The 1,153,433-nt window shown below is 42.5% G+C and overlaps 7 protein-coding genes across 20 annotated transcripts; 2 read left to right on the top strand and 5 right to left on the bottom strand.

Moving 5' to 3' along the window:
• Window positions 1–376,102: 376,102 nt before the first annotated feature.
• Window positions 376,103–421,858, bottom strand: PLPP3 (phospholipid phosphatase 3). Its single transcript, XM_074906126.1, has 6 exons — window positions 421,101–421,858; window positions 396,905–397,062; window positions 391,872–392,155; window positions 391,052–391,109; window positions 382,898–383,074; window positions 376,103–377,937 (listed from the first exon to the last, which is right to left on the bottom strand). The coding sequence occupies exons 1-6, from the start codon at window positions 421,237–421,239 to the stop codon at window positions 377,812–377,814; spliced, it is 942 nt and encodes a 313-aa protein (XP_074762227.1). The 5' UTR covers window positions 421,240–421,858; the 3' UTR covers window positions 376,103–377,811.
• Window positions 421,859–450,406: 28,548 nt separating this feature from the next.
• Window positions 450,407–474,229, top strand: PRKAA2 (protein kinase AMP-activated catalytic subunit alpha 2). 2 transcript variants are annotated; one of them, XM_074906124.1, is made up of 9 exons: window positions 450,407–450,597; window positions 456,837–456,978; window positions 459,025–459,118; window positions 460,514–460,658; window positions 461,503–461,590; window positions 464,117–464,341; window positions 465,698–466,202; window positions 467,940–468,066; window positions 468,310–474,229. In XM_074906124.1, the coding sequence occupies exons 1-9, from the start codon at window positions 450,504–450,506 to the stop codon at window positions 468,546–468,548; spliced, it is 1,659 nt and encodes a 552-aa protein (XP_074762225.1). In that variant the 5' UTR covers window positions 450,407–450,503; the 3' UTR covers window positions 468,549–474,229. The 2 variants fall into 2 exon arrangements, with proteins under 2 accessions (XP_074762225.1, XP_074762226.1); XM_074906125.1 differs by lacking the exon at window positions 450,407–450,597 and adding an exon at window positions 452,358–453,006.
• A 2,461-nt stretch (window positions 474,230–476,690) lies between these two features.
• FYB2 (FYN binding protein 2) lies at window positions 476,691–499,059 on the bottom strand. Its single transcript, XM_074908075.1, has 20 exons — window positions 498,979–499,059; window positions 495,325–496,102; window positions 494,125–494,319; window positions 492,990–493,023; window positions 490,248–490,336; window positions 489,459–489,487; window positions 488,178–488,209; window positions 487,214–487,298; window positions 486,707–486,860; window positions 484,817–484,943; window positions 484,675–484,718; window positions 484,301–484,364; window positions 482,352–482,435; window positions 481,088–481,116; window positions 480,248–480,308; window positions 479,583–479,675; window positions 477,886–477,970; window positions 477,422–477,578; window positions 477,239–477,272; window positions 476,691–476,795 (listed from the first exon to the last, which is right to left on the bottom strand). The coding sequence occupies exons 1-20, from the start codon at window positions 499,057–499,059 to the stop codon at window positions 476,786–476,788; spliced, it is 2,265 nt and encodes a 754-aa protein (XP_074764176.1). The 3' UTR covers window positions 476,691–476,785.
• A 9,137-nt stretch (window positions 499,060–508,196) lies between these two features.
• C8A (complement C8 alpha chain) lies at window positions 508,197–528,674 on the top strand. Of its 2 annotated transcripts, none has more exons than XM_074908072.1 (11): window positions 508,197–508,647; window positions 510,793–510,889; window positions 511,844–511,988; window positions 513,804–513,948; window positions 515,758–515,947; window positions 517,442–517,642; window positions 518,957–519,197; window positions 523,209–523,337; window positions 524,032–524,189; window positions 526,326–526,548; window positions 528,254–528,674. In XM_074908072.1, exons 1-11 carry the CDS (start codon window positions 508,529–508,531, stop codon window positions 528,403–528,405), a joined length of 1,800 nt encoding a protein of 599 aa, XP_074764173.1. In that variant the 5' UTR covers window positions 508,197–508,528; the 3' UTR covers window positions 528,406–528,674. The 2 variants fall into 2 exon arrangements, with proteins under 2 accessions (XP_074764173.1, XP_074764175.1); XM_074908074.1 differs by having other exon boundaries at window positions 524,020–524,189.
• Window positions 528,675–532,449: 3,775 nt separating this feature from the next.
• On the bottom strand, window positions 532,450–553,194 carry C8B (complement C8 beta chain). Its single transcript, XM_074908071.1, has 12 exons — window positions 552,966–553,194; window positions 551,248–551,401; window positions 550,040–550,181; window positions 548,966–549,107; window positions 546,723–546,855; window positions 545,678–545,875; window positions 543,314–543,554; window positions 541,079–541,207; window positions 540,149–540,312; window positions 537,748–537,901; window positions 536,429–536,497; window positions 532,450–535,026 (listed from the first exon to the last, which is right to left on the bottom strand). The coding sequence occupies exons 1-12, from the start codon at window positions 553,100–553,102 to the stop codon at window positions 534,875–534,877; spliced, it is 1,815 nt and encodes a 604-aa protein (XP_074764172.1). The 5' UTR covers window positions 553,103–553,194; the 3' UTR covers window positions 532,450–534,874.
• A 5,337-nt stretch (window positions 553,195–558,531) lies between these two features.
• DAB1 (DAB adaptor protein 1) lies at window positions 558,532–1,033,190 on the bottom strand. 8 transcript variants are annotated; one of them, XM_074906113.1, is made up of 19 exons: window positions 1,033,086–1,033,190; window positions 1,015,069–1,015,233; window positions 804,858–804,929; window positions 707,852–707,964; window positions 683,728–683,927; window positions 626,987–627,126; window positions 624,058–624,156; window positions 600,544–600,675; window positions 599,824–599,943; window positions 599,188–599,226; window positions 597,786–597,851; window positions 593,082–593,141; window positions 580,777–580,833; window positions 577,840–577,902; window positions 576,599–576,707; window positions 573,627–574,175; window positions 572,676–572,803; window positions 571,693–571,764; window positions 558,532–562,571 (listed from the first exon to the last, which is right to left on the bottom strand). In XM_074906113.1, the coding sequence occupies exons 5-19, from the start codon at window positions 683,792–683,794 to the stop codon at window positions 562,527–562,529; spliced, it is 1,746 nt and encodes a 581-aa protein (XP_074762214.1). In that variant the 5' UTR covers window positions 683,795–683,927; window positions 707,852–707,964; window positions 804,858–804,929; window positions 1,015,069–1,015,233; window positions 1,033,086–1,033,190; the 3' UTR covers window positions 558,532–562,526. The 8 variants fall into 8 exon arrangements, with proteins under 8 accessions (XP_074762214.1, XP_074762215.1, XP_074762216.1 ...); XM_074906114.1 differs by having other exon boundaries at window positions 571,666–571,764; window positions 1,033,086–1,033,189; XM_074906115.1 differs by having other exon boundaries at window positions 558,532–562,567; window positions 571,666–571,764; window positions 1,033,086–1,033,189.
• A 95,115-nt stretch (window positions 1,033,191–1,128,305) lies between these two features.
• OMA1 (OMA1 zinc metallopeptidase) lies at window positions 1,128,306–1,148,192 on the bottom strand. 5 transcript variants are annotated; one of them, XM_074908066.1, is made up of 9 exons: window positions 1,148,061–1,148,192; window positions 1,146,658–1,147,183; window positions 1,146,011–1,146,239; window positions 1,144,748–1,144,921; window positions 1,144,545–1,144,652; window positions 1,142,868–1,142,996; window positions 1,138,475–1,138,549; window positions 1,136,458–1,136,607; window positions 1,128,306–1,128,622 (listed from the first exon to the last, which is right to left on the bottom strand). In XM_074908066.1, the coding sequence occupies exons 2-9, from the start codon at window positions 1,147,161–1,147,163 to the stop codon at window positions 1,128,404–1,128,406; spliced, it is 1,590 nt and encodes a 529-aa protein (XP_074764167.1). In that variant the 5' UTR covers window positions 1,147,164–1,147,183; window positions 1,148,061–1,148,192; the 3' UTR covers window positions 1,128,306–1,128,403. The 5 variants fall into 5 exon arrangements, with proteins under 5 accessions (XP_074764167.1, XP_074764168.1, XP_074764169.1 ...); XM_074908067.1 differs by having other exon boundaries at window positions 1,147,855–1,148,157; XM_074908068.1 differs by lacking the exon at window positions 1,148,061–1,148,192 and adding an exon at window positions 1,147,777–1,147,815.
• Between the last annotated feature and the right edge of the window lie 5,241 nt (window positions 1,148,193–1,153,433).

Raw genomic sequence — 1,153,433 nt, 5'->3', positions numbered from 1 at the left:
GCACTTGTTCTTCCAACACACCCTGCACTCCTCACTCTCCAGGATTTATGGTCATCTAGTCACATGTTAAAAAGATTATTGGAAAAATATGTAAATGAAAGTTAGTAAGTGTAGCAGAGTGGTGTAAAAGCAGACTTATTAGCAACAGGATGCAAGGCTCTGCACACGCTCCATTTCTGTTGCTGGAAACATCATCAAAGAGCTTTCCAAGGCTGCACAGCCCAGATGGGTTTTACATCTTTATGCACCAGCCCTGAGCCAAAGCTGAATTCACAGGTGAAGTTGACACTCCAGCACATGGGGAGGGTGTGTGTCTGTCCCTCACCTGGGCTGCAGTTCTGGCTCCCGGGAGGAGTGGAGATCTCCTCAGAAAAGTGGTTTTGGGGAGAACTTTGCTTAAAATAATAATTAAAAAACCCAAAACCAGTGCAAAGGGCAGCTTTGCTTCTGCATTGGGAATTTAATGAGGCTTTGGCCTTTAGGCTGAAAATGCATATCACAGCTATTCCCTTTCCAGGCCCGTTGGAGCTTTTTCCCCTCTAGAGGCTACACGTCTTTTTGCCAGCAGCCCACAGGGCAGTGCTTTAACCTTGTTCTTTTCTACCATTGCTGGCAAAGAAGTTTTAGACTTAAGCAGCAAAACACCAGTGCCACAAAACACAACTGCTTTCAGCACCCATGTGCCTTATGGCTAGGATTTCTTTGGCCACTAGCGGCAGTGGCAACCACTCTGGGCAGTAGGACACTGAGGAGAAAGAGCAGAAATCCATTTTCTCCAGGGTATTTGCCTTCTTGTTGCAGGCTCTGCTCTCCTGAGAGAGCAATCCTCCTACTGTGTAACTGATGGAGAGATTTCACACACCCAGTACCCCCAGGAGGAGAACCAGAGGCAGGTCTGGGTATACTGTGGGTATTCAGGAAAAGGTCTGGGTTGCAAAATTTGGGAATTAATATTATTTAAGTATCCAACAGTTAGGAATACTTGAACTATACTCTTCAGAGCCCCCCCTGAATTGCATAACAGAGGCTGTCAGTGCACCAGGCTGGATCCCATTCTGTAGCCTAGAGATGTAGCCAGAGTCCCCCCTAAATTCCATGTCTGTAATGGCATTTGCTCTCCGATTGCCCAAACACTGATCTCTTTTGCGTCATGAGCAGAACATTTGGGACTGCTGCAACAGTCAGCTCTGCACTGCTGTGTCTGCTGGGAAGACAATACAGCAGGCCAGCAGGCCCGGTGGCCACATCCACACTGTCCACGAGTGGGCCAGGGATTTGGCAGTACACACATTTGTCCACTCGATCAGGAACCAGATGGGCATATTCAAGTCACCTTAAATCTGGTCTTTGGAAACCTCAAACTTATTTTCAGAAATAAGCCCTCAAACAGTAACAACAAAACCAGCATGTGACTAAAAGCTGGAATGAGGCACTGCCAGGATTTCTCTTGGCAACCCATCATTCTAAGAATCTGCTTCTTGCCACACTTGTGCAAGGCACATTATTGAACATTTCCTGACTATTTGCCCAGGATGCTATAAATGCTGTCCAAATAGCAGGGTCTTGCCTGCCGCTTTGATACATCTGGCTAAATTGCATTAAGCAGCATGCCAGAGGCTGATGGAGTCCCCACAGGACGTGCTTCGTCTGTCAGGCTCTCCAAAGAGCCCGGGTGATGAATGATAGCGCTAACATTAAACAGCCTGCCTGTGATGTTTTTCAAGTGTCCCTCCCCAACAGCTCGCCTGCTGCCCTGTCTTCTAGGAGATAACCCAGCACAACAGAACATTACCTCATTAAGAAAGCTATCTCTAATTAAAACCAGACAGGGCATCACCTCCCTTATATTAGCTTGAAGGGTTCACCCTGCCATTTAAATTCCTCTTTGGAAGATTAATATCCATACACATCATGAAGAGTGACGTTCTTAGAAGTAGTGAGTTCACAGCAAATGTTAGACGTGATGAAAGTGAGCATCAACAATAAAAATTGTAATCACAGGGCCTTCAGACATTCATGTCATACTCTGGAGGGGTTATGTGTATGGGGGGGGATATGTGAGAGAGATCTCTCCATCTCTAGCTTAGAAGAAACAGAGAGACATGATTTTGTCCAAACCCTCTGTTAATACCATCCAGACATATTGTTTAGGTCCAGGTTCTGTATCGCTACAATATACCTCTCTGTACCCAAAGAAGCAGCACACCAGCTGAGGAATATCAGGAACAATTCACAGGACACCCATGGCAGAGCTGTCTCCAAACATCCTGTCACATAACTCTTCTGTTCCTCCCATTATTCTGAATTTCAGGGTAGAGCAAGGCCAGGTAAGAGATGGATTTGGCTGGCCCCTGAATGGGTGGAAAGGAAGGGGGAAAATGAATCATATCCATGAACTCACAGCTCAGTTTCCATGGCATGCAGGTTTTTCTTCCCTGATGACTCTCTGGTTTATTTTAAACCAAAGGTTTTAAGTTCAAAAATGACTTAATTTGGAATAATTTGAAGCAAGCCAGTAGCATCACTTAAGTCACTTACTACTTATTTTGCCTTTTATTCCTGCAGAACGTTTGGCACAGAGCACTGCCATGATTTGTGCAGAATTCCCATTGCAGGAGCAGCCTGACACAATGGAAGCACTTTTTACTTCAGGATTTTACTGCTGCCACCTGACTGACAAATCTAAGGCTCCCAGGTGATGAGCCCTGCCCGTGACAGCAGCACAGGCTTGAGAGAGCCCATTCCATGCTGCCCCTCAGGTATGCCAATGCAAGCAGTTGGGTTGTTTGCTGGTGAAACAAAATCTGTTTTTTTTTCATGTGGATCACTTTCCTGGGATGGTTTGTCACCCCACTGCTCCCAGCAGTGGTACTGGCTTAAGTCTGGCAGGTGAGGTAAAGTGAAAAAAACCACCCCAACCATCCCAGAAGTAGCAATAAGTGCATCTAAACTGTGGGGCACTGTTTTCAGCAGGGCAGTAGAAAGAGAATAACTTTCCTGTTGTCTTGGCTTTTCACCTCTAACCTCAGAGCACTGGAGCTCACTCCTTTCCCTTCCAGAGGCCCCAAGCTGAACCTCTGTTATTGATGGTCCATCTAGGAGCCCCTTGTTTGCACAGAGTGTTCAGTACATAATAAACTGGTCAGTAGCCACGATACAGGAGTACCTGTGGATTCACATTCCTTTCAGGAAGCCCAGAGGCCCGGAAGCATTATGGTTATATCCAGTATGGATACAGCTGACAACAGCCTCTTTTAAGAATATGTACTAACCCTATCACGTGCCATCTGCTCAAGTGAATGAGAGTTTCTCTGTTCCTCAAATCACAATTATCTTAAATAATGATGATTGGTATACTGAACAGCCTTCTTTTTTATTTATTGATGAGATGACCCTTGAAGCCATTAAGGGCTTGCTTAGCAGCCCACTATGCTGGAAAACCTTTACAACACAAAAGGTGCATTTTAAGTTTTCAAGCGTCATGTAAATAGTCAAATGCAGTTGTCTCTGGGTGGAAAAGCTGAAGAGGTTTGTTTGGGGAAGGAAGGCATGACAGAAACAAAATAAATGTGTTTAGATATCTACAGATACAGCCTGGACTTTATAGCTCACAGTGTATCATTTCAGTACAGATTTTTACTGAGCTGCTTTCCATATCCCTCTCCCATTTTGGACATCCTTTGAAGAAACTCCTCCAGAAAACATAACTAGACTTAGTCTGTGACCTGAGGAAATGAGTGTGAAATGCAGATGCCATGGGCAATAATTTCAGAATTGCGTAGGTGCCACCTACACTTCTGCAATATTTTGTGAAGAGTGATAAACAAAAAAACATATAATTGGTCAAGGTGGGGGCCACATTGCTGCTTAATTAGCTGGTGTCTTGGACAAAACCTCTAGAACCACTCAGTATAATCTCTAATTTCATCACACATTTAGTGGCAGGAGGTATTCTGGAAGAAGGCTACTCATCTGCTGCATGCTTCTCCCCTAGCAAATGTTTGGTTCGGAACCTAAGCAAAGGAATTGAGATTTAAAACTGAAACAGTACACTTAATGCTCACCTTAATGTGCATGAGAATGGATTTTATGGGGAAGAGCCAATTTGGATCCTTGCCCAAATCTCAGTCCCCAGTATCAAGGCTCAAGAATGCTAAGGTGCAATCAGAAAAAAAAAAAAAAAAGGTGGTTTCTTAATTATATGTTCTTCAATTTCTGGTTCCTGTCAGTGTTCAAAGAACATCTGTTGTTTAGCAAGACCCAAAGTATCAGGAAGATGTGGATGTGTACCAAGAAAACCTGTTATCAGGAGATCATCAGTCTAGTTCTAGGTGGTCATCTGGAGAGGGCAGGAAGCCTTAGCAAAGCTGGCAGACTTTTGAGGTATTTCTGTCAGTAGTTACAGCACAATTTCACTGGGTTCTCAGAACCATAACTGACCTAACAGCGCCACACGGACTCCTTCCCCTCCCCGTTTATGGTGGCGTTCAGACGTGCAGGCAAATGCCTTTAATTCATTAAGCATTCTCCCTCTTGTGAGTATGATCCGGAACTCTTCATGAAGCTTTAAAGTGTTACAGCTTTAAAAAACAAAACAAACCCAGGCAATAAATGACTTTTTCAGTTTGCTTTTGAATAATCTGCCATAGTCATAAAATCAAAGAGGAAATAATAAAATCCAATATTCACGCATGTTAATGACAAAGTGGAAATGGCTTTTAAAAACTCTCAACCTCAGTCTGTGCTGCATCCTTGGTAGTTCCTTAAGGGACTCCTTAAGGGATATAAGTGGCAAAAGTTCTGGCAGAGCAAACAGCAGAGTAGACTTCTCTACTTCAGTGGTAAGACCCACACCTCCATCCTAAAGCTGACTAGCTCCATGTTCTCAGCCTTGTTGGCACACAAGGAGATGACTACAAATTAAACTTCTTGCAGCTGTGGAAACTGCTAAAGGAGAGGGTAGACCTTGCTGATCTCAGAGCATTCAACCAGATCAGTTTATTTGGCTACATATATCACAGGTTACATGTCTGTCCTTCAGAAATACATGCATCTAGTTTCCAAATTCATCTTGGGTTTTTAGTAAGATAGGACCCTTCTCTTCCATTCTGCCCATCATGATGTAGCAATCTTAAAGCATCCTACTTTCTTCCTTCCCAGAATTGTCATCTTCCACCATTCTACTGTTTTATGTGCCAAAATTTGAGGAAAGCTTTTGATCAAGACATTGTTTCTTCTTTGCTTCATCAGCTCCTCTAGTAGATATTTTTTTTTCCTTCAGCAACTTAATACAGTACCAAAGGACATTCCTTCAATGTACCATTTTCCAAGCTGATTGCTTGCAACTCTGCACAGTTACTGGTACACTTGTCCCAGAGAACTTGCAGCATAAGAAGTCTATAACTCCTGAATTCTTACTCTGTTTTGATCTAGTGTAATGAATTGGATCATTCAACTGTGCTCCCCTCAAGGAAGGCTGGCATGTGGTTCTCCACATACACCACACTTAAAAGTTGTGGAGTTCGTTACAGTTAACCTAGACCCTACTTTCATTTTCAGATAACTGTGCAGCAGTAGACTCCATAAACTGTCCCAACACTGTACAATGGATTTGCAATCTCAGAACAGCTTTCAGAAGGGCTGGGGCAGCCACAGCTCAGGAGTACCTTACCTGCAGATTACCTTCCTGCTGAAGATCATGTTACAAGATCACCTTATCGCAGTAGTCTTCAGGAAACTTGAATAGCATCTTAGCCTGTCCTTGTTGTGTATAAGGGGATGTGATGAGAATTAGAAGGATGAACAAAGCAAATGTTGGCTGACAAATGTTTCCCGACATCAGGAGGAGGCTGCACTATTCTACAAAGAGGATTCTAGCAAGTCATGGCAGGTGGTAGGTCATCTCATTTCAATTTGTCCTGACAAATGCAAATGTTGGGCATATCTAACTTTATAATGCACTAGGAGACAGTGTTTTTATAGCCCTAGTTACTTCACTCATCAAGGTAATTGGTTTCAGCTGAAAACAGCTACACTCCCTCATGCCTGCCTCTTGGCAGACAAAGCAGACACCTGCACTAACCAAACAGAGCTTTTAATTTTATTTTTCAAATATTTTAATGCTTCTGTTGATACATTAGGCTACTAAACAATATCCAAACTTTTAGGAATTCTGTATTAGCAAGAATTTCTGTTTCTCTGTAAGTGAGTAAAGTCTCACCTGAGCCTGTGGCATCTCAGGGCTGTGCCTGTTGCATTTGATGGGAGCATATGAACACCCATGCCTTGGCCTGGAATGCTGCATGGAAGTGTGTCAGTTACTTCAGGGCTGCTTGCATCTGACAGGCAAACCCCTGTACTTCTACATTACATTAATCCAGAAACTACTTCACCCCACTTAAGAAGGCTTGTTGAATGTAGTCAGATATTTGTGTTAACTTCTTTTACTGCAAGCTGAGGCCTTTAAATAACATAAGACTTGCAAACAGAGCTGAGCAGAGATTGTTTCTCTCATTTTCTAAAAGCTGGGAATCTCCAGCTTTTTCCCTGCTGAGAGTCATTACAAAACCAGAAACAGCTCACAAACTTATTCCCCTGGGATGCAGTAAAGCCCATCTTCCATCCTGGCCAGGCCTCACTCAGGATATTCTGAGTTGTCTTGGCATTAAGTAACAGATGCATTTCTGAAGAGTTTTGACTAAGACATTTTCCAGCAGAAGACACATCAAAATGGTCCTAACCAGACCTTACAATAGAGTCAATCAGACATAAGTTTTGGGAGGTTCAATGATTAATTCCAGCTTCTAGTTCTGTTGCAGGCAGGATTTGACACAGCTGGGACTGGTTAAATATGAAACTTGAGACTTGCGATGACACTATTGCAGGCCTAAACATTAGCCTGAGCTAATGACAACAGATCTCTCTCCTCTCAGCACCAAAGGTAACAATCAAAATAGTCTTAGATGTGTCTTTCTCATTTGCAGATCCAGGGCGTTTCAGGCTGTACTACACAAATCCCCTAGTACAGACTCAGTTGTGATCTTTACTGGCAGCAAGTAAATGGGGCACACTCTTGACCTCAGTTTCTCACTGATGTTAGACTCCCTATTTTAACGCTAACCTTTCAATTCCCACAATCCCCTTCCAAAAGGGAAAGGACTTTAATTCCCTACAAGCCCTCCAGAACATAAACACACCACTAACCTTCAGATAGAAGAATTTATTTGCCTAAGAAAGCTTTTCCAGAGAAAACTAGTTCCTGACTGCAGAATTAGAGTTTAGCCATATAAACTTGCTTTGGGGTCTGTAGTACAGGATATGAACATGAATGAAACATTAAAAATATGAGTTGAGAATAAAAGCTCTCCCTAAATCTCCCTTATTGTATAAGCTGCTATGAATTAAAGCCCTTTCAGGCTGATTTCTAGTCATCAACATAATTATTTAGGAACATTTTCCAGACCAGTGTTTTTTACAAGTATTTTAACAACCTGCAAATCAGGAAACTGTAAATCAGAGAAATGAACTGAAATCAGCAATCACAAGGCAGGAGGCCCCTGGCTTAGGCTTGACACCATGCCGTGAATAGCGGCAGCTCTGTTCCCTAGCTTGCAAACACTGGGAACAATTGCTAGAGATAGGCCTGAGCTGAAAGCCACCGGAGCCTGGGACTTGACAAGACTGAGAGAGTTCAACTCCAGTGCTGTGAGCCAGAACATACTCGGATCCTCTTCTTACTGTGAAAAATGGGGCATAACAACACCCTGGGTTTGGATTCTCTCCTTCCTCCTCTCCAAGGAGGACAAACCTAGGATCAAAAGCCCTTTACAAGCATCTTCTTCCTTTCCTCAGAATGAATCAGTTCCACTTCACTTTCATATGACAAACTTGAGTTAACAAGTCTATAAGCCTTAGGAAGTGTAGAGCTTAAGTTTATTGCCAAAAAATTATAGCAGTATGCTTTCTAGAGGTGCACTCCATCAGGCTGGGTCAGCCTTACCTCAGAGCAGAATACAGAACCCCATTTCATGGTCTAAGTATGGCTTTAGCTTCCCTGGAAAGTTTTTTGTAGTCAATTGAGACAGTCTATTCACAAGTATTGAACATTCTAATTCAGCTTTTGCAAACATGGTTGAGTGGCAGCCCTTGGATTCGGTGGTCAACAACCTGTTTGAAAGGCAGGTGTTGAATCTTTGACAAAGGATTCATGTGCCAGAAATCAAAATCACTTCTGTCCCATGCTTAACAACATGGCAGAAAAGTGAACCAGTGAATGCTGTGCTCTGTTCTGTCTGGAAGTGTCGTGATTAATGGCTTTCCTAGGAGCAAGTGACAACATGTAGAAGTTTAAAGGTGAAATCTCACATTCCAGGCCTCTAAAATCTTCTACCATTGAAACCATGACAATTACTGTTGACTAAAGGATGTCACAGCTCTGAGATCTCTGCTCCAAGACATTCAATACTTTTCACAAACAAAGCATAGATTTTCAAAGCCATTTGTGCAGATACCCAGGTACCTGGAAGTTAAGGCCTTGTACCTTAAAATGTACTGTCATCTCTTGAGATCCTGTCTCCAACTTTCTGGGCTTTAGTTGCATCATCTTCAGAGAAACTAGAGTCTTCCCAAGCCTGGGAGGTGGCCAAAGGGCCACCTTAGAGCTTCAGAAAGTTCATGGAGCATGTTTAGGGTAAGACAACAATCAGCTTGTTAGCTGTGCCTGGAGAAACACATCAATATTTGCTACAGGTGTTTTAACTCATGAGGAAAGAAGCAGTGTGCCTTCATGAATCCAAGGAGTTTGCTAAAACGGGACCAACGAGAAACCCACAGCCCTCTACGATCGTGCAAGATACGGAGAATTAGCAGTTCCCTAGGAAGAAAAGGTGGCTGCAGTTACAGTACCTCCCCTGGGCTGGATTTCTAACCGTACTGTGAGACAGAAACTATCCATGAATGAAGTCTAAAATCACTAAGGAAATATAAAGTTTTACAATGAGATGTACAGGTCTAGCAAGATTTGAGAAGATCACTTTTTCACAAGCTCACAGCCCTCGAGTGTCCCAAATGCAACACAGATCTTATCCTGTGAGAAGAGTGGGAAAGCTTATTAAACCTCAGGCCTAGTCTTCATTCTTGCAAGTATGGGGTTTCGTTCACATGGTGGCCTATCTGAATGTAGTCATCTGATGTAGTTCATCAGGACACTTACCAGGACAATCTACAGCAAAGCTGCAGTTATTTGAAAAGTCTCTATTACAAAGATGTGGTACAACTGAAAAAACTTAAGCAAAAATAACAATAGCAAAATGAAATTCCTGTATTTAGTTTCCTTCTTAGCTGGTGCTTACCCAAGATGTCAAGAGTTCTCCCTTCCACAATAAATAAATAAATAAATAAATAAAATTTAAGCTCTGCAGAGACACTTATATAGGCAGATACCTGAAGCTGCATTACTCATTACTTATGCTTGGCTGTAACCACACCCAGAGAATGTATAAAAGGTGAGTCCCAGGAGCTTCCTTCTTATAAAAGGACTGAGGGAGGAGAAGGGATGAGAGGAAGATAAATAGGCTGTATGAGTCTTATTCTTTTCTGAATACTAATGTTTCTTATATGAGTCTGAGAAGAGTCTTTCTATTGTTTCTGAGAGGCTTTGTGTGGTTTTTTTTTTCCCCTCATTCTATCTCCAGAGTTTCCCCTAGGCTTTGCAAGTTTCTGTTTTAGCACAGAATAGGTTAGTGTTCTCTAAAGTGAAGCGGTGGCTCTCCTTGCTAAACTTCCTTCCATAAGGAAAATGCAGTGGAGTTACCAGGAGGGCTGGCAGCAATTTCTTAAACAGTCTTTTGAAAGTTTTTTGAAAAAAAAAAAAAAAATCATAGCAAATAACACACACAAAGATATTCAGTATTCCCATCTCCTTGTACAGGCTGTCAGAAATGCTGGCAGCTGCTGCGAGGAGCTGAAAAAATCATCATTATACTCTAGGCAGCTTGAAATCAAATAATACGTGCACACAAAAGGTTTTCATTTTGGAGCTATTGTGCCTGGGCTTGTTTTGGAGGAGGGGAGAAAGAGACCTATTGTCTCTTAAAAAGCAAAATAGTGGCCTGGTTTTAGTTCTGCAGGAATGGAGTGATCTGTGTGCTATTAGCTGACAGTAAAGACATCCTCTTTGCAGAGCTTGCTCACTGCTCCACTTAGTTTGCAACTGGTAACTGCCAAATCCCCACAGGGTAAGAGGCCTTGCACTCCAGCTGTTGGAGAAGTAATATCCCCCACTGCTCAGCATGATAGGAGAGTAATAAAAACATCATTTCTAATAGGAAAATGATGCTTGCAGAAGCAAATGGAGACTGGCTGGCTTAACAGAGAGGGGGCTTTGGGAAGGGCAAAGCCATCCTTAGCAAGCTTGTGGATGAAACCTTGAAGAGAGCAAGAAGTGTTGCAGGATCCCTCAAATCTAGGCAGATAGGGAAACTTTACAGGCATTTGCAATTGCTATCTGAAGTCCTGTTAAACATTTAATAGACCTACAATTCTTTATGAGAAAGATGTTTAGGAGCTTTCTAGAAGAAATATACTCCTATTTTCAAGGAATTACTGCAACTCTTCTCAGAGCCTCCCTTTTGTTCCTGACTCTACTTTTCTAAACAAAAACAGTTATGAAAGAAAACTACTGACTGTGGGCACAAAGTATCCACAGTATTTGAGTTCTGTCTTTGTCAGGGACTTTACACTGATCACAACTGTGAATACAGAGCAGTTGAATGACACTTTTATAAGTCAATTTTTTATTATACAATCTTGCTCAGGCGCTCTTAAAAATATATAGGAAAGATTGTACCAACACTGTAAATTTCATAATTATTTCATCATGGTCTATGTTGCTTAAGCCCGTTCATAGAAGTTCTCTTCAGGTTCCAAAGAAATGGGTTTGTAAGGGAAAAAATTCCCTGAGAAGGGAGAAAATCTGAGTTTGTTGCATGTGCTTGGTACAAAAGCTCGAGGTGCTAATTCTAAAGCAGTCTGTCTCCAGCTGCCTCATGCACTGAACTGGTCTCGAGGAGTTGCTCAACATGCATATGTTTCATCAGTTAGGCTTTGGAATAACAACATATGCAGTAGGCTTCTTTACCCTTATCTGTCCAGGAAGTCTCTTTTCAAAGAATTGCTCTTGGCAGGGAAAGTGTCAGCATTGTTCATGCCGATGAGATCACTGTGAATTAACCATTGGCTTTGGTGATATCCCATACTGCCTTTTTGCAAGAGAGAGAAGAATCATGCCCACTGCCATTTCTATTGTTTTTATGCTAATAGATTAAATAATAATTCTGTATTGATATCTTGATGAAATGAGAGTATGTATTCAAGAGTCTTTTTTTGGTAAAATACATAAATGAAAATCCTTCTTGAGCTTTTCCACAGCCTAAGAGACTCAGAGAACTTTAGATCGAAGGTGTGTTGTAGATTTGGAGTGTGCTTTCCCCTTGCGGTAAGTACTGCCTTCTCAAACCTCCTTAACTAGGAGGTGCCACTGACTGTAAACAGAAGTGATTCAAACTCTTTTGTGAGTCTCTCTGCTTGGATGCATTTAGTGCCAAAAGCATTTTTAACATCTTAAAAAGATACTGCCGTTTTCCCACTTAAATAATCTCAGCTGTACATAGATATTGATCTAATAATTAGGGAACAAAGATATTAATCCCTTCTGTTTGTGTTCAGCTGGAATTTTAAGTGGTGTCAGGAACAGTTTGGACTCCCTAAATGTGTAAGCGCATAGTGTCTCTTTCCAAACAAGGTTCACAGAAGTTGTCTCATTTGAAGGACCAGGACAGCAAAAAAATAATAATCCTAAAAAGAAAAAGAAAGAAACTGTAGGATTTTACATGTTTTTCATTGTTCAAAACATGATCATACTAAGAAAATGAACAGGCTGAAAACTACTGTTTTGAACATCTCAGTACCAGGATAGAACTCCTTTCTCTGAAACTGTAGGAATTTGTCCTTTGAAACAGAAACAAACACTTCAGCAATGAGCATTAAAGGATCTATTATGATACTGAAGTGAACTGGTCTGCTTCCATTCAGCTGAGCACAATGGTATAGGCATGCACTAGTTGTTCATTGTAATGTTGTTTCTAAACCCGGATTCATGTATAAAGTGGTCTGAAGCATCCCCCTCTCTTCCTTCTGAGATACTGATGCTGAGCTGTGCCTTTTTCACTTCGGGATAATGAAAGAATCTTGGTGTATTTCTGACATCTAAGAAGAATGATGTGAAAATATCTTTGGATCAAGCTTGTCACTTACTTGCTTTAGATTGTTTCATACTGAAAAGTTTTGTGAGTCTTGGATCAAATGTTGCATTTCAGACTATATCTAAGTTGGTTTTCATAAACACTTGGCATCAAAATCCTTAAAAATGTCATACCCAGGCATCTGTAAGCTACCTTCCCTGATGTTCTGGAAGGTGCTCCTATGACTGCAAGGACAATGTTGGTAGTAAAGATGGGGACAGAAGTGTTTCTTAAGTCAAATATTTCGAAGGATAAAGGACAAAAAAAGCTCAGTTAAATACTGAAAAAAACCCCTCAGACAAACAAACCCCCAGTTCGATGGGTAGAGGACCTACAGAGAGAGGACTGGAATTTGGAATCATGGAACTTCTGAGTTCATGTGGCCAGAAAGCCTCCAAATTACATGAAATGAATAAGGCTCCTACATAGCCTCGATTGTTTGAAAAATGAGTATCTCCAATTTATTTTTATAATACAGGAAAGGAACATTAAGTCAAAAGACTGGACCTCCATAGTATCCTGTCATTGCAAAAAACCACAGTGCATAATTCTCTCCAGAAACATACTGAGTTGTAAAGACTAAAAGGCATGAAATGGGTAAAGTCTTTGTAATGAGTGACAGCGTTCAGACATTCTTGGGTTTGAAGCTATCAGTTAATGCCTTTTTTTTTTCAGAATAGAAGGATAACACACAGTTTGTTTTGGTCATAATGATTTATATGAACTTACATTAGAAGCACACAAAATTAAAAGCACATCCTATGAGGAATTCAAAAGAATCCTGAATGATCTTCTAATGTCATTAAGTACTACAAAAATGAATTAATTTTGCTTTTTAACATAGTTAGAAGAGCAGTAGAACATTTGTAAGCTTAAATAGAGCTGATATCTGTCAGTCTGAAACTATATTTATTTATTCAAAGGACAAAGTGTTCAGACTTTGCTCAGTGTATTACCTCAAAGATGCAGTGCTGAGAACGACCTAACACAGTAAAATGCATGAGCCCGTGAGACAAGACAAAATAGTTGACATATCCAGAAAACCCATGTATTGCTGATAATAGCTGGGAGCAGGTTTGAGGTTTTAGAATCTTGATGGTGGATGAGAGAGTTTTTAGAAACACAGAGATGAAACTTGCAGCTGAAAGCTTATGTGTAGGAGCTGAGAGGGCTATTGCAGAGGCAATTATTTGTCTTCAGAATGAGAAGCCACCTTATGCTGAGAATTACAATAAAGCTGAAGGAAGAGTTAAATGACGCACCAGATACTAAAACACTGTAGAGATGACAGAAGAGAAGTAATAATAATGTGAATGCATTTTACAAGAATATCCATGTGTGGAGGAGTCAGTGAGCATGATTAAGGACAAAAGTGGAAATTGCAGTGTAACTATAAAAAGATAGAGAAAATACTGTGATCTCTTTAATAGTGAGGTGGAAGAAAGAGATACTGGCTGTAATCCAGACAGCTCAGCTGTTTTGTAGAAATACCACATTTTGAGGAGCTTTGAGAGACAATTACAATTCTCAGGACCAATAAAACACCAGGGGCCGATAGTGTTCCTGCTGCATTATTGAAAACAGGAGGGCCTACACAAGCTCAAAGACTTTAGAAACTGATTTGGTTTGGAAGCTTGAATAAAATCCAAGTGAGTATGCCCAATTCTGAAGAAGGGAGAAGCCAGAATGGAAGAAATGTTGCAGCATTTTCCCTTCTCCATACAGCCTATTATGTCCAATCTGCTTTATAAAACAAATGTTTTTGACAGAGGGGAAAGACTTGGTCTGTTAGATGCTCAAGAGAGGGCAGGAATGCAATCAGGATACATATATATATATATATCCCTGTGTGTATGTATATATGTTTGCTCTGTAGCTTTTAGGGAGGTCTAAGAAAGCTTGTGTATTTGTCATAAATAGACTTTCAGAAGAAAAAGGGTCTGGATAGCTTGAAAAAAGTATTAGAAAGGTGCAAATGTGAACTGGTTTAAATGGCAAAGGTTACACATTGTGCTCAATTTGACCTCAGTGAAGGATTAAGCTAGAGAGATGCTTAAGTATAATTCCTGATACTTTTAATGTGACTGTGTAGGGATTAATATGCTCATTGTGAAATTCTCAGAATGGTGTGAATTTAAATGGTTTACATTTCCTTTTTTACTATGCTGGTGAGTTTACTATCACGAGAGAGAAGAAATATAGCTCAAAAGAGAGTTGGAGACCAGAAGGTACTGCAAATAAAAAAACAAACTCCAAAGGGTGCTTAAATTTGAATAGAATAAAACCCGGTTGTTAGCTTAAGATCATCTTGGGAAAGCTTTTCTGGGAGTCAATAAATATGCTAGATTATACTGAAGTTAAATGATTTGAACACCTCAGAGGAAACTAAGGCTTGTTAAAAGTGAGAATGACGTTACTTTTTCTTCAGGTAACTCTTAGGTCCAAAATAGAGACTCTTAGGTCCAAAATAGAGAGAGAGAGAGAGACCAAACTGCAGAGATCCAAGCTGTTGGACCTCTTCTTAGATGGAAGAATGACCACTAAATAACTTGGACAAAGCCCTGGGATAGATTTTTGGAGAATGTAAGGGAAAATGTGTGGAGAAGATTTAATAAAGATGAGCTTGAAGTCTATAAAGACCCTAATATAGTAAAGGTAATGAAATCCCTAGCCATTTTGTTGGCAGAACCCACATTTAGGATGATGGAACACAGAACAGCTGAACATTTCTTGGAAGGCTGTTCTCATGGTATTTGGCCTGGGTGCTGATCAAAGAGAGAGCTATTACTGAGCATGACCAAGGGCCCTTAATGTGAATTAGTAGCAATGGAGAAAAAAATGCCCTTGACAGTCTTAGCAAATTAAGAAAAGAGACAGGAATTTTTGGGGTCTGTAGAGCTAGTAAATAAGTAACTAGCACTGCATTAAAAGCTGGATATCAACAGTGTTTCTGTAATAGCAGGTATGATGGCAGTAAAAGTGCCCTGAGGATTTTGCATGGAGGGTGGATCTGTCCCAGTTATTATGCATCAGTGGAGATACGAAATCAGGGCCAATATAGTTGGGAGGATTTTAAAAAGTTAGAGCTGTTGATCTAACAACTGTGAGAGAAAGAAATTTGGCTGGAAGTCTGGACAGTGATTATTGGAAGGCTTCTGATGGCTGCAGTTTTGGTTTTCATGTGAATTCTTAGATAAAAAGTGTCCCTGATGTAGATAAGAAGCTGTAAATGCATGAGACTTGGATAATTCTGATATGACTGTTTGGCCTTAATCTGTTTCTTCACTTTTGTATTCTAACCTTCTCAACTGCTAGCACAATATTTTTATGACTTGGACTTACTCTTTATGCTGTTCACTTGTAGGAGCACTTCTGTCCTTAGCTAGCCTGAAAATAGCTCTTCTGGGATATGAGCCAAAGTTCTCTGAAGCTCATGGAAAGACTTGTGGATGAGGCTCTGTCATATGGCTGGTTCTCAGGACCAAAGATTTTCATGATTCTCTGCTGGTTCAAACTCTAGATGATGACGTAGTTCGGTAGAACTGACCCCTTTGTATTTTTCATTCCTTAAAACTTTTTATTCGACACTGACATGTAGTCAAGTCAACATGAATTGAGCACTTGGTGTTCTGAGATTATGTGTGATTGCATCTTTTGGGAGCTGGCATGTGGACATTTCTCAACTCCAGAAATATTTTCATTTAAATTCCTTGATGTTCTGTGATTGACGGTCAGTCTTCCTTCCTAGTATCTTTGCTTGGCAAAAAAAAAAAAAATTAAAAAAAAATCATATCTATATGTACATATACAAACATTTTCATATATATGTATATGCACATATGTAAATGCACACAAGCTCACCCTGGCCCTTTTCTTATTCTCTATCACAGTTCCCCTTGCAATGGCTTTTCAACTCAGAACTTGACTCCTCATCCTACTTCCTCTTTACAGATTTAAAGGACAAGTTGTTCTTCCTCCAATGATTTTTGTTCCCATGACTCTTTCTCAGACTTTTGCATTAGCCATTAGTATCCTGTTGCCCCTGATAGCTCACTGAACTTGGTCTTGAGTCAATGGTCTTGTTTTGAACTGATTAGAAAAGATTTCCTTTTCTTTATCAAAGCTAAACAAAACCAAGGAAATTAAATTAAATACAAAACTATGTTTAAATAACAGTAGGGTTGTGACATGAGGGAGGGAGGAAGTTCAAAGATAAGGCTGATGATCTGCCCAGAACTTCGGCGTGGAGAGGCACTGTTGCAGGAATGAAGGCCAGAATGTGAGCCATCATAGAGCATTTTTGTGGGGTTTACTCAGTTGTCTGTCAGAGCAGTGGTTGTCTGGAGTAAGTAAGAAAATAGCATCTATCGACTGGGCTGGAGGGAAGGGGACAGGTAATCTTCCACTGTGCTTAGCACCAACGCTCTCTGCAGGCTGAGATCTGAATACCTTAACGCCAACAGTATAACATATGCACTGTGGTCAAAGGTGCAGGAACATAGTCCCGAGGGTCTCTAAATGACTGTCCTCACAGTGTTGCTCATTCAGGAATTGATGAGATAATATCTGTTGGGCATTTCAGGTTACTGCTAGGGTAAGAGACATTGCTAAACTGGGCATCTTTTGCTGACATTTCTCAACACCTTTATTGCTAATTCTTTTGAGATACTTTTAAAGCTTTGTACATAGACAGAGGGAAAACACCAGTTTATTCTATCCTTCCTTTACTTTCCTTGATGAAAACTAAAAATTGTGTCTGCACTTGTGATGTTGACGAAGTTGGATTATTGCCATGGTTGAAAATCTCTAATGTCAGTAACTTGAGTATATCTGTTTTAGATTACTTCAGATTAGTAATTAGAGTTATGAAGGGACCATTCATCCTGAACCATAGGGAGATTGTTCAACACTTCCCCGCCATGCTGGTGTCTGCTAATTTGTATCTGACAGCTTCACAGAGAAGTAGTTGGATGTGACAGCTTTAAGTGTACCAAACTGTCCTTGTAGTTTCATTTGCTACAGTCTCTGTCCTAAGTAGAAGTCATGATGCTCACATGTTCACCAGCAGACTGACAGCCAAGCTCAGAGCTGAAGAAGGTCAAAAGAAAGCTGTTCTCTCTGCTAGCAAATCCTTGGGCATAGAAACACTGGGAGGAAAAAAAGTGAGTAATGCACAGTAAGAACTGCAGGTCTTTTGACTTCCATCTACTAAGGCATATGGTAAATCTTCCTTTTTAAAACCAGAGTCTCTCCATCATCCTTACTTTATGTGAGTTCATTTAAATTGCACTGACTCTAAATATTTCTTTGGACATTTATTTATTTTTAAATAGTGTTTAAAGTTCTCTCAAGAAACAGAATATAGGATTAAATTCAAAGGATGGCCCTGTTTGTTGGAGTACTGCTGACAGACAACTATACGGGCAAAAAAGCCATGGCTCTGGTAATAAAGATAAAAGGAATTCAAAACATCAGCTAACTTCCTCACTTGCTGTAAATTCAGTGTGGCTTGTTTCTTTCAGATTAATTCAGCACTGGCAACTTCCAGTAGTTTCTGTTGGGAGGTATTGGAGACATGGTGCCTTGGAAATCTTTTTCTCAATTAACCATTTTGGTAAAATGTATGGACCTGATGGGACTAATGACGAATTAAAACCTCATATAAAAGATATAGATATATATATATAAAAAGTTTTAAAAATGTGAAATGTTACTATAACACTGGCTGGTTAGAATACACTGGGGCAAGTTTGGTGAAGAGATGTGTCTGGCACATCAAAAGGGCCTCTAATGTCCCCATCCAGCGTAGTTCAAGACCCTGGGAGTGGACATAGGATGAAAAAATCCTCTGGCTCTGCAGCTGACAGCAGAGTGTCAGGGCTTGGCCCTGCGAGTGCTGACAATGCCCAAAGACAACCCCTCTTGGAGCTCTGACATCCTCCTGTGCAAAGCAGGTGTTGTCAGGAACTAAAGGTTCTTGGCCCTTGTTATCTGTGACTGTTATCGGGTGAAGCCACTGCCAGAAGGATGGGTAGTATAAAAGAATACATACCAGTGACCCTTAAATTATAAAAATGCCTAAAGCTTAGGACCACCTGGAAGATGATGTTAGGAGAGAAGCAGAGATGACTGATGTCTTTCTCCTTTTTTTTTGTTCTGGTTGCTGTTGTCACTACAAATGCCAACCTTTCACAGCCTTATCCTGCTCCATCTTAGCATTAGTTTAACTGCATGGATGGTTTCCTTTGCCTGTGGCAATTTAGGGCTCATCCATCTGGAAGGACCTGCCACAATGCACGTGAGAATTCATCTCAGCAGGAAGGAATACCAGTTACTTTGCCTTAATGATTGACAGAGTCCCTGTAATTACAGTTACACAAACTGATATCCTGTGTGCTTCTCTCTCCTACCCCCAATTGGGATACATCCTGTGTGTTTGTATTTGCAGTTTTTCCCCCTCACTGGAACAGAGGAGAGAGTTGTTAAAAACCTGTTTTGGTTCACTCTTCTTCCTATGCAAACCACTATCTTCTCCTTTATGGTATTTGTTCACAGGAGATCTTTTAAAGCTGAAGGATAGATGTGTTTTTCAGAAGATAAGGCCACCTTGTTTTTCTTTGCTTAGCTGTTTCACACAATTCCAGTCCCAAAAGAGGGATCCTTGATCTCTCTCCCTGATATTTCTGCCAGTATCAGATTTTCTTTGCATGACTTAAAATTCCCTCCTGCTATGCTTCTTTGAGTTTTTATTCTCTTTGGGCACACAATGCAAAGAAGGGACCAACGATGCAAAAGGGCAGAACCATCCAATGGAGAAGTGGAGATGACTGTCCCAAGCAGCAAGCATAGTCTGTCACAGGCAAAAATAAAGAAAAAAAAGGGAATTATGTGGGGAGTATCCCAAAACCAAAGCAGTGAGTATTTATGAATTAGATTCTCCAGAATACTCTTGCTGTGAGGTGGTGACCAAAAAAAGCTCTTTAAACAGTGGTGTCATGTGACAAGCCCAGGCCTAAGACTGTTCCCCATTTGGTTTTTGTTATTTAATAGAAGTTAGATTGACAGAAAGCTCTTTAATGAAAGGCCTTAAGAAAGAACATATTGTTGATCTGGAAAAGCTGATAAACAACTGGCAGCCATGCATGGTATTTTCATGCTAAACCAAGATAAAAAGATTCCCTCTCCTTTCTCCCCCATGCCCCCTTGTTTCTTTTTGGGATAATGTGAACATATGTTTTGTCCCCATGAAAGGGATGTGATTTTGATCAAGGCTTTGGCATGTCCAGTGAGCCTAAAGCAATTTTTATGTTTGCAAATAACAAAAATGATCTTTTTAAGATTGGCAGCCTCCCACCCTCGCATGGAACAAACCACCTCACAGCTTTTACTGTGACACACAGGCTGGCAGCTGGCTTCCCAGGGAGCCAGAGGGAGTCTGCATAGCACTGCTGAAACCTGATGATCTCCTCAAAATGAGTTTTGTAACCAGAGCAGTGGCTCGCTTCCTCAGCTGGTGTCTACAGTCAGATCCGGGGAGCTCTAATGCTTTCTACCAATAATTAGCCTGCCATGGCCTGTGTGGTACTTTGCAAATGTCTGTGCCAGTACCTAAAGACTCATCACTGAGTTTCTTTATTTCCAATTAAAATAAATAAACATCTAGTAAGCAAATACTCACTGTCAAGTTCTAAATGCATATTATTGCACTGTGCTATTTGTCGGGCCTTGTTCTGGTGCATGTTGCTTATGATCTGCCCATGCATTTGTTACATTTTCCTCTGTAAGAGCGTTTAGGATATTTTGTCAATCATGCATGCAGTTCCTTTGTCATCTTTTGAAAGAGAGTTGTGGTTTAGTTTATGAGAACCATGTTGAGAACATGTTTCCTTTTAAAAAGTGAAACCTCTTCTTACCAGTATTTCGTCTGGAACTGTCAGGGACAGAAGACAACTTTAGCTGGTCTTAAGGACTTTGCTCCAGAAAGCTCATCAGTTCTTTGTGTAGCCAGCCAAGGCAGCCTTCATGAAGGGATCAGTATAGTAACTAGGTCACTGTACGTGGATGATACAAAATGTAAGTGACTCTGACAAAGTCCAGGTCTAAACATACGGTTGGAAATTTTCCACCGTGCAGAGTTGAAAAGAAGCATTTCAGTGATCTAGAATGTGCCCAAAGATTCTCAAGATGATATTAAGGAATTCCAGTGTTAATTCATCATCCCCACACAGTCTTGGGGTACCTGCCACTACGTTCTGTGGGAGCAGTTTTGTTCTGCTTTAAGCCTCAGACAACTTATTCTAGTCTGTTACTTTGAGGGGTCAAAACCCAGGATCTTCTCAGTCAGACCTGTTGCCATCATCTCCCTGCATGTGCTACACTTCCATCAAGAAGCTGGTTTCACAGCCTGTCATATTTTTTCATGTTCTTTTCCATGCCCAGCATCAAGGGACATGAACTGCTCACGAGATTGGGAATCTCCACACCTCAATTATAAGTCTAGGTTGCTGTTGGTTTGTCAAATGTCAAGCAAATCTTACCAACATTATAGTTTTTCAATTCCAGATCTGCATGCATGGTACCTGTTCAGTGAGTGAATTGTAAAGAATGGCTTGTAGGGAAATTATTAAGAAATGAACTAATCAGGTGCCTTACCAAGCAATGATTGTGAAGCTTATCTGATTGACCCTCTACCTTGACTGATACTTCAATCCAGAATTTGGTGGAAATCTGAGCAGAACAGACATAGAAAGTAAAAGGTGCTGTGAGATGCCACATCTTGGCACTTGGCTTTTGATACTGGCATTGAGACTGCGAGGCGGTGGCTCGCATCAGTGTAGCTACATGAGCTCATGTCTGTGTTGTTCACATGCTCCCACTTTCCAGTGAAACAGGAGAGGGTGCATTGGCATCACATGAAGAAGCTTTTTTGTCTTTTTCAAATGTCAGCTTTCCCTCTGGAGAGCTGTTAAGCACAAAATGACAGTGTCCCCAGGTCATGCATTACTCAGCAGCAACATGAGGCCCCCAGATGTGCTGTGGCTTCAGTTCACAGGATGTTCTTTGTCCGGGGAACATTGTTCCAGTTTTTGGTTGGGTTTTTGTTTTTTGTTTTTTTTTTTTTTTGTTTTTTTTTTTTAATGCGTCTGGCTAGAAAAGGCAGAAACCAATGTACCAATTTGACTTGAACTTGAGGCTTCATTCTGAAAGACAAAGATTCTTCCATTTCCCATTCTGTCTTTAGCTCTTGAGAAGAATGAGGTTTTCCCCCTTCATATGGGCATTAAAGACATGGTCCTGGTCCTGTACTGCTGTCCTTCATGGCTGGAGTGTGCATGGAAGTCAGGATGTATTCCTTATCCCAAGGAGTCATTGGTGTCTTCTCAGGCTATAGCTGATCCTTAGAGAGCAAAGGAGTTACAACAGACCAAATATGGAAGAGCTGAAATCGCCCTCCATTCTGACAATACCATAGCAATTTCTCTTGTTGAGATGGCTTTAAGTTGTCACAGTTTGCAAACAGTAAGTGAGGCTGACATGTGGCAGTTTTGCAAAGATCCTGTTTCACTTCAGTTTGAAATTGGTGTGGCATATGGACATGTTTAGGGTTTGCCAGAAGGATCACCCTGTTTTGTAATAATTTCAGATTTAAAAACTGAATTTTCTTCCGGTTGTACATGTGTGAAAGGCTGCTTCACTTGAAGATTTATCAGGCATGAGAGCACACAAAGGGGTGTTTGTACTCCATCCAAAACTTTTCATAAAGCAGTTTAGTTGCCCAGCTCTGAGTCTTCACTACGAGTTCATATGCCTAGGGTGCTCTGCAACTTCATACACAATAGTGTATGCCAGTTTAACTCCACTGATTTCAACAGAGCTTGGTTGCTTTTCCCCACATCAGCACATCCATATGGCATAAGCTTTCTTTGCTGTCGCATCAATATAAAATAATGAAGTAAAGCCTAAGTATATGCCAGAGAAAGCACAGCGTGCCTCATATGAACTCAAGATGTCAGCTGTCTTTATGAGAAAAGGAAGATGGATTTTGGCCCAGTTAAAGGTAATCTGTTAAGAGACATATGAGGGATGTTGCAGAATTATTCTGGGATACCATCAACAGTAAGAAGAGAAACTGATGTCTTCTATAAATGGAACTTTTCTAAGAGAGAATTAATCTGGAATTCTTAAAGACCTATGAATTGCTTAGGACTCATTGAGAAGTACCCCCAGTGCTACCGTCAGCTAATGAGAATCACTGGCTCCATGTTTAACAGGTTAGCAGCACGGTCCATATGTCTGTCAAGATATGAATACTCTAGAATGCAAGTAGTTGTTGCTGTGTGAGCATCCTTGCAGAACACCTCTTTCTGCAAAGGTCTTCAGTTGTAGGTAGATTTTTATAGGCCCTTCTTCCAGTGTAAGGTGCTATTGTATTGCCTGATTTGGGGATCTCTCATCCCTCCAGCTTTTGAGACCCTCAAACTTTTGTGTGATGATAGAGTCTCATTAACTGTCCATGGCCAAGAGGAGGGGTAAAGTTGCTTGGTTTGTGGAAAAGAATATGAGACCAGGAAGGAGATCCAAAATTAAGAGGGCAGGACTGAGAATACAGTTACATTTTCTAAGAATTTTAATAGTTTTAAAAAATTTGTATTTTTTAAAGATACAATAATAGAATATTTTTAGGAAATGTTTTTAGGAGCGCAATAAAATGAGGACAGGAAGGCACTAAAGCTGGAAAGAAAAGGGTCATTTGAGCCAAAAAACATTAAAATGGAGCAAACAAATAGAGCAAACAGGATTTACATTAAACTTAGGAAGAAATATGTCCCCAATTTAGGTGAGCATTTTTTATCCTTTGGTAGAGAGAGACGTGGTGAGATCTTGTCTAATAAAGATCACTGATCTGGATAAAATAAATGATTGGGGGGTTACAGTCAGTAGAACCAGTCTGTTTATGAAACCTCATTGCAGTGTTGACCCCATGAGCTGAGCTGTGCAAGAGGTGCAGTATTCAGGCACTCCATCATCAACAGGCTTCAATGTCCCAACATTTGAAACTGTTCAGCTATCTCAGTGTTCTTGACTGGGTGACAGGCTTGACTTATGTAAGTAGAAACCTGGAACACTTTTGAAAATTCTGTAAGAAAAACCCAACATTTTTTCTAGACATGAGTTTGTAAGGAACGTGGGCCAGGGATCATGTATTTGTCTTCTGTATAATCCATTTTATCTCTACAGAATGGTATTGTGAGACAGCTTTTCTCTCTCTTTACACATCCCAAATTTGGGGATTAACACTCAGATCTAGAGTTAGGAAGAAAATGGGCTCTTTCCTGTTAAAATTAATTATTGCAATTTAAAAAATCATTAGCTTCTCTTTTTTTTTTTTTTTTTTGTTTGTTTGTTTGCATCTCATCATTAACTGATCAAAGTAGCATGGTATTGTCGCAGAATTAATGATTGCTCTTTCAGAATGTCCAGTCTCAACGGAATTACTTAAATCCTTTGAACTGTGAAATGCTCAGTTGGGCACAAACCACTCCGTTTTCCCCACCATTTTTATCAGGTTGTTTCATGACACTGATAGGCTGGCTCCCTTTTCTATAATGGGTGTAATTCTGAATTGAGCCTCTCTGAATTTAACCACTATTGGCATATGCTTGTTTTAAAAGGAGTCTGATCCCCTTTCTAGATTTTTTTTTTTTTAAATTCATTAAATTTTATTTCGATCCTTGTGGAAGCTAGATTGGTGTCATGGGAGCCTGCTGTAGGTCCAGCTGTAGGTTCATGATTTCAGTGCTCTTAGAACTGGATTAGGGATGGAAATTGGGAATCAGGGATGAAAACCAGTGGAATTCAATATCTTTCTGAGCTTGAGCTCTGGTACTGGTGAAGTCATACACAGAAATTTCTATGAAATAACTCCTCAATGAGTGTTGGATATGCAAAGAAATTCTGATGGTACATACCATGAGAAGCAGATTCAAGCCTCCTCAGGCCTGTGTAGACACTGAGGTTTAGTCTGAAATCTATGCTGGTGTTTTTCTTAAACCCTCTCCAAAACCTACAGGAAAAGTTAGGTATTTTAACAAATATTTTAAAACATTTTAAAGGGAAGAAAAGAGCTTATAATTAACATCTCTCTCAATCTCCAGTTTTTCCTTTTAATTTAAAAACATCTGGACTCCAGTGTTGACAGATAAACTCCTTAATCTCTTTACTTATGTTAAATGTGCTCTCCAAGTCATATTTTTCACTTCTAATTTAGTGGCATCTGAAGGGTATGTGTGGGGGAACTGAGCCAAAGGCTGAAATATTTGCAGTAGAATTGGTGCAGTGACTTTATTGTTGGAAACACACCTGAACAATGATGCCCACAGACCAACCTCCTTTTGGCTACCTGTATCTGTCCTGGCAGCTGGTGGTAGGTGAAGTCTTCTCCACTCACAGAAATCAAGCATCAAGCAGGCTGAGTGACACCAGTCATGTCTAACACTGTCAAAGGCACTGAATCCCTGACTGATGGGGTTTGCTCACGTCTACTTTCCTCCTGAGCCTACCCAGGGATGGTTTAAAAGCTTTATGACTAGTAGTATGTTCAGTTCATGGTCCTTCCATAGATTCCTGTGCACAGCTAGTGCTGTATGGACAATTCCTTGCTGGCCTTTAGTGAACTTGAGCTGCTGTGGATGAACCCAAAGCAGCTCCATTCTCATGGGAATCACTTGTAATGTTGCCAGGAAAAGCAAACTGTTTAGTGACAGCCACTTTTCAAGAGTTTGTGAAAGGCTGTTTGGCGAATGATGCTATTAGTATCTGAGGTTTAATGGAAGGTTGGATGGCAAAAATCTGTCATATAATTGCTTTTAGAGCTGTGAAATACAACATTACTTGCTAAATGTAAGCCTGTTTTCTGAAATGTTTCTCCCATGGCAAGCAAGCAGTGTGCCTTGTTAGGAACTTCCTGCATCTCTTAAGATGGATTTTGTTTAGTCATGTTTGCTTTGTGGCAATCAGCTGTCAGAAGTAACTTCGTCCATAGTAAATCTGCTTTGTAACTTAAGTAGAGAAAGGCACATAAAGTCCTGATTATGCTGTGAAATGTAATGGACACACCTCAGGACTATTGGTAAGGGTTTGGGTTTCCTTACCACTTCTGGAGATTTTTTCCTTAAAGCATCATCACTTGGGATCAAGTGATTCTATGGTGCTTTTGACTTTTGGAATTTGTTCTCAAAATTACAGGAAAATGCTTAAAACGCAAACCGTGTGAGCCATATAAAACAAAAGGCAAGAATTAGGCATATGGTCATTATTGGTTTTGGTTGGTCTGTAAACTGAATTATTTCCTTGGGAATTGTAGAAAGTGTCCTGACTCTTGAGTACTTGGAGTTTCCAAGGCTGAGGAAGCAAATCTTCATGGAGTTGGGGGATAGCAAAAGTCTGTGTCTGGGATATGTGGTAGAGAATGAAGATTGTCAAGACACCTGCACTGACATTTTTAAGGCAATCATCTCAATTTTCACGGTTCTGTCCCACACTTCATAAATGAATAATTGCAAGACATTTTAAAGAGTCTTCATTTCTACTTCAAGTCAGATGGTATGTCAGTAAGAAATGGTGACTAGAACTGAGCAAATAGGAAAAAATCCTTATGGATATTATTTCAAATTCCAAAATGAATTTGGTTGGCCTGTGTTCAAAAGCCTCACATGTAGGCTTTGTGGAAACACTTGGGTGCCAGCGTTTTACTAGCAAATAAGGATTTTAAAGCTCAAAGACTTCAGTGAGTCACTGGGAGTGAATTTGGTAATTTGGACTATCTGATTCAAATTTTGCAGTGTTAAGCACCACATTAGTTCAGGTGGCATCATCATGAATCTGAGTTCTTTTAATTTCCCTCAGAGAATAGTTGAATGTTAGTAAATAGTGTCTGGCATTCAGAGGAAAAAGAGTCAGAATTCTCTAATTTGAAACAGTGAAAGTTTCAGATAGTGGAGCTATTCCAGGAAACAGTGAGCTACTGTGTTTGTAATATTTATAATTTTAAAGGATTAAGAAGTGTACCACTGATGCATCTAAAGCTGTTACCAAGGAGCTTACAGTGAGAATGTTAGAGAAGCTACAGGCAGTTCTTGTTTTTCATAGAAATTTTATGTAAGCAACCATTGTATCTCTTGCTGGTATCCATGCAGATAAGACGTGAAGAACAAATCTCTGCTCACCCAAAGGCACCCTTCTCAAATACTTAGCTCAGGATGGCAGCAGATTCAGTAGGGAAGTGGCAAGTTCAGACAACTCCAGGTTTATCAAGCAACTAACACTTAATCCATGCCAGCTGCCTGTGGTTTCCTTCCTACCACTGCCAAACCAATACTAAATATGGGTTTCATATTTGAAATAAATCTTCTAGGATATTACAACATGGTCATGTTTCTTGAAGTATGCAAAAAGGTGAGGAATCAGTCTAAGCTTTGAGCATTGTGGACAGTTTTCTTTCAGAGTAAAACAATGTTTTTCTGAGTTTGGGCCTTTCTCATAGTTACTTGTCACCAGCTATGACTCACATGCAATAAACTAGGCGGGGAAGAAGACTGGAGTAGGGTCTGGTATAGTGATGAGGATATATATGTAAGGGAGGGAGAAAACATGAGTAGCAGGTATGTAATGATTAGATACCTAGAAATTTGCTAATGGTAGTGGATGAACAAGGGTGGTTGTTGAGAGTTGAGACCATACTCAAGAAGTACCCTCCCCAATCTCATTGCTTTCACTTCCTGACGACCTGTGTGCCAGGTGGCCTAAGGAGTCCTTTCATCCCTACTTTATATTAAAAGTTTTCTCCCTTGCTGTCTCATACTGAGCTGAGCTGAGCTGACTCGAGACATTTCAGAGCTGAGTGCTCTTCCCAAACCACACAGCTCCATGCTGTCCGGGAGGGACGAGTAGACGTGAGGTGAGGAGTTGGAAAGGGTGAGAACTGAGAGTGTGTGATCAGGAGAGCAGCTTCACTCTGGGCTTGTTAGTTATATGATCTATTGCACTGTCTTTTGTGCAAGGAGACAGAGTTTTCATTTGTCATTTCAGAAACACCACCACCTGCATTCAGAATGGGTGGACCTAACACAGGATCTCTATGATGGCACATGGGTGGAGCGCGAGAGCCATGGAGACCATTGCCTTTTGTAAATCTTTCTGTAAAGCAGTGTAACTGCAGGTTACATAATTGTTGTGAGCAGTCCTGGTGTTTACACGATCTGTTACGATGTTCTTTGGCAAGTGCCCACCTGCCACAGCTCAGCCAGCGTGACTGGCCAAATTCTGATCTCACATCCCCATAGCCCCACCGAAATGGCTGTGGATTTATATGGATCTGAATGAGGTCAGGACCTGGCCCAGGATCCACAGGAATGGTCAGAGTTGGTGTGTGGAGCTGCACACAAATTCCTGCCTCTGTGCTGGTCATCCAGGCTATGAATCCTTCTAAGGCTGCATTGCCATAACTTTAAGGTTGATCTGGCAATTGAAAAATATTATTTCTAGTTGTCAAAGCAGAAAAAAGTACAAGAAATATGGATTTCACATCCTTGCACAGAGCTTCTGGCAACTAGTGTTCTTTCTGCACTTGTAATGACAAATAATATTAACCTTAGCCATTTTACTTGGCACTTGAGATTGTGTTTTTTACAGTCACTATTCCTCTCAGAACAGGGAACAGTTTGTAATCACCGCTTCAGTTTTTCATCAGCCTCATGTCCAAAAACAAGGCTAAAGCCAAGGGTTAAATGCTTTTTTAGCATGGGAACAAAAGCCACATCAGTCTCAGGATCCTCCAGATTTTAGAACACCTTGCTTCGGAAGACAGTAGGCAGTATCTCTGTTCTTTTGTAAAAATGGCCTCTATTGTGAGCCTGGGAAGATTCAGGGGTTTTGGTCAACCAAGCGCTGTCTTTGGTTTTCTTCAAAACTGACTTCTCTTATGTTGCTTCTTCACATCTGACTGAATTTTGCTCCCCAGAATTTATTTTGCTAACAAATAAGAAAAGGAGAACGAAACAGAACAGAAAAGAGTAGTTCCTGTGTTCAGGATCTGCCTGAGTGTGATATCAGTGAGACTACAAAGGTTTTAAAAGTAGTCCAGAGAGATGGTCATATTATGACAGCGGTAGAAGACAGACTATATTGTCTACTACTGTGTTGTTGTCACCTACTCAAGAGGCCTGAAGTGGCCCTTCTATCTCAAAGCTCTTAGCATGTCCTTTTCCACAGATGCAACCAGACATGTCAGTATTGGTTAATCTTTTAGATGTGATCCTTTATGAACTCAAGGGGCAGGTAGGCATTCAGCACTCAAGGGGACCTCCTTGGTCGTTGGGTCCATACTCCAGGACAAACAGTCATGCTCTACAATTACATTCATAAATGCATCAAGCCGAAGTCAGTGTGCACAGTCAAATGATATCCTGTGTTTTTAGAGCAGGGTGGTCTTTTTCGTTTTTGGAAGAATACTCCAGAGAGCTTTTTAACAGAATGGATGTGATATAAGCAATTACTACGTTGAATTTTTCATTGCTAGACTTGTAAATATGCAAACCCATCTGGTTGGACCGTATTTTAAGAGAGTATGGATGCTAGCTTATGTTATTACAAGGAATGGCAACATTACGATATGCTGTAAATTAAACAGTGAGATCCTGCACAAAGAACCTTCCTTCCCCATCATGTTGTAGGCGATCTCTACGTCTTAGTGCACCAAGATGAAAATAATACAAATGATAAACCTAGAAAACCTTCACTGAAACTGGCCTAGCTGTCACCCCCCAGCTATCTGATTTTGCAATAAAGCAGAAACTAATCAAATGCCATGGAGCTGTTCAGCGTGCAGGGAAGTCTCCCACGTACCACAGATATTTACTGAACAACCTTAATATCTCGAACCAAAACAAATGGGGTAGCTTTATCAGTAGACTTTCTCTGCTTTTCTAATCCTGTTTCTCATGCAAGCTCATTGTAATAATCCAGGCTGGATGTTGTCCAGGCAGCTGGTGGATGTTGTCATTCTTCCATTGACTTGACAATGGAGGTGTGGGCCAAGACTGAGAAACTAGAAGAATAATTGCCCTGACCACGGAGGGGTGGGAAAAGGCATCGCTGGCAATTTTGGAAGTAGTAATTATTAAGAGTCATGCAAAATCCTCTCCATCTCTTTCTGGATGATTGGAAGGATTCAGTTCTGCATGCCATCACTGTGTTTTTTTGGCTTGGAGAGGTATTTGGAGGTTCATTCATTACTTGTTATAATCCCTCCCAGTTCAGCTGTGCTGAAAGTGAAATATTTACATTAGAAATAACATCATCACTGCCAATAACTGAACTGCCCATTGTAGAACCTGTGAGAGAAATGAAGTCTTTATAGTGCACTTTGCTATGCCATTCTCTTGATCACTCAGATTTTGTTCCATTGGTACCATAATGTCTGCGTGACCTTCAAAATAAACTATGAGCACAGCCAGCTTTTTACTATCTAGAATCAGATTTTCAAGTACTTCCCCTTTGAACTACCTACCACTTGAATCTATGACCAGTTTTTGGGCCTTCTTGGCGAGGTCTGTTCTCTTCAGACTTTGTCTTACTCTCTACAGATTTATATTGCCCTGTTAACACTATTCGAGTCCAAACGCTACATCACAACTGTGGGCTTTTGGGCAGCTCTCCAGCAGTGTGTTGAATCTTTCTCTTTTGCCTTGCTTTTAATAATTCTATTATATGTGGACAGAGCTGCTGCTGCTGCTTTTAATGCATGTCTTGTTGAAACTTTGCAGGCTCCTTCAGATTTACACAGGACTCTGTTATAAGAGGGGAAACTAAATCTCTTATCCATTCCACTCCCAAATCTGCGTGTTTCTCTTATTTCCAAACACTTCATTTAGAAAGCTGGCCAGAGAAGCCTGAGCTAATGCCACGTGCCTCATGCAGTTCAGTTGTTTAGTCCAGGCAAGCTTCGCTTTTGTAAACTTTTTTAGAGATACAGAATTAAATGTGAAACATGAGTCAAACAGTTTTTGGATGTGTTTAACTTGGAACACTTTGTAGTTGTGATGTCCTGATTCAATACAGGAGAATGTACTTTTTTGCCCTTAAACAGCTTTGTAAGATGGCTGTCAACTGGATAGATATGTACTTACTCATCTTGCTCCTGATTCATTTGCTTAGGTTATTCCACCTCCAGCAAGGCAGACCAAGAAACGTTGCCAAAGAAATTAACTTTTCTGTGATTGCAAAATGAAAAGAGAGCCCAGATCTGCAGGAAATATCCTGATCCTTGGGAGAGTTTAAGACAGGCAGACACAGAATCCACTTTGGGGTACCACTGTGGCAGAAATGCTTTATGCAGACCAGGTATGAGCGAATGGTTAGGTGATCCCTGAACATTTCCATGTTGTAAAATTTATCTAATCCATAAACCTGTAGGCAAACCCCATCCCTGTTTAATATCTGAAGGACCACCTGGGGATTTGAAAGACCCTTTGGTCCAGGTTGGAGTAATTCTTCATCCTGATTCTTTCACTTCAAGGGTCTCTTTGTACCGACTACTCACACTGATACTCCGGTGTCTGGTATACTGTTTTGCAGCCCTGTTGATAAATGCTGCCTCTTTATCCCTCTGGCTTCATCTGAATGACCTTAGGTTTACTCTTTCACTGCCAGGCCTGGTTTGCAGACCTCGATACATGCAGCAGGTGAACATTGACAGAGATTGCATATTGCTTCTGGCCAACCTTACTTAGTATTTAGGGCAAGGGGACATCTTGACTTTTGGAGAGGTTAGTCTAGGTAAAACTTTTGTTTCACGAGTTGGTACCCGGTTTGAGGAAAAGAGGCTGGCAATGCAGATCAGCCCATGGCATGCAAAAGCAATTTCTGGCTTCATTTGGTTTCCAGAGACATTAAGGCTCTTCTGTGGCTGATCACTTTGCACCAGCCAAGTGCTGGAGCAGGTATCCACAGGGAGTCTGCATGCTGGGCTTTCCACAGCTCTGTCAAAGAGCACATTACATCCCTCCTGGCAAACTCTCTTGTATTGGTTCCCTCTGACATCTCTGGAGCTTGTCTGTGCTCAATCAGACAATGGTGCAAATCACTGGCTGTGCCCTCATGTTAAAGAGCTTTGCACTGCATGTAAACATTGCTTATCGGTGACCTCCTGGCTTGTGAGCACGGCACAAAGAATTAGTTTTGGCATGGAAAAAAATAATGGTAATCTACAGCTGCTGTATCTGTCCTGTATCAAGGTCAGAGCATTCTTGACCCAAGCTCTGGCCTGGATGGCTTGGAGCTCTGTGTGTGCTACATGGTTTAAAGGTTTTCTGCAACAAAAAGCTATTCAAAACTCAGAATGAAAACACAGAAAAAGCAGGGCATGATCTGTTATCCTAAGTCAGCTCATGGAAACTTGTTGCCAATTGAGCCAATATTTTCCACTCAGATGAGATAGTAATGGAGGTCAATGTTCATTTATTACCTCAGCTGGCCTAAAATGTCACCAGTGGTTGTTTATCTCAGCTATGCACCTCACGCAGTTACAAGCTGTAGCCTTGGCTGCTTGACAGTGCAAAACCAAGAGGGACTCTGTCTGAAGTCATGTTTTATTCCATTACCTCTGGCCAGATTCATTCCCTTACCCTTGCACGGTCATGTTATTTGTAAGGTGGCCAAAGATGCGCCCATGTACATCAGGAATGACTCCGAAATCCACAGGATTAGCAGAAAGCTGGTGTTCCCTCCAGAAGAAAAGAAGTTGTGTCCATATGAATGGCTCTGTGTTAGATATCTCGAGGTGCTGGGTCCCCTCACAAACATTTGAGGCCTTGTCTGGGCTCTGCACTGTCTGTGTGAAAGAACAGTGCTAATTTGATCATCTTTGGCAAGTTATTAAGTCAGACCTCTTGTCATAATCCAGACTTTCAGTTCAATAGTCACTTGGCTTTCAGTAAACTAGACTCTTCTGTGGGAAAAGAGTTTATGTGCAAAAGATCCAGTTAAAGCCTTTTTTTTTTTTTTCAAAAAAACTCCCCAACAACAAAACCTGTAATTGGTTATTACAGTAAATTATTGAAATTCAGGTTTCAGCCTAAAAGCAAGCTTAAAAACATTACCTTTTAGAATTTCATATTTCTTCTCCCACTGGCAAACGTACAGATCCCATTCCCTCAGCTCTGGACCCAGGCATGTTTTCTACTCATTTCTGGAACTGTAGGAGACACACTCCAGACTCTGAACATGCAGTGTTTGTTCTACCCTGGAAATCTTCAGAGATGGACAAAAGTGAAATCTATGGTTCCTCCAGATTTTGTCAAAGTGTGGATTTATGTACAGACAGAAGAGCTGGAATGTTACTTTTGCCATTGGGTGCTGGTCTGCATTTCACCTATATATGTTTTGGAAACAGATCTAAAATTGAGGCAAGCAGAAACAGAGACTCTACAGGTCGGACTTCCCTGAAGATGTTGTTCGGGGTAGAGAGGCTCACTTTTTATCTTGAAAGGAGTCCAATGTCTTTCCTGCTTGAAAAGTCTTCACTCCTCAAGGAAGAGCCTGGCTTTGTTACTTCCAGATATATTTTTCTTTTAGAAATTTGATATTTGAATGTATGGGAGCAGAATTTCCATTTCAGCTCAGAGAGCTCAGGGCGTTTGCCACTGTTCCCATTATTACTTCACTAAGTTCTACCTCTTCATGATTCTTTTGCATCACACTGTGGAGTTTTGACCCCCTTTGACTGCTATGCAAGACCATTGCTTTGCATTTGTGACCATCACTCTCCAAAATTCAGTTCTTTGGTTTTATCAGCCTTTTAATCTCCTGTACATTATTTCCATGTTCATTTTAATATCTTTCTTGATTGCTCTAGGTTTAATCCCTTAAAAGTTTTTTCTTTCGTTCTTCTTTTTTCCTGTTCTGAGTGATACATCAGTTTGTGATCAGTGGATGAGCAGATCAAGCCATCATCAAGCCAGCCTGTGGTTCTAGATTTTTAATATATCTTCACTATAGAAAGTAATGATCTACTGAGCAAGCTGCTGAAGGGATTAATGGTTGTTTATCAGATCAGTCTCCATCAATGATTACGAAGAGATGTTTTTCTAACCTTCTGCTACCTTGGGTTGGAGTTCTGCAGGGGTCACTGATAGGGTGTTTGTCAGCCATCATGTTTCTCATCCAAGGTTTTTCAAAACAGTGTGAGAGTCCCTGTCATTGGAGAGTTACAATAGTACGTTTGTCACTCTCATCTGCTGGCATCTATGGTATGAACAAGACAGGGCATTGGGATGTGAGGGTGTGGTTCTCTTGCAATATTTGCTGTCTTAGTCTTGTGCGGTCTTTGCCAATGTGTGTTTATTTCCCTTTTGATAGCTGGTGTGTTTTTATTCTCCAATCAAGGAAATATCTGACTGTCTAAAAGTGTTACCTTTTCACCTGTATGAAGTCAGAGAAAAGAACAGAGAGAAAGTTGAAACAGAACCAGAAGTTTTGAGTTGAACTACTTTTGCTTTCTTTGTGACCCTGAAATTCTCTAATTGAATTCTTCCAACATAGTGAGAAAGAAGACATGAGGCTTAAATTCATGCAAACACAGTCAAGGATAGGTATGATAGTTAAGTCATGTAATCTTTTATGGGCATCCCCTGTTTGTTGGCTAGGTTATTGATTGTGGCCTTATTTTCTTAGAGACCCCATTGATCACATACGTGTATGAGGAGGGAAATGAAAGGCACTTTCCTATGCAGAGAGAGAAGAGTTGATCCATTTTATATTGGGTATATATGCTGGGAACTCAGTGTCAGAGGGGAGAATCAATTGTCCAGTATCTTCTGAGGCAGCCCATGAAAGATTGTGGGATGCTTCTTTTGGAATTTTTAAGGGGTGGGTAATCATGTTTCAAGCGGAAAAAGCTTCTTTCTATCATTAGAACTATATTATGAATATTCAGTCCAAATCATGACTGTATTTCTTTTTCTCAGTTTTTTTGGGTATAGAAGGGGAAATAATGGGAGAAAACCAGAACCAGAATAGATACCTCCGGCATTGTGTGGTGACCTAGAACAGAGCTCAAGATGTTGTATGAACTCAGGAAATGTCAGGTCAGGACTGCAGTGCTCCACCTTTGTCCTTTTTCATCATTACAGATTTGTCTGTTACCTTTAACTACACTAACAGTCAGAATAACATTTTCTTGGGGACAGCATTTTTTTATCCTTTTTTGCTTTCGCTTCTTCTTTCCCCCACGTATCGAGACAAACAGAACTTGCAACCACAACCATAGGGAGCAAGCAAAGTTGTGAGACACTGAGCTGTTTGAATGGTGGCTGTGCTTGGATAGCCACTGATTTGTCTCAGAGCTTTGTGTCCACACTTGTCTTCTAAGATCAGGCCATGTAAAAATCCATCCCTTTCCTTAAAACTGTACCTGTCTGGCTAATACTTGGGACATGGGTGCAAAATGAAAACATGTACAGCTCCTGAGAAGCAGGGCTGTATCTGGTATTGACTAGTGGTCTCATGGTAAATAAAATGAGGGTAAACTGACCCAAATTCAAAGTGAAATAAACCTCACATTTTCCTTCAGCTACACTGTTGGTATTGAAGTGTGGTCTATCTCTGCTGTGGTAGTCTTACTGGTGAGGAACTGGGGAAATAGGGAACTCTAAACCCATTTGGTTCAGATAATCTGTTACATGAACTCCGTTGTTGAGGAGAAGGAAAAAAAACCCATAAAATATTTATTTAGAAAGTGCAGCTTGTTCCCATTTGTGACCAAGCAAATTAAGAATATTGAGCTTTGTGGGGGTATTTTTGAATGGGGGAGGGGGGAACCCTGTAATGATGAAAGGCTTTGAAATGAGATTATTTTTTCCTAGGGAAAAGAGCCCATTAAGAATTTTAATGTGCAAGCCACGTAGCACCATATTATTGACCTCTCTGCTCGCAGCCTGTTTAGCTTCCCTTCTCCTGCAGAGCTTTCTACCTCAGCATCCATAGCTCTCCTCTCATGGAGCCTCCTCCCTTTGCCTTTCTCCTCTCCTCCACCTTTTCTCCATTTGGGGTACAAGGGAAATGAGGCAAGGGGTCCTTCTTGGAAATGCAGCTCCCTGTGACCTCCTGCAGGGCTGAGGTGGGGTGTCACCTCACATTAGAAAAGAGGCAGTTGTCACCTCAAGAAGTGGGAGGGGCTCATCAGGTGAGTGCAGGGCACGATAGGCTGGACCTCTGCACCAACAAGAGAGGTCCAAGTCAAACCAAATGTTTGTTGAAAAGCTGTGACAGAAAAACCAAAATCCTTGAGTGTAGAGCAGGAGATGCTAGGTAAAAAATTATGGTCTGGATTGTACAGGAAAGTAGAGTTTGACAGACAAAGTGTTTCCTTTGGTCTTAAAAGCTCCAAAGCTCTTCACTTATTGGGGGAGAGTTAGCTTGAAGTAATATAAAAATGTCAACTATAGAGGCTTTCAGAGGAGCTTAAAAGAATTAGGAACTTAGCTGTCAAATAACCTATCATATCTATTGCAGGAAAAGGCTGTTGAACAATTTATTTTCTAGCTGCTAAGTTTCACTCCTACACTACTGGGAGGGGTTAACATTTTTACGCTGGATTATGGTGTTGCATACTAGAGAAGTAATGTATGGGTCTCAATCTTGGAAAATGTACTCCTCTGGGCCCTACAAATGAGTCAGTTCATTTAGATTGGAAGTGCATAGGTGTCCTTTGGTGACATACAACCACCATGAAACTCAGCAGAAACATGGGACTGCAAGAAGTAAATGTCATATTGAGTAATCACCGCTGAAAGAGAGGGCTCTGTTTTTAACCTAGTCAGGAAAATTGATGGTGCGGTATGGGAAGGGGGAAGAGGACATTTCATGAGATATTCTCGTAATAGTTTTGGGTTGGGGTGGCCTTTCAAAGAAGCTGTTTTAACCAATTCCTTCATCCCCACAAATATTACATAAGAGTCATTGGCAAAACTAACACACACACACGCTTCTTGTACAAAGGACTGAAAAACCAGCCCAGATGTTTACAAAGCGACCACAAAAGACCGGAAGAAAAACAAACATACAGACATGTTTTAAATGCAGAGCAACCAACAAACACAGGAAAAAAATATCCATGTTCCTGGCAGTAGCTTTTGAACATAATGAAACCATTTGGGGCAACCCTCCTTTAAACTTGCCCCATGGCAGGTTTGAATTATCGGTTATGTTTTCATTCATCACTTAAAGTCAAAGACTTCATCTTTCAGTATACATCTACCCTTCTCTAAAAAGGCAGATAGAAAAGGTAGGGCAGATCTTCATCTATTTCCTGATCATTAGTCCCAACTGGTTTACCCTGCTTTCCCCTACTACCCTTCTTCTGACAGAAGCTCTAGAGCAAGGACATACAAGAGGGTACTCTTGTCTCACTTGTTTTCCTCTGAGCAAACTGGCACTGCTTGTGCTTCCCAGTTAGCCTGCAAGCTACCTCGAGCATGAGCAGTCCTGACCTTTGCAGGTCCAAAAGTGCATCAGACACTGTGCAAATTGCTGTATGTCCGCTTCCTTCAGGCTGACATTTTGGGCCCTTTTCTAGGGACTCCTCAGTGGGTGAGAGATCTGACTGGAAACACTTTCCTCCCAGGTTGAAATGCCTTTCTGTGACAACGGTGCAAGGAAGAGGATGGTTATTTGAACAACACAGGCTCTTGCAGGGCTGGTCCCAACAGTACCTATTGCATTGCAGTGAGGAGTCTGGTTTCTGCACCAACTTCTAGGTCTTCTTTGACCAAAGCCGCTACTCTTGTGATTTTTAGGTCAGAAACAAGAAGAGCTTTTTTCTAGGAGATATTTCATTTGTCTCCATTGTTTGCTGAGTGAGAATAGCCTGGAAATGTATTGCATTTGGACAGATGCTTGAATTTGTACAGTCACTCCTAAAATGCCGTTTACGTTTTCCAGATGGCTTAATAACAAAGCTGATTTAATACTCTTTGCACATATATAAAAGTATTGAAGAATCTCACAAATTCATGTGCCTGGGTGAGTGGTCCTGAACCCAGGGCTACTAAATACAAGGCTAATTTGGATCCATGTGCAAGCTTCACATCTCTGACCTGTTGCTAATTAATGTATCCATTGGCTTATAGTGAAGGTACCAGAAATGGTGCTGCTTTTTGTTGAAGAAAGCTATGTACTTTACTCCTGAGCACTACAAAACACTGTAAAAGCTGTTTACTTTGGCTTCTGCTGTCTTGAATTTGCTGAAGAAGGCCATGGCTTTTGTCCTTCTCTACCTACAAGGTAAAATGCTTGAAGAGAAGAGGAAAAATGCTCCTTTCAGGCTGGAATGTTGAGGTTGCAATTTATCGTAGATGACTTGAAAGAGGAATTTTCAGTTCCAACTTGTTTGAAGAGGAATGGGCTGGTGAAAGAATTTAAGGGCACTTCTGAAATGCAAAATGTTGCCGGTCTACGGAATGGCCCAGAAAGGAAACATCCGTGAGGATCTATGGCTCAGATATTCCACACTGCCTGGACAGGATAATGAAACACTTCTCTGGAGATTTACGAGCCTGGAAAATAGACTGCAGACTTCCATCAGGGCCTGAAAATACTACAGGCTGTAGTTGGAGTCTCTAGTACATCTCTTTTTATATAAGCAATACAGGGTGGGAGTACTGGGAAGGAATCAGAGATGAAGTGCAAATGCAAACACAGAAAATAAATATATTCTTTACTGTCTTGAGACTCCCAAGCTGCAACTGTGGAAGAGGTTTTATTTTTCTAGTGCAAATTCCCTGTTCCTTTTTTTTGGGTTGTTTTTATAACTAAATACTACCTCCAACTTCCCACCATTACACTGCAAGGCGAGGTGTGGTGGGGGGAAGCATGAATTCTGTTGGAAGCTTCTCTCTCTTGAGCAAATGTGCTGGCAATGGAGTTGGTGAGTTCAGGCTGCTTCACGTTCCTCCGTGAAGGCCGGGGGCTGTCAGGAGCATACTGTGAGCATTGTTTCATCACCTAATGTGAATGCTGATCCATCCCTTCCTGTCGAGTAAAGGGTGAGCGAGGCAGTGACTTGCGTGCATCAGGATAACGCCATTTTGTATTAGAGAGTGGACACCACAGAATCCTAGAAAGCAGGATCTCAAAGTTAGACAGATCATCTCTGCTCCACACCAGTGTCAGCTCTTAGAGGTGTGTGACGGTTGTTACTCTGTTCTGTTCCTGAAAAATTGCAGCGCTTGAGATTCCCACCCCCGTTTTGCGTTAACTACACAGTTGAATTTTTTCCTTGGCTGTAATGCCAATCTCTCTTGCTGCAAGTGTTTTCTATCAAATGTATGTCATAAACCGTGAAGCAGATAATGTTGTTTGGCAGTCACATCTGCTGGCAGTATTGTTGGTATTATTATTTTATCACCGCTGTGTTTTTAAAATGTTCAATCTACAGGTTTGAGAGTGATTCTGGATGTGAGAAAATCTTTGTTGCCTGATTAGATGCATCAACTCAAGGAATGAAATCTCACCCACCAGTCCCAGATCTCAGTTATAGGAGCAGGGACCAAACTCTCCTGCGTACACACTTAAAGAAGGACTAGTTTGTGCTGTCACCTCTCAGCCTCCTTTCTTAGCACCAGACTCTTAGTAGAGCTTTAGAGGACCAGCTCTGAGCTCTACTGAAAGTCCAGCTGGCAACTTGGTGTCACAGAGCGGAGCTGAACTCCTTCAAAAATCTAGTGTGGAACTCTGCTATAAAAAGAACTCACTCTGCAAGGTTTCCCCAAATGCACCCCAAAAGAGCTTATGGTCTAAACAAAGAAAATAAGTCAATCCTGATCTATACCTGTACAGCTGAACAGGATCTGGAACAAAACAGGAAAGAATGTCCAAAACCATGAAGGGGAGTGCACACTCAGCACTGTAACTCTCATAAGGTTATAGACGAAGCTTTTTTTTTGCATTCATTGTGCTCCTAAGACATCTACAGAGGAAAAGAAATAGATTTCAGTGGCTGTTTAGAAGAACTGCATGTTAAGAGTGAGGATCACTCCATAGGTATAGTAAGGCCCCACGTGCAAGGACAACCCCAGTTGCATTCGCAAGGAACTTTTTTGCAGGTAGAGAATTAGAACAAGTGCCTTGTGTGTGATGATTGATACTGCCAAGCGGACAATAATTATGATTTACACATGATTTCTTTATTCTTGAGGGGAAATCCCAGTTGCCAAGTATGTTAACGATGTATGTAATGGTGTGTTAACAGACACCATTAGTTTGCTGGACAAAACTGAGACCTCTGCCAAAACAAACCTTCTCCAGTGGTACAGTTTATGGATCAGCAAATTCTGAAAACGCTTCAGAGTGGAACTGAATTGCGGGGCACATGCTTCAGGAATGGCTAACAGTTTCCTAACCGCAAGTTTAAAGGTATCTGTTAGTAATTAAATGCACTTGAGCATTTTGTTAATTTCAGCATTGTACAATTTCTCAATGAGGTGTAATAATTGCAGTCCGGAAATAAGTTTGTTTTAACGTTATGACTAGATTAGTATGGAAAGTAATCCCAGCTTGTGGCAGCTCGTGTTAACTTCCGTCACCAGTACCAGGCGGGTTGTTGGTGCTGAGGAATGTGCTCGTAGCCCAAGGCGTGTGGGGAGCTGTACCTCCCAAGGTCCTCCCCGGTGCCAACGGGACCTGGTGCCGAGGTTGTACGAGGTTCGTGAGAGATGACCCCAATGCATTAACAGCCTCAGTGTTGTCTGCATCTCTGGCAGACCCTCTGGCTCAGGGTGATTCCTCAGGGCTGAGGAGGCTCTTGGTTCAGCTGCTTTTGGAAGTACTGACAGCGGAGCTGGTCTGCAGGAGCAGCTGAGAAATTCATGCCCAGACGGAGCTGGGGTGGCTCAGCACTTTTTTAAGGTGTGTCGAGGTCTGGGCCAGTGTGGCAGGCCTTGGGCTGGACTGAGCAGAGGTAAAAATGCTCGTGGATGCAGGTGCACATTCTCAGTGGGAGCTGCCTGCAACTTGGCATGAATAATTTGTGGTGTGGAGGCATGTGGTATCACACACTCCCAACCTGCAGTGCTTTTTTCCAGTTTGAGTTCTTCTGTATAATCTGTGGTTCACAGAAAATCTTGTGGACTGGGACTATTGTACTTCCAGCAGAACTGGTTTAATTCAAACGGTGGGGACTTCTGCAGTATCAGATGTGTTGGACAGTAGAGGACAGTAACATCCTGGAAGTGTTGTGCCATAGTATTTGCCCCAGGCTTTGGATCAACAGACAGATGTGAACTTCCTGCAGTCTCAGAAACCTCCAAAGCACTTCTTATAAAAACAAAACCCTACGACCCATTTGCTCCAGAGCAGAACTTTTAGGCTCTCCCTGCACTTCTTTCTACTCAGCCGTTCAGCATAGATGTACTCAATAAAGCTCATTAAAGCAGTTTATTGCCTCAGTTATGAACCTTCATGTATTAATAGAGGAGTTTCAGAGCACAAATATGGATTAAATAAATGGCTGACAAGGCTAGAGTGATCCAGCAGTGATGCTGGTTCTTCCTTTGAAAGGTTTCCATTCATCTCAGACATGATAGTCTAATCTTTGACCAAGACAAGAGTTTTACCTGGATAGTTTCCAGTCATGTTAATGGGAGCTGTGAAAACCCTGTGCATATCAGCAGCAGAAGTGGCCCCTTTTTCAAAGGGAATGGTTTTGGTTGTTTCTTAGTGCATTACAATAACCAGCCACCAGACTTAATTGCTTTTTGTACCACTTTCCCTCCCCTCCTCATATCTTTATCTCTTCATGCCATAAAAATACTGCATTTTAAAATGAAATCAAGGAGACAGAAAACAGAAGAGACATGTTTTGCATAAAAGAAGAAACATGTGTTAGGAATAAAGACTCGAAATGGGCAAACATATTGAAGACATACATGCTTTCCCTCTCCCCCTTTTGCACCCTTGCAGGCAAGCAGGCGTGAAGCTGCTCTCGTGTCTTGCCTCGCTGGGAGGGGGCTTGGTTACGCCTGCAAAATCAACAGCCATCGTCCCAAGAGAGAGGTCAGGCAGGCTTGGAGCAAAGCGGGAAGTTTTTCCACCTTGGGTTGTTTCGTGTGGATGTGAGCATGTTCTGGTACGTCTCTTGGAGCTGAACACACTGCTGGCACAAGCAGGTGAAATTCCTCTGGCAGAGCCAGCGATGACCCTGGATGGTTTTTAAAGGGAGTGAATTGTTGCTCCCGGGGAGGACAGAGAGGCCTGGGTTAACCACATTCATCCTCCGTGATGATCTTGCTCAGGACATTCTGTGAATGCTTGTACTGTAATCAGACTTGAGTCAATTTTAAGTGAACTACAGTTGGCACATGTAATCCAGCATGGATTACACAATTTTCCCATGAAAATGTTCAGGTGACTCACTTACAAAAACCTTCATACTGCTGCTGACCTTCTCCCCTCACCTGAGCTGAGGTCTCAAGCTGTTGCAGCTGTGTCTGTGCTGTCCTGCAGTGATGCCAGGGCAGGCAGAGCTGAAGAATGAAGGGCTTTCAGGGCGCCTGACTCCACCTGGGCCAGCTCCTTCTTTTCTTCTTTGCCAATAAAAATAAAAATATATTCCCCCCACCAACTCCTTAAAAAGGGGGGGAATATAAAAATATTTTAAGTACTTGTTGTTTTTCCTAAGGGGAAAAAAATGCAATGTGGTTTCATTCTAGCCATGCAAATATTTATGTGAGCAAGGGAGAAGCAAGATCAGAGAGAAAAACTGGGTTTGGTTGTGACACAGGCTTTGGTGCCAGAGACGTGGATTTACTCTTGGCTCTGCTAGAGATTGCCTGTGTAACCTTGAACCAGTCACGTTCACCTCTGTGCCCACAGCTGCCCATCTGCTAGAGCTGATGAGAAACTTTTCCTTTTTTGTATTAGCTATACGGGGCTGGGACAACTTCAGGATAAAAAGGAGCTTTTCAACCCAACAGGAACATCTGAGTGCTTAGGTGATGTAGTAATAGAGGAAAATTATGGCAATTTGAGCTAGGGAGGGTACCTCCAAAATTTGTACAGTACCGTGCACACTGTGCTTGATTTGCTGGAGTCTTCTAAGTGCTACTGTAATGCAAACAATGGTCTGCATTCAGTAAGTAGCTCCTCAAATTTCCTGTGGATATCCCCAGCAAATCTGTATTTAAATAAGCAATAGTTTCTTAATCCTGGACTGCAAGTTTCTGGGGCAATTTGTACTCAAGGTGAATGCTGAGGTTAGGGAGATGTTGAGATGTATAAAAGAAGCTTGCCATCCAAATTGTTTCCATCTGTTTTCATTATGCCCCTCTCCTGCAGAATAAACCAAACATTTTAGCTTTCAGCTATTTCCTCCTGGAGTCTGTAAAGCTACCTGTTCTCAAAAGCATTATTTGGTGTCTTTAAGTGCTTTAGTTTGACGTTTTTACAGTTGTATTTATTCAGTCAAGAAAACTGCCTCTAAATAGATAGCTGAAAAAAATGGAAAAGCAGTTTGATTAAATAAAAAAATCTATTCAGTTTGAATTGTTCAAAGCATAAAAATATTTTGGTAATACATTCTGGATATTTCTTGACAGTTGTGTAGTATTGCGCTATCTCTTTTCCCACTTCTCCCCTGCTAAAATTTCCAGGGCCATAGAAGTTAGTAAGCCATGTATCAGCTCGAGCCCAGTTTCCTCCATGTTTCATGTCATATCTAACTGGACATTTCAGCCCGAGTGACCCAGAGCAAGGCTCAAGCCTCTGTTGCTGGGACTGTGGGTGACACATTCACCCCCAGTCCTAGCAGAAATGGGTAAATATTTGAGATCGTTGTTTTTACTTCTTTTGCTAATATAAAAGTCAGTCTCAAAGGAAACAACATTTTGCTAAGTATTTTCATGTAGAGAAGTGGTGGAGGGACAAATTAGGGCAAGTGTTTTAAAGAAATTTTGTTGACTTTTGCTCCAAAACTCAAAGCAATTAGGTGTCTGCTACAGTCATCCTGTATCCTCCTCAGATCTTAGAGACCAGAAAGGATTGGATCGTTACTCCAGAAAGACGATTCTCTGGTAATTGAAAATATTTCTTCCCAGAAGTGAAGATATCTTATGTCCTTTCTTTTCAGTTAATCTATTTGTGTTTAGCTCTGAAGAGTGATTTTTATATGCTAGTTGCCCAGTTGCCCAGATGTATATGTTACCTTAAAAGAAAAGTAATTGATTTTTAGCCAAAAGGACAGGAGAAAGGTTAGGAATGTGCAACACAGTTTCTCATAACTTTGGAGGAGGCAGATGTTTCTCTTCTGGTTCCAACCTTCATTTTCTTTGCATGAAGAACGAGTTCTTTAAAACCAAATAAATATCCCTTTGAGAAGAGCATGGTTCCCACTGTTATTCTTTACATTAACTCTTTTGTAGCTAAGGCAGAGCTTAGCTTGTTGATTTTTATTGCAAAAATGGAACAAAAGAGAGACTATAGTGTTGTGATTGAGAGAGTCCTATCCCACACTATAGTGTAATTTCTTTTTCCTATAAATGACTTCAGTTATTAAGCTCAAGAACTGGTCAAAAGAATAACAACAGCAACAACAACAAAACCTCTGATATCTGACACAATATGAATTCTCATTACTCATTCTAGGTAATGTAAATATGACTAAAAATAGTTTTTTTCTTGCAACTAAGATTTCATTTAAACATTCATAATTGCAAACATAGCAGCACATATTTCACATTTATAAAGACGGCAGAGGACATTTGTATCTGCTAGCAGTAACCAACAGCAGACTTCTACTGAGGGAGGCAGAAAGAAAAGACAAGTAGAGGTTGTTATTCATGGTAAAAGTGCCCAGGATGGATGTCGCCTGCTGAAATGACTCATCTGTGCATGAGGGCATGTCATTCATGTCTTGGTGATGGAGACAGTAGGATGCCATTCACCTCCTCTGCCAGTGGGACCAAAATGGCAGGTAGGCTTGGAATATTCGACAGCAAAGAGAAAAAGTGGCAAATGTCTAATTTCAGGTTAATATCCTCCCTTTGGGGATGCCCCTGAGACTAATGCAGCTGATTCCATGCTCCACAGCCCCTGTTTCCCAGGGAAAAGGACTGAAATGTTTACCAGGGCAGAAAGTGTGGCAGGGGAGAGTATCTGTGTGTGGCTGGGAATGGACATTCTGAGATCTCTAGGGCCTACTGAAGCAAGGCCAGAGGCTGGGGGTCACTGATAAGGTAACCTTGGCTATAGTTCGGATTTAGTCATTTGTCTTCATAGAGTCTGACTGATGAGAAATGCAGACAAAAGCCTTTGTGAAGCTCTGCTTGCCATATGTAGCTGTACAAGGCTACTGGGGAGGCTGGCCTGTTTACCCACCAGGTCTGAGAGAGGTATTTGGTTCCTAAGTTTATAAATCAACATGGTGACCCCTTTCCAGAGGATGCAGGAATGGCTGAGGAATTACAGAAACCACTGTCTGAAGTGTTTGTGTGTTTGGCCATGATGGGATCAATGAACTCCACCGTCTTCCTCTTGTCCCTGCTCCGTGCTGAGTGCTGGGCAATAAGGACTTTCAGAAGTCCCCTCTGGGAAATCTTGGGAGGAAAGAAAAATTTGAAAAACAGAGGCAGGTAAAAAGTGCCAAGGAGGGGTGAGACAAGAGTTGCCTATCAGGAAGCCTTTTGTAGTCAATGAAGCAGAATTAGTGTGCTGAAAGATGTGACATTCCTTGCATGTACTGAGTCGTGATGGGAATTGGGCTAGCCAGAGCAAGATCTAGTGGTGTAATAGTTAAGGGACAAAGTGTATGTTTAGTCGAGACTAAAACCACATCATCCAAGCAAGACCAGACTTGAGTGGTTCAGCCAGTTATCTCACAGACCCACTGGTGGCTTTACCCAGGGAGAGCTTCATGGGTTGTGAGATCCTTCCCAAGAAACCTGCTCTGGGTTGAGTCTAAGATGGAGGGTAAAACTGGAGGTTTTTCCAAAGGAGAAAGAGGGCTTTTCATATTTAAAAATCACAGGTGGCTCTTCAGGGCCGCCCATGATTTATTGTTTCCACATTGTGTGAGTGGGGGTCTCTCAGCCCACCCACATGCAATCTTTCTTTCCTATAACAAACAGAAGAACACATGAGTGAGTCCCACATGTTCATACTCAGCTGACTTCTTCCTTACCCTCTGTGGTCAGTACTGTCCATCTCCTGCTCAGCTCCATTTTCAGCTGAAGGAGCATTTGGTAGCAAAGTGCTGAGTCTACTGGGACATCTGGGGACATTTATGTGCCATTACAGAGATGTGTGGCACAATGAGACAAATTGGTTCAGATCTCCATCCAAATGCATCCTTATCTTATATTTTCTTCTTACAGAAGGGGTTTTCATGCTGGTCATAGTTCTGGAGGTTTTAGGGTGAATATTTACAGTGTTTTTCCCTGTCCTCTCACTTTTCCTTCTAGGCTTTCCTAAAGGCATAGTGTTTTGTACCTTTGGCAAGATCCTAGCTGTTGGATATCATCTCTGCTGATCAAGGGGAAACTGAAGCTCAGTTGCCCTGTTTTGCTCAGTGTCAGTATTTTGCATCTGCGGCTTCTGTGTGTTCTCACCTGAACTTCTGGCATACTCCAGCTGCATGCAGACAGAGGCGTTACTGACACTTCTGGATGATATTTGTCATTGAGCCACTTGAGAGTGAAGAACCTGTTTCCTGTTTAGAGCTCAGAGAGCTCAGCCCAGCCATTTCCTTGCTACAGGTTTTGGAAAGGATCACCGTGTGTGTCTTTCCAAGCACTCTGAAGGCATCTGAGTTCACATCTGACAAATTGGTACAGATAGACCTGCCTGTTCCTACCAGTGTTCTGCCTGAGTAGGGCTGGGGATACTGGCCAGATCCAGTGCTGTGTAAAAGGGTGGATTAGCACAAGCATGATTTCACCCTGCAGCTTCTGGCCTGAAGCTGCCGTGTGCCTGTAGAATAGACATCAGGCCTGTGTTGGTTTATACGTGTCCTAAGTAAAGCCAATTTGGAGTCCTTATACTGCAGTATATGGGGGGTGATTGGCCTGTTCCTCACATGATTAGCAATAAACCAGGCACAAAGTTTGGGTTCCTGCTCCACTTGTCTTGAAGGCAGTTTTCTGTATACAAAGTCACACTACTCCAGCAGAAGAGACAGGATGGTTACACCTGAGGCTTTTGCATATGGATGTGCCTGTGTCTGTTTAAACATGGATAACTTCTGGCAGAAAGCACTAATCCTATATAGCTAATGTGGAATATCTAAGCATGTGTTAATCCAGAGTTTGCATTAGCTTACCCAGGGAGGTTTTCCAAGTGCTTTATAAGGTAACTGGTGCACGAAAGCTATGCAGGAAGGCTGAAAAGATGCCTAGTTCTGGGTTTGTTTTACACACTGAGTCTTTCCAGATAATATATGTCTAAGGCCCAGTGCAATATACTGAAGTGTCTTCCATGACCTCTTCTGAAAAAGGGGGGGTAGTCTGGTTTCTCAGAGCTGCTGTCGGGAGACAGTACTGTATAGTCTTATCATCAAAAGCTCTCCATCCGCTGTTATATTGCCACCACATATATTTGATGCTGCTGTGAGGCAGCAACAAGTTCCATTCTCCCTCAGACCCCAGGAAAATGTCTGTGGAATTTAGCAAAGCATCTGATAAACCTTTGGGTGTTGCTACAACCTTACTAAAGGGGCATCCTGCCCTGCTCTGACAGCAAGGAGGAACATTTCAAGTATTTTCTAGAAGTCACTTCTACACAAGTCTGCCAATTTAGTTTGGTTTCATCCTAAAGGATATTTCTATTTAAGAAAGTATTGCTGATGGTGAATAGGTATAGGCTGTTCTGGAACTGGAGGAAGTTCTTTAGCATATAAATATCACACTAAACCTTAGCACACATCTCTTAGCAGGCAAAAAGTCCATCCCCCAAGATCTGAAAAAGCATTCTGTTGTAGGGGGAAGGATATTATATTCAATAAATCATATGGAACTATTTATCAGCAATCACTTCTTTAACTTTTCCACAGTCTTCAGTTTCAAAGCACATTTTGAAGTGACTGAAGTTTGTACAGAGCAGTTTATTTAAAAAATTATTTTAGGAAAATTACCTCAGGGTTGATTGTGTATTTATGAAGGGTTTCTCTTTTCTTTTTTTTTAAAATATTAACATAATGTAAGAAAATGGCTTTATTAAGAACAGTGAAAAAATGTGTAGAGAAACAGAAAAGATTTTGTGACAGACAGTCTGCAATGGGAAAAGTTTTGCTTGTCATGCAGTCACAAATGACAAAGTCGGTGGAGGGACCCTGATTTCAATGAGCTTTGGATTAGGGTCTTTACCAGTGTGGGACTGTTCACTGCAGAACCTTGAGCTGTTTCTGGTTATGTCTATATCCTCCTCAGTGAATGTATTTTGATTTCTCTATTTTTCTTCCCTACTATTATCAGTGATTATTTTTATTAACATCATTTACCTACCTCGTCTTCCTTGCTTGCTGCCTTCTCCTTAACCTGAATCCTGTCCCGATCTTCAGTTAAAAGTGAAATTAAAGTGCTCAGGATTCAAACAAACAAATGCTTTTTACCCTGAAACAATTGTTGCATAATCTCTTGCAAATCCACATTGGTCACTTTGTGTTCCTGACATTGTTCATTCCTGGAACAGTTATAGTCTGCTGCAGTTTAACTATGGTGTCTTTCAGTACACAACACAGCATGGTGCTTATAGTGATGACTTAGTGATTTTCTAAATCATGAAATAACTCTGATTGATTGTGAGTAGTCGGTATGTGGCTTACAATAAACTGGATTATGATTTTTGCAGTCAGTATTTTCATGGTGAGCCCACAGATTGGAATAGAACTACCTGTTTGATGAAAACTCAGTGTTTTCCAGATACTTGGCATTTGTCTGAACCATGCTGGTACTCTGTGGGCTTAGTTTGGGGCCTCCAGGGATGAGCTCAAGTGTGAAGTCTGTATGAGCTGTACTGGCAGGGGCCATGCTCCTGGAAGATAGGATTCAAGTCATGGCCTCAGCAAAGTGCTGTATGAAGTCTGCTGATTGCCCGTGGAGGTGGGAAGGGAGCAGGGAAAAGGTGTATGCTGAGGTCAGTGCACATGCAGGGCTGGAGGTGCACGTAGGAGCCCCGGACATGCTGGGATGTCAAGGTGCAGTTTGGATTCCGTGGAGACAAACAGGGCCCTTTGCCAGGCATCCACAACTGATGAAAGGGAAATTGTTTGCAGTGACTTGGAATGGATTAAGTAGACAAAATATGAATGTTTGAATAAAGTAGTAGCCACAGCTCTTGTGTAGACAGTAAACAATGGTTTATTGACAGTAAACTCTTGCTCTTATGGTAAAAAGTCTTAAATCACTTATTTCCTGAAAGGCTCAGGCAGGGTGTCTTTGGTCACTCACACATGTTTTGTACTTTATCTCAAATCAAAACATCCTGATTTCCAGTCTCTGGAACACATTACTTGTCCATGCTTCCCCTGTTTGAATAGAAGGTGGCAATCCCAACTGTGCACTCATTAAGGCTGTTTTAGGTAGCATCTATGAGTTAAGAAAATGCTGTGGATAGATGAGACTCTAAGATTTGTGCAGCAGAAAACATCCTTGGACTGGGCTTGACAAAAGGGAGTTGTGCTGTTGGATCTTCTTAGCCTCTCTCTACTTAGACTTTGATGTGGTTGAAGTGAAGGAATAGACTGTTTCATCTCTTGAGCAGGAGCCTCCAGTCTCTTATACGGCCTAGTTAAGCTTCCATGGCTTGAAGAGCTGTGCTGAAGGTTTCCATTGTGTCACACCACTGCAGAGGGGAGCCAGCCTGAGACCCTTCACAGTAGGCCTGTCTGGGTGTGTTGCGGGTATTCACCTCTATGTTGGCTTGGTGAGTACAAAAGGGTCGCCTTGTGGGCGACAGTGTGCTACTGGTTGGTGTTAAACCATCGAAATCTTCTAAGATTGAGTCTTTGCTCTGGTCTAGAAACTGCTGCTCAGGTTCAGGAAGGCCACTCTTGACTCAAATGAGTCTTGATAAGTGTTCAATCTGCCTGGTAAACCTTTCATCCTCATGAACCCCGAAGTTTAAAATAAAAACCTCAAACAAGCCTTAAGTCCAGCTAATACACTGCATAGAGGGGACTGATCAGACTTCTGCAGGGCAGAGCACCAGCTGATATCCACTGACTCCTCAGTACAGCTACAACAGTTACCCTCTCTAGGACTGTAGCTGTGTACCGTCTTCTCAAAGACATGTCTCACCTGCATCTATCCCAGGCAAGCTGCAGGAGACCTCAGGGAAATTGTTAGCTACCAAAAATAGAGGGACAAGATTCATCCTCTGCTCATATTTTATGGTGGGTCTAGTAGCAGATCCCAAAGTTGCCATAAGTGGACAAAGACTTCTTGGGAGGATAATTTACCTGCCTCATCATCAATACTTGGAGAAAGGCTAAGGGGATTCAGGTTAAAGGAGCAATGGCAGCAACTATGATTGATTGCCTCATATGTCAGATACTCTCTTTTTCACCTGCAGTACATTGAGCTAATAACTTCTTTTCTGTTGAACAGATGATCTGTTAATAGCTGTAAGTCCATTCCCCACACAATAGGGTGGGGTATCTGTAACTAGAGTGTTTGTTTAGGCCGTTTGGTCCTGAGACAATGCTGAGGGATCTTGTTCTGGCTGAAGATGAGCTGAAGAGGTTGCTGGTTCCCAGCCACATCCACCTGATCTCTACCTGCCCCAGCCTCAAGCATGTGGATGTAGCTGCATAGGTACTCACTCTCTACTCTGATACTGTCAAAACGACTCAGAAAAAATCATTCTACTAGAAGTAGTTGAGAGATCTGGTCATTCTGACAGCATTGGCTTGAAGAGTGACTGCACAATCAGTTGTGCTGGCAGGTCTGTTGGGAGGGCAGGGGAGTAACCAGGACGTACTGAGAATAAATTCAGGCAAACAGAACTCACTTGCTTCTACTCATGCAAAGGCAGATGTGTGAAGGAGCCAGACACGGGCTGTGAGCACACTGGATGCTTCCTGGAGTGGGGGATAATTACTCTGTGGGACCCAGCCAGGCACTGACTTCCATGGCCTGTGCACGGGTAGCTCATCCATCTTCCACAGCACATCAAAATGACTGAAATTACTTCCCCTGGGCTGCAAAGATGTGAACATCAGCCTTTCTTGCAATTAGGGTCGTTCTGGGCAATTTGCTCATCTGTGAGGCAGTGCTGGGTGGCTCCCACACAGGTCTGTGCAGGTGCCCCGTGCACCAATGGAGCTTGACTCTGAGCCCGTCCGTTAGGAGGAGAGCACAGGACAGAGGTGGAGAGCTGGAGGGCTGGACGGGGCTGGCAAAAAGGGGTGTGCAGTGGGGAGGGCAGTGAGAAGGGACCAGAGAGTGGGGGCTGCCTCAGCTCTTCCTCTTTAGAAATGAATCCCTTCACTGAAGTCTTGCCTGTGGTCCTGAATAGCCCAAAGACTGGTCACTTCAAAAGTCTTTCTTGCAGCCCTCAGCATTCAAAGCACTGAAATCTGTGATACTTCCAGATTTCTTTTTCCAGTGAGGGACTTGCTGTGACCCCCTCTCGAGGGCCCTGGCCTCAGGAGGTGAAGATTGCTGAGCACTATGTCAGCTGTATCCGAAGTGGTTTTTGTTTAACGGTCTCCGCTGCTGTTTATATTTTCTAATGCGCTGCGGCTGGCGTTTGTTGCCATTAAAACTTCATTTGTTTGGAGGATCTTTTCAACAAACTGAAATCCAATAAATCATGAGTAAAATATTTATTATTTCAAATGGATAAGAAGGGGAGCGGGAAGCGGACAAATTTGTATTCCTTCAGCAACATGTTAAATGGGAGACCATGGGGACATGTTAGCCACAGGACTTTGTCCCCAGAAGAACAATTAGTTGGCTGGACAGGACCAGTTGAGTGACAGCTTCAAATTTGGAAGCAGAAGTGGAGCAGAAATACTCTGAGTACTCCAGCTTTATCCTGTCTACCCATGTAATCACATCCACAGATGACGGTAGTGAGCTCAGGGCTTCTGGATTAAAACTGTCAAAAATACAAACCTCTAATGCCCGAGTTAGAACTCCTGGGCTAATAAACTGGTCCCACTTATGGTGGTGGCAAAGTTGCTATTGTCTGAGGTCAGGATTTCAGTCCAGGTCTGTTTTAGTTCACAGACAGTAGCAGACTCCAAACTTTTCATCCTGCTGTAGGGTATGTTACATTAGCTTGTGGTGGGACAAATGACATGGAGATCTGGAGCAGGATGTGGAAAATGTCATCACAAGCATCATTACATTAGAGCTGTGTGGCTTTATTTATTTGTTGAATAGTGAACTCAATTAAAAATAGTGTGGAATCTAGGGCTGTTCATGTACTTTTACATTCAGCCAGTGGCTTTGGCTGAAAATGCAGAGGGAAATATGGAAAGTCAATCTGTGATTTCAACATTTCCAATACAGAATACATTGCCTATTCACTTGGAAATGATGTTTAGTTTTTCATGTGACACTTTTTTCAATACCAGAAACACAAAAAAAATGTTGCTTTTGGACTGATCTGAACAGAAATAATTCTGAAATCTGTCCATGGGACTAAGGAAAAATCTCTGCATTGTCCAGTTAAGCTCTGAGAACAGGTGTGAAGTTGTGAATCCACATGGTTAGGTGTAGCAGCCTCCATAAGAAACTCAATGCACATATCTAGTATTTCTATGGAGAACTGGTATATATGTATAACTATGACAGAATCTGGCTTTTCAGTAAGGAAGATGCCCTTCTGCACCTGTAAACCAGACCCTGGCTGTAAGCAGCTCCAAAATATTCATACAATAATTTGGCTTCAAAGTTTTACATTAAATCCAATTCCTTCATCCTGCATGATAGTTTCTACCCCACACAGTCCCAAAAGCCATCACCTCCACTATTAAGGCCTCTAGATGCTACTATAATACCATAAAAATGTAAGTTCTTAGATAAAATAAGTGTCCCATCTGTCAAAAACAGGACGTGCGGCAACCCTTCCCAGTGAGTCATCTGTTCAGCATTCCCAAGTCTTTGAGACCTCTGCACTCACCAGGGAGCTCTGACATTTACCAATGTTATCTTTCTTATTTCAGTTTTGGCACCTTCTTCCTTTCCTCAGAGACCGTACTGGGCAAAAAACACATGAAATGAGCAGCAGACATCATCTCTCATTTTTCTGAAAGGTTACTGGGCTTGAGTGTGTTGTTTGGCCACAGATGCTGGTAACTTCACCAGAAAACCAAAAAAACACCAGTATACAGTGAAGGATTGTTAACTAGGCAGAGTTTTACATGAGGGGTCCATTTGTTGAAAGGGAAGAGTAATCCTTATTCATACTGACTTTTGGGATGACTAAAGCCTCAAGAAGCAGATTAGAAAATGTTATGAAATGCTTTTCTTACTATCATTTACTGTGAATCAGCAATAAAGTAGTCACCTCATTGGCAGCGTTCCCACTGGGGTCAGTGGAGCCAGGGTTTCACCCCTGGAAGTCCTGCTCTGCAGGAGGGCTCTCTGTCAGTCTATGTCCGTCCGTTTTCACTTCTGCAAGTAATTGTGAGTCTACTTACAGTGTTTCATAATGCAGGAACATAGGGGTTATTCAATGAAAATGAAGGAAGGAGAGATTTAAAGCAGATGAGAGTAAATAGTCGCTGCACAATAATGTCAACACCTGGCTTTTTATTATCGGTAGACGTCAAAGTGCTTTACAAGAGTGGTCAGTACCAGTATCTCTGTTTAGCAAAGAGATGAAGAAAGATAACACTACCTGTTCAAGGTTACCAAGCAGACAATGCCAGAGTCAGAGTGGAAAATATCCTCCTACACTATGCCGTGGCTTCTGGTTAAAATCAAATTACTTTTATGCTACAGATCTCATTGCTTCAGGTCAGCATGACACCAGATTCAGTGGCATGGACTGTTTATGTGGAGAACAAGCACATGGCACTGGGAAGACGTACAAAAAAATTCAGGTCAGACAGCAGCTCCTGTTTTTGTAGTGATCTGTCTGATGCCAGAGAACAGGAGACTCTTTGGCTGGATGACTTCTTTCTTTTTAATGATAATGCAGAGTACAGAGCTGGTTTCTGGCAGTCAGGGTTTTCTTGAAAACCCTGCTGACTGTCCCAGGTATTTGGTGGTCTATGTAGAAAGGGAGCTGTCATTTTGGAAATCTACCCTGTCTGAGGTGAGCAAAAGTGTTGTTGGTTATCACTGGAGATACTCCCGCATGAGGGTAAAAAATGACCCAGTTTCCCTGGAGTTATCCAGGAATGGGCAATGGACTGAGGCCTAAGCCGCATTCTTGTGAGGCTTCAGGGTATACCCAAAAAGTCAGGCAGGACTCGTGGATCCTCGCACCTCCACACCGGGTCTGATGCTGTCCTTTCAGATGCATTACATGAGGCTTTTGCCAAACCCATAGTGAGTGCAGCTGGCTCAGCTGAAGATGAGAGGGTTGTCCACCCTCTCAGACAGTGCATCCTCCCATACCCATGGAAAGTCACACAGTGAGAGTGAAGTATGTTCTCCAGCTGAGCTACTGTCCCTCCTTTTACCTCTCTTCAAGAAGCATGAACCTCCAGCAGCCCATTAACCCTTTCCAGACTCACATGGGTTTGCACGTTTGCTTTTTAGTGGCATAATTCTTGGCAAGAGCGGCAACCTTAATATTGCTGTTGGACCTGTGTGCATGTCTGTTGTTCATCATGTGTAAATTAAATGGACTACCCTGAACTGGAGAGAGAGAAACTAATGATTGCCATATTGTTTCCAGCAGTCGTCAAGCAAAAGAAGCTGTTTGAACTTTCCCCCAAAGACGCTTCTGCCTCTTGCAGTGATTTTAAAATCTTGGGTTTCTACCCTTTTCAAGGTGATTAATTTTGTAATGATGCCTTTGCTACCTTCCCCTCCACAGGGGACTGGGTGAGCAGGGGGAGGGAGGCAGAACAGGGAGAAGGAATTTTTCAAAACTAACTCCATGTGCAGCCGTAAAAGGCATGATAGCTGCTTCTCTTCCTCTCTCCTCTAGTTTCCAGCAAATTCCCACGTGCTTTCAGATATTTCATTATGTTTTCTTTTTAATTCCTCTTCAATGTACATATTGACATGTTTCTTTCTGTCTATTTCTGTCCTTCTCTACCCAGTAAAATGATCCCACTGGGGAGGCGAAGGTCCAAATAGAAGGTGGCAGGAAGGAAAGCATCTTTCCTCATTACTGGGAGCAGACTGATTGATAGTGTGTGACTGTCAGGCAAAGACCCTCTCCGGGGTGGAGATCATAGCCTCATTCTTAGCATAAGGACAGGCAAGAGGTTGGAACTAGGAAGGGGGACTGCGTTTGGAACGTATGACTAATTGTGGTGCTTGTCTGGCCTTCTTCCCAAAAATCAGAAGAGAAATGCTGTAGCAGGCATTGTTTTCATCCTACAGGATATTTCAAGTGCTGTCCTTTGTGACTAAGGAAAAGACTGCATCCCGCTGCAACTGGCAATTAGAGCTGACTGTGACCACAGTTGACCTTCTTAATACTGCTTTTGAAATCTGCACCTGGGTGTATCTTGCTCCACAACCTTGAATTGACCAGTAGGAAAAAACAGCAGAAAAATGAGAAAATCCCTCACATTGTTTGGATTCTCAGTAATAAATCAGTGGGCATGGAAAAGGCCTTCCTTGTTGGCAGGATGATCCCATCATCTTCATATAAGAAATTTTTTACAGTGCAAAAAACCAGTTACTAGGATAATCAATCAAACCTCCCCAGGGATGTGGTAGAGTCTCCATCACTGGAGGCTTTCAAGGTGTGATTGGACAGGGTGCTAGGTAATCTCATCTAGGCTCCCTTTCCCACAAAAGGTTGGACCAGATGATCTTTCGAGGTTCCTTCCAACCTTGGCTGTTGTGTGATCCTGTGATTATCAGCGTGTTGGTTGGCTGGGTGTGTAATGTTTTCTAATCAGAGCTGGTCAACCACTGTCCTTCAGTTCTCTCCACAAGTGAGTCTGTGCTGTTTGCATGCCATTTCTTTATTATCTAGTTTCTTTACAGTCTTACCTTGCAGTTTTAGGGGTAGTTGGGAGTCCCCTTGAGATTATCTACCTGGCTACTATCTGCTAGACTTTTCTCTGAGCTATCTCATTTGATCAGAGATGGGGCTCTGGAACCTGCAGTGAGTGGAAAACCTGCATTCCTGCACGAGAAGGACTGTGTAAACTCACCTTCTGAAGGACTTTCCCTCTGATCAATAGTCTGGTTTAACCTGGTGGCTCCCTTGAGTTGGGCAAAGGACAGCAAATACAGAGATCTGAACTACACCTCCAGTGCTGCTGTATTCTGTACTTCAGCTTAGCCACATGTAGAATGTGGGTCTGTGGGTCCCACTGCACTCTTGATAAGTCAGAATACACTGTTAGAGGTTCCTGGGACAGTTTGGTTCAAAATAGAAAATTACAAACTAACAACACCCACCCCCCTGCCACCCCCCTTTGATTTGATTTGAATCAAATTACCGATGGGGGGGTCCTTTAGTTTGCTCAATATGGAAAGCATTCTCAGGAGCGAAATGTTGGAGGACAAGATCATGAAAGCTGAGACAAGATGTGAAGGTGTCATAACCACAGAGGCCGAAATGGAAGAGCTGGCCAGGAAAATGTCATCAGTGACCCTTGTGAACACTGTTTTGTTGGAATGGAGAGGATGGAAATCAGCTTGGAGAGGATCCACGATGCTGGAGACAGGGAATACACCTGCTGTTCTTGTCTTGTCCTTAACCACAGATGCATCTAGTTCCTTCAGAAGCTTCGGAAATAAAGTATGTCCCAGAAGAGCTACCACTGTGAACATTTCACCAAGGGCCTTTGTTCTTTAAATTGTAGAGAATTTTGAAATCTAACACAGGAGATAAGTCAGCTGCCTTAGTGGGTTTTCAGATTTTTCGGTATCATTATTTGATTGTGCTAATATTTATTGTAAAGATAAAACAGGCTGTGTCTCAAAAACTGGGAATCCAAGTAGAGGCTAAGATGGCAGGGAGAGCTGACAAACATTGTGGGAGGAACCAGATCAGGGCAAAAAGTGAACAAAACTGACGGCAATTATAATATGGTCTTATGGCTTAGGTGGGTAAAGTGTGTGCTTGGAAGGGGTCATGAATTTCCTGGCTTCACAGGAGACTGTGAAGACAACATCACTCAAAGCCTTCTCTTGTTCAGGATGCAATTTCCTCCTCTGACGGATCCTTTTCTGCTGTGTATATTTTTCTTTCAACCAGCTCAGCAAAAGTCCTGAAAACTGGCAAGGCAGCCCAGAACAGTAAGAGATCTTGTACAAATTCTTTTTTTCCTTCACAGGTTGTTGAGACATACTGTAACAGAAGATAACAGATAAAAATGGCATTTTCTGTCAAAGATAATAAAATATTTCCACAGCTGACCAACTGCAGTGCATTTGTCCTGGCAGGTCCTGAAACCAACATTTTTATAGTTCTCTCCAGAGAACCAATTAGCTTGAATACTGGCATAGATAGCATGATAACCTTGACTTGCTTGCTGTTAATGAAAGAAGGGCTTGAACGAAAGCAGTGGGTTGGATTATTCATCTTGGTGGCTGTATGGTACAAACCTCCTGTTACTTAAGAAAATACTCAGACCTTCTGTGTATGAGTCCTTATTTACCCTTGCAGACAACACAGACCTTCAAAAGACTCTCATAAATTTCAGTGGGAATTGGCTGTAACAGGTTGAGTTCCTGAAATCATTCCTTAGGGTAATTCTTCCCTGAATGCATGCCCTGCAGGAATATCTGCTTTATCAGCCATAACTAGTCTTGGGATCTTGTGGGCAACGGAGTAATTTTTACTCCACCCTCCTCTGTGGGCCTCGGCATTTGCTCTTCAGCTGTGTTGCAAGTGCAGACCTTGAACTCAGGTTTGGCTTTTAGGGTATGTTTGGGTGAATTTGGGCTGTGGCGCATTCTCCAGTTCAGATTTGCCTACTGTGCACATTGCTTAGTTTTGTAGAGAAACTGCTAAGATGAGCATGAAAATCAGACTCAGGTATAGCGCTCTTGGAGGGGGTGGCAGCATGAGACCCAGAATGTCTTTAGAAGAGAATTAAATTCTTTCAAACTGGACAGATCTAGCATAGGCAGGCAAGAATGTCATCAGATGTCCTGAAACTAGCTGTGGCTTAGCCTAAGATGGTTGATTTGAGCCTGAACTGGAGCAGTGTGAACAGAAAAAAGTGTGCATGCCTCGTGCAAAGGACTACTCTATGGTCCTGCCGTGTAGATGCAGCCCTCTCTGCACAGTGAGCAATTAATGTGTTAGCTGACTCTGTGAGAAGCTTGCCACTTCAGAGATCATCTGTTCTCCTCAGTGACTGTCTTCATAGTGTTATGTGTCTCTGAGAGTATAACCAGCGGTCATTTTGCTTTCACAGATCAGGAAGGGTATAGTGCAGAGTCATGGACAGATGATCACTTTGAGAACAAGGCTGCTGGCTGAGGGCATACCACACTTTTTGCTCTTTTGAGGGAGGAATCATTTGAATTCCTCACTGAGTACTGTAAACAACTGTGGTTCCATGTAACCTCACTAAGTGACTCAGTCATGTGCAACTACAACAGACGCCGCACTCTAAAATCAATGAGGCTCCTTGTCATGTGGAGTCCCTTTTACCACTTTGCACTGTGGGCAGGTTGCTTACTGGCAAATATCCCTGACCTCCTCCGAAAGCTCTGAACAGACGCAGTTCTGCTGCCATCTCTCCTTCAGGCATCGGTGGGGCCATTTGTAGAGGGAGCCTGTGGCTTTGCACCAGGAATCCATACAGCAGTTACAGGGTCTCTCTCCTGGCCTTGTGTAAGTCCTAACTCAGGTCTGGAATAGTGTATCATCGCGAGCTCATCTGCAGTAATTTCAGGTTGCCCTTGCTTCCAGCGCAAGATTGGCTTAGGTGACCTCCAGGGGTCTCTCCCGACCTACATTTTTCTGCGATTCCTGGAGTAAATGGTAGCGAGCTCAGGACCTCTGCAGCACAGGCTACTTTTATTTCTACCTAACGTGAATAGGCACATTGTGTGGATACCCAAAGGCCCTGACAGACAAGCCCTGGCACTGATCTGAGCTTTTACTGTCCTCAGCTATCAGCCTGTGTCTCTGACAGAGACATACATCATGCTTGTAGCAGCAGGAGGGAAGGTGTGAACTGAAGCAGCTGAGGATGCTCAAACTGTTTGTTCCTACAAGCTGTGTGTCATGGGCCAGTCATGTTTTAGACTATGGCAGCCAATTGCTCAGATAATGGGAGACAGAGCTCTAACTTTCTGCAGCCAAGCTTGGAAAATGAAGCCAAAGTGCTTTGAACTTGACTTGAGTGTGGAAAAGGGATGCTGCAGTCCTCCATACAGTCTGAATGCTAAACAAAGCACAACATGGCCCAGAACCCAAATGCTTACGCAGTCTCCCACCTCTGAATATTAGCTTTGAATTGGCTTTGATTTTTATTGCATATTTGTCCACAGCAGCTGTCAGAAAGTTTAAATGCTAGAATTACTGCTGTAATAAAAATATCCTTCCAAACTCTTGCTATGATTCTACCCATTGGGAGTTTATGTAACATACTGAGTGGTACAAAAAATATGCAGAAAGAACATTTTGCTTCCTGGAGATTTCAGATTGGTTTGACAGCTCAGTGCTGACTCACTGTCAGGACCTGGGTTTATGACTTGGTGTTGCTCTGTAGTAAAGCAGTGAGGACTGCTGCCTGGGAAGTACAGCCATCGACATTGCCACAAATGGATGTGAGACCGGACTATTAGCATCTGAAGAGACTTTCTTCTCTGGCAGTGCAAATGTCATGGCATTCCGACAGAGGCCAGCTTAGAGCAAAGGCTGCTTTCCTGTGGCAGTGGGTGAGGAAGCAGAAAAGACCCCGAAGTGGTCTCAAAATGCTACAGTAAGATGAAGATGTTTTAGTGCTATTTTTATCCAATACTCTAATTTTATCTACTTTCCTTACATAACTTTCAGAGTTACAGCTGAATAAACTTCCAAGGAAGAGAAATTTTTCTAATAGAGCTCTAACTTTCTCCAGATTGATTCTCTGAAATCATCCATGAAAGGCTTCCAGAGCATGTGTGTGGTGTAGGTCCTTTGTCTATCAAGGAAAGGGTAGAAAGAGATCCAAGACCCGTAACAGTTGAGTTTGTCTCTCATCCTGGAGACGTCAAAAAGAAATTGTTTTGTTTCTGGCAAGAAAATGCAGTTTATTGATAGCAATGGGGTAGTTTCCAGATAGGTTTAGTTAGATGGAGTTAGCACACCAGAAGCACCCCTTCTCCCAGGATTACCCTGCCTGCACTCCTGGCCTGCCCCTGCTCCCTTGGCCCACATCTCCTCGAGCTCTGAGCACAGGACCAGCGAGTGGAGGTACACTGTGGCTCTGTCTGCCGCTGCTCCAGCAGTGGGAAGAAGGGAGATCTGGTTCTGCTCCCTGTCCCAACCTGATGGCTGCCCCAGGCAGCTGCCTACTCTGCCTGTGCCTGGAGCAGACCTTTGGTGTTGGGAGGGCTAGGGTGTAGCTAAAGTTAACTGTGTTCTGGCTCTTCTGTGTTGTTCAGGAGCCATGTGAGGCAGATCACAAGTTACCAAAATGCCGAGAATTTTCTAATGCTCTCTAGGGACCAGGTGGGTCCCTGGCTGCTGCAGGATATGGCCTAAAAAAGGCTACCTTTTCTTTTCCCAATTCCCTTTTCGTGTTTACATCTAGAAAATCACCAGAATCCAGGCCAGATGTCTTCTCCAGCCCCTCCCTTCATCTAAATGGGAAATGTTCACTGCAGCATCCTAGAAAAGCCAGTCTGCTGACCAGCCAAGCATGAGGGATGGGGAAAACAAGGGCTTGAAGAAATGTAACTTTAAACAGGAAAAATGGCTGGAAAGGCAATGCACCTGCACCCCTGCAATTCTTTTTTTTTTTCTTTTTCAAAATGGAGAGGAAAGTGGGGTGGTGGTGTTTGTAAGAAATTTTGTTGGTCAATTTTTATATTTTTTTAGTATTTGAGAAAAGTTGTTAACAAAAATACAAAGCAAAATCCACAAGACTCATGAATTAGAATGTTTTCTAGTTGTCTGTCTTTCCCCAAAATGTAGACTACACTTGAATGGTAGTTTAGGGGCTGTCTTATGCTAAAGATATACGTTTGGCTAGCTTACTCGAATAATTAATAGTCAGATGCAAAGCCCAGTGAAACCAGCGGGAGGTTTTCCACTGGCTTCTTTAGACTTTGGATGACTCTTAACGATATAGGCAAAATAACACGCAAGAGTAATCAACATTTGCCCCTTCTTGGAAGTACATCAGCCCAAAGGGGCTGTGGTCATGTATTTGTTATTGTATCTGACTCTGACACCCTGTGAGGAAAGCACAGATCATCAGAACATGACGCAGCAACGTTTGAGATCTTGGACATGGAATTGTTTATTGAACAGTGACAGCCTTCAGCACATCACTTTTAATAATGATAAGGAAAGGTTTATGCAAACACACATCTGCACTTGGCTGGGTACAAAGCGCATTAATAATGTCCTGTTCCTGATTAGCCATGAATTTCTCCAAAGCGCTTGCAGAAATAGGAGCGCTCATGGTGACTGATTGCTGCTGCACAGCTAGTGTTGTTTCCACTGCTCCAAACTTGGTGTGAAGCAATGGAATACAGCCCTGTGGAATTGGTCCTTTTTCTTGCACTCTGTTTCTGTTACACAGTTTCACTATGTTGGTGCTATTTGGACTCTGCCAAGAATTGTAGTTTTTTAGTCCCTGTTAAAGATAAGTGCATGAGGTACATTTTTTCTACAGTCTTTTGATCTGATGATCTGTGCAATACAAGTCGTTGTCCAACAGCCCCTTCAGTGATGGGCATTACGGCTGAGAATGGTAGGTGCTAGCAGATGCAAACTTGTGCTAACGTGGAGCTGGAGGTGCTGGAGAAGCATATTGTAAAGACACCCCAGCTTACAGCATGTGAACTGGCTCACCTGTGGACAGACAAACCGTCTCTAGCCGAGTGCTGTGCCTGAACAAGCCACCCCGTCCCGAGCCACACTGCACAGGGTTAACACGGTGAGGCTCCATCTGGATGGGGCCATGTGGTTTTGCTTGGACGCTGTGTTCCCGTTCACCAAGTCCTGTGTCTTCCTTGTTCTGTCATGACCTGCAACATCTCTGTCTATTGAAGTAGACTAACAATATTTAGGACTTTGGCAGCAAACAATGGCAGGGTTTTTTCACTGTCACTGGGCTAGGTCTCCCAGTGGTTGTAATGGAGATTTCAATAGCTCTTGTGCCATATAATCCGAAGAGGGTTTTCTGTGTAATGTGTCTCTCTGAAGACCCACAGTGATTTCCTCAGGGGGAGAGGTAACAAAGTTTTCTTGCACTGTGAAAGCCTTCTTCAAAAATTAGAAGCAGGACACTTGTTTTAGATCTTGCCCTCAGAACATAATGGCAAAAAATATATATCTATTCCCTGGTGTGTCTTTATATCTAGATTATTTAATTATTCACTATTTTTTTCATGGTCTTCTAGACTCCTGCTTCCTCACAGATTTTGTAGGGTGCCTAAAAAATGGCCAGGTCTTAAGACAGAAGGAAATGAGGAGCAAACAGCAGTGAGGGCCAAGTGTGCTGTTTCCTTCTATAAAGTATGTCTACTTGCCCTGAATCCAGAGATAATAGTTAGTCTGACATAACAATAACATAAGCTGGCTTTCTGCCTTTTCCAGAGTGAACTTTGAATCCCAAGTATGAATCCTGAACAGAGAAAAGAGGAAATCATAATTTCTGTCTGAATGTGCTATATCATTTATTGAAGCTCAGCTTATTCTAACTTTGATCTTTGGTATCTGAAGAGTCCCCCAAAGAGCCCTTCTGGGTGCGAACTGCAGCACGGGCAGAACCCACTGCCATCTGGGGTGGGGAAATTGAGGTACCAAGAGATGGATTATTTGGAAGCAAGGGGTGAACTCACATGTTATATGTCAGTACCTTTATTCTTGCAAAAGGCTCAGGAAACAGTCAATGGTATGTGCAGCCTTTTCTGCATTTGAAAGAAAAACTTAGAGCTCCTCTGTATGAATTAGAGCAGTTAGAGCGAAACTATCAGCTAAATCTGAGAACGAACTGAGGATCAGAGAGTCCCCCCACGGCTCCCGTTCAGCAGCACTGTATATTATTTTAAAGGACCCTTATGGAAGAATTATTTTGCATTCTGAAAGAGAAGCTTGTTTTACTTACTTGATGTGGGAAGGTACTCAAATTACAGCCCTTCCTGCTTATATTATTACATTCTAGGGTTCATCCTGCTGCAGTTACCCTGTGCTGTATGGGAAGCAGGATCCATGGCAGATAAATCCACAGCCAAAGCCTGTTGTTACAACAGAAGTCTCTTGCCAGAGAGCCTGAGCTATTTCAGACTTCTCACTACAGCTGAATGCAATTAATAGTTACTTGGTTGTGTTCTGGAAAAAGTGTGTGAGACAGGTCAGAGTGTCCTGGAGCACAGGACTGTGTAGCTCCGGAGCAGGTACAGCACTGAACAGAGGCCACGGTGACAAACTAATGCTGAACAAAACACTCCTATCTACATTCTGCCTACAAGACTGAGTTTTGGCTTATTCCTCCCTCACAAAGTGATCTACTTTCCAGGGAGATGAGGGGGAGAGAGGTAAATCTTGTCCAAGAAGTTGAATAACCCCAACCAAAACTATAACTGTAATCTTGATAAAGAAATTTCCATCCATGGTTCTTCTCGTCCTGACTGCCATGTCCCTATTCCCACCAGTGTCCAGGCTCCCTGGATGAACTCCCAGCCATTCCTGTCACTGGTGCATCACCCTTTTCACTGGTAGGGGAGACCACAGCATGTCATGGGAAATGCAATCCACCACACTCCTCATGCATTGAGGAAATAAGGGTGTGATGTGGAGTTGCATCTCCCATGAAGCATGAATGGCACTTGGGCTTTGAAACATTTTAGTTTTGCCTCCAAAAATTACTATTTTGAGGGGGAGAAGGAGTTTCTGACCCACTTTCTAACCTGCTGTAGTTGAATGTAGCTATGGTTTGTCTTCTCAGCAAGGAATGGGGGAGGTTCACACAGGCATAGCATCTCAGATCTCTGGTTATCCAAGAAATAACAGATAAAAATTATTCATAAGGAACCTAGATGAGAGCAGTCTTGAGAAAGCATTTCATGGAGAATAAGGTTGGAGCTTTGCAGTCTCCTGGAATCATCACCTGTTCATGAAGAGCAGGGAGAGCGCCTGGTGGTGCTTGGGTGAGGAGCAGAGGAGATGGGGGCTTCAAGTCTCAAGTCTGGTTTGAAGTTGTCTGGAGCCATCCTTCGGTGGGTAAGGGATTTTTCATGCCTGCTCTGACAAAGGTTGCAGGCTGCTTTGCAGCGCAAACAAAAAGTTAGGCCGTGTGCAGAAATTAAAACATAGTAAAGCAGAACCAAACCTTCTGAGGTGGCCAACTCAAGTCAAACATGCAGCTCTTAGGCCTGGTTGCAGATCCTGATCAGGGGCGTGTGCCTGAAGCCCGGCACTCTCTGGCTTTGGCTGCAGAGTTTTTTCTTTGCTGGGTATATGGCATTTCTCAGGCTGTGTTCTGGGCAGGCCATGCTATATTTAAATACATTTTGCTGGTAAGGGACTAAAGGGCCTCCAGAGTTGTAACTTCCTAAGGGCTATTCTGCGGATTCCTTCCTCCTTTTTTTTTTTTGTGTGTTTTCCTTGAAAGGAAACTCTCAATCTTCTTAGGAAATAATCCTTTGTTTATGTCATGAAAAAACCTGTGCTCTTCTGGCCAGGAGCATGGAAGAGCCAGTAGGAAGAAGTGCCACTTGTGCGTTTTGATACAACCAAGCATGTCTTAAATAAACACTTGTTTATTTTTCTACCTTTCTGTTGAATTGCATCGGTGCCAACACAGAAGGTAAAAGTATCCAGTTCAAAGAAGGCGACTGTAAGCATAGGCTGACATCCTGTCGTAAATATAGAATTGGCCTCATGACAATGCCCTGCTCGGAAACAATGGGAGCAGGGCTGGGAGAAAGAAATTTATGAATTAACACAGCCGAGGCAAATGATTAACAGCTGATGGAGGAAGAGAGCTGTGGGCAATGCTGCCTGAACTCAGGGGTGCTTCTGGGCTGGCCTTTGCCCCTTCGCAGAGCTGTGCGGTGTCTCCGCTTTGCTCACCTGCCGTCAGTGGTGCCACCCCGGGTATGCCAAGGACACAGGAGATCCTTCTGTGCCAAACTGCAGAATAGTTTTCCCTCTGCCCTTGTTCAGGCTGGGACAGAGCCGTAGGTTACATCTACTTTTGCCTCTGTCCTGCTGTGCCAACAGGACACCCAGCCTTGGAGCGAGGTCAAGTTTCTGCCCTGACCAGTACTTAGATCAGCATTTGCCGTGTTTGGAGCTTGCACCAGCAGGGACCAGCCTGGGGAAGCTGCAGCCAAAATGAATCCCTGCCCTTGGGATAGCCCTGGACAAAATCCCTGTGGGCCAGGTGATATCTCCATCATGTTGCCCTGGGATGGGCAGTGGAGACACATTTCCACAAGCAGGATGAGAACCTCAGGTACTGCCAAGACAGAAATGGGAAGGTTCATCTCAATCAGCCTTTGCCATGAGGAAATGGAGTCCCAGGCTGATTAGGAACCTTTGTGATACCTGAGAAAACCTGTTATGAACCCGTCTGTGGCTTTTCTGTCAACTTTTCTTGGCTGTGGCTGTGGACCAGGCAGAAGTCACCAGCTCCTGTGACCACCAAGGGGGAGCAGACTGGGAGAAGACAGGAGCCACATGCCTCTGTAGCTGGTCTTTGCATTTACAACACTCTTGTGGGGACTTCTTCATGACCTTTTTGGGAACTGACAGCTGAAGTCGACGCACTCCCATGCGTCAAGGAAAGATTTTCAGTTTGTTGAATCCCTTGAATTGAGTTTTAAAAAATCTGCAGAGAGAAGCCTAGTTTTGCTTAGCTTCATAGATGTTTTTCTTTGATTAACTGCAGGCTTTTTGTGACTGTCATGTGGAAAATGATGGCTTGCACTGAGACTGCAGTACTCACTTCACTTGTGTCCTAAGTCACCTTTAGCTCCTGGCCTGAGCCAGCAGACCAGTGTCCACAGCAATAGCAAGTGACTGTCACTAGTTTATCTTATCTAGCTCGCAGAGCATGGCATCCAAGAGTTGAAGCACTGGGTTTTCTTCTTTTCTCTTTCTGTGCAGCATAGGGTGTGCCCCATTTGACCTAAATATTTGTGAAGTTACATCCTTGGGACAGGCTGACAAAAGGTTATAAACTCATTTGTTTTCATCTTTTCCTAAGTCGGGCAGGCTGCAGTGAGGCATGACGTCTGCCTCACATGGGGTCCCTCACACCTTCCTCTGACGCATCTGGTGTTGGACACCATCTGAGACAGGATATTGGGCTAGACAAGCCGTGGACCTGATCCACACTAACCCCTTCTTTACCCGGGGAGGCTACGACTGCTGCCGCCACCTCACCTTCTGTAGGCACAGATCTGTGGGCTCTGGAGGTGCCATTTGAGTTAAGAAGCAAATAGTATCATGGGAGATCAGGTGTCAGTTCTGTGTTAGGGGGGCTCTGTATGATCTTGAGTTTGATCCTCAACGAACCACTGTGAATCAACACAGTGCTGTGGGGGTCAGGACTTTCCCACTGACGTCAATGCCATTAGGTTGCTTTGTACCTGAACCATTAGATGTGCTCATCTTTGGAGAGAGATGGGAAAGAGTATTTTTGAATGTTAGTGGAAGGAAACTAGGCAGTTTAATCCCAGAGGTGAAGTGTGTGACCATAGTAACAACCAGTTTTTACCATATCCTCAGTGTTGTATAACAACGGCTGCATTTAATTATGGTTGTGGCACCATTATTTCTTTTACGAACAGAGAGGCGTGAGGTATAGTCTCAGTATTTAAGCATAAGACAGAGTAGAAGGGATTTTTCCACTCCACTCTTCCCTTCGACATTAGTCAAATTCCCCAGCCACTTCAAGAGCCTTTACTAATGTGGGTGCCAACTGTGCCCACATCTGGGCTTCTCTGGGTACGAGGCTGGTCCTGTCAGTGTGAAAACACTTGTGCATGTAGCAGCCCCAGGTGCCACATGAGGAACATTGCTGTGTCTGCTACATTACAGATCCGTGGACTCAGGCAGAAAACCGTGAGCGTCTTGTCTTTCACAGTGTATTTTAGTTCTTAGGCTGCAGCATCTTTGTTCTCGGCTATAATCTTGCACCACTCCCTAGCATACTTAGAGGGCTCACTCATGCTGCCCTATCAAGCAATCTCTCATCTCAAAAAGCTGAACAAATCTGCAGCCAAGTGTTTCAGAGTCAGTGCACAGCACAGTTTCCATTAAACATCCTGGCTGTGCTGGACTTCTGAGTGCCTGCTCTGAAACGGCACGTTCCCCTGGTTTGGGCGATACCAGGGGGCAGAGGTTTTTGGGGACATTGCGGGGCACGTCTTCAGACCTGACAGCTGGGGAGTGGAAGAGAGAGATCCCAAAGTATTCCTGGGAGTGAGAGGTGAGTTATTGCAGGAGTCAGTGCAGCGCAGAAGCAGAAACACTGTGCAGGTTTGTGAGACTGGTACTGCCTGTGCTAAAGCTGGTGATTTGCAAGGTGTAACCAGCAGCGTTGGTGAGCCTGCTCCCGCTGTTTGCTATGCTCTGTTATCAGAGCCCTCTCAAATGTTTCCATCAGCTAATCCTTAACCGTTTGCAGATACAGACCAACCTGGCGTTGGAACCAAGTGCCAGATCAGAAATAAATTCTTCCTATTCTTTCTTTGGAGGCTTTTTGCAATGAGTGCCCCCCATACCACTAAAAAACATGTGAAAATTATTCAGAAAGAAGCAACAATCAACAACCCTGTCCTCTCACTCAGGGGATATTTAGCAAGACAAAGACAAAATATCTGTGGAACGAAACAATTTGAAAAAGCTCCTAGGAGAGGCTCAAAATCCAAAATCAAAGGTGATTTCCTTTGAAAATTGACTAAGCGATTCACTGGTGTAAGTGCCATTTGAAAAAAATGAGCAGGATTTCTGGACCAGGCTAGAAAAGACGTTCAGGTGCCTGCGTATTCTGGTGTCCTTAAGCAGGAGTTGAGTGCTTTATGGTGTAGAGGTCTTTCCTTGTCTAACTTAGAAAGACTCACTGGAAACACTACGTGGATATAAGGTTTCTGAGTTTCTGTCCTAGTGTTTGACCACTCTCGGGGAAAGTTTTTTTTCCCTTGTGACTGATCTGAATCTCCCCTCTCCAACTTGTCCTTTTGCTGTGCATCTTTGAGAGGCTGGGCTTCATCTTCTCTATTATCACTCATTATGTACTGGAAGCTGCAATTCCCCATCACTGTCTCTGCCCCAGCCTGTGCAAACCCAGTTCCCTCCTCTCATGCCATGTGCTTTGCCCTCCAGACCATCTTGATGGGCAAAGCCAAGCTCACTGGCTCACCCCCCTTAGTCACTGTTTTGTCCTGGGGAGCCCAAAGCTGGATGCAGTATCCAGACTTGGGCTCTCAAGTGCTGAATACAGGGGAGGAACCATTTCCTTCACCCTGATGGTTATGCTCTTGCTGTTGCAGCCCAGTAGGGAGTTCGACTTTGTCCCTGGAAGGGCACATTGCTGACTGAGGCTCAGCTTGTTGCAGTGTAATAAATACCCTTCTCTCCCACTGGCAGGCAGATCTACACAATGTCCCTGACCAACCTCTCATGAGTCTATATAGGCAACAGAGCTAGGTAAGGACTTGAGCAATCCTGTATAGCTTCTATTTTTTTGTACAGCTCCACCTTGCATCCAGTTTCTGATTGACTCTGTCCATCAAAGCCTTGCTTTAACTGTTTGTCAGCTCAAGCAAAAGCAGCAGCAAAAGCAGCAATGTGTCTGTTTCATGGAATTACTTTCCCAGGATCTTCTGTTCCCTGAACACTAGTTCAGGTCTCTGGGCAATACAACAATCTGGTAGAGGTTTCAAGGGAAACAGTGTCCTTCACGTGTAGTCTTATTTCACTGCTCTCAGAAAACAGACTGTTCTTGACCACTTTGATTCCTACTACTCACTCTAGTTGCCAATGAATAAACAGGAACACAGCTAAAGCAAGAAGGCTGGAAAAACTCTTTTGTAAAAGCTTTCCACCCTAAAGAACCTGCTTATTGATAATTTCTTGAAAAATATATTATTTGTTTTGCCTGGGTGGGGTTGGAAGGCTGAATTGCTAAGGAGGAAAAGAAGAGTTGGTGGGGACTATCAAAGCATTATTGTTATGTCCTGAATCTACAGTCAGATCCCCAGCTGCTGAGCACCACTGCCACTCTGTTGACTAACTGCGGGCCATGTCCTGGGGCCCAGCAAGGGCAGAAGCACAGCTAGATACTTTGCTCTGTGTTTTGAGGGTCCTTTTTCCTTTTTGGGTTGGCTGAAGGCCGTTCATGTCATTCCTTCTGCTTCTGCCCAGCTGCTCTGCCTTAATTCTGTGCCTGAGGTACACAAGACTCTTCCTTTGCTCTTTAGCCTCAGCCCTGTGCCTGCTTCCAGCTGGGCTTTACTACCACGTCTGGTGGTACTGCAAATGGAAGTCCCACCACCCATCCCCACCACCACCATGGAGCCCACAGTCCCAGCAGGGCCAGGCTGTGACCTCAGATCACCTATGCCAGCGGGAGGGTGAGGTTGTGTGTATGAGCCAACCAGGTGGCTCTCGGCCTAAGCCCTGAACTTTTGCACCATGCTAAGGGGAAGGTGGGTGATTTGGGGGCTGTGAGAAGCCTGAGAATATAGCAGCATTCCTGTATCCAGACTAGGTGGGGCAGCAACAAGGGGATATTAGCTCTCCCTAGCAGTCAGTGTCTGAAACTTCCTTGTATTGTTTGTTCAATGCTGAGTTTCCCCCCAGTGCTAAAAATAGCTTTTTGTTTGTAAGTTCACTTTGCATTCAAGCTTCCTCTCCTGGTTTTCTCAAGAGGTTCCCTGGTATCTTTAAATTTGCTTTAACCACAAGAACAAAAGGCAGCAAAAGTCTCCCTGTGTGAAGATGGGGAGGTTTTCACCTCAGACAGAGAGAGGGGGAGGCAGTTTTTAATATCTTTTCATATTTAGTGCAGGTTTGGCTGGTGAGAGCAAGCATCATGTTCAGCCTTTATTCCCTTTACCCAGTAAGAGCAGAAAGGGAATGCATTGTCCTCCTGGGATCCCAGGGAATAGTTGGCAGTAATACCATACAGTGAAAAAATGTTGTTCTCAGAAATACTCGAGCAAGCACCAAGCAACAGCAATCACTGTGCCTCTTAGCTCTAGCCCTTGGCAGCTGTTATCTGGACCAGATGTTGTCTTAAGAAAAAGGGAGATGCTGTTTTCTGGGGCAGAGGGATATAATATTTTTTTTTCTGACATTATTGCTTGATGGATTTCTTTTAAAAATAATGCCTTGTAGAATGTTAATAAATAGCTGTTTATTTTGACAGCAGTGTCAAGAGCATGCTAATGTGTTATTGTTTGTACTGTGGACACTTAAGACATATAAAGGGAATTTGTGTTGCTAGTTCCAGGGAAGCAGGAGGCTTTTGCTAGTGGTGGACCTGGTCCAGAGAATGTGCATTACATACGGGTGTTTATATCTTGCTCCGTCTCTGAGTTCATTTGGTTGATGAAAGGTTGTTTGCTAGTACTCTAGGAGCTGGCAGGATGGTATTTATACTATTGTCAATTCTGATAAAAGTTTCAGATGTTACAAAAGTTCTTAGCTTCGATCAGAAAAAAAAAATATCTCAATTTCTTCTAAATTTGTTTGTGTTCAGAAGTTATCTGCCTTGTGGGCCTTTGAATTTGGACTAATCTACTTGGTTTCTATTGGAGTGACTCCGATTTGAAACCAGGCAATTCTGCAGTAGACGCCAGTCTAGCCACAGCAGTGTGGAGCTTAATGTGGCATGTGGAAAACCAGATGGTATACCAGGTAAGGCAGCTCGTGCAGTAGTTCCTGTTGGTATGCAGCAATGTAGGTGTGTCGTGCTTCCTCCAGGTAGATCCCAAAACTCAAATCCTGGGTGCAAGTATAAAATGATGGGGCTAGAAAAGCCCTCCTAAAAAGTCACCTCCACCTTCTCTCAGCTGTAGAGCTAGACCAGCTCTACCCACGTTAATCCTGGCTTACAGATGGTGATGTAGACACTGCAGCCTATCCAGGCTTTCTGACGCAGTCCTGTACTATCCTCACTGCCTAGAAAGTTTCCTCCAAGGTATAATCAGAGCCTTTCTGGCTGCAGTTTACTTCTTATTGAAACTACAGTGGATGTGATGATACTGCAGCACAAACACTCAGGTCCCCTAGAAATATTACACCTCTTCTGACTGCCTTTAGCTAGCCAATAGTGCAGTGCAACCCCTTCTAGGGTACAACACTATTTCATTATCTGTAATATACACAGGAAGGGAAACTAGATCTGTGAAAAAAAACAACAACAAAAAAAAGTCCTGAAGACATGTGAATACCAGTACCTTGGTGAAGGAATATATTCTCAAATCGACACTCCTGCTGGCGCAAGCGCACAGTGCGTGGTTGAATCATCTTCAGCTCTCTGAGGATACGCCGCAAAGATACCATGCGTTACAGCCATAGGAAGGGTTGCATTTCTTTGCCTTTGTGACATATTATGCATTGAAACAATACTTCCTCTGGAAAGGTCGTGGCACTGAGTCATGCAGCAAGCCTTATCAACAAGTAGGCATATTATATATGAAATGTTAGCGCTCATACGTGTGAGAATGTTTCTTAAGACAGCATCTGAATTTATGTAGTGTTAGTAATAGGTGGATACATTTTCCGCTAGCAACAACTATAATAAAATCAGATTGCAACTGAAACGAAATGCTAAATTGAATCATAAAAACAAAATAAAAATGAAGTGCTGGTGGACTCCCATCTAAATCAGATTCAATTAAAGAAACTGTTGAGGCCAAAATTACGCTTGAAGCAATTGTGAAGGACAGGCCCATAATGTCATCTCTGAGTCAACATTCAAATGAATTACTACCCCTTGGAGGGAACGAATTCACACAAAGGAAGGGCCTTTTCAGCTGGTGTTTCTGAATTATTCTGCCTGTCTACATTCAGAGTCTCAGGTTAGTTTGGGCTGTCTGGGACCAGTGCAAGACTGTGGCCAGGGAGGGTGTGCAGCAGAGCCTGCTGAGATCCCTTGAGTCCTTTCAGTGCTGGGTGCTCTGCTCACTTCCAGGACAAAGCTCGCCACAACAGGGTGGGAACAGAAGTTTTCTGCTCCAGATAATCATGAAAAAAAGGGTGCTGAGAGCAAATGATCTTTAGTCCATCTGGCACGTGTGGCTTAGGGATGGGGTATCTTTACGCTGGATGCTGTTCCCACTGAACATGTTTTTGCCTGTGCTCCTACCAGTGCCTTGAAATGAGTGATCTCTGGCTTCTACAGGAGAAGTGTCTTAATGAATTGATGTTTTAAAACATTAATTTTTATTCAGGTGGGAATCTGCCAGAATTTTTTCTTTGCACTCTTATTTGGCATTTTCTTGCAGCTGTAGTTATGTCAAATGTCTGGTCAGGGATTTTCTGACTGGGTTTTTGTAATCAGAAAATGTTAATCTAGGATAACCTGTCTGTGTTTGCATGTATGAGGGTCAGTTCAGTAAATCTCCCCGTCCTGAAAGCGTTTCCAAGTGATTTCAAAAATTGAAAGCATGAGATCTGGATTTTTTTTTTTTTACAACTTTATCTTGCTTTGCTGTTGTCTGCAGCCTTAAAACCAGAATGAACATTTCAGTTGATTCATGCCGTTTCCCCTCTTGAGATGATCCCTTTGCAAGGATTTTGAAGCTCTGATTTTCCATTCCATCTCAGGGCAGTAAAGCACTCCCCTGACTCTGGTCTTATGTGAGTATAAAGATTTACTGGATCTTTCTGACAACTCAGTCAGAGTTCTAGTTAGGTGGAGGAAGACCTCACTGTAGGGATGTCTCAGCTGGCTATGCTGCCATTTACCACTGTGTTTTTCCTGCATTTCTGGTTGTCAGAGTCACAGCAGTTTTGCACACTTTCAGACATTTTTTATCCCCAGAATAGAGCAGTGGCCTCTCTTTCTGGTAGAAAACCTGCCTTTTTCCTTTTAACCATGCTCTTTGTCATGAAGCCTAAAACTGGTTTGGATGGACCTAATCTGGCAAGAGGCCGTGGGAACAAAACCAGGAAAAAGTAAAAAAGCTAAAATGTGATGTAGTGGGGTATCCTGGCTTTACCTGTCCCATAAAATCTTCAACAACTGTTCAGTTATCAGAGAACAGAAATATATAGAGAGAATAGCAGACCGCTTACAAATAACAGTCTGGAGTCTGGGGGGACAGGAGTAGAAGGGAAGCAAAAGGAGGGAGATGAAACCATCCATGAGAAGACTTTGCTAACCTAGACATGTTTGAATTAAGCCAGACGTTTCCTTGGAGGCAGTTTTTTTTCAGAGAGCCACAACTCCTCTGTGTAACCTGTGTGACAGATGCCAGCTGAAGTGACTGTTTTCTCTGGAGGAAATTGTTTACTTTGTGTGAAGGCCGGGTATGTTCTTCCTTGCTCTGTATGCCAGCACATGCTAACGATTAAAGCAGTGGACAATACAAAGACTTCCTGGGCAGAAATTCTTCCCTGTTTCCACAGAGCCCATACACTGTCCTGGATGATGGTAGAGCTTGCGTCAAAGCAGCCAGCAACATCGCTTGCGCAGTCAGGCTCAACCCAAGAGGAGAAACATCACTGTTGGACTCGTACCTTGCAAAGGGAATTCGGTGTTGGGAGCTTTCTGGGTTTGCGTATCTGCACCCTGTTGAAGTTGGTGGCCACGAGGTCAGACACGGCCGTGTGTGCTGATGCCCACGCTGGGGTCCCAGAGCCCTGTGGAGGGAGAAGGACACCTCTGCGTTATCCAGCAGTGCTATTGATTCGGGTCATGCGGACCATTTCGGGGAAGAAAGATGAACTTGCATTTTTCTCCAGTGATGATGGTGATGTCATGATATGGTAAACAAAGTATTTAATCTTTTCTCATTTTCTTTGCTCTGTTCCAGGAGCTAGTCAGGGTTTTCTGCCAGAAAGCTGACTTTTCTCCTGGCGGAGGCTTGAGGGCCCATCAGTGCTGAAACATCACTGGAATGTTCTGTCCTACAGATACGAGGGAACAAAAACCTCTCAGGAGGAGGAAACACTAGCCCAAGAGCTACAGGCTTTGTTTCTGTACCTGTCACAGTTATTTATTATTTCAGGCAACTTCTGAATTTATGTAGTGCTCCTGAAAAGTGGTGCTGAGCTTCAAATAAGTAGATGAACAGACTCTCAGCACCTCCCTGTTCATTTTGGCCGGCAAATAGAAAGCATTGTGATGGAACAGAAGGTATAGCACCCGAAATTGCTAGGTCATGTAGCAACAGCTAGTGATGCTTTTAACTCCTGCTGGTACAACTTTGAAAGCAGCTGTTTTGGGGGCTGAATATAAAGGCAGTTTGTTTGCAATTAGTTTTTGTTGACTTTGCCAAAATGCCTTGTCCAAACAAAACCATGTGTGAGCGTGCTCATGCACACACAGTGCTCATACACACGTGCACACGTGCTCACACACATACACACGTATGTTCTGGCATAAGCCCACTCCAAAATATCATTATTCCTCTCAGTTTGGTACAACACTGTTGCTCCCCAAATATCCTGCTTGGGTTTGGGTACCATGGTCCTTCTCTTTCCTGTCACAAAAGCTGTATTTTCAGAGTACTTTTCCCACCAGTACCACAAACGTCAGAAGAGCTGGGACGAGGTCCAGGCTGGTGCCCTCTGTTCTGGTACACACCCTCTCCTGGCTCTGCTCCCTTGCTTCTTCCTCCTCCTCACTCTCTGCTTGCTGCCGGTGCTTCGGGATAAAGTGACTCAGCAGAGAGCGAGGCTGACTCAGATGCAGCCGTTAGTGCTCAGGAAAGGGCTCAGACTTCTTGGAACCTCCATTTAGTATCTTCTAACTATTCCTAATATGGCCTCGAACCGATTTCTTGGTTTTATGGAAACTGTGTGGCACTAGGCTGGGTGAAACAGGAGGCTTAGGACAACAGTGGAGTTCGCTGTGAGTCAGATGTGTGGACGAAGAATGGATGTGGACCCATGGGACTTCTGCACTGAAGGGCTGTGGAGGCTTCGAGACCCATAAACACTCTGAGAAATATCCCCAGTGTGGGTCTCCATCCCTTCTACAGAACCAGCCTTTATCTTCCCAGCAGTTCTCCATTATAGGGGGCATTTGTAAACAGATCAGGCACAGAAATACCGGCACTGTGGTGCTTCTTGTGAGGTTGCAAGGTGCAGGAGGAATCCAGGAGTTGCTGAGGGATGAATCCCAAATACGTGCACATTTCCTCGCTGTGTTTGCTGGCAGCTGTGGATGTGCTGCTATCCTTCAGGGAGGTGTGAGAATACCAGAGACCAGCCCCTCTTCTGAGTCAGATGATTTTGAGATGGGGAATCTTGTTTTCATAAAATTCTCTGAAACTCGCCCTGACAAGTGCAGTATGGCCAAGAAAACTGTGTCTACTTGTACATCTTTACGTCTTCTGCTTCTGAATGTGCAACAGGCATGTTAAAGATGGGGGGTTTGGTCAAAGCTTCTGTGTGTTTGTGCTTAGGATGGAGAAGCTGAAGCTGATTATACCTCACAGCATTTTTTCATAGCTGCAAATTAACAAAAAGAAATATACTTCTCTGTCAAGTATATATGACAGCACTAATTCATCCTTGGGTACCTCCTCAATCTTGTGCTGGGTCAGTGGCTGGATTTTTGCTGTGAAATTCAGACCTTCTCCAAACACATACCCTGGATAGAAGAAGTTAATTTAACTTGCTGTTCTGCAGCTAGGCAAGTGATTTGTCCACATTGTAATTCCCTTAAGTAGGTCCTAATTCCCTTCAGGCCTTTGGCATTGCCCAGCTTGCCATGTGTGTGTGGGGTTTTCCCTGCTGCCTGCTCTGTCTGGCAGGGGTGGGGGGCAGCAGATGGTGCTGTCGGACCATCACTGGGTTTCTTCTGACCGTGCGAGGGACTGGCAGTTTTGGGGAGAAATGCAGGCTTGGACACACTGCGCTGTGGTTTATTTTGGAGGAAGCTGTTGGAAGAAGCAAAGTGGTTTCTTCTCTGCTTTAATCTCAGTGGTTAATAATCAGGTCTGGGGCAGAGCTGTTCCCTGAGAAATATGGTTTGCCCTAACGTTTCCAGAAAGCACTGGTGGCCGGCACACAGACTGCGACCCTCTCCCCTCGAGAACTTGGGAGTACAGCGTGAGATAAATGTCCCTACAGGACCCACTCTGCTGAAAAGCAAGTCTGTTGTATGATAGAAGCAGCTGTGTGGTTAAGAAAGGAGAGCTGTTTTGTTGGAATAATGTCATATTAAAGTAACCCTTTCCTTTCAGTAATTTTTAATTATGTAACAGAAAACTAAAGTAGAAAAGTCAAGGGGAGTAAGAAAAACTTCTAGAAGATATTTTGAGTGGGTTGGGCCTTTCAAAATCAAGATGAAACGGGGCTGGGGTGGGAAGTCTGAAAAACTCAGACTGCAAAACCCCCTGGAATTTATTAACCAAACCCATTTTTTTCCCAGGAAAAATACAGTTAAAAACATTAAGCTGTATTGAATAAGAGCCTCTCAGTCAGCCAAAAGCATGAAATGAACCCTGTGATGCTATTTGAAGTATTTAGGTGGCACGGGTACAAAATTCTATTTACCTTTATACTCTAGTGAGTTTATAAAACAATTAAGAGGTGTGCTAGAAATAATGAGATGAAACATGGTAAATGGATAAAAAAGCTGAAATTGTTTTTTTTTTAAAAAAAAGAAAAGAAAAGATATGTAAGCAAAGAAATGGGTCCCTGTTGAAAACTGATGGAAGCTCCATCATTTGGATCATTTGAAACCGGGCTGCACACTTCACTAAAAAATATACTAAGGGAAACAGCTGTAGGTATGTTCCCCCAGGGAGGGGCAAGACGACCTAATATATCTTCTTAATTTCATTTCTAATTTCTATGCTTCAAATCATGTAGACAAACCTTGAAATATAACCTACAGTCTGCTAATTCCTTCCTTTCTTCCTGTCTAGAGAGAGATGTTGAGTTGAAGGCAGTTGCCCAACATTTCTGACTATTATTTTTAGCCTGGTTTCCTAAGGAAATGAAGCTAATGTGAACATAGTGTCACTGTGTCTGCGTGCCAGTCCCTTCCTTCTCTTTCCTCTTCCCCCAGGAAGTTCTTGGCGAAATTTCAGCAAAACTTAGGATAGGGCTGAGGACTAAGAAAATGTTGCAGTTCTTCAGGATTTAAGGGTAGAGGAAGCTGTAGGGAGAAGGAAGTGCATGTAGCATCATTAGACATGAGACTGCGTTGAAAGTTAACCTGGATTTGGCATCCAAAAGTTCATAGTGAGCTCAGCCCAGGAGCGTGAGCCCGAGGAAACTGGTGGACTTCTGACAAGTCAGGTCCATGGGTTAGCTCAGATGTTGACAGAGATGGAGCTGTGTTGGGACCATTTGGCTGGAGTAACTGTCACGGCAGCTTCTCACTGGTTGCAGACCTGCAGCTTTTGCGTGGCTGCCTCTGCTGTGCTAATGCTTTCCTTCCCGTTTTTATTGTCTCTCTGGGGCGTGCTGGGGTGAACCGCTGACAACGGGGCTCTGCCACATGGCCTTCAGGCCAGAAAGCAGACCTTCTTGGTTCTCACAGGAGGGTTTTTTCCCCTAAGTCCTCCTTTGAAGTCCCCTCGCCCCACGCCCGAGGAAGCTGATGTCATCGGAGGATGGGAGGCCATGGCTGCTCTCGGCCAGTTCCCACCTTCGGAGGAAGGAAATTCCTTGGGGCAGTGCTGTTTATCTGTTGGCCCCCAGAGAGCCAGACCGAGAAATGATGTGGTTTTCTAAAAGCCATGGATTTTAGATTCCCCCCTCACCTTCCCGCTCTCGCTGGGCTTTCATTGTGCAGGTGGCTGCCTGGGGACAGCTCACTGATTGCAATGTCAGAAAGCCGAAGCCTGGCGCCTTAATTACTTTTACACCTTGCTTGTGGAATTCGCTCCACAGAAACTCAAAGCCTCATGCAAACTAGTTTCTGTGAATTGATTAAGGAAGAAAAGCCCAACAAACAACACCCACCCCCCCAGGATTAGTGAGGGCAGCGAGCCAATGCAGCTCTGCAAGAAGGAAAAGGTGGGACTTACTGCTCCAGAGGATGCGAAGGAAGGGGCCCTGGCCTCAGCCTTGGAGCACTGAAATCACCCGTTGTGTTGGAGAGGAATGCAGTGGTCAGAGCAAGAAGGATGGAGGAGGTCTCAGACCGTCCTACCTGAGGATACTTACAGGTTACTTACTCAAGGCCGCAGAGGAAGGCAGGGGAGAGAAATGCTTCTTGCCCCAAGAGGTGCCCATTTACAGCGAGTGGCAGTATATACCTGACATGGGGTCGTTCAGATAAACCTTCCCTGTAAGATAGCTCTGGCCCTGGCTCTGGCTCTGGCTGGGTGGCAGTCAGCCACATGATTACAGCCTGTGAGAGTACATTAGGCTCACATTAGCCAAACATTAGGCCCAGTAGCAGCAGGAGGGAAAGCTGGATCACACAGCCTGAATATGTCCAGCGTACCTGGTTTGCAGCCTCCAGGTCAAATCAGAGAGACCCTGGTTTGATTCTAGGTTAAAAGAAACATTTTCTGCCTAGCATCATCCCCAGAGCATGGTGTAGCTATGACCTTGGATAACCATCTCACAATCTGCTGTGCCCGCCACAGTCAGGACCAAACCCCTTGAGGTGCCATTATAAACCCCCACATGAAGCAGAAGCTTGCTGTTGATGCGGGCAGCAGGCCATGCCAGAAGCCCAGGAGTGACTGCATGTTATCTCAGAGTGACCCTCTGGCTGGGGATCATCTCCAACAAGAAAATCTCTTTGTAGCCAAGAGGGTGTGTGTCAGGCAGGAATGTGCTGTCTGATGGGCCAGTTTCTGGCTCAGAGCAGCCAGAGCTTTCCCCCTCACCGCACTGTGTTTTGGCATCCTTTTAGACATTGAATAGTCTGATCCTTCTTTTAGCCTTTCTCTATCCCAGGTAAAGACTTCAGATAATTCAATATTAGGTCTCTCCTTTCCAGCAGGAGGAATGTGCTGACACACAGATATCACCGGACTGGCAATCTATGCTGGAAACACAGTTATTTGAGCCAAGAGGTTTCTTTTGCTGGTGTAGTTTATCAGAGCTACCCAAACAAAATTAGCTGTACTAGAAAGAGAAAAAAAATCCCTTCTTTTGTAGCACTGCATCCACACCAGGGCTTTTTGTTGGTGTAGCTCTCTCTCTTGTAGCGATGATGTATTTGTTTTTTCACACTCCTAGATGATGTAATTAGGCTTGCAAAACTTCCTTGTGTAGACTAGCTCTAGCAGAAAAGGGGTCAACTTGCTTCAGGAGCACTTCCATACACCAGTGAGAATTGCTGTTGTCTTGAGGTAGTATATTACATGTGTTCTCCACCATTGTGAAAGATTTCCCACAGTGCAGAGAAAAAGAGCAATCCTAAAAACTCTGTTTTGTCCAGTCATATTTATTGATCCATTATATCTTGCAGGGGTGTGTGTATGTAGACCTTGTCCACAAATTGCTGTAGCATAGAGATTCAGTCATTGGGATTTATTTGAAATTATTCAGGCGGATGAAGAAATGTGGAAAGAGAATACCATAACCCAATGATTGTGCCTGTTTCAATCTGTTAATTGAATATGCCATGTAAAAAAATCAGGACCAATTTGTTGTTCTAAGGAGTGTTGAATTAATGTGTTTAAATTATACACTGCCGTTCATCCTGAGCAGGTTGTACAAGTAGAGATTTGTAGTCCTTTTACTGAAGTGCTAGTACTGCTGAGGAGAAATGCAGTAGTGACTGGTGAAGACTCGTAATAGTTCACATCGGCAAGAGAAGAACAGTCATGTCTGGGACCAGTGTGTTTGGGAAAGGGGTTGTCACTTTGTGTAAGGGACAAAAACTACCACAGGAGGATGCCATTAATGGTGACAAGCAGACATGACCCTAGGGTGAGAAGTCAACATATAAACTGTTTCTGGTCTGTGAATAAAGAGTGTCCTTTCTGTGAAAGGTGCCAAGAAGTCACTGTCCCCCTATGCTGGAGCCCTGGTTGGATGCCCTTTACTCAGTTGCATGACTTGAGCTGAGGTTTTCTGACCAGTGGAAATAGTTGACTCCAGTTAGAGCCCTCCAACCATCTCACAGGATGGCCCAGGTTGTCACTCCCACCCCTTTATTCCTCCTTTCCTTTTGTGAGACCAAGCAGCCCCATGAAGGCCACCAGCCAGGGCTCTGAGGACCACCACTGGCACTCCATGCTGAGCAGCATCAAGCCTAGAAGCTATTGTCTGACTTTGAAGCCGAGTGGTCAGCCTTTGTATACTGAGATAGAGAGATTATTTAGATAACGTGCTACTGGATGGAAAAAGTTTATCTCCCCCTCCACAGACATAGTTTCAGAGTAACTAAATTATGCTCAGCATGGGTATTTAGGCTCAGTTCTGCAATATAGCATTGCACCCTGAGGAATGGTGCCTCCCAGTTTGTTGTGATATTAATCTTGGAAGCAAAACAAAATCCTTTACAAAAGATCAATTTAGTGCATCTCCTTTGTCTTGGCAGAAGACAAATTGGAGCTGCAACATCTGTTTTTCTGAAGGGATAGTACTTTTCCACTCTTGGTTTTCTCTGGCAGCTGTGTGCCGCCTGAAAGGCTGAAGTCAAGTACTTGTCAGTGGTACCTCTGGCACTGAGCAGGATAATGGGCCTTAGAGATGAGCTTAATATTTCAAAGCACTGGGCAGATTGTAATTATCTTTGCCATTATTGCCCTTAGCCCACCAACGAGTGTGGATAAGCCGTGGGGAGAAATACCAAATCATGCAAACACTTTCATTTAGCAGAAAAAAGCGTTGTTAGAAGTAGTGGCTGAAAGAAGAATCCCAAAAAATTCGAATGGGAAATTAAACTTGAATGCTCAATAGGGATAGGAATTAATCACAAGGGGGAAAATACCAAGGGAAGTGCTGGCTTTTCTCCATCTCTTGATGTTTCAGATGAAGATAAGTTGTTCTTCTGTAAGAGATGGAGAGATATATATATTGGTCAAACACAAGCAATTGGCCTCGATTCAGGAACAACTGAGTGAAATTAAAGGGGTTTTTGATATAGGGAAGCCAGACCAGACTCTTCTTTGTAGAGCTTTAAGCTCTATAAATCCATGATGTTAACTATTTTCCCTACTTTATCTAAGGAAAAACCCAAACTGGCAGGTGATACAAGTTGCCCAAGGCCATATAAGAAATTAATGGCAGCATCAGGAATATAACTCAAGATTTCCTGGCTTTCTGCCCAGTTCTCTAGTTGTGCAGCCCTGTGAGATGCTGATGCTTCAGGGGAGAGGCTGAACCACTCACTGCCCGCTCCTCCCCGCTGCAGCCAGCTGCCGGGCCCCTGCTCAGGCAGCCTGCACCCCTTGCTTGGGGCTGCCACCATTGCCCAGCACCTGAACATGAATTTTCCGCCAACAGTCAGGCTCTGAAGGCTGGAGCAGGGACTTCAGACTCTTCCTTGTGCTGGGAAGCATAGGCTGACCTTCTCCTCCCCGCGGGGTCACTGCCCAGCATCCTTGGGGCACTCCTACATTTGCCTACAGGAATTGCAGGAACAGGCAAAGGTCACAGCCAGGATAAGGGACACTGCTGGGGAAAGTGAAAGGGTGAAGGAAGGTCTCCCCATGCAGGTTCAGATATGGCCAACTGGAGTCATGATGCAAAAAAGGAAGAAGGGCCTGAGAGCAGCAGTGGTAAGAGCCCTGACCCTGTGTCAGCAAATTGGTTCAGTATATCCTTAAAAACACATCCTGCTGAACCCTGTTAAACACGTTCTTCATGCCACACAGGGGCTAAGGGCTTAACTGAACCAAAGCTTGCATAAATGGAGGGCTGTGCATCATTAAATATATTATTTTTAAAAAGTCACCTGTAATACAGTAGATAAGATCAGCTATTTCCTCAGTACATCTAGAAATAAAATATCTTTTTCCAAGAGAAATAAAATTCCAACCATAAGAAAAATTCCACCAGGAAACAGTGTATCAGGAAATTAGACAGACAGGGTATTTTTGTGCGTTTGAGCTGATTTGACCCAGCAATACCAATTTGCCAACCCAAATGCATCTTGGCGCTGTCAGGCCTGGTGTGGCGATGCTACTGCCAGGAAGGTGCATACTTGGAATGAGTGGGGAGGACTGGACCCCATCAGAGACCAGCAAAAATTTAAGCTGTGCCTAAGGTTTGCCTGTGTTTGGGCTTCAGTTCAGCATGGCTGGCTGATTTAGCTGCTGTGCTGGTTGGGAAGTGACTTCCATGTTTTAATCCTGGTGGAAACATTTCAGCAGTAAGTGATGTAAATGTTGACTGTGGTTTTTCACTAGGATATCTGATATGCAGCCAGCCCCACAAACTTTTATCTCTCTTTATACTAACGAAAAGTTTATGAACACAAGCTCATGTCTTTTTATGGAAGTTATTCATGCATATGTGAGAGTAGGTCTTTACCTTAATATATTACCTTTGGATTTTTTAGGTTGAAAGTAATGTAAGATGTTATCAGATGGATCTCATCTCCTGTGTTGTGCTGGGACCGTGTTCATACAAAGAAGGCAGCTTTTCTGTCCTGCTGGGGTGAGAGCCAATCCCAGATCCAAACAGGAATTTGTATCTTTTTAAAATGGTTATATCAAGTCATGAACCTTTGAATAGGGTCCTTCAAAGGTTTCTTTCAAGCACTTTCTTTGAAATGCAATTCTCCCCTTCCCTTTTTCCTTGAAGTTTCTATTCCTAGGTACCTCTAATCTTCAGCAGCTGATAAGAGCAGTCACAGGGGAATTGCCAGAGGGGCTCTCCGGCACACAGGCACCTGTGTGAGCAGCAGGTGTGACAACCTGGAGTCCCACTCAGGGCTGGAAAGCCCTGCTATGTCCCCGTTGTGCAAAGGGAAGAAGAAGGCTCGTAGCTCTTAGCTGGGTAAGACAGATCCCTGGTGCTCTCTCCTGCTCACTCATGTCTATGGTCCGCCCCAAAACATTCAAATGCCTGATGGAGGCTCCCAGATGATGACATTTTAGTAAAAGATATTTGAGGATTTTCTTGTTCTTTATAGGATTCTTTAGGTGTGGAAGGAGGTCTCCTGCCTGAATGGTGGGGAAGGTGAGGAGAGGTGTCAGGGGCTAGTGTGTGGTGGTGGAAGGGCTCAATATTGCAAACTGGGCAGGAGACAGGGCAGATGGGGGATGTGAGGTCAGGAGGAGTCTGCTTGAACACGATCCTAGTCCCTTACAGTTTTGATGAATTCTGCCTAACCCATTATCTAACTGCTAAGAGAAACTAGACCCGTGGAAGTGGAGGATTACTGATTCTTCTGGTTAATCCTGCAGATCCATGGAGATGTGTCTCCATGGCAATGCTGAGCTGTAGGGTCCCAGACTGGAAGAGGGCAGCATATCCTCACAGGTCAGGAAATGCTGTCTTGGGCTGGAAGCTGCAAAATAAAATTGGACAAAGAAGCTATTGAAGGCCCCTGTTTCTCAATCCTTTCGGAGAAAAAGCGACAGCTTTCTGTAAGCCAGTTATTCAGCAAGAGGGTGGTCATTCTTTTTTTTTTTTTCTTCTTTAATTTAAAAATCAGGCAGAAAAAGCCAGTCAGATACTGCCTGAAACTGCTGTAATGGAAATGGGGAGCTAGTTGCTTGTGGTGTGCTGTGTTCACTCTGAAGCCTCTGTCAAGTCATTTTTCTTTTCCCTACCATCCCTACAAACCAGGCTCGAAGGGGAAGACATAAAATCCTTTTATAAAATAATGAAACAGACACAACACTATGACATGGATACGGTGAAATACCAGCAGACATGGAGTGAGGAGGACTATGTGACTGTGAACCTACCCAGCCACACGGTGGGAATGGCACCATGGAAATCCATGGCTACCCGAGGACCACAGCATGGAGATCCAAAATCTTCAATGCTGGGGCATCGCTTTCTTGGCAGCCTCCTGCAGCCATAGCCTATGGAAAGTGGTGACATGGATTTTTCTCTGGTGCCATGTTATGATGGCTTCAGCCCCACAGTCCAGCCTGTTATGCCCATCACTGTCTTCTGCTCCCATCAACTCTTTGGGAGACAGTGCTCTCAACCACAGCAGTAATATATTCTGAGTTTAAAACCCTCAATCATTCTGATGGAAGTTTCCTGGCTTGAATTCCCCACATCTTCACTGATGTGAGCTGGGTGAGGCCTCCAAGGAATGTCCAAAGAGACACAGCAGAAACCCACAGACTGGGGCCAGCTAGGGCATGAGAGCTCTGAAATGGGCCCTGCTGCTGGAAAACTCATGGCTTAGAGCTATTGCCTTTCTAAGTGGAAAACTATTCATTTGAGCAATAAATTAATGGACCTGATAGAAGAGATTGTCTGTTAGTGCAGGCAATGAAATATAAATGGAAATATAAGTGGCATCAGCTGGGCAACGGCAAACTTCCAAATCTAGACCTGAACTTTTCAGGTTCAAGGAAGAGCCTTTACTCCAGTTGTATTTGAAAGATAAAACAAGCACTGGCTCATCTGGAAGGATGCTGTTCACTTCATCTGCAAGCAAATGCTTCCCTAAGGAAAAAGTGGGCCACATCAGGAAAGGGAAAAGACCTTCTGATTATGGATATCCTTGGAGGAATGCTGTGAGCACTCCCTGCACTTCTCCTTGTGGCCCAGGCAGTAGTTCTTGCAGGTGGCCACAGGACCAGGCACACCGAGCAAGGGGAGCGGGGCATGGCTTGGGTGGCACACTGCTGTGGGCAGCGAAGGAGCGGGAGGTGTGGGGGTACCTGCAGCCAGCCCTACCACATCCTGCCAAAGGGACCCCTCTTGTTTCAGGGAGCAGGGTGCTGAAATCACCCACGGCTTCACCGGTGAAAAGTAAAGCTAAAATGGCAGAGAGGACATGTGTCATTTTTATGTTGATGCTGTCACTATAAGTTGGAGTCCCATTTGTTGTTAGTTTATAAATTAAACTAGTCTTTTCCTAATTTTTCTTAAAGCAGTATTTGCCAAACTGCTTGAAAAATGGCATGAACTTGTCTGATCTTGATTGTTTCTGTGTGAATCCACTGGAGCTCTCATTTGCTTGTTGGATGTCTGGAGACAAAAGAAAAGGAGTGGCTTGGAGTGTGGGGAAGTCACATTTCCCATTCTTGGGTGCCACTGAAGCTTGAAATTAATTGTGTTATTTTATGACAAAATAGCTTCTTATCCTTTACCCATCCCAAGCCACGCTTCCCCAGTTCTTGAAGGAATAACCAGACGTGTCATGGGCCAAATAAGGGTCAAAGCATTACCTTTTCTTTCAAACAACATTGCCTCGACCCTGGTGTGTTCAGTGTTTTCATTTATTGCTCTTGAAGCTGAAACACATTCCAGATGTGATTTGCAAGGGCTCCTGCAAGGTCACAGCCAAGTCGAGGTGCTCTGGCTGGCCTGCAGTGACCCCAAGGTGTCCTAGGGTGGGGGGCCCTGCTCACTGCTGCCGGCCTGGTCGGGGGGGCTGTTGCTGCAAATAAATCCTGACTTCTCCTTTGCTGAGAGGGGCTTCTCTGACTTCTTGGGAGAGAGGAATGTGGGGGTTTGCAGGCACTTCTGCCATCACCTGCTTCATTCCTTGATGAGTGTGCTGAAGGCAGAGGGTGGACAAAAGGTGCCTGTCCCTGGGACAGCACAAGAAAGGAAGTTTGTGCCTTGGGGAAGGGACAGCAGACAAGATAAATGAGGTCTGTAGTCCTGAGGGGAAGCATTTACAAACTATAGCAAGTTCTTGTATTGTTTTTCTGGGCAGGATTTTTTTTTTTCTTAGATGAATGAAAAAAAGTAAAGAAAGAAATTACTTCCTTAATGATATCATTCACCTCTCAATCCTTTAAGCTCACCAGACCTAAGTAACGACACTGGTGTCTATTAAAAATAAATGGCTGTTTTTTCTGCTACTGTTCCCTCAGGACAAATTCAGGCTTAAAGCATAAAGACAACATAAATTCCCTTCTTCAATGTGAGCATACTAATAGCCTGATTTTCAAAGGTCCAAGCGCAAACAGGAGCGGGTACCGCAGAAAACCCCACTTCAGATTCCTACTCCTAGAAACACTTATGCAGATGTCATTCCAGCCAGGCTCCTGTTGTGCACAGAGCTGTCACATCCCCGACTGTTTGTAGGACTGAGGTTTAATCCCTCAACAGCAGCTTTAAGGGTAAGGCGTATTTTAGCTGTGTTAGCTGCTCAAGCTGTGGGGTGGATAAGCAGAGTCCTCTGCTGCAGGTTGAGGTTTCTGAGACCTGCCTAATTAGGCTTCCCTGCCTACACTTGTCAGGCAGGGCAGAGATGCGCTGAGCTGTGCAGGTTGTCAGCCTCTTCTCGGAGCTCTGGTATCCAAACAGTGGAACGGGTTTGTAGGAAAACCAAGCACACTGTGGTTAGTTAGGTATTTAAGACACCTTGCAGGATTTTTTATTCCAAGAATTTGTCCACTTGCCCTTTGAACGCCTGTCAATGTATTTTTTCCTACAACATCCTGTAGCAAGGCATCCCACCACTTCCCCACATGCTGTGTGCTGAGCTCTCTCTGTTTTTCTGATCTGAATCTGCCACATGGAAGCCCCCTGTAATATCACAGTTTTCGTACTGGAAGATGGTCGTAAGTTTCCAAGTTTGGGGCTCGATAACAAAATCTGGGGTAAATTCTGCATGCTTAAGTCATAGCTGGAGATTTTTTCTGATGGTCGTGCTGCATCATCAGCTTGGTGGGCTGAATAGAGGAATCCGTGAGTAACTTCTGTGATCTAGTAGCATTCATATTCCCCAATATAGTTTTAATTTCTTTAATCTCACAGCAATCTCCAGCTGAAAAAACCTACAGTCCAAGAAGTAGCTCTGGTTGCTCCAAGTAACCCATCTCCAGAGTCCAGGGTCAGGAGAACATCTTACCACAGCCAATGACTGGAGACAAATCCTGTCCAAACATCTGACCACCCCAGTCTGTTTTTTCTTTTAACCTATGAAGCGTGTCTTCATTCCCACAAAACTCATTTTTTCTTCTCTTTTTCCAAACCGGTTCTGACTTTGGTGCATTGAAATGTGACGGAAATACAGCACTGGTGGTGCTGGAGGATGTTCCCTGGATGATTCCCCTGCAGTGGTCAGCGATGAGGCCACCAGCCATGTGCCGTGCAACCAAGGACCGTGGGCTCCTCCTTGGGAGACTCCTGGGCTTTGCTAGCAGTGAGGCACTACCGGGTTTTAACCTCTTGGGTCTCTTCCATCTCTGTCTCACCTCTCCCCTACCCCCTCAGGATTGCTCCCTGCAGCACATTTGTGAGTTCGCTGCGCAGTTAAGGGTTGAAATGACCCAAGTGATTTGGAGTGGGGAACTGCTGCGGCCTCTCAGGAGTGAAATATGGCTTTGTGTCTGCAAAAAGCTTAAAGCTGCTCCCCAGCAAGAGCAACGGAAGGAAATGCCCTGTAGCTAAGTTTCATTTCGGTGTACAGTATGAGAACATGTGCAACCTATTACAGTAAAGCTCTTGCTGGAAAATGCCTAACCTATGCACTGTAAAACCTAATTAAGGGATTCCTTAAAAAACAAAGTTACCAACCAGTATCAAGGAGTGGATAATGAGAGGCTGCCTTGTGTAATCCAACCCTTTATCTTTAGGCCTTCAGGGTGTCCGTGGCCAGGGTCTGTCCCCTTGTTGTTGCTGAGGCCTTTATTGTAATAGTGGGTCCCTCTGGCATAAGAACAATCCAACCATCTCTTGTAAAGTTGACCGGCTCCACTTAGGTTTCCTAATGGATACAGCTGCCGGTTCCTCAGACAGATCAGCTCACTGCAACCTCGGGGATGGGGTTTCTGCAAGCACTGGAGGGACAGTGTGCAGGGACCTGTGTCCAGCCCAGCCAGTCACTGAATGCAGCGCCCGGCATACAGGTGATGTACCCAGGCTTGGGCGATGCAGATACCATCGCTTCCAAGGGGGGTCTGCCCATCAGAAGGGAGGGAGAAATGAGAATGCTGGAGGTTGTCTTCCTCTGAGACCTCCCCCAAGCCCAGAGCCTGCTGCCTGCTACTTTACCAGCTGACATGAGCTTCTCCAGCATGGGTGGAAGGGATGCATCAGCTCTCAGGACCACGCTGGAACGGCAGAGTCGGGCCCTGAGCAGTTTCCCAGTTTAGCAGCCAAAAGCTGTGCAGACCCCTTCCATGATGTGCAGACCATGTGCACCATCCCTGCAATCATGCAGAAACTATTGTTTATAGTAACTACACTTCTCCAAATGTGTAAACCAAATTAACTTTCCACTGCTAATGCATGGGTGCTCAGTGTCATCAAGTCTCCATTTATTTTTGATCTTTTTTCTCGATGGGCCCATCCCCAGTGCGATATCCACCTAACTCCTGTGTGTCCTCATTAGACAGGATCTATCCAGGCAGGTCCCAGCTCCTCACCTTGTCCCTCTGTGCTGCTCTTCTGAGCCTCTGAGGGACTCCTTTTCTCCTTCACACACCAAAGCTGCTTAGAGGAATCTGGGTTTTTGCTGTATGGTCTAACACATCCCCAAGCCCGATCTGAAGTATACGGGTGAGATCTACTAAGCTGGAACTTGCTTGGGACTTTATGGGTGGACATATGCCAGAGACTTGTTGCAGACAGCGAACAAGGGCAGGTTTTTTTGCAGGCCAGGTAACCTGCAAACACTCTTCTTGCCATTAAGCTCACAACATTATAAAAAGTGTTTCCTCTTGTGGTCAGGGCTATTAATGAAGGGTCAGAAGTAGAAGCTCCCTGTCTGTATATAGGCAAAGCCAACAGGAGCAGAGGCTGAATCCTCTGTTATCACTGTCTGCATCTCCCCGCTCCAGCCCAGCAGCTGAGCCTGAGAGCTAAGCTGAGTTTTACAATATCTGTAATTAGTCATTTTTATGGTGTGCTCATTTGCAATATTCTAGGTAAGGATCTGTCAGTATTTCCATTATATACCCTTCTGTTTCCAGGGGTTTATAACCTGGCTATAAAAACACACTCTGGGGCAAAGCTTGCCACATAAATTCTCAGCAGAAAACCTATTTTTGTTTTGGCTTTGTTTTGTTTTGCTCTGTCACTTATAAATATGACTTTTAAGTGAGTGGTAAATACAGAAAAATTTGGGTGGCTTCTTCAAGCATGTGTTTAACCAGGTTTCAGTTTAGCAGAGGCATATTGCAAAGGGGATTAATTTCTGTGGCTTTTGGGTAGCCTAAAAATGAGAAGTTTACTGTAATTTAACTAAAAGACTATCTGTAAACAAGCATCTGGATTTAAAGCTCTATTCACTGCACAAGCTGTGCTGGAATTACTGATTCTTTGTAACTGCCAGAAGGCAGTTACATTGCTCTGCGTTCAGCTCTGATAGTGCACATACAGACTCAAGTCCAGTGCTCAATTTTTATACCTACAAATCCAAGGAAGGGATAAATTTTAGACAAAATTTGGATAGAAACGGAAGGCTTGGTAAATAAATAGAAGAATGGACTTCCAGTTGGGATTTGGGGTGGATGAGTGTTTTGACTATGTTAAAGTGCCTAAAGGGCTAATGATCTTCACTCAGTGTGACTGGAAACAAAAATTCATGTCGATGTTTAAGGTTTCCTGTAAAAAACAGGATATGGCACGCTGCTGTTATTCTGTAAGAAATTCAGTGCAGGGAGTTTTATGACATAAAAGCCTTAAATTGTACCCGTCAGGCAACTTAAGTAATTCTCTCACTCAGGGGTAGCACTGCTTTATAAAAAGATTTCTCTGCTTCCAGCAATTGGAGGTGAATGAGCCGCAGCATTTGACCGCTTGTCACCATGCCAGTGGTGTGGCAGAAGTCACCCTTGGCCCATCCAGCCAAGTGACAGGAGAGAAACCTCTGTTCAGGGCAGCTGTCCTGCTGCCAGAGACTCCTCGTAGGGGAGACACTGAAGGACTAATTGGCTTCGAGGACCCATGATCAGTTAAGAACATTTTCTGTGTATCAAAGGCCAAGTTTTGCAACCCTTTCCCTACAAAAAATATAAAGTACTGATTTATCTCCCTCAAGAGCAAGGGCTACAAAATCTGCTCCTCATCTTCTTTTGATGATTTTGCGGTATGTTTCTCTGATCCTCAGTCTGATCCTTTTAATTTCAAAAGCTTTAATCAAAACCTCTTAACAATACATTCACTTACTGGTTTTGCGGTTTACATTTAATTCTGATTGATTTTTTAAAAGGATGGTTGCATTAAGATGCTATGGCTTCTGTTTGAGTGATTCATTAATATGTGCCTGGGATGGCACAGCCCCAGTCAGATTGAAGCGTTGTGTTGACAGACCACTAAAATAATACCCTGTGTGTGACTTCCCAGGGAGTAAATAGAGCTTTTACCAGTGAGACCTTAAGCTCCTATAGTATCATGCAAGTGTGCTCAGTTAAGGTCTGGAAACTCATAGGTATAACACAGAGCCATGTGTCAAACGGGGCTGCTGAACACTTGCTCAGTGTGTTTCTGCTGACAGCTTCAAGGTGGAGTTTGGGTTCCCTTCGTCTGGACTGAAGCGACATATCAATTTGTACGGGTGTGCAATTAAACCAGGGCGAGCCACTGCCAGATGAATTAAATAATAGGATCTGGTTTTCAGGTTTAATGACGGGATTAGCGAGGGAGAACCACTTTTGCAGGAATGCTGCCTTGTCAGATGGAGGAGAGCGGCTGCATGTGATTGCATTTAACTGGGCTTTACTAGAGGCAGTTGGCTGGTGTCTCTGAGAGCTGGTCCGCTTGCTGCCCTGAGTATAAAAAATGTTGAGTAACTGCCTTATTTTTATTAACTGAAATACAGATCTGATTGCAAAACTCTGAACAATGCAAAAGATCAACAGTTTATGCAGTTTAAAATCACAGCTTCTTCCTTTCACCGGGGGTCTAAAGAGTCACAACATCTTGATAAACATATGAGTCAATTGAAGCTCTGTTATCTTTTCAAAATTGACTTTTGGCATTTGTTTCTTTAGAATCAAAAATATTATTCATTTCCTCCAAGCTCCACTCTTAAGGATCTTTGCCAAGAATCATGGCTAACATGGAGAATAAAGTAGATTTACTTAGGAAAAAAAAAAAGTCTTTGGTTGATCTAAGTGCAAAAATTTCATGACAAAGGAGGGGTTAGCCTGGGTCCAAATTAATGTCACATTTAAACATGGAAAGGAAACAGGTGGTAAACAATTTTTAAACGGGATAATAGAAATGGTCATGAAGTTTTATTTTCTTTCAGCCTCACAATGATAGGAAAGGCTGTTTGGGGAAGTGCAGGATTGAATCACCAGGTACATGTGAGCTAACAGAACTGTAGGTGCAGGTTTCTGCAGGGGCATATGTGAAATTGCAGGTGCCTGCCTGCAACCTAATGCCTGCCTGGCCCAGGTGTGTGCTCAGGTGTGAGGGTTTGTCCTGCAGGAGATCACTCACGGGGAGTTAGGGCAGCCGCGGAGTTGAGAGACAGGGATTAAAGCGTGCAGAGAGCTGGTAATGCTCCCCCAATGCGGCTGCTGGTGCACTGAGGGGTCATAAGTAATGAAGTTATGAAGGGCTAGATTTGTGCACCTGTGGTACGAACCAGCATAGGGCCGTATTTCACTCCTGGATACTAACAGGCTCTGGCGATAGCAGCGAGAGGCTGTATGCTCAAAGCTAAGATGTTTGTGCCTTTCCTTTTCCTGCCCATCCCAGATAGCGGCGTGTCCTACATGGGGAGCCCCACAGATGCGGGGGAAGAGCTGTGATAGGATGCACAAAGACATCTTTTCTTCCATTTACAGGAGAACTTTGTGGCGTGGCGGACCGATATAACGAAATATCTGTCACTCATGGTGCAACTGTTGTCTTTACAGAAACACTCAGCTGTGGCCTTTTATCTCAGCTGGCTGGCTCTAGGGCCCTCTACAACTCTTTTGCAATGCAGAGTGCTATTTAAATCTGTCTCTGGGATAACGATGGAGGAGGAGTGGTTCATACTAAATGTTTTCTAGTCATTTTGGAAGAGAAGGAACCCTTGAGTTACACAGGAAAGTTTAATTTTGCATTTTCTTTCTGTCTCTTGATCCAGCAAGATCAAGAGTGGTCTCAGCACCTTCACACCTGAGTGCCTCTAAGAGTGCTACACCAGGGCTGCTTGGGCAAGTGAACACTGCTGTAAGAGGCCTCTGGTCATTAAAAAAACATAGTGTTCATGAGAAACTGTCCGTTTTTGCCAAATGTAAGTTTTTTTAAAATGAAAAACCTATTTTCTTAAAAAAAATCTTTTACTTTGAAGAGATATCTGGACAGTTTTTACAAAAGGGTTAGAAACTTGAGGTGAGGACACATTCTCTTGCAGTCATAGCTGAATGACAATTTAAAAAAGACAATTTCCGAATAGATGTTTTTCTTTTCCAAATGCATTACTGCTATAAGTTTATGTGAGAAAGGATTTGACTGGCTTGGAGTGGGGCAGATTTGGAAACTGTCTTCTTCAGGTGACCGCTTTGAGGCCTCTTGAAAGTCCTGTAAAATGAGCCAATCTCAGCCCAAATCCCAGAATAACTTTGTCCACATCAGAAGAAAGTGATCAAAATCACTGCTCTTGCTGGCTGTCCCTGAAGAAAAGTCCCAGACTAAATGAGCCATGAAAACTGAGCTCTTTCACCATGCTTCATCCAGCCAAGCATTGCACCATATTTTTTAGCAAAGCACTGGGGAAGTTTGTTCTGGGTATATACAGAGTGCTTACATCTTCATAACTGTCCAGCCAGCCCCTTTCAGGGGGCCTAAATTCTCTATATGGAAGAAAATAATTCCCTCCTGTACTATATCTAATGCCATGGACCTGAAAGATTGAGGGAACATTGCACACCGAAGAAAATAAAAGGATGAAAAAGCTCTGAAAAGGCGTTTGTGTAGGTTCTTCTCAGGTATTTCTGTCTTCATCACATATATTCATGACTTGTCGCTGCAAAATTATTCATTGTGCCCCTGCTAAAATACTGCTTTGCTTCAGATTTGATGTTCCCCGAAGGAGTTTTAGTCCTTTTTCAGCTCTATTGCTTGAATTAGTGTTCAGAGAATATATCTATTAACTAGAATGTTTTTTTTAATTCTCCAGCACTTTTAATGAAGTGCACTCCTAGTCCTTTGATAGACCAACTTGCTGTGTTAGTGAAGTTTAAGGAAGCCTGAACTTCCTTACTAAGCTCAGATGGGGGAACACAGATTCAAAGGAGCCAGCTGACTGCATTTTGGATCCTCTTTCTTCCTAAAACATGAGAGCTTTCAGCTGGGGCTGCCCTACTCCACTGACAGGAGCCACTCTAGAAAAAAGCATCAACACGCAGCTGCACCCTGGAGCAGCACCTCTCCCTGTGCTCGGGTGCAACCTGTCTGGCCATACAATTTAGCCCAATTAGCAGCCCTTGCAGACCAGAGAGCTGTCAGGTGGCTGACGGGAAAGCTTCAGGTGTAATAAAAAATTATTCTGGGAAAACGTCATGCCTGCGTTGGTTTCCGCAAAAAAGTTCTTCTGAGGCTTTGGGAGAGGCAGCGGGAAGCCTCCCCCCAGCCGTCGGGTCCGGGAGGTGAGAACTGATGTCCTGTTTTCTCGGTGACAGGCGAGCTGCTTGAGAGAAGCGCCGGGTAGCACCAGGCAGCTGGAACGGCAATCGCGTGCTCCTGGTAGGAGTGAGACAATAAAACTTCCTCCCGTCTCCCAGGCTCTGCAGCTTTCTGATGTCAACAAGAGCAGCAGGAGGCTTCAGGCACGTTCCCGGCAGCTGATCATATTTATCAAGTTCATGTTCCTTGTTTTTAGTTTTTTTTTTTTTTTTTTCTTTCTTTTTCCTTAAATATCAAGGTCCGGGAGCCACAGGATGGCCACGTTCCAACTCCGGCCCCTTTGAGCATAGAGAAATGTGTGCTGGGGGCTGGAGCAGGGACATGCTTTCTCCATGTGAGCCAAAGAACAAACAGCAGAGCCCTCCACAGGGACTGATTGTTGACATGTTTATGATGATGAAGTGGGGTAGAGCTCTCAAAGGGGGATGCTAGAAATGAAGAAGTAAAGTGTGGCACTGCTGAGGGCCTATATGATGCTGAATATTGTAGGAAACTGCAGTTTCTTCCTATTTGTGACCGCTTCGCTGAGCAGTTAGAAAAGTCCCTTCCCAGCCGTACATCACACGTTCCTCATTTGGAGCTGTAGCTGTAACAACAACAACAACCCAGCAGGCGCCAGGAGTACAGAGTGATCGGGCTGAAGTTGGAGGGACTGTCGCCATAATTTATAGCCTTACTCAAAAAGTGTGAAAGATACGATGCTATGTGCCTGGAAATCCTACCCAAAGGACAGCTTACAGACGCTAAGTGGGTACTGGAATACCCCGGCCGACTGGGGCTTGCCATTTCGCTTGGGGTCACAGGCAAAAGCACTTCATCTTCTTCTGCATGTGCACATGTGTGTCTGTGCCCTGGGACAGTCCCTAGATCTGCTGCCCAAGGTCAAACCCCCCACCTGGCATTTGAAGGATGAGGAACCCGGGTTAACTTCTCCCGCATGGTGATGCACATTCTTCTGTCTGCAGCAGCCCCAACGAGCCGTTCTTCATGGCGAGCCCTGGGACCAGAGCATGTGGCTTTGGTGGGAGCATCCATGCACATTGCACTGCCTGGCTCCTCACTGCAGAGCTAAGCAGGCTCTGGGTGCTTATTTCAGTCTTTGCTGGTCTCCACCTTGCACCATGCAAGGCCTCCAGCTGAAATGTCTGCAAGGGAACAGCAGCTCTTCCTGATTTCTAGTTACACCCTTTGGAACTGTGAAATAGGGGAGCAGCACAACTTCAGCCAGGGAAAGCAAACCCGTCCGTAGGCAGGTCTGGCCAGAGATGGTCAACTGAGAGAGTGTCCAAGGTACGATGGTTATAGGAGTTCTGGATTAGTCTTGGTCTGTGTTTGGTCAACTCAGGAGGTGAGAAGGGGAAGATTTGGGTCTCTTTGCTCTTGCCTGTGTAGACATGAGTTTAGAAAAGCTAGGAACTTCTCAAGGAAACTCTTAATTATTTCTGTTGGGTTAGCCACAAGCTGAGCATCTCTAACCAGTGTGGGAGCTCTGACCCTCAGCCTGCTCAGCGCTGCAATAGCTGCTTGAAAGCAAAACAGAAATGTGTGTTCATGGGCTGTGTTTTGCAGGATCACTGGCGCTGTTATCTCTCATGAATCCTGCTGGCTGATTGAGCACACCTTGTCTGGGCGCAGAACAGCTTTCACCCCGAAGAAAAAAAGGAAAACATCTTTTTCAAACAATATTTCAGTGTCTTAACCTGCTGTGGGTTTCCCTCTGGGCCTCTTGAATGTATGAGGTGGGAGCTGACAGCTTTGCCTCGGACTGAATTCTGCTGCTACTGTGCTTGGGGTCGTGTGTCCCTTGCTGGGATGATAGGCTTCAGGCAGATGCTTTTGCTCCAAAAGATAGGTGAGTTTTTTTTCAGAAAACACGTTTCTGGGCTTTTTCTCCCTAGTAGAAAATTTATCTTCTCAGCAATTAAATGGAATTGTCTGTGGGAAAGGGATTGTTTGGGTAGCTGGTGGTGTCTCTCAAAATAACCACTACAGGAGGACTTGTAATTTTAGGACATCATGGGGTGATGTATTTTCCCCAGAAAGCAGAGTAAGCTTTGGCATTTTATCCTTATTGTAGTGTGGTAGCACCTGTACTTCTGTATCTGTCTTTTGGTCCACCGATGTGCTATTCTTCTTCATTGATAAGAGCATGTTTGTGTTGCTGGAAGCCACTGTGTTTGCATTACCACTTCCTATCTACCAGCTCCTGGCCCCACTACAGGGCTCCTGATTTTCCCCTCTCCGTCTTCTGTCATCTCTTGAATATTCCTGAGCTATACTGACTCGAGGCTCAACCTTGTGTCCCAACCCCCTATTTGATACCAGCCACCATCACGTTGTGTCATTTCAGTCCAGCTCTCTTTCCAGACTTGTGCATGACACACACCACCTGAAAAGCCATAACAAGCTCCCTGTTTTCTTTTCCTCCTTTCCTGTGCTTTCTGCAGCATCTCCAGTTTTATGATTCTCCGTGAACTGTAGCATTTCTCCTCGATCTTTCATGTAGATGTTAGGGGATTTAGACCTGGATTCCTTCACCTTTTAAGAAACATGACTGCTGAGAACCCTGCATTCTGTTTATAGTCCTGTCAAGCTGCAATCCTCACACACCTGCCTGTATGAATGAATTTTTCAGCTGTATTTCCGTGCCACTGAAGGCCCTCACTGGGTCCCAGAGGTACACCAGTGTCATTTGCCACGTGTCCTACATCTTGCAGGAGTGCGATGCAGAGGGGAATGTGGACCTCCCATGAGGCAGTAAAGGGTGTTTTGGCATATCCGTGTGTCAGGCCAGGAGTCTGTAAATCCAGGGGAAGCGGGGCTGCAGGATGACTGTCTGGCTTTGTTTTCTCTGAACCCGCTGGTGCTGGTGGCTCCATGCTACTCTCTGCTTGTTTTACATTTCAGACCTGATTTGTTAGAAGAAAGTTACCAAACAGAAGATCTGACAAACAAACCACAGAGAACATCTGATCTGATCAGAAAATACGTAAGCCTGTTAGTGAATGTAGGCACGGCAAGGACTAGCATTAATGGAGAACATATTTGTTATTAAATCCCATCCACATAAACCAATCTGAAACAGATGTGAATGTTAGTGATATTAATAAGTGGGCAAACTCCAGGGATCCTGAAGGTACTGCTGCACAGGGGGAGAAGGGGCAAAGACCCATCTTTGCTATCATGTGGGTTTTATAAAGAAGGACTACATTTTTACACTGTACTGTGCTTTACATTCCTTGTTGGGACTGAAAAATGCAGCATTCAGAATCCAGAGAGAAAGGTGCTGGATTAGAGTGAGGACAGCTGCCTTTGGGAAGGGAAGGATGACAGCTGGTAGTAGAGTTGAGCTGAAAGAAAAGCAGGTTCTCTGCCCCTCCATCTGAGTGCAGCTGGACTCTGTTAGGGTGGTCCCAAGCTGTCCTGCCATGGCCAGGAGGCGGAAAGGCTAAAGTATGCCCAGGAGAGGTGGAGTTGCAGCAACGTAACAGATATTGCTTGGATATAGAAAGGGTTTTCAGGGCAATTTTGCATTGTCAAATTTGACAAGATGTTTCACTACTTCAAGATTTCCAGTCCTTTCTGTTAACACAGGAGGACTCTAGACCTTTGCAAGCCAAGGTTGCTAGGATTTTTTTGTATTGAAAGTCCCTGTATTTCCCCTAGCCATCTTCTCTGAAATAGCTGAACCTTTTTTTGGCTGATGACTGAAAAAAGAAGGCATAACAAAAAGTCAGCCCAAGGCGGACACTTGGCTTGGAAGATTGCAGCTCAAGTGATTTAAGTTTAATAAAGTTATTAGCAATTGAAAACAGGGCTTTATAATTGGAAATGTTTGGCAAGCTTAGTAGTAGGTTGTGCTACCATCCCTGCCTCTTAGATGTGTACAGCGATGTGCATACAGCCAACTCAAAGACGTGCATTTGTGTTAAGATGCTTCCAGCTGGAAACGTGCACAACTGCAATGGCACACAGACATCCTGCACTTCCAAGACACCATTTTTTATTCAGCTCTTTCTTCTGAACCTTAATTCTTTAAGTTTTGGTTGTCCTGCCACCTCCAACTGTAATTAAAACCAGACTGAAAATGCTTCTTGTCCTCGCTGGAACAAAACACTGACTCTTCTCATGCTCTGAGAATTATTATTAAGAGGAGAATTCACAATGACTTTGGGGTGGCACAAAGCCAACTTCCAGGGTGCTTGGAAAGTAGCATAGATGCTTTGTACCTCTACTTTCTTCTTGCACGTTGCGGTGGGAGTGGTGTTGGCTTGTTTTCAGTCTCTGTGCGTGTGCTTGTGGCCCTTTGCATGACTGCATCTCATCAGGTGGAGATGACAGCCTCTTGGGTGGCTTCACCTGACCAGATGGCACCTACCTGGGGTACAAGTATCCTTGCTGGGCTGTGTCAGCCAGCCTGTCTGCTGTGGGCCTTCGTTAGGGCTCTCTGTGGTGTTTGCTCCTACTCCATCAGGCAGCCCAGTAAAGTTTAAACTCTCGATTACCACAAGCCCCACTGCAGCCAGGAAACGACGTCAAGTTGAGTCATCATATTGTTTGAATTACACCAATATGAAAATACATGAGAGCCACAGGGAGCCAGCATTTTCCCTTCTATATAAAATGGGGTTATGACCATATTAAAAAACACAACAAAACCTACCAGCTTTTAACAGGAGATGGTGGAACAGAGGGCTTAAGTGATGCCGAAAAAGCCAAGTAGGAAAATAATTAAATTTGAAACAAGGCCTTGCTCTTTCTTCTTCTCAGCCTCATTATGACCCCTACTCATGTCCCCTCTACATCTCCTCCACTGCCTTTCATTTTGGAGAGGGGAGAAGAGCAGCTTTGGGCTGGGGCTGCTGAGTGGCAATCCAGTGCTGTTGGGATTGACAGGCAGAGGAGGGAGGCACATGTCCCAACACTGCAAGGCATGAGAAATGCAAACCATGGCAGCTGACTAGATCAGAGACCCTGTTTTGTTTTTTTTTTTATCATTGTGCATTTATTATCAATTGATGTTGGTCTTAATGACCTGGCTAAAGGCTTTGCAAAATTTCAAGTCTTAACTGTGCCAGTTTTGGGGGTCTTTGTGCCTGGTTTTCAACCCAAATGTGATGTGATCCCAGGGGCTGGTGGCTGGAGGTGCCTGGGTGTGGGTGGGATGCATGGTGTCTCCCCAGGGTACGCCGAATAGCCCTGCTCTATTCAGAAAACCAGCTTTGCCTTGACACAGCAAGTTATGATCATTCACAAAAGGAAAGCAAAATAGTGTCTGGAAAGGAGACTATTCTCCAATCCTCCAGGTGTTTACAAAGGAGAAAGTGTCACCATATTACCAAACTCTCTTTGTAAGCTTCAGAGCCATTTCTCTGTCAAAAAAAAGAGAGAAACATTTCTAAACCAGCACAGAGCAGATCTCTGGCACTTTACACCGGGGCAGCACAAACCCTTTTTCTTTCCCCTGGTAGGAGCATAAAGCAATGGGACGGAAGAGAAGCCTTCCTCCTGCTCAGTGAGACTGTCAGACCCTGGGCCATGCTGTAAGAGATCATCTCTGCCCTGGTGAAGTACCAGTGGGGCCAGCTGAGGCCAACGGGAAGGACACACGATTGTCTTCCTATTTGACAAGCAAAGAGGAAGCTGGGATATCCCCATGTTCATGTCTTCTCTCAGGACCGTCAAAGGTGCCACTGCAAGGCTGAACTTCACCATCATCAGCATGCCAGTGAGCAAAGTTCACCGGAGGACAAACATCGTGACCTTCTCAAACACTTTGCTAGTTCTTTGTTGACTTCCAGTTAGATCTCACTGCTGCTAAATCTGAACCAACTCTTGCTTTCAGATGCTGCCGAAATCCCCTGAGAGTCTTCCTACTTCTTCTTCAGAAGCAGAGCAGCTTGTGCACTGAGACTTGTACTGGATATTAATCATTGGCTTTTAACTCTGTCCGCAAGGCTCTGGTACGCTCACAGCTCCAGGTCTAAGGCAAACAAGCCCTACTGAAAACCAAAGCGGAGCCTTCATTCCTTTCAGGCTGCTTGTTTGTTTCAGTGTTATGAATGGTGTTTGCACGCTTTTTAGTCATCTCAGCTCAAGGAGTTTGAGTCCTTTGCTGTTAGTAATTTTGATATATTGCTACCATGCTACACACCGAGAGTATTTCTACTTTCTTACCTCCACATATGTATGCAGTCAGGAACAATTACTAATGTCAATCGTGTCTGCTTGCTAGCTTGCTTTTTTTTCCCTGTTGGTTGTGCTGTAAATCATTTTCACATTTACAACATTAAGAAGGCACTCTGAGCAATTATTCTTGTGGTCAACAAACTGTTACTGCTTCTCAAGTGTCATGGGTCACTACTTAATTATTGGATTTCACTCCCAGTTAAAACCATTAATCTTGTCTCCACCACCTTTCTCTGGGCCTCTCAGTCCAGTATGTTTTATGTTAGGTGTATAGAACTCAAAGTGCTGGTTTTTTTTCACAGCAGCAGAGGTTCTGTATTTGGGATTTCTGGGCTTGGTAAGCAAAATCATCCAACAGAGGCTTTCTTTGGACTGAGTCGCTATAAGCTGAGCCTTTCTGCAGAGAGATGGGTTTTTCAAACAGATGCAGATACCGAATATGGCAAAAAAAGTAATCGGTGAGTTCAGTGGTAGTGCTGAGCTTGTACAGAGTGATGCCACCTCAGCCGTGGGAATTCCCCAAGCTTCATCCCACCGGAGGATTGTTGCTGCCTCCTGCACGTTCAGCAGCTGCTCTCAGCCGCTGCCTGAGACCGGGATGGGTATGAGCACAACAGGGAAAGGCAGGGTAGGCCATGAAAGCAGATGTTAATTTATGAGTCCTCAAGGTTCATCAGGAGTTGAACTCGCCTGTGAAAGATTATACATGCCTTTAAGAGAGTTGGCTTCTGCTCTCACTTACTCTGCCCTTGAGCAGGGTGGAAGCACACAACCCGTGTGGATGGCAGGGTAGCATCCGACTCCTCCCCATCTGTTACTTACATTGATGGGAATTCATAGGTGTTATATTAGACAGAGAAAGGCTCCCCTGTTGTTCCTTACATGAAATTGCAGCAAAAACATATTTAGAATTATAAGCACAAAAGTGGAACATAAGGGCTACAGAATTCTAACAAAGCTTGTTTCATAGGCCACCTCCACAGTGCGTTCATACAAAATGCCACGTGAATCGCACTTAATTTACTACAGAATATATTTTGCTATTTCAGCAAAAAAAAAAAAAAGAAGGAAAAAAAAAAAAAAAAGCAAGCCTGTGGAGGACAAGAGTTTTGCTGCATGCTAGCTGTAAAAGTTCCACAAATGTGGAATCTATTAAAATCATTATTTGTTTATGATGTGAAAGTGATTAGTCTGTTCCAAAAACAAAAACATGAAAACTCTAAGTGCTGGGACTTTTCAGGAGAATAGCCACTGATTCTTGATTATAATAATTTATATAATATGACTCTTTTTCTATTATATTTGTAATTGCTGGAGCACTCAGTTGCCCTAGCCAAAATCGGCATCCTCTTGCACATTCATCTAGAAAACATTCTCTGCCCTGATGAGCTTCTAAGCAGATGAGAGTTGGGTGATTAACCCCATTTTGCAGACGGGAAACTGAGAGAAAGAGTCATCAGTACTGCCCAAGGTGTGGGTGAAGGGGTTGTGCAGCAGCTCGGGTACCTTGGCTCAGCTCTCACCTGGAGCACGTGACTGGGCTGGTGAAGTCAGAACATTTCAGTGCGAGTGCGGGGACATCCATGTGGCCCCAATTACAGACCTAGGGCCTCGGTTTCCCTCCCTGGACTGGGTACAATAACAGGATGCTGGGATATTTAGGCTACGTTCACTGCAGGGAATGTTTTTTCTTTAATAGCAGAAAAAAAAAGTCTGTTTCCCTCCAAGATGTCAAATCATGGAAGGATGGGGATTTGGACTTGTTCTGTACATAGAAACCTCGCCTGACTTTGGCTTCTTACCACCTCCTTTCAGCAACATCTTGCTGATGTTAATGTACTCCATGGATTTTGGGGGAGACCTTATGTTTGCTGTCACCTTCTCTTACTGATGCTCACCTGGCTTCTTGGCCAGCTTCAAGAATCTGCCTGCCTGCAGACACAGCCTCAGTGTGTTCCCTGTTGTTGGGACCTCTCATAAACCATTTACAGGGCCTTTTAGAAACCAGGTCTGCAACACCTCAATTCCCAGCCTGCTCATCTTTTCCACGTGCTGCAGTTTCTACCCCAAAGCTGCTTCTTCCCTTTGAAGCATGGGCATTTCTAACACAGAGTATGTACAGCTAATGCCTGCATTCAGGTGACCATGCAAACGCTATCAGTGAAAGCTGGTTTCAGTGGGAGGAGATTCTGGTCCTTCACTAATGGTCTGATGATCAGAACAAGTATCTTTAAGTGTAGCAGCCTTTTAGAGCTTTTGCCTTATTATTCCCAGGCAGAGCATGAGGCTCTTCAAGGTTTTCTGGCCTATGTACTTCAAGCCCATTGTTTCATTTAAACCATATTTGATAATGGGATACAAAAATTCATCAGTTGTCTTTCATTACTCAGAAATAGCAACTGTGGTTGACTAACTGTTGCCTCTGTCTCAGTAACTTGTTTTAATGTATCGGTCATTATGGGTGTTGGACTCCAGAAGCGCCATATTCAATTGGTCTCACCCTGGGAGGGAGGCCTTTCCTCTCTTTTGGAGGTCTGTTTTGGAGAAGAGGCAATTAGCAAAGCAAGGGCAAAACACTTAATTTGGGGAAATTTTAGTATGTAAATTAGATTGAGTACTGAACTGTTGCAAAGCAGTTAGCAGGCCAGGCCACTGCTATCATAGAGAAGGAAATCCCATAAATGTTCACTAACTGTGCGAGCTCCATGCTGAAATCAGTTAAAAGCTGTTTGCTCTATGTTCATTGTGCAAGGCTGTCACTGAACTTTCTAATTTACAGCTCAAATCTCCTCTCAGGCATTCATATCCCCATGTTCCAGTGCTATCTTTTAGCTTATTGACTCTTCTCTTTTCCTGTCACTGGAGAAGTGTGAAGATTGCAGTCAAGGGGTGTCTTTGCTCTCCTTGTAAGTAGGCCATCCTCTCCTGCTTTCTGCTCCTGAAAGTGCTTCCCTCTTCTGCTAACCCCAGAGCCCTTCCTTTCACATATTGCCCTCTGCATTTACCTTCCTTATGTTCAACTAGACACAACACTCCAGTACAATAGTGTTATCCCTTCCCTCCATCTACTGGAAGGGCTGTCCAGTGCTCTCTCACGTCTTTCTGCTTCAGTGAGGTTACAGTGATATATTGCCTCACACCTTGACCACAAACTTCTGTGCCTTTTCTGGGACTTCTTATCTCAAGATCATCCAGTTCATGTTAACCTTCTTGTTCTCCTCTCTGTTTAGAGTATCTCTGAAATTGGGGTCACCACCAAGTTTCATTAGCACATTTCTTACATTACATGCCATGGTCATTAATGAGAATACCCGGCAAGATTCCTGAGACTCAGTACTGAAGAGCTCCATGAATAATTCCCTTTAGTTGAAGAATTTCCTTTTCACATAATACGTTTCCTTTCATACAAATCAACACTTTATGTACTTTTCAGATCTTGTACAAATTCCTGTTTTTTCCTGTAAAGAGCCACTTTCCATGTGGCCCCGGTTGACATATTTTACTGAAGTCCAGATCAGTTGGATTCACTGTGTGTCCTCTAGGAGATCTCTAGCAAAGAAGCCAGATGAAATGAATATCTGTCTTTGGCAAATCCAAAAGTTGTACTCTATCCCAGTTCCCATATATACTTATGTCTTTAATTGCTCTTCCCTTAGACTGCTGTTTTAAACCCTTGTGTGCTATTAAAAATGGTTAATGGCAACTGATTTTACCTGCTGCTTTAAAGCAAGCTATTTATAATCTTTGTTCAAAAATGAGTCTTGGTGTCCCGGATGCAGCTGGCACTTTTCTGGAGTGGAGTTTGTAGGCTGGTTGGAGAGCTTCACTGAATCCTGTCCACGGTAAGGGCAACCAGCACATCTCCAAAGGCATTTGGACACTGCAGGGTCAGGTCCTAGCATTCAGAATGGGATCTTGGGCCACAGAAGGCGTTAGAAAGCTGTCATTCACCTCAGTGGTTCTCAGTCAAAGCATGATGTGTGGGGTCACATCTCTCCATGGCACTTTGTGCCCAGAAGGGGAAGAGACAAATTTTATTTCTCCCTTTTCCCACTTGTTCATCACATGAGAAGAAATGGGAGTTGGTTTATGCATTTGCTCTCTAAATTATTGTTCTTTAAATGTGCACTGTTGAGTGGATGTGGAAAGGGGAAATTTAGTGTTGTGATTTTGCTCCTGCTTGAAAATACACGTTTTGGCTTGTATCTACATCTATATTCATACAAACTCAGGTACAGGCACACAGGTTTATATAAAGCATGTGAAACACCTGCCTGTGTTTGCAATGAAAGAAAAGGGTCATTTGCCCAATCTGAAAAACACCAGCCAATAAAGAGGAAGGGGGATAATACAGGTAAAGAATAAAAAGAGTCTAAATAAACTTGTCAGAAATGGGAATCTGGCAGGTGGAAACCTGAATGTAACAGAAGGGAAATGCGAACCTACACGGAGTGTGGCAACAGGAGGATAATTAATAGATCCAACAGGAAGGTGTGGGATTGATTTGGGAAAGTAAGCAAGGAGAAGAGAAGAGAGAAAATGAGCTCTTTACTGAGAGAAGAAAATTCTTCCCAAAGAGTTTGGCATGGAAAGAGGCCTGGAACGGATGAGAATCTGGATCTCCAAGTGAAGGAATGTATGAAATGAGTCAAGAGGGAGAGAAAGATTTAAGGAAGAGGAAGATTTACTTCTGTATCACAGATGGGGGAAAGAGATAGAAAAAGTTCTTCATATCTTAGAAGAATTCAAGCTGACAGGAAGAAATTTTCTTGATTTAAAAAAGGGATATACATGTTAAGTGACATTTTACCTTGCCTGTAGAGGTCTTCCTTTACTCCTTTTTGCAAGGAGTTTCTATAGAAAGGAGTGGGTGACTGGTCCTACTGGTAATGTGGGTCCTGGACACCAGTACCAATGGGTGGATGTCTCCTTCTCCCCAGCCAAGGATCTGTCTGCCCTGTTAGCCTTACAATGAGGTTGATGATGACCTGCTACTAATTTCAGGGGAGGCAAATTCAAGGACCTGACACCTAGACGGGCTTGGGTCTCAAGGCTTATGTATGACCATCTACTGGACACCACCAGCCAGGGAGCTAATTAAAGCCTTCATCTAGAAATGATTTCATATAGGTGGAAGTGTAATAATTTTAGTGTAGGTAGTGCTTTAGAAATACTTAACATGGAAAGGAAGGTGGTGTTTCTGAAGGATGACGTGAGCTGGTGGTTGAAAGCAGTAAAGCTCTACTCAGAACACCCACTTTCAGGTCTGGATCTACTCAAAGAAACCCACATCCACCCCAGGTTGGGTTGGTGAAACACAGAGTTCCCGAGTGCCTGTCAAGCAGCTCTTGGGTCCCCTCCCCATCCTCTGTTACAGGTATTGATGGTAATCTGTCTTCCTGCGTGGCACTGTGCACATAGGTTACCCAGGTTTTCTACCACATACAGCATGTAGTTAAATTGTACCCAGATCCATATAACACAGTTCATATCAGGGTAAAAGGTGCACAGTGCTATCGACCATAGTTACCATATAGCCTCTATGGGAAGTTTCTGTGGTAGACCCCAAATGCAGCCACAAGGCCAGACCCTTAAAGCATTACTCATTTTTCTCTCAGCTCTTCATTTTGCTGTCAAGGGGTTTATTGAAGCAGGGCTGCTGCAGTGACCAGTGCTGAATGTACCATGCATACATGGTATCCCAATTTTTAATGTAATCTTAGTCCAGCCGTGCCCATTTGGGGTTAGTTTTCTGCTAATATCCAAGTGCTAATTTTACTGCTCTGGAAGCCTGATGAATGTTAATTTCAAGGTCACATAGCTACATTTGGAAACCAAATTTAAAAGCTGAGGAGGCAAGTATATAATTTAGAAGTAACTTGGCAGCTTCCTGTAACAAGGCCAAACCGAAACCCAACATGGATGCTGTGACTGGTCACAACTACGTGACAAACCTCTCTGCTGCGAAGGGGAAAATCGCACATGTTGCATTCAGACTGATCTTCGTGAACAGGCCATGCATGGGAAGAAAGGTGAAAGGTGACCCATAAATCACACGTTGTGTAGTACCCACTCAGCGCTACTGCAGAGGAAAATGAATGCTCGTTTTGGGGTTTAGCCTGCAGATCAAAGCAAGGCAACCATGTCTTTCATCTCCTCTGCCTGTGGGAGGGCTGCTGGGGCTGGGTTTGCAGAGCTGCACCTAGGGAGAGGCCTGGTGGAGTGTCTGGCAGGTCTCCTCAGAAAAGCACATAGCGAAAGGCTGGGTTGACCCATGATGCTGCTTGTACCTGGCTTCCCTGTGTCTGGCTCCTTTGATTCTCCCTTAATCTGTGCATAACCTCCCTGGGGAGCTGACGTGGGGAAGCACCGGGGTAAGAGTGGCTGTGCTTCTAACCCGACAGCATCGGCTGGGGTTGGGTGGAAGGGTGATGCTGCATTCACACAGGGGTGGTAGTGAAAACAGGCTTTTCCACTCAGTCTCCTCCAAGCTTGTGTTATGAAGACACAGAGACAGCAATCGAGCCAGACCTTAGCACATGGGAAACTGCAAGGCTTGAATTCAGCCTCCTCCTTGGGAACAGGCATCCCTCTTGTCTGTGGGCAGGGTGCTTCGTTCACTCCATGCCTCAGTTTCCCCCAAGTGAAATGAGTCAACGATCTTGTCTCCTGGCACTTTTGACCAATGGGGGTTGGATATGGTCACAAATATCTTTACAAATGGATGATGCTAAGTTTTCTTCCCATTATTTTAATGCAGAAAGATTTCTATTTCCCTTCTAGTTTGTCAGACTTGTGGAGTTAACTATGGCAGCATAAATGGTCACTGAACTGGAAATTTCTAGTCAAAATAAGACAGATTGACTTTTTTTTTTTTTTTTTTTTCCTCTTTAAAAATGAATACCCTAAACTGACAAGTGTGTCTCTGGGTGGGAGATCCCTTAGGTGAAGCTGGAGATGTGGCTTACCTTGGCCTCTGGTGTTTGGCAGGCAGAGAAGTGTCCTTCAACACATCTGAGCTGTCCAGATCTTTGTTCTGGATGTACCTTGTGTGTTCAAGTAGAAGTAGTGAGTGGTGTCAGGCTGGGAGAGCCTGAAGATGCATCAGAGCAAGAAGCACCATGTCCTCTGAGCAGCTCCGGTCTCCTGCCGGGGGGAGCTGCCCTGTCCTCCCTCACCTCCTTTGCAGGAGCACAAAATGCAGTGTTTAGGAAAACTACAAAGGGCAGCGCAAAGCCTCTCCCTCGGTGCAGTTCTGCAGCATCAGACTGCATGAATGATGTGTGTCCGTGTCTGTGGTGCGTTTGTGGGACTGAAATACAAGTTCCCTGGGGTGTGTCCATTTTGTTCCAAACAGTTCATAAATTTAGTAGTTACTAACAAAGGATATTCTGTTAAATGTAAGTAATATCTGAAATAGAATCTCTATAAATGTGGTTCATTTAGCCATTAATTTTATAGATTGTTGAAGTAATTAACAGTGCATAAAGAGGACTTCCTCCAATGCAAGTGTGATCTTTGGCTGAATGGACCTTTGTAGTAATCTCTAAGACAGTGTCGTAGAGTGGAACTGGAATTTCATCTTGCCTTTATTTCCTTATTTTAGTATTTTAAAGTGTTTCTGAACTGAAATTCTTTTATGTACTGGCCTTAGTAGTTTAACTTGCTTGCTTTTGTGGGTCAGTATAAATCATACTGAAATTCATAAATTAGAGTCCTTGAGGTAAATTATTTAAATACTCAAATACATGAACAAACACCGTCTTACACAGGGAGGGTATCAAGTTATCTATAGCTGGACAAAATCTGCAGCATGATCGGGATATGTTTTGAGGTGATTTCCACTTCATTTGTTTTTTTCCCTTTCTTCAAACGCACCTTTTTTTCTTTGCTTCTCTGCATTCCCAGTCAATTTAGCAGTTAAAAGCAGTCTAGTGCTACAGCAGAAATGAACATTTATTCTTGCTGTCTAAAAGTTTTATTCTCCCATTGGGAAATTGGCCAAAGAACAGAACATCCTCCCCTACATTGCTGCTGCCGTTTGATCTCCCTCCTTCACCTGTAGGCTCTCCTTCCATTTGTATTTACACAGATCTTCTGCAATTTCTTAACTATCTGCAGGTGAAAACTCCTTCTGCCTTTCTTCTTGGAGATTTTGGTCCTTCTACTGCCAAGAAAAAGTTTTTCTTTGAGTGTGGGAAAGGTGACAACTACAGAAAAGGCAGCACAAGCAAACAGCGTAATGCAGCCACTTCACTGGCCACAGCCTTGCTCTCCCAGACCGTGTAGGGAGGAAGATGCTCCCAACAGGCCATAAGCACAAGAGACGGGCAGAACCAGAGACTTCATTGTCTTTCCCTCCTGTTGGTGGAGAAATAAGGACAAAGGACAAAGTTAGATTCATGATCCTTCTCTCTCATAACAATATGAGCCCCCCCAAAAGACAGAGTAGCCTCTGGCTGTGTATTTTATATGGCCATGACTGGATTTTCTTGCAGTGTGGATGTTGCTGCTCTCATGTGTCCATCCAAGAAGCACATAGCACTAATTGGTGAGACAAGGAGTTGTGTGGATAAATCTACATATCAGAGCTGTCACTTGACTTTGCCAGAAAGTCCAAAAAAAGGGTAAAAATCCCAGCTCCCTCTGCCACTAGTGGTGGATTGTCTGTCAGGATGAGCTCTTTTCATCTACTCCATTTGGATTCCTTTTGCAAAGAGTTTGTCAGAAACACGACAGGTTTTCAGACATGCTTTTCTCCTTGTTAAACTTATTAAAATAAATTTGCATCCTTTAGTTCCCAAGATGTCCTTGCAGTGTCAACATCTGTTTTGGCAAAGATTTGTTTAATAGGTAGCTAGAGCTCAAAGTCTTTGCTGTCATAATATCCTTGCCTTTAAAAGAAATTAAGGGGTGCCCATTTGGCCTTTATTACAACAACTCTTCCTTCCTTGTGTGAAGGAAACGATACCTTATTTCTCTCATTAGAGTAAAATATAATCCTTTTAATGCATTAGTGTATCATTGCATAAATTATGAGGACTTCTCTCTGTTTATATGGAATGCAGACCTTTCAAAGCCAGCGCACAGAGATGTGGGGCTGCGAAAATAAAAAGCAGATGTCTCTCGCTCTCTCTCAGGAGGTTAAAGCTTATCAGGGTATTTTAACTCTTGAGATCCTGTGATGGCCAACATCTATTAAACAAAGCAAACTGGCACTCCCAGGTGCAAAATGGGGCATCCGCTTAATCTTGATTTGTTCTCAGGGTTTGTCACTGCGTGAAACTGAGTGAGACAACTATGGAAGGGAAGTATTGTCGTAGTTGGGTTTTCTTTCATGTAAATGAAAGGAAAAGGTGGCCTATAAATACCTGTCTGGCTGTGTCATTGTCCCTTCTGAAGCCCTCATGGCAGATGTTCCCATGGAGCTGCTTGCTTAATTTGTTTATCAATGTGAAGTATATTTCCCTCTGTGTACTCATCACTGTGTGGTTTTTGTGTTTCACCCAGTGCATCTAAACAAGTAGCAGGAGTCTGTCCATCTGAGTGCTGAAACACTTGCATTAGCACAGGGAGGCTGAATATGGAAAGAAAGATAAAATCAAGCCAATTCTTATCTTACCCATAACCTCTGTGCAGAGGAGCGGGTAACACAAAGCCATCTGTGATATGTTTGGGGATCTTCTGTGCAGGGGGAATCCTAACATGTTCCCTTAGGTACCATTACCAGATGGCTGGAGGCATTGGAAATACACCTGCAGCCTGAGCCCTTGGCAAGGATGTAGTGGCTGAAAAGGGTAGTGATTTCACCGTGAGAAAATGAACTTAGGGCATGGATATGCTGCCTCAAGTGCTGTGGGATAAGTGTGGAAGAAGAGCAACATTTTAAAAAAATCCACAGAAAACAAATATTTGTCATGAAAAAAGTGTGAGAGCCAGGCAAATGACTCTAAAATGTGTGGCTGGCCTGTACTTCACGGTATTACCACAGTGGTTTATAGTTTTTGGAGGGAGAGTTATGACGCAGAACAAATGAGATAAAAAGCTTGTTTAAATGTGATTAAATGGGTCTAAAAGCTGCCCATTTTATGGGAAGGAGCTTCAGGCATGGTGCCAAGCTGTAGCATGCTGTATGGTTCACCAGCTCGTCATATCCATATGGGCTGATTCAGAAGAATCTGTTTAAAAGTCATCCAAACAATTTATGGACGTTCTCATCACTGGGCCTAACTGCATGAAGGGAAGATACACCCAACGAGGTCATAAAACGGTACCAGGGTCTTCTGCTTTTAAAGATGGAAGTTCAGATGTTCAAAATTGTCATCCACTGATATCACCCCAGTAGCCATTAGCACTGGTGGGGTGGTCATTGCCTTGACATTTCCGTATGGAGTAGTATTTGTTGGCAGCCAGCTTAATCGAGGAAGGATCACTGAGATTGGACACTCATCCAAGGCAAGTCACGTTCCAGATGGATCAGATATCCTTGCCATGAAAATGCTCCTTCAGCCAACAAGTTTCTTCTTTGACAGTTTATCCCAGGGAACTGAGCTGGTCAGCAACATTCCCATGAAACGTTGTTCCTTGAGCCTGGCTTATTTTGCTGGAACTGCACTGAGCACAGTTGACTTTCCCCAAGCCTGAGGAAGAGAGCTTGAGGAAACCCACCTGTACTCCTGGCAGATCTCTTCCAGGACAGGAGGAACATAGTGCGTACAAGTCTCTGGCTCCCGAGCGGATGCACCTGGTGGATTTGCCCCAGGGCCAGGGATGCTGGGAGCTCTGCAGCTGCCCGCTGAAGCTGACAGGCTTTGACGTGCATTTCACTGGGAGGCTGCAGCAGGGTCTGGGGAGCTTCTGGCTTCCTGGAAATTGCTCTCTTTTCAAAAAAATTGAAAAAAGTTTCTGTTCAATTTGGATGAAAACCAAATTTTATATATATATATATTTAAACCCTTACATTTTCAAGGCACTGGAAACACTGCATTTCAGCCAGCTCTACTTGATAGTTTTATAGGGCTTTGCCATAATAAAAACGAAGTGAGACGAAACAGAAAAGCCCTGCTTAGTAACAACAGGGGGTGGGGGAGTGGGAAGGGAGGCCGTAACCAGAGACAGGCTTGCTGGGTGACTGTTCTGCCAGCGGAGCACAAGATACATGTGCCAGAAGCATGATCGAAATCACGTGGGTACAAGCCTTTGCATCTCAGAACAAATCAAGGTGCGTCTTTAGAAAGTGGAGTGCTCTGTCCCGAATGGTCCCTGGTCTCTTTGGCTGGGTGAACACCGGATTATTTCTCAGGCATATCTGAACAGATGCTTTTAGCCTCTTATGGCTGTCTTCCCACATATGGAGCTTTGCTTTGTCACCAGACCCTGCCAAATATCCAGTCCTCCTTTTGACAACAAAGAACTGTTTTTATTTACTATGAAAGCTGGTCTGGCCTTGGTTCTCGGTTTTGTAAATTATTCATCTCGTGTCAGTAGTAGTGGAGCTACTCTCACATGTTAATAAGTTTCTTTCCAGCAAGCTATCAAGTCTAGGTTTTGGCAGAGCAAGGGTGGGAGGTAATAAGGCAGAAGGGATTTAATAGCTCACCATCTTCATCATCATTAATTAGCTAGGTGACCATCTCCCCCTTAGATAATGTTCCACGGACCCCTTGCATTGGGAGTTGCTCTGTCCTCTCCCGTTTCTGTGGGGGGGACTGAGCGATCGATCAGCAGTTAGAACCAGGATCTGTCCTGATACGCTTTTGCCTTCTTGCTTCTTAACTCAGTTCCTTCCTCCATGTCTGAATCATACAATTAAATAAAAATCAGTTGGAGGGGACCTCTCAGTTGGATCAGGACTATCATCAAAACTGATCAGATCAGCCATGGCTTGAAAACAACCATGGATGCAGATGCGACATGATTTCTAGATAACCTTTTTCAGAGCTGCACTACTTTGTTAAGTAAAAAGTTTTCGTAATGTTCAAGCTTAGCTTCCCATATTGCGGTTTGTGTTGCACCTTTTATTAGCTTTCTCTCCTCACCTAGAAGCGTTTGTCTCCATTACCTTTGTCACTGTCCTTCATGTAGTTGTAGGTGGCTGTTAGATTCCCCTTCAGCCTCCTCCTTACTGGACTGTATAACCCCAGCTCCTTTACCCTTTTTTTCCCAGCTGGCAATGAACTGCTGAATTACTGATTGCCACGCTTTGAGTCCAGCTGTCCGGCCCATTTTCACCCATACAATGATCTGTTTGTCCAGTCCATACTCCCTCAGCTTACAAAGGAGACCACCGTGGGAAATAGTGTCAAAAGCCTGACTGAAAGCGAAGTGTATTACAGCACTACTCTCACCTTGTCTGTATAGCAAGTCATTTCATCACATAAGGCAATCAGATTGGTCAAGCATCATCTGCCCTAGGTAGCTCTGTGTTGACTATTCCCTATTTATCTTCTAGTTCTTCCCATGTGAAGAAATGGACTCCAGCAGATGTGTTCTGTGGTCCTTCCAGGGATGGAGAGAACCCAACTGCCCGAGATCCTTCTCTCACCTTTCTTATAGATGGGTGTTACATCAGCCTTTTCCTGGTCATTAAGGACTTCCCCCAATGACTGTGAACTTTTGCAGGTAATAAACAGTGGTCTCACAGTCATGTCATCCAGCTCCTCCAGTACCCTGAAGTGAAAACCATCCATCTCCATGGATTTGAATATTTGCACCTACCCTGTGTTGTCTCTAACTTGTTGCTCCTCCACAGTTGTCTGTCCCTTTCTTTCCCAAGCAATTCTGATCTGTGCAGAGGTCTAGGAGGAAGATTTACTGGTGAAGACAGAGAGAAAAAAGATGTTTAGTACTTTAGCCTTTTTCAAACTGAAAGTGGTTTTCTGTCTTCCCCACAAATGACAATTTTTTCAGTGACCTTATCCCATTTGAATGGCAAGTAATGGGACTGCAGGGTAACATGTTGTAATCATTTGGAGCTGAGTATGAGACAGGGATTTGCTTTGCTCAATATCCGAGTTCCGGCAGATCAGTCTCGTATAATGTGAATCTTTGCACAACATAAGAGTCCTTTCAAAGATACAACTCCCCAACTGTGTGTGTATATTACATTCACCAAAAATGCTGTAAAATTGTTTCCGCTAAGACTAAAGTCCAAGGGAGGATGAATACTCTATGCAACTTTGATATACTTGTATCTCCTCTTATTTCCATGGATATTCTGGATAGTAAATCCCTTATCTTCAGATATGTGAACAGTTTACTAAACATCTGTCAGTAGCACCCGTGCCCATCTTGCTAATCTGGAATGCCAACATGCCTCCAAACCCTAAAAAATGCTTAACGATCTGTATCTCAGGACTAAAAATGCAGTTCAATTGAACTCAAAAATTGTGAAGTGTCTGCACTTCATCCGTGTAAACTCTGTTTGCAAGGCAATCACTAAACATAGGAAGAAACCCATTCTAAAAGGAAAACATTAGCGATGGGTGCGGTTGTAAAGGGTGGGAGATAGGCTTGTGACTGAATTGGGCCGTGGAGGTCAGATGGTTATTGGAGCCAGCTAAGCTTGAAAAACCAAGAGAGAGAACTCGAACAAATAGGTCTGTGGCATTTAGGCACTATATTAAATAGGATTTGTGGTACTTGCTGCTTCAAGCTGTGCCAAGAAAAGCATGAGTAGCCTTTCTTGTTGAAAATTGGCACATATGGTCCCAGTCCTAGTTGGAACCAGTGGGGCATGAAAAAATATGCTGTATTACTAGTATTTGTTTTGAAACCTTTACTGGAGGATTCAACCCAGGCTGGACATTCAGTGTTATGCGATCTCTCCTTCTTTCTCAAGCTCCACGCTCAGCAACAGACGAGCTCACGTGTCAGAAAGCACCTGATCATCGGGCAAAAATGGGCTCTGCTCCTGTATAGTTCTGTGCTCTGTTCCCCAGAGACCCTAGGTCACCAAGATCACTCCAGCACCATCTTTCTAAAGTAACGGAGCAACCTTGTGCAGAGAAAGAGTTAACGTAGCCAACCTACAGAAAGAGAAATGGAGGAAAAATTAATTTATTTGGTGGGGTAGGCTGATGACAGCAATGACAGGCGAGCTTGTGTCTGTACGGGCTCTTTTTGGGTCCTTATTCCCAGGCCAGCTTCCCTGTTACTGGCTCATACAGCCCACCACACTGGGAGGGAAGGAAGAAACCAGAGAAGTGAGTGGATTTAATAATTCAAAATTTCAAAGATGTTGCTGCTGGGTTTGCAGATGGTGGCAGCAGATGACAGAAATGAGCTCATTTTCCCTCTGAACATTTCTTTCATCCCTAATAAAAGAATCCTAAACGAGAGTGCTCCTACAAGAAATGTGGAGTTTTCTCCCTCTCCATTTTTTTTTTTTTTCTACCAAAAGAAGATAACCAGAGCAAAAGAGAGTAGATTCTTGCAATAATTTCTAGAGTACATTTTCAAGATATCTCAGTGGTGGCCCATTTTACATAACTCCCTTTTAGACCCAGAACTGATATAAACTGTGTGCATTTTAGCCCAGTTTATCCCTCTCCAATAGAAACGCCCTTGACATTGACTATTTTTCATTCTCGAAGTCCTTGACATCAATTATTTTTCTTTATCTTGTCCATGGCAGGGAATTTCTACATGGAAATCTGTTTGTTGGCTTTGAAAGACCGATAGTTCCTCTTGGTACAGGCTGATGCGTGGCAGGACAAGGAATGATGACTTTTCTTATCACTGGCTGAAGCTAATCTCCTCTTGGTAGCTGTTTCTGAGCTTGAGTTTGACAGTGGCTCCTGTCCTTTTCTTCCATGGGGACTGAGTTTGAATGCGAATTGTTTGGTTTCCCCACCCCAGAGTCAGCTGGTTCATCCAGACAGCAAGCCAAAATATGACAGTATGGCCAGTTAGGCTGTGTTGGACGCAAATGTGGTTTCCAGCCCTGAGCTAACTTAAGAGCATAGACTGAGCTCATAGTGTCAAGTGAACCGTGTGCTGTCTTGGAAAACCTTCTGATTTTTCACTCTAATCCTGTTCAGCAGGACATCTTTGGAGCTCAGAGAAGTGACTTCAGGACCGGCTTCCATGTGTTCCCGCATGACATTTATTTCTCCCAGCTCTGCCCAAACAATGAAAAGGCAAAGGGGAATTTAGCCAATCAGATACATTCCTGTCTTGATGCTTTATTTGATCTTGGTTTGCTTTTAGATTCTGCATGCCTGAATTAGACAGTTGTACTGCCAGTGAGAAAGAACCACCACCTTCTCTTTTTTTTTTTTTTAGAAAGGATACAACAACGGGTGTTTTTCCCAGAGGTAGCTCTTCTTGTATGATTCATGCTCTTCAGCAACACCTCTTCCTCCTGCATTCTGAGTTTTCCAGCGTGTGTTTCTGGTGGGATGATTTGTGTTGATCTTAGCTCAGCAGGATTAACGGGTCCCCTGGTTACAGCCTAATAAGCAGGGTGAAGTTATTAAAGGTAAAAACCAAACCAAACCAAACCCATCATGACATTTCTTAAAATAATATGAACTGCCCGTTCAGCTGTTCACACACTGCAAAGTAGAACCCAGACCCCTTCTCAAGCTGAAATCCTTCTTGAAGCCTGGATCCCATTGAGAATTTAGGACTGGATTCTTATTTATACTAAAGTCTCTTGAGCCAGCAAGCACAGGATGTAAATTATTTTTACTCTCACTTTCACATGAGAATTAGGCCTTTAGAGTCAACTTGAGTTACCTTGTACTGGCTGCATCAGTCACATATGACCACCTGTTGTTTCTTGGTTAAGCTTAACCGTATTCATTTTTTTGGCAAGAATGCTTCCTTTGCTCTGTATTTTCATAGCCCTGGCCACTAGGTGCTACTGCAACACAAATACAGTAATGGTTAAACGGAGTCAGCCAGATCCTGGCCCTGGAAACTCAGCATGGAAGGGTCTTTCTGCACCCCTGGCTCCCCTTGCCCATGTCTGAGCTTCTATGGAGCTGGCATGGTGAGCCTGGAGTTAAGGGCCAGGCCCAGGGCTGATACAGGAGTATAGGACACTGTGGTGAGGCTGAAACGACCTTTTCTAGGAACTGAGCCCCAGCCCATAACAGAAGAGTATGGAGGATTGACTCCATAGTGTTCATGCACCTCAGGGTGAAATATGGGAGAGGACTGCACAGTGGAATGATGCTTTTGGTCACCAACTGTCGGTGGAAGACCCATTGCTGAAGGCAAGATGCTGCATTCCTCTCAGATGTTTCATTTATAGATCTGGATTGTAGAGTTGCTTGGATCTTCTAGGCAGACATCCTCAATCTAGTCAATATTAGATTTCACTGGTTATTCTGGTATAGAGACCAGCTGATTGTGTGTTAGCCTCCAGAAAAACATCTTCTCAACCTCAAGGCATCAGGAGAGGAACACCATCAATTTTCCATGGTTATTCATGCTCCATATCTAACCCAGCTTGTGCCTTCCCACTTGTTTGAGTTCACCTCCTTGGAATATGGAGTAGATTCTCCTAGGATGCGTACAACCAGGAATCAAACTGGGAACAAAAATATATAGAATCATAGAACCATTTGGGATGGAAGCGACCTTAGACCATCTACTCCCACCCCCCTGCCATGGGCAGGGCCACCTCCCACCAGCCCAGGTTGCCCAAAGCCCCGTCCAACCTGGCCTTGAACCCTGCCAGGGAGGGGGCAGCCACAGCTGCTCTGGGCAGCCTGTGCCAGGGCCTCACCCCCCTCACAGGGAAGAATTTCTTCCTTAAATCTAACCTAAATCTGCCCTCTTTCAGTTTAAAACTGTTACTCCTTGTCCTATCCCTACACTCCATGATACGTGATGTATCTGCTTTGTATTTTTTCACTGCAGTTCTTTCTGGTTTATATTTTGGGCTATTTTTCCCGGAAGAAAAAGAATTATTAGTTAAAATGGAATTTTTAATTAAAGCAACAAAACAAAACTTGTTCTTATTGAAAACCTCAAAACTGAAAAATCTGGTTTTAGGAAAATCCTGTTTCTTAGACTGGCTTCATTTGATACCTTATATCCTCAGCATGATGCTGTCTTTCATAAGACTTAATTTGTGTAATAGAAGCCAGCAATAAAGGCAGAAAATGTTCTGTTTGCCCTGTTACTAGCTTTAGTTTATCTGGGCTGGCTTCAGCACCTCTAAGGAGGCAGCGGAGGGACAGTTTGTACAACTTCACCTTAGAACAAATATATTAAATGGAGACAGAGACTCCTCATTCTCACGGGTCCTTATTTGTCTGAGCAGTTTGTTTGCTGCAATACGGCCTAAGGGCCCACAAGTCTTACGAGTTCCTACCCCTGCTTGGTCCCTGGTGCTTCTCCGGTTCACACCATCGCAGTCTGGGGCTCTGTACACTGAAATCTTTGTGTGATTTTTTTTTTTTCATGGCCATCTGCCAACAAGGCCAGGGCAGAGTGCTGTATATTTGGTAGTTCTGAATAATTCTGCTGCTGTCTTCTGTAAAATAAGTGAGAATGCTTACATTTTTGTTGGTGTCCTCTAATGCTCTGATAGCTTTACTCTTAGCTTCTGGGAAAAAACACAACCTTTATCTATTGAGCTTGTAAATTTTGATTACTCTTGACATAGTCTACTGTTTTATGCTGTTTTAATTACTCCCCTGCCTCGTATCCAGTTGGAGCAGGAATTCAGAGCTGATTCAGTTTATCATGCACATAATGCAACTTAAAGAAAAGCATTTCACTAGAGAGCTTCAACATCATTCACTTGTGTTTGGTCCTTGTTCTGCTGCTAAATTTTGCTTTTCTTCTTAGGTGAGTACAGGTGAGACTAGAGCAGACATTAGTGAAAAATCTTAACATTTGCTATTACTTTTCATCTACTGCCTAAGAAGCTTGACTGTATCGTGTTGAACCCATGCAGAGTGGGCACATGCTTGCAACAGGTTACACCCTCCTCTAACATGATGCATTCCAGTAAAGATGAAATTACCAGTTAGGTGACCACAGCAGATTTACACAATGGGATCTGCCCTGTGGTTACAGTGGGGTTTGACCTGAAAGCTAAATCCAGAAATCAGCTCACACCTTTTCCCAGAACAGCGTGCTGAATGTAGATGCAGCATGAGGGGACCTGTGCACAGCTGGCGCTTAGTTGCTCTTCTAGTAAGGCTGCTACTGCTTGATTTGATCTGTTTTAAGGTAGAGTAGCATTTTTTTTCCCCTTTATGTTGTCTTTCAAGGACTTGGAGACTTTCCAGGTCACTGGGTGACCATTGGTGCTGGTAATCACTCAAGGACAGAAATAGCTACTTTTTTAGGCATATATCTAAAGTCTCTGCTCGTTAGCGTACGTTCAAATGAGAGTTCACTGAGGAGCAAACTCTCCATCCAACCAGTAAATACCTGAGATGCTGATGTGTTTGCTTCTCTGTCAAATGCTGAACCTCAAACCTCATCCCAACCTGAAGGCCTTTAAAACAGTTCTCAAAACCTGGCATTTACATACTGGAGGGAAAGAACTATTAAGAGAGCTCAGAGAAACAAGTCTTTGGAAGCTCTTTTATGGAGGTTGAGGGAGAAGAGAAGTTTGGCAATGCAAGATAAAGCAGTAATATTACACAACTATAATTCTGTCTCTCACTGAAACCGTGCTAAATGATTTGTAACACTCTGAGAGGAGAAATGTGCACCATCAGCATTAATGAGCTTGAGAGAGAGAGTTTGGCCAACACCAAAAATTTTAGATTTGCATTTGGGTTGAGACTAATTTGCCTTCAAATTTTGCATGTTTTCCTCATACTCAGATTGCATTTCTTTTTGAAGCCACTAAACCAGACCAGTTAATTCCTGCTGCACCAGTAAAACTCTGCTTGGACACTTTCTTACTCACAGCAAAATGCTCTATTTGTTGTCTAATGTCACCTCTAAGTTAGCCACACAGAGCAATTCTGTTGTAAATAAGTATTAGGATATAGTTTGACAGAGTGCCACATTACATTTGTTGCTTGAGTGTTACTTTGGGAGGAAACAGTTTAGAAGAACCATTCAATCGTTGTGTTTTTGGGCTTGGATACTTGAAAAAGAACAAGACAGAATAGTTTGTCAGACTATCCGGTATATTGTAGTAGACTGGCTGGTGAGTATGGGTGTCACCATCTTCTCTGAGACAGGATATGTGCCATGAACCTCATAGTGCCAAACCTTACAAGATATTTTTCTTCAACTCAAGTGATGGATCGTGCTTTTAGAATATGACTGCAGGGCTTAGTGCAGTGACAACATGACATTTTTCATGGTCATAAAGCGCTTACAATAGATCTGAAGTGTTGTGAACCACAAATAGTTAGGAACAAATTTTATCTGCTACTCAAAGTTTCATGTAGATTGCTACATCTTTCCTTTAAACAATTGTTATTGTGCTTTTGTGCAAACATTTGCTTACTAGCTAAGCCTGGAGGTTACAAGTTCAGAGTTTTCCCTGGGCAGGAAAATGGTCTGTTGCTGATTGACAGTGGACCCATTAGGTCTTCCAAATGAGTTTTTCTTTTGGCAGTGTTGATCTTCAACAACTTCTTCAGATGATCATGCTTTTTCCACTCCTCATCTTTACTCTGTGTCAGAGCAGCCTATTTTGCTTCTGCAGTGGTCATGTACTCCTTCAGACTCCTGCTGTAGGCCAGATTAATCCCTCACATTGACTTCTTTCTCAGTTTGTGCTTGCACCTATGAGACCTTCTCTCATGAAGATGACTGAGGTGATGCCCCATGGGGCTTACATGCACTGTAATTCTTACTTTACTGTTTTGAGAATGACCAAGTACTTGGGTTAGATTTTTGGTAGCCTGCACTACAGACAGACAGGGATGCCTGAGGCAGTCTTCTGCAGGCATAGATGTGAAAGGCACAAACATTATGGGCACTGCACTAGGAGATGCCAAACCTGAGCAAATATATCAACAGAAATTATATTTATTGCCATGGCAGGTAGGCGCACTGAACACAGACCTCTCTAAAGCATACTCATTGAGGTAACTGTTAAAAAATACACTTAGCCACAGGCAACAAAGTGTCTTATTGAGACGGTGATCTTATTTCTATAGAACTTATTAGCCCAGGAATGGCTTTGCCCACCTGCAACTCCACTGCTTCCAGAGGTAGCCTGGGTCAAGGAGCACCCAGGAGCACGTTTGTGCAATGTGCAGTCTTGTGGCAAAGTTAATAAACCTTCCTGGAGCCACAAGAGCTGAGAAGAATTGCAGAGTCAGCTGACTCTGTGGGATGCTAGTGGGGTGGTACAGAAATAGTGGGTATCATTTGCATTTTTAATTTGTCTGGATAATCCTTAATCCTCATTTTCTCAGATAATGGAAGGCTGAATGTATGCTGAAAGCCTATGAAGGACTGTGCTGCAACAGTTTGGTACTTGTATTTGGCCGTTGATATTTATCAGTATGCATAACAGTATTATCACAGATGCACTGTTGTTGCACCCACTGCTTCGAGATAGGGCAGGCTTGGCTTTGGTCACAGTGCTCTCTTTTGTTTTCCTTGGTTCATTCTTTCTTGACACCTCAGTTTTTGCCTGATAGTTTGTTATATTTCTGGCACTGGATACCTCTCTGGGCCAATACCTTTTAAGAGCCTCTAGAGCAGGACACAGTAAAAGAGCCAAAGCTGGAGAAAGGCTTGGAAGACATTCACAGCAGAGCACACAGGTGGAGCAACGGGCAAAGTCCAGTCCAAGGGAATAGGAGCCAGCTTTCATCCTGAAGGCCAACCAGCTGTCTGCACTCACTGCCTCTGCTGCTGGCTGAGTAATTCCAGTTTCAGAGAATGCTGATGTCAGTTGTCCTGCAGGAGCTGTGCTGGGTGGTGACTGCAGTCTGCTCCCCACAAACTTCTGACTGTTGACGTGATGTCAGGTATTCCTCCTAATAGTCAACAAGCTGTGTAGGCTGCTTAGAAAGTCGCATAGGTTCAATCTCTTTCCCATCCTCAGATCTCTGAAATATGGAAATATATGATGTTAAAAACCTCATTCACTATGACTTAATGTGCTTAGGTTGTCCCTTCTCTCCCTTCAGGCCAACTAACAGAGCAATGGATTGTTCACAGGCATCAGGATGTGATGGTTTGAGAGAGGGTCCAGGTCTGTGCTGTTTTAGACAGTATTAAGAGTGTGCCCAGTGTATTTGCATTGTCTCCCCAACTTTTGAGCTTAATCCTACTGGTGCCAACTGTACAGAGCTCCAACAAAGTACTTTCAGCCTCTTCTTCTTCTGGTGATGACCAAATCTTCTCCTAAACTAGGAGTGGAAGGTCCCTGATTGTTATTGCAAGCACCAAGCTACCTGGCTTCTTGCAATGACGGCAGTCAGGCATCTCCTTTCCCTGCTTCATTGCCCAGTGTAGAAACACCCATTTACCAGAAAGGGTTAAGGATGTTCAGCATTTAGCATTAGTAGTACACAGTGTTAAAACTCATACATCCTCCTGCTTCAGTGAGGACAGCTCTGAAGTGACCTCATGGAAAACTCTCAAGAGTTTCTGTATGATTTCTCATGGGCTTATCCCCACTGTAGACAGAGAGACCCAAAAAGCTGCCTTGTAGCCAGCCGGCTCATGCCTTTTATGAGACCTCAACAGATGAATGAATCTGGTACTCATGTAAGAGAAGGGATTACTTGTTCTACCCCCACGTTTCAGAGATTTGGATCACGCACCGCATAATTTTGAAAATGTCTTGTTCTCTATCCAAAGCTCTTTCCAAGCGTTCTGTATAGCTCAACATTACTCATCTGGGAGAAGCAAAAAAACTTGAGTAAGACTTTTACAGGGCAGGACAGAGTGATGAAAAACTATAATGTGACAATGTTGTATCAGCTCAGTTTGAAATGATTCAAAGCTCCTTCTCTCCTTAGGAACTCCCAGCAAGCTTGGGCAGGCCACCACCACTACGTGACAGTTTCTAAATACTAACTGTGCAAGCAGGAGGACTCTGGATGTTGCTAGCCAAATTTATGGGCATGTCTCTGAACCCCAAAGTGGCGAGCTGTCCCTGTGAAGTGGCAAGAGCAGAAAGCCTGTCTATTTGTCCTGTGCATGGGCTTTATCTAAAAGCTCTCTGAAATCCACTGATGTGTGGCCAATGCATCACGGCCATAGTGCAGAATGCAGTTTGTGACTGGATCAAAAAAATGTATTGAAACTTTTCTGCTAAATTCTGCAAGGTGAAATTGTGCAATCTTCTCAACCATTTGCATTGTACAAACCTGTGCACTGAGAAAAGTGAACAAGTTAGAAGACTTAGTCTTTGTGTAGGAGCAGAAAGAGAACTGAATGCGTTTTAGGCACTGAATGTTCTTATCCTGCACCCAGCAAAACAGGCAGAAAACATTTTCCCTCCGTTTGTTTCATTATTAGAAGGGAGTTTCCCAATCACAGTATGTTTATCTTCCAAGATGCAAATATTTCGGTTTTTATTCAACGGGAGTTGAGTAAGACTCAACTGTCAGCCTCTTCAATGGGAAATGCAAACATCGCTGATTGTCCTTTTTAGTCGTGGCACCATATAAATGATATCAAGATTGTAACAATGCTCTCCCCTCTCTCTCCTGCTCTCACCCACCTACCCATACCTTAGCACATGCAAAGCTTGCTCTGCACACACGTAGCTAGCTGGTTTGAACTCCAGTAGCAGGCAGGGAGATAACAAGGTGAAACCTCCAAAATCAAAGATGCTTGGGCATTGTGCAGCCAGCTGAAATGAGCAATTATCTTCAATCTGTGTGCAAAAGCCCAGGGTGTAGGGGGGTAGAGTGAATAACCCTTTATTTATTGACGTAAGTAATGAGTCTTCGTTTTTCCTTTGGTAGGGAAGGCAGCGACTGCAGCAACATTTCTTCTACTTGTGATAAGAAGTGAAAATACAAATGTGATGGGGAAACAAATTAATTGTGAGGGTCCTAATTAAAATCACTGGGAGAGGTATTGCGTTACAGTGCAAAGAAGCAGATGAATGTGACCTTTCTGTGAACTTCTCAACCCTACTAGAAGCATAAATTTAAAGTCTCCTAGCGGAAAAGTGTTCTGGCACTGAACTGGTGTCTACAATCAGGATTTTGTCTGCAGGTATCAATGCACAAAATCTCTGCCTCGTGGAGCTCCGAGTCCCCTGAGGCTTCTTATGTTTTGCCTTCGTTTGCTATAGTCCATGTCAGAGGGTTTCAGTGGCCTGGCCCAGCTCTGACTCCTCCCCTCTCCTCCCAGCCTGGAGCATTTCCTTGATATGCAGGGAAAAACTCTTTCAAGAAGGTGGTCAGAAAGGCCACAGTAACTGGAGCAGAACAGAAATCTGCATCCTGCAGAACCGCTTGCCGAAGATATATAACATTTGTCTGCTACCAATTGTCACAAACAGTTAAGGCAAGCAATTTATGGTTCTGTAGCTCACCCTTACCCTGCTAGATTTGCATCTCTGACTCCTACCTGGCATGTTGCACTGATTCCTCCTGATTTTTAACTCAGGGCAGGGCAAAACAAACATGAAGAGACAGATACACTGCTTTTCTTTAAGGAAGGGGCTTTTTTTTTTGGCTCCCTCATCATTAAGCAAATGCTTTTGCTGAGTGACAGCTGTTTCTGCTCAGCAACGGGACACAAAATTTGGCTTTGTTTTAATCTTGGGATGTTTATCACAGGACTTTGAAGCGTACACCCTTCATTTTTCCCTTCTCTATCTCTCCAAAGCTTTGGGGTTGAGAATGAGCAGGAAGAGGAAGGGTTTTCAAAGGGATGTTTCACTGTTAAAAGTTCAGCAGTGCTCTCATATGTGATTTTCCTGGTTGGCAGCTTTATGGCTAAAACCTCTGTTTTAAAACTGGTGCACACTGGTGATATCATGAACATGCCACATGGTGTCTGATGGCCTTTAGCGACAGCAGATTTATAGCATTTTCCCTCATAAAAATCCTTTCCTTTGCCAAAAGAGGTCCAGCTGGAGTTATGAAATCACTAAACAGGGACCCTGCTACAGTGAGGAAGCTTGGCCTTTTCAGTTCCCTTGATCTGTCACACACAGCTCACATCATAACCTTGCACACTGGAAATTACACAGCATCCGTGTGGTACCCTTGGAAAGGCTCCTCTGTTCCTATAGAGATGTGGGATCTGATAGCACTTCTAGTCCATGTGTGCTTCTTCACAATTTTTAGAAAGTTCATCTTATTCAATTATATTCAAGTTTTATTAAGGTCTATGCGTAAGATGTAATTAAAAGCCTATGGGCCAAAAAAACCCTCCCTAACTGTGAGATATTGCACCCCTGAAATTTTGAGTGACTCTAAATAGACATAATCCCTTCTTGAGTGCTTGGGAAGTGGTTAGTGGAGCTTGGATGTCACCATGAACAAATCTTAGTTAATAATCCTTTCAATTATAAATGTGTTCTGAATCTACTGTGACTGACCACTAATGGCTTTTGTGTTGCTCACTGTGAAATTCGTAGGCAATTAGGAAAATGGAAACAGATCTGATAGCTAATTGCTGCAAAAATCATCCTCCAAATGTCTGAAAACCCGAAATCTTCAGCTGAAATCCACAAATGTCTTCATGCAAACTAAAGAGGTTCCCTGGTGGCGCCTGTGTGGTGAGGGTTTTGAGATGCTAGAGCAGTATGGTGGGGTTTGGGATGAACTGTGCTGGGACAAGCAGAGGTAGCATGGCTTTCCATCACTCCAGAGACCCTCAGCTATGTCTCCAAAGGCACCACTGGCTCTCCTGGGGCATCTGCAAAATTTGTTGAAGGGCTACCCTGAGCCCTGTTGCCTTTGAGGAATAACTGTGCCATGAGCAGAGTATAAGGGCTGCATTTGCAAGGGACTAGAGAACAACTTTGCCATTTGAAAAGTCCGTTCTGTATACCAATTATGTAGCCTAGACTCAGGTGTAAGCCATTTCTCAGTATCACCTGGATGACTAGGAGTGTGTTGCTCCCCTGCTATGTCACGCTGGTGATGTGTGATGCCACAGACAATGAGAGGGTGGCTGGGGCAATGGCTACCAGGCCTGTGTGCCAAACCCTCAGCTGAGACAACTGAGTACAGAGTCTGGACAGCCCAAGTGGAAAAGCTTAGTCCAACTCCCTGTCAAAAAACATCTTGAGGCTCTGCTTGTCTCCAGTGAACAAGGAGGTCTCAACTAAGGAGGTCTTTAGAGAGCACCCTTGGGCTTTAAGGTTTGGTTGGTAGGTCCGGCATGTACAGTGGGCACAGAACTGCTCCTATTTAGTGTCCCATGCCAGGTTGACATGTAGTGTGGCTGGTTCTCATCTGTTTATTGCTCAAGTTCCTTAGTCAAAATATCATAGGTGAAAGTAGCCACCCTCATAATCAAAAGGGACTTGGCTTTGATTCAACACACACAGAAGCGAATCAGAAATAACTGCTGATGTGGATGCCATTGAAATGGGTTGTGCTAGGTTTGGATACAATGGGTGTGAGATCAAAGAGGGGTCCGATGTGGTCTAGTTGCTTGCTTGCTTTAGTTTTTGGGAGGACAGTTCTGTTTGGAAGGCTGGTACTTGAAAGGCATTTCTGCTAAGATATGTATATTGAACTTTTCATGTATATATATATATATATTGAATTCGTAGCTGACGCCCTGGCTTGCAGTCAAGGGAGTGAAAGGAAAAATGGAAAAGAAAATGAAAAAAGAACAGTGAAGAAATAAACGTCTCTGTGAAACTGGGATAAGAAACCCAGATAAATCACTGTGTCTTGTAATCTGGAAAAAAAGATCAGGGTGAGAGAGTCAGCATTTTTTGTTATGACTTTACCAACGTGTTGGACTAATGGAATGAGAGGACTGTCCTAGTTGGCTTCATTTCTGCACAAACGCATCACACCTGGCTCTGCACTATTTGTGCTGACCTCTGTCAGGCATGTAAAGTGAGAATTTAGGGATCAGATCTGAGAAAAAGGGAAAAAAAAAAAAAAAAAAAAAAGGACATTTGTGTTCTGGCTTTGATTGCAGCAGCCTGGCGTGGAGCTGAGATGGGGTGGGCTCCTTCACCGAGGCCCCTCCAGCGGAAGGACACAGAGAAGGCTGTGTTAGTTTCCATGCCGCTTAACATTTGTATTTATTTATGCACCACATTTAATTCTTTATTTATTCGGCATGTGAGCATGGATTTAATGCTTGGCTCCAGGCAGTCCTGTGTTCATCCCCAGGGCTGCAAATGTTCAGACTAACAACAGGTTTTAACCCCAGGTGGAAAGGCCACCTCTAACTCTGCAACTGTAGTACCTGTCTACTTGTTTGGACACTGAGGAGCTGCCAGTGGCTTGGCTGGTGGGATATTTACTCCCAGAAGCAATACTGAGGGCACAAAGTCAGTGCCCAGGGGCCAGGACCATTCTCCGGTAGGTTGTGGCTCCTGGAGCGTAAGGTGCAGAGACTGAGGTGCTGCAGCACTGTGCTGCTGTTTGCCAGGAGAAGGGAGTAGGTCATGCCAGATGGAGTTAATGGGGCATATGCACATCGCTCTCTTCCTCTGTTTAATGCTCTTAATATTCTCAGCGACAAAACAGCCCCTGAGGGGCAGATGCCACTGAGTGTAGCAAAGGAATACCCCTGTGGATGCTCTGGCTTCTGCTCTGCGCTGGACAAAAAAGGCAGGAAACCAAAATACCCTGTCCCAGAGCCATGTCCATGCTCTTGGCCCCATTCACACACCACATGGAGCACAAAAGCAACAGGGAGTCAGTGTGTTACCATTGTTCATTGTTAGCAGCTTCAGATCTGAAGCAGTGAATGGGGAGCCAACATCCCACTCCAACTTGCAGAAGCCATCCAGTTCCCTCTTTGTTCGTCAGCAAACAGGGGGATAACAAAGGGCGCTGCTGAAAACCAGCAGTGTTGCAATAGTTGCAGAACGAGTTGAAAAGGAGGAAAACGGGGTTTTATGAAGAAAAATTGCAGACCTTCAAGTTGCTTCTGTTTCCCAGGGTGGTACCACAGCTGAAGGTGGGTGCTACAGGGGTTCATGTAACTCCCCTACGTATTGCAGAAGTTGGAGAAATACTGTGAAGATGTCAAAGGAAAACGGAAAAAACCCCAACGCCACCAGCCAAACAGCCTGTCAGTGTAGTCAGTGGTGAAAGGAAGGTGGGGCAGGGATGAAAGAGGAACAGCCATCAATTAAAGACAGGGAGAGGAAAGCTTGTAATGCTTCCATTTTCTAAAAAAGAAAGCTTACCTAGGCCCTAGTTTGTTTTTGTTTTAAAATCCTTTTCTGTGAAAGAAAAGTTCTCGTGATTGAAAATGATCCTTTTGGATTGAAACTTCTGGTTTTGGGAAACCTGCTTTTTCAGTAACAAAATCTTTCACATAAAATATTCCAAAAGGCTGGAGGTGTTTGTGTGAAGAGCTGTAACTGCTGAAGGTGATTCTCAGATTAGATGTCTCTGCATGTTTTCACCTGCTCTAGGGACAGTCTGATGCCTCCTTTCCTTACAAACTCAATCACATGAATGGTGTCACATTTTGCTGTGGTGGCCACCAAATCCGAGCTGTTTCATACTGATGGTCAGTGGTAGATGACAGCTGAATTATATTACTTATGCTCATACGGTACAACATCTTTCAGTGTTATGAGCCAGGAACTCCAGATGTAGCTTGGAGCAGCACTTTCTGGAGGACACACCACATGTGGGGCACTCCCCATCCCCTCTCCGCTGAGAGCCGGAGCCACAACCAAATGTGAGACCTTGAACATCACATTTCCATCTGTGGTATTTATCAACAGGACATAAACACTACCTGTGGGGGTGAAGATATCCACCAACCCATGAAGAAATGTCACGTTGCTTTCATTCCACTGCACGCCTGTCCCCCCCTCACCCTTCCAATCCAGATGCTACTCTTCATGATGCTGTGAGAGGTTAATATTTCTGACATGAATCGATAATGTTGGATGCGGAGCTCATTTCTTGGCAAGCCAGTGCAAAGGAAGTAAACAGTGCCTGTTTGTTTTGACTTTCTTCCCTCATTAAGTCTGGTTTATTTTAGTAGATGGTCTTTTGATTTCATTAATTAAAATATTGCTGGATAGGGAATGAGAATGACTGCAAAGGACTTACAATTGATATATACAAGAGGGAAGGAATAGCCTTTGGATTTCTGGTGCCACTAAGGAAGGTGTAAGGCAAAGTAGATCTTCATTTCTTGGCTCTGTAGCTGAAGGGAGGAGAGGCTGGTAATTTTAGCTCTCTGTGGTGTTTTGCTAGAATTCAGGGTTGAGATTCAAGGTCTTTGACAAAGCTGAGATAATTAATGATAAATAAAACGTAGTGAAGATAAGATACAGCAAAATAAAGCAAACTAAAGCAAAAATATATATTACAAATCAATGATTACAAAAACATCCAATAGGTTTTTAGTATGTCTCCTTTTTTGTTAGCAAAACATTTGGGATTTTTTTTTTGTCTGTTTATATTTCAGCAAATATTAATAAGCACTGTCAACTTGTGGATTCTTTTCAAATTGGTTGCACTGATTGTTCTTCACCAAAAGTGCTACACTGCAGTGTTGCATGGTCAAGACAATTTGTCCAGATCATACCCCACTCGTTATGCTGAAATGAGAAACAAGTAGCTGCAACCCTTGCAGCTGGATCAGTAAATGCATTAAAAATTACAGCTTGAGAAGGACAATCTCTATTTCAAAATCAAGCGTTAGGCCTCAAAATGATGGGTGGTGGCCGTTGGAAGGAAGGTAAAAGACAAGATGCAATATTTCAGAATTCTGAAAAATGAAACACTTACTTTTGGAAGTGTCAAAACATTTTTTTCCAGAATTTTGCTTAAAGATTATTTTAACTTTCATTGATTGTTTAGTCTCACAATTCACATATATTTTTGAACAGTTGGTAAATAACACTATCTTTTCTTTTTAAGTTTTCTTTTGGGCTGAAAAACATACCTCATTCAGTCTACATCTGCTCCTTTTTGGGCCAAATGCTTTCGGTTGACTCAGGATTATTGCCGGGTTGCTGCTGGTGGAGCTGGGAGGTTGCAGGTGTGCATTGGCAAGAGCAAAGTAGTCTCGCTTTTGGTTTGACTCGTACCAACTTTTTTCTTTAGATTCTTTCCTGTATTGCTGATGACAAGAAAAACAGCCGATTCACCCTGGGCTGAGGCCTGTGATAAGAAGCAGTGGTTAAGCCATTTAGAGTATTTGGATTGTGAAGGAATTGGGCTGGTGGCTGCCAGGTTACTGTGTCTCCGTGCCTGAGCCTGCGCGCAGGCAGCCCACGAGGGTACGGCACTGGCAAAGCAGGGATTTCCCCAGGTAGTGCAGGGTGAAGACCAAACCCATTGCTTCTGGCTTGAACATTGGAAACATTCAGCTTTCTCCCTGTATTCCCTGTTTTGCACAATCTGTAGGAAAATTTTATTTTTTGCTCTGGAAAGGAAATTGTTTCCTGCCCTCCCCAAGTTTCCTGCAAAATACTAATTCTGCTTTTTACTGGCTTTCCTCACATGCCGTTCTGAACAGGGCTGGTCTTCAACATGTATATGGGCTTTCCTGAACTTGAGAAAAAACATTATTGAGTGCTTATGTGCACCATGCAGCTCACTACGGTCAGCTCACCGTGTGTTTCCATGACAAGAAAGAGTTTTTATGACCTCCACTAGCGTGGGAGCCAGATGAATTCGCAAATCTCTTTTTTTTTTTTTTTTTTTTCCTCTACATGATGAGATTACTAGGCAAGCAGGCAGGCTTTTTGAGTACTTCTCCAACTCCAGGTTTCCTATTGGGTACCATTATATGGCAGGTAAAATGCGATGATGACTGGGCAATGCACAGCACAATGTTTTGTTTGCTCTCTCACTGTGATAATTCATGCTTTGCTGGGAAGCTCTGCAGAGCCCTTATGTAACTGAAGATCTTAAACTTATGTCATAAATTGCTTGAAAATGAGAGGAAACTTAACTTTCCTTATAAAAAGACCAAGAACTGTAATTTATTGCTGTAAACAAGAATGAGAAGATAAAAAAATTAATTAAAAAAGAAAATGTCAAGCTCTTTTTATTCAAAATTTGAAAGGACCTGAAGTCAATTGTTTCCTCCCGTGGAAGGTCTGGTTTCTATCAACCAGGCAGAAAGGGTTTTGTTTCTAGCAGTCAAATCAACAGGCCAGTAAGAGTAGCTTTGAACTGCAATTTGTCTTTATGTATTTTGAAAATGTTCTTTCGACGTGTTTACATGTTGGCTGGGGCACTTTTGCTGGAGTCAGCTCTTTCTGGGACGATTAATCAAACGATCAAGTCTCTGATTAATCAAAGTCCCTCCTGACAATGCAGTCCTTTCTTTCAATCACCTGCTGAGTCTCTACTAAAACCCAAACAAGCAAATGATTAAACTTTTTTTTAAAGGAAAGAATGAAAGAAAGAAATTAAAAAAAAAGGCAGTGTGTCTTGCAGATTTGGCACTTTCTGAGGTACATACCTCAAGGAGAGAGAGATCTTGGACTACATTTGTGATGCAAACTGGAACCTTTGGCTACCAAATGCAGGATGTGGTGTATCCTGTTCAAAGAGGCACATATTTTGCATGTTTGTGTTGGCTCCTCTCAATCAAAGCATGCTGTGATTCAGCTACACTAAAAATTAACAATCTATGTTATAGCCATGTATTACATTACGCCCCATTTTAAAAAAAAAATCTTTTCCAGAAAGACATCTTATAAAGAGAAGGGAAGGTAGGTAACAAAAACCTTGCAAATGTTTTCATAATAATTATTGAATGGCAATCAAATCATGCCACTTTAAAAGATCAGCTGAACTATCTGTAAATATTTTCTCATCTCTGCAGAGCAGTATGATCTCCTAATAAAATGCATCTGTCTCCATTTCTGCATTAAATTGGAGGTGGATTTTTATGTCAATGGCTCTTCAATGTCACTGCAAATAGGGAAGAAGAAGAAGAAAAAAAGTTACAATAGGAGATGCTGTCCTACAGCAACTTGGGATTTTTGGGAAACTGGTTTTGCGGTTTTTCTTAAAGAGAGAAAACAGACTGCATTAGATGAGTTGATTGTAAATAGTGATGTCAAAAATCAAAGACCAAAATCTCCTCCGTGACAAGCAACATCATCTAAGTCTGCCGGAAGCCTTATTAACACTCTGATTAGTGTCTTCTTTTTGGCTTCGAGGATTTTAGTCTCTGTTAATAAATATTCTTCACACCTTTCCTTCGGAGGTGTTTTATAAACCAATGAATGTGGTGCTACAGAGGTGATACCTAAATACAATTACTTTGTTTACAGGTAAAAGCAAACTGAGCTATAAAGGAACTAAATAACTCAGCCATGTTCAAGATCCAAGGAGGAAGAGGTGCCTGGGCTCTGCCAACACTGACCACAACCCTGGAATGCTTCTCTGATCAGGGAATCACGTTGTTTTCTTCAAACCAATCCCACCTGCTTCTGTAAATTGGATTAGAGGGCTGCCCTGCTGTGTGTACACATAAAACACTTCTGGGTTAACTGACAGAGTAGGAGCACAGCTATTTTTGCATACTCCATTTTAACATTATTGGTAACTCTCCAGATTTCCTCCAAGTTATTCCATATTCTTGACGTATCTTCTGTCAGTCCAGTGTTTTGTTCCCCTGCCACACCTATTTCTAAATCACTAATTGCTCTTGTTACATGCTGATGAAATAACTATGTTTGGTTTTTTCCCTTCCCCAGGGTGGCTATTAAAATCCAGTTACCTTTATTCGCTGAAGTGGCCTTAGGAAAAGACCTTGCCCAACACATCTAATGACATCTTCTTAGTATTTTATTTTCAGCAGGCATTTCCAAAGAAACCCCATTTTGTTTCAGGCAGAACTCTTTATTTCAGATAATGCGGTTTGCAGGCTTCATAAAAAGCCATCATCGTGTTTCTTTCGTTGTGGCCTTTAGAACAAAGTCAACCAATGTTCATTTCTTCCAGTTGCAAAACTCCCTCTCAAAAACAAACCCCAGAAAACATGTTTTTCTCTCTGCTGTATTTCTCTTGTTCTGTTTTCAATAACCTGTGCCTGGCATCTTGGGTATTTATCACCCTAGAGAGGATAGGACATGAATAAAACCTACACAACAGCTAAAAAGAAGCCAAAATACAAATCTTGAGAGAAATTATATTCTGAGTGAAATGGCAGAAAGAATTCTGTTAGTTGTTCTGTTGACAGAAACAACTGCATGTCGAGTTGTGGATGACAGCAGAGTATAATACCTAATGTCTTAAAAATAACACATCTTTTCTGAACTTGATAATGGAAAAGACTTCTGATGGCTGGCAGATTCATGAAATCAGTTAAAACTGTCTTCTACATAGATGTTTCTGGCTGTACACCTAAACCTTTATTTGGCAGGAGATGAGAACTCAGCTACCTACACTGAACTCAGAGAGAAAAAAATATGGAGAAATAGAGACATAAACTAATGCCACTAACAGTCTGCCACATTTAAAAATACTGAGAAGCACTTTCTCATTCTGTACAATTTAAATATTTAAACAAATGGAGAAAATTCATCTTATTCTTGGCATGGATCTTATCCATTTTATTATTCAGTATCTCCAAATATACTGAGATGCCAAGTAATTTCCAGTTTTTATCAAATTTTAACTTTGGAGTATGACTTTGGGATATTATGTTCAGAAGTGCATGGAGCTTTTGAAGCAGAATTTCTCTGGATTTAATATATCCCTTTCAGAGCTTTGCCTTTAGATGGAAATTCATTCTGAGCCAGTAATATTATATGTTATTTCTAAAACTCTTAAGTTTATAAAGCACATAATGAAATTTAAGTCTTCAGCCCAGGTGGAATCATGAATTAGCATTGAGTTCTCTGTGAGCAGCAGAGCTGGTTGCCTTTTTTGTTCCTTTGCATCATTCTGGATAGACCACGGACTATGGCATAAAACAGCTACAAAGAGTCATGATGGTCACGGAGGCAGTGACCCCCTTCCTGGGAAAGCAGTCCTTCCTTGGCAGGGTGAAGATGCTTGTGCTGGAAGTATGGGGGAAAACTGACCGTGACCCGGAGATGTTTTCTGAGAAGCCTCATGGGTCATGTCTATCCGTAAATGAATAAAGGAGCTCCTTCTGATGTGGTTATTATCTGGACCATTGCAGTGGCACAACAATAATCACAGCAATAAGTGAAAAGGATAAAATATGAAAGCACGTTGGAGGTTTTTATAAACCATTAAGATCACTATTCTTTATTTAGGAAATTTGCCATCTCAGATCCTCAGGCCAGTTCTGTACTCATCCAAATTTATCTGACTCCAAAGTACCAAATAGTTTAAATTAAACTCCACATGCTAAAACTGCACTTTTGATGTTTTCCTGGATGCAGGACAACATGAGGCTTCCTATAGTTTCTTTTGCAACATAATTATTCTTCAGGATATTTTTCTCACCAGCTCTGAGCTTGATAAGGCTGTTGAACACAAGAACCTAAATTGAAATAACTCCATCCTGGGTGATAAGGACAACGAGAGAAAAAAAGCCACAGCGGGAAGAATTAAGCTGTTAACACTTGCTCATGATACCTGTATTATACCAAAGAAGCAGTGCTGAGGAACATCATCTGAACATCCAGGAATTAGAGCAGAAGCACGGTCGCACTTTGGGCCAAGGTGTGCCTATCCACGCTGACTTTTCTGGTTGTTAAAGCAGATGAGGGAGTTGCTGGAGTGCAGGCATTGCCAACTGGGCAGCCCTCAGTAGCTCCATCACACCTCTAAGTGTGTTTGCTCGCCACTGCTCCTCTATATTTCAGGTGGGTCTTGCTTGCCAGAAGGGAAACTCTGTTTATGTAGCATGTTATGGAGGTGACACGCTCTTTGCCCCTGTTAGGAAAAGTTTGCTTTTCCCCCTGAATCTAAACCAAAAGTCACACTGGTTGAAAGTATACAAATGCTCTTTTTATATGGGAAAATAAATCACAGGAGTCAGTCACCCTGGCCAGTCGCAGGTAAAACAGGGGTCCAGATTGGCACAGCAGGGAAGCAAGTGGGAATTTCAGCTAAACTGGGACTAATGGACACTTTGTGCCACAAGACATCTCAGCTGCTGAGCCCTAGAGTGTATTTTGATCAAGGAGATGAATTTCAGAGAAGTGAGGGTTCAGGTGCGACTGCTCAGGAGCAGAAGGCTTTTCAATAGTCAGTGCTTTATGACTTACATCAATCTGACAGTCAGACATTTGGCCTGAGTGCTTACTGGTACAAGCAAAGTGTATTTCATACCTATTAGCTGCTTTTCCTTCCAGGAATTGACTGGTCCTGGAAGCTCAGCCAAGTGGTTTATATGCAAGCCTATCACTGATGTGCAGCTCACACTGCCCGCTAAGCCACAGCTGAGTCCAATCTGCGTTATATTCAGTTTTCACACTTGAGAGAGTGAGCACCAGGATTTTGTGAGCCCAGAGCAAAAAAATTAAAACAATGGAACTGTTCAGAGCTGTTTCCTTTGGAGATGTTCAGCGCTGATTAGATCTAGCTGCACAGCAGGTAGCCACCTAGCAAAGTGCTTAGCAAGAGCTGCCTCGTAGCGCCAGGGCGTACATGCAACGCGAAGGGATTTTTAATTCCATCTGTCACACACAACTTTTTGCAAGGCTTCCAAAAATCACATAACCCCATGCCCACTCCCGGCTCTGAGCGCAAAGTCCTTTTGTTTATTGTCTTTGGGCCTGGTGTGCCTGCAGCTGTGCTGGTGGCAGCATCAACCCCTCCAACAGACCCCCTTGGTGGGGTGAGTGGTGACTGGGATCTTCCCACGTCCAGCCTTCGTTTCTTGGAGCGACAGTGGCAGAAGGTCATGGGCGTCTCTTCCCTTTGCCTGACGTGTCCTCTTGGAGCTCAGTGATGGCCACCCCCTGGTGAATGTCCCCCTGGGTGTAGGGCTGGCCAGGTTTTTCCCACACTACAATCACCAGAGGGCCCACTTGCCCTTCATGCCTGGACTGTCAACTGTGATGACATTTCTCATGGTCAAGGTCTTTCCCAAATCCCACAAGCTGGTGGGTTCGGGGTGTCAGAGAAGATTGTGAGAAGTTTCTTTTAATGTCTTGGATTGGTACCATCTTTTTTTTTTTTTTTGCCTTAACATCTTTGTTGCAGCAATATGAGTGCTTTTGGATGGTAGGAGGGGCGAAAAGGATGTAGAAAGGTGTGCATAACACTTGTGGGCTTCCCGTCAGCCTCTTACTGAAGTAACGAGACAAATTAAATATACATTGCCTACAGAATAGTGTAAATCCATTTGGGGTCACATCTTTCCTTCAGTCGTAAAAGAAAATCTGAAGCTGAGAGTATCTCTGAAGCCCATATGTGCTATTAAACATGTGACAACAGACAAGGAGAAGAGATCCACCTTCCTAATGATGCAGCAGGCTCACGTTTGCTGGCTCTCCAGCACAGGCACCCGCCGCAAGCCGCTGGCATGCATCAGGGGCACGCATACAGTGGAATGCATCTGGCACAGGGCGCTTTTTCAGCTTATGTTTTCCTAGCTAGCCATGCCAGGAGACATATTTGTGTTTATTGCAGGGGCTGGGAGTTGCCTACAGGTGCTAATTATCGACTGTTGCTCCTCCACAAGGGAGCCAGTGTGTGAGCCACTCTTCACCCTGCCAGCGAGTCACTACCACGTTGCCAGCCCTTCCCTGCAGGTGGAAATGAGCTGTTTGGGTTGGAGTGGAGGCTGCAGATGGTGCCACCTCTGGCACGCTCTGCCAGCAAGAGCAGCTCCGGGGGAGCTGCCACTGCCTCTTAGGAGGTCATTCGTGGGAGGGGGAAGCCAAAATGCATTTGCACTTGCTCAAGACTCCCCAGACTGACAAATACCTGTGCATGTCAGATGGCTGCTCCAATGCCCTACCCCAGGGCTGATAGATTAGCAGGGTGCTGAGGAGGCCTGTCCAGCCCTGAACATGACCTGGTTTTCAAGTTTGGGAGCAAAAAGAATTTAACATCCTCCAAAAGAACAGGGGCAGTCTCATTTCAAAAATTTCACATTGCCTGCACAACAGTTTGCCTTAGATGTAATGAGTATCTCCTGTCCCATGAGAGGGTCATCAGAGGGGCTGAGCCCTCCCCAGATGAACATCAGTTTTCTACAAGGCATTTCTCTGGCAGCACCAAGTATGCCAGCCTCGATGATGGCAGGTTGATCTTGTACAACATGCAGAGTCTGCAGAAGTGATGAAATCCAGAATATAAACTGGGATATTTCACTTTTGATGGCTATCGGATAAAGAAAAACAGCTTCTGGCTTTCTTCTGCTCTCTGTTCCCAAACAAGAAACATTTATTATACATTTTTAATTAAGATCTAGGCTGATATAGCAAAATTGCTGCCTCTCCCTGTACTGCTTTTGCTGAAAAGACAGATGAACATAATTATTAGAGGAAAACTTTTGCCTTGATGATATACTATTCATTTTTTAACTGTGGTCTTTCCTGATGTCCAATAATATAATATAAATGACAGCAGCCTAAAGGTTCAGGGCATCATTCTTCGACAGGTGGCCTTGGAGAAGGCAGAGATTTGAAAAGATTCCCACAGTGTGGCTAAAATTGTCCCATTTTAACTTCATCAAATTTATGTGAAAAAGAAAGTCACGGAGTCTTTGCACCTGAAGCTATAAAGTGGCCCTTGCTCCCTTGAAGCACAGCCAAGACTTGTTTGAAATTTGGTCCACCTCAGGACTGTCATTTGATTTACATAAAAAAAGCTGGGTTGAGGCAAACTCACCAAGTGTCAGGAGTAGGTGTGGAAGGTTTGTGTTGAGTTTTTTCATGCGTATGGGGTGGTTGTTTCTACCATTTGGAAAGCCTATATTGGTGTGACCCTGACCCTTGCCAGGAGATCCACAGCCATATGTTTGTCTTTAAAAAAATGGCAAACACAGGCATTTTCCAGGAAAATCCACCAATTTACTGCATCTTTTTCTAGATTCCTTTGGGAAGAGGAGTTGAGTTTAATAGGAAATTTAAATTTGAAAGTTTCTTTAAAAAATATTTAAGTGCTTTTTTACTTTTAAACAATAATGCTCCCATGAAATATTAAAAAGAAATATGTGTCTTTCTTCATTGTTTATTTTTCATAATTTTTAGATCAACACCAGTCATTTTCATTAGTGCTCTATGACCCAGTTCAGTACTAAAATGCTGAAAATTAAACATACACTGAAGTACTTCACTAAATCAGGGATCGCAGCTCCTTAACAACATGTACATTCATACTCCACCAGCCAGCCATAAGATTTTTTGCATCTATTTATGTCCCTTTTTCCTCCAGTGCAGAAAATGATGCCAAGATGCGTTTCGCACCGGTCTACCACACACTGAGAATTCCCCTGCTCCCATTTGCTTTCATTTATTACTTTAATATAACTTTTTTTCTCCTGTGTTTCACAACATTGAGCAACTTCCCCCTGGCTGAGATTGCCAGGGCCCCGGCATCACGGTGGAGGAATCCCAGGCATGCTCCACCAGCGCGCAGCCCCCTCATGACCCGTGGGCAGGCTTTGGGCAGCCACTCTCACCTCTTCCCTTAATTTTGTTGGAGCAGAACTGGGTAAAACACAGTTTTTTCCATTTTACAACGACACTTTGTGATTGCAGGGTTGTTTTCCCATCTCAATCTCACTGTGAACCAATAGGTCTCATTTGAAATGAATGAGTGGGAGAAAGAAAGGAGAACAAATACCTTACAGTCCCCTGGTGAGAGAAATACTCGGGCTGCCAGCACTCCAGGCTCAGTTCCCAGCTCTAAAGGCGGTGCCTTTCACATCCCAGCTGTCCTCCCCACCCCAGGCTGCAGGATGCTCTGCACCAGGGCGAGTGCATACTCCCTTTTTGAGCATGACCAGAAATTCCTCTTAGCAAAAGAAGTGGGAGCAAACCCACCGTGTTCCTCCAAAGTTTCCATCTCAATGCATTGGTATTTTTCCACCTCCAAAAACATTTCGTAAGAGCTTTCCAGCCCATTCCCTTCTGTGGCCTTTAAAAGCCTGTCTGTCATTGTAGTTGTTTCAGTAGCTGGTCCCATCGGAGAAGGTTCAACTCCATTGATTCCAATGGCACCTAATTTGTATGAATGAGTGTTTTCATGTGTACAGATACATGTAATGGTTTGGAAGACATTTATGTGCCTGATATAATTAAGTCCAGTGGTTTTTTATTCCTTCAGATTTAGATAGTGGACATATTATGAGAATACCAGCTCTTTCTTATGGAAAAGTCTTACCGAATTTAATAAGAAAAGAATAACCATTTTTATGCTTTGGAGCTTTTTGAATAGGATTTAAAAGTGAATTACATCATAGCAATTCTATAGAATGTCTTTAAAAGTCCTTGTGAGAAGGGATCATTCTCTATCAAATTTTAAAGATTACACAGCCATTTCCATAGATTATTTCATTTCTCTCCAATCCTACTGGTTGCACTCCTATTAATTTCTGTGAGGCTTTCCCATATGGCACATATTATTTTGGCCATAAAAATGCTCCCTGAGGCAAAACAGGCTATGAAGGATGTATAGCCACAGTTCAGCCCATGAAATTGCATTGCCTTCCATCAAGGCTGAGTCAGGTTTGCCAAACTGTTTTGCAACCCTGTTCCTTACATATACTCAACAGCTCCTTGCCCAAGGCTGTGCAGCGATGGAAGGGTAGTTCCCCACCCCACGGAGGACACTGTCTTCAGCTCCATATCTGAGATGTTTGAGTTCCTATGTGTGGTCTAGCAAGCTTGCTAGAGCCCATCACACTTACTGGGATGCTGAAGAGATCAACGGTGTGATCAGTTATGGCATTTTAAATTCTAATCAGCTTTTTCTCTCAAGTTTCCCCTCCTTTGTACCTTCCTCCTGCCCCGTCCCTCCCTGTGAGCTGCAGCCAGCAGTGTTCATGGTGTGTTGTGAGCTACCACATGCTCCCCTCCTCCTGCTACCGAGACTGGCTGGTGCAGCCGCGAGGGTCGGCGTTATTGCCATTTCGTCTCCTTGGGGCTTCACCCGTGTTCCTATTGATGTGCTCAGCCATGTTCAGTGACCCTCAGTGGCAGCTTTCCATCCGGCTCCAGTGCCCCGTGGAAGCACATGAGGTTAAATAACATCACTTGACCGTTAGCCTTGGCCAGGAGCAGTCTGACCTATTTACTTACCAGAAGCTGATCTCCAAAGAGCTGTAATCAGCCATTGCAGCTGAAGGGACTAAATCTTATGGGCTCATATGCCCTCCTTGGCCTTTGGGATACCAAGACTGCACTTTCTTGCTTATTGGTGATGTACTGTGGTGGGTGGGATGCCTTTCTATTTTCACCTTACCGTTGACCTTATGATTTATTTTGTTTAACCTAAGCCTACTGAATTCCAACCCTTCTTGTACAGCCCAGTGCAACCTGCAATATAACCTTACACCCAATTAGGTAAGCACACCGTAAGGCTTCGCTTACGTTCATTTTGCAGTGATTTATTTTTCTTCTCATACCCTTATGAAAGTGGACACCACCAGTGGATGGTGGGGTCAGACCTCACCTTCTCTTGCACGAGCTTAAGTAAGCAAATGTCTTTGAGGGAACTTCAAAGCAGAGGATCGAAAGAGGGGCAGTTTTTTAGCCCTGTAAATGGCAGCTTGGCATGTTGACATCGAACCCCAGCACAATGCTGAATGTGTGAGCCTCTTGGATATACCAGTGTGTAATATTAACCCAGAAGAAAGCATGGTTTGGGCATAGACTGATACAGCTGCACTTTTGCCAGTGGACTGATTTTGATTTCCAGAGCTAGAGATCTATACCTTAATTTGTTATTTGAGATTTTAAAGTTATCTGATGCGGAGAGTAGTGTGTCTCAACCTGATTACATTGCACGCAGAGTGACCAGGCCCTTGATTTTGATGAAGCTATGCCATTTTCTTCCAGATGAGCATCTGGTCCCCTGCACAGACCTTTTGAAGCCTGACTAGAAATCACTTAACAGTGGGAATTTACTTCTATAGCAGCACAAATAATTTACAGCAATGCCTTTGCCATTATTATTCTGCTGCATTTCTTTGACATATAAAATTATTTTATATTGCATATTTTCCCATGCCCTTTCCCCGCTTACACTGTCTGCCTCAACTCGTTGCTAATGACGTTTGTTGACAAGCTCAGCGCATTTTGATAAGTCTTCTGCCAAAGTGTCTCTAATAAAAATAAGAAGAATGACAAGTGAAACAGCACAAAAAGGATTCCAACAGCAACAACTGAAGGTTAAAGCAGCATAAAACAGGGGGAAAACATAACAAAAACAGAACACAGTGAGCCCAGATTGCCTTTGTTAAGAACATTTAATGCTTAATTTTGTTTTATAGCTCTGGCTCTCAACCTATCCATGCAACTTAGATTCCCATCTTTTGCAGTTGTATGAATCTGCCTGCAATTCCTGTTGGACCAGGGGCAACCCTGTGTATATATTTTACACCTTCAGTCTTTGGCCTCGTTGTCTTTTGATCTTCTGAGAGCCAGAGTGAAGACATGTCTCCTGTCCGTGGAAATGCAACTGCAGGAGGCTGGTGATTCACAGCCCCTCAGCACAACTTGCTTCTCTGCTGCCAAAGGGCACAGATGCCACAGCAGTGAGGTGGGGCAAATACAATGGAGAGCATGCAGCCAAGCAGTTGGGATATTTCCTGGTTTGGCCTATCTAGCTCTGCACCAGCTGGGGGTCCTTATAGACCTCCGCACAGCTGGGGAGAGTGGGTGTGAGGCTGCTCCGAGGGTGAAATTCCCAAGCATGGTACCAGCTGTTCCTGGCACTGCAATGAAGCGGGGAGTGGGAACAACCCTCAGACCTTAATCCTCAATCCATGTACCCCTTCCCTGCCTCCTTCACCATCAGTGTTTGTTTTTGGAAGACACCTGTGATTTCTCTGTTCTGTGCCTCTCTCTTCCCCAAAGGAAAGAAGGAACTCAGTCCAGAGTGCCTGACTTTGCCTCCATTTGGGCTTCATCAGACTATGATGTCATAATTGTTAAATGATGACCTTGTAAGACACCTGGGCGATCAGGGTGGTTGGCTGGGGTATGTGTCTTAGGACTACGGTCAAGTGGGATAAATCTACAGCTGGATCAGCAATGAATGCTCTGGTGGATGATTTCAGTGCACCCAATAAATGCATGTCCTCATGTTAGGATTTAGTGCTGTCGGCAGGGATCAAGTGCAGGGGAAACCAGTGACAATTCCATTTAATACACAAAAAATAGCCTGTTTGAAATTCTGGAGCTTTCTGCAGAATTTAATAAATCTTTTCAGCTGTTTTACAGAATGCCTTGACAACCTTTTCAAAGACGCGGGAAGGCTAAAGTATCTAAATAGCTTTAAAGTCCTTGGCCCAATATCTGGTCCAAGCACAGCTGTGTCTAACCCCACCGTGAGAACCAGAAAGTGTCTGAATTCTCTGTTTGTTAGTGCTGTGAAGGTCTTGGTTTGGCACTTCTCCACTGTGAAAAGTCCCTCTTTGAAGCAACTCCCATTTCAACACTGAGGGCTGAAGTTACAGGTGTCCAGAGAGCAGAGAGCAGGCGGCTCGGATCAGGGGACAGCAGCAGCTGCAGGGAGGGGTGGCCCCACTGGTACATCCCTCACGTCCCTGGTGTTATCTACGGACCCTCACTAACACTGTTATCCGAGACAATTTTAGCAGCTCAAGGGGGAACCACCATTTGGAAACATAAAGTAATGCCTTTTAGTCAGGAGTGAAGGATTAGGGTAGGATCATATCTGGATTCCTCTCCTCGTGCCACAAAAGATATTTTTAGTGCCCTCAGAGTCAGCTGGAGTTTCTGTGGGGGGAAGGACTCTGTTCTCCCCTGTAGGGGTTTTTCCAGCATTGCCCACATCAGTGGTGTAAATAACTCCTGCTTGTTCAATAGTGCACTATTCAGTGGGACTTTCTGAACTTGTTCAAGCAAGTTCGGTTTTTTAAGGCAATTTAGGTGCCACCCGTTTTCCTTGGAATTAAGCTCTTAAACTCCTTTAGCTATCTGACACCACGTTATGAGCTCTCATGGGGTCTGTGTGTGAAGGTCCCTCAGGACACAGGGGAATCTCAGCCCTACAATAAGGTATGGATGAGTGGGTAAGTGAGTGGGTTTGCTTTTCCTGGGGAAGCTGGAAAAGCAGACCTATGTGGAGCAGCTTCCAGCTCTGTGCAGGACCATCATGGTGGGCTGGAGACATGGGCCTTGCTCATGGACACCAGATTTGGGATCTCTGAGAGGTTTTTTTGTAAAACTGGAGGGTAATGAGGGCTTGATTCTATCATCTGGGCCTGGGAAAGCTGTATATTGCATCCTTAAAAAAAACCCAGCAGTTGAAATAAAAATTTTAAAAAGGGGCTCAGTGTGCAGCAGTGCCCACTGAGGCACAGGAAAAACATCTTGGAGGATGTTGTGAAAGGCCTCCAGGGTGAAATGTTGTGGGGATGGTGAACCTTCTGCCATGGTGCTTTCCTTGGGGCTATGGGAATGCAGCCCTGTGCTAATCTGAGCTCCCAAGGGATGAGAGCATCGAGGACTCAGACTGCGAATCCTTCTTGACCGGACCCTACGCTCGTGGACATTGATTACAACTAGTGTAGATGAAATGCTATCCCTTGCATCCATCCCGGGAAACCTCCTGTGAACACAGATCCATCAGCTCAACACTCCCCATCTACTGATGCTTTAGATCAAATGATGTCATTCAGACACCTGTCCCAACAACGGGAAAATCCTGTCCTGTAGGAAGCCAATACCAGAAAGATAGAGCACATCCCAAACTACTTTTGAATAATACTTTTGGAGCCCCGATGGTCTGGAAGGGTTTTATAGTCTAAATATCATGCCTGGGCTCCTGGAACGGGAGTGCAGGCATCCACCAACTTGGCAGGTAACAAATCTCTGTGCTTCAAAAGGCAGATGTCGTCATTGCTTGGCTTCATGGCACCAACACCTGGCTTGCTGGAATTGGTTTATGTCTGCCTTTCCTCTCCTGGCTCTTTGGAGGGATCTGATGACTGATCTCACTCAGGTCTCATCCCCACCCTGCAAATTCTACATTTCTTTTCACCTGCAGCATCCCACGGGTGTTTGCTTTCTTCTGCCTTGGGCTGGTGGCATTGTGCTCCTGCTGACACAGGGTCTTCACAGACCTTAGATCCCACATTCACAGGTGGGAGAGGGTCTCTGTGCCTCCGTGCTGGTCCTGGCTCCGGGAAAGATCTGCCCTGGGGCAGGACCTGTGCTGGGCTGAATGGGGCAGAGAGGCTCTGCCATGATGTGCCGGGGCTCGGGCCCCACCACCCACCCTGAGCATGGTACAGTGCTTGCTTCTTTCTTCACTTCAAAAAAGGTTGATTTGGTTGTTTTGTGGATCTATGTCAAATGCCTTCATTTTTTCCTCATGAAAACAGCATTGCCAAAAAAAAAAAAAAAAAGAAAAAAAAAAGGCAGTATTTCAACAAATTTAAATCAGAAAGCTTTGTCTTCTTCTTTTATTTGAAACATGTCTTTAAAAAGTCCTCTAAAAAATTCTGCTTTTCAATCCAAATTTTTTTTTTTCCTGGAATATCCTTCAATTTTCCTTATACAACTGAGCATATCTTTCCCGCCTCCCCTCTAAAAATAGTCTGTAAAGAAAAAAAATAATCTAATTTGGGGGTTGAGCAAAGCCATCTATCTGTCCCAACAGCAAATGCTGCACACTTCTCAGTTCTCCAAAGAAAAAAATTTTTTTTCCTTTTCTTTTTGTCCCACGGTTTTTCCCCTTTGTTCCATGAGGTCGACTTGGGACAATTCTTCCCCTCCCCAGTTTTCAGTATTACACAAGTGGACCAGAAAAAACAGCCATTCAGCTGCTCTAACCGCAATCTAAATGAGAATGAGAAGATATTTCAGCTGTTTCTCTTGGTTTCCATTTTTCTCAGTTTCTGGCTCAGTAGCTCCCAGAACCTATTACACTAATTGTTCTTTTCCAAAATCCGACTGTCAACAAAAGGCAAGGAACCGGTCTAACGTTTTCAACTGGAATTTCCACTACTTTAGTTCATTCCTGGATTTGATTTTCACAAACTTCTTTGCCCTCCGAGAAGTTTGACGTTTTGTGATTATTTCCCAAACTTAAATTTGGTCTCATAAACTCTTCATCTGACAAACACGAAATTCGTTATCACAAGCGATGTTTCACGGTGGGGCAGAAACAAATGTCTCCCTCATTATATTGTTTCTAGTCCATGATGAGATAATTAAAGTGTTTATGTGAACCTATAAGGGAATCAGTACGAGGTCAAGCCAACTGTATGAACTCTTCAGTGCAAAACTACCTTCTCAGGTTTCCACAGAAACTTTTCTTTCACAAATATGCTTAATGCCTGGCCAAAATGTCCCTTCTCCAGCCAAAATTTATCTTACAAATGCAATGCACATTGTCAAAGGGAATGCTTGGGCTTTGTTCAAGACAATTGTTTGTCAATATGTTTTTCCAGCGTTCGACTAATTGGAAAGCCTATCTCAGCAGCACTTTAACTGGTTGGTTGTGTCCAGGACACTGAAACATATTACATGTGGTAGAAACAATAAACTAGTGTAATGACATCTTTATATTATGGGCCCTGACTGATTTGAGACTTACTGAGTAAAGTCAAATCAGTGTTTATCTACATTTTGCATCACCCACTGGCAGACTAGGCATGCAGTCAGTAGAATAAATCAGGTGCTTAAAATTAAGCACATGCTTAAGGGCTCTGTTAAAATCCAGCCTAAATGCTGCCACAAATTGAGGAGGGACTTAAAATTTCCCTAGTAGTGAGATATGGGGGTGGGATATGGGAACCTCTTCTTGGATTTAACCCATTCGAGACCAAACTAATCCCAAGTGAAGCTCTTCTTAAATATTTTGTTCCTATTTCCTTCCAAATTTATCTTTTCCTCTCTCTTTCTCTCCCCTAGTCTAAGGGCTTTGATAAAATGGAACAAATAGAAAATCACGGTAATTGTCTGCAGCACCGGGGAACTTTTCTCTGACGTGTCCCAGAGCTTCTGCTGCGAGGCGGCGGGAGCCAGGCGCTGGCAGCTGGTTTCACTTTAGAGTCATGTATGAGGCGCGGAGCTAATGCAGTTGTTAGACATTTACAAACCCCTATCACTCTGGAGCTCTGTCTTTGCACCCGCCTTTACACCAGCCTGATTTTGCTCCCAGTCTGCTGAGTTCTAGTTTGGTTTTCTTTTCTTTTTTATTTTGTCTTTTTTTTTTTTTTTTTTTTTCCTTTTTGTTGTTTGCAGAATGAGTAAACATCTTTTCACAAGGAGGAATAAGGCCGTGGACACTCCTGGCTGCTGCTCTCCCTTTGCTACCACTCCTTCATGTGTATAAGTTTAGCAGGGGGTCCAGAAGCTAAAATGGAAAGCACATGGTTCTGTGACTTTACAATTGAAATAAAGAAATCTAATATGACAGAAGAAGCATGTTGTTTATGGAACTACAGATTTCAGTGAAGGACATCCCTACCAAATCATAATTAAAACTACCATAATGACCTCCAAGTTTCATTTGTTGGGCTGGGAGGGAGGAAAATACAGATATTTTCAGAGGGTTCTGCTGAAACAATTTATCGAGACCCACAGCTGGTTTTAATGTGCTGATGAGCTGGGAAAACAGTCAAAATTGTACTCCAGTCAAGGGACTGTGTAATATCTGAGGGCAGAACCAGACCAAAATCTCTGTCATTTTATTTAATCTAATGAATAGTGTTTTGTAACTGAAAAACATAATTGCTCTGTGCATATGTTACATGCACACTTCACTTATAAAATCCACAGTGCCACTGGTGGAACAAATGAAAACACTTTCGGTCTGATTTATTTAACTCTTTTAATTTTTTTAAAGACTTCTTTGGACTAAACCAAATATTTGGCATGAAAATCTTCAGCAACATTTATGCAGGCTATAGGGAGGAAATTTGTGTTCCTTAAAATAAAAATAATGGAATTTTTTTTTAAGAAAAGACATTTTAACAAAATTATTTTCTACCTTTTTAGATATATTTTAGGTTTTTCACTGGAGTTGCCTTTGAAGTGAAAGACACAAAACCAATCAGCTTTAAAATTCGCACATAAAATTAATGATTGCTGGAGTTGGCAGGCTGGCTGGAAAACCAGGACTTTTCTGGCATTTTCATTTGGAAAAGCTTCAAAGCTACTGCCTGTGTTTGACATTAGAAGCAAGCACCGAAGAGTGAGAGGGAAAAGAGGAAAATGCCTCCCAAATATCAGGTGCAGAGCAAATTTCAAGGGATAGAAAACCCCATGCTGTGTTTGCAGTCTCAGTCTTGGGGACATCACTTAAAGCAAATCTTCTTGCAAACCTCTGAGTATGAGATTCGGTGGTTTGTTCAGTTGTTGGTTTTTTTGTTTGTTTGTTTTTTTTTTTCTTTAGCATTTATAGGTGAAAGTAAACAAGGGTATGGTTTTGCGGGAGCAATAGAAGAAGTCACTAATACAAGAATTTGTAACAAATCAGTAGCTGTACCTAACCGAGAAGAAATACACATATATAGGAATGACCAGCTTGTGTTAAGAAGACACTGCTGGATTTGGCTAAACTTGCTTAAAAATATGAAAGCTGTTCCTTCTCTGAAGAGGCTCATGTTTGATTGCCCACCCTAAGACAAAACTAGCAGCCCAAGTTTTTTATTGTCTATTTTTTTTTGTTTTCCCCGTACAATAAAGCAAAATTTTCTGGGGAGCAGAGGACAAAAAGTTACCTGCTTTATACCTTCATTAGTGGAAAATTAAGTTTTCCCTCTCCTATGAGAAGCCAGCTGAGTGTGGAGTTGGTGATGGAAGACAGCTGCAAACAAATGTGTTGAGTGAATTAATGATGTACTGTGTGATGGTGGAAAAAAAGAGTTCAGCTCTGCAGGAAGGATTTGGTTATCGCAGGGGTTGAGCAAGGCTGAGAGAAGGACAGTAGAGACTGCAAGTTCAGCTACAAACCGTGCATTAGTTTTTAAAAAAGAAGGAAAGGATGTCATGAGAGAGAGGAAGAAAGAAAGTATGCATTTGGAGCAGCAAAATTGGCAAAATATGAGTTGCTATAAGTCGGATTCTTGTTTTCTCGAGTGGATTTGGCTTCAGAAGTAATTAGCTTCTTGTCACATGCTTGGGCAGTCATGCCAAACAGTTCAACAACACATTATTTTTGTCATTGCACAAAAGGTGATATTGAGCCCAGAATAACTGTTTCTATTTATGACTTTGGCTTTTGGCCTAAGCTCAGAGGAAGTGAAAAAAAATAATGATATCCTTTTCTGAAGGTCTCGGGGCACTTGAATTTCAGATGTTAATGTACAAGGAAGTTTACCAGGGTCTTGGTGTCAATAGTAAAGCCTGCTCCCCAATACCTTTATTTGGGTGACTTGACTGTTCACTGGGGAGAAAACCCAGCAGAGAAACCATGTGAGATCAGGAACTGAGGGCACAGTGATTCCTTAATCTTGCATCTACCAAAGCCTTTTTCGAAGGTGTCAGCAACTTCAGGAGGAGGAGAAGGACTCAATAGCCAAGACTCTGCATGCTACAACTCCTCCAGCTCTAAGAGCTATTCCAGTCCCCACTGAGGCACTGTCTCAGGAATGTTCCTTGAACACCCCAGAAAAATATTTTGGTCCCTTAATGAGAAGGGTGACAGTGTTCCTTCCCGGTAAAAGAAATTATTGTTTAACCTGAATATTGATTAAGCCAACAAATCATGCTGACCAGGGTGTAATAACCAAAGAGGTACCCGCAGGGATAGACACTAGGTAAAAGAGGGCTTTTTGCTCACGGGGAAATGGAGAGCACGCAAAGGGTGGATATATATGTGGAAATGGATTTAATAAACACCTGCTGAGTCTTTCTCCTACTTCCCTGCCTGTAAATATCCACTGAGGTATTTTAATCTTGATGCTTTTAATAATACAAGAAAATCTTATTAATAATTACATTTTGGAATGTTGCTGCTTAGTCAACTCCAGGGCAACAGTTTAACTTGACACAACAGTGTTTGCTTTAAATTGTGCGGACTGTGCCAGTCCGTGGGGGTGATTCATTTGATGGCTAATTAACAAATATCTAATGTAAATTTGACATTCACTTTGACTCACATTCCTGCAACCCAAACTTCTTTTTGATTGGGGTAGCTGCAAGTGGAAGCCAAATATTTTCATTGGTGGGGCCAACGGGATGGCATATGCTACTCGTTTAGATTTCCATTTCCTTTGCATCTTTTCAGGGGCCGAAAGTCAGGCGTTAACATTTCCAAATACAAAGTCATTTTTGTGTGAAAATTTGCAAAAGAATCCCCTAGATTTTCTAGTACTGCTAAAACCTAAAATCCAAACTTTTTTTCATTTCCAAAAAGAATGTGGTAGACGAGGTTCCTCCACTCCTTCCCAAATTTCCTGGCAAATAAATACGTAACAAATTTGGCTTTAAGAGGATTTTGTGTCTTTCCTGTGCTGAGCATCCCTCAGCTGACTGTGAGCTGAAGAACCAAGCCAAGCTATTGCTCAATGAAGAGCTGCTTTGGCTCTCGGTCACCTCTCTGCTCCGTGTAATGTCCCCATTCTCCCAGGCAGTGCATCACTATATTTTCCAGACATTAATGTTTCTAGAATAAAGCAACACTGATTGCGACGTAAAGAGGATCATAGCTTTCCTGATGGCCCACGTAAGAAGATAAACAACTTAATCCTGAAAACAGACAACCAGGCTCCTGCTGCCTGTCAGGAATACACTTGCCAGTGGCTGCATTACTGGGAAATGCTGGGTAAAAACAGAGATGAAAAGTGACATATTTGTGAGGGTTTGAAGGGTGAAGGACTAGGTCTGAGGCTCGCCTGACGCCATGCAGAAATGGTGTGGGCTGGGATGACTCTGGTTGCCAGGCTGTGAGCTGCAGGCCCTGCCTGCTGCTGGGGGAGCTGGTGCTGGCGGCTGGACACCTTCCAGCCCTTTGCCTTCGCTTGTTGAAGGGTCCCTGGGTGGGCATAACAGCACGGCTCGGTAGGAAGGGAACACGTCCACATTGCCTTTTAAATGCCTTTTACCAGCATTTCCTGGCAAGGCCTGGAACAGGTTTGAATGGTCTCAGGAGATGTTCAGAGGTGACAAACCCAACCTCATGCAGACCTGGTGCAAGGCCACGCGTGGGAGCTGTGCACTTCTCCTAGAGATTTCCACCCCCTTCTTTAATACCTCTGCCATGTCATCGGGCTGGACTCCCAGGATTGAATGAGACATGTTCCTGGTCCAGACACCCACCTTGCACGTTGCAGCAAAATCTTCTTCAGTTTTAATCCTGGGAAAGCCCATGGTGAGAATCCATCATTTCAAATGTTTTTTTAAGTGGAGGGTCGCCATTTTATGGAACATTTTAGCATTAATGTCCTACTCCAACTGGCTATCCTTTTTTTCCTCCTTGTGGGGAAATACTTTCTTAAGGGAGATGGATTTTGGGAATTCTGTCCCAGGAAGCATGAGACAAGGAGCTCAGACCTCTCAATTCTGCCACTTCTTCTGCTTCTCTTTGCAAGTTTGGAAAGGTGACATAGACCCTTTTCCTCAGTTTCCAGCTCAGCAAGGCAGAGCAAAGACTGATGAAGCCCATCAGGGACTGCTGTGAAATGCAATTAAGTCACGTTCCTAAAGGGCTTGGAAATCATCTGATGAAATCCATATGGTGATATTGGGCTCATCTAACACAGGTTTGATTTCAGGATTATTTGGAAATGACACAACAGAGGGAGAGAGGGCTTGTGACGACTCTTGAGAAATGCCTCAACCATCAGCCTGTTTCTGCAGGAGAGAGATCAAGGCACATCTGAGGGGATTTATTTCAGAAATTGCACTGTAATCTCTCAAAAACATCATTCCAATGTGATTTCCAGTACCTTCTCACTACAGCTCTGTATCAATGAGATGCGGAGATACTCTGAAAATTAAGGGGTTTTTCACTCTATTTTGAAAACTCTTGGTGATGTAAATGCACTTTTCACTTAGTTTTGTTGAAGGTTTGGGGCAGGCCTATGGATTGAGTTTGGAAAATTCAGGTTTTGGATTTTATTTGAATTTTCTGGCTCAGTCCTGTTTTTGAAACTCCCTGGAAGAAGGGCACAAAACATTCATGGGGGCTTTCTTTTGTGAGGGATGTAGAGCCATGAAACACCCCCTTCTTTTGTTAGCCAGCAAGGGAAGCTGTGCTCTACCTGTCTGTATTTATATTTACTGCTCTATGGGCTGGATGTATACATAAAATATTTTTGCCCCTGTTGCACATATGTCCACCTTGGTGAGTCTGGAGCTGAGCAAACACAAGCAACAATTTTTTAAATTTTTTTTTTTTCCAGCTTCCAGAAACAGAGTGCCCCTTTCAGATGAAAAATTGATACCGTCATTAGTGCTGAATGGTGTCTTCTCGACTCTCCTGTGCTCCCTTATGGCACAGGGAAACCTATATAAAGAAAATTGGCTGGCTTTTGAAAAGCATAAATGAGAGGAACTGGCTGTGGGGAGAAGTTTCTGGGTCCCGTTAGGTTTCGACGAGGAGTTCAAACACTTCGTTCTTCAGCTGCTGGAGATAAAAGTCCTGGTACATTCAATTCCCACTTTCTGCTGCTGCCAATAAGCAGGGGGGCTTCTTCCTCAGCCTCTTACCACCGCAGAAATAACAGAGATAAAGCAAGCAAAATAAATACATGCTTTGTGGCTAGAATAGATAATAATTTCACCAGCTGAATATTAAAATATCAAAGCTCAAGGAAAGGATATATAATTATGGGCCTTTGAAGTTCAATAAAGGCCTGTTTCATCAACATGGTAGCTAGTATTTCAAATGCAAAGACAGAATGATAATGCTAGACTGGCATTTCTGACCCACAGAGGATATGTTAGGAGAAGGAAGTCCTTTAAGACAGAAGCCATTTAGACTGTGGCTGATTAATTATCCTACTCCAAAAGGATCTGTCCCTGACAGGAGAGGTTGCTCAGCATAATTTCTTTCAATTTTTCTGCCGTATTTCTGATTTTTTTAAAGAAGGGTTGTTTGGCCTAGTAAGAGCAGGTGACATGCAACACTGAAATGGAAGGATTCTGATGTGCTTAGTTATGCTGGAAATATCCCCAGATAAAACAAAAGATCTAAATTCTCCAGTCCACTAAACTGTGGCTGAACTTTATTTGATTGATCCCAATTTCTAAACCAGGGCCAGGGTTAAAAAGCTTAACAACATTTCTAGGTGGTACAAATTTTTAACTTTGACCTTTTTGTCAAAATTTCTTTGGCAGGTAAAGTCAGCCTTTAGACATCTTACACGGGACATAAAGTCCTGTTTTTCCCTAGGCCCACTCTGAGACCTGAAGGCACTGCCTGCTGCTTCCAGGCTTGTCAGAACTGCAGCAGTGATGGCTTTAGCTGTTTCCCACACTACATTTCCCAAGACGCAGGACAGCCCCTGGCGCATCGTTGGAGGTGAGCACTGGCTCGTACAAGGGCTGGGAGGGAAAGATGTTGGGTTCCTAAAGGTACCTTGTCACCTTGGGTAGGGGAAGGAGAGCTTCTGAAGGAAAGTTGTAAGATATACAGGAAGGTATGCTCTTTAATTTTTTAAATTTTATTTTTGTTTTTATTAATGGTAAAACTCTTAAAGAAAGATGTTTCACTGTGATCACAATGAAATAAAAAAATGTCCTTTGCTGAGGATACGCTAGGCTGAAAGAAAAGCTGTTAAAGCCAACTGGAACTTTATGAGTGCCAGCAGTGTTTATACCATGTGGTTCTTGCACTTAGAAAGAGTTTACTACATTAAGGTTATTTTATTTTTTAGTAGACTGTCATCACATTTGGATACGTTTTCCGTTTCAAATTAACATCCAGTCCAGTTTTGTGGTTGGGGAAAGACAAGCAAGAGCCCTCAGCTACATGTCAGTGGAAGAGAAGCTTTTATTTGAGGGTAGGGATGTTGAATGACCCCACAGCTTCCTGTTAGTGTTAATAGCAGAACTTTCCCACCTGGTCTTGGCTAGAAAGTCAAACGTGTATGCTTGTGTGGAGACCTAGTAAAAGTGTGAGAAGAGTGTACCAAATCCAATTTCCTAGGTAAAGTGTGTTATATAGCTTTTTGGTTCAAAGTGGGAATCAGCCTGTGGGGGAAAAAAATGGTCTTTTTCAGCATACTTTGCAGGCATGGGAGGTCTTGAACATGATGTTTCAAACTTCCCAGTGCAATATAACAGAAATGAAAGTTTCCGAATGAGGCCGTTTATTTTGCTTTTCAGCGTGCATGTGCAATGGCTACGCAGTAGATGGAAGGGTTACGTGGTGACTGGAAGAGGCCAATTAAACAGTCATCCTGGCTGACTCCTGTTTGCTTGACTACTTAGAGCAAGAGAGCTTTACAGCACGTCCCACAGCTGCTGGTTTGTCTGAGCCCAGCTTGAACACAAGTGCGGGAGGGTGAAGGTGTCCACCTGAGTCACAGCAGTAGTGTGGCCATGCTGAGGTGCAGCAGCTGGAGGAGCTGGAGGTTGAGGGCAGCCTTTTTGCCAAGGGTTTTACAATAGTGAAAAATAATCCTTCAGATTAGTTCCGCTTTTCATGTGGCCTGGTTTTGTACCAACACTCAAGGGGCTGGGGGAAGTGTTGTCTCAGCACAAAGTGGGAGCTTTGGAGAAAGGCACAGTTACAGTGTCCGTGGGGACATGTCCCCTGTTTGTCTGATGCTGATCCAGGTGTGTTTGTATTGCATGATGTGGAAAACCTTTCTGTCCTGCTCAAACAGTGAGCAGTTTGCAGATTTGAAAACCAGTATCTCATGTTAACGCTGTTCAGTGCAGGTCCTTGATGTGACTGGTGTGCCTTTGGGTGTGACAACTTTTGCTCTGACACCGGTGAACGTTTCCATCAACATCTTCCGAGCTGGCATGCCCTGCTGATCAAAATCCTCAGCTATCTGAGGCTGGGAGGCTCTGCTGCTCCTAATGCAACAGGGCTCTGCTCCTTCTTGGCATTTCTCAGAGCACCTTGTTAAAATAAATGTCTGACTTCTGAAGAACTCGCTGCATCTAAAATGACTCTTGCAAAGCCCTTGCTGTCACCTGAATTCAGTGATGGTTTGGAGGTTATGAATATCTTGTTATATGTCAGAGTGAACTTCCCAGGGTTCAGAATTACACTTTAACCAAAAAGTTTAAACTTCAGCTTGGGTTTCTTTTGCAGGTTGTGTTTTCTGTCTGCAGGAGAGCTGGGAATATGTGAGTGAGCCTTAGCCCTTGCTTGGATGCTCCTGTGTTGCATGGCTGGGGGGTTGCTTGTTGCTTGACTTGTTTTCTCTTAAGACTTGTTGCTCTGGTTCCCTTCCTGCTTTCTCATGCTGCTGAATTTGAGGAGTCTTCTGGAGTGCCCTTTGGTGTTGGCCAGATGGGGATGACAAATGAGGTCACCCTGATTTTGAGGTTGGCATGGGCTGACCCTGACAGCCTCCTCTCTGTGCATGCCTGTGCACAAACCATGTCTGTCCATCGGGGATACGACATGGAGGGGGAGGCAGGTCCCCCTTGGGAGAGCCTCTTGATCCCGACACCCTGAGCTCACCAGCTCTGACCATCCCCTGGGGGCTTTCACAGAAGTCAAAGAAGTCATTCAGGAAGTACCACAAATCAAAACCAGAATTATTATAATGAAATCTAAATGAAACCATAATATAAGAGAAATAACAAACAAGGATTTCCTCTCTTCTATGGTAGAACCGGCAATTTAAATTAAAAAAGTAAAAATCAGTGAGTGATACACAGTTCAGTGGAGAGTCAGAGTGTTCTGGTTCTTCTAGAAATGCTGTAGATTCAGCCCTGTAGGCTTTTCTCTGTAGACCTTTTTTTTGTCAGTCAGCTGCTTCTACTAAACTACTTTAAATGAAGTCTTGGTCAATGTCAGAGTTGAGATCTCTTTTATAGGGATATATTTGTGGAAGAGCATCCAAATACCTGCTTCTGAACTTGTCAGTTATAACTATATTCTCAGCAGACATTGAAAGCCATAAACCTCAAGCTGAGTGCTTTGAATATCACTTAAGACCTTAGGCCATGTTCTTGGAATGAGTTTATGAGAAAAACCCAGAGGGACTCAGCAGTGGGCATAGAGAACTGTATCTCTCCTTCCTTTCTTCTAGCTGGGGGGGGGGGGCGGAGGGGGGGCAATGTATCCCCATGGATAGAAATGGCAAAGTCTTTTCCAAACAGGACAGCACTTACCTTGCAGGAAAACTCCAGAAAATACTGTAAAGCCAAATGTCCGAAGTGAAGATCAACATGATGGAGTGAGAGGTGGGATGGGTTGGTCAGAATGATGGGGGGAGCAATTTCTGCATGTTAAAACAGAGTGTTAAAACCAAATTAATTGTTTGGCCCTCAAATTATCTAATAGGTGATTGTCCTTCAGCTGGCTCTGTTCCCTTTCTGACACCATGGACAAGAGTAAGCATGCAACTCAGATTTAGAAATGTCAACGTGGTTTAGGTTAGGGAGTGTTTATAATAATTATGAATTGCCTTTACGGTTTGTTTGCTTTCCATAGCAATTGCAAAAAGACAGCAGCTGACAGCTGTGGAAATTTCTAGTGTTGTTCTTCTAGTATAGAACAACATGGATCTAATTAGTGTGTACCAGCAGCACCGTATTATTAAATTAATAATAATTAGAAAGCTATTTGCACCTGTGCTAATGTAACATTATTTATCCTAAAGTGTGTTAAATCATTCAGTGCCTCAAGTCTCTAATGACACCAGCTTTACAAATGGAAAACTGCGGCGAGAGTCAGAGGATTTCCCAAACATACAAAACTACCAGTCAAAGGGGAAATTCTTCCCTGTGCAAAGCAATAGGGGTTGCCTAATGCATGGAGGCTGTGGTGACTTAGGCACCACATATATCTGTATATATATGTATGTATGTATTTGCAAAAAATACCCAAGATCACCATATTAAATATCTTTTTTTAAAAAAGCGTGCATGAGGAAGGAAGCAGAGTTATTGAAAAGAAAGCAGAGACTGTCTGGGCTATTAACAGATTCTGCTAGTGCTGTACAAGGCAAACACTGTGATTTTTAACAGATCAGCCAAGAGGTTTGTTGTCAGAAAATCCTTTACAGACCTACTAGGATTCCTTTTACCCCTTAAGCAATAGCGGAATAGAGATGTTTATTGAATTGATATGCTGTGTTAGGCTTGGCTGTTGTAGAGTGATTATGGTTGATATTTTTTGAGGAAGTACATAGACCATAAGGAAACACGTTGGAGTCTAAACTATACCACATCCACACAAAATATTTGCCGTGGTTGAGTTTATGCCGCTTGAAACTTGACGCTTTCACTTAATTTGTTTATTTTTGGCATTGTTTTTGGTAGGAGACAGCAACATCCCTCCTTGAAGACTGTGTACTGTTCTTAGAAACACAAAGGACTTTTATCAGAGTGACACCATTTATTATTATTACTCCTAGTTATTTATTTTTATTTTAGTGGGATAGAGAAGGCCAATCGGGGTCAAACCGACTGTGTGAGGCGTCTTATAGGAAAAGATGGCCCCTACCTCAGAAACAATTGCAGTTCAATGAACACCTGGGTTCAGCAAAGTGCTTAAGCATGGATTTAATTGTAACCACATGCATGAATCCCTTTGATGCTGCATCATATCGGAAGCTGTGATACAAGACAACAATTAGGCATATTGAGCAATCATGAGGACCATGGATAGAGAGGGGAGCAAAGACCTGGGAGCACATGCATTTACACAGGCCAGATAGATAAAGGACGATGCCCTTTTTTCTTATCACTATACATGGGTCTCTGCTTTGTCTGCAAGGAGGCAGGAGGTCGCTAGATCAAAAGTAGCCCATGTAATCTCATTAGACCTCTTGCTTAACCTGTAAGCATCTTAAGTGCTATCCCATGGAAGTCAAAGGAAGCAGACATGCAGATATGGATGGCATATGTGATCAGGACAGTGGACTGAAAGCACCTTGGCCAAGTGTAAGTGTTGGTGTAGCTGATATTGTCATTCTTAATCCCCGAAGTGGAGGTGACGGCTGAGTGTCTCACACTGAAGCTACATCTGATTCTCCAGCAGAGGTGCAATTGCTCCACAGGTCAGCATCGCCGGCTAGCTTTAATCTGGTGAGTTTGTGACAGTGTCAGCAAATTGCTGATACTCCCTGGTTCACCAGCTTCGACCATATTCTGTTAAAAGGGACAACTTGCATACACAAACCTCTTCCATCCACTTTTGGAGGTGGTGAACAGCAGAGTAGCCATCTGGCATTTCCGTGCATCAAGCTGAACTAGAACAGATTGCTAACATCTTCCACTTGTGGATCTGAGTTTTGCAACTGTCTGCATTTGCTTGTGATGTAACGTTTTGCAGGGAGAAAGTTATTCCAGTCTTGTGTGTTTTGTAACAGATATTGCTGTGCTCGTAAATCACTGCTGAGTGACTGCCTGCTCGGATGTTAGATGGAATTGCTATTACTGCACACAGTGCACGCAGTAGTACCTGATCAGTGCTCAAGGTTGGCCGAAGCCTCTGAGAACATCTGCCCATCATTAACTGAGGGCTTTCGAATCCCTTTTTCCTTTCCTGCCTTTCTCATTTTATGAACACCAGAGGAAATGGTGATTGTTGCAGAAGCTATTTGTCCTTTGTGAACCCTCTTTGAATGAACTAATGTGCTTTACTACATGCGCAATGAAACATCAACACGGTGCCATCAAAGGGACAAATTCTGCCCTCAAATGAGTGAGTGGGCAAGAAACTATGAGCTCTGCACATGTGTCTGATAGCCTTATGTGTCTCATCTGCGAGGCATTGAACTTGGAGGCGTAAATCTATAGGCTCAGCGCTGAGAATCTGTCCTGCAGTATTTATGGCTGTTGTTTAATCTCAGCCATTCATTTGCTTCCTGGTTCTCATATAATTAGAACATATTAAACAGGAGCCAACCACAAGAAATATAAAAGGTTAACGCAGTTAGGAAATGTCAGTGGAATGAATACAGCTCACTAATTCACGGGTTCTTTCCATAAATATTTCCACCAGCCAAAATATTGACTTTAACCTTTTCCATCTCCTGCATGTAAAGCTTTGTATTCCCTTGTCGCAGCAACAAATACCTCAGAGTGTGTGGATGGTGCTCAGCACAGGGCAAGCGGTTACAGTGTGCAGTTATGGTATTAATTAAGGGGCAGAGTCAGATTTCACGATGGTAAGGCACACCCAGAGATGGAAAACTTGGACATAATGAAAAAGAGCGATGTGTTATAGTGGGGATCGCAGAAATTGTTTAGGACAACAGTTTGGAGCTGGTCCAGCAAATGTCTAACCCCAAAATATTTTGCTGTGAGTAGCACAAATGTTTGGATGTTTGGATTGAGAGATGTCCCGGGTCACTGTCCTCAGCTGCTGGAGAAGTCCACATTTTGGATCTTTTTTCATAAATTGGTCAAGACCCTTCTTAAAATCTGTTTGTATTCTCTTAACCCCGATTCCCACAGTGGAAGGTGGTTCCATCACCTCCTGATGTTAATGATTCAAAATCTTTTTTGGTGTTGGTGCCTGCTGCCAGGTCAGGGTTCCTGAGCACCCTGGCTGGGCTGCGCGTGTGATGGTGGGGTGACAGGCGTGATTTACTACTGACCTCCCATGGTCTGAGCTTCATTCAAGAAATTAGCAGCTCCTACCTGTGGCTGTGTCATGCTGAAATTTCTCTTCTATCCAGGCCTGCTCAGGATGCTAAATGCAAAGGGGACCCACTACTGTTTTCCTTGAATCCCTACCAAACTCCTGCCTGTTTGAGAATTAGAGATAAATCTTTCAGTGGGTCTGTAGTACTAAACCCTAGCAGCTGTACTCAGGGTTAACTGTCCCCTGGGCTTTTCATGTGTGCATGGGGCATGGCTGCCTGCGCAAAACATGTTATTCCCTTAATCTGCTTCCCTGTGTGCTACCTGTGGTTTCAGCTGATAAGTGTTCTGGATGTTTTCCTCTGGACCATCTCATAAAACCAGCATGTGCTATTATAAAGCAGTGGGCTGCATTTCAGAAATGAAATCAGTCCTTTATACCACGAGGTCTGGAATGCAATATTCCTGATACAGTATTTTTTGATAGAGTTTTGTATCTAACAGCTTGGTGAGATGCCTGCACATCCTGAGAGCAGGTACTAGATGTTTTTGTGTCAGAAGATACAAACAATAAATTCATATTAAGCTATATGCGCTGTAATGAAACTCAAAAGTGCTTTCCGGGATTACGTCTGCTAAGGAGGTGGGTAGTGCCTGGAAGGATCTGTCTCTGGATAGGAACTGTTCTCTAGATAGATCCTATTCCTCTGGAAGGAACTACCTCTGCCACCTTGCTTATACCAGAAGCAGTATGTCAAGCTGGGGTAGGAGTCCCCACTAGATAACTAGCTTTGAGATGTGAGCTAGGTATCTCTATGTCTTTAATTCAAATACAACACCAGGCTACCATGGCTTTGTGTGTCCTGTTAACTCACTTGGAGCTGGCTGGGGGACCAATGCAGTGTGCTATTGGGCTATGTAGATTTTGGAGGTCCTACCCACCCCTTCTACTCTTTCACCAGTGTTTGGTGGGATTATTCCATTCAGATAATTTTATCCTGTAGTTTGACTTTATAAAGTAAATGAGATTAAGTGTTGCTTAAAGCTAAGCCTTTGCCTAAGCACTGCCCTGAATTAGATGAGAACCCACAGAGTGCAAAGTACCAAGGAGGACTCACTCCATGGTGCTCTCATTACTAATCTTTTGTTCTGTCTTATGTTCAGTTACCTGGGCAAATATCCCCCTCCATTTCAAGGCTCGGTTGCCCAAGCAATGGCATTTGTGTGTTTGGTTTTTGTGTGTTTGTTGTGGGTGTTTTTTTTTGTTTTTTTTGTTGTTGTTTTTTTTTTCTGAGCTGGTGCAGTAATTTGAACAGGGTGTATAACTGGAGAGCACAAATTGAAGGAAGCCAAAATGAAATGGATCACCTGGTAGAGTGATGGGACTCACTGGGCTGTGGGTAGAGCAGCCGGTACAAGGGCTTGGAAAAGAGTTCCCATCAAAACCGTGCATCACCACAATGACAAAGGATTAAGGCTGGATCTGAAAGTGAAATCTTAGCTATACACCAACACTGCTGAAAGACAGCACTTCTGTAATAATGCTAATTTTAGGCATTGCTGGGAAAGAGAAGGAAGGAAAGAAGGAAAGAAAGAAGGAAGGAAGGAAGGAAGGAAGGAAGGAAGGAAGGAAGGAAGGAAGGAAGGAAGGAAGGAAGGAAGGAAGGAAGGAAGGAAAGAAGGGGAAAGGAAAGGAAAGGAAAGGAAAGGAAAGGAAAGGAAAGGAAAGGAAAGGAAAGGAAAGGAAAGGAAAGGAAAGGAAAGGAAAGGAAAGGAAAGGAAAGGAAAGGAAAGGAAAGGAAAGGAAAGGAAAAGGAAGGAGGGGAAGAAAGAAAATGCTTCCTTTTGACCCAGCCACAAGGGCTCTGCAGTGTCATGCTGCAGTGCAGTCAGCACCTTGCTTTTAAGCTCGTTGCAGTTTATGCAGTTTATGCTGCTGATGCACTGAATTCAACACTAAGTAAAGATAAAGAGTGCCTAGTTTCCTATAGCACTGACTGTATAAATCTGGGTTCAATATACATGTGGGTGTATATAGACTTACTGTATCTTTAACACCAATTCACAGCCCTGGTGTAATAATGGGCTCATGACAGAAATCAAGATTTGCCTTTGAATGAATATATCTTTTATAAAAGGAACCACAGTGAAGCAGCCCGATGAGACATGCAGTTGGTTTTTTATAAGGTTTTATACTGCTTTCATCCTCCTGGGATGTGTGTGCTTCCCATTAGTGCATTCCCCACCACCCCTGCCATCTGTCACAAGTGATTTGCTCTTTCTCATCTTATCTCCCCCAGAGGAGAACCGTTTCTGAACAAAATTCAGTTCTTTTTTTTTTTTTTTTTTTTTCTTGTAGGATTTCTAAATTTCCTTGTAAGTACACCCTACTCACTGCTTATGCTGAGGAAAGCAGGGCTAAAGGTGCATCCCTTGCTCTGGCTATGGGGGCACGTGGCACCTGTGCCCTGATGAGATGCACGGTGGCATTGGCACCTGGGGCTTTTTGCACATAAAAAAAAGCATTCCCAGGTCTTTCCAGGACCTTTTAAAGCTTCTGGTCCTGCTGTTCTTTACCAGTTTAATGGGTCAGAGGCAACCAAGGCATCCTAGTGCAAATGCATCATTCTCCTGCCCCATACCTTGGGGCATGGCTGGAAAGGATTGATGCTGAGGGAGCTCTGGATTCCCAGCCTCAAACCCTTTGAGAAACAGCAACATTGATGTTTTGAGTCTTAGGCAGTTCTGGTTTGGTGTAATCCTCTCCCCAGTATTGCACGGCAGCACTGTGTGTTGAAACCCTTACCTGTCATCTTGTAGGTGCCAGTGGCAAAACTCCAGTCAACCCCTCCAAATTATCCATATGGAAAATTTTATTTCTGTGTTGGTTTTTTCCTTAAAAAGAGCCAGTTCAGGTCTGGGGATGAGGTAGGTGCATGGAAAGTCACCTGCGAGTTAAGCCTGCATCTGCCTGGAGTTTTACTACCGCATCTATTCCCTGTCACATTCACTAAGAATATCTTTTTTTTCCCCTAAATATCTCCCTGTGAGGTTGGTTCCACTGAAATCCACAAGGGCTGAGTCACTGTGTAGAGTCTTGTAGCACATAATCACCTGGGGGATTATTTCCCGGGTGGAATAGCTAGAAAATCAAGTATGTCCGGCCACTGGGAAGAAGAAATTCCTGCCTGTATCCAAAACCATGGGGGGTGGATCATGGCTGATGGCCAGATCAGCAGATGGGCCAGGAAGGCCAAGCGTTTTGTTTCTTTGAACACCATCGGTGTGGTGCAGTGCACCACTCAAGACCTTGTCATCATGTGCTCCTTGGAAGAAGTTTTCTTCTGAGACAGCTTGGGCTTTGGCTCTGAGCTAAATCATGTCAAAAAGGTGTTTCTCATTGTGCTAATTATCATCAAGAAGCAGGGATTAGCTTCCTTTCTTGTATTGCATGGGGATAATTTGGCGTTGGCATGACTTCTGAGTCGGTCTGATTGAAGTGTTTTTAAAGCTGAGGTCATGGCAGGGCTCCTTGCAAATATCCCCTTCAGCAGCACTCGCTGTACTGTATTTCCAAGGCATCTCAGAGCATTTTGACTTTTCTCAGACAGAAAAAAAATAAAAGGGAAAAAGCCCCAGCTGAGCTTGGAAACCCTCGTGCTTCTTGGTTAAGAGCAGGTTATTTGCTGTTGTTCTTGGCGTGGGAGCAGTTCCGAGGCTGCAAGGCTGGGTTTGGCTGCATTCAGCATGGCTCCTCAGCACCACAGAAGCTCCTGCTACACCGGAGGGGACAGAGCTCCCCAACCCCACATCAGCAGAGGGCACCGACCCGTGTTGGAGAGGTGATTTAATCATCTGTGCTAACTGGGGAACCAATCAGAGAGATGCTCCCATCATTCAAGGAATAAAATCTTCCTCCATGTGCTCAGAAAGACTGTCATGTCTACTATCTTGGGGGGCAGTTAGTCAAAGAACAGTAAGAGCAGGCTGCAAAGCATCTGCTTGTTGCTGTCAGGGTTAACTGAGGGGCTAAAGTTAAGACTAAAGATGCCAAACTGCATGTTGAGGGATGTCAGCCCTATTTCTGGCTGAGCTGCCAGTGTGGGGAAGGTTGCTTTGATCTGTGAAGTGGGGAAAAACTCCTTATATAGAGATTTCAGACTCTAGGTGGGTGGGAAATCTGGGAAATCTCCTGGTGGAAGAATGCTAGTCTTGGTATGTTTCATAATAATATGGAATAACTTAAATATGAAAACTTCTACTTTTGCTACAACTGGCATAATATTTCCTTAAATCATGATCCTCTGGATCTGGTTATTGTACAGGCCTTTTCGTCTTCAAATGGCTTTGCAAATTTTATCTGACTGAATTGCCTTAGAAACACAATAAAATTGAGGGCAAAATATTACCTTTCTTTGTTTCCTCCTAGGTAATATGTTACTCTTTCATCCTCCTTTTAGATGAATGACTCTAGTTCTCCATAAAATTTCATTTAGCATCCTGGTAAGAATCCCCTCTGGAATAGTTTATCATGTGCTGTAACATGAATATGAGGATAAGTTTGTCTTCCTTTCAAATTTTAACCTCAAATTTTTCGGCTGTCTTGGAGACTTCCCTTGGCAGTCATCATAAAAGACCCCGTTAGTGCCTCTGTCAAACTGTAGGCAAGGGTTTCATTACAACAGGCTTGGTCTAGGAGCCAATGTTAATCTTTCAGCTTCCCTTTAAAAGGGCATCTGAATGTGTGCTAGTGTTATGAAGTTAAACCTGTGTAATAGATTATGGATCCTGCTCTATTCTCTATCACCAGATCGTCTCTTTCCAAGGAATGCAGAGGCTTTACTTGCCTCCAAGACTAGACAGCTTTTAAAAATACAGCCAGAACTCAGTTCGCTTGCTCATTTATCAGGGCAAATAGGCAGCAGAAGGGACTGTAGCTCCCTTCTCTCTTTTGCATTGCCTGGAGGAATACAAGAACTGTGAGGTATATAATATAGTAGCTGTAGCCATCGAGAGTGTGTCTGGTGCTGGTTCAAGTAGAAGTCACAGGGCTTGATACAGAAATTATCAGCTGAGACTGTTTGGTTTGTGTTTCACAGGAAGCTGGATGAGACTATAATAACAGTCACTTCTGGTTCTAAATGTCTATCAAAGTTATAAATGTGCAATCTAGGCCAAACATCTCTAGTATTTGTGAGCAGCTATTCTGGGTGCTGGAAATTGTGGCTGCATAGAAGTCTGATGGATGGAAAGAAATGCATTGGAGATACTCTACATGAAGCATCATGCATAAATCCTGTCTTACAGGTTTTTTTTTTTTCTTCCATGGCAATTTAACTTGCAAAATATTTTTTTGGCCAAGATTTCCATGGTAACATGAAGGCTGAATTGTACTGGGAGACATTTCCCTCTCTGGGAGTCCTTGAAAACTGGTGTGCTCAGTGATACATTGGTGCTCTGGTGCTGCCTATCTTGAGCAGGGGAAGGGTATTGTGGGCCAGCACCTGAGGCTGGAATGCAAAGCAATATAACTTAGCAATCATGTTTGCAGGGATTGAGTTGCTCAGTGTTTTGTACCTGTTGCATCTACTGTCACTGTAACCAGAAGTCCCAATGCTGCTGTTGGATCCATTGGAAGACAGTAATAAAAGTCCTGAGCAGTTGCAAACAGGGCTCTTGGTATCTTTTGGAAGATGCAGGATACAGTCCCATGTTGACACGGAATAAATGTGAATCCTCTGGCATGGGAAAAGGCAGTGCAGGCTTAAACAGTGGAGCTGCATGCAGCACCCAGGAGAAAGTAGGTGATGAAGGTGTCTTACGTGTGAGGTGTGCATATCTGTGGTTGTGCGAACATGAGCCCATGGGAGGGATGTTCCTGCACCTCCGGGAAGCCCAGATGTCCATGGGAAGAGTGTGCACATGTGAAGTGTGTGGGCGTTATTTGTACAGCATCACCGTTGAGTGAGCAAATTTGTAACCTAACCTCCTCACTGCCTGGGGCCAAGCTATGAGAAAATGGTTAAAGCCATGGAGAAAGAGGATACACAGTCCGCCTTAGAGGTAAAGTTTTTCCGTCTGACTTCAACTGAAGTTTGAACCATGTCCTAAGTTAATAATATTTACACTCATCTAAGGGAGGAGGCCTGTGGTTCTCTAATGAGTCTGCAGTTTGTTCTGCGATACCTTTTTACTTTCTGCCATCTGAGTTTCTCATGCTCTGGACAGCCTTGGATGGATATTTATAGAGCAAGAATGTGTGAATCCTTCACCCGTCAAACATGTGCTCAGCCTTAGGAACTGTAATGATTCATATCCTCATCTAATCACCATTGATTATATGCAGAAAACTTGGATAAATCTTCTGAGAGGCTTAAAACGTGATGCATATCTAGATTCTGAAACAGCCATATGGGTTGTGACTCATTTCTTCAGATGCTGTTCATAAAAATCAATTATACGGTCACTTTGGCTACCAGAAGGGATCTTTTCCGTTGGCCATTTGTTTCCTAATACTGTATTTTATAACTCTTAGACAATCATAAAATGCTTAAAATTAGATAATATTTCTGGCAAGAGATGTCTTCCATAGAGACAGATCTGTGGTAGTTTATTTAAAAGCAGGCTGGGATCCTAGAACATGCTGAAATTCTTAGCATTGATGTGCTAAAAACACCTGGCAGGGGAAATGGGAAATGCAAAGCATCTGGAGAAAAAAAGTGAGGCTGCAAAGTGAGGGACACAGTTGTTTGTTTGGCGGTTGGAACATGGTTCCTTGTTGGACTCTCTCAATCCTTGCCCAAGTCATGTAGCCAGACCTTCTCAAATCTGATGGCTACAATTAGAAAGGTCAAGTCATTGCACTGGGTTAGCTGCCACCTTGTACTGTCTGTGCATGATTTGAATGCCAGGTGCTAGGGAAGGGTTGAGTGGTTTTGCTCCCAATGTAAAGATGTAGGTGGCTGTTGCAGAAAAAGCTACATTGACTCCTATAGATTAAAATGTGAGACAAACTGATTAAGAGGTCATGAGAATCCGGTTTTTGATGCAAAATACAACTGAAGTGTACAAAGTCTTTACAAAATGATGTGGCGCTTTTTATAGTCATCTGATCTTAGAATCACAGAATGGTTTGGGTTGGAAGGGACCTTAAAGATCACCCAGTCCCACCGCCCTGCCCTGGGCAGGGACACCTTCCACCAGCCCAGGTTGCCCAAGGCCCCGTCCAACCTGGCCTTGAACCCTGCCAGGGAGGGGGCAGCCACAGCTGCTCTGGGCAGCCTGTGCCAGGGCCTCACCCCCCTCACAGGGAAGAATTTCTCCCTTAGATCTGATCTAAATCTGCCCTCTTGCAGTTTAAAACTGTTACACCTTGTCCTACCCCTACACCCCCTGATGACGAGTCCCTCCCCCCTTTCCTGCAGCCCCTTTCAGCCCTGGGGGGCCACTCTAAGGTCTCCCCGAAGCCTTCTCTTCTCCAGCTGAACCCCCCAACTCTCTCAGCCTGTCCTCACAGGGGGGGCTCCAGCCCCCCAAGCATCTTCATGGCCTCCTCTGGACCCGCTTGAGCAGGTTCATGTCCTTCTGATGTTGGGTGGCTCAGAGCTGGATGCGTTCTGTGATACTGCAGTGTGGTCATCCCTGGGAAATGTGAGGGCCTTTATGGAAAGCGAAGAGTTGCTATTCATTCTCTGGGCTAAACCATTTGAGAGACTGGCATTGTCTGCTTCCTACCTATAAATTATGCATCCTTTTTTAATTGGTCTTTCTGCCTTGTCTGTGATTACATTCGGCTTTTGTGTTGAAGCATTAGCAGTGTTCGCCTGCTGAGGGTGGCAGGGAGGTACAGCACTTCTCCAAAATCTCCAATTCAGGATGGTTTTTGATGGTGTTCACTGAGCTGTGGCCCTGGGCTATAAGTATTAATCAAAAATATTAATTTAAAAGGAGAAAATCTGAAATCTATCCTTGTTAGAAAGCATTACAGCTACTCCAGATAACAAACTTTGATTCTTGAATATGAAAAGACTGGTTATCTCAGAGATGCTCACTGTGTGTTTGCTCTGAATAAAATACAACTTGGCAATCATCTGCCTGTGCCTGCATATGTCAACCTGACAGATCCACCAACGTTTCCTGAAACCTTTTGATGTCCTCTAGCTGGTGAATGGCTTAATTAGGAGTCCCTCATGAGATTCAGGTTTGATGCCGGGTTGACATAGCGCTTGGGGATCTGGTGTAGTTGAGAACAGTCAGTGTGAGGTTAATGGTTGGACTGGATGATCTTCAAAGTCTTTTCCAACCGAGTTCATTCTGTGATTCTGTGATCTTCAGATAAATCTCTTTGCATGCTCTGCCCTCGTATTTCCACTGCCTGTTCCATCTGTAGGACATCCATCCACAGAAACCCACTCTAGAACAAGTTGCCCTAACATAAACACTTTGCTAGATTTCCTAATTTTATTTTTCTCAAGCAGTATATAGTTTGTTTTTTGCCCTTGCTCAGCTCTTTGAAATATTGCTAGGCCACTCACCGATCTTATCTTACGCAAATATTTACACGCATTTGTACTTAGTAAAACATGATTTAAATTGCCTTTGCTGGACAAGTGAGGCGGTGCCTCTGTGATCCAGCCCTCTGGTCGTGGGGTTATGAGGAGGCCAGCCCATAATACACGCCCCATGGAGAATTCTTGCTGACTCAGCCTGAAAGCTGCCAGCATCTCCCAGAAATAACCCATATTGCCATAAAAGCTTCTGGCCATCCTCTGCCACCTTTTGTGAGTAGCTTGATCTACTGTCTGCAGAACAGTGTTGCTCTTACTTAGAGGAAACTGTAGATGCTGTGAAGCAGTGGCTTTGTTAACCAGCTACATTACTCCAGTATCATGCTGATTGCAAGGACCTACGGGATAGATGCATACAACTGGGCGAGACAGGCTGGTGGGGCTGCCTGTGGCAATGCTGAAGGTGTGGGATGGACTGGGAGCTTCTGACCAGCTTTGGCCCAAAGCCCTAAGCTGCACAGCTCTGAATATGGAACTAACATATCACTAAGGAAAACTGATTAATATAAAAATAATTTTAAAAGTCTTGGCATCTCTATCCTCACTAAGACTTTCTGAAACAGCAGAAAGAGAAGGATTCTGTTTTTGCAACGTCCCTTCTGACAGATCTTTGAAGAAAATATTTTAAAGCATTCCACTATGATATTTGGATGCTTTCACTCAAACAGAAGCCATGCATTTCAGGCAGAAGTTGCTGGGTGAGGCTTCAGTCTCCAGAGGGTCAGGCTGAACATTTGTGACGGTTCCCCTGGCCTTATAACGTACAAATTTGTGCATTTCTGTATTTCTTAATACATTTTTCTGTGTGGAAGTCACTGGGCACTATTTAAAGTGAGTCATCTGAAGGGAAAGATGCATCACTGCTGTGAGTTTACTGAAGGCTTAGAACTAACACCTGCTCAGAAATGGTGGGGAGGTCACTGGGTTTGACATTCTACTGTTTAACACTTTCTTAGGTGTTCCGGCTGCTCTAATAAAGTAATTAGCAATTATCTGGCCTGAACCATGATTCAGCTTGTGCTGCTTTTTTTTTAAAATCCCAAAACACAGAAGAGTTAAGGGGAAACAGTGGGAGCAAACTGGATCCAACCGATGGTAAAAGCAGCTCAAAGTAACTCTAGTGATGGGTGATTCCATTTTTACAGAGGCCAGCAAAGTTCACCAAAGCCCATTAAGGCTTCTGAGTCAGGTCAACAGGCTTTGGATCAGGCACTTCGTCAGGACGGCTGCATGGAGAATTGTGCACCTAATGCACTTTTAATGAAAATGTTATCCTCTGGAGCGAGGCCAGGTACAACTAGAGCGGGAGCAAAACCCCTCCATTCCCTAAAAATCATGGGAAAAGATATTACAGCTATTTCATAAGTCTGTATGTTTTAAATGTCTAAGAAAGCCAGCCCACATCAACAGCAGAACGAGCAGACTTCTATGCGGACACGTCATTTAATCACAATTTAATAAGGCTCCTGTATCAGACTTTCGTAATGAAACTTTTGGGTAGAACCAAACAAAGGGGTCACTGTGGGAGAGAAGAATGCAGCCTTTGATTCATGATTTCTTTTTAGGGTTCACGATGTTTCGTTTTCAGTAAGCTGCTGGCGAAATGAAATGCTTTGCGCATGCCAACTGTTACCTCATAAATGGTCCTTATGAAAAGTAATTTGTGATCACAAGATGATTATCAGCCTTCTCTGCTGAGCTCCTGTGAGCAGCGTGAGTTCTTCTTCCCTTTCTCCAGAGAGATGTTTAGGGCCTGGGTGACAAAAGGGTGTCATTTTAATAAGACAGTAAGCTGCTGGGAGCCAATAAGTTGGCCTGAGACAAGAATGCTCAACCTGGTGGTCTTGGTTGTGTTGAGAGGACATGAGGGCCTCGGTGCATCAGGCAGGGATGAGCTGCCTGCATTGAAGACCAAAAGCTGCTGTGCCAAATGATGTCAGAGGATATTCACCCCCATTGGTGTTAATGATCCTCCCTGTCTCCATGTTTTGGGAGGTTGTTGTGTGAGCTGGTAACTCACCGAGAGGTGAAGAGGGCAGTGAAGGACATGACCTTCTGGAGAAGGTCAGTGGAGAAGGGGAAAGAAGGAGGAGGAGAAAGGTGTCTTTGCTGTCTGTCTGAGCCTCTCGGTGTTGCTTATCCTCTTGCTCTGATTGTAGCCTGGTCCCTCCCTTATTCTGCAGAGCTGAGGTGGGGGTCCAGAACACATGGAACAGGGACATCCATCACCCCATTACAGCTCTGACGGACAGCATGGGCTGAAGATACGTCTGACCGTCTCTGGGAGCAACGACATACAGCCTCTGAGGCTTTCCAAGGTCTAAGTTTAGTTGGGGTGTGCTGCCACCTTGAAAGCTTTGGCCCAGAAGGACAAGCTGAAAAATGCAGAATGGTATTTTTGTTGGGGTTTTTTTTTTACCCATGATCTGTTGATACTCGGCAAATTTGTTTTGTTGAAAAAGTTCTGCTTTCCTGTTTCAGAATGTTAATAACTTGTTTTTAACCAGCACTCGAGATACAGTGTGTCCTGGATGTAGCCCCGATGCTGGAGAGGTGGAGTCCTGTCTTCAGTATTTTGACATGGAGGCGTTCATTGTCTTTTAATTAGCAGGACTCTCCTGGTATGCCATGCGTGGCAGCATGTTTTTCCCAAGGATTCCTGCAGCCCATTCCTGGGGGAGTTCAGCTTTAATTTTGTCCTTTGGTTGTTTTGTTCTTGCTAGATATTACACAGGCATTGGGCTGGATGGTTGCTTTTTCTGTATTGGAAAAAATAACTAAACTCTCCAGTGATTCTCGCCACGAGCAAAAATTTATTGGAGGAAAAAAGAGTTTAGAGTTGTTTTTGCCTGTAAGGCTCCTGGAGGCCGAGCTTCACATTGTTGTCATCTCTGGCGTCGTGCTGGGAAGCCGAGAGCAGCCTCTCCTCTGTGAGGGTGTGGATCACCACTGTCATGCGTGGCCAGGTTACCCACCAAGCTGCTTTCGGCAGCTGCCTGCCCCAAAGAACTCCCTCGGTGTGCACAAGTCCCATTCTGTCCTTCTACAAATCCCTCCTTACAGCTCTTTGCTCATGTCATACAGGAATAAAATTGCTGGAGCTGATGTGAGCCGAGAAGGTTCATGCAGTGTGTGCTCCCGTTCGCCTTGAACTCCCAGTCCAGCTGGGTTGGGCTGTATTTCTGGCTGGGTTCTTGCAGGCACAACCTTCCTTTGCAGTATGCTCTTGTCATGCTTCTGAGTTTGAGGCTTGTAGCTGCATAATGTTTGCCTTCAGTTCTTTTTCTTTAATGCATTGCTTCTGCATATCTCTGTGCATGGCTATATATATATAAAAATATATATGTTAGTATATAGGCAACATCTATACTTGCATGCAAACCTATTCCTAAGACAATAGTATCAATATACAAAGTATTATAGTATAGCAATCCTATTAAATCCTTACTGTGTCTCACAGTGACTGGAGAGTTGTCAATTAAATTGCAGCACCATGGCAGGCCAAATAAATGCTACGTGTTTTGTTTTTCCCTGTTGTTAGGGGCATGGTGCCCCTGGTTAGGATGGAGCCAGTGTTGCTTCAGCTCAGCCTGTCTCAGCTCCAAGTGTGAGGCATTAAACAGAAAAAGTCATCTGCACCCAGCTATGTTTCTTCCAAGCAAAGGTCTTGGCATGCCTGGCAGCGTGCACTTAAATTGTGTGATGAGACACTGGGCAGGCAGGAGTCCTGACTCCTAAAGCATCACAAAAGTGTCTCCATGACATCTTAAAAATATTGAACAAGGTCTGCTTAGGTTTGCTTTATCATGCTCTAATGCTGCAGAAATACTAGAATTATGAAACCAGCCACTTTGCTATTTCTTTTTCCTGTTCACCAGTTTTTTAGAGTGCTGCAAAGTGGAATAAAATCCTGCCCAAATGCAGCACTGTGAAAAGGTATTTTTTTTCTGTCCTTTCCCTTGAAGAAAGAAGCAATGGGGTAAAACACAAATGAAAAGGCCAGATTTTTTTCTGCATCCTGGGACTCTCACAACTTTAAACTCTTCTCAACAGTGCGGTTTATCTGTAATAATAAATGCAGAGCTGCTGCAACTAAAACAGGCAGGCTTCACTTGCCAGTTTTCCTACATAATGTTATGTGAACAGACAGAGAAGCTGCTGCCTCCCTGATTTCAAATTAAAAATAGCTAACAAGCAAAGGATGCTCTCTGCTTCCACCCAAAGTTTGCTAAAAGCAGCAATGCTACATGCAGTCAAATGACATCTAATGATGAGCATCACTTACGAACCACAGAGTGGAAAAAATACAGCTGCTTGAGGGGAGAGACTGTGGGGGACAGGTGACGGTACATCTGCTTCGTGCATGTCTGCTGCTGGTTCAACACACGATGCTGTGCATCCTCCCCATCACTCCCTCATCTTTTGGGGTCATCTATTCTAGCAAAGCTTTGCATGTTATCTTTGGCCATACAGAGGTAGGGTAGTATATCCCTGGCTGCATCTGATACTAATAAAACGTGGCTGAAACAAAATATAATAGTTCTCAAACTAATCCTTGCTTTCTTATTTTTACATCAGAAGTAGGGCATTTGTCCATCAGTGGCTCCAATACAATCATGGTGAATTAAGATGGGCCATTTGCAGGGTGTCCATAAATATGCATGACTACTCCTCAACCTAGTTTTCCTGGCATTTTCTTCTGCTTTCTCATGTGTCAGAAGATCTTCCCAAAGCTGCTGCCGAAGCACTCCAGCCAAATGCCTCTATAAAGACTTTTGCAGAAGCTGAGGTTACACGACCTCGCCTTAAATCAGAGCTGAATTGTTTGGAGTGCTTCAGCCTTCTGAAGCGACGCTGTTTCTGAAAATCAGACCCCTTCTGGATGCTGCAGATCCTACTCACCAGGCCACCAAAGCTCAAGCACCCGAGTGGTGAGTGACCTACTGAACCTTTGTGTACCACCTTAGCTCTGGAGTTAGGCTGACTTCCCACGTGGTTGAACACTGCTCTTCCAGCTTCACTCAGCGCTCATCAGCCCAGCAAAGTGGGTCCTGGGTGTTCATGAGCTGCCTGCAGTGGAGGACGTGCCCTTTCTCTTGTTTGCTTGGGGCTAGGCACACTCATGGTGCCGATAAGCATTGTTGTATGTGGTTGGAGTTCTGGGGAGTTCATGTGTTACTGAGTGGCAAAATAAAAAGTGGAAAAAGGGCAATTATGTGATAAGGCATGGTCAGTCTCCACCAGTGGCTAAAGCTCTCCACAGGAGGAAAAGACAGCATGAAGGTTGCACCTTACCTGGCTGTCAGCAGCATGTCTTCCAAGATAGCATCTCTGTCCATCAGCGCTGCATCTCCAGGAAACTCTTCTAGGAAGCTGTGTCCAAGGCTGTTGAAGTCAACACAAACATCTCTGTCCTTCAGCTGGCCTTGGTTTGAACTCTGGGAATTCCCCAGTGGAGGAGGAGGAGGTGATCTGAGGACAGTGACATGTGGCTCAGAGGGAATGCTCTGAGACCAGGGTAGCTGTGACCTTCCACCTTCTAGCAGGGTACAGTCCCATTCCCCATGCACCTCCACTGATGTGGGTCTGAAAGGATCCTCGTAGCACAGGAGCAAGCCCCAGCACCACGTCAGCTCCTTCTGAGCATGATGCTTCTTCCGTCCTGGATTTGGGAGCAATGAGTCCTTCCACCACTGTTGCTACAAAGCAGGCTGTTGGCTAACCCAGGTGTGAAATGCTCTGCACTCACTGCTTGGTGGCAGGGGAGGGAAAATAAGTGCTGAAAGCATGCCAGTACCAAGCACAGGAAAAGGTGTTTTTCATTTATTGTTGAGATATCAAAGATAGGGGAAACATAGAAGCAGCTCTGGAGGAGCTGGGCGGAAAGCTTCGCAGCGTAGGAAGTGTTGGTCAAATAAAAGTGGAGGATGTTTATGGTGTGAAATCGGGAAGTGTTTTCAGGAAGCTGGTAGGAAAATTCAGCTAAGATAGGAGAAGGGAAAACAAAAACAGAGAGAGGGAGAAGAGGGGCGCTCTGCCTTGTTTAGCTGTATTTATAGAAAATTGGACCATCCTCAAATCTGATGTTCAGTCATGAGCTGCCACAGATTTCCCTACCCTCCTCGTCCCTGTGATTCACGCTCAGGAAACGGTGCTGCTGTGTGTGCAGGGCTATTCTGGGCCTAGAGGCTATTTCAAGAAGCATCAGCAAGGCCAAGCTCATCAGTGCTGTCACAGATGGACTTTGCGGGGGTGAACTTGGCTCATTGAATTAACGTGTTTGGGCTGTCTAACAGCAAAGAGCAGTAGAGGAAAATGGGATGCTTTTTTTTTTTTTCCCCCACAACGGCCACTGAAGGCCTCAATGCATTGCACAAGGCATCTCTATTTCATGTAGCTTAAATGAAAAACCTTTTTTTTCTTCTTTTAGCAGAGAATAAAATGGACTTGTAAGACCTCAGAGGGTGGCAAATGGTATTGTTTAAAAGTGAAGGAAGAGCACCAAACTGCAAGCTCTCTTGCATAGAGGTGTTGGCACTAAAAGTTCTCGGTTTTATTTCACTTTTTCACTCACCCAAAACTTATGGTGTGGCACACATTAGTGAAAACAGTCTCGCTAAAGAAGAACAACAAATTAATGGAATATGATTCCTAGGCAGAGCCCAAAGTCTACAAATGATTAAATACCCAGGACAAATGAAAGGAAATAATCTTTCATGTACGCTGTGGTCACTCTAAAATTCACTGCTTCATCTAAGTCAAATGTCCTGGCTGATATAACTTTATTTTTTAAGGAATGTTTTAATTTCACACTCATCAGTAGCATGTTTAGGTTAGCCAAGCAGTACAAGAAGTGTCCTTATTCACTTTTCAAGGCATTGCATGGCTTGTGGGAAGGAATTATTTCTTGTTTGTGAGCTCTAATGACTGAGTGTGGGCATTGCTGAAGGGGAAGGAATCACTTTCGTATGCATTGCATTTCAGCACAATGAGGAAAACATGCTCAACAGGATAGCCTTAAGATTTGACTGTAAGCAATGCTGATATTTCCATATATTTGATTTAAATTTTACCCAATGTAAATTGTTTTTCAAATGCAGATAACATGGCAATGGCTCCAAAAATAAAACACGAACAAGCAATCTATCAGGCATGTCTGTCATCAAAACAGACGCCATCTCATAAACCTGCCAAAACAGCCCTTTGCTTCAAACAATAAAAACTGGAAGGAATCAAAAGCCTCAGCTTTAAAAATTTCTCTTTGTATGTTTAAAAATAAAAAATCCCAGCTCTCAATCAGTGTAATTTGGACTAGGTTAATGTAAAAATGAAAACCATTCAATAAATCTTTTAGTGGAGATCAAAAGCAATGAGTGCAGGAAACCAGAAAATTGATGATACGACATTTTCCGACACTCTATAACATTCATATTATTCAGAGAACTGCCAACCGCAATTGTTCGAATACTCTTTTAACTGTTGTTGTTACTTGAACTCATAAGCCAGCCACTGATCTCCCCAGGGAAAAACATATGGGAAGACAGTAGCTCAATTAAAAGTAATATGGTGTGTGGCTCTTAATCCTCAGTTGAGCCCTTGTGCCAGAAACCTTTTAAGTATGTGCTTGAGTTTAAGCCTGTGCTCAAATTTTATCTGTTTTATGTGCATTTCTTGAGTGAAATACCCAAAATACTCTTGAATCCCTTTCTGCAAAGGCTCTGCTCAGGATGCAGCTGGCTTTGCTCGGAGGTGACACCTACTTTTTCCTGGGTGCTTTGGGCTCTGTGAGCATTTCTGAATGTTTTCTGTCATTGATAAATACTGGTTTCTGATTGCAAAACCTTTCTTGAACCTGTCTCCCTCTAGTGTTGTGAAAACAATTTGAAGGAGGTAAACGGGGTGTCAGAGATTGAATGTACGAGGCGCTCCTCTAGTTCAGTGAGCAGAATGTCAGCAAGCTCTCCCCATAACTGCACCTCCACTGATGACCCCAGAGGACAGGGCTCGGAGGGATTTTGGATGGGGAGCGTCGTGCTGTGAGCAGAGCTGCCGACGGCTGATTTGGCTGATTCATCGGGCACATTTTGGCTGGGTTGTGTTGTATCTCCTGCTCCGCTGCAGGAATAGTTTCTCCGTTGCGTGCTGGCGTCTGTACTGACTGTGAGTCTGGCATCCTCTTGCCTGTCCTGAAAATTAGTGACATCTGAAGAAAAGGAACGATGAAAACAAGATTACGAAAAGCTCACTTGCATGGAAAGAAAAGTATGGGTACTGGAGCCTTCCTGGGTGGACCGGGCAGGCTGGGTTGTGCCCTGTGTCAGCCGGCGTTCTGTGTGCCGGCTGGGGTCTGCGGGGTCCAGGGCCTGCCCGCAGCGAGATGGTAACACAGCATCACTTTCCCTTGGTTGGGCTCCTATAGCTGAGCTCAGCAGATGGGAACAGCGTGTGGAGCGGAGCTGAAAGTGTGCTTATTTTACTTGCATTTTTTTTTCCCTTCCCTTTGATGGAGGGCGATGCTGCCTGCACCTCGGCTATGGGCTCACAATGGACAATGTCCCATGGAAGATGTGCCAACCTCTTCTTTTTTTTCCCCGTGGCATTTTACCTCTCATTAATCCTTTTGATTTTTGCCTCTTTGAAGCCCAGGGTTTGGATGTTTTTCAGTGCACACTGAAATCGGACATGAAAACACTTCAACCAGTGCAAAAGTTTAAAACCCTTATTCATACACCCTGGAAAGGTTTTCACTTGATATGCTGACAAGGACTGACTTTATTATGTTTATCTTTTGGCAATATCTCCTTTTGCAACTGATAGCGTCTCGCGTTTTCCTGGTGCCACGTTCAATTTCCAACCTTAGTAAATGAAACGGTCTGTCGTGTTTCTCTGCCACTCTGCGGCATGCTCTGGGCAGCATGTGATTTTGGTGGTAAATATACAGAGGAGTAAAATAAACATGTAACAGAACAGCACACACAGACACACACATATGATAAAAAGTCTGGTCTTTCACCTAATTTAGACCAGAAAATTGGCATCCGATTTTATTGTTCAGACTGACTCCAAGAACACAAACATATTTTTTCCTTCAAAATGAGAACTGCCAAAATATAAAGAATTATATCTGCTGTTTTGAACTAATTGAAATTAACTGTTTCCTGGCTGCTTTTTGTGGAACAAGTGCTATTTTACTCGGTTGATAGCAGCAACAGTACCAAGGCTGACTTAGGGAAAGGGATGGTGCGAGGGACCTTGCAGGCTGTGGCTGTACCCCAGCAGTCAGATCCATGCAGGAGGGACTTTCTGACCTGAATCTTTTCGTGTTTGAAACAGGAATAGTCTCTGTTCCCAAAGTCTCAGCCCTAGGGTGCTGCCTGCCCAGCTCCCATTGCAGTGTGGAGAGGTGAGTTCTGAGCGGCCAAGCCAGACAAGCAAGGCATGGCAGGGAAAATGTTGAGCTTTTGGCAGTTTGGTTCCATTTTAATTAGCGTTTTCTGCACACTTTTTGATTTCCCATTTTCATCTCCAACTGTTGAGACTATTTATATTTCTGGAAGTGTTTCCGAAAGGCAGGAAAAAAAGCACAATCCCATCAAGAACCCAAGTACTCAATTAAAATTGTTGGGATTAGAATAACATTGCAATTAGAGTTGTGTCTGTTTGTCTTCCGGGGTTTAGCATCCATGTTTTCAAGCATTTTGCTGTAAACACGGGCCTGGAAATTTATCTTCGGGTTTCAAAATAGCCAAATGTTGCAAAACCTGCCAGAAGGACTGAGGGAGATGGGAATGCTAGCCTTGCAAGAGGATAGGGGAGCAACCCACCCATTGCCTGTGGCTCTGTTCACGATGTTGAAATAGGTGCAGGAAGAAAAATACCATATTCTGTTAAGGACTGATTTGAAGAATCACACTGAAAAAGCTACATGTAAGGCATGGCATGTTCTACAGAGGAACCATGCACTGTATTTTTAGCACCGTTTCCTGGCACCTCGCCTATTAACTACTTCCAGACTGAGAGCGTTGGGCAGGGATGGTCTGAATCTCTGGGATTCGTGTGCTTATTGTGCACAGCATGTGTGTGACGGGGTGGCTGATACAACTGTGGAGCAGAAGTCAAGAAGGAAGAGGAGTATTTTTGATGCAGCTCCCAGGGGACCTCTCGAGGCAAAGATGCCTGAGCGTTGCGGTATGCCACTTGCCCAGATGTTTATGCTGTGTTGTGAGAAGAGCAAACCTGGAGACAAGCTGTTCCTGGGAGTAGCCCGCAGGGACAAGCACGCCAGAGTGTCCCTGGGGGTACTGCATCGGTCCACCAGCTCTACCAGCCTTCTGTCCCCATCAGCTGGCCATGCTTCAGGGACTGTCTCTAGGGACACATGGTGGCCCTGGTCACTGGGCTGAAAAGACCCCCTGTGCTTAAGGGGTCACAGCAGTGGGTAATATTTTGTGTATGAATAATGAATCTCTTTGTCAGGATGTCACTGGGATGCCACTCAGTCTAGATATATGCCAAAAATCTGAGATGGCCCCCAAGGAAATAGGCAAGATGGATGCCAAACAGAACTGGGGATCTGCTGTATTTGTTTGTTCTCATGTTTCATAAAAGCTTTCAGTAATGCTGCATGGAGCTGATGCTCTCGCTCCTTCCCCCAGGCCACTGCCCATGGCTGTATTTTTGTCCAGCACAGCCACCCCCGAGAGGCAGAGCATGCATGAGGGTCTCAGACCGTCACTTACTTGTAGATTTGGTTGTTTTATTTATTCAATATTATGCCAAGCTGGGTAAAGGTTGTGAGAGGAGATATAAAGCCCTGGGGAAGGAGGAACTTTCTAGGAATAATGTCTCCTTGGATGACCTTTAGGAATACATTGAAGGAGCTGTGCAAGCAGCAGAGAGAAGGGTAGGGGAGCTCTGCTCCCTATGGAAAAGGGACATTTTCCCAGAGCTGTGGGTAGTTATCCTTCCCAACAGAGCCTGCTTTGGTGGGTACTACAGGGACATCTCCCTACCCCTGCCAGTTTGCTTTTGTTGCTGGGTCATTGAGGAAACCACTAAACCAGCTGAGGGAACATTGATTTTGGGTTGCTGGTTTGTTTGTTTAGTGTTGGAATCTGCCGTGAAAATCTGGGGCAAATTAAGAAAAAACAAAGCAAAGATTTTTCTTGGGAAGAAAAAAAGAAAACCAACCTCAGAAACCCAAATTGTGTTTCATAATTCAGTGGAGAGGAAGAAGTGAGCACATGGACAGCCCTCACCACCACCTGCATGAGACTTTCTTAATTCCTGAGTCTAGAAAATAAGTGATCCTGCAAAAAGACTCATGGCAAGATGACAGAAGCTCCCAGGCCATGAAAAAAAGTTACACATTTTTTCCCCTCCTTTGCTACTTTTGCCTCCCAGAAGGCTTCACTGAATTTACCCTCCTTGATGTGATTTTTCCCTCTGATTGTAGAGGTGGTGAGAGAGATGCCCGAACCTCAGCGTCCTCACACCTGGCTCTGATTCCCTGCTCGCTGTCTAGAATTGATGATGTGCCAAGTGGCAAGGGTCTGGCTTCAATTTGGGTGTCAAATGGGGAGAGGTGGCTCATGAAAGATAGTCAGCTCCGGGGCAGGGCTCAGCTGCCAGTTTACAGGCAGTTAAACCTTGTACAAATAGTAGGTTGGGGAACTGCAAACATGGACCATGGGCAGGGGAAAAGGCTGGACTTGCAGGGGCTGTCAAGGCAAATTCATACCAGGGGTGAGAGCTGGGGAAGCCTCACTGCATGGTTGCCATGGTGTGTGTGACTGTAGCACCCTATCTCCCAAAGGAAATATAAAGACTTTGGTACCTTGCATCAATCCTGGGAGCCGTGCACGTGCTTCAGAAACAGCAGCTTTCCTTCTTATTTCTATCCCTGCTTCTGATTTGCTCTGTCACCTCAGGCAAATCATTTAACCCCAGCTTCAACCTATTTTACAGGGATGTTTCAAGGCTTAATTAAGGCTTGTAAAAGGTCTTGAGTTCCTGAGAGGTGCCTGCTGGAGTAGGGTGATTAATCACATGTTGATGGGAGGGATATTGTGGGGGTAAAGTCGAGCAGTCAACAACAGGGCAGATGATATTTTTCCCTGGGGGAATAAGACGAGGGGGTTGTAAAAGCATGCACATATCAGATTTATTCATTCTGGATATCAAGTTGTTGAAACTGTAGGGAGGCTCTGTGGCCAAAACCACAGAAATCTGACTGTATGGCTGAGATAAAGACATTCTGAATTTCCACAAAAATCAATCAAAGATACATAAATTAGGGTGTTTCCCCCCAGGCTTCAGAGTCGCAAAGATGAACAATTTGCAAAACTTCAAGTTTTAGAAATAAATGTTTGGCACTTCCGCTGAACACCATCCTAAGCCTCTGGAAACACATCAGAATCACCTTGTTAGTATTCATTGCTGTAGAGCAAAAGGGAAGATTATGAGGAGGAGGAGAAGGAAAAAAATAAGCCAACACCTTTTGCTGAACTTTATGCAGTTGTTCGCATGATCGCCCAATTGCCCTTCCATACAGAAAAGGAGAGGAGGGGGGAAATGCTGGGCTCTGTGCAGTTATTTTCAAGCTGACCCAGTTCTCCTTCTTTGCGGAAGAAACGGAGACGGAAAAGTCGCCTGCTGAACTCTGTGCGGTGTTTGGGACATTTTTTTTTTTTTTTTTTTGACCCAGTTCTTTTCTCCTATAACTTCATCTCCTTCAATAGCCTGGCCCCTAATTTACACCAGCATCATGAATAGGAGCTGGGGCTTAGAAACCAAACCAGGCGAAGGCTGAACAGTCTTTGATCGGCTTTTGCATTCAGCAGGCTTGGCCCCAGAAGTTGATGGTTACAAAGGGCCGGACCCTGCGCTGGGCTGGATGTGCACCGATTTGCCTCTGAATACCGAGGAGGGCTCTCCATGGCCCCGGTGACTGGAAGGAATGCAGCGAGCCCTGGCGCATGCAGACAAGGGTGATTTCATACTCTTTTCAAAGACAGAGCATAAATCAATATTGTTCTGTAGATCGCTTGGCTTGCCACATTTTTTTTCCTTGGGGAACATCCAGTATCCATGTACTATGGGGAAGGACGCTGCAGGGGAGCGAGGATGGCTGTGCCCTCTGTTTTCACCTCAATATGCAGCTCAGTGAAAACTGGATTTTATTCTTCCAGGGACCAAACAGAGCCAGCCAAAACCAGAGATTATCATCACTAAGGAATCCTGCCTGGGGAGCTTCCACCAACCAGGAGAGCAGTTAGTTTGAGATTTTTTAAAGCATTTTTTTATGGCACGGCAGTTTTAGTTGAGCTAAATGAAGCTTATTGCAGTGGGGAATTCAGCGTGCACATGTTTAAAAATCTTTTAAGATTGGATATTTTAACTCCAGCAAATAATCAAGTCCCAGGAACAATTTAGATGAGTAATATATTAAAAACAGGCTTATACAGATCCAAGAAAAACGTTGGAGGATCCATAGGGGTCATTGTTATGCACTGCAGGCTTAAATATATTGACTTTTACAACTGCAAATGGATGGTTGCATAGTGGTTTCCACCAAAGAGCAGTTTCAGTTGTGATAACTCATACAAAGTGAAATTCAGTCTTGTGCTCAGAGCCGGCATGAGGTCTAAGAACTGAGTGAACCTAATCTTTATCTCTCTACAAACATTACATCTCTTTAATCCTTGAGGCATGCCACTCCTGGGAGGACCCTGCATAAAGGATGCAATAGAGCAGGGCAGGAATTGGATTTGTTATTTATGGAAAAATCTGAAATTAGAGAAAACATGTTCTGAAATTACAGGAAAGAAAACATATTCCAAAGGGGAAGAAAATATCAAAAACAAAACTAAACTGCTTTTTTCACTAATGAAAGTGTTTTTCCCTTTTCTAAATTTATATCATTGTATTGCAAATGAAAAAGAAAGCTGAAATGTGTCAGTCGGAGTAATGTCAACCCTTCAGTTTCAAGAAAATCAGAACACTTTTTGTAGAGGAGTTTTCTTTTTGATACAAAATTTGTAAAGCTTCTAGATTTTTATGAGATATTGTTTCTTTTCCAGGAGAAAAAAAAATAACAAAAAACAAAAAACAAACCACGAAACCACTTTCTTCTGGAAAATGTGCGAACTGTTCTGTTAAACCCAAAATACCTATGAAAATTTGAGATTTAAAAGAGCATATATAGGAAATATTCAAGGGGTATGGGTAGGTAGGATGTGGCCATAAATGCACAAGCTTCTCCATGGCACTGTGATCTGTTCTTCTAGACTATTAGAAGAGATGCAATAGTGAAATCAAGTGTCATGGGGCGATGCCATGGAGCCAGGGGGTTTTCTCCTAGCAGGGTTTGTTGCCCATACCAAGGCATGCTCTTTGCTTGCAGTGTATGCCAAAAACTCTGTCATCTACAGCAAAGTGTTGGTTTTCACTTGTTAGAGTTATACAAAGCTCTAGAACTTTACTGAGGTGATTTGAATTAATTTTTAATCAAATTTATGTTCTCATGCCAGAAAAAACTGTTGATGAAACTGGGTTTCCATTGGCACCAAGACCTAAACACTCAGCAAATAAAACAGCATGGGAGCCGTAATCAGCATGTGAAGAACAGCCCCCGGCACAGCCAGATCCCCTGAAGATTGCTGAATAGTTACATTTCTGTAATGCTTCCTCCTATGACGTGGTGTGACAGCAGATATTTCCTCCCTGAAGATGAATTTGTCATTAACAGAACCAGGAGAGGTGACAGTGTCAGAAGCAGGGCTTGTAATCACCTTCAGTAGCAAGATATTTTGCAGGAACCCAAACATCTGAAGGAAAATATTTTGCTTTCTTCAAAAATACTCATTTCTGGTCCATTGGAGGAGCTATGTAGTTTACTAATTAGGGAATTGGGAACCAGGGGTTCGCAAGTTGTAATCCTTGGCTGAGTGAAGCAATGTGTTCATTACAGCTGTCACTCACCTCCCTCCTGTCTCATTTTTCTGATCTGTAAATTGAGGTTAATACCCTCTATACACCGAAGGTGGAAGGAGGATTAGACGACATCTGTAGCACTGCAGTCTTCAATCTGGGCAATGGTTGGAGCTCCTGAAGAAACTGAAATGTCTCATTGGAAAATTATGTTTTCTTTTGAAAATCTGAATAGAGGTGCTTCAGTTCTGAATCACTGAGATATTATTGTTTTCATCTGAATATTACCAATATATGAAACAAATGTTTCTGACAGAAGGGGGACAGGATGGAAAACTGTCTTTTGAAAAGTGTTTAACAGGTTTACCTGTGAAGGGGAGCAGGGGGTGTTTTCTTATTAAAAAAAAAAATCCCAACTCTAGCATCCCAGATATTTGGCAACTGCATAATCACGACTTTAATAGAGCTCTTGGTTTTCCTGTTACAATAAACGAGGTCTGCTCTGTGTTAAAAACAAAGCAAAAGGGAAGAAAACAAACCAAAACCCTAACCCTTGTAGCAGTCCAGGGAAATGGGTTCACTATTGGGCATATCTCAAAACCTATCCAGGAACTGTGTGTTCTCAAACTCATTAAATTTACCCACCAGTCACTTGTTGGGCTACATTAGCAAACAAAACAAACTGGCTGACAGTTTGTGCTGTACTGCACGGCAAAAAAACACCACTCCCAATGGCTTTTCCAATTCCAGGGATGGAGCAGGCAACTTAACTACTTATTTACTCGTCTCTGCTCACCCAGAAAGGACTCAACCTGATGCACGGCCCCTGACCTCTCCGTTCCCCATGGCCACCAGCCAGACTGCCACTTGGGTGTCTTCTGCACGGGGAGATACAAACCTCACATCTGGCAAGAGTCCAGCAATTTTTGTTCCATACCATCGTAAGAAATACTGCACTTCCCTGAATGGATGACCTCAAAGTCACATGAGGGTTAAATAGAAGCATAAGTTATCTGGACTCGAAGCCATGGAACCCTTCTCTGGGAGGAAAGGGTAAATAAACAAATCATTTATTAGCAAGTAAAATTGTTTTTTCTTTGAAATGCAAAAATGTGCTCTCTGGTGAATGATGTTTTTAGCTTCACCCTTCGCTCTCACCAGGCAGAGTCCAAGCATGTCATGAGCAAAACTCCTTTCAAGTCACCCATCCAGCTGGTCCGCTGTGGGGTGGTGTTTGTCTGGTTAATCACTTAGGGCAACACTCGATCGAGGGGAATTTAGCCACTGACGCTGGGGGTAGCGGGGCCAAACTTTGACTGCGGATATGGGGCAGCACCGGCCGAGATACCCCGATGTCCTGCAGCTGGGGGCCTGCGGGAGGGAGGAGGAACTTGGGTACCACCAAGGTGGACGTGGAGTCTGTCCATGCAGAGCAAGGGAACAGGTCTGTGGTATTCGGTAGACATGAGATGTGTCTGGAGAATTTGCTGGGTTTTCCTGTGAAGTCCTGATCCGTTGGGAATGGGAATCTGTCTGCTGGCATCAGCAGCCTCTGCTCCCTGCCCTGTTACGCGGTTACAGACAGCGTGGGACAGGCTCTGAGGAGCAGGAGGTGGCTGAGCTGGGGTGTGATGCTGCTCCTGCGCAGACCACCTGTGAGGGGGATGCCTCCCAACACCCAGTCTCGTTCACTTGTTGTCTCTGTTGGTCCCATTTAATTTTCCCTGTTTGGGGGAAGTGGGAAGACCAGTAGCCTGTGTAACCCTCAGCTCATGGCCAGCACGTCCCCTCCTCTGGGAAGGAGATGGGGCTCCAAGGGTTGCCTCTGCTCAGGATGCCTGGCCGTGCTGGCATGCTGGTGCAGACACCATCTTCTCTCTCCCTTCCCTGGGCTGATCCGTCAGCTTCCAAAGCTGTCATCATTTTTCACCAAAAAATCACCACTGCAGCATACCAAAGGAGCGCACAGACTCCCTGCCTGCCCATCAACCCTCCATCCTCTAAGCCAGCTCCTTCCAACCAGCTCCCCAGAGGCAGCCAGTGTGTTAATTAGCCCATCCATCCTCAGGGAGCTCCTGTGCCGTGTCTCTGCTCTGCATCACAGGCACAAAACAAACAGAAGTTCATCCAGCAGGTCTGGAGATTCACTTTGGATGTCTCCTTTGATATCTTGCTGACACAGCGAGTCTAGAGACACAGCTAGTCCCATGGCTGGGGGGGTTCACGTGGGCAGTGGATGATGCCTTTACGTCTCTGCTGCTTAGTGCTGGCAATTAGGAAATGCCAAGTGGGAAACTGGGCTGAGTTCCTGCAGTTTCTGTCCTCTGCTGGTTGTCAGCCATGCTGGTGAAGGTGGGACAGTGCTTGCTGCCACCCTGCAGGAGCATGGTGATGAATCATTGAGGAAAAGCAGATATTTTGAGTGCTGAGGAGGAAAATGAAGTGGGGAGATAAAAATATGAAAGAAAGTCTGGTGAGAAATCATTACTGGCTAATGTCAGCTTAGTAGATGAGAGCTCCTGATTCCTTTAGGAGGGTGTGGGTCAGGGACAAACCTCCCAGCTTCCCCCCACTTCAGAAAGGGCTTTCAAGTCCATAAAGCTTTTTAGAAACACTGATTCAGAACAGGCTCAGACTGCTGCCACTGAGGACGTTGGCAAGTCACAAATTGCTCGCACTACCACTGATGTCCTACGTGACCGCGAGTGTGTCATTTGTGCTAGCCACACTCTCAGGAAGGAGAAGTAAACATTTTTCACACTGATGTAAAGAAGTTAGAGTCACTACCACAAAAATGTTATTTTTTTCTCGTCTGTGGTGCGCCAGCCAAATGAGCCCACTGACATAAGAGCTCAGGCCCAAACACCTTCCTCCAGTGTGGTGGTGATTTGAAGAGTTGTTTAAGGTACTTATAAAGCACTCAGGTCTTGGAATAAACTGTCCTGTAAGAGGCACAGACCAAAAGTAACAGAAACGAGCACGTCTCTTGCCGTGGTGCTGGAACTCCAAAGGAGCTGTTTTCTGGGCTACGTCAGCTGTGATTTATGTAACTGTTTTCAGGATCGTATCATTGGGTATTTCTTAAAAACTGCCTTTTCCCCAAAGACTGGACTCTAGAAATGAGATTCCTGACATTCCTCGTATTGTCCAGCTGAGACCTGTGGTACAAACAGCATTTTTGTAAGGCTGTTTTGAAAAGCGAGCTGTGTTTGTTATTGAACCCTCTCTCTCCATCTTATTTAGACTTTTCTTCTTTCTCTACTGTTATTATTTATAAGCATGAAACTGGTTCTTCTGTTCAGAGAGGGATTGCTTCATCAGGAAAATTGTGGGTTTCAATGGTCTGCAGCTTCTGAATGAATACTTTGAGTCAATAAATGTGCTACCACAATTTCATAACTTATCCATAGGAGAATTAAAATAAGCTGAGGAAAACAACAAAACAAAACGGTTATTTTAGCTCTGACTACTCAAACCTGAAGGACAAGAGAAAAAGTACATCTTGCTATCTGATTTAAATAGCATGAATTTATTTTTAGCCCTGTGGCCAGTGTGGGAATTTGTGGTTGAAGCAGAGACAGGGATGCCACAGCTGGGTAAGGTCTCTTGGGCTGTTAAATCCTTTCTCTGGCAGTTTTAATGCTTGCTTCAGACTGCAGCTCAGAGCTCCAGTAAGGGATAGTGAGGAAAATTGGGAAGAAGTGGGTATCGACAGCCTCAGGTGCAAACCTTAAATTTGAGAGCGATGAAATGTATTCAGCTGAAAGCTTTTGCAATAGGTTTTGGGGGAATGAGAAGGGAACCTTTCACTTAGTGCCAGCATCTTCCCTTATTTCCCTGTTGACCCTATTGCTCCTGGACCTGACCCCTCTGAGGACACATTTCACCTTGCAGTGTTTGTCTCACCTTTCCTGTAGCCTGACTAGGGCAAAAGAAGCTGCAGCAATTACAGCACTTGTGCTGTGCAGGGCTAGGGAGAAATGTGTGTGTTCAGACCTGTGGGTGTGTGATACCGAACACGAGTGGGGTGTTGACCCATTTGGGGATCCTCGGCACTTCCAGAGCAGGGACGTGAAATAGGACCAATGCCACGGAGGCCACTGCTTTGGGGAAGGGCTTCCTGATGTGTTAAGCTGAAATACAAGTCCTGCCAGCTGGCTCTGAGGGGATCTGCACTTGCCTTGGCATGGGGTCATGATTTAGAAGGTCACTGAGGCTCTAAAAGATGCAGAAGCCACCGAGGTTTTCAACAGGACCTAGTATAATAGGAGGTTAATTTAAGCTGAAAATCCAGGTAAAATAAGAGATAATTTCTGATGAACACAGGCATCTAATATTGTTTAAAGTCTCCAATGGTACCCAAGCCATCCACTGGGGCTGAAAGGTGGAACATGGGAAGGAGAGGAGACCTGCACTGTGCACAGTGAGCAGCCCCTGGCTGGGTGCAGCATATTTGCAAGTCAGGATGGCCTTTTTCTCTCCAGTACTTGACTCCAGCCTCTGGTGCTTCCTGGCAATCATGGTTTATGTCATCCAGGGAGAAGTGAGGGCATCTGCCCCACTGAACATATGGTCCTGAGTCCTGAGCTTGCCTGGGTCTTGGCTGAAACCTGTAGCCCATGGCAGCATTTCTGCGTCATCAGCTGGAATGAGGCAGAGGCCAAAATGTCATATCTGGGTTTCCAAATGAAATTCTGAGAAAATTTCTGAGAAAATCTCCACTCTAATCCATGGAGCTCTGCTTGAACCTCAGAGCCACCCTTAGTGTTGGACTACAAACCTCTCCAAACAAGCCAGCTCTGCAGCCAGAGCTTTCTGGGTTGTATCTTTATACTGTGTGTTTCTCAACGTCAAATGGAATGAAAAGGCCATGAAGACATTACCTCTGTTTAGAAAAAGACAGAAACAAACACTTGCATTTGCGAAAGCAAATGTCAACACCATTGATCTAGAGCTGAGTTGTTTATGAGGAAGAAAGGTTAATATTTAATGGAAGGTTAACTCTTTTTTTTTTTGTCTTTTTTTGTTCTAAAGATGCCTAAATTCACCAGACTGCAAAAAATATGGTTTTGATTAAGAAACATCTGACTTAACAGAAGTAAAGTCAAAGTTAGTATGTGCATAGTTTTATATTAGCCTGCCTTTAATTTTGGAGTAAAACTCTAATAATTACAGTAAATTTGTTCATTTATGAAACAGAGAGGAAATGCGATACGCAGAAGAGATTAGGGGCAAGGAAAACAACCCTTCTACCAAAACTGAGACAAGCCGTGCTGCTGCCCTATCCCCGAACCACTTCCTCTAGGCTCTCTCAGAAACAGGGACGTGGATTTTTCAAGGATACGTAAACTTCCACATCACAGGGGGAAAAAAAAAAAAAATCAAGATGGAAATAGAGATTTGAAGCCTTCTCTGTGCAGAAGAATGCTTCAGTTCAGACTGAGTGAGTGAAATTGGGCCTTCCTGATGGTCTGAAGTTACCAAAATGAGAAATCAAGGGTGAGGGGTGGAAATGAAACAGAAATTTTGCAGTTTGTTGGAGAAAGAGTGAGCCACATCCATGTTGCAGATCAGACTGGGCAGGGTTGAGTCCCGTGAGTCCTTTCTTGTGCTTCCAAGAATGAGCCACAGAGCAAGATCTCATCCTACAGGAGCATGAAGCAGCAGCCAGAGCACCCCAAATGTAGGGTGAAGGATGATGGGTGGGAAAAGCTTTGCTGTAGGTGTGATTGGGAGGAGAAAAGGAGTGCTACAGTGTGGTTAGCCTGGGTCTCAGTGACAGCAGACGGAGCAGAATCCCTCCTCCAGTCCCTTCGGCACCGTCCTCACTGGTATCGCACAGGACTCAGCGGCTGCGGGGCTCTGCCTGGAGCCCAGGGCAGTGCTGCAGAAACACTTGCAAACCAAACACCTTCCTCTGCCTGAGCATGCTGCAGCCCAGGCTCTCTGGAGCCGTATTTTAAAATTAAAAGTTTTTTTGCAAAACATAAATTATGCAAATCTGTCTCTTTTTCGGAAAGGACACTGACATCACTTCATTAACCATTTTACCACTGCAAAATGAACATCCCAGTGGGATTTTCCCATGCTGGAGTGGCCAGGGGATGAGATCTGTGCTGGGCACTGCCCTGCAAGGGCTCAGCACTGGGTGGGAGCAGCATCGCCGTCTGCCAACACTTGATGTCCCTTAGTACTCGAAGCGGGGGACAGCCACTTTGTTTTCCAGCCAGGTTTTTGTTTGCAGGCAGGAGGGACTGTTTGATCTCGCAGTGATGGGAAAAGCTGCTGTGTTCAGATGCATTTGGAAAGTGCCTGCTTTGGCGGTGGCCCTGATAAGCTGTGCGGTGGCTTTGAAGGCAAAAGGGAGGGTCCGAGGGGACCCCTGGGCCTTTGGAGGAGGGGGCACCCCTTGGCGGGTGACAGCCCGGGCACGGAGCTCGTAACGCGCTCTCCTCAGGTTATCTAAATAGCGTATAAATCACTGTCAGGGCTGCCATTTCCTCTGACGGGGACCCGTGTGAGTGATTAATAACACACAAACAGTGGTACTTTGTGGAACTGCACTAAATTTTATTATAACTTCCTTCCACTTGATAAGCACTTTCACGGAGACAGAGGCGGGCTGCGACGGACGCCCACTCCCCTCTCATCTGCTGCCCGCAGAAGACCCCGACAGCCCCGAGGTGAGGGAGGGCTCCAGCACTCCGGCCTTTTCATGACCGCTTGCAAGCTATGAAAAGGAGAGTTTTTGTTTTGTTTCATTTCAGAGCCTCTCATCCCCACTGACTGACCCGGGACTGCATCTTGCACACCTGCTGTTTTAAAAGTCCCATCAAGTGTCAAGCGGTGTGCAACGTGTCAAGCACACAGGGTCAAGCATCCCCGTGTCACAGTGATGGGATGCACAGGGGCTACTGCAAGAAAAAAAACCCCTTTGCAAGAGAGAGGTGGAGAAAGACCATAACTGTTAGTGTTTGGAGTTTGGAAAGCAGTGAGAATTGCTGACGCTCTCGCCACTTTGCCCCATTCTCTTGAGGATTCACATGTTCTCTAAATATTTACAGAGAAACATGTGTTTGTGTATGTGGAATGCTTTTTTTTTTTCAACGTTACGCTATTTTTTTCAGAAAATAGTGAGAGTGGAGGTTGCTGGTAGATGAACGACAGTGAGTAGCAGCAGTAAGCCCAGAGCAGGAACAGGGTAAATGCTCACAGGTCCACAACATGGTGTTTGCTTTTTGCTACAGTGAGGATATAATTTCCTATTGATTTATATCAGTAATCAAGTATTTTCCATGCTCAATAAAGAAAGGTGGAAATCCCCGCCCTGCTCACCCCCAATCTGTCCTGAATAAGGGGTTTCTCCCCAGTGCTGGTCTGCACAGGCAGATTTCAATATATACAGGGAGATGCACGTAGGGCGATTTAGGATCTAAAGATGTTGCAAAAATGACTGGGATAGCCATGGATGTCATGTGAGCTCTTTGCTTTGTTTGTTGGATTTTTTTTCCCCCACATCATATATAAAATCATGGGTTTGTTTTTTTTTTTTTTTCTATGTTTTAATGTACTACACGAGGGAAGGGAGCAAGGCGCAAATCATGTAACAGGAGCAGGCAGCTGCTGGGTTTGGTCTCTGTGGAGAGACCCCAGTCCAGAAATTTGGTTTCGCCACTAGAAGAGGCACTCCTGTGAGGAATGGGGGGTTACTTTAGCTTTTGGGACAGCTGGGGGAAATCTCAGCAGTGCGTAGGACAGATTCGAGCAAAGACAGATGGCCCAGATGCTGCTGAGGTTTGGAGGTGGCCCTGAGCAGGCGTCCAGGACAGATATAGCCCTTGTACCTCTACTTAACACTGTGTGGTCCATGAATGAACTTTTTTCCCCTTTTTTTTTTGTCTAAGCACAAGCGAGTTTCTTGCTCTGGTGCGTGCAGATGGCTGATCTTGGCTGGCATGGTGCCATGGGGATGAATTGCAATAACGTGTATTTTATATGAAGGGAAAAGCCTCTGGAGAAACAAAGCTTTGAACCATTCAATTTGTAATGGTGCAACACTGGCAGCAAAAGCTGTGAATGAAAACTTGTGGGACACTGAATGAGCCAGTTAATCTAGATGGGTTTCCTTATTTTTCTTTCCTTGTAGGCACTGAGTGTAGGTTGAATTTTATTCTGACAGCCAAATGCTGGGCTGACTGCAGAGCAGCGTCTGTGTGCCCACACTTTGGAGCTCTTGGAAATCCTAGCTGTGAATGAATAAAATGCAAACAAGGCAGCAAGGCATTTTTGTTATTCCTAGAGCAAATCCGAGTGGTTGATATGAGATAGCGTGGCAAAGCAAACAGCACCTTCGCGTGGATCCTATTCTAATGGTGGCTTCTGGCGGCAATGGGAACACATCTACTGTAGGTTGTGCTCGGGCATCCCTTCCTGAAGGAAGCCAGGTACCTGCTCAGAGACCACAGAAATGAGCTCTGTCCCTGCTGTCACTGCAGGGGCCCACGTGGAACAGGGGCTGTCACCAGCAGTGAGCTGGTGGCACTGTTCACTGTCAGATTTATCAGTGAGAAGGAGGCTTTCAAGGTGTTGTGACTGATGTTTTCCAAACTGAGCTTCCCAAGAATCCCGCTGCTTTTTTTTTTTTTTTTTTTAATTTTTCTTTTACTTTTTTTTCTTTTTTCTTGAGGCTGATTAAGTGTGAAATAAGTTTGGAATAAAAATCTTTCCATCCCAGCCTCAGAGAGCTTATATATCAAAGAAACATGGGTGGAATAGCAATAGAGAAGGTTGGGAAGATGCTGCTGCGGTTCGGGAAATGGCTTATAGACATGGGTGGGATGCCCATCTCAGAGAAGATGTCAAGAAAAAAAGAAAAGCTTCACAGGAAAAAAATGACTTGAAATAAAAAGTAGGGAAGAAGTAGGACTTATCTGGATGTTCAGAGGTAGGGTGGGAGCCCAAGGTTTCCAACAACATGCAGCAGTCGTAGGGGATAATATGGTATTTCTTCCTGTTTCTTCAATGTAAATGGAGTTATGAACACTCAGACTAATAAAATTTTGGCAAGAGAGATTTCTATCCCAGTCCAAGCCACAAATACATTTCAGGGAAAAGGTAGAACATTGATTTTTTTTTAAAAAAGCAATTTCCCAGAAAATACTGGGGGCTTTTCAGTAACTTTTCTAAATACTTTTGTGAAACCTTGAAGATTTTTGTGGGTTTTTATCTTCCCATCCCAATCTTCACACAACTTAAGTCACACTAGCATTTTTGATGGAGCTCTCACTCAAGTATGTTCGCAGGAAGTCAATCCATGAAGAACTATTACAAATAAAAATTCCTTAGACAGTTTTATGCTCTGAATTACTCAAAACCCCACCACAAAATATTGAAAAATCTGCTGAATTTTGAAAAAAAAAAAAAAGAGATCATGAAGAAATAAGTATCTACTGTCCCACAAAAAAGGCTTTATGTCTGCAAGCCAGAAAGATTTCTATCGTAATATATTCTGACACAGAACAAAGAAAATAAATGAAAAGCAAGCAGCTGCCAGTTCCATCTTTTGCACGTCTGTATGGAAATTCAGCCCTTCTTTTGGGATTTGTTTATGTTCCCCATGTTCTGCAGCGGGTCTCAGGGGCTTTGGTCATGGAGACAACACTCTTCTCCATGGGCATGGCCCCCAACATGTGCCGCCTCCGCTGCAGCCCCTCGCCATGGGGATGGGGGGAGGAAAGGATCAGGGCTTTTTCCAGGCCAGGATGGGATTGGAAAGTGTCTACGTGTGAGGAATGCATGACCTCTCCCCAACTCCTGGTTAATATATCCACCACACTTTGGGGTTTAAAATCAAACCTCTTCACGTTTTCGTTGTTATCGTGGGCTTTTTGTAGGCACTCTTTTATATTGCATTGCATCACTTATATCAAAACCAGATCAGAAAAAATTCTCTTTGACCCTTTTTTTTTATGACTGTAAATTTCAAAGCACTTCAGGATTACGCAGGAAAAAAAAAAAAAAAAGATACTTCCAGCCTTCATCTAAACCGGATTCATTCCTGTCACCAAAATGCATTAAAAAATAATAAATAAAACACAAACTAATTCCAGGCAAGACAGATGGATGTGATAGTTGAGCTAGGGATGATGCTGGCCATGCTGAGCCCTTGCAATGTATCTTGAATGGGTAAAATGAACATGATGCTGAACAAAATGTGATTTTCACACAAATACCACGTTTACATGCTTACATGGACCTTGTGAAACATTTATGGCTCTCCTCTAAGACAAAATACTCATGCATCCAGTTATGTCTTCAAACAGGCCTGTGTTTACTGGAGAGAGAAGAGGATTCCCCGTGGACACTGTCTGTTGCAACACGTGTTTTCTGCCACGTTCTGCTCTGCTCAGATGTGGGCTGTGTTAGTCACCGTGGCACTGGGAAATCATGAAGAAATGGTGATGCACAAATGCTCGTGCAGAAAAAGTCAACCATTTCTGTTCCATGTTAGAAATGATTTCCAGTTACCTCAGATAAAGGAGGCTTCGTAAATGAGATGTTCTGGATAACTTTGGAGCTCCACTCTTGTTTTTGAAAAGCTTCGGGTAGAAGTCAGTGGGACTAAGCACTTTTGAAAAAGTGGCCTCTTGTTGAAGCAGAGTCCCTTAAGAAGGAAGTTTAGACTCAGTATGTTTTACCAGCCTCCAAGGCTAAGTGTGGTCTGGGGAGGTCTTGGAGCACAATGGAAAATGACTCTATCATGTGGGTATGAGGGAGGCCACCAAAAGTAAAAGCATTTAGTCTTCTCTGTTCTTCCAATGAAGCCATTGTCTGCTCATCTACAGCGTGTTTCTAAAGAAAACACATCCATACATCATACAAGTACAGCCTGGGAAAAGCAAGTGGTGCTTTTTATTTCTCCAATTCAACAATTCTTACAGATTTAAAAAAAAAAAAAAAATCACTTAAAGGAAAATTCTCCATTCTGGCTGGCCCTCTGGACCACGTCATAACTATTGCTGAGCACGGAATATGCTTCTTTATGGTTTTGGTTTCTTGCTTCCACGTGCTCCAGCATTCGCACTGCTGAGTCCGCAGTCCTCAGAGAAGTATTTCGCATGAGTCCACTGTGAGTTCTCCATTGACACTTGCTTCTCACTGTGGGCAGAACTCATTTTACCCTTTGCAGGGTGCCGTCACATGGCTGGAAAATGGACTGCACAGGTGGGCTGCTTTCCTTAACCCATTGTGTTTCTGTTGTCCTAATCGCTCCCTGGTAAGAACTGGTTGCTTGCTGCAAGTACGAGAAACTTCTGCCCTCCTTGACAAAGTGCGCTCCTGACTGCTAAACCAAACCAGGGCTGAAGCAGACCAGCCGTGCTCTGAATTACCCTCTGCAAAACCTCTTTTCCTGAAGGTCATGTCACCGCTCTGACACAGCGCAAAGAAGGATCCAAATTGTGGGGAAAAAGCAGTTCAGGTAGAAGAGGGCTTGTTCTCTTGTTATTGAGAGACACAGATTTCAGGGAAGCGTTTCTGAAGGCTTGTGACTGGGGATGGTTACACTAGAAAATAGCAGTAGTTGAATGAAGAGGAACAATAAGGAGATTTGGTTGAGGTCTTTGCTCAGTGTTAGCTTGGTAGAAGAAGAAAATGTGTGTGAGAAGAAAGACAACCATTTATATTTCCTCTGTGAAGTCCCCTTGTGCAGGACGAACAGGGGAAGAAAAGAAATTAACCCATGCAAGGGCTGAGCCATCTCTATTTCTTTGAGTTTGCATTCCTACCTTGAGCCATTAGAGCTTTTTGTGTCTTTAACTCAACCAAGGGCATTAGGTAACATTAAAGCAATTCCAAATATATTTTTTACCATTGCAATGCCAAAAAGATTTTGAAAAATCCAAAGAAAAAAAATGTATTTTACTTGAATTGTATTTTACCCAGATCTCTGAAATCTGGGTAGTGACTCACACACCCAGCTGGTGTAAATCAGCAATGGGCTAACGAGCAGAACTGTGATAATTTATGTCTCTGCCAATACAGAGCACTCTTTTGGTGCACCAGTGCCAGAGCCATCACCAGCCTCAGCTCGTACGTTCTCCCAGGAGAAACCCACCAAAGATGGGTCAGCTCAGGACACAGCAGGGACTTTCAGGTAATGCAATTACTCCATCTCTTTTTTTCTTCTTTTTTTTTTTTTTTCCCCAGAAGCAGCTTGGATTTGATCACAACATTCAGTAGAATGTTTTCTTGGAATATTTAGATGCTGGCTTGTGCTTTTCGAAATTGTTGGGTGTTACCTGTTGCATATGTGATCTCTGTAGTGATTAATTTTTTTGGTGATTGTGGCAGTTGCGTGTTCTTTGTAACTGTGAAGCATTGTGAAGCATTTACCCCTTATTTTTTCAGTCCCTTTGGAGCGATGTCTTGAGATGGTACCTCAGTAATAAGCAACATGTGCAACGTGAGGCTCAGGTGCTAGGAGGGAGCCTTGGTTTTGAAAAGCCCTGGCATAGCTTGGTCTGTTTGGATAGACCTAGTGGTTTGGACAGTCCAACGACATCCATATGCAATGATTTTTCTTGATTCACAATGTTGAAACTAAAAACCGCTTGGCTTTAAACTTTAAGCCTCTGCATACATTCCCCTGAGAATGAGCATTTCTGGCAAACTATAAGTTCTTAAATATCACTTCTCCAATTACATTCTCACAGGTTAGTATTTATGCAGGCCTGGCTTCTCAAATCCACGGAGCTGGTACTGGGCTGAGGCTTAATGCATTACAGGTGGCTTTTGGTGCTTTGGGCTCTCTGACCAAACTGGTTCCAGATGGCCACACAGTATGAGTAATAACATCAGCTCATTAAGTTGCAAGGTTTCAACTACAATCACAGAATTATCAATGAAATAAAAGCTAACGGCATATCAGCTGCACCCTAAGCCATAAATAGGATTTACAGCAAAACAAAAACCTCATTTTGAACCTGGATCTCTCATCGTTTCAATACTGGGTGTCCACATAATAGGTTTATTCACTAGCAAAAGAGCAAAAGTCTGCCCCACCCTCTCCAAAATGCACTCCTGAAGACTACTGCGCTGTGGTTCTGTGAGCTTCTGATTTTGGAAAAGCTTTTGATCGGGGTCATTGAAAATGCACAACAGTCTTTATCTGTGATGACTTAGAAAATAACTGCAATGAGCCTAGGTCTCAGATCAAAGAGATAAGTGTCAGAAAGCCTCATTACCTTGTGTTTCATGTTACGGTTGCAAATGCTGTTCTTTGTGCAAATTGTTATCTGTCTGTAGTGTGTATATCACGTCCAGCAGGATGGCTCTTGTAGTGTGTCCAGGTGGCTTCTGCTACTTTATAGCTTGTATCAACAGTGTTTTGTTGGTCTAGATGTCTTTTCTGTTCAGAATCACCATGGGGAAACATTTCCCCAAGCTCCTGGGGTAGCTGGGGTGACCAAGATCCCTGATCTTGGATTTCAAGGGGTGATTTTTCCATAAAGAATGTAAATAGAATAGAAAAATATACATAAATTAAGTAATGCCTCTTTGAATTTTCATAGTTCGTGAGCCAAGCGGGAGGTGTTAGTACACAAACACTGTGTAGCAGCTGTAGTAGATCCTTTTTAAAATTTTCCTTGCCTCTGACTTTTGGTTGACTTGATAAACCTCCTGTCACCAATCCCTGAAACTTCAGTGCAGCAAATGGTTAGCATCGGGACCTCACTGGTTTCAGTGGGGTTTCTCATGCACGCCGAGTCATGCGTTTGTGTGAGCATCTGCAAAAATCTGGCCAGGCTGAAGCTGCAATGTGGGGGGCGGGAGGTGTCGAGCAGAGCCCCTCTGCTGTGGCACGGTCTGGGTGATGCTGATGGGGGAATAGCAGAGAGGGCTTATAGTCCCTCTTGCCCTTTCTTTCATTCTGTGAAATCTGACCCTGTTGCCAAGAAATCAGGACTTCATTAATAGTAAAAATTAATTAAAGAAAGAAAATGCATTAAAGATAGTGTCACATGGTTTGGAGCAAGGTATCTTGTATGTTGTGGTATAAATTATGCCGGAATGATGAATAAGGAATGTTTCCAACCCAACTAAAACCACAACTGATTCTTCTGTGCTCCTCTGTACCAGGCATCCAGAAAAACAGAATATTAGAAGCATGAAGGTATCTTACTGGATATAGTAGAAATGTCATGTCTTGTGAAGCCTGAGCAAGTAAATGGGTTTCCAAAGTCTGTGGGAAACCTCAAAAAGCTTTATATGATGCTGGTTTGGTCCTGATGGTCCTGGTTGTGGTTAAATCCTGGGTTCAGTACCCTGAGTCATGCTGATAACCAGTGCAATGATCTGCTTTATTACTACTCCGCATGAATAAGAGATTCAAAATCAGTCCCTTGATAATTAGAGATGTTTTCTTTAGATTTATCCTACCTGCTTAGCCTCCCCAGCTGCACTTCTGTTACAAGTGCAAGGAAAATTTCCATCTATTTCTACCCCAAGGGTTGTTTACAGCAGCAGCATCGCATATGGGTCATGTGATAGTTCAAGCATTATGGTGTTAGGGAAGGTGAGTACATCTAGCGTCCTGCTATTTGGGATTTAATTATCAACATAAGTAATCCTGTAGGTAGTTCTCTCTCTGTCCTGTAATTCTGAGGGTCTCACAGATGTGTAGTATCACTGCTTCCAGATGTTGACGGCCTTTTCAGAGTACTGGGCACTGGCCCAAGGAAGGATTTGGTATCGGGGAATTCTGGCACCGGCTGTGTTTCCAGCGATGTGTACACCGAGGAAATTATTGTGTGCGAATGTAATGCAGAGATACCACTGGAGGCTGAGCTTAAGTCCCTGGGCCAACACAGTATTGATCAAAAGTCAAGACTACAGGCAAGCATGGATGAAAGTAGTGTGGTAATTTAGTGGGGTGGGTTCTTTTTGTCTCGGGCCACTATTATCCTTTGTGCTTTTTGAGTTATAGCGCATCCAGCACTACTCTTCCACCAGCAGCAGGTTTTCAGTGAGGTGATTGGTGTTACTGTGAGTTTTGAGGGCCATATTCAGGCCTTTTTCTTCAGACACGTGGTTTCGGTGATACCATGGGTAAGTCACAGGCTGCTGTCTCGGCAGGGTGATCTGGCCCAGGTTAAGATCTGTGTTCCTTGTGCGCACACATTATCAATGGAAAGAGCAGAGAGCAAGCCAGGATCCCTAAGCCAAGACAAGTCTCTTAGGTGCCTCCATGGAGGCTTGGGTGATGGGCTAGGTATGGGATGGGTGTGCTGACCTGGGACCTGCCTTGCACCAGTCGGTGTGAGACTGCACACAAAGCCATATCCAGGCAGGGCTTTGTAGCAGGAACCTCCATCCTGGCTTTTGGGTTGGTTTGGGGGGTTTTGAGTGTAGGACGTGCCCTGACAGGGGAAGAAAAACCTCTGAATGCAGCTTACCTCCTGATCCAAGGGTCTGCTGGCCATCTTTCCGAGAGAGCACTGAATCCCCCAGCTTTATGGGGGAGAGATTGCCACCCACCTCTCTTACCGATGTGCACCACGGGGTCCTGCAAGGAAGCCCTAGATGAGGTGCAGGGTCAGCATCCCATTTTGGGTCTTTGCTCTGCATAACCAAGGTTTGGGACCCAAGTGGATGGTCTCCAGCCCATCCCTCTCCTACCTGCTCGCTATAAGCGGCGAGCACGTGACCTTGGGTCTCGGCACTGGCAGCTCTGCACACTGCTGGTGCCGAGACCCAAGCTCATGTGCCAAGCACAGTGATGCTGAAGAAAGCCTGTGTGCAACATGAGGAATGCCAGACCTACCCACTGTCTCCAGATCTGTCTCCCCAGCCAGGCTCTGGATCTTATTTGGATGTGGAGAGATTTATAAGGCATTCTCTTAATTAGGGGCCCCTGTTTTGACTGAGAAAGATGGGGAATGAGGAGACCTAACTGAGGCAATGGCAAACAGCAGACTGAAAGGGAAGGCTAGGAAGACTGGTGCTGTAAAGAAGCAGGGACAATAAAATACACCACTATAAATGATGTGTATGTCCATAGCCTCAACTAAGAAGGGGGAAGAACAGCAGGTCCCTTCTAAGGGCAAACAAGAGAAACCCCTCCATATGTAAGCAATTATCGGAAACACATGGGAGAGGTGGCCAGGGCAGACAAAACCGAAAGCCATATGATATTGCACAGAAGAGTGAGGCTCGTGTGAAGCCTGGGAGTTCATATATTTCACAGCTCACAATGCACAGAGACTTTGGTCTGCTCCGAAAGCTGCAACTGGGAAGGCTCCCCTCGTTTTGGCCTCGAGGGCTGTGTGCAGATAGCTAAAGCTGGGGAAGGAGTGCTGGGTTGAAGGGGTTGGCATGCTGCTGAGGTGAGCCAGAGCCCTGCTTGGCTTTGAGCACTTTCCTTTATAAAACACTTGCAGCTGGCCTATGCCACAGCAGCGCTGAGCTGGGGTGCCAGGAGTGGGATATCTGCTGCAGCAGTACTGCTGCTGAGTTTTGGGGCATCTGTGCTTCAGGAGTGTGGGCTTGTCCTTATTGCCTTCAAATTTTGTATCTGTGTAGTGGCAGGATGATATTCACGGCAGGGATGGGGTTCCCAGAAGCATTGCACCCAGCCTTCCACCCCTGTGGAAAGAGCAAAGAGCATCTCAGTGTGTTCCATCATTGCAAGGACTGTGGTGAGCTCTAGACATTCCTGAGCTGCTTTTACACCACCTGGCCAGGTACTGCTGCTCTGAAGGCCATGGTAGTCTGGAGCCCAAGCTGTTATCCAGCTCTTGTGGAGAGCTGTCACACTCTGGACTGACTGTGAAGTCCAGGAGAGATCTCTTCCACTGACACCCAGCCCCATAGTGTGCCAGAGCAGCTCAGTTGAGCATGTTTGCTCTTGGCAATTGGATCTGAACCAGTTCTCTGAGCCACTTCATGTTCCCTTGCAAAGAACAGGCTGTGAACTCGATGCATGTCATCAGTTCACTGTTTTGGATGTATTTCACTTGTCTCTGATGCAGCAATAGTCAGGTCAACCATCTCTTTTCCAAACTCGAGTCTGCCGAGCAGTGCCCCAGATCGGGCTAGTATGTGGGTTGCTGCTTTCCAAATGTCTTATGTCACAAATGCGGGGATGTTCTCCCCAGGATATGTGAGAACAGCCTTGTAGAAGTCAAAATTCTGCCACTTGGTTTTCCCATTGAAGACCAGGCTGTGGTCTGTAGGGATCGTAGCATTTACTTGGCTTTCCCAGCAGTAATCAGACAACCTTCTGTTCTTTAGTCCTAATAGTAGGAGCAAAGATTTGGAGAAACCGAGTTTTAAATTTACAAATACCCTACCTGTGCCCATCTCCTGTAATGCCTTGGACATCGCTGCACTGCACTGCTATGGAGTCTCTTGCTTTCTGTCCCACCATAAAGCAAGTGCTGTGCCTGTCTGTAGCCTTGTAATTGGGGGTGGATGGCAGGAGTGGGAAAGAACAGCTTCCAAATGTGGGTTTAAGCCTTGCATGAAGGCTACCTCATTTTCAAACGGACAACTGTTTCTTCAGATTGGCCTGTGAAAGGAGCCGATCTGATTGTGAAATCCATCACTTGTGTATGTGCTATTTGCTATAGAAAATGATTCTGCCTTGTAGGAAATAACAGAGGAAAGTTCCCTTAGCTCCTGAATGTGCCATGCTCCTGAACATTAACGTGGTTGTGGGGTTGTTTTTTTACTGAGCAAGCAGATGTTTTAGTGCTCTGAGGATCACCTTTGCTGCAACGGGTGGTTCTTACACCTCTGAGGGCAATGGTATGTTCAGCCTCAGTAAACATGTTCTGCTCCATCTCACTGAGCACTGAAAGCAGAAACTGCTCTTGGGTTTCACTGCAGAAGGGGCAGCTTTGCCAATATAAAGAAGAACTTGTTCAGGGTCTTCTTTCATCTCTGTGCATTATCAGAACTATTAAAATGAGGAAAGAGCTCTTTAAGCCTCACTGGACAGTGACACTGAAAATACCCCAACAGCCCCCTCAATCCCAAACCCCAAACAACTGAAAAACAAAAGCCAGCCCTAAACCCTAAGCCCCTGAAAACCCTGTGGTATCCATCACTGCCATGTATAATCACAGTTAGAAATCCAAATGAAGTCTGCAGCCTGTCAGCTCTGCAGACAGATTTGGTGGTGATATGAGCAAAGCCAACATTTAAAAATGACTGAATTCTCATTATAAAGATACATGATCCTCCTTCTCATTGAGAACAGTTGGGCTTTGCTTCCAGTGGAGAGCCAAGCCATTTATTTTATAGCTCCATTGTATGCTGCGCTGGGAATTGTTCCTGCAGATAGAGGTTTCTAGCATGTTTTCCCTATGTACTTCGTTCCACATGCACTGTGCCCTTTGCACATGCTGAGGGCTCTCACATGAATTACGCTTTGCCTGATTTGGTTGGATGGGTTTCCTACATTTGTGTCCTATAAATTGGCATGGCCATGTATTTATTTTGGTAATCAACCAGTTCTTTGTAAATCTGTGAGCTTAATCCTCCAAGAGAGAGAAATAAAAGGCTCAGTCTGTTTCTAACAATGAAGATAAATACCTTTATTTTCATAACTTTTGGACATCTTTTTTCATGGCATCCGGCCAAATCATGAGGTCCTTGCTCAGGCAAGAGCACGCAGATGTCATTAAGTTCCTCACCAGGCTTGTTAGGGCATGGAAAAAATCTTTTAAGCGGAAGGATGGTCTCGTGGTTTTGCCATTGAGTAAAAATTTAGGTCAACTAGGCTAAGTTCTTGCTTCTGCCATGTATTTCCAATGTGACCTTGCATGACCCTCTCTGTCTACATCTGCTCCCCAAAAAACTCCTGCTGTTGAGCATATAAATCTCTCTGGTGTAGAGGCCCTCTTGCTGTGGGTTGGTTTGTGCAGGAATTTTGGCTGAGGCTGTGAGGCATCACAGGGGCAATGCAGACATGAGAACAGCGTTAGGCTTCTTGTCTCTGCAGATTGGGACTGGCCCCGCCTTGCTCCAAGGTGACAAGATGTAAGCCAGAAGCCACCTGAGCATGTTAATTCACAGATATGGCCATAATAATAAGCACTGGTTCTCACTTTATTAGTTCAGGTGCCGTAGCGATCAAATTTGGATGCATTGGTTGTGGTGCTGATGCATTGGTTGTGGTGCTCCTTGTGCTGAAGGGGGCTCATATCTGGGTGCATCTGGCAGTAGGGCCTGACCCGAAGGAACAAGGATGACTGTTCTGGGGTCTGCTGTCCTTTTCCAGTAGCTCTCCCCTTCCCAGGGACTCTTACCCTAGCATCACCCTTCCCCTGCTGATCATTAGTACTTTGGTCACCTCTTGATGAGATCGCTTGCGCAAGCATCCAGGTTTTGCTCCTATCTGGAGGTGCTGGGAAGATCTCCCTGCCCTCTCTGCAGCATTTTAAATAGTGTTAGGAAACAAGGGTGAGGGCTGAGTGTTTCAGCAAGACAGCGGCTGAGCATGAAGGAGCAAGGCGGTGGTGTAGGGAGCTGGCCTCTGCGTGGGGTGACGCTATCAGGAGAGCTGGCGGAGGCTGTGAGCACAGGTCTGGGTCAGTTGGCTCATCTCAAGAGGGTGGTATCATACGTCAGGCACGCTAGTTGATGTGGTGTTGTTGACTGCAGCGTGATAAGGATCTCCACATGCTTCCGCCCACCCTCCATTTTCCCCCCAGCTGGAGGGAAAACTTCACCGTGGTGGCCAGCGGGAGGGTGGGGGAAAGCACAACCCTGCTCTGCTGCCATCTGGGGCTGGAGCCTGCTGCAAGGAAAAATGTACACGATTACTACTTGGCAGAGTTCCTCTTCGCGCACGTTCCCCCTTTGCACAGACAACCATATTTATTATTCTAATACGCCTACGATTTAGTGTGTGAGCTGCAAACTCGTACTTGGGGAGAGAGAGTCCCAATGCATGTAAACGGGTTGCTTAACTGAAGTGGTATCATGTGTGATAGTTAAGCTTTGCAGAACGGGACCAGGAGGATGCAGTCCAGAGCCTGAGTCCATGAGAGTCCTTCACTGGCCTTTGGTGGTGGTGCTGAGTGAGACTGGGTTAGGGCATATGGCTATGACAAGCAAGCTACTGTCATTTCTGTCTTTCCTTCTCCCTGGCCTGCCTGAAGGTGTTCATTGGGCCTAAAGACCTTCGTGACCACCTCAGGTTTCATCAGATAACAAAACAATAACAAACCCTTTGAGACTCGAACTATGGCTACCATCTCTTGGGCTGTAGCACGTGTGCTTATTCTTTGAGAGAAAAGTTCATGCACCGCTAAAAACCCATCCATTTCTCTAAACCTCTTACAACATCTGCTTCTCCTGAAATACCTTTCTGTGTCATTTTTTTAAAAATTAGAGTGAAACTGGTGTGTGTGTTACAGAAAAAACAAAGGTTTTCTAAGTGATTCTGTTTCCACAGTCAAAAAAAATCTCTTTACAATAAGTAATGACGATGCTCCATCTCTTTTTTTTTTTTATATCGGCCTCTACAGTGAAAGCAATATGTTGTCCATAAATCTTAAGACTGGTTAATTCCTATAAAATTCTGCTAGCAGAATCAAATGATTTTACTACCCGCTGTCAAATTAATGGCTGGGTGTCAACCAGTGTCACTTCCTGCCTGAAAAATGGCTGTGACATTAAGCAGATTTTATTTATGCTTTCCTGCCCGATGATCAAAAATAGTAAACTTGAACAGTGAGGGTGGGGGGGAAAGTCAGCGCTTGTTTCATAAATAGCATCACCACCACATGTTTTTGGAGTAAGCCCATGGTGATGCCCACACTGTGGGACTTGGGTGTGCTCCCCGGATGCGTGCTGACTCTGTTTTTCCCTTTTATGACGGGTTGCTGTGGGAAGGGAATTTGGACTCACGGCCCTAAAATCAGCTCTGGTCCTGCTTTAGCCGATTGCCTGATTTGATGAGGAGGGTGGTACTGTGGGACATGTCCCAAAACACAGTGCCCGCTTTGTAATAAGTTGTCTGAAATTCCCCTTGCTAACCCATATTTAGATATGCCAAAGGCCAAAAGGAAAAGAGCAGCTGGTCTGGCTGGTGCCTGGATTAAATTCCCCCAAATGGAAGGAATAGCTCATGCAATCTCATGCCATTGGTCTTATATGTGTTAATGTTGATCTGAGGAGGGGTTTTGTCTTCCTTGGTGCCCTGGTGGGCCCGGGAAGTTGATGACACCTTGATGGTGCTGATTGTAATCAGTTTTTTAGTTTAACTGAGTAAAATTTTGATTATTAGTGGCTGATAGTTTTATGGTGACACCTGAATTGTGCAGAGGTGCATAGTCAACTGCAGACCAGCCTGCAAGCAGTTCAATGTCTTTTGTCCAAATTTTCGAACAAAACACTGAGAAACTCCATATGATGGTTTGGGTGGAACAGAATAAACAGACAAGGAAAAAGAAACAGTTCTGTCTCGTGGTTCATGGTGCTGTAATATCCTTACGAGAAATCCTTCATCAGAAAATGGTGACCTCTTGGGACAAAGAACCTGGAAAGACCATCCCACTGGGAGGTTTAGCTCTTCCGAAGGCAGCTGTCCTTGACAGGCCCATGGGTGGCTGGAGACGGTGGCCTGGATGAATTCACCTCTCTGGTTTCTCCCATCCAGCCCTTGCAAGCAGATGGAAACAGCAGCTGCCAAGCACACCACACCTCCCGGCCTGCAATAATAATCACGGATCAGCTCACCTCTGGCCCACAGTAAGTGTCTGGAGAAATTTTTCTCTTGCCAGTTGCCCCACGTTCAAGCCTGCTCTCTTTGGCTTGACCCATAGCTGGGGGTTTGGCTTTCAGTACACTAGTGAAATGCATTAACAAAGGCCAAGCAAGGACATTACGATCAGCAGCATAAAAGATAATTCGCTTTCTGAGTCAGCTGTCAACTTCTCTAGCACTGCCAGCACTAGGACTCACTTCTGTTTCTCTTGCTGCCCTGGCTATAGTCATTCTCTCTGAGCCCAAATATTTCCACTGTATATTTTGGGAAGAACTGGAACATTCCACTCAAGTCTTCCAAAATCTGAATATCATTCCTTATGGCCCTCCCTAACACCTAAGAGTCAGCCCTGGACATGCTGCAGATTATTTTTATCCATCCTAAATTGTCACAATTGTCCACCCAATTTCACCCAGTCACCTGCAGCTGGGTTAGCAGCTCTGTGAGTAGTCCCAAGAGGTGCAGTAGGGATGGTCCTTATCCTTGTTGTTCCTCCTGTCTCAGGGTCACTTGGGGCTGAGTCAAGAAGGGATACAGCCAATGCATGGCGCAGGGCATCATCTAGAAGTTGGGGCTTAATGGAGCCTCTTGTTGCTCTTCTTTGACCCCCTTCCTGGATCTCCTTACAAAGAAAACCAAACCTTATGGAGGAATGGCATGGAGTCAGCACACATCCAGGGTTTTAGCTGGGAACCAGGACTGGCATATGCCCCCTGCCCAGGCACTCAGACCCAGTTAAGTCTCTTCCTCCTCTGGACAGGACAGCACAACCTGTCTGTCCTTTTTTCCACTTCATCCCTTGGTTCCCAGGTCAACATCATGGCCCATACAGTCCCTGAGAATTCAAGATTCTGTTTCATCATGACTGTAGACCATGAGCCAGGAAAGGCAACTGTGCTCTACTTGAATAATACAGCCTACAGAGCCAGGAAGAAAAAGAATGACAACCAATAAGGAGCATGAGGTGTCCTTATGGTGCAAAATGATCTATGATAGTCCATACTTCAAATATCCTCTACAGTCCTTTAGTCAAGTGATAGGCTCATAACTGGGGAGATTTTTGACATGAACACCTCTTGCAATCTGTCAATCAATCACTAAACCAAAGAATCTCCATGTTTAGAGTTTCCTGTAATTATCAGGAGGTTCACTCTAATTTATTTCACTAACTTCTTCAGCCTGGATGTTCAAAGATGTGCAAGCCTTTGAGCCAAAGAATAGCCAACTTGCAACAAGTGGCCATGAGGTGCTAATATCCCTTTGCCACAGGATTGGCAGTGGGGATCATGCTTACGTGGGAACTGCAGCTGCAGGATGTGAACATCTGAAAGCACTGTTAGAACATAAGAAAAAGAAAACAGTTCAGATGCATGACCTCAGGGCCAACATTTTATTAAAGAATATATATATATTAATGCTGTTCCCTCTGATAAAGAACTTATTTAGGCCCTGCTTAAACTGAAACCCCTAACCTATTGCTTAGAACTACTGTATCTTCCTACACAGGAGTTTATTTTGTCACCAGGCCAAATAAAGTCATGTAGTTAGAAGCCTTTGGCACCTGCCTGTACATTTGCATCTGGGAAGAAAATATTTTTGTCCCTTCTTTCTCTTTCTCTGTATGAAGTTATTTTATAGAGCCAAAGCTACCCCTAGGGCTCACTTCTCATACTTTTCTTGGAACGATTTACTTCCAAGCCACCAAGCGTTGGGATGGTTGGAGAGAGTAGAGCCTGATCAGCCCTTTTTGACGACAGTCTGCAAAAATTGAAGTGCGACAAAGCATGCAGGAGGACGCTTAATTATATTACAAGGTGTGAGAAAGTTGGAACCATAATATTGTGACCGCTATAGAGAATATTATTGTGCCTCAAATTTTCCAGTGTGGCGAGCTTATAAAATGTAAGCTTTTTATTTTATAACGTTTTTATATTATAATTATATTTTAACTCACACTTTTAAATATATAAAAAGCCCTAATGTTCTATAACCTTGCTGAACTGGAAAATCTGAGGCATGCACATTTGGTGATGATGACGGTTTGATGCATGGATTCTCTGGGTCAATCAAATGCCCTTGTCAAGATTCCTTAATTGCATCTCACCCATATGTAGGTTTTTACATTCAATCCCATCAAAGTCTTACTCAAGACCTTAAAATAGAGTTTAATTGATTCACAGAGGTTGTGTTGGTCTTACCGAGTTGATTCACCCAAGCTTTGTAATAGTAATAATAATAATAAATGATTCTTAACAACATCAATATGTTATTTCTGATCGCTTCCCCTGGGACTCATGCGTGTTAGAAAGGAAGCTGGTGTCACTCTGTTTTAAAGATAAAACGCACCCAGCTTACCAGTGGGGATGTTAATTAGGCTTTGGACATCCATGTTTAATCTTCTTGCTTTTATCGTTTTCCTACATGTGAAATGTTTAAAAACATGTGGAAGCAAATTAGATAAACATCTGCTCCAAGCTGGACTCATCCATCCAGCCCATAATTCAGCATGTGGGAGGATTTCAGTGGTGAACGTGGCTGCGAAAAGGGCAGACAAAAATAGCATCAGCTTCCCAGGGTGTAAGGCCAGGCTGCCAGCTGGTGTAAATCAGGGTGTCTCCTCTCCTGTGCTGCCTGCTCAAGGCATGGTTCATCTTCACCAAACCTTACTGGTTTGGTCTGAGATGCTTCAAGTTGATTTTCCAGACTTTTTCTCCCATCCAAATAGGTTTCACTGTGGGGTTTGTCCTGGAGGAGCAAGACAATTAATGAAAAAAGCTTCTTGTCTCTCTTGAACTGGGCTTCTCTGATACAGTGCTCCGTGATGCACCAAGTGCAGCTGGGCACACACAAGCCATCAAAATGGGATGCTGAGCTGCAACATGCTCAGGGTACAACCCTGGGTGGTGCTAATGGAAAAGTTTATGTTCCCTTGCTGTCCTCCTGGGTGGTAAACCCATTCTCAAGGGTTTTCTATGCAACCCTTTTCTGTAATCAGCTTTAAAGATACCACTAAGCACAGGTCTTCCCAGGGATGCTTCAGTGTGCCCTGTTCCTGGGACAGCGATGCTGTGTAGGTAACCGATGAGCAGGAGCAATGCTGTGGTGTCATTTAACCAAAAAATGGAATGGCCTCTCTTGTATAGGAAGCTCACAATGGTCCCTTCTGGATTTGAAATCTGAGAGGTACCTGCATTTGCCGAGTTCTTGTTGGAATGGAAAAGCAGCCCCCTCCCGCCTGGGCCACACTTCTGAAGCTCACTGGCTGGAGAATCAGGCCAGGTGGGATTTACCCCTTGCTCTTGCCAATGTGTAACCTGGCAGGGCTGAGCTGCTTGGATACGAATTCCTCCTCTGGTGAAAGCAAGGAGCCAGGCAGAGAGCTGCAGCTTTCCCAGCAGCACTCAATGGCATGCCATACCCCAGGGCGACTTGCATTGCCTGCTGTGAAAAGCTGTAAATTACACACCAATAACTGCATGGAAATGGCCGGGCAAATATTTTGAAAGACGGAGCAACTTTGTAGAAACCACTGCTTTGTGAGTCACTTATAGATGGAAAAAGGTGAACTGAAAAGATCTCCCTGGCAAATGATTTGCTGAACGTTAGTCATCTTAACGGTACTGCCCTCACTCTTCTTTCCCCTCTTATCTGCTTGATTTTTTTACACTTGCTATTTGAAGTCTGATGAAACCATAGTTTCCAAATTGATTTTTTTCCCCTTCCAAATTTCTAATGTCAATAAATACTTCAAAGGTAAAGAGAACTCACATGCCAACTTCTAGCCTAGAGCTTACTTTTACAGCTCTGTAATAAACTCCTTTAAAAAAAATGTTTATAATGGCCATGACCATGGTACTTAACCATTGCAGTGCTTTCTATCATCCTCATAACATTAAGTGCCGATAAATCACCTGAACTGTCATGGTGCCCTGCATTTGTTTGCAAAGCTGTCAGAGGAGTATTTTGGGCGTTTATTGACCAAGTGGAACAAAAGCTGGGCTCTTCTGTTTTGTGGGTTTTTTTGGTGGGGATTTTTTGCATAGGAGAGTAGATGAAATGCTACCTAAACCTCAAGCTGGCCTCTTGTACCCGAGGTATGTAATGCTGCTATTTTTGGAGGTATTTCACAGGGGATCAAACCCAGTTCAGAGGCGAGGTGGAGCAGTGGTTGCTCGGTGGTCGCAAGCCACGTGTATTGCCTAAACTGCATTCAGGGCCGAGCCCGCAGCTGAAAATGGGTTTTGTGGGGAGGCACCAGTCTGCACTGAAATGTGAGGCATGAAGCGAAGGGCCTTTTTCTGTTCACAGGTACTGCTCTGAAGCCTCCCAGACTCTACTTATAGCAGAAGGAGATTTTTGGACTAATTTCCTGGCTGGTGTTAGGCTGGGCAGAACACAGTGCTTGCTTATTTCTATTACCACCCAGTTCAGATCATTCTTGATGCTAACTCAGGATGTTGTATGAGGTCTTATAGATTCAACCATCCACCTTTTGCAGAGAGGATGTTTGCTCTTTCATCCACTGAGTATTCACAAAGTTTCACCCACTGAGAAGCAGTAGTAGTAAAACCATCAAATAAAACTTATCCTTCATCCTTGTTTCCTGCATGCTGTCATCTCTGCACTAGATGTTTCTGAATACAACTCCCTACTAAGGACAGGGATGAAGGAGTCCAAAACCTAGTGAAGAGCAGAATTACAGCTTGTGGTATGAGCATGGACACAGCCTTGGTTTGAAATTATTGCATAAAAGATAAACTGTTTTCTCAAAAAAAGTAAACATAGCAAGTTTTCCAACTGTGTCAATAACCTCAGGACAAAATGGATTTTGGAGCAGTCATGGATCATATAGAAAAACAAGGTTTAGCTGTTGGTAATTAAAAGTCAATATCAGAAGTAAAAGGCCAAACGGCCTTGAAAGCCACCTGCCTCCTCTTAGAGTGTGTTTTGAAGATCCTTACTACATACTGCATTAGGAGCTGAGTTGCCTCTGAGTGTATCACCTGGTTGGAATTTTTCATGGAGCTTGAATTTATTAGAAAATAGCCCCAGTCAAGCAGAACTGTGCAAATTAAATTGGATTTACATGACAAGGTGGAGCCCAAGCACAGCAGCTCGAAAATGCCTGAGAAGCAAAAGACAAACCAGAGGGGATCAGGGAGGAAGGCTGCTGCTCTGTGTAAACAGTGTTTTAAAAAAAAAAGTTTGACTAACAGAGCAATAAAATTAAAATTCCCACTTCAGCTGCCCTGGGGGTTTCAAAATGAGACACTGAGGGAGAGTTAGAGGAAATAAACAGATTTCAGCATATAATAAGCAGGAGGCTGGAATATTATTGTAGGATAAAGTGTTCTGGGACAGAGTGAGCTGACCCAGAACATGTTCCTTTTGTAAGGAAGGGTGAAGACTTGATCTTCAACCCTGGTGAAGCCTAGAGGACTCAACCTATTGGCTTCAATAAGCTCTGGGTGAAGCCTGACTTTCTAGTAGACATTAGGAGCTTCATATTCCCTTTAAAAAAATACGTCTGTCAGCTTGCGCTGCTGCCTATTATCTTATCAAAATATGATTTCTTCGTCAATAATATGTAGCTTTAATCTGAATCTGTAAATACTGAATTGCTTCCATATGCCAGATATTTCACTGGAGAGACCCTCCACTTTGGGAATGTCATTATTGCCCAAAATAATCTTCTGTGAGTCATAATGTAAACTCAAAGTTATTGCAATTTATTAGCAATCACAATTTGCCAGGAAAATAGAATCAAGAGTGTATCAGAGAAAGTAACTCAATTGCAAAATGAACGTGCCCTCTATTGCAGTCTGATCCCATTAATATCAACTTTCCAAATCCAAAGAGTGATTTCCTCTTGTGCCTGTGTAATAACGTGGTACAGCACACTTTCTTCTGAAGGAAGCAACAGGATTTTATTGAATATATGGAAGGGAATTGGTTTTCTGGTTTGTTACTTAAAGCTGATCCTTACTGTCAACATTTGTGAGGAGTAAACCTCAAGAAATAACACAGCTAAAGGCTTAATCTGGTGCCACTGTGATTTGTGGAGCTAAGTTGGAGGAACAGTTGTGGCCACGCTGCCGGGGACCAGCCGGACAGAAGGTGTGTGCAGGTTGCTTTGGCAGAAGTGCATGGTGCTGCTCTTGAAGATCAGGGGATCTGCCCACAGAGATAGTGTGCTGCTGTCATCATCATCAGAGCTTGGGAGAGGGCATGAAGGAAATGGGGTGAAAAGAAAGTCATGGAACAAGCGCTAAATGTGCCGTTTCCTGCTGGAGCAGTTCAGCTTACAAGAAATCCTCCCTCTTGCATCCTACTGTTTGGAGTGTGGATTTGGAAGGGTGAGAAATGGCTCTTTATTAGTAACACTTTGATTCCCCTGATCCCGGTGGGCTCATGGCTGGGATTTCCTCCAGCTAAATGTTGATGTGAGCAGCCTCCAAATCTATTTGTATAGAAATATCAATGTGTAGCAGATCCAACAACTGGCTGCATAGGGACAACTTGTTGTCTCAGAGCCCTGAGCCTGATGGGTTCTCCTCGCACAGATGACAATGTCATATCCCTTCAGATGAAACTTGTCTCCTAAGTTGCTGAGATCCTTCAGTGTTGGCTGGAGATGTCCCCAGGACTGTCCCCACGTAATGGACAGTGGTGGCTCGGCCTTGCTCTGGTGCACAGCTCATGCTGGGCATCCTCATGACCCTCAGATATTAATCAGTCCCAGCTGGTACCAAGGGAAATTTTAACAGCTCCAGTGTGTGGGAACAGGTCAGACATCTGAAAGTGGTTGCACAGCTGGCAGCAGAGCTGTTGGGTTGGCTTTGCCTAAAATCCACCTATCCATCCTGGGGGAAAGAACAACCTCTTTGTGTGGCGTAGACAGATACCACTGAGGGGAGTCATAAAGTGCTGCCCATTCACAGCACTTGTTTCCCTGGCAGGGACACCCCTTCTCATGTAGTATTGGCATTTTTGATTCACTGGCTTGGTGTGAAGCTGCAGTTATGGGTGAGAGAATCGGAGGGAGGGAGGACCGAGCAAACAGGTCTCTAATGTGGGGTCTCTAATATTGGGAAGTGCAAGAGTCTTCATTCCCCAAGAGCCTGGGCAGTCCTCTGGACTGGTGTTAATGGATGCAAACTGGGTGCAGAATAGTGCACCCTCTAGTCCTCATCAAACTAAATGGAAATGTAGCGTAGCCTTATCACATAAAACCCACTCTGAGATGCCAGTGGCTGAATTATTTTGGTAGGAGAACAAAGGTCTAAAAACACCCCACTCCCTGAGAATTTGCTTGCTGGATGACGCTTGGTAGATGTTATGCCTACCTGTCCAGTGTTTGCTTTAGCATTGCTGTACAAAACCAGACTCTGCCGATGACCAGCACCCCACGTTTACCTCTTTGCAGCGGCAATGCATACAGTGATGTGCTAGCTGGCTCAGCCTAGTGCACACTGCATCCTTGCAGCTCTTACTTTGCAGCAGCGCAGCAGAGCACTTCTGTAGGATTTAAGTGTCATCCACAGGGGATCTGAGAGCAATCAAGCTTTGCTCCAGTGTGGACTAAAGTTGAGCTTTGACAGATCTCCTTCCTTCCTTTCTTTTTTTCCTTCCTGGGAAAAATGGGTATAAATTGTGTTCCAAATCCTTGAATTTAACAGCAGTTTTTCCCATTAATTTCTGTGGGGTCACAGGTATTTGTGTGTGTTTCCACCAGCTAGTACCCAAGTGTAACAGCTGAGCTGGTCTGAAAAAGGGGGGTTTCTTATAGAGAAAAGAAGAATGCAACTCTGCTGGAAAAGCTTTTGTTTGGCAATGGCTGGAAAAGGTTGTTCTGGGACTGATTTAAAGAGCACTGGGTAATCTTATGCAGATTCCCTCAGGGCAGTCATAAGTTAAGTGATGAAAATGTCTGCATGTTTTACACAGCTCTGCTCCAGGACTGGGGGAGAGGCAGCACACAGAGTCCCACGTGGATGGTGTCGTTGCCGAGGGGACAGGATACTCTCCCGTGGGAGCAGGCACAAGATGGGCACCTGAGGTGAGCAGGACAAAGCATCAGTGTCCTGGAGCTGGGCACATGCAGGGTTTTTGCAGTAGTTTTGCTGCAAAGTGCATCACTAACACCATCCCAGTGTCCCAGAGAGCTCCCTGACGGGAGAAGTGGTCCCCCTCCAGCTTCCTGTATGAGTCTGGCTGCCTCAAGCTGGACTCCTGTGGTGCTTGGCAGAGATCTGCTTGATAATGTGGAGCTGAGCACGAAAAGCAATGGCTTTCCTTGCTCATCTGCAGAGAGCGCTGCTCTGGGGTACCCCCTCTGTGCCCCCCATGTTGGTTCAGGGAGCTGCTCTGTCAGATGCAACGCTTCACCCAGGGACATCCGTGCTCATGATAACGCTCTGAAGTCTGCAGTGCTTACGCAGGGCCTGCTGCCAGTGCCAGGGAGAATGCCTTCCACAATGCACGTGCTTCTAATTTACATAATTTGCATACTAATTTACAGCATACCGACAGAGAAGGAATGAGGGCTTGGAAGAGACGGAGGCTGCTTATTTGTGATGTTGTGTTTGATGTGGCTGCCTTGTCGTGCTGGAGTTTTGCGTGTGTGTGTGACATAAGTGGCCTTAAAAATACAAGGGACTGGCTGGGAGGAAAAGAAGAATGGAAACTGCAAGTCTTTTACTAAGCTAGATACCATAATAATCCTGGCAATTAACTATGGGAAAGCTCTGGAGCTGGATTTTTTTTTTTTTCCCTGCCATACATTTGTTTTCAGTATATTGGAGAGAGGAGAGACCTTCCCACTTGCTGCACAGCAGCCATGCCCAGGGGGACTTGGTTATAACCACTTCCAGAGCAGGGTGTCCCTTCTGGGTAATCTGTGTGCTTTGCCCATAAAACTTGCACCCCCTCTCTAAGACTAACATTAAAATCAGAAAATGAACTCCAAAGGCTCGTCTGATGAATGGGGCTCTTTGTTCTAAAACACTGTCACCCAAGAGTGAGCCCTATGGGGAGATTTACAGCAAGATTTCAACCTGCTAATGAAGGAAGGCTTCTTTGATTAGTCAGGTAGCAAAGCATGACAACACAACAGCCCGTGTTCAAGGAAGAGCAAGCTAAGGGTGGCCTGTACAAGCAAGCCTACAGGTATGTGTGTGAGAATTGGGGTATTGCTGTGTTGTATGCACTGCTTAGAGAGCTGCTGTGGCTGCAGGAAGATGGTTTGCCAAAGTCCAGTGCATCCTGGGGTCGGCCATTTCCGAAGCATTACCTGGTTTTCTGGAGCTGGCTATGGTTTGTGTTGGCTTCTTGAGTCCCTCAAGAGCCATTGTGTCATTGAGGGCTGTTGGACTGCAGCACTGTATAGCTCCATTCTCTTTGCTCCCGTGGTCACGATCTACAAAATCTCTGCTGCTTTCATCCCCAAATCGTCTGGATATTTTGCTTATGTCCAGATCTGCCTGGATCAAAAAATGTGTATCCCACGGTGCCAGCAGGATGTTGGTGTGAAGAGGGACCACTGACTCTGCAGGAGCAGAGAAAAAGCAGGAGAAAAGTGTTGAGGTGGAGATAGAACCACCTCGGGCAGGTGCGGTGAAGCCAAGGGCTTTGGTCGAACTTCTCTGCATGGTGCAACCGATCCAGTTCTCCTTGCAAAGAGGTCAGGTTGGGATCTCAGCTTGCTCTTCTGCTCTGTCTGGCTGTAAATAGCTGAGCTGGAGCAAGAGCCCACTCCGCTGCAGAGATTGGGAGCTGAGGCAAAGACATGCAGAGCTGATTTCTCAATGGAGAAAAAGCTTTGTCTTGTTTAAGATCGAACAGGAAGGCTCTGATAGTGCTGGGATATAAGACTACATTCTAGTCCCCAAACTGGGTTTACCCTCTGGAAGAATTTTCTTACATTTCGTTAAACCTGCCTCCCTATATGATAGAGAATGATGGCGTGCATTCACACTGTAGTGCTTACAGTGCTAATAAATTTGAGTAGTTAATCAATTTAGTGCAAGTTCTTCTCGCTTAAAAAAAAAATCAAACCATCCAATTTATGCTTACTCTTTGCAGAATGTTTTCTGTTCTGTCAGTCTAAACACTGAGAAGTATTTTAAACAGATGTAGGCCATCAGTTTCTATAAACATTGTAATTGTTTGGCACCACTGATGCTTACATTTAAAGATGCAATTTGCAAGGATCTGCACAGACACCAGGCACACACTTTCTGCTGTGCACAGAAACACAGTTTACATCCCGTTAGAGGCCCGTAACCTTCCTCCCGTAAAACTTGCTTTAGCTTCAAGCCTGGCACCAAACAACGGCTATTATCCTTGCAGCTTTATATAGCTTTGTGCTGCGTGCTCAGCCATTTTAGTGTACTCGCTTGGTGGGGTTTGATAGGAGGATGTGGTTTGGATTCCACCCCAAAAGCTCTTTGTTCTCATTACCCTGCTGTGAACGAGATGCAGTGTTACTGGCACCTCAAGTTGCTCAGGGTCTATCAGGACAAAATAATACAACTGGACTCTCGGAGCTCAGTTTCATCATTTACCCCCAAGTTCCTATGAATTCGTCCTCTCTGATCTACGGGTGGTCATGAAGCTGCTGCTCATAGTGCCATCCCCAGAAAGCAGAGGAGGTGTGGTGCTCAACTCGCCCTCTCATAGAAATGATGAATTGAGCTGGAGAAAGGGGTGATGGAAAAGAAAGGACGGATAATATTCATGCTAATAAATCTAGTGTGGCAGTTAACATTGTCTTTAGAAATGTGTATTATCAGCACAAATGGAAATAGAGACAAGAGCAGCGGCCAAGTGCTGCTCTGTGTTTATAACCAAACAGGATGGACTCAGCGTTAGCTGGGACTGCTGGCCAAGCCCATGGCTCTCCTGGACTGGGGTGAACAGCTCTCCCCAAGCCATCTTTCATCTTGAGATCATCTGCAGCTTAGCTGTTCTTATTCCGTAACAGCCTGCAATGTGTTGGTGGGGTGATTGCCATCATCTCGGGTCCTCGTAGTGTTTCTGTTGTTAATGATTCCTGCCATTAGCCCTGACTGGGTAGGTCAGAATTGGACATCTTTGCACTGCACACTAGTGGCAGCAAGTGGCCTGAAGGTGTAAAGCAATTCAGGGATTTGCCCTACATCATTTCTGTCTCAAGACAGCCCCATGTGTATTCTCCTCCTGTTAGGAAATAGTAAGTGGCAACAATAAAACGAGATTTTGCTGATAGCATATGTTCAACTCACAGGCTTGCTTCTTAATATCCTTTGGCTCCAGCCTCTAGCTGAGAAACCAGATTGCTAAAGCGTCAGAAGTGTGGATAAATGTATAGTCAGGGCGTTGCGTAATTTTTGCCTCAGTATGACATACAGAGAAAGCTGTGAGTATCACCACAGACTGAAGAAAGCAACTGCTTCTCTTCTCTCTGACCCTCTGGAAGAAGAGTTTCAGGTCACTTTTCTATCCAGTATTAATTCTTGGTCAGTTTCATGTTGAGAAAGGCGTTGTCCAGATTTTGAAGCATAGATGAGGCATTGCCCACTGGGTTGGAGACACAAAGGGTAGAGTATCAGAAAAGTATTCATCTCATCTACCTTCAGGTGCCTGACTTAGCTGCCTGGCTTAGACTGCTCAACAGCTACTCTGTCAAGGGCAGAGAGAAAGGTTACTTTGTGAGGCTCTTCCCTGTGCATGAGGTTAATTCCTGCTCTGAATTGCTCACCGGAAAAAAGATCTCTCTACAGAGATTATGAAGAGATCAAAGGAAGATCAGTCACCTAATTTAGTTGCTTATACAACACGATTAGCGTTGTCTGGGGCAAAAGTTTTTTTTCTTTGCCCCCAGTGACAAAGATTTGTAGGGCATCTGGTACACAGGGCCCCTTCATGGTGCAAGGATTTAGATTCCTGCAACAATAAAAAGAGGCCTTTTTCCCAGAGAGCACTGAACTTCACCAGAAGAAAGCTTCCAAGCATCTACAAGGAAACCCAAAGCTGGAGCAAAAGGTTGGAGTTAATGGAAGTGGTTTGTGGTTGTGGTTGCTCAGTGGTCAAAACAGTTTGCTCTTCCATCTGTGCACAAGGGTCTTATTCTAGGAATTCCTGCTCGTGTCACTAGGAATTCAGCCCAGAATAGACTCCCTGGGTCAGAGGAAAAGAGAGCATGGCTCAGGAGTCAGAAATGCACAAAAACTTGGCCTCGGACAGTTTTATGCTCTGACCAGGGCAGAATCTGATGTCAGGCTTTCCCCAGGAGCCATACTCCTAAATAGGAAGGAGCCCAAAATGATCATATGTTGACTGCCTGTTCAAAGACAACTGGCTCTTACTGCCAAACTAACTGTTTGGGGAGCTCTGCTCTTGGAAAATTCACTGTTGCCCACATGCTGATCTTCCTCTGGAGAACAGGCATTTCTCAATCACAGCTGAGCCGATAGCTTTTTCCAAACTCAGGATTAAAGGAGTCATCTCTTTTAGCCTTATCTCCATCTGCATTATGACCATGGGGGTCAGGAGCTCAGCAGCTGTTTTTCTGCTGCCCCTTCCCTTTCAACCAAGTCTGGTGTCAGTAAACCTTTCTGAAGGGGTGGGAGCTTTATCTTGGTGGCTTCTGGCAAGAGGTCCACAAAGGAAAAAAAAAATCTACCTTTTGTACATCTGCTTTGACTGTGACCTGAGCACACTTCTGGTTTTTCTAGTTTTGTGTTTTGGGGTAACATAACAGCCATGAACATGGGGAAAATAACATTGAATCTTTTACGGCACTGATGGAGTTTAAAATACATTGGATTTCTTTTCTCTGAATGAAGCATACCTGGAATTTCTTACTCCAGAAGTTAAACTGAATTCTCAGTCAAACAGTTCCTCTGAAGATAATGCTGTAGGGTTTTAGGCATCTACACACTTGCCATCATTTGAGTTTTTCCTAACTGTATTAGGGTCCTTGCCTAGGTTTCTCAAATGATGTTCACATTTCTAAAGATATGCAGGTTTTGTCCTTTGGGTAACAGACAAGGGTAAATGCTGGAAGCTGTAATTTTTCAGTTCAGACAAGCACATGAACAGGCAGTGATCCATCCAGAGTAGATCCAAATTTCTTCAATTTAGTCAGATTTGGCTACAGAGCTCTTCGCTGGTCCAGCAGAAATCAGTGAGCAGGTCTTCTATTGGTATATGAGAACCATCTGACCCAGTAACTCAACAACTGCATAAACATTTCAAAATAAAGAAAACAAGGCAACTCGTCCTTTTTGGCCTCTTTTGAAGGTAGGATTCATGGTTTCATGAACATATGCCCTGACTCTCTTCCTTCTGAATGGATTTGCCTATTCCTCCTAGCGAGAATGGCCTATCAATCAATCAGAGCAGCAATGGTCCCTGGTCCTGGCACCATCAGAGCTTGAGATAGTCTTGAGATTCACATCCTGATGTGGACTGGCCTCTGCCAAACTGTAGGCTGGGGTCCAAACTGCAATAGCAGTTATTTAGGAAAGGCTTATTCCAAGATATGGTTTAGCGATGCCTGCGGTGTTTCCACCCGGGTAGACAGGGACCAGAGCACGCTCCCAGCTGTTGCTCCTCGGCACGGTCCCAGGTCCTTGCATGCCAACTGCTGACCCCTTCTCAGCCTGCCTGGTGGCAGCTGTGTGGCCTGGGTTTGAAGCCTGCCTTGAATCATCTGCAGATCCCACTTCCCACCCTTGTACAGCAAAATGACACCTTTTTCCCTGCTGCCAAGAATTTCTCCAGTGGCCAGGCAGAAATCAAGCTCTGGCAACAATCCCCTCTGGACCCTAATATTTCCACCTAAAAAAAGAAAAAGAAAACAAAGCAGCAGAAGTAGCTATTTGTGTGGCTTTCGGGGTTGCAAAGTCACTTTCCTGGCGGCTGCAAGGCACTCACCTCAGGAAGAATGGCCTCTTTTCAGCCACCGGCTTTCTGTTGCAAGCAGATGGGGCAGTGGCAAAGCCCTTCTGTTCAGGGCAGGCTCTCGATCCATGACGCTTTCACCATTCCCAGTAACCCAAGATCCAACAAGGGCTCCTTTGACATCATTTGGGACTGAGCTGGAGCAGGGCTGGTCAAAGCCTTCCCCTTTGAATGGGAGGAGGAAAGGTGTTTATGCAAACGCCTGGGCGCTAGTGGGCATCTCAAGTCTGTGGGGAAGTCGCTGAGCAGTCAATTTAATTATTTTTAATGAACTGGGCCAAAGCCGATTGTGTTATTTTGTAACATTAGTTTGGAAAGCAGTGAAAGTATTTGGCATCCCTCCCTGGCCGTCACAGGGACCCCTTTGTGCTTTCCTTTTCCCCACTTTTCTCTCATGTGTATAGCTGGCTCCCACATCTCCACTTGCTGACGCTGATTGATTGCATTAATATCACTGTAAATATTACATAATCTCCACTTACAATGCTAGAAGGAACTGATGAGTTTTACTTTGCCAAGAGTTTTCAGGCTGGAAAATAATAATAATAAAAATAATTTAGAAAAACCAAAATCTTTCTTCTTCATTTCCCCTCTTTTTTTTTTTTCTTTTTTTGGCCATGTGCATTTGCCGTTGGCCCTGTTGGCTGCAGACCAAGAAAAGTCTGTATCACTGTTTATGGCCACTGCCTCAATGGGACAGTGAAAAAAAGGTGGGAAAAGGCAGTCGCAGCATGGCAGCAAATTGTGCCTGGCCTCAGTAGATGCGTAGTAATGGGGAGAGGGGATATTGAAGGATGTTGGACCACTTAGGGAGAAAAAGCAGGGTTCAGAAAACAGGGTTCAAGAAAGCTGAGGAGGATGTGGATGTGCAAGGAGCCTATACCCCATCCTAGCACTGCAAGCCACTGGAAATGTGGTTGCTGGAGTGTAGTACCCTGTTCTCTCCATTAGTGGCTGATTTTAAGTCAGCATACTGGATATCTGAGCTCACCCCATTTTGGATTTAAAGACCCTGATTTCATTTTCCTGCAGAAGTGACAGCTTCCCAGGGGCTTTCTGAGATCATGTTCTGGGCTGGGGAGGCTGCACCACTGCCCGCAGCGACTGAGTGGAGGCTCCTCTGCCCTCGGAGGAGCCCTGTGGAATAGTCCTTCCCACTGCGCTTAGGGCAGGCGGAGGGGAGCTGTGACGACTCCTCCTCCAGCACCACTCCAGGGTCATTTGACCTCATACATATAACACATCCTCCATCCTGACCCTCATTCAGGCCAGTTCTGGTTTGTTTCTCTGTCTCCTTGCCGGAGACAACTACGTATCAGGTTGCATTTTGAAGCAGGCACGCTGTTTTCAGACTCCGTAGAAAATCCATTTATCATATCAGCCTTACATTACCCAAAGTATCAGAGATAAAAATTATCTTGGAAATCTAAACATAGATTCTAATCTAAGGTACAGCAGCATCTGTTTCCCATTACTTTTTATTACTTGCAAGATTTGAGCGGTATTACTCCTGTGGTGAGAGGTATCTGAAAGCAGAGGTCCGCGCTTCCCAGAACTGCGAGTCCCGGTGCTGGTTGCTGCTCCTCTCCCAGGGCTCATCTGCATGGCAATAGCCAGTTACTCAGTGTGCAGCACTGGGCAACGTGTGTCCTGTGCCCAGAGAGGCTCCCCGGTCAGCAGACTCGACCAAGATCAAGGTTATGATGACTTCAGCAGTATCGACATTGGGAAGTCTGCTTGGGGACCTTTTCTGGGGTATTTGCAACACCAGTCTGCCAGGCTTCACTGGTCCAAACTGGCTGGGGAGAAGCAGTGGTGTGGATATGTGGACGCAAAAGCATGACTTCAGGCTCCCCTTTTCTAGCGGAGCTCTTGAAGACATGCTTTGGGGATGATGAGCTCCTCACAGGTTGCTGCCAGAAGTGACTCGAACCTACCGCTACTCATCTTGCGAGGCCAAATCCCACAGAGCGTGGTGCATGGTGCAGCTTTCAGCTTAGCCATGGGGCAGGCCACTTGATCTGATGTAATGCAGCCAGCCTTGCCTGCACCCCAGGGAATGGCTTCAGGGCTTGCAACACCTGAAGCTACAAGTCAAGTGGCCAGATCTCAGGGACATCCATGCACCTTCTTGGGAGCACCGACAGCCCTTGATTTCCCTGACCAGCCTCACCTAGGAACTTTGATGGCTCCTACTTGAGCTCAGCCCTGCCTGAGCTACGTTGCAGGATTGCCTGCCCCTTACCTGTTCCTGAGTTGTTGCTTGGTTTTCCTTTAGGGAGCAGCCCAGCTCTTGCTTCTCCCTGACGCCAGCAAGCTTGCTGTTATTTGCAGTGCATTGGGCATAGCGAAGGGGGTGTGCCGTGAACTCAGCCTTGCCCTGCTGCTCGGAGACAAGTATGCAGCTCTGCAAACTACTGTTTGCCTCTTGAGACAAATTATGGCATGCTGCAATAGTTGAGGAATAGCATAAGAGGAGTATGCAATGAATCATGATGCATATGCACACGAGGGGAAAAGTTCAACCTTCTGTTTGCCATTATCTAACTCTTGAAAGCTGAACTGCTCAATTCTTGCATTTTCTTAGCAGAGTTTATTTCTGTGGCATTTCCTAAGCCTTTCTGTCTGTCTCAAGGCAGGAGAAAGAAAGTGCATCCCTCCCCAGAACTTTGCAATTGCGCTGGTTTGCAAATAAAAATCAGATCAAAATAAAATAGGTAAGAGAGCAGAAACATGTAATGTGTAACTCTGGATTTCTGCGTTTGCAGAGGTGAATGGATTTCTTTGGCTCTCCCAGCTGGGGCAGCTGTGGTGTGCCTGAAGCCCATTGCTGCTGCACGTTCTGCGTGGGGACCTCAAACTGCCTTGGCTGGAGGAGGCCACGTACCCTGCCATACCAGTGTGGTGGTGGTAAAAAAATCATATGTTTCTGTTAGCAGCAGAGATGTCAAGTGATGTTTTCTCATTGCATCAACAGAAATGGGTTTTCTCTGATAGGGACGGAGAGAGTGGAGATTGGAGAGAGTTCTTCCCCACACACTAATTCAAAGTTGACTTTACCTCTCAGGGTACCTGCTCTTCCCTGATAATGGTAATGACTCCTCTCCTAAATTAACTCCCTTGGAGTGTATGACCCTGGGCCTTTCAGGGCAGTCTGAAATCCCATCAAATTACTATTGCCAGTACAGGAAAACTAGTCTTTAATTAATTTCATGGTCACTGTGCATAAGCAGTCCTAAAGACCTGTGCTGCCCAGGACTAGATACAAATCAGGGATTTGTTAGTCTCTGCCCAATGCATCAGATTTTGTCAAACTTCCAAACTGTATAGTGGATATTTGTCTTTCCTCAGGCAAACGTTTAACATACAAAGAGCAGGCCAAGAGGTTTCCAATCATCTCTTAATCACCTATGAACACTCACATAGGAGAGGATTTTTTGGGGGAGAGAAAAAGTATCTCCTTAATCTAGCGGAAAAATGAGATCCCAAAATAATGAGGAAACAGAAGCTAAACGCATTTAGAGTGGTGACAAGACATGGGTTTTCAAGAATGACACTAATTACTTATTGAAACCCATTAACTTGGTGACTGGAGGAGTCTACATTCCTTCCTTCCTCCCCTTCCCTGCCAAAACTTGTCTGGAGAGCGCAGGCTGAGCCGTGCGGGAGGTCAGCCCTGGGAGTGCCGCGACTCCACGACTCCTCCTCTCTCTGAGCTGGGAGGACGAAGCGTGGCAGTGCCGTACACCATGGCACCAACTCCTAATTCTAAAGTCTGCCCCTGCTCAACACCCTGAAACATTAACCCTGAAGCCTAATGATACCTATTTCTGCTTGAGAAGTATTTCAGGGCCAATTTCTTGGGCAACAACATGTGCTTTTGGTGCGATTGGGACCAGCAGGAGTAAAGTTGCCTCATTTCACCCCAGATCCCCTTCCTGAACCACCTCACTCTGCCCTTCACATCCTTGTGTGAGCTGCTTTTGTCACAGTTCTGCATATGTCCTTGAGAAGCACTCAGGGTTCATTTACTTAAAACTACAACTTAGATTACGTAGCAATTAAGGTAACTAAATGAACCGTTTCATTTGAACCTCACCTGCCTAATGAACCTAATGAAAATACAATGGCATTTGCAGTGTTTACACCAATCTGATTTTCCTGGATATTCTTCTGGGGAGAAAAAAAAAAAAAAAGGCACCCTCCCCTGCCTTAATTTCACAATAATATTTGTTTTCTTTTTGTGTACTCAGACTGGCAGTACAATTACCATGATTAGAAAACTGTTTGTGCCACGTGTTATCTTTTTATTTAAAAAAAAAAACCCAAAAGCAAAAAAACAGCTTTGACTTTCTGAACTGGCTGCATGCAGCAGAGAAAGGTCATTCTGGAGAACAGGGACTGAGACTGAGCACTGTTTAGACGCCAACAGACCATGGAGCAGTTTAGGATCAGAGGTTTTGGATAAGATTTTGCACAGTATCCGATACAACGGAGCCTAGACCTCAAAATACTCCCAAAACAGAGCAGATGAGGATTGCCTGTACGGGTTAATCCTGCCTGTCTGTGCACCGGAGGAAATACTGCAGCGCTCCTCCGGTGTCCACCCCCTCGGGAGCTGAAGGAGAATTTAGGTCGAAGTACAGAGGACTGTATTACCGGTATTAGCACTTATTAACCAGTTTGATTCTATTAAGGGAAACCTGCAGTGAATAATGAGAATTGAGTTGGCCCTTTCCACAAGTGCTTTAACAGCTGGTGGCCTGAGAGCTGTTTTGATGGAATAAATCACCCTGATGGAAAAATCTCAAAAGCCACAGACTGTGGAAAGTTGACTAGATCTTTACTGGCAATATTTAGGGATGCTCTAAACAATGAGACATTTGTTTTCCTGATACTTGCAGTACCGTGCCTGGAAAAACATGATATTCCTGAAGTTATCCTGCCCTGAAAGGCTTGGGATGCAGGGCACTGTTAAACCTGACTGCAGGACTCCTGGAGGAGCTTCTGCACTTGTAAGGATTTTAAGGGATTCAATAATTAGCAGGATTGCCTTGGTGTCATTTAGAGATGGCAGGACAGGCAGAGATAAAGGAATTTTTCCCTGGAGCCTGGTTTTTCCCTGCAAGCATCCTTCACAGTCCTGCACCTGCTGTGAATTCCTGGGGCAAAAATAAGACTTGTTGCAATGCACAGCCGCTGCCTTAAAACCCATGAAAAGTAAATACAGAGGCAGGGCTGAATGAGCCCCCAAGGTCCCCGTGGAGTACCTGTAAGGTATCAATTCTCTTTCTGCGTGTGGTGGGATCTCCCCTTGGAGCCATCTGGCCTCTGGATGGCATCACAGCGAGGCAAACCCAGCGTTTCCATCTGCTAACTCTATTTTAGCTTATGTCTTGAAGGAGATGTGTTGGGAAAGGTATCTCCTGGGGCAGAGCATCAGCCTGCAAAGGCTTGGGGAGAAGAGCTGAGCAGAGGCACAGTTGCACCCAGGGCTGGAGCTCTTTTAAGTTCTGTGCTCAGCAAAGCGAGCGAGGCTGTGCCTTGAGTCCCCTGGACCATGGAGCCAAGGGACAGCATTTAAACTATTTTTTCTCATCAGGCTGAGCTGGCAAAGAGGGTTTGATTGTTTTGGTGTTTTTCTCCTGTTTTGGAGCTCCTGGAGTAAAGCATTATGGGGATTTTCCTGAGTTTTACAACAGAAAGTGAGAGCTGCTGTGACTGTCTCAGTTACAGATAACTGCAGATAATTTAGCAGGAGTTTCTTTTCACCTCTTCACCTTGACCTCCTCCTTTTCACCTCTAACTGAATCTGCTTCCTCAGCAGCCTGTCTTCAGGGAAACAAAATGTATGGAGAAGAAATGAGGAGATAAGTGTAAATCAAAGGTTTTCTTGGCAAGAGATCCAATTTTCACTTGCAGTTCTTGGGAAGGTCTTCAGTTCACCCTACAGGACAAGGTGTCCTTTCAAAGGCTGGGAGTAAGGATAGGCAAAAAATGTAATCTGGTGTTATCTTCTCAGTTTAGAAATCCTTGCGCAGCAGGTTATTGAGCAGCAATAAAAGGAGGTTAAGGGCATGCAAGAAAGGAGACCCTTCCTGTCTGGTTGTTGATGGTAGCAATTTCTGAGCCGGGTTTGACCCTTCCACAAATGCCTGTAGGCTGCAGAGGAGCTTAGTGCTGGTGTTAAGCGGTGAGGAAGTGAAATAGAAGTGATCTGCCAAATTCTGTCTAATGAGGTCTTTCTCTTTAATTGGGTGTTTGTGGAAGTGGAAATGGTAGTTTAAATGCCACAGAAGACATCAAACTAACAAGAAGGTTCATGGGTGACTGGCTGAGCTTCTCTTTTCCCGGCAGGGTCTCACAAAGCTGGTTGAGGTACCCTTGAAGAAACACCCTCCACTGTGTCTCCCTGCTGATGTTTCTGTCGGTGTTTTTCATAAAGCTCAGATGAGAGTGAATGTCACCAGTTGCCCTGCTCCACTACTTGCTTGTTCTCCTAAAATTAAAGCCTAATGACCTCCCAAAATGGTGTTACTGGCACCTTTTCATAACCAGCAGAACACGAAATTTTGCTTTTTCTTTCCCTACCCGGTTGTCTTGACCTCTCTTCTATTCACACTGATGTCCCATTTACACCTTTTAATGCCACAAAGGATGAAACTATCATGTTTATTCTACATCAGCTACAGCTTTTGTTCTGTTCCCTTTGTCTTGGGCAAACCAGAGAGTCTTTACTGAGATTCATTCCATCTTATGGAGCATGACCAGGAAAATAAGTTATTACACTCAGAAAGTCCTGTTTACAGGGGAAAAAAAAAAATAGATCAAGTCCAGCATGTAATGCAGTAACTCTGGGCTGTGGGAGAAAAGATGTAATTGTTGTCTGTGCTAAACACAAATCTAAACAGGATCACAAGTAATTAGTAATTTAATAGGTGACTAAAGTAAATACTGCAATTAAAAAGCTTATTAAAAATAATATTTTAAAAAGAAACCTCACAAGAAATGCAGCTTTGTCCCGGACTGCTGGTCAACAAAATCAACAAACCATTAAGAAAAAAATGTCCATGCATGCCCAAATCAGTAAAACACATAGTAATTACTTGGCACATTTTATCTTCAAAGTCCTCTGCACACGCTAAGTAATTAATCCTCCCAACACCTCTGTGCGGTATGTGCAGCAGGCACTGGTAAAAAGCAAGCTTGTATTGCAGGCAGGTATAAATACCTTGTTGTGGGGCTCATTTTTGGTAGAGGAAATGCCACTCTAACGTCAATAACAGGGAGTGGAGCGTGGTTATCTCTTCAATGGCATTCATTGTAAGCCACGGCTGCCTTTGTTTGGGGAGGGGAAGGTAGAAACTGAGGCACATGCCAAGGGAGTTAGTCGAGGCTTTGAAAAGCTGTCCTCGGTTTGCCCACCAGCCTCTGTGGCTTTAGCAAAACCCCGTGAGCTTATGCGCCTCTCTTGCCTTCAAACCTGCGTCTGAACATCGGGTGTAACCTGGGGTTGATTTAGCCTGACAGACCTGAAAACACTTTCCAAAGCAAGCTTTAGGTCAGATGAGTTGAACTTGATTAATTTCAACTGAATTAATTGTTCCGGGTCAGAAGGAAGAGGGAGCTCCCCCTCTTTCACAGTGCCCACTGTGGCATACATGCTCCACCAGCAGCTGGGGGAGGACCAGTAAGGCACAGATGATACAGTTTTGTCTACCTGTGGTGTTTTAAGCCTGGTTTTGTGCACTCTTGCCAAACAGAAGGCAAACGGTTTTCTGCTCTGATCCTTCTATCTGTTGCTGTATCCCCCGACTTTTTGCCATAAAACCAAAAGGTGAGGAAAAGATAAATAAAAGTAGTAGATCGGAGCAGAGTAATACATGGGGAACGAGAAGTAAGAATGGAACAGCAGGGCATGGAAAACTCACATTAACATCAAGCCATGTCATAAACACGTCCAAGCCTGAGCTCTACGAGTGCCAGCAGAAATAAAATACCTTACTGAGAGAAATCAAAGATGATACTGTCAGATCCCATCCATCCCCCATTAAATGCAGCAAAGGGCTGTGTGGAGCTTGGCAGGTGCCGCATGGAGCAAACCTTCCCATTCGGGAATGACTAATCCCACCCTGGCTGCCGTTAAAGAGACCATTTGCAGCAGTGGCTAACTGGGCTGAGCGTTTATACCGTTGTCCAAAAATAAACTTCCCCACGAAGAAGGTTGAGCTACAAATGGAAAACTACCTGTGCTGAGATTAATTTTGGTGTGGGAAGGAAGGCGCTTCTGCAAAATGAAAGGCTGTATTCAAGAAAGGGCTTGTTTTCCTTTTGATCCAGAGGGGCACCTGTGCAGCAAGGAGGAAAATGGAGGTTTATGGACTTGCAGCCAGCAGAGAACAGCATTTTCACCAAAACTGAGCTTTTTGTAGTTCCATTTGCAGGTGTGCTGGTGATGAGCACTGCCGTACACCTGGTGCAGGTCAGTAGGGTTTGAAAAACGCCATAATGTGTCTCCTCCGGTTGGGGAGATGTTGAGTTTTATAAGATAGTCCCTGGTGCTGCACCAAAGTGCTGTTGAGTGGCCCTGGTCACCCGTCTGCCACCTCTGGAGACCCTGTTGTCTACATCCATTTTCTTTGGGTTCTCAAGTGACATCTTGTGTGGACCGCAAGGTTTCTCTCTCTTTATCTCCTCCCTACAGTGCTCAAGGAAGGCCCCGTCCTTTCGTTTACTCCAGACTCCTTTGTTTCTTGACTCTTAGATGAGCCCCTTGCCTGTCTCTGTCCTCCAGCCTGCTTTTGCTCAGCCTCTAGGCCAATCAGTTGGGGAAAATGCTGTTCTTGAGGATGAATTCCTCCGAACAGGTACTCATCAGTGTTATTAGCCTGCTCATTTCCCTGTGGATTTCCCATTTGTCTAGAAATTAAAATGACAACTGAGAAGGCAGAGTTCAGAATCTCAAATGGGTTTAATAACACATGAAACATTTCCCAAACCATCACATCATGCAGGCATAAGTCACACAGAGTTTTTCATGTGCGCACAAGTCCTATCTTAAATCCAGAGTAAACTGCCAAGTTATTTCCCCACAGGACATGCTCCATGACGTATATCAGCTGGATCATCAGGATAGTCCATCCCTGCAAAACAGCATCTAAACACATGCTGTAGTTTAAGCAAGGAGCTTAAGCATGTGCTTTAAGATTGTGTGCTCTCCTTGATTTGTAAATAATAATACTCATAACTCTGATTAAGACAATGGAATGAGGCCGGTCTCTATCCTAAGATATATTAATCTATCTATTTGGAGTTTTCCAGGCAATGTCACCTTCCCGATTCTCTCATTTGTGCAACTAGGATTTCAGACTTGGCTGAAAGAGGTGTATGCATGTTTGCATTAGGTGACCCTTCTCTGATGGTTGATCTGACAGCACCAGGTGGAAAAACTCCTATTCTTTTAACACTGAACAAAGCCCAAACTGTTACTCCAGCAAATATTTGATTAACACCAAATACCTGCTCATTTCTGCTGTTCCCAAATAATTAATTGTTTGGAGGGGATTTACTTTTGTTATTTTTTTAATGTCTCTTTTTCATGAGAATATCTGCTTTGCTGCACCAGTTGCTTCTGAAAGGACACTGAGAACAAAAAATGTGCAAAACAGGGGCAGTTGAGATCCATCCTTTCCAGAAGGCGATGGGCTGCCCATCATTCATTCAGGAGCTTCTGGCTGCCTGCTGGCAGCCCAGATCCCAGGATGCCATGGAGAAAAGGGCATCCAAAAAGGGTCATGTCCCTAAACACAGAACCACAGCATACAGAAAAGAGTAAAGGTGAAGAATTAGAAATGACACCTAGCAGCAAAGTAGAGAGTTGTCATTGGTGGGCAGCATGGAGCTGGGGCACAGGGGGGGTGAGCTGCAACAGTGCTGGTCCTGGGTGCTGTGGCGTGAGGACATCTCTGTGTCCTACACCGGTGCACTGTGGTCCTTGGATGTGCCTCCGGCGAGGCTCTGCTCCCGGGTCGGGGCCGGCTGGGGCTCGGGGGCACTCTTGGGTCACTGCACAGTGCTGTGGGGTGGACGCACAACTGCAGCATCCTCTGTGCCAGAGCACCCTGAGCACCTGGGTGTTGGGGAGCGCAGCACACGTCAGGATTGCTCAGCGTCAGGCAGGGGTTGACCTGATTTCTGAAACTCCCATTAAATGATAAATACTGGCTTTTCTGGTATTTTAACATCTCTAATTTTCCTGCCTTCTGTGCTCACAGCGTGGCCTCGAGATGTACAATATGCACTGGTCCATATACCATCCAACCTGTATTAGATTATATGCTTCAGTAACCCATTAACCCTCTTATTCCTGTCACTGCATTTTTAGATGCTTTCAGTGATAATTGGTACATGTTCTGGCACCTCAGTGCCAGACATCAGCAAATAACTTTGTGCTTCTTAGCATTTTTAAGAGCAGAGCAGATGTCCCAAACATAGGACTTTCTCTTCTGCCTTGAAGGGAGTGGGAAGCAGCGTTCTCAGCCTCTGCACATGACTTTTCCCTGTTTATCCCACAGGGTCTCTTGGATTAGACCCTCTGCTATCCATCATCTATTCAGAGATACAGATTTCACTAATGGCCGCAGTGTAAATATTTACAGTAAACAGTTTTAACAGCTGACTTTTAGTAGCCACTGTGCATATGGAATTGCATAAACAGGAAGGACAATTATAGGGATGGAAAAATTGGCACAGGGAGCAAGGAAAACTAAGAAACCAAAATGCTGAATTCCTATGGTATTTAATTAACATAATAATTTATTAGCAATGACTCTTCTCTTCTGAAGACTCACAAATAGGAATGAAATGAACACGTAGAATTATTTGGCCCTACAAAATAATATATAGCGCTGAAACTCACATTATGTTACTTTTTTGACCCAGGTGATTAGCCAGGATGTGGGGTCTCATGGCTTGTTTCCACTAGAAGTAGAAATTAATGATGGTCTCAAGTATTTCTTTAACACAATCCTGTTTATTTCAAAGACTCTGCAAAATCCTTGTTCCCTGAACTCATTAGGAATTAAATAGCAGGAGGCAGTTTCCTTGGGCAGCGGTCCAAGCCCCCTTTTCCAGCCAGCACTCAACCCAAAAAACTCACTTCATCAGTCTCATTTCAAGGTCATGCTTCATGTGCTTCTTTAGTTATCCTTGACTTTTTCAGCTGCCTTCTCTCCTTGCTACTGTGATATTTCTCATGATGTTTTTCCTACTTTTTTTCTCCCCTTTTCCCCTACCTCCTTCCCACATCCCCCCCCCCCCCCCCCCCAACTCGAAAAAAACCACCCAAACCTGCATGAATTCCTTCACTCCTTAAAAAAATTCAAATCCTTAGCCTTTAGTATCCGGCTAATTCACTATGTGCTTTAGGCAGCAGCTTCTACTGCTTTAGACACAAATTATCCCCCCACCCCCTCCTCAAAAAATAGCTATTTCTTCCATTTATTATCAGCAAACGTGGCTATTGGGCATCCCCTCTCCCACCTGACAATGGCGTTGTGTCTTCAGCCACTGTTGCTTGATCTTGCCAGATGCCTGCGATACTTATTACTCTTTTTGTTCCTTTTTTGTGTATCCTCAAGAATCTTCCTGAGCAAACAACAGATTTTGTTCTCCTCTTTTAGACAGACTTTGCCCCTGAACGGGGTTTTTACTTTCCACTCCAGCTAGTAAATCCCTGTCACCATGTAAAATACAAAACGATGAAAAATTCCTTCACGCGCTTTGTCTGTATGTACACGTGCACACACTTCAGACCTCGGCAAGAAGATATATTGGCTCTTATTCCCCCGCTCTGCCAGACTAACTCTTCCTTTCTGTATGTTTATTTAACTAATCGGTGCTAAGGCCACCTGCTCTTTGAAAGGCAGAAGCAGTATAAAGCAATAACAAAATGATTCAATATTTCAGTGGAAATCTAGGTTCCATAGTTGGGGTTTTTTTGGGCACAGTGAGCAGAGTATTTACAAGGCTAATTTCAGCTATTCAAAGTATTTCAACAGGTTTTTAAAGGGACGACCTACAAACTAGAACTGAGAGAGAGGCTTAAGCTGGGGTTTATACATCCCGAGTGCCAAGATTGCTCAGATATGCACTGTGTTGCCTTGCTTGGATCTGTTTTATCCTGCAGAAGGCAGGAGGAGGAAGGTTATTTGACTTGGAGCTGGGCAGACGTCTGACAAAATAATGTGAACAAATTAAGACAGATGAAAAGTGGGGACACTGGGGGAGAGAAAAGTGAATTTCTTTTCCTCTTCTGGAAAATCCAAGCAGTCCAATACCTGCTGCAATCCAGGTGGCATTCATTTCCCTCGTTTAACTAATTGGAGAAACTGGGATTTTTATTTTGTTTAATTTATTTTCTTTTTACAATTTTCTTGAAGCTTTTTTTCATCTATATTTTGATTTTCTTTGGAACCACATGTCTTCCTGCTGTATGGAAAAGAATCAGTAAGCCATCACCTCCACTTCCTAAAAGACTTTTACTGCTGATTTTTTTTTTTTTTAATTAAATGGATTTTTGAAAACCTGCTGTTGCTTTTAAAAAGTGTGAAAAAAAATGTAGTAAAAGAATTAAGAATTCTTTTAATAACTCTATGGGAAAGACGTAGCCTGCAGTGACTGAGTGGGGCTTGGGGAAAATCCTGCTAGGTCCCACCAGGTCTTCCTTGGAGGACCATCACAGATGAATCACAGCATCAGGGGGGTGTTCTTCATGACCATTTTTTTGCAGGGGCCACAGGCATCCAGTCCCAAAGCCCAGTTTGGGGGTGTGATCGTGCAACTCACCCCATTCTCAGGCCACTTGGTGCTTGGTGCAATTTCTGTCCCCGGGCCACATGCCAACCCAAGTTGGGAGAGGCAGTGGACCAGAGCGTTGAGGCGCTCCCTTGGCACACACAGCTCCTGCCCCCTTCCCTCCCCCTTGGGAACAGAAATGATAACCAATCAGCTCCTGACAGCCCAGTACATCTGCACTTGGGTTATGGCCCAAAGCAGATGATACCAGAACTTCAAGATCTAGCAAGTTCTGGGCCTGTGCAACTGGTAGAAACTACCAGAATATTCTGTCATCTGTCTTGGGCTGGGGAAAGTACCTGACAAAAGTCAATTATCTCTGACCCTATAAACAGTGATCCTAAGCGAGACCCTTTGAGCTCTCCGGGATCGCAGTGTGACCAGCACCTCCCCTGAACTGGGATGCCTCTCAGGCACAGACTCCTTGAGGTTTATTCATCTGCCCACAAAGTCAACAAAAGGCCAGGGTGAAGTCAGACTTCTCAAGGCTCAATTATTACCTGTTGAGGAATGCTGATGCACTATGAGCATTTGCTCTAAAAGCTCCAGAAAAGGGAAATTTTAACTATAGGCTAATCTTTTCCATTCACATCTTTACCTGTCTATGTGTTTGGATGTACACATTTGCCTTCATGACTGTGGATGTCTACATATTTCACTGGATATCCAAACATTTCCACTGTGTGTGTGTATGTTTTGTGTTTGTACATATATATACTTTGATTTAAAATACCTTGTAGTAAGTTAGTGTGAATCTTGCCATTTTCAAATCTGTAATTAAGTCACTATTTTAATCATAACATGTTCTACCAAATCACTTTATTAATTTTTAAGTTGATCAGTCATTAAGTGCTGATAAAATTCAACCTTTTGATCTACCCCACACCATTAATATATCTTAAATTGCTACTAAATCATAACCATGTCAAATACTTTCATCCACAACTGGGGATTGCAGGGCAAACCAACATCTTCTGCCTCAGGGGCAGCCTCAGGCAGTAAGTGACTCTGAGCCATTTTATCGGCGCTCTGCACCAGCCTTGTGTATGTGCGTGGGACTAAAATTCTCTGGTGTCCTTGGAAAAATCTTTATACAAACCTAGATGCCACGTGACATCTGTACAAAGCAACACCACAACGACACCAGCCTGCTAGATCTCACTACTTCTTAGTAATTTGAATCTTGATCCTGGAAAAGGATGGATGTCTTCAGCTCTGTTGGGTTCATGTTCAATGGGAGACCCAAGTGCACACAACCACAAACATTATTCTTCAATTAATGCTCAGATCATTAAATAATTTCAGTCCAAGGCATACTGCCAAGGAAAACACCATGAAGACTGTGTTATCATAAACTGATTAACAAACTGTGAAAGAGAGATTTTTCCTGACACAGAGGAAAGATGGAAATATCTGAAGGGACCAAGAGGGCTAATGTAATTGTGAAGGATTTGAAGCTACAACATAAATACAGGAATATACCCCCTGAGTCAGCAGTGCTCTTAAATATATGTAATTTTAAACTCAAAAATGCACCCATTAAATCACACACATGAACCGTGTGCTTAAAATTAGCCTTATGTGTAAGTCCCTTGCTGAGCTTGACACCAGGTGAGGCACAGGTCTAAATGCTGCTGATGTTTTATTCTCAACAAATTAGGTCCCAAATTGTTTTTAACTTGCCTTTAACAAGTCTGATATAGTTTGGGTTATTCTTGTCATTGCTATTTCCCTCCTCTGTTATTATTATTCATGATAATAATGTACTCCCACTAACATCTTGAGGCTTTAAGAAAGTCAAAAGATCCCTAGTAGAGACCGGTAGATCTCTCATGTTATCATTACCCACATTCGATATTAAAATATACCATTGATACAAAGGAATGGCCAAATCTCAAGGCTCATGCTAACAGTCACGTCTCCCCAAAGACCCCAGCTCAGTAACACTCTGTTTCCCAGAGATCCTCAGCTCATACTTGCTCACATATATGTAATCTTTCTGGTATGCATCCAAAGAGAGAAATGTAGCACACTACTAATTTGTTTTACAGCTGGTTAATGATGCTAATTGTGCGTGCACCTGTTCACTCAGAGGGTTTATTTAAATGAATTGACCTAATATATGCAAAGAAATGGAGGGGCTGGGTCTGTAGCTGATGTTAGTCCACTGATGCTGGCCAAGGAACCCGCAGAGAGCCTCTCTCCTCCCAGGATTAACTAGTCAGTGTCATACACTGTTGCACTGATATTCCATAAACTGAGGATTTGGGGGAAATCATTTAAAGAAAAGATGCTGTTATACTTCATATGTATTAAGCACAAAACTGGGTGCTCTTGTAGCACTCTTTGCCTCTGTCCTTCCCAGGTGGGTAACCCTCCATCCATCCTTCACACTCAGTTGGCTCTGAAAGCAATGCTCCCTACATGCTGGACTGGGACCCTCCATCCCCAGCAGCTCCCCAGGGCTTAAATAACCTCCTCCTCACCTTGTCCCCAGCACCAGCCCTTGTAATGAGTCACAGGGTGGGAATGTGACCTGATGTCCCCAGCCCCCTCTGCAAGTTGCCAATGCAAGGGGCAATGAGCAGAAGGCAAGCAGCCATGAGTTTTGGTGGGTTTTTTTAGTTGAACGTTATAAATTTTTTCATGTTTTATTGTAGGTTGAGAAATGAACACAAAAAAGTTGTGGTTAAAACCGACTAAAATTAGCAGGGCTAGTATTGCACCCATGGTATATCATGTAGAGTGAAAAAAAGTAAAAGAAAGGTGAGATGTGTAACAAGGAACCAAATTCCTGCCCTGACAACTAAATGTACAAGGATGAGGCTAGAAGTATCACAGCAGAGGATTAAAGAGGAATACCTTTGGTATAGAACTGCATCGAGTAAGCAGTTTGAGGAAGGACCCAGCAAAAATGAGGTTGCTCTCTGGGTGGAAACCCGTTTTCTCAAAAGACATGACTGGTCTTGAGACAGTGCATTTCCTTTTCATAGCAGGGTTCCCTTCATTTCTTCCTTTTCTAAATAAAGAAAAATCTTCTGCCTTTGCTTAGCAGCACCTACTGAAGTCCTGTCACTGCTGTTCTGTGGCTGCAAATGGCATCCCATACCTTAAGTGCACCTCAAAGGTCTCTAGAGGGTAACTACCATCTGGTTGGAAAACCACTAGTCATTTAATAAATGCTTTGGCTTTCTGCATTCTTATCAATAATTTTGGTCACAAAGACCTATTATCAGTAGAAAAATACTTTTATGGTTCTGACCCAAAGTTTTCGATAAAGTCAGTTAAAAGATTCATGTTAATTTTAATGGAGGTTGGCTCAGACACTATCCATGTGAAACCATATTTTGTCCTGTCTTTGTAAAGTTTGCAGGAAAAGAGAAGAAAAACTGTTCAACTTGTCTAGTTACTCTTCAACAAACGGGTTTAGTGTTTTCAAAATTCTGCCTTTGGGATGTTCATGCATCACTGAGCGCTGTTAAAATAGAATTTGACATTGGTATTCATGGCAATGCTAAGAAAACTGCCTTTCTTTATAAGAAAGAAAAAAACCTAACCCTAAAAGGAACATTAAACACATAAATAACATGAAACATGGCTGTTTCCACAATAATTTGAATGATTCATTTATTTGTTTTTAGTCCAGGGCTTTTAAGATAAAGATTCATCATATGAATTATTTTTTTAGGTAATGCACACTATAAACATTTTATTTCCCCCCTCTCCCTCAAGATCCGATCTTTTTTTTTTTCTTTTTTTTTTTTTTTTCCTGCGGAAAGCAAGATTTTTCCAAACTTTTTGTGAATAAGTGACGACGACGGGAAGTTCTCTAATCTCTTGCCATTTACAAGTGAGTCCACGTGGAGTTTTTTGGATGGAAAGTTGCCGCAGAAGGTTCCAAGAGCTGCAGGGCTCTCTAGGTCTGAGCTGGGCTGAGTGTATGGGGATGTATCCCAGGCAGCAAAATCCAGCCTTCCAGAGTACTCTTGTTTTTTCACTCTCATCCTCACCCTCTAATGAGCAACGGCAGCCTTTTCTTGCCTGTGCATTCCTTACTACCTATGTAGCCAGATCCCTTTGGGGTAGGTAGGGGAGGATTTGGCTGCTAAAGGACCATCACAGGATCAGGGTGGCTCATTCTGGTCTGGCCCTGGGGACTGTGCTCTTGATTTTCCCTTTTTTGGTGTTCAGAGGTGTTGGTTTGGAGGGAGTGTGAAATTTGCATTTCAGCAGCCCGGCCTTTAGTCCCAGGATTAACTCCTCTCGTTCCTCCCTTAAAGAGAAGCTGTATCATCTGGACAGTGGCTTAGGGGTGAGGAACGAGTCTGTCCATGCCTTCTGATGATTTAACAAGGCGGTTTATTCCATTAACACATGATGTGTTGGGGCATGGCCCTTTGGAGTCAAGAGGAATCTTTCCAGTTGGTTTCCATTAACTTGACATTAAATATAAAAGGGAGTTGCAGTTTCAGAGGCACTTAGCTATGGAGAAACACCAGTGCACAAGACCCTGCCGACCACAGCCCTGGGTGGCGGGTGACTATTAGCTGCTTTGGCTGTAAATCTCAGCTTCATGTCATGCAGCAGGCCTGGGTGGACTGCGAGCTCCACACTCTGTAGTGACATTAGAGGATGCTTGTGTGTCTTCTTGTGGTGCCTTACACAGAGTTTTATGTACCAAAAGAGGTCCACTGCACCAGGGGTGTGAAGATAGCTTGGGTAAAAAGCTTGCATTGCATCCTTACTGCAGACATATTTGTGATATTTTTTTTGCCACCTAGAGAACAGGCATTCTCCTCTCTCAGGGTTAAGGCCAAGCCTTGGAGGGACCAACTCTACCTCTAACAGTTACTCTGTTTAGAGAGCACAGGGGCAGAAGTAAATCCCTTTGCCCTTGCTAGAGTTCCCTCACCAAAACCACCAAGAAACATGTAATTTCTTCCAAATCATTTCTCTCACAGTAAGATATCTCAGTAGGGACACCAGTTGTAGGCTCATGCTTGTGATGGTCCCCTCCATTCTGCCACATGCTTTCTGCCAGAGGACATTGCCTCAGCTCTTGTGCTTCAGGTCTCCAGCTCTGTTTTTGGTGACAGCTCTACCTCACTGCTTCTCTTGGGTTTTAGTTTGCAAAATTTTCAGGACTGGAGCTCCTTTATCAATATGGGAACGTGGGGGAGTGTATTTTTATGGCCCATACACAACTGAGTGGTACAAAATGTCAGCTGTGTTCCAATCTAAAATTTGCTGTAATAAAAAAAAAATACAGAGACAAAAGTGATTAATGAATATTGAATATCAGATACGGACTCACTTCTAAAATATTTTGAGCATTTTTGTTTTGGAAAGAATACTCCACTTGGGCTAAAATGTGAAAGGCTTGCAGTATTTTTTTTCCACAGAAAGAGTTGCTGTCTAACTATGTGGAAATACTATCTATTATGCCACATAGTAAAGTGCATTTTTTTCCTCTTTTGCAAAAAGTTCTCAGAAGCCAGCCCTCTTCTTATTTATCCAACTTTTGTCATCCCACGGGGAAAGGACTGGAGATTTAGTAATATCTTGAAAAGAGGATTGCCAATAAAAATGCAATCATTTCTTGCAAAGGCACATTAAGGAGACAACAGTTAATGCTTCCAAAAAGGAAAAGCAAAGCTGAATGTAAAATAATTTTGAGGGGAATTTGTGGAATGTAGCAAGGAATAAGTCTATGCCTGCTGAGATGATAGATCATTAAAATTCAATGAGACATTTCTCTAGAAGTCAGTTATTCGGTGTGACATAACTCAGGATGCCCCGGGGGAGCAGCTGTAGGTGGGGAATGGACTTGGGTGATGTGTTTATGGCACAGGCTCAACAGGAATCAGAACTTTTCCACATGGAGAGCTATTTGCATGCTTAAGACATCACCTAGAGTTGCCCAGCTGGACTGGTGGGATGTTCTAGGTACAGCCAAGAAAACATGAATTGAATACTGGGATGTTAACCCATAAACAAAAGAGGGATCCAGGACTCCTGTGCATGGGGCTTAGCAACTTCAGCTCTTTGATGATAGCCAGAGAGGGTCAGTTCAGATCCTAGTTCAGTTACAAAGTTAACCACACCTCCACATTCTCAACCCTATTAAGTTCTGGTTAAATCATATTAATTTTAGTATAAACAGGACGTGCTTCATATTTATGCATGACTGGCTAGGTTTCCTGTCCTGAACCCGAGCCATGACAGATGAACATCTCCGCTTTAGCCTTGTTTTTGTTTTGCTGGTTATGCTTACAGCAAACAACCGTGCCTGAGAAACCTGGGGTCTGTGGCATCAACTGTTTAATCAGCTGTAGCAAGAATGTAATTGTCTTTGTTGTTAACCGTTCAGCTATGAAAAGCGTGAATAGTATATGTACATTTGGAACACAAAAAACGAGTAGTTTTGTCCCTGCTTTGCTCCCTCCTACTGGTCAAATGCTTGCAATAAATATTTTGGAAGTCAAGCGTTTTGCTGTTTTCTCCAAAGTTTGTGTTTTCAGTTCAAAGAGATAATTGCATATGGAATGGATAGATGCTTTCCTCACTTGGCTCCGTTAACATCATAAAACACCTGCTAGGGCTGAGTGGTTCTGAAATGTTTGTTTCTCACAAGTCTCTCTGTAATACAAAGGTACCCCCATAACCACAAAATTTTTCCTTTCAAAATTTTGTAAACTACCCTCCTTGCCACTAAAAACATATACTCACTTTCACTGCTTTTTTGTTAATTTGGGTTTTTGTTTGTTTGTTTGTTTAATCTTTTCCTTAGAGCATAAATATTTTCCAGGCTTGCAAAAGAAAAGAAAAAAATCTAACCAAATTTAATGTAACTGCTAAAGTGACAAAAATGCAAATTGCCTGTAGGTGTTACTTTTGAGTACAGAGGATGTAGGATAAGGACCTGGTTCCTCCTCCCAGGGCAGCAGTTTTGCGTCCCTGTGAAGGGAGACTTGGGCTGCTTCTCTCTGCCTATACCACAGCCTGAGCAGGGTCTTTCTGTATCTTAGGGATGCCCAGCACATAGCCCCCTGCCCACACTGAGCTTTAGGGGTGGGAAGGGGCACTGGTGTCCACCCGGGGCCACGTTACTCTGGGTTTGGGTACCCCATAAATCATGGAGGACCAAACTCTAGTTCTGGTTTCTCTTGGGCTCTGCAGACAGACTTCGGCTTAACTGAGCTGAAACCCAGCTCATGGGGGTGATTGCTTCACTCTTGAGTGGCTGGATGTTGCAAGACCACTCAAGGTTTCAGTTGTTTTCCTGCACACTGGAATGTGTCTCTGGGCTGGGTATTGAGTCATTTCTCCCAGGAGCGAGTGGCTTCTGGCTCTTGACATTCAGAGCAGCGCCTGTGCACCCAGGAGAGCAGGGTGCGGGGGTTAGCCCATGGGCCAGCACCCTCTCAGGCGTATGGAAATTGGGTGTTGCAATGCTTGCATGAAGATTGCCAGGTTTTTAATAGAAAGTTAATGGATGGCTAACCTCAGAATGCCAGGAGCTACCTAAAGGGTTACATCACTCTACCACCCACAAGTGCTTCTTGTGAACCTTTCCCAACTTCACCAGAACCTCTCAGCCATCATCTCCTCCCGATTTGGACAGACAGCAACATTTGCATTTGCTTTTAATCCCCTATGAAAGGCTTTTTTTTTTTTTTTTTTTAAGGTGCTGATGAGTGCAGAAACAGGAGCAATATCCCACGTCACCAAGTATGACAGAGATGCGCTTGAGCACCCTGTTCCCAGACTGAGCCCTGACTACACCAATGTTAATATCAAGGAGATGTTGAGTGGGAGAGGGTCTATTCCTTTTTCCCTTGCCGCTGTCACATCTGAATCCTCCTTGAAAGTAGTCAGAGGGGGGAGCAAACCACAGGCTGCTTTTAAATTGTTCCCAGTATCGCTGCCTCTGTGTCATGCTTTTGAAATGGCAACCCAGGAAATGACGAGACCTTGTTTTCTCTCTCACCCCCAGCATCCCCCTTTCCAGGTCTCAGTTCCAATTTCAGGGAAAAAAAAAAAAAAAAAAAAGTGAAAAAAATAGAACTGATAAACATCTTGCCATGTTGCATAACTCCTGCCCTCAGCGCATTTTCCATGCTCCCAAGCCAGACAGGTTTTTCATTTTGACTTTATAGTTATGTCTCACTCTCTAGAGTGACAGTTCTATCGCAAAAATCTCTATCTCCTGTTTTCTAAACCTGCAACTGTTTATGTTTGTCTAGCTTTCAAATTGCTCTTGGTCCCTCGCCACACTGGGGTGTCCTGAAGACACGGGAGGGAGAACAAGCGCTGGCTGTGAGCGGGACCTGGAGGTGGTGGGTGGTCTGCAGGGGAGTGTGGCCGGAGCTGGCTGCGCCGTGCCTTAGCCCTCCACGTATGCTCCGGCAGCAAACGTCCTGCAAAACCCATAAATGTATTTTCCTTTCCTATGTAATCTCAGGCTACAGGTAAAATTTGAGCTCCCAGATCACAAGCTTTGCCAAGGGCAGGCAGGCTGCTCCTTGCCTGCCTGAGCTGGTGTACCTTGGCTGTTTCTGACAGCCCAGAATTGATGGGGAAAGCTCAGGTATTTTGACTTTTTTTCTTCGCTTCGGTGTACAGCAAACCTGAAAGAATCCATTTGCCCAAATTCTCCATGTGGTGGAGGGTGGCACAGAGGCAGTGAGGAAGAAATCATCTCTGCGTTGCTTTGAAGCCGCTGCTGTTGTGCCTGGGTTTGCCTCTCCCTGCCCGCAAAATGTAACTTGAGCCTTCTGCATGAAACTTGCTCAATTCGAAGTTTACACAAATCATCTCGTTACTTCCAGCTTTCCTTAGCTCTCACATGGCTTTATTTGGTTTTTAGTCCTTTTCTCAGAGGTGGGTTTCTCGGCAACCAGCTGCCCCCTAATTCCAGGGCAGAGATAGCTTTGGGGGGATCAAGTTTCCCACCTGGAATAGGCTCAGCAGCCCCCAGAACCCCAGGGAAAGGATGAGCCTTTTGATGTGAAGGAACTGAGAGACGCTGTCTTGGTTATCCAGGCAAAAGGGAGGTCATGAGGGTATTACAGCTCTACAGCATCCTCAGAGGGGACCATGCTGGGAAGACACCGAACGTTAAGGTATCGCTTTACAATAAGTAAATTTAGGAGAAAAAGGACAGATTTCTGACAACCAGAAATGTGCGATTCTGAACATTTAAGGAGGCATAGTAATCCTCTGGTTTTATAGAGATGTTAGGTGGATTTATGAAAAGCACTGTGTGATAAGGATAAGACTTGAGGATGCAGAGCTCCAACCCTAAATGCCCCTCTGCCTGGAGACTGGGTACATGCACCTTTTCTTGGTTGGTTGCACTGCCAGGACTCTTTTGAGCCTGATCCCCCCTAGGGCGCTTGGCTTTATATAGTCACACGCTATGAGATAGTCCTTGCCCTGCTTTTGTGGAGTTATTTTTCCTGCTACTCCACTAAACCACTATAATTTAAACCAATTTCTATTGGCTTAATATGTACTGAAGCTTTTCATTCTGTTGCCTGTGACTTTTTTTTTTTCTTCCTCTACCCTGTGCTAATTCCTTCCCTCAGTTTTCATCTCCCAAGGCCATAACCAGAACAGTTTTTGTCATGATTATCACTCATCATAACTGAGGCAACATAACTCATGATGTCATGATAAGAAATCAACTCGCTTAAGTTATTTTGTAGACAACTCATCTCAGTAATTCCCCTGCCCTCATCCTGACAATAACCTTATATCTTTTTGGCCTGCTTTTCTTACTCGCATAATTGTTTGTGTCATGATGGTAGCAGTGCTTTGTGTGCCAGAAACATATCACCAGAGCAGCTGTGATGAAAAACACAGTAGCAAAGTTTTGCAAGTCATTATTAGTCATTTGCCAAAAATGAATGGCAGCTTGGGCTGGAAGTATGTTACCCAGACAATGCCCAGGAAAGTAACATCAGTGGTGTGTGCCAGGGGCTTTCTTCTTCCCACACGGACACGACTGACTTTCACTGAGGGTGGTCGGAATGACTCATGTCCTGCCAGGAGAGAGCTGGGACCCATTTCTTGGAAGAAACAGGAGTGGAAGCAGAGCCTGATTCACAACGTCTAATTTTTCTTGAAAAAGTGCTTTTGAAAGCTCCCTATGCTGTCAGATTCAGTAGCCTGCCAGTGCCTAAACTGTTCTTTTCTCCTTGTTTCTTTCCCTAAATGCAGTTACTGCATGTCTAGGGGTTACAAATCCATGCTCTTGACTTGCAGTTTCTCGTGCCTGTTCTGTTCAAACCCCAGGGTGGAAATTTCCCCGTTCCTCTGGATCACCCCACGATGCTATGGCTGTGGCTTCCTCTCAGCTTTTCATGTCCCCTTTTCACTTGCCACCCTGCCTTCACCCCATGCTCTCCAGAAGCTCTTTGCTGAGCATCACAGGCAAGATTGCAGGCTGGTTGGAGTAACCCTTGGTTCTCCTACTTCTGCTCCATTTTTACTGCACCACAACCCTTTTCCCTTCTTCACGTTCTGGCTGTTTGTGGCTGGAAAACATCTGAGGCTTTTTTCCTGATTAAAAAGTCCAGCTGGGTTAATTTTGAGAGTTCTCATTTCACCTCTCCTCTTCCCTGCCTCTAAGATGTTTCCTTTCTTGCTTTTGTGTCCCTTTTGGCATGCTTGATGAGACTGCTACTTTTTTGTCACCTTAAGATACCCATGTGAGTCAGTGAGTCCTCCCATTTTTCACTAAGGAGATATATTTGAAGACTTTGTTTGTGTGTTTCCTAATAGCAATTCCAGCTCCCTGTATCATAGAAGTCATTGAGCCCTTCAGTACCCCTGACTCCTCCAGCTCTACTTCCTTTTTGATACTGAAAGCTGTCGTTTTACTTGAAGTGAGTCAAGTGGTGACCACTCAGTTTAAGGCTATTTGCTGTGACTTAGAACACTCTTGTGGTCCTCAGCCAAAAGCAGGTCAGAAATAGTGACTGATGAGGAAGCCTGTCCAGGAATAACTGGGCTCCACCAAGATAGTAGAGTGATTTCCCCGATTTCCCCCCAGGAAATCTCCATCAAAAGCACAATTCCCTGTAGCTTCCCTCCCTCTAACACCATGTAGAGGTCATTGCCAAGGTCAAGTCTCAATCAGACGCTCGGTGTCCCAGCACCACACGTCAGCATGATTCTGTCTGAGACAGATGCTGACTGGACCCTGACAGACCTCGGGTTTTGCATCAGCAGTGCAGCAGTGGCTTGTGATTTATCAGAGACCACCACCCTGTAGAAATCCTGCCAGAGAGTCTGGACCAACTCTCCTGATAATTTTAAGGGCTTTTGTGGTCTTGACTAGGGAATGTGTCTCTTCAAGTGTAATATGTCTTCTAGCCCTGAAGGCCCTGTGTGAATTTCATGGACTTATTTGGCTCTTTAAATCCTCCCTTGATGGGAGGATGTTACTGTGAGCTCATGGATGGCTCTGCTCTGTCTGGCCTTCCATAGGAGCCTGCCTTCTTGTTCAGACCTCTCTGAAATCCATCTTTTATCCTCTGCCACTTTTGATTTGTTGGTGTTTCTTCTCCCACTAGTATTTTTCCAAGCCTGGTTTTAAGTACAAGTGAAGTTTACATATATTATGTTGTTTATAGCAGACATTTCTCCTTCAGTTTAACTGGAAGTGCTGCACCAGGGGTGGTCTTTCCTTCACTTCAAATCACCTTTTAATCTCCCATCAACCAGAGATCAGTGCCACTTTCCACTGAGTGCTATGTAGGCAGAGCTTGGCTTTGCTTGATGGCCAAGGGCCCAGATGACCTGCCCGTCTGCTAATTCTCCTTCCAAAGAAGTAAAACTCTCTGTTTCCAACCTTGGGGAAAAAAAAATACCCAACACCCCAAAAAACCAAAGAGACCATGATCCCATCAGATACGAGAAATTCCTCTGGGGACAGATATTTGGCACTCTCCTGTCAGCCTAATGAGTGAACAACCTATTTTGATGAGCCCCAGTGAAACCTCAGATTTGGGCGATCTCCAGTAGATGACAGTCTGCTCACCAGAGCCCTTTCAAACCAGCTCAGCTAGAAAAAATTGTTTTACTTCAATGAGATCTGTCCTTACACCCGCCCTTTCTGTGTGGGATTTCTTCCTGTTGATGTCTTTTTTACAGTGGGCAGGGAACTTAAAAAGGATGAGAAAAATTGTCTTCCTGTGATGCTGTCATTAAATGTATACTCTGGGAACTGCCTGTTTGGCAGAAATTTGGAGAAATCCTATATTTCCTGTTGTTTTGTCTTGGAAATACATAAAAATGGAAAACAAGCACAAAGCTGTATTGTCATGAGTGAATGTAGTTTGCTTTACTTTTTCTTTTCTATACATCTATTTGGGGGGGTTTTTTTGTCTGCTTTTCTCTTGCACAGGCAGTAGTTAAAATTATGGTATGATTTGGAGGTCTCAACCCAGCTTCACTTACAAAAAAAGTCAGAACTTGATAAAATGCCCACTAATGGAGGTAGAAAGGCTCCCACTGACTTAGAGAAACTGTTGCTCATGTGTCAGAGAAAATCCAAGAAATGTTTTATTTTATGATTTCAGAGCTAAGGAAATAGTGATTCATTCAATCAGAAGAGTAAAAGGATATTTGCTCACACTTTATGCAATTCCTATGCTGCTACGGCATCATTATTTGACTTTAGATTGGGCATTGTTGAGGACAAATCAGTAGCATGGAAATGTGCTTTTTTCCCCCTGTTGTCATTATAGAGTGCCCAATCATCTTAAATGTTATTAAAAAAAAAATTCCAATCAACTTGGAATTTGGAGAAAATGAATATGGGAATGGGATCTCCTTTGCATATCGAAAGGAGATATAGTAAGATACCATGTCTGTCAGCAACATCCAGACAAATCTAGACTAGAAACACAAGTAAAAGTTTTAATGGTGAAAGTATTTAACCATAAGATACCTTATAAAGATTTGATTTATGGATGGGACATACAGAATTCTCCCTCACTAGAAGCCAAGGTTGGGTTGTTTTCTTCTAGGTGCTCAGCATGACTCAGAGACACACCAGGGACGGGGTAGGGAAACTGGTTCAGGACAAAGGGTCATGACTGGGTTGGGCAGGAGGTGGCAACAGAACAGGGTTCTTGCTTGTGTTAGGCAGGAAAGGACAAAAGACAGTCAGTACGGTACACCTCATCTTTATAATCACAGATTTGCATTAAGTAGGTAATTATCGAGAATATGCACTCTGAATCTCAGTTTGCATGTAGGCAATAGAAGAGTTCATCTGCAGAGAAATTTAACCCCCTAAAGACTTTTGCAGTTTTGTATGAAAAGACTGTTGCAGTTGTTGTAGACGGAGCTGACCAGGTACATCGGCATCGCTGTAAGCCTGCAAGAAATGTTATGTACACGTGGTCCAGGGAAATCCTGCTGCAGCCTCTGGGCAGCAGCGTGGTATGGCAGGTGGACAGGAGTTGTAGGAAGTGGAAATGTAAATGAGGTGCTTGGTGCAGGTAAAAGCAAACCTTCTGCTTGTCTGGTGGTGCTGTGATGACAGTCAAACTGTCAGGAAGCAAGAGTTATCCCAGGGGCTGCTTGGTGGCTCCACTCCCTGAAGGAAGGGTGCCCCAATATGCTGATGAGGACATTTTGGGTACTTAGGCTCTGGTAACATCAAGCTACTTCAAAGGAAGAAAAACTGCGAAGTTAACACTAAGGGAGAAAAAAAAAGAAGAAAGAAAAGAGGCTCATGTTTTGTGGTTAACAATCAACGAGTGTCACGTCTCTTTCCAAAGCAGAGGCCTCTTGATTTTTGCTTCTGTCTCATTCAATTATGCTCAAAGGACCATACTTGAAAGCTTCAGGAAAAGGAGTCAGACCTTTAAAATAAAAGACATGAAGCTGCATTTGTGAGTGCCAGCCTTTAGTTCCTGCAGTTCACATGTTGAAGAGCAGTTGAAATGCGATGTCAGGCCTGGGCTGATGCCGGGGCTGATGGGTAACCTCTGAGACCTGGGCTGACCTGGGCATGTCCTGGTTTGGTAACTGTGTACCAATCCATGTTCACTGCCAGACTCTTTCAGAGCATCTTAATAAAGACTTCTGTGATGGTAGATTAATCAGGTTGCCTGTTTTCTTGTCACAGAGAGAAAATTTGGAAGAAATGCTCCAAAAACTTGAACCCTTTTTGTGACCAAGACACAAATTCTCAGAGAGTCTACATCTGAGGTCCTTAAACCTCTGAAGTTGAACACAGTGGACCCACATATCTTGTTCTAGATCAATGTGAATCTCCCTTCCTGAAGGTCCAAGACCCCCATGCAACCCATGCACATGAAGGTCTAGGATCCCCAGTTCACCCACTTCCTGGGATTGTGATTGAAAATCTTGACCCAACTCTCTCAAGATTATTCATTAATATTGGTTGATGCTTATGTCCAACAGACTTGATAGTTTCTTGTTATTACTGTGGGGTTAAAGCTGTTGGAAATCTTAGGGCAACAAGGCACAGGCTCAGTGCTGCACAGGCTCTCACAATCATTTCTCTGTCTCCTGCATGGCAGGCATGTCTCTAGGCCTACTGTCATTCTCTTATTTTTTACCAGGATGAAGGAAATCATACAGACAACTCTGTTCCCGCTTCTATTCCAGCTATTTAAAATGATGAGAGCCTCCCCTACTTTTACTGCTTTGTTTCAAAGTTTATTTGAAGCTAAGGATGGGTAAATGGGATATATGTGGGATGGTGCTGAGCCCAGACTGGGATATTGAACTGCAAAAGTTCTTGGATAGGAAAATAGGTATGGAAATATGTTGGAGCATTAATGAAAAAAATAAATATTCCTCTACTGTTTTTCTTCTCCAAGTAAAATTCCAACAGATACTCATTTACAGTTTGGATATAAGCTGTGAAGTGCTTGACATAGAGTTAACTTCATGCTGTTACTTATTTGAGGCTTTCGAGTAGTCTTACGTGGGATTTGGTGCAGAGCTATGTGGCTCAGCAGATCCCATGCAGGAGGGATGGCATCTTTTCTTGCTGCTTTTTTGTTGCGATGGTTGCTCACAGGCTGTGTCATCTCATCAGCTGGGATGTCAGCATCTGCTTGGAAAATTCATTCCCGTTCCTAATTTAGCCATGCGCAGTAGGCCCAGGATGTGCATATTTTGGAAGAGAGATTGAATCAGGGAGAAGGGTCAGCAGAAGGGGCAGTGCTGAGCGGGTCCGCAGGTGGTTTAACTCGCTGCCCATGAGAACTGGCGTGCAGCAGCTATTTGCCATTCCCATCAACAGAGGAGACCCTCCTCTGCTCAGCACTCCAGCCTTGGTCCTTCTGACATCCAGGGGGTCCGAAGTTGAGTGCCAGCATGGTCCAGTGCTTCTGGAGGGCTTTTTTTTTTTTTTTTTTTACAAACCATACTCAAGTTTGGAGCAAGCCAGAGACTTTTTTGTGTGTATACAAGAGCTGGAGCATGGGCTAAGCAGCCATGTAGACACAGCCAGTGGGAACAGCAAAGCTTCAAGCTCTGCTTTGTTCCCCATGAAGCCAGCGAACATTAGATTCTCCTGCTTATTGAGGCGGCAGGAAAGACAGGAATTTCAAAACTTCATTCCTTCAATTCGCCTTTCCCTCAAAAATGCTGCTCTTCCTTCAACTTCTTCTCTGGTCTCCAGTCTAAGCCAAGTTTTCATAACTCCTTTTCCCCCACCCTCTGGTTTGAATTACTGCAGTGTCTATCACTTTTAGCTGACGTTGTGAATAAACTCTTATAACACAGAGAACATCTTGCTTTCTAAATCACTTAAGTGATAATCAAATTTAGCAGGATGATTTAGAGCCCAGGAAGTTTGTAGTGTGTGTTTATTTTACTAGAATTTCTTGTACACATAAGTGACCATCTTGCTGACTATCCATATGAAGAGCTTCTCGTGGGAAATGCTGTGAATTCTGCTTCGCTACCCCATTTCCACTTTTACTGTAATCCAGTCTTTTGGAGGGTGCTAAAATCACAGCTTTAGTTGCTGGAGATGGACTAGCGCTGAAAACTCCCCAGAGAGAAATGAGCTTTCAACCAAGTGGAGGCCAGACAGCCAATTATTTTTCCTTAATAGGAACAACAACCACTTGATGCTGCATCATACTTGAAACTAATAATGAGTTAAATAATAACAACAGCTGGTGGAAAGTGAAAGAATACCAGGAAATAGCTCCTCAGGCATCCTATAGTTAGCTTGTAGACTTCATTGCCACAGGAGATTGTTGTGATGACTGCTGTTGTACAAACACCATGGCCCTTAGTCAAGAAAGACTGTCGCTTATCTGCCTAAGAAATACCCAAGGGAGGTTTCTGGAAGAGCTGCTGCTCGTAGCAGTAAGGTGGGACAAGAATGGCTCCATGCTTTGCTGTGCAGGAAAGGTGACTCTCATCACAGCTAGGAAACTCTGTCAAGGCTTCTTGGAAAGCGCAGGTAGCCTAAAATAGATAACCTGGGAATAGCTGCTTTTTGAATCATAATGCTTAATGTACCACTTTTCCTCATTTCCCCTAAACCCTCTCTATTCCATCAGATTAGTGGTCAACTGAACAGAAAAGGGTTTCCGTGTGCGACAGCTGTTGGGTTTCCCTTGCAAAACCACTCATGAAGTCTACCTTTCTCCAATCCGATTCTGCAGAATAAGGATTTTCCAGCCTTATTTTGGATCTTAATTAATACCTGTGAAACAAATGCTGTAGTGCCATGGAAAAACGGTCCATGAGCTCACGAGCAGTGTGAGGGTCAACAGCCTGTCCCCAGCCTGAGATTTCCATCTCTGTATTGACAGATTCTGCCCCAGGCAGCTCTAATTAGATGTAAGATTGTGCGCCGATCCAAGCAATTTTATTCAGTTATTCTGCATATCTTGACACCAGCAAGGTTTTCTCCAGAGTCTGAACATTAATTTTGACATGAAATTTCCTTTATAGGTTTGTAAGTTTATATTTCTAACAAACTTGGCCTATACTATTTTCACCAACGCCCATAATATGCTTCATTTTAAGACCAACTGGACAAGCTGGGATTTTTTGTTGTTTTATTTCCAGAATACAGGCTGGAAATTACACAAGGAGCTAAAACATACATGAACCTCTTATCATCATAATCAGATATATATCATAGTGTTACATAGGAAGGGCTGTCTGTACAGATGGGAAAAGGTGTGAGTCATCATTTCTTACTCCATATATGTAAGTGGAACATCACTCCACAGCTCGTAAGATGTGATTACATGTGAAAGAGAAGAGTTGAACTATCAAGCGTTATCACTGAGATTTTGCAATAGAAATGACCTGTGATTCACTTCTAATTTCTAAGGGTTTTGCAGGGGTTTTTTTGGAGCTAATGAAAAGCAACGAGGAATGCTTCCTGTAACGTCCAGAGTCCTTTGCTGTACAAAAGCATTGACACACTGTTTTGGACACATAAAGGGCAAAGGGCTTGCCAAACAATTGTGTCCCCACACTTCACTATTGGCTGAAAATTGACATCCACACATTACTTTACATCAGCTCAGCCATGTCTTCTACTCATTTTACTGGCTCAGGAGCTGCTTTTTTGCATGAATACGTACGAAACTTGTGTGTGGTGTTCAAGCTGTCTTGCTGGAGATCTGCCATCAGCTGGGGAGGTCATATGCATATGCAGAAGGACAAATGAGTCTGTGAAAATCAATAAAAACTTTTCAAGTACAGGAATTCTTCCAAATGATGGGGATCTGCTTCAAACTCTACCTTTTCAAGCTGCGATTTCAGAAAGCTTAGTCCCAGTAAAAACAACTGTTTTCCTAAGTAAATAAAAGTTTTTGGGTTTTTTTCTGTCTCCTGAAAGCAAAATCCATTCAAGGCAGCATCAGATGCAATAGAAAACCTAGTGGCTCTCTTCACTGGGATGTTTCCTTCAGACCACACAAACTTTCATCCTAGTGCTCTTGTGAAGTCTCATTTTCAATAAATGAACAGCCAAGCTGCAGCCAGTGTGTGTCATGGGAACATGACCAGGAAAAGAGACTTAGAAGAAAGAAGAACCCAGGACTACACAATATCTTGATAGTTAACTCAATTAGAGCACTTAATACTAACAACCCAGAACAAAATGCAAAGTTTTTGGAGCTTTTGGGTGAAAGCAAACATTGCCATTTCCCATGAACTCTTTTGCTCCCTGGCTGAGTTTTGCTCATACCTCAAACGTTCACATCGCTTCCTCTTTTCAAGACCTGGATAGTCACATTAACCAAATATTGGGTTTATAGTTATGGTTAATTTTTTGTTCTTCTTGTCCAGGACAAACAAAGAGCAACGACAGAGGAAGTCTAACTGAAGTCACGTAGGCCCTTTGAATCAAGGACACGTTTGTCTAGAGGACACTGTGGGTGAGATATGCACCTCTGAATTACCTTTGGAAATATTACAATCAGGGCTTTTGCAGAAGGGCAACTGAGTAGTTATAATAGTGTTGTCTGGCTTTCAGACCCATGACTCTTATGCCTTCTCTCATAAAAAAAGCGCCTTTTCCTCAGTATTTTAAGAACCTGAGCTTCAGCTGCTGGTTCCTAGGTGGAGTAATTACCTTCAGCCATCATGAGCTACGAAACACCCCTTTTACCAACATCATTCCAGCTTTTATCCAAAGTCCGCTGGACTCTGCAGATCTTCACTGACTCTTGCTGGCCCTGGGCTGGTGTATTTATACACTTAAAAAGCTGTCTTGAAAATTTTTTGAGGCTTGGGTTTTGCTGCCACTTTACATATTGAACATGACTGAGGTTTCGGTAATTGTTCCAATGGTGAAAAGCAGAAGAAATTTAGTTCACCCGAACAATCGCTCTTGTCTGATGATCTGGGTTTGATTATGGTCCTTTGTAGATGTCTGAAAATCAGTTCATATCCTCTGCTTCAGCAGCAAACCCTATAAAATGCATTTAGTGTCCCACTGAGTATTGCTCGCATTTAATTCTGTGTTTATTTTTGGTCACCAGCTCAGTGGGAAACTGCGTAAACAAAGCTGCTATAAGCATACACACGCGCACACAAAAAAGTTGCCAAGCAAACGGTGCCAATCTGGGTAAGTCTAATGTAAACACCGAGTCTAGACAAAATGATCTAGAGACAGAAGCCAGCTCTGATGTCAAAGGAGATCAAATGCTGATAAAATTGCTAGAACCAGGGAGCCAAAGGGGTTTTGTGTTAAACTTGGATAGTGGTTAAGAGTGATGTTTTTACTCAGCTTGAGTTAATGGAGTTTTTGACCTAATATATTACTTCAGACTTCCTAACTGCATCCAGCATCTGAGTTAACAGGTCACAAAGCCTTTGCTTATGTCAGTCCTTAGATGCCTTTCTGGACTGCAGGATATGAAGCCCATCTTCCAGCTCTGGGCAAAGCCTCAGCGTGCTGTACCCTCACAGGTTCTCCATGGTGCCTCCACAATGCTGCCTGCTGTGGACAGATGTATGGTCCCAGGGATGGACCAACTCACTTGGTCCCCAAATCCTCTTTCCATGTCTGTTGTCTCCTGTGAACGTAGTGGGTCCGTGCACCACAGCAGCTCTGCACGAACAGGTGCCATCACCTTCTGTTCCACAAATACTCTTAAGTGTGTAACGTGGAGCTGGCTGTGGGTGATGCAGCTGAGGTCTGCTCGCTGCTGCTGCTGCAGCAGAGAAAATGGCTCAGAAACTTCTACACATTTATTTGCATTTCCAAGAAGGAAGTGTTAAGGAATAGTTGAAACCCTTCAGCAGGGCAACACTTACTGTCTGGAAATATGCTCCCAGCAGAACTGCAATGATGAAATGAAGCACAAACTCCATCTGATCTGTGCCACACTTAGTTTTGCCATTAAAGCAATGGTATGGCTTCTTGGGGCTGTATTAACACTGAGCACCATGCAAGTCACAAAGGAGCTGCTGGCCCTGCCCAGAGCATTCAAGAATGCTTAACCATCCCCTTTCTGTGCTCCACTGTTCTTATATTTTGCATGCCTTATCTGAGATCAATATCACATACTCTACTCACCCATTGTGTCAATCTGTCTGTTTACAAGAGTACTTGGCCAGATCCTAATTTGTCTTGAGATTGTCCTGCAAACATCTGCACACACTCTGCTCTAGAAGGGAAACTCTTAGCCTGATTTCTAGAATACAGTGACAAAGTTTTCCCAAACCACAATAACTTTCAGAGAGGAAAGCATACTAAGAAAAAAGTTATTCATGGGAAATTATTTAGAGTGTAGAACAATATGTCACTTGCTAAACAGGTTAGGGTCAGTGACATAATAAGCACCATGAAAGAGAAAATCTGCTGTGTGGTTTCTGTGGTGGGACAGATCTCCCACAGCCTGTGTCCTTGGCTGCCTCTGTTCCCAAAGCACTGTCCTGCTCCGGTCAACTTCCAGGACTAGCTGTAAGCCTCTCTCAAAAGAGGATCTTCATTACTTCCAGTTAGGCAGAGCTTCAACCTGCTGGATGCTTCTCTTCTGGCTCCTTGGCCAACAACATGCTAATGAACAAGTAGGACTGAACCATAGCATTGACACTTCTGGAAATCTACTCTGAGGAACCAATAGGGACGTCACAGTCTTGATATTACCAGTGCAAAGGCTACCACCAGCTCTGGCCCCTCCAGTGCTAGTGCCTCTCCTGGGCACAAGACATGCAAAAATGAGGTGTGCCTGTGGTGGCTGCACCCCCCTTCCCGCTTTCCCCATCCCTCACTAGGGAAAGCTCTAGGGAAGATGCTCTTTCATATTTCCTCCAGCTGCCCCTATAGGCACAGAAAAGCTCTGAAATGAGGGAAGTCATATAATCTATGCTTTGGATTTCGCTTAAAAGCATATTAACCCCCCTCCCTTTTTTCTTTCGGTGGGATTTCCTTTGTTTTACTGAGCAGCTGCAGGCTACAAGGTCCCAGAATTGTAATTTTGGCCTGCAATAGCACTGTATACTGTCACAGTGTGTATTACATATCCAGTAAAGCCTGACTATTGCATCCTCTGGGCACACTTTAAACTAATTGCTTGTAAAAGCACATACTCATCTCAGCTGCAGTCATCTGAGGGACCGGTGACAGAAAAGGCTCCCTGACTTCCCAGACCACAAATTCTCCTTATCCTACTCCATTGCACTCACCCTCCATCACCTTCAGCCCCTCAAAATAAGCTTTTCTGAGACAATCACTAAATGTCTGTCTCTATCCCTTCAGCCTGTCTCAAGGCTGCATGGAGGTGCCCCAACACATAGCGGAGAAAGATCCTCAGGGGCAAGGGGGTGGCAGAAGAGAGGGAGTGGGGTTGTCCTGTTTGTCTTGTAGGAGATGGATGGATGCCTTTTCCACCTCATCCACCACAAATGCCCCCTCCTCTGTGCACAGAGGAGAAACAGGGCCAGACCAAGGCGACGGCTGTTGACTTGCCTGCAAGAACACCATGCCACCCCGATGGCTGCCATCACTCTCTGCCTTTGGCCATAGGGTATTGTTCAAACATCAAAGCTCCTGCATAATACCAAAGAAAAACAATTTCTCCAACCAACATGGCCTTCAAACCCCAGAGACTTTTCCTTCCCTCCTTCACATCTTAAATCCTCTGTGCAAGCAAGGAGCCCATAACCCTTTCTTGGCTGTTTCTCCCTGTCTCAGAGTGACTATTAGAAATTAGTGACGAGTGAACATCCAGTGCTTTGCAGTTTAGGGTCACTTCACTTTAAATAAGCATCCAGACGTTCACAGTTGAGGTAGCCAAAGCTCATTTGTCTTGAAATTTTCTCACGCGATTTCAGGCACAATTTCTTCTGGCCACAGCTGGGAGTATCAAGAGAATAGTCCTCTTTGCTGTGTTTTGGCATGTTTGGCTCTAGTGCTAGCCAGAACTGAAAGTTAGAAGAAAAAAATCTCTATCTATTTGGCTGTCTATCTCTCTATCTAATATACTTTATGTATGTGTATAAAAAATTTAAACCCTGAGAACCCTAATGAAGCTTTATTCAAAATTAGTTTGAGTTGGACATAACGTTTTGGAAAATGGTTCTTCATTTCTAACCTAACATAGGCATACTTACTAGGAATCCACATTTAGGTCCGTTTTGAATAAAAGAAATCATGAGACTGGACTGTGTTTTGTGTGTGTGTGTGTGTGTTTTCAAGGTTATCCATTTACGGAAAGTAACAGGCGAAAGTTTATCTGCTGACAGCTCATTGCAAGAATTCCAGGCAGAGGTTTGCAATATTTACACAAGGTGTTTCATTGTGAACTTTCTGAACGTTAAAGTATTAAAACTCAAGAAATACACATAGTGAGTTGCAGAAAATTAATTCTCTTCCTTTCATTTCTGTACTTGCAAGCAATCTTTGCCAGTCCTCCTTCCATTCCAGAACACAGTAACACCCATAAAAGACCAGAGAGTGTCTGCTCTGTGCAACATTTCTGCTTGTTTATAACAGGAGGGGGGGGAAGAAGGGTTGAATTTATTACAGCTGGTGGGGGGAAATCTGGTTTTGTCCATTTTACCTGATTGTCACTGAAACCATATGTACGATATAAGTGTAAAGAAGCATACCTGTAAAGAATTTCTGCTGTTGAGCTTTCTGCAGGGTTTTCCTGAAGTCTGACCTTCGGCAATCATGGTTTTGCCTTGTTTTACAGAGATCTAATTGTTCCTAATTTCCTGTCGATAAATGGTACAAGGTGTGGAGTTGCACTTTTAATGTTAAATTTCAATCATTTGTCTGACTTAATAGACTTGAATAGCTCTTTCAAATGTAAGTGCTTTCAGTTCATGTAGGACATATTTATATTGAAAATCAATTTTGAGTGGGTAAAGCCATTATTCAGACTGTAGGAAAATATTTCCCACCTCCAGTTGTCAAGCTCTGGGGGAGCTATGGGCACAGGGCTTGGATCTTCTGATCTTGAAAAATCAACTCTATAGGATGATTTTTTTTTTTGTCTTCCAGTGAAAATCACGACAGGTTCCCACTTGCCACAGGTTGGTCACAATCACATGTAGCTCAACAACTTGCAGATGTCCTCCCACCTTTGAGATAATCCTGGTGTCACCAGGACAACGCTTCCTCTTGGAAACACTATTGATCCTTTGGCATTTTTTCTCCTCTTACCCATGATTTCTAGTGAAGACAAGGGTTTTTTTAATGGCTGGATTTTTGCATAAATCATAAATGTGTCTTTCAGCAATCTGCTTTACAACCAATTTCTCTTGCTGTCACTGTCAAGGGCTTCCTTAGGCTGGGGCAGGCTGTAAGGAAATCAGTGCATTTGGTTTCGGGATTAATTCTTCAGGGATTAGCTCTTTTACATTCTTCTTCTCTTGCCTGCAGAGGCAGGTGGGGAAGTTCCCTACATCAGTACGTGCCCATGGTGTGTAGTAGCTGCACCGTGGGCTGCCCTGACTCACAGAGCCAGTAGCCCAGAACACATCTAGCTCTGGGAAGAGAGTGCTGACTGCCTGACTTGAAGCTTCTATCAAAGCCCCCATCTGAATGTCTTCATCTAAAATATATGGCAGTATTTCTGCTGGACCTTGATCTTGCTAGGTGTGATGCAGAGAGTAGTGTTTCTACCAGTTAATACTTCAAAGAGGCAATAAAGTCCCAGGGAAAATGGCTTTTGACCTGTGATGATGCAATTAAGGATTTGCGAAACTGTTTTAACAGGATGCAGGAGAATTTATAAGAGAACTATTAATGATATCTGATAAACAATTCAGGTAAAGAAATTTGTGTGTAGACAGTAAGTACTTGACTTTATTTAGACATGAGTAACGTTTCAATAAATTACAATTTAATGAAATCTTTTAAGGCAGCAGTCATTAATCCTGTAAGACTTCCACAGATTAATTTAGGCCTATGTTGCTAAACACTATTTAGGAGCATGTTAAAAAAAATATGGCTCACCATATAATTTTCCCAGCTAATACAGACCCTGAATCAGAGTAATTATTCCAATTACAACACTCTCGTGCTTTTTCAGTCAATTTTTGTATGCTATTTTGGAAGCTTTTGACAGGTTACTAAATTTTGACCGAGTCTTTTCTCCCTTTCTCAGCACTCAAATACACTGAAAAAATCCATTCATTTCTCTATATATGGAGTTATTCTATTCGTTGTGTATGATACCACTTTCTGAGTACTGAATCTATGAAAAGTGACGGTATTTTTCCTATGAAAAAAAGATGTATATCAGAACTTTTCCTTAACATAGAGAGTGTTTTAATATAATTCGGCTCATAGCTAATCCCCTCTTGCACAGATAACATTTTATACTCAAATTTTCTCTTTGAGCTTTTCAGCCTTACAGTTCCAGCACTGGATCCATATCAGGTTTCCTCTCTTAAATAGCTCTCCTGTCTGTTTTGTATAACTTCCAATGGTTTGCAGGGTATCTTTGTTTCAAAATCTGTTGTTCTGCTCTGCTGGGACTACAAATGTCTCTGTTGTGTTTAACTATCCCCTGCAACCTGTTAATATATCATAATGGGTTTGCAAAGATAAAAACCTTACAAACAAAATAATACTCCTTTCATTACGAAATAGATCGTGGAAAAAAAGAAAAAAAAAAAAGTAGACGCTTGAAATGAAAAATATTTCAAGAGAAGAAATATCTAGGTCACAGCTTTTCTCAATTTTTGTAATTTAATGCAGCCTGGAATAATTGCTGCATGCATTCTTTTGAAATCAAGTCCTATAATATTCTTATTGCTCAATCTCTATTTTCAAATATTCCTGGTAATGTACATTGTTCTGTTTTCCAAATAATTACGTTGTAAAAATGCTAAAAAAGTAAGTTGAATCAGAGTTTATCCAAATATTGAAAAGAAACGTAGCCATCCACATCAGCCTGTTAGCTGTTGGTTTCTTCGTGGGAAATTAACTATGCTTCTGAAGATCTCACTGCCACAGAGCTCCAAATTCTGAAGAAAAATATACTCTAGTGGAGGAGAGGGGGGAAGTAAAAGACTTATGGCTCAAGTCTCAGGTAATTTAAGGGAAATCTGAGAAAATTAAGTAGTGCGTAAATGATGCATTGACTTTCTGCGTCATGCATGCAATTCCCTTCGGAGAAAATAGTGGGATCATGCACGATTTCTTCTTCAGGATTGTGCCCTTTTCCTCTTATATGTGCTGCAGAAGACGTTTTAAGAGCAGTCTAAAGCAATTTAAAAGCATCTGATGGGGGTAAAAAGTTAAAGGCTTTCTGTACAGTCCCTAGGAATTACCTGGCAGATCCCAGCTTTACATTACAGAAAAGAACAGAAAAAGCAGTTTTGTGAGATTTACATTGCTGGTCAGTTCGGGAGTGAAGGGGGGGAGATTCTGGAGAGGGAATAGCAGAAAAGCAATTGCACTCTCACTTGTCAGTCTTGGAAAATAAAAGGTGGTCATATAATACCTTTGGTTTGACACAGAAGTATTTTTCTTTCCCTTTAGCTTCACATTTTTCTGCACGCTGCTTCATATGCCACCAGGTCGGGGAAAAGATACGGAAGATAAGTACTGAAGAAAAGTGTCTACTTATCTGCTAAGAGAGAAAATACTGGCAGATTTTCAGATCAGGCATAAGTGTTTGAAAAGTTAGTCTATTAAACTAAAAGGTTATTTTCCACTCTCTAGCAAAAAATGAAGCACTTGAAAAATCTCGACGTGTTTCATGAATCCTACGTGAAAAATATTTGACTATAAGTATGAAGCGGAGCTCAGTGTTATGCATTCTTCGGTATCTCTTTGCACACATGCCCTCTGAAATTAATAGACTTAACCTCTCCTCACTTTTTGTTGTGTCTGAAGAGAATCAGTTTTCAAATAGGAAAAGGAGGAAAGCTTAAACCACACTAGTGAAGCTCCTTATCCTCCCTCTCAACCACTGCACTCCATCTTCACATACAGGCAAGAAATGTGCTGGTTTGGGGGGGATTTGTAACTGAGATCTGCATCGTTTCTGTTGCTGAACTATCTGGTATACTTCCCACAGAGTTCAATGGTATCTGAAGACAAGTCAGTGTGACCAAACAATTTTTTCTATGGATGATTTCCATCTGCCCAGCTAAGTTGCTATGGCATTTTTAACTGCAAAAAGTATTGGGTGCTTTTTTTTTTTTTTTTTTTTTTTTTTTTTTTTCCCAATCTCATTCTCAAGCTTTTATTTAATAGAGATCTGACTGGCCCTGCAAAAGAAAACTTAAATTAGGAAACCTTTAATTGAGGTGTTTCCTATCAATCCTAATAGGTGTCTCGCTTATTACTCTTGCAGGAATAGAGGTTAACCAGTTGAGATTGGTGATTACTGATATTCTTCAACAACGAGGCTGGTTTAAGTGGTGGTTTTGCCAGATTTTTAATTACACTGCATAGATGAGGCAGATTTTAAAATACTTCAGCTCTGTTCAAATTTAATTATAGAGTTTTGTTGATTTTTGAGAAGTCAACACTGTGTCCATATCACAAAATTTTCTGGATTTCCCTTACGAGCGTTTCTAAGGTGTTAAGTCTTATTTTTTATTCTTTGTGATGATGACGGTAATTGGAATGCACTGCTGGCTTTTTTGTGTAGCTTAATGGGATCTTTTTTCCTTATTCGTATGATTAGTCATAATGACCATAAATAGCAATATTTCCATCTGAATTAGTAGAGACACACTGACTAGTGTGGAAGTTCATATATAGGAGAAGCCGAGTTCTCCTTATGTGCTTGATAGTGCAGTGTTGAATAAACAGTGTTCACCGTGGGTTAAAGCTCCCATCCCTTTTTATACAGCACAGCTACACAGTTGCCTGTGTCTCCTTGATTTCAGCTCTGGTGCTGTTCAGCTCTTGCCTCCAAAATGTCACTTCATCAGATACAAATAATAACAACCAAATCGTTCAGCCATTAAATTTTTAATGTTTTTTCTTATCTGGAGTAATCTAAGAACATCATCACCTTTCTTAATTGTTACAAAAATTTATTCACAAATAATTGTCAATTTTATCAATATTCTAATGCCATCTTTCTTTTAATTAGTCATTAGATTTACATGAGAGTGTAATATGTCTTCATTCCATGATCAAAGGAGCACACAATTTAATGCCAAGTTTCCAATATGAATACTTGCGTTATAAAATTTCTTTCCATTAATTTGTTGCTTCTGTAGTTATTCTTGTCAGTAAATGCGTTCATTACTGGAAAAAGAAACTAAAAGATCTTAAGACCAGTTACAGTGCATTCAATAAAGCATTAAAATGAGTATTCCTGGGAACCCTTTTTGTAGTATTTTCCCAGCAGTCCGTCTTCCATTGGACAGCTCTACAGAAAGCTGAGGGAGAGAAGCAACCTAGGTCATTTTTCATGGAAATCCTTGTTCATTTAGTCCAGGGACTGCAAGACTGGACACTGTTTGGCAAGGTATAATTCAATAACAGCATCTTCCCTGCCTGGGAATATAACTCAGTTGCTTGGTTTATCTGAGGAACCTTGTCTGAGTTTTTAAGCATGGAAACAAGCAGCTGGTTAAGAGGAGGATTTGAAGCAATTTTGTTTGAAAATGTGGCCCTTTTCAAAGAGCAAAGCTCATCTATCTGTATTCTTTCGGAAATCTGAGATGACTGCTTATTTGAGAGAGCTTAAATGTACATCTATTCTTGCTGGTAAGCCCTGTATTTTCATATTCATCTTCTGATGAAAAAGAAACTTGAAACGAATTGCAAAGAAGGGCTCTTTCCCCCCCTGTTTGCAGAGGAAAGCCTACAGGGCCAAGAGAGCTCGGACATTTTATTGGAGTGACCACATTTTAGCTGGAAGATCGTAGTATCCCTTCAAGTTCCTGAGATGGCAAAGTCCCTTCTCCTCCCCTCATCATCACCTGATGCCCATGTGGCAGCTTCAGCAACTGTTCTAATAGGAAATGAAATTTTAGCTCTGTTTCATGCTTAACCAAAGACATTAAAATCAAGAGATCACCACTAGTTGGGCCTCCAAGGAGGAATTAAATAGAACCTTAAAATCAGATTAGGAAGCCCTGATTCTGCTTCAAATTTCCTTGTTTTAGACCCGTTTGGAGTAATGGGTATTGAAGGACTGCAGAAGTAGAACAAAGGAACCTACTTACAGCAAGTAAAATTACTTCTGGCACATCTAAGAGGCTTCATTCTACTTTGGTGTCATAAATTTAAATAATGTTGTTACGGATTCACCGTTAAATCAGTTTAACAGTCGAAGACCAATACATCTTCAGTCAGCTGGATAATCACACACACAAGTTATAGTTGCACACAAAGAAGATCAAGACTTACTGGTTTATTACATTTTATTCGTACCAAAGCTCAGACTTTGTTCTTTTTGCCGTATTTTATGTTATCACCTCAGTAATTGTGGAGAGATGCCACTAGTCCTGGTATTGTTTTCTGTGGTTTGGAAAAGGTGATACACTTTCTTCCAGAAAAATTTAGACTGAGTAGGTGGAAAGCTTTCCCCAGCACACAACCTGCGCCTTGACCTGAAAACAGCAGGTTTGACCTGACCTAACATATGCTGATGTCAAAATCTGAGGTGGTCATCTTTAGAGTGAACAAAGAGAAACAGGCACCCAACGGACCTCAACCACTTACCCTGCGGTAGCCATCACACCTTAAATATGCCTGTTCCTTTCCATGGATTCTTGAGGGACCCCATGAATCTCTCTACCCTGTGGAAGTCTCTTGTGTGTGGTTAAAGTGCAGGGAGGTGAATCCACTGACAAAGATCTGGCTCATTCATCACATCTGCCAGTTTTACCTGTGTTTCCCTTATTTATTTTTCTGGCTACTAGTGAGTTAAATGAAAAAACCCATACACTGCTAAAGCTACAGGTTACTGCTCTGAGATTTGGAGGGATTTTGCTTTCTTATTGTGTTATTCTGTAGAAATAACATCATTGTTTGCTGGGAAAAAAAAAAAAAACAAAAAACAACACAACAAAACATCTGTTTTACTCTTCACATCAATGACTGCATTCATCAAACCGTGCTAAGGCTACTGAAGCAGGAGAGCATCAAAATACAAGAACAACTGTAATGTCTGAGGGGAATTCGCAACTTTGCTGTACCTGGGAAGAACATGAGTCACAGTGTATTTGGCAAGTACAGAGACATCAGGGGATATGTCTTACAAAAGGCAGCAAAACGATGTCAAAGAGAGCAGATGGATTGCATTGCGCTTTGCAGACTGGAAGACGCTCTGTTGTCTCCTGGAGCAAAGCAGTTGCTCTGATACTTGTCCCATAGCACACTTCCTGCTGATGTAGTGGTCACTGTGCAGGAAGCAGCTGAGCCCTTTCCAGCACTTCCAGCAGCCAAGTTTGAGCATCCTGATGGTGTCATCCTTAGAGACAGTGTGTCTGAGGACAGGTAATGACAAGGTTAAGGTGCTTGATAGCCACGTGACTCCAAGTGCACAAGAAAGTGTTAGATGAACAGTAGCAGTGAGGGAGTAATAGGGGACCTAGATCCGGTGGAGGTCTAGAAGATTTATCAAATTATATTTTTTGTGAATGGATTTTTTTTTTAATTTTATTTTTTGTTATTGCAGCACTTCTTAGGGAGAGGGGATGAAGGCTGTGCTGGGCAGGATCCTCTACAATGCAGATGCCAGCTGCTCTGTGTTGGCAGCAAAGCAGTCTGTATGTGCCTGAAACTTGGATGCAGTGCATTGACAGTGGATGAGGCTGCCCAGGGTGGAGTCCCCATCCCTGGGTGTGTTTAAGGATCGTTCAGATGAGATGCTGGGGAATATGGTGTAGGGGAGAACTTTGTAGAGTAGGGCTGAGGGTTGGACTTGATGATCCCAAGGGTCTTTTCCAACCTGAATGATTCTGTGACCCAGTGACTGATTCCCATTGATCCCAAGGCAGGTGGGCTCAGGTTCTCCCCAGCATGGTGCTGCTGGGAGCACTAGGTCATCGCTCAGCTGCCTTTCACAAAGGTGTTTAAAAGATGTGCATGACCTGCCAGAAAATCTTATCCTAGTCCCCTTGCTTAGGAGTGAAATGTCGTGCCCCCAGAAATCATGTGGGACGATTACAACCAGATTTTCACCTTGCAACATGTTCGGTTTACAAATGGAGACCAAACTATGTGACCAAATCACAACCCCTTATTAGAGGGGAAAAGGCTGAGACGATGAAGTGCTGTGCGCTGCATGGATGAGCTGGAACCACTCTGCTGTGCCTCAGCTAATTGGCACAGGACCCAGTAACGTGGGTATCCAACCAGTTGTTTCATACACAAAAGCTTGTAATTGTGTGAGTATTTCCACTCACTCTTAATTCAGCTGATGAAAATGCACAGATGTGAGGGTAAAAGGTTGTGTGAGATTCAGGATGTCGCCAGCTCCTCTTGAATAGCCTCCCTGGGCTGCTCAAACATTATTTTAATAATAGTAGCAATATTAATATATTGTAAATTGAAAAGGAGAGTTAAAGCAAAGACACAAGAAATCGAGAAGAACTTCTCAAAATTGAAAAGCCACCCTGGGGGAGGTGAGGACTATGCACTTCTGTCACCCACCCTGCCCTCTCCGTACCCATTTGTGCAGCCCGTGGCCAAAGCAGGGGTTGTACCAGCCACCTATGTGGGCAACAGGTGGTCAGCTGTGGCTGCCCAGAGCACCTTACACCACCAGTGAGTCTCTGCTGCAGCCACGGCTGGCTGGCTGGCCCAGCTTGCATGGGAGCTGTTTGTCAGGTGCTCCACTGACACCCCTGCTCCCCCAAAATGCTACTGGGAGAAGTGCCAAGCTTGCCCTCAAGGTGACTTTCCTCGAGCAGCTGGGCTTGCTCTTCTCACACACCAGCCCTCTTTGGACCATTGCATGGGCATTTGAGCAACTACCCAACCGTAAAATAAGCATAAATGTTTTCTCAGGGAGAGGATGAGGAATGTGTTTGCAATTCACTCCAAGATTTCCCTAAAATAAAGACTCCATGTCTATGGACAATAATCGTGTTAGCATACCGGGAAGTTAAAACAAGAAAAGGATCTAAAAAGAGACTCTGTTTGTCACACGCTGCTGGGTTTGTCCCTTTCTGGACCCACTTGATTAGACTCTTTTACTGTAGACACCCTAAATCTAACAGGGAAGGACTGAAGTACTGACATATGGTTAAGATAGTAAAACACCCAAAACCTTTCCAAGCGTTATCTGAATTCCATCCAAAATTCCATTAAAATACATACTGAAATAATGTGGAAAAAGAGGGGGGATTTTTTTTTTTTTTTTTTAAAGCCGTTTATGTGGGTTTTGCTGCCTATAGTGTTATCGTGATTCTTAGTTCAAATTCCTCAAGTTCACACACCCCACACAAAACACTGCATTGACTTAGTGCTGTAACTAAGATCCATTCAGGGAACTTTAATCTCATGGACCCTCAAATCTAACACTTCCAAATTAACACCAATTGTGGTTAGTTTCTTCATATTCACTCTCTCTAGATATTCATTTCTGGCTGTGTGCAACTGCCGACAGGAGAAATGTGTTAGAAAGATTTAACTCTAACCTCACACGAGCAAATGATGTTTCAGACTGTTGGTACTTTGACAGGGGTCTGGACACTGGTGCATGAATGGAGACAGTTTGGAGAAAAGTTTCTGGTATTTTGATTCCTCAAACCCAGTCCCCTGGTGACGAGGGCTGCAATGACTGGGCTTCATCAAAAACCTGCCTTGCTTCCCCAAATCCTATCTAGCACCTTAAAAATGTCAAGAAGACTCATTCTTTCTTCTAAGTACCTTGACGGGAAGAGTACAGAATAGACTACTGTGGGCTATGATGTCTTCAGAGAAAAGTAAGAGGCATCTGAGTCATGGCTTGTGTCAGGGACCTCCAAGAAAACCTTCTTTGGCAAGCTGGTAGCAGTTCAGTGCACGTCACTATCTGATTTTAGGATCTAAACCATTTTCCCTGTATTTGTCCAAACTGCACTGCTTGGACAACAGCAGGAATAACTACGAGTGAGGTAGATGGCGTTAGATGATAACGCTGGGGCTGTAGTGCGGGGCTTTGCAATCAAGGTGGGCTACAAATATACATTGCAGTCAGTCATGGCTCGACACCTGAAAGGCGAGGAGACGTTGCTGCATCTGTATCTGATTTGTGTGTGCCCCCAAAAGGAAATTGTATTGCAGAAGAGTTTTGCACTCAGGCCATGTTTTTATTTCAAGCTGGTGAGATTTTGCTGGAGGTCCACTATCTAGCCCTGAATGTTGTGTGAGTTTAATATTTTGACATCACAAGTTAAGGCCAGACTGAAAAATTGTTTTGCATTATTTTATTCGTTTTAAAATGATACATTTATCTGGGAAACAATACTGCATAAATCTCCTCATACTGAACAGTTATTGGAATACTGCTGGAGTTTTGTCTGAAAATAAAATTTACCAAAATATTCTTTTGAGATGAGAAATTAGTTGGTCAACTTACAGGCAGTCAACTTACCTGCAAACCGGCGAGAAAATGGAATAACTTTCATAAGTTTTATTTCCCTTCTTTAAACATTTTTTTTTCCCCTGTTCAATTTGAACATGGCTTTTTTATTTTTTTTTTTTTCCCCAGAAAAAACAACTTCAGCTCTTTTCTAAAGGCTAAAGAAAATAACAATCCAAATGTGAAAATGAAACAGAATCATTCATTTATAGTTGCACAAAATAGATTAGTCAATCTGAAATGATATTTTTTTCTGTTTTTCTGCTGTGGCGGCCAAATTTAAAAAAAAAAAAAAAAAAAATCCATTCTTCGCACTGCTCTAAATAATGTGTTTCAAAAATAGTCCAAAGGGATGCATTCACACAGAAACAGATTCTCTTTCATTTTTCAAGTCATCCAATAGAGAGGGAAAAAAGGGACCAGAAGCTCCTCCAAGTTTCCTTCTGTTGCTTCTCTTAAAACAGGGAAAACACATTTCTGACCACATTACATGTTTTAGTTGGACACCACTAAAAACAAGGTTTCTGCTGAAATGCAGAACGCCACCCGACCAAAGTTCAAAGTTGGGCAACCAGCCATGATTATTTGTAAAATAAAATGAATCCGAAAGCTGTCATAAGTGCAAATGCAATGGTAACTTGGAGCATCTTCCTGGTTGTTAACACCCTCCCGTGGTGGTCCCTGACTCATTTACCCTAAGATTTACCCTCCTTTTGTGGCACAGCCAGAATTTAGGTGCATGAGGGCTTTCGCTTGGGATGCTGGGTTGTCCTGCCATTCCTTCCTTCATCTTCCCTGCTGTGTTTTGGCTTGGGCACTACCCGCAGACAGCATCACGATTTTCATGGCTGGTATTCAGATATATGTAGTCCGTGCACAGGTAGAAGGAGGATGAAAAGGATATGCTATTGGAAAGGGTCAAGGCTTTCCTCTAAGGGCTTTGTTGTAGCTCCATCATCTCCCCCTCACCGGGAGGGTCTTGGTCCTTCTCACCTCTGATAGCCTTTCCCTGTACTCCTTCCTCCACACACTGAGTGAAAAACAAAGCTTTGGGGGAAACGTGTCCCTGATGTCTCTTAATGCAGGGACCTTTTACTGCATGTTGTGTTTTAATTCTTCAGTTTCTACTTTCTGGGGTTGGGTTTCAGTTCACTTGGATGTATGAATTCAGGATTTTATGTATTCCTTACTCTTTTGACTCATGGGGACATTTCTGCCAAGCCCATGGTAGATTCTGTGTGCTGTGAAATACATAATTGCATTCACACTCTCTGGTTAAAGCATGTGGCTGTTAGTTAGCTTGCCAGACTCCTGTATCTACCAACAATTTAACTAGGAGAACATTTAGGAGTGTAGCAAGGAGTGCAGGAGCAGAGATTTGCTGCTTCTCCCACCCCAGATCTGCTATAAGATCTGTGTAGCATGTCTGTGCAGCTGGGCAGAAAAAAATCCATTAAAAAAAAAAAAAAAAAACAACAGCAAATATTTGTACTTCTTTCCATGCCTAAGAACTGGTCATCCCTGAACCTTTCACCCCAGGTTTGGTTTTAACAACAGAAAGCTCTTTGGGCCACTCAAAACTCTCTGAGTTGAGAGCTTCAGGCAAACCAGCTTCTAAGGCTGAGAGGATCTAAGAGGGTGATGCTGCATCACACGCAGCTGCCTTGGATGTCTCCATGCCAGCTGGTGTGACTAAAACTGGCCACAGCTCCTGCCCAGGCGCTGGTCCCTGATGAGGTGTGCGAACTGCTCCACCCTAAACCCCCTCACAACTGGTCCTACAAAAACGTCCCTAGGTTTGAACTTGCCCGCAGTTCAAACAGTGGTTTTCGCTGTAACCAGAGAGTCTTTCAACCTTTTTTTTTGGCTGAAGCAGCTTGCCAAAATTCAGGGCTTAGCGCTTTTTTTTTTTTTCTCCCCCCCTTTTCTTTCCCTGCTTGGCTGGTGGGAAGAGGAATGCCTGGCTGAAGTCAGAGCTGGTGGTGATGTGGGCCATTTCTTCCATGGGAAGCTATGAAGTCCTGCTTCCCCCCCCGCACACCAGGAATCAAAGAGCCGGAAAGGCTCTTCTAGCTTGGAGAGCCAAGTGCTATTCCCAACTAGTCCTTGGCCCCAAAAACTTCCCTTTGGACTTTCTCAGTTCCTGTGCTTATTCTGGCCTCATCCTCTGCTTCGTCGCTGCTCCTAGGCTGCGGGCATGCTCCAGGCGCTCTTCCCACCGCCACGTCCACCAGACACCATCACCTCCGTGATGGGAAGGAGTTCATGGTCCTGCCGAAGGAGGTCACCTCACACCAACCCTCTGTCAGTGTCGGAAAAACCCTTATCCACCACGAGAAAACTTACAACAGATGACAACAAGAAAAAAAACAACCATGCAGCACCACTTGTGGTCTGCAGGCTTTCAAGAACATCAGGACCTGGTGTGTCTCACCTCCTGGTGCCAGCCGCAGGGTAGAGCAGCTCATGGAACCATTCATCAGCAGCAAGGATGGGGGATTGGTATTTACGGGTTGAACAGGGCATATAATAATCTGAAGCAGCACAGCACCAAGCTTTAAATAAGACCTGTTCTGTTGTAAATGGTCTACCAAGTGCATTTCATGGGTGCCATGCTGCACATTTTAAAGAAATAACAGTTGTACAGCTTGGGGCTTCCTCTCTGAAGAAAACAGATCCAACATAATTCCATGTATATATATGGCTGCTTTAATAAATATACTTATGTATGCTGTAAAAATAGAACATTTTCCTGGCCCTAAGGGTATGGATTTGTCTGCAAACATCGCTGTAACAAGAAATTTCAGAATCCTTTTCTGCAGCGGAAAAGATTTTTAGTAAGCACTTGATTAAAAAAAAAAAATCACGGGAGTTGTCTGCAGTACAAAACTTTGCAACTGTTGTTATTCACATCATCAACAAACAGTCTAAAAGAAGTGGTGTGCAGGGGTGTGGGAAAAAGAGCTTTGTGGTTTTCAGTTTCATCTCTGCCTGTGAATCACTTTGCAGTCTTGGACAAGTGGCTTAACCTCTCGGGGACTCGATCTATTTAGCTCTGCAGTGGGCTGAACAGTATTTAGTGGACCTCATTTAAGGGGGTGTTTGAAATACCCATGAGAGATGAGAAGATGCAGAGTCCCTGAAGAAAGATGGCATGTAGCTGTAATATGGTATTATCATGCTTGCTGGAGTATCATGGCTTTATACTTTCAGAAATCCAGATGTCTTACATGAAAAGGGTGTTATTGCTAGATATGTATGGATTTTTCTTCCTTAGAGGCAAACAAAGCAACATCTTCCAGACAGGGACCAAGATCCTGACATCCTCATCAGGCTGACTCCCACCCAAGCCAAGTACTGTTTTGCCTGAGCTAGAATTTGGCTCTTTGTGAATTATCCAACACAATCCATTGACTCTTTAACCCATAAATTGTCAAACTCAATTATTTCCAGCTAAGTAGATGGCTGAAAACAAATAACCTGTAAGATAAGGTACTCTGGCTCTAGTTTTAAGTAAAATTCAAGTTTGCTAAACATGAGCATTATAGTTACATAAATAATAAGAGAAAAAAAATCACCCCCAAAGCCAAAAATCGTTTTTCTGCAAAAACATAGAGGATCAATTTCTCTAGTTTAGTATTACCAAACTTGGCAGTAATTCACATTTGAAGTATAATGATGTCATCTGGTTGGCCTTTTCCCATCGCAAACAGTAAATCTTAAAATCTGGAGAGATCTTTTATTTGGTTATTCATATTGTACTGCATCAAGGGGTTACAACACATGTGCCTGGGCTTATTAAAATCATCTGGAAGAGAAGAGCTTATTATTTAAAGGCGCAGTACTTGAGCCTATGCTGTTTTTCTTGGAGATTGTTTTTTTCTGATGTCAGCTGCACTTACAGTCCTGTGCTCACCACCACTTGTGGCACATTGAGAGGGCCCTTTATTTGGAATGGCTTTTTGTAGTGTCTGGAAATGGACACTCTAGCCCATGGACTTGCGTCTGTCGTCCAAGGGTGCACAATGCCTTTCTTCTTTGGGAAGGACTTACCCCATCACGGTCAATCTCCTCATTGGCTTTTGAATGGAAAGTTACTACTCTCTGGTGATGAAGTCCACATGAAACCTCCCATTTTAGGGAACAGGCACGTTGTTGTGCTCTAGCCAGCCAAATCTTTTGCTCCCGGGGACAGTTTCATTGCATTTACTCTGGTGCAATGAACAAATACCAGGCTGGACTTCTTCAGGTCCTGCAGTGCCTTCAGCTGGGCTGCTCCTTTCCCTGCTTTCCCAAATTTCCGAAGGCTTCTTTCTCCTGTTCATTTTTATTTACGTTTCTGAGGTTTACGTTGTTTTGGGTTTGGTTTGGGCTGCTGGCTGTTTTTCTTGGAAAAAGCCGTGGTGGAGTGAACGCAGGATGTCCTCACGACGCTGTTTCGTGGAAATTTCCCTTGCTGGAGATCACTCTGTGTTTCTCCAGGGCATTGAGCCAGCTCAGCAGTACCAAAAACGTGGGCTTTTTTGCAGCTGGTGGATTCCTCATCATAGATCCACGCAGGATCTAATTATGTCTCCGCATAGGTTTTTTCCGTATTTACTTAATATCTGTGTGTGTGTGTGTTTGTGCATTCTGCCCTGGCTCCCCTCTGAGTCCCTCTGTGTTGGCTTCTTCCTCCAACCTGTGTGGTTAGAAGTTTCACTGGTTTATTAAATCTCTTCATGGCATGGGAGAAAGACCCTTTCTGTAACTTAGCCAGGTAGGAAAGTTTCATGCTGGCGTACCCAAGCGAAACTTTGCTGAACTCTTTTTTTCTGCAAGAGCATTATTGAAATGCTTCCAGCCAATTGTGAACACAAAACAGCAACAAAGTAGATAGCAAAGAAGGATTGCCAGGTACACAAAATCAGCCCATGGCTGGAATTAGAAGTTAAAAAAAAAAAAAAAAAGAAAACAAACGACCACATTTTTTTCTTATATTTGGAGAAGGAAACAGTGTCTAACACCTGAAAAATTAAGATTAATCCACTTTAGAACACCCTTTTACTTTTTTCCCCCGAGTATTTGGCAAGATGTGGCAATAAAAAAACCCCAACTGTAGCTTTGAAATTAGCAGATGATTCTCCACATTGAATGCCACCATGAAAACTACAATTCTGTGGTCGGGATGGGTAACTTCAATGGACACAAACAGCTCGGGGTATAAGGTATGTGATCGTAAAATCTGCCACCAGAAATCTTATTCTGGTCATTTCTTCACCTTCATCATACCAACCTGATTTTCAGTGCAGCCGTTACTGCATGCAGTAGTGCTTATTGAGTAGTTCTCTGAAACATTTTCCACCCATGGCAAAGATTCTTACATCATCCACACTCATGTAAATAATTTCTATCCATTTATCTATATAAATAGTGAAGGGATAAAAGGCAGATCCCTCTGCTATCTTAAAAATTCTAGATTGTCGGTACTTTTAAATTTCAAGGGGTCTGTCCTTTTAATGGCACAATTAATGTGCCATCTCAAGGGTTCTCCTTGTGCATCACTTTCCTGGCCACGAATGTTTATTTTTCTGCTTAAGGACTATCCCCACAGACTTGCTATAGATAATATTAAATCCTGTCGCGAGAGATATAGTAGCCTCTTCATGTGGCTTTGTACACCACGTTGCAGTCTGTAGTCTCAGCCTTGCTTGTGTGATCATTCAGGGTAACTTAATGCAAATGATAATGATGAACAGTGTTGTCGGGCTTTCAGCTACGCTGGCTTTGTAGCAGCAGCTGCTGTAACTTTGTTGTGTCTCCATCTCTTCATCTCTGTAAGGGATTCAGTACCCTCCTTCGCTCTCACATGGTTGCAGTTGGGCCACATCACGAGTTCATGTTTGTAGGTGCAACACAATTGCCAGAGAGTGTAGAAAGAACATGTATAAAAAATCAGTTACAAATTTCCAGCCAGGCTCATGACTTAAATCACTTTTTTTACAAAAATGGCCTGTTTTCCATGGGGGAAAAAAAATTGACATTTCCTGAAATCACTAGAATTTTCATCTGACAATGAAAAATTTACTAGCCCCAGTGGAAAGCTTTTTGATTTTTTTGATGAAAACATAACCATCCTAGAAAAGAAAAATCTCCTTGGCTGGTCCTGGTTGATTGTCGCTTTAGTCTGTATCTCCCATGATCACTGCTGCATTGACTTTTTCTTAGCTTAGAAAAAGTGTTTTGATTAATATTGTTGCAGAAGCCTGTTAAATGAGAGTGAATATTTTAGAGTTATTGTACCTGCTTTGTCAAACAGAACGTGCTTCCAATTAGCATTGGTCTGCACTGTTTCAAAATAAATGTGTATCTCATTATCAGCTGGTATCACAAGTTTTGAACCAAAATACATCCCAAAGGAAATGTAAAACAAATATTTCATATCAGTTGCATAAATCATAAGAAAATGTGTCTTTTTTATTATTTTTTTTTTCTCTCCTTCTTGGGATGCTGTACCCCTTAAAACACTGACAGCCATGTGTGCCTATTGCTGTCTTAACACAAGGCTTGGTCATCCCCACTCTTCTGCCTGGCGTCCTGGAGAAAGCAATGGGCAAGTTACAACCTCATAGTGATTTAGGGTCAGATGGTATCAGCTGCAAATAGCCCTGAAGAAGGAGGGATAAAAAAGAGTATTGTCCCAGGGGTGATGGCAGGAAGGGTCGCTCCTCTGGGGCACGGCTCTTCCCTGTGCTCCCCACTGTGCCCAGGGAAGGTGTGGAGCTCTCTCCATTCAATCACACCCACTGTGCTCTGCAGCACTAATGTCTCCTCTCTTCTGGGTTCTGTTTCAGTCTACATGAGTTGAGAAGCATCCTTATATTTGATCTTCTCCCATCAAACCACAAACCATGACAAATAATTTGGGTTAGCCCAGTATTAACCCTTGCTGGAACATCTAACCTGCTCACAGATCACCTGAGGTTTGTCCAAGGATTCCTGGGATTTGAGTTTCTGTAATTTAAACAGAACCAGTGTCCTTTAAATGAGAGGATATACCCCACCACTGAGCTCTTGATATCCCATCCACACAGAGTAGATATTCCCATTGGTGCCCCTACCTCATACGGCCTACCTGAAGAGCTTGTTTTCATCTCTCACTTGCAGAGAAGGCTTTTCCCTCTTGCTAACACATTATTTATGAATCTGCCCTATCCAACCTCCTCTGCTTGACTTGCTCCCCTGCCTTGCATATCAGCTTCACTTCAGCCAAGACCTTTCAAAAAAGGTCCTCTCGTGCACACACAAAAGAACAAGTTGGTTATATAAAATAAACCAGAAAAGGCACCATGCCATAAAATTAGTTGTTACTTAGCCACTACATGGTCTTGTTCTACAGCAGCAGCTTTCCCTCTCTGTTTCACCCATCACCTGGTGTGTCTTCCCCCTCCCTGCGCTGCAGGGACCCCAGGGAAGGGCTGGTGGCTGACTGCTCTGCCAGGTGCCTGGGCACTGTGGATGCTGGTTCAGGTTTTGTTTGATTTCTCTGTGAGGCAGCTCATGAGACAGGAATCAGCCCTGGCTATAAGGTGCTGAGTTGCTCGGCTGAGCCATGATGAGGATAAAACATGTTTAGGTGTATCTGCCCGTGGCAAAGCATGACCAGTCCTGATGCAGATGAGAAGTGTGCCTGTGGTGTGTGCACTTCTCTGTTGTGGGCATGGTTAATCAGTCCTACTGTCCTTTCTCTGATCATCTCCAGATTTTTCTCTCTATTTTGCTCAGGAATCCGATAGCAAGTGAAATTTTTATTCTTCTTCTTTCCTTGGAGAAGAAAAATTCTGTGTGTTGTTATTTTTAAATTCAGGAAATGCATAAATATTATGCGCCAGCAAAATAAATTTGAGTAAATATGTGGCCAAGTGTAAATGAGGCATTCAGCAGGGGTACCTTTCAGCTGCTGAGAAAAAAAAACACATTGAGGAGATGCAGAAGGTGCCATTCCCTATCTGCAGTGGGGACTCTGGGAGGCTGCAGGGCTGGAAGGTGCTGGGTCTTCTATGGGAGAAGAGAAGTGGAGGATGTGAGAGATACAAAAAACAAATATGAAAGGAAGGAGAGGCTTTAAAAAAAAAAAAAAAAAAAAAAAGAGCGCTGTATTTACGTATTTTATGAGGCTGCACAGGAACTGGTTGGAGGGATGCTGCACAGACACGTTGTCCAAATCAGAGGGTGTTAAATATTTGGATTATATTCAAGTATGCATATTCACCATGTCGCCTGTTGGCTTCTAGCAGCAGACCAAATCCCAAAGGATCCCTATTATTAATTTATCCTTGATTCTTAGATAAGCACAAGCTATTTTGATAAAGGGAGGAGAGCTATTGTGATTTTCCTTCCTTTATTGCTCCACCCAAGATAAAGCAGACAAGATATTTTACAGCATTGTACGTACAGTCAATATATCGTCTAGGAAAAGGTACTGGACCTCAGAGACCAACCTCCCTTCTGTGCTAGGCTCTTTAGTTCATATATAAAACTGGAGAAGTTTGATTTTTCAGGATTTTCAACTTGCTCCTAAACTGTTCAGCCCAAGCTTTTCTGTTTCAGATCATGTTATAGAAGTGCCTGATGAAGAGACATGCTTGGTCTCTACTTATCTTTAAACATAACTCAAAGGATAAAGACCCTATTTGGATGAACATTATGCCAAATTTTTTTTGGTGTTTTCTATTGCACAATTAGTGCTGCCTTGAGTCCTGCTGTTTTGCAGCAAGAAGCTTCTGGCCGAATCATTGGTTCTGGGGCCATAGCAAAGAAACTCACCACAACAGCCTTTGGCCCAAATTCAGTCATAATACAGCCTTATCCTTTCGAAGAATGTGTTCCAGAAACTCTGTGTAAATGTTGTTGTGGGATCACTATGACCCACACCTTTGGTAACACAGGGTTTTGGTCACTATTACTTCTGTCTTATCACTGTTGTGTCTCTGCATAGACCTTTGAGCTGGCTTTGCAAAACATCCTGTGAGTTTTGCAGTGCTTTTGCTGCCCACCACATCTCTCAGTCCTCTGCCTGGAAAGGTTGCAGCTAGGTAGGAATAAGAACAGGCTTCCACCAAGAAGGAAAATTCACATGTACTCAAGAAATTTGTTTTATTATATGTTTTCTTGCTACAAGACCAGTTCTTCTGTCCTCATGGGTAGGGACTTTACCACCAAGGAAAGGAGAAAGGTCTCTGTAGACCTGCATTACCCTAGATGTAGGAAAGGATTCGACTGATGACGTTATTTCTGGTATTGGTCACAAGACATCACTCTTGCACAGATGGGATGAGGGCTGGTGACTGGGCCAGGCCCAGCCACGCATCGCACTGCACAGTGGCCGGGTACATGCCCGGACCCTGGTAGCATAAGCCATATCTATCCTTTTGGTGACTTTTCAGTAACACCCACATCAAAATGTTAAGCCTTTTCTGGGAATAAAACAATGCAAGGGATGTGCATGATGAAAGGGCTCCCGGGGCAGTTGCTCAGCACCAACTCCGAGCTGAGCCCAGAGCCACACCATGGAAGTGATGTGTTTCATGTCTTTTCTCATAAGAGCCTGGTATCAGAGGGATACAGGACTGGTATCGTGTTTACCCAGGCACTTTGAATAAATCCGCTTCCTCCACCAATACAAGCCACTCAGCCAAAATGGATTAATGCCTCAAAAAAGGGGGCACCTGCTCTATTATCCTTTAAAGGAAAATCAGCCTTAAAAATATATGAATAACCCACATTGTTTTAATGAAACATGGAAATTAGCTGTCACTGCCAAAACACAACTCCTTCTCTCAGCCTCCTGTTCTGATTATAAGAACAGTAATTTGCCAGCTCCCGACTTCCTGTTATTAAGCCAGTTGTTCAATTTTCAGAAATATTTGCCATATTAACTCAGAGGCTGACATTCACCCAGCATGGATGATCACCTCCACCTTCTTCTTCTCCTCCTCCTCTTCTTCCTCTTCTCCTGGGACAGGGCGCAAAGCCACAATACAAGGGACACCTTCATGTTGCTGAGCACTGGGGAAAGACTTCTGCAAGGGGAAAGAAGGGGATGTCCATGAGTGATGGGGAGCCCTGGAGAATTGAGGCACCAAAGGCAACCAGAACAGTGAATTAGCCCCTGAATTCACTAGAAGACTTGCCCCACAGCCTAGGCCTTGTTTTTTCTGTCTTCCTCTGAAAGAACGTATTTTAGAAAGAAAACCCCTTTTTTCTTTGCAAAATCAACCTATGTAGCATAATAAGATTACTGCATGTTGTGAAATCTATTGAAAGAGATAATATCTACATGAAAAAGGGACTTTGCATGCCTGGCTTCTGCCAGGAAAGTGAACAAAGTCACCCTTGCAAAGAAAACATGCAGGTTTTCTTCTGGTAACACCGTCTGTTCTTTAATACAAGAAGGATACTACGCCCCTGAAGTTCAGGGCTAAGTTTGTTAGTTGCTGTACTCTCTATATGAATGACACAGCTACATATATCCCTGGTCACAATGTCAATGGCTTTCTGGCGTGTCCTGAAACACAGAGAATGTTGCAGGTCACTCAAGGGATCACCAAATATTAAGGGCACTCCCCTGCAGCCATGAGCACTGGTAAGGGTAGTTTAATCAAAGGCACTTTGGTCCACAGGTTAAAATTTAAGAATTTTCTCTTGTTCAGATGACAGACCTCCCTATGCTTTGACAGTATTAGCTTTAAACAGGTTCAACCTTTGCCTCTTTTGGGGTGGTTTTTTTTTTTTTTAAACCCTGTCACCATTCTGTCTAAATACTACAGGAGAGGTTTTCAAAGACACAAATAGCAGTTCAGCTTCCAACTCCCACCAGCTTTCCAAGGGAGATGACCATGAAATTGCCCTTTGTACAGTGAAAATCATTCCTGCCTGTACTGCGCTCTTAGGTTACCCATATGGGCGTCTTCTGTTGACCTCAAACCCCCATGGAGCTCGTGTTCCCAGCTGCTGGCAGGGCTGGCACTTGGGTCATAGATAATATTGCACCCTGCATATTTCACCATTTCATTTGGGTGACAGATTTTTCCAGTGTTAAATGTCTGTATTTCTGTCGCTATATATATGTATTTGTGCAACATTCTTATAATAACTTTACATTGGAAATTAGTGGCAGGCAGGATCTATATTTTAAACTTTCTTTTCAGTGACCGGTAGCACAGTTAAGCTTTTCTAATGGATTTCCTTACGTTATCCACATATGAAATGCCACTGACTCCTCTGTTAATTCCTCTTGTATTTAATTTTCTACCACAGCCCATATTCTATCTCTTCATTCCAGGGAAATATGGATTAGGTAAAGTGTATTGGACACACGAAATCTTCTGAATATTTTTCTCCAAGTGAGGAAATTCTGTTGTTGGTTTGTTTCTGCGATCGGGGCATGCTCGCACACAGACAGAGGATTCTTGGTACACACAGTTCCTTTCACAGCTATAAAACATTATTGTTTACAGAGGTATATTTTCCCAGATCTCTGCTGTATTAATCATTGCTCCTCACCCAGAATGTTTATTCTGAAAAACAACCACCACCGAGTCTCCCTTCTGGGATGCGATATTAAAGTACGAATGCAATGGAAAGAGCCAGAACTCTATTGCATGGAGGCTCTGCACCCTCCTCATGCTCTTATTTCCCTTATAAGTCATACCCTAGGAGCTAGCTTGCACTTTCAAACTGTAATTGAAGTCCATTGATCACCTCCTTCACAAAAACCATGAGTCAGCTGTAACCGACGTGGCAAGGCTGTTTGTTTATTCTTCTGAACAGATGTTTGAACAGTTTCTCCAACCTCCAATAAAATATTGCAGACAACTGTGAAGTTTACTAACCCCTTGTTAAAATGATCTCCTTGAAGTCTTTAGCTCACCAGAAGATAAACTGCACCAGCATGGCATGCTCCCACTCTGAAGAACAGAGAGACATTTCCAGCAGCAAACAGAGATTATGCCCGTAAACTTTTGCACTGGAAATTGTTCCGCCTCTGGTTTAGATCAATGACATTAAAACAAAGACAGACGGAATATTTTACTCTTATCTGAGGCTGTGGTTAATTGCCTTTCTGATTCCTCACATCTCTGTCTCCTCCTTCCCTTCCTGCTCTTGGCACTGGCCTCAGTGCCCCAGTGGACTGGCTGTCTCAGGATGATGGCACGTGGCAAGAGGTCCTACACCCCTCATCCTTGTGTCCACAGCCTGGGGTTAACCCCGGGTATGGCAACACATCTACACTTCAGGAACAGCACCCAGAGCATGACCTGCAGAAGTGGTTTTCCTTCCATCAGCAGCAAATCGATGCAGGGTCAATGTTCCCATTCCCACCGTGCCACGTTTGCACGTGCTCTCTGCCCACTGAAGGATGGCTGTGCTCAGCCCACCCAGCAGGAGAGGGCAGCAGCATGACAGACAGGCCTGAAACCAATGAGCTTAGAGCTGGGACAAGACAGAGGACAACAAGAAGGAAAGAGAATGGGTTGACCATGCCCAGCAGCACCCCTGGTGGTCAGCACCTGGGACATTAGCTGAGGACAGGATGACCAAGTTGGACGTGCTGCTAAATAGTGGCTGACCAGTGCTTTTTTTCGCCAAGACGCATTGCTCCTCTAAAGCTATATAATGCAATATACAGCTTACATTTTATTTTTGATACCATTACCCCAGGTTTTCATCTCTCAGTCCTTCCTTCCTCCTGCCCCACCCTTCCAGGAATTCACATTGCACACATTTCTGCAAAGGGAATGAATGGTTTCTCTTTAAAGTTATGGGAGAGAAATGTCCCTTCTATTAATGCTTATCATCATGTACTGCTTCAATAAAGATTCATTGTAAACAAAAAAGAATGGCCTGAGCAGCACTGGGAAGCTGAATTGCCCAGACCCTGAACATGAACAATTTTAAACACGAATAGAACACAAAGTGTCATCTTAAGCATTCTGTTGGCTCGGGGCAATATATTTTCTATGCTACCCATTATACAGCACTGGGTTTGTGATTTCTTTTTGTTTTCTTTGTAAATAAATTCTTATAATGCCTTTCCCTTGACTGACTCCAAAACGATGGATAAAGCATAGACACGATTCAGCATGGTGAGGTTCATAGCCCATGCCTGAAGCTTGTCTATGCCAAGGGCTCTCATGAAACGTCCCATGGCCCTTTCTTTCCCAAGGAAATGGGGCACACATGGGAGACAGACCATGCTCAGACCACTGCTCCCACCAAGGAGCCAGGACACAACCACCCTGTGCACCCAGAGACCAGGAGGGTGAGCACACACGTGTCTGGGGCCCTTCTGTTCATCATGATCATTTCACAGAAAGCCATCGCTTTCCCCAGCAAGCGGCATCACAGCAGTATGTGGCATCAATGGCATCAGTTGTGCTGCTACAAACAGCCACGATTGTGTCCTCAGTGAGAAGCAGGCATGGGATCTATGTGACCAAAAGGTGTAAGCTTTTGTCACCTGAGCTCCTTCAGCTGGCATCAGTAAGAGCTTTCTGTCCTCCACTTGCACAAGGCACTCAAGAGACACACAAAGTGGATTATAGGCACAGTGCAGATGCATAACAGAGTGTCTGGTTGACTGGTGGAAGGTTTTTCTCAGTTCCAAAATCAGTCTTTCATGCTTTGGACCCTGCTAATGATATTTGATAATATATAGCATAGGAAAGATGGAGCTTCTATATCCCAGACAACAGACACCATAAATGCATTTCTAAAATAATTCAGTGAGAGATCATCTGTTACACTTGTGCATGATGAGAGGGAAATTGTCCAAAATTTGTATTCTAATGGGAAAAAAAATAATCCTTGGAAACAGAGAGAGGGAATCTGCTGGCTAAGAGACCCCAGAAAGCTTTGAGTATTTCACAGGCTGTAACTGATACTGAGACTTTTGGGCAAATGGACAAAGGAATTCCTGAAGACAGACCTCTCTCAAGCCTTAAAATTCATATTTTATTTTGTGAAGAGACATCTTTAATGTTTTGGTGGAGGAGTTTGTTGGCCTGTCAGGGCTTCGGGAGCTTATTTAACTTCTTCCATTCACAGCCCTGGACTTCAGGGTCTTTGTCTTTATTTGTAATGAATTTCTGTCTCAGCTCTGAAATGTCTGGTTCCCATTCCAAAGATGTAATTTGACTTCTCCTGTATAAGGTCTGACTACATTCATGGTTTTTCTGCAGCCAGAACCTTCAGAAACTTCTATTCAAAGTAAATCTGAGGCTCAATATACATGTTGGGCTTAACTCCATGAAAGCAAAGTGCCCTCAGACCCTCACAAGACCAGACCCCTTGTAACTTTGCCTCTTATGAAATACAGAAAATAAAGTATTCTGGAAAGAAAGTATTCATAAACATGAGCAAAATGAGAGAAAGCTCTTATTGGTGTATATAAATCTAAGTGTGCTTGTGCTCTCAGTTTTAGAGGTTGAAACTAGTGGACTGGCTGGGGATAAGGAGTGTCAAGGGATGCTCTGTCATCAGGGTGGCTGGTAAGATCCAGGGTTGGTTTGCAACCTCCCTTTCTTAGCTGGGTTACTAGTGTGAGAGCTACTGTAATACAGATATAAATGTTACCCAAGGCTGCTGGAGGTAGGAGCAATGGAGAAAATTGGTGGCTCACAAAGAAACCCTATTTGTATCCCTTCCTTCACTTACTCTGCTAACAGGAGTGAAGAGAATCGTTTTCATGGGTTGTTTACCCCAGAAAACTTCTCCCACAGCAGTGTTCTTCTCTGATGCCTCTATACACTGACATTACCACTGTCTCACTTGTGAAAGGTTAGGATGAATTCCCACCTTTATATCTCGTTAGCTGTTGGAGCCACTCTAGGCTTTCAAACAACCACATCCTGCTGGATGAAGCTCTGAGCACTTCAAACCTTCATTTCCCTTGGTAGCCAGGGTTCGTTCGTGTCAGTGCATCTTGTTCAGCAAACAAGCCTTATTAGACCAGAACTGTGTGCTTGTTAACAAAAAAGGATAGGAAAAAGGGACGGGGCTAGATTCCCAAACTTAAGCAGCAGAGCTGGGCAGAGAGATAAACAAACTATTAAATCACGGTGCTGCACTGTGGCCAGAATGATATATCTCTCCTTTGAAAATAGCGTCTGCAAGGAAATGACAAATAATTTTCCATATGTAGACCTTACAGACACACTGAAGTGAGTAACTTGGAGGACGTTAGTATTTTCAGTATTCCTGTCCTTCCGGAAAGCCGTGGCCAAATCCCCCCTGAGCACAACAAGAGCCTCTCACTCCTGGAAACCGTACTGATAACTCAGAGAACACAGTCTAGTAAATGATGAGTAAAGACCCCGAAATGATGTGTAGGATTCCAGCAATACGTGGGCTCACGTCTGGACCGCAGCCATGTGGAGGTCACAGAGGGAAATAAATCAGTGGCTAGTGAGCTGTGCTGGTGAATTTGGCTGTGATTTCTGCCCCGTGCTCATTGTAGTGACTCCAGGACCTGGGACTCCATTCGTCAGCGCGACGGCGGAAATGCAAAATCCAGATCGTTACAATGGAGACCATTGAAAGAAGGCTCTCAGGAGAAAGTCTGCTTAGCAAAGGGAGTCATCAGCCCTTCGCAGCTGCAAATATGTTGTCTAGGACAAGAAAACACAGTGAAAAATAAATAAATACAACCAAATCCTGCATTAAGCTCTCGGACCAAATGAAGTCACTTCCAGAAAAACATTGTCGAGCGCTCTGCTCATGTAACACATGGGTCTCTGGATGTCTGTGCTGCAATCGCAGACTGCGGCCGATTCATCAGGAGTTAGGAGAGCCGTGTGCCCTGCCCGCTGTGGGGCAGGTTGGGGTGCAATAAGGTGGCAGAGGCCCTGCAAGGCAGTCCTTTCAGATCCCCTCCAGGCTGATCAGGGCTTGTGGTGCTCATTGCAACACCAAGACCAGGATCCTGCTACCTTTCCCTACCCAGGAAACCTTTCTAACATAAGCCAAAGGGTCTCCAGCTCTTGAAGGAGCATCCATGATGCTCATTACCTAGTGGACCAACTTGATCATTAGTCATATCTTGTTCCCACTAACTTTCCCTAACTCCAGTTCTCCCAGATTTATTCTACCCTCCCTTCACACCTTGGAGACAAATTTCTTTTCACTTCTGCCGTCACGCCAGTGGCTGACATCTGTGAACCGCTGCATTTGTAAAAGCTCATTGTTGAAACAATCTTCGCAGCAAGGAAAGTTTGTACCAGCATCTTGCAAAACAAGCAGTCTCTCTGTGACATGCCTGACATCTCCAGAATCTCCACCAGACATGTCAGTTTGGGAGGTTTTGTTGTATAATTATTGCTGAACCCTAAACACAAGCTGTGTTACAGGGCTTCATCCTCATCCCAAGCAATAAACCAAGGCCTGAGCTTGTACCTGTAGACCTAGCTGTAATTTCGGATTTGAAGACGCTATAAACAGAATAACCCATGCTGCTTTCTTTTTTTTTAATAAGGCAGGAGGGCTGAGAGCTGACGGTGGCTCTGCCAGCTCCTTGGTGCTCTGAACCAAGGGAACTGGCGAGACCTGCCATCTCTTGCAGTAAGATGCAGCATGGGAAGGTGCTGTGCTCTCTGCACTGGCCCAGGCTGGGGAAAAAAAACAACATTTTTGACAGAAATATTTTATAGAAAAGAGGGATGTTGGCTCAAAATCCATTATTTTCTTTCATGAGAACTGTTGTAAATTTCTGCAGAGAGCATCGACATCGAAAATCCAATTTCCCTGAGATAAACCCATTTTGGCAGGGGTTTTCATCTTTCTATTTTTAGTAGCATCAACAGTCATTATTTAGATGTTTGAAAGACTCTCTCTGACCGTTATCATCTCTACTTGAGGTTCAGTTTTGCATCTAGACTAGACTTTCCTCTTCATACTCTGAGTGAAATTCATGGGTGGGCTGAGAAGAACCATGTAGTTTATTGAGTTATGTCTTCTTTAAGCCCTCTTTTCTAAAATTTCAGTGAACCATAAGCAGGTACCCATCACAGAGATAAACTCTGCGGTTTGCAGAAAGCAAACGAATGCTAGGAAGGAGAAGGGACATTATCTCAGTGGGGTTGGTCCTACCACAGCCTATTCTGGCTTGGCGAGGAGTACATCCTTATTAATGCTGGCTGTAATAACACCCTTTAGCCGGTTCATGCCCACAGCAGGTGAAATTTGCTGGACAAAGGCTCTTTGCCTTGGAAAACTTCCTCTGTTGGTCTTTTATTTCAATTCCCATTTTCAGGAAGGATGCAAAGCTTGCCCTCCGTTGTGTGCTCTCCTTCGGTGTTTCTGCTTCCTTCCCATAGCTTGCCTTGGGCTCCTGCTAGATAGCAAGATGTTAAGAATCACCATCAACAGAAAAACAGTGTGTTCTTTTATTTTATTTATACAGCTGCCACGAATTTTGTTATGCCTAAATCCTCTGTCTCTTCCTCTCTCTGTGGGTTGGAGAGAGAAGAATGGGCTTTTTAGTATTTGTGTTTACTTTTATTGCTCTTTAAAATATTTTATGGCCTTTTAACAGAGTGGCACAATGATATTAAAATAACTAAAAAAAAAAAAAGTAAATAAAATGTATTAAAGCATCACAGAAATGGATTTAACACTTCAAATACCCCTTCAAAGTGGCACCATGTCCTTGCTTTGAAGTGAAGCAATAAATTCACTTTATAATTCTTTATTAGGGGTTTTATTGGAAATTAGAGTGCATGTACTAAACAAAATGTCAGCCTACAATATATACAAATATTTGCCTACAACTTGGATGTCAGACAACATATTGGACATTACAATGCGATTTATATTACAGTAGCCAGCAGAGATTCAGTCAAGGTCCACCCCCATGCTTAGCGCTCCATCTATCTGTATTAAAAATCAGCCTTACTCTCAAAAATAAGCAGACAGATGGTGTCAAATGGGAAAACAGCTGAGACAATTTGCTTCAGGTTGTACAGCAAGGCTGTGGCTGACCAGTATCCCTTTGGTGCATCCAGCACTGTCCCCCCGGGTGTTGCAGAGCATGCCTTTCACAAGAGCACTCAGCAGATTATCCTGAGCAAAAGTTGTGATAGTCTTATCTTGCTGGTGGTTGGAATTAAAACAATGCAGTGTACAAATGCAGGCAATTATCACCGAGAGAGTAGCCAAAACAAGAGGGATAAAGGAACAAGATGCAGGCAAGGGACTGGCACAAGGGAGGTATCCATCTTAGAACAAGCACACAGCACAGAAGGGCAGAAGGTGAATGCTTTATTGTAAAAATAGCCACATGTACACTTTTTTACTGCTTTTGTGCTAAATGACATCCTGAGAAGCACTGTCATCCAACAGCATCCTAAGGGACGAGGCCAGGCCAGTGCTTCCCCAGGTACCCAGCAGCACAGTGGCATGCAGACACTCACTCTTCCTCGGCGTGGAGGAGGAGATCTCAGACAAATCCCTTAGTTTGCTCAGCACTGATCATTTTCCTTCCCATTCCCTTTGAAATGATGCAAAGCTCATTGAGAAACTGGTGAATTAAGAAGTGGGGAAAGATGATTATGCCAACATATGTTTATATGACATAAATAATCACCATTAGGGTTGTCACAAAGGAGACTGCCACTGGGGAGTCATGGGTGGGAGGAGACCAAATGGTAATTATGGCACTTGAAGCAGTGACAAGCTCTCAGTAGCCCAGAGAGATAAATCTTCTGCTGCTTGTTCCGACTTGAAGTTATGGCATCCTGGATTTCAGGAGCTTCCACTCTTCTGCATGATCCAACAAACATCCTTTCAGGATCTCCGGTGAATAAATAGCTCTTTGAAATGTGGCTTCCCTGTTGCAGCACCCTTCCCAAGGAGTGCCTGCTCGTCTCTTTGGCATTGTGTAAACACACACAGCATAATCTTCAGCTTTTTTTTGTTTTGTTTTGTTTTTTGGCTAGGAGCATAATTACTTTTCAAAGGGCCAACTCCTCATTCCTGAGTTCATCAAGCTGTCACTCAAGAAAATCAAATCTTTGGACAGGCGCTGCAGCCCTCCCATGGGCTCTCCAATTTCCCCCAGTTCATGGGCTTGAACAGAAGCTGTTTGACTCAGTTGGCTGCTAGGCTGGAGGAGGGCACCGGTTCGTGCTGATAAACAAACCTCTTTGCAAGGTCAGCTCCTTCACAGCTGCCCCTCGCCCTCCTTTGAAGCCTGGCGTGTCAGCCAGATCAGCATCGCTGTCACGGTGTGTGAGGGTAAAGGTTTTTATTGTGTTAAAGGAACGAAGCTGAGAGCGTTTCTCCTGGCACTTTTTCTTCTTCACTACAAACCTGTGATCCCAGATCCTGGCTCCCAGGACGAACCAGGACTGCATTTAACTGTAACCAGTGTGTAGGGGGGTGGTTTTGCTTTGAAGGTGCCTTTTCCAGTGCAGATTAGAGCCAGGCTCTCCAGCGGTGTAAATCAATGGCCCTTCTACAAAGTCATGTGTTACCAGTCAAACTATGTCTGATTTAACTGCCTGAGCATCTGTCCCTCTGGCCAGAAACAGAAACACTCAGAAGACACTGCCTTTGGCCTACCACACCAGTAATAATCCTGATTAAGTTATAAATTTGCTACTAAAAACCCATTGTCATGTTCAAGTTATGCAGGGTGAACACAATATCACACTACAAGGTAGCAGAAGGAGATTAAATATTGGAGCCAAATCAGTTACAGATTTATTCCATAAACTTCTCACAATTTCATTGTATTTTTCCCTCCTTTGATGAATGGATTTTCCCAAGTATGACAGATTTATTTTTTGTGGCAGGGATTTTTTCTGTTGCCACGCTTTATGCTAGTTTTCCATTAAATCCAAAGGAACGAGATGAGGTGAGAAGTAAGTTTGTTTGTAGCTGCAATTTGATTTAGGTACATGTAGTTCATATTTGAGAACTTCTTTGAAATGACACAAGGACTCTGTTTTGAAAGTCTTTGTATGGCTGTTTGGAAACACTGATTTTTTTTTAGGAAAAGGAAGTAAACCGAGGGAAATGACAGGATCTGCAAATGGCATTTAAAGAATTAAAATTTTAAAAGAGCCTGTTTTAAGCATCACCTTTAAATTGGAGATTGTCTAAAATATTGTGGAATATTTGCATATAGTTAAAAGGGTTTTCTTGTAAAGACCTGTGGAATATTTATGCATTACCAAGAGGAATTTCACTCAATGTACTCAGGCAGGCTTTAGGTTTCCTCAGATTTCTTTGGAGATTTCCAAACCTATAAATGCTCTAAATATGATCAGACATTGCTCTGTCTAAATTCTGTTAAACTGACACTTTTTTTTTTTTCTTAAAAAAATACAATCCATGGTTTATTTTGCTTGACCCATATTTGATATTTAAGGAAATGAAATAAATCTCACATTTAGTCTCCCAAAATAATACGGGATGTCCATTAACACATGTTAAAATTAATGAAAGCTTGGTGGTGAACATATAAATAGCACAGCTGCCAGGCTATTTTGTAAAACTAGAGTTGAGCTCTCCCTGCTGTAGAGTGTGCGGAGCAGATTCACAGAAATAATATTTGTTGCTATTTGTAATCGCTCTTTTGTTGTTTCTGCTTTATGGGCTCTTTGGTTACACACTGGCCGGCTATGCAGTATGGTACTCCATCAATATATTATAGCTCTGCTGAGATACTTGCAAGTTGCTCAGTGTTTCCACATTCAGCCCTACCAGGAAACAATGGGTCCTTGTGTCTGCACACTTGCACAACAGCATCTTGGTGTTATTGCACCGCGTTGAACACAGACGCTTCCAGTGGATAGTCCCCCTTGCAAATGTAGACAGTGAGTGATGTACTGAGTTAAGGAAAAAAAAAAATTCATCATCGTCGTTTGAACGTCCTAAACCAGGGACTTAGATCCAGGTTTTTTGTTATCCATCCTGCTTTCCCTTGGTGTTAGAGTTCCTAATTTCTTTTTCCCTAAGATGGCAGCTCCCTTCCATTTGCAGCTCCACTGATTTTTATGGGGCCCACCATAATTACATGGCACGGCACCTTGGTTCTCCAGTGGCAAGTTTATTACCCATTGACTTATTCCTGGTTTTACTAGCAAAAATGACATCAGAATCTGGCCCTCTGCTTTCTTTTTTTTTTTCCTGTTGTTTAATAAAAAGTATGGCAGTGTTGACATGAGCTTAACATGACAGTTCTTCAAAAGCCATCAAAAGGTAGCCTTGCCCCAAATCGCCACTCACACTCTGGCTCCAGACGAAGCCACCTTAAAGCAGGTCTGTGGTTAAATAAGTACTGACATCATGATGCTGAAGACTGTGACTTCTCTCATCTGCTAATACACACATGCTGCAGCCCTGGGAGCTCCCAGCATGGCCCAAGGAAGACTTTGTGTCCCTTTGGGCTGCTCTCCCCATCCCCCTGAGGAACCTCCCATGCAGGCAGTGTGCATCTATTGCTCGGTACATCACGGCATCATCACCACTCCTGGCGCTTGCAGACAACCGTGTTTGTGGTGGAAAGGCCATGGCAGGGGAGAGGAGGCCAAAGTTTTGATTGAATATCCAGATAAAAGTCTTGAAATGGTTCCTTCTTGCCATTAGGAAGCTGTTGAGAAGATTAAAACATTAAAAGTGATCTTGCGTGAGGTCACAAAGTTAATCTCCCCCCCTAAAAAAAATGACACCCTATAAACAAATAGACAAAAGCAGGAGGTATGGGAGTTTTCTACAGAAAATATCAATGGAGCTCAAGCAAGCATATGCATCCCCACAAAGGTGGTGTTCATCTAAAAACATTTTTTTTACCACTTCCCCCCATCGCAATTAAGCTTGGAGACTTTTTTCCATCAGCCCTTACCAGAAAACATCAAACGCTTGTTCCAAAATCCACTGACATCATAGGGAGCCTTTCCAAGGGCTAATGGGCTTTGGGATCAGGCCCCTGGTTTTTATTCCAAGTGTTCACAACAGTGAGCTTAAATTGATTCGTGCACTTGTGTGTGCCCAAGAAGATTTTCCAACATTACGTTTGTTTGGGACAAAGTTCCCCCCATGCGGTGGACTTGAAGTGAAGCCCATTTAAATCCCATCAGTCACTTGAAAGGGGACGTGAGCAGGGCCAGGCCAGCTGAGCAGAAGTGGATTTCATCTTACACCCTCTCTTATCAGCACGGCTGAGGGGAGAGACACCCATGCCAGGCAGCTGCCAAAGGAGGGGTGCCAGTGGCACCACGCTGAGATGACGATGGTGAGGAGACTGCCCAAAGAGGAACTGAGAAGTTTGAAAGGGGGAAAATGGAGAAGGCCCATGGAAGAAAGCTCCCAGAGCGTCTGTGCTCTGCACGGCAGTTTTGCCACTTTCCACGAATGAAGTTGTGTGAGAAGGGTGGATCTGAATACTTCTGTGCTTATTTTTTTTGGTGGTATTCATCCATCCTGTGTTAGACATTAATCTCTGCTTAATTGACCAGAAGGCCACAGATTCATGGTATGTGAATATGATCCTAATTAGCTCACTTCAGGTTACACATTGATTTTCTGCACGTTGCCTTTTGGAGCTGTGGAGCAGCTTGTTTTTTGAGGAGAACATAAAAGAGAGAGGGGCAGGGGGGGTGTTAGTTACAGCTATAAATTTTACAGTTCACTGGAAACCACATTAAATGGCAACATCAGTTTATAGATCAACTCTGCAACTGCTTGGTTGTTAAAGTGGTGGTGGTAGATTATTGTGTTGTAGCCTTGTAAAATATGGGCACCGTATTTGCTGGGAGAGAACTTAAAAAGAACAATAAAAGTCTCCAGTGTCTTTGATTTCTCATTTCTCTTGCATTACAGTAGGCAATATGATACGATCTGTGTGTCTGCTTTTCTGGGGTGTGAGTATTTGCAAGGCTTTCCTTTTACGCTCCAGAGGGCAACGCTGATGAGTCTTTCTGATTTAAGGTTATACTGACTTTGCACCAATCTTTGCCTGGCCCAGACATGGAGAATATGGCCAGACAATCCCTAAACTGCAGTCATCTTCGGGAGCAGGGATTTCCAGTGCCACTGAAGGATTGGATCCAGCTGCACGGACAGCCCATGCACCGGCTGTGCCCGTGCTTTGCTGCTGGCCCTTCTGGGATGCAGACCATCATGCACCTCTTCCAGCTCCGCCAGACCCAAGGACAAAATTCACATGCAAAAATAAAACTTGGAAGCGATAAAAAATGGAATCTCTTCCCAGACGGTGCCTAATCTCTGCCTGTCTTCTGAAAATGTAGACATTTATTTTGGACTATGAAGAACTTATGTTTGGCCACTACTAGAGACGCTGAGCTCGTTGGAAAATTCCAGCCACATCCTGCCTGATGACCAATAAATATGTTTTCCTTCCTTATCAGAACGAGAGAGTGGTTTGCAGGATTGGTGTGATGTTCACTGGTGGGATTAGGGTTAATAATCACGTTTTTGTATGCATGTGGCACGAAGTCTTTTCCAACCAAGGAACAATAAGTACTGCCTCACCACGGGCCTGGCTGATCAGAAAGCTTTTCTTTAAAAAAGGGATATTTCCACTCTTAAAGTGCAATATTGTCAGGTGAAATTAATTAGCTTTACTGCACAGTAGACAAATGGGAATTCTCTCAGAAACATAGTCTTGCAGACTAAGAAGGTATTTGTGTGAAGTAAAACGTTTTATGAAATGCTGATGCTACCACTTGACAGAATTTCTCTGGATAAAATCCCGCTTGCTTTGTGGAGATGAGATGAAGTCCATGGCTGTCATGAGCCGCTGATGTGGGTCCGGGTGCAGATAGGAAATTAAACACAATCCCCCACCTTGTTTGTTTTGATGCAGGCTTTAAGTTGGATGGCTGTGAGGCTTCTGGCTGTCTTTTTTCCCCTGTAAAGGCCAGACCACTAAACTCACTGGTTAAATTCCTGCTGCAGGAAGAACAAGTACTAGTCTGAATCGAGTCCATTTTGGCGGTGATGGCAGTCAACCTTCATTTGCTGAATGAGCCAATGGAATTGACCTTCCCACTCATTTTCTCAGGGACAGAAAATTATCAATATTCTGAGCACATTTTTGGCAATTTCTGCAGTACTCACATGGCCACATGTGAGACCTCACTGCACTTTGTGCTCAAGAGGCAGAAGAGCAGCAGAGAGCTTTCAAGGACTTGTGAAGAACCTCTTCTGTACCTTTCCTGTGAGTAGCAAGAGCTTTTGTTGCCTTCATTTCAAAAAGTGATATAGTCTTATGAATGCTAAATCCACTTTAAAAATAACATTAAAAGATTTTGGTAAAAATGATTGAATACATGATGCTCTTGTCAGAAAGTTTATTTGATTGCTTCCTAATGGAAAGGATTTTGAAGGCTGTTAGTAACTCAGCCCCTGAGTAATATGTCAAGCTACACAGTTACGATTTCCTTAACAAAGAAAGAAAAAAGGAAAGCTGCAGTTTGTCTAACACAAAGGGAAAGGGCAATGTGTCTCTGCTTGAGATGTGTGTACTAACATTACATGATCTGACTGCTCTGCAGTGAAGGACAAGGTTGTTTTCCTGATTTTTTTTTTTTTTTTAATATGGGGGAGCTTTACTTGGCTAAGGGGAGCTTAAAGACCAAAGATCCCATCTTCTGGGCTGCATCCTATTTATGGCACTTTGGCATACAGAAGTGCTCTAACCCATTCACAGATGTTGATGCAAGAGCAACTGCTGGTTTCTATAAGATGTCATAGCCAGATCGTGGACCTGGGGAACCTCATGGTGTGAGAATGAGGGTGGTATGTCATTAGTGCTTTGATATTTCAACAGGGAATCACCAGGGACTTTCTGTCAGTGGGACAAAGATGAAAGATCTGGCAGGGTCTTATCTCAGCCAGGGTAGCAGCACAGGCCAAGGCATGCTATGCTGTCCTGCTGCAAGGAAAGTCATTCATGAATTGGCCTTTGGAGACAAGCAGCTCAGTATCTCTTTGATGACAAATGCTTAGAATCGTCCTTATAGTTCAATCTTGTCATTATTTGCGTGTTGTTCTGTTTATTGCCCTGTTTTTAAAAATAAAGACCTTGTCAGGAAAAGGTTGTAACACACCCATAGTAAGATATTATTTTCAGTTTAAAATTTCCTATGTCCCCAGCTAAAAATGTGGATCAGAGATAAAGTCAGACACGTTCTCACCATTTGTCTCTTCGGCAAAAGGAAAAGAGGGGTCATTCAGTTCTGGGTCTGACGTACAGGATGCCACTCGAGCCGTCATACTTGATAACTTCAACTTGAACTTGTCCACTTATGTAAATGGGGCTGATTTATAACTTTGCAATACAGACTTAGAGCCTTGTGTGATTTTCTGTGTGGTATTAAGCTCCCCTGCTGTAAGGACATTTAACATACAAGTTTTTGTTTGCCAGTTGTTTAGCACCAGGGACCAAGATGTTAAGGTCTAAAGAGTCCTCTGGGTGTTTCATGGTATCCCTGTGACAGAAGGGGTTCAGTGGGGTTTGGGAGTGATTTGTAGTAAAAGTCCTGATCCCTAGTATGAAAAAAAATCCTTCCAAATCCTGAAAGAAAGCTGCAAAGTCAGGCACTCAGTTTTCCTCTGCCATTAAAGTAATCGTAAAAAAAAAATTATTTATTAAAAAAAACCCCAAAAACAAACACACAAAACCCAAGCTTTGCTAGATGCCACAATGGGTACTAAAGTCTAAGGAAACGCTGTCCAAACTCCAGTTTCTTGGGATTTTCATGTGGTTCCTCTGACAGACTCAGCTATAGTTAGACTATTCATGTCTCCTTGCAGCTCAGTTGTAAATTGTAAACCTGCAGCAACACAACCTCCTGCAATTCGGAGAGCAGAAATTAGCATGGATAATCCAAATCACACTACCAACGGCTGGTTGTGAGCCCATCCCGGATCTGTATTTCAATTGCAAGTCTGGGCCTTCCATTACTAGAACAAGGTTGTTCTGGCCGTGGATGGGTGTACTACAATAAATCTCTGTGATCTTTCCCTCCACAGTGACTCTGCCATAGCAGAGATGAGACCATCATCTGGTAGAGTCTTGAATGAAGAAGAAGTTAAATTTCCTCCAAACCTTCAGCCCATGTGTCATGGCATGGAAGATGATGCCTGAGGTCTGCCAGCTCACCAGTGTTTTAGAAATACACGGCAGCAGGATTTCAAAGGTCGAGGTCATTTATAGGTGCTAGTTCTGGGAGTGTTCTGACAATGCCTTTTGTATTAGTCAGAGAAGAAATGCATTATTCCGAAGAACCACTCCAATTTTTGTTTGTTTGTTTGTTTTTAACTTCATATATTACAGATAATTTCATGTTGCATGACTGCAAAACAAAGCTCTTTCAACCTTTATTTACTAAAGATGAGCTTGGCTGGATTTGAGAGACTTCAGATGGCAAGAGAAAACAGATGAGATGTCTGGAAAACATAGAAATTAGCTCTCATTCCTCAAATGATCCTTCTGTACGATTAACCCGAAAAAAATAACACATCCCTATGGGTTCCCCAGAGCTGCGTTGCATGTTTAAAGACTCAGGGTTGTTTTGTGTCTTACCCTTCCATACAGACACCATCTCATAACTCCATTTCCATATGATAACGAACCATTTGTTGGAGGCAGGGGAAGACTGACTTTCAGGAACAGCAACATGAGCTGGACAGTGAATACAAAGCCGTGAGTAATACTGTGGGATGTGTCCTCATGGACTACAGCCTCCTCTGGCTGGGTGTGCCGCACGCCGTTTCATTATGTTTCCAAAAAATATAATGGAGTGCGGTGAAACATCCATTGAAATTATGAGCAACCACCAAACTTCCTGCCTCACACGAGTTTCTTGACCATCTCACCCTGGTGAATTCTGTTACAGCTGCTAAAGCTAAAAAGTGCATGTGTTTATAATTGTTTGGGTTTCTTAAAAGCAAAACAAGTGGCTGTCTGCACCAGCTTATACACACAGATGCCTCGGGCAGCCCGACAGGTTGTATGTCTACTGCTGCAGTGCTTGGTACTTACTCTTTGTGACTGTCCTCGGTGGTTCATAGCAGACGATGTTGTCCATCCTTATGCCCCACTGTTGCACATGTAGTTGAGATACTGTCAGAGGCATACTTTTATATCCCACATGTTTACTTTGTCGGGAAAATATGTTCTGAAATGCATGAGTAAGGAGAAAAAAGAAGTCCACGCTTTCCTGGATGGATTCTATATCTTAGCTCCTTATTTTGACTCCATTTTTTTCCTCATCTTTCATTTGCCCCTTTCAACCAAGAACTCATGCAGGGGTTATTTGGAATTAGTATGTGTGTCTTATATCAGAATTATTAATTATTCAGAAATGTTCTGTTTATAATAAAACTCCCTTACGGTGCTTGGCCTGTGTAAAGACAGTTTAGAGCTGGCACAAATGAGAGTTATTCCCACTTTTGGGGGCTATTAATAGTGCCAAAGAAATACAGAGGAGGCCCGTAGCACCTATGTACTTGTTATTCATCACATACATGCTTATTATACAGGTATGCATGAGATAAACAGACAGATAGATTTGCACAGCACAATGCTTAAGCTGTGCCAAAGAAATAAAAATCTATCCCTGGAGAGTCTGACTGCAAAGGCAAATAGGGGCTAGCAATGAAATCACAGATTACGATCACAGCTAAATGGCTTCTTTGAGTAAAAAGATGAGTTGGCGTATTTTCCCTGGGAGGCTGCTTCTGATATGTATGACATTATAAATAAAGAGGCCTGAACCAGATGCCAAGGATGTGAGCCAAAGCTGATAAAAGCCAGTGGGAGTCCTTCAGTGTCAATAGGCTTCAGAGCAGGTCTGTGATGCCACAAACATCCCGAAAAGAGCTTCTGCAACTTGGCATCCCACATCTCCCCTAGACACTGCCGTGGCCTCATGGCCACTGGCTTATGGACACTTTGTGCATTGCCCTGAGCATCCTTCACCCTCCCTGTTAGGGAGTATAGTCATTTCTGTGGTACCAACAGGTAGCACAGGTTTAGCAGGACAGCTTCTTGTGACTTCTCCACTTCTTGGATGAAAAAGTAGTTGGATCGGCAGGAACTGTGAACCCCTGGTTTCAGGTTGCTCTGGCCTGAGGGCTCTAGAAGGAACCGTTGTGTTAAAATAATCTCTGTGCAGTGGGGCTGGAAGAAAGTCATGCAGTGATTTAATGATATCCCTATTTGTGTTGTAACTCCTGATTGTACAACATGAATATCTGAGGATCAGTTCTTCTACTAAGTGTAAACTAGGCCACGCCTAGGGAAGACAAAAATACTCTTTAACATTCACCAGGTGGCAGTTTATATTAACCAGATCCAGCATGAAATCCAATTACCTCCACTTAGTCACTTCCCAGAAATTTGCTGAGGTATTAGATAAAGAGCGCATCTCAGAGATATATTAATTTCCATTAGGGATTTCCTAATTCCTTCAATGGAAAGGTACACAGGGGCTTTCTTTGTTAAAGACTGCAGCTCAAAAAGCATCTTTACTTGTGGGAATAGGTGGCGTTCCTTTCCTTACTCAACCGTGGAGTTTTCCAGCCAAGAATGGGGACACAACTAGCCAAAGAAAGGGGTCCACTCAAATAAACTAATGTCATGTCATTGGAAAACAGTGGAAAATGTTCTGGAAATACTCTCCTCCCGTGTTCTCCAGAAGCAGTGCTTTTTCATGGAGGACATTCCCACTAACAAAGAGACCATGAACAGGTCTTCTCTTTCAGGTTCCATCTTTTCCCTTCCTATTGTGTTCCCCAGCCACCAAGGTGTGGGCTCCTGGAGTTAGAAAGATAAGTAGCAATCTATCTTCGTTTTTGGAAAAAAAATAAAGTAAATAATTATGGCTATTGCAAGAAAATTTTGCTACCTCCAGCATGTCGGAGTAAAAACACAAACCCTGAAACTGTGCTGACCATTCTTTCCCCTAGTCAGTAGAGTTCCTTGTATGTTTACGTAGTTATGAGCAGGGATTATACTCCATCCTTCTTGTGCCACATTTGCTCTTTAAATTAAAGCAATGTTTTCTTCCTTTCTGCTTCTCCAATATATTTTTAGATAGATATTATGTCCTTCTTAGATTTCATTTTGGTAGGCTAGAGGTACCGCAGGTTTTAAGTTTTGTCTAATGATAAAGGCTGCATTTTCCCTGGTGTTTCTAGCTGCCCTTTTTCTGTATTTCTTCTGGCTGGGATTTGCCTTGCCTGGAAGGTGTGCAGCAATGCACGCTGGATCCCCGATGGGCTCTTATCAATGCCTCTTGCAAAGGCTTCCCTACTCCCTCGTGTCTGCTCAGTCCTCTTGCCAGGATCAGATCTGCTCTTCTCAACACCACACCGGTGCTATCGAGTCACCCTGTGATTAATTAGCACAGCTGGGTCTTTCCTCCTTTGTCATTTCCCTCCGGTGACGGAACTTTACCTGGCTGCCTGGTGCTCTGCTGTGGATGGGTGTGAAGTGCAGCTCTGATTTGGGCTCAGTTCTGGCCATCCTGGAGCCTCTGGGAACCTGGCATGACCCCTTGGCTGCTCCACAGCCCAGGAAGCAGGAAAATTTGGGTTCCCCCAGGGGCTCGTCTTGCGTTTTCCCAAAGCTCCCTGAAACAGATGTGGTTCTGGAAAACAGTTGAGTCTGACAGATCTCCAGTCTTAGACAAAAAGCCATTTGGTCAGAGTATGATCATCCAGCTGTATTCAGGACACAGCTTGCTGGTTTTATGGATACACATATATCTTTTAGGACTAGAAATCAGCGTTGTTTTTGTCTTCATGTGTAATGTTTGACATATGATGTAAATTTACTTTTACAACGTACAGACATAAAAGCTACTGTGTCTTGGGCGCAGAATTTATTGATTGTAGAAAACTGACTAACAGGTTTGTTGATTAACATTTTTCTATACAATGGGAAAGAAAGGAAGGAAGGGAGGAAGGAAGGGAGGAAGGAAGGAAGGAAGGAAGGAAGGAAGGAAGGAAGGAAGGAAGGAAGGAAGGAAGGAAGGAAGGAAGGAAGGAAGGAAGGAAGGAAGGAAGGAGAAAGAAAGAAGAAGAAGAAAGAAAGAAAGAAAGAAAGAAAGAAAGAAAGAAAGAAAGAAAGAAAGAAAGAAAGAAAGAATATGAGGGCAAATTTTGTACTAGATAGAAATTTTTCAGACTTTTAAAATTTCACTGCTGTAACTGAACAATTAATTTGGTTTAGTACAGATCTGTCCTGTAATTTTTAAGATGTCTTAACTGTTTACCTATCCATAGGCTTGGTTCAATTAATAAAATTTCTTAAATAGATTTACACATGTCCAGGTGGTAAATTATGGATCTAACAATTACAGAACAAGATCTGCCTCTTCTCTAATAGAAGAATGCCATGAATTTTTTCATAAGAGCCTACACAAAAATGCAATGGCGAACTCTAAAGACAATGGGAGAACAGCCTGATGAGGAGCTACAGCCTGAGGTTTTCACCCGTGGACAAGATGGGTTTGTGCTCCCACAGACTACGTGTTTGCCTTGCTGTGTGTCCATCACTTGTGCAGTTAATGGCACCCATTTTGTTCCCAGTAGAGACTGGGAGAACACAAAACCCCTCTGCTCTCTTTGTCCTTTTGTGTCGCTGATGCTCGTCTTTGGCTCAAACTTACTGATCTTTTCTTCGTAACTGTTGTTTACGTGTTAGGGAAGTGTATAATGGACAGAATCTGGTCTCTAGTTGTTATCATGACCTGTTTCATATAAAACTTTCTAGCCTGACTTTATAATTCAAACCATTTTCATACTGCAAACACACAAATAAGCAAGCTGAAGCTATTGAAGCTATAAGCCATGCATGCAACTGAGTGAATGTGTTTTGCTTGAAAGTATCATTAAAGCAATTTCCCATAATGTCTGGCAGGGAGTAGGTTTCTTTTAATGATTTTATTAAAAAGTGAATTAAAGGCCAAAGGTTGCTTTCCTACAGCCCTTAATTTCCTGTTTCAGTGCCAAATGCTGTGCACAGAAATTGCTCGGAGCAGAAGACAAGGGAGCTCTCCTGCAGGATCAGCCCCCAGCGAGTCTGTTGGAGCTTCGGCTCCATGACCACCCATGCGTGCAAGTCTGTTCTTGCAATGCAATTTAACATCAGAAAACACGAAGCACAGAATTAACAATTACAGATACAAGCCTGCGGAAGTGGGAAAATGCGGTATTGACTCCAAACAAGGCCCAAGCATTCTGTTTAATATCTGCGATATGATTTCCCTTTTCCTGATGTCCATCTGATATCAGTATAACTGCAGGAAGGGTCACACAGAGAAGTGCATCCTGGAGGCATATGTGCCCTTTGGCATGGCTGGACTAGTGGCGTGAGTTTGCATTTTCATTGCATCTTTATGCAGCCTGGATGTTGCCAATACTTTATTTATGATTTTCAATTTGGTAAGCATGTATAGAGCTTCAAGTTGAGGAGCTCCCGGTGGGCCAACAGCTGTGGAGAAGCAGGGTCATTTGCAAAGAAGCAAACAAACTAATGCAATAGTAATAACCAGAACAGTAACAGGCTACAGCCTCCTCCTCCAAGGGTCTAACTACCTCTCAATGCTTGTGACAGAGAAAATATGACGCCCCCAACATAGGTAATGGGTGTTAAACATCAGAGGTTCAGAGTCAGTTGGGATGTGCGTTCTGTGATATCCCATTATTTGGAAAACCAAACATAAGTTCCCTCCTGGTGTGCAGAAGGACTCTGTGAGATGCAACTTGCACCTTTGCAGCATTTGTGGGTGTAGCCAACGATTCACAGTGAACAACATGTCGGTAAAACTCCAGTCTTTAAAATACTTTAGTAAAGCAACATAACTTACCCCACTGCAAGAGCTATAAATTGTAATTTAATAATGTGTCTGTAAGGAGACGGCTTTTTTGAATAAAAAAGTTTTAGCATTATTAAAGAAATGTAGTATATAAAAATATCTAATTGCTGAGGGAACAGCATGGTTATGATTTTCAGATATTTAGCATGAGCAAATTATTCTAAGGAAGGGAGACACATTTTTATGGTGGATGGCTCCAGTACGGGTCTCATTAAGTTTTCAGGGAATGATGTTCCAAATCTTTAGCACGCTTGCAAATTATGTTAAGCACGTAAGCTTTCATCCTGCTCCAATAGTGGGTTCTCAAACATAGATCACGTTTCTTTGCATGGGATATAAGCATTTTTCAAGTAAAAGGAGTCTACTTCTTACAGGACAAATCTTCATCCTTTGGGCTCTTAAATTTTAGTTTCAATTTCCATAAAGTGCCCCCAAAACATCAGTTTTAAGATTAGTACCTGGAGTGACTTGAACTCTCCAAAAGCTGTGACTCAGGGCAAGTTTAGCCAGGCAAAAACATGTAATTTTTGCTCTGTCTTGGTTGCATTCATCTGCTCTGACACAAAATAGGATTAAGAATCATATAACTGCTTCCAGCTAATAGATTTAGGCTGTGGTTCCAGGATTATTAATACCAGATCTGTGCACTACCAGCTCACCCAGGACTATAAATCTAATGTGGATCAGGCATGGACACATGATTGTGTTTTGTCAAATTAGCCAAGGGACATGATATGGAATTTATACCAGCTTTATACTTCTGGCCTAGCTGCACCCCTGCTGTGGAAGGGCAGAAGATAGCTGGTCCAACATGAAGTTAGGACAATACTGATATGCTAAAAAACCTGCTGTTATAAAGGGGGGCTTTTTGGTTGTTTTTTGACAAATGTGAACCATAAGAGTTTGTCTATGCTCTAGTAGCGTGTTGCTCATCCTGCACACGGCACTGGTGGTATGATACCACAAATCTTACAGTTGGGTGCAAACCACAGCCTTAATAAGCATTAGCACTTAAGGTCCCATCATGTAACTACCCTCAGAAATGTCTTTCTAGGGCAGTAACCATTTTTTCCTTATCACGTGTTATGGGATCAAGAGCTCTTATGCGGCTTAGTTGTATGTCTATGACAGGTCTTTTCTCCTGAAAAACCAACATGTTATAGAAGACTCTCATGCATGTTTGCTACAACGTAGAGAATGCTCAGTTTTCAGTAGTTTTAAAATCTTAGGAGGAGTCATCCACATTTCTTCATTATCTTGGAAATATGTTGAATATTAGTTCTGGGTATTGTTGAGGGGTTGGGATTGGAAATTTACCTTGCCAAAAGCAAAAAGTGGAACTCTCCTTAGCTCTAAGGTTCTTGCACTGTCATCAAAGCAGTGGGTAGGGGACTATGAATGAAACAGCATGGCTGTAGCATATGTGTTCTTGGCTGAGAAATGGCACATGGATAACACATCATCAACAAATAATCCTATTTTTTTCCTTTTACTTGATTTTTTTTTTTTGTGGTGGGAGGTGAACCTCTCATGTAACTGCTAGGATGTGGATAGGATATTAGGCAAAGTCAGGAGGCTGGGGAGGCAGGGGGTGACCATGCAGCCCATTGTTATTGGCTGAGCTGACGTGTAAGCATGGCCTGTACGATACCAATGGGCAGTGGGAAAGGGGCAAAAGAGTCATTACTCTTCAGCTTCCGCCTAAATCTCTGCATGTCAAAATGGATTGTGCTGAAGAGACAATTTTATTCTGGGGGTTGAGTAAAGAAGGTGAGAGATCAGAATTGATGTGTTTTGAAGCGGAGCAGTGACAATAAATGAACATGTTCAGCCTGGGATTTTTCTAAAGAAGGAAGCCTCACTCTATAAAACACCTTTTTCATGACAATCCTTTGCAAGAAGATGCAAAACAGGTGAAGATCTGCCCCAGGGAAGCCACACTAATGTTCTGGAGCATCTCCATCATTCCCAAGAAATGCTGATAAGCTTTTCACACTAATGCAACAACTCACATCCCCATGAGTCACTTCTATGCTCAGGCTCCCCTCTCACCTTCCTGAAAACAACTGGTTCTGAGGACTTCTACATCGTCACACATGAAACACATCAGCAGCACTTCTGATCACTGCTTTGGATATTTTTTCATGTTAGAAACCAGGAAAGGGTGAAATCGGAAGGGTCCTACATGCTGTATAAGACCTGCAGGTCAGGATTGACACTGGAGTGTAACTGAAGTCAGGCTTTGACCCTTAACTTGGAAATACAAAGCTAAATTTTCCCCTCATTTTCCCCCTCCTGAATCGTCCCTGGTTCCCTACATGACTGTTCTGTATTATGATCCCTTTAAATAAGCAGCCTGTCATTAGCTTTTATCCCAGTGCTTGCTCAGCCGGACTAAAGTCTAGGTCTCTTTGTTTTTAAGACTTGCATGGTGTGTAAGTGCCAGATGTTTCCCATCTCTTGGCTCTTGGTGAAATAAACACGAACTGCCATAACCTTCACCTTTCAACTCTTACATTACCTATTCCTAAAGTACAAAAAATGGATGTGTGTTTATGCTGCAAGGCTTTGAACTACCTTCCAGGTTTATGTCAAAAGTCCTATTCTCTAGACAAAGATTACATATGAGAACGGACTTTGGTGCTGTTATAAAATTCACCTTCTGCACTAATGAAGCAGTAGTCTTTATGGAGGAAAGTAGTCTGGGGGGATGAGAGGCCGCGTAAAACTGATCTGACTTTCAGACCAAGTCACTCAGCTCTGGATTTGGCACTCCTGGAAAGCAGAGTCACTCTGTGGGTGACAGTCCAGTTATTTTATAGAAAAGCAGAGTAAACATGCAGATAGTCCATAAGGATTTATCTGGTGTGTCATGCCTTTCTGCACAGACTATGGAGTTCTTCCCTTTAATGTATTTCAGTTATCTTTACAACTTTCCCCTCCCTGCCCCAGAAACAGCAAAGATGATTTGGAGGGGTTAATAAAGGAATTTTCGTAATTAATAACAACTCATCTAAATTCATCCTGGAGTTATTTTTCTTCCTCACATTCTTTTACTTCTCATTTTGTAAAGTCTTCCTTGAAGGTACCCGAGGAACTTGGCTTTTGGTGGGTCAGAGAGGGCTTCTTCAAGTTAATACTCACATGCCCTAAGGAAGAACAGAGAATATGTAGCCTCAGGAAGCTGGGACCAGCTGCCTGATGACACACGCTCAAAGCTTCCCAGGAACATCTACCCAGGCTTATGTGTCTCGTAAGAAAGTCGTACAGCAGCTTTTCTTTTTTAACTTGATTCAGTAGCATTATGAAATTAAATGAGGAACAAATGGTGTAAGTAGGATTGCAAAAGCATTTCAATTAGAGTTCCAAGTGAATTATGCAAATAGAATTTTAATTTGTGCTAATTCATGTCTTCCCAGAATAATGAAGACTTCCTTCGGGGATGACATTTTTTTTTTGTCATAGTCTCAGCTGAAAGGTGAATTGGCAAGAACAGAGCAGTGAAATACTTCAGCCGCTATTCACTCATGCATACTGAAAAGAATTTATTTTCCCCACTGTAAACAGACTAGTAGCTACATCATTTCCCCACAGAAAGCTAAGAAACAGCTTCCCTTCAGACCTGGGAAATTCTTGCAGAGTAATCATCATCAGACTTTCTTTTGTGTTTTGAAATCATCGGGATATTCTCTCTGAGTTTTGTCTGAATCCTCAAGCCAAACTTTTAGAGACCATCTATTTTAAAGAGTGCCCATTTTGCAGGATAACTACGCTATCCACGAAGATAAGAGAGAAATTGTAGGAAACCGGAGCCTGAAGGATGGCTGTCTCCAGGCACTGATGAGTCTCCAAAGAGTCATAGAGGGCCTGGCCTCTTTTATGACCTCTCAGTGCATATTTCCTTAACCAAGTTGACTCAGGATGCTAGGGTCACTGAAACACAAGTTATTTCAAAGGCTGGACCAAAGTGTACATGCCATAATCTTCTATAAATTCATACCAAACCACAGTCCCATTGTGTCTGAAGGAGAATAAGAAAACGGCACACAATGAGACTAATGGTTTTGGGGGTCTTTCCATAACTTTTGCAGCACTGCCTATTAAGCTCAAATTTGTGCATACTCTAACCCCCATTGCATATGCTAAGGCCATTCATCCATTCAACCACTTATTGGAGATGCACTGAAGTAAACTCAGAAGTTTCAGCAATGGCACACACCCAGATGCCTTCATCATTTCCTTACCCTTCATAAATTCCTGGTGCCTTTCTGTCTAAGCTCCAATCTAGCAACCTATATGTAGGTTTAGAAATCTAATTTTTTCTCTAAGTTAACCTTGACCAAATGACAGCACGTTCTAGTGTCATTTTAAAAATGCAAGGGAAAGATGAACATTATTTGGCATATTTGCCGAATGCCAAACTGCTCATTGTTCAGCATGGACCTTATTAGAGGTTACTGTGATTTAGGAAATACATCTGTGTTATATATATCCACATATATATGTTTAAGATACCTATAGAATACTACAAGGATTTATGTGTATCCTTAGATTCTGACAGCCTCACTCCTGTTAGACAATACCTACTTTATGTGTGGTCTCTACTGAAGCTAAAGATTTCTTATATCCCCTCAGTATTTCTGAATATCCTGATAGGCAATTAGGTGTCTAAATGTAGTTTTTGAGTTTAGATGGTGGCTTAGTTTATAAGATAGATAGAGGAGGAACACTCCACAACCTCTCTGGGTAACTACCCGTGTTCAACCACCCTCACTTTAAAGAAAATTTTTTTTTTACATATAAATTAAATTTCCTGTATTTCAATTTGTGTTCATTGTCTCTTGGCCTGACACTGGATGCCACTGAGAAAAGACTGGGTCAGACTTCCTTAATCTGTCCTGTCATGTATTTATACACATTGATAAGGCTCCCCTGAGCCTTTTTCTGCAGGTTAAAGAGTCTCAGCCTCTCCTTGTGTGACATGCACCAGTGCCTCAGCCATCTTTGGACTGTCTCCAGTGTGTCCACTCTCTCCTGTCCTGGGGCGCCCAGCACTGGACCCAGCACTCCAGATGTGTTCCACCAGTGCCAAGTAGAGGGAAAGGATCAGCTCCATCAACCTGAAGGCAACACTCTTCCTAATATAGCCCAGGGTTCTGGTGGCCTTCTTGCTGTGAGGGTACATCTTTGGCTCCTCATGTTCAGCTTGGCGTCCACCAGAACCTGCGGATCCTATTCTGCCAAGCTGCTTCCCGGATGGTCAGTCCTCTGCCTGCCCTCATGCATGGAGTCAGTCCACCCCACTCCAACACTTCCCTGTGTGGAACATCATGAGATTCCCCTTGGCCCATTTCTCCAGCTTTTGAAGTCCCCCTGAAGAGCAGCACACCCATCAGCCCTCTGGAGACTTGCTGCAGGTGTTCTCTGTCCCATCCTCCACATTGCTAATGGAATTATTGAACAGTATTGGATCCAGTATCAAGTCCTATTACACGTTCCAATGCTCACGTTCTTCCTGTTACCTTCCTTGTAACACCGTTTTGTCCTACAACATCATGATTTATCTGCAGCCCTTTGCCCAGAAGGTGGGTGATTGCTCTGATAAAAAGCATAGCAGTCGCAAAATTAGATATTTTAGTGAAACCATCAGTAATTTTGCTCGTGTAAAACGCTATTTAAATTCCTTCTTGGCATCTTGCTGGTATGCTGCAAGAGCGACGTACATTAAAATACATTCTGGGTTTTTTTTCTGTTACCTGGAGGCAGTAAATCACAGAGTTACAGAAGTTACCTCAGTTAGGAATAAAGCCATCACCTTTAGCATTGGTTTCAGTAAAAACACAAACACTTCTGCAGTCAAGCAACAAAGTTTTATGACTGTGGTTCTTTGAAACAACGAATAAATATTTGTTTGCCATTTCTCTCTGGGGCAACTGTCCACTGGCTAATTTACACATCACCAAGAGGTCATTTAACTGTTGCCTGTAGGTATTAAACCTTATCCACTACTGTGTCATTGAAAATATAAACTGTCTGGAGGTTGAAAGATGTTTGGAAAAGGAAAAGAGCAGCTCAGCCCGTGGTAGGTCATCCTGAAGCAGAGCTCAGGATCCCTCAAGAGCCTGATAGTTTCTGATATGACTTAATGGCAGTGTTTCTGCCCTAAAGATTGTGTGAGTGCTGTGGAGTACTGTTCCATAACTATCCCTGTCCTTTGGAGAGGATGGAGCTGCCTAACACTTGGCCTCCAACATTTCTAGATATTCTTCAGCTTTTCTTTACCTGCCTGTTCTGCTGTCACATCCAGGCCAGCATCAGTCACTCTCACTAATATTATCTGTCTTGTCCAAGATTTTCACATACCCAAATTACCTCCTCAACCATTTCCAGATTTTAAAAATGTGGATCAAGTCTTCAGACTCTTCTTTCGGCTCATAGCTCTCAGCCTGGGAATCAGGTGTCCAGCTCTTCCCTGGACTTATTTATAAATGTATGTACATCTTAGGGTTTTATGTGTTTGTGTTCTTTGAAAACCTCATCAGTTTCCCTGGAGATTTGTGCTTCATCAGTTCCTGTCTGTGGGTCCCCGGTTAATAACCTGACATCTAAAAGCCTGTGAATTAGCTCGCTGTAGTTGTTTGTTTGTTTTCCTTCCTGTTTGGCTTGAAAAATCTGCTCTCTGTAATGTTTGCTATTAAAAACTTTAAGAGAAAAGCTCTTGCGTAATTTATTTTTGTTGTTGTTAATTACAGTTCTCCCTTTTTTGCCTCTTTATGTTGATTCTGTCTGCTTGTGCCCAGTCCTTGCAACCAAGATTTCCCTATAGATTTAACAGCTAAGCGAGTGCAGTAGAGACATAAGTAACGCAGACTTTCTGCACATGAATGTGCACCCATGAGGGCACACATGTGAAGAGGCAGACATGTGGGTAGCACCCCCTGCCATCTGCCTTGGGCCAGCTCTGCATGGCTTTTGCAGGTGGTGCCCGGTCACTCCAAGCTGGCTGTCCTGGTCCTGGGGCACCAGCATTAGCACAGCGCTGTGCTGAAGTTAACAGCCATTTGCCCTCCTTTGGATGAGGACAGGATGCGTACCATGCTTACCACAGGACTCGTGGGCACCTTGGACCAGGCTGAAAATGTCCTGGAGATATGTTGCTGCTCTTTATACCATGTATTTCCCAAGCCTGTGGCTGCTATATGCAGCAAGAATAGCAGATTGGAGAGTTGGAGTGTTAAGCCGCTTAGCGTTGATAATTCAACTGTCATTGGTTATTTCATTCTTTGTGTAAAGGCCACAAAACCTGGAGAAACAGGCAGCATTTGGAAGATGCCATCAGTATTTAGACAGTGCCAAGTGCCCTGGTCTTAGCATAGCTGAAAGACTTCATGAGCTCTTCTGGAAGTGGATAAAAATGGAAGGAAGCAGCAAATCTAAAACACTTGCATGACCTGCCCATGGGCTTGCTCTCGGTGATGTCTTAGATGGGTGGGGATGAGTCTGTGGGATGTGTGTGGTAGAAAGATTTCACAAGGTCCCTTCACATGAGGGTCACCGTGAAGCCTCCTCCAACTTTGCCAGCAACATCTCCAGAAATGCCAGTGGCAGCAGTCAACACCTGAGCTGGATACCTGTCCCTGGGAAAGAGTGGCCATGAGCAGAGCCAGAGATAAGCCTAGTTTAATAATGTCCTGGCCTGACAAGTGTTTTTCCCAGCTCTCTGATCGACTTCTGGACTCCAGCCTCTTAAATCCTGTTCAGACATTCCAGAGTATTCACGTATGAGTGCTGCAAAACACTTGTTATTTACAGCTCCTCAGACTGCCTCCCTTGTGCTACCAACTTATGAATGCACCTATAAGCTCAACAGCATGTATTTTTTCCAAAGGACAAAGTCTATTTGCACATGGGGAGCCGTCTCCCAAGCGCCAGCAGCACTTTACAAGTGAACCATCTCTACCCCACCACTGCCTGACAATAGCCTGTGAGCTACAGATTCGGCTTTTGTCAAAAACAGCAACACAAAGCTGACCATAAAATAAAGAAACATTCGTTATGATTTTTTTTTTTTTTTTATAGCTCCCAACTACTGTAAACTGTGGAGGAACAGAGCTGCAAAGCTGGCCATTAAACTGTCTGCTCTTTCCTGTTTGAACAGGACCTCTCCAGGGTTTTAGCTGCCTCAACCACCATGGGTCAACATCCAGGAAGGAAGACGTTTCTAAGGAAACCGTGGAGGCTTTCCACCAAGGTGGTTGCATGAAAGCACTGAAACTGGTGAGAGTGACAAAAAGCAGTTCATTGGATAATGTATAAAAAGGTAAAAAGTTATTGCACGCAGACTGTTTTTATAATGAGGCCATTCAGGCATAAACTCACTTTAAATAGGTAGTTTGTTTCCACATTGCAGAATTATTTTCGTCCTACTCTTTCAAGGAAGAGTTTATCTAGGCACAGTGGTGTATAAATAATAAATAGCCCCGGGGGCAAGGCATTTTTACTTTTTTTCCCCCTGCTTCGTATCCTGTTGCAGTTGGTCTCAGGCTGCAAAATGAATTTGGTTTTCTGAAATAATATTATTTACTTTGAGTGCAGTCCTCTGCAAGAGGCCATGAATTCTCTTCTGCAATTGCAATGTCCCAAACCAGACAGGAGCTTTACAGTCCAGCATTTTCATTAAATGGCTTTTCTGTGGGTTGCAAGGCAGTTTCTTATGAGGACAAGTACAGTCTCATTAGCTCAGGGACCTCCAGAAAAGCTGTGTGTGTGCATCCAGTGTTTGGACTGGGTGCACACTGTGGGCTATGAATGGTCCAGGGATAACCCCTTGGAGACCAGAGACGCAGAATCACCCTGAAGGTGGTAGATTAGAGAAGGAGGTGATGGCCACCATGCTGGAGATTCACCACTGTGAGACTCTCCAGACAGACGCAACAGGTTCATTTCTTCTGTCTCCTGTGATGCTGAGCATCTCTGAATGTATTTCTAACAGTAACTGCATCCAATATAGCATCCAGCAAGACCAGACACAGCAGCACCTGCTTCTCCTCTCACAGGATCTCATCTCGCCCACCGGCAGCCTCTGAGCTCTGCCCCTGTGGCAGCATCATGAGGGCTGGAACGAGTCTGCCATCAACACCTGCTTGGAGGAACCGATTTAGGGTCTGACCCACCAGCCTAGGCCTCCTGATGGGTGGAGGTGGTGACCAGCAGCCCTGGAGAGACCCTACAGCTGATTTAGACATAACGGGAGAGGAGAGAGGCTGGAGCAGCCACAGGGCTCACCCTGTTCACCACTGCTCTCATGTAAGTTTTAGGAGGAGTTTGAGCACATTACCAATGGCTTTCCACAATTCAATCGCAAGGGCTTTTGGTTGGAATCTCAGTCTCTCTTAGCTAGCTATGACATTTTCCATTTTTTCCGACACAAGCTTATGTGTTGCTACTCCACACTTCAGTCCCTGCAGGGAGCCCTTGTTAAGTAGAGCAGAACTGGACTGAATAAACCACAAATATTTAGGAGCCTCAGGGCATGAAAAAATTAAGATTCCCTTCTCTGATTTGGTTGTATCCTCAGGCTTTCCCTATAGGCTTGATAGAAGAGAAGTGGGGGAGTTGCTTTTTCTCACCTTTTCCTTGGATTGCCACCTGTGCTTCATCAGGGATGGATGATGGTAGTGAAAGAGGCAGGAAGACAGGCTTTTGGTATGGGAGATGCAGGGTTCAGCAGGGAGATCCCAGAAGGGTGAAACATGTGGCCAGTGGCTCATGGAGGGGGATACTGAGGACCTGCAGTAGGGAAGGGGTTGGGTTCAGTGGGCTTCAGTGAAGAACCTCCGTCACGTGTGCTAGAGAGGTCCAGGGATTGTAGCAGAAGTTTGAGCCTGGGGGAAATAAATAGAAAAAGTGAAGGAAGGATCAGCCTGAAATGATCCAGACATGCAATAAAGTCCCAGGTTGCTGGAGGGGGAGGGAGTGAAATTCCTGCTCTCCTCAAAGAGCGTGAGTGATTAGCTCTAAAAGCCATGTGCCAACGCTCCTCCACGGCTGCCGCTGTTCAAGATAAAATAACAGGTCATCTGTTGGAGCAGAGGGCCTTCCAGACTGAAGTCTAATTTCTGTGCTCCAGGGGCTTAAGTGCTGGTTCAAAGGTCACCAGGCAGCACCAGTTGCTGAGCAAAGATGAAGCTCATTTTCACTAAAAACAGAGCCTGCAGAGCAGGACCCTGCGCTCAGTCCATCACATGCGGTTGGTATCTGCACAGTCTCAGCGGGGAAGGAGATGTTTGGAGATCAATAGCCTACATGGGTGGTGCCAGAGCAGATGCTGGTGGTGTCACCGTGCTGAGATAGGGACTTACCTTCACTCATGTGGCTAAAATGCTTGAACTGCAGACCAGCAAAATAAACCTCAGCAGCTAAAGATAAGCCTGAGGCAAGCCCCCATGGCTCTGTTCCCTTGTACCAAAACTCTGTATGTCTTCATCCAGGAACCAGGTTATTACTATGTAAACTGTGCCTTCACCTGCGTGGTGGATGATGCTTCTCCCAGCAAATATGCAGAATGCTTGCAGATAAGTGTAGGTCTCAGTAAGCTCTTCACTTACACTATTTTTTTTTTAAAAAAAAAGGCTTTTTTAAAAATGAAAACATTCCTATTGTGTTTTGAAAGGACTTTTCAGTTGCATGCCTCTGGTTTCTTATTACTGGAACAGCAAGAGTTAATATTATAATAATAATATTTAAATAATGTAATGACAGGTAAAGGTTGAAACAGAGTGGGGATAGCATCACCTGAAGCACAGCAGACACCCAAGGCCTCCCTGAGTGCTTTCCACAGTGATGCCCCTGTCCTTACCAGGACTACCATCAGCTGAACCTGGAGGTGGGCTGCCAGAAAGCTAGAGCAATTAAAAGGTCACACACCGTTAGCCTAGAAAATGGATTTTGTTGGGTTTTTTTTCTTTCCTCAGACAGCATGGAAAAACATAGTGCAAAATGCATGTAAAGTAAAATGAGAACCCCTTTATCAGCCAGGTAAAGCTATAGGGAGAACCTCTCATCAATTCAACAGCTTGTATTAGAGGGCTGTGAGATAAAATGGCACTAGAAACTTTGGAAGACTGAACTAAGTAGGATACTTAGGGAGCTGAGACCTGTTTTAACCTGGATGTTAACTTTTCACCTGGGCCATGAACTTCCGATTTATCCTCTTCACTTATACACTGCTCTGTTTTCCCTCTAACAAATCACACATTTGCAGTCCATGGTTGCCCTTGAAAAAAACCCACTGCCCTTCCCCAGAAAGAAATAACCCACAAACCCCAAGAACCATCTACAACACCACTGTAACACAAAAGCTCTCAGGGGCTGTTGAGGTGCCCTGCAAAGCATTCAAGGTTTTAAAATGTTTGCTCATTGTAAGCAGGAGCAGCTTTTTTCCATTACAAAGTGATCTATTTCACAGCTTTCAGCCAAAAGTGTCAAGCAATCAAGCAGCAGTTACGCCTTAACAATTGCTAATATATTTCAGCACCTAATGAATCTATGCAAAAAAGGCAGGTAAAGGATCAAAACAGCCTACAGTTAACTCCTGCCTTCCCCTTGCAAGGACTTTTATCCCCTGCCTCCCAGTCTTATGTTTTTACTGAGTGGCAATTAATTAAAAAGATCAAGATAGAAGAAAGATGGAAACCTTATTACTGGTGTTATATTTCCATACTAGTTTTGCCCAGGGAAAAAAAGTTTCCCAAGAGATTAGCTAATAGTTAAGCTATTAAGGGCTTCTAAACTGGAAAGGTTATTTGCAAGGTCAGACAACTTTACTAAGCTGGTAGTTTCGAAATTATCCTGGGTTCCTTTACTAATTCATCGATCAAAATGACACGTTTTAAATTATAGATGAAAATGGAACAGATTTAAGTTCCTGTCATGTAACCCCTGCATGAAAACTACACGTTACAAGCCTCTAACCGCAGTAATTTTTAAGTGAGAATGAAACATTTGTTCTTGTTATGAAGTGCTGATTTACTACAAATTCACAAAGAGCTGAACCAGCCTTCACACTGAAAACATGCAATCTAACCAGCTACTACCAGGTGTTTTGAGCAGTTAATGCAACGTTATTCCCCCACTAGCATCAGTTAACTTTCTGATTCCCAGTTGAAGGTAGGAATGAACTTCCATAAACCAGGAAGCAAATACACAGGAAGGAGAGATGTAAAGAGGAGCTCTTCTCACGGATTCACTCACTTAAACCAAAATTTCTTTATGGCAATCCAAGAGATCTGCAGGGGACAGCTGAGCTCCTGTGCCCTGTCCCCCCTGTGCTCAAGGCAGGCCAGCTGTGTGCCACGTAGGAGAGCTGTGTCCATCGCTGTCCCAGGAGAAATGCTCTGGACCAGCGACTAGGGCCAAGCATCTGTTGTTGTTCCCCTTCTGCTTCGGCTTTTGAAGTCCTCCATTGACATCAGTATCTAGATCCCCCAGGTCTGATGCCACCAATTATGGTGGGTGTCTGGGCTCCCAGACTAGCTCTGTCGTTCAGCTGTTGATCAGCTTTGCAATTGTTCTTAACACTGGGACTGCCATCTGGGGGTAATTCCAGATTGGGCACTGCGGGAGTTTCATTTGAAATATCTTGCTTTGGAGAGGTTGAGTGCCTCTTACATTTGAAGTCGGGTGCAGAAACAGTTGCTCCTTTTCACAGGAAGAAAACGGCCTATGAAGCTGGGAGGGATTAAATGACCTAGTAGGCAGACAGGACCAACCAGGACTGCAGAAATCTGCTATGCTTGAGATGAGGCCATAAACCATCAGTTTTGTTTGCAGCTGAGGTTGTCACTTTTCAGCTTCTGGGTTTCAGCTCTGTACTGAAGCAAGAGGAGCCAGAGCCTTCAAGAACAAGGCAGAGCTGCTGAACCTGGCGCTGCTGCTCCAGGTTGTCTTCTGCTTGGACTGTTTCCCTGGCTCCTTGTGCCACACAGGTTCTCCCACATCACTAAAGCCTGACAGATGCACACAACGTGTTACTCTGCTGATGGACCTGTCTAGGAAGAGCTCCAGTGATACAGTCCCAGTTACAGTCCATGATGCTGTGATAGAGGCTCTGGGGCTCCAGGCAGGGGTTTGCAGAGAAGCAGGTACTCAGCCTTCTCCAGAAAGTGGTCCCTCTAAGGAGTATCAGAATGGACACCGAAAACTAGGTCATTATTTTGGAAAAAAAATCACATCTTGAGCATCAAAATCAGTCCTTTAGCACAGAGGAGGGAGATGTCCCCAGCTTAAACAAACCAACTTCCAGCCTCACAGGGAATGCTTAGGAGGCTCAGACTGGCAGACCTTGAGGCTTTTGCATCCTGTGCACAACACTTGGTGCTTGCAAGAGCCGTGTCACCCCCGGAGCTGTGCTCTCACGGCCAGTTATGTGCTATCAGAAGTATGCGTGCCGTTTCATTGCCGCCTGCCTCAAATCGTCCGGTTTTGTGGGCAGCAGTGGCGGCAGTGCTTTCCTTTCCATCTGGCCCCTCTGTGTCCTCCAGCAAAGGAGTCAGCACTTGTGGCTACAGCTGTAGCAAAACCCATATGTCAAAGCCTGGATCATTTTCTTTCCCAGCCGAGGCATCTGGATCTGTGTGGCTTGTTCAGCTAATAGCATTGCTGGCAGGGCTGCGAGCAGCTCTGGAGCTAAATAGTCATGGGGAGGCTTGGGGAGGAGCTCACCTGTCCTACAAGGCACTTTTCATTCTTTCTTTTGAAAGGATGTGACTCACTGACATAAATTCCACAGACATACAGTGAAAAATGCTACTGGATAATAATTACCTCCCTTCAAAGTCTCTGCTATCGTATCTCCTGCTACTTCAGGAATTGCTCCTGTCAAGAAAATGTGTTTATAAGTGGAGGGTTTTTTTTTGTCGTGAATCAGTTGCAAAATATTCAGGCAGCAGGACATATGGAAATCATATGAGGTTTCACTGCATTACACTTGAAAGTGATCTCTTTAAGAACGCAAGGGCTCACGAGTCGCAGGATGCTATTTAATGCCTGACTGCTGAGGCATCATCCAGAGGTGATGCATGGGAGGAGGGGAATCCGAAACTCCTCCATCTTTCATCTTTGGGGGAATCACTAAACTCTCTCATTTGAAAGTGCATTTGGTGCTGGTCAAAAAACTCCCACTGAACTTTTTTCCAGGGAGAACATGGGGTTTGGTTACGTCAACACCATCTGTGTTCTCAAAACATTTGTTTTTTCTATCAGAAACTGAAACCCCCACTGGTGAGCAGCCCAGCTCTCTGGATCCAACACCTGCAAGGGGATTTGTAACGGTGATGAGCACAGTGTCACCCATCATGGCAGCATGTTCTGAGCTGGCACCTCCCTGCTGACACAGAGCTGAAAATGAGACATGAAAGGTGACATGAGCAGGAGATTTCAGGAGTGGGACTTTCTGACTACAGCTGTTCCCACCCCTCATTTATTGCCTGGCGCATGTCTACTGCACAAATTACTCCTCATCTAGCTCCAGCCGTGCCTACTGCCACAGACCTCCCTTTTTCCTAGATGGACTCCACCCTTAGCATCCTTATGATATAACAGACCATAATCTCATTATAACAGACCGTAATTTCTCTATATGGATCAGCTGTATGACCTGCCCATGGCTCTGATCATTGTTTATATGGTAACTCTGAAGCAGCCTACAAAGAGCCCTCGCACAAGGCCAGCTCACATTCGCTATTTTGATTTTGCCTTTGCTGTTCTGAAGGTGACCGAAGCCTTGCACCCACGCAGGATTCAAGGGTAAGAAAATGCATCAACCAAGCTGATAGAAAAGCAGTGCAAATCTATGTGGGCTGAAAAGTAATTTGCTTTGCAGAAGGCCCGAAGCAGAGAGCGTGGAAGAAAGAAAGAGAGCAAAGAAGGAAAGACAGACATCTGCCATGCAGCTCCAGAACTTGTAACAGAAACGATGTGTTTGTTCAGAGCAGAGCACATACTTGTTTACCCGGGCAATTCTGCTGTCACGTGCCGCACACCAGACAAAACCATACATCAAAGTTAGTGAGCACTTGCTAAGCAGCAAGTGTGGCCATTTATTATGTAACGTTACATATATGCTGTTTCACCGTGGAACGCAGCATGTTATGCTGGAACACAGTGGCAGCTGCCTCCAAACATGCTGAATGATCGAGTGTTTTTGCGCAGGGGAAAAACATCGGTTAGCTATTACGACATGACCATCAGGCTCGCTTTGTTTCTTATTTAAGTCACTCTGCTGAAGCTGCGTCGTTAAAACTTGTCTCGCAATCTCTTTGGTGGGTGAATTGTTTGTTTTTATATTTCAACAGGATGTACTTTATACTGGCACTTTTCTTGATTTCATCTCTGTGATTCACTGGTTCGCCTTCTGGAAGAAGAAATAGCCAAGCAGACTATGTATTCTAGCTGAACATCATGAAGTCTGTAAACTGCAAGATTTCTTTAGGGGACAGCATGTGGGTTATTATTAAACCAGAAAACATATGTGAATAATTGAGGAAAGGGATCCAGCATTTAGCTCAGAAAATGTGAAGTCAGCTTGCTGTGAATAACTTATCTCTGCATTTTGACCTGTTACTGACAACAAATATATTTCACTATTACCTGGATAGCAATGATTGGGTTTTTTTCTTCTCTGAATGAAAGCCAGTTGAGAGAAGCTGGCAACAGACAAATGATGCTCATTCCACCCCTGCTTCTACTTAATGGCTGATATCAAGATTCTCGGCATTCATTGGTGACATTACTATTAAAAACATATTTCTTATCTGGCTCTTTTATTCCTACAAATCGAGCATGGAAATAAATCTGTGTTGATGGAGCGGTGAGCACGCAGCCGTGGAAAGGAGAAGAGCTGGCCTCAGGCTCAAGTCCACCGAGCTGTGCACCTGCCTGAGCTGAGCTCAGCAGGCATCATTTTCACATGGGGAACCGCAAAACCCTAATGCTCAAGGAGCCAAAATATGCTGGACTCAGTAGAGGGGATGCAAAACCCAAAGGGGGCATGTGACACCTCACCGCAGCCACCCAACCCAACGCTGGTGCTTTATGGGGGAGGACTGGGACCCCAGTATCTCTGTGCAATATTGCGTGTGGCAAGCCCAGCTGGAGTGACAGTGCAGGGGTGCTTGAATGGCAGCAGAGTGTGCTGATCCACCATTCTGTGCACTCCGCTCTTGGCAGGAGTCCATCCTGTTAATTCAATATATAAGTACAATAATATGTCGATATGTGGATGCAACAAATAACCAAGTGCAAAACAATCCCTGGTGAGTTACGTGTGTGTGTGCAATGTTCTGAGCAGCGTTGTGTGTGTGTGATACATGATATAGAAACACCATCCTACCCAGATCAGGTCTCTAGGATTAAAAATATATGATGAATTAAAATTTCATATGAAATTCTAGCTTTGGTGAGTACTGGAAAATATTACTTTGCCCTTTTCCCCTTCCTCCCCAGAAAGGCTCTTATTGGGGAAGATGAGTAAATGTTTCACAGTCTTTTCCATTATAGAAGTAAGTTTTTTAATCACAAGTGTTGCTGAGAAGGAATGAAATTGCCTTACCAGATTGGTTTAAGGTACTAAAAGAACCCCTGTAATGGTTATTAGTGCTGTACAGGCAAGGTGGAACAACACAGTGAATCAGCTGAAATTTAATGACGAGTGAAAATGTCATCTTTATTTACATTAACCAAACATGAGCTTGAGGGTATGTTTTGCCTCCAGTTTATCTGAATTTTTCTGTTTGTTTTATTATCTGTCCTTGGGGCATAGGCAAAGCTTTACCTGATTATCTGGAGTCAGCAAAGAAAGACATAACTTCAGGCTTCTTAAGATCTACAGATGGGCTACTTCGGAGTGCTGGCAGTGTGTGCAGACATGATCAGGTAACTGCTGTGGGGGATTAGGGTATCCGCTGACCAGTTCTAACACTGACAGGAGAAAAACCAGTCTTTCCTTGTAATGGCATCACCTAAGGACCAAGTGGGGGAAAAAAACAGGACTGGAAAGAGAAGAAAAACACCGGGTGCTTCCGTATTTCATGCCAGTTCAGATATGGCCACGTCTTGTTAATTTTATCTTTGCAAAGCCCTTAGCTAGGAACACCCTGGGTTGCTCAGCCAATGGAGGCACCGTGTATCAGAAGAGGAGTTCCATCACTCCTGCTGCAGGGTGGCCAAAACCCACCCAGGTCTCTAAGGGAAGTACTGGGCTGAATTTCTCATTCTTGAATTTAAATGCAAAAGGGAAATCTTGAGGTCTCAGGAGCTGACTGATGGGTATCTCTGGGTGTGCAAGAGCCACACTCACTGCAGGGACTTCAAAGGCAAATCCTGAGATATTCCTGCCTGGACCCTGCAAGCAGCCCAGATTAGCAGGGAATAACATCCCTTTCTCTCCCCTTGCAGGACTCTTTCAGAAATAATGCGGTATGGTATCAAAACAGCAATCCTCTACTGCTTCATTTTACTTTCAACTCTACAAGGACAACATGGGATGAATCAATCATACAAGACTGATGAGGCCACCAGGCGAAATTTGGGTGAAAACCACTTCCAGATTTATCACCAGTTTTGCCTTTATACTCAAAATGAAAACACAATCTTTATTGCATGAACGTAAGTAACTCGGGAAGGTACTAACCACTTTGGAGCCAGGGTCTTTGTGCAGTTTTTGTTTGTGATATTTTTCCATCATGTCTGAGCATAGTTTTAACTGAGTGTCAAAGTGAATCTGAGACTGATAATTTTTATGATTTTTTTACTGAGAAAAGACATTAAGCTACTTACTTTGGCTGCGCTTCCTACCCTGGAGAAATTATTTATCCAAGCACAGCAGCAAAGTGGGTCAGGGGAGGAATAAAAAAGAAACTGCCCACAAAAATCTTGAATCCCTTGAAAAAGTTGGATTAAGACTCAAGACACCGGGCAAAAACTGCTTGCCACGTTCTCCATTTCAAAGGAAAGGTGTCAGCTCAGACAGCAACGAGAAAAGGCTGCAGAGTTTGAGCTGCAAAATCCTTCTCCCATGGTTTGTAAGGCTAGCCACAACGCAGGCAGCAGAGAGATGGATTCGTCTCTCAAAGCTGCTCTGCCTTTACCTCAAAGGCATGTAAATCCCAAGAGCGAGTTGCTTCCTTGACTCCATGAAAATAAAGTGGAGAAAGCGCTTGGGAAAATGTGGGTGAGCAGCAGCGCCCACGGGGAGGATGGGAGGAGGAGTGGGGAGAGAAAGCTTTTTTCCTGCAGTTTCTACCACAAACTGCTCTTTTTAGGTTTAATAGGAGAGTCGCATCTTTTCCCAGCACCCTGAAGCTGAGCTTTGCCGAGCCCTGGGAGTGAACTGGGACATGCATAGATAGCATTGGTGACTGTGGGTCCCGTGTGAGAAAAATAAAGAGCTCAAGTTGCAAAAAATGAGTGATCTAGCAGTGAAACATGAGAGAAGTATGTAGTCTGCCTGACAGCTCCCTGTAGCTCCAACTTAACCATCAAGGCTGCAGCGAAACCTTGGACTAACTTCTTGCTACAGGAAAAGTCACTTCAGTGCAGCTGGGAGGACTGGAAAACATGCTCGTATAAAATTATATTTGCAGAGTAACCAGAGAAAGAAGAGATCACACCATTTGTGAAAGCAATCTGTGCAGATGAGCAGTGAAGCACAAGCAACGCTGGCAGCTCAGTTAATCAAGCAGGATCTGACGTTAATAAACTAGAAGTAGAGGAAAGGAGATAAGCTGTTGGCAGAAGGGTGGTTTTCTCGCTTCACCAACAGGAATCCAGCCACCCACAAAAACCCAACATATTTCTCCTTATGCTAGCCAAGTAAAACCCCAATCTCAACTCTGATAAACTTCAAGTGATGTCGTACATTGTTATTTATTTGTGCCTCCCGGTGCTGATGAGCGATTCTACAGGACCACAGGCAAGCAGTGAGACATTTCCACCTCCAGTGCAGGCAAAGGAAGCAATATCATCCTGGGGGAACCTGTGGACCAAGACAATGAGATAAATGGTATTTTCAGAATCACTCCAAGCTGAACAAGGTCTGATCTCACTGAGGTTAATTGGAGCTTTATTGCCAGTATCTGTAGGAGCATCATTACCAGGGGTAGCCCCAGCCAGGGCGGAGATGGGGGCTGTGCAGCATCAGGCAGTGTATGCTGAACATATGCAGCTGGGCAGGCTGGAAGCACTGTCTCCTGGATCCCAGCCCTCCCAGGGAATCTGGCCTTGATTAAGCCAGAAAAGCACATTTTCAGGAGTGACATTGCTGGTGACCTTCACGGGCTATGCAGAGCATCAGAGACAGACCTACAAGCACAGTCCACCTCTCCTCACCCACTGGGAAATGTCTCAGAAGACAAAACTGACAAATGGAAAAGCTGAAAAGTGCCTGAGATAGTAGGAACAGACCTTCGGACAGGAAAGCAGGTGACTTCTGGGGTAAGAAGACTGGTATTTGCACAATAAAATTCCAGAATTACTCCAGATTCCCCTGATTGAGGCCAGATTTGTTCTTTGGTCTCCATTTAAGTCTCCTGTTAGGTTGCTTCTTTTCCTTAGGTGTTTCCATGACTACTTAATGAAGCCCCCCCCACTAACTCCTGACTTGAAAAGTAGGAATTCAGACACGTTTGAAGAGCCTTTGGGGGAAAAAAGATAGCTGAGTGAATCTGGCTTCTCCTCTGATCAGGCACCATAGACATGCTGTTGGTTTCCATGAAGTGATTAGAACCAGAGGTGAGACCTGTGGGCAAACTGGAAAATATTGTTCAGCTCATCCCACGTGATCTTTCCTCACCAAAATGTTAGGAAACCAAGCTGTGTGGTATGGAGCAGCCTCAGATTGCTCGCAGATGTCAGGATGAAGAGAAGAAGTTCATTTCCGTCTGTGAAGGAAAGGTCACCAAGGAGCACAGCTCATGGCAGCCTCCACCAGTGCATATGTACCCATCAAACATGACAAAAGGCTGCTATCGGGGACATTTTTCACGCAGACAGCAGATTTCTCAACTCCCACTTGTGTTAGGGTGAGGTTAGGTGTAAGTGCATACTCAACCTCAGATAGCTGTTGCCTTCCAAAATGTTTCTAAAGTCTTTTCTCCCTGTTATTTTCAAAGAGCAGCCTCCTCAAGGTGGGTGATTTCCAAACAAGTCGTGGTGGATGGTTAGAGTGGGAAAATGCGCAGCTGGAGGAGTGGTGGGACTATATATTTTGCAGTGTTTGGACTGTTTGTGAGCGTAGCCTGAGTCAGCAGTCTGCATTTTCTCCCAGGCAAGAATAGATATTTCATGCAAACTTTGCCATCCTGTTCTTGTTTCCTGTGTATAAGAAATGACCCGAAGGCGGAGAAGGAGACAATGCAGAAAACTGCAGTGCGCAAAGGATACTAATAAGCCAGGAGTATTTTAAAAATAAGCTTTTCAGCATCTGAATTATTTAGCAGCAGAAGAGTTGGAGAAAAGAAGGGAGTTACTGGCTGACTGTGGAAGCCAACAGGAAGATGTAGTTGTCACTTGAACGCAGTGAGAAATAGGAAGACAAAGAGTTTCTGCCCAAAGTATGTTGGTGTGAACCGCTCTGGGGATGGGTGATGCTCTGAGGCAGAGTGAATAGCTGGTGAATAGCTCTGCTTGAGCCCACAGGATCGTGCATTCGAATAGACACTTCTGTGCCTGATGAAGGCAGAAGAGGTCCCATCATCACTGCCCACGGGTATGCCGAGCCCCTCTCCTGGCTCCATTTGCAATGCCTCTCTGCTCTGTCCATAGGTCTGGACTGGGCATTCCCCATACTAGGGTTTATGAATTTGCTCCTGGAGTCATCCCTGAAGACAGAGGCTTAGGAGTTTTGAAGATTGCAGAGTGCTGATGTCTTTGCTGTCAGCAAAGCGTATATCCATAAGACCTTCTTGCTGTGGGTGCCACCTGTCAACATCACTATTTTTGATATTGATCTTTTTACCCCTTCTCCTTCCATTTCATGCATGAATCCTTTAAAAGTCCAACAGTTTCAATGAAATGTGAATTCTACTCTTTTTAAACAAAAGCACTTTAAAAAGCCTGCATACAATGTACAACACTGAATTAATTTCCTCTGCTAGAAGTTCCTCTCTGAAAATCAGCTCAGCTTTTTGGGGTCTGACTATTCAGAAGGGATAATACACAGTCTGAATCCGAGCCAGTCAAAGCTCAACACCTCTGAAAAGTCAGCCTTGGCTCCTCTGGGAACCAGAAGCTGAACAGGCCACATGAGAGCTACCAGAGTCCTCCTCTGGAGGAGATGCAGAGCTGGTATCTGGCTCACACATGGCTGGAACCAGTCCGATGGAGACTTGCAAAGCCTGGTAGTCCGGACTGAATTTCAGCCACAGATTCATGTTAATGGGGTCTGGAGCCGGCCTCTTCTGCTGCCTCAAATTCTCCCCATCAGTGACTCCCTCAGTACTTTCCCCCTTCCGGGTGTATGTGCCTTTTTTTGATACTGCCATAGATTGGGAATTCATCTTCTGCTTGCCCAGAGTTTGTCACTGCTTTGGGATCATCAGCAGAAAAATGCCTCAAAACATTCATCATCATTATCACAATTATTACTGTGATTGCTGCTCATTCCCAGGAAAGCAACAGAAGTTTCTCACACAGCAATCCCTGATAAACCATCAGCAAATCTTTTTTTATAAATTATTTCCAACAGGAAGCACGTGAATTTCTTGCTCCTTTGGCCAGTGGGGGCTTGGAGCCGTGTTTATGTGTAAGCAGCACACTCACACGAGTACCAGCACCGGGCTCTGTATAACCTGAGTGAAAACAGCAAAAGGTAACTGGGAAATAGATGTCAGCAGTGCTTCTAATCATCACAGGGCTCTTTTGACACATGTTTTTAATTGCTTTAAAAAAAAAAAAAAAAAGGAAAGAAATAAAACCAGTTATGAATAATCTAATAAGCTTACCAACCACCTGTGAAACGTGGCTGCCCAGCTGCAGAAAATCAAATGCAAGAATAGAAAACAGAGCATTCTCCGAGGCAACACACATTCACATTAGACGCGCGTCATTCCAAAGCCACAGAAGAAAAATGCATTAATGCCGTTTCTGGCTCACGGTGTACATGCCACTCTGTAAAAAGTATCTAGGAGGAGTGTTTATTTAAGGAACACAGAGAATCTGCTTTAAAGTCAAAAGGTAGAGGGGGAAGATGGAAGAGTGAAACCTGCTCCGTGGCATAATTTCAGATGAAAAAAACAACATCGTCAACAAAATCCCACATAGTATTAATTTGAGGGATTGCAGTCCAGCAGGCAGAATTACTCAGGAATAATTAAGCATGTTTCCCTGATAGAAAGTTATTCGGGAGTAAGCGTCCAAGCAAAGTTAAAATGCAGAGGTGTATAGACACGGCTTTATTCAAGAAATAATTTGTTTTCCTGGTATGAAAAAAGGGTTACGTTTGCTGCATTTTGGAGTCACCCAGCAAATGCCCTCATGAAGCTGTTTTTCATGGGAAAGAGCTGTTTCATGGGGGGAAAAAGGTAACATCCTGACATGGAGGAAAAAAAAAAGTGAACTGTATTTTCAAGACTGTTTTGACATGTTTTTCTTCTACACAGAACCAGACTTCAAATACAGCTTCTTAACCACGACAGCGAAATGACCCACCCAGAGAGCTCTTTTTCCACAAACAATATAGCGTTGGGAGAAGGAGCCTGAGAGGAAAAGCAAACAGTCCTTAAAGCAACTGCTTTATTTGGATAGTTCTGAACCACTGGCACTGGGGGCAGATTTTAAGTCGGTGGGTGTGAGGAGAGGGAAGCTCATGGTTTTGATTTGAAGTAGCCACATCAAAACCTGTTATAGAGAAGGGAATGGCAGTATTTTGAAAAATACATCCTTCTTAAGGGGATGTTAAGCAAAACAATTCCATGGCCTGTTGAATGATAAAAGCCAACCCGTTGGCTGAGGAGAAAAAAAATCTGCCTGTAAGTGAGGTTCTTGGATAAATCTAAGGTATACCTTCCCCAGTCACAGTAATACCTTTAGGTGAAGGAAATGTTGTGCACACACGTTGCTAGTGGGCAGAGAAGGGTCAGCGAGCATGACTGGTGTCAAAATGTTGTTCTTTCTTTCCCACCAGATGGACTGCAAACCTGCTGTCATGCACACAGTGTCAGCAAGAAGCTAAAACCCAACTGTTCTGCCCTGAAAAGACCTGGAGCTCCCATTATGGATCCATCCGCCCGTCCTGTCTGGGTACCTCCTATCAACCGAGAGTCCCCAAGTCGTTGCTGATGCAGCAGTGAAGGATGAGACATAAATCTGCATGCTGACGGCCATGGGATGGTGTTGAACAGTAACACTGAGAGGCGCTGTTGGGAAATTAGGACATTTCTTGCAGAGCCTTCTAGCCTTTAACTTCAGCTTTCTCATGCACTCCTGATAAGCAGATTATAAACCAAGTCTGTGGTTTTATTTGGTGGTAATATTTCATTTCTCATGCTACCACAATGTTGCATCTCCCCCACATGGCTACTTCTAGGTTCAAAGGAGTTTTTCTTATTTTTTGCGAACCACTTTGCACATTTCAACAGGTGAAGAAAAGCAAGGCAAAACATGAGGCAGTTCTTCTGTATTGCTAGAGGCTTCTGGGCAAGGCAGGGGATGAGAGTAGGGAGCAGCAGAAGATGGGTGATATCCCCATCAAAGTCCAAGCATGGGGTGGGTGGCCACAGCATGGCTGGACCATAAAGGACCTACGTGCCAGCCGCTTCTCCAATGGGCCATGAAGTTTCTGGTTGAGGCAGCCAGGGATCAGCAGTGCACTTGCTTACACAAAGGTTTCTGAGGTCTGGAAATATGTTTTCATTCCGGTGTGGAACAAGAACCAAACTTTTCAAACACTTCCCCGAAATGGATTTGGTTTTTTGTTGTTGTTACCATTGAAACATCTGTTTTCAGATTGAGAAGATCTGGGTTCTTATGTAGATCCTTCTCTGCTTATAAATTGACCCTAGAAATCTTTCCCATGGAAATGTTATTAATGGGGACTGTTCCACTGCAGGAAGTTTTGGTTTGGATGAAGCAGCATTTTCCAACAATGACAACAAATTCATTAAAAAGTTTGAGTGACTCCAGTCTCCAAAAGCACCAAGCAGTTTTTTGTGCATCTTGAGATTCTGCAGCATAAAACATGAAACGACAAAGTAACATTATTGTCACCCATCAGATAGGCAGTAACACAGTATTCACTTTGCATATCTGTAATGAACCTACATCAATGGATCTTTGTCTGCAACAAATCTCTTACAAGAATGGGAATAGGGAAATACCATGAAATACCTCCAGACTCTCAATGCCATTCAGCAAGGATGCATTTTGGTCATTAATCACCCACATTTTGGCAAGCAGTTAGAAAAGCCCAGCTGTTCCAGGCCACAATGCTTTCCTTTATTGCATTAACATCTCCCTACTAACAAGACAACTTCAACACATGATCTCCAAGAAGGGCCATAATGCCTTATTCCCAACGTGGTCATTGTGGCATTGTTTTAGATTGAAAAGTTCATGGACTTAATGCCTTTAAAAAATCCCGGTTCAGCCTAATTATCTTCTGAAGATTTTTGTACAGGCTATATCTGATTTCAAACCAGCGCTGTTGACCCAGCAGCTCCCAGGACAGCGTGGGGTCTTGGGGGAGTATGAAAGTGAGCTCTTGTTTTCCCCCGAAAACCTTCACAGAAAGCACATGCTGGGAGTGGTTATGGATACCTTTTGGGATGGGATTGGGTATGGAACAAGCCCTGAGCTTCAAACAGGTGGGAGCTGTCTGATGCGTCTAACCTGTGCTTAGTGACACGTCCTGCTAAAGCAGTGACCAAATGACACCTTATTCCTTCCCCTTCCAGTAATGTGTAGTGCAGAGCTGCCGCATTTCCTCTGCTCATCTCTAATTCGGGATCTTTTTTCCCATGAATCAGACAGCCTGCTACCAGAATTTTTTTTCCCCCGATACTCACACCCACTTCTCCAGCAACATGGTTCTTTCTGCTTCCCACTGCTTGGCCTCCTACTCACCGGTGTCCAACTGCACCCATAGCTCCCAAATCTGGACTTTCTCAGTGCCAGGAGGGATTCAGGCACTGCTGAGCCACACTGGGCTGCTGAGCACTTCCAGGTAAAGCTCAGCACATATTTTGCTGGATCTGGCCCATGAGTGTCCTCCCGCACAGGACCACGCTCCCTCATCCTCACGCCAGGACAAGGGCTGTGTGTCTGGAGCTGCTCCCAGCCGCCCCCTCTTTTGGCCGTACCTCTCCCCATCAATGCCTTCCAGGGACTAAATCCACCGCTGTTCAAACCCACAGCTTTGGAGTGGGTTTAAAATTTCCCAGGGCACATTCTTACGGCCTCTAGTTTCCAAACTCTCAGGAATTTGCCACACAAACATGTTCCTTCCCTTTATTTGTTTCTTCCAAGTAATTAGATGGGGGATTGTTTGCTACCTGTCATACCTTGGTTTAAGCCATTTGGGAACAAAGTGAGAAAAGATAAAAAAAAAGAGACTTGCAGTGGATTAAGACTGCTGATTGTAGTAACAAGAGGAGATATTTTAATGACAGGTTTAAGACTTGCTAAGTAACTGCCATGAGGATTATGAATACATTTTGTAACAAGGTAAGATTAACAGATAATCCTTAAAAAAAAAAAGAAAAAAATGGCGAATGGCTTTTTATAAAAGAAAAATAAACTACAAACCCACCAAAAGCCTTTGGAAATTTCACACAAGAAGAATTTTCCCTAGAAACGTTGGTATCATTAGATATTTTGAAGTCAGTGTCCTCAGCAGGATTAAAGTGATGTATCTTAATGTGAGTGGAACAGTGTTGGTTTATACCTCATGTAACTTGGGCATTTTTTAAATGAACTAACTAATAAACTTCTTGCCAAGGAGCAGCCTGGCATCCTCAGCTACAGAGAGTGCAGTCCACAAGGAGCAAGTCGCCTTTTGCCTCTCGTAGAAAATGAACTCTTGCTCCTGAACAATGCTGTTATTGATACCTAAATGTCATATGGAAATTTCGAGGACACTTGGGGCCTTTCTCTTTCCTGACTCCACTAGACTTGATCTTAACCCTCGCCAAACTGAATCTCTGACCAGTTAGCTTTTGGATTTGACCCTTTCATTCTGTATTCATCATGAGGAACACAGAAGAGGCTGTATTTTCATTCATTATCAGCAGTGGGAATGTACTGGCTGCGATACCTTCTTCTTGGCTGTATGCGCATGGTTTTGTATCCACAAATTCCATGTAGGCAGATCTCTGCTGAAATGAATGAGTTTCTGACCAGGTTTTGTAGCTTTGCAAAACCAGCTGAAGACTTGGATAATTTTGCTTGGTGAGGGATGTGGCCTCTCAGACATCTGCCAGCTGTAACGCAAGCCCAGCATCAACGGGAAGGACTATGTCTATTCTCTGGCCAGCAGAAATTGGGACTGCTTTCCTTACTGTCTTTTTAAAATGCCATTTATTCCAGTACAAAGAAGAGTATAAATTTAGAAATGAGTTAAAAGTGTTTTCAGGAGATGTTATAGACTCTTCCAGTAAACTTGAAGCTGAGCTTCACCAAGTCTGTTTCCCAACTGGAAAATCAGGGAGCCAGTGGATGCAGCAGGACTCGGAGTCTGTAATGGGAATTTCCAGTCTAAAGTGTTTCTGAACTATGCCTTTGCAAATAACACAATCTTTTTTCCAAGAGGGAAGTACTGATATTACCATACTTTGTAAGGTGCCCATTAATGGCGCACCTCAGTAGCCCTCATTTAAAAGCAGCTGAAAAAAAGCAGTCCCTGGAAATAAAAATAAGAATTAATAGATCATTTTTGGTAGGAAGAATCTTATTAGCCTTTTACTCTCATTCAGCAGAGAGGGATGAAGATCACTGCCTGTCACACCACGGGATAAACCCCAACTGTCAAAGCCTTCACCCACGGATAGGTCTTTTCCCCATCTCAGACACAGAGGCAAGACTCAAGCTATGTTGCTGCTGTGACATTAAATTGCATTTTGGGGCTGCAGAAGGGCTTTGTAAGATTACAGAGAGACAAATAAAAGCAAACTCTGATTTTAGATGAAGGTGGGAAATGTACCTCAGAAGGACAAAACAGTCAAGACCCGCTGAAATCAGTGCAAGCCATTTCATTTATCGGGACAGGTTTTGCAGCAAAGCTTGTGGTGAAGTGTCCAGTTATGGTCTTTCTTTGGTCCATGGCCAGAGAGAAGCAAAAAGTGCTTTTTCTCCCAGAGAAGCTGTTTCTTGCCAAGTATCCCCACACAAAGAAAACAAACACAGGAGAAGGCACCATCACAGATACCTAGGGAGATAAGCTGCAAAAACATGTGCTCTGGGCAAAAGTGCAAGGTGCAGAATGTGAGTTCATGATCTACATGTGTTCTTCACTCTGCTTTGTTTATTTTTGCTCGGTTTTGATGTGTTAAATTAAGGGATAGTTCATGGCTGTAAGTCATCTTCTTGCTGTTGGAAGCCAAATAGTGGGAAGCAGGTATCTTGCACATCAGAGGCCAGCTGTTTCACAGGGAGACTTCAAATGACTGGAGAAAGAACATGAGCAGTTGTTCTGTGGCTTAAAATGTTGAAGTAACTCCAAAGTTTTAGGAACAAAAATTGCCCTAGGTCTCAACTGCAAATTAGAAAGGGATGAAAATAACTGATTCTCAAAGTGCTTCAGTTATTGAGATCATTAAACTACCGGGGGTGGGTCTGAGTTTCCAGGATCTTTCGTGGTAGAGTTCCTGCTCCGAAGGCTTTGCTTGGAGCAGGACCAGCCTGTGCAGCACACATGGTGGTAAGCCTGAAAGGGCAGTTCTGTCCCTGTGGTTCAGGAGGAGGAAAGGGAAAGATGACATTCCTTTACCTGCCTCTTGCACATGGAGAGCAGAGACACATGCTAGCCCAGCTATGGTGGTCCCCTCTGAAAGGGGAAGGTCTCCTTCCCCCATTGCTCCTCTCTCCAAATCCTTTTTCCTCCTCCCCTTCTCCCGCATTCCCATTTGCAATAGCCCACACTTGGCCATACTCTGATTTCTTGCTGATTTGCCCCTACTTCAGCTGCTTTCATCCAAGGTGGGATCAAACAATGATCCATCCTTTCCCAGTCAGATATTTCCTGCTAAATCAGTGAGCCGTGTTGGCTCCTGAAACACTGAAGCTCTGCGTGCCATACAGAGAGGTGGGGAAAGTCACGTGAAGGCACAAGCGAAGGAATCCCGTAATTTGAAGAAGAGATGGGCGCTTTCAACACATACAAATGGACAGTCGAACATTTTTCTTTCCCTTTTCCAAGACATCTTTTCCCATGCAACAGTTGGATGCGTTATAATATTAGTGCAGTAGCGATCTGTAAATGGTTGCAAAGACACATTAGGTCATTTTAGATAAAGTTGTGGGGACTGCCCTGCACCTCCAGAAGTCTGGTTGTTGGTGTCTGAGAACCATCATGTGTTTTTCTGATCCATGTTTTCATAGTGCTAGTGATCATAGATTCAAAGAATCATCATAGTTTGAGTTGGAAGGGGCATTTAAATCCCATCTAGTCCCAGTCCCCCTGCCATGGGCAGGGACACCTTCCACTAGCCCGGGTTGCCCAAAGCCCCGTCCAACCTGGCCTTGAACCCTTCCAGGGAGGGGGCAGCCACAGCTGCTCTGGGCAGCCTGTGCCAGGGCCTCACCCCCCTCACAGGGAAGAATTTCTTCCTTTTATCTAATCTAAATCTGCCCTCTTGCAGTTTAAAACTGTTACACCTTGTCCTATCCCTACACCCCCTGATGACGAGTCCCTCCCCCCTTTCCTGCAGCCCCTTTCAGCCCTGGGAGGCTGCTCTAAGGTTTCCCTGGAGCCTTCTCTTCTCCAGCTGAACCCCCCAACTCTCTCAGCCTGTCCTCACAGAAGTGTCCATCCCTCAGATCTTATTGACAAGGGGAACTTAGGCAGCAACAGCAAGACAAAAATCAAACTTTCTACAGAATTTTCCCTTGCCACAGCAAAAAAACTGACTACACAAGACTCACAGCTCTTGATTAAAGTTCATCATCCTTGAAGTACGGCTACCCCTGCTGAAGCAGTAAACTCTGTGGCTTGTCATAACCTGGCTACTAACGCATCTGGCAAGTGTGCTGTCAAGCACCAGGCTAAAACCAGCAGCAATCAAGGATACGGGATGATCAAATAATTTCTGTTGTGCGTTTCATTGTGATCACCATTTCTATCTTTGGTTTTGTAGCAGAACATTGAAGGAGACAGTGGGGAAACTGCTGGAAGTCAAAATCATGCCACAGTGCTGGACTGCGCAGACAGTGGCTACTAAACCAAATATTGTCCAGTGTGTGCGCCACAGGGAGGACTGGATTAAGTAATACAAAAAAAATTATTTTTTTTTCCCCACAAATAAACAGTGAAGTTCTCAATTTGTTATTTATGGGTTTCACAGCTTCAGCTATTCTTTGGCAGTGTTTCCAAGAGATGAGGCCCACCAAAGTTTACCATAAAGATGAGTTTCCTCATAAAATTCCAGAAGTAAGATATTAATTCCTGGTTACTCAATATCCAGTTCCCCAAGCAAGAAACAGAGGGTTTAAATCATCAGTGGCACACCGGGACTTCAGAGAAATTAAGCTAAGCCATTTTTTTAACATGCCTCAGTCTCCAAAAGAGTTTGCATAAAATGCATACCAATAATGAATGCTTTCATAGACTCATCCATCATTGTAAACAGGGATTGAATTCATCTGTTAATTTATTTCCAGTGAATAACCCAATCTGTTCGGAACAAAAAGAAGGTCTCACTACCCTATTTTTCTCAGCCATTGAGTGTTTCTTCTTTATATTCACCACAACTCATTGGTACCTGCGATGTCAACGAAACCACCAACACCCACATTGCTAATACATCAAGGTTGTAGCTCTCCTGTATGTTTTCCCAAATCCAATTTGAAGTCATACGCTACTTTATTAGCTGCAGACAGAATATTTAAGTTCAAAATATTTTTTTTTTAAATTTTCATCTTTTGAAATGGCAACTGGCAATATTCAAGCCACATGTTAGCCACTTGTTTTTAGGATAGAGGGTGTACCTTAGTACAAACCTTTCTCTGTTTCTTGAAAAAACAACAATAAAACACCCTTTGCCTTTTATCCACATCTGGCTGCAGCAAAAACAGTGACCCATGGAATTCAAAATTTCATACTTCGCTGCTGCAGGCTACATCCAGAGGTTATTCTTGCTGTGTTTGTGAAAGATGTAGTGCTGTCAGGAGAAGTGCTTATTGAAAAAACACATGGAGTTTCTGTTTCCAAAAGTTACGGAATTAGTCAGTGATAAGAGACTTTTTAATGTCCTCTAACCATTCACGAGACTTAATAGGGAATGGCTCAGTTAATTGCAAGACAAGAGTAAACAGTCCATGTCAGATCTTGTGCATGGAGAGTGCCACCACCACAACTCAGCCTGTCCCTGTTGCAGAAGCAACATCTCTCCAAGGGTCTGCAATTCCAAGGAGACTGTTAAACACGAATAATGAAATAGTAACCTTGAATTTAACCTTACGCTAAAGATGTTGTAATACCATAGTGACTTACGCTTCCTCCAAATTCAAGGAGGAAGGGAGTTATCAGAAGGAAGAGGATGAATTTAAGCCATTTTCCCCATTCATAGATGGATTATTGAGTAAAATTTAAATTTAGTCTAAATTGGGAAACTGGGAGTCATACTCAGATCCATATTCATCAACTCTCCTATTTTGTCAGAGAAAGCAACCTGTGAGAGGTATGAGTCCAAAGACCACCCTTATTACTTTATCAACCCTTTAACTTATTGCTGGAGGTGCCCAAACTCATCACTCATGTCGCTGTCCTCTGGTGAAAGGGGTTCCCTACGTGTGAAGTTAGGCATTTTTGGAGATGAGAACATACAGTTGGGTGAACACTGTAGGAAGAGATGTGAAAAGCCTCTGTCAGCCTCACCATTCCCAAATGAATTTTCCCCCATGTAGGATGCAGATGGATGATGGAGTGGTAAAGTAGGCAGCTGTCCTTTGGTGCAGTGGGATTCAGGATCATGTCCTGTTGTTTTGCCAGTGATTAGGCCTAGTATAAAGGACACAGCCAGCATAAAGATGAACCAATAACCAAATTGTATTTGATACAAAAGGGTCAGTACATGGGTGAGCACTGGAGGTACAAACAAGTCAATCAGATTATACATAATCAACATCAATCTCACTGACCCCAACAACAACACCACACAACCAACAGTGGGTGGAATAAATGGTGAAATGCAGTCTCCCGTAGAAGGCACGGGAGACAACCAAGTCAACAAACCAAACACATAAGACAAAGGAAGCCACATACTGAATCTCTACACAGCCCACGTTTACAAAAGCCAGAGCCGAGCCGAGCCGAGCCGAGCCGAGCCGAGCCGAGCCGAGCCGAGCCGAGCCGAGCCGAGCCGAGCCGAGCCGAGCCGAGCCGAGCCGAGCCGAGCCGAGCCAAACAGGGAGCTCTGCACAAAGCAAACACTCCCCAACTTCCTGCAAGTGGTCCCAGGTTTTATCCCTAAGTGGGACACCTGACCTTTGCTTACTTAATGTGGGACACCTGGGGCTCATTTGCCCAATGGCTTCCCCCCCCCCCCCCCCCCCCCCCCCCCCCCCGCAAGGCCAGCCACACCCTGGAGGGAAGCCTAAAGGCAAACTCATCACCCATTGGTGAAGGGCTGTGGGAATCATCCATATGTCAACCTTAATTTGGGGCTTGGGGTTGAAACCCCAGCATTTCACCTGTGGGAGAGGTTGTGCTCCAGGAGCAGCAGGGAGCAATGCTAGCACAGGGTGGTTGTCCCACCTTTAGCAGGTGGGGACATCCTCTGCTCAGGTGCTCTGGAGCATCTAGAAGAAAGGCTATTGCAACGTGACCAATGCCAGCAATTCTGTACTGTAATGAGCCCTCTGTGCAGGAGGGACAGCTCAGGAAATGTATTTCTGCACAGTAAATGCAGATCTTTGAAGATAGTTGTAACCAAACCTCTCTTCTATTTATTTTCTACTACTTGTGTGGGAAGAGGCAGCAAAGCAGCAGCAGTGGCCATGAGCATTGACCCAGGGCAGCCCTAGCTCTGTGATGAGGTCCCTGCACAGAAATGCCAACTGATGTTGGAGTGCAGAGGACAAGGAACTGCCCAACATGAGCAGGTCCATGCTGCATTTTTCCCTAACATATATGCTGCAAGATCAGCGTGCTGCTCCTTCGAAGGGAAATGTCTGATTCCCAAGTCTGGTTTTGGCTGGCATGCAAATCCCATCATCTTTCATGTGTCTGTGGGGCGGGGGGGACGACTTTACAACTTTAATGATTGCAGAAAGATATTCATCTGCCAGTAGGACCTTTAGGAAGCACATTTCCTTCTGCCTTGCATGTGATGCTGAAAAACATTTGGTTGACATCTTTCTTTGAAGCTTCCCAATCATCCCACGTATCTACAAACCCGAACAGCAAACCATTGGCAGAACCACAGTTTCACAATATTTTGATTAAGGAACAACTCATCCTCTCTGCTTTGATGCTTCCCTGTCTGTGTTTCCTGGAGGCAGGATTTCAGCACTGAGAAGGCCATGGGACCTTGTCAATTCAAAGGGACAATGGTTTCTCTTTGTCATCCGAGTTCAGGAGTGCACCCTGATATTCAAATTTTTTCCTTTCTTGGTACAGACTTATGGATATTTAAGTCCTTTCCTGACTTATCGTCATAAAGTCTCAACACATGCCGTAATAACTACATTGAACATGCTTCAAATAGCTGCAGAAGCATGTATGTGCTTACAAAACATTTTGGACTACAATAACCTTTGTAATTCAAACATTGACAAATGAAACAAAGTAGGATACCAAGTAAAAAAACCCAAAACTCTTTATATATGTTGCGTCATTGACCATTCCTATTAGAAGGAAGGTCTGAGTAATAAACTCCCCATTATTTCTTTTAAACCCCAAGCCAAGTACTACACTGTAGCATATTAGTCATATGGGAGCTATAGTAGAAGTATTTTTTTCCATTTGGATTGCCTAAGAGTTAAGCTAGGAGAAAGGCAGAACATACTGATGACACCAAGCCCATGTAGATAAATATCATATGCTTTCCAACTCCATCACATTTGGTTTATATCAGCAGTGCTAAATTCCTCCATAATTCCCAAAATTGCATTCCAACTGGTTGACATCCACATTAGCTGGATGTTAATCCAGTTAAAAATAAATGCAAATTTTGAAAAGAAAATGAACTCATACGTGCTTGGAAAACAAACTATTCCCAGTTTGCTGTCTTTTGGGAGACATCAGCAGTCTTTCTTCCCTGTTCCTTTCAAGACCGTTTGAGGGGGTTGCTTGAATAAACACAAGACCAAAAGAAAATGCAAGAGGGGAAATGTCTCACCAGCTTCTCTGAAGGTCACCTTCATCCTCACCTCCAAACCAGGTCCTGTTGTTTGCATAGCAAGCCAAGGGGAATGGCCTCGCCACCCATCCGGGTCTCTATCACACCCATTACGTGGATTCCCAGCTGCACCACTGCAGCTACAGTGTTGTTCCAGTTGCAAAGAAACGTGATTAATGAGAAAAGCTTTCTTGGTACGTAACCACTGTTTCTAACAAGAAATGTAATCAAGTTGGTATTCTCGTTTTCCTTTTTCCCCCGAGATTTACTTGCCCATTGGTTCAGCCATGCTCTGTTTCTAGGGTTATCTATACTAGCACCATCTGGTGAGGCCCAGAGATATTACAGGCTCGTTAGGAAAGTCTTAAACTGAGAGAGGAAGAACCAAAGGTGTGAGGGATATTCACTCCCACATGGTCTCCAAGAAGAAGCTCCTGGTGATGACAGATGAGCCTGGTCCATGCAGCACTTGGCCCCTGGCCTTATTTACTTGCCCAGTTTGCTCCCCAAAGCTCCCAGGCTTCCCATGCAATAACGCACAACGGCATTTCCATAAGCCTGCAAGGGGGCTGGCCCATGCTGGGTTGGAGTCTGTGTCCCTGATTATAAGTGCTTTAATGTCCATTTCCCCATTCCTTTGATCCTGTCCATGGCATGCAGAAGAAAGGAAAATCTGGCTTTTGTCTGAAGCACATTTAACCCCGCTGCCCAGAAATGGGACCTTGTCAGTCAGTGGATTTCATGGGTGGATGAATGAGATCACAGCAGTATTCAGTTCATTAAAAATAAAAAGCCTTCCTAGCTCTTGCTTTAGATATATTAGAAAATTAATGCATTTAACATCGGACCTTAATGGCAAGAGAACGTGGTATTGTTACTTTTATAAGACAAATAGAAGCAGTAACTAAATAACTCATCAGCTCCTGAGCTTGGGGAGGATTTCAGATGAACTCCCGTTGCCCAGCTGGTATGAAATCCCCAATAATAAACCACAGATGATACCACTGTAACCAGGGCTGAGCGGGCATACGGCTAAACGGGTCTGCAAACAGCAACCTGGACGTTGGGATTGCATGTCCTTGTCTCCAGCCATGATATTCAGAGAAGTTTGATGTTGGAAGCAAAGTCTAGCCATTTTTTTTTTTTTCACTTTAGGGACTGCTAGAATGCAGCCTGATTTCACAACTTCTGTAGGCATTTCTTCTTTAAAGAAATGAAGCATTTGTCAGACAAATGAATGTGTCTCCACATTGCTGTTTACAGTAGATGCTGATCAAATCTGAGCTATACTGAGATAGTTTCCCAGTAAACTAGTGATGTTATTGAGCTGGGGGCTGGTGTGTTCAAATATAGTCCTCCACAAACCTGCTCTGGCATTTGTTACAGGGAGGGTCTGCGGCATGGTATCCCCTTCTGAGAGGGACTTGAGCCAGAAGTGGAAGGGAGGGGTTAAAATTGATGTCTCTAAATTTTCAGTGATGAGATTCAGGGGAAGAAAGATCACCCAGGTTAGTGTTATCTGTCGCTGCTCCAGGACCCGTGCACACATAGGTTGTGGGGGTGGATAGAGCAAGCAACCTTTAAAATGCATCCATGACTTGGTGTTGGTCTTCCCCTCACCTGAGTCTGTGCTGTTTCATGATCTCACATACCCACTGCCACAGACATGAAGGGTGATGCTGATTTCAAACCAGGGCAAAACACCAACAGGCGCATTTCTGGGGCTCAACCACTTCTCTGTTCAGGTCCCACCAGAACCACCACACCGTGTGTTTAAAGAGCACCAGCAGCTCTTCCCACACTTGGCAGCGCGCTGCCAGTTTACATTGCATTCAAATAGTCACAAAAATAAAACAAAACCCTCAGCAACAGTCAGAACCAAAGATTATTTCCTTCCTTGTGCCAGGACCACTGCACAGCAAGGATGGAGTTGCCTGTGCTAAACTCTTTGCCAGTGTTAAGGTGTATGAGCTTGCTACCAGGAGGAAAACTGGGAAAAACCAGAAAAGCCTCCATGGTTTGTCTGTAATAAACAGGCTGGAATGATCTCTGTGACAGATCTGCCCATCTAAAATTTCCTGGCTTGATCGCTGCATGCTGTGTGCACCCACAGGGACTAAGCAGCTCCTTCCTGACCTGCTAGCTGATGTAGTCATCTAACAGATAAAGAGAAAGCCAGGTATATCCAGCAGCTGAAGTTATCGCACTTCCAGACAGAAAATAGACATGTTTTGAGCCATGAGTGTAATTATCCACTGGGGCTCTCCCAAGGGATGTGGTTGACTGTTCATCACTTGAAGATTTCCGATCAAGATTGGGTGTCAGTCCCAGAGCATCATTACTCTCCTACACATGGGCTCAACACAGTGATGCAGGAGATGTAGGCAGTGAAGAGCAACCCCTTGTGATCTTAAAATAGACACCTCCAGGAGGGATCAGATCTCAGAGCTCATGTGTTGATATGTCAGCATTGAATTAAGCTGGCGGTCAAATCTTCCCAGTAAATCCAGCAAGTGTTAACATTTATTGATGTTAATTAAGACACTGAATGTATGACTGAAGAAATTCTATGGTTGTACAAACAAAACTCAGCCTGGCACTATCCAATGGGCTTAAAAGGCATGATGCCTAGCCCTGTGGGTAGTTCTACCTGCCGTGTCTGAATCGCGGTGAAAGGAAGGTGTCTGTCAGCGCTTGCTTTCTGCACTCACATAGGTTTTTTTTTACTGACACAGAGACAGCATCACACTGTGTGCTTTAATTGCAAATAGCTAAAACATCTGATTCATACTTAGCCTAATTATATTAATCCTAAACCAAATAATCCCAGCTCTTATGTTGTCAGGGTGTAATTTTGCCGTTATTTCAAAACCACAGAAAATGGAGCTGGAAGGGAGCTCGCAAGGTCACGTGGCATGACCAGGTGCCAAAAGCTCTGCGAACCATCCCCGCGAGGTGGAGGTGCCCTGTGAGGCTGCCTTTGCACCAAGAAGCATTGGCATACACACGCCCTGCCCCAAAAATCCACACCAGAGCATCTCTACCTTTAACCTAAATCTCTTTTGCTACAGATTAAGCCTGTGATTTTTTTTTTTTTTCTTCGTTCCTCAGTGGACACAAAACCAGTTTATTCATTTCCTCTTGATTTAAATATTTGAGTTATAATATCATGTCTTCCCCCCCCCCATCCTCCCTGCTCAGGACAGCATGACCTTGGTTCTTGCAGTTTTTCTGCAGAAATCACATTTTCTAGACCTCGCATCATTTTTTGCTGAACTCTCTCCAGATCTTCCTTGAAGTCTGGATTGCAAAAGCTGTACTGTTCATTGCACTGGAGGCTTTGCCAGCCCCAAGCAGAGCAGAAGGGATATGCATCTCTGGGTGATGAATGGCCACGTATACGGCATATGACACTCGGGTTTACACACTCCAGAATGCTTTTGGCATTTTCTACAAGCTGTTTGGCAAATTGGACTGTCTATGTGGAATTTCTGGGACAGTCATCTCAGTTTGTGGCCCACTGCAGCCCTTTCCTGCAGCAGGCTCCCAGTTCCTTGCCCGCTCTCCCCACTTGTGCTAGGGAAGTGACAGGATTTGCCTTTTTCCATACTGAACTGCATCCTTTTTATTTCAGATGGAGCGTCATTTTGTCCAGATTGTTTGAGGCTCTAATTTTGTCCACAAAAGGTTTTACAATACCTCTTGCCTTGTTATCACCTAAGCATTGTGGTTTGAAATTATTCTAAGTACAAGGGAAATTTTTGGTTTGTTGTTATTGGTTTTTAATAAGCCAACAAAGAGAAAATCCTAACAAACACCTTCTGCCTTTCCAAACTACCCTGAGTGCAGAAAGTCAACATACCAGTGACAAGGGTAGATTTTCTCAAAACTGATCCAGCAATTCCAGGCTTTGGCTTCCTCTGATGGAAACACTGGAAGAAATGGTTTTATTTATAGTAGTTCATTATTTCCACTTTCTTTCCCAACTTTTACACACTGAAAAGTTTTGGATACATTATTTGGGAGACAACTCCAGCCTAGTTTTTTTATTTTACCCCAAATCTGTTTGTTTGCCATTATTTAAGCGCAGTGTTGAGCTAAACTTAATACTGGTGTAATGTAAAGCCAGGATAAACATTAAAATGATCTTCAGTGCCTGCATAGACATTTTTAATTTTAATTTGAATAACTCAGCAGAATGGGGCTGGGCAGCCCTAAAGATTTTCTCTGCTGCTTTTGGAGCTACCTCAAGTACAGGGGCAGTTTAGGTACAAGAAATGGGATTTTAGCTCAGACGAACTGCAAAACTTCATGACCTGGGCTGAATGCTTCATGGGTACCCCCACAGAACCCTGTCCTTTAGAGCTGTCTTGCAGGGGTTGGGATGCGTTTGGAGCACACTGTGAGAGCGGGAGAGTTTGCAAGTGAAAGAAAATAGAGCGAGCTATGACATTAGAAACACAACCAGGGAGTAAGTGTTTGGAGAATGAGATCTTTAAAAATAATTGCGATGCTGTGCTCCCTGAAAGATTACTCCTGATGATAGGAAAATGTGCCTTATTTCAAGCCTGGGCTAAGCCTGAGGACTTAGAGCTGTTGCAACAGGGCGCCATTCTCTCCCAAGCATGAGGATGAAGGAGGACTCCCCCACCGCTGGGACAAACAGGCCCCATGTGTACACAGAAAGACAATAGTCCTTGGCTAACACAGCAAAAAAACACTCAAAACCCTGAGAGTTTCCAAACCCTGATCAAACACCTCGTGCACTGCCAAAGAAGATATCAAATCATTTGGGGCTCTGAATGATTTTTCTTTAGCTCTCCTGCAACCGTGAGGGCGCTACATGAGCCTTACAACAAGGGCAATCATTCCTGAACCTGCTTTTAAAACAAAGTTAGATATGTTTATGAAAGGAGTCACATGTATTGCCAGCATTGCAATGACCATTTCAGCCTTGTGATCCATCCACCAGGCAGAAGCAGCACTAAAGCAGCATGTGGTAAGAGAAAAGAGAAGAGTAAGGAAAAAAAGTAAATAATATAATGCTACTTTTGTGAATCACTGCTACACTGTGGGAGTGAATACACAGAGGAGTAAATACACATATTACACAATATTGCATTCAAAAGAAAGAAACTCTTCCAAAACAAAAGCTGCTGTCAGAGCTGAGCTTTGCAGAGCTGTGTCCTTTGTATCCACAGCACTGAGTCGCAGCATATATATCTCAGCATCTGTCATGTGTGTTATTAATCCAAACTAGAGCAGATCCGAGCCAAACTGTCCTGCTTTCCTGGCTACATAAGAGAACCAGCCAAAGCTTAACAAGCGCTTACCATGGTTTTGATGTACAGCCATAACCCAGGTTTGCCTGATTTGCAAATCTCATGAACTCCTAGCTGGACTGGGATGTCTCATGTTTCCCACCACCCAGCAATAATACTAATCTGCTTTGAAAACTTCAGTCTTTACCACCCAAAAAAATTCAGCCTTGTGATTTTGTTTTTTTCTCCCTTTGTGCAATAATAGTATATCCCAGAGATAAAAGCAGTGTTTGTTTTCAGGAAACAACAAAAAAAGTCTTCACTGAATTAATTAATTCCATGTGCATATCTGAAAGGATACTCATCTCAGCAGCTGATTGATGTGGAGCTCGGTGAAACCTACTGCCATCACAGCTGGCACAGCCTTCTGGGCTGGGGTTTCTCCTGGACGCCCTCTGTGCCTTAGGCCCCATAAATGCTGCTGGGGGATGTCACAGCAGACACGGTGACCTGTACGTGAAGACAAGAAAGAGGACGCTGAGACCTGGAAACATGTACGTGGGAGGGAAATCCCTGCTGAGCCCCTTGAGTGCATAAGCACCGAGTCCTCAGCTGCCTCAGCCCTGCCTGGACTTTTCTACATGGCAGAGCAGACAGCCAAGGTAAGTGCAAATGCTAAGAGTGAAGCTGTGTTTTGGGATTCATCAAGGTGAGATGTTTTTAGGGTGATGTTGAAAACTGATCTGGAAGTATGCATAAGAATAGAGATTGTATCTGCAATTATATCAGGTAGGAGAAAAATGCAAGGCAAAGAGCCAAGATCAAGAAAAAAAAATATCTCCCTGTAGTATATTATTGTGCAATTAGGTATGTGTGATAGGTAGCAGATGAGGATCTATCTTGCTATGAAACACTGCAGCAAAGAAAACCTAAAAGCCCAGTAAACCGTTCCCATATGACAGTCCCTAAAATCCAATACATGATCCATGTTCTGTCTTCAAAGATACATCAGTGGAGTCCACAAGTCTTTTTTCCCCTTTCACCGTGTTTGAAAAATCCCCACTCATGCTGCTGTGTTAAGCCAGCCATGCTGCATTCATCAGGAATGTGTTTGTCTGCTGCCTTCTTACACAGGAGAAAAGCATTTTGGGCAAGCCAGGAGCACGGCTTAAGACTGAACATGGGATGAGAGCAGTCCAGTAACAGAAAGCACGAACCCACATTGCTCCACCACGAAATAATCTCCTGTACCGCTGGGGATTCGCCTTTCTGCTAACCACCCTTTAATTAATGCAGTTAGGCACTGCTCTAATTCCATGCCTGTATCAGTCTGAGCCTAAGCCTACTCCCACAGACATCAATGGCAAACATGCCATTTATTTTAGTAACAGCAGGATTGGACCACAAATCCACCTTCACCTGACATTCAACATACAAGGGAGTTAAAGCTTCTCTGCCTCTGGTTTTGCTCTTCTCTTTCCCCTGCCAGAATCTGTAGGAGACCAAAAAATTTGCACCTGAAATGCCACCAAAAGCTGCTGCATGTGCCGTCCATAGCCCTCAGCATGAAAAATGCACAAAGGGCATTTTAAGAGAAGTATCATATAATGAAACCATAATGAGGAGTTTGCAAAATTAATAACATGGGAAAGGTTTTGCACGGACCCAGAACCCTGACACATTTTCCAGTGATGCACCTCCCATACTCTACAGAAAACCAACCCGAGTCCAAACTTTGCCACCTCTGCTTTGATGTGGGTGATCGGTGTGCCCACAATTCCTCCCTCCTGCCCAAACACTGCTGTACATTTACCATGGCAATCCAGCACTACCGAGCGGTAGCATTCACCCCTCTTCCCTTCTCCCAGTTACTTATTTCGAGGAATCTCGCAGGCGGCAGCAAAAGTGCTCGTGGCAGCAAGGGAAGATGGTCAAAGCCCCAACCATGGTTTTCAGGCACCCAGGTCTCGGTTCCAAATCCAAACCACTCCTCTGCTACGACCCGATGCGCTGGTTTATCAGTTTACTGTCTTCCCCTAGCCTTTTTTTTTTCTTTCTTTCTTTCCTATTATTTATAAATATTTGCAGGATTGAGTTTAATGAGCAAACCCATTCGTTTTCATAATTCTGGTCTTCCACCAGAGGCAGTGGGGTGTTTGCACGGCTACAGCAAGATCCAAATTGTTCTTTCATTTGAAACACCATCATGAAATAATAAAATGTGTTTGTTGAAAGAATAGAGTCCAACAATCTCCACGAAGGCAACTCATTAGGACTGACTTGCCTTCCTCTGTGGCATTGACACACAGGAACTTGAACGAAGTCAAATTGTGGTAAATTGGTGTGAATTCTGTGCGATTGTCAAACAAATTGACTTTTTAAATGGGTGGTTTTCTTCTTCCCGCAAATGACATTTTTCCTTCTCTAAAAATCACTGTCGTTAAATTCTCCCACTGAAACGTGTGTGGTGTTTAATAATAGTGTATTGCATGTTTAAAAGCAGCTGATTTACTTAAATTAGTTTTACTGAGATTTGGCAAATCTCTAACAAATATCTCAGTACTTTCTTGTTTAATGTAAATGAAACAAAGAGTGTCAGATTCTTTGCCCTGTTGTGGTGGCAGGAAAAGGGAATAAACAGTCAGAATCAGGCCCAGAGGTTTCTGATACATTTAAAACATTTTATGGCTAGATTTTCCCCTCACTTCTGGATTTTGCACCCCAGAAGCCAAGAGAGAAACATCTTTATAAGAGAGAAGAGATCAAGTCTGGGTAAAGAACCAGATGCCATTTATTCCCAGTCTGGCAAATAACCCCAGACTATATGGTAAAAAGTGTGAATAAAATGACACAGACCCCCTCACCAGAGACTAGTGAGTCTGTTTATTTACTCAGCTTATACAGTCCTTGTTTTATACTTGGATGCATATGAATAACAACAAAATTTTAAGCCTGTGCCAGCTGGTTTGTTTAAGATTCCAACTGCTTGTACACTCAGGGCATGTTGAAAGGGGTGGAAATGCCTTCCCACGATGAAACCAACCCACCCACCAGTCCCCATCGGAGAGCCTTGGCCACTCTTACTCTAACCTCGTTTCTTAATGAACTCTTTCCTTTCTTTTAAGCATTCTACAGATGATGTTAAAGTACTGAAAGGGCTTTACACAAATGACCAGATATATTTTCATCATTTCCTTGTGTTTTTTTAAATGAAACTTCTAATAGATCTACCACCATATGAACTGAACTGGGTTTTTCCCAGGGTTTTTCTCCTTCCTTGAACACTTTTTTTCCACTGCATCAAACATTCAATTGGACCTATATCCTCCTTCTCTTCCTCCTGTGCCCCACACCTCTCCCAGTACAGCACCATCCCATCATCTGTCCTCCCCAGAGCTTTCTTTTCCAATGCTAAACCCTGGACCCTAGCAGTGATCCCATGCTGAAAAGATAATGGCTTTTAATATTTTGTCTTTAAGAAGTCTTATGAGATTTGCAGGCTTTAAGTGAACAAGGGAAAGGTGCAATTATCAACAGCTATTACTTTTGTCAGCCCCTTTATACATCTACACTTTACTGTTTTGCGTTCTTTCTACTTGTGGGAGGATGCATCCTTTTTTCTTCTCAGTTTTTCATGCCTCTAAACAAGGAAAAAGCCTTGATGCCACATTCTTTTTTCAATCTGCTATATAGACTACTTTGCCTTTACAACTCACAGCAGTTGTGAGATCTGGGAGTGTGACCTGGACCAACTATTTTGTTGCATAGGATATGTTTCGCTGAAGATTTTTCCTGGCAATCCCAGAAGCAGCCTGAAGCCCCAGGTCTGACCGTGGACATTCCCTGTCTGCTTGGTCCTTGGTGTGACAGATCATCTGCCATCGCAGCACATCCCACTGTGGCCTTTCTGGATCAGATGATGGGACCAACAGGGAGAAGTGAGGGGATGAAAGCAGGTGGGCATGACCCACCTGGGCATCAGCCATCCACACCATGGGGGAGTGTCCCTGGCAGACTCATTCTGCTGAACTTGTAAGTAAAATAATTTGTTTGTGATTTTTCAGTGGAGTAACATGAACTAAAATAAAAGTTTCTCTTCAGCAGCTTGCACACAACACAGTCAAGGTCAGGGTGAAGCTGGGAAAAACACCTCTGTTAGGCATTAGGGGAATTTGTATTCACCAACCCTCATGGCCAGAAAAGAGACTGGATCTGAACTTCTTGGTTTCCACTTACCCTTCATTTACTAATCCAGAGTTTCGAACATTTGTAATATTCTGCCTTTTTATTATGTATTAGCCTAAGCTTATAATGAACATGGTATGAGATATACACGGTGCAGCATATTATGAACAGCTCTGATTGACAGTGCCGTGCAGTGATGACAGCACTGTGTTTTGCTTTCATTTTTGGAGACTAAGTGGCTTACATGTGGTCCCATTTAAAGGATGTCTGGGTGGCAGCTGCTATGTGCTTATGAGAGGGAAATGAACTTTTCAGTCCCGAAATACTGTAAAAAGGGGTTATGTAAAAAGGCTGCATGCAGCTATTGAAGGGGGAAAATACCCTCTCAGACAATGTGACTTCCTGTTTACAAAATACAAACGTTTTGGACGTTGCTCTGAAATGTCATGCAAGATTTTTGATGCTTTCCAGAGCAGTGTCCAGCTTGGGATCAGAATGATTTCTTTGAGACCACTGTCCTCAGAGAATGAGACTTCTTTGAGGCTGTACATCTGAAATCACCAGTCTGTTTCCCAAATTTCAATCTCCCTCTTTAATCAAGGAAATCTCATATTTAGGGATGTTGACCCTGTGTCCATAGCAGCACCCTTCCAGTGATGGGGAGCCTATTGCCCTTGTCTGGGAAGCAGACATATACATGTGACTTCTTTCTTTTCCATTTGCAGACACTTTGCACTCTAAAAACAATGCAGCACCGAAAAAGATCAAACCCCTATACCTGATGTAGAGTTAGGATGGGAAAAACCAATTCTGCTTCTGAATGCAGTAGAAGGAATCAGCCCGTTCAGTTTCTGGACACAAAGAGAGAAATGTCACTAGTCTGGGAAATGTTGCGAGCAGCCATGGCTGTCCCATGAAATGCCTCTCTTCATCAGGGCCTACAGATATTTATTCTTTTTAAGGATATGTTAAAGCCTGTGTAGAAGCCAATGGCGGGAGCTATAAACACCCCCTGCAGTTCTTCCTATGGGCCATGGCTGAATAGGACCTGACAGTATATATCTCCTCTCTTTTCTCAGATGCTGACAAGCAGTATTTTTTTCCCTTTTCCTTTTCTATGGCATGGACTGTCCCCACAGCTCAGCACTCACTTGCAGAGGGGAAGCCAAGGGCAATTGAGGAGCTCTTGTTGTGCTTTGGCACGGAACAGCAGAGCTGAGGAGCGAATGAATAAGCGAATGAGTCCTGCCAAGACAAAATGGTCACTTTAAGTGAAGTTGTGGCCTCCAGTGACAAAGTACAAGGAGGTTGCCAACAGAGGGCTGACCCAGCAAAATGTTAGTTTATTTATACATTTCAGCATATGCCGAATGCATGCACTGCACTATGTTCCCTGAAGGGAGAAGCGGGTGGAAGGAGTGAGAGGAAACCATGTGATGAAAAAGACACTCTATAAAACACATATGCTAAGGCTGTGCATCTGAGATCTGGACACTGATTTCCAGGGGGAAAATGTCCCAAGGGACACCCAGAGGTCCCTGCTTCCCACTTAGGAATCAAAGCCTGGCAGTACTGAAGGTTAGTGCATGTAGTATTTATTACATCTGGTGTCCAGGGAGAAAATAGGCTGTAGGCACTCCTTGGTCTACCCATCCCTGGTGCTGGATGCAGATGTGAACCACCAAGCCCCCTCCTGCGCCCACCACCATCACTCATGGCACCCACAGATGGACTGCACAAGGTTCTCCTCTGCAACCCAAAGCCGAGCAGCTCTGCTGAGTCTCTACCATCAAAGGCCCCTCATATTTGGAATAAATTTCCTTCTTTCAGCGACCTCTGTCATACAAAGGGGAGGAGATAGGGAAGGAGATTTAGTGCCTGTGGTACAAAACCTACACTAGTTTGGATCCTGCTTCTCACACATCCATAAGGATAAACCAGACATATCTCATTTTCTTTGGTTTCTTTGGGCTTTTTGTTTGCATTGTTGTTTTTCTTGTTGTTGGACTGCTTGCTCTGATAAGCTGTGTCCGTGAAGCAGTTAAACATGAGTGCTTGTCTTCAGCATGCACAAGTCACTGTTTGGGTCATTCCCATCGTGCGCACGATGTACCTCAAATGCTCCTTAGATAGTCAGTAAACATACAGCATCCACATGAGCTAAATTTGCTTTTTTTTTTTTTTTTTTTTTTCAGCACTAGAAGGCAGGCACAGAGAGAAGGAGACCTCTCTCAGGCTCCTTGCTTCTGTCTGCTGCCTAAATAACACATTAATCACCCAGACAATGTAACTGAACTCCAGGCTGCTGCCTTCTGCCTTGAAAAGAGAGCTATCATTTCTGAAATATTAATAGCTGGGAAGCAAGGTTGTTGTTGTTGTTGTTGTGTTTTTCTGAAATCTGACATGGACTGGAGAGTGTATCCTCTTGGGAGCACTGACTGGGTCCAAGGGCTTGTCTGAGGAATTCATAAACTCTTCCCTGCTGATAAGCTGAGGAAGAGTGCTGTGCTCTGTCCTCCACCACACCTAACCTGGATCAACCTTGTCTTATGCTATAGACAAGTTCTGTTTTGGTTCAAAGCAGCTGGTTTTATTGTTTAAATTGACTTTTGGCATTTTTCACCCTGACCCCAGTGCATTTCTGCCCATACCACCATTAAAGGGCTATCTAATTCCACTTGAGGCCATGTGGGTTTCTCAAAACGTCAGGCTGAGATGAATCACAAACTGTCCAAGCAGAGTATTAAGCTCCGTATGAAGAAAACATCCTTCTCCTGACAAATCCCAGCACCAGCTTGGAAAGGTTATTGACAGAAAAGTCAAACCCAATCATGGACAGTGTTGCATGGGGGGGTCTCAGCCACAGTAAAACACCATGGGACTCAGTGAGAGGAGGAGAGGCACAGCCTTGAGCTGTCCCAAAGGACCTTGGTGGCCATAGGCTGGCTGCAGACTGGCCCACTGAAGGATAATCAGGGAACATCTCCTCCTCACAGAAGGAACAAGAAGAGCAAAACTGAAAATTAATTTTAAAAATGGAGTTTGCATCCAGGTCTCAGAAACAAGAAATGGGGAAAAAAACTGACTGCAAAAGCATTGCCTTGCTAAAGGTCTGCTGGGGTCAAGGAAAACACACATCTGCATGGTGTTAGGGTGTAATATCTGCTGAGAAAGGAGATAGGGTGAAAAGAGAGAAGGAGGAGACACAGGGGAAATCCCAGGGAAGGCACAGACAGACGTTGCACTCTTGGAGGTCCTGTTTGTTCCCCTGGACTCTGTGCTCTGAGTGATGGAGAAAACCATGCAGCTTTCACTTTCCACCTACCAGGGCTACAAGTCTTAATTTAAGATGGCAGCTAAAATTGCTTCCTCCGGGCTGTGACAAAACCCACTCAGCTCCAGGGCAGGAGACTGAGACAATTTGCAGTGAATGTCACTTACTTTGAGTGAAAGGCTGTTGGAGTAACAGATAGCTGATGTAGCCTGTCGCCCTTTTGTGAAGCAAAGAGGTAGCCAAGAAAGAAAAAATGTTAGTAACAATAGGGTATCTGTAATAAAGGGAGGCAAATGGAAATGTTAAGTGGAAGCTACTGAGTGGGCTTTGTCATCTTTGGGGTATTAATTCCCTCATGGATGCTCATGCAGCAAAACATCTTACCACGGTGCCAGGCCAGACTTGGGTGAGCTGAGTCCTTGTGTCCTTCAGAAGTGGCACGGGATGTGGCACAGAAATTCCCTGCAGAACATCACACCCTGAGTGACTCTAACACCTTCCTCGGGGTAGTGGGAGACAGCAAGGCAGCATCCAAAGGGGAGTACTGTTCAGGCACACAAACATACGCTCATCTGTCGTGACGAGTCTGCTTCATGATCCCATCACGTCTGCTTCAATCAATCTTAATTTGGCTTTGAAAGTCGATAGATGTCTCAGAAGGTTTTGATTATGGCAATGCAATCAGCACTAGTGATGAGCTGTGGAAAATTACCCCTCCACCCTTATCTCTTTAGACTGTCTGGCTGGACATTACTGATTTTCACGCTGCCAGTGGAAGGATCAGGCTGAGAAGGCTGACCAGAGACCAGCACACTCGGAGAGAGCAGGGAGCAGATTTTCTTCACCATTTCTTGTTTTAAACACTAACAACCTGGCAATGCCTTCCACCTTACTGCTTCCTGCAGCCAGGCTTGCGTTTGTGGTTAGTGCTGAAGTTTGCCCTGCTGAACAACTCCACTTTGTTATTTTAGAATTATAATACCAAAAAAAAGCATTAGGCATGATTTTTTAGAGAAGGGAAAAAGCCAATCTTTTCCACATTTGATGAAAATGAGACACTTGCTCTACCAGCAGTTATGGGCGTGATGCTGATGCTGCTGAGTGAAGCTGTATGGTCCATGTAAGGCAAGTGGCTGCACCGGAGGGTCCTTCTGGCCCTAAAATGGATTAATAACCCTTTAAAAATAGAATTTCTTTTTTTTTTTTGGCATATTAGAGAAAGCCGCAATGAGCTGAAATGAGCTCAGGGAGTACCCAGGGAGTATTCACACCCCTATGGCTTTGTGCGGCCAGTTCGTCTCACTGCCAGTATTAAACTGGCAGTATTTATTAGTTTACAGCAATGTCTGTAGACCTCCTGGTGTTGACGTGCTATAGACCACTTGCTGCCTTGCTGGCCAGTGCTTCCCTGCTGTTTTCCCATCTGCTGCACACAGTGGTCAGACAAACAGAAATTGCTCACTCTCAGCTTACTTGCCAGCAAGGACTGGTGGCAGTATGCTATTCCCGTGGTGCGGAGGGGCTGTGGAGCCCCTCAGAACCACCTCTGCCATAATTTAGCGAGGGGACCCTCCATTTGTGCAACACCAGCAGTGTAGGAAGGGCCTGAGTGCTTCGCTGGCAGGACAGCTCTTGCTTAGGGCTGTCAAAAAAATCCCACAGCAACGCTGTGTCACCTAACATCAGGCTGTGATGTACTTACTCAGAGCAGTGGTGACAGACTGCTCCAGCTTCCAGGGAAGCGCAATGCCAGCGTATTGACTCAGCTGTGCTGCTGAGCAGCAGCATGTGCTGGGCTCTCCAGCAGTGGAAGAAGGGGAAGAATGGGATTTGCTGCTGCTCACAAGCACTAACGCTGCTTTATCAGCTCGTGTGCAGCATCTTTTGGTCCTTGGTCCAAATTTCAGCAAAGAGATATACCTCATGTATCATCATTATAATTTTCTTTTACAGAGTAAAAAGAAACACAGAAGCTTCCCTCAACTGCATCACAAGCTGCTAAAAGGGCATCTTTTTTAACAGGCAAATACGCAAAAACCGGCAGCCTTGTCTTTTCATAGATATTCTAATTTTTTCCAAGACTGGTGTGGCTCAAGTCAAATTTGCTGGGTGAAAAAATGTACAGCTCCCACAGCCTGGAACAGCAATGTTTTCCTGAGCTCTGAATCAGAGCCCTTGATAACAGGGAACTGATGATATGTTTGGAGCTACGCAATCCAGAGGCTAAACAGCAGCTGCAGACCAAAGGCCAGTTCAGTTCTTCTAGGCAGACCACAGGCTCATTGCGGAGCAAGTCTCATTGTATTGTTCAGGGCCCAACAAGAAATGGAAGCAAAATATTCCAGGGAGCCGCTCTAGAGAGGATGGAGGGATGCTCAGAGGAAGATAACTTCTCCATGGCTTCATCATCTCCAGAATATCACAGCTGCATCCATGCCGATAAATGAAAAAGGACCAGAGTATCAAACAGATTCCTGCTCTAGTTTGTACTTTTCAGCTGCTTACATGCTGCTGTTCTACCTTCACATGGGCTGCCCAGTGCTCCTCCAAGGAGTTCAGCATGAGCAGAAAAAGACACAGAACATGGAGGCTGTGGATGTTGTCTACCTAGACTTTAGTAAAGCTTTTGGCACCATTTCTCACAGCATTCTGGAGAAACTTGGATGGATGGATGGGTGTATGCTTTGCTGAGTAAAAACCTGGCTGGATGGCCGGGCCCAAAGAGTGGTGGTGAGTGGAGGTAAATCCAGCTGGTGGCCGGTCACAAGTGCTGTTCACCAGGGCTCAGTATTGGGACCAGTTCTCTTTAATATCTTTATCAATGATCTAGACAAGGGGATCAAATGCACTCAGTAAGTTTGCAGAGAACACCAAGTTGCCCAGGAGTGTTCTGCTCGGGGGCAGGAAGGCTCTGCAGAGGGAACTGGACAGGCTGGATCAATGGGCCGAGGCTACTTGTATGAGGTTCAACAAGGCTCAGTGCTGGGTCCTGCCCTTGGGTCACAACAACCCCCTGCAGTGCTACAGGCTTGGGGAAGAGTTGTTGGAAAGCTGCCTGGTGGAAAAGGATTGCTGGATGTTGGTAGACAACTGTCAGAATATGAGCTGGCAGTGTGCCCAGGTGGCCAAGAAGGCCAATAGCATCCCGGCTTCTATCAGAAACAGCGCAGCCAGCAGGACTAAGGAATCGACTGTCCCCCTGTACTTGGTGCTGGTGAGGCTGCACCTTGAATACTGTGTTCAGTTTTGGGCCCCTCAGTACAGGACAGACACTGAGGTGTGGGAGCACGTCCAGAGAAGGGCAACAAAGCCGGTGAAGTGTCATGGTTTGAGCCCAGAGGGCAACTGAGAACCATGCAGCCATTCACTCACTCCTTCCCCCCCTCCAGTGCTGGGAAGGAGAAAAATTATTCAAAAGGCTCAGGAATCAAGATAAGGACAGGGAGGGGTTGTTCACACATTAATGGTCACAGGCAAAAACCAGGCTTGATGGGGGAGAAGAAAGGATGACACTTTAATTCAAAATAGTAATGGTAACAACTCATAACAGACAGGATGGGACAGTGAGAAGCCATTACCCTATCTTAAAACACCTCCCTCCATCCCTCCCTTCTTCCTGGGCTCAGCTTTTGTTCCTGATATTTCTACCTTACATGGGGGGGTGCAGTCAGTCCGCTGCTTCTTCCTCCAAGGTGGGGGGAAGCATTCTTCTGCATTCTTCCCCCTGCTCCACATGGCATCCCTCTCACAGGAGACAGTCCTCCACAAACTTTCTCCATCATGAGTCCTCCCCACAGGCTGGATTCTTCTCGATGTGGTGCTTAGGGACATGGTTTAGCAGTGGGTTTAGCAGTGCTAGATTAACTATCTTTTCCAACCTAAGTGATCCTATGGTTCTATGAACAGGGCAGGTCCCTGTCTGGCTTCAGACTGGTCCCTGGTTTGAGTCCTGGCAGCTGTGGGTCTGAGACTAAAGACTGCCAGCAACTGAGCTGGGGCCAAGACTGCCAGTGAGAGCTGGTGTTCCCCTCTGTCCTGTGGTCAATACTGCCCGCACACCCAAATGCCTTCCAGGAGGTGAGGGATGCAGTCACGGCATGTCACATCGTTCCTCTGGCCCTGGCAAAGCCCCTGAGGGAACTCTTGTACCTTGTATGGCTTATAAAAGAATAATTACATTTTGGAACAGGGTGGATTTCTGCATGATGCACATGCAGGTCTCCTTTCTTGTCTTTTTTTCTCATGCATGGATGCCCTGGAGAGTCTCAGCCAGGTCAGTGAACACTGTGAATTCCCCAGTTCCCCTGCTAGCAATAAGGGTGCTTGAGATATGAAGGGATGCTGCCATCAGGCAGATCATGGTCCCCAAATTATTTACGCAGTTCCTAGTGAATTACTATATTGTCTTCTAGTTACTCAGCCATCATGACTCAATTTGAGCACAAAGTGCTGTTTCACCCTGAATTGTACCAGCTCTGTCTCTTGGGCTCCCCAGCCTGTGCCCTTCCTGATCAACACTGGGATGATGATAACAATTGCCAGGGACATTGTCACACTTTCCACTAATTTACACTGTGTAATGACACTTTATTACACTCACTTTGCACTGATATACAGGGGAATCTATTAAATCAAGCCAAAACCCCGATTAGATCCCACTTACTCTACTGCTAAAGCTGTTGAGGCAGTCTCCTGGTGGTGTCAGTTGCATCTCCTCTTTCTACCTTCTCTGGAGTAAATTTAATGCTTCCCTCCAAATATACAGAGCCTGGATGGGGCAGAGAAGACAAAAGTTCATTCCTGTGAGGCCACTTGGCTGGAGGCTCTGACAAATGCCTGTGATGATAAGGAGAAGTAAAACAGTCCCAGGTGGTACCACAGCTCTGCCAAGGCTTCTCTATTCGCCTCCACAAATTTTGCCACTTTGGTGCGCAGAGGCAGCCAGAAGCAGATCAAAGGGGCACCCTTGCAGGCCGGCTCGCCTGGCTGCCGGCCGTTGTAACGAAGCACCTTCCCCTTCAAACCACAAATGGCAAGGGTGCGACAGACTTTTCCTATCCTTCTTTTATTTCCCTTTTTCTTCTGGTTCAGTGTGGATGACAAATAATGTTTTAAGCTCATCGAGGAAATGACCTCAGATTTTAAGTTCTTCCTGGGGCAGCTTTGAATATTTAAATATATGTGTGTTATTTTCTGCTTTTTTCTTCTCTCCTACACATCGGATAAACAGCTTCCCCTCTAGAAACGAATAGAGGATGATATCATAGCTCAGTGAAATGCACTTGTTGCTTTAGCCCTCCTCGTGTTTCTAAGGGCTCACTCGAATTTCACTGAAGTTGGCTCTATTTCAAAGCCTTGCATGATGGATCACTGGGCCAGATTTCTCCTCTTGCTTTTACCATTCCAAAGGTATATAAGGCAGCAAAATTAATAATGCTGTGATTTTACTAGGGAATGTTATACATTACTAACCATGCACTCTTGAATGTAGGTATTTACCATGATCGCCTTGCTGGTTTATTTAAGCACTTCCCTCTCTGTAAGGTCTGGGTCCTTACAGCAACCCTGTCAGGTGGAGAGAGATTAATTTCTGGTTTATGGAAGGAAGGAAAAAAATCAGAATTTCTCATAGGGATAAGAGTCACCTCACCTACACACAACTACCCATATTATCTAGCTCCCATTTTAGTCAATGAAGAGACACTGGCACCTCCATGGTATAGATCACAGATACCCACAACACGCTTTGGAGACTTCTTCCTCTCTTGACTGAGTACAGATGTAGTTGGGGCATAGTGAAATGAAATCTGCCCTAGCTGCCTTAGCTGAGGGTCCACATTAAATGTTTATGTGATAAAAAGGAATTAATTAAATCTTCCTTTCCCGCAACCTCTGAGCTTCATGATTACTTCTTCAGAGTGCCAGCACTTGCCTGTGAGCTGAGCCCTACCCAAAACTCAGTAAAGACCATATCTCTGGGCCTTCTACAGAGAAGCATTTGCAAAACATATTGAGATATGTGGGAATAATGGTGCTCAAGATTTCACTGGGGAAAAAAAACAGCTATCCAAGAAGTGATAATTTCAAGCTGAACATATTTTAGGGATGATTATTAGTAGGGCTACTGCTATACTAAGTCTCTTTTGTTGCGTAAAGTAGGGAACATTATACAGCTTTGCAGTCTTTCATTAGCAATAACCCTACTAGGCCAGCAAGCCAGTTTTTTATGAAAAGACTAGTCATCACAAAACACTTGATTTCTTCTGATCCTATCCAAAGTCCTTCTATAAAACTGAAGATTATTAAAAATCTCACTTAAGAAAGCCTGACACTTACAATTCTTCTTTTTTGGGGGGACAGGGAGGAAAATTTACAGTCCATTATATCTTCCCTAATGTGATCTGCCACTCCATCATGCAGTCACCAAAGTAAAAAGAGGGAAACCCATGATTTGTCTCAGGGATGTTGATGCAATCTGCATTGTGTTAAATGAACTTCATTCCTGTAAAGTATCTGAGCATCTCACACAAAGAAAGTCAGAATAACCCTGTTTAAGAGCAGTTCTGAAGAAGATGAATCCACAGGAGTGCTAAGGAGGTTTAGATATCAGGTTTTCATCCAAACCTCAGTCAGTGGAAAAAGGATGACATCTCCACGATTACACTTCTTCAGCCGTTTTATTAATCCTTTTGCCACATGGACGTAAAGTGCTACTTCCTCCTCCCTCCAGAGAATTCATTCATCTGGTTTGTGCACCAACGGTGATCAAAAATGTACCATTCAAGCTAGGCTCAGGATGAAGAAATTTAAAGACAGGCAGACAAGCTGAGGCAAAGGCAGTTGGTTATGGGAGACTGCTAAAGGCCCACAGATGAGACAGGCTCATTGCCTTGAGACGTGCTGTGAATCATGTTTCAGGGTTTGTTTGTTGGAGCTGATTTTTTGAACAGCTCACATGCGTTTTTTATATATACAGGCACTGTTGTGATCCATCCCACAGGTGCACACACTGCACCCATGAGGCAGTGTTTTGAGGCTACTGGGACCTAGGACCTCATTTCTTATCCAAACCATAACTGAAGAAACTTCACCACTAAATCACCGCAGCTGACTCCATTTGACAGTTTAGACAAGGATGAATATCAGTCCAGTGTGGTAGGAATGGAAAATGGGGAGACTGATAAACTAAGAAGAGTTATGCTTAAAATGACATTGTGCTATGCCAAGTCTCACTGAGCACAGATATTCATGAATAGAGAAAAGGAAATAATATACCTGGGAACTCAAATAGTGTGAAGGGTTTCCAGCTTGCAGCTGGAGAGGCTGGTTATTTCTGCACCATTTGGGCACTTTGAGTACAGGAGATGCTCTACATCTGAACGCACACACCTGAGAATTTCTTTCAGCATAGTTTTAATGAACTGCTCATATCATCAAGGAAGGAACAAACCAAGCGGAAAGGCTAGCAAATGAACTCTCAGCTCAAGACAAAGCAGAAAGTCATAACCAAAAAACCAGAGCAGTAGACATCAAAGTAAAGATGATGTGATTTCTGACACACCTGGCTGTCACTTCTTCCCCCTACTCACCATCAATGTTCCATGTCAGCAGAAATACATTGGACCCCTCAAGAGCAAGAGCAAAGACTTGGGAACAAATCCAGCGTGCAGTGAGAGCTTTCAGTAACCCCAGTGATCATGAGCTCAGGTCCAGTGTGATAGAGTATTGGTTTGCTCATTTGGGTTTTGTTTCTCAGGTAAAACTTTTCACCTCCTCATTCGGTGAGAACAAGTCATTAGACATTTTTAGGATCTTGACTTGCTTGCGTGAGTTGACAGCCCAAGAGTATTTGCCAAAAGCTGGGAAAATGCCAAGTTTTCATTAAACCTCTTGTAAACCCCAAACTGCCGTCCTGCGAGGCTACATCTGGCAAGGAAGCCATCTGCGATTCGTATAGTCTTGCTCCAACAAAACGACAACAGTGTGAAAAACTCTTTTCTCTGGTCGGCAGTGAACTGTAAAAGTAACATTAGTAATAGCTTCTGCAGGCTCAGTAATGACATAATTGACATTGGCTGAAAGCACAAGCCCCAACTGCGAGGTCTTGCCAAGGCTCTGGATTGATTCATATCATCCTTCAAAAATACAGGTCATAGTCAATAGCCCTCTTGGACGCTGCTTCTCACGTTGGTGTTGAGACTGCTCTCCTTCTGAGCAGTGTCTGCAGTGAAATCTCAGAGTATGAGGCTCCTGACCCCAGCCCCAGCAAAAAAAAAAAGGCTGTTCTGCTTGACTGAAGCCATTTGCTTGATCCATAAACAAGGTCTGTATTTCCAATTGTTTAAAAACCTGCAGTTTCACAGAGAAGTGCACATTGCACCTAGTAATCTCTTATATCTGTAGCAACATGACCCGGTGCATTTTATTTAATGCAGAGCCCTAGTAAGGAGACTGGGCTCTAAGCCATCTGCACATATGTTTCTTGGATGCCTGATATTTTCATTTTGCTTCAGATGAGCTGCACTGTTAGGGGGCTCCCATTTATAGCATCCGGGATTTTTTCCAGTATATGTTGTGCTCACCCCGTCTGCAAACCTCTCTTTCCCCCTCAACCCCCTTCACCCTCATGACTCAAAAAATACAAACCCCAGCAGATGTCCATAAAAAAAAAAAAAAAAAAAAAAAAAAAATAGAGTGAGACGAAAAGCACTGATTTGCTCAAATCTCTTGCTAAAGAAACCATTCCCCAGCTCCCTTTGTGTTTAAAAGCTTGAGGCCCCTGTTTTAGAGAAATCCTAGAAATACGATTTAAAGACCTCAGTGGGACCGTGCAGCGTGGAGAGACTGCGTGCTTACTGATGGGGAATGTTTAGAAAAACAACACCTAATGCCACCAAGGTTTCCATTCACACCTCTCCTGTTCTACACGTTTCATGGAGATCCTGGTTTGCAACGCAGGAGCTTTTTCCTGCATTATTTAGACAAGTAAGTGACAAAAAACCACTGGACTGTTATCTGAACCCTTTACTAAATCTTTAGACCTTCCTGATTCAGGCAGTAAGCAAGTGGGGGTTTAATCAGTTGAGGGAAGACAAAAAGAAGATGAAAAAGAAAAAAAGATAGCAAAGGACTATTGGGTAACACAAACCCAAGTGCCTGGTTTTGACCCTCCCCTGCTGTGTGAGTGAATCCACATTTGTGAAGATCAGCGGTGGCTCTTTGCTGAGTGATGGGCTCCAGGATGCAGGAGGGGGACAAAAGACCGCCGATAACGTGATTTTTATTTTAAAACATGTCAGGCCCAAGTGGCCAAATCCAGAGCTAGTATCAAGGGGTGTACCTCTCTCAAATTCCCTCCTGCTCAAGAGACCCTGGGAGTTTAAAGAAGGAAAAGATGAGAAAATCAAAGCTCACACCTGAGATTAGATGTGATGGGCCAGTGATCAATCTTGTTGGTGATATTAATGAGGGCTGGGCTGGCCACTGAGACGTCTCACTGTGCAGATCAACGTCCTCGTGATGTGACCTCTGCTCCCTCTCTGCAGCCACCTCACTGCAGCCTGGGTCTTTGCCCCTGTGCTTGCGAGACTCCTAGGGACAGATTAGCAAAGAGACTTCTCTGAGCTCCATTTCTCCTGCAGTTTGCTCCTCCTGCCAGTCCTGATGCCAGAGGCAGAGCCCACACAGACTGCCAGACTAATTGAGTTTCCAAAGCCAGGGTCAGGATGCTGGGAACTGACTCTTGAATATGTCCTTCTATGGCTATATTGTCCATTGGCTCTTGCCTTTGGCGTGGTTTGAAGCTCCCACGGGCCGTAATCTGTGGTCTCTTTTTTGTTTCTCACTGACTCTTCAAGATGAGCCTTCAGGGTATGTTCATGGCCAGCTTGTTGGGTGGGAGACAGGGAGTTCATAAGCTTGCCGGGGCTTGTTTGCCAGAGCTCCCGGCTGGCAATGCAACCCTGCTCCACAAAGGGAAGTGATGGTCCCTTTTCAACACCAATGTTGCTGGAGGGTTATGCAAGCCTGTCATGAGGCAGGGATGGGTCCCCAACATGCTTTTGTAACGTGGATGCACCAGGACAATAGATCTCAACTGACGTTTTCCAAAAATAAAGCCATCCTCTCCCCAGCATGGCCCGAAGGATGCAAGACTTGAAAGGCTCCAGTGCCTCCTGCACAGCTACTGGCTCTGTTGAACAACATGTCTCTGCTGCTGAGGAGGGTCCAAAGCCACTGGGAATGCCAGACACTCTTCATGTCATAGGGACAGCCCAAGAACAGCGTTTCTTGGTGTGCCCAGGAAAGCCTGATGCTTTGGAGCACCAGTCCAAATTTCCTCAGACAACAGGGACTTGGGCCCAGAATTGCCTTCCTTTTACATTGGAGACCTTTCTGCACTGAGGATTTCAGCTCAATGACACCCTTCAGACCACTCCCCAGGGAGGTCCCTGGCCCCTCCAGATGGCTGTTCTCACAGGTTGGCTGAGTATTAATTCATTAGCCCTGCTAAAACAGGGTAGAAGCTGATTGCAAAAGGGAAAAATGTGTAATGCAGGCAGGGAAACAGGCAGCATGAGCAGAAATCTGGTCAAGGGTGGTCACTTCCTCTGTTTGTATGAGGATTCAGGAAGTCCATTACAAAGTACTCCATCACTGTCACTTAATTTCAGCTAGATTACAAAAGATTAATAGTTCAGCTCCTCCTACCCCCCGTCAGTGTGTTGCAGAGGGTAGTGTAGTGTTATCAGCCTCTTGGTGTGTGACAGGTAGAGTTTCCCAGTACTTGGAGGAGCTTTCTTTTATTCTCTAATACCGTAATAATCTGAGCTAAATCAACACGGGAGCTACTAGTGTCCTTCTAGGCATGTCGATGGAGGAAATATACGGTGGAATCAGCAGACCATCAGCATCATGTCTTTGGAAGGCAGGAATGAGGCTGTGATGCCCACAAGTGACCTAACTGGGCTGCCTGGAGCAGGAAACCTTTTTTTATTTGATTGTTCCTCAAGCTGGTGTTACTGTCACTGCACACCAGAGGCCATTAATAATTCTGGGATATAGCACCAGGGTGATAAGCAAGGGCACTACACACTGCATTCCCATCTTTGGCCCCAACTTTCTGGTCTTGAGGAATTCAACCTGATCTCCAGATGATTTACAGCCTCTTATTTTGCTTTTTTTAACCTTTTCCCCGTTAACCTGACTTTGACGTAATTTAGCTTTGAGTAGGGAAGCCATATGAGCAACCTCAAGCAAAAGTGGGTATTTGCCAGAGTCTTCACACTTCCACTACTTATTTGCACACCTTGGACCCAAGCATCAGGTAGCTTGGTGTTACTAGCTGGGCATCTTGTTACTACTCATATGACCTCTGTAATCGCAGCAGCTCCTCCACTTTCCCCCAGGACCATGATATATTGCCATGGCTACTCACCATGTTAAAATTCAGGAGGGTCTGTGTGGGGTGCTGGTTCATGGAGGGGAAGTAGGGCAGAACCAAGTGGCTCAGCCACATCTGCTCCCTGTCTGGGGCGGTTATAACTACAGAGGTTGGCAGGGGGAGTTTCTAAGTTCATTCCTCAAAATGGGGCTTTGCGAAGAGAAAAACTGTGAATGAATTCAGATTAGATGAATAGTTTCTATGAAAAGAGGGAATGCTGGTGCTGGAAAATATCCCTACTTTTCTATTAATTTTTCTTAAATACAAAGATTGGCCATAGAAGTGCTGCAATGTTTCATTTGGTTTTTTTTCTCTGAATGTTTGTGTGTTTCCGATCTGTTTTTCATAGTGCTTCAGTTTCAAAAATTAACTTGAACCACAGGAAAAGCTTACCCAAAAAGATTATATAGCCCCCAAATGAAGTAAAAAATTTTATCTCATATTTAGCCAAAAGTTTCAGATTGATCCACTAATGAAAGTTTCTAGTGTTGTTTCTTCCATTTTGGTGCTAAAACAAGTAAGATATGACCATTAGGCTAGACACAAACTAGTATTCCCTCCCCAGTGAACAGTGGGCTGTAAGAACTAAAAGAGAAGAAACATAAGCCAAAAAGACATATTATTAATATAATTATTAATGTTGCTGCAGTAGTTACTACTGGTCCTTGAGTGTATAGGCAAATCTTGGTGGTAAAGGTGGTGGTATCTCCCTGGCCTGGGGTCTGGTGGCATGGACCTATTTCTATCTTTTCCTTCAGAAGCTGTCTGACAGAGGATGCCAAAATACCTGGCAGCCCCTTCTGCTCCATCTGCTTGGCTCCCGCACAGGGTGTCGAGCAGACAGATAATGAAAAAAAGGGTCAGATAGCTGGGAGAACAGAATGTCAGACCAAAGATCTTGGACAGAAATATGCAGGTTGTTCTGATCAACCCCCTTTGAGAAATTGTCTGCTGAAAGACTTGGGTGCTTCTGTACCTCCTAGTTCACACATAATAATTTATGTACATTGTCCAGCATTATTCATTGTCATAATCGTATAAAGGGTCTTAGTTCACTGGTGAATCTGGATTTTGCGGTCGTAGCAAATGCAAGGATAAGCCCCGCACTTAAACAGAAGAAAAGCATGGTCCTAAAGCCACTTTTCCCATATGCTTCTTCAGAGCTGGTCCTTAGTTTACTACTGGCCAAAAAAACCCCACAAAGACTTTTTTCTTTCTTCTTCCAGAGTTTCTTATTCCACTAAGGACATATTATTATTTTAAACTTAATGGGAATTTAATCAGAAAGGAGTGACGCAGCGACTAGTCACCAGCTGAGCTCTGAAGAGCTCTGACGGATGGGGGCCAAGCCCCAGTCCAGCCTGCCAGAGCTCTCTTTTTGGTTTGGAAATCATTACTGCTGCCTCCTGCGGACGGCTCCGTGGTCGTGGCAGCTGATTACAGTAACGGGGGAATTAAAACCCTTCACCTGCTGTGGCTCTCACTCAGCTTCCCTCCCTGCCAAGTGCTATCTTTGCTGGTAACAGCCTGCAAAAGCCCAGAGCATCTTAAAACTGAGGCAGATGTTTTGCTTTAATAGGGATAGAGGAGAGGGAGGGGAAAGGGAATCAGTGACAGACCGTGAAGAAGGAAGGTGGGAGGAAAAACAGCAAAATGGAACCGTTCCATCTGCTTTTATCCCTCCATTAGCTGACAGAGTCAATAGGGGTGGTGCAGACTAGTTTATCTGGGAGGGATGCTATGCTGCCGAGTGGAGAACAAGCTGAAGGTGTCCACCAACTACTTCTCACTGAGTTAAAGCACTTAAAAAAAAAAAAAAAAATCAATAAAAGCTAGGAAGGTCCAAAAATTTGACTCTATACTAAATTCAGACCCTTTTGGTGCCTCATTAACGTCAGCCTAATTTTATATCCTGTTCTCATGACTGAGTTCAGCCTGAGATTTTGTTTTAAATGTCTCTGAAATTTGCAGTTGCTCAGGTCAAGGGTTTTGCTTTGGCACTCACTTAACTATTCCTGGCTGTTCCTGTGCCACGGGAAGTCCGAGAGTATTTCCAGGTTTATCAGCAACATTTCTTCTGAAAGTTGCTCCTCTAACCCTGCATTTTTGTATGTGTTGCTGATAACCCGTGTCTGAAATAATGGTGTGACTGTGTGTTTGGCTGGGATCCACCTGGATGTAAAAAAAATACTTGCTACAATTGTCCAATTTTGCCAGCTATGTTCCTACCGAGGAGGCTTCTGAGCTAATGAAGACATTCAGAAGTCATGAAGAAATCCTCAGTGAAATAACAGGGAGCTTCAGACCCCAAGTCCTGCAGTGGGGATTATTTTGTTGAGCATTTTCCCCCACCTCTTACATTCTGCATTTCTCAGGTGTCTTTTAAGTAAACAACAAACTCTGCTTCTTCTCCCTCATCCCCATCAACATCTTGGAAGATGTCTTCTGTTTTATTCTTCAGCTTCGACACTCCCAAGCCAACAGCAACATCAAAAAATCTGCAAAACTTCCCAAGTTAGCAGCAATGGAATGGAAAGGTTGGATGCCAAGGTTGCTGTGGTACAGCAGGAAAGTTGTCAATCCGGTTAGAAGAAACTGTAGATGCATGCAGCTAGTATAGGCATCAAAAACCACTTCCAAGAGATCTCCAGCTCACAGGACTCTTTCAGCGACACACTGATTGTGGCTTTTTTATAACAGAATACAGGGATGTTGCCTATTTGTTCTTGTGCAAAAGAAGCAACTTGATGTGGAGAAAACCCACCTGTTTTCCATTTTTAGGGTATTTTTCCATTCTTGGGAAAGACTGTGGACAATTGTGTAACTATATAAAAGCTGTTTTATTTCCCCTCAATTAGAAAAAATGATATGCAGGATTTGCAACTGTTCTGAGGACAAAATGTGTGACAAGAATGAATGACTTTTTTCATTAATATGTATGTCTTTTAGCTAAGCTTTTAGTGGAAAAACTGCTCTAAAGAAGCCCAAATGTGACTTGAAGTCTGATGCTCTGCTAACTTGGCAAATACCTGAGGATGAAGTATGGAGAAGAACTAACCTATAAAGTATCCTGTATTTTAACAGCCTGTTTCTCCATTAAGCATTTTTAGACATCAATAGAACAAATTGTCCTGTATTGTATGTTACATGTCTGTGTGCTGTAAAAACATTAAGGTTTTTGTCAGCTTGCTACTTTAACCCTTAAAGACGTTACTGATGGCTGGTGCTCCAGCAAAGTCATTGTCCTCTGTTGGAAAGCTGCTGTTGATTTTATGGTTGTGCAGCCACATCATCATTTGTTTTCACCCTCAGGAAGATCCAGATGCTGGTGATGATTTTATTACAATTACTGTCATTGCTTGCTTGTGAGCTCCTCCATGGACCACGATGCTCTCAGATGAAGCAACTTATAAACATCAAGCTTAAAGACACCAAAGGCTTTTGTAATTTCAGCCTCAGCAGGGCAAGGCAGGGACACCCCTGCAAAATGTTGGCAAAACCCCATCTGTAGACCATTAGTTACATGCCTGTCCTTGGATTCCTTCACAAGGAAAAGTAAAGTTAATTCTAACCTTGGCAGCTGATGTTATAGGAGGGGTGTAGGGGTAGGTGGTGTGAGTCTGTGTGTACTGTTAAGAGGAAGCAGTGGGGTTTTAAGATTCATGCAAGGATGAACCCCAGGTGGGCATTGCTGCAGCCCAGGTCTCCCTCAGTTGACAAGGGTTGGTCGCTCTGGCCAGACTTTGAACCTTCTCACCAGAGGATTTTTGGCGCCATCTTCACTTCTTCCTGCTTTGTTCTGAGGCAGGGTGGCTCTCTGCGTGTCCTGCCTGACCTGGGAAGCACTGATAGCCCTGCCAGCAGCTCCCACTCACACAATATTCATGTCGTTCTGATTGCTTCCTGCACACGTGACCTTGAGATAACCACCGTCCAGCCTCTCTGTGGGTACGACCTCTGGAGCAGGTTCCCACCAAACAGGGGTGGCACTAACTGCTTTAGCGGTGGCTTCTCTGCAGTAATTGTCCACGTCCTCACCTTAATCCACAACAAATGAAAGTTAACTCGCTCCAGATCCATTGAGTCATGAGGACCCCCAGGTCCCATTGCTGTTACCCCAGGACCATCACCGGGGCAGGGCTGCCACACTGGAGAGCCCCTCGAATTCAATACTGCAGTTGCATTAGCCTCACAACACGCCTCTGAAATACCTGTTTGTGAATATGGTTTCATGATGGCTCTGCTTGCAAAAAGAAGCAAAATAAGAAACACCTTCCTGCCCTTTTCCAGTGCCTAGGGCTTGCCTGTTCTTCACAACTGCATGTTGGGCTGTGGAGAAATTATCCTAATTGAAATGACTTCTCTCTTTCTCTCCCTAAAAATATTGTTTATAACCCAGATCATCTCCAAAATCTGGATCACACCTTGGCTGTATAATTTGGGCAAGGGGGATGATGGAGACAACATCGTTGTGAAGAAGCAGAAGGTATTGAAGCGGATCTTGTATTACGACGAATTCTTCACTTTAATGATTCAATCATTCATGACAACCTGCTGGGGACAGCCCTGAAGGCAAGAGCCCTTGGCTGGTCTCACTAACCACCAATCCAGTGGTCCTCAGGCTTCAGCTATGGACCACCATGGCCATAAGACATGAAGAGATGGGCTGCAAAATGATTGCTAACTTACCTCCACACGCTGGACAATCAAACACTAAATCCTCTCCATGTATATGTTCTCAAGAGTGCAAGCAAAAAGACAAACCAAGTAGCATTTTGGGAAAACAGTGCAACAAGTGCATCTTAGCTGCTTTTATTACTAGTGTTATAAAAAAAAGGGAAATGAGATGGCACGTGCATAAGGTGGATTCTGAATCCTCTCAGAAAGGATCTGTGAACCTTTAGTTGAAAAACATGTTGAGGAAAACTGAATTACTCCAATATTTATGCCAAGCCTTTAATAAATGAGGGCTAGCAGCTGCAAGACTAACCAGGAAATAACTGAGTAGCCGGTGCTTGACCAGCTTGTGGAAGGTGTTTGTGAGGAGCTGGTGACTGAGGCCCGTGACGTAGGTGGTCCCTTCCAGCCCTACGTGTCTGGGAATGGCTGTGGCTCTCTCCCAAGCACCATCGGCACTAATGTATTTATGTTCCTTGCCATGGTATGTGGAGCAGTTTCACTGGAGCTAACAGGTTTTATACTTGGAAGTCCCGTGAGTGACTCCCACACAAATCTGAAGAATTCACCCAAGCACCGGGGTGGTCATAACGGCAGCAAGGTCGGGGAACGCCGCCACTGTGCTGCTCGATGGGGAGAAACCCAGTGCCACCGCACCCCAACAGCTCACACTGCCCTCTCCCCTAGCCCTTTTTTTTCAGTGTTTTACTCCTGAACACATGGAAATCGCTGTGTCTGCTGGGGAGCATTTAGCAGAAGAGTAAACAGGTCCTCCTCTCCCTCTCTTTGTGTTCAAACAAGGGAGTTCACATCCTCTGCCTCTTCCTCTCCACCGCTGGCCCCCTGGAAGAGCAGAAGCACACCCCAGGGACGGCACAACAAATAATGCCGAGGGGCGGCGGGGGTGAGAACAAAGAGCCCTCCAGGCCTGTGAAAAACTTGTCCTGGAAAAGGGAGTCAATCCCAAGGCAGTACTGGTACAGGGATTAAAAAAGTACCAGGAAAGCAGAACAAAAGCGAAGATAATGAGGCTTCAACGGTCTTCTCGTGCATGTCTTAGACTTCATGCGTACGTGGGTTTCCATACATATATTTCCAGAAGGGAAATATGAGCCTTGTTTATAAAAATTACAGGCTTGTTCCCGAGTTTAACCTCTACCCTTTAAACAGCAGCCTAAGACTAGGAATTGTTTTATGCAGGGCAAACTCTTCCTCTGGCCTAATTTGGGTTTGAAAGGAGTAAGGAATTCAAGATTTTCTCACCTATCTGCTATTTGCTTTTGTCTCCCGGGATCTCAGTGAAAGGCAAGAGCTTTACAAAGAGCTCTAGGACTTGCTGTGATTGCATCATTCCCACCCTGGCATCCACACACCCGCTCCTCCTTCTGCGCCCTTCACACTTCCAGTGCCAAGACCCTTGCACGTATGATACTTACCCTTGTAGCTACCTGTTGTAGTTTCCCTTGTAACTACCTCTTCAGCTATTTCTTGTAACTAGCTCTTGTACTTACCCTTGTAACTACCACCTATAGTTATTTCTTGTAATTACAGTTGGTTGCCCTTGTACCTGCAGCTCTTGCTGGCTGTAGACACAGCTCCCAAGAACTATGTGATGCTTATGATAAATACAGGTGCCTAAATGCCTAAACCATGCAGTGTAAATCAGTGGAAGGGTTAGGTATTTATATAATACATATATTAGATACATAGGTGTTTAAATATGGATGTATATATATGTATATAGCCTGGGATAGGCTCTAATATACATACATACATATATATATATATATATAAAAACACCTAACCCTTGCACTCATTTACACTGCGTAGTTTAGGCATATAGACATACAGAGAGCTAGGCAGAAATTCAACCCCAAAAGCACTGCCTTTGCAATACTGTTGAATTTCACAGGAAGGGCATAAATCAGAATAAGTGGGTAGGGAGCTGACACAAGGTGTTGCCCATAGGTATGTCCTTGAGATATCGTGGGCAAACACAACTGTTCCAGTCAAAAGAGAAGGTGAAGGAATGTAATTAGGTGTGGGCTGTTGGCCTCTTGTTGTGAGGAAAAGCAATGCCAACTTGGGTTATTTTTTAATAGCTGAGATGGTAAGCACATCAAGGTATGAGGATTCAGATTTCTCATTTGCATTTAATCTTTGGATATCATGGGGCAATGTAAATTAACACCATATTATGCCTGGAATGGGAACCCTCACCCAGGAGCTCTGCTTTCTACCCACCCATGAGAGTCCACCCCAGGCTTAAGGAGGGACAACATCATTAAAAATCCATTAAAACTCTTAACTGAAAGAAATTGGCTGTTGTAATATTGATCATTGCTCTCCTCTCAGGCAAAACTCCTGCTGGAAGCACCCAAAGTATTGTATTGCTGCATCACAATGCCCAGAAACAGAAGAATCAAACCAGACAGTTGCATAAATGTGATTTTTTTTTGCCCTGAATCTGTTGTTTCGGTTCAAATTATTCATTAAATGATTCCATTGGAGCCTGTAAATAAGTGTATCCCCCCCTTTATTACCCTAATAATTCTCCTGAGTTTGAAAATGTGTTTATTTTGACTCAGAGATTGTAAAACCACAGGAATAAAACAAGTGTAGGCTGCCAGTGCTTTATTTAATTTCTTGTTCTTTTGCTGAAGCTCTGAGAATAACTTCAGTTTCCTGCCGAAGAAGGAAACAGTGTTTTCCTTGACTTATGTAAATATGACTTCCCTGCTCATACATTTTCCCACTGCTGGAAATAGGCAGGATTCATCCCAGTGCCTGAAGTTTGAACACCATGTATAAGATTTTGCCCTCTGCCCAGCTCACCTTGGGCTGGCTTGGAGGGGTTGGAGTTTCCCTGGATGGAGTTTAAGTCGTTATGGGCATGCAGAGCCTCAGCAGAGTGAGAGGAGGTGCCCACCACCTCCAGGCAAGGACCTGCCTCCCAACTAGAGGGTTCTGACTTCATTTTGACCTCAAGGCAATGCTCCTCTGTTCTTTTTTTTTTTTTTTTTTTTTTTTTTATGATTTAAGTCATTTGGCCATAACATATAATCAAGACTTCCCTTACCAAGAGAAGCTGCAGCAAGAACAGAGGGAGTAAAATATAGGCTAGCCATGTAATGGGAGCGTGTGAACGTGGAATGGGAAACGCAAAGGGAAGGACGAGCAGGCAGAGATGCAGTATAAAAGCAGCACTGACATAGGGAGCTATTTCTCTGGCATGTATATAATCATATGATAATATCCAGTTGGGAGAACGTGGTAGAACATTTCAAACAAAGGGAACAGCTCGTGCCTGGAGCTCCTCTGCATATTTATTACATCAACATAATGATATAAAGAAATAAAATAGAGGCAGAGGCTGGTGTTACAAGCAGGCGAGTGTCGCTGCTACTGTGTGTAGCGCTGCTGAGAATGTGCCTGGCTCGAGCTTGGTATGGAGGCCAGACTTTGGAAAGGATGTTTGTGAATTATTGAGGGTTTAGGAAAGCACGCCTGAAAAATGATGTTTGAAAACCTGGCTGGGGTGAACATCTCAGAAGTTTGACCCATTGAGCTCCTCAGGGAGGTGGGCAAGAGGTGGCTCCATCACAGCTGGATGGTTCCCACAGAAGGGAAAGGGTTGCTGATGTCAAATCAGTCTTTCACTGAGCCAGCAAAATTGATGCCAGGGATGGAAGCTAAATCCAGATAAGATCAGGCTGAATGGGAGGTGGAAATGTTAAACCATTTCTAGTCATGACCCTTTCTAATGGGAGACTGCAAAGACCGCTCAGGGAGGCAAGATGCTTCTTGGGGCATTTAGGTTGGAGCTTTTTCTCAAAGACAAACTCTAATGCAACCAGGGAATTATAGGCTTGATGCAAAGATCATAAAATTTAATTATCTAGCCTCTGTTATGCAAGAGGCCAGGAAAGATAACATTCCTGCCAGGCCTTTAATCAATTATGTGCCTGTTTGCAAAAGCACTGGGTGATTTGGGGCTCACTCAGTTTTCAGGGGTCCTGCTGCAAAGAAGTCAGACTTTCTCAGGGGAGGTACCAGCTGCTTCTGGGAAATCTGGCATCCTGCAAGGTTTTTCCATCTATCTACCCAGAAATTAGGCCACTGAAAATTTCTGATCACTTCTGAAAATGATGTTCCCTTCATTGCACTGACAAATGAACTCCAGACCCAGAAAACTTAAACCCTTAGGAACCCCCAAACCCCCACCTTTTCCATAAAGACAGTTATTTTCCTATAGCTTGGCTCTTTCATACAAAGATTTCCCAGAGTGCTGTCTCCATAAATTAATCTCTTCACCTGAGGAAGACATCTATCTGCTTCCCTACCAGGGCCATTTCTCTTCTCACTGCACTCCCAGCTATCTTGCAGTTATTTATCTATTTTTCTTTTTTTCTTTTCTTTCTATTACTGCTGTGGTGATGGCAATTCCCCGTAACAATATAATCCTATGTAATTTATCATGATAAGTCTATTCTGGTAATGCAATGGAGTCACTGTTAGCTAGAAAAAAAAATTAAATTTACAGGCAGGAAAAATCAGTGTAAGCCATATAGATCTTGCACACTACTGCAGCTAAAGAGCTGAAGGAGAAAAGCATGCCTGCTGCTGATAATCAGGGCAATGTATCGCTGCTGTGGTCTACTCATAACCCTTGAAATGAGGTTTTAATTCCTGAAGTCTTGCACAAACAAAAGAGTTCCAGAGAGAGAGACACTGGGCTGGGGGGAGAGGAGCAGTGACCTTTGCAAGTGAACTTGCAAAGAAACAACAACGTGCCTCAGCCTTAGCCTGATTTTTTAAACTATTTTGTTCTTAGAACGAAGTTGGCTGTTGGAAACCCAGAAGCACTGGCTGTCAGACACCGGCCAGATCCTGCGTGCTTTGCTATTCCAGTGTTTAATCCCAGATGAGGCCAAGTCACACTCAGATTTGATACATGGCAACTGGGTCTGAGTCCTTATTGCTCTGGACTGTATTTCTGTCTGGTCAGGAGCTTGAGAAGCTCTGACTACCTGGTATCTCAGAAAATGTAAGGAGGTGGCCAAGGTGATGAGCAGGTTTTATTGCTGGAATAATCCTCACCCATACTCTGGGCATGTTGTCCTTGTGCAGGGCCACAATGTCTTTACAGGATCTCCTTTGTCCAGAGAGTACAGATTAAAACATCCAGAAGGAACAACAATGAGGAATGAATCCCATTATCCCATATATATTACGTATATTATATATCATAAACCAGGCAAAAAGTTTTATGATAACCGCTTTTCTTTTTGATGGTGACGATCCACGAAAAATTATTTGAAAAACCCAATGATTCCTCAATTTCTTTGCATCTCCTCCAGCTTCTTCTTTTTTCTCTTGCTTAAGAAAATGTGCAATACTGTGGCAGGCCAAGGCTCCAATTTGGGGGTTGTTTTCCCATCATTTTGCTATTGCCATCTTCTAAAAAGCCATTTATTTCCCCTTGCTCCCTTTTGTCTAGGCTGCTTGTCACGAGCTCTATTGCCCAACGTCCTCCCACCTCCGCAGCAGAAACTGCCATTTGCTGCTATCGTTATTGTGTGAGATCCTGCACTTCTGAAGAAAACAAAAAACACCCAAGTTGCTGCTCTGGCTCCAAGCTTTTCCCCATCAGCTCCCTGTCTCCGCCGAGAGCACTCCCATTTCAGCCCTCGCTGGAGCTCCTTGGGGTAGGATTGCAAGCGCCAGGGAAAGACACATGTTTCCCATTACATGCCTAAGTCTTCGCAGAGCCCTGGTGACAAGAGATCTTACAAAATAGCACTCGGTGGAAAGGGGCCGCAGGTGGGGGAGGGACTCACTCGCTAGAGGGGCAGATTCACAGGAGGGAACCCTGTTATTAATAAAATAGGGGGGATGGAGAGAGGATAATAGCGAAATTTGCAGTGGTTAATTTTAGCAGAAGCAAACAAAAATAATTAACTTTATAAACTACTCTCCCAAACTGGCCAGGTCTGGGGATATGTTATCCACGGCATTTATTCAAATGCGTGTTATACCATAGGAAGGTGCTGCAAGGAAAAAAGAAAAAAAAAAAAACCACACCCAACGACTCTGTTTATATAAATTACTTGATTTAACCCAAGAGTCATTCTCAGCGCTGCTCTCACACGCTGCTGTCCTGTTCCCTCACCCCTCTTGGAAGCACTCCCTTGTTTCCAGAGTTGTGTTACAATCCCATTTGTTTCTCACTATAAAACCAGCTCATTACGTGGCTCTTCCCATCCCTGCTGTTACAATGCAGTATGCAATTTTGCATTTGCTTATGACACACCATGATCCAAGCAATATAAATATCATGGCTGATCTGGTGTTAATCATCTCGTCCTGTCTGATGGGAGGGCAATTGAAACTACACTATAGCTCTGCAGGTTATTCATAGCATCAACTCACTAATTTTTACTGGAATACATTCGCATTTGAATGACATGTTTATTGGAACTTCTTTTGCAGTCAAAGAGAGTTATTGTGGGCATGGGCTAAATGCATTCAGCCATTATATTCTTCAAGCCGCAGTTAAATGCCAGACTAGTGCTGAGCTGGGTTTGAACAGCCTATCTATAAAATCTCCTTCATGTGTCACCAAAACAGACTGGCTAAAGAATCTACAGGCTACCAGCTTAATATATTAGCCTAATACATTAGCTCTTAGCCTAATATTAAAATAACAATAATTGTCAGAGGTACAAATGTTGCGGCCAAGCAGAAAGCACTTGGAAAACGCAACCCTCAAAGGGAGCGGGTCATCAGCCAAGAGAAATAAATTACCTTCAGCTCCCAGCACACCAGCTGTATCTAAATCAGCTTAAACGTATGAAGTCCACAGACTGGTTTTATCTCCTTGGAACTGGAGGAGGGTTTGCGGTGCCACTCAACGGCAGGCGGCTATCGGGGGCTTCGCTTCGCAGCGTCCTCTGGGGATGGCAGTCACCATGGCCCAGATCTGCCGGCCCTATCTCCCGAGGAAATCTGGCTCCTCTTCCATTTTCTGTCTCCATATCAGATTCTAAAGTACTTTGCCATTGATTTGCATGACAGTGCGCTCTCCTCCGGCTCAGGCTCCGGCACTGGTTCCCTGGGCTCCTGATGCTCCCACCCCTGCTGCTGAGCCACCCCCAAGGTCAGCCATGGAGAATATTCATTTGGGAAGTGAAGTCAAGGCAAAGATCCTTTTCTTTGCTAGTTGTTAAAAACTAAACGTGAGCTGTGGTGAAGGACTGGTGTTTAGATGGGCTCCATCCGAAAAGAGACTTCCAACACTTTTCCCGCCGTGATGGATTTATTAGGCACATTAGCACCTCCATGCCGGATCCTCCTTCACTGAGGGCGCACGGCCCCACTTGGGATGGGATTTAATTCCTCTCTCTGCCCTTGGGAGCTGTGTAAAACAGAAAACAACACACATTTCAGGTTCGCTGGGGACATGAAACTTGGCAAGTCTTGCACAAAACTCAGTGGAGACACAAATCTGTCCTGGGAGCTGCCAGCAAGCACAGGCCTGGCCCCCCAAATAATTGCTGTTATACCTTGCAATAAAATGCTCTGTTGCTTCTGCAGGACACAAGGGGGTTTAGCTTCCAGTTTGGGATCCTTTTTTGAGTTTGTAAATCTGCAACCGTTTGCCTTGCAGTAGGCTAGAAGGGTTTTTGGGGAGGGGGTGGGCAGGGAGAAAATCAAACCAGTGCAAAGCACAGAGCTCAACAGAGCTGATAATTTGGCTTTTGTTGTGAGCCTGTCTCTCCTTAAACACAAAATTGAATGAATAGAAACGATCCTGAAAAAAAAAAAGTTTCAAAGTCCACCTCTGTATTTAAAAGAACCTGGGATGCCAGTCTTCCTTTTGCCCCTAATTTGCAAACTACTTATTTTTTAGGGAATATGACTAGCCAAGGAGGCCAGGACAATAATAGTAATAAAATCTTTCATGGAGTTGATTCAGACAACTATTAAATGAAGTGTAGACTTACAAAATTATGAGAAATAACTTTTTTCCATCTTTGAGATCTCAGTTCTTTGCTGACACCAAAATGTGAATCAAAAACTGAAATAACTCTCACTGGATTATTTTTGCTGAAACTTTGCACAACTACAGGCAAAAGCCCAAATCATTGCTGAATGCAAAACACAAATGACTTTATGCACTATAAACCACTCCAGCTTCAGTAAGAACTGCTCAAGAAGAATCCAAAGGAGTTTTTTTGTTGGTGTGTTGTTTTTTTTTTTTTTCCAAGAAGGCAAGCTTTATTATTTTTTAAAAATTGCTATTTTCCGCAGACCTCAATTTTGGAAAGAAACTGGAGTGTGATTAGAAGTGATGTGAAATGAAAATGTACAATTGGATAATACAATATTAATGTATTTCGTAAGGATACAAGGCAGAGGACATTTTTACAGGCTCATCTTTTTTGGTTTTACTCTCTTTTTTTTGCAGCTTTCTTGTTAGGGGGAGTGACAGCAGAAAAATGCTGCACGAGGCTTAAATATGGGCAGGAAATTTCCCACATGAGGTCAGGCAGAAAAATTTGCTGAGGCATCAAAACTTAGCCCTGTGCACGGGGAAGTGGACGTGAGACCAACACCTTTCAAAGCTTTCAGATAGGAAGACAGCTCGTGTCTTGTTCCGCAACTGGTTGCAATCCAGACACTGGGGGATATAAGCATTTTTAATGCTTTTTGGAGAAATAGCTAAAGCAGGAGACTGCTGGCATGCAAGATGCTTAGCTGCTATGTGTTTTGGCTGGATAAACCATGTGTTTGGGACCAGCTCGGACCAGCTGCACCATGCTGGTGAGACCGTGACCAGAAGCTCATCAGGGCTGGGGAGATTTGGCCATGAAGTCTGACACAGGTGTGGAGTTCCCACATCTCTGTCAAGGGCCTTTGTGGCTAAATACACACATTTCCAGACCAAGAGGTACCTTATGATGTCAAGAAACCTTTCTTCAAGAAAGCTTTGCTTGGAAGAGCTGGTTCCCATGAAATGTTTCTTTTTGAAGAAAACAAAGGAAAAATAAAGAACAAAGCAGAAGGGGTTAATCTGAAACGTCCCAGCTGTCTCTTCACCATTAGGTTTTGGGCAATCTTAATGTTAATCCATTTGGGAGAGTAAGTCATTAGCTATGGCTACTCCTTTGAATAAGGTCCCACAGGGCTCCTAATTCCTGCCACCCCCCTGCACCTGACCCCTAGTTTGGAACAAACAAGGTGTTTGTTCCTTGCATCTCATTTTCTCTGCTGGTAATAGTGGGACGTGGTGATTGCTGCCTGCTTTGATGAAGTCTCCTGTGATCTACAAATGAAAAATGCAGTGTAAATGTAAAGAATGTAATTATTATTATCACCAAAGAAGTTGCCTGGTGACCTCGGAGCTGGCTTATAGATTCATGATCGGTTAATATTGAAATGGCGATGAGGCAACATGTTTAAACACGCCATTGCATTCTCAGTATAACCAATCCAGTCCTGGGGGACAGTAAATATTGCAAGCGTGGTTAACCCATGTTTCAGGATACTGCAATATCTTCGCCTTTGATAATCTTCTGGGCTCCAACTGCCCCAGTGATGTTGGGATTTGGAAATTCCCAGTCGATACTCATTCTGTCATACAAGTCAGATTAGTTTTCAGCCTATGTTTTGCTACACCGAATTGTGTGCAGACCTCAGGATTGAGAACCAAATGCTATTTGACATTTACAGAGAGTATTTAATTTCAGAAAGAGCCTTTGTGTATAGCAGAATCACACAGCAATGAAGAGCCCCTTCAAGTCTGAAAAGCAGCTGCTATTTAATATTATATAATCACTTTACACTGCCCTCTAAAATAGAAGGTGAGGATTCGAATGCTGCATCCTGTTAAAATTACAGGAGAAGCACCTATAGACTGAAAGCCATTCTCCAAATGGGAGTTTAGCCATAATTATGGGTTAAACAACCCCTCTTAACTAAAAAGTCCCCTTATTTAACGATGTGATACAGCATTGCTGTAGGGGCTTTGCTTTTCAGCTGTTCTTTCCTACTTCTCATTTATTAAACTAATCTGGCCAGAAGGAGAAAACAACACAACCATGGGGAGGTTTTTAAGCAGAACTGAAGCCCTAAGTAAAGAGAGGTTGGGAAGCCACTTCCTCCATCAACAGGTTATTCCGTAATTATCCTCTCCCGGGCTCCCTCCACCTTCCCCTGCAGCCTGTAGCCAGAGTTAGAGCCCAGATCTTGGTCGGAGTGGACACACCACTAGGCCCCTGGTTTCCCAGTGTTGTGCAATGCGGAGTCTCTGTTATCGGTGTCCTCAGGATCTTCCCACATCTGAGACAAAAGGTCTGGGGTTATTTGTAGATGTCTATAATTTGCGGGGTCCTCCCTTAGTTTGATTTGCTCTTAAATATAGGACTGGGAACTCCTGTGCAGAGTTGCCCTTCTTATTGCTTGATGTTTCCTGTGTACTGAGCGTGCTGTCAAAACAAGTATTCCCCTAGCCTTGTTTACTGTGTTCAGTCTTTGGCATCTCACACATCAGGCCCAGCTTCCTCCCAAGCTCCTTATAATCAGGATTGCTTGAATAGGAGCTATTAAAGGCTTTTAGCAGTCCTTTTCCTCCCAAGAAAATGAACCTGATCTTTAGGATGTGACATTCAGCTTCTTTTCGTGAAAAGGGTGGTTAGAAATCCACTTAGCCACTCGGGTAATATCGGGATCATCTGTCATTAGCTTCCAGCCCGTCCCCCTGTAGCCAAACTGGCTCCTGGCTGGTTTCCTCCACGGATATTTAAAGACTATCGTAGTATTTATCTCGTCTTCCTTTGCTATTTATGTTCTAGATCATCAGGCTTGTGTTTCATCATGGTTTTCATCGCTTTTCCCATGTTTCAGCAACAGAGTGCTCCCAAGGCTGTGGATAGAGAAGGAGACTCGTGGATGATGGGCTGTGCGTGGCCCGACTGGGACTGTCACATCCTGCAGCTGCTCCCCAAGTCCCATGTGAGGTGGGGCTGGGGTTTCCCACGGGTCCAGCCCGCAGACCTGGCCTGTGCACCAGCCCTTTCCAACACAACCTCTGTGATGGGAACTATTGAGCCTAGGCTGAGTTTTTTCTCCTTTAGGACCACAGGCTATTCTGGACTTGTGAGCTGCAAGGGGACAAACCTGATGATTTATCCACTAAGCCACATAGGCCCCTCAAACAGTTCCGTAATGTGAAACATGTGCTGCCGAGCCTCGGCAGTTAGTTCTCACTTCAGTTTAGCCCCTGTTTGCTCAAATGCTGAGTGCATTCGGACAACAGAGAAATTTTTTTTTTGGTAAATAACATAGCATTCCTGGAAATCCCATTGCTGTAAGAACATGCTCTCTCTGCTGGCACTTATTTTGACTCTGTCCTGAGTTATTTACAGAAGGTGAAGGATGTTTCGCTTGACTTTTATCTAATTATGATGGGCTTATGCAGATTAAGCATTATATGACTTACCCTATTTATGGCAGGCACGATGTGTCGGTGGCAGAGCGTGGGTGCAGCAAGCAGGGCTCATGCTCAGGACTTGGGGCCTTTATATAAAAGGTTATTTAGACCTCTTGATCGCCGTTAGCACCAGCTCCTCTTAAAATCTGCAGGAGCAGAGCATCTAAATAACCTCGCAGAGCAAGATTGAGATTTGCTGAGACATTTAGGTGCTTGACAGGTGCCACACAACAAATGGTACAGGGAAACCAGAGCTGGGCGACTTGTAGCCCTGGAGTCATTTTAATCCCCATCACTTTATTATCATTGGCATATTAACTCCCACTTTACCTCCCTGCATTGCTCTAGAGAGAAATGGGTCATTACAACAAATATTAATTTCCCTGGAGGCTTTAGCACAGAGATAGCTGCATCATATCTAGCCTCTGCTAAGCCCTTAGGAGAACCTTAGCTCAAGTTGCCTGCACAGCTCGGGGCAGGGAAGGAGACAGGTAACCTCTGCTAAGGAGCCCGGCAGCTATGCCAGGAGGACCAAGTTTTACTGAGCTGAGGAGCAAGGCTCCAGGCGATATCTCACAGGTTGGTAGGCAAATGCACTTGCACAGATGCTGCTGTGGTGAACTCACCACACTCCTACCCCAGCCGGTGGGCTGGCCAAGAGCAAACCTCACCACTACGCTTACTTAAAAATAATTAATCTTCTGCTATTTGTACCATGTCTTGAAGTACTAAATAAAAGAAAAATATACTGCTTGAATGCTTTGAGACTGTAAGTGATGTTGGAGTCAAGGATGCTTCTTTTCAGCTTAGTGCCTGCAACTATGTGGGGCTGCACTGTAGATGGGCAAATAGATTTGCACAAAAATGTTTAACATTTCCTAATGGGGATTGTTTGGAATTTCCCTTTCCATGAAAAAAAAGCTAATATTTTGATTTTCTGTCTCAATTCAGAAGGAAAATACACAGTAAAATACTGGAATTTCTCAAGGGAAACCCCAAACTCAAAGCTGCCTTAATAAAGTGAGGAACGGCTAAGAGAAACCCCAAAGATTTTTGGTAACTAGAACTACCAGCAAGATTGGCTTCCTCTGCATAAATTTGCCTACCTTGGCTGATAGTGTAGATAGCAGGGAAATACCATATCGATGTCCCCTGAGGATACACTTTCCTTCTGACTCCTGACACCCACCCTGCTTTCCTGGAGTACCTAAACCCAACCATTAAAAGTTTTTTCATGGGCAAGAGCAGGGTGACTGCTTTAGAGCCAAACCCAGCCCCATGCTCCAATCTCACCCCAGTTCTGCCCACCTTAGAACCATACAGCTAGTTTTGCCTTGTTAAGCTCATTTTCTGTTTGATAAATGCCTATATGGCCTGGTTTTTATCTGCAAAAATGCATATATTTTCCTTCAAAACAAAAAGTGAAGTGCAGCAGCTGATGTATGGATGTGAACCACCCCAGAAGCTCTCCCCTTCCTCACTGCAGCGGTGCATGCAGGGGCAAGTGGAGCTCAATCCACACAATATTTCCCCCTGCCCTTCTGTACTTAAGCAAAAATAGCTGCTCATAAATATAATCAAATTGGGAGAAAACGTCCTGAGGCAAACTGGAAGCTCATTACAGGTCCTGTGCTGGAAATGTTTGTGTTAGTTTTCCATTAAAGCACAATGTGTATTTTGGAAGGTTGGCTATAGGCAGCCTGTTCTCTACCAAAGCCTCTGGCTCCTTGCAGAGGTGCCAGCCTGTCGAAGGTTGTACCGCTATGTGCTAATATCTTCTCCCAGAGAGGTCTGGCGGGTGGTTCATTAGCTTAAGCACTAATCCAGGCTGCCTCGTGCTTATTTGTGTGGAGACCTGCTCTGCAAGAAAGCTACTTTCCATGCTCTTTCCTCTGAACAGTTAATCCACCTGCTCAGTGCCTAGCCTGGCCCACTTCCACAGGGGACTGTTGCTTTCATTGCAAGATAAGACATGCATGGCTTAATGCCTCCAGTAAGCTTGCCTTCTTTGTTCAAATCTTCCTACAAGAGCTTAGAAAGGCAATTGCCTTCCTATTTTCAGTGCCAGTTCAGACAAGGAGCAGGTACACAGCTATTCGAATGTTTTGTCCTTAATAAATTTGACTGAAGGTGTAACCCTCCGCCGAGCATCCCCCCCCTTACCCCTCCAGCCTATTGGTATATGGTGGGTGGAAAGTCTTCTACAGCCTTTAGTGCAGCTCACTTTCACTGGCGTCTGGGCAGTTATCCGTTATCAACCCAGAGTGCTGCTGTTTGCTTTCAGCAAGGTTAAATCTGCATTCGGCTTTGCTCTGGCTCTGCTGGTATGTATGTCAGCTGCAGTGCAAGAATTTAGCATAGAGGTAGCTTCTGGTTCCTTTGTAGCTCGTTTGGAAAGCTGAAATGATTATGGATAGTTGTGCTGTGTGAGTTTTAAGGTACATGTCAATCCTTGATAAAAATCACCTTTCCAAGACTTCTGAAACCTTCAGCTTCACATCAGCCCAAGGAGTCATCTCCAAACCTCTAAGACTTTTGCCACGTGTATCCTAGCTCGTGGTGGTCCAGTTCGCTTGCCTCACAGCATCATACCTGATTTATACCAAGTATAAAGAAGTGACTTATCCCTCACTCCCCCAAGCCTGGAAATGCTGCCCACCCATCAACGTTGCTTGAAGAGACACATCTTACACATTGGCACGGAAGTCATTAACGTTCGTTTTGAAAAGAGTGGCCTCTGCTGCACTAGGACAACCTCATGAGAGAGGGTTATCTATTTTTCAGAAGTACCCTGAGGTCTAGCAGATAAGATGCCTGACTGAAGAAGGCATGAAAAAGGGCAAATGCTATCAAGCCACTATTCTCCCAAGGCCTGGAAGGTGGAGGGGTTAAGACCTTATAAGGAATCTCTCCACTTGGAGAGCATCAGATTAAATTTGACCTACAAGCAGAAGGTGCTCCTATCTAATTGCTTGTACAAAGAAAAATTGGTCCCCAGCTAGTCCTTTCCTTGCTGATTTGGTGTTAATTTGCAGCCTTTCTTATGTTCTTGTAAGGGAAGCAAAAGTTGAGCAAGCATTATTTATGAGGAAACCCTATGAAAAGCTAACCAGGGGATTCATCTATGGGAAAATGGCATAATTTAATAAGAAAAAGGTTTTTTTCATAAATAAAAGCAAAGAGAAATGGGACAAGGGAACACAGAAGCAGTAATGAAAAAAAAAAAGGGAAGTATTAACAACATCTTTTTAACAGTGAGGCCAATGAGCCGGTGAGAAAGCTGGGCAAGGGATGTGGTAAATCCGATATAATTTAGCACCTTGACATCAAGTCTGGGTGTCTTTCTAAAGGACTCGCAGTACCTTAGCCATAGGCTACAAGGCTAAACACAAGAGCTGCTGGATGATTTCTGAGTGAGGGATGGAGCATCCTGCTGGCCTTGGCATCGATTAATTTGGTTATGGCCAGTGTTGGTGACTCTTAGAAATGGATGAGTTGGAAGTGCCATGTCTAACCAGCCCAGGCTCACACCATATTCAGTCAAGAGGATCCTTAGTCTGCCTCTGCTGAAAAGAATTACCTCTTGAATTAAGTAGTGTTTTTTCAGCTGCAATTGTCTCATCACTTACAAGCAAAACTTCCATAGACTTTTTCTAGCTTTTATTGTTTTCCCATGGAAAGAAATACTTTGTAAAGAAAAAAAAAATCAAAGCAAACTCCATGTTTTGTTTTAAAGAAAAGCTTAAATGGGCTTTTTTTCCCACTCCAAGCCTTGGTAGCTATTCTTCCTTTAATTTAAGCAAGGCTTATATCAGTTGAAGTTATACTTGTGCTTACATGACTTGAGGTAAACCGGACTAATCCTGCTTAAAACTGAACTAAGAATATCTACACAGTTTAATGAAATGGATTAAAATTTTACCTCATACTAAACATTAGCAACTTTTCTTGTTCAGACAAGTCCTGGGAGACTGGAGCAATATTATTCGTTTGCCTTCAACATCACTAAAATTTCTTTGAAAATAAGCAAATGATGCACTTGTGCAGGAGTCAAGTCCCTTTGAAATGATGATGTTCACAGGAGATCTGGCTCCCTTCCTCCTTCAGATAAAAAGAGGGTATTTTTTTGTTTTTTAGATTTTACTTTATTTTCTTTTTTAGATTTTATTTTATTTCTGAGTTCCTTATTAAAAGAGCATAGTTCTTCCTGTTTCATTCATGATGTTTCTCCAGGGGAAAGATCAGCCTTGCATGAATTAAATGCTCCTTTATTTAATTTATATCTCAGGCTGACCCCAGCTAGCATGCACTCACACCACACACCTGGAAATGGAGATGTCAAAGCATGGCTGGAAAGCCAAGCTTTTCACACCAGTTTCTGTACAAACTGAGTCATGGCTCTGTTTCATTTTATTCATTTTTCAGGCGGGAAAGATAAGTCACATTATTTCAAGTTTTGGTATAATTTTAATTACTTCAAAGAAAGACTTCAAGAGCAGGCTGAATTCCCCTCAATTCCCATATCTCCCATCCGTAGATGTGTGTGTACACATATTTTGTTGTTTTGGTGGTTCTTTTTCTCAACTTTCTGCTGACACGTGGAAACACTAAAAGGTGTTTTTCTTAAATAATAACCCATTGTTCCTGCTTGTTATGAACTCTTAGCATAAAGTGAGATCAAACCCTGTAGAGTTCATGCCTTTAAACACCACAGATGCTGATGCCTTTGCCACCAGCAGTGAATTAGCTGGCAGCCTTGCACTTCACGTGTCCTGAAACACAGCGCTGAGAGTCACCTGATGAGAGATTAAAAAAAAAAAAAAAAAGCCAAGACGGTTATTTTCTGGGTTAAAGACAAAAATTAAATGCTATGCAAGGCTGCGCCACTATATATTAAAAGCAGCGTTGCCTGCGAGCTACCGCCGCGGTGGCAGTTGGCGGCTGTTGGCGGCTCTCGAGCAGGGCAGGAACTCGCAGAACGAGACTTTCTAAGGAAACCGGGAGATTTTCCCGGTGACTTCGCTCCCTTCTAGCTACAGATAGGACGGGGTGGGGTTTCATCACAACCAGTCTGATCACTACTGCCCAAACACATACATAGGTGTAGTCTGTGCCCCGAGGAAATCATAACTCAAGACAAGCTAACGCAGGCACTCCCGCGCCGGCTGGTGCCAGTGGGGGTGGCACGCAAAGGTGGTAATTGAAAGTTGTTGGGTTTTGGGGTTTGTTTGTGTGTTTTTTTTCCCCTGCCGCTGAGTCAACAGGAGGTTGTTTTCTACCTCCTGCTTCCTTCAGTGAAGGTGACAGCTTCTGTTCAACCTTGATGTAGCCTGGTAAGACAAGTAGTCTTACCAAGTAAGTGGGTAGTGCCAGGACCATCACCTTGCACCCATGGAACAAGGGTAAGAAAGTCTGGAAGAGATGGGCAGTAGCTCGTGTCTGTGGGCAGCTTTATGGACCATGTTTACAGAAGCCAGGAGGCAAGTGATTCACTTCATTCATAAAATCTGAACCTCTGATCTGGTCTCCAGAGGTAAAGATAAACACAAGGTAGGAACTGCTTACCTTTTGGGAGGAGAATTGTGGATGAAGGCAGAGGGTGTGTCAAGAGAATGGGGAGATGGGGTGGGAGAAATGCAGTCAACACACGGTGCTGGTTCCAGGGATGACCATGCTGGACCTCAACCATGGACGTGGGCTTGACATCAACCCTCCGGTGATGCAGGACCTCAGCCCAAGATGTCCTCTGGCTCTATGGCTGAATGCTAGTTTTATCTTTACAAACAGCTGGATGAAAACTGTGGACACCCAAGACAACGCAGGCTTGGAGCATGAGAAAAACAGGTCTCTGCTTGTGAGACAAATCTCCTCCCTCCCCCTCCCTTGATTGAGAACTTCATATCCGAAAATCATTGAGCAGAAGTACAACAGCTTCAGTCTCTGAAGGCTGCCAAGTATTCTTGCTGAGGGAAGCTGTTTAGGTACACCGAAACACGGCTGAACCTGGAGCTTGCGTAAACCTTTCTTACCCTGGAACAAAAGACCTGCTCCCATGGCAGTCAGGTGCATGTGTGAATCCCTGCCTGTGAAAACATGCTGAACCGGTCTCTGTGCAAAAAAAGACAGGTTTGACCAGAACAGCCCCTTGTGCAGAAAGCATCTGCCAGCCAGGCCGAGCATCAAAGGCAGACGGCTGCGCTGGGTGCTCCACAGCCTCCGAGTAGCATCGGCATGAGCAGAGCCCAGGTTTTGCAGCACTAAAGGCCACAACCAGCATCCAGCCTCCAGCTCCAGCAATACACCTTGTTTGCAGGAGTGTTTCTGCAGTTTGTTCCTCCGTCTCCCTCACCAGGAGAGCTGCAGAGAGCTGCAGCGTGCGGAGCGGCATGTAAACTGCCAGCCTCAGAGTCTCCTGGCTGCTCAGCGGCCCTGCTGATGTGCATTTGCACGAAGGACCAAACATCACAGCGGTGCAAAGTGCAAGCTCCAGCTGCACATGCTGACACAGCTCGGGGACCACCCACAGAAGCGGTTGCCTTGGGATCCTAGTGCTCATGTGGCTTTGGGTTTTGTTTTTCCATTTCACCCATTTCTCTTTCACTTCCTTCCTGCCCTGCAGAAAGCGATGGCAATAGATACGCCCTGCCACCGTGCTCACGGCTTGTGGTACCTACATCTCCACTCCTTTGTCTTTCACTTCTCTATGGGATTTCATTGAAACGCTCCTTTAATATCAGTGCTCATTCCTCCTGTAGCACCTGAACATTTACTCTGTGTTTGGCTAACCTGAAAAGGTCTCTCTGGACATGCCACCACCTATTGCCTTCTCCCATCCATGCCTCCAGCAAATATCACTCCCCTTTACTTATTTGTCAGGCAGTTGGCAAGGGTAAGCCCCAGCAAAGCTGCACCCCCCGGGCATAGGCTGCCGTGAGAGCCCGAGGGCGAGGATGGGACCGGACAGCACTGGGGAGGCAGACGGGAAGCGGAGGAGGAAACGACCATCACTCAGCCAGAAATAGGACTTGGCACCGCTGATGCTCAGCCTTGTGCTATAATGTTCAAGTCTGTTGCCTTCCATGAATTTATCCACGGCCTTTTTTCCCTCTCCCCAACCCGACCCACACATCCTGAGTGAGGTCCAGTGACTCGCTGGCCCTGCAGCCACTGGCTCTGTCCTGGCTCTTATCACCTCCTGTGCAGTTTCCCCTCTGACACTCCTCCAAGCCCTCCTCTTTCACCCAGACATCTGTATTCCTGTTTTCTTTCAAGTAGCCAGGGGTTAAGATGCAAAACAAACACTTTTCTCAGCCCAGCGCTTGCTGCACCCAACCCAGCCCTCCACTTGAAGGGGTCCACAGGGCCAAGCTCTCGCCAGGCAGACGTGGCAGGTTTCCTCCTCCCTCCCGGGTTACCTAGACCCAGGCAGCTATTCTGGAGATAAACTGGGGATTATGGCCATTGCCCCGAAGCTAAAGTCTCAACTACAACACACTCAACCCTCAAACACTTGCAAATCACAGAGGACCCCATGAAAACTCCCTTTGCATTTAGGGCAGGTGTGGGTTTACAAAGTTTTTCCACGCATAATAAAATACTGCTACTAATTAGGATAATAATAGCAAGTGCTAGCTGAGTTCTGCTTGCTTAATTTCCACCTGCTCTTTATTTACAGTTTGATGTGGTATTCGCTTCCTGTCATGCATTCTTGCAAATTATTTCTGTGCCACGTTATCTTGCCGATGCGGTTCACCCAAGGAGTGGCCGAAACGCAGCTCTGACCACGTGTGACCACCGAGAAGTTCATTTTCTTCTGTAGGACGAGGAAAAAAATAATAGTAATTCTAAAAAAATCAGGGCTGCCTTGTAACTGTATGCTGTGCACATGTGCATATCGGAGCACGTGTTGTGGTTGGTTTTTTTTTTTTTTCTTCTTTTCCCCTTCCACCCACATCTTTGCAACCCAGTGAGCTGCGAGGTGCCTATTATTCATGGAAAAGGTGGTGCAGAGCATAGCTGTGAGCCCTCCTAGGCAGCGGCTGTCCAGGAGACTGAGTAGCCAGGTTGCAGTTCTTCAGACCCTGTTTGTTTCAATAATATTTATTTAAAGCTTATAATATTACTAAAGAAAAAGGGATTTGATCAAACACTGGACATAACCAAGAGCAGTTCAATGCAAACCCATGAGTGTCCTCATCACACCCTCCCCACCAGGAGCTGGTAGAACCTTCTCACACACCTATCAAAAGTGGCATCAGGTCCCTTTTCGTCCTTCGTGTATCCTAAAATGCCAAAGGGTCACACCCAATCATCCTCCTGGGCAAGGGTCCTGTTTCTCTGGCAGCTGAAGGTCAACCCAAAGGCAGAACACAACTTGCACGGGGATGTTTAGTTGTGTTATGAGCTTTTATTTAAAAAGCACATTTATACAGCAATAATTTCGCAGATACAAACTTCAATTTTGTATTCTACAAAAGTCTTTGAATATTCTTCTCTTTACAAAATGGAACATTACAAAAATACAGACAATTTAATATGTTTTTTTTATACAAATGTCTCTAATTGTAGTTATTTTCATTAAAATATTACTACCACAGAACTACAATATTTTAGTCGACTATAAAAAAATTAATTCAATGCTTTTTTAAGCAGCAAAATGTAAATAACACAGGTCAGGACACAGTTTATAGTCATAGTGGATATATCTAAAATTGTTTCAGAAATAATATTTTACATAGTTAATTTTTAAGGTTTTATACATTATTTATATAATATTTATATATAAAAAAATCATAGCTTGCTATAGTTGAAATGATAGGACGGATTCTGTAAGAAGGATGTGCAAATGGCCGTTCTGCATGCTTTGCGGGATCCCTTTGCAAACACGCTCTGTGAAAGGGTTGCAAACCAAGAACCTGTGGTTTCCGGGCAAAAAAACAAAAAAAAATTAAAAAGTCACACTCAATATAGGCACAACTAATTTACCACTGGTGTCACCGGGCAGAGGACAGGACCTGGTACCTGCCGTGGCACACACTGGGGTGCCCAAGGGAAGGAGGAGGAAGGGAGAGGGGGATGCACAAACTGACTGACACCCAGGCTGGGACGTGCCGCCCAGCAGCCCGTCCCGAAACTGCAGAATAAAAGTTTCCCCAGGACTCAGCCCCGAGGTTGTAGTGCGAACACATCTTCGGCAGAGCCGCCACTACCCACTTGCAAACCGCCAGCTACCGTGGGCACACAGGGAACCTGCTGTGATTTTGGTGGGGAGGCAGGAGAGGGGGGAAGAAGGGATGGCCGGGAAGCAGATGATGCTCTTTTCACGAAGGGCCATTTGTGGGTGTTGCACAGGCCTGGGCGCTCAGGCAGGGCAAACCCTCGCCAGGGAGCGGAGAGGAAGAAATGTGGCTTCTCTGCGCAGAGGATGGAGTTATTCAGCCTCACTGCACAGCTCAGGACTGCTCGTTAGAGGCATGTAGTGTGAACAGAGACCCGTCAGAGATCTTTGACTGGGCAAGCTTCTTCTAAACTAAGTCACAGTATGGAATAGAGGAGGCAAAAATAAACTAGTATCAAAAAGAGAAAAAAGCAACTCTTACAAACCAATCCCAGATCTTGACTCAGTGCTGTTTCTCGTATATAGTGCTATACAATTTATTTGTGAGTTGTTTGTTTTTTTGGGTTTTTTTTTCTCTTGCAGGCATTGGAAATCTTCATAGTAAAAAAAACTAAGATGGCCAGCTTTCCAAAAATCCCTTAGTGTTCATTAGGCTATGAACAATTTGGCGTTCACTACAACATGAACACTCAAACCAATTGCACATCCAGAACTCCGGCACCTCTCTTTGTTCGGCTTTTGTATTTTGTTTTTTTTCTTTCTCATTGTCGATTTTGACTTAGTAGACCACCACCCCTTTCCTCCAAATGTCGTAAGTTGAAAAGACCACAGAGTAAGACTTTACTGGTCGGGCAAGAAAGTCTCTCCCTACATTCTACTGTCTGATGAGATTTGAGAGCAGCAGGTAGTTGCTGTCAGCAGTCTTTTTTTGCAAAAAAAAAAAAATTAAAATAAAATACAACGCCCATCCGATTTCTCGAAGGTCTACACCATGTTGTGATGGTTATTCCGCTCAATGATGTCCACAGGTGAAAGGATCTCCTTCCGGATGGGTGGTGGAGGCAGGCAAGTCTTTGTCTTGGGCTTGAAGAGATCTGAGACATAAAACACCTGTAGAAGTAAGTGGAAAAGGCAAACTTAGCCACACTGTGTGATGCTTTGTTCAAAATTTGGTTTACAGAATATATAAATGTCTTTAAGCAGCAAAAGCAGCGCTTTTTGTGCTATTATTGAATGCCTGCCCATAACACTGATAGCTGTGAAAACCCAAGTGCCTGCTACCACCTTTCTGTACAATACGGAAAGAGGCTCAGTCCTCACAAAAAGCAGCGTAAAAACATCACAGAACAATTTAATTTCTCACTGTGTAACCACCGAGTGCAATACCCAAACTTCTGCTGAACGGGTTGAAAAGCCAGGAAACAGATACATGGCCCACACTCCAATAAAATAACAAAGGTCTCCAAAGGGCTGGCCTGACTCATGGTGAGTGGTTTTAGGGATGGAACAATTCATTCAGCCAGATATCAGGTAGGCAATTAAAAGCTTTCAAATCAAAGCTGTGTTATAAGTTATCATCAGTGAGTCAACGGTGAGCGATGCTCTCTCCTCATGCCCCACCAAGGCACCGGTACAGAGCCAGGGTCCGGTCCTGAAGCCAAAGCCTAAGGAGAGGAGGAGCTATTCCTGACTACTTCTTCCTAAATATCCCGTGATGTAACTCCTCTCCCGGATGTGAAAAAAACAGTACTTGGCAATTTCAGGAGGTAGCAACACAATAAGAAACAAAGTGCTGGGAGGAAACTTCCACATCCTCCCTTGGCAGCTGCTGCAGAAAGTTTATCAGTCCTCCAGGACCGGGGCACTTTCTCCGTTGCCAAACCTCAGACCCGTGCCAAAAGGGAAAAAGAGTCAGACAGCACAGATTCTCTGGACGGAGCAAAAAGTGGCAAGGACTCATCATTTTGTTATCTGGCACCAAAGCCCCAAACTTCAGTCCTGCTGCCAACGGCCTCTGCCAGCCCAAATTTGCCAGCTCATCTCAGACATTCTTCAGCACTGATAACTCGGACCAAGCTGTGGGTTTGCTAAGCTGAAACCCTGGGAGGAGCAGCACACGGAGTTAGCAGCACGTTTGAGTTTTCTCCCACAGTATTCGAATGCAACATTTAAGCAACAAGATAAGTCAGGGGAAAAAAAAACAAGTCCAAGGCGCTCAAAGGAATAATACTAGATTAGTATATCCAGGCTGGGTAACGCAGGGAGGGAGCAAAGATTTTTGCCACATTTTGTAGCTATCTAAATCCCTACACAGCAAGCCTAGTTGTCCCTAGAAATATCTTTTGCAAGTCCCTGTCAGCATGGGCAGTTAAGATGCTGACCTTAACAGCGAACCTTGATATAAGTGGCAATTTACTCCTACAATTATAACTGGGGATGCAGGAAGCTGAGCTGTTGTTGCTCAGCTTTTATTACTTCATGGAAAAGCAAGGAAGGAGCTGACATATAAACCAGCTCTTTTTTCAGTGTATGTGCCAGTGTGTGGCTGCCTAGTTGTGTAACAGAGCTGATAAAATTGTTTACAGGGCATCCAAGTGGCAGCATTTGTACCTTTGGTTAAATAACAGGATCCAGCTGATCCTGCCAAGGACTGCAAGCTGGAGTCTGGCCTCTTGCTGCAGCATCAGTGTAAAAGCATGTTGAACTGCTCTGGCAATGGTTTTCTTTTGGGTCATTAATAACTGCAAAACCTCCACTCAGCTGGCTCGGCGCATTTCTGATGCCATCTCATCTTGCCCAACTTGGAGAGCTGGATTCAATCAAAAAGATGTCCAATTTCTGCACCAATATAGCCACAACAAATCAATTTATGGGAGGAGATTGCTGAGGGTAAGAAGCATATGGCGATAAGTCTGGTCCTTATTGTGGACAGGAATGAGTTATGGTGGAGTGTCATCCTGGGTCTTTTAGCTTTTACTGTGCTGCTCGCTGCTTTATCAGGGTTTAATTCAGAGACTGGGTAAGAGGTTTCATTTCTCTTTAAGTTGTATTTCACTTTAACATGGCTGGAGGTTATATAAACACTTAGAGGAATCATGAAACGTGATCTTTGGGGGTTAAAACAGTGTGTTAAATCCTCCTAATGCTTGAACTGTTTAACACAAAAAAGGACTAATAAACGTGCAAAGTTTTTCACTTGGATTAGCTCCATTTCCTGTAGAAGGTGCTCTCCACCCATAAAGAAAACTTGACAGCAGAAGCCTGAGCGCATATTATACAAAGCAAGCCAATATCTTGTATTGCCACCGAACAGTTCCTATTCCTTTCCATTACATTGAAGAAATCTTTAATTACACACAGAGGTTAAAACAATTCATCTCAGCTGAGCAGCACCAGGAGCATGTCCTGCCGATGGCTCCCCTTTTCTCTCTCCATCAGATGAGACATAAAACTACACATATCAGGCTGCCTACAACGTGCATAAAAACTATTTCCATTTGAGAAATCCTCATCATATTTTACCCTGGATCCGAGTTCGGATGTTTCATCAGCTGGAAGTGCTTGACACTAATGTCTTCTGCTTGTTATTTCAGGCACTGAAGGACTAACGTGTCTGCTGCAGCACAACTTGGATTTAAGCTCTGGCAGCCCTTGGAGATGAAACTCACAATTGGTTTCTACTGAAAAATCACAGCCTTGTAACTATGGTATTTTAACAGTCCTTGACTATTATCAGAGTGGACTCTTGAAGGTTTTGCTGGAGGAAAGAATGTGTGGGAACATCCAGGGTACGTTGGAGGTGATGAGTCTCCAGGTCCCTCCCTCTACTTCAGACCATCCCATGCACAAGAGCTGGATCCCAGGTCCCAGCTGGTCAAGGACCCTCAGGACATACCAGTAATTGCTGTGATACACCAGTAATTTTAGCAAAAAACAATGCAAACTGCAGGGAGTCTTGGGGTGAATCTTCCTCTTGTCCCTTGCTGCATGTCCCAAAAGGAAAGTCTGCTGGCTCCTCCTAAACTCATGCCAGCAAAACCAGGTTCAGGAGAACAAGAACATATTGACAGTTCTTTGCAAGCTGATAGGACAAGGGTTGGGTTTAAACCCCACGCCGAGTCCTAAGCTGCTGCCTGAGATGTCCCCAGCCACCAAGCCATAACTGCAAAGGGTTTGGAGACAATTGCCCCCTCCATGAGCCAGCTGAGAAGAGGAGCGCAAGTTGCCCCAGGCTTGCAGGCAAACCTGAGCCTGCCTGTGAAACCCCAGGCAGCTGCTTCCTCTATCACTTTACCTCAACACAGGAAAACCAGCCCAGTGCTGCTGCAGCCGACCCTTCCCAGCAGTTTCCAGCTGCCAGAGGGCCGGGAGGGGACGGCCAGCCCTGCTGCTCATCCCGGCCAGGAAGCATCCGGACACCCGTCCGAGCATCCGGAGAGCTATTGTCCTTCTGAAACTGCTGCTGAGATCCAGAGATGGATCGCCTTATCCCTACTCCCCCTGTATATTGCTCTTATCCCACCTCTCAAACAGAAAGGCACACAGAGGGGTAAATACCCCCTGGCAACGTGCACTTGGTGTGTCAACAAAGTCAGGCACTTGGACTGAAACAAGCTGCTTCGCTGCTCCCTGCATAGCCCAGGGTCTTTTCTCCCCAGGGCTGCCAGCGCTGCCATCACGGTGCTACAGCTGACTGCTGGGATAGGAAAAGATTGCCAGGATTTGGAGAAGCACCCTGACAGTATTGGAATGAAGGACACAGGACCTGTAACAGTGTTGCTGTGAGCAGGCATTACAGCAGCAGCACTCATCTGTGCACACACACACTTCTCTAGTTTCCTCCTCTGAATATGACAGCCCTGCATGGGACATCGGCATCAGGCAATGGCAAAACCCTACAGCTACTGCTCAGAGAGTTAAGAATACTTCATAAAAACTTCCCGACAATGACACTGTTGTCTTGGCTTTAGAATATTATCAAAGAGCGGAAAGTACGTGAATAACCTATTTTATCTTCTTGCAAAATATAACATTAGCCAATTTAATTCCTTGCCTTCAGGGCTGCTTCACTTTCAGATCAGTTAAAAACCAAAACACACACCCAAGAAAGTGGCAAGCTGTTAAATATCTTGCTTTCAAGATTTTGTACAGACACAGGATCGACCAAAACCCCCAGCCCCTTTGTTTCTATGTGAGGCAGTCAGCCAGCCCCTGCCTACTTTAAATATCTGCATGTGTCACTTCGAGTTACAGGGCTGCGCAATCAGGTCACTCTTTGGAAAGCAAATTGCATGAGAACGAGCCCGGCAGCCAAAGACAAGCAGGCACAGCTTTTGTTTGGTGTTTTCTCACGAGCCCTCTCACTACATTAAAAACCCACCACCAAACGAGGCACCCTGCCTCCCCGCGCAGGGCAGACACCAGCTCCCGCTCCCAGGGGATGGGTTTTGGCTGGATTGTGCAGGGAAGAGCCATCAACCCAAGCACCCGAGACCCCCTGCTTGGGTCTTGGTGGAAAGCCGTGCAAGTGGGCGCTTGTTACCAAGAGCAGCTGGAGAAGTGAATGCTGCTGACTTAGAGAGAAATACTCTCCCTTGTCTGAACGCCTTTTCAGCATCCCAAGCTGACTGGGTGAAGGGGCCCTTTACTCAAGACCCTCCAGGAACTCAAGGCTGTTGGGGGAAAACCCCTAAATGTTGCCTTTTTTTCTGAATATGCAGTTTGAGAAGAGGAATTGCTTCATCCCTCTAGCACAGCAGCTGCATTTGCTCACGGGGAGGGGAAAGCACTGGGTGCACCCTCCTTTTTCAGGTGCCTGTCAGAGCACCCACCATCAAGGCAGTGGGGTGCTGCGCTCCACCTACAAGTGAAGTTTACACATGCTGTCACACAGGAATGACACCAGACCAAACCCCCAGAGCACGCTGCCTCCTTTCAAGTCCCTATCGGTTCTATCGGGGTGGGGGTTACAGAAGCTGGCAGCAGTGTGGGCTGGGGAGGTGCCTGCTATTCCCTCGGCACCCCCAGCCGCATCCCTGCTGCCATTCCTTGCGGAGGTTGCCATACTCACCACGCAGTAAGCCACCAGGGCCCCCTGTGCAAAGCCCGCCAGCACATCGGTGGGGTGATGCTTGTGGTCTGACACACGGGACAGGCCGGTGTAAAACGCCATCATGATGAGGGTGAACTGGAGGAGGGGACGGAGCAGGCGGGCTCCCTTCCACGTGAATCTGGCCTGCAGATAAAACTGCGGAGAAGAGGAAAACAAAAAGCTTGAGTTAATTTGAGGGCAGCAAAGGAGTAGCTGTGCCCAAAATGTGTATGCATGGCAGTATCCCTCTGTGGAGCTGGCCATGGGGCACCCACACTCCTATAACTCACGAAGTGGGGAGTTGTCAAAGAAGAATGATGCTCTTTGCAAATGTGTGTCCTCTATCATGCAGAGGGGAATGGAGATGGAGGGATTTTAACCCGTGAAGGGGATGTGGGCAGACATGTGTGGGTACAGCCTTCCTTGGTGAGCCAGAGTCAGGAGCTTTGGACACCCTGCATCTCAGCTCACACCATGGCCCCGCTTCAGTCTAAACACAACCTGCCATCAGGCTGAGTAAGGAAATTCCTCCCCACTGCTATTTAGTGCACAACAGAAGCAAGGTCTCAAATCTGGGGCATGCAGGACCCATGGCATCTCTCAGAGGAAAAACATGAATCAATCCAGCATGCCACATCTCCAGAGCCAGCCTTAAGAGACATAGCCACAACCGCTGACAACATGGAAGCAAAATACAATCCTCTGACATTGCCATCATGTTTCCCAGCCCTGGGGGCTGCAGCCGTCCCACCGCATGGCATGGGAAGTCACTCCTACCAAGCGAGGGTAAAGCAAAGTCCCGGCTCGACCCAAAAAGACGAAGCTGATGTGACGTCAAATGGACATTGTCCCCCCGTGACTATCTCGGGCCCGTTTCCGTTTCATCCGGCGGGCACAGGCGTTTCCTGTGGGAACCGGGAAGCCGGGCGGGAAGAGAGGACAGGAAAACGGTAACCCACTGCCCACAGATGAGCGGGGCCAGGCGCAGCGTGGGGAGGAAGGCTGCGAGAAGGGAGGGACACTGCAGAAACCTTGCAGCCTGGGGAGGAGAGAGGCACTCGATGGCTCAAGGAGTGTAAAAGTGCCTGGCAAATGCTGCTCGGCTGCTGCAGCTCGGACCTGCTGCTCACGGGCTCAGCCGCCGCAGGTAAGTTCTGCCTGTTCCTAAATGAAGCACTGGAAGTCAGACCCAGCGTGCTCTGCAACATCAGAGGGCTGGAAAGGGGTTTAATATCCATTTACGATTCCTTTTACACACCCAGAGCAGTTTACACTGCCTTGATATAAAAGGGAACGAAGCTCTCGCTGGGTTCCCTGAAACCACAAATAACTTAATGACACCATTTACCTATAAAAGCAGAATTAACTGGAAAGCTGATAAGGGGGAAGCATCGTTTTGACCAATTTAATGTTTGGCTGTTGCATAAACATTCTATTTACCCCTTTTTGGAAAGAATACACAGTGGGTTCTTTAGAGGAAATGAAATATCATGTGATTTCAATGGAGCAGATGCTCCAAATTACCCAAATTGTTAGCCAATTAACATGGAAGAGAGCAGTACCAAAACAGCTCAGCGCTGGCTAATGAACATTATAATTCTGAGGAATATGTCTGCAAACCAGCTCCAGTCTGGGAACAGAGCCACATCACCACAGCGCACGCTCCACACCATGAAAACGTGTGAACACGATGCTATGGGACAAGTTACAGCTCTCTAGATGCCCACAGCAAACCCACACTGACATACCCCTGAGAATGGACCACTGGGCTGGTTCTCGAGTTTGTGATGATAATTTCTATGCTCAGGAGAAAGATGAGTTGACAATCAATCAACGTATCAAAATTAAGAGTCATGTTCTGCTCAGAAAGATCTAAAAAAAAAAACAACAAACCCCAAACCAAAAACCTCCCGCCACCAGTGAGGAGGTGCTTTCCCTCCAGGTAAAATGCAGCCACCACTGAGCTGGAAAGCTGGAGCTGTATAATAGCATTCTGCACAGTCACTCGCAGTGATTTAACAGCAGGCACTTCATCCTGCAAGCAAATATCTATGCGGTACATTAGCAGGGACCTGCATTTTTAGTTTGCAATTCTTTGGCCGTCTGAATTTTCATTGCCATGGTATTTGTTCACCCAGTGATCTGCCACTGACAATAAACTATGCAGGCAGGATACTCCTGGGAAGTATTCAACGTGGTGATAGAGGGAGTTGGGGACCCTGAAGTCTTTAAATAAGATTCCTCAGTGTAGTGACAATGTCCCTTGAAAAAGCAGCATTTGTGGAGAATAGCATTTTTAAAGCACAGAAAAATATGCTTCTATCGTCATGGTTTGGGCTCTAGGTTTATTTTCATGTTCAAGAGTCTCAGCCTGGCCCAGCTGACAGTGCAAAACTTAGGTTCCCGTATGTTGCTGCAGAGCAAAAGTAGCTCCAAGTATTATAAATTATTACTCTTAGTTCTACCAGGATGTCTTGAAACCTAACATCTTACTTCAGTCTTGAGGCTCTGTCACATCAAACCCCTTAAAAAAATTTGCTGTTGGATAATCTGATATTTATCCCTTTTACACAGCCTTGACACCCCCTCAAATCATTCCATCCCACAAGCTTGGGCTAAATAGTTCATCTGTAGGCAAGGAAGCAAGTATAAATTAAAAATTAGGAATAAAAAGCTAACCCTGAGTTTGAACATGCAAAGCAGACACTTTTGGGGCTGAAGCAATTAACAGTTAAACATGTTTGTAAACTGACTCGCTCCTTCCAAAGCACAGCTCTGAACTGTGTGTCTAACCTACACACTTCAGCCCTGGAAAAGGTGTGCAAAGGCAGCGTGGCACCATAAGGGGTGTGCTGGGTGCCACCCAAGTCCCCAGCACCTAATTTATGCCCACACCTGTACATCTTGGAGGAGTAAAACCCACTAGGATAGATCCATCTCAGACACTATCACTATCAGTGGGAGGATCTTGATCGAGCTCCTTTTACTGCCACAATAAAAGTATTGGAAAAATTACCTTTTAGTTCCCCATTCATAAAGAAAAAAGTGGAAAAAAAAAAAAAAAGAGGATAACAGCACTTTTCAAACTCCACAGGCATGTTATGAGCATGCAGTACATCAAACACTGTGCTCAAAGGCCAGGGTGCTTAGGATCCTCCAAGTATTTCAGATGCGAGTCTTGGGGTGCTACAAACTTTGCCTCTGCCCTCAGTATGAAAGAAAAACCTAGTTGATAAGAGAAGGTCAAAAAGCAAAAGGAGGGCTTGAGGGCTGAAAGGATCAGATTTTCCCTAAACCAGGAATTAGTGCTATTACTAAGAAATGGGAATTTCCTGGTAATTTATCTGAAAACCTGCTTTTGAAGGGGCTTTTTTTGAAACCTGGGAGCAAATCTTAAGTGCTGCCTGCTAAGGACTGCCAGATTTGGATCAGAACATGGGACTGGAGGGAGTCCTTCCTGGGAAGGGATGGAGAAGCAAGACCACAACTTGGTCATTTCCACCACAGACCATCAAAGGGCAGCAAAAGTCAGGAGGAGCATCAGCAGGAGCAAGGGTGGATGGAATAAAATGGGATCACACAGAGCAAGAGTTATTTGGAGCTCCCATCCACTGTCTCCTGGCAGAGGCCAAGTTACCACAAAGCAGATGGCTTGAAGGACGTCATATTGCTCTTCTGCCAGGGGACTTCCACAGTGCTGGTGGGGTCAGCCCATCGCCACATGCAACCCCCAAGCAAACCCACTGAGGAGGAATTGGCAGGGTCACGAACTAAAAACATCACCTCCAGCCTCCCGGGGCTTTTCACCACCCAGAAATCCCGTCCTGTTCACACTCTTTCCACCACAGGGCTGAACTCCATCAACCACGTCCCTTAGTCACAGCTAAGGTTTCCTTCTGGGAAATGGCTGGTCTTGCTTCTGACTGTCTGACCTGAAGTTACCTCCATCTCCAGCCCCATCTGCAAGCAGAGAGGTACCCAAAGTGGTACAGGACCAAAACCCCTCAAACCCGAACTCACCCCGGTGTAACACACTGCCCTGGCTGGGCAAAGCCAGCTGGAGGAAGGACAACTGCAAAATTCAGTTTTTAGCACCAAGATGGCCAGGGGACAAGGACAGGAAACAGGCAAAGACTTCCCAGCATGAAAGGGATGCGTTGTTTGCCTCTTCCCTGCCTTTGCCGAGCATACAGCATCCTCCCACCCCATCACGAATATCCTATCAGCTCAGCAACGCAGTTCACACCTTGGCCCTGCCCTCCAATGTAATTCCAGTTTATTCGAATACTTAGGTCACCGCTGAACTTGACTTTAGGTCCACAGTACCACAGAATTTCCTTCACATGGGCACATCACTTGGCAGCACCAGGGCACTGGGACCTTCCTCCACCCTTCAGCAAGAAACTCCAGTGAAAAGCCTCATGTTCACCCCGTTACACAAACCAAGCAACATCTCTAGCTAATTTTCCATATTAATCAGTAGAACACACTAAAACCCACTCTGATCTGAAGTCTTCAGCCTCACCTACCAACTCACATTAAATTTGCAAGCTGCCCTGTTTTACTCTCATTTTACCCAGAATCAGCCAACTGAAGAATATTAATTTAGCTTTTCTGCATCCTCTGTGTGGTTAACTGTGATTTCAGGCAACTTTGTACTGAAAATAAAAAAATCAGCATTATGGTCTCATGTGCTCATGGGGAGTGGAAAGCATCCATTGCTCTCCTCAAAGACTCTCCTCATCCAGCAAAACAAAACCAAGAGGTGTGGGTCAGGTCCAGAGGACTGTGTGGAAGCTGTTACATACCTCCTCTTTCCTCAGCTTGCTATAAATACGTATTATGGGCTCACTCAGCCAAGGAGTAACAAAGCAAGGAAAATTAAGACAAAGAGGATTACCCAAGCGTAATTTCCCCTTTTAAATTTTTTATACAAAAGCCTGATGCTAATTGGGTATGCTTGGTGACAAGAAGGCTGTGAGAAACTTAGCCCTGAAGTCTCAGTGTTTAGAACTAAATCCCAGGAGATTTTACTGTGTTGCAAACACCTTTCCCTGGGACTTTTCCCCTAGAGCCCTCCAGGGCTTGGCATCTACTTGCATTTTCCTACCAGGAGCCCATGGCCAAACTGTTTCTCCTTGATGGATACCACAGGGCACTGCTGCTGTGCCAGGAGATGGGGAATCCATGGTCAGCCATCCACCAGCCACCAAATACCTGGGCAGAGCCCCACGGTGCAGACAAAGCCCCGTGGGATGCATGGGAATCCAGGTATCTTTTAATAGACCAGCTAAAGCTTTCTGGCACCCGTCTCCATCAATTGAGGCAAACTTGAAAATGTTATAATTCAGAATGGGTTCTAAGAGTGAAGCCAGGGAACGCCAGAAAAGATGGGAAGTGACTTATCCTCGAAGTATGAAGTATTGTTCAACAGGGAATGCACTCAGGATGCAGCTGATCAGCCAAACCTCTGCAGCACACACTCAGCCCCACAAATACCCACACTCTGCAAAGGCTCACCGCAAACTCCTGGTACCCAAAGCACCAGCACCAACCTCCCGTGGCACAACTCTCAATTCCCAGGAACCAGAGAACAATTGTTTTGTTTTGATTGAGATTATTCCCTGATTAAATCAATCAAACCCACCTCCTGCAGGTGCTGGCATGGTGGATGCCACATTTCCAACCAGGCTTTCAAAACCCCACTCGTTCATGGAGCTGGGCAAGACAACAGGTTTATTTTGCATTAAATAAAATTCCTCTGGATTGTTATAACATTTTTTTAAAAAATGTTTTTTTGGATACTATCAGCCTTTCCAACACAACAGATTTTCTGCCTCCCTTTTTCTTTTTCTGTGAGATTTTTCATTCAGGTTCTGGCTGTGGCCAGGGAGAGGGAGGGATGGAGAGCAGGGTGCTGCTAGACAAGTTAGACTCATAGAATGATTTAGGTTGGAAAAGACCTTTAAGATCATAGTTTCCTCACCTCTGATACACACTGTGTCACACTGTCTTGTCTCAAGTTGCCTTTTTCTCCCTTCAATTTATGACTGAACACTTGCTATAATTTTTCCTCTGACTTTTTAAGGCACAAGGCAACTGAACTGGTCAGACAGAGCCCGATACCAACCTTATTCCAGGTTTGGGACAAAGAAAAAAAAATTCTTAAGGAATTAGGTATCAAAACCACTCAATAGGGAGGGATAAATGGAGCAGCCTGGTGTCCTGAATCAGGGGGGAGAGGGGCAAAGGCTGCAGAGCACTGATAGCTCAAGTGCTCCCATATGAGGCCAGGGAAGGGCAGCAAAGAGAGATCAGAGCAGCTTTCCGCTCTGAAGCGTTATGCAGGAGCTAAATGCCACTTTCAAAGCCTGTTAAAAAGAAAGTCAGGCAGCAAGCATTGGTACAAGACAGTGCTGGAAAATGAGCCATGAAGGTTTTCCATGCATCCCATGGGAAAGCTGCAGGCACGCTGCAGTTTTGGGGTCTTCCGTGCACCCCCTGCCACCAGCACTCCCATTTGTTTCTTGCCTGCTCTGTAACTGCTGGGTTTTCAGAAAAAAGCACGGTAAAAGACTGGCAAAGCAACATGGTCTGCCTCGCACCTTGCAGAAGCAGGGTCAAGCCCCGGTGACTTTGGGCAGCCACCACCAAAGCGACCAGGGTGGAAACACAGGGAAGGGGCGAGCACTTGTCCAGCTGGGCACAGCTCCCTGTGTTTTTGCCCTACCCTGAAGGATGATGCAGGACATGATCCTGTGCAAAAGGTAAAGCATCAGGCTTGGCTTACAAAAAAGCCTGGGATCAACATCTCCTAAAAAAGCACCTGGAAGGACAACCCAAGTCTTGCTGAGTATTTGGAGAGAAAGCACTATCAACTTAATAGGGACTGGCAGTCGTCACTGTTTCCAGATGCCAGGCTTGAAAGCATCTCAGGGCTGACTTATCTGCCTGCCCACAGATCTCCACGGACATAAATAAATGCCAGTGTGAGTGATGGTTTCCAAACTCAGCTCAGAAGGTTTTGTGACGGCAGTGGAGGAGGGTTGAGTCTCCTGCAAAGCATTGCTGGGGCAGTTCTGCATTGTAACACAGCTGGGAGGAAACAGTGAAAATGTTTACTGAAGAAATTCAAAAGTTTTCCAAGAACAAAAAAAAAAGGGGGAAGACAAGGAAAGAATTTAATATGTCGTCACCAACAGCCTGGAAATATTAGTAACTGAATTACAGAAATTGCTCACAGGGAAGGGGGATCCAGGGCTGAGAAGGCAGGAGGGAAAAGTGGTCACTTTTCAGAAGGTAAAGGCGGAAGATCTGTTCATAAATAAAAAGCTCATGTTTAATGTTTTTATCAGTGTCATGCTGTTTCTTTGCTTGCTAGGCTGAGCTTATAGGAGATAGGAGGGGAGGCACAAATCTCAAAAGGAATCCAAAATCGTTTTCCTGATTCAAAAAAAAAAAAGAAAAAAGAACCAAAACACACAAATCACTATCCAGATCCTCCCAAAATGCTGCTTGTGGGTCCAGCCCCTCGGGGGGCATGGGCAGTGTGCCTCCTGCAGCCCCGGCAGGAAGCACCTTGGCAGCCGCCCTGGCCCCAGCCCCGGCACAGGAAGGGTAGAACCATTTCTCACTGACAAAGAAAAACAAGTCCCAGCCCTCTGCTCCGGATCCAGGCAGGCAGAGGCTGCTCCACCTGCTCAGTGAAGCACATTTGGGAACCAGCCTTCACCCCCCCCGCCCCAGACAGAGCCGCGTCGGCACATCTTTCCTCTCCATCAATGCAACATTTCGGCTTGCCCCAAACTCTCCCCAGGGGAAACCTCAACGTGGGGTGAACAGAATTGCACAGGTTGTCCACAGATTTAGCAGGATTCGGATTTAACTGCAGCCTTGGCTACATCCCAAAGCTGCATAGCTCAGCTATCACCCCAGGAGTCTCCATTCCAAATAACACCACAGGTACCGAGAGTGGATCTTTCCACCACTGGCTTGTTCAGGCTCCTTTTTTCAACCGACCCGCTATCTTCGACGCCCACTGTGCTGTTATTGCTACTGAATGTGGGTGAGCGACTCGGGAAAGGAGGCAGGGGATAAGTCAGTTCAGTCTCAAGCAAGGCTGAGGTTACTTACCACCAAATACAGCATGGTGTAGAGGGAGAAGGATGCGTGCCCAGAGAAGAAGGATTTCCTGCAAAACAAAGCAGGTGCTAAGAACCAGCCACTATGATCTCTAACCACTATTATAACTTTATGCGGAATACGGTGACTTGTCTGCTGCTACCAAGAAGGTGCCAAAGCAGAGGAACCCACAACCCCCAATCTTTTGGGTTATAAAACCCCCATTATCCGCCCTGCTTGCTCACGAGGCAGAAAGCAAACGGATGGGCAGGATGTTCGCATTGTTCGTCCCTTCCTGGTCTACTTGTGGGACAGCAGTTATTTCCAGGATAACCCGATAACTCATCGTCTTGCCTCAAATAACCAGGAAACCGTAAAGAAATAAGTGAGCAACTTCTCCAGTCACTTTATGGGAAACGCCCCTGGAAATGTGAAAATTGAGCATCTGATGGATTTGATAGAAAGCTTGAAGGGGAGGCGCTGCCAGCCCTGCCTGTGTGGAGCCTTCTTGGAGAAGAAACCCTCTGCTCCACTGCATGAGACAGCTTAAGCTGCTCACCATGAGCTCAGCTCTCACAGTGAATTCCCACATTGAGCAAGCACTTGGGGAAACAATAGTGTAGGAGTAAAGAGAAAGGAAAAGAAATATTACTCAGCCAAGTCCTGCAATTCCCGAGGGAAACTGCCCGTTGCTGGCAGATGGAGTTACTGCCTTTGCAGAGAAAGCAGCGTTTGAATCATCTATTGCTGGCAGAGAAACCCCAGGACGTATTTAGCGTGAGACACTGTTTTGGTGGCAGCAAACCATCACCTGGATGCCATGGGCTCTCACCTGGCTTCCTGGACCTTGCTGTCGCTTCCCCTGCAGGTGTAGTTTTGGATGTAAACTCCCTTAGCACAGTTGATGGTGGAGAAATCCAAATCGCAAACTTCCAGGAAATGCGGCCGCAAGCGCCCAACGGACACTTTGGCAATGTCTGTGAAGGACTGGCTGATGGCACAGCCGAAAACGAAGCAGCCCACCTGCTTATAAAGTGCTGCCACGTAGGGGTTCTGGATAAATGAGCGCGATTTCTCCTTCAGGTAATGGATGCGGTAGAGCTCTCCCGTTATAATCTGTGGGGGAAACGCAAGAGCAAGGTTAGAGAGCAGAAAAGATGCTGTGCAAAACCAGTGATTGCTGGCAAATGCAGGTTTGAGACAGCTCCGAGCATCTCGAACCAGGAATCTGTTTCCACTGTGAGGAAGGAGAGTCCATAGCTCAGCATCTCTCCATCCTCTTTCTCTTCCCTCTCAAGAAGAGATTGCAGAGCTCGAGATGTTGTTTATGGAAGAAATTCCATAAACAAGAAAAAAGCAAAAAGCAAGATTTTGGTTTAGCATATTGGTATATCTTTACAGAGGTAAAATAGTGTCCCAGATCTACACCAGCATAGTGGGAAAAAAAAAAAAAACAAAAAACAAAAAAACCCCATAAACCAGTTTAAGGATCAGTGTATATTTGGGAAGGAGAGGCCAGATCCACTCCCTCTTATCAAACTGATTTTGGAGGAAAACAAATGAACAACCTGCTTATCTTCATCTCTGAAAGCTATAAGCACAACAGGGGAAGATACAGAAAGCCCCAAATTTTTTAGGTTCTGGACCCAAATTTGCCACCACCAGACCTATTCCAAACTGCTCAAAGACTCTGTAAACATCAGCTATTTCTGGACATTTCAAGGGGTCTTGCCATTCTGTGGCAGCAAATGATGTTTTTCTTGTGTCATGGGTGCTGAAGTTTGACAATACAGGTATAAATCACCATCAGGGAGCAGAGGTCCCGGCTTCTCATAATCCTTACTCTTAAAAGGTGGGTTAATGAAAATCAGGCTGTGAAATGAAGTCCAAATGTCTCACCTCTCCCAAAGAGGCAAAGGCTTAAATTGTTCTCTGTCACGTTACACACCTAGCTTTTGAGCTCCAGATTTACAGCTTTAGGATTTTATTCATTATTTTAAATGTTTTTATACCCGAGTAATAAATCGAGGCCTTTTTTTTTTTTTTCTGGCTGCCCCCTTGTCCCTGCCCCTCTCTAGTCACAGGCACTGTGATATGTAAAAATAACTGTCAAGAAAAATGCCTTCATGTTAATCCCTTTCTGAAGCAGCCAGCAATATTCCTCCCGGCATGGCAGCCTGCCAGCAGCATGCAGGAGACAAGGCTCCCCTGCCTACCTTTTTTAAAAGCTTGGCACAACCTTTGGAAACTAATAAACTGGAAAAGTATGGCAATTAGACTAAGAGGAGATGAAGCTATATCATTGTTTGAACTCATTCATACCATGGCTCAAAAAAAATAAGGTTGACCTAAGGCAGCTGAAGCTGCAGCTAAACAGGCTTTATCAAAGAGAGATACAACTATAATAACAAAAAATAAAGGCCGAGCTAGAGTGCCCTGCTTCCATGCACAGAAATACTTTGGGTGGCTGCACAATCATTCAGGGTTTACATGTCACTGCTGAGCTTTACTCTTGCAAATCTGGTCATGACCAAGAGTTGTTTGGGGAGCCGAAGCTAACTGGCTCCAGCATCATTGTAATCCTCACAGACTCCAACGACCACGGTTTATCTCCATTTTGGACCACTTTCCAGCGTAAGCTGGCAGCCAGGACATCTACTGGCATGAGAACTGCAGAGGGAGGTTGGAGCATCTCCTGCTCCTCTAGCAGGAGGCTAATTCAGGTTGTCCAGGATGGACATAGAGGCTCCTGTAGAAGGACACGGCCACCACCTGCAGCCTCCCAAAAGCCTAAATTCACAAGAAAGGGAGCTATGAGGCTCAAAACTCAGAAAGGAGACAAGACGAATTAAGGATGACATCCAATACTGTCAGATGTGCCATTACTCCAAACTCACAAACAGATCCACATAAACCCAAGGCTCTTGACCTGGGAAAGGCATGTGACCATTTTAAATAGGGACCAACAAAAGTCTGGGGATTAATATTTTTCTCTCACCGTTGGTGGTCTGGGTAATTGCACATATGTAGCAGATTGTAAATTGGAGACTTCATTCCCTCGCTAACATGCTGCTGGGCAGCCATGAACCCTCCCTGCTTAGTTAAAGCCATGGCTCAACCTTAATGAGAAGCTAAAAATTGGGTAAACTTGGTTTTTTGGCAGTGCTGTCCCAGATAAAGCAGGATGGTGGAAACTAATGCAGCACAGATGTGCACAAACTGAAAGGACATCTTGAAAAGAAAACAAGTCTTAAAGATATTAAGCTCTTCTTACGCCCTGCACTTCTGGCAAGCCATCTGCATGGGACATATGCCATACCTATGTGATGGGCACAGCTCTCGGGGGACTGTCACACACATTTAAGATGGTCCCTAGAAAGAAGCCAATATCAAACTTTCCTGTCTGTGAAAGCCTTCTGCAGACTTTTGGTTGCCGTGCCCATTTTATCATTATCATAAGGTATCACCAGAAATCTAATTAGCCTGTAATTACTTTTAGAGCTTTTCTAATCATTTGTGTCTCTGGTGTAACGTTCTCTGTGTTTAATCACATTGAAGCGTATCACCTTCAACTGTAAAACAACCAGCTAATCCAGCTGCGTAACTTAGGTCATCTAGGAAATTAATTTTCTTTGGTATTTTTCATAGGCTTTCAAGACCTATCATGTGTGGGGACATGGGGCACCACAGCAGCAGCACCCCTATGAGGCTCAGGAAGAGAAAAATGTCACCTTCCCCTGGCCATTCCAGGGACCATCAACGTGCTTCTGTGACAATCAAATTAACCATCTTCCAGTGATAAGTGCAGTCAGGAGAGATGTGAGAGTGCACAGCCCAGGGCCACAAGCCTCTCCAGGGTCATCTGCACAGCAATTTGCCTGAAGTCAGTAAATATATAGGTATTAAAACCAAATGCATATCCTCTCACATCCTGATCGAAGCAAAGGTCTTCGCCTCTGCCGTTTACTTAATGAGCACTCTGGGTGTCCTCAAGCCATTTAAAACATGACCTGGACCTTTTACCCTGGGCTAGACTGCCCGTGACGCCACGTAAAGCGAGGGCGTGAAATTTTGGCTGCGCCATCCAAAACGCCAGCTCCCTGCAAGTCCCCAAAACCGCTGTCCTGCCTCTCGAAGGCAAACGCTGTGAGTGAAAGGAGCAGAGTCAGTGCTTTGTGGATTTGGAAGGCATTCCTATTATGCTACAGTAATTCTGGTATCTGGGTTACATCTGAAAAAAAAAAAAAAGAGGTCAGGCTGACTTGAATTTTCCATGCATGCTGCCATAGCAAAGAAATCTGTTGCTTCAATTCCTCGTTAGCCATTTGTATCACTCAACAGCAAATAACCAAGCTTTTGAATTTACCTTATTAAGTTACATTTGTTGTGGGCACAGCAAAACCAGGGCAGAAACATCTCATTCTTTGGGGATTTTCTTTCTCTTTTAATTGACCTGCTATTTTGAGGTAGAAAGTTGATGGATCGCATAGGCAGCTGATTATGTTTCCAGTTTCTGTTCCAATTCCTGTATTTGCCACTGCCTCATTACTGATCAGAAGCACACTCCGCATGGAGCCGGCGTGCCGATAGCTCAGGCAGTAATGCGAAAATGAGAGGCTTTCTCATTCCGTTTTTATGGCTTTTCCACACTTGGGGGTAATTCACCTGCAGGGTAAAATTCTGCTCTGTTTATAGTATTGGGGGTCTGGCACCTTTCAGACTTGTTTTGAGGAGGAAGGGGGCATAGGAACAAGGCAGTTTTGGGGACCTACTAAGTGACCTGAGTGAGTATATGTGGTCAGGAAATCGGGGAGGGTTCACAGCATGAAGCAGCAAGGTTGAGGATGGGGTATTACCAAAGCAGGCACTATGCCATGCTAAAATAGCTATTGCCCATGACATTGTTCCTACGAGGAAAGATGAAAGCCAAGAGGGGAACAAGTGCTCCTGACCTCTCCATCTCCATCCCCGCCAGCTGAAGGACCAACAGCATCTCTGGGAAAGCACCTGCGCTGTGCTGGCAGCAGGTGAGAAGGAAAACGTAGGTACTTTTCATAGGGGAATTTCATCTTCAGCTGGAAGCATTTGATCAACAACCAGGAGACAGCTCTTGCCTTCTGCCCCAGCACCAAATACATAAGGAAGCTGGCATAAGGAAGCTCAGCTCCATGGGCTGAATTCAGCTTTTCGGATGACATAAGGCTCTCACCATGCAATTGTTTCCTAGCACAGCTCTAGGAAAGCTGGCAGGAAAAGAAAAGTGAGGAGGCATTGGCAAGGTGGTGCATTAACTACTTTTTATGGTGAGGACTCTGGGAATACACTCCCCATAGAAAGTTTTAATTGTCTTTTTAAAATGGCTGTAATATACAACCTCTTAAAAAGCTAATACTAACCTGTGAAACTTTTCCAGGCACCAGTTAGCTGAAAAGATGTATCTTTTTTTTTTTTTTTAGACCTTATAAAACAGGCAAATACCAAGAGTTATTTGAATAGGGACAAACCATGCCAAGTCCTTACTGACATACAAGTCTTCTTGCTTCTACTCTGAACTTTTACTGGAGGGTGAAAAAGCTCTTGTGGCACTCACAGACTTGCCCAAACAGCTTTGGGCCTGTTTATGGACTTCAAGGGTAATCTCATTCCTCCCATTACAAGCTTTCATTTGCAAATCTACTGCTCCACACTTACACAGAAGTCAATTCAGAGGAGATGTGCACCTCAGTAGATAGCATGGACACTCTGGTAAGTCTGCGTTAAATTCCCAGCGCCAACAGGACATTCATGCCATCAACTAAAGAGGTGACAAAAAGCCATTGGGGATGCCCAATGGACAGGAGAGGAGATTTTGGAGGTGGTACTCACAGCAAGGATAGCGATGAGGATGCCTGCAGCACACAGCACTGCATCATTGATCGTCTCCATCGTCTTCAGTGGGTACCTGATGCTGTCATCGTCGCAGTAGAAGCCCCGCTGGTAGGGCTGGATTGTGCTCGTTTCAATGATGAGGAAGGGCAACCCAGCTAGAAAGAAGGGGAGACAACACCAAACCCATCAGCAATACAGGAAAACACAAGCAGCTCACCAAAATAAACAACCACAGTCAAAGAGACCCAATGACCCAACTAGAAAAATCATGAAGCACCATTCCTGATGCTTTTCTTTCCATACCACTGTCTTTCCAAGGGGAATGGCATTGGGATTTGTTTTTCCAAGCTGCTCTTGTGGGGAAAAAGCATCTCCTCTGTTATGGTTATCAGATGTCTGCACTGCCTGGTTTCAGTTAAGCCTTCTGCATTGCAAATATTAACTTACAGGAACGGACCCCTAAAGCAATCCCTCTGCAGAAAGCCATGAAAATGTATCTGGCACTTTTCTCCGGGGAGGGCCCAATGCTCTGCCGCGCGCCCCATGGCAGAGCAGCCCAGAGCTGTGCAAACAAACACTGGAGGATCGAGTATCGGCACAGCTTCTCCTACCTGCTCAGCCCAGCTACACTCCATCCCCATTACTTTTATGCCTTTGAAGCCTCCCTTGGCTCCCTCCTCCTCTTCTACAGGGTCTGTTTGTACCTACTAGTGCCATAAGACCTGCTTTGAGCAGCTGTGGGACACCCATCCTTGACCCATCCATGCAAGGGGAAACCCAACCAGCCCATCCACAAGAGCTGCTGAACTCCCATCAGAACCTGTTCACCTTCAAACACATTAAAGCCACGTGAAATCTGTTTATAAACCCTGTTTGTGAACCCTCTGTGCAGGAGACCTGCATCTGCACAGCTTGGCTGGACCTTTGCACCAGGCATGGAGGAGATCTGCTCAAAACCATGGGGTGATGGGTTAGGACACACACTATGGAGGAGACACCTTGAAATAGATGCACATCTGTAACTCCATATTCATCTGTCAGAGAAATACAGCATTGCCTCAAATCTGGCAGAAGATCCCTGGGGTATTTCCCAGCCATGATGCTACCTTGGGTAGGGCACCCTCCTTCCCTTTGCCTCAGTTTCCCTATCCATATTCACTATTAAGCCCATCACCAAGAGGAGCGGTACATCCCTACCAAAACAAGCCTCAAATTCCCCAAAACCTGTGTTCAGGCTAAGTCACAAACCACAAGGTACAGGAAACCCTTATCCCACTTGCAGAACAAAACCCAGATAAGGGGAAAACAAATGCACAGTGGTTAAAGCTGTCCTCGCGCCAAGACAAAAGGTCTCACACGCAGATCCTACAGAAAGCACTAGGGAATATTTGTCAACCACTAACTTTCTTCAGAATCTGTGAGTTTATTTAGACAGCTAGAAGTCTATGACATCAGAGGGTTTTTTCTTCTAAAATGAAAAAAAGTAGTTAAAAAAAAGAAGTGCTGTTTGTTGGATTTGACCTAAATTTGTCCACGGTACCTTTGCCATGATCACAATCTGCTAGATGTGATTAGCAAGGGTACCATACAAATTGTCAAAAGATGTCATCAAAATAACGTTCCCCATCTCCATGTGAACAACTTTCTGTATTTCACTTTGCACAATCCATTTTGGCTCCTTTTCCTATATGTTAATAGGTTTGTCTAATCCAGGATTAATAGCAGGTTTTGGTAGTCTTAAGAAAAAGGAAAAACTCCATCATCTGTGAGCAGGCACAACCACACACAGACCTGAAGCCTCTCAGGTACACAAGAGTGGCCAGGGCTACTGCTCGGGACTCCTTTCAGATTCTGTCTAAAAACTCTGGAAATGGGTTAACTGCAAGCACTGGGCCCCAAGGTGCTTGGCAGAGCAGGACAGTTTCCACCACACGTGTGAACTAGCAAGGAAAGGTTTCAGAACCGCCTGTCCAGCTCAGGTTTGGTAAATAAAATCGGACATTTCATGTGAATCCAGTTGATCTTCATTCCACTATTTAACTGTTTTGGTGCCTAGCCAGCTTGGCCCCAAAACGTGCCTCTGATGCCAGCAATCCAATATTAATAGGCCACTTAAAAAATCCTTAAGTTTCCCAATGAAAAATTGCAGGAGAAGAGCTAATGTCGCTCGGTGCGATCCAATTTCACATGCACTTGAAGCAGCAGCGTAACAGTTGAACTCAGGGAGTAGACATGCCACGGTTACGTGGCTTATTGTTATTTCTCCAGTTCCTCTTGTTAATAGCTTTCACATGACAGGTCTGTAAAACACATGTTCCCACAGACAATAAAATACATCTGAAAGCTAAAACTGGCTTTAGAAAAAAAAAAAAAAAAAAAGAAGACAATAGTGTTCCTATATATTACGTGAACCCAGGAATAATAAAGATTTGTTTTCCCTTCATTCATTGAACAGCATGGGGTAGTATTTCCGCGTTTCAATTATATGTATGCTTGCCACAGCTATAATAAGAGTATAACTGACCTATATGGTATACATTTTCTTAAAGTGCACATAGGCATAGTTTAGAAAATCCAATGGTTTTGTTTTCTCTCCTACAAACTTGTGGTTTAGCGGGATATTGCCAATCAAGTCTTGACATTTTTCCAGCAAAACAGTAACCTCAGATTCCCTTTCCCCCCCCCCCCTTTTTTTTTTTCTTTTTTAAACATGAGAAACATAAACATACTCTCCATAGTTGAACGGATATTACTTAGAAGACATAACATGCCTTTGATTTCGAGGGCTGGGTGAGAGACTGTTCTTACAGCCATAATTACCCAAGGAAAAGAACACCCCAGCCCATGGAGAATGGTAAATTGTGCTCAAGATGGCTCTTCTTCCACAAGGTTATTTCTTGGAGGACGGGTTGTCTAAGTGACTGGGTCACCACCCACATTTTTTTTTTTGGCAAAGGGGTTTCAGCACGAAGAAGCCTGTAGCAGTGCCAAAAGGCAGCCAGAGAATGGGTTTTGCAGAAAAACACTACAGAGGGAAGTCTGGAAGAAGACAGAAAATTAAAGAGATGCCTTTGAGATCCCTCAGCAAAACACCACAGAGATGTTATTCACACCAGATCTGCTGGAGGCAAAGGTATCCAGAAGTGGGGCTACAGCCCACACACCCTTGGAAATGGAAGACAAGCAGCATTGGGTTGTACCATGAAGATGGTACATCTGGCCTCATCTCCTCTTCTGCCCCAGCCTACCTCTCCGATCGCATGTTTTAATAGGAAATTCAGATTATGTATCCCTGGCTGCAGCGATTTGCATCTACAAATGTAACTGGTGAATCCCATAAAGGTGCTAAGTCTTCAAATGCCACCACTTCTCATCCCTACTCACAATACAAAACTACTGAGAATATAAGAGGTTCATTTCAGAAAATGGTAACGAATGTTGGCTTGCGTCAAAGTGAGCAATACAGTACATCACAGGCAAAAAATTACCCTGACTTTGGGGACGGTCACTCTTTTCCAAAAATGGTCCTATTTAGCCATTCTGTCTGTGGCTACAACTCACCTACGTGTACAGACCTACTGCAAAATATTTAGTAATGCTGTAGAAGGGCCTCACTCCTTAATACTGGTATCTCCATGCTGAGAAATTACACAGCAGCCCGTGGACCATGCCCCAAGGCATGGAGGCAACCCTGCCTGGCACACCCATATGGGACTGTGCAACTAGAGAAGTACTGTTATCCCCATCTCACGGAGGAAACTAAAGCCCAGAACAAAGGGATTTTCTTATTCCAATGCAAAAAAAAAAAAAAAAAAAGGCAAATGGAGCTGAGATTGCCTTCTGAATTGTAACATACTTCACAAGGTGAAGGAAAGTTTTTTTCTCCTTATATAAAGGGGATTTTTTGCTTTAATAACAGAACAAGGAAATCCCAACCACATGCTTTTATCTAACTATGCCGTAGGAGATCAAACAGGGCTCCAAACCATGAGCATAATAGAAATCTCTCGGGGACTGATCCTGCCCCATCCAAATGGGCTCAGCCCCGCTCTGAGCAGCACAGAGCAGGTGTGGACACTAACGAATTGTGCGAGTCACAGCAGGATGCTGTGAGGCTGGACATTGAAAAATGATGTTGCTTTTCTTGGGAGGAAGTCCAAGTGACTTGGTGACCTCTAACTGCTGGTGTCCTACGCCAAGATATTTCAGTGCAAGGTTTAAATTTATTTGTCTTTCCATTTAATAAAGCCAATCAACTTTGGAAATCTAGCACCAAGGAAAAAACATTCCTTTCTTTGGTCAGCACCTTTATTAAGAGGCAATTAATAGGCAATAATCCTGAGAAGGCTGGCAGCATGAAAGCTAAAACCCCACCACCAAGCCTAAACAAAAACCCTTGCAAAATCCCCATGTACTCTCTGACCAGCTTGAAATGTGCATAAAAATCAAAGGCACAAGAAAAAAGGGCTCTGTGTTGGGTACAGCACTTTGAATCTCAGTCTTTGAAAAGTTAATGCATGTGCAGATTTAATGGAGAAAAAAAAAAAATTAAAGAAGGGGCTAAGCTTTCGTTGGCCAATTATTGGAAAAGCAGAGGGAGCGGGAGAGGCATTTCTGCAGTGACCCACCCATGCAGCTCATCTTCCCAGCCCAACCTTCACCTTTGCACTAAATTAAACACCATCACAGTCTTTTTTTTTTTTTTTTTAAAAAATGTTTGGTTTTGATGGAGGTTGGGTTTTTTCCACTAGATCTTCTTTCAACCCTGCAGGTCAGTGGGATGTTGCTGGCTATCTCAACAAAGCAATGGTAATTTCTAACAAGCACTCTGTGATGTGTTTGGCTGCTAGTGTCCAGGCCCTGGGCATGTTTTTAAGGTTTCGGTAGATTAGACATCTAGCTTAATAAGTGAAAAAGACCATTAAATAATTTGGCAGGGCTGAGCAGGGTATCCAGTTCCTCATTGAAGACACACTCTGTAAATATTTGGGTACCTACAAGAGACAGGCTTTCTATTTGAAGTACTTAGTGGCTGATATTGGGTACATATAAACCTTATTTGGTTCACAATATTTGTACATATTTTAAAATGCATAAAAACTAGATAAACCTATGGCAGGATTTTACTGGGGCCTTAAAAGTTGGCTTCTCCAACCAGTCTTGGCAGCTGCTGCAAGAGTGAACAACTCTTGAAGCTAGTTGACATTATAGATATATATATAAACACACACATATACACACGCAGATAAAGTTTAGTAACACAAAGAACAGAAGTATTCCCACATTTCCATCATATCAGGCATATGCTGCCAATCACAATAGGGCCTGATTCTGCACCAGCACCAACAAAATAGGTGGCTGAAGGGATCAGTAGGAGCTTGATCAACTAAAAATAATCTCAAGGGACCTGATCTACAGCCCAGTAGCAGCCAAAAGAAGGATCCTACTGCAGACCAGATTAGGACACTGAGATTTTTAAAGGTCTTGAAAACATCAGTGATACACCTCCTTCCCAGTGGTTTTTGACTGAATCTGGATACTTGAGGCCCACGTATTCACAGGAGACAACTAGGTTAACATGAGAAAAACAGAGTACCAACAACTCTGTTATTTTATTACCTGCTCAGTCTTAATTGTTCTTCACCTTGGTCTCAGCAGTCTAGAAGACTGCACTGTGCATCTGCCTATATTTTGGAAACACATCTAATATCTTTGTTTGCAAAACAGATTCTCATTCAACTCTATTACAGTTCCACTACTCTCAGCTACACAGACACATGAGGATAGAAAAATTTCCAAACACACAAACAAACCCTAGACTTTACCGTAGAACAGGTACCTGCTTTAGAGTACCAAAGAACTTATAAACAAGGATCTGCATGTATTGCATTTCTCCGATTTGACCTGTTCAGAAAAATCCTAGGACACAATGGGTTGATTGCCACAAAAAAACCCAAGATATTAGTTCATTTTCTACTTGCTGTAGGTTCTCCCATGTAACTCACACTAACATTCGCGCTACCCCATGTCGATCTGTCTGGTGTCCTTCCTATCAAGAGGGTGACATTTCAGTCCATTTTATTATTAGCTGTATTTCAACCAAATCACAAGAACCATTTTTAGGTCCATCAACTGCTACGGAGTCCAGAAGACTTCCTAGTGGGCAGACACAGGTTCATTTTGACCTAGATGATGATATTCTCTGGGTTCTTAGGTTTGGGGGTGGTGGTGTGGTGTTTCTTTTTTTAATAAGAACTGGTTATTCAGGAATGCTGGGCAAAATGCCTTCTCATGCCTGCTAGTGCAGTAGCGAACAAGAAGAACGCCAAGAATATTCATTTTCTATATGGACAACCTTATAACATTGATGAGTCCAAGTTGCAGAGATATTGAAGAAGTGCCTCTAAAAGAAACCAATGGTGGTGACAGGAGTGACAAGTCTATCTACCTGCTGCCCAAACCCATCATCCAGAGACTTACCCATCCTTTGCAGTAAATACAGCCCTGTGCAGCCTGGAACATGCTTATTGACCCAACCATCCTGGGAGAATAGGATTATAGAAAGGTTCTTGGTCACAGATACTTTAAATCAAATGTCAAATTATTCTCACGCACTGCAAATTCCTCTGGATTCGAAACCTCACTAGAATAGCTTCCTGATGCGGCTGGAGCACAACGTGCCAGCCCCACTCTCCAGGAGCTCCAGATGAACAGGAGTGCTGCCATTGGTTTTGCTGGGAGAAATACTGCTTTTAGAGAGTACCAGCCACCCATTTCCAGAGGTAAACACCACGTACAAAGGAAGAAAGAGTAGAAGGGAATTCTAAGAAGTCTGTTAAGTTGTTCCTCCTGGGAGTTTGGCATGAGCTGAAGTATTAAAAGAGCTTTATATTAAAGTGCATGTATATTTTAATACCTGAAAAATGCATTAATAAGAACCAAAGGTCTTATCCAAGCCACAATATCTAGATGCATATAAAATTCTGCATCTGTGGGGTAAACCAGATTTAAGCCAGACTGGCCAATCAGCAAAAGTTGGAAGGGGTGAATATAAGAGACATTATCAATGGGAATCCAGACCCAGCTCCAGTCAAACATGATGGAGACAAAGCCATCATTTCACATTGTCTACAGCAAGGAATAAAATGTGAGGCACCATGAAAACCCCAACGTGTCAGCATCTTTTGAGGCACCTCTATACATCCAAGCGCTTTGGAAGGTCTCACAGATATGACAAGTCTGACCTAGGATGACCCAGCTTGAATAGAGGGAGAAAAAAAAAAAGAAATTAAAAATGTGTCTGTGAACTCTGCAATACCGAGGGCAAACAGATCGTGTGAAAAATACACTGCGGTGACTATTATGTTTTCAATTACAAACGAAGCGAACACGGTTTGCTTTGCTGGTCAGAGGGGTTTGGAACGAGCCCTGCCTCACCACGACTCATCCAGGCTCTGCCTTCGAGGAAGGGCTCGGACCACTGCCCAGCTCTGGCAATGCTTGTGCTGTGGGAAACGGGCACAATACCCCATTTATTTGGGGGAAATCTAGGAGCTTCCCCTCAAAACCGATTTAAGGGTGAGCGGAGCTGCTGCTCCTTATCATCTTTGTCATCCCACTGGCTGCAAGAACTGTAATATTTCCCCATATAACAACAAACCTGTTCCACTCCATCAACCTCTATTCAAGAGGAAAGTTTTGTGGGCTGTAGGTGTTGTTTTAAAATATAAAATCTCAAGCAGAGACTCCTTATCTCAGCTTACTGCGTCCGAACACCACCATGTATAAGCCCTGTCTCCTCTCTGCACAGCCACGCCGAATCTTAACAAGTGGAAATACATAACTGCAGCCAACGTGATGCAGATCTCAATTATTTTTAAATCCACAAAGGTGCAAAACTTTCAAAGCAAAAATAAAAATAAAGCTAGTTCACCCGGTCAACATCAGGTCCCTTAAAAATAAAATTCATCTGTTGAACTTTCCAAGCTTCCTCTCCCCCTTCCCAGAGCATCCCAGCCAGGCACTACAGCTGTAATTAAACACATTTTGGGGAGCAACTGCTCCTGTGCAGGAGGCAGCAGAGCCCGTGGCTGCAGCGCTGAAGCCTGCCGCAAGTAGCTTTCTGACCCAGTTCTGTCAATGTACCTATTGTAAATGCAAAATCCTTCTTTGGATTTGAAGCAGCAGCCACCTGCATAAATAAGGCCAGGTTATAACTCTGTAACCAAATACAAGCACTGAAAGCTTAAAAAGTTTGCAGTCCAAAAGGCACTTCTGACCTCTTCCTAAAAGTTCACTAATCACTTTTAATTCATAATTTATTTCCTCTTAATATACTTGCTTTATAATACACACACACACACACCCCCCTTCTCCTTTCTTTTTTCTGGAAGTTCCCCAGGAGAAAATGGTATTACACAACTCCCTTGATTAACTGGAAATGAAACTTTTCCCTCTCGGTAGTCAAGATTTGGTAGAGTTTCCAGGATATAACGCACAGTACACAGTGCTGAAAGAAAGGCAAAAAAACATGAACATGGGTGGAAATGATCCAAAGGCCCTTCGAGCCATGGGGGTTTGATCTCAGTGCTTCCTAGAGCAGAGCTCAGTAAGGCTTTGCCTATTTAACAATGGGTACAGAGGTGTAAGATTATCGCTTTCCCCCCCGCTCTGTATTTTAACTGCAGTTACTACACAGCACAGAACCCCAATGTATGACAGTACATGATATAACTGAGATTGCACTGGTACCCAGGTAATATTAAAAAAACCTAAAAACATGGTCCTAATTAAAATAGCTTTGTATTAATGGGGTGGGCAGATGTGTGACAGCTGTTGCCTTGGCCATGCTGCCATTGCACTGTCTGCAGAAGTTTGAGTTACTTTGGTGGGAAGCAGCTGAGAACAGGATACTTTGGTGGCAAGCCATCACCTGCAGTGACAGAGGTGTCCACCTAAACAGAGGTTTTTTGGGACAGCACAGTTCTGTGCTGCACACCACCTGGGTGCACTTCTGGGTGCCTTTTATCCCCCTAAGAAACGGCATATTCTGCAAACCCAGATGATGTAGCAGTGTCATGGCAACACCTAAAATTTCACCACCCTCTTCTACAAGCACTGGCACAAAGGCCAGCCACGGTGGGCATGTCCACCTTGTCACACCCAGCGTCACAACAGCCCCTTTCCCATGCACTGCCCAAACCTCCCTGCCACGGCTGCGTTGGCAGCCAGTTGACATTTCATAGCCCTGTTTCCTTAGGGGACAGTATAAATCAAGGCGCATCCAAACAGTACAGGCAATGGCCAAGTCTCTATTCACACCGACTCAAGGGACACAACATGTACCATGCTTTTTAAAACCAAAAATGGATAACTCCCATTTTCCCTTTCCAACCCTCCTGTAACAATGCTGTGCCCTGCTGTCAAGAAACATGTGAATAAATTGGGGAAAAAAAAGGTTAAAGAAGCCCAAGGGAATAGCAGTCCCTTTTTCTTTATTGCAGTTAATTTTGACAAAGGCTCTTCTGTTTCCCCCTTTTTTTTGTTTTTGTGTTTGGGGGGTTTTTTTGGTTTTTGGTTTTGGTTTTTTTTTTTTTTTTAGAAGGGCTTCATGCCAAGTTGCATTATTCCTCTTCACCATGGTACTGCCATGAAACCCGCCTGGTATGTTTGTCTGAAAATCACAGGTTTTCATGGAAATTGTTTTTATCTCAACAACAACTCCCTTTGTCACCTCAGACATGAAAAGAGGAGGTGAAGGGCTCAGACTCAAATCCAATCCCAGCAACAAAGCATCCACGAAAAAGCACCACGACCTTCCAAATCCATGAAAACCTACCTGCCCTCACAATGGGGCAGAAACACTCCAAAAAACCTTTTACTACCTCCCTCGTAACACCAATGCAACCACAGACACGTGCAACATGCTGCAACTCACTTCGCACAGCCTCCGTATTAAACACTTTGAGGCTTGGGAAAAAGCCCATACCATCGGTGGGGTTGTTTTGAAGGATTTTTAAATGGAAATAGTTTCTTTTCTTGCAGCCCACCGTGGCAACCAGAGCCTGCTGGCTCCTGTCAGCGAGGCAGGAGCTCAGCAGCTCGTAGGGGGTGTCCTCTATTTCCAGCCTATTTACTGTTCTGTTGAGAAAGGCGCCTATAGATGCTCCAGTTCTCAGATGGGAGTTTGGAGGGACTCGGTTATTCAACAAACCAGCCCTTTCTAAATGCTGTCAAAGGAGTGATTTGATGCCTTTCAGTGCTTACTATACAAAACACTGAAAGACCAGCGAACTTCAAAAGCCACAGAAGCGGAGCTGGAGTTTGGCAGGAGTTCATTAGCTGCCTGTGTCCTTCTGTGTGTGGCTTGTAATTACATGCAGACCTGATGCCAAATCCTCGTCTACCGAGGGGTACTAATTAACGTGCTATTGGATGATTCACAGGTAGCTAATGTCGAGATTTATACAACCGGTGTGCCAAATATCCCATGCTTTTTTTTTTTTTTTTTAAGCTGGCCTTTTTCCCCCCCCCTCTTTTCAAGTTATTGTATAAGTGAGGTTTTGGCAGCAAAATTGGGATTGTCCAGCCTGTTCCTAGGCCACACACTAGTGGGCCTGATTCTGCTGTCACTGTGCACCAGCGTCTGCAGGGATGCATGAATCCCTTGGTGCATGGGCCAAGGGCTTGCAAGTTTAACTACCTACCGTATTTTCCCTTCATATAAAGCATAAGAAGAATTCTAAAATTGAGGTAGAATTTGGACTCCATACTTGCTGTTTTACTGCTTCTCCTTTTATTCCTATAGGCAGTAAAACAATAAAGCAGGAGCTTTAACAGCACCTGGAAAAGCTGAGGAAGCAGGTACCTAAAAATTATCATTCACCTTTGCAGGGGTAAACGTATAAAGCTGCATCTCCTGCAGGAAAATATAACAGTTATTAGATCTTTAGACCAAAACCAACAAAAAAAGCACCCTTCTTTCCTTACTTGAGATCTGCATCCCTTTGCAGCCAGCTGGCTCCCAATGCAGCCCTTGGCAATTAAAACCTTGGGAAGTCAAACACAACAGCACGGAAACGAGCCTTTTGTTTTCCTGCTTTTTCATTCTTGTCTTGTGCTTGATCCCCAAACAGATTTCTCAAGCTACGGGGAAACCATGGGCCCAGTGGAGCATCTTGGCACTGACTTGGAGGCAGATCTCCAAGCACACTAGTTTGTCACCACTGTCGGTTTTCCCATGGAGAGCAGGAGACCTAGTCATCATTTCCTTCTTTTGGTTTACTTTATACTTTGCAAAAGTCAAGGTGAGCCCACTGAACTCCTCCCCACTGTCTGCAGCACCTCGGTGGCCTCCTGTCCCCAGAGCCACCCTGAAACAAGTGGCACATGAGATGGGTATAATGATTTCAGCTTTACTGGAGTCTTGATGCTCATGGGCAGAAACAAGACTGGATACAGGAGCCACAAGAGGGAATTTGCAGAAGTGGTCAGCCTTGATGTAACACTGCTCCCAAAGGTACCAGCCACAGGACAACTATGAATACAAAAATCATGGCTTTGGAAGAATTATGGCTATACTATAACACCCAGAGACCCTCATTAGCAATAATTTGATAGCTTTTGCTCTTCTTCCTTTACCTTTGTCATACAGCTTTCCCTAACAGTTTCTCTGAATTTTCTTGACAGTTGTTCAGCACGCAGACACCCATGTCTCCCACTCTACCCTCCAGACACCCCCATTTCCATATATTTTCCTCTTTCACGGGAGAAGCAGTTTCTGCATCACACTTCTTACTCCCATATCATTGCAAAACACATTCAGCCTTGCAGGATAACTCTGTGCCAAAAGAGCTGTGAGCACAACCCAATGCTCATACCACTTTATCCTTCTAATAAACCTTTCACTGCATTTGACATGATACAGGTCTTGTCCAGCCATGAAAGCTTTCTTGCTTATCAGGAGAAATTTTAATCAACTAGAAGGGAAAACATGGCCTGACATTTTATTGCTTCCTTGGGCTTTGCTTTTAGATGTTTCAGTTTTCTCCAATTTGTACTCTTGCTAATCTCTTTAACCAGGGATTGGTAGAAAGCCTCAAGTCTTTCATGCCCAGCAGCTTCCCCCAGATAATTTGGAGGCAGGGTAGGCAGAGGAGCATGGGGGCAGCAGGGCCAGGGTAGGGGCTCATGGTGGAGTGGGAGAAGGCACTAGGCAACAAGCTCTCACATTCACTTCAGGTTCTGGGACATGGTTTTGTCCTGGCCACAATTACAAAACAACAAACAACGTCTGTGGGGAAGGGTCATAAGAAGTTCAGCTTTCCTCTATTAAAACCATCTGGTGCCTATAAAAAACCCCAACTGGTTGGTTGGGATGGTTGGTAGCACCTCCTCCCTGCTCAGCTCTTCCTGGCATTTCTCGAGACCGTGGTGGAACTTGGAGGTGCCATCATGATGGACCAGGCTGCTGTGGGAACGGGAGCCCAGTGGACATACACCCTGCTTTGCATCCCCTCCTGCTGTGAAGAAGATGCCCCAGCATCCAACTCATTTCTCTTCTCCTTATCTGAGCCAGACCCTTCTTTATGAGGTGCTTGTCCCCTCAGCAACACAGGCTCCTGCCACAGTGCTCTTGGTGAGCCTGTGAGAGGGCTGTGCTTTCTGAGCAAAACAAAAAGTCCCTGCGAGGCCAGCGTGGGACCCAGCAAAGGGTTTCTCCAGGTCGGAGACACCAATGGGTCCCCCTCCAGCATCAACAGTGAGAGGCATCGCCAAACCTGCAGGGGATGGGAACCTTTATTTTTCCTTTATTAAAAAAAAAAAGAGCCTAAACCCTCCCCTTTGTTTCCAACAGAAATAAAAGGAGAAAAAAAAAAAAAGAAGAAAAAAAAGAAAAAGAGAGGAGCCCTTACAGCCAGTTCCCCAGCCTGTAACACAAAACCGCGCTGTGCTGGGAAACCCTACACCACGCGGCATCCAGCTCATGTACTCCTGCTCCACTCGCCGCCTCCCGGATGCTTCCCCAAGCCCAAACTGCCCTTGAGAGAAGCCAAGCCTCAGCCTCTGCTGAAAAGCTTCTTTGTTTGGATTCCCCTTCCAAATCAGCGTATCCTGAGATTGAACTCGCTCCCACCCCTCTGCAAGGCTTTTTAATGTTCAGATGCCTTTGGCAGCGGCCAGATTCGCCAGCAGGTTTGCGGTCCTGTAATAGCATTCAAAACCTTGGTGCTGGGACACGTACAGTGCTAGGAACTTTCTTCACGTTAAAGGAGAGGGGGGGGGGGGGAAAAATTGCAGAATTACTTCAAACGATCCTTTAATCATAAATTGCAAACAGAGGGACTAAGTTCTCCTTAATTAAACAATAGCTTTAATCAGCCCTCAATAACCTACATTAAGGCACACCAGTGAGCTGGAGAGGCGCTTTTTATTCTCTCAAACTGGAGTAACTGAAAGAAAACTAGACAAGGCATTGGAGAAACCCAGGCATGGTGTCTGGTCCATAGACGCATCACCAAGAGGGTTTGACCCCCAACTGCTGTCACAAGCTTTCCATGCAACCTCAAGTCCATCACTCACTGCGCCCAGAAACTAAATACACCTTCCTGCACTGCCCACTCTGTCTGCAAGCTCAGGGGCACAAGTGTGCCACCCACGTCTGTACAGCCCCTGAAACGCAACAGGGTCCCCTGTCTCCCTTGGGCTTTGCGAGCACCCCAAAATCCCACAAAGGGCAGGACATACAGTCCTCCCACGCCAGGACCTCTGGTGTAGCACAAACCCACCCAAGACCCACAAATAGTCCCAAGGCAATAATTCGAGTTACCGCTCGGAGTGAAACGCAGCAGATCTTGCGCCAAGGGACTGTAACAGGGACATCAGCCCTGCACCTCGCCCCGACACCAGAGGGAAAAAAAAAAAAAAAAAAAAAAATAATCAACCCTCTTCTCCAAAACCAGCCTCAGGCCCAGGACTTGAAGCAATTTCATTGGGGAAAAGTTGTTTTTCACTTGCAGTTAGCTTTTTAATCGACCTCAGCGTTGTATCTTTTCTCTGTGAAAGCAAAATGCTGAGCATTTAAGCAGGTGGATTTTCAGACTGTGGACCCAATCCTGCATTCGGAAAGCAATACACCCTGTTGCAGGCAACTTCAGTGAGAGCAAAAGCAAAGTCCCTGTAGTGATATCCACAATCCAGATGCATCCCAAACTTTATCCCACTTATCTGGCTGTTGCAAACACACTGCATCCCTAGACCCTGCAGTAGCTCATAGAGCTTTAGGCACTGGAAAAAATTCTTTGTGCCTATGCACGCCGTGATTTATCAAAACAGGTTTTCTCTAAAATGCTATTTGACTTGTCCAAGGGTTTTTGCATTTGACAAAGACTCGTACCAGCTCAGTCAGAAAAATAAATGACACAAAACTTCTCCTTTAAGGAAAAAAAAAAACAACAAAAAAATCACCCAACCCTCACAGCCCAATGCTTTAGAAATGCTTCCACATGCTAATCAGCCTCCTATTCAGCTCCAGACTGAATAGGACTCCAACAATGACAAAGAAATACGCTGAACCTATTCCACATTTCATCCCCTTCACTCAAAATGTTGCTGTTACCTTGGTTTTCAGCCGCTCTGTGGGAGCTGCAGCAGAATGACAGCTGCATGCTAAAGCTGCAGGGATGGTCAAGAAACGAGGAGCACTAGATGAAAAAGTATCCATCCCGGATTATGGGGAAAAAAATGTGGAATTATTTGATGAAATAGTCACTGATGCTGCAAACTTTGAAAAGAATAAATAAGAAAACAACAACAACAAAAACAAACCCCAAGGCCTCTACTGAAAACATAGCCTCTTGTGGTCAGGCAATAAGGGATATTTTTTTTTTTTTTTAGCTTGGCAAGTATGAGTAGGCTAAAGCCCCCTCCAGGCCCTTCCTTTGAGAAATAGCCATTTGGCTTATGCATTATCAACTGGCAGACGTCTCAGTGCACCTTTCCCCCACATCCTTAACCAGAAAAACTTCAGCTCTTATTTTGGGAACAGATGAGCCAGTTCCCACTGCAAGGGGTGATGCAAGGTCATTTCCCTTTTCTGCAAAACACCGAAGCTTTTGCAGGAATTGAGGTGGGAAGCTCCAGGAGAGGTGCACACATGTTCTAGGGACATGCTTCGGCCCAAGTGCTGGGAGCCACAGACTTTCTCCACTTTGCTGAGGATCTGAGTTCAAAAGATACCTTGGGAGGCAGGCAATGGCCTGGCAGGAGCATTGAAGTCTGCAGCTTCATTGAAATTGTTCAGAATTAGAGGTACCTCAGTAGTTCTGAAAGCCCCACTGGGCACCTGGGTGCATCTGTACTGGAAATATTGCCTTCAAAGTGCGCCCTCACCCTCACCAGGCTCCAGTTCCCTGCCCACGCACGGAGGTGATGCTCCTTCACATTCCATGCCTCCTTAGATTAGGAATTCCCAGCAGCACAAACACCCCCAACGACATGCCTGGGCAAGATCATGGGCAGCAGGGCTCAAATCCTGGCACAGGACTCCTCTGGGGCTTTGGCTGGACTGCAACCCAAAAACTGAAGGGAAAAAGCAGCTCCCCAAAAAGCAAGGGCCATCTGATTGATGATCAAAGAGCTTCCGAAACCTGCTAACACCAGACTGATTCACAGCTATCGACCTCAAAGGAGTTTTGCTGCCTGCCATCAGATTACCATCCATCCTAAATTACTCCATGAGCATCACTCAGAACATGAATGCACCCAGCATTCGCTGACCAGACTAGCATTTTGCCACACTATTTTTTGACTCTCACTTTGGAAACAAACTCTTTTTAAAGAGTGGCGGGCTTTGCAGAAAAGCATTGGAAGCCATCAAAAAATGCTTAGGGTGCAGGACCAGTTGCCACGGCTGCTGTGCTGCTACAAAGACCCGAGACAAGACCTCGCTGTCAGCATCAGTGGGAACGATAACCAGGGCTGGGCTGGCTGCTCGATCCCACCAGCCTCAAGCTGAGTCTTGCAGCCCGGCTTAAAGAAAGGCCCATCACACCACTCCAAGACAGAGGTCATAAATAACTTGCTGAGCACCAACAAGACAGGAAGGCCAGACCCCATTTGGCAGTGGCTGGACACTGAGGTACACGATGATGTCTCAGCTTTGCATAAGCACGTGCTGAATTGACAGCAACGCAATTAATACCTGTGTGCAGTGCCTGTCTCCAATACTTGCATGATCAGACACAGGGGCACTGCTGTAAAAGCCTTCAAGAATGGCTGTCATTCTCTCCAATATCAGTAAAGCCAGGTGAAAGCTAATTTCAGGATGCCATGCAGCTTGTCACTTCCTTTGCACAGCAGCAGGCTGCAACCCTGACACGGCGGGGAGAAGCAAGCTCTCAGAGGGAGCATCATTTGTTTCAAGAGGGATGGCTGCCCAAAACCACTAAGCAGTAACTTCCACTTTTTCTGGTTTAAAGCCGTGGAAGGAAGAACCACGCTGTTCTCAGCTCCTCTATCTAACCAGCAAAGGTGAAGCATCTCCAAGAGGTACAACCTGCTGTCTGCAAACTCCCAAAGCAGTGAAGGACACCCCCATGCCACAGCTACCTTTGGTGTTCAGGGAAGGTCTGGGTTAGCCCAGCAATGCCAATCCAGCCTCAATTCGCTGTGTCTGTCAGACACCACAGGCTAAGCCCACTGGTATGTTTTATCAGAAAGGCTGGAGGCATCTCCCAAGATTTTCTGTGCTATGGTAAACACAGCTTTCATGTTTTCTTGAGCAAGGGATGAAAAATGATGGGAAAGTACTAGAGGAATCTGAACTCTCTCCAGTGATTCAGTGTCAGCAGCATTGTCAGACCAAGTGCAGCTTCATTTGGGCTTTGGTTGGCAGCACCAGCCTAGCCCTACAGCTCCTGACTGAGAGCACCATATGCTCAGATAAGACAAGCTCATATATGGGTGCGAGCTACAGGCAACACTGGAACATGAACACACAACATGAAGAGCAGAGGCATTTTCAGAGCATCAGAAGCTCTGGAGTTAAATTACATGTTCTGCTTATAACATTTACTAGATGCAGAGAGTCAGTTTTCATCCCTGTCTTCAAAACATCCAATGCATGTGAAAAACAAGCCCACTTACGTGACCAACTTGAAAGGAGAGAGTTTATAGGAATTTCTGATACTTAGAAACCTGCCAGGACAAACCTAATTTTCAAACTCATTAATACATTGTCTTGGTAACAAACTTATGCTTAAGGCAAATTTTCTAATGGTTTGTGTGAAAAGCTATATGAAAGCACCTCAAATTCCTCTTTTTGGTGATGTTCTGCCTCTTCAGGTTTAACTTGAGGAGCAGCTTCTGCTGATCATGATCCCACCATTACAACTAAGCCATGGCGTGCAGCTAAAAGGCAAGAAGGGATTCTCAAGCATAACTTCCCAACAACTGTTCCAACACAACCCCATACAGAGACATCTGATCTGCACCAAGGAGCTTTCCACCTGCTAAAATTGTGGAGCAGGTAGTCCCTTCTCCAAGGTAGATGTCATAGGAGAAAGCAGAATGGGGATAGATAGGATGGCTTTGAAAGAGATACGAATGCCTTTCTGAGAAATCATGAGATGTGACAGACAGGGCAGCCTCTGCCCAACCTTTGGTGAGAGCCCCCCCACCCAGCCAAGGTATCTGCAATACCAGACAGAAGGCTGGGTGCAAGCAGGACCCCCACGCACGCAGCAGTGCAGCACCGTGTTAGTAAGGGGGAAGCACAGAGGGCTGCTTTAGCCTCTGCTGTACCAGTCATCCCACAGCCTTGCCACGCCAGCCAATGAAAAAAAGTAATAATCATGAAATATATTCAGACGACTGACTTCAGACTTTATAATTACAGAACAGTGCTGGATTATTTTAATTCACCTGGTTTTTGAGGCTTTATCATTCACCCAATTCTCATTTTCAAGCTTTTTTTTTTTTTTAAATATGAAACCTGACCTATCAAAAAAAAACAACACAACTGCAGATGCCAGAGCCTTAAGACAGAACAAGAAGAAAAAAAAAATAAAATGACAGCACTCATACTAAAAGCCCAGCTGGCATCCTGCTGTGCAGGAGGGAAAGCAGCATCCGGGGAGGGGGTTTCTCTGCTGCCCCCCCCTCCTCGGGGGGCTGCATGGGGCTGGGGGAAGCAGTCGTTCTCAGCATTGGCTGTGTGGATGCTGGGAGAGGAGGGTTGGAAGGCTGCTGCCTTTCCCCACGCTGCTGCCTTCAACAGGCATGCCCTTGTTCCAGGCGCAGGCAGACTGGGCGACCACAAGGGTCCCTTCTGGATTACCATGGATGAAGCGGGAGCATTGTATGAACGAAACGGAGAGGATGGAGTCTGCTCTGCCAGAGCAAGCTACGGAGCAGAGCTGTTTTTTTTTTTTCCCCCCTCTTTTAAGTCATTTCAGACAGATGGAGACATGCAAACACCTTTCCTATCTCAGATGCTGGCACTAAAGAGGAGTCCTGCTTTGCAAGACTGTGCCCATGCAGCACGGGTTCCCCAACTGAGGTATGCAAACCATCTTCGGGCGGTATACGGAGGCACATGCATCTGGAGGATACACCGTCAGCCTGTATCTAGACAAACAAAGTCAGACCCAAACAGCCTACGAAAGGCATGCATATTAAATTGAGATTTAAAGGGTATAAAAATAATCTGTTTGATCTGGGAGTGATGTTTATATTATTTTCTGTGCTCACTACAAACAGACAATTAAAAAAAAAAAATGTCATCTACTGTAATTGTGATCCCATCTCCTGCCTGTCTCAGCAGCAGGTACACAGGATTCAAAGCACTTCTGGCCATGAAGCAGTTGCACGTAATTCTGCTTTCCTGGAGACACATCTTCAGGTTGGCCAAATTCCACTGACTCGGGAAAGCCAGCAGATTTATAACCCTGAGGACTCAGTCTGCCATAGGTACAGCATTTCCTTGTTCTGCAATTAACACCTCAAGTATAATTGTCACTAATAACCTGCTCTTGATAGGTTTTTTTTTGTTTTCATAAAGCCAACGCAGAAAAGGTGCATTTTAAACCCTCCAAAATATTTCTCTTGTCTTTTCTTCCAGTCATCTTTGGCTCCTTTGGTCTTTCAAGAGAGGGGCAAAACTAAGGATGGGTAACATGCTTAGATGCTGACTGTTGGTTCAATAAGAAGCTTTTCAAGGCTCAAAAAAGCTCCTTTCCTCCCAAGTTATGGTGGGGTACAACTGCACTACCCCATGCCAGGATGCCACCTCTGCAAACCTGCCTTTCCCAAAGCACTTCCAGACCAGCCACCCCCCCAAAAGAGACACTGCTGTCTCACAGGGAGCTCACTGCCGCCAAGAGATCCTACAGGTATTAAAATAAGCAATACATAAACATTAACGACCAAACCCCATCTAGGGATGCTCAAAACACAATGACGACTCTCCACCCACACAGTTTCTCGTGTGTGGTATGGACTCAGTCCTCCCCAACATGGAGAAGACACATCATGGAGAAGACAACGCCAAGGCATTGGGACTGCCTGGCTGGTTTAGTACAGTTGGATCTCATTGTCCTTTGCCAAAAAATAAGAAATGGTTGGGTCAGCAGTTTCTTCAGGAGCATATAGAAAGATGTTACCTACACAACAAGTGAGCCCTGCACAGCAGGGTAGTCTTAAAAACAAAATAAAATAAAAAACCCCAAGAACCCGAACAAAGTAAAGTTGCTTAGCTCATCAAATTCAACTTTACAGCATCCAAATAACTCTAACCTCATCCCTCATCTTTAATTCCTCCCACTCCTTACACTTAAATGACAATCCCAGGCCTGTTTGTGCCGATTTTCATGGCAGAGCAACAGGGCCCCTGGCAGAGCGCAAACCCTTTTTGCTTCTGAAAGCTGGACGATGACACAATTTTCTACAGACAAGAGGAAAGTTAAGAGTAATCTAAACTGTTAGCCCAAATTATAAGATTATATCCCCACTTACATAAACATGTCAAGGTCCTGCTGATGTAAACATTTACTTTCAAAGTTCATTTCAGCATCAAGCTCGCTACAGAAGAGCGGATGCCAAATTTGTGAGAAAGCTGAAAAGATATTAAGGTCGTAAGAGGCCTATCCATCTGTTGCTTCAAAACCTCCCAAAGGCAGTAAAACTTGTGTTGTACAGATTAAACTGGGATTGACAGAAGAGAGAAAATTAAATTAGAGACAGAAAATAAGCAGGGCAGTAAATTATGGGCAGTTTACATCTCACCAGCCTGAAACATATGCTTCCATAAACCCAGTTTCCACAAGCCTAGGAAGCAGGTATGCCAGATTAAATCCCTCTATTTTATAACACAAGCAGGACTTCTTGGAAGCTGTTCTACCTGCTCAAGCTGCACAAATACAAGCTACCGAAGACCCTCATCTGCCCCAACGGCCTTGCTGACACAGCCTTCCCCTCTTCTGAGATTAAACGCTCAACTTAGTGCCCGTCAGCAGAGCACAGGTGGCTGCTCAGTTTGCTGAACGCAGGGAGTCCCTGACAAGGGAAAAAAAGCAGGTCTGAGAGGAGTAAATTTAACCCTAGATACTACATCTGTGGAGCCAGGCTCCAAAACATCCCACCTCAAGGGTCAGGGCAGGAGGCTTTCCCCACCTGGCCCGTGTCTCCTGCAGAAAGGTGGTGGCTGGTTGCAGCAGCTCCATGCAGTGCTACATCTGGGCAGCAAAACCCCACGGCATCAGGGAAAGCTGCCCTGTGGGACCTGCCCCAGCCACGGTCACACCAGGGCCTCCAGTAACAAATCTATGCTCCAGGCAGGAGGTGCAAGAAACTCCTAGCAAAGGGATGGGGCTGCAATTGGGCTGAGGATGATCAGATGAATGTGGAGTGAGGTCCTCCCGTCACACCTCTTGTTTTGTTGCTCAGAGTTACCTACAGCTCTATGTGAAGACACCAACGAGCTCTGAGGGGCAACTTCATGCCTCCCCCCTGGGCTGAGTTCCTCAGTCACATTTCCAGATGTGTCACAGTGACCAGAAAGACAGGGATGGGGCAGCAGGGACTCTTCCACACCATCAAGCTCTCCTGTAGCCTAACAATTTCAGGAAGCATCTTCTAATTCTCTAAACAGAGCCATCCCGAGAGGAGGAAGCAGATGGAGAAAGTTATTTTCCCCCCTTGGATGACCCGCTTTAATAAATGCACACTCAGTTCTTTTCTGCCTCTTTTTCTGAGTTAAGCAGCAACATGAAATTTCTGGGAAGTTCACAGTGTCAGTGATGAAGCCTCTTCTTCATGCAAGAAATCAAGGATTTGTCAGTGCCATGTGCACTCATTAGAGGAGTGGGGTATTCCAAAATACTCAGCTCCCTGCCAACCCAACCCAAGTGGAAATGCAGGAGAAACGGGGTGTCTGGTTCAGCAGATCTTCATCCAATCTACTTCACCAGCAACACACTTCTTTGCTCCCCATGATCCTCAAGGAACAAAGATACAGATCTTCCCCTTATGCATCTACTATCAAGATAATCATTGTACTTAACGATGAAAGACAAAAGTGGATCTTTCTAATGACTTGCGCCAAATTAAAGTTGAAGGAAGCTCCTGATAGCTCTGCTTTACTTATTCTGACTTTCTTAGATGTTTATGATAATTGTCTTCTGGGCAATTTGTTTAAATTTGTATGTAAACAAAGAAGGGTTTGTACACATCTACTACCTCACAGAGAGCTGGTGCATGTCATTTCTGAAAAATATTTCAGCCATAGTTTATTCTTTTCATTTTCCCCCCCATAGGAAACCGATTCAGGTCAGAATTACAGCAATACCTGCAGTAGAAGCCAATGCAGCGTCACAGACATCTGCAAATCAAATGACCAGTTTTAATATTTCCTAAAGTGCTCCTCAAATGAGAAAAGCCTTCTGTTTCCCTGCTACTCTGAATGTCTTGGGCAGCCACTCAAGAGGCGTAACTCAGTTTAACTGCACTGGAGGCCATTGGCCATGTGCCTACATGCACCAGCAGACGACCTCTACTGAGTACCTCCACCTTAAAACAAGTCATTTCACCCAATTCTGCTTCTCATTATCTTACATAGGACTCAGGTTTTTTTATCAAACATATAAACACCCATCAACTTGTACCTGTCCGACTTTCTCTTACAGGCTTCAACTAGAGCACCTTTCTTTCACCTTCAGAGTGGTTTTGTGTGTTGGTTTGGGTTTTTTTAACAAGCTCAGGAAGGAAAAAGATGGGAAACGAGAACCTGGAAACTATGAGCTTTTAGGTCTTCCCAGCAAAAGGCAGAGAGAAGAGCAAGCCAAGCCTCCTGCAAGTGGGGCAGCTGGCTTTCACGGCAACTCACACCCAGTCATCCACCAGCAGGTCCGATACTACTGGTCTGGGTGTATTTGAAATGCCCATCCCCAAACACACATCACTGACTATCCATCATATAATCACCTCCCTTACCACGTCCCACCCGTGCTCTTCACCTGCCAGTGATCAGCCAGATCTAAACTTTGCTTCAGCTGTTGAATGCATGCTCTTACTTTTAAATGCTCCTCCCGCTAAAAAAAAAAAAAAAAAAAACAACAACCCAACCAAAACAACACACAACAAACCCAACACCAAAAAAAAAAAAACCACCCAACCAAAACAACACACAAGCTCTGGTGTTTACTTTCCAATTTCCACCTGTAGTAAAATGTGAAACAAAGCAACAATCAGAGTTTTTGCTGTATCACATTATTCCCTGCTAACAATACCTTTCAGTGATGCTTGATAAGTTCTGTTTACTCAAACTATCACAAGTAGAATAACACATGTCAAGCAACTGCTTTTTCATTTAGGACCCTTAGTCTAGAGAAGGGGAAGAGAAACCCTTTACCCATTCAAAGAGCACTTACTCATGCCAGGAACGCCTGAAGTTAAGAAAACTTGCGTAAATAAAAGTTTAAAAGTTCTGACTCCTAGAAGTTGTTTTATTAGGAATCCAACCTTCTGTTTAAATAAGTGAGGTAAGTCAAGCTAGTTATGTTTCTACTTATATTAGTTTCATTTATGGGATATCAAGTATTTTTATTTTTTCCAGATACAAGAAGATGAAGCTTTCTGCACTGGCCTCTATTCTTGTGGGAATATAAAGAGAAAACCATGCCTCTCTTCTTAATGTATTAGTGCCTCGTAATATACACCAGATGATCAATAAACTACATAAAAATTAAATCAAACTGACAGTCTTTAAAAAATGGGCTCTAAGCAGAAACAATTGTTTTAAAGACTGTGGTGTCTGGAGTATTAAACTCACGTGCTGTTGTGTTATTAATCTCTTTGTTGGAAGCCAGTTGATTTCCCCTGCCTGTGTCTGTCAATTAAATATTCAGCATTGCAGCCACAATTGAACGGTTGATGTTTTGGCATGCAAAATCTTTTTGAGACAGACTGTTGACAGTTTCCTTACATGCCATAGCATTTCCAAAAGCCAAGCAGGCTCGCAAAGCAAGGCCTCTGCCAGGGACTACGAGATGCCTGAGAGCACTTCAAAGCAATCTTTTAAAAGAAATGAGTTTAGCGAGATGCCTGCGCTGGGTGCAGGAAGGGGCGAGGGAAGAAAGAACCACGGGTAAACCCGACCTCCGAGCAACACAAAGTAACCAGAGTGGCAAGAGTTGCCTTTTTTTTTTTTTTCCCTCATTATTAACAAAAATATAAAAGCAACCCCAAGCGGGGCGGCTCGCTGCAGCGGTAGAGCACTACCTCCACCTGGAGCTGGCCCCGGCGCCTACCGAGGGGCCGCTGGCCGGGGGGTGCGGGACGGCCCGGGGGGCGCCCCCCCCCCGCGTACGGCTGCCGGGCTGCCCCCCCCGGTCAGGATACGGCAGCGGGAGGAAGCGATAACTAACTAAAATAACAGCAATAAGCAATCGGGGGGGTGGGTGTGCTGTGGCCCCCTCTCCCCGCGGACAGCCGGCTGCCCCCCCCCGCTCCCCGGCGGGACGCGCTGCCCGGCCCGGCGCTGCCCGGCTCGGCTCGGCCGGCGGCCCCGCTCCGCGCCCCGCTTTTGTTTGGGAAGCTCTGCCCGCCCTCCCGCCCGCCGCGAAACCTTCCCGGAGGGGGAGTCCGGGGGGTGTGGGGGGAGAGGAGCGGAGGGTCGCGGAGCCCCGCGGCTGCTCACCCATGACGAGGCAGAGGAAGTCGAGGCAGATGAGCAGGGCTTTCTTGCTGCTGCTCTTGGCCGGGTTGTTGTTCAGCGCCGGGCTGCCCCCATTCTTGCTCTCCGGCGGGATCGCCTTATCGTACTTGTAGCTCTGCATTATCGGGGGCGAGCGCCCGAGCCGTGCCGTGCCGAGCCGAGCCGGGCCGGGCCGCGCTGTGACGAGCCGGGCCGCGCCGAGCCGGGCCGCCGGGCTCACACGCGGTGCGGCGGGGAGGTGCTGCCCGCGCTGCCGGAGCCGCTCCCGGCCTCTCCGGTGGGGCACGGGAGGCGAAACACAGGCGGGTCTTCCAAAAAATAAAAAAAAAAAAAAAAAAAAAAAAAAAAAAGCAAAACCAAAACAAGTACAAAACCACCAGCAAAGGAGGGGCGGGAGGGAAGGGGGAAGCGAGGGAGAAGTTTGCGGGTGTCCCAAGGCGGTGGAAAAGTCCTGGAGGAAAAGTCGAGGGGAGGGAGAAAAAAATCTATCTATCTATCTATCTATGTATCAAAGTCTCAGTACGGCGGAGGGGGAAAGGTAAAAGGTGCGGAGCGAGGAGCCGGGCGATGCTGAGTCCCGGGGGCAGGTGGGCTCCGCGGTTCTGCTCCGCGCTCTACTCCGCGCAGCGCTGCGTTGGGGGCTCCCGCCGCGCCCGCCCCGGCCGCTCTGGGAGCCACCGGCTTGTTTCTGCACTTTTATTTCGCGAGGTCCTTTCCACCCCTTAGGAAAAAAAAAAAAAAAAAAGAAGAAAAAAAAAAAGGGGGAAAAAAAATCAGTCACTTCGGCTCGGATGGGATATCCAAGTAAGCACAGCCCCTTTCCTGCATCTGACATTTTACATAGATAATTAACTCCACATTTTTTTCCTGAGGGAAGTTAAAAAAAAAAAAATAGTCAGGAACTAAAGTTTTTCCACAGGCCAGAAGGAGGGAGCCTCTAGCGTTCACAAACCAGAGAGAAGTGCAACGGGAGAGGGAGGGGGAAGGAAAACAACCAGCCGATCCAAGGCTGGAGGACTCCCGAATCGTGGTAACGGTGTGAAAGGGAGAAAACTAGGAACAAATAACTTTAAACAGTTTTCTCCTGTTTTTTCTTCCTGCCCTCCAGCTCTGCTCCATGTGCTGAGACGGACCCTTTCGAGGGGGTGCGGGGTGTGTGGTGCCCACAGCCCCCCGATGCCTGGCAGACCCCCATGGGGCCAACGTGGTGGGGCCTGATCCTGCCCTGCCTGCTCAGGGCTGACGGGGAGGGGGGGTTCGGCCACGGGCACCACCACCCAACCGTAACAGCTCTGCCCTCCTGCACCAGCAACTTCACAAAATGAGTGTAACAAGAGGGTTCGGAATTGAGTGAGGGATTATTGTGTTGGTTAATCGCCCCTTTGGTCTAATTAAAAATCACCAAGGAAGTATATGAAAGGTTTCCCAGGAACCCGGGATGGCGATGCTAGCAGCTCCGAGCGGGGCGGCCGGGGCTGCCGGACGGTGGGAACAAGCGTGTGGTACCAAAGGTGACTGCTCAGGACAGCATCTAACCGCTTTTTTTTTTTTTTTTTTTCTTTTTTGGTCTTGTATCTGACCTCAACCTTCCGTCTGTGTGCTGGCAAACCACCACCAGGCCTAATCCTGTGCAGAGTCGCCTTATCGGCTGGCTCCCTGGTGTTCCTCTGCCTTGCAGAGGCAGGCAGGCAGGGAGGGCAGGCAGGGGACCCTCCAGCAAGGACACGCTTCCCTGCTGCTGTTCCCCGAGCTGCAGACTATAACCTGAGCACTACAGACTGCGCCTCGGCAAGGGCAGGTTTTCCAGGAATCTGTTTAGACACATACCTGGGCATATTGGGGCCAGCCTGGGAGGAAGAAAGTAAAGTGGCTGTTTTCATATTTTACTTTAATATGTGCAGTGTAGAAAGAAAGGGGGAAACAGACTTTGGATTTTCCTCATATTCTTTCATTATGCCTCAGTATCACGGACTCAGGTGCATCTCCCACCTTACTTTTGAGGAGATGGCTCTCTTTTGCTTGGCATTGCTCCACGGCACTGAGCACAAACCCAGCAGTTTTGGCCCAAAATGGTGCCCCACAGTGACGGGCACCCACCCGAGAGCCAAGCTGCCTCTGGAGGACACATCTCAAGGTCTCGCTCTCTTTCCCCTGACTGGCAGAGGTGCGGCTGTCTAATTTAGGCTCCTCGCATGCCTGAAGCGAGTGGAAAGACTCTTCACGTGGGAATTCTCCCCGAGCCGAGGGGGCCAGCCCTGTGCCAGCTGCGGGCGTGCTGCCCAGCCCAGCTCGCCGCCTCTGCTGTGGGGCCAAATGTCCCCCCTTCCCTGTCCCCTTCAGAGCCTGGCCCTTGCAAGAGGAGCTCACGGCTTTCAGCAGCCGGCTTCGGCCTCCCCGCATCTGTAAATCTGCTGATTGAAAATGATCTCCACTGAAATTCCCTGGGTTAAATTAAATGTTGCGTTTAAAGCAAGAAAATAATAATAATAATAATAATAAAAGACTTGCCATTGTAACAGCAAACAAAAAAAAGAGCCTTTCTTGTACGTAAAGGGAAATTGAAATTATAGTTTTATATTTGCATTTACAAGACCCCTCAGGCTACTAATGTTTGCATTTTCATAACAAAAAGATTGCACTGTTAATTGATGCAAGCCAGAGCACACAAATAAGTCTGAATCTTGGACAATTTCTTAAGGGAGCAGCCACTACAATTGCTCAGTTCACACTTGACAATGGGTAAGTCAGCAGCGCCAAAAAGCAGCTTCTGTGCCTTTGTCAATAATATGCAAGAGATTCATTGGTAATAATTAATTTTTTGTTCATAAATGCAATTATTGAATACACCAGGCAACAGCTATCCTTTTAGGGCTCAGCTTTTCCTTTCAGTCAGATGCTAAATTCCCACTATGGGCTGAGGCTTTTCTTCATATAGATTAACTGAACCAACGGAGTTTATGTTACTAGTGAATTTTGCCCCGCATTTTTGGCGACCAACTGATCTCACACCATTTTCACCACCTTCCCATCTCAGCTGGCCCAGACCTCTGGTGAACAAGGAGTGCAGCACTGATATATACTATGGGAAGAGAAAACATTTGCAGTAACAGTTGTTCTTGCCCAGATTTAAATGTTAACTGGGATATTTCAGAGCCCAACAATACTAAGACAGGGATTGTGTTTTATTCATTCTATCTTGCCGTTTTATGAGACTAAGCTCTTTACAGCTACTCCTGTAACAGGAACTGGATGCTGCCCCTTGCCCTTTTGTATCTGCAGGACACAACTACAGGGAAACCTGCTTATTACATGGCAATAATCTGAAATTGAGAGCTCTTCCTTAGTCAACACGACCAGTCATCATTAGCTAAGACAACAGGTATCACTTCCATCAAAAAAAGTGAAATAGTTCCTGTTTTTACTTTTGTTGTCCATAGAAGGCTGTGTCCAAGGGGGACTATAAGGTCTTGTTTGGGGAAAGAGGAGCCTGTGAAGAGCTCTTGTTTCCACCTGGTAGGCCGGATGGGTTTGGGAAGAGAGAAGGGAAGGGAGGCAGCTCCGATTTCTGCTCTGAGGCTCATGCAAGTAGTTCATTCCACACGTTATTTAATGTAAAATAACTATTTGTTGGAGCGGGGAGCAGATCTGTAGCCTGCCCTTACGCTCCTGCTTACCCCATCCCACTCCCCTTGGCCCAGCACAACTTTAATTAGTCCCTACGACGTGTTTCATTAATCCAGCATTACCCTTGGACGCAGTGACAGCCCAGCAAGCAGCGTTGCCCTTTGCTGGCATGGGCCCTGTGCTCCCAGGGCTGCTCTGAGGCCAGGCAGGATGCGGCCCCAGTGCTCTGGGCTGCTCCTCTTGCAAGTGTGGAGAATCTCTCCTGCTCTTCCTGATGTGCTGCAAACACAAATGACGTTGCAGAGCAGTTTGACGTCTAAAGTGAGGATGGTTGGATGCTCATTTTGATGCACAGCCCAGCGCCAAACCACTGCTGCCCTCTCAGACCTACAGTGGGGTTTTATATAGGAACACACTTTACTTTTCCTTCACAGAGAAGATTTGGCAGCAGCTCTTCTGGAAAGGGGACATGCAGCGGGGAAGAACCAGGCCCTGCTTATTGTATTTCTTGGAGCTGTTAATGACCATGTCCACAGCAATCCTAAAACAAGAAAGTGAACTGTGTTCAAGGCTGCTGATTGTTATCCATATGTTATCTGAGGTTGTTCCCCACCAAATGGGGAAATAAGAGCAAACTTACATGCAGCACATCAGGTGGCCTGAACTGGAGTCACGAGGACAGAATACCAGTAAACTTTTGGAAAGTCCAAAGCTGAACCACCACTACCCTGTTCAAGACTACTTTTAGCACCATCAGCTGCTGCTGGAGAAGATACCACGAGAGGGGCTGGGAGTGGCGGGAGGCAGCTGGGGGCATTGCCAAGCCCACCCTGAGGCAGGAGGAGGTGAAGGGCAGGAGAGCTGCCACATTCCTTGCCTGCTTTCACACACCAGCCACCTTCACCAGCTCTGGGCTATCCAACTTGTGCAATAATCGCTGCCCCATTAGGAAATGTTTGCTAAGGCTGGACTTAGACCCGTCATTGCAGAGAGAGACAAATAAAAGTGAAATCGAAAGGGGGCCCCATTCTGCCCTCTCCAGTGCCACTGGGAAGAATAAAGCCTCATAAATATTCAGGTCATTTGAAAAAAATAGCTGATGTCATCCTGATACAACATTTGCTGCTGTTCGGGAAATCAGGTAACCAGATTGATGCAGGCCAGGGGGGTCATCCCTCAAGCATGTGCCCTGGTGACCCATGGGGTAGGAAGCTCTGTGGTCACAGACCCATTCCTGGCATCCCATATCACTCGGGGTCAGATGCCTTCGATTTGCCAACAACCTTGAAGTCCAGTCCGTTTTGAAACCAGCAACTGTACTACTGCCAAGTTTCACAATCCTGATGTTTCTCCTTAATTTTATTTAGTTCCCCTAAATCTTGCTGGCTTGTGACATGATTAGAGGATTCCACTTCACATTATTACACAGAGAAAAAAAAAAAAAAAAAAGAAGATATATTTCAAATTACATGATTACCACAGAAAGCTTGAATATGTGACCTCCAAATCTCATCTGCAAGATCAAAATACACAAGCTGTAGAAAAGGACGCCTTTTGATTTAATGTGAAGATTTTCTGAAGGCCAGATCCCACAGTTCAAAGGATTTATGATCTGGGGGGCACTGGGGACCAGTAACACCTTGTGTATAATTCTAGTTGTGGCTGTCTTCAGCCTGCCATCCCTGTCCTCAAAAAAGAGAATAACAGCACCATCTACTGCTCTGTTTTAGCATTTGCTTGGAAAAACCAAACCCTTCAGCTCCATTAAAAGCAGCTCCGGCAGGTAGGTCATGGTTATGATTTCCAACTGCCTGGTGATACAGCTCAGTATTGATGGAGAAATTGGAGCAAACTTGGACTGCAAAAATCAAAAGCAGCATCTTAATTACAAAAGACGCACGTTAATTATTAAAAATTCTAGCCTTGAATAATACACCTTCTCCCCAACCGGTGGCATTAAAAGGGATTTCAATCGACCGGTATTTTCATATAGTTCATTCAAATCCTTTCATGTGTTTATTAGCAGAGCTTTAAAAGGCTGTCTGTATAACTCACAATTTCTACCGGGCAGGCTTTTTCACTGTCCGCAACAGTTAATGAAAGAGGTGGTACATCGCCGCTCGTTTCAAACCTGGTAAAATCTGGGTCTGTGCTCTATGCTGGCGAGCTCCCAGAAGTTTGTTTGAAAGTCAAGAATGTGCCATGGTTTAATTACGCTTCTAGGTCAGGATCTAAATGAAAGCCCCGTTATAAACAGCAGTCTCAGAGGAAAGGTCTACACTCGATTTTTTAGCCCCGAACTGATTACCAGTTAACTCAGGGTAGTTAACACATTTGTAATGTCTGGTCTGGACACTTCCCAGATGCTTGTTGCAGGATACAAACATTTGTGGTTTATAATGTAAACAGGTACACCTACATTTTTTCAGCCTGGATTGATTTCTGGTTGCAAACTATCACAATAACCTGGTTGAAAATGCTCAGCATCCAAATGAAAAGCAAAAGGAAAAACAAGTATCTTTTTTACACCTCTAGACCAAACCATTTTACGGGCCATCCAACAGCTTTCTGCATTGCCTTCGGAGTGTCAAGCCCCTGATGATGAACACGGGTGCTGACCAGTCAGGTGCATGAGGGGGCCACCAGCACCATGGGCCAGCAGGAAAGGCGATGCTGAGCCAAGGAGCAGCCCTGAAGGTGGCACGCGTGGGCTTGTGTCTTCTGAACATGAGCCAAGACACTGCTCCAATGGGTTGGTACTGGAGGGGCCTGGCCGTATAACTGGGGAAGCAGGGAGAGGCTTCTGGAAGACATCTTTAGCAAAATATACATGGAGCAACGGTAGGGCTCATCAAGAGAGGAAGCAGTGCAAGAGAAAACTGAAGCACATGGCCCCCTGTGTGGGGGTCCATCTATCAATCTCATCTTGCACAACCATATGACATGGAGATGGAGGTGCACCAGGGCAGAGCTCCAACATCCCTCTCGCTGCTGCCTCACGTGAGATGCGAGGGTCAGGCTGTGTATTTGTATACAATGCACAAGTCCCTGGGCTTATCTTGCTCTCAGGTCTCTATCTCGATAATTCATTGTCAGCCATCCTGAAGTATTTAAATGTGTTTGCAAGGGCCAAGCTGGACCCTCCCCAAATATTTGCTTCAGCACACAAATTGTGTTTGCTGTAACCCCAGCCAACCCTGATCCCTCCACGCCATGTAACGCCCGGGAGGCATGAAGGGGCTGCACAGCCCGGCTCTGCCATGAAGGAGCTTTCCTCCATCTGCACTGGAACTGCAAAGGAACAAAATGGGGAGAAAAGAGGTTTTTCAGGGAGGACACTGCAGTGCTGCGGCCTGAGCAAGGATTGACAAAATTGAGATTGTTACACTGAGCAGCCCCCCGAGCGGCCCAGGAGCAGGGGGGCGCTGCAGGACCTCAGCGTCCCCGTGGGCCACGAGTGCCGCGCCGAGCCTTCATGGGACACAGTATACACACAGAATTTTCACCAACAGCCTTCAAAGCCTGCTCTTTGCTCCCATTTATCTTATCTAGCACTCCACTGAAGTATGGATTTACATAATACATACCTAATATATTAATGTTCCTATTCATCGGGAGGATCTTGACACTGTTTTCTTTGAAAGCCTTGCCAAAAATGATCAAGCTCCTTACAACAGAAGATGGTTTTATAGCTCTGAAAAGGATTTTTCTCCCCCGTTTGTATCCTGAATAGTTTCACATAAGCTGTTTGATACTGTGATAAGAGCCAGGCCCAAAAATTCAGGAGTGGTAGGATCCACAGTTTGGGTTAGTAGCACATTACAAAACTACAGCACTCAAATTACTGACTCGGTATGAACCATTTAGTTCACACCCTCTCTCTACTGCAATATTTTTCCAAATTATCTTGCAATATAGACTTTTAATAGCCAGAAGGGGTCAAGCCAGGCCCACTCCCATTTGTCACACAGAAATTTCCAGCTAAATGCCTTTTTTTTTTTTCCCCCTTAAGTGCACAACCCTCCCTTCCCACTTCACTTTTCTGTGCCAGTTTAATTTTGCTTGGGACATTGGATTTCAAAAGGATGAAGAAATGTCTATAAAGAAGAAAAGCTACTAAAAGAAATTATCTTCAAGTTATGATACTGACCTTCATACTCAAATGCCTTTACAAATGCATGCAAGCTGCCTGCAGACCACAGCTTCAAACCACTGGAAGGGCACTATTCTATTTTCTTTGTACACAGATTCACTACAATATGTATCTAGCCTATCTTTTGCTTTATTTTGAAATGGCTAAAGAAATATTTGCTTTCATATGAATGTTTGGACATGAATTCTTCTTCTAGCCAAAGGCAGACAAAGAAAAATGAGAAGTAAATTACCCATTTTATTTAAATAGTGATAATGATCAGATCTTGGAACAAACCATTGGGTTAGTGGTTGATCTTTCCACCTTCATATCATACCTTTATAGAAGACATGTTGTAGCTGAACGCAAAATATTGGGCTCAATACAGGAGAGGATGAAGTTAGGTGGCTTGATCTATCCAGAGACTCAGACTATGTCATTAATGCTCAAAATCTGCAAATTTGCTCTGAACCAGGGATTAAGAAATAGCAAGGAGTAAATCCCTTTAAAATTGCCAGTAAATGTCAGGAAATAAACTTTAAACACACAAAGACACAGGTTCCCTGACAGTAGTTGCACAATAGATCACAAATAACTTTGTGTGCTCCATCCCAGGCCCCTTTATCTCCTTTATCCAGTACTGCCAACCCCAAACAGTAAATAGCTAAATCCTTCTGTTTCAAAACCCCGAGATTGTTTTGAAATACCGAGATTCAAAAATGAAATAAAAAGGCCCCACAAAGTGATTCATGTTGACTTCTCATTTTAGCTGTCCTCATCTGCCCGCCTTTCTCCACCCACATTTACAGCCCTCTTGCTTTTTGCGAAGCCTCATACCACCAGCTGCTCAGCAAGTAGAACAAAATACCAACTGCGAGGTAACTTTGGGGTAACAAACCTAACACCAAAAGCACAAATCGCACAAGTCTGACAAGGCACCTTTTCAATTTGGTTTTGTTTTTAACCTTCTTTTTGGAGACTGCCAGCCTGGGTGGTTCTGAGACCACGTGTGCTTGTGCCCATGTGGATAAGCAGCCCAAAAAATACTGGTAGGTCACGATGTGCATTAAGGAACCCAAGCCTGATTTTACTCTTTCTTACTGGATTTTGATGAAAAGATCTTGACAGTGGTCCTCAAAGAGAAAATATGCTCTTTTCCTATTTCTTGACCCATTCTTGGTCATGTTTTCCATACTCAGATAGCCACAAGTTGAGAAGCTGTTGCTCTCTGTATTACACACCCTACCTGAAGGCAAGAGATAGAACAGACCAAAACAGAAAAAAGTGAAAATGAGTGCAGTACTTCAACTCACACAAAAAATAATTCCATAAAAAGCGAATCTTGCTTCCTAGAATAGCTTGGCACCAGGCTGTAACAAGAGACCCCTCTGCTGATGCCAGCTGAGGACAGTGAGCACAACATGACCGCCTGCCCTTACAAGAACTCAGCCCAGACAACGCAGAGGTCTCTCTGCTGTGACTGTTTAACACCACTGATTTTAAGAGAAAGCAATAAACACCACCTTACTTCAAAAGTTTCACAGTCCATAGAAATTAAACCTGGCCAGTCCAAAAGGCTATTATTACTGTGCCTTCTTGTGTAGATACGATCTCAAGAAAAACACACATCTAGGTCTAATAATAACAAATAATAAAGCTATTCATACAGCCCGCTGCTTACACGATGGCAATTTCCCCATAATTGCAGGTAAAAGAAATGGGCACACAAACAGCAGTCTGTAGTAACTCTGGGCTACCCAGGGCTTGGGTTGAAGCTATTTCTTGTACGTACATATACTTTTGGGAAGAAAACTATTTCAAACTCCAACCGAACCTCAATAAAGCTCTCCTGCATCCCTGCCTGGAGATGTATTCACACCTGAAAAACACAAGGAAAAAAAAAAAAAAAAAAAAGTGCATGAGGACAAAGGTGTTTCAGAGGGAAAATGGTTTCTGGGCGGTGATGAGACCCAGCCCCTTTTGGTGCAAGACCTCCAGCCTCTCCAGGCTGTGAAGCAACCGTCGAACCCCGACAGCTCCTTCCCGGCCTGTCATGCAAATCCCAAGACAAATTTTCACCCAGGAGTGAATGCCTGTGATTAAGCAAGTGGGGAAATCAAGCGCCTGCCCCCATCCTTTCTCCCTCGTAGGGCTGTGGGGGCGGCGAGGCGGGGTGCTGCAGACAGCAGAGACTTGCTCTCCGATAAGGTCAGGGCAGCTCCTGCCTGCTGCCGTCTGCCTGCCTGCTGCCTGCACAGGCAGGAGAGCAGGGCTCTGCGGGCAGCCTGTGGGGTGCTGGATGGGATGCTGCAGCCTCGAGACCCCTTTGCTCACCTAGAGAGAGGGTGAAAAGGCTCAGGAGAAGCCGTAAAGTCATCTCCAGCATGCACTAGGACCTGTAACTCGGTATCTCCTAACCAGGGACACAGCATATGCAAATGATGCCGGTAATTGCACAGAGCTCATTAAGTTGTTAAACTCAAGGTCACCTACAGCATGCAAACAAGGTAGAGAGGGAGTGTCGTGTCCCTCCCATGGCTCTTGCATCTCCAGACAGCCACCCCCAGCCACTTAGTCATTTTGGCATCCCGTCTGGCTCCGTGCACCTTTGGGTGGACCCCTGTGCCGTACACACCAGCGCCTTCGAGCCCCAATGAGGGTGCTGGCTCCCAGCCCCATGTACCAAACCAGGGATGAGCCACGGGGCCAAGCACAGCTGCCTCTCCCAAAGAGTGTGTTCATGGTCGCTGCTTATTTGAGAGATGATAAAAGCAAATATTTTGATACCCAAGCTGGAGGTCTCATCCTGCCTGGAGCTGAAGTTGAACGCTTCCTCCCAGAAGGGCACAGGCGTGGGACAGGGAGAGATGCTGAACACTCCCCCTCCTCAACTCACACCAGCAGAAAGACATCTTCAAGGTAAAAAGGAGAAAAAAAATCACCCAGGCAAGAGCCATCTCTTGTGGTGCTTCTGCTTTCTTCCACAGCCCATTAATGGCCTAAGGACAACTTGGCTTATTTAGAAAACAAGGTGGATGAAGCAAACGTAATTCCCTCATTTGAAAATGTTTTCCAGCTCAAAGCAGCTGCATTTCCAGTCACCTGCAGCTGTACCCGGGCTGCATGCCTTAGGGGACACACCGAAACATGGCACATGAACAGACAATGCATGCAGTGTGCTGTACACCCAAGCACCCACGAGGCTGGAGGCATTCAGGGGAAAAAAAAAAAAAGGACAAGGCTGAATGCACCCATGCAGGCTTTAATGCACCTTGACTTGTGCGTGATGCCTTTGCTCTTTGTCCCATTACAATATTTTCCTGCCCTCACGGCCCAGCACTGGGCTGAGATGGTGGAGCAGACCTTGGAGGGAGCTGTACCCCAAAGGGATGGCAGCAGGATCTGGGGAAGAGTCCACCTCTTTTGCCATTTTGGTTTTTCCCCATCCAGATGGGATCCCCAATTTTGGATCCAGGTGTCGTTATCATTTCAGAGCCCAGGACTGGATTTGGAAGCCCAAATTCCCTCCTTGGATGCCATCTAGTGCTCAGTGCTGAGAGTGGAGGAGCCTCGCAGGTGCTGGGAGCTGCTGCGGAGGGAGATCATCTCTGCTCCTCTTTCAGGAGCTGCAGCCACCCTCAGGCTTTAAACTGCTTGCTCACACCAGAATTTATTTCCCAAGATCTCCTGTGATTTGGGTTGATAAAGCCTCATCTGACCATTTCCTTCTCTACCTCTTTCTTTGTCTCTGTAATATTGCATTGTTTCAGGAAAAAGCAAAGATACAGCAGCACAGACTCAGGAGGTGGGACTCCTTCAGAGAATAACATCAGCTGAAGCCATCTAAGATCTGTTTTAAATCAGTGGAAAGAAAATGTTTCCTTGAAGTGCCAGTCTATCAGATTTGTCAGAGAAGGCTGCCGTAGGGTGGGAAGCACCTATTTCTCTTCATTTGACTGTCCAGTGAACCAAAATGGCTCAAATGGGTACAGGCACCTCTTCAGGGGGCAGCATGGATCCCATGCAGGGCTGTCCTCCTGCTTTTGAGGGGAAGTTTGGATAGATTATCACAAGCCAACATGGTGAATTCAAACAGAAGAGCTTTCTTTAAGTATTACAAAAGGTGCAGACGTGGGTAGAGGGAAAACAGGTAGAAACTAGCCTGGCACTTAAGAAATACAGAAGTAAAACTCGCAATGAGAACATAAGGAGTGCAGAAAGGAAAATAACCCTAAAATTTCATATGCATTTCCACTTCTTTCAGTCAATCTCTTTGTATTCTTTCCGCCAGAAGCTAGTTTTACCTGTTTCTACCATTTTTATTCTTTTTTGCAGTATGTCCTCATGCATACAGAGCATTAGCACAACCTGCAGTCACAGGTGCTCGAATCGGCCCATCACACATGGCCATGCACCTGTGCCCCACAGCTGGGCACCCAGCAAGTGCCGCACCCCTTATCTCCTCTCACCCCCTGCAGAGAGGGCTTTGGTCTCCAGGAGATGAACCACCCAGTTAAATGGATGGGGCTTGTCCCAGCGCCAGGGTACGGGGCTGAAGACCCTCAGTCAAACCCTAAGATCGACGCTTCCTAAGGAAGATGGCAGTGTGTTTTACCCAAACCCCAGCACTACCATTTTTACCACTTCCCAGTTCTCCTGGTCATGATTTATCCTGCATAATTTCTACAGAATGGCCATCCTGCTGGTGAGCACAGCACATGCCAGCCCATAAGGTCCTTCCACCACACAGCCTCAGTCCCTGAAAGCGTCATGAGTCTCACTGAGACTGGAAACCTCCCTCCTCCTCCTCCTCTCCCCATCTCCCAGAGCCCAGAAACACACACCCCACATGCCCCTGGTACATCGCAGCCCAGCGGCTCCCAAAAGCTAGCTCAGGTCTGTCTCACCAAGCCCAGGTCTCACCTCTGCACTGCAATGTAGACATATCCTCAGGGCATGTCTATTCACCAGGCTCAGGCTGCTCTGCTGCTTCTGGGAGCTGGCAGGGTGCAAGTCAGGTCTGGTTTGGAAGCTGCAGAGTGGCGTTAAGGTGCAGAGCGAGCCGAATTTGCCTGGGCACTGCGCCAAGCTGAAGCGGTTCTACAGCACGCATCCAGCTCGGGGCACGAGCGGTGGAGGCTGTGCAGACCTGCTCCTCCAAACCCTCCTGCTCTGGCTCCCCGCTCCCCATGGCCACCGCTCTCTGAGAGCCGTGCTACACTCCCATCCACAGCTAACCCTGCTTTCCTCTGCCTCCGCTGGCATCACCCCCTCCCAAGGGTGGCACGTCCTCACTCTTGGTGCAACACGGCCATCAGGAGCAGCTCAGTACCCTGGGGGTAACATGGCTCCTGCCAGAGTCGTGCTCTCACTTCAGAGGCACTGGGACAAAGCCTGCTCTAGGAGAAGTTAAAATGATTCATTTGCAGGCTTGCTTGCTGTCCTATTAATTCCATTTTTTTCATCTGCTGTTTCAAATGGTGCAATTTTGAGATCAAAGCCCTTCCCCTGCTCTAATGGCTCCGTGTAAGCCCTGGCCTTCACGCATACAGGAGCCTCTGCCTCGAGGAAAGATGTGAGTCTCAGTCTCAGCCAACATGAACCAATTCACAGAGAAGACAAACTGGGCTAGATTTTGCTCTCACTTATACTCCTTCAAAATGATTTGGCTTTAATGTGGGAAGAACATACCTACTCAACTGATCTTAGTCAGATCAGGCCCATCCCTGCTGCGTATTTAAGAAAACCCATAGGTGGTGCTGCCTCTGAAATAACTGCAATTACCCCTGGCCTAAGGCAAGAAAGAGTAGCTGGAGAGTGTGCTGCATGGACAGACAGCAGGACACAAGAGAGGGGGCTGCCACATTCTTCCACACAGAGGAGGGGTGTTTGTGTTGGGCTTCCTTAGCAATACTCAGCTCAAAATTTGATCAACGACACTATTTACACTCTACCTGGTTTCTCCAACATACTACAAATAGTCCCATGTGTAGCCTTTCCTCCCCCATTTCAACACTGCTATTGTGCAGGAGAGAAACAAGTTAAATAGGGCTCAAAATGCATGGCTATCATAGAATAGTTTGTGTTGGAAGGGACCCTTAAAGGTCATCTAGTCCAACCCTCCTGCAATGAATAGGGACATCTTCAACCAGATCAGGTTGCTCAGAGCCTCACCTGACCTTGAATGTTTCCAGGCATGGGGCATCTACCATCTCTCTGGGCAACCTGTTCCAGTGTTTCATCACCCTCATTGCAAAAACATTCTTTCTTATATCTAGTCTGAATCTACCCTCTTTTACTTTAAAGCCATTCCCCTTGTCCTATTGCTACAGGCCCTACTAAAACAATCTTTCCCCATCTTTCTTATAAGCTCCCATCTAAGGGAGAGCAGAGGTTCCACCCAGCTGGAGATGCTGGTCGATGTTGCCCAGCATCATTCAACACATCACGAACAGGAGATTCTGCACCTGGGACAACTGCCAAAGTTTAGTATAAGGTGAACCTATACAGAAGGGTAGTGGCATTTCACTTTGGTTTAGACTTGTCATAGTAAAACTTGGCTTAAATCGATTAGGTATTGTTTTCTGATAAAATGAAGCAAAATCTGTCCAAGAAACATCACAGCTTGCTGTTGTTTGTACTCTGACCAGTGGGTCTGTACAGCCATGCTGGGCAGGAAAATAATAGGGCAAGGACAGAGCCAGTCTCACCAGTTATATCTGAATATAAACATCATCTCTATAGGGCATGGATGAAATCTCCAACCTGAGGGCACAGGAGAAGAGCTTAAGGTTGTTCTAGCTGGACCTATTCTCCAGATTTATCTCTCCATTTAAATGTAGTCCCAAGGCAGCCTGCAGACCCCTAAGCGATGCCCTCCCTCCCTTGGGTGCTGGCTGAGACCATGCTGGAGCAAGCACTGAAAAACCCCCGTTCCAACAGCCTCAGGTTTTTTGTTAATTTGATTTTCCCCTCCCCAAGACAAACACTTTGCTGCCACTGCTACACAGCAATGCAATGGGCTGTTCCCTCCTGGAGCTGCGGTCCAAGTCCCCTCCTGGTCCTTTGTGCATCACCCTGCCCAGTGGCACTGCTGTTTTAGAAGACCACTCAGGTCATGCATGTTGTAAGAGCAGGCTGGATCCATCTCTGACGCATGACAGCTCATGAATCACTGTGAATCAGGAGCAAATCAGCCTCCTTCAAATTTGATATGAACTGAATCTTTTTCTCATAGACCTACTCCATCATTCCCTGTTAAAAAAAAAAAGACTCATTCTTTTCCACATCTAGCAGAAGCACCTCACAGAACAGGGTCTCTTTTTCTATTAGAAACTAAGTACATTTGCTGTGCACGGTGCCGTTTGATGTACGTGTTGCTGATAAACCAGAGCCTGTGTTTTAACAAATCAATACAACAGTCCCGCTGAAAGTCCCCCTGAGCAAAGGGCTTCTTGATGTTGAATGTTTCCTTATCTAATCTTCCATACTTCAGCATTTCTTCATTTAAAACTTCAATAATTAAAAATGCAGAAGGGGATGATCACAAGGAGAGATTAAAGAACTTTAACAAAATATTTGAAATAATAATAGCATTACATTACAGGGAACAATGTCTCCTTATTAACTAACCGCTGTGCAATAGTGCCAAGGGATCCCAAGCAGGGGCTCAAACCCCCTCTGTGTTAGGTGCTATGCAAAGACAAGAGCTGCTATAAAAAGCATGCAAACTCCCTACAGAATGCAAAAGGCAGTCTAGCAGATGTTTACATCTCCAATTTCTCTGAGACAGATTTTAAGTTTTTCTTAGTTCTTACTGAACTCCAAAGGTTGATAAAATGCTGCCTGAACCAAGATTTTTGGAGCTCTCTTCTCTGAGCTGCTCTGCATTTTATAGAGAGATGTGCATCAGATGATACATCATTTAAAAATAACTGGGAAACATCAAGCAATCATAAGGACATGTCCCACAGGTTTGCATATCTTGAATACTGAAATACCTTCCCATCATGCATTAAGTGATGAGTCTCACTTTTGCCACGGGTAATAGTGTATGCGATGCCTTCTGTTTTGATAGGGTTTTTATTTTGGAAAACTGTCCTAATAGACACTGCTTATGTTTATGTTAAAGAAGGCAGACTAAAAACCTTTGCTTTGCAGCTGGAGTAGAATGGGATTTGAGGTTAGTTCTTGTGGGATTTTTTCTTAGGAGTCCCACAACAACGCTGTAGCAAACCTACAGTCACCAGCCTCATCCTTCATAATAATGGGAAAGATATCATTGGACTTCAAATAAAGAATAAGCAGCAAAACCTCAGGACTTTCAACTGTGAGTATGGCAAAAAACCCCACATGCGTTCTTCACTAGGGCCCAAGAAGCACCAGGGCTGCCTTAAAAGTAAAAATTGCCTCTATTTCACATGGAGATCCAAGAGCATCCGGCATCGTGACCCTATATGTAAAGGGCTGGTTTAATAACTGTACTGAAGAGAGAGGTGGAATTCAAAGTCTACCTGGATATCGCAGCTACTCTGCAAGACAAAAGAAATGGGTAGCTTTGTATTCAGTTCAGTATAAAGATCTGGCTATCCAGAGTCCTTTCCCTGCAAGGGAAGCATGAGATGGATCTGATCTCTACTTCTTCCTCTTAGCCACAATACAGCAAAATCAGCTCATTTAAACCACTGGAGGGGAACCCTGTACATTAGCCCCCAATGTGCCTTAAATTGCAAAAATAGCTGTTAGCCAATGATCCCAACTACCATTTCTCATCTGTATAGCTCCATTCCCTTTAGAAAGGAGGAAAAGCAGCACCCATCATTTATGGGGACAATTGAAATTAATGCAATTCCTCAATTAATCGAAAAGTCATCATAAACATCCTATGAAATACACATCAGACATCCTAGTTCAGCAGTGAAGCTATGTGCGTCTTATGCCTTTACATTAAAAAAAAAAAAAAAAAAAAAAAGAAAAGAGGAAAAGCGTGATAGCCTAACTTCCCAGAAATTCAGATTACTTTCTCCTTCCTTCTTTCCATCCTGTTCCAAACAAATCTTTGAGAGGCATTTATGGCCACACGTCTCACCCTGGTCCTCCCCAAAAGATGATCAGTGCTAGAGAGGACTGTCCCAGCTCTTCCTCATATATGCTGAGGGTGCGGACCAGAGTAGGAGGTCACTCAGCAGAAAATCTCCTTGCAAGTGGAAGGAATCCACCTAAGACTTCATGGTCTCAAAAAAAGCAGGAATAGGAGCTGAAGGTCAAAACTATCTAAGAATAAACAGTTGTAATTAATTTTTTTTCTTGGATTTGAGAGATAAAAGGAAGGAAATATATTGGGAGGAAAAGGAAACAAAGGTAGAGGGGTGAAGGCAAGGCACGAGGACAGCCTAGGGCTGTCCTTCAGAGAAACAGAATAGAATAGACTATTCCAGTTGGAAGGGACCTAAAATGATCATCTATAATAGTTCAACTGCCTGGCCACTTCAGGGCTGACCAAAAGGTAAAGCATGCTGTTAAGGGCACTGTCCAAATGTCTCTTAAACATCAGCAGGCACCAACGACCTCTCTAGGAAGCCTGTTTCAGGGTTTGACCTTCCCCTCTCAGTGAAGAAATGCTACTAATCTCCAGTCTAAACCTCTCAGTCTGAACCATTCCCACATGTCCTGTCTCTGGATATCAGGGAGAGGAGCTCAGCACCTCCCTCTCTACTTCCCCTCCTCAGGAAGCTGTGGAGAGCAATAAAGTCACTCCTCAGCCTCCTCTTCTCCAAACTAGACAAGCCCGAAGTCTCATAAGACATTCCTTCCAGCCCTTTCACCAGCTTTGTTGCCCTCCTCTGGACGCACTCAAGGACCTTCACACTCTTCTTAAATTGTGGGGCCCAGAACTGCACACAGTACTCAGGGTGAGGCCGCACCAAGGCTAAATACAGCAGGATAATCGCTGCTTTGGACCAGCTGGTTATGGTGTATTTAATGCACCCCAGGATGTGGTTGCCCTCTTGGCTGCCAGGGCACACTGCTGACTCGCATTGAGACTGCTGCCGACCAGCACCCCCAGATCTCTTTCTGCAGGTCTGCTCTCCAGAAGAAGGGAAGGGAAAGAAGAAAGGGCAAGCAAGGGAGTAATGGGGAAAAAAAGACCTAAGAAGGGAAAGTGAGGTGAGAGGGCCAACGGGATCAGAGAAGAGAGACAGGTTTAAAAAAAAAAAAGAAGAAAGAATCAGACTGGGCACTCTATAAAGAGAACTGAGAATAAAGACTCACAGAAAGTATCGTCAACTGAAGGACAGAGAGCATAAGCTGGAGGTCAGAGAACCAAGAGGCAACAAACAACAAGAAATTCAACTAATGAAAAAGCCCTCAATATTAGGATGTGTGAATTTCTTGGGCTAATGCCTCTTCTTCCACTTGCCCTCTCAGAGTTGGTGCCTGAAACAGAATTTGAGACACAGGCAGGGTAACAGAAAGACCCATAAGAGGTGAAAAAGGATCAGAAGCCGCATTTTCCCCTCTATAACCTCTCATATTTTATAGCTCCACCTCATCAGAGTAAATGATCATACATGGTATAACCTTCAGGAGGAGAGTTTGCAGGTTGTCCTACATGACTTGCTGTCAATCACTGCATAAATCACTGCTCTCTTGATTTTTCTCATGCTTGTATTCCAAATTAGACTTTCTCAGCAAAGCTGCTGTTCAATCTCAAAGAGGGTTAAATGATTTTCCAGCTGATCCTCGGCCACAGTTTCTTTCTATTCAGCTCAAAATAAGGGCCAAATCCAAGCCTGGCTCTGCGCCACCTGTTTTCAGTATTACTCGATAAGTTCCTTTCGTCTGGAAAAACCTCCAGATTTATCTTCCAGTTCTCCCCCATAGAGAGATAACAGCCAAATCACAAGCGCCTTTGCTTGAACATGTGCGACTCAGATGGTCGTGAAACGTAGCGGGGCTCCATTTCCACACGCCGACTTACAAGACCCAAAGTCATTTGTTGTTTCCTACTTGTTAGACCCCCCAGTCCAGTCCAGCTATGACAATAATGGACTTAACAAGAACTCACTTTGTTGCTGATTAAGCATTGCCACCGCAATCGCTGGGCTGCACAGTGATACATGCTGGTGTAGGGCTCTCCAGGGAAGCTCATGAGATTCCACCTACATCCGTGTATTCCAGATTTTCCCTCCCAGCCCAGCAAACTTGGCAAAAACATTTTGATTTCTACTTAAGTGGGTTGTGACAAACTAACGTTCTCAACTGAGAGGAGGTCTCCAAAGATTTCTGCAGAGGATGTGAGCACGGCTCCCACGGTCAGGCTAGCCCCAAAGGCTCACATCTGAGAGGGCATCCTCAGATTGGAAGCGCTTCACAGCCTTAGCAGAGCAGAGTTGATTAAACAGTATGGTTGATTCACATGAACGATAAAACCAGATTAGGCAGCAGGAAGGAAGAACTGATGGGAAGGCCAGATGTGAAAATCCCTTTCGTTTACACAACACACAAGAATGGGCAAAAAATGCTACTGTAGGATGTGTCCTGTATCACATGAGTTGCTCAGAAAACATTTGCAGGATGAGTACAATACATAATTTCTCTAATTAATCAGTAAATTCCTGATACAACATATACTGAAGTCCATGGGAGAAAGCCTACTGCTTTCAGCATGCATTGGGACAACCTGGAAGATTAATGCAAAAACTTGCTATAGGACACAAGTAAAATGATATCCCTGCTTATAAAAGCAGTCATATCAAGCAGACTGTAAAATCAAATTGATGCACTAACACACCATACACCCTAAACAAAAAATTATATATCCCTCACTATCTAGTAATACTGCTGCATACATCTAGTGGGCATGATTAAGGTGTTATAAGGCAGTTACTTAGGTACACAAAATAATAGCCAGAAGATTGTTATTTCTCATTAAAGTGGCTTTGGATTGTTTGTTTTTAACATAGATGATCAAATTTAGGTTTATTTTTGCAATACGCTGCTGAGTTATTAAAGAAAGCATTGTATAGAGGTTAACTCAAGCCTGGGAATCAGGGAAAAGACCCATTATTATGTGTGATTTGTGGTTTATCTCTTGATCAGTAAAGTATGAGTAATGTCCCTTTGTTGAGGCCCTAATTCATTAAGATTTCTTACATGGAAAGAAGACACCCAGGTTGGAGAGGAATATGACTTATGAATGCTCCAAGTCAAAGTCCACCTGCTTGTTTTAAGGGATTTGATGCACAGTCAGGTTGCTGCACCGTGAAGCACTACCTCACTTTGGCTGACAGATAGTTAAGATGTCTTACCCACGTGTGAAAGCAAGGTAACTCCAGGCAGCTTGCTCCATCAATGCCAGGGTAAGCCTGGGCACACGACATTCCTGTGGACCAGTCGATGGACAACAACTTCTTTCACAACGGCAACTTGTATTAAAGCCTTTAGCAATTATTTCTCATCAAAGCCTCTAGATAATTAAGTCCTCTCTCCAAATGAGTGCAACAGTTCATGCACGTTTCCCATTGCTGCCTTGTTAAGCTTGGTGACCTACATGAACGCTGCTGCTGCAGCCTTCGACAAGCCTCCATCTCACAGACACACAAAAATGCCAGTCATGTCATTACCCCTGAGCATCCATTTTGTGGCAGCCTTGGCACAACCAGATAATCAGCCTTGAAGATGATCCCACCATGCTTGAGGTGCGCAATGGGGGGGAATACTCACTTTTTCCCCACCAGCCAGCAAAAATCAGAATTGCTGAGTGTAGATCCAGATGCAAAGGCATTGACGGCCCTTTGGCTAGTTTTCCATCTCCAGGAGGGTCTGTTATTTATCTCTGATCTGGTTGGGATTCAGGTAATGCAACAGAAGTGAAAAATCTCTGCTGTTCTTGCAAATAAATTGAGCCACCCTGTTGCCATGTCATACAAATTCATAAGGCGAGATTCACTCTCAGTTTCACCTCTCCTTGCTCTGCACAGGTCTAGGAAGAGATGAGAGATCATTCAGTGAATGTCTGCAACTTACATCCACTCCATCTTAATGGCACCACAACCTACATAGAACTAGAATTCCCGCCCCGCCCCCAGACACATTTTCTTGATTCACCTTCAGAATCTGAGTGGATGAGATATTACATTTGTCCAGATTTTTTCCTCTCACCGCTGGCTGCCACATCGCTTGAATGCAGATGCACAAAATGGCTGGGAGGGTCCTGATGTGCCTGTGGCCATGCAGGCACCGTGTGAGCCCCTTCCTCCAGGAAAGCTATCCCTTTGTCACTGCTGACTGTGGATATCCAAAACGACTGGCTGCTCTCTCAAGAGGATGTTTGCCACTGGGGGATGGGAGGAAGAAAAAAAAAAAAAAAAGCAGCATGATTTATGTTCTGTCAGAAATTGATTTTTTATTATTATTATTATTTTTTAAAACACACTACATGTAGCCTGCTTGCTTTGCTTACAAACTCCTAATTTACCCAACTTTGGTTCAGAGGGATAGGTGAGGTTTCTTATAGGAAGAGGAACAGCTGGATTATAAACACAGCAGGGAAAAGATGCCCCATGCCCCACTGCAGCTACTGCTCCCTGCTCAGGATAACCCTCTGAACAAGGCACGAGTCCCGCTTAGCAGGGAAGTATCCAAAAATCCCTGCACAAATGCACAGGTAATACAGGGCTGATACTTACAGAAAATCACTAACAACTGCAAACTGTCCAAATTCACTTCCCCCCTGGAAAAAGCACTCCCTTTACTCCGTGATCCCCTGAGCATGAAGTGGAGCGAGCACACCTCCCTGCCCCTCGCCTGCCTTCCCGACAAAGCCCCGAGACGTCTCTCTCCCTGCTCACACTCTGCTGTGCAAACTGCAAACTCACAGTGCAACCATCTTCCTAACGTTACCATGGTTTCCCAGATCTCTTACCAAAGCTCATTCCCGCGTTGTAACCTAAAATGATTTTCTGAAAGTCTGTAAGACATTCCTATGCATGGATTGCAGTCACGATCTTTTCTTTACCCAGTAGTTGATTTATTAAAAATACCTAATCCTAATTGTGCCAGCTTCTCAAGAACACACCCCAATGACTTCTGAAGGAAGGGTAAGCCTATATAAAATATCAGAGATAGGATTTCACAGCCCTAACAGCTAGGGCAGCATCAAATCTAGGGACATAATCACATTGAGTTCCTGATGATCCTTATAGTGTGGGAGATTATTTAAAGTCATACATCTTTCAGATTTTTTTTTTTTTTTAAATTTAATAACATTTGAAAGAAGCCACTCAAGCCTCTCAAACCAAGATTTCTGATGCAAGAACTGCACACCGCAGACCAAAAATAGCAGAATTATGAGTGCTCGAAGTGTCTAGCAAGGCTTTTTATTTTAATTCATATTTGAGAAAGGTTTCTAACAGCTGGAGAAAGTAAGAGCTGTATTCATAAAACCCTTGGCTATTTGCCACACAAATGGTGCTTTTATTGAGCAGGGGGCAGGAGGGGGAACGGGGAATGTGCCTATTCCGCATCAGGAATGCGTTTCTCCAATTCATAAATCCTCCCCCTCTCCCCCAGCTGACTAAAGGAAACCTTTCTCAGTTTGCCACTGAGATGAGAGAGGGCAAGAGTGATTCTCCAAGAGCACCAGCCCTAGAAAGAGGCATTTCAGTGGAAACAACATGCTTATTAAAAACACACGCACAAATAGGACTATGTGTACAGTCTGACGCTCAGAGCCAGCACAGACAACAGCGGGGACAAATCTCTCAAAGGTGCAGCCAACCCATCATACTAACAGCCTGCCATGAAGTGTAACATCCTGCTATAAATACATACATTTTTAAGAACAGGTCTGAGAGTTTCCAGACTAAAATGCCCACTCAGACACAGGCAGGGCGGAAGAATAAGTTATGAAGATGGGGAACTGAAACATAGAAAGATTGAGGGCTAAATAAAAGAAATAAATATCTAGATTGCTTATAAAACTAGCTGTTGAAAATACATAGACACAACTGAAAATGGGAACTAGAACTCCTGATTTTTTCCCAAGCAAGACTTTGTCCTGAACTGCAGGTACCACAAGACACTAAAGATGCTTCTAAAACGTGGCTGCTGAGGAATACCTGTACCTCAGGTCATTCTTAGTGAATTCACAGCTCAGTGCTGTTACAAATGGAGTAGTTGGGGTTAAGCAGAGAGGTCTGACTTTTGGCAGATTCCCAGGCAGGGAGCTTAAAAGTAAAAATTAAATAAAAGCCACTTAAACATTAGGGCTTGGCAGCAGGCAACTGAAAGGTTTGGATGGGGATTTTTAGACTTCAGCTCAGCTCCATCTTTCCCACTTCGGGCACCTCAACCCTTAACTGTGTGTAACCCTTGACAGCTTGCCCAGCATCCCACAGGGATTTAACCCAAATCCCAAGGTCCTGGTCGAGACATGAACCAGGCGCTAGACGTGCAGGGACTGACCTCGCAGCATCTCTCCACCCCAGGCAGGAACATCTGCACTCCACAGTCCCGTCCAAATAACAGATTCTGATCCTTCAACAAGCCTCACTTTAAGTATTTCTTCATTTCATACCATCTGTGTGTGGTTTAATTTTAGCCCTATTCTTGTCCTGGACATTGTGGACGTGGAGAACATGCTGTTCCACCCTGTTTGCACTAATGCTCCAACACTGAGCAGCAATACAGAGGAGGCAAGGAAATAGTGGACTAATTTTGCAAGGTCATAGATCTTTAAATAACATTTCGTATCAAGATCAAAAAAAAAAAAGCCTGAATCTACTGTACAGACAGCAGACTAAATCCCCAACTTTTCCTGTCTATGGAATAGAGGCTCATATGTCCAGACCGAAGGGTAAGGATAAACTTCAAACTCCTCCTCATCAGCAAGTGCTTTCCCAGCTGAGCTAATTAGGCAAAGCCAAGAGAAGGTCTGCCAGCTCTCACAGATTATGCCCTAAAAGAAAACATACTTGGCAAGCCACTGAAAAAATGCTATAAGCAGCTCACATGGTCACTGCTTTTCCCTCCACACTGCTAGAAGTTATCTTTCAGGATTTGCTGCTGAGCTCCAGGTTATAAAGTTTCTGTAGGAATTATATTGCCTACTTGTAAAGAAAAGGAGGGTAAGACTGCATGGAAACAAAAAATATCCCCCACCTTTCCATATAGCTCACCTCATATCCATATTTTGCTGCACATTTGTGGATAAAGCCTAAAAGATTGATTCCATGGTTGCAGAAAAAGGACTAGTGTGATATCTGCTTTAAACGTGACCTCGAAACCCCCAAATAAACCACCACCCTAATCACAGAGCATATAAAAAATAATGGGAAATCGTTAGTATTAACTTCTAATGGGATGAAGAATCTAGTTACTCATTTGTGCCCTTAAAAAAACCTTATCCAGAAGTCTCATTTTTATGTAGGAGTAAACCACTCAGAAAATACGTCCTTCTCTACCTGTTGGTAACAGCATCTATGCACCCAGTGCTTGCACATGCCTGCTCTTTTCAGCAGCCTCCTCGTTAAATGCATGTTTATCATGTCGCATGCTTAAAGTGTTTTATTTTCAATGTAAGAAATACCACGCTCCTTCCTCACTCTGACTCAGGAAGGGTTTTCAGCACACATTCCCACCAGAGCATCATATGTTGCCATACAGTCCAGACTTTCACTTAATACCAAAAAGAGAGCAAAAGAGACTTTGGACCCACATGCACCATATTTTTGGAATAATATTTCCGTATTTCATGTTGTTACATTATATTACAACAAGCTAATCACAAGATCGTTTTTGAATAACTAACACCCCGAAAAGTTAATTTCCAACACTGTAGCATGACAGTTCAACATCTGCTCTTGGCCAGTACATGGGGTTTGATAAATAACATCAGTTACATAACACAAATGGGAATTGCTTGGTTACAAATCTAATGTGCATAAGCCTCTGATGCATGTAGTTTCTTTCACATTAAAAAAAAAAAACATTTCACATGTCACAGTTTACCCACTGATGCATTATATCATTAACTATCTCTTTTAAAAACAGACCAGTAAAACAAATCCTACTGAAAATCCACAGATTTAGGGCACTTGCAAGGGTTGGATGGCATGCCTCAGAACCTGGGCTTTTGTATAAACAGATGCACAATGTTCCTGGTCTTTTTTGGTCACGTTGAACTGGAAAAATACAGCATCCTAACCTCTTCCCAAATGGACCAAGAGGTTCAGGATGCTGAGCTGAGGTCCTCTGACAGGTCAGACATGGCTCGAGAAGTTGAGCTCCGAGCCCTTCTGCAGGTTCAATGACAGTGACCAGCCAGCACTGAAACAGGCAGCACCCAGGTTTGCCCAGGTGCCCTCCCAACCCTTCAGCATCTTGCTGTTTAGCCCTGCATTGCCAAAAAAGCCTCTTGCATATTGAGTAAAGGGAGTTTGGTGCCCAAGAGGGGCATCATCAAAATATGAGTGCGTGGCACGAGCCTCTGCAAGAGCTGCAAGGGGCACCCATGTTTCTGTCCAGGACTCTGGCACCCTGCAAGGGGTGCAAAAAACCTCTATGTTTCAGCATTCAGAACTAACTTCGACTGTAAATCCAGCCCTGATAGCACACCGGGGAGAGTTGAGTGCCCGAACTGAAGGGCTGAGCACCCCACAGCAGTTTTCCCCGTGGTCCCTGTCTGCGAGAGGATGGAGGTGCAGCCAGCTCAGATGGGGGGATCCGACTCACAGGTGGAAATGGGATGCAACAGGGGGCACAAGCAGCCAAGCAAGAGAACAAGCCCTGGCGGGATGTATTTAGTAAGTCCAAACCCTGCTAACTGCTAACACACAGTGACTGAAAAAGCAGAGACAACTGGCTACAAAGGAACCAAAGCCATGCGAGGATGCCCTCCCCTAAACAGAGACATATATCCTGCTGCTCAAACAAGGGATTTCTCAATGTGTAGGAAAAAAGAAGAAAAAAAGGGAAAAAAACCCCTGGAGATTGCAAACCACCCAGCCTCCAGCTGCACTGAACAACACCCAGTCTACATTTGGTTTCCGTTTTAAATAAGCTGCAATGCTACTAGGCACAGACTGATCATTCAGAGATGAACGTAAGCAGAAGGAAGAGATTTCTGTCCTGCTTCACAGTCAAATACCATTTTGTGTGATCTACACCAAAAATAAAAACGCCACTTTGCCAGACACTGGAGTCTCCATCTCCTAGCAACACCTCCCCACCCAGCATTCTACTCAAGACCCTTCAGCTCCTGCCTAGGAGCACAGCTCCCTTTCCCTGTGTGCAAATCAGATATGTATAATATAGATACATGTACACATATGTACGCACACATGAATGTGTTTAGAAGCCAGAGGAAAATTAAGCAAATATCCTCAAGCCTGAGCCCTGGCACTGCTTTCCAGGAGCACACCGGGCTCTGCAGAACAACTGCTCTCAGCTCTCACTAACACTGAGGGGGGTGGAAGGGGCTCACCCACCGGATCGCAAGGGTTTTTCTATAGTCTCTTGTAAGCCTTAAGCCCCAAAATATATCCTGTAAACTAAAAACCTGATTCATATTAATTCAGTATTTCTAGTAAACAGCTTCCGTGTGTATAACAGGCTGTGGAAACACTCATGATGCATCAGCTTGCTCTGAGATTTGGTTCCCAACTTTTAGGAAACAAGCAATACGGCAAAATAGTACATCTACACATAGCAGCTCCTGCTAAACATATTTGTTTAGCCATTAAAAAAATACCATTTGAGATCTCACCCTTTTGTTGTACTGCTTCATTCAGGCAGAGTCGGGGCTTGCCAAGACTGGAAGTGGAGATCAAACAAACCCCACGTGCTTTTGTGAGCAAAGACAGAAGAGAACCGCTGAGAACTTGCAAGGTAAAGTCTTGCATGGACTGACAATTTTGCAGCTGCCTGAAGGAGACAGGGTTTTCTCAGGCATTCCAGGAGATAGCATTATTACTATCTTATCTAAAGTTTACTATTTCAAAATACTGTTTCTCTTATGCCTTCATGTAGTATTGTTCTGATTGAACAGATACGGTTTCATTATACTACACACGGTTTTGTATTGCAGCAACCTTCTTGTTTCTACCCTGAGCTTGTTATTTTAGTTATTTTTATTACTGGATTTGTTGAATCAAGTTGTCATTTTATTATTTATGATAGTACAGTTGCATAGCCTGGTGATTATTTTATCAGGTATCTTTTGTTTATACACACTCCTGTTCCAGCTTTCCAAATAGCTCTTTACTACTTCAGAGCACGGATTGCATTTGTGACTGGCTTCTGCTACTTCATGTAGCTGAAAAAGAAATGGAGAGATCCAAATTAACACTATTAAAATGTGGCAGGACTACTCTTCAAATATGCTATACCAATTTCACCGTTCAACCATGCTACTTAGGATGAGCATGCATGGCTTTTTTAATGTGAACTATTCATGCAGTCCAAAATTTACATCCTGTTCAGGAGATAACGGAGAACATCCTGCTTTCCCTGGAAAACCTTTTGGACTTTTGGCCAGAATTGTTCATTGAGTGATTGCTTGAAGGAGAAATGGATCTGAGCCTCTGCACAAAACCCAAACCCCTTCCCCTAGCACAGCCTTCTGAGCTGAGGAACACTCCTGCTTTGCCTAAACTCTGCTCCGGAGACGCAGAGGTCCCAGGGCAGCATTCACAGGGGTCCTGTCATGCAGGCAAGAGGCAGCTGAGGCCACGGGACTGCAAAGCCAGGAGACCTTCACCTTACAGCAAACACACCTGCATCAACTGCTTGCCAGCCTCAGTTACCGTGCAGCATGGCAAGGGCTTTTTTTTTTCGGGTTGCAGTTGTCTTTTCAATGAGTAAAAGGGGAACGCTTCATCACAGGAAAGAGTTGGGATTGCTAAATGGGTGTTTCCTTCAGAATAGGGTTTTCTTTCCCCCAAAGTACACTTCTAATGACAAGTTCTAGAAAGGAGCAGCCCACTTAGAGCAGCTGTGTTATTATTTAATATACAACATCATCCTATCCGACTGCAGGCTGTCCCAGGGCTGAGATGCTCAGGAATGGATAATGGTGTCATTAGGATGAGTTGCTAGCTCATGAGAAACAGCAGCTGACAGCACTGCCAAGATTCAGAGATGGTTTCAGCTGGCTGCACTGACTGCTGATGTTATTGATGTTTCCTTCCCTGTATTAACACAGCTACTGACCCACAAGAAGGCTCCTGTGGCTGTTTTGCCAAGTGAGAACTGCTCATCCACCATCTCCCCCCAGTGCAGTGGGGGCAGCGCCACCATCACCCCCAGTTCAGCCCATCCCAACCACTCATGACTTTACTTACACGCAGTGGGTCTTCACGTCTCGTAGCCAGCAGACCAGGGTGCGGGGCGGCAAGGAGACATCTCTAAATGCCATCGCCCTTCCTCAGCATGCAGGACCCGGGGCATGACACCACCCAGCCAGGCAGGTCCTGACACCCACCATCCACCCCACAACCACCCTTTTCTTCTCCATAATACTTCCTTCCCCTGAAACCCACTACCCCAACACAACTCCCCACCCCTCTCACCCCCACCTGCACATGTTATTTCATTACCATCAATCTCTTCCACCCCCCCCCCCCCCTTGTCTCCCAGCCCAAGGGAGAGCTGGGCTTCAGGGGGTGCATGTGGGGCCCTGCTTCCCACCCCACAGCACATCCCTCTTGTGGAGAGGTGCTCTACAGGCTGAACGCAACTTCCCTGGCCGGTGCCACCCCAAGCAAAATGTCACCAAAAGGAGGGCTCAGCCCTAGGAAGGTGTGCCATATGGGGGGTGCACCCCAAGGACAGTGTCACTGCAAGCAGGTGTCACTCGGAGGAGGGTGTCGCACTCGGGCACATGCTCTCCAAGGAGGGTACCACCTCCAAGCAGGTGCACCCCAAAGAAGGTGCATGACAAGGGGGGGTTCAGCCCCAGTAAGGTGCACTGCAAGCAGGGTGCATCTCAAGGAGTGTCACTCACAGGCAGCTGCCCCCCCCCAGGCAGGTGTCACCCCACGGTGGGTGCCACCAGCTGATGGATGCGCCCTCTGACAGGTGCCATCCCAAGCCACTGCACCATAAGGAGGGCGCACGCCAAGAAGGGTGTCCCCATCAAACGGGTGCACCCCAAGTAAAGCGTACCCTAAGGGCGGTGTCACCCCAAAGAGGCTGTCTCTCGCAGGCGGGAGGGTGTACCCCCAGGACAGTGTCACCCACTGGGGGTGGTGGTGTCCCTCCCAGGCAGGCGCACCCCAAGGAATATCCAACCCACGCGGGGCGCCCCAGCAGAAGGGCCCGCCCCGAGGGGGGGTGTCACCCTCGGGCAGACACCGCCCTAAAGGACTGTCCCCCCCAGGCAGGTGCACCCCAAACCGGAGGTGCACAGCTCCCCCCCCGCTCCCCCCAACCCGGCATCCGCGGCGGGCGCGCCCCTCCCCGCCCCCGCGGCCGCGCAAAAGCCGCCTCCGCGCACCCAGCGCGGCCGCCGCTCCCCGCTGCGCACGCCCGGCCGCCGCCGCCGCCGCTCCCGCCCGCCGGGCCGGGCCGAGCCGGGCCGAGCCGAGCCGGCCCTGTGCATTGTGGTCCGTCGGCGGGGGGCGAACATGGCCGAGAAGCAGAAGCACGACGGGCGGGTGAAGATCGGCCACTACGTGCTGGGAGACACGCTGGGGGTCGGCACCTTCGGCAAAGTCAAGAGCTGAGTACCGCGGCCGCGGGGAGGGGGGCCGGGCTCGCTGGGCTGCGCACCCCCTCCCCACATACACACACATACATACTCCCCCCCCCCCCCCTCCTCCTCCGCGCCGGGCATCGCTTCCCCACAGCCCCGCAGCATCCCCGGGGGGCGGCGGGGTGCGGGGGGTGCGGGCGGAGCCTGGCGTCTCCCCGGTGGGCACGGGGTGGGAGGTGCCCCCTTCTCGGGGTAAGGGGAGGGGGGGGAAAAGGGGTGGAAAAGGGTCGGAGGGGGTCTCGAGCGGCTGCTGGGGGATGCAGACCTCGCCCTGCCCTTGCCTGCTGCAGCCCCCCGGTGCTCCGAGCGGGACCCACCAAAACTTTCCTCCCGAACTAGGAGGAAGGTGATGGGAAGGTTGGAGAGCAAAGCAGGCGCTGCCAGGCATCCTTCCCCCGCCGTGCCGAGGCTGTGGTCCCCTCCGCCCTTTCCTTTCCAAAGGGGGCTTCGTAGGCGGGTGGGTGTGAGGAACCGGCAGCAAAAGGGGTTTCTTCTGCTGCCCCTCTTGTACCCGACCCCGGGGCCGAGCCCTGGGGCTCCAGGGGCGGAGGGGTCGGCTCAGGCTCGGGCTGTACACAGGGATTCCTCTCTCGTACCTGCCAGGGTAGTTAAATCGCATTTTCAAGGCACCAGCTTTGAGTTAGCTGATCGTAAGATTTCCCAATGTTTGTAATTCTTTTCCCTGTGAATTCTGCCATTACGTGTGAAATTTTATCTTTGAATCAAGATATTAGAAAAAAAAAAAAAATCAACCAGAACCCAACCAAATTTACCGTCTAAGCAAAATAAAGAGCTGTGACACCGGGTTGGAAATGGGTTTAGTTCAGCCAGGGGAGCAGCTGCCCAGCTCAGTGTCCCCCAGCCCCGCCAGGAGGTTGCGCACAGTGCTGTGGCTGGTCAAAGGGGTGATGTGCCCGCACTCAGTGACTGGAGTTTTAAAATAAACCAAAATTGACAGCAGGGGAAAAAAACCACTGTAACCACTGGAGCTAAATCCACCTGTGACCATTAATCAGGGCCCTAAAAATATATTGCTGTGTTTAATCCCAAACCACAAATTTACTGACTAAAGAATTATTGGAATAAATACTTCTAACAGTGAGGACCATTTAAATCACTCATGTATACCAGCAGACCTCAAACGGTACTCCAAAGGCTTTTTTTTTTTTTTTTTTTTTTCCTTGCATACCAAATTAAGCCTGCCAACAATAGCCTCTTTTCCTGAACCACCTTTCAGGAGTAACTAACACCCCCAGCCCCACATGACCCCACTTTGTAAAAACTGACAATTTCCAAGCAAACATTTCAGATAACATAAAAGAGATTTCCTAGCTCAAAATCCTTTATGGCTAAGTAGTACCCTTTATATGTATTTTTTCCTTAATATTTTGCCTACAACTGACAGGTGAAGTTTGGATTTGAGATTGGAAACTGAGATGAAGAACATAGATCTCCTATTTATACGGAATTAGAGCATTTTAATCAAGTGAGCTTTAGAAAAACCTGTATTCGCCCTGTTTAGCAAGAAACATGAGAAAAGTGAAGAGATTTTTGTCTGATTGGTTCAAGCTTTGTATACAGTGTGTATAGTAATTTCTTTTTCACTAAGAAGTCTGATGCCATCAGTGAGATTTCTTGTCGCTGATGTTTTCTTCAAACTCTGCCTTGCACAAGACTTTGTAAGAGGCATTTTTTTCCTGCCACACTCCTCAAGGTTAAGAAATCATAAATTTATTGTTGAGGATTATAGTTATTAAGGAAATTTAAAAAAAATAATTACAATGAAAGGAAGGATTGAGTGACAATAGGGTAGTAACCAGAGCTTGAATTTGTGGCTGTAGCTGATTAGTCACTTTGAGCCATCAGAAACCAAAGATACGACAGAAAAAGTCCCTGCTGCCCAGTTGGGATGTTCGTTCTGGCTCAATACTGCTTGGGTCATCAGTGAACCAATCCTAAAAACTAGCCAAACGCTGCAAGAAACTGTTAGTTTTAAGCCCATTCAGTTCCTTGATCTCATTTAGAGAAAGATCACACAAGGCACTGAAGGGAGCAGATAGGTTGGTATACTAGGGCGGGATTTCGGGGGTAATACTGAAGTTCCAGCTGGAAGTGGTGATGAAAATAGAGCATCTGTTAGAGAGGAAGGTGGCAGGAGTTAATGTGGTGGATGGATAGGAGGTCTCATGCCAAAGGTCAGTGTTACTACACAGCAGAATGCCAAATACAGGGAGAGCTGGTGATTGTTACTTTCCCTGTCCTCCAGGCCAAAGATAAGATTAATTTGCAGAAAATAGAACTGTGGAAATGATCTTGGATGTTGAGTTTAGTGAAGGAATGAAGGAAGGAGGTGGCATCTCTTCTACTGGTGGTTGGTAAGAACAGATTAGACAAATTCCTGCTGTGTTTGTCATGAGCACATCCCACCCTGCGGGTCCCTGAAGAGCTCTCCTGTGACCACAGCCCTCACATAACGAGAGCTTAAATCAAAATCCAGCGGAGTAACACAAATATTTTTCCATGTGGTGCCACGTATGACATCCCTGGTGGCCACTTGGTGGTTTCTTACCCACACTTGTTGGCCACCAAGGTGATCAATTTGTGGTCCCTCAAGGACTGGCAGTGCTTGGGTTATGTTTACGTTGGTTATGATGGCACCTCCATGGGCTCGAGTCGGGGTCAGGTCCTGTTTTCCCAGGCACTGTATCATTGCTGCTGAATGACAAACCTTGCATTGGAGGGAAGATAAACTAAAGGAGACTGAACAGATGAAGGAAAAGGAAGGGACGGATGATATAACATACAAGCAAGCAGTGCTAGGGCAGAATTAATGCAGCGTTGCTAAATATATGCTTTGGATGGATTTCACTTTGGGCTAAGATAAGGGCCAGCACAGCTGATAATAAAGGAGTTTTCTCTCCTCTCCCTAAACTCTTACGTTTCCCTGAAGCATTTCCAGTACTGTTAACTGCTTTTGCTACCTGAGCTGCATCAAATACGAACACAGAGGTAGGCTTCATTGGTGCCTCCTGTAAAAAACATGCTGTCAAGGGGTTTTAATGATTACAGTATTATAAATAGTATTCCTCCTCATTTTTTCTTGTATAAAAATAACTAAATTAGAAGGGTTTTCTTTCAGAAATTAATTCTATTGTTTCTCTTCCCTTCTTTCCTTATCAGCATTTGATGCTGAAGCATTCTTGTGCCCAGGCAGTCACACATGCAGGCAGCTGGGGTAGCAGCTAAGGACGCTCATGCTGTGTCCTGTTTGGTGTTGCTTTTTTGGAGTTTAGGGTCAGCATTACCACCTAACGCTTATGGCTGGGGTTTTTTATGGCCCAGTGTGCAGTGCCTCTCCTCGTTTCAGTGTCGAGTCCATCTCCCCTGCTCGCCCCAGCAGAGTCCTAGCTGCTAATTTTAAGCTGTGGTGGATCTTACTTGAGTACTTGTCACAAAAAACCCAAGACATATACTCAAATCCCCTTTCTAATACTGCCAATCAGCCCTCCCTCTTTCCCCTGGTCTTTTAATCCTGGGAGGTAGTGGGAGGGAAGGAGGAGGCTTCCTCACCACTGCCTGAGACCACCATTGCCCATCCTTGGGGCAAGGGAGGGGACCAAGCCATTAGAGACGAGCTGGATGAGCATCCCCTCCCACGCCTGTGGAGGCACAGGACCCGCCACTGCTCCTCATCCTGGAGCTGGATCATCCCACCAACATGCTCCAGCCCATGGGGTCAGAGATGCCATGAGCAGAGGGAAGGTTGTCCTTACTGCCCCGTGTCGAAATTCCTGCATCTACAGGCTGCAGCCGGAGAGACCCGAAAGGCTTAAAAGTCTCCCACCACGTAGCAAATTATGTTCTCTCTTTGTCTCCATCTCTCAAGGCGTTCAAGTAGGCTTAACAAGCCACTGGGGACTGAAACAATAATATCTCTGTATCTAATGCTTACTGTAAGCAAAAGATGGATTACAAAATAGACTGTTTATTTTTAATTATTAATGTGTTTGAGCTAGCAAACCTTCACAGAGTTGCACATTGTTTGTCATGGATGGAAAGGAGATGAACTATTCGGCAATGGTATTAAAAACAATAATTATTCATTCTGGGCACAGCCATTCTTTTTTTCCCTAAGTACATAATAAAATTTTTTCAAAGCATGTACTAGGTTAAGGCCAGAAAGAATTGTCTTGAAACAAAGGATGGCAGAAATCAGGGTTTTCTTACTAGTTCAGCCTTAAACGTCTTTGCTTTGCTGTTCCTCAGTTTCCCAACTAATGGCTAGTGTGTTATAATTCTTTAATGGAGCTGAATGAATCAGGGCAGCTTTCAAAGTACAGCTTCTTGTGCTTCCAGGAAAGAGAGAGCAGAGGTATTGTAGTGCTATAGTTGACCAAATCAAATGCTGCTGATAAAAGACCTTATCTCAAAGACGTCTGCTGAAGTTGTCTTACAACCCTTTGTTGTGCCTTCCCCAGCCTCCTCAGTGTAACATAACACTGTGCACATACCATGACAGACTTGGCAAAGAGAGATTGGTGCCCTTTAAGACTACTATTGGCACAACTTGGGGAGTAGTTCTTGCAGTGAACGAAGAGGCTGTATTCCGTCCCCTTGCAAGCCCTAGTAAAGCTTGAGCATGCTTTAGTAGCCCTTGCACACACGTTGCTCTGCAGAGCCTTGCTCCAGCAAAGCCTCCCTGCTGTGGGGCAGGCCCAGCACTGCCCTGCTCTCCTCTCCCCAAGGATGCACCAGGGAAAATGCCTTCTGGGACTATTTACAGCACTCTCCGACTGCACAAGAGGAATTATCTGCCTCCTCCAGCCCTCAGCTAATCCCTGAATTGCATCTATAGTGCAAAGCTTAGTTTATTTTCATTTCATCTAGTAGTTTTAAGTATTGCGAGGAATAAAATGGACATGCAAAGTGCTGCTTTAATTTTCAAGGGCAGTAAAGTGTTTTATTTTTAGAATGCTCTTATTGAGGAAAGAATCTCCGGCAGGTCTTATCTGGTGGCTAATAATAGTGACCTGGCATGCCCCGAGTGGTGCCGATGCTGCTGCCCTGCCCTTCTCCCGCTGTCTGCTTGCGCCGTTTGCTTCTGATCAGCTCATTAGAGCCTCCAAAATTAGAGAGTCTAATAATGTAATAACAAGTTTTGCTCATAATTATTAACTCCTTGAGTTCTATGTTATTACTGGAAGGGTAACGTTCATAATTAGAGAGCACAAATATTTACTGTAAGCAGGTTTTCTGGTCTTTAGAAAACCGTCCGTATGTCACCATCTTTAATATCACATTAGAAAATACTGAGAAGGGGTAGCTCATGGCCAGAGAAACCTTTGAGATATAAACATCCAGTTGACAATTTTCAAGCACTTTCCGCTCTTAACTTCAATATAAATCTTGCTTCCTAGGAGCTTTTTACTTTTTGTACAGTCTGATTATTGATCACAAATGGACCAAATGCTGAATTCCTTCTGCATTATTGTTAAATTAGTGCAATTCCCCCGGTGACAGTGGTGCTACTCCCAGTTTGTGGTTACTGTTTGTCCTGTACACAGGAGAGAAGCATCAGCATCTCAGTGCACCGAGTGCATATAATCCAAATCCATACTGAAGTTTGTGTCTTTCCTAAAACCAGAACTTGCTCTTGCAGTACAGCAGTGTTCCTGCAGCTTGTCATCAAACCAAGAAGCATGCTTGAGGAAGTATAAATAGAAATTCATTTTAGTAATGCAAATCCTGCAGTCCTATTTTGGACAGGGGAAATCCCTATATCATTTTTTTTAAAGTGTGATGGTCTGGTTTTAAGACTGAGTTTATTAGGGATTTAATCAGTCGGTGAGTTATGGTGGAGATTCTCCTCTGGCATTTAAATATGTCTGTTTCTGATTGATCTAGCTTTTACGTGTTATAAATCCTTGCAAATTAGCTTTGGGCATGACCTCCTCCAGTAACTTGCTCTGTTTTATTTACTTGACTGTTTTTTGCAGATAAGTCCCCTCTCTTCTGTCTCCCCCGACTCCGCTAGGAAAACAATAAAGTGGAGACAAAACCAAGTTTACAATATTTCACCCGCTTGTCTTTTGGGTTTTTTTTCCCTTCAAGAGTTGCTTTTTGCTTATAAATCACAGTGTCCTAAATTGCTGGTATGAATCTTGCTACTCTGTTTAATGACTTTGCAATGCTTTCTTTCTAATAGTTGGTGAACACCAGCTGACGGGGCACAAAGTAGCAGTAAAAATACTCAACAGACAGAAAATACGCAGCCTGGATGTGGTTGGGAAGATCAAACGAGAAATTCAAAACCTTAAACTCTTCCGACACCCTCATATTATCAAACTGTAAGTATTATCAAACTTGTGTTCAGCAGTCTGTCTGCAAAGATTTCACGTACACAGTTGACTTGGTTTCAGGAGATGGCTTAGAGTAGTAGGAAACGTTGAGTCAAATTTTTGCATGTTAGAGCCAAACGTTGCTTTTCAAGAGTCTCCCAGTAACTTATGGGTGAACACAGCTGACACTTTGAGAAATGATGGAAGATGTTCCTTCCATTGGGAGTCTGAGTTATTGTAACAACCAGCAGATGGATGTTCCTGCACCAAGTTTTGCTCAGCTAAACCTGTCCAAGCTGTCCTCTATTCCATGCAGAGGCCATTATAAAGGCACATAGAGAGGGCCTGTGCTTTCCTACGCTGGGGTGCTATGAGGAGATTTTGTGATGACCCTTTTTAGGCTTTGTATCTCCAGACTTAAAGCTGCTGAGAATTGTGCCTGAGGAATTGCAGCGCGGTCAGGCTTGTAGAGTGAGGCCTTGGCCTGAAGTCAACAGGATTTATGTTTTAATGGCCTGATTATCCAGAGCTTAAAGGAACATTTTTTAAAATTTATTATTCAGACATACGTTTTCAAAGTTGCCACTCTGATGAACCTGAATTTAAGTTGTAAATCAGCACCTGCACTCCAGCCTCTGGGATTCCTTCTCAATCCCCAGTTTGTGCAGCCAGTCCACATTAATGAGGTACTCGATAATATCTTTGGCATTTCTGTAAAAGAAAGCTGTTGAATGGTAACTGCAAGGGTAAGTTGACATTTAGGTCAGCCTTAAAACTGGCATGAGATATAGCAAATACCTGGGACTTAGAGGCAAGGGAAAACAAATTCTCTCTACAGTTAAATAACTAACCATGTAGCCACTGTTGACTTTAGAGTAACTTCACAGTTCCATGGATTTATTGGAGAACAGATTGGTATTATTTCACTAAAAAGCCAGCAAGAGTCCTCAGCTGTGTACCCAGCATCCTGCAAGTCCTGTTCACCCATTTGTCAAAGTATTAAAGCCTAAAAATTAAACCCAGTTTAATGATATCAGTGTCCTGTGGTACATACTTTAATCATGAAATACAGTGATTAAGAAAAGAGGTGAGGAGACGACCATGGTACATAAACCTCACCTTTCAATAGCTTTTTACATGTATATAAAAGAAGTGGTGGCACAGTTAGCGATAACTTAGATGTCTAGGTCCAATTCAGAAAAGTTAGGTTGATCCTATTGAACTTTCTATGAGACTATCTCCTGTTCGCTTGCCGATCTCTGAAAATTGTTTGAAATCTGTTTGTTTCAAATTGCAACCCATGGAAATTCAACTGTAAAATAAAAAAGCAAGCAACAATGTACCTGAAATAAAACAGAGTGGGGTCTCAGCTGGTGCTGGTATGAATTCCTGCGTTGGCCTTGGCTGATGACTGGCAGTTTATACCAGCTGGGACACTGAAATGCCCTTGCAGCGCTCAGGGATCATTTTGAATGAAAATGGAGAATAAATTTGCAAGTCAAGGGTGATAATCTTTTTTTTTTTCTTTCTTTCTTTTTTCCCCCTCTATTCTCAAACATAGAGAGATTTTACATTTGAAAAAATAACTTTTTGGGGTGCTTGTCTTTGTTTCTATACCTTACCAAAAGTAGCTCCCTCTAGTGTCTAGAGTTCTTTATCTTCTTTATCCTTGATAGGAGGGAAACCAAATATACCCCCTCCCTGCCCCTAGCTAACGAAGCCTTCATTTCTAAAGCTGTTGTTGCAGATCTTAGCCAAAATGGAAATTTGAAACTCAGGACAGTCCTAAATGTGATAGGATTGTCTGGCAGAGATTTCAGAAGATTATTTAAAAGCTTGAAGGAAAACCATAGGTCTGTAAAAGAGATCCTTTCATAGACAAGTGAAAGATTATACTTGAAATAAGAGATGGCTTTTCAGAAGTGGAAAGCAATTATAAATGCGAGATCCAAACAGATGCTTATTTTGAGGGTTGATGTGAAGCTAATAATCTGTTTAAAAGACTTTCCCTGTTCTTAATTACTTCTTTTTCTAAATACACTTGTGTTTTTGAAGGTACCAGGTCATCAGCACGCCAACAGACTTCTTCATGGTTATGGAATACGTATCTGGTGGTGAATTATTTGATTACATCTGTAAGCATGGACGTGTAAGTGCCAGTACTGTGTCAGCCTAAACACTTGTGTGGGAAGACGATGGTGTTTAGAAGCAAAATGACTGCTAAAGGGAACGCGGTTAAGGTTAAGGCCCAAAATAGAAGTTGCTTCACAGCAATCCCATCTGGAGTGTCTTGTACGTGGCTCGCACAAAAGTTGCGTGCAATTTTTTTTTTTTGCAATGTTCTCTGATGTATTTTGATACGCAAACTAAAATATCCAAGGTAACATGTTGCTCAGTGCAAATACTTGGAAAATTAGCATATCTTTATAATTTTCAGCTATATATTGCCTGTCGAAAGCCCCATGGTTCACCAGCAAATTTACAGCATTGGAGGGTAAGACCACTCAGTGTGGTCTCCATCCCAGTCATTTACCTCCCTCAGACTTCCCCTTGGCTCCACATCGGTTTTTTGAAGACTTTTTTAAGGATGTGGCTTATCTAAACAACATTTTCAAATGCCAGTAATCCTGCTGGGTATAAATCACCTGAGGCATAGGTTGAGCCCGTGAAATGTGATATTACGGTTACAAAGAAAAACACTAGTGTCTGCCCCGTGGACATCCTCATAGGCAGGGAGCAATTGCAGGGCAAGGAGACAAAACCAGGCTGAAGTGGACATACAGAATAATGCTTCAGGTGAAGGATCAGTCCATCACATATTTCCTCTCTGTACTGCAAAAATCAATACATTTACAATAAATTGGTTTAGATTAGCTCAGTGGTCGATGGAGCTGACTCCATTTACTTTTTTATGTACAGTTCTGATTTCCAGCACATTTTACCCATCTGGGTCTTTTCAGTGACTAGTTTGGATCCTTTCTGAACTTTTGCGTTCAGAAACTAGGTTTTTCATGACGAGTCATCAGTAAAAATAACCAGTCTCCGCATCATTTTAACGATAATTTCTCTAATATAGCTCATACATCTTTATAGCTAACATAGCTATATTGCTAATTAAAATAATCACAATATTCCACCTTTAGGTTTTTTTTTTTTTTTCTGAAGCCATCTGTCCATGAGGAATTGCTCCCTGCAGCATCCTCTGTGGTGTTTTGTCCAGCCTTGGTCTGTTTGTGCTGTGTAGTAGAAGTGGTCCCATTAAGACAGCAAGCCATGGCCTCGTAGGTGCCACCAATAAGTTCATCTTGATAGCTCAGGTAAATTTAGGTTTCTGATTTCATCTCTTGGCTCTGTCATTTACAAACACTAGCACATTATATAATGCAAGGGGGGAAATCTGCTTTATTTGCTGCTTCTGGTCACAAGCATGCTATAATCTTCTCTCTGCACCCTGGAATATTTTGGCTCCTTGCTAAGTCAAACCTTCCCTTGCCAGCTCTGCACGCAGACCAACCTTCAGGACTATTTCCCCTTGCACCCATAGGTTGAAGAGGCAGAAGCTCGACGCCTTTTCCAGCAGATTCTCTCCGCGGTGGATTACTGCCACAGACACATGGTTGTCCACCGAGACCTGAAACCGGAGAACGTGCTGCTGGACGCGCACATGAATGCAAAGATAGCTGATTTTGGTATGTGACCCCAGCAGCATTCCAGAAATGCAGCCAGCTCCGAGGCGCTTGCTGGAGCGTGTCTGTGTAACATGCCTTAAAAACCCCGAGCCTGTTTTCCTAACCACTAGCAGTTGCTTTACCTGAAAAGCCCAGTTATAAACACCGGCCTTTTTGCAAAAGCAGGGCTTACTTATTGTAAGCTGCTTCTGTACTGGCATTAAGAATGGAGCAGCAAAGTAATTTGCAAATCTTCACTACGTTTTAGTATAATCACCTAATATAAAGATTTAGCTAATTTATGTTTAAGACAGACTCGGTGCAGTCAATTCCAGGGTGAGCTGGCTGTGTGTGTTTATTTTCACGTGTGTTCTCTGTACATTTGGCCATGTACTCTTGGCCTCACTTCATCTCATAAATGAGCAGTAACAGGAGTCTTTAAGTGGCATTACTGATTGAAATCCATTGAAATAGCTAGGCTACCTGCTTGGTCCCTGTGAGTCCTTTCTGGCATAAAGTTCCTTCTGATAAATCCTTTTGAAGATTACTAATTTTATAACCCCACGCAATTCCCATATAAAGCAGGTGCTCTGGGATGAATTATGTCTCTTTTCCTCTGTGCTCTGGGATTTGCAATTTAAAGAAGTGAAATTAGACTAGAGTGAATATTCCTTGGTTGGATGTGAAAATAATAACAATAATAATAGTAGTTATTATTTGCAAATCAGCTCAAAGGAGTCTATCTAAATTGTGTCAGCAGTTCCCCTCCACTTGCTATACGTCTCCTCCCGTGTGTGACACGGGCATCCTCTGTAGCTGGACCTTCACATCAAGTGTCAGTATGTAGTAAACGTCTTGTTTTTAGGGTTGTCCAACATGATGTCAGATGGCGAGTTTCTACGCACCAGCTGTGGTTCCCCAAATTATGCCGCCCCTGAAGTCATCTCTGGAAGGTAGGACATTCCACTTCTAATCAGAACCTATATGTGAGCACATGGTCTTTAAATTTGTTCATGGGATTGGAAACAGCTTTGCACATCTAGTAAAAGCAGCTGAATCCTTCCAGCCTGTATTTTATGTCTGGGTGAATCTGCTGGCAGAAATCCGAAAGTTTTCTTGGTTATTACATTTCTCAATAGCTGTAATAGTAAACCATGTTTTGCTAAAGACGTTTATTTTGGAGGAATTATTGATAGCAGATGTTAACTGCTTATATTGCTAATTAAAGAGGGTGAAAATTACTCTTTGGATGCAAATACTGAGGTTTCAGATGGAAAGGCTTTTCCAGGCCACTGCCTTCTCTCCTGCCCACCTATAGTATAAAACACAGTGTTAATGAGGAAAACCATTTGCTACAGAAGAGTCAGGAAGACCTTTAATCACTTCCCTACACTGCTGAACTCTTGCACTGAAAATACTTGTCTTCTTGTTCCTTAAGCTAGGGATTTTGTTTGTGGCAGTAGGTTCAACCATCTTAACTTAGTTTTGAATTGACAAACCTCCAGTGCAGTTGCATCTCTCAGCGTGCAACATCTGTACAACACATGGCATGTTGAATGCGCTCTGCAAGGTTGACTTGGACTTTTCCATGTTGATACAGAAGTGTTACCTCCTATATTTTACTGTCAGGAACCTAAGTTGCATAGAATGTACTTATTTCCCTCACTCTCTCCACAATAGCATAGTAAGGATTGCAAATACAGTTTTTCAAACTTCCAGTCCTCTGTATGGCCCTTCAAATTACCCATCTTGTTATCTGCCCCATATTTTTGAATCGCCCTTTGCATGAGCATTAGTTTTCCTAGTCCATCATATTTGTGCCTATAACTGTAGTTTTTAAATACAACATTTTATTCAAAGTGTATTTGCTGTGATTATGATTATTTTATCCCTGTTTACACCAGTGTGAGTGTTGGCAGAGTATCCTAGGAATTAGACCAGCATCCAGAAAGCCTGTTGTGACTACAGCTCCACATGTGAAAGCAAGTAAATCCTCATTGTCAAGAGGGGGACAAAGCCAGGAACAATACTGTGATTCCAAAAAAATATTATTTCCATGCACTTTACTGAAAAGGCCAGAAGCACATTTTTTTCTGTTTGTATAGGAGACAAGGCACATGGCAGATTAACAAGAAGGGTTTAGTCCCTGTATGCAGAAACTGATTGTTCCAAGGGTACAGGCAGTACAGCTCATTAACCACAAAAGTAGGAGAGAAAAACAAAACCAAGCTTACATGTTGCACTTTTTCACTGCCTGCTGCTGCAGCCCTCCTGCATCGGTACAGCTTACAGTATCAGTGATGCTGGAGTTTGATACCCCTGATTAAGATGCCAGGCTGTCCTCAGAGCTATAGCAGCGTATGAGAGGCATGGTCCGCTGTGCCGGCAGCGGGCTGAATGCCTTGGTTGTGGGTGTGCAGGGCAGCGCTGAGCTCCTGGCTCCGGCTGCCTTTGCTTGGTACAGCACAAAAGCAGTAGAGCATGACAGCTCAGGTTTCAGAGTCATAAAAGTGCATCTCGTTTGGGCTTAAAAAATCCAATCAACTTGTTCAGGCAATGCAGTTATCAGTAAAAGAATCAGGCTTCCTATCTCTTGGAATCGGGCATGGAAGCAGGTCCAAGGGGACATCTAGCTAATCATCTGCATTTCCAAAATGGTTTTGCTGCTGTCCCTGGCCTCAGCAGGGAAAGTCTGACCCTTGGAGAAGAAAAACTGATGTTTTGGTGGTGTTCAGAGTGGCTGCATGCATGACTGGTGCTTTCTGTACACCAGTGGGTCTGCAGCAATGCTTTTCTGGAGGAGCCAGTGCAGGATGCTGAGGTTTCATGAAGAGACTTCTGTATTTCCATTTCAACCTCTGTATTTTGGTAAGGTTTTACAGCCCAAGGGTAAGCACTGCCTTCCAAAATCTCTGAGAAAGCATCAGTTGTAGCAAAAAGAGATAAACAAGTCGAGCAAGCAAGCAGCAGCAAAACCCATATATTTGGGGTGTCCCGACTTGGTGATGCCAGGAAGCACATTAGCAGCTTGTCAGAAGCGGGAGCTCTTGCATACCAGCACATAAACTTCAACCGAAAATAAACACTCAGAGATGTAGTATCTGCTGTCGCTTAATCTGCCTCGCTGAGTGAATAGAAATTACTGGCTGAGCCCTTGGGGTGAAGGACTAAACAGCCTGGCAGAGCTCTTGGAAGTGTGGGGTTTGGCGTTTTGGAAGGTCTGGCAGAGGCAGTGATGTATACGGCTGTCCAGAGGAGTGTGGGCCGCCCTCCTATGTCATTTTCCCTTGCCCCTGAGTGATTTTTGTCTTAGGCAGCTTTGGTTGCAGGCATTGGCTTGAGCATCCCCAGGGTGGGCTGCAGCTCTGGCCCCGATGGAGCTGGCAGCAGTTCCCCAGCTTACCCAGTGGAGCCTGCACCCTAACTAAGGAGAGAAGGATGGGGGGTAACGCCTTCCTCCTGCTCTTACCTTTGCACAGGCTGTACGCTGGCCCAGAGGTGGACATCTGGAGCTGTGGTGTTATCCTCTACGCCCTTCTCTGTGGCACTCTGCCTTTTGATGACGAGCACGTCCCCACCCTTTTCAAGAAGATCCGAGGAGGTGTGTTTTACATCCCTGAATACCTCAACCGCTCCGTTGCCACTCTCCTCATGCACATGCTGCAGGTTGACCCCCTCAAGCGAGCAACCATCAAGGACATCAGGTCAGCCCAGGTGGGATGGGGTGGGCTGGCTGTGTTCGGGGGGGCTCCAGCGTTCCAGTGGCTGTCCTGGGGGTCACCCACTGGCAGGTGGGCAGGCTGATTTACAGGAGTAGTCAGCTCATCCAGCTGGTTTCTGTCCCAGATGATTCAAGGAGCACTCCTGCACCCTTCTGTGCTGATGGAGAGGTGGGTGCTGCTGCCTGGCAGCGTGTGATGAGGAACAGGGTGATGATTTTATATATATTTTATATTTATATAAAATGCTATTTTATTGCATTATAAAATAGCCTTAAAAATCTTTTAATAGTGCTTAGCAAAGCCAGCTGTATCATGTAATAATCCTAAAAACCTAACATCCACCAGCCATTTTCCATGACTTTTATTTCAAGACCACCTCCATCTGTGTACCAGCTCAGAATAAAAGAGTAATTATTGTACTCAGTGTCTATCCAATAAAAAAGGAGGAGAAACACAAGAATTACCAATTTAATCTGTAAATACCAGATGTAGTTTAAAATGTGAGCAAATGGTTCATCTTCAAATGCAGCACAGTTTTCGTGTGTCTAGTCAGAGTGCAGTGTCCATGAACCTTTTATCTGCATTCATCACTGTGGAAATTCAAGGTAAAGGGAACTACTGGGCCCTTAAGCAGATATTTGTGCCTGCAGAGGTCATTAAAAGTTCATGGCTGGTAGTAGGACTTCAAAATTCTCACAGTCTGAGCCATTTTAGAAACATTTTGTAAAACTAGAGCCTGATACGCATTTTATGAAATTTATAGTAATCCTTACATCTAGCTGATGTGCTAAGCGTATACATAAATGTTACCAGGACTTTCAGTTCTCAGGTTTTTAATGCATTTGCAATGTAAGGCCTTCACTTTACCCTTCAAGTAAGACACCTTTTTTATTTCCTAATTCCTTAAGACTAGAAGATTTAATTACATGTTAGAGCAGCAGCACATGTGGTGAGATTACAGTTGATACATAGAACCTATAGACAAGGCTCTCTGGCACTTTGCCACTTAATTATCATTGGCTTCATTGTAAATTGGTAGGAATCAGGTACGTGGATAGTTTTGATGCTCTGTATCTCCATCAGACCCACAGTAATCAAAAAAAACATGAGCATCTTGTAAGTGCTGAGGTCTTACTTCAAAGCCAAGTGAGCAAGCAGCCCTGCTTGCCAAGTGTCATCGCTGTTGCAATACTGGGGGGACTGTGCACAACTGGGTCGAACTCCCCAGTCTGCAGCTGACGATTAATCTTATCTAGACCAAGCAAGGGACTGGTGGCAGTGGTTGCACCAGTTTGCCTTCCACAGAGCTCACGGTGGCTCCTCCCTGCCTTCCCCCAGGGAACACGAGTGGTTTAAGGAGGAGCTGCCCAGTTACCTGTTCCCAGAGGATCCTTCTTACGATGCCACCGTCATCGACGATGACGCGGTTCGGGAAGTTTGTGAGAAGTTTGAATGCACGGAGTCGGAGGTGATGAACAGCCTGTACAGCGGTGACCCTCAGGACCAGCTGGCGGTGGCTTACCACCTCGTCATCGACAACCGGAGGATCATGAACCAAGCCAGTGAGTTCTACCTCGCCTCCAGCCCCCCGACCGGCTCCTTCATGGACGACAGCGCCATGCACATCCCTCCTGGGGTGAAGCCGCACCCCGAGCGGATGCCGCCGTTGGTAGCGGACAGCCCCAAAGCACGATGCCCTCTGGATGCCCTCAACACCACGAAGCCAAAACCCCTGACTGTCAAAAAGGCCAAGTGGCACCTGGGAATCCGCAGCCAGAGCAAACCCTATGACATTATGGCCGAGGTGTACCGTGCTATGAAACAGCTGGACTTTGAGTGGAAGGTAGGGAACGTGGTGGTTTTCAAGGGTCTTTTTTTGCATGAGCTGAATTGCTCTGGGAGGTTAGTAAGTGTGGGTACAGCCTCACTCATTTCCAAAGAAATGCCCACAGCTTGTGATTATCCCTGTTCTTTCTCATGAGTACAAACACACTGAATTAAGATGGTAGCTGTGGTTCAGTATCCGCGGTGTTTATTTATGGCGTGAAATAGGAGTTTTCTTTCTGAATTCTCTAAGCTTCTGACTGGAAAGGTGATTCTGCCTCGTTCAGCTGCAGAGATAAGAGGAGCCAGTCACATTTCTAATTTTAGGGGCTAATTCCTTGCGAGGTCATCTCGAGTTCTCCTGAGCAGAGTAACTCGTGTTATTTCTGCTTGAGTCCTAGCAGCCATGTGTGCTGAAATGGCACGATATGCATCTTCTATCGTGCACACGTGAGGGACAGCGGGGCATTGGGGGCAGGAGCTTATACCATTGATGTGGTGGCATTTTCCTCGATGGAGATGGAGTGGTGCTCGTGGACCAGATGTGCTTTCAGACACTTACTGCTTCCCCCATTTAGGGCTAAGCTTCTTGAAGCTTGATTTAAACCCAGATGACATTTAGTTGACAGCACTCACTTCAGATATATTTTCAGAGCTACACAGCATTTAGTCACAGTCTTTTTCAAAGTCTGATTGATAAATCCCTAAGTTAGGGCTTAATACTTGATGCTGAGCCTGATTTCCTAAATCTCGGTGCAGTCACTGATGTGAGCTCTTGTGACTCATGGCCTTTTGCAGCAGGCTTGTGTGAGCATCAGGAGCAAGGTGAGAATTTCAACCCAGATCTTCATCAGCAGAGGTGATACACTCCTCACTCCAGGTCCCAAGGGTTGTACGGTGCGAATGTCCCTGTGCTGCTTCTTCAAAGCCTCCTATCTCCTGCTTATTTTTGATGATATGGTATATTTAAAGCCAAGTAGGGCCCAGAAACCTGATTTTGCTGCACCAGCCAGGACATGGACTGTCTCCAGATGTATATGCTTACACCAGCCAGACATTTGTTAGCTGCACGGTTTTACAGAGAGCGAACAGATCTGATGTATTTCTGGTACAGCTTCACAAACCAAGTCAGCCCAACGTCTTCATGTAGGCAGTGGAGCTTATTTTGTACGAAGAGGTTTCACAATAGTCTTTCCCACCCTAAGAATAGCTTCAGATGTGACTCTTCGTCGAAATAGTTCTCCCATCCGCGCAATTGCTTCGTAAATATAGCACAGAGAAAAGATCTCATTGCAAATGAGATGCAACAGATTGTGCGGTGGGAAGCGGCAAGAGAAAATACACAGCTCGAGGCTGATTCATGAACACTGAATTTAGCTGTGACGATGGGAGAGGTTACTCTCCCCAGCTGCCCAGCCTGCCCTGGTTTCGCGGGCACAGTCCTCGTACGCGGATCCGTGAGTGGACTTTTTGGCTCAGATGGTCACTGCTGCTGGTGAGGGAGGAGCAAACATCAATTTGGTGCCTGACAGATGGGTCATGGCAGCTTCATCTGCAGCAGCTGGTGAATCAGAAGCGTTTTTAAAGACAAGGAAATAAGATATGAAGCTGTTTGCTTAATTTTGTAGGCATTGTTGTTTCTAGAAACTGTGTTTTTCTCAGAAGACGTCTTGCTAGTATTTAGGAAAAAATAATGAAAGAAATGTTCTTCTTGCCACTTTGAATCTTACTCCTCAAAGCAAGTTTCCTATTGCAGGTGGTGAACTCCTACCACCTCAGAGTGCGCCGCAAGAACCCGGTGACGGGCAATTACGTGAAGATGAGCCTGCAGCTCTACCAGGTTGACAACCGCAGCTATCTCTTGGACTTCAAAAGCATAGATGGTAAGCTGGAAATGGTGCAGCATGAGTTGGAAAACACGTAAAATGGCAAATCTGGAAGTTTAAAAATAATATATATTTAAAAACCATTCTTTCATTTTGAAATGCTTATGCAGCTGTTTCAAGTCAGTGAAAGCCCATTTGATCCATTTGTCTCCACAACTATTACTAGTTCCTTACCAAACATGCCTTGCAGATGCCAAAATAATGCCACTTTTTTCTTTTTTCTTTTTTTCTATATTCCAGATGATGTGATGGAGCAGAGATCCGGCTCGTCCACGCCGCAGCGCTCCTGCTCTGCTGCTGGCTTGCACCGGCCGAGGCTGAGCATCGATGCCGCCGCAGCCACCGAGTGCCAGTCGCTGATGGGCTCCCTGAGCGGCTCCTTCGTCGGCAGCATCCCGTCGGTGACACCGCGCCTGGGGAGCCACACCATGGACTTCTTCGAGATGTGCGCCAGCCTCATCATGGCCCTGGCTCGCTGACGGGCGGCACTGAGGCACCGGTCCCTCTGCACATGGTATTGCACTGTGAGGATCTGGTCTGGCTTGTCCGTTCCTTGTTTCTTCTGCTTCGTTCCTCCTCTGCCCCTCACCGCTCCATAGCCTGTGACACATGGCCAATTCCAGATCCAAAACATACTCCCCTCTAACAAGGCACTGAGGAAATTAAGAATAACTTCATTTCACACGTGGTGAAATGTATCCAATACCCTTTTTTCTTAGTGAACTGAATGGGAAACGCTGGCATGGCTGTAGAGTAGCAAATGTATTACTGAGCTTTTGGAAAACACCCCCCCCCGGTTCATCCTGAGTTAATGGAGGCACGGCTAAGCTTTCTGCGATGTCGGTAGCATGCAGTGAGGTTGATGTTGTATCCCCTTTGCTGTGCCGAGCAGGGGTGGGATGGGCTGAGCCAGGTCAGAGGGGTTGGCCAGGAGCTATGTGAAACAGAGTGGAGGGGTAATGAAATAGCTCTGCGGTGTTCGCACCAGGGTGCCGGTGGGGCTGCTGGCCTCTGGTAACACTTTCCTCCTAAAACTAGCAGCTGCTGAGATGCTTCTGCAGTAGTGCAATATGCCATCCCTACCCTCTGTTTTTTTTCCCCTGCTAAAGATGGGGAGGGAAGGGGGGATGTGCAAAGGTCGTGTTGCAAACGTGCCGTGGGAAAGCCTCCACGTGTCAAGTCTTTGCAGAGGAGTGTCCCATAAGGTGTTTTATTTCCTGCATCTGATAGTCCCAGATGGCACTGACCTGCTCACCACATCCAGAGCTGAAGGCTGCTTGCCGTTTTTTCAGCCCTTAATCATCACCCCGCTCCAACCTGCTCACCCTCCCCTGCCTCACCGCCAGCTCCAGGGGCTGAATCCCAGGCAGGATTCAGATGAGCCACCGACGGAGGGCAGGATGCTGATGAGCCACCCAAAACCCCATCCCTTTGCCCATGCTTCACCCAAGGGTGGGGATCATCACTGCCGGGTGAGAGCCGGCAGCATCGCCCAGCTCCGAAGCATTTACCTCTCACCTTTCCCATAGGAAGCCTTTGCCTGTTGTCACCACCCCAAAATCGCTGCCAAATCTGCCTTCCCCACCTTCCCTGCTCGCGGCTTCACGCTGCTGGAGACTCGCTTTTCATGCCGAAGGGCTCTCCTGTCCCACTGCTGCTCACCGGACTGTGACCTCCGCTGATAAGGCAGGGATAGCTCAATTCCGAGTTTTACTGTTTCTTTACTACTGGCTATCTGAAGGATAGGATTTTATTTTTTAAGACAAACTATGGGGTTTTTTAAGGTTAAATTCTTGTTATTCAAGGGTAGACTCTAATGCATGTGTGACTTCTTTGTTTAAAAGAACTATTATTTTTTATTACACAGGCTTAATCTAATGGGCAGCGTTGGCATCTGCTTGGCTTTGCTATGGTATTTAATTCCATTTACTTGATTGCAAAGGAGCATAATAGTCTAATCAGTCAAGGAACAAATGCTTTATGAAAACTTTGCCAAAAAAATCCTGGGTGTTTTTTTCCTTTTTTTTTTTTTTTTTCTTTTTTTCAGTTTTGTTATAAGAAACAAAGCAAAGGAGAACTTTTGCTCGTCCCAGGTCATTCAACTTTAAAAAAAAAAAAAAATTTAATCCGTCTTTTTGATAGCTTCTTATAACCCACTGATGTTTTTTGCTAGGTTTTTTTGTACAGTTGCACTTTAATTTATACTTTCTGCAAGTTTCTATGAGAAGCAAGGAAGAGAACAACACATTAAGCCTTTTGTACTAATCATTTTAAGTAATGAAGACAAATACGGGATATTTTTGCCATCTACTGGCAGTTAAATGGACATTTTCAGCTTGAAGTCCCTTTTTTTTAAAAACACAAAATTGCCTTACTTTTGTTACAGATTATGCTTGGATTCTCACTAACGTGACTTTACAGCTCCAATTTTTCCAGAAGCCACACAAAGTAGGAAGCTTCCAAAAAAAAAAAATCAGTTTTGCTGTTATATTCTCTTACACTAAATCCAACACAGCAGCCGTTGGATTATAAACCCGGCAGCAGAACAATTTTGTCTTTAAAAGAAATACTGGAAATATTTGTAGTACTCCTAGGTTTTGTAATGAGCTTTTTATTATATTATCATTATTCAATAAATACTCTGGGGGGGAGGATGGCTTTGGTACTGTGCGTGGTGGCTATCACATGATGCGTGTCTCCAGTGCTGTGGTCATGCCTGGTGAGGACGGAGTATCCAAACTCATGCATGCAAAAAAGACCCACCCCAGAGCCAAAGCTGAGCAGCACCCAGCTCTTCAGCAGCTTTCGGATCAGTGCTGAGAGACGAACAAATGCTTTGCCCTAAATGGTTTTGGGTGCTGGAGATAAGCCCCTTTGCAAAGGAGCAGGAGAGGGCGGCTGAGCGGCCGTACAGACAGACATTAACTTCCAAGGAGGAAACAGCTACGTGTGTCCATACCTGCACCATGAAGTGTATTTGAAATGTAAAAGGCTGTTTAAATCATCACTCACAACTGAGCATCTTGCCAAGTTGCTTGTCCTGGAAACACCGGTAGCCCCGTTGATAAGGGACTGGTGCGTTAAATCTAATCTGAGGTTCAGAAGCATGTAGATGTACAGATGGACAGACGTCTTGCCTTAAAATGACACTTGTCCTCTGGGATTTCCTACCCGGCAGAACTAATAGTATTAAACAGCAGCAAATGCCCTTGGGAGGAAATACTTGCTTCCTGGAGGCAGGTGGGATTTCTAGGTGGTAGGATAAGCTCTTGTGGCTCTTGGCATCTTTTCAGACCCATGCAAACATTAACTCATCTATGGATCTGCAAAACCAGTCCTGTCTAGAAGGCACTAAAAGTGGCTCAGTCTTCCATATGGAGAGACAGAAATTAATGAAGCAACTTTCCTGCTCGATGTCAGCAAAGGCAGTGGAGCAAATAGGACTGATGGAAGTACCTCCGCAGTGAACGCATCGGATTAAACCGTCCATTACAGCCTTACCCAAATCCATGCTGCATTTTGAAATGTTCTGAGAAGTTTCATTTCTTATTTATTTATTTATTTATTTAACCTTCAACTAGGCTGTTTTCTGCAGACCTCCGGTTACATTTTCCAGAGGAAAAGTTTAACTTTTACGCTGTGGTCAGGGTTTTGTTGTTTTTTATTTTTAAGTTATGCTGGTACACGCATGAGCATCAGGAAAAGCAGGGTACATGTATATGAACTGCAGAAACTTGAATTACTCCAAGTGCAATTCTTCAAAAGCTACTGGACAGCTGTGCTTTGCAAGCCACAAACTCACCCAAAATTTGCTTCAGCTCGAGGGGGAGAGAAAAAAAAATGCAAAGGTTATAGAGTTCAGATAGGTTCCAGCATTAACCTCCAGCTCCTGGATGAATTAATTCAGAAATAGTTTGTACTGTACTAGTTGGCAAATATATATATGTATATATTATGTATGTATACATATATATATTACAAAATGTAGGTAGCATCCCTGTCGTTGGCCTTTCAGTTTGATTTGCCCAGTGGGGTAGGTGTGTGCCCTGGACACCTGCCATTGCACATGCAAATCCCAGCATGTGAGAGGACCCAGAGAAAGGGGATGATATTCTTACACCCTCTCCTGAGTAAAGCCCATGAGTAGCTTAACTAACCCCGTCAGACCCAGCACAGCTTGTCTGGGGAAGGGAGGAGAGGTGGCATTGGGAGCTGCGAGCATCCTGCCCTCCCACCCTCCCTGGCCAAAGCCCTGGTGCCAGCAGGGTTTGGGGCAGTTTTACTTTCAGGAGTCAGAGCTGAGCAGGCAAAGGCAGCAGGACTTTTTTTTTTTTTTTCTCTTAACGGGTCAGAAATTCATCTGCGGCATGTGCATCCAATTTAGCATTTTGTAAGGCGTGTAGAAGCATGGGGGTATGTATGGGCAGTGTTGTAAAAAAAATTGAAGCAACTGGTTAGTATTGTATATACATTTTTGTGTGTGTGTGATTATAATGCCATTGATATTGGAATAGATGAATTTCGAACAAAATAACCATTCTGTCTACTTTTCATTTTACTGCTCTTTACCATCAGTCATCTTGTGTGGACTCATAGAGGGAAGAGAGACCTAGATGCAGGACATGAAATTGTGCCTTTGACACGCATTAAGACTGCTGGAAGTCGCAGCTTTATTTCATGAGGTGCACAAATCCCCCATCTTATGCACAATCCCATGGGTGAGACATGCAGGCCATGTTTCTAAATACTTGAAGTACCATTTCTTGTGCAATTATTTGGCTTCACCCTTTTATTAGCTGAGAGGACAGGGGGAAGAGTTGCACGTCTGGCCCTTCAGATGAGCCAAATTCCCACTCTAGCTCCTGCAGTATTTTACTGGAAAGTTTTAGGATCCACTTTTGTTTCAGGTGTATGATGTACCTACTAGAGTCCCCTTTCTTAAGGTCTTACTTTGGTATGGGCTTTCCATTTAGTGCTTTCCTTTGGCTTCCTTAGCCCTTCCCTAATATATTCCTTTTCATCATTCACTTACGAAAAAGCAACAGCTTCCTGTAATTCTGAATTTCCAGTCTGCCTCTTGGACACGGAGTTCACGATTCATTCAGAGGTACCTCACTCCCGTGCCTGAGAGAGGAACTGGTTTTCACAATTGCCGCGTTCTACCTATTGACCAAACACTGACTTTTGCTGAGAGCAAACCTGGTGTTACATGGATTCGATGCACATATCTTTGCTCATTTTGGTCATCGAAGTTAGGGGAACTGAATAGTAAATCAGAGCTCTAGCTGCAAAACATGAGTACACTTTTGGTGTTAGAAAAATTCTGTTTTCAACAAAAGCCTTGGAATTCCTGCTGAAGCTGCCTTAATTTTACAAATCTAAGTTTATTTGTAAGCCTCATCTCTACATTTTCTTTCAAGTTTTGAAACAATTTATTTATCCTCATCTCACGAAGCTGTGAAGTAGGTACTGTAGACATGGTAATATTTATTCTTGTTGCTGAAAGCATGTTCATGTATTCTGTATCATGTTACATTCATGTTTTGTACCTCAATGCATTTCTTTTTATTTCTTTTAGAGCACAAAGCAAAACTGAATCCCGGGATAACTGTAGTGTCCGTGGCCCAGCATCTTTGGGCAGACAAACCTCAGCTCTATGAGAGAGGTGAACCAGATTAGTCCATTGCAATTTTGTGTTTGTACTATAAGGAGTATTTATGATTTATGGTATTATGTATCTATGATTTTTTTTTTTCTTAAAATACTGAACTTTAAAAAGCTCTGAGTATAAGCATCCCTTCAAACGTATAATGAATCTGAAGCTCGGAAAAAATTCCTGAGCTCTATAAATACTCCATCTTTCTTGTGTTTTCAATTTTGTGAACTGATGGACTGAAAATTTTATTTTCAAATTAATTGTTTCAGTACTTTCTGGGGCTAGCTGTAGTGGAAGGGCACAGAGCCTAGGTTCAGTTTTGTCCTTTGTGCAAGTAACTGTGCATTAAATAATCACAACGAAGCCTTTTACCTTCCATTTATGGTGTGGAAAGTGTTTCTTGGTGTACTGCACTGCATGTGATAGCTGTCTCCATGGTTGACATTTGCACTTTAATAAACTCAGAGATGAAAAGAGGCAAGAGCAACAGATCGTTAAAATGTACTTATTGCACAGTCCCTTTTTTGCAGGCTGGGGTTGGCTGGTAGAATTTCCCTCTGGAGATGTTGCTGGCACATGCTAACTGCAGGGCCATGGATGCCCCTGGGGCTTCAGGGGGACGAATGGGCAGGGATGGGAACTAAAATATATATGTGACTAACAAACAGCTTCCCCAATCCAAAATACATGCCAGGACCCAGGCCCAAAGGTTTTCTTCTGTATCCAGCAGAGCTGATGGACCTGTGCTGACTCTGATCTTGACTCCTTACACAAAAGCATGGAGAGAAGCATTTTGAAGCTATTGTGTAAAAATAACCTTTCATTGCAGGAAAGACTTCTGGGCAGGGGTGACCTGGGGACTTTGTTCATAGATGTCTGTGATGGAGAGGGATGTAAATCCAGTTAAAAGCGCAAAGGTGCAGTGAGTGCTTCGCTTCTGTCCCTATCCCCATTCTCCTTTTGACACAGTTTATGTGATACAGAATTGGTTTCTAAGAAATTTCTATTCTCCCTCACATTCAGCAGATCACAACACTTAATCATGATCATCTCCATTTTGAGAAGGAACATGAAAGAACTGGGTTTAAAATTACCATGAGAATTACTTCATGTTTTGATGTGTTTAGGAGGCACCAACATGGCTGTAGAAGCATAAAGGAATAATTTAATCTCCTAACCAGTATCTTGATTTAAAGATAGCCAACCTGTGGTTTAATTGACAAAATCAAGTTGCTATACGTAAAACATTTTTGTATTGTCTTGAGTCATCCCATATTAAGCGCTTTCCTTCTGTTCATGAACTGGAAGCTGCCCATGAAGAAGAGCAGTTTAAGTGCATTGCAAGGCATCCTTGGATTAAGCAAGTCAGCTGCCAACACCAGTGCAGAAGTTTGTGTTTCACATCAAGTTGGGTCGCTACCGCACAAGGGCTGTGTGTAACGGCACCGGGATCAGGGCCCGATCACGTATATGACAGGATATAGGGGGAGAATTTTTTTTTTTAAAACTTAATTTTAAAAAAAATGAATTGTTAAATAACTTCCATAGGAGACAGAAAAGAACTAGCACATGTGACTAATACAAGATTTGCACACTTACAGAGCGTGTGATTAATAGACTTCAGGAGCTGAGCACTAGTGCTGGATGGGGAGGAGGACGAGGAAGGAGTCAAGGAAGGGAGTGTTTTCTTCACAGGATCAATCCTAAGCATTGGCACGGAAAAAAGTCCCCCAGGTAAACCGTCTCCACAACTTCCATCAGGATAATTCCCTGTAAAGGCTGTAGGTGAAGGATATCACGCATGTCCCAGGCTGCTCTGAAGCCAAACACGCACTTCAGCTCCCCAAACTCTACATCTCCACTAGAGAAGTCTAAATATTTGGGCTGGCAAGCCTGCAAAGCTGCGCATGCTTACAGGGGTTTGTTTTATTTATTTTTTATTGCAAGGATGGATGCAGGCCAACGCACTTAATAGTAACCACATGGTAAAATAAATAAGAATGCCTGTATGGACTTAAAAGTAAATGTTAAATATTTGCTCTGTTTTTCTGATGTCTTCTATGCCAGCTTTGAAATGGCCGTGTGGCAAACAGCGCTTTTATTTTGCTCTGTTTTCTTAAGCCTGGAACATTTAATAATTTCTAATTAAACCATCTACATTTTTAGGATATTTATGAGCAAACTGATATGGGCTCTTAAAGTGCCTGGGGAGGGGCAGAAGCTGTACACTACAGTCATATTTAAGGTTTTTTTTCTTCCAAAGCCATGTAATCCACATTTTTCTGCTTTTGGAAAGGTATCCCCTGGATACACCGAGGAGAAGCCATTAGCAATTTATATTTCTCTTCCTACATTTAGGAGCATTTTTCTTAAAATAAGCAATCATCCTCCAGGTCCACAGCAGAGAATAGCCTGAACACAGGGGCAACTGTTGGGTAACTGACTGCTGCTGCGAGTCAGTGGGAGCCAGAAGTCAGCCTTTACATATCTGGGATGCCTAAGTTAGCTTACAAAAATAAAGTAAATTTTGACTGAATGCTTTATTTACTCTTCTTTAATATTTTTTGGAAAGAAATGAGTCGACTTTTCCACTATTTTATATATTTAACTCAGCAAGAGTGGCAGTACATACTTCTTGTCTCAATACTCTTGTCAAGCCCCAAACCAGTTCAAATTTATATGGTTTGCTTTTTAAAGAGCAAATCTTTTGGGGAGTCTTGCAATACCAGCACCTAAACCAGACAGTATCGAGATGGAGAAACTAAACTGTACAATTTCTTTCATACAAACACAGAATTCCAGAGCTGACCAACAAGGTACTCCAAAAAGAGAAATACTGAAAATAACTAATGTTGAGATAATCAGTGAAGACATGCTCTAGATAGCCGACAAAGTAAAGGAGAAGTCTCTTACACATTAAACAGTCTAACTGTAAATAAAACCAACTTTATTTATATTGGCATCATCACTCCACAGCTGACCGACGTGAGCTCTCAGGGCTGCAGGAAGTACAAAAGAGACCTTCAGGGATGCTCCAGGGAAGAGCAGCTCTCGCAGCAGTCAATACTGTCTGTCTCAAAAAAAGAAAGTTTCACAGCAATGGGCACCTGGGCAATAGGAGGTTCATTTGTATCAATTATGCATGAGCATGCAAGGAAATGATACTGCAGCAGGGAATTTAAGGGTGTGTTTTGGCAAGGCGATGCACATTGAGTGGCCCATGTTTGCAGCAGATGTGAATTAATATGGCATATCTGAAGGCAGTCAAGAATCTCCAATTTATACAAGTCATGACTGGATGGGGCTTTTTTTAGCTGCAGTTGGACTGGAAACTTGTATAACAGCAGAATAACAGACTAAAACTGGAAATACTTATTTAATATTTAATACTGGCTGTTTATATTAACCTTCCCCTGCCTTCAGAAGTTTTAAGTACATTTCTCCAGATCTCAAATATCTATACCCAGGAAAGAGAAGAAAATATGCATCATAATAAATAAAATACGAGTTTACCTGAAGTTCAAATGCTCCACTAGAACATACCCATCTGAGAGAAGGGGAGAAAAATAAGTAAATCAGTAAAACCCTGAGCAAATAAAGTCGTGGTGGCTAAGCACAAAGAACGTATTGTTGCTTGCCCCCTCAAAACGGGATTGAGAAGTGACCACCCATGCCAGAGGCTATCTGCAAGCTTACATCTGCCCTCTGAATTGCGGCAAATCACTGCGCTGCCCTCCGTGACATCGATAACGTCCAGCTGTTCTCCAGCTGTGACTGGGAGATCAACTGTCCTCTTACTGGGGACCGAGCACTCGGCAGTGGCTGTGTTGATGACGTTGATCTCCTTATTGTACTGCAGAGAAGAAAGAAAACCACAAGTTATTCTACACTCATGTTCAGTGTCTTTAAGGGCAGTGGAGAGGGATGGAGAGATTTCAGGATGGGTTGTGAGGCTTTGTTTGGGGCTGAAGAGGGGGGAAAAAAATACCCACAGCAACATCTCCGATGAAGAGCCAAGATTAGAGTAGAAGGCAGCAGGTCAGTGGGACATCTCTCCCAGCACATCTAAGGACCAACAGCTTTTCACCATGCATCTTTTAAGCATGACACACAACTGCTTTCCTTCTCTGAAACAACTAGTTCTCTGAAAAGACACGTACCATAAATGTTTCTCTAAAAATCTTCTCTTCTTTTTCCATCTTCTTGCTTTTTTCTGCATTGCTCTTCTTGACCTTAAAGATATTTCTGTTTCGAGAGAGAGACACACACACTTCTGAGATCCATTTAAATAACCCCTGGCACACTGGGAAAGGCTACCCAGAGCCTAACTCCAGCCTTGTCTGCAATGAACTCTTGGAAGAGCAAAGCACACCATTTACTTTGCTGTTTTTCATAAAAGGATGAATATACAACTTGAATCTGTTGGTGAGCGTAATTTGAGCTATTTTGTATCTCGGTTTGGATTAACTGTTTTCTCTGTAAGCAGCGTGGGAACAAACAAACTCTCCATCGAGTGTTTCAGATCAGTCATGTTTTTATAGAAGTCAACAATTCACTTTTCCCCCAGCAGTTTGTCTCCTTCTGTTTTTGTTTATATTCAAACATAAAGGGTCCCCAGATAACTCTTATCCCGAGTCATTTATGGAAGTGGGACTTGACACCACTCTCCAGATTTTTGCTGCTGTTTTAGCACATGGAGGAGAATGTCACCCAAGCAGACATTTATATGGCATTGTAAAGTGAAAAACAAGCTCTTATGGCTGGCTTAAGGGGAGCAATGGCCATTTATGCTGGAGGATTCCCTGGGTATGCAGATGCTACTCTTTCTGGTTTGTACATGAAATTCCAGCTATGGCATTCATTTAAAAACTAAGACAGGAAAAAACCCCAACCAACCAACACCCACTTGCAATAAATCATTCACCCTTGGCTAACTTTCATGCACTTGATTTTTAAGAGGAGGGGAAACAAGAGCTGAAATTAGGGATTTTTAAGCTGTGAAGAGATTCCTCCTCAGCAGTCTCAGCCTGCGGGACTTGCAATCTCTAAGGAACAGATGAAATCATGTCGACCTCTTGATAGTCTGTAAAATTATACACGTGACTTTGCACAAAACAAGAAGTTGTGTTTGAGTAACCCCATGCAGGAACTCTGTGGTGAGAACCCCAAAAATAAGTCTGTCATTTGCATTTGTTTGAAGTCCCAGGTATTGGGTCATGAAAAAAGCGTATTGCAATTAACACATTTCTGATGTAAAAGGGAAATGGAAACTCCTACTTCCATGAATATTTTTGCAGCACTGGTAGCAAAAATGTTTATTTTTGTTTTTATGCACAAACGGTAGAGCAAGAGGCAATGCAATAAACTCAGCTGGAAGAGGAAGACCCAAGAAATCAGTACTTCAAAATAAGGGCAAGGGGAACACACAGGCAATTACTGTGCTGTGTACAGGTCTTATAAACACAGTGCTCTTACCAAAATAGCAATAGCTTATCCATTGAGATCAAATATTTAATCAAGGCACAATCAAAGAAGGAATGGGACTGAGCACAGCAGAAAAGCAGCCAAATATATAGCAAGTAACAACTTTTATCTCAGCTAAATGAGAAGACACGATACTACTTCAGGATGAGACCCTCGGGGTATCTCCTGCTTGCATACAGCTCAGATCCAAGGGTTTGTTTTGCCCTCAAGATATTTTCTGCAAAGTTTCCTGAAAGCTGAGTTCAAAGGGAAAGGACCCTGGAGGAGCAGCCAGCAATGTCTGCTCAAGCAGGGGCATCCCACTCCTGCAAACAACTTGAGACGCATGTACAAAGTTAGACAGCACTAGAAAACACAGAATGGAAATCAAGACCTTTCCACATCGTTGCTGCTTTTCCTCTGGTCCTTTTCCTCCTTCACCATCAGAAATTTTGGCATCCAGGTTTTGTACTTGTCATCCTTCTCTCTGAGGGGAAGGGAAAGAGTCACACAGAAATTCAAGTTTTTTCCAACAGACCATGTCCCCTCCTCAAACCCATGTACCTACAAAGTCGTGATTTTTCTCTCTGTCTCCCCCCATAACCATCACTGAAATGGAAACACTTGCTGTGATTTATACCAGCACACGCTGCTGCCACAATCATCTGGCAGCAAGACATCAAGACATGCTGTTCCTATTAAAAGTAATTTTTCTGACAAGGAGCTTGCCAGGACGGGACCAATTATTGGGTCTGGGAGCTGGAGTGTTCCTTCCTTAGAAAAACTATCGACGTTTTCCTGTGTTTCAGGGAGCAGCTCTCTCCTTTTCACATCTCTGGCCCTAACTAGGTAACATTGAAGAAACATTTTGTGGGATGTTACTTGCCAAATAAAACACACATGGAGAGGGTACCTGGGCTGTCTCCAGAGGACTGAGTCCTGACCAGCTCATGACCCTCAGTGGCTTGCAGTACAGCAGCCTCCCCATGGCACAGGCTTATGCCAAGAGGAACGTCTCCATGGCGCAGGGCCAGCCCCAGGAGAGGGCACCCTCCTCACCTTGGCTGTCTCTGTCCCTCCTTGACATCATCATACACCATGTCTTCCTGGGAAACAGCCGCTTTCAGCCAAAATGCAGAAGAGAAAATTATTAGATGTCATTCTGAGCCTGGTACCCAAAGCAATGTATTGCAGAGAAAAATCGGGGCTGCTGCTAGTCACTCAACCCAAAGTGGCCAAGGCAATGCAAAAGGAAGATCCTTGGGGCTCCAAAAACCGTAAAACTCCAGCACAAGGCAGGATGCTTGGGTTAATTAGTTGTGTTTGTGGGCACTTTTCTGGGCAGGGTTGGTCATCCAGCTCCAGGGATGGAGCAGGAGCATCAGCAAAGCCCCAGCTTTGCACTGCAGCCAGCTCAGGCAGGGTTTCCATCCCAAGGACATGGGTACATTCACTCTAGCACCTTCTCAATGCTTGATTAGTGGAGATGGGTTTTGCATCCACCTGCATTTACACAAGCCATCCATGAACTTGTCCCTCCAGCAGGCAGTGGTAAGTAATTTTACAGAAAGCTGCTGGAGTGCTGTTGGCTGTTAAACACAACCACCAGCCTGGAAGCAGTGGCTGAGCATGAACTGTCTCATACATTGCCTTCCTAAATATATTCATATCTGCAGGAGGAATGCTCCTCTTCGAAGAAAAAACACCCCAAAAAAGAGCAAAAAACCAGCCTCAAGTAAAGCAGAAATCCCTATCAAGTCTTCAAAATTAATGCTGCTATATTACATGATTTTCAGGAAGACGTGATGTGTAAAGTTGGTTTTCCATTGTGCAATACATTCACCTCTTCATACACACACACACAGATCCCCAAGACTCAGATACATGTATCTTGCTTACCTAAATTTGGTACTGAAATGGAAAACAACCTGTGGATAGAAAGAGGCTTTTAGAAACAAGTTGGCACATCAGCATTGCCCAAAACACCACGAGCACCAACGAGACAGCAGTGCTTGCTGCTGAAGCAATGGAGGCAGGTCTGGGTGCACGGGCTCTGTGACACCAACAGCATTTGCCAGAATTACACTCTTGCTAAACAAGCATCTCCCTCCTCTGGCAGCAACAACAGCCACATGTTCATCAGGCAGTTTATGAAAGGTTTATGTTGCATCCAAAGAACGGTCCAAATCAGCAAAAGCACCCTCACAATAGCTAGAGGGTTGATGGACAGTTGGTAACTCTAGTAAGTCCCTCCTTGTAGTCTGCCAGTATCATGGGTTGCCCAAGAATTTAAATGTGACAATGACTGAAGATACCTAAGATGTGTCTGGGAGCTTTAAGGGTTCTTTGCAACAGGAGAATGGGATGAAACCTGGTGGCTCCTTCCTTATAATGATATTTAGCAATAATGCAGGAAGGAGCCACAGACATGCAGAACACCTACTGAGAACAGGTTTTTAAGTAAAAACAAACCTTCCTCATATAAAAGAGGAAAGGGCTAATCTGGAATTTCCAAAGAAATAAGAAAAAGTGGCACTTTCCTGGACTTCAGGCACTGTGCACAGGCTGAGGCACATGCTGGCAGAGGTGGAGGGTGGGTTCTGCAGGCAGCTACTGTGCACTTGAGGGAAAGGCAGTTTCCATGGAACCTTAACCAGGGTTTTGAATATTAGAGTACCCAAAAGGGCACTATAGGAAGTTATACAATAGTCTCTATCCTAACCTGTTAGACTACAAACTCAACAGTAGACTTCTTCAGCAGATACTGTTGCCAGCTTGATTATAAATGGTACTTGGAATAAAAGAGCTCAACCCCTAAGAGCCACATCAGCAAGACTTTGCCTAATCCTGACCCACAGGTCTGGGCAGCAGGTATCACATTTGTATGTTCCCTTGCGCACCTGCATCATCCTGAGGTATCAGAAAGGTACGAAAGGCAGCAAAAAGCCTATGAAAACTTGGACACTGCTTAGGACCCGCTCCTGTATATTCCTGATGCCAGAGACTTCAGAGAAGCTGTAGCAGCTCCTAATGAAGGACTTCTAGTGTAACTTTCCCAGTAAAGTTGTATTCCTTACCCCTAGACCTCCTGCTCTCAAATTATTGCAAATTTGAATGCTCAGGTTTGGAGGGGAAAGGTATTGGAAAACCAACATTTTCCTACCTTAAGTTTTCCTTGAACCTGGTATTCTTCAGCTTCAACTTCTCTATCTTAAGCAGGTTTCCAAATCTCTTTTGTTTTCCTGTTCTGTACAAAAGAGAAAGATTTTAAATTAAAGAGGCACTAGGCACTGAAGTATGCAAGAGTTACAATACTCGTAGCCCCAGAGATCCTGAAGCAGGTAAAGGAAGGCCAGCAGACCTTAGTTCAGCTTTTAGACTTAACAGCATCATGTGGATGAACAATGGATTCAGTGAGATAGGCATCAACAAAGCAAAAGGTGCTTAAAGTCCAAGCTCAAGTCTTTGCTTAGCTTTAAACTCTTCTGTGTTAACTGAAGTTGTCCTCCTCTGACCCAACAACCAAAGGATGATCCAGGTTTATTTGGAGTAAAAATTCCTGACAAAAGGAACAAAAATTCTCCAGAAGCGTGCAGTGACCTTTAAAGGAGGACAACAGGAGCATGTGTCGGTGCCACCCTTCATCACACATTTCTTTCATGTATGGTCTCGAGAAGGGCGTTCCACTACACACACTGCTCTCTGAAGCTTATGGGGAGGTTGCAAAGCTACGCAGCAATTTCCTAATAATCTGTGAACAACTAAGATCCTCACATAGGGGACGTTACTCATATGCAATACTGTTAAAAACAATTTATGTGTTCCAGCACACCTAATCCTGCGTGTGGGATCAATAGAAAGATTACATGAAGACTGGTGTGGGGATTAAAACCTCTGAACCCCATGAATTTGGTTCTGACCCTAGCTTTGGCATGAAATTCCCTTGCAAACCCAGCAAGATACACTGCTCCTCTGTGAATTAGAGTTTAATTTCTGCTACTGTTCAGCACCCATGTGCAGAGGAGAGGCATCGATACGCTTCCTGGTGGGTGGGGGACATGTGTGGTCCGTCCAAGAGCCAGATGCAAATGCCAGCACGTTGCCCTCTGGCTGGAGAAGCTTGTGCACCTCCACCACAAAACTCCCATGGACAATTTGCAGAGAAATGACACTTTTGCCTTTTAATAGCTGCCCAGTCACCTCCAGAGTTTCAGGTTTCCCATACCTCTTTCCCCTCTCTGGCACACACAGGCTCTACATGCACACATAAGCTAGACTTGAATCCAGATGCAAGCCAGTACGAGTCTCAGATCCGTAAGGGAAAAGCAGATGTACAGCAACACCTTATTATTCCTCCCACACTGCTCCTTAGAAGAGAGCCACCAGATGCACTTGCAGCCATTGTGAGCAGCATCCCCAGCCCATATGCCGTTCCCAAAGGCTGTCTCTATTTCTTACAAAGGGATGCTGGAAGCCTTCCACTGTGGGAGGGTAGGGAACCACACAAAGCTAATAAGTAAAAACAAAACTAACTTCACATTTCACCTCTTAATCCATTTGGGAAGCTCAGGGAACGTAGAACCCTGAGGCTGCAAAACTCATTGCTTTTATAGCACACCCTGTGGAAGCAAATATCTTGAGAAGCTATCTAAAAAAGAGCAGGTTGCAAGTTAGTTACAGCATGTCAGCCTGGGCTCCTTGCAGCTTTCCAACCTTCTGTGATCTGAAGTGTGAGCACTTTGTCTCTTTTTATGGGGACAATGTCCCCATTTGTCTCTCAAGCATTACCTCTTTTGGCACACAAAAAAAGGTGCCATTTCTCCGCTACAGCTGAGCAATGCTTTTGATCAAGGGAAGGCTGGCAAGACTGTCCTGTGTGTTTTATGCAAGGGGAACGCTTCCGATGGATGGAGAGTGCTACAAGCTCTAATAGAAAGGCCTCACTGTTCAGGGATTTAATTTTCTTACCTATTTTTTTTCTCCCTAAATATCAGCCAAAGGGGAAAGAGAGAGGAAGAGGAAGGAGAAACCCACCCATGCAACAACTCTTCTGGAGTTGCATTAGGAAAAAAAAAAAGGCTAAAAAGTACAGGCTAAGAAATTGCAACTTACTCCATTTTTGCTGGATTATCACCCCCAATCTCAACATCTTCATATGTTTCTTCACAGCTATTTTCTGAAAATTAAAACCAAGGCATGCCATTATCACAAACCACGTTCTGTAGCGATGAGGTGAGGTTTTCTGGACAAATTGCACCCAGGCCATTATATTTTACTCTTACAGAGGTTTTGGAGGTCACTCAAATGAATTCCATACTAGACATGTGTATTTCTCCCCACTGGTTTTAATGGGAATTTAAAGCAAGCAGTCCAGAAGGAGACACTATAGATGTTGAAAGTTAAATGCAACTATTCACATCATTTCCCAGGGACCAGCCCAAATTAAAAGCAGCTCTTGTTTGAGCTTCCCCATGTGCTGCACTTACGGCTGGCTGAAGCAAATGGACTTGAGGAATCTGATGCGTGGCTGCTAGAAGACAGAAGTATTACATGGGGATCTGTTGCAGTATAGTTTTTAAAAGACGTTTCAAGACCCAGCCATTGCAAAGAGCCCAGGTCCATACTCACAGTCTATCCTGCATTTCCTCAACATCATCATAGATATCCTCTGGTGCCTGCAGACATTGCCAAGTGTTTTGTTTCAAGGCTGTTCTTTCTACCCCTGGCTTTGGACCACCAACATACACATAGTGTGCTGGAAATGAGAAAGAACGTTTCTTATAGAAGCTTTTCTGAGTAACTTCTCCCAGGGCAAGGACAACTGTTGAGGGTAATAGTTAATGCCACAACAAATAAGAGCCTACAGACATACTTCCCATACTAGGGGTCCAGGAAAGTCTCTGCTCTGAGCCACTTTGAGCAAAGGGAAGAATTTGAAAATATTTTAAGTTTTAAAACATTTAACTTTAAAATATTTTAAAGTTTTAATATATGAATATATATTTACATGTTTCATATACATATTTTATAAAGTTTCAATATATTAAAGTTTCAAAATATTTTAGGTTTTAAATAGTTAAAACACCCATCAAGATTCTTAGCTGCAGCAACTTTGACCCAAATGCTCTTCTACCAGAAAACACCCCAAGAGACTATTTATGGATGTTTGCAAAACTGATTGAAGAGAGGGCTTAGCATGGTTGGTGGAGATTATAAGATCCAAATAATGGGCCAGTCCATTGGGAATACACCTGTAAATCAACATCTTGGAAAGGAGACAAGGTAGGAGAGTATCCAACAGATGAATTCCACCAAGGGCTGGAATAGAGCATGAGAGCTGCATCTCATGAGGTTAAAAGATTATTACTGGAGGACTCTGTTAAGTGGCAATATTAAATCCTTAAAACCAATTTAAGAGAGTTGCAGTAACATAGAAATGCAGCCACACAAATAAAAGCAGATAATGTTTCTAAATGAACACGGGTGCACGTAGTAGGTCTCACCAGAAACATGAACCCCCACAATATGGTCTAGTTAATGACCAGAACTCCTGCAAATCATTCAAACACCCACAAAGAAGAAAAGGAGGGGGGGTGGGAACCAAACAGTTCTCCGAATCGGCCTCTCTGATGAAGAAATAGCAGGAGGCTCACCATGAGCACTTTAAAAAAAAAAAAAAAATCCCATCAGAAATTACCTCCAGCTGTTCGAAGGTCAAGAAAACCTTTAATGAAGTGATTGAAAATTAAAAAAAAACCAAAACAACAAAACAACCCAAGGACCACACCAATAACAGCAACCACAGCCACAGTCAATTTTCACTTCTCCTTCACACTCCTGGTCTGCTCACGGAGCTACCTTTCTCTCTTTCATCTTTTCAACGCTGCCATATCACACCAGGGGCTTGCAAAGGCAGGAGTAAGCCTTTGCAGAATAGAGCCCATGCACACATACCTGAAGCTGAAAAACAGTGTTTACAGAGGAGACATGACTGGGTTTAATCGTGCAGCTAAGGTGTGTATCACCAGCTCTGGATGCTATCTCAGAGCATTGTGACAGAAGGAGCCCAAAGTCTGAAAAAGCCTCACTGGGACTACTAAGATGGAGCAAGGAGCCATTATCCATCTTAATAAGGGACAGGGGGAGACTTCAGGCTCTCATCCTGCTCACGTGTGTTTCTACCACAAGCCTTAGCCAAACCCTTTTCTGAGACTCAATAAATTATGAGAAGCAGAGGAGATGGATTTCAGCTCTCGGATAAGGGCAATCTGCTAGAAAAACAAACACCTCAGTTTGAGTTACGCAGATGGTTAACCAACTTAGGAAGCTATTTGCAAAGCCAAAATAAATTATTCAGACCAGAATACAAATGCGCATGCAACCTTTTGCCCTGGTTTAACTAAATTGGTTCAAGAGTTGCATCCAAATTTAACATTATTTCCCATATGGAAGAGACATTTGGGCAACAGATGGGACTAAGGATTGAGGAAACACTCAACAGCACAATGAGATACTCACAGAGCTCTGCTCTGTCTTTTGCCAGCCCTTGTGGGGTAGGATGCTTTGCAGCCTGGGTACTAGTCACATCCTGCTTCACTTGTGGCACCTTCATCCCACCTCTGCCACCTTCCTTGTTTTGACTAGTGGGAGATACGTATTCATTTCCACCTGTCTGAGATGAGACATTTGGTTTGGTCAATACAGTCGTTAGAAACAGCTTTCTAATATGTTAATATAACTTTTATATATATAGATACATCTATAAGACTATTAGTTATCTTTCTGCAGACTTAAAACAGTTTCATACCCTCTTCCATCAGGGATTTCTGGTAGACATAGGTGCTGCTTCGCAGCACTATCTGCCTTTTAGGCATTAGCAGTTGAGCAATGAGCAGAAAAAAGAGAATGCAGAAAAAAACAGGTGATTAAGTACTCCAATTTCAGCTGTTTCCCAAAGAGAGGGCAGATAGAAGGAGAAGAAACATCCTACAGTAATTATGAAAAGTAATCTTAAGGATACAATACCTTGAAAAATGTCTCTGCTTCCTGTTTTTCTCTTTCAAGACTTGGTTTTTCTTCATTTTCATCCTCTATCATAGCTCTTCCAGGACTGAAAATTTCAGAAATGAGAGAGATCTCAGAACAGAAACATTTTAGCAAAAATCACAGACAAACAGATTGCTTTATGTCTGTGCCCAAATAAGCAGCTCATTTTCCCTTTGAATGAGGATAGATGCCAAAAAGACCGGCAGTACGAAAAGTAAAGGGCAAATCCAGATCTAAAGCCACTGGTTATGTGGGGTAAGAGCAATTACTCTTGGAAGAGAGACAAGCTAAGATGATTGTTTCCTAGTAGCAGGAATGGGCAAGCTAGATCCATCTGCCAGTGGTGGTACCTGTCTCACAAGACGAGCCTCTCACCATACTATATTGTAACTTAAGAAAGAAGATACAGCAACAGGAGGCAGAACATGATATCTTTTTTCCAGCATCACATCATTTCCCACTGAAGTGACCCCCTTTTATCATATGCCTCTTCAATTTCCCATTGAAAAAAACAGTCTTCAGCCAGTGACAGTAATTAAACACTGCAAGGAGTTTGAAACGTGACATTTATAGGCTGCAATTCAGCGTGGACCTTGCCTTACCACACAGCTTTGGACCTGGAACCAGGTGTTCCAGTATGAGAGCCTCATACCTCTCTCTCTCCTTATACTGAAAGAGTTCAGGTTTCGGTAGGAAAAGACAACGCATGTTTTTGTGTGCCAGAGGAGAGGAGAAAATCTCCCCTCCAGATATGTTTTAGAATGAAAACCATCTTTAGAAACCATGAGTGCTGACACTGAAAAGCATCATAGCCTACATTGTCCTGGTCATGGAAGATATGAAATTTCTTTCTATTTACTGAGTGTTACAATATCCTAACCCTAACCTGGGTTAGAATAGTTGTGGGGTTAGAAGAATTTTGAGAGACACGAAAGGAAATTACCTGGATTTGGCAAAGAGAAAAGTCTTCTGTTTCTAGAATAAAGAAGAGGAAAACCTTCAGCTACTGTGCTTTTTTTCAGCAGTCAAGCTTTTATACAAGGCCTCAACTGTCATCTAGTATTTAAAGAAATATTTCTTCAGAAAGCCCAGAAGCATTTTATGTTTGGAATAGTCATCAGGCAAAGATATTTCCTCTGCTTTGCAGGACAGGGGATACACATATTGACAAACTATGTAGGGATAATATAACAGTGAAAGGGATCAGGCCAATGAAGCTACTGGTCAAAAAGAAGGCAATTGCAGGTTGGAGAGCTTACAGAAGAAGAGGAAATTCTTTTAATTAAATAAAGATTTTTTCCAACCTACCATAAAATAAGTCTAAAGCCAAGTCAGAGAACCTCTCTGCAAATCATGCACAGATAAGTGCATTTGGAAACCTGTGCTATTTCCTGGACAATTTGATTGCTTTGCAAGTCAGGACTTGAAAGTGAAGTTTGACGTTTTCCAAAGAGTAGTTTCCCCTCTTTTAGCAGAGCCAGAACTGATACTCATGGGGTACACGGTCATCTCCTGGCACAAGGTGACATGTTCTCTCAGCCCAAGTACCCACCGTGAGCTCAGCCATGCAGCTGAGCAGCTCTTCTCTAGGGACAGCTGTAGCAATTCCTGCCCCGTGCAACGCACTATCCTGCCTTCACTGCGGGTTATCTCCACTGCCAAGGTGAACAGCCACCCCCTTTGCAGACAGGGGAAAATGAAAAGAGTCAGTTGTAGTTTACAACAGAGATATCCCTGCAGCAGGGGAGGAAAACCCGTGCAGTCATGCCCACAATATTTGCCCTCGCTTACGAGCCAAAACATGAAGCATGCTGCCACAACAAGGAACCTGGCTCAATTTTGCTTTCATGCCTTCACAGAGGGATTACCAGCACCAGCTCGCCTTTAGTGGAAACTTCCAGAACAATCCCGTGGATTTTTTCCTCCAAGATTTCATGATCTTGATACGTGTGCTTGACACTTACCTGGTCTACCACCAATGGCCAGATGGTGTTACTACTTCCTTACATGTTTGCAGTGGAAGTCAAGGGAACTGACCCTCTCTCCTAGTGTGTTTGGAAACCTCATTAGTCTTCATGTCCCCTCTGCAATTCCTTATTTCTTTTTTGAGATAAATACTTGGCAGATAAGAAATACAGATACTAGAACTTTCTAAGATAGGAAAGCATGGTATGCATAGTACAGTCAAGCCTGAAAGATCAAAACTGGCAGTGTTGAGACTTACCTTGTGTTCTTGAGACTCTGCCTTAGGTACTAGAAAAAAATATTTGTGAATATGTATTAATTTTTAGTCCATGTTAAAGTCATTGCACTTTAAGTTGCAAACCCAGCTTCAGCCACGTGCTCAGCATCCAGGCACACATTTGCCATGGTACTTTCACAATGTCCTAATGGCAAAGCTCTTCCAATTTGCTATTTAACATTGGCTTACACTCAGAGGACTGAAGCATTGAGCTTGAGTGGCCACAGTTTTCACAACTTTAGGGACATACCCAAGAGGGCTGTGGCAGGTCTCCCCAAGGAAGTTGCTTGGCTTCTGTTCCAGTGGGAAAGAAAACCAGTGCACAAGGCAGAAACTAACCTCCCCAATAAGACGCAACTTTGAAAAACGTAAAAGCAGAGCAGTGGCAACTTCGATTGATAGAGAAAATTAGACTGGGAAGAGGTAGTGATGGAGATAAAAAGGCTCTGTATTCTGTACCCATTCATTCCCAAGAAGATGCTGAGGTTTGTCTCACTACCTTCTTTTCTTTCTCTTCTACATGGGTAGCACCTCATTGACTTTTCCCCACTGCAGTTTTATTGTAAGCACCATTTCACCACCAAAATGTGAACTTTTTTGTCTGTTCCCCGAAGTCTTCATACGCTGCCAGTGCACAAACAGCACAGTCATCTTCGGTCACCCAGACTAATGTGCAGCTGCTTTTCTCAACCTGAAGAAACTATTTTATTTTTTTAAAAGCTCTATCCTACAGAACACGTAATTCACCTAGCAGTATGCCTTGCAAAGTACCTTCAATGACACACAAGGTTGTGGTGTCCCCAGACTGATTCAGGTACATCGGGGTTTCTTTGTAATTATGCTGCTCTTCAAGTTGAGCACTGAAAAAATGAAAGAAAAGAGAGAAAATATTTTTTTTTCAGACCCTTTTAGAAGTCTGGGAAAAAAAAAAAATCATCTTAAGGACAACGAATTCAAGTGCTTTGATATTGAGCCTACAAGAAAGCAAAGTGAAATCAGGAATTCCTCAGAGGAAAAGGAGACCTGTGCCAGACACGGGGCTCAGCTGAGCCTTCCCCCCAACTCCACAGTCCCACTGCTTCCTTTGGGAGGACAGGCTGTGTTTATAGGGCTCAAAGCACATCAGGGGACTTCATACTGGAGTTATGGTCTTCTGCCTATAGCAATCCCTCACATAGAAACAGCACAAAAAATTCCAAGGAAATCGAAGCGCAGCATGTTTCAAACCTACAAGAGCTACTTTAATAACAAACCAGTTGCACCATTTGGCATGCTGTTTCTCACTTAAAGAAACAAGAAAGGAAAATAAGAGATATCAGAGGGTACATTTAAAGGTCCTGCTCCTGAGTTTATCAAGCCACACGCTCCATGCCAACACAGTGAGTGGCACGTGTCAGCCACAGGAGGAGGTAAGGCATCTCAGCATCAAGCACTGGACTTCCCAGCCCTGTCCCCATCTCCTCGTTCTCATTTTTTCTTTCCTTCTTCAGAAATTCATAATAGCGTCATTTGGGAATAGGTGCGGAGGGAAATCCAAGCCTTCCTGGATTATCCAGGCAAAGCCCTGAGGCTTCCCCTCTGCCCTCCGGAGCGTGCTGGGGAGGGGCAAATGCACAAGATGGAGCTTGCAAGACATGCAGGGGATGGGGTAGGGTGGTGAAAGAGCATCAGGAAGAGTTACAGTGACAACATCCATCTTTTAACAGTAACTCTATAATAAACCTCAGGGAGGGTTTGATTTTCCTTCAGTCACCCTACTGTCACAACTCAGCATCAACAGAATTAAGGACTAAGAAGTTGTTGCAAACTGGAACAAGAAACTCAAGGTGCATTTCAACAGGAGTGAAATCAGAGTAAGAAACGACACCTAAACTCAAGCAGAAGCTTGTGCTAATGCCAAAGGCTGCCCTAGTCCCCTGCTCTTCCCTGCAGCCCTCCCAGAACCAGGGGCAATGCCTGTCAGCTTGCTGGTCCCACTGAAGGGGACACACATATAAATATTGCATTAATACCACAAGTAGGTATCTTGTCCCCAGTGCCATCACTTGAGGAAGAGGAGACCAGGAAAAACCTTTACCCTTCTCTTCCCCAGCCCAGCCCTGGGATAAAACAAAATCCTGGGAACTTGGCTAGACACCAGACCTGAATTACAGCTGGGTTGATGGATCCCTGACTAGCATCAGTGAAGGCAGATTATTTATCCCTAAACAAGGAGTCAGAGCTCAAGATTAGTCGGCCCATGCAACTACGTCAGGGTTTCTAAGAGACCAGACTTCATTACAGGTGAGGCTTGGAGGAGGGGAATTTCTGCCCCTAAACCCCATGATTTTACTTCTATGCTGGAGTTAATTTAATTCATTTCCCCAGTTATCACATGGTTAATATTTAACAAGTGACCTATTGTAAAGACCGTATCACAAGTATTAGAGCAAGACAGCTAATCTTGCTGCAATACATTACTAGGACAGCTTCCTTGTGGTGCATGACAGCTTTGGAGCTGGTTATTTTTTGACCAGTTCTCTTCTGACAAGTACAGGTTAAAAGTTAAACAAAACACCAGCCAACGCTGGCAGGAACACCTCATGATGTGAAAAGCACAACTTGCTGTGTCGATAGCTGCAAGAGTTCATTGTTTGGGCACAGAAAGGATTTTAAGAATTTGCCTCTTTTTGCTTTGGTTCAGCCGTTCTGTTTCCCGTTTTCACAGCTGTATATTCACGCAGCTAAAGCAAAACATGTATATGAATATTTTTCTCCACTTTCACTACTCTTGTGGCACAGAACCAGGACCACTACGCAACCATTTACAACAAGTCAGAGACATACCAGAAAAAATCATGATCCCCTTGTATACAAAAATGATTGCGTCTGTAAGATTTTTGAGCTGTTTCAGACACTTGCAAGCTCATCAGCGCGTGTTCTCTTGTGAGCGACTTTGGACCACCACTCAAAAAAAAAAAATCTCACTTCAGCATCTGGAGCCAGCTGAAGTCCTGGGGATGGGGAGGGGATGCAGTGGCTCCTGTACCCTTGCTGTGCCAGCTGCACAAACATGCAGGAGGGCAAGCTCCTCTGCTACTGGCAAAAACACCCCAGCACCTGCCAGTTATGCCAGTGCTTTGTTTCAGCAACAGTTCCTGAAAGCATTGCTTTTCTAAAAACACCAAGCTTGAGCACACAAAACAGGAAGAGAAGAATGTGCAGTGGGCGGGTGCAACCAAGGACCAGCAATCTCTTCCCTCCAACCAGCTCAACCAGAGCTAACGACACACGGGTAGGGTTCTCCATGCTGCTCAAAAAACCCAGAGGAGAAAATAGGGATGAAACTTTCTGCTTTAGAAGGTCATCCCAGCCAGCTTTGAGCTTCCCATGTAGGTTTGCACAATCCCTGGAGCAAGTTGCTGCCTCTGGGAGCGTGACATTCCCTCTAGACTTCATGGGGATGCTTCAACATCATGGGCTGAGGATGCTCCCATTGCCTACGAGGCATACATTGCCTCACCACGCACTCACCTTTGGGGGGTCAAGTAATCCTCTTCGTCAGCAGCTGCACACAAACACACAGAGGATTAGCATTTGAAGGCAAGATGCTCTCCTACAGAACACCAGCTCCAGCGACAAGGAGGTGTGATGGGGATGGCCCTTCCTCGAGGCAGCACATCGCACACAAAGGCGGGCATGAAATAAGATTGCAGGAGAAACTGGGGATGTGGCAGTGTTAAAATGTCATTATTTCACGTTTCTAGGCAACAACTTCAGGTTTTCTAGAGATCAATAATTGAGCAATATTGGGAGGGCATGGAGACAATGACATATCTAGCTAGTAACTAGCTAGTAACTAGCTTCTTCCACCAAATTAACATATTTAGAAAAGGCAAGTAGGTTAGAAGAGAGTTTCTGTGAAAACCTCTCTTTCCCTCTTGTTCTTATCAAGCCCAGGGCAGACCAGTAAGCACTGGCACAGTAAAGCCAAAGAGTTCAGCAGCACCCTTCTTAGGAAAGCAGCTCCATTTGAATTCAGCAAAAGTTGTGCTTAAAGATCTGGCTATAATTAAGCTTATAGCTATAAAGAAACACCATTTAGAAGCTTAATAAGAAGTCCAGAATATTCTATTATGAAACATCAATAGCGTTTTATTATGGGAAACTCAACTTTTCCATTTATTGATGTTGGAACATTTAAGGACGTTGCCCTCTGTTGTATTTAAAACAGAAGGGGGGGGGGGGGGGAATTAGCAGACCAGTTTCTACCGATTTTATTGTGCCTTCCCACAGTTGTGTGCTGCAGAGTCGAGGCATTTCCCATTGAAGCGGAATGATAAGGATCAGCTCGCCTCATATGCAGCTGCCTGCTTTACAGCCAGCTGTAAACCCCTCACAACACACTGCAGTTGGGAGGAAAGCAGGCTTCTGCATGGGGGTTGACATCCAATCTGGAAAACCAGATCCCTTTTCCAGATTAAAGGCAAAAATCAGTCTCACTGAAACTGCTGGGCTCTTTTTAATGTTTGAGGAAGATGTTAGAAACAAGTAATGACTTCTTGTTTCCATGTGCTTGGAAACGTGGCTTTATAGATGTCAATAAACTGCAAATTATTATTAATTTTCTGCAGAACAGGTTTTTGGGGAAAGACGAGAAATCTCTTACTTGTTTCATTTCCTCTGTGGACCAAAGGCACGGTGCTTCGGAAAGCACTGAGATCAAACTTCGGGGGTCTTGCAGGCTTCACAGGGGCAGGACCCAGGGTTTCAGCTGAAGGGAGAGGTTTAATTCTTGGCCACTTGCTCCCGGAGCTGCGAGAACATTTTCCTACTCTGGGCTGGTAGAAGGGAGGCTCCAATTCTGCTCCAGAGAAGCACAAGGACAAGCAGCAATTAGCTCTCATTTAAGCAAAAATCCATATAGGGTCAGTAGTTGTTCTGAAGACATTTCTAACCAGCTTTGCTTCCTCCCAGTTTCAGTGTCCCTGTTACACAGTGGGGCTCTTGCCATGTCATAAGAATGGAAAAATAAATGGAAATGTCCATTTTTACAGACTTTTAGAAAGTTAACCATGTTGGGGCCTCAGCTCTCGACAGCTCCCTTCCTCTGGATTATAAAATACTAGCCTAATTTTCTGTACCGATAACATTATAATCTGCCAGGATTTAGTGGCATAGCTGTTTTCTATACACAGTCCAAGGGAGGTAGTTTTCCAGGGTAAACAAAGACTTAATCATTCCAGCATCCTGTCCCTCAGCGTGATGTTAGCAAGGAGAACTTCACGGCATTTGAGTTTCCTAGCACCAGTTTCTGTAAGAAATATTGCAAGGAGAATATGCTCTCCAAGCTCAAATATGACCTTTGGCAAAGCTGGAAGGATGCAGAGGGGGGGTTTTCAGGTTTAAGCCACTTAATTTGAATTGAACTGTCTTTGCAGAAAAGCCAAGCCTTTCTATGTCTGTGTGAAAACCAAATAGCAGGGCGTAGTCACATTCACCTTGTAACTGAGAAAGGCCAAAGCAGACCAAACCTAAAGATATATTCCCTGTCATTACCCTCCATCCTACTCCCAAAATTTGGACAGTTTCTTAAAAAGAGTTCTAAAAAATTGGGTGAACGAAGGGACCCCCTCCTTTAGCCAAGATCAGCAGCAGTTTGAGGCCTGTTTTTTATCTCCAGGACCTCCAGGGAAGGGAGGGAGCACTCCAATGGGCCAGTTTGGCCTCGTTTCAGAGTCCCAACTCGTAACAGCTTTTTTATCTCCAAATGCTGCACTTCAGAGCACCTATATGCTCAGATGCATATATATATATATATATATATATATACACATATGCTTATTGTTAAGCATATAGCTTACTATACCTTTCTGGTGCTGAGGTTGCTCTCCTGGTGCATGATAACCCGTCCGGCAGAAAACAGTTGCTGCCTCCTTCTCAGCAGCAGCTTTATCAGAGCTCCTGTGTCCCCTGGGAGCCTGGGGAAGAGCCGGCCTGCTGCCACTCAGAGCATCCTTCTGGGCAGGCAAGTCCAGCGTGGGCTCGCTTCCAGATGGTTGCATCCTTCTGCCGCCTGATGCAGCAGGAGCACACGTAGCCCTCTGCTCCAGGAAAGGCTGAACGTATAAGTTTGCTGCCCGTTGGGTTGGGAGCACTGTGCTTGCTTTCTCACCATGGGATAAAGTGTTTTCCCAGATCTGTAGGGCACGGTGGAAAGAATTTGGAAGCGGAGGGCCTTCTGGAGGTGTTTGGGCTGATCCCTGCTGGTCAGTGCAATATGATGGCAGAGGCTTCTCTGGCCTGCTCTTGGGAGAATTCAGCCCTTTCTCCAAGATGTTGCCTTTGTGCTCTTTGTTGTGCCCCGATGGCTCCACGGAACCCAGCTTGGCTCGAGGCCATACCAAGGGCTTGCCTTGGGTGAGTGCAGAGGGTTGGGAGGCAGGATGGGCAGGCTCATCCTTGGGTTTCAGTATTATCACTTCTCTCTTACTCGGTAGCAGAAGGCTGGACACGGCGTTTCCTCCAGAGCCCAACTTGCGAGGGATTTCAGTGGGAGGCTTCTTGAGTGGCTGCACCAGCTTGTTGTCCAAGTTGGAGTCATTTTGAAATTTTGCTCGTAGGGCTCTGAAATCAGTCACACCTTCCTGGGAGGGGGAAGAGAGGAAAGCACAAAATATCTGCTTTCAGAAGTGGCAAAAGGCAATTTATACAATCATGATTGTTTCAGAGAAAGAGGCCACAGACTCCACTCTGGTCACCAAGGTTATGCAGAACCTGGTGAAAATTTTAAAGCAGGAGAGGAGAACTAGCTCGTTCAGAGGATCCTCTGAAGGCTCACAAATCACTGCTGATAAACGCAACAGAGATCAGACATGGGGAAAACACAGGAGTGGAGCATGGAAACAAAACCAAGCAGAACCAGTGGGACCAGTGGAGATGGCTCCTGTCCCCAGCATCACCCAGTGTTGGAGAATCTCCCTTGGGGCGACCTGGCAAACACTAAACTGAACGTTAGAGCTTCCTGACAGACATGCTGCAATGCTGCTTATGCACCTGCTGGGTAGGAAAGCTGAACTTTATTTTCAGTACACAAGCACCAGCCAAGGAGAGGCTGCTGCTGCTTTGGAGATCCTCAGTCCACCCACTGCCTGCTCCAGAAAACTCCACCGTGGGAAGAAAAGCACCAGACGTCCTCCTTGGTAGGCTCCAAATGACCCCTAGGACAAAATCTTCTTTCTCCACCATGTTAGTTCAGCTTAGTGTCCCCACAGCTCTTCAGATGCTTCTCGCCTTGCCATTATTCTGACCCCAGGAAGCGGAGGACATGCAAACCAAACAAGCAGCACGCGATGACAACTAGAGCGTCTCCCAGTCCAGGTGATGAACATTGGCTAAGATAGTCAATTCCTCTCCCCCACAGTTACCAGACCCTGGGCTATATATGATTTTGAACAAAGAGAGCTAATCAGTGACAGAGCAGTTTAAAAGGGCACTTAAAGAACATTTTGTTTCAGGCCTTTGTCCCCAGGCATCTCATCATCCTATGCTGGAGAAAGGGGACCACAATTTTTGCCTGCAATGTCACAGCTTAAATTCAGCCCTGAACTGAACTAGGGAGAAAATATGAAGAAAAATTTATGAGCTACTTAAGTCCTTGAACTGCTCTATAACTTTTTATATGCCATGATTACATTAGGTGCACTACTCTGGCAGCTTAGTTCAGTGCGGAGAACTGTAAGGCTTCACGAGAACCTGTCTAATGAGGAAATTGGAAAAAATTATCTAGGACAGAACTTCGTTATTCTGAAAAAAGCTCCAGCCTTAAGTGTTAAGGCAGAACAGATGAATAGCATACTGAGGTTTTATTGCATTTAATTGCACGATTTATTAAACACTGACAATTTCTCTTGAATAACCCCTTTCACTGACTTTATTACTTTCACAGGGTAGTGCATGATGTAAAGAACCAACCCTTGGGGGAGAGGTTTGAATTGCTCCAATTATATTTCATATTAGTGGTCAGCAGCGTGATGCCGTGTAAGCTGCCCAGACAGCCTGATCTAGCGGCGAGCCGATGGGAATGGGAGTTTTCAGAAGCATACGGAGGATGAATCAGATTTTGGAAAAAAAAATAATCCCACGTGTACCAGATCCCTGCAGCGATGCCAGACAGGAAATAAAGCAGCGAGGTGCCCTAATGCAATTGCACTGAGTTTTTGCACGTGCTGCAGCAACAGTTGAAGAGTTCAATGCTGTTTACTTCTCCTTACTGATTTTCTTTACTGGAGCACATAGTTCCTCATCAGTGCCTTCAGAGACAAAGAAAATAGAAAAGAAAAAGCACCTGCATGTCTCAATGTGCCACAGGCAAGGTGGACTCCTGTGAAACGGGTTTCAGTCAGGCCTCTCCCTGGCACTGGCTGTGACAGTCACTAGCTTGGCACTACCTTTAATTAAAGAGGGATGAATACAAGCCTCTCCTTTTCACCCTCAAGTTGTTATTTCTCTTGCCTTGAAATGGCAGCTTCAAATGATCTGCCTAATTAACCGCAAGATTATCTGTGCTTAACACACTCTCGGTGCCCGTCACTAGAATATAGTTTCCCACAGTTTGCAGCTCACTGGGATATTTGCACCAATGCCACGACCAGACCCACCACGGGAGGGACACGTACAGCCCCTGGTCAAGCACACCAAACTGCCCCTGAGGATGGGTTTTAATTGCACCCCATAGCCACCTCCTCCACACCCACACCCAGCCAGATGCCCTATGCCCTCCCCACAGAGCTCCTGCAACTGCCACGTCCTTGCACAGGGCTGAGATCAGCATGACCCTTGGAGGTGCAGTGAGTTCTCCTGGTCTCTGCGGGGGTGATTTTCCATCAGAGCCAGGACTGTTTCAAAGCACCTCCTGTCCAAGCAGCTCTCCGGCTCAACCCACATACCTTGAGCAAGCTCAGGGAGATGATCAGCCTAAGCACGGTGCTGAGTGGGCAGGCAGGACACCCGTGAAGTCCAGCCCCAGTGCCCCACCAGCCCCGGCAGGGTTCAGTGCAGTGGGGAGAGGTGCTCCCCTGTAAATTAGACCAGTTGACAAGTGGGGAGAATACAGTAATAAATTTAAAGGACTGCCAAAACCTCACAATGTGTATTATAGCTACATCTGGCCAAATAATTCACTGTGAATAATAATACATTTGGCAAAAGCCCATGCAAGATGAGAGAGGGAGAGAATAAAAAGGAAACAAACTTCCACTAGCCGGAAAGCTACGAGCATTACGGAGTCAGGGGACAGCTAAACTTTCCATATTTTCTCCCTATAAATAAAATGCTCTTCTAACATTACCATCATTCTAGGAAGCAGAATAAAGCTCAGCTTAAGCGTATGATAAGGATACTTTTTAGAAAGAGCAGCAGCTGGAGGTTTGTGCTGATACCAAGGACTAACCAAAAGGAATCTAAATTCTCATTAGCTTTCTGCAGTTGCTTTTCTAAAATGAATCGACACAGGAAGAAAAACCCCGTTCAAGATGTGACACGCAGGACAGCTGAGAGGAAGAACTGCATGTTCCCCTCCCGAAATTTTTCTGCTTTCATCCATTCTTTATCTTGATTTCCAAGGGAGCTCCCACAGGTAAATATTTAATCATTGCTGCCCTTTTCCCGGCAGCGGGGTGGCTGGAGCCAAGCCCAGGCACCCCGGGCACACTGACGAGAGCATGCCGCGATACCATCTACTCATTAACCCACCAGCTTCTCCCAGAAGAAAAAAAAAAAAAAAAAAAAAAAAATCCAGCCATACTTTTTGTTAAATTAAGAGGCAGCAACCGCAGCTTATTTTAGAGCAAGGGGGAAAGAAACCAGGCACTGGTTGCCCCTCAGCCCCTGCTTTGGGGCAGAAAAAAAAGTGTCCCTTTGTGGTACCCATGCAGAGCAGAAGCAGCAATAAGAGCGTGCACCTAACCGCGAGGTTAAACTGCTGAGAACAGCCCCAAGCTACAAACCAGCAGCAGAAAACCAAGCAGCAAATATTTCCCCAGGGGCAGAGGAGACAGAGCAGCCCTTTGCTGCGGCGAGGGTGGAAAGGAGAAGCACCCCAGCATTTACCACATCCATCCCTCGGCAGCTCCGCGCCGGGTCCGTTCAGCCTGGCAGCATCTCGCCCTGCCCCTGCCTGCTCTGTCCCCCGCCCCTGCCGCCACCGCCGCACCGGGCGAGGCGGAGCGAGTCCGAAAACACCTGAGCCAAGGCCTGGGCCTGCCCCCGGGGCGGGGAGAGCATCACCTGGGCAGGGCTGAGCCTGCGGGAGCACAGCCCTGCCCAGCCCCGCTTCCCCCGCCTGACCCACGGGCTCCCTGAAGCGCCGATGTCAACGCCGCGGCAGGCTTCGGATGGGGTCAGAAAGGGAAAAAATGGGGTTTGGTTTGCTTTTTGAGGGAAAGAACGGCGCTTGCCCTCGGCATGAGTGTCCATATGCATGGCGGTTCTCGGGTCCCTGCTCACACCTGGCGCAAGCAAAGCTGGGGAGAGCAGAGGAGTCCCACCGTGCCCAGCAATAATCCTTACCCACCTCTTCATAGGTCTCCCCATGGGTGATGCCCAGCCTACTGCATCAGCCCAGCCTTCTTAGTCTGGAGAAGAGGAGGCTGAGGGGAGACCCTCTACAGCTCCCTGGAAGGAGGGTGCAGAGAGGGAGGATGAGTCTCTTTAACCAAATAGTAAGCGATAGAACAAGAGGTAATGGCCTCAAATTGTGCCAGGGAAGGTTTAGACTAGATGTCAGGAAGGATTTCTGTGCAGAAGGGGCTGTTGGGCGTTGGAATGGGCTGCCCAGGGCAGGGGGGAAGTCCCCATCCCTGGAGGGGTTGAAGAGTCGGATTCATCCAGCGCTGAGGGATCTGGGGGAGTTGGGAACGGTCAGTGTTAGGTCAGTGGTTGGACTGGGTGATCTTCAAGGTATTTTCCAACCTAGCTGATTCTGTGATTCCCAAACCAAAGCCAGAGCCCTCAGAGTGGTTAAAATAGCCATTTCCCCAGAGGAACCAGTGTTTTCTTCACCTCTGGATAGCAGAGCCCAGCAAAACCTCACTGAAGCCCACACATATTCCTGATGAAACAGCTCCTTTTCATGGTGAGCTTCTCAGAGTCCTAAGGAGAGACCAGTTAAATTAGGGCAAACAAGACTTTTCCCATCACTGGATATTTCTATCCTGGAGAACAGCCTGAATGGATCTGTCCAAACATTGAGCCCGTGTTTTCACAGAGCACATCTCCTGGGAAAAACAATGCTGGTTACCTTGGCAAGAAGTGGACTGAGAGCCCCAGGACTTTCTTTTTCCCTCCATAACAGGTCAAATATTGTTTCATCTTGGTGGGAGTGCTTGATAGTTTCCTTCAAGCAGAGACAGTTTGGCAGAGACGGAGCCTGGGTCCTGGGCAATATTCAGAGGCTGCTGTCATTAGGGACTGGGTGAGCAGGGAGCCATCATCAGCCTGGGCAATACTCACCCATCACAAACTGGTCCCAATCCCACATAGCAGGACACAGCACCTCTCATATATACCATTCCCAAAGAACTACCTGGGAAAGAAACCCTGCAGCAATAGCAGGCCTTGAGGTTAGGGGAAAGGAGAGTGGTAAAGCACGTCTGTAATATGTGGGACCTGATGGCAAACCTTGTGTGTAAGATTGTCTGAAAGTGTCCCAGATTTCTCTCCACCAGTCTGAGGGTAATGGCGTGATGTGTGACTTGTAGATGGACATTCCCCACCCCTGCAGATGGACATCAGGAAAAACCTTGCCCCAAGTATCCCTACCACTCTCGGATGTGGAGCTGATGCTCTCCCAGGCTAACCTGACCCTGCTTTCCGGAGCCAAGCTTGAGGAGAGTTAAAAAAAAAAAAACAACCAAAACCCAAGAAAAAAAGTAAAAAAAACCCCAACTTCAGTCATCAGAGACATGACTCGAAGCACAAGTCTCATTCCTTGCTACATGAAAAGCCTTGCTGCTGTGTGGTGGTCTCAGAGAAGAAAGGGGGGTCCTGCCGAGCCGGGAGTTGGCAGGGAAGCCCCCCAAGCTGGGGCTGGAGTCGCGGCGTGATGAAAATGAATGCCAGCTTTGTGTACAGGTAGCTAGGGAGGATTTATGACCCGCCCAGTGGTATGAACATGGGCCGTGAATTAAAGCACTGTTGGAGAATCAGGAGGTTGTGACTTCAGAGACGTGGTCCTGAGGAAAAGGACAGGGCAGATTCCTCTCTATGGGCTCTAAAAAGAAAAAGCAAAAGCTAAGTTTCGTTAAAACACACATTTTGTGAGTGTTAGCCCTGGTGCGACCCCACTTGCCTCACCTCCCTTCAGCAGCAGTCCCAGGGCTGCCATAAATTGCACTGGGCTGTAATAACTGCATGGGGAGCGTGGTGTAGCCATGGTGTACAGATCAAACACTGCAGAAGTGGAAACTGCCTTTTTTCTCTGGCTCTGGACCCTTCTGGGGAACGCCTGATGATAAAGAGCTGGCGCTGCTCTATGTAAGTCACATTTTAATAGGCCACACAGCACAATTTCCTTAGCGAAACTTGACAGATTTGTCAGGAGACAACAAAACAGGACTTCACACCCTCCCCAAAGTTCTGGAGATAATCCCTTCGACAGCTCTTCCCCTCCTGCCCCACCTCTCCCTGCAGTGCTGGTGCCTCCCGTTGGACCTACCAAGCTGCAAATTGCCACGAACGGCGACGTCCCAGCGAAACACAATGAGCACCTTGTCCACCGCTGCTATTAAACAGGCGGCAGTTTGGAGCAGGAGCTTGGGCTTTGGTCTGGGCTTGTGTATCAGAGGCACCGACCCAGAACGGGAGTTCCCAGGCACAGCCCCAACGCGAATAAAACCAAATACCCCTACTGAGAGCAACGGCACCGAAGACTTCCTAAGCATGAACAGTCTCCCCAGAACAAACTATTTCAGCCTGTTTAAAAAATTTAAAATGTTACGATTTGGATGCTTTTTTTTTTTTTTTTTTTTTTTTTCAGTGATGAAATTAGTATCTTTATAGATAGACACACAAGGGCTGCAAGCACAGCATTCAGCAGACTTGTTTTCCCTACACTATTCTTTCCAGATACTTAGTCACTGGTGAGATTTGTCCTGTGTTATAGATACATTATACAAATTTGGTGGTTTTTTTGTTTGTTGTTTGGATTTCACAGAGGTGTTGCTAGAGACCAGAAAAAAATAGCAGATCTTGGAAATATGATTTATTTCTAAATCTGTCAGACTTTTAGAAAGGTGAGGCAGTGTGACTGATGAAAACCAGGGAAATTTTGGGGCAATCCAGTCTTCTCTGGAAGACAACTGGATGCCCATGACATAACTGGTGATAACATTAGCCCAGCGTCATAATATTATAGCTTGAGAATGGTCTGACAAGTTATTTTCCCCGTGGAAAACAAAGGGCATGTGGGACAGTACTGGGGAAAGGAGTTGGGGCACAGAGCAAGGGAAACAGCTGCTCCTGGGTGCAACAGTAGAGTCCATATATCTGAAAAAACACCTCAGAACCCAGAAAAAATGGGCAAAAGTGGATAGCAGGGCATAGCCTTGTGCTAGGGGGGATTTTGGCTCAGCTTTTGTGTCTTATTCTGTCCTCAGGAGGGCCAGAGCTGCCACCCCAGCCCCAACCCCGCACATCTCAGTTTTTCTGCCAGGTCATACCGTGGTTTTCCAGCAGAGGGGGGGATAGGATCACTCCTTCCACCACCGAGCCGCCTGCTCTCTCTTGCATTACTGGCATTAACGAGAATTTGAAGAAAACGCAGTATTATTGATCCCTGCATTGGAAAAGCTAACACATTCTTTTAGCCAGGACAAAGTGTTGTTTAGGAGGAGCCAGTGTATGCAGCCATGCAGCTCCATCAGAAGATTTTCGATCAGCCCCACTGAAGCACTAGAGAAGTCAAAAAATTAGTTTAAAAGCCTTGCAATGTTTCAGGGTTTTTTATGGGTCCAAGCTACAAGGTTGTCTCTGCAGTATGGCCCTGATCCCACACTTGAGTGCATCCTTCTTTTTTAGCCGTATAGCCCATGCGATTCCTTGTGTGTTTAAGGCTAAGTGTTGTATGTTATCAGACCAGTTCAGTGACACCAAATGAGGACTGGCATGGCCAGCACTAGAAATGTGCTCATCTTCTGGTCCTTAAGTGGACCTTTTCCACACCTCTTTGCAACCACTGGGTTCACTAACCGGGACACATACCTGATGCACATATATGACACATGTTGGTCCTTACAACCCAGCATCTCACTGCCGGAGAATTTATGGTGGGGATGAAAAAGAGAAGAACGTCAGGAAATGAGATGTACAGCTGGTGCACAGAGGGGAAAGCACGTTGGTGGTTGCAGAGGTTGGTCAGCCCTGTTCTCAGGATACGACAGTTACCTGTGGGGTGGGTGAAGTGCTAATGCTTGGAGAATAAGCCCAAGCAGAGTTGACCTATAGATGAAACCTGTATATTTTATAACAGATAACCATTGTGCTACTAGGTATTATACTAAGTTACAACAAACCACCTATTCTGATGTAAAAGGTGGAAGTATTGAAGCCTGAGCAACAGGCCCTGAGCTGAAGCTGCTCACCCAGTATGTAATCATTAATGAAACATGCATGGAAGATGTAGTTATCTTAAATGTATCTTTTCCTTCCTTTGTGTGTGGATAAAATTACAGTCATGGACACCGTTATCTGTCACTGAGGCCTGATGTGAGACCTTGCATATAATTCAATTAGAGAAGCAGAGGAACTCCCTGAGCTTCTCCCTTGAGCCCTGGCCAGGCTCTGGGGGAATCTAATGTGAGATTGAAACCAGGTATTTCTGCCTAAAACAAAGGTGCCAGCTCTTCTGGCTTGCTGATTTTGGGGTATACAAGGCTGGACCCGCTCACAGCGACTTTGGCAGCCTCACCTACGGGTAGAGGCACCGCGTAGGATTTCCCACTTGCTGGGACAGGCTCTGCAAACCCTCGCTGTAACCGGGGCTGCCCAGCCACTGCGGGTCTGGATGATGGCAAAGTGTGCAAGTGGTGATGTATCTTTCTTAATCACTATTCTCTCTCTCAGGTAGTAATGATTTGATGCATTACATGGTATTTTCCTATTTAAGTGCGCTATTCTGTCTTTTCTTACTGTATGCTTTCCGTATTCTGTTATATTATTTAGTTATTTCTAGTAAAATGCGCCTGCTCTTTTCACTCTGGTGTCTAATTGGTATCCCTAATCAGCAAAACAGGTGGGACCATCACTGTGACAGTGACCACCGCTGCCAGCACCTGCAGGCAGTGTTTGTCACCCCACTGACAGGGAGGGGGTGACCAGGGTCAGGAACAGCCAGCAGCATCCTTCCCCGGCCCTGCAGTAATGCAGCACACACAGGCACGAGGCCTTCAAGACTGCAGAAACATCCTCCAGCGCAGAGCATCTGCTCAGCAGTGTAAAGTATTGCAAACACCTTACATCTGTCTTATCCTTCTTAATACTTGTACTCGTGTCTTCTGTTTGCTATGCAATATAAAGCTATCTTCCAGATCGAAACCCTTCTGTTGAAGGTATTTGTGCTGGGATTTTGATTTTGAAGTTCAGAGATGAAGACCTTGGTAACCAGCTTTGCTTCCTTGGCAAAACAAGTTATTTTACCCAGCTCCTGCACAGAGAAAGCTCTCCAGCGCCTGCAGAGAGGATGAACTGAGGAGGCCCATGTGTGCTGCAAAAGCACGTGTGAAATGGCGAACTTTCCAAGGGCAGAGCTCCAATTGCTAGGCATAATTTCTTGATCTTGCCATATCTAACATGTCTGTAACCTCTGTACATTGCAACAATCTCTGTATTTCAAAAAAAACCCACCACCCTGCTCCTGAATGAAAGGCTGTCTGCTCTGCACTTTTCCCTGGGGAACCATGAGAGAACAAACAGCACATGTCAGGTGTCAGTCACATTGCTTAATGCATGACAGCAAGAAGCTCGGATACAACTTTGTGGGTATATCAAACGGAATAAAAAAGAACAGGACTCTGCCTTTGGATGTTCATGGTCTTCAAGTCAGGAACAAAATTCAGATTTGCAATATTGCGCGAATAATGTACTATAAAAAATTATAAATATTGGCATAAAAAAGGATGATTCCTCTAAGTTACTGTATCCCCTACAGCAAAAACTATATGAATATACTAAAAATAAAAATCTACATATAAAGAAAGTACAAATGCAAATTGCTGGACAACAATAACATTATGTTAGCTCTTGTAATATAACCTCACCCTGGAGCTAGGCTCATGTAGGCAGCCACGTTACCGAATGTGCTGTTCAGGTGCTATTTAAAAGATCAATGCATTCTGCAGGCAGAAATTAATTGCCCTTGTTGGGCCAAACACATCTGAAGTGGAAACATTCCAAAGTGGAACAAAATCCTGTATTGCTATCAGCAAGGAAAAGTGGGTGTCCAAGTTTGTTTACACTGAGTTCCTCTGCCCCTGATCTTAGATACGTAAGAGTTGTAAACGAGGAGTTATGTGTCTTCTAATTAGAAGCTGGCAGTGAAGAGTTTTTCAATGCCAGGGAAAAGAGTTTTGCAACAGGCATTGCCACAGAGTGACTAATTCCCACCCAGGTTTTGCTGCAGCGAGCTTGCTGCTCAGCCCAGCCTGCCCACAGCTCGTATTTCCGTGCTCTTGAAGAGCCCCAAGACTTCAGTTCATGGCTCATCATCCTGAAGGTGACTGCACCGCTATCGACAGCACGGCTAGCATTGCAAGCCAGAGGTTCGGAGAGTTAATTCAGGTTTAGAGGCAAGGATCCAACACACATTTCAGACAAGTTCAATTCATAATGTTATAAATGGAACCATAACTTTTATATATATCACTTTTGGAACATAACACCTTTGAGAAAGGTTCTTTAATTTCACCTCTAACGTGGTGTGCCTTGCTTGCTGCTTAAATCTCTCTCGCACGCCTCCCCACCAGACGACCTCACCTATCAGTGCGAAATTGTTGTTGTGCCTGATTGCACAAACCAGCCCAGCCATTTACCTGGGAGACGTGCCACAAATAACTTTCATTATATATATGGTGTGTTTCTGATGCTGCTATCAGAAAAAGAAAAGATATAATGCTTCGACAGTTTTGCTTAGATGCTGAGGAGGCGCTTGACTGTGCAAAGCAGCCATTTATATCAAAGGATGGCAGAACTTTGGAAGAACTGGAAGAAGACAGGTTTGGCACACAGCCAGGGAGGCTCCTACCATGGGGACAGTGGGGTCCATCCCCACCAGACCTTTAGCGTTGCTAAAACCTTTTTATATTGTTCTGTCTTAACAGTAACATGCAGGCTGTAATGTATAACAGGGAGGTAACAATGGGGATCGCCTTAGGCCAGTTTCAATCCCCTGCTTTTCTCCCAGGCAAAAGCAATTTAGGTTTAATAGTGTATATATATATATATAAAAAATATTAAAACCCTTATTTGAGTTCTTCTTGTGTAGGCGAATAAAGGACAAAGACTTTCTGAACTCATCTGAAGTGCATTAGTAGGTAAGGGATTACATTAACATACTCTCGAAGGTCACAAAAAGGCAGTTTTCATTTCATTTCACTACAGAGTTTACCCATGTGCTACATTTCTTCGTGTTTAGCAAAGACAAGCCCCAGGGTCATTCTGAACTTTAATTACATTAAAATAACATGGTAAGAGATCCTTTTATTTTGATAATTTACAATACCAGCTATTGAAATGAGCTTTGCAATTAATTTGGGAAATACACAAAGTGACACTTCTATCTCGGTCTTTTGTGGACAGAGGACAATTCACTGTCTGCTTAACAGCTGTAATAGCCCAAGACCAGATTTTCCTACAATAATTACACTTCCTCTTGAATTTATTGAGGTTCAAACTTCCCGTGGTCTGCTGGGAACACTTCATTTATGCATGAAGCATCTCAGTCCACTTATGCAGAAGAAAAACCATGGAGATACAGACCCTTGCTTGAACCCAAAAGTCTTGATTTTTTTTTTTTTTTTAAAACTAATATCAAATTAAGTTATAGATTCCTCGTGCATTTTTGTAGCTGCCCAGGGGCTCTCAGGGGAATTTTGCAGGCTATGTGCAAGCTTGAGGAAACAGGTATGGGGCAGTTTGGGCTATAGTATGACCAAATATCTTTCCAATGGCCATTTTTGGTTTCTTCCAACACACAAAACCTGAATTTTCTCATCTTTTGACTATTATCTTAATAATAAATAATCCATGATGTTATTGCTTTCCATGGTGTTGCTTTCCTATACTTGTGCACATCCACTACTTCTGTGTTAAGATCCCAACCAGCTATAAGCATTAGAGCCACCCCTAACAGAAGGGTTTGCACTGCATATGGGTTAAGACAGTTTCAGATTCAGGGGGCATCTTCCTCACCACAAATCACTTTAGAAAACAAAGATTTAGACTCTTGTGTTGCAGTGACTGTGTAGGGCCATCCAAAAGCTCACACCAGCCTTGGAGATGGGACACTATCTTATTGGGCTGGCAAGGGAAGAAGCTGAATTGACATTTCCTTGACTTATCTGTAAGGTACGTGTTCCTCATAACACAATTTAATGATAATCCAATTTGCTGTACTGGGAAGCTTCTCCCTGGTCAGCAATCAGATGTATCAAAATTACAATTAATCACTGTGGGGAAAAAACCCTAGTTTCCTCCTCCTTTACATTAAAAGGAGGGTGCAAGCTAGACAGGAAACACACTGGTGCAATAGGGCTTGATTGACTTTAATGTGGAAACAGTTGCACCATTTAGTATGTTCTCTTGTCAGAAAACTGGGAATTTGTTTCCAAAAGGGCAAAGGCCTCTGGGATGTGTCCTGATTCTTTGTGATTTGACCTGTGCTGTTGTCAATGATTTACTGCAGCGTTCTGGAGTCCGGTCGGCTCCGTGCTTCTTCTAGCAGTGCTTGCCCCACAGCATCCTGAAGCCTAAGGCTTTTGTATGCAGCTGATCTATAGCAAACATTTACATATGGAAAAACAATGCAGTGGAGCCTGTGTCAGTTTTCTCCTTTGATTCTGTCTATATGTTTGCTGGCTTTAACCGCACGTCAGGCCACGGCTACAGCACGCAGGGAGCTCCAGGCATTGCCTTCCCAGAGGTAAGTCCGTTCCCCCCACCCAACTTTACATACAGAAATTACAGGCAAGTCAGTCAGCCCATCAATTTTGTCCTGACTTGAGGCACACTGTGCTCTCTGTAAACAGCTCCCAGGGAAAAAAAAAATATATTGGCAGTTGTCCAAAGCCCACGCTAGGCATCATAACTCCTTCTTATATGAACTGTTTGCACAATGGTTTTTATTTTACAGATGGCTATTAAGCCTTCTTAAACTTTCTTACCAAAATTACCATACTTGGTTTGGGCACTTGAAATTAATTCCTTATACAGGATGACTTACAAGTGAATATTTTTCATATTCTTTTTCATTACAATTACTTTGCGTTTGACAATGTGAAGTTAACAAGTACATGTGAATAACCCAATTTTCAAACCAAGCCAGATCTTCATACCTCTTTTTTTTTTTTCTTTTTTTTTTTTTTTCCCCTGAACGATATTATTAACCCATACGAGTGTCACTTAGGCTTTGAAGGAAGGGAATAAACAAGCCACTTTTTTTCTAAAGCTATAATGCCATGATAGGAAAATGGTTTGATTTTTTTTCTTCAGCTATTAATTTCAGGCTTGTTCTAAAGGCAAATATGATTTAGAAGGATCAAAAAAAGGTATCAGTGATAATTGGAACATGGAGACAAGGAGAAGACGGAACAGAAAAAAAAAATGTGGTAGTGATACACTTAATTATGAAGGCTTATTCCGATAATCCCTTTTGAAAATGAACAAAGCCAAGATTTTTGATGTTTGATGAACTTATCAAACAAGGCAGAATAATGAAGAGGTAAATGTAAAATCCAATCGAAGGTGAGCCAATTAAGTACTTTGTGAAGTGCTGAAGGATACAGCCCACAAATCCTCATGTCAGAGCAAAAAGGCATCAATACATGCATGTCCTCCAGCTCTGTGTTTGTCTTCAGGCTCCTGTTGTTTTTGTGGAGACACGGTGGGTTTTTATCTCACGCACTGATCTGCATCCACAGGCTCCCTTGCTGAGCTGTCGTGGCTTTCATTTAGTAAGTCTCTTCTACAGCCTCTGATGAATCCCCAATGCGCGCCGTACCTCTGCTAATTATCAATATTTCTCTTTGGACTGCAATCTAATAAATAAAACAGACTGCTCATTAGTTAATCACAAAAATAATAACAATGTTTTGGCTCACGATAACCCCTCAGAATGCTTTGAAGGCTGTGGCAAACAGAGTGGTACTGACATGCCACAGATTGCTCCTCAAGACAAAGAGACACATTATACAAATAAAGACTGTAAGAGTAGGGACAGAAATAGAGATCATAACGACTGGGCTGGGAGGCAAGAGAAGTATTTTCTTGCCATTGTATAGTGATATTCACTGTATGTGCAGAGAGCCTGATCCAAGGGCCACTGCAATACAGTACTCTTGCCACTTTCTGCTTTTATACTTTAGTCAGTCGCATCTTCTCTCAAAATTTATGCATTTCCTTTTAGAAATACCAACAAATTCCCAGAGTTGACATGGCTTTGTACCTTGCCTTCTCAGCACGGTTGGTGCAGCCATTCCCATCACTCTGCAAAGCCCATGGGAATCAGACCTTGATTTCATACTTGTCTGGAAAAATACTGACCAAGAGTTCACAGTGGTTTTAAAAAAAGTGAAATCAATAGATTTCTGAATAGGTACAAGGTGATAAACATTACTACTCCTGGAGTTTGTGATGTGCTTCTGAGAAGAAAGCCAAAAAAGAAGCCTTTCCTTAACACTTGTCTCTTCTGGATATTCCTTCTGTTTACTCAGTGTGTTTGGTTTTATATATATATATGATGCACATCTATTTTACTGCATATGATGTACATATATTTTATTGCAATCTACATATTGGAAAGGGGTAGTATCTCTTGGAAGAGCAGGAAACCCAAGACAAAATCCTCAGGTCCTGCAACTGCTACCCCTGACCAGTTCTGATGGTGAGATACTCAGACAGGGCATCCTGGGTAGACAGCAACTCCTGCTAAGGGATGCTTCTCATTTCCTACAAAATAAGTTCCTGGTGGAAAAACACACACAGAGAGCATTTTCTCCCCACTAGCCTCCAGCCCTTCTTAAAACAAAACTTCAAAGACCTTAGACCCCCTCGCTCTTCCCCTCCTTAGGAGAAGCAGCAGAGATGTTAATTCTCCAGCTCCTGTCGACTGTCAGCTGAGCCAGTGGTCAGAATGGACTGATTGCTTTCCTTGCCAAGAGAAAAAAGTAAGACTCCACTATAATGTATTCATTTATCTTCAGATGTGTCTGTGATGAGGATGTGCACACATTAATTATATATATTATACATATTCATCATTCTGAAGCATCCAGTAAACTCATCCAAATATGATGGAGCTGCTCTTCTGCTAGAGAGGCTCTTACCCTGGTGTAAACTGGGGAATAAATTCGTTTAATGCAGCAGAACAGCAAAATGAAAAAGCAAGGAAAACAGTGGAAGGATCAGGCCAGAATATTTGCCCAAGACTTTCTCCTTTTTCTATCTCAGATTTAATTAACTATCCCCTGATTCTTAATGCAAATATTCCAAGAAAAAGACATTAGAAGCAGCCTTCATTCATCAGCTCCTGTTCTCAAATTTTTATATCATTTCACATATGTCTTCATAATTCAAGAATTTATTTTCAAATACCTGGCATAATTTTGCTTTCTACTAAGTTTATATCCCTGCATTTTTTGTTCCTGTGCTTATAGTCAGTAAATGATTTGGCTCTTCTCTCTTTCCCCTTTTTTTTTTTTTTTTTTCCTTCCTAGTTTAAAGAGCAGCAATTCTCATTAATAATCCATCAGAAATGTTGCAGGATCAGTGTTGTAATTAGTGTCTGTGTCCATCTGAGCCTGTTACATTCCAGGACAAAGCATGTGCAACTGGAAAAATTCCATATTATTTCCAAGGTATAAAACAGAGAAGAGATTTTTAAAATCACTCATTCCAGCCCCCGTTAAATTCTCTTGTATGAACTTCAGGCAAATCTCCTGAAGCCCCACCTCCCTGCTGACTCTCCTTCTCCATTTGTCATGTACAAAGTCTTTGGGCCATTCAAAAAAATAATAATATAGATGAAAGTGATAGTTTTAATTGCTTTATAGCCTGTCGAGGTGACGCCTCTGGTGGACACAAGTTAGGTGTTGTTGGTATTTTTCTCTCGTGCGGATCAGCACCGGTACCGGAGGCTGGTGCAGCCGGCGGCGTTCGCGGGGCAGCGGTGTGCAGGGCACCTCTGGGGAGAGCAAGCTTGTCGTGCTGAGACAACGTGCACTGGACTCCCCGGCTGTGGGAAGGACTTTCGGTGTGAGGAAACAGGTGAGTGAACCAGGCACAAAATCCTGCCAAAGTTATTTTGGTCCTGGGTGGACGGGGTGATATCAGTCCCCTGCCACAGGCAGAGGTTTGTCAGAATCACAGAATCATCTAGGTTGGAAAGGGCCTTGAAGATCATCCAGTCCAACTGTTCACCTAGCACTGACAGTTCCCATATACACCAGATCCTCAAGCACTAAATTGACTCGACTCTTGAACCCCTCCAGGGATGGGGACTCCACCACCTCCCTGGGCAGCCCATTCCAACACCCAACAACCCCTTCTGTAAAGAAATGCTCCCTAATATCTAGTCTGAACTCTCCCTGGCACAACTTGAGGCCATTACCTCTTGTCCTGTCATTTACTACTTGGTTAAAGAGGCTCAAACCCAGCTCTCTGCACCCTCCTTTCAGGTAGTTGTAGAGGGTGATGAGGTCTCCCCTCAGCCTCCTCTTCTCCAGACTGAACCCCCCCAGTTCCCCCAGCCGCTCCCCAGCAGGCCTGTGCTCCAGACCCTGCCCCAGCTCCGTTGCCCTTCTCTGGCCACGCTCAAGTCATTCAATGGCCTTTTTGGGGTGAGGGGCCCAAAACTGAACCCACTCATAGAGGTGCAGCCTCACCAGTGCCGAGCCCAGGGCTCAGATCCCTTCCCTGTCCCTGCTGGCCACGCTATTGCTGACACAAGCCAGGATGCCACTGGCCTTCTTGGCCACCTGGGCACACTGCTGGCTCATATTCAGCCAGCTGTCAATCACCCCCCCCCAGGTCCTTCTCTGACTGGCAGCCAGCAGGATGGTGAACTGGTGCAAGAGAAAGCAGGAAATTTCCCAATCTTTGCTTTTTTCCCCACTATTACAGAAATCCATCCACGTTACACTTAAGATTTGGATAGAAAAGAAGGCTGTGTGACATGGAAAAGGTTAATTTTTCAGTGGAACAAAGACAGTAGAAATATTCTGCTCCAACTGCTGTGCTACACACTCACACTCCCCTCTATGGGCACCACCGCTCCCACAACGCACCACTTTCTCCCCCTGCAAAAGACATAGTTCAATCAGGAATCCAACTAGCAATCTGTTGGGGTGATTTATTTATTTTTAGCCATCCCCAGCTCTGAAGATTGGAATATAATACGGCTGTTCTCTGAAAGTTTGACTAGCCTTGACAGATTTTTGTTTTTACACAAATGGCTCAAACTCCCATCTTGAGCATTTAATGAAAATCCCGTTGAAATCTGGAAATACTGTGACCAGGTCTTCATGTCTCCATTGAGGCAAGCGCAGGAGTACCAGTTCCCTCCTGTCATGAATGTCATGTCAAGGGTTTTTCCTCGCTTCCCAGAAGCAAAAGCACTTTCAAGTTGCCCTTCCTGCAAACATCCATTCTTGCCATAATTATTGCAATAAACTCCCCAAATACCTCCTGCAATGGGAAGAGGCAAAATTGCACTTATAACCAGACAGAGCTGACTTCCCTAAGCCAAGTGGAGGAGCGATTGCTTCCTGTGGCTCCCTTCCAAAAGCATGATAATAGGTAATAAAATCAGGCCAGTGAGATGACCTCTACTTGATTCCCATCCCATGGGAGCCCAAAGGAGCAGCCGTCTTGGACTATGAGTTGTGCTTACTCCAGGTTGCAAAGGAAAATCTCCACCACAAGGAGCTGGAAAAAGCAAGTTCCCAATGGAAGAGTGCTGTGTTTAACACCCAGCGTGACTTCTTGTGGCCCTGACATATGGGTGGAAACCAACACAATCATTGTGAGCTGACAGGTTTTCTGAAGGGCGGGTAAGTGAGTGCTTGTACCTGCGCATTGTAGGTCGCTGTATTAAACGGCATCTTGTGTGCAATGGAGAGTCAGACTGCAGAGATGGGTCTGATGAGGAGAACTGTGAGGATGAAGATATCGAAAGCCCGTGTGAACATCTGTTCCCAATCCCAGGGTCTGAAAAAGCTGCCCAAGGGTGAGTAATTAATCAATAGCTGCTACTCTCAGAATCAAAACTGGATTCAGGATTTCATATTGCTCTTCCTTAGTGATAGCAGTGCTCCATGAATTGATAGGGTGCTGTACAAACCCCAAGGAGAGCTACTGTCCCATCCGGCCATCGGTAGCAATGAGGGAGGCAGGCTGGAGGATTCTTCCCAGCTTTTATTTCAAATTCTGTCTTGAATTTACTATCTGACCTTGGTCTCTCTCAGCCACTCTGTACTTTAGTACAGAGACACTTTAGAGTGTCCTTTAGACACTTCAGAGGTGTTCTGTTTACACTCATGTAAAAATATAACCCAGTTCTCCGAGTCCAGTTACCTTACAACTTTCTCCAGTTGATTAAAGCAATATATTCAAGCAAACAGTAGACTTCGAAGATGCAGCATCCTGGTGGTGTTCATCCTTAAGGGGAAGATTTAACTCCAGGATTTAGGGCTACAGAGCACAGATTTAAGGCAGAGAGCCTGAGCTCCACATGAATATAAGCAGGGTAAATACACCTATCCATGAAAAAGTTTTACTGCGTTCAGTTTCAAATTCTGGTTAGATGAAACATGGAAAAGAGGAATCCTGAATGAGTTTAAAGTTGAATTGTCTGTTGTGACATTCTTGTTTTAAATCTTGTGTTTAAGCCCAGACACTGCTTAGTTTCACCTGGAAAACATGGGCTACAGTATGAGAATGTAGTCAGACATTAGATAACTTTCCCATTACCTTGATCCAACACCCTCTAGAGTCCACAAAATAAATGGCTCTCTGGCCCACAGCCTGGGAGAGTCCATCAAAAGTTTTTCAAGACATATATTAATTTTCACCAAGCACCCCATTTAATACCAGTCTCTGATGTGTTTCTCCCACAGAAGACAGAAAAGCAATAGCATTTACCATCGTAGTCTTAAAGATGATTCCCTGTTGTGAGGAGCAATGCTGCTGTCTAGTTTGAATAATGCTTTCACTTTGGGCCATGGAATTACAGGGAATATTAAGTAATGGGCAGGATTTCAGAGGGCAGCAAATGTGATGGCTGGAGAGCAAGAAGAAAGAAACGTAAGGAAATAATAAGTGAGAGACTTGGCAAAGCACAAGCAGACTGCAAGTCCAGGGAGGGTGCCAACTCCCCTGAGAAATGGGACCATTATTAGAAGGAAGGAGATGAAATTAAGGTAGAAAACAATTACAGGCCAGGAAACACACTCTGACAGTGAGATGCATTAAGCTTAAGGGGAACCTTGAGGAGTTCCAGGACTTTAGGACCTTCATAACTATACTTGCTGGGATGGACTGAACAACTTAACTGATTTCTTCCTAGCATATGAGTCCAAACCAGTATCTTGGAAATAAAATGGCTGTTTGTCTCCTGTTAGCTTTGGGAAGGAGACACCAAGAAGATAACAAACCCAACCCTTTGATTCTAGGTGCTAGCCAAATTCAAAGTCAGTGACCTGAGGACAGGCAACCTGTAGAGTCAGGAGAACAGAAACTGTGACAGAGACTGTTGGGGCAATAAAACAGGAGCTATGGATAACCTTCTGAATGCTACTTCACAGAATCACAGAATCATTCAGGTTGGAAAAGACCCTTGGGATCACTGAGTCCAACCCTCAGCCCGACTCTACAAAGTTCTCCCCTACACCATATCCCCCAACATCTCATCTGAACGACCCTTAAACACACCCAGGGATGGGGACTCCAGCCCCTCCCTGGGCAGCCTGTTCCACTCTCTGACCACTCTTTCTGTGAAAAACTTTTTCCTAATGTCCTAATGTATCTTCTTTCCAAGATACAACATCCTAACAGAGGAAGCGAGCCAGTATATATATGATCCTAATTATTTTGGAGGCCACTGTGAGTATGTGTACAATGGAGAGTGGCGGGAGCTGAAGTACGATGCTGCATGTGAACATCTGTACTACGGGGACGATGAGAAGTATTTCCGCAAACCTTACAACTTTCACATATACCAATTCCTAGTAAGTTCTTCGGATGGTCAAATTTAGCAATGTTTTCCCAGCTAAAAGCTAAACTTCCTATAAAGATATCAGGTACATTTTATCATTCACTATAGGCTGTCTTTCAAGCAACCTTTCTCCAGCTGTCCCCAAGACAACAAGCAATCGATGATATAAATGCTGGTTTATGGCACATCAAGGAACTAATGTGCTTTATCACCCAGGCATTGCCACTGTTTACTCTTGCCTAGTCAGAGCCAAGGGAAATGGGTTTTCTCTAAATTCTGCTATTAATGAGCTGTAGAGCTCGCACAAGCCACTTGCCTCTCTAGGGATGAAGCTGGCCATGTGTAAAACAGGAGGAATGCTCCCAATTCAATATCTGAAAGCATTTTAAGTCTGTGGCATGGCTACAAGGGACATAAATCCAAATTCCGAGCAAGACAAGAGATTCTGAAAGCCACTACCATGTATCACAATGTCTATACTCTGTGAGGCCACGTCTGATGTTGGAGACTGAACTAAGTAGAACAAGGATTCAACCCACATCATAAGTGGAGCCTTGGCCACACTGTTAAACATTTATCATGCTTTCTGGAATGAATGAATGAATGAATGAATGCACATTATTCCAGGGGAATATTGCAGCCACAGGCTTAATGCAAGTGGCTTTTGTGTCCTCTCAGCAGGCAGAGTGCCCTGGGCCCCTTAGTCCCTGGTTGGAACCCAGGCAGACCTACCACATGGACCACTCCACGTCTACTGCTAGCAGTGGAAGGACATATGCACCATGGTCAGGTGCCAAGGAACACCTGAGCATGCTCCATATGCATCTTGACTTAAGACTGAGTCTAACCGCTGGGGTCTAGAAAATCATTCATGATTATGTGAGATTTTTCTTTCAGTTTTGGTCATTTAGCTGGCTTTTTACAGAGATGGCAAATAGCACAGCCTGGATTCAGCAAGGCTGCTCGATTCCACATGCCAGCAAAGTAGAGCTGTCAAGGGAAAGGTCACTTCTCTAAAACAGGGGAAACAATGTTTGTTTTCCAGCGTTGCCTTTGCAAGTGGCTGGATCTCGGCTGTTGAATTTTTTTCCTAAATAAATTCATCCGGAAGCAGGCTGGAGAGAAAAAAAATCAGTCCAAATTGTGATGATTTGGCAGAGCTGTAAGGAACTAGAAGGAGAGTTTTGTAATGGGAAGTGTCAAACTAGCTTAATGGGTACCATTACCAGCTCTGGCTGTAATAGTACTGCTTTGAATGGCTAAATACAAACCTTTCCCCTGCCTGGCAATGGATGAAGCAAAATGCATGGGTTTATCCACACTTCTCACATATTTCCAAGTGGAATGGCACGTGACTTAATTCTTTATTCCACATTCACTGAAGTCAATATCGGTGTTGTCAGGAGTATCACAGGCTTCAACAGAGGCACCATCAGCTCCTTAAAGAAACAGAGATTAAAAAGGAAGGAAGTACCTGATAAATTAATGTCTGCTCCTTTCACTTTAGGCTCACGCTGATTCTGGATTCGCTTTTGAGTTTTATGATGATTCAAAGGATCTGCTTGATGCCCTTAAAAGTGATAAATCCAAAACAATAGGCTTTACCATTGGAATTAGGCCTGAAGAATCACCTTTCCAGTTAGAACTGGGCTTAACTTTATCAGGTGGCAAAGGATCCCTGAAGAATTTCACGCAATACACTGCAAAGGTAAAAAAAGAACAGAATCAGTGATGCATATGCTCCAGTCGTGTCATCTGTTTATCGCATGGTCTGGCTGTAACTTATGTCAGTTTATTCTCTCAACTGCATTTTTTAACACACAGTAATTGTACCTTAATTTGTTCATGTAATTGCAAATGTATGATCATTGGTAATTCTGTTTGTTGTTCTTACTATATTTTAGCAAACAGGGAGCAGGAATAAAATTGAATTACGAAGTACCACAACACATGTCATTTCACCCCATCCTGTTTCATGGCTACATGAAGCACATAAATAAAAAAATGCTTAAAGTGACGATGAGGGAGGAGGAAATATCAAGATGTTGATCAAAACAGTTGTCCTCAGGGAATGATCTCTAGTAGCAAATATATCTTGTTCAAATTAATACAAGCTGCCTCATGATGGGGAAATAGCTACTTTTTATGGGAGGTTAAAATAGTGAGCTAAAAAAAGAGTACCCAGTATCAGGGTGTATTTCTCACAGTGGGTTTACATCTTGGACTAGCTATGACGACCTTTTTCCAATCTAATAACACGAGTGCTGGTATTTCCCACATTAACTGTGCCTTGTCTCCACTTCTTTTGTGGCTGCTGACAGAAAACAATAAAGAAGAATTACTTTGATGGTGGTCTGAGTTAAAATGCCCTTAAAAGCTGTTTGAAATGGGCACCATTATAGTATTTACTGTACCCTTGTCTAGACTCACATGATGTTTGCAGCCAAACGATGATCAATTATTGAAGGAATCATTTAAAGGGCTGTTCTGGTTGAACGGGAGCTTTGTCTAAGGCAATGGCTAATCTAGAAGAGGATTCATGGATCCGGTGGTATATCCAGGAAATCCTCCCTGCATCAACACTTTCCTGGCTGGGGTATCCCCCCACTGCTGGGCTGGACTGGGCTTGCCTTGAGCCCTTGTCCTGCATCACTGGTCAAGCCTGTGAAAAAAGCAAAAGGGAATAAACAGTATAGAAAGGAAACCAGAAAAAAGAAATAGCAGGAATGAAGGATGGAGGGGAATCATGTAGAACCTCATTCTGATCGTATTTGTGCGTCAATAAAGAACCCCATAGCATCCAAACCCATGGCTTTGCCTTCCACCACATACAGCACACAAGAAAGGGACACTCTAAAAAAGAATTACCACCAATTTCATTTAAAACTGGGCTTGTTTTCATGCCTTCAACATACACTGACAGTCAAGAGATTCGGGCTTTCTTCTAAAAACCTAAAGACTAGAAATTACTTTTTTTAAAAAGTGAACATTGAGTGGCAGCTCCTCTTTTCTTTATCTGCAGGAGGTTGGATTCATTAGAGGTGTGACGAAGGTGCAGACAGCTCGTTTCAAGATGAGAAGGGACAACATTGTTTTGGATGAAGATGTGCTGCTCTCCTTGCAGGAGCTTCCAGACACCTACAACTATGGCATGTATGCCAAATTCATCAACGACTACGGCACCCATTTCATGACATCTGGCACTATGGGAGGTGTCTTTGAGTATATCGTTGTCATTAACAAGGAGGAAATGAGAAGAAAAGGTTAGAAAATTGCAAGATACTCTCTGTTTGCAACTGTCTGCTCTACACTGGGTATTTCCAACCTGGTGACCACGGGGTGGATCCAATCCACCAGAATAATACATCTGGCTCTGGCTGCTCCTCACAGCCACCATCTCCCTGGGCCCTGGGAGGGTGGGTACTCATCGGCACCTCTTTGCTGAGCTGGCTGGCACGTCCCATCACATGATAGACACATACTCGTCACAAGCCCCCAAATGAACTGTGGGGGTAGGGCAGAGGTATCTGCATGTTGTTCACAAGATGGCACTACTGGCCACATAGCAGGGGATAAGCTTGAGTGTCACAAAATGTGCTTCCTGATCTAATTTTGGAAGAATCCAGGTGAGATTTTGGTAGTTTAGGAAGGAACCTGAGCATCTTTTTCTCCCTTTCTTTCAGTGTCACATTGCTAGACTTCTCTAAACTCCTCCTATTTCTTATACTCTTTGTTCTGGCCATTCTCATGAACGCTCAAGGACTGCAAACTGACGCAGAGTAAAGAAAGATAGCCCGCTCATGTTTTAGCCTCTTAATAGTGAGGGTCTCAATTTTCTGTAAAAGGAAGTAATAGCGCATTGCACTTGGCAATGCCTCTGCCACTTTACTCTGGTTAGTGTCATATCTGAAGACTAACAGACCTGTGTTAGCTCCAGTTCTCAACAAATTAGAGTGTATGAGGCTGGAGAGCCATACCTCTAAATCTCAGTTACATAAAATATCCACTCCAGATGTCCAGAGTGCAAGAACAGCCATTACTGGTGAGCCAAAGCATAACATTTTTCCTAATCAAAAACATAAGATGCAGAACAATAATATGGTGTTTAGTACACTAACCATACTGTCAAGTTTTGTAAAGGTGTCGACAATGCAATAGATCCCACTTCCCCTAAGGACCATCACCCCACTCTTCTGAAGATAATGCTGTCTTGGTAACTCCAGGCTGGACATTCATGCAAAAGAAAATTGTGATCTTGGACAACAGGTGCAAATTGCTGTAATTTCATTAATTTCCATGGTTCTGCCCCAAATTTTGCCTCTATTCTGAAAGTATTTGATACCATCAGCACTAGGATAACTATACACTCCATACTGAGTGTCAACCACGCCAATTTTTCCACAAGAAATTACTGATTGCGAGAATTTTCATCAAGTTCCTGAACTACTAATGTTTGGAAACACGATACTTACTCACTTTGAAGAGTGAGTGATATAGAAGCGAACAAGATCTTGGCAAGCAAGTCTTCAGGAAGCAGACTGCCAATTTCAGAGGAAGAATGAATCAAGAGCATGTGGAGGGAGGCTATTTTTTTGCCTTATCTTGTGCTTGCTGTATGTATAAGGATGAGATTTACTGCTATGAGATGCCTTATCTTAGGAAAGAAGGATGTTGAAGTTCAGCAAAAGACAAAAATGTGCCCCAGTGGAGATGTAATTTTCATTCTAATATAGCACACTTCTGTAATATTTTCATCGAACCCAGACTCTGCTAGGAAGTCCACAATTCCCAAGTCAGCACTGTGCTACGTCACACAACACAGATGCAGAAGGTCCCACCTGCAGTGGCTGATATACCACCAGCTAAAAGCATATAGTGAAAAAAAAAAAAAAAGATTTTTCTAATGGCAATCACAGCCATGCTTGAAGGCTGTGTTTGCAAAGGGATTACCTGCCTTCCCTGAGGAATGGTCAGGATCAGGATATAAGCACTCAAGTCTTAAAATTAGAGCTTCGTAAGATGAGTTTGAGGCTCTGCAGATACCTGCAGATGTACTGCTGAGTCCCGTCAGGGCTGAGTGGCATGGCACCTGCTTTAGACTAACCACTGCCTCCTGAGAGCCCGCCTAGTCCATGAGGCTACATGTTAAATGCTCTGGAAGAGAAAACACTCCTTTTTTATAGACCAGTGACTAAAGCACACACCCAGGAAAAAGATTTCTAGGCTGAGTCCTTCCTAAATGAAAGACAGCTTGAGCAATTGCTGAGCATCTAGCTAGACATAGGCATGAGCTGGACTTTAAGCATCTAGGAAACCTGAATTTTGAAAATGAAGTCACTTTCTGGGTTTAGATACCCAGGAACAGACTGCAAGTCACCGGTGCAGAGCTTAGGACTGCCGTTTTGCTGTCAGACCCATTTCTAGCTTTCAGGCTGCAAGGGCTTGTATTGGATGTGGTCATGAGTGAAATAAATACATACGTCAGAATGAGGTCCCTTGTCGCTCTGCCATCAATATTTTTCATTACTTGTTCTTAAAATAGATTGTTATGGTTCTATTATTTAGCAGAAAACAGTATAATGTGTTCACACATTGCAAGAACATTTATGGGAGAAACATTATGCACAGTAAATTAGAAAGGGTCTTCATATATTCTGATTAATTCAAAACGCAGCAGCAGTAAATCTTATCACTCGAGCACATGTAACTATCACAAATTATATCATATAAAAAAAACTATCAGGGCTCCCCCCTCAAGTGTCAATATTCTCTATGGCCACCCTTTTGCGATGATAACCACTTTTAATTTATCAAGACCCGATCTTGCTGTAACCAATAGCGAATTGTATTGACAGACCCTCGCTGAACATAATTACCTAACGGGAACCATGGCAAATCAATTAATCAGGGTGTTCCTCAAGTTTAATTTTATGGCACTCCAACACCAAGATAAGCAATCGCTCATGTTGCTTTGGGTGAATGAACTTTACCCACTGTGTTTACAACTGTTGAACAGTTTAGTACAACTAATTGAGTGCTACATATTTAATCTTTCTCAAGGGTCCAGTTTTACAACGGGATGTAATTCCCCCTGAAGTCTTGAGCATGCTTCAGCTCTCACCAGTTTGAATCCAGCACTTGTAGCCTCTTTCTCAGGATGCTGAGCACCTCCGCTGGTTGCAACCCATCAAGCCAACGAGTAGATCCATGCCCCACGCGGCTCCAGCAAGTCTCTCCTTCAGGGTGTGCAGAAGGGAACAAAACAAGAGCTACCGGTGTTCTACCAGTATTTTAAACACAAGCAAGACAAGACCCTGCTCCCAGTGCTGGGGTGAGGCAGTTCAGCAGACAACGCTCAGCCAGAGGTTCAATCTTTAGACCATTAAGCCATGATGCACAAATCCTGCTGACCTCTGTGCCTCCCTTTCAATACCGTGGTATTGATTGCCAGGCTGCTTTGTAAAACACTTTAAGGGTCTCTGACAAAAAGAACAATATAAAAGTTACCTATTACTTGCAATACCCATATTTATTGAAATCAATGGATTTTTTAACTATTAAAGAAGACAGCCTTATATTTGCAGTACACTGACACGTGTACATAAAACCAGGCTCTATGAAATATGCGCATTGCTTACCTTGGTGAAACCACCTCATTAGTTCCCTTCTCCCCTCTGCAGTTGCTTCATGGGTCTCCAGTTACATATTTTCATGATGTATGTGGCAGTGCTGGCAGCAGCAGCCCAGCAGCAGGCAGTAAGGCTTTGGCAGCTCTCAGCAGACAGACCTTTTGCAAGTTGCTACTTAGGGCGCTACTTAAGCCCCTAATACATGGGTCAGATCCTGAGTTTAGGAAAATTAGTGAGGATCTACTAATTTCAGCTGCTGTTCTCAGCTTTACCCTAGTTATGAGTTAGTCTGTAAAAATTAATGTTTTATTTTTAAATAGATCAAACAAGGAAATACATGCCTGAAGCCTTGTGTTAAGATTTTTACTTTCTTCTAATACTTTCTAAGGAAACAATTTTTACAGTAGGGACATTTCCCCGTTCACTTATTATGCGACAGACCCAATATACCCCAATAAAATATTGACTTTTCCCCTGCAAGACTAAAGGCTGTTCTCTGCTCTGAATAGCTCTTGACTTCGAAAAATGGGCCATGCAAATAAATGGACATTTTCTTCATTGATAGAAAAAAACCAAGTAGGAAAACAAACACCCTTCCACTCAGAAGGAGTCACTGATTTTACCGGTTTCCTTTCTGTTTTGCAGACATCAGCGCTGAAGAGATAAGTGCCTGTATTGGCAGGTCAATTGGCCTTACAGTCAGCGAGAGTAAACTGCATTTGGAAGCATCTGTGACATCCTCTGACTGTGCAAAGAAAGGATTTTTGAAAACTGGTATGACAGCAGGGCACATGTCTGTTAAGGCATCTTGCGTCACTTCTCTTGGGCACCTGAGCATCGAGATTCAAGTAGGGTCTCACAAGGGTATGAAGGCAGGAGCTCTGGTGCCATCCCCAGCCATGACTCAGGCCCAATCGTGGGACCAAAGCAACTTTGGGTCCAAGTCTCCAGGAGTACCAACTGCTATTGAAAGAGCAAGAATTAAGGTAGCAATACCTGGATTAGAAACGTGAGTGAATAGAGGCAGTGGGGTGGCTGGAAAGCTGCAGTCCCTATAGCCGCAACAGACCGGGCATGCATAACAAGGGCAACGTGGCAACTATTAAGTGAAAACTGACTATAAAAAGTACTCAAAGGGGCTAGGAAGCCCCACATTTGTAAATCACTTAACCAGCTATAGACAGCATGATCTGCTGCCCACGTGCTAATGAGAAACCAAGGCTGGAGGTGTGCAGGCTCTTCAGGTATCACCATCTTGGAGCATTTGGGATGCTCGACTCGTCCCCAGCTGCCTTGTGATAATGTTGCCGGGCTCGCCCTGCGAGGAGGGGACGCTGAGCTCCCATCGATTTCAGGAGGCAGCATCAGAGATAGTCCCTTGCACAATTGATCTCACTTCCATTAAGCAGCTTCTAGTGTATGTGTGGAAACAGTAACTAAATAATATGGGTGTAATTCAACTTTTCAGATGCTGAGAGCAACAGTGCTATTGTGGAAGATATTATTCCCCGGATTAGAGGCGGAGATACCAGTTACAGCGGAGGGCTCTTAAACAGTTGGGATGGCAATATGTACCGTCACTGGGGAAGATCATTAAAATATAATCCTGCTGTTATTGATTTTGAGGTAAGGCTTTTCTGCAGTTGAAGAAACTCTGCCGCTATAAGGAATGAAAGTGTAGTCGAGCAGATCATTTTGTATTTTTATTGTGATCCCATCACAGAACAAGATTAAATGTAATGGGCCACTGATCTGGTAACCTCTTATTCATTTCACAATGGGGAGTACATCTCCCACCGACTGCATCCGCAGGGAGACGGACAAGGAGCTTAATGCTGGATTAGTGCTGAGTTAAGTTTCTGATGTGTCCCCAAACAGCTTTCTGATGAATGGCTCTCTGCAGTTGCATTCATCGCTATTATTCTCCCTGACGCTGTCTGCCCTCCTGTATAAGCAGGGCACTCGCAGGGGGCTGGGGAAGGAGTCTTGCCCCCATGCCAGCAAAGGCTCTGCATAGATCCCCCCTGCTTTTCACCTGCCTCAGAGCCTAGCTTCTTCAGACCATGGTGGGTATAGCTGTGAGTGCTTTCAGGAGTTTTTAGAGCAGGAGGCTCCTGGCTGCTTTGTGAGGCAAGTCCTGTCTTTATGATCCAAAAGTGGGTCTGTGGCCATAAAAATCAGCCAAACTCTACTCCTCTCTTTTATCGGATGCCCCATAAAATGGATCACTGAAGCATCCTACAGGGCTTCAGAGATGGGGAGGACATGGGTGCAAGAGGAGTGGATGGAAAGGGAGAGGAAGAGCAACCCTACCAACAAATAATGCAGGGCCAGAGACTGCAGAGGCATGAGGAGCTGGGCACAACTCCCGGGCTGTGGTCAGGAGAACCACATCTACCCCGAGATGCTACAACTGCCGGTCTGCTCTGGGAGTGCAGCTGTGAGGTCTGGGGGGAAGGAGCTTGGTCATGGCAGGGACATGTTGCCACCTCCATTCCTCTCATCTTCCTTTGAAGCACACCCACTCCTGGCTCTGACAGAAGGTGGGAGAAGGGAAAACGGAATCAGGAATTATCTGTCTTATTGGCAGGGCAAGAGGGACTCTGAAAACCTGCCCGGGCAGCACCCTGGCAGCAGAAAGCCCCAATAATGTAGAAGTGCTTTTAGTTCTAGCTGCAAGTTATTCACCTTTCTGCACAAGTTTCCATCAATTCTGGGCAGAATTTATTGCAATTTTCCAGTAAACTATGTGCTGACCTCTCTGTTGGCTGCTCCAGAGCTCAGCAGTCACTGTGCAACCGGAGCTGCCGATAAGCACTCATGTCCACTTCAGCAGCTCTTATCTGCAGCTCCCTATTATTTGTTAAACAGGCTTGTGCAAATTTGTCTAAGAGCTCTTCCCAAATCCTGGCCGATCCTCCCCACAAATTGCTCTCAGTGCACCTTGTGCAATGAGACGATGCCCAGTTCTCTGAAACCAATTTCCACCAATTCCCAACCAGGATGCACGACATACACACAGACGCATGGATGGACAAATGTGTCCTCAGACCAGCCCTAAGCTTTTAGCTTTAATATTCAGTCGAATATTAATATTCAGTTGGGCAAGTTATAATTGCAGTTGCCCACACTGGGCTATTTTCACTGGTATATAGGAACTGGATTTTGCTACTGGAAATATTACAAGCATGTTATGGCCTTAAAGCTATAGACGGCTCAGTATTATTTTGCTGCACCAAAGGATAAAATGTAGGAAGGTAAAATTCTCCATGCTCAACATTTACTGGATGGTTCACCATACGGTCACTATTAGTGGTAAACTGGCAAATGTTTTGATGACACCCACTGTCCAAAGCTCTTAACAAAACATTTTGGTTTAAAAAGGGAAAAAGCATGCAAGAATCTCTGAGACTGTGACAGCACTAAGAAATCAATCAAAAAAAAAAAAAAAAAGCAAGCTTATTGGGGTGTTTTAATTTATCATTTGAATTGGGACTGAAGCTCCAAAGCATGCTCAGAAAAGCCAATCCTGCACAAACCTTTAAGATGAGGAAGGTTTTGGAATGGTGGTTTCTCACTGGAGCCCTTCAGTCGTGGTAACACATCTGCATGACGTACATGGAGCTGTCGAGGAAGACAAATGAGTTTTCTGAGCCCCGAGTTTATCCACCAATGTCCCAGCTCTCTGACTGCAGCGTGGTAGCACCTCAGTTGACGGCCAGCTGAAATTCTCTCCACGCTATTCATCTCCCTCTTCCGCAGCTGCAGCCCATCCATGAAATTCTCCGCAGAAGCAACCTTGGCAACATGGAAACCAAACGGCAAAACCTGAAACGGGCTTTGGATGATTACTTGTTGGAGTTCAACGCCTGCCGCTGTGGACCGTGCCAGAACAACGGGGAACCCATTTTGGTGGGAGATACGTGTTTCTGCCAGTGTCGAGCAGGTTACAGAGGCCCCGCCTGCGAGCAGACTCAGCGCCAAGGTAAGACCCCGGCGTGCACCCGCAGCAGGGGAGGGTGAACACCAGCAAAGCAACAGGGTTTTCCCCTCCACAGGATTAACCAATAGCTCTTTGCACCCATGCATCCATCAAGCCATTGCTTCTGTATCGCTTTTGTTGTTACACTATCCTAAGCAGCCCCGCAAGAGACTTAAATTAGCAACTCAGGAGATTATTATAAAGAAATTAGTGGAAATGAGGATGTGTTTGAGACTTTCTGACATGCTGCAAAGAGCTGGGCTGGGGCGTGGTGGCAGCACCCTGGCAAAGCACCAAAAATGCTGTTTTAGTAAAAAATTGCCATATTGCCAAATTCCCTACCCCACCATAGGGAAATATTTTAACTAGAGGGAGGTATCTATTTTGCTGGAGCAAAAAATGTGTTTTTCCAAAGTGACAGGCTTTTATTTATGTTTTCCTTATTACTTTATATACTATCCTAAAATATTAAATGGGTGGCAAGAAAAGTCAACCTTGGAACACGCTTTTTTATTTCAAAAAAATGTCACAGTTCTCTCTGGATATTTTTGTCCTGATTTGTGATGACAAAAAAATCCAAATCTCAGCACATGAAGCTGGCAGAAAAATCCATCTTCAGAGCAGTTCTACCAGGCAGAGCTCCAGGCCCTCAACCATGTGCTCATAACTAGGGTCTCACCACTAGAAAATCAAAGCTGTGATGAGATAAGGAGTTAGAGCAGATCTGGGTAGATGGTTTGTCAAGCTGAACTCAAAAGCATTGCTTCAGTGACTGAAAAGTGGGTTTCTTTAAAAATCTCAGGTTGAGTTGTCTCCAAATCCAAGGAATATGCCTTAGATGAGGAGCTTGGAAGGCTCAGGACCTGGCCCCAGTGCAGCCCAACAAACTGGCCAGTCCTGTGCTCCCTGCTTTTAGCAACAGTGGGGACAGACACACTTCCAAGTCATGGGCAATTTTTGGTTTCAAACTTTTAGTTCCAAAACTCATTTAAGACTAAACCCGTTTTATTTTTTAAAGCATGATGTCTCAGCAGACGGGAAATCCAGCTCTCCACTCGGCACTAAGAGCACACACATCCATTTGTGCTGTCTGGATTAATAAAGTGCCCAAGCCAGGCATGAAGGCTAGTTGAGTAAATAAAAAACGACAGTAAATGACAGCCATCAAACATTCCCATCATTCAGGAGCGCCACCATAATCCATAGTATCGAACGCTCCTGACAAGTCAAGTCTGTACTGTAATGAAAAAGCCTTGAAATGACCCATCTCCAAAGGGATGGGCAGACTTTTCAAAACACCTCCACAACGTTACAAGACTTTTGTCCCTCTGCTTTGGTCAGAGGTAAGAAAGTTAGTGCAGAGAGAGCCATCAGCTGCCCTTTGGGAAAGGAAAGCCAAGTTGCAGCCTTTCAACGAGCAGAGAAGAAAAAGAAACAGCTATTGATGTCTGAAGGTGATGCTGCTTCATCTCCCCTGGCTTCAAAGCACCTCGACCTCAACAGCCATCCGTGTGCTGGGCAAGGCTTGGATGGAGCGGGGAGTCCTGCTCACAGCAGAGGTTACTGCCAGAGCCAAAATCACAAACTGCTGGTGGCATTCAGCTCAGTCTTCCTCCCCTGCTCCCCCACAAAGCACACAGACAGGCTGTCTGTAGCACTTCAGACCTGAATTTTTTTTAATCCTCTTTTTTTTTTAATGGGTTTACAGGCGGTGAGACGAACGGGCGCTGGAGCTGCTGGTCCCAGTGGGGTCCCTGCCAGTCGGGCACCGTGCAGCGCAGCCGGCAGTGCAACAACCCGGCCCCGCAGCATGGTGGGGAGCCCTGCATGGGCAGGGGTGTGCAGAGCAAAGCCTGCTGAAAGCCCACATCGCTCCCCACAGGTATGTGGTCAAGAGCAGTTTGGAGTCTGTGCTGGGCTATAAATACTCCGGGCATAATCGTGCAACAGAATTACGCTGGGGAGAGATAATTGTTAAGTATTGCATTGCCATACATATGGAGATGTGCTGGATTCGCTGCATTAAACCTGACTGCTGTCCAGACCAATTGCTCTGGCTGGTTGAACGCATGCCTGGCTGCCCCCTCACCCCACAAGATGTGATAGGAACCCCACCAGTTCACACCAGCATGGCTGGGATACAGGAGACAGTGGAGAATCCACACAGGTGGCTTTGCTGCTGGGTGACCGCGGGGCTACAATGTGTCATGAAATAAATTTACTGAAAGTGTTTACATAAGTAAGCTTGACTCGCAGAAATTTTTATATTTGCCTTTGAAAAACACATTAAAAGCTCACAATCCTTGTATTTTTATGCAGTTGGTATTGACATATGTACCACAAAACTTTTCTAAGTTGGCACTGTCAGATTTTTAAGTCCAGCATATTGGCCAGGGCTGCATTTGCAGCAAAGCCATATGCTGCTCTGCATGGGAGGAGGCTTAAGCCTAAAGATGCTGAAGCATCATTGCAATACACAAGCCCAAAATGATGAAGAATCTTAAATACATAATAAATAAATAAATAGGCTCAAACACAACCATTCAGCAGAATAGCAAAGGCTACTCCTCTTTAAGATCAGTGATGAACTGACTGTTAGCACACAGGCATTTTATCTCCCAGGCACCCAGAGGTGGAGAAGATGCTAACGGGCTGCTTGATTTAAGAGGCTTTTTTGAATGTGAGACGTAAATCTCAGCACAAGAATACACACAGTATTGAACTGTGTCCAGAGACCACAGCAAGAGCCCGCAGCTCCCTCTTCTTAATGAACTGCCACAAAAACCTGGGGTGGACGGAAGGCAAATGGCACTTTATTTTACTGTGCTTTTCATTACAAGGAAAGAAGGAGAAAAAAAAAAAAAAAAAAAAAGCCGAGAAGGAATCGAGCATTATGAAAAGCAACAACAGCAACAAAACCACAAAGCACAAAGGAGCACTTCTATATACATTTGAATGGAAAAAGTGAGTAGAAAGGAATCATGGTTTAGTGAAAGAAATTGCTCAGCTATAGCTCTGGTTCTTGGAAATGCTTGTTTTTCAACAGCGTGTCAGTGGTGATTTAGAGTCTGACACTTAGCTGATGTAAATCAGTGTCGCTCCTTTGCTGCAGCTGATTTATGCTACTTGAAGATCTGGCTCCATATTTTCTTTTGTGTGCATGTTTGCCAAAGGACAATTTTTTCACCACTTCTCTTTTGCTTGAAAACGAAACTATTGGCTGTTTTTGTATAAGAAAACCACAAACCATGTCATCTTGAACACTGAGATGTAACTGTTCTGTGAAAAAATCCCTATGATGCACACTAAAGCTGTGGCCTTTTTGCCAACTTTGCTTTTCCAGGTAAAGGTGATATTCACTCAGAGATGAATTTGCTCCCAAGGGCTTGAATCTGATGTGTTCCATGTTGGGAAAATGCAGCAGCATGAACCGCCCATACATCAGTATGAATTAGACATCCCAAAGGAATGCGAAATGTAGGATCAAAACAAGTTTTCCTATCAATGGTTTTATCACTGCTGTTTGGTGTTGGGCTGGCAGGTTATGTGGCAGACAGTGCTCTTACACCAAGGGCCAGCTTGGGTCGTAGGCAATTCTTACCTTTATACTGACTGCTTAGGACTCAGGAAAATGCTTGAAAATAAATGAGTATAATCACATTAGTTAGAAAGCCAACTATGCTTCTTTTGCGACCAGAGGGAAGAAATTAATGAAGAGAAAGATCTGATGCCTTGGAGGCAGAGGAGGGATGAGGCCTGCAGGAAAGCAACCTGCATCCTCAGCTTTTAGAGCCATTTCGAGGATAGATCACAGGCTGGAGAACCAGAAAGAAAAAAAGAACAAATCCAAGTGATTAAAGAAACTGCATGTGAAGCACCACCACGAAGCACATATAAATAAGGGCAAAAGAGCTGGGATTTGCCTGCAGTTGCTCATTCTCCACTTTGAACATTGCAGCGTTGGAGCACAGAGATGAAAGCGAGGATACATGTGGGGCACAGCTCATCGTTCACCCTGCAACCCAGGGCGATGAAATACAAACCCAAGGGCTTCCTTCAAATGCCAAAGGCAGCTCAGCAGCAGCCCCTCTCCTCCCCCTCCAGTCCCCGCTGCATCCAGGGCTCAGACATCCACACGGCTGAAAACTCGGAAGCAGCCAAGTTGAAGTCAAAAGAAAGGAAGAAGTTGCCTGTAAGGTCTGGGAAAAAAAAAAAAAAAAAAAAAGATTATGAGCAATTACACATTTACAGTGCCAGTCAAAAAAGCTCATATATCTCATGCTGAAGTGGTCAGCATGAGAGTTGTGTCAGATGAGATAAGCAGAAAAAAAAAAATGTACGTTTCTAAAACTAAAAGCTTGGAGGGTACAATAAAATACTGCAGTTCCACCCTGGTTTTAATGAATGGATTTTCCCCTCTTGCACACTGACATACATTTGATATAGTTATTTATCCTATATATTTCTTGTGGCATATTTCCCAGGAGACCTTGTTTATCTCACTCATAAGTACATGATGGATGTATGGTGCTTTGGATAAATGGTATCACAATCAGATATTTTTATGGATATAGGCAAACTGGGTTATTAACAAAGGAAGGGCAGAGAGGAACCAGTACGCAAAAGAAAACAGCAAATGATTGATGACAATACACCTGAGGTTGCAAGGTGCAGACTCCAGATAACCAGCTAACAGCAGAGCAGATAAGGGCAGCGCTTGAGACAGAGCTGTTCTCTACCTCGGGGTCAATGTCACACCGACTATCCATGTGCCTGTGTCCCTCTGAGCCTGTGATTTTAGAGCAGGCAAAGATTCCTCAGCAGGAGAAGCTCAAAAATTATCCCCTTCATTTTTATGCAGTGTAATGCAGAGGCACAGGAAGATACAGAACATTTAATCGTACCCCCCAAAAAACTGAAACAAAAGAAATGCAAGATTTCTGGAGAGTTTGGGGAGGGACTGGCATCTCTTATGCTGTTCTATCATGCCCAACACAGCAGGACTCTTGGTGTTGCATTACAAATAAGTAAAAAATATATGTTTGTAATGGTAATAAGTAATGTCTCCATCTCTAGTTTTGTTGATTTACAGAAGCAGGGGGGGTGTTAAAATAGGATATGAAAGGAAGACAGATTTTCAGGCATAATTTGACCTGAAATCTGGCAGTTGTCTTGAGTGCTTACTGGGCTCTTCAGCTGCCCAGACAGAAGAACTAGGAGCTGGAAATGTGGGCACTGTCAACACCTCTGCACGGACTCACTGAGTTGCTTTCAACAAAATCTCTGTCTGGGAAAGAACTCAAGGAGGAACAACTACATCCATCTGATAGCAGGAGAAAGAGGAGCACGGTAATTTAGCAATACTATGACTAGCACAGGGTTTGCAAGTCCCCAGCCACAGCCTAGACCATGTTCAGCCTCACAGGTAAATGTGAAGTGTCTACATGAAATCAAAAGACGAAGAGCAAGTGAATCCAGGCTGGAAACCAGTCTGATTTACCCATTCCTGATGGAGATGTTAGGGGCTGCAAGAGTCAGGTTGGTTTTGTCCTGGGAAAGATGGCTGTGACAATTACAACTCACCTAAAATACCCTTTTGAGAGCCTCCTAAGCCATGTTGACCAGATCCAGCACACATCTCAGCAGCAATGTCTTCAAGCAAGGAGGTGAAGGAAATACAGCTTCTCCGTTGTTTACTGAGTTTCTTTTTTTCACAAGCAAACTGCTTGGAAGTTTGGGGAAGAATGGGGAAGCACATTGAGACAAGTGTCTTAACCAGAGAAACGGGCTAGAGCAGCACAACCAGTGCTGAACACACATGCAGCCTGCCTGCAGCCTTCCCAAATTTTCATACGTGCGTTATTAATCTCAGCTTACACAGAAAGTAGAACTTAGAAACACCAGTAAAAGATAGTACCAAAATTTAATGCATACCCAAATGAAACAATAAAAGCTTCAGCATAGTATTTTTTATTACCCTGCAGGTCATAATAAATCATTAGTTAGTTGAATCAAAGCACAAAATCACAAGGACAAGATAAAGTTATGTCCTTTATGAGAGGCTTCTAAGTCTATAGGCTCAATATTCAACCACTACAGAATTCATACTTCTGTTAGATGATCCTGCTGTTCTTGAAGATTATCAAATCTCTCTTCCTCACAAAAAAAAAATAAAATCCCAAATATCCAAACTCAGCACTGCCACCTCAAAAAATCTCACCTTTTCTGATCTGGGAACAACAGTCCAAATTCAGGTTGCTACATCTGCCTCTGCTTGCCGCAGCAGCAGATAGACACACTATGTGTCAGAGTGCTCACTCCAGCGTGATGATCAGGAAAGGTGGTCACATTTACAAAAACCAACTCGACTCATCTGAGAAAGTTCCTTAACCAGATTACATCGATGATCCTCAAGAAGGGCAGGCAACTGTACTGCAGTACATGTCCTCACAGGCACCCATGAACCTTGATCAGGGTCCTCTGCTGCAGAGCTTCTGCAGTGTCCCTTTAAAAACTTTGAAGAATATCATACTTCACATAAGCAGTGACTTCTTTGACCATGACCCGCAATGAATCTCGTGGCAAATTTCTACCACACAAAAGATATCACAGTTACACAGTGGATTAGGAAATGTTTTGGGTTGGCAGCTCAATTACGAAGCCCATAATGAGTACAGAGCACTCTTCTTTTACATATGCAATGTGCTCTTTCTTTCTTGAAAGCTGTCACAGAAATCTTGTCGATAAGTGTGGAGGCAGCATGAGGGCTACAACTAAATGCATGTTCCATTGTTCAGATGTCAGAGAGCCTGAGCTGTTCTTACAAGGATTACATTTAGACAACGTCAGTCTGAAAAGCGAGAAACTGGTGACACCAACCCACCATCACCATCATTGCTAAAAACCCCTGGACGAGTGTTTGACCTTGCAGATGCTAGAAGACTCACAACACTTATGAACAACTTTGCACCAGTGGAATTGTTTTCCTGAAGCAAAGTTATTGCTGGTTATTTTACAGCAAGCCTCACCAAATGTCTTTGCAAAAATCATTAGCCACCAACAAAGCCGTAGGAGGCAAGTCCCTGGAACAATCCAGGCTCAGGTCAGCCATGACCCTTTTGTTCGACCCAAATTGCAATGCACGGCTCCAGGGACAGTAACAAAGGGCAAACCACTCACTTTGCTTTGGCTCTTTTCATAGCAAATTCTTTGCATCTCAGATGTCCTAACCTGAGAGGACTAGCAATGCAGCTGCTGACATAAAGGCTTTCACTGGATCAGACTGATGAACCAGAGTCTGTCTGGGGCAGAGGCAACTACTAAGGGCAGAAGATCTCAGGGAATGTGCAAAGATGCTTGTTCCAAAAAGTTCCATTATTTATTCTGCCCATGACAGAAGAGTTGTCTGCTCCAGCAGAGGGTCCTGGCATCCTGGATTGACATCCCCTGGTCAGGGTGCAGCCTCTCCTGCAAGCGCAGCCATCACTCCTGCCTTCCAATATCTCCAAGCAGCAGAAGGAGCAGCAGCTGCTTTCCAGTTCCTCATCCCAGTAGCATCCCTCTGTCCTTCCCTCCCCTTCCCAAGGAACCAGAGCCCTGGTGTATCTGAGCATACCAGGGTGTATCCGATACTCTCAGTATCTGTTCTACTCCAGAAATGCACAGGAGAAAGCCCATCACTGTGGTAGAACTGCTATATAGTCTAATGATGCTTTGGTGTCACCAGACTGTTCTTCACAACTCAGTTTTCACCCCTTCAAGACGATTTCTAATATAACAGACAATTTAAGTTAAATAAAATAAATTGGGTAACTGGAGTAGCGAGGCACAGTGGCTTTACATGTCACATTAGATACTATTGTGCTCACTAAGATTTAGACTTTAACATGTTGTATTTGCTCCACGTGACACAGCTGTCTTCACAGAAGCTGCATATTAGCACACGTTCTGCTACATGTAAGCTCAAACAGACTTTTCTTATTTCAGAGGAACCTTCAAAAACAAGACAGTAAAACTTAAAATCATGCATCTACCAAATAAAGCAGGAGATAAAGCTTGTCTCAGTTAGCCTGTTGCAATAAAGACAGAGAAAAGTGAAAATATTAAGAACAGTAAGCACATTCAATCCCATGGGACAACTGCAAAGCATGTCCAAAGGTGTGACAACACACCCCCAGCTCTCAATGCCTTCTGAAATGTTTCCAACTTCAATGCACTTGGATGAGACCCATAAGCAGAGTGAAGCCAACTGAGCAAGCCAGGCAGGTAACATCTTCCCACTCAGTTTGCAAACTGCTCATCGGTTTTGTGTACGTGCTAATGATTCCCTCTAGCACATAACTGTCTCAGCATCTGGCCCCGAGCATGAGGAACCACCGTTTTGTGGGGGAGGGTTGTTGCACTGTCGTCTCCTTGTTCGTTGCCCTCCTGAACATGGAGACCAGTTGGCCCAGCAACCCCAGTTTCCATTAATAGCAGCATCTGGAAAAAAAACAACAAAGAAAGGACTGTCAGAATAAAGCAGCTCTTTTCATGGGAAAAGCTGTCGTATTCCATGCATCATATTTAAATACAAACAGCTCTGCCCCTGACCATACCACTAACAATATACTTAAGTCATTAACAATGAGTGATTGTTTTAAAGATGTTAATTCTCTGTTCAGCATTTCTGGTGTTTGTTCAAACTACACTTTATGCAGCAAGGACAAGGAAAAAAAAAATCAATTGGCTTTATATTTGCTTGTAGGACACTTCTCTCTCTGACTTGGTCCAAGCCTAGGTAAGAAAATCAGCAACTAAACTTACGTCAGCCACATTTTGAGGTGCTAGGGGAAATGTTAGCACATTCTTCTTTAATGAACAACAGCTTGAATATTCAGCTTTCTATCCATTGATTTTCCCATTACAGTGTTTCTTCTGGACCCTGAGCATGTGAGTGATGTAAATTCAAAATCCTGAGAATCATGGAGTTGAACACGGTGGCAATACATAAAAGGAGGAAAGGGGAGTGAGAAAGGAAGTTACATGTTGACAAGTGGATGGATGCGAGTCTTTGGGAGGGTCGGATGCAATTACACGTGTGGTAAGCGGAGTGGAACAAGGTGTAAGCGACTCCACAGTTTAAGGCTCCATGGACTTCCTTAGAAACACCTACAAAATTGACCCTCTGCTCGGTGAAATCTTGGCTTAAAATGTATTTCAGCTTGCCTTAGCTAGGACACAGTCATGCAGAATCAGAACTGGATAACAGACTGTAAACAAAGCGCAATGACAAATGCAGCGCATCGCATTGTGGGACAGTGCCAGAGCTCTGGGTGCCTGAGATCTGGTATTATTTAGCACCTAAATTAATAAGCTGGAAGAAGTAAACAAAATTATTAAATTCACAGATCACCCTAAACTAGAAGGAGTTAAGAACATCAGTCAGGAGACAGCAGTGACATAAAGTGACCGAGAAGCATTAGTAAATGCTTCAAAATAACATAATAAGATTTTAAGATTAAAATGCACGGTGGCATATCTGAAAGAAAACAGTTTGCAACATACTGGCTGTGTCAAAGGGAAAAACTTAGGAAACAGAGCTGTTGGAGGAGACCTGAGGCTTGTCATGGATTGTAAATCATGTAGGAGCTTGTATTTTGATATAATTGCAAGACGCATTTATCCAGCTTTGAACTGTAAATGTAAAGCTACCTCCTCGTGAGTGCAAAGAAATTTAGAAGAGGGCAGGCAAAGCTTATCTGTCACCTCTGCAGCACCCTAACCCTTCGTGCATTGGGCTGGGCAGAGCCGGGACAGCCAGAGCTGTGCATCCATCAGCTGCCATCCCGGACACTCCTGAATACAGATGGGGCTGTCTCCTGGGACTTGGGGTGCCTCTCACCTTTCCTCTCGCTGATCTCACAGGCAGTGCCACTGTAGCCCAGGGGACATAAGCATTCACACTCGGTTCCTGAAAGTAGGCAGAGATGGTGGGATTAGAGACTTCAAGTCACATTTTCCTGCAGACACCTATTTCTTTTCAGTGCTTCATCTCCCGTAAGGAAGGGACGGCGGGTGAAATGATATCGGAATTTTTCTCCGATGGTGAAAGTATGAAATAGCAATAAAGCAGGGCAGCTGTGACTCCCCTGCCACCCTTCTCGCCTCCCCGGCCATTTGTTCCTGCCACTGCACTGCGGCTCAACCTCAGCTACACCAGTGCAGTCATTCAGCAAACCCGGGTACCACCCAGTCCCCCTCTTCCTCTCTGAAAGAGTTATCTTTGGTGGAGCTGAGAGGGAGCAAACTGCAGCATCAGGGATGAGCACCTGGGACAGGAGCATCCCAGCTTGGCTTTGTGGCAGAGGAAAAGTCCACATAACCCTGCTCTGGCTGCCCAGGGCTGCGGTTGGAAGATGAACAGTAATTTAAAACCTCTTGTTGAGAGGATCCTAAATGAAACACTAACCTGACTCAGCTCCTAAAAAATTATTTAAACAAGGGTAATCATGAGACGAATCCTTTAAAGTGCTACAATTGACTAGCTGGTACCTGAAGTGATCATTTCTGCATTAGATACGTTTAAATGATAACAGTTCTCAACAGGACTTTGGCAGATGCAGATTGGAATTAGGCACTTGACAAAACGGTCCCTTTCTTAGAAGCTCTCATCACGTCATATACCTCTGTTTGGGCAGTGCAGTTTTCATTCAATTTGATTATTCTTCCCCTTCATTTTTAAATCACAGCCTGCTTACAAAGGAGGACAGCTTCTATTAGAAATGGGAGGAGGTGATGGTGATAACTGTGCTTGGCACTTAGATGATGCTTTTCATCTTCAAAACACTTTTACAAACACTAATTAATGCTGAGACAGTAGTCACTTCTCTAAGAGGATGGAAGAAATCTTAAAAGCAAAGGAGGAGACTGAAAGTTGTCAAGGTTTTTTTTTTTAAATGCATAATTTAGAAGAAACAAATTCCTCCACTAAACTGATACAGATGGTCACTCCCATTAAAAAGAAACATCCCTTGACTTAGTGCTGTCTTTACTTAGCAGTGGCATTGTCCAAACAGACCAACTTTTGAAAAAAAAATAATTACCTGAAAAAGAAATGCCAGGAGAAACTAAAGAGCAGATTACTCACAAGGTTCCTCACTCCCCACAAATTCCCAGCTCATTCTCTTAAGAGGGTAGAGAAGAGGTGCAAAAACCTTCTACCTTGCAGAAAGGGGATGCCATTGCCGTGGCACGGAGCACAGCGACAAGAACTGGTCTCCAGCTGAAACTCCTCAAGAGCCCGTCGCAGATTTTCTTTTATTGTGATTGCATTAGCGAAGTCAGATGGAGTCACCAGCTGATACAGCGGCTCTGCCTAAAGGGAGGGAAGAAACTGCATTCATTTCCAAGTTCAGGATGGTGTGAGCATCGCAGGGCTCGGTGGTGGCACAGCTGGAGAGGGAAATGAAGGCCATGTGCTACAGGGTCCAGGTTTCCCATCAGTATTTCCCTAAACCCACGAACAAGGCAGCAATGTCAGGAATTCTTACAGGGATTCTCCCCTTGGTTTACAACCCCAAAGCAGTTGCAGATGCATAACAAAATACAACAGCCATACCGTTAGTTGGCAAACGGGCACAGCGCCACAGAAGTTTCATTAAATCCTTTCTCATCCATTTTCCTGATATTGAAATTTTTAGAATATAGACTTGCTCAACCTTAGGTTTTCTGAGTGCTCTCTTATGCTGATTTAAAAAAAGTGCCCCAAAAAACCCACCCACAAAAAGCCAGAGGGACACGTCACAGGCACTCAAATTTGCACTTTCACCTTAACCACTTTTGTATTTTAAGGCTGATTTCTCTCTTTATGAAGCCAAGATAAGGCTTTCCACTGCCTTCAGAAGGGAGAGGACTGTGATCTTCATCTGCAGATGGGGCAGGTGGGAGAAGACAAGGGAGTGCACACCACAGTGAACGTGCAGTAGGGGCCAAGGGGACTTTACCCACTCATTTATTTTTTCCTGAGACCAAGGGAAAGTTAAAGTGTGGTCTCAACACCCACTAATGCCAGTGGGACAACACTGGCATGTGTCATCAGAGGATCCATCCCAAATTCCCATCCTTGCCATGGAGATGCCTGCCATATGCCATACAGGCCACAGCAATACAGTAAGCATGAAAGATCATCCTTTGGTATCAGAGGCTCAAGCTTCAAGACACAGAAGAATGTTTCAATAAAAAAATACTCATTTCCTGCTGCTGTACATCCACTCTTCATCAATTATCTGTGATCCATACTTTGCTTTTTGAATTCAGATCATACAAATGAGGAAACACACTAAAAGTGACCTGCCAAGTCCCTTCAGCAGATGATTTATGAACTGATTTGCTTTAGTTTTTCCCTAACTAAGCATTCTTGTGCTGACATTTAGTCACACTCTGCTGGTACTTTTGATCTTCAAGCCCCACAGGGATATCGGTATGGAAATGAAGGATTATAGATACCAAATCCAAATTACATCCATCTGGGGTTTTTCACTGGGCAGCCTGGTGACTGATGCCAGGCAAGACAAAGAACGCTGCAATTTCTTGTGGGAGAATTTTCTGTACGCGGGATCTAGCACAGAGGGGTTGTATTTCTGTTGTCTCCTGCCCAAAGACCTCCCAGTGCTTTTTTTTGGAAGGTGAATCCACAGTGCACCAGGGGTTTGGGAAAGCCACCTCCGCTGCAGCAAGCACCAGGCGGGCACTGGCTGTATTTTAAAATTACTAATTTTTGCGTTGCTTCTTATTTTTTTTAGAATTAAACTCCTTTTTTAGAAATGAAAAGTCAGATTTTACAATGAGAATGGAACACCTTTTACAAATATTTTTGCCTTAAATTTTGCAATGAAAACCAATTAAGCAATGAAAAAATCAACTTCCACCACCACCAGACCAAACTCCTGTTGAAAAGGATGTTCTTTTGCACCTCTGTACTGTTCACTCAGAGTGAACTTATTTTGACATTAAAAATGATGAGGCAGAACTGCTATATACTTCTGCTTGGTTTTTACTTCTACAGTGTCTTGCATTACTAAAACTCTTCAGGATCAAAGAACCCTGATGCTTTAAAACTTCACTTGTATTTTTAAGGTTTAGCTAAGCTGCACAAACATCCAGGCATGTACGGTGAACTACTTGACCTTCTGAACCAGAGAGAGTTGTTGCTAAATAGTCACTGGTGCTCACAGAAGACAGGAGAAATTTCAAGGAAAAAAAAAAGTCCTTATAAAATATATGCTGCCAGATAGATTTTTGGTAAGTGATCCATCAGTAAAAAAGAAGGTGAATCGTCTGGTTTGCTTGGCAGGCAGCAAGTGATCACATCCACGCAGCCCAGTTAGAAGGGTTAAAGCTGTTGACATCATGTACTTCCAACCACACTCTTATAATGCACCACACCTTTGATTTTCTGAATATCCAGTCTTAGAGAAACTATGCTGCACAATCCGGGTCTACTATTTGCCCTAGAAATTTCACTGCCTTTTTTTTTTTTTTTTTTCAAATCCTGTTTATTTAAACACAGAGTTCTCCAAGGCACCCAGCTAAGTGAGGCTGAATGAAGTGATGGATACAGTACCTTTAGCTTTATGATTTCAGGGTTGTACTGTACAGCATCTCCCCACTCCTGCATGAGGGCAGCTGTCGGCAGGTCCTTGTAAGCCAGCGTTGTGATGTGTTCGCTTGCTCCGCCACGAACAAGGACGATGAAATCTTCCACATACTTTTTTGTGGAGGTGCTGTCTGCAAAAATACATTCAGAAAGTGGCCAACTCTGCTCGGGTATGTCTTTGTGGGTGGCAGCTGAGTTATCAGCTAACAGCAAAACATCCCTGTACGTGACCCATTCCACTGAGAGGACAAAGGAAAAGGCCACAAGTGTTTCACACCTGCAGCCTGGTTGCCTATGCTGCGTGTCTTGTGCCTCTCCTGCTCCTTTGCAGCAATGCCCCCTTCTCCTGCACCCTAAATCTCTTCCTCTTTCACCCCCTAAATTTCTTCCCTATGGCTGTAAGCTTGCAGGTCCTTCCACAGCCCAATGTTCCTCACCACCATGAACACTGCCAGTTCTCCTCCACGTATCTTCAGGTGCACCCTTCTCCCACTGCAATCAGCTTCCCATACGTCCCCTGAGGCTCCCACACCACCAGTACCTCCCTGCTTTTCCCATTTGGGCTTTTTTGGGTGCAGAAAGCAGCATGCTGGGCTGCTCTGCTGAGAGGTGGGTGGACTGGTAACACAACACCAGCCAGGTGGGTAATGGTTGATCTGTCCCTGCTTTTCCCTGGGACACTGAGCAGATATTTCTTCTCTACCTGGCAAAGAAAATCTTGCAAGAAAACAAGCTTTGAGACATCTACACATCTGTTAAGCTCGGCTGGGGTTAGCCAGCAGACTCAAAAGCAGCTGTGAGGGAATGGAGAAATATTTCAGGCAGCCAAGATCACAAAATCTTCTTTTCACTATGACAAAGGCTAGAAATTAAATGGCAGAAGTGTTTCATGCTTACCTCCAATCTCTTTTAAAAGGGATTTACAGCCAGCTTCAGTTATTCCAAGCTTCACATAGACACCAAAAATACTTGCACCAATGTTAAAGCCATGCTGTGCACATTTCTGGACATCGCTCAGAGAATAACCTGAAATACACACCAAAATTTTGCAGTGTTTTAATACAATTGTTTGATGTTTTATGTCCATATACACAGAAAATGGGAGTTGATAAATATTTTTTCTTGGGGAAAAAAGATGAGATTTTTTCTATCTTTTTTCATATATTTAACAGATCTATAGGGAATGAAATTACATCTCTGCCTTTTACACAACTCTGAAACCAAGTGCAAATGCAAGGTAAATGCTGGAAGAGGAGGCTTTTAGTTACCAATTCAGCTGTACTGGGTTATGCAGACCCGTAATGGGTGGGAGCCTGGCCTGTGACTTAAATGCCAAGCATCTTTGACAAAGGACTACCCACCACCCATCCCCACTGTCAGGAGCCAGGCTTTCCAAGAGTAACAGATGACGCAGCTTTTGCTCCTTTGCTAGCTCACATCTCCAATTCTTTGCTTTCAGAAGAGCCTCAGTTGTTTTATGGAAGTTTTTCCATGAAACTCTGCTATAATTTTTTTCCTGGCATAAAAGAATTTGTCCTTAAAATCCGCAAATCCTTCATGTTCTTCCCCAAAGTCCTTCTCCAAACTCCCTGCTGTCCTGACACTCAAGAATATTTAAGCAGTTATCATGGTGAAACACCAGATATGACACTCAAGTATTGCTTCTCTTTCACTGCTTTTCTGTTGTAATCCCCCATGTTTCCCTCATTTTTTTACTTCTTTAGTTAAACTCCTGTCTTGATGATACAAATGTTTACATGAGCTCCTAATGCAAGTATCATTGTATGGCTGTCCTGTTCTTAGACATTTGATATTGGCCAGTTTCTAGATCAGAAAAGTGGATGCACTGGGTTTTGGGTTGATGCAGGATGGCCCCTATTAATGTTCATAGTCCATATGCACCTGAAGGCAGGAACCACGAGTTTAAGATATCCTTGTACAGCACAATCCAGACCTCTCTCCTTCCATTTTTCCCACAGAAAGCATCAAATCATAAACCACAGATCTGGCATATTGGATTATATGTGAGCACAGTGCGAGTACCAACCATGTAACACGGCGTGTGATACCAGATCTTGCAAAAGAAGACTTGATTTCCAGCACAGACAGTACAAACATAATGATGGATTTGAAGGGGAAAACCTGAATTCTCAGACTGGACCTAAAAAACCCCAGTGAGAACTTACAGCCCAGCTCAGCACTGGGGATAGTGTGAAAATGTTGATACTACTGCAGGATCCTGATCTAGGTCAGCAGATGCTGACAGGCAGCATTTTGATGCAAACAATAACACACAATAGTTCAAACAGACGTGGCTTGTGATGGGCCCACACCAACAGCTGAGAAATTGGGCAGTGCTAATGTTTTGAATATCTGATATCTGAATCTAAATTCTGTCCCTCGGAGCTGTATCTGACTACAGGATAAGCAACTTCCTAGACAGCAGAAGAGCAAACAGACTGAGCATCACACACAGCAGAGTCCACTAAATGCTTTCGCAAATAGACAGCGAAGGCAGTTACTCACTCCCATGCCAATGAATAAATAAGAGAGTGCAGCTATTGATTAATGTCACACGGCTTGCTCTATCCTACACAACAATCATCATTTCTCACAAAAAAGGAAGCCAGAGCCAAAGAGCAAGAGCAATGTCAGGCACAAGAGTCACCCAGCAAATTATTTACTGTTTCCTACATGCTGGAAAAGCTCTCGAGGCTAAAGGTGTTTCAAAACTGTCATTTGAAAGGCATTGGAAAAAGAACTTAGGTGAAGGTTTTCAAAGCTAACAAAAGCGTTAAGCTACACGATTCTCATTCATCTCAACATCTTGTCAGCCTCCAAAATGTGTCATCTAAAATACTTGCTACAGGGCCCTTTTCTGTGAACTGGCAGCACCCACAGCTTGAGAGCTAAATGAAGCCCGTGATGCTGAGCACGCTTTGAAAACGGCCTCTTTCTTCACTGCCATAAAGCACTTCTACTCCTCTATTTTCTGCAAACTTCCTTTGAGACCTTCTTCCACCATCTCTCTTTTCTGACCTCAGACCTGAACCATCACTGAATGCCTGCAGAGGGGTTTTCCCACCAAAACGCTGGCCCCAAAGCTTTTTCACAACCATCAGATGCACGTACCTGCCTTTTGAAGCTCATCACTGTTCAGGACTAAAGTATATTCATAGATGCCACCGACGGTAGCCTCTGTGATGTAATGAGTCCCATAGTCTCTGTAGAGCTCTCGGTACTCTCCGTAGCTGTACTCTGATGGGAGCTGGTGGAGCCTCTGCAGGAACTCATAATGCAGCATCAGGGCTCGGGGCTTCAGCTTATAAATGGCAACAGCCAACTCAGAACGGGCATGAATGAATTTGCTGGACTACACGAAATGGAGAAACACAAGAGAATCCAGAAGCAGTGAGGGATGTCATTCTTGTGACAACGTGTAGCTATTTGCTATTAAACAATCAGCACTGGTCAGGATTTATCAATTTAACAGCTTGCAACTGGAAATCTCTTAATTTAGCAAACCCAAAACTTTTAGAAGTTTCTGAAAATCAGGATTCTGACTGGTATTAGAGAGGGAGGAATGTAAAGGGAGGTTAGGTGATGGCTCAGCTGTGGCTGGGACACAGGGAAAGGCAGGCTCCAGGCTCTGCTCTGCCAGACCCAGGATGCCAGGACACAAGCAACATCCCACGAGACTACTCTACCCCTAATAATGTTGACAAGTCTTTGTCTCTCACAAGCTCTCTCCTGAAAAATCATCATCTGAAATCATGATGATTTACATGTGCAATTTTCTGGCTGATCCAAGTTAATATTTATATTCCACAGAACATGTCATTAATAAAACTCAAAGAAAAGAAGAAAACACAAACATGTATTTATGTGTCTCTGTATAGGTATGTGTACATGGATAAATACTGTATCTCTCCTTTCTGGCATAAAAGTCAGGAACAGAAGAGATCTTTTGTCATCTTCAAAAAGAAGATGACAAAAATTTAGTGGCCAGTTATTTGGGCTAGCAGGACAAGCACATCGGGGCGGTGGGGAGGGCGTTCAATATAGAACTCTGTTGCTTAAATAATAAAATCAAGACTCAGTACTGGGTTCCTTTATGGATATCTACTGCAAATGCTTCCCATCTACCTCTGATCTTGTCATAGGAAATGCCTCTTTGCAGGAAGCAAATGCAAGTTTAATAGCAGCAAGGAATAATCTGCCATTCCTGAATGCACTTTACACTGAGGGCAGAGACATAGATCAGTGATACTATTAATCCACTGACAAGAGCTAGGTTTGTTTACAGCAATAACAGATGAAAAAAAGAAATCAAATGATGGTGCACACTACCTCAGACTGAATCTCATAAAGCAGTCCTAGGAGTTATAGATTAAAGCATCTCCAGCCAGCTCAAAGTGTGCATCAGATCACAGCTGTGACCAAATCTCCACAGATGAGGCTGGAAGTGATTGTGCCATCCATATTTTCTGTTGTGCGTGTCCCGAGCTAGTGAATGATGTAGTTGGCAGATAGATCACACCAGCCGAAGTAAAACGGCATGTGTTAGTCTATAATTAAACTCATGGAAGGCCTGCTAGCAGTTTTCGTTCTACGTTACTGTCAAGGCTGCCCTAGAGTTGAACAGTTTGGCTTCACCGTTTGCACTATCATTTACCGAAGTGACAGCTCCTGCCTTGTCGAACCCACCTAGAAGAGGGATGACCCTTCGTGCGTGAGATGATGTCCTGCAGGGATCACACAAACAATAGCCATCCACACCACAGACTGGTTTCTGGACTGCGTGTACAGCTGCAGAAATTCCTGGAACTGCCAAAAATCCTATTTGCCCTTCTTTCACCCCCAATTCCTCTGTTAGTCACTGTAACTCACCCGCAGGACACAGGAAACCCCAATTCAGCCTGTTCAGATGGCTTGGAGGAGCTGCTGTGTTGGTTGCACCCACTCACCTCCCACCTGCCAGACTGCTTTGGCATCGAAGTTTTGGTATGAACTTTTTGAGGGCTGGCAGGGCAAGGTGCACAGCATTCCATGGCTGGGGTGCCACACAGAGACCCCGCTAGGAGTGTCATGTGTACATCTCCCACTAGCCAGATCACTGTATGGAGGGTAGGCCATTTGAACCGGCTTCTTATTTACGTTTTCTTTAATATTACTTCACTACAAACATCCAAATGTGGATGCCCAGCAGGTCACTGGACAGACAGCACTCAACTGTGGCTGAGTTTAGAGGTTAGGCAGTCCGGTTCCTGGCCTACAGAATGGAATGAATGGAAAAGCTCCTGGGTGCTGTAAACACAAACGAAGGCATCGTGGCCTTAGTAAACACTTGATTAATGCAAACTGCAAAACCCAATCAAGAGGATAGATCTCATTTATCCTGGCCATGGCTGCTGACCTGATGAGGAGGATCAAACCGATATACACACACACACAGAGATAAGGTGTTAGCAGAGAATTAAGTGGAGCAGTGCTTACCGTTGAAGAAAACCTTTTCATCCTTTGAAAGAACTTCTTGAACCTGTTGTCGTTTGAATTGTAACCAAGTTCAAACAGTCCTGGTATTTTTATACCAAAGCTGAAGCTAGACTGTGAAGCTTTTGCCTTCAGGACACTGCTTTCATAATTTGAGTAGGAGTCATATTCAGTCATTGTAAATTCATATTTGCCTTTGGTCTAAACAGAAAGTAAAAACAACACGTTTAATTTCCTGCACTGCAGCTGCATACCTGAAGCATGGGCAAGGAATACAGACACAAATATACTTGTGAATTAATGCTTGCACTTTGAAGTTGAAAAGCCTTGTATAATTGCAAAGCACTATTATTATTAACACTGGTACTTCAAGAATACTTGATTTAAAGCAGCAGAAAAGCTACTATCTCCTCCATACTGCAAGGACCTCAGGCTTTTACTTAATATGTCAATCGAACGCAAACAAGGTGAAATCTTTAGCGCAGGCATCAATTAAAGTATGAATTCTAACAGGAAAAGGCTTCCTAGTGGGCAACACTCAAAAATATCAGGCCATGTCATCAAGAGCACTAAGGTCAAATACATATTTGAAATACAGCTTTGATACACCACAGAAATAAGCTTTCACACAAAGCACATGGTGTGCTGCTAGGCTGTTGCACAAGGACAGCTCTCCCAGCCTGGCTCTCAAGGCACTCTATAATTTTGTCTAAAATTAACCTCCCTGTGCCCACTGTGTGGCTTTCGGGCCCTCCTGGACAGATGGCAATGGGGAGATTAGGCTCAGTTTTTGCAATGACAAGGTCCAAAGGAACACTGTCATCTATTCCAGTGCACACGGGTATCGTAAGAGGATGTGTCCAACTTCACAGAGTGCATGGGGTGTGATGATGTTCTAGAAATAAATTCAGTCTCATCCCATTTGGCCTCACGAATTTTGTGATTTTTTTAATAAAATGATGTAGTAATGAAGCTTTACCAGCGTTGTGCACTAAATTTATTGGAATATATGTATGCATGCTTACCTGCAGACAAATCCGACACATACCTCTGGTGTATAGCTTTCTACATTATATGGCTTTCTGAATCTCGTGTCCACGATATAATGGGGAGAACATCCCCCACCATAGTACCTGTGGTCAAGAACTAATCCTTCCAAGTTGTTTGTGAAGATATTTAACCTGTACATGAAGCATAACAGCAAAATGTTATTGTCGATTTAGAGGTAAAACATCAAATGCCTTGGCTGAGAAAGGCAAGATTGTTTTGTTTGGCTGAGGGCTCTTTGTTTCATACTTCTTTATTTTGAAATCCCAAAAGAAAGTTTTGCCTCTTTCACTGTCCAACCAAGCCAGTTGCTCCAGTGAAACCTAACTGACTACAAGAAAGCAAAAAACAAGAGTCAAATTTTGACATTTTGATGAATATGAAGGGCAAATTTCACCACCTAGCTATGAATGACACCACAGCATTACTGCCACCAGCACTGGGAACTTTTATAGCCTTTACTGGAACAATCTGGGAACAAACTGCACCAGCCAAACCCTCACCCCATCAGGTTTCCCACCCTGACCATCCCCAATGCCTTCAGTAGTGAAGCAGCAACCAGCAAGATCTTCAAAGACGGGTTTGCCAACCCGTGTCATCAGTCCAGATTAATTTTTAATTCACATTTCTTCGTTCTGGTTTATCAGTCATAATCTTTGCCAGGTTAATCAAGGATCAACCAGAGGTCAGTAGATGAGAGTAAAAACTGTCAGAGAACAAGAATAAAGGTACTCAAGCAATTGTTCAACTAATCTGTGAAATGACTGGGAAGTTTTCTTTTGATTTTAGTGGATGGTGGATAGTAATCTTAACCTGTCTGCTCTGAGAATGGATGTAGCACTGCAAGCCTTCTAGATGAGGTGATTAAACCCCATCATTTGCTTCCCTATTGTTGCTGGTGGGCTCTGCTGCAGTAAAATCCCTTCTGTTACTCACTGTCAGGACACCCTCACATCACCCTCGTGGCACACAGCTGAGGACATGGCACTCATCTCCACAAACTCATACAGTTACAAGAGTCATTAGATGCAACTTCACCAAAAAAAAAAAGATAACTTGCTAATAGTCCACGTTGTGTCCCTATTAGTGTTTCAGGTCTATTTTAGATCTGCCTCTCTTTATTTTGGGAAGAGGGACTTGCATGATAATGACTCTGAAGCTGTAAAATATTAACTCTAATTTTAGAACAATCTGAAAAGAAGGGAAGTCCACTAAAAGCAAATTACTGAGCAACCATAGCTTCAAAGAGATGAGAAGCATGTTCCTATAATTGTCCAACATTATTTTTAATTTCAATTAAACTCAGAAGTACAAAGCATTAGCAATGACATATGCAGCAGCCATATCTCCAGAGGATAAGGAGGAAATTATAATTTTTTCTTGCAATATGATTTTTTTCCTTTTTTTTTTTAATGTAAAAAGCATTTTTTTCCTTCAGAATGAGAAAAAACTCTTTTCACATAATCTGATCTTACAGAAAGTTGCTACAGTCTTAGCCTGTAAAAGCTGGATCAATTCAGACTTGGATTTTAATCCCCCAAAAGTTGGAGTTTGCTATCATGTGGATTAATTCTACCCCACTCATTCAAAGGACACAAATTCCACCATCTCTCACCGTCACGGAAGAAATCCAAGAAAATTTGACCCCATCCACCCCAAACCAATACACTGTGCAAAAATACAAATTCATAGTCAGGTTCAGATTTTAGGCAACCCATGCTACTGATTTAAGTCACTCTACTAAGAATGATACAACATTATCCTCAGATTTTAAGAAACCTTCCTTTTATTTCAAAAGCACAGTCTGAAGTAGTCTCCCAGTTCCTAAAGGCTAGGACATTCCTGCTCCCCACAGACTGAATTAGATCAAAAATCTAACTTTACTTATATCTATGCAAAATAACTGGATTATCAAAACTCCCCCTCTGATCAATTTAAGTAGCTGTAGACATTGGAGAAATGTTTGGTGCTGACACTTCCCTCTTCACTCACCAAGTTTTGGCAAATCAACGAGCACACACAGACTCTTGCAGGACATATTCCAAGCTGAGCTGATGATCTTCACAGGGTGCACAAGGGACTTTTACTCACCTCATCTCTCCCCAAAGACTCAGGGTGTCAATAAGGATTTTCCCATCGGGCTTTGGATCAGGACCCCAGAGGCTGTCAGATCCCAACTAACTGCTGGATAAAATAATTCTTATCCTTAAGTAAGAAAACATCTCATGAAGGTCACCAACTTACCCTTTTGCCAGATTCTCTATTCCCCAGTATTGCTCCATCTTCTGTTCACATTTTTTAAACACTTTTTTGCAGTTTTTTTCATCTGACTGGTCCCCACAGTCATCATCCCCATTACAAAGCAGTCTCCGTGTAATGCATCTCCCTAGGATGCAAGATGTAAATTACTCATAAAATAATGTTATCACACTCCCTGACTCAGAGTCTAAAAACAAAAGACTCCTCTAATGTATGGTTCAAATCGAGCTGGAAAATATTTCTTCTCTATCTGCACAGATCACCAAACTCCATCTGTTCAGTTTTGCTCAAAGCTTTCATAATCTTAAAATTCCTCATTCAACCTAGAAAACCCCACCCTAATTACAAGTATAAGACAGAGTATTTTGTTGCTCTTGCTAAAATTTTTTAGTTTTAAGAAAAACATGCTGGAGCCTGTTCCACAGACCTTGTATACGGTAATATTTTTAAGCCCCTTTCCGTGTCCATAATTACCGAGTAGTTTTTCAGTCTCACCAAAACACTAGCCCGGGGGACAGAGATCAGAGTCGCTTTTCTTTGCCCCATCTCCTGTGCTGAGGTCCCCTCTGCCCTGGCATCCTGCTCCCTGCACACTTTCCTCTCTGCTGCCAGGGTGCAGATGCAAAGCAGATGCTGATCAAATTTTGGATACAGCTAAGTGCTGCCTTGCTTCCCCACAGTGTCCTGACTAATTAGTCATTGATAGGGAAGGATGGAAATGCCATGGGGACCACCATAACCTGCTCTGCTCTTGGGCTGTGCCAAGGATGCCCAGGGCATGTTCTCCTGTTGTTGTCAGATCTACTTGTGCTACAGATTTTACTGATATAACTGGGTTTGAATTTCCTATGTGGAGATTTTGAAGACATGCTTTGGACTGACAGATGTTGGCTAACAGACTCACTCGAAATCACGGATGCAAACACAAGCATGGATGGACCCGGGTCAACTCCTGACATCTCTTCAGCCCAGCAAACTCTCGTAGAAGCAGAAATCTCAGCATAGTGGTGTCAGAGATGCCACCTGAGCACCACCACTTCTCATTCCATAAGTCCTTACCTGTAACTGCACACACAAAACCTTCACATCTAACTTTATTCCTGCAAGGATTATTTGTAACACAGTCTTCAGTTTCTTTGTCAGCATAATCACAGGCATCTCCATGGAACTGAGAAGGTTGTTCCAGGCGGGCAAATCTGTACTGTGATGAAATAAAAAATATTGACTCAACTGTACAGAAATTATGAATTTTATGATTCCCTAGCTAAAAAACAAACTTTGTGTTGGGGTGATCTGATCTAAGAGTACTGTCATTTTAAAAAGTGTCAGCAAAGAAGTGTGATGCTGGTAACGTGCCTCATTTCAAAGGTTTCCGATCTGTGACAGTTTTTAATTTTGCTAAGGGAGGATTGTGGATTGGAAGGCATGAAGGAAAGTTTGCTTTTCTTTGACAGTTCATTTAAATGAGCCTGACAGGGTAGTGCAGGCATTTGCAAGAGTAAGGAAGGATTCAGTTACATCTCCTCTCTTTCAATTAGCGCTGGTAACAACATCCCTTGTTATTTTCTGTCAGTGTATTTACTTGGCCCTCTGTATCATTAGGGATTTTTTTCCGCCCACAACACTGCTGTGAAGCAGTCAATTACTCCGTCCAATATGTTAGCCCTCCTTTTTTTCCCGGCTTTTAAGATTAACTCTTTGATACGAAGCTTCACTGTTCCCAACTCCCAACACTGGTTATTCCCGCTTAAGCCTGGGAATGGCTTCTCCAACTCATTAGCAGAGGTCCCCCTAGCAGCAGGGATTTTGCTCTTCACACTATTGGCATCATTACTTTCATTTCATGGGGCTTCTCAGGTAGAAAATGCTTGTTGGCAGACAAGAAAAAGCATCTTAATCCTGAGAGGGACCGAGTGTCTCCAGATCCCACAGGGGACCATTAGTGGGGATGGTGCCTTGTACCAACACTGGCAGAAGAGGACTGTTGGAGAGAGAGTCCCTGCAAAGCCTGGGCTTCCTGCTTGTGTTTTTACCAAGCCTGGGCCTCCACCTTCTCAGGACAGTGAGGCAGCCTGGAAAGTACTGGAGTTACTGGGGGTAGTGAGCTGAAGAGCTAAAAAGCTACTTGGCAGCAAAAGCCCACAGTCTCATCTGTAGAGCACTTTCCTCGGCAGCTCTCTGCCGTTTGCCCAACCCCATGGAAAAAAAGGCAAGGCTCGAAGGAGGTCCTGCCTCGCAGGCTTTGTGCCTAGACCACAAACGCTCACCCTTTTCTTTTGGCAGGGATCGCACTTGCTCCACGAGGACCAGGCGGAGAGCGTGCAGTCCCGGGGCTGCGGCAGGTTGCTCACGGACCGGGCATGCCTGCTGTTGGCCACGCTCTCGTTGGTGCTGATGAGGTTAAGGGACTCCTTTTCACCACTGCATTCAACAACATGAGAGCTTCAAGGGTGTGAAAATGTGAGGACAGAACAATTTGGCCTATACCTGTGCAAAACTACGTGCCAAAGAGAACTAACACTTGCTAGACTTCATCCGATCTTCCATACCACCTCTAGATTTCAGTACTCGTTTCATACCAGAATTGATTCTGTATGAAACCTGATCTATTCGTCAGTGCCCAAGACCAGACCCAGTCCCCCACACCACCACCATGAGAGTAAGTCTGCAGAGCACTCAGGAGGGCTGACTACAGGACACACATCTGATCTAGCCAGCGTGGGAAACCCAACCCACGTCCCACCAACCTGGGCTTCATCTCAAGCTCTGCAGGCTTGACCAAATAACCTGGCCAAGTGGCCAGCAGTAAAATCTGCACCATCAGTTGCTGCCCTTGTCTGATTGCTCCTTGTTGCTTGCTGTATGGGCCATACTTTGGTACCTCGCTGCCATACACAGTGACCAGCTCCAAGGTTGGACACCTCCATGACAGACACCAGTTGCAATGCTAAGGGCTGGCATGCACTCAGCAGTTTTGAAAACCAGGCTTAAGTGCTTCCCTTTGCTGAGCAACGTATTTTTTCTCAAGCTGGCCAAAGCCATTAGTCTTAGACTCTATTCTCTGTTCACAATAGTCATTAACCCATTAAGCCCGTTCATCCCGGTAATAAACCTGAACCTCAAGTGAGTCTTTACTCTTCACCCCAGCCCCTCTCTCACCCCCTCATGTGACATCTGTCTCCAAGGTTTCCACGATGCCACAGCTAAAATGCTGCCTACTCTTTTGGCAGATTCAGTATTTCTGATTAAATCCTCATCCCAGAAAATGCTTCGTTGTAGCACCTAACCTAAGTGGGAAACTTTAGTAAAATGTTGACAATTAGTTTCTTTTCATACCCACTTCGACAAGTAAACTACCACAATAATGTTCCCAGTTCTTCCACCAAGACATGAAATAGCATCAGCTGAAGCTTTACTTATGATTTAGTGCTTGGCAATGGGATCCCATTACTGCATATTAAAAATCACATGGAATAAAGGAATTACAAAAACTCATCAGCTCACTGAGGCATGAAATCAGAGCTCAAAGTTGAGAGAACAGTGGAGAAATATAGTTAGATTGGAAAGATTACAGTCATGTTGACCGCAGTCTCCTGAAAGAGCAAAATCTATTAAGCCGGCAGAGAAAGAAACAACTATCAGACAGATTTTTGCCATTTAGGTATGGGAAGAACACAAACCCCTGTCTCTCCAGCAGTTGGGTAGCTAGCACAGGAGGAGGCTGCACGCTGCAAACAGAATTCCACATTACAACACGACCGTGGCAATTTGCCATCTCAGATTTATCAAACAGGATTACCTTTCTAAAGGCAGACACATTGCACTACATTAACTTCAAAACAATGTTTTTTACTATTCATTAGAAATACTGAAATCGTTCAAGACAGCTATTATGTGCCATACAACGTGAAAGCGTAGAGTCTGCACTGATTTTCACTCTTTATCATATCACCCCATGGACATGGTTTCAGAACCATTCACTTACCCAAAGCAACGACCATTTAGGATGCTGAATACAGCATAAAGCAGCAACAGTTTGACGGGGCACGGAGCAAATGCCGTGTGTGCTGTGCTCATCCCTCCAAGGTACCATCGGCGATTCGAAACCACCACTGCTCCCATTCCGTCTGCTGCCAGGGCTTGCAAATGGTTCAAGTAGAAAAAGATAAATTACCGGGTCGTTCTTCCACACAGTAAACAGCAGATGACCCACCACCTGGCAGATTCACAAAGTAAACATTGCAATTGTTAGTACACGGCTTTCTGGAGGCAAGTGGGAAGGAAGCAAAGATCTGTCTAGAAGCAATTTACACTTTCATTTGTAATGCTCCTTTCAAGGGATGGGGAAAATGAATATTTCAACAACTGAAACATACGCCAGTCTTGGCGAGAAGCTGTAAGTAAAGTTGGCTTTCTAGGAATAGAGTGCAAAATCATTTATTTATTTTTGCTTTTCATGTCTATATTCCTAAGGAAAGCCAGGCACAGGGCATCAGCAGTCATCCTCATGGCTCAGGGAGAGCCTTCATCCCCAAGAGTGCCCTTTGTTGTCTCTCCCCGGGGCTTGGGCTCAGGCTCGTGCTGCAGGGCAAGGCAAGCACCCCAGACTTGCCTGGGCCCTTCCATCGAGATTCTCTGCTCCACGTACCCAAAGTCTTGAGCCCATGGAAGCAAGACCTGTCAGGCTATCAAATGAAATGCCTTGGTGTTTTCTAGCTACTATGCTGAGTCATTCTCTCTCTTAAATGGTCCTAACCAGGGCAGAGAACTTACCAAGGGCTGATTCCCATCAGTTCCACTGGGCTTTCAAAGGCAGACCAGGATCTTCAAAACCTTGCAGAATCTTTCTTCGGTTGCCTGTTGAGGCCTGCTGAAGTGACTTCAGGTATGGCTTTTCTATTCCTGAGACACAACAATCTTTCCCCTTGTTCTCCTAATTAGTTTTAACCTACAATGAGAGTCTTAGAGGAGAAAAGTTCTCTGAATCTGTGTTTCCCTGTACAAAATGATGAATATCATTGTGTTTTCCCAGCCTTCCTCTTGTTGGACAAGGAAGGATTCTTTGAAGAGCTGCAGTTTCACTCTGTGTGCAACTCTGGCTTTTAGCAGCACAGCATGGTCTCTCTGGGTTAAGTCTCTGAGTGCTTCAACGACACAAAGAATAAATACATTTTAATTTGCTCATTATGGGAATAATGGATGCTGTATATAAAATTAATCATATTCACTAATACAAAACAAACCTGACAACCTCAGCATCATTACCTGGCCAAGTGCTACACCTCTTTATGTGTCATAGTTACCTTACAAATTAGATTTCTGACTGTGGAGCCACATCTCTGCAAAATAAGCAACTGACTGCTCCATCTTTCTAGTCTGGCAGCTTCATAACAATTTAACACAGAGAAGCACATTAACTTGTAAGAATCTGCTCCGAATAAAAAGATTGTATTTCAGGCAGCCAGTTTTTTAATCCAAAGTTACTGAACACACAGTCAGTGATTAACTGCCCTCTAGATACAGAGGACAAACTGTTAGGAAAGATGGCTTAGACTATGCAAAGCTTTTTGTTTGCCTTTTTTGCCTAATTTTTTTTGTTTCAAACGACTTTAGCCCAGGCTGAACCCAAGATGTGCCTATGTGATACAGCTTGCTCAACATTTGACACAATTGATTTAGCTGTTAATCATTTGTCCACGACAAAAAAAAACCAAAAACCACTTACAGGAAAGACCTCTCCATACATGGGACCTTTGCTGGCTGGAAAATGCAGTACACATCCAAAGTTCAATAGCAGCAAAAGAGAAGCTAAGATTATAAGCACAGGTCATCCTCAAGATTTAGCTGCAAACCATGACAGTGATCCTGGTGTGTGAAGATCTCAAGGAAACTTGCTCCTGTTTGCTGCTTGTCTCTGTTTTCCTGCCTCTCACCACACACATCTTAGTGGTGAACATGCCTGGTCTTGAATTGGCAGAAAGAAGTTAGATTAAAACAGGAGGAGGGACCCAAATTCCCACATGTTGACAAACTTTTCAGAGAGAATTGAAAAGCAAAATAGAGTTTTCCACATAATTTATAATCTGGTTTAATTAGAGGTGGGCCTAACACATAAAATTTATGACAAGAACCACAGTTCATTTTCTGTTTCCTTGCAGTCTGAGGCCGAGTGGCTCCATGGATCAATGAGAATGTTGCCTTCTTTGTGTCCTCTTTCTCCAGTCTTGTTACTTCTTTGTCGCTGACTGTAATAGCCACAGCTGGCTGCTGAGCTGTTTTTAAGTCCCAAAGCACTTAGCACTAACAACACTGTAAGTCACTGAACGTGGGTTTCATCACAGTTGAAAATAAAGCCTCACAAAGTGTCCACCACGAACACCCAAGCTTTCAAGCACAACGCATCCTTTGCAGAGTTCATAACACCAACGTAAGTTTGTGACCCCTTGCTCCCTGTAAATAAAACCTATACAGTCTCACCACTTTTTTTTTTTTTTTTTTAAATGGCAGTTTCCTGTCCAAAGAAAAAACTATGAAACACATCAGAGATGAAAGGCCCTCCCTGGGAAGGTTAGAGTGGAGCCAGCAAGCAGCTGTTTATGGTACTGTTAGTGCGCTTTGCAAAAAGAGATTCTTTTTCTTCTTTGTTGAGACGATCTTTTCATTCCTTGCTTCATAACTTGTAATGCATTTCTTTCTGCAGAACACAACTGGCTCATTCAAAGGTAAGAGGAGGCTCACCCAAGATTTTAATGGTGAAGAACATAAGGTGGCAATTATACGGTAAAATTTACAAGTAAGAGGCCCTAAGGAATCTTTTCAGACGTTTACTACAACGGACTGTTGCATCACCACTTTTGTTATTAATACAATTATTTTCTGCTCGTGAGGCTAGTCTCTGAAAGGCCCTGGACATAAAAAACTCACCTTGTTGAGCTTAATCCTCTCTTCCTGGATTTTGATTCAATAAAAATAATGCCTTATAGTGATTTAGTCCAAATTTGACACAGGTTGACCTATTCTGAAAGCTCTGATTCTAAGGTCCTGTGCAGATGGTGAAACAGGGGCTGCAGTAATGAGTAGACAAAGAAAGAAAAAACCATCACGCCCCATCCCTTGTCTCTATCTCCTCTCCATGAGACCTCAAGATAATATACACACAAACTCATTTTCAAACCAGAAACTGCATTTTCTAAAGAAAAACACAAGGCGCTCATAATCTGAATATGTCAAATAGAACAAAATTTACAAAAAATGCAACATCTGACAGCATTGTAACTTCTGCTTATTTTTAATACAATTGACTTCTGACACTGAGAGCTCTTCTTAGACCTCTAATAACTATCTGTTAAAAAAGACAAAGATACCACAAAAGGTCTTTGCACAGCTAGTACCTGGCAATAATTCTTCATAATCCTTTATTTTCACAAATGTCTGAGGCTGAATAGACATTGATTTGCTGCCCGTTAACCTGGTTTTCTTTTAATCTATTGTGATTTCCTTTCTTTGCTGGTGAGAAGTATTTATAGAAGTGGTGCTGCGGGAGCTATGAAATGGGGTTGAAAAGCCAGCAAATAATATCAGATCTTAAAAGACCTTTTTTTTTAAAAAATACATTCTGTATCTGAAAGCCCCTTGAATGGGTAACATTTGAGGCTATTCTTCTTATTGAGATTTTTCAGGTGCTGATAAAACATTTTAGGGGTGATAGATGAGGCACAGGGCAAACACATCCATTGAGATAAGACTATTTAAAGCCCTAAAAACTAATAGCCAGAGAGTCATTTCAGTAATAGACCTGATATTTCCTGCCTCCAGTAGGATAATTTTAGAAAGAGACAGGCAGGGTTACAGGTAATCAGGAAATCGTATCAGGATATCTCCCCATATTCCTCACTGTCATGCTGAAATGTATAATTCAGTTTCCCCCCACTTTCAGACAGCAAGTAAAGAAGAAAAGAAATTCCCTTTTTCCTTCCCCATGCCAGCTCTCTGCTTTAGCTTTATTAAAAAAAAAAAAAAAAGAAAAGAAAGGTTTTTAATGGGGCTGATCCTAAAAATCAAATCAGTATGGGAAGGCCAACTTGAGGAAGACCTCATCACAAGAGAGATGACAGAAGTACTCTTGCAAACCATGACTTCTGCAGTAGTAACAACAGACCACAGCCAGGGACAGGGTCCCACTGATGTCACACACAGGAGCAGATCCAGAAGCCAGGAGTAGTGCATGCAGCAGTAAGGACAGTGACACCAACGGTGTTAGTATACATGCTTCTGAGGAGGATCCAGGCTCACACGTTCACTCAAACCCTCTGTTTTCTGGTTGCCAAATGTACTTTCACTTTGTTCATTCACCACTGTGTGCCTTCCATGTAGGTTTAGAGAGACAATTGTAGACAACAGATTCAAACCTCTGTAGAAAATAGTCAACGAATAACACCTTTCATTTCTTTGAAATTATATTCTTCCGACTGAGAACAGTATTTGCCAGAAAACTAATAAATATGAACCAGAAATGATAGGAGATATTTAGAAAGCAAAGAAAGTAAAAAGGAAACGATGCATGGAAATACATACCACAAACTAGAAAAAGGAAGAAAGAAGTTAGCTTATCTGTTGCAGCAACTGTCACTGTGTAATGATTTAAGCACATAAACATTGCCTTTAATCCAATGCAAGCAAGTTAAAATTGCATATTCCCAGTCTGTACAATCAATTGCTTTCCCAGAAGTCACTGACATGGAAGAGAGAGATCTGTCAGAGTCCTCACTTCTGTAAAAGTTGATTCTGCAAACTGCTAAATAAATTCTCATTACTGCAGGAGATCATCGTATTAATTAGCATTAGTGAAGTCAGGACCATTTCTTGAACTAGTCACATTTGAGTTGGATACTCTTATATACAATCTAGAGACTCCTACTGCACTTAAGTTACAGTAATATTACTTAATATATTACATTGACACAGCACAGAAAGAATCAGATTTTTTTCCCCTTCTGAACAATGCCAACGCGCATCCGGGTCCTTCCTACTTAGGAGATTCCTCACCATCACCATAACCTGCTCATTCTGAATTTTCAAATTGAGTCTGCATAGCAACTGTGCAGCATGAGCCAATTTTTCTGATTTTTCAACATAAACTAACTTCACTGTGCGAGTAGCAGATGAATACCAACAAGGCTAGATTTGGCCTATGTTATAAAAATGCATTTTAGTTTAAAACCATGCTTAGCTGTATCTTACTTCACTTTTAAGTTGACATTTCATAGCTTGTTGAAAACACAAGAGATCATGTTCCTCCTTTCCAAGGACATCTGAATACAGTCAACTACATACAAAGTCAAAATGACATTAATGCTAACATGTTTTCATCACAACAGAATGACCTTTATTCTTAGGTGGGATCCAAGTATTTCAACAATGTTCATTGACAAAGGCTAAGAATGTTTCAGCATGACCTACTGGACATTTCTGGCAGATGAGAAAGGGATGAGACATCAAGAAGAAGAAATACAATAAAACATATGTGCACACACCCACACCTCGCTCTCTTCCTGCATATAGACATGTACTTCTTAACCTCGAACTTCAACGTGTTGTATTTTTGCATTACTTGTTTGGCAAAGGAAGGTACTGGTCCTTATCTTGACTGAGAGATACAGTACTCGGTACCTCTGAATATCAAACAACGTTATTTTACATGGGGCATCAAGAGGTTTGCACCAGCAAAACACTTTCAGCCTACCCTACGCATTGCCCCAACCAGTAGAAAGGTCCCACTAAAATAGAAGGTGGTATCATTAATATGTTTTACTCTCAATTCTGTGCATACTACTGGAAAGTTTGGGGTTTTTTTACTTACTAAATTGTCATGTTTAAATGAACATTTTTAATTTAAAATCTTACTTGGAGAGGAAAATGTGAGCAAAATTAATTACAGCTACTCATGCCACAAAGGTACTCCAGCTTTGGTAGCACCACACAGTGTGGTCTGTCCCAGGAATGTGAGATTTTACAGGAGGTGACTAAATATCTACTGGTTTGGGATGCTCATCCTAAAACACCTGAAAAGAGGCCAAAAATGGGAAGGCAGCAATTAAAAGCAGCAGGTTAAGTATTTGCAAGATAAGCAACACTTAGGGTGTTTAAGATTAAGTATTCCCCAAACTGAGGCACTTTTTCATCTCCTTTCCCAGATATTTCCACCGTCAAAAATACTGGCCATAACAGACACCAATACTGCACCGTAAGAATGGCAGAATTATCACAGAATAGTAAAAGCTATGGAACAAACTTACTGAAATGACACCTTTTGAAAATGTTTTTATTCATAACAGTATTACATGGTGTGTTACAGAAATTAATGGAAAATTTCTAAAAATTTGTTGGGTTTTTTTGTCGTCGCTGAATGCATTATACATAAAGTTAAAAATAATGTGTCCGTATATGTTAACAAATGGTCAATATCTGAGGTAAAGTTAAAGTAGGTTTAGAAATGTACTGCAACAGTCATTTTATCTTTCTCATCTTTATTAAAAAAATATGTGTCAGAATGCAGAAATAAAAATGAATGAAAACCACGGAGTAAACATTTTTGCAAAGAAGGTGCCCAGTACGTTATTAGATGAAAGGTTTCATCAGACACTTGGATGACTACAATCTATCAAAATATCTTTTCATGACAGGTAAAGATCAAGAACCTACGGGGGGATGATAACACGATGGCTGGTGGGATTCCCTGGTTTTTAAATTTAAAGTGACGAATTTAGTGCTAGTGAAGGATGAGGGATTAAACAATTGCACAAGCTGGATATTTTAGCTATCTACAATACTGGTACAGTGCAGAGGCCTTCAAGTCCATCTCAACCATGACAAGGACGATCTAATCTTATGACAAGACAATTCAGATTTTTTTTTTTGTTTTTTTTATTTATGAGCGTTGGTAAAGGTAAGACAAAAGTTCACGGTGATGTTCCAGCTGTCTCTCACGGGACACTAAAATCTCAGCCTCACTCCCTCAGCACCTATTCGCAAATCATCTGCTTCCTACAAATATGATGTCAATGGATCCTCTGAGACATAAATCTCTTCTTTTTCTTTCAACGTTTTACCCCATAGCTGGAAATACACTGATGATACTAAACCTCAAATGTCTATGATGAACCAAAATTATCTTCATGGTTCCGTAAGCAGGACAAAACCCAAATGAGCCACTGAGGAAGAAAGTAGCACCACTGTGCAAATTAGGAAAATATTCTTAAAGAAATGTCCTTCAGAAAAGCTTTTACCTCTGCTTTTAATCCTGAAACGCCCAATCTGCCAAGTTCTAATTTATCTTCTCCGGTTAGAAAACTTGATCTTCCTTCTGATGGGAAAACAAGATTTGCTACAAAGCTCTTTGCACATGACTATGGAATAAGCATCAAATGACCATGAATGGGGATAAAAGTTCTCTTCTCTGCAGGTTCATCAGGTCTATTCACAGCTAATTTTTCATTCACATACATTCTGTAACGCACATTTCTCTAATTTCTCTAATTCAAAGACTGGAATCATGTGTGAGATTTGGTTGTACATATCAACAACTGCCACCCCAGTTATTCTGTCTTCTAAACCATTTTTAGCTTATAATAAAAGTAAAATATTTATAACTCCAGGCCTATTTTAATCATGACAAAAATGTAAATCCTAATGTGTCAATTTAAAAACAAAATCTGCACAATAACCCTAAAAACTGATTAATCATTTGATTTCTTTAAGCTTTATTCCTTTTACTATTTTTTTCCTTTTTCTTTTTTTTTTTCTTTTTTTCTTCTTTTTTTTTTTTTTTTTCTTTTTAGTGTTAAACCACTAAATTCAATATACTGTAACTGCATAGGAACATCAGGAAAACACATTTGACCTGTATAACAATTCTCTGTAGGGCAAAAATATATAGATTCTTTATGAAAATCATGTGCTAAACATATGAACCCAAACACTGCACTTTTGCTTCATAAATGTAAAAAAACGAAGTTTTAAATTCTTTTGTTCTGTGTGTAAACAGTTTGATGACTTCTATGCAGAGGTTCAAAGGAATGTCAATGAAATGTGATTTCTTGTAAGTGAAATATGTCCATGTGATAACGCTAGATCATAAAATCATGTGTTCCCATTAATTTCACTAGTCGCTGACAAGCTGACTGCTTTTGGCAAATGCACTTGAGCTTCAGCCCATTATCATAAGCATGTGAAAAAACGTATGTGATGTGAGAACCACAAATTGGGTTTGCCACACCTCCAAGCACTGCAACTTGCTACCTTCTCTACTGTGTAATGGCATTAGTAAAAGAATTTTCATAACATTTATATTTACAAAAAAACTGGCAATTTTCATTTGAACTCCTTAAAGCCATTTCTCCTTAAACATTTAAAGAGTTTAACAGTAAGATATTTTTCAAGTTATAAAATAAAAATCCCATTTGATTTTTCTGATGTACAAAAAGTGATAAAGATGAACAATTTGATTACAGAATCAGTTTGTTATTCCAAAATCCATGCCATCCTTGTCCCATTTGTAAAGTCTGCTTCATCCAAATTCCTAAACCAGAATCATACCAGTATTATTTGGCAAATGATTTTTTTTTTCATCAAAAATGGCACACAGAGAAGAAAACACTTGTCTGCATAGCGTTACAGCAGCAAGATACTGAAGAAATAAAAATATTCCTTTTCTGCACTTTGCTTAGAGTTTCCTAGGAAATACTGACTCTTTTGTCTTTCCTCAGTGGGACTCGATGTCCATTCTCTACCCACAACACGAGTATTCAAACAGAAAGCAGCATTCCTTCCTCATATGCGCTAGAACTTAAAGGTCCATTTGGCAACATTTTCAGTCAGGATGGATAAACAACCAAGTTTTATTCTGTGGTTTCAAGTTAGGAATCATTTCCGCAGGAGGTGTTTTGCTGTTAGATCTGTCACTCATACAAAACTACAGAATAAGAAATACAAAAAAAAAACATGACACTGCCAGTATTTTTTTTGTTGTTGTTGTTTAAATATGTCTACACAGGGAAAAAAAAAAAAATCAGGATCAGCCTGATGTAAATGATGATGAAAAACATGTCACCGTGACATAAAAAGTGCCGACTCGTGCCCAAAAGGCTGTTGAATGATAATGCCACTGCTACATACAGACTCTGCTTTTTGCGCAAAAGAATGTCTAATAATAAATCTCAGATGCTCATTATTTATATGTGGCATACAGAAGATAACAAATGTTTAAATGAAGACTGAGGAGTAAGATTTCCTAGTCTGGATACCCATGACTTGTGGGGATGGGGCTGGATTTGTATGATAAGCAGGGAGAGTTTTTATTTTGTGCTGCCACAGAAATCTGCCATTGGTTGCCAAAAAAAAATGTCAGGAACACTCGTAGAGCCAGTCCAGGAGGGCAGTCATCTCTCCTTGTCAGACAAAATCAATCAGAAAAAAGCATGAAAGCCAAAGGCTTGCCAGGTTGTTGGGTTTCGTTTGAGTCTTGGAGCACCACAAGCCTGTAACAATGCTATTTCTTAGGTCTGTTGATTTGGGCGTAGAGAGGTTCTGCTTCCTGGGGATAACAAAAATAAAATAAGTGGAGATGTCTCCAGACAGTTTTTAAAACATTTTTAGAACATCTGCTTGAGAACAGCAATACCTCATGAGTCAAAACCCAAAGGAAGTGTTTGTTTTCTGTGCTGCCTTGAGTGGTCATGGCACCCCAGTTGTATTGCGAAAAAAAAATGACATTATTTCAGAAAATTAATGCTTACTGTTAATTTTCTCTTCCAGTATTGGCCATGCACTGATCCTCAGGAGGTATTGCTGGGCACAGACATATGAAGAAATGAAATGATATTTATATGACTAGATGTTTTGAAGTTACAGGCCAGAAATGTAGCTGGCGTAAAACGTGATTACCAGGCTGAGACCTTCCCCACCGCCCCCCCCAGCAGGTCAACAGCAGAACACAGCTGTGGGTTTGACGCAACTCGTGGAGAAAAACCCTTGCAAACAGAAACTGCCCGCTGAAAGCTGAGCGAATGAAGCTGTGGGGGGATTTAAAACAGCAATCTGAGTTGCCTATGAAGAGTAAGGAAAGCCAGCTCTGTGCAGTTTGATTAGGAGCTTGTATCACCATTAGCACAAGCATTAAAGCTGGGAGGAAAGCATGTCCGTTTGCTAACACTGGCTCTTTTCTGGATGTGGGGGGAAAAAAAGCTGCCATGTTCTTCAGTGTTACTTCCCAGCTGACACCCTGTGCTTTCTTAGTACTATGTTCACCTTGGCTGCAGTGGGAAGCGAACCATCCATGGACCCTGGAATCCATTCTACTTCACTTCCAGAAACTAATTTATTAAACTAAGAATGACATCTAAAAAAAGAACGAGACAGGCAGAAAGGCTAATTAATGCCATACTGCATTAACTCTCCACAGCTTGATAAATATTCAAATACCATGCCACGACGTTGAATTTAACAAAGTTATAATCAACTCATGTTAGAGCAGCATCAGCAGAAGCTGACTTGGAGCAAAAATACCTCCAAAGGCTGGGAAATCACTGGGTGCTGCGGAGCACAGAGATGTCTGGCAGGGGATGGCACAGGATGTTAATCACTGCTTATAAAAATGATGCTGCTGCTGAGAAAACCAGCCCAAAGATGGATCTGTAGGGCTGTATTTACTCTGTGCCCAGGGTGCCCGGCCAGTGCTCCAGGCTGTGCCCCGTCCTAGTGCCCTGTCCCGCCTCACTGTGCATCTCGTGTTGAACGAGGAGCAACACAACAAACCCAAAATATAACTGTTTCCTCCATGGCAGAAAAAGTTCTCTTATTCCTTGAAATGACTAAATTTCTGGGGCTTGCAGGGACTATGCTTCCCTGCTGCCTACCTACACGAAGACCTGAGTATACTACAAGCATTACGAGAGAAATAGAGAAATCCTTTGGAATGATTAAATAAAGGTTGCTGAAATCATCCCCAGCAAGAAGCAAATATATTTTGTGACCTTGAAAAACCGAAGGTATTCAGAAGAGATGACTGAAAGTAAATAACTGCATTTCACATTCTGTGTGTTAAGTCTACCTATGCCAATTTTCATGTACCGCAGACATGAAGCTGGCAGAATGATCTATCACAGCTAGTTCAGAGAAAATCTGTACTAATTAATGTGGGAACCTGACACACACCAGGCCATTCTTCAGGCATTTGCTGAACCTGAGGTGATTGCAAAGGGAAGCGAAAAGGAAGGAGGAGAAGAAAAGGGGAGGGAGGGAGAACATCCCTTTGGAACAAAAGATGTCAGTTTTTCAAATGTCTTCAAGGAAAAAAAGAGCTTTTCAAAATGTCAAGCGTGCTTATTAGAGCTGTCCTCAAATATCTTTAAAGATATGCAGATGCACTTAAGTAACAGGTGTCCTAAGGTGTCACTGAACTTGACACCCGTAAGAAGAGGAGTCGTCCATCATCGGTCATCAGCACTTTCAACAACGCATGAGACAGCCTTTAGAATTAGAAATTTCTTTTATCCGTACCCAACATTTCTCTGAACATACACTTCATGTGGCAAAGGCCTGCATTTCTCACTGATTTCAATAATTTTTCTTCCAGTAGACCAGAGCGTTTTGAATGAAAACTGTCCTCTTACATCTTCCTTTTAGTTGGTTTCCCCCTTCAGATGCCTAAACGAGAAATTATTTGCTGTAATTGTGTGCAATTGTCTCAGCCAAAGTTTTTTGTCAATGACTGAGATTTGTTTTCTAGTATTACTTTGAGGTAATTCAAGAAATGCATCTTGCCTGCAGTCCAACATTGCAAGTGGTATCTGTAAAGTATTGAAAATGATACTCAAGAGAGCAAAAGAGAGCAGAAAGGGACAGAAAAGAGGCAAAAGGAGAGTGGAATGCTGTTGACTTCATGGATACCTTCTCTCACAGTGCCAGGCAGCAGAGATTTCACAAGCGTTATTTTGGAGGGTCTTGGAAGCAGAAATAAACCCTTTTTTATTTTTTTTTTTTTTTACATACTCCACGCAAAAGTCACAGGGAATGTCATTAAAAGGCAGGCGAGCCTAACTCTTCTCACAGCATCAGAATCATCTCACCAATGTTTTCTGCTTTCTACTTCTACCACTGTGTTCAGAACAGATCCAGTGGGAAGGAAATTAAAGAATGGGTCTTTGTAAGAAAAAAAAAAAAAAAAAGAGGAACAAAGAAAACAGCATACAAAGCTTCCAATTCACACAAGCGCCTTGAATCTTAAGGTGTTTTTCTTTCTACAGGATTGGCCCAGAAGCACTTCTGATGTGCTTTCATCAACCCACAGGGAGAAACCAAGATGACAACTGGCAGCACATTTTTTTTTTTGCTGCTAAATCCTACTTGAAGGCTTCTATCAACTTTGGGGATGTGCAATTTCTGGCAGATGTTTTAAAAGTAAATGTTTTCCTTTATGTTTGGAAGCTGCTATCAAAGTGGTGTCTAGCTATGTTTCCACATACTAACAGGGCTCTTTATGTTGAACAGTAGCTTTTAAATAATGAGATATGGCAGGAAGAAGATATGAATTCACAGGTCAGGTATCTGACCAAAGTGACAGGTTGCAGGAAGGGAACAAAAAGGTCTAAATATGCACGCTTTAAGTTAGACATCTAAATATTCAGGAAGCTACAAGTATGTTGTGTAAATGTTGAATTATGAAGTCTCTAAGAATTAACTGCAAAAACTGCCAAAGAGAAAATTTTCCCTACATATGCTAGATTTACATATTCCAGAGATACTTCATGCTTAAAATCAGTTTATTCTTCCCATTTTAAGGAACATTTTGCACAATAAACAAGACTGTAGCAAACAGTAAGTATTTCTGGTATAGTACACTACTGCATGAGGTAACAAGGTTGCTAATGGTTTTGAATAACATTATGTAAATACTAGAAGTAAATTTGCATCCAATTTAAAGATATTAACATCTGCTCCCCAGTAGAACTCATCACTGGAGAACATCACTTGAAAGATTCAGCATCTACTTGGGCTGGGGTGAGCGAGCTCACTCGCAAAACATAACACAGGACTTGGTTAGGAAAAAAATATTTTCACGCTGGCAGTCCTTTCATCATTGCGAGGCACCCTGCTGTGTGCAAAGCTCCAGGCAAGATGTACTGAATTGTAGAGGTGAGGCCCACATAGATTTCTTTGCCCTTTACAATAGATTCTCAGCACTGGTTTTACTCCTGGCTGACTGATCAGAAAGGGCAGGCTCAGATGGGAGAGTTTCATGAAGTAAGTGTGCTGAAGCGCCAGCCAAAATGAGAATCTTGTGCTGGGGATGCAAGTGAAGGGAACGGGAGTGCAATGAGTCTTCTCTATTTATTGCATGCTGACTCAATAAAATAGCACATAGTAAACTTGGCACGGGGGATTCAAATTCAGTATCTTTGGTGCTAAGACAGATAATTCCTGTTGGCCCATTAACAGCCAGTGGCTTATCTCTGGTTATTTTTATTACAGATAGCCTCTATTAGCAGCATAAATACAGCAGCCTTCTAGTTCAGGATTATAACAGGAGAGTGTCTCATTCTTACTATAAACCTACCTAGGAATATTTCCTAGTCTCAAATATCCAGTTTAATTATTAGCATTTTAAAAGTCTCTGTCATTTTAGTATGCTATACATCCATAAAATGAAAAAGCAATGAGAACTATTCAGAAAGATGAACCCTGCTCTATCTTGGTCCTGGTATAATAATGAACTGCAGCCGAGAAACACATCTATTATTTCTGGTCCCCTTTCCTCACAAAACAGTAGACACACAATTATACTTTCTGTCTACACATGTGTCAATTCTCTTTCGTAACTTTGAAACCTGATGGCCAATTTGAAGCAAATTGTTCAGAAGTCTCCAAGACACTAAATTATCGCAAGTGCCTTTTTAAAACCAGTTGTGCATTAGACAGGGAACTTTTAAATGACCTCATTACAGAGAAAGCTAGGAGAGTTCATCCCCCACTTGAATTGCTGGATCAGCAAGTACACAGCTGACAAGCTACACAATATCTTGCCTCTTGTTTAGAGGAAGAAGTTGGAGAAATGGAAGGGTATCTGGCTACTTCACGTGGGTTTAGAGACACTGGAAGAGGTGAGAACCCCGTGTATGAGCTGGTCCCATTAAAACAGATAGCTTGGAAGGGATTCTATCAGCAGAGATTTCAGCAAAATCTGTAGGATGCCTCTGTTCACAGAGCAGTCCGAATTTCTCTGGTCTTGTTCCGTCAGATTCCCTGGGAAATACGTTGATGAACAAATGCACATGAGGCCTGAAATGACAATTTTAGGATTTCTCTGGAATGAAACAGTACTTCCCAAACTGTCATCCCTTTCTAAATACACAACACTGCTTCTTCTCTCTCAGGTTCACAGCCCTGCTCAGTGCTGTGTCTTTAGTTTGAGAATGATAGCTCTGGAGCCTACATTAAGAATAGGTCACCTATAATCATTATGAATTTCTCTTTGGACCCTATTCAGGTCCTACTGAGCCAGATGAATGATAGTAACAGATCCTGCAAATACAGCCTTTGATATTTTGAGCCCATTTAAAGTCCTAGTGCAACAGAAAGAGGGCAGAAAGGAGGATGCAGAATCATCTTAATATGCCCCCCCTGAGGCTTACTAAGCTCCCAGTGCTTTGTCCGTAAGTTTCCATTTTCTTTCAACTTCCTAATAACAGCCCGAATAAAGAGTTATAGTAGCCCATCCTGGAGCTGACTAAGATTATTAAGAACATTTATCACTAAGAATGGCACTTGCTCGAAGATGAATGATGGCAGTGAGCCACCGAAGTACCACAAAAAGCTGATAGACAAATATTCTAATGAACTGTTGCTCTCCTGACAGTGCTGATAGCATCGTGAAGGGTGTGACATATTTTGAGGGCTTATAATTGTCTGCACACATTTCACAGAACAACTAAACAACTTTTTCAGGAAGATATGCTCTAGCCACAAATGTTTTGAAGGTTTCCTGAGAATCTCTCATGAATGACTGCCAGTGCAAGTCTTGAACTGGGCAGCGTATCAATAGCCCTGCATTTGTTCAAGCACTTGAAAGGACTTTTATTGCAATAATTGCAGTACCAAATATTCCCTTATTCTCCTTCAGACTTTTCACCCTGTCGCCAACTTGCTTTCAAGAAGCAGTTTGTGTGGTCCATATGGAGTCAGACCACATTTGTGATATCCGATCCCAGTATTCAGGCCACATTTATTCTTTCTGCAATCAGGATGCTTTTTTAGGAGATGCTGGCCAACATAACCACAGGCATCCAGAGAAGCCGAGCACCAGAAAGTTGTAGTTTGCTCCTTTCCATCCCTTTTTTGATCATGCTTGAAGGCTCCCCTTTTACAGCCTTTGCAAAGCTTTCAGTTGTATAGCTTCAGGGCTACCTAGTGTCACACCATTGCTGAGGCTGAGTTAGTGGCTGAGGCTGAAATACCCCCAAGAACAGAATTATCCACACTGGGAGGGTCTGCACTTAACTCTGTAATTCAGGCTGATTGAGTGCACTGATGCAAAGAGGGTGAGGAGGTGAAAACTCCTCTGTTCAAACTTCTTGCTTTAATTTGAAATGTCAATAATAAAAAATGTTTAGCACGTTTGGTAGAATCGTAGCTAAATACAGTCCTTTCCCTCTCCTTTCACCATAGTTATCCCTCACACAATCTAAAGACAGTAGTTGGGATTAAACACAAGTCAGCTGAAGATGGTGGTCTTATTCCTCAGTGTCCTCCTCACTCCTTCTGGAAAGTCACTATCCATCCTCAATGCTGCTCATGTACAAAGGGAAAACAACCAAATACAAATCTTGCTATGAAGAGCTCTGCAAAGAGTTGATTTTATTTCACCTGTGAAAGTCATGTCTGCAAGCATAAAGGGACAAAAATGTAACATATCCATAAAATGTCATATTTACCTACTAAGAACCCATAGCTATTTGTAGAAGAGTGACTTACAAGAACAGCTACTGGTAGGATGAGGATTTTGAGAGCTTAGGTTGAAGATTGCAAAAGGAGGAGAGTTAAAATGGGAGAAATGAAGACAGGAACTGAAAGATGCTGAATTATTTCTCGATAAGAATATGCAGTATCAGAAGGAATCAGGAAACCAGATTGGTAAGGTACCTTGAAAGATCAGGGTACAAATTAACAGGCAAGTGAGTATTCTGAATATATCAAGATAAGATGTTGTATGGGCATAGCTGCTTTATAGAGATGCTGGGAGCAGATATATTTGAAATTTCTGAACACAATACTATGTCATGCTCCTGAGAGGTCCATTCATCCGAGTTGTATACTGTGCTGTTCTTAGTATGAAGAACCATGTTTTAAAGAGGGAAGTAATCTCCCATCTAACACACAAAAGTGGCTTTTATGCAGACTGTGATTCTTTTGTACTACATGTTTCTCCCCATTAAGTTTCTCTCCAAATGCAGAGCTCAATACACAACACAGTAGTAAGTCCTGAACTGATAATTTTCCATGGAGATTAGACTTTCCGTTGCTCTGACGATGCTAGGCTTTAGAATTAGATGGGCTGGTTTTAGCAAGTAGATTTCCTATGGACTGCTGTTGAATGCACTGCACAGAGGCACAATGATATTAGTGTAACTTCACTGGATAGAGGCTTTCGTTTTGTTTAGCTTCTGTTCCTGCCTACAGCTTTTAAGAATTACTATAATACGATAATTACTAATATTATTTAACATTTCCCAGAATATATTTCTGAGAATTACACATATTTTATAGAAGACTCTATAAGGATTAACAAAAAATACAGAAAAAACATGGAATAATTGGCAATTTACTATTCTTGTAGCTCCCACAGACCCTTGACAGTTAAAGAATGTATTTTACTGTTATATAATAGCAGAACAATAGAAGTCCCGCACTTGACTGCCTTGCACAGTTATATGCATTAACAACAGACTTAAACTACTGTTTCAAGTTATATCCAGAATTCCTGGTAGGTAAATGTGTGTGATGCTAGTTTACAAATGATGCAAACTATCTTTGTGACAGTCAGAAAATTAGAAAGAGATTTTATCATTTATTCTCCCCGGGATGAACTTCACAATTACCCTGACTATGATAAACTGTAATAAATAAATGTATGTGGGTTTCCAGAGTGTGGGACTCAGATAAAGGTGAAATCCTCTTTCTTGATCTAGGAAAGAACTCTTGAAATGGTCTGAAGCTGGGATAGCCGGCTATGTCAGTGCTGGCCAAGGCCAGGCAAAGGCAAAGCCAAATTACTATGTGGCACCATCCATCTGCAGAAGCAGTTCTTGCTGGAGTGCAATAACCAACAGATGCTCCTGCTAGAGCAGCTCATCCCAGCTTGGCTTTACCCTTACGCTGTCATTTTTAGACTCAATGAGCTTAATGCTACTTTTGCTTCAGCCCCCGAGAGCTGAGAATTATGTTGGTGAAGCTAAAAAAAGGGGGAAATGCCTTCTCACAGCATCACATATTATTAAGAGATAATCTTATTACTCTCAAGTGGATCAAGGCTAAGTTACTGTAAGATTTCTTTAACCATATTTAATGTACAAAGTAAACTGACTCCTAATGAAACTATCAATTTTGAGTTGAAACCAAATTACTTTGGCTAAGGGTGGATAAGTCACTGGTAAACACAGTGCAATTTCTGTACTGAAATGAAAAGAGTTCTACCATTGTTATGGATTCGCTCCAGAGGCTCTGTGCTGAAGCACAGAAGCCATACCAGATCATGTATTTGGGTAATACAAAACATGAATGGCAGACAGGGAGAAGATAATGAAACATATCCTTCAAATAGTAACACCAGAGAGTATTTGGATGGAATAACAATCCTCAGCATTCATAATACTTTGTAGGTTTACTGTCTTTTTGGTAAAACATATAGACTGTATTGAAACAAATCACAGAACATTCACTGGCAGCCGCATTTTCTAACGTATTCTGTAACACAGAAGATGAAAAGATCATCTTTCCCGTCTGTCTGGACTTAAATGACTTACATTCTATGAATAATTTTTTAAACATCAGTATGCCAATGGTAATACGAATGATCATAATTTTCAGATGTTTTTAATTTGCAGGCGGAGATAAAAATACACAAACCCATTCAGTATTTTTTTACATGCAGATAATAAATATGCTTCTTCTACTGATTATCACATTGATTTAGGGTAGAGGTGTTCATGTATCATTACATAATTTTATTTAATGTTTGTTATGTCTATGGGTAAGATGTCTTATTCCATTTAATATGTTACATCTGACTAAAGGCCAGAGTGGATTCGATACAAAAAGTGTTCTGCCTAACACATTGTTAGTAATGGCTCAGTTTCCCTATTTCCCCTTAGAATTTGAACACAAAGCAAAATAAGTCTACATTTCTTTAAAGCATGCAGGCAGCCGAAACATATTTGCATAAGCTGCAACACTTAGTGAATGGCAAAAGCCATGCAAACCACTGAGCATGAGGAATACACCGTGGATAATGGAGAGGAAAAACAGAAGAGATGGAAAGGAAAAATAAACCATGCATCCATGAAAGCAATGGTAGGCACTGGTGGAAGAATAAGTGAGCACCTCAAGGTGTAGAGAAAAAAAGGACAGATACCTACCACAACCTGCGCTATCTAGCTACCGACCTGTGGACTTATAGTATCACCAGTTGGCTCACCAAATGGATCACTGTTGGATGAGGCCTGAGACCCATCAGGCTAGAATACAAGAACATAACACCTTTTTTTTCTCAACAATAGAAAAGTGAAAAGTCAACATGAGGTTATTTTCATGCTGTGGGCATAACAAGTACATTCTATCTCATGAAAACCAGAAAGTGAGACCTCACCACTGATAATGTTCTCAAAAGCCATAATGGTTTCCTATAGCAGATGCAGGCAGGAAAGGACCTCACCAGTACTTGCTGGAGCCCATGAAGGAGCTGCCACAGAAGGTACTGGATCAGACAAACCAGAACTGCAAAAGTCCCTGAAAGCCAGTGAAACTACGTGAATCAGAGTCTAAGCTTGTGTTATTTTGTACCTTTGGGTCCTTTTTTTTGTACAGACTCCCTCTTGCCTTTGGCTCACTTAGGCTCTTATCTGCCTAAGATACATTGTGATTTAAAGTCATTGCTTGGATAACGTTTCTTGCTTTGGTCCACTAAATCTAAGGCAAAGAAATCACATACTGAAGGCCAGAACATTGAGGAATGTAACTAGGCAAGCAACCGGGATGCAAGAATGTGCAAGACAACATCAACCATCATCTTTTAACACACAGACTCTCACATCTCTTTCTGCAGCCTCAGCATGTATGTTGTTTTACCTCAGACTTCCTTGCCATCAGTAAGTGAAGGCTGGTATGCTAGAAATGATATTGGATGCCACTAACATAGACAACCTTACATATGAACTCTGAGTTTGGTTCCTTGTATGCAATACTAGTGAATATCAACAGAAATGTCATGCTATTAGCTATCAAAACCAAAGCAGGAAGCGAATTCTGTCTGTAGCCCCCCCTTAAATACCACCCAGTCCTATTAGAAGTTATTTCCGATGCTAAGTAATTTCTGTCTTTTCTAGCTAAAAAGAGCTAATTGATATTTAGAAACCTTGGTGCTACTCACAGCCTCTTGCTCCTCACTTTTGCTTGGGCTTTCAAACCCCTCTTCAAAGAGGTCATCTGCAGCAGGATCACTGGTATGAGATGCTGATGATTTTGATGGAGAACTCTGTCTGGGTGCAGGGGTTGGAGCTAAACAAACATTAAAGTAACAGCAACACAATACATATCTGTTAATTTGTTCAGAGAGACACGGCAGCACAAAATTTGCTCCTGCTTCTGAGCCCTCAACTTCTATTACCCTTGAAAATTATTTTCTGAGTGGCTGTAAGAGGTAAGCTTGAACACAGTAGTCATTATCAATTCTATATATTTGATTTCACTCAGCACTTTCCAAATTAAGTTTGGCTGCGTCTGGCACATGTCTTCAGGTACCAGGGAGATGCCCCTACATTACATTAAGAATGCATGAGTCGCCTGCCCTATGGCAGGGAAGCAAAACAGAAGGTCTCTGGCTGGCCCCTGGTAAATCTGTGTCTCATAAACTCCTCTTTTCAGCAATCTGCAAAATCCCCCATCTCAAACGCCACAAACACGGTAAGCTTATTTTACAGCTTTTCAATTAATTTCCCCGCATGTCCAATACATCAAGTTATTAAAATACATACTAATCCCCTAATTCTACAAGGTATAGCTTTAACAGGACATAAGTGAAACCATTTCTAAGGTTGAATGTCATGGGCACTTTCCAACTAGCTTGCATGTCCCTAGCACAGAACATATATCACTGTCTTCTTAGAAATTAAATTTCAGACTGCAGCTATTGGGCTGTTGATTTCAACGGTCTCTGAAATTCCCATGTGATACTTTTCTTTATGCCTTGAACACATTTAATAATCTAGACCATGCATGAAGTTTCTCAGTCCATATCTGTGTTGCAATTCACAGTATGATAAAAAAGGAAGAAATGTGTTGAGGAGCAGTCACATCTGAGGAAAGGTATGGCTATACTCACGTGAATTTGTAGATGGTGTTGTGGAAGTCACAGGAGTCAAATTTAACTGAGAGATGTCAAAGTCATCACAATCATCTGCTTCCTGTGCCATCCCAACTTTGTTAAAGTAACTTGAGAAGGCCTCTGAGGTACAACTGAGGGAAGGCTGATCTGGTTTTCTTGATGGCACTGGTGGAGGCTGAGCCATCTGGAAATCTTTAAACATTTCTTTTCCCATTTTCTGTCTGGGCCTGTCTGTCTGTGGACTCGATCTGTTGGAATCACTTGTGGGTGGAACAGTAGCTATAGGAGCAATGGTACCTTGAAACATGGCTGCTTGTAAAGGCAAAACAGTTTGTGTTGGCATGAAGGCAGTCGGTTGGAACTGACCCGCTACAGATGGCCACGGTTGCTGAGTAGGAGGAAAAATACCGGGCTGGCCCCACGCTATCGGCTGTCCTCCCTGCATCACCTGAGCAACTGGAGGCTGAGCACCCATGGCCAACTGCTGTTGAACAAGTGGTTGCTGTCCCCAGAAGGAGGGCAGAACAGCTCCCATGGCAACATAACCTTCAAAGAACAAAGAGGGGGGGGGGGGGGGGGGGAAGAAAGATTTTAACACTATGGTCAAAAGCATGCACAAAGCACAAAAAGCCACACAATACATCAGAAACATGCAGACTACATTCGTGATCCCAGAGCTTCTTCACACTTCAAAGAAAACTGAAGACATTGTTGAATCCACATCACTGAATGAACACTTGTACACAAAAACACAGGTTGGTGGATACTGGCAATAACCGTTCCCCTCATCTGAATAAAAAAAGCTCTTCTTCCTCAGTGAGTACCCCCATGGGTCTGCGAAGACCTGTGTGCATGGCCCTGGTTGGCATCTGGCCATCTGGCAGCTCCTTTCCCTGATGCTCTGTCAAAGCACAGCCAGGGTCAGTTTGGTTGAACCACTTACCAGAACCACAGCAGTTCCAGGAAATGTCACCCCCTTGCAGCACAACCATGCTCCTCCCCACTGGGTTCTTCAGGCTCTTCCTGCTCCCCTGACTACCTCATCCACTGCCTTTCACCTCTGCCTGTTCTGCTCCTCTCGGAGCGATGCTCTCTGGGATGGAACATGATGCACTGGGTCAGGCTGGGATGGAGCTCATCCTTTCACAGCAGCCCCGATGCTGCTAAAAAATGAGCAGCCAGAGCAAGCAGAGGGAAGGAAGAGGACACCCAGGACTCCCTCCCCTCTGCATAGTTTTGCTGCAGTTCCTCATCATTTTTGCTTTTATTCTTGGAGAGAGTGACCCGCCAACATCAGCCAACGGCACAGCTACAAGACTGTCTCTGCGTTACAGGGAAGCACCTTTAGATGACAGCTCAAGGGCCCTCTAATGACAGTGCCACCTTCTTGCAAGAGAAAGACTCTGTGCCATCTCTTCTGACACATCTACAGTTCAAACTGTTGGGACTCTGAAGAGCAAAACAAGTGACTCTAATAAAAAGAGAGATCCCAGATGAATTCAGATTAAAAAAACCCACATTTGGTTATTACCCAGTTACTTGGGAACATCAAAAAGGTCCTGAGCTTCTGCTGTACTACATACCTAATAATAATAAACTGCTTCAAGTATTATGCTAGCATAAATCCCCTCTACTTGGAGAGGAAATTAAAGATTACAACTAAAATTATAATTGCTTCCTGTTAGACTTGAAACCTCCTTTCAAGCTACCAAGAGTTTGACTGTGTAGGAATTATATGATCAGGTGCTTTTCTATCTGCAAGGAAAAAAAAAATCTGAAACTAAAACTACTGTTAAAAAATGTTAAAAATTAAACCATGTCCTACAATTATGTTCCACTGAGAGAAGTATTGTTTTACAGATGTGCTGTTTCACATTTAAATTAATGATTTACTACTAATCTTTACAATATGTAACCTCTTTTACTATTAATACTGTCACAGCTTTAAAACTCTTGTTTCTAACCTGAGTGTTTTTCTGAGTCCTCCTGTACCTTTTCCTCTTTGCTTTATTTCTAGGCTGTTTTGTAATGCTAAATGTAAGGGTCGTTGTGAAATCGTAATAGGAAAAGCCCAAAATATAATGAAATGAAAAAATAGAAACTGAACTTTGAAAGACCAAATTAACGAGTGATGAAGGGAACAGTAACTCAGATACATATCTATTTCAGTAGATGGCTATGATGGATTCTCCAGACGTCCTTTTATCCTGCCCCCACTGTAACCTTATCCAAGCAGCAAAGGTTTTCATCTCACATCATCCCTAAACACTTCACCATCAGCGTAACCTTTCTGAGATGCGGCGACTAATCTGATGCTGCAACGCAGCCCATCAGAGGAGTTAACCAATTAGAAAGTCACTGTTGAATGATTCAAGGCAATCCTCCTCCTCCTTTTTTATCCTAAGTGGAGCTGAGGGCGCTGCTCTTGTAGCGCTCCGAGTATCCCAGGGAGAGATCAGCAGTCAAAACCACAAGCCTTGCATGTCGGTGCAGAATGCTACACAGCTTGTGAATTTTGAGCACTTTGAGGAACACAGAAGAGTCTAAAGGAAATATCAGGATTTGACCAAGTGAAATACCTTTGAAATGCAATCAAGTTCTCCAAGTCTCATTCTCTATTTACTGGAGACAGCACAGGATATCCATTGCTATCGCAATAAAAGGCAAAGCTAAACTAAATGCTTTTTTGTCTCTTGCTACCGTACCTAGGCTGTTATCCAGATGGCTGAACTATGGTGGAGCTCCCAGTGACTTTTTTGACTTGTTTTAAAAAAAATGTGGGCAAATTCAAAATAATGTATTCCCCGCTTGTTAAAGATTTGTTTTGCCTTGCCCTGTAGCACTGTCCTCAAAATCCTTCCCCACTTCCAGTGTACTAAATTCATTAATTAGAGTACTGAAATGCAAACCAGAGCTGAGAACTGATCACCAAACTTGAGTCGAGCTTCTATTTCCAGTAGATTTCTTACCTGAGGGTACGGCAGCAGTGCTGAAAGGTACAGAACCAAACATGTCTGTACTAGCAGGAAGTGACTGGGATGAAGATGGGATAAAGGCATCACCTGGAGTAGCAGGAGTCTGCAAGAAGAAAGGAATAAAATACAGTGATGACTTCTATGTCACATACTTTGCTGTCACGACATCTGTAACTCTAAAAATACAGGTGTGGAGGGAAGAAAGAGAAAAGAAAAAATGATAGAAATATGTAGAAGGAAAGAAGCAATAGAAAATGAGAGTATTTGAATTTGCTGGAGACAGGAAAAAAAAAGAAAGAAAATGAGAGAGTTTGTACAAGATTTAAAAATCGAAATCAAATTTGCCTGAAATATATCACACGCAAAATATTGACATCATTTCTTTCTCCAGAACATACACACTTGTGGTTCTAGGTGTCAGGTGACAACCAGTAGAAGCACTAACATAAGAAACATTAAAGGCAAATGAAGCATCTGTAGGATTTATGGAAAAGTGAACAAATATGCTTCCTCCAGTTAATCGACAGGACCAGAACCATAGGCCTACATTAAAGAAGAAACACAATCCAATTGAGCAAGCTAAGGAAGAGGAGACAGGACTTTTGACATCTAGTCCCAGACATGCTCCAGAATACCTTGGAGATCTGAGGCTCCCGACTTCACAGCGCCTCAATTTTCAGCGTGTATTCATACTCCCCTACAGCTTAACACAAGGTTCAAAAACTTTGTAGGAAAAAAAAATCATGTCTCCATTTTATGACACGGAAATGCATGTTGAGAAAATTTTCTTTGCCCTCAAAACACATTCAGCCCTCTCTCTACTGCTTTGTCTTCCTTTCTTTAACAGCAGTTCTGGGATATGTGCTTGGTGGAACCAAGGAGACATGATATATGAGGCTGTAACTGGATCTTCCTGCAGTGCAGTGGAGAGACAGAGTGCAGTGAAGCATGCACCTCTGATAAACACCAGGGAAGGAGATCTGCAGCTCAGGTTATATCTTACGTGACACCTAGCCCTATATCAGAGAAATAAAAATGGAAGATATTTTTGCACATCATCACGAAGCAGTGACTCCACATTCAATTTGCTTTATGTTTATTTTCTTGCAACATAAAAACTACTTTGAAATTCTCCCTCCTGGAATGGCTGATGACCTGAATTGTAAATGTGCTCAATAAATGTGTTGAAAATAGCATGTAAAAAAATGCAGAGTTCAGTTTCCCGGGGTACTCACTGGGGGAGAGGTTACGTCAGGAGGAGTGGACATGTCCCCAAAAAGCTCTAGTTGGGTAACAGCCTGTAAGGAGAAAAAAAGCCACATTTCCATTTATCTTCTGAGGAGAAGAAATTGTGAGTTAACTACTTACAACTTGGAAAGTTAACTAGTAGCAGCTAGCAATATAAATTCCCCCCAAAGCTGTGTAGGCTTCCAATGTCAAGTCCCATATGGAGGAAGCACATGAGTTCAAGCTGTGGGATTTTGATATTGCTGATGAACCCAAATAGCCAGCAGCTGATCCTATAAAATGATTCTGTAAGGAATTCTCCACCATAAAAAAAATGAATAAAGCATGAAAAAACTATCCAAAATGGGACTGGATGCGTTACTTCTCTGCCCTTAACATCAGGGAGCACCAAGCATGATTTATGGCCAGTCCTTTTCCCTGGCTCCTTTTCTAAACCCCCATTTCAAGGTCTTAAAACACAGTAGCAGACTGTGGAAATGACAGAAGGACACAGAAGGGAAGGGCTTCTAAAGTGCTGCCTGATTTCCCCTTGCCCATGGGACAGGTGTGACCTGAATAACTGGACTTGAAGGAGGATGCACAACTGGGTTATTTTAAGTTTGTAGCTCCACATTTAACTCATGCTAGAAATGTTTTCTCAGGGTGTCCTTCAGTTATCTCAAAATAGGTCACCCATACAGGTCTCACTCAACTGGACCAGAAGAGAAGAAGCACTTTCATAATAAGGAGCACCTTGAGTGGCTGTACAAAGCTCCTTCACACGTTCTGGTGCAAAATTATTCTCTTCCACCCATCTGCAAATTAGTTTAGTTGGAGTCCAGGGATGGTAAAGCATGGATCCCTTTCTAGCTCTGCAGGAAACCTAAAACCCACCTACCATTCTTATCAGGGTGGCTATTCTGGAGTTTTTTGATGGGAACTCAAGGACTACTCCATTCCCACTACCTTTCTTTTGCTTACTGGCTTTCCTTCTTCCCTTTGTCGTACTCAATCACACCCACACATGTGGGAAGCCACAACTCTCATTATAAATGAGATTTATTGCGAATCATAATTCAGTTCTTCGAATCTCCACCCCAGTTTAGGCACATAAAACCTTGCGGCCTCCTATCACATATATAAGTTTGAATTTCAGTTGAGTCTTGCCTTGCAAAGGCAGCCACTTAGTGGACATTAACCACACAGTCTTTGCAACCTACCAAAGGAGCAAAATCTCCCTAAAATTTTTTTCCACTCTCAACCTTCTATTATAAATAATCCTTTAAGAAATAAGACTATCATTCAAAATATAATAATTTCAAAGGTTTATGCATTTTTGCAACCCAATCTCTATTCCCATACATAAAAGCAACGCTACAATCACTTAGACCTGGAATTTGTCTAGCGGCTTGGATGATTCTCAGCTTTATGTCTAACGATATACCTAGGGATGAATTATTTCACATTTTCTCACATCATGTCTTATATTAAATAGATCATGTTGCGCTAGTGCTATGACAATATATTTTCTTCTTACAGGCTTATATATCCTTCTAAGTATCTGTGCGGAAATGGAAGAAGGAAGAAAGAAGAAACTCCATGTTTTCTTCAGGGTACACTGATTCCAGTGTATGTCACTAAAATACTGCTAAAAGGAGCTTCTGCAACAAAAAGCCCATAAGTGACTTCTGCAGTGTGTGCAAACACAGCAGGCCAGCACTGTTAAAATGTCCAGAAAAGTTGGAATAATGGTAACAGCAGCACTCATCTGGAAATTGTTTCAAGCCTCCAGTAGGCGCTACTGACTCCAGAGATGCCAGGTGACACCGAATCACTGAAAAAGCCACTTTCTTCTCATCTCTCCAAATTGCTTGTCCAGCACCACCCCTAAATCTGCCCTTTTCCTGCATCACTGGTGAGCTTTTCACGGTTTTCTCCTCTCTGGCTTGCTAAAAAATGGCTTGTGTGCTTTCAAGGAGGCCATAAGCAAAGGCTCCCCCCCAGCGCTTCCATCCCTGGTGAGGAAGGAGAGCAAGCCAGAGGGGATGTGAAAGGGCAGGGCACACATGGTTACACAAACCAAGAGGAAGTGTCTGTAAAGTTACTCATATTTGGTGGAAAAAATATTATATGTTTTCTATCAATACTGAAAACAGACAGAGAGTATACTTTGAACTCAGAATTATATGGTATGTATTTGAAAGGTGGCAACTCAGATCTCTATGCCTCAATACCCCCATAAAATGGGAATAATAATACTTTTCAGAGTGCTTCAAAGGTGATGAATCTTTGGAAACTCTTCGCAGATATAATTCTGTTAAAGCTCATAAGAGAAACTCTGCGGATGGACTTCTAAACAGGCAGCTGGAGAGCGTGATAGGAAAGCCAACTCCACTATTTGTTGTAATAAGCCCTCATTCACAATATTCCCCAAGAAAAATAAATATATTTGCAGGGGAATTATTTATTAGAGAACAGCAACCTTCTGTGCAAGAGGAGCTACAGAACTACATGAGAGAATGTAAACAGAAATTTAGTGGGAAAACAACTTCCCCAGTTACTTACTAGAGACAGCTTTGAAAAACAACACTTGGAGGTGGGATTGTAAAGTCCCAAATGGTTCAGATCTGGATTCTGGACCTGACTTTTTTTCTAAAACCCATTTCTCAGTCTGAATAAACGAATGCATCTTCTCTGACACAGACGTAGTTTTATCCACTTGCAGCATATGAGATTCTGGACACCAAATAGCTATCTTTTATTTTTGTGATTTCACTGTCACTACAGAACTGATTTTACCCATTACGCTTTTTTAAATTATTCACATCTGATATTAGCTTCGTTCCAGTGAAGTTAATCCCAAGCTGAACATTTTCAAATTGTACTATTTCTATAGAAGATTTCATCTATATTTCCTTAAAACATTTTTAGTGTCACAACCTTACCTGAGTGACTGAAACAAGATTTTCATCAATGTCCAGCAATAAGTTTCCATTCTGCAGCTGTAAAGCATGATTTATGAAATGAAATGAATGATTTATGAAAATGACATGAATTTCTGAGCATGAAAATGATAACCTCCATAATTATTGACTTCAGTATTGAAATGAAAACCCTTTCCATCTTGCAGTGAGCACAGATATGAAATCACGCAGTCAAAACAGTGAGTTTGAATGCTGCTGGGATGTGGGGCAAACATGCACTTTGTGCTAAATCTCATCTGCTGGTATATAAGGCAATTTTACCACTTGCATCATGACTACTTATTTTCCCAGATATTTATTAATCCAGCAATAAGCATACTCAGTGAGCTCTGATCCTGCTTACATTATAGAACTTTTCATTGGCTTGGTGAAGGAAAGGACTTAACAACCTCAGGGGAAAAAAATTTGAGTTTTGGACAACAAAAGCTCTAAAAGCAAGTATTTGCAGAAAAACACAGCTTCCTCTTAACTAGGAGAACTATAACATCAATGTAAACATATTTAAGATGAATATTTTCTTCCCACAGTAATTAAAGAAAATACTTACAAGTCAATTGAAGCTATATTTAAATCCATAGTTTGTGTGTGTGTGAATATATGTGGGAGTCTACTGCCCGCACATGCATACAAATCTATATTCATCTACATATTTAACACAAATTACCACTTCAGTGCCCTCAGAACGCTAAATTTCAGATAACATTTCTTGCAGTGTTGGAGACTTTATTTCTTAAGAAACAAACATAACAGCCAGTTATCAAAAATCCAATTTTAGATGACTGAGAAGCTTCATACAAGTTACCAGCCAGTAATCCCATGCCATCTTAAAATGAAGTTTAAAAAACTCAGAAACAGCCTACAATGTTTTTTTTTTTCCCCTCCTGTCATATCTCATGACAGATCTGAAGGAAAAAAAACCAGACTGGCAAAAGCTGAAGGTAAAAGGAAGAAAACGCCATCATGGACAAACAGGAAAAGGACCCAGTCCTGCACCTTCTTGGAGCTGACAGTGTGTTCCCCCAGCCCCAGGTAAAGAAAGTGTGAAAAAAGCTGTGTCCATTTATTCAAAGAACTCCACAGACCTTGAAAATATTCTTAAAATGAAACCAGATGGGTTTACACCTTCAGGAGGGCCTAGTTTTGGCCAGTAGTTAATCACTTTTTGTTCTGACAGCCCCCTCATTTAACCCCCCCATCCTCCAGCACCCAGGGATGCAGGTCGCATCGCTCTGAAGCAGATCCTGCCCCCAAGCACACCGATCGCTCCGTGAAACCAGCTGAGAAATAACCATGTCTCAGCACGGAGGAAACATGTGCGCAGCGTTCAACGGACCATTAGAAATTCCCACCTGTGCTACAGCGGGACCTTGCAGAAAACATTTGCCCAACATGTCACGGCACGTCCCCAAGTGCCCAATTATCATGTAGCACTTGAGCGGCATCTTCCATTAGCTCGTGTTCTGCATCACACACCGGTGAGGAGACACTTCCTAAGGGTGAAATATCCCTGGCTATTAGAGCGTGGAACAGCCTGCAATGGTGACCGTGCCGAGGCTGCAACACAGCTACCGAGGGCAGAACTTGGCCCTTCGAGCCTTCCTCTGATTTGGCTTTTCGATACAAAGCGCTTAACCTTCACAATTAAAGTCAACAATCCTCTCCCTCCTTCCCCAGTGCATGACAGAAAAGAACCAGAAGCCTGGAAAGATGCTCCAGTCCTTGATCTTTCTCTAGGGTTGCAGTCTGTGGATTTGTCCACAGAGTGATGTAAAAGCGTGCTTTAATTATTCAAAAATGCATCTCCTCGAATATGAAAACACCCCCTCAGCTTAGTCAACCAGGAACACACCACTCACTTGCGACCAGCTGTGCAGACCGAGGCGGAGGAAAGAGTATTAATCCTTGTATCACGGTGACATTAAACCTATAATGAAAGCTCCATCTTTCTATACAGGCATGTGAGACATATTGTAAATCTTTTAAACATGAAATATGTAAATCTGGCTTCTTAAAGCACCAGCAAGCTTTTTAAACCACTCCAGCCAGTAATGAAATTCCTCGTGACACTTTCCACTATTCACTAAAGAAAAACGTATTAACCAAGAGCTGGAGAAAAACCAAGCGTACAGAGGCAATGATGAGAGATAAGTAAACTGCAGCTTTCATAACCCTGAACCAAAACCGAGCATCTCCACTACAGTATTCCCTCTGATTGACAAATATTCTAAAAGCATCTTTGTAAGCAACGTAAGTTCTGATTTTAAAAGGGAAATTTAAGACAGGCCTCTTGCACTCAGGAGTGTGAAGCACCTTACTTCTTTCACTCCTAGATACATAACAAGACAGAATATTCAACTTCTGTTACTCAGTGTGGTTTCACCAATGGCAAGGGATCTACATGGACTTAATCTTGCTATACTTTTGTGAACAAGGTGATAAAAGTAGCGTCCTATAAAATGGGGTTCTGAAATCTCTGAGAATGAAGCAAAGATGGCACTTAAAAAGCGTGAAAGAAATACACAGTAATTAACTTGTACTCTGATACAGAGCTCAGCAAGTAAGAGTATGAAGGATAGTAAACAGAGCAAATAACCAGCAATTAGTAATTAACCTTTGCGCTGCATATTAGTTATTCAAATCTTTTAAGACAGCAGAGGGATTTAAACTTGGTTTCCTGCATTCAGGGTAAGTGCCATACCACTCAGCCCAGTAGATGAAAGAGAGATCATCCAACCACACTGGTACTCTGCATTTCCAATTCCCTTTTTCTAACATGTATTTTACGCTGGAAATCTAATGACAAACGGTTAGTCAAACTATTTTTGTTCTTATTGTAGTTGAAAATGTAAATATTTTGGCTATGTCAAATAATTTTTTCTGATGGTTCGAATCATTATTTTAGTTAAGCAAAGCTCCACTTATTTGCACAACCTTATACAAGTGTTGATATGCTATGAGCTCTGAGTTGCAAGCAGCTTGCTAATTAACTACAATTAATTCTAAAAAACAATTAGAATTATAACAAAGGAGCATGTCAGAATTGAGACTAAACCAAGCATCAGTCAAACCACATCTAGTTGGTTGAGACACACTGAAAACATCCAACAAACATATTGTTTTCCTGTAAAACTACTGTTGGATTAATGAAGTAGAGTGATAACTCGACAAAGAATTGCTCAATTACTTCCTAATTAGAGAGAATACATTGAAGAATATGTGTGAAGAAAAAATTGTCAATGCCTTTTCAATCTTCAGCCTCCTATAGATCCTAGAGATGATCAAATGCCACAATCTTTCCCAGTTACAGAGGCAATGGCAGCCACAATGCTACCATCAACCCAGATTTACTCAGGTATAGCTGAGCACAGCCTTTTAGTAGTAAGGCTGCTGTGAACATTTAGAGTGATTCCCAAGCAGTACAGGTCATGCCAGCAACATGGGCTGCAATAAAACTACACGGATTGATTTTTATCCAAAATACATGCATTTGGGCATCCATCACTTACACAGGGTTCAAGCCCAGTGCTCAGAATCCTGTTGGACACAGGCACTCTCCTGTTTAAAGTTTCTCTTTTCCGTTTCAGAGGGTAAGTCTTACTTGTCAGAAGCACTCTTCTTCAGGTAATTCTTCTCCTCTGTATTTCGATCTGAAGTAATAAACCCAAGTACTGGCTTTGGTGTGACGTCCCCAACTACAGGGTAGCCTTGAGCTTCATCACATTCATCAACTGTCCAGTTTCCTTTGCTTCTTCACTGGGAAGTGCTGGATGTGCTGGTTAAAAATGCTGTTAGTCAACCCTGTGCAGCTAAAGAGGTGGGATGGTTAAGGTTAATTGATATAATAGATTGTTGAGGAGTGTTTGAGTGAATTGCTTCAATGTTGCTCAATAGCTTCCTTTAAATTAAGGATCTCTTCATCTGATCAACACATACGTGCTTACTCACGTGTTTATTTTCTCTTCATTTGAAGGGAACTTCATTCTGAATTCCCTGTGTACTGTAAGTATTTACTCTTATAGGAAATGGTATTTAAAATGCCTCAATTACCACTTTTCTCTGTCAGACTCTAATAAATCAAGATTCCAAAAGAGTGACTAGCTTAGAGCCCGACCCATGCTGCTTTCAAGGCAACTCAACACCCAAGGTAATTCAACTTCCCAGAGCACAGAGGATGCTGGTACAAAGGTCCCAGCCACACGGTCACCTCCTCCGTATCTTCTCCAGACCCCATGCAGTGGGTTCAGAGTGTGCTATACACCAGGGCATACACCACGGCATACGCTGGTCACATCACACATACTTAAAAGAAATGCTGCAGGTCCAGAAATATCACTACATTGTTGAACTAAACACTGGGGCTTTCAAAATGTTGAGGCAAGCTACAAAAGCTGCTGTAATTTACATTTACTATGGACTAACAGGCCCTGGCATCTGTCTTCTAGAAACACAAGTCTGGCTTTAGAATTAAGTACCTTTACAAATATGTGCAATTTATTGCATGTGGCTGATGCAACGCAAAGATATTACAATGAAATCTATTTTTCTATTCAACAGAAAACTGGAAACAAAGGGGAAGAACTAAACACTTCAGCTGATATAGTGGCAAAAGCCAGTCTGCACCCACTTTAATGTCAGCATGAGTAAGGGTCTGAGTACTCCAGTCTGAGCAGGAAATTCAGGGACCAACGATGAGCTGCTGGCTGGTTTAGTGTGTCAGCCTTAGTCAGGTTTGTATTTGGAGTAATTGCCAGATACATTCACTGGCATCTGTGGCACTTCTGGCCTAAAGATCTATGTCTGGAAGTTATGCACCTTTTGTTCCCAGTGTGTAGCTCCACCAGTTCTCCCTGGGGAGAATAGGAGTGAGGACGGTGACACAGGACACAGTAAGAGCTCAGATGGGGAAAGCTGTACAAGTTATTTCTATCTTCATTACTGAATACTGCATCCCCATGGTGCTTTCAAAAGCTTGAAGTCTCCTGAATTTCAGCAGGCAAAAAAAGCCAAGACCTGTGTACTTCTGTAATTAATAACGTAGGATAGCAGCGAATGATTTGGCAAAAATTTACAAAAGCTTCTCCTCAAACTGATGCAAAATACACACAGCACTTTCCCCAGAACTGTATTCCCTTTAAGTTGCAAACAAACACCAAATTGTGCAACTGATATCATTTAATGCATACAGTGATACTGACTAGGTAAAGCGACAAACTTCACTACTCAGAAAGCAGATTGTGCGTAAATAAATGTTTTAGCAAACTACTACAAGCTGCAGGGCTCCAAGCAAATAAAAATGTAATGAATCAATACAACGTGCAGCTGTCAACTTAATACATCAGCTGCTATCAGATAGAGTCTGCATCAGTCATATTGCATAAAAGACAAAAATTCACTATATGTAGCAGTATCAATAAGCTACACTTAGGGTTCAGCTACACTCTCTTTGCTCCACTTTGGACAATATCAAAAGGGAGAGAGTGTTAACCAGAAAACATATAGGAATCCAGGTAAGTCTGGGAATGGAAATACACGTGAAGCCATTAGACATGTAACCTAACAGGCTGCATAACCGTAAGGGGCCAACTGAAACATTTATTATTTATTTATCTTGCCTAAGTTCTGTATTATAATTACAAATCTAAACTGCCATACTAACACCCATGTCATCTATATCCAACAAGATAACTGTGTCACCAGGGCAAAACCTGCAGCTTTTGCTTCCTTGTCTCTTGGTGTTTGTACAGTACAGAGAGAGTAAAAAACTGATCAAGGGCAATGCTGCTGGATTATAGCTTTCCCATGCTATGGGGTTATGTCCCCAAATCCTAAAGGATTGCACTATGAAGTAAAGTCAGTGCTTTGATAGCATGTAAACATTCCGCTGGAGTTGCAGGGTTTAGGATCACATTCAGGGAATGGTATTACAAATGCAGGAATGGAAAGACTCTTAACAGGACAACTCCTACAGATTAGAAAGAGCTCAAGATATGGCCAACAATATCAATATGACCAAAAAAAGAACAATTAAACCGAGACATTTTATTCTCACCTGTGAAACAGTATTCCTACATTATTAAAATACACTATTTGACATGCTAGATATAAAATTATGAATAGAATGAAACCACAAGTTTGCATGGGCATATTTTCAGTGTTCAGAAACTATCCAGATTAAGATTCATATCTTAAATGGTCTATATATTAACAATGGATTAATTCTAACATCCAATCCCCTGGATTGTTGGAAATCAGCCTCTGAACTCAAGTTAGCATCTTTTTGAATGTTCATGCTCTATCTGGCATTGCAAGAACAATTTTTCAAGAATCATTTGAAATATCCCTATCTTTGAGCACTGGTGCTAAGACATAAGCAGTACATAAGACATGTATGTAACACATGAAGAAACTTCATCACTTTATCTTACAGATGCTATAATCTGGGAAGGCTAGGGAGGAGGACCTGGTTTCTGCTCCCCGTGCCATTAAATTTTTTATTAAGGAGTGAACCACAAAATACCCCCAGAAAAAATAGCTTAAAAAAACCCAAAACAAAACAAAATGAAAAAGTGATAGGAAGTTAAACAAAAATCCACAAAGACAGATTTAATTGTTACAGCGCTCGATCAGGGAACTCACATCCCACCAAGTGCAGTAGCCACAAGCTGATGGTTGTGATCTCTGTGAGACATCCTTGATGATGGCTAGTTCCTCTCCTTGGAAAAGAGGCATGAGGGTTTGAGCAAAGTCTCAGACCCAGTCTCTCACCTCAGCTGAAGCTGAACAGTCTGCTAGTGAAAATTCAGGTGTTTAAGTGTTTTTTGCTGTGGATCCTCTCCAAACTATCAGGCACGAAGCTGTTTATGCCAGAGCTGTATGAGGGTAGAAGGCTTTTATTCAGAGTTTCTACTTGCATTTTGTACAGGTATAAACAGAAGCAGAAAGTATAAAACAGCAGAAGATGAGGCCTACGGGTCTTGCTAAAAGGAACGAACTTGACAAATCTCAATGACCTTTTACAACGTAGAAGTAATTAAATCACAGATAATGACAGACCTTGATTGGTAACATGCACACCTAACATGAAATCCAAACAAACCAGATGTTTGAGCTACCTGCCCAACGTACCAAACCTGCCCCACAGCATCAAGGGATCAGCCAGACCTGACTGAATGCTGAACCCTTCTGCAATTCCAGCAGCTCCCCTCTAACCCCAAAGGAAGGGAAAAAAAACCCCATGGATACAAGTATCTTAAGACAGGAAGGTACAATGTGAGCAACGTTTCTGGAGATCACAGAGGGTACCACAGGGCAGGTGATGCGGGTTGCAGAGGGGATGGTACCCACACGGCAGATGGAAATAAATGGCCAAGATGTGGAGCAGCTGTTATAAAGGCCTCCTGCTACAGCACAAGTCTTGCTATTGAAGACATGTATGGGACAACAACTAGTCAACTTCAGGGCTCAGATGCTACCTTTGGCATGGTGCTAAATTCTCCCATTATAAGCCAACAGTAGTATCGGAGTTAATACTGGTATTAAATCAAAAGGCAAGCGGAGAGGAGGAGCACACAGAGCAGAGGTGTTCCCAGCACTGCACAGAATCTTCCCAGAACAATCAATGCAAGGTCTATACTACAAATAATGGTTTGCATACCCACTTCTGTCTAAAAAAATAGCAAAGGCCCACCAAAACATTAAAGAAACTCACGCCACAAGATATTATCATAAAATTAATGTATTTTCAAACTTGGCAACACGTTGCTGTTCCTGTTAAATACACACGTCCCACACTGCAATGTTAAACCTCGTACATGGGGTTTAATTGTGTGTAACTAAGTCAGGGCATTTGAACACAGGTGCGTCTTTTAGCAAACGTAAATAAAACCAGACAGCTTTGCCAGCACAGATGGCCAGAGACTAGGTCTGTGCACTCTCATTCTTCTTACGTTTGAAAATTTGATCCTGATAGCCTGATTGTGGAGGCTGAAGGCAACATCACCAGTCTGCAAGGTGTTTCTGTAAAGCCACTGATGCAAACTTAGGGAAAACTCAGAGTCTTCTCCAGACCAAGCGTGGTAGAAAGAATTCACTTTGCAGAGGATAGTGAGAGTTGTTTGAGAAGCTGCTCTGTACTCCTTTATTGCTGGACATTTTGGGATGCCATTTCTCCGGGGACTGACTTTTCATGTGAGCTGGTAGAGCCCAGGGCTCTCCTCCCATGCCTTGCCCTTAAGGCAGCCAAATTACTCCCTGTCCTTTCCACCCCGGTTTAATATTTCCCACGTAATTGGTACTAGCCAAATGACTGCCTGCGTTGTAAGGCATCAGCTATAATGCCTTGAATCTTTATACAGCAGTAAGATGAGTTGTTTGAAAGCCTTCATAAAATTGTAAGCAGATAGTTTAGACATTTTGATGAGAAGAGAAGGTTTTATTGTGATGTGACTGACAGACTCTATGAAGGGTATTTACAGTCTAACTCTTATTACTAAAAACACCATGACAGGTAGAACTTGATGTGGATGTATAATGGAGAGACGATGGGAAATTATGACAAAAAGAGCTCATTAAACATTTCACTTTTTTAGAACAGTTAATTCCACATACAGAACCACAATTTCTAAGTGGAGCGTGTACCACTTAACGCAAGATTTTTTGGGGTAAGCTTGCTTTCTTTGTCTAGCTTGATGTCTACTTTCAATGAACAGAGTATAGGAGAACTGGTGTAAGGAAGGAGCAGGGAGAAAATAGTAATGAGTACAAGAAGTGTGAGTTGATACAGAGGAAGGGAGAGATACTGGGAGGAAACTGGATACCATGAAAATTGTGCTTTTGGAGATGAGCTGCACGCCTGGTAGAGAAAATCTACAGGAGAGGAGGATTCGCTGGGAAGGGATGCAGCAAAGAGATGGGGAAATACAAGAATTATATTGAGTAAGCAATCTTTTCTTCACAATGTCAGCGAAGTGACTTGGCAACCAGCCACCACTCCTAATTGAGTTCAGTGGGTACGTTCAAATTCTGAGATCCGAGACTCATTCTTTTCCGCCTCATTTGCATTGTATTTACATTACTTGATATCAGAGATCATGCGGAGTCACACTATAAAGTTCTTTGACACCTTGTGACTAATGGCCTCACACAACGGCACAGCACTGTGTAGGTACATTGGCTATCTCAACGCATTTACGATGTTGAATGCTTTTGGTTCATGGCACTAACAGGAAGATGCTTCATTCCTTCAGCCACAACGGGATCCCCTAAGCCCAGAGAAATATTTGCTCAAACGGTTCTTGGGAAGCTATATCTTACTGAAAATCAATATGAACTACACTTCCTAGTTTCAGAGCAGCCTTTGAAAATGGGATTCTGGCTTTTAGTTGTTACACTGTGGTGGATCTCACCCCACCTAAGTGTAACTATTTAGAGGTTATCATACCTGCAAATCATTGAAAGTTCCTCTGTAGCCACAAAAGAACAATGTCCAGATGTACATTTATTTCCATCTGAGAGGGATATGCAGCCAGGAGGAATGTCCCCTTGAAGCAGCTATTTCTCTCCACTGGCTACAGAGTCAAGAGCAGAGGGCACCTAGATGACTACTTCGGTATCCCTCACTTTTATGTGCAGAGACTAGACATAACTTGCCTGGGGACACATCAGAGGAAAACAATCCCAAGATGGAAAACCCATCTCAGTCCAGGGAACATGGGCAATTCAGTTTGAACTCAAGCAAAACTTGCTGCATTATTATTAAGTGTTGTATTTATTGTCAAGAGAGAGAATTCATGGTGCCTGAAACCCATTAGGAGCTACAAAATGTTTCTCACCTTATTCATCCATTATGAAATTACTGAAAGCAAGATCTCCTAATAAAGAAAGTGTCCTTATATGTTTAAACCAGGCAGATGAGCTAGATTATTTGCCCTCAGATTGAATTTTAGAGGTTTATATAATAATGACAGCTATAAATTGAAAAAAAATTATGGCAAGTGTCTCAATGACAGAGAGTCTCACATGTGGAAGGGTGAGCAATAAATCAGATGGGCAGTGGAATATTAAATTGCTAATTTTAAGAGCTATTGCTGCTTTTTTTTTTCTTTTAATGCATACTAATATAAAAAAGGTGAAACAAAATCTGAGCTACCTATTTTTTTCTGTTCTCTTCTCTTTTTCTTCATAAATTAAAGTACAAGAGCTGTTTGGAGAAAAAGCTATAATCACTTTATATTTAACCATGAAATAGCGGGGAAAAAAAAAAAAAAAAAAAAAGGTCTGCAACCAGCTTTATGGAGATGACAGATTAAATATATTTGATGATTACAGAGTAGGTTCCATATGCACTATATCTCACAGTCATGCTCTTTACCAGGACAGTCTAATACCAAAGTGTCTGCAGACATGATTGCAAAGTGTACTGTACACCCAGTCATACTGCAACAACCTAAATTACAGACTATACCCAGAGTAAATTTGAAACATCGCTGAAGGAATAATAAAAAAGTCACAGGAAATGTACAGCAGAAAAATTGTAACACTGAACTATATGAAAAATGACTGAAAAATCTATAGCTATTCCATGCCCACAAATACCTTAATTAGTTATGCAATGTGAGTTATTTTACTAGATTTTCCCAGGCAACACAATGATGCCTCTCCTCCTAGTGGCTTATCATGAAATATTTATGGCAAGTTTTGTTTGTTTGTGCAAACCACAGAAGTGTCACAATTCAGGCCCCCATCCAGCCCCTCCCAGCATTCTTTTTTATTTGACATCTCATCTCCGTGCTCAGCCCAAGCTGCGCAAGTTACCACATCCTCACGTGAAAGTCTCTCTCTCTCTCAAATACAGGCATTTTTCTCATGCTTACAGTAGACTAAAATTTCTGATATTTTCCTTCGTTTTTCTCCATTTTCACACAAATCCTCAGAAATACTGATTTTCTGTGTAACCAACAGAATCTAACCATTTCTTGATGTATTTATAGCACAAGTTTATATGAAACAGTATGACCCCCCCCCTTCAGCAAACGCATGCCTTGTTGCTAAGGCATCTGTCACTCCACTTCTTCTCTCAACCACTTGTTACCATTCCCTATACATTATGGGGATTAATGTTAACCTCTTCAAAATGCTAACACACAGAAAGGGAATGGTGCCATTTGGATACAACAGCATATTACCTCTATTTTTTAATACTGTGCTGTCCATGCAAGGCACAGGACAGAAAGAATTAAGTTGATAGTCTATATTGACCCTTACTCTCTTGTGTACTTAGAGCACTACAGAAATAGTATGTAGCAATACTGGGAGGAAGTCTCCTAGCACTGATTACAGCCCACAATAACCAGGAAACAACGCAATACATAGAGAAAAAATTCTGCCACTCCGGAGTTTGTTGAGTGAGGTTTTTTTACACACCCTCTCAGAGTTTCCTCACAGTTGTTTAACGACAACTGCACTTATCTCAGCCCTACTACCCTATAGTTCTTACTAAGCTACCACAGAAGTTGGTTTTATTGGAAAAATAATTGCTTTCCTATGGTGTATGTTAGGTTGGATTTCCATGTAACTTGTTTGTTTGGGTTTTTTTAATCCAAATGACTGAAAAGTAATTCTAATGCAAATTCCCTTTTTTTTTTTTTCCATTTGATTTAAAGCTTCTTATGAAATCTTTACCTATCAGCACGCTGTATTCACCAGGAAGTCTTCCGAGAGGTACAGACATTATAGACACAGAAAATCACTGTAGAGGTCACAGACAATGTTCTGACACACCTCTTCCTAATGCTACTTCTCTCAACCTCTATTCAGACCTTGCCTCCCCTGTTGTCCTGCTAAACAAAGCTATAAGGAGCACAGTAGATAAAGTACAGCTCTGAGAGAGCACACACCAGGCTCAGTCAAAGCAATAAACCTTGTACAGTGTTGGGTAATAGAGGAACTTTTCTAGTCCAGGTAGCAACGATTCATGCATTAACACGCAGAGGGTTTATTGTTGACTCTTCACCACCGAAACCACATTTATATATGGTGACTTTCATAAGAATGATTCGTAAAAGACAGAAAGGAGATTTAAGTAATGAATGAGATGGATATAAGTGACATTACAATCCTGGTTAGTCTGAACCAACCCAATCAACCCATAACACATCACTGAAAATCCACATCAGGAGGAATGTACCAAATGTTACATCCAATAATAAAAGTCACAGAAGCTAAGAAACACAACTTCTTTATTTCATAGAAATAGGGAAGATACTTACACTTACAGGTTGACTTTTTGGCACATCATAAACACCTTCCTTCTTTTGGCTGGTAGGAACCTGCAACAGCAAATGAAAACTAAGGTCATTACCCAAGCAGGTTTGATGAAAAATTGAAATCAGCAATTGATATTTATGTACAGGATAGTCATTTAATACAGATGAAATCAAGGACGGTTCCCTTTTCATCCAAGCAGTACCATTAATAGAGAAGATACTGAAGAAATAAAAGGTCTATCTGAATTTTTTAAATCCTAAAGCCCAGTAGTGTTCAGAAACAAGATTTCCATTCTTGGTTAATTTTGGGTGTGCATTAAGTCCAGGTGCACTTGGATCTCCTTCCTGCTTAAATGGTTGTTGTTTTCATTTCACTTGGGGGTCGGAAGACACACATGGAAGTTATGATCAGGTCAGTACATCATCTTCCTCCATGGCAGAGATCCAGAGTAGAGCTACTGATCTGAGGGAAAGAGATGTTTGGCCTATGGCATTAGATTTCTTCCTTCCAATTAATTTGATAATCTAAGACAAGTAAAGTCATAACATGTACCCCTACAGTGCTGGGGCCCTGTGGCTGCTCTAAGCGATGTTTGGTTACAATGCTGCAGTTTTACTAAGGAATTACTGGCCTGTCAGAGTCTGACACAGCCAGGGAGCTGAAGTCAACTGCCTCACATGGACAGTGGATGATGCACTTAAACTTGGGGTCACCCCAAGTCTTTAGTTGAGTCAACAGTCATGATTTACGCCTTGGGCATTTATAACCTGCTCATGTAAATTCAGTTGCTTCGTAAAACTAGGCTTTGCTTGCCCCAGGACTGCTGGTTTACATATTCATAATTTGTGATTATATTTCTTTTCCTTCCCAGAAGCACTGAATGTCTATTGTAAATGACACAAGCAAAAAGAACAGTAAAACCATGCTTTGAACTGGCACGAATGCTCTAAGTAAATCAGTGCTACTTTTCCACTGAACAAGGGCATTCAGCTTAAGAAGGCTACATTTCAGACATTCACGAAACCTCACAGGTCAATAGGAGAAGTAATATTGCCTATATGACAAAACTACTACCGTTTTGTTTTCTAAAACAATAAATATCTTAGAGTTCTGATATTAGAGTAGGACTGGTTTAGGGGAAGCTGAAGGAACGTTACTTATTCATTGAGATGCGCTATCATTTCTTATTCTGTATAATATATCAAAAAATATCTCTACTGTTCAAACCTTCTCTTGCCCATGTTTTAACACCAAAGTCTTCATGAGAAAACATGTATCTTTAACCTGGTGCACACTGCAGAAGTTTGTCAAGAGCATGAACACAGAACCCTCACAGAAAATGAAAGAGCTTTTTAAAAGATCTCTTGTATTGCTGTCCTGGGAAGGACTTGCTTGCCTCTGTTTTCTCAAAGTATTCGCCACTTCCACTAAAACCACCTATCACATTAGATATGTGAAACTGGTAATACTGGAACAATTCGATTTCATGGAAATCACAGTCCGTAAAGAGAGAGAGCTTTAAGTGACAGTGTAAGAGCAGAAACCAAGAATAGTCTATTTAGTAAGTCACTGGAAAGCTTAGTCTTCATAAAAAGAGGACAAATGTGCTAAGATAAACTATTGATAAACTCTCATCAGGGTGCAGTTTTCTTTTCTCTCTGGAAAGTTACTCCTTCAGTCATTCTCCTCTTCTTCCTTCCAAGTTTTCCATGAATTCATCCCAATTTCCACACTCCTATCCACAGCCTATTGTGGAATAAGCATTTCCCTGCACTATCGATCCCCATTTTTTTTTGTCCAGCGTATACTTACATTAGAGAAAAACTCCTGACGTCTAATATCAAGACAAAGAAGCTTTTCAAAAAGGCATTTTTCTCTCCCAACTCGATACTGTCTTCTTGTCTTATCTTGCCATGTATCATCATGCTTTTTTGCATTGCTATTTAGGCTGGGGGTCTGTAAGGGATTTATCTTTTTTTTTTTTTTTTTTCTCCCCTGATTAGCATTATCAGCAAAGAGGTATCAGTGCTCTTGCTGCTGACAGCTCTGTCTCTGTGACAGGCTGCAAACCATTTTGATGTACTTGCATCTTACAAGCAATACGAGCATGGCAACTCAGAAACCCCCATCTCAGAATGTCAACTCCTCAAGGAGCAGAACCTGCTTCTCCATAAAGACCAGTGCTGCAACACACACAATACAAAACCACCTAAGAAAATCCCATCCCCACTTCACTAAACAACAGGCAGGAAAACAGATGCTATTAAGAAATCTGACACTAGGTGAGAGGCTCGGTACATGCTCAGCGATCAAGTCCTTGTCTAACACACACGTTAGAGCAACTTACACAGACAATATTAAAAGAGAAGACAGACACAGAGAGCCTTTGGGGTAAAGGGGAGACAGACACAGAGAGTCTTTGGGGTAATGTATCAAAGAAGGGTGACAGAGAAAGAATGCTTAGAAAGAAAATTGTGACCTCTACTACACTAGAAATTGTCACTTTCCGCACATATATTCCATCTTCAGTTACCCACTGGGTAGGAATCTTTTCCACCAAAGATGACATAAATTCTTTGCATACCAGATCTTGGTTGAAAAACCAGAGAAGCACCAGAAGAAAGTTTTGGAAAGGCTGAAGCAAGGATGGATGAGGTTAGTAAGCAGAGGCATGTTTATCAAAGCATGGGGAGGGCTTCTTAGCAAATAATAGAAGCTGGTAATGTGAATCAAACTTCACAAAACAAACAAAAAAAAGAGGAACTTTTCTAATTTCATTTTTAATAGTAGCCTGGATGCTTCTCAGATTGTCAAAATCTTGTAAGAGAAACAATTTTGCCACTGATCTGAGCATAAGATCTGAGCTAAGGCAAGCCAAAAGCTCACGAAGTTCATGGGAACTAGGAAGCGAATGGCTCTGGGCAAGTCTTTGTAGAAATACTTCAGCATCTGGCAATTAAAATGGATAACAGGAAAAGACTCCTAGCACCCTAATGTCAGCATCTGCTGTGTTCCAGGCACTGCCTGTAGAAAATATAGAGAAGAACGATGCTAGACTGAATATACTGAGAGCATGGTATACTACTCACAGGTATTTTCTGTGCATCACTGTGGAAGGAAACACTTCATCACGTCCAGATCCTGTTAAATGAAGCCTTGAGCAACTCTCTGGTGTCTTACAGGAGAAAAACAGCAGTACCTCAAAATGAGGCAAGACCTCACTATCTGCTTATCATCTTCTATTTCTATTTCAGGAAGAGACCAAAGAGTCCTCCTGTCCTTTAGGCCAGTCCTCAGAACACATTTCCTACTTCTTCCCTACCCACCAAAGTTAGCTCTAAGATCTCCAAATATCAGCAGCGACGATCCCATTTTGCTTGCTTCCACCAGTACTTTTCAAAAATGTCAGTAAATGCTCCACACTTTGATGAACAACAATCAGAATTTTTTTGTCTGAATTTAGTTCTCATGGGATTTTTGTTTCTAGCATAGAACTGACAACTAGAGTAGTAATTTTATAACAGACTGCTTTTGTGAAAATAGTCAAACTTTCAGCACTGATGTGGTAGAAAATTTTCAACCTTAGGCATACTCTCACCTTGAGAGCTTTTCATGTCTTGGTGTAGAGATGCAGAAAGATGCATATTCTAGTGTGCGTGGCAGGGGTGCCAGGAAATCAAGAGACAGGTTAAATGAATCTCAGCTTAATGACCCTGCGACGGGGTCTATAAGATGGTTATTTTCTAATATTTAACTTGCATTTCCCTTTCCCACTTAGCTTCTTTCTATTTTGGCTTACAGCTACTCTATCTTTTCTTTTTATTTTTAAAATTATCTTTTCTCATTACTTAAAACAATACCCTTCCTTTTTCTTTTTTTTTTTTTTTTTTCCTATCCTTGCTTCTGTCTACCTTAAAAAAGTTTCTCCTATTAGGAGATCAATCTCTAGTACAGCTAGATGGAATACTTAATCACTGCTTGAATCACCTTCCCCTCCATACTAAATGGTCTCCTCAAATCACAATTTTTTTACAGCATACAGACATTTCTGTCCAGCTTGAGATCTGCCTCTAGTATGTGATACAAAATGAATTACATTATATTTTAATAAACCCGGTACCGATCCCTTGAGGATAAATTGAACAACAAAAGATTATGTTATATTGCTTTCAATGCAATTTTTTGTCAGTGTGAAGAATGCAAGCTTAGGCTCTAACATAACATACGCACTCTGAAAATATTTTCCCCAGTCTGGGAGATATTCATTCAGAGCTCTTAGGTTCTGCTAAGTTATTTCCTTGGTTAGCCAGAAAGAAGAGCATCAAAATGTCTTTCTAGGAATTGCTTGGATGGTCTGACCTCCATGAGGTTTCAGTATCCGTTTCTTTGAATAGGTGTAAAAAGTTCCAAAAAAAATTAACATTAAAAAAAGAGAATCCACAATTTATCACCTTATATGGTGTACTTAAAAGTTTAAGACCCTTCAATAAGTTGACAAAGTTAATAAAATTTGCAGAAGCGGAAATGACAAACAACATAAAAATCACACTGAGACTGGGCAGATTATTCATGTCGTGTCACCAGAATGAAATGCCAGACATTTTTGTGATGAATGAAAACTAATAAAAGCGAACTATATATGAAATGTGCTTCACTAAATGCTTGCAATTGTTGCAATGAAAACCCCGAAGTTAGCGATTTTATACCTGATAAATGTTTTCTTCCGTTTCAGGCTCACGGATTGGCTCGTGTCCAGCCTCAAACACAATGTACTATTACACCAGCCGCCAGAGAGGAAAAGTCAAAGATGAAACAGAAGGGAAAAAGGCGATTTGGAATTCCACATAAAAACACAGGCAGGCATTAAAGAAACAAGTTCAAAGTACAGGCTGGCAGCAGGACAACTGGTTTGCTGGAAAGCGCAGAGTAAGGTTGTTTCATATTTCATAAACCAGCAATGAATAGACCTAAATCTCCTCTTAATGATCATTAGAGCAACTTCCTAATTCTTTCTCACTAGGGAGACCGCCTGTGGCCCAATATTAATTTTCTGAAGTCAACGTGAATTTTGCCTCTTTTACATAATGGCAATTATTTCCACATGTATTTATGATCTATGAATAAAAAAGCTCAATCCAAACTGGGAGAATAGGCTGGTGCTCATGTAACAGGCCACATGGCAAAAGGCTGTCAAAACAATTCATTTTCAGGTTCTTGCTTTATTGTGAAGAGCACAAAGTAAAACTCCTGACATTATAAAAGCTGAATAGTAATTTAGGGAATCCTAATTCTTATCATCTTTCTTGCTGCACCTTAGGCACTGTTCAATATTCACTAATGGTTGAATCAGTTCCTTTCAGCGTGCCTCCCACTGACATGCCTAAGTGGAAGAATACAAAATCTCCATGAAAAAAAAAACCCAAACAGTAAACTATCATATATTTTGTTGCAGCACAAAAACATGAGAATGAAATTACATCTTTTTCTTCTTCACACTCAGTAGGGTATTGGACATGAATATATTGACATATTTCTGATAATCATCTTTGCTCCCAGACATTTTGCTTGGATGAAACAAGACTTAAATTTCAGAACTATTATTAAATCATAGCCCAAATGCCAACAAGGGATTGTGTTATAACATCAATTCCACTGTTGTTTTTTTCCAAATATTCACCCTCTGAATTAAATTCTGGCCCCACAGAAGATAAAAACGAAATGTCAATTTATTACTATCAGAATAAGATGTCACCTTCCTTATTCTCAAAGTAACTCCATTTTCAGTTAGATTTTGTATTCAAAAATTATGATGTCTTATTTGGAAACCTAATATCTGGACTCACAAGCCACATTTTAGGAAATATTTACGACACTGAATCTACTATGTCTATACTCCAAAGCAAATATCGTATTCTATGCAGACACATTCTGCTATTACTTACAGCTTAACCTCTAACTATGCTACTTTCTGTAAACGTCCTACAAATTTCTCAGAAGACCTATCCCACTAAATTTCAAAACATCTTGTTAAAGGTTTTGGCTGTGTTTGAAGACGACATATATCTAGTCATTTCTGAAACTCCAAGGCCATACAGCTTCAGAAATTACCTGGTATACAGGATCTTCTACATCTTCTTCCAAAATTGTCTACAGCAAAGTAAGAGGACAGGCAGTAAAAGCAAAGAACATAAACAGTAGAGATAAAAGAACTGTATTCAGAAATTAAAGGACAGCAAAGAAATAAGCAAAATGGGCAGGTAAGTATATAGTTTTCTTTCTTTAGTGTACAGATAAAGTCACATTATTGTACAAAGTAACTTTATTCAAGTTTCATCAGAGTTTAACAATCTGCACCTTATTTGATTTGAATCAAATACACACATTCAGAAGTATACTGAATCTTCCCTAAAGTATTAGACACTGTTAAAAACCTAACTTACAACACACTGACCTTGATTAAAGTTCTCCTTCTGATTTAGAAGAAACACTACGCAGGAAATGAATAGCTCATTTCCAGTTGCTAAACATGTTCATCATACCCCAAGTGAGAGCTTTCATCACTGTTTAATCCTACTTCTGAGCTCATGATGGCTGTTAGGTTCGTATTTGTCCATTTGAAGCTAGCACCGTTCAAACTCATTGCTGTTAAGAAATGCTGAGGATGCTCAGTGCCTCTTTGGAGCAACTTTGGGGGATACTTCAAACCAAACTTTTCTTGGCAGTAGTCTAAGCTTATGCGTGTACCTGGTATACCGCTTGTTCACACTGTTTGTCCTTTTGTGCCTTTTTTTCCATTTCTTCCCTTTGTTTCAGTTCATAGATAAGCTGAAACAGGTCTCGCAAGTCCAGAATTACAGGTTCAGCCTATGGAAGCAAAAAGCAGGAAGGGAAGTTTCTATATGGGAAAACATCCTGCTGATAGAGCAGTTCTAGCATCCCCGCAACTGGAGAGAACTTCATACAGAATTAATTTCTATCTTAGCATCCAGGCTCAGTTTAATTTCCATCAAACCAACTATATTTGCAAATTAATGACAGTTATGAATATAAAAAGCATTATGAATATAAAAGACACATATGAATATAAAGGCATATTTATTAGTGGTTTCTCATACAATGGAATTAGGGTAGACTATATGCAAAGTAGCTATTTGGTGCCCATCACTTTATTTTTAAATAAAAGAATATAACCAAACTTATCTGTATCCAGCCTAGTTTAGTTAGAAATGAAACCAGTAACAAATTATAAAAAAATACATCATGAAAAATCAGAAAAAGTGAAAAACTCTCCCTTTTTCTTAAGCTGGTTTCATTAATTTGCTATTTAAGAACATCTAAGCAGACACTTGCGACAAGTCTAGAACAATCACAAACAATAAAACATTGCCCTCTTGAACAGCTTCTTACGAACGCAGCTTTTCTATTGAGTTGCACTGTAGGAAATGACAATGATTTGATACTTACTGCCTGGGCTGTTTTTATTGCCACAAATCTATGATTTCCCTCCTTTCCACATACATATCCAAACGCTCGATGGTCTGTGATATCCTTTGCGATGTATGAAATTTCATGAACTGCATGGTGGTGCTGTAGTAGCTATTAAAAAACAAAAACCAAAAAACAAACACAGTAAGGAATACCCATCAAAACATTCCATTAAAAAGTGGTATAATTTCTCTTTAATCTGTGCTTTACCTCGATCTCTATGCACCTATGGAATTAAAATGAGCAAACATATCCTAGTATCAAAATCAATTCATATCTAAACTCTTTAAGCCTATTCTCTTTTCAAAATGTAGCCAAATTTGACTTGCTTTAACAATTTGACTAAAAGCTTGAGTTGAAGATTTTCTTAGTATGTTTTGGTGAGATATAATTTAACAGAAAATATCAGGTTACCTAGTTACTACCTACACAGCATCCTAGGTACACAATCAGGATTTGGAGGTATATAAAAGAAGCAGCAGCAGCTACCTATAGCTTCATACAGGGTGACTCTGAGGACAGACTGATCTGCTGAGATACTCAATCTCTCTAAGAATAAGCACCAGACTTGCTTTATCTCTGCAACACTCAGCATCAGCCAGGAAGCGATATTTCATTTAAAGCAGTTAACAGAACTCCAAAAATTTACTTTTTTCCCAGAAAATGAATGGAAATGCAATTATTCAACCTGAAATCAATGCTAAATGTAACAGTTCACATTGTCCTTAAAATCCCACTTTGGTTAATTGTAATAATAAAAGGATTCAATTTTGTATCAAATGTATGAGTAAAACTCTCCCCAGAGCCAGGACATGAATCTGAGACCCCTAGAAGCGTGTCTTGGAGTGCCAAAATCTTTCTCACTTTGTCCTAAATAGTGTTGTATTGCCAAAATAATACTGAAGGATTTCTACTTAAAATAATGTCCTTGAAAGTTTATCTAAAACATCTATTAGTTTGAATTTCTACCTTCTGATATATTGACCTGCTCTTATATCATCTAGGGATAATGCTATTTCTGAGAGCAGGCAAAGCCTCACGAAGAATTCTTTTGAGGTCCAGATTCCTGCTGGTTTTGAGAAAAGCACATTTTGAAAATCAGCATGGTATCCAGGCAATCTCTAAACAACCAGTTATTTTTAGGGTTTATAAAAAAATTGTTTTTAAATTTAAAAACGGAGAGGATGTGTGTGTGCGTGTGTAGAAGCAAAAAGGCTGAGAGTGTGCAGGGCCAAGTGACAAGCGATGAGACTTCTGGAGAACACCAACTGAAATTTAAATGGAGAGGCAGCATACAAGAGATGGATGACTACATATAAAACAAAAGACCAGACATGTTTCATTTTCATTTCACAGTAAATGACTCCTAATTTCCCAAGATCAAGATTGCTTGCTCTTGGGAAAATGGAAGTGTTGCCATTGACTTCAGGCTGAACATGGCTAAGCTGAAGGTGCACTTTCGACTCTCCCAACATGTAAAGCGTTTAAAATTAATGATGGGATCTTACTTAGATAATACAGGGATATTGATTTATTAGGTTTTTCTGAAAACCACGTTGCATGCTATATGTTACAATGAAATGAAATGTTCCCATCTCTCTATTCTGCATATGACAGGGAACGTTATCTCTGGCTCCTATTAAATCAAATCAAAGTTCTTTGACATTGCTTTATTGATTGCCAGACAGCGTTTTGCACTGAAATTAAACTGTGATCAGATTCCTTCCTCGTGGAATTAAATTTGAAGATCATTGTACCATGGAAAACTATCACCCACAATGTAAGACAGCAGATGGAGACACTCCAATTTATTTGGGAACCCTCATTAACCGTTCAAAAATCATTACATTTTTAATGGTTAAGATATTTTACATACTGCATCAATAGAAGTACAAATTAAGTAAAGGTGACTGCAACATTATGCTTTTACATATTTTACTGTATGGAGTGTTTAGTAAGAGTTTTTCATTTGTTTGAGGGATACTGGGTTGGAACATCCACATGAAATAATGCAGCGTTGCACTCACACAGCCGTACTCAAATGTAGAAATAAACACTCCTCCGAACTTGCGTTTTCACAGCCCTAGGTTCATCAAATGTGTCCTTTCTACAAATTCCAATACTCTATTCTAAAGATTATTTAATGAGCGCCTGATTCTTTGCTTCATAAAGCTGAAATGAGACTCCTGGTGCAGTCAGAAGAGATTTACCATAAAATGCAAGACCAGAACCCCATACTTTCTGTACATCTTTTTTTTAAGGACGCAGCCTGCCCAGGACCCTGCAAAGCCCTTCACAGCAGCAAGGTGTGCACTAAAGGACAGCAGAAGGGACAGCACGAGGAGAAACATCATCTCATCCACCCACCCAACAGAGATTTACAACTGAGGTTATCTATAAATACATGCTCTTTGCATGTTTTGATTAGATTTGCATCTGATGCATTCACATAGATTAAACTGTCCCGTAAGGTGACACCAAGCAATAGGAATGTCATCTTTATCCCTCAGTTTGTAACTGCTCACAGGTAGCCACCCACCCCCCCACCCCACAATACTTGCTACAAACAGTCCTGAAAGGAAATGAAACAAAAGCCATGCAAAACTGCTTACAGCTGAACTGCTGCTCAGTGCTCAACAGTTAATATTCACAAGCTTATCTGCCCCTCTTTCTCCTCAGCTTTTTTTTTTTTTTTGCCCCCCCCCCAATATCTTCAAAGTTTTACCATGACTTAATCCTATCTCTAGTGGGTCAGAAGCACATAAAAGAACTATTTTATAACTCAGGGATGTTTATGACACCCCTGTATGGCCATGCTGATGGATTCCATTACACACTATTTGATGTTTTTACTGTGTCTTTGCTGAGCACTGCTACAAGCAATTTACCAATTCATAAGTGAGTTATCAAATTGTTTTGGAGGGCTGCAGTATGACAGAACAAATTATAGAGAAGACATAATTTGTATTATGGTTCAATACAGTCAATTAAATATCGCACAGATTAGAAACGTCAAGGATTTTAAGTGGAACCACGGATAGTCTCCAACCAGGTAAACTAAGACAATCTCGTGATGCACAAGTCCTTCTTTTTAGGCTAAACATGATGTCATTATTGTATTTTGTTCATACACTACAAAGTTTTTTCCTGATGTTAAAGAAGTCCAAAATACCCACCTCCACCAAGGCTTGCTGTCTTTCCTCTTCCTGTTAAGTTTACTCTGGTCTCTCCCACTAGCCATTATTTTCTCTCCTTTTCTCCATTCTATCCCACGCTTCTCCTCTTCCCCCAGGTTGCTCCCTGTACATCACACTGAATTGATTTAGCTGCCTCTGAGATCTGTAGCATTTCTAATTTCCCTCAGGCTGCTTGGCACCTATCATAAATTTTTTCACCCCTTATCCTCATCTTGCCCCTTTATTTCCATGCTGTAGCCTCCAGTGCCACTAAATCAATTAAGTCAATCAATTAAGTACTTGGAGGGTCCAGCAATCATGTCAAATATGTGAGTTAGATGGCATGAGAAAGTCACTGCTTTACTATCGCTATTTCTCTTTTAATGAGGTTGTCTATTTAGTGGAGCCTGGGGCACAGTGTTAAGAGCCACAACAAAAAATATCCTGCAAGCTGCAAAGCCTCCTATAAAAGCTGCCCCACCGAAAGCAGGAAGCATGTACCATACAATATTATATCCATCAGGACAAGTTTCACAGGGATTTAAGTTGCACAGCCTTTCACCTCGAATAACTAAATGGTGAGCCTGTTTTCAAATCAGTGGCATCAACTGACAGCTCTGCTGCTACAATTTCCACGCTGTTGATACTGGGCTGTGGGTGACAGACGCGGCCCAAGCATCCTCTGCATTTCTATTCCTATTCACTTCTATGACATTTGAATAACCAACGATACATTCTGCATGTCACCTAAACCTGCCCAGACATCAAAGTGACTCACCAAACTGCAAAATCCTTAATGGATTCATAATTAAATAACTTTATGGACTACAGTTTCAGCCATGCTGTTCTCTACCTGTGAGACCCCTGTACTCCAACTGATATTGTGATTGCTCAGCAACACGTTTGGCAATGCCTTAACTTCAAGCTTGGCAAGCCAGAAGTGTAATAGTACACTGACCATTATTTACTGCAACGCATTACGTGAAAACAATGAATTGTAAAACATGTGAGCGGTTCTGAGACGAATTTTATCTCATTGCTGCAAGAAACTCTGGAGTGGCACAGATGTGTGGCCAGGTCCTCCACTACACCTAAGAGGCTGCTCGATTCCTCAGCGGTGCTCAAGATGTGCAAACCACGGCACTTGATCAATGTTCTTCATGGCCATTTCCTTACAATTCCTGTTTGTTTTAGCTGAGATTTGCAGGGATCGTGGGGATAACAACTGGACCCAAGCATTTCTCTATTTGCCTATGTTTGTGCTGCAATGTTCCTCTGCTTTTTTGTTAAAATGCACTGGGCAAAGGTGATCTGGAGCTGCTCATCTCCATCAGGAATGCCCAACAATCCAAATACACACTTAAGGAGTAGTAGTGAAACACCTCAATTCTCTATAGCTGCAGATTCAAATCCCAGACCTGTCTAAATTTCAGGCAAGGTTGGAGAACAGTCCCCTGTATGTGGACAGCTAAATAACACCCACTCAACCCACCAAAAAACTCTTGCTGGCATGGAGTTTTCCCTGGTACCCATTAATGATGCACAGGTACCTGGTTAAGCAGTTTTGAACCTTTCAACTTCCTTTCCCCCTAGAGACAAGTGTGTTTCAATGTGACTGCGTATAGACAATTTTAGGGAAAAGTCAATGATCTCAAATGTCAGCGAAATGGAAAAACACAGAATCATCAAGGTTGGAAAAGACCTTGAAGATCATCTAGTCCAACTATTAACCTGACATTGACAGTTCTCAACTATATCATATGCTTAAGCACTATGTCAACCCAACTCTTCAACCCCTCCAGGGATGGGGACTCCCCCCCCTGCCCTGGGCAGCCCATTCCAACACCTAACAACCCCTTCTGCACAGAAATCCTTCCTCAGAGCCAGCCTGACCCTGTCCTGGCACAAATTGAGGCCATTCCCTCTTGTCCTGGCGTTTGTTCCTTGGTTCAAGAGATTCATCCCCAGCTCTCTGCAGCTTCCGTTCAGGTAGTTGTAGAGGGCAATGAGGTCTCCCCTCAGCCTCCTGAGTTTACTGAATCAGTAAATCATATTTGCACCACAAACTTTCCCGTGTTGTTTTCCGGAACTTAGTATTTGGGTCACAGATGGGAGGCATCAGCCTACTGAGATACACAGGGGACGAACAGATGGGGGAAATGCAACAAAAGCCTTCCCTAACCACTGCAAAAACTGTCAGCTTAATGAGAAACAGCAAAGAGGAGACAGCCTGGTGTGGTTCAGAGCTAAAGTTACCGAGAACTCCAAACTCCCTGCACATTACTACTGGACACAGCACAGGGCGACTGAAAGCAGGGATGGTGACAGAGCTCAAACACTGGGAAAGCCAAGTGCTCCCCCAGCGCTGTCAGTACATCCACCCACTGCCTTTACCTGCCTCCCTGGTGGTTCCTGAGCACTTGGTGCAGTGTAAAAACATTTCACTGGCATTGTGGGTGCTGTTAAAGTGCAAATGAAGAGACGGAACTTGCAGGTTGCTGTCAGAGGCAGCTAAATCCAACCTGATAAGGCTTTGCAACGCACCTTGTGAATTTATCACTGCTGTTGATCTCTCAATTAGTGACAGGCAGCTGCAAATCATGGTGTTACTGCTGCAGTCTCTGCCTCCACTGGGCAGATGCTTTTCCTTACCCTTTTTCTTTCTATTATTTTTATCCATTTTCCAAAGATGAATACATGTGCTGCTTTTGGCTGGGATAGAGTTAATTTTCGTCATAGCATCTAGTCTGGGACTAGGTTTTGGATTTGTGCTGGAAAGCGTTGATAATTCAGGGATGTTTTAGTTATTGCTGAGCAGTGCTTACACAGCATCAAGGCCTTTTCTGCTTCTCACCCCACCCCACCAGCAAGTAGGCTGGGGGGCGGCACAAGAAGTTGGGAGAGGACACAGCCAGGACAGCTGACCCCAGCTGACCCAAGGGATATCCCAGATCATATGGCTCACCATATAGCAGGAGGAAGTAGGGGACATTCAGAGTGATGGCATTTGTCTTCTCAAGGCACCGTTTCATGTGATGGAGCCTGGATTTCCTAGGGATGGCTGAACACCTGCCTGCCAATGGGAAGTGGTGAGTGAAATCCTTGTTTTGCTTTGCTTGTGTACATGGCTTCTGCTTTACCTATTCAACTGTCTTTATCTTGACTCATGAGTCTTGCTTTTGCTCTTCTGATTCTCTCTCCCATCCCACAGCAGGGGAGTGAACAAATGGCTGTGAGGGGCTTAGTCGCCGGCTGAGGTTAAACCACAACAATACAAAAAAAAGTTTGCATTTTGCTCCTATTGGTCAGAAAGGCAAGAGGGGAGCAGTTCGTATAATACAAAAGGGGGTGTCTGAGGCAAAGAGGAAAAATAGTGCTCACAAGACAAACAGCTTTAGAAACTACGTGTCTAAACAAAGGCAAATAGGAAACATATTTTTGAATCTGTCAGTCCTTTCCTACCGTGATGAGTACCCCAGTTACATGGCCATGGGGAGAGCACAGCAGAATAAACAAAAGTATGGCAGATCACAGTAATCTGGATTAAATGCGGTAGTTGTTGGTGTGGGTAAACACTGGATAGACCAAGAATCCGTTATATAAACATTTACTACAAGACGCTGAAAATTTCATCTAGTTTGATCTAGAAAAGGAAGAGAGCAGCACAGTTTAAACTTGGCAAATTAGCAAAATACTGAATTCCTACTGGCACAGGAAGCAGTCTGTGAACAAAGTACCATTTCAACTCAGCTTTCAAAAACAAATGTCACATGTGAATACCTGAAAAGCAAAATCCACTAGAAACTTCTTGTGGTTATGAAGATTTCAGTATTTGGAGGCATTTCCAGGGACCAGTCAAGATGATCAGTTTTGATCGTAAGAGAGTATAAACTGAACATACAACCACCATGGAGTGAGAACTGAACCCTCCCGCTGAAGAAGACTGAACACCTGCCATGCACTACACAGCCAAAAGGAATGGTCCAGTCCTGAATCTTTCTGACCCAAAGCCACTCAAGAAGTTTGGACTTTCCATCCAAAAAGCCCACCAAGAACAGGAGTGGAAAAGGAAAATGTAACCTCCGGAGTGTCCTCCAAGCCTGAAGGGACTCTTCAGATGGCAATCATTAAGCATGTCTTGACAATGAGAAGTAAAAATCAGTCTAACCTCAGTGCTTCTTCCACAGACACTGATTTTACAAACAATAACCTAAAGAAAGGCTTTTCCAAGTGCCAACTTCTAAAAGGCACTCCAGTGCACTAGCTTTGCAATAAAAACACTTGGCACAAAAAGCACGCTTTCAGATTATATGCAGAACAAAGCTTGGTCTATGTAACACAAAGGAGCACATAAAATATGGTGCTGATAAAGAAAAGAATCAAGACAGATTTAGCCCCAGTTATCACAGATTCAGTCCCTCCAGGGGGTCAGCAGTCTGGCTGTGACACAGCAAAGCACTTAAGAGATGTGTAAATTTAACCTCCTATTATTATTATTATTGTTGTTGTTGTTATTGTTATTATTATTATTATTAAAAAACCACAACAACAACTCTTAAGAGCCATTCTCTTCCTGCAACCAAGGAGACTGAAACAAAAAACAGATTGTGTGACTTCTCAAGCTTACACTGCAACGTGCAGCTGAGTCAGGAAGGACGAAAGTCAGTGAGCATAATCGTATGTGTAAGGATAAGCACGTCGTCAAGTGAAGTGCTAGACTAAGCTCAATCTGTACACTCCACTTCATCCTATACAAAGGCGAGCACTTAGCAAAAGTACCCCAGGTAGGAGACTGTTTGGTTAACTCAGGATGATAGCTTAAAAGGGTACTTCAGCCTCAGCGAAAATCTGAATTAATCCTCACCATTTCCTCTGCTTGATGAAAAAAGTACCCTGCCTGTATCTTACCTGAGGAGCAAGAGCAGCAAATCCTTAAGAGAGCAAACTCGAGTGTCCTTGTTTGTGCCTCCTGTGACAGGCACATGCAGCGGTGCTCTCGATTGGCCTGGAGTTGTCCTTACCCGAGATCACCAGCACACACCGGGTGTCAATTAAGTTAGCAGGACTTAACTTTGCCAGCGCAGCAGCCTAATTGTGATGAATGAGATCTACGATATCGAGCTAGCTGGATGTTCCAGAACCTAATTTGTGAAAAAAAACATCACTAAGGTAATAAACTTCTGCCTGGCTCTCATAATTTTTAATAACGTCTGACAAAGACCAGATATGAAGTTAGTTATTGTTCATTGTCTTAGGAAGCAAATGCTAAGTTGCTCATGCAGAAGATCCATTTGCTAGATATATGAATTTGGAAAGGAACAAAACAAAACTGGAATGCACACATGGCCACTTTCCTATCTTCACTTCAAAGGCTTTTCAAATTTTTATTGCACCAGGAGTTAAAGTAGCTAGCTAAATCTAAAACCCTTGTCCAATGACTATTAATCCCTAGTTATATTTTAAATATATACTTGCAAATAGTGTTCCATGACAAAGAAAATCCGAAAGGGCAAGAAACATTTTCAAAGAGCTTTGGAAAAACAAATGTGCCACATTAAAGCCGTGATGCTGGACCTCCCCTGAGTCTCATACTATTTTCTTATTGTTTCTGCACCAGAGACTATCATCGTTTTATCAAGATGGTTCAAACAAAGAAGGATTTGCACAGCAATACCAAGAATCAGCAAACCTGATCCTTGATACCACAGTCAGTGGCCTCATTAATCAGTTCAGTAATGCAATATGGCCCCACAATGCAACTGTATGGGATCACCTATAGACTACAACACATTGCTTTACCTTGCCATTTCACTACTTCCATGTACAAGTCACAATACGTGCCTATAAGGGTATTATTTTATTCTTCGGGATGGCAGCTGCCCAGTGGCCACTGCTGGGTTTCCAGGGCTGTAACGCATCTGTCCAAGTATTCCCCCTTAGCCCCCACCTCATCACCTTCTGCAAAAGGGTCAGTAGATCAAAATAGCCATAAATATGCTTGCATACACCTAAGTGTAGCACCTCTGACCATACCTTGTATTTTTTCCTGATGCACTCTTAAGCTTGTAAGACTCATATTGATTAAATCTTGAATTTCAGGAGTACATAACGAGACAGTTCGTTACAGTATCACTGAACCCCTCCATATTTGCACTATGCTCATATTTATGACCTGTGAATGTCCATTGAGAAGCCTTTACTTTTACAAGGGTCTTTTGTTCCTTTACACCAATATTCCTCACCTCCTGAGATACTTTTTATTTACATAAACAGCACAAGAAATTCCTTCATACAACTCCTACAAGCTTTGGAGGCAATTTTTTCACTTTAACCATCTCGGATGCTTCAGATTCAGCAAGCATTATGACCCACCCTCTTCTTGCAGCCTGAGATTTGAAAAACTCATCAGTGAAAACCAGTCTCTTGACTCTCTTGATTTGTCATGCAAACCCTATAAAGGAAAGCTTGCAAAGATCACAAAAATCCCACTCATACCAGCAATACAAAAATTTAAGTTGCACTGGATAGTCATCAAACAGCAACTTTCTTTAACCATAAATCTACTTCCATAATGTTACAAACTTCTCTGGAAAAGGGGAAAATGGACAAGAGGGATTTATTTTATATTTATCTGTCTCTGTCCCAGATACTCACACCAATTTAATAAGACTTTAAAGGGGGTTGAGAGAAAGGACATGTACAGAAAAGAATAAGAATAGAAAAGGACTCTATAAATTCACAAACTGTGTATAACCAGTTCATGAGAGAATTGAAAAAGAGAGCAAAGAAGTTGAGAAGTTCACAGAACCCAATGTTTTTATAGCTTTCAAATACAAAAGTGTTTTCATAATCAAAAATAAACCAAAGCATACAAGCAAGAAATCCCGTGTTCCACAATATATTGGTTTCAAGTGGTACAGTGGACCAAATCCACTCAGCTCAACTCTTCATTTCGAATGGCTTCATTTTCTAGTTGCCAACATATACAATACCATCTATAGGGAGAAATCCTGAAATGTCCCTACCACAGACATAATTTTGCTTGTGAAAAACACTTGAGTTTACCTTTCCATATCACAAACATTTAAGCTTTTCAGCTCGGGGGCACCCTTCTCTACTAGTAGTACTTTTGTTGAAATTATCATAAGAAACCTTCTTGGTTCCCAGCAGAGATGTCTGAGCTGCTGGATATTCTTCCCAATGCAGAACTGGCCTGTGAGGCTCTGGTAGGCTTTTTGAAAAGGCTAAGGAACAATCTCTAATAGTATTGTAAGGTCTCAGATTATTCTGTCACTGGAGGTGTAACAATCACAGCTTTATCACAACGCCTCAGCTGAAGGTACCTGCAGGCTGCTGATGGACTCAGTGGTACGTGCAGGTTAGGAAAACATGACTCTGGAGCAATTAGTTTCACAATTCAGAAACAGTATCATTAACTACCTATCCTGGTCATAAAGACTATGCCATTTTATTTTCAGTCTTCCTGCAGAAAAAAGAGTGGAAAGCTTTTCCTTTGAGTTACAGTTGCATGTATAAACTAACTTCAGATAATCCCATAAATGTGCCACTCCTTCATTTGTTCAGGTCCCACAACAGACACTTAATCTAGGATATAAAGTGTCTGTAGCAACACAACGAGTGTGTGCAGTACTTGAGTCCTAAGATAAGAATAAAATAAAATGTAAAGGGCAAACCTCAAAGAGACTCCAAAAAAGAATAATGAGCGTGCAGGTAATTTTTGGCTTGGATTTTGCGTGTGTGTGTCCCCCCCCCCCCCCCTCCAATATTATCCCAGGTAGAAATTTCTGGAGTTGCACTTAGTAGGTGCTTGGCTCTTTGTGTTACAACAGTTCTACACTTCAACTCTGGCAATGGAGAGTATTTGTAAGTTCTGTCCTGGCACCTTCCAAAAGGAAGCCCTAAAGCTTCCATTTGCACATTTTAATACCCAGAATTGTTTCTTCCCTGCTCCTTTTCATATAAAGCAGGCTGAAACATTCCGTTTTAGTCTTCTCCCGCTAACTGAAAACTCCAAAAGCAAACTTTAATTCAACAGTCTGCACACAGACATGGCCCAGCAGAGAGCATGGCTCAACTGCATTTGCTTTTCTCTCTCCCTGCCTTGCTTTGCTGTCCCGGCAGTGGGCGTCACACAGGATCTGACTTCCGAAAAGTTGTCAGGCAGTGCTGCCCTTACCTTTTACTTAACTGCACGTAGCAGAGCCTTTTGTAGCCTTGACGCATGGATGCTGGGTTGTTTTCTACCACTTCTTTTTCTCCCCCACCCTTTACAACTCTGCGCACAGCACGTCTTCTATTTCTCCTTATCAGAACTCAACTTCCTCACGACTTCACTCTCAGCACTGCTCAGCACCAAGCCTTATGGACGCATAGGTTACACTCTCACATGCTTTACACTTTAAAATACTTCCAAATTCTTGTATCGTTCACAGGAGAGCATTTGGCTAATTAAAGATCCCAGAAGGCTATAGAACCTTCTAAAAACCAACTCAGCCTTTTTAAAAGCAAGGACACAACCAAAAAAAAATTGGATTTACATCCATATTTTCATTACCTAAAAAGAAAAAAAAATACTTGGAGCTATGCAGAGCAGGGACTAGGAGCCATATGCAATATTTTCAGATACCCAGACTTCTCATTTGCTTTAAATGTCAAGGCACTCAAATTAACTAGTGCTCTGTCTCACCTATTTTACAACACTCCCTTTAAAGCTGCCACGAATGTTGCTGCTTACTTTGCTGGGAGTACAATGATGCAGAATCAGGATGGGAACCACAAAGGATTAAAAATAGTAGAGATAGGTAGAGTCCATTAAATGCTGCTTTTTCTAGAGGAGTGCTACAATTTAGGGACACGTTAGGCACTGCTGTAATTCCACAATTACCACCAGGTGCTGGGTAGTGTGAAAGATGCTGTTCCAGCCCTTAGGCTCTGAGACACATGGTTGCCTGCATGCTGAGCATACAGTGCATAAACCAGAAAGGTTATGAGCACAGTTATCTCATTTAGGAAGACAACTTTTATGAACAGTTACTTATATATTATGCAAAGATCTACTGGTATGTGAAATTTATTACTTATTCAACTGAAAGACTCGGATAAAAGCAGGTATTTGTGTCTGGTAACTGTTGGTAAGTAAGAGCATTCAGTGGTACCCACTGTCTTTCCTCCTATTCTCCTTCCAGAGGGCCACTTATTACATAAACTAAGTGGAAGCCAAGGATTTATTCATCCCCCTGGACTATCAGATTGAAGAAAGCTTTTGCCGACCTCCCTGTAAACACAAACATGTTCCTGAGGGCAGAACATCATCCGCTGATTTTATTGCTAATAGAGATCTATTACTATAATCTCACAAACTCCAGGTAACTTTAAAAGTAAACCTTACTGTAGTTTCCCTCTCCCATTACAATGACAGGGAAAGTCATCTGTCTCCCTTGCATTTGACCCCAGCAATAGGAGAGGTTAAACAGCCTACAAGTTAGCACAGAAATTCAGAAGTACTGTCGGCAGTATTGCTATTACCAGGGCAAAAAGAAAATTGCAGAGCAGCCTCCCAGATAAAATGCACTGAATAGGAAGGAAAATCACCAGCACACCTGGGGCACAACGCTTCCCAGCCATCTCCAAGAGGAAGGAACAGCAGATTTCAAAGGGGGATGTAACTTTCTGTTATGGCACCTGCTGAAGGTCCCCCACCGCTCTCCGGGGAGGTTTCAGTGCATCTCAGCCTCCTGCACTATTATTATGTCAGCATTTCTCTTGCTAAACCCTTTCCCGAGCAGTTTGAAAACCAACCATTATACTTCTGCGTGTGCTGAAAATAGGCCCGATTTTTTTTTTTTTCCTAGTGTTCTTTCCTTCATTTTTCAAGTTAATGTATTACCAGGCTTAAAAATATCAGTAGCTGCAAACAACACCCCTGCCCCAAGCAACTTCATTTTGGGTGTTCTTCTATAAAGGCAAAATCACAGCTGGAGTCAGCGGGACTACAATGTGGCTTTCACATCCTAATTTATTTATCTGAATCACAAAAGGGTAGTGATTATAGGTGAAAAAGCCCAGTATAATAACTCTATACTCTGAGTTTTCTATCATGGGACAATACCTCCCCGGAAGGCTGCAGTGCAGCTCCACTTATAACAGGATCTATAACAAAGTTTTTAATAACCAAAAGCTTTCAACTTTTTAGTAAAATTCACCCCAAATTCTGTTTAAGCGTACCAAATGTTAAAACTACACAAAATTGGAAGCGTTTACATTGTAATTTTTACTATCTCAGTTCTATAGACAGATACCCACCCCCACATGCAAGGGAGGCCAAATGGCAATTGGGAATATGCCAATGTAGTGAGATCCCCCATACCATGACACAGACTGCATTTAGCAGTACCTCCCTTTCTTAAATCCATCCTGGGGTGCTTGGATTAAACAACAGGACGCTACATACAGCCAAATGAGACCATCACTAAAGTAATAAAATCTAATTTTCTGCCTTTTTGAAAGCAATCAACTTTTTTAGCCTTTTCACACTGAAAAATATAACTACAAGTGTCACAAATTATTTCAGTTTTGGATAAAACGTCTGGAATAGCTTTATTTTATCTTCATGCCAATTAGTGTCAGAAACATCGCAAGGCAATTGCGGCGGATACTCCCTCCAAGAAGGCTGACCTCAGCTGTAGCTCAGAGCATTTCCAGATGAGGGGAAGGAGAGAGATGCCTTTGCCTTCCTCTGTATGCCAAATGTTAGGGGGAAAGACATAAGGTTCAAACCAAAGCTCTAGATTCCCAAACCCTCAGACTTCACAACGTGCAAAATCACACCCAAGTTTTGCATTTTGGATTCTTTTTTTCACAAGTGACACAACCATCATAATACATAAGGGTTTTTTACAATCTTCATACAGCAAAGTGGGCATCTAGAAAATGTATCTCTAAGAGCTTGTGGCTATTAAAACTCCCTGTGGAGCACTCTGAACCATCCAAACTGTCTAGGGCACAGTTTGGAAGGCCAATAAGAAATGAATTACAATAGTCAATAAGGGATGTAATTATGGAAGTAAGTTCTTCTGACATTTACATTTTGCTCACTGTCAAATGCTATTTATGAAATGTGTTATTCTTTCCCTTTTGAAGTATCAGAAGACTATAAATACCTTATAATAATAAGTAATACGCAGGGTTTTTAAGTCCCCTACTCTGCCATATTCTAATTAGATATATTTATTGCATGTAGAACAGTAAATGCCATGTCTTACTATTCATATTTACAAGTAGAAAGATGGGAAACTGTCAATCAACAGAGCAAAACTCCCAGTTGGCCAGAGGGATCTCTGGCAGGCAGAAGCTGTGGACAATGCATACAATTCCTGTAACACGTAAGAAAGGCCCCAGATGTCACTGTTTTCAAATGTACATGGCAAGATTTGACTTTGCTGTTTTTCAGCATGCCCTCTATTGTTGTTACATAATATTTTTATCACTGCAGCTTTTAGAATTCCTCAGTATGGTCCAAGTCTCAACATTTCTTACAAGAAGTTCCTATAAACAGATAATTCTGATAAAAAGCTTGATTTAAAAGGGAATCCTGAAGAGTTTATACTTTAATTACAACCTTTGAAAGCTAAGGGCCGAATGCTCCTTGGGGTACCCCTCTACAGCTACCTGAAAGGAGGTTGCGGAGAGCTGGGGATGAGCCTCCTTAACCAAGTAGTAAGCAATAAAACAAGAGGTAATGGCCTCAAATTAAACCAGGGAAGGTTTAGACTAGATATTAAGAAGCATTTATTTCCAGAAGGGGTTGTTGGGCATTGGAATGGGCTGCCCAGGGAGGTGGTGGAGTCCCCATCCCTGGAGGGGTTTAAGAGTCAGGTCGACATAGTGCTTAGGGATCTGGTGTAGTTGGGAACTGTCAGTGTTAGGTTAATGGTTGGACTGGATGATCTTCAAGGTCTTTTCCAACCTAGACGATTCTGTGATATCTCTGTGATGCACAACTGCAGTAGCTCCTCCTCATAAACCTTCACTCGCTGCCCTGGCAGATGCCCTCCATCGCTCCTTTGCCTCCTCCTCCTAGGGGAGTACACTGCGGGTAGTTTACCCCTGAAATGTCAGGCTGACAGGGTAGAAGGCATGGTTGATTTGACCTGTGCAACCGTTGCCCAAGCCACACCTCTGCAAGGTCACAACAGAAATGACAGACAGCCAGAAGAACCATTTTATGGGCTGGATCTCCAAGCCACTAGATAGGCTGTCCTCGTCCCAGGCAAATGACAAGAGGGTGAGGCAGCACAGCTCTGCACAACAGGCTGTGATCAAAGGCTACCAGCACTCTTAGCAGCACTGAATTTAACAAGTTCCTAGCATGGGAGTGTTTTAAGGAAGGATTTGAAGAAAAAATAAGAGGGTGCTGCATGAATATGCACAAAGAATTCCTCCAAAGTATGACGGGTAGGATGGGATGAAGCTCGGAGTCGTTTATTTGAAAAATGAGTAAGTGAATGATGAAAGTTGCTGCTGTGGAATGACTCCTTGAAAGTGGATGAAGAGTAAAGGCAGACATGAAGAGCCTGGGAAAAAAACAGTCAGGCACTGGGCTGATAAAATAGAGAAGGCAGATTCAGCATAGGAATGCAAAGAAAAGTGTGACATGATCAAAAGAATAAGCTGAGACAGCAATCTTGGCAGTCTCGATGGATTTAAAAAATAAAAGTCACATTTGTCAAGGACAAAGAAAAGGATAACAATTGAGACACAAGATGAAGAGAGGCAGGACTGGGTTTTAACTGTAAGCATGACGATAAATGCTGTGTTTCAGAGCAGTGAGGAAGAATCTGCAAGATCGGGAGTTACCCTGGGTGTGACAATCAAAACCAATACTGAATCAAAAAGGCTGCTGAAATTACAGGGCTGAATCAGAGGATGCTGCTGATATTTTCCTCAGCACTCCAAAAAGGAGGTCAGAGAAGGACCTTTGGGAGTCAGGATTAAAAGGCCTGGTTTAGCCACGTTAAGCTTGAACTGTTGGCTAAAAGTGTAAGGAGAGGGCTGGAGAGACAGGTCAAGATTTAACAGAAGGAGACGGAGCTGACATCATATGGTTTGACACAATAACCAAATTTATATCTGCAAATGAAGTAACTGATAAAAAGCATATCAGGAAGAAAAAGGGATCAAGGACAGAGAGCACCCGGGAAATCCCAGATGAAAACTGAAGGAGAGAGAAAGAGAAATAAGAGACACAAGGGTAAAATCCAGAGATAAGAGTCATGGAGGCCAAGTGGAAGGATTGTATTCAAAATCAGCCGATAAGTTAACAATGCTAACAAACCTGAGATCAGCCACAAAGAAGCCAGCAGGAACTCTGCAAAGATCAGTTCCAAAGAAATGGAAGAGGACAAAAGCCACCTCTGGGAGCTTCTGGCCTGAAGCTGGAAGGACCCCCAGGCAGGGACCATTAACAATCTCCTGGCCAATACCATGCACTCGCAAACAGAAAAATTCAATGAACTAATCACAACAACTCCCCTGCTCGCTGCAGAGCGCGTAGAGAGCAGATAAAATGAATTTCTTCTTTTATTTCTATTTTTAAATACTTAGAGATGCTCAGTGATAGAGACTTGACAGTTTGACATTTCATCTGCTCCAGCACATGTGCTTCAAGGAATAACTACAGATCCATAATCGTACCTCGATTTCTGGTCAAAGATGCCAGAACCAACAGATTTCCAGTAAAGTCAAGAAGTACCTTTGGTACATTTTAAATGAGACGTCTCCTGCCAACAGTTAGAATTTTAATCTTGCTAAAATTTTCTTTCAGCCAAGTTTAGCTGTCCTGTTAGCAATCTATCAGCATAATTAACACTATCATTCACATCAAGTAGAGAAGAGAAGCAAATCCAGAGGTTATAGCACAAACCTGAGAAAGTCTCTGAACAACCTGAAAAACGCTTTATAGAAGCCTTAGCAACAACTTTGCAAAATCTATGCATTGTAAGTTGAGAGAGCTTAAAAGGTCAGGAAGATGGGCGAGATGTAGACACTTAAACCAGTGGCTGGATCACATCTCAGCCATAACATTTCCTCACTAGAAGAGAAGAATCTGAGGACAGCAGGATTATAACCACCCACTACAGGTGTTATTTACTTGGACATCATTAAGAGTTAAAGCAGAAGCACAATCGTGAGTTCTGTGGCCAGCACGAAAAAGCAAATTATTTTTTTTGTACAAAATGCTACAGGTAAGGTGGGTTGCCCTCCCATGGAATAGGGGAGGTATTATTCACTGAGTAACATCTTCTCAAGCAGGTAAACCCTGCTCTGCATGACAGTCACATAATCCTCCTCAAAGATAATAAAGGTTTGAGTAAGGGACGGATAACAACAATGAGAATAGAGAGTCAAGATGACATATATATATATATATATATATATTTATATACAGTTTCCCTTTCTGGATTTCATACTGACAGCCTGAAGAAAATGGCTACAGATTAAATTCATAAAACATAAGCAACAGACCACAATACTTCTCTGCAACACTGTAACTCAACTACACACTTAAGCGTATTCCTAGAAATTTTACAATCCCACAGGTTGTGCTCAAGCCTTGTATTTTGATAAAGGTATGGGTCAACATCTCTGAAGGACTAGCCAACCCCTCCAAAGTATATAATAGACCATGAAAAGGAAACTCACTTTTAGGATGCTGCATAGGACAAAAATAAGAAAAATTGGTGAAATGGCTATCATCTTCATAAACTGGGTTATAATCCATCTGTTTGGGGTATTTCTCATTAAGAAACAAGATACTGATATAGATCTACCATGCTTTTTGGACAAGCGTAGAGTCTAGATAAATATTCTTCTGTAACAATATCTTATGGAAATATGTACTGACATATATTCTGGCAATTTGCACATCCACAAGCCGATACAAATTTTTACTATAACAGAATTAATTCTTTATTTAAAGCCAAATAGTAACTTCTTGTTTTCATCATATTTCTCTTTAAGTGTCAGGGTTTTCCATTAAAGTCAACAGGATTTTGCAGTTAGAAAGTGCATGAGTTTAAAAGCATACCTCAATTACACAGATGTAGAAGAAAATGGCTTCCTTCCCAAGTATTTTATGGAATTTAATTATTATTTTTAAATAATTTTTGGGAAAGTAACCTACAGTAAACAAAGATTTATTGTTACATAAATAAACAATGAGACAATTACAGCCTCTTTATGGAGACCATATTAGTCATGCACATCTAATGAAGCATTACTAAGCTATCACAGTGAGATAGCCTGATGTGTGTGATTAACAAAATAATACTCATAAATAGCTAATGAACAATGATGGTCCTTTAAAAATTCTGCATATCCTGCTATATTGAGAGTTATGGTTGTTGTTGCCTTCTAAGAAATACATTAACCACTAAGTTCCACCCTGAAAATGAGAATACTGAACAGCATAATGCAACTATTTCCAGTTTTGCCTTCTACAGACCATGCTTTCGAAAATACAGAATAACTCTCGTGAAAGTCTACCGATGAAGAACACATTTCAGCCTATGCCCTACTGTGTTTGAAAGATGACATCTTGAGATGTCACCAGGGTGCAGGGGGAATATGACAGAACAAATGGTCAAAAATTATTTTCATATAATATGCAGCCATGAAATCTCTGAAGTGGCACTGGGTAGAAAAAGTCTGGGTTTAGTAATAATTGTGGTAGATTTTTTTATGTTAATGTATTTCCTTCAGGTGAGGTACATATTTGGCAAACATATTCTGGAGAAGGCAGGTGGGATGGATGGCCAACATATGACAGTAGACAGAAAAAGGCACGTTTATAAGAAAAAATAGGGTCAAAGCTCATATCTAATGACAATTTTTGGCATACAACAGGAGAACACCCTTATCAAACTAAATACAACTTCAGAATATACAGTTAATGTTGGGACTTTAACAGCAGAACACTTCGTGTAGTTCTGCCCATGTGAGCAGGCTCCTCCAGCAGATGAGAGATTCTGTATAACAGTATATGCAAACTACAGGCTTGCAGGGTGAACTCTGCTAAGCAGGGCCCTTCCTATCATGCTCTAAATACACTGACAAGTGTTTGAAAAGTGGTACGGAGGCACCTATTCAGATTAATCCATGGAATAGAATGATGAAGTAGAAGAGAGGAGTGCTATTATTTCTATTGCTGTGCTACAGAGGAACGAAATTGTACCGTATCTACAGTGCAAACTCACAGCAAATCATTCTTGTATTTTTCCTGGTGAGATAAATTCTTCCCAAATGATATTCCACCTTCAACCTCATCTCCTTCATGGATAAATTTACTCAAAGGGCAGAATTCCTGATGGCTGGAATAACAGCATTATTAAAATCAATATTTTTTGATGAATACTGGGTCTGGAAAATATTGAAGAGAGCTGTGAAGTACAGGGGAAAAAACCTTGCTTATCTTTTGCAGTAGTAACCCAACTACAGCCCTTCATCTGTAATGAATTACAGAGCAATTCCCCTAAATCATCTGTATGAAGTCAGCTATGACACTGCCAATTTTAAAAAATTTGCCAGTTTTGAGCTACAAATTGATTTTTTATTGTGATAAATTAAAATCCAATAGCAGCCTACAAGATACTAAACATACAGAAGGCTACATTTTTTCAGAATATTTTTTCTCTCTTCTATCACATCATTGTGGCAGACATGCTAGCAATTGCCAATGATAAAAATTACCTCTCTAGAGAGGTTAATAACCTCTCCAAATAAACAATAAATGAGCACTGTGGCCCAAAATATCCTTTTGGGAACTCCAAAATCATAGAAACACAACTAAGAGAGAAAGCATTGTGGGGGACAGGGAGGGCTATTAAGGCAGGAAAAAGCAAATGCAATATTATCCAGGCTGTTCCCTACTCACCTGTTTCCCTGTTGCACAAATTTGAACATCAGTCTCCAAACTTTATAAACTCTTAAGTTTAACACGGGTATCAGAAGATCTGTGTGAGCAAAACATAACCTTTTTGCAACACCTTTTTGCTTTCTTCCCATCAAAGGAGCCAGGCTGAGCAATTGTACATCCCACGTTTTGCCAGTTTGTGGGATTTTCCTTGTTGCTTCTAAATCAAGAATGGGATTATCAGTGTCCTGCATTGTCTAACTGCATCATCCTTATTTTGCCTTATAGGAGACTCCACATTATAGCAGTCATGCAGCTTTCTTTGGGGGTGACTTTAGCACAGAGACCCTGACACAAGACTGCACAGACCGTATTATTTAGTATTGCAACAGCCGTAGCATTGCACCACAATGAGCCAAACCCACATGGACGAGACACAGGGCATCCATCACCCCTAAATATCTGCCTCTTGTGCTGTGGAAAGCACATTGCCTCGGCAGTGCTCCTGCAGGTTCAGAGAGCCCAGAGACACTGTCAGGGTCTGTCCATGACCTCTTGCTGACGTTACCTGTGGAGAAGTTTTTGGAAGATAACGGCCACCTGGTCCTTGATACCGACACGAGTAACTCTCTGCTAGCTGTCCCTGTGGAAAGAACTTACCGTTCAATGTTCCTCTCTGGCTTGCCACTGCATAGAGAGCTATTGTTTTAGCAAATTCCTTAACTAGAGATATGGAGTGAAGTTGAAACATTGAGTAGGAGGTCCATAGGCTTGTGCTTCTTGCCTGTGTTTCTCGCGTTGTACCAATGAAATATGAGTTATATTGTGTGGACAGTAGCTTAGAACCAATCACAGCTTGTTTAGCTGTATGCGATCACGCCCTAATAGTATATAAGATGCTCTGTACTTAACAAAATTGGATCAAGCTGGCAAACCATATTGGTGTTATTCTTGATACCCGGGCTGTATCCGTCGACAGTTACCCAGTAGTGTATTTCAGATGTTGAGATTGTATGTGACTACCAGCAGGGATGGGAATGACAGCTGTGGGTTGGCAAAGCAGAGACAGGCTGGATGAGAGAAACCATGAGAAGACTGGGACAAGAATGTGAAACTTTGGGACATGGAGAGACCCATGATGAAGAAACCAGAGGGATGGTGGCTCCTCCAGAAGAGGAGTTCATGCACCCCTGCTTTAAAGACTTGGCGTGGAAAGCACAGCTCTCCTGCTTTCAAAACAACATGTACATGATGTTGAAAGCTCCCCACATCCCTGCGTCACAGTCCTGTTTCAGGAAGGACAACTCAATACTCCCATCCATCACTCCAGCAGACATCTGGAAGGTGGATTTAAAGGTTTCAGTCTAAGCCCCAGTAAGTGATTGACAGGGTTACTATAAGAATGATATAGTTATGTCAGATTTAGAGTATAGGGTGTCAAAGTTATGAAATGAAGGAGGCTGGTTCTTACGTCCCCAGCTCAGTAGCTGCAGATAGGAGCGTGTACAGGATGCTGCAGGAAAGGCAATCTGGCTAAACCACATCTTTGTTTCTAAAACACATCCCCTTTTCCCTCTATTTTATGAAAAGCAGCCCAATGTTTGTGAAACATTCACAGGTAAGTGCAAAAGGACTAGTCTTTCTATTTCTTCTTCTTTTTTTTTTTTTTTTTTTTTAATTTTCCCAGAAAAAGGCTTTAGGCTTAGGAAAGTAAGTGTGGCCTCAGTGCAATCTGCAGAATGCTTGGCAAGGCAGTAGGCTGAACACTGAAGAAAACGAAAACAAAGTATTACCATATTGTTTGGTGTATTACACTGTTCTGCACACTGAATGAAGCTGGTATTCTCCGGACAAAAAAAGGTGTGTCATCGCATAGTTAAGTACTACTCTAATCTCTATTTATTAGAGGACCCAACCACGACTCCACTGGCAGCCCTAATTCTGACATTTCCTATTTTCTAAGCAGACGCTGTAACCTCAACAATGTTCTCTTAAACACTGCTTTTGTATGAATACTCTACACACGCTGTACACAACACATTCCAAACGAGCTTTTCATTACTAACTACTTGTATTATGTATCAGTGAGCTCAATGACATTGATTTTCTAATAATATAAATTAACTGGCAAGATAATTTCATCTATCATCAGTAGGGTTTTATTTCTAGCATCATGTTAAATAGTTAATCTTTCAAAAGATTAAATCAAGAGCTTTTTAAAATTCAAGGCAGAGCTTAAACTGCTGTTTTAATTAGGATTAAAACAGTTTGTGTGTTGTCGCTTAAGTATCTAAGTAGTATAATGTTTTGCTTAGTTTTCTTCTTTCAGAGTAATTGAAAAAAATCAAACATGGTATTGCTGTGGCAAAAAAGGCATAAGGCATGGAAGACTTCTGCAGCTTCTTCGACTAGTTGCTACTGGACGAGTCGCTGCTTAGCATCCTCTAACCGCAACCTCAAACTTCCCAGTATCTTTTACCTCCAAATCCACACAAGATATGCTACTTCTACCACTGACAATACAAAAGCTCTGATTCTGATGGTTACTGCATGCCTCAGACCATCACTGCTGTTAGTACAAGTGTATCGCGTTATGGTGACTACAACTGCATCCATGTGGAATTAAGGACCTGATAGAAATTCTTAGAATTCCCCTGGGACATCTTCAGGGCAATCCCAGGTTACTGTATGCTGCTCCAGGAGCTTCCCAGCTCCTGCTGCCCTTTCTCCATCTCAGGCATCAGTGGGGAAAATAAGCTTCAGTCTCCTGGCGTTGTCCGCACCTCCCTGCTCCAGCTTGTTTTCTTCCCCTCAGCTTCCCACGGCACAAGGAGCCCAACCCAAGGCAATCCTAGCCTCCAATCCTAGCCCCTTGTCATTAGACTCTCCAAAGTCACTTAACCTGCCGAGGAGTCTTAAGCAGCATCCAGAGGATGGGTGCAGTTGGGCCCAGGCTGGATGGGAAAACCCCTGTGAGCCCAGACACCAGGCTGTACCATGGACTGCTAAAGTCTTCTGCAAACAGTGGGCTGGCATTTCCAAGAAGCAATTATTTATCTGGCAGATGGAAAACAAATCCCTTCTTGCCACTTTCTGGACTCAAAGATGTGAGTGCTTATGCCCGTAAGAGGCATCTGTGTACTCAAGTAAGTGGTGCTGCAGAAGTATCCAGGACAAGGCTTTACAATAAACCACGTCCCCATGCTACACTTTACACCTCAGTCATCTAATGGCTTGCTCTGATATGTGATAACCCTTTATCAAGCTGCTCAGATGCTTTATGTGTGCTTACGTTGGTGAGATATTACCACTCAGCTAGGAAATGCTTTTAAAGAAACATCCATGAAAAGATTCAATTTTGTTCCATCACATGATTATTTTACTTACCCCTGTCTTTTCATCGAAGATTTTGATTCCCCCAAAGGAGACTGTTAAGAAGATTTTTTGTTTATGTTCTCCTTTCGAACGAGCCGCAGCAACAATTCCCTATTGAAATAAAGAACAGTTTGACTGGTTTCATTACTCTTCTAGGTGCCACAGCAGAGCACAAATATTTGCTTGTGGACAATTCACCACTTTCCTACGAAAACTTAAGAGCTTTCTAGGAACAGTCCCCTTTTACTTCTGGCTTCCTCCCCTTTTTCAAGGTACCACATCTATGCTACCCAGACAGCATTTCAAATGTGCTCCCAATTCCAATCCTTGCACTAGCTAATCCTCCATGAAATTTGTTTTCATGGAAGCTGAAGATAATTTCTAGCACACTTTTCCCAGCTATAAACTGTTTTCTCTTTTTTTTAAGAAAAAACCCCAAATAAACATTAAAGGAAAAAAATACAAACAACTTTAGCTTACTTCTTCGGCAACACTTATCTGGAATAAGCAAATCGAGCTTTTTATAATCACAGAATCACAGAATTGTCTACATTGGAAAAGACCTTGAAGATCATCCAGTCCAACCAGCAATCCAACACTAACAGTTCCTGACTATACCAGATACCTCAGCACTATGTCGATTTGAAAACCCCTCCAGGGATGGGAACACCACCACTGCCCTGGGCAGCCCACTCCAACACCCAACAGCCCCTTCTGCAAAGAAAACCTTCCTAATATCCAGTCTAAACCTTCCCTGGCGCAACTTGAGGCCATTCCCTCTTGTTCAATCGCTTATTACTTGGCTGAAAAGACTCATCCCCCCTCTCTGCCCCCTCCTGGCAGGGAGTTGCAGAGGGCCAGGAGGTCTCCCCTCAGCCTCCTCTTCTCCAGACTGAACCCCCCCAGTTCCCCCAGCCGCTCCCCAGCAGACCTGTGCTCCAGACCCTGCCCCAGCTCTGTTGCCCTTCTCTGGACACACTCGATTATTAATATTATTCTTTTCAAAATCAAACTATACCTCTGCTGTAAAAAAATGGTATTGAGGGTTAGGTTTTCTTCCTGAATTCAGGCTTTTACTTTGTAAGTGAACTTGCTGATACACGTCATGTATTTTTCTCCCACAGCATAATTATAATAATAACAACTTCTATTTCCACCTTCTTGGGAGCCTGCCCTGACCAATAACACTGTACTAAGATTAAATTTAATCAACTGCACTAGAAAATAAATGAAAATATTTAGCCTTTATCTGGTGATCTGCAATTTCAACATGTTCTAACGACCACTAACTTATGTTTTAAGACCTTCACGAGGCTGTTGTTCTCGTTACACAGATGTGAAAATTAAAAGGGAAAAAATGGAGTAATTTGTCAGAAGTCACCCCAAAACTTTATGCCTGGCCTTAAAACTCATGTTGTTAGACACTAGGTTTCCAGAGTCCACAACTTCACGCTACGCTGCCTTACATACAAACGTGAATTTCTAATGCTCCCTTCCCTCAATAGTTTTAGTCATCTCACAACACTGTTTAGATCAATCTCACCACTGAGCAAACAGGTATCAGGCATCTGGGAGATGTGAAAATGGTAATTCATGGAGGAGAGAGAGACAAAAAGGCTTGTGCAGCAGAATAGTGAAAACTCTTCCAAATTACTTCTAGGAACTATGAAACGATGAGAAATATCCAGTATACAATTAAACCAGATAGGAATATTGTGGCAGATGTGATAAATCAGCAGTGCACCTTTTAGAACAGATTAGTTTTTGCTTGTCGTAAAATGTGTGTAACCGATTTGTAAATTATCTACTAGATCTTGCTTTTAGATTGCTGAACCATGAGATGCATGTCATCCTTTGCTGTCTCTTCATGAATAACCACATATTCCTCCCAGTTCCTTTGGACTGGAACCCTGCTAGTTGGTAGCATAAAAGATACTGTTTAGTGATTCCTCCTCCTGAAAAAAACCCCAGTAATGGGAAATCCACCAGGTCTCTTGGCTGAGTGCTGGAGTGACAACTGGAAGGAAAAAAAAGGGGAAGAAAAATGCAGAGGGTTTACTCCTAGACCTAGCTTGTAACCCTGCAGTTCAGGTGGGAAGCTAACGGCCAACAATGCACTCGAGAAAAACAAACCTATCTACCCTTCCTTCTCAACCACTCCAGCTCTTCCACATTTCCCAGGGCCACAGAAAGGATGCTTCCTATAGAGAGCAAGCTCTCACGTTCTTTGAGGGTTTTAGAAGATTAAGCAAGAGAGAGATGTCTGGCCTGCTCCAGAAAGTCCACCCTCCTAACCAGTGCTTTCAGGTTCTGTCTACTCTCCTTAAGTTTCAGTCTATTCAAATCTGCCTTTGTCACTGCTTCACTTCTTTCCCAAATCTCTGAGGACTCCTCTTTATCTTCTCATGCTCTTTCCTCTCACTCCACTGCCTCCTGATTTTGTAACCCATCAATCCTGCCATTACAGGTGTAAGGCATTCTCCTCACAGTGAGGACACCAGTTCATCCCTATAACTGACTACCTACACCCCACACCATCACTCACCCCTTCCTGCCTGTCCCAACAGGAGGTAACAGTCAAAGGCAGGCTTGTAGCTGATTAGCACTTTCATATAAAATATTCTGATATACCATTTTTCTTCGTAGTAGTTTACCTCCCCTTTTGCAGAATAAAATTATACAATTTGCAGATGTATTGTTTATAATGTGTGGACAAATTGCAGTGGTGTCCGTCATGAATAACTACTGAACTCAAAGATAACGTGTTAAAATTAAACTGGGATAAGCAATACCAGTCAGGAGTTCATGTAAAATTGACTGATTTCAATACATAATTAACCAGAGTGAGACTCAGTGTCATGAAAGGAGAATGAGTAGAAGTTAAACCTGAAATTTTCTCCCCTTGACTCCGTAATATTAAACATTAAAAGTTTCACTGCACCTTGAGCTTCATCATGGAGTCTTGGCATAACTTGTCTCCTCGTGCGGCAGAAACCTCATCTATCCCAATCAATTTTGCTTTGTATCGGACACCGTCACCTTTAAACCTCTTTATTAAAGTGGCTTCGCTACGATCCTGACCTGAAAAGACATAAGGGAAACAAGGAAATTTACATAAGCGTGAAGGAAAATAAAGGAATACATACTCACAATTAAGTGGCAAATTAGATCTAACTCCTACCTCCACACCTAAACATGCAAACATTCCAATAAAATTAGAAGAAAAGTACTAGTTCAATAAAACCTTTTGGCCTTACTACCTCAAATGAATTCACAGTGGAATTGTTGCCATACAAAATCTTCCGCAAGAAATTTGCACACAAATTAGGTTTACAGAAATAAGAGATAAGCCTGAATCCGACCTCATGGATCTGAAAGCTTCTGATCTGTACAGGTTGTTTTAATCCTGATACACTTGAGAATTCTTCATTTTGCAGACAAAACTCTAATAGAAACATGTTACTATTTCCTCGTATACTGACTTATCTAACCGTATCAGCAATACTTACACTATTAACATTTGAATGATGGAAAAACAAATTATATTACTTGCCTATAGAATATTGCTGCTCTAAATCCCCCACAAGAAATACTGTCTCCTTGTTCTATTCTTTCTGCTTACAGACATACACAGAAACAACATAACTAGCAAAGTCGGCTCTCACAGGCTCACCCTGAGAAGTTTTAAAAAAGGCACAAGATGTTTCTTAATAATAAAACAATCGGGGGTAAGGTAGCACAGTACTGATAAGGTCAATGTACATAAATTACAAAGCTCAGACTAGCCTGGACCACACAACAATGACACTACAGCAATCCATGAAAGGGATATCTTCGTCAAGAAGACTTTTTCCCCTCGGTATCTGTAAAAGAGTTTATACTGTGTCTTAGCCGGAAGATATATGTTAGTTAGGGAAATCAGTCTTCCTAAAATTGATTAAAGATATATTTTGCAGCTGTCTGTGGAATTTCCTGCTAGGATCTCAAAAACCGCAGCAGTGAACTGTAAATAATTGCAATCAAACAAGCAATCAACCAAACAACATCCAAGGCACAAAGCAGAAAGTAAAGATGTGAGATCTTAAAGAATTTGAAATTTCTTGGACCCAACAGATTCCACCAGAAGACTTGCCTAAACATGGACGTTGCTAAAACCTGTATTACTCCAGTCACTGATTTTGTCCCATTCTTCTAGCTATTGTAAAAAATGAACCCAGTGTGCTATAAATGAACGACATGTAAGAATCTAGTCTCAGACACTTATATTTGAGAATTTTGCCCCCAATTTTCTCCAAAGTTCATTCCTATTTGAAAGGTCAGATTTAAGCACCAAAAATTTAATAAAAACTCTTCAGTGCAGCTCGGTTTTGATACGCAGAAGAACTGAAGCTTTGAGGGAAAAGCTATTTTGATTAAATTTCTATTAAAAACACCTCTTTTAGCAGTCAAGACTTGAGTCAACTTTGCTAGTGTTACACACCCACCAAGTGGACAAAAAGCTAAGTTCAAAACTATGGAATTTAAAATTTTACAACATCACTGTGAGAAAAGCTAGAGCATATATGACCAATGAAGAGTACTTGCAAATTAAAATACTCATCTGGTTCTCCTTCCCCCAAATGATGGACTAAATACGTGTTAAAAAATAGAGCTACTTTAAGCATATTGAGATCTTTGAGTGTGAGCACACAAATACTACTTCTTTCAGTGAAAAATATCAGCTCAGAGCAATGTTTTAATGCCTCATTTATAGGCTCTTAAAAATAAGGCAGTTGATAAGCGTTGCTGTGATAGTTCAGCGGCCACCCAACTGTTTCCCTTGATTTGTTTTCACGCCTGCTCCCTCAAACAAAATTAAACCGAGTTGAAACTTCATGCTCTTGCGTTTTATTTAAAAAAAAAAATAATCTAATGACACAGAAATGGTAAATCAGAAACTCGAAGTAGTGCTAATATCAATCCCCAGGCAAATGCCAAGACAGATGTTGGCACCATCAGCTAAAAACAATGAAAACCCGTTTTCTACTCTCAGCCTCCAGAGTGGGGCAGGAGGGAGAACATCTGGAGACGAAACAAAGTACAACAATAACAGTGGACTCTTCCATATGTCTTTTATACTTGCAAAGATATCCTGTTGGTTTGCAATAAATAAAATCCGATTCCAACAGCACTCTTGCCAACAGGTTTCAACCTTAGGCCTTTGTTAGAGCCGAAGGCAGCTGTTAGCTAATAGCATCATCATGTAAGTGTTCAAGAGTGTTTCCTGGGTCCAAGTCACGGTAGCGACCTTGCATTCATCAGTTATTTGAACACTTATACTTATTCCAACCTCTGCTCTATTTTGCTGCACATAACTTAATCCCTGACACTAACAGCCCATTCAAACACAACTTACGGCTGTGTTTGCTTACGCACAAGTCCCATGTCAATTATGACCCAGATTAAGTAGGATAAAGTGCTTTTGGAATAAATGACTGGGAAAAATCATCAACCTGAAAATGATGTAGATATTTTAAACTGCAGTGGAAACTGCAAATTACTAGAGACTACAAATTCATCTGTAAAACCCTAGAGCATATGTCCCATGAAAAAGCAGAGAGAATGCACACACACACACTGCCCTATCTTATAAATCAACCATCTGCAACAGTCACCATTTCTTAGCACACATCCAGATCTCCCCCGATCTATGCTCATACTGTATTTCCAAATTTTGGTGCTGTAACCAGCACTGAAAAACCTTCTACCTGCTTGGAAAATTACCATATGACAAACGTTGTCAGTATGGTCGATTTTACAGCACTCATGAGATGTGAGATTTATGCAGGGTGATACTTCATTTGCACACTGGACACTTAGAAGGCAAGATAGTCCGGACTCTCATAAACATCTCATCATTAAAACAAAAAGGGGTTTTTTTTTAAATGACAGTTCTTGAACAAGGTTCTTTGAAACTGCATAAATAAAAGACACCTGAATTACAAGGCTGTAATTCTTCTTAAGCTTCGGAGGAGGGTGAGTGATAACATTAAACCACTAAACCAGAGAACTGTGCCTGTGCCAGAAACCCACCCAGGAAAGTGCCGCCTTTTTCTTTCCATGTAACATGCAGAGTCAATCTTTTCTTCTTCGCAGCTCCTGCCTTTGTCAGCAGAGACCCCCTGTCATGCTCAGCTCTCCAGCCACCCCCTGCCACTGCACTTGCTCCGTCCCAGCCTGCGGGAAGGGGGATTATCCTGGATGTGGGGCCGCACTTACTGCCAGAGCTCGGTTTTATCTGAGTAATGAGAAGCCACATCTTGGGGCTTTCATGCTCAGCTTGCCTTCCTCAAACTATAAATAACATCTCAAGGGTAGGAAGGGGGACATTCACAAACCAACTGAGAAGATTTTATGCAAAACTGAAGCTTGAGGTCTCAAATCATTACGAGACCATAATTTACAGCTAAATTAGAAGCACATGTTTAATGACAACCACTTCTTTCCGCAACACATTTCCTGAGGTCTCATTTTAGGATTTCTTGACTAGAAATCACAGCTGCCGAAGCCACGCTGGGCGAGCAGCTCATGCCAATCCCCGTTGTCCACTGTACCCTGAATAGGTAGGAGGGGTCTGCTCAGTGTTCTTTAGAGGACCAGCACCGCCACATCATTCTAAAATGATCCTAAATTAAATTTTTGTATAAAAACTTTAACTTCAATATCAATGGGTACTTTCCAATGATTTGCTCTAAAATGCTTACATAAACAGCTTTTTATAAGCAAAGAAATATCCCAAGCATTTGTTTGCAACTCAACGCAAGCACTTTACAATCCAAAACAAGATGATCTACAAAACTAAAACTTATTTGATTCTCATGCTCCAAACTGAGAAAAACCGCAAAAGCTAAAAACCCACTAACTATGTCACACAAATTCAGTTTAGAAAGGTGATCGCTTTTATTTAGAAAACGTGCTGCTGTTGACACAGGCAAAAAAATGTTTTGTTTGCAGCATATAGACTTATAATCCTCAGAGGCCCTTAAACTGTAAATGCAAGACTAATTATTTTATCTACTTCTGTAGATGTCACCGTTCACCATTAAGCTCTATGTGTTCCAGCTGGACCCACTGCTCCTGCGTGAGAAGGAAAACATGACCTTTGTGGCTGAGTTGTGACCCTGAACTTGGACTTCCACAGTCTTTTAAGTGAACAATAAATCCCCAGAGCCAGGTGATGCAATGTGCTTCTGAGCTTGCATCTAGAGAGAGGCTCTTCAGCATCATCAGTGTTAAGGTACTTTATCCAGCTCACTACAGCTACTGCACAAGCAATAAACAAGGTTTTTATCACAGTCAATCATTTTTATTTGAGGCAATATACCTTAATTAAAATAAGATTCCCTCAAGCAAGCTAGAGACAGACCCGAACCCAGAACCCCCAGTAATCAATCCAAGTACCCCAAGTACATCCAGTCCCAGGATGTGGCTGGTAAACAGTCCAAGAGGAACATAAGCTCTTGTGGAAGATCCAGGTCAGGGCAGCCCCAGCTGGGTTCTGGAGGCAGGTGCTCCCCAGCCATACCAGCAGCACTCACTGGAGCTGCTGGGGGAGCTGCTCCCAGGGTGTTACCATCGCGGCAGCACACCAGCTGCCTTTCAACCCTGACTTTGACATCAACAGGGAGAGTTGTGAGCCAGGTAACCTAACACAAACATGCGATGCTCTTCACTTTGCAGAATGCAGCTCACTCAAGGTTTTTTTCCCAGGCACTGCACATTTTGGCAAGTGTTTCAAGGAGCCTTACCCTCACTCCTAGTACAAATCAAGGATTACACCCGATTTCGGCTGTTAGCCCAACAGAGCAGCAAGCTGACATTGTATTAATATGCTAACATTTAGAGCAAACGCTGTTCATTCTCCCAGGGGATCTGTAAGTGAGCGTATTTCATCAATAGAAAAAGAAAACAGACCAAAGCAAACCAAAGCAATAGCACACTGTTGCTTCTTCTGTATGTTCTTATAACACACTACACATTCTTCACAGCACCCACTAATCTAAACCAATAGCCCTGGAAATGGCTATATCCTTTATTTAAATGTGTGAAGCCCTCAGGGCATAATCTGAATTTCTTGATTTTACGACGGTAAAATATATAATGATATTATCACCGAAGTCAATAACATGCTCCTGGCAATCAATTCACTGAAGAACGACACATCATTGTCTTTTTTTTTTTTTTTTCTTTTCCTTTTTCTAACTAATAAACCGTTAAAGTTGTATCCATCACACATTCAAATTATAAACCTGAAATAACACCTCCTTATATCTCTTAGGGCTGAAAAACAATCACGTACGCACTTATAAACAGCTTACCTCTTCGTGGGGACAATTAGCATTTTTATAGCACCAACACACTAAAAAATACAAAACACTGCAGTGCAGAATGACCTCTAAGATGCCGCACACACTGAAGACTACTAAATTAATTGCTAAGTGAAAGATATTTCCCATTAGCTGTGTATACATACACCCCTATGTCCATATATATACGCATCCATAATTTTCTGTATTTGCACATATGCATACACACATGGTGCACAGTCTCATTTGGTATCAATTATCTGAAAAAAATTCACAGCAATTTTAATCAGCTACAGATTTCCCTAGGAAAAAAAAAAAGTACATAAGCAGGTGTAAAAGAGAAAATACTCATACATAATTATATGTACCTTTCAGTACAGCGGCAACTAAACAGCAATTCTTGAAGGAATCATAAAAAGCTCAAACATTATTCTCCTTGATGGCACATGTCTCTCAATGGCTTGACAGAACTGCAAGTCCAATACACAGAGAGCTCAAAACTGTCTGTCACACAAAGGGATGGGTCTTGATACCAAGACTGTAGCACTTTGGGAAGGCAATTCTTTCTTTGTAGGCATAAAAAAGTTCAGTGCAGCATGCTTATTTGGGATTTGAAAACTAAAATAAACTCCACAAATTCTCAGATTCTCCTGATAGCTGTTAATGTAATTTTTGAACTTTTCTGCTAGAGGTTGAAAACTTTGCCGGGTCATGTGTTTGTCACTGTCTTCGGGAGAACAACTACCCAACCCTCTGTGCTGTCTACCTAGAGATCTGATACAGAAAACCAAAATCTTTTAACATTTTAGAAAATAAATGTGCCCACAGTTTAACTTCGGGTGTTATCACCAGCATTCTCTTCCTCTAACAGTATTTCGTCAAATGAGTTTCTTGCAATTAGCCATTTTGAAATTTTTTTAACAAGAGAGTTACTTAAGGGTCTAATTTCCAGATCTATAATTCATCTCAAGTGACCTGAGAACATTCACAGCAAGATCTTCTCACAACATCAATCACTGCCATCTTTTAAATGAAGACATACTTTGGATTTCACACTTTCTTTTATTGATAAAATCTAGTTCCTAGTAACTGAAAAAAACCCTACAAATGTAGTGAAACACAATCTATTTATTCAGGTGGATTACAACCTTAAAAAGCATTTTAATATTTTATGGGGAATAAGCATCCCTTTTCTATTTAGGACCCTATACAAAACTCTGGTTACTGTGTATGAGTACAACTTGAATGCAAACTTCTCCTTTCAACAACTGGTAAGGAAACTCCTCAAAAAATCTGCAAGACGAGTTCTGGAGTGCTTTTAGCTTACCCAGCTACAGATAGCTTGCTGTAGGCTCAAAAAGTGAACCCTGTTGGGGTCTACTGTATTGAGAAAGTGATATTGCCCAGGTGCATGTACATGAAAACTCAGCAAACTATCTTTTAAACTTCCTCCTGCCAAGAACCCTACCTCCTCCTATAAGCTGCCCTTGCCCAAGAGTGCTATGAGGAAGCTATGAGCCTCCTAGCACAAGGAACTAGCGGGAGAACCTTCCTCCTGTCCTCCTGGTGCTTCGGTACTCTTGGTTCTGCTCAGAAAAAGGTAAAATGTACCGTTTTGACAGCAACGCAAACATTTGTCTTGAATGCAAAGGCCAAGAGTATTTTTACAGAAAATGATAAACCATTTAAACAGGGAACACAGAAACCACTCTGAAGGCTCAATGAACTTCTATTATGGTTAAATTTAAAAACATTACCTACAATTTTAAACAGAGATAAGGGCTCTCCAGGAAAACTCAATCATCATTCAGACTATCATCTCAGCAGTACTTCCCGATTGTTCAGCACTGCTATTCACAGTAACCTCCAACTGAGAGATTTTATGGCTTCTGGCATTATTAGCCTGTGAATTACTGTACTCGAAGACACCTACACATCCCCACTCTTAGAACCAAGTTTCCCGTGTAAGTAAGATGTTCCCGTATTATTTGCTGTCTTTGATCAGAGCTTTATCAGCAGAGATGTCATTCACAAGGTGACAACAATTGCACTTGCCAAGTTTTTATCTTAACACTTTATAATCTACACAAGCTAATACAAAACAAGATGTACATTTCACTGCCTCCAAAGCCAAACAGTTGCGTGGACCAGATTAAATTATTTCTTTATAGTAGTACAAAGAAGTATGTGTATGTCAAGAGAATAATTCAATTATTTACAAAGAAAGCTGCAGTATAAAATAATGTTTGATTAAAATTTTTGGACAAATCTCAGTGATGGAGAGTCTAGGGCAAGCACACTGGAGACGGCAGTGATTGAGCACATACGCTCCACGGGCAGATGACAAAGCACTCGTTTTAGTTTTAGCCAGAAGGCTCACTGATCAATTTTATTTTCTTAGATGGTCTTTGCAATGACAGTGTATGGGCACATCCTCAGACACAGAAATGACCAAAAGCTGAATGTAATTAAACTTCCTTTCAGCCCCTGTATCATGCAAGTCTTCATAAATCTTTGAAAGCCATTTTGTAAGGGGCCATTTACAGGCTGGATGCAGAAACAGCTAAAATCCCAAATTCTACACTGATTTAAACTGAAATAAGACACTGCAATAAAACTTCATTTTGGGGTACTAGCCTTGTTCAGCAAGCTCTAGGGAGCAACCAAAAGTGAAACAAGGAAAACTTGGTGAACCATTTTCTGCTCTTATGAGATTGAGAATAAAAATGATGTTTTCGGTACAACTAGAGGGGAAGAGAGAGAACAGGTATCTGTGAATTTGCCTCTTTAAAACACAGAAGATATTCAGCAAAATTTGCTTACCTAATGTTTCAAAGCTGGGGTAAATGGTTAAATCCAGCAGACATCAAAATGTCAAGTAAATAAAGCCCTTGGGAAAACAGGGTCATCAACCAGTTCATTCCTTGCCCACCTGCCTGGATGTCAGTATGAAATTGGTTGCTTCTGAGACATAATCACTAAGAAAAGGTAATTGATTTTATAGTGAACCTTAATTGGTGTTTATATGTGCACTGCATTTGCATTGGGGCATGGTAAAAACCCACCCACTTTGAAAACCGAAGGACCCGTTACAGCTGTACGAATATGCCCAAGCAAACCAGCCCTAACGGGGCAGCCAGTACTTACCATCTACTGCCAAAAACCTCCACAAAGGACTTCCAAATCAGCAAGAAGAGGCCAGTCCAAATGGTGCTGCTAAATTACCCCAGAATGTGTCATTTCCCAACCAAATCTGAACTTGCTGGGGAAGAGGAAAATAAACTAGAATTGCCTTTTCCTTCCATCTTAAAGCAGCTGAAAGACTAGCCAACACCAGGAAAACTAATTATTTAAAGATCTAACGTTCTGGTATGTGAACATGCAACAAGATTTGCACAGTTGCTGAATTCCCCTGACTCTGTTTAATCCTACAAGAACTAGAAGTGCTCAGAACTTATGACCAAAAAAAAAAAAAAAAAAATCAAGCTGCTTTTATGTGTCTACCTATACCTGGCTTTAAGTATGTGGTTTTCAGGAACAATTTCAATTAGACTTTAACTAATCCAGGACACAGACATGCATGTGCTTACACACGGCGCCCCAAAGTCATGTTGAGACACACAAATTCACAATTTACACTTCAAAGACTACCAATACATTCTGTTGATGACTCTATCAAAGAGTTGAATATTTGTTATGTATAAAGAAAGCGAAAGGGTGGAGAATCAGTTCACTTCATACAAATGCCAAATTCTTGTGCTGCCCTAAGATAAATGTTAATTATCTGGGCCTATAAAAAGAGCAAGTTAAGAAAAGGTTATGCTCTGCTGATTAACATTCCCAAATTTCAATGAGAGAAAAATCTTTACATTCAAGGTAACTAATTACAGACACTGAAGTCCCCAAAGAAAAGAGCAATAGCCCGTAACAGCTAAAGTAGGAGGACAAAGTCATTCATTGATTTACACTTTACCCTCTCTTGTCAACACTGTAGTCTCCTACTGCATCAGTGCTGCACGAACACACAGAAATAGGACTGTGCACCACACTGGATGAAATCATGGCCATGTGCCACAGCAATCTTTCTCCTGGAGCTACCCTCTTTATCAATGTAGAACCTTATTTTGTTGAAGACTCATGCCAGTACCCATTAAACCAGTTACAAAACGATGCAGCAGACCACAACATGGTGTAACCATTTGCAAATTGCAGAGTCTGGTGGTTGTGCTTCTGCTCCTTGACTGGTTGGGTTCACCGTTGCAAAGGAAGTCTCATCTAAATCATTGGATTTGATCTTCTGGGGAAGAGAAGGTGAAATCAGTATCAAATGTATCACAAAAGCTCTCCCACCTGGCCTCCTCTGAAGGTCACTCCACCTCACCTCCCACTTCACTTAACCCCAGTAACACTGAAGTCCTGATACCACTGAGCAAAGACTCCAGAAGAAAAGCTGTATCATGCACCATGCTGGGACAGCAACTACATCACTGATGCAACAGTGCAGCTGCAGAACCACCCTGCACCCTTTTTTTTCCTAAGGAATTAGTGGCACTGACAATTACATCTGGATTTATTAGTCATCCCGATGATATCAGTATAAAAATGCAGCTCTGGAACGTGCAGACCCGTAAGGTTTTGACTGAAAAAGCTGGCTCCAAGGCCATTAGAGGCAACACGTGGCCTTAGAAGAAAACTACTTACCCACCTTACAAGGCCTATTCTCATTCAGAAAAAGGAAAAGAATGAAAATGACATGTTAAAACGCACAGTAAATAGATTTGTAGAAATTATCCCATGATCACATTAATTCAATAAGAAAAGCAGCTGCTGATTATTTTCCACGGGCAAATGGAAATACCAGTATTCACCACATGGCAGTCAATGAAAAAAACAAACCACTTCGCTGCTGAAATTGTTCACATTTTGCTATCCAATGTTTCAGGAAGAAAATTATTTTCATTTTGGACTCCCACTGCCTCTGCAACATCAGAGAATGTCTTTCCCTGTTGGAAAAACAATAGGAGGCAAAGAGGAAAGCAGCTTTTTTCCTGAGACTTTGGGCTAAAAAAGCCATCAATTTCAAAATTACAACAGTGGCAAAGTGCTTCTTTCAATCTGGTCCTTTCATTTTTGCCTCCTGCTGCCGTTCCTATTGTCAATGTGGCAGCAGGAGGCAGAAATGAAAAGACTACTGCCGGCAATCACCCTTGGGCAAAGCGTTAATAAGAAGTGAAACACCCCTGTGCCATAACAAATTCCAGAGGTAAGAAATTAGGGTTTGCTCATCTCTCGTGTGTGTAGTACCACGGAGGATCAGAGCGTAAGGATAACTCTTCTGTTTCTGGGACTACATCGATCAGGCATCAAAAAGCCAAAGTGTTTAGGCTGGCACCCAGGAAACTAAGAATGAAAGAAACACTGTTGGAGAAGTAATAAAATACAACAAAAACAAACTGACAAAAGCCATCGGATAATTCTACTTCCAAGTAAAAAGAAAGGAAATTACTCAACTGGGAAAAGTTGGGGTACTTTTTCAAGACATTGGGTGAAAGGGTTGAGTTGTAAGGGCACAAGGATCCAACTGTCCACCAAGCTAACCTAGAACGTTTGAACCTGGAGAGCCTGTTGGTATGTGAGGGGAAACAGGACAAAAGACCAAAGCCAAGTGCTTAGGGCTACCAAAATTTTTACAAATTTTAACAAATTTGCTGAGCCACCTGCAGACCAGTCCAGAAATAAATCACTAACAACCCTACTTCCAAGCTCTGCAAGACAGAGATAAATTCTTGAAAAGGGTGACCATAACTAACAAAATCACCAAACAATCACCTCTGTCACTTGCCCTTTGGTGAACCCAAGTTGCCCAACTGCAAATCAGTGTCCTTCAAACATGACTTACTTAAAAATGATGTCTTCACTACAAGGAGGAGCTCCATCCCCAACTGAGCAGTACCTCTGCTTACTGCCCAAGGCTGTGTCTGGTAGCTGGGCATTGCAAGGATGACCAAATCTTACCTTTTTTGGAAGAAGAAGGGGTGTTAAAGGGACAGTTTAACCTAGTTCTAGGAAGTTTTAAGCAGATGGAGTAAATTAAGATAGAGGGTAGGAGCTGTGTCTCAGTCTGTCCCTGCTTAAGTCTTGAAAGAGAACAAATTATTTGCCAAGATTATATGTATGTTTTTACTACCTTTGTGGTAACAAGAGCTCATTACAAGATCATATTCCTCTGAAGAACCTGGGAAAAAAGTGTGAACAAGTTGACTTCTTCTACAGAAGTTGTTTAAATGGGAAGCAAATAAAGGAGCTGATGAAACGGAGTATGATATTTTTCATTGCATGAATTAGAGAGGAGGGTTTTCTTCACTGAAACTGAGCCAAGATAAAGTTACCTTTCTGCCATTAAAAATAAAAAGCAATGGTACTTCATGAATAAAAGAAATACTGTTTCTTGTGCTAGAACCGAACAACAAAAATTTATGAAGCTTGAAAACTATACTCTGTGCAATGTGCAACTAAACTGTTTCATAACCTGTGTTTCTTACAATAATAAAGGAAGATGATTTAAAAAAAAATCCATATAAACTTAAAAGGATAAGACTTTTATTCTAAGGTCAGAGTCCTCTATTAACTCAACCTGTACAAAATCCTTGTCATATTACCTTTAAGGACATGCAGATAAAATCAGTCTGCTGAAATCAACACGGGCACAAAGAACAGCCTCAGGGGGAAAAAATAGATTCTATTTATATCATTAGAATATTACCAGACTCTTAAAACATTATTATTCCTCTCGCAGTTGTGCTTATCTTCTGAAGAGCGCAAGACCTGTCTACTTGTTGCAATATTCTAGTTATTTGGCTGTTGGTACCATCAATCTCTTCTGGCTATTTCTACCTCAAATAGTATTTTCCGAGACCACGCTGAAAACATTGATCAAATGATGCACAAATCTTCCTTTGAACTGCACCCCAATGCCTTCTCAATAATTTGCCGATAACTTACTCATTTACAAACAAAACTGACTGTGTCTAATCTCCATGAAAAAAACCCAACAATCTAATAATTTAATGTCTGTATGCAGCTTAGTGTATTATAAGATAGGGCATTGCTATGCCAGGTTAGTATGCTATTAGCTGGGGGATTCTCAAGCATCTGTCATGCAAAGTAGGTCAATTTCTAGCCATATAATTCTGATTATGTCAAAATATTTATTCATGAGTTTCCTAATTCAACATACTTCAAATAAGTCATATTTATGTAAAAAAAAAACCACCCAACATCTAAATTATGGTTGCTAACAACTGGGTTATTGCAGCTTCAAACACTCTGATAATCCACAGATGTGGATAACGTTCTTCCCGTACAACATGCTATGTAGTAACAGATCTGCTTTTATTTCCTATTTGCCATTATTTTCGGTTTGGTTTCCTGAGGAAACAAGAGTAACACAGCCACATGCTCCATGGGTGTACGTGGGAATGTGCAAAGCAACAGAAACCCCCATCCTCCCTTCTCATGCCCATTCTTCCCTGCATTAACGCTCAAACCTTTGGGCCAATTTCAGTCAACTCTCACCTGTACTATGTATTTTTTACTTTACTAGTCAGGCAAAAATAAGTAGCTGAATAGAGGAGAGAGGCCCTAATAATGGATTTGCTGAGCATGTCTTTTCTTAAAGCTTAGATAAACATCAAGACACAAGAAACCAGGCTTCCCCAGTTCCACAATTCACAGAAGTCCATCAAAATTAAAAGACTACCAGTAGGAAACGGGGGGTATACAATGACTTAGATCATCCACATGCTCAGCAAGATCTAACCCCTTCCAGTGAGAGATTAGGAATGACTGTGAGCTGCAGGTAACACTCGTGCACAGGAACAGGGAGATGGAAAAGTTCATTACCCAACCAAGGCCATCTGTGACTAGTTCATCATATAAAGACAAGAACAAATAGCAACTCTGAGGTTTTCAGTGCTATTGCAGGCAAAAAAAAGGCCTTCAAGATCATCGTTTTCTTCAATTTACTGTACCCTGCTGCAACATTCAGATTACCTGTGGATTTCCCCTTGGTTTTACCAGTACTTGCTTTTATCAGCACCCACGTCATGGATTCCAATTTTTACTAACCATATCCCTATTAAATATCCTAAAAACTCTAGGGTTGGCACAAGTAAAATCTTTTCACTTTCTTCCCCAAGTAAGTGCTGCCTAAGCCTATATTTCATTTTCTAATATACTGCCAGGAGGTGCAACTGAAAAATGTATAGTACTATCATTATTCCTAAGGCAAAAAATGATGAGCCTAATTTTTCGCTTTACTATATCTTCTTTTATGCCATTCTAGCACTGTACTGGTAAGTCAAAATGAAGAGAGACTCCCCAGAGCAATGCCCGTAGCAAGATGCAAAAGGCACAAAGGCAGGTTCTCCTCCTAGGTCATATGGAATTGCTTATACATGTCTGTAATCTAGTGGCTGCTTTGCTTATTGGACAGAAGGGAAGGAATGGCTTCACCTTTCATCAGTTAAGAAGCTGTCCCTGAACAACAGAGAAAGACACGCATGACTTAAAACCTTTTGATGGTCTTTCATCTTTGTTTATTAACAAATCTTCAGGTTGCCTTGATAGAACCTAGATAAAAAGGCTGCACCTGAAAAAAATAATGAGGATGTCATCTAAGTCATGAACCATGGAGCTACTTTTATAAGCTTTTAAATACAAATGCATGTTTCTGGCCGCGATTTTAAGAAGCTGTGTACGACCCTTGAGAATTCAGTCCTCCAATACCTGCAGGAGCTGTACAAAGACCTGAGCACGTTACAGCCATTATTCCTGTATTTGCTGGAGGTACCACGTCTGTCAATGACCTTTTTAATCAAAGAAAAGAAAAGGAGGGCATTAACACTTTTAAATGCTTTCAATTACCAATGTCCTACTATTAATTTTCTAAATGTTCTTCTACAGGAGTAATCAAACCACAATCTGTGTTCCCTTTGTCTGGCTGCTTCTCATGCCAGGATTTAAATGCTATGTTTTGTTTCATCTGTAATAGTTTTCCCTTAGACCTTTCTGGTGGAATCTGTGGGCATTCAATATAATCTGATTGTTGATTATGTCCGTAGCAGTTATTTAACTGCCTATTGGGCTGCTTTGAAAGAATCACAACGGTGGCTAACAAGACTAATCTCAGAACTACCATTTAAGAAAAATTCTTTTAAGGTTTAAATGCCAATTCTTTCATCAGCCGCCCTCCTACGTGATACCCCAAAAGTAAAATCTATTCAATATTAAGCACATCAACAGTGAGCCTATAGTGGCAGATCAAAATATAAATGTACATGTTTAAAAAATATTTCTACTGTATAGATTTTATAGTTAAAAGACTATTGTTATATTAAAAAACCCTCTTTGTATTTTAGAAAACCAAACAGTAGAAGACAAGGCAAGTTACAGCAGATGTTGTAAGATGAGGAAAACTTGATCCTTGGGATCATATTTTGGCAAGTAGCAATTTAAAAATTACGCAGAACGCATCATGCAAACTCTGACGCTGCCTTTTGGCTGGTCTGCACAGCCTTTTCAGCATATCCTTCCCTTACACAAACTTTGACTTACCTAAAACTTCTACACTTTTCCTTAGGAAAATTACCTGCTTTCACCTTTTCACCATCTCAAATATTTGGCATTTGTAAAGCAGAGAGAGCAGACACACGTGTGCACGTACAAATGGGAGATGTTTCAGCCTGACTTTGATTAGAACTGCCTCGTGCAGCAGCATTTGAAGGACTGGCCTTCCTCAGGACTGAGATGACTAAACATCCATCTGAATAATACCACTGGAAAGCTCAGCAAAGGAGTTCATAATAAGAGACAAAACAAGACTCATTTAATCAGCTGTGTATTTCTCTGATTATAACAAACAAAGAAACAGGATTGTATGACAATTTTCAGAGATCGGTAAACTTCAGCATTGCCTTGTAATGAAGCCTTGGCAAGAAATAAGTGAAATACAAAGATTTCTCATATTGAGGCTGTGTAAACAGTTTCCACTTTTAGAAATGTATCCTAGCAACTCATAGAAATGGGCTTAAAAGACAGCTGGACAAAAACAGAATCTGGAATAAAAATAGAGAGCCTGATGGTCCTGAACTGGACTTGCAGCCACATCTCAAGTATGATTCAAGATGTTAAGAAGAGAAACACCAAGAGAAACAGATGTTTTAAAACTAACATCTGCAGGAAAAACTATTAAAAAAGTGCATCAGAGACAGTGAATATTATTCTGAATTTTATATTCCTTTCTTACTGATGTAGAAAATCTCTTTGGCTTCCAGTGGAGAAGCCTGCTGGACATACATCACATGTTTTATATTTGCATGTTGTTAGACAGAGGTACAAGATGCACAAGTGAATTTTATTTATCAGGTGTTCAATTCAATTCCATTGCAAATCATTTTTTTTTTTTAATTTCATTTTTCAAGAGAAAACTGGAAGAAGTGGATTGTATAATAATGCATAGACCTTGATTAAATGTCTAATCCATAATTCAATAGAGAGATTCTGCTGACATCACCAGCAACAAAAAAAGGTTTCATAAAATCTATCATGAATAAAAAAAGAGCCTAAACTATATTTCAGGATTAGTATTCAGATTACAATTGCCTAAGCATTATTGGCAATGGGGACAAACCATGTTTATACATAACAAGTCACCTTATAAAACCCCCAAGATGAAAAACGAAACAAGAGCATCCTGCTCCTGAGATGCAAACAGAGAACACCCCTCAGACAGACTCAATTTTACTGTGGAGTATTATTTTGCTTTCCAATAACTGTTTACATGTAAACTACAGTACATGGCATATACAGAATAATTAACTATCAGGCTGTAAATTCAGATACTGTTGGGTAATTAGCTCAGTCACAAATCTTCACAACTACACTCATAAGTGGTTGTAAATGGCAGCAGATACCAGAAAGTGGGCCACAGACTGGGTCCTGGTTTGGTGTTCAAGGACTGAGCAAGGGATTCTTGGGGTAGAAGGAAGGGTTTGGATTTTTTTTGGAGGTCAGGTTGTCTTGTGAGCCAACACTTACTATAAATTCCCCTGGATAGCTTAGCTATCAAGAGGAAAGTTTATTATACTGAACATCTAATAGGTAAGAAGATTATTTTTAAACTATCATAGATACATATAACTTCCTCAAAATTTACATTCAACAGTTTGCCGGAGGATATTTTTCCACAAGAAACACTGGTTAATTTTCAGCCTCGCACGGCACCCTGAATATTCAAAGAAAGGCTCAACTAATTCTTTGATTTTTCATTTCTCCAAAGGTTGAGTTTTAGTAACACTTCTATGAAGTTTGTCAACAGATACATCACCAAACCAGTAGTACACAATGCATCATATTGCACATTTAGTTTTGCTTCAGCTGATAAAAATCCTGTCCTTTATGATATATCACCCAGGTTGCATAAAAGGGGCCAAATGCAAAAATCTGGTTTTGATTCATCGAAAGGGAGTCACGATCTAACAGGCAGCAAGCTCTAGCTTCATAAAACTCACCTTCCTAGTGATAGAAAGTAAATTATTTCTCTAAGAACACATTTCACATACTCTAGTAATAATCACAGTTCTTTGAAGGACACCGCCATCCTGGACATGGCATTATCTCAAGCAGAACCTCCAGCACCCACGACTAAGTACCACCCAAAATATAAATCACCCTCTGGTGATGCACTGACTAGAGATGGATGCTAAGGCAACCAGCAGCCTGTGTTGAACGTGTCAATAAAGTTCCTTCACTTTGGTGGGATGGAAAAGCAGTCATACCCTGAAACACGCTCCCAGACCTCAAGGACTCCTCTGCCAGAAGGGACAATTTTGCAAATGAATGGCCTCTGATATATTTTTAAATCACTGACCTTGACAAACTACTTTTTGAACTTTTAAGCATCCAACACAAATGTACTGCCTGTTTAGGTTTCGTTGCAAGGAGTCCCAAGCCAGGCAGCGTACAAAGACCAGCACTGCCCTGCTCCCTCCGAGCCCAGCTCCCAGCAGCTCTCACCTACCCTGTACCACTTCTGCTCAAAGAGCAGTGAACACTTGCTAACTTGCTTTTCTAGAACTAAACTTTCCGACGTCTTTCCTAAGTGGCCCTTGAGACATGAGAGCCTACCACCGCGCATACAGATTTATTACCATTTTTCCCTCTATGTGCATTGTTTTACATTATCAGCATTGAATTGTATCTGCTGTTTCATTGCCTGGTTATTCAATATCATCATACCACTCAATGCTTCACTGATATCTTTCATTTCTACTGCTTTGGATACCATTTTACTGCCAGCAAACACCACTGCCTCCCTATCTGCCCTCCTCCTGCCTTATGTTACCTGTTCAGGGTGATTGACATCAGTCCTCCAGCAATGCAAATGAATATCACCATTTTATTACCACCTCCTCTCTTCCCCAATTCATTTATTGCTTCTGAACTTTAACGCTTTTGGACTCATGCCACTTCTCAAGAAAAGGGGAAAAAAAAAAATCAGAGGAAGACTAAACTGGAATTCAAACGGAGAGCAGCATATCTAACACTACATTTGGGTTTATTTTGGAAAAACCTTAAGGTCTTTTGTTCTAAATAGAGTTACTGACCTAGAAACATATATTCATCTCTGGAAATAAATCAGAATTCCTCCTACATTAATCTAATTGCACCAGTGGAAGCTAAGTAGTCCCTTAAGTAATTTAAGTTTCCTTATTTGAGGGGAAAAAAAAAAAAAAAAAAAAAAAAAATTAGACCTTCCCCATTGCTGGGAGTGTGTTTTGTAGAACAAGCCAGTTATGATTAATTTCTCTGTTTGCAGTAGTAAAGGCATTTTCCCTTAAAATGGGAGTAGGTGTGAGCAGACAGTCTGGGTGTTAGTGAGCATTTCATTAGCGAATAAATAAACAACTTCAAAGTATATAAAATAGTCTAGGTTTGGTTTTGTTTGTTTTTTGTTTTTTTTTTTTTAATTTTACTGTCACTAAAATAAAACTCCCCCCAAAATTTGCTGATTTCTGAAATAAATCAAGCTCAGAAACTAGGAATCTTTTTTAGAGGTAGCTGTAATGAAAAAAGTTGAAACTTTAAAGAATTAATGATCCTGCTGGGTTTCTCACCTCCTACTCCTGTAATCATGAAGCTATTTTATAAAAGGGCAGCAGCACCAACCATCAAAATCACCCCCCTTTTCCTGCAGTGACAGTATTGAAGATTAAAGAGGAATCCTTGCTCTATGACCGAAGAAAAGGTGCAGATCCCAGGAGGATTCAGGTCTCTTGGCTTAATTAGAGGCAAATGTACCTGAGCAGCCTGGCACCAGCAGGGCAGGATGTCAGACTCCTGCCTTCATCCATCTGTGGGCTCTTCTGAACCTCACCCTCAGACATTCGGCCCTGTCCATGGCATACCAAAGGGACACAGGAGCTGGCACGGCCTGGACTCCATCAACAGTGGAAGACCACGCATCTGCAAGTCCATTGCAACGTTCAGTCCCTACATACACATTACAGGATTACAGAATGGTTTGGAGAGAACTTTAAAGATCACCCAGTTCCAACCCCCTGCCCCCGGCAGGGCCACCTCCCACCAGCCCAGGTTGCCCAAAGCCCCGTCCAACCTGGCCTTGAACCCTGCCAGGGAGGGGGCAGCCACAGCTGCTCTGGGCAACCTGTGCCAGGGCCTCACCCCCCTCACAGGGGAGAATTTATTCCTTATACCTAATCTAAATCTGCCCTCTCGCAGTTTAAAACTGTTACCCCTTGTCTTATCCCTACACCCCCTGATCAAGAGTCCCTCCCCCCTTTCCCGCAGCCCCTTTCAGCCCTGGGAGGCCGCTCTAAGGTCTCCCCGGAGCCTTCTCTTCTCCAGCTGAACCCCCCAACTCTCTCTGCCTGTCCTCACAGAGGGTGCTCCAGCCCCCCCAGCATCTTCGTGACCCCCCTCTGGACCCACTCGAGCAGGTCCGTGTCCTTCTGCTGTTGGTGCCCCCAGAGCTGGACCCAGCCCTGCAGGGGGGTCTCCCAGAGCAGAGCAGAGGGGGAGAATCCCCCCCCTCGCCCTGCTGCCCACACTGCTCTGGGTGCAGCCCAGCACACGGGTGGCTTTCTGGGCTGCAAGCACACGTTGTAGACTCATACGCAGTTTTTCATCCACAAATACCCCCAAGTGATATGAGAAACACACATCATGTTACATGCAGGTCGCAAAAGGACTTCTGGAAGCTGTGCAACCATGCTTTGCAGTTTGCTTAAGGGCAAACGTAAACTCTTAAAAGAACTCTCCTCTCCTTTTTGCCAGTCTTTTAAAAAAGTTCTTGCTCCTTTGCAGACACAAGGCTTAAGTACGGGGAATAAAATTTCAACCCCATGGCCTCAAGGAGGAGGTATCTCTGTCGACTGAGTTACCATTCCTCTAGCAGCTGTTTAGTAGCGTGACCCAGTTGTGAGATAAGATCAAGGACAACCAGGGAAACTTGTGTCACAGAGCACCAGAGAATTTATTAAGGCCTGTGATTTCTTGTGAATCCCTTTTCCTTAGACAAGATGTTCTCTACAAATAGCTCTTTGTCTAGAGTAATTATTTGGGGATTAGGAAGAGCGAGTAAAACCCTCTCTTGAAAGACTGGATGAATTTGAGATGATAACAAGGTTGTGATGTGCCTAAGGGAGGAGGGGCATTTTTCTGATTGTAATTTAATCAACCTTGATTAAAAGAAAGAAACATTTACCTGCACCTTGTTCAGTAAATTTTGATAAAAGTCTGTATTCCAGCAGGCAGCCAATCTGTTCTACCTAGCATGCTTACTGTAAACAGGCTAAACTCAGACTTACTCTAGTTCTGCTCTATCCCAAGAAAACCAAAGACAAGACAGTACAGTATATATGCTAAAACCCCTGAAGAATACTCCTAAAAGCCAAAACACAGACACAAGCAGTCTTCTTGAAAGACACGGTCCTGATTTCCACTTTTAATATACTCCAAATCCATGTATCAGCACTGGGAATAACTGCTTGCTTAGATTAGGGATATATAGCAAGCAGAGCAGCACTGATGCATTTCCACTGCAATCAGCCTTAAGCGTTGCTGCAGTGGTGTAAAATTAGACTTGCAACTCAAAAGACTTTCCTTCTCTTGAGTCTGCAGAGGAAGGACCACTGCAGAGCTTCTGGCTTCCTGCTCACCAACAACGTTTGGATAGTCTTCTGCAGCAGTTGCAGACTACTCGTCATGAAGTGTTCCCACAGTAATCATCTCTAAAGCAAGAGTAATTTATATTGGCTACTTTTTCTTGATATGCTGCAGCTGAGGGGACAACAATAAATAGTAATTATCTGTACTCTTCCCAAAATATCATCTCTGAAATTCCAATTATTTGTTCTCATATATACCAGAGCTCACCATCAGTGTAAATAATTCTTCCCACCATTTCTTTCAGTCTTTGACAGAAAAGCCTATGTAGCAAAAAATCTAAGGATGCAATAGATTGAATATGAATAGCTTATTACTTCTGCAGAATATCTTAATTATTGTAGGTTTTACTAATCCAGACAATTAAGGCTTCACTAGGCTAAAGTTGTTTTTCCTACTTTAGTCATGTAGGTACTTTTATTTATATCAAGAGCCCTAAGCTGCATATACTTAAAAGAAACCAAAATAGTCAAAAGAATACCTACCTTCCAAGTGAATGGGTAATGTATTAGTCAATGCTGCTTAGTCAAAATAAATCCTAGCAATTGACTGCATTTTCCATATTCTTAACAGAAGCTGAAACAAGCCAATTCCTGTAAGACTTCAGACCCTGAATTTAAATAGGTCAAAAAATAAGAGCACTGAAAATTAAATATACTCTGCACACAATACAAATTAACATATTGCAAAATCATCTTCACTAAATGCAAACAGAAGATGAGATTCTGATATGCTTACTCCAGTATTAACGTGAGCATGGGTGCTGATGAACTAAGGTGCTAATTAACTTGTAAAGCTATCAGTATTTGGTTGTAACTGATTGGCTGTATTACAGAAATCCTAGGATGCTGAGAACACGTCAGAAAAAGAAAAACAAAGCTGAAAATCCTTAGGTTCTCACTGTTTTGAGACCCTGGTGGTTTTAAAAGCAACAGAAGGGAAATCCAACAGATATGAACTGCTTTGCAAAATAATGAAGTGAATTAAATTAAACTATAGCTTGATGAAAATCGGTGAGGAAAACAGCGCTAATGATGCTAAGAATGGAATATAACATCTCTCCAACTACACCACACATTCAATAAGCACATTGTGCACATAAAACAATGTAGTGAGTGCAATAAACATAAACCACAGTAAAAAGGAGAATGTGCACTTTATATTAGGCAGTATACAGAAACCTAGACCAATTACGTACATAAAATATTGGTATATGCTTCACACATACACAAGGAAAAAAACAATGAGGAAAAAGCAGGACAGCAGGCGACATTTTCAAGATGAAAAAAGTCCAAACCAGAACAAGGGGAGCTAATTACAGAGCTCATGACATAGCAGGCTCTTCTCTCTCCCTTACTTTGTTTCTGTACCCCTTCAAAATATATTAAGGAACATCAAATGAGGCAGGAGATCATACCTGTCGTTACTCTTTTCCCTGCTTATGAATACCAGCGTAAACTGACTGCCCAGAAACTTTTGTTTTAAACACTTTTCCCCTTTCTGCTTTTGACTCAGCAGTGCCAGTTGGATACAGAAAACTCCCAAAGAGGCACTTCTTCCACAGCTGGCACTGAATAAATTTTAACATCTGAAAAGCAGAGGGGCATACTGTCACCTACTGAAAATTGCAGGGTGACAATACCAGGTAGGATTGGTGGCCCCACAAGCTGGGATCTGTATTAGAGCTCGATTACTTCACTGAAAAACCAGCAATTGGCAATTACAGCATAGCTAAAGGAAGGAACCCACCTGTTACTAGACCATTTATGCACCATTTTGTGTTAATTAAAGATCATCTATATCAAATTGTAAGCCTGATGTCACACTGTTAATACTGATGACAGTTACTAGCACAGGACAGAAATATATAGGGAAACCAGTTAGCAGGGGGAAAAAAAAACCCTGAAATTGTTAAATACAGATCCTTAAGTGTCTTATTACATAAATCGTTAATTAAGAATAATTTACAGAAACAATTATCATTACCATATTAACACTAATTGTTCTACACAGAAAGACAGCATTGTATAAAGCGAGACTGCCAGCCTGTTACTTCAGCACATGAAAATGTCAAGGGATTTTCTTAATTCCCTTCCAGTCTTTTACCACCTCAAGACAGAAGGACTCTAAACCAAACTCAAATAATGGGGGTTAACATATTAAACACAGCACCTGCCTACTTTTATTGATGTAAGTCAAGTTATTCTATGCAAAATTTTCATCCTTTTTTCCCTTCCTTCAGGAAAATACATCAGTTACAACCCTGCCAAGGAAAATATGTCATCGCTAATATTGTATGGATAACAAGTAGTAAGATTATGTCTTCCTAAGTAAATATGAAGAGACATAATTATGTCTACATAAAGTATTGAGATTCTAAATTCAGTGAAAAACTCTTCAAAGGGAAAATAAACAGTTGATATAAAAAAGAGGGGAGGGGGAAAGACAAAAATTAAATGCAAGAGGGAGGAAAAGGCAGCTTTCTGCTCCCATTTTTGATGCCAGCATTGTTTCCTAACACTCTACAGACAGAAGTTAAGTGCGTGTACCCAAGCACAGAATCTCGCCCTTCAGCTCAGGGCTGCTGTGCCTGATTGAGTTTAATTTAAGCCTTCAAATTGCCTCCCCAGTTGCCTATGTGCCAGCAGCTTTCCCTGCACAGCATGTCCTGCCTTCAGGGCAGGGAGGGAGGAGAGGGAGCACCCGCTGCAGCTCCCATCAGTGCAGCATATTCAGCTGCTGCAAGCGGTTGCAGCTCTCCGGGTCGCCGCTCCTAAGAACCGGTCGCCTTCTCACCCACGAGCACCCAAAGGATACCTGCTTTCCACTACACATCTGTTCGAGGGAACACCTCTGATCTCGGACACAAACATCTCACACCAGCCTTCCAAAACTTTCTTCATAGGACAAACAGGGACTTTGACACTGAAACACTTAAGCTGTGTCCCATCAAATCAATCCAAAACATTACAACATTATCAACAACATCACTACAACCACCTCCCTAAATACGGTCACCTTCTCTTTGCTTATTTAGAAGACAACCAGACCAGCAGCCTTGGAAATTTCAAAACTTTTTTCTTCAATCTGTACAGCAAAGATGGCTGCTATCTCCTGCCTCTTCTAGGAAGAAACAAAAATTAGAAACAAGAGTATCTATTTACATTTAGACTTGCTTTTTGTCAATTGGCATGTAAATCAGAAGCAGGTGTGGGAGGAAAACAGAGATTTAAGTTGTTAACTTCTTCTGTGCCGATTCCCTCACCTTCTGCTGAAGTTAGACACACGCAGCACTAAGAGCTCTGTATAACCCGGCCAGGTTAGCTCTCATTTTCTCCAGGTAAAAAAGGAAACATTTGCAGAGAATTGAGATGTACGCAGTACTTAAAAAACAATTTGGAAAGTGATTTGCTTCATAATGGCTAAATATTGAATGTTGACCCCAGAGATTAACGCAGGAGAGGATACTAAGAGAACTTTGGGTTTTTTTTCCCTTTTTTAACACCAAGGTGGAAGATGATAAAGCTGGCATCCAAATGTACCCTTGAAGGAGACAAACACCAGGAATGGCCTTACATAAAGACTACATCAATGTACTCTGGATATCTAACATCTGCGCTAGCAATTGCAAGGGTAGTGGTAGTAGGTGGATCAAGGAGCTTCTGAAGTTGTTTTTCCTAGAAGTAGTAAGCATGGGGAAACAAGGCAATACAAATTATGCACTCAGCTACAGTCCTCTGAAGCTTATTAGATTTATAGGGGAAATAAGGGAAGAGAGCTCTGGAAGATGATATGGTGATAAAAATCTGGAAAATTAGCCATAGGCTTGAGTAGAAGAACATCTACTGTAGTGACATACAGTGGGAATCAGGAGAGCAAAGGGTGAAGCTGAAGAAAGAAAAACAGCATCTACATTGCAACTGGAAAGTCGTCTGCCTAACACTCACCCATGCTGGTTGCTCACAGCCTAGCCTAGAATATGCAGAAGGCAACTGGGAACAGGAACATGACACTGAAGTAACAGACTACAATAAACTCCTATGTGTGTTTTGCGTCATTACCTGTGTGAGGGGCTGGCCTAAAAGTTCCTCCCCAATCCAATGAACTCATGAAAAAGAAAGTCTTAAGTTTCTGATGTAGGAAGAGAAATGAGCTTCATTTAGAAGGAGCAGCAGAACCTGATGCCAGTCAAGGGTCAAGGACTAAAGCTATGCTTTTCCTGCTTACAGAGGCTTCAGTAACTACAACATCCCCAAACTCAGCACTACGCATGTTGTTGTAGTTCACTCTACAAGACAGTATTAGCTCAGTTTTTTTTTCTAACTGTGACCCAGAGAATACTGGGGTGGCAGCAACCTCTCCAGGCTGGCCTGTCACATGAGAATTACTCTATTTGGAGTTTTTGCTAGGGAATTAAGCTCTTTTACCTTGAAACCAAGTCTGAAGCTGTAGACTAAACCTTTACATAATCTTTTCCTAATCGCCACCTTCTCAGCTTACCCATAATTAAAATGACGAATACCGGATCTTAAATAAATGCACCACCGCAGCAGAAGAACAAAGCAGACTTTAATACTGTTTTGTGTTAGTGCTGTCATTTCAAAATTCCTCAGACTGAAGAAAGCAGTAGAAACATGCACTCATTTATACAAGGGCATCTGCTCACAGCAAGGCTAGACATGTCATTATTATCCTCTACAAGCTCATCTTTTGAATAGTACAGCAAAATCAGAGAATGAACACTAAAGACCGACAACTGACTTTTAACCACTTCTTGAGTTCAAATGCTTTGCTGGGCACACTGAACCGTGTACTTGTCCAGCAGCCACACAAGTGCAGGAGGAAATCCTGCACACACCAGCAGGCAGTTGAAAGTGCTAGTTTACCTGTTTGGCACGTTTCTGTTGATAAACAGGATTTTCAGGCCAGCTTATTAACAATGATTCTGTGTGGAGCTATGGAATAATGAGGGTAACTGCTGAAAGTCATAACGTGCCTCTGGTCTCGGTGTCAGACTCCCCCTGATTTCTTGGGCTCCTTCAAGGCTCTCCCGCAGCCCCCTGTCATTCCGTGCAAAGTGAGCAGCAGCTCGGTGTGCTGAAATCAGACCTCAGCACTTGAGAGCTTCGCTCCAACAATGCTGGCTAATGAAAATGATGGCGGAGGAGAAGATAATGGTAATGAGATATTTCAAAAAAAGTCACATGTGCTTGCTTGAAGGTGGAAGCACTACCCTGTTTTTTCAAATAGATGGAAGTCTAATGACTTCTATAACAACTGCAGAAGCTCCTACCCAAGTACCGGCACCTTCTGATTTAAAACAACTTGTAACATGGAAGTAGCACTTGGAAAAATATGAAGCCTGCATTGCTGCTAGCTGCTTCCTCTCCTTGTGCAAAGGCTCAAGGGGAGGATGCCAGTGCAGGAGTGGAAAAGACAAGGACATCCCTACCCACCGGCGCTGCAGAGCGCCAGACTGAGCTGCTCACCCGTGGACAAAAGGTCTCACTTAACCACAGACTTCTCTTCCTCATCATGAACTTTTATCCTCTGACCACAATCTTTGCTGCCTGTGCGCATCCCTGTTCCCGCGCAGTCAGCCTACCCACAATGTGAAAAGGCAGAGGTGACCTTTTCCCACATGCTGACTGATTCAGAGAGTAATATTTAACATTTAGATGAGGCACGGGTAGGTAAACATTTACAGCTGCCCTATCTCTGACTCTGTGCCTCAGTGGCTAACACATAAGTCTTTTGTATTCCAGTTTGGCCAATAGATTTGCAAAATCAGTTCTCAGAAAGTCTCCTCTGGATGTGACTGGACAGGGTTTTGTTGCTTGGAAAAAAAAATAAAAATAAAAATCAGGCTATCCAGGTACTCAAAATAAGTGTCCGTTTTTTAAAAAGAAATTTTTCAGCACTTGTACCTTGCAGCAGTGAGTTTCATGGGGCAGATATTTATTTTTATTTTCTTTTTTTTTTTTTTTAAATGTAAATTTACTGCTTTTCAGGTTTTAGTTCTTGTTTGGTCTATTAGCATGAAGCATCTGATTCATCTTTGCCAACTCTCTGCACTAACCACCCTAATTTTATCCAACTTCTCTTGTGTCTTTGCCTACTATCTTTTTGACTATACCTCCCTGTAGCATAATGGCATTACAGAACTTTTGCAAATTTTTTTTTTTATTTACTCCATTCTCCAGACATACTATAATATTGTCAGTATTAAGGGGCAGGCAATTAATTTTCCTCTGTATGGTGGAAAAAGATAAGAGGAAATCAGCTGAATTTACAGAGCAGAGATTAAGGAAAACTTTCTGTCCTGCATTTGGACCATGGGAACATCCACTCATTAATAATATACTTCTTCATTCAAGTTTTTATGAGAGCAGCTTAGACAAACATCTGCCTAGCGTGGCCCAGATCTTACCTCTGTGATTCCTCAAGGACTTTCAAGCCCTGTAACTCTATAAAATTAAAACAAATTCATTTTCTACTATAATTTAGATTTTTTTTAAGCTATTGTATTTAAAGGATAAATGGAAGCATTTGTAATTTCTCCCCCTAGCTGGCAGGAAGTCTAATGTCTAAATTCCTAGAAGAACCTATAAAACGAAGATGTTTTTATTTGAAGACTGCAAACTTAGTGTCATCCATGACTAACTCAAAAAGTTTACAGCTTTCATCTTGAGCCTTTCTCCTGCAATCATTCTTTGGAGTCATCAATTCTAGAGATACTCTTTCTATTCCTTGTTATCAATTCACTGTGTTTCAGGCGAAAAACATATCCAAGCTGAGTATTATCTCACTGAACTGCACGGGATTCAGCTGAACCAAAAGAAGTATAATATTTCTCACTTTATTTTCTTAATGGCAATTATTCACCATGATTTTCCTAGGCACAGTGCTGATTTCACATGTAAATATATAGTTATATGTAAAAGTAAATGTATAGTTATATGTAGAAGTAAATATATAGTTATATATTTTGCCCTATGTCTAGGGAAAGTTCCCTCGAGTACCTTTAAGTAACATCATTGTGGTTTGTCTTCTAACCTAAGACCTTTATTATGCTCCCATGGAGCAGAAATATATGGCTATGGCTGTTCATCATTGAGCACCATCAATACCATATTTCCTCTATAAAGTTGGCAGTTTACAAAGCATAGGATTTTACTGTTTTGCCTTTTCTTTTTTTTTTTTTTTTTTTTCTGTCTTAGTTATCATGCTTCCATTCTTAAGTTTTGTAAGCTTGTTTCTTGAAGAGGCATGATGCCCAAACTTTTGTCTCTCTCTTAAAGCGATTCAAACCATTAACTAATTCCAATCAAATTAAACAGAAAACAAAAGAGATCAAGCTCCCATTGTTTCTATGAAGATTAGAAGCCAGAAAAAGGGGAAAGATTCAAATTAAGGTCTTCACTGAGAGAAAAATTGCAACACCGGTTCAATCTCATCGTTAGATGTTAAATAATCCATGTGAGAGAAACCAAGGCTCAGCTGACACAGAATTACTCATATCCTCTTTTGCTACCAATCGTGGTCAGTCCATAACCTGGACAACAGACAACCAAACAACTGATTTTCAAGATCTGCTTTGGAACAAATGTTTCAAGAGTAATTTTTATAGCACGCCGGAAAGCAGAAGTAAAACCAGAAAATCCTCTGCAGAATCATATCCTTATTCTCATAACACAGACAAAAGAAAACACACTGGAAAATAAAGGTGAAGTCAAATTTGTAAGTGATTGTAAGGTTGTAAGTGATATTTGATAATCACTTCATATTCACTTTCTTTCCCAAGTACTTCATATATATATTTATATTTATTTATTAACTGCAGTCAGATTTTTGAGAAAGTTACAACTCAGCTTTGTTTTTCAGGTATTTTTTAAAATCAAAGATATTTTTATTTTATTTTCCATTCTATTATTTTCCTTCTTACTCTTTTTTAAGCTTCCACCCTTCCCCTTGCAGAGCAGAAGTGATGGAGGGCTGGTGCTTTGATCACGGTCCCTCTCCCAAAGGCTGTCAGCCATACCCCCGATGTCCCCCAGTCTGAGCCTTTTCCCTCTACTTTGGTACTTGCTGTTCAGTGCCACTAGCACCTTTTTCTCAGTCAAGAAGAAAGATGAACAGCCACCCGGATAGTCAGGTTCAATTTCACTCCATAGATCAACTAACTCAGAGAGCCGCAGCGCACTGTAATTTACATTCCCCGTCAAAAATCTGAGCGTAGCTGACGGCCAACTTTACACAGCAACGTCTGATCTTAATCCATTCCTGCACTTTGAGTTTCAGCAACAACCAAATCAGCCCAATTGAAACATTTTAATGTCTCATCTACGATACAAATTGCTCACTTGCTATAGATTCCTTCCTAAAAGAAAAAACAGACAAGGCAAAACATAGCATGGAGAAATAATCTGAAAATACACATTAAGCATTCAGCTCTTACCAACAAAGTCATAGTAAAACCTGGGTGAATATTACACAGTAAACAAAAGAGAACATCCTTCTTAATTTTGATTGGTTTCATATATTTTTTGGGAAGCAGATGTTTGTCTTTTTTAACACCTAAAGACATTTCAGCTTCAAGTAAAGCACTCGCTACTTTGCAGGTAGCATGGCTAGCTCATCAGTCAACTAGGCTGAGCATTTCTATCATCAGTGACTGATGACTCACCTAAAAATGGTTTTGCAATAAAATTATATCACTTACAACTAAAACTCTGATACGGTGTTGATAAAGAAGAAGTACTAATGGGATGTAGAACCCCGATGCCTTTGGCTCTTGTGCCTGTTCAGTGACAGAACCCGACATGGCCCCACTCAGAGTGGCAGCATCGTGTTGAAGCTGTCACCTAAGGGGCTTGTATCCAGCTTTGAATTTCTCACAAAAGTGAAGCTGAGTGACAGCAAGGTAAAAATCCAGCTTTTAACTCACGTTGGAGATTGAAAATCAAAACCTTGCTTCATTCAGACCCATTGGTGGCAAGTCCTGCCACAGAAACAGATACAACCTCTCTGGTCCTGAAACGCTTCAAACCAGCAACTCACAAAAACCCTGAGAGTGATGCCTCCGCAGAGGATAAAATGCTTTACAAGCAGGTAGTTTTGTTGGTATCATTTAATACAGAAAAACAGCATTTTCTTTTGTAAAATCAATGTAGTGTATCTACTCTCCACTGATATATAGGATAAACAACAGAAGGTGGTAAAATATCATCAGGGAAACCACCTAAAGACATTCACATCTGGCAAAGACTCACATTCAGACAGAAGAATCCTTTTTCCTTTAACTCTGCTGTTATTTAGTAGCAAAGAAGCACAAAAGCCTAACTCTGGGCACCGAGTCCATAATTTTACATCTCTGAATTTCTAAGATTTACATCTGTCATAAATATCAGAAACATGAATCTTCGAAATCAAATATTAAAATGAGGGATGATACTGTAATGCGCTGCGGCATATGGTAAATTGCTGTCATTTCTTGAGAGGTGGCAGCATTTCAGTGGTGCCTGATTGCTTTATTATTTTTGCATTCATTGCCCATCACTGATGTATGCAGGTTCATTTTAGTTTTTAAAAAGTAGCTCTAAAATAAAATTTTAAAAAGCACTGTTCACAATAGGCAGAGTGCACCCATGATTTCCAGGCAGTATTCTGTGAATCTTGTCTTCATTTAGTTTTAAATTTGTACAATACTTTGAGATGTTGGATAAAAAAGAGAGTTCCATCTCCATAGAGAGTATTTATAGATGTGTACAGCATCTCTACTAGTTTTGTGTTCAAACATGCCCTAAATACGTCCAAGCAATGGAAGTCCAAAACATACATTAGCATTACTAGCTTCTTGTAAAACGGGTTTTCAAAATTACTTCTTAAATGTATCAGGTTAGACTCAACATTTAGCAGCCTACTCATCTGCCCTTTCCATTCTACAGAAAGGGAAGGAAAAAAAAGCTCAATATTTTAATTTTTCAGTAAAATAAATTAATGGAAAAATATTTGCATATATCCTGCATGTGAAGGATGGAAAGCTGTTGAAGCACACTTTATTACCATCACCTGGAATGTTCTTGGCTTACCATTACATTGTCAGTGTGCCGGTTTTCACAGTGGCACCTGAATGTTAATCCCTCCTGCATTTCTTTGTGTTTACTGGTCACTGCTATCCTCCTTGTACACTAAAGTTTAGCTTGAAACTTCCTTAACCTCTTTGCTTAGATCAGAGCTTTCTATGCCATTTTTGTGCTACCCCCAACATTTCTCACTGTATCGTAATTTACTGCAAGAATGAGAACTAAAGCAGAAAACAATTCTGTAAATACTCTTTTACCCACACAATGGAAAAACGCCAACATCAAATCATGATTTTAATCTGTGACTTTAAGAGATCAAACTCTTCTGAACTCATTTAAAAGGCAGGTGAGATTCCCCATATATGCAATCATGTGGATTTGATATACTTGCTATTTGCTCCAATTCTTCATTTTTCTGATCTCACTGTTCTATATATTGCTTCTCTAACTGCAAAATGAAGCAAGAAAAGGGTTTTTTAGTTCCATGTCAACACACATGGTGATGTAATATAGCCTTGCATAAGTAATACAGTCACTCAGTGCATACAGTCCTCAATCCTACTCAGACCTTTTCAGTTACTAGTTCTTCCTATATTGAACCCAAATACTACTATTTTGGGTGCATTAGAACTCCATTAGAACACAACAACTGACAAAGCACAGCATTATTATATGCCTCCAAACTTTCCTTTGGTTTCCTAGACAATGTGCAAAGGTAAGGGAAGACTACACAAAGCCACCCTTTCTGTCTCTATAATGTTATGTTTCTATAAATACGTTAGCAACAAAAGGAGGGCTAAGGAGAATCTCTATCATTTATTGGATGTGGGGAGAAAACACAGTGACAAAGAATGAGGAAAAGGCTGAGGTACTTAATGCCTTCTTTGCCTCAGTCTTTAATAATAAGACCAGTGGTTCTCTGGGTACCCAGTCCCCTGAGCTGGAAGACAGGGATGGGGAGCAGAATGAAGCCCCCATAATCCAAAGCGAACTGGTTAGTGACCTGCGGCACCACTTAGACACACACAAGTCTATGGGGCTGGATGGGATCCACTCAAGGGCACTCAGGGAGCTGGCAGAAGTGCTCACCAAGACACTTTCAAGCATTTATCAGAAGTCCTGGCTAACCAGAGAGGTTGGCAAATGTGACACCCATCTACAAGGATGGCCAGAAGGAAGATCTGGGGAACTACAGGCCTGTCAGTCTGACCTTGGTGCTGGGGAAGGTTATGGAACAGATCATCTTGTATGCCATCACACAGCACGTACAAGACAACCAGATGCTCAGGCCCAGTTACGCGGGTTTATGAAAGGCAGGTCCTGCTTGACTAACCTGATCTCCTTCTGTGACAAAGTGACCTGTTCAGGGGATGAGGGGAAGGCTGTGGATGTTGTCTGTCTAGACTTCAGTAAACCCTTTGACACCGTTTCCCACAGCATTCTCCTGGAGAAACTGGCGGCTCGTGGTTGGGATGGGTGCACTCTTCACTGAGTGAACACCTGTCTGGATGGCCGGGCCCAAAAAGTGGTGGTGATGGAGTTAAATCCAGCTGGCGGCCGGTCACGAGCGGTGCCCCCCAGGGCTCGGTGTTGGGGCCACTCCTGTTTAACATCTTAATTGATGATCTGGACGAGGGGATCAAACGCACTCTCAGTAAGTTTGCAGAGAACACCAAGTTGCCCAGGAGTGTTCTGCTCGGGGGCAGGAAGGCTCTGCAGAGGGAACTGGACAGGCTGGATCAATGGGCCGAGGCTACTCGTATGAGGTTCAACAAGGCTCAGTGCTGGGTCCTGCCCTTGGGTCACAACAACCCCCTGCAGTGCTACAGGCTTGGGGAAGAGTTGTTAGAAAGCTGCCTGGTGGAAAAGGATTGCTGGATGTTGGTAGACAACTGTCAGAATATGAGCTGGCAGTGTGCCCAGGTGGCCAAGAAGGCCAATAGCATCCCGGCTTCTATCAGAAACAGCGCAGCCAGCAGGACTAAGGAATCGACTGTCCCCCTGTACTTGGGGCTGGTGAGGCCGCACCTCAGATACTGTGTTCAGTTTTGGGCCCCTCAGTACAGGAAAGACATTGAGGTGCTGGAGCACGTCCAGAGAAGGGCAACAAAGCTGGTGAAGTGTCTAGAGAACAAGTCCTGTGAGGAGCAGCTGAGGGAACTGGGGTTTTTCAGTCTGGAGAAGAGAAGGCTCAGGGGAGACCTTATCACTCTCGACAAGTACCTGAAAGGAGATTGTAGTGAGGTGGGTGTCGGTCTCTTCTCCCAAGTAACAAGCAATAGGACAAGAGGAAATGGCCTCAACCTGTGCCAAGGGAGGTTTAGATTGGATATTAGCAAAAATTTCATCACCAAAGGGTGCAAAGGATGATGCTAAGCATTGGAACAGGCTGCCCAGGGAAGTGCTTGAGTCACCATCCCTGTAAGTATTTAAAAGGCGTGTAGATGTGGCACTTAGGGACATGTTTTAGTGGTGGATTTGGCAGTGCTAGGTTAAGAGTTGGACTTGATGATCTTAAAGGTCTTTTCCAACCTAAACAATTCAATGATTCTGATTATCATTTTCTATTCTGCATCACTCTTTATATGAAACCTCTAGAAAAGTATTGCAGAAACATTGTATTTAGACAGAAATGGAAACAAGACCGTAATGATGCCAAAGAGCATTGTAATTAAAAGTGAAACAAATTAAACTGGGAAGACACTTGAAATACAGTATTTCATGCCACCCAAGGAGAAAAAAAAACCTAAACAGTTTTTCATTTAGAGTTATGGTTAATTAATTATGAAGGTAAATCCATAAAGACTAACAGCTGTCCTAGAGAAATCTTCTGTCTCCGTATTGGCAAATATTGCAATTCCCACACTCCCAACGTCACTTCTGGGCTGCCAATTTTGATAGAGAGGTGAGGAAAAAGGAGCTTTTTTAGGACTATCCCAGTAAATCTAACATGAAAAGAAAATTTTTAATATCGATTCAGACTATAAAAATAATTCAAGAAAACCAAAGTATTAAAATCCTGAACAGTCACATGCATTTACTTATTCTTTGAAGATGCTACCCCAACCAACAAGTAGCCATGGTGCAAAGTGGTTGTCCTGACAAAAGTTAAAAGCTTGTATGGCTATTCCTCATCAGCAGGCTTCTCATTCCAGCAAGAATAAATATATAACCAGCCTCACTCTCTCATTTTGTAATAAACAGCCAAATTATAAAGCAAAAAATACCCGTGAAAAAGAGAAGGTTACCAACTATCTCAGCTTTAAGTCAGGGCAGCGAGGGAGCTTTGCAGAGGTGCAGCCTCCAGCTCCTTTATTCCAGAGGGCTGTAGCACATCTTAGAAGCAGGAGTGCAACCCTGCAGCCTGTGATTAGGCCTCCAATACTGGTGGAAAAAAATCGCATGTGGGTGTATTTGGACTACAATGGTTTCTCATCATACAGGGGATGTTAAGTATAAAGTGACAAATTTAAGCAGGTGTTTTCAAAGCAATTACTCAGTTCAGGTAGAAGGCACCACTAGAAGTGCTGGGTATGCTCCAGTAAAATTTGTAAATAGTTTAAGGAAATACCTGAAATTGCAGACCAGCTAGTATGTCTAATTTCAATTCATCATGACAATTTTCCTCGAGGGAAGACAAATCATAAATATGAAACTGTCAGAACTTCCTTAAAACTCAAGCATAATATACCCTAAATCTGCCACACAGCTGAATAAAAGTGGAAGAAAAAAAAAAAAACTTAGAAAACAAGGCTGAAATGACTTCTGTGTGCCTTTTGAGAAGAGAGAGAAAAAAAAAAAAAAAAAAGGGATTTTCTGCCAAAGTTATTTTTACAAAAGTTGTTCAAGCCCAAATTTCCTTTTTATCTGCCTTCGGCAGAATTCTCAATTTCCTACAAGTGGAGTCCAAAGTGTGTTTTAAGGCACACTGACACCTTCAGAGCTGTGCAGATGCAACACCTGCCCCTGAAGCCGCCTGTCATTCTCTCCAATGCCATCGACACACTTTTCCTACTTTTCTCTCTTTGTTAACTCATAAAGAGAAATTGGAAACAGATCAGCTTCTGTTGCCACGCTGCAGACTGGATTCATTAGGAATGTCCTGATAACGTGCTGCCAAATAAAGGGAAAAAAATGGTTAAGAAATATAGCGAGTATTTTCATTTTTAATTATATCACGCCTAATATTCTACCTGCAGATGAAAATATTTACAGCCTTTTACATGTTACAGTAAGATGTACATCTTTATAAGAGATTGAGGGGAAAAAATGGGTTTAAAAATAGAAATGAAGGTTTATTTTAGTGAATATGGGCATGTTACATGACGGTGATGAACTTGCGCCAACACAGAACAAACAGTATTTACAAAGCACTGAGTCTAATAGTTTGATTTCTGAAGCAGCTTTTCTGTCCTCCTCAGTAGCAATCCCATTCTTTTTCTCTGAAAATTTAAATTTTAGAGAAATTCCAATTTAATGGCACTCCACAACCTCTCTGCTTTTTACACTAAGGAAGAAAATAAAGGCTCTGCACCCTTAACAGCTACTTAGTGTTAAATACTTACCTGCTCTTCTTCCAACACACTCTGCAGTGGGGTTTGTCACATCTCTCTTACTGCCATAAGATTTTTCACGGTGTCAAATTGTCATTTATACAACCCATATTATGTTGACCATTATGAAAACTTGACAGACCTTGCATTCAAAAGTGTATTTATTCACATTTAAAGGATAACTGGAAAAATTACTGATTTATTTTCCTCAAAGTATTTTGCACAATTGGGCAAGCAGCAAACCTGGAGTAATAAATAGATGTTTATTCTTACAGATGGGGACCAAAACATCTTCATAACAACAAGATATTTAAAATCTCTTCTTCCTAGAGAAGTGGTTTTATTTCAGGTATCTTAGAGAGAAAAATGACATTCCCTTACCAGAGTGCTCCATTAAGAACTGGGATGTGGCTGGTGCACTGCCCAGCAGCCAGCAATAAGTGGAATTTAAGGCTTTTAGCCAATCTAAGGCTTTGTCTACACTGGAACATTTCGTGGGTTTGTTGTCTGGTTGAGTGTGGGGGAAAAAATAAAAGCCTTCATCTTTAGGATAGCACTATTTTTTCAAATTTTCTTTTATCTTAACGTCATACCATGGCCAGACACCTGGGCCATCGATTCCCTGAAATCACTGCCCTGTCCCCTGCCCTCAGCAGCTTCACATGACCACTCACACACTAATGAAGGGAGGCTGCTCAGAACTATTAGTTAATTCAGAACTATAAGTTAATTCATTCCTGGTTGTCATGAAAATTGGTTGCCTCTGTATTTCCTAGTAATGTTTAAATGCTTGTTTTGAACTGAAAATCCATAAATAGCTTCATAGGCTGCAACATCAACAAGGGCATCTTATCATCTTGCCTAAGGGTCCTGTGACCATCTCAGCCAACACCCACGCTGGACCTGGTCGCTTCCAAAAATCTTCCACGCAAGTGTGCGTAGCACAGATTAAAAAAGCGTTACAGAAAATGCCTGCCCTGTGCCAACAGTAATATTGCCATAATTTTTTATTTTCTACAGGAACTTTTCAAAACGAACACAGGAGATTACATAATTTGTTCACATAATGAAGGAAATGCTGATCATATGTGTAATGGGTTCAAGAAACATATTTTACTTCCCAAAACACAAAAATAAAATTTCATAAAGAAACAAATAAATCTACGAGCATCCCGGTATTTCTTGCTGTACCACAGCCTGTTTCATAATGGCCACACCTTAGTTTCCTATGATGTTTGTATTTCAATAAAACAGTTAAAAACCAAACATCATTATTTTCTGTAATTTTCCACCTTTCTACTGCAGCAAAACCTTATGAATCTCAATTTAGTGGTCACTTATATTTGGAAAGAAAACTGTGATAGATAAAAACAACAATAAGAAAACAAACCAGGCATATCAGCACTAACATGAAATGGTTCCGACTTCTGTTTTTCCAACATGCGAACAATCCTTACATATTTCAGCTAATTAGGATGGAATGGCTAATCTTGAAAAACACAATTTTATCTTACGGTCTTAAAAATATACAAAAATGCAACAGTCCATTTCAAAACGTATATTCTAGGAAAATACATTTCTGTACTGAAGAAGTCTGGTTTCATCTAGCAGGAGATATAATTCAAAATATTGTCTTGGTTTGGTAACTTCCCGGAAAATTGTCTGCGCTGATTTCAGCAGACCTATTTTGGAACAACTGAGAGCTCAGCCCACCACGTTCAATGTGCAAAACATTTGCATTAGCTCCAAAACAGAGTCCCCAGCAAATTTGTCTTGAGAGGGATAGCTCTAGCAAACTAAAAAATTAATTCTCTCAGTTTCCCACAAGAGTGTAAACATTTTGTGGTAGGTTTTTTGCTTACATGAAATCTCAAAGACACTTCAGCCTGGAGCTTAATGAGTGATACAGCACTTCAGATAGAATCCAGACAGAATATATTTAGTCAACTGTCTTCTGATGAATCCACTACCTCAAAAGTCAATTTAAAGCTGTGATTTTACAGCACCATGTTTATTCACTACAGTAAGATCTAACTACCAACACAGATCTTTATCTTTCAAGCCCAAACTTACCCGAGAAAGGTGAAGAGTAAAGATTCTTGCTCTTTTCAGGAAGGCTTTTACTTATTTAAAACGCATCTATTTCACTATCTCACTAAATGTTTCCAATTTGCGGGTTAGATTTTCCACATAACTGGAAAAACAAATGCAAGCTGTCAAGAATACTGCCCAAACAATACATGAGCGTATCCCTACCCAAGCTGACCTACGCTGCTATACCGGTAAGTAACTCTCATTCCCAGAGCAAACTGCAGGTGTTTTTCAGTGCATGCGTTTGAGTCACTGAGAACAAAGTTCAAGCCACTCTTCTGCGGGAGTTAGGACAAGCCACCTCCTGGTGATTCAACCTGGGTGCTGCTGCTCACAGAGAAACCCAAGCAAGAAGGTCCGATTGCTTCACTTTTCTATGCATATATAGTTACCACCTACATGGCTTTCATTAACTAACTTAGCTCCCGATAAATCTCTGTGGTCGTGCAATTATTTCCAGTCTAACTACTGAGTCAGGACCAGGCGCTCTGGAATACAGCTATGACAAACACTGACCTGCATGTATTAAAGGATAAAACCTCAACTTCATTCTAAAGACAAAATAATAATCTTTTTGCTTGGTACTGCTGGAATTTCAGGAGTTCCTGGAAACAGCTTCTTCCTTTAAGGCAAAATCCGTAATCACAAAGCGAGTCCATGTTTGTGTGACTAATTCCATAAAATCTCTAAGCGCACAGAAACCATGAGCACAAGGCTGGTTTGACTTTTTCTGCTGGTATCTGGGATAAAGCAATTCAGCGTCTGGAAAGGTAACACCTCCTGGAGCCAGTGGTGACCCTGGCCAGTAAAAGGAGAAAACCTGGACAGCAAGAAACCAAGGCACACAGCCAAGATCACTGCAAGTTATTCAATATTGATTCAATATTAAAATCCTCTTTGTTCTACTACAGTCAAAATGAAACATTTTTATGTATTTTGAGCCTTATTAAAACCTATTATTCCTTTTTAGAACAAACCTTAATTGAAACCAGCAAGAAGAAGAAAGTTTCATTTATCACAAAGTGACATTTTGTAATTAAAATACAGTTCAGAACAAAATGTTTAGCTGCAAAGGCGTGAATTTTCCCTTCTTCACTGTTGCTGCCAACTTGCTATTATTATGAGTGGGGTTAAAACTACAAAACTGTCAGTTGCTTCTTTTCACTGAAAATTAACTGAAAACAGAGATCATTTGTCTAGAAACGGCTCTCACCTTCTTCTCTTTTTAAGGAGACAAGGCAGGCCAGAGATGCAGTACTGTGACCATGTACTGAGTTCTGTGGGGCTGGTTCAGGCATGATGGCTACTGAAAATTAATAAATGGGATTAACAGCCAAGGACGGTACAGGTTGTGCACCTTTCCTGCCTCAACTACCGAGCTCTGCAGCTGGGCTGCAAGTGGGCCATGCCTTCTGGCAGGGCTGCTTTCAGCCAAGAGCTCTGCCAAGTGAGACAACTGCCTGGTCTGGGTCCCGCTCTGCGGTGTGAGCCCTGGGAGCAGCCCGGCCGTGGATACCAAGTCAACCCCAACGAGTAGTATCTACTGCACGGACAGATGGAGCAGGAAAGCAGCTGTAGGCCTGCACTGCGAGCATGCAAGCTCTGAAAGGCAGTTTTATCCTATCTGTGTTTTATCCTTGACAGTTCTGAAGGGCAATACAGGAAAAAACTCACAGGGGAGCAGGAACACAGAAGGAATAATTAGATGCCTGCAATAAACTGTGACTTGGGATTAATAGCAGGAAATGTCTTAATCATGGGTTTTGGACGGCCCTCAGTAAGGGTATTCAATGTCTGCAGTTCTTCAGTTTCTCGGTACTGCTGGTTGTCTACTATTCCAGACAGTAGCTGATGGCTTTGCCATCATGGAATTGCTTTTTCAACAAAGACATTCCCTGTGCTCCCTCCAGCAATGCCGCCCCTTGCCCTTTCACTGTGGATCCTTCCCTTTTCACATCCCAATTCCCTGGAGTTCCATTAAACATCTCTGTATAAACCTGTACTATCTTTGATAATGTGGAAAATAAAGATAACACAAAAGTTGATCCTCAAATGATAAATAAGACATGAAACCATTCCTAAAGGTCACTATTTTGCTCAACACCTTCTGGAAAAGCTGCATTTCTAGGTCATTTCCTCTAGAGCAATCCTGTTCCTCTGTTCCTTCCTCCTTCTTAAGTCTTCTTTCCTCGAAGGCTCCATTTTGGGGTCAGCTCAGCCTTTGATGAATCAGTTGCTCCATCTGACTTCCTCTGAACACACTGACATGTTAACAGGGCTGTTCACATACAAAAGTACTCCCCAAATCATGCTAGCGAATCTGGAAAGCTGAATTTCAGTTGCAGGAGATAAAAACTGGAAAGAGGCATCAGGTTATGCACAGCTGGCTACAAACCTGACCATACTTAAATTCCTGTATGTGGGTCTCTAATTAAAGATTCACGTTAGTTTTACATGCATGGAATCTTTTGATACTGTGACCATGAAAACTGTACACAGTGCACATGAGTGTCACCTTTTATAAACACTTCTAAATAGCTAAAAAGGTGAAAGTACTAAAGAGCTGAAAGGGCTCTGGTTGCGTTGTGAGCTGGAATCCAAAACTGACTGGCAAATTACATTGGGACATATCAATTTGTTCAAAACTTTTCCTAAAACAATATGCTGAGCGCTAGGAAAAACTCTGCATCTACGGACAGCACCAATAAATACAAACTTTCTCATGCAGACACAGAAAATGTGTAAAGAAATTCTTATTCTTTTAAGTGGAATCTAAGATGTAACAATCATTTCCACTGTAGCATTCCACTTCCAAGACACAAATAAAAGGAACACCATTTGGCTTCAACATGTGTCAGTGAACCTGAAGTGATGAAAACATTCTTACTATCCTCAGAAAGTGAGCATGCTCCAAAGTCACAATTAGAATTAATTTAATACTACTATTAGGCTTGAGGTGAGCAAACTAGTAAGTTAATATATCTAATTAAATGAAATTCTGATAAATAGAAACATGTTGACTATTAAATCTCAAACCTCAAACAAAATCATCCACAACAGATCAGATACAACCACAATCAGACACAACAGATCGAATTAAAATCCTACTCTAAATGCTGGAAAAGGAACTTCAAAAGGTGATGTACTCTGAATATTTTGCCTTGGTCATACCAGCATAAGCATATTAGTGTTTTCTAGACATGAAAGTCTGGCTGACTAAATACTCACATTCCAAGGATGCTCAGCTTCAATAAGCAGCACGGGCAATAGGGGACTGGTGGTGTTATACACCTACTATTGGCAATTAAAATAATTCACTTTTGTGTGTAAAAATATTAAAATTATTTTTTAGAAGAAAATATCCAGTTCCTTTTTTCAATATGTCCCCCCCCGACCCTCATTTCTAAATCTTTCAGCTTGTTAGTTCTGAATAACTTGGTTTAAAAAATGGTATTTAAAGGGTTTTGAGTTTAATGCAGGCCAATAACCTTGAATATTTTAAAGCAGCAAGAAAGAAAGCTTAACCACACATTTCAGCAAGTCTAAAGAGACATAATTTGAAAGGTATTTATAGCTAGTGCCTCTTTATTTTCACATCTCAGGCTTTTACAACCTTTGGTCTAAACCTAAAGGGGAAATTTTTCCCTTTGAACTAGGTTACTTCAAATGGAAATTTCATTACTAACCGTAGAGAATTCAGTCTCCTCCAAACATCGTCTGCTTTGGAAAAAAAAAATTAAAAATCAACTTTCCTTTGGATATAATTAGTGTGGAACAGAAATGACAAAACCTGGCATGCTGAGGTTATAGGGCATTAACAAAAGATGATGTTGTAATGGTTTAGGCTTATCTGCTGGACATACACCGTATAAAAAAGAGCATGAAGAAAGGACAGATTATGTAACACTGACCTCACTGAGTTCATCTGATGGTCAGTACACTCACATGAGTTTCAAGCTACATTTCTCAAGATACCTTCCCATTCCCGAAAAAACACACTAACAGATGTGCCTTTGGTATCTTTTCCCCCTCTATCTCTAACCAGCACATTTCCCCTGAAGTTCTGCAGTGGAAACCAACACCTAATATGCAGCATACAAATTTAGCAGAAGTCCTCTTTGATAATTCCACACAAAGTTGTAGCTCTGACCTTCTTACTCTTTTGTGTTTGCCCACAACTCAAAATAAGAGAGTTTCTTGGGAAGAAGAAACTCCACCACCCTCATCCCATGTGTTCTTTCTATCTTTCGACTCCAGCCACAGAAAAACTCATTCACAAGTTTATTCCGCACTTTAGCAGAGCTTGAATGGTTAAACTGATGAAGAACAAATGCTGTATTTTGCCTTGTGTTACAAACAGGCCCTGTGGTCTCAGACTCCAACATCTGAAAGAGACTGTGGGTGCCATTACAGAAGAAAAGAAAGGCTGTCACCATCGACTTCAAACTCATACAGAAGTGTTGCCAGGAGTCTGATATTTCACTACAAAAGACAGAGCTGCATTTGGTGTTACACAACTGAATTTCTACTCAAAAGTTCAGCTTCTAGGAAAGTCCTATCAACATTCAATCTATTTTTGAATATATCATAATGAGTTTTAAATTTCAAAATTACAAGGCTTCAAATTACCTCCATTGCAAAAGTCTTGCTATGAAATTGGCCTCCAGTAACAAAAACTCAACAGGTCAGGTTAGTTGTTAACACTGACAGCTTTGTATTTGTCTGTCTTAACAGATGATCATCAAGCAACAGGAAATATATTTTCATAGTATGTTTCTAAAAGGTCTAATTGCATCTTTAAATTTGCATCGATTGCTTCATTATTAAAAGGATCCAAATCTCCCTTTTTTTTTTTTTTTTTAAATTACCTTTTGGTTTTAGAACTGAGGAGCTTAATACAAAGACACAAAATATTTCATATAAACACACAATAATTTCACTTACTAAAATGCTGTATCCAACTGCTCTATGGACATTTAGCCCCAAATGATTGGTTCCATCACAAGATTAAAAAAACCTCAAACATCCTCTGTGATCTTCATAATCTTTTTAGTATATTGGCAGTTTATGCATTGAATAGAATATGAGGAATTACTGAATGAAGGAATTACTGCAGAGAGTTTACAAGGTTTTCAAATATATGGAATATATATTTACTTTATCTTTATTTGCTGAAATGACCATGTCCCTGAAAATGGTTATGAGATAATTTAAAATGAATGAATAATGAAATTAATATAACGTCCTAAAGGTTTTAAACACAAGTCCACTGCTTTCGTAAGATCTGACCCCAGGATCCTTGTTGCTTTTTTATGTATTTCTACATTGAAAAACCACCCATGAACCTACAAATTAGCATTAAAGCAGGCCTTCAGGTTGTTAGAACTCCTTTCAAGCTATTTTTGAAGACCAAAGTTGTGCTTGTTTCACTGATGTAAGTAGTTTGGCAGCGAGTGGAACTACCTGCACTTGCCTGGTAGGGAAGGACTTGGCCTAGAGAGAAAGAAGATGAACCTGCATTATCCTGGACCTCATTAATGCATGCACATACAGATGAGCTGCAAAGTACAAGCCTTTCCATCATTTTAAATAGAGTTAGATAACCTCTAATAAACCTCTTCTTAATATCATTAAAGACTGTTCATCCCTCTCTGTTCTAACACTTTGGCCACATTAAGCCTCCATATCTTCACTCACTTCTTCACAACTTGCTGCGATCGCAGTGTCTTCTCACCACTTGTTCCTCTTATTAATTCAGAACATGCTGCTAAAATAATCTCTCCTGAATACTGCTCTGACTGCACCCCTCTGAAGCCCTGCACTGATTTCCAGTCATTCAGACTATTAATTTTAAACTTATTGTTCCCTTCTTCTGGCTAAAAATTGCTCAAAAATCCACATTAAAAATATTCAGATTTTTCCCGTTCTGATATTCTCCAAAAGGAAAAGGCAGCTGCAAAAGCAAAGAAAGAAAGAATAACAGAAGAAGAAAATGGTGAGAGACATAGATATGGCCCGAGGTAATCACTAGAGCTATGGGACTTCTCCCCAAAATCATGCCCCACAATCAGCACGAGGGTCAAGCTCTTTTCCCGTCCCTGTGGATGGGAGGGATCCTCAACTCATCTGTACAAAACTTCTCTTTCTGAAACATTTTCTTGCATCTGAGGAAGTTTCCTTCATACAGCCTGAGTTGAAAATATCACTTGTCTATGAGAAGTTCCCCTGTTAACATGTCTGCTTGTTTCGTTGAAAGAATATCCAAGAGTAATTCCTACACACCTAGAGTTTCTATGGCCTTAATTTAAATTGCACGTGAGCCAATCTGTCTTCCTTTTCACATTTACCTGAGCACTTTACTGAAGCACCACTATCAGCTTGGATGTTGTGACTGTTTTCTTCTTCTAGTTCCTTTTCTGTCTCTATGATGTGACCTTTCGCAAAAGCTATTTATCAGACTGCCTTCTTAAAATCATTCAAATGCTTTCTAAAAAAAACACAACCAAAAAACCCCAAACCAAAACAAAAAATGCCCCTGTTGCTAGACTTGTCTCTTTTTTTTTTTTTTTAAAAGAAATATATATGAAAAGAATTTTTCTAAGATGTAAAAAATTTAAATCTTCTGGTGCTTCCATCAATATCTGTATATTCATATTCAGCCTGAGGTATCATGCTAACAAAGCAGGCAGCTCCATCTTGGCTATCAAGCACAGAAAGCAGCACCAAATGGAGCACATTCCCTGACCACTGTCCTTCCATTCACTGAACAGGGCAAAGGTCTCCAGGAAACTGCAATATGAGCTCAGCTCATTAAAAACTGTATGAAAATGTATATCCTGAAGGGATGTTAAATTAGGCTTACACAGGCAACTTTCAAGTCTATGCTTCCTTAGAATTTTAGTGCTTAACCTTATAGCCCCGGCATTTCTTTAATGCAATTAAATATAGAGGTATAGATATAACATATTGCTTTAGTTATATTCTAGCAAAGAGAAAGAAAATAGGTGAGACAGATAAAGAACTCTGTAGGTAGCTTTCATTTTGATCTCCAGTGTCTCTCTAGCATTGCCATCTTTTTGACATGCTCACAACGGTGGAGGCTGTGTTCTTCCACATCCAATTTTACTGAGAAGGGCTGATAACACATTATTTTTAAAGAGCTACTTCAAAGTCTGTGCATTTCTTTAAAAAACTGCAATCCATAAACATCCCTATGCTAGTAAATATAGCAAACACTAAACACACACAGGTAGCCATATCAATATTAAACTTAATCCATGCCCAAGCACAGAGTACACCCAGTTTCCCCGATGCATTTAATTCACTTTGTGTGACTTTGTACATTTGAGTTCAACGTATAACTCATACAGGCAACACAAGGTATAAAAGAAGATTAATTCAGTCAACTACTACTGACGTTTTTGCCTTCCACCTAGTTATGAGCATGCTAGTTCACATTATTGTGATGTGCAAATATTACCCTCTTATTACTTTGATGGCAATTTTAAATTTAAAAATGAAATTAATAGCTAACCTCAAAAGACTTACTAAGCTTAATTTCATTTCACATCCCAAATCATCTTTTCTACTATACAATTCCTCCTCTACTAACCTAGAAGAATATGAAGTGTAATTATAGATCACAGATTAGTTGTTCAACATTTGCTAGTCATTAAAATGGGGTAGACTTAAAAGTAAGTTGATTCCAGAGAAAGTTACTCCTCCCGACATTTGTAGAAGAGACTGCTGTGAAATGTTATTATTTATGAAGTCAAGGCTAGAGCTTTCTGTGCTTTTGGTAAACTTTGCAGGGCTCTCCCAAAGCAGGACATCCTACCACCACTGAAACCAGGAGGATCTCCTACCTTCCCCAGCTGCATGCATTGAGGACAGTTACGGGTAAAATAGGAGGGCACAGGCTGTCCCAGGACTCCCTCACAAGAAATCATCCCCTTCACAGCTAGGACAAAGCAGGGAAGTGCAGAGGCTTGCCTGTGCTACACCGCAGCCTCCCTAAACACTGACCCACAAGCCAGGAACATGCGCATGACTTAAAAGTCTCCTCTCCCTCTGTCTCCCTAGGTCAGGACTTCACTGCAGGCGTGCTCTCCATTCTGAGCCCACGCAGGAGCACTCATGAACTTCCAGTCAGACGGGATGATACGCAAGAGAAGAGGTCTGAGTGCCAGCCACTGAAGCAAGGAGCTGAAATCCTGAGGGACCCACAGGTTCAGGTGCCAAAAACTGGAGGATACTGACGTTGGGAGACACAGCTACTGGACAAACTGGATGTCTAACATCACCTGTAGAGAAAACTGCAGACAATGTGTGCGTATGTGTTGTGTCAACAAGCAAACTTCATACTGACCAGAAAGAGGGGAGGAACAGAGCCATCGTGTTGTCCATGTGTGTATAGGTGCTGTTTCTGATTCCATGGGTGCTGGTAAAAGCTCTGCTCTGTGTGAGGTGGTACGTGTGGCTGTTTCTATCAGGAATTTCCTATTGGGAATACATTCTCAGCCTAGCTGCTGCATGGATCTGGATACACCAAACAGCAGCAGCCTTGGATCAGGCTGGGAGACAATGAACCCCCCCAAGCCCTGCAGCCCACCAGACTCAATTCCCTCTAATGGAAGATCCTGGAAACACGGTTATGGTAACACCTTTGGTCCTACAAATACTGACTTTTGTGTTGATGGAGTAACAGCTTGGTTTTTTTCCCTAATGCAAGCATTACAAAGCAGACACAAAGCCCAGTGAGACCATACACTATTCACACCTCCACTTCAAACTTGATCTACTTGGAGCAAGGAAGGGCGGTTTCACAACTCGGCAGCCAAATGATAATTTGCCCTACTTCTCCTATTTTTATTGCTGTTTTGCAGCAACGAGTAATGCTGTCTCCAGGAAATGGAAGTGAAAGCTATTCCGTTCTTGTCAGAATAATAATGGATATTGTGTTGGCAACTGCCCTCCTGCGCTGCACAACAGCATAAATAAAAGGAATTGGGAAAAGCCAGCAGTACTATAGTCAATAAAAGTGTGTAAACTCACCTGCTTGCAAATAAGCAATAACCTCTATTGTTTGGTGTTTCAGCCTGGGCAACAAGAACAGGATAAACCACGTCTAAATCAGAAGTGAGTCAAGTCAACTCCACTGATCCTCAACTATGGAGAGAGGTTGTGGGGGAGAGGCACTGCCTGTTCAGGGAGGGTCAAAGCAGAAAAGTGTGGCTTGTGAGATGATAAGAGTGCTCCCATACATGGTTGTACAGACAGCAACAGACTGAAAGACGGCCTTCTCCAAACCTCGGGTTAGCCCAGTGCTGGGATATCAGCTTTGGCCTCACTATTGTTACTAGTAGAAGGAAAGATGTCAATGAGCATTAAAGTATTTGCTCCTTACATCATGGATTCATGTACAGTTTCTATTCACAGAGGCTGCTGGGATTCAAGAGGGCTTTCTGCGAGAGAATGGACATGTGAGCAATCCTGCGTGAGAACAAGACTGATAAGAGCCTCAGCCAAGCAAGAATGCGATAAGGATGTGACCCTGAATGAGGGGGGAGAAACTCGATGAGACAAACAACCCTCAGAAGGGGTTGGGATGGAAGAGGCAGTTACACAAGGCAGGAAGCCTGGCAAGGCTGATGTGGCACTTTTTATCCAATCATAAGAAGGTTTAAAGCGCAGGCTTAGCCCAGTCTTGAGGACTTGTACTGCATGTTACTCACGTGTGCGGGAGAACATTATAAAAGGGCTTTCTTAGCTGTAATAAACGGGCATTGCTTGATCACATTGGTCGTGTGTGTGCTCAGCTCTCCCGCAAGAGGCTACACAGATTCCAGGAGGGAAGACTTGCCTTCTTTCGTGGTTTAGAAAATGGATCATCATTGGAAAATGCCTCATTACAGAGCACTAACTGTGACACATGGTGCAGCTCCTACTCGTGACGAGCCATGAACGTGGCTCCATGAGGTGTGTCTGCAGGCTGAGCTCTGGGTTAGCAAGATGCAAAGCAGTTCTGATGGGAATGATACCTTAATGCAGAATGAGAAGTTATTCAAGACAAGGAAAGGTTTCAGGTGGTGGTCCCTAACGATGGAAGTCTTCAGTGATGAGCTGATGAGTACCAGTAACTTGATGCATTGAATAAAGGACCATGAATTAATTGATCCATAAAGGACCTTGTATTTTTCTAAGCAACAAGTGCTCTTAATACTACCATGGAAAGAATATTTTTGTCACTTAAAAAAAGTGACTTAACAGGATCATAGGTGCATAAACCATCAGTTTACCATCCAGTTGCTCATGATTTTAACATTACAGACACCACAGAAACCACTACAGCAGGTAAACAGAAGAAAACTCTTGAGGTACACAGCACGAGGACTGCCCTTGGCAGTTTTGGTACAATTATTGCACATCACCACTCTGCTCTCAGGACGCAGGTTTCCCACAATTTAACAGGGGCCAGAACTCACTCACAGGAAAGCCAGTCTGACCCTTGGCAATGTCTCTGCATCTGCAACCCAGCTCTGTCAGGGCTCCTCCACTGTCACCCCCCAGAGACACACCTTGTATCCAAAATCTAATTCATGCAGGACTCCAGGATTCTGCAAACAACTTTTGGGGCACATTCCTGAGAAAGCAAGGGTACCAAAAAGTACTCCGATTTCTCCTTTCCTGCAAAAGCATTCAGTCGTCTTTGGCATTGGTTACTAGTTTCTAAAAAAATTCCTCTTTCTTGCTTCTCACGTTGCAGGTGACCTTGACTCATTTTCATACTCACTACACCTGCTCAAAATTCACAGAAATACATTAAGATCTGGTCATCTGGCACTTGCATTAAAATACATATTGAAAGAATTGACAAAAAAACCCAAAACATTAAATTAAGTGCATATAATATACCTACCCGTGATTTCACTATGAATAGACCTATTTTCAAAAACGGAGAAAATTATTTTGCTTTTTATTCAGCCCGTTTTCATACAAAAGACCCATATAAACATATTATTTAGTTAAAAAAACCCCCTAAATATATAATCTCATCTGCAAAACCAACTATAAAAGCAGAGAAATGCATTTTTTCCTGTCTTTACACTAACACTAGCTATTACCTATAACAATGTTTAGTTAAAAATAATACAAATAAAACAATTATTTCTGAGGACAGATTTATCTCTCAGAAGAATTCCGTTTTCAAGAGGAATGTTATACTTAAACACATTCACCCACTGTGCAGTTAAGACAACTCAACTACGTTATGTATTATATTACCTTTATTCTGTATAGCAAATAATGTCAATATTGATTCTATACCTAGAGCGCATCATCTACAAGGATCACAGCTACATCTTTTCTTTACTCCTGAGGAGCATAGTGAACATCTGGGCCTGACATATTTATCACAGGGAGTCTGAGCCTATTACTTGGCCAAATTCACTAGATATTTCTTTGAGCTCTTAAAGAGGAATATGTCATAAGGCATGAATGAAGGGCTTACAAGTTCAGCCACAATATATTTCAAAAGGCTACCAATTTTGTGGGCAAGTTTTTCCTAACATTAAGTGGTCAGTGTTCAAAAGGTCTGTAATACTGAAGATTAAGGACATGGTTATTTTTCAGCTAAGTTTTTGTGACTGACTCACTAAGATATTTTGCTAAACACTTCTGTTTCCGGTTGTTTACATACACAAACCAAAACCTCAGTGTTTCCTTTAACTTGTACATTGCTCCACACTTTTTTCTTCACAAGCTGACTAATGAAATTATTATGATATCATTACTGAGAGCGCCATTGGTCAGAGCACAAAATAAGAAACAGGACCCTCAGATTATATATCAAGTTCTGCTCTGATTTGTTGTGTAATCTTAGGAAGGTAATTGAGAGATCAGCACTGGCTTTTGATGCAAAGATCTATTATAACCAACTTTGAAATCAATTTACATTTCCCCCATATGTACACAGGTCATGAAATCTCATTATTTTCCCTAATTTATCGATGATTATATAAATTTAGAGGAATTTTCCCTGGTAATATGAAAAAGCGTACACTGCAATAATGTGGACATTAATGCTAAGTGTTATCTGTTTATTTCAAGGAAAACTGGTGAGCAGTTTAATGCTTCCAAGATTGCTGGGATCAAGATGATATTCCGTATTTACTTGTCTTTAATTTCCCTTCAGCAAAACAGGAGCATTTATCAATACAACTGATAACTCTAAGTTGTACTTTACAGTGAGTATCACTGACATATTTTATTATTACTTGCAGAACTTCCTATAATGTCCATGGAAAAGGCAAAATGTTTCAGAAAAGTAGAAACGTTCAAATTCATATAATGCGACACGCCAACAGAAATGTCATTCATTAATATTTATTAGACAAGCAAACATCTTTGGATGAAGAACGATATAAAAACATTATCATCGTCAATGTACTTGTCCCTGTAGAATATTCCTATGTGAGCTGTATTAGGAAACTTTTACTAATCCAAACCTCTAGAGGCATTTTAGCTACTAATCTGGATTAATAAGGCCATTCCTGTTTAGTTACAGTCATTACCTGACAGAATTTTCTTCCCTGAATTCTCTAAGCAAAATTTTTCATTTACCAAGATCCTAATACAAATTTTGCTGGGAGTCTTTTTAATGACTGCAAGTGGAGAAAACATTTCCCTAAGAATTAATTTATTTGCCTGTTTGGAAGTTCCACCTCCTTACCAGCCCCAGCCCCTCACCTCCTCCGTATTTCAAATGGATTTCAGACGTATTTTAATAGTGTTCAGTGTGAAACAGAAACAATGTACCGCACAGACTGAACTGGATGCATAGGCGATCCCCACTGCCGGTAACCAACAGATTTCCTAATGTACAGCCAGCCTTGGAGCACAGTAACACCCACCTGTATTTAATGACTGTTACAGAAGTCAAATCCTCTGTGAAACATGCATTTCATTAAGCTGCTAATTACTAGTTTCAACTGAAATGCTTTGACGACTGTTAAAACACTGAGAAATGATAACAGAAGCTCTCAGGAAATGTTATTCTTAACACTCAACAGATTACTGATTCCTCTACTGAGGAACAGCAAAGTAACAAGAGCTCCAACCTTAATTTAGGCAGACCTGTCTCTCAATTAAAAGCAACAGTAAACATTTTAACTACAACAAGAGACAACATCCATCACCCCCGAAGAACACTTCAATTAATACAACCATGGGCCCCCTTTGGTTGAACGCAGTATTTAAAACAGACTTCATGAGCTCTCTAATTTATGATAGGTTATTGGATAACTCTTGCTAATTACAGCTACACAATGTCAGAATTAATGATTTTCCCACCCTCTTTCAACTTGAGAATGAATTCATAACTTATATCAAGACTCCAAAGATGAGCAATTAATATTGTCAGTAACCATTTCACAAAAGAGATTTGTTAAAGGCAAGCATGTGGACACAATTAGTGTATCAATTAATGTTGCTGTTACTTGATCTATAAATTATTGAAAAACTCATAACTACTGCAGGGAAACAAAGCAAATCCACTCCCTGTCAATGAAATAAGCTCCTGACTGTGCCCCTCTTTCATTACTCTTTAGATCAAATTTGAATTTTGCTGGATTCCACGAATCTTAGCTATGTAATCAGAAAAATAAATGAATCTGTGCCAATCTGACAACTTCAAATGCCTTGTTACAGGGACGATGCTTTAACTGTTAGCTGATCATGGTGTCAAAAAAAAAAAAAAGTTAAATAATTAAAAAACCCAAACCACTGTCATTGTTCATAGCATTTACTAATTTAAACTGAAGTTCCAATCTGAAAATGAACCTGTAAAAACTGCACTGAGATTTCTATGTATCAGCAAAATTGTAACTTTCACATCAGTCAGAAACCTTCATTCCGCTCTCAAATTTAGCAAAGATTACTCCAAAGATTAGATGCAAATGAGGTCTAAGAAACCCAAAACAGAACTTGGGTAGCATTAGGCACCTATGATGAAAACTGAAAATGACAAAACACAACCTTGTTTAAAGGCTGCTTATCCCCAAAGGCTTTTAAACTAACTAGGTGCCTCCTGTTTGATCTCAGTATGACTAGAGTTTTGCTTCTGGGGATGCAAAGGTTTTCCTTTAGATAGTTAGTCAGATTCCAGTCTCTCATTAGAGTTTAAAAGACCCAGGAAATAGATATGACTCTGCCAGAGGCCCAATCCGATACACATGAACGGTCCTGGAGCCACTGCACTCCTTTTAATTAGTACTCAAGACAGTTAAAATGGGACACATAAGCTTTTTGTCACTGTGATCCCAAGAGGATCAAACTCAGATGTTCTACCACCCAGAAAGCACTGCCACGGGACACCCTCTCCTCTGCTGGTGCAAGCAGGGGAATTCCTTACCCTGCCTTAAACAGCCCCCTGAGCAGAGCCTGCTCTCACTTTCCCTCCTCAAGCCCATCTTCAGAACTTGGGTATTCATTCAGTCAAAACAAAATGCCCAACCCGTGGCTGCGAGAAGACCTCTAGCACTGGCAGAGACAGAGCACATCACACCCCCTCTAAATCTCACGTTCCTACCGGCTAGTTACGGCGATCCCCAGCTTGGCAGCCTGCCTACTGTGAAATCTGTTTCCAGATGCCTCCTGCTTCCCACACATTGCAGAGGAAAACTATTAAATAAGGGAATTTCACCCATGGGGATCCTTAGCATCAAAGATCGTTACGCTGATTGTCAACATGCCCGAACTCCTCTTTCTTTGTTGCCTCCATTTTTAAAAGACCCTGTCATTTTGAAAACTGACTCAAAAGACTTACTATAGGCCTTACCATGAGACATGATTTGGCAAAAAAATCCGAAGCTTCATATAATTACAGAATTTAAGCGCAAGAGGAAGAAACCAAATCCCTAGAAAAGTCTCCTGGCCTCCCCCAAGGAGATTCAATTCTTCATTCACATTTAGTAGCCTGTCTCACTCTTCTTTACTGACCTCCCATTTCAGTTTTCTTGTTTGAGTTAAAATTTTGCAAGAAGGGATTTTCCAACGCAGTTATCAGTGTGGATCCAGCATCAATGCAACACATTTCCCCTAAAGAGGTTTCTAAATCAATTTTAATTCTGATAGGCTCAAGTAAATGTTTCTAATTTGATTCAATAATCCATACACACTTATAAAATGGCTTTTCCCCCATGTACTACAAGACAAACATGGTTTATGTTTTAACAGCCTTGGCTAATAAAAATTCTCATTTCCTATCCTGAATGGTACAAACATGTAATTTTTATTCACCTCCCAATGAACCAGATGACATAAACAAATGAAACAAAATCAGCCTTTAAGAGCATTATTTGAATCATTAGCTCTCTAAATACTTCTTAAAGAACACAATTTTTCCCACAGAAGAAAAAAAAAGTCACTAAAAAAGTCCTAGAATAGAACTTTCTAAACTTCCTGAGAACTTTGCATGATTTCCTTTTAGAGTGCAATATGAAACCTCCTCAGGATGTCTTCTAAAATTTGATCAAGTTCTCAAAAAAGGTAATTACCAACACAGTTACTAGCAGATATTAGCCAAGAGTGGCATGAAGATTAGAGCTGGAGGTGGAGGATGGCAGAAATATGATCTCCTCTAACAGCATCTAGTATGCTGTAAGCTCATAAAATGGAATAAAGTGTGGAAAGGAGGGCTGTGGAGGTCAGGGTGAAACACAGATCCTCAAGGTAAGCATCTTCACAGTACGTGGAGCAAAAAGTGACAATCTGGAGAGGAAGGGAGGTGCTTGGTTCACCTCCATTTTCATAATTGTGTATTCAAGTCAGTTAAAACTCCTACTCTCTGCAGGGAGTATGACCAGGCAGCATTTCTAGAGACCAACAAACTCTGGATCCATCAGATCAAAACTGACTGAATAAAAGGCAAAATTAGTACTTGATTTTCTAGTGGCCTGTTTTAAAGATTACCCAGGGTGATGGTGTTTACATACAAAATTACAATTTGGTATTACCATGCTAATATTGAACTTACCTACAGTACATTAAAGTTTCACAGCTGTGATTCCACTTAAAGAGCAGCTTCTGAGAGGATTTTGTATGTAAATTCTTATCCTAACTGTAGTAATAACCCTTCAGTACTGGAGCAGAATAGTCTTACAAACCAGCTCTGATGACTATGGAGACACTGAAGAGTTGAGTGTGACTAGAAAGTTTATGGCACTGTGCCTAATGAGAAGTGTTTAATATTAATCTCTGTCAGAGAATTGTTTTGTATATGACTACAAAAAGAGATGAGAAATATTTGGTAAAATCTGTAACTCTGCAGGAGCATTAATGTCATTTGCCCCGTCTGCAGCTGAAATCAAACTATTTCCCTGTCACTGAAAAATCAGTAATCTATGCAACAGATCCAGAAAGCAGTTATAAGAAACCATAAAAGAACTTCAAACACACATCTCACCCTGCTGCAGGGAGTTACTCCATTCCAGTAGCAGGACTTAGCAATTGTGCTCACTGAATATCATGAGACTCCTCCTGGATCTTCCCTCTAACCTGTCCAGGTTACGAAATTGCTTGCTTAACTAATGACATTACAGTGTCTTTAACTCAAGTCATGTCATCTGAATAACCATCATTTTCTTTTTGGCTGTTGTACTTCAATAAGAGCAGCAGCTTGCATTTATCTAACATTTAATCATGTTTCATATTTATATACTTTACAAATCTTAGGAATTCAGATCTGTATTATTTCAACACTTCAGATAGGAAACAACCTTATATACAGAAAGAGATAAAGATTTAGCTGACACTACAGAGAAAACTTATGCTGAGATGAGGAAAGAATCCTGTCACATGCTCTAACTCCTTACTATTCCTCATCCCTGTTTAGTCACCCCAGATCTTCAGGGTGGGATACATCTGGGGGCCAGACATTCCGTTAGGATAAAGTCATTATCAAACTTACTGCTGTTTCTCAACGCAGTGTTGTGAACTGAAGATGGCAGGAGAACGACCAGAACCGTAGATAATACAGCAAAAGAGGCCCCTCCCTGCTCTGGATGGAAATGGTTGCACAGTTCTTGCAGAAGTACAACAAAACTTGATTCTTTGGAGATACACTAGAACTGAAATTTCTGTTTATAAAGCAAAGACTAATTTCTTGGGAATAAATTACATTGCGTAATCAAACTCGTTGATTAGCAACATAAGAAACTTCACACCAGTACTTGCTACCTGTCAGTGCTCGTCATTAATGAATTGGGAGAAAATAAAAAAAATTTTTAAATCCTGGTTTTCACCTGTCCAGCATTCACAGTATACAGAGGGTAGCTCATCTGTTGAAATATAGGCAAATACATCCAATTCAATGACAAGTAAACGAGCACACCAAGTTTCTTTTGCCTTTCATTAGGTGGGATGTGGATAGCAAACACTGTCTGGATTGTATACCTGGTCTGTGTAAAGCAGCCACTGCACCCCAAGGCCTTTGGGTGGCCGGGTGTGAGCAGGAGCACTCAGACTTGCACGTACAACACGGAACAAGATTAATCTGGAGATGCACTACCGCCATACACCGTCGCTTCCAGTTCTTCAGATACCTGTACATGCTGCAGGGAGCTCTGATCGCTGGCACAGAACGTATTTTACACTTCTTAGCAGTAAAGGCAATTCTCAGAATTTCCGTTTGGGGGATAGAATCTGATTTTGTATAGAGAAACATTCAGCTATTATGATTTATAACAATGTTTTTAAAAGTTGGATGCTGAATATTTCATTAACATCAAGTTCCTAAACCAGTTGTTTGCTGTTTTCAAGTTTCACCCTCCAGCAGAAGAAATAATATCTTTTTGATGTGTCTTCTATGTTATCCACATTGCAAAGAACTAACATTTTTTAATTTCCTGCCTGCCCAAAAATACTGATCATGCAACCAAACCTCCTTTACTTTCTTTCCTTGCCTTGAACATCTCTCAGATCACATTCCCATTTACATCAAAGTTCCCCCGGTTCTGCCTTTCCAAACTACAGCTTTTTTATCTTAAATAAATCACCTTTTCCTTGTGAGTTTAGGCCTAAAGTAGTCATAAAGATTCTAAACCATCTTCCCAAACAGATGTTTAAAATTTTTTAATTGCTGTGTCTCTTTTTAAAAATAGTAATACAAAGATCTCTGATACAAAACCTATAGTAAACAGAAGGCCTTAATTTACTGGTTTGGTAGGACTGCTGCAGTAAAAGGTATAGCTGCCCAGAAATTAAACAAGTTATCTATCAGATATCGAAGATGAGTAAAAACTTTCAACACATACACATAAGAGCAAAGGTGAGAATTTTTTTTGTCTTAAAAAATGTAAAAAATCCTCAGAAAAATGTCTAAATTATACAGAATCATAAACTGCAAAGCTTACATGAAAGTTCAAGTTCTTGTTGCCTCAAATGTTAAAACTATTAAGGATGATTTTTATTTTTTTTTAATTTTTTATTTTATTTGAGGAATTAATACTAAACCTGTTTTCAATCTCAATTTCATTATCTGTATAGGTTTTTTTTTAAAAAAATAATCAGGCTACACAGAACAACATGAATTACCACTAGAATTCAAGGTCTTGACCTCCAATTTCATCAGTACTTAAACCCACAAGCAATAAAAATACTAATAAAAATCTAAGGCTAAAAATCCCTACTAAAAATCTTTCGTAAGCACCAAATTCATATCGTCCCATTACTTACGCTCAGCAGTCCAAAGAACAGCCCTACAATCTCATGCAAAATTGTAAATAGAAATATGAACTTATCCAACCATGTATTTATTCATAGCTTCTCCTTAATTTTGAGTCTTTCTTCTCCTCCTTGTTTATAATTCCTTCACCAAATTACAATTAATCTCTCTATGGCTTGCTACTGAGTTCTCTGTATCTTCACAACAAAGCATCAGTAAGAGTCAACCTCCAGCAACAGAAAGTACATTAAAGTTCTGGTTAGTTCAAAACAAAGTAGAAACAAAGCCTTCAGAAAATTTATTTATCAACACACACACACACAGAAAGTTTTCTTTTGCTAAGAATAATTTTTAAAATTCTATATTGCAATTGTTTTACAAATGGAAATACATATAGAGTAAAAATTAATGAACTGTAATATGTAAATTCTTTCTTACATTTTAAATATATTTCAATAACATATATTTTTAACGTCAGAGAATCAAATCTCATGTTCCCATATCAGACTTCCATTGAGCTTAACAAATTTTACTTTCACTGAGAGCACAGATAACAAGAATCACAGATCCATAAAAGGTGGCTGGTGTAGGAGCTGATTAAAGTACAAAATACATACGAATAAAGAAAAATGAGTCCCTACCTTTCTTTTTGGAGTCTTTCTTTGTGCTGGTTTTAACAGCCACTTGAAGTTCTGTCTCAGTTGACATCCTATATCCTTAGTCCTCTTCACACAGATCCAGGATCTCGGTCAGGCTCATTTAGAACGTCTCTCCACGAGAATAATTTAGCCTTTCAGATACTATAACCCAAACAGTTCATCTCATTCACTCCTTTTGAGTGCTGTTAAAGAAGGAAACAAAAAAGTAAAGGTCATTTTCTGAGTTTAAAACATAAAAAAGAAAGCAGCGGCGCACTGCAAGCTTACTGAGGAAGAAACCTATGAATCTCTCCATCTACAGAGGCAACTGCCCACAATTTTAGATGCTTAAACACAGTCATCCAGTCCTGTTTGAGATGTTTTGGCATATCTGAGATGTCTTCACGGGCTAGAGACACTGCACAAGGTGTACAGAAGACCTTTACTTCTGGACCAGCAGCTAGAGGACAAAGACCTGGTAAACAGCTGGAAATGTCACCAAAAAATTCTGCAAGGATTCAAGTCTTAAACACAACAATTCCAATGTAAAAATATATTGCCAGATAGTAAGTTCAGATTTTTACTCCTCCAATGTTCTTTCAATGCTTTTGTTCTCCTACTTGAACAAAGACAAATGAAAAATGTATTCATTACTCATACTGAGAACATCATACTTTGCCACTCCTCTTGCTTATGATAATGTTTCCAGTATAAAAGAATCTGCCTCCATGTAAACAAAGCTGCAATTCTTAACACCCATCTAGTAATTTTTCTTGCAAAGAACTCTGAAAATGCTGTTAATTAAACCTACAAAATACAAATGAGATAGGAAAAAGCTACAGCTTTGCATAACATCTATTTGTTGGGGAGATACATCAGCTGCGAACCCTCAGCAGTAACTGCAGAAATGTGCTGGAGCAGTATGAGGGCGACAGGCTGCGAGGCTGCAGGTAGGACTGGGGATATATGGGCTGTGGAGGCAAAATACACAAAGACTAGACAACCAAGCAAAGAATAAACCATTACTCCAATTCTTACTGACGGTCCTTCTTTCTTTGAAGGATGAGCCACCTACTTCAGCCGGTCTGTTGAGGGCAGAGGACCATCCTGTCCTGAAGCCATTTGTCATGATGTTCTCTCACTAAATGCATCTTCTTATTGCCCTTTGTTTTTGTGAAAAAGTTCTCATTATTAGCACAATTACAGTGAAGTCCATCTGGCCTGTCTGAACAGCTGCCCAGTTATTAAATAAGCATTTAATAAAGAAATGAACCCAGCATATCAGCTAGTTAGCTGGCCAGAGATTAACTACAGTTACAGTTATTTACTAACATCCCTTCTCCGTCATTTAAGAAAGCAATACACTGCAACCACTGAAAAAATTTTGACAGTTTAAAATCACTTTTCACAGTAAGGGCTGTGAAGCCACTAGTACTTTCAAATCCAGGCTCTTTTAACATTTTAAAATGCTTCAGCAACGTTACACTGCCATGCACCGTCTGAAGTAATTTAATATTGCTGAAGTGTGTCAGGGGCTTTTTTTAATAAGCTCTTCAAATCTGTATGTGTATTATAGAATACTGAAAGATAGCTTTTCAAAATCTGCTGAACTGATTTTGAAATACAAAATTCCCTGTTCCTCCTCTATGGAGTCAGAGTATGTGTCGCATAGCAAAAAAGGAAGAAAAACAAAGCAACTTACAAATCAAACTTGCAGTACTTGCTAAATACACCTTCTTGGAACATCGGAAGAAACTAAAAGCATTTTTGATTAACATTCTTAGTTAAGAAAACAGTAGAAAAAGACAAAGCAAATGAAGGTTGATCACAGAGAGAAAAGGACTAAGATAACAGCCCCCAAACTGCCAGTCTTTCAGGATGTGAAGCACTCTCTGGGCAGGTCCATGGACAGGGAGATGTCTCTGCCCCAAACACGGTCACGGTGGGACACCACGTGCAGCGACCGCTGGGTCCCAGCACAGATTCACTCTGCTGCAAGGGAATCACCTCACCCCACTTTCAACAGAGTCACTCTTCCCTTAACGCTTGAAATACGCCAGCAAACAGGGAGAACAGCCCTGCAGAGAACAGATGTCCCTCGCAACCCCCATCTCCTTTCCCTCCCCCTGCACAGAATCCAATTTAATAATATTTAGTTTTACAGCACAGTAGGGATGCATCAGTCTTTACAGCTCAATGGCACTTACTTAAAGCATCTCTCAAGTCACAGCTGGATTGACAGTTTATTTTTCTAGAATTTGGATTTATATTTACCTAAAGGTTAACTGCATAACTTCACAAGAAGCACTAACATGAATTACCTGACAAGAGGAAAATATTTATAACAGGTATATTTATTTTAAAAAACCAAACACAATACCCCCAGGGTCACAAGTTAAGCAAGTTTTAATGTCTTAGAAGACTGTTTTGAATACAAAGCATCAAGAATGTCATCTCCTGTTGTCAGTTACTTTCAGCAGGAAAGCTGAAAGAGTAGCATCTGAATGGCACTGAATATTTTAAAATAACAACATATGACTGCTATCTCATTTGAAACTCTCCAGACAAGCATCCCCTCGAGGCTATCCCACTGAGTTATATTTTTTTTTAAATAAATGCACATCTATTTTTGGACAGGTTCACATATTGATTTACTTTAAAACCTAATCAGGTCATACTCTCGCAGGCTCATAGATCCTTGAATAAAGTAATAGGTATCTTTGTAAAAGAGCACATAAACATCTGTCAGATGCAAGCTATAGTTCAAAATGAATTTGCTACGGAGACAATTCCTCCAAAAATATAGGTCTTTATGTAAGCTACATTAGTAAACTTTCATACACTGTCCATATTTCAGCCGTTTATTACCCAGATGAGAATGGCAGTCAATCTGCTCTTCACCGCAACAGCTTTTATTGTCTCCTCCAATCTAGGTCACCGTTGTTAAATACTACAGTCTCCCTACTGTGGGAAGTATTGCAGCATGTGTTTTATCAATGAGATGCTATTTTCTTTGATCAGTTCTGCCACATTTCTGTCCCTGTTCTAAAGACAAAATTTTGTTAGCTGCATTCAAAAAAGAAAATCCGTCATCTTACATGTATCCAGTCTAACGATCTTGTGCACCTTGTTACTGTTCCAGCTATTACAATGTTATGTGCATGCCTCAGCTTTTCCTAAAGAGGATTCAGAACTCTATTTTAACAAAATACTGACATTTTCTGTTCCCTTATTAAGTGGCTACAGCAGGAACACAATCAGCGCATTCTGGAATTAACTTTTAATTCCAACAGAAGTCTTGAACCTGCATTCTGTATTATTTTGATGCCGGCATAAAACCTAAAACCTTAGTGAAGAAGTATTTTTGTAAATTCACTTTGCATTTAGAATTAACATAGGCTGGACCTTCTACACATAGGGAAATTAGTCACTTGGTACACACGCCTCCCCCATGAATTTGTAAAACAACAATTTCTGTCAAATCATTTGTCTTTTCAACCACGCTTGAGTGAGCTCATGAAGGGGTTATGAGGCGACTTCCCCTGGCCCAAGTTATGAAGGAGATCAGACAAGACGATCATAATACTTCCCCTCTGGTTTTAAAATACGTGAATTTATTAATTTTCTTCAGGGCTTCAAAACTGAAGAAGTTCCCTCCCCTGAAACGAGTTTCCATCTGCTTATGAAAAGAAAATGCAGACTTAGAGAGGACTGATAACTCAGCCCTGGCATCCCCTGGGTATTTAAATTCTCCACAGTCCCAAAGTGGGATTTGACAAGATGATGGTACCTCCCAAACCCTGGTTTGACAAAACATAAATCATGCTACTATCCTTAGCTCTTGTTTTTATTATACCTCTTGAAATCTATTTCCTTTCCTTCAAAGCACCCAATACAATAGTAATTTTTAAGGGAATGTTGACACCCATGTTTTTGCAAGTCTGAAACAAAGCCCAAACATATTAAAAGGGTGAAACATAAGAGGAAAAAAAAAAAAAAGTATTTTAAAGGTGCTATGATCCTGGAAAACTGAAAACAGTTCAAGCGCAAAGGATATCCAGGAAGAAAAATGTCACTCATCAACTTCTCATCTGACCACGAAGCCTAACGCAGAGAATTTCAGTGAGACCGCGCACGAACAGATGATAGAAAAACCCATCCCGGCCACCCGTGCCCTTTACACCCTCCAGAGAGAGGAGGCCATGAATCCCTCTGGATCTGCTCACACTATTTTGTGCTCATCAGCTCATTTCCCTAATGGTCAGGTCTTGTGAGCATCCTGCCGGAAGCTACTTGGTATCAGAGTATTCATCTTTTACAGAAGGCACTACACTAATTCCAAACTGAAACCCAAGGGACTGGCCCAAAACTCACTGATATATTACAGTTAACAAGGCCTATAAGTAAGAACCAGAAAAGGAGGCAGACGAGGTAGAAGAGAGAGTTTAAGATACTGACACAGGGCACAAAATGAGGAGGAAAAGAAAAGCAAACAGGAGAAGATGTCTGTGTAGATACTTCATTAAAGCAAATCCTGTAACAACGTATTTAGCAGCAAAATCAAAGCCAGCTCATGCATTAAAATTCTAGCTAACCTGCAAAAGAAAACAATCTCTGTTAGATTGTTCCATGTGCCCGGTCCCTCTTCTCTAGTTTTGTCATCTGCCCACAGAACAGCATAAAAAACTGTTTCTAGTGACAAAGTCAAATGACCCTCTGTCATGCCATGGCATGTCAATCACTGCTTTTTCCTGCATTTTCTTTACAGGTATTTCTGTAAAGGTGAAAGGAAGATTGCTTGTTCCCACGCACAAACTGACATCCTACACAAAAATTCTCTCCCTCGGCAGACACGCAGAAGGCCAACTGTCCTCTTTAACTCCTCAAATCTCCCCTTGCAAACTGCAAATGCTCCTCTGAAACCCGGCACCCTACTCCTCCTACTACCTCCCTACATTACAGTTTGCAAAGGCTCACAACCACCTCTGTATTTCATACTTAGTTTCCTCTGAAATGAGCAAGTACTCTCCTCCACCTCTGATTTTCTATGAGATAAAGGGAGGAGATTCATGTGTTTTATTATGCTGTCTGTACTATGTCTGTAGTGAGATACCAGAACAATACTTCCCAATTAACCTTTTTAATTCTTCCAATGTCAGAAAACGTAGTACTCAAACTATAACATTTAATTTCCCTTTGTATACAGTTGCTATTTATTTAATTGTATTTATACTTCTCTTATTTCCTGAAAACAAGAAGCTCTTTTTAAAAAAACCTCTACCTGTAACTAAGGCAAATAACACATTTTATTAAATTTACTGTGGTTTACAATATGCTTCATTATTCTATCTCCAGGGCATCTTTCAGGCATGCTACCCAGTTCCTCAGATGGTGTAAATAGCACCATTGAAGCTGATTTACCACTAGAAGAGCATCTTGCCAAAAAATTGACCTATAAAATATTTCCAGAGTAAGATGTTTATTAGTATTCCAATGACAGCAGGAATAATTACTAAAATTCCTCCTGGAAATCACTCCATGTAGTGGTGAATACTACACCCCACCTCACCAATTTATTCACCAGAAGTGCTGTGAATTTTCTACTGATAGAAAATGCTGACTGGATTAAAAAGATGCTTTTCATTGAAATGAATTGATTTCGTCAACATTTTTAATGGGAAATTACTAACATTTCATTTTAACATTATAGCTTCTATTTTATATTATAGAGGACAGCATTCTGGAAACAAAGGCAAAAGAGAAGACACTGACCTTGCTTTAACAGATTTTTTTCTGTAATAGTCAAAAGTATACTATTTGGCATTCAGCAAAAACTACATGATGTCGGTTTATTATTTCTCTGAGGAATGATAATCTAATATTTTTAAGAAAAACTGCTAGAGTTGAGCCAGTTACTAAAGTCTGAAAGAAAAATATTTATATATTTTTCCTTCAATGCTTTCAACATGAAGTTTACCCTCTTGAAAGAATTTCTGTAATCCCAGTGTAAGGTCTTTTTTTAAAAAACTAATTTTTAGTTTTTAATCACAAATAAAAAAAGCAAAAAAAAACCAAACACCACAAAAAACACCCAGCAGTGAGAACATGCTCTCCCCTGTTCTGCTCCGTTGCTGACCAGGGCTAGTGATGTGTAATTCCAGTGCTGCTGTGGTCCCTCCAGTTGGTCTCAGTCTCATTCCCAATAATCAAGTATCACCCTCAACTCTGTGAAATAACATTTAACATCCATTCCACAGGTTTTGTTAACGCCTCTTCTTTGAGCCGGGTATATACCTGGGAGCATCATCATGCAACATGAGTAGCATTGCTTTCAGGAGTCTTGCAAGGCTAGAAGGGAAAGAATCAAACCCCAAATCTACTGCCGCAGAAAATTAAAGGCTGGAAATCTAAATGGAAATGAGAGTTATTAAAACCAGCGATGGCACCACCGTATGCCCTCAATTCCATAAGAAAGCATTGCAAGTCTGCTGGAAAAGGGCATTTGCAGCCTTGAACGAAACAAATCAGTCCTGGAAAAGGCCAGACACACACAGACCCCAGCCAACGCAACGCCAGCCCAGGGACCTGAAAACAAGTAACGAACCTCCTGTGTGCTGAGGGTGTAAATACAACACACATTGTTCCTTTACGCGCGTTTTTCTGCTCCGAGATGCAAAACTCCACTCAAAGTGCTAATTGTAAGCTTTTGGAGGGTGTTACATAAAAAAAGAGCACTGCCACGGAATGGAAGAGGCTTAAAAACCTCACATCATTCCTCCGACACTGAGAAGCTGCTATGTTATCAGATAACACAGGAAGTTGTTCAGATTGGACTAGAGATTCCCTCTGCTCCCAGTGAAACTGAATTACCTAAATGCTTTTCCTATATGAATTGCATTACGCCAAGCCGTTACTATACCCAGATTACTACATAGCTGACTCTGAAGCAGAAAACAAACGGAATGTCTGATAACACCGTGTAAGAACAAACAAGAAACAAAACTCACATTTGCTACAAATACTGCCCAGGCACAGCGTGAATGCGATCTGAGTTCCACTAGCAGAAAACTGCCTTACCTCCATTAAAGTCAATAAAGTCACACCAGCACAAAATCAATAGCCTTACATTTGACTTATATTGGCGTAACTCCATTGATTTTAATGGAGTTGGAGTTACACCAATTTTATGCTGGTGTATCTGCATTAGTGTCAGTGAAGTTATGCCGGCGTGACTGATGTAAACACCACCAGACCAACCAACCCCTATATGTCTAAAATTCAATGTCATTAACTCTAAAGCAACAAGAAAATGCAAATCTGTACATTACCAAAGCAGGGTCTTTGGAATTTACTTTTGCAAAGAAGAACAGCTCTTATGCAATCCTCTCAACACCAAAGAAACAGTGAAGACGAAGAAGGGAAAAAGGACAAAGTACACAGTTGGGATCACAGTATTCTGTAATTAGAGCTGTTAAATGATTACTAAAGCGCAGTGGTGCAATCATCACACTAAAGGAGAGGGAGAAGTATGCAGCCAGGAGCATCACCAGGGAGAAGGTAAAAGCAATGTCAGAGACACCACGTTTTATATTTAAATGCAAATTCCTCACAATCAGAATCTGTGCCTTCTAATTGGAAGAAAAGGTTATGGAATTAAATGTCTCACATCCTGGACAGCTCAGCATATTTTTAACTGGCACAGTAAGTTGAAGGCAACTTACTCATCTCTTGTCCTTTACGGAAGTATCTTAATTTGGCTTTTTTTTTTTTTTAATTTCAAGATTAATTTCTTAATATTGCAAGTGAGACTGAATTGGAACTCACCCCCTCATTCATTTTAAATAAAATATAGTGCAATACCTACACAAGATCCAACTGAAGCTATACTTTGAAATCTGAAGTAGAGCTTGAAGTGATGCTTTATACTGGCCTTCTTAACGGACGTGAATTTTGCACCAACTTTTTCACGTCCCTTTGAGATTTGCTCAGTCACATGAGTTAACTTATATATATTGTGCACTTCAATTTTCTGAATGTTTCCTGACATTAGGAAAGTTTGCTTTGCTTTGCTGTAATGTCACCACGAAAAAAAACAAACAAAACAAAACAAAAACACCACACCAGGATCTTTATTCATGGCTATTTTTCAACATTCAGCCCTTGTTCCCTGACAGTTAAGTATTAGGAAAACTAATCAGAGGACTTCACCTCGCTGTAAGGGGACCTTTGATTTATTACACCAAACCCAACCACCAGGCTTCTACCAAAGTTCATTGAATAGGAGAGCAAAGGGGAAAAAGCAAAAAGCTTTCTGGGACTCTAAGTATGGATTATTTCTACACTGTTTTTCCACAACCAACAAATATCAATATTTTAAATAGTCTAGTAAATTAGTTTTAGCTGCAGCAATACTTTGGACAATTCCATTTAAATACTCCAGTCTTCATACCAGCAACTCCGCTCATGAAGGTAATTCCACACGACTGCTAAGACGAACAGCAGGCAGACTTCTGAACGATACCAAACACACGTATTTGAGAACAGCTGCTATGTTTTACTGGAGAAATTTCAAACCATATATAATTTTTTTGAATTCACTTATCTGTTCTCATCTCATTTGTGAATGCAGTGCCTTGTATCTGATTATGTTATACACTGCTCCACAAATGCCTCTGCTTTCTATCAGTAAGGATGGTAATCACTTTAAAAGGGTGGAAGCATCTCCCATAAGAAGTCAGGCTCTACACATTTTCTGTTCATGGCTAAGATTCATCAGTGTTTCTAAATAATAAAAGACAGCACTCCTCCCACAGCTGGAAAACATATTATGGAGGAAAAAAAACCCACCCAACAATTTAAGCCTTGACATTGCATTGTCCGGGTGGTGTTTTCTGTGTCATAATTCCATACAGAGAAACACCCATACAGGGAAACACACTGGTCTCCACTCTGCTACAACCATGCAACTAGAGAGGTCTACAGGCATGACCACATCATACCCTTATAGAATCAGAGCCTAACTGATCAGGTTAGGGACCCTGTAAAAGGAATTACTTAAAAAGAAAAATCAAGCCACTGCCTGGCTAAAATGTCAGGGGGAAAAAAAAATGCTTGTGATTATTCAGATGGAGAACTCTTAAGCAGCTAAATGAGCGTACGGACCTGCACAAGTGGCAACACATCACAAGACCATGCTTATTTTCTAAACGTTTCTAAAAATCACCCAAGTAGCATGCAGTGAGGAACCATTCACCTTCTACTGTCATGCTACAGTTTATTCTCTCTTGGAAGCAATTACAGGACAAATGCCAAGCTACAGAAGGTATTTTTCCAGCAGCAGCATCTGGCTTCTTGGCAGACTCCTCAGGCAATTTTATTGGAAGCTTTAGAGATGCTATTGGGTCAGTCCTAGTTATATTGCTCATGAGCCGTCTGGCAGCTTCTTCTTCCTAGATGTCATAATCCCTCTGATTTACCTTGAAGGAATTAGCACACTTTTATCCATTTCAAAAACAGTTGACCTGCAAGACATTTAGGGGCTATCTACAGAGACATAGTAAAAGTCACTGGTCTAAATCTGTGTACCTTCGAGCCAGGAGCATTTCAGCATCCATCGCCTAATGCACCATCAAGAAAACAAGCCATGCAAAAAGTGTATGTGTGTGTGACTTACTGGTAAATTGAATGCATTCCTTATGATTCAAGGAAAAAATATAAGATGCATGAAAAATTAATTACTTAAAAAAAAAAAAAAGCTTGGGCAATAGCAAATCTGTGCCTTTATTTAGTATGAACTGCTCTCATATAGCGAACACAGTCCTGTGCTGTATCGTGTAGTAAGGGACAGTGCACATGAAGTCAAGGAATGCTTCTGGCAGACAGCAAGCATAAATTGAAATACAAGGGGATCTGCTAAGTCAACGGAAGGAAAACAATTTCTGAGAATCTGCTTCTTGCAACTCCTCCGTTAAACACAGTGTCTCTGAGGATAGAAGGGGCATGTGGAAGTAAAGACAGCCTATGTCCTTTGCTCTCTCTACTGCCCGTCCCTTCCCCCTCTCCAACCCCAGCAGCTAAGATCTGCATTATGCTGCAGCTGTGGTCATGATTAATCCTCATCCAGAAGGATGAAAGACAGGATGCTGTTTTTACCCTCCCTCTTTGCATACCAACAAAATCAAGTCCACAACGAAAAGGCTTTATGTCAGTTTAAAGCAGTCCTCTAGAATTAAAACAGAGAAAGCGGACAGAATGCTATAGAAAGACACATTTGTAGTCTGTGACACAGGTGGGATCCTCCTTTTTTAAAAGACTTCTGTGCAATTACTTACAAGAAATACACTCCTTAATTTAAAAAAAAAAAAAAGGAAAAAAAAAAAAAAGCAGATGTGTTCATTATCACTGTTTTATCATTTTTTCATTTTTTAATATCCCACAAAGATATGCCTGGATGTCTTCTTGTTCTTCCTGCCCCCCGCCCCCCCCCCACCCCTTCAAGAGTTTTCAGAGAGGTTAGAGTAAGAAGCTCCCATAAACTACTGTAGCAGGTTATTTTCTAGAAAAAAAAGTCCTAATGCCCAAAGGTAAATATTACAGGTACAAGAAGTGTAGTCTATAATTTAATAAAGGGATATGGATCTTGGATTTTCAGTAACAGGAGTACACTGAGCAACATAAGAGAAGATTGACAGCACTAAGAAAGATGCACATAACCAGGTCAAACAAAAAGCCAAACAGAGCTTGTCATCAGCAGAACACAAATAAATCCAACCAGACACAGAATTCAAACTTGTCTAATGCGAATTGACTAATATAATTCCATTTTAAGCAGGACAAAACATATTCTGATTACAGTCCAGTGACGCTTGCAAATTCTATATTTAGGTATCATTAGGGCCAGGTGAACCGTTAACTAATCTGAATTTTAAAGATTTGTACTGTCCACAAATTAACTTCTCAGATTTAAAATATGTATTCACTCTCATTACTTCATACATCTTTTGGATATCCCCATTCATTAATTAAAATTTCTGAATCGCAGTACGCATCGACAATGCAGCCTGAGTTTTAAAATGCTGTGCAACAGCACACACTGAAAAATCAATTATTTAGGCTCCAGTACCTGAACAGAAGTTAGTGGCACACTAGAAACCAAGTCATATTTTAGAGGAGACGCAGCACAGATTCCCTTGTTTACAAGCTTGTTTCTGCAAAGTACTAAACAATCTCAATGATCAGGTGAACGTTTGAATACACGTTGAAGACTAAACTTCCAGTGATGCCTCAGATTTCCCCAACTACACAAATGAGGTGAAAGTTGCACACACAGGCAAACAGAAGGCTTCCTGGGTGCATCAAAGATCTAAAATATTTTTAGAACTTCTCTTTGATGATACAGTCTCAACAGGTCCTGTAAATTGAGAGAGCAATCAGGAATAACCATCAAATGAGTGTACTTCAGTACTGCAAAGAAAATCAATTAAAAATATGAGTAAAATGTTGGTCTAATCTTGTACTCTGCTCTCCTGAAACACCTGGTACACTTAAAACAATGTACCTTACATTCAGAGATAATATAACCTAACCTGGAATAAAGACTCTGCTATAATGAAAAACAGTTGTTTAGCCAGCCAAATTTGAAGCCAAAAGGTGAAGTATACCTAATCCAATTAAAATGAGAGGGAATTTAGGAAAGCAGAATTTAATTACTCTACTTGGAAGTCAGCCAGGACCACTGGGTTAAGCACCCATGCCCCTGTGATAGGACCATGGGAATTCAAATGACTACAAGTGGTCAGGCCCTCAGCTCCGTCTCTCCTCCAAGCAGGGCACCCTTGGCAGCCACGTGCCCTCCAGCTGAGCCCAGGGAAGAATGCCAGCTCCCAAATTACAGCGTTTCCAGCAGCTCCTTGGGAGCTTCCTCATCGAATCACAGAATCATCTCGGTTGGAAAAGTCCTTGAAGCTCCTCCAGCCCAACCATGACCCTCACCCTGACCGTTCCCAACTCCCCCAGATCCCTCAGCGCTGGCTCAGCCCGACTCTTCAACCCCTCCAGGGATCCCGGGGACTCCCCCCTGCCCTGGGCAGCCCATTCCAACGCCCAACAGCCCCTTCTGCACAGAAATCCTTCCTCAGAGCCAGCCTGACCCTGCCCTGGGCAGCTTGAGGCCATTCCCTCGGGGCCTGGCGCTGGCTCCTTGGCTCCAGAGACTCATCCCCCCTCCCTGCCCCCTCCTGGCAGGGAGTTGCAGAGGGCCAGGAGGTCTCCCCTCAGCCTCCTCTGCTCCAGACTGAACCCCCCCAGTTCCCCCAGCCGCTCCCCAGCAGACCTGTGCTCCAGACCCTGCCCCAGCTCCGTTGCCCTTCTCTGGCCACGCTCGAGTCATTCAGTGATGCCCAGCACTAGGCAGGCCTGGCCTTGCCCAGCCTCTGAAATCAGACGGGATCCCAGTACAACACGGTGACCTGCAGATGATGTCCAAATAAAGCCATTCAGATGATTACGTGTTCAATGAAGTTATTGCCTATGTGTCACTCCAACATTTTGGTTTGTTTTGGTTTTTCTTCAGTTCCACAGACTGAATAGCAGGCAGCAGTAATATTAGTTTTGGAAGAAGTGTGATGTTTGTGTTACCCGCTCAAGTTAATTAATGAAAATAATCACAGAGTTACAAAAATCAGACATGATTAAGAACTTGAAGACCATCCTACCCCCATTTCTCTGCCAAGGAGGATTTGTTCTGAACAGCATATTCTTCTGTTCTGCATCAAACCTTTTTAAATCACACCCTCAGTAAGAGCCACATCTCCTTCCTTCAGAGGCATTCATACATTCAGGCTGATTAAGAGGAAGAAGGTAAACCTGAGAAGAGAGGTCCCGCCAGCTTCCTATCATTATTCTGAGTTAACTGCTAGAAGATTATCTTGAGCAATTACTCTCATCCCTTACTGCACACACGTTCCAAATACCTGTAATCCTCACATAGCTCAACTCTATCAGTGTTAAACCAATCTATCCCCTTCAGGTAAGATCTAACGGTAAAATCACATACCACTGGGTTTATAACCCAGACTATTACAGTCTCCATTATTAAATACTGCTTATTATTTTGTACTTACAAAGTCAGGGAAATGTGATTTTATTGCTTGCAAATCATTCTTACATTAGTCTTACGCTGTTATAACTTCACTCTGCTTTTCCAGATAAGCTTTTTGCTTTCTGCATATTTAAATAGTAACTCTAATTATCCCTACTTGATTGCCCTCCTTGTGCAAAGCCTTTCCACAGTATCATCTGCAGTGAATTCTTCATCCTGCTGATGATGTTTCTTTAAAGGACCAAGATACATCATATTCTTTAATTTCAATATGAGCCTAGAGGTGTTTCTTTTTTTTAAAAAAAAATAAGCATAGTGGGTTTCTTCCATCTTCAGATATATTTTTGCTAAAAACACAGTGAGACGGGCAGATTACTGACTATTACACGGGTAATAGCAACAACAGAGAACAGTGCCTAGCAATAAAGTCAATTAAAAAACCCCCAACTATTGACATGGTATTAGATCAAGAAAGGAAAGGAAAGTTAATTGTTTAAAAATATTGGTTCTTTTGCAAACTATGCTTGTAAGAATTTTCTGGCTTTATTTCCAACCACAGTCACAGACAACACTTTATACTTCTAGTTCATAGGTACACAGAAGCTACATGTGGCTACACATTAGTTACAATTAATGATATTTAATGTATTATCTCAGGTAATCCATTCAAAGAAATGCACATTACAGTAGCCCAAACTACAGAGTCAAAACTAATGTTTCTTACAAGAATTTTATTAGACTTCTTGGTCATTTTTGTAGAGATTTTGCTATTTTGGTTCCTGATGACATATTTTGGTTTAATTATCATTCTGTTTGGTAACATCATGCATTGCTAAAGTTGCCTGACATTTTTCATTATGAATTCTTTTTTTACCCCCTTATAATTTTACCAAATCAAAGTGTATCTACTGGAGCTGATGTCTTGCATGCCACATAGCAAAAGCAACGATACATACAGTTCAATCTCCAAGATCTCATCCTGCTGCCCCGAGGCATGAGATCATCCCTTCTTCCTCCTACTTTGCTCACTAAGCAATGATAGTTTCCTACGGACAGTGATTGCCTTTATCATGCAATCCTGATTTTGACTCTCCAGCACAGATCTGTTCTTTTGTACTAAAAACTTTATGTGGATGTTACTATGTGACTGCACACACAACTCTGCATTTGGTTATCTTCCATCTGGACAATGTTAAATTTAGTATTTCTTTACTTACGTGCTTGACTCTTTAGCAGTAATTTAAATTTTTATGTATGTGTGTAATAATGTACAGGAAAAAGAGGCAACACAGGTGTACCATAACCATATTGCCGTGTCTTCTTGAATTCAGCTTGCTAGCTGCGTTCTTTCAGTACCTACTCCTGCAAAAGTTACTTTAGCAATATGTGATAAGACTCTGGCAGAAATTACTATTTCTCAAACAAGACTTTGCAGAGAAGGATAGGAAAGAAAAACAGGAGGTCCAGCTGTAACTGACTTTCAGGTCTGTGTCAATGCAGTATCAAAAAGTGCCTGGAAAGAAACAGTCTTGAGGCTCTGAATGCTCACAGAGAGCTGCTATTGTTATAAGCAATGCACTATTTCATTAAATAAAACAAACCAACCAACCAGCCGCACAAAACCACAGTAGTCCATCTTTGAGCCAAAGACTTTCCTTAGGAAATGTGACATTCAGCCAAGAAAAAAAAGCTTCTCTCTTATCTTCTCTGTTCCTCTCCACAAGTTATAGACCACTGAAGGCTGGTGGTACTTTATCTACCACCACCTCAAATGCACAACAAAGTACCAGGGTCACTCCTGAACCAGCTGGTTCCACGTACAGCACTGATGAGAAAGCAGGACAGCAGGGTATTGGTTCTACAAGCTCCAGCGAGTCAATCAAGGACTGACCTGACCAAACTAATCAGCTGAGAATAAAATTCTGCTGCTGTGCACATTCAGAACCAGGATGCCTTGAGAAGCAGCCTGGTTGAAGAAGACAAGATTGTTTGCCAGTTTGGTTTCCTGTAAGGAGGCTAGCTCAAAATCTTGTAACTGCCCAGGATGATGATAGAGGGATCATGAGGGCAAGCTCAGAAACCTGCAGTACAGCCTCTGGTTCAAGCAGATGAGAAAGGGTATCTGTCATGTTCTGGATGGGGTTTTATTTTCCTTTTATTTTCTCCAGATTGATGACTTTGAAAGGAACGCATGCCTTAAGCCCCACAGTAGAGATGTCCCGTTGTGATTGATGCTTTACTCTGCTATAATGGCACAGCTCTGATAAGAGCAGAAGCAAGTGTATTGATTCTGCTGGCTGGATCCACCCGCAGGGACCAAACCTGCACTGGAGTCAACACCATGAGGCCAGAGATGGCTCCTCATCAGGGCTGAATGGCTCAGAAACACTGCAAGGACAAGAACTGAGAGAGATCCACAGTGACCTTCACAAAGATCTTCACAAAGTTGGCTGCGATTTTAGAGAAAGTTATATGGGTAACAAACACATTGGCAGGTTGAACACCTTCTCAAAGCAAATACTTCATATTAATAAAAGTCTTTGATTTTTTTTTTTTTCCCCCCCCAGTAAGACTCAGCATTCTTATCAGCACTGAAGTGTAACTGAAGAACAGTTGATGTCACCAGACAACAAGCAAAACCAGGTGAGGACACCGAACCTTTTAGCAGCAGAGTAAGCCCCTGTCAGTCTATCCAAGACCAAAACACAAGGATATTCAGAATATTATTAAAAGAATAATTCTGTTTGAAGCTCAGCAAGTAACGCCCAGTTAAGTAAACTGATTCTATTTTTATCCATTAAAGAACATTTGGATTAACAGATTGAAAAAGTTTCATTCACGGCTTTCTATCTATATGTCTGTTACAAACCCTTCCCCCCCCCCGCTGCCCACATAACTAACCACATCAAGGCAGAAATTGCATTTACATGGTCTTGAAAATATTTTAAAATCATCAACATGTGTGATTTAATCTTATTTTACTTACGAGTCCAAAGTTGTATCTTCAATGCCATTTCTATAGAAATTGATTGCCAAATATTACCAAGTTCCAATTTTACTGTTTAAAAATATCCTGACAGTATTCAGGCAAATTGAATTTAAAATTAAACTTAAAGCAAAGCCTTTGCATGCCACCATAATATTTCAGGCAACAATTTCAAGAAAGGAAAGGCAGGAAACAGACTGTGCATATACTATAGTTCAAAATAGATTCCTCATGTCAAATGGCATAATTTTTCCTTTTTTTCCATTAAAGAGTTATTTTAAGTCTTCTGCTGAATATATTTACATGCATAATGAAACTTCTTCAGTGGTTCCTTTTGAATTACTATATATGCTTTAACACTGCATATACTAATAGTGTACACATATATACAAATCCACACATAAATATATGCAGTCATGCACACAATATTCATGCAAAAAGAATTAATGGAAGTTTTTGACTGGATGCTACCCCCTGTAAATATGTTAAGTGTGAATAGTGCTTATGGCTGGGTTCATTAAGTAAAAATGTTGCTGTTGTCTGCACTATTTGTGTTGTTCACATAATAATGGATGACACGTAAACTGCTGCTAATTTACAGACTCAGTTCTTTTCAATTTACCGTTAGGGTCTCTCTCCACTAGGAAAATCAGTGGTCACTGACTACAATCCTCGTAGAATAATTTGAGCTGAGACCTCACTCAGCACCTGTGGGTAAAACGCTGCAGGCAGTCTTCTCCAAGAAAAAGAAGAGGCAAGAAAAGAAAAAAAAAAAAAAGTTTTGAATTTTCTTACATGGAAAAATGGTCCCCCAAAAGCCACAGTCTACTGCGATTCACAAATGTCCCATCTTCCAAGAGAAGAGGCATTATACTTAGAGTAGCAGTTAATGATACTGCAGATAACCCTCACAACTTCAGCTGCTCATCACCTTTTCCTTCTTTAGTCCTTTTCCTAAACTCCCTAGTGCTAGAGCATCTGCAGTCTGAGAGATGTGCTCACAGGCAGTCTGAGAGCTACTCCGAACTACCACAACAAGCACTGAATTTCACTTTAAGTTTGGACCTCATGTCCCCATTATACACTGAAGCAGCACTTGATAAACAGACACAATTAAGAGACTAACTTCAAAAGCCACATTATTTCTCCCAATTAAAACAGTAGCACTGGTACAGTCATTATTTTCTAAAACATTCCAGGAGTTCACTCTACCATAGGCTGTACCAGCTGCCTTTTCTTTAAGTATCTATGACACCCAACTACTTCAGAGATCATAAATGGTAATTTATTGCTATCACAATGTATTATGCTTACAAATATTTATGTCTAAAATTTCTGAGCATGTTCACCAGTTGTTTTGTTTCCCTTTCATGGATGCAGCACTGTGCTGTACCTAACTTTCTGCAGGGCCTCACCACCTCCCTGCCAACAGGGCTCCTCACCCCTTGGTCTACAAACTATTTTGGGTTCAAATATCTATTCTATACAGGGTAAGATTTTAGTCGCAACTTAATACCTTTAAATTCTTTTCTGTAACCTCTGTGTTAGTTTATCAGGGCAGTCAATTAAGCCTGGGCACTTTGAGGCTGATGGGTCTATCTAAGATAGCCCACTTTGAGCTAATTGTGTTCAATTTAACATTCTCCAAGCACTAGCAGTCCTCATTCAAGCCAAGTGTGAAAGTTTTTAAATTAGTTTTCACAGTTTGATTCACAGACAGCAAATGCAAAATGGCACAGGATTAATTTTTTTCCCCAACAACACAGTGCAACAAAATAGCCCAAAGGCTATTTTAGTTCATTTGCTTTAACTATTAGGGAAGATTCACAGCACAGAGAATGTTCCAACAGAGACAAAAGCTCCAGAGGACTTTCAAAGCTTAGTATTGCCCCCATTAATTAAAGTACCATACGTTTGTACAGACCTTCCACTTTGTCACTAGATGTTAAAATGGAAGTCTAGACCATTTAAGACAAGCGACACTGATTATTGCTTTAAAGATGAACATATCAATATATTTTTCTCATTTTTATTACAGATGACATTTTTAATAATTCAGTGAAGTCTGGTATCGGACTGTAAAATAGGCTATACAGAAATCCACATTTTCTTTGGGGAAGTACAAATCTTGACTTCACATGTAAGCTGACAATGTCTCTTTTGATTGGTCTGCCTTCATCTGCCAAGATACAAGTTAAAAATGAAGCTGGAATATTGAATTACTTATTGCAAAAATGATTCAGTAACTCCTACCAACCAATGGCAGAGCAGGATGGAAATTTAGCTTCCTTGGCACTTTTCATTTTCTCAGCAATTACCAGCAGTCACAGACACTGAGTTTACTCGGTCAACTTTCTGAACATGCCAAGTCTCTTCAACAAAACTTTCAAGTACTAAACTTACTTTGAGCAAGTACAGAGGGTACGTATCAATTGTTCCATTAACAAATAGAAAAGTTCAACACATACAAAACCTGATGAAATACACTTAGTCTTCAAAGTCAAGAAATATTTCTCCTCTAAGAGGCAAACTAAAATCTTTGCTAAGAATTTAGTGCATATCAGAAGATTAGATAAATCCCCATTCTTACTAGGTGGTTCATGCATACTAGGCTGCACAGCTGCAGCCATAAGTATCAGAAGAAATAACACAGTGAGATCAGTCAGCTAACTTCAACAGCAGTCTTTCCATTATCTTCACAAAGTCCAAAACCCCTAACCACTCTTTAATTCAAATTATTTCTGCTACTCTAATAACTAATAATTTGAATCTGATCTAATAATCTAATAGCTGTTTCAACAGTTGTAATTCAATCACAGATGGGAACTATCTTAAGGTATAAAAAGTATTCAAAGTGAAATTTAAAAAAAAAAATTTTTGCATGCATCCAGCTTCATACTTTAGATACCAGAGTTGATATAGCTTAGGATATGCAGGTCACGTCTGACAAACTATAAAATCCAAGCCCCATCCATAAATGTCAAAACGTTAGTCACTGAGGTAGATCTAATTTAGGTACTTCTTGACAGGATTCAGAATACTAATCTCAAATATCAACGTAGTTTTACAAGTATTTTCTATTTTGTGTTAAGAAGTTATATACTTACATTACAGTGATCATAAATATCACCTTATTTTGTAAATAAGAAACCTCTTTCACGGTAGATTTGCAAAGGACACGAGGAATTCTGCATTTGTTAAAGTTTTAAACCCGAATCCACACTGGCTATCTAGTGAAACATATTTACAGGATATTCTAGAAATATCTTGCAACTTTTTCTTCAAGCCAATTCCAGTATTACGTAAGACTCCAGACAACTCAGTGAGACTCAACACAAATGCATCATTGCCTGTCAGCAGGCAGTCACGGGCAAGAGGATAACCTTCACACACAGCATCACTACGAGACTACGCACAAGATCCATGAACCAGCTCAGTTTCAGTGATGTTAAAATTGGATGAGTTTTCATTTAAAATCTCCAGTTGCCGTAAGAATCATCCTCACATAGGCTTTGGTAACAGCAATGCTGCTTGTGTGACTGTAACTCTGTCAGACCCTGACCTAGCAAGGCCAGGACTATGAGCAGCGAGCACGGACAGTGGTGGGCAGGCTTCCACAGCCTCCCAGAAACCTGAGCTGCTGCAGCCGGCACACGAGCAGTACTCCTGCTGCCTAAACTTAACTCTGGTACAGCTACAAAGGCCAGAATCGCAGCTCTACATGGTAATGAAGAGCAATTTGGACATGTCTTTCTATTCGTGAAATCTTTTCGATGATGCTTATGTAGTAGAATACTTAGATAAAATGTCACTGGTATAAATATACCAGAAAATCTAAGTTAACACATAGGAAATACAGAATTGAGAAAAGAGATTATTTCAAAAAAACCCAGCCAAACAACCTAATTTGCTAATGCCTTCAGACCATTGGCTCTTGTGTGTAACTGCAGACGATATAAATCCTTAAGGCAAACAATCATAAAGATTTACACCCTTAAATATAATCCAGCCCTCCACGCACGGAACTTCTCCTTCGGTGGTAAGTACAACTCAAATGTTCTCTGAATTAACTTCCAAAACTTAGAAAGCATTATCAGCTCAGATGGTGAACAACTATAGGTGATTTGAGAGCTTAAATTGTCAGAAACTGCAGAACAGATATAATCCAATTGTTACTGAAAGTAATGAATGCACTTTTCTGGTCACTTCATGTCAGGTGCTAACAGACATCAGAATCACTAACCAACACATTCACGTGAGACATCCGTTTGTGAATATTTATGCTTAAGAAACTTTGAATTCTATCCAAATGTAAATGCCACAGTATAACTGATCATGCAAGTCTTTCAGAGTATTCTCAAGTTCTAAAACAAAGACTGTGAAAAATTCAGGTTATGGTTAAAGTGAATCATCAGTGAATTGGCAATTCCAGAGTAGGGACAAAGCATTCAACAGGAATGGAAAACGGCCCCAGTATTAACAAGCCCACGTAGGAGGACTCTGTAACACTGTAAATAGTAAGTAGTAAAAAGTATAGGCTATCCAGCTGTTAAGTGATGCACAGAACATAGTCTGATATGTTTTAGAGACCAGGATTCTGACACTCTAAGAGCATGTAAATGACAGAAGCAGCATGGCTAAATTTCTTGTGGTTATTTGAAAGTCTCAGTGAATACATTTCAACTTTTGGAAATCCGTATGTACTTTAATTCTGAGGAACTCATTAAAGCTGATCTCTACTGAACACATGAACATAACTATGTGCTGACAGAAGATACTCTCCCTAAAAATACTGATTCCATCTGAAAAGTGACATTCACTCTAGACAACCACAAAACACAGGCATTCCCCTTCTATGGTTACTGATAAAACACTTTTTTTTTCTTCTCCAGCACAGATGTTGGCATTAGTTGGAGGTAAAGAACATGCAGTTTCAACACGATCTTGGTAACTCTTTGGGGATAAAAATGATTCCTGATATTAAGGACTGAGGACCAAAGCAACTTGCTTGCATGTGAAAACCATCCTGAAGCACACTAAAGGCAATTGTACACTTGCATATACATTTCACAGTTTTTGGTTTGTTTTTTTTTTTTTCTTCACCTGCTTATTATAATAATTTTATATTTGTATCCTTAAACTCTTCAGATAGGCCTTGGTTTTTCCTTTCTCTGTGTGCAATAAGATAGGGACCTAAAAGGGACCAGCAGGGACCCTGTTTGTGATGTACATATCTACAGACAACAACAAAATATAAATGGACAAGTGCATTCAGACCTATCTTCAGAGAGTAATCCCAGCTCAAAATTATTTCTGACCAAAATAGCTTTTAGAATTTTTCCCTTCTACTAACTATCAAGTGAACTTAAATTATAATCTATGGACCAAAGACCGCCTTTGAGCTACCCATCCACTGTCCCAAGGGTGCCAGGGAAAATTCTAGGACCACCAAGTGTGTTTCTTTAACAGAGATGAGGGGAGCACTGCTGAAGATGAGAGATAAGATATGAGAAGATGCTTCAGGCCCACTGTCCTCAGAGTGCCTGAAATTAACTGCTGGCAGAAAACTGTTGGGGTTTCCCACATAACTTCTTACCCACGTAAGTCATTCCCATGTAAAAGTTTACAATGTTAATAACCTTCTAAATGCATTTTGGCTATTTCAAAATAACATGACACTGATACTTCAGATTTATTTTTTTCCTGTTGAACTCCTGTTCTGAAGCATTTTTTCCCCCTTTTCCAACTTGAAAGCTCACTTTTGGCCTCACTAAGACAAAGCTAGGTCTCTGTCCAAATGCACTGTAAAAGCCCATTCCTTTCTTTCTGCATGCTTCTGTCACAATGCATCTCCCCATTTCCTTCCTAACATTCCCTCTCAAGGAGTTTATCGTGTCTCTTAACAGAAATATATTCTCAGCTGCTAAAAAGAGAGACCCAACAAACAACAGTGTGACATGTGTAGGAGACTAGTAAGTCTTGCCCTTTTGACAGCAATGAGTTGCTCATGGAAATGCAGCCTCAGCTGTTAAAAAGACACCCAGTATAAAGAAACATTGAGAATAATCAGGTCCCACCATGCATGAACCACTAGTAGTAGTTTCATTTAATTAGATGCATAAATATATATTTCAGTGCCTAGCTTTAAAATAAACATCTGGAACATTCAGTGTATATACACGCACATTTTACAGATCTGACTATAAGAGCTGGCAAACTGACATGAGCAAAAGTTATACCAGTTTTCACAGCAATACAGTTCCTTGAAATAAAGAAGGTTAACTGCTAGGGACTGGCACTTGCACCTTTTTGCATTTGGCTGGAATTGATACTACAAGAGAGACATTAGATGCAGCAAAGAAACCTTGCAGAGGGGAAAACTGCTAAACACATGCTCAAATAAGTAGCAAAATAATGTCACTGCTTCAATGTATTACTTTATATAGACTAGATGGTCTATATAGGTGTGTGTATATATAAGAGCCTGTATCTACTTAAAGAGAGCCTTCAGCTGGCGATTTGTAACTCAAAAGCAAGTGTTGGTTACACTAAATGCTGCCAAAGAGTTAAGATGCAAATTGTCACTCAGCCGAACGCAGTTTCGGATCTGTAACAGAATGGAACAAACAACTTCAGAACAGCTATGCTGGGGCAAAGGAGAAATGCCAATTTACATTCGATCCAGGATCTGTCCCAGTGTACAGTTCCTTCTTTCACTCCATTAAATCATGTTTGCCAGCAACTACACAGTACTAATGGATGCGTAAAGCTATTCTGCACCTGTTGATTGCCAAGGCATCTGTGCAAACACAATGAAATGGAAAGAAGTGAAGCAAAGAACCCTACCATTAGAAATAAACCTAAATCAATACAAATAAAAAACGTAAAGCGCTTGGCATGTGTATCTGACTTCTTGCTAAGTATAAATGGTATCAAGGCATGTTTTTAGCCCAGTACTACCTCACAATGATTCAATAAATCCACTAACATCTTACTGAACAATATTCTTTGCATTTAACTGTCCTAATACAAAACAAAGTCAATCTTCAAGTGGGAAATGCTCACGATGAACGAACATATTAAGTTTCAGAAAAGTTTGGTTTTCTTTCAAGGAACTACAGAGCTACTTCTGTTTTCTCACTAGGTTCAGCACTGTTTTATGTTGATGGATTGGAAAGAATCATCACTACTGGTAGAAAATCTTCAGCTTTGCTTTGTGTTACTACTATTTCCGAGACAACCAGTACAAAGCAACAGTACAAATCCAAGAAGTGGAATTTCCACGAGATGTTACACTTGCATGAGTAGCTGTTATTGGCAGCTGCATCAGCCAGAATATCAATTTACTCACTGCACAAATTTTAGAAAGCATGATATAAAAGTGAAGGCAGCCTTATCATTACGTCCTTGTTTTCCTTTCAGAAAGCTGCTTCCCCTTACCTTCTTTACGTATCTACTAACACTTTTTTTCATTGCAGTTCATCTTGAAAATTAATCATCATAAATTTAAAAACATTTTCTTGCAAATCTGTCAGGTTTGTAGTGCTATTTCATTTATTACAAGACCACATGACGCATGAGAGCTCTGTATTTGAACATGACATATTTTCACTTTGTTTTGATACCACATTCGAAAATTGTTCCTATCAATCTTTCACTGGAGCCAAAACTTAACTGTCTTGTTCACTGAAACATTAAATGCCAAGTCACACAGATGAATAAAAGCATTTGCGAGATGCAAACACTTGCAAAAGTTTTCTGTCAAAAGTGTCTGTAGAAGAGAATCCACAAAAGTCCACGGTCAGTACCGAAACCAATTATTCCTAATCAGTTTGGTCATCAGATCACACCGAAAGTTAAAAGACTTCATGAACAGCCTGATCTTTAAGTAGAATTTTGGAAGTGTTTGCAGTTTTGATTTCCAAAAAGTATTAGAACTTCTGTGCATTTGCCAGACTCGGTTTATACATCATTTAAGATCCATGATTTTCTGCACTGTTCGTTAGTGAGGAGTAAAAAACCCAAACAGGCCATATACTTACATTCCCCATAATGCATCATTTTCTCTCTAAACAGTGGCAGCAAACAGGCACATCCAATACTGTATTACTTTCTTCTCTCATTCATGACGATGTCACACACAGGTTCTTTGATTCTGAAAAAGAAGCATTTCCCAGGTTCTAAGGATAGAGGTACCCCAACCAATCCATCATGCTTTGTGTGCTAATGATAGACTCATGCATAAGAGGCACCAGAAGCAGTCAGAGGCAGCAGGCATGAAAAGGAGTGAATCAACTGTCAAGGGTTGTGATCTGAAGGACTGCGAGGCTGTGATTAGAATTTTCAATCAGGACTTCTACAATTCATCATGCTACAAGGGAAGGGGGGACATACTTCTTCATCAGCCCTTTCTTCTATTGGCATAGCAAGTTCTAGGGTGTTACAGAAAGGAAATCTTAACGTCTTACACTTGCAAGCAGGTACTCTGCAGGGAGTGGAGAGTAAAAGATTTTCTGGGACTGCATAGCTGCTACTTTTTGTCTGCATACTCGAAACTAAAACAAGATTATCTGCAGCACAGCTGATGAAAAAGAAAACACAGCTCTTCCTCTCTCTCCTCTTGTAGGTATACTTACAGACACGTGAGCAAGAAGTAGCCCTGGAAACTTCTGACTGGTGTCTTTGGATATGAAAAGGAATAAAATCCACCAGGAATCCTTCATAAGAATTTGCTAACACGTTCTGTGAAACTTCAGGAAATAAAAAGGCAGAGCTCTTCACAAGGAAGATATTCACACAACCTGTATGAAATCACCAGGCAGCATATAGTCACATTTTCCAAATGCAAAAAGGACCAGCAAGCTGACCGAGTGTGTAAGTTCAGAGTAATCAAACACACAGTCTAACTTTGTTCTCCTTATGGCATTTGCTTCCCTCGGTACTACCTCTACTGACTCACCAAAGAAAAAGCCAATCCCACAACTCAACAGCCTCGAGCAGCACTTGGAGCTGGGCTGGTTTGTATCCCTGCTACAGCCCCCCTCTTGAAACCACGAGAAAGCCACAAAAGCTCTGCAAATATTTTGCTGCTTCTTTCCTTCCCTTCCTCACCTATGAACGTAGCAACTCTCTGCCTCTGAACACAAATTCGGCAGGAACTCATTCACAGAGGGGATTGCTGCCTCAGAGAGCAAGACTTCCAAAAAAAAAGACCAGCTTGGCAATTAGGAACTGGGTACTGGTGACTTGAACGAAGTGCCAGAGGGAAGGAGCGGTCTGTCTGTATCAGTGTCACTGCAGAGCCTTTGTCTCACAATCTAGATCCAAGTGACAGCCCAGGCAGATTAGACATTTATTGAAATATATGAATGAAGCATTATTTTAAAAGGCAATTTTCATGTTAAACTATGAATAATGAACAGTAAAGAGAGTTCTTATTTGCATAATTAATGTTTCAGTTATTGATATTCCTTCAGAGGGTCACTAGCCTTTTTTCTCCAAGTTAATTAATTAATAAAGCAACTCCTTTCATGTAGGTAGTGGTAATCACTTTAATACTCAAAGGCATGTAAAATATCTGGCACTTCTTTTTTAATGTTGCAACCCTAGTGACACAACGATCATTTGCATAAATGTAAACACAGAATGGGTCCGTTTAACTCCTGACTAGAAAGAAATCCTTTGAAACTAAGAAGAAAGAAATACATAAATTATGGACAAACATGGCAATAGAGGCAAGACCACCTTTTGTCCTTAGATCACAACAATCCCATTTTCCTTAATGCAAATCTCAGCTTCGGGACAATATATTGCTAATGGTGCAAATCCCTCCTCACATTTAGCTGAAGATTGCTCTGAGGAGACAGAATAATTTAGGAAAGAATAGATGTTTATGGGAAAACAAATAAAAACTGGAAAACCGTGAGCAAGCAGAAAGCTTTAAACGCTCAATATTTTACAGGTAATGCGGAACTTTTTCCATTAAGAAATACACAAACAAATCCCACAAACAGAAGCCTGATTCTACAAAAACCTGTTACAGAAAGACTTACTGACTATGGTAAGTCTTACTGAAGCCAGGTGAGACGGTTCCTTTGCTCAGTAGCCAGAGCTGCAGCAGATCAGGCACCATGCAAAATTCAACCTGGAAAGGCCTACGGAATGCACTGCTTGAAGAAGATGGGAAAGCTACGAGGTTATAGTAATTACGAAAACTTTTTCCCCTTCCCTCTTTAGAGACAGTACTGAGTGACCAGGTTCAGTACAATAGTATGAACATCTTGGTCCACGAGTTAGTTTAAAAGCTACGCAGCCTGCCTGTGAGCTATTGTCTCAAGTCAGTCACTATAGCTTCTTGTCTGGAAATCTCAGTCTTCCTTCATTCGCAATCCGTCCAAAATGCGGCTGCAAAAACCATTTTAGTGGCCTCTTTCATCCTGTCTCTCCTTGATGTGGGAGAATGAATACCAGGCTTACCATTTTTATCACATGTAATAATATTCTTAAATGAATAATAACTTGTACTCATCCCATTTCTGACCCTCTCAGAATCACAGAATCTTCTAGGTTGGAAAAGACCTTGAAGATCATCTAGTTCAACCATTAAATCTATCTATAAATTATATAAATCTATAAACTATATAAATCTATCTATCTATTAAATCTATATATCTATATCACCACAGTTTCCTGCCAAACAAGCACCTGGGGGAGGAGGTTCCAGGCTGCCCTCCTAAAACACTGCCACACAGTTCTCCAAAGCCTATTCTTGTTAAAATTCCACCTTGAATATGGTTTTTATGGTGTGATTTAATGAAAAAGAAAGGGATAGATGATGTCAATATCTGAGTACTGACACCACTGACTAGCTGATAATCAGAATACCATCATTCTGGTATTTCCTCATCAGAAAACTGCTACTATCTCTACCATTCAGCATTCTAAAACATAATTTGAGTTTCTTTTTTGATTTATACAGTGCCTGGCACCACCGAGGGAAACTGGAGGGAAGAATCGCCCCAATCTACCTCCACAGTTCTGGGGAGTGGGATGGCAATATAGATAATAAATGCTACTATCTGTATTATGTATTCATCTATACCATCGTATCAGCTGCTAAAACCTTGCAACTAATCCAGACAACATCAAGAATCATTTCAACTTGTTTTCAGACTGTAAATCTCAAAACTGATCTCCAGCCAAGCGATTATAACAAAATGTGAAATAACCTAAATATTGAAAGTCATTTCACAGAAAATGGAAATAGATACTGTAGGAAAAGCACATTCCAGACTCGCAAATTCTCTCTTTCATGTAATCCTTATCCATAATCTACCAGGGGACTATTTGATCTCTCTCTCAGGAAGCACACCTCACAGAATTTTTAACTGCGGCAGATCTTTTTAGCCAGCGGTTGGTTGGTTGTGTATTCAACTGGTTGTTGTAGCAAACGGTATTCAAAACATGCCCGAGTAAGGAATGCAGCCACTAAGCAGATTATGAATAAAACACTTGGGTATTCTTTCCCTTATTTCTCAGTAATTACTCATAGCCAAGAAGCGTAACAGAGATCTGCTGCTTCAGTGTCTCACTTTTAAAGGATCGATGTGGTGTGGACACAGGCACTACAGGACTTAATAGCAAGTTCTAACTGTTGCTTACAAGGCAAGACTCTCCTCGACAGCTTTCTCCCAGGCACTGAGGAGCTAGCTGAAGAGCTGCTATTAGTGTATATTTGTGCCTTTTTGTCAAAATCATACTTAATAAATACAAAGAACCTACAATGGACAGATCTGAGACAAGATACAAATTCAATTCTAGACTAACAAAGCTCTGTTAAATCAACTTAGCAATTTTATCTCCAGGGATGACAATTTGGCTTGCAGTGGTGGGGTAAATAATGGAGTTTAGCACATTAAGAATAGATCTGTATTCAGACTGAATGGACTGTTAGCTCAGAAAAGACAGGAGGGAAAAGAAACGCTGAAGTAGCTCTGTTTCCTGCCTACACCACATCTTCTCTTCTCCTTCATCTTCCAGAACTATCACAGTCATTTATCTATCACCATATCTTTCACATTCCCTGTGAAAGATGTAACATAGGTCTCAAAAACTGTGTCTTAATGGGTGTCATCAAAAGAAATACCAATTTATCTGGATGCAGCACATGTAACATGCATAAAAACAGAGAAGGCCACAAAAATAATCAGGGGGTGCCTGTGAGGACAGGCTGAGAGAGTTGGGGGGTTCAGCTGGAGAAGAAAAGGCTCCGGGGAGACCTTAGAGCGGCCCCCCAGGGCTGAAAGGGGCTGCGGGAAAGGGGGAAGGGACTCTGGATCAGGGCGGTAGGGATAGGACAAGGGGTAAGTTTTAAACTGCTAGAGGGAAGATTTATATTAAATCTAAGTAGGAAATTCTCCCCTGTGAGGGGGGGGAGGCCCTGGCACAGGCTGCCCAGAGCAGCTGTGGCTGCCCCCTCCCTGGCAGGGTTCAAGGCCAGGTTGGACGGGGCTTTGGGCACCTGGGCTAGTGGAAGGTGGCCCTACCCATGGGAGGGGGTCAGAACTAGATGGTCTTTGAGGTCACTTCCAACCCAAACCGTTCTGTGATTCTATGAAAACATCCAGAAATCAGTGTCCTGAAAAACTGGGGTTTCTCCTTTGCCATGCAGCCCCTGTGACAGTAATGGCTGTTTTTATCATTTCCTACAGCAGGTACCTTCACTCCCCAAAGTGCATTTAGCAGCAAGCCCAAAAGTTTCTGCTCTGACCAAGAGGCAAGTCATCTTTCCTCTCTCCCTGTCGCTGCAGTTTCAGCCATGCAGCTTTCCATGAGACAGTGAAAAATTTCTCTATTGTCAGCACTGAAAGCTTCTCTTGAAGTAGTTTTATTTTTTTGCATATAGCCACATTTTCATCAAATTTAATTCATACATATTATGAAACTCTTTGAAAACCTCCGGATTTAAGTTAGAAAAAGAACATGAAATGTAGGCTAGGCTATAGTGGGCTTTCTAGGGAATAGCCCACTAAAGCAATCTCTTGATAGGTAAGGTATCCTTCTTGCTGTAAAAGCAATGATTGTTGAGCAGAGATTTTCAGTGGGCTCTGGAGGTTTAAAGTCTTCAAAAAACCTAATTTCATTCAAAACTATCTGCTTGCTTCCTCTGGATTTTATATCTGTTTGACTTCAGATGGAATATAGAATTGGGCAAAAGAAGTGATGATACACCGTTAGCAAAAAACTTTGGCTGAATTTTCTGTATCTTATAAATACTATCTAATGCTGTCAGGTTTGCTATAGAATATTTGCCTATCTAAAAAGGATGAGGTTTTTTTAAGATTAAAAGTGCTTCAAGGTAAAAAATTATTGTTACTAGATAGACAAAGTTCAGCTGGATGGGTGAGAGAAATGTAAAATTACATTATTTCTATTGCACCAAATTGGCCAATAAAAAATTTAATGTATCTGTTCCTATCTCAGGCATACCTATGAATATTTTTAAAGCAGAGATCTAATATTCTGCCAATGATTTCACCCCTATTTTGCTGGGTAGTTGAGTTATCATTTGTACTCCAAAAAGGAACCATTTTCACAGATATACATACCACCTGCCCTACTCCAAAGAGATAGGATTCATTTGTTAGGCAAGTGGCACTCCACTTTAAACATTCTGCAGTATCAACGTCCTGAATACAGTTAAAAACTTTGCTGCCGTATATACTAACTGTTAGACAGACAACAAAGAATTTCTAACACTCTGTGGTTTAATTCTTCATGTATCTTCTCCTGCGATGAAAACCCTGCAAGCGAAAGGATTCCAGACTCATCCTTTGTGCTGCCTTTTCAGGACGTGCTGAACATCACAAGCTTCACAAAGACCGTGTGCGGTGGGGATGACAAGACACACTCCAATGGTGGGTCTTTTTTTCCCCCCTCTTTCTCAACAACTATTTCAACTTGTATGTATGACCTCCACAGTTTAACTGATGACTATTCAGTGAATCAGTTACATAAAACAGCCATTCTCATTTCCTTTACACTCCTCCTCAAAGAAATAAATCAGTATCTTGACTGATTGAAACACTTAACTGCCAGTCATTTTGCTTTGTCCCTTCGCTGCCTCACACCAGCCTGCATGAACTCAAGAGATGCAGAGCAGTGATTAAATTGTAACATGGAGCACTGAGAGCAATAACTGAGTGGTTATAAACAAATAACACAGTTCTTCATAATTCAGTAAAATACATTATTTGATTTTGTGTGTGTTTTTGAAAGCCAGTCAAAGTAGCAGTGCTTTTTTACTAATGCAATAACATTACTGCTTAATGGTGGAAAGCACAGGAGAACAATATATGGCCTACAAATAAGAGTAAAATGTGCAAGCTTAACAATACAAGTTTATCTTCCTTATGAATTACCTAGGCAGTGCTTTTATTATACGAGATCCATTGTTTTCCGATCTGCAAATTACTTCCTGAATCTATTAACGATAATGGGAGAAATGTATTTTTCAAGTCTTACTCTCTGAAAAAAAAACCAAAACAAAACCCACACAATAAATCAGTTTAAGCAGGTAAGTCTAAACTGGCAACAAGGCCAAGGTATTTCAAGTATGCAATCCCTGGCTCCCTATAACACTAAAGGATTTTTTCGAGGGTGGGAGCGCAAAGATGAAAGGATTTAAGTGTAAATTATACAATGATAGTACAATTCCGGAGTATTACCATGCGTGTGAGGGATTATTAAAGATCAGGTAGGATTTTTCTAGCCTTACTTCAGACACCTCCAGGGAAACAAATTCTGCAATGCTCTGTAGGAGATAAAGAACAACCTGAGTATATTAAAAGGCTCATAGATATAATTCTATGAACTACAAGCTTTCTTTGTAATTCAGATACCTTAAAGTGCACAACACTTCCATCCTAGTCCTTGCATTTCATGTTTTTGAAGGATGATATTTCCACTTGCTGACTTAGGATCTGCATGTCTTGAATTCTCTAGTGAGGGCCCAAGAAGAGTAGTATTATTTTTCTTCATATATCTTTCTCCCCCCTAAATTCCAACACCACATCCCAAACTCATTTACCTATGCAAAATGCTTCAGATATGTATAGCCATTAAAAACACCACGATTTTTCTGAATACACAAGATGGAGGTGGAGGTACTTTTATATGCTCCTGAAAACTGAAGTCAACAGCCAGAACCGGTATAAGGTGGCAGAAGATACATTTACTGTTTTCTTGCTAATGACATACCAATTGGTATGAAAACTCTAATGAGTCACATTTGAATCACCACAGGGTAGTTTGGTAACATTAGAACTGTGAAACAACTACAAAAGACATGGCATCCGAGAATCTGCCCAAGTGCTGTGACTACACGTACTGCAATTCCTTCTTCTTCAGAAGCTCTCAATCACTTCCCAAGTGTAAGAGTTCACTGAGCTGGATTCATTTTCCAAGCTCCTTACATTTCAAATTCTCTTCTCACCAAGGCCCAAGCACCAGTGTAGTTTAAATTCTGCTCTCTGTCGTCAACAGAAGTTAAGAAAACTTTTGGTATCAATGCCCTTTGCACTCTACCTCACAGGAGCCATCAGCTGTAACACATGCTCCCAAAATACTCACTGCCGCATGTGCTGGTAGAAGGTGACAGGTTTTCCTACAACTGTCTGACTGCAACAACCAGACGCAGAGTACCTTAAAATGTGTACAACTCTGTATGCAATATGCTCTTCCAATTACCTCTTATTACCTGACCTCGAGATCAAAGATTTCACTGAAAATTTTGAGCAATTTATTTATGATGTTGCAATGAACAATAAGATTGCTAAATAATTCCCTTTAAATAAGTTAACCTATTTAAATTTTCTCTACTCAAAGCTAGGGCAGGAAAACACCCACCTATGATTAAGATTGCCTGGCACTTCCCACTGTAAGTCTCCTTTCAATTGCTTGCACCTTTGCCAGATTTTTAACTGTTCAGGCTACAATTTTACATGTCAAGTGTGTCTGCTTCGGGGCGATTTTCAGGACATGAGGGAAGAAGAATGAGTTGAATCACTTCCAAGAATCAGACTGTAGGAAAACACTGTGTTTTGACCATGTTAAACAACCGTTATGAACTTACATTTGAAAAGATTTCTGGATTTTGAAACTGGGAGTCAGATTTGGTCTTCACTCATATCATGGATCTGGTTTTGATGCTAATCCTAGAAAACGTGAAGAGCATGCATCTCATTTGCCTCTACTTAGGGTCACAAAGAACACAACAGAAGCTGCTGCCACAGCCACTCAGTTAAACCCAAAGGTGTAAGCCTGTCCATAGGAAGGACAAAAAAATCTGGTCTTGACAATGCACATGAATCTCAACACAATGTGATCTATGTTCCTCCCCAGAACAAAATAAGAGTTGTATTTTACTTACAATGTTAAAAGCAAGATCATCCAACCATTACTCCTGTACCTCTTCTTGAATACTGGAAGCTGAATTATTTCAAATACTTAATTGCATTAGACAAATTTTCTAAGAAGACATAAATTAGGGCATATCGTTCATAATATTTTCACTTCCTTTCCCTGTAACCCATTTCACTAGTTTTACACTTCATCAATTTAAGTATTATTGCTGATATGTAACATTTAAACTCTGTCACGAGAGAAAAAAAAAAGAAATCAAAATGTCTAATTAGAAAGCTATGATGGCCATTTCAAAAAGTAGTGTGACATTTCCTACGTACATCCAATATATGAAAGCACTGAAGACAGAAGCAAATGTGGAGCTTAACAGGCCTACAGGTTCCTGTGCAGAGCAAGAGCTTTTTTTACTGCTTACTTGGGTACAAGGAAAAACTGAATTCCCAGGGTGAAAAAACCCTGTCTGTAAGATTTACAGCTACACAACAACAGCATAAAGCATTAAATGAGAGCATGAAAACTTCTGTTTTACCACAGCCTAAAACCAAGGGCTAATAACATTTTTTAATGTTAAATATAACACGTTCCTACATACAACAACAATAATATATGAAAAATACCTAATGGCAGGAAGAGCATCTCTGAGTAACAGCAAAAAAGTTAACTGCTAACATTGCTTAACATAAGAAAAGCTGTTTTCTACCCAAACTTTTGTACTGAAATGTGACAACAATCTTCAAACATCATCAGATGACAGAAAATCACACAAGAACAAAACAAAAAGAAGTAGTCCATGGAAAAGCTTTCACCAAATACAAAGAAGCCTGAAGTCTCCATTACAGTGCATTGTCTGACTTACAATCATTGTAAAGGTTTAAAAAGAACTGTCTTACAAATCTCTGTGAACATTACTACACTTCAAAATAAGCAAGATACATTTCTGTCACAGGCTAAGAATCCTTCTACAGGTTACATTACTGTCTTAAAAGCATCAGTGATCAATCAGAATTATCACAGGAGGGGACTCAGAGTTATGTCAGGTTTCTGAATTCTAAAAATACGTAAGCCTTTGTACTACAAAAAGACTGGGCTGTTCAAAAAAAAAATAAGAAAGAACGCCTAACATATCTACACACACAGTCCTGAAGAATTAGGCCAGCATTAACACTTGTGAAAACACCAACAATTAAAAGGTATCCCACTCCAGTTTATGAACAGACCCAACACGTTTCACAAATTACCAGCTAAATATACAATTATATAGAAAGGGAGGCCTTAGGTAATAAATAATACATTATACCTGTGATAGCAACTGTTTCTTTTCTGTACTGTGACTCTTTCCTAAGCTGTTTTTCACATTGGGTTTTTGAAATATTATTGGGTAAACTGTAGCAATAGCTTCTAAGGCTGCAACAACCAAATGTTAATAGGCTTCTTTAAAAAGTAACCTTTGGCCTGTGAGATTGGAGGTGGGAGGGTCAGTAAGACTTTTCTGGGTGCCAAAACTCAAGAGTTTAACTTCCTAAGCGTGGTATATTGTTATGAAACCGTAAGAAGGACCCCATTAGTGATTCCTACTTTTACAGAAAAGCTTTTACATATCTTATGTATTACATATATATAAAAAGATCTTTTTCATAAGCTTTAAAAAAATCCTTTAAAGAAGCGGAGAGAACAAACATCCTCGATTCACTCAGGCACAACAGCAGCACACCACAGCCAGACTCTTACACAAGCATTCAGTTCTCCTGTGCCTAGTTCAGTACTCCGCAGGTAAGTCAGGCTTCCTCCCTGCTGTAGCCGTCGTTACACAGTGCTTGCTGTTCAGAATGAGTGACCGTAACTCCTCTAGCTCCAAGCTCCTTTCAGAGCACTGCAGACATACTGAGCTGCCACACCGTGATTAAGAAGTCTCCCTCTCACATCACTGCACAGAGGTGCATTAAGAATCGTCACAAGTTATAACTAGCATCACATCAAAACACTGGCATTTTTCATTTAAAGGAAATTATTATAAAAAAGCCCTACTACAAGTTGCAAGGCATTTCAGTCTCCCAAGTCAACTTCTCAAGCTTTTATTACATCAGTAAAGTTTGCAATAGATTAATATTTAGAACTTACTCTCCAACTTGCATCATCCTTATGAATTGTTCTATTCATTAGTTATTTGATCTCAGCATATTAGAAACAGTACAAAAAATACATTGTTCTCTGTACTGCTCTGTAACCTATGTTCTTGTCTTCTGCTAAAAGCTTCTCTTGAAAGTGCTATTATTAATTGCCAAGCATTGGAACTGTTCCTCCACACATCATCCCCCATACTTTCAAGATAGGCGGACAAGATTTTCTCCACTTTTTTCAGCTAAAACACAAGCTAAAGTACATCTGAACACACGATTCATTTTACTGAGCACTGTGCTCTCCCTAATGCAGCCAGCGTGGCCAACTTCTTACAGGAAATAATTCCTGGAACAATCAGGACTCTCATAAGGCTTAACAAGATTAATATACACTCTGTTGTCACGTCTGCATTTTATCTCATGCAGTGAAACTAAAATGTTAAGGATGCAGCCCAACAGCAGTACGTCAGCAGTGATGAAAACCTGTATAACAATCTTCTGTAACTAGGCTGAATTTTTGAGCACTGATTTATTAATGTGAAAACTAGAGAGCTAAACTATAAACTACTTCTATTCTTGCTGATTGTAAATTAAGAATAATTTGCTCTTTTTACCTAACAGCTGCAACATTCATGTCTGAAACGGGAAGGAATCCTCAGAGATTCTGGTTCCAGTATTTTTTTTCCCAGTATGGTCTGAATACACAACAGTGACCCTACACTGATCTCCCGAACGTTTTCCAGAGAAGAAATTGTACGTAATCTAATTTCTTAGAAACCAGCACAATTCCTGATGGTTTCTTGATTCCCGCTTTTCCGAACAAATCAAACCCTAGATAGTCTTGGAAAAATCCAGTGTTAGTCTCTCATGAAAATATATGTCCAGTTAAGAAAATGAAATACGTTCACTACCATCCAACATAAAGAGTACTTTTCTTCAATAAATAATCACTGTGAAGCAGCCAAAGATCCAACGTGGTCCATCAAAATGAGGAAAAAAAAAAAAATCATCTCAGAGGTAGTCCATTACAGACATTAAATGTACTTTACACATTGTCTATGTGCAAGTTATGTACACTTCCAGCCACAAAGAAGAAAATCAACACTGTATTCATCAAGACAAATGGATCCACAAAACAAATGACATCCATCTATATCATTTTCCTTATCTGTATTGTACTTCTTCACATCTCCACCAAAAAGTTCCATCTAAAAATACTGATTAGCGGAATCAGCCACCCACAATGTTTACGGGTCATTTGCAATCTGTTCTTTGAACTAAAGATGATCTTTGCAATAAAGAACAGAGTTAGTTCTCTACACAGGCTTGAGCAATATTTCAAAGTTTAATGCACATGATCCGCTCCCCTGGATTTCTGCTGTCATCAAAAAGCAAGGCAACTACAGTTCACTGACTGAGAATAGGATTCTTCTCACCCAAATTTTAGCTGTCAGGACGGGGCATCTTGTGCAAGCTAATGAACTAGGCTTCTACCGTGAGTGACAGAACCATCCCATGGAGAGTCCTCTCTCTGCCATCTCTTCACCTTATTCAAGAGCCCAACAGAACAAATTACGCAAAAGCGAAACATGAGAAATGCTACATTCAGTAGGGACAACCACATATAAGCAGCTCGTTGGAGCAAAGTCCTGCCAGAAACACAGAGCTGCAGAGAGCTCCTTTACGAAAATCACTTGCTGTTCTTTGTTAAGCCCAAAATCAGGAGTGCTGAAGTCTCAGACCTGTTTTACAGCTGTGGCAGTTATTTTTTTCTAGTTTTGTTTCACAGCATAAAGAGGATTTCATGTCCTCCCCAGGATCACCCTGCACTGAAACCCAGAAAGTGAAGCTTGGCACAGTGGGATTCACTCAATAACAATTCTCACTTTTCTCTGAGGATCTGTATACACCAAAATCAATTAGCATTTGCTACAAACGTAACATAGCAACAGCGGACAAGCCCTCATTTGATGTAAAACAGTGTAGTTCTTCTAATTTGAAAGAACTTTACCAAGTTTCATCAGCTGTAACTCCCACACAGTGCTTCTGAATAGCTCACTCTATCACTAAGGAGGTAAGGATCATAAAATTTTAGTGCCAGGAACAGTAAGTGGTCAATTCAATTTGTTATCCTCTTTAGGACTTCTCAAACATCTTATTTCTCTTGTTTTCATCAGGAAGAAAAATGGGTCCAAATATATGAAAACTGTCTCACAGGGATGGTGGGTGGAAAACTGTCCTGAAACCATAATCTGAGATTTGATTACTTGAGCAGGCACAAGAAAACTATTCATGAAATAATCTTTATTAAACTCGCTGACATTTTTTTTTGCCGTTTTTAAACTTGAGCAAACTGCCAACATGCTGTGAGAAGTAGCACTTCCTGTTGATTTGTTTTGTATTAATTATAGTGTAATTAAAAAGGGGAGTCTTTATCGCAATCAACTACCAGGTGTTTTAAAAATAAACAGGGGCCTTAACATTTTCAAATGATACTGCCAGCGTTACTGTGGCACACTGACCAAACTTTAAAATGTATACACTTAGGAAAGAAGATTCTAGAATGGGAAAATCTTCATTATGTTAAAAAAAAAGGGGGGGGGGGGGGGATACCCCACAGTTAAGACATGAACACCTAACAGGTCATCTAATCTTGCCATTAAAAGTGTGAATTTGCTAATAAGCCTCAGAGCTTGAAGAAAACTGACATAAAAGGCAGTAGCAATAAAAAAACCCTGTGTATTTTGTTACATAAAGGAATGGAAAATTAAAATATGAATAAAATATTCACTGCATTGACTGTTGATGAAGTAAAGAGCGGTACAATTTCATGACTACCAGCTGGACTGCATTAAAGTTTAACAGTATTTTGTTTTTTTTCTCATTACCTTTATGTTTGAGTTAATCATCTAGCTAGCTGGAAATTCCAGCCCTGAGTCCTCTACTAGCAGCAATGCACTGAAGTCCACACTCTCAGTGCACTGGCAGCCCATCACCGTTAACTTCAAGAGCTAGCAAAGTTCAAGGAAGCAGAGTCTCCTATACCACCATAGCTGCAAGCAATATACAGTATGTTAAAAATTATTTGATTGATAAAGGATATACAAGGAAATCAAAAAGATAAAACTGAAAAACTTCACACTAACCACCCTTTAAGAAATACCCACCATCCTAAAGAGAGAGAAAGTTTTTCTTTCTTCCCATCAATGCTGACAGATGACTGCGAGAGAGAATTAAAGGAACGGTATGAACTCAGTAAAAGGAGAATTCAAGTGACCTACTACATGTTAATCTGGCAAAAAGCACATGCCAATTGAACTGTTATGGCCATTCTCGAGGCAGAGACTGACAGGTCTTGGAAATGCTGTCAAATTACTAACACACTGTCTGCTTCTGAATGAGCACTGAACCCTGCCGGCTTGGATCTCTTCATTCTGGCTTGATCTCAGGAACTACTTGAGGCACCTGAATAAAACCAATGAAGGTTAAGCAAGTTGAAGTGTTCTTTTTCTTTGCCTTTTTAGCATAGCTTATTAAGAGCTGCATTTCAAGTAACTAGGAACAGAAATTAAACTTTTTTTTTTTTTGGTCGCTGTACAAAGATCACACATTTTTCCCCTCAGTGACTTAAAGTACTGGAAAAAAATCTATAATCCTTTAGGTTGAGAAATTAACCAATATGATGCCTGCTATTCTTTAAGTAACCAATCTGTCAATGGGCTAGAAGACAGTTATGTAAAAGAAAAATAAAAAATGTGTATTGCATCAATTGGATTCCCAGTAATTCAAGTTCTTAATTTTCAAATGGGTATATTTAAAGACTTAGCAATTACGAATTCTAAATGAGAAGCTACAAATGTCAATTATCTCATTTAAACATATCAATTGATTGATAAAATTATTCTTGGTAGGTACAACTAAGACAACCATATGTTTAAGAAGCTGTTTTATGCTGTGCATTAGTGAGTTTACTTTTAACCAACCAGTGTTGGTACGAAACCAGCTGACCAGATACAACAGTAAAAGACATTTTCCCATTACTTGAATACAGTAACACTTCAGAATCCACTGCAACTTTGAAATTTATTTCGTTTACTGGAAAGCACCCATTTCAAATCATTTAGTACTCTTTAAAAGTTGTATCAACGGATATTGTTCAATATGCATAGTTTTTCCACTTTAAAAAAAAAAAAGTATTTTAAAGTTTTACAATCTATTGTCTTCAGACCTGGGATTTGCCCCCCAGTTAAGTATATCGTGATCTTAAAGACAGGCCAGAAGAGAAAAACTGTAGCAATGCAACACTGTGGGAATTAGGAAAGTAGCCATCAAAGAACCTTCTTTTGGTTTTGAATATCATTTACATGGGATGAGAACACTACACAGCGCATTATTCTCTCTCTCAAGCTGACCACACACAGTCCAAGAAAAGTGTAACCTCATACAGTTTTCTCCACAGCTGGAAAAGAAGACCTTTGTTATTTTGCAGAGCCCTAAAACAAGAAGAGACACCCAGTGTTACTCGCTAATCATTCACCTGTTCTAAAGGGGTGGTTATGCTCAGCTGTCCTAAAATGAAAGTGGAGGGGAAAACAATCTCCCACTAGAAAGCCAAAAGGTTTTAAACACTACATTTTAGAAGAGAAGAAACATACTTTTAAGCAAAAAAGCAACTCGTGAGAAGAGATTTAAGTAAAACCTCCCTGAATGACACTGAGTAAGCGTAAAAGTCCTGCTGCTGGGATACCTACTCACTCTGCCAGCACAGAACTGTTTGCAGGTAACTGTTGATATGATCTTGAATTTCTGCAGACGCACAACTCTTCTAAGCTTTCCAAGAATAAAACCGTGCAGGTTTAAAAAAGTTCTTTTCCAGAATATAAATGTAAATAGATTGATAAACTTCAGAGTGTATCTTAGGACCTAGCACAGATAAACTGATGGGTCCTATCACCTAGAGAACACCAGAAAAAGGATTTGCACACCAGGAATTGCTTTAAGAGGCCACAACTGCAATGCCTGGATGCTAATCAGCTCCCAATTAGCTTCAAAGCATGCTGGCCCCAACAAATACATTCAGTACCACTTATCATCAGCAAACCTCCAAAGACAAAATGCAGCAATCACCTACAGCAAAGCACACCTACCAGTATCCCTAGCACACTGATGAGTAAGATATTTATACTGCTTTTTGCTACAAAAAGCATTCTGGGGAGATTCCAGCTCCACCTTTAATAATAATGGGAGGACTCTGTATTAGAGGACTCTTGATTACCCTCGCTACTAAACAATAATACACTCACATTCAGGTATGAATAATTCTAACAGCCTCAGTATAATCCTTGATTGTCTGCCTTTTCACAAATGTCCTCTAAACGTAATTTTCTGCTAACTACTCACTGAGGAAAAGCACCTCCTAAAACCACAGGGACATCGCCTAACATCTAAATCTGAAGTTTTCTGCAAAACAGCAATGTGCCTGCTAAAAGAAAACAAAACGGCAAGCACACGTGCATGATAGGATTATTTGATTCAATACAATATAAATTAGGTCAGACTCCTCTTTGGAGGATTCTGTGTCGAGAAGTAGGTGGTCCACTAAATTTCTATTCATTTGCCTTCAGGCTCAGGGAATTGCAAAGACTCTCAAGAAACTGATATTCTTCTACTCACAAGAGTAATCACTATTTGGGGAGGGGGCAGCGTGGGGGGAATCTCTCAGTGTAACCACTTGACAATATCTGCAGACCTGAGAAATCTTTTAATAAGAAAAAGAGCAGCTAATAAATCTTTGCATATATATAAAACATATGTACGTGTATCCATACACAGAGATACATGAAATTAAAACAGAAAAAACCCAACAAGTCCTTTTGTGTACCAGGGCATCGCACTGCCCTTTCACTTTTTTACGTTGTCCATATCCTTAAGAAAAGAAACAATTTATGCATCCTCATTAAACCAACAGTAATGGAATGACAGGAGAAGCACTATACATAGAAAGTGCAAAGGATTACGGGCTGAAAACTCTGCCCTGAGCCTGCTCCCCAGCAGGCTTCTGCTCACAGACACTGCATTTTTAAAAGCTTACCCACAGTTCTCATCCTTTCCGATTCTATAAGCAACTGAAGTAAATCTTCACGCCTCCAAGGGCCGTAAGGCCATGCCAAGTACTTCACATATCTAAGAGGAGGACTGAGTCAGGGCAAGATGTGACAAGCAGCCCTCCAGCAGTCCTGTTGCTCCACTGGGGATGGATCTGGTTAGGAGACACAGCTGAGCCTCAAGAGCTACGTCCCGGGTAGCCGCTTCCCCCCCCAGCTGGGGACATGACAGCCTCCAGCCTCCACACCTGCACAGACACACAACTCCAACTCCTCAAAAAGCAATATACTGATTAAGAGACAAAGCTGACAGGTATCCCTCTGATCTGGTTCTTCAAAATGGCACATATCTTGAAAGAGACTCACCACTGAAGATCGGCAGCACAGACCCCACCGTAACCAGCAAGGCTCGTGCTAGCAGAGCCCCGAGTGTGCGACTAAACCACGGAAAATAAAGACAATCAAGGACTTTTCACTACAACAAGTTTCTACACAAGTTCTTACAATATTTGTTGCTTCAACAATTGTAAGATCTTTGTAAAAAGAAGAATGGGACGTTTCATACTGCACAGTCAAAACCAATGAACGCTTATACTTGTAACACTTGAAAATGTGTTTGGTGGCTGTGTAAGATGAGGTTGCACACAGTAAGTAACATGGTTAGCTTTTCTGTAACTCACAACACTGGGTTTACTCACTTTCTCTAAGTCGTGACAATTCTGCTGCCTTTACACAGAAATGGAAGATTGATTCATGGATGAAATTCTTAAATCGCCACCATGAAATGTAATTCTGCTGTAGCTAGACTGGGCAAAAACTAGTGTTAAGGGCAAAATACAGAGTTGCAGGTTTGCTATGTGACAAGTCAAAGTATGAAAATGAAAATATTTAAATCTGATTAATTACTTTTTTCAGAATATATGCTTTTCGTTCTACTGTATCAAAATACTCATAATAAAACAGTGCAGCTGATGAAGTCAAGCACTCCCTTACAAAGGCTGGCAAATTTGCAGAACAGCACTTGAGGTTCAGATTAGTAAAATCCTAATGAATATCTACTCTAATACCCATGTAATTGCATGGAATGCATTTGCAAGTGGTATAATTAAAAAAAAAAAAAAAAAAAGAAAAAAACCACTGGCACAATTGAAGTCCAGACGATTTTAGTGTCAGTTTAAGAGACTTAAGTGACAACCTGGAAGAATGAAGATCCCAGTTCAATCTCAAGAAAGAAAGAATTGCAGTGAAGACTTCCAATTCTTTCCCAGATTACAATATGGTTCAATCTCGCACTGTAAGTACCAATGTCAACTTCTCAGTTTCATCATTTTTGTCCCAGACGTCAGAACTGTTTCCATACTTTACTCAATGACTGTTTTATTAGAAGTGCCCACCTCTTCCTGCACACTGTACAAGGAGTTGGGTGCCCACCATGGGCTCCTGAAAGACTTTCTTGGAACTACATATGTAAATGTTGCTGCTGCACTACATGTTGCAAGATGTTACACTTCCTTTTGGGAAGTGTAATTTTTGACATATTTTATCTCACAAATCCACCATGCCAATAACTGCTTTAACAACAGAACGAGTACTGTAAGAAAGAAGCCACAGAAGGGCTGAAGGCAAGCACTGCTGAAATAATACCAAATAGTACAGGACACATGAGAGACCAAGTAATAACATACTTCTATTCCTAAGTAATTGGCTGAGCAAACGTATTGTGATTCAGCAACTCTGATTAATTTTGCAAGAATGCTTGGGTAGTGTTTATAAAAATCAAGTCATTACCTTGACTAAACATTGACTTGGACAGTTAACTTTAACCATCAAGACCTTGACTAAATATTGACTGGGAAAGTTAATTTGAACTATAAAGTCTAGAAAATCTTGTTCCTCTTTACTGGTATTTGCTACCACTTTAAAATGTAAACACAATTGTAAAAACAGAGGTTCTCCCACCTACCCAGTATTTAACTGGGTAGCTCGTCTGTTGCTAAATTCAGCACAACTATCTTGCAAAATCTGAAATCTAAAATATTTAAAAGAAAACAGGCCTGTTATGGAGGAGAGGGAAAGGTCAATCTTCATGTGTTTTGCTTGAGCAAGGACCTCTCAAAGTATTAAAAAAGAATCACAAGGTTCATGGTTTAAAATTATTTTGATACATATATAGGCAGGAGTCTTCCAATGTATATTTATAAAACCGTGCCTTGCCCAAAGGACCAAGCAGGCTGACCACCAGGCCATTGTGTTCATTCTGGTTCCTCTACTTTTGAAGCCCTAGTAACAGCTACCTCAAGTCTACATCCTCCACTATTGGTGTCACTTCATCATGTGAGGCCATGGGTCAAAGGACATACACAGGGTCTTTCACTAGCTGAGCTAAAAAAAAAGAAAAAGAAGAAAATCAATTTCAATCCTCCTAAGATGAAACCACTGATGTGTGCAGTCACTAAAGTCCCAAAGGTAATCCTACAAGAAAACATGATGGTGTCCTCCATCACCGTGCTGAGATACTGTTAAAAGTGCAGCAAAATCACCTATGAAGTATAGTCCAAGACCAGCATCTGTATCAAAACACTCCAAGCAATAAATCTGAACTTCTAGACCAATGTGAATAGTCCATTTTAAATGTGTAATGAAACAAAGGGGCAAGGAATCTTATGTTTCAGGAAGGTGTTATGTATGTGGCTAAAGAAATAAACAATGACCGTGAACCCAGCAGTAATTCTACCTACAGTTGCAAGAGTTTGAAAGTGCCTTTTAGCTTTGTGCCTTAATTCCTTTTCCAATATAACAGCTGCCTTTAGCACACTCAATGAAAAATAGCTTAAGAGCAAATATAAAAGGCATAAATCTCAGATACGAGTAGAAATATCAAACTAACTGGTGAAAACTTGCTTTTCTATTATTTTTGAGTATAGTAGTAAGGAACAGATTGATACTGGCGTTATGGGAGGGTGAGGGTAGAGAATGAAAGAACAATAAACAATACAATCATCGGTAGTTTAACACAGCGCTGTGTCTTGCAACGGAAACATACTGTGAAACAGCTTGCAAGATAAGCTTCATCAACGATAAGTAATTTTTATTCCGTTTGAGTGGTTGAAAACAATAAACATGATTAAATGCTTCAGACATGCATTCAGAATTTAGACAAATGGCAACGAGTTCCAAGGACTTTGCTTTTTAAAACTGCTCTAGGGGAAGACCTAAAGATTCGCTTAAAGGATTTGAAACGTACAATAAAAGAGAAGTTCATGGAGTAATTAAAAACTTCCCATTCATCTGCAAGCTTCACACTGTCCCGAACAGAAACAAGCTTTGTTGGATGAAGGGATGAAGGCTGGTCCTAGCTCCCTACCTCACCACTGTACCACTCAGACATTTCAAATGTGCCGGTTATGAATAGGAGCTCCCGTGGTGTGAAACACCCTGCAAAACACAAAAGAAAGAGGTGGCTCTGGCTCCGGCAGAGTTTACAGCCCAGGTTTGTCCTGCCAGCCGCTGCAGGATCTGTCAGCACCGTCCTGCTCCAGCCTGGCAGCGAGCTCGTGGGGGCAACGCAGGGGCGCAACGCATTGCCAACTTTAACTAATTCCACGGCGTCTCTTCAGGCGTTCCTGGCGACTCGGGGACCGCGCACAAACACAAAAAACCCCACCCAAAACATTCAGATGGGGGCTTTCTCCCAAAGGGTCGTGAACCCCACAGAGCTTCACACACACACACCCTCAGCCGCACGCTGATGGAGGGCGGGGGCTTGGGGGGCTCCTCGCCGACGGCTCCCGAGGAGGGTCCCTGACCCGGGCACCGCGTCGCCAAGAGGCTCCTGGATCAGGAGGGAGGGCGAGCTCGTCCCACCCCGCCGCCCCGGCCAGCGGCCCCTCAGCTCCAGGCGCCATTTCCCCGCCGCTCCTCAGCGCGGCGTCCCCCGCCCCGGCTGCACCTTCCCGGGGAAGGCAGCGACGGCGCAGAGGAGCCGCCGCCGGGCTCCCTGCCCGCGGGGACGGACAGACAGACGGACGGACGGAGGGAGGCGGCCGGGCCCGATGCCCGGCGGCATCTCCCCGCCGGCCGCGATGAGGGAACCGGGGCACGGCCGCCACCGAAGGTGCGACCGGCGCTTCCACCAGCTGGCGGGGGGCAGGGGGTGAAGCTACTGAAAGCGGCGCGGAGCAGCCCCGGGGACCCCCCGGCGAAACCCCGGGGATACCACCCCCTGGCACAGCGCGGCTCTCACAGCCGGGGGGTCGTGGCGCTGGAAATCCCGTAACCGCATCGGTCTGTGGGTCCCTCTTCGATGATTTTTTTTGTTGTTGTTTTCTTGCCCCTTTCCAGGGGACGGTGCGTCCGGGCTGGTGAGGGGTGAGAGAAGCCGCCTCTGCCCCGCGACTCGGCTGGGAGAGGGGAAGCCGCGCACCCCGCTCCCCTCCCAACCGCCAAGTTCCCGCGACTCGCAGAGGATTTCAGCCCTTTCCCCACCTCCGGGTGACGGGCAAAAAAGATTATTTTTTTTTTAAAAAAAAACTTCCTCCGGAGAGCAGCTGCCCTGCCGTGCGTGCTGCGAGGAGAGGGGTTCCCCTTCACACGAGGGAGCAACGCACCCCAACCCCGGGGCACCCCGGGGCGCAGCCGCTCGCTCCCCCCATCCCGCCGCACCTGCCCGGAGATCCGCCCCCCCCTCGGCCGCCGAAGGGAGAAAGAAGGGAGCCGGCGCCCTCACCTGCCCCAGCGAGCCCTCTCCTCCTCGCATTCCTCTGCTCCCCATCGTGGGCGCAGCAGCTGCTGTTATTCCTTAGGATACACATGGCTCGTCCATGCTGGGAGAGCCGCCTTCCCGCGCTGCCTGCCCTCCCCGGCCCCGCCGGCGCGGCGCTGAGGCCAGAGGGAGGGGAAAAGGGGAGGTGTGTGGCGGAGGAAAGCTGCTGCTGCTGCTGCTGAGGGGTCGGTCTCCTCCTCCTCCTCCTCCTCCTCTCCTAGCGCTGGGGGTCTGGGCGCCGTTGGTGCGGCTGGGCAGGGAGGGGGGGGCCCTGGCTGGGCTCGCCCCGCTCAGGGGGGGTGATGGCGCGGCCCCGAGCTGTCCCTCGCCCGCGGGGCAGCCCTCGCCTGAGGGCGCGGTGCCGGTGAAAGGAGCTTCCCGGCGGAGCGCAGGGCGGTCAGGGCCGCCCGCCAGCCCCTGCCCACGCGTGAAACCCCCCCACGGGCGCCGCGGACTCGGTCTCCCCCCACACACCCCCCCGGCCCGGCCCTTCCGCACAGCCGCGGGGCTCCGAGCCCGCAGGGGAGCGGCCGGGGCCGGGCTACCCCTGCCCGGGAGCTGGTGGCCCACGGCCCGTGTGGCGCTACCCGGGGGGGGCCCGCCGTCAGCTCGCTACGAGCGTGGTGTTTTTCTCATGGCTTCTCTCAGTCACCCATGAAAATTTAATGAGGCATTTAGGGCCGTTACCTTCAGAGTCAATGGAGGGAGCGTATTTAGCCTAATGCACTCGCCGCCGAGGCAATGGCTCTATTGCAGGCAGAGCAGAAGTCATGGAGAGACTCTCCTTTCAACACAAAATTCACGACCCATTAAACTTATTCTGTGATAACAGCTTCTTTACAAACGCAGACCCATACAAAACAGAGGCTGTCATGCACTTCCTGAAAGGATTTACATACAGAAGAGAAGTACATTCGCGGGGTTATTGCTGTTTCAGTGGTATTATCTCCAATCAAGGCATAAAAGCAGCTCTGCTCTAGCTAACTGAGGTAAATGACTAAAAGAAAAGCTTTTTGCAGCCTCCAGATAGATCTGATTCACCTCCCCGGGCTGAGTGGCAGCGTCTCCTTTGGCTGACGGAGAAGAGGGCTCAAACCATTGCAGAGTATCAGGTCTGATCAGAAATTATGAGCGAGATGTTATGCCGGGCACGCAGATACCAAACTGCTGAGGTGCACTCTTCGAGATGACAGTCAAGGAGTGATCACCAAGATGCTCACACGGTAGAAAGATGTCTACAGGTTATTTTACCTCCAAGTGACAGGCAGGAGGGCTGAACCGATGTGGCAACACATTTAACAGGGCAGGGAGCGCCCATCCAAGAGCAAGGGAAAGGCTTGCGCCAACAGATTGATTGAAAGTGCGTGCGGAGATCCGATAACATTCTCAGATATTTCGGTTTCATCTTCCTCAATTATTCTTTCCATAGCACGTTAGGTATTAAGCATAAAAGATAAAGTCATCTAATAACCTTTACGACGTAACAAAAATGTACTTCAAAAGTCATACCACATTTATAGAAGTAGTTGGTGGAATGGAGACTTTTACTATAGACCTGTTTTCTTTAATTCCATTTATTACAGAAATGAAAGGCAGGATTATCAATTGAACTCATTTATTCTAATGTGGATTAAAAAATTAAATCCTAGTAGTAAACTTAATTGCAGCAATATTTCTCAGTGATGAGAATTTCACCATCTTGGTAAGGCAAAGAATTTAAGAAAAAATAGAGGTAACAGAAGTCACCTTTCCATTAGGAAATGATAGACAGCATCCTTGAGATGGCATGTGGCCATGCCTGTCCGTAAGTATTAAGTCCAATAAAATGTTGGTGATGCTCAATTCCCAAAATGTGTATTTTTTTGTTGAGAAAACGTTAGATGAACTGCCCTACACCCTTGCCCATTACAGTATAAAATGAAGTTCCATCTACCACGCTGCTGGCCTTGCTGATGTCCTGCAGTCTAGCACAGGAGGGGGGCTAGCTGTTGACTGAGAAGAGAAGGAACTTTGAGTCCGTGTAAACTTCATTCCCATTTCTGAAATTTATGGATGCAAGTCACACTTGCTAACAATATTTTTTAAATATAAAAGAGTGTACTAGCTCAGAGCTTGTAATATGAATGCAAATGAACTTGTAATTATACTATGCAATTTTCTACTTTTAAAAAAACCCTATGAAAATAGAACAGACCTGAAGAGCAATATGAACTGCAGTTCTTCATTGTGTTCCTTCATTATGCAGGAGTTGCCATAAGCAATCTGCTCTATTTTAATGTAAAATATTTTTTAGGCCATCTTTTGCAACACAGATTCTCACATGAGAACATTTATATGGTCAGAGTTCCTCCTCTCTAGTGAAAAACATGGCCAAGATGCAAAGGAGCAAGAAATTTGATGTGATGACTGGCATAGTCTTCTTTTGTCTTTGTCTGTAAAGCTTATTTAAACTTGTCATTCCTATATTTTCCTTTCTGATGATGTACTTATACTAAGTGATAAACCATTAAGAGTTATATATTAAGAACTGTAGGCCAAAGATGCCATTTCCACATTCCAATAATCTGCTGTGGAATATTTAGGTTCCATAGATAGGAACCTAAAATAGTAGTTCTCTCAATTATTTTTCCAACGTGTTGAATAGTTACCTCTGCAGCACTCAGTCCCTTAGTAACTACTAAAATATTTGACAGGAAAGTAGCATCATCTTCTTAGTTTCTGATTAGATTTCAGCTAACGGGACAATGATCATAAGCTATTTCGGTGTTCTGGTACTCATTCGTTGCGATAGGAATCAATTCAATGTTTCAACTAAGAACACTGCGCAAGTTGTTCAAAGCATTGCCTTAAAATAACATTAAAATATCCACTGCTGATACCTGCACACCTGGATTTTAAGTAATTTGTTATACTACCCAATTTACAATAAGAACTGCAGTTACTAGTGAACAGCTGTAAGATGTACCCCACAGAGCAAAAATGTTTGCCTGGAAATACGAGATAATTCGCAGGGTAATTATTGAAAGTGAATTCACTGATAACTCGGAGTCAAGTTTTCTGACTCCTTAAGAAAAGGGTACTCAAAAAACTTCCCCCTTTCACCTCACAGGCAAGTTAATCAGCATCAGCTGGTTAGGCATACAAGCTAAGAATGGAGCTGGTTTCCCTTCAGAGCAGACCACTTGCTGGAATATGTATCTCCAGAGCCTCCCTTCCAAAAACCTCCTCTGGTGATGCAAATTTTTAGCATTCTGTTGGTCAAGGAGAAGAAAATTTTATTTTATTTTATTTTATCCACTGGGTTGTGTCCAGCTGCAAGCCTATGTGTTTCTCATGTGAAATGCTAAGATAGTATCCACTCTGCGAAACCAGAATCATTTTGCATAAATGGTAAATCGCTAGGCCATAAAACCTGTAAGGTTATTGTCAGTGCACATGTGTAACATCCATTAGTGTTAATGAGAATTGGACATTCTCTGAGATGGAATATAGGTCTTATTTTCATTAAACTGATTCATATATCTCAAGCTGTGGTGGTTATAAAGGGCTACTAAACAATTTACAGAGAAATTTTGAGAGATGTTTGAGAAGGAGCTTTAGGTGGTGCTTTCAAAGAATCTACAAGTGAAAAATACTTGTTACACTTTACTTGAGTCAAGTGTGATTTCTGGAGTGAGTATTCAAATATTTGAAAAGAGCATCATCTATTATTTCTGCTATAAACGTCTTACTAAAACACAGAACAATGTGCAGACCATCCCTTGCCAATTGAGCTCTCGAAACGTCAGCTCCCTCACAAAACCACTCTTGCCGTTTACTGATCTATATTGTACCCCACAGCAGGATCATCTTCATCACTGCAGATACTCGACCTGGATAGTTCCTCACACAATAGCGGCTTCAGCTTAATAAATTCCTCTAAGGCAATTAGGCACTGGCTGAAAATAACACCTGCGGCATTATCAGTAGCTATGGTAGGCCATCTCTTACCATTGTAACCGCACAGTTAGCTCCTTAGCCATCCAGCAGAATTAATCATGATTTGGTATTCATCCTCTATTTTCTCAAATGGGAAGAAACTCAGCGCTTTCATTTCACTAAAGGTCCATTATGGATATTTCCTTACCTACGTACACCTACTCAGCTGACAGGTGACTGAACAGAGTATGTTGCTGAACACTGCTCTTGCCCGTCAAAAAGATGTATGCAGACTGATTGTGGTGATCCTTCATGGAAAATGAGAAGCCTCTCTATCTTCTGGCAGTGGCACATCAGGAAGTTATGATAATTCTTGACCACACAGGACAATCTGGTGAAGCAAGTATTATCCTGAAAAGTCCCCAGACATCTATTAAAAACCAGCATATGAAAATACTGAAAATGAAATTAAGTCTTGAAAGTTCCAGAGATTCGTCACTGGTTTCTGAAGATGTGCCTGTGTATGCTCCTACTGTGTCACGGCTTGGTCACAGAAAGAACTCTTCCTTTTGTGCATGTCAACAAAGATGTCATGATCTTGTAGTCAGACATGAAAAAAGGATTCAGGAGCTTGGTTCAAATCCCAGTTCCATCACTGTGTGACCTTGGATAAGTCAACCTATACTTTTCTTATGTCTATCTCTACCACACCTCTCTCACAGGCCTATTATGAGACTTTCTCCACTAATATTTGGAAAGACCACAGAGACATGCAAAGGTTGTATAACGTTACAGAGATACTACCCATTGTGATACATGTGACCATTCATTCAATTTTCAGTCCCAGGAGGAAAAACAGAAAAAAAGATCTTACTGTTGTGATTGCTAGCTCCCGTTATTCTCCGTCGCATATTCAGACCATTATTGAGCTAACCCTAATGAAATCTTTTTCCTCAACTGCAAATGAACTGTTCCACCATACATTCTAAGACTGCCTCTCTAAAATCAATCTTCAAGGAGATGGCAGCACGTAGGTGCCCGTCTTGCCAAATAATGGAATTTGCAAAAGCACTGAAGATGATGAACCGCATTATTTCCCAGATGCCCATGAAAAAGTCTGTGATTCTTCAAGTACAGCGATCAACTTCTTCACAAATCCACACAGCTTCATATTTCAAATCCTTTTTGGCAAGGTGCACTTCCCTTCACAGCCAATTAACTGCAAACTAATTTAGAGTGGGTTTGCTTTTGCAAACATAAGTGTCAGGTTCCAACAGAGAATGTGTTGCTAAGAGCATGATATATGCACACATTCTGAGTTCCATTGTTCTCTCATCCCCCCCAGACATCACTGATGATCCACATAGAGAAATCTCTGAATTTAATAAGCTCTTTTCTAGGAAAAGTTGATGGATGAAGAAAATTTTCGGCATCCCTTATTTACTGAAAGCCCACATGTTCCATATCACTTTGGAAAGTGCTCACACTAGTTTAAACACACATGAACGGACAAAAAAGGGTATCCTACTATGGAAAATGTATATTTACTATAGAAAAATCTATCTACCCATGGAAAACACAGATCTACTTTACAGAGAATTTTGAAATTTGGCTTTGTTCTGAATGAGGCAGTAAAAAGGGGCTTGGAGATTTTGTTTTAAACTCTTTGCTTCTCCAGGAAGAAAGCTTACTGCAGCTTGTTCTTAAGACGTATTCTACTTTAACAATCAGTCAACACATTTAAGCTCTCTGATTTGGAAAATACTGCAACTTCTTTTTACTAAGTATGTATTTATCTTCATTATTTCTTCGTTTTCAGATGTTAGCTTTACAATCAAAAACTTCAGACTCAGAGGTCCCTAAAGAACTTGGCTGTTGTCATATTCCGTGGTTTTGACAGCAAAAGATCCACTTGCCATTGTAAAAATCATTTTTGTTAAAAAAAGACAGACAAACATGATATTTAGGACTGCATTCCCCTCAATTTCTGCCAAAATAACAGGTATTCAGAAGACAGCAATTGTGTGTAGTGAATGTCTTCAACAAGTAAAGGCTGTTTTTCATTTCCTCTTATGTCACATTACATTTTCCTCTTTATATTTTCCTTTAAGTATTTAGACAGAGCAGAGAGTTTTAAATGTGTCATTGATGCAAATAAATGTTTAAGCAGTTATTCTACCTTGGGTTCAGCTCTTGTCAGATCTGATAAGTTAAATATCACTGGATCTGGTCAGTAATTGGATGGAAGACCTCTGAGGAAAACTCAAGTGCTGAAGTAAGTGGCACTAGTTATTCAGTAGGTGTTTTTCTTAACCTCAGACTCGTCCTGAAAAACGCCCTCAGCATGGTATTATGAGCAGTAGCTGAACAAGGCATTTTCAAGTGAGATTTAATGTGTTATTTCTGTTAGGCACTAGAAAAGATTCCTAACACTTCCCTTTGAAACTTGCTTAGCCCACTTTCAAGTTAGTTGAGCCTGCTGCTACGTAAAACTATCTTTGAAAGTATGAAATCAATTTTTAATAATTTTCCTTTTAATAATATTACATTTTAAAAATCTGTGGTTAAATAGTAACTTGTACGTTTCTTTGCCTTTACTGTCTACATTCCTGACCTTTCATTTTACCCTCTTGTTAAGTTTCTGAGTGATCAGCCTCTCAGTTAGCTCATGGGTACCAAAGCATAGATGCTTCCTTTTGCCATTTCAGAACCAACATCAGCATTTCCAAACCCAGATATAATCCCTCGTTAACAGCTGCTGATTATGGATTGTTTTGCCACTGCTTCTTCACACTGGAACTGGCAGTGATGGGACCATTCCCAAATCTCATCTTCAGGCTGTGGAATACATTGCGGCCAAGGACTGAGGCTGCTTCACTTGCTTATGAACTCAAGACTTTCACGGATGTGGCTCAACAGTAAAAAACTGCCCAGGCTAACAACTGCAGTTCAAATACAAGATCTCTGCCCTTCTGGGACCCCTACAACACACCATGAAGTTAACATACAGGTAAAACTAGCTCCTGGGATGTCGATTTTCTCTTAGTCCAGCAAGGAGGCTGGACCCTGAAGCTCCCAATCCCCACGCACTCTGCACAGTGAAGGTCTGCACAAGTCCGGCAGCATGCCAGAGTTCATCCAAACATATTTGCCTACATTGAAATTTCTGTAGTGCATTTCAAAACTTGACAAATCATTACTTTCTGACATTCCGTATTCACATTTTTTTCTCTTTAAGCTTCCCAGGCAGAAATGTAAATTGCAAGTGCCACCACAGCAACCCAATGCAATAATGTAAATCTTCAAATAACAATTTAAATGAAAGATATTTGAAGTATTTTTATTTTGTAATAAGTTTATAGGTGTCAACTAGATCAGGGCCTCATTTCTAAAGGGGCTTTACTGTTTATCTAAAAAGACAATCCTTCACTGGGAAGAGATGATAACATTAGTCTGAGACAAAGCTCAGAGATTCAACAACACATCTCAAATGCATGCTATTTATTTATATTAGAAAACTGTTTAATGGTACAGTTTGGGTTCCAAAATGTCTATGTCACTTTTTATTCCTGGCTTTTTTATTCAAATTCAATAGGAAATCAAGACAGAACCTATACAACCCAGTTTTGGAATCCTCATCCACTGCCACAAAACCAGGATAATTTCGAAGACTGTTAATAAACGGGATTTTTAAAAGACTGATGGTTGTCACTCTTAAGACTTAGTTTGAGACTATGCAGCATATACATAGAAGAGAAGACAGTTTTTCAGGTATGTGGTTCCTCTGGCTAAGGTGGTATTTCTCCAAATCACAGTAACACTCAGCAAATCAGAGAAGACAACAGCACCCCTTCAACCCAACATGAGGGCCAAGTTCCAGTTTTAGATGCAAAGCACGCGCTACTGCAATTTTTGGAAGGCTTACTTTCACATACATTGTGCATCAAAGACTGAATCTGTATGCCAACCTCTAGCAAAAGTGATAAAAACAGCAGCAACAGTATCCAGAGAAGAAGTTACGTGGAATCAAGGTTACATACAGAATAAAAAGAAATACAAGTAATTGTTAAGCTGAATAACCCATTCGTTTCTGATTCCTTCCTTCCTCATCAACATCCACCTAAGTGTATCTCCCTTTACAATGAAGTTTGTTTCCTCAATGTAAAAATAAATTTGAACAACTAAGATATTTATCACTTTTCAGAACAGGGAAAAATTCACGGTTAAAAACAAAGGCTTCTGAACATGCAAGCCTCTTCAGTTTGGACTTCATAACAAACGTGGTCTTTAGCAAGGAACAGAATCCAAATTTCATTAACTAAATAATGGATTAGAAAAGATCTATAGCATTCAACTGAATTGTTACCTTCTGTTGAAATGTAAGTGCTTAGAACTAACAAATGTTAATAAATAATACAGCTCAGGAGTGGGTGGTAAGCAAGACTAGATCCATCTGGCCTGTTGATGAGGAAGAAAGAGCGCTGTAAAATTCACGGCTACAGGAGTGTGACCAGGAGCACATATGCAAGGGTGCATACTGGATGAGAAGATGGAAGTGTGCAGCTTCCTCAGCCTCGTGCCCTTATGTTAACTTCAGATCTGCAGTAACGTATGCTCCAGTCCTGCATATTGCTGTGCATATTTGTGCTTGGTACATAATGTCCCATGAAGACATGAGCATGACTTGGATTGGAGAACGTAGAGTTCATGGGAAAATCTGCTGAAATTAAACAGTATCAATAAATTAGTAAACTAGGATTTGCTAACATTTGTATCCAGGTAGACATAAAGCCACCTTCACACTTTCCCTATTCTATTAACATCTTCCTTTTCCAATACCGGGGAGTTTTTGCAGGCTGACACACCTACTCACTGCTTTGCTTCTAACACAGTCTGGAAAACAAATCCCTCTCTCTATGGAACACTAATTTGCTACACCTTCAGAAGATGATTTTGCATTGAGCTGAGGAAGCATGGGATTTTGTATGTGTTTTGATGAGCCATCAACTATTTTAGATACTATTCAAGCTCACCAACAGATTTCAAAATGAAACAAAATCTACCTCTCATCACATGCACAACAGGATATAACAGATGTCACAGAGAAACCAAGTAATAGCAGTTTTCATGGTTGAATTCAACAATTACCTCTCTGCTCCACTCTGTGGTCTCTGCCATAAAGCCCAATAAGCATAAAAGAGACACCGACCCCAGGAGTCCAGTGTAAACTTTTACAAACAAAGTCTAGCAAGGCACAAGCCAGAAAACCATCCAAATACACACCTTTCACAATAAAACCCACACAACAGCTAGGTTATCCCTAATCTTGAATACACTATATCGTGTTGGAGCAAAAAAGGATATACACTGTTGGAGAAAGAACAAAACTGATGGCTCTTCTGGGAAAAACACAAGAATATTGTGCCCATATTTACCCTCTAATTTCACTCTCATTGGTGATATTTGCTGGCAGGAATGGCATCCTGTTGGTAATTCCATCACTGACCACTTGCAGCCAGTATGAAAATAATGTAAATCCCCTCTTACAAAACAACAGCACTTGGCAGCTCCTTCTAACACCCTCTCTAGATGAAAAGCCCAATGAAGATCCTTTTCTCCGGCTCATTGCACAGGAGTTGTACATGGTTTTTCTGCCCCTGTGTAATTTTCTCCTGCAATGTGTACTCAAGGTTAAAATGCTGTCCTTTCTCCTTGGTGAAATCTGTCACTGAACTATCAAAGTACACACGTTAGAGTGCTTGCCAAGGGGATAGTCAAGCGATGCAAAGATAGGCCTTTGATGCACATTGTGACCTTAGTGGATTCCCCTTAAACACCTAAAAAAAGGGAAGAGCCTCTTCTCTTTGCCATTTGGGGGGAGGGGGGCATTAAGTGGCTTTTTGGGTACAGTAGCCCTCACATTTATTGCAATTGTTGTAGCCCCTAGAGGCTTCAGTTGAGACCAGGATCCCTTTGTGATGAACAGTGTAAAACATAAAGCAAGAGAAAAGCCTTATCTCAAAAATGCAGAAAAAAGAGAACTAAAAAGACTAGTAAGGAAACACCCTCATTCCTGTTTCCATAATAAGAAAAGGAGGCATAGGGAATACGTGAGCTCTTCCCCAAAATCCCAGTGAACTCTGTGGCAAAGCCAAGTCTCTGCCAACTGCTAGGCTGACACCTTCACTTCAGAATGACGCACCTACGACACAGACCTCATCTTCCAGGGACTGAAGGTCTTTCACATCATGCATGGCCTTTGAAGAGATCTTGTAGACCAGTAAATCAACATTTACAAAGGTAATTGCATACACAGACCTTTCTGGGATAATGCCAGTTTGTTAGTTTTTCTGTATTTGCCACAAAACAAGGAAAGAGAAGAAACCCACAAGCTACAGACAGTACAAATATCACTCGTAGGAAGCGTTCAGGCCATGCATCTGACACAACCTCTAACTCATCTCTTCTACCCGGTCTGCACATCCAGCAGAGAATGTCCATTTTACTATCTGTTCACCTGGCCTACTGTTTGAATACTCACTGCGATTTAAACATCGCCACACAAAAGAGCATTAAAGCTCCAACAGGATTTAGAGCGCGGTTTAACAACAATCATATGGGAACTATCTCAGTTTAGTTAAAAGCGAGTAGGATTAAATGCAATTAAGAGCTCCCAATGATGTAATAAAGACAACTAAAAAAAAAAATAAAGGCAAGCGGGAAAGAAGCAATCACCTTTCTGTCTAGAAACAGTGAAATAATGACAGTCTGATTGTTCTTTGGGTCACCAAGGCCAAAATGTGCAAAATGACCTTCATTAAGTCATACTTTGTACTTTTGCTAGGGGACTGTTGCATCTGCTCCTTTCAATTTGGCTTGTTTGAGTAACAAAGCTCCCAGTGATCATCTAAACCTCATTTGAAGCACCTGTGAACAATTCATTATATTAATATAACAGCAGGGGAGGAGTATAGATACTAATAAATAGGTTGTTGAGCAGCTTCTGCTGCCAAGGTTGCTTTACCCAGCAAGAAAATGTCCCCTCCACCCAAAAGCTGGGGCACCGCACTGAGACGCTGGGATATGCTGCGCCACAACCTGTCAGAACACACATCTGGTGGTAGGGAAGCATATAAATTAATTTTTCCTTTCAAAACAGTTGATAAACTTGTGTCTAATACTTCTGAGAGACTCCAGCATGATTTGAAATAGTTTGTTCTCAGCTGACATAGAACAAATGTTCTCCAGCTAAAGGTGGCTCTGAAAGGCATTTGGTAACGATTTGTACCAGCTGGGCTTCTCGTTACCTTGAATGGATTTGTGTAAATCAGCACACAAAAATAAGCAAGTGGTCAATGCCTTTAATTGCATTTGGAGGTAGCGTAGTAATAGCAAATATCTGAACTTCTGTATTTTTTTCTCACATTCTGCAGTTTCAGAAATAGATTTTTTTTTTTTTTTTAATAGAAAGAAGAGCAGCAAAAAGATTTTGCTGTTAACATCTATTTCGTCTGGTTTCATTTAGTCACATTTTGCAAATGTCAGTGGAAAGCAAAGGTCAGCTGAGAAAAAAACAGTATGCTATGGATCAGTACAATTACAGAATGCAGAGTAGCTTGGGGTTACAGAATAAGATCAGGAGGAAAACGTATCTGTGGAGTTGGATATACATGGGGCAAAACACTGCTCATGGACCTGCATACCCATCACCTTAAAAGACTAGGAAAAATTTATATTGTTTATGTCACTACATGTTAAAATCTTTTTCCAAAGAAACAGACAATATCACGTTTTCAATTAATTGCCTCTTTTTTTTTTTTTTTATTTTTTTTTTTTTTATTTGGGCAGCTTCTGAAAAAGCCTTGTTTTTGACAACCAGTTTGCAGGCCAGAGCATCCCAGCTGTGCTCTTGCTGCAGTGAATTTTTCTTCCATTGCACAAAGGGACCAGAGGAAATTATAAACAAAGTCCCCAGAGAGGCTGCAGGCTGTAATCCTCCTTCTACAAAGGACCCTGGGAAAATACAGGAAGGGCCAACTTTTAAAAGTGTTTAACATTATCAAAATCAGCATGCATTAAGTACTTAAAAACCTTTAGAGCTCTCTCTTGTATTGTCTTCCGTCTCTATTATTCTGCTGGGTATGGGAGTATTTCCAGCCAGCTCAAGACACGCTATAAGCTTTGAGTAGTTAGTGTTGGTAAAGCACACTGAGAAACTTGAAAGGAATGTGCAGTTAATAATTATAAAGTATCCTGCTTTTACAGATTTGGTTGAAAGTTTGTTACTATTATTATTCTGGAAGGCACGCAAAATCCATACAGAAATGTCTCAAGACAGTTGAACTGGAATAGACATTATCCCATTTTCATCCCTTTATATAAAGAACAGAAGATTAGAAAAGGAAAAATATTAGATATATCAACAGCCAGGAGGGAGAATATTTTAAACACGGAAGTTAATATGATCAATATAATTTTATATCAGTATAACAGAGTAAACAGCACAACTCTCTTAACATTACAACCTCACATTTTCCACGTCACCGTAGACATGGATTAAAGACTATTTCTTTCAGCCAGTTTTCTCTTTATAAGGCAACCTTTTTCTGTAAATACATTTGTTGGTTTATCCACATCCAACTACACATGTATGGAAAAGCCATAAAGATATCCAATTTATATTTTTGACTTTTGATGAATTATTTTAAACTTAGAAGCCATAAAGTAACCAAAATCTACTATTATCTCTTTGCTGGAATTGGTTTAGCAAAAACTGGTCATTGTCACACTGGGGTATCAAATATAAACAAAGATTTCCACACATAGCATGAAATCATCTCCAACAACATGATACCGAACAACAGACAAAACGCTTTTATAAAAAAACAAGCTAATTTTTGTCATTTTTGTGTAAGGAACAATCATTTGAAACCTTTCTATGCGCCAAAAAGAATCACATGACACAAGCAGGTTGAGGGATTTTCCGTAATTGTATCTTTCACATTTATCTCCTGCATAGATAGCTATGAAATAAATACTGTGTGTGAGCAAGTATAAAACTGTACTTGAGGTACTTCTGTTAGATAGAATCTCATCCCCTTGAAATTGCCTTTCACATGAAAGATGCCCATTGACAACCAGCAGTTTAACTAGCTAGGAATATATATCGTCAGCTACCACTCAGCCTTAAACTGTTATCTGATTTGTCCCATAAAGCAAAATATATGAGGTACATGATAAGGCATGGGGATAATGTACAATAAACATAACTTACACTGCAGGAAAATGAGTTCCCGTTGGGTCATCTCACAAGAGAATCAACTGTGCAAGAATCCACCCAATCTGATCAAACTGTTTTCTTGTTTATATTACTTTATCCCATAAGCATAATTAAAAACAGTCTTTTTGGTAAGATAGTTCTGTGATAGCTTGGTAATTACTTATTCTAGTGAAGCCTGCTAAAACATTTTTTTCCCCCTTTTGAAAATACGATCTGCATTACTTGCTGCAGTGGCAAGGAAGTACAATCATAATATTCTTTTCTCAGCCTTTCCCTCTGAATCTTTACAGAGCATGCACTCACCGTTGTCTTTTTAGGTTTCTTCTCAGGACAAGAGAAGTTATGGTTCATAAAGAATGAAACGTATTTAAAAGACATGTCAAAAATCATGAAGTTAAAAGCTATCAAAACTTCTGAATAGTATCTCAATAAATATGTTTACATTTTAACAGAGATTATTAATTTATATCTCCATTAAAAGATCAAGGGAAAAAATGGTTTCTATATAAGACTTTTTACATTAGTTACTTATTTTCTCTCAATGAATGCAGATTCTACATCAGGTCTTATCCATAGTGCTGGAGTAGTGTAATTTTGTACATATTATTCATCACTTTAGATGTTCTATATCCCTTTAAAGGTGTAAGTATTCGAAAGGAAAGTCTTCACATAGCTTGCATTCTCAAATAATGGCTATGAAATCAAAGGCAGAGGTTCTGGGGTAACTTTCTTCACCTAAGCATGTGCTTTCTAAATACTTGCATTGAGGAATTTTCAACACATAACCCACAGACTATGAAAAAGTACAGAAGTTGTGGTTTCAAGACCCAAAGGCCCACTAGGAGTTTGTCCTATTGGATACTGAATAAAAACAGGTCAGGAGGACCTGTGCCCTGAGGAACCATCATCTCAACAGTCGATACAGTCTTTGGCTGGAAGGGACCCTGGAACACATATACTGATAGCAACAAGTTTATTATTCTAATTTGTGACTTCTGAATGAAGAAAAAGAGTGTTATTAGATAACCTAATGAGATGAGAACAAAAGGAGATGGAGTAGGGACGTCTGGCAGAGAAAAGCATGGTGAGGAAGGCACACGTGCAGAAAAAAGCTGAAATGGGAATACAGTGCCGAAGGGACAGATGGAGTCAGAGCAAGGCTGTGACACAGGTCCCTCCACAGCTTGTGGGCGGGCAAACAACACACACTCTTCCGATAGCAGCTTTTGTACAGGCAGGTCTATGCACAACAAATTCATTATTGCTTTTTAAAAACAAGCATGTCAAAATTAGCTTTTGATTTGTCCTGATTTACACCATTACTGGACAAAAAAACCCCCGAACAAGTTCAGTGGTTTCTTAGCATTATGCAGACTTTATTTTGAAGAGTGAAAAAAAAAAAAAAAATCACTATAGCAGGTTGGAACAAATTTGGCCATAAACAGGTTTGTAGAAAAGAGTAATTCCTCTAAGGTTTCCCAATCTTCCCCTTAATGTCACAAGTCCACTGCAAAGACTCTGAAATTTTGTCTATTCTCATTGACCATTTCCCTCTAGCTTTCTTATGTTCTGGTTTTTTAATTATTTCTTAATTAGATTACAAACACTTTCTACAAAAACAGTAAAGCACTGCCTCTGAGCTAGTTCCTGGTAATGGTTCATTTTAAATGTGTATTAACTCAAACTGAATGTAAATTAAATTAATCTTTCAACAGAAACAGTAACTTGTCATTTTCCTCAGTGCTTGTCTCATGCAAAATTTGTTCACTGTTTAAAAAGACATTTTTTAAATTTAAAGTAAATAAAACTCCTTACTGACTTCAGAACAAGCCCTTCTGTCTTCTATTATTCCAGATCTGTACTAGGTGGAGGGACGTCATCAAGACAATTTTATCATTTTCCAGTCAGCGCTCTTGCTACAAGCTTACGTAAAATCTTGCAAGCTATTGGAAATAATATTATACCCTTCTGTTGTACCACTGCCTGCCTCACTACTGTCTGGGAGCCTACTTCAAGGTATTGATAAACATATTTCCTGATTTCCTTGACTTAGATAAAAAGCTTGTTTCAACCTCAAAATTTGTTTTTCTAATAAAGAGCTACAGGGTGACAAGATTTTGCAATTAATTTCTTCTCACGCTACAGCACTTGCCAGCTTGGTCCAGAAAACAGGGGAGCAGGGAGCACTACTTGCAAAGTGACACCAATCTCTTGTTACTTGGCCAGCGACCCCTCATGTCCCCTGGGAGGATGACTGGGGAGGAGCCCCTGATCTCCTCTGGACTCTCTGCTTCACAGGCCTGGAAAAGGGCAATCAGTGCCAATTGCTCATTAACCTTCTCCACTGTTGGAAATCTATTGGCGTGCCTGCTTCTGAAAACATCCTTAGGAGGAGCGGAGTCAGGGATATGGAGGTGCTGGGTGTGGTGGGAAAGGTCACACATCTTCATCAGCAAGCAACTAAAGGAAATGGAAGGAGGGGTGGCATTACAGGATTTTAGTTTCCATTAGCGTCACAAAAATAACATATTCAGCATAAATATAACATATTATCCACAGGACCTATTTATCTCTGAGACCAGAGTCTCTTCCTTCTGACAGTTAAATTATGGAGAAATATCTCCCAGGATTTATCTTGGATTTTAAGTCATTAGTTGTTTGCTGTTTAGGACACCTCTGAGCAATTTTAACCAGTACTGCCTGAAAAGGTTTGCTGTGACATCTGATACTCAGTATCAGCTCTGTGGGAAGAACACAGAGGCAACCAGTTATTCTCAGGGGTTTTCTGTGTCTTGAGTCCTTAAAAATAATGTTAACTGTAGAGATTAAATCAGCACTGTTGGGGGCACCCAGTATTCCTCCTAACACAGCAGCCCAAGGCTGCCAAAGGCATTACCATTCCTCTACTGAAGCTTGCTGTGAGGTGGAAATACTACCCTGGAGTTCATGACTTTGTAGCTCTAAGAAAAGATAGAACCATCAGATCTTATTATACCATCTTATGCACAACTCAGTAGAAAGGGAAAATCCAATACAGGACTCAGGGGACCAAGAAATCCTAGAAAAGTTATTAGTGGAGGAAGAAAAAAAAAAACATCCAAGAGAGGTGGAAGGAGCAGGTTTAAGTTTCCAGCTGTGTAGTACAGACACCCCCACTCAAAACTGAAAAGTTTACATCCTTACGACTTCTGTGTGACTGACACACTAATGAGCAGATTTCCCTCAGACTTGCCCTCCCTACTAGTTTTAAACCGTGCAGGCTAACCAACACGACCTATTTCATTACAAACACTGTATTTGTGAGAGGCTGTGAAGAAATGAGTTTGCCTAAAACGTTTTTTTGCAAAGATTTCATAGATCCAGGATGAAAAATTTTGATCAAAATCCATGAAAGAGACTGAGATAAGAGAAATCCAAGTTTAAGTTCACGCCCTCCCTAATTCAAGTCCGAGTATTCAGGCTCTCATTCCCCTCTCCTTTAGCTCAATGAATATTTATTCTTATGAAGTTGAAGGGCTTTGAACAGATGAGATCAAAAGCAACAGAACAAATCGGCAGCCCCGTGGCTGAGTCCCCCTCCACGTGGGCTGGAGGAGGACAGGTTAAAACCCCTGCTCCCACTTACGTGCCCACCCGGCTTCCCCAGGGGTGCTTCTCCCCATCTGTACTGCCATTTCACAGGCCTTCTTCGGAGGGCTGCGAATGGAAAAGAGCTGATTCTTGGTCATCACGCATGCTATTAATCTCCTTTTGCGTTGTTATTAATAAACGTTTCCATTTTTAGAGCTGCCTATCTGCACTTGATGCTCACCTCCCCATGCTACCAAGCTTTGTAGGAACATTTCAAGCATTCACTATCCTTCCCCTTAACGACGGCTCATTGAAGGGAAACACCATTAAAGTTTCAGTGGTGCTCACTGTACGCAGGATAGCAACGCAAATATTATCTCAGGTTATTTTTATGTTAGCCCTGTGCACCGAGCAGTAGTGTTGCCAGCAAAGCGATCAGGCAGGATTTCACACGTAATTACAGCCCGAGAATGAAGTTTGATGACTTGCGGAAAATATCAGGAGATTGATCTATTACTGAAGAAATAAGGCCTGATTCTAACAACTATTAGAAACAAAACTAAGCGTTCACTTTCCAGGACATATTTGTTTTAACACAGACTGGTGAGTTACACTATAAACATTGCGTTTGTTAAAATATTAATACAAATATCTACGCACAAGGAAGAAGTAATTGGGTGGTGGCTTTACCTTCTGACAGAGGAAAAAGCCAATTTAAAAAAATATATTACTTACTTCCCTCAGCCAGGCCTTGTAGGTTAGCTACAAGGAACTCATAGGTCACATAAAAGTGCGATGATAAAAAATGCAGGTGCTGTGAAACATTTATAAAGTGAAAGTATGAGGGAGTATGTAGTTTAAAATCTGAAATGACATTTTGGCATGGAACAGATCTCCCACAGGGCAGGTCTGAAACTTCCAGAAATTCTTAAAATGACATCTTTCAAAATGAACAATCATCAAATGTGCTGAAGTCGTTACCTCAAAGTGCTTCACTGATAAGTCAGGCTGGGAATATGCTAAAAATAAGTTGCTTGGTTTTACAGCTTGCAGGACTGATTTGGCCGGCGCATCGTGCCAGGAGCGGTGACTCACGTGAGTAATGCCCACACCATCCGCCGTGGGTGAACCCAGTTACAGTTTGTATTAACTCAGGTTTATTTTGACAGATCAGAAGGAGCACAGAGGGGAAAGCATCCACAGAGGCGAGGGAACGGCACATCTACACCATGCAGAGGGACACAGCGACCGGACGCCTGGGCGGGCACTGACACAAGTCTGCACAAGTCATCCGGAGGTGTAGCCTGACCCAAAACAGCTCCAAGGAGGTGACAATACTTAGTGGCATCTCTGTGACAGCGTATGCTTGGTTTATGTGGTTAGTGGCACAATGAGCGCTCTCAACAGGCTGAGCTTATGTTATTGAGCCTGTTTAGTCTAGAGATGAAACAAGAGAGCAGGAAATGAATGGTACAGTGCAGACATACAGCCATTTATTTAATAAATTCTGTGGAATTCAGGGGAAAAAAAACCTGTTAAAAGGAAATTCCTTTTTTGTGCAATGCTTAATTAACCCATGGACCCCTTTTCCCCAGCCCTTGCTGAACATTAAAGCATAGTAGGATAATACAGATTTGCTACTGTTCTTAGGTTTGCTATGGTTCTTTTCTTTCCTAAAAATGGAAAACCTGAGGTGCTAACCATAAGCTGACAGGAGTCTGGCACTTACAGATGTAGTATTTCACAGTAAGTTTCTTCTATCAGAATTAGAGTTACTAGCCATTGACAAAACAGAATAAAAGAATAGATGTTCCATTGCCTTCACCTACCACTGATCTTTCTTTAAATGCAAGGATGCTTTTTCATTCATTTCCTTACCTACTACAGATACAAGCAGAAGTCTGCCTTCTGCCCACAAATGAAAAGGTTTACTGAAAATAAGTCCTCTCAATGCAGCCTGGAGTAATGCTTTGCATAAAATCTACTGTTATAAACTTGTAGAAACACTCCTGTCACCTCTGCCTTGATATACAATTCTGAGAGTAGCTCAGTTAACGTCACTGCACCCATGTCAGCCCTTTCTCCATCCCCAGAGATGCTGTGCACACTGATCTGCTGGCACACAGCTCCACATATGATCACTCACTTCTTCCATTTGGTTCTACTACAGGAATCTGGGTTAATGTAAACATATGTAAGTAGTAGAGGTTTTTTTCATCCTCCACAAACTTCCATAAATCCAGGTTAGTGAACAACTCTGTATGCATTCCCTTGCTCTTTGATATTCCACACAGCAACTAGGAAAAGAAAGAAAACCTCACACAAAAAACTTGAACAGTCTCTTGTCCACAGGCGAGCCAAAGGACAGAAGGGAAATACAGGTTCAGGCCAGGCTCAAGGCTGCAGCTCTCACCCTGCATTAGAACTGAGAGTTTCAGGAACGTCTTTCCCACACAATTTCAATCCAGCCCTGGTCTATGCTGCCGCTCAATAGAGCTTTTCATTTCTTGGTTGCAGGCTGGTTATACAAGGAGCAGCCATGAGGGCTGTTCATGCAGCAAGCAGCTATACAAGAGTGCTTCATCTGCCTGGCTGCTGTGTAATCCCACCCTGTATTCACCGCACGCCGTTCAAGACCCTCTCTGAAGAGAGAGATTGCTCATTCCTTTATAGAGTGTTCCAGGTACTCAGCGTTATGGAATACAAGCTTCCCACAAGTGTTTATTAACCTCCATAGAAAAGAACGTGTTATCCCATTTTGTAGACAAGAAGGCAATAAAAAGGTTGATTTAGGCTTTCAAAATCAGTGGCTAGCTCTTAAGTGTGTAGTCCAAAGCACAAAGGGTTAGAATCTAAAAGAAAAGGTCACAAATATTTTAGGGTACTTTTTATTACAAAAACAAACAGCCCCTCCTCCACCTCATTGTCAAAAGCCATAGTGAGTTGCATGAAAGTTTTTCCCATTCCCCAAAGTCAGCTGGAGGCAGCCACTCACCACAGCCACATCAGCCCAGCAGTTAAAAGACAGGATAGGTACGGATCTTGCTTTCAATTGCTCATATCATTGGAGCTACAGAGGAAAAATCCACTTCACCAGTTGCCCAATGGCATGACCAGGGCACACACTTCCCAGTGAGTAAATGTTTTTCTTTGCAATTATATAATCCAGTTTTACACCAACAAGGCAACTTAATAGAAAGAAAGAGAATTGGTACCCATGCAATAACTTAATTCAGAGGGACTAAATTCAGCAACCAGAGCAAATGATGTGTTTATTAGGTGCTAGCCCAGATATTTGTGTGCTTTTAGTATACCCTGATGTGTAATTGTTCAGCTGCTGAAACAGTGGCATAGCTTCACAGAAGTCAATGAAGCTGTAACAGTCCAGCTAAGGATGATGTACAGAGCTGTATACATATTCCTTCCTTCCTTCCTCCCTCCCTTCCTTCCTCCTCTCTCTTTCCCTCCTTCCTTCCTTCCTCCCTCCCTCCCCTCCCTCCCTCCTTCCTTCTTTCATCATTTCATCATTAATTCTGGTTCCAGAACTTCGACCCTTGAACAGGGACTGCAAAAAGGATAGCAACACAAGCTGCCCCTTTCTGCATATCAATCTATCCCTCTACTAATTGCATGATTTTGCCTTAAGCAAATAGTAAAAATGGGACTTTTTTCATTTTCTCTGATCTTCACTACAGATGGAAGATATCTGAGATGTGCTGCATGTGACAAATTAGCTACCAGTCCATTTTCAATTCTTAGGTGGCTCCACAGGATTTACCGTGGTGTAAAACAGAGCAGAAGCTGTCCAAACGCTGTCACAACTGAGATCCTGCTGGCTCAGTAACACAACAAAATGCAGATGAAAGGCTTTGAGCTATTTCAGCTTAGATAGTTCTACGCACAAATGACACATAACTAGGTTGACTTAACTTTGCTCTAAAATTCAATGATGGTAATGAATTTTTACATCTTCTCTGCTATTAGTGACTTGCATGTAATAATCCCAATAATATTATCTCAAATTCCTACGATACTACAATATTAATGGAAATGTAAAACTAAACTGCTAAAACTTAAAACCGATTAATAAAATATCCCGTCAAACAGATTCATTTCACTTCCTAAAGCAAAGAACTTCACTTGATCTCAGAGCATTAGCTATTTGAAATGCTAAAACATTTTTCTTTCAGTTGTAAAAGATTTTTCCACAGGCAAGAACTTGTTTGTCACTACTCACATGGCAGCCTTTCCACAAAAACAAGAATCTTGTACTGTATCCTTGCTTAGGCACTGGAGCGTCTAACAAGAATAGTTAGAGGGTATTCCAGTGAGTTAATTGGGTTTCGGAAATGGTTTGGAAAGAGATGCTCTCTCAGGTTTTCTTCTCTGTTTGCAGAAATATGACTTGCCAGTCAAAATTAGGATCTCTGTTAGGAAGGGCAGCAAGAGCAGACCTTCACTCGCATCTGCTTAGATAGTCTGGAGATGAGTCTAAAAAAGACAAATAGAAAAGAGTTCCACAGTAAAGCCCCAGCTGTGAAATTTCTCAGATTTGAATATCTGAGCTCAATCTAAATTTGTGCCAACCTTACTGCAGGTGACTTGCCATGGAGATCCGTATCTGAGTTTAACAGAAAAGCCAATTTGAAGTGGTAAAGCAACCCTGCACATGTCTGCCAGAAAAATATAACTTTACTTTTCCTGCTTCTTCTCTGGTTTCAACCAAGTTGAGCTCTTGGTACCCTCCATGGGGACACCAACACGAAGAGAATTCCCAAAACACAGGAGAGCATGATCCCAGTTCAGGCATGTTCATGCTGGATGCCAGTTGGGACCAGCATACACCTCTTCTATGCATCCAGCTGTGTTGCAGCCTGCTGAGGAGCGTGCAGAGCAGTGCAATTGAGCACGGCAGTGACTGACATCTCATCTCATCTTTCAGTCAGGAGAAGTGCGCTTCACAAATGAGAGAGCAGAAGAGAGAGCTTGGGGCGTAGATGTTGCGAACGCACCCCACTGGACTTCACTCATTTGATTAATCCCACTGAAATCTCAGTTCTGCACGTAGGTAAATACTTGCAAAATAGCAACCCTGGTTCGTGCCAGCAGGGCGGATTGATACAGCTTACAACTTTAACACAGCACTGCCACCCATGGAACAGATGGGTCCTTACATGAGATCCATTCACGCTACCCAGACTCAAATTGCTGGGCCAGAAGCCTCCAGTTTTCATTTCTCCACAAACAGACACGAGTCCTGTCCTCAGTCATCTGCCATCATGCATATCTAGATGAGCAGGTTTGACTTTCTCAAGGTCACTTCAGGCTCACAGCAATGCTCAAAGGAAACGGGACCTTCCTGGTTATCTCTGGCCACTGAGATACATTTTAGTCTCCTGGGCTTCAAAACAAGTAAGAGAAAGAACCGCTCACACCTCCATAAAGCACAGCTTTCAGTTAAAGGTGTCTAACATAAAACTACTCACAGGGGTTTCTTTGCTTTCACCAGAAGCTTCTTTGTTCTATAAGCTCCATTATTATGGTGCTATTAAATGATTTAAATAGCACTCCATTTAAGCCAGATGCTTTCATTCTCCACCAAGTATCAGACCTATAGACTACTAACACAAACATAAGAAATCCTCTATGAAATCTTCTAAGCTGATAGTACTCAATTTAGTACCTTTATTTTACCCAGAAATTCCTCTCGAAATATTCAAGACTTTCACAATATTAAAAAATAACCAACTTACTAAGTGCTAAATAATATTTATTTTAGCTAACGGCAGTATTTTAAAAATCCTTGGTTCTATAAGCCTATTAACTTCTAATACTATCAAGTTCAGCTACAGAAAAAAAAAAAAAAAAAGCCTCGTCTTGCTGCTTATTGACACTGGATGTCATCTAAATGGCTAAAATGCAATACTGTCCCTAGGATTATTACTGCATGAGAGAAAGATATTTAAGAAGGGACACATAGGAGAGCTGCACTCCCAGACCAAGCAGCAGAAAGCTAAGACGTATGGGTGAACACTTCTTCTAATTTCATTGTATTTATAGGTCAGCTAGTTTTATTTTCAAGCACAAGAGATTTACTAGGAAAATTCATTACTGCCACTTGCTCCGATTTTCTTTCTCAATATAATTAAGCTTTGCTAATTGTCTATCATGATTAAAATCATGCCAACTACCTTGTTCCCCCATCTGGCTGTGCTCCAGACTCTTCAGAGCTCTTGTTTAAGGGCAGTTCTTCCTGTAGCAGTTCTGAAAGGTCACCAAGCCTAGGAGGTGAGCTGTTGGCCTGTTTGCCAATAAATCCCTAAAAGTCAGGATTCTACCAATGGATTTTCCAAGGGAAAGAAGATAGTCAAGAAGAATCACAGAATCATCTCGGTTGGAAAAGCCCCTGAAGCTCCTCCAGCCCAACCATGACCCTCACCCTGACCGTTCCCAACTCCCCCAGATCCCTCAGCGCTGGCTCAGCCCGACTCTTCAACCCCCCCAGGGATCCCGGGGACTCCCCCCTGCCCTGGGCAGCCCATTCCAACGCCCAACAGCCCCTTCTGCACAGAAATCCTTCCTCAGAGCCAGCCTGACCCTGCCCTGGGCAGCTTGAGGCCATTCCCTCGGGGCCTGGCGCTGGGGCCTTGGCTCCAGAGACTCATCCCCCCTCTCTGCCCCCTCCTGGCAGGGAGTTGCAGAGGGCCAGGAGGTCTCCCCTCAGCCTCCTCTTCTCCAGACTGAACCCCCCCAGTTCCCCCAGCCGCTCCCCAGCAGACCTGTGCTCCAGACCCTGCCCCAGCTCCGTTGCCCTTCTCTGGCCACGCTCGAGTCATTCAATGGCCTTTTTGGGGTGAGGGGCCCAAAACTGAACCCAGGAATCGAGGGGCGGCCTCACCAGTGCCGAGCCCAGGGCTCAGATCCCTTCCCTGTCCCTGCTGGCCACGCCAGTGCTGACACAAGCCAGGATGCCATTGGCCTTCTTGGCCACCTGGGCACACTGCTGGCTCCTTTTCAGCCGGCTGTCAATCACCCCCCCAGGTCCCTCTCTGACTGGCAGCTCTCCAGCCACTCCTCCCTGTAGCATTGCTGGGGGTTGTTGTGGCCAGAAGAAAGAAAAGACATGACCAACAACTGCATTTTAAGTAAAAAGTGATATTCACTGAAGATTGAGAATTCATTCTTGCAGGTCAGAAAAATGACCTCAAACTATAGACAAAGATATGGAGGTGTTGAAATGAATGATTACTTCAGGGCTGTATTATCCTCCCAGCAATACAAAGCCAACGTAAGGCATGGAAATTCAGCCAGAACACAGAAAAGGGAGAAAAAAAAAAAAAGGAGAGAAAAGGGGTAGGGTGGGGAGGGGGGAAAAAAGGAAAAAGAAAGAAAGAATCAGTGCTGTTGTTTTAGTACAGACTGCTATTTCTCAGCTTTACTCTCTCGGTGGAAGGCAAATCGGGGGTGCAGAGGGCAAGACCCGGAGCTCTGCTGTGCCCTGGGGCCCTGCTGCCTGACACGAGGGGACCCAGAGAGCACCCTGGCAGGGGGAGCAGGACACAGCTGGGAGGCCAAAGCCATCCTTGGCTTCTTCCGACCTTCCCTTTACTGTCTACCCCTTAGGAACTTCCTTAATGAACAGAGACAGAGCTTGGCTTTTAGCAGTGTTCATCAGGAAATTTCTGACAAAACAGATTTTCAGGGAAAAATATTGATTTATTGACACCAAGATGTTTTAACCTTCAATGCGCTTGTTTCCCAATAGCTCATTTGATGGTTCGTTCAGGAATCAGGACTCCCACTGCCTTGGGCAGTCCTACCTGGCACATACTTCTCCCTGTGCCAGTGACAGAGATGCAGGGGTACCTCACAACCAGAGACACTGAGCTTTTGGGGCTCTGTGCTTCTCAGTAAGGGAGACAGAGAGAAAAAAAAATACCACTGCAGGTCCCACAATCTGTTTTAAATGTTTTTTCTACCTCCATGTAGAAACCCGAGCAAGCTTCAAATGAGTGCTCATGTCAGCACATCACTGGAGTGTCCCAGAGTCCCAATTCCAGAAGCAGAATAACTAGATGACTACCTGCCTCTCCTTTTGGCAGTACAGTATGTGTATCTGGACTTTTGTAGCTCATTCACAGTTAACTCTGTGCACTTCTGCTACATAACACATTCTGTGCCTCATTTCCCCTTAAGAAAAGAAAAAAAGGCGCTGCCTTTCTCTCCACTTCTGTCTAATTTACACTGTAACCTCTTCGGGCCAGGACCTATTTCTTGTTACGCATTCATACAGTGCCTAACACAAAGGCAACCTAATCTCAGACCCTTTTTAATGCAAATGTAATAGAGAACTGGGCTGTTTGAACGGAAAGGGTAATTTTGGTTCCCCCTCTGTAATGGACTTTTACTCTGGGAACAGATAATTGGGCTGTTTTGTCATTATTCTTTTCAAAGTGAGGTTAAGGTCCTCTTGGTGGTAAAGTGAAATATGTATTGTGGGCTAATCAGCAGCCCGTATCAAAATGTGCTGGGGCAGAGCTCACCCTGCATTTACTGAACTCAATGGATGGGTTGTGCTAACACAATTAAAGGAAGAATGTGGCTATGTACACATGTGAGATCATAATACCCACACATCTTCTTTTACTCCAGATCATGCAGGGAAGGCTTTGAAGACCAGAATCATGTCCATAACAATTATGGGTCTAGGCAGAGACCTGCCTAAAGGTATGAGCTACCATTAGAGCAGTTTAAGTTACTGCCTCCTCCAGAGGAAGCAATCAAAGAGGTGGTGGTACTCAAGCTCTTCGTCTACCACAACATGCAGTAAAAGAGACTTCAGCCCAGTGGCAGGTTAACCTGAACTTTTTCACTTGGTTTTGCAGAGGACTAGAAGGACACACACAATCATTCAATGCACCTCAGCTGGGGGCAGTAGCTTTTAAAGGAATGGAAGTGAACTGCTGGCAGCTGGTTAAGTGTTCTTGCTCTAGAGTCAATAGGGTCAGTGAAGATGCAACCTGGTAAATCAAGTCCAAGGAACAGAAAATTTGATCCTTCATTCTTACACGCTACTAGTTATCAAAAGGCTGTTTCTCCTCACAAGGGGAAGCATGTTTTTCATGGTGCCAGGGTTCAGAACTAAAAAAAAAAAATAATTCTTCATCACCTTTGTTGTCAAATACATTTCAAATGCAGCCACCTCTACCTTGGTGCTATTTGTTTCAGTCTGAGAGAAAGCAAAGAACTGCCAATCTTCCATCATTTTTTAGCATGAAGGTCAGCCTATCAGAAAATAACATCAGTGGCAGACATTTAAAATACATTTATTCCAAGGTTTCTACCACCCTTTCTCATGGATAGTAGATTTAAAACTGCTACTAGATAGTCCTGCTTTTCCAAATCAATATAGGCTATTCTGGTCAGTTTTTTAATGCAGTGAATCCAATTTGCTTCCAAGTGCAAGTCAGAATGTTGTTAGGAATCACAAAGCCGTATACGAAATACACTTTAGATCTATTAGAAACTTTCTTCCCCTGCAACATTCACATAACCAAGATTTAAATCAAAGAGATCCTCTCCACTAGCATGCAGAAAGAAAAATCCTTGGCTCCAGGATTTACACCTTTCTTTAGTAAGATGGATCCTAATTCTGACAACCTCCTACAGACATCGCAAAGAAACCCTGCTCATTCCAGCTGTTACCTGAGTCTCAGAATTCCTTTTACACTTAAGATTTTAATCCTCTAATTACATGACTTGTAAGCTACTGAATTCTCTGTTCATGAGAAATTGTCCAGGATATCTTGCAGAAAGAAAAAATTGGTATGTTTTTTGCAATGCTTAATTCTCACACAATGAAGAAATATTGGACCAAACCTACAAAAGCCAATCTGAGTAAGAAAGTAAGAAAATAATTAGCATACACTCATTCCTTTAAATGCCATGGAAAAAATTGTCCAATATATTTGAAATTCCAATGCCTTTTTTTCCTAACGCCTTAGGCATTAATGGCTTTTTAAAAGGACATAGTATGTAATTTTCTTAAGGCAATTTTCAATGTTTTTTCACCTTCAGAAAGAATGTACTGGGTTAATCTTTCCCTGCTGACATCATAAGGATGATTCCTCCAGTTAAAAGGTCTTCAAAACAAAAGGAATAAAAAGAAAGAGTTCATTTACAGTTTCCTTGCTGAGCAGACAAACCATACCTTAGGATCGTTCAATGACAGCCTGTGGGACAATTGTCCATTCAAATGATTATCATATTGCAGTATGTGTCCCAGCCGTCCCTGAATAAATTCTTACACTATAGTCCAGGCTCTGCTGTATAAAGAATTTAACCATCTCTCATTTGTGACTCAGGAGACCCGGGTTATGCTCCTGGATTTCCCATTGCCCTCTGGCATGCTGCCCTGCAAAAATCTCGTTGCCTGTTTCTTTGTTTCTCCATCTCTCAGGTGGAGATCAGGATATCTTCATAAAACACCCTCCTGTAGAGGGATCAATGTTAAGTTTCACCCTTTCAGATGACTCTCCTGGAAAGCAAAGAATTTCAGTCTTCATTTAGAGTACAAAAGCCAATGTGTCTCTGGCATTTTTAAAGGCACTTTCACATCAAGCTCTGAGAATGTGTAAATGAAAATACCTCTGAAACAAATTCTGTTTGTTTTTCATCCGTTGTTTGACATGCAGTTCATCTTATCTTCAAGGGGAAAAAAAAAAAAAAAGTTAGCACTTAAGCACTTATTTCTGCTGAAAAACCATTCATATAAATAAAAGAGAGACAGAGAGAGACAAAGTGCTCTGCATGGACACTTTAAGCTGACGGAGAAAATGCTCCTACCACAACAAACCGGAGCACACTCTGGGAGGACAGAACTACTCTCGATTTTCATCTTTTAAAGAAAATGAAGAAGAATGAATAGCTATGCTTCACTTACTCTTGAAAGAAATCAAAAGGAATATTCTGGTATCTATTTGTTATCCTCCTGTTCTTGTTAATGAAAACAAAAGACCTAAATACTTGATTACTTCCTCTCTGTGTCAAAAATAATAGTTCATGTCCTTTCTAGTTTGACAGAAAGGAGACTTGTTAGATCCAAGTCCTTTCATCTGAAACACTATCACACAGGTTTGCACCACTCCCAACCTCTCAAAATAAAGTTGAGCTCTGAAAAGCTGATTTTTTTTTATTATTTTTTTTTTTCCCTCCCTCCTTTTGGAACAGCACTGCAAGCAATGATTAGATTGCATTTGCCAATAAATCTATAGGGATCAGTGAACCAAAATAGCTACTCCCTCTCAAACCTATCAATTAGCAGGCTTCCTTTTTTAATGATGTTACCATTTTATGATTTGCCTTAAACCTTACTCTCTTCCATCCTGTGCCCTTCAAAACAAAAAAGACCCATGCTAAAGGCTGTGCAAAATGCATTTGGGATATCCATGTTTGTGAATTTATATTTTAGCAGTTTTAGCAGCACTCACAGTTTTAACGAGATGGAATCTCAAACATGCGGGATTTTCAAAAATATGTGGTTCAGGTGAAAACACGTCCTTGCTTGTTTTGGCTGGGATAGAGTTAATTTTCTTCATAGTAGCTAGTATGGGGCTAGGTTTTGGATTTGTGCTGGAAACCGTGTTGGATAATTCAGGGATGTTTTAGTTATTGCTGAGCAGTGCTTACACAGCATCAAGGCCTTTTCTGCTTGGGGGTGCACAAGAAGTTGGGAGGGGACAAGCCAGGACAGCTGACCCCAACTGACCCAAGGGATATTCCAGACCATATGCACCATGCTCAGCATATAAATCTGGGGGAAGAAGGAGGAAGCAGGGGACGTTTGGACTGATGGCGTTTGTCTTCCCAAGTCACCGTTACACATGAAGGAGCCTGGCTTTCCTGGGGATGGCTGAACACCTGCCTGTCGACGGGAAGTGGTGAGTGAAATCCTTGTTTTGCTTTGCTTGCACACACAGCTTTTGCTTTACCTATTCAACTGTCTTTATCTCAACCCATGAGTTTTCTCATTTTTACTCTTCCGACTCTCTCACCCATCCCACCAGGGGAGAATGAGCGGCTGCATGGGGCTTAGTTGCCAGCTGGGGTTAAAGCACAACAAGGTCTCAGGAAGAAAACATTATGTCAGTACAGAAAAAAAAGTGACGAGAAACTTATTTGAACTAATAAAGACATAAAATGATAAGGGAGGATAATTTTAAGAAATTTGTATGTAGGCATAAGGAATTATATTTCAGGAAATCACATGTAGCATCCAATTACAAAGAATGAAGTCGTGGGAAGAGTGACCTTATTCCACTGAGGTCATTCAAATTATTCTAATAGCAGCATCCTACTTGTCAGTATTAGCCATAAATATGGGTGGTTTGACTTGTTAGTGTATGTTTTTTTCCTGATGTACTGAATGGTACATTTTATTACAACACAGATTCCATTTCATTCCCACAATTTTCCCTCCAACGGCATTTCCAGGTCAGTCATTGATCCAAAGGACCCACCCAGCTGCACCCCCAGTTCTGCCACTGTCCCACTTCGCTCCCTCATTTTTCCACCTACAATGGGTTTGTTTTACACAGTTCTTGAAAATCAATCCTTACTACGATGCCTACATTTATTTAAATAGAACTTTTTTTTCTAGTAATTACTGGTGCAGCAGTATTTTTCTTGCTGCTGTTTTAAATAACCTGAGCAGAAAAAGAGAGAGAGAGAAGGAGGAGATAAAAAAGCAGTTTAAATGACTCTAACCTTTTAGCAGAGTTGTGCCAGTCTGAAGCTGAATAGATCATTCGAAGTGTTCTTTCCAAATGGTTGTGTAACCAAAAAAAAAGGGAAGTAAATCAGGGCATGATTAGTCTCTGTAGCAAGAACTAGGTAAGAGAACAAATCAAATTTAACACTAGGAAAGCAATAATGGAAAATGCCTGTCTCACTGACAGTTCCCTTGAGATAAACGATCTGACAGTGCTGAGCCTAGCCAAGCCAGTCTTCTCATAGGTGCCACAAAAGCCACTTGTCCAAGCTGAGAACTTTGTAGAAAAAACCATCAGCTGTAGCCTGTCCCTTGTTAGCATTATGGATCTCTATGTTTAGCAAAGATAAGCAATATCACAACATGTTACAGTCCAGAAACTTATTAGTCACCCTCTGAGATACTCAATTAACACTTTCACAACTCCAAGAAGTTAAAAGAGGCCAAAAACTCTGAAGTACCTTTGAAATAGTTAACCCTATATAAACACCACAATATTTTTTTCTCACTGTTTTCCCTTCCTAACCTCATCATGTAACAGTCTTTCTAATATCTCCAGGATCACCCTGTGATCTTCACTATGTTAAACTTTTCCCACCATGCACCGCCTTCTCATGAGCAAAAAAGTAGTCACAGCTTGTGTGGAGCACTGAATGCAGACAGACAGTTGATGTATGGAAATGAGTACAAAAACTACAACAGCTTTTGTTCCATATGATGAAAGCCAACATCAGTATGGATTAAACAACTCAAGGAGAAGCCAGCTAACAGCACTCACAAATCTTAATTCATCCATTTGGCTATCAGAATTCATTTTATATTAAGTTTAGAAGAGCAACACGGCCCTGCCTAAGACCCTACCACATACTCAAGATAACAGACATTATATCATTCAACAAATTATCAACTATGTGAAATCAGAACTAACGATGGAACAAAGTGAGCAAAGAACCTCATCTTACATTTAGCAAACCAAATTCACTTAACGACCATTACAGGAGCTCTTAATTTCCCACTCCTGTGGCACTTAGCAAGTCCCAGTCTCTCTGGCTCAGGCTCACAAGCGTCAGGCTCAGTGTATCGACCCCCACTCTCGTGGCTTGTGAGCTCCCAAACTGGTAGGGAAATTGTAAAATAGATACTGCCTCCACCATGTCAGCTGACACAAGGGACATACCCCTGACACAAAATTTAAGAAGGAGATGCAGCCCATGCTGTGAGCTATGACTGCAGCCCTCCACCTTACCTTACCACTGATCAGGACTGCATTAATCCCTGACTTCCACCAGCCAGGAAAAATGAGATGGTGAGAAATTTATTAGGTTTTATAATCATGCATAACAATCTGCTGTATATCATAACTTAAACTGGAAAATATGCCTGACAGTAGAATTTCACCCTCATCAGATAAAATGTGGAAAGGTGATTGTGTGTGATCTTTGCCCCATGCTTCCATCGTGAGAGAGAAAGGAGGCAATTGGCAACAGCATTTCTTATTAATTACGCATTATCTCTTTGAGTAGACAGGGGTACAGAGATCTGTTTTCTTCTCGCTCTTTTCACTGGTGCAATGTGAAGATGAAGAAGGTGCAATGTCTTTTTATTAATCAGATAACAATACTTTGGGCTATAAGATACTTAAACTCCTAAACCCTACAGGTGAATCCAGAGCTAAGAATGAGGTATTTCACTTTCAGATCACGAGGGACCAATAGTGAATTTTAACATAACTGACATTAGTAGGGCAAAAAGCCACTCAACACAACCAGCAAAAAGACACATGTGCCTTTTGTTTGACCTCTCTCCTGCACAAGGGCTCTGCCCCCATTCGACTTGCCCTGCCTTGAGTCCACTGCCCATGCCGTTTCTGTTAAAAACAGATAAACAAGGAGAGGTGACTGTACTTGTTCAAAACCAGTTAAAGAAAGTGTTCCTCCCTCTCCCTGTGTTCTTTGGTGGCCAAAGTACTTTGGGTGTCAGAAACCCAGATTCTACCTAGAGGATCTTCCCCATCTTGTGCAAGAGACCCTGTCTACCCTCAAGCAAATTCCAGATAAACTAAATACAAACATCTTCTGCTCCATTTTCCCACCTTGACAAACTTCTAGTTACTCCTGGAAGCATTCACCAGTTTCCAAAGAACTCAGTCCCCAAGAAGTCTCCTTTGCTGTTGACAGTCCAGCTCAAGAGCCAACTCTCCTTGCAAGGGAGCCCATAAGCTCGGAGTTGGGCAGCTCCCTCATCCACCCACAGCTGCCCTCCTAGGAGGGCTCCCTGGCTCCCTTTAACCTGTTCTCAACCCTTCTGAGCATGATCTAAGGTCATGGAATTAAAAATTAATGCAGTCAAGTGTTTATACTTACCTCCTGTTTTGCAGAGAGGCTTTTGAGTATTTCAAGTTCACATTTTAAAAGTGTTTCTCCATGACTATAAACGCTAGAAGCTTAAAAGCAGAGCAAGGTGAGAGATCAAGACGTGATGCCCTGAGAAAAAGACAAGACACCTGAGAGCTGACAAAACTCATTCAAACATCGACAAGATGGTGTCACACTGAACTTCACTGAATGTGTCCAGAAGTGACTGGGTTTCTTTAAGTACTTACTCTGCGCTATCAAAGGATTTCAGAAACCTAAAGCACTAGAGATTAGTGCTTTAAAACCTAAAGCAAAAGGGATAGGTGCCAAGGAATAGCTGCTAATTTGTTGTCAGTGATTTTATTTGTCTTTCTCCTGCAGTACTCTGATTTTTCTTGATGGGTAACGCTAGAAGAAGGACGGTCCCTTCAGACCACCAGTACGGGTCAGTCATGGTACTCTGCATATAAATTGGCTGCACTCATTTGTAATGTTTTTCTTCCTCTGTTGCACTGCTTCTTGATTAATTAGTGCCATTAAAGCACCTAGGCAGACTACACGACAACTTGCCTTGCATAACAGTGGGAAGAAAGAGCAGGTCCTTCTGAATTCAGGGAAAAGTCTCTGAAGTGTAAATAGATAAAGATAATCAAATTCAATTCAGACGAGATTAAAATTAACAGACTATCAACCAAGTGACACTATTAATAAATGTCCACAACAAGTAGGGACAGAAAGGACTCCGAAAAGACCAAATGTAATTTAATTAAACACATGAGAACATACGGAAGAAACCACAGCAGATAACTACATGAAAAGACAAATAAAGATTTTGGCAATAATTTATGTTATATTATTCACTGTATAAAATGAACCATATTGGTGTTCCTCTCTATTTACACAGCAAGATGTAGATAGAAAAACCTTGGGATTTTAACTGTAACCTTGTACACTAGAGATACTTGTCCTTTGCATTAATAAATGAAATTTTGTTCTCTGTGCAGCACACAGCATTAGGCCATGTGAGTGCAGAATATACATATGTACTCACAGCAATCTTGTGATGCAAGGGAATACTATTATTCTGATTTTATGGATAGAGTTTTACAACCTCATTAGTCTTGAGGCAACAAAGCTTTGTTGGTAGGGTTTGGCTTGATATTACAGAGCGTGAAAAATCACATCCCATAATCTACATGACTAAAATAGGCAAAGTTTCTGATGTAAATGCAATGAGGTTGACAAGACCCTGTCCATGAGCTGTGCTTGTATTTATTTGAGTAGCTACACTGGCAGAACACCTCTTTCACTGTTTCTCCACTGGAGATTCAGCCCACCAGGCTGACTTGGGGGCGGGGGAATTCTGTAACAGAGCTACGTCTCGATCCTCAAAGCAACGAAGGGACTTGCCAAAGGATGCAGATGACTGTGCTACAGCAAGGAAACCAGCTTGCAGGGGACAGCCCGTCCTGGCATGCAGGAGAGGAGCAGGCACAGCAGATGAGGGTGGCTGAGCAGCGGCTCCTCTGAGCCCAAATGCAAAAGGGACCTGAGCAGTGGTGGGAGCACAGGCAGGCTATGGAAGAAGGAATATGGTCACATTGGCTGGGCATGCAGCGATGGAGGAAGGAGGACTCTCTGCTTTAAACCTGTTTCTTCAGTTACTCAAAAGATGAAAGGGACTCTATTGTTTCTACATTAACACTTGAAGAAAGAGTATTATACGTCACCCTAAACTCAACAACCATCCAACAGCAACGTGCTCAACTTCCCCTGCAACGCCTGTCCTGCTGCTCTTTAAAGTAACACTCGGAACCTCCATTTCTAGCAAGGTAACTCACCATCCTCACCCACTAAACAACAATGCAAACTACTATAGAAACAGAAGGTGTATCAGACTGCACCAGCCATTCATGTAACCCCCCCTGTCGTCGGTATGGCTCTGCCTATGCAGGTAAATACATATTGGCTCCTCGAGGAAAAAACAAGGCCAAAAAAAAAAGAAACTGAAACAAACTACAACCTGTTAAAAATCCCAGCCATGTCAATAATGCAGTCCAGAAAAACTGTATTATAACAAGAGGTTATTTTCTCTACTGAGATAGTAAAAATGCTTCTAAAAGGCAATGCCACCAAATGGTTTGCCATTGAATTCTACCATCACAGCACTGTCTAATGTGGCAGTTTCCTAATTGTCACCGTTTCCTATATCACTTCATTAATCAATTCACTTGATTTTACTGCGTTTCAATCACTCCACACAGGAATCGCAGAGTGGTGAGTGTTTCTAATGAGATCCTGCGAGGACCCTGAGTAACTGACCCTCAGCTATACAGCATTTTTATCAACAAGCTAGAAGAAAATACAAAAACATTATTTGATAAAAATGTCAAATGACTGACAAAGATTAGGAGAATGGTAAATAATGAAGTGGAGAAGGTATTGATTCAAAGCAGCCTGATAAGATCAACACAAGCAAACATTATGTGTTCCGCAGTACAGCTACTGAATGAGTCCTAAATCCTAATTAGGAATTGGGATAAACTGAATCCTAGGAACAAAGAACATACGCCACTTTTACAGGTTGGAGAAGTCTGTTTTGGGAACAGGGGTTAAAAAACAGAAAAACTTGGAAATCATGACCAGGCATTGCCATTGCAGCGAAGGGGCTAATGCATTCCATGACTTTGTTAGCAGAATAAAGCCACACAGGAATAGAAAGATTATATCACACTGTTAATGTGAATTGGTACAACCACAACAGTTATGTGGCAGTGCTGTCCCCGTGATTGGGTCTTGCATGAAACAGCCGCAAGAATGATTAAAGGAATAGGAAATATGTGTTAAGTGCAAAAAAATAAGGAACTCAATCTATTCAGTTTATCAGGATAAAAGAGAGGGCACAAGTTGATCACAGCTTATTAATACCTACACAGGACACTGAAGTTCAATAACTAAAGCCTCTTTATGAAATAAACATAGGTATAACACGATCCAGTAACCGGGAATTAAGCTAGGCAAGTTCTGACTTGAAATGAGATGCTGGCTTTTAATAGTGAAAGTAATTAACAAGTGGAAATGATTTATCGACAGTTAAGCCGCATTCTTCAGCACTGTAAACCTGTATTTCACAAGTGGATGTTTTCTGACAGATACACCCGGGCTCAGCTGGATTAATTCAGGGTAGCCTTTAGGAGGTCAGAAGAGATTATTACACTGGTCCCTTCTGGCTTTACAAACCATGGGTCTCTAGATCAATCCCCATTCCTACACCTCTGGCCTTGAGTATTTCCTTCAGGTCGTTAAGTTTAACATCCACTCTCCTTTCATTTAGAATATGCAATTTAAAGCTATAACTGCTGCCTTAATTTAATGGTAATTAAACCTGAGCCATCCTCAGTGTTTTCTGCAACCACCTCACTAGTGCATAGGAAGAGTTGGACATGGTCTTCTGCAGCCACCACCTGACCGGGCTGCTGGGAGGGGACAGGGACAACAGGACAGCTGACTCTGTCCCAAAGGACAATCACAGCCTGAAATTTAATTAAAGTGCCATGTCATTAGAAACCATTTAAGCCCATTCTGTCACCGAGATAAGCTTCCCTCAGCCCCCATCCCACAGTAATGCAGGACTTGCCCTTGTCAACATCCATTCTTCCTCATCAGTGACACGATATGGCCAACATTCCCATTCCTGAAAGTTTTTCCCAGCACTCCTCCTCCTGTCCCTTGGCCCCAGGTGTGAGCCTATTCAAGCCTCATAGAGGCTCAGTTAAACACTACATGGTCATTTTGCTGTGGCAAAATAAACCAGTTCCCACATTTAGCCCACGTAGTTTCTGAAAGCATCTCTCACTGGTACTGTATGAAAAAGCACAGACTCTTATTTAAAATAAAGATGATTTTGAAACATTTTCATTGAAAGCTCATTCAGCTGGTCAACAAATTGTGCAATGTTGCAAATATTATTTACAGCCAGAGAGTGCAGGACGCAGTATATCCCAGCTGAATAATGCACTCTAAGCAAGTACCCATTAGTGATGATGATTACGCACCAGAGCACCTCATTAAGCCTTTGACTCTCTGGTATCCATCTAATCAAGACAATTGCACACCATTGTCATGTTTCTCGACTATGACACAACCTGACATGCTTGAAAAGGGGCAACTTCTGAAACTGCGAAGGCACCGCTGCCAATAGCGGAGTGAAAAATGGGAAAGGCTCCATATGCTTAAATGGCTCAAAGAGGAAATGTTGAAAACCAGACTCCAATTACTGCAGTCTGAAAAGCTCCTCTGAAGGAGACACACGCACACAAACTCCATCAGGAGTGCTAAAACATAAGCAAAGTCCATTTGTTCCTCTTTGTATTCACACACACTTCTCACTGCGTGTAATGAGAGCTATAAGCCTGTACTCGGGTCTCTAGAAAGAGAAATGCCTTTAATCTATATTTATAGATTATAATATATATAATATATATTATAAAACATAATAAAATATAATATACAAAACATATATTATAAAATATTTATTAAATATACATGCCTTTCCTAAGCTTTATGTTAAATTAAATGAAATAAAGTAGCGCTCTTTGACCTAGACCAATGGAGACACAAGCTGGAAAACTTTAAACCAAAGACTGAGTTCAGTCTTTTTCTCATACAACACACAGACTGGCCATGTACTCCCTTCCTCCTCCTGCCCTAGACAGAAGAACTAGCAATTAAAGTGTTAATCATATGGTGACCACCAACCAGGTATTTTGTCCTTTGTCATTTGCAAAGCCCTTTCCAATCATCAGCAAAATTATCTAACAACTACTTATCAAAAGACTTAGACAGCAAAAAATATTATGCATATGTTGATCTGGGAAATCAAATCTAACAGGTATGCTCTAAAATCCCTGCTGGTTAATGCAGAAGGCAGAAAGGGATTTGTTCATTCTGTATCATCACACACACGACTAATAAAGGACTCAATAAATTGTTAGTTTATAGAGAACAGGGTATGGGATTTATTTAACTACATTGTTTAGCAGAGATGACACAATCCATAACATCATCACTGAAATAAGTGAGAGAGCCTTAAAGCAATATATAAGTTGTCGCCACCACCACCACGTGCCACTTAAGATGACAATATACATAAGCAAAATATTTTAAGATAGATAACCTCAGATGAAAAACATTACATTGCTGTCTTTGGATTTTGGTCTGGTCTTAAAATACAACTTGGGTTTTATAGAAATGTAAGTGTGCTTAAAAATAAAAACTAATGCTTGTGTACCAGTCTATTTGCAGTGCTATAGATCTACCAACTGAAGCGATAAAGAAGAATGAGCCCCAAACACACCATGTTATTTGGTTTCATTCCTGTTATTAGTGAAGGTAATTTATTCAATGTTGTAAACACACGCAGCTCTTGGAAACTATCCGAGGCCTGAGTGAAAAGGACTGCTGAGTTGCTTGGGTGAAAGGAGCTTTCCTTTTACTAAACTATCAGCAAGGAAGTCAGCAAGAATAAAACCAAATGTCTTATCTCAAGTGGAATACTTCCGATCTTCTAAAATGAAATTCATTTTCCTGATACTCATGGGAGTTTACATGGGGATAAAGGACATGAGTGTCGCACTTATTCCTCAAACATCCAACCGTGAAGAATGCACAAGCCTTCGTGCTGAACAGGTTTCAGTTGCAGAAGTGAGAGCCTCCTTTCGGTAAGGCTGGGTGGCTTCTCCAGCAGGTCAGCATCTCTCTTGCTGATCTGCAGAAGAGGTGTAGGGACCATGGAGGTTTCTTCCTTGAGATGATGCTGATGGCACTGCAGGACTATCTTAGAAGTTTCAGTAACATAATAAAAGTCTCTGTGCTCTGAAATAAAATTAGGAGACTAATGTGACTGCGGGTTTCTCAACAAAACCGGAGCCTTGTCGGTTTATTGCACACAATTTAGTGATAGTCATACCTTTCACGGGGTGCAAAAGTGCGTGGTTTTTGTTTTTTTTTTTTAATAACAGCTACAGAAAATCAATAGATTTCATGAGTTCAATTAATCCCCGCAGCTGGTGTGCCAGAGTCAGAAAGAAACAAAGAAATTTTCCATTTCTAAGCTTTGGGACTAAGCTATCCCACTGTTGTCTGCAGAGGATGATGGCCCTTGAACCTTGGACTGTCGTTCCCATTAAAACAGGTTTTCCTGTGATTTTTGATTTTTAAGGGTAAGCCCTTGTAATTTATAAAGGTAAGACAGTGCTAGACTCTCTTCTGAACTAACAGAGTCATGCAGTCATTTATATTTAAATGTGTTGGACTGCCCTTAAATACAAAGTCACTAGGATTCAGGTTTGGATAATGGATCGAGGCCGGCCCTCTGGGCAGCCCTGTCTTAGCCTTGCTGAGTTACATGCAGACTCATGCTAGAAGACTTACCTACTACTGGTACTTAAGTAATTAGAGGAACATTGACTACTTGAAAATCCATTTTTAGATTCTTTTTTTTTTTTTCCCCGAGGTGCTGTCTTTTGTGACAGTGGATGCTCAGCAGGAGGCTGGAGAGCCCTTGCAGGTAACTTTCCAGGGGAGCCCTGGTCCAAAAAAAAAAAAAAAAAAGCCACAGATACAGAGCACCCGTGCTCTGGGTATCACCAAAGCACATCAGACTTCATGTCTTCTGCAGGGCCAACTCTGTGTGTTGTTTGATTTCAGTTTACCCCTTTCATCTCCATGATTGAAACCTAAAAGATACCTCTTATTTATGATGTATTTCCTTGTCCAAATGCTGACTCAGCTTTGACAACCAACAGCTTGACAGTGCCTGGGCACCTACGGCGCTGACCTGTGCACACAGGGGATCTCACTGAAATGTGTGACACGCAGTCTACATCTTCTCCAGGAATAAGGTTAATGTTTTATTTCTCCTTCTAAATAGCCAGTTTGGGTCCTGTAAAGAGCCTATAAAGCTGGTCTTGACTAATTACTTTGTGGTTAAAGACGTGACCTCAAGTAGATCATTGTCCTTTATTGCTGCCAGATTTTATGCCAAGCCAGTGATCCTGGTGTAAAAAGATGCCTTTTCACATCACAAAGTAAAAGCCTTTGCACTTCCAACTCTCACGTGGAATTTTTTGCCAGTGGCAAATCTGAGCTAAATTTGTAATGTTTATTGAGTGATTCACCTTGTGCACAGCCCAGAACAGCTGCCTCGTGACAATGTCACTTCCCCAAAAAAGCAGTTTCTACAAGAGCACGCAGCGTATTGTGACAATGTGAGGACAGGAGACATACCGAGGAGCTGCGATGGCCAAAGGACAGTGATGAGCCTCAGTTCAGTGCTACGGTCCTGAACGGGTGGTTTATAGCCCTTGTGACAGGGGTAGCCGCCTTCTGTCAGACTCAGGTGTGAGTCAAGATCATTCCACTCTACTCCATCTATCAAAAGCAGGGGGAAAAAAAGCCAATACTGGGATCTCCGAACTTCTGGTACGTGACAAGCTGGTTTTCTGTGCTGTATTATCAGTGGCCACATACCACAGCACTGCAGGCACTCGTGTTCCCGCTGAAGGAGGACTGGGAGCATTTTCTCCTGTTGGAGTGTGGATCAGTTTGTATTTTTCAACACGACGATTGTGGCTGCCAAACCCGATAATGAAAAATTGAAAGTCAAATAACCCCTATTAGTCTGTCAAAGGTTGATGGAGCTGGTATTCTATTTTCCCATTGTGAACGACTACCATTGTTAAGAGCTGACAGGCAAATCTCTGCAGAAATATGGACTCTTTGTGAGAGCTATTTATAGTAACATATGACAATGCAGTGGTGTAATATGCATACTAAAGCATTGCCCGGGATATGCAAGAGCCCCCTGGTACAATTTCTGGATTGTAAGGCAATATTCCATTAAGATAAGAACATCTGAGGGGCCTAAACAGATGAGATATGGAGAAGTAGGCAGGAATGATTTGGGTTTTGTTATGGCATGGCATCAACGGTGTAAGTATGTACAACAGCCTTTTAGGGATGAGTAGAGAGCACATTCATCAATAGCACCAGAGCAAAAAAATGTCAGGCTTGTGTTTATTTTATTCTGCTTTTCTTTTTTGTTTCTTTTTGTTTGTTTGTTTCATTTTGTGACCAGTTAAAAAGCAAACCAGGTCTGTGCCTGGATCCCAGAAGAAGAGGGAAGTGCTGTTCACCATGATCAATAGGGAACAACAGCAGGATGGATGGCTGCGGGAGGGATTCAGCGGTGCTCTCCAACAAATATCGAATGTGAGCTGAGACAGGGTACCTAACATGCTCAATGTATGCAGAAGCAGGTCCAGGCTTCGCAGCAGTGCCAACAAAGCCAGGACAAAGTCCAAAGATGACGACCAAATAAATGTTTTCATCAATTTCTGAAAGACTGGATGAGACATTGGGAAGAAGCGAACACAGAATGCAATGACAAGATAAAACAGCCAACACGGCTGAGCATACACTAATATGATTAAGCCTCATGCTGATGGCCTTACCCTCCTCCTTGGATGCCAAAATTAATTTTGGAGAGGCAGAGTGGAGTCCTTCGAGCCACCCGGTCCCCTCCACAGCACACACCTTTTCCTGTGGGCAGCCAGTTCCTCTCCAAGCCCAAGGAGCAGCTGTTGCTGCTTTTACCAGATGTTTTCTGATGCGGATGGCTTTGAAAAGAGGGAGAAAGAAAGGAAAAAAGGGAAAGGGGAAAAGGAAAGGGGAAAAGGGAAAGGGGAAAAGGGAAAGAAAGGAAAAAGGAAAGGGAAAAAAAGGAAAGGAAAAGAAGTGGTACCAGGATGGTAGTTTTTGTGACAGTGTTTGCTACATGGATTTGAAGCTCCTGCAGTATGGATATCCTCTGCTATGACATATCTGCACTAGCCCACAGCCTAAACAGGCAAAGGAAGTCAGCACATCTCCTGACACTCAGGAAACCAGATTTCTGAATTTTCACTTTTATTTCCCATTTTTAACTCGGAAATATTTCTGTGCTTCATATCATCAGGAGCTGGTAAACAGAAGCATTTTGATTTGATGTCAGAAGGTAGGAACATAACACCGCATGCTTTGTAGATCACACACTCTGCAAACGGGGTTCAACTGCTACTGTGGTGGCCCTACGGGATTTCGCCCACTGTCCTGGGTGCGGCTGTACAGCCTTTGAACCCTATGGTGTTTCAATTAGAACAATAAAAGCCAGAGTCAACGGGACAAGAATTCTTCAAACATGGAGTCAGCATGTGGTGACAGCGTAGGCAGCAGAAATGCAGCCGGGTTCATCATTCCCCTAACGCACACAATCAATTTTGCAAAGCTTCTGCAGTTTGCATTCACTTACCTGACAGAAAACTTCTGAGCATACAGATAACAGACTTATAGACACCCTGCAGTTATCTAGCCTGCTAGATACTATTATTGTAGAGAGATAAGATACGAACATACACACGTATAAAGGAAAGAAGCTAAGACTGATAAAGCTGTATGAGCACAGAGAGCAGCTTAGACTCACCAACCTCTTCGGCTCTCGTTACCAGCTCCTTTAACTAAAAAACCCCACAAAACTTGGAGCAAATCTTTAAAATCTTTGAGCAGTTACAGTGAGGGCACCAAATTCCACCCAAGCCACCAGAGCCTCATGCACTTCTCGCAGCCATATACACAAGTTTGCTTTCGCTCCGATCTCACCAGATATATTTTTTTCCCTTTCTTGCCTAATTTTCTGGTTATCAAAAGAACAGTGTATGTAGGAGGCAATCTGCACTGTGCATGGGTTTACATTAATGGCATATGGTCCTTCACATTGTAGTCATTTTGTCAAGAGAATAGAAGGTGAATATTAATGTCTCTTAAACTACACAGAAGTGTTAAAGAAACTCCTTTTGAGGGGAAGAAGGAAAGAAAATTGTGTATTTAAGTGATGATTATATCAGCTCTGAAAAACACCTTGTCTCTTCTAATAAACATCTTTGGCTTTAAAATGGGGTTTTTCTTTGGTGCTGCCCTCCCTTTCAGTCACAGGGGGTTTCATCCCTGATTTCAAGGAAAGAAGGGTTGGCCAGCAAAAGCTACTTGAAAACATACTTGTGAAATACCTTCTATCACTGCTTTGCTGTTGTTTTCACAAAACATCAGGCTGCTCCAAGTAGGAGCCTCTCAAGGGGGATGCTGCCATGCCGAATCTATTTCAAACTTTCTGGTAAACTACAAATGGAGGAGTAATTTACTTTAAACAATCAAAAGATTTGCTGTAATAATGCTAAAATGTTTCAGCCAATGAAAGATAATTTTGGATCATGAAATAAGAGTACATATGTATGTGCTATGAATACATATAATGAAGGTTAATGTTTGAGTACGATCTGAAGCATCTGAACAAATCAGCAACATGAAAATATTTTACAGAATCAAAACACAACAAAATCACAATTATTTGCCATGATTTCCTATTCAGAAAGTTTTCAAACTTGTCAGACCCAACAATTCCCTCACAATTCTTTAACTGAAACATTTTCAACGACCCTCTCAGTCCTGGCCCTCAGTATGGGCTATCGCTTCAAAAGCTGATGCAAACCTCTCCCATTTTGCTATCTTTACTTTTCTGTTTCCTCATAAAAAATATTAAATAGAAATAAATCTTCAGAATTATCCATTATTAACTTAAAGGTATCAGTTGATCTCCAAAGGCTTTGTATTGGGCCCTTAGGTTTGGTTGCCATTGTCGTAGGGGTAGAAGAAACCTCTACACTGTATAACTCTCTTTCCCACTTGTAATTCCCCATAAATGAACCTTGTTTTAGTTAACTTTCTGCATCATCTTACTTTCACATTAGTAGTTGCCTTGTGGCATTCCCTCTGGACTGTCAAGCTGGTTACAGGTTCAGGAATTACCTGATGTCTATTTTTTTAAAAAGAAAAAAATATAAAAATATTTTTTTGCACCAGATTTGCACTGTCCAACCATACTTGACAACTAATTGGCTCCAACACTTAAAGGAAACAACTTATATATGATTTAATGAAAGTCTTAAATACTATGATTTCAGGGGTAGAGCTATCCTTAAAGCAAGGATTTCAGTTCTAATCCTGGGTGAATAATTAGCTGATTCAGATGCATATTTATGGGGACAATAGTGTTCCACTAGGCAGAAAGACACTAAAATAATGACAAGTGAATTAAAGAACCTCTGTTACTGACGTGAGGAGGTGACAGCTGATGCCTGTGTTGTCATGTAAGAGGGTGGGTTTGCCATTGTTTGGGCCCCTGGAACCTTTTATGAAGCCTTTACACTGCTGACTGATTCAGAAAGTGGAATTATATTTGATTATGGGTACTCAAAATATTTTGTTCAATCACGCAGAGCATTTCTCATGAGAAAGGCAAGAAAGGGTGGGAAGGTGGGAGCTGAACTTGCTGCGAGACATCATTCCCCACAGCTACGGCAAAGGCAGATGATAAAAAAAAAAAAAAAAAGCAAATTAATAATAAATCCCTATCAGACAATACCGGCTGACTGCATGTAGTCTCCCTACTCCATAACCACGTCAGCCCAACACTCCCAAGTGTGGGCCACGGCATCCCTGGGGCCACAGGGACGATCCCCTTCTCCTTAAGGAATGCTGCCACCACAAGTCTTGTGTCCTTCTTGCCATCTCAAGAGTTGTGTCCTCATCCTCCTCTGCAGAGAGACAGCTCTCCCTAGGCACAGGAGAGCCCCTCGGATCACTAACTTCTCTGGGAAGTGCAGCTGCAATGTATAGGTATTGGATATTGCTCCAAAACAAAAATGTCAACACTTGGTTTTAAAACTGTTTCTCAAGGCCTTCAGAAAATATGAGTATGTATAACGTGGGTTGATTCAGGTGCTAACCTGCCAAACTTGCAAGCCAAAAGGAGGAGAGCACACTCACAAGTCTGTGTGGAATAAGAATTCCTGATTTAGTTCCTTAAGTATAGTAAATAAGAGAGCTTTGCCTTTAAACCAATAGAAAAGCTCAGAAAGTTAAATACAGAACACAACAGATTATGCAGAAAATGATCCCTGAAAATTTTTGCACTTACAGAATACTTGAAGATTTTATCTTCTCCATGACTGAAGGTCTTAGCTCATTAAATGTCAATATTTTGGTCTATTACTTGAGTTTGTATTGTGGTACCGAGCCCATAAATTTGAGATGGGTGTATGTGAATAGCTGCACTGGGGGGTGAGCAATAAAAAAATACGCAGCCAGGCACTGGATCTTCAGTAAGGAGGAAAGTTGTTGTTCTTTACACAAATCTCAGGAGATTAAGCAATGGAAAAGTGTGTCAGACAGCAAGATTTCACGGTCCAGAAATTCAAAAATAAGATAAAACTCCAAAATCGAATTACCACTCCTGCCAATAAGCTATTACTGTGCAGTTATTAAATACACACAGACATTCACATGACCACGTTGCACTGTAAATCACACTTGCAGACAGTTCATTTAATGAACAGTGTTTGAGTAGACAATCTGTTTTGGATTATATTAAATATATAACTCTACTTGCTCCAAAATGCATTCATACTTAAACTTTGGTGCAGTCCTCACTTAAAAAAAAAGAAAGGGGGGAGGAGAAACATAAAACATTGCTGAGTGGCAATTTTCAGTTCTAAAAAGCAGCGAGAACCAAAGCTTCATTTAATTTAATAATTTACCTTTAAAGAATTTATGCTGTAAAGCTGGATGATAGCCCAGAAGAAAATAAGGAGGATTTTGCCTGAAGTTTTTAGTAATTAAAATATTACACCATTGATTTAATTTACTTGTGTTACAGTAAATGTTTTTGCCTTGAAATGCACTTTGAGGATGTAAACATTACGTATAGCCTCACTCTAGCTGCTCCTATGGCACAGCACTGCAGTTAGCTGGGTCCTACCTTCAACGCTGAGCATCCCTCTGGTCCTAAACACAAATCCAGCACCTTCTTGGGGTGCGTTTCCCGCCCCGCTTTGCAGTCCAAGGCTCTGGGACTGCATCTCACCCATTGTTGACAACGCCTGGCCCCGACACACTGCAATCCTGATGCCCTGTTTTACGGGGGAGCTTTAGCTGCCTTCTTCCAGGGGCATCTTGTAGCTGTGCCCAACCCTCCGCAGCTGCAGACTGGCGCAGCCCCGCCACAATGAGGTGAGGATACAAGAAAAGTGACTTACCCAGGAACTGAACCGTGACACATTTTAACTGTGTTGGAGGTGATACCCAATGGAAATGGGGATAACGTGAATACTGGCACTGTAATATGTATTTTATAAATAGAGGAGATTTAAAGGGGATATACAATCTCATGCTGCAGGGGTTTAGCCAGACTCCATTAGGATTTAGGTCCAGATTCTGCCGGAGAAAAAGATGGTGTCTTATCAGGGACCTGCTGCCTGGGGGCTTTCTTGCATTTTCCTTGGAAGCATCTGGGGCCCCACGGCCCTCATCTGCAATATTTAAATCCCACCCTTACCCCGCAGCGTCACGCTAATGTGCAATAAGGCCGTCCTGATTGAGAAGTGTGATGGCACAGGCCCTGCGTGCCTGCCAGGAACCAAAGGTCAGGAGCCCCCGTGACTACGACGCAGATACATGGACAGTCCCCATACAGTCCCAGAAGCTATCAAGGACATCGCTTTTGGGCCTGATAAATCAAGTTAAAGAGCATCTCGGAATGCTCAGCCAGATGGATCACTTGAATGGCTAAACACTCTAATACATCTTTTTGAGAAAAGATATTGGCTTGTGCAATGAAACAGATAATTGACTATTCCATGGAAACTGTTAGGGCTTTACCTCTGGGATCAGCAGGAACCCATCTCTCTTACTACAGAGGTAAGCCTGCATGTCTTTGGCTTTCATTTTATTCTCCCTTCCTTCCAGGAGGAAGATTTGGAACAGAAACCCAGCCCAGTCTGGTCTTCTCGCATCAATCCACCCGCCGATGTACTGCGATAATCTGCAATTGAGCGCGAGTGCCACAGCTTCATAAATCAATGCAAATAGCATAAGCTTCTAAAATAGCCACGGATGCAGGATAACCTGTCCTTAGCCCAGGTGGGTCAGATCGAAATGAGCTCTTCAAACCCCCACCATCAATTGCAGTAAACCTTCTCTCGCCCCATCGATAACATGAATCCAGCGTGTACTCTCTGATCTGCTCTTACATTGATGAACATAGTGATACCAAGGAAATAACTGATTTTTTTCCTGGATTGTGGTAGAAGTGGATGAGAGGTGACAGTGCCGTCCCCACTCTTCTCTGGCTCTTTCCTCTTCAAAACATGACATCAGCTCCGCAATTTATGAAACTGTTTTGTTTTGTTTTTAAATATGAAAAATTAATAAAATCCAGGTTAGGGAGCTGTAATTTCAGAGCAGAGCTCCACCAAAAACATGGGCCTCTTAGTGCTTCATTTCTGTGGTTTCTCAGGACACGAGCTCCTTGATGGAATTACAGTGCTGTCATTCAGGGTGCTTGTTATTTGTTCTGTATGTAAATAAAGGGAATGCATTTAAAGGACTGCACTAATGTATTCAAATATTTGTAGATAATCCATTGTAAATCTCAAGACTGGAGGATTTTGCATAAATGCTTGAATCTGTAACAGCTAGGAGGGAATTCCAACTCCCTGACCAAGTAAATTACACAAAAAATAGCAGCATGATTAGACCAAGCATATTAATATTCGCAATAAGTTTTGTCTGTCAGCACATAGACTGAATTCAGGGATTGCATCCTTCTTAATATCCACACGGTAGGAGAAGCAGCCAGCCACAATCAGGGTATAATAATAACAGCAATACACATAATTTCATTTTCATACAGAACCCCAAAACATAAGGGATTGGGCTGCTTATTATATTTGCTTATAGCTTTCATATAAGTTTTGAATGACAGTTGATTAGCTAAGAATTTTTACCACCCAAGTATTCCTGCTCTCTACATTTTGGTCAGTTAGAGAGAGGTTCTGACAGCCCTGAGTCATTCGGCTCTTCCACAAATCCCTTGTACATTTGTCTACCAGGAAGAGAACCATCTCCATCAGTAAAGGTGTTAATAATATATACACATATTATTAACTGAACTTAATTTTCATTTCTTGCCCTGGAGTCATCATTAGTGAAGATTAAACATGCATAAATCAGTCTCTCTTAAATTAGGGAACATCATCAAATGTCACCTTGTCGAAACAAAAATATATTTATTTATTTATTTTTCAAAAATTGAATGATGTCAACAGACAGATACAATTATTCCACCAGCCACCAATCTTTTAGCCAGGCCACTGGGCTGCATCTAGTCACTGGTCCCATAAGTCTCTCATTATTTCTAAACCAGGGGAAATGAAGGTCAGAACTGGAATTACTGACTTTTGCCCACACAATTTATACACCTTAATTTTACTAAAAAACCCTGGGTGGTTTGGAAATCTGATGTGGGAAGGACCAAATTATGTCTTCAGCTACATATACACTCTGCTATGCCAATCACTGGAAGTAGCACACGTATAATAGAGAGTAGAGATTCGCTGCCAATATCGCAAATAAAAACTAATTAAGAGCGAATGGTTTAATGATAGAGGATCATATTTCAACATTGCCAGTTCTTGCTTTTTTATCGTAAGTCTCTCGGAGTTTAGTTAAAAGTCCTGCTCCTGAAATAAGGTGATTACATGAGAATCTCACTGTCATTAACCAGGAGTAATTTCTTAGCCTTTTCACTTGCAAAGAAAAGCTAAGTACAGCTTCCAAGCTCTGAAATGAAAACATTCAACATTTATTAATATCTGTAATTTTTGCAGGCCTGCTTACATTATTAAATGTTTGGGGTTGCCTACACTGAGATAGCAAGTGTACCACAGACATACCAAATACCAGGAGGCTCTCTGTCCTTTCAAGAAGGGGAACGTTGACGCTGTTTATTCACAGTGCTAAGTTTAGCACAGCTCCAGGCATGAGGTAGTAAAAAACATACTTGTGTTGATTTGCGTTTCTGCTAATTATTTGCACAGAGCTGTCACCTCCAACACTGCCAGACGGAATCAGCTCCCCTAAAGTGCACTGGACAAGGCAGGCATGGTGGGATTAATTCTGAGACCAAGCAAACAAAATTGTTCCATGCACCCTACCCTGGGAAAAAAAATGGGAATTCAACATTATTCCAGGTTACAGTTGCCTGAATGAGTTATGCACATGTTGGAGCAATCTAGTGATGGAAGTGCACACATCCGCTCTCTATATTGCATCTGCAGCATCTTGCTTCATCTCTTCTACATTTTCTTGCTGATCCAGCTTTTTTCTATAAACAGATAATTAATTGGGGTTAGGTTTTGAAAGCCCTTTAGTTGTCTGCGAGCTCAGACTTCAGCACAAGTTAGGCACACAAATGCTTCTGAAAAGTCCACATTTAAGGGAGCAGGGAAGACGCTTCCCCTTCTGCAGCCACCTGGATACCCTCTAGAACTCCCACTTTTCTCCGCTGGGGCCCAATGACCATCATTAACACAATTCCCCTGGCAGCCACCCGAACCTTTAGGTCTTCCCAACCTTGGCTGGTCTCCTCCTGGGAGCCGCCTGGACCCACAAAAAAAAAAATAAATCAGTGGCACTAATGGAGTTGTCCTGTTCCCTACTAGCAGCAAGACGGTGGCAGAGCAAGCACAGGAAGGTCTAGAGTGGTTCTGGCTAAGGTGGCCCTGGTTCAACAAGAGTGTGAGCCTGGGCTTGCCATTATCTCAGCACTTTAATTTGGGGCTGACCATGTAATGGAGATGGGCTTTAAAATCTCCGAGTCCCCTCCCTTTACAGCGATGATAAAATTCAGCACGTTAAGTGCTGTGCTGACACAGGGCATTAATCTTTACATCCTCACATGGTTTGTAAGTGGTGATGCAGAACGACAGAAATATTGCGAAAATCACCAACAGCAAAATCAAAATACTACCTTAAGAAGAACGTTTTTAAAGTTAATTTTAAATACTTCTATAAAGTTTGAGAGAAGTACCCCAAGATAGACTACTGAATCGCCCCAAAATTGGAGCTAAAAGCAGTTTTGATCACATTAATCCTCTTTCCCAGTTAACACTGCTAAAAACATTTGCTGTAGACCTAGAAAATACTGTTCCCATTAACAGTTTGACAGTATACTGTGAACATGTACGCACAAGCAGATTTTTTTGGTGTACTATTACCCTTGAACATCAGTTCAGAGAACATGCCTACATACCAGATCTTGGATAAATAAACACAGGGGTATAATACAGAATATAAATAATGATAGAAGTTTAGTTCATATTGTTCCCCATTCCATACTGGGATCTAAGGGCTGTGGTAAGGCAGCCTTCTCTTAGTCTCACCTACCACTGCTCTTCTATCCATTAAAATGATTAAAAATTAACTAGGCAGGGAAGACAGATTGACTTTATCAGGTACTGCTGAGATCAGATTAACATTCCACTGGCACACGGGAGTTCAAAGTTCAGGTTCTTGCACTACTGAAAGTTTAATTTTTAATCTTTCTTTAATAGTAAAGGTCTAGACGAGTACCCTAGATAGGTCCTGCCCTGACATGAAGGAACCTCAGACCATAAACTTCAAAAGCATTGATGATAGGCATTGATGTTTGCTTCTCCAAAAGAAGTTCTTGCCTGCTGAACTAGAGGTACTCCTGGAATTAATCACGTCTCCATTGCTCTTGTTGGATATCATCCAGCTCCAAACAACAAATGCAAAGGTGAGAGAAAAGGAGGGAGGCCTCAGTAGACTGCTGCAACTCTTCTGTTCCTACCTGGTGGCCAATGCCACCTCTAGGGACCAGCTCTCGAAGCACCTGTACCTTAACCCAGCTCAGGAATATAGTGCACCAATGACCATAAAGTCAGTAAGTATTTGTGACGTACACATGCTTTTACCAACGTTGGTCTGTCCGACTCCTCACTTCGGAAAGCCTGTCCCAGCAATCAGAAGACACGCACTCTTAAAAACTTGTGATGTTCCACATTTCCACCACCATTTTATTGTCCGTCTTTACTGTACTTATTAAAGTTGCTAGTAGAATTACTCAGCCTAACACCAGTAAATACTTAACAACAAATGTTTTACATGACAAACCGTTTTTTTAGATGTTCACATTTTATCTCATGCAACAGAGGTTTGGTTAGACTCTCACATCAGCTACTAGAAAGGCTACAGAAGAAATGAGGGACCTTGTCTCCCACTCAGCCTCACTAGCCCTTCAAAACCAAAGTGATTGCTCTTGGATGTAGATGGGGGACATTCAGTACCTTCACATATGGTGAGCATATTCTATATGTTGAACATGCCTGTGAGGTAATATTTCAGCTGAATCTATTGTCTGTCACATCTGGTATTTTGAATAATCAGTTAAGTGAACCATAAATTAAATTAAGCCAAGCCAGGGTCATAAACCTAAAGTGCATTTCCAAAGGTTCTCCCGTATGAAAAGGGAGTTGGCTTAGAAGGCTTTAACATCCTGACTCTGAGATCCTTAACTGCAAATAAATCAACAGCCCATGTGGTGGTACCCATGGAATAGCCCCCTGGAGTGGATTAAAAATAAATACTTGTGAGAAAAGAATGTGGCAACACAGACGGATTTTCCTTCATAGAAACCTGCCACAAATGAAGGGCTTATGATGACAACCAGAGCTGAGAGACTACATTGGAAATATCTGGGGAGATGCTATCCTGGTGGTGCTTCCTTCCCCTGCCCTGGGTCCGACAGGTTGGCTCTGAAAGAGCAGGAGGCCCTGGCTGCCCTGCGCCCACGCTGGCCCTGCCAGCAGCCCTCTCCAGCCGCGGTGGCAAAGGAGCTGTGGGAAAGATGAGGTTGTTTTATCCACCTGACACCGGGATGAGGGAGCCTGGTGTCCTAAGCACCTGCCCTCCAGAGGGCTCTGGATTTTCTCCCATCCCCTGGAGCTACTGGCTGTGCCACTCCAGTACCAACCAAAAGAACAATCTTGTGGTCAAGTAACATAAAGCAACAGCTAATTTTTAAGCTTGTCCTTGGGGATGCTCTACACAGCCTTGTGAATGCAATGATTGTACCAATTCTAGCCAAAGGATTGTCTTTTCGCACACCTCTAACATCACTAAGCACCATGCTTTATCAATAAAGAGCTAATGAACCAAACCACTTGTTCATATGTTTTCTTACTCCTCCAAAATGTCACCATAAATCTATATTGCTGGATAACAGCAAGCAGATGGGTATCGTAGCTTGTAATTTGGCACAGGTATTCTCAATCAAGTCAGAGATTAATTCTCCACAATGATAACCAGCTTTCTCCTTTGTTAGAAGCCCATTATCATTTTCTGAAAGGTTTTTCTCAGGACAAGGGTAAAAACAGCTCTCTTTGTCCTCCTGCTTTATATCCATTATGGAAAGAATAAGGAATGAATTTCTGAAGACAAGGTGGAGTTAACCACAGAAAATGACATCTTCAAGTAGGCATATAAACAACAGCAAAAATTTCCTAGAAACAGTCTTTGAAGGAGTATATGCCTTCATGGAAGGTATCTCTTGTTGTTTTGTGAGCAGTCCAGGAAATACTTTTTGTCAGCTTTGTTGTATTACTATTTCCTCAATGAGACTGAAAAATAAAAGAGATCAAAACCAAAGAAAAAAACTCTTTCCTGAGATACAGGCCTCATGCAATAGCAAAAGGAAAGCATTCTATTTTGTAAAACCATCAAACTAAACAACAGAATAGAAAAACAATACAGCCTTTACTAGCTGGGTAAAATAAAATGGGGATACAGTTCCATTTCTAATGACACGGAAAGGCCTAAAATTTGTAAGTGAATGCAAACCCTGGTAAATAAGGTGAGCTTCAGTCCTGACTTCCAGATCTCACCTCATCCCCAGTCCTGCAGGAGGTGTGTCGCATGTCTGGGAAGAAAATTTACATTTCCTCACTCTTCATCCTCTGATTTTAGGACTTCATTAAATACTCCTAAAGGTATTTGTTACTCTTGAATTTTTTTTTTTTTGCTAATGAGCTCCTAATTGTGGCATAGCAAGTTCATCGGCTACTGTACTTTTATAAACCAAACAGGTACTGCAGCTAACTATTTGTTAAACTCATTATCAGAGCTCTGCTACTGTAAAATTTTATAGCTATTGAATTTTCCAGCTGACACCCTGCTGCAGGACATTTGGTAAGGACTCTAGCAGAAGTCTTCTGCCAGACCTCACTGGGGCAGCTGTAGGTGTTAAAGGTGGGTACACAGTAACATGCAAGGAGCATGAAAATGCAGATAACTTCCTCCTTCTTCCTGCTGCTATAGAAATAATAATCACTGGCAGAGGAAGAATGCACAGTGCTGGTCCCAACAAGGATTAGCAGTGTCTATCCAAACTTACTGTACGCATCATACCCCAATTTATAGTATTTTAGTGTCATAGTTATTTTCCTTCCTAGTTGAAAAGGCAGTTTTGGATCAAATTTACCAAGAAATACCTTTCAAGGAAAACAGGCAGAAGATATCTTAAAAAAAGCCTAAAACTTAAACAACCCAAGCCTGCCAATGTTAATTGGGTTTAGGGCTGCTTTTATAATCCTGAAGAGATAAAAAAGCAGCGATGTGAGGGGTTTCAGAGTTCCTGCTTTTCTCAGAACCCTTAGCACCTCCAATGGGGCATCTCAGGGCATCCCTAGACATTCACCGAAGTCCAGGGAAATCTCCCTCACCGACCCTGTAGGTTCCATACAGGTAATCGACAAGTTTTCACTCTCTACACACTAAAGAACAATATATTAGTAGAAAATTAATAGCTTCATTAGTTATTGATTAACAGAAATGCTACAGTGCTCTTACAATTTCAAACTGTTCCTGATAAATGGAAGAGGCAGTGAAATTTAAACGGTGATCTCATTGTGTTGGAAGCATCACGGGCAGAGCACAGGCAGAAGAGCTCGGGCAGGTAGGTGACCGCAGCACTGACTGTGGTGTCTTACATCTTGCCCTGGAAATGTGGATTAGCTAATTCTGGCTAAATAGGGAATCAGAACTGGAAAATATGTTTCAGTGTTAATCCAGGGGTTAAGACACTTTAGGATTCTGCCCCAAGAAATAATTGTATTTCTTTAATCTGCTGGGTGATGTTTTGTATCCTTTTCTGCCTCACTGTTAGTACAGGAGCTCAGGTATCTGGCGTGAGCCTCCCCACCCCAAAAACCATCATTACACTGTGGTGGATAATAGCCGCTCCCAGCCACTCCCACGTTTTCCTTCTACTCCCTGCTCTAGTGCATCAAGATTAAGGTACAATAAAGAACCAATAAGCCCACGTCTCCACTAGAGAAATGAAACGTTCCAGCCTGAACACGAGAGCAGAAAAAGATTTAAATACAGTTTTGCGTCATCCACTCCAGCTTTGCAAATCTGAGCTGTGAGTCAGCCATCCTCTTCTAAATCATTGCAATTGCGATGTCCTCTGATAACAAGCCCCTGGGAATGCAGACTTGTGGGAAGAGTCAGCAACCAGCACTGAAGTGGCAGAAACAAAACTACTGAAACTGCTGGAGCGCTTGCCTGACAATAGCATCCCTTAAAATAGTGCAGAATCAATCAGCAAGTCCCTTCCAAAAATTGCCTGCATGCAGAGAAGCCAGCCAGAGCACCTTCCAACACTGACATTAGATGCTATGTAGAATGGATAAATCACTAAAATTCTCAATTTGGAAAAAGGGAGAATTACATTTCCCAGATTGCTAGTAATGTTTTAGACTAGAGAGTTTTGGAAACAGGGACCATGTTTCCAGTTCCATCACTGACTTGCCTTGGATGTGAACGTGTTCTTTGCTCACTGAGTAACACATAACACAAATCTGCCACGCAGCGAGGCAAAGAGATTGACAAAAAATTGGGAATCTCCAAGCTGAAACTATTACATTTCAAAATCACATTGCTATGCAATACTCATTCTTCTGACTGTTTAGGCTGAATGTGAATGCAGGCTACTATAACCTTGTATTATAAAGAAAACACCAGTAAAACCCAAAAAAGGCATATCAACCTCTACAGAAATAATCAAAACTGGTTTTATTGACTCAGAGACATTACTTGGCCATGTGTATCAAAACCAGTTATGCATTTATACTTAAAATATTAATAACCCTGTACTATTTGATAGTTGGTGATACCGAATTAATAATTTTAGCAAATCAGAAGGAAGTTAACGTAATTCTCAATTTGCTTTACGTCTTCAAAGTCACCTAGGGCATTTTACAAGGCAGGTAATATTATCACAGCTGGACACCGAGGTAATCTTTTGAGCTTTTTTGTCCTTTTCAAAATAAATGTTTCAGATTTACCATGATACCGCTACAATAGCTGTTAATTTACTTCGAAAGATGAAAGAAAACAGGTGAATCAACAGAGCCTTGAACTCCATCAAACTGAACAGAAATGCCAGCAGGGCACAGTACAAATGCGAGATCCAAGGCTGCAGATGGACCAGCAACAAGAACCTCCTGCCACACTTCCCCATTTCAGGGGAGATTTGGATTCAGCCTCCTCCATCCTCGCTTTTCGTCTGTCCTTTGATCCAAAGCTGTGTGATTTGCAGAAGATGGCAGATGCTCCACAAGAGCAAATTTGCTATTTGAAAACAACAGGTTGGCTCTTTGAGGCCGAAACTGAAAGGAGAGTTAACAAGGACCCCAACACTGAACTACAGTCCTCTTTTCAGTCTGGCATTCACACTCTGGAAACCACCTGAAAAGCTTAATGGGCTCAAAACACTGAGACTAGGAAAGATTCAGCTTTAATTAGCATCCAGTACAAAATATCGATTTTAACCCTTCTTCTTTGGGGACAACTCCTGTTGAGTTTAACCAGTATTACACCTCCTGGAAAAAAACATGGCTCTGCCTATACGTTAAGTGCAGCTTTAAAAGCTCATGAGAGATGTACCCACCCCACAGGAAAACGCTGGCAGTGCTCTCTGTGCCTAAGGATCCAAATGCTTGGTTTAAACCAGTGAGCACAGATTTCTTTTCTGCAGAGGACAGATGTTAGATATGTCATCAGCTGGACTTCTTCCTTACCAAAAAATCCTGCAAAAGTGAAGTGCCTGAGCAGCACCCACTGCACCTGCCCGCACGGGGCTGCTCAAAGCCCCAGGGTGCTGCAGCGGGACCACACACAGCGGTGATTTCCACCACCTCCATCATCTCAAGCTCCCCATGACCCCCGTGGTGCTTTCTTACGGGCATCAGGTAAAACACAGCAATGTACTCCATAGAAAAATATTATTAAAATAAATCTCAAGGGATGAGGTGATCTTATTTTCCCCTGCATTGCCTTCCAGCACCGTTCAGGACATCTCACAGAGAGCAGGCACAAAACCTGCTGTACAGAGACATAACTCTCCACTTGTCATCAACGGTGCAAGGAGCAAGCCCCAACAATCGCTGTGTAAGGACTTGGTATAGGAAATCACTTGCAAGTTCATGGTAGTAGTCTGATTTTATCAAGTTCTTTACTGGACAATCATTTAATTTTGTGTTTGATCATGGTTACAGTCTAACTTTTAGCAATTATGAAATATTATAGTCAAGGCACACTGACTGTGTAAGATCCCAGTGTAAATACTTGGTGAATACTAAAGGGTCTCTCCGCTAACTTTCTGCATAGAGTACTTTACTCTTAGAGTTCCTTGAAATACATGTTACTCACATGAACATTCATCTCAGGCTCTTTCTTTAAAGTGTAATTGCTATGGGATACTCGTGCCTGCTTTTTAAACTTTTTTTAGAAGTTAAAAATAAAACTTAAAAAAAAGTTTAAAAAATAGAACTTTTAAAATGTTTTTAAAAAATTAATTCATTTACATATCAGAAAAGCCTAATCAAAACCTCCCTGATTTCCATGTCAACTGGCATAGATGTTTTAGCAATCAGCAAGCTTATATAAAAGAACCAAAACATATTTCCTGTCTTACGTAAACTATTACAGTAATATAATGTAAAAAGTTAGGGATCTAAATGACACTTGAATAGGGGGAGATGTAAAAGCTGGAATGATTGACTTCATAATGTTTTCAGGCATTATAAATAACCTTTAAATGACACTTCTACCCTGACTTGCATAAGCAATTGACAGTTCATTGGATACGGGGGAAAAAAACCCCAAAAAAACAGACAAAAACAAAGCTGAGACAATACTGAGGACTTTGGTCTAAACAAGGACCTGAGGGAGTGACTGACTTCGTAGAAGAAGGTCAGTGCACAGAGTCCTTCTGCAGAGCTTGTCATTAGGAGAGGGTCAATCAGTGCTGCTTCCATCTCAGATCGTCAACCATCTACTGCAGATTCACCAGGATTAGCACTGGGTTCACACTGCGCTCTGGAAAAACTGTGAAAATGGATGTACAAACCAGGGCTGGAGGCCACGATGGCCTGAGACAGCGTGGGACCTGCACAGGACCTCTGGAGGAATTCCCCCCAACACCCGAAGCGTTTCCCACTGCCGCTGGGGCTGGAAGTTCCCCTCTCGCCGCGCCTCTGCGAGCGCCCACGCTGCCTCGTAAACACACACCTGAGTTTCCAGTATTTTTTACCCATGTAAAAATAAAAAGCTTTTGCTCGTGGACAGACAGATCCATTTGCTCTGAGCTGCAGCCCAAGGTAGCGGTTATGTGGCATGAGAAGGGAGGACGGGAGAGCAGGGGAAGGAATGAAGACAAGGGAAGATAATTGAAAGTACCAGTGCATTAGTTATGTTGCATATATCTAATGTAATTAGTATTAATAAGCTGTCAGTCAGAAGATGTAGTTGTTAAAAGGCAGTTTCAATAAGGGAAAATGATAATTGAACTCCTCTCCACGTATTATTTGTCTGTACTTATTTATTCTGCTGTTTTTTTCGGTTCATTGCCACGGATGCACATTTAGCAAACGTGAAATTGAAGAAGTAAACTGCTTTTTTTGTGTATTAACCATAAAGAAAAAGTATATTGCTCTGAGTAGTGCCAGTCACTGAGAGGAAGTCTCAGGGAGGTCAATGGTTCAGTTCTACACTAGGTTCTCACTCAAACCACAATGCTTTCATGCTGTAACTTTAAATGGATTCTGGTTTGCAGCATATATACTCCTTCCTGTGGTGTCTGGTATGGTACTGCTGCTCCTTTATTCTCTATTAGTGAGTAAAGACACTCCAGACGCTCTGCAGGGTCCCGTCTTGTGGTTTAACATTGCAGTTCCTATAGCTGGTCAAATCATGTGCAGTGAATAATATATTCAAACATTTTCCTTTTTTAAATTTTTTTTTTCATTTTTCAATTGTCTGCAAGCAGCTTAGAGTGTGCCCCAAAGCATCTGTAAAGAGAAATTAGTCACTAAATATTTTTTACAGTTATTAGTCTGTATCTCGATCACATGCAGTTTGCTGTGGATTCAAGTGGGATGGAAGGATTTAGATTGGATTCGTACTTCTGACTGTAAATTGGCCACATCTAAGCTCCTGGAGACAGTCTGCTTTCTCTGCTTCTCAAAGCACCCTCATGACAAATGTTGGGGTATTTCAGGCTCCAGCATTCAGATGGCCAAGCTTAAAATTACATCAGTTCTCATCACTCTCAAATATCCCCAGTACATCATCTCTACTGCGAGTACCTCTTAAATCTCAGAGCTACGCACAAACACCACATCCCTATTTTAGAGCGGGGGAAGCAAAACCAGAGTCAAACATGACCTTGGCTGCGTGGAGGAGGTCTTGACCTGTGGAGAAATCCTGACTTTTATACTCAATGTCAAGAGACCTTTCCTCTTCACCTTGACAAAAGCACCCAGCCCAAGTGCCAGACTGCATCACCCGCCACGTGGTCCCTCAGGAGCCCCTTCAGCATCATCCTCTGCCTCCTGATGCTCCTTGCATCCAAACGGAGCACCAGGAGTTCATATCAACTCCAGGAATTTCCCTTCTACGTGTCATATAAGGAAGAAATGCTTTTTTTTGGTCATTTAAATCATCTCTTAAATTTAAGGAGTCTGTAAGTTGCAAAACTATGGCTAGCTTTCCACAAAGGCTGGAAAATGCTAAGAGCACCACCCTGACTACTGCAAACAAAGTTTAACTTCAGATTTGTAAAATCCAGGATGAAACAACTGAAGGTCTCGGGCCGTAACAGTCCCCATCAGCTCATGTTATCAAAATGAAATATTTCTGAACTGGTACCATTCTAGGCAAAGGATACAAGACATTTTCTGACTCAGGCTACTAAAGGAAAAACTAGACCTTAGAGGTGATCTGGAAGACAAGTGGGAGCTGTGACACTCCCAAAGCCCCTGCTCCTGCATCCAACACCTGCCCTGCCTGGGGTCACAGGGGAGCCAAAGTGGGGCTGCAGAGATGCCAGACCGCCGGCCTGGCCATATCAGGGCTCTCCAATGGCTTGATGTGCCTAATTTGGATTACTACAGCTGGAGCTTTGTTTGGAAAACACTGATTGTTTTCTAAATGTAATTAATTGTCATCATTTGTCACAGACATTGAGAACAAGGCCCTGTGTAGCGCTCGGCAGAACACGAGGATGCAGAGAAGCTCACAGTCCATCAGCGCCATCCTGGGAACTGTCTTTGACCTGATGAGGCAGAAAGTCACGCAGTAGCAATGTACTGCTGAAGCTGTTGGTCTGGGATCTCCCCTTGGTGTTTCCTTCCTCTCCCCCTCCTCCTGCCAAGCTCCAAAGTAAAAATATGAGATTGCAGTGGTTTTAAGGACAGGGAACACTGAAGAGGAACAGATGTCTTTTCCAGGCCTTTAATCTTTTCAGGATGAAATGTCTGCAAGGACCTTTGGACAGGGAAGAGTTTGTGGTTGTGAATAAATAAATGTTAAATAGCTTGTCCCATAATTGCAAATAAGGATCCAGTGGAAGCACAACTCCTCTGTACGAAGAACTTCTGAACTTCATGCCAAGAGGCAGAGCTCATTTTCAAGACGTGTGGTCGCTCCTCAGCCTCCCCAGCCATGGGGGGACCACTCACCCACCTCCTCACAGAGCAACAGACTCCACGGAGACACACAGATGACTGCTGGGGCTCTTCTTCTCAGGGCATTTCTGATACAGGAGCTGGCCCCACCACTGGAAACAGGATTTCAACCCATTTTCCAAGTTGTTTATTCACACAGGGGCAAAAATTATTTTTTCCCAACCAGGTTTTCTTGTGTCAGTCATTCAACATGTTCTAAGTTCTTTTCTTCCCTTTCTTATTACCTTTTCTGATAGTAAAGACGTTGCAGATGGGCATCAAACTGTGCAAAATGTAAATTATGATTGGGTAGAGTCAGAACATAAAAAATAAGTTATTTGGATGCATTTTTTCTCCTAAGGACCACAGCACATATGGCATGCTAAAAAAATGTCTCGTGTTCATTAAGGCTAAATGAGACAGGTTAGAGAATCATGGGCACCAAATGGAAAACTCGGGGAAAAAAAACACTGGCTGGCAACTCATTCTGCTGATAATATTTTTTGGATGTTTCCCTCCTGCCCTCTCTCCCTCTTTTTTTTTTTTTTTTAAACTGCAAGGACATTTTCGCAAATATTTCACAAATATCTGATGGCTGTTGCTTAGGAATCTGTCCTCCCCGCTGTGCCTTCCTCATTTGAAGGTCATAATCTTCAGTTTGTGAAATCATAATTATCTCGCTAGCCAGTAACTCTGATGTCACAAATGGAGGATGATGATGACTTCAATGAAAAAAGCAGCAGCGGGAGAAAATGAACTCCTCAGCCACCGAGAGCCTGTTTTCCTCCCCAAAAAGATACAGCCGAGAAAAATATCAGCAGAATGATCTCCAAATAGACTATTTTCTGCATGGTATCGGTGCTTCTTCCAGAATATGAGGGTAATTTCTGCCTTGTGCCAGTTTAACACAGACTTCCACTTTATTTTAACGCATAGCAGGTCTTATATTTAATGTAATAGCAGAATCTTGCTACTTCTTGTGGAGCTCATACAGAGACCTCAGAGTTCTTCTATAAAAATGAAACGAGCCTCCCTTTAACCCTTAGCAAAATGAAATGGCCAAGATTCACCACAAGGTCACCTACGCCTGAGGCTTCACTACTGCTGGATAATTTGACGCTGTATCAAAAAATACAACAAATAAACGCGGTCTGTAAGATTAATAAAGTGTATTTAATGTGCAACATTCCTTCTTGCTTGTTATTAAGCATCCCTGCCAGCCTAACTCACAAAATACAGTGACTCTGAATAGTGGGTGACAACTTCTCTCCCCAAAAATGGGGGAGAAGAGAAATGAGGGACCACAGTAGAGATGGGACATCCTGATGCATTTCCCCTGTCTGTATTCCTGGGATATCCCCACCCTGCAGTACGGACCAGAAGACACATATGCCTCACTTAGACATTATTTAATTATTGGAAATACGACTAGAATGTCGGCTCTGACTTTCCTCCAGGACAGACGCTCTGGGAACGCGATTCAGCAATTCTGAATGCCATTATTTTGAATAAAGCTATCAATGTTTCTCCTGAAGAGTTTGGAATACAAGTAGATTTCTATTGTCACTATAAATGCTAGCGTGTGTCTCTTGGGCATCAAATAAAATACATTTCAATGTTACTGCCTGCTTGAATGAGACATTAAAGGAGCTATATTCTGAATTCCTGCCTTTTATAAAAGTATGAACTAATAGCGTGATGACATGGTTCTACTGTCTCTTTCAATTGGTGATTTCAGGCATTACCTTGCAACACATAGATGTGAAAAAGCAGTGGTGCACTGGGACCAACCTCACATCTGGAAGACGCAATGGATTCTGCCATGTGAATGAGAACAAAATATTTAATGCCAGAGGCTTGGAAAAACCTGAAATTCCCAAACAGTCACTGTGTTCCCTGCCACTTGGCACCGGCACTGGGCTGCGTAACTCAGGGGGGAATAGGTGGCAGCAACTGCATCCTCACAGAAGAACTGTCTTCCACAGGCGTATCACAGCAACAGCATCATCAACTTCCCGGCTGCAGATTTCAGTGGCAGAGAGGAGAACACGGGGGGAAATAAAAGCACAGCAGCTGTAGTGCCACAGGCCCCTGGCCTAAGTAATATGCTGGGAGACCGACGCGCACACCCACTATTCTCAATCATTAGAAACAACATATGGTGGGTTGGTGTTCGTGCTGCCTTTCTCTGCCTGCCCTGTTTCTGCTCAAGGTATAAGTAAATTAAGAGAGAGTCAGGCTGCACATGTGAGCAGAGCATCGCAGAGAGCAGAACTGTATGGGGTCAGAAGGATGCATAAATTCTTTATCAGGGTTATTTAAAATCTCCATCAATTCTAAAAGTTCCAAAGGCACCGAAAAATTAACCCGTTTTGTCTTTGTGTGCCCACAACCTTCTTGTGCTTTTTTCTGTTCCCACTGCAGCAGATATGCCCCGCTATCGCCATCGTTGTTCACACACTCCCAAAGCAGAGAGCACAGGGCATAAAAGAGTAACACGGCATTTGCAAACAAGGTGACAATACCTGAGATGGCGAACCCATCCCCAAGAGCACCCCACAACCTCTTTCTGTGTATTAATTATGACACAGAGAGGTACACATCAGCTTCTGATAGAGGTTAAAACACACATTGCTCTCCTTGGGAACAGCCACATAGTGTCAGTCAAACACCCTGGCCTATGCAGGGTGGCCCACGGGTGCCCAGACGTGGGAGATGGGTCCTGCAAAAGGCCTTTCGCGTGGGCTGCCCTGCAGCAGCCACGGCTGCCACCTGAGTACGGTGGGCAAAGAGCAGTCTTGGGGCAGCGAGAGAAAACATGGGAACAGTATGGAATAGAAGTTCAGATAAAGGCACAGGGTCACAGCACTGCAAGGACACCAGCTGAGATAGATACGTTACTAGAGATCTGGAAGAGAGCAGGACCAGGACCTGCTCCGGGCGCAGCTCTACACGTCACGGAGGCGCTGGGAAAACTGCGGCTTGCACGAGGCACGCACAGGAGAAAAAGAACAAAAATCTGTAATTCCACCCCTGTCAAAAGCAGGATTACAAATTTCTCCTAGCATTTAGACTGCTATTGATGTTGAGAAAGGTGACAGAAGAAATGTGATTCCTGACTTGGGGACGGCCCCACCAGGCAACGCTGCAATACGGACCCATCGCGAGAGCTCAGGAGAAATGGCACAGGAGTTGGTGTCACGGCTGTGGAGCTAACCTTTTGTCACCTCTGTATTTAGCTGACTGAGTTTCTCCCTTAATGAAGCAGTTTGATTTATGTATGAGTCATTTGCCTTCATAATAAATTTATTAAATGATCATCTTTTTTTCCCTCCAGATTTGTCACTTGAAACGTGGTAATTGGTGTTTAAACCTGCAACGGCATGTCATCGAATGAGTTCAAACAACGTTACATGTTCCTTGCTCTCCCTGTCGTAACGAAGCTCGGCTGTCAGTACTAACTTGGGGACAGGAGGACTCCAAAGATGAGGAAAAGAAACCTGATATGAAGATGCTGCCTCAGGATGCTGATAGCCATGGAACTTTCCCTCCCTTGGTGACATAAAACTTAAGAGTTGGGGAGAAGCCCAACATGCACTGGTACCTGAAGTGGCAATCTGGGGATCGTGTCAGCTCCAAAACATCACCTCAGTTCAGCAAAGTGCTTCAACAAACAAGAAAACCAATGAAATCCAATGAGGACTAATTACATGGTTAATGTTAGACATGTTTGAGTATGTTGCTGAATCAGATCCTAATCTCGCACTCTCTTGGCATCTCAAAACATAAAAAGAAGTTAAGACCATGCCAAGAATCTGCTATATAAAAATAATTGCTTTTCGTTTAAAAAACTAACTTATAAAATACCTATAGAGTTGCAATTGGTCTTACTTTCTCTGCAAGCATTATTTTACATTAGATCATTGTTTTTCATTTACAATTCGAATCAAAAAAGTACTTCTGTTTTAATTAGTTTTATAAATTTGCTGAGCTAAATGAATACAGTAGTAAAATCAAAACTACAGAAAATGTGCGTAATCTGAGCAGGCTGTATTACTTGTGGAACAAATTGTAAATCTATTGCTTAATTAAAATTATTTGAAATGCTGTGAAAACCCTGAATTATGCTGCCATACAAAATCTACAGCTCATCTTAATAAATTACGATAGCCTCAGCTACAAAGTTTTGTCATTTGAAAGGTTTCTATCTATACATGTAAATTTTTTCCCATGTTATACATATAATTTTAGGACCTCATTTGCATCCTGATTTGATCAACAATTGCATAAAACGCCGCTTGGACTTCTGTTTGGAGCTGCAATGACTGAAAAAGTAATACAATCGGAAGGCATGACATTTTAAAACACAGCTTGCAAGGCGTTGATGCGTTAGCCCATTTAACTCCTGAGTCCTGAAGGCTTCCTCAGGTTTAGCCGAGAGGAACGGCCACCCACAATGCTGCAGCACAGCTCCCCAGCAGTACCCCCGAAGGGTGCCTTTGTCAAAGAGACGAGCATCCTTCAGAGCACATCACTGCCTCACCCTGTGGGTGATGACACCAGCGTTTTGCCACATTTTCGCAAGGACCGCAGTCCAGATGCAAGCCCTTCTTCCCCAGAATATCACAGGTTGTCAAAGAGATGAAACCCTTTGCCCCAGAAGCAGTTTGCAGAAAAAGCCAAACGTGTGTCATGCTGCAGATGGCTCCTGATGCCTTGAACCACACCCACAAGTTTGCTGGAAGGCTTCTGCAGATGATCTGCTCTGCGGAAATGAGTTGGTGTGCAAAGATCACAGAATCCTCTAGGTTGGAAAGGACCTTGAAGATCACCCAGTCCAACCATTGACCTAACACCGACAGTTCCCAACTACACCAGATCCCTCAGCGCGGGGTCAACCCAACTCTTCAACCCCTCCGGGGATGGGGACTCCCCCCCTTCCCTGGGCAGCCCATTCCAACGCCCAACAGCCCCTTCTGCAAAGAAATACTTCTTGACATCTAGTCTAAAAGATGAGCAGTCCTACATGGCCAAGGCTTTAGACAGAGAGAGGAAGAGTTTTAAATTCATTCTGCAACACTCACTGGAGACTTTTGTTGTAGATTATAATCTCAGTTTTCTCAAAACCCATTATAATCAAAGTATAACTTAACCACACTTCTCTTTCCTTGCGATGTCTCAGTGACAATGCACTGTGAATGGCAGAGATTGACAGTATTTGATTTCAGCTTCCAGAGCATTAATAATTATGTGAAATTATTCTTATAAGCAGGGTTTCCTTGCCCACTGACCACTCTGTAGATTGCTAAGACAAAACCTACACAGAAATACAGAAATTGTATTGAGTATGTATCGTATTTCTGTACAGCTCTCTCAGCTGGCCATATCATTCTAAACATATTTCCTTCTCCTTGTGTTTCTCAGTAGGAAAAAACCCCAAATCCTAAATTGAATACATTTTAGGAATTTCAATTTAATTAAAAGGATGGCAAGAGGAGATAAAAGCAGGATGGTGTTTATTATCATAGTAGATTTCTACCTGCACTGAATTGATACACCTATGCCCGTGTATTGATATGTTCTAGTGGAAAAAATCTGTGCAATCTGTACTATGTCATAGCGGACATCAGTATCACATGTACCTGTTTGGAACTGAGCAAAGGAGACAAAAATCTCACTCTGTGCTGCAGGAAAGGGAACAGATGGTGCAAAAATTCACACACACACACACAAATTCACACTTTTTTATGACACAAGGTTACTAGCAAGATCCTTCCATGCTTATGCTTAAAAGGATTACAGCTAGAGTTAGTCATTCTGGATTAGCCACTAAAATTGAGCTGTGGAAGGACTCCAGCAGGTGAGAAGTTGAGTGGTAGAACAAGGGATCAGCTGAGAACTATCACCATGGATGGAGTCACACAGAATTACAGAATCATCAAGGTTGGAAAAGACGAAGATCATTCAGTCTAACCACCTCACCCTGACCATTCTCAACTCCCCCAGATCCCTCAGCGCTGGCTCAGCCCGACTCTTCAACCCCTCCAGGGATCCCGGGGACTCCCCCCTGCCCTGGGCAGCCCATTCCAACGCCCAACAGCCCCTTCTGCACAGAAATCCTTCCTCAGAGCCAGCCTGACCCTGCCCTGGGCAGCTTGAGGCCATTCCCTCGGGGCCTGGCGCTGGCTCCTTGGCTCAAGAGACTCATCCCCCCTCTCTGCCCCCTCCTGGCAGGGAGTTGCAGAGGGCCAGGAGGTCTCCCCTCAGCCTCCTCTTCTCCAGACTGAACCCCCCCAGTTCCCCCAGCCGCTCCCCAGCAGACCTGTGCTCCAGACCCTGCCCCAGCTCCGTTGCCCTTCTCTGGCCACGCTCGAGTCATTCAATGGCCTTTTTGGGGTGAGGGGCCCAAAACTGAACCCAGGAATCGAGGGGCGGCCTCACCAGTGCCGAGCACAGGGCTCAGATCCCTTCCCTGTCCCTGCTGGCCACGCTATTGCTGACACAAGCCAGGATGCCATTGGCCTTCTTGGCCACACTGATGGCTATCGATCAACACCCTGGGTCCCTCTCTGACACACAGACTCTCTGCACAACCTCAGAGACTGGCTCGTCTCTTCACATGGCTGCTGAGCTCTTCCATGCACAGCTCCACCCATCCTACAAATCCCACAGAGCTGGCTGTTAGTACCCAACGTGGCCCAAATGGCAACCCAGTGTCTGCAAACACAGAGTCCCGCGTGTTATATTTAAGAACATATATGCAGATGGTTCTCTAGAAAGCACACTCTATAAATAAAACATGTTTAATAACCCAAGTAAACCAAACAAAATAAATAAACCATGCTACTGAATTACAACTTCCTTGCAGGAGAATCTGCAAAGCACTTTCTGGGGTTTGCAAAGTGCCGGCCTGCAAAACATTTTGCATGATACAGTACTATTCCTTAAAGAGCTGCAAAGGTCTGCATGGTGCATCAGCTACAAACTCCCTGCTGTGCAGCTCTCCTGCTCTGAACCAGCACAAACCAAACCAACTCAAACGTCAGCTTGAGTCAGTGCTCAATTTTATAACTGCAAGTTCTAATTTATTAGAAAACAGTAATTATGACTTTATTTTCCTACTGTTGGGAGTCAGCGAAGTCCTTGTGAGCTTAGTAACGCTGAGCCAACTTGTACCGGCTCGCTGTCCAGCCTGGCAGATTCCCCACAGCCCAAGCCCTGTGTGCTGAGTGGTGGTCCTGCAGTATCCCATCTTACTTAGGAAGACACTTCTTTTACCTGCAGACTGGGGCAACGTGAATGACACTGCAGTCTCAGTTTATTCCGGGTTTATTTCCAGCTCTCAGCTGAAGGGCTGAAGCCAATCTGACCTGTGCTGATGCTGGAAGGAGTTTGGCAGCAGTCCTGTTCCTGCTCCTGCTGCAAGGACAAGGCTGAGGGATGGGGTGCAGGGGAGAAACGTCCCATCCCAGCCAGCCTGGAAGGAGATGGCCCTTGGGAGTCAGGGTGGGTGCAGGCTGCTGAAAAACACTGTGAAACTGCTCTGATAAAACTCCTCTGCAAAGGGGCTTGTCCACCTCAACTACTCTGTGTGTGTGTGGGGGGGCTCATTTCTATAGAAAGGGACAGCAGGATTAAACCCAGGCTTGTCTGAGGTGGTTTGCAAAGTCAATTTGTTGTTCTTCTCTGCCCTTTTTTATTCTCTGTGTAAAGCTGAGCATGCAGAAGGAGAAACAAATCCAATTCAGCACCAACTAATGTTTCTCAGGACAGAAGCTCCCTTTCATTAAAAAAAAAAAAAAAAAAAAAAAAATTCCTCTGTATTTCCATACATGCTGCAATCTGGTGAATTACCAGAATGTATTATTTATATAAAACCTCCTGCTTTGGAGAGATCCATAATTGTTGGCTTCCTTGCTATGCGCTACAACACAGCTTGCCTTGTTTCACAGCCAGAAGTGCTGCTGTATCTTTTTGTCTTCCTCCCCCCAGCAACTCGGCTATTCTTTTGAGACATACTGTAAGTGTCAACAGGTGGGATGGGGCATGAGGAGGTAGAGGCTGCCACGTTACTACAAAGGACCATCTGGGCACGACGTGCAGGCACAGAATGCAGAATGCACAGCCAACAAGGCTGGAACATCTGTCTGCCTCCAGCCTCTTCACCTATGGTAAAGGTTACATACCATCACGGTGCCAGCTGTGTCAGGTACTTTTTTTTTAAAAAAAAAAAAAAAAACAACAAAATAAACCCCAGCAGTAGCCCCTGGGGACATCTTTTTTGGCAACTTTATACATTTTAAAAATACAAAATTCTGCTTATTTCAAAGCAGAAGTGTCCTCCCACTTGTCCCCCCACAGGAAATCTTAGCAGCACCTATCAGGTATGTGTTGACTTGGTGAGTCTCTGCCATGCAGGTGCAGGACCCCATGCCACATGACAGCAGTCAATATTATGTGCTTTGCCTGCATAAAACTTGGGATTATACAGGCAACCAAATAACTTTCAGCCAGATTTCCCAATGATATTACTGAAGCAGGGAGCTTAAAATTATTAACATGCTATCAATCACGCACTTACAAACCCACAGAGTAACCCACAGACAACAATTTCCCCTCTATTCCTGATGGGATTTTACTATAAATAAACAAAGGCGTTCCCACCCTGCACTTTCCCTTTCCAAGACTGTTGCCAGCTCTGACATTTTTTATATTCCTTGTAAACCAGTGCCAAAAATCTCCCTATCTTTAACAGCAACCAAAGCAACAGCTACTGAGGACTCCTGCAATCCTCAACCTATCACTGCAACAGGCAAGCCAAACCCCAGAACTTTCAAACAATTCCTTTGGCTAAATCTCAGAATTTCATCTCTCTTGGCTTTTCAAAACTGCACCATGACGTGACATTCCTCAGGCACTTTGAGCTCAGCAGCCCCGTGGATGCTGCCCGGCTGCCAACGCAGGAGGCTCAGCCGTGTGGGTCACAGAGGTGTTTCCCTGTGAGCATCTGAAAAGGAGAAAGATGGAAAGCCGCCCAGTTACCTGTCCAGTCTAACATAACCTGGGGACTTCGGGTCCTTTTTGTTTGTTTGAACATAGTGCTTTTTTAACATGTTTTGTCAATACTTTATGATTTTTAGGAAATACTCAGCAGGACGTACCACCTAAGGAAACGGGACCTTCATCTCAGGTGTGTCCAAATGAAATGTGGCTCCTCTCCACGTGACGTTTTTTGATTCCCAAAAGCTGGGCTTCCTGTCATTTTTTTATGAAGCTTCGTGATGCCTGTTTGTAAATTCTCTGCCTCTCCAGGCTTCCTCCCTATTCCTCATACCCAAACAAGCTGGCTCACTGAGTGACACCGACGTGGTTGGCACCGCAGCACTCACACCCTGCAAGGCACCACTTTCCAGGGTTTGTTTTTTACACCAGCCGCTGGTAAATGAGGCTCGTGTGACAGACCACTGGCTGGATAATGAGTTCATTCTCCAGACCCACCGAGAGCAAGGTACTTTCCTGGCCCATCTGTTCGCTGAGCTCCTCACGGCATGGCTCCGGGAATGCTGTTTCTGAAGACAGCAGCAAACACCCGGCGGACCGCTGATGTGCAATAGACCCCGGTTTGATGGCCTCTATAACACACAGTGCAAAGCTTTCTCAGCCGAAAAATGGAAAGAGACAGAGCACTGGGATTACTTCAGAGCCATTGCTGGAAATTTTTAAACTGGAAAAAAAAAAAAAATCGGGGAGGAAGAAAGCCTCCAGAAGGCTAAAACAAATCTTCTAGTACAGAAATCACACAGGCACAGTGCTTTCCCTCAGCCACCTCTATTTCCTCCACATTTTCTAAGAGAAATAAAAGCTCCAGGAAAGTAACAGGTCTGTAAACAGAAGCGGTCAGAAAGTCAGAGTGAAGATCTAGAGAGACTAGAACAAGAAATGACACTTAAAATACCAAGCCAGGCAGTGTATCCAACCTTGACTGAAACTCTGGCACACCTGACCTCAACAAGAAAAGAAAAAAAAAACCACCAACCAGTTGAAAAGCTTAGATATTATCTGCAAATATTTTTAGAGGCAAGGAAAATTGGTACCACCTTCAATTTGGAGAAGGGATGAATAAAAAGTGGTAGGGGGTGTTATACTTTAGTGGCGAGTAGTTCAAGGAAGATAAATCAGGCTCTGGTATACATATTCTCGGTACAAAAATGTGGCATCAGATGACTCTGACAAACATCACATTTAAAACTGCCTTTAAAAAATGTTGTGCATGTTCTTAAACACACTGTCCCGCAGAACTTGATGCTATTCGATAGGAACAAGGTGCAGATGTAGGTGATTCATTAACAACTGAGGCTGATGCAGGTCAGAAGAACATCCTCACTCACATCCAAGGGGGCTTTTTTAACAACGAACTCTCATGAATATCTCATGGTTGGGATATGAGCCAACTATTAGTAGACAGAGCTTGCTCCAGGTGAATCCTTCCACAGCTGCCTATTGTCCCATAGCACATTCATTTTTCTGACACACATAGCACTGTCCATATAGAAACAGGACCAAAGAGACCATAGGTGTGATCCAGTATGGGAAATCCCATTTGGTTGAGCAATTACATTACTATTTTCTCCCTGATTGTACTAATGTCTGAATCAAACTGTAATATCTCACAACTGGAACCTTTCTTTAATTCATGCTGAAGGGTCCTCACACAATCTGTGGCACTGAACAAAGTAGTAAATTCACCTCAACATCTTTATGCTTTCCCACAGTCTTTAAATCATTCATACCCAGACTTTCTGTGTGTTGTGGATTGGACAGAAATGCTTCTAGTCCATAACTTTTCCATTAATGCTTTTGAGGAACGAACTCTTTAAAGAGAAAGCTCTGTTCTTTAATCATCAGGAAAAAGAGCAATGCCCATGCTTCACTGCTGCATGACGAGCCCTGAGAAGCCCCTAGGCTCTGAGCCATCTTGGAGCAAGGTCCCTCTGAACACTGGCAGAAATCAGGCCCTAAATACATCCCTAGTGAAGAGCACACACTGCAAACATATGGCTCGTGAGGTGCCATGCAAGGCATGGCAAGGAAGGGTTAATGGTACTTAAGATGGCCTTCCCCTGTACAGGCAAAGATGATGTTAGGCAAACTCTCCCATCTGTCATGGGATGTGCTTCTGTGAATGAAACTCTCCAAACGTGCTTCCCTGTAACACATGATGCAGTTATACTCCAAGATTTGACAAAAATTGGAAGACAAATTTGAGAACAGGCTCCACTGCATCATCTGAAGAAGCTGAGCGGGGTGAACAACAGAGCTGCACAGTAGGAAATCAAAGACTTCACTGCACTGCAACTAATTTGTGAGACATCTCCCAACAGTATCTTCACTGAGAAACAGCATGCCAAGGGCTCACGGGTAAAAACTGCTACTGAATACAGCAAAACTCATAAAACAACATTAAGAGGTTTGGCTTAAACATGCAGAGTTCTGTAAAATTCAGAGAAAGACCTTCCTTAGGAAGGACCCCATACACCAAGACACTGCAGCCTTTAGGACATCGGTGACATTGAGTGTCCCTCTCTTTTGACAACTGTCCTTTTCTCCATGAACTTTTTCCTGCGTGGGTTTAACCTAGAGCTGTAAGATCCTCATAATCATTGCTACAGAGGCTGATAGAAGAACCTCACAGGGGTTTTGCCGTTTTGTGAAATCCCCAAGCTAAACTTCATCAAACATATTTAGCAAGGACACAAAGCAGACCTGCAGACCTTCTCTCTTTTCACGGTGTCTGCACTGGCACCTTTGGAGTCACCTTCCATCACTCTGACCATGAACTACCCAACATGACTGACAGCTCTGTTTCTTCCCAGGGAGCTTCTGGAAAAGGGACTCGGGGGAATCCACTTCCAAAGCGTGACAGGAAGGTATAGGACATACAACTGGATAAGCTAGAAATTCCTGAACATTTCTCTGCTTCTACAGCCACTGCTGCTCCAGGATACTGATAGTAACTTCTGATGCAGTTCACACGTTTTGCAACCTCATGGATGAACTGCATCTAACCTCCTCTCCCCAGTAAATCAACCAACACGTGCAGGCAGCCGTACCTTCTCTGGTTTCTGCAGAGACTTGGGATGTCCTTCCCTGGCACAGCTCTGGGACTTGCTCTCAGCAGCAGAAAGGGACTGGAGTCTGGATGGTCCTCGCTGGGAAGGTTTAGGTGGACACTTGGAGGGACACACTGCTCCCACCAACAGCTGACAGTGGCAGGGTCCACGAGACAAACCTTCTTGTTTAGAGACTCCTGTACCCTGTGGGCCTGGGAGAAGGGGCTGTGCTGCCAGCTGAGATACCAGCAGCTGACTGCAAATATCTTCAAGATTCTCATGGTTCCTTCAAGCCACATATGACTTAAAACTCTCATAGGGGCAAGGAACATTTTGTTGAAAGCGCAGACTTGCTTTTGAAACAACAAAATATTGCAAGCAAATAGGAGCATGGTACAACGGCATGCTGCTAGTCTGTATATTGTTTCCTTAGGTACTCCAAATTTCTGGCTTGAGGCCAGTCTCTCAAACCCATCGGGCTCTCCCCAATGCCATGTGTTACCACAGGTTTCTCCCTACTTCTGAAACTGCTCTGAGATGGTTTGTCCTCCCTCAGTGCTCTCCAGTTCCCCTCCTTCCCAGCTGCTCACAGCTTCTGCCTCCAGCCTCTGACCTTTCAATGGCTACCTGGGAAATCCCAAATTGAGTAAGAGACTTTTTACAGCAAACAGTTTACATATGATTAATTCTTCCTGTAGACCTCAAAAAAAAACCCCTTCCTGATTAACAAAGGTCACTGAATCTCAAAAGTTTACTGCAAACATTTCAAACACATTACAGCTCCCCTCTAAAAAATGAATATAAAAGCCAAGCTGATTTTATCTGCGAAAAATAGATGTGGCTGAAGAAAAGGCAAGAAGCTGGCCAGATACAAAATTAATAACTGATGGAAGAGCATCTGTGTGCTAACATCACCAGCATCTCGACCTTATAAAATGGAGAGGGACAGGGCAAGACCTTCTGCCACAGCAACCCCCAGTCACAGAGAAAAAAAAATAAAATTCTAACAGTGAGCACTGCCTGGAGCTCCTGTTGGAGTTGCTTGGTAGTAGGATATTCTCTGTGTGCTTCGAGGTTGCACTTTTCCTTCATAGGTGTCAAAACACTGTGCAGAGGTATGACATGACATTATCTTCATTTTACAGACAAGGGAACTGAGAGGTGGCGACGGGAAGTTATTTTCTCAAGATGAGATAGTGGGTCATCAGCAAAGTTAGAACCATGGTCCTTAACCACTCCAGCATCGCTGCCACCCTCCACTGCCTCCTCAGGGAAAACAAGGTTTAAAAATGTCAGTGATTTTCATTGTAGGTGCTGTGCCTCAGAGCACACCAGGACTTTTCAGTGGTGACAAACAGTGGTGATGTCAAATAAAGCACAGCACCTAGGGCTTCCAGCTGGGCTGGCTCACCAAAAAGCCCTGGTGGCACAGAGATTATCCTTCTGCAGAGCAGGTGCTCCTCAGGCAGGGATGCTCCAGCCCTCAGTGGGTTTTGCAGCTCTCGGGGACCAGCAGAAGGAGCAGTAACGACTTTGCCAAGAGAAGCTTATGAAAACATTAAGAGGGAATCCTCAATCATCTTCCTTCACGTTCCCATCATACCTTTCTCTATTAGGCAGCTGTGACTTTGCTAACCTGACTGATCCATAATTCATAACTATTATCCACGCTCAATAATTACAATGTTAATATTTTGGTAATTTAAAAGTACCTTTCTCCAGCAGGGTTCAGCCTGTACCACTGACTAATGAACAATTTATGTGTTTATGAACAAAATTGTTCTCTCTCTTCTTTCTTTTCTTCTCCAATTCACGCCTTCAAAATGTTTTCAAAATGTTGGGGAAAAGAGGAATTTTAAGAGGAAATCTCATTACTTTAAGGCCAAATTTAAAAATGATTAAATGCATAATGCCCAATCTATCAATCAAAGCCAATTCTGCAGCACAGACGCACTAAAAGCCCTTCACTTTCTAATCACTAATAGGTAACACTATCAAATTCAGCCCTACACTCTATTAGAATTGCAGTAGAAAAGCACTTAGTGTAATATCCAAAGACAGCTTACCAAATACTATTCACTTGGCTCAAAGACCAAATATGTTAACAATTTGAAAGCTTCCTTAAACAATGTGCTTTATCAATATGCTCAGAAAAGGAAATAAAAATACCTGAACGGGTATTTTTGTAGATGAAAGAAAGAACTTTTGTAGATGAAAAAAAAAAAACAACCAACCCACCACAAAACCCCAACTTATGTTCAGCCAGAGGACTTTGAATTTTTCACAGTGTGAGTACTGATTTGTGAATGACCCATGGCTGTTTCCACCCTGGCTACAAAGCCCATCATCTCCCAGTGGCAAACCCCAGGAACCATTTCCATCCCTATCCACCCTTCCTTCTGACCACAGGTATTTCAGGATTGTTCGTAGCAGGGTTTTTTACGTCTTCATCTCCTATTTCCTCATTTTCCCATCCATCTCCTAAGCACCACAAACGTAGCGTTGTCAGGGCAGTCATGAACTTTACTGAGCCTCCTCCCTCGGTTGTGTTTTGCTGCCTTCTCCTCCTTCAAGGCATGGACAAGCAGAGACACTAAGCATCTGCGACCAGGTCCAGTGTTCACGCCCTCTCTTTTCATATTATTGTCAACCTCAAACTTCAGGTTTTCTAAGGTTTTCTTGCTCTCCAAATGTCACTGAGAGCGTGCTGCTGTAAAACACCCAGAGATTTAGCAGAATCGCCCACCTGCAGGCAGCAGCAGCAAAGTCTTGACGAGGGGTTGTAGCAAACATCGAATTTACACATATACAGAGACACTGCGCACCGGTGACAAGTAGTACAAAGGCTTATTTGATGCGAAGACAGAATGACTGCATTGCTCATGTCAAAAAAAGATCAGTGGAAATGTAACAACAGACCATTCTGCATGCTACACACACTGCATAAAGCACAAAAAAATACTCTTTATGTTTTCTGCGCTTTTTTAGCCTAGTTTCCTGGAAGAGAAAAAAAAAAAAAAAAAAAGAGACATGCAATTGTCCTGTCAGTCATCGCTTCCCCAAATAACTTTTGAACCTGTTGGCTGATCTCAGGTTTGACAGATAGGCAGAGGTCTCAAAGGGATTACATTCCTACTAGATGCGTGAAAATAATAGAGACTCAAACTAGTGCCTTTACTGAACTCACCTCTGTGCCGTGCCTTACTCCGGTCTGTACCTCAGGGGTACCAATTAGACCACGAGCCAGAGCAGCTCTACGGATAAGGGAACAGCTGGGGAAATGCTTACTTATATCATCAGACAATGCACACAGGAAAAATAATGTTGTGAATGCTCCAACCACAAGACATGCTGAGATGAGGGCTCCTGCCTTCTCAGATCCATCCTCCTCCAAGCACAGAAATTCAGAGCAGATTCCAGAAACGCCGGTGCTGGCAGCCTGACCAGCCAAGCTTGGCATCTTCGGCGCTTACTTTGTTCTCAAAACTGAAGTCACTTATGACATTTGCAGGATCCCATGTGATGTTAGCGTTAACCCCCCAAGAATTGCCCTGTTTCCCCAACGCACACCAATAAAAGGCATCACCTTCCTCAACCTCCCCCTGCTGCCCCCTCGGAGCTGCAAACATGAACGCATCCTCTGAGCGACAAAAGCATAGGTACAGTTTTTTGCTGGCATTACAAAAAAAAAAAAAAAAAAAAAAATATATAGAGAAGCATTGCCTGGCAAAGAGTAAGCTTTCTATTCAGTTTTAAGGGGAGCTTAGAAGTATGACAGGGAAGCTATAGGACTCTCGTTCTAATAGCCAATGCTGCTAATTAAAGCTGTTTTGGAAGATCTGCAGTAGCATATAAATCACCCCACTATATGCTATAAATAAGAGGCAGATACTGAATTGAATAGCTCCCATTTGTCAACTGAATGAAGAGATTTGATTGTGCCTTTTTGAATAATAAATCCAGACATACCTAGCAGGGCACTGAGAGTTGCTAGAAGTGTCTCTTCTATCAAACAACAATGATTATATTATGGGGTATGCATTATGGGAGATCATCCATTTCTCTTGTTTTCTCATTTATCGTTGACATCCTCCCTCCCAGATGAAACATTTTGCTCCGTACAGAATGTATTCATGCGAAGATCTCAGAGGTGCAGCAGGAGCGAACACTACTGAGTGTTCTGATGCGATGTGCACCTACTAGGATGTATCACAGAGCAGAAGGAAGATGTGTAGAGAAACTGAGCTGTTGCAGCCTAAATACACAAGTTTTTCTTCTTTCCCTTTTTCCCATAGAACTTCCAAAGGACACTCAAAACGCACTGGGTCTCAGACAGAAGAGAGTCACACAGTTCCTACTGGCAATGGATGTTCGTTTATACAAAACAACGCAGAGAAACCAAGCTAAATTCCTCAAGATCATCTTATAACATCACTGAACAATGGAAACCCCAAAAGGCACCCATGCACGGGCAACAGATTTGCAATAATAACAATAATAATAATAATACACCTCAAGATCATCTTATAACATCACTGAACAATGGAAACCCCAAAAGGCACCCATGCACGGGCAACAGATTTGCAATAATAACAATAATAATAATAATACAACAAAGTTACCTCACTCCTGCGTCGTAAGCTCTTTTCAACCATGAACACTAGATCCCACTCACAGCCACCATGTCCTTCTCACTGTAAAAAAACCAAACAAACAAATGGGCACCAATTAGGAAATGGCATTTATTAATGCTAAGTTCAGAGTAGCTTCAAATCTTGCAAGCAGACTCATAAAAAAGAAGATTTAGGATTCCCTGTCACACGGAAGGCTGCAGAAGGTTAATTGAGTTCACTGTAGACGTATCATTACCTCTATAGCACATCTAAGGAAAAAAGCACTGCAGTCAGGTTATGAAGACAGACTTATTTTAAGCCTTTAAAACTATTTGTTAAATTTTTGCCCTCTTAACACGATGATGATTCGTTGCTTTACCCCCAAAACTCTCTGCAACTGAACAGCAACTTTCACAGCATCCCCCCGACCGGTGGGTTTTGCACGCTCCCACAGGCAGATGCTCTCATCCCACACACCAGCAGAGCCGTGACCTCTGGAATCCGTTCCCATTTTCCCAAAGGGAAAACATCCTCTGGAATTGACCACGAGGTTTAGCACAGGCTTTTCTCTCCCCTGCCGAAGAAGCAACTGCTGGCTAGAAGGCAGTGAAACGAGCCCAAGGGGCTGCAGAGAGCTTCCTGGGGGCTGTGCCTTTACCTTCTCTTCTGCTGGGGCTTAAAGTGGGGAGAAAAAAAGGGGGAAATCTCCCCACCTGGGGCCCCTTATCCCCCCACCCCCCTTCCAAAATGGCAGTAACTGCCTACAGTCCTTTCAATATCATTAAGACAAACAGCATCCTCCTTCTGGCCTGCTCCGGGTAGTAAAGTTGTGACCTAGGTGTACTTATTTTATCAACAATAACAGTAAACTGGGATTATTTTATTATTTTGGGGTTATGATTGCCAATAAAAAAGGAAAAGACAGTGCTAGGCTGAAAAAATTTGATGGCTATACATTGATTTTTAAATCCCAGCCCTGCTGCCTGCATCCTGAAGTGCTTGCCTTGCTGCCTGCCCTCCCCTTGCTTGCGCTTGCTTGAGCTCCTGAGTCTAAATAATGTTCTAGGCACTCCAAGTCAGGCCATGGCTTGCATGTCACCAGCTCTGCAGAGACTTTGCAGTCCCTGGTTAGTGCCTGATGGTGATACAAAAGCTACTACAGAGCGGTTCATAGCACACACAAAGCACAAATGGTGCTTTCCTCACTCAAGCAAGCAGATGGGACTGAGCACAAAGAGGATAAAACACCATTTTAACAAAACCAGTTTGTTCAGATGACCTGAACTTGAAATTAAGGTGTTAAAATCCAAGACAAAGAGGATTTCTGATTGGCAGTTGGTGATGTCATACCTGTGCCTATTACAGGAGTAATTCATGTGCCTGCCTTTAAAAAGAAATAATTCCCTCTCTGATTCAGCAATAAGACATTGTAGACAGTCCATTTGCAGGGGATTACATGGCACTTCTCAGGTAGTTAAAGTCACCCAGCCTTTTGACCTTGTGCCTCCTAACACTGCTGGAGGCATAATCACATAGGAATGCACTGCTTACCATGTGTGTCTTATTGCTTAAATAAAGTCTGGCCATCCAGCAACCCGAGCTGCGGACCTCAGGCTCATTTTCTATGAATTATTATGAGAAAATAACATGAATGTAATAAACAGCACTATTAATTAGTTTATTATATCATTTCAGGGATGGACTGCACAGATCAAGAAACATTAGAGGAAGCCTGTGCAAGGCCAGAATAAGAACATTTCTCAGGTCATTGCCTTAAACACAGATATTTTATGCTAGTGTGATGCTTACACAAGACAAGTAAATCTTTGCACGTTGCAGCCTTGAAGTCACTAGAACTAATCGTCTCGCCAGATGAGATCCTAGCTTGCTCGCTATCATAATGTTCGGCATATAATGAACATCAGGCAAGGTGAAAATTGATATCAAGAGCATTTCTAAGAGCTAAAAAGTTAACACCTAAATTGGAAATCAATATATGCTCTAAGTATCGATCAACAGAACAGAAATCTTCAGGTTTTTGCTTCTGCTGAGTGAATACTGTCATAGGTTGAGCTAAAGTCCATGGAAATATCCTACTTTTAACAGTTATTAAAAAAAACCACAACCCAAACAACAAACAAACAGAAAGCCACCCAGACTTATGCTGTATAGAATGATTGCCTAACTCTACCACAAGCATGTGCATCTGTGCAGAACAACCAGGAACATGCTAAGCCAGAAGCCAGCAGTGACTTTTTTAAAGACTCTTGGTTTTTGAAGTCTTGTTTGTCTCATGAAGACAAACAGCAAAGACTGGAAGAAACCACAGCTGAGGAGCATCACCTTTGAGGAGCATGGTCTTTGGTATGTGCACGGGAAGGGCACGTCTACACAAGGTGATGGAGTGCAAGGCAAAGATTTTGAGCTTGCTCGGTATGTGGAAGCCCAGATCTCATCTCTGCAATGCAATGCACAGACCTTCTTACTGCTCTGCTTGTAGCACTGCACGAAGGCAACGATATTGCTTTTGGGAGCGAAGAGGATCTCCACACAGTGTTTCTGCTGCATGGTGGGGACATACCTCCTTGGGTCAATACTAGGTGAAGAGCAGCTGCAAAATATGTCATCACATGCTGTATATCTGCTCAAAGCAAGCTCTTCAGACTCGCTGATGGATGAAATAGCTGTGAAAAACAAACGTCTTATTGTCTGAGTCCTCCAGCCTTCAAGGAAGCAGGAATTTCTGAGCGCTCCATCAAAGAAACACTTGACCCTACCTGATCAATTCCTCCTCCTAATTATTACACACTGAAAGACCTGGATTTCTGCTAAGTTTCTCAGGTGAAAAAAGGGGCAAGAATCTCTCAGGAAAGGTTAGAAAAGCTGTACATCTCTAAATATTTGTTGGTCTGCATTCCTTTAACTTTGCATGATTAAATACAGCCTGCTTCTGTTCTTCCACTTTATCCTCCGGGGAAATTTATCATCAAAATTATTGTACAGCATTCATTACTCTAGCCTCATTTAAAACCTTGCCCTACTTATTATTTAGGCTGCAAAAAAAAATGTTGCTTTGTATAGTATTTCCTATAATAGTCTCAATCATTACATTTAAAAGATTGCTGTAAGGCAGCTTAGCCTGCATTAGAGAAAAATAAAGTGGAATTCCATAGTTAACAGTTTTTATTCAGCTTTTGTTTCCCAAATCATAACAATGAAATGTTTCAATTCCTTAAAAGACTTTCGCTGCTGATTAGCAACATTCAAGACTTCAGTCCCTGGCTTTGAAAGGGACATCCAGTAGCAATTTTCTGGCTTAAAAGGTAGAGGGGAAAGGCAGAGGGAAGGGGAAGGGGAAGGCAGGAGGCTCCATCAATTCAGAGGTGTGGTGGTCTTTTAAATCAGTGGTGCAGGGAACACACTCAGATGTGACAATCGGAGCAACAGGCAAAGCAAACAAATAATTTCTTCACTCAGTCAAAATTTCCATTTAGGACAAAGAGACAGACATGGCTATTTAAAAGAAACGGGATGCGTTGTCTAAAGGAGGGGAGAAAATCTAACTTAAATCCCAGTAGTAATTTGGGAATTGTTCATACTCATGTGTAAAGCCTCTTAGTTTGGGTTCTTTCACTAACGGGACTCCTCTGATGCTGAGTGCCATTGTGGGTTTTTTAGCTCATACTCTGTATGTGTGTGCGTGCCTAACTCTTCTGTACTTCTGATAAAGGATCATTAATTGGAATATGAAGTCACTGGTACAGTTCTCCCTAACTGCAGACCCTCCTGGGGAGGTTATCAGGGTGAGGACACCTCTTTGCCCATTAGCAGCCCCAAGAAGATCTTCTCCTACATGGACTGCAGAACTGAACACTCTTATTTCTGGTTTGACCATAGCAAATTCAATCAGAAACCACAGGGTGAGCAAAAGCCATACACTGACACTGAACATCTTCTGGATGTTGGGTCACGTATTCATTGTCTAGGTTGTTCTTGACCTTCCCCACCGCCTTCCCTGGACCAACCTCAGTGGCTTTTTGCTCCTCACAAACCTGGCCACTCCTCTGCCTCTTTTCCATCCCAGATCAAAGACCTGATATAGGACTTGGGAACATACAAAGAACCCCAGGTTTAACTCTCTGCAACGGTGAAAATTGCCTGGTTATACCTAATCTTTGCTTCAGGTTTTGATTCACAACTATACTTTTCCCTTTCACCCGTCTACCTTGTCTTTTTGACTGCTTTCTATGAGAGGCCCTGCTAAAGACCTTTCAATATCGTAAATAAATGAGATAAGCCAGTTCCTCTCTCTTCATTTCTTATTGACAAGTTCAAAGACTTCTAAGAGATTAAGAGTGAAAGACTGTAAGTGACCTGCTGGGTCATCAAACTTAGGCTTTTCCTATCACTTCCAGCCATATCCTACAGTACCTTTCTACTGGATAAGCCTGATCTTATCAGCATCTCCCAAATGTTTTCTTTTTTTCTTATCATTTGAACCAGTTTACCAGGTACAAATGAAAGGCTTAGTGGTCTGTAACTCCCTGGATCATTTTCTTTCTGGTGTCATAAGAAGGCATTTTGTCCTTTCTATCCATCGAGCAGACACACTCATCACCCACAGGAAGGGAAAGAAAAAGAGGTAAGTCTTGATGGGAGGAAGGGAAGAGGACAGTAGAGCTGACGTTCATACAAGATGTACTGTCAACGCCAGTACACACAATGCACTGACAAATCAGCGAAACAATGAAAATTCCCATTTTATAAGAGAGACGGGTCAAGGTATGGATCAATATTTTCCTTGGGTATTATTTTATCATTAGACCTAATGGATAAAAATATATTATTTTCTTTTTTTACCTCTAATTGTATGGATTCGGAGTTAATAATGAAAAATATGCAACATTCTGCTATTTGCCATCCACAAAATACAGCTTTTTCATGAGTCTGGTCAGCAGAGGCTGTTTCCGATCTGTTCTGATGAGTGTCTGTGTGCTTCCTATGACTGGAGGGACTGTGCTCATTAGCCGTGCCGTGCTCTAGAGGGGCAAATTACTGTACACAAACCTCACAGCCACCCCAACACCCAGCTCGGTGTGACAGCAGCTGCTCAGCACATACTGATGCACATTGGCAATCTCGTCACCTTTCAACAAAATATGTTAGGAAAACCCATAATGCTAAAATATACCCATCAACATAAAAGAGGTTTTCACAAGCGAGAAGTATTTTATGCGTCCTCTCCCTGGCAGCCATTTTAAGTGCATAAAAAAGCTTTAGACTTGTAGCTTGCTGCAAAGAGCAGCAGAGATGTCACCCAAAGGGGACACCACTCTGGTTTGGGGCCAGAAGAGGTCAAACATCACTGTAGTTCTCCAGTCACCGGGATTACCAGCAAGTCTGAGCCGTGGTCCATTAACCCATGTGCTACACAAACATACTGAGTTACAACGCTCACACAAGAGGGAGCAGCTTGCCACTCTCTCTGAGTCCACAATAGCCCCAAACCTCTTCTTACATGCAGCAAACACTGTAATACAACATGAGTTTACCTCCAGAGGCTGATCTACAAAACGCTTTGGTGCAACCAAAACATCTCCCCAAAGCAGGTTCTTGGAGCAAATGTTAAGAGCACACTGGGATGTGCAAGGCTCAAAGTGGGGAGTGCCCACTAATGCAGCAAAAATGAGGAACATAGTGAACCTGAGAAGATTTTCAACACTTGAAGAAGGGAAGGAAGAAATTTGGCTTTTTTTTTTTGAGTGATGCATTAATTCTGTAACTTGCAAAGAAATAATTTTTTTTTAAAAAAAAAAAACTATTCTATTTGTTTTCTGCAACAAATTAGCATTGCTCTCTGTTTTATAAGCCAAGACTGTCTATACTGAAGTATTCTGAATCACAGCTAACCCCTTACATAAGCATTTAAACAAAAAAAGATTACTTTAGGAAAAGCTTGCAACTTAACATGACTCCCAGAAGGGGTGACCACAGCTACCATGTGACAGACACAAGGCACAGATGGTGTTTTGGAACTGCTGGGAAAACACATAAAAAAATCACCTCTTTCCTCCATGGATCCACGAACCCAGTGCAGGTTCCCAGTGCTGCCAGCTGCAAACGCCTCCACAAGCAGAAGCTGCTTCCTTGTAGAGAGGAGAGCCTTGATCATGGGGGCAAATTTCCTACAACATGGTGGAGCAGGTGATTTCCCTGCAGCCCATGGAGAGGACCACACCAGAGCAGATATCCACACTGGAGACCCCACACTGGAGGAGCAGGATATTTCCTGAATGAACCGTGGCCCATGGAGAGCTCACGCTGGAGAAGGTTTATCCTAAAGGACCACAGCCCATGGAAGGGTTCACGCTGGGGCAGTGGAGAAGTGTGAGGAGGAGGGAGTGTCAGAGATGGGCTGTTACGGACTGACCACAACCCCCCTTTCCAACCCACTCTGTGCTGCTTGGAGGGGAGGAGGTAGAGGAGTTGGGAAGGAAGGAGTGGAGATCATCCTGGGAAAAGGTGGGAAGCAGATGTTTTGGGTTTTGTCATTGTTTCTCACCATCCTACTCTATTTTTAAGTGGCAATAAATTAATTTCCCCCAAGTCCAGTCTGTTTTGTCCATGACGGTAACTGGTAAGTGATCTCCCTGTCTTTATCTCAACCCATCAGCTCCTCCACCACATCTCCCTCCATCCTGTTAAGGAGGGAGAGTGAGAGCAACTGGGTGGGCATCTGGCAGCCAGTCAAGGTCAATCCACCACACTTACCCATTCCCTGGCAGGCACATCTTTCTTTCCAAGAGTTTATTTGGAAGATCCTGCTGTTAAACCAGCATCCCACAGAGTGTTAAGTGCATGTAGGGACCTGGCATGACAGGGACCACTGGACATTGGCCACAGGCAGGGATCCTGGTAACCACTATTACAACAGTGCTTCTCATAACTTTAAGCTATGGAACTGGGAACTGGTTAGTCCAAAAGAGAGAAAAGTTGATCCCAGCGTGACAGGCTTTCTGTCAATCCAGCCTCTATCATTTATTTAAATGTTCTTCTAATCTTCCAGGCTGCAGTTCATACATTTCTATTCTTAAATTCTTTATGAGCAGCAGGATTAACACCTCTTTCATCAGACTGGAAGTAAGGCTGATCCTGACTAGTTTTGATCAGTTCCAAGAACCCCAAAGCTTTCAAGAGCTGTTATATTCTGAGTTGTGGTTTTCCCCAAAGAGAGCGCTGCAGCTTTTCCTGTGGTACAGCCTGCAACTACTTCAACATATTTGTATCCCACCATTTCTACGTGAGAGCCTTAACAACTCCATCTGCTTCCTGACCCCCAGATGACTTCCCATCAGCACAAACTACCAGCACTGAGGGGATGGTTGTAGGATTATCAGTTGGTTGTCAGAACACGAGTCACAGAAATTGTACCCCTCCTCCCACATCTGAAACCAGAAGAAATGACCTGTCAGGTTGGCAAGAGTCTTTTCTGTTCCAGAGCATCCAAAAGAACTGATTTTAAATACTTTTAAGCAGAAAGGTCCCTAAGTTGAAGGGACACCTCTTTTTCTGTGGTCCTTTCTGCAGATTTTACAAGAGGTCAAACAGCCAAACAAGGTGGTCAGATCATCAAATGTTTGCTGTGTTTGAGGTCTCCCACAGGTACACGTCAGTGCAGATGCTTCTCTTGCTGTCCCACACATAGCACAAAAGAGGTCCAGAAACAGACTGACTTGCCAGGGTATGTCTGCAATCACAGTCCGAGCCCAGAGTCTCTCAAGCCCTACATTTATTATCATTCAGACAAGAGTGGGATTTTGGTCAGGTCTTCTGCCCCTGGGTTTGCCCCCAAATGTCATTCCACATCTGGACGATCTTTCTGAATTTGTTTCACAGATGCTTCTGGCAGCATCTGCCCTTTCCTGGCATTTTATGCCAGCAGCATCGCTGTGGTGAATAAGGTCTGAGGAGGTTATTTCGAGGGGTGCTGAGCAGGAGTTGAGCCTTGCTTCTGCTGGTTCTCCTCCAAGACCCAAGATCCCCCTTCCTGACATCAGCCCACCTGTACCTCAAGGAGGAGCTACAGCTAGGAAAGAAAATCATACTGGGCTCCCTGCCACCTACAGTGCCACCCTAAAACCATAGATCAGGTCTGAGACTGTAAAATGAGCATTTCCTCCGCAATAACACTCCTGCAACTGAGGAGAAAGAACAGTTCTCAAAATCCCAGTGAGGTTACTAAACATGAACAGGTCAAGGCTGTGAACCTTACCTTCCATGCCAGATCTTGGAACATTTACTAAATTTGACCACCCTCCCCGTTTGTCTCATCAGTCATTTGGGCAGACTCCACTCCCATCTCCCGTTGAGTCCCTCACTTGCACAGATGTGTGAGCTTCATCCAGCTAAAACCTGTCTGGTAACATCCATCAGCATCTTGTGCGCTGTGGGCTTCAACCTCTGTATGAGTGCTTGTGCTCTGATGAAAATAATGAAAACTGATTATCTCATCATGTAATTTGCAGTGGAGAGAAAGGCTGATTTTGACTTCCGAGTAATTGGATCTAATTCTCTGCCTTAAGTTTATTGTCGTTTTCCCCGCCCCAGCCTTTGCATCTCTCATCTGTTAAAAATGAAAGGTTTTGAACAGGGACGGACAAGGGTCATCTCTGTCTACACTTCTGTTCCACAGCCAGTGTTGTAGAAAAAATACTCATGAGGATCATGATGATAATGAGGAAAATAATAATGAGCATTGATCTCTATGGAGATGCTCCTCCGTTCTACCAGGCCACTGAGATGAGAATCAGGAATCCCCTGACATAAAGGATGTGTCACACTAAAGTTTAATTAACAGCAAATCACAACCCAAATGACATATTCCCCCCCTCACACTCTCGATTTTCATAACCGACTTTTCACAACAAAACTCCAGGGGACATTTGGAAATAGAGAAGAAAGTAAAAACTTGGGCTCCCACGTACAGCTTGTTACACGGAGGAAGCCAGTCATCCATGATTTCTCTCTTTCTACAGTGTAAATCATGAGCAACTTCAGTGCAGTCCGTAGAGATGAGAGGAGAATTAGGTCCGATATGCTTCAAGAAAACACACTCGGCACAGCTTCCCTGCTAATGGCAACACCCTACCTGCTGGTAATGGTGCCATCAGTGCATGTCAGCTGAACACACACCACCACGCTTTCCAGCTCTTTTACTGCTAAAAAAAGGGAGTGCTCAAGTCTAGTCAGAACAGTTTGCACTTCTCCAGAACCATTTCCTAGCACTTTCCCAACATAATCAAATAAACCTAGGTGAAAGGCTCAGGAAAGCACCCCTAGAGAAACAGCGCCAGGTCTTGCTTGCAGGGTCAGCTCAACCAGGCACCAAACTGTGGTGCTGCGGTGGAGGTGGGCTTGCTGCAAGACCCCACACCAAAGCCCTGACCCTCCGTCTCCACTGCCTGGTGCCACCTGGGCTGTGACATAACCATGCAGAAACCCCACAGCAAACACCAGGTCACCACTGAAAACATTTCTTTTTTATATTCTTTTAAAACTTATTTTTCAGACAGATTTTTAACTTGATCTAGGTCCCCATGAATGCTGTTGGTGGAGCAGGAGAGCCAAACCAAGAGGGGTGGTGAAAGCAGGACTACCCCTTTTTTTTTGCAGCAAGGAGGATCTGCACTGAAGTCAGTTGTGGCACTATGGCATAAGGAGCTCTATGAATTTATAAGGTTGCTCCTAGCTCATAGCAGGATCAGAAGACAAATTAACACTCAAGAAAAATACAAGTAGCTGTAAATAATCAAGAAATAGTGTTCCTGACTGAAATATTTACTTTTCAGATATGATTTTTGTTATTGGTATATCTGTGATATAAATATTTTTATCTTGCTTTCAAGTGCCAGACATTTAAAAGTTTTTTTCCAAATTAAACGTAAAACATTTTCTGATTGGCATACTCCTCTTTAACTGCTCATACAAGATACCATGCAGACAAACTTCCCTTTCTGTTAAGACCTAAGAGAGATCTTGTTTATGAAAAAGTACAACGTGTAGAATTCTTTAAAAACATTTTTCTAATATCTATCATGAAGTAGTTGACTCATTTTATGGATTAAGTAGGAGAAAGTAAGGAATATTTCAGGCAATTCCATGCATTTATATCCATTACATATTAACTCATTACATATCGATCATGGAAGGAATCAATTGTTCAGATTAAATCAATCTCCAACAGAATAAGGTCATGGACTTGTGCTATTAACTACAATCAGCCACTTAAGAAGAGGATACCAGGAGAATAGTTCAAAAACCAGGTACATCTTCCATTGATAACCCGTCCCATAAACATTCCTTGTGGAAAAGTTCACATAAAAAACCCACAGCTGAATTCAGAATCCAACTGCAGCGCTGCACAGGAGATATACAACACCTAAATTTCAGAGTATCATCCCATGCTATAATCCACCTGTCTCTCCTCCCGGCAAGCAGCTTCTTCCCAATAAAGAACAGCCCTTCCTGACACAAGGAGATCCAGCTGATGAAGCAAAGACCACAGAAAAGGAGAAGACAAAGCTGCACAGCTCCAGCCCTCCTGTATGGCTCTGCCCTGCACGTGTGGAATCAACATTTACTGGGCAGACCCAGGACAGGGAAGGCCAGCAGCAAGGAAGACTTTTTCCTATCTTTGGGAGAAATAAATACTCACACTCCAAGGAAAAAAAAAAAAAAAAAAAGTGAGAAATAGAAGGCCAAGTTTGTATAAAATTCAAGCAAGCCAGTCTTGCAAATCATAACTTACCCAGCTCACACTGTTGTAAGACAGAGATCTGTAATCTAATTGAAGTGAATAGCTTGAAGTGCACTGCTATTAGAGAATCAAAGCTCCTGTCTCAGCCTCAATATCTGTGAAACAGAAGTAATAGTGTTTACCCACCTAGCAGAGATAATAGGAGTAGTTACATTTGTACAGAAATGTGATCATGTAAAAAGCACTGTGGTATAAAAGTGCTAAATATTATTATTAGGTGTATGTTTCGGTACTCAAAAAATACAATTCATTCAAGCTCTTCTATTTCTTCAACACTTCTAACAGGCTTCCAATGTGGCTTAAAACCCCTGCTCAAAAATAAACATCAGAATAATGAGCTTTCCTTATTTAATTCACCAAATCGGCACAATAAGCTCATGTTTAAACAAAAAATGAAAAGGAAACTTGCTGCTGTGCCAGAACAGCAGCACAATCAATTTTAATTAGCATTGCTCATTGTGGGAAATGATAAGGTATCAGTCATAGTAATTGGTGGTGTTGACAATTAGTCAAAGTCATTAACATCTCAAGACCCAGGACAAAAAAAGCTCACTGAATTTTAAATATCTGGAGGAGGCTTGCTTCAAAATTCTTGATTTTTGCACAGTCTGAAAACGTTGCTTAAATTTATTATTTGTTAGTTTTCCATCAGAGCACAAGCGCTGTAATAACAGAACCAACCCGAATGTCACCGGCGCTTGATCAATATGAGTTTTCCACGGAGAGCTGCAGCGAGTGGGGCTCCTCTCCCTCTCCTCCTAGAGTTTCGCTGGCGAGCACCGCAGCATCCCCACTTCCCACCTCTCTCCCTTTGTCTCCCCTCTCTTGCTCTGGATGCTCAGCCCAGATCCTATCCCGGTGGACATACGCAGGACCAAACAGATCAAGAAATGCTCCCAGCCAAGGGAAAAGCCTTCAGCTGGGAGCTGGGGCATTTCCAAACCCCACACGGTCCCACGTCGGGAAATAAGCCCTTACGTACACAGAGCTAGGGTGGATGCTGGCTGTACAAGCAGAAGCAACTGCTACTTGCAGATACTGCCTGGCCCACATCACTTAATGACCAATATGAGCAATTCCTCAGGCTTCTTAGAAGCTCAGGTGCAAGACAAAGTCTACGACAAGTCATCAGACACAATACAGGGCACTTAAGGGCTATGACCTGGTCTCACTTACCCCCGGGCACCCCCAGAGACCTTCCTGCCAGTGTTTTCTCTCTGACTTACACTGGAAGAGAATCAGTGCTGGCAAAGGAGGTCAGTGATTATATTAACCAACTGAGTAAACCAGATAGCCCACTTGTATCGCTCACATTAGAACTGACACAAAGATTTCTAACGTTTCAGCAAAGTTAATGTGTTAATATCAGGTTATTTTGCTGGCCATCAAAACCATGAAGTCCCCGTGGCGTGGCAGATGGCTACTTGTATCTTCATGTTTTAGCCGGGAATAACTGAGACACCTGGGAAGCAGGTGCCTGAGAACAGGAGATGACCCACCACAATGAATTGCATATGGCTCACTTATGGACACAGCTGATGCTCAAAAAGGCAGAACAAGAGGGTCATTAATTGAACCAAAAAGCATTTAGTTCATCTGAAGGACTCCTGACCATCTGCCCTAGGAAGACGCAAATCATGGAAATACATTGTCAATTGTTTTCTGCTAGAGGAATTTCAGTGAAAACTCAATATATTCCACCTCCCACACCCCTCTATACTTTACTGTAAATAAAGATGTATATAATACCGCAATAGCCATCCTTCTGGTGTAAGTAGGTGTTACAGTTTAAAACAGCAGAGGTGATGTCTATTACTCATTTGTCCTTTTACTTGCTTTAATGTGTTTATTTGTACGGAAATTAAAGTCAGGTAAAAATACCATCTCTTTTCCTAGCATATGCATCTATTACACAATCACGGCTATTCTTCTGACCCCGTGCACTTACCACCCCCAAACAGACACAGCTTTTCAAGCAACAGAGTAAAATACGAGACTGCCACAAAGGAATAAATCCTGCCTGCCAGATGCTGACGAGCAGCACCACTGGCGTAACTGCCAGAGAACACAGTCTTAAAAGAAACTCCCCCCAAACCCAACTGAGATTCAAAGCAAAGAAACTCTGATTTAAATTCCCCCCTCAGCCACTGGCCTGCAGCAGCAGCGGGGCCCTGCCGCTGCGTCCGCAAGATAAACACCATTTTCAAGGTCAATTTCCTATGACCAGTTGCTTCATTTCTCATCATTTTCTGTCCAACTTCATAGATTACCACTTAAAATTGATTTATTCTTTCCTTTCCTAGCATTACTTTGCACTTCATTTAAGAGGGGGGTGGTGGTGGTGGATTTTTTTTCTCTGTTCTGTACAACGGCGCTGTCATAAGACGATGAGGCTCAGCTGGGTTTCAATTGACTAAAATGACTGCTCAGTAAAGCAGCATGTTATAAAAGCTAAACCAAATCAAGAGGTATCTTCCAACCATTTCCCCCCCTCTTCCCTACTGCTAGAAACATTGTTTTTTAGATACAGTGTCTTGAGCTTTTATATTGCGGAGCTTTGATGGTAAAGAAAATGTTTTAATAGTCTCTAACAGAAAACAGAAGTTGTATTTAGGTCTTCCCAAGGTTTGAGATTCCTTCTGCAGGCCGGTAGCACTCGCACTTTAGATCAGATTAAAGCTGACAGAGATGAAACTGCGCTGGCCCACATCCTTGGGCTTGCTCCAGGGCCTCTCATCTGCATTTCATCGTGATGTGAGCACATGTTCCCATCATTGGTACACTCATCTGCATCACTCTGAATGTTAATCACAGGCTAACCCAATTTCTTCAGCAAATTTATTACTTACTGTTCATTAAAGTTCATAAAAACCTAATGTGAGCCTGAAATAAGCAGAACCTTAACAAGTAGTCCTTAGCTACACGGCAATTCAGAGGTGGCAATGTAAGACTGAGGAGCTCCTCCTTCGAAGGTGGATGTCAAAATCTTCCATACATTCTCCAGGAGATGCAAAGGGGGAAAAGGAGGCAACGGGTTACCAAGAACTGTCTTAGCTCTTTAAAAAGCTCTAGAATTGGCATCCTTGTCGGAACTTGCTTATCAAAACAAACACAGATTTTTTTCACAATTATCTAAAGATATTTTTTCTGCGAATGAGGAAGAAACATCAAGGATGAAGGCAGAAAAGCTGCTTTCCTCCTCTTCTGCCTTTCACAGAGGCTCCGATCTCACCAACACTTGCAAAACACCAGCCACAGAGCGCACGCACAGCTCCGTTCAGTCCGACAAGGCTGTTGCCACGCATAGAAATGAAGCGTGTCCCCAAGTGCCTGCAGCATGAGGGCCCACAGCTTCTCAATAACGTGGCCATACGAAGGGGAACGACACCAAAATAAGAGGAGGAGTTTGCTGTAGAGCACTCGCAGGGAAAGCCTTGGGCAGCACGCGCCACAAGGATTAAATGTTTTCCTGGCATCTGGAAGCATGCACTTTCTTGCTGATGTCCCTAGCAGTCAGATCTGACGAGTGACACTTTATTGCACCGACCTCTGCAATTCACTAATGATGCGTGGCAGGAACATGCTCAGACAACACTTGCGTGCTTAAAAATAAGCACATGCTTAAACGCTTTGCTGAGCAGAGCCCAAAGAAGCCACATTTGCATTTCTTGCATCGGAAAGAGGCAGTCTAATGTATTCTAAATCAAGGCTAGAGTAAACATTAACATCTACCTCCCCAATGAACTTTGTGCATCTGAAATTATCTGAATTTCCTACACCCGTTCCTCAAAACCTTGGGAACACACACGAATCCAAGCCTCCAAAATCCCAAGTGGAAACTGCTAAAATTCTCCAAAGGACATTATGATTGAAATATTCAATCAGATGATGCTACCATCAGAATAATGAAGCCTTTGGAGGATTTGCTTCATCAAGTATAAAATAATTTTGAGAGACACTTTAAAGGAAGAAACCATGTCTGTGGGAAGAAACATGACCGACTTTTTGTCAGAAAGAGGATTATTCTGCAAACCAGAAAATGACACCTCGTCGTAGTCCATCATCAGATCTGTTTCTAGGCTAAAATTATACGTCACTAAATATATAAATATAATTTTTGCACAGCTGTGTAAATGAAAACACATCTGTCAGGAAAATAAATTACAGATGTTTATTCTCCATTCTTCAAAATTTCCATAACCACAGAATGAATCCAAGCTGAAATTAGAAATTTGCTCTCTCCTTTAATTAAATCAATTTGCATTTTTTTCTTCAGCTGATTAAATAATAGAAAAGCATAGAGGCGAGGGCGGGCTTTGTGATTGAAGCACTGGACGAAGACCCAGGAGAGCTGAATTCAATTCCTGGTCCTGCCACAGACTTCCTCTGCGACCTTGGGCATTTTAATCTCTTTGCACCTCTTTTCCCCATCTGTAGAAGATGGATAATATTACTCTCGCAGTCTCCATCTCGTCTGGATGCGAGCTCTGCAGGAAAGGAACTACCTATTACAGCTTGTACGGACAACACCCACTACAGCAGGGATGGGACTGGAGTGGAACTTTCTGCTGCTCTGCCCTGTCAAACTCACAGCAGCAGCCACAAGGCGTGACCTGTGCAGGATGGCATCGCCACCATCCACGCGTGAGCCAAGCATGGGCGCAAGGAACATGAAATAGGTTGGAGGGAAAGCGATGCAGAGCTTCTCAGTGACTGTTACGGCCTTTTTTCCATAAGGAATGCTTTTTGCTTGCTAAGCTAACTCCAAAGCGTGGGCACGTGAGCTGCGCACAGGGGGGCTGGGCAGAACAGCGCGGCAGAGCGCAGGGCTGAGTTTAGCAGGGTGAGGTTTGCACAGAACTACAAAGGCAGGTAAGGCTAAACTTTTCATCACATTCTGTTTGCCAGGTCCTAATCCCATTTTGCAGAGTATGCTATTATACAGCACTGCGATTTTTTTGCAAGCAAGGCTGAGGTGCAACCTAATGAGAGTGTAAAACTTGACTTTAATAAGGCCAAAATAGCCCACGGCTCTCCGTTGGGACAGGGCTGTGGGTGAAGCTTACAGCTGAGTGATCGCAAACGCAGAAGAGAAACAGGAATTCATCTCAGGAAAGAGACTAGATCTTAATGGAATTATTTTAGAGCACAATAAAACACCAAGCTGTCTTCATCACCACTATTACTCTTGCCCAGCTAGACTGCAAGCATATCACATCAAATCGACGGAAGGAAAATTAGTATCTTCAAAAGGAAACAGTTCACTACATAGCACACAGTCCAGCTACTGTAATGATAAGTTTCCTGATAGCGATCACATTAAAAACCCCAGTGGTTATAAGAGACTCTATGGAATTCATCATTTTTGATGGCTTTTTTTTTTTTTTTAATAGAATCAAAATAGTATAATTTCAAAAGAATATTTCTAGCTATGCTGTTTTAAAGGATTAACAAACCATTATGTACTGGAGCATACATAATGGAATCAGCAAACAGGAATCAGCAAATAATCTTCTGTCTCTGGGAAGAATAATGTGTAATTGCCAGAAGCACCAGGGGAATTTCTGCCTTTTGTTAAAGCTTCAAGAGGTGATTGTCGTCAAATTTCTTAATGTCCTCTGCTCATTGCAGGGGGGTTAGACTAGATGACCTTTAAAGGTCCCTTCCAACCCAAACTATTCTATGATTCTATAAATTCGACAGAAATACAGAACACAACGATCAGTTACGGGCATGAAAGGTAATGGTTACTGTTTAATACAATTACACAACTTTCACTATGGTCGGGAGCTGAAGCCTGCGTATTGATTTGCAGATGTAAGTGCTAACTGTTATTATTCAGTAGATTATGGGAGAAGAACAGTGAGCTTCTGCACACTACGGACAAAGAGAGTCATGATATGCAAGATGAATTTTATGAAGCAAATTTTCTTCGTGGAGCCTTTACACTGATACAGTCTCGGTTTAATTCCATGAACTGATAGCCGTGATCAGACAGTTGATAGGCATCGTATTTCCCTAAGCAACTGCTTTTCCACTAAGAAGCTTGCATCAAACCAAAACACGATGGGGGAGAGGCACAGCACGAAGAATAAAAATCAGAGAGAAACCCAGAAACGTGGCGATATCAAAAAACTAAACCAAAGCCCGTGTCTTTATAGAACAAATGCATTCACAGCACTTTGTGAGCGAGCACCAGAGTGAAGTGCCATGAAAAACCTTCCTGTGTGACCATCTTCAAGTTCAAGGCAATGGGGATCTGGAAGCTTACCTCCTGGGGCATCAGCTTTATACACAGAGCATGCCAGTGCTGGAAGAAAGGCTGCATACCCTGTAAAAACCTCAGCAATAATGCATCTGATCACACTGATCCTACCATAAGGAATTGTCTTCAAGAGAGAAGCAGCAGAAGAGTACTTAAACACAGATCCCACAAGCTCTAAAAGGATTACTGGAGCGCTCCTCCAGCTGGTTTCTCTAAAAGGCGGCTGCTGGCACCCAGAGAGGAAAGAAAATAGCTGTAAACACTCTACAGCATCATGCTGCACTCGAGGCTCAACGTGTTGTCCTACTGCAGACTACAACTTTACAAGTTCACACTGAAATCAGATGGACCCAGGCCTACATACTACATCTGGCAGAAAAAGTATGCACACTGAATTTAGCTTCTCTTGTTCTTTTACTCCCTTTTAATTGCATTTAGATCCCGTGGCTAAGGAATTACTGATAAAAATAGCTCTTGAAGAAAGATATTTTTTTTTTTCTGTTTTGAAAGCCACCACAAGCCAGTACAGCATATAGTTCTTGAAAACAATTGATCACACTCCACTGTAAACATCCACACCCAGCTTCTGTAGAACTCTTCTCACGTTCAGGTATATAATGGTAGACAACGTCAAGTAGGATTCTCTCTATAGATTAAGAGATTTTGTCTAAATAATTTATTTAAAGGGCTAAAATGTCCTCACATGTTCTGTGGAAGATTGGCGGCCCCTCTGAGAATGCTTCCGGGAAATTTGAAAGAGCAACAGAAAGAAATGTGTCCGCACAAATCACTGTGACAGAACTAACTCATATTCATGGATTTCTTTGAAAAATAAATGTTCTCTGGTCTTACGCTCTCTGTACTTTTACTCTTTGAAGTTTTTTACTCCAAAGTAGCCAGCAGAGTTTTTGGTACTGGTTCCAAACCCTTCTAAAGAGCACAGGTGATGGTGGACCTTTTCTTGAAAGGTCATGCAGTATCTACTGAACAATGCTAACAGGATGTTATCCAAGTAACTCTATACAACCCCATTCCATAATGGACAATTTCTACATGCAAATAGCAGGTTTCCCTCTGTCCAGATTCTTATCTGGTTATCTCTTTGCCCACACTAAAAATTGTGAGCACAAATACTGAGGTCAAGTGCTCAAGCATCCTGGAGAAGTTAATGAAGTGGTCACCACTGATGCTGGAAGCGTTACTGTTTGTGCTAGAGCAGCATCCAGAGACTCCAGCAAAGATGATGTATTTATAGAATCACAGAATCATCAAGGTTGGAAAAGACCTTGAAGATCATCCAGTCCAACCATTAACCTAACACTGACAGTTCCCAACTCCCCCAGATCCCTCAGTGCTGGGTCAACCCGACTCTTCAACCCCTCCAGGGACGGGGACTCCACCACCGCCTTGGGCAGCCCATTCCAACGCCCAACAACCAAACACAACAACCTATAAAACACATGGTAAAGACACTTTTTACATTCCCAAATAGGGACAGGAGTCAGGATATGGGTGTAGAAGCACAGTTACTGTGGATGTGGTAGGCAGAGAGGTGGGAACGGTACCAGCCCAGGCTAGAGGTATTGGAGGCTCCTCCCAAGGACGGTTGGAAGCTCAGAGCCTGTGCTGGGGAAGGCCTGGAGGGCACTGGGAGGCCAGAGCTGGACACAGACCAACAGCAGGGTCTGGGGTGGTGAGCAGGAAGGAGCTGTGGGAGAAATGCCTGAAGCAAGGGCAGGAGCAGGAGGATCACAGTGAGATAAACACAGAGAAATAAACTGTCAATAGCTTCAAAAGCTGGTATCAGATGATCGTGTCCAACACAGCAGAGAGGACTGGCCCACATCCTCAGCAAACATGCCAGGTAAGAAGCTGCTTACAGCAGCAGCATTGTGACTGGAGTTGCAGGAACATGAGGCAGGGGACAAGGTCTGTTAGTCTCTTTTTTTAACCCAATAACCATCTAAGATGCCATAATCAACTACAACAACACTAAGAATAGCATCACAGTGCTGGAGTAGAGGCAGTCTTTCTTGGTAGCTGCCTTTTCCCCGGGTGTTACAGGTGAAAAGAGTTTTCTTGAAAGAACTGCAGAAGAGTTTCCTGTCCCGTGGCTGAAGCTCACCAGCCGCTGCCGCTGCACAAGGTTTACCACTCTAATTCTGTTGTGTTAATCCATCACAGGAGCTTTGCTGGGTAACCTTCCCCCTCTATTTTCTGAGGAGATCACACATAAATAGCTGCTGGCCAAGCTAGAAAACTGTGTGCAGGTGTTCAAAGGGAACATGAAAAATAAAAAGCAGTATAGACTGCTAAAATAAATGCAATTCCTATCAATAAACCTTTTAGACTTACATCAGGGCTGAGAGGTCAGGTACACGATAGAAAGCAATGCTACATGTAACATACTTATTCCTTCAAACCTTACTATGCCGTAGCACATCTGTATTCCAGCAACATCTCGGGTAGGAAGTTGTAGCTATATTGATAAATTATATTCTGTCCACATCACTGGGGTGTCAGTAATGTTTCAAAATGCCTGGAGGATCAGTGGGCAACCCTCATAATGTATATATAAAGAGAAATCTTGTTTTGTCTCCCTAGAGACAGTTTTTATTCTAATGGAGTGTGGTCAGAGGGACTCTGCTTAATTCATGCATTTAACTCTTGATCTCCATCACTTCGCAGTGGTTTTGTGCTAACTACAACGTATAGTGGCCATTAGGCAGTAACACTAAGATTGACTTTTCTTTCTTTATGGATTATACAGAAGGAATGGGAACAAGTCGGGCTCATTAGCATATGTTTAAAGAGTTCATGGAGTTGGCAGTAGCAGAAAGTACCCAGCAACCAGTAGAGATGTTTAATTCTAAACCTTGCACATCAACATTAAAAGGAATACCTCTGCTTCTCACTGTTATATCATTAAATGAACCAGAAGAAGCTAAACTAGGACCTCTGGAGGTGCTGACAACAGAGCCATCTGAGCTTCAAGCCGGATAACGTGAATTTTAATTATTGTAGCAAACTAACTGTTAGAGTACTTATTCCCCTTCACTGGAAGGAATTAGTGTTAAAATGTGTGCCTAAAGTCTTGCAGTGCAGCCAGGCATTCAAGAACAGGGCTGTGTGTCTCTGGAGCCCGCAGAGCGTAGCCCCGTCCTGGCAGCACCACAACAACTGCAACCTCTCGCCAGGTGCATGGTGACAGTTTCTGTGGTTGTGTCACCTGGGCTGCTGCGTGCAAACCTCACACTCGGGGTGCGGACTGTGCCTGGGAACCCTACAGCGATGCAGCATCTCTCCAGCAACCCCAGCTTCCTCATCCAGAGAAATCAAGGGGTGCTGGCTTGCAAATGCAGATGAGTTCAACCCGGGTGACTGAAGGTTGTCTTTCTACAGGCAACCATCCCTGCAGGGAAGTGGCCAAAGAGCACCTTGGCCTGCTTCTCCTCTCTCCCAGTTTGCAGCTGAGCCCATAGGGCTGGTTTGAAAACACATCACCGTGCTCAGCATCAGCCTTGCAGTATTTCAGGGATACTTCATCCAAGAGCAGCAACCTCTCACAAACAGCCAGGACAACCGGGTGAGAGCAGGAGGAGTTTCAGCCACTTCTTCCACTCATCCATGCTTACAGACCAGTGACCTGAGCCATTAAATGACCTTCAGGTGCCACCCACCAGGTCACACTGCCCAGGGAGAGAGAAGAGGGACTGAGAAGTCTCACCACGAGCAGCGTGGAACACTGTGGAGGTCATGAAACTGTGGGGTTTGGTGTAGAAAGGAGTAGCAAAAGGCTTTCTTCTGCCTTGCCTGCTCCCCAGCCCCCTTACCCAGGGTTGCTGGCCCCAGCGTGGGGCTAAGAGCAGCAGTGGGGCTCTCCCCTCCCAGATCACTGGCCCGCAGGCAGCAGGTCTCTGCAGTTTAAGGCAGGAAGATAGAAGTAATACTACTTTCACACAAACCTCCCGAGTAACAGACCTTGCTGTAACTGAAGTTCTGGGAATGGGATAGAGCTTTTCTGCTTAATTCACAGAGAATTTGCATTCTGTCGCTTATGTCCCACCCCCAGTATACACACATCAAAAAAGAAAAACCTTTCACTTATGGATTTGAACCCGCTCTCACACAAGGCAGGCTCCGGGTGCGTGCCACGAGGCAGGAGGAGCAGCAGGGCAGCACAACAGGCCCACACATGCCCATGCTGCAGAAGTCCTCCTTGCTTGAAATTTTGAAAATTGTCAGATATCGAGAAGCATATGTTAGAAGTGCCCCTGAGCAGTCACAGAACACTACATTTACAAACAGAGAAAACCAATTTGAATCACTCTATACATTTGCATGCGGTGGCTGTAGAATATTTTAGAATCCAGATTAATATGCACATTGAAGGAGGGGGGCTGCGATGACAGGAGGGACGAGCTGGCTCCATGGCCAGGGAGCAACAACGAAGGATGTGTGGGGGAAATGGGAATCCTTCACAAAACCTCCCCAGGGACAGAAGCAGCTTTGGGGTGTCCTGCCGCCTGGCAAATGCCGATCCAAAGGGTATTTATAGCTTTTGCAGATTACTGCTGTTCACATTGAGGTTGGTAAAGGCTATCTGAAATTAGATCTTAATCTCGTGCCCAGGTAGCTGGCAGAGATCACACTTGGGCTCAGCAGCTCACAGAATCATAATCATAGAATGGTTTGGGTTGGAAGGAACCTTAAAAATCATCTAGTTCCAACCCCCCTGCCATGGGCAAGGACACCTTCACCACATCAGTGCCATACAGCCTCTTAAATGCCCTCAAAACCACACACGCTCACTCCTCAGCTTCTTCATCACCTATATTCATTAAGGAGTCACGTTCAAAGAGCAAAACAGGGGAGGCAGGGTGCCCCCCAGACATCTGCTCAAGCTCATTTTCTACAGTTATTGATTATAATGAAAGGTTTGGGGGGTAGTTTTTAAAGCGCAGATTGCAACAAAAGGCCTCAGTCCTACTTGCCAAGGCCATCGTACTTTATTCATCCTCACTGAGAGGTGGCTACCGTGCTAGGGTTGAGGAGCTGGGGCTTTTGAAGCATAAGGCTTCAGTTTATCAGGTAAATAAGCCCAGGAGGTGATAAGCCACTCTCTGAAAACCCTTCAATAATCGCAGTGATATATGCCTTGAATTCACACTCCTTTCAGATTTCCCCAGCTTTTTAATGACAGAAAAGAAGATCTCGGTTTTTAGAAATATTCAGTGTCCTCTATTGTCAGCCTCTAGCTTAAAAAATAATTAAGTTTACTCTCCTGCTAGCCTGTTATCAGGTCAGTGCATGATGCTAAGAGATCAGTATGCCATGGTAAGAAATATTTCTGTCTATTTAACCCACTAATTCAATCTCAGTAAAGAATGAAAGCCATGAAGTATCTATTTATAAAGTAAATACAGCAAGTAGAAATCAAATATTGGTCCTGTTTCAGGCCATTAGCTGAGAGGATGGTAAGAAGGTAATAGCCACGATTTTTATAGTGTTAAAAAGGAGTGGTTTGTTCCTACTGTTTTTTGTAAATTTTTTCATGCCCGTGTCATCCTGAAAATGTTATGGGGAGCACTGGAGGAGAAGTAGCTTAAGTAGGATCTGAGAAAACACTCCCAAAGCATAAGCAGCTCTAGTCACTGTGCACGGCAGGACTCGCTGTCCTTCTCTTTACACAGTGGAAGTAAAAAATATCAGACGTCAAATGGTGAATGCACACAGCATTCAGGCAATTATTGCCCACTGTCAACAGCTCATTTAAACATTTTCTTCTGTAAATGCAGCTCGGTGGACTGGCAATTTCCATAGGGGTATTTATTCTCCTTGGAATCTTCCAGGTATTTGCAACAAAAGCCAGCGACTCCTAAATCAAAAGTGTTTCCACTCAGCCATCCTCCCTTAGTGCCTCTGACAGGGGGTGTTAATTGGATTACTTCATGGAGATTATTTTCTGGTATAGTCTAGACCTAAATATATTGGGATGTACCTTCTCCCATCACGCTGATGGGGGACTCCAGCCTCCTGTGGAGGACAGTCCTGGCATGGGGAACAAAACAGAGGTAATGTGGACATCCTGGTGGTGCTCAAGAAGCACCAAGACCTACCAAAATTCTGGGAGAGGAGAATTAAAAAGTTTCCAGGTTTTAGTGTTTAGCGCTTTTTTTTTTTTTTTCCCCCCTTATTATTACTATTATTTGAGTTAAAGCAGCCTTTTATGTCCTCTCTCTTCGTCATCCCCTAACATACGGTGTTGAACCAACTCTGGTCTACCTTTCCCATTTTGCAAATCCAGCAGAAGTTGTCTATTCTGTATTCTCAAAGTCCATTCATATACAAATTAATGCAGAAGTTTCAAGTGCCAAACTAATACAGCTTTAGAATGCAATTTAAAAAGCATTTAATTCCACTAATATTAAACAAAGAAAATTGTCACAAATAGCAACTCCTTTCAAAAAAAAAATAATAAAAAAATCACAGAGTAAGCGTCACAAGTGCCTTAAATAAAGAGAATTGCTATTGATCTCTGGGTATCCTAAATTCAGTAAAATACTGTGGTAAAATTGTTTTGTAATGAAAGAGCAATTTAGAGGTCATTAATTTCATATTTGCCATTCCCTTTTTACTACTCTGATCCCTAAATTAACGACCTTAATGTCTCCTATGTCATTTAGGGATTTAATGGTTTTGATCCAGATTTAAAGGTTTAGAAGTGTTTTGATTGGAGTTTCTCATACGCTCTCCTAGGAGCTATTAAACCTCTGCCAGAACCAGTAGTTGTTTCCAAATCAATCTGTATTTTTAAACTGGGGAAGAAACCTCAACATTTCCCATTTCTAACCAAACAACTCCCATGTCTCCCTTTTCATGGCAGAGCAGTGCAGCTGAGGAGGCTTTTCATGGGATGATTTCTGACCCCAAACACATTTCAATATGAGATTTTTATTACTTTCTAAAACCAGCCATGAAAAATGGAGTACGTTAAATCACAAAAGCCCAGCTGCTGCAAACAAGACGTTAAAGCTGGCTTGTTAGACCACTGCAATCCTTATTAATTTCTTGGACTCCATCCCCTTTGCAGAACGTGGGATGCTTCGTTTGAAACGCCGTCAGGCAGCTGATGGGTGAACACCTGGAAAGAAGGGTAGCGATACCAGCCCTTCCCACTTTACCAGTTCAACCACAACACAGTAAACGCTGCAGTATTTCTCACAGGTAACTCATAGAATATGCACAAACTCCCCAGGTAAACCCTCGCATACTTCAACTGCATAGAACAACCACAAACCCATCGGAGGTTCATGACTGTCCTACAAGAAGAATATTAACTTCAGTTAGTGGTGTGTGAGGGGACACAGCTTGGAAACCATGGGAGATGTGATGGCCAATGGCAGGCAGCAGTGAGCCCTAAATGCATTTTCTAGGTATAACTGGATGGCTTTCGAACAAAGTGGTGCACTCCTCTGTGACTTGCATGACTTGTGTCATAACTTTAATGAACTAAAGTTATTGTTGTTTTCCCAGATACCAGGATTTCCCTTTAATCGTCCATGTAGAGAATTTAAATAGTTCAACATGGACTTGAATTCTTCATTTAAGTGGCTTGTGTCTTTATTGGATAATCTCTTACATGTGCTTCATTATATCAATAACAGTAGGAAATTATTGATTTTTCTAAAGCCATTAAGTTCAATTAGCTTTACAATTCAAATGGAAAAATGGTAAATTGCCTTCATTTGATGATAAAAACAGTAAGAGGGGAAAAAAAAAAAAAGGATAATACCCTAATTTGTGAAGTATTTGAGCAAAGTGGTAAAGGTAAAGCAAACAAATGAATATTAGCATAACAGCTCTAATCAGCACTGTTCGGCATTTAAAAGTGGCATCATTATGCTTACTGGACTGTGTAGCAATAAGTAGTTGTGATGTTGTTTACCCACTTAATCTTGTGAATAAATTAAAGCAGAATAAATAATAAATAATCGGAAAAAGGGTGGAAAATAATTTGGAACAAATTAAGCTTCTGCTTATCCTCGGCCTAAGGCACACACAGCATATCCCAAAAGTTGTTGAATATTGAAATGTAGTGAAGTGGGAAACACAGACCCCAAACCTCCCCAGGGTCTCAGGAGACAAACCTGGGCAGGTCCCACCACACACTCCCCCCCCTCCCAGCATCTGCGGAGGGTGGGGAAGAGCCATGGACATTGCTGGGGACGATGCACAGCACATGGGGAGAGCAGGGCACTCCTCGTGGGATGCAGGGTGGGTTTCTCCTCCCCACAAAAGTGTGTCTTAAATACTTTTCCCTTGTTATAGTTTACCTCATCAGAAAACCATTGTTTGTTCTTTTGTAAAAATCAGTTTCCCATACTCCTATTCATTCCATCCATTTGCTACAAGCAGTAGGAGTTTCAATGGTACACACAGGAGTTTTAATGCAATTACATTTAATGCAAATAATGCAAGTGTTGTGCAGGGTGCTTTAGAAATCAAACTCAATAATGCAGTCTAGCTTCTGTGGGAACTCTGCCTATAAAACTCAGGGGTATGCAGACCCATGAATTACAAACTGAAAGCCTGATTTTAAAAAATCCATTAAAGCATATGCTACTGATCAACTAATATATTACAAGCCACCTGACCTAGAGTGGATTTTACTTATTAATTTTACAGGAATATAACATTTTTGCTGCTGTTCACAAATACCGCATAAAAATCCAAGCAGAGAGAAGACCAGTGAAACAGTAAAATAAAAACCAAGCACGTAGGGAATGAAATAACCTTTTTTAACATTTAGATCCAAATTCATATTTTGAAAGTTTACTGGAAAACCATAGCAAAAATTTTATCATTTAAGTTCCGTTATTGTTCTCAAAAGACCAGATTCAAAGCTTTTAGCTTCTTTTTTTACTCCAGTAGAAATCATAATTGGTTCTTTCTGTTTACTACAGCACCAAAAAGAATTTTTAAGCAAGCTTTGGGTTTCTGTCCCTAATGCCAGTTCTCCCAAGGAACGCTTCCCTCCACCCAACTCTGTATGAAGTCCAGGGAGGAATTCCAGTGCCACGATGAAGCATACACTGTCCGACATAAGAATATACAAATACTTTGGCCTGACTGATTGACCAGGCAAGACTGAGCTCTACGTCCTGTATATTTGGTCTCTGCTAGAAGGCACTGTACAGCACGGAGGATTGGTGCCAGGATTTGTAAAGCCTCCAAGAAAGCTCTTGTGTGATGCTGCCTTTCTGCCTAATACTGTTTCAGTTCTCAGCCATGCCCAGACTATTGATTTCTGCAGTGACTGCAATCAGTCATAATGAAGAAACAAGAAAGAAACCATCCATCCAGACATAAACCCACAATCAGATATTATCTAGGGCTCAGTGCTGATTTAATTTCTACTGACCCAGTCGTTTGGGTTGGCTAGAGGTTTTGTGAGGGACTGAGTTCACTTTGTGCCCAACAGTAATCTTAGCATTATTACTTTGTTCATCATCTTCAAGGCATACTACAAACGGTAAGAAAACATTTATTTTACTTATTTCTCTTTTTCTCACATGTTGAAGCTTGTTCTTTTTATCTTTACAGTTGATTTTATTAATAAGTGTCTAGTCATTTTCTTCTCAAATACCATGCTAACCATTTTTTTTGCTGAATAATTCACCTTTAATGTTCTCCCCCTCCGCCTCTCCCCCATGAATTCCTCCTCTCCAGTTCATATCCAGCTGCAGTGAACTTTATTGCTTGACACTATAAAACCCAGATACATTCATTTTCCAGATGAGGAGTATAAACTTTGAAGTTATATATTCCCAAGGCTTTCCACCACTGGCAGCCTTCTGAAGAACTGAAGATGATGTGCTAACTACCTCATCCCCTTTTCTTTCTGTCCTCTGCCCTTAACCCGATTTTGTGTCTGGATACCCCTTGGTCTTTTCATTTTAGCCCCACAACACTTGAAATGATTCGTGCAGCTGTTTCCTTTAACCTGGTTTCGTAGCACAGATAGGTCCATGCTTCTGCAGTGGTATTAAAAAAAAAATAAATCAATTTTATAGATGGCAAAACAGAGGTATGGAGACTGTGTAGCTGGATCCAGCCCAAGCTCTGGAGAGCACCCACCAGACAGAAACACGTTTCATTCAAATAGTCCCACCTGCAGTGGCCAATGTGTCCCATGGCTGCTCGGACATAAGATGTAATTCTCGGTCTTTACAGCCACGGGCTCTCATGTTGCCATCTGTGGGAAAGTCTTTCCTCCGGCCCTGCTTCTTTAGGACACTGATGTGAAATGATGGCCAGAATCAAGATATTCATGGTTTTGTCATCTTTTTGACAGCTTTGTTCCTGTCTGTCTCAGTAGTCCATAATCTTGACCCAGGGTATTTAAATGACAACGCTAAAGTCTGGGACGAAGATAGAACGCTGGGCTGGTGCCCGCCTACCAAAATTCATCTGCAACTCAGTATCTTATTTAAAAAGTCTTTCTGTGAGCTACACAGAATGGCTCTGCAGACTGTGTGTGCCCATGGCCCATCCTTGGGGAACTCTTTCTGCAGGATGAATTAAAGCTTACCCATGCAGAAGGCAGATGTTCTTGAAGACAAGCATAAGGTTGTGGAATCAACTGCCAAGTTTAGGAGAAAATTCACACCCATCCACCCCAAATGCAGGATACAAGCTTGATTCTCCCTGCTTTAACTTCAGTACACAGCAATTGATGCATTAAAAACCAAAAAGAAACTCATTCTGTCTCAGAAAAAAACTTCCACAATAACAAAACCAACCAAACAAAAATGCTATTAAAATAAAACACTCCATTGCTCACAGTTCTCTTCCTGGGGAGAGATGACAGAATAAACACCATATGATGGATGCTAGTCCCATTCCTTAATGCACTACAGGACGGCACTCACGCGATAGGGATGAAAACAGTCTCAGACTGACAGAAAACAAACTAGAGCAGAAAGAAAGAAGCATCCCAGGCTGAAGTTTCTGGCCCAGGGCTGCCTCTCATTATGCTGAAGTGACAATTTTTGCATAGTTTTAAAGCTAAATGCAATTCAGAATTATTGACTCAATCTGTGGGTTGGTTTTTAGTTTGTTTTATTTTTTCCCTAAGCCTAACACTGGAGGGGAACCTTCTAGTGCTCCCACAGATAAGCTGAGCTGGATCTGCAGAAAGCCCCTAGCTGGGGGGTTTTGCAGAGTTGTCACGCTAACACTTAATCTGTTCTTTACTATAAGATGTTCATCTCGCACAAATAATCTTTGCAGGTCTCATAGTATAGTCTTTTTGCCAATCATTCAATCATTTTATTCCACTTCCCCAAGTATGGCCACACTATCGATTCCTTTCTTTAGTAATGCAATCATTAGTAATGGGAGAATAACAAAGCATCTATCCCAGATTTCAAACCTGCAATCAGATCTCTTCTGAACTTCGCTATCGATTTCATTTCTAGTAAACATTTCCAATCTTAATCACTGAAAGTTTGGCTTTTGTAGATCTCAGGAAAATATTTTCCATTTAACATTTTGAAGGAAGCTGTGTGTAAGAATTGATTTCCAGGTGTTAAGTTATAATGCTGAAATCAAATGTATCTACCAAGCCCAATGTGAAATTCTAACACCCAGTGGCAAAAATAGCCTAAGACGATCACTACAGCACAGCACTATCACTATACTTACTTCTCATTCAACTGATACATGGATTTCTGATTAGTTCCTGACTATGCCCTGTTCATCTTTAACACCTTCAACCACATTTTCAAGAATACAGCCTTCTTCACTAGGAACCAACATTCACGTGCAGCCTGTTATTTGTCATACAATTATCGTAACTGTACATAGAGTAGGAAGGAAGGAATTGTGGTTAAGAACACTGAATTAGGACAACGTATCTGTGGACCTTTTCCCCACACAAAGCACTTATTGTCTTAAAGCCCATGTTCTCTGAATCACATTGATATAGATGCCTTCCAATACAGCATTTTCTGATCAGATGTCACACCAAGGTTCCTGTTTGGGAGAAAAACCACAGGTTTTCTCTCTTTATTTTTGACAAGGAGGGCAGGCTGGATTCACCATCATTTCACAGAAGCCCAAGTGCGTTTGTGAAAGAAGCGCTTTGGTTCGAGCGCAAAGCATCGAGCCTGATGAAAGTGTTGCTGAGTGACATCCTTTGGCCCGGGCTATGCAGGAGGTAGGACTCGATGATCATGATATAACCTCATCTGGCTTTTACCATCTGTGAATCTGCGAAGCGTAGCCTGAAAGAACCAGGGTTTCTGAACATTTCTAAGGTCTAATTGTATCTGTATCCAACCTACCATGACAGCTGCACGTGCTAAAAGAATAGCCAAATCTAAAATAAAATGTGTTTCTCGTGACACTCTCCCAAAGGCCATTATTTGAAGAGCAGTGCCACTGCAAATGCACCAGAGCTAGTGGCTTGGTTTCAGCATCAGGATAACCAGCCTGGTTTATGTAGAAAGAGAGGCCAGTAGAGCCTAAGGTGGCTCCTCCATTGAATCAACCACAATCACAGTCAGCCAAATACCATTTAACATTATAGATGATGTAATTCCACTGGGATACAGTTAAAACGAGTCCCAACTCACTTCCCCTAGAGAAACGCAATTTATCTGGGCTTACAGCTGTTGTATTCACAGGATAAGATTATAAAATAATCCTTTTCAGGAGCATTAGGAGATAGGGGTGGCCAGAGCAATAGAGTCACACTGATGTCCCGGGAAATGCTCTCACTGCGAACGTGATTTGGGGAAATGAGTAGGTGTCCTGCAGGACCTCTACCAATTTCAATGTGCCTGCCTGACAGGCTTGGCTTCTCCAAACGCTGGGGAAGTGGGAAGGGAGCCCACTGCATGACCAAGCATTTTCATGTGAATCGGTAGTAAAATGAGCAGAGGAAGAATTGAATGGAAACATAACATGAACTCAGTAGGACAGAATTACATCCCCACGATGCTCCTCTGTAAATATAACAGTTTCATAGAGTTGGTGCAAACCCTTACACCTCCATAGTCCATGAACACATTGACGATTCCCAGCAGGTATGGATTTACTGCCTATTATTCATTCCTCCTTAGTAATAATATCAATTTAGCTGTTAGTTTTTGTTTTGACTCAGTGCTTAGGAATCAGCGGGGCGATAAAGCTATTTAAATGGAAATACTATTCAAATACACAATCACCTGATTGGAACACGAACAGCTCCTGCTCCTGAACATTTCTCATATAATAGCTGCTTTTTCCCTCATTAAATGCAGAAATCTGATTAACATTTAGATCACACATGCTTTACTTACAGCAATTAGGACCAGATACTAGAGTTTTGTTAAACTATGTAGGATTTTTATGCTTTATCATGAAGAGAAGAACAAAGAAGCTCCATAACACTACATCTGGTCCTTTCTACCACTTCTGTTATATGCGTGCTGTCAAGGACAAACGTTAACTTTAAAGAGAAGTCTGCAGGGACAAACTTACTGAGAAAAAAATTGGACACTTAGATGAACTCAGCCTTGTAATGTACTACAATGATTGGTAACACTGTAATTCTGTATATTTGCTGGCAACACCCAATTAAACAGTCTAAAGGGTTACAGCAGCTACAGATTAGGAAATAGCTGCTAGAAAAACACATATGTGGCCCAAAAATGATAACCTTTTTTGTTCTGATCAAAAAATAACAGTCATCTACAATTCATAAGATTCAATTCAAGTTAGAAAGGATCAAATATTAGTTTTTCTAAAAGCTTCAGAAATATAACTGAAGGGGCAGTTTATGATGCCCACTGCATTATTTTTCTCAAGCCATGTTGCCACATACTTCACAGTGGTCACGCTGTTCAGCAAATATAAGACATACAGCTTAGCCCCTTAAAATAAGCAGCACAACCGGAATTAAACAGTAAAAAACAAAACAATTGAAACCGTATCTTAAGAATCCCCAAACATATTAACATTTCCTGCAACACTCTGCTCTGACTGGTCCCAAAAGTGATTCAAATAATTTTAATGAAGCATTTTCCAAAATTAAATTCCACCCGCATGAGTAGGATGGAAATGTGTTTCCCAGAGGGAGGCAGGTCCTGGCACTGCTGGTTGCCCACAGCCCAGGCGCAGCCCATGGTTTCAGTGCCGTGCCCCGTCAGGAGCCCAGCAGAGCAGATGCCCTTCTACAGAGCGCAGCCCCCTCCATGCCATGGCAAGACCCACAGCTCTCAGAGGGGCAGCCACCCGCCTTCATGGGTGAAGGACGCACAGACCTCACAGCCCCACCGATCCAGAGAGCAGGTTATAATTTTTAGCGGTGATCAAGTTCTCCAGGCAGCAATCTCTTGGGTTTCTTGGGGTCTCTCAGACTGGAGATCCCAGGCAGGTGGCTACAAGCCCACGTGCAGAGCAGCTGCACGGCAGAGGTGCAGCGAGTCCGCTGCATCCCACGTCAGAGTCTTTGCCTGTTCAGCACGAAGCTGATCTGCACTGCACAGCAGAGCTGACAGTGGTCCCACGCACCAGACATGCCGCTCACACGATGCCCACACGTGCAGCAGATGTGATTGAGGCATACAGAACCTCTGGTACAGACAACCCAGCGCAAGCAGGGCTTTGAGGCACACATCATCTCAAAAGCAGCAAGTCAGTAATTACATTGCCAGAGGTCTGTAACGGTTTGGCTCCTTCAGAGCAGTTCACCAGAAACGCAGTTTGTGCCATGCTTGCTTCTTGCCAGTGCGTTGCACAAAACAAGCAGAAAGTTTCTCCCCCATCCACTTTTTGACACGCTGCCCTGACATCCCGCATCATCAAGAAATGCAAAATACTGTTTCCCACTTATTCATAAGGGAGTACGCAGACACGCACTTGCGGTGGAAAAGATCTCTCCACAACATCCAGAACCAAGTTTAAAAACAACGCTAATCCATTTTCTCTCTTTATGGGTCATCTTTAATCTTTTATACAAGCGTTTACTCAGGTCAAGGTTGAACCGAGTTAAGAAAAGGACTTTGAGTCCTTTGAAAGGGCCTGCGAGTACAATCTTGTGTTTGCATTTAATTAATCAGCTGAAGCTTTCGAATCTGCACTATTATCTCGTTAATAGACCAGCACCCTGAAGGCCTTTGCAGAAAGCATCCCAGCCCTTGGGGCATGCTGATGCAAACCACTGCCAGTCGCAATTCCCAGATTTTGCTGCAACTCTACACAACATGAGGCACACGAACAAAAGAGATCCAAATTCGGGAGACTAAATATTAATTGATGGTAAACAGAGTAAGATTTAGTGGCAGTGATTAGCTTCCCCAGTTGCTTTACGGGTAATGTTGTTGTTGGTTAATGAACTGTGTCTTTTTTTTTTTTTTTTTTTTAAATCCTGCAGATGTCCGGCGTGGAAGAGCTGTTCCTCAGACGGCTCCCAGATGAACAGCCTGGTGAATGTCTAACTTCCCACGCAGTCTGTATTCCTCAGACACTAATTAGTGATATTTCAGGAGCTGTGAATGATGGAAGAGTCTTTTTTTATTGTTCAAGAGATGTTAATAATCTAAAATCAGGCCTGCTCTTGCAATTGCTTTCCACGCCACTAACCTGATGCCCACTAAAATGCCTTGAGGGCGTGATGGGCAGACTGGAGGTGCCTCGCAGTGGCCTCCTGCACAAGGCCAAGCTGCAGCTTCACTTTCTTAACAAGAACATGAAGAAAACCAGGAAGCATTCAGAAAGATGCAACCTTGGTGATTTGTGCACTTTATTACCTGAATCCCAAAGGTAGCAGCAGCTTCTGACTTGGGTAAAAAGCATCAGTGAGCCATTGTGTTTTAGACTATAGATGGACTTAAAGGTCACTTCCAAACCAAACCATTCTATGATCCTACAATCAGATGATAAAAGAATCTGTTCAGAGGAAGAGATTACTTTTCTACTGCTACATCAAATTTATCGTTTAGTCTTTCCACATAATGGATTCAAAACAGAGACATGCATTTATGAGAAAGCTTCCCAGAGAAACAGCATCAGCTAAAAGATAGAAAAAAAAATCATGTTAGGGTTTTCTCACCTTGATGGCTCCATCTTCCATTTTGCCTGCCAGAAACCAAATGGTTTGACCATGGCCACCTTATAGTCAAAGAGAAAAAAAAAAAAAAAGGCACTTCCCTTCCCTTGCACTCTGAATGAAATCCAGACTTGAAGTCAATGATTAAGAAAGTCAAAACCTTTTATCATTTTCATGAGTAAAAAAAAAAAAAAAAAATTTAAAAAAAAAAAAATCAAAGCAACTTTGATAGCCCAGTCATCTCCATGGCCTTCTAACTCCTGGGAAAGCTATCAGCTAACCTGTCTGTGCTCTGGTGCTCTGTAGTTCTTCCCCTCCTTAGCACTGCAGGTTAAAGGCATGACCAACACTCCTTCATAGGAAAGCCTGGAGCCTTCACCACATGGCCCCCACATGAAAAAAGTGTGACTCCTGTTCCCCACTCTCCCTAAGATGACTCAAACCATCGTTCCCTCCTCGAGCACGGCAGCTCCTGTTGCAGCTTCTCCTGTTCCAGCTCCACCTCCTCCAGCTATGCTTTAGCAGGAAAAAAAAAAAAAATTTGCTCCATCTTTCAAGAAATAAATGTAAATATGGAGCTCAGGAGAGGGGTCAGGCCTGTGAACATTGCAGGATGGGACAAGGGAGAACCTGCCTCTGGGGGTGTTTCTGGGTACACCACTCAACATCTGTAAGGCACGTTAGTATAGGCTCTCCCTACACTAACACCTCAACACCTAATTTTGGGCCCTAAATTCTTCTTCAGCTTCTAAGAGCAAACATTAGAGAGGAAGAATTCTTTTTAACTTTGACTCCATGCAGCACCCTTGTTTGCGGCTCTTCTCCTTTAAAAGCAAAAGCTTTCAGCAAAACATAGCTTCTAGGAATCACTGCATTATAGAGCAAGGTCAGAGGTCTCTCTTTCAAAGCATGCCTTTTCCATTGAAAACACTGGGAAACATGCTCTGTTCCAGCAAGGACGGAAAATAAGGTTGGCTGGAGGACCACTCATGCTAGATTTGTTTTCCCCTACAAAGGCTCTCACAGGGCTGAGAGCCATAAATGGCCACAGCCCCATAAATCCATAAATGTTGACAAAGTTATTATTTGGGATCACTGGACTTTGTTCTTTCACCTGAGATCAGATCCATTCTGCTTCTGAACAAAACAGCCCCTTCTGCTACCAACAGGACGGAAACCTGACTGATAGTTTGTGCATCAAACTGCATTGTTCACGTCACAGTGGCTACAGAAATTATTCCAGGCAGAAGAAAGAGAAGGAGCAATCAGCCACCATGCAGAAGGCAGGATCCCAGGCACACGCTTGCTCTCTTTGGCAGCATTTCACAGGCTAATGAGGAAGTGGCATATGTGTAACCTGCCTTAAGGACATACAGACACAGACTACAGACTCGTTACGAGATGCTCGAACTGAAACATCTCATCTATGCAGAAAAAGAAAACAAGGTCTGTGTATTGATCAAACTGCACAGAGCGCTGGACACAAGGATGACTAGAAAAACACGTAGACCCTCATGGACACGATGCCACCAATCTCCCAACGTGCAGTAGTTGCATGCTTTACTATAAACATCCACATCTGAGAAATGGCTCAGTTTATTCAAAAGAGCTCTATAAAAACTTTGCTGACACTCCAGAACACCATCAATTTGTCTTGCACTGGTGATGAACATCGGTATAGACACTTTCCAAGGGGGGAAAAAAATAATAATTTAAAAAGTCAAACTTAAAGTAATTCTCAACACATTAGCCCTTAACACAGCAAGGAAGCAGACCCTGCTGTGCTATCCTCTCCTCCAGGTGACGGCAAGCTAAGCAAGTGTTGCCAACAGCAAATATATGGTCCAGACTTGCAGTCAAATAAAAGATGGGAGGAGGTATGGTTTGTCTTTAGGTGGAAGAGCAGTAATGAAGACTTGCCTCTACAGTGCTTTTATTAGAAGTTCCATTTCCCTTGGGAAAGACCTAATCATTTGATTGCCAAAAATTTTTTAAGGATTGCTACCCAAAATAATTTCTTCTGTTACTGTACCATATGTTTGCGGCTTTAACCAGTCTAAAAAAAAAATAAATAATTACATTCTCATTACTGTAAAACTACGGCCAGTTGCAACTGAAATATTAAGCTGTCAGACACAATTCCCACTGCAGCCGCTGCCTCGAAAGCCCCCATCAGACATGGTGCACCTCATCACAGCTTGTGCATCATGTGAGGCAGCTCCAGGACAGCATTTTGCCCAAGTGAATTACAGTGCACTGAAACAGGGCATACCCGAGTGTCAGATTCACATTTTCACAGGAAATTTGATTTAGGTTTACCAGTACATATATCCCTTTTGTTCCAGTTCCCCACTGGGAGAGATGATTAGATGTGCAGAAAACTTGGAACTGCTCCTAAAAGTCAATTCTTCGGCGCAGTGAAAATCCCCATGGCAGTTGCTGCTCACTGGATGGCCAGTGGGAGCAAACATGTTCCACATGCCCCAAACCCAACTGACAAAAATACAGGCACCAGAAATGACTGTAGGATTGTAGTCAATTACTGGAAAAGAAAACAAAGCCTCTGCCCGCTGCCTTTATTCTGTACTAAAATCCTACAGTTATGACTGCACTGAAAGGAGAGTGCATAATTATTTATATATTTAACATTTAGCATTCTGCTTTTTAAACTGCAGAACACCATAACAACTTCTGAAAACTGCAACCAATAGCTCCAGACTCTGAATCTCAGCTGACTTACAGAATGGCTGGAGTTAACCCTGACAGACCTGGACACTTTGGCTTTTTTTTTTTTTAATTTCTTAGCTTTTCATGGACTAATCCAAGAGCAAAAGCTTTGTCTGTGTGCCCATTCGTGCCAGGTGCTGCAGTAACACCAAGTCCTTGCTCCTAACAGTGCAGCTTTGAAAGAGACTTAAGTACAAGCCCATAGAAACAGTGGGGTAAGATTGCACAACAGGCACTAACACAAAGGAAAAGCAATTATTTATTGAGGTTTTGTAGACACAAAGGTTAGTTTTCAGAAGAGAAATAAAAGGTTCTTTTGCAGATGCATATGGCAATCTCTTCCCCATGAGTAACAGCTCTTACGAGGTGGCATAAAGTATTGACTTGAAAATGGGTACAGGCATTATGTTGGTATCTGAAGAGTATTCATCACACTAGGCTGTGAATCCATGACAGTCTCCTAGACCCTGAAGTAAAGGGTGGCACTACAAAATTATTTCTATTGAGATGACTGTATTTTTCCCAAAGAGCACCACACGTGTGTAGATACACGTCATTTCCCCCCCCCCCCGCCCCAAGTTGTTTGTTTTGTTTTGGTTTTTTCCTTAAGAAAGAAGCCAGAAGTGTTGATGTTATCTTTGGATAGAGATACATGAAGAACTTGCATTCTATTTCCAGCTGGATAATCTTCCAGGACATCAATACCCACTAAAACGTTTAGAACAATTTATATACTCTTTATACTCTCTAAAAAGGGAACAGCCTTTAAAAGCCGAGTTACACACTATAATTACTCTAATTCTCTGCATCTGGCATTCAAAAGAACCCAAATTAAACACCATAGAGAACCTCAAGTGCATCCATGGAGCAATGAAGGTGGAATTAACTCCAAATTAAATGGGATGTCTTCAGAGACTATCGAACCACTATTCGAAGTGCATAGATTAAAACCTTTTTACGTTATTGCACAGATTATTCCTCTCAGAGCAAGGTAAGTATTTTGAGAGTTTGTTTCAACACTTCATAACGCTACTCGGATTATAGAAATGCTTAAACTGGAAAATCCTGGAGCTAAACATCATAAATATTGGAGAAGTTCTAGGCTGGATCAGCTCCAAACTCTGCAGCTTGGAATTAATCATTGATCTTGCGGTGAATAAAGACCTTTCTGCCTTGCTGTTACAGCAGAGGCAAACACAACCAGTACAGTGCACACAGCCACTGCTGCTCCAACCTGATGAACACCTACAGTGCAGTGAGATTAGGAGCAATTGTTAAATTCAAAGTACACAACCGAGGGAAGATACACAGCAAATTCTTCTGGAATTATTCTAGATGTGTTACACATCCCATGTCTAAAGGATTTCGGAAGGAGCCACTGGGCTTTTCATCCTCGGTGTAATACAGCCAGGAAAGCAAACATCCCACAACTAGCAGATTTAGATTTGAAAGCAGCATGTCCAGGATGGGTCACGTCAGTCCCTCACACTGTCTCAGCTCAACAGATGTGTGTGGATGCAGCAGCTTTTTCCTGCTAATCCAGTGTCAGACATCCAAAAATATGGAGGATTGCAGTCTGCAGAAGTAAGATGTACAGGTCTAATAATCTAGTCCACGTGCTTAAAATCGAACAGGGCTGATTTTAGTTCAAAGATGTGAATCCTACTCACAGTACAACTGTATCACAATACCTAGAAAAACACAACTGCACATAAGGAAGCAGAAGGACGGTCTCTTTGAAGGATGCACCTAAGAGCAACCTCTGTCTTCAAGCTGTCTAGGGCAGGCAGGATGCAGAGAAGATTGCAGCTGCTTCCCAATACTGATCTACAAAAGGAATTGGGTTTTTAGGATCCAAGGCACACGGCAAGTAAGGCACAAGCCACACACAGATATCTAGCAGAGGGCAATCCACCTACCACCTTCACAGCATGCCCAGGACTCTGCCTCCTTATCATCTCTCAGAAGGAGAGACAGAGGTGAGAAGACTGAGGGAGGGAATTCACCCTGCTCTTACTTGGAGTTGTGTCATAATTTGCAGCTGCTTCACCAGAAAGAAAAGAAGAATACATCACTGAGAAAACTGGCAAAAAAAAGTCACACTTTTGCACCTGGGAACAGGCTGCGAGTCAAGTGAATTGTAGTTGCACCACAGCGCTGCCCTGTCACAGCAACCTGCCGCAGCACATCCTAGTTCATCAGATTTGCAAATGTTATTGATTTATCTACATGGCTCTTTATAAACAGTCATCCTACTACCTGCACAGAAATAGCAACAGCTAATAGATTCTCAGAGGATAAACAGCTGAAAGAAACTATCTGGGGGATGGATTTACATTTAGTGAGTACAGAAAGCTCATTCTAGAAGTCTTGAATGTAATTATAGCATTTCTTGTTGATCCTCTCTCCCTTCGCAAGACTATGGTGGTCGGGTGCATGTAACCAGAAGCCATTACAAAAAATTGGTTAATTTTAATGAACATGCTCAATACAACCTCTAACCATACAGTATATGTAAATGTGAGGACAGAACATATAAATGGTTCAAGAGTTCAGAAAAGTGCGGCTACCTTCTGCTGTACATTGTCTGGGCCTATAGCCGAGAAGGATGCAGGCAAAGCTCTATATGTGGGACTGCAGAGGTAGTCCCTGGCCCTTTGTTTGGTGTCAGGTTATTTCATCCGATTTAAATGTCATTCTGCTACATGTGCTTTAATGTATTGTTTGCGGTAATGCACCGACGATAACATTTGTGATGAAGACAACATCATCCAACTACCTTTCTCATCTGTTCTTTTTCCATCTTGTCAGTGTAGAGCCATGGAGGTTATTTTGCTGCATCTTTTTATGTTTCATGCTTTGTCTGTCCATAGGCTTATCTTGCTTTACCATAAATTGTGCAGCCTGCTTATCTGTCTGTGCTCTTAATCTAGGTGATGTATTCAGAAGTATTATAGGTTGCTTACCTCCTCTGCTCTAACTCTTTGTTTCCCAGTTCTGTATCACTGGATATTTTTTTTCTCATCCTGCTGCAAATTCCCCTTTCCAGGTTATTAACATACGAAGCATTTACAATTCCTTCTGTTGTTTCTGTGTCAATAACTCAAAATTGCTTCAAGTCTTCCAAGTGAAATCCTAGTCTCTGAAGTAGAGACTAAAGATACCTGCCCTGCTCAGCTACCAGAGGAAGATGAGCCTTCGAATGCTCTGTGCTCTAAAGACAGCTTTACCAAACTCCTGATATATTTTGACTCTCTCTTAGCTATTGACACAGGTTCCTAAAAAGAATTAATTAGATACTAAATGTGATTACAGAATTCTGAATGAATACCAATTATCCTAATTTAAAAGTTTTCCATATCATATCTTACGTAGTCTCTTACAGAATTTCTTTGACTCTCCCATTCCAAAGTCAGATTGTTCTAGATCCTGTGTATGAAAGTATTACTTAAGGGTCTTTGAAAATATATCAATGCCTTCCTACACTTAAAACATCGCAATTCTACAGTTCTCAATCCCAAGTCGTATGTTAATTCCACCTCTTAAGTTTTCCAATATAGATTTCAGTACTTAAGGATTGCAATTTCTGGTGCGATTCACTCCCCACCCCCCACCACCCCCCTTCAGTCTTGCTCTTTTTGAAAGCTCTGAAGTGTACATCAATTTCTTATGGCATTTATCTCCCATTTCCCTGGCAACAAAGAGACAAAGAATTATTATTTTTTATTTAGGCACTAAGTAATCAAACCAGTTCTAGTCAACAAAGCTTGCATGCACATGTTTGTGTTGCATCAATGTAGTTAAACAGTATTTCACTCTGGCCTTAGTTAGTAAATAACCTTTACAAGTTCTTGAAGCCCTGACATTTTACATTCGAGGATTTGACAAATGCCTTACTATTTACATCTATCTTTCATGCACCTTCCCTTCAGTCTCCATATCTGCTTTCCACACCATATTTCTTCCTTCTCTTTGCTTCATAATCATCCTTATCGCTGTGTTTTATTCTTGATACATGCTTTATCTATACTTTGATTATTCTTATTCTTCCCTCTTCATTTGTATAGAGGGTATTTTAAATGGCTTTAAGCTACCTGATTGAATAGACTCAGAACAGTTCAACATATAATGCTTTATGTCCAGTAGCTTTAACTTCTCTGCTATATCCATCACATCTCGCTCCATCTACTCTTTACTACCTTCTTTCAAACTTTTGTCTATAGAATTTACACTTCCTTATTTCTCTTCCATTTGGTTGTATCTTATATTCAACCATCCAAAGCATTTACAGGCACTCACCACCGCACATCTAAATGCCAATTGATTAAATTACAGCCAGTATTCTTTGGATACCCTCTCACCTCCTCATCCAATTGTGTCTAGGCACTACTGAAAATGAAAGGTCAGATGCTGCCCCTAATCTGTTTGCACAACTCCCTGTGGAGCCCAGGGTGACTCATTCCTACACAAGGTCTTTCAGCCTGTCACCCTGTTACGAGCATGTTTTACAGCAGATGAAGTGAGCTGAACAAAGGACCGAATCAGGCCCCACACTCCCCGGAGCACAAGGCAGCATGTGCATGTGTGCATTAAATGGACACACGTGGCCCATCACGTATGCTGACAGTCCCAGTCCTGCAGCCACTTCCACATGGGGGGGGGCCTGGACCTGTGAGGACGTGCTGATGCCAGGCACGTTGTAGTAACACACCTCCATCACACAGAGGACGGGGAGCCTGCCAGCACGGAGACATCTGCACGCACAAAACCTGTTGTAGAGGGAGGGTGGAAATGGCAGGTGGTCAAAACTGGACAAACTCGCAATGGAAATGAAAGGTAAAGTCCAAACGTGCATCTCAGTATGCTGAATGAATGGTTATAGCTCACCAGCTAGAAAGATGGCCCAACGGCGCTGGTCCACACACATTCGAGGACTGACAACATTCCCTCCACACAGGGCTTGCATCGGTGTTTTGACTTCACATTGAGCTCCGTCCCCTACAAACACCCACGTGAGCTCCAGCCAGACTCCAGCTGCCCAGATGCTAGCACCTGTGCTGTCCCTGCGAGAGCAGCAAGACGCTGCGAGCTCAAGGCACCACCACACCAGCATTCACTGCAGCTGGCAACGTGGAAACCGTGCCCCCACCAGCAGCTTCATTTTGAAAAAGCTTTTAACCAAACCTGGGGACCCCTGGCCTGTGAATGCCGCAAAGCCGATCAACAGCCACCTGCAGCACCTTTGGCAGATGCATAGGAACATATTTTTAAAAATATAGACCTGTTGGGGGGGTGAAGATCATCATTTTCTAATTAACAATAACAGTGTCATCTGGGCCACAACCCTGTAACACAACAACATTAATGCATTTACTGTCCCAATAGACGCTGCCACAGCCTGTCCACATGGTCTTGGGCACATAAATTATCTGATCAGGCTTTAAAGGAGGTTTTTAATCACCATCTACCCCGACAAAACACTCCTGGCAAGGAAGCAGCTTAGGGGAGCATCTCTGCTGCTGGATGCAGCCCAGCTAATACAGATAATATTCACCAGCCACCCAAGATAAATTCATGGATGCTTGTACATCTAAGGATCTTGAAAATAGGGTACTAAGTGGACTACAACATTTTATTGAAGCCGTGAATAATTTTCCAACTCATAAATCCCAGTGGATCTCAGTAGCCCACGCAAGCAGGCCTGTCAAAATGTTTTCATACTGCTTGGAAAAAAAAAAAAAAAGTAAATCGCCAACTGCTTTTTCTGGCTTTGAAATTCAGTATTAAACCCACGTATTACCCAAATACAGTTTGCAAAGAAACTAGGGATTCTAATAGTCTAATGACTGTCTCCTAGAGTTCATTTTTCACTTTTCAATAATTGGTTTTTCAGTTGCATTTGCATAGAGTACATGTAAAATTCCATAGCCCATTAAGTTAATCACAACATGAAGCTAATAAGCATGGACATGCAAAGACATACCTAAGCCCAGATCAATTTTTGAAGCGGTGATTTGAAGTTGCAGCAGAATAACTGCTCCTCGAGCCTCCCAATTTGACAAGTAAGAATGCATTTTAAAGAAGTGAAATTTTACACTGCTAAGAATAACCCGTAGTTATTCAACATATTCACCTTCTAAAGAAAAAGGAAGGAGAAAAAATTAACAAAAAGAAAACCCAACACACTGTGAGAAAATTATTTTTGTGATACTTTGAGCGATTTAGCCAGCAGTTTTCCTCCCGTGCTTGCTTTTCCCTCTCCATCCTCCACACAACAGCATCTCTCCTGCAACAGGACGAGTGCATTAAGGAACGATGCTCTACAGCCTCCAGCTCTGCACAGCCTCTCACAAGTACCACTCTTCAAGTGCTCTTAACCCCCACATTTCCAATTACACCTCCACCCAACATAACTCTGAGAAACGCCTCTGTATCAGCAGGCTCCTTCAGTGCTCACAGCCTGGCTTGGATTCGCATTTCTCCAGCCCCTACAGCCTCCGAGTGGCCGCACACACGTATCGCCACTTTATGCTTGAACTCCAGCTGGCCCAAAACCCGCCTACTGATCACAGACAGGTTGTCCAACCCTGCCCAGGAGGCTGGAGCCATCTCCTAGCCCAGCACAGAAGGCACACTCCTTTCCTGCCTTCAGAAAACAAGAGATTTCCATGGGAAAGTTTCCACTTTGCCACTTCGCAGAACAGTTCTGTGCCGCTGGCTTCCCATCTGCCTGCCTGGAAGGCTTTGCTCCATCCTGTTCTTCGAAAACAGGGTTTTGTTCTGGAAAGCCATGCCTGGGAAAAACAGTCTTGTCTGTCTTTTTTTTTTTTTTTTTTTAATAGCGTTTCATCCTTATGCAGAATGGGAATTTTTTGTTTAAAACACACGCCCTTTCTCCCACGTGAAAAAGGCATTTCCATTTTCTGGCAAGGTCTATATGCAAGGACTCAAACAGAATAGATGATGTCAGAGCTTAAGAGCTTTCGGGATGATAGTTTTGTGGCAGCAGAGCTGCTCTCTTTTGAAGCTTAAGGATTTGAACAAAATTATGGGAATGTAGCCAGAGGCGGTTTGTTCAGTGATGGCTTTAGAGGGGTGGGGGCTTGGCAAAAGAAAGAGAAATCGTTGCTTTTATTCAACAGTAGTATTAAATACATATGAAGGCATTTTCTCTTTATGTAGACTACTTGTTTTTCTGTTAATTTGTCGAGTGAGATGTTATTTAAAAATATATAAATGAAGAATCAAGGTGTTGTTTGGTAGAAGGTGCATTTCCTCTGCCAGCAGAAGCACCAAACCATTGACTCAAGAGCTCTGCCTTTTCCTGGGACGTTCAACAGGATTTGGCACAGGTTTCTTTTTAATGTCATGGCTACTCTTTATTTCTCTGCTGTTATTCAGATATGAAGCCTTAATTTTGTTGTTGTTGTTTTTGTTAATCATGACATCATGGGTGGAAACAGGGCAAAGCATGCAGCCCCAGAGGGAAATAAAAATCAATCCAAGCTGCTCATTAAAAGGTAAACCGTCAATAATCTTTGTCAGGCCTTTTTATCTTGGGTTTTAGCACAGTGTGATCCCTAAGGCAGCATGTGGTATTGAGATTTAAAATGGTTCCTACTTTTCACATCTCCATCAGGAAGATTAACTCCTTCAACACAGGCTGAAATTACCCTGATTCTAATCAGCACATAAAAATGGTACAGGATTAAAGGGATCATTTTGTAACAGCTTTTCTGTATCTGTGCTGACAGAGAAGGAGAAATCAGCTTCTGAACTTGATTGAAATGGTGCAAGTCAGAAATATCTCCACAGATAGAGCCTCCACAATGAAAACTCGGATCAAAATCTGACCATTTTATACTTCAAGCATTTTTATATATATATATTTTTTTAAAAAGTTAAGTGAACATGTGTTGGGTTTTTCTAACATTTCAACGTTTACATTAAAAACTTGCTCTCTAATTTAGTCAAACACCATAAAAATTTGTTTGGAAAGTTTATTTATCTAAATACTTGACACCAAGATTGAAGATTCTTCTATCAATTTTCTGTGAACTGAACCTCTCTAACACAACTTTGTCTTTGAAATTAGGGTGAACTCCTATAATATCATTAACATTGAGCTAATTACAGAAATGATGACAACTTGTTTCACTCGAAACAGCACTGTTACATCCATGTACCACGTATTATGAAAAATAAGCTTCCCAAAGAAACATTTATTGTGTTCTTTGCCACAATACTTCAAGCAGACTGCCAGCTCTCTTTGCCTACATGTCCTCCTTCATGAATTTACTACACTGAATAAAGCACCAAAGTCAACGAAATCTGGATTTCACCCACTCAGGATTGCTTGGAATAAGGATCTGGGTGCACAGGAAGCAAACACCTCCATCATACAGAGTAACTTGTCTGAATAGTCAAAATATGAGGTCAATAGATATTTATATATCTATTTATAGATATATATCCCTGTAAATTGTTTTCCTAATGGGATGATCCCAGGACACTGACTCTTTATGATGGAGCTATCCGAGATCACTGGAAAGGGTTCCCTTTCTCAGTCAAGGCCCCGCTAACGTGGTGCAGCAGCACACCACAAAGGGAGCACAGCCACCTTTATGGCTCCTGGACTCCTATTTTTCACGCAAGTACAGAAGTGACCAAAGACCCCCCAGCAAAGCCATCTCCCCTGTCACAAGCTCTCCACAGCGGGAGCACAGGCCTGTTAAATGCAGATGCATTATTCAAGTGTGATAATAATGTTGAACTTTCTAGAAACCCTGGGTTCTTTAACAGGGGGAGTAGAAAGAAAGTAAAACAAAACCAGTTAATTCTGTTATGAAATACTTTAAGGAAATACAAGAAGCTGATGGCTATGTTTTATCATCTTCCTAAAGCCAGGTTTTCTTTATGTAACACTCGAACTCAAGCAGTGAGGTAGGATTAAAAATAAAACCAGTCATGAGCGCACAAGCTTGTGCGAGAAAAACCTAGGTTTGCAACATGGATTTAAAGTGATCACACTAAAAAGACAATAAAGCAGCAAAGGAATGCAGCTTATGAGAAGCCTTAAAAGAATAGTTGTTTATTTATCAGAGACCTTCCCTATTCAGAAAAAGCTGAACCAAACAAAACTACAATATCCATCTACACTGAGGTATGCACTTAGCTTAATCAACACTTTTTATTTTAGCTCATCAGTTTGAATAGAGACCTAAAAGTGTGCTGAATTATTTAGCTTGTTACTGCCCAATAACATATTAGGATAATAATCTGCTGTATTTACAATACTGAATAGGTTCTGATTTTTCTCCCTACTTATCTTGGGATGTGAACATTGAAAAAGAAATGCAAGGTTTGATAATGTTTTGTTTGGGACTGGAAGTGACTAATTTAGAAATATCAGGCATCTAGTTGGTCTAGAGCTAGGTCCACAGAGGGACCTAAGGCACAGCAATGTCCTGGGCGGGCAGTGCATGGGCAGGTGCCCCAGCCTGGAGCCAGGCACCATCATTTCCCCAAGGGTACAAAAAAAGATTGAGTGGCTTAGAAACAAGACTGCGCGCAATGGCGCGGTGTCAAGACTGGCAAGGGGAAAAATGCTCAAAACTCGACCTCTTTTGAGTCCTGAAAACTTGTGTTCAAAGAGAAAGCAAATGGTGACATGAAACTGGGTTTCACTGTGGTACTTAAACGCAGGCACTGAAAGCATCTTTTGATTTGGGCAAATGGCTCAACTCTTTCTTTTTAAACTGGTAGGAAGGGATGGCTTGAGAAAAGGAAGGGGACAGTCTTTCTACAATAGAGACTGCATTTCTGTCCCAAAATGAGAAGACTCACCCTTTTGCAGCACATCCTTTTCGTAGGCATAACACCAGTGCTCTTGGTCACTCCACACAAGCTACAGTCACAAGTTACTCAGTGAAAAGGACAGAGGAGGTTCTCAGCTTTCACCTAAGAAACAACCTTTAAACCACCTGAAGTTAAATACACAGCACGAGGCAGAGATTATCTGAAAATATTTTCTAGAAATCAACTGTGGGCTGATCAAACAAGCAATCAGCCAGAAAAGGCTACCAGAGGCGTGATCCTGGACCAGCTCCAGATGCATTATGAGAAAAGCAGTCAAAGAGATCACATAAAAATCGTGTGGATAAGGCAGCCACCAGGAAAAATACATAAGTTATTATTCAGTTTGGCATCTGGGCATTGCAGCTGCCAAGAGAGCAGGAACGCCTGGGACCTCTGGAGCAACAGATGCGGTGCCAAAAGGAATTTCCAAACTATAGCCACATTTTCCCTTCTGCTTTGCAAGTAGCAGAGCCTGAGCCCCACCACTCGGCCACCCCTCAGCACTCACGAGGCTGGACAGTCAAAGTGGGAAGCTGGTTTGGTTACAACTTGAAAGGCACAACACTGATCTAACTCTTACTAACTGCAAAACAAACTGGGTGCCTGTTCCTCACCCAGGTCCGCTACCTGATCCTCATACCAAAAGTAGGTATCTAGCTCCAAAGAAGAAAAGAAAGAAGGAGGAAGAGAAAGCTGAGGTTGAGTTTCCATCAATGTACATGCATCCAGAAAGAAAGAGCACTTGAACAAAGTTAAATTATATGGTTTCAGCTGACTAGGATAAAAGTTTGCTAGAGGGAAAGAAAAAAATCCCTATCAAGCTCACGTGGAAGTTGTATTACCTTTCCCAACTTCCCTGCTACAGGCATTTTTTGAGCTTCTCCATCTTCCAGGAACAGTTACTTGGCTCTGAAGACAGGTAGCCTGTGATCAGTTCTCCGGGCAGGCACAAACTCCCTGCAGGCTAACCAACAAACCCTGCCTTATCAACTGCCCTCACCACAAGAACTTAACCTGCAGCACCAAGACGGGCCATGTAAAGCATCTACGCATACAAGTGCCACATGAAGGATAAAATGTTGAGTTATTCTAGCATGCATGGATCTACATCACATTTCCGGGTATTAAACATTGTATTCAGGCAGAGCCTGAATCCAGATTCTCATCTAACATTAACTGATACAGATAAAGATGTACTGCCAGACAATTGAAATCAAACTCTTATTGCTACAGTAACTTACACAAACTGAATCCTGGCCCCCTGTACCAGGGTGTTTATGAAAAAGATCTTGGAGGAAAGATGAAAATAAAATTGGTGTGCTGTGCTCATTTGCTATAGGCTATGAAAAACTAAAATGGTATGAAAACTGATTCCCAGAACACTTGACACTGTTCAGAAGTACAAGGAAGAATTAGACAGTTCCCTTAGTGATGGCAGGCACTGAATACATTTGATAAAACAGAAGAGCTGTACCGTGTGAAGTGAGAAACTAATCTCAGACAGACAGACAATTCCACTGTTGTTAGCTACTGACATTGTGGAATTCACTCGTTAGTAAGATAGAGCAATTTTTCTTGTAATGCAGACCCCTGAAAGTGTTTGCATTTCAAGCAAACAGCTAATAAAGGCAGAGATTTATATCTGTTAATTTAACTCGCAATCTATCTCTGTCTGCTCTATCCTTATGAAATGCAACAATACGAGTGAGCAAATGAATATCTTAACTTTGGCATTTCAGATGAATGCTGTGTTCAAAATTGTGCATCTTTGCCTGTGAGATTTCTGGAACACTTGAAGTACTCCCAGCAAGTTATTCCATAAACTATCTACCAGACCATATGTTTGCTGCCTACAAGTCTGGGCAGGAAATGTCCAGTAGGAGCCACATCTGAAAGGAGAAAGAAGCAGCAGCCAACAGTGCTCCCATAACTAATCTGCATTTGCAAATGCCACGTTGGAGCTGGCAAATGAAGCATTTCAAGTGCAAATAACTGTGAAGACATTTGTATGTAGCACTGGAACTGACGGGTAGATGGTGGGTTTGTTTCTGTTTAATTTTAGTGAAGTTATCCAGTTGCTGGTAGAACAAAGCCACTTGCCCAGGATTATTTTTTTTTTTTTTTAATATAAAGATGATTCTTACATAGAAAAAGCCTGTTTCTCTTCTAAATTCTCATTTTGATGCACAGCTACTTAAAATAATTGTGCTCAAAAATCATAGCAATTCTAAACACTTATCCTGTGAACAATTACAAGCATACTTCTCTAGGCAATATGGTCCTAGAAGTTTAAAGCACACGCATTAAACATGGTTATAAAGTTTTTATAAACATATGAACAAGTTGTACATATAAGCATATATACAATATGTTTCCTTTATGAAGCAATTTTATCTTGAAACTGATTTTAGAATCTATTTAAATACGTTTCAAGTCTTCATCTTTTATATATTTATACATTATACTGCGTATAATGACTGTATTGCATGTGTGCAATTAATAGATCACACACAAGATGATATGTTTTCCAGTAGCAAATCGGTATAAATAGTCTAAGGCTGGGATAAATCAACGCAAAGATTAAATATTATGATCTGGGCTTGCATTTACAGGATATAATTCCCATCTGATGAAACAGAGGTTCTGAAATGCGGCTCTGTCGCTTATCATTAACACTGACCAGACATAACCCCAAGATTATGCTAATTTAAGACAATATTCAATTAGCATACAGAGTGCTCTCTAATCAAAAGCCCACACAGTATTAGAAAAGTTTGAAATTCCCCCCGCCCTGTTCTGTGCTTCTACTCTGTGAAGAAAACGTTCCATTTTCACAACACTTCCTTCTAAAAACCAGCGAGTATCCTTTAGCTGATCAGCAGTCGATAACATATTCCCAGAGAAGTGCTGGACTATACTGATGCAGTGAATTTCTCTCTTCACCTACATATTCACCTTCATCCTACCCAATAGGATCATCAATCTAATTAATCTGCAGTTATTTTAAACATGAAATACAGGTGGGCCACAGGAGCGTTCTTTGTTGAAGTGAAACATTTTCTTCGTAACACTCGACTCCAAACGCTTCTCTGATGGGTATCTAAAGGCCTCTTTTCCCACATCCCCAAAAAGTTTTCTCATGTGGGAGCCCCAGGATGGAGCAGACGGACGAGGTTTGGGGCTCCCACTCTGAGAGGGAGGTGGGAACCAACAGCACAGCTGCAAATCTCAAAGGGAAAAAAAAAAAAAAAAAAAAAAAAAAAAAAATTCAGTACAACCCCTCTCATCCCAAATGAGGATTTATCTCCAGAGGGCTATTTTGTAAAAGAAAAAAAAAAAAAATTAAAAAATCATCACTTACAAAACCACTTCAGTTACCAAAATAACCCACCTACTTTCCCAGAGGACTCTGCTTCCTGCAGCCGTGGCTCGCTCCAAGAAGGAGCCCAAGTTTTTCCATCTTTTTAGGAAAAATAAGACTATTCAGCCAAGCACATGCCAGGGGATCTTAAACCGAAATCTTAAAGCAACCCCAAAACCTCAGAAGCCATCTTGCAAGTGCAGCCAGGCAGTTTTATCAATCTTCCTAAGCAAGGTTTTCCCCATTTTAACAACATACAGCTCCTATCAGTATTGAAAGTAACATCCAACAAATATCTGGATTAGGTGGTTGTGGTTTCCCTCAAAGGCAACATTGCTTTGCCCCGTTGTTTCATGGTGTAGATCTGAAGAGAGCAATCAGGAGGAGCAATACACAACGGATTTAAGTGCTTGGGATTTTAAAGTTCACTAAACACAAAAGTAATTAAAAACTACTGTTTCCAGTACCCGATCCAACACGTAACCAAGCTGCAGCACAAAACTTGCCTTTTTATCTATGTTTCAAAGTAAACACTTGTGACTGATCCCTGTTTTATCCTCGCCTCCCACATTGCCATATGGCTACGGATGTTTCAAACAGACATTATTCCAATAGCTCATTACTTACCATCTTGTGCTGAAGAAGAAAAGCTACAGACAGTTTTGACAAAAACAGCAATTGCCTAAAAATGTTAAGTATCACAGTCTTGCATCGTTTTAGACGTTTTTAGTCTGGTAACAAGGATTGGCATTACGGCCACACGTAGAGAGGAGTGAATCAGCACATCGGCACCGACTTCACCACATCCCCAACAGTTTGCACTGGTTCAAATCCTGCCTGATTTCACATGGAACAGACATTTCTAACGTGAATTCAGCACACGTCCAACCTAATTAAAGGCAATATTCTCTCACTTCAGTATTTCCTTTCCTAAATATATCACACAAAGGTAGGACTTCACGCATTGACCGGGGTGCATCTCCTAGCATGTTGTAACATGGACTGGAGAGAAGGAAACCCTCTGGTTATTCATCCATGGTCCATGGTGGGAGCAGCCTCCACGGTCTCAGTCATCCCAGAAATCTGCTAACTACCGAGGGAGACTTTGACATAGAGCAACTGAGGTAGGGTCTGTGATCATTACGCGATTCCCTTTGTGCACCAATGAAAGAACAGGGGTCTTGAAGGAACAATAATATTGACAGGTCCTGGTAGCTTCTCTTTGGCAGAAAGAAATTCAACAGGGAGCATATTTTGGAGTGAACATGTAGCAGCTCTGAATTTAATGGGTTTCCCTGTGTTACACCCCAAGGCTGATCAGACCTTTCTGGCAATGAGGAAAGAACAGGTTTTCTTTCTTCAAGGAAGCAGTAGATTGCTGCAAGCCATCACATTACTGTGATTTGACTCCTTGTTGGCCGGAGTTGGAAACCACTCTGCACATACCCTTCCAGATGTGCCTCCCTGGTTAAATGCTTTTGCAAACACCTTGAGCAAATACATTTCACCCTATAGAACAGAGCTGGTCTGAGAGCCTACACGAGGGCAACTGCACCTTATGAACATGCAATGGCTTTTTAAATTGCAATATCCTGAACCCTTGCAATCAATGTCACTGCAAGCTCAGGACAACGGCAATCTGAGGAGAGTCCCAGGGTACAGGTCTCCAGCCTCACATAACAAAGACTGCCTTCACATTGATTTTTTTTTTTTTTTTTTAAAAAAGCTTAAGATTTAGGGAAAAGAAGAAAAGGCTGCAAGAAAGAAGGAAGGGAGAACATGAAGTTCACCCTGTCAACTTTCTATGAGATTTTACTATTTTACCACCTGGCCACTTGTTTCATAAGCAGATGGAGAACCAACATTAGTTATTAGCAGAAGGAGGCCCTTCAACTTACAATTAAGTGGTTCCGATTGTATCCTTTAGAGGTGAAAGTACATACCAAGTCATGTGTCTATCCATCATTTTTAGAAGTGTCAAATAAGGCACTTAATTAGCTACGAAGCTTGCTACTGAACACCAGGCCATCTCTCTGCTACATCACACTAGCTCAGACCACCTTCCACTTCTGGCCTATCCTGGTCTGACATGACCCTGGCAACACCAGTCCTTTTGCTACAAGGAGGCACACACGTACTGCAGGCCTTACTTCCAACACACACCAAAATCTGCCAAAAGCCAGCAATGTGATTTCTAGTCCTTTGGCAGGCTTTATTGAAGAGCTCCTCCAGCAACATCTGGCTGACAAGACAGGCATCTGGCAGGCCACTGCCACGTTATTGATGAGGAATGCCTGGATTTTAAATACAATGCTCAATACTCAAAATATGCAATTATAACATATAATATTACATAATAGATAACTTTTTATGTATATAAATGTGTGAAATTTAATAAAAATCGGTGCTTGTGTCTTTGAAGGGCAGAAGGCAAGGCAGACACAGAAACCCAAGTACACTAACACAGCGCCAGTCCAACCCTGGAATGCAGGGATAGCAACTCAGGCAACCAAAGCCGATTCACTCCCTTCTGCCAGATCAGAATTGGGGTTATTGAACAAAGATGACAAAAGAATAAATGAGGGTTCCTATTTTTAAAGCACTACAGGAGATATCCCAAATAATGCCTTCAAAATCATACAGGAAGGACTTGAAACAAATCAAGATACATCTGCTTTCGCACCAGAGGTATTTCCCTTGCTAATACCCAGGACTCAAAACGTGTTTTGATCATGATAGGACCAGCCAGGCATTTGACTTCAAAGTACACTAAGCTAGAGCCTGCCCTCAGGTTAGATGCTCAGTGAAATTAAATACAGTACTTAATCAGAAGTTAATGTCTGTGACTCCTGAAAAGGTCAGCCCTTTTGTGTGCGCAAGTTTTCCAAGTCAATGGCTTCAGAAGGAAACACTGCATTCTTCTCACAGTGTCTCCGGCGTGACTTCCCATCTGAATTGATAGTTAAAGTTTGTTGCATATGGTATGTCAGCCCTGCTTAAAAAACAATTAGAAGAAATTCCACTCCCCCACTTTCTCCCCTCACAGATTTCACCTTTAGAGAAGAAAGTCTGGGTTTGCTTTAACAATTAATCCAGGATAAAGAACTGGCTTCCTTTATTTAGTCATTTAAGGGGTTTAAAGTTTTGCTGTTCTCTGTTTTTCAGGATTAAAGTGACGTTCTTTTCTGTGACCCAGACAAGTGAGGTTCCTGCAGGTAGGACACTGCCCAGTTTGCAGGAGCCCTGAGTTCAGGTGGGTATTCAGCAAGGAGGTGCAAAAGGAAGCACCCCCAGCAGCAGAGATGAGCAGACTTGAAAGCATGCCAAGAGAGGAAGAAACCCAAGGCTCTCTTCTCCTGCTACCAGGACTAGAGAAACCTTCCCAACCCTAGTTTAAAATTTCCTGTAGAAAGAAAAGCAAAATAATCAAGATTATCCGTGGGAAAAGCTCCTGATCAGGTCAAACTGCACTGAAATTTGAAGTTTCTCACTGAGCAGCTCCATCCTCACTTCCCTAGATGGGGGCAGAGCGATGCTATTTCAAGGTCTCAGGTTCAGTCTCATTTGCATCTGCTTCATTGCTTGTAGTATCAAGTGACATTACCTACATTTCTCCGCTACTGCCTCACAAAAATGGAAAGAAAAGCGGTCTAAAACCCTGGCAAACTCCTATGGGAGTCTGAAGCAGAACTTCATAAACTGATGATATTAAATATGTAAGTTGGTAAGAAACTTGCCTTCAACATAATTGTTGTTCTTGGTTTCTCCCCATTTCTAGTCCAACTTTGCTCTACACTAGATATACTATCACTACTTATCTTTTCAGCTTAGTAAAAGCTCAAAACGTAACACATTTGTGCAATTTTGTGGCAACACCTACTTAACAAAGCCAGCAGTCACAGGGATGCAAGAGGCAGATCTACAGGTTGTAGGAACGTGGTTTTGTTTAATAGAAGCATGGAATAAATTTGAAAATTCCTGTTCCTATCAGAAAGCTTTTCTGAAGTTGAAAAAGTTCAAAAGTTCACATGAACTCTGTTTCCAGGAGCTATATTGCTGTTACAAGTCTGACAATTTCCCTATCTGGAATTTGCCTTTAAAAAAAAAAAAAACCACCAGAAATATATAACATTAAATTCTTTTCAGTACATTACAAGCTTACAAATAAATGGATAAAGATACTGAGGGCTTTTTTTTTTAAATAACTAAAAAACCAAATCCAGACAGTAGCCAGCTAATAATCTTATAATAACTTCAGTTCTGCCTCTTCCAGCTCTTCTTTTTCTCAGTCACACACCAAGCACTTTTATATGGCACTTTTTGTACTATAAATTTTAATAAAACCAGCAAAAGAATTGGGAAAGAAGCTAATTTTTCTGCATGCCTCTGGCAAACAGGAAGAATTCAAGAATAAGTTAAAAGATATCTTTCTACTACCGAAAATTCATTTTCCATAACAAGACACTGTCATCTTCCTGAGGAGCCTGTAATTCCAAGATAAAGATGAAAAGATGTTGTTTTATCATAATGACAAGTATCTGCATCCGTATTTATTTTGTGCTCCAACATCACCGTACAGTTTGTATTGTCATGGTACATTGAAAAGTAGGAAAACATTTAGCTATTTCAATAACAAGAGAATAAAGGATAAAGTACCAAAGGGAAATAGCATAGCACAATCATTTCCGAGTATCCCTAGGAAAGTATTTGACCCACATAGAGGGAATAGAGAATGTAGTTTGTTTCCTTGCAACTGCTTTTTCCATTTTCCAGTGGCCAGCCCATGCATTTTAATCACCAAGTACTACAGCTTTCTCTGTCAGGCAGCCACTTTGCTCCAGCTACATAAATAAAACCAGGACCAAAGCCAGCAAGCATGGAAGGGGATGACCCCAGAAACTGGGCAACTAGTTTAGGATGTCCCAGGTGCCCAGATCTCACCCTTCTTGGTGGGTTTAGTGCAACCTGGCCACTGGTTCAGCAGCACATGAGTGAACACAGGGTCGTGTTTTCTGGTACGGCAACCCTGGAAGCAAATCTGGAATTTTGTCAAAAAACAAACAATAGTGGGCAACTCCTCCTGGTAAATGGCTTAATCACTTTTCTGATAAAATTCAGAGTGGCTGCCTTGGAAATGTCTTACTTGCCTGTTACACCGTTATATACATGTCAGATAGCATTATGTTAGTGGCTTAACTTCCCCCTTGTTTATAAGCTGCACTGAGGTTATCTTTTCACCTTCTTGTTTAAATAAATTCCAAATGTGTCAGTATCAGTGCCTCTACCACAGATTAATAGAATCAGCCAAAAGGATAGCTGACATTTTTGTTGCCATAGAAACTGGTCATGATGTTACACAGCTTGTCTAGTTCCCATTTGCCATATATCTAGCCAGCTTCTGAACACGGTCCCCTTTTGTTTCATGAGGAATTACATTAAAATATTAAAATATAATTCCATCTTAGTTCAGTCCCCATTCTGTAGCAAAGACGATTATAGAATATTAAGATACTTCCTAAGGAAAGTGCAAAGTGATGATAATATTGCTGTGTGGCTTATGTGCATTCCAGATTAAAAGAAAAAGAAAATACAAGTGGAGTAATTTATCCCAGAGCCCTATATCCCAGTTATCCTCCATTCAAGTATCTCCATCAGCTTCAAATAAACAGGCTTTTCCTCACTGAACCTCAAAGTGGATGTACTTCAAATGTGATTGTACAAGACAAAAACAAAAATAAAGAGACATTAGTGAAGTTATTTTTAATACACCATCGACATTTTTCTGCATAATGCGTAACCTTCTCAGTGCTGCTATCAGGCTCCCTCTCCACAGAGGCATCGCAGCCTCGAGAGAAAACCACTCACATAGAATTAAGATGTGAAGTTTCAGCACTTAGCGATGCAGTGTGGATGTATATTGTGCCAGAGGGCACTGTACACTTTGAGAAAATGCAAAGCAACTCAAGCAAGAACAATATCTAAGGACTCCAAACTGTCATGTCCCTCTTCTACCTCTCTGAGACATACTAATTCTAGTTATTTTAAAGGAGCCCATTTGCTGATACGGGGAATAAAGTCAGAAATAGATTTTGGGCAGCCCATTTTATTTTTCCCTCTTTTAATATACGTGAAAAAAAGAGGGACAGCTGAAGGAGCTGAACTCCACTGCACTGGGTGATGTGCAAACAGAGAGCAGCTCCTGCTCCAAAGGGACTTCTTCCAGCCAGAACAGCAACATCTGGACATCGCTCTGCTCATCCAGAGACCACCAAACCCACCTTAGACCACTAAGCACCATTTTGGGTTGATTTTCGCTGTTTAGGTAAGCTCATGCCACTTGTTACTGTGGCCAGGGACTTCCCTGAGCTACCCTCAGATACCACAGTAAGCAGCACAAGCAGACAGGTAAAATTGCACAGAAAAGCCTCCCTGTTTTCTGTACTTCCAAGTGTGGTCATGAGGAGTGGTTTTTCAGGGCCTGCCTTTGTTGCAACCATGCAAGAAACTCCTCCAGAATCTCTTTTACTTCACCCATGAGCATCCAAGGAGCCACTGACAGATGTCAGATATTAAACAAAAATTTTGCCCTGAGCAAAGCACTGGATGCTCAAGCCTACACGTGGCACACCACAGCCTTTGATTCTGAAGGTATTCATGCTCAGCATCAGTCTTTTTTTTTCTCCCTGCAGTTCATAATTATGCTCCATTTGGGGCAGAGTAAGACCAAGCATGTGCCGCTGGTGGCTTTCAGGGGTGGCAGCAGAGGGTCCCACAAAGCAGCCCCTGCATCTAAGCAACATTCCTGTTCCCTTCCCTGGGATCTGCCTCTCCACGTCACTCCAAAAAGAAGTTAGCCACCACGAGACCAGATGGCAGCTGGTGCTTACACAGCTGTGTGGTGTGGAAATGGAGAAAGGCAAACTCAAAGTGTGTTGGACTTGCAGCTTCTCTGCAGCACTACAATAGTCTTAAGAGCTGGTAAATGGGATGCAAAGAGATGGGGGAACTATAGGCTCATACTACTGTTACAAAAAAAAAAAAAAAAAAAAAAAGCAGCTAGGCACAGTATCTGCAAGAAGCACGGTAAGCAACTCTCCTTTCCAAGCTAACCCAAAAACCAAAGGGATGCCCTTTTGGGCAGCCCCTGACAGAGAAATGGTGTCAGTTCAACCCCAACCCAGTCTGGAAATATTCACATAAATTTTTACTCAATCATATCTTTCAAAATAGCCCATTCTCATCGTTTGTACAGAAGACGACTAAGAGGGAAGATGGAGAATACAAGGTTTGTTGAACAATGCAAGCTGCAGGGGAAGATGTTCGTTGTCTTGAATTTCCTGGGTTTGATGATCAGGTTAATTTTGCATGCCCGGTTGCATCAGCATGTTGAGTTATGCAATGTAGCAAGCTGTCGCACTGTACAAAGCATGACGTATCATCTCATTGATGCATGAAATTAAAAAGATGTGGTTTGCTGGGTCACCCACAGATAAACCAAACTTGATTTTCAGTCAATCTCCTTTTAATTATATTTAAACCTTGCAAGATGAGGCGGGGGGGGAAAAAAAAAAAAAAAAAAAAAAAAAAAAAAGAGAGAGAAGAGATTGTTCAAATACCTGCTCATCCATTAACAGTAAATAATCCCAGCCAGTCAGTGCTAGAAGTTGGTGCAGCAGCACGGGTATTTTCCTGCTGTTTTTGACACATTGATGATGAAGTAGTCATGAGGCTTGCTTGTCCCATCCCAGCAAGGGAGGTAGGGAACAGAGCAGCCTTTATGGGGCACCCTGGGATGGCAGGAGGCTGCTCAAGCTGTGCAAGCAGCGAGTATTTACCCTAATCCAACCCACAAATGGAGCTGGACTGTTGGCACCTGCACTAAGACACAGTTTGGGTCCATTTCCCTGCATCGCTGAGGTGTGCAGAGATGTCTGGAGATCCTGCTCAGGGCTGGGTTTTGAGTATCTCCAAGGTCAGAGACTCCACAAGCAGCCTGAGCAACCAGCAGCTGGCAGAAACAGTGGAAGTAAACAGTTCATGGGAGTGGGACGCTGTTCTTTTAGGCAGAAAGCATCCCTATTAGCAAACCCTGGCTGTGAGGATCTAGAGGGGAGCCACATGCACCTGGGTCAAAGAGTTCACATTATCAAATTTACAGCTGCTACCGCAAGAGCTTGTTCTTTGGGTATGCCATTTAGCTATCCCTCCCTTCGCCTAAGAAAGCAAATATTTTAGCATAGTCAGAAGAATATAAGCATTCTCTTTTAAGTCCAAACATACGTTCTTGTAACAGAGATGGCAGCAGGAGAGCACTCTGCAGAGCAAGTCTCAGAGCTGGAATATGGGGACTCTCCAGCAGTAGCCTATATATTCAGAAAAAGCAACCTGCTCTCAAGTCACAGCATAAACCATGGTTCCTGTAAAACAAGAGTATGACCTGTGGGCAAATTCAGTGATCAAGACAGGAGCAACTGCAAGAGGTTAAGAAAATTATTGAAGCCTTAAGAATAAAGCCTACTGATCCCACCTCTGGCTTTGGGGAGATTCCCCATGAAACAAGGAGAGTCATCTAGGAAGGTTGGAAAGTATCAGAGCTGCACACAACAAACAGAAGAGATGTTACAGGTGCCCTGTCCATGAATCCTGACAAGACAAAAGCTTGACTTTGCAAACTCCACTACTGGCTTCTCGTGTAGTAGAAACAGGCTGCAGATTTTAAAAATAATTTCAAAGTGTGCAACTGAAGTAAGCATCGAGGGGAGGTTTGGTTTTGGTGCACTTTTTTCCCCTACCTTGAAGAAAGCAGGAAAGGAGTAGGCAAAGGGTCAAAGAGAGCAAAAACGAAGCTTTTCCAGGTTTTTTTTGCAGGGAATGTTGGATTTTCCCCAATATAGATTATGGCTGGCAGAAGATGCAGTAGATTCATGCATTGCCTTCCTGGAATATAAATTACTCCCCCCTAGGAAACAAGACAAGTAGTAAAACTTACCTTAAAAAAATTATTACTGTAATCATTTTTAAAGAGAGTTTCAGAATCTACTGGGTTTCACTTCAGGATGAGGGTGGGATGTGAATGGTGCCCAACACTCATGTTGCCGTGGCAACAACTTGTTGCTGGACGTAAAAATAAAAATGCTTTCTGTCACTCCGGGAATCTAAATCAATAATTACCAGGGTAAAATGAGAGTTCTTTCTGCCATATCGTATTCACGTGATTTGTTAATTAAACCCACACCATTAAGGCCTGTGCTCGCGGTGAAAGTGTGGTTGTTCTCTGCAGGTGACACAGACCCCTTGGGGCTGGGACAGCATGAGATCTGTGCACCACTTAGTTCCACAGAGCGGGTTAAAATGGGATTTAGGTGATCTACGGTCCACACATTCGCTTCTGCACAGTAGAAATTATGTCTTTGCCATCCATTTTTATGTGTAAGAATGAAGGGTCTTCTTATTTAATCATGAATGTCCTGTTTTGATAGTAACTAAAGCCACTGAGGAAGAAAAGATTGCATTATTTGTCTATGAGGTAGACTTGTCAAAAATACAGTACACAGTATATATCATCGATAATTTTTCCACTCATATGCAAACCACCATTCAGACTAGTGCAGCCACTGATCCTTAGCAAAGCCACATGCTTGGGACTAAGAACAGGCTGCAATATGTGCAAAAAACTACCTATTACGTGCCTATGAATCACACAGATCCCTGTGAAACTTGAAGTTTGTCCAGAAATTACTTAGAAACCAGGTAATTTAAACATCTAGCTTATGTGACTTTATCTGACTTACAGCAAACAGAAAAATAAGTTGAAATGTATACCTATATATATATTTTTTTTTCCCCTTCAGCAAACAAATCAGTTCTACCCAAGTAAAAATGGAGAACAGATAAAGCGTGAAGCACTACATCGAGTCAGAACTGCACCATGTGAGGCGGCCCCAGGTTTGAAAGTCTCTCCAGACTGGATTTACAACAGGGTCCGCTCCACCCCAGACTGGTCCATGACAGAGTTAACACCAGAACAGTTTGAAGCCACTGCCACTTGCTCCCACAGTTCGTTAGTCTGGCTTTACCCCCCCCCCCCCCCGAGAGAGATGGCAAATACCCTTTCTCCTGTGTCCTACTAACAGGTCCTCTGTTAATCATCAAGCATTTCCATAGCTCAAGTGGAGAACTGCGAGGTTAATGAATATGCAGGAGTCACGTCTGCAGCCTAAACATACAGAAATCGTTTCAATGAGTCATGTATTTATAGCTAGAGTTTCTATTCTTAGAAACATAATTAGGGTATGAGATTCATATGCACAAGTCTGATCTACTTGAATGAAAGAACATGTAAGTACCCCAAAGCAGAATTTATTCTCCTGTATTAAGATAAAAACACTCTGGGTCTTTGGCCAGATACAATTTTTAATGGGAAAAAGGAAGAGGAAAAAAAGGAAAAAAAAAAAATAATCAGGTTTAATGAGTCCAACAGGTAGCTAAAGAAATTAGCTCTGAAATTCCTGAAGTTGGTTGGCAGCAACGAACTTCAGAGAAAAATTATTACGTTTTTGCCATAACTGATAATCAAGAAAAATAGATTAATGGCTTTTAGAATAATACAAAGCAATAAAATATGCAGAAACTCATTAATATATCTATTATATAAGAGGTTGTGAATCATAAGCTTTTGTATTGTTGGAAAAGAAATGCTATGCAAGAGGTTTGGATTTCAGTAAAATACCTAAGTAGCATTTAATATGATGCAAGAGCTATAATATGATAAAGTGTATCCCTGTCTTTCAAGAAATTCCTTTATAATGGAACATTTCTCATTTCAATAACTTTATCTGAGATAAAAAAAATAATCTATCACATTGAGTATCCACTTTAAGGAAACCTAATAAAATGCCTTTTCAAACAATGCTCATTTAGCTGCCTACTAATGCAAAAGATATCACTTACCGCATGTTACAGCGCTCGTTTTCCTCCCTCTTAAAGTAAGAATGACATTAAATTTTGCTAATTTTGAATACGGACCTCAAATGTGGTCACTTCACTTCTGCTGTTTCCACACTAATAAATGCATTATGAGAGTTTAGAATGAATTACTAGGCAGAGTTTGACTTCTGACTAGGAATCTTATTAAAGCACAGCTTCAGGGAAAGGTTTTTAATGCAGCATAAATTGTCATGACAGTTTTTACAGATGGTGTGGCAGTTTCTCCCCTTTTATTTTTTCCTGTCCAGTTTCAGGTTAAACATGGAGTATTAAGCAAAGTGAAGAAACCCAAATCCTTCCCCTATTACCCTGCATCTCCTTGTTTCCACCTTCAGATTTAATGACTTTTCCAGTGTTGAACTTCATCATGCAATCCCATTATTTTGCACCTTATTTTTATGTCCACATGTATTTGTTTTCACCAGAACGCTGTGCCACCTCAGTCCCAGAAGCTACCAGCGTTGGAAGTACGACAAGTACGTAGGAAACAGCTTCACAGACCACAGCAGCCTACCAAGAAGTTCACTTGAGCTGTCTTACAAACCTCCAGATGTGCTTGGATAGGAAACCATTTGGGAGAAGGAGTCACAGGTTCATCTTAAAGCCTCGTACTTTCCATGGCCAAATCTTGTCTAAGTTGATAACTGCAGCAGCTTTCATGCTAATTGGTGACATTTCCTTTGGGACATCACCATTGGTTGTATATTAGTGTCAGCGCATGTAAACCAGCTTGTTTTTATTCTTGTGCCGTCTGTCAGCAATAACAAAGGTGGGAATTGCTGGGCTGTCACTTGATTTCCTTTTGTTTTCTCTACAAGTGGTTATTAAACCATCTTTACTGTGACACTCTTACCACCTTTATCTGCGAATTTGTTGGAGTATCACTAAAACCATCACAGCAGAATTAAGTGGCACAGCTGAGGAGCAGAGGAATGGTTTGGTGACATCCATGGCTACTTTCTTAGCAACACTAAACCACTACGGGGAGGTAATGCAAAGCAAAAGCAGCAGCAAAAATACCCCCCCAGTACTCCAGAAACTCCCTACAGTGATCCCCAGTGCCCATAACATGATGAACATATCTCCTCCTTAGAAAACACAGGCCTAACACATACAAAACACAGAATGATCTGGAACTTGGGGAAAAAAAAAAAAAAAAGCAGAGCTGTACAGATTACAAGAGACAAAACAGCTTTAACCCTTACATTCAGGATTTTGACTCAGCTCTCAACTTTCCCCACCAACATAGCAAAGTGCACCTGTGCACCTCCATGCCTCACAGGGCAAAGCAGTTACCTCCAACTCACCGCTGGTCCCAGCCCTAACTACAGGGGTGAGAAAGTTACTTAAATTGCAGTGATTTAACTCTTAAAATCCAGAAAGGAGCTGAACTGTTGTTTATGTAAATACCTTTATCACAGAGCCGATTCATACAAGTCTGTATGCAAATACTTCCACAGTTCCTCCAGATCAACAGATTTACACACCTGCCTTTGTTTTACAGAACATACATATTTCTATACAGTTATACTCCAACAAAGCACATAATTTAAGAAAAAAAAAAAAAGTACCTTTTTACATTACAGAGTTGCTCCCACTCTCAGCATCCAAAAAGTTTAGTCACAGAAGATAAAAACTATCACTCCAAGTATTTGCATAACAGCAACACAAGTTCTTCCTCTCACACCTCAAAGCAAACTGGTCACAGCCAACATGTACAGAGGGAAGGGGAAAAGGCCTTCCCCTTCAAATGAGGCCCCTGCTCCCAGCTGAGTTGGGGCTGCTCAGGTGTGGCTGGGGCCTTGCAGCAGCCATAATCCCCACAGAACAAGGCTGATTTTCAGCCCCCACAACGAGCCGGCGTCTGGTGGTTATTCCATGCACATGGCTCGGTGGCTTTGCTTGCAGACGATGCATGATTGACATCACCTGTATCCTTACCCCAACCATTCCCTGTTACCACTTCAACCGACACATAATCCCTGAGCTGCGATTCCCTTGGTGGTCAGGGAAACAGGTTTGTTTCTCCTTTGTGTGATCTTTTAAGGAGACATCAGAGTCCTCTTGAACACCTTGAGTAGGTGGGATCCCAGAGAAACCTCACTCTTTAGTTAGCTGCACAGACTGTTTGTTTCTTGGAGAACAAGACTAGTCCTTGATCTTGTTCCTGGACAAAGCCTGAAGGAGATGCACATCCATGGATGAGTCCCGTCCCAACCCATTGCCTGCCATGAATGACCGTTATGACCGAGGGCATCTCAGAAACACATCTCCCTGACTTCACTCACGGCCTTTTTACATGTGTGTGCCAGGAGGTGAGCTGCAGGACTGATGCCTACGCTCCACTAACGAGAGGGAAGACTGATAATTGCTGTATCCCTGTAGGGAATCACTCCTCAGCCCCAAACCAGCATGCAGGAAAGCCGAGACCCTGCCCTACTCCTACTCAGAGATCTCCTACTCCTCTGCCCTTCCCCTACTCAGAGACATGCTCCTCCAGCTGGTCTGGAGAGCCTGGCTGAGCCAGGGCCACTAAAACCTGCACTGATACCTTCATAAGGTGTCACTTCATGACAGGCCCTTCTCACAAGCTGCACTAACAGGATGTTTTTATCGAAAGACTTGAAAACGTTGTACAAAGATTCAATCAACAGTTTAGCTGAATGTAATTGATCTCAGAAGGGCTCAGAAGACCATTGCATATAAAGCATGCAAGATGACTTGAGACAACAACCTGGTAACATCTTCCATAATTTAAACAGGGCTGAATACATCCAGTGATAATAATTTATTCAACGACTTCAGCCCCTTCACTGTCCATAAATTGTCTTTTAATGAGGTACAATGTTCATAGATTTATTGTTTCTTTTTATTCACTTGCCTTTCTTTTGTCGGAAAATTCTTCTCAAGCTATTCAGTGGAGTGGAGCTACGCTAACGAGCTTTGTAGTCAAAACAAGTCACATGTCCCTGTTTTGGTTCTCTGAAGGCTAAATTGAAACCCTCAGAAATAAAAAGAAATGGGGTTTCTCCTGCAGTTGCTGAAAAATTAACTTTCTTAGTTTCAACATCTTCAAGACAGATTTCCACCGTCATCTCATATAATCTCCTGTATTACCTTGTGCTCATCCAGTAGTTTCTGCATCAAGCCTGACTTCTAACTGCATGTTTTCTAGAAGGTCGTCCAACCTCAGCAGTGATATTAAAACAAATGGGGGTTTCCAACAAACCTGTACAGAAGCTGGCAACTGCCTTTTTAGCTACAAAGGCATATGTAACCCAGTCTGGCGATGCTAGGGAAATAAGAAAATAAATTCAACACAGAAGCTATAGGAAGAAGAATATAGTTTATCACTTCCAACTATGCCTTGCCTGGAAAATGTTTTTTTTTTTCCTCTGAAGGATTTCTAACATGGATATTTAAAGTAAGGACCTGAAATTAATATGCAAGTGCACAAGTAACTACTCCATTTTTCCAGGGAGCTCAAAACCCACAGCTCATAACACAAAAGCCAGTGGGTGCTCTCATTGCAGGGCAATCTGTCTTCCTTGGCTGCTGAATTGGGAGAAGCTGCCCTTGGGGCTGCACAGGACCAGCCACTGCTGACTCAGTGACCTGCCAAGACATTTGGACTGTTACTACCCCTCCCGGTGAATTCCTGGAGGGCACAAACCACTGCTTGTACTTCTGCTGCTTGTCCCTTAAGCTATTATGCTGGTATCTCTATATAAACTTGGTATTGCAAGGTCCTTGAGGGACATAAGTCATTAATGGAAACCTGAAGGCTCCTAAGAGCAAATTAATAGACATATATATTTCATGTATTCACTAAGAAAGGGAAATATGCCTGTGCAGCCATGTATACAGCTTCTGCTGGAAGCAGGAGACAAATATTACTAGTGGAGACCCAGATCCAGGCATGCCTCCACATTTTTCATCCCGTGAGACACAGCCCTGTAACATCTTCAGCTGTGCAAGTCCCACAGAGAATTCAGCAGGGATTTCAGGTGTGACTGAGCCAGCACAGCCTTCAGTGAGAAACAGCAGCAGAAAAGTTGGCTCTGTCTCCTTGTAACACCATCTAGAATCACGCTGAGCTCCCCTGCACAAAAACCATGCAACCAGCAGCTATTGCTGTGACTACATGGAAATGACCATCGAGCAAGCCACAGGATTTCCCCGAACAGCTTAGTTTGGACCAGTAAACTAATTTCATGCAGAACACTGAACTGCAATCAATAGTACCAGCTACTATCTGTTATCAAGCTGTGGCTGGGCAGATGGCACAGACATAGAGATGATGGCTTTTGGCTTAGAAATGGCCTGAGAAAGGCTCTTGCCCTTGAACACACAGGTGCTAATGATGGATTATCCTCAGCCTCTTCATGACTTCTTCATTCACAGATCTTAAAAGTCACTTCCTGAGCTGTGAAACTCAAATTACATTCCAATGCTGAGGGGTAGGTTCAGACTAAGTTTATTTTATCAATAGACTGTGTGAAACATTTCTTGTATTGATACAGAGAAATGATTACTTGTTTTGAGACTTATTTACTTATAGAAAACTGCTTAGCAACTAACTTACTTACTTATAGCAAGTTACAGTATTATGTTTTGATATTGCTAAGAATCCTGCTTGCCCAAACTGTTCTGTGGAATTTTACCAAGGACTACTGTGTTCATCAAAACAAAGCAGTTCACTGTGAAAATCTACCAAGAACTATAATGTTCAGCAAAATATTATGGTTTTGTCCTTGGGGAACAGGTGTGCTCTAACTAGTTGGCATGTTGGTAATGAGTAAAGATAACCATATATGGATGGTAGAAGTTCTACTGGTTCTCTTAGATAAGATAGAATGAGTAAACCAGCTGAAAAACACTCTTGTTATTCAAGAAATTTGCCAAGAGAATCTGCACATGCTCCGGGGAAAAAAAACAAGATGAGAAAGATTACGAGCCTTCCTCCCAAAGACCCCTGAAGATGCCCACCAGGAGGCAATGTGCAGGTGCAAAGAGAACATAAACAGTTGACATCAGCCTTTCTAACTAACCCAGCCTTACTCATGCATATGTATGTTTGTGTTATGCAACCCAGTGAATATGGATATCCACACTCTATAAGTTTTTGCTAAAATGTGTGGTGGGTGTGTAAGCTTTGTGGAGAGATCCCCTTGCACCCCGGCACTGGAGTAAACATACCTGCTGTATAACTCTATTCGAGTTGTAGAGTCTGTTTGCTGTGAATCAGTATCAAGAGTATTCCAGGTAGTCCATGAGTTCGCTGCCTCAGCTCCAGGAATGTTCTGCACCCCTCCAGCAGGCTCTCTGCTGGGAGAGCCTCTCTTACAGCTTCTGCACCTACATTTCTGCGTGTGTACTTCTGTCAGCATGGAGCTACACTCGATTCAGTAGCCATAACACATGTTCATACGCAGAAATCGTCTGACTATAAAGTGATTTCCTACACTGCCTTCCAACCTGTAATGCTGCCTCATTCTGAGGCAGGAGGGAGGCAGTGAGTCTACATGGGCTAGACCCTGGTAAGCTCCAATCAGACACGGTTTGGTAAGAAAAGCACAGAATACGTCATCACTTCCATCACTCAAGGCTTTCAGGAACCTCCTGCTCTTATCACCTATTGAGATCATCTCTACCAGACCTGCTCTATATTAAAAAGGCCATTCAAGAAGGGAGGAAACCTTGACCGTGATGCTTCGAAGGATGGAAACCACAAGAACTGAAGTTCCCAGAGAAAGGAAGAGAATAAGGTTACTGGGATAAAGGAGTATCATTATTCAAAAATAGGAAAATGAGACCTCCAGCACTCCAGTACTTATCGTGGGCTGGAGTTTATTTCATTCTGACAGAGACACAAAATGTCCCAACATGGGACATGACACCTTGGCACTGAGAAGAACAGATACTTCACAAAGCAATCCTGATTGATCACCACAACTTTTTCCTACCGAAATATTTAATTTTCTCTTACGGGTTTTTTGTGGGGGTTGTGTTTTTTAAAGGAGCCTACCATCCCGCTCTGTGACTTGTTGCCTCTAGCACAGATAGACACTTTATGCCACAGTTTTAATTTGCATTCCCCAATGAATATATGATTAGCAATTGCATTTATAATTAGTAGTTTTGTCATTTAAAGTTCACCAGTTTTGCAACCAATTATTGAATAAAAAGCTGTTTATTATTTTCAATATATTATTACTTTATTATGGCTCATTGCTTTAAAATACTTAGTTTAATCCTTCGCAGGTCCTTAAACACAAATATGGCAGCTATTAGCAACCTCTTCAGTCAGGCATAAAATTGTACCCACAGGCCTCATAAACGACGGAGTGCTTTGGAGAGATTAAATCAGTGTATACAGCTGCGAGGGAGGCCATTAGGAAATACATTCTCATTCTGCCTTAGTGTTATTTTGTTTTGCCACTGTGCTCTTGTCAAATCTATCAACTACCTGTGCTCTCCTCTCCATAAATAAGAGATGTCAGCTCGCCAGGTCCATCCATCAGAAACATTTCAGTCAACATACAATTACATCCTGCAGTCTCCTGCTAATATACTAATTTCTATCATTTGTATTTCAAACAGGACAAGCCGAATGGCAAAGAGCGGAGCTGTGCAAAGGCCAGAATGATCGATCTCCTCTGCATCCAGGACAAACGCTGCAGCTCCTACCAAAGTTTGTGCTTATGCAGTATAAAGATGGAACTGTTGTCATTCCTGCAGCACATTCTGAGGTCTGAACTTGGAAAAAATGTCATTCAGGCCAAGTCTGTAATGCTCCTCATTGCCTGGAAATCTCCCTTAAAACACAGAGCAAAAGATGGGCTTGTGATGTGAAAACTGCTCGCAGCCTGTTGAGCACAGAGAAGACGCCTGGTTTTGCACGTGTGTCCTTGCTGCGTGTGTGCCAGGTGCATCCCAAACATCCCTCCGGCCCCTTTCCCTCTCATCCTCTGCAGTGCCGCAAAAAAATTAATTAAATATGTGCTCAAAGATGGGCGAGCTAATGATAACAGAGTTCAATATTTGTCTGCTCCAGTAGCATCTGGTGGAATTCTCCTCCCTATCCCATCTACCAGATTATTTTTCCTAAATCTGTAATCCCCTTGAAATCATCAGGTGAGCCATTTTTCCATTATATTCCTTACTCAAGATTGCCAAGAGCTCCCTGCAGAGCCAAAGGTAAGTGTGCTATTTGCTAAAGGACAGAACAATTTCAAACGAGGAGGAACTTATATGGGAAGTAAAAAATATGACACAATTATCATGTAAATTATAGTGGCTGTTTTAAATCCCCTGCCAGCAAGACATGAGGTTATACCACATGTTTCTGAGGCAAAGGGAGAATCGTTTTCTTGCCTGGAGACAAGACAGTAATATTAGAACAACCAAAAAAAAAATCAACAAAGCAAATCCGTATCTTTGGTGTAATAAATATTGGCACTACTTGACTATTTCCCATGTAGTGCCTTCTGTATTAATATGCAGAGTTGCAGATCCTGCGGTGCAACATTTGTTGTGAAAAAAATAAGGTAGCAAAAGCAAAGAAAAACTTCTGTGAAATACCAAAAAAACCCCTAACCCCAACCATATACTGCTTATTGTGTTTCAAGCCTGATTAGGCCATCTTATCTAGTTTCTCTTCTGCCTGCTCTGAATCAATGCTGTAAATGAAAGAATAATTATTTAAATAAATAATAATATTGAAAGTCCTTTGAATTATATTATTATGAATTAATAATAATAAGTAGTAGGAGTAGTAGTAGTATTTTAAAAAGTCCTCCCATATCTGGCACATGGAAAGTGACACTTGCTGGCATTTTTCTCCCCATTTCCATTGCCTGGTCGCTGGTGGGAACTGCAGCTCAGTACCACGCATCACACTCATCTTGATGGACTTGCTGGGATTATCTCCTAGGATGTAAGTGAGGAACCGAATGGCTTTCGAACCTCTTATCTCATCTCTTGCCTTGCTTTTCTTCCTTAATCTTTTCCTGGTAAACACTGCACTTAGCCACCCTTGCTCTAATCAGTTGACATTAGTTGACATTTCCTTAACGTAATTTTCTCTTCACAAGCTGACCACATGGCATCAGCCAGGTCTAGTTGGCCATAGCCAGCTTCTCTTTTTAATTACGTACCTTGTCAGCTGCAGAGGGAATTCAGACAGCAATGGTTTAAATATGCATTATACATAATCCATTCTTACAGCTGAAAATAAATTCCACATATTAAAATATCATCAACTACTTCATCAGTTGTATATCACGTGATACTTTTCCTGCCTCCTCCCATTCAGAAGAATCTGCAGAAAATTCGACCTGTGTCTCAAGATCAAATGCCAACCAATTCCTAAAGCTCAACATCTATACTTAGGTTGATAAGGAGCTAGACAGAAGATCCCACTTCAAATTTCTTAAATTTAAAGCCACCTTTAAAGTTTGAGATCTGTCTGTGCAGGACTTGGAGCCCACAAAATACTTTTGTCCAGATCCTTTGATCTGGAACTTCTTAAGCTACATACCAGTCTTGTTCATAACATATCTTAAAGCTTGCTTTTTTTTCTTTTTTTTGGTAAGATACAAAACTGTAGTATCCAACAAAAGAGACTGCTGTAACTTTGCTGTGTCCCAGTCTAATTTTGCTCATTTCAGACCAACTTAAATCCCTCCTAGCTTTTTTGTTGTTCTGACACCTTCATCCTATGTATCCACTGTAATCAAACATAGTTATGCTCCATCTCGTCCATCTAACAATCTCTAATGAGAAATTAGAATACAGAGAATTAGAAATAATGAGAACCCACGTTACTGTCACCCAGAGAGATCTTTCATGGGATGACACCAGGAGAGGACAAGTCAACAAGTATTCAATAGTACTCAACAAGTATTCAAGTCAACAGTATTTTACAGTATTCCCATATTCTTGTTCCTACATTTGCAGATGGTATTACTGTGAGTTGTTTCTAAACGACTGAGTGGTAAAAAGCCAGGGATAACACAGTCACAAAACTGAATTTTCGAGGTGAAAGATAATAAGAATCATCAGATCTTACGCAGATATACTAATGGCAAGTTTCCAGCAGAGATGTTGAGTCAGAAGCTACTGCTTGTTCTTATGGGTGCTGTGTTCTTATGGGTAAAATATAGGAAAAAGCACTGTTGCTCAGCCTTCCACCTCTCCCAAAATAACTTCTATTTCTTAAGATGCCACCACTCTGCTTAGAAAGTTTATCTGCAGAAACTGAAAATCTATTAATCAGCATCATCAAATGAGGACATTGCACTGTGATAGGGGAAGAATGAAATCCCATTCCACAACAAGTCAATTAACTATACCATTTAAATGAACTTGGCCTTGATAATGTTTGGGCAGAGCCAGCCATACTCCCCACCACAAACAACTAGGACTGTTTGCTAAGAAACGCAGCATCCAAGCGAAGCACTCCCTAGAACACAGTATGATCTGAGAGTGAAAGACTTTGGGCTATGTTTGTTTGAAATGGCAGCAAGCTCAGCTTCTCCGGAAGAAATGCAAAATTTCAAATAAAATGGAGTTTAGATGTATTCTGTTAGTAGTTCTGCTTATATGTACTTATATGTGCATACCACATGCTGCAACGGGCAGAAACACGTACCTTCTGTAATACTGCATTTCCTGCTAATGCACTGCCAGGCCACTTTCTCCTTTTCTTTTTTTTTTTTTTACTTTATTATTTTTTTCCACAAGCTATTAATAATTTGAGTACTTATTTTAGAAAGCTTGGGCAATACATCTTCCCTTGCACCTAAGAAATAAAATCAGTATCTCTAAATCTACATGCTGGGCAGGTCTCATATGGTCATGATATACAGGCTGGGCGGCAAGGCAGAGGGGAGAATGAAGGCAAAACACTTTGCCCAGAAGAGACACACACGAAAAACTACTGATTTATGAATGCAACACTTGGGAAGTGTTGAGCATGCAAATCAAAGCTGCCTTGGAGCAAGTTCATTTTACAGCACCCACATTTGTATGGCAGGTTAATCATACTGATGCTGACACAGCAACATCAGGGTAACTTTAATAAAGGTTTTGGGCTTGCTTTCTTTCTTTCTTTTTTTTTTTTTTTAAAAAAAAAGCTATAGTTCTAACTCATTTGGGTCCAAAATGTAAGTTTGTGAGTTTGAGTTTTAAAAGGGAAAGGAATAGTGAGAATTAAGTGGTCAAACTGAGAAAAAAACCTCCAGATACAACATTTCACTGCATTGTTGCATAGCCAAGTCACTGCAGTAGGACTAACAGATGAGAAATGGGATGCGAAATCAGTGAATTAAGTAATCAGACTTAAAGACAAACAGGAACCTGCACAAGTGGTAAAAAATAAAACCATCCTGTAATTCCCTCCTGGCATTAGTAATGCAAGATGGTGCATAAAAAGGTAAGGATGTTTTCTATGTTGGTGCTTCACATCTTTTTATGTATCTTACGGTATTTTTGTAACATGACAGGTTTGGGTTAGGATCTGCTCACTGTCTCCTTGTTAGAGTATAATGACATGTCTACACCAGTAATACATATCTTCTCTGCTAAACTCTATCTTCCACACAATTGTTTCTAAGCTATACTGTGGCCAAAAAAAGCCCATCTACTGATGACAGCCAACACATTAAAGCTACAGGTTCCTTGGACATTGACCAGCAAGAAGCTGTTCAGCAAAGGGATGTTAATCACTGGCATTGCATTAATAAGCTGGTTCTATCAAACCCTTATCAGTCACCTGTAAGATATTGTAACTGCACAGAATCATTAGCAAAAAACATGGTTAATAATGTATGCAAGCATGCACACACAGGCACTCCAGACTGAAATCCTGTCCCCGGAGCTAAAGGAACTGTTAGAAGAACTACAACAACCAGTTGGCCTTCCAACCATTACTGGAAGGCATTACCACTTACACACATATGGACAGGCTAGTACAACCCCTGAGGACTAAAAAGTGGTTGGTGACATATTTTGGAAGGATATAGAAAATGTGTTTTATCTGAGAGGTTAAGACAGGCCTCTTTCTTCTAAGGCAGTGAGTGTGATTATCTGATGTGGCATCAGAACAGCGCGGGGTGCAAGGAGTTGGGAGTTCATGGGAAGCTTCAGACTCAGATTTTCCAACCATTGAAACCTCATCAAATTTATGCTGACCCCAATTAGACCAACTTAAGATACCCAGCTGCTACATTTTCTTAGTCTCTGCTAATTTTGTTCCTCAATATGTCCACAACTTCATTTTCTTTAAAATACTGGTGAAAACAAGCCTTGCCAGAGGAGAATTGTCATTGTCATTCTACAGGCAAGAAAAAGACTTGAGCATGTGAAGGCAGTTGGTGTTGAGGTGGTGGTGAAGCAAATGCGTAAACACTTGCCAACACACTGCTCTTGACTTCTGCTGTAACGTGTTTTGAACACAAGATTTTGCCCAGTTTTGGTCTTGTGGTATCTTTGGTAGTAAGACTTCAAGAAAGGGAATGAGATACACAGGCACAGCATGTGATGAGCGGATGATTCACCCGTCCGGTCTAATACACAATTGCAGATGTGCTGGGAAACTTCAGGTGACAACAGTTTAGTGCCTACATCCACAGCCACCAATTACAAACAGGTTCTTCATCGTAGTCTCACCGCTGTATCTGCATTAGCAAGTAATTTCACACAGCAGAAGTAAATCATTAGATTCAATCTGGCACTGAGGCTTCTAAGTCTACACTATATGTATTTCAGGCGTTCACTGGGGACTAGATTTAATCTGCTCCCCTCAACCAAACATGCCCACCATGCATGTGGTTCAAAACTTATCACTGTTTCAGACCTTTTATCTCCATTAGAGGTTGGGATGCATTGCCTGGGGCAGTTTGTGCACAGCAAAACAGAGCTGTGAATTGAATCAGCACACAATCAGTGGGGACAATGAGAGGACAGGCTTCACAGCCATACTACTGCTCTGAATCAAACTGGAAACGTAGATGTAGTTGTATTACCTACACTTCAACTGGCAAATCTATGGTGAATAAATTTACTGGCTTTCACTGACTCACTGAAATAGATGTTATGTTTCATTAATGCAGCTACCACAAGCATCCATTCATGCTGAAGATACACAAACTGTATAAATTAGAAGTGAAGAGGCTGAAAACTGCTAGAAACATGCCCTGTGGATGGTATTACGTAATATTGTATTATACACAGAACATACGCTTTAAATGAGAGGAAAAGTAAACTGCTCAAGACATTGTTATTTGCTGTAAAGCCACAGGTTAGCCAAACACAGCAAGATCTCAGCTGTAGCAGCTATTTTTGCTCTAGCTGCTTTGCATCAGATGTAGAGATTCTATAGAACAATCTTATTATATAGGCTACAGGCCTTGCCAGGATTTCTTTTTAATAAAACCCATCTCTTTCAATTAACTTGATTGGACGTGTTAATGTTTTGGGACTTGATTAATAATCCTGGAAGATAATTGTGCAAAGGTCCAGAGGCACTAAAATGTCCATGCAAATAGGGAATGATGGAGGAATTGTAAATGCAATCTATAACACTCAGCACAGTGGCAAGCCCAGAGCTGTCGCTCTGCTCAGCTGCAAAAAACAAACAACCCATATGCCATAAGTATAAACTATCTGGTAGCTCAATCTATCATTTCTCTGAAACTGAACAAGTACCAGAATTAACAGTGTAATACCTTACTGAAGGAGTGCTTTCATCCTTCGGCTTTAATTAAAGATTTATCGGGAAGTAAAGCTCCAACTATAAGTATACTGAAATCCAGATACATAACCCTCTGCTTTTATCCTGCTCTCCAAATAACGTCGGAGTTACCCAACAGAGAATTTGCACCCCAAATACAGCACAGGCTTTGGTAAGCAACGATTCCTCTCCTGTGACGTTGACACACCAGGCACTTGATTGAAAAAAACCTACAGCGTTGATGCCTTGTGTGAGCCCAGGTCTGGAGGACCATTTCTGCATCTGCTGTTTTGTTTTCAGAGCAGGAAACTTTTCAGAAAAATGACATTCTGAGAGTTATTTCTTCATCACTGTTCACTTGGATTTGCTCCTGACAACACACACAGCATAGAGAGCCGGCAGACCAGGCGAGGGATGTAGGGTTGGCTGCAATCTACTCATCCTCAGGCTTCAGTACAACTTGCCAAAGCCATTGCAACCCCAGCAGTTGCTCCTTCCTGCAGTTTGCAAACCAAGGCATCTTTTCTTACTTGATGACCAAAGACATAGAAAAGGGAGAGATGGGAAAAAGCTTTGCTAGGACCAGTGACGGATCTTTCTAGAGAGAATCTTCCTACCTTCACGAGTGAACTATTACCATTCTCCCTTCATTTCTCAAGTTTAGGGGCTTGGTGAACATAAATTAACCCAGGGACCAGCTAGGCTCACTAGAGCTACCACTGCATTTCAGCGCACAAACACCCGCAGCAGACAGCCACATTTTCATCTTCAGTCACATCTCCAACTCCCATTGTGTATCATGGTCATAATCTCACAGATAAAGTGATAAAATATTTACAACTAGAAGGCTGCTAAATTTACTCCCCAGTGCCCACATACATCTTTTGCACAGCAAGTCCTTTCTGGCTTAAATTCTGCACGCTAAACCTTAATTACTGCTGTCTGACAAAGTGAGAAATTGGACAGGAAATACAATTTTGAACAGCATCAAAGTGACAGAGGTGACTAACAATCATTTTCAAAAGCAACTTTAGGCACTATCTTAAATAAAACAGTTCATAAATTGTTTTTCTTGAGCTGAAGCTCATGTTGCTACTTGAACTACAAGGTGCAGAAACCTAAAAGTGACCAGGACTGGGACACATGGTGACAGGAGGGTGACACTCCTGTTGATCGTGTGACAGCAAGCACAGACCATGCCAGGCAATGCCATCAGGAAGCCACACAACCCATTATCCATCTTGACAAATGCATCTCGGATTATTTGCTAATCTGATGTGCAAACTCCTCACCAAGCCAGGAACTCCCTTGAACAGCCCAGCGATGCCGTACGCTTTGCAGAAAGAGGAGCTGCAAATGAATTCTTGTTATATCTATGCTCCGGCTCAGAAAGTTGTTATTTCTGCACCTGGACTCCAGCAAAACTGTACAGCTGCTGGTAGAGTTACCCTGGAAGAGTTTTCAGCCCATCTTCTGCCTAACCCAGGCCATACACAAGCTTGCCCCTGATCCCCCAGCGAGCGGAAGGCAGCAATGAACAGCAGCCCCCTTTGCTCACAGCCACGTGTCTGCTGCGAGCAAACCAGCCTTTGGCATTTCCTTCCCCACCTGTATTCCCATCCCACCTCATGGGTTCCTGGGCCAGTCAGGAAGACAGAAGTGACCTATACCCATCCATACGACATCAATGGCCTAGAAATTTCCTCGTCTGCCTGCTTCTCTTTTACACTCTCTGGCTGAATAAAGGGCGTTGTGAAGCCCCATGAAGCTGGGCACTAAAGGTGGTGGGAGGCAGGAGCTGCCCTTCCCTCAGCAGACATAGGGCGCTTCACATTAAACTTTATTTTCTTTCCTTATTCCAGTTTGTATTTCCTGAAGTTGTGACTGTGGGGATATTAAATAAACTGTTCGGGGAATAATTTTTAGTATTCAGGGAAGTCCATTTTCCTCCTCCAAAAAAAAAGTAGCTGAAATGCTGCCATTCTTTTTTATTTATTTCAATTCACCGTAGGTACACACAATGGAAAACCATAATAAAGACACTAAGGGACAGAATGGAAACCAAGATATAAAGGCTGTGTTACAACTTTTCTTACTTTTCACCCTCAATCCTCCACAACAACTGCCTAAACCTTCATCTTGTTTTGTAAAATCCTAAACACAAAGTAATGCCACCCTTGCTTCACCCCAAAAGCCTCGTCCCTGAGCAGAACAAAACCTACGGGCGTTATTTCTAAGACAACACAGCTGAGGGTATTTCACAGCCCTGTTTTCTTTGGAGAAAGCTAAAGGAGGACTCATCACCCGCATGCAGAAAGACCAAATTTACCTACCGTAATTGCAAAAGACCGTATCTTCACCGATGACAATACACGGTATATAATGCTCCAGTGAAGTGAGATGAATTGAACTTTCCCTTGGTAACAGGCCCTTAACTAGGGTCATTAATCACTTACGTATCCCAAGCACATCGACTGCCAAGAGGGGACTTTCTGACAGAAAGAAATCCAACTCCTACTGCCAACGGGTTAAAGGGAGGGAGGAAAAAACCTCTTTATAAAAAAGAGGGCCTTCCCCTTAGGAAGTCAGCAGGAGCCACAGCCTCAGAAATAGACCTTATAATTGAATGTTTTCACTCTGATTTAGAAGAGTGCTTCTCCTCCCTATACTTACAAGCTCGGTTTAGATTGCACAAATTGCCTACAAGTATTGGCCAGCATGTCTTTCCCTCCTAACAGAAGGTAAGGCTATATTGACCCAGAAAAATACACAGCAAAAATGCAAAAACCCCAAGGAAAAATAAAAGGAATTTGGGGAAATTCAGAATGTAATATTTTGAAATTATAATGTAAGAGGTTTGTTAAAACACTGCTTCCGACAGAAAAATAATTTTCGATTAATTTATGAACCAGTTTTGGAAATAATAATAACCACTTAATACCAACTTCTAAAAAATCATTATCTCTGATTTGAATTTATTTATCATTTAGACATACATGGAAATTATTATTAAAATAGCTTGAAAAGAGATGTTTTACTCAGTTGGCTTCCTTCTTTCCCAAATTTCATTTTACTTTTCAGTCAATGAAACTATTCCAGGCTTCAGCTTTTTGATCACCTGGTAAGGTTTTCAAAATTTCTACTTTTTCCTGTGGTTGGAAAAAATAATTTCTTATCTCACTAAGATCTTACAGTTTTCTAATTCTAAAACTTTAAAATGCAGATTTCACTACAGTGAAAAGCAACATACTGAGCTTCACTTATGGTAGGTCTAGGTACTCTCACCATGTATAAGCACACCACTACTCCAAAACATCTCGCTGTTTTAGCAAAAAAGTGGGTGGAAACCAGGGAAACAGCACGAATAACAGGTGTACAGCAAGGTAGAGGTTATAGTCACTGGCATAAGTTTGCAACCACATTGATGCTGAATCTTTTGTAATGCTAGGTCTGACTTCAGTCAACTCAGAGAGTAACTGGGAGTTTTTCTAGAGCTTAAGAGAGAGGTAAAGGACTTCAACCTCTTAGGTGATGACTTCAGTCAGATGGACTTTCAACTCTGCTGTCAGGGTTGTGCCAATACAACCTACTCACAAAAGAAGCCATCGGCCCAAGGCGAGCCGGAGGAAAGCATGGCAGCACATCTCCTGGGCACACACCCTGCAGGAAGCCCTCTGCCTATCCACTCCACCACACGTCCCACGACACACCGAATCCCACCCAAGGTCTCCCTCAGCTTCAGAGCACTCAACGGCCAAAGACCAGGTCAACTCCTCCTAGATCCAAACTCACCAATTTGATGGAAAACCTGTCTGTCAGAAGGATGTCACCAAAGCACACGGACTTGCAGAGAGCTGGTCAGGGAGGGAAAGGCATCTCTCTGTGCACAACAAGCAAGACTTCTTGTTCTGCTAGAAACCCTCAATAACACAGCACAAAGTACAACTCTGTGATGAACAGCACAGAATAAAACGCATTCTCCTTGGATTTGGTCATCAGAACATGATGACAAATACTCACTGAAAGTGCTAATGGAAACGTATGCTTGTTTTTGAAATTAAGAGTTAGGTTGTTATAGAAATATTTAAATTTCAGCCCAGACCCAGCTAAATGGCTTTAGATAATATATCATATTTTAATCTAACAAAGGCTTCATCGATTATCCTGAAATTCAGAATTAGCTAGATGCATTTCATCTGACTCATTTGTCCTGTATTGTAAAATAATGATGTAATTTGTAATAAATTACTAACACCGAGTTTCAGCAGTGACAAATTGTTTACTTAATTCAATAAAATAGTGTCACTTTTGTAAAGTGCATAATCTCAGAGAACTCAGCTGGTTGTGAACTGCAGGTTATGAAGAAAAACATTCATGTCAGTCCAGTGTACAGAAGAAATAAGATCTGAAGCAAACTAACTGCATTCCCTCAGATTACTCTTTTGCACTTTAGTGTCAGTCTCAATTTAAGTTTTTTTCATGAAATCAGCCAGCTTGGAATAGGCAGGATCATTCTCGCTCACTGACTCTAATATGACATGACTAACAAAAGCAGACACAATGTGTCATAGCAATGAATGACTCATCAGACTGGGAAATTCAAAAAAATACCATTTTCCAAGATACAATTTTTGACCTTTACACTCTCCCCCAACTTATTGTACACAGACATTTTAGAAACATCTGAGAGCAAGAGATGCAATAAAACTTGCCAAAGGAAAGGAAAGGATGGGGAAAAGGGATGGTATTTACTCACCTTTGGCAATTTTTTGTATGAGAGACACTCATCAAGGAAAGCGAAATTACAAATCCTTCCCTTGCTGTCAGCTGTTCTGGGGCCCAGGACAAGTGATTTATCCTTGTTACCTTACTTTCTCCATCTCTATAATGAGGACAAAGACACTTGTCTATGTTATACGGTTTCTGTGACAATTCATTAGTTAATGTCCGTAAAGTGCTTTGAAGATGTGAAGCATTATCACTGATATGTTTTGCGCTAATTTTTATGTACCAAGTCAACCTACTGCCTGCACATCACTGCGCTCTGCAGAAGAACCCTAATGGTGCTAAAAGGAAACAGTTATCACAGCTTGTCCTGGTGTACCCAACCTAGGCAAAGATTAAGAAAAAGGGAAACGATTAGATGATTCTTACTTTTTCAGACTGATTTGGATACTAGTGGGAATTAAAGCACAAATCTTGCTTCATACGTGTTTCCCCATGAAGCTCTTCTGAAATCAATGAGGTTCTTAATCTGTTTACTCAAATATTATAGGATGGAAGATTAGGACTCCAGACATTTTCCAGATTCCTTGTTGTCATAATTTACACGTTGTTTTTCTTCCACAACTTATATCTACGAAATCAAGTTTTGAAAATGACATTGAGAAAAAACTGTATGAGTATTAGAATAACAAGCAGTAAATAGCCTCCATATGATGTATTTTAATATGTATTCAGATAATAGAATTCTATTTTTCAGATGATCAAAGTATTTCTTTGATTATGTGTATTTTCAAGAACAAAACCAGTTTTCATTTAAACCAATCTTTCAAAACCAAAAAATCAAGCAATCTGCTCTGCTTTCCCCCACTGGACCTGCCACAGAGCACACAGTATTTTCCCTTATACTATGGGATAGCTAGGAGAAGAAGCTGCCAGACAGCTTGGGAGTCATATCTGAAGAGATGAGAAAAGACTGTTAAAAGATAGAAAGGAAATGAGGAAAGATCTGAATGCCAGAACGAATACAGGATCCGTGCGTGTCAGTGAAAACAAAGACGAACAGAAGATCAGGGGAAGCAGTGTAGAGCCCATCAAGAAAAAGAAGGCAGGAAACCAAAGCCTGAAAATAATAAGATGAAAAAGGAGCAATGACAGATCTGTGCTGTGTTAAGTAAAAAAATAGGAAGGAAAGAGGTAATAGCACAAAGATTATTAGGAAACCTGGAGAAATCGATAATGAATTTTCTTCCATCGTTTGGCTCTCAAACCTGTCTGAAATGTCCAAGAAATGAGATTTGCCCATCACAGAAAAAGGAAACACTGGAAAGAAGGAACATGAGTAGCAGGAGTATGTAATGGAGTTACTACTGGAACATGGATGTGCTTGGACACCAGGGATGTACCACTGAGGGGGAAGAGCACACCTGTGCCGTCACTTTAGGAGAAGGGGCAGCCTTCTTACCCTACTGTCCATGGCCCACCTCACCCAAAGCTTTTATTTTGGATCGTGAAATAGGATGCTGCCTGTGAAGCTCAGTTTAGGGTTGTCCTTTCCTTTTGAGGTCCCTGTGAAGTTCCCCATTGGAAGCCAGTTTAATGGCCAGCTTGCATGCACCCAAGGGCCCCAGCTGACCAGGGAAAATACATCACACCTCCTTCTCCTCTCCTGCCTTCTTCTGAAACCCAAACTTCTAGAAAGAGCTTAAATACCAATGCCAAGGGAAGCTGAGAAGGCTTTGCAAGCCTGGCTTCTGAGAGCTGCTGAAACCCCCCTTCACTTGGCTACAACATCTACAGATGTGCTGAAGCTTCAAGACTTGAGGAACACACAACCAAAGAGCATCACCAGCCCTGCTAGGTGCCTCTTCACAGTGCTGTGGCACCTTCCTCCCTGTACCGGCAAAACAGCAGCTCCATGAGAAGGAAAGTTGTTCCTGCGTGAGAGACTTACTCCCCAAGACACACAAAATCAGCAAGACTTAATGTTGCCATAATCCAACATTAATCTATGTACCTAGAAAGCAGATAGTGCTCAGCTTAACTTGTACTCAAATGCACGGCACCATCCAAGGTAGGGAGCTTCGGGGGAGAAGACAAAGCATTAAAGGAAACACAATGTTCACATTTCTATGCTACCTGCAAAAAATCCTTTTTCTTCCCTTTCCTGTGGGAATTGGGAAAAATATTTGAACTGTTAGTATTAGTGCAACTAACTGAATTTGAGTGTATTTGGTCCATTCCTACACATGAGTATATATGCAGATAAGTTCTGGGCTTATCAAGAAGGAATGGCCTCAAGTTGCACCAGGGAAGGTTTAGACTAGATATTAGGAAGCATTTCTTTACAGAAGGGGCTGTTGGGCGTTGGAATGGGCTGCCCAGGGAGGGGGTGGAGTCCCCATCCCTGGAGGGGTTGAAGAATCGGTGCTGAGGGATCTGGTGGAGTTGGGAACTGTTAATGTTGGGTTGATGGTTGGGCTGGATGATCTTCAAGGTCTTCTCCAACGTAGATAATTCTGTGATCCTGTGAAAACCTAAGAAGAAATTCTAATTCGATCCATATATATTAAATCAGATTCTAATCTTTCCCTCAGCAATTTGATTTTTAGGAAATGATAAGGAAAACATTTACAGTGAGAGTGCTTTTCAATAAATCATCATTAATTATACATGCACACTAAGTGTGTCAAACAAGTTTGGGCACACAATTAGGTAACTAATTACACTGACTCTGCAATTCCATACTTAAATGGATTTACCTGCCCCCAGATCCACCTGATCATTTCGGGGGGTTTATTTAGTCGCACAGTGGTTTCTTTGCTATTAAGCACCAACTGTTGAAAATTTTTAAGCCACTGCACTTCCATGCCTAATTAATCATGTAATTGCCATCATTATTTGGACACCTTTTTGATAATTTAGCCTTTGCAATGCTTCAATTGTAAGACAGGCATATGGGAGAACTGAGAAGTAAGTGTCGCCGCCGTGCATAACCGGGTAGGTGCTCAGCTCACGGTGCGGAACACCCTCAGCTCTGACAGCAGCCAGAAGGAATTCAATTGTTCAGAAGCTCTCAGGGGTTGATGAACACCTCTCAGGATCTGCCCCCTTACAAGTCACCGAACACTGAAAATCACTACAGTTTCATAAAAAGGACATCAAAGTACAGTCTATGGCTCCATATTAGCACACACACACCTTGCCATTTACACCAGTATATATATAATTCCTCCTGGAGATGTGAAAAAACCTGATATGACCCAACACTAGCTCTTCTCTAGTTAGATTCCGTCTGTGCCTTCCCAAACATCTTAAGCTGAACAGAACAAAGCCCATCTCGTTCTGGCATGAGGGTGTTTGAGCAGGGATCAGTGTACACGATAACGGCCATTCAGATCCGTTCGTGATTTCAGCATAGATAACCTCTGGACAGATAATCAATGCTTGTGTATAACCAGTATTTTACTTCTGCTGTATCTTTGTGTCACACACTTCTAAGCATATACATACACATATATGTGTACGCTGGGAATATATATACAAGGAAAATTAAATTTACCCAAACTTCCCCCATACTCAAACTTGTTTCAAAGATGAAAAGGAGCCCTTAACTTTTATTTCTTCCCTGCCATTTGTCTTGTGTTTAAATCTCCAGCAAAGCTAAACGCTGAAGTGCAGAATTAAGGGAAAAGCAACATCTGGGTGGCACTTCCAGTTTAGCTCTGCAGACTCAAGAATTTCAAATTAGGTTTGAGAAACCATCGCCGCTGTTTGTTGGTTTGTGATTACTCAAGTGCAACAGAAAAATTCTGACAAAGTTTTTCCACCTCTAGGGTGAACTCTCATAAAGACTTCCCAACGTCAGGCTGAAAGGATGGCTACTCCAGAAAAGTATTAAAATAAAATGACAAACTTTTGCATCCTGATTGCATTGGGCACATGCTGATACAACACCCTGATGTTAGGTTCACAATAGCAAAAGCTGCATGTCAAAATTAATGTCTTGTAGTGACAAAGTCAACAGGGGGATTTCTTCAGAAATGAGGTCTTTACCAGCAGAGTAAAGGGCACGTTACCCTTTTTATTGCCTATTTAGAGGAACTGATGAATGCTTTCACCAGCCTCCATGTGCAAATTCCACTGAATACAGTGCGATTTGCATACGTGTGTATGTGACAGGAAATATTTGCAAAACATTCAAAAAGCAGCATCTCAGTCTAATATTTAGAGGGTTTTTTGTTCTAGCTGGCTAGCATTTGGGGCTCATCTCTGCCTTACTTTGCAACAGCTAAAACTATGTCCTACTGATATAGCAGTTTAACAGTTTATTCGCTCCGATGCATGTGATAAATAGAGCAGTTTCAACCCTTTTAAAAATATTAAAGGTTTTACGGCTAGATGTGCGACAGCCTTGATTAATCCTGTGCAGACAGCAAGAGTCAACGTGCGCAGATATCTGCATTCAGGACTTTCAAACTTCTAAAGAGTTTTCTTTGATAAAGGTAAAGAAGCTTTGTAAAATATGGCTTGTGACATGCAGCACTGGAAGAGAATTTTAATGCTGCAGTCAACACTACAGTTCACTAAAAATTCAAAAAAACAGGCTTGTATTTGTGAAAACCACTTTTTTTTGTCTGGAAAAATAAACTGGAATATGAGAAAGGATAAGCCAAAGAGGAGCTGGTGGGTCTACCCAAGCATAGCTTAATGGGTATCTATATAATTTTTCACCTAAAATTTAATGACTCTTCAATGCAAAAAATAATTCTAAAATAAAATCAGCCTCTAGGGCTCTCAGGAGTCTATTAGATGGTTATCAGATAAACGACACATTAAATGAAAACGATAACATGTAAAAACTTGTTCTTTGGATCATAAAAATAACTCCTCAGTATACACACGCGATACAAACGGGTGATGATGTATTACTGTGGTGTGCCTGATACATGGACCCAAAGCAGCACAGCCAGCTGGAGAACGTGTAAAGGAAGTCGAACAACCACAGAGGTGATGTCGAAGCAATGACTCTTCAAAAGCACAGGAAGGCTGGTGCTCTCACAGCGGCCGTCTCGACGCTGCGAAAAAGTGCTGGAATGGCGTTGAGGCAGGTGGGACAGTTTTGACTAAGGTTACAAATCAGGACAGCTTCCTGCATCAGTGTTTGCTGCTAGCAGTTGTCTTAAGAACATGTATTTGGCTAACTGAGTTAAACACATACCTGCCCCATCCTGTTCTTGGCAGAGGAAACCAGGAGCATTTGCTTTTGGAGCACAGCAGGGACAAACTTCCTCGGTCTGACTACAAACCCTGAAGGTAGGAGGATGCTCAGGATTTATTTTACACCTAGTTACCTCAAAGGCATCTCACTCTTATTTTGTAACCTGTGTTGTGTCTTTATGTTGGCTAACTAAAATAACAACAAGCTATTCGATGGTTTTAAATTCAGAAATTAAAAAATAAAAAAATAGAGTGGGAGACACCTGCTTCAGAGAGAACATGGGGCAGGTTGTTATACTCCAGGTCCAGCTTAATTACTATGACAAATGGCAGAGGAAACCTTCTTGTTCACCCAAACAAAGATCAGCCACTATCATTTTCAAGTTTCCATAGCAATGTGATAGTCCAGCATAAGCAGAGCTCGGGGGAGTACAGAGAAACAATACAATTCAATTATCTCCATCATTTCAAATGGCTGATTGGGGTAGGGGGGAGCCTTAGGAAGCCATCCCACTTTCAAGAGAAGAAAAATAATCTCTTTATCTTTGTTTTTTTAATTCTGACAAAAATGGCCTAAATTAGGGAGTGACAACTTGCAAAGCAAGAACACATTCTCTTCTTAAATCAGGTCTGGAAATGCCGTGAGATGAACTCTGATAATGCAGCCTGCAAGCCCTGGGAGCCAAAGCTGTGCAAAATTGTTTAATATGGCCAAATCCTTTAATCCTCATATCTGCTGATGCAGAAAACAGAATATTTCTGCCATTTATTACCAGAAACATTATTTTCAAACTCCATAAATGTTGCCTGAAGATCTTATGCAGCGGAGACAGCAGAGGCCTGTATTTCCTTTGCTGGACAATTTTGATTCTAATTTATTTAGGCACAAAGAAATACACATAAATGAACAACCGTTGATTTTTGTTCATCTTCATCAACGATTTATTTCAAGAACAACTCTATGCCTTTTCATCTTATTCTTTACTATCTGTAAAGTTCAGGAACTTGAATGCCCTGAAAAACTTAAGAATTGATCAGACTTGTAATGAAAAAGGATCTCTCTCTCTCTCCCATAATACAGGAAAATAAACTATCGTTAACTCTGCAGGGCAGTATACTGAAGATTGATCAATCTCTCTCTTTTCATACCATCCCATAACACAAGAGCCAAGGGGTCAGTCAATAATTGCCAGTAAATCTGGAATGAATAAAAGGAAATACTTGTTCACACAGCCAGCCTGAAGAATTTCCTATCGCAGAAGGCCAGCAAGTCAAATGCTCCAGGTAGATTTTAAAGAGGCAAGAGGATTTTTGTGAGCAATGATTTCTGCACCAAGAGGATGGGATAGAGGGCACAGCACCCAAGGGAGATAAGAGAGCAATAAGGTAATGATGATTACATTTCATGCTTCGAAGCACGAAACAACAGGAGTCAGGAAAGATGCTCACAGCCCACGCCGCGCCCGTTGGCGAGATGAGTTAACTGTAGCTGCAGGTGTGTCCTGCTCAGACACCAGCACTGGGCTTCACAAGGAGAATTTAGTTTGTGCCCAGAAACCAACATCTTCAAGAAAGTGCCGCAGTCACTGGAGGATCCTCACAGCAACATCCCGTTTTCCCAACACAGAAACCAGTTGGATGTTTTGGGGCTGAGGGCGCTGTAAGGGTTTTGGGGAGCGAGGGGGATGCAGAAGTCCTGCTTCAAACTCTCACCTCTCGCCAACCAGGCCTCGGGGCACATCCTGCACTCCTGCCATACGCTGCTGCTGCTTTTGAATCCTCTCCCAGCACAGCGTACGGGTCGTAAATGGTATCGGTGGGCACAGGTAACAAGCCAGACTCTACGGGCAGCTTGTCATCAGCCGTGCTCCCCGTTCTTTTGAGCAAGAAGTATCCAAGAGGCGGGAGGGTTTGTGCAGCACCTTGCGGGGACGTGGCTCCCGGACTGGCCCATGGGCCAAGCTGCCACACCGACAGGCACATCTTTGTGCTTTCCACCGTGACAAAGCTGCTGGTGATAACACGGCAGTTAATCCATCCTTAAAGAGCAACGACGCTTTATGCCTTTGAAAACTCTTCTCTCTGCCATCGCTACTGGAAGGCAACGAGGCCCTTCATCACAGATGTTTGGGGCGATCCTTGAAGGTGATCAAACAAAATCCTACAAAATAACTGTTTATTTGCTGTCAGGCAGCTCCGTATCAGAAGCAGCCTGGCCCATTAACAAGCCAGTCAGCATCATTTGCTTCAGAGACCAGAGCAGAGATATCGGCGCGCAGGAAGAAGTACATAATTTGTCCAGATGCAGCGAGGAACCGAATGACTAATTCATGAAAGTGCGATTGATTTTGATGAATCAATGCATTACAGGATCCAGGGGAGGAGGGGGAGGCGCCAGGCATTTTACAGGCTCAACTACAGGATCACACTTTGATCTGAGAAACAAAGACAACCTTCTTCTGTATCAGAAGGCAAACCCTGATTATTTTTTTTTTTTCAGGCAAAAAGTGGCTTCACTCTTTTAAGACACAAACATCCCCTGTCCATACATCTTGCAATGCTGCAAATTCAACTCCCATGGGTTTAACCTCATTTAAATCAGTTAAGCCACCCAATTTTTAAGAATTTCACCAGTGACTGATTTCGAATCTGCCCCCAACTGGCACCAAAAACAGTTTTGATGGGAAAAAAATACATACAAATCGGAAAAAAATAACATTAGCTGTTAACATATTTCCACCTCTAAATTGTTAGGTTTTAAAACAACCTGTTTCAGAAGGAAGCATCTGAAAAGGAGAAATCCATATTTATATTTTAATGGGAAAAAAACAATTTTCTACAGAAAGAAAAGATAAATGAGAAATGCTCCCATTTAAGTAAAAAGGAACAAGAAAATCTTCGCTTTCCCTGTACTTCTATTACAGGTAAGTGGGAAAGCAAATACATTACTAGCCTCACATTTCAATCACTCATTGTCTATCAAATTTCTTAATATGCACTTCCTAGCTGTTCTTTCTTTTTGCAGGTCATGAGCAAAAACTGAGACACTGCCTGGTTAAAGCTAATTCAAAATCCCTTCTCTACTGGGATACAAATACATTTCTCTGTATATTAGGATATGGAAAGTTTATGGCGGGTGACTGACTCCAAGGCTGATTTAACATTTGCTATCAGGCAGAAATGCACATTCACAAATACACTAAGACTAGCAAATTGCTCCCTGATTTCTATTCCCCAGGCACCAGCCTGCAAGGAAAACTATTTGTTTTTTCCTCATATTGATATACAAAGTAGGAGTAAACAAACTCTGATTCTCTGCACTGTATTATCCATTGTGCCAACCATATGGGAAATCATTAGCTTTGACCTTTTGGAGGAAAGGACAGAAGGAGAGGTGGATTTATCAAAAAAGATATTTTACTCCAAGCCTTAGCTCTTTAGGCCTCTGAATGGATTTTCATGACCCAGTAAGGCTTTCAAGTACCTGTGGCACTTAAAAAATGCTCACCTCCACTGAAGGTGAGAGCAAGAGTTTACACAAGCTTGGAGAGCATCTCCTCTTCTTGTGACAATGCGGTCAAGGAAGAAAATCAATCTCTGCCCCACAGGATAATCATGATTTCAACTAAGACAGACGGCTGAGCAATTGAGTGCATGTACTTCAAAACCTGCCCTTTGATATCTCCTGATTATTTAACCTGGAAATTTGAAGGAAAGAAGTCTGAGAAAACCTGCATGCAATAAAAAGAAATAATAATTTTCTTATTCCTAGGCACACCAGACCCTCACAGAAGACTAAGGGACACACATGGGTCAAAAACCAAATCGGCAAATTCCTGTTTCTTAAAAAGAGTGCTTCAGGAGAGACTCAGAAATGAACACCCTGTGTGTAACTCCAGCCCTTTCAGGGTCACCTCTTATTTCTTTTTTAATAAAATAAACATTACCAAGATTAAAAACGTTCCTCAGGCTCCAAAATATGTTGGTCACCCTGAGGAAGTGGTCTGCATCGCTCTGAAAATGAAACTGTAAATTAAACGCTGAGATCATTCCTCTCCTAGCAGTGCTGGCCAGAGTGATGATTCAGCGGTCGCTCTTCTCCTCCCCAGCCCTAGCAGTGAGGATCCCAGGGACTCCCCAGAACAACCATCAGAGGCACAGCCCTGCCGGGCAGGCGTCGGGGGTGCGTGGCAGCAGGGACACTTTCCAACAGGTACTACTCAAGCCCCAGGTCACCCTGCCGAGCTGTCGTGTGTCCTTCCCCTTGGCGTGCCAGCAGCACGTTGACTTTGAGGACATGCTGAATTCTGGTAGCTCTCTGATGATGCAGGTTCTTACTTGACCTTTACAATTATCACACATACTGTGAGCTGACAGGCAACTGTTGGCTGCAGTCACTGATTTGCAAAGCAAGATGTCCAAAGGATTGAAGCATATTTTTCTCTAATTAAAAAAGTCTAAAATCCATGCGTAAACCACCTGAAATTGGAGCTGACAAAGAAGGCAGTACACTACTGAACCCCAATGTGACGGGCAGAAGTAACCTTAATAAAGTACTGATGGCTGGACTGGAATTCAGTCTGCTGATGAAGAATCTCCAGATGAAAAATCTGCCTGCACAGGGGACAGGGATGGCTCTTGCAGTCCTGTACAAGCTTCCCAGGTCTGGGATAAGAGAGAGCCGTTCCCTTTTGTACAGCTTCTCAGCCCAACCGCATCTTAGAGAGCAGACGGAGCAAGTGTGTACCCTGCCTGGCAGCCAACACACCTGAACCCGGAGGGGAAATGGAGAGCAAAGTGTTGGAGGGGATAATTTTACTTCTTCACCAATAGGATCAAAGGTCTGAGTGAACGACCACATCAGCATGAATGCCCAGTGCCGCAGCAGGAATGATGGTGGGAGGAAAAGGATGCTGAAAAGAGAGAAAGTGTTGAGGAAGAGCCGATGGGAGGAAACAAGAGAACTGAACCATCCTTCTAGAAAATGAAGAACACAACCACCAGAATGAGCATTACTGGCAGCCTCAGCCTTGGTGGGAATCGTGCAGTGGAAGTGGTGTGACCCACCAGAGCTACCAGGTGACAGCCACTCGCTACCATCACTGTCGTGCTGCTTCCCAGAGACAGACGGTTTGTACCAATCATCCCTCCCTGCTCGCATTTAATAATCCAGATAAATCCAGCTCCCACCTCCGTCCAGGACTGACCTTCTTAGCTTTGCCTCCCATATCCCTCTCCTGCGCTCCCTGCCCAGGCTTCCCTGCATGATTGTCCCAAGCAAATGAAAGAAAGAAGCCGGCACCCCTCCTCACGGGAGGAGCAGGAACAGGCACCGAGTGACAGACAAGATGCACAAACATAACTCAGTGCTGTGAAAGCAATTAATGGCACTCCTGAAACATTTTTCTCAGTAAGAGACATACAAATTCAGCCAATCTGTCACAATCCTCCATTTGTCATTGTCATTTTTACCATTGTCCCGTTATTTGATGCTATTAAGCAGACAAGAGCGAGTTGTATGAACAACTGAAATAAGCACAAGTTGATAAAATAAATTGGCTCAGAAATTTGTATACGGAGATATTAAGCAAAAAGCAAAATGATGTCAAGGTTGGAAGAATTAGGAATTGAATTTTAACCAGCCCACATGTTTATGGCTGATTTCCTGATGAATATTTTATTTTTAATAACCTTCCTATCACATTCACTAAAAGGTCTTACCAAGGATGGATCAGTAAACAAATCTGAGGGGGAAAAAAGGCTGCTCTGAAACATGAAACACTTTCAAAGCTCAAACTCCCTTGGGAGTAAGAGTCAAAAGGAACAAAGACAACTCTTAGCATGAAAAGGGAAGATGCGGTACGACTAAATAAAAGAGCAGTATTTGATAGGTACAAATTGGATCTGTTTCCTGCTTCATTCCTGCTGCTTAAAAATGTCAAGTCCGTATGCAGATTTGCCAGAATAAACATCCCCTACTGAATGGGCAGGGGCTTAGGCTTGGGCCTAACTCTGAAATCGAATCCCTTCCACTGGTTCTGCAGAGCTAACAGGTACCAGAGGGCTGGAGACACGCCGTGGAGGGCATCACATCTGACTATGAACACCGTCCACACTGCTATAGGGTGAGATGCTCTGGCAGCCGGGAATTCTCCCCACATACATTTACTTCATCAAAAGATAATCTCCATTTTCACCTTCAAAAAGGGTAGGTAATTATAAATGCATTCTTTTTACTCAAATATTTTAAGCAAGTAATTGTTGCCCATGGGAGAGAGTTTAATTATTTCTGATGAACAGCCAAGACACAGAATCAGGAGAACATGACAGGAAGAGTGTGGAAAATGTGTTCCAGCGCTTAATTGTGTGGCTATCTTGCCTTTTCATCCTGAAAAACCAGGCATTGATTTTTTTTCTCCTCCCAATTGATTTCACACAATCTTCAGTTTAGTAATACAAAGCGTATCCAACTGCCAAAGGATCACAGCTCCCTGGGCCAGGGCATATACGATTTCCCATCACAAATAGGCAAATTGCACGTAGGTCCCTGGGGAACTCAGCGGTGGGACAGCTTGGGCTTGCCCGTGTGACACTGGTTTGAACAGAGACACTTCTTGTCCCTCACACACAATGCACTCAGCTGAACGACCATGCCAGACAAAATACCAACACTTTATGACCTTTAACAAACAGAAATGCAAGTGCATAGCGAGGTGACTACACATTCTGGAGACAAGAGCTGCCACAATGGGACAGCATCCCATCGCTAAGCGGACAGGATCAGACGCTCTGGAGGATGCACGAAGCCCCTGACTTTTATGGAATATCTTGTCCATAGAAGACCGGTTCTTCTGATTTTATGTCAGCTGGGGCTTGCCATGTGACCTGGAACACATGGGTGTAGATTGCTTTTAAAAAAATTAACTATTACTATCGCTCATAAATATTTCCTTTGATTTCCTGCTCACTAGCATGCATGTCCAAAATGAAATATTATTTATAGAAAAGGGCACTGTTTCATTCTTATTTTTTAATGGAAAAAATATTTTGCAGCAGTTGATCAGGTAGGTGATTCACGTGCAACAAAGAATTCTCTAATGCATCTCCCAGATAGAGCAGGTTTATCCCACACTGTACACTTGAACCTCATCAGGATGCATCACATAAGGGTTGATTCTGCATTCATACATTAATGATGCCTATACAGAGAGTTACAGGTATATAAATGGCAGAACAAAACCTGCACATGTGAAGGGGCACATGATACTAGATTATGATAAGTAAATGCAGTAGCAGGTTGGACTTGAAAAGAAAAAAGATCAAACACAAGACAGAAAAAGCATCTCAGCACTCTCCCTTACCCATCAGCCAGACAGTGGGAAACAGTTCATTTTGCAAACTTTCCCATAGCAGCCATAAAAATAATGCAGAGAAAACAAGCATCATATATCCTCTCGTGACTTCACATTGTCCACTTGCAAAGAGGTATTCCAAAATCTTATCTTTCACTAGTGCCGTCACAGTTTCCTTCTATCACATTTTGAAAGGATTTCTGCTCTATAAGAAAACAGTGGAATTAGGAGAACTGTGAAGCTGACAAAGAAGGTCCTACCAGACTGCAGCCTGTTATTGATGCTGTTTCCTTAGGGACAGCCCACGGTGCCAGTCACGGAGGAGTATGATGGAGGCGTGAGTCTGAAGATGCAGCAGTGCTGTGGCTGCTGTCCCACAGGAACAAGTAGCATCGGGAGAATGGAGACAAGAGGTACGACAAGCGGAGTGTGGGACCAGCCCTAACCATCACCAGCTCTACTTTCCACCAGCATAAACTTTTCCTGTAACTACCACATGAGTTCAACACTTTCCTTTTTATGGGAAAATGCCTCAGATATGCCTAAGACACAGATGAACTGCAAGTAAAACCTCCAAAGTACACTTGTGACAAGCCTGGGTCAGTAAGAAATGCCTCAAATTGCTTGGAAATTACTGCATGCTACAGATCCTGACGCTCAAAGGCCACTCAAACTCAGGAAAACTCCAAGGAGGGAAAAGGAGCAATGCCAGGAGTCTTAAGGAGCCATCTGCACATCATAAATTATGAAGAGCGAACAATTCACCAGCGCTTACAGACCAAAGCAAACCTATGTTGTTCGCCGAACTCATGGAAATAATAACAGTATTCTCAAAACCAGGTCTAAGCTGCATGCATCAAACTAAAACCAGTAAGTATAGTTTACACATGAATTTTAATAATTTATCCTTAAGAAAAATATGGCTGACCTTAAATTACAGCAACTCTCTAAGAACAATTATATATTTTCCCAGAGAAAACCCAGGTTGAATTTATTAGTCTTCACCCCTGCGGTCACAAAACCTACAGCCGGATTCATTATTGTTGGCTTGTTCGTGTTCTTATCAAAGATTATACCTGAATTGCAAGCTCTCTCACTGCTCAACAGATCATTCTACTAAGTATCTGGATAAACACTTGTAACCTGCTGATGGGAAGAGCTGTGGAAGTACAAAGCACGGTGAATGTTCCTCCGTCCTGCGAAACCGGTGTGTTCATTAGCGCCCGGCCCCTCTGCTCGCTCAGTTCTCTCTCACCAGCCATCTGCAACAAAAAACGACGTTCTTGAGGCTTTGATGGTTGGTCTGAACTAACAACTGCCCAGAACTGTTATTTCCATTTATCTCTACCCCTTCCAAAAAATTCGTTCTCAAGCCTTCCTGAACATAAGCCTAATTTAATGAGGCACCTGTTTCACAGAAAATCCCACACCCTTTGCAATCATACAAAGAGGTTTTGCAACCTGATTGAAATAACCCCCAAATACTACTGTTAGCCTGCATGTGATCTCTATTTTTTTTTGTCCTGAAATTTCAGTGGTTTTCTTCCTGTTGTTGGGTTTTTTTCTTCCGTATTCCCAGATCGTTCAGATGTCACATCACAGTGCTCATCAGCTGGGAAGCACCACAGAAAGTGCAGATCACATCTGAATAAACTCTCTACGAGGAGAAAAATCCAGTCACAGGAGCTGAAAACTGCATGAGCTAAGCATCAGGCTTTGCACTTTTTCCTCTTCCTTTACATCCCTTTTCTCACCTGTGTGATTTATCCCCCATTTTGCATTTTGTGTAGCTTTATGGCATAACAAATCCAGGCTAAAACTATTTGTTTCTTGACTTTAAAGAAATACAGAGTATAGGTAAAAGACCAGTATATCATTTCAACCATCCACCTGCCAATATAAGATTATTTTTCACAGTGTATATTTTAATACTTCCTCCCATCTGACTATCCAATGTCCTAAGAGATGTGATTCATACTGTCACATCCTCTCCACTACGATGAAATGCTGCCAGATACACCCCAAATTTATATTTATTTTTCATACTGGCACACTTCATTGCAAACTTACATCTAATTTGTTTCTTTCTATTGCCCTCTCGGTCTATTATTTCAGTGCCAGCTGTGCGCTTCCAACTAGCTCTCCTAAGCTATATATACAACTGCATTCGGATTTTCAAGGTTAAGGCGTTTTGCTATCTTTTTGCCCATGTTCCTTATTTCTCTCTTCTTTTTTATCTGCAAATCTTCTCAAACTAAGATCATTAATTTGCAAACTTACTCCTTCTCCCAGCTCATTAATGAAGAGGTTAAATAAAACCGGACCTAACACCTTTCCCAGAAAACCCCATTAGGTACCTCTCCTGACTGCAACACTTGGCTATCCATCATTCAGCTCCTGTTGCGCAGTCCCTTGGCCATGCTTCACATCGCAAGCCTCACTAAACTAATTTGTCAAATAGATTTCTTGAAATGCGGTATCAAATGCTTTGGAAAAATCCGAATTTAGGACATTAATTGCGTTATCTGCTGCCAAAAGAGGCGGCGATTCAGTTTTAAACCACAGTGCGCTTTCGTAGTGGGATTTACTCTTTATAAACTTGTATTCTTTATTGCACTTAGTTTCATTAGCCTTCTAACACCAGTGATTTTAGCTCCATTTATTTTACTGATGATAGAAGATATTTTTCAAATGGAACTGCCAGAATCACTTTACATACTGTTTTCAAACTGATAGCCTATTAGCATTTCACCAGGTAACCCATGATTCCTCCAATTTTATCAGCTCCACTTTACTGTCATTTGCCCATTCTGAATACAGGGTGACTGCTAATTAAATCCCTGCAGGTGAAGTTCATTCTTCTGCAGAAGACCAACATCGGTGCGTTTATCTTTAAAGTTTTGTTTCAAAAGGAAGAAAAGGATTTCTTTTTACACTGAAAAAAAGAAGAAACAAGCCGGGAGGGGGGGGGAAGGAGCAAGCTCAGTGGTAGGGCTGCCCTAGGCAGGTGTCCTGCTGCCCCAGTGCCCCACCCAAGGGTGTTGTTTTACAACCATCAGTTGAAAATCCCACTTAATGCCAATTTAGACATATTGTCACACTTTGAGCACCCTCCTAGACTCTCTGGATTACTTGAGACACGCAGGTTTCCCTTTGGCTTGCCCTGGCTACCGCTTCAGAAGGTGCTAATTAGATCAAGGCTTGTAACATTGCACCTCTAAATGGTAGAGGAGCCCACCAGCTCTTCCACTGTAGAGTCGCCAGTTTAACTCTTTGGGCCCTGTATCTCCACAGCATCTGGCCTTCCTAAGCCGCAAAGGTTCGAGGGCTCTCACCATGCTCCTCCCCACCCTTCCTCACTTACATCCACACTTGGTGCCTCTAGTCTTTCTCGTATATTCTTGGATGCCAGAGATGGCATACATAATACCCCTTCACAACTATTGGGCAAAGTATTGCCCCGTCAAAAACAAATGATTGTCAATACTAATTCCTGGAGCCAGAAAAGAATCTTTCTCTTCACTACAGAAATGTTTAAAAATTATTTTATCACCTTAGCCAATTTGAATTACTATTTAAATAGACCCTTCCCTTAATTTATTATAGGCCTGCTTTTCTCCTTGAACTTCCTTCTCCTTTATGGATTATTTCTAAGGGAGCTTCTTTTTCTTCTTTTTGCTGACTCTAACTCCAGCTTATCTTTGTCCTTTCACATTAAACACAGCTCTGTATTCCTCTTTCATTACTTCGGCTGTTTCAACATACACTTTTAGCCTCAGTCTCTGAGAAGGCCCTCTTTAAGGCACAGCAATTGCTGATTGTTCCATATATCCCTTCCAGCCATCCCACTTTACCTCCTAAAACTTTCTTAATTCTTCAGAATACGGTTTCCCAAAACCTTTATATTACAGCTTTCTGTGAAGCTAATATATTGCTTCTTTTATCTCTGGTTTTCATTTTCGTCTCTATTGTGCGAGTGTGTTTGTGGTTGAGCAAACCCATCTTACACAATTTCCCAGCTGTATCTACAAAGGCACTGAACTTGATAGAGACATAGCACAGACCGCTGTCATTATTAACCCATTAGTTTATAACCGATCCACCTTCTCCTTCCCCTCAGTCTCGCCTGCCTGGTCCACCCACTTTTAGATGGATAAATGGGACGCAGCATATGGCACACTTGGCTCTTATTCACACAATGTGGAAAGCCCCAGCAAACTACTTGAGAGCCTGTAACAGAATTAAATGTAAACATTTTTAATACAGATTAAAAAGAACTGAGCGAGAATGTGAAGATATGGGTTAAGCAGGTAACGCAAAGGCCAGAATTACAGAAGTATCTGGCCAAGGCATCAAGAATTTGTACTAATGGTTTTCCTAAGAGGCATATAAAACCATATATTTTCCTTTATTCTTAGTAGCAATTTTTGTCTGAATTAAACAGCGTGTGGTTTCAGATCTTCTCTATTGTACAATGAAGAAAATGAATGAAGAAAAGACCTCAGAATGAAAGAACAGTTATGTACCTCATAACAGCTAATGACTAGCACATACTTTAGGGATATGGAAGCTGTGAAGAGATTACATTATTTTCTGAGGATAATACATGATGGTCATTTAAAGTCATGTATATTCTCTGGCTGGTGACAGTCTTGTTGGCTGTCATTCTGATGGTAGAGAAGTAATTCCTGTATTCTTTCGATGAGCAGCTTAGCTTTCCATTTGTGGACTCTCATGCAAATTCTGGCATCAGTTTGAATAAACTCATAACCTCTCTTCTACCTGTTCCCTGCAGTGCTCTGCATCCATTGCTAAGGCCTGTTCTTCATCTCCTCCCCTCTTCACTCAAAGGACGCAATTCTAGCTTCTCAACATTGTTTTAATATCTAGAATATCTGCTTGAGCGGGGTCACCCATCTCTGTGACGATGTGCTAACAGAGACTATTCACACCAAGTTGCAGACACAGTTTTTGATCCCACAAACACTCCGACACAGGCAGTTTAACCAATATAGATTTATTGCTTAGAAAGGGCAAGCTATACCCCTCCGAGTCCAATGGGCACCATCCTCCCCTCCAGCAATCGCTGATGCTAATTAGCATTTCTGCCCTCTGAGATAAGGAGGATGCAATCAATGCAGCATTCCTCCAGCCATCGCCTCTGCTGAGCAAACCAGTGTTTTATTGCAGGGGTTAGTCTCGACTGCAGCCGGGAATAGCTCAGCCCAGCTCAGCAGGTGAGAACTGTGATCCCACAACTGACCTTCCCACAAGCCGTAACCTGGTCCAGGACCCCCAGGGATTTTGACAGAAGCTAACGCTCTGATGGGTCCTGCTGGACTGACCACATTCACCTATCGCACAGCTCAACGTAAGGGCTAAGTAGTGAAAAAAGTCATACTCACGCTAAATTCTGAGTGCAGACGAGTTCCCTCCAGTGACCAGGAGCTAGAGCTGTTTTCAGCTTCCAGGGGAAGCAGAGGCTACCTGGCAGTCTGGATTTAAGCTATCACTTTCATAGCGTACGTGTGCATACAGGGAGACTGGCGTGATTTCAACTCTCTTCAAAGTTACGCTCTGGACAACAGAGAAATAACTTGAGCGGCTCAGAAAAATCTGTATTCTTAAGAGCGAGCTGTTCTCCCGGTCTGTAAAGCCGTGCATCAACACCGACACGCCGAGCACGCGGGGAGGAGGTGGGACCCCTCAACCTCGTGCACTGCATTCCTGGTGGTTTCTCTGGGTGGGCTTCTTCATAGCTAAAAAATGAATTACTGACAATATCCAAAGAAAGAGGATTTAGCCAGAACACAAATAACCTCTTACCCTTAATTTGTTCTTCAATTTTACACTCCTCCTGTGCTCATCTGGAAGTCTCTCAATAAATAATAAACTCACAGTGCCACAACGGATCTGCATGTTTCCTCCCCTACCAATGACATCGAGTGCTTTGAAGAATCTCATTTTTTTTTCTAGCAATCACTCTGAAAAGTGATTTTATCCTTCTCTTCTCTCCTAACCCCTCCCAACACAACCAGAATGGAAGCCGTATTCTCCCTTTTAATTCGACATTGTTTAACAATGTTGATTCTGGTGAAAATTCTGTTGATATTATACAGACCTAAGATATGAGGTCTCATTGTTCATCAACCACTTCTGTTTGGTTTTAGAGTTTTCTAGCCTTTATCTTAAGAATCCGTGACAGAAAAATATAAAGCACAACTAAGTTTTTTTCTGCAAATTCTTTTTAAGCACCATTAAAAAGAAGAGGAACATCCAAAAATCAGGAATTCTCTCAGCTCACCATCTACACCAAGGAAGGTTTCTCACACCTTTCATTCCTCCTAAAACAGGAAACTGATAATATCTCTGAAAGGAGCATTTAATACCTCTAAATATGCAAAATATATTGTTTTAAGAGTCTGGTTCCTTTTGAAGAACAGAAAAGAAATATGGTATTTGTGATGACTCAGTGATCTACATAGTTTTGTGGAGTGTTCAGTAATGAGTTCATTCAGATGTGCAGATTAAAACAAATTAACAGAAGATTTGTATTTAATTCTTTTAGGAATAGGTACTTATATTTATATCCTCTATTTTTATTCTGTGACTGCTCAAACACATTTGTGAAAAGAAGATGCTGCCTAACAAGGCACCAAAACCAAGAGGTTAAAAGCAGATTAAAAAAAAAGCAGGGGGAGAGACTGCTCTTTCTTGTAGTAGTTGTCTACTGGGTAATAAACGCTGCAGAATTTATGCCATTTTGGAAAAAATACTTCAGAAAACAAAATATTGCAGGTTTAAGTATCTTAATTATGGAAATTTCATATTCAATGAACTCTTGCCAAAATAAACTGTGCACATTATCTAAAAAGCAAATGTTAATTAAAACTGTATCTTGATAGCCTTCCTGGCTCACAAGGCATCCTGCACATGTGAGATTAAACAAGGTATTTCAGCTGCAATCAGTCCTCCAGCAACGGGTTTCACTTCATTTTTTATGATGTATGTAGGACCAAAAGAAGTCAACATGCATTGGTGGCCCTTGCCGCACCTCATCTTTTTGTCTCTAACATTTTGAATCCACAGTACATATTTCATGAACTCTATTACAGCTGAGAATAGTTTCATGCAAAACTCTACAATAAACAAAAGACTAAGTTCCAAACATTAATTAGCTGCTTAACACAAAGATATCCACTTATCATCGTACCCAGTGCACACAGTAATTAAAGTCATAAAGAAAAGAAGACGCACTAATATTTCTGTAGTGTGTAGGCTCTAAGGAGGGATGGCTATGGGTTCCCAAACAGGCCACCAAGTTCTTATCCAGCTTCGAATAGGATTCACATAAGTCACTTACCTCCTCTGCATCCATTTTCATCAATTAAAGAAAAACATTAATACAATACATGTGTGAGCAAGGAGAGGGATGGTCCACTGCCTGGGTTCTCACCCAGTAACTTGGGGGAGAGGGTCAGTGCTCTGCACACACCTCTGTAGGTTTGTCTCTTCAGAGAGATACTTCAAAAGCAGATGTAATGGGTGATACGTAAAAGCACAAGTAAAGCATTGCTCTAACAACAGAATCCTGCAGCAATAAAAACGCAGGTACATGGGCTTATTAAGGGACATAAAAATGCATCCAGGGATGCTGGAAATGCCTTTACAGCCTGCGGTAAAGCCTCATGTACCATGCTCTTTCTGCTACAGCCACCCCAGCTAAGCCCGTTAAGGAAGCACAGGTGAGCCTCCTGATGCAAAGTCAAAACCCGCCTGTTCCTTCCCAATCTGTGGCCTTGGCTCGTCTCTCCTGACCTAATGCGCTTGAGTGAGGTCCGAAAGGTGGGAGCTCAGTTGTACCCACTCAAAGCAGAAAGAGAAATGATCCATCCACCAAAACTTTGGTGGGGGCATCTATTCCTCTTCATAATCTGTAGGTGAAATTTGACCAACCATACTCCTACCGTAAGTGTCTTGGGCAGAGGAGGCATTCAGTTATGGGTGAATCCACCTCCTTCCTCCCCAAGAAGAGAGCTGTACTGTCTTCCTCCAAATATTTTTGGAGAAGGAGGGCAAGCAAGACTTTGAGGAACTCAAGTAAAGTCTAGATTATTGCCTATAGTCAATAACCAGCAAGATATTAAGAGCCTGTCAGAACACAGTTATCAAAAAAAGGCTCCTTTACACCCTCCTAAAGAAGCTGAAGGCAAACACCATGCACCGTAAACGTTAACATACTCATGCTGCTAAAAGAGGAATACGTTTTCCCAGCATAAGGTAGTAAATATATTAGTAGTAGTATCGTCATATAGCTGTGCCCAAATCATCCACATCCGTAAGGCTTAGAGCATCCTTGATACCATCTCAGTTCTGCCTGATTCATAGAAAGCTTCCTGTTAAACGCATACAAACATACATAATCTCAAGTGCTTCAGAGCCAACTTCTCAATCAGTCGATTTTGGAAGGAAGATGCTGAAGTTCACACGCTGTTACAGACTTCTGGAGTTCAGCTACGGAGATGATGATACACATCAGCTGCAGCCCTTCACACCTGGCCAGGTTCTTTGCTCCGGGGTACACCGCTTTTCTTCTAACATGAATTAAAGCAGACTGTGTACAACAAACTGAATAGTTCAGTATTAGGGTTATTCAAAGGTCAGGCCAGAGATTTTGTATGTCCAATTTCCTGCAGTCTGTGGCAAGCTCGTCAGTAATTAGATTCCTAAGTAGGTACCTTCAGAGCAACTTTCTGACATGGATCTGCATAAAGAATACTAATAAACTGCAACAGGGGTCTGGCATGTTTAACAGCTATTTCCCAAATGTTACTTTCCCCATAGCAATAGCAGATGAAGCCTTTAACGCCACCCCTAAAAATCATGCCATGAAGAGTGAAGGTTCTTTTATCTGGGTGTATCAGTCAATAATGGCTGAGCAGGTTATGAAACACTCAGCAAAGCCAACAAGTTAGGCACCTGGGAACCCTCAGCAATCTTCCAAATTGCTTAACTGAATCTTCAGGCATCTAAACACCTTTTAAACTTTGGTCTGGGGTGTCTTTAATGCTCAAAACACCTTACTGAGACACAAAAGTGCTTTTATTTCTGCTTTTTTAGTCAAAACCTCAGAGAAAGCGGTAGTTTAATGGGTTCAAATCCAGGTGTCCCATGTCCTAGGGAAGTTTTCTAACCACTGGATTCCCCATGCAGCTGGTCTGGAGCCTTTCTCAAGGATTGTGTTTAAAATATTAGCCCTGCAGCCCTCTGTGGGAATGTCAGCTTGGAAAAGAAATACCGAGCTCAGAGCTTGAACTCATGACTCCCATATGCCAATGCATCACACAACCACTACATCACAAAGCTGACCCTATTTTATTTGATCTTAAGATGTTCCTAAATCTTACCTCTTTCCATGGTCAAATGACAGAATTTAGTTGCTAACAAGCTATTCAGATTTCATACTTTAGGACATCAAAGTATGAATGATGTTTTTCAATTTTCTTCACTTAAGCTTATTAAAAAAATATATTTTAAGAAGCATTATTCCCTGAACTTACTGGACAAAAAAATCCACAAAAAACCTTTCTCTCTTTTGGCTTTGGGTCAACACTGAACACAGACACAATATGTTTCTTTAAGGACATGTCACAGAATTATACATCCATCACTTAAACTCAGAATGGCTAAAATACTGCCTGAGACAAAAGGAACCTCACAGCGCATTTGGTTAAGGGATGCTTTAGGGAAAATACATCCTAATGCAGAGGATTTAATTTTTTTTTTTTCCACAAGCTATTCTTGTCCACACTGGTAAATGGCTGTAAACTGCAAAAGCGTGATGACACCCTGTCTCTACAAGGAGTTGCAGGTTACCTTCACTGACAGTCCTGCACCAGTGCCCTGGGCCGCCGGACTGCTCCTGCTGAAGGATCCTCTCCAAGTCTGCAGGTCAGCACCATCCTTGTGACACTTAAGAGGCAATTTTCAAATCCCACAGCACTGACATTTGCTCCTGAAGGCAGCTGAAAACAAGCCGTATCATTCCCATTAGACTAAAAAGCACCAGTATCTTGTGAAGTTGCAGCAATATTGTTGGTGGATTTAAACAACCAGCATAAAAGCTTGCAGCATGAGAAGGGCTGACATGGCTGTGTATATCACTCTTTATTATGCTGCTGATAGTAATTTATATCTGTATGTGGAGTGCAAACCTCACAGACTCATAGCAGCAACACAACACAGAAAAGCACAAGACGGTGTGTATTTTAGAGAGGAGACAGACATGAAGCTTGGTTTTGTTTGGTCCAGGGACGGTGCACTGGGATGGGACTGAAAAGAACAGGATCTAACTGCTGTCAGTACGCTTTGACTTGTATAAGATCAATCCCTTCTCTCTTCTTTTTCCTTCTCATCTCATCTTTGTCCATCTTAACTGCTAGCAAGCACCAATATTTGCAATTAGATCATTAATTCCCACAAAGCACTAGCAGGCACACGGGTTGCTGGTGTGGCCATGTAGCCACTTAGACCCCTAACTGGCTACATCAGAGTACGAAGGATTACTAGAATTTGCATTTTACACATTTTCCTTTGCACAGAGGGCTCACCAAGACAAGGACTTGGTTACTCCAGGTATTAAACAGAGTCCTGCAGATACCTAAGGCTCTGCCATAAAGAAAGGAGTGGAAAAAATAAGCAGGAAGATCAAGATACGCCTTGATTTGGTTGGAGAAAAAGAGTTTATTGCTGTGGAAGTGCAGTGGATTTATCAGGCCCTGCTCCCCACGCTCTCTGAGGGCACAACCTCTCCCGTTTTCCAAACACAACCTGCATTGGTGTGACAGTGTCAGGCTGGCTGTCAGACAGCTAGCGGAGAGATGGGTTTTATCTGCTCATTGCTCCATTACAAGTGGGGTCCCCCAAGGATCAATATTGGGCCCAATGATGTTTAATATCTTCTTAAGTTATCTGGATGATGAAGTGTGCCCTGGTGAATCTTGCTGATGATACCAGACTGAGAGGGGAAATGGATACTTTGGAAGGGAGAGCCACCCTGTAGGAAGACCTGGACAGGCTGTAAGAGGGGGCTAACAAGAACCTTACGAAGTTCAACAAGGACAACATAATCCAGGAGTGCAGCACAAGCTGGGATCTACCCATGTGGGGAGCAGCTCTGTGGAAAGGAACCTGGGGGTCCTGGTGGACAGCAAGCTCAGTGAGTGGTCAGTGTGCTGAGCAGCAGAGAAAGCCAACGGGGTGCTGGGTTGCATCTACAAGGGCATCATCAGCAGAGATTAAAAAGTCATTATCCCACTCTACTCAGCGCTTGTCAGGCCACACCTGGAATACTGTGTTCAGTTTGGGTGCCCCCTATACAAAAAAGATGTGGACAGGCCGGAGAGGGCCCAGAGAAGGGCCCCAAAGATGGTCAAAGGGCTGGGAAGCCTGCCCTGTGAGGAAAGGCTGAGGGAAGTGGGTTTGTTCAGCCTGGAGAAAAGAAACCTTAGGGGAGACCCAGTATTTAAGTTCCAGTATTCAAGTGTTTAAGTTCCAGTATTTAAAGGGTGACTACAAAGAAGACGGAGACTCCCTTTTTATGAGTAGTCACATGGAAAAGACAAGGGGTAATGGGTACAAGTCACTCCTGAGGAGATTATGATTGGACACAAGAGGAAAAATTTTCACAGTGAGAACAACCAGTCACTGGAATAATCTCCCCAGGGAAGTGGCGGATTCCCCAACACTGGACACTTTTAAGATTCAGCTGCACAGGGTGCTGGGCCATCTTGTCTAGACTGTGCTTTTGCTGAGAAAGGTTGGTCCAGATGACCCTTGAGGTCCCTTCCAACCTGGCATTCTATGATTCTATATTATTTTTGCTTCTGGAAGACATGGACTGGCTATGCAGTATGTAACAGCAATGCACGTTGCAACAGTCCACATCTCAAAAAGCATCCCAGAAGTTTAAGCTCATCCAGAAGCCCCTCTCTGGATGGTACCTTCACACTTCTGCTCTCAGGACCACACTCCATCACATCCTCATGAACGTCCTGCTTGAAGACAGCAGAGGAGACTAACACTTACTTGTTGAAAAAACAAGTCCTCTTCCCAAATCACACACACACACACACACAACCCATTTTCATATTTTCCTTTTTTCCCCAGCACGTCCCACAGCTCACCTAAGAGGTTGCACACCCAAAGCTGGTGGCTGAAGGAAGAGCCTGGATGGCTTCAGGAGGCAGCCAAGATTTTGAAATGTGGATTTCTACACTCCCTCTGAAGCATTTATCCAAGGCAGCATTTGCAAGGCTCAGGTTATCCACACTGCACTGAGCAAACAGCATACAGCTCATTTATCTGAAGGGGCTTTGTTCGGCTAGGTTTCACGCTCCCAGCTCGAACACAGTGTTTAACTCCTCGAAGATGCACTGCTATACATTTAGATACCAATCACACAAGCCATCATTTTAGATGCCTAAGAAAGTAAAATTAAATACCACGGGGATTATATCAGAAACCAGGTTTAGCTAGTATTTCAGCTCTGGGTCATTATTTCATATGTATATATCAAAGGAATGTGAATATGCAATAGGCTGAGAAGCAGACTGCAGATGCAAATGCCAAAATACTAGAGGACTAATAGATTATTTTTAAGGGGAGGGAATAGACTGAAAATATAGGAGAAAGTTGCTGAAATAAATCAAAGGTGAGCAGATGTACTTGGCCAAATGGCTTTTTCCTTCACAGTATAGCAATTTGTTTTATCCATATGTTTCCTGAATCCAGTCCATAAGACTGCATTAAAAATGCATGGGCCGATTTGATATATACAACACTGGGCTTTTCAGAAAAGCCAGGGCATTTGGAAGGGCGCAAGGACTATATTTATGTATAGAAAAGGAGAACAGAGGTTGGGAGAGGGAAATACTTGTCAGACAACAGGTTCCCCATGTAGCAAAAATAATAAATTCCTCTTCTTTTGGGAGAAACAGCATTCTTTATCAATAGAAGCTGCCACAGTCACGTAAGGCACCCACAGGGGGGCAGGAAGAGTAATAGCACCTACAAGAAGAGAGCAGCCTATATTTTTACTTCTCTTTGCCACCAGCTGTATTTTAGGATTCCCATCGATGCAGGCTGGGGCTAGGCATTACCAATGGCTTTCAGGAAAGCTGGCAGACAATGAATTTTCATCAGAAAACAAAGCTGACATTTTCCAATTTTGTGTCTGGACAAAGAGAAGAAAACACTTCATTTGGAGGGAGCGCCAGCTGAGCTGGGGTATTTCATCCGTCGGTCTCAGCTGACAGTTCAGCAGTTAGCTTCATTTGGCGGCAGCACTTTGTACCAAGAGTTATTTGGGAGCATCCTGCCTCCGCGCCGCCCCTCGGCGGGACCTGCTCTTTCCCATCCTGCTTCCTGCAGCCTCTCCAAGTCCGTGAAACTGGCACTGAAAGTGGCAGTTCCGAGCTATCCTGAGGGCAAGCTGAGGCCACCAACCCCTCTGCAGGGTTGCTAAATCCTGGTGTTACAGGGACCCAGCAGGTTGACAGCAGATTACAGAGGCACCCCCTGCTCTGCAGGGCCTTTCAGCACACCTCAGTTACCTTGAATTAGTTTCCGAGAGGCTGGTTCTGTCCGAGAAGGGCTGATGGGTGCATTAAACAACGCTCGTCCCCAACGCCTCTGCGGGGTTCAGCACCCTGTAGTGACCGCGGGCAGGGCCCGGCACAGGCAGCAGCCCAGGGCCAGCCTCCTGCTGCACCCAGGCACTTCCCAGGTAGTTCGCCAAATCCCTTGGTTGGATATTTCGGGGTTTTTTAAGAACTTGACCACGCTGGACCTTCAGGCTCAGAGATAAATCAAGGGAAAGCATCTCCGTTTGCAGAGAAAGTGCATTGTCCAAGGAGAGGGGAAGGAGAGAGAGGAGGATGGAGGGACCGAGACTTGCACTCTCTTCATAAAATCTGTCAGAAGATACAGGGCTGATTTGCAGCTCTGCTTTCACCCTGGGATGCCTGTAGCCAGCGAGTGCTGCACAGGAAGGTCTTCCGGCAGGAAGGCAGAGAACACATTCTGTGACACAGTAAAACATTGAAATTAAATTTAACAACAGAGGAAAACAACTTCTGAGAGCTTCTCCAGCAGCAGCAAGAGGTTTGTGCTGCTACAGGAACATCTGAATTTGCATGAAGTGTAAACACACAGGCACACACATACAGACCCCACTCCTGTTTGCACCGAGAGTGTTCAGAAAATAGCACATGTTCTCTCCCTCACTTCCACCTCGCTGCAGTCGTGGCAGCGCCAAAGCCCTGCAAATGGCTGGAAGGAAGCAGGGCTGTCATCCAGCCGCTCCGCAATCACAATCCGCTGGGACGAGATTGTTCCAAACTGTTGTTGGGGACCATTCAAGCGGCAAAACATTAAATGTTTCTATTATTTAGTGCATGCAGCTGGTTAAACTGAACAGCCTAGCAGGCTAATGGGAACACAGAAATAACCAGGTCAGCCAAAGAATGTGTGAGTGTGTGTACGTGTGTATATATAAGGATATATATTGCTGATGTTTCTTATATCAAGTGTAGATTTAGGAACAAATAGCCTGTGTTGTAGCACTTTCTAACACTGAAAGTTGTACAAGGCACTGATTAACTTTTTAAAACCTGCTGGGGAATGGAAGGATCTCTAGGAAGGTCATAGAGGGGAAAAGCTGCACTTAAAGGAAAATAAAATATAAAGCCATCATGTAGCTTTAGGTGGAGCGGGCCTGTCATGCAAAGGCCTCCTGGATTTGGGGGCTCCAATGCTTTGAGAAGAAATGTGTAAAGTACAGCTGAGGATGGAAATACATTACTCATGCATTGTGGAGTTACTGTTGGTCTGGATCAGAAATCATTCCCTGTAAAAGTCCAACGTTTCCATATTATTTTTCAATTCTTTGGAAGCTATTTCCACCATCTGGAATTATACCACCCATTGCAGATTCCCTCCTAAGCATCTTCTTTTTAGAATCATGAGGTCCTTCATACCAATTAAAAAATTATCATCTTAGTCTCTCTCATACTGTTTTGCAACCCAGCCAGTAAACTATCCTAATATTTAGGGTGACAAGTTGGAAAAACGAAAGCAAGCAAGCAGAGGCATTTCAATAATGCCAGGACTAATTGCTCAGTTACGTACCATTTGGTTTAAGCAACAGTCTAAAAAAAATCAAGTGGAAGTCTTCAAGCTTCAGGCATTTAAAGAGTGGGTGGACAAAGCTCAGGGTATGCTAGCAGACAGAATGAGCAAGCAGGCACAGCAGATGATTTCATATGTTAGATATATATCTGATTTCCTTGGGTTTCTGGCACCTTCAGCCCAAGTGCCCAGGCGTGGCTCCGCAGGGCACGTAGCCTGAGCTATTCCCTGGTCCCTTCACAACACCCTAGCAGAGCCACTGCTCTGCCTCTCACCTACCCACTCTTCTTATCTACAGTGAAATCAATTTTACCTTCCAAATGTGTTTATTCTATTAAAATTCTACTTGTGCGACTAACAACAGTGAGGTATATTTGCCATATACTTTTTTTTTTTTTTTTTTTACAAATTGAGTTCTGCAGTATATCCATGTTCTGATACACTGACAAATTTTTAAATTTTGCCATTCAGCTCCATCCCAGGTAAGAGCAAATCTTCCTTACTTTGAAATTTTCAAGATCAGAAAAAGGTGTTTCATACAATCAGCAAAAGGCTTTAGATTTGAGTCATCCGCTTTGAAATGAGATATTTAGACATTAAAACAACTTTCCCTATGTTCTTTTAAATTAAATAATGGAAAATTCAACAAATTTCACAAAATATTTCTGTTTCAACACAACTGCAGGTCTCAACAGGCTACGGTTTGTCAAAGTTTCTGCAGTTTAATTTACTTGAAAATTAGCTAATATGACCTACAAGATTAGGGCTAGTACACCAGCACAAGTTTTGCACTTTTCCAGTTCCAAAGACTAAACGTACACAGTATACCAGCCCTAACCTCAGAAAAGGTTCTAACCATTCACTCCCCTCAACGACATATTGTTTTCCAGCTCATTATTTTTGCAGGCTGCTGTGTATTTTTGGCTCATATGTGTGTGCTAAGGTAAGCAAACAAAACTTGAAAGACCTATTTCTGCTAAATCAAACTTATGCTATGGATTCTTTCATCTTTTTTTTTTTTTTCCTCCTCTATTAAGGTTCATCTACTTACTATGTTGCATATCATGGCCTTGAAATCTGCTTCAGAAAGAAATGCAACATGGACCCCTGTTGATAATTAGCCTCGAGTTTGAAAGCGCTGGAGAAGGAGGAGGTTAACACTCCCCATCAGCAAACTACAAAGAAAGGAGGGCAGTCTCACGCTGCCTCACCCTCCCTCTGACAGTGGAAAACCCATAGCTCTGACAGGCAAAAAACATAATTAGAAACCGGTTCCTGCATTTTTTAAATGGAGTAAGAGTTCCAAAGTAATCTCAATATGACTCCAATTTTTGTATGTTATCCTAACAGGATAACCACATCCCTCTCCTGGGTGCTCAGATAAGTACTGACGTGCGCTAAAATCCCTTTCAAATTTCCCCGTGGGGAACTCCCCAGCTTGAGGGTGGCAGTGACCGACGGAGAAGGTATTATCTGTAGGCACACAATTCCCACCCTAAGGTGGGAGCTACCTCCTGACCTCTCTGATTTATAGCGAGGGGAAAACAGCAGGAGAGAAACATTTCTGGAAGGCCTAATCCATAGACGTAATCATAGGTAACGCGACGGGAACAGAAGGGAGTAACTAATTACATTTGGAGTGTGTGTGCAGTGCACTTTATTGACTAGACCTCTTAAATTGGTATTTATGTTATTGCTGTTTGGAAGCCTGAGGCCTTCTTTGAGTGATACTAGTAGATGAGATAAATAGAAATTATTTTACAGTTACTGATCTGGTTACTGACATATATGTTTCTTGTTTGTAAATGTCAATTTATTAGCATATGAAGGATAAACTCCTATAATTACTTAAATAACCACATTTTCTGACAAAATCATTAAAAAGAACAAAGTAAAAAAAAAAAAACCAAACCAAACAACATAAGCACATGTTTTCACAACGTCTGAATCTGTTGCGAGGCTGCTTTGGAAGATACATAAACCAAAGCTGACACTATACTTGATCTCAGCCAAAAAGCCTAATAGCAATATTATAGCCTGTAATGTTTTACATCTGACAGTGTAAAGATCCTGTTTGTGCATCTATCAATTATTTATCACCTTAGTAAAAATTACTACTCGCACAACCGCACCACACGCTCACCGTTCACATTGCGGGGGGAAAACTGCCACCTGGGATGGCAAAACCAGAAACCGCTCAGCCTATGGAACGATTTCAAAGTCAGAGGATGTTCTCTTTACCTAGGCTGATTTGCAGCCAGGCTGCTGTGCCAGACTTTGAGAAATCTTGCAAGTGAGCACAGCCCTAATAAGAGAGCATTGGAGAGTCAACCAAAGCATCTCTTGCCCTCTGCCTCAGGAGCTTTAGCGCTGTTCAAGGTTACCTGATCTTCCCTATATTCCACATTTTATAAACCATAGTTTTATCTGAGAGGGTGGTTAATCCCTGTACATAAGAGCTATTGGCAAGTATAAGAGTTATTCAAATCTCTAAATCGCAGACATCTGCTGCAGCTCTTGCATACTTTAGCATTCACAGGTGGCTTTTTCCGTGCAGGATGGACAGCCCAATGTTTCCTGCAGTTAACAGGTTTTTCTGGTGTAGAACACTCATTCCTTCCAGCTTTCATTGAGCTACTTGAAAGTTGCTCCCTTCTCTAGCATTCTCTGTGTCCTGACTTAGCAAACGTAGAGTATCATGTAGTCTAGGAATATGAAATATGGGCAGAATTAAGTTCTATGTGGGATTTCACCTTCAAGCATGCAGGAAGCGCTGCCTGTTCTCAGGACTCCTGAAATGCTCTGAAAACTGGCATGCACTGGACTTTGCTTGTTAGGAAAACATGAGGAGAGCACAGCTCTCGATCAGCAGATGATGCAAAATACAGAGGACAGCAAGACAGGGCACCAGCAAAGCTGTGTAAATGGGCCCCACATTGCCAAGTCAGGTCCAAAGAGCAAGACAAAATGACAAAAAACCCACGTGGTTTTCCCCCAGAGGTTACGTGGATGAAAAATAAGAATTGTCCTGCTTTCAGAAAATTTTCCCCTGGATATTGCAGAAATGATGATACTTTTTTCACAACCTCTGGCCGTTGGTGACAGGGGAGCAGCACATGGGAAGGTTTTCTGCATCTCGGATCCTCTTCTCTCCATGATGCCTTGTCTTCATAAGTAAAAAACAGAACAGCAGCTGTGGAATAAAGCTGCGACCCATGTAAAAAGACATTTAAAAATAAATATCTGGTGCCTTTTTTACCAGAATAGATCTGAAAATATTTTCTGAAGGTGAAAGAATAATGAATTATCAATAGGCCATGTGGGTGGAATCACTTGCATTCCATCTGCCTTCTAGTTGCCTAGATCCAGCAACTACAGCAGTCCTGCAAATGCTCTACAGCTACAGTACATGAACGGAGAGACCTGTATGTCTCCCACTGATTTATAGATTAAAACCCTGCTTGGAAGAAGCTGCTACCAAGACGTGTTCAAGTTTTTACAGTCCTGATTGAACTGCTGCTGAAATCAGTGGGAGTCGGGCCGCTGATCCTAACAGCACTCGGATCACATTTCCCACAGAGAGTTATTCAGGAATTTTAACACAGACATTTTGTCAGGAAAAAGAACACAACCGCTGAATATGTACTGAAAAAAAAGGAATTTTACATTGGCAGGAAGATAGATAAAATAACCCTAATAGGTTGGGTTTCTTCTTCGCTGATTTCTATTATTCATGGAACTCTTAATGATCCCTTTCTGCACGCAAGACAAAAGTAAACCATAGCCTCCTGATAGCAAGCGTGGCACTCCGTCATTAATGTAACGTGGATATGTTAATGCAGTAGTAATTGCTTACCCTACTGCAGTCAAATCACCTCGCACTGGAAGTGTATCACTGTTGTAGTTTCATTTTCATTAAGATGACAAAAAGGATCCCAAGATGATTGTCTGGTTTTGTATCATACTAATGAAAGTGAGTATTAACAGAATTAGGAGGGAAATTAGGAGCGAACCCAGAAAGTAGCTAAAATGATGCCCTATCACTGTAAATAAACTGACATGGCAACCTAGTACTTCTCTTTCATGACCAGCCAGAAAGAAGACGATGGCACATAACTCAACGGGCAGTCTGCACATCCAGGCAGTGTTGGCTCATAATAAAACTTTCAAACATGCAAGCTGCAGTCAGATATAATCAAGTGAATTTCACATCAACGGCAGCCTCTAAAAACAATTAAAAAAACAAGAAGAATCACAATTTCAAGGCAATGTCGACAGCCAAAGAAAGCATAATCCATATTTGCATTAGGTCCTCATGCATCTTGTCACATATCTGCACTGAAATCTTCTCTCCATTTGGCACAATACTTTCTTACTTTTCAAACAACTACTGAATAAAGTCCGTAACTAAGTTATCAAAACAGCTCTCAGCCAACACGCTGAACTCCGTGGGCCACAGTAATAAAATCACTGACTTTGGAAAGAAAAGTTTGAGACAGATATGATTAACTTTCCAGGCTGGAAGTGTGGCTGCCCTGAAAGGGCAGGGAGTGTTGGGAACTGCAGATGGCATCCCAGAGCTCAGTGATGAATCAGGAGCATCTTATGTTCCCTGGGGGGATGTTCGCACTGTGTCTGCATCTAGACCTGGAAGATGCCATTGGAATGGCAGGACCCATCATCTGTTTGTGATTCGTACGTGATATAACTCAGTAACTGGATGGGCTGCAAGAAGGGGATACAGAAGCGTTAAATAACATGTGAAAAGTAACAATTAAAGAACCAATGTGGAGGCTTTATATCTCCAAAGAACCTGTTCGGTTTTGCTGAGGTTATCTGAAAGGACACTCCTTGCCAGCGAGGATCCAGCCAGCCACAGTTGAAACACAATTTTTTTTTTTTACTTTTAGGTTACAAGGGAATAGTGCAGGCGAGGAGGGATGTTGCTGAAATTCAACTCCGTAATGGAAACCTGGATGAAACGGTCGCTGCATCCTTATCACCTCTCTGCAATTCAACACAAACGCTAGCAGACTAACCACGTGCATAAGACAGTCGAAGGAGTTTATGTTAGTTTAGCCATGTGTTGCTATTCTGATAAAGGACAAACTGACTCACCATTAGAAACCAACAACAGCCTTAGAAAATGTACTGTTAAGCATGTTTTTCAGTTTAAAAAAAAAATAAAATACATTTGATGCATTTTGAAATGATGAAGAATAAATATTAAAAAAAAAGGTCTGAATATTCAACTGTGTTTTGAATTGCAGAGGGCACACTCAACCTGAAAAATAATCTATGCTCTGCTGAAGTCATTCATGTCCAGACTTAAATTATTTTTATTCTTTGTCAGTGGTAAAATGATGCTTAATATTTTATCTCTTTTGTTCACAGTAAGATTTTTTTCTTGTTTTGGAAACAAACATCTTTCCCTAGGGAGTATGGTATCAAACAGTTCCTGAAGCAAAGAACATTTTTTGCAGCTCTTTTGAACAGGGTTCATCTGTAGTTTGACTCAGAAGCAACTTGTGCATCGCTAGTGTCAGAGATCATACGAATGGAGAGAATGTCACATAAGAAAGTACCAACAAGAACAAAAAAAGAAATATGGAACAGTTCCCCATGTGCTGAGAGTGAACTAATGCTAAAGAAAGGGTAATTACACTCCTGAAGTAAAGCGTCTTCTAAATCAAAGTGGCACAATACAGTATATTGTTACCAGATTCATGGAACAAGCACAAAGAGCAATCCAATAAATAAAAACAAAATTCCATATCCCGTCTGTTCTGTTCTCCAAATGGAAGCATTTCAAATATTACAGCAACATTTTCTGGATTTCATTACAGAGTCTACATTTGCCACTTACACATTTAAGCATGGAGAACTTAAGTGACTGTAGTAAGTCATTATGAGAGAACATGGTTCAGTAATGGGGTGCATCCAAAAACTCAGCACAGATACATCAAAGCATTGCTAACCAAAAGGTGAAAGAAAACACTGGAAGAGAAATCTGAACCTACATCACTTGTGAAAGTGGGATGCTGGGAGAAATAAAAATTATTGAAATATTATCACCTTTTAGAGCTCCTTAAGGAAGCAAACAGCCAGATCAAAGCACAGCTGATTTACGAGCAAATCCCACCTATTCTTTTAAGAGCTTTCCAAAATTACCAGTGTATATTGGGGCTTTAAAAACAATGGATGAAAAAGTAGAGGTGCAATGGATTTCCTCCTGCACATAAAATAATCTCTGTGCAGAGCATATTAACGTTCCTTTGAGGGGCTCTATAAAAGCCCCTACGTTAGAGAGATAAGGAAATATATTGAAATTGGCCAAACTAATCCACAGAGCTAAAAGACAGAACAAAATGTTCCAGTACTTGCTCTGCAAGTAGTTCTTCTGGGCTCCATCATAAAACCTGGGTTATTTATAATCAGACATAAAGAATAATGAGGAGGGGGCACGTTAGTCCTTTTGCAATGTCCCTTCATGCCCCTGTAATTCACTTGTTTGTAAGGAGCACGTCCTGCTTCGCTCAGACAAACAAGATGCAAGATCACGTGTCTCAAGAGACGGAAAGAGGAGAAAAATCCACAGAAACAACAAACGCGTCCACTCTTAGGTCCAGCGCTGTCATAATTAATGACAGCAAAAAACCTGAAGGGATATTAAACCCTGTGCCTCAGGGGTTAGGTCAGTCTCTAAGTATTATAGATCCGAAGGAGACCATGCAGGGAATTACATTATTCCATACCTCCCTCCTGCATGGCTCTTACACTTTCCCCCCCCAAAAGACTGTAATGAATATGGTCAGAGACAAGATACTGGAATAGATAGACCTTAGGCCTCATGCAATTCCTGTGCCTATATTATTATTAGAAGAGCAGCTGTCACAGGTATCTAAACGATGATGGAGCCTGTAGAAATGAAAGAGCAGAACAAAAGGAATGATGCAGCAGGCAGTTCAGCCAGCATCTGCTCCCGTTCCCCACCTTTTCCAAGCACAGCTGTAACAGCTTCATAGTTCTTAAAGCTAGGACTCCCACCCCATTCCCAGGAAAAAAAAGAGACAGGTTTGTATAAAGTGTATTTCATTTTTGATAACTTTTTTTTTTTTTTTCCCCCTAGAACTTCAACAGAAAGCTCTGCAAAAATAAATAATGCTACCTCCCAAATATCTTGCTCATCTCAAGTACCTTCCAGAAAAAGGCCACCTGGCCCGCCGCGTGGAAAGGAGAAAAGAAACTGCAGAGTCAACCCCTCTGGCTGGTAACAGGAAATATTTATTACACGGGTCCACAACCTTCAAGGAATTGGTGTGTTTGTACATAATTTAGTTGCAGGAGTTCATTGTTATGGGCTGAACATCTACTTTAATGGTTATAGATACAGTCTGAGTTTTCAATCTGCTTCTCTGTTTCCAAAGGGGAAAAGAATGTAAGTAGCTATAGGAAAACCAGGATGTAAATAACTGGGCACAGGGTGGGGTTTGGAGTTCGTTCCCACCAAAAGCTCTGCAGGTCTCTTTAGAGGGTCCTTCTACCCCTGGTTGCTGTGGCACTGCCCTGTCCCACTCCTGCCTCAAGCAGACGATGCAGACGCGTTGCCTGCAGTGACCATCGCTGCGGCTGCAGCCACAGCCCCCGGCTGCCCAGAGACCCAGCTGCAGACAGAGCCCCACGTGAAGCCCACAAAACCCCTCTGCTGTCTCCTCACTTCCTATGAAAGAAATGCCACTGCAATAGTGTCAAAGTAGGATTTTTGCTCCTCCTGTCTCACCTACACCTCCCCTCCCGAAACCAAATCCTGCACAGCTTGATCCTATGATGATGAAGGACGTGACTGAAAAGTGCCAAAAGCTGAATCATCATATCAGAGAACAGTTTGGGTTGGAAGGGACCTTAAAGTCCACGCCCCTGCCCCGGGCAGGGACACCTTCCACCAGCCCAGGTTGCCCAAAGCCCCGTCCAACCTGGCCTTGAACCCTGCCAGGGAGGGGGCAGCCACAGCTGCTCTGGGCAGCCTGTGCCAGGGCCTCACCCCCCTCACAGGGGAGAATTTCCTACTTAGATTTAATATAAATCTTCCTTCTTGCAGTTTAAAACTGTTACCCCTCATCCCATCCCTACACCCCCCGATCCAGAGTCCCTCCCCCCTTTCCCGCAGCCCCTTTCAGCCCTGGGAGGCCGCTCTAAGGTCTCCCCAGAGCCTTCTCTTCTCCAGCTGAACCCCCCAACTCTCTCAGCCTGTCCTCACAGGGGGGCCTCCAGCCCCCCCAGCATCATCGTGGCCTCCTCTGGACCCACTCGAGCAGGTCCGTGTCCTTCTGCTGTTGGTGCCCCAGAGCTGGACCCAGCCCTGCAGGGGGGTCTCACGAGAGCGGAGCAGAGGGGGAGAATCCCCCCTCCCTCACCCTGCTGCCCACCCTGCTCTGGGTGCAGCCCAGCACACGGGTGGCTCTCTGGGCTGCGAGCGCACATTGCTGGTTCATGCTGAGCTTCTTGTCAACCAACGAGAAGGATAGGAGTAAGAGGAATTAAACCACTAAGGGATGCTAAAGTGAGGAACACACTGCCACCAGTTCAGTTAATCTGTGCGATGTTTCTAGTAACAGTTTCATAAAAGTATAAGTTTAATAACACCTAAGCCCCTTCCAGAAAGTGCTTATTAACTCACTGTTGCTGTTTGGTATATCCTTACATTGCTACCTTTAAAAACCTGAAGAAAACTTCAAAGACTGTGAGGCTGAAGAGCAAATATTCGCTGCTGTCTTAAAATGAAATCCAAGGTAGGGCAATGAGCGGAGGAACAGTTGGTGAACAGTTGGTGAATGGATATTTTTATGCAAGGAATGCCTGAAGGAAAGAGAATGAAAAAAACTGTGTAGGAAGAAGGAGCAATTAATATGCTCCTTTTTTTTTTTTTTTTTCTCTTACACTTATTTTGATTTAAAAGTCTATTCTTTCAGTATCATAGATTAAGGTCGCTATACAATTTACCATGGAAATAAAAGTGGTCGTAGCGGTTGAATCAAGAAATAAAAGGGTCTATGACAGAGTTTTTAATTATTCAAAAATGATCACAAAGATATTCTGAATTAATTTTCACATTTTTGCATTTGTACATTTCAAATGAGTGTGTGTATAGATATCATTCGATTCACTGGGAAACGGCACGCATCCTTAAGACCAGTTCCCTCGTTAATGTCATTCTTGATTGGGAAGGCCACCAACTGTAACAACGTCTCGCTAAAATCATTAAACACTTCAACATTTCATGTGAGCTACTCTCACCAGAAAAGCCCCGACTTCCCTAGAAATATATGCAACAGCAAGCCTTAGGTGCCAAAAAACTATTTAAATAAATAAAAATTAAAAAAAAAAAAAAAAGAATCTGGATCCAAATTCCCTCTCGCACCTTCCTAATTGCAGGGTATGGACCGTTAGGTGTGCATATCTTGTTAGCTTAATGGGAGCTGTGAGGCCAATACTTGCTATAGCAGAGCTGAAACTCCATCCCAGTCGTTCCCTCCTCGCTGTTGTTTTACAGCTACAAAAAAATATTAACTACAAATACACAATTGTTCATTTTCTACTTTTTGCCACTCAACATAGTCCTTCATGTAAAATCTCAGCAGAGATAACTAGGCAAAATAGCAGTGCAAAGACGCTAAAGCGAGCAAGGTTGTGCGTTGCTGATGGTAGGCACCTTTGTGCTCATTTTTTCAGCACCCTCTGTTTACCTGGTTTATTCTAGCAGCGAAGAGCAGCCAGGCACCATCAGAGCAGCTACAGCTTCCAGGCAGTTTGGTGCACACTCCGAGTGTGTAAATTAAGACTATTATTGAAGTTAATGGGTTACACCAGTGTAAACCAGCAGTAATAGCAGTCAGACTCGGTGGCTTTCCTAGGCTGAATGTTATGCTGGAAAATTAGATTTAGAAATATTATTTTCAAATAAAGTCTTAGGCAGTTGTTTAATTGCTTACTACAGATATCCCTACTGTACTACTTTGGGGTACTGTATACCCCCGTTCCAAGTGCCTGGGGAATCCTTCAAGGGCTTCAGGGCCTTGCTTCATGTAGGCACGATCAGAAATAAAGGTTACAAACAAAGCCCCCGAAAGCAGCCGACACCAACTGAACACGCAGTTGAGCTTGACTGGACCCTCCCAGCTGAATTTATCATGGAGGTGATACGTTTGTTGGCTTCTAGCAGGGAGGAGGAGAGAAGTCTTCATATCCCCCATGTTTTTATAAACAAGGAATCAAATACAACCCCAAAGAACCTGTAGATGTGTATGAAACGTGTAGACAGTTTTGAGGGTAAATATCTGAAACTTGGCTATCCTGAGTATTAGTAGCATATAAATAAGGTTGTGGAGAGGAGATGCAGAGTCTAATAGCTTTTTATAATATTAAAAATATTCTCCTACAAACAGCCTGCAGATTCTTAATTTACTTTTTTTCAAACTATCATCATTTTTAAGGGAAGTTCCACTTTTGAGATGTACATTTTCACAACTGGGACAGAAATGAGCCGTCCAACAGACGGGGAGAAGAAAAGAGAAAAGAATAGTCAAGTAAAGATCACAGAGGAAAAGCTCTTTAAGAGTCCCTGCAAGAGCAGGACAAATATTGGCATCAAATATTTATGGACAGCCATTCAATCACGGCCCAAGAGCTTCCTTTCAAGTATTCATTCTCCTTTTTATTCACTTCTTGCAAAAATTCACTGCGTGAGCAAGGTTTAGCATGACTAGATCTTCATGTAAAATATGTGTACTGGATGCAAGCATTAAGTTTTCACATTTGGGGAGAATCTGACATTTGTGAAGTCAATGGGAATTTTGCTGTGTGTCTCAAAAAACACTGAGATTTTACCCGAGATGTCTTCTCGATTATTTCAAAGCAAGAACAATCAATTCTACTGGCAACAGGAATAGCAAATCGTTCATAATCTTTCTTAGAATAAGACAGCTTTTGAAAAAAAAATCCATTTTCCAAGTTACACTGAATAACACAGGGACTTAAAATCAACTCCAATTTGAGGATAGATTCTGCAGAGTCCCTGCTTGCTTGGGGAAAGTTAATGGGATACTGTAAAAAAACAGGGAAGGCTCTTCCCATACCTATTCTACACTCACACACGTGTGTGCACACACACACAGAAATATAGTGAATTCTTTTGGTTTGGCTTTTTCCTTGTTCAGACTTCTGATTTAGGATATTACTCTCCATGTCTGAACTTAAAATTACAGTAAATTGCAGAGCAGTAATTTCAGGGAGCTGTCTATGTCTCCTCTCTGAAGAGACCAGCTGGGGATTTTCAATTTGCTCATCTTTTACAGAACCAAGTCCTTATTCACAAAAGTCCGTGTACACTTTTAACTCCATGAAATGCTGCAGATGTGTAACCAATGTCTGCAACTTCATTTCTCATGGTATCGTTTTTTTAATACATATATAAATATATCCCCATCCTGCACATATCACTGCACACATGCACTGAACGCTGGTTACATTTTCCTCGTACTCTGTCATTAAGAGCTGTATTGACAGCAAACAAGTTACATATCTTTTTTTTAACAACATATAATTTTGCTGTTGTTTTCACGTTTTCTCCAAGACATATTGGATACCATTTGCTTTTCATTACAAAAAATGTGCTGACAACAAAATCACATACTCCTGACACACAAAAGAAAGAAGAAATAGCTACCATTTTTGGGGCTGGGGAGTTGTTACACACACGGGAAACTTGATACATCATTCCCTGGGTATGCAGAGCTCGATCCACGCACATGCAAAAGCACGTAGCACGTGCATCAAGACACAATAGAGGTGTTTGAGGCTTACCAAACCCCCGTCCTTTCTATTCACGTTGCAGCATATTGATATATTATTTTTAATTATCTGAAGATAATTAAATCTGGATAGCCAAGGGTAGCCAGATGCAAACACATCTGAAGATTTATGCAGTTAGGCTGCTACATTTATAAGTGTATTTATACCTATAAAACCTGTAAGACAGCACTGCAGAGGGGCCTGTGCCTGATGCTACATTAGCCAGGTTAATTCATCACACAAATGCCCAGTAGCAGTGGCAACATCCAACTTGATGACAGAGCTAATTTCTGATTCTTCACATTCAAGATACACCTAAATCAAAGATCTGCAGATACACCTAAATCCAAGAGGTGTGTAAAAGCCTTCGGAAAAGCCAGAGCCACTATTAAATGCTATAGATCTTCAGCTGAGGTAAGACAGATAGCTCCACTGGAGTCAAGGGGTAATTTTACACCAGCTCCTTCTCACTTAAACTCAGACTGTACACACACACAGTCGATACCCATGTACTGCTCTGCCAGACTACATCAGTGGCTTCCCAGCTGGATTGGGACCCGGTGGTGGTTGCCAGTCAGAGAAGACAAGAAAAGTCCATGTCTGTGTGTCTGGGAAATGGTATCTGAGAGGAAGCAGGCAAACTGGTACCCCCGGTATCTCCTTACAAACTTTGCAGCACATGATGGAAGGCAGACCCAGAATACCAGCTCCAGAAGTCTGTGACTCTTGACATATATTTTTTAGTGAAGCTTTGAATTCCACACACCACGTATCTGCTTCACACACAGGCTTTATGCTCACAAAGCTCCATGCAAGAAAAGCAAATCCAAGTTATCTCAGGACATGCCTATATGCCTCTTATCTGGATGTCCAACAATGGAAACATCAGGACTATTTTGTTCAGACTCTTCCTTCATCATTTTCCAGGCAGGAAGATTTTTAAAAATCATCTGGGACTACACAAAGAAAATACATTGACATTGGTCAGAAAGCTGGAATAGGAGAAGAAATTCCCAGAAGAGAAGCAGGTCCCTGGGCTGTGGTGTTCCCAGCCTCCAACAGCTCGGGGTACCACAGAGCCGTACTAGGCATATTACACTCATCGCACACCAGCTCTTCCGACTGCAAAGAGGATCGAAGGAGTCAGAGTAGAAGAAAAGTAGCAAGTAGACAATTTTCTTCCTCTGTTATTTTTAATTGTCACTTCTACAGAAAACCCTTAAAAAGAGTAAGACTGTTAAAGTGAAATGAAGCCACTGGAATTTATTGATGAAGGGAAAGTCAAACCCAGTTTCTGTTTTGACCATGAGCTATATCTATTTATTATTACCAAAAAAGCCACATTGATTTCTCTGGAGCGGTACTGTCAAAAAGAATGTACTTGGGTCTAAAATACAATTTTTTCTAGTGTGGTCTCTCTTCCTTTCTCAGTTCCCTTCCCCCGTTCTTTGCCAGCTGGTTGGTAGCTAGTGCAGCTGGCAGTGATGCCAAGCGCTTTGCTATAGTGGAGCCCTGGGCATTAGCAAGGATAATAATCAGTGGTCAGGGAAGCATGTATGGAATATGCCAGCGACACCGAGCAATAGGTCCACTGCTCTCTGTATCGTGTGCTCCGACCTGCAGGATGCAAAAGAAACTGCGAATTAGAAAGAAGAACTGAGTGGCTAAGCACTAAAGAAATGTTAATAGCAGCGGTGACCTATGGTCTGTAGCAAGGCTTTCAGCGTAAATCAGCGAACCACCACAGACAGAGCTGAAGAAGGCAACTGCGTGTGACTGCCGGGAATCACACGCTGTGCCCAGGCACGGAGGGCCTGGCTGGGGTCCTGCTGCAGCCCCACACTGCGCTGGCAGCACACAACTGCTCCGGCCCGCCGAGTCCAACGGGATCCAGAAATTACCCACTTACTGGCACAAGCACAGCGTCAGGAGCTCACAGCTCCTCTCCAACCACCGTGCAGTGGGGAACAACCCCACTGCACAGAGCCGCAGGCTCCAGCCATTGGGGCTGCGTATGTAAATACTTGTAAAACCCAGCGTGTTCGGTAACACAGAAGAAAAATTTGGGGAAAAGTCAAGCCTGTAACACACATGTCCCCCACTTCTAAGCAGCAAATGCATTCAGCAGCACAACGATCTGCAGCTAAAACAATGCCACGGGCTCCTGCAATCAATAAGCAAAGCAGCAACTTGTCTAGCCTGGGCGCTTGACAGGGGAACCACGTGTGGTCCTTCCTTTGCACAGCCCACGCTTCTCTTCATCCCACTGCCACACCGATTTTACACTCTGGCCTTTCCCAGGTGGAGCAGTAGGTTTGGGCATTACATTCTTCTCCTTTATGCTTCTGTTCAGGAGAGCTGCAGTAATTACGGCTGGTATTTCAATACAGTTGAGTTTGCTACACTTCTAGTGACTTCAACATCTACTCTCCTAGATAAAGGTATAGTTTATACTGACAGAGGATTCCAGGTGAACGCTTATTGCAGCACAAACCACTCATCCTGACCAAATGGATGAGCAGCAGACCAGCATCCCTAAAGAAGGAAAAAGACAGACTCATTTATTTAAAAGGCTGGCTGAGAATTCAGCCATCTTTTCAGAATCCTGATATTACTTTTTTTCCTTCTGCAAAATTAAAAGCCATTAAACCGATTTTCTTTTAATGTCTCTTGACTCTTGTGCTTTGCTAAAATGAATACTTCCCTTCTGTGCATTATGTATCCTCTCAAAACCAGCTGCACGCTCACCACCTCAGAGCAGGTCTGAGAGTTCAGGAGCTAACAATATCTCCGGGACTGTGATTTGAGCACTATTGATCAGGGTAGGAATCACACAAGCTATCAGCAGCAGGTTTGTAGAGCTCAAGCAACAGGTAAGTACAGCTGCAATTTGGTGGGATGCTTACCAAAAAGTAGAGGCCAAAAAACAAACCAGCAGAACTAACTTTTCACCACTGAATTAATGGTGTCAGTAGCCAAGAATCAGAAGCCCGAGACCTGCTCCAAGGGTCCCTACATGAAGCTGGTTAACTACAAAGAAGGCACAGTTATCAAAAAGCTAAGAGACAGCAGAAAAAGGCTGACGATTCTGCAGAAGACAGCAGTCTTACTGGCCTGGGATAAAATGTAGCTTTTATTCAGGTAAAGATCTCATTAGAATCTAGGAGAGTACTGAGTAAGTAAAAATAAGGACCTCAGGGTCCAGCCTGTCCCATCTTACTAATGAACTCTCAGTCACAGAGAACAAAATTTTGCCCAGGGAGTGGCTTCCCTGCTTTACCCCATGATCTCTTGTGAGTTGACAGGAAAGTCAAGACATGTTCATGATGTTTAAATCAAGGTGCAAGTTGATTTATTGTGGCAGAACAACATGGTGTGTATGTCTGCTACAGGATTCTTTCTTTCCTCAGTTATTTTTTTACATCTATTCAGAGCACAGGAAACATATGACATAATCTGAATATTTATGGCACGCTGTGTAAAAGCAGAAGCCCCTCTTCTGTACCCATCTCATTACAGAAGTTTACATTTTTGGAAAGGCTTCCTGTTCAGGACCAACCTGAATTTCAAATTTCTGCTCCACTGTTAGCCCAAACTAATATAATGGTGTAGATCATAGAGGATTTCAAATCTTTCAGCAGCCTTTTCCAAACCAGAGCCCATGTAAAAGAGTCCAGCTAGCCTCTCTCCTTCATCTGAGGGGAAAGCTTGCCTTAGGCACAAACAAAGCTTCAAATTGATTTAATTTAAAATTTCAAACTTCTGTATGCTGCTCAGCTTCCGACTGCCATCTGCTTTTTCAGCTTGCCGTGACAGAGAGCACATTTTTTATTATGTTTGTTCAAGCAGGTCCATCAGTACAATATTAATTTCCAGAGTTTGGGAGTTCTGTATGCTTTAAAAAGCCACTAGTTATAAATCTGATCAGAAATTATCCACAAAAATATCATAGCTCATTTAGCCAGCTTTCAAAACTGCATCTTCTCAGCCTGAAGCTCCCAGACTCTGTTATCTCCTTTGAACTGTCCCCCGTATTTGTTTGTGCTGCACCAAAGGTCCCTCATGATCTTAAATCAGGACCTTTTCTATCAGCCCCAATATGAGTCTTCAAGAAGTAGTAACCAAATGTATTTTGCTCACACCAGATGAAGACACCCCTGCTCAGATATTCCCATGAGAACTGTGGCAACACAGGAGCAGAGCAGTGAAACAGCCTTTACAACAGGAATACAGTCAAATCAGAGCCTGGGCCCTACCAGCTCTTGTCTTTTCAACCCACTCCAGTCATTCCTGGGTCTTTTTCCCTCCTTTTCATTTAAATCTTCTTGTATAAAATTGATTTTCCAAAGACAAAGAAAAATGGGTGTCACTTGGGACCTCTCCACTAAGTTAATCTACTTTTCCAAACTGCTTAACTAACGTGTTGCATTGTGCCAAGGCAAGAACAAGTGGAGCTCTTCTTCCACTTGCAAATGCACTAAAATTAAGTTCTTCACTAGGCTTTACGCTTAAAATATGGATCTTTTGCATCCTTCCAGAACACTCTCCTTCCAACAAATGCATTCCTAGAGACAGGCATATGTTACAAACATCCCGATGAAATGAACTTTGGAGGAAACTGCAGCTTGTGCCTGTCCCTGCTGAGAAGCCAGAAACATGCCAAGTTGTGGCTAAAATGGGAAAACGACATTAATAGACGTGATGTGAAACAGCCCGGATGTGAGTGGCTGTGACTAACTCACAGGTGTCCCCCCGAATTCACCCCACGCCACATCAAGCCCTCCTCTCTGTCAAAACCAGATGACTGCTCACCCCTGCCTTGTAGAACTGGACCTGAAGTCCCAGTCTGCTTTGCATAAGGAACTACGCAGCCATTAATAACTCTTTTAGACGAAAAATAAAACTGGGACTCTGTCCACACTGGTCATGTAGGAGCCCAGCTTTCTTTCCAGAGATTGCTTTAGGCCTGCTCTCTTCAGTTCTAATTTAGATAGTTGTATCTTCAGCTTAAACTCTCCTCACAACCTTTGGCAGCTGGCCACCAATGGGGTATTTGCTCCCTTATGCCCCTCCAACTGATTTTATTTCTATTCAGCAGCAAACTAACAATCCTAGCTTCATATTGACACTTGACACAGCGCTTCAAGGTCTCTCTGAGAGGCACTACATAAATGTAAATTCTGTAATTATTTGAAAGCAGAGTCTCTTCCAACCTGAGTGAGATCTGATAGCATCTCTGCCTTATAAATAATGTAATGTGCTGGCAGGGTTTGCTTCTCTGTACAAGGCACAGAAGGCCCAGCTGGAGCACAAACAAGCATACAAGAAAAACACAGTTGACAAAAAATGTACTGGGAGACCCAGAAAGATGTTCTCTATAGATCTCAGCATAGATGGACAACAGGGCTTTCTTCTGATTTAGGGCAACATCTGTGATCAGTGAAAACTGTGACTATTTGGGAAAGATTAGAAAGCAGCGCTGAACCACGCTAGAGATGTGAGAGTTGCAAATATCCCAAATATTTCAGTCAAATCTCTTTTGTAGTCCTACCTTCAAAGTCAATAGATTGTAAAAGAATAATAAAATGCTGTTGACAAGATCCTCAAAACAAACAGGGGAAAAAAAAAAAAAAAGATGATAAAACATTCCGAGGTGTCTTACCAACAGCCCCCCACCAGCAGCTCTTGCCTTGGCTCAGGGTGATGTGACAGAGATGCTGTCGGCTCTGTGGGATGGTAACACTGGCCAGGGCATCTCCGTGGGTGAGAGCTCAACATTTGTTGGACTTTCCCATCTGGTTTTAGGGCACCAGAATTGGCCAAGGTGGCTTTTTCACTTTGCAGGTTGGTAAAAGGACTCTCTACCTTACAAAGCTCACAGAAAGCCCCCTCACCTTTTGCTAACCGACTGTATTTTCTGAGATAAAAGGCTGAGAGGAAGGATCTGGCTTACTGTAAATAAACAGCAAACTACTGGACCATCTGGAGCTTTTCTGTAATTTATGCTTGCTCTGCAATTTTAAGGAGAGTTGTTTCCAAATGATGACACAGTTTGGGGATTTAAACCATAATCTTTAAAACACATATTTAAAAGGTATTAGCTAATTATTTAGGCTGTAACTACTGCAAAAACAGCAAATAATCCAGAGTTCTTTGAACTGGTGTTTTTGAAGTTAGCAAGTGTTTGAAGTGAGTTATAGGTAAGAGTATTTGATTGACTTCTGTGGAGACAGACTGTAAATGAGAAGGGGGAAAGGTGTCTTTTCTTTGTGCAAGGAAAAAATCGATACCGAACCAGTCAAGGAGAGCTCACCCAGGAGGCAACAGTCCAAACGGAGCTAAAGAAGCCCAATTTCCCCCACCCTGGCATGAGCTGCTGCATGGCTTATAAACCACTTACAACACATTTAAACTTTTCCATAGGCTGTCTAAATAGGAACACATTTTTACCAGAGAAACTATGACTTATCACGAATTTAATGCTTAGCTAATGTACCACAAAAATTTTCATTTCCTTCTATGCCAGCAGCTTTATTCCCTTTATTTGTCTGCTGTGGGGCTGTCACTGATGCCTGATAATTTTCATTTAGTTAGCAGACCCCTTTTTTCCCTGATACTTGTTTCCCAAACACCCACTTTAAAGACAAAAAAAAAAAAAAAAAAAAAAAAAAAAGGACCGAAAGCCAAGTATTATTAATTTAGGGTCACTGCAACACAGGAGACCCAGATCAGTACCAAATCAGGTCTATCCAAGTACATCCCTGAGCACACTCTGCTCAGCATGAGTGCCACGTGAAGCATCACAAGGCAGTGGGCTTACCTCGATTTTGCCTCATTCCTGCAATTAATGTGGGTGACTCATTTCCCAAGTGTCCAGCACTCACACCTGAAACGAACAGCTCTGCACGTGCCTGTAAGGGTGATGCTTTTTGTCATTGCTGGGTTCAGGGCACCTGAAGTGAGGCAGGGGGAGAAATCTGCCTTCCAGAAGATGTTCAGATACCGCACAGATTGACAGGGGATAAAAATCTGAGAGGCAGCCATTTGTTACTATTAATGTTTAATTAAGAGCAGACGTTATTAGCTTTGCATCAGAAAACCAACAAGTCTTCTACGCATGGATGGAAATTCTGAGTTTGTTGATAAATAAACAATTCACAAATGAACACAGAGTATTTCTAAAAGGGAACGCTGTCTGGGAATCACACTGTTCCTAAGGCCTGAAGAAAACGACACAGGTCTGATCTCCATCCCTTCTTCATCATCCTCTAATGTTCATGCTGTGGTAGAAAGGAAAACAGCTGGACAGGCTTTGGGATTTTTACAGAAACCACTAACTGCTTATACATTGAAAAATGCAACCCTGCCCTTTTCTTTCATAGAAAGTCATCAGACTTAGCAGCATTTGCCTGGGTCTCCTGAGGGCTCATAAATATGAAAAACTTGAGTCCAAATCTTCACTTCCTTTTTTTATTATTCCATTATTTATTTTCTTTAAAATAACACTAACCTGTTCTATCTAAGTCCTTATTTCAGTATTCAATTTATTTTGGTCAAATAGACACGCGGATGAACTTTGTACCTAACTCATGTACTTCAGAAAGAAGATATCGTGCAGCCAGCAAGCCCATCATGTGTCTATTGTACTTTGGAACAGGGTTAGAATTGGGTAAACCTCTTGTGAGATGGATGAAAATATCCCTGAATGCATATAAAGGACTTTCAAAAAGCCAATAAATACAGTAATATTGCGGCCCCCTACAACAAAATGACGTGGCTGGAAAATGATCTCAAGAAACAATTTTCATGCTAGTGTAGGACTTATTAATGAGGAAGAGCACACCGTTAAAGAGAATGAAGGGAAAGGAATGCATTGGCATTACATTTCAGTAACCAGGGACCCTCTGGAACTGGAACTTCAAAATAGGATTTCTTAAAAGCTTTTTCTTTCCTAAATTCCCATTGCTGAAGCCTGCTTATTCTTTCATAATCACTTCAAAGCAATCCCCAGCCTTGCAATAAAGTAAATTCAAAGCAATTAGAGAGTAGATCTACACAGCAAGACCAAACAGTGCTTATAGAGGTTTTCTGTAAAGTGGTTCTGCATACATTTTCCTTGGAATGACATTATTTGTATAAAGAAGGAGGGGTGTATTTTATGAAGGAAGGAAAATACAAAATAAATTTATGATAGCAAATAGAAACACTGCATCTCTGGAGTGTGATATTATATTGCAGTTTGCAAGCACAACCAATACAGCATTGCCCTGCTACATTCATACATTTTAGTGAACAATAACAGAAAGGGGAAAAAAGAAAAGAAAGGAGTCTTCCGCAGCGTGCTACAATAAAAGCCACCACGTACTACAATAACAAGCTACATATGTTCAAGAATAAACAGACCAACTTTGCATTTTCCTGCCCCGTCTCCCCAGCGGCCTTGCTTTGCTACCTTGCCAATTGACGTTTTCACGAAGGCAACCCTGTGAAATGTAAAACTGCTTCTTCCCTCACGCTGGTGAGGCTGTTGCTGTAAGAGGAGCTGAGCTGTGCTGAACAGAGATGCGGTTATTTCATTGTGATGCAAATAAATGTAACAATTAAGAATATAATTTTGGAAGATGTCAGTGGAGTAATTACTCATATGGCTTCCAGCCAATTAAGCAGTAGGTGAATTAGCCCATTTAATTGGGTTTGGAATTTTAGCGCAAGGTGTTTTATGCTTTGTATTCCGTCAACATTTTGCTGAACTATACGTTAATAATTCTGATTGCTCTCGACATAACATCTGGGTAAATTTGGTCTGGAGTACAAGAACCACTGCTTGAAAGGTTGCATACACCTGTGATCCCAGTTGTGCAAGCAGACTGGCTCCAACAAAAGCTCCATTCAAGGAAGATGGAAGTCTTGATTTGCTTGTAAGCCCATTAAAGACACTGAATGGCCATGAAGATGAAACAAGGAAGCGCTTTAGGACTCTGCAGTTAGCAGTCTTGGAGCAGAAATGGCAATAATAAAAGAACACCACAAAGTGATTATTCCCAGTATGAAAAGACAAGCTTATACATCAACTGAAGAAGAAAAAGGGGGAAAAAAAAAAAAAAGAAGTGTCATATCTCTTGCTTGGGAGACTGCTGTGATTCAGTTAATCTCCTCTATTAGCAGATGATCACAATACACAATAGTCCTCAGTAAGATGCAAAAACAGAGGCACTCATGGGTTAGTGGAGAAGTACTTCAGAGCTACCCTAAGGAAGCACAAATAGACACACTAACATTAAGACTGAAGATTACACTGTTAATGACAATAACAGCATACAAATGAACCCTCCTTCACAGGCAAAGATTAGTTTGAGAACTAAAAATCCTCATTTAAAAAGGGTCTGATGAAACTGAGAGCCAAACTAATAAGGCCGTGAACAGCTATTATCCACAAGAAACAAGAGAGAGTGCAAGACCTAGATGAGACGCTCTTTTTATGGCAGGAGCTGATTCTTTTTATTTTACTTTCGCATTGTCATTCCCTAAAACTAAGAGAGTCCTTGGGTGTGATTAGCATCTCTGATTGAAATTCAGTCACTTCGCTCAGCCCCGACTGAGCCAGTTATTCTGCAGACTTCATTTCTGAGAATTCTAGGAGTAAGTACTAGGCTTTGAGTTAGGAAACCTCTGAGAGATCAGCCTAGTATCACTCCATGCTGAAAACAAAGCAGTGGCAAGGAGGAGCAATACTGAATATTTTTATTTTTACATGCACAGCAAGACTGGAATCCCAGGGGTGCTTTCAGGGGAATTACTGCATCGGAGCTGGGTTGCTTTGTCCATTTTATCCAGCTTCAGACTCCTTGCAAGGATTCCTTGTCCTTCCTAACATTATAGAAATCAGAGGTATGGGTACACATCTTCTCAGTTCATCAGTAATCCTCTGCACAATTAGACACTCCTATGTCACTCAATACCAGTCAGAGCTTGGACCTCGCTGCACAGAGTTTGTGCAGTGAGGAAAGTCTGCAGGAGTTAAACCTGTAAAATGCAAGTCTGAGATCTGGATTGCAGCCTTGGACTCCTCTGCTTCTGTATTTAACACCTTACTCCAGCAAGTTGTTACATGTCTCCACGCCTCATTCTTCCCATTTAAAATATCCAAATCAATCAGTGATTCATATTTCAAAAGGATTTTGAGATCTTTGCATATAGCATGCTCCATGGTATTATTGTTATTTATAATTAACAGCAGGGTTACTCCACTATTAATAACACTTAGCAGCAGTGCTTTTCATCTTCAAACCACTTTCTGAGCGTTAATTAACTTCAGGCTTCTGTTACTCAAAACATCTTTCTTTTTCTCATTCCACTTCCCCCAGTTCCCTGTGTTACAGGGGTAATGAGGAAAACCACACAAGCTTCAAGCAACTTGATCCTTAATATTTAACTTCTGAGGGGCGCTTCATAATTTTCACAGTGAGAACTGGTTCCATTTTGACAAATTTCTTCCAAGGTGTCTTTGTAAGGCACCAGAGTGGATCCACACTGCCCCTTTTAATGGGGACTGTGTGGGCAGAGCAGCATACAAACAGCTTTTCCAAGAGTTTCTCACCTGCCTGGCCAGTGCCCCTCTCTCCTTGCTGCCATGTGGACTGACCAGAGACTGCTGAGGGGTGCTCGGGTGCTCTCAAAACATCTCAGCAGTCAGTGCAATGGGAACAGAGATGAAAAAAAGCGTTTTGTTCAGTCTGCACTTTATCTCATGCAGAATTTCATTCCAGCAGCAACATCTCAGGTCAGCTGGTCCCTTTTTTTTTTTTTTTATTAGCCATTTCTCATCTACAAAATAGAGCACATAGTCCATTTTTAGAGAAAGACTTCCTACTCAGTAACGCATTTTATATCTTGGCATCTGCAATGTAGAGTAACACACAATACCCCTCTTTTCTTCACGACGAGCTGGTCAGCAGTGAGCAACAGGACCCCGCTTTAGCTCTTCTCCTGCCAGACCAGACCATCCCACCCATTTTACCTGCTTTGGATGCAATCAGCATTGCATCTGGGACACTTGATTTATACAAGTCATCATTCAAGGTGGGCTTTACTAGCACGATGTGCTGTCTGCAATTCGTGCCTGTTCATGAACATAAATGCGTTCAATACTGATGTATTATTTTGTCGACTATATCGTTCTGGGGTTCACAGTCTTTCAATAAATATTTTTTAATTGTGTTGAAGGTACTTAGCCTCTTGTGTGTTTTAATGGCAGTCTTTTCTTCTAAAGGAAAGCATGCCATTAATGGAAAATTGTTTGGCTATTCCAGGGGACTCCTAGACACCCGGATTTTCAACAAGTTGACTTATCCAGGGCTGCTCTTCACTTCCAGCCATCAATAACATGCACACACAGTGAAAGAAACCATTCACAGTGGTGTCCCTTTTGGTAGCTGCTCTGCCTTGGACCATCAGATTGGCTCCTAGTGTCCTCAGAGCAAAGGTTGCTCTCACCTTTGGAAGAGAAACTGAGAAGAAAGGGGTCATGGGGGAAAATGAATCTATATAAATGCAATGGGAGAAAAAAAATTAACAAGCTCTTCTCCGCTGCTCTGTGTCTCCTTATGAAAAGGAGTCTGTTACAATACTGTCTCAATAGGCTATCCCAGGCAACCTTGCTGCTATAAAGAAAGAATGAATGATGTTAAAGAAATGTAGATCCCTTACTGAATCATTTTGGTTTGCTATCCTTTGGCTCATACACTGTGGGGTTTGGACCAGTTATTTATTGAATGGACACTGATTCATTTTAATTTACTTGCTAAATTGGTCAGCATCAAACATAAATCAATACAAACCTTATTTATTAGGTCCAACTTTGCAAATTGCCAACTCCCTACAAGCTCCTTTGCATCCCCGTACTGTACCAAGAGACAGAGAGAAGCAACGGACTCAGCCACCAGATGCATTAGCAATTCAAGTACACATGTATTTGTGTACACTGGAGTATGCCTCCCCTGTACAGCTGCATCATGAAATGGGGTTTTTGCATCATCAAGATCATATGTATGCGTAAAGGGAATGCATTAGCTTGCAATGAAGTATGGTTCCAGTTCACGTAATTTTATCTCATTCATCATACTAAAAGCACAGTTATTTATTCTAGGGCTTCCACATTTTTAATGTAAAATCTATAACAGCAAAAAATCCCCAGCTGGTGAAACTATCCACACTTTTGCATGACCATAAGAAAAGAAGGCATTACAAGTGGTAGACTAATTATGCCTCTTCAGCATATATTTGGCCCTGGAGGTAAAGATAACATAAATTCTTCATTGTGTTCTATTTTAACGTACAAAGATTAGCATAATCCACCACTTTTATAAATTACAGAGTTTCCAGCATACTCTGCATTTAAAATCCAGCAGTGGAATGCATACATTGTTGATTTTAAACAAGAAAATGCTGTTTGCAAACTGACAGACGTCTCTCACCCAGTACATTGTAATAATGTCCAGTGAAACAAATCACGTAACCAGCTGCCGGAATAACAGCCAAACGTCCTAGACTCCTGCACCATATAATTCAATTGATTGCCCTGAGAAACAATAATATAGTTATAATACTTCTACTAGCTTGGTCCCCAGGGGAGCAAATTTAGTCTGGTCTCCCTAACTGGTTGATAACATATTTAAATGCCAGTCAGTCACTAATCCGTTGCTGCTCCATCCTCTGAGAGCTGCTTTATTGAACACTGTAATTGCCTGGATGTTGTTTTTCATTTCTGTAGCTGTTGCTGTTAATTAAATATTTCGTAGAAAGCTCTCTCTGACATTTCTTACTGCATTCTTGAATATCTGATAAGATATACAGGCTGAATATTTGTACCTGCTGCTCTCTGCTGATATTCTTGTCCTAGATTCAAACCCCCAAAACACTAAAGAAATGACATACTTTTAGCAAAATTAGGACTCACACTGTTAAAGGGCTGAGGGGATCTGAATGAAATAGAGGCATATGCCATGTCTGTTAGATCGCCGTGGTCAGCTGAAGCAGATGTACAGCTGGACTACAAGATTTACCTTCCTCCCCCCCGTATAGAGGCAGTGGATGTGGGCACTCCAGGAGTGGCAGAACTGGTTTTCTAGAGTCAAACCTTAGCAAATGTCAATCTGGGCATTCTTAATGCAAAAAATCTGGAAGGTTCAGAATCAGCTGATTTTATGTATGCCACGATCCAAGAGAAAGGTAGCATGAAGAGGCAGCTCATGGGGATGGCAGGTGGGGTTCTCTCTAACACTGTCTTTAAAGGAAGAATGACGGGATAGATCCAGCTGTGGACATTCAGCGCCCAGTGGCACAGGAGTATTGACAGGTTAAGGCTGAGTTGGGGATGTGAAAACATCACGAACTTCTCTAACACTTGAGATACAATAGCGTTGTTTTCACACTGTACTCTAATGACTACTGCCTCCCAAATTAACAAGAATGTTAATGAAAAGAAACTACTGTTAATGCTCTGAATTAAGTTGTCCAATGGTGTCTGACAAATAAGTCTGGAGTGGTAACAAAGGATCTATAGTAGGCAGATGTGGATATATATACATGTCGTGTTACTCCAGGCATTTACACAGGCAGTGTGCATCCACGGGAACACAGTGTGTGTATGTGCTCACATACATCTGCTGCTCTTAAATATTTGGATTAGTTAAGCATTTAACTAACACAATTTTAAACTGCAGTTCAGATGTTTTAAATGTTTAAATAATATGGATGAAATCCCAGTGCTACTGAAGTATTTGACAAAGCCTCTATTAAGTTCAGAGGAACGCAACATTCTACCAGTTCTTCTATTATTAATTAGTTCAACACCACCAGTATGATTAGTGATCCATCACACTTAGAAACTAAGAAACTGCATGGACAACCTAAGGAACGGTCCTTGGGAGCTGTTTACTACCAGCTCCTGTATGTCCTCTCAGCAAATAGAAAACATTGGTGTGCTCCCAAAGTCCCAGAGCCAAGGATGCTGGGATGCCAACAGATCAATGCAGCCAATATAGAAGACAGTATGCTGTAGAAAACTCATGTAAGGAATAAAAAATTATTTCTGGGACATTATTTTGGAAAGCCCTCTATGTAATTACTTCAACAGCATATCTGCTGAATCCTTACCCTGTACATCAGCTGTGTTTTGAGTCTGGCATTTAGATTTATTGTTCCAGAGCCTTCCCACAGTCTAGTTGCACTGATATTTCTGTAGATAATCAATTCACCAAGAAGTCTAGACTCACTGCAGTCACCAGGCTGTTCCACAGCATCCCTCTTTCTTTAGCATGGTCTGGTTCAAAACTATTTCCCTTTCCAAATGGAACAGTACAGTCCTCTTCATCCCATTATCTTGGATTATAAGATTTGAAAACCTGGTAGTTCACTCCTCACTGAAAATGAGCAACAACTGCATCACCTGTGCACACAGAAACCAGTAACCGCCTGTGGACTGAGATACTGAGAAGTACACTGAACTTTTTTCACTGCAAATCAAAACTAAGCTGAATTATTTGGGGTTTGCTGCAGGCTAAAAGCTTGCACAAAGACACTTCTGCTCAGCTGACGAGAAGTAACTTGATCATTAGCGTGAGCACAAACCACAGGTCTGAATGTGTTAACATGTTGGAAAACTCTCAGCTGTCTCTTTCTCCACCTTGGTCAACTCCCTGTCAACAAGGAGACAAGGAAAGCAGATGATGATTCCCATCACTCTTTTACCCATTGGACGTTTCCTTCTAGGTTCTGCCACACAGTCAAATGACCTTTTGAACGATCCCTTTGTCTCAGCAATACCACCTTTTATGAAACCTAATATGAAAACACAGGTTTTCACTTTGTCCCTACCTTGCAAGCGCTTTTTCTTTCAGTTATTTTTGATTACAATTTATGCAACACTCCACGCCTGTATTCTGTTCTGACTTAGACCACATACTTTCTGCTGTGTAGTTCTCCAGTGCAGCTGGAGATACCCCAAAATGAAATATTCTGTACAAAACAAAATTGGATTGCATGGCCTGAAGAGCTCTTGCTTCACTTGCTCTAAGTAAGCAGGTACCCACTCCCCTGGACAGACCACAGCATCAAAATTCAGCTGTGTCCCTTAAAGTCTTCCTTCTCTTGCAAGCTAAAACTTACTTGTGCTGAAAATACGTAGGGAAATTCCCCATGGGTCACAGCTTGTTTCCCTAACAGAATCCATGGGGACAAACATTAGACCAACAATTCGATCTGGCTTCCTTCCTCCCTGTATGGGAAATACGCAGAGGAAGGGAATATGGTTGGGAAACACTTTCTGTGCTTCATTTGAGCTTTCTCTCGAATCAAGAGTGCATTTAGGAGGGAGTGTTACTTTAGATCAAGAGAGGGTGACAGGAAAGGGAAGATGGTGCACGCACTGCTCTTTCTACCTTTGCACACAGTATCTCTACAGCTCTCCAGGGAGACGAGTAGCGAACGACCACATATACTCTATTGCTTCTGTTTGGTTTATTTGTCACTCTTTGTAGGTTTATAGTTAGCTCCTGCTGGTAGCCCCTTATTTCTGCCTAGTTAAGGAAGAATATGGCGGTGTATTCTTTCAAAAAAGAAATGTTTTCCTTTACTGCACCGCAGGTGACAATCCCCTGGTGTCTAGCAATGCTGGCAGTAGATGACTTGGAGATTTTTCAACAGTCAGAAATCCTTCTGGAGAGACCCTTTTTAGTTTTCCTTTCCGAGTTTAACCTGCCATGTTTCTAATATGATTATGACTCTCAGTTCCCTGCCAGAGTGACAGCATGAGACAAGTGGGATTTGGCAATGATGTAGGAGGATGCACGGTGGCAAAATCAGGGAGAGTACGACCAAAGTATCAGGGTCCTCTACATTCAAAGGAGCAGCATTTACATTTCCCAGTGACCACTGCACGAGCATACTGACAGCTACGAACTGCCAGATAACAACAGATTTGTTACAGACCTCTGGGCCAAGAATTAAGGGGAGATCATATTCTGTTCCTTCTATTTAAAGCGTAAGCGAACAAGCAAGCAGAAAATCTAGTGGAAAGAACACATACACATATGTATCAGGAAATAAGGTATTTACAAACTGACAAGAGCAATATACAAAGATTATTAAGCTACAGATTTCTTTTTGTAAAATAAAAATAACTGAAGACAAAGATTTTAACCCTACTTTGAGACTGGCAAGTATTCCTAAGCTTTATGAAAGCTTTCTGGGCTCGATCTGCAAGCCTAAATTATACGGTGATTTTAAAGCCAGATTAATTATTTCAAGCAATCTCTCTCCCTCCTCGCCCCCCCCCCCCCCCCCCAAAATCAGAAATGCATATAGCAATGGACTAGAATATTCCCAAATTTGTATTAAACGTATGAAACTGTTTCAACCCACCAAACAGCTCATGATCTAAAAAAGCAAACCCTCTTATATTAATATTTAAATTTTTAAACATTAAATGAATTTTCAAGGTTCCTTTAAGCAAATACTAAAAATCCTTCCTCCAGCGTTTTAATTTTACTAAGAAATGAGAAAACACTTCTTTTAAGATTAAACAAAAATTATTTTAAAATATCTAAGAGACTAAAATAATTGAAGCCTTAGCCTCGGGTCTTGACCCTGGATGAGCAAATCTGATACTTCTCAGGCTAAAAGTATCAATTCCTCCAACAGCTTGAACACTTCAAGAAGGTGCCAGCAAGAGTGTGCCCTCCATGCTCTCCCCTCCCTGTGCCCACCAGCCACCTGAACACAGGTTTGCAGAAGAGACCGAGTGGCACGTGTTTGTACATTAACCTCAGTGGCTCAAGTGGCCAGTTTTCTACAAATATTCAAATTTGGTAATTATCATCATAACGACTCTGTATTGTCCTTGATTTGTGATTTAATCTCCGTAATTAAAGTGTCTAGCTGTCACAGCAACAGACGCTATAGAAGCATGTCTACTGTATAATCATAATATTAATTAAAACCGTGAAGTAGCTACACAATAAGGAAAGGACTAGATGGTGTAAGAGACCGGTGGCTTTAAAAAACAATTGAGAGAACCTTTCACACCGGTGTGTCTCCTTCGGTGTAGCTCAGGCAAGGAGCAGATGTTTTTCCTAGCCTTGGTGGATGCTAATGGCTGTGAGGCCGTACCCTACACATGCCCAGAGTTTGGAGGATCTCATTCTAGCTCCCGGTGGTAAGTGTTTGCATCCCCGTGTAATCAGCAGACTGGCCCCTTGTGGACACTTTCAGCAGAGTAACTAAAAGCCAAACAATAGAGAAAATTAATAAATTCTCTCACCCTGAGAGAGGGAGCCTTTTTAAAGATTAAGGCATTTCTCTTGCCTGTGTTAAATGTTACCTGCCAAGCAGAGGAAGGTTCAAGCAGGCACCTCCACTAGGACAAAGTGCCTTCCTCAAGGATCCTACTGAGCTGTAATTAGTCTGATTTTTCCCAGAGCAAATTTAAGGAGCATATTCACCTGCCTTGCTCGCTCTAGCTCTCCACTACACGGCAGAATCACCTACTTCTTTCAGGACTCCAGGTCTATAGTTGACAGCACAATGAAGGACGGAGATGGGGGGTCTGTCTACAAGAACTGTCAAACGAAGTCTGAAATTTTCTTGCCCAACCCAATTGATGGGGTGCACGGGTGTGCTTGTTAGAGTGTGTGCACACAAAATTGGGCTGTAATCCTAGAGAGCACTGAAAGGATGTCTCCTCCCCTACTCATTTCTGGGGGTAAAGTAACCAAAGCCTATTAAAAGACAAACCGTGGATGAGGCCCCCTCCAAAAGAAATGCTGAGAATACAGGCTCTAGGAGCAGGTAAGCAGGTAAGTAGAGGGGAAAGGTTCAATAAGGCCCCTTTTTGTTTCTAATCACCAGCGACTACAGCAGAGAAACCAGCTGTGAATTTGTCAGATCTGCTGATGATACACAACGATGGGGGACAGTCAATACAGAGCCAAGCAGCATGGGAACTTCAAAGGGAAACCACATTCACCGTGTAATTGGAGTGAAACACAGCAAAGAAAAGGGAATAGAGAAGGATACCTGCTGGTGGAACCTGGGGCTTTGGGGAGGGGAGGTTGTTCTGTTTTCTTTCAAGTGGTAAAAGGAAGGGTAATGGCAGGAAACAACATTTGTAAAAAAGCAGAGCGGAGGCCGGGTAACTGTGAGAGTGCATGAAACATGGGAGCAAAGGTTAGCCCTGGCTCTGGACAAAATACCTCTTCTGGAGAGAGACCTTCGAACAACAACCTGCAGGCAAACTCCTCTCAGTCGATCGCACACACATGATGAGGATGGGAATCAGATGTAGAGGAGGGAAAGGGAAAGGAAGATGGAAACCCAGTTTTACTAATTAATATATTCTCATTAGGTGGGTATAAGAAAAATATATTTATCTCTTAAAGGGATTTTTCAGCTTTGAGATCTTGGTAATATTAGAGCTACCAGAAAACTGTGTGGCAGTGGCAATCCTGTTTTAAGCTACTGTTTGCTAGTGACGCTGAAAAACTCAAGGTTTTTCTTTTATCAGTAAAAAGAACTGACATACTGTTTCAAATTCTTACATGGTTATCTATTAGCTGGAACAACTGGAATAAGTCATTAAATTATTATGCAATAATTAGCCCTTACAGTCAGTAACGACTTCAAAGCTCTTTACAGAGGTTATTCCTCATAGCCAGGAAAGCGGGGACAGCAAGAAGTCAAGTTGCATCCAACAGCACTGCAAATCAACAGCATCACCAGGGCCAGAGCTTGGATCTCCTGCCCGCCCAGAGCAGCCCTGGACACACGGGACTGTGTCACCTCTCCGGCCCAGACGCTTTGCTCCCTCACCTTGCTGCAGCCACAAGAAGGTCATTGCTGGCTAAGGAGTTTGTTCAACACAAGCTGCTTGCAGTGAAGAAGGGCCTGTGAATAACCCACTTTTTACTTTCTGTGCATGATATTTGGGAGCTTGAGGCTGATTTTAACCTGTTTGAATATATTTAATAAAGCAGCCAGTGCTTTAATTATCAAGTTAATATCAAAACTTGTCATGGAACCCCCAGCATAAAAAAAAGACATGGACCTGCTCAAGCAGGTCCAGTGGAGACCACAAAGATGAACAGGGGGGCTGGAGCCCCCCCTGTGAGGACAGGCTGAGAGAGTTGGGGGGTTCAGCTGGAGAAGAGAAGGCTCCGGGGAGACCTTAGAGCGGCCTCCCAGGGCTGAAAGGGGCTGCGGGAAAGGGGGGAGGGACTCTGGATCAGGGGTGTAGGGGTAGGACGAGGGGTAACAGTTTTAAACTGAAAGAGGGGAGATTTAGATCAGATCTAAGGCAGAAATTGTTCCCTGTGAGGGGGGTGAGGCCCTGGCACAGGCTGCCCAGAGCAGCTGTGGCTGCCCCCTCCCTGGCAGGGTTCAAGGCCGGGTTGGATGGGGCTTTGGGCAACCTGGGCTGGTGGGAGGTGATCCCTGGCCACGACAGGGGGGTGAACTGGATGACATTTAAGGTCCCTTCCAACCCAAACCTTTCTACAATATATGAGGTATGGTATGGCATGGTACAGTACAGCATGGTACGGTACAGTATGAATTCCTGGCCTGATCTGATGTGGTGTGCAATGCCATCTCTAATCTAGTTGTCTTCCTCACTATGGCAAAATTTACTGCAAAGATTCAGTTTGAACATATGTAATGTATGTAACAGTCATCTCTTTGATATGAACTGTAGTTTGTAACACAGCTGAATATTTGTGTTGACTTTCCTATTCCACAATCCTCAGAAATAACAGTTAACGATACTGAAACTTTATACATCCCCCTTACGACTTGCAAGGCACTGGGCAAACACAAAGGAAGTGTGTGAGTGACAACATTTTTTACCAAACTTTCAGATAGGCAGAGTGAGGTGGAGTTTAATACTAAGTTTAACATGAAAATAATGCTGATACTTCCAAAGATGGACACCTGCACTTCTGTTAGATGCCCATACAACAGGAAGAAAGGGAGCTGGTAGTGTAATCGGGAGGTCTGTTTCCTAAGGCTGGAAAATCATGGGGAGAAGACTTGAACCAGTGCTCAGGAACTCGAGATGGATCCGTGGCACTATGGCAAAGCACATTTACAGAAATATCTCAGCCCTTGTGGAATGAGAAATGAGGTGCTGCCGGGACAAATTAGTTAACATGTGAGGAGATTACACCTGTCATTTACTAGAGCCAAAGAGTAATGTTATCCCTTCTGAATCAAATCATCTGAGATGTAATTCCAGCAAGAAAGATGACCTCATGAGGAACTCCGAAGTCCCTTTAACACATCCTATTTATTTACAAGCCCTATTTCTATAGGCATAGAAACAGAAGACACCACGTTATTGCTCTTCTGACAGCCAGCATGTAACCCAAATACTTACTCTTGGCTTTTCTCTCACCACAGCCCTTTGGGTTTTCGTGTCCGTGTTTCACCTGGTTGTCCCCAAAACACAGTCCCACTCAGTCCTAGATCATCAGTGATGTATAATTCTTGTATTTGGTGCATCAGTTCCTTGGAAATCCTCACTTTGCACAGCATGCTTCTGCTACCACAGTGCTGTGCACTACTATGTTTTAGGAAGAGGCCTTCCATTATTTCAGCTCTAAATAAACAAAACGACAACCAAGGTGGCTAGCACTTCATCTTACAATTGTAAGAGGGTTCAGTATAACTCATAACCCTTTCCCAGAGATGAGCAATAGCTCAGCAGAGTGTGAGAAACTGAGCAGCAGGAGGGCTGGCACGCATCCTGATCAAGACAAACACCAGAAATAGTATTTGTTCACAAGGAGGAACCAAAATAGATCCTAAACTGGATCCAGATCCACCTACAACAGCTCAATTAAATAAAAACAAATAAGGTTTTAAATTAAACTTCCAGCTATTTCAGGAATTTTCCCCTCCCCACACAATTGTTTTCCACATTTACTACTCTTTACCATACACGTGCACAAAAAACAATCCCAAGAGCTATCCTTTCTCTTTCCTCTGGATCCCCTAGCTCAGCAAACCTTTACAGCTAAGGAAGATGTAAGCAACACACAGCACTTGCTAAAAGTGGTCTTCCTTTGTCAGCTAATGAAAAACTTATCCCTTTTTCTCATGGTTGCTCTGAGTAAGCCTGTTACCCTTCGATTGACTCAGGCTTCTCAAAGGAAGCAGAAGATTTAACTGACCAGCAGGGAGAGAAGACAAGAAAATCTCTTGGTAGTAGCTAAACCGGAAAGGTGGAGGGTCCTAAAGGGAAACTGGATCTGACACTGAAAACACTGAAGAAGACAGACATGGCCCAGAAGAAATAGCACGCTCTCTGCAACCTGGAAGTGCAATATCCCCTTGGTTCTGAGAAGAAAGACAGTGGGGAATGAGAAGAAGTCATCATTATCACAGAATCACAGAATCATCTAGGTTGGAAAAGACCTTGAAGATCATCCAGTCCAACCATCAAACTAACATTGACATCCCCATCCCGGGAGGTGTTGAGGAATATGGTGACTTCCCCCCCTGCCCTGGGCAGCCCATTCCAAAGCCCAACAACCCCTTCTGCAAAGAAATGCTTCCTAGTATCTAGTCTAAACCTTCCCTGGCACAACTTGAGGCTATTCCCTCTTGTCCTATCGCTTATTACTTGGTTGAAGAGACTCATCCCCCCTCTCTGCCCCCTCCTGGCAGGGAGTTGCAGAGGGCCAGGAGGTCTCCCCTCAGCCTCCTCTTCTCCAGACTGAACCCCCCCAGTTCCCCCAGCCGCTCCCCAGCAGACCTGTGCTCCAGACCCTGCCCCAGCTCCGTTGCCCTTCTCTGGCCACGCTCGAGTCATTCAATGGCCTTTTTGGGGTGAGGGGCCCAAAACTGAACCCAGGAATCGAGGGGCGGCCTCACCAGTGCCGAGCACAGGGGTCAGATCCCTTCCCTGTCCCTGCTGGCCACGCCAGTGCTGACACAAGCCAGGATGCCATTGGCCTTCTTGGCCACCTGGGCACACTGCTGGCTCCTGTTCAGCCGGCTGTCAATCAACACCCCCAGGTCCCTGGGTGTTATTTGTTATGGTTGCTATCACCTCCTAGAAGCCAGAAAAAATAAGAAGGCTGCATTCAGCACCGCACATCGCAGATGCACCTGTCAAGCTGGATCATCTCCAGTCCCATTTTCCAGCTGGATTCAGGCTGGTGACTATTTAAAGAAGCTATCTAGGAAACACAGATCCTTCCCAAACCTTTCAGCGAGAGCCTGCAATGCACAGCAACACATCCTCCTTGCAGCTCAGGCAAAGGCTCTGTCCTTCTCCTAGGATGGATGACAGTTTTAAGAGGTTTCTATCAGCAGGTTGCTCAAAGCCTGAGTACAGATTCAAGAAGAGCCAGCTACTCAGCAAAAGCAATTGCCTACAGCAGTGGGAACACGCAATTAGTGGCATGAAGCAGACCTGAATTTAATCTGTAGTCGAAATTAAACACATCACTTTGAGCGTAGGTTGCTATTGCTGCTCTCTTTGTTATTTAAGTTTCACCTGTAGTTTTTTCAACAAACCATCTACTTATCTCTGGTGTTCAGTTTACTACCCTTTCTACACATTAGTTTCTGGAAATACTTAGTCTACAGAACAGATTTAAGTATTCCTGCCGTTGGGCCACTTCCTTGCACCTACAGCTGCAATCATGTATATTTGCACTGACAATTTAATCACATCACAGTGACTTGTCATAAGCTATCACTTACCGTTACTAATAATGTTCTCATTGATTGGTTTGAATGGAACAATTGACAGTGATTGAAGGTCAGGCTGACATGACCAAGCTGAAACATCAGCAAAATTATACAAGTTTTTCTTCCACACATGTACTATAAATTATTGTGAAGGTGATTCACGTGAGCTTACAACGAAGTCTAAGATTATAATTGTCTTTCATTACCATACAAATTATGCAAAAAAAAAAAATCTAAGATCTCGTCCTACTGATGATATACTGCTTTATCTTCTTTTTGCTCTGACAATTCACATCTGCAGCATACAGAAGTTAGATTATTATCTATACCATTATTAACTCAACTTACTTTTCAAGGTGGTAGTTGCGGTTTTTTTTCTTAAAGCAGCTATTTTGATATACTGTACTTCAAAGCCAACAATGACTTTAACTTTCTTCACACAGTTCCAAGGCAGTGTTTAAAACTTTCAAAGTCTGATAGGTAACTAATATAATTATACTATACTTGGAAAGAAAACAGATGGAATAAACCAGGCAAATGAGATATATACCAGAAATAGTTATCAACTGAAAGACTAATGCAGCAATGTGGGGGTTTTTTTAAGATGCTTTCTGAAATAGATTCACTATCATATATTATTTTCCACTTAAGGGTTTGAGCCTGAGCATGTTCAGCATCTACTGAATTACCCAAGAAGAAATCTTGCATTTTACAGCTGTAGTCTCAGCCACAGTAATGATTATTTTCCTTGAGAAACATACAGATATTTTAAGAATCAACACTGCAGATTACTTATCAAGCAGCAAATCACAGCGTGCCCTCTGCATAAGTCACTTCTGAAGATAAAGTTGTCACAACTGTCCATTAGAACAGGTGAAGCTTTCTGGTAATCTTTCATGGGATAACATACTTTGACCACATCTAGCGCAACTGCAGAACTCAAACAATGTTATTTACTAAAGACCATACTCAAAAAAGGGTCTAGGGAGTAGACCAAAAATCAAAGGAAGGAACAAAACCAAAACCCCCTCTATCCAAAATGCTTTTGCCCCTCTTCAAAGAAATAAGACAGAATCTAAAAGTTGCAAATTTAAGTAAAATGGAATTTAAATCTCATATGGATACATACATTAATGTTCAGAAACAATGCCATTGGCCCAAGTATAGTTATTTTCTGTAGGAACAGTCTCCCCTAGCATATATGCCACATTTTGGCAACACATATTTTGAAGTGTGGCTTCTATTAACTAAGATCAATTGTGAGAAAGATCGCTGTGATAATGAACTTCTATTTAGTTTATCCATGTTATCATCCTATCTGCATCTGCATTTTGAGAGTGCAGCTGAGATTCTGTCAAAAGGGAATTCTTCATCTAAATTCTTATTTTGACATGTTAAAATAAGTAATTCATACTGTTTCCAAAGACTCGCTCCCAGCTTACAGCTCCCTGCTTTCATCCCTTAAGTCTTGGTGGACAAAGAGTATCGTGGGACTACAGAACTACTGATTCTCTATGAACACTGAGTGAATAGTGCAATGCCTAAAGAGAAAATCCCGTTCATGAAACCAAACAGTGAGTCACAGTCCACAGAAAAGAATAAGGGTCTTGGTGTGGCAAGTCACCCTCACTCCACCGAAGCGCAGAGCAAGGGCACAGCAGGTGACACCAGAGAAAGGAGTTCCATCAGCTATGGCCAACAGATTTCATATGGCAATCGTGCCAACAAAAAATAAAATCAGCCTGTTGACAGACATTCGTCAAAACAGGAACGAGGCTCCATTCATCAGATAATTTATCGTGAATGATTATGGGAGCTCACCAGTAATGCCGGCTGAATTCTGTCAAGCTACCGCCCCACTGAATAAAGAAACCTCAGCGTCGTTGCACGAGGGGCCTGCTTTCTGTGAGCAAGCGTGGTCTACAAAAACCAGCACAACATTTGTGCCCTCTGCTCATCTTCAAAACACACTAAACCTTTGAAGGAACAGACACATCTGAGTGCTACATGAGCTGTGGTGATTTTGCCATCGCTGCAAGGACATTTCTTTGTTTATTAAAATAATGGTCAGTACTAATATCAACTGTGGAGTCTTTCTGGAAAAGCTTATTTCCTGTCAATTGTCCTAGGTTTTATTTCAGAGTCAAGTCTGACTCGCTCAAGTGAAAAAACTTACTTCAATTAAGAGCTTTGCCTTAGCAAGGACCACTGGTTTCAGTCCTGAATTATTTAAAGCTGAGAAACTGCAGCTCAGGAGCATTTTACAAAGCTGTTAAAATTATAAAAGAGGTAGAAGAAACACCTCACCCAAAATACTGCTCTTAAAGATTCTTACTAACCCTAAAGCCACTGTTTCAAGGGAACCATTGTGCTATCAGGCTAGGAAGGCAACTTTTCCCTCTAAAATATCAGCCAGCACCCACAAATTTTCGTTTAGTTAACAGTGTTTTCCATGGTTTTTTAATGTGCTCATGCATGGTTGTCAATTGTCTCAGCCTTGCTGAGATTGCTTGAGGGGGAGCTACTGACATCTGATACCAAGGACAATTTCTGGAGCAAGGAAGATTGGTTTTTTTTTTTTCCCCTGAGGATTTATATTACTTCTAGGAATGAGTTGGGTTTGTAAGCTTAAAAAGCAGCATGCCAATTCTGCTGATATGGGACAGCCCATGAAGGTAACTTGTACGTACTCGCAGTTCCCCAGGGTTAGTTCCCCGCTCGGGAGGTAACATACATGTGATTTGCCCTTGTTCAGTGACTCCTCTGACTCCAGGAGACTATTGTAATATTATTTATGCTTCTTAGTTGTCAAAGCTTTTTTTAATCCAGCTTAGGTGTGACATCTTGGGGCCAGGTGAATAGTGGGGTGGAAAAAAAACATGTATGCACTCTGCAGCAGGTCTTATCTTCTGCAATTCAGGCTTGATTTGAGTGTGCAGTCAGATGGAATGAGCTCATTCAGTATCTCAGAGATCAAGGACTTGGTAAATCCCAAATGCGAACATGTGACCACTTTGAATAAGGATGGCTGCCTCCCTGTGCACTAAGCACAACTACATCTTCATTTGAACTCTGCTCACATACTAAACTCCATCCAGATTTAGCTTCAATTTTCCTTTTTGCCACAGGTGGGAAGTTGGCTCTTGCATACATTGCTGAGGAAGTCACAGGCATTAAAAACAGGGACCTGATTTCAACTATGTCCATTATGCAAATGCAATTAAGGTACATTATCTTAATTTGGTTTAAAACCTTTAAAACACCTTGAGCAACAAGCCTAATTATACTTTCTTCGTCATGTCTTGAGTTTCAAACACTCCTTGCTTTAGCGTGGAAAAAAAAGACTAACAAACAAGCAGAAAACCTTGCCATTAATATTTCTCAGATAAACAGTAATAATCTTTTACGCTTAGTTTGCCCATTTATCCCAAGGAAATGCTTTCCAGGGTGAAGCCAAGATCACTTTACCTACCTCTGGGATGGAATGTCGCAACAGTTTAATCACACAGCAACACCACGCAACATTTTAGAATCAGGCACGAAGAACAATACTAACTCTAATTGAAATTACTGGGGAATTAAGGCATGCAGAATATAATTACTCATACTGGATTTTGGCCAGTGCAAACTGGAGTACAAGCCAGGATGTGAAGTCCAGCCACCTAGCTCCTGCCAGAAGTGCCATGAGATCTTTAATGAACTCAAGTGGCAAGATCCCAGAGTGTTGCATCCTATATACTATGGCCTTTTAAAGAGAAAATAGCCACTGAACAAGTTCCAATTTTCATGCGGCTCTAGTGCTGAATAAAAAAAGAAAAATCTTGCATCACCTACTAAACACAAACAATGTTCTCATAAAACTACAAGCTAAGTACTGATTGGCAAACTTTGGTGTATTTAAGAACTACACACCAAGCATTATACCAAATTCTAGACAAAGTCTAATGAACCTCTTTAATCAAACTTCCTTGGGCCTAAAGAACATCAACACGATTCTTTATTGTGGAAATAAATCTATTGTAGCGAGCTCAAACTTCTTTTCAGCCTTGCAGACCGAAGTGCATTAGGGAAAGCAGAGCAAAACTTCGATACCTGGTATGATCATTGTGCAGTCATTGCCCGGACAGATACCATAATCTCTATTGCAAATCACTACTGTGTGTAAATGGACGTACTCAGAGTAGCAACTTTCCCATCATGTTTTCTGACGGAGCACAGTGCTCCCTTATTCAAGCAGCCCTTTCACTTCGGGGCAGATACCCCCGTCAGTGGCATGTGGAGAAGGTGATGGAGGAGTAAGAGGAGGCAAGAGAAGCTACTGGAGTTGTAGAGTTGGGACCTGGGGCAGAGCCCCATCTTTGGCACTTCCAGCACAGTTTGTAAGCAATAATTAATCAGTCCGCTCTGCTTTTAAGTGGCCAGCTCTAAATCAGGAGATACAGTTTTATAATAGAGATAATGTTTGTCTAGTTTGCTAGATGTCCTTGGGATCTAAATCTAAAAAGAGTGCTAAGCATTATTGTTATTAAAGCAACAAAACATGTCCTAGTAGGAGATATAAAGGAGGGATTCTCAAAGCACAGAAAAGCATTAAAATAAGGTCACATTCCTTAGAGTCCCATGGGATCTGAAATACAGATGCTGAGAGTAGCTAGCAACTAATTAGTTGCAAGCAACTAATACATCGCGCAGTGTTAACACACAGATACACAAACATATCCTCATGTACACAGAGTTTGATTGTGTTTTTAAATATTTCATGTTGCAGGCCAATTATCATAAGGGAACTGATACGTAAAATTGCAGAATTCTTAATTATGTTGTGTTTTCTTTAACTCATTTCCATTTTGACCATGAAACTCTGTGCAGCCTTAAAACAATCCGTCAGTTACAGTAAAATGAAATTGAATGATAGTGGAAGGTTTCATGCAAGAATTAAATCCCTCGCTGAATTCTTTGCTAGGATAGATTTAAAAAAAAAAAAAAAAAAAATTAAAATAAAATCACAGACTAGCAGGCAATTTTTGCTATTGTATATATATATCTCATCAAACTTCTATTTTGTCTTCTCCCACTTTCTACCTTCCTCCACATGAAAATATTACCTGAATGTAGGTGGAAGCAAGCCCAGCAGAGCCTGAGGAGTGCTGGTCCTGCACAGCCCTGGTCGAGGAAGCTGCCACTCCCAGGGCCCTTTGGTTCAGGGATGCCCCAACCCAGCGTGTGCCATGACCCAAGCACCAACCACCCATCCCCTCCCAGAAGGACTCACTTGGCTTTCACCTGCGATAAAAACAACGCCATACAGTTAAACGGCCAGACAAGACAGCTTTAGAAACTGCAGATACCAGCCACCTTAAAATCCTGCAGTTTAAAATGATGTGAAATACAACTGTGTGAGCAGAACAGCCAAGGTTATTCCTGAGACCCCACTGCTGGCAAAGGGCAGCCAGGCTTCTCCTCCCCAGCCAGCGTTCCCAAGTGCGTGACGGCTCTTACTTTCCCCCTAAGCCCTCTCATTTCTCTCCCCCACCTCTGTGCCTACCCTTCTCACACCTCCTTTTTCATGCCTCTTTACCCGCCACTCTGCTATGCCTGAGACAATTTCCATTGCCTTGTGTACTTCCCCAGTGGCCTTGTTATCTTCTTCCCATCCTCCTCCTCAAGCCTCGCTGTGTTCAGCCAGCCTTCCACTGAGAACCTGCACTTTGCACCCAGAAAAAGTGGATAACATTTACAAAAGGATATAAATAACTCCTGTGCTAAGGCTTTATTGACTTTCAATGGGATTTTGGATCCTTGTGGCTTTGTCTCCCTTTTTTTTTTTTTTTTTTTTTTGTCCCCCCTTTTTTTTACCTCCCTACATCACCATTTTTTAATGGTGCTGGTATAGTTAAACTGGAATAACATCCCTAGTATGGGATCAGCTATACATATGCTTATATTAACACAGTGGCTTTCCACATAGGACAAGATATAAGATGTGAGTATAAACCCCATATATGCCAAGTTCTATTTCTGATCTGCAGTAGAAGTTGCTGTAACACAGAGAGTGAAAGGAATCTGACCTATAAAGTCATTATATCGTTACAAAATCTGCATTTACAGGGAACCACATCATTGAAGTACTACATGTAATCACTGGATGTAGGAGAAACTTGGTTTTCTTCCTCCCAAACTGATGTAAAAAATAATATCCAATGCTGCTTCATTGGGGTTGGAAATGGATATATTACCTACTTTTAACTGAAAAAGTTCATGGGAAGCATTGCTTATATTTTGTGTTAAATACTGTATGTGGCAATAATTATTTTCTGTTTTCATATTATTATATTTTATGTCCAAAAGACAAGATTAAATCTCTCAGTAAATCTACTGACAAAAAAGGTCAAGTGCGTTTCTTTAAAAATGAAAAAAAAAAACCCTGTATTTGTAAAGTATGCACAGCTCCTGCTTTCTCTCTCCCTTAAACTCTTCATTAATCACCAATCTTCAGTCTCTGAAAGAGGAGGTCAACCCTCTCAATATTTAGAAACCTCCACTGGTTTTTGCCTATCCTTCCTCTGCTCTTCATCTTCACTTCCCCAAGAAACCTTCACCATCACAGGCATCCAAGATGAACCCCCCACACTGCACAAACAAGAAGCAACGCGAGTACTGTACAGCTTCACCTAAAATTGAAACCTGCCTCTACATTTTACAGCCTCCAACACCTGATAGCACTAATAACATGGCAGCCAACTCAGGTGGAAGGAACACGAGAAAGAGAAGAATTCTTTTTTGCAATTTAGAAAATTATAGGATCCTTTTTCTTTATTATGTGCGGGGTTTTTTGAGATAACTGAAATTGTTCAAGCATAATGGAAAGTGACCTCTTTCAGGTGTATAATTTTCTGAAAACTCCTTAAAACAATAGGCTTTTCTCTTCTTCACAAAAGGTAGTTATCCCATAATTGGCATGCAGACATGGAATTGGTATTTGCCAGCAGTCGAAGTTTTCTCAAATAAATTTGGTATGTCAGGTGCAACCGTGAATCTGTTGGATGATTATTATTTATCTGTTTAGTGCTGACAGAGTGCTGTGCCCAGTAGCTGCACAGAAACAGCCTTATAAAGAAAAAATTCTCATTTAGGGAAGGGCCAAAACTGTGAACCAAAATATCCAACATCTCCTAGGGCTGCCTTGGACATTTATTCTTGTCTTTAAATATGCAACTCTGCTTCAAACTCTTATTTATTTATAATAAGAAACTGGTAATATTTAACAGACATGTAAGAGTAGAGACACTTGAAATGCATTGCATTCATTGTGACCTTCAGCTGGAAGGAACTACAGAAAAACAACAAATTAATATTCTTTGCTGTACTCTTGTGCTTTCTCCTCATGAGTAGTCTGTGCTCACATGCTTTATACAGAATTTAAGTTTGTTCAGACAAAAGAGCCAACAATGGAGAAAATCAAAGCTTCACTTAATAAAACTTACTTCGATGTCACTACATTTTCCTTCCATTAACCTTTCAACTGCCATGGACGTTCTGCCTATATGCATTAATTTGTCCGGCAAAGTGGAAAATTGCTGGCAGGGCAAGATCTAAAAAGAAACCATCAGACGAGATAAAAAGAGAAGATTTATGAAATTCTGCTTCATAGCTCCATGCACTAGAGCACTATAAACTGAAAACTTTGCAAATTAGAGTGTTATTTATGGCCTTCAACTTCCATGTCAGCAAAAGCCATCATACCTGTAGAGTTAAAATTCTTGGAAACAAAAGTTGATAGATCAAGCTCAGCATCAGGGATGACCCTGTGAGGCACAGCACACTTGAAACTGAGTTGACAATGTGCTGCTTTTTTTTTAATCTGATGCTTGTTGTTTGAGTGATGGGTGGTAAACAATAAAAATCACGGAGACACAAAAAGACAAAGAGACTATAAAGGTCTTCATGAGGTTTATAGTTGGATTTAGCTTTGCCCAACGGCATTTGCTTTACTCTTCAGGTACTTCTCAGTATCTATAGCCCTCATTCCTGGGTGCTGGAGTGCTCTGCCCCGTAGGATATCTCTTCTGCAATGCAATGACTCCAATGCGAGCTCCACATGAGTCGATGGGAATTTTACTGTCAGCTCAAACAGCCAGGCTCCAAGCACAAATTCCTGCTCAGCCCTAAAGTTGGACAGCTGGCGTTTTGGTTCAAGCCACAATCAGATGCAGTTCTTTACTAATACAACCTGATAAATCAAAGTTATACCTGGATCCTCAACTCTGCCGCTATGAATCAGTGTGATGCAATTGTAAACACTGTCTGCAGCTTCATTTTTTTTCCTAGGGGAAATGGTGCACTCATCAATGTGCTTGGCTTTTCAAGCTTATTGCCTTCTCTGCTCAGGCTGCCCTTTAACATGCTCCATCTGGCAGATCGGTGGTGACACCCTTCCCCCTCCACGTGCTGGTAGGCTTGTGAGGGCAGGCTTTGGGACGCCCTTCCTCCCATCGCTTGCCTCAAGCCAGCAAAAGAGCACCCTGCTACTCCCTATTAATTTTCCAGTGGGGAAAAAACATCTTGGGGCTCCCTTCCGAGGACATTCTGCTGCTCATAAGCTGGCTTTTGCCTCACACAAAAAATTAACCCTGCCTCTGTAGGGTTTTTAAAGAAGCTTTAACCAACGTTTTTCTCCAGATGCCTCAGATCTGTTCACCTTCCTATCTACCTTCCTGATTCTTTCCAGGCAGTGCAGAGGAGAACATCTACCATGGGTGGGGATGGGGACACACAATTAACCCATTTCATCTGCTATACCTGCACCCCAACCACCCCATCCTTCTGTTTGGAAAGGACTTTCTTCTCCTTTTCAACTCTTCTCCAGATTAAAAACAGGTTTACTTCCAAAATCAGCCATATCCATCTCCCATTTCTCCTTCTCAGTGTATTTCCAGAGTTTTCATATCAGAGTTCATTGGCTCCATTTGCTCCTTTTCTATTAAGCAGCAATGCCACATCATTCACCATTTTAATACTCAGACTCTTTATGATCCTTCTATAATAGTGAAGTATTTTCCTTCCCGTTTTAGTGAAGAGACATCAAATCATACAAAGTTTTACTGAACAAAAGTGCAATGATGAACTGAACCAGGAATTCACACATTGCAGTCCAAATCCTCACTAGCAAGCCCAGCCTCATCACATTCACAAGAACTGCTTGAACATGGTGAAGATGGGTGTGGAAAGACATCTAAATAGACAACAAAAAGTCAACACAAATCTCTGGGACATGCAGTGGAGTGAAGGGCAACCACAGTGTGAGTTTCATACTTCTCACCTGTGGTTGACAGCTAGCACTTTCTCAAAATTACAAGGGGGAATAATTGGAAGATTGTTCCACTTCTTTCTTCAGCCATAACAAAAAACTTTGCAACAGGGTAGAAATAAAAGATGTTGTAAGGCCAATCTTCACCTTAAGAGTGTATGAAAGTGCAGACAGCCCCACATAATCTCTCTGTTCACTACAGCGAAGAAATCGTTGGTAATTTATCAGAGCAGCATGTTTGCTACTAGAAAAACAGAAGTTTTTGAGAACTAACTATTCAATATTTGGATTCAGAAAGCTGTTTCTGACATGAACTGCCCTAGTGGTAACTAATGAAAAAAATAAAACCTTAGCCTTCAGCCTGTCAAAGAGACAGCTGTGACCTTAATTTGCCACAGAGATCTTTGATGAGTATGAAAGTATTTCCCTCAAATATCTTAGAAGGACAGCATACTGCCTAATGAGCTAGAGGTCTCAAACCCACAGGCACCACGGTAATTACAAAGGGGTATTTAATTATCTAACCCTGGCATCTAAAGAATTAACAAACCTTGATAATGAAAGGAAACCAGAGAGGAAAGAAGAATTCATCGTCTAAGCCACAAAACGCTGGGAAAATCACTATAGAGACAGATTTCAATAGATTCATATCTGGTATTTCTAAAAGCTTACTGTGTACTAAAATGCCAGATGTTCACACATTATGGTTGTTATTACTGTTAACAGCATTAATTGGGAGAGAGAGAGGAAGTTAATCCAATTTAATTCAGGAAACTAAGTAGAGAAATATATAAGAAAACAAATGGAAGTCTGTAACAAAGACAAATACCCAATATTTTGGCAATCTGCACGTTTCATACACTATTGGCACAGTCATTCCAGAGGTGGCCAAAGAAGAAAAACGTCCCTCTCTAGGAACTATTTCATTTACATTTGTTCACCACGCAGAACAGCAAAAGAAATAAAACAATTCTTGATGTTTGGGGCCCTGCATGGCCTCTTCTCGCAGCTCTGGCAATGATGGAGCTTTCTGAATACATCCACATTGCTTCACTTGTATTATTTATTCCCTTTGGAGAGAAACTTCTGCCTTCTCAATGCCTACAACCACTGGTTACTTGCATTTCAGCGCTCCATCAAAAATAAAAGGCACCATTACATGCCATTACATGTAGACCCTGTCTCCTTGCAAATGTATGCAAATGCATGTGTATAACAAAGCAATTTACATCTGCCCAAGGCCTCAAAGTGAGTGTATTTGCTTTGATCAAAGCTTAAAATGGGATTTATCTGTAGGGCATAAAAACAATGTTTGCCTTAAAGAAAACAGCAGTGGCTTTAGATCGCTGCAATGAGGCTGTTCTGTTCATTGTGGCATTGCTGTTTGTAATGCTGCTAAGGTTGCATGAGCATTTCCCTCATAATCCTCTGTATCCAGAAGCTTATAGCTTGCCAGTGAAATCTCTCTCCAACTTACACTTAGCATGTAAGACATTAATCTATCAGTTAGCCTTTTATTTCCTCGTCAAATTATCAAAAAAAACCCTACTCCAAACCCATGAGTTTCTTTACAAATTGTATTTTATTATTAGCACCCACTCCAAACCCATGTATTTCTTTATAAATTGTATTTTATTATTAGCACCCACTCCAAACCCACGTATTTCTTTATAAATTGTATTTTATTATTAGCACCCACTCCAAACCCACGTATTTCTTTATAAATTGTATTTTATTATTAGCACCCACTGCTATTTTTGCAAGAAGCAAGCTGAATTTTCTCAAGATGTTTTAAACCAAGGCCAAAGAAAGCTAAGTTTTATCTGGAAAACATTAATCTAAAAATAAAGGCCAGTAAACATGTAATGTCACAAAAAAGAACATGCCTATGATGCATTATTCGGTTCACTGAACAGTTGCTGCCCTCAAAAAAAACAAGCAGTGGAGCAAATATGAAGTAGTCTGCAGAATTTTTCCTTCAAATTCTGTCAGTAGAAAGAGATATAGTTAATGGTAAGTGAATAATTTGAAGAAATCTAGAAATCGGTGGTGGTTTGATAACTGGCATGGAGATTCCCCAAGAGATTTTTACATCTGCCACAGTTTTGCAAAGTCCAAGAAATTGAAAACATCTTCAATGTCAGTGAATCCATCCTACCGACAAAAGTCCAGCCACACTTCTTGGAAGATGAGTTTCAGCTGACAAACACTTTGGAAAACATGGGCTATTCTGCTCTAGGGGGTTCTGCAAGTCAGCTGGGAGGAGAGTGAAGTTTTAACAAGAAGTCATGCAAGTCAGTCAATTACAGAACTTTTCAAGCTGTTACTGAAAGTAAATTGAGGATGTTTCCAGGTGTAAGCTGTTATTTGAAGTTGGTGAGCAGCTCTAAAGCCAAGAAAATAAAAAAAAAAACACTGGACAGTTAATAATTTTATACTGCATATTATCTAGATGCAAAGAGGAACAGAAGACTCTTAGGATACGAGATATCCAGTGTTAGCTGTTTCTTTTTGTCTTCAGCACTGAAAACTTTCTCAGTCACCGTAAGCATCACAACACAAGGAGGGACAATCCTCATCAGGATGACATCCAGGTAAACCTCCCACCCACCAGTAGTTACAACCCAAGGGTAGAATTTAGTCCCATAAATATGAACCCGTTCATTAGCATTTCTAGCATCATCTGCATTTTGCATGTTAAGGATGTTATGATAAACAGGGAGGTTCAGCTACTGCTTAGTTAACTCTGTGCAACTGTTTCCCGTGCATACAGGAGAAGACTGCTCACAGGCAGGAAACAGTAATTGCATATTCATAAGTATCTCAACACACAATTAATTGCTGAGTGGTGAAAAAGCAGTAATGAATAGAAGAGATTTCTACTTTAACACTAAACGAAACACATACTAAGCACACGTTGCACGTTACCTCACCAACAAGTACACTTAGCTTCACACCTGCCACAAACTCATCTTTGCATCAGAACTCCACAAGCTTTAGTTGCTTAATAAAAAAAGAGAGAGAGCGTGTCCTTCTTCATTTACCACTACTGCAAACACGTTAGATCTTGAACTAACTCATAATAACCATAAGTGTTGGAGTCTCTTCTTTTGATGTTGCCTTGAAGCACTGGCAAAGTGCAACATTATCATATTGCTTCCCACTCAGGCGTTCAAGTAACTTAGCTATAAGCTAGCAAAGACAAGTCTTCCGATGGCTCTGACACTTCCATTTTCACCTTCTTGGTTTTGATGCTTCTCATCATTAAATTAACTGTACTCTGTAATTGTTGTAAAATGACTGCCAGTAACAGAGACAAGGAAAATTACTCAGTTTTTGTACTGACTTCATAAAGCCATTTAATTGGCATGTGATTGTCAGGCCAGATGAGTTTCTGTTGGATCAAAACCTACATCCAACTACGTGAAAGCACAGTACCTTTCCTTCCAATCATATTTGGCCCATGTACCAGCTTTCTCAGATTTTCAGTTAGTTTTCAGGCAAAGTTTAACAATCTACGTGAATACAACGTCCAGTGTCAGTATCCTGATGCTAGTTTCCAAATGTCCAAAGTCTTTGTTATTCTTAGGATCAAGTTTTAATCATATAGCTAGAAAATGTATTTGTATTGAATTTATATTGCTCCTAAATTAATGCATACAAGGAAAGACGTTAGCATCAAGATTTAGTACTTTTTAACCTTGAAGGTATGCCATATAATAGGTATTGATTTTATCTTTTTTATTACACAGAAAAAATAATAAAATATGTCTGCTGGTGAACTGTTATACGACAGAATAAATGGTTAGCAGTGTATGTTATAAAATAGCACGGTGACACCACGTATGTTTGCTTTAAAAGCTTATTATAAAAATCAATGATGATATACATCTTGGTTAGGCTCATTTTTTCTAATTAAAGAGACAGTGTCAAAAAGAGGTTTTCAGTAGTTCAAGCTGTAATTCTTATTTCTCTTCATCATCTGTAATATTTTCTCTTACTGAGGAGGCCTTGGCAAATAATATTACTCTATAAAATTTTGTTCATTTCCACTCAGAAATAATTCTGTATGTGGCATCAAGATTAATGTTGTTCTTTTATGTATGATCATCATAACGTGCAATGCTTCAGATTAAATCCTCTGGTTTTCCTAAGCAGACTCTAACAGTGAAATCCTGATCGCCTTTAAGTCAAAGAAAAATTTCCGTTCACCCCAACAGAGCCAGATTTTACACCCTGAAGGTACGAAAGCTGCTTTTCTCTCCTCCAAGAATGCAAGGAGAAACCAAGGGGGATAACTCAGTGGAAAGCAACATAAAAGAAAGCTGGCAGGTTCTCCTCTCTAAAGGGATCCCTCCCAGCAAAAGAGAAAAGAGAAATACCTTGGGAGAAATGCAGCGCTCCTTCTATCTCCTCTGAAAGTGCACGGAGACAGATTTAATTTTTACCTTAAGCAATTAAGGTGATCTTCAAGGTTTTAGAAGCGTACGCTGGCACCCAAACATGGTTCATCTCAAACTCAGAAAATACCCCTGTGTGCAGCTCTATCTGTTGTTACTTTCCTCAGCGTTCCGCAGCAGTTCTAGGATGCAGCTTTTAGAGACAAGGTTCATTTATATCCCTGTTGGCAGTTAACAGATACATAACTTCTGCAGAAAGCCCTTCCTGTACCTTAAATATCCTTGAAACATTTTTGTTGGTAGTTGCCCCTTTTAAGCTGATTGGTCTTCAATCAAAATTAAATATATCAAAACTATTTTGTTATTCACCCAGAAAATTCACTTTCAGACACAATCATCTTTCTTTCCTGAATTCCACCTAATTTGTTAACCTGTTTCTATTATCGAACTACCTGTAGATGAATGCTATATTCCGAGGCAGAAAAAGGGTCTTTGCATGGAGGGAATATTACTTCTCTGGCTCCTAGACAATACGGCATTGGCATTTCTTGAATCTATTTTAAATTGCAAGCTTGGACATTCATAATACCCCACTCATTAAAGATCTCTGCATAATACTGATTAACGGACATGCCTCCTCAGCAAATGTGTGGATGGTACTAAATTAAGGGGAGGGGTCAACAAAAAGAGCAGAGCTTCAATCCAGAAGGGCTTTGATAAGCTTGAAGATAAGAGTCACAACAGAAACCTCACGATCCTTGGTGAAGAGAAATGCAAAGTTTAGTAGCTGTCACGGAATAATCCCACGCATGAGCACAGGCTGGGAATCACTTGAGTGCACAAGCAAACCTAGAGGTTTCAGTAGGCAGCAAACTGAACAGAAACCAACAGTGGACAACCACCACAACTAAGAGGAATCACCATGTGGGCGACATGAGGAGTTTGGGAAGTTACTACTCCCCTCTCCTTGGCACCAGTGAAGCTGCACCTGGAATATCGTGTTCACTTTTGGGCCTCCCCATTCAAGAGTGACTTGGAAGCTGACAAAGGTCCATGAAACCTCTCAAGGTGGGTCACTGAGCTACAAAACAGATATGCATGAAGAGATAAAGGTAGCCAAGCCAGTTTGTCTTCAGAACCATAAGTGGACCTAGTGGCAGCTACAACTACTGCAAAACCTAACACAAAGATAACAGCCCCATCCTCATTGGTATTGGCAGAAAATACAATAGAGGGGCAACAGCCACAAACCTGGGTGAGAAGGCTCAGACCGGTCTGAATCATGCTCCACAAAAGCAGCATGGGCATATGTTACCAGAGAGGCTATGAAATCTCTCTCCTCAGAGGATTTCAAGACTTGGCTTGACCAGGCCATGGCTAACATGGCTAGTGTTTGTGATCATCCCACTTCAAGCCCAAGGTTAGACTCAAAACCTCCAGACTTCCCTCCCAACCAGCACTTCCATGATTTGAGGATCACTTGTCTGTGGTGTCCCCTGTGACTCTTCTGTTTTCATACTGTTTGCCACATATTGCTTCTGCTGAGTTTCAGGTGGTACAATGCAAACTGCTACTTCTAGAGAAAGAAAGATGAAGCCACGTCAAAGTCTCCTGTCCACATTTCTAACCTGTCCCCATCTGTCCATATAGTTTTCTTTCTTCCTCATGGAGAAAGGCATTTGAAAATTTTCTTCTTTTTCCACTTTCTTCCTTTTCAGGTCATTGCTAGGCAAGCTAAAAATGCAAAGAAATGCCTGCAACGGGACAGAACCCTCTCTTACAAGTAAATTTATTTCTGTATTAAGACACAGCCTTCCTTCTTTTGAGAAACAGCAGTCAACAGAGCCAGTATGTGGCCAGACCCCTCACTGCCTTTTTAGTGTCTTTAGTTTCCTCTCAGCTTCTGAAAGGGAAAGCAGATCCTGATCAAGGGAACCGGAGAGGAAAGCCAAATGCAGGTCTCTATCACCTCAGACTGCTTTAGCCCTCCTGGGACCTCGGTATCAGGCAAGAAAGGCAGGAGCTTAAGAAGCCTTCCTATTTCATCTAGTTTCCACTTTCCTGTCTCTCCATATGCTTTAGATATCAGTCTGACAATACAGATAACTAGAGTGACCTATACAGACCTTTCAGATATATTTTGAGAGATCCAAATGGGAAAAAAGAAAGTGCTGTCTCAATTGTCTTAAAATACCTTTTATGAGAACTTAAAACCACCGGCCATGCTTCATTTTGTGTTACTACCATTTCATACTACTCTCAGGTTACCATATGGGTTGCACTCAGGAAACTCTTACAATAGTCTTGCTAAATCATATTATACACACGTATTAATACTCTTTCGAGAGTATAATGATTAAGTTTATAAAGGCAATACATTATCAGACATCATTTTAAAATATCAAGTCTTATACAGAGCAGTATTTTACCTTTTTCTGAACAAAAGTGTACCTGGTGGAATACACAGAAGCATCTTGCAAAAAGCATAAAGGTATTTGTTTTAGAATCAGAGGTACAGGAAATCTGTCTTTTCTCCTTGACTGAGTCTCAACTACTTGATTTAACCTTAGCTCGCATCACAGTGTCAGCTCATAACCTATTTCCCCTTACTCCGTCTCCTAAATCTGAACGTTCTTGAGGCAAAATTCACCAGTGTTGAAGGTTTGGAGAGCTTCAGGAATGGGTAGTGCTGTCATTAGGGACTACAAGCCATGTTTCAGTGTGTACTTTGCAGGTTTTGAGAGCTTACTTCCTCCTCCTGCTCTTAAATCTTTGTTGCAAAAAGATTGTGACTAGGAATGATGAAGTGTGTGAACTAAGGGGATTCTAGTGTCCTTAAAAGAAGAAAGTGATAAAAATGGCATGGCATTCTTTGCAATGGTTATCATCAACAGCCATCCTTTGTGCTTGAGCACTCGCTAAAGCATAAAGTAACTGCAATACATCCCATCTCTATTGATTCAGAAAAGAAAGGTAATTGATTCACCCTCAGGATTTCCTTTAAAAGACACTGGGTAAGAATTATCTCTCCTATACCACAACACAAAACACACTAAACAAAGCTATTTGAGATTTGTATACTGACATCCATCACTGGAATCCCCGAGCACTTTTAAAGTATAGTTGAGAGTAGACAACTACATTTTTGGGGTCGTGTCTCTCTCCCTCTTTCAGGGTAAAACCCTCCGCTTGTAGTATTTGGGAAAGGGTTGGCTTGGAGTGAAGGAGGGTTTGATATTTTGCTGATTGACTTGAGGTTCAAGGCTTAAACAGATACAGCAAAATGATCAAAGTAAACACGGAAGACTAAATAACATCAGGTAAGCCCTTTTCCCCTGCTCCCCCCATCATAGGTTCTATTTGCATGCTTGATTTCAGTAAAACTTCTGCAAAAAGAGATTATGCCAAAGTGCTGAGGCACATGCTATGTTCACTGAGCCCTAGGTTAAACAAAAACTCTTAGTCAGCAAATGCAGATCCAATGCTACCATGATAATTTATACCAAGGACTTGACTTTTAAACCTCCTGAATTCTCCTTTTCTACAGATTTGCATATTTTTAATGCATCCTGGCATATAACCTATAAATGTTGGCCTTATTTCTGAAACACTGTCAATTCTGCTGCTATATATTACAAAATGTCAGTCACATGATAGGGATGCCTTGCTTCTAGCTACTGGCACTTGTAGCTACTTATAAAACCTATTAGACACTAGGACTCAAAACTATCTGATAAGATTTGAAAATTGGACCTGATGGAGTGAAACTTTATCTAACATGGACAAAGAATATGGAGGAAACTGCGATTCTAGTCCACACCCTCCATAAAATTCTTTGTTAGAGATTGAATGAATTGGTGTAGCGGTAACAAACTACAAGAACCAAAGTGAGTAGCTCCTTCCCACAGTAAAAATAGAAATCTCCAAGTTATTCCATGCAGAACAGCAACTGATAGCCAAGAAACTGCCTTCCATAATTTATGTGCTGTTTCTCTAGATGAGCCTCTTCACTAAAATATTTTTACTTTTAATTTCTGACAAGTAAAAAAAAAGAAGTGCTGAGCACTCAGACTGGCAGATTGCCCGAACGTACTTAGAATCCTTAACTGTTCTCATGTTGTCACCTGCCGCCACCTTCCCACAGGGGACCAGATGTCCCAAAACAAACGGTGCTTCTAGAGGGAGAAGATGAAAGTCAGGTGAGACACAAAGGGCAGCTCAGAGCTACCACTTCTCAGGGGACTAGAGCCTGGCCACGCACCGCTTTCCGAAGATACAGTGGTACCCTGCCCAACGAGAGAGACGAACTGTACAGGTGTGTACACCACAGCCCATTAGACCTTGTGGATGTGAAAATAAAGAGAAAAACTATCCCAGACTTGCCTCCACTTGTAGCTAGAGCTGAATGATGGGTGAGGAATATCTAATGTACATCAGCCACTTTTCCTTCTGCAAATTGCCTGTGAACAATTCATGAGTGTCTTGACTTTATCACAGCAGACACTGAATATTACCTGAGATTAGCCATTAAATACTTTCTGTGAATGCTTCCTAGTCTGTGACATGTTTCCAAGTATTTGATTGTGTAAGATACCCAAGTGGATTTGGTAGAAACATAAGTCACACGGTGTATCTGTTCCTTGACTGAAAAAGACAATCTCAGAGTCAGATTTCTAGGGTGAACAGTCACAATTACCCTTCCAAAATGTTCCTTCTGGAAACATTTTTCAATCCTCCTATCTCAGTACTAACTGCAGCCCGAAAACCTACTGGCTAGTATGTTTATAGATAATAAACGTAAAAAGAAAATAAACAACTAAAGCTGATTCACTGTCATATCTAAAAGAACATTTGTGCAAGCTTACACAGTCCTGGCAACCAAACCAAACCCAGGCAGAGTAGCTGCCTTTGGAAGCACACCTATGACTGATTTCAGCTGCTACACATGGACACAGGGACTTTAACCTCTTTCAGGCACCAACGCAGGAATGATGCGTAGCTAAACAGCTTACCTAGCTCCATGTTTGGTGTGTGTGAAAAACTACCGAAAAATTGTGATTATCCTAAATATGGGATCCTCAAAACACAGACACAGCAAATTCCTCCTTTCTCTTTGGACCCTGCAAGTAGGAGAAAAATCCAGGTAATTTTTTGTAGAGCACTGGAACTCCTGCAAACCCTCTTTGAAGGCCACAGAGAAACCATACATTTTAATGTCTCCAGTGTGCTGAAGCATTCCTCTTTGTTATCTGGAAATAATAAACCTACTGTGTACGTTAACTGCGTGTAGGCTATCCATGGCACACTCCAAGTGTGCATCTTAGTAGGTAGGGATAAAATACCCAGGGTAAAATAAGACTTTGAAACCCACATGGAAATGCTGGCTTGTCAGCAGTTTATATAACTCATCTTCCTGCCTTATAGATGATGTATATCATTAATGAGCAAATATATTTGCCTGTAGACCAATACCTGAAACTCCTCCTGATAGCTACAGCAGGCACGGGAACAGGCCCTAAATTTGCTGTTACAACTATAAATCTGTCTTTGGTTGAGCTTAATCAAGCATTAGCCATTGCACAATCTAAAGCTTGGCTCTCAACATTTTCAGCCTAATCAAGAAGACAGTGGAGTCAAAGCATTAATAGTTCCTCACTGCAGAGAATACCGTAAGACCCCTTAATTCATCTGTCGCCGCACGGTTGAGAACGGCGAGGGAGATGCTGCTGACTGCCCATGCATACTGTTGTGTACAAGCACACAAAACAAGACTGCTTGGATGAGCAAAAATTTCATCAAAATTTAAAAAAAAAAAAAGTCGCCTTGATTTTGACTTTTAGATGTGTACAAATGATAACGGGTGGATGGATGCTTATGAAAAGGGGTGTCAGCAGCCATAAAAGTCCCTGCGTGCACAGCATCCCACCTCTGTGTTCCAGACACATGGGAACAACACGGTTTTAAGGGCAAATTTGCACCTCTGACCAAAGGCTAGTGAACAACCATAAATACACCTGCCTGGCAAACCGTTACATCCGCAAGAACAATTTGTACATCTAATTATGAAAAAGACTAACCAAAAAATATAAAATCCTTTTCTGTGAAAACAACACACTTTTCTAGAATTGCTATGCTGCACATGTACTGTTGCCCAGCTATTTTTGAATCTACCCTCACCGAAACTCAATCAACTATTAATTGTTCTCCTCAAGCTCCTAAAAGGGCTTCATAGACCCTCACTGTGAATTATAACAGGCTGTGGAAGGTGTAAGGCTGTGCAAGTGCCCATCCCAGCTCTTTCCAAATGTCAGAGATCCCCATATTTCTGGCTGCATTGCAAAAAAGTGCACAGTCCACATAATTTTTAAGAGAATGCATTTTCAATTACATAAATAATGCATAGGAAACACACACTTTGCTTGCTACCTTATGGGAGAACCGTGTTTGATACACATACACATTAAGGCTGCAGGGTCTAAACTTGTCACCAAGGCAGCAGTCTGGGATGGATAATCAGCTCAATGTACAGAGATGAAATTCCCAACTACTCTTCTCTTAACATTAATGAGAATTATATAGCAAAGGTCTGACTCCAAACAAGCTTCCCAGAGACAGCTAGTCTTCATCAAACTGGAAGCAGACACATGCCAGTGCTGTGCAAACACAGCCAGGAGGAAGCAAGACAAGAAAAACTTTTTAAAAAAAGGAATTTTGTAGAAAAATGGCTTATCATTCCCAGGCCTGAGTGAAACACAATAATCCCTTACTCTGAATTATTTTACCTCCCAATGGAGCTGATGAAGGAAAGCAGAATTTGAATGCTGTGGAAGATTTTCTACTGCCAAATGGAATGTAAAATCAGTGACTTCAGGGTAATTTTGTCAGGTTTGAGATGCCATGGCCAGGAGCTATCCAACTGTTCAACAAAACAGAGATTAGTTCTCATAGCTTTTTACCTGTTTTTTTTGGTTTTTTTTTTTCCCTCTCTGCAATATTACATTCTGTGTGGGGACATCTGGTCCCACTGTGGGAAGGTGATAGAGTTGCCTCGCATGAGGCGAGGTGGTTTGGAAAACCTGCCAGCAAGAAGGTCTGCTCTCCGTCGCTGCTTTGTCAGGGAGGCGCGGGACGCGGAGTGCCGCGTGTTTTGCCATGCAGAATTGCGTTGGGTATGAAAAATGGCTGCGTGTCAGCTATTACTCTGTGCAATTAATCACCGGCTGAAAAAGATAGGGCACTAGTTACTCTCCAAATGACATAAATGCATGACTGTTTAACTCTTTTGGACAAATAGGTCCCTTGGTTGACAATGGCCTTCCCGTTCAAAGCCAGGTACAAATAAACACGCAAAATACACAGCTAATCTGTCACCAGGGAGTCACATGGAGCTTAAATGCACTGTCTGACAACCATTCCCCTATAGCAGACCACACCTCTACTAAGCAGCTTCAGTTCTGATCCCCTTTTACAGGGGATGTTGGATCAACACAAAAAGCAGCCTGCTTCACCACTTGCTTCTTGCTTCAACAAATAAAAGACACAAGAGTCAGGTCCAAAATTTCTCCTCAGTCTAATCCCCCCTGATTCTAGAGCATGACTACTTAAATTGTTTGCCATGAACTGTTAAAATGGCATTTCAAAACTAATCATGATTATTTTGGGACGGTCCAGAAAATAAAACCCTCACTGTGGATGGGAAGTTTCCCACTCAGGTCCTGCTTTGGATGTTCCCAGCCAGCACTCCAAGTCACATCTTCATCTGACCATACCCAAAGTTCATCAATCGGTTCCAGAGCTTTGGGTTGCATCCAACTCTTAAATTACTACCAGTTTGATAATGAAAACAAATGCTGTCTGTTTGGCTACTAATTAGTCAACAACGATGAAAGGAAAAGAAAATAAAGCAAAACTTCTCTTCTCTGACAAGCTGTCATAAGGATATAAAGCGCACTAAAATAACAAGTTAGCTCCTCTAGAGCACACGAGACAACACAGCAGCTCGTTTCAAAGCATGATTCATACCGTCTCGCAAAGGAGCAACCTATGAGCAGAGAAGTATCACTCTGCCAAGGAAACAAGAGGCATGGGAGAGTCCAAAAAATCTTCCTAGTCACAGCAGATCAGCTATTGGAGAGGTGGCGAGAGAAGACAAACAACAACAACAACAAAAAAAGAAAAAAAAAAAAAAAAGAGAGAGAGAGAAGCAGTTTGCAGCACCAGTGCTGTCCAACGTTGTAGCTGCTACCAGCAAGATAACATGATTAACGGATGGCTTTTAGAGGTTTAAGAAAATGCTGTGACTTAAAGCAGTCATTTTGTGAAGAGTAACAGTAAAAGGAATTACATAGCCCACTAAGTCCACTGTGGGTAAGTTGAGTTCATAAATTTCCTAAACCTCTTCAATGTACATTCCTGAGACATCACCACTCCATGCACAAAGGAGCACATGCTCATTAAAACCGGTTCCCTGAAACAGAGGCTGGAAGAAGCCATTCTTTTGCCTAGAGAGCTCAGCAGCTGAGCAGGAAAAAAAGGAATGCTGCTGGCATCTTTTCTCCTCTCCACTCTGAGCCACCGCATCCCACCGCAGCCTGGTGCTGCTCGGTGTCCAGCCAGCAGGACTCATCATGCCACTTCACGTGGCACAGAGGAGAACCGAGGCCTCCATGCTGCCAAGAAAACGCACAAAAATCAATCTGCCACACAGCAGCAACCGTGAGACCGGGCAGAGGAAGCCAGAACAGTTCAGCGTGTCCCACAAAGCAGAGATGACAATATTTTGCTCATGTTGGTGGGCCTCACGTCCTGCCCTGAGCTCCCTAGGAAGGACCCAAAATGCAAAAGCTGGCCATGCTGCCTGCATCACTCCTGGCTCTCAGCTGTGAAGCAACCACTCCCCTGCACGAGAGTCTGAAAAAAACACACAAGCATACACCAAAAACCCAACAATTCCAGAAGAGTGAATTCCAGGCACATTGCAAGGAGGCGTTCAGGGACTTGGCAGCAGAACAAGTCTGATTCAAGGTCCTGTGATAAAAGTGAAATGAGCTCACATCTCACTGCTGTACATGCAGTTTATGAGCTGACATATTATTTTACATGGTACACTCACTCCATCCCAGATGAACATAGAGCAAATAAGCCCTTGAAGGATTCCTGTGAACTGTACAAATACTGGAATCAGATATGAGCAAGACACCAGCCTTCAGAAATGCAGATTGGGAATCACACACATCTACACAGATTAAAACCCAGAGCATTCAAACGAAGCCACCATGAACATAGCTGCTGTGCAGGCACATACAGGCTAACCCACTGCATTTTTTTCTACGAAGTTATTTCATTGGTTTGGGGTTCAGCAGTTTGGGGATCAAACTCTTTCAGATTTTCCAGCTCCCTTGGCAAACTCCCAGACTGCTTAACGAGAAGGGAACAAGGGCTGGAGGGAAGCCCCTGAAGCTCTTAGTGAAAATTGACTGTATTTTATATAACGTGAAGCGTACTGCGGTTTCATCTATTACCCTCCTGTAAAACACATTTAGTTTATAAAAGCTCGAATTCTCTTTTATCTTCTATAAGTGGTAGAAAAAAGCCTTTGTTAATCCAGGTGTTAAAACACTCTATAGCTGCCAAGTAGACAGCAACAGGAGGAATACAGATGGAATAATCTTAGCTTGGGTAAGGAACTTCTACTCCAGTCAGGACTAAAAACAAAAACTTTCTGGGAAGTAATCTGTTGACAAACATTTAGAAGTTACTGCTGACACTCAATTTGAGAAATATTCAAAGAATTTCCAATAGGAATCATCAAAAACTGTTTCTTACCTGACTACCTTATGTCAATATTATTTTAATTTATAGGACATACTTTGTAGTAAACTTCATGCTGAAACCAAACCTGATGTAACATATAGCTGCTGCCTTTGGGAGAACAGAGGTAATGATTTCTTACCAAAACATCATTTTTATATGACATTTCATAAGCAGCCAAATGCACAGCTAGAAAACTAGGACTGCTGAATTTCCATCATTTTGGAGAACTTAAGTAGAGACTACTTTGAAGTTAATATAATATTGACTTTCCAGCACTGATGATTGAACTGTTATGATATAGTAAATGATACACTGTTAATATTTCACCTTTCCTCTATGCCTTTAATTTTTAAAGATACCCAAAGTTAAAGGATACGTGGTTGCAGAAACAGGGACTGGGACCCATAAGGCTTGTGTTATGCTCCTGATTGCAACCTTAAATCTTCGGATTGAGCATTGCAATAGAAACTTTTTCCTGCTCATATCAAAATTAAAGCATATACATCATTACACCTTACAGTAGCTTGATTCACAACACAGGTATTCCCCATTTGAATTATGATAAGCTAGATTTATTTTATTTTTAAAAATCACTAGTTTACTTGTTGAAGAAAAAAAAAGTAGTCTTAAAAATCTGGTTCAAGTCTTTCATTGATCTCAGTTTTGTGGGCCCAGCTGCATTACTTATCTGTGCAGATCCTTATGTGTTTGGTGAATAATGAGTATTTTACATTCCAATACTATCCTGAAGAGGTTTTTTTCTTCTGAGATAGTGTTTCTGGCAAATTAATAATTCAGCAATGTTTTCATGGTGGTTCTTTCACCTTTATTTATTGCCCTGACTGGAAAAGACAAAATTTCCCTTTGGAGAAGGAAGACTAAGAACATATCATTTAGAACAGCTGTCTCAAAAAAAAAAAAAAAAGGCAATTTTCAAGTTCCACTGTAAATTTTCTCCTTTAAATTACCTTTAGCTCTTCTTGTAATTTGTCTGCACTATTTAGGGGTTATATTTTTAAAAGTAATGATAATGGTAGAAAATGTCAGAATCTTAGGTAAACAAGGTTTTAAAAAGTATCACAGAAGTGTAATAAAGACCTATTACTCCATATTTCATATTTACTTTTATTTATGTGCTTTCATAACTTCAAAGAGGCAAGGAGCTGCTGCACAGCAGCTCTGGGAAAGTTCAGGATATTGGCAGCAAGGGTACAAACCAACATTAACTGGTAACCTATATCATCTCCTAACCTGCTTCAGCACACGACACTTTTGTGCACACCTCTGACAGCCCATGAAATACTGTACTGTATCAGCACCTTAAACCCTTTTCCATCCCCTCAAAAAAAGGCAAAATAAAAACAAATTATAAGAAATGAACAATTATTTCTCATGGAGATGAACAAACACAGATGTTGACAAAATGACAGTGTTCAGTCCTCTGAAAATGGATGGATTTTCCAATGTTGTCTTCCAAAAAATACAGTTTTGAACTGAAAAGAAAAGGAGAAGCAAAAATACTTCTCATTTTTTTTAAATTCTAAGTTTCCACAGTTTTATTCATACGTTTTGCCAACTCAAAGAGTGAACAGAGTCCCTCTTCTCAGTGTGAAGCTGGATACATCATTAATCTAAAAGTAGCTAAGCGCTCTGACCAAGGACAACTTCAAATTGAGAAAGCATTGGCTGTCAAAGAAATCTTCCCTGTGAAATAAACCTCCTGAGGTCCAATGAATGTAGACACTAACTTCAGGAAATCCATCAAGGCTTTGTTTCTTGAAAACATCCCATCATTAGAAAGATGGACCACCTGCACCTCCGCATGCCTCCAAAGCTCTGCTTAAAATCAGCACTGTCAGTAAATTAAATTGGCTTAATAAGGTGAACTTTTACCACAAAACAAGTGGAAGAGTTTCTGTGAAGTCTTTCAGGGCGATCACTGGAATTCAAGGTTATATCCTGAAGTTTCCTCAAATAAGTTGTGGTAAGAGCCAGTATAAAACTTTAAGAAATATGAAAAAAAGAAACATCATCATAGTACTATAGAAACTCTGCATGACACAAAGATTCCACCCACACTGCTCTTGCTGATTTCTAGCATTTTTGTACCAATGCCTGTCACTAACACCCTACTTAAAACAGCCTGTTCTGGTAATTCCACAGCTACTATAGATCCATTCAACTTCTCTCTTAAGTGTCAAGAGAGAAAACAAGAAGTTAATAGCGACTACAGATTAGTTTTTTAAGTGTACAATAAAATACATGAGTATGATATGTGTAGGAAAGGTGAAAGCAGATGGATAGTAAGCAACACCAGGAACAAAAGAACAGGTTTGCAACATTTAATGCAGTGTCCTACTAAGATGCTGTGACCTAAAAGGGTCCATTGCAAAGGGTTAGAAAGTATGTCACTTCATTGGGCCACTTCTGTTTTTAGGCCCTCTTCTGAGACTGCTGGTAAGCACAGCAATTAATGACACCTTTTTTAGAAGATTTCAGGAGAGGAACAGCCCTGCCCGGGGAACTGGAGGGAGGCCGGCACGCCCACTGCCATCAGCCTGTGGGCTGCCTGTTGTCAGGAGTCGGAATTTGAACTGGACATACAGAACCTAAATTGTAGAATCACAGAACGGTTTGGGTTGGAAGGGACCTTAAAATAATCTAGTCTAACCCCCTGTCATGGGTAGGGCCACCTTCCACCAGCCCAGGTTGCCCAAAGCCCCGTCCAACCTGGCCTTGAACCCTGCCAGGGAGGGGGCAGCCACAGCTGCTCTGGGCAACCTGTGCCAGGGCCTCACCCCCCTCACAGGGAAGAATTTCTGCCTTAGATCTAATGTAAATCTGCCCTCTTGCAGTTTAAAACCATCACCCCTCATCCCATCCCTACACCCCCTGATCCAGAGTCCCTCCCCCCTTTCCCGCAGCCCCTTTCAGCCCTGGGAGGCCGCTCTAAGGTCTCCCCAGAGCCTTCTCTTCTCCAGCTGAACCCCCCAACTCTCTCAGCCTGTCCTCACAGGGGGGGCTCCAGCCCCCCCAGCATCTTCAAGGCCCTCCTCTCCCACGTTAACACCTTCACCTAATGCTTGCTCCTATCTTTTCTTCTTTGCAAAGACCTTTTCCAGTGGGTCACGTGTCGATAGACAATCCAGGTAAGATGTGGGGTTATTTCCACCTACACCATTCTCTATCAGCTTCTGCAGACAGCTTGAAGAGGTCAAGAGGCATCTCACAGTATCTTCATAAACACTTTAAAGCGCTCATCTAAGCTTTCAGTGAGATCTATAGTTAACTCGTTTAACATCTTAAAAATATATGTCCCATAAACATCCGGTATTTCTTTAAAATCTGGTCCTGAGTAACTATATTAGCTGATAATTCTCAATTACATAGCACTTCACTGCCCAGCATGAAAGTTTCCTCCCTATGGCATTTTGCCTTTTGGAAGCAACCAAACACACCAGCAAAAACACAGCACGGTGGCTTTCATTCAGCTCTCCATGGTTATTTTGAGTCTGCAGCAAAGTGACCACACAAATTAGCATATTCCAGTATGAAATATTCAAAACCAGGCAGACTCCTACAGAATTCCGAGTTTCCTGAGGTCATTCTTTTCAATAAGCTTTATTTCACATAAAGGTGCACTTTTAAGAAAAGTCTCCTCATAAGTAAAATAAATAAATGATTCTTCTCTTCCAGAGAGATCCAGGACTGTAAACACCAGGCTGTCATGACTGATTTCCACCGTCAAAGTTATTGGGCCAGGTAGCTTATAATGTACGTGTTTTCATGACACCTGATTAAAGCTGGTGTCATCACAGTTTTATGGACTACTTAAATGTGGCAATTTCCATTAAGTGTTTTTAAAAAAGCAATTAACAGTTTTAACAAGAGTTCACTAGTTCAAATCATTTCAGCATTGACTGGTAGATTGTCCTCCTGGGTACCATGCTTGACATTTGCAATCTCCTAGCCTCTCACAAGTAGCATTTTGGCAAAGTAGGAGGGGAATTACGAACATTCCTCTGTACTGCAAATATACCTCTTTTTAGAGAAAACAACAGACTAATGGCAAACCCAGGCACTATCAATGAGCAATTAACAAAACTTGCAAATAATGCTACTAGGGGCAGCGTTTCTGCTAAAGAATTTGATCTCCCATCTAGCATGAAAGCAAATCTGTCTGCAACAACCCACCAAGAAAAGACAGGGAGGCAGCTATGTGTGAAGGAGAGCTTCAGAAAGACAGATCGCACTTAAATTGTTTAGTGTGATTGACAGATTTGCAAGGAAAAACAAAAAGAGGTGAAAATTAGAGTCTGGAGCAGTATTGGTGGAAGTGAAAGACAATCAGGTTTTAGCAGGGTCCTAAGCTGAGCTGAGAGCGAAAGGTCAGCAATGCAAGGTGTCAGCCTGACCATTTGGAAGACATACCTGAAATCAGTATGAAAACAAAGCCTGCTTAGTTGTTAATTATTTTTAACTGTCCTTTTGCTAATAATATCTATCATGGTGTTGCGGTGTAAGATGTCGGGGTTTTGCGATACAGACCAAATCACCATTTAACTACCGGATCTGAATCCCTCATGCCTTCGTGTGATGAACCACACTATCTCCACCGGCACGCAGATACAGCGTGTCTTTACTAAGTACAGAAAATCTGACAATGTGAAAACAGAAGTAAAACATCAGAGTACATTGTCCAAATTACAGCATGTCTTCTGTTGGGAAATCAAACCGCTGCACCTAAAAGAGACAAAAGGGAAAGAGGAGGAGGATAATACCTTGGTTGCAGGAGTGCATCTCCACAGGGGGTTGTTCCCCATTAGTTTGCTCTGTAACACGGCCGGCTCCTCAGCGGGAGCATGACATCCCCCCGACTACTTCCCCAGCTTGCCACAGCTACCGAGCACTGCCTGGGACCCTCTAAAAGACAGACAAGACCCAGGGCCAGGCCAGAGACACTGGGCATTCCCCACAGAGCAACAAACTTCACCCAGGACAGCAACCCTGCCTCAAGGCTTCACTCTTCTTTTTTAAAAAGAGCCCTTTTTAAGGGTGGTTCTTACACATTTCAGTGCCATTTATTCACCGATTTTTCAGTATGTCGGGACAGAGCCCTACGAGGGATACGGTGCGGAAACAATCTGTTTTTCATACTCTCTTCTCATGTAACACAGGCTGGGGAGTCCTTGCACAGGGGACTCATAGCTTTATGCTTCTCCCAAGGGGAGAACAATTTAAGACAAACGTAGGGAAACAGTTGTTCTTTTACAATGCTCATTTTGGCAATTTTCTCTCAAATCAACATTTCTTTCTTTAATTAGCATCTTTCCTAGCATCTTTCATAGAAACTACAAACAGAGAATGACGTTTCACTGTAGCGAAGGACAAGAAGAAAGAAGAAAAAGCACAGGAATTGCCAGTGGTGTGGAGCAGCAGGCGATGTTGTTCTACACCTGCATTTTATTTGCGCTGGGGCAGCCGGGACGGCTCACCAAAGCAGCACAGCCACAACTCCAAGACGCCTGCTCTGTCCGTACCAGCTGCTGGTGATCCAGCTTCTTGTTCTCACCAAGGTTCACTAACACCAACCCATCCTGCAGCACGTTACACCAGTGTTGTATTTTGGGCAAATCGCACTGTTGCTCATTGCACAATCAACTTTAACCGGCGCTGTCTGTTCCTAGAAAACTTGGGTTTAAATAGTTCAAAAGACTCGGACATCTTAAATTTCTCCCCCAAAAATTTCAGCAACAAATCATGCCCGTCTAAGTCAGTTGCTCCATTCTCAACTGTTTTTTTCACCACAGTAAGACACAGCTAAAAGCCTACAAATATGCGGCCATCATGCTAGTCTCTTGGGGAAATCTGTTTAACTGTTAAGACACACGTTGTATTTGACTGGAAGATAACAGTAGTTCAGAAATAAGAATAGTTTTTAGTATATAATATTAAAGCAACATACTATCTATTTTGCTTCTTAATTGAGACTGCTTTATATAAATTAAAAGAGGCTTTCCTAAGTTATCATGTATGCTCACAGAAGTATTAGGAGCACTTTTAATTAAGCCGTGAGAAGGAATTTATTTTCAAGGATGAGGTGGTTTCATCATACTCATTATGGCCTATTCTTAACTGAGGATCTTACAAGAAGCTCTCATTAAACAGCTGTTTGAAATGAGAGTAGGTAGATGCACACCAGCTAGTCCCACTGTTGTAACATCATACTTACAGCTCAAAACAACTGAAGTTCTACAGTGACCATGGAAATTCTTTATATTCCTCTTCACAACAAAATTTGCGCACAAAATCTGTGACTACTACTGAGAGAAACAACTAAATCAGCTTAATGTCCAAAGACAGCTTACTGGTTGGTTTTTTTCCATCTCAAATATTAAAGCCAGCGGCACCTATAGATAAAGAATAAAGAAGCCAAGTCTGGAGAGAGCTCTGGAAGCATCACTCGAATGCCTCACCCTTTCTCATTTTCTGTTAGCAGTCCTGCCTAGGAGCTGCCCACAGCAATAGCCATCAGTGTCTGGGTGCAAGGCTGCACTGTGCCCTCCCTTTTACCTAGAAAAAAACAGAGAAGAGGAAGTTTGGAGAGCTCTACACCCAGAAGCATCCAGGGATTGTCCTAAGCATAAATCTTATGTCAGACAGCACGGCTTGCTCTGACAACCTGCTAGTCATGTAACGTCATGTCCACTCTACTGAAACACAGAGAATATACCAAAGCCTGTGGAGGTATGAAGGGATGTAAGTGTCAGCATTTCAGCAGAAAACCCTGCTGCTTCTAGGAAAGTTTGAAATGCGTTGGTGTATATGCTTCTCCCCAGCAGACATTCGTTCAAATTTGAAGCAACCCCAACGAACAGAGCTCCATCAATGGAACAAAAGCATCACCTGTCCTACAGCTGATAGAAGTATCACTGTGATGGTTTGACTCTGGCTAAATGCCAGGTATCCACCAACTCGCTCTATCACTTCCCCCCCCCCCTTCCCTTTGTTTTCTCAACAGGGTAAAGAGGGGAAAGAAGATAAACTAACCCTTGTGGGTGAAACAAAAGCAGTTTTAATATAAGCAAAGCAAAGCAAAAGTCCGCGCGCGGAAGCAAAAGCAAACAGATTTATTCTCTACTTCCCATGAAGAGGCGATGTCGGGCCTTCTCTGGAAGCAGGGCTCCAATACGCGTAGTAGTTGCCTCGGAGGACCAAGGGTGACCCCACCCCCTTCCTCCTTTCTCCCAGCTTTATACTGAGCAGACGTCATATGGTATGGAATATCCCTTTGGTCGGTTTGGGTCAGCTGTCCTAGCTGTGTCCCCTCCCAAGATCTTGCCCACCCCGTCCCACTGGGGAAAATATCAGAAAGAACCTTGGTGCTGTGTAAGCACTGCTCAGCAGCAGCCACCACACCAGGGTGCTATCAACACCCTGCAGCTCCCAGCATAAACCACAGCACCGTGAGGGCTGCTATAGGGGAAAACCGATTCCAGTTCAGCCAGACCCAATACAATCACACAGTACTCAGGATTATCATGCAGTAACTTTACCCATTCTTTGCAGAAAAACTCAATCCGGAATCCTTTCCTTAAAATATTTGTCATTGTGTGACACATTTCCAGGACAAGCTCGGAGGCTGCAGAGATTGTGCCAGAGAGAAAGAGAGCATCTGAGCTGTTACAGTGAGAGTACTTAGCTCCAGGGTAGCTCACATATAGCACTGGGCACTTTAAAGACAGCAACCAGATTTATCCTGTTTCAGATATGGTGAAAGTAAGACACAGAAAAGAATAAAGGATTTGTTTGAAGTCGCTCAGAAACTCAAGGACTGTGATGAAAAATAAAGCCTAAACGTGCAAAGAAAACAGAAAATGAAATAGTATTCAAAATTCCCTCAAGAACTCTTTGACCTCATTAAAAAAATTCAGTCACTGAAAACTCTTAAAATCCTGGACTCCATCCTAAAAGGCAGTTAAAAGGAAAAACCACTGTGGGCACAAGAAGAAGTTTAATTGCAGAGATGAATGAGGGAAGTTCTCATCTCTCAGCAGTAAACCTTTTAGTATTTATGACATTGAAATTACACTGCATAAACAAATGAAAAGTTAGAAAAGGCCTGGCTTCATAAATAATGGTACATTGTTGTGCCAGCCTGATTACCTCATGTCTGTTTTCATACAGGCACCAAGCTTTCACAGAGCAGCCTGCAGTTCCCCCCAGCTCCCCAGCCAAGGGAAGAGGGAAAAGTCTCCTTTGTGAAAAGGAAGAAGACCAAACAAAAGAAAACAGTTTCAAAATACATGATACCCTGTTGTGAAACTTTCAGGAGAAGTTGCAACACATTAAACAGCACCCATTTGATTGCCTGAGCCAAACACATCCACGGTGGTGAAGTGAGGGTGGCTGCTGGTGCTGTATGTTTATCCAATAGTAAAAGTACAAGCTGGTGAAGCATCCGTGGCCTCTTTGCTCTGAGCCATACGCACGGTGATGGTAAAATGAAGGAAGCAATTCTAACAAAGGAAATGCGTGACAAAGTTTAAGTCCACACCATACATACAGTTAGGTCTGGCGCTTTTGCTTCCCGGCCTGTTGGTGCTGAGTCCTAACTTCAAGCACACGCACGCATGCATCTTGCTAGGAGGCAGGGGTGCTGGTGCCCACGCTGTGCAGCAGATGCCTGTACCCGTGCAATTCCTTCATTGTGCTCTGCTCCACTTATCGAAATCCTAAAGGCTATAGCCAGCTGTCCACGGAAAAGAACAGAGAAGCAGCACTTGCACAGGATGATTCAGTACCAAGTCTGCTTCTGTACAAATTGCTCTCAAGCCAAGGAGTTTTAGCTACAAGTGTGCATACATTATAGAAATAATTACATCATTTTTAAAGGTAATAAATAAGCAGACAGTAAGCAAGGTTGGAAAGAGGTAGGGAAGAGAGAACACATCAGCAGGCAGCAGGATATGAAGCAGCAGATAGTTAAAGTATACAAAAACTCTCTGATTTATCTTACTGAATAGTCTTCTGGCATTAAGGCCAATAAATTAAATTATATCAGGCACAAGTTAATTAGCAAAATATGAGAAAATAAAGTGAATGAATAAAATCGTCAGAAGCATCTATAGACTCATTTACATTGCTTAATACAGTGCAGGTAAAGGCACCGAAGCTAGCTGAAGGCACAGGCGCAAAGGGAACAGGTCTGCCTGAACCCCAGGATGCTCCGGGCACTGCTCCCAGCAGAAACTTAGAGCCAGCTGGGGGACGTGTACACACTGAAGCACAGAGGTGTACATTTGTCAAGTGTAGTGGTCACACTGCCAAAAGAAAAATAGCAGACAAGCAGTGGCTACCATACTATTCTTGGTGGTTGATGCAGGCATTAAAAACACAGAAGAATGTGATGGTTCAAGGCATCACCTTGTGACAGGGCCTGCCAGTGCACTGACGTGTCTGTACACTTGTTAGAATTGGAACTTGGGCATTTACTCCACTCTGCCATCACCTAGCCAAGGATCAGGCTGTTCTCTTTACCCCGTTGTGTGCCACCACCATCTCGTGTCCTCTCCCTGAAGGTCAGGCTCTCAGGAACCCCCGTGCTCCAGCGACCACTCCCAACAACGGAGCTCCTTTGGAGAACACAGCTTTTCAAAGGATCGAGGTAATATCTTCTGTCTACACAAAGTCTATTGCAATTGTTCCAGAAGGGCCTTTGGGCATCGCTAAGGTAAAGTGCTTACAAAGCTAATAATTATTCAAAACATAGGCCTGAGAGAGAGAGAGCGCACAGCATCCAGCAAGCCATGCAGCGGCTAAATGAGGGATTAGAAGCGCTCGCAGAAACCACACTCCAGTTATTCAACAGAAAGGGAGGAAGTTTTGTTCCAAATAAATTAGTGGAACTAATTAGGCAGCAAGCAGGAATCACGCTAAACTACCATGTTACACAGTAAATAAACTCAGCCTTAAGTGCCCCCAGAGAAACTCAGTATAGGTGTCACGTCTCCTCTTACAAGAGAGGAGGGTACCAGCAGCCTCCAGTTACCCAGCTGGTTTTTAAGCTGCCTTCTCTGATTTCTAAAATCTAGAGCAGGAGATTGGGGGCTGATTCATGATGTGACGCAGGGTTCAGTTCTCTTAGTTCATCCTTGAGGAGAGAAATTATGGCTCCAACAGTACGACCAAACATCCTCATCTTGGACAAAAACACCTGGGACTGTTTTCTCTGATGGTAAGAAAGAGGGTTGCAATAGATGTCCCTGCAAGGGATTAACCAAACTGCTGTGGCATTTCAACAGTCAAGGATTACAACAGACAAATATCCAGAGGTAGGAGGGAAGCTGGATCTTGCAGCCTCAGCTCAGCTGCGGACTTGCTGCCAGATGAGCTAACCGGTCTGTGCCTTTGACAGTCCATAAAACGGGCACAGCCCTAGACACATCAGGGGCATTTTAACTGAGTTCAAATGCGACCAGGTTCTGACCTACCATGGCACCAGAATGATTTGCAAAACCTTTCCACCTTGCCTTCAGCCCTCCTTGAACATACAACGGCCGACACACCACCATACGTTATTATCACCTAGTTAATTTGAAGTTTAAAGCCAACTACAGCCTACCCAATTCATGGTTTGATTCCCAAATCTTCTGTGTGTGTTGGGTTAAACTGCACAGCTACCAGTGCTAAACCAAGCCAGACACTATTACCATGCCCTTACTGTAAAGCAAGGAAATTCAGAACTATAATTAATTGCATAGCTCTTTATATTTTGACTTGCCAGAAGCCAAGCCGAGTGTCATAAAATGAGGAGCATGAACCAGCAAGACAGAAGAGGTGGATTTCTTCAAGCACAGTGCAGAAATTATACAAGAAATTATTTTCCTGGCTGTTTGAGGACTATAGCCATATAGCTAATAATCATATTGATTCCCATGGGAAAAAACCCAAAACCCAAAAAAACCTAACACTGACTGAATTCTAACTTTTAACTTGTATCCTTTTCCTTAACATTATAAAGTGTTTATTATCAAAATGCTGATATACAAGTGGAAAACATTCTGTCTAATGAGTATGTGTATATTTGCTGGAGTCCCCAGGAGGTTTCTCCAAATGAGGTGCTCACTTCAATGAGCCCAACATGGTAATTAATAAACTCACTAAACAGACTCGTCTGCTCAAGAAAAGATGAACAGAACTGAAGGAAACCCTGCCACAAGGGAAGGGTTTTCAAAAATACTGCGAAGAGTACACAGAAGGGAAGACATTTTAAAAAAGAAAATGAGGGTTGCTAGTGAAAGATGAAGAGTGAAAGAGTGGTCAACAAACCAGAACTTTTCTGAGTGGCCACACAGATTACAGGCTATGAACCAAAGATACCCGAGCCTCCACACCATCTCATGCTCCATTCTGGACAGGCTGGGTGGTTTTGTGCTTAATCCTTATTTTAAAAGGTTACATTAGTGCTTATTGTATTTTGCCTGCTGTGAAGTTACGATTCCTCCCCATGAACTGTATTAAACTGATTTCTGTGTCTATTTAATATGCTGGTTTCTTTCTGGTTTTGTCGATAAATTGGATTCCTAAATTATATATAGCATTATTAAGCATCCCAGTCAATTATTAAAAAAAATACATCAGTGATAACTATCAAAAATGTATTTGGTGCTAAAAAGACATTAACACATTATTGCTGGAGGAGTAATTTTTATTTGCTGTTTTTCCATTATGATGCACTGACCACGATACCGCTCACAGTATGACTTAATTCATTTCCACTTAAGAAGAGGAAACAATTTTGCAAAATTAATGCAGCTCTCAATATCACAGGTTCTGTTATTGTACACAGGCCTGTAAAAATGGGAGTAACTGTCTGCTTTGATGACTTTTCCCTGCAATACTTTTTTGGGGTTTTCCCTCAAAGTTTTGGTGTATCTATAACTGCTATAAGACATCATTCCACACCTCCTCCTCTTCATCTTCGGTCTGCTCATGTAGCACTTGCCCAGGGGTTTGTGCTCAGCAGAGACTGCAAGAGGCCTCGCTGCTGAGGGTATCAAATCTCCCGGCAAATGTGGGAATGGCCTCTCTGCCTCCAGTTATTCCCAAGAGTTTCATCATGTCTCTGGGCTGGGAATGCAGTCTATCAGCCAGAGACAAACAGAGAGAAGGCTGATGGAAAGACCGCTTAGTTTTAAGTTAATTGAAAACAAATCTTCTCAGGCAAGGGGACAGCTTCCCCATGGTTAGGGTACTCACTTGGGATTTGCAAAGCAAAAGGTTCAAGTCTCAGGTCTAACTGATTCAAGCCCTGCTTCCCCACAACAGACATTAATGCATCAACTACTGCTTCTGGGTGATGGTTCCTGCTCTCCACCCGGACGGGCTGCTCCTGGCTTCTCCACTCTCAAAGGCTGTAGCCAATCCTGATTCCAAAACCAGGGACTTTTATGAAGTCTCTAAAACCTATGACTGAAGAAATGTTTCTTACCCAGCGACAAAGATCAGTTGATGATGATGGATTTTCACCTTTCCCTCTTTCAGCAAGTCATATGTGAAAGAAAACAGAAGGTGCAAGGGGACAGCAGCTCTTCTGTGCATGTGTGTTTTGTGTCACGGCACATCTCGGCAGTCAGAAAGCAAAACACCGTGTCACACTCTGATTTTTCAAAACAACCATTGTTAGTTTGGAAAAGCCTTTAATGCACCGAGCTGCCTACCACATAGGATGGCTCCAAACTATTGAAAGTCTCATTACTGCTGTGTAACACCACAACATATACTAAGAACGCATGTAGTAATTAGAGACTGTCTACAATTATGACTACAGCAGAGGGGAAAGCAGACACAGTGACACATGCTGTACTGTTTAAGTTGTCCACGAGGCTGTTGGTGAGAGGAAGATGCAATGCTGCCCCAACAGTAGTTCTGGGAGGGGATGCCAAGGCTGTCATTCGAAAATATTGACCTCCCAGAAATAAAAAAAAAACCAACCAAATGTTGCTGCTGTTATCCAATGCAGAGATACAGGTAATTTTCAAGACAGCGAAGCCCAGAAATGGGGAAATATAATCCCTGTGCAAAGCCACAGGTTGCACTTAAGAAACAGGCGAAATTTCTTTCCCTCACCATTTGCACTGCAGAGTCCACACGGCTGCCGCCAGCACAAGATAACGCTCCACCCGCTCCTATGTGTTAGCTGCCTAATTGCCAGCTAAGTTTCCATCCTGAATCCTTCCCGTCAGTGCTGGCTGGTAATGATTGATGAAGCAGACAGCACACAGCTTGATTTCTTGGATGGCAGGTTGCTGTTGCAAAGCTGGCAGTTAAGAAAAATCTCGTTCTGAATCTTTAAATGGACCACATTCGATGAGGAAGTCATTGAGGGAGCAAGAATAAACATGAGGCACCAAGATGTAATATTGAAGAGTCTTGCATTTCATAGCGTAACTACTCTTTAAAAAGCCCTGCTACAGATGGGCTTGGGAATACTCTCAAAGGAATTGCACAGTTGTGCAGGGGTGTTAACATGAGGCAGCTGCCTCAGTGGATCCAGGATGCATAACTAGTCTCAAACCTGAGGAAGGAGCTCCCCTCCTTTGGCTCTCTGTACAAACTCCAGGCTAAACACTCTGCTAAATACACGCGTTCGCTTTGGCAGGGCATATCGCTTCCATCCTCCTCCTTAAAGACTCCTTTCAAACAAGCCGCAGGTCACTTCTGTGTTGTTTAAGTCAGGACAGAGGATAAGGGGAGGCCAGAAATAACATGTTTTTAATCCTAAATCTAGCACAAGGCAGCAGCACTTCAGAAGTTGCCAAACAGAGGGCAGGTGGCTGAGGAGAGGTGGCCAAGAGGAGCCGCAGAAGCACAATCTTGTCAGAAGCTGGTTTTAATCCTAAACACCAGCACAGGGTTTACGGGTCAATCCGTACGGCAGGAGCTCTGCCTTTCATGACTGTATCCCCTCCATCCTCTTCAGGTGAGCTGATCACAGACATGCTTTACAGCAATGCATGGGCATGCTGGCACTCATTAATGAAAACAAGGATGAGTGGAGGGAAAAAAAATAAAATAAAATGGGAGAATGGACTTAAAGATAGAAAGGAAAAAACTGAATCACAAAGTCAGCAGAGAAAACAGTGTCCCTGAATGCAGTCACCCGCAGTACGACTGAAGCACTTGACAATCTCCATATCCAGTTGGAAACAGTTCCCACACTCCTGAAACCCACAAGCTGCAAAGGCAGCTGCTGAACCCAACGTTAGAAAACGGACCCCTTGAAATTTTGGAATAAACATCATTCTTTTCACTGGTGGAGTCTACAGCTTAGAGAGACGCTGGGGAACATCTTTGCTTTTCTGACACTCTTCTCAATTGGAAAAACATTTATCTTTGCTGCAATATGCTGAAAATCTTTACTGTGCTTCAGCCCCAGTCTTCATAATCAGATCTCACCCCAAAATTTCACAGCCAGCTCCCCAGGGAAGGAAGGTGGAGCTGCACGGACACAAAGCGACCATTTCCTTCTGGTTTTGAAGGAATGTGCTGAGAAACTGTCACCATGCGAGGCAGATCGCTTTGGATCCAGCTCTATCATATCACGTATCTGGTGCTGAAGCAACTCTTCTAACTTTCTGCAATTACTGACGGAGCCAGCAAACACAAATTTGGGGAAATGCATCCCCAGGAGCCTGACAATCTGTTCCCCTAGGTGTTATTGGTGCTCACTCCCCAGGCTTCATCTCAGTCCTCTCCATCCCAAATTTCACTGACTATCCTGACCCTTAATCTCTTTCCTCTGTACATTTTTCAGCTATTCCCTTAACCACACACATGCACTCCCCATGACATATATAATAAAAATCCAGCTCATAAAAACAGAGAAATAAAATTGAATGTTGAACTCTTGACATTTGCTATCCATTACTGTATTTGTACGCACTGTCTTTTCCCACTGCTCATTATCATTTGTCTCCATATCAGCCCTCGTGGTTTTTTAATCCAATTCTCACAGTAGTTGATACTTTATATAATCACATACTTTGAAAAGCTGGAGAATCTCAGCTTTTAATGTGAGAATCTCAGCTTTAGTCAAAGTGATTTTCTACCTGCTGGGTTTTGAAAGAGGGGTGCACAGAAGGAAGAGAAAATCCTGAATACATAAATTCTCAGGGGCTTAAATGACACAATGAGAAAGCTAGACCAAAAAAATAAAGGGAAAAAAAAAAAAAAAAGTTTCATTTTAATGAAGTCAACTTTCTAAGCCAATCTCATGAGGAAACAGGCAGTAAGAGTGTGACCTACACAGCCTCTGCAGCTATAAAGGGGACTGGTCAAGACTAACACTAATGCCAAGATTAGCAAATACTCTGTTTTAGGAAAGAGTACAACACAGCATTAAAACCTTCAGAAAAATCTTGGCTCTCTATCTAGACAGATGTGGGCAGAACTGTCTTTAAGCAAAACATTTTTCAAAGCTTTCCATGAGGCACTGAGGTGAATCTTTGTTTAAGTGTAATTGGATTTCCAATGGCAAGAGGTTCTGCCGTTCCGAAACCAGATAAAGGATGAGCTGGGGACATGGGGGAGAAAGTCCCCAGTCAACTGCTGTTTGCTGGGCAGTCGATTACTCATGAACGGGTCAGAGGACCGATATCTGTTGAGACCTCGTCTTCAGAGCTTAACAAGCAGAATTATTCTCAATTTGACATTTTTCTTGGTTTTGGAAAGTTTTAAAATTCTCCATCAAATCTCTGTTAGTGTCACAAAATGTGGTTTGTCATAAGATAATCTCGTTACAAGGTCTCTAAGGGTTCACGGCGTGCCCTAGAGTTTTCAGATGTCTTAAGTTATTCTCAAACATCACTTTTAAAGTCTGCATGTTAATAAGGTGTGATGTATGAAATTTTCTTTGTAACTTTTACTTTGAGATCATTTCATATCTCCTTTCTGTTCAGGAAGCCATTGAGGGACTCCTTTTAGCAATAAAGTCTGTCTTCTAATCCTAATGTGCTCAGGGAAATATTGGAATGGTTTTGATATGATAAATATTTATTTTTCACTTTTGCACAAAAAGAGCATTTCCATTCATTTGAAGCAGGAGTTATGAATCTGATTAGAAATTCGTAAGCAAATAGGCAGCTTCTAATTACCCACTTTTTGCATGTTATTCTGTTTCTCACTTCAGGCCTAAATGCCAGCCTATGAGGATCCTTGCACCACCTTCTGAGACACATAACTCAGATATAGTTAACTGAAAAAAAAAATATTTTTACATATCTGACAGTTTAACTGTATAAAGAAATTAATAAAAGATTTACTTGCCCATTGATAACCAACTTGAGAACTTGCCACGTCGGTTAGACTCAGTGAAATACCTTGAAAGCTATCATGCCATGCCTGGTTTATAATAATATATTTATTCTCCTCCATTGAACTCTAAAAAGTAATTATTGATAGTTACCCTGATCCTTTCGGCTATGTTTTCCTAATCACAGATTAAAAAAACATCAACATCATTTCTGTATCCAAAATTAATGCAATGTGTATGCTACAACTGCCAAAAAAGAGAGTTACACCTGAACCTACAGACCCTCTCGCCAAGACCAAATATTGTATATCTGGATTGCATAAAATTAGCTGAAGGATGCTGTTGTCCTAGGACTGTAAAATATGTTCAATGCATCATGTTTTGAAGCTTTCCACTGACTATATCATAGCTGATATAGGTCATTTCAGATTGGACTTGAATTTTGAATATACGCATTAAAACATAACCAGTCCTAGGGAAGAAAAAATATACCTGTGCTTCAAATGTGACAGCAAATGAAACAAACTCAATTTTTCATTAATAGAGAATCATTACTCAGTGAGATGTGGAAAGTCTAGAGGAAACTTGGGGCATACCTTCTGAAGGGCTAATCTGTTACAAGGACTTACAATTTGACAAGTGGCGTATGAAAACCATCCTTAAAGAATGTACTAGAGCAATAAATCTACTAACTCAGCAAAGATGAAAAAGGTCACCAGCATTTAGCTATCCTGTGATGTCAGCTACTTTGCTGACATGACTCTAGATTTCAGGTTAAATTTAATATTCACAATTACTGATGCTTTTCTCATTAGTCTTATTCTTTCCAATGAAGTCCCTGAATACAATTTTCAGATCTTTTGGTACTCATCCAAGAGTATGACACACCAACATTGTGCTGGCCACACATATGAAACCTGCCTGTAAGCAAACGTGATCAGAGACTGGTCGGTCTCTAATGTTAAGTGGGAAAGCCAATACCAAATAGAATAAGTATTTAATGATATCCATCTCCTCTTAACGATACCTATAGAGCAGCTTCACACATTGTGGTATTGGTAGCAGATTCACAGAAAAGGTTATGAGTAAAAATTTTAAAAAGAGATGGATTTTCCTCCAGTTTGGGATCATCATCAGACATTAAGTACTGAAACTGATACACTGGATCAGTAAATGTTTTGTCATGATTACATCCACGTTGAGTCTTCCCCCTCACCACCCCCCAACCCCAACAGTGAGACAGACACCAGGTAAAAGGTGCCAGAACAATATGTACAATCTGCAGAAGCATTAAGCAGACAAAGGGAAATCAAGTAACAAGAGAAAAAGTAGAGGTCATGATTTTCTTTAGGCATTCATTAATGTCTATTCAAATATAAATACTGAACAAAAATCCACATTTCATATTGCAGGAAAGTACACTTGTGCCAAATCCTTTGGAGATTTGGTTCAAGAACAGTTCATCCCTACCTGAAGATTTGCCTGAAATACTGCCAAAACCCACTAATGCTTTATGTTAGCTGAAATAAAAGCTACTGTTGCAGAAGAGAGAAATGCAAAGGAACTTCACAGGACTGTGTTCCCACTCCCGTCTGTATATTCATGTACCCGATCAAATCCTCTTTGGTCTTTGCTTTTCTGTCACAACTTCCAACTGTGTCCACTTTGAAAAGCAGCACAATACACCAATGGCAGATTTCTTCCAAGTTATCTACACTGTAATCATCAGAGGAAATGCCTCTGAATCTTCCATTTCTTTTCTAAGTTTTATTGGTGCCTTTCATGTCATCCACAGGCATCAGATTGTGAACGGTTCAGGAAAATTCCTACGTGATCCATGTTCTCAGCCTCTCCTCTCCCTTTTTTTTCCTACTCGTGAACTCAAGGACTCAGATTTGCACATATACAGGACAAACATTAACATAAACAAATTCAGGTTTAGACTAAACCAGGAATCTGTCACAGAGAATTTTCTGTCTCTAGTGGAACAGATGAGGGATTGGGGCAAGGAAGAGATCTCTAAGCTAGGGAAGTCCCAAATACCATCGATCTCCACAGACCTTTGTTGGGGCGCAGCAAGCAGACCACATGCAAGCCAACACTGGTTGTGCCCACGCTCCCCGCGCCGTGCAGAGATGATGCTGATCAGCTCAGAGAAGTGATGGTTACGATTGCCATGGTATGACAGTACCTGGAGAAAGGGTGACAGTCCCTGAACGCATGGGGAGGAGAGGCCACCCCTCCTTCATGCAACAAGCACACTCATGCTGTAGGGTTACCCGATGTGAATGTCCTTGAGCCTCCGTCATCCTCGATCACCAGTTGTCTATTTACCAGCAAGCTTCTCAAGGAGGTTCCTTCAACTCAGTCAAGTCTTTACCACTTCTAAACACACGCCTACAACCTCTTCACTCTGTTCTCACACACACTACTCTATCCACAGAAATATTCAAGCTCATTAGAGCAGGTCGTCAAAAGCACTTGCAAGAAGAGATTTTTGTACTTCAGAGGATTCTCCTCAGCTACCGGGTTCCTCTTCAAGAGAAAGAAGAGTAATACAAGTGCCCTGATTAACCTGGATTTCTGCAACATCTAACACTTGCAAACAGAATACTCACAAAAACCCTGTAAACTGAAAATCATTGTCAGTCATCTTCCCATAGCTTGTTCTGGTTTCTTGTAAACAAGAACACTGGAGCAAACCGGACACATACCTGTTCATTTCCCAGCATGCTGAATTTATCACTGGAATACTGAGTACCAATTAACTAAGGGAGATGCAGAGACCTGCAGGACTGAAAGCCTGTCACCTATACTGGTCAAATTAGGGATCTACACTCTCCAACATACTCTTGGAAAGCAGAGGGAGGAAGTTTGCTGGTATCAATTTATTCAGGGTAATGAGAACAAAAGCTGACTGTGAGGAACTGCAGAAGGACCTTATGAAATGATATGACACATGAGATGGCAGATGAAATTCAATAGAGATAAATTTCAAATATGCATGTGGGAAAAACAATCCGAACTTCACATATGAAATGATGGACTCTGAGCAAACCATGACTACACAGGAGTGAAATCCTGGATTTACAATGGACAGATCATTGGAAATGTCAGCCCAGTGCTACCAGTGGTCAAAGGAAAAAAAAAGACAGTGGATCAAATGTTAAGAATTATTAGAGGAAATGGAAACATATAGCATGGACGGGGCCTGCCTGTTCATGGCCTTTCCCAGTATTGACACAAGGACCCCTTGAACCAAACTGGAACCAAGACAAACAAACAAATAAAAGTTATTTTTGTACCTAACAAGAGAAGCTGTGGATGTCACAAGCCTACACTGCCTTAAGGTAGGTTAATCGAGAAGATTAAGTTCACTGAAGAAAAATCTATTCATGCTTACTATCTACACAGAAATCACTCCTGGCCCAAAGTCCCCAAGCTGAAAACAGCTGGAGCCTGGGAAGTTTTAGAGGAGAAGCGTCATCTGTGCCTGCCCTGCTCATCCTCCCCTAGCCCATGGCCGCTGCTGGAGATGGGATGCTGGGCTGGACCCTGTAAATGGGAATTAACAGAATTATCTGAAGTTCAGCTTTGTATCCCTTAGTAGGAATTTCATTTTTGTTCTATTTTTAACCCAACATATGTTGAATTGGTAATTTTACATTTCTGGTTCCAGCGCTGCAGAATTTTGCAAAATGAATAAAAAGAATAGGAGAGGGAAAGCAGCAAAGACATTGCTCGTTCTAAGAAACGTATTGGCCTGACTTCCCACCACTCAAAAGACAAATCTTACCAAGACTCTGGCTATCTACTTATTCAACTTTTGCAAAAATATCAGCTAAGGCTATTTTCAGAAAGTAAGCAAGTGCTATTTACACAACCACTCCAGCTCTTCCTTCCCATCATAATAACCCATGACACAGCCACGTGTGTGGTCAACAGTGTCCAGGCTCAAGGGGATCTGCTGGATGAAGCCAAGGAGCTGTGTGAAAAGGAGGGTTTGGAATAGCAGTAATCCAAAGCGATGGAATAGGAAGCTCACAGCAGCAAGCAGTAACGTGATAGCTGAATCTCACAGTGAGTTTGTGCTTCTGCTATCAGCGCTCTCTGCAAGAAATTCTGTTCCACACCACACTCCCCTGTGATAGTAATTTTGAATGCAAGACAGCTTTGTAGTACCTAATCCCATTAGCATGCTCCTGAAATCTGTAAGAGCAGAAATGCAGGACTGGCCCAGAGACTTAGCTCTCAAGCTCTGCCCCCCCATGAAACAAATTCAGGTTCAATTGAACAGTCCTTGGTCCCTTAGGGACTGATTACATTATATTTACCAACGCTGAGTGATAGTTATGCACAACAGTAAAGCACCTAAACATATTCAAATGAAAATAATTTGGAAAAAATATGTTTTCTTAATTTGGAAAAGTTCATGGATTTTTCCTTCCATACTCTTCCAACCAAATTGGAAAAAACAAAGTGCTGATTACATTTTTTTTTCCCCACTTTCAATTTTTACTGAGCTGTTTTCCTACAGTCTCTCTACTATCTCTCCTTTTCCTACCAGGCTTCTTCAAAGGCAGGAATTGAAAAATATAAAGAAAAGAAATAATAGAGAAAACACAATGAGAAAAAAGGGAAAAACATTTTTTAAAAGTTATTTAGATAACAGATAAAAAGATATTTGAATTAAAATAGTTCCCATCTTTCTTTTTTTTTTTTTAAGGAAAGTTTTGTTTTACTAGACCACAGCAATTTTAGTAAAGGGGATGAGGTATAACACATTTGCTTTGGACAGAAGCGTCATCCCAGATCTGGGCTTATTCTCTGTGCAGCCAGGTTGGGTGTTCGCATCCTACATTAGGTGATCTTCAACGACTGTGGCAACACCTGATCAGAAAGAACCCTACAAATCGCCTAGGGCAGCTGATGAGAGCATGTTCGATTAAATGGATTTCTGTCCAAGTTCCTGTTGCATGACAGTGAAACTGCTTTAACATTTTTGTAGATGTGTTTCTGTGCAAGAGAATGAAGCAGATGTTTTCTATCACAAACTGTAGGCTGGTGGCTAGGGTTTAGGTCTGGGAGATGGCTGAGCATCAGTCAACATGACACGGAATGAAGAATTCCACTGGAAAACCGGCAGTGCCCCCGCCAGTCGCACCCATTTCACATGATTCAGCAACGGACGTAGTAACAATTCAATTTTAGCTAAAATGATTTTGTTTTTATTGAATTCTGGAATGAAAACAGGTTTTATATCTTAGAGAGATGCCACGAAATAGAATAAGCAGCTTGTACTCCACATCCCCTCAGACACCCAGTACCTCAGTGCAGAGACAACAGGTTGGCAACAGGGAACCTTTCAGACTCCAGAAATATGCAGTACCTCTTCATGCCCATTTGTGTTTTGAGGACAGCTAATTGAAAACAAAAAACCAAAATCCCACACCATTAATTAACAACAATTAGAGATTCGAGTTTAATAAATTTCAGTGGTTTTGTTTAGCCTTTTGAAACACCGTCATTGCATTTCTCAAGTAGGAAACATAACCCAAATGATAAGTCTGTCAACTGTGTATCAGAATGACTAGGTGACTGAAATTTTGCAGTTTCTCAAGAATTTTATTACACAGTAAATCTTAATGAAATACAACACTGGCTGTGATATAACAACTATTGCAAAGGAAAAAATACAGCCTGGAAACTTGACATGCTGATCCCTACTCAGCTCCTATCTCAGAAAGGAGGCACTTTTGGCAGTTGCCCAGTGGAGCTCCCCCAGATTTCCTCATTTCCCAGTCCCAATGTTACATGGGATTTCACTGCTCTGGCAGTGTTGTTCTGTACACTCCTACCAAGGCCTTTGGTCCATGCCCAGTTTCTTACAGCATCTTCATAACTGCTTAGTAGAGCCCCCTTCCTCCATGCAGAAACAACAGACTCTGTGTGTAATATCCGATACACTTGAAGCAGGGTTCCAGCTTCAGATCAAGAGTCCTCTGCCCATATAATAACACCTAATTATCCCTCCAGGTTAGGCGGATTCAATGGACAGCTAAGGACACAGCTATCACCAGAACTATGCAAAAGGAGGCGTATCATGTAGGGTGGATGAGGGCACTGATGCGTTCTGTGGTCCCTGCCAAGGAATTTGAGACTTGAGACCTATCATGCTGCTTCAGGCAACAGGACTCTGAAACTTCATGCTGTCTACGCAGGGACTACAGACACAGGCCAGGGCATGGAGCACACTCATCTTCAAAACACTCCGATACAATAGCAAACATCCTTCTTAATGACAGGGTCGGAGCTGGGAGAGCTTTTGCACAAAACCAGCAGATTGTGCACTCCAAGGACAGCTGAGCTAATGCACACTCCTTTCAGAGACCCATCTCCCATCAGTTCATGTTTGCTCTCCACCTGCACAACCTTTATTCATCACTGAAGGCCTTGAAACTGCATACTGCTGCACTGCTAAGCCATATTAAAATTTTTTTGTTCTTCAATAAAAGTTTTTGTCTAGGAGACCATAGATATTCTACTTCATATTTCATATTTTCATGCTTACTCAATGCTGGAAGTAGAAGCATCTATTGGGATTTCTGTTCAACTTTGCCTCTCTTTTTCCCCTCCCTCACAAAACCCCATGAAATATTGTTCCTTTAAAAACATAAATCCAAGATGGGAATTATTTGAATCACCTGTTCCTCACCTGCTGGTGGCCTCTGGTACAATTGGGGGCTGTTATCTTTCATTTGTTAATTTCTTATTTTAGGGCATAAGCAATAAGAATCACCACAACCCATAACATCAGCAGTATTTGAGTCTAACTTGCCTGACACTTGTATTTCAGGAGAGACGCAAAATTCAGAAGTGATTTATTGGAGCTTTGAAAAACTAAAGGGGTTAAAACTGGCTATTCCCACCATGGAATCTCATGCTGACAGAAAATGTTTTGAAAGGATGATTTAGAGAAGCAAGGATGCCTTGTAAATCCGTCAGTATTTGCTCCCTGTTGAGACCTCAATGCTATCTCTTTCTCCACAAAGTTGTCTCTGGGGTCAAGACTCTACCTTGCTTGAGTTTGGGAAGCCATGGAGCACGTTCAGAAGGGCTGAGCAGAGCACAGGCAACAATGAGGCTTTTTAACAGCATCTGCTTTCCCAAGCTAATGTCCAACAGCCTGGCAAACACAGCCACTTCTTACAGGTAAGATAGCATCTCTGATAGCATTTCCCTCCCATTACTTCCTTCTGACGTACCCTCCTGTTGCACTCAACTACAGACCACTTCAAGAACATTTTGCAAAACTTCTTACTGTACTTACAGGTCTTTGTTCCTGGTTTTGTCTGATGAAAAGCATTCAAACAGCTGCAGAAATATACTCAGGATGAAGCTAATTCCCAGTGTAAAGAGGTATCAGGGCTGGGACATGACCCAAGCGACAGCTTAAGGTCAGCAGTTCATTATCAGCCACCCTTAACATGCAGATAATGCCCAGAGAGCACAGGTGTAACCTCTCCTCAGATACTTATACAATGGGCCTTAAACCAGCCACTTCAAACAGCATGGAAATCATCAGGAAGAATTAGCCACGCGGTTCAGAGAAAATGCATCAAACCATATACTTCAACAGAAACATCAAAAACAGTTAAAAAAATTTAAAAAAAAAAACAAACAAAAAAACCCTCACACAAACAGAAAGACATCCTCAGTTAAACTCAATTACAGGACACGACGTTTCTTAGTGAGTCAGACTAAGCAATTAGCCAAAACCACCGCAGAATAAGTCGTTTCAGGCAGTTCACCTGCTCCTCAGACTTCAGCTTTCTCAGTTGTGTGTCATTTTATAATCATATTTGTCTAATTTCCAAATTTGTTTTTCCAACTGACTACCTAAGAAGCAGCATAACAGATTGTACCGAAACAGCTGTGAAATGAACATAATAAATCAAAAAGCAAAGCTTTATTTACTTTCTCTTCCTTTCCAGTTCTTTAACCTACAGCAGTCCTAGAATCTGCCTGCAAAAAGTAGATAAAACAATACAGACAACCAACAAAAACACCCAACAAAAAAAAAACTTGAGGCAGTTTTTATGGATGACACTTCTTTCACAGCACAAATCCTACTGTTTTATACAGGGGTTCTAGAGCGACAAATCTCCAGAAGACATTAACCATCTCTAACGGAAACATAAAAATATTAAACTCTTATGCAAAGTATGTTTGTGACTTTTTTTTAAAAAAATATTTATATAGCTTCATTCACTTAATATGTTTTTGAAGCATTCAAAATCTTGCAGTACTACAAGATAATGGCCTACATCCAGAAAAAAAAAAAAAAGCTATATATCACTCAGCTAACATTTCTTTCCCATTTTGTGATATAATTCACTATACCTACTTAGCTCCCTTTTGAAGCCAGAAAGGAAATACTGTGAAGAATCAGAAAACAATGAAAATGAAATGAAAACAAAGGGAAAAATCACTTATATGAAAATATAAAGATGACACATTTGAAAAGTACGGAACCCTAATATACCAAATTAAAGATATTTGTAAGGAACAGAAGAAAATGCTCCATCAGACATAAGCAGTTTGATATTCCCAACGTCACATGAAACAAAAGTTCAAGGATATACATCCAGGTAACTACTGATAAAATTAGGCCAACTTTACTCTGCTTTTGCTGCAATTAAGAGAAGTGGCTTCTTCCATGTTGGACTGCTGGCAGCTGTGAAATTTCCGGTGCCAGATGATCTTATTAACAAACTGAATTCACATATGAACCTCCTCTTCGGGCACTCAGACCATTATCATCTTCAGACCAAGCTACAGCTCAGGGAATTTCGACTTTACACAATAGTCACATTTTTTAATAGTAAAAGCTGCTGTCGTCTCTGTTCCTAAAATGGATTTTGTTGCTATTACAAATTGAATTTCTGGTTGGTGGCATTTATTTGATTATAAATTTCAGAGGCTATTTTCTTTCACGCTTTGAGTCTACACCTGCTCAACCCAATACATTTCCATGCCACAGAGCTGACTGGAGCAGCTTTCAACCAATGTGCGAAGCAGCCTAGTTCGGTGAGTTTGCAGAGATTTGAAGAAGCAAAGAAATACAGAAAAGTTTGATGTGTGTTGGAGGAGCAGGCAGGGTTGGTCTAAATCACCATTTACCACAAATCTGCACTTTTTTAGCAGGCTTTTGCTGATAAATATCAGCTTAATCCTAAAACTGGATGCTTCAATTATGGGATTAACGTCAATCGACTACACAGTAACAGAAAGTAGAACTGCTTTCCGTACAGAGCTACTAAATCAGCATCTATTGCTGGTTCCACCGAGGCAGGCTGGCTGCTCTGCAGGGAGATGCTCAGTTTCCTGTGCTGGAAGTAAATAGTGACTTTTTAAACAATAAAAGCATGAGATTCACTGCAAAGTGTTTTAATATGACCTGCGTGGTATGGGAGTGAAATGCAAGGGGGTGCAGAGCCCATCCCTATCCACTGCCCCTTCAAAAAGACAGACATGAGAGGAGATAACCCAAAAGAGGGTTTGCCAGCACTAGAGCTCAGCATCCTGCAGCAGCCAGGTTTTTAAAATCCTCTTTTTATTCTTGAAACAAAGATCCTCCTCACAAGTGAGTATTCCAAAGATACAACTCAGTGAAACAATAAATCAGTCAAGAAATGCAGAGAAACTACAGTAAGGCCACATAGAAACTCTCTCTAGAAAGTGATTCCTTACGCTTTGGGGTCATGGACTCACCAACCAACAGAAAAATGGAAAAGTGAATGAGAAAAGACGAAAAACCACCTCAAATAAAGTTGGGGTTTTTTTAATTAAGGAAGTGAACAGTGTTCCCCATATCAGCTATTTTTCTCTTTTTTATTCCATCTGTTGGAAATAGAACTTATTTCCTACCGAAGCATGGGACCCCAACGCATCGGGCATATTTGTTGGCTGGATCCTTACTCAAAACCACATACCACTGCTGCACACTATCCGAACATTTTGCCCAGGAATATAGCATGTGCTACAGACATACAATAGATCACGTTAGTAATAAGAGGCGAAGTACAATTCAGATGCTATCCTGAGGAAATTTAATAACCCCGAATTAGAAAAGTCTAACTCATCTGACAGCGCTTCTTTGAAAAGATATATTATGAGCTCAGAAAGTAGACCCACGCTGCAAGGTTCTAAAGACTCTTACAAGGATGAATCCACATACTGAGAATTTCAAAGCTGACTGTGAAAGTCAAATACACAAGTCACACCAAAAATCATGGTGAAAGGCAGGCGGGATCCCCTTGCTACCTTCCCAAACCCAACCCAACCCTCCTGCACTGCCTAATTCTGGCAGCTGTGGTTCAGCTTCATACTTCAAAAAAGCAGTCAAAGGCACCTTTCAGAAAGAAAAGAATAAGCCCTTCAAGCCCTACTCCTTTACTTGCAGGATATTAACATCACAAAGATGCCCCGGGCTCTTTGGGGAGTGCCAAGCTGCAGTGGGGAGGGTCAGGTTTGCCTCCAAATCTCTGGGTGAGCTCCCCACGCTGGAGTGTGAATGGATGTACAAAGCCAGGCAAGAGCCTTTACTGTGCTGAATATGCATGTGATGTCTCCTAAAGTGCACGACAATAACGAGCTTGCACAAGCTATAGTAAATTAATTCAATAGCTAAATGAATTTACTGTCCTACAGAGATACTGGAGTGGTGAAAATGGATAAGCAATGTTGCTTATATTTTTACCCAAAGAAAAAAAAAAAAAAAAAGAAAAAAAAAATCAGTTGGAGGGGAAAGGAACATGTTGGAGAAGACAGATTTTCACAAATATTTGTATTTGAATTGCTGATGAACTCTCTTCCTGCTGTTATTTTTATTAATGTTTTAATTATATATGCAATACACTTCATGAATAACTGAAAATATATAGGAGCTACAACATTTTACAAGCTAGAGAGACAGTTATATAGCCAACTTCAAATATACTTCCTTTCTGTTACAGAAACAAAATGCACTGGGACCGTGACCTTTTATGTAATATATTTAACAGTGAGTATGTGATAGAGTAGTTCTCCCGAGCTCCTGCTAAAACTGATGTTGCCATCTGTAGAGCAGTATTTCACTCCATGTCTCCAGACTTTTTTTTAAGACATATCGGTCAACTGAAAACACAATGAATATGGAATGGGGCAGCAAGTTTTTACTGGGACATTATAAGTTTTAGGATATGCTCGAGACCTCACGTACTGTGACAACAGCTCATTATTGCAAAAACACCTCTAAAATGAGCAAAATCTTAAATATCCACTGTGCAGGGACATGGTAAGGCAAGTCTTTCCGCAGTGAGCAAAACCAGAAGCCCTAATCATAATGCTACAAATGCATACAGCAAAACAATATTTTGAGAACCGGTTCAATACGTAGGTGAGTTAGAGACATACCTTAGTTAGCAAAACAGCTGAGTACATTCTTCTTGAGCCTTCAGTCAGCCCAAAGCAGTCTAGTTGGCTTTGGAATAAACAGAGAGCGACTCCATCCCATCAACCAGATGGTGCAATAACCCCAATGTGCTTAACACCCAAGAACAATTAGACCCACGGTGCTCTCAGCCAGGCTTCTCAACCTTGTCTTAATACACAAGGTATTGCTGTGTTCAGGACACCGACCCCATTTGAGTTGCAGGCCTTGAGGTCTGCTGGAGACTTACTGCATTGACCCTTCTGAATAGCATATAATGAAATCTTTATTATCATTTTCTTTCAACCCACAGTGCTAAAAAAATTTGTCAGCTGCTTTAAAATGGTCTCTGTTTTTCTGGCCCTGCTTCTGGCAATCTTAGGAGCTGTCATCACTGTAGGAGCAGCCTGCTTGATAAGATTATAATTTTGTTTACATTGTGCTATAGGATGCCACGCTGAGTACAGCGCAAGGAAAAAGGCAATCGACAGCGTGCAATGTGCGTTTTCAGTAAAACGTGAGGTATCTTCCTTTATGCCTTCCTCAGAACTGATGATTTTGGCTGATGTTTTTAAAGGTAAAGAAAAAAAAAAAAAAGGTTTAATGTATTTCTTCACTGGAATGTATCGCAGTAAAACCTGTAATGGCCTTTTTTGGCACCAAACCGAAAATATACAGTGTTCAGAAAACAGCTATTTATTGAAGCAGGAAATGCAATACTGAGACTACAAATCACTTCTTCCATATAGAAACCTGGGAGTAAATCTGGCTAACGCCTACCTCTCTACCAAAGGTTGAGCTCCCAGTCTCAAACTAGGAGCAGCCAATTTTCATTTGCTGTGTGGTGGCAAGTTAAAGGCCTTACTGCATCTCATTTTCATCCTCCGTAAAATGGAGATATAGCCACGTATTTTAAGATAGGGTCACGAAGCTCTCTTAGTACATGAGACTATAAATCTACTAGGGAAGTGTACCAATATTTTTACAGCAGTCAGTTGGGTTAGTTTTAATTTCTGTTTGATTAGCAAAGTGCTCTGGGCCAGACTCACAATACTCACAGAATTCCCGATGCAGCAAGGAAAAATTTAACAATTATAATGGTAGTAATATGTATTCAGTCTTAGCCATTAGCTGTTGGGAAAATGGGCCAACAATAACATAGCTATATAGCTAAAGGATTTCTCCATCACACATTTAAATGCTGCAGTAAAGGGCAGCAGGGAACATGAACCAGATTCCTATTACCTTTAGCATGATCACTGCTATTTTTCCCTTCTCAGTAAGTGAAATATTTTTATATACCTTTTTCTAACTCTCTCCAGAAATTAATTTCTCAGCTCTGTTCCATTCTCTCCTTCCTACAAAAGGTCAACCAGAGCTGGAGTACATGGTCCCAGGAGTAAAGTTGAATCTAGGACTTTGCACTGGAAGGAGAAGTGCTGCACAGCTTTGTCAGGTCAACCAAAAGGCAACATAACGAATCCTTAAGCAGTGGAAGTGCACAGAATGGGTATTTCACATTAATAATTGATGACTTACTAAGAAGGCTTTACTGAGTGGTTTTACATCCGAAGTCAGCACTGTTAAGCACCATCGGTAGGTAGGGAGCAAGACAAGGAGGTGTGAGCTTCTGTGGTACCCTTGCAGGTTGCTGTGGGGGAGGTAAGTACACAGATGCTGTTAAGAAAGCGAGGGGTGTCTGTGCCCAGTCACCCCCACGCACTCCGGGAGAGCAGGGCTGCTCCTCTGCCCGGCCAGCAGAACGGAAAACTCCATCTCAGAGTTTGACAAGACAAATTGTGAAATTTATCTTTCTCAGCCTGGATTGTCCTCCATGTAACGGGAACAAAAGGCGATACCAACAAAAGAAAAAATGCCCTTTTTGAGGATAGAAAAGGAAGTAGTCATACATCAATATGCTAAATCAGTACACAACACATCACTTGGGTCTGGAGGCTCAGCTCAAGCCTTATTGACCCAGACGACAGTCACTGCACAAGACCTTGAAGCACAGCTGAGGGCTTAACCAGCAGCACTTGCAACCACCAAAGAAAGGGAAACAAAAGCACAAACAAGACATGACTCTGCTTTGCTAACATAAAGTGCCCAGCTTTAAGTAGCTCAAGCAAAATTTTTAAAGAGCGCATTATTGCAGATGACAACAGTGTTTTGTTACTTGAGGACAATTGGAAGTGTCAGAATTTATGAAGGTATGAACGTCAAAACATTATTTCTTCATTAATGGTATCAAAGCCTGCGGTTGGCTTAATGGTCACAGTTTTAAGGATTCATCAATGTCATTCATTTGAAGGCTGCCAAGGTACACGTGTAATTTAGTCTGATTGTTTAGAAACATATTTCATCTAATTCCTGTTGTTCAATAGTAAAGTCAGGTGGTTTTGGCTCAGTCTGCTTTTCCTAACAACTGGAGACAATAGTAGCATGAATTATACCTTACTTCACCCATTCAAATGCAGAATGACTTAAGACACGTTGATGAGCAAGAAATTGCTGAGACAAAAGCACCAAATTTCATGTTTGAGAAGCCTGAACCTCCTGTTTGGAAGTACCAGGACATTTCCGTGCAGCTGCAAATACAACGTATTGAATTATTTTGTGAAGTGAGGTAAGGAGAAACTAAAATCAGCATTTACCATGTGTCAGCAAATAGCGTTGCAGACATCATGACTAGAAATCCAGTCATTCATAATGATACCCTCTTGCTTTAATTGATTTAGCATTTTCAAGCTGATGGTTGCATATTACAAAATTAGGGCTACATTCTGGCTTTGTTCCCAATGAAGTAGCATGACCTGAGCCAAGAAGCAAGAGGGGGATGTGTAGGAATGTACCTTCAAACACAGCATCAGTCTGTCTTCACCGACAGCATACACAGGAGAGGCACCAGTAACAGCATGTTTCACTATCAGCATTTTTTACTAGGTGCAAGAATGTACACACAGAGGAAGATTCACAGCTGCATACATGCAAAACACCCTAATGAAACTTGTGTCTACCAATCGTATGCGCTAGTAAACCATAGCAGAAAAAGCCCCACCAAAGTGCAAGTTACTACAGCAACAGAGTGGTGTGAAGCCAGGAGAGCACAAGGCAAAGCTCCTAACCATTATCTCAAAGGATACTGGAAAAACAAAGGCAAGTACGTGTAATTGAAAAGGCAACCGGATGCCCTCCCTGAAACACACACTAGGACAGTGCATCTTACTGACACTCGCAGCCAGACAGATATGTGAATGCAAACATAAAGCAGACAGAAGTTATCGACTGTGATACAGTGGAAGTGGGTCAGGTGCAACCATTCCACTCCCCACGCCATTGACTACACACAAAGCAGATGGCTTGCCACAGATGCACAGATAATTTTTCGGACCAAAATCAACACACCAAATTATCCTCCAAACCAATGGCAACTGGAGGACACGGGAAATGATACCTTCGAAGCCAGCTGGCAGACGCCATCCTGGGCCTGGATGTGATCAGTGGCACAATGGGCACACAACTTTGCTTCCATCTGGTGTCGCTGGCAACGGTGGAGGTCGACACACAAGCTGAAGGAAGAGAGTGGTGCTAAGATGAAGCGGTTGACTGATGACAAGGGAGAATTGAATGTTGGGGGGGGGGGGGGGGGAAGGGGGGAAATAACCTGCAACAAATCAAGTGTGGCTGCATAGACGTGTGTCTCTTCAGCAGACTCAATCAACAGCGGGAGGGTGACAGAGATACTGAAATGGTTAAACAAATAGCTTCACGTCGGCCTGCCCAGAGTTACGATGAGATGGATAGATGCAACTAAGAACCACTGACCTTAACAACACAGAAAGAAGCGAGTGGTCTGGAAAATACATCAATAAGCCAAATACACACCAGAAGATACATACCAGTATGCACTATGATTTGCATGCTAATCCATAAAGCCCAAGGTAAATGAACAGGGAAACGAGTAGTCTAAATGAGAGAAATGTCAGTACCACAAATTGCATTGTGCATAAATGGTGAATTGAGGGACCCCCAAAACCCCCACCAGAGTCCTCAATCTCCGACTTGTCAGTGTGATGTATCTTCAAGCAAAAAAACCTCTCACCGGATCTTTTTTCTGCCTTACCTCTCATTCCTCAATCATTACACTGAGAACTGATCCTATCTTCAGTCAATGAATACTCCTTACACATTACATTTTCAAACAGCGACCTTCAGATTTTATCTGCACCTGACGTAGGCCCTTAGCAGGAGTTGCCAGAAACTTCTACAGAATCAACTCCTTATCTTTTTTAAGTCTTTCACTGCAATGCCTTACAAAAGGCTTTGTACAAGGGGCACGCAGGGACGGTTGCCATGCTGAGATCACCCATTCTCAGAGTGATTCATTTTGACCGTTTGTTTACACGCGTCCCTATAAGCACATCAAACACCTCTCATTTTCCTAGACTCTCGGGGGGGGGGAGACTTTATTTTCTTTTAATATTTATATACAATAAGTACAACAAAGTCCTGTTCCATAATGAAGGTTCGTATGCATGATAGCAAGACAAATAATAATAAGCTGCAGGATTTCAGAGTACAAAAAACAGTGTGCCAACAAGTACTCCAATTCGACAGTGACTTGCTTTTCTCACGCAGGGAGCTTAGCAGAAAGCCTAAAATGGCAAGATGCCAAAATTAAGCTACTCAGCACGAAGGCATGTTTCCTGCACATCATGATCAGCAGCGGTAGCTGTGAAAAATCAGAAGTCAAGAGGCATAGTCCGGCTGTAAAATGCTTAATGAAGAAAAAGGGGGAGGGCAGGACTTGCAAGTCAAGGTTATCATCCAACATTAACAAAAATAGGAGCACATCTTGGCACCTGCATCGCCATACCCTCATAACTCTCTTCCACCGGTCCAAGCACCAACCTGTTCCTCTCCACCATCAACTTCTCAGTTTATCTCAACAGTCTGACTGAAAAGCCTGCCTTAACGTTTTTTAAAAGCTGTTGATCACTGTAATGTCTATTAACAGATTGTTATTGTCCACAGTCACCATTTAGAGCTGCCTTCTGACTGGTTGGACACCAAGTCCCACAAAACCAGACTGCTCATCTGAGAGGTGTTCAGACGATAAAGAAAACACTAAAAAGGCATGTGTTCTCCTAGGGCAGTTCTTTTGCCCACTGACATTTAAAAACAAGCAAAAGTTTTCTTTTGTTGTTAGTCGTAAGCAGCTTACTGAAGGCAAATGTGCTTGTTTTCTGCCAACCATTCAAGTTGTTCTTTTTGTTTGGAGGAGAGAGAGAGGATTATCCAGCTGAGGTTGGATAATCACAAATCTTAGGGAGGGTGAGTTTTTGTGAAAAGGGGGGAAAAATGAATATTGGCCTGATATAAACATACTTACCTTTTTAAGTTATTTCCCCACAGAGCTTCAGACACAATAGGATTAAAATGTCAGCACATGAAATCTATACTCAAGTGTCTCTCTCAAGGTCTCATATGTAAACAAATCTTGAGATCCCAATTCACTGTCTCCTAAGTGTGTTTAGGTCTAGAAGGCAGCCAAGAACCCGACACAACAGGAAGCATCCTGTTAAGAAACACGCAGAGTGTTTAGAAGTGAGATTTCTGAAGATCTTCACCAGATGCACCAGTGTAAAAAAGCCATTAACAGACGTAGCTAAAACCTTTCACACAATTTCACTCCAATTTATCTTTCATTTTTTAAAAGATGCATTTTAGCTTGTGAGTAATGTTTACTTTTCAAGTAAGAAGCAGCTGAATTTTCATTTTTATATCAATTTCTAATTTATTTTTTATTAGTTTTTCATCAAAATGTTCCCATGAGCATGGGGCAAAAAAGCAAGCAAAATATGCAAAGCAAAAATAAATTCTCTCATTCCTTCTTAGAACAGTTTTCTTCCTGATCCTTCCACTCATCGAGGGTTAGCTGTTCTCAGAGATTCCCTACCTATTCAACTGATGAAGAAAGCAAACGGAGCTGGTTGTAAAATATTAACTTATGCATTTTTTTCATCTCTGGAATCAAACACGGATTAATTATCAAAATTCTCTGCCTTTCCCTCCGTCATGTTATTAGCGCAATCCACAGGGAAGAAAACCCTGCACAGCTCAATAGCAGTTATAATCAGGTATGTATTTATCAACAGCCGACTCTCTTTTCATCTGCTACTGCATGTCAAGCACATAAAAAGCCAGTCCTTGCAGGATGGTTATCTGTGGTCACTGCAGCTCCACTTGCATCTGGGACAGAGCATCCCCTTTCAGGGGAATGGGACTGCACAGATTGTAGCTCTTGGATGTCACTTGACAGAAAATACTAACCTGAACGACAGCACGGTAAGGCAGGACTAAATTCCCAAACGTCTTCTCTTTCTTTCTGAACTGGGTTTGTTTGCTATATTTAATGTAGCAATGTCTTTTTCATCGTACAAGTAACTGCCCTTGCCAAGTACACTGCTTTCCCTTAGGCTACTTTAAATCTCTCTAAAAACCAAACAATGATGCTTATCTTAATATAAAGTATCTGGGAACAGTTGAGAGCAATACAGAAGACCTTTAAATTGAGAGAGAAGGGTCAATGATGCAATAAGAGCACTTTGTCCCTAAATATATAGCAGATCAAAATTGAGTTTTGCACAAGCTATTTGCATGTGGCCAGGGAAGGCTCTTCTGGCCCCGACCCAGCACAGCCCTTGTACACCCTCAGCCTATGATTCCTGTGTGCGACAGGGCTGCCAAAAGCACAAGGGTCAAGCCCTCCACGCCTAACACTCATCTGTCGCACCCCTAGCACCCAAGTTTGGCACAGGAGATGACAAATACCAGCCCTTGCTCAGACAAGAGCTACCAGAAAAGGCTCTTCTGCAAGTCCCGGTGCCCATCACATCCCCTGGCCAGCCAGCAGCCTCCTGAACCAGACCACCCCTGCCTCTGCCTCCACCTTTGAACCACCAAGAGTTCAGCTAGGGGCAAACAAAACTCAGGATCCCTCCTGCTCCCAAGTTGTTCATCTTTCCTAACCTTTTTCCCAGCGTCCAGAACAAAACCACTGCACCTTGACCCCTTGCAAGGCTGGTCCTGCCTGTCACTGTTGGATTGATTTGTAGCACAGAGCCAGTTTCATTGTCTCGCTCATCCTATTTTCTTGGTCACACTTGGTCAGACACACCTACTGGCTGTTGTTCACGGCCATCAATGTTTTATTTTTTGTTTTAATAACCCCTAATAAGCTCTCAGGAAAAAACGATTATGATCTGTTGTCTCCTTATTGAAATAGCTATATTAATGTTAAACAAATAAAAATCAAGCAGTAGCTGCACAGGGAAGATGTGAAGTGCACCCACAACTATTGCCTCATTATTGCTGTTATCGAGGCCAGTGTCATATCCCGAGAGAAACTGCAACCACTAGCAAGTGTCTTAGCACACTATAACCAGCAAACAGACTCGAGATGTGAGAACAAAAGATACTGCACTCGGTGGCATTAGTTCACTTTTGGCAACCGTTTTTATTTTCAGTTTTTTAGACTACGTAACTGTTGGTCTGGATTGATTCTAACAAGAGCACGACTGCCATTAGAAAAGGAAACAAATCATGTGGGGATTTAGTGCCTACTTGGACACCGCAGGTTAAACCTTTCCCAGCAAAAGTGAATTTTTTTGGTGTTCAAATTTCATTTCATGGCACCCCTTTAAGACTGGAAGAAAGAAAAAATTATACTGACATTTAGCTCACACCCTGGAGCCAGCTAATCAGACATAGCAGGCGAGCAGAGCAGTGTTAGGAAAAACATGGGGGAAGGGGGGGGGTGGGAAAGAGCGGTATCAACTGGAAGTACTGCAGCTGGAAATCCGGGTGGAAATGGGCTGACATGGGCTGCAGGGAGGCCCAGGGACAACGGTGATGTGCAGAGGAGGGAGACAGCAAGGGGGTGAGCAATGAAAGGATATAGGCAGAGCACAGGCCAGCACAAGAAGAAAAAAAGAAACACAAAAGGAGAGAAATTTTGCTTCGTGGGGTAGGAAACATTGCTGCATGAGAGCAGAGAAAAGGGAAAGCAAACAGCAGAATGGGAATGTGCTGGCAGCATCACAGACAAAAAGAGCAAAAGGGGTTCAGGATTTTCAAACAGCATCCAAAAGAAGCAAGAGGGAAAAAAAGGAAGGGGGTAAAAGAAACAAAACAAACAAACAAACAAACAAAAACAAAAAAAACAACCCCAGACAGAGCAGGCCCTAAGAAAGGGGGGTCCCAGGGACCCGGCTTAAGGAGTAGCACTGGACCATCAGGCAAGAAAACCAGAGAATTATAGAATGCCAGAGAACCTTAATTCTTTCAAATATAGTGGTAAACTACAGCAATACGCATTATATGGTACCTATTACATAATTATTCACATACCACCGTGAAAATTTCATACAGCGCATCATAAGCACTCATGTAAGGGGATAAATGCACTTCCTGTAAAAATGCTTTCACTTTTTTTTCTTCAACAGTTTCCTCTCAGATAAAGTGAGAACTTTTAGATACTCATGTTTCAGAACATGGGAGGGCTTTTGTTTGTTTCTCCAAGTAATTTTAAATAACATAGCAACACCTCCAAATATTTCTTAAAGTGCTTTTCTCGTTTCAGTTTGGGTGTAAAAATAACTCTGAAATAATGATAGCTTAAATGAAATGCCTTAGTGTCACTTTGCATTTGAAAGCGTTTAGTAACAATACTACTATAAAACTCAATAATCTCATAGTGCTTCATAACTACACTGTAACTACATATTGCAAATATATTCATCTTTATGTGAATTGATATGTTCTAATAAGTTCTTTCTGGAAACCATCTGAGCTACCTGACAACACTGGAAGCTTTTTTTCGAGGAGGAAGAATGGATATTTTAACAATTGTTTTTGTTCCTCTTCACTTGATGATTACAGAGTATTACTAGTTCCAAACAATGATTATATGATGCTAGCATCAATACACAGAAAAGAAGATGCAGTTCTACTAGCATATTGTAGAAATAATATCATTAATCTTTTCCATTTCAGAGGGTTCTAAAAATCTAAATCACTAAGAGCATTCCGGAGATTAGCTCTAAATAACTCAAAAATTTAAATCAACATATACAAATCTCACAAAAGCAACGATGACTAGCCCTAAATCTAGAAATTGTTTCTACTTTTTAGTACATCAGCGTTGGACATTCATGGAGACTCACGCAAAGCTCTGCTAAGGAAGTGGCTCAAGGCCTGAAGTCGCCAACTCTTTTCTGATAAATGATCTCCGAAACAGCCACCATCAGCAGTAATATCAGAGATGCCATTGCTCTTACAGGACTAAACGGCAGGAAAATTTGAACTGTAGGTGACACTGAGCTAAGAAATGTGAGCAGAATCAGCAGAGAAAGAATGTATCATCAAGGTGGAGACTAGGATACAATATCTGAAAGCTGAAACATGATACGGTGCAGCACTTTCTATTTGTTCATTTTATTTTTCCTTCAAAAATGCATCTGATGGAAGTGTGAGGTGATAAAAGGCTCACTATCTGTACTTCAGCAAGTTACAATGAGTACAAGTAAAAAAAAAAAACATATGGCATTACTGGAAAACCAGAAATATCAAAATTGGAAACATCAGAGGAGTATGACAGAAACATGAGATGCTAAGACCAAGGATCTTATTCTTCTTTTCCTATTGCACTAGAAGGACATTGGCTGTCTCAATAGATACCCCATTTTGAGTGTCACTCCTTAAAATATAGGGAAAAGTCAATAGGGAGGGGAAAAAGAAAAAAACCCAAAAACCTCACAAACAACTAAGCGACTTCAGAAGCACAGTCAACAAGAAAAGAACCAAGATTCCTTTTTTATCTTCTTCTTCTCCTGCAAAGCAAAGCTGAGATTAAGTTAAGGAGGTGCTAGACATCATCCAAAAACGTCCAACAAGACAGTAACAGAAGAGGACATTCATCAGTTCTTCTCCGCACAGCTGACAGGAGGACAAGTGGTAGAAAGAATTAGGTATTAGAAAAATGAAAGTCTTGTTAACAGTAAGAGTGGTGAAGACCCAGAACAGGCTGTCTAGGGAAGATGAGAAATCAATATCCAAGGTTTAAAAAGAGGTTAGACAGACTGTCAGCTTCTGGAGGTGAGACAGGTACACTTGATCTCGCCTAAGAGCCTGGCAACATGCTAAGTTACCTCCCAAGGTCTTTTCCACATCAGCATTTCTGAGATTTTTTTTTTTTAATGCTTCAAGTAATTTGTCTCAATTATGGGATAATTTCATATATGAAAGAACATATTTAATACTAGTGTTGACATGTGTTAACCAATTCTCCCCCATCTTTTTTTTTTTTTTAAGTGGAAGACACTAAATTCAGTGAGAAGTGAAATGTTTGTTATTCTGCTTCCCCTTTTTTGCTTCGTTTTGCTTTCTTGTCTAAAGGCTCCATGCTCTGGGTGTTTGTATGCTTCAGCTTATTTTTCCTCAAAGAATTTTAGGAATAACAAAATACTTTATGATTCTGCTCTAAGGTCACTACACAACTCATCTTTCTTGATAATCATAAGGTGATGTTTTGATCTTGTCCCTCTTTTTTTTTTTTAAGTACATAAGGTGCCCTGAGGTATGTGCTAATTGATAACTGTGCATCTGTTTGCTCCAATGAACAGAAGAAAAGTATCCTCTTGCACTGCGAGTCCCCTGTTCTCTTTACTCACTAGCATCTCTCTGACTTTCAGGAATCAATCCAGCAAAAGTCCCCAACCACACAACTGCTTTCAGAAGTATCTCCTACTGCAGAAGACATTATCCTCCTGACTATTAAAAACACAGGGCACTTGACAATAGTGTTCTCCCACAAGATAAAATCCTGTCCTTTATTTGTACTCTGGGGAGCAATTTTTGGATTACTGAAGAATTTTGCATTGCAAAACAAATTAGAGTATCAGCATTTGCTAAACAAATATTGACTTCGGGACCTGCAAGGAAAAGAAACACACACCATCCTTTTTTGTTGCAAATATCAGCAGATCTTTGCTCTAACAGCTGAGAAGAACATTTCTGATAAAAAGGTTTGGACAAATGACACCAGTCTGGTGACCCTACAGCAGTTCACAGGGAGTCGGGGCTTTCAGGTGCCGGGCCCATGGGGAAGCTCTGCAATGCAGGTTGGCGCAAGATAATCATCCAGCAACTACAAGGTGGCCCAGCTTCTGCCCTTGCAGCTCGTTAGGCCCACAGGAACCAATTTAAGATCCATGTTTTCCAGTGGGGAACAACACAGAAGTGAAAACTATCATTTTAAAAAGCAAATATTTTAATTGCATTTTACACCCAAGTAGGTGCAGAGTCATTTCTCTGGATTCCCCTCAAACCAGAAATTTCAACTTCAAACCTGGTGCTGGTTGAAGAGATTGGAGTTTATTGGTGCTTCATAAGAGGCATGCAAATTCCCATTTATTTCCAGCTAATCACACACCTTTCAGGCAAGGAACATTACCAGGACTGATTCTGTTGGGATGGAGGTGTACTGAGAAAGAAGTAATATATCTACTTTTTCTGAACTGCTTATTCCGCACAGATTAAAATCAGGAGGTGACATTTTTAATCAGTATTTCTATATGGCATTGCTGGAATGAGAACATTAGCAAGTTCATTTACATTTGCAAAGTAAACCAATTTGAACAGTACCTGAGCGCTAGCAAGTGGCAAGGATGCACAAAGATAAAAGATTGTGAAGAACAAAAAGCTCTTGGGCACCTTCCCTATGCTCACCTTTCTCCTCATCATGTTAGAGAACACCAAGACATATTTCTTTCTATCCCACTTCTTCTAAAACTGAGATTAAAATCTCCCTTGCGCAGAACAAGTGCGCTCAGTGCATGATGAAACAGAAGGTTGCTTTTGGGACTGGGAATTCCAACGTTGAGGAGGACACTCCCTCCTGCTGCTGCCTGCTCTGCCCACAGGGATGCAGTGGGACACTGTCTCCTCTCAGGACACCAACCTCCATGTAACTACCTTTGGCAAGAAGTGAGGAAAGATTAAGGCAACTTGCATTTCTTGGCTTCCCAAGTTGAGAAATATCTCAGCACGATGACAAATCGGGTCTCTTGTCCCCGTCAAATAGGTCAAATTTTTTTCCAAGAAAATTTGATTAGCTGTAAAGCTGACAGTTTGTATTCCAGTCTTGAGTCCAGCCTTGCCTAAACACATCTAAAGGAAACACTGACAGAGCATTAGCTGTAGCTGCAGCACCACTAGGTACTGCTTTAATAACTGTCTAGTCGCCCACACACAAAGTCACATCTTATTTCTAAATAAGTTGCTTAATTTAAAAAATAAAACCACTCAGAGCTCCCCATTGTTTCTAAAGCTTCGTGAAATTAAAAGCTCGTTTTAATCCAGTTGAAGAACACAAGGATGCAAGACAGGAGCAAGGCTGGATGTGTGACAGTTCAAACTCATTTCACTTTACATGATCTTGAGCTCTGAACAGAACACCTGTACCCTCTAGAAATGCTGCATTCTTATCCTTTAAAGAAAGGGGAAAAAAACTGCAAACTGCAATAGGACAAGACGTAGGAAATCTGCTACACAGGGTTTAATTGCAACCATTTGTAAGCTGCATTTCACCCAGATACACATCTTATTTTTAAGTAGATATTCCTAATTAAACAGAGGAAGTGGTTATCACCAAGTGAACGACTTGCAGAACGGGGTTATCAACACTATCTGATATAACAAAAGTAGCTTGAGATATTGATCCAGAATTGGATGGCCATCACAAATTGCAAGATCCCAGGACCAATTAGGGGACAGGGAGGAAGGATGCAAGACACCAGGACCACAGCTCTTGCATCTGAATGAGGACTCAGCACGACCCTAATCGACTTTTGCCTGGGGAGGTGACAGGGTCTGAAATGGGCCATCTACTTCTTATACATCCTCCCACATCACAGTATCCCAGACCCACTGTGGAGTGCATGTGTATTCTTATAGTCTTTCGAGGTAGGGAATCCTACTGCCTCCCTAACCTAAACAGTTTACCTGGAGTTAGACAGAGTCAATAATGGAGGGGGAATTAAACATGAGTCTTTTGCATTGCAGGTTAACTTGCTATGCTATTAGGTCATCGTTCCGCTCTGGAGATGTCATTCCAGGCTATTAAGGTACTGCACGACTGTAGCAGACCTGCCCAGGTTTTAAGGAAGCCTGAGAATATACAAAAATTCATATTCAGTCTGATAGTCACACACACGCAAAGAAAAAAGCTTTACAATAAAGGAATCCTGAACTAACTGTGGTTTTGCATTATCAGCTTATGGGGCACAGTGCAGCAAGCTATTAAAAAGCTGAGTAGTCCTTGTAATTTTAAAAACAAAACAAACAAAAATCTCCCACCCGTATCAAAGATACCAGTTTAAAGTAGTACTGACACATCATCACAGTACTGTTAGGGGTAAGACCCTCAGGGACAGCATCACAGTGCTGTAACACTGTTCTGTGTTTCAGGAGATCAGGGGTCCTGCACGGAGCCCTGTTTTACAGCACAGACATACCCATAACTTAACCTGCAGTTTCAGTTCACCCATCAAATAAAAGAGTATTTCCATATCTGCAACCATTTTCTTTCCACAATCTCAGGGTGACATATGGACACTGAAGAGAGCTTGGCAATAAATCTAAAAGGCAGGTAAATATTAGCACATTATTTGCAATCGTTAAGACTGAAGTACTGAGGAGTCCCTAGTCAGAAAAAGAATTAAGCCTTTCTGTCCTTCAGCCCCTCATTTTTATACATCGAAGAATTACAATGCAAATAGGACAATGCCAGAAACCAGGCTCTGAAGCTCAGCTAAATGCTCCTCGAAAACTTAAAATGAAAAGCTCACCAGTCTTACGTTGTTTCTGTTAAGCAATGCATGCTGTGGTGCTGGCTCACGGGTGAAACAAATTGCTGCTGTAAGTCTATTAAAAAGGGAAAAAAAAGGCTACCATATGGTGCTGACTGCAGTATCTCTTAGCAGGTGAAATGCATCCAAAAGAGTAGCTACCATACTTAATTATTGTGACAAATTCAGTGATTCAAGGTGGGAGTTTTTTTATTGGGTTTTTGGTTTGGGGTTTTTTGTTATTTTAAAATAGGCTAATGTGCTATCCTCACTCAGAAAAAGTAACACTGGGGGTAACAGTCAAGAGGAGGAGAGGAGAAACCACACACTCACATGCAGATGTTTGTGTCACCCCGACACAGGAAGGAGATCCAGCACCGAGTCTGTGAAACTTAAGACAAAGCAGGTCTTGGCACACCGAAGGAGAAGGATGCACTAAGTAGCAGAGAGCTTCTCACACAGCTCCCTTGACTTCCCTTAGTATCTAACCCGAGCATCCACTGAGGAAACACCAGCACTGAGCCTACCTATGTTACATCTACACTGATGAAGATGGTGAGGCCAGACAGTGTCCGTCCAGAGCGCCTGAGAACCTGCTTGCACCCAATGTGGACATTACAAAAAAGCTTTGCTGAATCTCATTTCCTCCTTCCGATGCAGGCTGCCATGCCCCAACGTAAAGGAAAGGCTGAAGAGATCTCAGGTATCAGGACAAAAGACGCAGTGGGGCTGCTGCCCTCCCTGCACCAGGGTCTGGCTTTCCCTGTGGCAGGCTGCACGGGATTTACTGAGCGTCGCCAGGCAGAGAGACCAGCATCCACAAATATGATTTTGAAAATGTCACTGGAAACTGAAAAGGTTTCCCAGCCTCGGCAGTTCCCAGCACTCACACATGCTTTTTTTCCTCCCCACATTATCTCAGCTAAGCTGTCAATGCAGCTTGATGAAGCTAATCAGCAATTAGGTATTTCAAAAGTATTTACAGTAAGATGGTCTCAGGTTTATTATGTTCCAGATTATGCAAGATACACATGCAGAGTATCTGTCTTTTGATGTGAAAGCATGCCAAAGCCTCAAAAAATTACTTGAATAGCTTCAGTGTGGCTGTTGGCTGATCTCAAGGTCCATGATGCCTGGTATTGCTCAAAGGAATACCTGGGCAGCAGCTTTAGCCAGATGTGATTTCAACCACGTGTAAATGAAATTGTTGCTTTTGCATTTCAGCACCTCACCTTTAAGACCAAACCAGAGAAAGAGTGAAGCCAAACCCAAGACTTTCTGAACTCAAAAACAAGACTGAGGGTCAAAGCTTTTCTGTGACCTTCCATAGGGAAACTGTTGCTAGGGAAACACAGTCCTAGCACTAGCAACCTACCACATCCATATGTCTCTGTTTTGAAGACTCACCTGCTCTGGACATTCTGAATTAATCAATAGATAGAAGGAATCCAAAGAGTACCTTAAATACAAACAAGCATACAGATCAGGCAGCACATAAATCAATTAGCCCCATGCACATTTCCAAGTTATTTGCCATTTAGTGTAAAGTTTCACAGGGAACTGCTGGGATCCTCCACAGCTGCACGTGCTCTTCTCCTACTCCCCTCACTGCATTTCAACATCACACTGTCCCTGGGTGTCCTACATTTACAAGAATCAGATTAAGTTATTCCAACAATCTGACTTTTCCCCTTCATAACCTATGCCATTTAGAGTCAAAGACATAATTTTGTTCAACAGAAGATGTCCCTGAATAGTTTCCCCAGCTCCTCATGCCCTGAATCACAGCTGTCTCAGCAGTATACCCACAAAATATTAACCTAATTCAAGCAACAAGAAATGCCCCTCTCCAACTCAACTAATTGAAAAGTCCCTGTGAAAGACCCAGAGATTTGATTCATTGTTTTTTCCCCAGGATAAACACTTCAGGTGAACTCAGCTAATTATATTCAGCACAAGCTGAGCTCCTGAGGTTCCCACAACTCAACTGATTAGTCGCCTTGATCATTTCACACCTACAAGTTATACCTTTTTTTTTTTTTTTTTCCCCAACATCCTAAATCCAAACTCTTTAACATCTTGCAAAGGTGATACACACATGCCCCCATATATACACACATTTGAAGCAGTGATTAAGTGATTTCCTTTCCCTTCTAAAAGCCCCAATTTAAAATAAAACTTTCACTAGCAGAAACAACTGAGAACTTACCCAAGTTCAGAACCAGAGCTTGCATAATTTTATTTCATTATAAAAAAATTCTTTAATTACCAGGGGTTGGGTTTTTTCTTCCCTTCATAAAAATCCTACAAATCTTAAGGGAAAAAGCCTTTTTGTGGTCCTCCATGCTCTTACTAATTTGCTCAAAAAGCCTACAGTAATTTCCCTGAATAGCTTCCAAAATGAATCCCATAAAACAGCCTCTCTCACTGGAACTGTCTTATTTGTGGGGGAGTCAAAAGATCAATTCATTACAGGGCTTATTTTGAGAAAAAAAAAAAAAAAAAGCCACAAAAGAAAAGAACACAAAAAACCACTCCCAAACAAAAAAGTGTTTGTCATTTTAAATTCATAAATACACATTTTAAAGCTGTCTGCCCTGAGCTACAGGCATCTTTCTCTAAGTTAGAAATACACCAAAACCAACAATCAGTGCAGCCACAGCAGCTCTTCCTCACCCCAGAAAAGAAAGTTTGACCAGAGGTAAATCTGAAAAGCAGTAAAATACAACCTTACAAAAAATACTGGCCATGAACTATCTACAACAGATACAAAGACTGATCTTTGGTGGCAAGGAGGCATGTCCAGGGGAGCCCAGGGCTTCCTGGAAAGGTCACCCCATCCTCCACGTGGGGACTGACACCGTGTAGCTCAGAGCCCGTTTACAGCAGTAATTAATATGAGCTTGAAGCACAGCAAACAAGTCAGGAGTCTCAGTAGCCAAAAAGGTATGGCTACAAGCCATGGCCAAAAGAAGCCTTTCCTTGAAAGAGCTGCTTGCTGTGTAGCTGGCAGCGCAACGTTCCAGCATCATCCCCAGGTGGCAAATCCCAGGTGACGAATTCCCCGCGACAGCAGCCCGAGGACTGCAGTGAACTGCACCACGGAACAAGGTGACTCAGTCCCAGCCGAGCAAGCTGCAGCCACGCTGGCCTCGGCTGCAAGGAGAGGTAACAAAGGTTTACAAAATGCTCCCGCCAGCCTCAGCAAGCGTCACTGGCAAACGTGGAAAAGAGAAAGAAACAAAAAGATCAGATTAAAATCTCTGATTTTACAGTCCAAAGATTGCCTTGAGGTTATGTCTAGCCAACAGGAAAAGAGTGACCAGGGGTCTGTTGACCAAAACTTGTTTCTGTGAATATGATGAGTGAAAATTGGTGACTGAAAAAACATCACGGGTAAACAACCAACAGAAGATTTCATAGCTACCATCTATCCAGGGTTTGATGTCACTGCCTAGACTTTGTCCAGCGGTTTTGTTCACCTCAAGGATCCCTGCAGCGGTTTGCTGCAGCACTGCTACCACACCAGTCAGCCTCCCCGCACAGAGAGGGAACCTTTTTCTGCTTCCTACGGGATCCTTCCCACTTCTTTTATATTTACTCTTTTTTCACTTGCTACCAGATTTTTTATCCAACATACAGATTCACACCAGAAAAACAGGACAAGATCCAGAAAATGGTTGTTGTAGCCAATGCACCAGCTGAAAGCTGTGTCAGGAACTGAACAGGCTTCTTGGCTGAGATCGCTCGTGCTCACAGCATCGCCCTTCTCGCCCTCAAGCACATTGTTTGCTTCCATTGGGCTTGTCCAAAGAGATTACTTATTGCTCTAAACAGAACCAAGCAGCCTTATTATTTGACAGAATAAGACATTTCAGCCTGATACCTGAAAACAGGGGACACTGGTAAGATTTTGTTAAAGTTGCTCTGCTAGCCACATTATTTCTATTGCAGAATAACCCAAAATATTAATTACATTTCTGATGCATCTCAACAAATACAATCCTAATATTTAGCAAAAATTTCCTGCTATGCTCGCTCTGGTAACCAGTCTGATGCCAGTTTAGCTATTTAATGTGTTGTGGAGACATCTTTTAAACCATTAATTCCACCTAACACAAACCGAGGTTCAAAAAGAACCACTCACTCGCAGTGCACAGGCTGATAAATTGTTGTGAACTTGTGAAAGGCGACTGAAGTTCTGTGAAAATCAGACTCATCACCTGGTCACAGGCACCCAGAGGGGACTGTGTAACACTATCAACACGCCATCTCCGCACTTCTACAATCTGATGATGTGTGACATGCTTTGCTCCTCAGAGGTCTCTCACCACAACCTTTTCCACAACCTGCCCCAGAAGGGAGCGTTAGCTATATAACTGCCATCGGTGTGGAGCCAGCACTTCCCAAGCTGCACACTTCGTTTACGGAGAACAAAGGCCAAGCCACAAAACAACAGACTAAAACTAATGTGTTACCTGAGCAAGTAAAGCAACTGTAGGAAGAGTCTCAATCCTACACACCTCTGGTCTCCCCCCCATCTCCAAAGTCACTAAAACATGCCTTATAAAGGAGAACACACCACATGAAAGCAAGTTGCCTTAACCAAGGCAACAAAGCAAGGATGATTTCTTCTAATTGCAAGTGGACAGACAGGTGCTTTGGGTTCCCAAATAGCTCAATTTGGAACACATAATTTGTCAGGCTTGGATTCAGGATTATGCCACCAACATCCCACATGTTCTCTTTCTCACGTGATCTGTCATATAATCCGAAGTGGTCTGTAGGACTTTGAAAAGCCTTGCTAGTGATGATAGACAGAAACAGTGTAGAAGAGTCCAGCAGAGAATATCCTTCCTAAAGACTAACAATAAAACCCTAATTCTATTTCGGAGGGAAGCAAGACAACCACAGAGGAACTCTAACAGGAAAGGCAAGGTTAACCTCATATATTGAGAGTTACAGCCAGTCTCAGACAGTGACATACTTTCCAAATACTTATCCACCAGTCCAACCTTAAGTGCTGCTACCCAGAATGATCATACCTGACCAATTAGGAAAGTCAAACCACTCACTGTGGTGAAGTCTTGATCCAACTCTAGCAATTCCACATGAATCCTGGAGCATCACTAGTACCGTGAGATGTTTAGCAGCTGTCTTCAGGCTGAGAGCATGAGATCACCTTTCAGTTTTGACATGACACACATCCTGGCACGCTGTCGCTCTGTGCTTCACCTAGACTTGGGTGAACAGACAGAGCACAAATTTACTACACCACAACCACTCCAACAGCAGCCATCAGATTTCAGTACAACCCCTGAAGAGGTTTCATTCCACCCGGTATGCCCACAGTTAAATCTAAAGCCTCAGGATCCAACAGCATACTCTTCCACAAGCAGGCTTAAGACTCTGTAGCTAATGCTCTAAGGGACAACTCAGTCTTCTGTGATTTAGCCCAAACAGAAAATACAGTTTGATAAATTAGTTAGAGAGATTTCCCCATTAATCTGAGCTTCATCCAAGAGTTCAATGCCCAGAGCAGACTACCTTTGACAAACCTCCAGTTGATGCAGAGAGGAAAGTGGGATGCTTTACCACTAAGGGAATTAGAAATTTGAGTAAAGGCTATCCCTAGGCATCTGTGGGTTGAGCAGAGCGGTGAGGATGGACAGACAGACAGACACACACACAGGTTGCAAATACAAGACCAGGACCTTCATCCCCAAATAAAATATTAGGCAGCTGAAAAACTTATTAACCGTCAGTCTTGTCTTTAATATAATGGACATAACCTTAGAATCTTTGATCATGAACAACCCAGCCTCTCAAAAATTTACTACAGGAAAATGCATTATTAAATCAAATCCGAGCATGGCTCAGAATCTCAACTCTCTTTGTTCCCTGATGTATCCGGGCAGGGGGTGGAGGGAGAGGGAGGGGCGTTATGAGCAAGCTCACTCAACTGATTTCTTGTAAATACCATAAAAATGAACACTTGCCCATAATCTATGAATTGGATATAAAGAGAGAAAATAATTCTTAAAGAAACGAGTGCTTTTAAGTGCTTCTGGAGCACCAAATTGAAGAAAACATTTATGAATTTTCCATCATGTTGTGAAGCATCATGTCAAGCAGGATCAACCACATAAAATTATTTTGTGACAATACACATAAATGGTTTTAACATTCCCTGTCCCTCCAAAGCAATAGCGAAGACTAGCCAAGCCATCTGAGAGTTCAGAATTGTAATAGGACCTTTGAAGAGATTATGTGCAGACTAATCCTATATTTTCTCATGGAAGCATTCTACAATTTGAAGTACCATATTCACACAGCACATTTCACCTTCCAAAATTACCTCTGAAAGAGCCAGTGAAAAATTATACACTGCGTAGACAAGCATATATCTAAATGATATGCATGTCTAACAGAAATAGATTATTTTCAAGGGGTCCTAAACTCAGCTTTCCCATTTCTTCATACAACGGCATGCAATAATAATTTATTTGTAAGAATCTATGCATTTCAATCGGATACACACAATTGCTAGGGATTTCTGTTTGCTCATTTTTGCATCTTTGTATAAAAAAATAGTAAAAACAAACACATCTTTAAAGGTATTACCTTTGGGGGTTTTTTAAATCTGAAAAATAATATATTTACAATCCTCATAATGCTGAAACACCTTCAAAGAAGAGACAGCTATCAGAACATGGGATTTTAATGATAGTTGCTTGAAAGCAATCAATGAGAGATGTCTTCAATACATCTTCCCACAAAACTATTTTCTTTACTCCCCAGCTATGATTCTCAGGAATTCAGGCTTCTAACCTTGTTCTTCTAGGTGTCATGCCTCTCATGTCAGATGACTCAAACAGCAACTGGTCAAAAGCGTGACACGTTCAAGCACTTCAATGTACCTCACACTCCCAACAAAGCAGGAAATAATGAGGCTAGAACAATCCACAACGTATTTTTTTGATTAAAAAAAAATAAAAACATGCATACATGTGTGCAGGCACAAGCAAACACCTTGTTTAGGATGCAAAGAATCAATCGCCCAAATCCTGCTTCAAATTATACGAAACTAAGAAACCAAGACACTAAGATACAATTAGATCAACCCAAAAAAAACAAACCTACTTGTCACCACAGGAAATTTTTCTGATTGCCTGTTAAAAAAAAAGGCCTGTTTCTTATCCAAGTGTACCAGCAGATAATGAATGAAAGTGGTTAGGGGTTTAGGAAATCTTCAGGCAAGCTGCAGAGGAAACTGTTGGGATCCTGCTTATTCCAAAGCTCAGCCATTTCATCAGCCAGCAGAGAGCGAGCCGTGCTGTGCAGTGCCGCATTACAAGCAGTACGCTTTCCACTGGTTTTGTTTGTTCCTAATGAACTCCGAAGTAATAACACCACACTGGAAATACATTGGGGCAGCAATAAAAATCTGTAGTTGCATTCTTATATCTTTGTCACGCCTGAAAATACCCAGATTGAGCAGCAATAACTTGCTAGAACTTCGACTGAAACAAGAAGGTTTCAATTCACTGCAGCCTTACTTGGTACAAGGAGCTTGAGAGAGTCCTGTACCTGCAACAACTGCACCAACCACAGGGGATCATCATAGCACAGGGCGAGGCAGAGGCAAGACTGACCTTGATATTCTGGATTTGTTACCCTCCAGTCACATTTGAGATAAAACATTTTAAAAGAAAACATATGTGAATATGATATTTTAGCAAGTGAGATGTATTTATACACAGCACATAATTACTAAGCCCATAGAAGTCCTGTGGGATGGGTAGAAGGCTGTAGGATCCCTACACTGTAAGGTGGACCCAAGGTTATGCTGGAGAATAGAAAGGACATCTCAAACCAACTTGAAATATCTATATAGATATGTCTCCATCCTTCTTCCAACCTGCACCGCATCTCATTGTACCAGAAAGCTAAACATCATTATTTCTGTTTCACCAGCTGACAGGTCAAGAACAGAAGAGAGCGAGCACCATCACAGCAGGTTGAAGAGAAGAATCACATCATTGTGCTTAGGCCACTGCATCGCACCACAAAAGCAAACAAGCAAAACCCACAGTGTAGCTACAGTTCCTCACCCAAATTTCCTGCCCACCCTTCTGTTTTCATCTTGGCTTCTGTATTGTTCACAGTAACCAGTCGTATAGAACTACGCAGAAAAATCACGTACTTTATATTTCAGTGCCATAATTACTAAGATGATTGCAGTGTTGCCTCCCTTCCCCACAGAGCTATTGTCAGCCTTAGTCTCCTCTTCCAGCAAACACCACTGACACTGCCCTGGTGTTGGACACAAACAGAGGAGAATACAGACGATCTGACACACAGAATACAGCTGCCTTTAATATCTTTTCTAACATAAAGAAATTAATCTCATAATCAAAGGTGAATGTCATGTTCAAAAAGCCAAAGCTTTTCTCCAATAATAAGCTTTTATCTGTAAAACCCTGTGGCACAGCAGCACAAGGTTTCATTGTCTTCTGTGTTCTACCATGGAGAGGCAAAAAGAATTTAGTTTCACTGCCCTGTTCATGGCACATCCCTAATTCTTGGGTGCTTATTGAAGTAACTGACTTTTCGGTGCAACAGCAGGAAGAGTCTCCAAAGTAGCTTTCAATAACTTCATTCAAAAAACAAAACAAAACGAAAAACCCCACCAAACTCACACCACCTTCTAAACTGTCTGTGTGGAGTGCATTAGATCAGATAAGGGATATTAAATGGCCTTTACGTCTGACAGCAAAGAACAGCTCTAATGGGAGTCCCAAATTGTGCTGCCAGCAATATACTGTACTTACAAAACAGTAACATCAAGATGCCAGAACAGTGCCATGACCTATATTTCCTGCAAACCAATTTTCTTCTTTGTAGGGTGGATGGAAAGAATCCAACTGCTTTTTAAGTTCCTTTTCTTTCTGCTGGAACTATGCCTTATCATACACATTTTTCCTACACCCAACTTTTCCATGCCCCACAGCATTTAAAGCATGAATTATCTACAGTCTATTTATGCAGTTATAAAAAATAAATACTGGAAAATTGTGTTTAGGCTGCACTTACCGAATGAGAACAGAATTCTTTATCTCATTTCCCTAGTTTTAAAAGAAGCCAAATCCTTTAAAGGGGAATCTTAAACAGAAGAACAATGTTACAGAGGAATAGAGGTCACATATTCTGAGGAATTCCTGTGGATTGATTATTGATAGTTTAGCTCAGCTGATGCTGTCAGAGCATGCAAGTTCAAACCTCAGTATTTCCACCCTCAAGTTTCCTCACTCTTTACATCTTTTAGTACTGAACTTTTTTAAACAGTGTAAGCAGGGAAAACACTAAGCTTAGGTCATAGTGACAGGCTTACCCGAGCTTCTAGTAAGGCGGCACCCAAAAAAATCCACTCCTAGCACAAGGCAAAACCATCACTAAGGACTGAGAAGAATGGGAGACAGATCCATTTTATCCCATCTCCGAGGGTTACTGCCTGGGTTTTGCACACATGAAGACACCCAGATTTCCAACATTCATATTTATCAAAATGAGGTATTTACTCTTTTGGGTATTCTCGTCCTCCAGGAAAACTGTATCCTTTAAGGAGAACATTAAAATCAAGACAACCTTTTTAGAAGAGAAGAGGTATTTCTGTCTGATTTTTTTGACTCCCACTGCCTTGTCATATCCCTAAAAATCCCATTTTTGCCTTATCAGGAGGAACTTCACCCATCTCTTGTATGGACACACTATGATTGGAGTGGTCAACAAAAACATCTGAAAGGATTTATGATAAGCTTGTTTTTAGCACTCCATCCCCCTTACAGATATCCTTGCCAAATGCAAACACTCTCCCTCAGGCAGGAAAAATTTGGAAACAGAACACCTGATGCAGCTTTTATTCCAAAACTGTCTCACGTGTGTTGAGTGTCAAAAAGAGCCATGTTGTGCCACAGCACCCGCTCGTCTCAGGAAAATTGAAATCGTTCGGTGTCTAACACTTTGAATGATTTCCCAACTTCTCACTTGCCCCATCTGCTCCTCTCCGTTCATTTTGATTTGTTTTAGCCTTTGTGTCTGCAGTGGCACCAACAAAACTGCAGCATCACTGCAAGTTCCTCTGCTATGGAGCAGTGCCAAGTTACTCTCAAATTCAGCCATCTCCAAAAGAAAAACACCAAAAAACAAGATCACTGTCCAGTTCTATTGTCTCTCCCTTCCTCCAGAACATGCACAAGCAGCTATCCAGCTTCCATGCTGAGCTCTAAAATACGCCACCTATAAGACAACCAACATTAAAATTATAAATCAGATGTCCACAGAATACAGCAAAGCACATGAAAGCCCTATCTCAGCCCCACTTTTACTTTGTTAGTTGGCCCAATTAGCTAAGGAATTAAGTCAAAATTACTTATGTTGCATTTTGTTTCTTTGCTGTTAGCATGGTGTTTATAGGACCTTTAAGGCAAAAATACCAGGTATTTTCCAGCATTTAAGAAATGAGGATTCTGAAACCAGACACGTAACTTTTAGTTTGGTGGCAAAATTGATAGAAACAATAGGCGAAATATGGACATGAAAGGGGTTTTTCTGTTACCACAGTACACATGGTAGGCAATCACGGTGCTCTCCCTTAACTTCAGGAGTCAGGATACACCCACCCAGGGTTTTAAAAAAGGACCTTAAATATGGTGGAAGAAAGATGTTACACATGGAAAAAAAAAAACAAACCATGCCCATACAAGTCTTCATTGAATAAGATTCAATTCTGACTGTGCAGAATCTTAACAGAAGAACTGAAAAAGCCCCACACTGACACACTTGCTTATCTTCCCACAGGCTTAGAGTCAGCGATCACCAGATTAAGGAGGGCTCACAAAGATGAAGGTGTACCCGTCAGAAGGGAATCAGTCCAAGACTCTCACTTCTGAGCCACCAAGGACTGAATACACAATACTGCACAGAGAAAAACAGCTGGTGGGGAACAGCACTCACAGCTCACACCCCTAACTCATGCTCAGGGTCACTGCAAGCATCAAAAAAAGCTCAAAACTCTAAGATGACAGTGGTTTCAAGTTGCCTTTGGTTTACTCTAAAGAAGGTCCCAAGCTCAGTGAAAAGAAAAAATAAAATTAAAAAAAAAAAAAAAAATCTTAAAACCTCTCCAAAACCTTGGCATACACTTCAAGTGCAAAGTACCAGACACCACAAGTGACTCAACATGTGACTTGGTTTGGTATTTGCAACAAATGTTCAGAATATATCAGGTAACCATGAACTTCTGCTTTAACTTCAGTAAAGCACAGAGCAGCTGCACCAATATTTCACCATACTTGGCACTAGCTCTACTATGCTGTATCATTTAGGTAGAATTTCTTATAGTAGCCTCAGTAGTATATTTTTTTTTCCCCAGCGTTCAACCCTTCCTTCTGGTGAAGCTAATGAAATTTAGCTTTACAATTCAAAAGATGTATGGCTATACATCTTTAAAGAGAAGTCACTAAGCACACGGCTGCTGCAGCATCCTGAGCAGGCAGTCACAAAGTTGAGCTGGTCCTGAATTCAGGGAACGTCGTTGAGCGATCATTGGGGAGTAAATGAGGCAGAAAGCAAGTTAGTCAGGCAACTGCAGAGCCAAGAGCCCAATCAGATGTGGGAGCTGCAGGGGAAGCAAAGGTGAACAGAACCAGAGAGCCAGCATCCGACATTTGCAAGGCACAATATGATGTTTGCAACTAATAGGTAGAAGCAGAAAAAGAATCTCACTGGCAAAAAAGGCTGGCTGGTTCATAAAGTGCACTTGTGAAATTCTTAGAAAGACTGAAGTGCGTGTCAGTAAGCATGTGTTTGCTGCTTCTTCAATGAAGAGGTGAAAATAAATCAGGATACATATCAAAAGAATGAATTAACTAGCTTTGATGGACATGCCATTCTCCTACAAAAAGCACTATTGTTCCAACCTCTGTTCCTATCTGTTGACATCTGCTGACAGGTAAAAAAATGCTATTCCGTTCCCTATTTTGTACATCTGAAAGAAGGGTTATACGATCTCCTTGTCACTGTGAAAGTCTTCGCAGCCATGATGTACAGCATAATTCCAGTGATGAAATCTTAGTCGGTTACTAATTTGTTCCACAAGACACTGAAAGAAAAGTTGTCAGCCAAATGTTTCCAGCCAATTGCAAAATACATTATTAATGAAATTAGAGTAAGAGGAACCTTTTTGTACAGTTCTTTTATTAAATAATTCCAAACGACTCCACTGCAATTACAATATCTGAATTTTGCTTTTTAAATGTTGCCATGTGTAAACTCCACTGTGTATTAGCACTTGAAGTGATAATCTGAAGACAACAGGAATCTATAATAAGTGAAATTATTAATAAACTCTACTCCAGGTCCTCCCACTAACAAATGTTGTTGTACCCTAGAAACCTGAACAAGGTCACATTCTTACTATGAGTCTAATATTTTATTTCTTCAAAACTTTACAGAAAGTTATAGGAACAGACAAGCATTTCCACAGAAAAGGCACCTATTTCAAAGTAAGACAACCATTTAGAATTAAAAGTATTGCCTTGGTCTCCAGAATCAGAATGAACTGGACAAACCATAACCTCCAGGACCAACAGTGATATTCAGCCTAGATCATTCCTCCACACGGGAAGAATGCCAGCCTGTGACTAGGCACTAGATAACCAAGTTTGAGCAAAGTAAGCTGTAAGGGAAAGAGAAAAAAAAAATGCAAAGAAAAGAAAAAAAAAAAAAGCCTGACCACTCCATATCACCATCATCAAGGAACTGTTCAATCAGAGGACTGAGTTGCTCAAGGAACTGGTAATGATACACGTGTCTTTTCATGTCTAGGTAACCTGTGCAAACGTGGCTCAAGCTGATAGTGATCAAACCTAATTACAATCCAACAGCTGTTCAGTGGCTTATACACTGCTGCCCACTCTGAAGATTTTATCACAAGTCTCATGATATTTAGTGTTCTTCTTAAACCCCAGTTCCTGAAGTCAAGCAATTACCCAAGATTCTCCACTTCCAATAAAACTGAATTGGAGTTTCCACCCCACATGAGCTTGGAACAAAGCTTTAAATGTGACTAAATGCAATGTAATGGTTTCTAACCTCAAAAAAGCAGAGATTGTTTAAATTTGCAAGATTTTTAAACTGAAAAGGGGATGTTTTAAAGACTAAGTCAGGACCTGGAATGGTTGTTTGACAAAGCTGCACATGAACCATCTTATTTCAACTTCTGATGCTTAGGACAGACCAGCACCCACTGTCACAACCAGTACGTTCACAGCCTGTGGAGAAATAGGTTGGAAGAGAAGGACTGACCTGTCTTTGAGGCGATTCACTTGGCTCTCATGCTGACACACAGCACGCCTCCTCTGCAAGCCTCGGCTGTCTCTGCTTTCCTTTCAAGGAGCACATTCACTTCCCAAGTTCTCGTTTCAACACTTTATACCAGGTCACTATTTGCTTGTTGTTGTTGCTTTGTTTTTAAAGTATGCATTTAAAATGCTGCTGGGTCACTTTACAAGCTTCAGATACAGATGACTACAGCTATACATAACACAAGTATTTGCTAAGAGCAACCAACTCCAAGAGATAGATCATTACAGTATCAAACAGCAAGGGTAGAGCATGTATCACTAAATAAGTAAAATCACAGCCTTAAACCAAAGTCACTGGTTAAAACTACAGCAAAACATATATCACCTGCACAAGGAATTATTTCAGTTTTCTACACCTTTGCAATACTCAGTGCCTTGCTTGAACTCAACATCTTTACTCCAACACAGATGCCTGTCTCTTAGAAACAACTTCTACCATCTCCCATATTCTAGTCCAGCTCAAACACCTTTAACTCAAGAGAAACCAAGATGACATCAGAGGAGAGGAGATGGTGTAATATCCTACACCAGCTTTTGGCTAAGTTCTTCACCTACAGGTAAGAAAGCCCTTCCGGCTCAGAACAATGGGCCAGCTGCCCGTGTACTCAGTAACCTTGACTCTTCGGCAGTCACCAAGAGCAGACACATATTGTGATAATTCACCAGAACACATTTCCAGCCTCCAGACATTTGTGAACCTGGCATTTCTACACCAGAAGCAGTATCACTTCATGCATTAGTCCTCAGTTCTACCACAAACTTTTCCAGAAGATTGTTTGGTCTGTGTAAGCTTTTAGCACCCACAACATCCCAAGGCAATGAGCTTTCCCGTGTAACACGGCCTTGTGTGGAGTGCCTTATTTGTTCTGTACCTGCTGCTTGCTCGTGTCAAATGGCACCCTTCCCTTAACTTACTGGAAAAGACAATTCCTTATTCAGTTTTCCATATGGTTTTAACAGGTCTCTATCATAAGTGCTCTCTCTTCTGGGCTAACCTTCTCCTGTTAACTTCTCATAACCACCTCTTTTTTTATGCTGGGTGGGATATGAAAGCTTTATCTAAAAATCTTTAAAAGAAGGATACTTACCTAATTACTCCAGTTTTCCTCCATATCATACTTAGAACACATGACTACACAGAATTTGAATTACATAGCTCAGAAGGAAAACTAGACCCCGATGACTTTAGGGTTGTCATAGCACTTAAGGATCTGGTGTAGCTGAGAACTGTCAATGTTAGGTTAATGGTTGGACTAGGTGACCTTCAAGGTCTTTTCCAATCTAGATGATTCTGTGACTTCTAAACTGATATCTCTCGGGCTCTGGATCAGGGAAACCTTTTGGTCCACCACATCAAACCAGCAGGCTAGAATTTTGGTCATGCAATGAGAAAGATGGTAACACTTCAACCCTGATCTGCTGCAACAGCCAAAACGGTGAACATTCACTGCAACCCTACTGTTTTCCTTCTGCACTTTCTGTACTTGATTCCAAAGAGGAAGCTCAAATACACATACTAAAACCTGGAACATTTTAGACACTAAGCACAGCTGACCTTTACACAGAACCATTCTATTTCGATAGTGTGTAAGAAATGATGCGTTAGTATCCAACTTGTCTGTTATGCTTTGTAAAGACAGCGGGGATGCTGAAAAGCTTTCTTTTTTCTTTTTCTTTTTTTTTTTTCCAGTGTTATGTCTTTTCATAGCTCTAAGCCAAGTAATACATACGCTGCACCAAAGTGGAATTATGACTTGAGGAACTGATGATCCTGATGTCCTGATCCCAGGACACATTTTTCCAAGTTCTCACATACAATTTACAATTACACATCTGCTAACCACAGGGCAACCGATGGAAGGTCATTTGTTGGATAACTGCTATAGAGAACTTGTGATTTAACTGAAGTGACACCAGCAGTAGCAATAGAGAACATACTCTCAACCCTAACCAAGGCTCAACTCCAACTCTACACAGTCCTCCTGTGGACCAAGCCACAAAGCCATTTCCACATGAAAAATATTGAACTAATAGAATTTAAAGCATGAATTTAAGCTCTTTTGAAAGGCTGCAAAGCCACGTGTAGGCATGGTTATTTCAACAGTAAAGTTGCAATTTTCAATTTAGCTTCAGCTAACTGAAGGCATTTTAAACATTACATCTATATAAGCCGGTCCTAATCTGAAAGATGTTTCTGATAAAGGCCTGTACCAGCTTAACAGTGTAGGGAAAACCAAATCAATTTAGAGTGAGACTTGTTCAGTGATCATGTACATCTCAGACCTATGACTGGAGGGACTTTGGACTATTGACAGTAATCACACACTTTAACACAAGCCCGACATCATCTCTTCATTCACCAGACAAATAAAATTTCCCACTGGAAAACAATAATGACAACAAGTTAATATTTTCAGTAATAAGTTATCTTCACAAAAAGCACTTGACCTTCATTGTAATTTCCACACAGCTTGCAGTAAACCACCTGAGTGTGTATAAAATGTAATGAATAAAGAAATATTAAAAATGATAGAATGTTATTAAAGTAGGTCACAATTCAAACAGCACAATTACTGAAAAAATGATGTTTGAAACTACATCACTCAGTTCTCACACTGGATGAGCTACTCTATAATTTATTTTGCCTAACAACAGCTTCTGTCCATATTCTCTCTCTCTTTATCCCCAAATACTCTATTAATGCAGCCCACTGTGCCGCATGACAGCGTAATGCCCACATGAGGCATGAAATGTCACAGATCACAGCTTTACACCTGGCCAACATAACATATTCATCAAATTCTTCCAAGCAGTAGAAGTATTTGTTGTTATTTTGCGGGTCAAGCCACACAGAGGCAGATGGAATGGGCACTTCATTTACATGTGAAGTCCCCAAGCCCATTCCCTTTATTTATGATGGACAAAATCTGGCCTTACACAATCATCTAAGAAGCCCTGGACCAAAGACATTATTATTTTACAAAGATAAGGAAGAGTGGTTTCCTCCAAGGCTTCTGGATCACGATGAAGATTCATTCTGTTCCTTAACATTACATTCTACACACTCTGAACATCTTAAAAAGCTCAGGGTTGGGATTCTGATTTACATCCTAAGAGGAGATCAGCATAATTAACTCACCTGTATATTACTCTGACAGGCAGTGACAGAATGATGACACTCTCCCCAGCACTCACGACCGCCCCTGTGAAACTCCACAAATTCTGCAGAAACTGCACCGTAAGCCCGTGTAACACAGGTTGGAGTGATCAGCTCTTTACTTTTAACCAAAAATTCGAGACACACAGATGTAGATATTACCCATCCTTCCACAGACTACAAAACAATCTAAACTGTCCACAAATACATGAAAATGTAGAAGGGAAATCCTTGGATGCAAAATGTATGACTTTATACATTATGTATATTTCGAGTGATTTTGAATCAGCATTTTAAATTACTGACATTGATGTTATCATAAGAGTTTGGGGGGAAATGTCTATATAAATAGTAAAGATCTTTACTATAAGGAGAGCATTAACCATGTTATCTTTTAATTATCTGTGTTACACATGAGTATTAGTGACAGAGGTAGCTTAGAAGCACAGCCTCCTTATATACCAGCCTGCAGGAGAACAGAATCTCAAGACAGGTCTTCTAATAGAACAGAAAAAAAAAAAAAAAAAAAAAAGTATCTGCTTATTACACTGCTCTTCATATTTTGTTAATAAAATTATATATTAAAATCTGGATGCATAGCTAATTTTACCTCTGAACATCTGCCACTGCTTCATGACCTCTAAGACCGACTGCAAGCACCTTGATAAACAGACTAAAAGGTAGCCCACTAGATGCAGAGCAATCCTCCAAGTTCCTAGAACCATGTTTTTACCGTCACAACAAATATACCATCCCTAAACCTCCAAAGTAACATGAAGCCTCTTCTTCCCAAGAAGCATACTGTCATCCTGCGTTTCTAGCCTGAATACCAAAAAACACTGATATTAAAACACATTCATAACCAGACAATGACTTTTAACAGAGAAGAGGCGCTTTTCAAAAAAAACCAAAACCAACCACAAGCACACTGAAGTTCAGATAACTAACAGGAAAATCGTGATTATAGAAAAGAAAATATCTTATACATTAACTCCTTTCTCCCAAAACACCAGTTTCAGTAAGATTTATCATCTGTTTACTATTGACATATGATTCTTCCATCCACCAGTCCTCATAAAACAGGGAAAAGAACCAGCACACTAGAGCTTAGGGAAGGAGGGAGAGGGAAACACGGGAAGGAGGGAGAGGGAAACACGGGAAGGAGGGAGAGGGAAACACGGGAAGGAGGGAGAGGGAAACACGGGAAGGAGGGAGAGGGAAACACGCCATGGCCAACTCAAATCGTAGGGGCACTTCTCCATATGAAGACCACAGTTAGCTGAATGGGAACTGGACTTTTATGTGTGCACTTGCCAAAAAAAAAAAAAAAAGCCTTATTAGTCCCTGAAACAAGCATCTTCAATGACTTCTCTTTGTTGACACAATCCACTATAAAGACCACCCAGAGTTACCAAGGTTCACTGTGTCACGTAATACTCTGCCATGATAACTCAGGCCAACAGTGTTTAGAAGATGCTGCAACCAATAACATGCATGTAGAGCCATTACTGCTAACATGGCAAAATTCCAGGAAGGGAGGAGCAATGGTGTAAGAGCACCTTTACCTACCACTCCACAAAAAGGAAATTAAGTAGAAAATATCAAGTAATGCTGGGTGTCTGGATTGCCTTTCGGCTTAGCAGCTCAAGGTGATGAAAACCCCTGGGCACATGGAGTTGCAAGGCAGGTGTGCCCAGAGAGCCTCGAGCCCGCAGGGAGGAAAGCACATTGACCCAAGCAACGTATCCTGAAGGAAGGCAAAGCATTCACTTCATCCTCGTGACGACATGGAAGTCCAGGCTTTCAAATGAGATGTAAAACAAAGCCCTGACCACTCATCGTCATTAAAGATCCCATGACAATTCTTGCAAGAGTAAAAATGTTAACTAACATGTCCTGGCCAATATCCAACTCGGATAATTGCATTCTGCTTCCTAAATTCCCCTTGCAGTTTCAATTGGATTAGTTTTTCTTCACTTCTCTTCCCTAAGCCCCTCCTGTATAATGTTTCTAGCCCAGAATGGCTGCTGTATTCCACTCCAGAGGTGCGTGAATTATCAGTATTGGGCAATCCCAACATACATTTTGTATACATTAGTCAGAGAAAATGCTCTGTGAGCCGGAGTAATACCCTCACCTCTCACTGAGGAGCATTTAACTTTCCAAATGAGAAATCCCACTGATGTTAGTACGATTTACATTTTTTTCCTAAGATATTACCCTGCAAGGAAGGGTAAGGATACCAAACCCAGCCTCCTGCCTATCAGAAGAGTCCTTTGCTGGGCCATATCCTCAGCTTAATGAACCAGACGCAGTTGCTTTGACTTCAAGAGAACTCTGCTACATTAAAACAGGAGAAAATATTCATGCAGTGTTTTTCCACAAAGTCACTCATGTTTAAATGTTGCAAGAATCAAAGAAGTTGGCTGTTGAATGCATCAATCTGCAGATCGAGGAATATCGGAACGTATTCTCCTCGCTTTTAACTAGCTTGCACAATCTTCGTGCTATTTTAAAGGAAAGTTGGAGGTTCTTTAACTTGGCATACCAATGAAAAATGAAAGTGCTGTGAAATATGAATCTCCTGTTGTTTGTTATGTGTACTCTAAGTACTCACAATACCATAGAGACAAACTGAAAAGTCCTGACCCAACGCATTTTATAAAACAGGAGGAGCAAAGGTGATTTATGTGCATAAAAGCAAAAACTGACAAGCCTTTGATTTTCTTGTAGAACAATCCCAAAACAATTGTCAAGACCGCTTAGGTTTTTTGCCCTCTGTACTTCCTGTAATAGGACCATTTTATCCAACGTGCTCTTTTATAGACACTGTGTAAAGGGTCATTTCCATCTGCTATCCAGGTTACTCAAAAGATTACTTTTCATTCCCTCTTCCAAGAGCTCAGCAACAGTTGAGAACGGCTTGTTTTCATTTCCAGCCTGCTTCTGCATCCCTGCTAAAGCATAAAACCACAAACATGCCACCTACTTCATTCTTTAGAGCTCTGATAGCACAAGGACATCCTTAAAAATCCAAGCGAGCAATTGTAGGCAGCCTGCAATCAGACCAATGGGGAACACAGAGAATATATTCATTTTGGTATTTCCTCATGAGTATCATAACCCTCCTCCTTTCCCCCTTGTAGACAGTGAATTCACTTAATAGGTGTCACTGTGAAAGCATCCAGATCTGCCAGCTCCAGGCTGGGTTGGCCGCAGCATCATGCTTAATTCCCTACACAGAGTGGGGAAGGGGGTGATGTGGGACCTCCAAGAGCACCCTACTTCAGTGGCAAACACTCCCAGTACTAAGGTGTGGAACTGACTGCTGAAATTAAAGGTTGGTACCAGAGGGTGAATATCAGGCACAAGCTGATGAGCACAGATGGATCTGCAAAGGAATTTTATATCAGAATCAGATGGTTAAAGAAACATAGCCTGTGTTCCTGATCTGCGGCGCACATATGAAGTTGATAAGAGAAACCTGATCATCAGAAGTGACTGACTCAAATTTTCTGTTGCTCATGTACTGCCATTCTGGGTACCAGTCTGGACTCCAGCTCAGCTCTTTTGGCACACAAAAGCTGACATCAATAGGGGAAACGATACCCATCCTCAACCATATACTCATCTGTTCCCATAGTTTTGCTCCAGTGGAGAAATGGGCTTGATCTGGAGAACAGTGAAGCTTGCATCCTTATGATAAGCAGTGCTCAAGATTACCTGGCATTTCTACAGTAAACGGGATTGAAAGCTTTGTCCTTTCACTGAAATTTACTTTCAAAAGTGTACAACTGTTCATCAATGGCCTCAGTTTCATGAGCAACCTGAAAAAAAGACTGGAATGTCTCTTTTAGCTACTCCTCCCCACTTTTTTTTTTTTTTTTTTTTTTTAAGACTACTCTACCTGGAGTGGAAATGTTAGCATTACCATGCCCTGAAACACAGTAGTCCCTGCCACAATGATCAATAAAAAATTAGTGTGACTACAAGAACAGAAGCTTGGGATTACAGAGATCTAAAAATGGAAGGATTTCCCTACCCTTCCTTCTGCATCCTGATAAATCCTTCCAAAATCTGACTGTAAACATTTTAATTCTCTGTCAGCTCGCTGGAGGAAATCATTACAGAGGCAAAATTAGAGAGCACTGGGTGCTGCTCTGCAATAAGCATCTGTCAGTCAAGCAGGCGTCACCCCGCAAGTCACCCTGAGCACTTCCATCCTCCAACCCCGGGGAAGGGGGCTGGACACCGAGGGTTCGCCCCACGCGGAGCACAGCTGGAGTGATTGGGGCCAAAGCTGTACTCCAACCACTCAGTGGCACAAGATTTGAATTTTTTATTTATTATTTTAACTAAACAGAGTCACTCTCTCTCCCCCTCTCCGGTTCAAGCAACTTATACATTTAATTCAATTTTAAGAGATATATGTTTGTTTACTAGAGCAAACAAAAACCAATAACGAAGGGCTGCAGTTAGAAGCAAGCAACCTGCTTGTCTTCTACTCAAAATTAAATTTTTAGCACCAAATATTGACATTAGATGGTAAGCAGCTTAGTCCCATGTCTGCTTTTCACACCTTCCAAGTAGGCACCAGAGAATTTGGTGTGAGACCGCTGAAGGCTGCGTGCTGACCTGCGCTGAGATTTCAGCATCACATCCCACAGAAACCACCATCTAAAACGCGTTGGGGTTCCTCAGAACAAACCTTCATCACTCAATTTGCCAACACCATCAACCTCAGGAATCGTTTTCCCTTTTATCTCTCGTTTTCCTTGCAGCATCACAGATAGAGTAAACCATACACAGAAGAGAATGATGCTATCGTGTACCACTGCACTCTACTTGGTTAAGAAAATACATTCAGGCAGGAGAACTCACTGTCAGTTAAAGGAAGACAGAAGGGGAGGGGAAACGAGAAAAAAAAAAAAAACAAAAAAACCAACACACAAACGACTAGAAGAACCTGTTGCAAAAGAGAGAAAAAATATTTAATTCAAATTAAAGCTTTGGGTTTGGGGGTTTTCTTTTTTTTTTTTTAGATTTTGGGTTTAGATTTACCACTCACTACAAGCAGTTTAACACCACGATTAAAAAAGCACAATCAATTCAGCCCAGATTCCTTAATTCTAACATAATTATTTCCCACAGAACTACTGAAGTCTACTGAAAACGTAGCTGCAGCGTTAGAGGGTTATTTGTTCCAAGGACCTTTTTAATATGGCTGTATTGTAACACTGCAGTGCAAAAGCCTCTCTAGTCATAAAAAGAAATTTAGCTCGGAAACACAACTTGTGGGCAATGAAAAATGCATATGCTTCAATTTGCACTCATTTAATAACAGCATTATTTAACAAGATCAGTTAAAACTACTATCCCTCCAAAGCCATAGCAGCGCACCTCTCCTCACGAGACTCCTAGGGCACTGAAATGAAATTCATTTCTGCAAACCAAACATTCAAAGCAACCAGCAGCACTGGAAAGACCACATTAGAGAAGGGGAAAAAAAATATTTGGTGACCGACCAGGAAAACCAGCCCCTCTCTATAACGCCCCCCCCCCCCCCCTTTAGTTTAAAGCTGCCACATATGTCACTGGCAAAGAAAATTATATTCTTCCACTAGAAGTAAGAACGTATTTGTCATTACACTTTGATTTTCATTCCCGATTAAGAACACGCATTGGGAGACAGCTACCAAAAGCTGGGTGTATACTGTACCACATCAGCACTCAAACCCCATCTATCCTTCCATAATTATTTTGCTACAAGGTTACGCCTAATTGGCCACTAACCTAACTGATTAATCACCTCCGTGAGAAGAAGGCGTTGAGAAAAAGGCTGAAGGGCGAGAAAATATTTATTGGGGTTGCAAATACTAAACCAACAGGGGCCAGCTGGTCCAAGTTGCTCCCCGCAGGCTGCGCAGGCAGAGGCGGCTGGAAGGCAAACCCCGCCGGAGAGTCCCCCGCACACGCGAACATAAGAAAGAAAGGGGTGTCTCACGTTCACTCCCACCGCGGGCGCGAAGATGCTGGCTACAGCTCTAAGTTGGCTTTGCCCGGCTCTGGAGGTGTTAAAGGATCCCCCAGGCCGCCGAGCCCGCGGGCTCTCCCGGCAGAGCCGCCGCTCGCCGCCCGCACGTCCCGATCGCGCAGTTGCCGCCGACTTCGCCCCCGCCGGCAGCCGCGGCGGCTCCGGGCTGGCCGGGCATCCCTCCCCGCCTCCTCGGCGGCTCCTCCGCCGCCGCCCGCCGCGCCAGCGCCTCCCTCCCGGCAGACAAAACTTTGCGCTCAAGTCCGCCACCGCCGCTCCGCGCTGAGTTACGCGGGGTCTGTCCCGCGGAGCGCCGGGACCACCCCCCACACCCCCCCGACCTGCGTGAGGCGGCACCGCGGAGAGGGATTGGGGGGCGAGGGGGGGGAGGGCAAGACGAGGAGGCCACCGGCGACTCCCCCACTCCGCGCGGCCCCGCGGTTGGCTCCGCGCCTCCTCGCCGCCTCCTCCTACCTGCAGCCGACGCCGCTCCCCGCTGCTCCCCGCTCATCTTCCTCCTCCTCCTCCTCCTCCTCCGGCGGACGGGTGCGCGCCCCCTTCCCGTCCCTGCGCTCCCGCTGCTGGGCGCGGAGCCTGCGCCGGCTGCCGCGGCTCCCCCCGGCGAGCAGATCCGCGGTTCTCTCCGCGCAGCGGCAGCGCCGGTCCCCTGCAGCCACCGCGCTACCGCATTCCCCCTAATAGCGGGGCGCGGCGCACCCGCGCCTGGGAGCCCCCCCGCCCCGCCCGGCCCGGGGGCAGGAGGCGGTGCCCGGAGGGGGGGTCCCCATTTCCCCCCCCGCCCCCCCGGCAGCACCGGACCTTCTTTCCCGGCGCTCCGCAGGGTGCGCGGGGAGGGGGTGTGAGGGGCTGCTGGTCTCAATTCGCTGCCCTCTCCCCCCTCCCTTACCCCCCCCCCCGGCAACACCTTTCTTATGTCTCCCGTCCTCCGGCCCCGGGGTGCTGGGGGGCTCTTCCTTCTGCCCCAAGGGCCGGGAGGTCACGGCGGGGGGGGACAGCTGAAGAAAGTCATCCCAGCGCAGAGGTGTTGGGGGGGGGCGCTGAGCTGGTCAGTGCTCCCGGCTTTGTGGCCAAAAGACGACTTTGGGGGGAATATGACACTTGACCCGTGGCCCAGACTTTCATCTCCAGCAGTGGCCGGACAGCAGGCAGCAGTTGTGGAGATCGCCGCGCCTTTGGCTCGCAGAGGTGGGTCTGTGGGCTCAAGTGTAGACACCAAGAGGTGTTCTGGGCCCACTGGGACGTGGCACCGTGCTGCCTCCCCATGCTGCCCGCTTCTCCTCAGCCAGGTCTGCCTGGCTCTCCTGCAGGAGGTTCCCTTGTCTCCCCCGTGCAGGGAATAAGAGTAGATGTCAGCTCTAGCTGCTTGAAACCAGACTTTGAAGGCAGAAATACTTTTGAGTGATGGCTTACAGCCACGGTGGAGCAAACTTCCCTTTTTGTTTGCAGTTTGATGGTAAGTGTTTCTCTTGGAAGCTCTGCTCTGACCCAGCTCTGTCAATAGGTGACTGGCCCGCTGGGCGATGCTCAGGAAGGAGAATTACCATCTATGCAGAGTACCTTTCTTGCTCTCCTCGTCCACTCTTGCAATGGGATGTCACCAAACAGCAAAATTAATCCCTGGCAAGGAAGAAGAAACTCACATGTGAGCCTGCAAATCACAGCAGTGAGACAGCGATTAAAGTTTCTCTCTAATTCTAGGAGATCAAGCTTGTAATAGCTAGAGAATGAGACTTAAGCTGCTTTACATATTCCTTCCTACGTAAGATCATTAAAGCATCTGCGGTTACTGTACCTCAGAGGAGAGGGAGCCTTGCTGGAGGTGTTGAATTCAGTGGCTACCAACATGTGACAGGGCGTTAACCTTTTGTCACTGTGACCCAACACATTTGACTAAACCATTTTTCCTGGCCCCAATCTCTTACCAGCTCTCCCCTGTCACATATTTATTACAAGAGTAATAGCTTTTCCTGCTTAATAGGCTTCTTTGATGCAAACCTTGAGCCATTTGACAATGGCTGCCTCAGACATTTTGTTATCCTTAACTCGTGGGTGATAAAAGATTAATAAAGCTGTCAAACATCCTATTGATTACGTGATTGAGATGTACCCTGACTGCCCTTCTTATGTTGAGTTTCTTCTGTTCTATTCCTTGTCTGGGGTTTGGGTGAGGATGCAAAGAGGAACCATACCTACAAGACAGCACTGAACTTGCAGTCTGTTGGCCCAATCTGCTCCAACCCCGCCACATCTGTGTGAGGAATACAACTCTTGGCAAAAATATTTGTCAAATCCTAAACCCTGCATCTTCCTAGTGTAAAATTATAGTGTTCTTCCTGTTGTCTTCCTGCCTGGTTTTGGAGGGAGAAGTTTGGTAGAAAATCCGTCAGGTTCACATAGCGATTGGTTTAAGCCACAGTTGTGGGCTTGTGATTCAGGTACAAAGTGGGATCTGAGAGATGGGGGTTCATCTTATCCTCCCTGCTTTTAGCAAAAATACTTGCTAAAGACAGACAGGATGATCCGTTGAGTTTCAAAGTTTGCTGTTGGTATGATTAACTCCCTGAGCTTTGGGAAGGCTCTCAACTTGCATAGAAAGAGCAGAACGATGCTTATCTGTACCAAGAACATCGAATGTACAAATGCTTATCTGCAATCCCATCCAAACAAAGAGACACAGAATCGGGAAATGCTTGCAAAAGATCACTGAAAGAGATCTATATGCAAGTGACATTAATTTCCATTCCGTAAACGCAGATGTCTGAGAAAAAAAGCCACATAAGTGCCTCTGAATAAGAGAGCACTGGAGTGCTCACACAGAGCTGTCTGAGCTCCAGTGCCTCTGAGTCAGCTGGGAAGCAGAGTGCCACAAACAGCTGGGCAAGCAAAGGAGCAAGCCCCGAGAGAGGGAGCAGGAGCAAAGATGCTGCAGTGCACAACTGCAGTGAGGGACTGATTATACTCATCTCAGAACAGGCAGAGTTTGAAATGGAAATGAGGAGAAGATTTCCCTGCCAGGCGACCCAGCAACTACAGAAAACATTGCTCTAAGACAACAGGGAAGCAGGCAGCACGCAGCATGGACTTTGTTTTGTTTCGCCATTACTCAGCTCTTCTCAGAAGTCAAGAAGTCCCATACAGTAATAAAACATTAAGAAAAAACTATTTCTACTTTCACATCATGACATTGAGGTCTCCCTGTGTGTGGAGACTTTGGCTTGTGTACTCAGAGGAGAGCAAATTATCAGTTCCTTACACAAGTCCCTTCCTTACCGGCTTGGAAATAAAATACCGCCTGCGACACAATGCAAAGGCCTCCAGAGCCAGGAATTCAAAAGGCCTCACATCTGAGCTTCAGAGTAAGTACACTGCTTCCTTTTGCAGTCAGGCATGTCTAGAATGTACCTATTCAACCCAAAATTCCTATGAGGAAACCAAACCCACCCTCACTGATGTACTTCAGTTCTCCCTGAACCTTCAAAACTTCCAGACACACAACTTCCAGGTGAGGATCAATGCAAACATCTAGTAAACTTTTGCCTCTGCAGAAAAGTTTGATTTGCTTTGTCATCATCCTTCATCACAGCTTGGGGATTTTTCCCTTCTTTTTTATGACTTTAGGAAACTCCTGACTTTCTCAGGCAACACATGCATCATCTGATAGCACCTAAAAAAAAAAAAAAAAAAAACCAAAAACCTCAGATCTCTGTTTCAGTCAAGACAGAGATACTTAATCAAATACACGCCCAGGAATACCACAAGTCTCATATGCGTAGATAAATGTTCTGAATTTGATGCTGCAGTGCTCTTTCTTTAGCACTCTCCATCCATGGATCTCATGGAGCTTAATACAGGTGCTGTTACCCCCATTTTACCAGGCAGCTGAAGTGAGGTAGCTGCTGTTTGACCAGCAGCACTGTCTGGAAGTAGATCAGCATGGCTTGACTTTACTTCTTTTAAACACACATAGAATGATTTGGATCCTTAGGTGGACAACAAAGATCTTTTCTTTCTGGAGGTTTGCATTTGACCTCTGTTATAAAAAACAGCCAGTATCCAACAACCAAAAGCAGGAGGCTCTTTCATCGGGAGTAACACGAAGGAAATCATAGGGGCCTTATGCCCCTCCTGTCCCCAAAGCCCCAGGCTCCCTCCACCCCAAAGCAGCTCCTTTCCAGGTATTCCTCCTTTAACCCCGGGGTGGAAGAAGGGCTGAGGAGGTACATTGGGGGATTATTGATACAACATAGCTTCCACTTCTGTCAGAGAGGCTGAGGGGAGACCTCATCGCCCTCTACGGCTCCCTGACAGGAGGGTGCAGAGAGCTGGGTTTGAGCCTCTTTAGCCTAGTAGAAAGCGACAGGACAAGAGGGAATGAATGGCTTCAAGTTGCGCCAGGGAGAGTTCAGACTGGATATTAGGAAGCATTTCTTTACAGAAGGGGCTGTTGGGCGTTGGAATGGGCTGCCCAGGGAGGGGGTGGAGTCCCCATCCCTGGAGGTGTTCAAGAGTCGGGTCGATTCAGAGCTTAAGGATATGCAGTAGGTGGGAACTGTGCTAGGCGAACAGTTGGGCTAGATGATCTCCAGGGTCCTTTCCAACCTAGATGATTCTGTGATTCTGTGATCAACACTTTCTTTATGATTTCCAGACAAATGCAGTTAGTTAAAAGGGATTTCTGAGATACTTTCCAACAAAATGCATTGCATCACTGTAGCAGCCACCACATACTCTTACACTAAACTCCAATCTTTAGATTAATATTCAGGTATAAACATTAGTCTGGATTTACATCCACAATATACACACCCACTCCCTTCATCCACTGAAAGAATAGTATTTTTATGCAGTAGTCACCTCCCAAAAGTACTACTTCCCAAAGTAAGTCAAATAAAACCCATTAATAGTAATTGCACTATTTCTTCCTTAAAATATATTCCTGTATATGACTTCTCTAGGGGAAAACACAGAAGATCTCTTTTGACTGCCTCATGTTCCCTTTCTAAAGCATTTGAGAGATCAAACTTTTATAGCCTAAACATGAATTAAGAAAAATAAACTTAAAAATTGAGATTCACATTGCCTAATATTATGTTTGGACATATTTATACCAGTAGCAATACTGCAGTCATCCAAGCAGGAAACAAAAACAATACATATTTCTCCAGACACAAATAAACTCATTTTTAAAATCAACTATTTCCAGACTAGAGTTTATATTCTGTTCATAAAAATAGAAGGATGGTGGCTTGAGGGGAATTCATACTTAAAACTAATTTAACAATAAATTAGTGCAAAACATACATAACGTGTGTAGGGCTATTTTACAGAAATAAAGATGCTAAGTTCTGCCAAGAAATTATTTGCTGTGAATTATTCACTTAGTTCTGTCGGTTCCAGAACCTTTATAAAGGGTCTGTGGAAAGCAGAAAAAGAAAACAAAAATCACAGCATACGCAAAGCAAAACAGCATCAAAAGTCAAAGAAGTCTCCAAGGGAGATGAACTTCAATGCCAGAGTAGGGTAAACAAATGGAATTATTTACAATATAACGTTATCATTTGCAATGATATTTTATTCATTATTTAATCGCACACTGAGTCTCCCTTGTAGCCTGTGGTAGACAACACAGCCATTTTGTTCTGGTTTTCACCTGCCATGTATGTATGTAAATCATATAGTTTAGTTAACATTTGTATACATCACGCAACCTACTGCCTCCTGTCTGTGTTTAAAACATACTCATTTCCCTCCACCTGCTCTTGCAGGGCACACAGATCTCAAGGTTGCAAGATATCAGTAGATGAAATGACTGAGTACAGACGAGTCCTCGTCTCGTCGATCCCTGGACAGCAGGCTGGCACGTCTCCCTCCAGAGGTCTTCTTCTCATTGAGCAGAAAAAAACCCTCAATGGAGATTCAAGAGCCAGTGGGCTCGGTGGCACGTTGGACCGAGGTTCTGTTAATTGCCACATGTCACCTTCCATGGCAAACTGAACCGTTCACAACAGCACAGCGAGTGCAGGAAAAGAGGCAAATGTTTTTACTGAAAGAGATATTAGCCCAAAGAGCAGCAGCACTAGTATAAAATTCAGTACAATTAAAAAAAAAAAATAAAAAAAAATCCACCTGCTTATCACCATTTGCCATTCATTTTGGTTGGTGCAGAATTTTCTTACTGGCAAGCTGAGAAGAAAAAGGAGGGTTTGCATTTCAAGACCGTCTTGCACAACAGCCTAGCATGCTTTTTGTCCCAGCAGAGTTAAAAAAAACGGGCTCAAGATCACGATTTTTTTGCCATAACTGGGCCTTAGTTTCACTGTATGTTCTCATGTTGAAGATGGCCAATATTCAAGCATCTCCTGATTCCCTCCACAATTTGCATAACCATGTGTATCAATCGAGTGCTGAGCTCAAGCACCTCTTCCCTTAATCCCCTAATTTGCAGGGGGGGGGGGGCTGAGGGGGGACAAGGTGGAGGCGGTTCTGTTCAGCAATGCAAATCGGCCAAAGGAGGATACTGCCAGGATTAACATAATTCAACTGCTACAGCTATTCAGTTTGGAGACTAAGGATGAGAAAAACTATTCTCCTAGCCAATCCATCCTTGTGATCGACTTGCAAAAAAATGGGGTGCAAATCAGTGTAAATGAATGAAATCAGCAGAATTATGACAAATGACATCGCTGAGGATGAGGCCTTGCATTAGAAGCATCCCACAATTGCTGTGAAGGGAAGTCAACAAATTATAAGAAACCATATAATTAAGAACTTATCAAAGCACTTTATCCCATCAAGCACTACCTTACAGATACCAGGTATTGCTTTTATTAACACTTAAGGAAATGAAGAGCAATGAGGATGCTTGAAACATCACAAGGCACTCAGAGCAAGCCAGGAACGGAAGGTGACATACCACTGTACATCCTAACTGATTGAGGAGGTTACCCAGGGAAACAGGAGAAGGAGAGTCATCGCTGGCTGAAGCTGATCCCGGGTCTGCTGTCAGTGCCAGTTCCATCTGCAAATCCCAGCTACAAGACTTCTGAGCTTCCTTCCTAACCACTTCTGCTGTTAGCGTGATCCCACCACCAGTCCCTGCAAGGACAATTATATGCTCCGTCTCCTTTCCTTCCTACTGGATTGTCTCAAATAATAAAGGTGTTTGCAAATATTGTCTCACAAAAAGCTGGGACCTTCAGAGGCCTTTGCACTGGAAGAATGAACAAACCTTACTCACAAATGCAAACCTACAGGCTGTGAACAACCCTCTGTCGCGTTACAGGGGATGTCATACTCAGCTTGACTTAACTTTCCAAACTGATTTGATCCTGGTGCTGCACGCAGCCTAATGAAAACAGAATTAGCTTCATTTACTGTAGGCAATTTCCTAATAAGTGATTCACATTCCTCTAACAACTCATCCCACCTTCCTCATCTAGGGTGTACACGGAGCCAGCTGAGACCTTAACACAGACTCTGACACTGACAAATGCCTCTTTTTGATCACTTGGGGTTGTAGGAATCTATCACATACACATCAAAATCAAACACAAAGTAAGGGAAGCATTAATTAAACCATATCAAACACAGACTTGACAAGACTATGATTTAAGTATAAAACAGCCTGAAGAACTGTGATTCAGTATTTTAGTTCATAACCCACTTTTTATATCATTGTACAGAACTGAAAAAGGAATGTTTCCCCCCCTCTACTGCCTTAATCTGTTTTATCTTTCAGCTCGAGCTGGCAAGTCTGTCTCGGCATCGGCTGTGAAAAAAGGTGTCATAAATTGCTCAGAGAGTTGAAAGAGAAGAAAAACTTGTAAACAAGTTACCTATTCTCATACTCTGTCCCCTAATTCCAAAGATAGAATCAGCAGCACATCTTTCAGAGGATGCAGTTCCTTCTCCTCCAGCTCCCAAGCCTGAGAACTGCTCCATGAAACCTATGCAGGTTCCCCTGTGATTCTTGATAAAGATCATCCCAGATCACAGAAACGTTAAAAAAAAAGCACAGCCATTCTCAAAAAGCTAGCAGGCATAGCTGGTTTGATCATTAGGGAACAGAGAGGGCTGGCTTACCAAAGGTTGACTTTGGATGTTAATCTGGTACATGCACAAAAGCTTTAGACTAGAAGTCTCGAGACTGAAAACTCTTGGGAGATTGCTAATACTGCCTGCTTAAAGTTCAGCTGGAACCTGAAAGTCTAGGGGGTCATGAAATCTACAAAGAATAAAAATTAAACAAACCTCTGAATCTAAATACATATAGTCATCTCACACAAATCACATGACCACTCCTACTGACCATCACGGAGCAGTCAGTTGTGGGCAGGAGAAGAAAGATGTGGTCCAGTGGAGGTAACTGCTGTGACAGAAACCCAGACGTGATCCAAAGGGCTAGCTCTGTACATGGGCATACAACACCTCCCATATTAATTTGTTAAGTGCTTTCCAGCCTATCTCCCATCCTTTAATGTCAAAAAGGCATATTAGAATATTAAAAAGGCCAGTCAGGCCTGACATTTGACACCAGTGGAGGTGAGGGACATGACCCCTGAGTCGGAGCCTGTTGGGAGGGTAATGCTAACTTTCCTCTAATCCCCTGCAATTTTCTTTTCTCTTTGACTCCAAGGACATTCTCTCTCTTCCTCCTGATTGCAAGCTAGGCTTTTTTTTCTTTTTACACTTCTCTGTACGTAACCCTCTTTATGTAAGAAAGAGAAATAATGCCTTTTTTTATCAATAGGAATTCATCACTTGCACTTTTTGATAAAAATAGCTACTCTATCTTATAGTTCCACTTGTGTATCACTGGCATCCAAAACCACCTATCAACTGAGCCTTGGCACTGTGAAAAGATGATCTTGCACCAGAATAAGATGCAAAATTTTCCCTTAGAGCGGTGAAAACCTTCCCTGGAAACCTCCTCGCTGTTTGCTGCAAACACAGAGCTGGCTCGTGGCTCACATTGTAATCATCTGTGGTAACACAGGCTGGGGCCTGCACATTTCTTCAGTTTTATGATGAATTTACTACCAAGCTACCTTCAGCGTGCTGCTCCTCTCCTGGGTATGACAGGGAATGGAATTTCATTCACAGTAGGATGAGGAGGAGGATGATGATGATGATGATGATTATTATTATTAAGCTGGACACATCTGAAGGAGTGCAAATGTCACACCATTGCTCCCATACATCACTTCCCTTCTTGCCATCTGCTCCTGGAGACATCAGTCAAAACAGTTTCAGCATTCTCTGTTATTGTCTTCAAGTTTGCTTCTGCTGACCCAATTTAATTTCAGATTTGCATCCTCATGTTACCCACTATGGAAGTTAGTGAAGTTTATGTGTGTCATTTATCTTACTCCTCCTCCCCGAAAATGTGTACATTTGGAAATTTGATATTCATTACTCTTCTTGACAGATCCTGGTGCAGCTTGAAAATGCTCCACAAGACTTATCTGCATTGGCCACATTGATTTATCAGATTAATTTAACTTCTTTGAAGAAGCTTTCAGTGATAATCAGCTCTATTGTGTTCACAAAAGTAATTCTAAATGCAGAAATGTTAATTAAGATCTAGGGTTCTGATTTGGCTTATTGTTAAGATAAGGACAGCTCTGAAATTCAGTTCTAGCTTCCAAAACCTCACAGAAGTTCAGGGGTCCCAGAAGCAGAAGACCATCTCAAACTCTCCTCTTGTTCAGCCCTCTGCCCTCAGTCTTCCCCTCCATTAGCCTAAGGACAAGGCAACATGCAGCAACACCATTAATAAAATACAATTCCTTATTTCTTGGCACAGGTAATATAATAGAGATGAAGGCTTCCAAACAACGGGGGAATGTACAGATTTAAGAGACTAAAACATTCAGGTAGAAGAGACTAAAACAAACCAGAAGATACTAGAACATAGGTGGATTATTTCACGGACTACACAAATTTTATTAAAACGTGTGTAATACTTATTTTTCAAAGTTTTCCTCCTATTCTCAGTACCATCATCACCTGATGAATAGCGCCTCGTTGTTTTCCAAGTAAAAGTGTGTTGGTTTAAAATGGAGTGCTCTCCTAGAGACTTGTCCTGATGCGAGTGGTGTTTGCAAATCTGTATCTAAATGTCTATAGATAGTGTCCTTTCAGGGGTTTTCTAACCCCCAGTGGGGAGAAAGGGCTCGGATACTATACTTGTTGCTATGGTAGCTACTAAAACTGCTGCTCACAAGAATTTTTAAATTGCTTTCTGTATTCAAACATGTTTTGAAATAAGGTTAAAAATCAACACTTACAGCACTATTAAGGAGCCAATTACTGACTTCTTTATGTTTTCCAAAATTAAAAAAAAATAAAAATAGAAGTAGCATTTAACGTCCCCTCTGCATCTCAGTTGTGTTAATACTAAATCACAAGCAGTCTGTAAAGATTTTTCAAGACAGAGATTTGAAGCAGCCCTTATAAATAATTTAAATTATTTATATAATTAAATTAGAATGCACTATACTTATTTTTCTTGATAATTTCAGACACGAGTGCCTGCTGTAAATGCGATTCCTAGTTGGAGACAAGCTGCATATCAAAAATACTTGGGGAAAAAAAAAAAAGGGGTATGAAAATAGATTTCTAGCCATTGTATATATTTCTGGGTTTGAAGAGGTACTTTTCCCAGCTTGCCTCACTGTGCACATTGCATGCAGAACGCTGCACTGAGGCTCCAGATCTGCCATTTGCTCGTCCTGATCTTACCATCCAACACAAGCAGAGACTTTCCCATGCCACCTCTCGTTGTTTCAGAGTCATCTAATTGCATTTTCAGAGACAACCTCCATAGCCACGCTGCTCTCATGAGATAGTATGTTGGACCACACAAGTACCGTTGTCACAGCCAAGGGTGACGATGGGTCTAAAGGAGTCTTTGGATAGGCAGCCACATCTCCTTGGGTTTGCTGAAGCATCTCGGAAGCATTTTTGTTCCCTCATTATGGTATTCATGTCATTATTATAACTGATAATTTAAAAAGAAACATTAAAATTGGTAGATAGCTCTTCTGTCTGGGCTAGTATATCTGGGATCCTGCCCGCTTTAGCCAAGACCAACACATACAGTTTTGAGATCCAGATGGAAAGGGAATGATTGATGCTCAGATAAGAACTGAAGAGATGGAGATGAACAAGCATTAAGGAGTTTTCCTCTATAACAAGCCCCGCCAGAGAGAGATAAAGAAGAGGGCATGGAGCAAATTCTGTGCTGTTCAAGGAGCAGCTTTGTTTTGCATTACTCTCAGAGGTTTTTTGTCTGAATTAATAAAAAATGCCCTAAGGGAAAAGGCTAGAAGAGTCTTTGGCAAGATGTTAGCTCTTCCTTAGTTGGGGAGACAAGCCAGCAGCCATACAGCAGTTATGGAATAATCTGCCCATAGGGAAGCTTCTTCTTAGTTCTCATTAGTTAGAGGTGGGGTTATACCCTCAAGCATGAAGCACAAATCTAGCTATTTTAAAAGCATTAGGAATAAGATACCCACTATTAGCATTGTTTCAGCTCCTTTTAATGGACCGTAATGCAAATGTATTAAAAATGTTTAAAAGATACTTGAGAGGAATTCCAGAAAACAGTCCTCTCTGCTGGTATCATGTCTAAATGTTACAATGCCCAAAGAAAATTAACTCATGTCTTAAATAATTCATGTATTTATTGGGTCAGAGACTCTTTCAGATCTGATGCTCTGCCAGTGGAAGTGGCAGAGATACAAATGAGAAATCAGACAGGAGCATTATCCATAAAGTTTGAAACGGATTCTAATTCCAATATTCTTGAAGTAAGATGTGATCTGATTAAAAGCTGGTTTTCAGGCTTTGTCCTTCTGAAAGCAATGAAGGTTTTCCCAACAGGTGCACTTCCTTCAGGTCATATTAGTTATAAGCAGTTTAGAATAGTAATAACAGAGAGATTGTATAAATTATCTGAATGCAGACAAGAGTTTAATCTAGCCATTGTCATATTAAGCCTTTCTGCAGCATCAGTAAACACCCAGTACTGACTGACAGAGCTGCAGATAGGATAAAAGGAACAGTTTAAAGGTGGAAATACTGTTTTACCTTTGTAAAAATCAGCATTGCAACTACGGTGTGCACAGTACTACAGGTGCACTAAAACCCCAAAGCTTCAGCAACATATACCAGTAGCATTTTTTCTCGTTTCCCTTTAATAGACTGGTAACTGATTAACATTCACAACAACGGACTGCTACAAGACTGAGTGGAACCAGTCTGAGTTTGACAGAACTCTGCCAATTCACCTCAGCTGTGGCCTTGAGCACCCCCAGGGAGCCCTTCCTGGATCTCATGAGAGAGGAGTGCCCATCACCACAAACCACACCAATCCACGGCGTTGCTTTCTGTTCTGTATCGCCCACAAACACCCACTAGAGAGGAGGTCAGGGCCACCAAACTCACTTTACTCACGACCTCTGTTGACACCTTTGTTTTTAGAGATGAAAAATGACTGCATCGACCCACACACTGCCAGTGAGATAGAGCTTGCTGTTATCCTGCGGCAGGATCCCCCTCAGCATGACATACCCCAGGATGAGCAAAGACCCATGCAAAGACCGAGTTAAAAACCTGGAAGGGGGAACTTTTAGATCAGTTGTTACCAGTGAATTTTCTCTGTTGGAAGCACTCCAGGGATAGTTGAATTAATTCAGCCAGGGTGTTGCAAAAGGCATGGATAAGCAATCCAGCACCCATTTGGGAGAGGTGGTAATGCAGCATTACGCTGTTCAGAGATAATCAAATGTCAGCCTGGCAACTCTGCTGATACCATCATTAAAAGATGGGCTCAATTCCATGAACACTCCCAGTTTTTTCATCCCTTGAGACGGAAACCGCTTTACCCCACTTAGAAGAAAAATGAATATTTTGCATATATAAAGCTCTTTTATTCCCAAGGACTTCACTCAATATGGACTGGATTTATAAATAGACTACCAGCAGGTGTCTTTGGATTTGTGATCAACTGCTGATAGTCCGGCCCTATATGTACAGTGGAACCTGCTTGTAGATGATCTCAGTAAATTGTGAGCACACAAAGGGCAAAAGGATTAGGGTCCCATTGCTTGTCATGTGCGAGTGTTAGGCAAGAGAGAATGCTACTTAAAAAGTTGAACTTCCTAGTCGCTGAACAAAACAAGACATGTTCAAGTAATATCAGAGGTCCAAATACAAGGTCACACAATTCTGATGCTCCTAATCAGATTTCTGAAAGTATTTTAGATATTGTGTAAGGTCTAGCTTTTTCCAAATAAAACCCAAGAGTTCAATTAGATGATTAATTGCTCCAAAGAGAAGCATGAAGCTTACTAGAAAACTCTTCACATCTGGGATCTGACCCTGTCATCACACATAAAACATTCACTACCACCCAGTTAGTATTTCCCATTAAGAACAGGTACACCTGAGGTGACCTGACTCCGGTGTTTATCATTCTTGCAGATCTACTGAAGCTGAAGCTGTGTTAATCCTAGCTCTCCAAGAAGACATCAGCACCAAGTCAGGAGGTTGTCAGAGCACTAAGAGAATGCTTGGGATACCTACGTTTCTCAAAAAGGCCCAAAAGACTAAACCCTGAGATTAAACTCATTAAAAACAAAAGCAAGAACTAATTATATACCTGGTATGGTTATTTCTTCTTACAAAAAGATTTCTTTAACCCAACCACTTAAACTAATCCACCTGCATATTAAATGGATTATTACTTTAAAGGGGGGCAGGACAGCTTGTTTCTCATTCCTGTGTGAGTAAATAGCAAATGGGAAGTTATTTTGCAGCGAAGCAAGAAAGGCATATCTATTTTGCATGCATGACATATGCTAACTGAGAGCACATTGGACAGCAGCTACATTACCATTAACCAGCATTTACAAATGAAGGTTCATAGGAGTAATGAACGCCACAGCATTTCTTTTAACATATTCTCCCATTATACAGCTATCCCAATAACCTCCCAGGAAAACGAGGAGGTCAAGAGAACAGTCAAAGTTGACAAGGCTGAATCTCAAAACTACTATTATTAAACACAGCAATTCAGAAACTGAGAATTGCTGATAGAACAACGATGTACCAGTTCAACCAAAAGTGACTGTAAGGGCAATAAACTATTTGAGCGGGACCATCAGCTGGGGCAAAAAAGCAAAGAAAGTAAAAATTGGGCTGAGGCAATCTACACCAACGGTATATTTACAGAAAGGGAGGAATGAGTAATACGCCAAGTGAAAATAAGTATATAAAACAAAAAGCAAAGTAAAATGAAATGTTGCATCACAGGCATCCTCTAGCTCATAAATACAGACGCTGGAATCACAGAAGGCTGCTGGTCTGAGTCATTCTGCAGTCTCTTGGGAAAGAAATTCGATGTACAAAACATTGAGGTTTCACACAGAAACTTATAAATAAGGACTTCTAAGGAAGGTGTAAACACTTTACAAAAAACACAGATGCAATGCGTAAGTGGAAAGAGGTGAATTTTAGAAGAAAGGACTCCGCAGCAAGAATTTTCCTGCAGCATATGACTATAGTATACAAGTAGGTCTCCTGGGAACTTCTCTCCAAAGCAATTCCTGATGACTGCACCTCCAGAAGGTGCCATTTTTGGTAGGCACTACTTAGTACTTTCAAGGTTGGTTCCTGACAACATTTTGATCTATCGAAAAGCACACACACGTCAGCAACAATGCTCTGCTATAGGCAAAGCAACATGGGGGGTGAGCAGCTCCATGTTCTCATTGTATCAACTCGTCAAATAAAAATTTCTTAGCTGCTGATCTCCTCTTTGGCTGTCATTTGTGGTGACTTACCATGACAATGGAAAGCACAAACAAGCAAAATATGCCTAATGCTCCTTCCACAGCTTGCAGCCCACTACATAACCCATCCAGTTTCCCCTCCTTCTGCAAACCCTCAGAGCAACAGGAAAAAGAGAATACGATTTATTGAAGCAGGTCCAGAAGCCCCCAGATGGCAGGCGATTGCAACAGTCATAAGAAAGAAATAACACAGCTAAGTAAAAATAAAGCTTACACAGCTATTGCTAAACTTACCAAATAACCCTCCCTCCCAGACTTGAACCAAAAAAAAAGGAAGAACTATTCAGCAGCAAGCCAATTGAAATGAAAACCCTAAAGACAAACTCAGAGCAAGGTCCTTCTGCACATACAATACAGCCTTAATGTATATTCACAGGGGGAGCCAGGCAGCATGAACTCAGCATATTCTGAATTTCAAGATCTTTTCAGAAATCCAAGTGATCTTTTATGACAGAGTAGAGGTTCAGTTGTGCTCTGCATCTCATTTAGAATAATGATAAATAAAGAAAGGCTGAGTATTTCAAGCAAGGCCAGATCTTCAGGTTAACACAGAAACTTTGCTCCTGTAGAGCTTCTAATGTCCACACCAGCAGAAGGAAAAATGTCAGGAGGAGGGAAGAGGCTCGCAGGCAGGGTCCCCAAGTGATTTTTATTTTTTTCATTGGGATGTAGGATAGTTCATGCTGGAAGGGACCTTAGAAGGTTATATAGTCCAGCATCCCACTCAAAATAGGGTCAGTTATGAAAGCTCTGTATACTGCTTCTCCAGCTCCTACTTCTTCTAGACAGAAAAAAACCAAAAACATCAGCAAGAACCCCCTTTCCTAGCCTGCAGCAGGGAGAGAGACTGCTGAGGCACCCTCTAATCAGGGTGCTTTGCTGTCAGCCGGGAAGTGTCTCCTCCCTGTTCTGGCACCTCAGAAAAATCCCTTTTCCTGGCTGCAACAGTTCCAGTCAAGTTTGCAGTCACTGGCACCTCTGAACAGAGACAAAGGAGCTCCCTGGCTTTGGGATCGCCACACGTGCCCCTGTGATGGAGGACACTCACCTGCTCCTACAAGGTAGTCTCTGGCTCAAGGACCAAGCCCTGACCAAGGGCATTTGATGTTTTAGAGGGCAGTATGGTAACAGTTTCAATATTTTAGATTCTCCAGATATGCCCCACAAAACTCTCTCCTTAATTGCCTTTAAAAAGAACGTCAGGATTCACCACTGGAAATACAGTCACGTCTGTAGTTCTGTAACAGCAGGTAGACATTGGAATAGTACATCCTAAAGCATAAATCCTTCATTTTCGGTTTCTTTCAATTGAAAGGCACAGGGGTTTTACAGCATGGCACGATAGATTGCTTAAACAAATGCTGACTTCTCTAATCTTCAGAGGAAAGGCAATTTCCCCTTCTCAGTGTTTGCTAAACCCCTTTGTTCAACCAAACAAAAAAAGACTTCTCAAAGAAAATTTCACTCCCTTCTCCCCAACCTGTATCTTCCAGCCAGTATTTACAACCCAGAAACATATCGTGTAAGATATATGAAAGTAGTTACTGTTATTAGACATGGATCTGTATTTTGAGTTGTGGTTGTGGCAGCATAATACGTGATTGCCTAGTTAGTTCAAAGCATTAGCCACGCTGCATCAGACTGGTGTGATAATGATACACTGAAGGAGACGTGAGATTAACGTTACACATCTCTGCTACTAAATTCCCCAGATCAGTGCTTTTACCATTTGCAAATCAACCACCAGAGTGGTTCATACAATAGCAGATACTTGTGAAGCTAAAAGATTTATAATCTTTTCAAATTGGTAATTCTCCCTGATCCCACCCCACTGCCAGCAACAGAAAAAAATTAAATAGTCAAAACAAATTCTGTTATGCCAACAGTCAGTCAGGATATTAGCTGTTCTGGGACAGGAATGGGATGAGGTTCCAATTTGTTTTTTTCTGGTTTTCCCCCCACCAAAGAAACCTAAATCCTTCAGTGCCAATGGTGCACCAGCACTGGAAGTCTGAAATTCTGACGTCTTCAAGCTGTTCCGCTCCCAGTCCTGTTCTGAGGATACAGTATCAGCTAACCTGCATGGGTATTATTCAGAAGATCTTTCAGAGCTTTCATGTATTCAGGCCACTGGTACCACTGAATAAGCATTGTAAGTACCAACACAGTATATCTGAGCTTACATCTGCTCCTTATTCAGCCTATTGTTAGCTTTCACTAAGTGAAAGACAGAAATGAGATGTCACTTAAGATGGATTTTCCTACACTTATTCACTTGTAGCATTATCTAGGATTCACACATATTCAGATCCAGAAGACATGTGCTTTCTTTAGTAGATCTGACATCCTGATAAGAGATGAAACACTTAACACATTACCCAGAACTGTCCTGAGTTCAAGACAATATCCAGGAGAAAATTCCTTCTGCGGATTCTGAAATCTCTATTCAGAACAACATATCCTAATACCTCTCATCATTATCATTTGAGAATGGTAATAATAAAAGAAAGCCACAGACAAATCTTAAGTACTGGAACAAAACCAGCTCATATAGGTCTTCACTCCCCTGAACACTTCCTTACCTCCAAGCAGAAATGCAAACAGCTTTGTTTAACCACCATCACACATTTCTACCCTTCTCCCGTGTAGTATCTTGGTTTATACCATTCATTCTACTGATAATGATTTCACTATTTCCAAACATTTATCTCCTTATTCTGACATACTCTCAAGAGCCAATCAACATTCAAAATATGGGTGAATTCAACATTTATAAATGCAAGTGATTCTTTATTTCATGTATTTCTAGCTAACAAGCACAGTTAATTCTGTCTCAGCCTGATGCTCACCTGCAAGTCTACAGAGATAAGCAAAGTATCAAAATAAACCAAACCTTGAAGGAGGTCATTTCTCTCATCCAGTAGCAAACTGTTAACAAAGATATGATGCAGCAATTTGTTCACACTTCCTGCATTTACACGCGGTAGTTGAAATCTCTGAATAACCAGAGCAGTGAATTACTTTTTAGAAAATTTGTATTTGACATCCTGACATGAAGGCTTAAAAATTGTTTCTTTCAGAGATGATGATAGACAGATAATGTGAACATCTTTTTTTTGTTTCAACTTGTTTGTTTGGTTTTTTAAATCTAAACACATGGTCCCTCCCCTTCTAATTACTTTTGGGCTAAAACACAGAATCAAATATGAGAAGACCATAAAGGAGGAATATATTGATCTCTCACATTTTTTTCTGTTAATATATCAAACTAAGGCAGGATCAGACAAGGCTCCAGCTTAAATTTGGGTTCCAGTTCAGCTTCTACATGCTCACACTCTCAGCTGCAGACAGTGTTTCCTGCACTCCAAGCCTGGAGGGGCCAACCAGCCCCAAAGATGTGAATCAGTGTTGGGTCAAGCCTTCAGAGGAGAGACAGGACTTTCTGGGATAGGGGTTGTTTGTGGCCTCATGTGTCCAAACAAGCAGCACTGATTCACGGCCACCCAGCTCAGGGAATGAGCAGAGACAGCAGACACCTGCCCGTACAGGCATAACGGCTGCAGCTGCACAAGAAGTGGGGTCGCAGAGTTACATCAAGTCAGATCAGAAGTCAGGCCAATTTCTCCACGCTTCTAACCAAGTTTGTTCCTATAGATGAATTACCCTTTTCTCTCAAGATGCTTTAGTGGAGTAACATGAGCTAATGGATGCAGCAAGGATAACGCTTATCTTTGCATTTATCACTGTTACCACACAAACTTCACACAAACAATGGGTGCAATTCCATGTACAGCTGTAGGTGGTTTGTATCTAGAAGCAACAGTTACAACCAAAGCCGATCACTTGATCTGGTATTATTCCACCAAGATGTCATTTATTATGGATGCACTATTATGCAAGGCCTTGGCAAAAATGCAGAGGAGTTTGAAGAACGGTTTCAAAACCAAACATCACTTTATAGGATCCCTTAAAGCACTCACTCCCAGCTCCCAGTTCCCTTTAGGAAGCAGTGGTGTTAGAATGATTTCTTTATGTCTATCTTTATGTCTATGTCTACTTTCACAGACAGCTCTTAAATAATTTTTCTCCACTTCAAGTTGAAGGAAAGAAGTACAATCATACATTCCTCACAGTGGGACTTTTCTGCCTCCACTTACGATGCTTTGGACTTCTCCAGGGCTAATGGAGTGGGGAATAAACACAGGCCTATTCCCCTCTCTCTTCTCTAACCATAAGCCTTCGTTGCTCCCTTTTCACATGGGGCTGAAATGCCATAAAAGCGTTACAGGTTCATAGCACATCCTTAATTAAAAAAAAAAAAAAAAAAAAAAAAAATTAAATCCCACAATCTTAACACCTTCTTTACCAGGTGGAGAGTAAAGGCAGAGCATCCAATACAGGAATTAAGGCTGCCTGAGTGTGACAGGAGCAGATCTGCAGAGCACAGCAGCTACGCTGAGGGCTCTGGTTTTGGGGGGAGTTATTTCAGACTAGCCTGAGCTTGATTTAAGTGGGCTAAGTGTCCATTAGCAGACAGATTAGGTGCACTTCTGGAGCATCTCTTCTGACTTAGTTTCATACTAAAGAAATCCACTTTGTGCACTCCAAGAACCCCAGTGCAGTGAATGAGAGATTACCTTAAAAGCTTACCACTGACCTGAATTAAAACATCAGGGTAAATATCCACTTGACAAGCAGAATTTCTTTTCTGTATCCATGTACTGTTTTGACCTGATTTACAGCACTATGTAATACAATCCGAGCAGTTCCAGTTCCCTGGTGTTAGTCACTAATTAAAGAAATATTACATTTAGATGGCTGATGAAATGAGGTCAACAGGTAAGCAAGAAGAAAAGGATTAAATAAATTTACAAGTTTAAAATCTGAGGGGCCTTAAGTAACACCTTTTACTAAGAAAGAAAGTCAACATTTGAAACAAATTTTCAAAGTCATAAAGCTCCATTCTTTTTAAACTTATATTGGGTTTTTTGGTGGTGGTGGTTTGTTTTTTTTTTTTAAGAAATTAGTGCTTCAGTGACAGCTGTGATCAAAGCTTCTCTTTCTGCAGTCAGGAAATAAGGTTGCTACAGCTACCCTGATGACAGATGTGTTCCTAGCGCTTCCACACTGTTCCAACCTATTGGCTGCAACTGATTTATAGCCTTTCTAGAATACCTTTAATATCTGTCTTTGGATTTTGTTTAGTTATTTAGCATTCAAAATTTCATTTTATTTGTATGCATTAATAATCCCTGTAGAGGTGCTTCTTTGGCACCTTTCAGATGTGGCTTGCAAAGTAATTTACAGATGCTAAGTCTAATTACTGCCCATGAGGTTCTGCTCTGCCAGAACATACTACCTTCTCTGTTTAGTGATTGCACAAAGCAGTAATTCATTCAAGTTGATGCTGGATGAACCTGGAAGACACCAGTGAGGTCTTGACCCCAAAAAAAGACTTGTGCGTACAAAGATGCACGTGCTGCAAACAGATTATTGAAAACAGGGCAGAAAACAGTCCCAACCATTTCTTTGGGTCAGTCCTGGTTAGAACAATTCTATGAAGGTCTTAAGAATATGCAGTGTAATCATGGTAGTGTGCAGCTGGGGAAAAAAGGGGAGCTTGAGATTGACTGACCAACAGCTGCAGGACAGGCTAGCAAGGTGAACACCAGCTGTCCAAGGACTAATAAAGGCCTGTACAAGGAATTCTGATGTCGTCTGGATGAAGAGATTTAGGCTGAAAAGCGTAAAACCGCAGCACAGAAAGACATACAGCATGCACTGAACACACAGTGCATGCAATATAAATGAAGCCTGCATGCACACTTTGCAAATAAATAAAATATTCGACCACTTAGCGAGATAAGAAATAGGTAGATGCATAAGAGGATTATGCTGCATAAAGAGGAACTCTAGCTGGACCTGTTTGGGGGTTAAACTCCTTTCCATCTGCTTGATCCCAAGTCCCCAGGGTTATGTTTGCTCTCTATCACATGGACTTGAATAAAGGTTTGTTAAGCTGGTTTCAAGCTGAGCTGAGTGTCTGGACAAGTTTAAGGCAGTCTGCTCCCCACTATTAGTCCTTGGACAAACAGCAGCACCCAAGAGTGCCATCAGCAACCAGCAGGACAGAGAAGCCCATGAGGGAGGCACCCTTGGAAGAGCTGGTGATGCCAAGCACGTGCATCACTGGTAGCTGTGACAGTACAAGCAAGCATCAGTAAAGTCACACATAACAGTGTTTTCTTGGCCATCCAACAAATTCAAGTTTTAGAAGTCAAGTTCATCCTGGAGTCAGAATATTTGCTCCAAGTATAAAAAAAAAATAAATGAAAGTTTCCATTAATCTATATGTATGTTTCCATTCGATCCATATGTATTTTTAATAAATGACAACTGTGTCACTGACATAACTGAGTAGGCACAGTTTTAACTGCAGATGTTAAAAATAAGAACCTTCAAAATAAACAGTTCCCGTTTCCACTAACCACAAAGAAAGCATGAAAACATCTACAGAAGTCTTAGCTATCAAAGGCACAGCTAGTGAAATGCCAGAGTTTGCCCGAGTATAGAAATAGGCAGCTATAAATCTATTTTATATGTAATTTTAATAAGCAAAAAGAAAGCGATCCTGACAATAGTAGTGTTATTGGATTACATCCATTACACTCATTTACAACACAAATATATGCTTTTTATAAACAGCAAGCCATTTGTTTTTGTTTTGAGATCTAAATTTGGCTATTGAAATTTATACTGGGGAGTTCACAGATGAAAAACCCCTGAGATATAGATGACTATTTATATAGTTGGTACAGTATCGAAGAAATCAGGAATTTTACCAGATTTTGGTGGGTTGTTTTTCCTTTTTTCCAAACAATGTTCGAATATTTCAACAAATATAAGGAAGACTGTGCCAAACCCCACAGGAAAATGTATTACGATTGGAGCTTACAAATACTGCGTAGACTAATAAACAAAGGTTACTGAGGTGCATGATTTTAATATAAGTGCTTCGAACAAGCAAATGTCATTTTAAAACAGCAAAGTATGGAGAAAAATACTCGGCCTGCATGCATGGTTGTTCAGACAGCTGTAATTCTTCCCAAGGTGCAGCCTGAGCTCAATTTATCACTCTCTTCAGTTTCAAGGTGTGCTAAAACAGGGATGCATGAGGAAGAAAAGGTCTCATTTTATAGAGCACAGACAGCTAGGCTGGGGATCACTGCAGTCAAGGTATTAGCCAGGCAGCCTAACAGGCAGGGCTAGATACCTGGGGAGTGGAGAGAGAACCAAGGTTAGACCGAAACCAAACCCAAGGTCCAAGAAGAAACTGAGAGCGAAAGCAGGGATCTCAGCTGCTGGCCAGCTGAGGAGTAGTTCAAGCACGACCCAAAGGCCAGGTGCAGTGGGAAGTCTCAGGCCTGAGGAAATCCTTTGCCTTTCCAGAGATTAAGAAGCCACAGCTGGGAAACAGCTCCTGCCCACACCTGCATATCCTAGACATTTACCTTCATCCTGCTGCAGGGGGCTGTCCTAGAGATGTCCTAGTGATGCCACGTACCACAAGGCTCATTAGGGAATGAGGGTAAAACTCCTGCTAACTCCAGCTGTCTGTCTCATTTCCTATCAGCACTTACCCGTTTTTCCTATTCATTAGATCAATCCTTTTGATGGCAGAGCCTGAGATCCATCCTGCCTCACCACTCAGATTTTCAGGGGGAAGGCCTGTATGTTGGCATCTTTGAATTTCCACCTCATCCCAAATCAACTAAATCAGACTCAAAATACGTCAAGATAGTCAACACAAGGTGCATGTCAAATCACAGGGCTCTCTTTCTCATCTGGAATTACTACCCAAATGTAAATGCAGAACACAGACAACTTTCTCATATAGTTTCTGTTGCTTATCCACTTATCTAACACTTCATGAAATGAAAGCCAAAAAAATTTAAAATCAAGGCACACTTTAACAGTACATACTTTGTGCTGATTTCTTCCCATGAATACATTTTTAACTGGATTTTCCCCTTAATTTAAAATGATACCTTGCAATCAATTTAAGGTAAGGAGAGGAATGCTCAATGCTCTCATACTGCCTATAGTCAGTTTAGGTTTTATTACTGATACATCTTAGGTTACAGGTGTTTTAACACTGTGTTGTCCAGCACGTAGCAAATCAGACGGCTGGTTTTCAGACTAGGTGTAGGAAAACCACTTTAAGCTCTTCCACGCAGAGAAAATGTTGGACTCTCTCATTTGATAGCAACATACTCTGAGGACAAGGTAGGGTTAATGAGGCTAGTGCTAGGGTATGGCTACATGAACAAACTGCTGCAGGGCAAAGGAGTGCAGCTCTACAGGGCCTGAGCTGCTCCACAGCCAGCTCTTACCTTGCTGTATAACTCTTCTCCATCCTTCCCTGTAATAGCTTGTTCTCCTAGTCATAACCCTACGAATATGCTGGTGTGTTAGCCACAATGCATGCTCACTGAAAGGAGCAGATGTTAAGAATGCTTAGAAAGGTTGAGAATCCCAGCATGCCTGAAAATGGAAAGGAAATAACACCGTTTATCCTTTCAGTTAGCAAGATGAATGCTTGGTCCCCTCTGAAGCCACAGTTGTACCCCCAGCCTCGTTACTGGTGCATGTGTGTGCAAGACTGCAGCTGGGAGACACTGGGGCAGGGAAGGGATGTAGTGACAGAAAGAAATAAACAGTTGGGATCTTGAGGCAGTCCTTCAGAGCAGCAAGGGGAGGATCAGACTCTCTGAGATCAACCTCTGGATCTCAGCAGGAGATGGAAGGTGCAAGAGAAGATGTCTGCTCTTATAGCAGTATTTACTCCTTCTTTGGGGAAAAGGAAGCAAATCACATAGAAGTATTCCTCAGGCTGGACCTAGCCCACATGCTGTGAGTCAAGGAAGGCCGTGTAAAGTATACCTGCGCATGTAGCTGCTATCAGTAGCAAAACTAAGTGTAGCAAAGTATCAAGCACAAGAACTTACCCTCATGCAAAACAGAGCAAAGGTCTCTGAACAGGAACTAAGTGACATGAAACCTTCTTTCCTGCCACATTACCTCTGTACTTCACCTTCCCCTGCTGGACCCTCCTCTAGCACAGCTGAGTGAGGCCCAGGATGAGCAGAAGTGGAGCCCTGGGCAGCAGGTGCCTGCAGGGAAGCCCCTGGTCAGGGCAGTTAAGACCTGCTGGTGCACTTGGGCCCTGACACACTGGTGACGGGTGAGCAAACATTTCCCTTGGTGCCCTTCTGTGAGGAAGCGTTAAGTATCATCTCACTGAAGCACCGTGAGAAGCTAAAGTTTTAAGATTTCTAAAACTTTTTCAAGGATGAGGGTGACGTACAAGTGCCAATTACCATAAATTCCACTCATCTAAATACATGTTTTAATTAAAATCATTCAAAAAACCCTTCAGAATAATTTTTTCCTGAGGTCAATCAACATAACAGCTCTTCATCCTGACCCTACCGAGACTGGCATATTCTTTATGCTCTGTTTGCAGTTCCATTGGCTTTACTACTGCTAGAAAAAATTACTATTAAGGCAATGTCGCTCTGCAGTGCTCTAAAAGAGATCAGGTGCATCTTCCTCATTGCACACTGAATAATAAAGCAAGCTCTGTGCAGTTAAGCAATCAGCAGCAATATGGCAAAACTCATGCCCATCCCTCTGTGCTCATTCCAGCCTCTAAGCCAAGTCCTCTGTTGTACCAGTTTCCCCTCCCCTGTTATTTTTCACCTGGGCTGATCCCCAGTGAGGATCACTGCACAGCTGTGCCACTGTCTGTGCTGAAATACCAAGAGGGGCGAGGTCAAGTGGAAAGGTTAAGGGCTGCTTAACCCTCACTGGATGCTTAAGAAAGCTCCCTGTAGCTGTGGCTGGGGTTGCTATATTTTACATGTTGGCTTCACTCTCTCATGCAACTGAAGTCTAAAATGTTCTGGTTTTAGAGAGGATAAACCAAACAAAACCTCACCTTTAACCACAGGTGTGCATTACAGACTTGATTTTGTAGTGTTAATCTGTTACACTGGGTAGCTAAATTTTCTTAGGTAGCATACTCTGCAGGTTTTACTGTATTACTATATATATATTTATATGATGTTACAGTGGGGCTTATCAGGAGGTGTGACTGTGGGAGCAAATGCTAGCAGGGTAACTGGTCTTTACTTCCAAAAGAAAGAGAAAGAGCCTAACACAAAAATAATACTCTATCCCTGCAGAGTAAGCTGCAGTAATGAAATTAGGACTTCTAACACAAAGCTATAAAGAGTGACAAATCTCTCTTGCAATCCTTAATTTGTGTTAACCCCCTGACTCTAGCAGGTCTGGAGCTCCTGACATTAAGTGCTAATGCATTTAGCATTAAACATACACGTTAAATGCATTAGAATTATGCCATGCTAATGGAAACATTCATGGCCTGACAGATAGGTTGAGTATTTGCTTCACTTGGGTGTTTACTACGAGTGAGACGGCGCTTCAGCATCAAAGCCTTGTCGGAAACTTTAATGATCTTTATTTGGAGAAACTGCAAGGCACTAACCTGCATTTCATTGTTTTATCTCCCATTTGTCATTTCAGCCAAAGACTGGAATTTGAAAGGGTACTCTAATTAACATCCTACCTCTAGCTCCTTGAGATGTAATTTATGAAGAACACTGTTTTGTTACATCTTGAAAGAAGTATTCTTTTGGTTTTAAAATAGAAGGACTTTACTGAATGTTGAATACAGCCTATCCTAAGCACAGTAAGAGAAGAGTCCTGTGGTCAATCTGCTCCTTCTGGTATTTGGGTTCAGAGGTTTAAACAAAAGAGGAACAGAAGCAGAAAAAAAATAGTATCATATTCAGTTGGTAAAATATTACTTCTATAATATATTAAGAAGTGCACTATCAAGCAAAAGCATGGCAAACTTTTTAATACCCAGTGATAAAAGCGTAAGTGTATTGCAGCATACAACACACTTATATAAACCTCTAAGTATTGTTAGTCCAATGAATAGATCTATATCTTGTCACGTATATCGCTATATCAGACAAGCATCCTAAAATATTCAGGCTAACTAATTCCAAATCATATATAAACATACATATACATACACAAACACACACACACCAGAGTAACATATGTTTAGGTCATTGCTCACAGACTACTGGAAATGACACCTGACTGGAAAGGGACGGGTTACCTATGATACCCACCAAGATTTCACGGCCATTGGGGTGGGGAGGTCACTACCAAGCTCTCTCTGACTAACTGCTGCAGGTCTCCTCCACTGTCAGTTGATTTATCAGCATCACTATGCAAAAACATAATGCTCTAGAGAGGTTGCGTTTGCTTTTTAACTTCAAGCAATTAGTCACCTAAATTGTTAAGAATTAAGCACAAATCACCCTGGTAGCCACAGAACATGTTCAGAATTGTCCTCTGGATTTCAGGTAAATAGAGATTTCATTCCAGAAAGAAGATGACACCCAGTTTAGAGTTGCCGCACAGACAGATTAGGCAAATGTCTGTGGGAGCAAAATACACGGCACACCAAACATTCCACCTGTGACATATTACGAGGTTTGTCCAGGGCAGCAGAAGCTGAGAGCTGACAATGGATGGCATCTGGATTTTCAGAACAAACCCCCAAATGTTTCTTGTTATTCACAGCTGACAAAGCATCACTAAGACATGCTGCTTTTTGATTTCTACCTGTCAGGCTACATTCCAGCCCTTGTGATGCATCCACCTGGAAAACTCAGAGAGACAATTTTATAATGGGAAAAATAAGACAGCAACTGAATCTTTTGCAAATGAGAAAGCATGTGGACTAGTCGGCATTGTTTCCTCCCAACAGCTTTGCCCATAAACCATCCAATGGCAACGCCTTGAGTAACCCAGCTCCTCACTTTCTTCTCTGAAATGCTCTGTTTATGGTGAAAAGCATGTCCAGATTCAAATGCTCAATAATTTAGAATTAAAAGGCTGTGACAAACTTGAAGAGAAAAACACAGAGCTGGACTTGCATGGTACCACTCACTCCCTTTGCTTCCCCACCATCCCTCACCTCACAATCCTGTGACACCCGAGGGAAGGCCACAGAGAGCAAACAAAACTGCTGGCAGTAGGAGCAGATAAAGGCAAGCATTAAGATATCTGTTGGGAGGGCTCTACCCCACACCACGAAACCCAGAACAGTAGATGCTCTCCTTTCCTCAGGCAAAACAGAGTATCAGGAGGAAAAAGATGTCAGTCTTTCTTATATTCATTGGCAGAAAAGTATCTGCTGTGTGAATTCACCCCATTTGTATGCTTTATCCCTGGCCCCACCCTAAAGATATCTTTTTAGACAGACCCTCACCGGGGCAGAGAGCATCTCGCGTACAGTGCTTGGCACAACAGGGCTCCATTCTTGGTGGGTTCTTAAGAACAACCATAAACATGATCAATAATAATAATCCCCACTTAAGTTACTGGAGGTATTTTTAGGCTAATGCCCAGCTTAAAAGCATAATTCATTCACAACAATGAATAGAGCCAGCAGAGCATCAGTAATAATCCTCTCACATTACAGAAAGCATACTGAGACATTAGAATAGCACGGTGACGATAACTCCTCCTCATTACCAACTGTGAGCTGCAATCTGTGTGAGATATCTTTTTCAACATCAAAAAGCACACAGCTCTGTGCAGGCGGGGGTAAAAGACAGCGACGGATGCCTTACACTACTGAATTTAAAACTAGGACGTTTACTATAAGCAAAGCAAGCCAAGCTTTGGAAATGGTTGGTGAAAAGAAAAAAAAAAAAAAATCACCTGCTAGTTTCATAGGATGGAAAAGAGTAACTCTGCAAACTCCATGAGTCAGCGTATCATCAAGTAATCTGAATATAAAAGCAGGAGCTCTGCAAAGTGTGAATGCTTCAGTAATAATCCCCCTTCCCACTCCCTCGTCACTATTTTCCCTTTCATTAGCAGGCACAGTGTTTCCCATTAGCTTCTCACTTCTATACCCACTTTAGTTTCCTCCAGGAATTTCTACTGACTGCCTGTCAAGCAGCTCCTCCGTTACTCAGTTCCCCAGCCTTAGTTTCATTTCTGCAAGTCAACATCAGTACATACTGGGTGAGCAGGAAAGGGAGACTCCACGTTTAAAGAACCCACTAAGATTCCCTCCACATAGGTGTGCCATAGCCATAATGTACAACACCCCTGCTTCCCCCAAGGCACCTCACAACACCTCTGCTCTGGTGCTTACCCCCAAATTACTTTGTTCTGTACCAAATGATTCACATGTGCTGGAGAAATATAAAATGCTAATTGAAACACTGTAGCTGGAGAAGGCTGCTGTTTTCTCCCAGTCACAGGTGCTTTCTACCTGCTCCCTTTTTGAAATTCTATCTCTAAATAATTCATATTTTTCGTGATAGACTCTTCACCCAGCCAGAAAACCCAGAAATTTATAGACTAATGGTTAAATTCAGCCTCAAGTAAGTGGGTTTCAGTAATGGGATGGCATGGAGAGATAAATTACATCTGATGATGAGGTCTAAGGAGTGGGACATGTGCTAATAGAGCATTAGGTAACCACGGGAAACACCCTGCACCCAAAGTAGCCCATGGCTGTGCAAAAAGAGTAAAACAAGATAAAGCAAACTGCCCTCCCTGTTTATAATGCCTAGAAATTTACATTGCACTATTTAACACACACATTAGCAGTTTCTAATTTTTAATGAGCTTCATCTCCATTAATTTCTCTTCTTCTTCACTTACCCTGGTACCCAAAAGGAGGATAGAACTAGGGTGTCATTAGAAACTGCAGAGCTCTAAGGATGCTGTGAGGGAAGGGACAGAAAGGATAATGGGATGCAGGTCTGGTCACCAGCCTGGCAAATGAGGTGGCAACTCCAGCAGCACTCAGACAGGAAGCTGAAAATGCCCTGCAGCACTGAGAAATTCTGCAAACACTGTGGAGAAAAGGCAGGAGGGTTATGCAGCTATAGCAGCATGTTCTGCTGGGGTAGGAGGGAGCCTATGCCCTACCTTGACAAACTCTCGTTCCACAGGTGAGGAAAATCCCAGCAAACAAGAATACCTGATTTATAACAATTCTGGGCAAGAAACATTTGTGCTAGGAAGAAATTAGAAAAAAATGCAAATGGAAACGCTGCTCTGCACAAGAGGGCATTGCAGTTGTTCATGGAAGGTCACCTGTGCTATAGAATAATCAGAAAACTCTTGTTAATTGATCTGTATCATTTACGTAAGTCAACATCAGTCATTTTCATATTGGTATCAAACTACTGAATCTGGGACTTCTGTTACTGGCATCTTCTTGGATATGACACATAAAGGAGTACCATCCTGTCTGCAAAAGCAGCAACAACAGACAACACAGTCAGCACTGTCACACACTCAAGGATGTTTTAAGAGTAATGAACAGCTTTTGAAAAATGTCATGTAAGCAAGTAACTGATTAAACTTCATGAGAAAAAGGAACATGAGCTGCTTTGGCTAATCACTGTTCACTCTGTCCATCCAAACCCCAGTCCTTCTTTGGCCAATGAAGATATATCCGACCGTATACCTGAAATTAAAGTGATCTGATGCATACCAGTAATTGCTGCCCCTCACTTTCAGCAAGAAGCTATAGATTAACTTGTTAATTCAAAATGTAGCACATCGAACAGCCTTCTCTCTGCAAGGATGGTTTCAGAAAGCTCGGAAATAAAGCAGGACAACGTTTGTTATTAGATCTTTAAGATTTTCTAAAGTAAACAAGAATCTGTGCAGGTGCTCCATGACTTTCTGTTTTAACTACCTAAAGGCTGTGCACTGAATGTGATGAGGTCAGTTCAACAATACATACATTCTCAGCTGGTTTTTACTCAAAGAACAAAAAGATATGCATCAGGAAGGGAAAATTTACGAAACCATGTGGATTCACAGACACACAATAAAAAGCAAATGCAAAAAGATAACAGACTTAGATGCTATCGGAACTTAATCCTGGTTTCTATGTGTCTGCATTCCTCCCTCAATACATTACAGACCACTATTATGATTTATTTCTTCTAGACTTAAGAAATGGAATGGAAAGAGGGTTATTTAGATCCCTGGCAGTTGGAGATTCCTGAGGAAGTGTCTCATAGAATAAGGGGCATCCCTATGATAAAGAGTTATTTATTAGCTGGAGAAAAAACATAATTATAGACCATTGTTTCCATAGGCAACATCTTGAGTCCATACCACTGTCTGTAGCTTGGTTGTGCCATCATACAGAAACCAGCTACCACAGTAGACCAGACACTCCTAACTCCTGGAGGTAGTTGCCAGGGTAGAGCTGAAGGGGCTTTCCTCCCACGTTGCTGCAGTTTATCATTCTCATTCATCAACTCTTTGGGGAGAGATCCAGCCATCTCTTAACATTACGCTTATAATTTCTAGGAATGTATAGTTTAAAAAGCAAAACAACAGAGAGAATTTCTTTCTGCTAATAAACCAAAGTGATCTGATGACTTAAAGCATGTCAATAATGGAAAAATTAACAAATCCCAAAATCTCAAACCGGCTAACAACTGCTCCCCTCTCCACTGCCCAGGGAATTTATCCCTCAGCCTGCACACCTGTGCTGACAATTCTCTAGGCAGACATTTAGCTCGTTTCTGTCCTTTGTGTTGGAAAAAGCAAGCAGGAAGAAACAGCCTGGATTTTTTTCCGTGCATAATCAAAAAAAAATAAGAAGAGCACTGTCATTTTCTGTTTTCGTGTCTAAACTTGCGACTGTTCTATATACCAGATAGGACTGAAATCAACATTTAAAAAAGAAAACTAAAAAGGTTAAATGTAGAGCTCTCACTGGGTTACTAGCTGTCTGCTGTTTGTGAAGGGAAGAGGGTTATCTGACTACTGGTACCACTGTAAAATTAATCCAGACATAATGCAGCCAGGCTTTGATTGTTCAATTAAGAGCCTATTTTGCATTTAAAGAATACTCACTGTTTGCTCTACAAATTTGTCCTTTCGCAGAGCATATAACATTTTTAAGGCATAAAACAGGGTGCATGAGGATGGTATGCAAAAGCTTGGTCTTTTCTCAGAACTGATCCAAATGAACAAAACCATCTTCTTTTTCTCCTCCCACCTTCATGTTTCAAGTGAAAATACATCAAAGAACTCAAGCCCTTTCTTTCTCCTTCTCTGATCACCTCTTCTTCTGCCCCTACATACAAGATCCAGAAATTCCTGCTAAATTGTGTTTTTTTAATTATCTTCTTGGTTTCATGTTTATCATTTATGATCACTGATGTAGGAGAGTAACAAGTGCAGCTTCAGTCAATATCAAAGCTCCACCATGCTTGCACGGAACAAGCATGAGCTTTGACTCTAATCTGAATAACCAAGTAGACAGTGAATAGCAGAAAACATTTGTGGTAGAAATAACCAAGGCCCAGACTTGTGTTTTCCCCCAGTGTTCCTGTGCCCTTCATGCCTCTTCGCACCAGCATTCCTCCTCCTCTCCCACTCGTGCAGTCTTGGCACAAACCTTTGCTGTTTCACAAGGGTAGGAGGCTGAGCAAGTGAAGCCAGAATCAACCAGCACACACATCCACCCATCCAGGCCTGCCCGTAGCCCACCTCTGTTAGGAATGAACTTTTATGTGTTGTGGATAAACCAGTGGAAATGCCCTAGATCTGTCTTGGTTTGGTTGGAATAATAACCCAGCACTTTGCTGTCGCCCCCCAGTCCACTGCATTTCTATTCACCTTCTCTTTGAGTTTATATCCACACAGCGGATGTTTAAGCCCAGCACCATTCACCACATCCTTTCCACCAGAAACACAGAGAACAGATTATTTTCTTTCTCTCCGCAACAGTGACTTACCATGGCCCTCTTTAAAACTACTCTCTTGAAAATAGACTCATAGGCTCCTTGGGTCTCCACAGCTTTAGGGTGCATGGCTATATCCAGTGGTCTCCACAACAGGGCACATCTGTGTGGTTTTAGGAAGCATCAATGTTACCTCTGAAGCTTGGGAGGCTGCCTCTGACATCTCAGGCTTTAGCAAGGTGATCAACAAATTTCAGAATTCTTCTGTTCAGAATTTAGAAAGCAAAACCTGATCAAATCCATGTCAGATGCTGTCAACATAATTGTCCCAGTGAAGACATTAAGAACATTGCCTCTATTTCTTTGCAGTTAAGAAGAAGATTCAAGCATCACTGTCCATTACGTCTTGTACGATCTGAGCTGGATGGTTTAGAACTATATCAATTTCTGGCTGTTGGTTTGTTGGGGTTTTTTTTTCCCCACAAAGATTCAAATCCTTATTCAGAGCAAAACTAAATTAAATAGAAAGGTGGTGTTTAGTTAAAGACAGTGGTGGTTAAACAGTGTTTAATTAACCTGCTGAATTGGAACCCGTGGGATGTTGAGAGCAGAGCACGGTACTTTGAAAAGCTCAGTGAGATGTTTAGCATTGACTTCATATACAAATACATGAGCTAGAACAGCATTACAATAGTGACTGATTAGTATTTATATTTTAGGGGCAGAAGACAAACACTAGCTGGAAGCAATCTCATCTCTGTAGTTTGAATCTGTTAAATGCATCATCAAGGATTTTTGCCTTTCTCTCCAGCATTAGCCAGTGATGGAGACTAAATGGATCATTGATCTGTTTCAATATTGAAAATTGGCCCAGGATATGAGGGAAACATCTCAACACCTTATCTGCACAAGAACATAAGTGAATTTCAAGCCCTGCTTGGTAACCACATACACTGAGACAAAACTTAATTTTCCACCCTCCTTTTTCATATATCTTGATTTTCTCCCCCATTTGTCTCTGGGAAATTTCTGAATTCATCTCTTCAGCTTTATGAATCAGACCTTAGAGGGCAAGAAGATGAAACCTTGATGATCCAAATTAACCCCTTGGTATTGCAGCTGCTGCTAGAAAGTAGAGCAGACCTTATCTCTAGAGTTGACAGTCATTTTGTGATATTTGCCTAGAATTAAAAAGAAAGACTGCTAATAACAGTAGACTCCAATTAAAAACTAATTTACAAATTCATTGCAAACAGGGAGATGACAGGGAAATGGTTAAGCAGATCAGTGTTGGCCGCACAAACTGGAACATTCTTAGAATTTCTCCATGAATATCTAAAAATGAACATTTTCTCTGCACCTTCTCCCTGAAATATGTCCTGAGGGTTTCTAATTGATTGATAAGCCAGTGCCAGCTTTCTTCCCAAACAGGCAAGATCATTTACCTCAAAATTTAGGAGGTATAAAATCATTATCTACACCATTTAAGAATATACTTCTCTTGCCCCTTACTCCTCCTGTGCTCAACTCTTGCTCTTTTGCAGGGTAATAGCAATCAGATACCCAAAAAACCTGTTCTAAACCCTTTCCTTTGTCTTCTGCATCCCCTCCTCCTCCCCATGCTTTAGCATTCTGCACTTGGAGCAGAATTCTCCCCTAGCTACAAATTCTAATATGCCCTGATCTTTCCATTTCTAAATCTGATCCCAACTGGAAACAAAAGCAATTTTACAAATAATAGGAAAGCCTGAGGTTTGGTATGGAAAAGCTGAAATAGGCAAGGGGAAGATGTGATCTTTCTGTGATGCAAATAATGTTCTGCATTAAATGCGTAACCAAAAATAAAGCTCCCTGAGGTATATTTGCTAGTTCAGACAAGAAGAAACATCTTTAGCATATAAACACAGAGCATGGATTGAAATATTTCCCTGTGTGAAAATAACCAAGGATATAATTAGTGTGGTTCTTGGGCTCAATTGTATTTTTCTAAATAGTTCAACTTTCTGCTGTTTGCATTGAAAATATTGGAATATTGGGGTATTTGCACAAAGGTAGCACTGTGTACAGTGAACCATAAAATGTAACTGGGAGAAATGTTAAACCTTTTAAATGCCTTAAACATACAAATGTAAGAAAGTTATGGTAAAAACTGAAAATCAAGGCCAATTTTCCTCTCATCCAGTTTGCATCTCATCATGCAGACGTCCAGAACTAGTGTGAGAGTTCGGTAATAGGTGGGCTGAGATTCACAAAGGGCACAATGCACATTAAACCTGAGCTCATATTTTTAGCCCTTTCCTAAGATATCTTAGACTTCTGAAGTAAAAATCAGCAATTTAATTTAATTAAATTTTCATAGAGATAATTCATTGACTGAAAGACAGGTTTCATAAATAAATATGTTTTGGTGTTTGTCTTACTGTAAGGCCAATGTTGATAGATTTAGGAGTATGGCTGAATCATGTGAAGTTACCTGCCTTGCTGGACTGAAGAAAAGAAGAGAACAAGGTGGCTGTGCTGTCATGACTATTTTTTTTTGATTCTCTAGGCAACTAAATTTCACAGGCAAGACTTGGAGAAAGCTAATACCCAGACACAGGACTTCCAGCACCCCTCAGACGAGTCAGTCAGGACCTTTGGAATGTCAGCCTATAACTGCATTTCTCAGGGCTGAAGAATCAACGTAGCCTACAGATCTTGGACGTCTACCAAAGCAATGAGCCCATACTGTTGTGTTTTTCTCAGAGGCAATCTGTTTCTATGAGATCGGAGAGAACTTAATGGCCTGTCAGATTTGTCTGTAATTAGTTGAGGCCTTCAAAAGTTTTCAAAGACAGACCAGTAGATAATGCATACAGATAGAGAGAGCCAACATGCCTCATATTCCTAGAACACTACACTAAAACTTGAAGTCTCCAGCCTTTCCAATTGCAATCAGTCCCAGACCTAGGAATGAAGTAGAACCCAGAAAGAGTCTTACAAAACAAGCCAAAACAACAGCTCGGAAGAATGACTTGTCACAGTCAACTCAGTCAGAGTCTAACCCAGACAGCTGGAGCTGATCATTTAAATTCCAACACTTCGGAGTGCTTAATTCTTCAAATAATGAAGAAGGGTGTGAATCATGATTCTGTTCAATCCAGCCTGATCCAGTCGGCTGCAAGAACAGCCTGTCAGTTCAAAAGGACAAACACCCAAACCAGCTTCCGACAGTCCCACGCTCACCTCCATCAGGGCAAAATCAGCAGGAGACCAGTGAGTCCCCAGCACAAGAATCAATCATACTGGGACTCCTGTGAGCAGCTGAGCAGTAACTCACCTGGGCAGACGTTATCTGGGGATGTGAAATTTTTCTGATTGACTCAGGGATCTTATAGGGAACTATATACACATGCTCACCTTCAGTTTTGCAGAAACCTTTTACAATTTATATGTTGTTTTTTTAAAACAAGGTTACTGACTGCACACATAAGTGAGGCTGCATTACTGCCTCATAGATTTATATTAGATAGGTGCAATGTTCAGCCCTGTCAGTGCAGATTGTGCATTCTGCATTATGGTAAGAATGAGGCTTTTATCTTAACCACGTTCCTTACAAAAAGTCAGTGTCATCAAAGACAACATATAGATCACAAAGGACATAAATATTATTAAAATTATTTTTTAAAGAAAACTTGAGTGTGGGTAGTGGTACCTAAATTAAAATGCTTGTTGCTAGGTAAATATAGGTAAATGTAGGGAAGACTTCTATCAGTTTTGCTGTAAGAGAGACAGCTATTACAGAACTGATGGAATTTCTTACACCATCTCCAGCTGCCTGGTGCTGGCTGCTGCCAGGGAGAGGATTCTGGGTGAGAATGAACACAGAGCTGAGCAAGTACTGACAGTTCCTGTACTCCAGCACTCAAATTTCAGAGTTTAAAAAAAATTTTCTTCTTAACCCACTTGGTTTTCTTTGATGCATATTCCCTACTCAGAACACCTGTCTTATCATCTGTCTCACACCAAAGGATATCCTGCCATTTCCTCATTAAAATAAAGTAGAAATGCGAACGAGTCAATTCAGTTAATATACATTCAGCCCATTTGTTCAGCCAGGTCTCTGGTTTCTGACATTACATCAATTTAATTCAGCTATGGGTCAGATGCATGGGACTCGGATGTGTATCTTTATTTTAATTCAGATGTAGTGAGCATCCTTTGCTGAAAGAAACTCCTTTTGCAACATGTCAGCAGGAGACAATGTATTCAGCTCCATAATTATGTACTTTGGTACAATCACATTGCATTATATACAAAATCACCACACTGCTGAAAAAAAAAAAAAAAAAAAGCCTGAAATGCTAATTAGTTCACAAATTAACATTGATTTGATTTAATGTTGAATAAGGGTTTGCAGCTTATACTTATGAGAGAACTTCACTTTCAGGCATGCTCAGACACTCATGTTTTAAATAATACTGTGCAGCCTGTACCAGGTGCACAGTGGGTTCATTATCTATGTATAAAGAGGTACGACTTACTCAAAATAAAATCAAGCACAGAGGCTCCAGCACAATGTCATCCAGCAATACAATGCCCTTTGGGACTGAGCTACCAAGTAAAAGCAGAGTGTAACAATCACCTGTCTTTGTGCTGCATCATGTTGGGGAAAAGCGAGCAGATCGTATTTCCAGTATACTGCCCTTTCCTGTCACTGATGTCAGTACTGACAGGTGAAAATCAAAATAATAATGCATATTCTAATAACATTTGCACTCCTAAGGCATCTTCATGGAAATAACTCAGCTTTCAAAGAGCACCGATGATTTCAGTCCCAAACCACTCCTGTGGAGGCAGGGGAATAACGCCCTCCCCATTCTGTCCTAATTCTGTTCATTCAAGAGGTGTTTTGACATTGACTGAAACACAGTGATGGTTTCGCTGAGGGAAAATGAAGCAGAGGGGAGTTCAAAGGAGAATTTTTAAAGGGAGCTGTTCAAGCTGAGACAGAGAATACGAACATTAGACTGGCTGCTTCAGCATCTGAACAGAGGCAGTGCTGATGATTTCAGCTCCTGCTGCTGGAGTTCTGAATCCAGCCATGCACACAGGTCACCTCAATTCAGAACGGGGCTTGAGAGGAGTTAATGGGGCTGGCAGCTGCCAGTCCTTCAGTCCTGCTAGTACCAAATGCAGGCGTGCCCCTCTGGATCCAGCGCACACAGTCACTGGGAGAGAAGTCAGGCAGGCTGTGTGCAGTTCATAAAGAGGGTGACCACTGTTTAACAAGAAGATCACGCTCTGATCCAGGATCAGGCAAGGCATCAGAAGTGCCACCTTCCATCAATGGGGAGGCAAGGCCCTCCATGTGCTACTTAATGCAATTGCTCTGGCTACTCTGAAGGAAAATATTGCAGAAGAACAAGTTGTAGTTAAGAAAAAAAAGTCCCTTACACTTTGGACATGCCTAGGCTGCCAGAAGGAGCAAGAAACTGCTTTCTTAAAGGTGGTGGCCTGGGAAGCACAAGAAAACAGGATGTGGAGGTAAGAGTAAAAACAGACCAGTGAACTGAATTATTCATTCTGGTGAAAGGTGTGGCGGGAGTAAAAGATGCCACAGCTAAAAGGGAAGCAGAAGATGGAGACTGACTGACAGAGCTGGGCAAAGCAGCATCAACTTGTTTGAAAAGTTACAATTTTCATTTCAAAATTTCAAAAATGACTGGAGTTAGGGAAAATACTCCTTTATGACACCTCGGTAGGGGAGTGAGAAACTAATGTATTTATCTTCTAGATCAAGGAATGGGCATAGCTCTAGAGGAGTAAATGAATGTAACTTGAAATATCAGTTTCTAAGATTCCAAAAAGTCCTTATCTTTCCCTCTGCAGGCTTGTGTTGGTATTTGCATTATCTTCTCTTGTGCAGCTTACAAGCGTGAACACCTATACACCTATCCCATAACATTCAGGTCCATTTTCAAAGCTACAACAGCAACCAAACCAGCCTGCAGACAGATAAGCACCAGGAAATGGGGAGCTAGAACAGGTCCGTATCCCAGAGGAATGAGCCTCAGCATAAGCAATACATTAAGCCCATCGAAGCAAAGGGACACTGCCTTCCCTTCTCAGCACTACAGAGAAGACCCACAGATTCCAGAGGATCAGCAGCAAGCTTTCCCATAACTATTGTCTTCACCCAAGCCATAGGGGTCCTGCTCCCCCAAAGGACTGAAAGGTTGTAGTCTGCATGGCTTAAGTCTCGCACATTCTGTAGCCCGGGCACAGAGGTCGAGTATCATCCACTGACCAGCAAGCTGCATCCCTCCTCATACTTCTTATCCATGTAGGAGCTCCCTCCACAAAACAAGTAGCCCAGTGGAAAACACAAGATTATGCCGATAAGTAAAAGAAAGCAAATATCAGATTTGTAAGGATATGTAATGAAATGATTTGGCTTACACCTGAAAGTATTTCTAAACACAAATATTGCAGCTTTAAATCCTACTTGAAAATATGTTTCCTTATTTCTTTATGCTAACTTGACACTTATTAAGAAAACATGGACTGAGTATAAAACTATATTCAGTACAACAGAGCAAATGCTAAAATCAGGACAAAAGAATCCAGGGATAAATGTATATTTGCTGGGATGAAAAACTAGATGCAAAATAAGTCTGACATTTTTGCTATTCACAGCTGAGGATTAATTTTATTAAATAATTTCGCAGTTTTCTGGTTCACTGAGTGCATATTTTCTGATAACTCCCCAAGAAGGAAAGTATTTTGTATCTAGCATCTTACACCAATACACTGCTTCATTCAAGCAGCACTTGACCTGCAATACACTTATTCTGTTATAGTTAATTTTTTTCACCCTGTTTGGTTCAATCTCTTCTGCATTTGCTTGACCTAGTAAACTGTTCGATTCGCATATACCATACTGCACATACTATAATTGTTGAGTGTCACAAATGAATACCTACAAGAGACCACCCCCAAAAATACATAAAAGAGGAAAAGTCATTATTAAAAAGGTTAATCTTCTCAACTGCTGCTATCAGTTTGAACAGATAAACTCAGGACCTCTTTTTGTTTCTTTTATGCAAAATGTCAGCTGCTGTAGACTGTTGCCCTCTGTGCCCCACACTAAACATGTTACAATTTCATTATCATAAAGCATTATGTAAAATAAAGTGAGATTAACTTTCAATTATGTGGGTCAAAATTTATTCCAAATTGAAACTCATTCCCCTGCAGTGAATCGGGTCAAAGAAAAAATGCTCTCAAAAGCAGGATTTTAGACCTTGTGCTAACCCATAGACAGTGTCTTCACAATTTGGGGCCAGCACCCATGGCTTAAAGATGGCTCAGCCTGTATGATGCTGGCTGTCACCTTAATGCACACATAACCTCTTACCCTGAGATAATTTCATATATCCCTCCCATTTTCAACGCAAAGCAGCTCTATACCAATGGCAGGAACTGGAAGGCATCTGATTTTTTCACTTGCTACACACTAAATATAATTGCTAATGCAGCAGTAGCTGTTGCATTAATAAACCAAATCAACCGACTAGAGAAACCTCTTCTCTTCTAACCTTACTGCAATGAGTCATTCCTTAAAGAGTGATCTACAGTTACATTTTCTGCCAAAAGACTCAGGACTTCAAGAGCTGTTATTTACTGGATGGTCACTGGAGATTTAGAAGTGAAGTAACCTTGGCTCTGATTCTATATGTGCAGCACATGGCTAGATTTACATCCAACAAAACAATATACCACCACTGAGAATGATTTTCAATATAGAATAACAAATTTGACTTCAAAATATATATACATCTGGCACAGAGCAAACATGCATGATCCCAGTCACTTTAACTGGCAGGGAAAAACAGCAGTCTTTGAATCACCACCCTGGCACCAAGCTCTCCTCCTCAAGATAAAAGAGTAACAATAAGCTGGCAGCAGCAAATGCCAGTTATCTATTGCAGCAGCCATTAGAAGGGGAATGTGCTGTATTCTCTGAACTGCATTGTCAGTCCAGCCCAGGACCAGATTCTGCTCAGCAGCTCTCAGGAAAGGCAGCGGGAGCTGTACAAAGGCAGCTCACAGAACAGTTCATCCACCCCAAACTACCTCCCTTTGCCTCCACTGCAGAGAAAAGAACTGCAACTAAGCACAGAGCTAATATTAAAGGTGGAGCAGTGGAAATGTTGCGTTTTTTTCTGGGCAGATGCTTAACTGAACCCAGATCTCCTCAGACAAGTGTTATACCTTTTCTGGAGTGCCAGTTATCACAAACTGGGAAGTGAGATGAAGAAGCAGACACTTTAATGTGCTTGGCCTTTCAATCCTCCAGTAAATCCCTGACACATACTGTCCTCTGGTTGGAATTTAACTTGTGATCCTGGAATAAGGGCAATACATTAGTAATGCCATTCAAATTACTGGTGGACAGTAATCTGCATCAGTGCACCCTGCTTATGAGGAAGAGCAGCAGCACATCTCTGTGCTAACAGGAAGACAGAACAGCCTTTAATTCCTGCAGAAGGGGCTCTTCTCAAGGCAGAAAGAGGTCAATCATGGGACAGAGCACAAAAGAGCTTGTGTTCATACAGCTGTGACTCTCAGGAGCACTAGGTGCCTTAACCTTCACAGGTGCGTTTCCCAGTTAGGCAGAAGTTACGCAGTAAACACAATTTTAAAGAAGTAAGACTTAAAGGAGCCCAGTATTTGTGTAAAAAGCTTGGTTCTGTCAATGTGCCTGCATCATCCTTCTGTCCTCTGACTGGTATTCCACATACACAGCCCCAAGAAACACTTCTTGAACTGAAGAATTAATAAGATTGCTGGCATTTTTAAATGTCAGTCAGTTTTTACACAAGCTCTCTGCCTGTGGAAAAATGGGAGAGTCACAGTCCATAATTGTCCAGCAGGAGTGTCTCTTTTGAATGAAAATGTTGAGGATTCATTTAGAGGATCCTCTGAAACGGACCTCTCTTGCACTGCTGTCTGGGGGTTGCCCCCAGAGCTCCTCTCCAGCATCAGCAGGGATGTCAGCTGAGAGAGAAGATAAGATTAAATGCTATCTTTCTCCCAGGGTAGGCATCAGCACCCCCACCTCCCCAGGGAGACTCAGCAATGAGACTTCAGGGATCTCCAGGGCTAAGGAAACAAGGAGGTCAGTGACTTCTCCCTGAGAAATACCTGCCTTGGAGACAGCACTACATGTAGGCACTGCTGCCCCTTGTTCCAGTGCCGGGCAGGGCAGGTGCTGAGAGGACGAGGGGGCTCCTGAAGGAAATGTGCTTTTGCTGCTTACTCAAATGTTGTGGGGATGGTAAAGAGAAAAGGGGAGAGTAAATTTTGTCTGGCCTTTAAGTCTCAACTTGAAATTCGTGTATCAAAATCCATGTATCAAATTTCTAGATAAAATGCAAGGGGGTCAGTTGTACAGCTCCTCTTAACCCCAACCAACTTCATGCCTCTAAAACCCCCAAATATTTTAGAATATTTCAGTCATATTAAAAAAAAAAAAAAAAAAAGCTGATAATTGCAGATGCTGACTATTAGTTTTCTTGGAGAATCCTTCTTAAAGTCATACCATCAGCAAAGCTCTCAAAGCAGCCTGTCAGATTATGCCTTACTCCTGCAGGGAGACATGTTATCAAAATAATCTAACTTCTAATTCCTCCTGTTTTCATTTTTCAAAAACCTGGCAAGGACAAAAACCAGAAAAACAGCAAGAAACAGCAAGCCTTGTCCAAGTTCATGTCAAATATGGACACAGATTAATGAATTAAAAAAAGCCTATAACGGAGTCAGGACATTTAAAAGTAAATATGTATTCTAAAGTCAGCTCAGGCTCTGCAGCTAATCCTGCAGCCACAGGGGGTCCCTACCTGAGTAGGGATATGCTGATCTTGATTGCTCGTGTGACCTTTCCTGCCTGTGCTCCAGTGCCACATGGTGAGCAGAACAAGCTGCTTTTGCGCTGCATGAAAGCTGCAGGGCTAACCCTGGAGGCAATCAACACATTTCATCCTTGGCATGGCTGCGATGGAGTTATCACATGCTACCACTGGTTATCAGGAAACCCTCTCCAGTTCCTGATTTACATATGCACAAATTAATGATCCTTATAATTTTTATTCCGATAAATGGGCAAGCTCTTGTAATACATGAGAATTTAAATTTTCACCCTCATTTTAGGTTTAAATCCTACCCAAATGGGCACAGGGAAGCAGTCGGGCTGCACGGATAAAAGAAACCACAGCCTTTACCCCCAGGCCCTAAGAAGCCAGGGCAAGGCATGGAAATAAAATGGCTTCCCTTTGAGACCCAGAGAAACTTTCAGCCAAACCTGTGTTTATCTATTAAGTTAACTGTTCTCAGTATAAATACTCAGTAGAAGGAAATTTGATCCCTGGTTCCTGCAGTCACCCGAGACACCCTTACTCCACAGAATTCCTTCATGGGATTTGGCAAATCACTTAGGTTGCATTCTTACACTATAAACAAGTTGCTTGTTTGCCTTTAACACAAACTAGTCCTTTGGCTGTAAACTTTGGGCCAACAAAATTTCTACAAAAATAGAACTAGATGAAGTCTGCCCTAAGGACAGCTTTGCTTAGCTTAGCCATGACAAATCTGCAGCACTTTGTCTCTGTTGGGATTTTACACCATAAAAGCTGTGTCTGTCTTTGTATGGCGAAAACGATTATTGTCTTCTCCATTGGCAGGCAGCATAAAAACTAAGTGTCTGTGTCTCATTTAATAAAACTAATATTTGTACTCTGCTCCTGTACACATATATGAGAAGAGGCTGTGCAAGGCTTCTACAATAGCTAGCAGTGACATTAGAGTTAGCTTTTTCTTATTCATTATCATTTGAGCTTTTTCAATATCCTCAGCAGCATCTCCCTATCTGACAACCAGCTACAGTGTCTACGGCAAAAAAACCCACACAAAAAGCCCCAAAAGGGACTGGCCAGAGACAAGCTAAGGCAATAATATTTTATAGAAAACACAAAACATTTCTGGGTTTGAATTTAGGAATACACTTGTCCCCATTTACAGCCCAAGATTGCAGCAATGATTGCTAATAGACCTCTGTGAAGAGTAAAAAATTACGTTGATTAGTTTCCAGCAGTGCCATTTGCCTTTGCAAAAGAGCCTGAAGTAAAATGAGTGTGAGAGCTTGTCCATGCTGTGTGAAGGGAAGAATTCAAATTCCACAGCACGCTGGGGAACCAGATACAAAACCAGTATCTGTGACAAGGGCACCCAGCTGAGTACCTATGCACCGGGCAGCCTGTGCAAACTCTTACCTATATTTACTGTCCATTTTAACCTGGGAGGGTTTTTTAATGATGTTCATGTCTTTTCAAATGATGATGGCAAAATCTGCTGGTCAAATGGTCAAATGCTTAATGCAAGAACACTTCTTGTCAACAGTGAAATGCTAAATGCAAATAAACCTACTGTTCATGCAATCCTGCCTGAGACATTATTATTTTTTTCTAAGATACAAGGGAAATGATAAAAGAGATGTCTTCTGTTTGCCCCAGACATATTTTCACTTCAGTCACATATTTACTGACCACTCACTGGCAGAACTGGAATAGAAACTCTGTCAGGCTGATGTCAAGGAAAAGGATGCTGAAAGCTTCCCAAAGAGAATGCTTTCTTCTAAAGCTTCAGCAAGAAGAAAAGAAGGTGACTACATGGTTTGGGAGCTGAAGGGTATTTGCTGGATACAGAGACGTGACAATCTCACATGGCTCTGGATGTACAGCTTTGGACTTTTCCTTCAGAAGTCTTAAATTATCAGTTTCCCACCTCGACACTTTTGAAGAATCTGCTCTTTGATCTGTCTGTGATGAAAATCTCACCCTAATAGAACAGCTATACACTATTTCAGAATAATAGTAAAGGATACACTTATTAACGTCTGAGAAGCACTCAGGAGCCGTGGTGATAAACAGTACTGAAATGCTTAGGTAGGCAAGTGGGTATTATATACTAACAGAATTCAGAACAATCTCACTAAACATGACCTTTTTTAAACTTGTCTTTGCTTTCATTGCAACCTGCTGCCATGCAGTGATGGCCTCAGCCACTTATTCAGAAAAAAAAAAAAAAAAAAGCAAAATCAAGACTTACTTCTCTAATATCAAAAAGTGGGAAACATAAAACTTTCTGAAAACGTGCAGAAATGCTTTATCCACTGTGTTTAAGTAAAAGGCTTTTTTGCTTTACTGTTCACCTTTAAAAGAAAAGCTTCTTAAAAAGATGCATTCACCATATCAAACCAAAAGCACAAAAGGTCCAACAACTGCCCTAAGTGTGAAATATTTGAAGAATTAAAGCTGCTGTGCAAACACTGCCAGCAACTGGAACTACTGATGTCCAACCCCAGTTGCGTAACAGACCCTGGAAGGAACCTTTGCAATAATGAACAGCTGAGGAGTGATCTTCATTCCTATCATACAGCTCCCATGCACTGGGATATGGTAATTCAGGCAATCTCAGTCATATATAATTTAATGATAAATGTTTTATTTCTCAGCCTGTCTATAGAGCACAGTGAGACTCACAATCCTGAATCAGCTGAGGGGCCACATACACACATCAGTGCCATCACAGCATCATTTCCCACCCAAGAGCGTGTGCTTAGTGGACAATCTTCCTATGATGTGGGTGCTGTTGTCCTTGTCACCCTGCTCAAGGGGAATATTAGTTTGCCACAGAAGAGAAGTGACATTCACAAGCATCAGGGAAAAGCAAGTGGTCTCTGTCCAAAAGCTGGTACAGTTGGAGGATTCCCCTTTCCTAGCTCTCTCTTGTCCTTTAGCAATGCGAGAGTGGATGGAAAATAAACACACAGCATCCTGCTCCCGTTCTCTTCTCCCTTGCATGTCACTTTATCTTTCTTTTACTTTCAGCTGTCCTGCACCCCTCCATGAATAAAAAAGGCACTCCCATGGAAGGGATCAAGCACAGTTGAGAATGGAAAGAACAAATCTCTTGGGACTAGTAGCTCTGGGTTAAGAAGAAGGTCTATCTCTTCCTCTTCATATTGCCATGTGTATGGTTCTCTATCTTAACCCCATACATTTAATTTCTGACACCACCAAGTACATTTTTGTAATAAGCCCTTTCTAAGAATCGTTGCCTTCACACATACACACAAAAAGAAACTAAATATTGGTCTATTTTCCATCCTACTGGCCCTGTCTAACAAGGTAGTTTGACAAGCAGACTGACAATAAAAGTAGTGCAGGGTTTTTCCTTCATGCCTGCCTACACACCAGTCACTTCCATGCTCTGGAAAAAGACATTTGCTACCTGCTGTGCCGGTCTGCCTCCTTCCACAGCCTTGGAGACAGCTGATGCATCTGGTTTTGCTCTTATCTTGCCCTTCACATTGATGGTGTGTGATTTTAGGTGTGTTTCTGAGTTATCTCTGGACAGGGTGCGCACACGCACATACACATGTGCACATACATGCATTAACACACACATATTTCAGTGCTGGTGTTGAGCTGAATTCTCAAATTTTCAGGATAAACGCATACTTTGCCTCTGATTTTCAAAGGAAACTTGTCTTTAAACGCACAATTGCACTCACAAACAGTTTAACACAACATAATAGTGCTCATGTTTATCGGCACTTCACCAGATTTAGACACTAATACTGTGGCAGGGAATTGAATTCAGTCAATAGTTCACTATATGGAAAAATCCACCACAGCAGCAGTACACGTGAAGCCTGCTAAAAGAAAATAGAGTCTGAATATGCATCACACACTCAATCTAAACTGCACAGCCAGGGACAAGAACTTCTAGAAATCTTTAAGGAAAGATTACAACAGAGTTATTTTCAGGGAGATTTAGGGCTTAAAGTTCCCCGTTTCTAGGGAGAGCAAAAGAAAACCCATTTATCTTGACTGGTCAAGACTACGTAGGGACACAGAGATCAAAATGACAGGGAGGCATGTGGAGACAGAAAGCTGAAAAACCTATGAGAGGAGAAAGGGGAATGGGGGCTCTACGTGCTGCCTGGAGCTGCTATTCCTGTTATCTTTGCAGATACGTTTGTTCAGCAGACAAGCAGCCAACTGCATCTCCATTTAAGAATGAAACCAGCACGTTTTTGCATCTGACTGCCTGAACCAAAGCAGCCAGGCCGTAATTCTGAACTTAAATGTGACTGCCCTTCCTTTAGGACTCCAGAAACACTAGGCAAGAAAAATAGCCAGTGTGTTGGGAGGTCAAATCCATAAAGCTCATAGAGTTAAACAGCTTTGCGACTTAGACAACCTGTGCTGGAGTCCTGTCACTGAACAGTAAGTTCAAAAACAAATTTTTGGTAAGGTGATGAGTTATTTCTTCTTAGAGGGATATGTGTTTATGGGGAAGGCCTCTGCCACTATGGGGACTGTCACCAGTCGTTGGGCAGTCGGATGCCTGCAGCAGAGCTGGCTCTAATAAGCAGTAGCCAAAATAACCTCCTCTCCAACACCCACAGTCACCCACAGGACTGTCACCAGGACATGCTTGCACTCTAACCCTTGCTCTGTTGTCGACCCTCTTCATGGCCTCTTTCTACTAGTTTAAAATATGGCTTTTTTAATAATGTCTTAGATTATTAAAAATCAAGGCCCTGATGTAAGAGTGGCTTTTTCAAACGTTGGTCTTCACTCTTCTGGTTCACTTCTCCTAGCTGTGAAATGGGAATAATACTTATTTCATGCAGCTAATGCGTAAACCCTGCAGTTACCACACCTACAGGCCACTCCAAGGGTGAAATATGTCTGAGTGTAAACGTTACTTTCTGAAAACATTCATTAGCAATGTTTAGTCTAAGCAAATCTCTGTGGCCATATGGGTTCCAATAGCCTTATTAATCTGCTTCATTAGTGCCAAGCAGAAAGTTGCATTTATTTGACTATTACTATTTTTTTAAATCATCAGGGGCTTCCCCTTTCTGTCTGTGCTTCTGTTTGCAGGCTTCTCTTTCTCACGTCCCATGTACCTGCATGTCTTGCTATGTACCCTCCCAACCACAGACTGTAGAGTGACACCTAATTTCATTCACCTCTCCTTTTCTAATGCATATTGTCAAACATGTTTTTCCCTGCAGCAAGGCTTAGTCATAAAATCATCTGGAACTTTTTACAGTGCTGTTGCATTTGCATGCTAATCAGCAAAGTCTTCATCTACCAGCCCAGAAGAACGATCAAGCTGCAGGCTTACAGAAACCCTTTGCTGGCAGGGTTAGGAATCCCTTATTACTCCCTGAGTCCCTCTCTGAGCTTCATTTAATCTATCAGGATTCAAATCTGGCCTTTAACCTTGATCACCCCCTCTCCCCCAGTCCTGGCCAGTATCACAGTGTGACCTCCCCAGGTCAATGCCATGGATTTTCTGCCTCCAGATGTTCCTCTTCTATTCCCCTGTGCTAATACTGGTTACAACAAGGATAAGATTGGATTTCTCAACTCGTGGATGAAGCACTGAAAAGAAATGACCATTTTAACAACTCCTGCTCACTGATGTTAAAGTGATGATATAATTTTACCATCATTCAGGCCTCTTTTAGATCTTGACACTTACTAAGCTAAACAAAACCCACTTTAATCAGTTCTAACGAGATGATAAATACATATATACACAGGTGATGCAAAATCCATCTCTTTGCATGAGATTAATAAACACTTTGTTGAAATGTTATCCAGTTTAATCTTTTTGCTGATAGAAATCATTGAAAATATTTAAAGAGAAGGGGAAATTTTCCATGTCCCTAATATAAACGTTGCGTGATTTCAGTTCAGTAGCAAATGTTTGTGTTTGATTTTTTTAAAGTATCTTCTCCGGTTACATTCAATGACCATTTAACAGCACTTTTCAGATAGATTTGAAGCAGTTATTTCATAGAATCACAGAACAGTTTGGGCTGGAAGGGACCTTAAAGCCCATCCAGTCCCACCCCCCTGCCCTGGGCAGGGACACCTTCCACCAGCCCAGGTTGCCCAAAGCCCCGTCCAACCTGGCCTTGAACCCTGCCAGGAAGGGGGCAGCCACAGCTGCTCTGGGCAGCCTGTGCCAGGGCCTCACCCCCCTCACAGGGAACAATTTCTGCCTTAGATCTAATCTAAATCTGCCCTCTTGCAGTTTAAAACTGTTACCCCTCATGCTAGCCCTACATCCCCTGATCCAGAGTCCCTCCCCCCTTTCCTGCAGCCCCTTTCAGCCCTGGGAGGCCGCTCTAAGGTCTCCCCAGAGCCTTCTCTTCTCCAGCTGAACCCCCAACTCTCTCAGCCTGTCCTCACAGGGGGGGCTCCAGCCCCCCCAGCATCTCCGTGGCCTCCTCTGGCCCTGCTCCAGCAGGTCCGTGTCCTTCTGCTGTTGGTGCCCCAGAGCTGGACCCAGCCCTGCAGGGGGGTCTCACGAGAGCGGAGCAGAGGGGGAGAATCCCCCCCCTCGCCCTGCTGCCCACCCTGCTCTGGGTGCAGGCCAGCACACGGGTGGCTCTCTGGGCTGCGAGCGCACATTGCTGGCTCACAGTCAGTTTTCCATCCACTAGTACCCCCAAGCCCTTCTCTGCAGGGCTGCTTTCAATCCATTCTCCACCCAGCCTCTATTTGTGCTTGGGATTGCCCCGACCCATGGGCAGGACCTTGCCCTTGGCCTTGTTGAACTCCATGAGTTTTCCCCGGGCCCACCTCTCCAGCCCGTCCAGGTCCCTCTGGATGGCACATCCCTGCCCTCCAGCCTGTCGACCACACCACACAGCTCGGTGTGGTCGGTGAACTTGCTGAGGGTGCATTTCTGGCCTTGAATTTCACAACTACTGAGTTCGGATTACAAGATCTGAAAAGACATCTGAATTTTCAAAAGACCTGCACCTTCAGAAAGATGAGCTTAGGCTCATGTCCAGCACAATCTCATGTAAAGAAAACCTGTTCCTGATCCCTACAGCACAGAAAAACTGGCAGGGTGCAAGTTTCTGCTGCTTTGGCCTTCTTTCAGTTTGCAAAACATGCACAGGGTGCTGAGCACTGTCCTGGTGGCTTTTCTGAATGTAACAGCTAAAGCCACTGTGAGCTGCCCATTCTGACACCATCTGCATTACCAGGTTCCCCAGACTAATAATGTGCATGAAGCTTTTTGCACATATTTGTTTCATAAATAGATCTGGAATTTAAATAAGGGAAGATAGTTCAGCAATCAGGTTGTGGTCTTGGAATTCTTCAGTTCCTGTCTTCCCCCTGATAAAGATTTCTATCAGGCAGGGTGGCATTCACATGGCCTAGCTCTAGAGGTCTAAAAGATAGTTGCCACTGGCTCTGAAAAAAAATTAATCTGCCACTGATTCACCCTCTGGAGAAACCAGTTCTTCCTCATTAACTATAAAGTGTACCTACAGCTAACTTCTAGATGCTTAAATTCAGTGGGATGGATCCCACATTTGTAATGCAGTCTCCTCCTATAAAACAATAGCATTGTCCTACCACCAGCATGCTGCATAGGATCTGAAGTTGAATTAAAAAGGTGGGTTTGGATGTTTCTTCACTGCAGACTTCCACTTCATTCAGTCTCTCATCTACAAATGAATGGATTTTTCAGAAATAGCACTGGAGAAAGGACCAAGCACTGTAAGCAGGAATGTAAATTGATGCCTTCTTTTCTACAGGAGGAAAAATCTTTGCTGACAAGAAAGCCTCTTGCTCCCCTGGGTGAATGTAGTTCTGGCTCTGTCTGTTGAGACTGACATAAAGATTATTGCTTGAGATCCCGCTCTTTGTGCTGTGGACATCTGGGACAGGGATTAAAGCCACTGAGCTCATTTGACATATAAGAGACCACTACCACCTTGGATAAGGGTAACAGACACCATCTGATTGCTTTCAAGCCAGCTGCCTTAAGGGTGAAAGTTAGCATAACCAGTTTATGGTTATTTAACACACACAGTCATTTAACAAACAGATTTATAATTTCAATCCCACTGAACATACACGCCGAAGTTTCCTGTACACAAAATGAAACCTTTAAAAAGCTATGATTTTACACCAGAATTGTTAAAAATAAAACAGATCCATCTTAATACACGTTTTCCCTTGGTACATGTTGAAAATAGCTTTTTCTTTTAATATATTTGTGTAAGACTTTAAAGGTGACTTCCATAGTAGCTGTCCTAGATCATTTCTTCCCCTTTCCTGATTTCTGAGAACTGAACCAGATGCCATTTTAAGGACTGTTAAGCAGTACTTATAAACAACAACTGACCACACAATAGAGTCTAAACTCTGGAAACTTAGACCAGACCAGGCACTGACCCTAAAAAATGTTAATGGTCCAGAAACAGACCACAAAACCCAATGACACCTAACTTTGAAAGCAGCTATCCCCTTCCTCTCTTCTAGGATAGAAACTTCTGTCTTCAGCCTTCTCAACAGGCAAATTCATCTGAAAATTGCTGCTTGAGGTTTGAAAGCTGGTAACCTTAGGAAAGCATGATACTTAAGTAATTCTAAGTATTTCTTCATGTATTTTCAGTCCCAGCAATTGACAACCTTAACTGGTGTGTAAAAGCTAATGGACCTCAGTAGGCACCCAGCTGAAATAATAACCATCCCTTGAATATAAAAAAGGAATTCAGAGCATCTATAACAAATGATTTACCTTGAAAATTAGGATTCATGTAATTAGCATGCTTTTTTCCCACACAGCAGACCTCCATCTCTAAACACATTGAGCCTGATTCTACTTTCACTTGCTTACTCTGTCAACTCAGTGGCTTTATAAAGGTGGAGGCATGGGGAGAATCATACTTGCTGCGTTTAGCTTTAATTTTAAAATAAATGAATTTTCCAGAACAGTGACAGTATTGACCTTACATATTATCCAAATAGAAATTTTAATGAAACAAGTATAACACTGAGTATAGCCATAATAGATATGCAAATATTGGTCTTTTCTTAAAGGTCTCCCTATCTGGTCACATGGATTTTTCTTGCCTATGTGAGGGTGAACGCAGAGAGCATTTATTAGAAGCAGAGAAGGAGAGGATAGCTGCACAGCCATGGAGAATCAGGCTATCAATTAGATTTTCATTCTCATTTCATGAGAACTCTCCCTTGAACAATGATCACAGGAGAGCTGTAAAATTTGATCCCTTCTAAATTTCTTCCTGCTACGTGACAGCATCTACCTTTGCTTTCCACTGGCACTCAAGAGCAAGTCCTGCTCCAAGCCAGGCAAAAAAACCTATGAACATTTTATTTTAATTGTGCTTGACTAAACAAGGTATAGGTGTAGGGAACAATTCACATGGAGGCAACTCATCCAGTGTATATGGGCCCATTAAAACAAAAAAACACAAACCACAAGAATGGTGTCTCCCAACTTTCTCAGCTCCAGCAGCCCAAAATTGCATTTTGCTTACTTTAAAGCTCAAAGACACTGGAAAGCGAACAGAAGGCGGTAGCTTGGCCTAGATTCATGCATAAGAGTACAAAGGTTATAAAATAGAAGGTTTGAAAAGCAATCAGAGTCACCAGCTGAGAGAAGTTTAAAATAACAGCCTAAAATCAGGAGCTTCAAAATAAAAGTCAAATTAAAAAGACCTATTGAAAATAGCTAAAAAATACATGATCTGAAATCACATTGTCTGTCTACTAGCCAAAGTCAAATTACCTACCTACTACATCTGCCTAACGTTTTATTAGACCTGACTGCCTAAGGCCAGATGGTTAAAGGTATTTAGGTACCTAAAGATGCAGAGAGAGGTGCCTACTGGGATTTTTCCCTCTTCCTAGACATCTAGTTCCCACTGACGTGATTTCCATGCGCTGTTCTGACTGCATGCAGAGCAGCTGAATCACTCAGCACCTCTTACAATCAGAACTTGTGACTGAGACTCCCCGAAAGCTCCCTTCCTAGCTTTCACTTTCCACAAAAAACCTGGGTGTACATTTCCTGGTGGAACCTGTGAAGACTAGATAGAGTGCTCCTGAAAACTTGCCTTTTAACTCCCTGAAGTGGTACCTGAGTTGGCTTGAAAACCATCTTCTCCCAGTCATACAAGTGGGGCACTCAAAATCTTTCTCTTCAAAAGAGGGGTGCTACTTTGTGCTAAAAGATGGGTATATTAAAAAATCCAGTGATTATTTATACATTTGTATGTAGCAGGTGCATGGAGTGAATCAGAGAAATTACATTATCTGTTATTCACAAATGACAGATGATTGTTACTTGTAAATTATCCTCAGGGTGCAGATCTTAACATTTTACAACTGCACTACAAAAAGATGCTTGGGTTAGAGAAGGGTTTACACAGGAGCCCATTAGTAGGACAACATGCTCGTAGGTTGAGCCCTTAAACCTTCTTAGAGCTTGTCTGAAACCCAGGGAAACACAAACAAATCAGGGTAAGACCCCTGCCTGGGAGTGAGTTGACAGGTCCCAAGAGCCCTGCCTGCTCCATTCCTTGCCCAGTTCACAGGATGGTTGCCTGTGCTGCTCACTGATGAAGCGTGAGCATCGAAAGGGTCAGAGCCCCACCACTCCCATTCGGGCATCAGAGCTGAAACCCTACAACAAAGCAAAGCTGCACCCCAATGGTGTAGCAGCAAGAAAATCTGCACAGACCTAACAGCAGAACACCCTCTGGCCACTGTGCAGCTTTGCACCCCCCGGGTCTGAAAAGGACACCAAGCCATAGTCCATGACTCAAGGAGCACAGACTCTGCAATGAATTTTTTAACACCTGCCTTAACCTAAAGATGTGGCATATCCGTCACTTGCATAGACCCAGGAGATATCTCACGGTGCCAAGAAAAGGTTGGGCAGGTGCCCACAGAAAATGGAGCTCTGGGGACTCCTGTGTTTGGAGTCAGTGCCCTGCAAGAGCCAACAGACTGAGCGGTGAAACCGTGTTTACTCTGCGCTCCTGAACTGTGACCAGTAAACTCTGCCAGACAGTTTGGTTCCCTGGTTGTCATACGCATAGCTCTGTGCTAGGTGATGAGGAGAGGAGAAGGTGCCCAAAACTCACTGCAAACATCACTTGGATCAGTGTATTTCAGACAATATCAATCACTGTGGTGGCTAAATGTCACTGCATTAGAAATGGAGGAGACCTGCAGTGAGAGGCCATAGTCTGTGTTCTGCTGGGTTTTTTATTCATTATGCCTCTCCCTCCCTCCCTCCCTTTTGGCCTGTTTGACTCTAGGTACAGGTTTCCTCTGGGATACTCCAGCCTAGACAGAAATCCATGAACTCCAACTGCTACCCAAAGTCAATCCTTCTCTCAAACCCATATCATATAAATCTAATCAGTAATAACTACAATACTGATTGTTTTTCCCAAAATTCACTTCTAAATGCTCGTGCTCCCTCCATACACCAAACTCTCCAGTCATTTCTTAACTAGGCTCTGAGTCTCTCCTGCTATTTTTTTCCTGGTGAACATCCTGCTCTGTGGTGACTTTTCTGGTGATGTTGCTCCTTCCTCCTTGTTGGAAATCTCCCAGCGCCTGGCCTAGGCTCGTTTCTCTTCCTTTGTCTCATGGCTCTCTCTTGCTGTTCCACTCTCACCTCTATGCTGACAACTCACAAATCTGCCTTTCCAACCCTACCCCATATACATAAATCTCTTCAGCTCATCATCCAGCATAACCCCCCTGCCAGCTCAAGGGCAGCTTGGACAAAATTGAGCACCTTATTTCTTATATCCTCCACCCTCCCCCTTCCTGCCTTTCTCCATTATTTTCTTAATTTCTCCTCCCTCCCTGCTTCCCTCCCCTTCTCCCAGGCTAGCAATGTCAGCACTACCTTTTATTCTTCTGCCACCTTTTTCTCACATGCAAGCTGACAAGATTTAGTGAACTCTCTTCTCCATAATATTTGACCCTTTCTTTCAGTCATATCAACTCAAACTTTGCCTATGCCCTTTTCATCTTTACAACTTTACTCTTCTACAACTACAGCCTCCTCCCTCCCTCCAGGCTGTTTAAGATCCATGATGTTTCCCCTCCAGCCCATCGGAACTTGGTGCTCCTTCTGCATATTGTTTCACTGACTTCTACTGTAATAACTTTCTAGCTGTGTGTCTACAGCTCTGCCTACACAGAGAGCCTCCCTTCTCCTATATTCATTCCCCTTTGTTCCTTCAGTTTGCCAGCTGGGGCAAGCCTGGCATCCACGCCTCATGCTATACAGAGCACATTCTCTGTGCTTCACAGATTCCAAATAACAATGTGCCTTTGTCTGTCCAAAATAGAAAAGCCATAACAAAGGAAACTTTCTTTCATTTTTCAAGTGTGTGTTGGATGGAGCTGTTGACAACCTCCAGAAATCCCTTCCTGAAGTACAACAGCCCATGTTGTTTGGAAGCAAATGTAATGCTGGCAGGTAAGTTTTATTGGAAGAATTGTTCTTCATTCCTGCAAAATGAAGGTAACAGTGCACCAAGACTTTTCTAGTTGTAGAGCTGCAGGTGCTTGGTGTATTCCATGTATATCTGAATTTGTGTTTGAATACGATTGTTCTGTCATGGCATTCTTGCATGGGAAAGGGGAGGGGAAACATTTAGGGTGCATCTGAGTCAAAAGAAGGGCTCCAGAACCATCCCTGCAAATTTTAGCATCAACAAAAGCCACGCTAGGCATCCCTTCCAAGAGCACATTGCTAGCATGAGGCAAGGTATACAGAATGACATCCCTTTATTTCTTGGAGCAGGCAGATAAGAGACTGGGTCTCAAAAATGTACCATAAAAGGGACATGCCATAGCTCCTCCTATTTGGTCAATCAAACCTTTCATTTCTTTGGCTATTTTTACAAGATCCTGAAAAGAAAACATTTAATTCCAAGGTCGGAGAGAATGTTTTGTATTTTACTAATCAACTTCCCGATTTTCATTTCAGGATGAAAAACATTAGATCTACTTTGGTTTGAGCACCACCAAATTTATTTCCTCCAGATTTACTCTTTGGTTGCCAAATAGCAAAGCAAATCCTCAGCCCATTAGATGAAAGCTGATGTGTTTTGCTCCCATTCCACACTAAGAGTAGTTTCAGTTGAGCCTTTTCATCTCAATGGTATAAAAAAGACTTTTTTCTCAGTTCTGTCTGGATCCCTTCCAAGTGTCTCTCATTTTTCAGTCTTCCTCTGAAAAATAAAAAAGGACCCTCTGCAGAAAACTATTCTCTAACCTCTCCTTTGAGTCCCTTCCCAACACAGTCAGTTCACTGGATTCTCTGTGCCCTTTGTACTTCCCAGCAGGAAATGGCTTGGAGTCTCATGTTCCCCTCAAGTGCCCTATGAATTCCTTCTCCTTATTCAGGGCATTGAGCTGACTCCTGTGCAAACTACCCCATCCTATACCCTAGAAAAGTGGCTGCTTTGCCCTTAATGGTTCCTTAAAACTTTTCCAAAATAAAGCAAAAGGAAAAAAAACCCAACAAATTATTGCATTTGCTGAAAAAGGAAAACCAGCCAAAGTCACAGTTCTGCATATCCCTATAAGCCTGCAGCAGTTCAAGACAGATGAGGTTTCCCGGTGTACTTATCAGCTTTCAAAAGACAAAGGCATTTTGTCCGTATCTAGGGGAAATCCTGTGAACCTTCCCATCGATGTCACTGGGGTTGACGGGAACCCATTTCTGTGGAAGGCATGGTGTATAAAATTTAACTCTTAATGCAACCAGGTTTTAACCCTTTTCAACTCCCAAGAAAAGCTTCCAAGTGTGTACCAGCCTCTCCAGAAACATCAGCAAAGGAAGAAGCCCCCTGTTCCCACAAAACAGTAATAATTTGTTCTGGTCAGAGCAGAACTGACAGCAGGGAAGAAAACAAAGCTGGGTGCTTCCAGAGCCATTGTTACATGCATTCCCAGATCCTGCACGGGTCACAAAGCAAAAATGAAGATGTTTTGCACAGACAGGTGCAGGCACTGCTGTGATTAATCAAGCCATAATTAGGGACCTGTCGGCAGGCACTAAATATATGTTCTAGGGCTTCAACCCTCTTAGAAATCTGTGGATGGAAAACTTGCCAGGCAGGAAATTTATAAAAACAGGGAGTCTTTGGATGATGAATACATGCAAGAAAAGAAACTTTCACCAGGCTATGATAATGACAAGTCTTATTGCTTCATATCTATAATTTTTTTTCTTTCTATTTCTCTGAATTTATTCAAGTATTTTAGTATCAATTGGCTACACAGGTTAACAGATGAATCCTACTCTTTCTTCAGTAACACAGTTTCAGCATCTACAGAGGAGTAATGGTTTTACTGTTTTATATTGAACCATGTACCTACAACAGTCTGTGGAACATCAGGGTGTTCAAATACACTCTGAGAGCAAAACAGGTCTCCTCTTCCACTGCCCTCACCTTACATAGCCCTTTGCACCTAGGCAAAGGTAAAATACCTCTGTTTGACAGTGAGCAGAGGGTAGAAGTTCAGTGGCATTTCATAATCTACACCTGAATTAGTGCAAAGGCAAGGCCTAAGATACTGCACTTATTTCTGTACAAATGTAAGACAGGGGCCTCCCTTCACAGAATACTACATCAACCTGGGGGCTGAACTGATCAGTCCCCCCCGCTGCAGAAACTCATGTGGTTGGTACCCATGGGGGAAGAAAGGCAGGTAAATCTTGATCAGACTTGAGAAATACCATAAGATAGGTCCCGGGGAAGCCCACAAAATGAAACAAGGTTATCTGGAGAGTGTGTGCCAGCTAATGCTGCCCTGCTGAGGCTAGAGCAGCTGTGGGGCTGATGCCACTGGTTTGCAGCCACCCTTCTGACAGATTTTAAGTCTTCACATGGATATTCTCCTCTCTGTGTTCTATACACCACATTTCTGTCTCTATATGAACTAGTTCCTTTACAGTTTAAGACATCTCTTTTGGACTGCTCTGAGATACATACACATCTCTGTTACAGCAGCTCGCAGATGATCTGTCAATAGCACGAAGGTGCAAGACGATGAAAGTCAGTGTTTAACAAAATGTCCAACCATCCAGCTTCTCAGCAGGGTTTTGGAGCAGTGTTTTATTTCAATTGGATATTGGTGAAAATTTCTGAGGAAGGTAAAGTGTTAGGTGCCTGACTGAGCTCGGTGTTATTAAATGCGAGGGGAAGTCATCTAATGTCTGTTTAATTGTAGATGCCTTTGGTGAGTAATATTGATGATTAATCAATTGACCAAAGGGGACAAGCTGAGAAGGGGAATAAGGCTGGATCAATGTGCAGGAGAGGATGTGAAGTAAGATGGACTCTGAATCGATGGTGTTGCTACTTGCTCAGTTAGGCTGGCGATTGGGATGTGCCCTCTGCATGAGCTCACAAGCAATGCAAAGAGGCTGCTTCACAACAAAGACATTTCACTGCTTTTTATTTATATTGATTTCCCAGTGAAGTGTGTCTTGGCATTAGGGATTCCCACAGAGCTGGGAAGAAGATCAGCTTCTTTCCTCAGAGGGTCAAGAAACCCTGAGTGATGAATCTTGTCTTCTCAGAAAAAGACACAGGAACAGAGGTTCAGCTCTACATTGCCCACTAGAAAGGAAGAACTGAAGGTCTATCATTAAAAGGGAGGAAAATATAAACGTATCTGAAACTGAAAAGGTGTGATTAGGAGGGAATAATAGGTTAAAAAAATCTGAGCAAAAGACAGATTGATGAGGTCAGTGCTGTTAAAAGGACTATTATCTGATATGGTGAAATTTGTTTTTGTATTTATTTAGGGCTTTTCTAGTTAAGGCAGGTGCTTTCTGTAGGCACCAAAACATCCCAGGCACACAAGCTTTCTCCAGACCCCACGCCCAGCTCAGCAGTAACCCGGTGAGCAAAGCTGGCAGAAGTGCTGTCCCCTGCTGGAAGGAATTCACATGGCTCTGCTGTGTAGAGTCCTCCAGTTAATGCATGAAAATCCTGGAAACAGTGACCTCTAACCTAGCGCCAGAGCCGGAGGGAAGAATGCTTAGGGATCTGGTGGAGTTGAGAACGGTCAGTTTTAGGTTAATGGTTGGACTGGATGGTCTTCAAGGTCTTTTCCAACCGAGATGATTCTGTGATTCTGTTCTGAACTACTGCCTCTTCACTCTGAAAGATGTCAAGTATGGGGCTCTGAAGTTGTTTCAAGACCTTTCCCTCTTTTTTACTTATGGGGAAATTGGATTAAGCACGGAATAAATGGCAAAACTAGGACTAGTCCAAGCATCCAATCTTCTAGCCAGCATCCAAATAGCCAGACACCACCGATCCCTGCAGCACCAGATTGGAAAGAGCTTCAGTAATGCTGATAAATCATTAAGATATTGTTAGAAATGAAGACACTGTTAACATTGAACTCTGCCTTGCTGCTTTCCTGTACTTACTGTAAGCTTTGGCTGGTTTAAAGGAAAATGTGTGTTACAATGCAGGTAAAACAGGCTTGCAAGTAAATACGCTTCCCAGAGGAGCTCATGAGAATGAGCAGGAAGGGTTTGGGACTTCCAGATTCTACTGTCAGGTGATATCCAAACTGGATAATCCTGAGGACTCACATATAACTTAAATCTTGCAGAGTTTGTGTGTTCATGCCCCATTAGAACTACGTGGAATATTTCCCCATATCAGTATGTGGTAACAGACAATAAACTTCACCCTTTGAGCTGCTCCTGAATGTCATAACACAGCCACCTATCTTACAACTAGAACAAATGAATATGTATATTTTTTCTCTCTTTTTTATTTCCCATCTGCATGAAACATATGCCACGTACAGTGAATCCAAAAGATCAGAACAGGGTCTATAGTCCACATGCTAAAATTCGTAATAAAATATGCATGATAAAACCTTGCAGAGGAAATCACATTTCAAACCAGGAAAAAAGCCCTCCTTTTTAATGAGGGTTTAATTAATGTCAGATGGGCTCAGTTGGTAACATTCTTGCCTCTGGTGTAGAAGGTCATGGTTTTGAGCCCTACATTAGGCTCTGGGCTCATAACCAATGCTGACACTGCAATGTACTTCTGCTACACTGTTAGAGGTTCTGACCTTCAAATGAGGTGTTTAAACTAATATTCCTCCTGCTAGTCTCTGGTGGTTCTTCCAGCTGGAAGCTAAAGATGTCCTGGCACTTTTTAAGCAGCACAGGGAATAGCCCTTGCATCCTAACTTACCCTTGCTGAATAAAGTAAGTTACAATACACAAAGCTGCAACTCTCAGCCATTACTGACAGTTGACAATACACACTAATGAGACAGCTCTGTTTGTTTATGTGCTGACTCCACTTACCATACAAGAAATGCTCACTGCTTTGTCACAAAATGGTGAAAAACTTTTTCTCAGTGCTTGATGAGGAGTAATATCGGGAAGGCGTTAAAATAACATAAAAAGAGTTGATTTCCAAAATGAGAATGCCCTGTGTATTTTCCCGGAAAAATGGTACCACTTAGAATAGGTTAATATTTTAGGGACGTACAGACAGGGGAGGTAAGAAAAATGTGAGGCTTATGACGTAGATAACAGCCGTTTCAAGACTTCTTGCAAACTGTAAGTTGCATTAAAATCAAGACTCACCTTCAGCAGAAGTAGAGTTAAAAATCTCAGGAAAATGATTCATGAGATAGCAGTGAGATTGGTATCAATCTAGGTGATCCTGTTAATCAGCTGAGTCATCACAAAAGACATCATATGAACCCATCTGGAAATTAAGATCTTTATGGTCTGTTCATTCAGACCATCACATATGATTTAGAACTAAATACCAGAACGGTTCCATTTCCAGCCTTGCCAATCCTCCTAGTGCCTGCCCTCCACCCCTCCTCCCACCACCCACATTACTGTAGAACCAAAAAAGGTTCTGATTTCTGCTCCAAGGTGACTCAAGTACAGTTAAATTTGTACCTTAAGGGAGAAGGTACCAATACAGTTCTTAAAAACAAAGTCTCTTTACGCAAAGTATTAAACTAGTAAGAGAGAAAAAGCAACAACAAAGCCCAGAACTTCATCTTGGTGTTTCCCATGCGCCCCCCTGAGAACTTTTGCTACAGCCACTTAAAAATCTTAGATATCTACTGACCAGTCAAACCTAACACGAACCTTACTGTTTGTGCTTCTGAGGTACCCTGGTGTCCCCCGAATGGCAGTCACAGTGGTGTGCTGTAGGACAAATAACCCTAGCAGAATACCTTTCAGCAACATCAAACCTTTTCTATTTACTCTAGCTTGGCTTGGGAGGAAAACAAAATGGCTTATGAAATAAGCTCGTGTACACTGTGCCTCCCAAAAAACAACTTGTTGAGAATAACTGAATATAGTGCAACAAGCCAAAGCTTTGATTATCTAGAATCTGGTTTATGTCTGGGTAAATAAAATACAATCAATTCACATATAGAAATTTAACTGGATTTATTTGTAAGACATCCCATCTCCTCCCTTGTGTTAACTCTGCCAGGCCTACTGCCACTTGAGCCGAGAAAAATTGAAATGATGCCATCTACCTTTATGAAATTACATCTAAGATATTTACAGAGGCTCACTTCATGAAGATGGACTCTTTTATTCTTCAGTAAATCATTTCTGGTCTTCAGGTAACAATTTTAATGTTAGAAAGGCCTGAAAAGTAATTTATGGCTCTGAAAATCACAGAAACTTGAAAAGAACATATGTTTTTAAAGAAGAAGGTAAGCTATAGTCGTATGGAGCCCAACTGAGCTGCCAGCCAGCCTCCCATGGGTATTCACAGTGCTTTTGTATGGTTGCAGTATTCAAGAGTCTAAGCAGTGATAACATTCTACCTACTTTCTTGGCTGAGGTAAAGTTGGTCTTGCTGCAGAAAAAAAAGGTTGCTTCCAACTATATTTCCTATAATTTTATATGCAGTGTAATGTTGAACCAGCTTCTAAAAAGGTACAAGGTTCAAGCACAGAGCTGTACTGCACGAACAAGGAACTTAAATGTCCAATTACAGAAGAAAAATTAATCCTAGATTATTTAAGCTAAACTGGCCAGGTGCATGTGGCATTACTGCTGACAGAGGGGAAACTAAAAAAGGAGGTTGCTAAAGCTGCATTCTGCCCCTCAGAGCAAGGCATGAACCGAACAGCGTGGGGCAGGATTTGGCCCCTGTCCATGAAACTGCTGAGTGGCCAGTTAGCACGGGCACCTCGGGTGGGATTTATCACACCTAGTATTTTTAGGCTAACATCAGCAGGGCATCAAGTCTAGATTACTTGCCTAGGCTCTCACTGTACTAAGTGAAGAAAGGATAGGCTCCTCCCAAAAACACTTCACAGTCTTAAAATGAGTGGGCTGAATCGTTCTACATAGCTATTTCTGCCACTCTAGAGGGAATTCAAAAAGGTGAATGAAGACCTTAACGACACGTCTGAACACAGCACATGCGCTTGGTGCCATGCTGAAGAGATGCTATTGAAGATAAGGCAGGAAATTATCAGTAGAAAACATTGCCCTTTCCTTGTACTATTTACTGTATAATGAATTCAACGTAAAAATTAAAATGAAATATGGGAAACCATAGGATCCTCAGATTTGGACACTTGCCTCTTTCAACAGTGACCTCGGACTAAAGCTGATGGGATCACTAGGGGCTCACAGATCTACCTTAATCCTTACACTGAAGTCACTTTTAAGCAATGTCACATCCTGGTAAACTCCAGCCAGGGTCTCCCAAGGCTTTTTAGATGTGGTAACTATAGCAACAGGAACCCAAACAACTCTGTTCCCCACACGACACGACTTTGTTGGGTGTTTCTTACAGTTGGAATTCAACTGTGATCAAATGTACAGGTGACAGCTCTGCTGAGGAGGTATAACACACACACAGCAGGACCTAATCAAGCTGCAAAGTAACCTGAAGAGATTAGAGCAGTGGGAGCTGTAGGCAATACAGATGAATTCAGGAGCGCTGCCAGCCCCACACCAGACAGTGAAGAAATCAATTGAACTGTCACAAAATGAAGATTAGAAATAGGAGTTTCTTCCTCCATCAAAGTGAGTAACATTAATCCTTTTTATTGTGTTCTCTTATTGAAATGTGCTCTGGCTTTTAATGTGCATAGATGCTACGCTTATTACAAGGGACATACAGAAGTGCAAAGTGTTATTTCTTTGGTGAAAATGTATAAATGGTTCAAGAACCTCTGCTTTGGTGACTTTTTGTGAAGGCCACCATCCTCGCCCTGCTGTCACAACTCACTGGTACTACTTCCAGCAATGAACAAGGCAGTTCATCTCTTGGGAAAAGATATTTATACAAGTATTGATTGAGCAGACTGAAGGGCAGGCAGGCTGATAGCTGGCCGCAGTAGCAAGACTGCTTTTATAGTATGGCTCACAAGCATGACAGTGAAATCTTTGTTATTCCTTACTGTCACCTTTGTCAGTGCATTTTAAAGCAAAGTTACAAGATTTAGCATCCGATGGCCACAGTGCCAAAATTAAAATATATTTAAAACCATTTAGAATAAAGAAAACCACAAACAAAATCTCAAGTTACTTAATCATTCAACCATCCACTGGTATCCCTCTAACAAACCTATAGTGACTTTTGCTTAGAAATTCTTTTAAAATGGAAGCTCATATCGCAGCTGAGCAGTTCTGCCCAGGCTGTGGGAGCACGGCCAAAGGCTGAAGAGACTCCTCTCTGGAAGAGTAGTCACCTCTAGAGAGAATATGGGACAAACAGATGAAAGAGAGTATTCCTTTTTTGGGAGCAGAAGATTTTGTTTTCTAAGGTTTCCACTTAAAGCTCTTTGTTTAGAACTGAATGGCCACACATTCAAAAATCCAGGCCTGACCAGAAGTATGAAAATGAATTATTTAATTGTTTGCCCATGGATCTGGAGAAAAGTCAGACATACATCCTTGGAAACAGCAAAAGATGGAAAGAAGGTATTATCTCCAGAAGGAAAGGAGAACCACTGCAGAAAAATCTTGTAACAGCAACATTTCTGAAGATGGCTTCCCAGTCCCAGGAGAATTCTTTTAGCCACTTGCGAGAAGAGAATGCATTTTCTCCCTGTATATGTTTAAAAGAGGCCTTTGGAAAAATGCATGTGCTCAAGCGAGGCAGCTGATTCATGCCTGCAATGACTACTACCAGAGATAAAGGCTGCTGCACTTGGAAGAGCTTTGGTAGCCTGACAGTCTCTCACTGCTGTGGTCAGCTGCCAGCCACACCTTTCAAAATACAGAAGAAAGAACTTTATTGGTATGCAGCTACAGTGTGAGGCAACAGAAGAAGCAGGTTCACTCCACAAAGTCCTCACATCCCTTTTGCCTCTGTTCTTCTTGTCATAATGTGAGGAGATCACAACCACCAAGGTACGGGATTAAATCCTAAATTATACTAATCATCCTCATTAAAATTACATATTTTTTGTTTTAATTTTAAAACTGCATTTTTCAAGAACAAATTTATCTACATTTCAGTTTAAAGAAAAAATGTAAATTGTTTGGTTAGCCTGACAACTATTTTTAACTAATTTTTCTTTTATTCTGTTCAGAGGAAACCTGAAAATTCAATTATTCATCTGTTTCTAGCTTTCAGAACAATAGTTCCTAAGCTGCAAAAAAAGCCCATCACTCAGGACCTTTAATTTGGAATCTGGTGTCAGAAAGAGACATACGAAGGTTCAAAAGATTGAGTCAAATTAATTTTTTAAGCCCTTTTTTGAGAAATCTGGATCCTGAACAGTAGGTAAAGAAGGGCTGTGGAACAGGGCAGCTGATATAATACAGAACATCCTAGAATACTTCTAGGTGTTCCCAAATTACAAATATACGCTTGTGTCTGACATCACCGTTGAATAAAAAACTACTGACCAAACCTGAACAGATTCAATTACATGGCTTCAATATAATGTCTCAATATAGATTCCACAATACAATGGCATGAACCCACTCATTAAGTGTAAGCACTACACAACCTGACTCAAATGCAGCAAATAATAACAAATTGTTCATAATTGCAACATAAAACTCCTGTTATGTTGTGATTAATTTATTCTTCATTCATATTTCTAGTTAATGAAAAATAACTTACACTGATGAATAATTCCTCAAAAGTTCACTCCAGTGAAGAACAGCACAGGTGTGGTCCATGTCCCTATTATCTAAATTGTCCTGGAGAGGAATTTTAATTTGCCATAAATACTTTATGCTGCATCCTTTACTACTCTATTATTCATTTTCTAGCAAAAAATGAGGCAACTAATCTCACATGGGAAAAGACTCTGGACGGATATTAGCAAGGATTTTTTTTCTTTTCCAATCAGCCTTCAGGGTTTTCTGGAAAGCAGGAAAGCCTGCTGTTACTGAGAAAGTGGCAAGATCTCCAAGAAGTATGTAGGAAATATTTTTCCTCTATTGGAAAATACATCAAAATTTTTTAGTTTTGCCAATCCAGATAAGATTAGAAAGTCAAAATGTGAATTATATACAAAAATAAATTCCCTTTCAGCCCTGTGAAATATTTCGTTTAAATTTCAAATATTCTTAAAGTTACTTCAATAAAAAGTTCAAATTTAAATAAAAATTTCAATCATTTCACACTAAAAAAACCCCAAAACCTATTCATTTTCAAAAGTATTCTATATTAACAGTTTCAGGTTTCTCCTGAAAACTTTACCATAAAAACAACTATGCTCTTATAAACTGCCACTTCAAAAACTTTCCATCATGCTGAATTTTTGTCATATTGTGAAAACACAGAAGCCTTTAGACTGATTTGTTAATGCCAATAGTTCCTTAAAGTACCCCAAACCCAACAACAATTTGAATCTCTCGCTCTATTCTTCCTCAAATAATTTAGCACTTTAATCTTTAGGCAGCACACAGCAGAACAGTACTTTGTGGTGAACAAACCCCTGGGCAAGAAAGTGATCCGCTTTTTCCAGGAGAAAGTTCTTGACTTAATATTAATTTATCCTGACAACAAGTACATTAGACTTAGCTCAAAGCACACTGAAGTTATTTAGGATTTTTTCTATCTGATTATTGGGATCTAAATGGACTTCCTGAAAAAATAAAATAAAATAAAATAAAATAAAATAAAATAAAATAAAATAAAATAAAATAAACGCCTGATGTTTCCTAATAAACAAGGAGCCTTCAGAGATGGGGCTCAGACGATGTACTACAGTTTAGACCTTATGAAGCAATCTCAAATCTCCCGGTCTTTCTCTTATCCTGCTCAGATCTTTCTCCCTCCTCCACTCTGAAAAATATGTGTAAACAACCTTGCCCACCCTTAGCAGTGTATCACAGAGTCCATCCCTGTAGTCGGTCTGCAAATCGGCACCTCTCAGCCATGCTGCCTTTGGAGGCAGCTAGGAAATAAATAGATAATAACAACAACAACAAAAAATGGAGTCCAGGATCCTGCTCCAGTCCTACTTGAAATTTGTTCCTTTTGAGCTAAGGGTGCAGCTCTGCTGTGTGATCTTTTGCAGAATAACTGACAAGAACAAAGCCCACAATTATTAACCTTTCCACTTGTTCCCATAGTTTATTGTGACAAGACAATGCAATAAGCTTGAAGGTAATCAAAAAGCAATTTTGTAGTAGTGAGCTTAAAATGACAAACCTTTCCTTTTCTAAATAAATCACCATTATTCCCACATGGTCCATGCTTGACAAGTTTGTTTCCTTAGTAACAGAGTACTTAAACAGGGTTTGTGTGCAACGATTATACCTTTAGCCACAGAAGTGAAAGAGGAGACAATAGGACAAAAAGTGGTCCACCCACCTAAGTCTGTGATTTAAATATTTATCAGCTGGGTAAGGACAGAAGACAAGGCTGTGCAGAAGCCCAGGTATACCTACTGCCTCCATGCATTTTGTGTGCTTAGCGGAGTCAATGGACTCTGAGAGGTTTTCAGACTACAGTGCCTAAACTGAATTTAACACTCCCTGATGTTTGTTCAATAGCTCACCTAATGTTGAGGTCAGCTGTCTTATAAATTATTGAGCAGATTAACAGTGTTAGGACTACAATATAAATAAAGGGTATGCACCAGACAAAGAAGACGTACAGTGTGTCTGGCTCAAAGACAAAAGAGTGAACAGACAGAAGAAAAGATTAATACGCTATGGATACATTTAAGAGCTTTCTGGTTTGTTTTCTCAGTAATTAAATGACTGATTGCTTTTGTAATGGTAGATGTGTTTGACTGGATATACAAAACCTGATGTCAGGTGGTACTGAGCTCAGTCCACTGTTGGAGAAAATCCTTCAGCCCACTCCCTTTGTTGATGCCTAATAAATTCCTAGTTCTCTTCCATCAAATGTAGACAAGTCAACACTGAATGGGCAGGCCTTTGAAAAATTTGGCTTGCTCTGTAATTAAACAAGGACAGCTTTTTCTAGCAACAAGTTAAGCTGGTGCAAAGCAGATTGATTTTAAGTCTTTCAGCAATTTTTAAAATATAATATTTTCCCCCTTGTCAGCTGATAGGTTTCAAATTCCCCTTGATGAGCAAATGCCGTAAGAGGCTCTACCCAGCAAGCATGTTGGTAACTCTAAATCAGATATTACATAGCCTATTGTTTTTACAGTCCTAGATTCACCCACTGACATACAAAAATCACTGTGCCAATGTCTATAAAAATTCCCCTGTGTATCCAAAATACAATGCCCACTTCCCTGACCTGAGCATTTCAGCAGCTACCCCGAAGAACCAAATCACAGTAGTTTGTCAAGTGCCAAGTAACTTCATGTGTTGGAAGACAAAGAAAAGAAAACAGCATGTTTCTACTTCTTGCATCAACATCAACACCTGAAAGGCAATGTTGCTTCCTAACTGTAAGTAGCAGAGGCCAAGATCGTTTCTGCAAAGAAATTATCTGAATGAGTGTAAGCCCGGATTCAAAACTTAATTTCAAATAAAGATGGTGAGATTGTAATGGTGATGAATTATATCTGTTGTTTACAAGTAAATTTTCTCAGCATATGTAAAGGGATGTTTGTAAATTAATATTAAACTTGCGGTTTATAAAAAAGCAAGGCAGTATATATTCTAGCAGACATAGCTTATTTTAAATTTCAATCAAAAGCAACAGACTCCAATATTCATTACGACTTGAAGTATTATTCATTAACACTTCTAAATTACCAGGATGAAGTATTCACCCATTTCCTTATACTTTCCAGCAGCCATACAGCTTGCTCACTGGTTTGAATAGACTCCTCAAGATTACAGAATGTGTTGCTACTACTAGAAATATTGCAAAACGTTACTGGCCAAGAGATGACAAGACCTGCTGAAGGTCACCTGATGGTAATAAATGAGGGGATGAATATTGATATTTAAGTTACTTTAGAGGAGAGATTTCTTCTCTTCATCAAAGTCCTCTGAAGAGTAGAGACGGGAAGGATTTATGCAATTCACTTTTGTTCAATCAGTAGTTTTCTCAAAGTGGCCCAGAAAACAAGGCTCATGTGCCAAAATGTAAGAGCTCCGGGTGAAACCTGAAGAGCTTGTCGTTTCACTAGGTCCTGAAATTACCAAGAACAGTTCAGACAAACCATTTTACATTTGTTGCTGTTGGCTTTCAAATAGTGACTGCAACAACCGTGATATCAGAGATATCAGTAGCGTAGGAACGTTAGTCCTGCAATCAAAAAGCTCTTTTCATATGCCTCCTGACTCCCGAGCACCCATTCTCCCTCTTGCATCTTTTAGTGTAAACAACATTCAATATTGAGATGTAGGATGAAGATCAATACAGAGTTTTGCTAGTAAAACAATTTACCTCTATGCATGGAAAATAATGAGCCCTATTCCTTTAACTCTGGAAATCAGGCTGGTTTTTTTTAAATGTACTGAAATATAAAACTTGCTAAATCTAAATTACCAGCTTAATAACGTATTTGCCCAAACATTCTTGGATGAAATGTCAATTTGGAAGAGGCGCCAGATTAGATTCATCAGAAAACATGTTGCAGAGTAATTTAGAAAATATTAAAATGTCAACTTCTCTCCAATCCTCCCTCTGAAATGCAAGAGAGGATATTGTTCAGCTCAATAATTCTATAGTATTGTTTTCTTTTCCCTTCCCCCACATTAAGTTATCTTCTAATTGTCTCCCACTACAGGAGAGGAGCAAAATGATCCATCATTAAATGTTTTTGCTAAGTGCTTTGTCTTTACCCTCTCGGATCAGGAGGGAAACTTTCCCCTCAAGTACAACTTCCATCTTTCCAAACCATGTACAGAGATTAAATTCTGTCATTCTACACACTCAGTGAGAAACTAGCAAAACACAAAATGGTTACACAATTTTTAAGAAATAACATTTAGATTTTCCATCTGTAACAACCCCATGGCTATCAAGTCTTTCAGTAAGAAAGTAGAATTCTTCATTACAGGACAAAGTGAATAGATATATTTACAAAAAAATTCACCAGTTGCAAGAACTGCAGTGCAGATTTATGCATTCCCTACTGGCAATTTGCATTAGCAATGATCAAATGAAAAACCATGAGCCTGCAAGAACATTTCCTTCTGCACTTAAGAAATCAAGTGTGCAAATCTATTTCCTAACATTTTAAAAAAAATTTTTTAATCCCATCTGTGATAGTCAAAGTTACCTGGAAACTACAAATTTAACCTGTGCTTTAGAAGGCTTTTCCATTAATAGCTAATTAGCTGGCTTGGTTTACTTATTTACAATATTTTAGGGAGAAGGATAAAGTGAATCTCTCTGCTAAGCAAAGACTCAAGGTTACCATTCCTGACTCTTCTCTACATTTCCTGTGTGATCTTTGGTAGATTACTTACCTTATATTTAAACATGAACATTTATAACAAGTAACTGTACAGAGTATTCAGTAAGGGGAATGGACCAGACCACCAAAGTAAATTTTTAAGCATGGAAGGGATAACCCACATTCAGATGTCAAGGTCATCAGGGTGTCTATGAACTACACTGGAAGGATTTAACCTCTGACAGGTAGATCCTGAAACAATTAGGAAAATAATAACCTGCATTAAAATACCAGGCCTGAATCTCTGATCCTTTGAATGCAAACTACTGATGCCAGTGACTCATAAGTGTCAGGAGAGATCTCTCACCCACATACTGACTGCGCCTATTCTCACTTCACTGATAAATCCTGGAAAGATTCTGACTCTGGGAATAAGATACCTTTCTACCACAACCCATTGATGCCATTCTGCCTTCTGGCACTAGCAGTGCCCTCCTTACTCTGGACTCCAAAATTTAGTCTGTCCTAGACTGTACTGAACTTGTACTACATGATGGACATCCCCCTACCCCAGCATCGCCCATGCCCACCTCTCAGCCCGTCTGTCTGACTGCCACAGCGAGTCCAGGCCTGGAGCAGGCACACAGGGCTGCTGAGGGGCAGGCATACCTTTGCCCTCAGCAAGTCCTGCTGCAGAAAGGGCAGAAGCCCAGTTTTAGGATGCCCTTCAGGGTGCCAAAAGGTCTGTGCTGAAAAACACTGGCACAGAAGGAAGAGTTAGCATTCGTGTTCGGGCCTTTGAACGCTCAGTTGCCAAGTAGCAACTTCACTGTCCCATGCTGGGTTTCCCTCTCCAGTCAGCAGAGAATAAACTGCTTAGGACAGAAAAAGTACTAAGGAGCATTCCCTCTGCTTGCTGGCCAGAGAGAGGATAATGACTTGAAGCCTGGGTGCCCTGCTCCAGCTCTCGTAAGACCACAGTCAAAGCCTTCTATTTACCCACAGAGACATCTGAGATCTTCTGCAAAGTTGTGCTTTAGATCTCAGCCATCATAACTGTACTTCACAAGAAATAAGATCTGTGACAGGAACTTATGGACAGATCAGTGGCATTAGGCTATTAATTACCTCCTGTCTGTAAGTCTCTTTGAAATGCAATGTGTAAGCTCTAAGCATTATTAATAAATTCTCAGTTACCACGCTGATGTGCAGTTCAAATGGTTAGAATAAACTGTTATCCTAGTCATTATTCAAATCACTAGAATAAACTGTAAAATCCTAGAATATCATTACTGAGTGTCTGGTTGGAATCTATTATCTCTTACAAATGAAAATAAAGGCCTGAGAATACATTCTAAATGCAACTGATATGGTGGTGTCCATCTGAATTTGCAGATACCTTGGGACAATAATTCCAAGATGTGAGTATCTACAGCTTCAAGACTTGTCACTTTGAAGGTTCATCAAGAGGACTTGCATACACGTGGGAGAGCACACTGACAACAGTGCAGCCAGCCCAATCCGCATGGACAATTTTCAGGTGGTGGGGTAAGTCCTGGGTCTCCCTGCTGCTCCTGAAGTCAGCTCAGTGAGAATAAACCAGGGGAAAATGCTGCAACACTGCCTCTGTTGGGGAGCACTGCAGCAAGGAAGAATCAGACTCAGGAGGGCTGAATCATTGCAGAGACCTATATTCTGTAGAGTCCCTGATGCCCTGAATTGCTTTAGTAATCACTTCAGGCCCAACTGCTTTTAGTGAGTGCTTCACCCTTCTGTGCCAGCATTTCTTACTCAGATATACAATTTTAGATTAATTTCTTGATTAGAAGCTCATAGTTATCCAAGTCCTTTGCTCATCAGTAGTGTGACATTCACAATCTGCCAACACACCACTCTGAGAGATTAAGTAGAATAGATTTTAAATGGTATGTTATTGACATTTCAATTATTTAAGCTTCGGTAGAAAGTGACCAGATGAGGTTTAGATTATATGATCCGTCTCACAAAAAAGTTCTGCCGGAAAGGAGCAGACGAAAAGAAGGAGTAAGGGGCAGCTCAGATGACTATAGATCACAGCTGAGGAGAAGAGGTAGACAAGTTGGATAGATTCACTAGGAGGAGAGATCCAAAAGCGCTTTATAAAATAGTCCAAGTAATACAAATGCTTTTTCTAAATACCTCAGGAAGACAAAATACCTCAAGAAAGAAGCATGAAGCAAAAGGGCATTCACAGCAAGCATGAAATGAAAGGGCATTATCAGCCCAAAAACTATTGGTAGAAATCAGCCACCAGGAAAATTAGGAAGCTAGTTAGGTGGTTTCTAATCATGAAAAGACCAAGATTCTGGAACACTTCCAGTGGAGGCAAGACAACCTGACTATTTGTGAATGGGATTATAGCACATTTGCCAAAGCCAGCAACAGGCAGGACTTGGGGGATTCAGGAAATCTTTCCTAGCCCCATCTTCCCAAGGAACACAGCACTCCATTAAAACCAGTCATCTTACTACTATTGCAGAAATGTAAGATATAAAAGCGTAAGATCTAAGTGATGTAAAAGCCTAAAATTCCTGCTCCTAGAAATTAACAGAGGATATCTCAGGGTTACACAATGTTCTGTGTGACAGTACCTGCATCCTGGATGGAAGGTCCTGACAACAAAAAATGAAAATCACTAGAAAACTGTCATTATATGAACCTCTCATATAACAGTCTGCCTCCATTTGCTTAAACCCTTGTTGTAAATGTTCTGTGTTGCAGAAGGTCAAAACAGCCAGCCAGTGACATTTGGATTATTATTACTACTTATATTTTCACAATAGCCAGACAGAATCAGGGGGACCCTCTAAACAGGAATAAAATGTACAAGGTTTTTGATTTTCATCTACTAAGGCAATCTTTCCATTTCCAAATAAGTACAGACACAGTGAAACTCTTGATAATGACTGCAGAGTGGGAAAGAGCAGTCAAGTATTCAGTTTTTTTGTATTAATAATTATAATAATTAAAACTGTCACTGGTAAGTGCTGAAAATGGGATGGCCAAAATGTTCAGCCATGGTTGTCTTAATCCAGACATCTAAATTCAAATCCAGCCAGATAAGCAGGGACTCTTTTTATAGCTGAGAATCTCTGGCTTCTAAGGGGCTGATCTACTCAACAACTTTGATAATCACCTCATTTACAAACAACTGCAAAATCACTTGTCTTTTCAAGAAAACACTTCAGCACATTTAAGTGCTGATGTAAACTGGAACATAATTTGGGAAATTAAGCAGATTTAGGTGCCTAGTTTAAGTGTACAAGTTAAAACACTTTGATGTAAGTTATGCATTTCTGTAAAGATACCCTCTCACATAAACAACAAATCAAACATTTTTCTTACACTGTAAAACCTTTAGCCAAAGTGTGAAGATTAGGATATTTTCCTCAATTTTTAGAGAATATCTGAGGCATATTAAGTGCTAGACTAGAAAGAACGCTCTGCCAAGAAAAAGCGAAAAATCTTCCAAATTTTATTCCCAGGAAAAAAGTTTGTCATTATACCTGAAGCCATGAAAAGAAAACAGTAAATATAATGAAGCATTAACACCCATCAGGCAGCATGTTTATAGGCAACTGTCTGCTTCACACACCTTGAATTGTATAATGGGTTTTACTACCTATGAAGTAATCATCCTCAAATGAGCTGCCTGGAAAGTATTATTGTTTTTATGAAATTGAATTTATATATAAAAACACATTTGAGTATTAAGTAGGTCCTTATTGACATGACTGGAAACAATGGAAGCCAACCAGAAATTCCATCTGATTTATCACAAAAGAGAGTAGGATCTAGGAAACCGTCTTCTATAGATCCTGAAACAAATTTTTTTTCACTTTTCTACAGATCCTGAAACAAATTTTTTTTTAACTTGAACCTTCCTGGATTCACCACTCTTAGGGCACCATGAAGTTTCCACTAGTAGCTAATTACAAACTTGTCCCTACCTCAAAATTAGTAACTTGCTCTTTGGTCTTAGCTCAAACTGAATTCATAGAAGCATTAAAACAGGGTTCATAAAGCAGACAGTGAGTTGAGTGCCAACTGGAAAGGCTCAGTCTCAAAGGAGTGCAGAAAGCTCAACTAATATCCCCATCTGGAGAGCCAGAAGCAAGCCACAGACAGCAACTCAACACCAATCCAAAAATGGCAGCGTTACAGGATCGTGAAAGAGTGTAAAACAGGCATCAGGCATGAATATAACACAGATTTTGGCTACAGAACCAGGCATCACTGCTACAGCTTTCTCTAGGAGGACCGTGATGCAGCAGTGAATAAATGAAGGGGTCTGTGTGGCACAAATCTAAAGCTTAGATGTTGAAATCACTCTCCTCCTCCTCCTTTTCCCTTGGTCTTTCTCTCCTGAGGTTTACCCAGTTCACTGTTCAACCAGCTGGCTCAACAAAACAGACCTCTTTTCCATTTTATGGAGAGCCACATATTTCTGGGCATGAAGATTTTCAAAAGTAGTAAAAAAAAATCAACATTATTGCTCACTGCAAAGATGGATGGTTGCAGCTCTGAGAGGAAGTGATGAATCTGGGTAAGTGACATACTCCTTATGATCCATGAGAAAGGAGGCTTTCCAGACCTAGGTCCTTCAACTCTAACACTAGTCCTCCTGTCAGACTCTGGAAGATCTCTTGGCTTGCACTGTTGGAAAAAGACACGTCTAGGTTTACTCTACTGTAACAGAAAGCCCAGATGCAGATAACCATGACGGGATTAACCAGTGGTTAATTATGGTGTAAAGATGGTAAGTTATCTTCCTGCAAAATCTTCCCTTTGTAAGTGCAAAGAAATAAAATTTTACATTGGACTGGATAATAGATGTCTGATTCCATCTCCTCTTTGGTGGGTGCACTCCAGAGAGTGTAACTAAGAAGGGCACCTCTACATGGAGAGAACCAAATAGCAAATATGAAGAACTGGGTAAATAATGACATTTTGCCCCACATGTGGCACTGCACAATTACAGATTTTCTTTATAGGAACAGAAAAAGAGGAACCTGAGTGTTTTGTGAGTTGAGCCAGCTGTCATATGTAAAGATCTCATCCAAGCAGCCCAGAGGATTTGTTTTCCTAAACAAACTTGCAATCATCTGTCTTTTTAAATATAACTTCTGTGACATGCAGAGGAAAATCAGAAAGTGATGCTGAAAGCTTTCCATGCTCTATTAATTTTATTATGTAAATCCACTCCCCAATTGATATTTTCATTCAAAACTAGCACAAGATCCGTCATTATTCCTCGATGTAAAGGGAAGCAAAACAAGTAGTAGTCAAGCAAGTACTCTCATTTGGATTATTATTTTAATACAGCAGTATTGTCTGTAGGTAGTTTTTAAAGCATGTTTGCAAAGCAATTCTAGGCTGCTCCTTCCCAGAGGCTGTTTAGCTCTGTCAATATTTATTACTATAGCTTTTGTAAATACAATAGAAAGCAGAAATGTTTGACTTTAACCTAATAAGCAGATTTTGAGAAATGGACAACAAAATCACTTTTCTGGTTTTTGAGTTATCTGTCTCCATATAATACAGCAACAAAGGGAAAGGAAAACTCAGAAAGACTGAAAACCCATGGAAATACGTGCAAAGCATCCTCAATGTTTTAACATCAGTTCTACTGCCACAGGTGAGCATTCAATAGTTGGTTAAAAACTGATTTTAAGGTAGTTTATGTAACACACACTCACCTAGTCCTACAGTCATACAGAAAAATGTACATATTTCATTTAACTGCTATGTTCCTTAAATACTCAGAAGTGTTCCACAACAGCATGGTCCATGAATTGTGCTTGGTCTAAAGGCCAAACACAGGGTTTGACTCCACTGTGAATGCTGAGCTCAATTACTCAGACTTAAACAAACATACAGAAGAATTTAATTGGAACAGCCAATAAATCAAAGCAACAGAAACTCTTTTTTCCTACAGAAACATATTTGTCACGTTTTCCCAAATATATTATCAACTTATGAGTTATAATACAGAAGAACCTAGCATTTTCAGGTAAAAATTTTCACTAAACACTCCAAATACATGGCAAGAATGAATCCCCTAAGTAAGAACTTCCAAGAAATAGACAACAACAGTGGCAAAATCAAAGCAACATAAAGGTGATATGATTTGCTCTAGCCTGGAATAGACCCACGCAGCAGTTCAGTGTGCTGTTTGTGACAACTTGGGGAGTCAAAGGACAACTCCTGAATTGCATTTGACAATTTAAAACTCTTACAGATTTATTGAACCAAAATATGCCACAATGTACAGGTTTGCCATTTTCTAGTGGAATTCACCACTCCCTGGCAGAGACCGTATCATGTATTTGCCAGTCTGTTGGGGCTCTAAAATCCTTAATGGCCCTGACCAGCCTCACCTGGGGCTTCTACCCACACCACGAGACCACAAATTCTATTCAAGCTCCTTCCTGAGGTGTGCTGGACGAGCACTGGTTTCCAGTACAACTCTTGCTATGTCTGTTTGGCACTTCCTAATCCAGACATCAACCTGCAGACTAACTTCCTAGTTTGACCTTGCTCCTGCCTCACCAATACAGGCCCGTGTGGCAGTTGCTGATCCTGACCCAGAGATTGACTTCCTGGCTTGATTCTGACCTGTCTTGTCACCACAATGTCTCATGATCCAGACTCTAACGGACCTGGCCACCACCTTTGTGTCTGTCCTCTTTGCCTGGCATAGGTACTGTGGGATGTGGCTCTGGCTGGTGAAGCCCCTGCTCTGCTGGTTGATAATGCTCTTGGCTCCCCAGCCCTCAGGGAGCTGTTGGCTTTTGCTGTTCCCTGACAGAGCAAGTAAAGATGCTATAATAAAGCATTAATGAAGATATTAATGATGCATGCTAAGTGGAAGTATTTTTCTCATAACGGATTGGCTGAAACTAAGACAAGAGGGTTTTGTTAATAACCTCACAGGTAAGAGAAGTTTGGAAAATGGAGAACTTCAACTCCAGAGCCAAGCAAACAAAATACACTGCCTCCAGTATTGGCATCGCCATTTAGAAACCTTACAGGACAGGTATGCAGAGCTGCTGAACCAAAGGAGGTGTCTGAGGCCAAACCTGAAAAACTTCCTATTGTATGTGGGAAGGGAAAGGTTGTTTCCCTACAGAACCTGCCAAGGCTGAATCAAACTGAACAGGAGCAAAAAAAGAGCTAGGATTCAGAAAAAGTCAAAAGCCTTTGACATTCACCCTCTTGACATGGTTGTTCACTCTTCAAAGTCCACGACACATTTTCTGACACTGAACAAAATTCCAGTTGGGGGTGGAGGAAGAGTTTCTGAAAAATTGCCTGCAAAAGCATATGTCTCCATTTGGCACTGGCGAACTCAAGACTATCAAATTTTTCACAGTTCTGTTTTCAGCCAGTTTTGAGTAGAGCCTTGTTGCTTATAGTTGCATTTTGCTTATCCTAAATGCTATGAGAATGTTTTGGGTGTCTGGATTTTATGGCTCAATTATTTTACTATGGAACAACTAACAAACAGTGTCCATGTTTTACCAAAGGAAAAAGGCAAGTAAATTTTCCAATTATCAAGGCAATGTAGCACTTGGTGTATATCATTATGAAGCTGCTAACAAAAATGCTACATTTTCATTAACTAAAAGGCTATTTATCCCTAATGAGTTGTTGAAGACTAAGGGCACAATTCTGCTTTCAGTTACACCAGCATAAATCTGTAATTCATTTGAGTGCCTCCGGATTTATATTGGTGTCAGTGAAAGCTGAATTTGGCCTGAATGCTCTTGGATTTAACTTTGTAATCTGTTTCCACTTTAAGAAATTCATTAGTCACCAGTAAGGACCAATCAATAACAGTAATACTGGAGGGAAGGAGAAATCAAAGGGACTTCTTTTTTTCCCCCCCTATGGATTCTTTAGAACTCAATACATTCATTGAAATACGAACTACAGCCTAAAATATGTAAAGCAAGAACATATTTCAAGTCTGCTTTGCAGCCTAGATGCTGATGCACATCTACATCTGAACGACAACCACAGAAATTGAAGCTGGCCAACTTCTAGGGCTTCCCTTTTAAAATAACAGTAACTGGTAAGCAGGCAGTTAACAGCAGGAATGTGTTCTGGGGCCTTTTGAACTGCAGTCTACGGCAGCAAAACACCTTTGGCACAATATTCAGTGTTATTAAACATTTGAGAGAATTTCTGAATCGTGGCTTTTAAATTGGAGAAAACTTAAATTTGGTGAGTTTGCCACTGTCTTCAGTGAAGCAGGAATCTTGCCTTACAAGATGTATACTGAACTGATTGTACAACAAATTACAGGTGTGTAAGGGCCTTACAGGCCATAACATGTCCATTCAAGTCAAATATGCTGTTACAATGATGCTTATATGACTAACACCCTCAAATATTTCAAGTGTCAAGATTCTGAAAAATGAAATGATAAATTTGAAGAGCAAACGTACAACAATAGCAGAGAAGCTGTACAAATTATCTGAAACTAAAGAACGTGCTACCTCCTGTATGGGAACATAACTCTGCTAGCAGCTGACTACAGGAACCCTAACAACAGAGTATTTATTGATAGCTAGTAATACTGTACCATATTTGGTATGGACTAGTGATCTTCTGAGCAAACATTCTGGTTTTATTTTTCACCAAATTTCTTTATGTTGCTTCATAACTGTAGCATATTGAACCTGATTACACAAAGGCTCATCTGGTTCCCTAGATGAATTAATACACCTGACTGGTGAATGACCTTCCATAGCTACTAGTGGTACTTCCTTACTGATGCAATAAATTTTTCCCTAATTTAGCTTTACATAAAACCAAGAAACATACTCTAGCCTTTATAGCTGCAAAGGTAACACATGTGAACACACAACAGAAGGTCATATTAAGGACTCGGTAATAACAGAGGTGGGCATGAGCTGTGAGATTGATCCCAATGAAACATTTTCACAAAGCCTAACTATTAGATTTAATAGGTGAAAGTATTAAAGAGAAGCTGCAATGGCCAAGATTTAAAAAATCTGTAAAAAGCTCAACTTTATTATGGTGTGAACACCACCATATTTCACAGCAACATTTGTTAGGAAGTCTGTTGATGCTACGGTTTACTTAAGCCAAGGATATTTGTCCACCCTAAGATTCCAGGTTGCATTTTTGGTCATCAGTGACTCTTGCAAAGGGCAATGTAGCCTTTCCTTTCCCAGCCCAACCTCCTTTCAGCTAACCTAAGAGGTCTGTTCTTTCTATGAAGTTCTGGAGGCAAAGACAAATTCTGTTTGCTGTACTGTATTCTTGTACAGCAACAGTAGTAAGTGTAACCAGAAAGTATCAAGTCCTTGCTTGCCCCAGTTTCTAAAAAACAGCAGATTGTTGCTAATACACATTTTTCCTGTCTTCCATGATTGATTCATCTATTCCTTTTATCTACTTTCATCTATGAAAGTATTTGCCATCAGTAAACAAATAATATAAACACAATTAAATACAAAAGAGAAGGGAGATGCCTTGCATTGTAGGAATTATTACCTAGGAAAATATTATAATAAGCATGAATAAAACAATGTTTACTGTAAAAGAAGTAGACACATGCAGCTGTATCAACATTTCGCAGTATTAGTCAAAGTAGGATTTCTCACTCTCCTCTTCTTTACTTAGTTGAATTCAACTCTATAATCCTATAAACCACTAAACCCTGGAGAGTATAAAATAAAAGTAGAGTCACTGAGGGCTAGCAATAATGCACATTACATGGCAGACAGCTACAGGTAAAATATTAATTTACAATGAAACACAGACTTTAGGAATCAGAGTCCAGTCTGAACATCTGCATGGAGCTGATGGGAAAAAAAAAAAACTTTTCAAGCGTCAGTTAAAAGACGAGGTTCCTGTAGTGAAAATGACAGTATTTCAAGACGAAATGTCCCAGTATCTTCCTTCCAAAATATTCTTACCTTCCCTTGTTTTGATCAACACAAACAAAATAGCAAGGGAATACTATCATGATACCACCAAACACACTTCGGTTCCTGACCACATCCATCAGCTCTGCAGTTCTTAACACATGTATTTTCACATTCTTTGGAGGTAAGGAGGCAATTATTATAACACTGCGACTGCTGGACTGGAGCACAACTAAAGGAACAGGTTTTCCTGGGTTACAGGGGAAGTCTATGACAAAGCAATGAAATTAACCTGAGACTCTTAGGTATAGTCCCTGGCCTCGGAACTATTTATTCTTCCACTCTGGCGTTAAAGGGTGGGAAAACAGATCTGTTTCTTTTATAGTCTCTAAAGGGGAAAAGGGGAACCAAGTACATGGGTTCATGAGGTTTTATTCTGTCATCTGTGTTACTGGACGCTTTGTCCACTGCAGCGCATGTTAATCTGTAACATGTTTTCAATCTTTGTTAAAATTCTCCATTTCTTTTGTTGCCACTTGCTTGTTTCTCCACTTTTTACCTTCATTGCCTCTGCCATCTGGGGTACAGCCTCTTCCATTTATTTGCTCTTCTCCCTTTTAGCACGTTTATCACACTTTTGTTTGGTGTCTCACTGCAGCAGAAGCCGGTGGAGGAACTGTGCACCTACTGCTGATGTGTAGTATACACAGAGGATAAGATGAATCCAACTCTTCTTTGCATCTTGAGTATTTTAGGAAGGGATAATTTAGGAATCTAGCAATCCCTGGCCCTCACAGCTAGACACCTGGTACTTGTGCATTGAGGTTTAAAGTCCTGGGAAAGTATCAGCCCCTGTAGAATACACTTTTGAATTCAAAGTGGAAAAAAGCACATTCAGTGTTCTGTCTATAAGGAGAATGACCATCTCAAAGCCATAGGGCATAAAGCTCAAGCCTTAACTTTTACCAGGCTGTGACGAACATAAATCTCACAGAAAATTTGTAGATACTCTTTGGAGCCCATAAGTGAAAAGCCAGCCTTGAAAGATGGTCCATGAAAGCGTTACTGAGGACCTCCTGAGTGAGTAAAAGTACTTTAAAACCAATACAAAAAGTCAGTTATAACAAGCAAATTTCAAACTGCACTTGTACCTGATGTGAAAAATGAAGCTTGGAATCAAACCACCAAACTAACTGTTCTTTAAGATTTAGGAGAAGATTTGGCCCTCTCAAGTCAAAGCCTAGTGCAACAAATGCTCAGTTCTGTATATTGTTTTCTTCCTTTCCCATTCAGTTTTACCTCACCCAACCTTTAAAAAGCATTCATTTCTTCATCTCTAACCTTACAGAACTTGCATCAGTTCTCTAAACGCCCTCACCACTTTCTCAGTCAGAAAGACTTGTTCCAAAGCATCACCTCATCCCTTCTAGTTTGTGTCTTTTTACACTTACTTTCCCATTAGTCTATTGGTCAGATTAAAAAGCAGGCTCCACTGACAATACTCCTTGCAGAAGTCCATGAAATGAAACCTGCTATTTCCCACAAGGATCCTCATACATTTACTTTAAAATTTCAGAGGGAAGCTGAATCCTATTATTGATATGCCACTGATTTATATCAGGAAGGCTCAACACCCAGATATAATTTATCTTGGCCTAGTGTTTGGAAAATGAAGCATTCAATATTGTGTTCTTTGACAAATGTATATAGGCACTGGATCCCAGAGGTAGCTCTAACAAATGGTTTTATTCTTGCATCATTCTAGAAATGCCTAAAACCAGCAGCTTCGCAGAATTGCTGTTGTAGGTTCACACTAAGTAGGCTCACTGCTTTTGGAGAGAATTAAAACTAAACCACTAAGCCTCAAGCTCAAAAGCTGCAGAACTCATTTATTTTTAAACAAAATAATTAAAAGAAAAACACTAACCGCAAAGACTTCACCTTTAGAGTCAAACAGCCTGATTGAATTTGTCCCTGAAAATCTTATAGCAGTAGGGAAAGAAATGCACATTAAAGCTTGGATTTTCCTTCCAAGTGAATGCTCCACCAAGAAGCGAGAATCTCTTTATTTGCTTTGGATGCAGTCATGTATCTAACCTTACCATAAATACTGTATGACTGTGTCAGACTGATGTAATGGCAGCTCTATAAATAAAAAAAACCCTTGACCTAAAGTACCAGCTCTGCTGCCACCATGAAGTCGAGATGCTTGCTGGAGCTGAGGGTGTGGGACAAAGTCCCAGCGCTGCGTCCTGGCCTAGGAAATGTGCTATGAACAACTGAAACTCAGATCCCTCCTTCCCCAGGTGGCTCATGCTGAGCTGGGAGAGGGTAATTTAGTCCAAATTCTCATGTGGCAGGACACAGCTTGTGAGTTGTTTATGAAATGCAGACAGATGTACAGGGATTGCCATTGGGATGCTGACACTTAGAGTTGGAAGTGCTCAGGGTACTGGGGGCACGGCCGTTTCTCAGAGGGACTCTGGGCATCTGCTCATTAATGTCTAGTTGATCTTGGCTCCAGAAGAGCCAGGTGGTAGGTTAGAGACACCCCCATTCCACGGCATCTCAGGGATGGACTGACCCTTCCTTACCCCCCAGATGGGATTTTCTAGCCCACAGCTCTAATCATCACTAGACTTTACAGAAAATTCTCCACTGCCTACAGCCATGGAGAAACACAGACATAAGAGAACCAGACCTGTCTGTCTCCTTTCCCAGCTACTGCCGACCTGCACGTTACCAAAACTATTAGCTTTCCCAGCCCTTATTTCCCACACACATATGCTTTCTGCCAGTGAGAGAGTAAGCGGGGCTCAAAGGATATAAAAATACATTGCATGATCAGTCCAGAGAACAGGACTGGGCTCAGAAATTGAACCTGAGCTTACTGTGCTGCACAACAATGCATCTAGCCAACTGGCTAGCTTGGGTAGTGCTGCTTGACTCTGCCTTGGCATTATCACTAAATTCTCCAGACAGTCCCAATACGCCTCTGCGGAGATGACATCATGATATCAAAATGAAATGAGACTATTTAAATGCAAGACTATGGTGGTGCCAGTACAATGTGAAAATGAAACTAACTCAATGTAACCCCACGGGGAGCAAGTTACAGTTTGAGAGAGAAATAAAACAATGTAAATGCATGTTACACTGGACTTAAAGAGCCCGCTGAGGCCAGGGTCTGTCACTGAATTTGTTTGGGCGTTCAGCTTAATTTGTGCCATATATCTTGAGCTGGATGAATTGTTTTACTGAATAGCTATTAACTAAAATTAACATGCAGGAAAGTACGTTAGCGTTCATACAGGGTTTGACCTAAGCTGTGAAAAGCAAAGACACTGTGGAAGTCTGGCATTTCCTTCCTAAGGGGAAAATGTCACTGAAACAACTCATTGATACTGAATCACACGACTATGAGTATTCTAGCACAGTCAAAGAAAGATGTTGACAAACTCACTGGAAACTAAAATGTGAAAACATAAATGATACGGGAACACGGGAATGCAGTCTGAATCAAGACTAGTGGGGTAGGGAGGGGAAATTCAAAGTGCAGTGTCATCATCAAGTATTTAAAGGGTGTGGAAGAGCTAGTTTTTGTCCTTAGAGGAGCTATCTAGGTGTAATGGTGCAAAATTGAGAATAAGAACTATCAGTCTGATTACCAGAAACAGTCTTGCATTAGTGAGATGTGCTGGGTGGCGACAGGGTCTCCCCTGGAAACAGGAGGTTTCAGCTGGATCTCTGCTAGGTGTGCTGGGCCTCCCAGTACAGAAATATGTGTTCATGTGCTGGTTAGAATAACAGCAGTGATGTAGTCATGAAGCACACGCTGTAGCTGTCCTAAGCAATAGCAACAGAAATCTATGAAAAACTTGGCTTTTGGACAGCCATGCTGGAGGGATGTTACAGACAGTTCACCAGACATCTTGAGGTCCCAAGGATGACCTAGGCAAAACTTCCAGGTGGGAAAGGACATAAGCAGGTAGGCCAGAGGCATGGTCATCCTCCCACTGCAATGCATCCATAGCCCACCTTTGTCATATATTTAAAAATAAGAAAAATGTAAGTAGATACCAACTTCCCAAATGATCACAAACCTTAGAGGAATTCATGAGCAACAGGTCTACAAGACAAAAAAAAAAAGATTTTATCATCATTTTTAGAAGAAGAACCTGAGATTCATCAGAAGTCTCACAGGAACAAGAAGGGACGCCAGAATTTCCCCTCTACTGCCTGGTGACAGAAGGAAGAGATGGAGAGATACATGACTGAAATTACTTAGGTTATCCTAGTTCTTTTATTGACACACAGTACTGCAGTGACAGAATACAGATGCTCCCAAAGAAGCGGTATAGTTCATGAGACCTATAATGGCAATGATATTCAGGGAATTTGTAATCCAAATAACCAGGAGTATTTCAACATATCCTTAAAAAGACTTAAACTATGGCAAGTAGTCTTACTACAAAATCCCTGGGAAATTTTGGCTTAGAACTACATGCAGACACTATACAATTCCTGCTCTGCTGAAGTTAAATGTATCAGCTATTCAATAAAAAAAAAAATCTTAAAAAGACAGAAAACAAAACAGAATGCAATTAGCCTAGATTAGGGATCAAAGACGTGATACACGTTAGAGCAGTTTTTAGGATACAGGAGAGTAAACAACATTAAAAATGTGTTTGTTGTCCCCCATCATCATTATGAGACACCTTGACTCTCTGCAAAGAAGAAAAGTACAAGGAAACACAGCAGGAGCTGAAAGAATTGAACTGTGAAAAAATAAAAATAAAAATAAAGCCATTTTATTTCAAAACCAGTTATGGTTGCAAATTATCATCCTGGCCATATTTAAGGAACTTAATAAGGACTAGTAAACAATGCAACTAAAGGCATAAACAGACTCAGGAGAAAATATAAACTTCTTAGCTTTTCAGAGAGCAGGAATATGAAGGAAAAAAACAAAACAAAACCAAAAAAAACCAACAAAGATTCACCCTGTAACTCACACGGTTCTTGGCATCTGAAAGAGCTTGATAAAACACTCTGGAGGCGGGGCAGGGTTCAATTCAGTTAGTGCAGCTTTCTTAACACTTGTTCATTGCGCCTAGCTTTTGCCTAGACATGAGTCCAAGTTTGTAAGATGATTTCCATGCCTTTCTTGCAGCTCTTCTAAAGAAACACAGCAGACTGTGATTCAAGAGAGAGAATTCCAAAAACAGTGAATTGAAGTGATTGCCTGTCTTCTCAGACATGGTCGGAAAAATGAACACAAGCATTTAAAGCTGCAGGCTAGTGCCTATCGTGGAACTTTGAGAGATCCAAAGTTTCCAATTCCACATCTTGGTTTCAGGTGCAGCAGCCTCCCTCCACCCAGCAAGGCCCGTTAGCCAGTACAGCCAACCTATTTCCAAGCCATCAAAGGATCGGACTCTGGGAAGATTCTGATCTCTGGGTACGTGACAGTTACAAATGATCTGTGCTGGCCCTATGACAGGCTGCTCACTTGGTAACTGATGAGCTGGTGTCCCGGAGAGCAGAGCCCATGTATTTAGCAAATGACACAACTGCTATGTTGATCAAATCTATGTGGATAGTAAAGAAAAGCAAATACAGGCTTTACACTAAATGCCCATGATGGATAGATTCATCTTGCTGTGTGCTACTCTGATTCTAATGTATTAATTCAAACTACACATGTAATTCAAAAATTTCCTTGAATTTATTTTTGTTTACAGGAACTCTGAAGCACTGTGCTTCCAAGTGTTTGCAAATGACAAAGTACTACACTCTGCTCCAGGGGAGGATTTGAGTCCATATCCTGAATTAAGTCTGTAGCACACTCTTGCTTAGCTGCAATAAATAAAGGCTAGGCTTTGATTTGTCTATGTGACAGTGTAAATCAAAGAAAGCAGAGGGAACAAAACCCCAACTGCACGACATCTATGAAATGAGAAGAGGAGAGGTGGAGAAGGTGGTTCTGTTTCTCCCACAAAGCTTTGGTCAAAATCTAATTGGCTTTGAAAGAGCAAAAAGTTCAAACCTCCCACCAGGAGGGACCTCAGACATTTCACCTTTGTGTTCCACAAACAGTGTGCAAATCCACATGCTTTACTGTCAAAATTAATCACAATACTGAGGGGTTTTTTAAATTATTTATACTAAAGGAGAGAATTCTGAAAAATTTTAAGTTTCCTAGGTGACTAGTTTGGGGTTTTTGAAACCCACCTTTGGGGGATGAGAGATACAGATATAGATTACCTTTTTCTTTTTTTTTTTTTTATAAACACCTTCCTTTCTACAAATCACACACAGCTTTACAAGGTACATTTGCAGCAGAATCTTCTAAAGCCTGAGGAAGCCTGAGCAAGCTATAGTTTTGTCAGCATTTTTGGGGGTTGGTTATTTTTGTGTTCTCTATTGAGGTACTTTTTTTTAGAAGCAAAAAATGCTAATTAAATTGTCTCAGAATCGATGGTTTCTTTGTTGCATTTTTTCTATTACTTTTTCACTAGGTCAGCCTGATGGACTGAGCAGACACATAAAAACATGATCTCATTGAGTCCAGTGAGGTACTGCAGTCCAAACCTACCAGCATACTAATCTGAAAATGTTCTTTCCATATTCACTTTTATTTCAAAAGATGCAGGATTTCCTATGTTAGCCTTTTAAACTAACAAAGATAGTAGCCTTGTCTTACTGAAAAGATTAAAACACTCCTATCTGCTTCCGAGACTGGTTTCAGAATTCAGATTTGCACCGGCCAGCCTGCCCATCAGTCTCTGTGACCTGGCAAAGGTTGCTCTCTTGGTGGATGAGTTTTCTGACCTTCTAAAAATGGAGGAATCAAGTTCAATAAGCAGCTTCAACAGCAAGCCTTTCATCTCTGACCTCCAGGCTGGATTACTGCAACTCATTAGACTGTTAGAGTGAAACATGCTAATAGGTTGCACATTAAGAATCATTGATATATCAGCACCTGGGGTGAAAGTCTCTATAGGAAGAGTTCAAGATGCCATGCATTACTTGCAGCCACTGCCATACTCCATGGGTTAAGCCACTTCATCTCGCCTAGGCTCTTAGCTGTCAAAGCTTTTCTGGTGATTTCAGAGAAATCACAGAGGCAGAAAAGAGGAGTAGCTAGAGTAGCTATCTAGATTTATCCTTACGTTTTTCACAAGCAACCAAGTTCAAAGCAGAAAAGCAGGGAAATAAGGAAAAAAGAAGGTTAGATGGAAGAAGCCTTAGAGGAAGAGAGAGGTCACAAAGCAGCTCTGGCTAGTGTTAGAGAAGAACTGTGCTTATGGCTCTTGCAGGAGAGGCCTGCATGCATGTGTGTGTTCCTGTTGTTCCAGGAGGCAGAATTGTGCACAGAGTCTAAAAATTACACCAAGTCTAAATGACTGCAAGAAATGTTTTACTGATATAGGGAAACTTGTAAACCATTACAGCAAAGTGTTTCTATGCAAAGTTATACATGGCAAAAATCCATTTTTATTAGTGCACTAAAGCAAAGCAAATTGGTATAAATGTTTGTGGGGTTTTTCTCCTCTACAAATAGCTACGCTTTTATTATGGTATCTTGGTGTGAGCCCTCTGACCGTCAGCAGCCATATCCCTTCACATCCACACCTGACAGATGTTGGCAATGAGTTACAGCCTGATTCCACACCAATGGCAATAAAAGGAAAAGTTTAAAGACCCCTAAATCTGCTATTGCTCAGCAAACTGACCCGCGTATCAGATATCAGGGCATGAGAACCTTCTGAACACTCCTCCTTGCTAATGCTGTGCTCATTTTATTATCTGCCCTTGTTATCCCCACAAAGTCAAGGTCCTCCCTCTGAAAGCCCTAGATGTATCAGCTCATGATAGCCATTAAGAAACATCCTCCAAGATGTGATGCCTCTTGACATATATGTCCCACAGGCACTATGAAACATTAAAATGATAAAACTGGAAGTCCAAAGTCAAGAGATGGAGACTTCTTCAGGGATAGCCTGATACATTGGGACCTGCTCGCAGAGAAAAATCAAGAATTCTATAGGTCTCAATGGCTTCTACAGGCACACAGAAAAGTCATTTCAGTGGACCCTCTCTCTTGCAATACTGACAACAAAGACAGAGAGGTCAGCATGTCAAAAGGAAGTTAGTATTAAAAACAGTTTGCCAGAATGACAAGAGTGATCAAACAGTCATGAAGAATTGAAGCTGGGGTACATTTAAATACTACACTCAAGACAGCCATGAGGAATTCTCTAATACATTCAGGGACATGTGCAATAATTAGGTTATGTTAGCTGTGCCCACAAACACCTCCAGTCATTAAAGCTGCAGCCAAGGCAGGCTGGAGCTGTAACGGAGGTGCAGGAGTAGAACATGGAGTGGGATCAGCAGCATTCATGACAGCAGTCACTACTAGAGATAGGGCAGCACTCTCGGCACAGCCCCAGGACACACTGCGCCTAGCTTCAGCTAACATATAAGAATTTGCCCTTTTAATGCCAGAGGTCACAACCCACCATATTGTCCAAGACTGTATCCATCATAGTTATGCACAATAACAAACATTTTAGAAAAGCACTAAGCCCTTCCACAGACTTATCCAAACCTTGGCTTAAGGGTTAGGGTGTGATCCCATCATGCCATCATGCACCTTGCACTGAGCAAGCTTTGAGGAATACCTGGTATCTATGATCCTGACACACAGCAGCCACAGCGTGCAGTTACTTCATCTTGGTTTAAGAAAAGAAATACACATCATTTGGAGACAAGCTAGCTTCCTTGTCACCAAATCATCATAATTAATTTAACCACTATCATTACAGCTGAACTTTCCAGCCCAGTCAAATGAACTAAGTCGATTCCTTCTGGGTACTTTTTTTGGATGTTTTCCTTCCTCTGTGGCTAATTATCGAACATTTTTTCTAAGCCCTAATTCATGCCTCCTTCCTGCTTACTGAAGATAAAATGTCATCTGTGCAGGAGCTCATAATCAGCTGATTCTGACAAGCAGAGGATAAAGCACAAAAGGAAGAATATTGTTTTAAGGAGGAAGAAATCCAGATCTAACTACTGGGACTTTTGCCAGGGATTTCAATGTGAACAGAATAGAGGCCTCATTGTTGACAGTGAAAATTGGACCCTGTTGCTTCTCAAGGGTTTTGTTTCCTTCTAGCTTGTTGGCTGAAGAAATGGTGAAACACAGACCAGTATAGTCTCATCTGTATTATCAAAGTAATGGGAGGGTGATACAGCTGAGGATGTAGCAAAGAAGTGGGCAAAACCCCACCAAACACAGTGCTAGCTGAGGTTTGATTGCTTTGAGAACCATTTGCCATTTTGTTAAAGTGCTTACAGACAACATAAAAACCTTGTCCAAGCTCAGAATTTGAAGACACTCTTCACATACGTGGCAGTTTCTGAAATCCAGCTGACACATGTTCATCTCCTCCAAATACCAAGCTCAAGTATTTCCCCTCACCGTTTTAGTTCATGAAGTATCTCACAGAGAATGGGAGGAAGAGAGGGAGATAACACCAAGCACTGAGACCACAGAACAAAACCAGAGTGCTCTCATTGCACCCTTTCCTGAACAAGTAGGGCTGGCTGGTCTTAAGGAACCCTTACCTCTTCCTCTCTCCATGACCCCTCATACTCTAAAAAATGAATTCTAGAGTAGAAAATAAAACCAGCCTATCTAAATATTTTCATTTTCTCCTCACCTCAGATACATATCCATCCTGATAAATCCTTGACATCCTCGAATTTCTTCTTTCACATTTCTATTTTATGGAAGAGAAACTTAATACACTAAAAATCAATGTGACCCTTGCAAGATGGCACAGGAAACTGAAATCCAGTCTCCATTCCCTAGCTCAGAACTCCACCATTAGTCCATTCTGACATTATACAAACAGGCTCTGCTATCCCAGGATGGTTGTGTCGGGGCCCAAATGCACCTGCAGGCTTTAAGTGCCCTGACCAGCCTCAGCAGGGGCCTCTGTGCAGGCACCCACCACCCAGGGCTCCATTTCAGCTCAGGCCCTGGGCCTTGAGGAGCTTCACTGAAGGTAAGCCTGGATGCAGCCCTGTGCCCTGCTCATCTTGACATGTTGCCTGGGCCTCCTGCTCTGATCTTAGACCAGACCTGTCACCTAGAATGTGTCTGTCAGTGGGACCCAATTCTATCACCAACCCCACACTGCTCACCCTACTTGTGAGGTGATTAGCCAGTACCATGGTCACCCTCAGCTCCCGGCTCTTTCCCTCATGGAGCAGCCTCATTCTTGCTGCTCCCTGACAGGTTGTAGAAGAAAAAAAAAAAAAAGCAGCTTCAGGACATCAGAAACACAGGTGGAAGCACATCTCTTATCTCCTTAGAGAACAGATCCTGCTTTAATCATTAGACAGAGACAATCATGCCGTCAGCACCAAAATAAAATGTTCTGTCTTCATTTGTTACCCTACAGTAGGAGGAAAGCAGACCAGATTTACAATAGGGGCTCAAAACTGGCTATTACAAATATAAATCCAATGGTACATACTTCATTTTTGCATGTACAATTTTTCAGTCAGTCACTCCTTTCTGATCATTTCTGCTAAAGGAAAGTAAAGCTTGCCAGACAGCAGCTTCCCGTAAAGTTATCTGCTATCCAGATAAAGAACTGCAAGCCTTCAACGGAACCACATGAGATTCACTGGCTCACAAGGATGATGTTTCCAGTTTACTCTAGGGAAGAGTCATTGCAGTTAACAGTGAAAGGGAATATCACCTTGATAATTTACTAAAGCCAGACTAAAAATGCAGGTGTTGCAATGCATCAGTTTCAAGACCAGCTCAGGCAGCCCAACTGCCATCTCGTGGCTAACAAATCACACTGCTGCAACTTTGCTATGTTATTCCTTCACCGTTTGCTCCTTCATTATTTATTCCATACGTGTATGAAATAAACTTGACAACAACATATCCCAGCAGGAATAAGGAGCTCTGATTCTCTAGAGTCCAAATAGACAATAGAGATCAATGTTGCTAGAAGGGAAAAAGAGATAAATTTGATTAACTCAAGTCTTAGACTGCAGAGTGGCAGGAGGGGGAGCGTCTGGGTTTGGTCAGGAATCATCTAAATTCAGGTACTATTCTGTACACGCTAGCCTTACAAAAGAAAGCCACTTTCAATACCTACATGAGAAAAACATCCTTTAAAAGTTTGGGGAAAATATTTCATTTTGCAACTGGGCCAAATACCCAACGCTCTATGCAATTCTAGAAATCAGGCAGCGATGGAGTTAAGAAATACCACTTTTCCAGCAGATTCTTGTATCTTTGGTGGCCCCTTGGGTTGACATCAACAGCCATTTTAAAAGGTCAAAAGTAGGCAAGAGTATGAAGAACCTGCAACAAAATCTGAATAAGAACTTCAGAGCTTCCTATAAGGTTTATCAAGTTTTCAGCCCATTTAGCACTTTTCAGTGGCTTCTCTTGCGTATGCCTGGATCACCTTACGCCCTTTTCCCATATTGAATGGATGTTGAAATACTAGTTTGCTCACCCTACTTCTGTGGCACTCGATGAATTTTCTACATAGGATTGTGTAGAAAAGGCATGATAAGAACCTGACAGAAACTGAAGGGCCTTGACTGTGACATCACTCATGAACAGGAAAAAAACAATTTGTATAATTTTGATGGCACTCACTTTGGAAAACAATCTTTGTACTTGCTATTACAAACACAGGAGAGAATGACCACAAGGCTGTCCACAATATGTACCAATACAGTTACACATCTTTCCCATGAAAATCTACATACCAGTAAAAGCTGAAGGAAAAAGGAGGCAGGGTCAGATCATACAGTGTGTGCCACAAGCAGAATTTTTACCTCCACTTGTTAAATGAACAGTTTCTAAGATCAGCTATCAGCTCTTCTTCATGCCTGTGCCTCCTCTGACTTGTCACAGGAAGGCAGCAGCAAAACGATCAAAGACTTACAACCTTTCTCTTTGACTGTTCTCTGCAGTTCCAACTGGAACCACTGTCCTGAACTGCTACACGGAGCTGTGTGCTCTGAAACAGGTGTCTTCAGCTAAAAGATCTGCAGGCTGAATGCTACAAAATAAATTTGTTTAGGACAGATTTTGGTATCTATCACCAAAACGTGCTGTCTGCCAGCAGTCTTTTTATGAAATTAAGATACAGAAGACAACCATATCAAATTGAAAGCTATTCTTCAAACTTAAATTTTCATATCCAGTTTGCTGTTCTCCAACAGTATGAAAGACTCTAACAAGGATATTATACAAGTTAAGTTACACATCAGGTTTCTATCAACTGTTGCTCCACCAAATGCTGCTTATAATTTGCAAAATAATCCACTATTGTCACAATCCAATTTTAAATTGAAATATTTTAGTAAGCTGTAACAAAACGTTTAGGAACATCATTTTTAGAAGGTGATAGATACCAATAAATAGAAGACTTCTTGAAAAATGTTTATGCTTAAAATATAATGACTACTGCACATATATCCTTTTCAACTTTTATGCTCTAGTCAGTGTATTATAATTGAGCTCTGCTGAATTACTTTTCTAGTGGATAAATACTGTACATGCTGCAGTGTGAAGAGACATCATGTAATGTATACTAATTAAGCCATTATATCTGTAGTGAAGATTGTATCTGAAATATCAAATTAGCAGGAATTAAACATCTCAAAGGATTAATGAAATGTTATGGAGTCATTCACTTCCAGGTCAACAGGTTCAATTTCAGCTTAGTTTAATAGTTATAATGAATTTATGTGCTGGAGATAACAAGTCTCTGCGTCCATTCATAAATCAGGGTAGAAACCCCTGGCTCGTACCAAGAACAAGCCTTTAACCAGCCTTTAAGCAGCCCAGCCAGAACAACATAGCCAGGAACACTACGCTAGGCCTGTATTTGGCATGGCACCTCAGGCTCCCCGAGATCAAACAGCACAGTTAGTTGCTGATGGCTGCAGTAAGTGCAGGCAGCAGAGAGGGACACAAGAGACACCCAGTCAGTTCTCTTTATGAATCTGCCAACATTTGCCAAGCCCAGCAATAAAGTTATCACAGGCAGAACATTCAGCTCCATCTTTTACTTGGTTTTGCTGAGGGTTTACTCTGCTCAGCCAGGTTCCTCTCTCAGCAGCCCTTGCTTCTTCTAGCAGAGATGCCTGCAGCACGAGGAGAAGACGGGGTGGGGGCACCAAAAAGGAAGAGTTGTAGTCAACTTTAATTCAGCGTTATCTTAGAGTTAATGTGACAGTAAACACACAACAAGCCCTGATTTTGTGGTGGAACCACAAATCTGAGATTAAATTTTTTTGGGAGATTAAATAACCACCACGTCAACAGATTTAGACATCAGCTCCTTAGAGATGATGAGCAGTAAACAAACAATAACTGGTTTATGCATAAGAGAAAGTAGTTAAATAAAAACACAAAGAACAAACTGTACCTTAGTCAAGTATGCATAAAGAGGTACATCCGACCTCTGCAGATACACATCGAGAGGTGACAAGCTGTAGAAATGTAACAATCACCCAAAGCCTATCACTTCAATTTGCTGTGAGCTTTAGACACACGGACGTTTTGCAGCGTGCCTCAGGAAGTTAAGGAATGGTTCAGAACACCAAAGGTCCAGCCCAGATTTTTTTCACTGATCTGCAAAGCTTTGCTAAAATTACTCTAAGTTTCTTCAATAAGAAGCTGTTACAAAGCTGTTTACCCAAGAAGGTATTATGCAAAAACTTAACTTGCATTCCTAGATCACTTGAAGCACCTCATAAATACTAGTTACTGATATCAGTCCTTACTGCGGGTGACTAAAGCACTCTGCAATATGCACTGGAAACCTAAAGAAGCCACAGTGTACTGCTGACAGAAAAGTCTTATCCTGCTACCTCTACTACCAACCACACTCTGTGATCATCCTGCTCCCCCTTCAAAAACTCCTAAGATCTGCAAAACCAAGGATTTTCAGCAGAGAGAATTTTGATGGCAGCAAAATCGCTTACAACAGACTATTATACTGAAAAGGAGTTTTTCAACCAGAGGTACTGAGATACAAACACCACGTGGAAAAAAAAAAAAAAGCTGTGGCAGCCTACATAATATATGAAAAAAGCATCAAGCCTGCTGGATTGTTCTCTTTTAGCGTCTACAAACAGAATTCAAGAACAAAGAGCATTCTAACAACTGTTTGCTTTGCTTTCCTGGCATTTATGTATTTCAAGTTTATAAAGGAGCCATTTTTATTACAGGACTGCCTTGAATGCACATCCCCTGCTTATCACATCTCTCAATGCTCCCACACAGGAAATGCATTAAGAGATTTAGTGAAATTTGTACTATGTATTTAGTTTTTCAACAGGAAGCTGGGAAGTAGAGCGTGCAGTATTGATGGTGAAAACATAGATGCATTTTTACTGATCTATCTTACCTTTTTTCACTTATTCTCCCTCTGTGTGACATGCCTCTTTCAAGTACTGAATTCCTTCAATGTTTCTAGATCTATTTTTCCTGTGATGTACTGTTACACAACTGCAATGAAAGTTTCTATAGTGAAAGTTTCTGCAATTAGAAGCTTGCAACCACAGTATTTTCCTAAGGGTTATATTTTGAAATTCTAATAATATATTAATATATTATAGTTTAAATATTAATATATTTTATATATCATGTATCATATGTATTATATATAAAGTATTATCATATATACACACACAACTTTAAGTTATTTTATGTTCTTTGATTTTAAAAGTGCAATTTTTACTATGACTTGTCCAACCTTTGGAAAGCAACATTTTTGCAATTTTTCTGTTCGAGAAAAAAGAAAATACTTTAACAGTATAGCCAGATGTAATGTATAGCATCCTGTAATAATTTAAGGAAAAAGTGCCCTCCAAGAGACAGATGAACACAAGACATCTGTGCTGGACAGTCAAGATAAGCAGAAAGAAGAAACCGCCTCCCAAAGCACTTGATTAAAGGTAATTCAAGATGTAAATTTGAAATTTTCAACACACCATTTTGGACTTCAAAACTATAATGTTTTAGTGCAGAGGCCTAACTCTTGTATAAGTGTGTGTATTTTTTATATATATTACACACATACATATGAGTGTGCATGCATACGTAAGGTTTGTAAGAAGAGAGATGTTTTATCAGATCAGTGTAGTTAGAGAAAGCACATAAGCTCTTTGTCGGTCTAATATAAGCTATTATCTCTCCCTTGAAACCCTTCCTCTCACATCACCATGATCGTGGTTACAAGACCATTTACATACAAATTTTTTAAAATCTCCTTTGGTGAACTTAAAAAAATGCATCTCCAGCATTCCACTGTAATTCTTAAGCCACTTAAAGCAGACAGCAAAAATACAGAACTTGGGTAGTTTCATACTTCATCTCGAATGCTATAAAAACTCTTTTATGTTCTCCTTAGTCCTAACAGACACAAGCATCAAGCTGCACGTCAGCCAGGAGCCCTGGATAACAAAACAAGTTCTGACACTGGAGCGAGAGAGAGGCAGGGTCTTGGTGTTGCAGGATAAACTATAAGCTCCGTAGGGAAATCTAAGTGGTGTATTTTTCTGTTTACCTTCAGGTGACAATGTCCAAATGCTTCAACGCATCACTGAACGTCTGTTACAAAAACTCCTGTCACTAAGAATAAAAATGAATGGATGAAAAATGGTCAGGCTGGACCTTCTGCCTCTTGCCAGGAGTATTGAGCAGAGATTTAAAACCAGATTGTAAGCATTAAGCAACCAGTCTAGACCTATATAGTCAGACCTAGAATCATCAACATTAGAGATACATCAACTTACCTCTGAATAAAGATAAGTGAGGTAGTTGCTGGCATTTCTCAAAGGACCCCGGTTCATCAACTGAAGTCAGTAAAGGAATTGCTTGTTTCACAATCTATTTTTCCAACTATATTCACCAACAGCACTGAATAGGTTATTATTTCCCTTTTTAAGCTTGCATTCTGCTTTAATTGAAGAAATATGATAAAGTCTGCCCCCTCCATATATATAAAAATGTTTCACAATACATTACACTGTGAAGTATTTTGAACAACCCCTTCATGTAAAAACCTACCATACCTGAAACAGATTTTTGTTTTAATACAAGTGAGTAACAAAAAAACCTAATAGCAAATACATCTTAGCAGATAAAGGAATGGGATTTCCCTCTTTTGTTTTCATTCGCTGCTGCCTCTTTCTGTGTCTTCCTGCAAGATCAACATTTCAATATTTTCATCAACTGCAAAGCAAGGGTAACTTGAACAGTTGCAAATCACGATCAACATGCTGGCTATATTCGCTGGTCCATCAGGGAAGGCAGAGCTTTACCTCTATTGTGCATACTGCTTTCCACGGTATAAAATGTGTGGCTTCAGGGGACTGGGGGGAGGAGGGGATGCTCAGCATTAGATGCCACTTTCCTGAAGAGAAGTCACCTTTTAGGATAAGGCACGGCTGCAAAAGCCGTGCAGTCAAGAAATCTTGTTGTATTTGTCTACTGTGTAACATATTTTCACATCAGCAATCACTTCCATCCAATGGATATATCCAAATCAAATGTCACTGCAGTAAAACTGGCCTCTAACAAGGCCCTGATCGTTTAAAAAAAAGACAACAGCCATCCTTGCAAAGCATTCTAGTGCTACAGTGGTTCTTATACAGCGTGGGTTTTTTCACAAGAAAGACTTCCTTGAAAATTATTTAACTCCTTTTTTAAATTGAACTTTGTGCAACCCTTTCAGGTTGCTTTGAAGAAAAATGTTGAATCAATCCATATTCTAAAATGCCTTAGAAAGAAGAAAATCCCAGCAGTAAATCCACCTAATTAAGTGGGGGTGTATCTAGCCCATAGGCTATTACCGCATCTCAGATTAATATTTTTAAACATACTGTGTGTGGAACAGGCAGTAAGCTCTCCTCATTATTTCTCAAATAAAGCTGAACAGATCTAACCCAAATTACAGGAAGATAAACCAGACAACTTAAGTGATGAAAACTGTACTTTTTCCTCTGCTTTAGGGACACTACTGGCTCATCTGTCCTCTGATCAAGGTGAGCCTGATAAAGCTGAAAATTACACTGTGTGACTGGATTGTACGAGATGATCTTTCCCCTGAGAAGTGATTTATTTTAGTAACTCTTGATGAATAAGAAACTTCCTGCTCCAACACGCTGCGCTTCTTGTGTGGGCATGGTTCCTTATTGCTTTGAGTGAGAGATCACATAAAAGAAACATAGAATATGAGTGGCTACATCTTCTTTATGGCTCAAAGACAAAACTGTGTTATAAGACAGACCTTCAGGGACCACAAGTTTCATAAAAAGTGAAAATTATTATCATTAGTTTGTAGGTTTAACTGCAAAAGTTACTGGCATATCTTCCACTTTTTGAGGGGGGGGGGAATCCTGGTTTGGTTTTGAGAGCTCTCGCTTTGTAGAATTTGGGGTTTCTTGATCTTTAGACGATTCCAGGAGATGTTGCATGTTAAGTCTGAAAATGAGGCGAGGATCTGGTCCAGAAAGAGATGGGCAATTGCAGCTCTCTCTTATTTTAAGAGCCTGTGAATACATAGGAAAACAAATCAAGCTCATTTAAATAAGAAAAACAAAAAAAAAAGGTTTCAGTCAGTGATTTGGCTTTCCAGTAAGGTCTGCATTTGCACATAAAGTGTAGGGAACATACTGAGTCTGAGTTGTTCCTGAACAACTTTTCAACAGAAACCAAGAACTCCTGAGAAGAAATGTAGCAATATGACAAAACAATGGAAAGAAATTAAGAATGAATATAATTCTCTCATTGACAGTCTCTCGAAGAATGGCTACTCTAAAAGGTACAGCATAAATAGTTAGGAAATTCTCCAACTATTTTATGTGATACTTGTCCATGTAAGTACCTTTTACCTTTTAGTTTACATTCACATGTAAATTAAAATGACTGCATCAAGAAAATCATTTACTTCATCAGATATGTTCTATTATAGAAGTAACTATATATGGATGTCTGACTCAAAAAAGGAGGGAAAAATCTCCAGTAACATAATGGACATTATAATTGTTCAGCACAGAGATGTAGATGGTTGCTCAGGATAGTTAAGGTCCAGTTACACAAGTGATCTCATCTCCAAGAAGCATTTGAATCCACAGCTTCCAAGTATTCTGAGAAAATAACGTCTCTAAAATATAAAAATTTATCTGGATAAAAAGATCAGCATTAAGGGACCAAACTTTAAGTCACTCCTGCTCACTGAGTAAGTACCACTGCTTCCATTCTACAGATTAGAAGGCAGAGGCACGAAGGAGCCAAAGCATTTCTCAGAGAATCAAAATCCATTAGTGCAGGCACACCCCACCCCAATTCATTCTGCCTTGTGGGCAATCTGAGAAAGGTACGACAGTGGATGAATCTCACGTCTCAAAGGCACCGTGGAGAAACTTATAAAGCGGTATAAAGTCAGCGGTTTTAAAGGATGCTTAATTGGTGTTCACTGTAACGAAGCTGAACATACTTTAATTACTCCATAAAAACAGGCAGCTCATTTTAGAGCTAACAGGATACCACACAACTAAGTCCAACTTACTTTGCAAGTGGTTGTACACAGACCATGGATTCTGCTGCAAGACCCATTTAAACTAATAAAGAAAAGCACATTCTTATGTTTCATACAGCAAAATACTAAGAATTTTAGAGGGTTCTACATCTCTGCTGAGAACTATTTTGTCAAGATTTTCAAAATGAAACACCAAGTCAAAAACTAGCCTGATATCAGCACTAAACAATGGTCACTTTTATACAGTATTATCTGTATCTTAGTCTTCATTAACAGCATAAAACTATGGGCAGATTAACATCCAGCTTTATTTTTAATCCTTTCAGGTGAAAATAAATTCAAATGTATATTTGATTCCACCTCTCTTGATGACCACAGATTCTCGAAAAGTAATGGCCAGAACTATGCTGACTTGTAGCCAGGTGCCTCCTGACCAGTACTAGGGAATGTCTGCAGAAGGCGACGGTTGATTCGGTTGTTCCAGATGGATTAACGAGGAAGGAGGAAGTAACGCTCTTGCCCATGTACTTGGAACTGGTGAGGCTGCACCTTGACTACTGTGTTCAGTTTTGGGCCCCTCACTACAAAGAGGACATAGAGTTACTTGAGCGAGTCCAGAGAAGGGCTACAAAGCTGGTGCAGGGTCTGGAACACATTTCCTATGAGGAGCTGCTGAGGGAACTGGGATTGTTTAGTCTGGAGAAGAGGAGGCTGAGGGGAGACCTCATCGCCCTCTACAACTACCTGAAAGGAGGATGCAGAGAGCTGGGTTTGAGCCTCTTTAGCCTAGTAGAAAGCGACAGGACAAGAGGGAATGAATGGCCTCAAGTTGCGCCAGGGAGAGTTCAGACTGGATATTAGGAAGCATTTCTTTACAGAAGGGGCTGTTAGGCGTTGGAATGGGCTGCCCAGGGAGGGGGTGGAGTCCCCATCCCTGCAGGTGTTCAAGAGTCGGGTCGATTCAGAGCTTAAGGATATGCTGTAGGTGGGAACTGTGCTAGGCGAACGGTTGGGCTAGATGATCTCCAGGGTCCTTTCCAACCTAGATGATTCTGTGATTCTGTGAACGCTGTTTCCACAGCAGTCCCATGCTTAAAAAAACAGAGCAGAAATTTTAATCTGCTTTACATACACTAGCATTGGCTGAAACATCAAATCAAATATTCCAATACACCCATGAACAAGTATTTGCCCACCATTTTGAAACAATTTGCTATTCTTCCATAGGAGACACTGGAAACATCTTACTACAGTAGATTTTAAAATAGAAGAGCGTTAACTCTTTTTTTTTTTTGTATAAGTAGGTACCAAAACATATTTCTTCCTAACTCTACTACAGTGAACTGATATAGGGTTTGCTGTAAATGGCTAGAAACAAATACAATTTAAATTTAACAACTGGTTTTGAAAAAAAGACACATTCCAGGAATGCAGCAAGAGTTTCTCCACCTGTTTCTTGCTGAAATATAACATTCAAATTACTGGATACAGAAGTTTGGATTAGGCATGCAAATATTCCTCTTGTCTAACTTTAAAAAAATATGAATAAAGCTTTCAGGACTTGTTTTTCTACAGCATGATCGTCCATGTAGTCACCAAATGTAACTGTACCACTGAACACTCTTCTGCTTCAGTGACCAATTAATTTCTAAACTGACATTTATGACAAACCAAGAGTTTTCTCTTGTTCTCTTCCAGAACATAAGCTGCTGCAAGACTGCATTAATGTCAAGCAGCATTATTCAAGGCAAATGGAAATATAAAGATTTAGGCTGTATCCTGGAAAGGGCAACGTAATCCTCTTTTAAACTAATTTAGCGATTTTATATCTCTGGTTTTTGTGGCTATATAGTGCCTGGCCTATTTCCATGGTTTCACTTATCTAAAATACTGAAGTCACAACAGCAAAGGTAAAAAACAATACTTCAGCGTTAGCATTTTCACACCACTGATGTCTTTGTGTTCTTGCTGGACATAAAGCTGTCCAAGGGGGTAGAAGGCATCTATTCAACACCATCAACTCACGTGCCATTAAACAGACTACAGTTAGAGAATGGAAAGCTGTGCTGACATGTCATCTCACTGTCAGAGACCTGTGACTACACACTCTAGGGAAAGTAGCCTTTGTATGCACCTTTGTGACTGTCACGCAACATTCAACCCCAATTAGAAAGTGTTCTTACCCTGGCTCAGCTGACTGCTGCTATTTTGTTTTGTGCCAGTAGCTCTGTAACATCATTAAGATGCCAGTAACAGGCTGAGGAGCTTACAATATAATTTTTCCTGAAAGATAAAACAGCCCAACACAGTTGGTCGTGCTGTACTTTCAAAATCACTAGCAACTTCAAATCCGGTAACTGAATATTGCTCAAGTACTTTGAGTTTTGACAGCATTCCTAATGAAGCACATGCATATTGATATTATAATAAGAATATGTTTCATTGACTGTTTTTACTCAAGTGTTCTCAATAAAGAAGACAGACAGAACTGAGACAAGGTGAACTAGCTAGCGTGAGTACGTAGATTCATCTGGGAGCTGATAGTACTTTAATGCTGTTCTTTTCAGGTTAACCTTAAGAGAGAAGTACCGCTGTTCAGAATAAAGACCACCTGCACGCTTACTGCTTCAGGAGATCTCAAAGTATCAAAACTATTGCTTGTAAGTAACAAAGGTGAAGCTGTTTTTCTTACCGATACAATTGCAGTCACCTCCTGCAATGTGCGGGGGGGGGAAGCATAAGAATGAGGGAGGTCTACCTCATCCTATCGCTTTCATACAAAGCCTACCAGCAGAGACAAACACAGAAACAAGTAGTTTCTAGCTCTCAGTATTAATCCTTCACCACTGCCACAGATGCTGGGCTAACTGCTGCATCTCAACCCCTTCCAGTCTTTTGGAGTGTGTCCCCCCCTCCCAGGCTGTCAGGGCTCTCAGCAGAAAAGCCACATCATTCTCTTGTCCGCAAATGTGCCCAAGGGTTACAGCCTCTTGTGTATTAACTGCCATTACCTCGGCTGGGCAGACCTGTGCTCTGACCTTGCAATTCTGACACAAACTAAGAAATAGCACAAACATGCAGGGAAAAAGAAAAAAAAAAAAAACAAAAAAAAAAAAAAAAAAAAAAAAACAACAAAAAAAACCCAAAAAGAAACACTGAGTTGCAATATGAACTACAATTAGCAGGCATAGGGAAGACAACAGGTTCTACAAATGAATAGTAGCAAAACAATGATTAAAAGAATGGATAGATTTGTTACTTGATAAAGGAGAAAAGCAACTTATATATAATATTACTTATATATAATAACTTGTATATAATACTTCAAACCTTCCACTGCTGCCGTTGGCACAGAAAAGGAAAATTGTGACACAATATTTAACAACTTTATGGGGAGGACAGAAACACAGGTCACTATGTTTTATTCTCATTTTCCTTTAAGTCTTCACATTAACAGGGCTTAATTAATACACTAGTACTAGAACTAGCTGAAGTAATCTTCGCATCATAAACAAAGGGCAAATATTCCAACCCATTTTTGAAAAGAAGGTGAAATAAATACATCTTCAATAACCAAAAGGCAGCAGACTGAGAAATAAGCAGTAACTACCCAAACAGCAATAGAAATAATAAACAGCCAACGTGGATTTGACAAGAACAGGTCTTGCCAAAGGAAATTAATTAGCTTTGGTTTTGACAAGCTAATTGACCTAGCAAACAAAAGAGAAGCAATAGAGGTGACATATCCCAACTTAGTATTACTCTCAAAATGATCTCAACATGGCATTTCCACAAGAAGGAGTGGGAAACAGGAGTTACAGTGAATCAAAAACGGAATCTGAGCCAACAATATGATGCCAAAAAAGCAAATGTCATGTCAAGATGAATTTCTGTGTCACAGGCAAGACTCAGTAGATAACCTTCTGCTTTATTCAGTACAGCTGAGGCTTCAGCTGATGTACATGGCTCTATTTGGACAGCACACTAGGAAGAGGTAGACAAACTGTAGCGAGCCACAAAGCATTAAAATAAAAGGTTCAGAGGTGAACTAGAAGACACTATAGCTTCTCTCCAACACTATACTTCCAGAGTTTTTCTCTCAAGAACAATGGTAAGCATCCTTTCCACTAGTACAAAATTATTTTAAGATTTCCTTCTCTGAAAATAAAATGCACAGACCTTCACCGAGAATCTCGCCACCTTCCACATAGGAATTCTAGGAGACTTCAGTTTCCTATTTAACAGTATATTCTGTTTTCCCAGTTTACAAACCAAATCTTTTCCAGTATGAGAGGGAAATCCTTTGAAAACATTGTAAATCTTTTAAATTTCCTTTATTTCCTTTCAAGGACATTACCACTTTGTAACTGCATATAGCTCTCTTATTTACCAATTCCTCATCTTGGCTGTAGCTTCCAACTTGTTCAGAAAACCAGATGCAAGATCTTTAAAACTCATTTCATTTGCTCCCTGTCTTTTAATTACGTCAAAAGAGAGTCCTTGTGATATTCCTGCTTTCCTGAGACTGTTAAGTCACTTCACTGACACATGCCATTTCGTTAACTGAAGAAAGTCTCACTTCATATGATGCCTTCTTATTGTGAACTTACTTAAGGAGTTTTCTTTAGAAAAACATCTGTGTGGCCTGAGAAGTCAAAAAACTTGTCCCTATTTCCCCCAGCTACAGTACCTGCTCTAATAATAGATATTGTATTGTCCTGAAAACCATTTCAGCTTCAAAACCATCAGCATATGAAACACAACAATGCTCATGATGGATCTGATACTGAGTCTTAAGAAATACGTTTCTTCACAGAGACATACTAGAGAGATAAAAAGGTCCTTTACAAAATCTGGCTTCTTCCCCTGGGCTCTGAATATCTAATGGCCGTTAATATATGGTAAACATATCGTTCTTTAAGTATGTGAACCATGAAACAAAAAGGCACTGATACTGAACAACAAAGTCCTGGGATTCCCTTTAAAAGCCTGAGAACCAGCTTCAAGAAGGCAGCTCTCGGATGAAGGGGAGTGAGTGGAGTCAGCACTTCAGACAAGAAGCCTCCAACAGCACCTCTACATATATTCTTTCATTTTTATTTTGCTTTTGTAGCAGCAACCTCACTTATCCAGTGAACTGTTAAAAACAGGAAGCCTTCAGCCCTTGTTTTCTCATCCCCACTCCAAAGAATTTCAAGATAAAAGGCAGATTAAAACATCTCCTCCTCAATTATCTTTTGGAAGAAGATTTCCTAGCCTCCACCCCTCCTGGAAGTGAGAGTGGCTATAAAAAGACGAAGGTTGCTCCACCTGCTAAACTGCAAGAGATAAGACAGAACTAACATGACTGCCAGTTCTATGGTTGCTCACTTATTTAACTTATTCGCTCAGACCTAGGGTAGAATAGAAGTAGTAATTTATTTCATTATCACTTTACAAGCCAGTCAATAACTGTATGAAAATAAAGAATCCTGAACCCTTTATGTTCAATCTAACTAAAACTGAGGTTCCACAAGTATAATTTTCCATTCAGCTGCTCTATCGTGTTAGAAAATCCATCAAAACAGTCTCACAACCTGTTTTTGCAAAGTACAGAATTTGTATATATTAATTTAAAATATTCAGTCTCGCCAGTCTCCAACCTTCCACCCCTAACATCGATTTTGATTTATGCTATCATTTAGAATATTTACTGCATTCATTCCCATCAAAGGATTCATGAAAATCTTTTTTTCTCCTTTGAAATCAGCAAACACCTCAACATTTTAGTGCTCCTTCTGCCAATAAATCTTCAACTCTTTACAGTTTGGAATTGAGAAATACTTAAAGTGACTGAGAGTTTAAAAAAAAAAAAAAAAGATGAAGACGAAATTACCATTTGCTTATAAGAAAGGGAATTTCCAAACACAGTTTAGTTTGCTGAAAAACATTGCTGTTGTGAAGTGCTTTAACACTGTTTTAAAAAGAAAAAACTAGGCAAAACCCAATCCATTATTTTTCTGTAGTTAAAAAACCCACTATTTAAAGAAATAGTAAACAAACTAAGATTACTAAATGTGGAACAGTTCTCTGTCCTTAAACTATCAGCAAGTAGCACATCAAATTAAGAGAATCCCCAAGCAGCTATCCACTTGGCATTCCTCTGAGAGGAAATCTGGAAGAAAGAACAGAGAAAAGACTGCAGATTGATGGGCAATTGCATGAATTAGCTCAAGTTCCTTGGAGTGGGGTAAAATTTGCTCCCTAATGTGACAGAACAGAGATGTGAAGAAAAAAGCAGGCTGCAAAATCTACGGAGACCTATCATAACTAGGGCTATTAAGAAATCTTCTACTGGGGATATGACATTCTTCTGAGGCACAGTTACTCAAGGTGTACTCAATCCCATGTCACAGAGACAGGATAGGATGGAGCAATCTATTTGACAGCCTAGGGCTAGATATCAAAGCAAGAGAAGTCAAGATAGTTTAGGGGTGTAACTTAAAAACTGATTTCCAAAATGACAAAAAAAAAAAAAAAGGATGAGACCTGTGACACTGTCACATCTATGCCAAAAAGGCCATTCAAAGCAAAAATACTACACTTCAATCAGAAAAGAAAAAAAAAAAAAAAGGAATAGAATTGCATTTAATTTGTGCTATCTTAATTTTTCCTCGTTTAATAAAACCTTTAAGGTTGAGAGCTTTAGAACAGAAAAATTTCTGTAAGGGTAAAGACGAAGATAAGCGCAATGCTAAAGAAGTACGTAAGTGAATCAATACCAAAGTAGCTCATGAATCAATACCAAACTAATTCTGGCAACCTTCCTAAGAGAAAAAGACACACTTCCTTCGAGACTCTGCTCACCTCTGGGATAAGCCGGTCTAAGTGCTCAGCTCTGTTTTCATGAGAAGGGTGTGTGGAGAGCCACTCTGGTAACTTGGGTTGCCCTTGAATGTTTTCTGCTAATTCCATTTGTTGCCAAAATACACTGCTTGCTCTTACGTCCACACAAGCCTGAAAACAGAAAGGAAATATATACACCACTGTATTTTAAAAGTCATGCAATACACATTCTAATGGATACTGAATTACAAAAGACGTCTGAAGTTTTATATGTTCAAAGCCTTTTTAAATAGGCCCCCCTCACACCTGACAGAAAGAGGATGTTCTAAAATACCTAAATGCAGTAGAAACTCATCCATATAGACACTGGATTTGTTCCTTTGTTCCTATGTAATTCCAATGATCTTAAAAAACTTACACTTGAATTAATTCAGGAGAAAAAAAAAAGATTCACAATTTTTGGCACATCCTTGTTCTTTAAACAAACCTCAGCTGCTTATTCTTTTATATTTGTTAGACACAGTACAACGGAAGAACAAATTAATTGTCTCCACAGATTTAGGCAAATTTACAGGAAGTTTAGAGTCAAAAATATAAAGTGATAATAATTCATACTTAAATATCTCTAAAATTGAACTGCAAAGGCTTTTCTGTAAGTGATTGCACTGACTTTTTCAAGGGTGATCTTTGTAATCTGCAACAGGTTAAAACAGTAATTCTGCAGAACTAGGACTCCTGTTGTTCTCCATAAAAGTATAAATTTAAGCATGGAAACTCATGGAACAGTAATTCTAAGAAAGATGTTTGTGTATCACCAACAGACTCCTTTATATTTGTATTTAAGTGACGAGGAAAAAAAGAATAAGATTTTTTACATTAATTATTTGTTTAAGAGAGAAAGAGACAAATACTCAGAAGGTAAGAAAATTACTTTTCTTTTTTTCTTCTTTCCACAGAAATACAGAAGTGGTGATTTATTCCTTGAATTTATTTCTTAAAATTTTTATAGTAATAATTTTATCTGCAGAAGCAGCAAAATGCTGAGATACAACTCTGCTTGTTCTTTCTGGTATGGCCCTACATCTTCGGTACTACAAAGCAGTGAGCACCCACACGCCAATTACAGTTTTTCATGGATTGCATTATTCCCTTAAATGACTTCAAACTACAAATGCAGTTTCAATCCCAAAGTCATGTTAACTTTAAAAACTCTTCCTTGAAGAAATATTAATAATTATCAAGAAATTTCCCTTATGAAATATTAACACTAGATGGTGCTGCTCTCATATCTAACACCTGCCTCTACTGCACTTAGCTAGAAATTGAGTTAGTTTAGTTTCTTTAATTCAGAATTAAAATCCACAGGGACAAAAAAAAGTGACTGAAAAAAATTATGAAAAAAAAATGCTGAGTAGTTTCTGACCAAATTTTTACCTCACTTTAGCAAAGCTGCATTATTTTTATGGTTCTGCTTAGAGTAAACCTTTAAGTACTAGAACAATACCGATATACTTTGTAAATATCAGCAATTTACATAATATATAATCACATTATCAACAAGTTCTTAAATTTTACTAATTGTTATGAGAATAGGTATTATAGATCAGAATATTTTAGGTGCACTATAGGATAGTATTCCTCAGAACTTCTCACAATAGATGGAAGCGAAGTGAAACAAAAATCTAAAGGGTAAGTTATATCTTTACATACAAATACATCCTACTTACTTCTGAAGCTCACTATTTGGCATTCTCCTCTTTATATTGTAATTAGAAGAAAAAGACACATTTAAACTATATAGAAAGTATATTGGGCAGTTAATAATGCAAACTGTACAATATTATTACACAAAATTTAGCCAGAATTACTTTGACATTCCCTACAGACTTTTATTTCCCATTACTCCATCAGTCTACACTTTAAAAATCTGGAAACCCTTCCCTCCCCCTTACCTCTGTGAAGCGTGAAACTCCCTGATTATAATGGAAACTGAAAAATGGCTGGTAAAATGTTAACAAACCAAACAAGTTGCAGTTACCTTTGCTGCAAACTGAAGTCCCACTTTATCAGCTTCAGCCTCCAATGTTCTGCTGTATGGTCTATCAAACATAAACTGCAAAGAAGCACATCAAAGTTCTATTTCTTGGGTTTGAATGTATATAAAGCTGGAGCAACATAGCTATTTTTCTAACCTTCTCATAAATGGTGTTTATCTATCATGTTCACATTGCACATGATCAGTATGAATTTACTTAACATAATCTTTAATTCCATTATATGTAATTCATTGACCTGTATTCAGTGGAAATTAATTCAAATTACACACGTTTTCATGGCCCCTCTCGTCAGCCAATCACAGCATTTTGCAGCAAAGGATCAATGCCAACTTTAAACCAGGTTTTTTTCACTTCACTCTTTTATTCGCATTAAGATTTTTTTGTAGTAACTGGATGTAAAAAATTCCAGTGGCTCCCTTAAACTTTTATGACTGTCTTTAAACTTGGTATGAACTGTTTTGTATGGTAAACAGCCTACAGTATGGAATGCAGTCATAAACATTTTCCTGCAGAAATCACTCCTTTGTCATGATTATCCCCCAACACAAGCTGCAAATTGCCCTTGAGAAATCAAACTGGAAGACATAAATCTGACCAACTCCTCTCCCTTTTTTTCTAGGGTATGACATTTTATTAACACACACTAAGAGACGGGTAGTTTTCTCAAATGGTTATTTAGTCATATAACTCAGGATCTTCTGGCATCTATAATTCATGTAGATTTGGGCAGCCTTGCCCTAGTATACCAGGTTATAGTAAATGCAAATCAGGACTTGTTAAAACAGGCTGCTCCTGCAGAGATAAGGAACATGTCACAATATTCTGCTCTGGGCATCAATTAGGAAATAGTAGCTGAAGAATGGGGATGTGCAAGGTTAGCAAAGAGAAAAAGGTTTTATCAGCTCTTTATCTGGTTATAAAAATATGTCCTCCTTAATAAGTTCTGGGGAGGAAAAAAAAAAAAAAAAAAAGACAAAACAGAAATGAAGAGCACCAAAGAAGTGGTCCAGTCCCCGAGTACATAAAAGTATCTATAACTTTTTGCTCCTTTCTAAAGTAGTACTGGTAATTTTTCTTTACTAGGTCAGAAATAAAAGCCAACCAAAGGTGATCCTCTATGGGTTTTTTCAAACAAAATATGCTGGTTTGTAAGTAAGCATAGACGAGGTCACTTTCTAAATTCTTAGTTTCCTTACAGACCTTAAACACTGCAATTACAAATGTATTTTTTTAAATCCTCTGAAGACAGTAATTACTTGAAGTGGTATATATACTGCCTTGAAAAGTGCTCTGGGTCTACTGCAGTGCGTGTATTCACTGAACAGCAAAGATACCCCTGGCTAGTCTGTCATATATTCCTGAAGAACCATTTCCCAGTTAGACAGATAAACTATTTGTTTAATTAGCAAACATTTCTCCAACAGGGAAATGAAATTGGTAACAGGCAACAGGACTACCCAAAGCACTAACTGGAACAGTGGCTTGTACAATCAGGCAATTATCTATTTCTTCAGTTAGAACAACGTGCAGTTTTCTTCTCAAGGAGGTTTACAACAATTTTAAATATGAAGGAGTAGCATCCATCTCAAAAAAAATTTGCAGGAGTTTAAGAAGCAGGAAATTGATGGTCTGAATTCATGTGTCTTAATAGACCATCTAGAAAAAGAGATCTGGGACAGCAAGAAGATGGTAATAAAAAGATAAGCATTTAAAGTTTTGTTTGCATTCACAGTTAAGCACTAGGATATTACTATTTACCTGTATGTCTATCCCAGTACCGCCAGCAAAAATATGGCTGGATTTTTAAAAATAAACACAACAGTAATTGCTAGTTCAGGACCTACCCATGCTGCAGACTGTGGAAGCCGGGATGGCATCTGAAGAAACTATCACCCTATAATTGCTGTTACTTTCCTTACTTTTCCTCTGTGTCTGCTCCTGGCCAGTTGCAGATAAGACACAAGCCTGAATAGACTGTGATATGATTCCACAGAAAATCTCATGCCAGATAGAGCTTATGACCAAGCAGGGTTCCAGATTTGTTATGTTCTGATCATCATCAAAATTTCATTAAGAGTCTTAAATGTGTCCTCTGCAATTTCTGAAAATTCTATGTGTTTCTTCTTCAGATCTAAAATTAAAACTATAAGGTGATCTGAATCTCTTGAGAAAACTTGGACTCTCTTTCACAGTGTGCTTCTAGCCAATAAAGTCTCAGCAGTGGTCACCTAAAAGGGTGGAGGAATCTAAAAATTAAGTCACCTAAAAGAGGAATCTAACACACACTACTACTCATCTGCTACTCAAAAACAAACTTGTTGGAAAAACCTTTTGATAATGTGTTGAAATGAAAAATTAGATCTTCAAAATCGGATCTAAAATAGCTGTCAGAAATTGGACATCATAAAGAGACAAGATCTGATTTTCCAAATCATTACCAGAGCTGTCTGTATATGTGAAAGAAAAGGAAGTTCCAGGTAAGCTGACGATCCAAAATCACCAGTTTCTAAATGAAATACAAATCTGATGGTGTGAGATGGACAAGAAAGGAAATATGAAGTACTGTATCTGTACATATTAGTGTGCAGGACATGAGTAAAGCTCAGGGTCATGCTTTGCACTATTCCAAGCATAAATCCTAGGTTTTAGTTCCCATATAAAATAAATGCTGCTGTAAAAACAAAGCCAACATGTTTCAGATCAGAAATACATGACTAAAGAACAACTACTGAGCAATCACATAAGAGAAAAATTTCTTAAGGCACGCAAACCCACTAGCTTTGGGGAAAAAAGCAGAACTGGAGCTAACATGCCAAAAGGCCTACAAAGAGTCACCAGGAACTACTAATAGCCAATAATAAAAACTAAACAATCATCAGTAGGTAAAAAAGTTAAGCCTCTGAGGACATAGAATAAAAATGAATACTGAAACAAAAGCAAATTACCATTTCAAAAAGTAGGATGCTAAAACCTGAAAAAGTAAAATAGAATTACTATAGATAATAGAAAAGGAAAAGAAACATCCTGAGAAAACATGCAGAAAGATTCTTATTTACATAAGCACTTTAGGCAAACGTTGAATGGAGGAAACAGACACTGTACTCCTGGATGACTAACAGAAATAAAAATTTCTATCCAGCATCTTTTGTATATGGGATAAAAGCTTTGCAAGTATTAATCACCTGTTTATTCTGCATTACATAGGGATATGTTTAATGTCACTGAAGAGGAGTTTGGTCAGTGTTTTAAACCAGGCCGCTACTCATACATGATAGATTTTTCCTATAGCACACTGGGACTATGAGCTTAAACCCAGATTCAATTTGCAATCTAAAGCGCAACTCCAATCCATGATGCCAAAATACCAGTTGCAGTTAGCCTAGAAGAGGAGAAAAGATGCTGACAGGGAGTTAAATCTTGCTGTCTAAATTATGAGCAGTCTCAGGATTGATTCACACTTTGTTTTTACCACATTCAGCTCTTCAAAATGCTGGCTAGCATTCATCAATGTATTGCTTTCTTAGCTACTTGTTCAAATATCCAAGCTCTTTAGAGAAAATTTATGTTCAGAATCCACACATCTACCCATTAGCATGAGAACTACCAAAACAGATTGGTTATGTTTAATTTCATGTTTCTGAGGAAGTGGGGGAAATCTCAGGAGAAGCATCAAGAGAAGTCAAAGAAGCTGAAGAGCTCTTTCACTTAAATTCAGATTCAAGTTTTATGATCTAAGCAAAATTTATTTAAAAAAAAAACACCTCACTTTTTTAAAAAGAAATGGATCAGTAACTGTCCAGAGGCAGACAGTAAATTAGAATGCTGGAGAAAACTGGCACTGCAAAGCCTCTGAATTTTACTTTACTGGAATATACGCTGTCTGAAAAGATTATTTCAGTAAGTTTTATTATAGCATGGTTTATACTTTAAGAGTGTCTAGATTCTCAATTTTCTAATCTGGGAAACCATTCTTACCACTAACAAGTATTAAAAAAATTCCATATATTTACAGCTACTCAAAATAAAAACACGGCATTTCAATATATAAAACTTTAAAGAATGAGCTACATTTCAAACAGACAATCATCTAACTTAATTGGCAAGCAGGTACTTGAAGCCTGTCCAGCTAAATCCAGTCATTTAGGGAGATCTAAAGTTCTTCAAGATGACAAATGAAAGTACATATCAACTAAAGCAGATGCAGATTTATAAAAACGTATTTCATTCAAAAGCATACTCAAACATTAATTTTTTGCTTAGAACATTTCTCCTCTAACCTTCTTCCCCAAACATACTATTAGTGGTACTATCTCCCAAGATTAAAAACGTTTTTCCATGGAACTTGGGAAGGATAATACAAAATGTCAGTCTTACCTCCTGCAACTTGCTCTGAATCCACTGGCCAACAACTGCCAAACTATCACGAGGACAGATGGCCCAAATCACAGTAAGAAAGATGAGTGATAGAAAATCCAAGAAGTGAACCAGGCTGGCTTTCTCTGCCTGCAAACAGAAATTGTCCCGTTTTCATTCCTTACTGTCTGATGTTTCTTTAGAACGTAACAGACTTTGGAAACACTTTAAAAAAATTTTTTTTTTTTTTTTCCCTGTGCACAGGAAGAGGGCAAGCACAAGTTCCCCTGCTTGCATAAAAGAAAAAATCAGTTGGATACAAGGTTCTTTCAGTCTAGAATTCACCCAACTGCATAAATACAGCTTGAACAAATACATTTTGGCTATCTCCTGATTCAAGAGATCAAAGCTTGAGATAAAATGATGGCAGCATGCAGACAAGAGTTCTTTAGTAAAAAGGCCATGAAATACCTCAGTTTGAAAAACAACAACAACAAAAATCTATAAAAAGACTTATAACACTGTTCTTTACATTAAATTGAGACAAGATACACATCATTTAGACAGGAACACTAACAGGATAAAGGAACACTAGGTATAATATATTTATTTTTTATTTTCTGTTGCATTCCTTCAATTTCAGAAACTGAGAGATCCTGAACAAAGAAATGTAAATTCTTCTATTTTTCAGAGCTCTACTTGATATGCAACAAAAATGTGAGCACTTATAAGCTGGATCATGCAATACATTTTTCTGTGCCAGCTGGGTGACACAAGTTCCATACAAACAGGTAAGTTCTTTTTATTATTAGATATTTTTAGAAGTTTACCAAGTTAGTAGGCTCAGCTGAGCCCAAGAAACTATGATGTGAACTGCTGCTCATCCAAAATCATATAAGATGTGGTAAACCAATTCTCCTGTATTTCTACTGCCTTTAAAATGTATTTACCCATTTCCACATTAGTTTTGCGATTTTAGCAGGCTCTTTATGTTTACAAGCTTCTCATTATGTCTTCCCAAACTGATAGATCGGTAACGAATACAATTTTTTAAAATGACATGCACCGAAAGAAATCAATTTGGAGGCGAAAAAGCACTTTTTAGCAAATCACCTCAATCTCTAACAATATGAGCCATATTTCTATACCACCCTCTTTTTTCATCGTTGTACCTACAAAGCACAACAAAATTAGGTCTGCAAAAGCAATCACCTGTAAATGCAGAATCAAGCTCCAGGCATTCTAGAATCTGGTATTATAAAACTGTGTGCTACTATAATAAAAATATCACATATTTTATAATAATTTATTAAAGTATATCCACTTCTCTAGATATTAACAAGTGTAGCAGTAACAAAGTGAGTTGCTGAGTGCCTCTAGTTCCTCATGTTTGCGCTATAGGAGTGGTGTCTGCAGACCAAGTTCTAAGTGATTGTTACTAGTGAGCCATAATCCATCTGTGCAGGTATGAAAAAAAGCACTGGCAGACTCTGTGCTAACACTGACTGCTACAGGACTTCTGACAGTTGTTAAGTACTACCAGAGTAGTAAGGATATGTAGCAGAATACTCCCATTTCGTACTCAATTTTTCATGAATTAGAGTCACACTGAAACTTTGGTTGGTAGTGACAGGAAAAAAAATCTTGATTCATCAGAATTAATTTAAGAATTTTAGACAGCTTTCTTTAGATACTTACTGCATGTTCCAGCACAACATGAGCAATTTCATGGCCCAAAATGAAAGACAGCTGATGTATATCAGAAACTGCATCTAGCAATCCGGTGAAAACAAACACTTGACCATTCTATAAACAAAGAGACAGCGAAAATTTGGTAGAAGACACATAAACAAAATGTTGTTTCAGTATTATTAATAATTCTTGTATTGGGTTCAACTTACTGGAAGCACAAAAGCATTTACACCTGGTTCATCTACCACGTGGATAACCCACTTGAGTGCCGAGACCTGTGGGATGTCCTTATTGCTTTCAGATAAATGACCAACAACTCTCTCCACAACCTGATAGCGTGCATCTGCCTCAGGTAACATTTTATCTTTGAATTCCTCCATCCACTGGAGAAAAAAAAAAAACAAAACAAAAAAAATCATTGATTGCCATGCAGAACAAACACACAAATTAGTAAATGCCTAACTGGTAAACTAATTTAGCAGCTATACACAACTTAGTTAAGTCTAAATTTTAATACATTTTTCTTTCATGTAGCCAAGGCCAGTGTATTAGAGTTCAGGCTTTCAGACCCACAAGTTAAGGATTAGTAAACTTAAAAAGAAGTAAACTGACCACAGATCAAAAATAAAATAAATTTGGTCCTACAGCGTCTTGTATCTGGCATTTTCCTAATACACAGTTAAGCTTGGCATCACAATTTGACAAACCTATTTGACAAACTTTTCTATACCTTCCTGAATCTCCATCTGAATTTGTAATTTTTCTCTATCTATTTCTGTTCTGATTTGTAAGGTGGACAAATTTATACAAAAAATGTGATTTGAATATATCCTTGTACTTCTGTCATTATCTCACATTCTCTCTCAGACAGGAATACAGTGACATTTGTATATGGACTATCAAGTTTCACTGGCTTTAGAACAGAAAGTCATGGAACTCAAGTTACAGAAATTAGTGCAATGGATAGTTTAAAAGAAAGCAATTAAAGAAAAATAAGTTGATCCAATGAAAAAAAAAGTAGAATTGAATGCTGGCAGAGAGTATTACCTTACAAAGTGACAGTTTAGAAGACAGGACCTTAAACAAGTGCCAAAGAATGCTCAAATCAGCACAAAAAAATGAGACAGATGTCAGCATATACCCATTAGCTACACTTTTATCACTTCTACCTGATTTCTGTAGTTCTTGCTATATTACAATAACACAGTTAGAAATGTTTGATACATATGTGGTCTTTAACTACCATGTGCACCTCAGCGGTTTGCTGATGGAAAGGGAACTCTGAAAAAGGATGGGGATGAAAGGAGGAGGTAACTGATAGGGATGCTCTGCAGGCTTCTAAGCATGAAGTTCAAAACTTATGAAGGACACCACAAGGTTTGTTTGCTCAATTCATTAACCGGACTCTCTCAACACTAAAAAAAAAGCACTAACAATTTCAGAGTATTTTGACTTTTTCTTTAAAATCTTACCATATCATATTCCATCTGTGACAGCTCCCTAAAATGCTCTTTTCCAAACACCAACAGCCGAGCGCGCCCAGTGATGGGTGTCTCTTCCAAATGAGTAAAGTAAAACACAATAAATAAAACTCCTAAGCTACTGGCACCCAGGAGTATCTTCCATTTATTTTTTCTTGCACTTTCTTTTAGATGTTCTCGTTTATTAGGAGGAAGTGCCTTCCACCAATTTCTTATGCTCCTGTAAGGTACAAACAATGTTAACTTAGGACATAGTTAAAAAAGGAATTTGTTAGTGTCTGCCCTTGCTGTATTCTCCATTAGAGTCTCACTGCACATTAGAGCTTATGGATTGTGTTGGCTTCTACTCCACTCCGTTTCTTCCCTCCCACAGAAGGAATGCCCCTTAGTGTCTTGGTTCATCCCCCTCTCCCATATAAATGAGAACAACAAGAGCAAAAGATACATCTAAACACCTCTGCAAATAGAAGCAACTTCTTGTTGAGCAAACTGTCAGTCTATCCCCCAGCCCTAAAAAATTTTGCAGAGATATTAAAATGAAAATACTATAAATACACCTACCATTCTTCACAAACTCGTGCAAACATCTTTGCATAATGGGGTCTTACACAGAGAGAGGAAGTAAGATAGTATTTTACCTGCCAAGAATGATAGCAAGTAATTTCTGAGCTGGTTTAACAATAATCCAGAAAAGAGGAACTGGTGCAGCCTGAAATGACAGTGATGTGCGAAAAGACCTGATGATGTGAATGTTCAAAGCAGAAAAATGATGTGGGAGTTGCCCTACAGAACTGATCTGGAGGGATGCAGTCTTCTCCCTCAGTGGCCAAGAAGACTGGAGGCAAAACCTTCCCGAACTGCAGTGTGCATTCTTGTACGCTTCTGTATTTGAGACACTCAGAAGACATCTCTGTCCTTTGCTGATGAAGTTTCTAGAGTAGTCAGGGCTTCCAGTCAAAAAACAGTTTCTGGTATTTCCACGCAAATCCAGCCTTTGGCATCTATCTCGTGCACAACTGACCTGAGTGCGGCAATATCCTGCGTAACACCTATAGAAATTATTGCACTTCCCCTGCTTGGTCAAAGCCAAATGAAAGAAAATACATTTCTTGCCCAGCAACTTTAGACCACAGATGATAGTCATAACTTCTTTGGTTGGTTACCCTAAAAGAAAAAAAAAAAAAAAAATAGCAGAGGTATTAGGAAAACCACCCAAACATGAAACTGTTAAAGATTACTTCAGCTGAGGAGATACCATGTATTTGTTTGTCAACAGCAGTCCTGCACAAAGTATCAGCTGCATGTTGGAGTTTTAAGGTACCAATCTGCTTTTAACTGTGAAAAAGCCACTGTCTTTTGTCGCTGAGAACAAAACCTGATTTTTTCTCTTTCACTTTTATTACCACCGGATCAGAATGACTGCAGGTGGAAGGCATGTCCCTTCCATGCAGGGCTTTTTGCCACAGGTGCCACTCATACATACTGAGGAAAACCACCATCTACTGAGCATTTTGCTAACACTTTGCACCTGAACACAGGGCGCACGTTTACTGCACACCCAGCCTAGAAACAAAACGACTCAACACAGCGAAAACCAAGTGTGTCCCAGCCAGTCTTACTCACGAGGCATGAGAATGGAAAAACCTCCCCGCCGGCAGGACCCGGACACCCCCCGTCCGCGGGGGGGCATTTTCACCCGCTGGCTTCAAGCAGTGGCCTCCGCTTCCCTCCCCGCTCCCCTCAGAGAGGAACCGCACCATCAGCTCCTCCCGCCTTTTCCTCGTCCTCCCCTTCTGGCAGCGGCCTGACGCTCCGAGCCGCCCTTGGGTGCTGACCTCGGCTGCCGGCCCTCAGCGCCCGGCATCCCATACGCAAGCAACCCCCCGACCTCAGTGCTGGCGCGACTGTCGCGATACAGGCAGCCGTGAGGGCGCGGGGGACAGGGAAGGTGAGGGAGGAAGACGTGTCACTCCGAGGAGCCCGCACGGGGCGGGGGGGACAGCTCTGGGAGAGACCTCCTCCGCCGGGCTCCCCTACTCACCACCCCGGCCGGCGGCGGAGGATGAGGAGGAGTGAGACCGGGCCGACGCGGAGCCGCTGCCGGGCCGAGGCGGAGGGCGGGCCGGGCCGGGCCGGGCCCCGCTCCGCGGCCCTTCCCCCAGGCGGCGGCCTCCGCCCCGCCCGCGCTCGCGCCCCCTCGCCGCGGCCATGCGGAAGCTCCGCCCCCGCCGTGAGCTCGGCCGGCCCCGCCATTTTGTGGCAGCCGGGGAGGCCTCGGTGGGGCCGTGGGGGGAGCGGAGCCGGGGGGTCCTTTCTCCTGCGTTGCCTTACCCCTGGCTTGACCCACAGTGTTGCTGTGAGGCCTGCGCACAGCCCTGCCTCACCTCACGGCTGAGCTTAGCCCTGACTCCTGTGTGCCCGGGCCTCGCTGTCCCAAGCCACACTCTAAGGCCCCTTCAGCTTTCAGAGCTTGTGGGTGTTTTATGCCTTGGGCTTGCTTGCTGCTGCTTTTGGAGACCTGGAGTGTTGCCTGATACCAGGGAGGGCTGGTGATGGCTTGTGTGTAAGGAAGCAGTCAGCCCTGCTGTGAGAGTGGTAGGTGGAGAGGTGATGTTTGGCTTTTCCAAAATCAAAAAAATGGCAAGCTGCTAACCCGATATGTGAGTTTTGGCCTACTCGTCGAGCTGACAGAAGTACATCTTAAAATGATGTGATGTGAAAAACAGGTTACTGATTGAATGAAAGGGTGAGGCCGGGGTGTGTGTGGTAATGATGGGGCAGCCCAGGCTCAATACAAGCCTGGAGGCTTTGCACGTAAACAAAGGTCCTCTCATTGCAAAAGGTGAAGAAACACAGATCTTTGCCTTCAGCAGTCACATACTCTGTGTATGAGCACAGTCAAGGACTGTTAAGTGTTGCTGAGATACTCCTTAGTCCATCCTTTTTTATTACCAAGGCCCTTTCCTGTGACAGTTCTTAAAGGCTGATTCCTGCTGCCAAGGGAAATACATAGTGACCAGATCTTGGAGTCCAGGCCAAGAGAAACCTTATATAGTGATATGTAGAGAGTCTGTTTTTATTAGACACAACTCGTCAAGTTCTGCCCAGCCACCATCATCATAAGAGGTATGAAAAGTAAAGTCTGTCAGTCAGCACAGCATTAATTCTTGAGACTGTCCAGCTCCAGTCACAAAAGCAGCTGAGCTGCAGCAGCAGCAAAGCACTTCATCTAACCTAAGGCTTGTGTGTGTCCCAGCTGCCAAGAAATGAAGAACTGACATGGAAGCTCTCATGAATGTCTCCTGATGCTTAATGTCCTTATTTCTCAGACTTTGTATTTGCTTACTTCTCTTGTCTTCTTTATCTAGAATTCTCTATTCCTAAGCCAAGCATAAAGGCTTTCTGCCATTTTTTCCGTAAAGCAAATGTCATTCTTCCACCTCAGAGAGTCTCCACTTGATTTCAAGTGTGCTGAAAATGTTGGGGTTTTTTTTCTTTGCATATTTATTTTTGCTATTATTTCTTTCTTCTATTGCATTATTTAACCCTGTCTGCATAGAGGGTATAGGAGCTATTTCTGCATTTCTGTTTCGCCTGTTAAACTCAATGGATGTTTTGAGTGTAAAAGGACGGGGCTAGAAATTGTGTTCTACATTCTGCACTTCTAAAGTCTTCCCAAGTGGTGTCACTTATAATTAAAATTTCAAACAGACAAGCAGCAAATACAGCACTGGTAAATTATAGGATCTCTCTATCAGATACCAACACTAAGTATCTCTCCATATGAAAATCTGGTAAACAGTTGAGCAACTGAATAGTTATAAAGTGTTTAAATAGGCATACAGTGAAAAAAAACATTCTAACTAGTAATTTACACCATTGTTCCTCTTGAATTTTAATGAGTATATATGCATATAACCACACGAAAGTTCGATGCTTTAGAGAGATAGGTTAAGACTTGTTTTGTAGCTGAACTTTTCCTTACTAGCCTCATCTCTTCTTCAAAAAAAGACTGTAATTCACATTTTTGAAGACCAGAAGGCAAGCTTTCATGCCTTAAGACTGCATAAGACCTACTTAGAGGTTGTAAGTGATGTATAGGTTTTCTGATGAACCTCAGCATGGCACTGAATTTCACTGCTGAAAAACTGGATCTGTAGAGTGAGCTCAAATCGTGAAGCATTTTCACAGCTGTCTTTTTTTTTTTTTTTTTTCAAAGATGAAATGCATATGAAACACCCGTGAACTCAGTACATGGTAGGGTGGAGCTCACAGAGTCATTTATCATTACTTGTCCCCACATCTTTGCTTCAGGCTGCTGTGGAGGAAACCAGTTAGTATCGAAACCCCTTGACTGACTAGATACAAGCTTATTAAAGCATTTGCTCTTCACATACATTGTACAAATACACTGTGCAGTAGTCCTTAGTACAATTAACCAATTAACACTTCAACAGGTAGAATTTTCCTGTGTAGATGTGTCCATTAGTATTTGTGTATCTCTGTATAAGTAGTTGTACAAAACTGAATGAGATCTTGTATATATGTGAAATTATTTACACAGGAAAATGTCAGATCTAATAAAAGTAAGGAAATCAATTTACCTGTAAATATAAACCATATTTTTCTCTATATTCAGGTGGATACAATTTGGTACTAAGGTCTCCCTGCTACCAATTTCGATCATCACAATTAAAAAGTCAGTTAAAATGTAATGTCTTCAGCTTCAAATGAAAAAACTTATTATAAAACAATAAAATACTTAGCTTTTATAAAAATCCAAGAAAATATTAATTGATGATTTTGTCATTTAAGTTGCATTGTAATTCACTTTTGCTCATTAGTGTTGGGCTAAGATCTTGGCAGAAACAATATACTCCATCAGCCCTCCACAAATCAGAAATTGAATTTAATGCGACTTTGCCTGTTTGGCTAGTTGAAGTCTCAGGAGTTCACATTCACTTAAAAGCCTAGGCAACACTTTTCATAAATACCAAGACTTCCAAATCTCGTCGACTAGAATATCCTGCCTTGATCCACAGAGTGTATTGTATTGTGTGCTAACTGCCCATTGCCCTCCCTTGCCCCACTGACGTACCAGTTCATAGATGCTATTTAAGGATTTGTTAATAGGTAATAACTATTTCTGCTTATTATTTATGTTGTTGATGTAAAAAAAAAACCCAAAACAGTAGATTCAAGATCTAGAAGATGAAGTTACTCAACCAAACAGAAGTTTACTGCAAAACTGTTCCTCTAAAAATTGTAAAAATTCAATACGGCCCTTTCTTTCCAAAACATGTGAAGAGGTTGTAAGGAGTGGTCTTTTCTTTGATTCCTATTTTACAATATTGTAGTGAAAGACTCTCAGTAAAAGCCACAGAAGACTGGGAATCGCCTAGTGCTGCCAGTCTTCCATTGACTTGCACTAACATGGAACACCTCGCTGGCCCAGGATGGTGTCAACCCAGAGTTAAGTGCGTTAGCTCTTTTTCTTCTCTGAGTTAAAATAAATACAGTCAAGATACTGTGAGTTAAGGAACCAGATGTACAAACATTAAGATTAAATACATTTTAGGAATGGATTTTGTGAGCCTTAAGATGCGGTAATGAAAATTAACTCCAGCATTGCTTTCAGCTTGCCAGATCTGACAACCATTGCACTTTAGAGGGCAGCTTGGATGCCTAGTAGTTGCAAAACTGGCAGAAATCCTGAGAATCTGTCACTTACTGGTTTTTATTCTCCTAGCTTCTAATTTTGCACAAAATTTGGAAATTGCTTTTGAAGCGGCTGACCTGCATAAAAACGTAAGTGAAAATAGTAAATATGACAGAATTCTTCTACTGTTTCTCTAAAATGCAAAATTTATTTGGAAAGACTGAAAAAAGGGAGCATTAATTAACTTTCTATACTCGAGAGATTTTGCTTAAGTCCTTCAGCAGAATTGAGACAATTATGAAGTTATCTTATTTCAAACAACAGAAAAGAGCACATGAAGATAGGAAGAAGAAAGGAGAACTCATCAGACCTGTACTAAAAAGGAGTGTGTGTCTGCTCTGCACAGCGCAGTGGCTACAGCATAGCCACATCCAATTCCTTTCTAGTTGTTCCACTTAGCTGTTCTGGGTGCAACCAGACTAGCAAAAATGCTGAGATATCTCATTTCAAGCATTACAGACTTTATTTTTAAAAAAAGCTGAAAAAGGTTGGGTGCGTGTGCCACCATACTGTTGGGCCCAGATGTAAAAAGCTCAGTGGAAAATTAGAAATGCATTCTTATTCTGTCTTTCATTTAGGTAATACGAAGTCTCCCTAATTGTTTCTGTGGCACTTGATTTGTGGTGGAGTAGGACTGTAAGAGTGTTATCCCTCCGGGAATAGGGATCGTCATGAAAATGAGATGTGAATCTTGTCAGGCTGCCTGGTGTGTATGAAATTGTAACTAGGTAAATCCTGGTACAAGGAATTTTGTTAGAACTGCTGAATAATAATTGTAAAAGTTCTGGAAGTTGATTTTTCCTACTCTGATAGCAACTGTAATGACTTAAAATTAATTTTAGCGTTGAAAAAAGAGGTAATGGCAGTACTTAAAAGCCTGAGGCAAATCAGTGGAAACACTTTGTGAAGGATAATTATACCTGCACTAGGAAGACTATCTCTTTAATAGCATTAACTGGTCCAATTAAGGAGACGTGGAGGAAAGGCCAATTTGTTATAACTATTCTCCGAAAAAGGTTTCAATATGCAAGCAGTAGAAACTGGTTTGGTTTTTGTAAGGTGAGTCCCCATGTTTTAAACATTTTGACTATTGTGGGGAACTTGTCTCTAGTTGTCCTTAAGTGCTTCATATCACAAACCTGCTGGGGTTTTTTTGCCATCTAAACAAGAAGAGAGAGGATGGGTGCATTTATGTGGCAGGCGTTTGTTTCACATTGTGAACCTAATCTGGCCATAGTCCCAGTCTAAACATCCATAAAGAGATTATGCTTAATCGGGGGGGAGATGGGACAAGAAGAGGATTCTTTGTTGTTCCAAAACAGCAGCAGGTTTGGGCTATTTTACCACTGATAAGAGCTCAGGCAGGCTGCAGGCTGGCTGAATGCAGCGTAGGATCTGCTGCCACAAAGCTCTCCCTAGGGCTTGCAGGCTCTAACATAAATAGTGATGTGTGTGTCTTTAAGTATAGGTGTGGGAATGGACATGTGTGTACACACACACCCCCCCCCGTCATTTGCAAACTAATGCAGGGATTTTGTGTCACTTCATTCAAGAATACATACTTGCATATGTAAGCAGGCATGGATTTTACCAAGGGAAATAGAGGGAACAGAGTTTAAGAGGGTTTTAATCCTTCCATGAATCCTTATCTTTCATTTCCTTGCTGTAGTGCTGGCATTGCTTCTGGCACTGCCC

Source organism: Athene noctua, chromosome 5, assembly GCF_965140245.1.
Source record: "Athene noctua chromosome 5, bAthNoc1.hap1.1, whole genome shotgun sequence".
Classification (NCBI taxonomy): domain Eukaryota; kingdom Metazoa; phylum Chordata; class Aves; order Strigiformes; family Strigidae; genus Athene; species Athene noctua.
Note: the sequence above shows the minus strand (reverse complement) of the source record. Positions and strands in the feature narration are given on the sequence as shown.

Excerpts from the sequence above, each read along its gene's own strand:
- PLPP3 (XM_074906126.1), bottom strand. The coding sequence starts at position 421,239 with ATGCAGAGCTACAAGTACGATAAGGCGATCCCGCCGGAGAGCAAGAAT. Across the intron at positions 392,156-396,904 it reads TCCTCATCGCTATCCTTGCT|ATTATAACGGGAGAGCTCTA; the intron begins GTGAGTACCACC and ends TTTCCCCCACAG. Across the intron at positions 377,938-382,897 it reads CCCTGGTGGCTTACTGCGTG|GTGTTTTATGTCTCAGATCT; the intron begins GTGAGTATGGCA and ends TTACTTCTACAG.
- PRKAA2 (XM_074906124.1), top strand. The coding sequence starts at position 450,504 with ATGGCCGAGAAGCAGAAGCACGACGGGCGGGTGAAGATCGGCCACTAC. Across the intron at positions 450,598-456,836 it reads CACCTTCGGCAAAGTCAAGA|TTGGTGAACACCAGCTGACG; the intron begins GCTGAGTACCGC and ends TCTTTCTAATAG. Across the intron at positions 460,659-461,502 it reads TGCAAAGATAGCTGATTTTG|GGTTGTCCAACATGATGTCA; the intron begins GTATGTGACCCC and ends TCTTGTTTTTAG.
- FYB2 (XM_074908075.1), bottom strand. The coding sequence starts at position 499,059 with ATGGATGAAAGCAGAAAAATTTCGGGAGGGGAACATGCAGTTCTTCCT. Across the intron at positions 482,436-484,300 it reads GATAATCCAGCAAAAATGGA|AACAGGAAAACAAAAGAGAT; the intron begins GTAAGTTGCAAT and ends TCTTTTGTACAG. Across the intron at positions 480,309-481,087 it reads CATTTCAGTACCAAATTTAG|CGGCTGTTTCCCAGGAAGAC; the intron begins GTAAGCAAGATA and ends TTTGGCTGAAAG.
- C8A (XM_074908074.1), top strand. The coding sequence starts at position 508,529 with ATGCAGTGGAGCCTGTGTCAGTTTTCTCCTTTGATTCTGTCTATATGT. Across the intron at positions 515,948-517,441 it reads TTCACATATACCAATTCCTA|GCTCACGCTGATTCTGGATT; the intron begins GTAAGTTCTTCG and ends CTTTCACTTTAG. Across the intron at positions 523,338-524,019 it reads GAAAGGATTTTTGAAAACTG|TCAACTTTTCAGATGCTGAG; the intron begins GTATGACAGCAG and ends TATGGGTGTAAT.
- C8B (XM_074908071.1), bottom strand. The coding sequence starts at position 553,102 with ATGGGAGCAGTGGTGGTTTCGAATCGCCGATGGTACCTTGGAGGGATG. Across the intron at positions 546,856-548,965 it reads ATAGAGAATCTGGCAAAAGG|GTTAAATATCTTCACAAACA; the intron begins GTAAGTTGGTGA and ends CTTCATGTACAG. Across the intron at positions 536,498-537,747 it reads TGGCATCCCCTTTCTGCAAG|GAACCGAGTGTGAATGCTTA; the intron begins GTAGAAGGTTTT and ends GCCTACTTTCAG.
- DAB1 (XM_074906113.1), bottom strand. The coding sequence starts at position 683,794 with ATGTCAACTGAGACAGAACTTCAAGTGGCTGTTAAAACCAGCACAAAG. Across the intron at positions 577,903-580,776 it reads ATCTTGTTTCAGTCACTCAG|GCTGTTACCCAACTAGAGCT; the intron begins GTAAGGTTGTGA and ends TTCTCCTTACAG. Across the intron at positions 572,804-573,626 it reads AACACCATCTACAAATTCAC|CTCCAACCCCTGCACCCAGA; the intron begins GTGAGTATAGCC and ends ATGTTTGTTTAG.
- OMA1 (XM_074908066.1), bottom strand. The coding sequence starts at position 1,147,163 with ATGACTATCATCTGTGGTCTAAAGTTGCTGGGCAAGAAATGTATTTTC. Across the intron at positions 1,146,240-1,146,657 it reads CTTGCTATCATTCTTGGCAG|GAGCATAAGAAATTGGTGGA; the intron begins GTAAAATACTAT and ends TGTACCTTACAG. Across the intron at positions 1,142,997-1,144,544 it reads ATGTTGTGCTGGAACATGCA|GCAGAGAAAGCCAGCCTGGT; the intron begins GTAAGTATCTAA and ends TTCTGTTTGCAG.